The sequence below is a fragment of the Sphaerodactylus townsendi genome, linkage group LG07, assembly GCF_021028975.2.
Source record: "Sphaerodactylus townsendi isolate TG3544 linkage group LG07, MPM_Stown_v2.3, whole genome shotgun sequence".
Classification (NCBI taxonomy): Eukaryota; Metazoa; Chordata; class Lepidosauria; order Squamata; family Sphaerodactylidae; genus Sphaerodactylus; species Sphaerodactylus townsendi.
Window position 1 is genome coordinate 86904987 of NC_059431.1, and position 1128822 is coordinate 88033808.

A 1128822-nucleotide genomic window follows, 5' to 3' on the forward strand; every position below is an offset into this window, starting at 1 on the left:
AGAAACATGTAACTATATATACTGTCAGTGGCTAGCCTGCTGGGTTTGAATTCCTGGACCAGGGATCCCTCCATTGTCCTTTATATGAAGTATGAGTATCCTCAGTACTAGTATCAGATGACAACAGGTCCAGCAATTAGTTGGGGCTCCTTAAATGCAGCTTAGTTGACACTGCCACAGTTTGATCCATGTTGCTGTTCCCAGGCCTGCCAGCCAGTCCTGGGGAGGGGAAATGGGGACATAAGCATGTTGCCAAACCCACTGGAAAGTGGTGGGGTAGGTACCCCAGCGCAAGAAACATGTATTCCTCCTTCTCAATTTTTATCCTCAAAACAACAGGGTACTTGAACCAATATCTCACTGCTTAGCTGGCACCAACCAAAATATTTCCCTTCACCCAGACTTTTAATTTGTAACACGATTTTCATGTGGGAATTTAATTTAAGCTGTCTGTAACCTGTTTTTAAGGTCTATGTTCTTATGCTAGGGCTGGGTTTCTATTTCTGGATTTCAATTAATATCTTTTAATGTTTTGTTTTTTATCATTTTATTTTGTAAGCTACTTTAGGCAGGTTTCTGGAGAGGTGACATAAAATTTTTCTAAATAAATATTACCATACAGATTGGCAAAGATGAGCATGCATGATGTCACTTCTGGATTTTATCCAAAAAGGACATTGAAACAAAGCAAGTGAAAGACCGTATGATAAAATGAGCACAACATTTTGGACAGAATGTAAGCATAAATCAATAGGAAAATTTTATGGACTAAAGAAATTAAGTTTACGGAATGTCAGATGCTAAAAGAAAACTGGTATGAAATGTTTTATAGGTGGAATATTACACCAAAAGATATAACAAAAACTAACCAGGATTCTAATTGTAAATGTTGGGAATGTCAAAATACAGATCAACATTTTATCACATGTGGTGGACATGTAAGAAAGCAAAAAAAAAAGTAATGATTCACATTGAGAAGCAGAAGATACTCAAAATCAAATTAGTGTTAGACTGCAAAAATATGTTATTAAATACGTTTCCAAGCAAAGTTCCAAAAAGATACAGTGAACTATTTAAATATATGGTGACTGCTGCCAGTGGTGTAGGTCTCAAAGTGGAAAGCAGACAAAATTCCTGACTTGAATGAATGAATAAGTAAAGAAAGGCCCTTAGCGCATGGGCCAATAAAAGTGGGGGAAAGGTGAATTCATGAACCCGCCCTCACCCCAGTTCAGCACAACTTCGCAGGCAGGCAGACCGACCCTACGGCCCATTTCCCCGCGTGGCTCTGCAGGTGGGAGCTAGGGAAGTGTTTTCAGAGAATTGCATTATGTGCAATTCTCTTGTTCAAACACACCTTGGAGCCGTGGCTGCAAGCCATGTTAAAAGAAAAGAATCACACATAATGAGATTCTGGAAAAACCTGGGTGAGGGGAGGAAACGTGAAACAGATCCGTGATAGGATCAGGATCTGTGTGAAGTTCCCCCCCAACCCAGGTTTTTTTTACCGGTGTTATACCACTTTAATTGGCCTGTGCGTAAAGGGCCTAACAGAATTTGCAACTATGGTGAAATTAATGTCATTAGTGCATACTAGATCAATTATAGAATTTCAAAATAAATGGAATATATTACAAACTTACATAAATTTAGGATAAATAAACTAGAGTGTTAGAAAATTACAAACGAATGATCAGTGGGCACAATTAAGAATATATAATAGTTATTATTATTATTATTATTATTATTATTATTATTATTATTATTATTATTATTATTATTATTATTATTATTATTATTTATTAGATTTAGTAAACCGCCCTACCCCCAAAGGGCTCTGGGCAGTGTACAGTAAAATCAGCAAACAACAAAACAATTTACAACAAAGTACAAACAATATAATCAGAAAAATATGTTACAATCCCTTAAAAACAGTAGCAGCAATATAACTCGCCCCACATTTATAGACGGCGTCCCATCACATACTCCCAGGAGAAGACCAGCAAGTCCCTGGAGATGGTACAACAGAACAGATGGTACATGGGGGCATCAAGAGGAGGCTGACACCAGGTGGGGGCCAGGGCCATAAAAGCCCTGGCCCGGGTAGAGGCTAGCAGCATCATTTAGGGGCCAGAGCCCACCAGTAAATTTGCTTCTGCAGAATGCAGAGGCCCAATTGGGACATATGGGGTAAGGCAGTCTCAAAGGTATGAAGGCCCCAGGCCACAGAGGGCCTTAAAGGTCAACACTAACACCTTGAAGATTATCTGGAATTCCATTGGGAGCCAGTGCAGGTGGTGCAGCATGGAGGAGATGTGATCCCTAGCAGAGCCACCCACGAGAAGGTGAGCCACTGTATGCTGGACCAGCTTTAATTTCAGGATCAGTCGGAAGGGAAGGCCCGCATAGAGCGAGTTACAAAAGTCTAACCTGGAGGTGACGGTTGCATGTTCCTTTGAGTATCAGTAGAAAATGGGGTGCTTCACTGTGGTTCAGCAGACACCTGTATCACCCAGTGAATTTCATGATGAGTATCATTTGAACGTTAACCTCCCATATTCTAGCTCAGTGGTTTCCATCCTTTTTTCCCACTCACGTGCCTATGACAACCCATTTTTCTAAAATTGAACCCCTATATTAGCAAACCTATTACATATTTTTCACATACCCCCAAGTGCTCTGGCACGTGCCCCTGGGGGAATGCATACCCCAGGTTGGGAAACACTGTCCTAATTCAACATTATTCCACACCAGCTCTCCAGACTGTTGGTCTCTTTAGCACAGCACTGTCTATCTGATTGACAGCAGCTCTTTAGAATCTTGGCCAGAGAAAGGGAAATTTGATACCTTTTAAGTGGACACACTGTGGAGAAATCGTCTGCATGCAAAGTATATGCTTTACCATTAAGTCCTTTCCACTGCCTACAAGTGACACCTGAGGAACATGCATCTGCCAGAAATAAACTTTGCATAGGTCCTTTCTTCCCATGTGTCCACAATAATTTGCAGTCTTTTCAGACCTTCCATATCTAAACTGAAGCAGTAATACAGCATGCATAACTTAAAGATCAGCAGCTGGAGACTGCAGGCCAAACCCAGTCCACTGAGGGATGTAACAGAAAAATATTGCAGAACAGGATCTCAACCACAAATTCACTAAAAATGCCTGACCTGTGATTTCTTTCTACTGTATTCAGTGTTTTTAAATCAAATGATAGTTGAGTTTTATAAAACTTTGCTGTGTTTGAGCCCATGGTTTCTTCCAAGTTCAGTCAACTTGTTATATTGCTGGATTTGTGACACTGTGTTCATTTCTATAGCAACAAAATGGACTGTCACAAATACAAGATTATAGCTGTCAGGCAATAAGTTATTATTCAAGCAAAAATATGTCAGATAATAACTAGCAAAGGGAATACAGACTATTACTGGCCAGCTATAGGTGTTTTTTTTAATTTTTGCATAGAAACATAAAGAAACCAATCTCAAGTGGCCCTCCAAGAGACTAGTTTAAAAAAAAAAGCAGTGGAGGCCTTCATCCAGACATCAAACACAACTGCCTTTGAAATGTAAGGTCATTACAAGGCATCAGCTCAGAGAAGAGAGTGGCTATTACAGATAACATCTCTTTTTGTCTTATTTAATGCAGCTCTTTGCAATCATGTAGCTAGAAAAAACTGATAGGCTCCTTTGAACAAAAAAAAAGCTGGCACACTGATTTTTCAGACTTAATGGTTCATGTGTATAATCTGAGAAACACGTGAAAATCTGACCTGAAGTGAGTTTGGGCTTGCAAGATCTCTTCCATCACATGCCCAATGCTCATCTATATTTCAAAAAGCAGGCAGATGTTTGAACATGCCAGCAAAAAGTCATCAAGAGAATGATGCCGTAAAGCGTTTGGCCACATCCAACAATGATGTAATGTAATTTTGTATGCATATATGCTGGGTTTATTGCAGTTTGGTACATCACAGAGTCTAAATCTAAGTTGTGAGCAGGAAAATCCTTGGGTCAGATGCTTACATCAGCTGTTAACTCACTTGGTGGCCATAAAGCAAGCCACTAGTCTCTCTCATGTTTTCCCTGACTGGGCAAATAGCTACTCCATGTGGATAATTTAAGATCAGGTAAATATTTCCTGTGCTGCGATCCAGGTCTTAATTGTCCTCACTCATTAAATACTGTGTATCATGACCAAGTGCTTGTGATAGTACAGTGTAATTGGCAGTGTTTCCACTCAGCCTTAGAGTTCTAGTTTCCCCTTTCCTCTGCAGTCAGTGCTGCTTGGCAGCTAATTATTTAAATAAGCAATAAGCGAATAGTTAAGTTTGCCAGTAATTATAAATCAGCACATTAAGGAACGATGCAGTTTTTACCAGTCATTTCATGTATGGCAGCTGCATAGGCATATTTTGAGCAGTTGATAATGAATTGTGGGACAAATATGTATTTCCAGCATATTTTTAGTGTCAAGAACATGCACATCTTGGGCTTTCAAGGCAGAGTATACGAGCACAATTATAAATCTAAAAAAGAGGAGGACATGGTATTTCTTGTATTGTGTAAAATATATGAGGACAACATAAGTCAGACTGAGTAGACCTTCAGTAGTGTGTCATGATGGTGTTGGAAAAGTGAGTGGTTTGGTCATTGATTTTGGCAATGAAAACAGAATATCTGTGAGTGTGTTCCTATTTTCATTTGTTAAATGTTGGCGAGGAAGCTGTACCAGAGGGGAGCATCAAACTGGCCATGACACATAAACACTTGGGCTGAAAATAAGACTGGCAGCAGAGCCATCTTAACAGCATTATAGCCCCCAGGCAAAGCAGTGCACTGGTACCCCACCTTCAAAACCACTCACATTATGTAGTGCATGAGATATGTACACATACATGAACGTGTGATTGCACAGGTGTCCATGATACTAAATCATAGGCATATACCAATGTTTACTTGTTATCATAAAAATAACATTAATATTGTTCATTATCTTTAATAAAACATGTGCTGAATATGCATTTTCTAATAACAAATATTTATATTTGCATGTGACCCCTATGCTCAAGGGGCCCCCCAGGCAACTGCCCCGCATGCCCATGCATTAAGAGTGCCCTGATTGGCAGTGCAATCCAATGTGCACTTTCCTGGAAGTAAGCTCCTTTGACTAAAATAGCAGCTTTATTGAAGCTTAAACTTCCAGCTGCCCAAAATAGCTTTTGCTTTTAAAAAGTGGACAATCCATATGATTGTGTATTACGTCAGTGGAAATATCCATATGATTGTGTAGTCTATTAACTTTGATCCTGAGGCATTCATATCCTTCCTGGTTCCCATGTCATTCATAGAACCTCTTCTTTGATCTGAAAAAACAAAAACATGTAACCAAGAGAACAAGAACACAATGTAGTTTGGTGTTTTCAGTGGCCTGAGATACCGGTAGTTCAAAAGCTCCAGTGGCAATGGGACAGATGCATGTAACCCGTAACCTGTTATTCTATGATCATGATGAAAGTATCTGCATTCACTCTTCTTTATTGCCATTCTGTGAATGAGTGCATCAAACAACCCAGCTGACTGCCCATTTCTTTGCCCCAACTATGAGGCAATCCACTCTTTGTTCCAGCAAAGCAGTGTCAGTATAAAAGGGTCATGTTAAACGGAAACATCTGCTTTTCTGCTATCTACCAAACCACAACCAATTGTGATTTGTCTAAATAACCCAATAACTTTTTCAGCATAGCCCTAGCTATCTTCCCTGTTCCACAACAAAAACCATGAACACTGTATAATAGGTAGAAGATATTCTCAAGATATTCTGAAAGAATTCAGGAAAAACCTTGTAACATTAATATAATAGTACCAGTTTACCTTTGAATGGATGGCTCCTTCACCACTCTTCAGGCTCATTTCAGACTTCTGTGTCCATGAGATCATGAACCAATAACTGACTCTTGCCTGAAACTAATATTAGTAAAAATAGATGCAAACTTTAAACTCAACTTTAAAAAGGTATTGGAATTGACCTATTCTCTATTCTAAAAAGGTAGCGTACGGAATTGACCTATTCTCCTTCTCCAAAACTTCTCTACTCGAAACTCTACTCTAAAAAGGTGGAGCATGGGATTGACCTATTCTCCTTCTCCAAAATTTCAGAATAGATGGCAGCATCTAGAATGAATTCTTCAATTCACTTCAGACGTGCATAAAGAAGCAATGGTTCAGTGTGCTGGTAAAGATATTACGGCCCCTAAGCCTCCAAGCTTATGTGAAGAATGACCATAAAATGACAACTTCAGTTAGCAGCGCACAGTAAAACTTTGTGATGCATTTGTTAATAAAAAAGAAAAGTTCTTTTGTAGGTGGTGCTGGTATTCATGCCTACGGACACGACTACTGCCCACGGCTTAAGGTTCAGAGCAGAGTTAGAGTACAGAGCATGGGAATAAGCACAGAGATAGAAATAGTAGAGAAATGCATGCCCCTTGGTTTCTAGAACTATTTGGGAAAGCCCAACAGCAAAAAATCCAGTGTGCTACAACTCAAATGGGTCACCAGTCATGACTGGTGGTGCTCTATAAATCTGATAGTGGGAAGGCAGCACCATATGCTATTGATGCTGCAAGCAACTATAGTGAGATGTGATGGACGCAGGGAAATTCCTTGAACTGTGTGCTAAGGAGCTAATAATATGGGTGAGTATAGTGTACCAGGGATGGCTTTAATTATATTGCATCTACCTTTCAAGTATTTCTGCAGTGGGCCAGAAAGCTGCAACCTCTGTCACTGCTCTGGAAGGTCTCTGCCCGTACTAGAAACCATGGTTCAAAGCTGGATGCATTTTATCCTTAATTGTTTACTACTTCTGAAGCAGGTAGTAAAGCACAGCAGATTATTTGTACAACCAACTCCCAGTGCAAAAACAAAACAACCCTAACAAAACAACATTTCCCACTCTAAAGTTTCATCTGCTTTATTGTAATCTGACTTGTGTCTTTATGAAAAAGAGGGACAATAAATGAGGCAATAAACAAACAGGAATGTCAAGCACAAACTTCAATATCTTCCATTTAAATTGTAGACATTCCCAGAATGGGATCTAGTTTGGCCTTCAGAAAAGTAGGATTGGTTAACATGAAAAACAGAACTATATCATAATTTGCCTTCAAAATATTCTCTTGGTCTACCAGCCAGCTGAGATCTTCATGAAAGGCTGCGGTCTGTGTTCTCCCATCTTCACAGTCCACAGGGATAAGCACCAAAACGATGGCCTTTTCTCTTGTGGCACCAAGCTCCTTCGCTACAGAAATGCATCTGCTTCAGATTTTGCAAGATTTGAAGCGTCAATTGAGAGCACTTTTATTTTCCTAGGTTTGATTGTGATTTTTTTTAGATTTAACTGCATACCCTGTTTTATCCCCTGATCCTTTTAACATGATTTCTTGTTGCCTGTTTTAGGATTTTGAGTGCTTCCTGGGTTTATTTTTGGTGCTTTTATTTCTTTTTTGCATTTATCTTTTAATCCAATGTTGTTTGCAATTGTTTTATTGCATTTTCTCTGGGTTTTGCTGTAGTTTTTATCCTGCTGTTTTATTTTTAGAATTCTTACTATTGTAAGCCACTTGACACATACATAGAAAAGTCTGGTATAAATGTTTAAAATGAAAAACAAATTAACCAACTCTCTTGTTCTAATAAATGGAACTTGAAAGTATTTATTAGTGACTGTAATATGTTCAAAACACATTATAATAATTAATAGGGAGAATGCTTTCCAAATATGGAACTAATAAAATAGATTTGGCATATGCAAGGCAGGGGGATGGAAAATTCTAGCTGCATCCTAGCCAAACATCTGTGTTCTCCAATAATTTTTATGCACAAGTTATCTACGGATAGTACTTATTCTCAGAAGCTGAACACTGTTGTCACTTTTGTTTTTGTTTTCATCAGTTATTTCATTCTTAGATTCTTTCCCACCCACACTTGCATTTCTACAACCTTCATTGTTTCCCTCAAATTATTCTGCATGAATGAAGCTATATGAAAGTAAACAAGGAAATAAATACAGGTGTTTTCATAGCAGCTTTTTGTTCAAGACAAAAAGCTTCTTAACTTACAATTGAAACATATTTTGGCAAATACCAAAGATCTCTAAGATTTCCAGATGACTTGAAAACAATGACAAGAATTCTTCTTTTGTATGCTGAGAAACCACAATATTAAGTAGGTGATTGGTTTTTAATGCTGCTGTTTAATGCTGCTTTTGCGCTTAGCACAACAAGGTAATCTTGGATATGCATAAGAGCAACAGAAATATTAGGTTATGTTATTCCACAGAACTGGAGTGGGAATACATAAGATATAGTTTTTCATCTTCTAATTTCCAAAAATAGTCAGACCCAAAACAAATCCCACTTCTTTGAATATTATATGAGGATAATGGGATAGTCTTATTATCTCCAATTGAATAATTCACAGTAAGCAAATAATGCCAGTGTCTAAAGAAGTATCTGCTATGAAAAAGGCTCTTGACTACAAAAAGTGATATGACTATAAATGCCTCAGTCTTTCAACTTCCAGTCAAACCTTTGTTGTCTTAGCACCAAATGATTGATGTGGATTGTCACAGTAAAATCCATTTACTGTGGATTATCACAGTAAATAATCTGAAACAAGATACATGAAAGTATAATTTTTCACCTTTCTCAGGTGTAATGCAGGGTGTAGTATTATTTTCCTTGTCTGTGTATATGGGTAAAATTGAGGGAAATTATGTAATTAGTTTTCCTAGTGCAGGAAAATCCTAACTATTCTAATACATCTATAGAAGCAACAGGAAGATGTTGCACATAGTCTCCTGTCTGATGTAAGATTTAGTACATGTATAAAATATTGCAGGGCTCTGCAGAAGGGCTTCATCCTACAATAATTCGCCAGAGGAACATTCCAAATATTGACTTGGATCCACTGAAAATTTCCTCTGACTGAAGGGATCTCTGTCCGTAGAGTGGGACTTTCTCACTTCACTCCTCATAGAACAGCCCAAACTTTTTAAGTACAGGGGACCTCTACTCCAGCATATGAGAAAGTTGAAGCTATGTAACAAAAATACAGACTCAGCAAGCCCCCCCCCCTTCCTCTCTGTGGAAAATCCTCTAGTGAATCCAAGCCACTCTATAACAGCAAATCTGAGTCTGACACTTATTGTTGACTTAATAGAAAGTATTGTGACTGACAGTTTGAACAGCTTTGTGTGCTAACATATGCACTGAAAGCCTTTCTTTTGAAAGAGACCACAGTCATCATGTCTCCTTGAAGCCTCCTTTACTGGTTAACCACATCTTCCAATCTCTTGAAGATTCAAGCAGTAGTCAAAGTGACTGAGTAGCATATGGCTTATTCAAAAAAATATTATATATATTCTGATGAAACTCTTTCATTCATGTTACAAGTGCAAAAAAGGGAACGAAAACAGTATTGTAAGCTATCCACTTCTTTTTTTTGTAGGCATAACAATCCAAACCACAAAATAATCTCATCATCACAATAATTTATAAATTGCTGCCTTTTAATATCCTCACGTCCTCCTGTCTAATATGTTTCTGTCATGGCCCATGGTCAAAGAAAATGGGCTGAAATGTACAGATTCAAAAAATATTTTTTTTCCAGTGATATAGCCAGAAACAACTGTAGTAGAATACAGTTACAATCACCCCACTTACAATCACAGCAACTCACATGTCAAGTCCATGCCAGAAGCATGGGTATTAATCATTTTATTAAACTTGCTGTCAGTACAATGGGGTGATTAAAATCATGAGGAAGTTAATTTAAGTGATCCTGTATATACAACCCAAACCTGATGAGACTCTAAGGCCCTTTCCGCACGGGCGGAATATGGCGGCCTGGGGATGGCAAAAACGCCGTCCCCAGGCCGCCATTCGCACAGGGGGTGCAGCTGCAGCGCAGCCGCGCCGCCCGACCGGCGCGAAGCTGACGTTCCCAAACCATGCTTCCCCAGCGTGGTTTTTTGGGAATGCTGGCTTGGAGCTGCTGCCGTGCGAACGGCAGCAGCTTCCAAGCGCCTTCCCCCCCACGCGGGACTGGTAAGTCGCCCGGACGACGGTGCAGCTCTGCACCGTCATCCCAGCTGGTTCCGGGACCATCCATGCGTCCCAGCCGGTTCCGGGACCGTGCGGAAGGGGCCTAAACCATCTTCCAAACAATATTCTTCAGATCTAATGATAAAGTACCAATTTAATAAAACACTACAATAAGCAGCACAGATTATGTATCTCTGGACTAATGTTTTGGTTGTAGTTCAGTTGGATAGGTGGCAGAAAGAAACTTATCTATAATTATATTTTAAACATCTGCTAGCTGCCTATCTTTCTTATAGAGCTGAAGGGGTCTTACAATATAAATAAAATAGGGGGACATTCAGGAGGACTTTTCCTTGTGAACTGAATTTCCAGGAAGGAACATATGGGAAAAGACAGTCCTTCAGACACTCTGGTCCCAGGCAACAATTGGGGTGTTTGTTTTCTACTTGTAACTGTTGAAGTAATATCCAGTTTCCCAGCTTGTTTTATATGTGCATTAATGACTGCACTTGCATGGATTGTACTTAACAGGTATGTTTTGTGAACATAAATTCCTCTAGGAGCAAAGAAAGAAAGAAGTTACAGGAAAGAAACACCCTGGATTATTAGTTCTGTAATGAAACTCTTGATTTTAGAGTCTAAAATAAAATTCATCCTTAAAGTGAGCCAAAAATGATGGGTGTGTGCTTCTGTGAGAGCATGTTGAATTTAAACAATAAATGCAGTTGTGTTACAATAGCTAATAAATATGTAACTAGTGTTCTAGAGTTAGAAAGCAATATGGAATTTCTTCCCTGTAGAATGAGAGACGCTGCAAATCGAGTGAGGTGGGGAGGGGGGGGGAGAGATTTGTTTTATGGGAGAAGCTGCTGCTGTATAATCTGCAATTATGTTCCTTTCCAGCAGAAATACAGAACAGGTGGCAATAACTGGGAGCCAGCAGCAGGAAGCTCGTGTAAAGCACTTTCAGCAGCTGCGGATTCTCATCCTCCTTTCAGAAATGCAATTGTTACTGCAGAGCTGTCAATTTGGTGGTGAGAGGTTGGTGTGATTTTTCTCTCTACTTGCTTTATCCAACATGATTTCATTCACATGTGGCCCTTTTCATAAGTGAATATGGGAGAGGTGGAAGGAGAAGCCCCAACATCTCAGAGAGAGAGAGAGAGAGAGAGAGAGAGAGAGAGAGAGAGGTTGACAAAGCAAAGTTCTGTCCGCATAGTGTCTCTCTGAAGCTTAATATTTGGAATCAGAATCATGTTTGGGCTCCAGCAACAGAACTGCTACAATCTGGTAGGACTCTCCAGCCAAAACCACAGCATTCTGACTTTTCCCTTTTATAGGTCTTGGTTTCATACTAAGCACCAGGTCATTGTTACAGTGATTCACTTCTCAGAGTGTTAATAATAACTACTGTTGTTACTTAGCAAGCGGTGTGAATATCTATCTGTACAGCAAACATTTTGGGAAGAAGATGGAAGAAGGAAGTTAGAACTCCAAGTTGTTTCTGGGATAATTTACAAAAAACAAATTAAAAGATTCTAGCCTTCAGAATGATGAAATGATAGTTTCATACATACATACATACATAAGACTTTATTGGCATAATCAGAAGCAGATACATAAATAGATAATAAAAGCAGAAGGCCCCGCAAGGACCATATCAATTACGTGCTACAAATGATAGTTTCCAAAGATGGGTTGTTGTATTTTTAACCAATGTGTTGCTATTTTTTTTTTACCATTTACATGCAGGGCAACAGTCACAGTGACAGCATTGAGGAGTGGGGCTTAGGAGACAAGTGTTCAGATGCATGCTCAGACTTTGGGCCAACCACAGTTTTTCAGTTTAACCTACCTTACAGAATAGCTGGACATGACTTGTATCTTTTAAATGGATCAGCCATTTAAAAGACTGATTTATTTATTTATATTATCCTACCCTGTCCTTGCAAGGCTCAGGGCGGGTCACAACATATTCATAATACATAAAACATGTAAAATTAAAAAAAATGCCAATACAATACAATCTTAAAACAATGAATAATGCCGTACATTAAAAACTGCGGCAGGAAGACGGGCAGGCTCAGCGCCAGCATCCAGTCCTGTATGGGGCTGGGCTGCCCAGCTGCCGGCTCATGAGTGAGTTATATGCCTGGAGGAGGTGGGACTGCGGCCTTATATGGGCAGGCTGGGCCATCCTACACCTCTTCTGACCCGAGCGCCGACAGCTTCTCCTATCCTCCCGCCCTTGTTTTTTGTTGTTGGCGTTCTGGTTACGATGAATGTTGTTGTTATTTGCATTTCATCATCACAGTCTGGTGGGTTGTGCATGGGCACTGATCCATTCTGGGGAGGAGGAGCCAGTGTGCTGGCCCTCCTCATTTGGTGGGGGCCTCCATAAGAGGCCTGGGGGTGGAGCAAGCCTGTGAACCACATGCCCAGATGGGGGCTGCTGGAGGTTTGTGCCCCCTGGCAGCAAGGGGAGTTCATCTAGAGGTCAGCACCCAGGTGGCTCCCACTATCTTGCTGCGGGCATTGGTGTTTCCCCCCATGCATCAGGCTGGGGGAAAGTTATTACTGGGGGATAGCAGACATGCTGCCCAGTGGTTACTGGGGGACAGCAGACATGCTGACCAGTGCCAGATCCATTCCCTATGCTGCGCCTCTGCTTCTTTTTGCCAGCACACCAATATAACAGCTGTGGCCAAATTTTACCCATACAATGGGTTTTTCTGTGTCTTCTTCTGCACCCTCAAATCGCTTCCTCCCCTCCTTGGGCAACAATTGCTTTGCCCATTCTTTGTCAGTCCAGGACAGGAGAAGTCTATGGCAAGGTGTAATTCTTAACTATTCTGATTGTTTCTGCTGCTGTATTTCTTTTAAAATAGACTGTATGGTTGAAGGAGCAAGTTATTCTCTTGACTATTTGGTATCCCCTCAGTCCCCCACTTGGTTAAAAGTGCTTCCTTCCAACACTTAAATGATGTATTAACAAAGCAGCAAAATAATTCCTCATGAACTTCTTAACAGCACAATCCTATACTTTCCCCTTTTAATGGGCTTAGACTGGAGTAATTCTCCTTAGGATATCACTGTAAGAGACATTATGGAAGATGGAGGGAAACAAAGGAAAGGTGGGGGAATTTAGGATAACAGGGAAAGGAGATAAAGAGGAAATTTACAGTGGTGATTTTAGTAATTGCCTCCCACACCTCATATTGCAAGTGCAGAGCAAGATTCCTCCCTCTTGTTTCAGCTGATTCTCCTACTAACTGTTCTTTGAGACTGGGATGTTTTGTAGACCACAGATCTCAAGGCAAGCCAGGGTCTCTAAAACCTTTGAATGCTGAAAGATGGGATATTAATATGCTTGGAAAACCGGCTCTGATAAGGCTTGATATTTTCTTTATTATCAGCTATTTACCTTTTGTAAATCCCCATTTTTTTGTGTGAAGAACAGTCTATTTAATATGGGGAGTAAAAAACAAAAATACGGGACTATTTCCAAATTCCAGTAATAAACTGTTATGAGGTCTTAGCTGATAATGAAATAGTGCCGGGAGCTGAAAACTCCCTTGGAAGTTTATCAGAAGAAGCTGAAACAGGAGTGTCTTCTAGCAAAACTGTAAATGAGCCGAATGCACTAATTACTGCAGCTGAAAGTGCAGAGGGTAATCCCATTATATCGGACGACAAGCAAGAACTAACTAGCACTCTGTTTCTACTAGTGAGGACAGTTGAATACATATTTAATGAGCTCAAATTGTTAAATCACAAAATGAATGCAATAGTTGAAGCCAAAGACCAGAAATGTATTGAGGCCCTACAAACGGCAAAAAGTGAGAAACAGCTTCCTATCTTTAAAGCCACAAGTCTCAATTCTGACTGGGAAAGCAGAGTTGGTAGGAAGGCATGCAATTTAATACTTCTACCTAACAAAATCTGCTTAACCATTGGTAAATACAGAGGCATAGTGCCAGACAGGAGTAAAATTTTTCTGGCTAAGCAGCATCTTAGCACATTACTAAAAGAGGACTCACACCACATTAATTTATGCTCAGTAGAAAAGATGGACAATAGAAATAATCAATTGAGAGTTTTGCTCACTTTTAATTCAGTCAGAATTCCTGCAAAAATACTTCATATAAGAGCTCGGTTAGTATCCAAGGGCGTAACACCATCTCGGGTATTTAAAAATACCATTATTCACCCCCTAATCCACAAGAATTTACCTACACAAATAAGACATGAGGATAAAAAAAACTGTGGAACTTGACAAAGATACAGATACGTACAAGTCAACAATGAAGCCTGCGAAGGATGCAATGAAGTCTGCTAGCTCCAGGGCAAGGGAAGAAACGCAAGTAATGGAGAACAGTATGCAAGACTATCACGAGATGGGACTGGAACAGGAGATGGAGCAAAATGCCAGTCTTACCAGACATGACGCTACATACTTTAGTGCAGAAAGGAGTAGTATGAGCATTTTAAAGATGTGTCAGTCCCAAGGAGAGCCAGCAAACAGCTTGGAATCTTCTCCTCTATTAGTTATTTCATTACCAACAGATAAAAACAACAAGCCATCTTGCCCAGACCTGGCTAGGAGGGAGGCTTGTGAAACATTGTCTCTTGAACTGGAATTGGATAGATGGTCAAATCAAGGCTTAGACAATCACCAAGATGGCAAAAAACCAGGGAAATTGTGGGCACAAGAACTTGCCGAACTTCAACAGATATTCCCATCGACTACACGTGTAGTCCCCATGGAGTGTCAAGCACCAGCGATGAGGACTGGAGTAGTTCCGCCCATAGAGGGGAGTGATTGTATCCTCCATGAGTCTAGAGATAATACGCAGAAAATCGCACCCTCCGAGTGGAAGTCTGAATGTGTTAACAAACTCCAAGTAGGACCAAGTCCTCAGGAGAGTAGTACAAATGGATGTGTTTTTTTGACCCCATTAAGATTCTGGATGAAATCTGTCATGAAGATTGACTAAGCTCTCCATCAACCTTAAAAATATTTTCCTGGAATGTTACGGGATGGCGTAACAAATTCCACAACCCAGAAGTAATTACTTTTCTAACAAGTTATGACATTATCTGTATCCAAGAAACGTGGGACCCGGGTACCCCACACCTTAAGAACTTTATCACAATACCATTGCCAGCATACAGAATAACTGGGAGAGGAAGATTTCAGGCAGGTTTGGCAATATTACTCAAAGCTGAGTAATATTACTCAAAACTCTTTGAGATTGGACCGCAGTGTGAACAAATCGCCCATGCACTGATACTGAGGGGTAAGTCCCTTTCATGGATCTTAATCTATATATATAAAAATCTAACATTTCGTTTTTCTGCTGACAGGTAATCTCCCAAACTACTGGACCGATTGCTTTGAAATTTTCACACAATGTCACATTCACGTGCGGCCAGCTTTTCATACTGTTTCCACACCTCCTGTTGTGTACATGTCATAACTGTGCCAGTTATTGTGTACATGCTACACATGTGACAATTGGAACCACAGTTCTGTTCCGCAACAGCGCCATCTGCTAACCATCAAAGCAACACCCTCTGATACAAGGGAACCAACCATGCCTTCCTTGAAAACCACTGCCTTATGGAGTGAAAGGGATGCGGCGGGCTATCTGCACATGGCCCACCCACCCTAGCAGAGGAAGTGCTGGAAGGTGAGGAGAGGTCCAGGGTTTGCTGGACCAAACAGCTCTGAGAAATTTGAACACAACGTACAGCCTCCATGCCTCCCAGCGTGTTTTATACTGGATAATTCGCCTGTAAGGGAAGGGAGTGAAAAGGACAGGATCAGCCCACCTGGACATGGGCCCTCACCCACACCTCTTTTGGAAGCGGAGGAGGAAAGGGAAACATTAGGGAGGGACCAGCCGGGTTGCCATGCAAGGGAACGGGAGAGGCTGTTTGGTTGAAGGCACATAGCAATCAAAAAGGATTATGGCCACTTATTGTCGGTGACTCTTTTCAACCCAGATGGATTCGGGAAGTCAATGAGAAGGCAACAAGTGGGATGGGTTTATTCACTTCCTGATTTTAAAATCTCAAACCCATATTTACAGCAAAGCACTCCTCAAGCAAAGGGTACAAGATATTGCTAGACAACAAGATCTGAACAAGTATCCGGATTTTACACTTAGAGGGCATCTCTGGTAGATACTATACAGTCACCAGCCCCATATGTATCTAGCATTTGAAATACATACACACTCAGAAGCATGCGTTTACCCTGGTGAGATGTGCATCACCTCCGTCTGTGTGATCCTAGAAGGAGATATAAGAAGATACCTACAAAAGAAAGGAGGGATCTGTTCCTGTAATTTTAGAAGAAATGGACACTACAGGCCACGGCATCCTCCTCCGTTGCCACGCACTTTAGAGAGAAATAAGAGCCAAAATACTAGGACCCAATATTAATTAACTTCAGGGGCTATCCAGAAAATGTATGTATAAGGAAGCTCCTGGAAGACAAAATCCAAACTGGTCTAGATTGGTTGCCAAATTTTGTACATTTGTTATAAAGAAACGCAGACCAGTGAGTAGGCAACTGATATTGTATTAGAGATACAGATATATATATATGGCTCATAATCATTATTAATTATTAATAATATTATTACTATTTTAATCTAGGAGTGAGTAAATGGGAGTGCAAACAGGCCGAAAGACAATAAGTAGGCAAGCCTATATGAATAATTTTAACTTAAGTGACTCATTTTAATGCTAAGTTATGGAATGAATTCATTTTAACACTAAGTTATAGATTGAATAGAACAGAACAGAACAGAAAGCCTTTATTGGCATATTAAAAAAACACAATAGCTACAAAACAAACCAATACAGCAAAACACATCCAATGCAAACCCGCATGACACATCAATCCATGTTCACATCTTCAACAAAAAGAAGGCCCCCAGTTCTCATTCCACTGGGCCCAAACCACCCAGCAACAAGCAAATTCTGTCTGCATCATACTGGCCATGTTTGTTATGATTACTATTAGCAAGAGACAGAAATTGAAACACATATTAAATCTAAAATTAATACCACAGATAATCATTTCAGAGCTGCTACAGAGACATGCTAAATTCCCAGGTTAATATATTGTAGTATAGCAATAAGATATTAAAGTAAGGTGGCGTGATAAGGAAGGGAGAAGTTAATTACTTATGCTCTAAACATACTTAGACCCATTGCTGGATTATTTACATTCAATTATTTCAAGGAGAAAGTTTGCCACAATCTCAAGGAGAAAGTTTGGTATTATTCAGAAGAATTGGAATTGCAACCAAGTCAGCAGGGGCCATGGTGAGTAGTGGTATGGAATTTACATATCGATCTCTGACTCCCTTGGTTCTCGAGCAGTGAAACAGAGAATGGGCTATGGTTTCAATCTGTGTTTGGTTGCAGGAACATAATCTTTGAGTTTTATCAAGATTATTGAACCTGCCACGCAAAAAAGCGGAGGGCATAACATTAAATGTTAATGTTATAGATTGAATATATTTTAATGCTAAGTTATGGATTGGACTTATTTTAACATTAAGTTATGGATTGGATTTATTTTTAATGCCGTTATAGATTGGATTCATTTTAACGCTAAGTTATGGACTGAATGTATTTTAACGCTAAGTTACCGTATGTATGGGACAAGTGAAACAAATTAGGCCTCAGTGTTGATTTTAGGGTATTTATATATTACAATTACACGGGGAATTAAGGTTGAGAGTGTGTATAGAATTTGTTGATTCTCGACTGCAATTTGCTGTATAGAATTTGTCGGTCCCTGACTGTAATTTGCTGGTCTTTGACTGTAATAAAGTGTAAAAAAAAACCCGCTCAATTTCTTTTCCATGTATAGACCATTTATGTGATTTGACTCTATTAGAAAAGACCATAGTTTTTGTTTTGGCGATATTTATAGTTAAGCTGTTAGTTTTACAGTAGTCCGCACATTGTAACATAAGATGGTTAAGGCCTGCTCTAGTTCTTGACAACAGAATTGTGTCATCCCCATATAACAAGATGGGTATTGGAATGCTACCTAGGACAGGACAACACGTATTTGCTGCTTTTAAAGTAGGAACAAAATAATTTAAAAACAGGTTAAACAACGTGGAAGCCAAGATGCAGCCTTGTTTGACACCAGTTGTAGTTATAATTTTTGATAGGCTGATAGGCTGTTTGCAGGAAGATTCTGTCTTCTATCCTTATTAATCCGGCTTCTAGCCTTAAAAAGGCGTTGGCCACTCCCGGAGGTACTTGCAAAATAGCTCTTAAGAATTTCATTTGAGTTCTCTCCAAGATCTTTATATTTGTCATGCACTGATTTGAGTATACTCCATATATGAGTTGTGGAATGATTTTAACCTGATACAATTTTAATGCTGCAGGAACATAAAAAGCCCCCTTTGAACAAAAGAATTTTCGCACAGCGTGCGAATTGAGCAGGTTAAATCTTTCAAATATTTAGGGATCCATCTTCATTTTAACACCAAATGGGTACAACACAGAAATGCAGCAATGAAGGGATGTACGGCTGCAATGAATGCAGTGCTTAAATTTTTCTACTGCAAAAGACAACAGCATATCCCCTCGGCCTTAAAGGTTTTACGAGCCAAAGTCTTGCAGCAGCTCCTCTACGGGGTTCCGATTTGGATAACGGCCTGGTGCAGTGTGATAGAAAAGATACAATCTGTGTTTCTTTATAGAATATTCGAAGTCCCACACTGTGTACCTTATGCAGTGCTATGTTTAGAAGCGGGCATCAACCTATTAACAACGAGGGCTTGGCTTCTTACTTTCAAGTTTTGGATTAAGATATGCTTTCAGTTACATTCTGACAGTTTACTGCATAAGGCTTTAACTGAAGTCCAAAGCTTTGAATGGTGGAATACAATCAATGGTAAACTTATCCTATTGGGTTTTTCTTTAGAGGAGTTGGCAATGAAGGACCCTCAACAAATATATAGCCTAATCAAACTTAGATTATATGATCAGGAGTTTCAACACCTAATTAATCATTCAACAACCACATGCTCCCCACTATATTTTGGTATAAATCCTGAAACCAGAAAGATGGCCAGCTATTTATTACAAATTCCAAATCCCAAACAACGATGGATATTGACCTGAGCCAGATGTAACATTTTTTCACCAGCTCTCTTGCAAGGCCGAATTGAGAAGCGGCCCCTATTACAAAGAGTATGTCCATTCTGTCCCACCATCGTGGAATCACTGGAGCATATTTTATATTATTGCTCAAAATACAATTTACAGAGGGAAGCCTGTTCAAAAACACCGTTCAAAATATCAATGGTAAAATCACTAAATCACTAAATAGTAACGATCCTGATATTCTTGGGAGAATAGCCAACTATTTGTTGAAGGTTATGGCTCTAAGACATTATGATGAAACCTTTTGTACCAAAAATCAATAACGATATAAACTATTTCTGCCAAAAGATACTGAATGCAAATTTGAATGAAACCAGTTATTATGCTAATATGATCTATTTTCAAGGGCGTTAGATATTTCATCATTTGCACTCCTGGTTTATTATAAATTGTGTTTATTATAAAATGTGTATGTAAGATGCTTACTGTTATTTATTCTAATATGAAGGAAATTCATTTATCCTGTAGTTTTATTAGTAAATACTATCTATAGACCATGGGGAATGGTTTTATCTTTTGCTAAACAGATACAAGCTGATTTCGGATTTTAAACATAGTTGTATTGTAGTTGTTTTATAAATATATATTATAACTGAATGGTTAAAGCTTATTAATCCATTTTATATCTTCTATAAATGAACTATCACGATGGAATGTAAAACCCAAAGATGGCATATATGATCTCTTTTAAACTTAACACACTGTATAACCACATTCTTATACTTTATGCCAATAAAGGTTATTGTGATTGTGATTAATATGCATCACTAACATGGTAGTTCATAGATATGTTCTTGCATTAAGATCATTCCTTCCCTTCCTAGTGCCTTTATTCTTATCTCCTGTGTTTTGGCTTTTTCTAAATAGAAAAGTTATTCTTTCTCACAATTGGATATCTTGATCCCATATTTTCCCTTATCCCACTAATGTGAGGTCTGTTAACTCCACTTCGGGAAAAGCTTTTCTTGTTAAATATCAGCCAGGTAGTTGTACAAGGCTGGTAGACAAATCAGGAAGGCTTCTAATTCTTGTTGCCCATTCAGGAAAAAAAATTAAGTCAGTGGTTCTCTGAAAATAGACACATTTTCAAATCATAATATCAATGAGGATTTACATTTTAAAACTCACATTAGTGCAATTTTACTGAAATTACAGTTCTCTGATGTTTAAGATCAGAGTGTTAGTGTGAACTACAGAGGCTGGGAGGTGATGGATGATGTAATATGCATGATTGACCCTGCCTTCTCTCTTTTCTGCCTTTCCATTATTTTTGTTCTGCTGCTGCTATTAGAAACAGGGGGAAACTTACGGTGGCCATTTTCAGATACTGAGGCCAAACATAAGATCTAGTTTTGCTTTCATCTAAGTTATTTTTATTCTCAGGGCTTGTTGGCCGTTTGCACTGCTATCTCCTTATCCTGTGTGCTGTAAATGTAGCCCATGACATAATGAAGGCTTTGCTGGGCTACTTAAATGCCAGACATCTGTCCAGAATTGTTCTATTTGCTCCCATTACAGGGCAAAATTCCTCAGCCACTTAATTTTGCCCAATTTTCACTGTAACCGTGGTAGATTCTGCACAGGGCAAATATAACCGTCCTTTTTTGGGGGGACTTTACACAGGTGCTGTCCCCAAAATGAGTCTGCCCTGTTTTCTTTCCCTCAACCTGAAATTTTCAAAAATCGCTAAACCAGTGACCTTTTGCAAAATCCCAGGTTGGAGCCACTCCCACTTGAATGGCAAGGCAGGAGGCACTTTATTTTCCTCCCTTCCACCATACTGCCCACAGTCAGGGAGAATCTTCCTGCCATTGATCTGCTGTTGCAGGGAAGTCCCTTTTTCTTTTCTTTTGCATGTTGCACATGTGCAGCTATGCAGGTGCAGCCAATCATATTGTGGGACGATCAGCATAGCTACAGGGGTTCATTTCTGCATGTCTGCGCAGCTACGCATGTATTGCATGAAACATTTTTTTTAAAGAGAAGCGTGTCTGTGCAAAGGTGCAAAAGCAACCCAGATTGTTTCCATGGGCTGCAATTGCTGCCTGCACAGTATGCATGTGAATGGGGGGGGGGGGGAGAAAATGGGTTCCGTTATAACAACTACAACCCTTTATACATTTGCTGTGCAGAATCAACCAATGATAGCTACTCCTTCTCATGTTCTTTTTTTAGCTTGGAACATACCGTTCTAGCTTGGAACATACCATTCTAGCTTGTCTGTATGTTAATTTTGCTACATGGAGGCCATTTGATGGTTCTATGCAACTGCTTCTTGTGATGGCCTTGACATGCAGAAGTGTTTATAAAGTAGTTTGCTCTTATTGTATTGAGACTGTCCACTGGATTAGGTTTTGGGTGGGCACCCCTGAGCACAGGAGAAGTGAGCAAACAGTATCTTCTGGATGATATTTGCACATCCTTGGTTTGTATACCAAGTATGTTCTACATATGTGCAGCAATTTTAACTGCTTTGCCACAAAGTTTAGTAATGCAGTCATTGATATGTTTTCCAAAATATATGCAATGGGTGTGAATTTTGGGCCGCATTGCTTCTCTTGAAAAGAAATTTACAGGAAATAAGCCAAATAGTTCTCACAGGGAAGATAAATTTTTGCTGCAGACAGGTTGTACAGTAACATCTGCTGTTCTAAGATTTGTGTAGGACAATGAGGGACAGCAGAAAGCTATAAAGAATTAGACTTAAATAAATGAAGCCTCTGAGGTATATATGAGCTGTCTCTTCCTGTATTTGTCCCACAGTTGAGCACAATAGTGAACCAATCTTGATAAGAGCCTTTCAGTTCAAATGTAAACAGATTAAACTAAGAGTTCTTCTGTTATATAATTTACCACAGTTTGCACTCCTTGACCATCTACTGTGCTGTTAAATTATAAGCAAACTATTTATAATGCCACCTGGCATGAATCATGCTAAACGTCTGTACCCAGGATTTGCTTGTTTAATTGTGGGACTTTCCATATCCTGTTGGCAGGGGTTTTGCTTGTCTTCCATACTTAGATCATTTTTCTTACTTTTAATAAATACATGAACCTCACTGCATGGTGTGTGTTCAAACCATAAATAGGGCAACTGAAAAAATCTGATATTTGAGATCTGTGCAATGATTTTAGGAACAACTGAACAAGAAAAAAAAGGATAACAGCAGAAGTGTACCAGGGGTAAATGGCGCCCGGAGACAAATTGTCTCCAGGACGCCCCCCCAGGCTCTGCCCCACTACCCTAGCTCTGCCCCCTGATGCACCAGGCTCTACCCCCACTGCCCTCGACCACACCCATGTCACCATGGACATGGTCAAGGTCTAGGGTGCCTACCTTCCCCCCCACAGACTCCCCCTGCCGGCTGGAGCCCACCCGGCAGCCTGCAGTCTCTTCTGACCCCCCTCCCCTTCTGACCTCCCCTCCCTTCTGACCTCCCCTCCTTTATAAGCACTGAGGCCAGGGGGTGGGGCTTGGGGAGCAGGAAGGGGTGGAACTTCCTGCTCCCCAAACCCCACCCCTAGCCTCAGTGCTTATAAAAGAAAGTCTCTGAGGCCGGAAGTGCAGTCTCTACTGGCCTGCCCGGAGGGGAGGTCAGAAGAGACTGCAGGCTGCCGGATGGGGGGAAGGGAGGGGGGAGTCCAGGGTGGGGTTGAGGGCGCTTGGAGGCAGCAGGAAGTCCTGCTGCCTCGTCGTTTTTTGCATGCCTTGGACGGGGTCGAGGCACACGAAAACGACCAGACAGCAGGACTTCCTGGTCACATGGGGGGCCGATTTTGCGCCCCCACGTGACCAGAAGAGTGGTGCCCGGGGACAAGGGGTACCCCTTGTCCTTAGGCAGATACGCCACTGGATAACAGTATTAATATGTAGTAGCCTTTGTGAGATCCAGAATTGTTACATGGAATGGATGAAGGAACTGTGACAGACAGAAGAAAAAGAATGCACAAGTATCTTTTATAATCAGATCTTTGCTGGGCAGTAAGCGCAAGGACTGAGGGGCTGAACCTGGGATTCTTTTGCATCTAAATATGAAATCCACACAGTGACCTTTTAGCCCATTCTCATTGGCATACACAGGATCAGCAGCCTTAAATGGCAAACACAACTGGCACCTAGAGTTTGGTTTTGGTGTCTAGAAGTTGTTGGTACTAATCAACTGTGACAACTCCACCCATAAACTCCACAATGACCATGCTTCACCCAAGCAACTCCAATGTTATTTATTTTACTTCATTCTGTCCCTAAAATGCTCAGTTTTCAGTTAACAAAGTCCTTATTATCCCTGGTTTTACTGTTTCTTGTAGACTGTCTTTCTTGTTCTTACTGAATGCTTGGATTTCCCTTCTTTTTTTGTAAGGCCTGGAGCTTTGTCCTACAGCTGTTTTACTCCTGATGCTGTTCTATTACTGGCTCTCCTGATAACACTCGGGGGCTGATTACCCATCGGTTTGCTCACAATGCGGTGGGACTGGAAGGCTTATGGGGTGCAAAATCTTGTCCTGGATGCAGTAATCTTCAGCTTCAAGTGGATTGCATTGAGAGAGGAGGCTTGTCAGGGCAAGATTTCTTGTCCCAACATGCTTCCTCCTGCCTGCGCATGCTTCTCACTTCCGTGGGGAAAGTGAGAGCAGTTCTGGCATGACTTTTTTGCGCCAGAGCGGTGTGAGGCAAGGAGCAGCCTGCAGTGGGTAATTGGACAGGGTGTCTGTGTGGTTTTCTTTTCTTTTCTTTTCTGCTACCATCATTTGTATCTTGTTTCTTTTTGCTTTTTCATACCCTGGTGATTCATTAACTTTACTTTCATTCTTTATACTTTTTTGCTTGCTAGTGTTCATCATCTCTATTGGTGCTCTCTTTTCTTTTAGAGTTTGATACCTAATTTTCGTTTGTATTTTTACCTTCTGTTGAAGAATTTATGCCAGTTAACATGGATTCATTTTCTTTTCACATCTCTTCCCATTTTGTTCTTCATTTAACTCTTTTAATGCTTTGTCAAGCTAGATATGAAGCAGATCTTTGCTTTCAATATCCTATTGTAAATCTATTTCTATAAGCGAATTCCTCTCACTGACTCACTTGCCAATGGAACTCAGAAATCACCGAACCTATGCACTTGAAATTTGGCATGCTGGTTCCTCATGTGCCCGAGGTGCTCAATAAGAAAGGATTTCCAAAAATATTAAAGTCAACTCGAGTTATTAGCTATTTTCTGTTTTTCCTATTCATCTCTGCCCATCTGCCCGAACATTCCGTGGGTGACAGTTGAGCACTTCAGCCTTCCCAGGATACCAGACAATGGCCACAAAAGCCAGCAGAGGGAGCTGTTCCATTAGATCCTGGACCAATTAGCTTCTCTTAACACAGTCCCTTGTGTATACAGGATCTAAGTGAGGGTGAATGCTTACAGGAGGAAATTCAATTTTCAGATACAGATGATCCACTCACAGAGGACATAGAACAGACTCCTAATTTTTTAAAGGGGAGGATTTATCTCTACTAATTACAAAAACTATAAATGTATTAGATTTGCAGCATCCAGTGGACGCTGAGGATCCAACTGGACAACTGCAAAGAAAGCCTATAAAGGGCTGTCCCAGGGGTAATCAGAATTATTTCCTGAAGGAAGGGGTCCCTTCCAGGGTTCTCCCTCCTGCCTCCCGGGTAAGAGAATGGAACAACCCACTGAGAATACCCACTAATGGAACAGCTTCCCAGTTCCTTTGATGAGTCACTCACTCTAACAGTGATTGTGAACTGTTTACATATACAGTTTCATGTCACAGGACTTTTCAGTGACGGCCACATTGCTGCTCTAACTCCACTATCCAAATCAACAAGCTGTGGTACTGCCCACCAAACAACAGGCACGCTTGATTCACTGGTCGCTGACAGTCTTACATAATAACACAGCAACTTACAGATTGCATCACACACACACAGCTCCAGAAAGCTGCTGCAAACCATGCAAAACCCACCCCGCCACACCACAGGCACGCTGTGAGGAAACATGCTGCATGTCACCCCACAGTTCACAAACACACTGCAAAGAAGTATGCTGCCTATCACCCTGACATTCATATAGACACTGCTCTCACCAACACATAGTGAACCACGGGTGCCCTGCTATCCAACACGATGCTCCTCCACGCACAGCAACCTGTTCCTTCTTCTGCAACTGCTACAGGGTGACTCAATAAAGTCATATAGACACTGTGATCACCAACACGTTGCAAATCACAGGGGCCCTGTCTAACACCGTGCTCCACAGCATGCAGGAACCTGTTCCTTCCGCTGAAACCGCTAAAGGGAGAACATGCCTTACATACACACATCAACTTACCCATTGCATTACACACAGACAGCGCCAGGAAGCTGCTGCAACATATGCAAAACCCACCCCGTCACTCCACAGTGTGAGGAAATATTCTGCATGTCACCCCTCAGTTCACAACCACCCTGTACAGAAGTGTGCTGACTGTCACCCCGAAGTTCACAGAGACTCAGTGCTGCACCCACTACAGGGTGACTCAACAACTTCATACAGACGCTGTGATCACAGGATAGGAAGCCTCATGGCGGGACCCCAGCACCATGACTGCACCATGGCTCACACATGAGTTCGAGGCCCTAAATAGGATGCTCCAAGATATTACTGGCCATAACCATCTTACAGGTGGAGTATTTGCATTTCTGCGTTCCGCTTTTCCTACTCCCCGTAGCGAAGCATGGGCACCCTGCTAGTAAATAAATAAATTCCAATTATCAGTCCCATGTAACTTCTGAAAAAATTAGATGGGCCACTTAGGGATAGGGTGTTTTTAATTCTTTTATTTCTGCCTTTTCCCCACAAGCATTGCAAGTATTTCAAGGGGCAGGGCAGAGAGACAGTAACAGCCCCTCTAGTTTTCCTGGGAGCAACTTGGTTTTTCAAGATAATTTAAATCAGGGAAAAAGTGCAGGGAAAAAGGGTTGAAACCCCAAAAACAAAATGGTTGTTTTGACTATGTTTTTATATTTTCACCTATATAATTGTTGCAACGACAAACCCCCAACCAATGGGCACGCAGGACTGTCCTGTGCACCCATTGTTTGAAATTCGTTGTTGTGCTCAAAAACCAAGCCAGTTCAGTGGCACTCAAAAGCCAAACTGGACCAGTGGGGCAGTGGTGCCTTGCCACCCACTTCTCCTCTGGACCAATCCCCAGCCTCTGCATTCCCCCACCCTCCCCAGACCCCCCCAAAAAAACCAGTCAGCAGGACAGGGCAGCAGTGCCTTGCTGCCCGCTGCCCCACTGGGCCCACTGCCAGCCTTCCGGTCCCCCCTGTCCTCCCACCAGGCCAACCCAGTTCCCCCCCACCAGAAAAAAAAACTGCTTTCCTTGACAAAACTTTTTGTATGTGCTATGTGACCAAAAAAATCCAAAACATATTTTTTAAAACATGTGCAAGATGTTTTATTTGTGCTGGGCAGAAAGGGCCTAACCAGTGTCGTACCTGCCAGAGGGCCATGGGGGTCACCCATGTCCCCAGGCGCCACCTATCTGGTCACATGGGGGTACAAAATGCCCCTCCACAGACCAAAGATGCTGCCGTCCCCCCTCACTCCTGACAGAAGGCATTACAAATCCCAAGAGCCCTTGTGCACAAAGCTCTAATGAAAGAGGGGTAGCAGCCAAAGCCACTGCCCCATTGGCTGGCGGGAGACTTGATTGCCAGGCTCGCATGCCACTTTTGGCACCCTCTGTTTCCCCTTTGGCAGGCGCCACAAAGGGATGGAGGCTTCTGTGTGGGCAGGGCTCCTCCTGAGGCCAAAAGTGCCACTGAGGTGGAGTCCAGAGGCAGCGGTCGAAGCCTGAAGGAGACAGGTCAGCTCCTCTCCCCAGAAGTCCCTCATCTGGTCGCAGCTTCTCCTGCTTCCTTGCCTGCCTGCACCGCAACCTCACCGAATCCAGCCCCCTTCTGACAGGAAATCTATCCCGGCCTCGCATTCTCACTGAGCAGCTAAACCAGTGGCAGCAGGCCAGAGGGTGGGGTGGGGTGGAAGATACCTTGCAGAGCCCGACTCTGTCCCTCAGGCATGTGTCTTTCTTTGGGCCCCTTTTGTCTCTCTGAGGCAGCACCCTGAGGCGACCCTTTGTCAAGCAGCCTGGCAGCCCTTCCCCTGCAGGCAGTCCCTGCTGCCGCCCCGCCCCCCCCGACTCAACCTCCATTGGTGCTGGGCTGGCCCTGCTGCCTCCCTGGCTCAAGAGGGTCACGGGGGGCCGTGGGGAGTGGGGGCGAGGTAGGGGTGGGGTGCTCGGAGCAGGTGTTGTCCACAGGTGCCATTTCCTCCCAATATGCCTCTGGCCAGACACAAACAAATCAGCCCAATTTTGACCCCAAGTAATGCCTCTGTTGGTTCCTCTCTTTAGTATGTGATTTGGAATTCTCTTTGATGCCTCTCTCTTTCTTGTCTTTTATTTGAGCTGCTGCAACAACTTGTGATTTCCAGTTTTTCAGTACTGGTAAAACTTGTTTCCTTTTCTCCTTCTTCTGCACAGACAGTTTTTTTTTTCATATTCCCAGCTTGATTATTGTTGTACGTTTTCTGAGCTTTGCCTGAACCACTCCTTCATTGGGTCCCATTATCTTATCAGAAGTAATTGCAGTTATTACTGTTTGGTTTTAAATTTCTTCTTTTTGGCACACTGTCTTCTCTCTATTTTCCTTCTCTGCCATCTCAGCTTGGTCAAGCCTCATCCCTTCCATAAATTTTGGATGACTCCTTTTTCACGGCTCCAGCCTTTTTTGCCTTAGTGTCTTCAACAACCACGTGTTTCCTTTCCTTGCAAGAACTGAAACAGTGACTGAAAATGTCTGCTCTCTTCTCCTTCCTTTAGTGTCCATTCCCATTTCTTAGTTATCTTTTCCCTGCTCTTAGATTGTGAAGCTGTGGGCTAATTTATTTTTAACTTATTGCACAGCCCTTTGGTGTGGAATGCACTTTAAAAACAATATTATTCACCAGTAGTCCATAGTTCTGTTAGCATTAAAATAGTTTTGGGGGGAGGTAAAGTTTTGGGGGGGGGCAGTGTTGAGCAAGGGGAGGGGCCTCAGCCAGGTTTATAATGCCATAAAGTCTACTCTTCAAGGTAGCCATTTATCTCAGGGGAATGATCTCTGTTGTGTGGAGACCAGCTGTAATTCCAAGAGACTTCCAGGCCCTACCTGGAGGTTGGCAATCCTAGCTCCCAAACACAGACCAGCATACCAATGTACATAACTGCAAAGTGGAGTAGGAAAAATTTCCAGTTTGTCCTGCAGTCAGAAAAAGAATTGTTTTTAAGAGGACTTCTTAATCACATGTATAACCTATCTTTTCACCATTTGGTAGTCAGTCTTTTTTAACCTACAGGTATTCTGAGGTGTGGTGTAAAGTACCACCAAATTGCAGCTGACTTATGATAGCCCTATAGGGTTTTCAAGACAAGAGTTGTTCAGAAGTGATTTGCCATTGCCTTCCTCTGCATAGCAACTGTAGCATTCCTTGGTAGTCTCCCATCCAGGTATTAGCCAGGTCCAATACTGCTTAGCTTCTGAGATCTGGGCCATCCAGGTCTGGGCCCTGATTGTATAGGTCCTCTAAAACTGCTTTGACTTTGTGGCAGCTTCACCTGAGGCTCTAACATCTGTAAGTTGCTTACCAGGGAGTCCTGGCCAGATTGCGTGCAATTTTTCCATGCCAGCCCCAGGGATTGGCAAACATGAAGCTGTCAAGGAGGCTTTCCACTTGATTGGAGTGAGCTACATTAGTTTACAAATGATGCAGCAGTCCCTGCAAAGACAAACTACCACATGGAAACATTTTCAGCAGCTTCATGTGCATTGGGGAGGGGGTGTAACATCTGATTTGGTCCTTTATGAGTTACATGCTCTGAACTATACACATTGCAAACACTACCTCAGCTGGGTGGGGTTGTAACAAAATAGAGTAGAATTGAAAATGTCAATCAATGGCCCAATCGTTTTGACTTTCAGATATGCTGTACAACCCCAGCTTCCATTGATCACCTTCACATAAATACAGGCCTTTGAAAGCGAGCTGTTTATGCCTTTCAATGGAATGAAAGTGTGGGGGTGGGGGGTGGGGGCTCCCTCAAAATCTTGCAGTTGTGTTTAAATAATGCTGTTCCTTGCTGAATAGCGCTGACTATTCCCTCTGGTGCATTCTAGCTAGATGATGTAAAGTAGTTCGGGTGTGGGAGGCCATACCATGAAGCACAGGAAATAGCTTAAATCTTCTCAAATGTTTATAAAGTTAAGCAAATGGGAAACGGCTATAGCTGACACTGCCAACCACTTCAGAACTGTTTTTAGTGAGGAATCATTTTTTAACAGTAATAGTAACAGCATCTCTGTGAATCAATGTTGAAGTAAATGGTAGAGGGAAGGAGAGTCTATGCTGTGCTGAGTGTTGTACATATTCAGGTAGATGAATAACACTAAACCCCCAAAATATTCCTTATGCCTCTACACTGAAGCTTGACGTATGATTCATTGAAATGGTTAGAGCACTAATTCTCAAACAGTGTGGGGCACATTTATGTGGTAGCGAGTCATGGGAAATAATGAGCAAACGTCCCAGTTATCCCAAAGTAGCCATGCCCCCCACCCCGGAGGCTTTCTGCTGTGTCTCTGCATATGTTATTCAGCTCTTGCTTCTTCTTTTTTCCAATCACGTTTTCTAGGGGTGGGTAAATCTGCCCTTGCTACGTATCAGTTAAACCAGAGCATTCATTCAGCCACTTTTTAACACCGAGATGCAACAGAATCACCTGCAAAGACTGTTCTTACAGGAGGTGGCTTGCCTCCATATCTCTTTGTAGATTCATGCTGCAGGGCTGCCTTCTTTTAACAGCAAGACTATTTAAGGTTGAATAAATAGTAGTGGACAGGAAATGAAACATATAGAAATTGCTTTCAAGTAAGCATGTTTAGAATGCAGCTGTAAATCTTCTAGAAGACATGGATTTCTGGGGGGAAAGACATCTATGGAGAATTAAAGCAAATGAGTTTTCTACAGTGCTGTGGAAGCAAAGCAACAAATCATAAACCATGTTCTAGGACTGCCTCAGGAGAGCTACATATAAAAATATTTGTTTACCAAAACACCTTTTTTTCATTCCTCACGGACAATTTAATATACTGACAATTCATGATCCTATGTAATATATTATCATTAAAAATACCTCTTGGTGTATCTTAGTATTCCCAAATGGCTATACATTTGTCAATAGTAAGCAGACATTCATTACCAGATTAACTGTTTGATGTGAGATTTTTGTCCATGCTTTAATCTCAGTGGATCTGCTTGATATGCATGCATTTTATACCTCTCATAAAGCTTCTCTCACATAAAACCATCCACACCATGTATAACAAAGCTCCATTTTACTTCCTCCACACTTTCATTTTAGCAGCCTCTAACTTATTCAGTTTTGACCTGTCACTGTTGTTCTGTTAATGGCTATGCTGTTAATATCAGACTATCAGTTTGTAAATGTTGCTGCAAATGTATGGCATGTTGTACAATCCAGCTTTGCCAAAATTAGCAACCTGTCTTTTCTTAAAATAATTCACTTTTCCTCCTACTTTTTCTAGAACAGCGGTTCTCAACATGTGGGTCGCGACCCCTTTGGGGGTCGAACGACCCTTTCGCAGGGGTCACCTAAGACCATCAGAAAACACATATTTTCGATGATCTTAGGAATCGAGACACTACTCCTCTGTCTGTTGGGGGTCACCACAACATGAGGAACTGTATTAAAGGGTCACGGCATTAGGAAGGTTGAGAACCACTGTTCTAGAATAACTCTTGCACATCAACATGAACCAACGTTACTCATTAGAGGCCAGCATGGACAGATCTTGAAATTCAGCTTGGATGGTAACTTTTGACAGCTTGACATCCTGTCAGAACAAAGCTCCTGCCTTCTTGTAATGAGATGACAGAGTGAGACAACAGAAAACCTTATACAATAACTTGCAGCTGTTTTGTACTTGCCTTCCTTTTATTTTAACAAAAGTACCTCTTGTCTTGTGTATCTTAGAAATCATTCAGTATGTAGCTAAAAACCATTCTCTCTATGTTAGACCTATCATGATCAGAGAGTTATGATGCAGAGTGAAGCTGTGTTTAAATGTTAAAAAATCTAACTCTCAGGTGTTCCATAAACTAAGTTAAGCTGAGTTGCATAGCTTTCATGTGTGAGGATATGTGGTGTCACTGGCAGGCTAGTGCCACTGTAAGCAGTTCAGGGTTCAGTCTAAATAAGAAGTCAATGACATGGAATCTTGCACAATTTTTTTTCTTACATCTTTGGTGTTAACATTACAGTGGAGCCTTACAACAACATGATCATTAGATGAATCTGAGACACCATTAATGATAACACTAAGGTGCCATCTTATATTAATGTAATTTTAATAATGTAGTATTTTAATGGGGTAGGGTTTATTTTTATTAGAGCTGTACTAATTTATATTTACTGGTTTTTAACTTGATATTGTGCTCTACTTACATGTTGTTCACCGCCCTGAGCCCTCCGGGGGAGGGCGGTCTATAAACCCAATAAATAATAATAATAATAATAATAATAATAATAATAATAATAATAATAATAATAATAATAATAATAATAATAATAATAATAATAATAATAATAATAATAATAATAATAATAAGGGAGGGAGTACCCTCAGTTAGACTATAGGGTAATGGTGCCAAAAGTGAAGGGGGCAACTTCAGCTGCCATTAGCAGTAGATATTTTGGTGGGAGGTGCTGTTCTTCAGCTACGACTTTGACACTGAACTGAAACAGTGGTTCACGAGTGAAACCCATGGGTGCTATGGTGCCTAGCAGTGCATTTTCTGGTGCCTGCTTGCTTATTTCCCCATTCCCAAAACAAGAAGCCTGTTTCCTGAGGTGCTTCAGGGACTATAAGAAGCATTATCTTTGGGTCTGCAGGGAGTGCTCATTGGAGCAAAAACTGTTCTATTATAAAAATTAAAATCTCCCTGCATTTTGTAACCTTCCCGAAGCTGCCATTCTATGGTTAATCTCAACTTGCTCGGCAACCTTTTTGTGGTATGGAGCCAAGGTAGCCATTTTGTGTTTTGTGTAGCTTTCCATGGCAGCCATTTTGGATAGAACCCTGTTTCAAAATTCCAAAAGCACCCACAGATTCAACAAACTTGGGGACCCCTTAACTAAGAGGTTGTGAAGCAGAGACTCTTTCAAAGCTCCTTAGCCATTTCCTTCCTTGAGATAATGCTACTGAGAGTGTTGGCGGCTATGCTGGATGCTCAAAGAAACTTATAGCAGCAACTTATTCCAGACAAAAGAGAAAGGTGATTTTGTTTAAATTATGAGGCATGGGTGGTATTTTGGAATAAAATTTGTTCTGATTGGGGAGTTAGTTAATTTAGGCAAATGACAAAAAAGCCCATAGCTGGACATATTTGTTGAGGGAAAGGCCTTTTGTTGTTTCACCAACTCAATTATATAATTCTTTCTTGTGTGCAAAAATCAAGCTGTAATGTGTTAAATCTATACAGAAAAAGACAACTGAGCATTATTCATGTTGCTTTCATATAGATTCATGGGCTGCAGTCATTTAATATATTTTGAAATTAATATTGCTTGGCAATGTAATTAAACACGTCTTTCACTATTCACTCAAACTTGTACTGATTTGGACTTAGCCCTGAAGGGATTACTTCATAAGGAAGCTCTGCACCTTTTGCAGTATTTTGAGGTTTTCTACAGAGTGTGGAATGCTGAAGAAATAAGGAGTTTTCTCTCTCGTTTCTTCTTAACTCTACATTCACATGGAATATAGAGAAAAAACCTTTAGATGACTGGTAGTGTCATTGTAGTGAAACCTGTGATAAGCATATTTTTGAAATGGAAACATTTCCAAGGGTGACCTAATTAAAAGTCAAGAGAAAAATCACTTTACAGAGTTTAAGTGAACAAAAAATACATTCAGGAGTAAGCAACTAGGAGGCACGGCTGACCCCCCACAAAGGATTTTCATTGGGTGCCATGTACAGCTGCTCACTCCAATTCCTTCTACTATTGTGCCCCTCAGCCATTTTCTTTCAAGCAGAAACAAAGCAAAGGATTCCTTAATATTAACTTTGTGAGAAGTTTTGGCAAAGCCTTGTGCATCTTGGCTGCTGACTCCAGTGGATTAAGCAGACAAATGATGGTGAGCAGCTGAAGGTGTCTAACATAAAGGCTACACAAAAGCATCACTTTATGTATTGGGCTAATGAGCCATGTTGGAACATAAGTGAATGTATACCTTGTGGTGCTCTGCTTTCACAAATGTTGAACAATGCACTTTCAATATACTTTAGTGATAATTTGCAAGTAAATGTCACCATTTCACACACTAATACAGTTGCAAAATGGGTTGAAAGTACACCTTGGACTAGTAACAGTACTCTGAAAGCCAGTGTGGCATAGTGGTTAAAAGCAATGGACTCTAATCTGGAGGACTGCATTTGATTCCCCATTCCTCCACATGAGTGGCAGACTCTTATCTGGTGATCTGGATTTGTAACCCTACTCTTACACATAAAGCCTGCTGGGTGACCTTACATCAGTTATCGTTCTTCAAAATTCTCTCACCTCGTCCTACCTCACAAGGTGCCTGTTGTGGGGAGAGGAAGGGAAAGGAGTTTGTAAGCCACTTTGAAGAGGAGAGAAAAGCAGGGTATAAGTCCAAATTCCTCCACCTCCTCCTCTTTTTACTGCCACAAATTCCACTGTACTGACACCCTCACATTCCATGGATCGCAAGAAGAACAATGACAGAAAGAACAAAGGGTCCACATACTAAATATCCAAGAATTCAAAATGCATTGGGTGTCCATTAGCCTGGACCAGCACCTTTTAGTGTCAGGCTGCAACACTTTACTTGACTACTCCAGCACAAGTCTTTTCATATTAAGTGTCTGGAAATTGCTTTTTCCAAACTTCTGGCTGGTAGCTGCTGCGGAAGCAGGGAAAACTGAAAGGACCAACCAGAAAATTCTAAAGATGAATTATCTAAAAATACAGACAGTGAGAAACCCAGACCACTATTTGATAAAGCTCATTGGACGGGGCTGCCCACCACTTACAAAAAGAAAATACAGACATAGTTTGCATCTAAGAAACTCATATTAAAGCAGTACATGCAAATCATAACCCATTAGAAGTAAGGTAATACTGAGATTGAACAAAAGTAGATGGAGACTAGATGACAATGTTATGCTACAAAAGAAGGTTGTGAAAAAAATGCAACAAAGATTATCATGATTGCTGTTTTTTCCTTTTTCTGAATTTTTTCTATAGATACAATAATAAAAACTTTTTTTAAAAAAAGGGCAGCTGAAAGGTTCAGAGATCACATCCATGAGATGCTGCGTATGGGTCTCTGCAGGAGGTATTTTGACTATAAGTTACTTTGAATCTATGTGAAGGGTGGGTTCTGAACTGTTGTTCTTTCACAACAGTCAACAATTGGGAAATTGCCAACACCTGGGAAATTGCCAAGAGACCATTTGTATTTCCTACCACTGTTAACTTATAAGAAAATAAATAAATAAGTGACCCCTGAAGTCTCAGCATAGGACTGGAAAGCATGTGACACCAAATCCTTACTGAAGCTAAGAAGTTCTGGGTGCAGTCAGTGCCTGAGAAGGAGACCAGCTGGGAACTTTACAGTGAATGTCTTGAGTTCCATGATAAAAGAAAAGTTGGATATGAATGTAATTAAAAACAAAAATAAATCATATACACAAATTAAAAAATATTCTTTATGTCTCAAACCTCCATTAGCATATAGCAAGGGCTGCTGATGAATGCAGAAAGAATTTTAAAAGATATTTAGCACAGTGGTTTGTAGGGTCAACCATAATGAACTGCAGTTATAAACAGGATTTCTTCCACTTTGGCTGCAGTCCTAAGCACACTTATTTGGAATCAAATTCCATTTAAATTTAGTGGGATGCCTCCAATAAACGTATTTAGTATCAATTGCCAATTACATATAACAGTCACAGAGATAATAAATGGTATGTAGAAAGCAGTGGCCCTAGATTGCCTGGAGGGCTTTGTTTAAATAGTTCATGAGAGTTTAAATGTTTGTCTTGCTTGGCAGAGCAGGCAGAAGAAAGCACTGAACAAATTCTAAGAATGCGGCTGTGGAATTTCCTTAGCAAATAAGCACTTAAACTTCTAAATGTGGTATATAAATTTTTTAGACAATCGTTTTGCATATCCTGAACTATTTTTAAAACCACTTTAGGGTTTGGATTAATAATTTTGACATACTAAAATACCATATTTGCAAATGTTCAGAGACCAGTCAGTAAGAATGAGCTCTCTGTTTCAATGTCTCTTTATTGCAGCCAATTATTATTCATGAATCAGTGGATGAATTAATGAAAATAAGTTAAACACATTGATTCCAAGAGGAACCATTAAGTCTGAAATCCTCAGCATATTTATAGGGGAATTAATAGTGTTACCAAATGGCTACTATCAAATGATTCATAGCTCTCTGTTATGTGAAGAGATCATCAGGTTTTCCAGGTCACAGAATTAAACCTTATCATTTTTAATTGTGTTTTTTTGGGAAAAGGGAAAATATTTCAGCTCTTAAAAAAAATCAATACAGATATGTACAGACACCCTTCAGACTAAAGTAGGTATAAGCTTCTTTCACACTTACCTCTAATTACATGAGTTCAGTATACAGGGAAAAGTTCAGACTAAATTGGCAGTTCTACACTATTGACTAACTGAATGTATTAATTAAATGCTTGATTTTCTCCTAATGAAAGTACTTATTCATTTTCTGTACCCTTTCTGAATTAAAAAGCTATTGTATCTTTTGCAATTTTATTACAGATAATCCAATCTCCTCCACAAACTATGCCTGACTATCTTCCTACCACTACTACCCAGAGAAAGAAATGGCTTCAGTTGATACTTTGATCCATTACTACCTTTTTAAAATTAGCAATTATATTTTGATGACATAGGATATATTCTGCTTTCAAATTGGTGAAAGCATAGGAATGGGGACAACAGGGATAATGGCATGTGCACTAAGTGATATTTAACAGAGGCATTACTAACCGACATAGAGGCATTACATATTCACAGTCAAGGTGGATGGAGTTGACTGCATTTTCCTGGTGACTGCAATTGCAATCTGAATGCTAGAATGTGATTTTTCCACAACTAATGCTGACGAAAAGATATTTAAATCCTCTGGACCCCAACAGATGAGTGTTGCTTAATCTTGCACAAGTAATGTTAGATAAGTATATTTCTAGCAGCAGAAAATAATCTGAGGGAAACACTGTTAAGGCTCACAGCTTCTTCTTGTTTTTGCCTTTACTGATAATTACCTTTAAAATCATGATTTCTGCTTCTGCCACAGAGAGAAAAAAAAGGTTTTTTTTAGGGTGTTCTAGAATGCAATTTTGTTAAAGCCCACAGGCCCACTCCTTCTGGTATCATATATTTTTAACAATTTTGTCACACCCTTCTATTGTGGAACAGCTAGCTTGGATTTTAAAACAGACCATATTGTTTCTTTTTAAATTGCTGCAATTCCCAGTCCAACTACAATGCTTATTAGATGTATTGTCACACAATTGCACTGATTTACATTGTGTAATCCTCCTTGAATCTCATGAGAAAGGCCAACTATGAATAACGTAACTAGTTTTTCCAACTCTGCGTTGGGAAATTCCTGGAGGTTTGAGTGAGGTGGCAAAGGATGGTGACACTTGGGGAGAGAAGGAATTCAGCAGGAATGTGAAGCAATAGAGTCTGCCCTCCAGATCTTCCATTTCCTCCAGGGCAACCAATCTCTCTATCTGGACGTTCAGTTGTAATTCATTAAAAAAAACACTCCAGGTTCTTGGAAGTTGGTAACTAGTTTCCAACTCAATCGAAGTAGAATTTATGCTATTTTGCTTTTTGTCTGTTTGTTTGATTCCATAATGAATTTGTTAATATGCACTTCAAATTGCTGATACAAACGATATTCCGTGGAAGTCATTAAAAGACCTATCTTTGTTGTTTTTTTCAGTAGCATAAATCTACAGCCATCTGTCTATGGGAACTTGTCAGCTGCACAGGCCGCTAGCTACTAGACAGACATTACTTATGTTGCCTTGCAGTCCTCTATAAACAAAACAAAACTAATGAGTATTTGGTCTTGCTACAAGTTAACCAGCATTAAAAGTAATTGAAGATGAAGTATTGCTTAATAAATTATTTACTAATAGGGAGTACATAACATAGTGCCAAATAGTTGGCCTGTAAAGACTGTAAAGGATACAGGCTTAAATCCTAAGCATTCCTCTTTGGAAAATGTAGCCAAAATGAATAAGATTTCCCTGTGAATAAATATGGTAGGGGCTGGCGCAATCATTGTCCTAAGCAGAGCTTGTGAATTATTAGTTGCCTGGCTAAAAAAGCAAGAATCTTTTGTGATGTGATTTCAGCCAAAAAGAAATGGAATTTGACCAGCACAGGGTTGAGTTGCAGTTAAAATCCTGCCTTGGTTATGGATCTCATATCATATATATGTGCTGTGGTTTCCATCTCTGTGTGTATGTATGAATGCCTGCTTGCCCTTTATGTTTACTGATTTATAACCAGTTTAAGTAGATGACGTGCCAACAACAAATAAATATTATTTTAGGAACAGCAAAACCAGCAAATTGTCATTTTTGTACATTAAGAGGAAACTACACTGGATAATCAGTTTAAAAGGAAGGAAGCTGATTATGCTTTCAGCGCAAAATGGAAATGATGAAGGAAAATGAAACATTTGATACAAAAACAGAGTATCAAGGAAAGCCTGTGTTCTGGTTGTCAGACTATCAGCCCAAAATCTGTATCTTCCTTTAAGGCTACTGGCATAGGCAGCAACACATAGGTGAGAAGTAGCAATAGGCCTCTATCATGGAGCAGCAGCTAGAAGAAGAGTTTGGGTTTATATTTCTCTCCTACAAGGAGACACAAAAGGGGCTTAGAATCTCTTTTTCCTTCTCCCCTAAGCTAAGGGGAAATGTGGGCACAAATCTATCAAACATGTCACTCATCGTAAGCATAAAAATAGTTTCTACATTTCTGATTTGGAAACCCTCATTTTGAATGCATGGAAACCCTCATTCTGGGATGGTGGTGGCGGCGGCGGCGGCGGCGGCGGCGGGGGGGGGGTCAGTAGGAACTGGCTTCAGATATCTATTTATTATTGTATGAAATATAGTCAGACAAGTTATTTAAAGTACTTCTAAATAATACAATATTTATCTGAGACAGATGTTAACAGATTTTAATTGAGAATATTATTAATATTAATTAATTTCATCTTACAAAAGCTGATAATAACTCATGTGATGTTAAAGTTACATTTCCAGCTGTGCAGGATGAAAAGTAGTTTGTTCATGGTAAGTGCAATCTGTGTCAACAAAGACAATCACTATGCCATTATGGTTCTAAGCTACATGCTATAAAGAGGCAAATATCTCTATGTTGTAATACACATGCTAAACAGTCAAGTGCAAAGTGCTGTTTTAGTAAAATTCTGAGTGAAAATAGCATAGACTACATACATACAAAATATAAATGAGAATACCCAGTGACATACATATAACAAGCAATTCTAATAATGACAGACTCCTGAGCCCTCAATTCATTCCTGTATGCATACATTGGTGGATTCTGCATAGCACAAATATAATGTCTTAAGGACATTATAAAAAGCATTTCGGGGAAGAACTTTGCACAGCTCTCTTCCCCAAAATGAGTTCAACCAATTTTATTGCTCTCAACCCGCATTTTCAAAAATTGCTAAACTAGCGATCTTCCTCCCCCACCAACCCAGGTTGAAGATGTGTCCTGCATGATGAGCAAATGCAAAGCAGGCAGAAAATGCTTCATTTCTTCCTCCCAAACCTCTTAGTTTCATTTTTGCCACTCATGCCTGCCATTTTGTGTGCAGCTGATTCTCCGTGAAGACTCCCCTTGAAGGTTTCCACAGGCAATTTTGTGGTAGAAAGTTGATGAATAGATTTTGTTTAGCCTAGCAGTTCCACACACACATTTTTCCTTTTTTTGTTTTGAGGATGTTCGCAAACTACAGCAACATGATTAGAGAAGCTGCAATATGTGCACATTTGTGTTGCTGTGGCTTTGCAGACATCCCCCTAAAAAAAAAAAAAGGAAAAATCACACGTGCATGGGATCACAGGCTAAACAAACTTTACTCGTCTTTTTTTCCCCCCAGGGGAAATTGCATGTACATGAGCTGCAAGCAGAGCAAACCTCCATGGAAAGCATTTACCAAATGGCAGAGGCAGGAGAATCTCTGCAGCTACACACAAAATGGTGGACAGTGAAACTGAAAAGAGCTCCATGCAGCAAGCAGGAAAACAATCCATTTTGGCTGGTGACACTTGTGCTGTGGGAACACAAAATGCGAGAACAGATATTTTTATAAGGTCCTAAAGACATTAGATGTTATGCTATGCAGAATCCACCACTGATAAGAGATAAAAGTAGTCAATTAATACGTCTCTTTAAATCCTCCAGGACATCTCCTGTTGGTAACTGGTGAAATCTCCCATTCATGTATATGGTAAGACTTCTTGTTTGAAGTATAAAGCTCGCACAAAGATTTGAGGAAAATGCATTTTATCCTGTTTAGAAAAATAATCCAATTGTTGAACACAAAAAAGCTCTCAGTCAATAGGCTCCCAAGTTGGGACTCTCGTTCAATGTGCCAATATAGAATATCCTCTGCGGTATTCAAATTTTTTTGATAATTCTTCTTCAGTAATATAAAACATCAGCTGAAATTATTTAAAGGGGGTCTGGTAACATAGGAACAAAAATATGAAAATAACATAATGCATTTTACATTAGAGTAAATTTCAACCATGTTATAAATATCAAAAAATCATAACTTACAGTGTAATAGGTCTTATCCTTCATGTTCCCCTCATGGCTGGAGGAATAGTGAGCTTCCTGTGATATCTACATATGCATTGAGACTTTTTTTGAACACAGTGTGGCAATTAAAACCAGGTGCATCTCATTGCAGTAAAAACTGACAAGTAAATAACTAATACAGTATAGCGTTATTTTATCAGTATTAAGCTAATGGTCTCATTTTTCTCTTACAGATGATCAATCCATCTCTTAACTACTAAGACCTACAGAAAACAAGAACCATCTATATCAGAATGAGATATGTGTAGTCTATATATTTTAATTAATTAATTAAAGTTTTTTGGGGTAGTCTTTCTACCCTATCTGGGTTTTCAAAACAATGCCCATAAACATTAAAAAAATAAAAAAAATAGAAAGCCAGTGTTGTGTACTAGTTAAGAGCTGTTGACTCTAACCTGGAGAACTGGATTTGATTTCCCACTCCTCCACATGAAGCCTGCTGATGACTTGGGCCAGTCACAGTTCTCTCAGAATTTTCTAAGCTTATGCAGAAGGAAGCAGTTGCCGGTCTCCTGCCTTGAAAACTCTATGGGGTTGCCTAAGTCTGCTGTGACTTGATGGTGGATGCAAATGTACACAAACATACACACAATGAAAAACATTAAAATGATAAAATATATTAAAACACACACACACAAGATAACACTAGAACCAGGGAGGAGGACCACTAACCATTATTAGGGATATGCCAAACAAAAAAAAATTCCTCACTGGCTGACAGAACATACCAACAGCAGACAGATGAACCTCCCTGAGAGGAAGTTCTAAGGTTTTTGTGCCATGATGGAGAAAGTCCTTTCTCAGGTCATCATCCAACTAGACTCAGATGGTAGGGTCAAATGAAGCAAGGCCTCCAGAGATGACTGGAGTAAGTGTGCAGGTTCATGGGGTAGTCCTTAAGGTATGTTGGTCCCACTCCCAGGCCATACATGGCTGCAAAGGTCAATACCAGCTTGGAAGTAAATCGGAAGTCAGGATAGATGGAACGAGACAAGCAGCAGTTCTCCTTGTCAATGCTGCCTCTCTGTAAGGAACAAAATAGGAATGGTCTCCTCAATTGTCTACTGACAATAATATAAATGGATGAGCCTCTTTTCCAGCATAATCTTCATACCTTTATACTTTATACACCACATGCACACATGCTTTAAGACTGTGATACACAAACATGCTCAGAGAGTGGATGATAACTTCAGCTACTTGACATTTACTCTATAAAGTTGTGTGTGGGTATTTGAATCTGTCCCAGAAAGCCTCACTTCAGAAGCAATTTATAGAAGTTGTTACAGTACATTTGGAATGTTAAGTGTTTTAGATTTAGCCTCCTTGCTTAGATCTCCTATGAAATAGCAAATATGGGCATATTTTAAGTCCTCAAAGCTGTGCTATATTGTTTAAACTCTTTGAAGAGACTAAGTCACAAGATACGAAAAAGATGGTTTGTCACATTTTCAATTTGAGATTCTGACAAGCGATATTTAAAAGTTCGAGATGTATGATCCAGATATGCTCTGACATTTTGTGTTGTTATTATGAATGCCAGTATGCATCCCAACATTTTCTCTAGTTTTTACTTTAAAGAGGGCAACACAAAAACCTTCTTCCTTACTGTTTGCAAGCACCTTAGATGTAAGGTATATCTAGTTGACTGATTTTTCTTTTTCCTTTAAAAATATACTTTAATCCAAATACTGATTTCCAGCTGCTATTTTCAGCTACTTTTGTGCCATTTCATCTACAAATCCAATCCTGCACATTTCATTACTCACAAGAGATCTGATCCAACGCCCACTAAAACAAATGGAAAGACTCCAATTTCATTTCAGTCAGTGTTTGGTGGTCCTAAGGGGAGGGGGGAAATAGTAAATAGACATTTGAAAACTCATGCATATTCATGTATTCTCTAGAGATGAAAGCACAGCCAATAAATAGCTGGTTGGGTGAAGAGGCAAACAGCCTGTTTTGTTTCTTCAAATGTTGTGGCTCACAGTTTTAAAGGTTGTAACTCCTACAGCCTTGGAATAGATATGGAAATTGGTCAGCAAAGCACACATCACACAATCAAGAGCCAAATACTAAACACATTGGGTTGGATCCTACCAGCTTTTCTGTTCAATCTCCTTTGATTTCCTCTCCACTTATATACCGGTAGATATTGTTTTGGCATGCTAAGCCACTAAGATACTTTGCAAGGGTTGGAGCATAGTTTAACCAAGACACTTGTACCTGCACAAAGTTGCAGAGAGAAGTTTTTTGCCTCATCAGCAATACAGTTTACATCATGTCTTAGCAATTTGTCACAAAGTGTCCACTCAAAAACAAGACAGAGATATGAGACCAGTGCCTTGGGAGTCAATATAGACTAGTTAAATCACAAACACATTCAAGTAGATAAGAATTTCAATCTGGAAGTCAATGGACCATATTGAACTTCAAAGAATAAACATACAATAAACCTACTAAAGTGAGCCTGGCTTCAAAATAAACATATTTAGGATCAGAATGGCTTGACATTCCTTTGTCATTGCACAATATATTGGATAGTGGATGCCAGCAAAGCAATTTCAGGATCGTTACACATATCTCCTACTAGAATATTGTTCTTATAGTGTTATTATACAGGTTCTTACCAGAATGTTAGCTTTCAGTGAGATCTGAGAACATACATGTTCAAGAATTTTTATTATAAGACTTGTAACAGGAAGTAATAAACCAAAGCTTCCAATACTGCTCACTATATAGTGTGTCATTGGAATAAATGTACAACAGTGTTGTATTCAACTGTCACTTATATTATTGCCAATATATTGTACATTTTGTAAAAATAAAATGTTGCATCAAGGATGTGTTACACTTTCTTTGTTTTTGCATTTGCCATAATATAAAGCTCTGACAAAAATTGTTTCTCTTGGCTGTTGTGGTTTTTCCAGGCTGTGTGATCATGGTCTGGTTGTTGCCACACAGCCTGGAAAATCCACAACAGCCAGTTGATTCCAGTTGTAAAAGCCTTCAACAATACATTGTTTCTCTTGGTGATGTACATTCCTATTGTTCTTCTCTTTATCAATAATCCAGAAAGTGTGCTGCCCAACCAATGTTATGTCCAATGTTTAAACATCATACCCATGTAAATGTAAACACTGAACAATATCATGTATAAAAATAGTATGAACTGGTTTGAGCAGTAATATTTTGAAAAGTTTTTTTAGTTAAAGATTTTAAAAAGTATTTTTACTGGTAAATATGAAGCAATATGATGATCAGGTGAAATGGCTATCAGGATGTGTGTCTTCCTGATTTTCCATGTGTGAATCAGAATACCTGATTACCATCTCATTGTGCTGGTTTCCTACATTAGTTGTGATTCTAAAAACTGCTGATCACTCTGGTGTGACATGACGGCTCCCAAGTGTCTTCACCTTACCTGTAGAAAGCTCCAGAAAGCTTCTTGGTATTCTACAGAGCCCTGGACTATGAAACAGGAAGGTCAACAGCTAGAGGGCAGGTGGCTTAAATCCAGCTGCAAGGCTAACTGAACATAAGTTAGAAGGAATTATCGTGCCTGTGAAGTGGAGGGGGTAAGGGCATTTTTTTCTCTGCCACCATTGCTCCCTCGAGTAGTCATTCAGCAGAACATTTCTGTATAGTGAATGGCCTTGTAAGATCAAGCCCGAGAAGAGAAGGGCAGTGGTCAGATAGTTTGCTGTGGCAACTTTGCGAGACACTGTGAGGGCAGAATCACCCAGGTCCACAAGGAATTGAATGCCGCAATTGAGAATGGTCTAGAGGAGGTGTCCAGAGAACCATTTGGTCCAGTTCTTTTGAATTAGGTTCAATTAATGAGGTCTGATGATGTGGACAAGTTGCTTCCTGAGGTCCAGCCAACCACATGACTTGCAACTCTTGGCTTATAAAAGTTAGCCGCCTAGGTAGGACGGAATAGATACAGCAGATAGTGAAAACCTCCTTGAGAGAGGTGGTAGTTTCAATGAATCTCAAGGTGTTACCCTATTGAACCATTTTAAGACAACAGTGCCCCTCCTCATTCTGCCAACCCTTCAGATGGCCTAGTAGTGCAGTGCCAAGGTGGGGTGCCATTTCACTGCATTGACTCAGTGTCAGCCATAAGGACAAGAAAACCTATGTAAACTAGCCCTCATCAATTTCAGCTTTGCAAAATAACCTGCCTCACCCTCATCCTAAAGAGATTAAGGAAGAGACAATAATCAATTTTAGGAAAGCTAATTCCCATTTCCAGCACTAGCATAGTGGTTAAGAGCAGGTGCATTCTAATCTAGAGGGACCGGGTTTGATTCTGCCGCTTGAGCTGTGGAGGCTTATCTGGGGAATTCAGATTAGCCTGTGCACTCCAACACATGCCAGCTGGGTGACCTTGGGCTAGTCACAGTTCTTCTGAGCTCTCTCAGCCCCAGCTACCTCACAGGGTGTTTGTTGTGAGGGGGAAGGGAAAGGAAATTGTAAGCCCCTTTGAGTCTCCTACAGGAGAGAAAGGGGGGATATAAATCCAAACTCTTCTTCTTCAGCCCTGGTCTACATGCCTACATGACTTTAGAAGAGTATGCTAGTATGACTTCATCAAGGACTTCCTGCCAGTCATTCTTTTAGCAATACTAACCTCATCTTCTAAATTCTCACTACCGGTAACCTCTCCCAAAACCACCTTCATTTAGATTTGGCATTGTCTAGAAGCTGTGATTGAGTCAGCTTCCTCCTATATCTAGGCACTCCCAGGTTTAGAACATTAAGTCAAGTGTCCAGCCATTAATTTTAACTATCCAACACTTAAGTGCCCCACACTTAAATTAAGCATAATCTCTTGTCTTCCCTCCAGAAGGCACGAGCTTTCTTTGTCCTGGACGAGTAGAGTCACTTGGCATAACCGGAGGGCCTGCTTCTTCCTATAACTAGTTCCCTTGACCAGCACTCAGTTCAGTATTTTCCTGAACTTCTCTGATAAAAAATGACAAACTTTTACTGTGTTCTCCTGTGGATTTTTTGCAGAGACCCATCTCTGCAAATGTTGGAATCAATGTTGGCATCAAAGACCTCGAGCTTACCTGATCTCTCATTAAAGCACAGTCTGCCCTTCGCCAATTCCCCACTCTAAAAGTGGCAGACTCCAGCATTTTGGGTAACAGAGGAGGCAGTTGGTGCACCCTCTTCTTAAGGGATCTTCTTTAGACCCTGAAGATCTAAACAACTATCACCCAGTGGCTAACATACTTTTTAAAGCCAAGATGTCAGAGAGGGTTGTGATTGTTCAACTGCAAGCAGGCTTGGAAGAAGCTGATTATCTAGCCCCTTTTCAATCTGGGTTCAGGCTGGTCATGGAACTGAAACCGCCTTCATCACCTTGAATGATGACATTTTTGGGGAGACAGGGACAATGCAACCCTGTTGGTTGTCCTGGATCTCTTGGTAGCTTTTGATACTATTGACCACAGTATCCTCTTGAAAAGGCTACGGAGCTGGGGAACTGGGGGCATCACATAGGACACTTGCGCACATGCAGAATAACGTACTTTCAATCCACTTTCAATGCACTTTGCAGCTGGATTTTACTGTGCGAAATAGCAAAATCCACTTGCAAACAATTGTGAAAGTGGATTGAAAGTACATTATTATGCATGTGTGAAAATGCCCCAGTGATGGTTCCATTCTTACCTCCAAGAGATTATTAATAAAAGACTCACTGGACACCATGGGTACTCACTTGTGGGGTCCCTTGGGGGCCAATTTTGTCTCCCATGCTTTTAAACATCTATATGAAGCCATTGGGAGAGGTTATCAGGAGATTTGCCTTCATTATGTTGATGACACTCAGCTCTATCTCTCCGTACCAACGGAATCAGAAGAGGTGGTCAACATTCTTTTTAAAAATAATTATTTTATTGCATTTTTAACTATACACAACTAAAATAATATACTACAAAAGTCTACAGTGAACCAGTCACCCTAACATTAAAAACTGCATAAACAGCAAAAGATAACATACAACTTCTTGATTTCCTGCCCAAAACCCATTACTAAATTTATCTGATATTGCATTATTTCCATTAATATCTAGACCAGCATTTTTAAAAGAACAGAAAAAAAAATTCATTATTCCATTTCCTATAGAGTGCAGACATAATGTCACCTTATGTCTCTAACTTATTTTTCAGATTTAAAGGCAATTTACATAAAATTCTCCAATCCTTCCTTATCCTTCTAACCCACAAAGTACATTCTTAAGATTGTTATCTGACAATCCTGTTATTGATATCTAGCATTCTAGTCCATTTACTGACTTTTATCTACATTTCAACTGTTGCACTAGATGTTTCTAAGTAAATTCTTTAATGTTTTTCTTATAAAATTCTTCAGCACTTGCTGCAGTAGTCTTCCTTAGGCAGATTCCGCATGGGCCAAAAACAGTGGTGTGAAAGCAGTGTGAAAACGGTGTAAAAGGGTTTAAAATGGTGCAAAAGGGTTTTTCACACCATTTTCACATTGATGTTTTTGGCACATATGGAATCCGCCTTTGGGAAGGTGAGGACCAGTAGCCAATGGTGGCAGTGCCACTGCCTCAACTTCTCAGCGAATCACTACAGTAAGCATTCCCTTCCCATGTGATCCCAACCAGAGGAGGCTGTCTTAGGAACCTATGTGGCTTCCTATGGCTCTCCCCTTAATCTGGAGAGGCATGAGGCTCCCTTGGAAGCTGTGACTGGAGCTTCGGATCCTGGAGCAAACCTTTTTACTTCTGAAAGAGCAACATATCTTAAGACTGGAAAACACATTAATCTTGTATAGCTTCTTTAATTGAGTATAAAAAATCTGGCCAAACATTTCATAATCCTGACCATCTCAGATTTCCTCAAAATAGTTTAAATGAAATCCTGGTGAACCTAAGAAGAGGCCATACTTACATCTTTCAAAATCTTGCACTTGATTATTGATAATTTATGCATGGCTTCACCACTGACATCTGTTAATCTTCTTGACCATAAATAAAAGTACACTGACTGGTGCAGAGATGTTGATGTGACTGCAACCACTGGCCCAACCATTCAAGCTCAGGTGAAAGTCTAAATATGTATAATGACTATAGATTTCTTGAGTGCAAATGAAGCTGCTTTTCACAGGATGCAGCATATTTTAAGTGGAATCCTGTGTTTGTGCAGAGCCACCCAGGGACACTGGTCACCTCATGTTTAAATTGGCCTTCTTCACTTGCACATCCTTTGATGCACAACATATCTAGATAGTGTGTAGTGTGCTATTGGCCAGTTGGGTACTAACACCTGCTCTACAGCAAATTGTGAAGAATGACAATTATACATGCAACTGTTGCTCTGGGCTCTGCAGGTCAATGCGATGCTGGATCAGCCTATGGAACGCCATTCCTGATCAACAAAGTTCAAAGTAAATTGTAGGCTCCATTCTTTATATTAATAGTGTAGAATTAGCATGAAGGATGCTGATATAGCTAAACACTTGAATTCCAGTCCTCCAAATGGACGACAACATGCAACCTTACTTAGCAAAAAGCCCTATGGAACTCAGTTGGACTCATTTCATAGTGCTGGTCTAGTTTACAACACTGGGAGTAGGAGAAAGCAAAGTAGCAATTAAAAAATCTTATGTACCCTTTGTTGGGCATAATGGCTCATTGAACGCTTTAGGACTCACTTCTGAGAATGTTATGCTACAGGATCAAGTAGCACATATCCAGCTTGAGTGGGTCTTGAACAGTTGTATAGTAGATGATCACACTCCACTGAGGCAAACTTCTTGTTTTTGATAAATGAGTCACTACCAACCAGGGCGACATTCTTTTCTCTTGCTGTTTTTGTGGCATTCAAAGGCATGACCATTCCAATGGCTGCTGCCATTTTAAAGTGTAGAATTGTATGTGATGGGGAGACGGGACTGTTTAAAGCAGAATATTAATATCTGCAGCTAGACACAGTTTGTTTGCTTTCTAATGTAGCGATTTATGGAATGACCACATATCTGGTGTGGTAGTGTATTTTACTAAACTCTTGCTTTAAAAAAGCACATTGCATGCATAACAACAGTGCAGGATTTATCTGATTAAATGGTGTATAAATTCTAGCTTGAATAGCTTCTAAAGATTCATGTTGCAGTGTAAACAATAAAAGATCATCTCACCTTCTCTGTAGGAGATGGGAATTGTCTCAGAAACAGCTGACATAATGCACAAAAGATGAAGAGAGCTGTGGTTGTCCTCAGCCTGCATACATGCTGCTTAATCACCGTACAGTTGTATTTAAGATTCCCATATGGTGTATTTGGCTCTTCAGTGAGGTGTGTATTTTCCATGGATCATCCAAGTATGTAAATACTATATACCCATATGCTAAGGGAGTGTTCACATACACTTATGATGGGGACTGAGAAATGTGTGTAATAGTAATAATAGTACATTTTCTTGTGGTTTAGCAAGAGACTTTGGGGACCCAAGTCGAACCTTTTACAGGCAGCCAACACAAACGTGTCCAGGTTGATTGTTAGAAGTGTGTCCCGTCTCATTAACAGATGTCTGGTTGTGTACATAGGCCAAAACTTTACAAACTGGGAATCGAAAAGGTTTTTAAATAGATCTATTGGGTGCCTAAATAAAGGTTGCATAGAACTTTGAGCATCTTCAATCCCTACGACTCTGAGAGCCTTTTTTGTTCCTATATGCACTTTGTAATCATACCAACTTTGTGTTCTTTTTTTTAAAAACTGGCTTGTTCCTATTCTGTTAACAACAGCCTGATGATATTAAGCAGATGAAACTTTTCCTGCTGCTTGATCTCCTTGCCAGGAAAAGCTTCTCTTGCTTAATTGCTGTCAGGTTGCTTTTTAAGGCACAGGAATATGAAGATTAATATCTAATTACCTGAATCCTTCATAAAAACAATTTATTCTGCTCTGAAATCTGCTGAAACTGTAGCAGTGGCCCTGTAGAAATATTGACTAAATGAAGTTGCCCTTTTGCTGAACATACTTGTGAATGATGCTAGCAGAACTTAAAACAGTACTCTGTGTTGAAATGCTACCCTTTGCATTACTATTCTGTTAGTTTGATAGGTAGTGCGTATGGAGGGGGGGGGGATACAGCATAATGTAGTGCTGAAGGAAAAGACTGCTTCTCTGCCTTGTTATTGTATAAAATATTTCAGAGCACACCATATGTAACAAAAAGGTACTGCACTAGGAAAAAAGTTTGAGCTCAGAGACACCTTCAAGACCAACAGTTTAATTCTTGGTCTAAGCTTGCCTGTGCATGAACCAATGCACTTCACAAGGTTACCACAATTTCTCACTCAGCCCTGCTGTTGTGTCTTTTTCAGATACGCACACAGGTGAGATTGTGCTGGATCAGTCTAGTAGTACCTCCAGTTGAAAATAGTGGGATTGGCTCCTGGCACCCTTACTGTAAGCTACATTCAGTCAGTAGGAGTTACTTTTGAGCATGCACATATAAAGTTGGGCTGATCTCACTTGGAATGTAGCAACTAATTATAGGCTGGGTGGGGCAAAGTGGAATTAGGGGGCATTCAGAATAAAATCAAGGGCATACTTCAAAATCGGGGCCTGATTATGCACGCCTGAGAATTTGCCAGCAAGTAGCAGCCAGAAATCCTGGCTCCTTCAGGGGCGTAGGAGTATGATACTTTTTTTTTTAATTTGGCCAAGTTACCGTCGTTGTGCACATTCACAATTTACATCTCTGCGTAACTGCATGGCGCAGCCTAATTTCATTCCTTGTGTAAACTGGTTTTTTTTTCTTTTTTTGGCTGTTAAGTAAACGTGGTGCATGCATTTAGTTGACGATGGGACTCTGTGCTGCTGAAACGGGTGAGCGGCTCGTGTATCTGCATGGGCGCGCTTATGTCAGCGCAACCCGTGTTCCAGAATGGTCCTGCAGCGCGTTGGAATTAAACGCATGTCAGATGAAACGCGTGGAAAAAGAGAGAGAGAAAGAAAGCAACGTTGTCGCTTTAAGACAAGTAAAACCGGGCGAGGCCTTCTTACACTCCGCCGCCTGCTCTGCAAACTTCTTATAAATTTAGAAACAATGTCTCTTGAGCGGCTCCTGAAATTAACACCGCAGCAGGAGAGGCAGGAGTAGAAATACTCTCCCGCTCACCACCGAATGGGTGTTTGTTGCTCTCCGCCTTCCACCCAGTCTGACATCGAGAAGGAGGGGGGGGGGGCTGGGGAGGAGCGGCAGCAACAGCCCATCCTGCCCTCCGGAGCTCAGCCGCTCGCAAGTTTTCTCTCTCCCCCCCCCCCTTCTCCATGTGCCACTCAGCCAAGCGCGCGCCCCCCATCCTCGCAAAGCCAGCCTGGCCAATAAGGGAGCGCCAGGGGACCGTCCAGCTGCAAAGTCTGGAGTTGGCCGGGCGAGGAGAGCCCGCCAAGAGGGAGCAATTAAAGCAGGAGGTGTCCGGGAGGGGCCCGGGAGAGAAGTCGCGCGCCGCCCTTGGACGGCTGAGCGGGAGGCGGAATAGTATTATGGCAGCGGCCGTGCGACAGGGCGGCCGGACAGTGGCCCCCCTCCTCTCATGCACCTTGTGGTTCCTGTATTCGGCTGCACAGGTAAGAGAAGTCGCGTCACGGCCTCTCTCCCCCCCCCCTTCCCTTTGCAGGTGGGTTGCCAAACTGGTCACTTCCCCTGTCGGGCAAATGACAGGTGGAGCACCGACCCATATCGCGGCGTTGCCTCAGGCCAGCAAAAACTGCGGTATCATTTGACTGACGCCCCTTTTTCAAGGAGTGTGTATGTGCTTTACATATATGCACGCATATACATATGTACACGCATATATAGAATAGGAGGTGTGTGTGTGTGTTTAAAATAAATGCTTTTACTCAGCTAGTGTATAGTTCTGCTTGGTTTTGCTTGGTTGTCCTTGCTTTTGCTGCAGGGGGTAGTGGTTAGAGTATTTGTCTGATTTAATCCCCACATAGCTGAAAAGAGGGAATGAATCCTAGGCTCTCAAGTGACCTACTTCCTACAATGATTGTGGTGAGGGTGGCATGGGGTAGGTGAAAACCACTTGTGCTTCCCAGATCTCCTTGCAGGGAGGCTGTGGCTCAAAATGTCAAAGACCCCTATGCTGCTCAGGTGGTCCTTTCTAAAAACAGAGAGCTCAGTTAGCTGTGATATACAATGAGACATCAACAGAGTATCACATGAACTTGAAACTTTTGGGATGATGGATATGTTTTCTCCTTGGGGTGTCTGATATCTTCAAAATGTGAGGGCGTTTTTTTTGCAGTTCAGACTGATTCTGAAAACAGATTGACAAGTGTCCTTTGCTTTTGGGGATTACCCCAAATTATCCTTTTTTAAAAATTGACCTTTTACTTTTGACATTGAAATCCCAGGAATCTATAAACTGAGCACAATTCATTAGCTTCAAAAGTGCTGATTTCTGACTTGTGAAAGTTTTCATCTAGAGCCTGAAGGCAAGGAATATGTTAGTAAGGGGTTAATTTTTTTCTTTACTGTGTAGTGTCTTCTGTGTATGCAATAAAACTGGAGAAAGAATTTGCCCAATTCCTGGAACTTTGCTGTTTGTGGGCAAATCTGACTTAAGGGATGTATTCCTACTTTTAGATACGGGACATGGGTAGATGGCCTTCAGTCAGTATCAGAATTTCCCCAAGTAAGTGAAAGCTGGGACAAAATCCAGAATGGTTTGCCAATGGCTGTCAGTGCATTTGGTACTGAAGATGTACCCACTGTTATTTAGGGAAACTTTGTTTCTCCTTCACAAACAGGAATCTAATAGTATTTTGAAGACTGTATTTTAACATATACTGTCACAAACTAGTGCTTGCATCTTCATACAGACTAGGGAGGCCTTTTATATGGGATAGATCAGGGGTCTTCAAACTATAGCCCTCCAGATGTTCAGAGACTACAATTCCCATGAGCCCTACCACTTGGCCATGCTGGCAGGGGCTGATGGGAATTGTAGTCCATGAACATCTGGAGGGCCATAGTTTGAAGACCCCTGGGATAGATAAAAAACAACTGGAAAGGGGGATTGGTGATCTAGAAACCCCAAATTCTTATTTTGTTCTACGGGGGAAGCACTTTGCAGGCCTAGGAGAGGACAGGGGCTACCTGCCCATGAACAAACATACCAGATAACATTTTTGTGGTATAAAATTTGGCCACAGTCCAGTTTTTATTGATTAAAGGCATAGGAAGCAGAGCTTCATCATAGGGGCAAATCTTGTCAGTGGGCAGCATACCTGATGAACCCAACACATACCACAAGTCTGGTGCTGGGAAATCAGAGCAGCAAATTAATGGGAGCCATTTGGGTGCTGGCCACTAGATTGATCTCCCCTTGCTGCCTGGGGGTGCAGGGCTGTTGGCAGCCCACTGCTTGGCCATTCAACACCAAGGCCCATTCCACCCCAAAAACTCCTCAAGGAAGCTCCTGCAAACAGGGAGGTAGACACGCAAGCTTGACCTCCCCCAAAAGGATGCATCCCCATGCACAACCCACCAGGCTGTGACAAGACATAAAAACATGACTAAAACGGTACAAGAAGTCTGTAATAATTTAAATGCAACAACAAACCATGCAAACATGGGGCAAGCACAGGGGGAAAGGTCTTGGGGTAGAAGATGAAGAGAGGCAGGAGACGCCTTGCACTGCCTTATATGAGCATACACCTCCTGGCTCCACTTCCCCCGCCCACCAGGGAGCATGCCTAAGAGCAGCCCAGCCCAGGAGGGGCCTGAGAGCTGGCACAGAAGAAAAAGGGGGGTGGAGACGCAGCCTCCCACAGGACAACAATGGTGGCTCCAGGTGAGTCCTGTGCCAAGCTTGTCAAAACTATAGCTGAATTTGAATCCAGCACTTTCATGCTGGATTCTCCCTGTGAAGGGTTTTGTTGAAGAGTCTTTTAGCTCAGTAACAGGATGTTTGCAAGATTGAAATACTCTTCCACTTGTTTATGAATATGATAATTATTATCAGATTTGTGTTCATAACCCCCTGGGTTTTCTTTTTTCTTTTGTACTTCCCATATGAAAGATCTGCATAATGAAGGGCTGCTAAAGAAGTGGGCTCTGGCTCATTAAAACTTGTGTTAAAATAAAATTGTGTTAGTATTTAACGTGCTGCTATTTTGCTTCAAAAGACTAACCACAGCAGTGCTTCCAGAACTGTCAAACAGGTAATGTATCATCTTTTTGCTTATGAGAACTGGGATAGCAAAGGAGGCAGAAGAACAAACTATTACTCCTTAAAGTAGTTATTATTTTAAAAAACAATACTAAAAGTGCAACTAGCAATAAAAGTCAAAACTGGCTTGGAAATCACAGGTGCTGTGTGGAATGGTTTTCTTCAAAACAACAGAAACTATATTAAAAAAAGAAAAAACCTGCATGTGATCACTTAGGCTCATTCCGCACATGCAGAATAATGCACTTTCAAACTGCTTTCAATGCTCTTTGAAGCTGTGCAGAATGGCAAAATCCACTTGCAAACAGTTGTGAAAGTGGTTTGAAAACGCATTATTTTGCGTGTGCGGAAGGGGCCTCAGATTTCAACCTCCACCCGTTCTCCCATTTTTTTAAAAAAAAAATCAAGGTGTCAGCAGAATCTATATTTGTTGCATGGATTATGCTATCATGGTTTATGTCAGTATCCTTACAGTTTTAAAATATACTCTGCAAATGCCACTGTGTAAATGGAGATTGTCTACTTTTTCTGCCTATGCCACTGGAATCATAAATTTGGCATATTCTGGGCTTCATAGTGCCAAAATAAAATCCGAAGTGTGAATTCTGCCAGATTCTATTTTTGTTCATTGTTTTAAAGATAGATCAAACCCTCCTGCTGTGAGTGTAAACTGCTGAATCTTATACGTTTCCCAAACAGAATTGTTATGCACAAGGGGCTGTTGGCATTACCGGCTTCTCTGTGAAGGACCAGGTAAAATTGTGTGGAGTTTCTATGATTTTCTAGTTACTATGATTCTCTAATTTAGGGCTTTCTATTTATATTACTTATAGCCCACCTTTGTAATTTAGACTCAAGGCAGATTACTCAACATAAATTTATAGGATCAATGGCTGGGACATTCAATAAACAAAGCAATAAAGTTTGGATGGAAAACAAACAGAAATCTGAAAACAGAGCTGAAATAAAGAATAAACATTAACATGACACATTAAGTGATGCAGAAACTGCATAGCAGGATCATAGTTACAGCAACAGAGAGTATGTGCTATACATAATAGTCAGGGGCAAAGGGGGAAAATGGCTCCTGGGTGCTGCCCACCCATAGCCCTGCCCCCTGCAGCCCCCCCCCACTTACCTTTTTTTTTGCTGACTGGAAACAGCTTTCTGCTGGCTGAAAATGGGCCAGGCTTGTGGAGAGGGCCTGGCGGGTGGGGGAAGGGAGCGGGGGCGATTTTCTGCCCCCACTGGCATGCCCTCGGTGCACGGTGCACCCCTACCCCTTATAGCTACACCTTTGATAATAGTACAGTCTACAAATCGCATCCCTTTACCAAAGCATCTTTCTGAGATTTTGTTACAGCACAACCCTAGTTACCTCCGTAAAAATTCTGAAAAAAAAATCAGTTTTGCATAGTTTGTGGGAAGACAGGAAGGTGGAAGCCTTCCTGACTTCCTTAAGCAGGCCATTCCACAAGGTGGGGGCTGCAATAGAAAATGTGTGTGTACCAACAGTTGTTAATTTTGCCTGCTTGCAGGGTGGCACCTGCAGAAGGCTGCTGAGTTGTGCAAAGCTGCCATTGCAGAGCATGGGGAGGTGGTCAGTCCTGCATATATGAGAGATCAAGACCACGAAGGGCTTTGTGTGTGATTGCCAGTACCTTGAATTGCACCTGGTAATCGATGGGTGCTGTGAAGTGTTCCTGGAAGTCAACAGACATACCATGTAACAGGTAATCCATTGTCCCAAGAACAGGTGTTAGTGATAGTTTGGAAGAAAGATGTATTCAGCTTCATTCGTGTTCTGGATGTTATGTGGAACACAGCTCTGTCATCCTACCTATAATGGAACAACCTAATACAATAGATGATGAAAGTAAATATCAAATTTGTGCTTGTCTTGAGAACATCAAATTTGTGAGATTATTGTGAACACTCATGTATACACATCAAGGGACTAGATGATTTTCAAATGGAAAGGGGATTTTTTCAGAGGATGTTGGCATGCATGGTATAGTTTCCCAGTAGAGCAAATTGTGCTTCATGTTGCTCACATGTGTGTAAATGATAGTGCTGAGGGGTGAGCAGCTGGCTGAGTTTCCATTCATTTTAGTATTCCTGTATTTTTGAGTCTGAGTTATCTGCTAGATGCAACAGCTGGGTCCTTGTTTTCCTTGGTAAGGTACAAGAGCCACTAATAGAACATCACTTATAGGAGAAGAGAGAGCTGACATGAACAATTTTTTGTAAGTAAATACCCTTGTCTAGTGCAGGGAATAAGCTGCTACTTCATTTCCTGATGATGTCTTTTTCCTTCTTTCTCGTGGTTGTTGATTTGCATGAAATTGGCCTTGATGTAGCATGAGAGAGAAGGAGAATTTGAATTGCAGCTTCAATCTTCCAATAGTCCAGTAAGTGAGTAGGAAGTGACCTTCTGCTGATTCTGGTTTCCCCTATAGGACGAGGTCAGAAGGATGGATGGGACCACCTTATCTTTGGTCTGTCCCAATTGTTTGGGCCTGAGATGTCATGATCCCTGACTGAGGAGTGAACTGGTCCTTAATAGGATATCATGGCAGCTAACATGGCCTTGCAAGGTTACATCCTGTCCAGCCTATTCTGGCTTAGTCAATCCTGGTTCTCATTCACTTTCCATTGCTTCTAGATAACATGGATTTCAGAACAGTAAAGGGGGGGGGGCTTCTATGTAGAGGCCATTGGAATGCATGACTTAGCTTCCCAATAAGCCACACTGGACATCCAAATGAATTTCTTCAAACCAGAAGAAAGGAAGGTTGAATGGTATTAATTATGAATTGTACAAACTGCAGTAAATATTATGGACTGGGCTGCTTGGTTATACTCTTGTGGGAGGAAATATTTTCCAGGGTATCAAGTAGTCTTGTAGTCTCCTGCCTTGTTTTCAAATGAGTTTTTCATTTCTTGAAAGAAGCATGGTGAGCTGATTGCGTCCTTATGCTTCCCATGAGTATAATTTACACCTGCTTGAAGTCATTTTAGTATTCTCTCCAAGGTAGTTCCCTTTGCTTAGTCATGGAATCTCCATTGCCCAGATGTTGCTTTAGGGAAATGTATCATAGTTCAGCTTTGGCGGAAAGGAACATACTATATTCCTACAGATGCTGTGGGATAAACAAGAATTTAATTTATTTTAATGCTTGAAAGTGAGTGTAAAATTAGTATGAGAACCTGCCTCTCCTGGTTACTGTTTGTTTGTTCACCCCCACCACCATTTCGAAGCTGGTTGGAAGAGCTTTTTAAACTGTATCGAAGAGTTGAGGCTTGACAATCTTTATGTTGTTTCAAAAGTAAGGGTAAATTTACACTTCTTAAGAATAATATTGGATCGCATGGGAGTGGGCAAACTGCCACATCTTAAGTAATAGTTGTGTAAAGGTAGTAAAACATGACCTGCTCCGCCTGGTTGCTAACTACATCATCAAAATATGTTTAGTATTAAAACCAGGCATTACAGTACTGCTAATTCATTTAATAGCTTGTGAGGCATGTTTACAGATAGGATTTTCAAGTCTCTCTTGTTGGTTAATCAGTGTGTGCAGGGAGGGGGGAATTATTCTGTATGGGCCTGCTTGAATTGGTGAGACTTGAAGGGTTTACTTAGCAAAACTAGCTTGGTTCTGGTATATCCGTGGAATATGAAACAGAAGTGTGACTATTAAAAGTGGCCATTCTGCCGAGCAAGGACTGGTAGCCTTCTTCTGAGTAGATGATGAATATTTTGCTGCATGAATTTACATGTGGTCTCAAAAGAGTCCTTTTCTGGAGAAAACCTGGCACTTCCCATTCAACTGCAAGCCATTTTAACTGCTGCCTCAAACTGGGCCATGCTACCTGATCATGAAGAATATTTATGTTTTGATCCATATGCCCATCAGCCTCTGGATGGACTTTCTGTGTGACATAGGCAGACTTTTGATTCTAGGACTAAAGTGTACTACATTTATACCAATTTGTACTGCAACGTGGCAAAATAGAGAGAAATGTTATTTACAGCATACACAATTCAAATTTTGTCGTAAAATTAGATTTTTAAGGGACTTTAGACATATTTTCGGGACATATTAATGTGCACTTCTAGTGCATGTTAGATCATTCAGAGTTGATTTGCAAAAATAACCCACTGTGTCATCCTAAGCAAGGTTCCAATCTTTTAAACCCATTATCAGTCTACTTGTTTGTACTTCACCCCATCCAAAATTCTCATATGAGCAAATTGGCCTTTGGAAAGAAATCTGTGTTGTTGTTGACCAGGCTGACTGCCTCTTGAGGAAGCCTGTTCCACTGAGGTACTGAAGTTCTTTCAGGAAGTTCTTATTATATTGCTGAAAACTCCTTTGATTTAATTTCAACCCACTGCTTCTTGTCTGACCTTCTGGGGCAGAAAAGGGACTCCACTCAATTCTCTATATGGTAGTCCTTCAGATACTTGAAGATGACTATTGTATCACCTCCCAGTTGTCTCCTCTCCAGGATGAACTCACCCAGTTTCTTCAAGCTTTCCACACAGGCTTTGTTGCCCTCCTCTGGACATGCTCTACCTCATCAACATCCTTCTTAAAAAATGCTTCCCAAAACTGAACAAGTGAGGTCTAACAAGAGCAACGTTATGCTACCACTTGGCATGATCTCTAGACACCATACTTCTGGTGATGAATCCCACAGTCATATTTGCCTTTTTAACTGTTGCATCAAACTGCTGGTTCAGTCAACCAGTTACAAATGTAGGATCCAAACCACATTTTACCAACTTTTCAACAAGAATATCATGTGAACCTTTATCAAAAGTCTTACTGAAATCAAGATCTACTATGTTCATAGAGTTCTCCTGATCATACGAAGTCGTAGCTCTCTCAAAAAAGGAGATTAGATTCATCTGACATTATTTGTTCTTGAGGAACTTTTACTGGCTCTTAGTAACCACAGCCATCTTTTCTATGTGCTCAAGGACTGACTGATGATTTGTTCTAAAACCTTACAAGATATAGCCATCAAGCTGATGAATTGGTAGGAGCTCTCAGTGGGAAATGGTTGTAGGCTTAGTAAAGCCGCCTGGTGGCTGCTTTTATTCCTTTGGTTTCCCTGTCTAATAGTAGCTGAGAGAAGTGATTGTTCTTCTTACTCCTTGGTTAGAAGGGGTGCCTGCAGCTTGGGCTCCCTAGCTTTTACAAAAAGATTCTTTCCCCTGTGATTTCTGTAAACAAATCAAAAGTTGAAATGTGTTTTTTTAGGATATGCAGTTAAACCCTGGGAGAGAAAAGGATCCAATTTTACTTGGCATGCAGCAATACAAAAACCCACTAGTGTGCCAAGATGCTTGACAAAATAGTTTTGTGACTTGTTTCATAGACACTTCATTGCTCACTCTTTAGAATGGGATGGAAGAGTGAACCAAAGATGGAGTTGTAGCCTTTGTTTCTTACATGCATATTGAAGTAACTATAATTATTTCCCCTCTTTTTTGGGGGGGGGGGTGAGGGGAAGATGCCTCCTAGAATTGTTAAGTTCATATTGGAACGTTTTTTAAACTTCTTTTGTTCTCCTGAGATAGCAAGTTTTATATAATTCTGTGAATAAACCATACTGAAGTACAGGTGATGCGCCAGGTCTGTCTTTAGTACTGTATTTTTATAGAAGCCTCTGTTTCTCTATGAACTGAATCACACAATGCCCTAACCTGTTGTTCTGTAGGTATGGAAGAGAATCTTAGGGAATGAGGAAGTTGGCCAATTTGGTATAGTGGTTAAAATGTTGGAATAGGACCTGGAACTTGAACCCTGTGTCTCGCCCACTATTCCATTAAACTACCCAGGTTACCTTGGGTCAGTAATGCTCTGTTAGCCTGCCATATCTCACAGATTAGTTACAGAGAATAATGGGGAAGGAAAGAACCATATTATCAGGTTGGCCTGGATGTTGAGGGAAGGGAGCTCTGGTCTGTGTGAATTTGCTATGTGAAAGTATTATCCTGCTTCTTCCTTAGTATCCCTTATCTTCTCTGCTAGCTGGTGAAGGCCACATACCTCAGTCTGTAGTGCAGCTGTGAATTTGTACGGTGGGTGGGGGGAAGGGTTTCATGGTTGCTTTATAGTATCAAAGTCTTTGTTGGACTGACAGAGACTTCTTTGAACTCTACACGACTTATCTTGCCTGTAATAAAGAAATCTTTGTTCATTCACAAGTGTTTCAATTGTCTGGTCAAAGGATGTTCTGACACATACAAGTCACCCCAGGTTCCTTGGACCCCAGATAGGTTAAAAGTGTGAAAAGACAGGAGCAGAACCTTTCCACCTGTAGAATATGTTGTTATTTGATGAATACACACTATCCATGCAATGCATCAATCCATCAGAAACAAATGGATGGATCATGTGGAATAGACTGCGCTGCTGTATGATGGTATGCATGTGTTGTAGTTGGCTGACAAATTAAGTATTTTATTCATTTATTTGATTTGTAACCCACCTTTTCCTGATGGGGAAGCAAGTTGGGGGAGTCAAAAAGGAACAGCTAAAAACTCTAAATAAGAACAAGTGGGAATAAAGAACAGGTACTTAAATAATAGAAAGGGGGTGGGCGACCAGGTTGATTAAAACTGTCACTGCCCTCAACCATAGGCCTGATGGAACATCTCAGTTTTACAGTCCTATGGAATTGCAACACGTTCCGTGGGGCCTGGGTCTCACTTGATAGAGAGTTTCACCAGATCAGGGTCAGAGCCAAAAAGGCTCTGGCTCTGGTTGAGGACAGGGAATTCCACTAAGTTTTTTCCTACTGAGTGAAGTCCACTTTGTAGGATGTATTGGGATAGATCCCAGACTGTTAAGGGCTTTGAAGGTCAACACCAAAACCTTGAACCTGATTCAGTACTCCACCTGGAGCCAGGACAACTGATTGAGCACTGGTTAAATTAGGTGCCCACCACAGGGTCCTTGTAACAACCTGCACTGCCACATTCTGGACCAACTGAAGTTTCTGAAATTGTCTTCAGAGTAGCCCTGCAAAGAGCAATTTTCATTAGTTTAATCTGGAGGTGACTGTTGGGTGGATCACAGTGGCTATGTCTGAGTGAGATAGCTGGGGGACCAGCTCCAGATTTGGTGAAGATGGAAAAATGTCACTCTGGCTTCATTCATGACTTGCACCTCCATTGATAGGATTGCATGCAGAGTTACTCCCAAACTCTGGACAGACTTGTATCAGTTGTACACCATCTAGAGTGGGGAGCTGGCAATCCAATTCCAGGCCCAACCTGAGAACTTCTGTGTTTGAAAGATTCTATTTCAGTCTACTCTGCCTCAACCATTTCACCAAAGTCTCCAAACATCTGGCCAGTATAGCTGTGGCAGCATTCAGCTGGCAGCCCAACAGCAGATATAGCTGGGTGTCATCTCCGTGCTAATGACAGTCCAGCCTGAATCTCCAGATTAGTTGGATGAGGGGGGTCATGTAGATGTCAAATAACTTTTGGGAAAGGATTGCCCTCCTCTAGAAACTCTGCACACTAAAAGGACCATGATTCCACCCTTTCCCCTTGTGGTACCCTCTGTCTCTGACCTTAGAGAAATGAGATTAGCTATTGTCAGTCCCATGTGTATCAATTTTGGCAAGGTGATTGGCCAGTAGTTTGTGATAGACTGTGTCAAAAGATGTTGTCAGATTGAGTAATAATGACAGTGCTGACTCACTTTGATCCTTTGGAGATCATCCTTGAGAGTCACCAATGCCATCTTCGTTCCATGGTCATATCAAAAGCCGGACTGAAATGGCTCCAGAGTGAATGTGTTCTCCTAGAAAACTTGGAGCGGTTCCACTGTAATTGTAATAATCATGGGCCCAAGTGGCATGTAGTAGGCTTCACAGCTACCAAGATCCTGTCACCATCAGTCTGGGAGAGTTAACTGGTTCAGCTTGTGACTTGAAGATGGCCAAGGGGCCTCCAGTTCACTCACTGTATCAACAGTTCACAAGAAGGTCCCAGTGGAGTGACACGATTTTATCTGCACAAAGCTCACAAAAACCTCATAGCTGATTGCTGAATCATCCTTATTTAGAGATTCCTCTGAGAGGGAAGTTAAAGACCGAATTATTCTAAACAATTGTGCTGGATGAGAGCTAGCAGATGCAATGGAGGCTGAATAATATTCTCTTCCAGTAGCCTTCACTGCCATCTCAGTAGGATCTCATAAATGTGCTTCAACATGAGTACATCGCCAAACTCACCCTATTCATTTAAGCTCCCATTTCTCCTCCATAGCTCCACAGTTTACCACAGAGATAATGAGAATTGAGGGTGAAGAGGATGTCAGGGAGCAATCATGTCAATGTGTCTTTTTAAAATCTGTCAGTTATCCAATAGCACATCTAACAAATCACTGGAAGGCATTGGATCCCACAGAACATTCTGGAAATCAACAAGATCCATTAATCTCTGCAGGTGAATATAAATCAGCTTGCTGCTTATGCAGGGAGAGGCTGAAATACCCAGACAGGCCTTCAGAGTGAAATGATCAGACTACGGCACTCTGTCAATAGAGACCAGACCCACATCTACTCCCATTCAAAGATCAAATGTAGTGTGTGGCCTGCTAGATGCATGGGTCCTGAAACAACTTGACAGAATTCCAGTGCTGCCATGGAGGACACTAGGTCCACAGTCTGTGAAGAGGTGACTATATCAGCGTGGACACTGAAATTCTTGAAGGCTAATGGTCTGGGGACCTCCAAGGCCCAGCCCAACACCACCTGTATCAGGCTTGGCAAGGAATTTGCTGGTACGCTTGGTGACTTGGTACACTAGCCAGAATGTCAAACTCTCTTCAGAGTCCCACAACAGGTCAAAACAGTCAAATATGTAGCACAAAGAACTCCTTCCATCTTGCCTCTTACGTGTTTCCTGTTTAGTGGAACAACATTAAAATTTATGTAAATGTTGAAATATTCTGTTGCTTGATTGCACATATAATTCTCATATTGTACAATTTCTCATCTCTCTCAGTGAGGAGAAGGTTATATTAGATGTCATGAATACCTGGGTAGGAAAATGTTGACTGTGGCATGGGGTACTTTATCGGTCCCTAGGAAGTGTGGTCAGGCATGTCTTTATGTACTATCCAGAAGAGGAAAACTCATATGCTAGAACCTTTCAGACAGAAATCCCTTGTATGTTCTCTTTTACTCCCATAGTTGACCACTGGATCTTGATAAGAATTTCCCCACAGGCTGCTGGCCTGTGCAGGCTACTCTCTCTATAATTAACTCAGGATGTGGTGCTGTTTGAGAAAGCAGTGTTAGTAGCTAGCATCTCAGGAAAAACTAAACAAGCCCTGAGTTATGGAAAAGGGGAACCACTCAGATGGAATAGCTTGGATTTTAAACATCTTTCTATAAAATAGTGCAGTTTTTTAGTTCCAAACACTGAAGTCAGCTCTGGGAATGCCTATCACACATGTGGCAGTTGAAAGGCTTTTGAATTGATCCTTCAAAGACCTGAAGCAGAGCTCAGTATGACAGATATGATGAATCACAGAGAAACTGATGGCCTAAAAGGAACATATGGAGCTTGTATTGGGATATTGGAGGCTGAAGTAATGGCGAGCAAGTCACAGATGGAGACTATCTAGACATTTCCCCAAGGAAATATGTATGAAGGGTTGGGGAGGGAGTGATAGACTATTGTCAATAGACCTGTAAATGAATATTGATGTACATTCCTTCTACTATTTGTTGAGGGTGGAATGGAATTGAACCATGGTGCTGCCTGATGAGAAAAGCCATCAGCCAATCATAGAATGATGGGTAATTTGCTATTTTAACATTTTAAACTTGGAGCAGATGTTGGATCCTTGACAGAGACAAATGGAATAACTTCCATGTATGTGTCTGCTGTTTCCCTCCCTTCCCTATTCCAATACATTTAGGCTGCAATGCCTTGCAAAAAGTAAAAATTATAAAAATCTAGAACAGTGGCTTACAATGTCAAGTGCCAGGTGAGAAAAGTTGTCCTATTTAACTTGTCTGTTTGACAAATTTATCCAGGAAAGACCGCCCAGTTTCAGAGACAGGATGTGACATCATCATGGTTGAGGAGACCACAAACTAAAATGTAAACTTACTAAAAAGAGTGTGGCTGGTCTGCTGAAGTGTCTGTGTGAGCCAGTTAAAATCTAATATTTTCTTCTTATACGGCCTTGAGCAAGCCTTTTTCTTTTAACTTCAGTCAGTCCATCTGCAATGTGAAAATAATAATAAAACTGGATATGTTACTAAGGATATGGTAAAGATTACAGAGGTAATGTGCGCAAAGCACCTTATAGCGCAGTCCTGTGTAGGGTAAGTCCAGCCTAAATCCATTGACTTTGGTTGAATAACTCTGCATATGGTTGTACCATTTTGTTCCTGGAATATGCTATATAAATTCTAAGTGTTACTAAAATGTCAAACTGGGAAGAGAAGTTAAAATAGCCTGAGGGGATTCTTCTGAAGGAAAAAACCAATGGAATTATTTTAAAAGCATTGGTTTAATTCTCCCTTTTTCTGGAAATGAATGGTGATGATAAGAACATGTAATTGCATGGATAAAGAATTACTACTGGTAGGCTTTAATGTAATCCTAGTGCATTGTCCCCTGGAATTATATTGGACTTCAAGAGAAGTGTGAGTAAACAGGAACAAAGTGAGTACTCTCTAGGCCAGGGGTGCAAACATACAGGCCATGTCAACCACCTCCCCCAGTGTTGACTTGGACTGGTGAACCTACTGTGGTCTCACCAGCCAAGGTAGCCATCCTCCCCGACTCTTGTAACACCCCTGCTCTAGGTGCTTCCATGTGCAGTGATCAGAGCAATTAGAGACCTTTTGACTTTTTCCGTCAGTACATCTCCAAGGTCGCTTCTCTAATATCCCACAAAATGAGCGTTGCTGTCGATTCTGTCCTGATACAACTGATTCACTTTCTCATATTCTGCTTCACTGTTCAAAATATAACAACATCAGAACTGATTTGAGAACTGTACTACCAACAGGATTTATGCTTCTTTCTGATAAGGTAAAAATGGCTAAGCATCTAACTCTAATGCTGAAATCTCTGAAGCTGTTGCTACAATTTTACTCTGTGTACTGCAAGTTGTGTAATAATGATCTTTTTACTGTATTTGGAATTCAGGACACACACCGGTTTTATGCCTAATAAAGGTTTTGGATTTGGATTTGGATTTATATTGAATCCCAGTCCTTCCACTTGGAAGTGACACAGTGACCAGGTCATGGTAGCAGTGATGTTTCAAATGTTCCTAAGTTATTTAGAACTTTGCTGCCTTATATGTGCTGATTACATCCATCTTTACTCTTTACTCAGGAGTTGCTGTCTGTGTCCTGATTCTGTAATTAGAAGTAATGGTTGCTTAGATGAAGATGAAGAAGAGTAGATTAAAGTTGAGCCTTGACAGGGTAGACAGTTGGGGTCTAGAGGGTTTAAGATACCTGTTATTATTAGGATTACTGTTTCCCTGTTTAAGAGCCCAAGTACTATCATACTCTGTCTTACTCCTTAAGAAGCAAGATGTTGATAGCAGAAATGTATTTTTATCATTTGTAGGTTGCAAGAAAGCTCTCTTTCTGGACAGGGCTAACCATGCTGATCCTTATAATTGTAACTGATAGGCTTGATTACTGTAATATGATGTAAAGGGGAGAACCCTGGAAGACTAATCAGAAGCTTCAGCTTGGTCAGAATGTGGCCTTTTTACAGCAAAGGTGTTTATATACCCCTGGGAGTGCCCCAGCCCACTGTCACCAATGGTGGCATCCTCTGCAGTGTAGCTCTGTGGCGACTCCCATTTTCAGGTTTGCCGGCCACGAAGCTGAGGGGCACCAGGATGCTGATGCGGTGGTTTGCTCTGCCAGAAAAGGGTGCTCCTTATGCTGGTGGAGGGGGGAAAATGTGTCAGCATGGCCATCTCAACTTCCTAAGGCCATTTGGGCCCCTCAGCTTGATTGGGCTGCCTGAAGCCCAATGTTAATAATTATATTCCTCCATTTTGGCATGTATCAATTCCTTGTACCAAAAACCATGTGCTGCTGGTAATAGTATAATTTGTTATGAATTGAAAGGTGAAAGCTAAGAATAAGAATAGTAGTGTTCTAATACTTAATTAGATGGTTTAGTCAGAAATTACTAAATTGCTAGAACCTACTAAGGAACATAGCATAAGGTGTCTTTAAAAATTTCAGTGCTGAAAAAAAGTACAACCTGTCTTGTTCTGAATCTGTTGCTTTAGCAGCTGCTTAACCCAGACAGCATATTTTTATTTTATTTATTTTTAACTTTTATGTGCCACCTTTCAGTCTAACGAAGGATCCCCAAGGTGCAAACATGAAGACATGTCAAAGATTAAAACTGTTAACAGACTTCCCTCTGTGATACACCTCTGAAGATGCCAGCCACAGATGCAGGCGAAAAAATTAGGAACAAGATCCACCAGACCATGGCCACACAGCCCAGAAAACCCACCAGAACCTGTTACAATCATGATTGTAACAATCCTGCAGTATCTAGTGAGGTGTGGGTCCAGATTTAGTTTCTCTATTGTACCAGCTGTGCATCCAAAAACTTTCAAATTACAGATAACTTCTCTGTTAGATAATGGCTAAAGGATAGTTTCCTGAAGTATAATTGTGCTCTTTAAAAGCATGCTGCCCCTTGGCAGCAACACTGATTTCATAATGATGGAAAAGACTTCATAAGAGAAGTGAACTTTTTTGGCAGGCAAAAGTGATTGACTTCCTAAGCTCTCTTGACATCTCAGGACTATTTCTCATTCTTGATCCTTCATCAAGAGGTACAGCCTCTGAAAGCAGAAGAGACTCTTAATGTTTCAAAGGGTTAGGAATCTGTCTGTCCAGCAGATATTTATCTATCATTTTGCCGAATGGTAAAACCCATTAGTTTGGGGAAGCTTGTCATATTGACAACATGATGTTTCCTGGAAGATGATCAACATAGCCTTTTGGAGCATAGTTGTTAATTACAAAATGATTACTGTGTAACAGTAGATCATGCCTAAATGCATCCACATCCACAAACAGCAAAAAGCCTGAAAAAAACTCTATTAGAGGGGGTGGGTTCGGCCAAAATATAACATACATTAAAAAAACCCAAGCCGAATACTAAAAAAACTTGACAACCCAAATCAGGCCATTTTGGCCATTTAAACTTTAAAGGGCTTGTTCCACAATCTGTAGTTGCTGGTATACCCTTTAAAGAACCTTGAAAAGTGTTTTTATTCCACCCAGCTTACCTTGGCTGGATCTCTCTGGTGGGCTCTTGGAGGGCTGGTTAACACCCCCCTCCAGTATTGCTGAAGGGCCTAGCTGGAGTGTCTCCTGCCTCTTCATGAATTTTGTGATTTCCAGGCAACAGAGAGGCATTCTCACAGGCAAATGGGTGAGCTTGCTGGAGATTCTCTACTAGCAAATGGTGGCTGTGTTTCCAATGGCATATAATGGGACATGGAGGCTACCCCTTTGGGGACCTGTAGCATTGGACCACTGAACCAAATTTGAGTGGTCTTGTGGCCAGTCAGCAAGTTTGGTACTTCTACCTTGAGAAATGTGTCCCTTAACAATGGAAAACTGCAATTCCCGCCCTCCCAATTGCTCATAGCCTCAAATGGATCCAATTTTGAGGCTTTTTTCCCCCAGGAAAACCAAATATTTTTGGGTTTTTTGAAAAAAGTATTCATATTTTGCAGCCTTATTGATAATTTTAAAGCCAAAACAACCAAGATTTTACACGCACACGTGTGTGTATATATGTAAAATCTTGGTTTTGCTCAAGTTTAGTTATACTGTACACATTCTAACCCCCCCCCCAAAAAAAAAAAATCCCTGCTGATTGATATATCAAAACCGGAACCTGTTCTTTGTAGTTTTGTACTCCATCATTAGAAGCCAGCTGTGATTTTGTCTCTTCCAGATAATGAAGCACTGAGACTTGCACCAGCCTTTTCCCCCATCAGAAACTGATAAATGTAAGCGATGTGTCCCAATTCTTCCTAGGTAAGGGTAAATGGGAGCAGAGTTAATGTTTCTTATTGATGCCTTTTGAAAAAAATATCGGACTATATAAACATGCCTTGGAGGAAACCCAGAGTAAGGCTGCTGCAGCAGATGCTCACATGGTGTTAGACAATGGTGCAGCAAAAGGCAGGAAGAGATTTTTTTTAAAGTCTACCACACTGCTAGACAAATGTTTCTATGTGAAAGAGAACAGAGATTTTCTACCTCAGACTATTTTAAATAAGTAAAGTATCAGAAATACTTCAAAACATTCCTATGGGGTATAGTTATTTGTGGTACTCATCAATGTAGGAGGCTGTTTGATAGTGGTCATCTTCTGTATCAGGAGACTTGCGTTTCGTATATGCATGTTCCACATGGTAACTGAATTAGCAGTGCTAGCAGTTGTAGTCATTCTGAGAAGTCCAAGCAATAGACACTCTATTTTAAACCAAACTCTAGGTCTCTTGCAATAGGTGTCTAACAGTTGTCCTTTGTTTGCCTTTCAGAAGCTTGTCTAGGTTAAGCCTTAATTTTACAGACACAGTCAGTTAATATTTCCATAAGTGTCCTATGTGGCTTGTTTGTTCACCTTACAGTAATTTCATAATTATCTCCAGATTCATTTGGGCCACCAGACCATGTATTTCTTTGTTGCAGTGTTTGGATTTGCCTGCCTTACCCAAAGGTGGAGGAACTTTGTTCCCAAACTGGGTCTCTTTTATGACCTGCTGCCATTATAGATCATCTCTTCAAAAAATGTGTGATTAAGTAAATGGGGAAGGGGATTTGAATATGCAGGAAAGAATTCCTAATCAGATGGCAGGGGGGCGGGGAGTGCAGCATTGAAAGATTGGGCAAAAAGGGAGACAAAGAACCTAAATAACAGGGAGTAGGTTCAAAGACATGGACATAAATTCAGGATGGAAAGAAGAAATCGTGAAGAAAGAATTTCCCCAACGTGAATGGGACTGTTCCAGTGATTTCATGCTTTGTTTCTAAAAGAAGATCCTGGATAGGAGCCAGCTACAAAATGAAGAACTTAAGATATCTGTCTTTTGCATCTGGATGTATCTGGATGCCATTAAGGGAGCTCTGCTATTGGACAAAGTTGGTTGAAGAAATAGGATGCCCAATGGCATTGGACCAAAAGTGCAGGATCCAGATATACACTTTAGGATGTAGGGGGGAGAGCCAGGATCTTGTCTGTAATTGAACACTTCATGTTTTATATAGTGAAGGTGATGTCCAGAGTAAGCATCAAAATGATCTTGTGACAACAGGAGATGGGTCTGGTTGCAGATAATTGGGAGGCAGGCATGACCTGCCAATGAAGGTGAAGAGATGAACTTATGGACTTTCCTGGGCTAATAATTTAATCATCTGCCTTAATATCAACTGGATGGATTTATTTTGTGCTTCTGAGGTAGAAAAAGGAATCTGAGATAGAAAAAGACATGGATCCCAAGGGAGGGAGGCTGTATGAAGCAGTTACCAAATAGGTCTTTGCATGCTTGCATGACTCCAGCACACAGGAAAGAGCTGACTGAAACTCTTCATCTTTTCAGAAGTTGTTCCACTTAAGAGGATGGTTCTTGGTCTCATGTCCTAGGTCATCTTCACTGTCTTTCATTTCCCCAGCTCTTCTGCACAATCAATTGTTGTTCATATCCCCCACAGTCCACCTTTCTCTTAAGAGCCAATTAGATACTCTGCAGTTTGGTAGTAAAACCTTATTCCCCCCCCCCCCCCATTGCTGTTTGTAATGTAATCTTGAAAGGTAGTGAATGCTTTACTTTTTACCAGCTGTGTTCAAGTAATTCCATTAAGCTAGAGATAAGTGTGCTTAATGCACCTCCATTGCCTTCTCAAAAAAAAAAAAGGGACAGAGAGGCTTCATTCATACCAGCAGTTCACATCAAACATAGCCTTTTGATAATAGAGTTTCTGGGGCATTGCTGCATTCCATGAGTACCATTAGTATTTAGTAGCATCCTTGTTTTGAAGGGTAATATGTAGGGCTGGACCTGTACCAATCAGTTTAGAGTTGACTGAGCTGAAACTCATGCAGCAGTCTAAATAGGATTTTTTTTAAAAAAGCTACTAGCCTGCCAAAAACCAGATTCTAATTAGTTTTTCTAAGCTGCTTATGTTTTCTGATATAAGGTTGACCTTCTTGTCATATGTAATCTGGTTATTGCTATATTATATGGCTGTGCTTTAATTTCCATTATGGCATGTACATAGGTGTAACAGAATCAGAATTATGATCTGTCTGGCTCAAAACACAATTATTGCTTACAAAAATGAAGACAACTTTCTTTGGCTCTGGTTTCTTATAACCATTCAAAACTGATTTTACTTCTAATGCTTTGTAAGGACAATATATTCAGCACCATGGACCACATTAGAAACATACCCCAAGTCCTCTGCCTGCCTCTAATCTTTTTAAAATTTGCTCATTACACAATTTGTATAAAATATGGGTAAACTTTGTATCTTTGAATTGGTGCTCCTTGAACCAATTTCATTTTTCAGGAAATCATGTAAAATATTCTTCCAGTACATTTATATGAGTTTGAAATGCTAGTTTACTGTTATTGGACTGGCTTTTTAGGAATTCTTAAATGCCCTTGTCAGTTTTTAGATTTTCAGAAGATAAGCACACAATTGTGCATATTGCCCTTGAGTTGATCTCAAAGGCGCAAGCAGTCTTTGTATCCAGCGGATAAAGTATCATCCAGATTACAATTTGGCAATCTGACATGTTTTACAGGCTCTGATTTCAGCAAGGGCAATTAAAGAAAAATAGCCAGTGACTAGACCAAATAAGAGTTTTTTTGTATTCCTGTTCCAGTGATGCTGATTCCTTTCCCAGAGTGAGCAGAGAGAGTAATTTGGTGAAGCTGTCAGAGAATGGCAACCCGATAGGGAAAAGGCCTTTAAAAGTCAAACATCAGGAAATATTTTCAAATGCAGAAGTGTAACAGCTTGAACTAAGAAAAGTACAAACCTTTCTAGGGTTAAATTAGCAGTAGGAGTAGTTGAGTGTCAGAGGTGAGAGAAAGAACTCTATGTTAAATTAATATAAATTATATTTCCATTAAGAACTGCATATTTCCAGATATGTATGCTATGTAAAATAAGCAAATCTGCATGAACACTTATATTGTGTAACTCAATCTTCCTAATGCCACGACCCTTTAATACAATTCCTCATGTAGTGGTGACCCCCAACCCTAACATGTATCCATTTTACAGATGGAGAACACTGATGCAGAGAGTCTTAGGCGACCCCTGTGAAAGGGTCGTTCGACCCCCAAAGGGTAACTGCTGGAATTTATACTGGTATAATTTATTCAGCTTCTGTTAGTCAAGAAAGGGTACAGACCAGGGAAGCTACAGCCTGGTCATCGAAATGTTACCTGATCAACCCCCCCGCCCCCCGGCCAATTTCTGAGAAGTCATTTAGAACTGCCTACAACCATTTTCAAGTAAATCTTTTCAATCATATTTTTTAATCTATGGGAGAAAGAATACAAATAGACAAGAATAGAGATCTTTGAAATTTTGCAGCCAAATTGTATGACTTTTGTGTAGCATCCTAGCAGGCACATAATGTAGAAGTCATAGCAATAGGGACTAAGCCCGGGAATTCTCCAGCACAGCAAACAGTCTATGCTGATTACTGTGTTTTAATAGCTGTGTAGTATAGACCATTGGTTTTTGTCCTGTGTACTTTATATAAGAGTTGATGCTCTAAGGAAGGTGAGGCAGGACACAGCTCCGGCTGCACTAAGATACTTCACATGGTGCTCTTTCTATGACAACTCTAAAATGTTCCCCCCTTCTCCTCTGAACATTGTGTTGTTACCAACAGGACTTGAAAGATGTTGACTTCAGTGTCTACTAGAAGCATCAACATACCACATACCCTGTGCCTTGAAAAATTATTTATTCTCCTTTGACTGGCTTAGTTATTTCTTTAACTATTGTCTACGAACTTCGATCATTTTTGGAAGCTGAGAGCTAGTTCCTCCAATACTGGCAGAATTCATTGAATGTTAGCCTGATCACACTGCTGCCAACTTAATTTTTCTCTGCAATATGCAGACATTTGCCTGTGCTATGCAATGCATTCTCTTGGTTCACCGAAGGCATTGATAAGACTCAGTAAGGTCAAGAAAGCTTCTACTCGCCTGTCTTTCCAAAGAATATGCAAAATAGAATTGTCCAGGAATGCATTTTATAATGTGAATACATCTGTATATAATGTCTGTGAAATTTAAGGCAGCCTTCATTGTATAAATGTAGTTGTGAACATGGCTAAATAAAATATCTTTAGGAAATAGGGTTTTGATTGCTAATGCTAGTGATATTGGTGTTTAGTGTAAATGCATGCAAAATGGTTGCATTACAGTTACCATATGTTAAAGTCTAAATTGTTTGATGTATGCAGATGTTTTAGAAGGCTCACCAAGGGATGGCCAGACTCCAGACATTTTAGAAGCCTCACCAAGGGATGACCAGCCTTCACTGAAAGCTTAAGATTTGGCTGCACAACAAAGCTTTTCTGTATATTGTTATCACCATTTGATATTTAGGCTGATGGATTTGGAGTACAGTCTTTTTTCTTCTTGTTCTATGCTTATGAAGCCACAGCAATCAGCCCTTGAGGCCTTTCAGGGGAAATGATCAAGAAGATGAAGTTGGTTTTGTATCCTGCCTTTCTCTGCCTTTAAGGAGTCTCAAAGCAACTTATAATCACTTCCCCTTCCCCTCCACACAACAGATACCTTGTGAGGTAGGTGGGGCTGAGGGAATTCTGAGAGAACTGTGACTAGACTAGCCCAAGGTCATTCGGCAGATTTCATGTGGAGGAGTGGGGAAACGAAGCCCGTTTTCCTGATTAGAATCTTCTACTTTTAACCACTGAACCACTCTGTTTGCATTATGTCAGTTCCACGATGTTGGCTGAATGTATATAAAATGTGGCTTGTGTATATATTATTTTATGCAGGTGTTGCTGTGAGTTATTTCCAACCCGTGCACTCCTCCCCCCACACTCATAAATAGAGAATGATTCATGTTAGGATGGGGAGCCAGGTTAGTATTTAGGCTAGGTTCATATACTAACAGTACGCCATCATAAATGTTCTGTAGTGTTACATTTATTTCTATTTTTGGTCCTGTGTTTTAACCTTATTGTAAGCTGCCCTGAGCCCAGCCTTGGCCAGGAATGGATGGGGTACAAATATAATAAAATAAATAATTTTAAAGCGACATATGCTGAGTTTTCACTTAAAGATGAAGGTTAGGATGGTTAGATAAGAATTTTTTTCTATGCTCTGCTTACATTCACGCTTTTAGGACATTTGCAGAGTTTCGCAGTTGGCCTTGACACCCTCTCTCTCTCTCCAAACAGAATGAAAATGTACAGCTTTATTTGTACTTTTTTCAATTTCAGCATTTCAAGTTTGATCAGAATTAAAACCAAATACCACTTAAGCCTCAAAATGTAACATAACACCGTCATTCAATTGTAAAGCAGACAATGGGAAAATACTAATGACTGTTATGGTTAAATTAAGAGTTCAGTTCACTGAATCCTATAGTATAGCAGCATTTGTAGAAAATGACAACTTCTTACATCTTAACGAAACATTTGCAGGAAATGTTTATTTATTTATTTTTATTGTATCATTTGAATTTTACAGTTTATAGTAATTTCCTTCTTCATACATTTTCAAACAATACTTTTCCCCCTTTTCTCCCTCCCCCCATTTCTTCTTCTTCATAGTTTTGTCACACAAACAGCAGTAAGTTCATTCTCTGTTGCCTCTTCTCCCATATTTCTTCATTGACTCGAACTTCTTTCATCCAGTCCACGTATATTATCCACATCTTCAAAATTTCATTCTGTTTATCTTGCCACGTCTTATTTTTGGTTAATATATCGAAAATATCAAGTGTCACTTGTTCCCAGATATATTCTAACCATTTCTGAAGTGTCCATTTTTTCTTTTCTTTCCAGCCCAAGGCTATTGTTGCATGGGCTGCTTTAATCATTATTTTATACATATAACTATATTGTTTATCCACCCTTCTGTCTTCCATTACACCCATGAACATTAAGTCATTATTTAAATCAATATTTATCTGCACCAGTTTCTCGATATATAACAATACAATTGTCCAAAATTTGTTTACTTCTGCACATTCTATCCACATATGGCTATAATATGCCTCTTGGTCTCCACAGTGCCAGCATTTAGAACTAAGTCCTTTTATCATATATGCTAGTTGTTTTGGTGTTCTGTACCATTTTAATATCACTTTTCTTTCTAACTCCATATATTTCTCAATCTTTATATTTTTCCAACTGTCTATTAATTTTTCAGTATTACCAATGTCTAGAAATCCTTCCTTCTCCCATTTTTGTTTCAATGTTCTTATCGTGAATTCCTTATCATCTACCATATATTTGTATATATGCCCTAGAATTTTCCCATTGCATTTTCCATATAGTTCCAGACATTTCAACATTATACATTCTCCTTTTATCTGTGAAACCTTTATCCTTTCCCAAATGCCTCTCAAAACCAACCAGTTCTCATTTCCTCCTATCTCTGTAAAATTTTGTAATATCATAATTTCTCCTCCTTCCCTAATCAAATTTGCCACAGTTTGAATTCCTTTTCTTTTCAATATTTTTATCACTTTTCCCCCTTCTTTTCCAGCCACACATCCCAAAGGTGCCTCATCCAGAGTGCCAGGCATCCATTTACCTCTCCATTTTCCCCATATATCTAGCAAGACCTTTTTTGGTCCTATTGCTTTTTGATTTCCTTTCTTCAACTCTTTATTTCATTTTCAAACTTAACCCATTTTTTGACATTATCCTCGTTTATACTCATCAGACTCTTAATCTGGAATGCTTCATAATATTCTTGCATTTTTGGAATCCCCCAACCTAAAGAATTTTTTGTCATATATATAATCTTATTCATGATTCTTGGTTATTTGCAGGAAATGTGAAAGTCAGAGATATAGTTAAATCACATTAGTCAGTACATTTAGCCCAGTAATTAGTAGTCAAGTCAGTAGCTATGGACTACCTTAATCTTGTGAGTAATGTGGACTAGGTATTGTAGGATGTAGACCAACTGTATGGAAATGGAAATCTGTCCTCCTGTAAAACACTGCACTATAATTCCCCAATACCAGTGAAAAGATTAAATGGGGGGAGATTTGAAATAAGGGAAACTTTACATTTTGGGCTACCTTTTGAATGATTGCAGAGCTGTAAAGGGGATCATAATATTATAACAGATGTAAAAGGAATATCAGTGTTCCAATCTGTCCTTCAGTGCATGAACAAGCTAAAATTCAGTATCTTGTTTGAAAGTTGTTTTACATTTGTGTGCACTTGGTTTGTCTACCTTCGCCCTTTCAAGCACATCTGTTATTGCTGTATTATAAATTCAACACTTTAGTGTCACTGGAAATGGAATTGGGATGAATGTGCAGCTCACAAAAAACTTGACAAGACTGTGCACTCTGATAGCGGATCTGATGGTGCGCTCAATTTTGAAATACTATATAACATCATGACCTTTCTTTGATGTAAGCGGTGAGGGTGACAGATGTACTTTGGCGATGGCACTCAGAATGTTTCAAGTTAATCTTGTTCTTCGTGATAAGATTACAAGGCAGAGAGAGAGAGAGAGAGAGAGAGCTTTCTGTATGATCTAGCTTTGCAAGGGAATAAAAAAAAATAGATAGCAAAGTTCCGTTTGGCTAAGGGGGTCATCCATGTGGAACTCTAAACCTTATAAATGATATCAGTGACTGTCAGTGCCAGATACAGAACTGCAGTGGGGAGAGGGAATTAAAGGCAGGCACTCAGTGGCAGTTTAGTAGCAACACTTCAGTGCTGGTGTGTCTGCATTTGTAGAAGTAGGCAAAAGAGAACTGGCGGGGGGCATGTGTTTCAGACTTCAAAATCTTCACTTTTTAATATCGTCACAGTTTCAAAGTAGAAAGTGCATTTTGGCAGGACAGTGTCTAACACATTCTCTAAATAAATATGCTGCCTCCCAGACACCTGCTGAATGTGATCCAGAAAGTAAAATAATTATGATCATAATTAATAATAATAAAATACTAGAATCAACAACGAACAGTCATTCTGATGACAAAATGTCAGTTTCAGTGTGACATCTTAGCATGTCATGAAGGGCTATTGAACAGTGGAATAAACTGCTGTGGATTGTAGTGGAGTGTCCTTCTTTGGAAGTGTTTAAACAGAGACTGGATGGCCACCTGTCAGAAGTGCTTTGACTGTGTATTCCTGCATGGCAGGGGATTGGATTTGATGGTCCTTGTGATCTCCTCCAACTCTATGATTCTATGTGGTTGAATTGCAGACTTATTTATTTATTTTAAATGTGAATACACTCACTTGCCTTTTTTCTAGCACCTCAGGACAAAAAGCAGGGGAAAATAACATAAGACAATTAGATAAAATATATATTTAAACTAACGTACAATACATAAAAAAAATAAAAACCATTCCAGAAAAACCTGCGCCTCACTAGAAGGATATTTTCCCCTTTGCCCTCTAGGAGGCAATTTCCTCCTTTGCCCAGGCTTGGCCTCTCCCAATAACTTTCCAGAACAACCTTGCCTTACAGCCTTGTCTGAAAGTGAGGACAGTAGAAGCTTCTCTGACCTAGTTCTTTGGAATTATCCATTTGCTTGTGTGTAGGTGAAATTTATGTTTTTGTTTACTTTATTTGTACTCTATCTTTCTCCTTAATGGGAACCTAAAGTGACTTAATTTTGTGCTCCTGCCCTCTTCTCCATTTTATCCTAACAAAATTCCTGTGAGGAAGGTTATTCTGAAGTCACACAGTAAACTTCTGTGGCTAAGTGACAATTCATTCCTGGATCTCCTTGATACTTCTCCAACACTAACTCCTACACCACACTGTCTCTCTATTATGCTTCTCTGGTTTCAAATATTGTGGCTGTACTGGCAATGAATCTTGACGCTACAGAGTCTCCAAGAACTATGAAATAACTATGGAGAAATGAATATCTGCCATTGAAGAATACTGTTTAACTTGATGTGTGAGGCAAATGTTTTACTTGGGAGAAAACATTGTAATGAAAGTATGGTATTGCTGTACAACTATGCCTTGGGACAGTATAAAGATTCTGTTAGTTGGTTATGGTGGGTTTTCTGGGCTGTGTGGCCGTGGTCTGGTAGATCTTGTTCCTAACGTTTCACCTTCATCTATGGCTGGCATCTTCAGAAGTGTATCACAAAGAAAAGTCTGTTTCACACTGTGTCTAGTGAGAAACAGACTTTTCTCTGTGTCCCCACCTCCGAAGAATGCCAGCCTAGACTCTGAGCAAAACGTTAGGAACAAGATCTACCAGACAATGGCCACACAGCCCTGAAAACCCACCACAACCAGTTGAATCCGGCCATGAAAGCCTTCGACAATATGTTGTGTTAGTTGTTAAGATTATCTTAACATGTGATGCATATCGGTGAACCTGATAGAGAGGTCCTTAAATTCACTTGAGAACTTCGATCAAAGCATTTAACTATCCTCAGAGTGTGTCTAGTGTTACCCTCTCATGTTAGCATTGCAGCTTAGTCTTAGCCCCAGCAAGGCTTCTTTTAAAGTTTTCCCTTAAAATGCCCCTTTTGTTTAGGATTCATTGTCTTTCCCGCCTCTTAGTTCTTTCTGTGGATAGCTTTAGTAGTTCCCTCGGTCATCATACATCCAGCAACAAAAATATTGCACTGAAGAAGCTGCTTAATGGTCAGTATATGTATTGTAAAAGTTTATTTGTGTGTGTGAGAATATATTATATATATTTGTGTGTATCTGAATGCAGAAATAAAACAAGATAGGGTTTTATTTCTTCCAAGTGTGCAGTCTAAGTTGAACTGAAAGAACTCTTTCACTTGATGCATTCATGTCATTGTATACACATGATTAAATAGTGAAATTCAGACATAAGAAGTCGCCCCAACGACTGCCTTTTAAAAACTGATTATTCAGCAGTGCTGTGTTTAAGATGTTGTCAGCTAATTCCCAGTTTCAATACTAGTTGATTCTAAAAATAGCAATTATGAGTAGTACTTGACAGATGAAAAGAATTAAGCTGTCATTGTTTAAGCATTAGCTACCTATTTACTCAAGCTCTTCATGCTAGGATGATTCCATAGTAAATAATCGTGGATGATACGCTATTACGATATACTTGCACATTTCAGCCAATGAAATCTTTAAATACCCGTTTTGCTTTGACCACATTTAAATTGGCATGGCTTAATAAAAACAAATCTTCCTCATGTTTTAACGTCTCATTTTTGGAAGAAGAGACAGAAGAAAACATCATTATTGACAGCTGTCATTGTGGTTTTATAACATGAGATTAAGAACACCTGTTGGCTGGCAACCTGTTCAAGTAAGTTTATTAGGAACAGATGTTGACTGGCACTGAATGGTTCCAATTGACTCTCACTGCTGTTGGGACATTGTTCCTGTTATCATAGGTGTGTGAAAACTGCTGTGTTTAGTTACCTGCAAAACAGGCACAGTTGATTTGTAAGTGAAAAGGATTATAAAAATGTTTCAAAACATAATATTTTTAAAAAGGCGGTAATGTCTTGCATCCTTTGAACTGACTGCAGGAAGCAAATTACTTGAGTGAGAAAAATAAATAAAGACTCTTTCCCTCTGTGCTTTATGGGAGCCATTTGCCTATGGTGACCTCACACAGCTGCAGTATGAGTGTGAATACCAGAAATAAATAGGGGGTGAGAGCTCTTGACAGGGTGGTACATGAAACTTACTTTAGAAAAGTGTATATGTAAAGGCAACTTATTAGAAAGCTTTAATTTTTAATGGTTATGTCATCCCTGAAATAACAATACAACCCTTCATTTGTTTAAACAAAATGGACCTCTGAACTTAAGAATCCATTTTTATACTGCAGCGCAATGTAGTGACGAGTGCTGGGCTAGAATCTGAGACACCTAGGTTCAAACACCGATTTTGGCATGGAAACTGACTTGATGTCTTCGGACTACTCAAAGACTCTCAGCCTAAGCTACCTCACAGGGTTGGAGGGACATTCTAGAAAAACATAATAATCCTCATAAGGTTAAGTTGCTCTCCAATTCAAATGGAAAGATTAACTAGTAGATTTTGAAGCATTTCATATTAGTTTTTGAAAAAAAGAAACACTTATTCCACTTGCTTACAATCCAGTTGACACATAAACCATTTGCTTCCCACTGCATAACAGTTCAGACCATCTGCAGAGTGAAACTGCAGCATGAAAAGTAGGTACACCCTGCAAAGGAAGAAAAGGAATGTAGTAAAACTTCAGCTTTTTTTTCTGCTAAATTACTTCCTTCTGTCCATCTCTCTTTGGCACATTATAGTACTGTGTTTCTAGTTGCAAAGGACCTTGGTGAAATCAGACACAAGGAAAATGAGTAACTTTTGTTACTAGCTAAGACACTCTAACTTTTACTTTTATGGAACAGAAGCTGACTAAGTTCTCTTCATTTTCATCCTTCCTGCATTAGGGATGTCCAGTCACACAATGGACAGGGAAGGGGGAGAAGCTTTTTTCTGGCATTTCAGATGCTGGACTGCACCTAGTGCACTCTAGAAAATGGGTTGATCAAGGTGCTGGCTTGACATTACTTGGAATCCTGAGAATTGCGTTCTCCACAGTGAACCAAGGAATGTTCATATTTGCTTCCAGGGTGCAGGAGGATGGGAGGAACAGAGATCTTCTATCCAGCTAGCCCCAAACCTGAATGCTACAAACACAAAATGTGTGGCAGGTGGAGGAGGTAAGGGAAGGTTCAGACTGAAGGCCTTTTTTTCATCTACAGAATCTTTTCATTTTTGTTACTTAAGCAAAATAAATGAACATGGTTTGTCCTTCATTTGTGTAGTAATGAATGATCATCTCTAGAAATCAGAAGCTAGAATAATCTGATGGAAAGTAATTCTCCATGTTGATTAGGGAGGTGACTTGCTGGACACAAAAGGGAGCAATCTTTTGCTTTAATGGGCAAGATTGTTCAACTCGGAAGGGCAGCCATGTGGTAACTGTAATAAAACAGTGTGCTTGAGTTGCACTTAGAAGTTGCTGCCAATTTAAGCATTTAATTCTGCATGCTAAGCACCTTGGAGTACATCAGGGTTGCTTTTAGATACCCAGAAGTGTCATTAGATGGCTTTCCTGAAGTGGTCCCAGGAAAGAGAAGAGGATTATTTCCCCACCTTTGATTACTTTTACACGTATAGATTTATTAAAAAGGAAATTAATGACCTAAATAGAGAAGACTGGCAAATGTTAATAATCAGCAGCATTTTTACTGTGGCTTAACACATCATCTGACTGTCAGTGAACTCTGATCTATGCTGAAAGGAGTAATACATTTAAGAGGACATAGGGTAATAGGTGGTTAAGCCTGACAGGGAAAACAGTTTATTGGAGAATGGCTACAAATTGCTTCTATGAGTGTTGTGTGTTTATTTAGTTGTGTGTTTATCTGTCCTTGAACACAGGATTCTTGCTTTGCTGAAATCCACAAAACAAAAAGAAAAGAAAAGAATTGGCTTTAGTAGAGTGGATGTTCTAGGGTGTTTTACTAGGAACAGCTTATACTCCAAAAATATTTCTGGTCTCCAAGGTGCTACTAGTCTTGAGTCTAACTCCTCTACTGTAAACCAACATGCCTACCCTCCTGAAATTATGTTAAGACATTATTGATCCATAGTTTTTTTCAGCCAGTGATTTAAAGTACCATGTTGTGCAATGTAAGATTCTAATTTGTAAAGTGTTCCTCATTATTAAGGTCTTTGTTCATTCTTTGCTTTGTGAAGCACGTGAAAAATAATTTAATGTTTTCTGTCTTCTGGTCTTAAAATGTAAGTTATAAGTGCTTTATATAATTCTATTTGTGGCATAAATTAGATAAGGTATTATCCCTATTTTTCTTATATGTCAGTGTGAGTGTGTTTGATCTTTTAGATCAGTGATTGCGAACCTTTTTGAGACCGAGTGCCCAAATTGCAACCCAGAACCCACTTATTTATCGTAAAGTGCCAACAGGGCAATTTAATCTGAATACTGAGGTTTTAGTTTAGAAAAAACGGTTGGCTCCGAAGCGTGCGTTACTCGGGAGTAAGTTTGGTCGTAGTTGGTGGCTTTGCTTTGAAGCAACTGTGCAACTCTTCCAACGGGTGAATCATGACCCTAGGTCGGAGGGTTTACTCAGAAACAAGCCCCATTGCCAGCAACTGAGCTTACTCCCAGTTAAAGGATCACGCTTTAGTTCTTCGCATGACAATCAGTTGGGTTTAACAGCACTTAACAGGGTTTCCTACACTGCTTCCCCAAAACTAGGTCTTAAGTTTAATGCTAATAATTGAGCCCAGCAGCCCACACCAGCCTAGATGTGTGTGTGGGGGGGACTCTGTGCGTGCCCACAGAGAGGGCTCTGAGTGCCACCTCTGGCACCCGTGCCATAGGTTCCCCACCACTGTTTTAGATTAGTGATCTTTTGAATAACATTCAAGATTATTTAAAAAATGATCAATTAATTGTGCTTCTTTATTGTCACATGCGTGAAGTACCTTTTAGAGGAGTTACAAACATACCTGTTTGCCAAAATATGTAAACCCTTTAAGTGAGGAGATTCTTGCCTTTTGAGAGATGTATTTAAATGGAAGACTAAGGTTTTATTTTTTGGGGAGCTATACCATCAAAAAGAGGGGATCATCTTAAATTCAGGTACAAGTTGGATCTGGGTAGAACCACCCCAGTAATGCATAAATTTTGTGTATAACACAGGGGGGGACCATTAGCATAATGGAGTCTGTAGAACTCCTGAGCACCACACCACGCTAAGCTGTTTCTTTGGAAGTCCCTGATACTGTGCCTTTGAGAAAACATTTCTCAAACAATTGTTGCTTCCTTGCATTTCCCCCACCTTTCAGATACAATCTCCCTAACAACAAGATCCCATCCTAAATCACTCAAGCCTCAGCTAAATTTAAATACTTAAGGCAGAGAAGTACCTCTGCATAGAGCCTTTCAGAGCTACTGATGTAATCTGGGACCAATTGACCCTATTGTCCCGGGAAGCAGATCAATAGATAGAGCTGCTAATTAGCTCAGCCCCGTAACCAGCATAGAGACAAGAAACGAAACCTAATGCAAAGGGTCTCTTTTCCCGCCAAACTAGCGATCCACCCTATAAAAGTCCTGCACACCTTAAGCTCATTGCTCATTGCTAAACTGAACCTCCCTTGGTCTTGGTGTGAGACACAAATTGGTTCTTTGCCTGGATTCAGATGCTGGTCATTTGAATCCTTGACTTCTCCAAGATCTTCTTCAGCTGAATTTAGGTAACGTATGACCCCCTGCTTCCCCAAATCCCATTCTATCTTCCCACCTATCTTTTCCTCCCTATCTATATACTTAGGAACTGTGTGTATGTGCCTTAACGTCTCACTGTGTGATTGTTTGCAACCAAAACTTATATAAAAATAAAAATATTTAAACTGCAATTTGGTCTCTTGTGAATTCTCTGTGGATACGTTTTAAGCTGTTTCTGGTATACATAGTCTAAAAAGACCCCTACCCAGCCTGCCTCTAGCATTGCCAAGCCGAGTTATTTTCCCCATTTCTACTTTAAGATATTTGTGTGCTGTTACACTCTTAGCAGCTGGTGGAGATTCCTTAGAAATAAGTTCACAACCTGTGAAAGCTGGGTAACAAGGTGGAAGCCCCTTAAATAAGGAGATTTTTTCCTTTTGAGAATTAATATTTAAATTTGGACTGAAGTACGTTTTTCTACATTGACTTTTGCTCATACTCACAGTAGATCGGTTGAGAGTGAAAAGGTGTTTTGTAGATGTTGGAATCCATAAGACAACAAGAGCCACGTAATTGTTTATCTCTTGTATTAAATGAAGACTGAAGCTAACAAATTTATCAAGGGAAAGTAGTTATGTCAGAGAAAATGGAGTCAAATTGTAGATTTGCTGAAACAAACAAAATGTGTGGAAATGAAACCCAAAAGGATTTTTCAAATATGCTATCTGAAACTATGTTGAAACCTCAAAAATCTGCTATAGAATAACAAGACATCTAATCCCACTGCTGAAATAATTGCATTTTTCAAGAAAGTAGCTAAAAAGAATTCTAGTAGTTTTCCACATATGACCCCATAATTTGACTTGTCAGTCACCGGATGGCGCACACAGAAAAGAGGTGCTGTATGGTATTGCGTTTCTTTCCTTCTTGTCTTGACTAGCTAATAGTTTGACAAAACTAGAGACATAACAAGAAATATGATATGATTCATAATAAAACTCTCCCCTTGACTTTTTATGGGGACCATGTGTACATGGGGGGGGGGGGGGTTGCTTTTGTACATTTACAGGACAGCCAAAAGCATTTATTTTGAGAAATGTAGGTGTATTTGATTTAAAAGAATAAGGATATTTAGGGAAAGGGCAAAAAATGAACTGCTTAAGCATGGCTGTTTTTAAGATTCAATTAAATGAAAGGAACATTAATTAGTCATATAGTAGACAGAAGGGTGGATGAAGACCGTATACTGACTATAATCAACATAAGACTGAATGATTGTGAATGGAATAGTCTGCTGAGAAAGTGTTATGTATTCTTTGCTAGAACCATCATGTAGAGATTGAAGTCTGTGGTCATTTGCAATACATGTAAATGTTTTTGTTCTCCACATTTTGATGCTTCCTCTTATACAAGAGATTCTGAAGGCAGAACATTTTCTAATTAATAGCATTCATGTGAGTAAAGACTTCAGCACCATACCACATTCTTTGTTTCTCTGTAAAAAGCTTAATTTTTTTCTGTAATGTTAACTGGTTCTACGGCAGAATAGGCATGTGGCTGGTGTAATAAAGAGTACTTTTTACAAACTTCAGTTGGTTAGACAATTGTGGCCTTTACAGGGCTGGAGAGATCTGGCCACTATGGTACATGCATTGGTTGCATTTGTTGACAGAGAGAAATTTTTCTCTGTTTCTCACAATACTAGAACCAGGGGGCATTCATTGAAAATGCTGGGGGGAAGAATTAGGACTAATAAAAGGAAACACTTCTTCACGCAACGTGTGATTGGTGTTTGGAATATGCTGCCACAGGAGGTGGTGATGGCCACTAACCTGGATAGCTTTAAAAAGGGCTTGGACAGATTTATGGAGAAGTCAATCTATGGCTACCAATCTTGATCCTCCTTGATCTCAGATTGCAAATGCCTTAGCAGACCAGGTGCTCAGGAGCAGCAGAAGGCCATTGCTTTCACATCCTGCATGTGAGCTCCCAAAGGCACCTGGTGGGCCACTGCGAGTAGCAGAGAGCTGGACTAGATGGACTCTGGTCTGATCCAGCAGGCTAGTTCTTATGTTCTTATGTTCTTATGTTTAGATTACTTCAATGCATTCTGTGTGCAGCTGTCATTGTGAAGTGTTCAAAAACTGGATTTTTTTTGTCACGGTTGTTGACTGGAGTGTGCTGTAGTGATCACATTACTCCAGTCTTGGCTCCTAGTTTGCTCTCAGGGCAATTCAAGGTATCAGTTTTGACTTTCAAAGCCCTACCGGATTTGGGACCAACATACCTGAAGGTCTGCCTACTCCATAGCGTAACAGTAGCTATGCTATTAATGTGCCAATTCATGCCAAGTGAATCAATCTATATACCTAATTCCAAAATGTGGCTCCAATCTGCAGATACTTAAATCAATGGATTGGGGCCAGAGTTATCCTTAACAAAGTCTTCTACAGACTTGGGAAACCCAAGAAAAAGAAAAATCTGAAATAAATTTTTTAATCATGGGGTAGTGTTGGGGGTTTAAATTTTCCCAAATTATACAAAGCATAGTGTGTACATGCACTGACAATATACTTACCATTGAGGTGGAGATGGATCCAACCGCAGGAGCAGCTGAGCCTGGGAGCCACTTTGGGTCCATTGATGATGGCAGCGGTGTGGCCCAGGAACCAGGGGGAAGAAAAATTGATGACAGTGGTGGTCATGGCTTTTTTGTCATAAACATCTGAATATAGACTTGCATGTTCAAAGGTTTGGCCGCTTGTGATTAAAAGAAATACTAGGACAGCAGTTGGTAGAATCAAGGCTGAAACTTGGTGGCTTTTGGTTTCCTAAGGAACAGAGCTTTGATGAATCAGCATGTATTCCATTACCTGCATGTTTTTTTGTATTGTTATAGCCAATGGCTCAAACAATAAATACTTGACTGACTGACTGACTGTATTCCATTAAAATAATTAAGCCTCACCCCAGCATCTAATGCAAAACCCAAAAGAAGCTCCTCCCCATCTGCCATTCTTTTTTCAGGTTACACAGTTGGTGGGAAGATCTTTGGCTGTCATGAACAAGATGATGCCCCCACCTCTAACAATCCTTGCTGCTCCCACTCCTAATTTTTCTTGCTCCGCTTACCCCTTGTCCTCCTTACTGACAATGTGAAGTAGGAAGTAGTTCATAGTCTTATGTGGCTTCCTGATAGTGAGTTGTAGTTAACAAGATTTGGCTATGTTGTGGTGACTGAAGGTAACACAGTATGAAGGTGCTCTTGTAACCAATGCCAGGTTGAGAAGGAGGAGCAGATAATGTTGTTGAAGCTGTGTGAACAGAACGTATCAATGATAAAGGTGAGAAGGAATGTGGCTCAGTGAGATAGTTTGTGTCCCTTTTTTATTCTAGTTACAGTCTGGTGGAGTTCTACAGAGAACTTCAAATTCAGCTATAGGTTTTTTCAAAAAGATACCAGCTACTGAAATTCAGAAGGAAAATATAATGAATATGCAAACATAGTATCTATTGACTGGTCGGTACAATGTTTGGTAAAAAAATAGTGCATTCAATTAAATTAGGAGGGTTCAAGCTCACAACTCGAAATTAATAGAATTCACTTTGAAATGACTCTAGCTAATGCTGAGCTGTCGTCTGTACTTCTTGTTGTTTTTAAACCTGTTCAGAAATATGTATGACATATTTTAAACATTAGGAAGAAAACAGTAGGAAGAAAACATTAGGAAGAAAACATAAATATGTATGACATATTTTAAACATTGGGAAGAAAATATGTTTGAACAAATGTCATCAGTTTTGTTAGATACTAGTTGAGCAGCTTGAGATGAGTCTTGGGCAAGCATTATTCTTCAGGCCAAACAAAACACTACTATGGGAGATCCGTGGTTGGCTCTCCTGACACTTTTATTATAACTTTCAGTCACTTGGAAGGCTCTGAATCAGGGAAGGAGGGGTGGACTTTGAGAAATCCTGCTGTCCCTTTGCTTTTTTTGTGATAGAAATCACTTCCTGAAATTGCCATTGGCCTCATGCAGGAAAAATTTCTCTATCGCTTGCATAACATGCATTTTGGCCATATTAGTCTTGCTGTTAGGATCTGAACTTGATCTCTCACGCTGCTTGTGGAAGGCTTCCAAAAACAATAAAAGGATGCAATTGTTTTCCACCTACTAGTAGTTTTTGTTTTGTTTTTACAGTAAAGTTTCCTAGCTTTCAAAAATTATTACTGAGTCTGTGTGGGTGTGTGTTTCACCAAATAAAGATTTCTTTTGGATCAGATATATGTCTGACTACTGTTGTTCATGCATTGTGTATTCTTTTATGTTGGGCTGTTCTTGATGAAATCATGTAGTTTCAGTTATGGAGCAACTTTTCTTTTTTACTAGTGCTTCAGTATGAAATGTGTTTTCATTATAAATGTATGTTACTCTAAAGCTCTGGTATGCTGCAAGCTAAAGGCTATGAGTGATTGCAGAGAAAATTGGAAACCCTTTAATATCAACTGCTGGCTTCGGTGATTGAGACCCATTATGGAGTTTGGACAGGCGAGCTCAGGGATTGCAGTTCCTTTTGCCCTTGCAGGTACTGAGGATACCAGGTTGCCCACTTTTCGATACAGCCGTAAATTACTTTTGGGGTATTTGCTTAAGTCTGGTGGATGCAGCTAATGTTTGTGACTAGGACTAAAAATTGATGCAAGTGCTTATATAGAACTCATTTTGCTTGTTTTACTATTAGGGTTAACATGCCTCCCAATTGCCAATTTGCCTCCCACCTGCAGGAGAAAATGAAAATGTTGCCAGCCTCTGTACTGGTATATCACTTCCAGGGTCAACCCCAAAGTGGCAGTGGGTAGCTCTATGAATTGCCAGAATCTCTATGGTAAAACATCGTGTAAAACGATAGAGTTTCTGGCAATTCCTAGAACTACTCATTATCACTTCTGGATTGTACCTGGGTGCAGTGGCGTACCGTGGCTAAATGGCACCCGGAGGCAAAAAACCCCTCCGGGCGCCCCACCAATGTGGAGTCCCGCTTACTCGTGAGTAAGCATGGCTTACTCGTAAGCCCCGCTTACTCATGAGTAAGCCATGCTTACTCGTGAGTTGGGCTCCAACTCGCGCCCGGCTTCTAGGCAGGGAAGAGGGGCTGCCCAAGCAGTCTGGCAACTTCCTGGACTCCTTTTTCCCAGCCGCAAAGAGTTTCTCCTACCTGCCCAGCTTAGCTGTTGCCTCCTGATCTCTCTTCCATTCCTTGGAAGAATGCCATTCCCTTGGCCCTGCGCATGTCTTCCTGTTCAGCTTCCTCTCTTCAGCCTCCCTCTGATGATGTAGGAAGGAGCGGGGCCAAGGGACGGAAGCCGAAGAGAGGCAACAAGGCAGCAGGTCGGGGAGGCAGCAGGGAGGCGGTTGGCTGCAGGCGCGACGGCACTGATGAGCCGGCAGCCAGCAGCACACAGAACTTAGCTTTGATGAGGGCTGGCTGGGGGTGGTGGGGGCTAGCTGGGGGTGGGTGGGTGGGGGCGAGGCCAATTTGGCACCCCCTAGGTGACCAAAGAATTTGCGCCCAGCAATATGGATGGCTCCATGTCGCCATTACCGATACGCCACTGCCTGGAAGTAACATGATGATGTAGTTGGTGTCACAGCTCCTCTCCCCTCCATGTACGTGTCTGGCAACTTTTCTGCTGGTTATCAGGTTTGGCCTGGCAACCCTATTTACCATTGTGTTTTAGAAGTTGTCAGGTGAAGGCAACATTTTGGATCCCCTGAACCAAACCTCACCTAACTTGGTTCGTATCATCAGGAGGGTCTTATGAACAATTCCTGAAATTTTGGTGTTGCTAGCCTAAGAACTGCGCCCCCTGCAGGCTGAAAACAGAAAAAACACTAAAAAAATACAAAAACATACAAATGAACCTGAAATTTTTGCGCCCTCCCCCCTGTAGGGGTCACCCGGGGACATAGGGTACCCCATGTTCCCTAGGTAAATACACCACTGCGTAAATGCATTATAAACTCTATCACTGTATTCTGTCAGCGGGTGCAGACTTTTTTGTTCATCTGAGGTACTGTCAGTTATCCCTCATTTCTGCCTTGTATCTTAATTTGCTGTCCTGTTATATATGTATTTTAGTCCTGTTTTTAGTTTGTTTTATAATGAATTTCATTATGTTGGTTTATTAGTTGCCCTGGTGACCCTGATTGGGCAGAAAAGCAGGACATACATGTTGTAAATAAAATAAACATGAACAAAATAGTCACTGTCTGCAAAGACCTTAACCTTTCCCCAGAATCTTTTACTTAACTGCTCTGCATATCATTTTGCAATTGTTCTAATTGAAATGTTCAGTAACACTACTTAGTTTCTGACATTAAGCATTTTGTAAGTATTTGTAAAGAGCCCCATGGCACAGAGTGATAAGCTACAGTACTGCAGTGAAAACTACCCAGAACCCGAGTTCAATCCCAATGGAAGTCAGTTTCAGGTAACCAGCTCAATGTTGACTCAGCTTTCCATCCTTCCAAGGTCAGTAAAATGAATACCCAGCTTGCTGGAAGTAAAGTACACATGATTGGGAAAGGCAGTGGCAAACTAGCCTATAAATGTAGTCTGTCTAGTAAACGCTGTGATGTGATGTCACCCCATGGATCAGTAGCGACCTGGTGCTTGCACAGGGGACTGCCTTTGCGTTTACTTAAGTACTTTGCACTAAGCTTAGTGTGTGTTTTCCTCTTGAAATATTGGCTGTCAAACAGGCAGCAAGGAGAGAATATTTATGATCTGATGACTAAAAGGAGATTTAAATGGATGTTTGCTTCAAATAGAATAATGTGAGATATTCAAATAAATAATGGTCCATGTCATGCCAATGCTTGCTAGAAGCGGAGTAATTTAATACTTGAATAGTACAGACTGATCATAGCTATACTGCTTTTAACAGATAGGACTACTTGCACAGTCCTGTTGTGCTGTGCACATGGACCCAAGAAATTAATCTCTGGACACCATGTAAATAATACAATATATTAATTCAGTTTGTGCTATGACTTTGGCATCATACTGTAGTCTAGCAGACAAGTGTCTCGGTGAATAATCCTCCTGCAGGCGCTGGATTTTGCTAATCTTAACAAGTCATTTTACCTTTTTCTTTCTCTGCTTCTTTTTACCTGCCTTGCCATTTTAAGAATGCACGCTCTTTGTTCTTTGTTTAGAATGTACTGGGACCACAACGAAGCTTCTGTGTAAGTTGAAGCGTCTAGGACACCACATAAAAGACACATACCCTGTAACTTCAGATTTGTATCACTACCTCTCTCTCAAACACTTAACAATGCAATTTTACAAATTATTTTTATTTTTATGGTATTTTAACTGAATTCCATGGCATTTTACTGGCAGTTTCTTAAGTTGTAAACTGGTATGGGACAACTTAGTTCACAGGATGGTCTAGAAATGGGGGAGGAGGGTTAGGTTGTGATTTCTTGCAAGTTCTTCCTTGGCCTTTTTTATCTTGAAGTATACTTTATTAGAATCTTCTCACAGAATAACAAAATAAGTTCAGCCCAAATGATTTTGAATATTATCCCTTGAGTGCAGCTTGTATCTCACAGGTTTTGGAAGGTAAAATTCTTACCCCTCCAAACCCTGTCGCTCTCCTTCAACCATTAACTGCCATTTGAAAAAAATCCTCATGTACATCTGATCCCTCTCTCTTTTGCATTGAGGGGAACTGGTGTATCATTATCTTCTTAGATTCTCACCTCTTGGGAAACTGTGTCCTAAACATTAGTTGTCATTGATGATACATCAGATGGCCATTAAGGCAGTTAGCCTAGCAAAGACATATTGAGCTCATAGCAGTGGCGTTCCTGCCTAGGGACAGGGGGTACCCTCTGTCCCCGGGCGCCCCTCATTTGGTCACATGGGGGGGCGGCAGCATTTCAGGGTCGTTTGTGGGTTTTTTAAGTTTTTAAAGTGTTTTTTCATGTTCCGGCCTGCAGGGGGCGCATTTCTAGGACTAGCAACACCAAAATTTCAGGGTACCATCCAGAGACTGTCCTGATGATACTATCCGAATTTGGTGATGTTTGGTTTAGGGGCAGCAAAGTTATGGACCCCCAAAGGGGGTGACCTCAACCCCATTGTTTTCAATGGGAGCTAACCTGAGATGGGGGCTACCCATTTGGGGGCTCATAACATTGGTCCCCCTGAACATAACTTCACCAAACTTGGGTGGCATCATAAGAATAGTTAACAGATGATACCCTGAAATTTTGGTGTCACTAGCTTTAAAGATACACTTCTTCCAGGCACCCCAAGAAATGTGCTTACAAGATTCTTTGTTTTGCAGGAGTGACTTTGCTCCATTGTAGCCAATGGGGGGGAATTTCTGGGGAGTGTGTAGAGCAGGCTGCACATTTTTTTGAAGATAGAGGCACCAGACTTTGGGAGGATGAGAAACTCAGGAGGGCCTCCTGGTGCCAGCATCAAGGTTTGGAGAGTTTTGCTTCTGGGGAGTTCAATTTTATGGGCCCCCAAAAGGCTTATTTTGTTTCCCGGCTCCTGCCGCGTGAAGCCTGTGGCCTGAGTTCTCCTCAGAACTATCTCAACTCGCCCCCCACCCCCCACTCCAGAAGCAAAGCTCACCAAGCTTGGATGCTATTACCAGGAGACCACTCCACTGGAGCCACTTTGAAAGTCTGTCGCCTCTATCTTCAAAAATGTGCAGCCTGCCTCCAGAAATTCCTCATTAGCTTCACAATGGAGCAAAGTCACTTACCAAAACAAAAGAATCTTGGGCAAATTTCTTGGGGTGCCTGGAAGGAGGTGCTCATTTTTTTTAAAGCTAGTGACACCAAAAATTTCAGTGTATCATCTATTAACTATTCTTATGATGCTACCCAAGATTTGATGAGAGTCACATGTTCAGGGGGGACCAAAGTTATGGTCCCTCAAATGGGTAGCCCCAATCTCAGGTTAGCTCCCATTTGAAAACTAATGCTTGGATAGAGGCATTCCATTTGGGTGTCCATAACTTTGCTGCCTAGAGCAAACATCGCATCAAACTCAGGTGGTATCATCAGAGCAATCTCTGGATGATGCCCTGAAATCATGGTGCCGTTAGCTTTGACAAATGTGCTCCCTGCAGGCCAAAAAAACACCAAAAATACCCCCCCAACCCAAATACCTTGCATTAGCATTTGTTCATATTTGGGCCAGGACATAATCGGACAATTTTTTGTCGAAGTGCTAAATTGCCCAGATTCCAGCTGAATCTGCTGTTTATTTTCATCTGAATCATCAACTCTCAAAAGTGATGCTGTTTCTACCAGGGTGGGGAGAATCCAACCCCAAACAGCATCACTTTCAATTTGTTTTAACTGGGGACCCCTGATTCTCCCTTTAAGGTAGGTTGAAAAGAAGAATCTGAGCTCCTAGTTCCAAACTTTCCATTGAAAGTGATGCTGTTTGTGGGTGAATTCAACTGGAGGTGTTTTTTGTGAGAGATGATGCTGACATTTTGTTTTGGTAAATGTTTTGCTGGGGAGTGATTTGTAGAAGAGAGATTTACATGCTTAATACCCACTTGCACTGGCTTGGAGTTGTTTCTCAGGTTAACAACCTACCTCATAGGGTTGTTGTGATTAGGAAATTAGGAAAAGAGTTGGTGGGGAGAGAGCCATGTATGTTTTGACGGGAGGGGGGAGGTGTTTTGTGAGCTGGTACAAAAAATCATTGTTTGGTCATGGTGGGGGAGGGTGGCAGCCCATACGCCGGGCGGGGAGGGGGGCGCCAAACTCAGGTTTTGTCCCCGGGCGCCAGTTTGCCTAGGTACGCCCCTGGCTCATAGCTTTTACAGCATGGATTGCATGACCATTGTTAGAAGCACTTTCTTGACAGAAGTGCCCTAGGGAGTATCTGAAACTTAATCAATATGGAAAGGACTGTTTTAGGAGCTGTTTCTTTGGAATGAACATCCGGTTCCATCTTGACCTGTCTGGGTTTTGGACTGTAGTGGAATTTCTTGACTGGTATGATTTGAAGGATGAATTTTTCTGCACTGTTTAGCCCAGCAGTGAAGTTTTTCTTCTAAAGTTATTGCTCTCTGTGACATCACCTGAGACTAGTGGCAGCCAGAGACAGGTCCTTTTTAAAGTAGTAGGACCTTAGCATTTAAAAGTACTTCCCTCTTGATGCTTGCCTGACACCAACATAAACCATCTTTAGGTGCCAAGCCAAAATACTTCTTTCTACCCATTCTTTTTACCTGAGAGGTTATGTGTTTTTTTTAAAAAGGCTGTTTAATGGTCTTCTAGCTTGAGGACTCTTTTTAATGATGAGTAATTTAAGCTACTTTATGTTTTTATGGCTTTTGTGCTATATTTTATTATACTGATTTTATTTTGTTTTACTTGTGAGCTACCTCGAGCAAGTCTGTGGAGTGGCAGCATATAGAATTAGAAAAATTATAATCCTTGTGTGAATTCCAGGGACAGCTTCCTTCGCCCCCCCCCAACAGAGGCATACCTAGGCAAACTGGAGCCCTGGGCAAAACCAGAGTTTGATGCCCCCCCATGGGCGGCCACCCTCCCCCACCGTGACCAAACAATGATTTTTTTCCCCACCAGGTCTTTTCAAAGTCACCATCACATTATAGAACATTCCCCAACTCACAGATCTGAACACAGCAATGGGCCATGCCACACAACAGAAATAATTTTTTAAAAAACATTTTCAAAATGCTTTCAAAATGTTTTATTAATGCTATGAAAACATTTTATGGTGTTGTATCCAGTCCCCCAAATTGGGGGAAACAGCATCACTTTCAATGTTATTTAAACTGGGGACCCCAGATTCTCCTTTTGAGGTGGATTTAAAAGGCGAATCTGGGCTCCTTAGTTTAAACAAGTGATGCTGGAATCCACCCCCAAAACAGCATAATTTTCAATGATGTTTAAACTAGGGAGCCCAGATTCTCCTTTAAATCCATCTTAAAGGGAGAATCTGGGGTCCCCAGTTTAAAAAAATATTGAAAGTGATGCTATTTTGGGGTGGATTCTCCCCCACCCTGAAACAGCATCCCTTTCAATGTTAAAACTGGGGACCTCAGATTCTCCCTTTAAATCCATGCCGAAGGGGGTGGATTTAACAACAACAACAACAGCAACAACAGCAGCAGCAGCAGCAGCAAGAACAACAACAACAGTGACCTTTATTAGGCATTGAGAGAATAAAAGAAAGAGAGAAAACAAGCATTGGCAGGAAGGGAGTGGATTTAAAAAGAGAATCTGGGGAAATTTAGGGGGTGCCTGTTGTCAGGGGTGCAATTATTAAGATAGCAGCACCAAAATTTCAGAGTATTTTTGTGAGACCCTAATGATGATACCACCCAGTTTTGGTGAAGTTTGGTTCAGGGGGTCCAAAGTTATGGTCCCTCAAAGGTGTCGCCCCCATCTCTTATTAGCTCCCATTGGAAACAATGGGGGATGGGGGCACTCTCTTTGGGAATCCATAATTTTGGACTTCCTAAACCAAACCTCTCCAAACCTGGGCCATATCATTGGGGAGTCTCCCAAAAATCCCTGAAATTTTGGGGCTGCTAGTCTAAAATCTGCGCCCCCTGCAGGCCAAAAACGGAAAAAACACTGAAAATACAAAATCCCCCACAAACAAATCTGCAATTTTGTCGCCCACCACAAGGTGGCACCCTGGGCAGCTGCCCACTTTGCCCAATGGGAGGAACGCCTCTGCCCCCCAACAAGAGACTTCAGACTTCACTAGTTTTTATTTGTGTTTTTATTTGAAAGGTTTGAGTTAGAAAGAATTGTTTACTCTGACTAGTAGAAGCTCTTCAGATTCTCATGTAGAAGCCTTTGATACAATCTCTGGCCTGATTCTTTCCACTACAGATATGAGAGACTGGACCTTCTGCATGTGAAACACATATTTCACCACAGAACCATGGTCTCTCCCTCCATAGTTATTTTTGTTTTTCTACAATTGGGCACCAAACCCACTTTGATCTTGCTTCTTGTCTCAGAAGTAATTTCCTCTTAAATAAAGTTGTTGAGCTACTTCTGATAATTTACAAATAAGAAATTAAAACCATTGCACCTAAAATGATCTGATTTGTAGTACCCAATTTTGGTGCATAGGAAAAGATTTTATTTAGAAACCTCTTAGGATGCATCATTGTTTAAAATCCATTCTGCAAAGGAGTTTGCTGTCATAACACAACCTCTTCATTTACAACATGCCTCCCATTCTTAGATTCATTCTTTGGACACTGTAAACTACTGTTGAGTTAGTTATGCCTTGGAGCCAGACTCCATTCTATTTTCCATCCACACACAAATGAGAACAGCTATTCATGTTTGCCTTTCTTCAATGACAGTATTTGGTGTGGTATTTTTAATTACTTTGAGAAATAAAAAGATTTGTGTTATACACAAATGCTGCCTTCTTTGACACCATGTGGAAAACTATTAGTAAAGAACCTACAATGAGCAGACTACTTATGCGTTAACCCTATTCATGCAGTTGCTGCAAAGCATATACAACTATATATGAGTCCTGAAACAATGAAATAAGCAAAGGGAGATGAATGAAGAGGGGTTAAAACTATGTGTATGAAAAGTTCTATTAAATTGCAGCTGACTTATGGCAACCGGTTTTCTAGGCAGGAGACTAGCAGAATGGTTTGCCATTTCCTTCTTCTGTATAATGACCTTGGTTGTCCTTGGTCATCTACCACCTAAGTACTAACCAGGGCCGTTCCTGCTTAGCTTCTGAGATCTGACAAGATTGGGTTAGCCTGGACCATCAGGGTCAGAGTGTTAAAACTATATATCTTTGGAATTCTTATTGTAAATCATTATTAGCTCATTGTAAATCATTATTATTGTAAATCATTATTAGCTCATCACATTCTAAACTTTACCAATATTTGTGAATTTAGTGGACTATGTGAATTACTTATGACTTCTTTCATTTCAATATGTCTTATACAAGGTCTTGGGGAATTGTATAAACCTGATTGATTCATTAATTAATTCATATAATCATATTTATATTCTTCCCACTTCTAAGAAGCATATTTGTTTCGAATGGTCTTAAAAATAAAGCAAATACTATTGACAACTTTGGAAACTCATGTTTTGTATCCTTATCTTCAGAGTTTCTGTTAAAGTTTTGGTAAAAAATGAAGCTTGCATAGATGCATTGGTATTATCTATCGATGTTTTCTTTTATTAATGGAAGCACTGTTTCTTCTGTTGATTCCTGCTCCTTTGTGAATCATCTTTCCAGTGATTTACATGTCATGACAGCTCTGCAAAGCACTGAAGGGAAATCTGCTTATTGACTGGAGGAGGAGAGGAAGTATAGTGTGCAAGTCCATGGCCCTCTCTGGTATTCTGGAGGATCATCTAAACCAAACAATACTTTTTTTGAAATGGGTTTTTGTAAATACAGTCTGGAAGTGGTCTTCGAAAAGATGGTACAGAAACTTCAAGCTTAAATAATCAGTAATGCTTTAAAATCCTTTTTAAAAATGGGCAGAGAAAAGCCAAAGCCAAAGGCTGCCACCACTGTAATTCTTCCCTCCTTTCCCTGTATTTATCACTGGAACCTCCAACGTATCTATTTGTCTTCTGCAGTACCTTTAATTTTCATCCAGGAGTAGCAGTGGCTTTGCAGAGATTAATTTGTTGTAGGTTAGTGGTCTTCTGTTCACTCTTGTCAAACGCAGCATCATAATGCTGAATGTGAAAGCTTCATTAAAGCCATGTGCTATATGCTAAACTTGCAAAACGTAAACTCGGTCAACTTAACCCTAGAGATTTTGGTTAAATTTACAATTCAGCTTGCTCATAATCAAATTAGGAAGTATAGAAAAATGCTGATCCCTGTAAATATCATAAAACCTCTTTCATTATAACTTCATGCCAAGAAACTATATGTTAGTTTATTTTTAGGATAATTTTCATTCCTGATAAATTTGTATAAGCTTTGCACTTTTAAATGTGAGAAGCTGCTAAGACAAATATGATGCCCAGTTTTCAGCATTTAACAAACTTTTGCTTGCAAAGATAGCTCTGTTTTCTACAGAGGAGCTCTGTTTGATTGACAATTCTTTATTGACTCTGGAGAGAAGCCAATTCAAGCTTCTTGATCAAGCACCAGAAATTCAAAAAAGACACTCCATCTGGATCTAAATGTGCAGTTTACTTAAAATGATCTGCCTTTAAGATTCTCAAACTGCAAACTAATTTGCAGCAAATTGCTTAATTTTATCAGAACTTTAAAGTCATGATAAATATTTGAATATTATGTTCATTTGAATTCTGTAACATTGATGTTCCCTCCCAAAGCAGTGGAGCAGAAGTGGCATAGTGGTTAAGAGCAGGTGTACTCTAAACTGGAGGAACTGGGTTTGATTCCTCTCTCTGCCGCTTGAGCTGTGGAGGCTTATCTGAGGAATTCAGATTAGCCTGTGCACTCCAACACACGCCAGCTGGGTGACCTTGGACTAGTCACAGTTCTTCTGAGCTCTCTCAGACCCACCTACCTCACAGCAGTGGCGGAGCACCAAGGGGATGGGAGCGGGGTTGCGTCATGCACTGGGCGCATGCCTGGGGGGTGGAAAATCGCCCCCGGCACCTCCCCTTTTTCCATGCCCCCACAGCCCCCCCAGCGCCCCCTGCGGCACACACACACACTGCCTCCCTTCCCACACTTACCTACGTTCCTTTTCTTTTTTAGTACTTTTTGAGGCTGAAAAAAGCAGCCTATTTACAATTCAGGCTAAAAACTGCCTGAGAAACTATAGTTCCCAGGAGACCTTGAGGTTCACAAGGTCTCCTGGGAAGTATAGTTCGTCAGGGCCCTGCGGGACCTAAATGAGTTCCTTAATGTACCATGCAGAGGACATAATGTATGGTCAACCCACTGGCCTTAACTACTGGGGGAGGGGGGGTGTACAATTAAAAAAGGAACTTTACAGATATGATCAATTGCCTGGGCATACTAACTAGATCAGGGGTAGGGAACCTGCGGCTCTCCAGATGTTCAGGAACTACAATTCCCATCAGCCTCTATCAGCATGGCCAATTGGCCATGCTGGTAGGGGCTGATGGGAATTGTAGTTCCTGAACATCTGGAGAGCCGCAGGTTCCCTACCCCTGAACTAGATAAAGTACCATATCTCATATTCTCAGCTTTTACCTCCGTAGAGAGTTATATGGTAAGGGAAGAGACCCTCAACCCCCCCCCCCCCCCGAGTTCCTTGGAAGAAGGGTAGAATAAAAATGTAAAATGCTCAAAAGCTGTTGTATATAGTTGGTCACTGAGCTGCTGTATTTGTGGTAATTTGAATGGATAAACTGGATCTAAGTGCTTTCAAACCTAGGTGCTGAGTATGCAGTAGGTAGAAGCCCTACTGGGTCACCTCACACTTGTTAACTGAGGATGAATAGACAAAATCTGTCACAGCATCAATTGCCAATGCTTGTGATGGCTCAACAGGGATTAGTATACAAAGAAGTATAGACTGAAAGAACAAGCTGAAAGTAAGGGAAGTAGTGTCAAGTGAGCTTGGACAAAGAGAAATGATGGAGTCTAACGTTGCAAGTAAAGCTCACTGGCAGAATGCTTGAGTCTGACTTCCAGAAGCAGGTTCATTAACAGAAGCTGTTATTTGACCTGTTTTAATCTCATTCATATTGTGGCGTTCCTCACAGGTATGGTGCTTGTGCAATTCAGAATTTTAGGCCCTCTGCTGTTCTTCTGTGTATATAAATGCATTAGCAAAGGGAGGGGGAGTGGCATGTAGCCTACCATTCATTCTCGGTATGGAACACAGCATTTTTCTGCATTCATCTCTGGAGTGCAGGGCCCCTGTAGAAGATTAGCTGTATAGGTTGGAGGGTGAAGTTTTGGCTGAATGGGGTAAAATTATCCTCTTTTTGTAGGTGCAAATCCCCTGAATCAAGAGATTGATAACATCTTCTAGTGCTCCTTACTGCAACCCACTGGCTCACATGGTTGTTCCTTTGTACGGTGCCTAAGACCCCATAAATGATATTTTGAGGGAGTGGAAGAGGCCGCTATAATGTTGAAGAATGCTGGAAAGCGTGGCCATGCCTGGGACGCGGCCGCCATTGCGGGAGGGAGAGGGGTCCAGCAAGGGTGGCCGGCGGGAGGGGGAGGGGTCCAGTCATGGGTGGCCGGCGGGAGGGGGAGGGGCCCAGTCATGGGTGGGTGGCTGGCTGGCATCAGGACCCAGTTTGCGCATGCGTGCCTGGTTTGCGCATGTGCAAAGGCTGGGCTGCAATTGTACGACGTGCTCTTGCGAGGCATGAGAGCACGTCATCAGAGTGGGCCTGGGGCAGAGCCTATATAAGGTCCTGCCTCGTGACTCAGGGCCCAATCTGCTTCCGGATGTCGAGGGGTTTTGTACGGCCAGAAGAGGATTGCAAGAGGACCTTCATGGAGGCTGGTAGGGTGTGGGGAGGGGAAAACGGAGCTGGACGGGTGGCAATTGCAGCCGTAGTTCCTCCCCGAGGCAACGTGGGACAGCAAAGGGTACAACCAACAAACAAAAGGGGGGGCTGTTTGGTTGTCTCCCCCCTGGCAGGGAGAACACCCAGTGCCCAGGCAGCAGCCTCAGGCCTGCCACTTCTTTGGATTGGGGCTCAGTCGTTCGCCCCTTCAGGATAGGGCGCAGAGCTACCCCCCCCATTACAAGGGCATCTCGGGCAGGGGTCCAGCTCATGGGTGGCTCTGCCCGAACATGCTCCCCTCCCATTACAGCAGTTTCTGACCAGGGTGAACTGGGCTTATTCGCCTCCACATCTAACATGGCGGAAAGGGTTGGTCCTAGTTGGGTTTGGGAAGTGTACCACTAGGGTTCATGCATAGAGGTTGGCAATGGCAAGCCATCTCTGTTCTCCTCTAAAGAGCGGAGCAGAGTCTGAGCATCAGCAGGGGCCTAGGGAGGCCTGATTTTAACCTGACATTAACGGGGGGGGGGGGGGCGGGAAAGAGCAGGAGGTTGCTTGGCTTTGTGGTGGCAACAGTTAAGGGTCATGTACTGATTTAATCTCATTTTGTTTATGGACTTCCATTTCCGTTCCGTGCAGCTGGCTGAGGTAGTTTGCTAGTCAGTGGTGTTAGCAATGCCCAGGGGGTTCATTTGCACACAGTCAAGGCCTCATTGGTTTGGGAAAAGAGGCATGCAATGGCATGACCTTCTACCCATCTTACGGGACAAGCTGGAAACCTTAAAAAAAAACCCCCACGCATCGGTGATTCAGTTGGGGGCGAATGACATCCCTGCAGTGAGGAGCGTGCAGCTGCTACAAACAATGTTGATGGACTTGGGGTCCATTTGCTGCCTGCTATGATGATCTTTTGGTCCCACCTGTTGGAGAGATGTGTATGGAGGGGAGCATTGGACCCACGGTGGGTGAGTGGAGCCAGAGTGAGGACTTGCTGGGCAATGACATGCTTTGTTCAGGGTTTTGGGGGTTAGAGGGTTCCACATCGGGACATTTCTTTTAAGGTTGAGTCTCTGTATAGACTGGATGAGGTTCATTTGTTTCACCAGGGCATGGACTTATGGTTGCATACCCTTCGAGCGGCATTGTGTGATTGGCTGAAAGCGTAGGAAGTTGCAAGGGACAGACCACCTCACGCCTTAATCATCCAGCTGGGAAAGAATGATTTGGCCAACAAAAAAGAGCATGTTGCTGGCTCGCTCCATGGTGTTGGACTACATGATGCACTGATTTTCAGGGACTACTATTTTCTAGTCACACCTATTAGAACATCACATATGGCATCAGGCATTGCCCCCAGAGGAAGCAGACCTGGCCAGATGCAGGACTAATAAGATAGTGGCACGCCTTGTGCAATATCTGGGGGGGGGGGAGGTGCATCTCCCACCTAGACATTTTGTTTACTTTCTGGCGCTGTATCAGAATGGTGGCATCTGTCAGAATGGGGTATGGACCTTTGGCTGCACAGCCTCAGATCTACTTTGTGTGATTGGTTGTTGGCTTAGGAAGCTTTGGCAGGAGCAAGGTGGCCTCGCTCTTTGGTTGGTTGTGCATTCAGGGGATGAGGAACCAGTGTGCCATCCCTCCTCATTTGGTGGGGGCCTCCATAACAGGTCTGTGGAGCTGAGCGAGCCTGTGAACCACATGCCCAGGTGGTGGCTGCTGGTGGTTCATGCCCCTTGGCAGCAAGGGGAGTTTATCCAGAGACCAGCGCCCAGGTGGCTCCCACTATCTTGCTGCTCCGGGTGTTGGTGTTTTCTCCCATGCATGGGCTGGGGGAAAGTTATTACTGGGGGACAGCAGACATGCTGCCCAGTGGTCACTGGGGGACAGCAGATGTTCTGTCCAGTGCCAGATATGTCTCCTATGCTACACCTCTGCTTTCTTTTGTCAGCACATCAATAAAATGGCTTTGGGCCAACTTTCACCTACACAATGGGGTTTTTTTTGTGTCTCCTTCTGCAGCCTTGGACCACTTCCTCCCCTCCTCAGGTGGCAATGTGAAATTTTTGTAAAAGTGTATGCAGGCATGTAGAAGATCCTGAGTATGAGATAGTTAATAGTAGGGGGACAAGACATTTGAAGTTAGTGCTACCGTATACCAACTTCATGGCTTTGTTGAGTGTATAATGGAGGAAACCAAGCCTGTAGTAAAACCACATGAATATCAGCTGGGCTTCTTGAAAAACATTTGCAAAGCTACTGCTGAGATTGACTATTTAAAAGTTTGCAGATGTCTGATCCATGCTGCCTTATGTTAACTGTAAGGGAAACTTCTTTCTCCACTCCATTCCCATCTCTGTAAATATGTAACTTCTACATAATGCAGGTATAAAACATGAATCAAAAGCATGAAAGGCTAGAAGATATGTAATATATTTATAGCTAAATTCACAAATGGCTTATAAGAGATTTTGGAATAAAACAATGTTTCCTATTAAAATTAATTAAAGATCCATTAGTTCCTCCTCCTTTTGTGTTCTGGACTCTGCATGACAGTTCTTCAATAAATGTTACCTGTCTTGTCCCTATGCTCTTCCTTGCAGAAATCTTCAAATAAACCCCTGACATTTAATTGAAGCTATAGGGCCATTTTTCCATCCCGTCTGCTTTGTATTCTGTGCAGTAGGGTTTACTGAAATAACACATACATACTCCAGTTTTCTCATAACTGAGAGGTTAGGGGCCACATTTAATGGGTTTATTTTGCTTGAGAAAGCATGTCTGTTAATTGAATCATATTTCTTTTGCCACAAATACACAGCCATGCACATATACACAATAAATGAAAAACAACTGCTATAGCTGGCTTTATAAAGTAATTTTTTTAGGCATTAAGAACACATGAAGCTGTCTTAACTCTGAATCAAATCATCCGTTCATCAAAGTCAGTATTTTCTACTTAAGACTGACAGCTGCTCTCGAAGGCCTTTGGCGGAGGTGTCTTTAGATCATTAACACCCTGGTCCTTCCAACTGGAGATGCTGGTGATTGAACTCTGCCACTGAGCCACAGATCCTCCCAGAAAAATAGTGCTCCATTGTAAAGTTGCCACAAAAAACCCCCCTGTTTTTGTCTGAGGAAAAACTAAATCTGTTGTGTATTGAACTACTGAGGTTTTCATAGTTGTGAGAGTGATGTCAGCTGAGAGTGTTATATTTAAGGGAGTACATGCATAGCTCTGCTACTCAGCCTAATGTATCACTGTGGAAGCTGTCCATGTAAATAAATCTTGTTTTTTCCTTTCTTCTTGCCTGATGATGGAGACTTAACAAAATCTATAGGAAAATATCTTAATGTCCAACATGGAGGATTTACAGAAGGTGATATTTCTTGGTATATGTGGAACTCAGATGCCACAGAATTTTAAAAGCCTCCTCCAGCACCTTGACTTAAGGCAACATTAATGAGTATAATATTAGGATAGGTATTATTATTATTATTATTATTATTATTATTATTATTATTATTATTATTATTATTATTATTATTATTATTTATTAGATTTATAGGCCGCCTCACCCCCAAAGGGCTAGGTACAATATGGGTAGTTAATCTTTGACACATGTATCAAATATGGCAAACCAGACTATTTAGATTGGCACAGTGGGCACCTTGTGATCTCAGTACTAATAAGTGCCAACAGCCCTGCCCCAGTTGTTGGTGCTGCAGCACACAGGTATAACACTGCTGCCCAGTGTACTTAGACTATAAGGTGAGTGCAGGAGGTTCCCAGCTGCACATAGATGCAACAACAGCATCTCTGAGAGCAGAAGCCATTGCTACTGCCCCCCCCCCCCCCGGAACCATTTCTGGGGCTGACAAAATTCTCCCCCTTTCTTTTGCTTGCAGAACACTATCAAGTAGATCAGCCACTTAGTGCCTCACCCCCCTACCCCACCTATGAGGTGGGGTACATATACCCCACCAAAGAATATATACCCCACCAAATAATCACTCTACAGAGAAACACATCTTCCTGTGACATGCCTCTGAAGATTCCAGCCATAGATGCAGGTGAAATGTTAGGATCAAAAACTACCAGACCATGGCCACACAGACCGGAAATTCACAATAGTCAGTTGATTCTAGCCATGAAACCCTTTGACAATACCACTTAGTTCTCTTAGACCAAGAAATATTTCCAACCCAGTGTAAGACGTTACCAGAAATATATTCCCATTAACTAACTATGCGATTTTCCTATGGGTAACCTTTCATACTTTCTGTCTGACCTAAACCCCTGTCTTCCTTTCTCTACTCTACAGTTACTATTGTTTGCTGAAATCTGATGAAATCAGTTCCAGTCTTTTAGTTTTCCAAACTTGGTCCCATAAGAATGTACAAAAAAAATTATGCAATTCATCGAGTATGCATTTGATTGTTGCAACTTTATCCTTCTATCCTCTTATCCAAACAACAAAAAAGTCGTCAGTTGAATTTCACACTGGAGTATAATCTAGACAAATTTAAATGGCAAAAAAGAAAGCAGTGCAAAATTCAACCATTGGTGAACAACGGGTAACCTGTACTTGGCTGTACCATTATATAGTTCTTTTCAGGCCCATACACAATTAACTGATTAATTACTTTTTTAGTACATTAACATACTGGTGTTAAGAACACATTTTTATGTTCAGATTTTCCGCCACAAAATTTTGTATGCACTCAAAAACAGAGTTCCCTATACTTCAAATAATATATTTACAATAAAAACTGGCTTTAATTTTAAAGTTGTACATTAGAGCAATGTTTAATAAACAGGCCATGATATATCTAGATCTATTAAGTTGTGCATTGATCTAAAATGTTGGAAGTATGGCTTTAAGAAATTGAGACCAATAATTTATCTGGTTTTGCTACTCAATGCCAGTTGCTGCTGAATTTTGTATATCTAGGTATTTTCCAAGATCTGTGATTTCTATTAATCAGGCTCATTTAATTGGGGCATCAAGTAAGCAGATTCCTTGTACATAGCTGTTCAAAGAACTAGTCCTTTTTGTCATCTCAGACAGAGTGGATTCAAATTGAATTCTAGCCAGATTGGGAAACAAAGAGTGCAGTGTAGTTCCAGAGTGCACAGCTGTTCCTTATTCTTCTTGCCAAATTTTGTAGACTTATGATCTAATTAGACATTTGAAAGGATTTTTTTTCTCTTGTGTGTTGTAGTGAAAAATCTATGAAATAGGGTGGATGAAGAAATAGATTGTACCCACAGTTGTAGCCCAATAAATGGAATGGGGGATAAAAATTGTACCAGTTCCGTGTTCCTTATCTTCCAGATTACACATCTCTTAAACATATGCAATATCCCCTGGTTAATTTATAAGAATGCACTTTATCTGGATTTTTCCATATTTATTTAGTATATTTCCCCCCTGCTTTTCTTCTCTGTGGGGACCCTAAGTAGCTTACATAAATGAACCTTAAACACACCTGCAGATCCTCTGAAGATGCCAGCCACAGATGCAGATGAAACATCAGGAGAAAATACACGGCCATATAACCTGGAAGACGGCCATACAACCCGGGAGACCCACTACATCCTAGAACAACCACTGTTCTCTAACTAACAGTGTTCTAACTAACAGTGTTCTCTAAGCTAACAGACTCTGTAGAAGCAAGAAAATTCTATGTCAGTGAAATGCACCTTGCTACAGTGAAATACTCTGACAACTGAGCAGAGTTGTATGATTCAACCCAGTGTTTGCAAGATGCATTTCATTGTGTGAACTCTTCCTTTAAGCCTGCTCAAAAGTGTTGTGAAGATAAAGGACAGAGGGACTGTCGTATCTGTCCAGTTCACTACATTGCCATCCTGAACAGAGTGATACCTTTCTAAGGTCAATTCCTCACTGAGGATTAGATGCGTGCTCGTCACAGAAAATATCCAGGTTTCCAGCAGAACTCCCCACTTCACCAGCACCAAACACGCTTTCATTCCATTTTTGGTGCCCCCCCCCCAGCACATGTTATTTTAGAACCTGGAAGAAAGTAGACCTTTTCAAAAAACATGTGGGCAATCTGGAGCGGTGGAGAAGTTGTGGGGGTGAATCCGGATTCATTTTTCCCGCCGCTGTTAGTGACATGGAGTCTCCCATCCAATGAAAACGTAGTGGGCTGTGTGCGATGTGATGCGCGCAGCCTTTTTTTAATTTCGCGGACTGGAGATCCAAATGGATACGAAGCAACATGGGGCCGGTTTTGACTGATTGACTGAGTAGAAGGCAATACAAAGCAGTGCTACATGTCCACATGGATCCGGCTACTTGGAGGTGTGTGGAAACAGGGCTTTGCTTTTCATCGCCCGTTTCTTCGTCTCCGTGTAGAGTCGTTCTGCGCATGCTCACGCAGATGTGGATCTGCAAGGTTAAAAAAAATTCCTGCCCCAACGCAACACAGCAGCTAATCAGGATAGCCCCTGAGCGGATCGTATGTTCAATCCACCTCAGTGGGGAATCCTTTGTTGCTGCTGCGTTTCTGGGAACAAGGATCGTTTGTGGGGCAGAAGATGCAGTGGGGACGCTGAAACCGTGCTTAATGAGGTACCACCAAAGAGAGCTAGCACCCTAGCTTCCCTCACCATCAGATCAATTCCCATGTGCAACCCGCCAAAAGTGCGGGGAGATCACCCCCTCTCTCGCCAAATGCTCCTAACATCCTAAGCCAATCACACAATTCCAAAAATGACATCTAAAACTGTCCAACCCCCAAGACTGACCTTTGAACCATATGGACTTGCCACAGTGCTTGGATCTTTTATTTATTTTATTTATTCTTTCGATTTATAAACCGCCCCATCCCCTAGGGGCTCTGGGCGGTGTACAGCATCCACAGATACACAGTCAATTAAAAGTCAGTACAGACAATATAATACTAAATCCTTTAAAATCCATTTAAAACAGCGGTCAATATAACAATAACAAGTATCCTAACATCTAATTCATTAAGATCACCCCAACAAAAGAAAGGGAGAGGTGCCAGGCTCCTCTCTAAGAGGATAATAAAGATGGTAAAGTGCATAGATGGTAAGTGCAAAAAACAACAAGGAACTGTCTTGAAGGAACTGTTGTGATGTTGGATGTGTGCACCTCCCTGGCCATGTACAATGCGAGAAACAGCCCTGCAGGTCCCTCACCTGGCCAAGGCCACAGCTCCGGTTCTAGGCACCCACCCCACCAGTGCTCCCAAAGACGCCAGTGTGGCCTGGGGCTACCCCACACATTTTCAACACTGCCCAGCATGCCTCATGAGCAGTTATGCCCCAGTTTTACAGTACTTGGCCTGATCTGGCCTACAGTGACCAAGGTTGCCAGCAAGGCCCCATTCGCATGGCCAAGTCCACTTGTTTGAGTGTGATAACCCCTGCAGCGATAAAGGATTACACTCGCTTGTGTGCAACAGCGCCTCCCCAGCGCACCTCCCCAAATGTTTTTTTCAGCCACAAAATGTTTTAAATGAATCCCCTTTTTAAAATGATTCTCTGGCTGAAACATTTTGAAAACATCTTTAGTTGCTGTGCAATTTATTTGCGACATTTCCCATACTTCTCTGCTTCCCTGAACTTCCTTCTTGGCACCATCTTCGGAGCTCACTCCATCCCCCCCTTGCCTGTTTATTTACAGCATTTCTATTTGTTCTTTTATTTGCCGGGGGGGGGGGGGTGGAATCTTTGAAGCATCAAGTATATGAGAACACAGAACTAAAAAAAGAGGTAGAATCACTTCGTGGTGGTCAGGAATCATTTTGCGGGGATTAGGGCAGAAATGCATCATTATAAAGGGAGGAATTGAAAATGTTTTAGAAATCGGATTTGTGTAAAAAGGGCAGTAAAATAAGCTGCTTGCTTGTTTGTATGCTGTGAAGTCTAATACACAGCAAATGCATTCATCTTTGTTTGGCTTTCAAAAAATATCATTTACTGCAGACCAAACTCTGCAATTACTGTGTTGCCTAGATCTATGTTGATTATTGTTTTCTCCCCATAGATATAATTGCATGCATGGAGTGATGCTCCTGGGGACTGAGTGGACATCATGCTGCAAGGAATCAATATCCACATAGCTGGAGATGAATGCAGGACAACTTTGTTTAACTAATTTGCTTGTGCACAATTTTTGGCACCAACACATTGGCAGATTCAGGTGTATGGGTGCAGGAGATTCTGTAAGAGTATGTTCCTTTTTTCCTTGGGTCTTTGAAGCCTTGCACTTGGGCTGTGCTGCTCCCTTCCCAAGTATGCAGGGGTAAGGACTACTTAAGCCCATAGCCTCCACTAAACCTTAAAAGTGGGCCTCAAGTTCTCTGCCTCTCTGGTTACCAAAAAAAAAAAAAAGGAATTGGAGGAGAGGTTGTTCACTTTCATATGATGTGGTGTGCAGAGAGAAGGTCTAGCACTACACTGGTGCAAGGATTAGGGGAGTCAAAGCACAGATGTCAAAGGGGCAGACAATCATACATGGCATAATGCAGGTAAATTGCACCCATGGGCATGATTGCCTCTCCGCACCCCACCCCCGCACGGCTCCCCATGCCCCATTTATGGGAGCCAGGGAGCCAGCAGGGTGGGCAGGGTTCGGGGGGGGGGGGTTGGATGGGCGCTGCAGTGGGCTGCCTGCTGCCAAGCCCCACTCACCACAGGCTGGCTCCTGCGGCCCCCAGGGCCTGGGGATGGCAAAAGATGGCTTGCAGGGAGGCTGGGGGGTGGGGCTCAGCAGCAGAAGACTCGGAAGCCTGCCAGGGCTGCCTGCCCCCGGGCCCTGCCCCCTGGCCTCCCTGCAGGCCAGTTCCTGCTATCCCCAGGGCCTGGGGAGGGCAAAAGTTGGCCTCCAGGAAAGCCAAGGGGGGCAGGCCTCAGTAGTGGGTGGGCCAGGAGCCTGCCCAGGGCTGTCTGCCACTAAACCCCACACCCCAGCTGCCACTGAACCCCACACCCCAACTTCCTTGCAGGCTGGATTTTTTCCTCCCCAGGCCCTGGGGACAGCAGAAGTGGCCTTCAGGGAGGCTGGGGGGAGCCTGCCAGTGGCTGCAGCGAGCAGCTCTGATTGCGAGTAGCGCCCCGGCACAGGGGGAACTGCTGGGCACTGGCCAGGTTGCTGTACCGTGGGAGAGGCTGCACGCCAGGACCTAGCTGATGCCCAGCACGCCCCCACATGACGGATCAGGATGCACATAGGCTACCCCATGGCTACCCCATGTCCCCATTAGCGGTATGCCACTGCAATCAGATACCACCTTGTCTGAAAATCTGACAGCATCAGCATTGCCTGTTCTGTCACATTGCCTTTTGCACTCATGCACTCATTAATTAGTATAATCAGATAGCTGAGCAGAGAGAAAGGTATTATCTAGACTACATACTCATACATCAGAGTTTGTATATTTGTATTTATAGGTTTTATATGCAAAATACTTTGCTTTAAATTTTTGTATTTCTAAAGGGGCAATTTGTGGTAAATTCTATTACATTTTTTCCTAAATTAGATGTTAGGCTTGGAAAATATTTACATAATAATCAACTATTCTAGTAGATGGGCATCCTATTTTCAGTCATGCTGAAATCAGGTAGAATATTCTCAAGGAATGGAAAATGGTAAGTAAGGCCTGTGTTTTTTCTTCGCAAATTACTCTTTCTAAACGCTCAAGTATGACTTCCAGCCAAGGTTGAATACAATTGTAGTTCTGTCAGAGCTAGACTACATGTTACATTTTACATTAACAGAAGCTTAGACAAATCTGTGGAAATTCTCAAACGTTGATAATGATAATAAAACAATCAGCACTCATCAAAAGTTCATGGTTGCTGGAGCTTACAAAAAAAGAGAGAAGTCTAGATGTTGTATATGTGATTGTTTCTACCAGAGAGATTTTGACTGTTTCCTGCTCCACTGCTTCACCAGATTCTCCTTTTAAATCCACCCCCTTTGGCATGGACTTAAAGGGAGAATGTGAAGTCCCCAGTTTAAACATTGAAAGTGATGCTTTTGGGGGGTGGATTCCACTGGAGGTGTTTTGTGAGAGATGATGCTGACATTTGTTTGGTAAATGTTTTGTTGGGGGTGATTTGTGAGAGATTGACATGCTTAATACCCACTTGCACTAGCTTTCAGCTGTTTCTCAGGCTAATAACCTACCTCATAGAGTTGGTGTGAGGACAAAATTAGGAAAGAGAATTGGTGGGGAGAGAGCCATGTATGTTTTGCTGGGGGGTGGGAGGTGTTTTGTGAGATCGTGCAAAAATCATTATTTGTCCATGGTGGGGGAGGGTGGCCACCTATATGGGGGGGACTCAGGTTTTGTCCCCAGGCTCCAGTTTGCCTAGATACGTCTCTGTCCACCAATCTCTACAAGAATTGATTCGAGGAGTTTGCTTCTGATCACATATAGGAGAACACCATGCAATACAGCATCTCCCATGATAACCAGGTCACCTGAATGCTGGGCAAAATGACATTATAAGCCACTCCTCCTAAGCTGTCTAATAGTTAAAAATAGCATTAAAAGACAATAGCCTAAACAGTAGTGGACCATAAAATAATACAACAGATGGCTTTAGGCAGTCAGAAATTGTTACTGTTAGGAAACCTGCCTCTCTACCTCCAACACTGCTTATTTTACCATTGGTAGATCATCCCAATAGTTGCCATCAGAGATATTTTTTTTTCCTTTATGGAGTCATGAGGATAGATTTATGTGGCTGAGATGGCTGGACGTGTAGGTAAGTTGAGATATTTAGTATTGTGATTAGTATGATTACTCTCTCGTTTGTGTGTGTGTGTATCACTTTCTGCACAACAAAAAACCCCATTTTGAGGCAGGAAATAAATTGCTTCCTCGATGGAGTTCCACATGGTTTTTTCCCAAAAATGTTTTATTTTCAGCATGAAAACATTGTAAATTATTTCTCTTCTTTAGCAGTTCTTTTCTGGGAATGGATTCACTTTAGTGATTCTTTTGTGGAAATGTTTTCACTTGCTGCGTGGATCTCTTCAAAAGGTTTTCCATGCCACTCTGCAGTCCCCTGACTTCCTCATTGGTGCCATTTCCTGAGCTTGTGCCAGCTGTCTAGTACTTCATTTACATTGGTTTTTTTGCAAGGGGGGAGGACGTGTCTTCGTAGCTTTGATGACACAACCATAGAGATTGGCAGCATGAGGCTTTGAAGCTCCATAGCATTGGATCTAAAGATCTGTAAGAAAAATGGAATGACCCTTCTCAATAATTATTTTGAGGGGGTGAGTGTGGACAAATTGCCGGGGGCGGTTAGAAAACATTTTGTTAGAAAACATATTTGGGGGGATCTGTGTGGAAATGGCCTGTGTTTGGACTGTAAGAATGTAGGAGGAGTGGTGCCACTACTGAAGGGAGGTATATGGTTTTTGACGGTGATGTCTGGATGAGAGAAGGAGGGTTGGTTCCAGACCTTTTGTCAACCAGCATGCCAGCCTATTGTCTTGTTTAAAAGTATTGTTTTTGAGTGCCAGGTAAGTTGAAGGTAGAACATCCAGAAGTTGATCCTAAGTGAAAGGACTGATATGGTGTATATTCACTGAGATCTGGTTCGATCCCTTCCAACATTGTCTACCAGGCTCCTCAGTACACTATCAGATGGTCTGTAAATAGTGGATTCCATGCAGCATAAACATAACATCTTTAGAATGTTAGGAAAAGATCTGCTTTGGCATTTTTTGTTCCCTCCCTACGGAGGTTTCCTCTGTTTGCAGCTCATCTGAATAAAGTTTGTTTAGCGTAGCAATCCCACACACATGTTGTTTTTCCTTTGTTTGTTTGTTTACAGGGGATGTCTGAGAAGCTACGGTGATGCAAATATGTGTATATTGAAGCTTCTCTAATAGTGTTGCCATAGCTTCACAGACATCTCCCTCAAAACCAAAAAAAGGAAAAAGACATGCATTGGATTGTTGTGCTAAACAAACTTTATTCTTCTACTTTTTACAGCAAAATCATGCACAGACAAGCTGCAAGCAGTGGAAACCTCCATAGGGAATCCTCATAGAGAATCTGCTGCAGCACACAAAATGGCCGGCATGAATGTTGGAAATGAAAGGAAGAGGTTTGAAGCGTTTCCTGCCTGCTTGTGTTTCCTGTCTTCCACCTGGGTTGGGGTGGGGGGAAAGATTGCTAGTTTAGCAGTTGGGTTGAGAGATATAAACAGGCTGAACTCATTTTGGGAAAGAGAGCTGTGCAAATTTCTTCCCCAAAACTCTTTTTATAAAGTCCTAAAAACATTATATTTATGTTGCGTGGAATCCATCAATAAGTAAATATTGTGTATACTTGTGTATAAGCCGACTTTTTCAGCACATTTTTAATGCTGAAAAAGCCCCCCTCAGCTTTTGCTTGAGTGAGGGTCCCACTTACCTGTTCTCCGGTGCAGTGTTCTCCGGTCTCTCCTGCTTATCTGCGGGCACCTTCAGCCTCTGTGGGTGATCCGATGACTGCTGATATCATCGCTCTTCTTTTCTCCTGCACCCCGGATACCTCTGTGTTGTCCGTGCCATATTGGGCAAGAACCTGCCTGCTTCTGTGTGCTATTACCTGGGGCACACCGCATCCTTGTCAGATGAATGTCAGATGCGGCCTCTCTTCTTCTCCCACTCTTCTCCAGGGCTGTTACCAATGATATAGATGCATTTCCCACCCTAGGCTTATACTCGAGTCAATAAGTTTTCCCAGTTTTTTGTGGAAAAATTAGGTGCCTCGACTTTTATTCGGGTTGGCTTATACTCAAGTATATATGGGTAATTCCAATTCCCATTAAGTAGATTTTCCCCTTTTACTAAAATGTCTGTCAAGTGTCCTTAGTTCTCAGTATTTAACTGATATGAAAATGTTCTTGTGATTGGTCATGGAACCTAATCTACAGGTTGCTTGTTGGGAATACTCACTTTGTTACAGTTTCCACTGCAAAGATGACCTGACTGTCTTCCATCGAAGCTCTACCAAAGTCAGGAGATGTTGGGCAGTCTCTGAAAAAATGAAGTTGCCAAAGTAAATGTTTTCCATAAAACTAGTGAAATTGCCTTAAAATATTCCATAACCATTGTTTTTCTTCAAGACCTGCAATGAAAATATTTCATTGCTTGTTGACATATTCATATGGTACTTTTTCATAAGGGTTGTTTCCATTCAGTGAACTTGGCAGTAACCTATTATGTCTGGAAAACTGCATAAAATTGCTGACAAACAAAATTAGGGCTGAGATTTAGGTAAAATAAACTTTGTTTCTCAGTCATTTTAAAAACTACCAACTGGGCACTGGCATGCAGATTAGTAGGCTGTACTATAATGGCTATCCAATTATATTCATCTATACAGTTATACATTTTTCTGGGGGGAAAATCTAACAGATACAATATACATCTCTTTTTCTGTGACATGTTTTGTGTTGTGAGTGACTTGAATAACTGAATGTTAGAGTTTTTTTCAAAATGGTAGAATGTCAAGCTGCTACTATTACAGTTAGGGTTGCTTCTTACCTGGTGGGTATTTTCCAACTTTTGTTGCTGCTGTCCTATTGCTTTCCTTGGGGCAGTAGGAAGAAGAAGAGGGGATAATCACACTGAGTGCTCAACAACATCACTTGTGGCGAAAACCTGGGTGTCACAGCCATTCCTTAATTTCTGTAGTCTTTACCACAGAGATTTGGGTGATTACAGATGCATCATGAGGTGGTTTGCCAGAAGTTACATGACAATTCATACAACACTTTTTTCATGAGTCTGGTCGCCACAGGCTCCTGCTGTTTTGGGGCTTTAGACTGGCAAGTTATTGTGTCTAAGATGTCATGAGATATAACCTCTTCTCAAAAGAGGTGAAGTACCTTTTAAATTCACAGTTTGGGATTGATAAAACTCCCACAATTAATTTTAAGTTTTTCCTAGAAGATGGCAGGTAGAGGAAGGAAGTCAGTTGCTCCCAAGTACCAACTGTCAGAGTTTTGGAAATGGTAATAATGACCATCTTGGCCAGAGACAATGAAATATCCACCTTAGACCTTAGTTGGAATCTGACACCTAGAAGTTAATACAGAGGTTTGGGGGTGTGAGAGGCTTCACTGTATCTTTCAGAAGACTTCAGGAAAGGATTCTATGACCCACAAAGGGTGGGAAACAAAGATAATAAACTCCCTTGGCACAGAGGGAAGGGAACAATTTTGGCTGATACCATCAGGAGGAAGATGCTCGATCTTGATTGCTGTTATTTCCATATGGAACAAATGAAGGACTGCCTAGATGAAGACTCCAGTGTAAAGGGCAGCTTTTAGTAAACCATAACTTCTAAGTTAAAGATCATGCCTTAGAACAAAACTAGCTTATGGGCAGAGCTGAGCTACAGAAGATCACAAGTTTATACATTCCCTTTGTATTCCTTCCCCATTCTGTTGCTGTGTGTGGGATTTTTACTTTTGATGAATTCTTTACTAGTTTAAATGCTAGTAGTTGGTCTCCATACCACTTAGTCCTCCACTGACTCAGAATAATGCAGCTTCACATATTTACCTTTGATCTTCTGAAAAACAGAAATAAAACTGAAATCATCCAATTGAAAATGTTTATTTATGTTATTCATATCCCACCATTCTCTACAATGGGCTTCTCTACATTCTCCTCTTCTCTATTCTATCCTCTCCACCATGTGAAGAAGGTTAGTGCAGTGAATTACATGTCACAACCAGTCATGACAGTGTTAACCATCTGTTTGTATGCAATAAAGATGTTGAGGCCATATTCTCATGAGCTTGACCTATTGATTAGTCATTGGCCAGCATAGACACCATTGACTACATGCCTGAGAGCACATTTATCTAAGGTTATAAAAGTTGCTTAGTTCATTTGTTCTGTAGTAGTTCATTGTCTCCAAGTAGTTCATTGTCTCCATTGTCTCCTACTAAGCATGTGCTTAGTAGGCAGGAGCACTGATTAAAAATATCTATTAGCTTTATTTGGCTATTACTGATAATATTTTTTAAAAACTGAAATTGAAATTTTTCAGTCCCTCCACCGTTTCCCAAGACCTCAAGGAGTTGGGAAATGGTTGGGGCGGGGGGACAGTTGCCCCCACCAGCATTTTCCAAACCTTGGAAAACTAGGAAAGCATTAGCAGGGGACAGCTGAGCGCCACATGCAGAATCTGTCTAACCTATCTCCCATCAATGCTTTCTAAGGCCCACAGGGCTTGAAAAGCACCAGGGGACAGATCCATGGTAGAGTGGGGATTTGAACTTTAGTTTTCCAGATCCTATTCCAAAACTTTAACCACTACACCCTGCTGTCTGTCAGCTATATAATTATACAAGTGTTGTAGTGATGATAATACTGGAAGTTAATTGTATGTGATGCTTTAAGTAAGAGCCATTGGTAGCTGGATTAACTATTATCATATAGTAATGGTGGGGAAACACAGGCCCCTTCCGCACACGCAAAATAATGTGTTTTCAAACCACTTTCACAACTGTTTGCAAGTGGATTTTGCTATTCCGCACAGCTTCAAAGAGCACTGAAAGCAGTTTGAAAGTGCATTATTCTGCATGTGCGGAATGAGCCACAGTTTCTTCTCGGCTTGTCTTTTTCCAGGTGAAAAAGTCAGTTTAATGATTGGATTCATATATTCACAAATCAAATAAGGCTGCTGGTTAGCGGAAAACTGTTTTGTTGTGATTTAATTGGCAACAAAAGAGATTAGATGGCTTTTGTTTATTAGATTTGCTTTTGCTTCCTCCAATTCCTGTCTGTCATGACCCAAGTATATCATTAGGTTTGTGGAAGTTTCCAGTACTCGTATTGGGGAGATTCAGAGACAGATGTGTAGTATGTGAAGTTTGGCTTGCTGAATGAGTTGAAGTATAATGGCTGTGTTAAGCAATAGCTGAAATTATTAAATTATCCCATGACTATAATTAAAAAGGAACTGAGAAATAGTTTCTGCACAGAGATTCTCTAGAAATCTATGATGGGATACTTAATGTGTTTCTATTTTAGCGTAAGAATGTTTCAAAAATAAACAGACTCTTGTGCTTCTAATAACTTCCCAAGGACACTTGTCTAATGTTAGCCTACCTTCAGTAACGGAAATACATGGCAGTTAGCATAGCTCCTGATATTGGATCACCCACTCCTTTACCAAATGAAATGCCCCTTGTTACTCATTATCCGATTGGTATGTGTGAGTAGGTGGAAAAGTTAACTTCTAGGTTGTGCTTGCCTTTAATGGGGGCAGGGTGGGGATACAATGGAACCACAGAATAATTTGAAACAAAGACTAATATAGAACCGGCTTATCTGAAAGCTGCCATGAACATATGCTCAGAGTATATTCACCCACAAATTTAGATTATGAATAGAAAAGGTGGCCTTGAGAAACACCACTGTGGATTTAGTGTTATGGACCCCTTTCTGTATTGCTCAAATAGATTTCACTGCAGAAGTACTGATCTATTAGCAGCCAAAGTACCTTAAGATAAAAGAAGACCATGCCTTGCAAGAAAGGCTATGAAAACTGACAGAAAGATAATTAAGAAAACCAGAAGAAGAGTTCTATATTTTTTGCTGGATGTATTTGTGCAGTTTCCTGATATTTGCATTAAGTTTACTTTCTTTTTGCTGGATGTATTGGTTTGTGTCTCAATCGAGTTTTGCTACCATGTCTCAATCGAGTTATGCTGACCTAAAGGATTTTCAAGACAAGAGATGTTCAGAGATGGTTTGCCATTGCCTGCCTCTGCATCACAACACTGGATTTCCTTGGTGGTCTTCCATCCAAATACTAACCAGGGCTCGCTTAGCTTCTGAGATCTTATGAGATTGGCCTATCCAGGTCAGATATGGATAAAACAAAGGCCTGTATCAAGGACCTTACATTTGGACAGATAAAGAAAATGGCAGAGGCTGACAAAGAGAGGAAGAAACAAGGAGTAGAGTTTTAGGTGGCCCAACCCACTGCAGAGGACCTAACTGCTTAGTTTCTTAGCTTCTATTTAGATGTGGGTTTTCTAGAAAAGTTAGAATAGGAAAGGTGGACAGCAAAAAACTTGAATGTGAGCTGATGTTAATTTTTACTTTTATTTAGGAAACAGATTTTGAAAGTATTAAATTTTACATCTAAATAGCAATATTTCATTACATTGTACAAGTTTTTTTAAAAAAAATCCCTAGAGACAGTATAGTATGCACTTTCCTTATATTATTTAAATTCATGTGAAAACTGTTCAGACATCAAGTGTAACATATCCAAAAAATTGTGCAGCTGTGGATGGTAAAGTGTCCGTAACAGTTATACCCTGCTAGGTCCACTGAAGTCTCTGAGATTAGAAGGGTTTATGAAGGTGTCAATAGTGTGTCTACTCAGTCATTCAATCGTTAAGATTTAGGGTAGTGGCTGGGGTTGAATGGTAGAGCATCTGCTTTGACTGCAGAAGGCCCCAGGTGTAGCCCATGGAATCTTCAGCTGAATTGGCCAGGGACTAATGTGAAAGACCTCTACCTGAGTCCTGGAAAGCTGCTGCCAGACTTACTGGACAACACTGACCTTGATGGAGCAATCAGTGGTCAGACTCAGAAAGGAAGCTTCTTGTGTAATTTGTAGGGATGCAAATGGGCAGAAATAGAAATAAGATAAAATTGATAATTTCTGTATTTCAGTCAGGGCCTCAGTAATCTTCTAGTATAGCATTCAAGTTTTTTATTGATTTACTTACTAAAACATTTATATTCTGCCTTTCCCTGTGGTTCAAGCAAGCTTAAAATTCTTAGTTAAAAACATCAAATAATAATAAAACACCAGTTCTTTCTCTGAGGCTGTTTTTGCATGCCGAAATTGCCCCTCTGTTTGCACAGGGAATACCCTGATGCAATTGGGAGTTTCGCACAGCCCTCAGTGCTTCAGTGTGGCGGCCATGTTTCTTCCCCGGAGCCACCCTGCAACAATGGCTTTGCTCCACAAATTCCTGAACTGCGAAGGTTGAGATCCTTTTGAAATGCCCCTTTGTGCTCTGGAGGCTTCCACTGGCATGCAATGTAGCATAAATGGGGCCAGTTTTCCTGCCTCATCGCTCTGGCTCACCCCACCAATGGGCAGGCGCTAAGAAGTGGCGCTCTTCCCCCATTGCAGTAAAAAAATGGAGGGAGAAACCTTACTTTTTAGAAAGGAGGGAGAAACCTTGGACAGAAAAGCGGCATGTGCAGGCACTGCGAACAGGAGGATGGCGATTCACTCGCACACGCAAGGATTTTAGACTTTCATTTTAGATGAAGGGGGGTGGAAGATGGTGATCCCATCACACACAAAGATTTTAGATTGCGGGGGTGCTGATTCTCAGCGCCTGATTTCTCATGTACAACTAAAATAGTGAAAGTGAGTGGGGAGAAGGGGGTCAGATTCAGTCAATTCAAAAGCAGGAAGTGGAGGCTGTCTGCGCATGCATGAAAGAGACTACAGAAGACCTCGTGGTGCTTATGAGAAAGCCCCAGGCTTGTGGGAAACCATTCGGAAATCATAGCCGGGCAGCAGTGGGGAACTACAAGTAGGATGAGAAGTCCTGCAGCAGGTACGCTCCCTGGCATTAGAAAGTGCAAAAACAGCCTAACTTAATAAAATGCCTGCAATGTACACCCAGTTAAATGCTTTGGTAAATAAAGTAGCCTTACAGTGCTTCCCGAAAAATTTCCAAGGACAGCACCCCCACTCACATACCTCCTTGGGGAACCCATTCCATGGTTTGCTAGCTGATCTGAATCCCACCAGTGGTATTTTAATTAAAATGTCTTGTTTGTCATTTTTTACAAAACAACTGCTCCACAAAACTCCTCTTGTGGAATGCATTAATAATGCACTAGAGTATAAACACATCTTTCTAGCAAGTGGCAGATATCCTGATTCCACAGCTGTCAGCTGACATTGCTAGCTGTTGGATTTGAGTGTTCCCTTCAGTTTGTGTCCATGTTCTAAATAATCATGGTAGCTTGACAGGAACAGCAAACAGAAGGAAATTTCTGAGTGTGCTGAAAAATGTAACAAAGACTTTGGAGAAATACATGGAACTGAATTAGTTTTTACATTTTTGCTGTTTGAGAAGGCAATGGGAGTTTCCCAAACCAGAAGGTTACTGGTACAATTTTTAAAAAAAGTTTATGATCTCTGTTGCCAGATGAGAGGGCAGGGCTGATCTGTTGCACTGATCAGAATGTAGCAAGCAGAAACTCAAAGGAAAGTGTTGAATGAAAATTTCATAATGCATTTGGGGACTGGTAGTTAACACTGTACAATATATTGCACAGATGTGATTGCACCAAGTTTTTTAGCCAAACTTGGTATGCTAATGAAAGAGCTCTCCTTAACTAAAATGAGCCATGGGAGGTTACTAAGTTTTCTAGTAGGGAAGACACAGATGATAAAACAATTTTTTAAAAACAACAACACCCCCAGCCTTGAGATTTATTGACTAACCAGATGTACTGTGTTCTACTACATCACTGAACAGTGTTCTCTGATGTAATGAAGATGTGAAGTGTGTGGGTGGGTATGTGCAGAAATGAGGAGAACTGAGGTAAGTTGAAGAAAAGTTGAACTGTTCTTTAAAAAAATATTTTTAAAGTTGAAGAATTCAAGTATGCCACCACCCTGTTAGAAGAACAATGGTCTGGTCACAATTCATATCCCTAGCAAGTTGTTCTTTCTTTTATAGTTTGTCATTCTTTTTCAGGGAATCATTGCTGTCAGTGCTGTTGGGAAGGTTGGTGACCTAGGGATTGGGTGTGTAGAGGGGAGAGGTTCAAATTACTTTGGCAGCCTCTGGATTATTAGCAGGAAATGGCAAGGAGGAATCTTACATTTTTCCTACTCTTGCTACCCTTACATAAATTACAAGCATCTGTGAAGCTATGTTAGAACAACACCATGTTGCAGATACTGTAAACAGTACCCTTACATCCTTCTACCCTAGGAGGGTAGATGGTATTTCATGCCCTACAGTACAAATAGAGCCCTGCAAGATTTTTGTGTGTAAGTATTGTTGGCTAGAGAAATTGGAGTTGGAGAGAGATTATATTTAAGATTGTTGATCGGGAAAACATAGGGGTCAGTATTGGCAGATGGCTGATGGACTACGTATGCAGTTTGGATCCTGGTAAATACAATGTTGAAAGCTGTCCAGCTTTCGTAATTCTTCAGTGTACTATAATTGAATCAGTAAGACAATTTAACTGATCAAAATGTGAATAAACCAGTGAGATTTAAGGTTGGCAGTATTTTTTCCTCTTTTCCAGAAAATATTTTAGAATTACAAAGAACTCTTCAGCATCTGTTCAAAGAGGCAAAAAAGTGCCCTGTTTTATAAAGGCAACTTGGTATCTCCCAACAAGGCAATCTGTAGTCTGTTTATTCCAGTATTCTTGTGATATAATATGTGGCATCAGGAGCTATCCTATGCAAGTATGCTTGGAAGTAAATCCAAGGAAAACATTCTTAGGATTGCCGCTATAATCTGTTGGAATCATAGGCTTTAATGGGACTATACTGTGATAAGTAGAATGAACTGCTCTAACATCTGAAAGTGTTTTAAAACTAAGGCATCCATTTAGGATTTCAGTGCTTCATAATGCTATTTAAAGGTTCAGACTGAACTTTCTTGGTAGCACTATGATACATACATTTCACTGTGTATATGGAAGATTCAGATAGGAAAGGTGCTGTTCTCATTCCTTGTAATTACTGCCTGGTGCTTTCTGATACCATTAAAATAAGTTTTTATAGTCTTTTATTTTGCTCAAAATGGTGTGGTAAGTGGAGTGGGAGAACTTCCCTGACCTCCACAGGTTGAATTCTTTATTGAACTGACACATCTAGGTAGAGCAAGGGAAGGCAACCTTTTTGGTCTGAGTGCTGAAAAAAATGCAGTGACTTTAACTCTTATCATACACAACTGGGGAGAGTCAAGGGTGGTGCTTGGTCAGAAGTGGTGGAAATAAACCAAACTGCACCAGCATTGTCTGCACTTCAAGTGCTCCCCTTAGACTTGGTTGGCATCTGCATAGGTCTGGTAGGCAGTGGTGGGCATAAACCATGCCTCTTTATTCTGCACTCCACTTTCCAGTGTTCCATGTGCCAAGCAAAAGGATGTGACATACTGCTGTTAGTATGCCTGCTGGAGATCACTTATCCCAATCACGTGTTTTCATTCCCCCGTTTTGATGACTGTCATCAGGTTTATGCAGGTTTATTTTATTTTTATTTATTCCACTTTTATACCACCCTCCCCCAAAGGGCTCAGGTTGGGCCTTGTAGAGGTAGGACAAGCATCCTGCTTCATCAGTTTTGAATGATTATACTCATTTCAACAAAACATGTCCATGGGTTATGATTTCAACAAAATATGTCCATGGGTTATGATTCTCTGTTGTTCTCTTTCATATCACACTGTGGCTGGTTCTATGTAAACAAACTTCTGTAATATGGCAATTCCACATATCTTTCTTGTTATGCAACTGAAGTGTCAGCACAGGAAGCTCTTTTTATGTTTGAGGCCTTAGAGATTCTCAAACTAATCTAGCTGTGAGGAAGAGATGCAAAATGTAAGCAAGTTTTTCCCTGCTAGTGAATAGTGATCTAGTTATGGTTTAATCCAATATGATTATACACTTGATAGAAAAAGGATGAGGAGAAAGAGGAGGAGTTTGGATTTATACTGTCTTTCTTTCCTTAATGAGTTTCAAAGTGGCTTTCAAACTCCGCCCCTTCCTCTCCCCACAACAGACACCTTGTGAGGTAGGTGGCACTGAGAGAGTTCTAAGAGAACTGTGACTAGCCCAAGCAGGCTTCGTGCATAGAAACAACAAAACAAATTCAGTTCACCAGGTTGGAATCTGCCGCTCATGTAGAGGAGTGGGGAATCAAGACAAGTTCTTCAAAGTAGAGTCCAGTGACGTAGGTATAGCCTTTTTATGGGGTGGGTTCGTGAGGGGCACCGGGGGAGGCGGGGCCACGCCCTGGGAGAAGGAGTGTTAGTAATGGCCTTAGCAGCTGTAGGAACTAAAGGAAGTCACCTGCACAGGCAGCCAGAATCGCACGCTTGCAAGATGCAAGCCAGCCAGCCGGAGAAAGAAAGTCTCACTTCTCAGGAAGCAGGTTTTGAGCCTGGGAGCTCTTGCGAGAGGCGAGACTTTCTTTCCCCAGCTGGCTGGCTTGTAGCTTGCAAGCATGCGATATCGGCTGCCGGTGCAGGTGGCTTCCCTTAGTTCTGCTGTGCACGTGCGCACTCATGCACGCCCCCCTGCACACTGGCTTCTTATTGGCAGTGGGAGGGACTAACATCTTTGCAGCTCCACCGCTGTTCAATTGCCCGGGCCTGGTGGGAGGCACAGCTGGGGCGGGAGAGGTGCGCAGCTGGGGTACAGGAGCGCCCAGCCCCCCTGCTGGACATGTAATGGGGGTTAACCCCTCTTACCTACTCCCTGGCAGAGTCCACCTGGTCTTAATCATTACACCACTAGAGCTAGTGTGGTGCAGTAGTTAAGACCAGGTGGACTCTTATCTGGAAAACTGGGTTTGATTCCTCACTCCTTCACATGAGTGATGGACTCTTATCTGGTGAACCAGATTTCTTTCCCCACTGCTACAGGAGACAAAGGTGGGATATGAATCCAAACCATTGTCTTTCTTCCTCATTTGTAACATAATTTAGATGCCAAGAATACAAATATTCAACATCTGTTTGTTGCTTTCTATTTGTAACCCTAGAACTTCAATATTGGAGAAAACATTGAAGAATCCCACCATGTAAACAAATATAAACAAATTTACTGACTTAATATTTTCAAATAAAAAATAACTTTAACATTGACCACCACGCTTTGTGGCTTCAACATTCCTTCAACATTTGCAAGCTATAAAATATACATTAAAAATTAAATTGTTCCAAGGAAAATACATGAACTGTTGTCAATGAATGAGTGGAAAATGGTTTCACAGATGGGAATTGCCAGGAGAAAGGTTTATTGGATATTAATTATATTTCAGTTTTTAAAATGCATAACTGGTCACTAAACCTACAACTCCATTTAGTTGATGTGCTAACAGAAAATACATTCAGAGAACAAATGGAAAATAAAAAGCATCAAGAAAAGAAAAAGGTGGTTTGTATTAAGCTGTACAACAGTTCTGAACTCAACTCCCTGGAAACAATTCAACTGAAGTTAAGCACTTGATAAAGTTCCATTTCAGTGTGCATGATGTAGAATTGCGTTTATCTTACGGACATCAGTGGGGTTTAAAAATGTTTTCATTGCACAGGATCACATCCCAAATATTTAATCTTTATGGAATCCTTAGTCAACTTTATTGGGGGACATGGTTCAGTGGTAGACATCTGCTTGTTATGAGGGGACATGGTTCAGTGGTAGACATCTGCTTGGCATGCAGAAGGTCCCATGTTCCATACCCATCATCTCCAGTTGGAAATACCAGGTTTTAGGTGATGGGAAAGACCTCTGCCTGAGACCCTTGAGAGCCACTGTTTTGGTGGACCAGTGGTCTGATGCAGTATAAGGCAGCTTCACGTGCTCATTTGATCTGTATTTGTCTCATTGCACAGGCAGTTGGTAAAATGCCAACTAGTTTATACTGCATCGTCCCGTGGTCCCATTTCACTGAAAGAGACAAGATCTCTTTCACTACCAGCAGCAAAGTAGAAAGAAACAACAGTGGAAACTAAACAAATGTTACAGCACTGACCGGCATTGTCACAGGATCCACGGCAATGAAACATCACCAAAAATCAATAAAAGGACTCATTTCTTTTGAAAAAAAAAGTTGGTTAAATTATCTTGTTCTATTTTCATAACTTTAATACACATTTTAATTTTTGGAGGTCTTTTTCTCTTTACAGATCCTGACAACACACACTTTTTTTGCTTCAACCAGCACCCCAATATTAAATTTAAAATGTTATTCAATCAAAAATATTTGCTGTATTTGGTAACACATAACCAATAATAATATGATTAGCATATAAAACTCCCTTTGCTACTAGCCAACCATAGCCCCTGTACCTTGTCCTTTTATTCTTAAAATAATTTATTGGACTGGAGCAGGGGTAGGGAACCTGCGGCTCTCCAGATGTTCAGGAACTACAATTCCCATCAGCCTCTGTCAGCATGGCCAATTGGCCATGCTGGTAGAAAGAGCTGATAAGTGGACCTAACCCCTGGACTGGGGGATTATGAGAGCTAGAAGAGTTTATGTCAGTCTTGAAAGGTAAAGGGTTTAAACCCATGGTGGTGAACTTTTGGCACTCCAGATGTTAAGGACTACAATTCCCATCATCCCCTGCCAGCAAGACCAATTGGCCATGCTGGCAGGGGCTGATGGGAATTGTAGTCCTTAACATCTGGAGTGCCAAAGGTTCACCACCACGGGTTTAAACTCACCTTGTCCCCTCCTCTTGTCCTCTCCCAAGCTTTGCAACTGGGAGCAGGGCAAAAGACCACATTTTCCTTGATTCTCTCTGGGAAGTTTTAAAATAAAGCACATCACTTCAGCTGTGATCACCTTGGGGTCACAAACTCTTCTAAGTCATCTGGATCTGCCCACTGCAGTGAATCATGCATTGTGGAGAGGGAACCCTGCTTCCTAGTTTGGCTTAGGCCTATCTAGGGTCAATGAATAAGACTACCCCAAAACAAAGGAGCTCTATATTATCTTACAAGCAAGATAAACAACAGTTTACAATTGTAAAATAGCAATCCCCCCCAGGTCCATATACTGACTTCAAGATTTTGGTCATGATGGGGGAGGGCAGCAGCCCATATGGGGGAGGGAGGGGGAGCACAGAAAACTCAGATTTTGCACTGGGCTACATTTTCCCTAGATACACCTCTGCTTGTATAGATTATGAGATAATGGGTCGCTTTAGTGGACTTGAGTTGTCTCTCGGTCCTTTTCAAGATGTTATGAATCTAATCCAAAGCAGCCCATAATTTACCATTAGAAGAACTGAAACTGCTTTCGAACTCCCTTTTTTCATTGTCAAAAATTTGTTCTTTGGCTTTGTGAATAAATAGAAATTAATAGGAAAACATTAATTTAAAATATTAATGATGATTACTTTGAGTTTTGACTGTGCAGTTGTAAAAATTTGTGAAGGTACCTTTGGAAGAACTAGTGCATGATACAAGCTAGAGCTTTCACTCAAGATATTATTTCATGAATTACTAATAGTTGCAGCTTTGGAAAAGCAATTTGAAGTATATTCCATAATGTAAAAGCAATTGTAAGAGTTGTGAGTTTCGGCAGCCAATTGTCATGTTTTTCCCTTTCCTTTCACTACCATATTTGAAATTAAAATCCAGTCAAGTATTCTATATTGAGAACGTTCTCAGAAAAGGGAGAAATAATAAAAATAATATTTAGCTGAGCTGCACCAGTGGGAATTGCATCTTGTTCATGCACACCTGGTTCTTGCGTTATTAAAATATGAATGTACTTAAAGTGATCCGATATCAATTTTGTGAAATTATAGGAATGGAACATTATTCCATTAAATCTGGAAGAAAAGGCCTACACAGATGTTTTAGAATATTGTAATAGCTAAGAAAATATATACATAGTAACATGAAAATTAGGTTATAATATGAGTCAGGCAGTAGAACACAGAAGATTCATAAGCAGCTTGATTGTGCTGTCTGCTTTGGACTTCTCTCCACACAAGAATTACTATATGGATCTCTTGCAATATATGCCAATAGTTGGATATAATACAAAGGTCTGAAAGAGCCAGTGTGATGTAGTGTTATAGGATAAACACATGTGTTCAAATGCTGGTTTAGTACAAAACTTACTGGGTAACCTTGTACCAAGTATAATTTCTCTCACATTAGCATAGTTTACAAGGTTCTAAGAATAACATGAAGAGGTTAACTATGCATACTGCGTCAAAGTTCTTGGAGGAAGTGTAGGGTAAAAATGTGGAAAATGCAGGGACATTATTTTAAAGAAGGGGTCTATGTTAGAAATTATGGAGTATATTTTAGTACTTGTATCAGTATTTTTAACTGCTTTATTAAAGCCTTCCATCAAGATAAACGGTTTTATATCTTACAAAACTGATTAAAATGTAGACTTTTAAAGTGTGCCATAGAGGTTAGTTCAGTTGAGTTCAATATCAAACTCAAGGTGGATGGGTTTTACCATGTATGCCTTACCAATTGTAATATTACTGGTTACACAAATAGTACAGGTGACTGACAAAACTGGAGAGGCTTAAAATTATGAGGTTGAATGTTTCGGCTTCTTAGTAGCATTGATGGATTTTAAAAGAGCACTGAATTCTGAAGCAATATGTAGTTCTAAGAATGTGGAGATTGAAATAACCTCTCAGGTAGGTGAATCTATCATAAAGGAAGGGGGTTGAAACAATCGAGAGTTTTCAGCTCATTAAGAATGCTTGTCAGAATTAGGGATGTTCATGTTTTCTTTCAGTATCCAAACTTAATTTTTTCCCCATTGGAAATATGCCTCCATCTAAATGTGGTGATCATCTAAATTAAAATCTGTTGCAACAGGGATACTCAGCTGCATTGTGATTGTTGACATATATTAAATATTTTATGGGCATGAAATTACGCAGCTTTTTCATATGGGGTAAATCCAACCATTTTCCAAGGAGCCTTCATCCAATGTTTGTGGCTCTTCCTCCCATGTAGAAAGGCTTCTTAGATTGGAGTAAGTTTTCACATCTGAGCCAAAAGCAAAAGTGGGATGTAATTATTTTAGTAAATAAATAATTAAAATTTGCTCAGTTGAGTGGTTCTGATGTTTGGCTAGTATGGAGGAAGGGATTGAAAACTTATATTGCCCAGTCTCCCTTTCCGGTCTCATGTTTCAAGGTAGGGCACAACTCATTAAAACATACACATACCCATTCACACAGAAACAAACACCATTGCAACTGGACTGATCTTACAGAACATGAGGTGGTAAGTTACAGAACTGCTGCAGTACAACCCAAAAGGGAAACTGTAGTTTTTGGAACCTGCCATACATCTAAAACAAACAGAAAACAGCAATTTCCTCCCTGTAAGTAGAAACTTATTAAAACAGAGATTAAACCAAGGTGGAACCTTTCTCTCTGATATGCTGATTTTTAATGAGTCATTAGATATCCAATAGCACCTATTCTGCTATATCTAGATTCAGACTTTTGTACAAAAGCCTATGTACTATATATAGTTATTTGTATAAATGAAATGTATAATTCAAGTCCAATAGTACATTAGAGACCAAAAAGATTTTGGGGATATAACCTTTTGAGAGTCAAGCTCCCTTTTTGTTCTGCTGTATGTGCTGCAAACATGGTCATAGGAAAAGTCCAGTAGTAAGGGTTGCTAAAGCTGTCATTTTTTGTCACTGTTCATGAGCAAAGAAAATATTGCTAGTCTCCTCCATGTGGTATGGAGCAGCAGAAATGTGTATTCCATCAGCTGTTTTCTGTATTGGTTGTGGAAATTTAATTTGAGTGCCTAGACTAAAATGCACAGTGCTTAAAAGGGTAAAGAAAAACACCTTTTTGAATTATAGCTCAAGATGGCTTGTTTTATAATTCTTGCACGGCTTATACAGATACAATAAAGCTCAGGGATTTAGCCATATACCATACTGTTCCAACAAATTCACCTCTGGTTTCAAAAAGAGATGCAACTCTAAATCTTTAAAGCTACATCAGGACAAAGAAGGCACCAAACTGTTCACATTCCTGGTTTAGTTGGCCTTTCAGGATTTAAGTCTTCTCATGGCCCCATACATCTGTGCTTAAAATACTTCAGTTCTTGAGCGCTGTTTAGCCCCTTCTTCTTTCCCCCACTCATTCCAATGCTGGAGCACTCATTTCTCCCTATTTTATTGCTCTGCATTTCTATCACTCTGGGGTCTAAACTAGGCATGGTGTCCTAACTGGCAGCGCTTTTTGGTTTTTATTTTAAAGAGACTATAGTGAGAACCAAATGTGAAGACATGGAACTAGAGAAGAAGGTTTAACTCTTTCTCTCTCTCTCTACCCTTTCTCCAATTTAAATGGTTCCCTAAAGCAGCTTTTGGGCCTACTACTCTAAAACAATAGCTGTCTGTCTTTTTCTAACTGCAAAGCTTATAGCAGTTTTTTTTTACCTTTTAGGTTGGGAATTCAGTGCTGGGAGGAAGGATTAATCCTTTCTGATAATGGATCTCTTGGGTAATTTTGACCCTCAGATATAAGAAACATAAGCTTTGGGTTTGGGTTTCTCCTTCTGAAAACTTGCAATATTATATTTTTTAAGAGGACAGAGAACATTTACCAGAGCAGATGGTGTTTAATGGTCTCATGGCCAAACTTTAAAATCTGAGAACTTTTAAAAGTACTTCTTGATTAACTACATGTAGATATATAATCTGTATCTGAGGATTGTGCCATCTTCCTAAATATGTTGCTTGCATCTGCACGTTCTGGTTTAGGCCACTGTGTCCTAAAAGTTAATTTTACAAAGTTATGTGAAATTAATATTTTTGCTCTCTGACAAGTTTGCACTGCCACAAAATGATTGTTGTAGCTGTAAATAATTAACAAAGTACTTGTTTACATGGGTTGAAGACATTGGGACAGTTTCAGACTGTTTCAGGGGCAAAGGCAGCTATTTGCAAATAAACAACCCCAGCTGGTAAAACAGGATGCTGCTCACCATGTTCATTTTTCTGCTATCTCAGAAACGCTTTCTACTCATAGCTTGCTTGCTGCGAATTCCACACTACACCCAACTCTGCGCAGCTGAGGTATTGACCTCAGTGATGTTTACACGGACCTAGGGTAATGGGAGTTGAACCTCCTGAATGTCCTCAAATGCTGGCATTCATTTTAGCACACTCAATTTTCAGATCATCTGAGGTACGTAAACAAATCCAAATTAGGATCTGTTCCTGGTTTGTAATCTAAAGTTGAACTCCCAGCTCATTTAAATACACAGCTTTGCTCAGCAGCAAACCTCTCATCCATAAAATTAGTGGCTATTTTTATTCGAACATGTTCATCAACGTGTCTGCCTACAGATCATCTACTATGACACTAGCGCATGTATCAGCAAAGACATAACTTTATTAAACAAGCTGACAAAAAGATAATTCTAGTTGCAAAAAAGCAATGGAAAAAAATGAATGGAAATTGTTGCAGTTTTAATCTTAGAAAATAATTGCATTTGGCATTCTAGAAGATAGAAAAAATGGTTTATTTGCATTTGGACTTTGTCACAAATCTACAGTTGTCAACTATGCCTTCATGTCTAATAGAAAAAACAAATGAGAAATGTGTCCCTGTTTCTTTACAGCAGTCATTAGGGGAATGCTTGGGAGGCAAAGATTGGGTAGGGGGCGTATACCAATACTGATGTCATTTCTAGGTGATTACGCAGAAATTAAGTCATGGCGTCTATGCTGTACACGCACACCTCGCCATCCCCCCCCCCTTTCTGTTGATGGAATACAGAGGTGGAAGATTGCCTGAAGCAGGGCGGGAAATTAATAAGGAAAGGATGTTTTGCACCAAATGTATCTAAATAACTTGCAGTGAAAAAGAACAAAATAACTTCTGACAAAGTCTTTTCATGCACCTTTTCTGAAGAGCAAATTGAAGCCCTTTTTCTCCTTGGAAACTTTGAAAATATTTTTGACATGTTCTGTGAAACTCCTTGTATTCCATACATGCATTATATACTTCTTCACACAGTATCTTTTATTAAATGTTAAAACATTTTTGGGAATGAATAATGTAATGGTGTTTTCTGCATTGGAACAGACTTTTGTGGTTTCCTCACTTACTGTTGCTGTGGTTGACTATATGTCACACTGGCAATGGAGTTTTCACAAAGCTGTTTTCCCTGCCCTGCTTTCTTGCAGATACTGTTCTCCCCCAGGAACATTCATTTTTTAAAAATCAAAAAATGGCATGCAGTTCTAACGTTTAACATCAAGTTCTCTGAAATCCCACTTTTCAGTTGGAAAAAAGCATGGTGTGGTGGGTAAGAGCTGGGCTTATTTCCCCTGCTTGTATTGGTGAACTGGGCTTGTTTCCCCTGCTCTTCCTTATGAAACCCGCTGGGTGACCTTGGGCCACTCACAGTTCCCTCAGAATTCTCGCAGTCCCGCCTACCTCCCAAGGTGCTTGTTGGGAGGGGAAGGGAAGGAGAATGTGAGCCATTTTGAGACTCCTTACAGGTAGAGGAAAGCGGGGTGTAAAAACCAACTCTGCTTCTTCTTTGTGGCAGGAGACTGGAGACTCAGGTTTGTTTGTTTGTTTTTTACAAAAATGAAAGTTGCGGATTCACAGAATCTGATAACCGAACTGTTATTATGCTATAATAATATGTCAGTTATGGTGGTGGTAAAAGGCTGCTGTGGGAGCTGGGATATGGAAAATTGTATAGACAGGACTGGGAATATCTGGACATTTCTATATACATAATGCTATTAAAGCTTTGCTGTGATCCTCCCATTGCATTGCAGCAAAGTAGGTTTGGGAGACATCACAGAAAAGCTGCAGGAAACCTAGGGATTGCGTAGAAGCACCATGATGCTATCAGAAGGGGGGGGGGAGAACATCCCAGTAGAATTCAAAGTAGGGGCCAATCCTGTAAAAAGATATTAGTGAAAGTACAGACTTTAAGCTGGAATTCTACCATAACTCAAAGTGCTGCATTGCTGCTTATCTTATGCCCCCCCCCCCACACCCCTGGGACACACAGCTCCTTAGGAGGAGATCCCATGATCCATTCCCACTGACTTGACTGCCACCAATGTGAAATGACTTTGAGGCTGAGCATGATTTGGATGCAGCATGTAGAAATGAGCATAGTATCAGAAATATCACACACAGACACACACGCACACACACGGCTCCCAGTTGATTTGAGATGTCTCAGCAGCAAAGAAGTGGCATCATATAGTAATTATGATTGACTCTGATGGGTGGTGCATGCTGGAAAATTGGTAGAGTGAAAGAATTGCTTTTCACTGTTGATGTGTTATGCATATGAAACTGCTCTAGAATGAAATCTTCAACAGATTCAATTTGCTCAGACTGGAAAGTTAATTTCACATTTGGGAAATGCTTGACCCACAGTGGTTTGTTTTTCAGAGAGAAAATAAATTTTGAATTTGCTATGCAAGTTTTGAGAACAGTTAAAAGTTTCTGATCAGAAGAATGTAACCAAACTTGTTTCATTAATAGCACATGTGATGAAGATTATAGCATACCAAGACTGGCAAGATAAAAATAAAATCTCTAGTGTTGTAACTCCTACATCCATTATTACAGTGTAGAATTTTAAAAAGAAGGATGCAGTGGTTATTAAAATCAGTTTTAGCATCTGAAGGAAACATTTAAAATCAATCTCATCTAACACATCTTCTGGAAAGAGAAAGTTAAAAAAATTCTAGGTAACAAGGTCTTATCTGATAGAAAGATAACATTAATGAGAAAAAAGACACACTTTTTCTAGGTATGGCCCTGGCGAATAATTGCTGATAAGGACATTGTGAAAGGTTATTAGTGTTGAAGTATTGTTTATTAGTATTGGAGAAAGAAGCACTAATTTTAATTGAGTCACAAATAAGGCGAGGGGGGGGGGGGCAACTTAAGCCTATTGAAAAGTGGCCTAGAGGTTTTTTGATTTTAGATTTCCAAAAAAAGAACTCAGGGTTCCCTATTTTTTCCCCTCCTACTTTTGAAACTTAGAACTAGAGGTAGGATTGTTTTTTTTAAAGCCTGCCAAATCTTTGTAGGTGAGTAAAGCATACACAGTACTGAGTAACTTCCATTTCTTTGTATCTGTGGTAGAAGAAAATGTAAGATTCCCTATCATGAGACACAATGCCCTTGTAAATGTGGATACATAGAAACAATGGAGCATGTTCTTCTCCAATGTCAGTATTGTAAAAACATATATACTAGCTTTATTTTGCCACTGCTATGTAAAGTACCAGGTCATACAGGACAATTTTATACTTCTATGTTGCTCACATATACCAATTCTGATACAACATACAGGTCCTTTCAGCACAGACCCTTTAAAACGTTTTGAGGCAGGAAATAAAATGATTCCTCCAAGGAGTTCCACGTAGTTTTCACCCCAAAACATTTTATTTTCAGCCTGAAAACATTTTAAATGCATCCTCTTTTCTAATGATTCTTTTGCTGAAACATTTTCAAACGTTTTGACTTGCTGTGCTTATCTCTTTAAAATGTTTTCCATGCCTCTCTGCAATCCCCGGACTTCCTCCTTGGCACCATTTTCTGAGCTCAGGGAGATTGAAAATGTTTTGCAAATGTTTTTGGTGACTTGTAAAGAAAGGGCCTCAATGTTGCTAGGTTCTCTGCAGCAGCACCTGAAATACACAGTAGGATGGTTTGTGTCATAAAATAGGCTTAGATTTGATAGTTATGTTTACAATACTTTATCTGTCAATTTCATTGTTCTCCTGTGCCTGTTCTTTTTTAGCTTTAAGCCTTTTGTTTTCTTTAAATTGTGTGTACTATATTAATTTTATACTGGTTTATACTGGCCTATGACCATAATAAAGATTCTGATTCTTGGTTTGGAACAGAAAATGCTGATAAATAATCAGACCCTGGCCCTCTAATAAACTTTTCTATAGTAAGCATAGTCAAGGAACTTTCAATAATTTATTCTCCAGTTTTCAGTAAGAGAAGAAGCCATTCAGAATGTCAAAGTCCCAACCAGATTTTATTTCCCAGGAGATGTTAATAAACATGCGCTCAAACACTGTTGGCTCAGTGCTTTGCATATGAGCGGAATTTAATTTCAGAGGACCTTCTTCATTATGTCCTGGTCTGTTCCTTGTATTCAGACCATAGGGACAAATTTCTTGCAAGTTAATTCCTAGTTAATATTCTCTTTCTGATTCTGACAAACTAGCTTTCTTGTTATCTGATACTGACTCTTATGTTGAGCCCCTGAACCCCAGCACCAGTGGCGGGTTCCAAAAATTTTAATAACAGGTTCCGATGGTGGTGGGATTCAAACAGTGGGGCCGCCACACACACGCACCTCCAGTCCCTATTAGGCAGGGAGGTTGCTTTAGTAACCCCTTCTCGGCACTCAGAAAAAATTAGTAACCACTTCTAGAGAACTGGTGAGAACTGGTTGGATCCCACCTCTGCCCAGCAACCATCCTTGGGGTCTGAGCAGCCCCTCCTCTGGCCTTGGGCAGGGCTCCTGGATGCTATTGAGCTTCACAGACAACCTTTTCCATGGCTAATAGATCCCATATTTGGCTTTAGCTATGTGGGTGCATCCTGCCTGGCTGCTCAGGCCCTCACCCTTTTTGTACCTTCACCCCAATTCAGACTCTGCACATGAACCTTCCCCTGATTATTCTCTCAGAACCTTTAAGAGCCTTCTCCCAGCCCAAATGTCTCTACCAGCCCCGCCGCCACAGTCTTCCTGGCTGCGTTGGGTCCCCTCCACTGGTTTATTGCTCCAGCTGGGTGGATTCGTCTGCAGGGCATCTGGGCTCTTTGTGATGGCCCAAGCCTCTTTGTGATGCCAGATCATTGGAGCTGTGTCAAGTTAGCCTGGGTATGGCTTGGCCCATATTCCAAGGCCACCTGGAGCTTGTAACCTGCTGCTTTGGTGCCAGGTGCTAACTGCTGCAGGCCCAAGGAGTGCCTGCCAGGCCCAGACCACCTCCCTGGGCTGTTCCACCACTGTGGCACCTGTGACCACTTGTTCTTGATGGAGCCTTCTCTTCCAGGCCATTTCAGGCCTCTGCCAGTGGCTGCCACCATCACCTGCCACCTGTCATACCTCTGATGGTCACATGAATCAATTTCCCTGAGTTTCTCTTGGCCTGGGTGGGAGTTCGGGGGTGCATCTTATAGGATGGCACTCTTTACTCTGGCAGCTAGGAAAATTTGAGGCAAAGAGCTCCTTTAAAAAGCCATCAACTTGTCTTGCTGATCTAATGTATTAAAGGTGTGATGTGTCCTACTTTATTTTATGTGTTAAACAATTTATTTTTGGTATTTGCATTGTGAATGAATTGGACCATATGCAATACATTGATGATGATGTTGATGATGACAACAACAAAGGCCAGAAGCATAGATATAGAGATTCATTCAACAAGTTTGGGCAAACTGAACATAGATATAAAGCAATTGTGTGTATTATATGGTTTGCCGCATAACGTCTATCAGACTGCCTGGATCCTTGGCCGGCAAAAGCACGCTAAAAGAAGTGCCTATTTCTAAAAAATACGCTTTAAATTCATCATAAAAGACTTACGGGGTATGTAAAAATTGAATTCTTTGGGAAACTTCATGTGTATTTTTGTATTTAAACGTGTATATCTCTTTCCCCCACAGATCGTTTTCATAAGCATGTTTTCAAGCAGATGTCATAGTAATGACTAGTTTTTCTCAGAACTTTTGAAATATTTTTTGAAGCAGGAATTTCAACCCTCACTTCAAAATGATTCTTTGCAGTGAAATGTGCTGGCAACTTTTAACTAAAAACGAGACTTAGTTTTTAACTACAGGCTTGCACAGACTTCTGAGGGTGTCCTTGCTCCTTTTGTGTTTGCTGACCATTGATAGGTCACCAGCAAGATTGTTCGAATCAGCAGGGGTTTAAAGTAGATGTAAAGCATTGATTTGTTTGCTTTTATATGAGTTCATCTTTCTTTTCCCACAGTCTGCTGCCCATAGTATTTCTGCCAACGTTGCTTGGCAGCAGAAGCATTGGCGTGTTTTGTATATCTGCAGGGTTTTTTTTGCCACTCCATTTGTTGGGGCCATATTGGCTTTCTCTGTTGTTGGAAAACTGTGGGTCAAGTGTAGGCGTGTGCATGCTTTAGAAATAACATCCCCATCATCGGTAATGTCTGTCTCAGATGTTAAGTTGCTGGTGGCTTTGTCTGAGAGGGCACTTCATGCTGTAATTCTTGAGTGCAAATCACTTTTTGTTGCTTTTGTTCCTTGAGAAAAGAGAAGCTGAAATGGAGCTTAAATAATTTATTTCAATGAATACATTAACCAGACTCCTCTATTGTAGCTGTTTAAGGGCTGAAAATAATTAGCACAAAGCCACATTTTCTTCACTGGACACTAAGAAGGAGTCAGGGGCTTGTTGTATAGAGGAACTTTGAATTCAGCTTCAGTAGAAAGAAAGGTTAGGAGGAGCGAGAGAGATTAAACATGTTTCATTGGCAAATAGAAATTTCTGATGGGAACGTTTTGTAGCAGAATAAAATCTTCCCTTGTGAGTTATTGCTGTTTGGGTTACACATTTGTGAGACTCATAGCATATGTTGAGACTATTTCCTTCTTTCCTTTGATTCTGATGCATCTTTATAGAGCATGGCAGTCTTTGGGGAACATGAGTAAAGACATTTTGTTTTTTAGAGCATAAAACTTAAAAAAACATTCCAAACTATCACTTATGCATCTACAGTGAGAGGTCTCCCAATAGCCCACCTGTGTGTATGTGGAAGGGGGGCGGGTATGGGGGAAGGGCTTGGTATTTCAGCACAGTGCTGTTGTACCTAGGTCATTTCTGCTAAAAACTGGAAGTGACATGGAGGATGCTTTAGTAGTTCACAAAATTAAAAAAAAACACCTTCTGTAGAGTTTTTTGCAAAAAAGTTACCACATTTGCCATGCAACTTCTGGTAAAAAATAGATGCAGACATGCTGGCGCAACGCCAGCACTTCAGGCCCTGCCCTCATTTCCTCCTGGGGTTGCCAGCTGTGGCTTGGCAAATTCTATATGAGTCAGTTTAGCGATATCATGGGAAGTAAAAGATGTGTTGACTAATACCTCATGTAGTTTCATAGACAATTACACAGAAAGAGCCTCGTGGGATGAGGGGCCGCCATAAGATGAGAATATTATAAAGATTTCTATTCAGGGATGATCATTGATTGTACAGGTGTCTGGGACAGTTTTTATGCCATGTTTCTTAGGATTCTTAAAGTTAGTGGGCAGCCTAGTCCTGTGTAGGCTAACTCATGGAGAAGCCAGTCTCATGGAGTTCAATATAAATTACTAATTAGAAAGGGGCTTCAGTGTTGCAATGTGATCCAGTAATGGATGCAGTAACTTCATGCTAATGTTTTTAATTAATGGTCTATTAAATATATCCATTGAATGAAAACTCTTAGATCCCAAAGGATTAAAATGTGCTGGGTCTTGGCTGCCTTTGGTGGTGGCTTCCTATATTTTGCATTCCTCTGCTTGGAAGGAGAAAATTTCAGAGGGAAGCCTTTCCATTGAAAGGAAAGTGCTGGAATCTTGCAATATTGCATTATGTTTCTTTCAAATGCCCCCCCCCCCCGATGGACAGTATTAGTTGGTAAAGCAGGATGCATTCTCCAAAAGCACTTCCTTAGAGATCTCTTCTCATGCTGCCTTGTGTCAGCCAAATGCATTCAGATGGCTAACTCAGTTCATAGATTAAACCCTAAATAACATAGATTAAACCCCAAGTAGGTGTGGTTTGTTTTCTTAGCTTTATTTAATCAGTGTCCATGAAGTACCCAACCTATAAAGCCTAGAAAGAGTGAGTGAGATCAATCTGCTGTAGTAGTTTGGTTTTTTATGGTCTTAGAAAACCTGGGAGGCCACTACCAAAAATTGGGTCTGGAAGACTGAAGAGTCATATGGCTGTTATAACAGGTGATAAGGATTGCCATGTCATAGGTGGAAACCCTGCTGCTATATTTTCTGCAATAATATATGAAGCAGACCAATTCTGGGAGTGTAGCAGATGTGAACAATTCCATTGGGTTCTTCTGGTGCTAATATTGGTTTGTTCTTCAGTACTTACACTTAGTTTTAGACTGTTCAGAGTATATGGCCATATGTATATTTACCTCACGTTTTTTGCCACCATGGCACAGATGCTGCCGTACCTCCTGCGCTGGAAGATTCCTGGAGATTTGAGGCAGAATTTGGGGAAGGGAAGGACTTCAGTATGTATTGTCGAAGGCTTTCACGGCCGGATCAGAGCTATGTTGATGGTTTATTTTCCCTGACGCTTCCAGTATGGGCAGAGGATCCTCTGAAGATGCCAGCCACAGATGCAGGCGAAACGTCAGGAGAGAATGCTGCTAGAACACGGCCATACAGCCCAGAAACCACACAGCACCCAACCGACTTCAGTATGGTTGTGATGCCACAGAGTCCACACTCTGCAACTGGCATTGTTCTCCAGGAGAAATTATCTCTGTCATGTGGATGTCAGTTGTAATCCCCAGAGCTCTCCAGGCCCAGCATTGAGGGTAACATGCCTAATACGTTATTTATCATTTCGGTACAGCAAGCTGTGTGAAAGCCATGTTTCCTTTTCTTTTTGACATGCTGGTCTGGTTAATTTTCATGAGGTGCCTTTTACCTTACTATTGTGTGAAAAGGTAAGCTCTTTCCATTGCACACTAATTTGATATACTTCAATCACACCCTCCTCATAATGGTCACTTACTGGACATTCAAATGTAGCTCAAATGTGACTGTAATCAAGTTTATCTCTTTTCAGCACTCCTTTATGCTTTTCCTCCCGCTTCCCCACCCCCTTTTATGAAAATAAACCCACCCTTGCTTGAAGCAACACAGCACTGTTAATCAGCAAGTGTTTTTGGCAGCAGCCAGCAATACGGACACATCTGCAGCACTGACAGGAAGTCATTCCTGTCCAAACTTCTAAGGTGCAGAGTTCGCATATGAAAACAGGTTTATGCATAAAGTTTAAATTTGATTTCATGCAGTTGGTGACAAGTCAGGTCCTTATAATAAAAAATTAGTACCTGCTCACTGAGTGGCATTTTCGTGTTTTAAATGTTTAAAAATGTCTTTCCTGCTGGGACTATGATTAACTGTTGTGCCAGTTAATCATAAACACAGATTCCTTGCGCTTAATTATAAACATTGTGCCTCCTGCTTCTCCCTGCATTCAATAAGCGAGGAATGCTCACTCTCCAAAAGAGATCAGAAATGGAACATATAGCTGCCAGGAATTCTTGTCACTGTTTCAGAGCTTCTGTGTTTATGAAAAGGCAAAAAAAAATGTGCATAGATGGTGAATTTAGATCCAAGGATGGTTTAGATCCCAGGAATGGTTCTATAGACAGCAACCAACAGGAATCAAAGAGCCTTCATACATCATGGAAATGTTACAGGAATAACATCCCAGTGGAATATGGCTACAATCCTACTTTCCTAGGAGTAAGCCCCATTAAGTGAAATGGGTTTTCATTCTGAGTAGACCTGCTTAGGATTGCCCACTCTACACTTTTCATGTGTGCTCATCCTTGAGGAGAAAAAGGCACGCTAGCTCAGGAGAATTCAGGTCTTAATGGTTTTATACAGAGCAGATATCAGTACCAGCAAAGTGTTACATGTTTATGAGGTAAACGGTTCACTTTGTAATAATCACTAGCTGGGGTGGCCCTATCACATATTAGCATTTGGGTTTCCCAATAAGCATAAAACATAAGCATAAAAATGAACATTTATATTAATACAATTTGTATGGAGCTTGCTATTTAAATTTACATTTTTGAATAACATTACTCTGTTTATTCAACATCTTCATATCTAACAACATATTTACTGTGAAGTATATTACCTAAATCTAACTTCTTCTGTTTTGATTTAGCTTTATTCTTAATTTCCAATTATATAATTAAACAAAACATTTCATTTTTCTTGAAATTCTGAAATTGGTCTATTATGTATAAAGGAGTTAATTTTGTCATAACTTCACATTCAGTTAATTTACTCATCTATTCATTCACATCTGGGTATTTCTCTGCCTTTCATTTTTTTGCATGTGTTATTGTTGCCACCATCACTATTTACTTGAATAATTTGCCATGTATTTTTAGAATATTATTTGGTAAGATATTTATTGGCATATTTTCCAGATTAATCTCAAACTTAAGTGTTAATATCTTTCGCATTCCATCATATTTGTCCAGCACATAGGATAAAATGTATCTGTGTTCTGATATTTCCAGCATTTTCCATTATAACCTTCATTAGCTTTTGCTTAGGTGTGATATACCTTCTGAAGAACATTTTCTTCATACAGATTTTCATACTGAAAGCGGCTACTGCTACTGAATAATTTGTCAGCTTCTTTTAAAAACTATTCCTTTCTTCTTGTAGGCCATTATAATCAAACAGGCAAAAGACAATGCACATCTTACCACTAATCAATCCATGCTGACAAGTTCATTAACAATGCAAGTGCTGGCTTCATAATAAGAAACTCAGACGTTTCTGGACTAAAGGAATATTGAACTAAAGAAATTGTCTCACAATGTCAAATCATAAGAGAAAATCTGTATGGAGAATTTGTATGAAGAAAATGCACTTAGGAATTTAATTGTAGAACCTAGTATGTACAACAATGATTTTACAAGGAGAGAAGAGTTTAGATTTATACCCCACTTTTCTCAACTGTAAGGAGTGTTAAAGCGGCTTACAACTCCTTCCATTCTTGTCCCCACAATAGACACTTTGTGAGATAGGTGGGACTGAGGCAGATTCTGCATGGGCCAAAAACAGTGGTGTGAAAATGGTGTAAATTGGTTTAGGGTTTACACCGTTTTCACACAGTTTTCACACCACTGTTTTTGGCCCAGGCAGAATCTGCCTGAGAGAGTTCTGAGACAGCTCTAACTAGCCCAAAGTCACCCAGCAGGCTTCATATGTAGGAGTAGAGAAAGAAGCTTGATTGACCAGATTAGAGTCTGCCGCTCATGGAGGGGTGGGGAATCAAACCTGGTTCTCCAGATTAGAACCCACTGTTATTAACCACTACACCACTGCAGAAGCAATTCTTTACTTAAATATAAAGAAATCTGGAAAAGAAAAAGACGTGTGCATCTTCACAGAAAGTAGTTGCGCAACTTACTCCTTAAGCGATAACCAGCCCTTATTATTGCAGAGTGGTTTTATATGATTACATCTGATTTTACAAGTATATTTTTTGCTTTCTTTCAATATTTGGAAATTCCACTGGGGTTAGTCCTGTACTTTTTATCACTGGCCACAATTGCCACTTTTTCCAGCTGGAAACTTTCTGTGGCACTCTCTCATTTCTTTTGACACACTGTTTTAATTCCCACCTGATGCATATTGTACTCATTGTTGCTATGGCACAATGATTCTTATGTACTACAACAGAGTGTGTTTCTCTATGTTAACACTATAGTACAAAGTCCATTCAACTGTTTTTTAAAAATCCTCCTCCTATTTGTCTTACAATAAGAACATGGTTTTAACATCTAATTTTACAGAAGAAGGGTCCAAAGCTTTTCAGTCCCCACTCCCATTTTTCTCATAGATCTATATATATATAAAAAAGGCAACATATCTTACAAATACCCTAACTACCGGAACAGCTGGACGGATTGCCCCCCAAATTTTCAATACTACATGAAGTCCCTCCCTGTTAAGTGGTGGTGTAATCGACCTTCAAATCACTGAGTTCATACCGGAGCCAGGTAAACGTTTTTTCCTGGCTAATTGTAAGGCCGCGGAAGCTGGCTGTGTTTAACTGTCACCCTTAGAATGTTCGTGCAGCCTGTCTGTCTGTGGCCTGAGGGGTTGGGATGAGGGCTTAGAACAGGGGTCCCCAAACTTTTTTAAACAGGGGCTGTTCACTGTCCTCAGACTGTTGAGGGCCGGACTAAAAAAACTATGAACAAATTCCTGGCGCACAAATGATTGTAAATGTTTGATTTCACCTTTCAGCCTTCTGTCATGGTCTATTTTTTAGAAATTGTGCACCAAAGTATGTCAAGTACAGGGTGGGCTCCAAATACAGCAGGCTGTGAATACCTTCCCTGTAAAAAAAAAAAAAGCAGAACTTTCCCAATGAAAAACATCTATCTAACCCAGGATCGTATCTTCCTGCTCTTTTTTCCTCCTAGCAGCCAGTGAGCTTATTCGGCCAGCCTGGTTGATGCCACGGGAGTGAGGCGGAACAGAAAAGCCTGAGAGCAACAATACGGGAGTAGCTGAGAGGGAAGCGGGCGGAGCAGGCGCTGGCTACTACGTAAGGTTTCCAACTCTGGGTCAGAAAAAAATTCATGGCGATTTGGGGTGCCATCATAACTGCAATCAACAGTCAAGTAGGGCCAGTTCCTCTCCGAAAGCCCCACTGCACATGAATGGAGCCATCGCCGGCGGGCCGGATAAATGCCTTCATGCCTGGCGGGCCGGATAAATGCCTTCATGGGGCCACATTTGGCCCCCAGGCTGTAGTTTGGGGACCCTGCTTAGAATGTCTTGCGAGATGGGCAGAGATGCAGTGAAAACAGTAATTAGCAATACTGTTAGGTAATACAAGTGAAGTGAAACAACATACAATACCTTGCTGTGTGAGACGCCAGGTAACCCCCCTCACAGGTAACTTTCACTCTCTGTGCTCACTCCACTGCTACCACACACAATACACATCCAGCTCACCTCACACACCTCACTCTGCCCTCCTCACATCCAAACACCACTTACCCACTTCCTCACCCATATTCACCACAGCCTCTCTTTACTAAAAGTGAGCTGGAGTTTGCCTCTTTTTCTTCTAAGAAAATCCGGCGGGGTGGGGGGTGAACTAACACTACTGGCCTCGGCTTTTTTTTGCATCTGAGCCAATTACTCCTGCCTCTGCTGCCTGACTGGGATACTTCCTGCCTCCCAGTTCTCTTCCTCAAGCTAGACTGTATGTACAACCAGCCTCATGGACAGCTGGATTTGCACTCTGGACAGTTCCATTGTGGAAAGGAAAGGTTACCTTATACTAAAAAACAAGACATCACCATATAACAATGTGGAATTGAAAAATAAAGAGGGATTCCATTTTTTGACCAAATCTCAAAAGGCTATGCTGGGGATCATTGGACCTTGCATGGACATTCGTGTGGTTACGGATCAGATGAGAAGCGACACTAACATATAACGCGGCTGGGCCCCGCTAGTATGTTCTAAAGGAATTCTCCCCAGTTTACTGCAAACAGTATAAAAGTCAGGCTAGCCCACCGCGTTTCTCCAGATGTTCATAAATTATGATCCACGTCAGGCCCCAAGCCAGCATGGCCAATTGGTCATGCTGGCAGGGGCTGATGGGAATTGTAGTCTATGAACGTCTGGAGAGCCGCAGGTTGCAGACCCCTGGGCTAGTCAATCCTCTGAAAACTATGATATGTGCAAAGCTAGTTTTAGTGGTACTTGTACAGTCCCACCTTTCCTGACTATTGTCAGGCTCAAATTATAACTTTCCACTCAGTGTCCTATCAAACTTAACATCGCCGCCGTCCTCGCACCCCCCAAGCAACTTGATATAAGGTGGTATTAGATATAAGAATTACGTTAAAAGGGAAATTACCATCTGTATGTATTTTTCTTTCTGTTAAGCTTTATAGTTAATTGTTCCCTGCTTTGCATCACTTCTCATACTATACAATACTGTCCCATTTCCTTGTGTTTAAGGACATATTTAAAGCTTTCTTTTTAAAAAAGTATGACTAATAGGTCTGGTATTCTCAAAAGTTGTATAAAGAATGCTACTTTGCCTCATATGGGCTGCTTTGACCAAGGGTTTTTGTGCACTTACTACTTGCCTTGAGGCTGTTTGCTTCATAGTGGGGTTTTTTCATGGTTTTCTATTTACATAAGAGATTGGACTGGAGTATACACTCAGTTCTCAGTTGTCAGATCCATTCAGCATAGATAAATTGGTCCATAACAATGGCTTTTATTGAAATATATTCAAGAAATATTAATTTATATCTCGTATATTTGTCTTACTGTGTTTACACATGAATGATTACAATATTATGTCAAAAAAATTCCGTAAAGAAAAAACATTAAAAAACAATGGCTGTTATCTGCAAGGAAGGCACATCTTACAACCATCAGCAATAGCCAACAGAGAACTAGAAAGTGAAACCAAGAGCTCCACCCAGTAGGGCCAAACTAAATCACACTGATAAGATGGGAGGAACAGAGGGTTTCCCCCCTGCACTACTGCATCTTTTATCTAAGTCCTTTTCTTTTTATCTAAAGCAGTGGTTCTCAACCTGGGGGTCACGACCCCTTTGGGGGTTGAATGACCCTTTCACAGGGGTTACCTAAGACTCTCTGCATCAGTGTTCCCCATCTGTAAAATGGATAAATGTTAGGGTTGGGGGTCACCACAACATGAGGAACTATATTAAAGGGTCGCGGCATTAGGAAGATTGAGAACCACTGATCTAAAGTACTCCTGCCAGTTCAACAGGGACAAAAGTTTAAATCCTGCACGCCTTGTTTCTTTCCTGCAAATTCCTGTATCCTTTTTTCCCCTGGTGTCTGATAACTCAATAGATCAGTCCTTTGCTCCAATGTTAGAGCTGCAGCCTTTAAAAAACACACATACACAAACAAAGCCCATCTGATCCTTCTGAAATGATGGCCAGAAAAGCCCATTTAGGAAGGCTACCTCCCCTCTTTTTTGCTTTCTGGTGTCAGATAGTTCAATAGATCAGTACAAATGTTAGTCTTGCAGCATTAACAAAGGGCACAAAAAACAACTCCTACTGATCCTTTGGAAATGGTGGCCAGAACAGCCAGAAAAACCGCTGATAGGTGAGATGGGGAAGGTAGGAAGGAGCAACAAAATCCGGATAATGAATTAGGCTTCCTGCTTTTGTTTTTCTGTTTTGCATGGGGAATAGCAAAGCAACAGGGAAGCTTGTGTTTTGCCAGCATTTGGAAACTGCACAACTTCTCTGCTCTGCCCCACAGAGGTTTTTGAAAGGGCAAAAAAAAATGCATAAAGGAAAGTCTATGGTGAAGGAAAAGTAAGCTGGCTGCCTGGCAGAACACAAGTGTATATACTTTTTAAAACATAAAAGTTGCAGAAGTGACACATGAAGAATATAAGGAAGGTTCATATACAGTTGTAAAGTATTAGGAAAAAGTTGTCTTTGCGCTTATTTAAGGTTATTCCATTCACTGAAGCATGGTGAATTGACATAAATTGCCTGTAGACTATTATATTAGCAAACATGGTGGTTATTTGTTATACTTTATGCCTTTTATGAAAATTAAAGTATCTTTTGTAACATTTATGTTACTCTGTATTTACAGGTTGGTGGAGATGAAAATCAGGGAGCTGTTTTTCTACGTGAGTTTACATTGATTCGGAGAGAAAGCCTCAATGAAGATTTCCTTTCAGATTTGCTGAATCAAAATCATAAACTTGATGATCCGGTAGGACCTTCCTATCTATCTTTCAACTATTTTGTGTATGTGGAAAACTACCATGGCATTTGTAATTGCTTTTCCTTATGTATTTTAAATGACAGTGGATCTGTTAGGAAAAAAATTAATACAGTTAAAAAAATCCTTTCAAATTCATTTTTAAAAGGAAACACTTTTTAACTTGTGATGTGATTGCTGTGCGTAATGATGATTTAATTTTTATTTGTTAACTGAAAATGAGGTCAGTGCTTCCTCAAATTGCTTTACTTTGGAGTGAACAGTGGCTCATTGATACCTGTTTATATGATAAGCCAAAAATGCTTTCTACCAAGTAAGAAAGATTAGGGCTTTTGGGATAGTCCGTTTCTTATTGCTTTAGTGGTATGGCTGGTATACTTCTGCATGATAGGTTTCTGAGCTACTTCAATCTGTTTTTATGATCAACTTATATTATGTGGTTACATCTATGTCACCAGTATACCTCACCATGGGATGGGCGTTACTGATATATATATATAATTTATACAGTGTAACTGAAATAGATTGTCTGCTGTTTGTACATGTGACCAGAGTTGCATATGTAAGTCAACTGTACTAAAATGGCTCAAGCATATCATAGCACTGCAGTAACTTGTATCAAGCTAATTATAGGATATTTCAGCACCTGTGAATATTTCTGTCCTCTGTCAACATCTGGAATGTCTCTTTGTTATCTGCAGGTGTTGTATTATGTGGTGCATTTAGTTTACTGGCATGAGTGGTAATTCTAATGGGAGTTTAATTAGTATAAGTTTATCTGGTTTGTGCCTATGAACTAAATTTACATTTAACATTATTTTTGTGTTTTCTGAGTTTTACTGTCCTGCTCTTGAAATTAATCTAATGTCAAGATAATTACCTTCTGCTTCACTAAGACTTGATGGTTATCATTGGTGAGAACATGGTTGGCTGGAACATTAAGATGAGGTGGATCATGTGAATAAATCTCACTTAGGTCAAAGAACGAGTTAACAAAAAGGGAATGGAAGCATTAAACAAACCCTTGTGTTTGCAGTAATCCATCTGTTTTCCAGCAAGCCTTCTTTAGGATTCTCACAATCCCACCCAAAGAGTTCGCACATAGGGCAAAATCAACACTTTGTTTTAACGATGTGTATAAATTCATTGGTGAGTATTGTAGTCGATCAAGCAGTGATAATGCCAAGATAATAAAGATTCTTTATAAAGATGATACCATTAACCATCACCGTGATTAATGATGTGTGGCTTGAATCACTGTGTATTGGATACCATGTTGCCTAGACAAGTAGGCAACCTTTTTGTTAGTTTTGTTTTTGTTTTGTTGGCCTGGCCTCTTGTTGCTTTGAAATATATTGGTTTTATGATAGATTGACCATATACAAATACACTTACAATGATGGATAGTATTGTGTAGAAGATTTTCAACTAATTTTTTTTTAGCAACAAGTTCATACTCAGACACTATGTAGCACTAGACACATTTTAGAAAGAAATCAATTTATATCAATATGTTTTGAATTTTCAATTATTATGATTGCCTTTTAATATTATGTTTCTAAGCCATAGTAAGAATTTAAATACAAATTAATTTCTATATTAGCTTTGCAGTTAGGTCCACAACAGTTGCTATTCAGTTGCTATTTAAGTTTTATTAGCTTATCTGCCCAAACACACATAATACATAAGATTCAGACTACCAGTCGGAAGTGAGACTAATTTCTTTTGCTCAATTTTGAAAAATATTCTTGATGGATTACCCAGGCAATCAAATGAGTAGCTGTTTACAAATCTGTTTACAAATATTGTGTAAGATTGATGTTCCTCAGATCCCTGAAATTTATCTAAAATTGCTTTTTAGACAATGGCCCTTTCCGCATGGGCCATTTACAGCGCCCTAGGGATGGCAAAAATGCTGTCCCTAGGGAGCTGTTCGAATGGGGGGTGCAGCTGCTTCACAACCACACCGCCCTCGCTCCCCCCAGCGGCGTGAAGCCGCCATTTTCCCACCTCGCTCCCCGAGCGAGGTTTTTGGAAAATGGCGGCTTCCAGCCACTGCCGCTGGAATAGCAGCAGCTGGGAGGCACCATCCCCCCTTTCCTGATCAACTTACCTTCCCTGTGACGTTCCGGTGGGTCGCTGAGGCCTGGGGACACGCCCCCCCCGCCCTGCGACTCTGGAGCGGTCGCACAGGGCAGGGGGGCGTGTCCCCTGGCCTCAGCGACGCGCCAGAAGGTCACAGGGAAGGTAAGTCGATTGGGCGACGGCACAGCGCGGCGCTGTCTTCCCTGTCATTACCGGGACCGTTTGTGTGAACGGCCCGGGGGGGGGTTGGGTCGGCGTCATGTACGCCGACCCAACCCCAGCATGGCCGTGCGGAAGCTGCCTACATTTCAAATGAAGACAATTATGGTCATACATATGACCTCAATCAGGTAAAATTTCCTAGGGTTGTCACAAATTCCAATAGGGCTTGGGTTCCCACTTAGCTCTTTTCTGCTTGAGACAAGCTGGCAGCATATTTATTTTCTGGAGTCATGGAAGTTAAGACCTTGATATAATTCATCAGGACTTCATTAGCTTCCACTCTTCTTTTAGTCTGAGCCTAGATCAGTTTTCGCAGAAGAATCACTTTCTGAAGATCCTGGTGCTGCTACATTATGGACATAATACGTTTCCAATACAAAGTAATAGTTTTGACTGTACATATTTTCATGGTTCCAGCTGCCAACCAAGCTACATCACATATTTCACTGTCTGCTACCAAGCTCTGGGATACAACCAGTGTTGGGATTCAAATAATTTATCAACTGGTTCCGGTGGTAGGATTCAAATAATTTAACAACTGGTTGTAAACAAGCATCATTTTAACAACCGGTTCTGTCAAAGTGGTGCAAACCTGCTGAATCCTACCACTGGATACAACCACATTTATTCCAATTCCTTGTGCAAGGACTCTACTTAATCATTCTTAAAACACACCCCACTTACCCAGTGGAGAAAAGGAATAGAGTGACAAGGCCAGACTGGTACTCATAGCACTCTGCTACAGTGCAAGCTCCAAAGAAAAAGGAACATAATACTATTTGTCAAGTTTGGTTACCACATAAAACCATTCCTCCAATGATATATAGCCCATCCTAGACTATGATACTTGTGGAGAAAGAGATAACTTCTCTCCTCTCTGCGTGGGTCAGGACTTTGATAATACTCACAACTCGGAGGCAGAAAATCCTTTTAAAATATTTTTGGAGGTTTTTATTGGCATCATAGTCCATTTACTAAACCACAAAATACTGGCAGGCAATCAGTTCATCAAGAGCCAGCAACTTAAAACCAAAGCATAAAATACATCCTTGAACATACAAATGTTAAGTCCTTAAGCAAGCACCAAAACATAGTTGCAAGATAAGCAGCTGTAAGCAAAAGTAAAGGAAAGATAGATGAATTCCTCTTGAAAGGCAGTTAAGTAAAAATTACCTCTCAAGTGATCTACATCACCCAATCAGGAATTTGAGCTGATTAAGCTAAAACAGATTGTATGACTCATCATTCCTATTGAGTGCCAAACATATCTTTTGTTAGAGAAACTCCATGCAGCTGGTCCATGGTCTTCAATTAACTGTTGCTTAATGCTAAGTAAAAAACATTGGGTGAAAGTAAAGACAGACAATTATTGCGAGAACTGCAGCACCAGAACTCACAACCCTCATAACTTTAGCTGAGCTAAGGACAATTCCTCCACAATGCTTCTCTCACGTTCAACTTTTTGTGCTTCCTGATAACACACTGATCTAAAACAGTTTAGCAATAATGGATCTCCTAGTAGCTACTTTATTCCAGAGACAGACTATAACAACTCAGATTTTCTATGCTATGGGAAATGTGAGTTAGATTAGGGGTAAACCCAACTCACATTTTACATATTGTATGGTGAAACCTTCAGATGCTAACACTGTCCCTGTATTTACTACCAGAGGTTCATTTACCTGCTCATAATTCATAAGGGTGCATGCAACCATTGAATGACACTGAACACCTGTTTTCTGTCTAAATAGAAAAAAACTTAGTGTCCACAGGAAAAGGGGAATGGCAGTTAAAAAAAGAAAACGTTGTAATTCTCCCATATCTGACATAAGTTAGCATTTTTCAACAAAATATCTTTAAAGAAAGATTTCATTGTGAAATTGCTGAATTAGAATTTATCAATAGTTAGCCACCCTGAGCTTGACCTTGGTTGGGGGAGGATGGCATACAAATCAAATAAATAAATAAATAAATCGTCTTAATTAAGGCAAAACATATTGTGTTAACTAAGTCCTGAATATGTTACACAAATATGAAATTGTTGAACATATATAGGGACATGGTGTTATTGCCAATTATATTGTTATTATCAGTTAATAGTGGTTATCTTGTATACTTTTTTCCTACCATCAAGTTTCCAGCAATTCCTAGAGCAACCCATTGTCATTTCTAAAGAGTACTCAGAATTGACATACCAGGGCAGTGCAATGAGAGAGAGAGACACTGCCAATAATTTTTTTTCTTGATTTTTTCCAACTACTGCTCAGAGCAGCAAAGGGCCACAATCAATCAGCTGGGGGGCAGGGGGAGGCTTCCCACCATAACAGGAGGCTGGCAACCCTACTACAACTTGTTTTTTTCCTTCCACTCATAGTTATGAGTCATTTCCTTGCTAAGGTGTAGTCAAAGAGAACAGGGTATTCTAAAGATCAAGTGTCTATTTTTCCTTCATCAAAATAAGAGCATCTTATCTAATACTTTTTGTTGTGTTTCAAATTTCTGTAATCCTTCTCTAGGTGCACTTGTTATTAGATGTCACATCAGATTGATTGCATTCACCTACACTGTGTAATTTGCAATGAGAAAGTCAGACTGTAAATAAATAGATGTAACCAAGGCCAGATCCACAGATGATGTGGTAGAGTGAATTGTATCTACTACAGGACGCAGGTAGTGAATTCCAGCTTTGACTGTTCATTCACATTTTTTTTAAAAAAACCTTCCATGCAAATAGAAAACTAGCACAGCAGGGAAAATGCTTCTTCCCATATCGGTATATATTTGCAAGGTGTTTAAAACAGTGTGTATCTCCACCTGCAGTCTAAAGTAGTACATTACATTTTTTACCAGTTCAGGTCTTTACTTCCTCATTCCCTGGCATGTACAAACTAAGACATGAAGTCCTTTAGCTCCTTTAGGCCCCAGATTCTACAAGCACCAAAACCCAAGAATGTGAAGCATGGTGCTCTTAGCTTTAACTCAGAAATGTGAGACTTCAACTAGTCTCTGCTGGCCAGGGGAGAATCTCCCCCGCCCCATCATATTCTATCTTGTGCTAAACTAATAACTAAAATTGTACTAAGGAATGCAGCCCCAGGAATGGATACCATGTTTCCTCCAGGGTATGCTTGCTTGCCCTCCCAGACCCTCAATTCTGAGTATTCAATAGAAATATAGAATTTTAAAATAATTTTTGAAAGCTAGGATGAAATGTAAAGTAAAGGATTTAATTCACACCAAATCAAAAGAAGTCCTCTGTCGCTAGATTTAAAAACAAAACCTGTATTTTGGGAACACCATATATGCTTTTATAATCAGTCTAAGTTTATGTTTGCATATTAAACTGTTAAATAGCAATGAAGATATACCAGTAGTTATTCTCCTAGCAAGTAAAATAGTTGTAATATATATAAAATAAATATATATATTATATAAAATAAACAATTAGTGTTATTGTTTAGATACTATTGATAAGCTTTAAATGTTTAATGCTAAAATGCTTAATGCGAAAATGCTTAATGTGAAAATGAAGTAAATTACTTTTTTTATGATTTCTAGTCGGGAAATATGCTATCTGTCCATTTGGTATGCTTGCCTTAGGTTTAGTGATTATTTTTATACATCTATCCGTCTATGTTTCTCTACATGTCATAAACTGATTTATAAATGCTTGATGAAAGGTGGAAGCCAGAACATTAATCTGAAGATTTATACCTCTCAATTTTATAATCATCTTATTTACTGAGTAATGTGGGTGACATTCTGTCTGTCTGTCTGTCTCCCTCTCTCCCCAATCACTTGGGTATATTGGAGGTCTTTAATTCATAAGATTAGCATAAGTTGGAAGTGGCTTGACAGTACATAAATCACACAACAAGTATAGGTTTATGCTCAAATACTAGTTCTTCTCACCCAAAAATCACTATGAAGAGGGAGTGAGACCAGAAGGTTGGTGATCATTTCAGTGAAGTGATGATGCTGTATGTTTGTGTCTGTCCGGAAGTGTGTCAATGGCTATTAGATTATGAGAACTTCCATGTTCAGAGGTGGTAGATGTCTGTGGACTAGATAGTGGCAAACAGGCAAGAGGAATGGGCCCTCACCTTCATTTTCTTCCTGTGACTTCCCCATGGCCATGCTGATTTTTCTGGCTGAAAAAAGGCACTGCAGACTATTTCAGCCAAAAAAATCAGCAATAGCAGAACACATGATAAACCAACCTGGACACAGAATATTATTTGAAAACACAGAAATTCTGGACCACTCTGACAACCACTACATCAGACTACACAGAGAAGCCATTGAAATCCACAAGCACATGGACAATTTCAACAGAAAGGAAGAAACCATGAAAATGAACAGAACTTGGCTGCCAGTTTTGAAAACACTAGAGTCAAGACAGTGACTAATCAGCTCCACACAAACACAGGATGACTATAGACAATAAAAAATCAAAGGGAACAAAGGCCAGACTACTTCTATTCAATTGCCCTCACCTATTGACCTTGCTATCTCCATTGTTACTCACATGCTACACTTCATTGTTACTCACTTGCCAGGCCACTCCTATTCAGATGCCCTCACCTATTGACCTTTACTCACAGGTATATATACTCCACTTGCTTTCCTTTCCTACTATCAGTTCCTCTGAAGATGCCAGCCACAGATGCAGGCGAAACGTCAGTAGAGAATTCTGCTAAAACACGGCCATACAGCCCGGAAACCACACAGCAGCCCAATATATAATTTGTTTCTTATAAACTCACATCAGAAAAAAATACAAAATATTTGTCCTAAAAATCATTAGGGGAAGACTTTATTTCAGCAAGTATTAAAAAAAGGGGGGGGGTTATGTTGTATATCAAATCACATTTAGATCATGGTGTTGACTGATTAACATGGTAAATATGTGGGGGTGAAAATGAACTTACTTTAAGTTAAAACTACGATAATAGGAATCTATATTCCCAATGAAGACAAAGGAGTATTTTATAAACATCTTATTGGTAAGCTTATACACTTTTCCTATGAAAGTTGGTGCCTGCTGGGAGATTGGAATAGAGTAATTTTTCCACAAGTGAATAGGTGTTCTGAAAATAATATTAAAAATACACAAGGTAAATTGCTAAAAAGTTTTTTTATTTGATAGAAACCTTGGGTCTGGTTGGTATATGGACACAATAAAATGGAAACTAAAGAAAACATTCTTATTTCTCAGAAAGATACGAGGGAGCAAATTTAGTGGCCTCAGGCCGGTTTTGCACGTCAAAATTGCTCCGTTGCTTATCTGGGGAGTGTACCTGCTGTGGGGCTTCTCACCCTGCTTGTAGTTCCCCACTACTGCCCAGCTCTTTCCTTTGCTGAAATCAGGGTCGGTGAGGGGAGCCCTGAATGATTCCCCAGAAGCTAGGAGCTTTCCCATAAGCACTGCTTAAGCACCATGAGCTCTTCCTCAGTCTCTTTCACGCATGTGCAGGCAGCCTCCATTTCCCACGTTCTGATTGGCTAAATCTCCCCCGTTCCCCCCACTCACTTTCACTATTTTAGTTTTAAATGACTCGGAACACAAAACTCCCCACCCCATCTAAAATCCTTGCATGTGCAAAGGGATCACCATCCTCCACCCCCTCCATCTAAAATCTAAATCTGAAATCCTTGCGTGTGCAAGAGAATCGCCGCCCTCTCTTCGCAGCGCCTGAACACCCGCTTTTCTGTCCAAGGTTTCTCCCTCCTTTCTCAATACCAAGGTTTCTTCCTCCATTTTTTTTCACTGCAAGGAAGGGAGGGCGCAGCTTCTCAGCACCTGTCCATGGGGGGGGGGGCAGAGCGGCGAGGCGGGAAACCTGTCCCCATTTCTGCTACAGAAGAGTTTTGCATGGTGGTGGAAGCCTCTGGAGTAACAAAGGGGCATTTCAAAAGAACCTCAACCTTTGCAGTTCAGGAAATTCGCAGAGCAAAGCCAATGCCATGGGGCGGCTCCCTGGCAGAAACATGGCAGCCACGCTGTAGCACTGGGGGCAGTGCAAAACTCCCAATTTCATCGGGGCATTCTCCGTGCAAAATCAGCCTCAGAGAAGGAACCTGAGAAACAAAGGAGGCAGATCACAAAACTTCACAGTCCAAGGAGGAATTAATCTGCATGCTGAAGTGGCATTAATCTTTTGTGTGAGCATACTGCTTTAGGGTAGGCAACCAGGTGGTATGTTTCCCTGGCACCCCAGCCTAGGAACAAGGTCTGCTGCCACAGCTGCATCTGTACTTGTTGAAAACTTTGGACTGAAATCCTGCACTTCTATTTAGAGGCAGAGCTAAGTCTTATCCCCATATGCTATTATCTGCAGGGAACTGATAAATATTACTTCTATTCAGAATCCTGTCCACAAAGGCTAATTGTGATGTGGAAACCACAGAATAATAGGGGTTTTTTTTTTTAAAAAAAAAGCTGATTCACACATGCAGATTACCAACATGATGCTTTCAGTCAATGAGTGCCGAGATGAATATGTGAAGAGTTCTTGAGTGTTAGCATAATAGTTAGTGTAGTTCTGGCTTTGTACATTTCAGGAGGTGTTTCTGTATTTTGTTTTTGCTATGGCATGCCATATTACAAGTATTACTTATAGATCAATGGGTTGGGTCTTATTCAAAATGGCTTACATTCTATCAACCCTTTTGATATCTGTCAGAATGTGAGCCAAAACTTTAACAACTTTTTGGTTAAAAAAAGAGAACACAATTGGAAAATATATTAATATGTTCTCAACATAGCTTGCAAGCAAACTTTTCAGGAAATCAATCATAAGTTTGCTTAGCTATAAATGTCAGCTTAATATAGCCACTTGTATTGAGATAATAAACTTGGAGACTTTGGATTTTTGTGTCTTCAGCTTGGATTCACATCAATCATTTTATAGGATTTCTCTATGCAATGAACTTCACCAACTCTTCCCACCACAAGAGACATTTCTGTCCACAAAATAGGAACTTAATATTGTACATATGAGTATTATCATGCTAAGCTGATCCTGAGCCAGTATCTGTAGCACTTTGTATGTTGGGCTTTGACTGGGAAGTCCCACCCTCAAATTTCTGCTTAACTATGAAGCAAATCTGGTGTCTTTGGACATGTTACTCTTTATCCCTCATCTGGATTCACCTTACAGGTTATGAAGAGAAACTGTTTGCCATGATGAACAGCTTGGAGGAAGGATGAGCTACAAATGTCGTAAAAAGAATGGCCATATGTAAATATAATAAAATAAAAAAATGACTGAATAGAGTTCTTCAGAAAAATCTGTTTTATGTAGCAGTTTATGTTGGTCTCTCTTGCCCCTCAGTTCCTTTCAATGTGTGTCAGAAGTTATGTATGTGTTCATGTTCATAGGAAACATCTGCAGCAGAATGTTGACTGCATTATTTCATGCATGTTATTTTGTGTTGTCCTGGAAAATTCATTCCTATGGTCTAAAACAATCAACCCTAGGGAAATAATTAATTGAAATAACTTCTATAATACTGATAGCAATTTTTTTAAAAAGAACAGATGAAATGATATCCTGTTTTTATTTAGTAAAATTATCTTCCAGAGGCCTATTTTGGGTTGAAACATCTGCCAAATTAGAAACGCAGTGTAGTATCCATGATAATTTCAATGGGAAAAACTTTCTAGGAATGTTGTTAAAATAGTGAGATTTCTTTAGACTCATATTTTCTATTTTTTAATTATTAACTCCTGGATTGTTTTATAGTTCCATCTCACTCTCTTGCTGGTGTTCTTTTTTTTTTAATCCCTGCAACAACATGGTGAAGTAGCATTTTAAGTTGAGAGTGTGGGGTGCCCAAGGTCAGACTTATAGCCTACTCTGACCCTAAAGACTGAGACCACATAATATTTTTCTTATTTTACTTGCACTTGTTCTGGAAGACATTCTATTCTATATCCATTTTGCAGCTGAAAAACCAAGGCCCAGTTTATACTGTTCCCAAAAGAGATTGTGATTGAGTTGCAGAATGTGTATTGTGTAGTGAATGATCCATTGGCAGCATTATCTCAATTAAAAATCTGTATGATTGGTCCTGGTCATATTCAAGTGAATTTATGAGTTGGAATCATATTGTAGTTACTATGTAGAACTTGAGCACTTTGCATTTTTCAAAGTAGTTGAATTATATTTGCTTCCTTTTGATTTATAAAGGAAAATCTGAAACTTTATCAATGCCATTCTTAATACAAGAAGCCCTTATTTACTAAGATAGATAGGAAATGCTTCTTTTTAAATTCTCCATACACATTGAAACATGGAATGGAATTCTGGAATGCACATTTGTGAAGTAGTAAATAGCTTTTCAGGAAGTCAAGGAATATCATGACATATGTCCATGGACAGGATTGTGTCAGGTCACAGTTACATCACCATTGTTATAGCTCCTTAACAGGGCATGTATTCTGTCCTTGTTTTCTCTGAAAACATCCCAGTTATGGAGGGTAATAAAGCTAAAAATTTGTTGGAAGGAACTATTGTGGTATGAGACTAGCACAACAGAAATAAGGCACTGCTCTGCTTATTTGAGGATTGTTTATTTACAAAAACTGTCTAGAGCATTTTGTGGGAAAACTGTGTAAAAAAAGACAAAAACAGCATAACTCCTCCTGTGTCCTTTGAATTTAAACAATCTTGCTATAAAAAAGTATTTATTTTGCTGATTCAAAATGGCCCACTCCACACTGGCCAACCAACACAGGTTTAGAATTGTAAAAAACCTGTTTTGGGGAGGCACTTCGCATGGATCCTGCCCCTAAAGTGAATCTGCGTAGTGTTATTTTCCCCAAACCATTTTTTTAAAAAAGAATTGCACTATTCACAAGTCTTCAAAAATCCTGGGTTTCAGCCACTTACAAGCAAGCAGCTGAGCAGGAGGCGCTTTATTTGCCTCCGTTTTCCTTTTTTTTAAAAAAAATTGTGGCTTACATCTGCGTAACCACTCAGGTGCAGATGGTTGTATTGTGAGATGTTAGCATGACTGTGGGGGTTCATTTGGGCATTTGGGTGGGAAGTAAATTAAAAAATAGATATGCCTCTGCGCGAAGGCTTGAAAGCAAACTGCATTGTTTCCATGGGCTCCAATCACAGCTTATTGTTGTTTGTCATGGTTGATTTCACAGTTGCCAGTTCTTTAGCTGGTTGTTGGCCTTTCATTACAATTCGAGCTTCACCCAGAGGCCTAGGAAGTTGTAATGTATCGGTGTAGTATTCATTCAGATCCCAGCAGGGCTGCCTCTTGAATCTGACAGATGTTAATTTTGTTGATTTGAAGATGTTTCAAATGCTGCTTAGTATTTTCAGAACGGTGCACTGATTAGCACTGGGACGACCTCAGCTCGTTTGTGTCATAGATGCTGAAGCTCGATTTTCAAATCACCATCCTGAAAACACTAGGGCAGCACTTGAAACATCTTCAAATCGACAAAATTAACATCTGTCAGATTTGGAAGGCAGCCTTGCTAGGATCTGCGCGAATACTACGCCGATACATTACAACTTCCTAGGCCCATGGATGAGGCTCAAATTGTAATGAAAGGCCAACAACCAGCTAAAGAACTGGCAGCTGTGAAATCTAATAATAATAATAATAATAATAATAATAATAATAATAATAATAATAATAATAATAATAATAATAATAATAATAATGTGTAAATATGAAATATGCTGATGTATCATGAATTATTTTCTTTTTCTCAGTTTCTGTAAACTAATGTTTAATTGGCTCGTTAATATCTCTGTATTGTCAAAAACAAGGAGGGGAGTGTATTGTCGAAGGCTTTCACGGCTGGGTTCAACTGGTTCTGGTGGGTTTTCCGGGCTGTGTGGCTGTGGTCTGGTGGATTTTGTTCCCCACATGGATGATATACCACACTAAACTTTCCCTTCTCACTTAGACACAGTGTGAAACAGACTTTTCTTTGTGATACACCTCTGAAGATGCCAGCCACAGATGCAGGCGAAACATTAGGAACAAAATCCACCAGACCACGGCCACACAGCCCGGAAAACCCACCAGAATCAAAGGAGGGGAGTGTTCCTCAGGGGCCAGGCAGAGACTCAGAAAAAGTCTCACTGGTTTCAGTGAGTTTTAAAAAGGGGGTCATGTGATGGAAGGGAGCTTGTCCTGCCACAAGATGTAAAATAGCTGCTTGGCTGTCTTGACACCTGAGTCTGTGGGAGTGGTGCTCCAGCATCCAATTTCCTTAGGAAAGTGGTAAGGGCTGCCTGAGTCTGAGGCCAGCAGGGCAAGCCAGACTGTTCGTCAGCCACCAGAAGGCTAAAGCAGAAAGCTCCCAGGAGGGCAGGAACCTCCTGAGAAAGATAAAAGGGAGGCAGACCAAGAAGGAAGAGGTTAGTGTGGTGCAAGTTTGCAGGCTTATGAATAGAAGCCTGAGTTTGTGTCAGAAGGATAGCTGAGTTCCTGAGAGGCAAATATGGCCTACCCTGTAAGAATGGCTGGCAGAGGGGGCTCACAGCCATTAACATGTTGTAAAGCATCTTTTCATGGCTGCCCTTCCCATACTCAGCCTCCTGACCTCTTGGTTGCAATAACCCTTTCGGTTGATGATGGAGCCAAAGAACCAAAAATCTTTAAGGATTCCATGCATGCATTAGCTCTGGATTTTTCTGGGGCTCATCTAGCATCCTGTGTTGTGGTTACTCATGTTACATGAAATTATCAGCCCGGAGACAATGCCTTTAAGCAGTTTGGAACAGGATGTAACTGCTATATTTTCTACCCATTTATCTTCCGCTTTTCTTTCAGTTCCTAGTTAACTTTCTTCTACCTCTTGCTAGGAATTCAAATATGTTGTTAAGAATTTTATTATTTGGCCAAAGGAATGGAGTAGGGTGTATTTTAACTGCACCCAGTGACATCTTTTGATGATGATGATGAAGAAGAGTTTGCCCCCCTTTCTCTCCTGTATGGAGACTCAAAGGGGCCTACAATCTCCTTTCCCTCCCCTCCCCCATAACAAGCACCCTATGAGGTGGGTGGGGCTGAGAGAGCTCTGAAGAACTGTGACTAGCCCAAGGTCACCCAGCTGGCATGTGTTGGAGTGCACAAGCTAATCTGGTTCACCAGATGAGCCTCCACAGATCAAGTGGCAGAGCGGGGAATCAAACCCGGTTCTCCAGATTAGAGTGTGCCTGCTCTTAACCACTACACCACACTGTCTACCCTGATGGCTATATTCCCCAGTCATGGTTTATAGCTCTGATTTAGCACTGAAATGTTCCTTTTATTTTTGAATGTTGAAAAAATACCCGATAATGTAAGTTGGTGGGTCCTTGAAAAGAGTACATTAAAAAATAAACCTGGACCAGAATCATGATTTTTTAAATGTGTGTTCAATGTGTTCATGATTTTTTAAATGTGTGTTTTTTTTAATAATTGGTCACATATGGGATTTTAACAGAAAAATCAGTTGCCCGGGCTTGGGTTGGGATGTTGTGGGAGCTTTTTCTCATTTGCAGAGAGCACTCACCACTGGAAGAGATAGCCCACTGTATTTAATTAGAGGAGCTTGTGGAGATATTTAAACATGCATTCATGTCAAATCTAATGTAAAGTTATGAGACAAGTCTGCCTCGTCATTCCCTACAGATACCAGCTGATTTCGTTGCTTGCTGTTGAAAAGGAGAGCTTCTTTTTCATTATCATCTAGCCAAGAACTTTTTTTTAAATACTTTCAGATATCTGCCTTGAGGTGTTCATTTGTTTGACTCTTCTAATATTACTCGTTTTGATAGGGTTTTGGTGTTTCTTTTTATGCCTGTGTATTGAGTTACATTTATGGGTAAACAGAAAGGGAAAGATTGTTAAAATTGTTAAAAGATTGTTACCCAGTCAATTCTTCTGTGCAAGGACCATTGGAATGAATAATGGAGTGCTTGGTATAGTGGAATGTATGGAGACCTAGGGCGTGGTTCCATAGAATGTTATATAAAAGTCCTGCCCCTGATCATTCATTTCACTAACATAGGACCTAGGATACTGTGCCCTATATGTCCACATATGTTGAAACTAAAATAATTGTATGCAATGGCCGCTGTTTCTGTAAAAGTTTCTCATGTGACATGTCAGTCAGGAGTAGAATTTTCGAAGACAGATGTTTTAGTGCAACAAATTGAATTGTAATTATCATTCTGGATTTTTAAAAGAAATATTTTAATTTAATTTTACCCTATATACTACTACTATCCATTTCACCATGGGAACTGAATACACTAATTTCCAGATTTTTAGCATATAGGTTTCTTTTACTGACAGGGAGTGTTAAAATGACTAATCTGATAAAAAATATCTTTGATTAAATTCATGTTTCTTGCAGATGAAAATGTCATGTTTGTTGGAAATTTTAAAATTGTATGTTTAAATGAGAGTGGTCTCCTAATGAGATCCCATTTTGCTCCTTCCAGTTTATTTCCAAACTTATGCATGATGTAATGTTTAAAAGTAATTGAGAATGACAGAAGTGATAGGGTTTTTTTAGTATGTCAATTTGAATTGTTATCCAGAGACTAATCTACTGGTAAGAGGAGTTCTGTTTTTTATTGCTCTGCAAAGTAGTCAATTAATGAATAAACCTTGTAGTAAAATATGGGGAAAATTCCTGTTACAAGCTACTACATGTTAGCTAGTTAAGAATTTTTGTCTCTAGATTCTATTACATGAAAAGCATACTGTACTAGTTAGGGAAGGTGTAAATGGGGTATTTCAGTTCTGAATCCCATCTATAAGATTCCTTTTTCTGTACCTGTTTATCTGATATTGATGTTACATATGTTCACGTATCGGAAGCCCTATCTGAAAAAACCACCTAGCTTCCAGCTCTGAAAATCATCCCAGAAAATGAACGTCATAGATACATATGGAACTTAATTGTGATTACACAAATATGGAATTCTGTTGAAAATCCATATGAAAGTCTATTTTAACTTCTTCTTTTTTTGCCATCATCATAGCTGACTCAGGGTTTTCAAGGCAAGGGACATTTGGAAAGTTGTCTTTGGAGGTCTCCATCCAGGGTCTACTTAGCCAGTGTCTACCTTTGTTCTGAAATTTGATGAGATCAGGCACACCTCGGATATCTAGGTCAAGGCCTATTTTAAATAGATTGTTCTAAGTCAACTACTTCATTTTTTGATTCCACACCTCTTTAAGTAAAGCAGATATAACATTAGTCATCCATACACATTTGCTTTCATTCTGACTTGGCATTTAGCATTGTGATGATACAGTTCAGGCTATGTGATCACTGATTGGATGGAATCTGTATTTCAAGAGAAAATACAATCCTTAAAGTAACATGTGCTGAAATAGCTGCAGTGAAGAGCAGCAAACAGGTGCAACTGAGGTTATTGCAAGTAGATGGGAAAGTTGGAGAAACACAAGTCCTCCTTTCCATGCAAAATATTTTCACTTGTGAACATTTGGTACATCTCTGATCCTATAAGTGTGATGAAGCCATCTCCAATCTTATGGATAAGACTGATGGTCTGTTTTCAGTTATGTTGACATTTTACACATCTTTCTTTTGTCCTGTTGCAATGGCAAATTGCCAGACTTCATTGAAGGATTCTGACTCAGCCTACCTGGTAGTTTACTTCTGGGAAATAGTGCTCTTTGTTCAACCTGTACTAATAGAGCCAGCTTTATCTATCTTCAGATTCCTGAAAAGATGTTGTCAACTTTAATTGGGGTGGGGTGGGGTGCAGAATGCATGTGCCTCATCAGTTCTGTTTATTTGAACCCTATTATGTAATCCTGCAACAGTGATGATAATTTGTTTTATATAGGTATGCCTTTAAAATTCTACTCAACTGACTTTATTCCTGGATTATATATTAGGCTACTGTTAGATAGATTTTTTTCATGCCAGATTTTATAGAAAGCAATATATGTGGACTCGTGTAACAATTGTGTGTTTCTTCTCCCATTACATTATTGATGCACACACATACCCTGCTTATCATGCTTGCATTTTAAACTGCACATCTGAGTAAACTGAAATGTTTTGTATTCCTCCCACCACTATGCACACACACACACACACCAGAATTATTTGGCAAGCATTTACTTTCTTAATACAGACAACTTGACAGCATGTTTCTGGTACTGAAAATTATAGGATAGATTTGGAGTTTTTGAACTTCTGGGCTTACTTAATTATAGGTGTACTGCTCTGACAAGACTACACAATTTATCGTGGCTACTCCTTCCTAATTACCTCTAAGGTTGTCTAATTCTCTAATTAGTTTCAATGTGTCATTCTCTTTTAAATTTCTGTTCCACTGATTTCGATCATCATGTTTCAGATCTTTCAGGAGAGTATATTTGCCTTAGGTGTATGAGATATAATGCCCACCCAAGAGATGAAGAAGAAAGAAAACTTGAAAATCTATATGATCAGAAGCTCAGATAAGTACATAAGGAATTAATATCTATAGTCAGCTGTGCATTAGATGCAGAACTCTGAAATGCGGTTGAATGTTTTTCACATGGGTATTTTTAGTCAACTGAAGATTCAATCAAAGACAACTCCTGAACCCATGACTTAGTGAGGTGTTCAGAAGGGACGTGATTAGTCCCAGTGGGTGAAGGGGAGAGCCAGATAGCATGGTACTCCCTTCTTAGTGATGGAATTTGGGGTGGGGTAGCGCAAAGGTTTTTCACATGAATATTTTTAGGCAGCTGGCTATCAAGTAAAAAGAGTACACATTTAACAAAATGAATGTCTTTACAAACTTGATTGGGCTGGTTTCTACATGTTAAGTTGCTGTGGGTGTTAAGCGTGTTGCTGGCTTTGGGAGGTCAAATATTTTATAATTTTTAAAGTAAGATGTCCCAAGTATGTAGGGAAGATAATTTGAAGCAATTTCTTAATTATTGTACTTTTAAATGGTGAACCAATAGTTTGGTTCAGTCCTATAGCCATGTTGAGTGGGTGGTCTGTTAACACCATTGACATGGCAAGGGGGACAAGGTGAGGCTTGAATCCTAGTCTCTTCTTAAGTTGGGGGGGGGGGGCTGCGCAGGCTTCAAGCCAAGTCCTTTTACTTAATAACTAGGGTTGCTTTGTGCTTCTCCCTTAGGCCAAAATTCATCACCCCAGTGGGGCCTTCACAACCCTTTCTCAGTGAGGAAGGCTTTTGGAGGCTGTTCAAGGGATGCCAGATTCCAGATGGGGAAATCCTCAGGAGCCAAATCAAGCCCTTTTAGGCTAATAACTAGGGTTGCTCAGTACCCCCTGGACCTCACTACCACAGCACAGCCTCCACAGCCCTCCCTCACAGGCTGCAGAGGTTGCACTGGGGTGGTGGAGTCCAAAAGGTTGCCGAGCAACCCTAGTTATTAACTAAAAAGACTTGGCTTGGCTCCTGAGGATTTCTCAGGAGCCAAGGCAGCTCCTTTTAGTTAACAACTAGGGTTGCTCGGTGCCCCACCCATGCAGTCTCTGCTGCCCACTGTGGCTTCCAGGAGCAGCAGTGGCGTAGGAGGTTAAGAGCTCGCATATCTAATCTGGAGGAACCGGGTTTGATTCCCAGCTCTGCCGCCTGAGCTGTGGAGGCTTATCTGGGGAATTCAGATTAGCCTGTGCACTCCCACACATGCCAGCTGGGTGACCTTGGGCTAGTCACAGCTTCTCGGAGCTCTTTCAGCCCCACCTACCTCACAGGGTGTTTGTTGTGAGGAGGGAAGGGCAAGGAGATTGTAAGCCCCCTTGAGTCTGCAGGAGAGAAAGGGGGGATATAAATCCAAACTCTTCTTCTTCTTCTTTGTCAATTGTATAGTTTTCCAAAAACATTCAGATTAGGATGCCATTTCAAGCTTACACCAGGCACCATTTTCTGTAACTACACCCATGGCAGAGGCATACCAGCAGAAAATGGCACCTGGGGGCAAGACCTGATTTTTCTTCTCCTATCCCCCCCCCCGGCCCCCCTGCCCAGGGAGGTTTTACTCCAGCTGGGCGGGAGCAGCCCAGAGAGGGGAAAAGTCTGGGCAGAGAGCATTTCAGCCACAGTCACTGCTGCTTTTACGGAGAGAACCACCAGGCGCTGGCTGGGTCCTTACACCTGCCGGCTCCTTCTATGCCGGGGTCATGCTCACCAGCTTCAGGCTCACTCTGGGCTGGCCATCAGCCACAGTTGCTTCTGCCAGCGAGCATGGCCCCAGCACAGAGGGAGCTGCCAGGCACAAGGACCCTGCTGGCGCCCGGCGGCTCTTTCTGTGAAGGCAGCATCAACCGTGGCCACTGGCAGGCCCGTGGCGGGCCCAAAGCCGGCGAGCGCAGCCCTGACACAGAGGGAGCCACTGGGCGTTGGGCCTCAGGCTGCGGTGATTCTTCCCTGCCACATGACTGGAAGGCCTGCGCCTGGAGACATGTGACCACGCATGTCCCTCTGGCAGGTACGCGTCTGGCCCATAGTTAACACTAGTTTAAGATTAGGGGCATGGTAGGACTGAAATCTGCAGATTTCATGCTATTGAGCAGTTATGTGAGCATCCTACTGACCACACTGCATCATAAGACATTTACAGCCACCATGGGTTAAAATTCTGAATCCAGCCATAGACCTCAGAATTGTGGAGACTATGGTTGAAGCTGTAGCCCTTTCAAACATCATGGGCTTAATGTGTGTTAAGGCATTACATTCAAGCAGTTGTTATAGTCCACCTAGCAGAGAGTGCTGGAAGGGACCTCTCTTACCACTTAGAGAGGATGCATCAATGGAGGCATGATCCACAGTCCAGTTACACTGTATAACTTTTAGTCTTTTCACATACCTCAGACTGAATATCATTATGCCTTGTTTCCTCGCTCCTTTCCTGCTACAGCCCCCCAGTGCTCATTTGGCTTGATAAGCTATGCCTGCAGCTTATTATTGCAGTGTACTTTCTTATTTATTTCCTACCTCTAATTCATGCTGTGGGACTGCATTGAATATCACACCAGCAATTGTTTGGTGGCATTGTGAACACTTAGGAGTCTAACCATTTGCTCTTGCTGGTGCCCAAGTTGTCACAGAATGATAAAGATGGAGACTCTTGAGTGTGCAAAGTATCCCCTGAGTTCCATCTGGACTTATAGGTAAAAAATATTTGTGTTGTCATGGCCTAACTGCCTGCTACACTATATACAGGTTTCTTTTCATCCCCTTGGTCTTGGCTGTTGCTCTTGTCCACACCTCTCCTTTATTTAAAAAAAAGGCAACATATTGGCTGTATGGATGTTTCTGTGCACTATGTTCCCCCCTAATAACAAATGGTACACTACAACTTCAAGGTATGGGTTTGCATGTAGTGATGTCAAAAATGTGCAAATTTCACAATTCAGACAAAGTGGTGGCCAAGTATGTTGGGAGTATCATGGGTAGCGCATGCTTCTGGTATATGCAGTATGTGGACTAGGGTTTCCCCAAATGTGATCTCTGAAAAAGTCACCAATGATAACACAGAGGTTTCACCTTTGGTTTATAGTGATGGTTCAGATTTTGTCATGCTGATACAGCTTAACATAACAAGAGGTCAAAACAGTAATAATGGCTTTGATAAAGGAACAATAACTATAAGGAAAGCTGCTACAGGCCTAAGTCTGATGGACACCAAAATGATTTTCATGAACTCTAATATATTGAGAGATCCACATGTTCCATTTTATATATGGTTATTATGACTGGTAATGCTACTGGGAATGAAATTGAAACTGTGCTGCAGCAGATTTTGTAGTAATAACCTATATAGTGTTAGCATGCCTACATCTTGGTTTGATAAAATAACCTATATGTAGTTTTTAATCACATGTGTTTTCACCCCCCTGCCTCTTGTTAAGCCCAAGAAATTCTATCTGCCTTATCTGTAAACAGAATATGAACAAAGGGAACATCTTGTTGATGGAGAGTGTATTTTTGATTGCCTGATAACTGCTTCCATCTGTTCCTTAAGTGAGGCTCACAGCCAAGTTTCTTCAGCACCTGAGGGAAATTGTTTTTTTGCAGCAACCACATAGTGGGTTGTATCATCTTCATATTTCACAGCAGGTCTTAATTAAAGCCAAAACCAATTAAATGGTTGTTAGTTGAGTGAACAGTTAGATAATTCTCTCTACCTATAATTTGTTTAACTTCCATTTTCATCAGCATAACTTGTGTCTTGAAGTCGCCAATGCTTGGAGTCTGTATACAAAACTTAAGGGTCTGTATACAAAAACTTTCTAAAGTAGCTACAGAATGAGTAGGAGTATAAGTAGCCCAGAAACAGCTGTGGAGTGCATACTCCTCTCTCTTCAAAACAGCACATTTTTTTCCAAATGGTTGAGGGCTGCAGCAGGTCTAGCTTGCAGATGATTCAAAGGACTTCAAAATTAGCAGTTACTCCATTTATACAGCGTCTTTCAAAGATGTGATCCTATATAGGTGATATTTGAACCCAGAAAAAAACCATAGTAGTATACATCATGCAATTCTTTTGAATGTTGGGAACAACAGGATGCTGACGCAGGTTTCTCTCATATTTGGTGGGATTGTGCAAAAGCACAATGAACAGAAGGTTATGGGGGGGGGATGGTTTGAGAATTTGGTTTCTTTCTAGATGTCCAAAACCTAATCCTTTGACTTTACTTTTTAATAGATAAGCTTCTGCTGTTAGTGTACCACTGATATACTATTTAAAGGTGAGAAGAGAACTGGGTTCCACTTGGTCATGAAGGTGACTGAATGGCTTTGACTGGTCATTCTCTCAGCCTAATCTTTACCTCAGAGGATTGGGGTGAGGATGAAAAAGAGGTGCAGAGATAGCCTTGAGTCCTTCCAATGAAGAAGAGAATAAAAGTATAAAATAGCATCAGTGATTCTTTAAGGGGGTCAGGAAGCCTTCAAGAGGAATTATACAAATCTTGGGGATCAAGAAAGCCCAAAAAATAGGAATCAAACCCAATAGTAAGGGATTGGCTGCTGGCTATTTGACACAATGTATTCCTGAGATCTGTATATCATATGCATAAATCATAAATAAGTCTACATAAATAAAACTGCCTTGTCTAGAGTGCTGTTTTATGTGCTTATTTTTTATTAATGGCTTGGGGACCAATCAATTATAATGCTGCATATTTGATGGCCAGTAGATGGCCAGGGTGGTGCAATCTGGAACAGAGTTATACCCTTCTAAATATATGGACATAAAAGGGTGTAACTTTGATTAGGATTGCATGTGTATACATTTGATTAAATCAAACCTACATGTTACATATGTCCTCCATATGTTTCTCTTCAGTGACATTCTACTCTCCTTCTGTAGAATGTAGTGTCAGTCACTCTGGGTCTGCTCCCTCTTATGTGGAAAATTTTCTCATCATTACAGGCTGGTCACGTAACTGGCCCTGCATATTGGAGAGGATGTGTGGAAAGTTGCCATGAAGGTGTGAATTAATGTTATATAATGATTGACACAGTGTAGAGGAGATGCTTACTTCAAATAGGACTGGTGGAAAAAAAAGTATGCTCTGCTTATTTTCAAAATTACTTTGAAATTCTGATTTTTAAAAGTCTCTTCTGATTAATGAGTCACAATTATGAGTATAAACATAGTACTGCAAAATGGACTCCAAAGAGATTATAAAATATGAAACACTTTTTACTTATGAAACTATGACACTTAATATATTGTGCAATGGTAGAAAGGTTAATTGTTCTGTGGATTTTCAGACTACCTTTCCACTATGATTTCTTTTATTTGATGTCCTTACTAAAAGATTATTTTGGTCTAAGATTCCTGTATAAAGTGAAGCTAGAATGAATTTTAATGTCCAATTTGTATGTTTATTTGACAGTTAAGATACAGAACCATTAATTATATAGTGTCTTTGTAATTCAACATCATTTTGAGTTTAAAAATAAAATTTTAAAAATATATTTCAGATAATGAGATCACATAAAACTTAATACTTAAAGTTGCTACAAGTCCTAGATAACACCCCTGTATACTTGTAGCTGTTCTAATGTCTGTCCACCAATCAAATAAAAGAACAAATTGCCTATGTGATTACCAAATCTATACTAAATATCACCAGGTTTGGTGGTGAAACGGTACAGTTTGTTTTCTACATCCCTCACTATAGTAAGAATCCCCCATCCCAAAGCTAAAAGCCTTTTCCTGTCTGAAGAGTATTTAGTAGTAGCATGCCAAAGATAGTTCAGTTAGTAAACTCTTATAGGGGCTCCTTTTCCTTTCTATGTGGTTGTAAGGGGAAACCATCAGATAGCCCACTGCCCAATTGGGGGGGGGGTATGGCAAAGGCTCTGTGCAACTGAGATGGATCAGCTGGCAGGCCATAGTGGGGGGGGGAGATTGAGAGAGGCATAAAAGAGGGAGATTGAGAAGAGCACAGGGTGGTGGTAGATAGGGAAAGCGAAAGAGAGAGGTGGAGTATTGAAAGAGTGGCATAAGGACAAGGAGTGGAGGAAAGAGCCAAGGAGATGGACCAGTGAGATAGAAGCCAGCAGACCTTCCTGGCTGGCAGGGAAGAAGCTGCCTGTCCCATGCAGCCAACAGGAGCTCACCAACCCAACTTGGGGTGACCTCATGGGTCTGGGAAGAGAAGATTGAGTGGTAGGATCACCAGCCTGCCAAGGGGGAGCCTCGCATGCATGTATGTGTGCAGTTGGAAGTAACAATCAGAAATTTCATGCTAATATTAAAGATATCACTATTGAAAGTCACAGCTCAAGACAACTGCTGTATATTTAGTCAGACAATTTATTTCCACTCTATCAGCTATCTAGCACTGATGGAGAGAGATGCAGACATCTGCAATTAATAGTACAATTATAGTTTATTTTCTGTTAATGTTTATATCCATTGTGGCACATGGACTCTTTATGTACAACAAATTGTACTTAAAATTTATTGTAATGAAGTTCTCTTTGATTGTGTCAGCTCAATATAGTTATTAAACACTAGGTAAATGTGGATTATATCCTCCCTTTCTCTCCTGTGAGGAGACTCAAAGAGGCTGACAATCTCCTTGCCCTTCCCCCCTCACAACAAACACCCTGTGAGGTGGGTGGGGCTGAGAGAGCTCAGAAGAACTGTGACTAGCCCAAGGTCACCCAGCTGGCATATGTTGGAGTGGACAGGCTAATCTGAATTCCCCAGATAAGCCTCCACAACTCAGACGGCAGACCAGGGAATCAAACCTGGTTCCTCCAGATTAGAGTACACCTGCTCTTAATCACTACGCCACTGCTACTCCTCATGTGGAGTGTAGTGGTTAGAGAGCTGAACTAGGATCTGAGAAACCCATGTCCAAACCTCCACTCTGGGCACAATTATACATGATGATGTTCCTGGTTTCGCCCCAAGGACTTCACTACTGTCTCTTTAGTTCCTAACATGGACCTCCACACTCTTTCAACCACTGAAATAGACTCAGGGGTGGTGGTACAGGGCCCTGATCAGAATTGGGCTCTCCTAGCATTTTTACATCACCCCTGTTAGGAAGTCAGGAGAGATCTGAAGTCTCTAATCAGTTTTTTTTCTAACCCAGAGAATCTCTGTTTTGTCAGGATTATGTTTCTGCTTGTTCAACCTCATCCTGCCATTACTGGCTTCAAGCACCAGTTTAGAACATCAACAACTTCCCTGGAGTTAGGTAGAACAGAAAGGTAGAGTTAGGTATACACATATTGGTGACATTACAGTGTTCACTTGTTTTCTTAAGAGTATAGGACAGCCTTAATATATTGGCTGTTAAAGGCAATTTCAGTGTAGTGGGAACAATTCTCAATATCATTTATTAATTAATCATTGATATGATGAGTACATTTGATATTGACAGCCACTTGAAATAATTTTATCCATCATTGTACCCTCTGGTACAGAAATTATGTTTGCCTACCATTAATCATGGCCAATACAACAAACTGCAGAATCATACATGCTTTCTTACCCAACCCCTCCCATATGAATTTCCTATTCCACAAATCATGATGCAGCTGTGTGTAATTTTAATCACAAAATCTAGCAAAGATTGCTCTACTTCACTTTGAGATGTTTAAAAGCTATGGCTGAAAGTGACCAAGCGTCACCTACACCCACATATTTCATCCTGGAGTCCTTAGTGTAGTTACAATTGCATAAATAGACATTGCTGTTCCTGTCTCAGAGTGTGCATACAAATAACTGGCGTGTGTCCATGTTCAGATTGATATCTTGGGTAATCAAGGGAGAATACATTCTGTAATGCAACACAGCATGTACAAATATGTCCTCTGTAATCATCATCCTTGTTCTGTGTGTTTTCCTAACAAGGCTGATTTAGTTGGGTAGCTGGGGAATTGTGGTATGTAAATTGTTCAGCAGTTTGGATAGCCAGTATAAAACTGAAATTTTACTTTTGTGTTGACAGAAGACAAATAGATGCTATTTGCCAATCTGGACAAAGGTGTTGAGTAGTATAAATCCAGAAGGGCTCACTGTGGACTCAGAGCTACCCTTGCTTCCTGCATTATAACAAGCTGGATAATGTTGTTGTTTGACTTGCACAGTTTGAATTTTCTAGTTGGCTGGCTTTCTGTTCTCACCCTAAAATCAACAAGGCAGTTTTAAATTTGCATATACTTAAGTGACTTCAGTTATATGGATTATTACTGACTAACTTCTAAGTGTGTTCAGAGACTTTTAGAATAGCATTCTGCCTGACATTCTAGTTTTCTGTGTGGGTGGTAGTGGTATTTCTAAAAGGGAAAACATTCCACCACCAACAGTTTTTAGTATACAAATCAGAAATTTATCATTGCATCTATGGTTCTGAGAACTAAGACTTTTTATGTCTTCAGACTGACAGATGATTGGACACTGGAATTTATGCAGATCAACTACACTGGAGTTAGTAGCATTTGACTTTAAATGCAAAAATAACACTGTATTTTTCAGAGATTAAAGCATAGATAGGCATTACAATTTACAATAGCTTGCATCTTGCAACTCAGGTTTTTGAGAGTTAACGAAGAAGCAGATTATTCTGGCAGATAAGCCAGTATTACTGAAAAATTTGCAACTCCTGACATGCAGAATTCAAATATTGTATAATTTATCCAGGCATGCGGCGCATGTATCAACATGCTGGTTTCAATTTAACACAATAATTATGCATCTCAGGCTAAATTTTAAAACCATGCAATATCTTTTTCCTATAATTGATATCTTTTCCATGTCATCATTTGGAATAAGCTTCTAATATCTCATTCTTTAATAAGTGGCAGATTTCTTTCTCTTTCTTGAGGGTGTATATATGTGCATTGGAAATATTTATCAACAGTTTGTTTTGATTTGTGGCTACTTAGGACAGTGGTATTAACCTAAGAACATTTTCCTGGGAGTAAACACTGTTGAATAAAATAGGACTTACTTTTGAGTAAATCTTCTTAGAATTGCTCTTGGTTGTCACAAATGTGAAATTCATATTGTGGTGTTGCAACCTACTGTTGTTTTGTTTTGTACTTTCCTCAGCTGGATGTCACAGTTCTCTGAGAACTCTCTCAACTCCACCTACCTCACAAGGTATCTGTTGTGGGGAGAGGAAGAGAAGGAGTTTGTAAGCTGCTTTGAGACTTCTTACAGGGGAAAAAGGTGGGGTATAAATGCAAACTCTTCCCTTTTCTACCTATTTAGCATTTGCAGAACTAGTAATACTGTGAATGTCGTTTTTAGGGTGGTTATAGTGACAAGTCACAAGCTGTGTCCAGTGTGGCTTAGCAGAAATGTGCATGATGCGCTAGCTTTTGAAGTATTTGTTTCCCCTCATACATCATGCACCTTTTCGGTACCCAAGTCTGAAGCAACAGTGCCACTGTCTCATATTATGTGCTATAATACATATGGAGCTCACCCCATATATGAATGTGGTTTTTCTTTAGCTTCTGGATTTTGGAAGCAAGCTGTAGAACAGTGCAGGAAGCATCCATAAGAATGTAGCCACGGCATGATATAGTTAGACCAGTCTCCTGATCAGGCATGCTTTAAACTCCTGTTCAGCTTGTGATAGATTGGCCACTTATTGATCATGTACCGGTAATCTGGGCCTGAGTTGAACTCCTACAGTTTCAAATAAGCTTTGCAAACAATCCAATTTTTTTTAACCTAAGGTTTTTGAAATTTTATATGAATTTTATGTAGGTTTCACATAGTCTTAAAGAGGGAGATCCCAAAATGTTTTAAAATAAAAGCTTATCTTTATCCCATACAGAGACTGCTCATCAGATTGAAAATGGATCTATGGACTTCCAATGATTAACCTCACTTAGTGCACATCAGACTACACAGAGACTGTGGAGACTGTGAAATTAGGTGGTGAGGGAACATAATTTCAGGATCCTATTATCCATAGATAATTGGAAAGTTCACACAGGTGTTTGCTGAGGTTGCTGTATTTTAACATGGAGGAGTGGGTTCACTGAGAAAGAAATTGTACTCTGAAAACAAAGGGTAGTTACTACTCATAGTGTAGTGTATCACTGTGTGTGAAATCAGTATTTTGTTGTGAGCAGGGTGAAGTTGGCAGAAGGGTTTGGATGTTGCGAACATACCAGTGAGTTGAGTATCTGAGTGGAGTCATATGTCTTATACCTGTAAAGAGCATGGGTGAGTGATTTAATGGTGTCTATTTGTGTATACATATAAGGGTGAAAATATGTGGGGCAACTCAGGAAAGTCCCAACTTGTTGTTAAAGTAATCACAGGGTGTTTAAGGCATTCTAAAGTGGGACTTGCTCTAGCTCTGTGTCTTTAGCTCTTTCATGCTGTGTAGCATTGCACCTCTGATTATTCTCCATTAGAGGGTCCCACAACACAGCTAACCCAACATATAATATATTATTGGGGAAGTATATGCTTGCTTTTGCATTCAAATTTCTGGTCCACACTTTGAAGAGCTTGTGAGCATGTGCAACCATTCATATTGCTTATTTGTTGGCATTTTTTACTCCCATAGAAATAATGATAGTAAAAATATCTTGGATGGGGAGTTCAAGTCAGTGGTGGTTATCGAGTGCCCTCCATTGTTATCAAATCCATAGTCTGATATGTTCCAGCTGTCCTTATTTGCCAAAGGTAGTCCTTCTCTGTTATTTGTCCATATTAAGTCACTTTGTGTTTTGTCTTTCTTTAATCTCTTCAAGGAAATTGTTGGAGAAGGCATTGTGAAAATTGTCATGTATTCACACTCAGAGGCAGAGCTTCCATGGGGACATCTGGGGACAAATGCCCCTGGTGGCTGCTGTACAGTCACATGGGGGGCGGAAAATCAACCCCCCTCCTCCTTCTCCCCGGCGGCCCTCCTCAGCTTGGGGGGCTTGGCATAGACTGGCTCGGTGGTAGGCGGTGAGCGAGCGAGGAAAGAGGTAAGGATCAGCTTGTCCTGCCCCCTGCCAGACCCTGCTCTCCGCCTGCCACTGCCACCTGGAGAGCCCTGTGTTGTGCCCTGCCCAGTCCCAAGCCTCACCTTGCCAACCTCCCATCCCCAGCCCTCACCTTGCCACTCTCCCCACCCCAATACTAACCTGCCAACCCTCTCCACCTTCATACTTACCTACCAACCCTTCCCCTATCCACAACTTCCAACCCTGCCCCACCCCAACACTAACCTGTAAACCCGACCCAACTCATACTCTCCTACAACCATCCTCCACCCTAGCCACACCTTCCACTCCCACTCCCACTCCCACCACCTTAAACCTTACCTTTCAACCCTCCCCTCCCCCATGCCTCACCTTGCCACCCTGCCCCACCAGAACTCTCACCTTTCTCACCTCCCACACCAGAAGCCTCCCATTCCACTCTCTCTCAATCCCAAGCCTGCCCTTTCACCCTCCCTCCACCCCACTCTTCTCCATCCTGCACCTATCCTTACCTTCCTTCCTACCTCAAGCCACATTCTTCAACCTGTCCCACCCCAAGCCACAGATGCACACCCAAGTAAGTATCATACCTTGATCAAGGGTAGGTTGAGGGGTGCTACAGCCTCACTAAAGCCCATTGCTGGGGAGGTCCTTCCTCTTCTACCCTTTTCTAGGGCCCATTGCATCTTCCCAGCAATGGGCTTTGCTGCTAGTAGGTTGTTTGGTCATGGGGGGAGGGTGGCCCCATATGGGGGGAGGGGGTGGAAAACTCAGATTTTGCCCCAGGCTCCATTTCCCCTAACTATGCCTCTGTTCACACTTGAATACTTGGTTCCCTTCCTGCAGTATTCCTCACTTTTCTGTAACAATTTGTCAAAGTAGGAAATGTTTCAGAAATGTACCTGAATTATAGCTATTCTATCATAAACACAAACAAATCTAACATGAACTACATCTTTAAACTTTTTTTAAAAAGATGAGGTAAATTTACTAATGGACCCTTAATTCAGAATAGCTTGTGCAAGCCAGGATACTGAAGAGAAGACTCATAAGTATCATGTAGCAGAAAATACCTTAAATTGTATGCAAGCTGTGAGAGCGTGAGCTGGAGTTTCATGATCCTGGTGTGAGAGAATCAATGTATATACAAAAGTGTGTCCCAGTTTTCAGTTCTGAAATGTTGGGGAGAATGCAGTCCGCCTCCTAGCAAGTTTCCTAGCATAGTAGGATTGACAACCCTGGGCTGAGAAATTCCTGGATATTTGGGGGTGGACTTGGGGAGGGAACTCAGCAGATGTGTGCCATAAAATCCATCCTCTGAAGTGCAACTTTCTCTAGGTCTAGGGAGAACTCAGACCCTACCTGGAGGTTAACAACCCTAACTTGCAGGACTTCCTCTTCCCTTTAGCAGTGCATGATTTCTGTTGCCCTTGTGCAACAAGACTTCACCCTCACTTCCCATTTTTTTTGGCTCTTTCATTTCTCTGCTATCTGGTTCAGTCCTGTTGCGCTCAAGCCCCTGTCTCCTGGGCCTCTAGTATTACAATTTTGCTGCTGTAGTCTCCTTTTTCAGTTATCCTGTCCCTGGAAATATGGTGATATTTACAGATATATACAGAACCTGACCACTCATTCATCTGTCTTAGTATTATATACTTTGAGTAGCAGTGGCTTTAAACAGCTGATCATGCTGAGAGATGTCCATGCTGCTATCCTCTAAGCTCTTTTAAATGAATATGCCATAGACCAAGGCTGGGACTTTTTGCATGCAAAGCATATACTCTACCACCAAGCCACAGTGCCTTTTATGTGAATTTGTGTAAAGTACCCTCTAGTTACAGCTGACTTATGGAATCCCCAGAAAGGGGCTTTCAAGGCTTGTGAGAAACAGAGGTGCCATTGCCTTCTCCTACAGCGTCTTCCTTGAAGGTGTCCCTTGAAGGTGTCTAAAGCCCTATTATCTGCCATACCATTAAGTCTTTATAATCCAAGGTTTTTATGAGAAGAATTCTATTCTATTTATCTATTTAAAGTCTGCCTTTCTCTCTGAGACTCAAGGCAGCTTGCACAGTGTAAAATAGTGCAACCAAGTAGCATAAGTAATACAACAGGACGAAGATTACATAATTAGAAATAGTACAAAAAAGTATCTGACTTAGGTCAAACAACTGAGCATGGACTAACAGAAGCAGAAAATAATTCAGTGTGTCATAATAAAAGAAGAACAAAATGGGCCTATGCCCTAGCTATGCATACCAAAGACTTCAAGTTCTGCTTTTTAGAACGGTGGTTGTTTGACTTGTGCTGATTATATTGTCATAATTATGATGATGTATAACAGTAACCACATCAAATTATCTTAAAGTATACTGCATTTTTGCAACTTAATATTCAATACATCTAAACTGTATTTTCCCCTACTGAACAATCCTCCTCCCCAAGAGACCATATTATGTTTCAAATTGCTCATGTTGTTTGGTTCATCTTTTGCCGAGTAACCATTCCTAGCCGCTCTACTTACCTTTTCATGCCTTGTGGCACCACGTGTGTGGTCCTCTATTGTCTGCTGTTAGATTTCATTTGCTTGCTTGTTTTACATATCAGAACACCATCCACAAGCCTCTAATTTCTTTCGCATAGAAACATTTCTCTTCTATCTCCCTTGTTTTTTTTAATCTCAGTAGAAGTTCTCTGTATTTCCTCAATGTAGATAAAAATAATTTTAAAAAGTATTAGGTACATTATCAGTGGTGGGATTCAAATAATTTAACAACTGGGTTTTTTTTTTACAAGAACCATTTTAACAACTGGTTCTGCTGAAGTGGTGCGAACCTGCTGAATCCCACCACTGGACATTATTGTTTGTTAGACTTCTTATAAACAGGACTGGTATATTCCATACATGCATCAGTTCTTAAGTACAGATTTTGTATATTATAACAATTCTCAGATTTTTTAAAAAGTCCTTCAGACTATTCTGCAATCATACAACCAACTGGATGGTTTTGTTTTGAAAGCTGTACTTTAATTTTTTTTTAAAAAAAATTCTTAATATTATTTGTGCATTTTTCTTATGAACTAATTCTCATGTTTAGTTGTTTCAAGGATCACAGTTGATCATAATTTGGTTAAGAGCTGTGTATAACTTTTACATCTTTTTTTAAAAAATCCAGACTTGTGTAACTAAAGAACTTTCATCACCATGCCATTTGAATTTATCTCGCAAATGTTTTCCAAATTGTAAAGAATGGCGGTGGAGAAACCTCATACCTCTATTCATGGCTGTAACTTGTGAAGCAAAAAATGGAAAGGACACTAGGGGATGCTGTTTGTTCTTTCAGTTCCCTTTTACAACAAAAACATGTTGGATTTAACCAGTAATAACACAGAATAGTAATAACAACTTTATATTTTATATGTGTGTTTATATTCAATTTGAGTAGGTACAACCCAAGTGTAAAAACAGATGATGTGTCCTGGAGGTTTAAGTCCCTAAATCCCTATTGGTCAGAAAGTTAATGTTATTGCTTGTCATCTGGTACTGCATAATCTCTATAAAGATTATTGAAAAGTACAAAAAAAAGTGGTTGTATAAGGTATCTAAAACCTGTTTGCAGATGCTTGTTCTAAAACAGAAACTATTTGCAATATAAGTACAGGAATGGCAAATGAAGTTAATCCTGATTTTTAATGAATGCTTAATGCACTGTTTAAGTGAAAATGCATAAAATCCCATTGATTTATGCTAGATTAATTAATTAAAAATTATAACCAGTTCACGTTGTTAGATCTGTGCAAACCTGTAGATTGCATTGGTGCATTTAATTCCACTGCTAAAATGTACATGATACACAAGAGATATGATTGAACAGGTTTACCTGTGCAGACATCCTTGGTTACTTTATACTGAGCTATCTAACATTGGCTCCTTGATTTCTTCACGTATCCAGAAGAAATCATGGAGATTAATAAAGGAAAGATCTATATGTTCCATGTGTTTTTTTCCTGTTTCTTTTACAGACTGCAGCTGGAGGAGGTTTGCAATTTAAAAATGGTATCTGGAATGAAGGAAGAGGGTAATTTATTCTTTCCCCACCAAGAATTTAACTCTTGTCATACCATCCCTCAAACCTTTTTACTTCAGCAACACTTCTCTCCTTGAGTGTTGTGCTTTCCCGTTCACTGTATTCCTCATAATACCATTTGTTCCATTCCATCTTTCTCTGTTCTGCTGTCCTCCATAATCCACATCCTAACTTGACGTTCCACTTTACTTTATCTTTGCCATTCTTTGTTGAATTTAATTCATACTGTACGTCTTTATAGCTTTTGACTGTGGCCCTTTCTACACAAGCCCCTGAAAATGTTTTGCAAATGTTTTCAAAACATTTTAAAAACTCAACATTTGTCTGCACTCATCCCCTCGAAAACACTTCCAGGCTGCTATTTTGTAGTTATTCTAGATATTTTAAACAGATCTGTAGATCTGATGCTATGAGGCTTCAGAGCCTCATCCTGTGATTTTCTATGTAGACGTGACATCCCCCTCCTGAATGTTTGTTTAAATGATGGAAATGCAGTGCAAGACTGCTAGCATGAGCTTACAAAATGGTGCCAGTGAGGAAGTTCAGGTGCTGCAGAGTGGCTTGGGAAATGTTTCAAAGGGATCCGCATAGCAAGTGAAAACTGTTTCAAGTAATAAACATTTCTAGAAAACGATTTTCAAAAAAGAATCGCTTGGGAACATCATGCAAATAAAATGTTTTTGAGGCAGGAAAAAACTGTTCTGGACTAAAAACCATGCAGAATTCCACAGAGGAAACTTTTTTATTTTCTGCTTCAAAATGTTTTATTTTATTTGTGTGGAAAGGGCCAGTGTCTGTTTACCTTCTAAAGGATGAAGCAGAACTAAGAGTGCAGTCCAAAGGGGGTGGGGGTGGGGATGCAGGGATCATTGGAAGTAGTGCAGGATTGCGCTGACATGGGTGCCCACTCCACTAGCCTAAGAAACAAATATACCAGTGGAGGGGCTGTTATGCTGTGCAACTATGTGGCGGTTGATCTCAGAAGCTTTTGGTGATAAGAAGTTTTCCTCATTCTCCTCCAGTGCCCACATTTCCAAATGCCTCTTTGAAGGTGGCCCTGCAGCACCATCCCTGGCCCCCACTCTACCGCCCCCATTGGATTCAGCTACCTGTATCAGTAGTAGACTAAGGAGAAGGTGAAATATAGAACACTTACAGCCTGAGAGCTTGAGAGCAACTATGTGATCCAGAGGCTTTAGTGTTCCTACCTGTGTGTTGATTCAGACAGCAGAAATTTTCTATTTGCTTCTGGGAGCAAGGAAAAAACTTCATTGCCACGAGAGAATTCATTGATCCCAATGGCATTTGGACCTCACTCTAATGTTTTACTTACTTAGATCAGGGAAGATTCTTACATTTGAAAATTTTCCAATAGTGAGGGTTTGTATGACAGGGAAGCCCTAAACTAGAACCCCTCTGCCTATCATAGTAGTTTGCTATGGTTAGGAAACTTTTAAATCTGAGAGTATTCATAATGCTGCCTGAAGCCAGAAATAATGAGGTCCAGCCAAAAACTGCACAGTAAGATTCTGCTGAGTATGTAGGTTGTTTCTTCGTCTTTCACATTAAGTTTGATGCTTCTGAATTACTTATGTGACTTTGGTCAGTAAATTTTAACTTATAGCCATCGTGTAATTTACATAAATAGTATCTTGTTTTCTGAAAGACCTTTAGCTGCTAATAGGAAGGATTTTTCCCTCTCCAAACTACTGAAATCAAAACATAACACTGATTTACATAACATTGATTTACAGATAAGCCTTTGAAAGCAACAAATGTTAGGGGAGAAAAAAGCACAAGGCCTAGACCTCGTTGTTCAGTTAAGTAAATGTTCATTTTAAAATTTATTATTGTGTTTTTCTGTGCCTGTAGGGTATGCTGCGGTAGTTCTTTCAACACTGGAAACCGAATGGACTGGCTAGAAATGTAGTAAAAGCCAGAATACTTGCAATTTCAACAGCTGGTGTTTTAGGAAAACCGTTAAATGAGATTTGCTGTAGAATTCTGTTAGCTGACACAAACCTGCTAATAATTAAAGTTATTACAGTGTCTTCTGAGAATAGCTATGGTAGAGTAGCATGAATAATTGGAACATTGAGACAATAAGTTGTAACTAAACAAGTTGAATATTTGATCCTATCTGCTATCTGCATGACACAGATTATTCTAAGCAAGCTGACAAAGTGGAGCTGAGCATGTGATTAACTGTGGATACATGATCCATTCTATTGGAGCTAACCAGTATCCTGAAAAATAAACATGTGCTTAAAAATGCTTCATACTATCTGTATAGCCACTTAATATACAGATAATACATAATAATTGATTGCATTTGATAGCAAAAGTTGTATAGTACATAGAAGTACTTCCATGCGTATGAAATGTGTGTGTGTGTGTGTGTGTGTGTGTGTGTATAATATTTATGATCTTAAACCAAGTATGTATTAATTACCAGAACTGACTGTAGTCTCTCCCTCAATCCCCAAGAAGGTTGAATTGTGGTGTTGTGGCATTTCTAATGGCAAATCCATGTATTGTACCCACTGCAAGAGTCCTTGTTGTATGTAACTCTTTAATCTCTTGTTGTTGGAGCCTTAATAGTTCTAGACTCAGGGACAGCCTGACCTCTAAAAGACAGTTCGCGTGTTTGAGACAGATTTCATCCAGACAGAAGTACCATATGTGAAACCTGTTTTCTACATGGATTCTTGAGTCACACAATTCTTTTTGGCTTGAATTGTTGGGCACCCACATACAGTGATTGGGAGATGGTGTCTACTATTCTGCCACTAGTTCAGAAAATGCCTGAACTGGGCCTAGAATTAATTGGAACTGGATGATAAGGGCGAAGAATTTAGGATTTATACCCTAGGAATGGAGAATCAAATCCAGTTCACCAGATAAGAGTCTACTGCTCATGTGGAGGAGTGGGGAATCAAACCCAGTTCTTCAGATTAAAGTCCACTGCTCTTAACCACTACACCACGTTGGCTTTTATGGTAGCTATAATTCAGGGTTCTTACTGAAATAACCTTTTATTTGGAACATTACAAAATGGAAACAAAGCAGGTTTCCAACATAATCTTGCAGGATGTAGTTCTTGTAGATTCAGATCTGACCGTCTAGATGTATCTGTCTCAATTACTTGAGTGAATGGAGTAAAGTTGAGGGAGGCAGTATCCTGCCACATCAGAGTCTTCAATGGCACTACTGAATCATTCCGTGTCTGATCTGCTCTGTATCTCCATTACTGCCACAGAGGTAGTGGCAAATCTGTATTCTCTACTAGGGAAAACTCTGTCTGTAGGCAGATAACACTTAAGGACCATTTTTGCATGGCACAATTATACCGGGTTACAATCGGTATTTTATAATCTGGGTCTATTTTATCTTGGTTTCTCCCTGTGCATGGCTGCCTGTTTGTGTGAAGGAATCGAGTGAAGACCAGGAGGAAATACTCCAGTTTATTTCGCATGAGCCTGGGTCTTTTGTATTTACACTGCAAGCTGACACAAACACACATGTTCAAACATCCCCAGTGTCTCACATTCTGTTTGGTTGTTGTTTTTGGGCGGCAGCTTGAATGAACAACTCCTCCCTGCCTTTTAAATTGCTGGCATTCGCCTTTGCACCTGCTTTTCACATCACATTCCCACTCATGTTCTCATATTTTTATGGAAAATGAAAGACCCCCCCCCCCCCCCCCCCGGTGATATGCCCACTAAGATTTGGCCCAAAGTACACACCTCCCCAGCTATGCACTTTGAGAAACCAGTGCATGTACAGAAAAGAAAACAAGGACATTTGGGGACTCTTTTCCTGATTAACCCAGGCAAAATGGCATTTGGTCGTTACCATGAGCAGAAAACATGCTTGGGGGAACGTTTCAGGAAGGGCAGGCTGCAATGGTCAGCGGCTCAACAGAGTTGAAAACTGACATGATTTCAGGTGGGGAGATCAGTGGACCAGGCAGTGGGATGGGGAGATCAGGCGGCTGGGTGGGAAAAATGAACTGTTTCTACCTGTGGAGTTTGCATGGTAGTGGGTGCAATGCGGAATTTTTAAAAATAATTTTTGAAAATCCCGGGATGAGGAAAAAATTGCGGGACAAACCTGCTTTAGTACTGGGAACTGTGCGAACTTGTGTCCTCTCCCTTCATTACGACCCACAACACATTAAATTTTTGTTTATTTTATTCAGCTTTTATACCACCATTCCCTTTACAGACTCCCTTTTCATGGCAAATTATTATTATTATTTTTGGAATGTTTAACAATAAAATTAGCCCATTGTACTTGGGTACTGGCATTTTGTAAGTATAATTTAAACACTCTGGGCGTAGCTGTCAAAACTTTTATTAGGTGTCCAGATTGCATTTTTAATTATAGCCTCTGTAGAATAGAGCTGCAGTGCTAGGAAAACTGCATACTATCCTTGATAAGCATACATAGCAATAGCAAAACAATACTGGTTTTTAGTCAGATTGTTTAGCATAAGTAGGAAAGAGTGATCCAGAATATTGCCAGAAATGTCTTTTTTTAAAATCAGCATTTGGGTTTGTGTTATTTGCATTGACATCAAAGGAATTATGTGTGTGAATAAGACATGCAGTTTCATGCTGAAATACTTTGATAATTTTATTTTGGAAACATGCATAGTGCGTTTCAAAGATTTTGTGCAATTATTACTGACATTGTATGTGTGTGAGAGGGAGAGTAAGAACATTCCCCATCACTCTTCAAAATAGTTGATTTAAACTTTCTAGAAATGCTTCATTAGATGAAATCTAAAATATTGTTTTTGAAACCACGAGGCCTAGAAATAGTTTATTTAAAATGGAAAACCTGACCTCTGTGGATATATCATATGTGCCAGATTCATAGCTTGACATATCTGACACAGGCCATCTTCTTTTGTATAAATATGTATAGTTGCCTCTCACAAAAGTTTGGGTTGCCAGCAAATTCACAATTAAAAAAAAGAAGCTCATAATACTGTGTGTGTGTTTTAACAGTTGGAATTTTTTAAAGATAAAGAAAATGAAAAATGATGAGTAAAAAAAAACATATTCAGTTTCCATTGGACAAGAGAAGCAACATTTTTTTAAAGGGTGAGAAGAATCTTCCCTTATATGGATGTGTATGCTTGGGAACAAAAGAATTTCATTTATGGTGCACTTTGGCCCAGCAAGGTCAGTTGTATACTTTTAGATATATGCAGAATTATTTGCAATTTTGATGTGCAAGGTAATGTTTAATATAGTGTTAATCATCTTAGTCAGATGTGAAAAAAACTGGATAAGAAATATGGTTACGTGTTAAGGAGTCGTAGCAACTAGAATACTACTGGCAAAAAAATTAGATACAGAAGATAGGATATGCCGTGGAAATTTGGCCTAGGAAATGCTAGCTCCGTGGTGGCGAACCTTTGGCACTCCAGATGTTATGGACTACAATTCCCATCAGTCCCTGCCAGCATGCCCAATTGGCCATACTGGCAGGGGCTGATGGGAATTGTAGTCCACAACATCTGGAGTGCCAAAGGTTCGCCACCACTGCGCTAGCTCATCATTTTGATGAACAAAATGGGAAAAAACATTTATTCAAAACAATGTTTATTCAGAGATGCAGGCCTTTTATTGTTTGTTGGAACAAAGTAAACCCAGATGAAAACGTTAAACTAGAAATATTGTCATGTGTATATAGACACATGGGTTAACATAGACAGTGGTGGCGAACCTATGGGACTCCAGATGTTCACAGACTACAATTCCCATCAGCCCCTGCCAGCATGGCTGATCGAATTGTATTCTGTGAACATCTGGAGTGCCATAGGTTCGCCACCATGGACATAGGAGGATGTGGGGGTTATCTCAAGTTCAGTTATGGTATAGTTCCTGCTGTTTTCTGTGTTGTATTTATTTTTATACACACATTTTAGGTGTTTGTTTTGTAGTCGAGATATATATACCCCCATACACACATACATATATATACATACATGCACATGCATGCACAGTATTAGCTACCAGAACTTGATGTGGTTCCACCCACCCAGCTAGCATGGTGTACTGGTTAGGAGCAGGTAGGTTCTATTCTAGAGAACTGAGTTTGATTCCTCATTCCTCCACATGAACGGCAGACTCTTATCTGGGGAACTGGATTTGTTTCCCTTCTCCTACATATGAAGCCTGCTGGGTGACCTGGGCTAATCATAGTTCTGTCAGAATTCTGTTAGTCCCACCTACCTAAGGTGTCTGTTTGGGGAGAGGAAAGGATGGAGTTTAAGCCACTTTGAGACTCCTTACAGTTGAGAAGAGTAGGGTATAAATCCATTTGTCTGAAAAGCCAGCGTTCATTCTTTGTTCCAAGGAAACTTGGGACGAGTACCTGGATAAATATGGGATTTAAATCAACTCTACAAACATTGAATGCAGTATAAGAGTTATCTAATACATGTGTAAAGAAAAATCAAGTGTATTGTAAATCGTGAATGGGACTTGTGTTTGCTGTGTGACATATGATGCTGATTAGTTGCACAAATGGACTTATCCTGTCAGTGTTTCTTGCAACTTTCTTACAGTAAAATAGATGCATAACTTATCCAAGTTTGTCATACGTGCTTCTCTATGACTGTCAGGTTAATTAAAAACAGATTTCCTTAAGTTTCAGTTTATGGGATCATCATTCATAGAGCACGTGAGAACACAATGTCTTCTTTTTGAGACTTATTCAAGAAGCAGTCTTGTGTTGTGATCTCATAAGAGCCTAAATCATTTCAGTGTCACTTCTTACACTGATTTTCAGTCTTGAATGTTTTGGAAAAATATTTGAATAGATAGGTGGAAACCTGAAAGACTCTTTCAATCGTTTGGCAATTTGGACAGGGCTGGCTCATGCCCTGCTGTTCAACCATATCGAGCAACTTCCCTGAATGCATTCTAAAAATGTGAGAAAACACTCCAAGCACTTGCATGAATATTTGGTCGAATCCCCATTGAGGATTAAATGCGCGATCGTCACACAAAATATCCAGGTTTCCAGCAGAACTCCCCACTGCACCAGCGCCAAACACGCTTTCATCCCATTTCTGGTGCTCCCTCCCACCCCAGCACGTGTTATTTTAGAACCTGGAAGAAAGTAGACCTTTTCAAAAACCGCGTGGGCAATCTGGAGCGGTGGAGACGTTGGGGGAGGGAAATCCAGATTCATTTTTCCCGCTGCTGGTAGTGACGTGGAGCCTCCAATCCAATGAGAACGTAGTGGACTGTGCGCAATGTGCGCACAGCCATTTTTTACTTCGCGGACCGGAGATCCATGTGGATTCGAAGCAACATGGGGCCGTTTTTGACTGATTGACTGAGTAGAAGGCAATACAAAGCAGTGCTACACATCGTATCCACTTGGTTCCGACTACATGGAGGTGCACAGAAACAGGGGTTTGCTTTAATCGCCCGTTTCTTTGTCTCTGCATAGAGTGGATCTGCAAGGTTAAAAATAAAAAAATCCCGCCCCAACACAACGCAGCAGCCAATCAGGATAGCCCCTGAGCAGATCACGTGTTCAATCCGCCTCAGTGGGGAATCTTTCATTGCTGCTGCATTTCTGGGAACAAGGATCGTTTGTGGGGCAGAAGCTGCAGTGGGGACACTGAAGCTGTGCTCAAAAGGTTCCGGTTTTTCCCCAATCGATTAGTATCTACATTCATTTTTCCAGTGGGGAATCAACCTTTGTAGTGGTTTCCAGAGCTCTAGTCTCACATTTTTCCCCTAAAGTATCATAACTAAAGCTACTTACTTTTTCGATAAAGAAATTAAGAAAATTGTAGCTACACAGAAGATTGCTTTAATTTATGCAATACATGTCTTCCCCCCTTTCCCAAAAACTTTATATCTGTACAATTTAGTTTTGGTCTTTGGTAAATTTGCCTGACACCAGCCAATTTAGTCCCATTCTGCTCTCTCAGTTTGGTTTTCCTTCTTATGGAAGGATAGGTTGTTTCATTAGGCCTAGCTGCCCTCTGCCAAGGCAATAGCTCTGGCATAGTTGAGCTGCCCATTTGGTTGCCTTCATGTTGCCTTTGGAAGTCTGTGCTATCTCTGTGGCTTTTGTGGTTGTTTCCATCAGGCAGTGTGGTCCCTTTTAGAGGCACTAGCATGCCAGACTAGCCCATTTGAATTTGTGCCAGCCCACTTACTTGGGAGGTGAAGCCAAATATTTTATATTTAAAACCGTAATGCTGTGCTTGTCCACCTCACTCCTGTCTCCTGAAGTCATTAGTTGTGGTTTTACTTCACTGTTAAAACACTCTTCAGGTCTGTTCTCTCTCTTTTTCTCTCTCTCCTTGCGCCCCCCCCCCCCAATCTCCTGGCTATTTTCGGTTCTGTATATTTAGTAAGCTGCGTGTAGGTAAAATAAAGAGATTCTGCTGCCCTATTTAATTTTTTCCTCCTTGTGTCCCAAGGAAAAAAATGTTTCTTATTAAATGTGAAACACCATGTTTAAATAAAATTGGGAGTCAGAATTTAACCAACCAAAACCAATGCATTCACTGCAGATGTTGATGCCTTTTAGCACAGGCAAGATGCCTTTTAGCACAGGCAAACACATCCTTGGTACAATTTGAAATGAGAACAATGTCCGTAAGCTGAATATTTAAGTTATATCAATGCTTTATATAATTCTTGATAATGATGATAATTAAGACATAAATAATACAGGATGATATAAGATATGGGTATTTTTAATTAATTAATTTTGCTTGGTATTACAAGCACTGCCTCACTGTTTAAAGTTGTGTAAAGTTGTCTAAAGCTTCAAAATCTTTTAATACTATTTATCATATGCAACTTTCACATAAAGCAGACTAGTTGTTATTTCCTTATAAGTAGTGCTTCTTAGTGTGGGGTATTCGCATGTCCCCTTTCTTCTGTTTCACATTCTCCATTCTCCCAAAATATTGTATCTGTAAAACAATGCAAGTTTAAACCAGCTTGCACATAATGCACCCTTTTGAACCATTTCAAAGCATAAAGATGTGAACATTTCTTTACAATAGGGTGAAACAACAGCTAATCCAAAAAGTACCATTTTAAAGATTTAGTAGGAGTAGTTTTTGTTTATAGTTTGCAGGATACCCTCTCTTAACCTCACCAATTAGTTCATCAATTAGTTCATCAATTAACCTCATCAATTAGTTCATCACTGAACAACTTCACTTATGCCAATCAAGTGAAGTCCATTGATCAAACAGCTTATCAAAAGCAATTCAATTCCTTGATCATAATGTTTTATAGAAATATTTCTAGAGGATAGAAGAGTCCCTTGGGAAATCAGCAAATCCTTACTCTTTTTTGGGTCTGACCAATGAATGAGGCATTCCCCTGGCTGACTTTCTAATCTTAATGCAAAGCTCAAGGTAAATTGAAAGATCTCCTGATATCATAGTATGCCTGAGAGAAAACCACAAGATGGTCTAATTTCATACTGAATTTAAATTTTGTCAGAATTATCTGCTAAGAAACTTCAGTTGGTCAAACAAAGTGCAATGCCTGATTTAGTTAATAAACCAGTGCAATAGAGATAAGCACAGCACATGTCAGCTCAAATACCAGATAGATAGATGTCTGCTTCATGAGTGTGAAAAAATTCTCAGTCCACTCCTCTATAATCCACTCTTCACTAACTGACGTCAGATATTAAACCCTTTTCTTTACATGTAGTTATATGGCATTAACTCATTCCTGACTACCAGGATGTCAGTTGAAAGCAAATCCAATTTTCCTTTCTCAGCCTTACTTGAAACACATTCTGATTCTCCCTTTTTGTCTCACTACTCCTACTCAAGATGTCTAGACGTCAATCCATCAGATAAATAATTAGACAGGTGTTTTTTATTCTTGCCCCTAAAGGTGTCAAACTGGCATTCTTGAAAACTGAGGTCATCTGTTTTTTCACAAGAAAGGTAAGGAACAGACCTAAATATAGAGAAAGTAGCACATTCTTTTTGCCTGTTTAATCCTTGATTTTGGACAGCTTGCCAATAAATTTGTCAATTAAAGTCAATTATGGTGTGGCATTACACTGTTGGCAACTGCCCAGAAGCAGAGATTGATTTAAGATGGTCCACTTACAAGCCATCATAGCTGCATTCTCCTATGCTATTATGGACCCACTGTGTGTGTCCATCAGCACTATGCTATTGTGTGTCCATCAGCACTGATTTAGAAGATGAAGCCCATCATGCCAGAAAATCCAGCTCCTTATTTTCATGACTTGTTTTTTAGGGACAGTAGCAAATAAATGTTAATTGAGTAAGTATTCTGTTTGAGGCATGAGGAATTATTCTGCTAAACTGTAATTCACACAGCTACCTCTATGAGACCATATGAAGTAAGAGTGTGTGTGTGTGTGTGTGTGTGTGTGTGTGTGTGTGTGTGTGTGTGTGTGTGTGTGTGTGTGTGTGTGTGTGTGTGTAATGGACACAGAAATATATTTTCCAAATAATCATTTTTGTTAAATAAAAGTAAAGCAGCTCCATATAAACTTATTTTGTCACTGGACACGAAAAAAGAATAATTTTTGGTGCAGAGTCATGCATTTGATGACAAAATTATCCAGTTTTGGCAGGAGACTGTATTTAGAACATATTTTGATTTAGTTGTGTCTAGTCTCACATTATTGCTCAATGAGATTGCCAGAGTCTGCTTTTCATACTTTAAGAAAATAGCTTCAGATAGTTACATTCTTGGTTGCAGTCCAGCTCCCATTTACAAGAACAGCATCCCAAAAGGTACTATTGTCGACAGTCCGAGTTTTTAAAAGGGTGTAGGTACCTAATACAATCCTAAGCAATCCTTTTAAGTTCATCGAAGTCAATATGGCTTAGATGTAACTCTGCTGAGTGAAGTCCTGTGCAGATCTACTCCACTCTAGGCACACTGACTGTAAAAGAGTCTAGAGAATCTGTGCACTGTAACATTCCTCACTCAGATGATGCTGACTGTAATTTTGTGCTAACTGGCATGGCATGTAAAAGCATTTTAGTGGTACATTTCATATTAATCTCTTGGTCACTGATATTCTTCATGTTATAACAAACACTGTAGATAAAAAAGTTAAAACCACTTCAACTACACTAACTGTGCAATCAAAATGAGGGGTGTCTGTAGCTACATCGGAAGGGTTGCGCCAGCATCCTTGCCACCAGCATCGCGGAGGGTGGCACAGATTCTGGTGCTGAGGGACTTACCCTGGCAGCCATCCACTGCACCACCCAGATCTGGAATCTGGGTCCTATGGTGGCTGACCACCACTGAAAATGCCTGCAATGGCATTCTGTGCGTGTTCCTGGAGGCGGGGAATTCCCCCTCCCAGCAGTGCAATCAAAAAGCATGCAATCAAAAAGCATGCATATTTTGGAGACTGGGAAGAGGTGACTGTTTTCTCCTTTTCTTCTCATGCCCATGCCACCAAACAATTCCCTGTTTGGAGGGGGTGCCACGGTGCTATCCCCGGCTGCCACTGTACTCCCCCCTTTGAACTTATTAGGTAGGTGAAATGCATGAGAAGACTGAATCCTAGAGTTAAAAGTTCTGAGAATGTGGGAAAATAAGTTTTTTCCCCCCCATAACCAAATGATAGATCAGCAGTCTTCTCAGCTGGCTGCAGTGCAGCACTACTCAGCAAAGAACATATTTAAATTTAGAGCTTTAACATCCTCCAAATTATTAGGTATAATAAAAACAGTGATATATTGTTGGATAGCATGATAGAGAGATGTTGTACGATTTTGGCTCACATATGTGGGAATGTTTTCAAAGGTTTGAAACTCAAGTTTGGGAAATGAAAAACAAAAGCCTTATATCTTACAACAAACCACTTTTAGAAAGCCAAAATTATGAAACACTGGTAATGAGAACTGGTTCTCAGAGTGAGAAATCAGACTCTTGTGTTACAAGCTATAATGCAATATCATGAAGTCTTTGCTTTAAAAGTTATTGTGGAAACTAGGGAGAAAAAAGGTCTTAAATTAAAAGTGAAATGATGATGAAATTTCTACCTTTTTTGAAAAAAAAATCAATGGAAGTTTTTCGCTGAAGTTGAATTAATGAAGGAGAAATATCTTTATCTCTCTTTATTCAGCAAGTCACTTTCCCTGTACACAGAGAGTCTTATGCATTTTCTGGGAAACAAAGAAGCCATCTGAACATGTTTGAAAGTGCATATTTGTAGATAGGGTCAAGATCACACACACTATTTCCTGCCTCGGCTTTTTGCATGTTCATCTGAACAGCAGCAATGGGCTTTACCCATATCATGTACAAATGTATGCGCATGGTTCTTTCACATGATCTGCAGTGTTGTTATGAAGCATTCCTGATACTTTGCAATGCAAAACTTTCTGCAGACATTTGTATGAAAACATAGATATAAGGCACAGGAAGAGTTGACACAGTCCGGCTGTCCTCTACATGTATACGGTGTACATGCTTCTAAACATCTACTTAGGTCTACCTTCTTGTCCAACCTACCTTTCCCCAAGTTTGTTGTGGGAATTGTTACCAGGGGACTGCATGCTTTTGACCTTCAGGGGACTGCATGCTTTTGACCCACAACAAACTTTGAGTTCTGGTGTTATTTAGTGTAGAATATATTCTCACAGTCTGCTAAATTATTTTAGCTTGCCCATTTGGAAGTATTGATCAGTGGCGTATCTACAGAAAATGGAGCCTGGGGCAAGAATTGATTTTGTGCCCTCCCCCTCTGCGGGCATCCACCACTAGAGACTCTAGGACAACCCCAGTCCAGATCTCAGTTTTCATCCAGATATGCATCCTCTTGAAAGTAGGGCCACATTTTGCCTGGGGTTTGAATTGTAGTCGTGATGTGTATTCACCTCAAAACATCCTGGGTGGAAATCAAATTGTGTGTGTGTGTGGGGGGGGGGGTTGTTGCTCCACTAGCCCCTAGAGATCTGTGTGACTGGGCTCCTAAAGGTTTCTAGGCTCCTAAAGGTCTTCCAGGCTCCTAAAGGTCTTCCAGCCCTCAAATTTAGGCTTATCCAAAAATTGGAGGGGATTAGCCAAAAATTGGGGGAGGGGAGAGATTGCATCCTGCTCTTTTCCCCACACTTGTCTGCTGCCTTTCTCACTTGCTTGCCACTGCTGGCCTGCAGGCACATGCAGTCTCAGACTCCCACAGGACCCTGCTTCCCCTTCCTCAGTTTCCTGGCCTGGAGGGGAAGAAGGAACCTGCCCACATTTCTCACTTGCTTGCTGATGACCTTCTGCACTCTCTCACTGACTATCAGCCCCACTTCCTCTTCCTGGCTGGGGATAGGGTGTAGGTGGGTGGGCAAATGCACCCCCCATGTGACTGAGGCAAGGTGTGCCTGGGTCGCATGGCCTCTCCCCTCCAAGATACGCCCCTGGCACTGATCACCATTTTTGAGAGACTGAAAGCCTCACTCCTCAAACATGAATCAGTGCTATTTCTGATTTTTCTGAGTACATTATATATTTGTTTTGTTTAGCTAGCCACAAGTGGATTAACTTATTTTACCTGAATATTGTTATGTTGTCTTGTACTTAAAAAAAAAGTCTACTAGACATTCAGGTTTCTAAAAAGAAACAACAGAATAAATCTTGAGGCTGTTAAAATGTTACATGGATTTGTCACCCATAAATTAATGTCAGTCAGTATATTTTTTTAAAAAAATCCTCCACTCAGTAGTTCACTTAAAAAGACATGCTAATGGTTAATCTTCACTCTTTGGAGTCAAAGTCATGCTTCCTAATCTATATCTATAAACACGAAATATCACTCACTGACTGACTCATGCACAGAACTCAAAAACCACTGAAGCCACACACATGAAATTTGGCACACCTGTTCCTTACGTACTCCAGGTGCTCACTAAGAAAATATTTTTCAAAATATTCAGTTTTACTTGAGTTATTACACATTTACTGTTTTCACTGCTCATCTCTGGCCATCTGCACGAACATTCTAAGGCTAAATCAACTGCTTAGTCCACAGACATGCGACATGAACATTCTAAGGGTGACAGTTAAGCACTACCAGCTTCATGTATTTCACTAAGGTATGCCAAATGCACTCTAACACTGCCCTCCACAACGCATGCAAACCTATCCCTTCTGCTGAAACCGCTACAGGGAGAAGAGGAATTAAACACAGAAAGCGCTTTACAGTTCATTATAAAAAGACAACTACAGGAAGCTGCTGCAAAATATGCAAAAACAAACCCATCAGTCCACAGACAGGCTGTGAGGAAATATGCTGCATGTCACCCCAAAGTTCACAAACAGGCTGCAAAAAAGTATGCTGAATGTCACCCCAAAGTTAACAGACAGGCTGTGAAAAAGTACTCCTCCACCCACCCTCATGTTAACAACACCGCTACAACCAAATACTATCAAAACAGATTACAAACCACACTATCACCTTGGACTACTAAACATTTGTTGGGTTTTGCATATGGACATCAGATTTATTACTGTGGAGACAAATTTATTGCTCTCGGCCTCCGATCACCCTGTGCTTGGTGTCGTGCTCTGAAGTGGCGGGATGTGTCCCCAGGAATGTACTGCAGTAGAGGTACAGTCCAACTCCCTGCCCTTCAACCCTACCCTGAACCTCTTCACAGCCTTCTCACTCATCAGCATCCAATTGCAGAACACTTCCTTTCTGGATCACGAAAATACAATGGCTGCTTCCACATGACGTCTTTTGGAGCCCACCAGGTGAAAGAGAGTAATAACACATTGCATTATAAAAAGACAACTACAGGAAGCTGCTGCAAAATATGCGAAACCCTTCAGGCCACAGACAGGCTGTGAGGAAATATGCTGCATGTCACTCAAAAGTTTACAAACAGGCTGTAAAAAAGTATGCTGAATGTCACGCTGAAATTCATAGAGAGCCTGTGATGAAGTATGCGTAGCAAAGCATGGGTGCCCTGCTAGTACAAGATATGTGTGGTGGTTGTTTATATGAGTGACAAAGTACATGGAAACAGTCTTGGGTTTAAGACCCCCCATGGCTAAAACTAAACTCTGAATCCACCTTTTTGAATTGAGCTGAGAAGTACAAAATTTTACATGATGGGGTATTTAAAAATAAGGTAAAGAGATTAATTATCCTCTTTCTTCTTATTTTATTCTTCCCATTCTACTGTTACACTGCTGTCATTACTCCCTAGCAGTATTTGTTAACTGGTCATTTTAGGCTACTGACAAACCAGGGGAAGCCTGGAGGGATTAAGTCTGGATGAGATTTAAGAAGCCTCCTCTTGTGTATTTTAGTAAAAATATTAGTCATATCAAAACACTTAAAGGATAAAGAAGGGAAGAAAATGATAGGCAGCCTCTCTGATATATTTAGGAAGTGTTCTTGTCTTTTGCGAGCTAACAATGCCTCCATTCATTTCCTTGTGTCCGAATGGGAATTTGTTATTCCAACAGTGCGGCTTGGCAAATAAGCAAAACCTCCCACCCCCCCCTCAAAGAGCAGAGTAATCCCCCTATGGCTAGTCTGTTTGTAACTAATTCTCAGCAAGCAGGACTAGCAACATACTCCAAACATTTTAGATTTGAAAAAAAGACTTTTTAAAAACAACAATTGAATTAGACTGATTTATTTTTTTACAGATTTCCCCCCACCCCAGCACAAATGTTAAAAGAGTTTGGATTTGTGCAAATTGAATTCTTTTAATGCTGAAGCATTCCAAGGATCCTTTGGGGTTGGAATTTGAGATGACTAGGGAAAAGTTTGGGGGTTATCCAGCTTGCTAATTTAAAGAGAACTCTTCATTTTTGCCTTTGGAAGGATACTGTAGAAAAGTATTCAGGAGGAAACGAACTCATTTTCAACTTTTAACCTAATAACCCAAGCTCCAAAAGGAGGTGTTTAATTTCAGAGGAAATAGCAGTCAATACATAACAAATAATTATCCTTTATTTGAGTTTTAATATCAGAAGCAATGATCTCCATTGTCAGAACATTGGTCATTTATTCAGTTAAAGACAAGATTTCCTCTTGAATGAAATAATTGAACTGCCCTGAACATGACTGGAATGGAATGGTTTCATACAAGTGTTTTTTTTAAGTAACATATTTTTTCAAAATATTTATTCTTTTTACTGCTTTCAAAGATTAAACAGCATTTGTAGTCACTAATTGGATGTTCACAAATCTATGTCACTTCGATTTACAAGAAATTTGTTATTGAAGGGTGGTTAGTCATAAAAATACCATTTCCATGAATAAGAGCATGGTGAAACCTCTGGAAGTTTAGTTTGGGCCAGATTCAAACCCAAAACCTTCTGCAGAACTTGAAATAAACTGAATTGCTACCACAAACCCAAAGTGGGAGGTTTCACTGAGAACCCATTTCCTTTTTTTTGCATCTATATCCTATATTTTAGCTTTATTCTATACACATACACACACTGTCTCTGAGACAGTGACTTAGATATGGCAGAGATGCTGGAAAACAGGAAGCTCATGCTTCTGTCCTCCATATTCAGAGAAACAAATGTTCTGTATTCCTCTGTGTCTAAAATACAGCTTTCACTTTTTGCAAGGAGAAATGTAGTCCATTCCTGGATACTTATGTCTCTCCATATTTCTCTCCATGTGGTGAGATGTATAATGTTGCTTTTTTATATTATTTTAATGCTTTTTTATTTCTATCCCACTTTTCTCCATTATCAGGATCCAAAACAGCTTATCACATAATTTTTCCATCCTCCACTCTGCCCTCATGACAACAACTTTGTGAGATAGGTTACACTGAGAGATTGAGATGAGCCCAATTTCATTCCTAACAACCTCCGCACGATATTGTGCGAGTGGTCCCGAGCCTCCACCGGCATTAGTTATGCCGGTGGAGAGCCGTTTGTGCTGCCATGCAGAAATGGCCTAGGTTTATTCCACTGAATTTGTCCACTGCCAGTTCCTTTTGTGAGACCACAGTCCCAAAATAAAGCGACCTGTAGTTTTTCTTTAAAAAACATAAGACTTTATTGAGAACTGAAGCATGCGAGAGATAGACGAATTCTGAGGAATATAGAAAGCACAACACCTTAAATCCCAGCTGCCCTTGGCCCACCTCTAGCTGGGCCCAAGAGCCGCAGTTACAGTAAAATAACAAAGGAAAGAATGCCAACATTCAGATACAAAGTTAACATTACAGAAGACAGGACTTGGGCACACCTGGGAGAGCCGTGGCTGCATTTTAGCTTTTGTTGCATGCCGGCGCAGCCCTTTATAGGCTGAAGCCTGGGATGCGATTTTCCTGGAAGGCTGGAAGGGGGAGGGGGGATGAGCCAAGGGGCCCATCCTGACACCTGTCTTCTTCAGAGTAGGCACTACACTCAGTATCTTTTTTGTCTCATACATTTTTTGATGATACGCTCATGTTCGTATATTTAATCCTACAATTTTCAAATTTTAAACTGCTGCTCTTTAAAACAGAACACATTAGTAATTCCTTTAATATAAAGTGGATAATTTGTGCTAATCACAAAGCACCAAAATTGAGTTGAACAGTAATTTGTGATGACACATTATTTGTCAAAAATAATGTCAAATCTTGAGAGATTTTTAAATTGCCTAATCAATTCTAAATTCTTATTATGTGTATTGGTTTATTTCCACAAAGTAAAATTCACATGGCATTGCTGGTAACAACATGTTACATTGTTTATTTTTATTTATAAGGGGTTTGTGATTTTTTAAAAAGTATGTCTTCATGGTAATGAAGAGCAAAAGCAGTTTCATTGGTAGTTCTTATTCTGCAAGCCTCATGGAATGTCATTTACAGAGGACCCCCCCCCCCCCCAATACTGGCCCTTATCTATGGCATCAAAATTCTCATAGAAATGTCATATTTCATAAGACTCTAAATTTTGTAGCACGATTCTCTAAGGAAGTGAGAGTTATTCAAACACACACCCTAATGCAGGGAGCATGTAAGAATTCCAGCTCCTTTCTAATTGTGTAACAAATGATGTTTTAATTAATGACTTCTGTTGCTGAAGTCATGCAGCCATGTGAGAAAATTCTTAATTCAATTGTGGAAATGATGAGAATTTTGAACAATTAAAAGCTCATGAACTGGATAGGCACCCCCCCCCCCCTTAACAACGCTTAAATGCATTTCTTTGTGCCTGAATCTGAAGAAGGTGGCGAGTGTAGGGATGACTCATGAATTCAAACTACAGAGCTTGGCAATACTAAATATATAGAGGTAGACAAAACAGCTTTCTGAGAAAAAGTAGACCTGGCACCCACTAATTCAAATCATTTTCTTTGGAAGAAACCAAGTCCCCTTTATTCTTAAACTCTTCCTTGGTTTAATTTCCTATCTCTTTCAGCCCCAAGAGCTAGCTGGCTGACTCCACTCAAACTCAGTCTTTTCCTCCTCCTTTTTTACTTTATACACCCTTGAGAATTACACTGGAGTACCTTTCAGACTATGCAACATCAAAGATTGCTTATCACCCCCATCCCCAACTGGAAACAGGATTCTTGCCCTCTTATAATATTTTTTCATCAGCAAGTCTGACAATGCAGTCCTAAATAGAGTTATATGCTGCTAAGTCAAGAGAAGTTAGAAAGGTGTAACTTTTCTTAGAACTTTACCGTCTGTATATCGGAATGCTCTTTGCCTATTCCTTTAATGCTACTCTACTCTGCCAAGATTGGGTCAGAAATATGCCCTTGCACCTTTATTAAATACCTCTTTAATATTCAGTTGGCATTAAATGTCCAGTAGCTGTCATATTAAATCTCTGTCAGAGCTATAGTAAGGAGCTGTAATATAAAGTATGGCAACGTTGTTTTATTTATAGAATTTTCCATCCATGCATTTTTGTCTTTTCTACCTTCTCTTCATGAATAGAAGAAATCATAGCTTCTTTGCCAACCAGAACCTTATTCTCATGCATGTTCCTACATATAATGCCTATTTTTTATTCAGAGGGAGAAGTATAGAAGCATTTTAGATATATTAATAAGGCAACTGCCACTGACTTCTCTGTTTCGGAGTTGGTTAGAGTTAGTATAGTTAGGTGGGTAGACGAGGATCTGATTAGTTTTTGTATTAGTTAGTGGAGGGGTAGCTAGAGTTAGATAGCACTGGAAATTGGCTAGCTTTAGGTTTATATCTGTTAGTGGCTAGACAGGGTAGTTATATTAGCTATGGGTTAGCTCTTAATATTAGTTGTTTGGAGTGGGTTAGGTGCTACTAACTATAAGTTAGCTTGCCTAGGTTGAAATGGGAGGGGACTGTGAGAGCGGAAATTTTGGGGCAGGGGATCCCAGTCCTTATGGGACGGGGTAAGTACGGTAGAGGGGGCCATATGAGAGACGGCAGGTGAGAAGCAGTTTTGCTTGCCCGCCTTCTGACCTCCGGCCTATCTCAAGGAATGGGGGCTGCGAGGTTCAGGCACTCCCTGCTTCGTCCATGGTGTTGATTAATGCCAGGTCCATAAATAATAAGACCATAACACTCCGGAACTATCTCGGAGCCCAGCAAATGGACCTGGCTTGTATCACCAAAACCTGGGTGCTGACACAGTAGCTCTGGGTGAAGCCTTGCCCCCAGGTTTCACGTGTCTCCACCAGGGTTGAACTCAGGGCCGGGGAGGCGGCGTGGCTATGTTAATCCGAAATTCGATCCTCTTCAGGGCTGTCCCCGTCCCAAGGATCACCGGTATAGAGTGTGTTGGCCTGGAGTGGATGGCCACAGAGAGGTTGGCTGTCTTCCTGGTGTACTGGTTGCCTAGCGCACCAGGGGATGGCCTGCCACAGCTGCTGGAGGTGGTGGCTGACTGGACGCTGCAGTTCCCTGGACTTATTGTCTTGAGGGACTTCAACGTCCATGTCGATACCGCCTCATGTTCAGAGGCAGTGAACCTGGTGTCATCCATGGCTATGCTGGGTCTCTCCTTGATCAATTCTGGCCCCACTCATGAGGCTGGGCAAACTCTGGATTTGGTCTTTGGTTCGGGAGTTGATGTGGTTGTATCCTCTATTGATAGAGTGCCATGGTCCGACCACTATGCCCTGAAGGTACGGGTGGACTTTCCACGCCAACCCTGTCTAGGCGACGGGCTGATTTATGCCCGCCCACAGAGACTTATGGATCCTTTAGGATTCCTGAATGCTCTGCAGGAGCCTGAACCTGCCGGCACCCTCGATGAGCAGGTGGAGGACTGGAACTCCAGGCTCTCCGATGCCATTGAGGTGATTGGTCCCAGGCGCCCTCTGCGATGCTGCACCTGGCTAGCCCCATGGTATACTGAGGGGCTATGCCATATGAAGCGGCAGCTCAGACGGCTAGAGCGAGTGTGGCGGAAGTCTCATGATGAAGCTGTGTGAACATCTTATAGAACGTTTATGAAGGCCTATGAGATGGCGACGAAGAGGACGAAGAGAGACTATTTCTCATCTTCTCTCGCATCCGCAAGCTCTTGCCCAGCCCAATTGTTTTGCATTATTCGGTCTTTGTCACCATTAAATGAGGGCTCTAAAAATCCTCAATTGGCTCTTGGCTGTGAAGCGTTTCTAAGCTTTTCTGCGGGTAAAGTCTTGTCGCTCCGCCACAACCTCCCTGCCTCCCTTGATACAATTAGTGAACTGGAGGCTCCGTGGCCGTCTTCTGGTCCTTATTTGAACCAGTTTTCCCTGCTCGCTGAGGCTGATGTTGACAGGGTCCTGGCCTCTGGATCCGTGCCCCTCTTGGCTGATTAAAGCTTGCCATGAGGAGCTGCGACCCCACCTGTTGAATATCATCAACTGCTCTATTGAGTGAGGAGTGGTTCTTGGTGGGTTGAAGAGGGCAGTGGTCCGCCCACTCCTGAAAAGACCATCTTTATATCCTCGTGATCTGGCCAATTACCGCCCCGCCTCGAATCTTTCGTTTCTGGGGAAGGTAATTGAGAGAGTGGTATTGGAGCAGCTTCAGGGCTTTCTGGAGGACACATCGGCACTCGATCCCTTCCAGTCCGGCTTCCATGCTGGGCATGGGACGGAAACCGTCCTCGTCACCATCACAGATACACTCTGCATGCAGCTTGACCGTGGCGGATCAGCGCCGCTGGTATTGCTAGATCTTACTGCAGCATTTGATCTGGTTGACCACGATCTTTTGACCCACCGCCTGGCCGTTGCCGGGGTGCAGGGTACTGTCCTTCAGTGGATTGCCTCGTTCCTCCGGGGACTGAGTCAGCAAGTGTGGTGTGGGGACCAGGCCTCTCAACGGTGCCCACTCTCTTGTGGGGTGCCTCAGGGAGCACTGTTGTCCCCGTTGTTATTTAACATCTATATGTGGCCCCTTGCTCAGCTGGTGTGGAGTTTTGGGCTGATTTGCCATCAATATGCTGATGACACTCAGCTCATTCTGTTGATGGGGGGGGGGGAGCCACTGCTCCTGCGACTCTACAGCACTGTTTGGAGGCGGTTGCTGGTTGGTTGAAGCAGAGCAGGTTAAAACTTAATCCAATGAAGACGGAGGTCCTCTGGCTGGGTCACGGGGGTGGGATTAGGGATTTACAGCCACCGGTGTTAGAAGGGGTCTCTTTGGCACTGACCCCTTCGGCTCGCAACCTGGGTGTCCACCTGGATTCATCTCTTTCAATGGAGACCCAGGTGGCATATGTCACTCAGGTTGACTTTTTCCATCTTCGCCAGGCCCAGCGGCTGGCCCCCTACCTTTCCCAGGCTGACCTGGCCACTGTGATCCATGCAACGGTCACCTCCAGGTTGGACTATTGTAACTCTCTCAACGCGGGCCTTCCCTTGCGGCTGATCCGGAAATTGAAGCTGGTCCAGAAAGCTGCGGCCCGCCTTCTCACGGGTGGTTCAGCCAGAGACCATATTACCCCTGTGTTGTGCCGCTTGCATTGGCTCCCAGTAGAGTTCTGGATTGTCTTCAAGGTGTTGGACTTGACCTTTAAGGCTGATTGAATATTGGCCAGTCCCCTCCCAAGGATTAATGCCAGACATCATCTACTTATTTCAATTATAGAAGATTACTGCTGCTAATGTTTTATTGTTTTAATTTATTTATTGTTTTAACTGAAATTATATGATGTATTGTGTTTGACTGCCTTGTAAACCACCCTGAGCCCTTCGGGGGTAGGGCGGTCTATTAAATTGAATTAATAATAATAATAATAATAATAATAATAATAATAATAATAATAATAATAATAATAATAATAATAATAAAAAAAAAACATTTGCAGTACTACACAGCCAAGTTTGGAACCTTTTTCAGGCTCAAGAAGTCTTCATTCAAGGGGACCCTCTTTCTCTGGAAGAATAGTTCCTAGTGTCAGAAGGAGGCATCAGACTTAGTTGAACAGAGTTGTAAGGTACCAGTCATAAAAGGAAGCTTCCAGTTCTACTGTGATAAAATATGAACAGTTCTCTCTAGCTACTTCCTATACCTTGTGCATTATCTCCAGTATGTCCCTTTTCTTTGTGTTGTTTTTGTTGTATGTTTATCTTAGTGTCAAGGTATGGAGGGGAACAGAAGTTGATCTTGACCTTAAAAGATGAAGAGGAATGGGAGATTTTTTGCAGTGTTATACAAGGAAAGGTAATATGAGCTGGCAAATGATTGAATGTGTAGGAGGCAAACTAATTAGTAGGAATCATAAAGAAAAGGGTATGTGCCTAGTCAATAAGGTTAATGGTGATGGAAGTTGTTGATAGATATGGAAAGCAATCAAGAAGGGGGAAGGCATGGAAGGACGTTAGGTCACGGACGTGCTGCATTTGTGATGGTGATGATACAGCAAACTAGATGTATCAGACAAGCAGGACAGAGATATTAAATTGGACAAAGGAGAGCTCTGGGTTAGAGAGGTGCAATTGAATGGGATTAGTATTGGTGGCATGGAATTTTGGAAAGTCACCCAGACAAAATGTAGGGAGATAACCCAAGAACAGAACTGTGAAGCACCCCAACACAGAAGTAGAAGGGGAGGGAGGACCTTCACCAGTGAGACTGTTGAGTAGTTAGCAGATACTTTATCCCCAGCTAAGATCAAAATTGTGGAAACCTAAAGGAATGGAAAGGCAAAAGGAGGAACATTTTAACTTTACCAAAGGTAACAGAGAAATCAAGGACAAGGACAGAGTAGTACCTTTAAATCTATCATCAACAACCTAATCATTGTGTGGGAATTATCAGTGGACCAGATGACAACAACTAGATTGAAGAAAAAGCAAAGGTAGCATATGTATTGTCGAAGGCTTTCCCGGCCGGAATCACTGGGGTGTTATGTGGTTTCCAGGTTGTATGGCTATGTTCTAGGAGCATTTTCTCCTGACATTTTGCCTACATCTATTGAAGATGCCAGCCACAGATGCAGGTGAAACATCTCTGCCCAAAAACCAGATGCTTGCCAAAAAGTGGCTAGCAGTCAAAAGACTGAATATTGAATCAACAATGTGAATAGAATCTACACCAGGGCTATGAAACATGTATCCAAACATCGGTCCTCCCACTCTCTCTCTGGCTCTGCTGTCCAAAAGCCAATAAAGCCAAATCATGTTCAACTTTATCTGCTCCCAGGCTATTCAGCTCTCCCAAATAACCCAGGATTGACCCTCTCTGCTACTCTAGCACCAGATCAACACTATCAGGCTTAAAAGCTCTCTCCCCACACTCCTCCACCAGGGCGTAGGTCATTAAACCAGCACGTGTGGCTCACCCCAGATGCTGCACTCTCCCAGCTGCACCCCATGGGGCCATCCTGAATCTCCAGTTGCCCACCCCAATCTCCATATGGAGTTTGGAGGCTCATTTGCTGCTTGCCTCAGCTGGCCATCTCCAGCTTTAAACCGCAGGCTTCCAGTCTGTTTTTTAAAGCTGGCCCCAAGCCTCACTGAGGCTAGCAGCAAACTGAGCCTTGAAGACTGACTGGCTGTAGTTTTGTACTGTTAGTTTTATGCTGTATAACACCTCTGATCAAGTGGTGCTTGGGGGTGGAGCCAAAAGTATAAAATTAGTATCTTAGTTTGCTGTTGGCCCCAGTGAGGCTTGGGCCAGATGAGGCTAGCAGCAAACAAGCACTCTTCTCTGAATGCCACATAGAGATTGGGGGGGGGGGGTCGCTGGCCCTGTACCTGAACTCCACGTGGAGTTCTCGTATGGGGCCACCCCCATGGCATTTAACTGCACCCTAGGCCCTAATGGGCTGGGGCATAGCTGTGTGTGTGTGGGGGGGGGGGGTGTCAGTGAATTCCCCAGGTAGTGATGCCTGGGACTCTAGCCCTGTCGTGCCCCATTGCTACACCAGTGCTGTCCCCTACTACTGTAGTCAGGTCCCAGGATTTCTACCTGCAGTTTTACAAATACTGCTTCAGCTTTTTTCTTTCTCTGTCTCTCTCACCACCTGGTAGGCTTTGTGTTGGTTGGCTTTGATACTGCAAACCATGACTGGGGTAATGACTACTGACTTGCAATAGCAATAATGGAAGCTAAAGTTCTCATGCAGAAAAGTGACTCCTCCATTCATGCCTTATGGGAGCCTTCCTTACATATCAGAATCCAAGACTAAATCTGTTCTGCTAATAGCTGTGTTGTTGGCAGTAGACTGGAATGGCTATTTAATCAGTAAAAGTTTATATGAATTACAGGGGGAAAGAAATTCATAGCAGACATTTGTAAAACTCATTCTTTGAGGCACAAAATCTTCTTCCCATGCTTTTGTGTGTTGAACATATTTCCTTGCATCTTCAACTGGAAAGGTGGGGGAGAGATTTGAGTTGTATCTGGAGTTTTTACATAGCATCCTGGTAAGTGTTTTGAAAAAAACAAGTGTTACAAGCATTCCCTTCAAGCAATTATTAAGCTAGCTAAGGTGTTAAATAATTTGTACAAAGTACAAATTGTCTTTTCAGCAAGGTCCCGTGTATGCCCTGCGCCCCAGTTCCGGTGCCGCCCACCCCGCAACGCCCCTGGAACATCCCGGAATGCCCCCTCCATGCCCCAGCCACACCCCTGATGCACCGCACGCCTGGGGCATCACGCCCCCGACCCAGTGGTGCTACACCACTGGTATAAGAGCAGCCATGACTTACCATGGCTGCCATTGCTGCTGGGGAAGGGACAGCCCAGACCACAGGCTGCCGCCCTCCCCTTGCCTCACGAGACCTCTCCAGGCTCGCTAGGCTTGGCCGGCCTGCCGCAGGACAATGACATCAGGGAGGTCACCCTGACGTCATGGGAAGAGCACGCTGGGCAGCCAGTTTAAGGCCAGGCCCGGCCTCGCTCTTCCCACTTCTCTCCTGACATAAGAGAAGGGTGTCATCATCAATGAGAGTAGATTGACTCTTTCTGTATGCAACTAATATGGTGTCTTTATTATGCTGTGATCAGTGGATGACAGCAGTGTCAACACAAACTCCAGTGCTGTTGCTATCAACTCAGTTCCTTATGGTATTACGGTAAGCTTTTCCCACTTGTGTCTCTGCTGGGAGAGCACAGTTGGTATTCTATGCTGGGACACCAGTGTTGCAGGATTTTAAAAATGGGCTGTTAGGTACCCACTCATTTGTCCAGATTTTTCTGGAAAGTTCTCTGTTAAGATCTGCCTCTCAGTTTTTCATCTAAGTTGTCCTGGTACCTGATGGGGAAACTTTTATTAAGTAAGAGACAACTCCTTGTAGTTTTCTACCCAAAAACATATGATAGAACTTCAATGCTTGTTAGTCCCCTATATACTGAATGATAGCCCAGTACTCAAGAAAAAACTGGAGCAGAGGGATTTCATCCTTCCATTGTATATCTTCCTTACTGTGCAACATTATGTCTTTAATTTTTCAACCTAATTGTTTCTCCATGCCAGAATAACAAGGAGTGCTTTAGGAGATATCTTCCATCATAGTGAGTGTACTAATTAATGATGAAATTCTTATTAAAATGTACAATACAATATACATAAGTGAATTAAGACAAACCCATGCTCACTTAACTTGAGCTGTTTTTTTAAAAATGACTGAAGAATGCAAGCTTCGTTTACTCCCAGAATATACTTGAACTTGGGTAAGTCTTTGACATTCTATTTTGAGGTATCACATATGTTTACTTTCAATAATCAAACAAGGGGAATAAGCAGATATGTTTGGGGACATTGTGGATATGGCATTTTGGTTGTGTGCATGGTAGATTTGGAAAGACACCAGCCATATGTGATCTGATAAAAATCCTTCTAGAATTCTGTGGTGAGAGTATGGAATGACTTGAGCTTTTCACATTTGTGAGTTAGAATTATAGCTTCATAACTCATGGCTATATAAATATAGTCTGAATATATATATGGCACGAATATATGCTTAAAACACATAATTTATTTCCCTCTGTTTAAACAAAACTATTATATGTGAGGTAAACAAAAGTGCTCATCTGGCAATGTAATTATTCTAACTGTATCAGGGCATCACACTTTCACAAACAAAACTTTGAAGACAATCTCTTATAATTCCTTTTTAAGTAGGCATGGCTCCAGCATCAGCTGTACCTGTGAAACCACAAAACAGCGAGATCTACTTCATTTTTAAAATAAACAGATGATGCAATAGATAAAAGGGTTTTTACAGATTATACAGTACAGCAAGTGCCAAGCAGAATCACATGACTAGCTTCTATACCTCAGACGAAAGGAAAGTAGAAAGAAAGAGTTGAAGTTGCAACTGATACCACAGGAGGCTCATCATTCCTACTGCATGAATGCATGTAACTCACATTACCGTTAATGAGAGTTGAGTATGTTCATTGATGGGAGAAACTATGTAATCAAGAGGAAAAAAGCTGCTTTCTGGAATCTATGCTACTAAAAGCTACCTTTAAAGATCTCTTGCAAGCAAAAGTGTGTGGTGCATCTATATTGTTTGCCTATGCAACTAATAAGACCTTCACTTCTTTTCATTAGGCCAACCTAAGGTCTGTATCCTGTATCTACTATGAGAAAAGGCAAAGTCTACAGCCTTTATCAGGCACAGTGGTGTCATGTTATACCAGCATAAATACCTGAATGCCACAGATGCTCTCACATATTTGTAACATTACTTTTCTTCCAGAGATCTCAGGGTGTTATACTAGAGTGATCCCACTTTATTACTCTGTAATTCCTCTGAGGTCTTTTAGTCTGAGGCCCCTTCCGCACAAGCAAAATAATGAGTTTTCAAACCACTTTCACAACTGTTTGCCAGTGGGTTTTGCTATTCCGCACAGCTTCAAAGAGCACTGAAAGCAGTTTGAAAGTGCATTATTCTGCATGTGCGGAATGAGCCTGAGAGAGTAGCACAAATTTGCTCCAGAAGCTTCATTGGAACCCAGGTTCCCTAGTCAAAAGTCTGGTATTTTATCCACTAGGTCACACCTGTTCTGGAAGTAGGTACACCAAAACAAAAAAAGAGCAGAAGATGCCAAATAATTTTGATGCAACTTTTTTTTATTGACTGCTGAATGCATGAATACATGTTTTAAATTGACTGTTTCTTGTGGATGTGACTGTTGCAAAGGGATAGATTTGGGCTTTCATTGAAATACTATGCTATTCCAGTTGGTGTCAGAACTGTTCACAAAATCACTACCCTGTCCTGAATGTTAAGGTATAAATATAAAAGGAGATCTACAGTGGTTGAACTGTTCATGAAATTAACCCTTTTTTCTTGATGAAAATAGTTATCAGTAGTTTTCCACAATGAAGATGGGAAATATTTAGGAAGTCCTTTTCCCCCCCACCCCTGCTACACGAGGCTTTCCCTTTAAGGCCTAGCCACTTGAAAACATTTCCCCAAAAGAATCCATGGAACAACATGGTTAGTTCCACACTTAAGGGCTGTGAAGAATTAATTTCATCAAATGACAGCAGGGCGAGGAATTAATTGAGCTGCCAAGTTTACATTTTCCTGCATGCATAATTTTTTAACCAATATGTGCCTTGAAATGGGTTCTGTTGAAAAGCTGTTTGAGAAGCAGGGCTCCTTCTGACTTCACTTTTTATGCTTGGGTGTGACAACTCAGATATAAAAATATAGTTGCCTAGAATAAGTTCTAGATGGTACAGTATAAGTGTAAATTACCATTCCCTTCCTGAATAAAGTCTATGGAAGCTAGCATGGGGATAGGATCCTTCTCTACCACCATGCATATAGGCCAGTGTATTCATACTTCATGGTAATCAGAAGGTTATGATGGCAGGTTAACTGGAGACCTCTTCCTCAAACAGGTCATGGTAATACTACCTAGACTGGCCTTCAGTTAAAGTAACCCACACGATATGGAAAAAAATTAAGTATAGATAAATTACCGCAGTATACTTTATTGTATTAGTTACTGAGACAGAAAGGGGTGTGTGACTGAGTGAGAGAATTTAGCATGTTACAGTCTAGCCTGTAATTATGTTTTGTTCTTGATAAGGCCTTGGCTGAAAGCCTACCAAAATATTGATATGAAATCTGATCTGCTGGGACAGTGGAAATTCTTTTAGCAAAAGGAATGAGACTAAGGGATTTGGAAGGGTTTTTTTTGACAATTTTGTTGTAGAAAATTCAGGAGCTGGAAAGGACCAGTTTTTCCAGAACTGAACCCAAATTTAACATATTATATGACTTTGCAAGAACTGCTCTGTTGTTTTACATCACATCTTCTGCCTGGTTTTTCTCTCTGACCTCTTTCAGTCTTAGATATGTTGCCAACAGACACCTCTAACTGTTTTTTACTTTCAAGATAATGAAGCAAGCCTTTAAGTGCTTCAAATAGATAATACATTTCATGCCTTTCTTTTGCCCTCCCTTCTTATGCCCAGCATTCTGGTTAAACACATACCCAGTTATCTGAGTTGTAAAAAATACAAATACACAGGTCAACTGGCATTAGGTAACTGGAATCCAAATGAGGTTTAACTCAGACAGAATACATATCTAGAATTTGCAGAGGAAGATGCTAAACTGTTTTACCTATGCATCTGCATTCACACAGTTAGTGCATAACCATAACTCTCAGTGTAAGGTGACTGGAATAAGCCACACATGTGAGTCTTGCTCCAGGCATTTTTTGTGCTCTAGTTTCCTTAATCACAGTTACGTTTGACATCTGAATGTACTTATTGATTATAGCAATACAACTACCTTGTGTGACTTGCTCTTTGAAGTTACTATATTCTTAATAAAAGTCCCAGGATTTTCATAATGTATTCTGTTACTCAGGCCCTTGATTTTCTTGAACAATTCACAAGTGCTACCCACATTTAACAGTAAAGTAGGATTGCCATCTTGTAACCCAGATAAAATCACTTTATTTTTAAGAGTTAATTCCTTAGTCATGTGCTCTGCCTCCACTGATTAGGGTGCTAGATGAGTGGAAAAAAATGGATTGAAGTGACAACAGAATCTGGTTTATTCCATCTGAATCCCATTCTTCTGAAGTATTAGTCTTTATTTATAGTCAATGACCAAATACATCCTATTCCCTCTCTGTTGCTATATCTGCTTACTTGAACATCAGCCAGTCCCCTCCCGGGATATAATGTCAGACGTCATCTATTTAGTTAATTATGGATGGGTTATTACTGCTACTGTTTTTATTGTATTGTATTTATTGTTTTAATTGGGATTATTCGATTTGTATCTTTTTAATTACATTGTATTGGTTGTCATGTTTGTACACTGCCCTGAGCCCTTTGGGGGTAGGGCGGTTTACCAAATCGAATAAATAAATAAATAAATAAATAAATAAATAAATAAATAAATAAATATTCTTCTGCAAAGTTGTGTGAGGCTGGCGAAGCTGTAACACTGAATACATGATTGGTCTCATTTTCCTAGATCAGGGAAGGGGGAGGAAAAGTGTGAACCATGCTTTCATACTAATTGAGGAGCCAAGCGGATAAAAGTAGGATAATTACTTGGCTACTGCTTCTAGCTAATTGTGTCAGTTTGGTTTGATGTTTTCTCAGTAATCCCTCCTTCCTGTTCAGTGCTTTAATTGTTTTTATGCTTTCCTATGTATTTAAATTCTGGGTTCAAATTTTGTAAAATGATGTGTTGCTTGTTGATTTAAATGTTTTTAAAATGTTTCTTATTATGTATATTTTAATTTGTTAGCTGCCTTGGTGCCCCTGTGAGGACAGAAAAATGGGTTACAAATTTTGTAAAATAAATTTCTTGCTGTTTCAGTGCTATCTAAATGTTACCTTTTATTTTTATTCACTGCTCCTTTGTAAAATCTTTCTTTGATCTGTGCCACTTTTGGTATAAGAATGATTGACTCATCAATACATTTTTTAACAAAGTTTTAGTAGACATTCAAAATTCCTATGGGGAGTCTTTTTGGAGAGATGGTTTGTTCTTGATAAGAGAGATGGAGAGATGGTTTCTTCTTTTTGGAGGGATGGTTATTTGATGAAATTGTCCTGTCAACAAACTGATTTCTGAACTCTTGAGTATTGTTATTGTAGGGGTCGACAGATCCTGACAGTGTAATCCCATCCAGAACAGGGAATAAGCTGTTTCCTGGATCAGGCCTTCCCCTTTGCTACTGATACCAGTAGCACCTTTGTCTTGTTGGGATTCAGTTTCACCTTGTTAGCCCACATCCATTCCAAAACTACCTCCAGGCACTTGTTCACAGTTTACAGAGCCTCCTTGGGATCTGCTGATAGTGTGAGATGGAACTGAGAGTCATCTTCATATTTGTGGCAACTCAGCCCAAATCTTCTGATGACCCCTCCCAGCAGCTTTACAGATATGCTGAAAAGCATGAGGGAGAAGATGAAGCCTTGAGGAACCCTGGAGGCCAGAGCCCAAGGGACAGAGTAGTAGTTCCCCAGCACCACACTCTGAAACCTACCATTGAGGTAGCACTGGAACCACTCCAGAAAAAGCATTCCAAAAGGTGATCCAGGAGAATACTGTGATTGATGGTAGTGAAAGCCACTGAAATGTCCAGGAGAATTAACACGGATACACAACCCTATCCATCTTCTAGTGCATTTCATCTATGAGGGCGACAAAGGCAATTTCAGTTCTGCAGTGAAGCCTGAAAACAGATTGGAATGGATCCCAACAATCTGCTTCACCCAGGAATTCATGAAGTTGGCCACCAACCTCTTGTTTAGTCACCTTGCTCATGAATGGTACATTTGAGACTAGAGGGTATTTATTCAACTTGCCTGGATTCAGAGTAAGTTTCTGTAAAAGTGGATGCACCACTGCCTGCTACAAATCGAGCGAGCGAGCTAGCTAGCCAGCTAGAGCTGGAGCTCTAGAGAGAGAGAGTGCGAGCTTGGAACTTGGGGTGCTGTACTTTTATACCCCATAGCATAGTCTGGGGTGGGAGCAGAGAGTTCTCTTCCTGAAGTTCTTGGATTTCCATGCTGGGATTGGTGGGTTGATCTGATTTACAGCTTACTTATTGATTTTTAAATAGCGGGACAGTAGAATCAATTGTCTTGTGATTAAATCAGGGGTAGCCTTCATGGCTTGGGCAGAGTTTCTTTTAACAGTCTCTGTCCAGGTGAGGTATGCAGATTTGGCTGAGGCATGAGTGGTCAGGGAAGGAGCAATTGGAAAGGAGTTGGTTTCTAAAGGCAGGGAGATGCAATCCTTGTGGCAGGGTGTTACCTAGATCCTTTGTATTGCAGCAACCTTGGCAGGGTGTGGTAATCAAAGACATGTCCATGAGGCTTCCAGTCTCTGCTGACTGGATTAACCTTTTCAGTGGTTTAGTTTTGCTGATAGGCCTTTTTGCACGCTTGGCCTGTTTCTGGTTTGGACTCTCTGCTACACACCACATGGCTGCCGGCATTTGCCAGTACATATTGCATGAACAGGAAAAATCATATTGAATCCGTTATTCAATAAAGCGGGGTAAAAAGGGTAGGGTAACAAGAAGCAACCACGCCCTCTCTCAGAGAGGCATTCACTATTTCCTAGACCTAGTCTGCCAGTTCACCTGTATCCACTTGACCATAGTGGCTGGCTCTGGCTCATGACAGCTACAGCAGTGTCAGTTGATATAGAAGGGAAAAATATATGCTGGGTATAGTCAACATATTGATGCTAGCTGCCAAGGATATATTTTTTTCTGTATCATGATGCTAATGTAGCCTTGCACTAAATGGCATGGGAGATAAAACTGAATCCTTTGGAACTCCATGGGACAAGTCCAGAGATGGGATCCAGCAGGTTCTCACAGGTTCCCGAGAGTAGGTTACTAATTATTTGTGTGTGCCGAGAGGGGGTTACTAATTGGTGATTTTGCCACGTGATTTTTGCCTTAGTTACGCCCCTCCTCTCAGCAGTAGCGCGCAGAACTTGAAGCAGTCTAGCAGGAGGTGCACCAGCGTGCGTGGCAGCCTGCGCCTGCGTGCATTCGTTTCCCGCCCAAGGACCGGCGCAGCGGCTGCGTCCTTGCCACAGCCCCGCCCAGGAATGCCCAGCCACGCCCCCCATCGTGCCACGCCCAGCCCCATTGGCGCTACGCCACAGTTTGAATCCCACCACCATGGGAACCTGTTACTAAAATTTTTGAATCCCACCACTGGACAAGTCCCATACAGATGACACTGTGAACAACTTCAGGCATTGTATGTTACCTTTACCAGCAGCAGATCAAAATTAACACTAGTAATATATTTTAATTTGGAAATGGTATTTTGGTTTAGACATATGCTTTCCTATTTCATCTGAAATACTGCTGCTCTTCATGCCCTAAATTCTTTCTAAGTGTTGCTAATCCTACTATCTTTGGACGATATTTCCTGTACCTTAAGCCATGATAAATGATGTGAATGTTAATTGTAAGCCTGTAGTCCAACAGGAGCCAGTTTGGCTCAAAATCAGCTTCCTTTATAAATCAGGGGAATGTATAATCTTGACTGATTACTTCTAGAGAATAGTTTTTTATAATTTGTAACATGCAACATTAAAGTCAGCTGCTCCATCTCCTTCACCCCAAATTGTTTTTAAAATAATATTGGGAGAACAGGATAGTGATAAAAGCCTCATCATAATCCCATACTCAGTCTGAGATGTTCATTTGTTTACAGGGAGTAATAAACTGTGATAAATTTCATCTGGCACATTCATTCAAAGCATTTATGCTTCTAATTCTCTGTATCTTCTGTTCTCTCAAGGAGGTGGTGGTGTTTGCCAAATACTCAACCAAAAATATTTCCAGAATTTGGTACGGCCATGATCCCTCAGAACACTTACCATCTCACCAGTACACCAGAAACACTTGTAAAAATTTGTTTCAATATATATTTAAAACATTGTAATTTTGTTGATAAAGGCTAGATTCATAACCCTGGAGAATGGAACTCAAGAGACCATGCACAGTGCAAAAACAGGAAGCAAGGATCTCCTTGTGAATTCATTTATAGGGTTGCTGTGAAATTCATTGCAAATTAGTTTGTCAGACAAACTTACCACATTCAGTGGGAGTAAGTGATTATGTTTGGTAGTGGTGCAAATATCTTGTATTCCTTGCAAACTGGTTGACAGCTGTGCAGTAGGGTTTGGGGGTTTTTTTGCTAGTAACCATACTACCTGGTTGATCTCTGGGAATAATTAACAGACAGATCCAGCTTCCTGGTTAACCAGTTTGTTCTGGTTCCAGGAAGGAGAATGTGTGCAGTGAACCCTTGGAGTATCATTGGTTTGCAAATTCAGGTACACACTGAACCAGAAATGGGAAAACAAGATTTTGGATGCATCTAGTAGGGTGTATTTTTGTTTGCAAACACATACAATGTTCTTTGCATCTTTAAATGGGGAGAGTGTTCACTAAGTTATTTCTTTGTGGCTGCATAAAAGTAACATTCTGAATTACCAGAATGTGAGAGATTGGCATTAGTGAGTAATACAGGCTGTGAGAGATGGGGAGTCGATAAAGAAAAATGGCATTGCTAACCAGTGGGGAAAATACAGCTCCCATAGTCCTTTGAAAAACTGCACATGCATACAAAAAAAGAGAGAGCATCTCTTCTTCTTTTTTGTATACTGTTTAACCTTTCTGTATGTACACTAAACTTAAATAAATGATATTAAAAAAGAAAAAACTGCACATACATTACACAATGTGAGTGTGCAATGGACAATAATGTTTGCTTACTTCTGTGCTAAACATGTCGCCACTCGGTAAACTCTTAACAAATGGTTCAGTGAATACTTGATCTAATAATTAGTCCATTGGGTGGTGATTGTGAAGTGATCCAAACCTGTAAAACTTTGAGCCATCCCTATTACTTTATTTAGTTGGGAAGGCTAAGATCGTTGGAGATCATTGTGCTATTCACATTTTATCATGTTCAGCTGACCCTTGCTGACTCAATTAAGAGTCTAGGAGTCATATTGGGTCCATGATTACTTCTAGAAAAGGTCATCAAAAGCACTTTCTCCCAACTCAGTTTAGACTGGAAGATGACCCGCTACTTTAACATGATCAATATAGCCACCTGGATCCACACCATGGTAACCTCATGACAAGATTACTGTAATATACTTTACATAGGACTCCCCTTGAAGTCCATTCTGAGACTCCAGTTAGGAGCTAGGTCAGGGGTAGGGAACCTGCGGCTCTCCAGATGTTCAGTTGGGGGGGGGGGGGGGTGGGGGGGGGGGGGGTGTGGGGAGGGGGGGGGGTGGGGGGGGGGGGGGGTGTGGGGGGGGGGGGGTTGTGGGGGGGGGGCGTGGGGGGAGGGGGGGGGCGGGGGGGGGGGGGGGTGGGGGGGGGGGGGGGTGGGGGTGCTGGGGTCGGGGGGGGGGGGGTGGGGGGGGGGTGGGGGGGGGGGGGGGTGGGGGGGGGGGGGGGTGGGGGGGGGGGGGGGTGGGGGGGGGGGGGGGTGGGGGGGGGGGGGGGTGGGGGGGGGGGGGGGTGGGGGGGGGGGGGGGTGGGGGGGGGGGGGGGTGGGAGGGGGGGGGGGTGGGGGGGGGGGGGGGTGGGGGGGGGGGGGGGTGGGGGGGGGGGGGGGTGGGGGGGGGGGGGGGTGGGGGGGGGGGGGGGGAACATCTGGAGAGCCGCAGGTTCCCTACCCCTGAGCTAGGTGAAATATGCCTATTGTATCTGTTCTACAGTCACTCCATTGGTTACTAATTGGTCGATCCATTGGTTATCAATTAGTTCCCAGGTTCAGTTGAAGATATTGATTTACAAATTTTTTCATGACCCATGAGCCACATATCTGAAGGATGAACTCCAACAATAACCCCCACTGCGATATCTGCATTCATCTGCTGATTTTGGCACCATGGAAATGGGTGAGATCGCCAGCTGCCTGTACCTGAGCAGCAGGGGCAGAGCAAGGGAAAACTGCGCCCAGGGCGCACATGAGCCCTGCACCCCTGCCGTGGCAGTGCCCGCCCCCACCCCGGAATGCCCCCATCACACCCCATACATGCCTCTGCTGTGGCTCCACGCTGGGTGTTGTGCCCCCCCTGCCCCATTGGTGCTACTCCACTGCTGAGCAGAGTGACTCCCGGTTCATTGAATAGACTGTCTGAGGAGGGCAAGAAGGCTCCCACACTTTCATAATTCTGTAGAATGTGTAAACTGGAATTGCTCAGTAAGATAATTTAAAATTGACAAGAGCTGTTGTTTATGGCACTGTTCATTATATGTAATTCTTGTTTTTACTGTAGTTCTTATTTCTGTAATCCAGCCTTCCTAGTGGCATGGAGTTTAAGAGTTGCATAGTGATATAACAGATAAGAGCATGATGTAGTGGTTAAGAGTGGTGAACTGTAGCCTGGAAAACCAGGAGTGTTTTTCCACTCCTCCACATGACCTTGGGCTTGTCACAGTTCTCTCAGAGCTCTCTCAGCCCTACCTATCTCACAAGGTGTCTGTTGTGGGAGGGGAAAGAAAGACAATTGTGAATTGCTTTGAAACTCCTTAAAGGTAGAAAAAAGCAGGGTATAAAAATGAATGCTATCTTTTACTATTTATGTCATACCCTATGTAGTTTTTACTGCATTGTTTAACTCCACAATTCAGTCTTATTATCATGTCCTATGTTATCCTTATTGCATTGCTAAATTTCCTGTTCTGGTTTGAGTCTTAGCAAGAAAGCTGACTGTAAATAGTACTTAAGTTCAGTTTAAGTTCTAGATTTGTTGATATCATGAAGAACAAATTCCTTTCCTTGAGTCAGTGGTTGTTTTCTTCCCTTTGATTCATGTTTTCAAAGTGGCAACATCATTACAAGGTAACTGTCCTGTCAACACCAGACTAGACAAGATAGTTAGCCCCAAGTTAGCCCCAAAGGCACAACACAATTTCAAAGAGTGAATTCTAAATCAGAACTCCTTTCCCTGATTCTAGCTGGGACAAGCACAACAGATTGAAGGGGGTATCCTTCCTTCTTCCCTGCACCACTTTTCTTTCCCTGCACCCCAAATGGCTCTTGTGTTGTTCTAGTTACCGGCTCAAATGAAAAGTAGAATTTCCCCCCTCCCACATTGTTGCAGTCCCCTTAAATACCAAATATTGTTTCATAGTAAAATGTATGCAATATTATTACCTGAGGTACTTCTCAGACATCACTTCTTGCATAATTATTGAAAGAGGAAGTTACCTTAGCTAACTGTTCTGCTCACTTATGACTGTGACTAGGGCTTTGTTGTGGAGTTGTGTACTGCTATTGTGTACATTCATGTTTTTTATGCTATGCCTTGAAAATTACATAGCCATGTTAATGATTTAATAATTATTCATTCTTATGACGAAACACCAAACGTCATTAGGTGAGGACTGGGTTCTCCAGCGGAGAGTTCTCACCATCTTCCGCCAGGCATAATTGCCAGCATCCTTTGGAAGGTAGAGTTATGGCAGTGTAACTGGCATAAAACTGCTAAAGGTTTGTGGGTTAGATAGGCCCCAATAGTCTCGGAAGGTCTTTTTTAATGGAGTATTGTATGTTAACATAGTATTATTTTACCTGTTATGTCTCTTTTGGTCTGTTGGGACAGCACAGCAACAACACTCCAACTTGATATGTTTTGGCATTTCTCCACCTCCCAAGCATTTGTGTCTCTCATAATAACTGAAACTTGATTGCTCTTCATAAAGGCAGCACTAACTAAGAAAGTATTCACAAATTTCTTGGCTATAAAAAGACAATGTGTGCTTTAAGAAATTGTTTTTAAACGTTCAACTGTACCTGCTTTTTACATGCATTACTAGCCTCACTGGTATTTCTTAATTTTGAGATCTGCAGTAAAAGAGTTTATAAGGGGCTTTGATACTCCCCACCCAACTCCTGCACTTCTCTGTCTGGCACACAGTAATAAATATTTTGGTTTTTGGAAATGGTACCTTTCAGTCTCTGATGCTACATAAAAATTAGATCAACAAATTACTTCTGATTGTAGCTGAAATGTATTCGAAATGAGGCATTTGCTCCAGTGTTATCCCATTGTTTAGGGTGACTTTTTATAGCCTTCATTTATATTTCTGTTGTACTTCTGATGAGCCTTGAATAGTTTCTCCCCTTTCTGGGTGGCCTGCTTGCCACAAGCCACTGGAACAAATGTATACCTAAGCTTTTTTCCTCCACAATTACTTTGCAAATTACTTTACTCAGTGGGATGGTAAGAAGACCTGGATAAATCAGAATACTATAGCAAAATCATGCAGAGAGATTGCTTAGATCTGAATTCCTTTATATTAAAACCATGTCCTTAAGGAGGCATGTTTGTCATTTCAGTTTTTTCCCCTCAAAAGGCATAATGCTTAGATGATGATAATGGTAGGGAGCTTATTAAAGTAGCTTCACTTCTCCATTCCTTACATACCATGTTGAGTAAAGTATAAATGGAAGCAAATGCCACTGGCACTACTTGGCATAAGGACTTGACCACTGGTTCCACTTGGTTAGAGATAATATCAGTGGAACTGATTTGGACAAGGTTTTGATATGTACCATAACTAACCTTATGAAAAAAAGGAAACAGTTGGACCTCCCTGCCTACCCATTACAAACACAAAAGAGCACAACATGCCATTGGACTTTTGTTCTATTTTATTTCACAAGCAAGGATGCTTTGATGGGTAGCTATGTCTCTATGTAAATTCTGTTGATAATGAGTTGGATATAGGGCAGATTTTCTGTTTGTGTTAGAGCTGTTCTGCAAGTAAAAGTACAAGAGGACTCACTGTAGCTGCTTGTGCTAAGTCGAACTTACTATATCTCCAAGATCTTGTCCAATCAGTTTCTGGGCAATATAATAAATAGGGAAGAAAATGCTACATGTTGTGCAAGGTTTTGTGCAACTGGAACTGCATTATGTTTCTGCTTACACTTTTCTGGATGCAAGCTTACAAGTACACTATTAATAAGTACACTGTTAAGAACACTATTGATTGAATAAGTGCACATTGAGAAAACTGACATGCCATTTAAATTATGTTTCTCAATTTTCAGATGTGTTGGCAAACGAGATAAGAAATAGAAAATGAGTTTTAAAGAAAAATGAAATTCAAAATCATTACAGAGATATGCAGGAGTACCTTATCAAGGAAGATTATGCCCCTGTGGCAGAGGCGTACCTAGGCAAACTGGAGCCCTGGGCTCCCTAGTTGAAACAACTAGTGATGCTGTTTGGGGAGGGGGGTGGAGAAATCCACTCTGAAACAGCATCACTTTTAATGTTGTTTAGACTAGAGAGCCCAGATTCTCCTTTTAAATCCACTTTAAAGGGAGAATCTGGGCTCCCTAGTTTAAACAACATTGAAAATGTCACTGTTTCAAATTGGAATTCCCCACCCACCCTACAAACAACATCACTTTCAATAATTAGTTGTTGTGTGTTTTCCAAGCTGCGTGACCGTGGTTTGGTAGATCTTGTTCCTAATGTTTCACCTGCATCTGTGGCTGGCATCTTCAGAGGTTATCACAGAGAGAAGTCTGTTATACACTGTGTCCAGACTTCTCTTATTACGGATTCCTCTCTGTGATACGCCTCTGAAGATGCCAACCACAGATGCTGGTAAAACAGCCAGGAACAAGATCTACCAGACTCCGACACACTGCCAGATCACCCACAACAACCAGTTCAATCCATCTGTAGAAGCCCAGCGACAATACTTTCATTTTTTTTTAAATCTAGGAAGCCCAGATTCTCCCTTTAAATCCACTCAGAAGGGACCAGAATCTGGGGAAAATTTGAGCGTGCCTGTCAGGGGAGCAATGTTTAAGTTAGCAGTACCAAAATTTCAGGCTACTTTCAGGAGACTATCCTGAGTGGTGTTCACCACTTAAGGTTTGTGAAGGAAGTTTGGTTCAGGGGTCCAAAGTTATGGACCCTCAAAGGGAAGCCCCATCTACTATTAGTTCCCATTGGAAACAATGGGGAATGGGGCACCCCTTTGGGGGGTCCATAACTTTGGACCCCTTGAACCAAACTTCACCAAACCTGGCTGATATCATCAGCAGTGTCACCTGATGATAACCTGAAATTTTGGTGCCGCTAGTCTAAAAACTGCGCCCCCTGCAGGCCGACAAAATTAAAACACTAAAATATTTTTAAATGCAGTTTTGAGGTTTTGGCGCTCCCTTCAGGCATTCGCCTGATGCATCGCGCACCCCCTCACCCCTGGTGGCTACGCTACTGATACAGACTGATTTGGGGATACATTTTGTTGCAATTGACAGAATCTGTGCTTGTTCCCATGACAGAAGAGACTTATCTTACAAATTTTATTTTCAGATGTTGTATGTTACTGTCTTTGCTGATTGTTTATTGAATGTGCTCTACCTATTTACCTGTACACCGCCCTGAGCCCTCTGGGGGAGGGCGGTTTATAAATACAATAATAAATAAATAAAATAAAATAAATGTTGTCAGCCACCCAAGCCCTGTGACCCAAGGGAGGAGCTGGTATAAGTTTAACATAATGTGATTGAATGGGACTCTACAGGCCTTGCTGATCAAAAGCAGTTGGATCATCAGGCAAACTGTTCTACATAACTTCAAAATTGGTATGTCAATTGCATAAGAAAATGAAATCTTCTGAAAAACTCTTAAAACTACTATGGGTGCATGAATTGAGGTTTTCATCATCTGCACCATGGTCAGTCAGCTTACTGTTAGATATAGTAATGATGATAAGCACGTATTAAAATAAATGTATTTTAATTCATATTGTTTTATGATTTTAATTTAATTGGAGTCCTTAAAGAATAGCAGATGGGTATCTTGTTCTACATTCTCTGTTCATGGATTTAGTGATTGCAAGAGGCTGAACCAAATTCAGAATAAAGTACTGTGATATCTCTCTCTGTGGGGGGGTAATTGTAGTAGATTATGAGGGGAAACTCCAATGTTATCCATTTCTTTCGGCTGTTCTCTCTGAGTATAATCTAAAAAATTATTTGATTTTAAAATGTGTAACAGCTAATACCAGTTGTATTTGTACCATTCCTGAAGAGTGCAGTGTTTTCTTTTAGAAAGCATATGTTCCAGACCACCACCACATAATGATAACCTCAGAGTACATAAACTTTTTGTAGCTGTTTTAGGAGTGCCCTTTTGTCATACAATCTCCTGACATAACCTCTCTTTTTGCTATGATACCAGGAAGACGGTTAATAGAAAACAGGTCACTCGCGCTAAGAGGCTTCTTTAGGTTTGTGATTCATAGAGTCAGTTGGGGGCTGTGCTTAACTGTAATCAAAAGTTCTTGCTGTTTTCACAGACGTGACATGGAAAATCTGGGAATTATTTTTCTTTAGGTTTTTCTGTACTCTCTTTTCTCTCTGCAAGGTTAGGGAACGGGGTAGGAAGAAAAGAAAAGCAATGACTTGGCTCAGGATTAGACAGATAAATTTTACCCACAAAGGAGGTATCAAATGGTAAGGATAGCAACATACTAAAAAAAAGTGTGCTATAGCAATAAAATATTTTGTACCACAGGAAGATAGAATTCCTTCTATTGGGTGTTGAAGTTGGAACAAGTAGGCTTTCTACAAGCAAAACACCCATTAGCTGTGTGTGAGAGAAAGAGAGAGAAAGCAGTGTTTCCTGAAATGAGCTCTTCCATGCCATGATACTAGGTCCATTTGAACATCCATTTTCTGTTGGACAATCCTTTTCCTATGATAACTTTACCATAGAATACTTGGTAAGAAATTCATCTGCTGTTAGGCAAGGCAGAAACTACGTGGGGGTTTGTTTTTTTTACTACCACAGATGTCTAGAGCAGAAAAATATGATAAGAATTTTCACAAGATATTACACAAGGTAAGTTTTCCAAGTGGGTACATGCACATCAGTGGAAGTTGTAAATTCTGGACCCACTATCACAGAATTGTTCCTTTTGCTGTTGTGCAAAGAATACTCAAACAACTTATGGAATGCCTTATTATCCATACATCAATCCTGTGACCTCCTAAGACAAGTTATACCTAATGTTTTTATATTAGTGCATCAGTACTAGAGTCACTCACTGGGGAGCAGAGCAGGCAGTATGAATCCTTCCTTCTTAACCTTGGCCAAAATTCCTGGCAAACTTAAGGTTAAAATTAGAAATCTTGCAATGGATCTTTGATTAGGATCTCTCACACATCAACAAAGAAATAAGTAGTCCTGTATGACAGCTTTGAAGGTCATGGATGGCTTGCTGCAAGAGGGGCTGTTGTAACCATTTCATCCTGTGACTCTTTCACGAACTTAATTGCTTCTCTGAAGCCACAGTTAGTTCCACTGGAGAAAAAGAGTCAAGTAAAGCACTGTACTTTTTTCCCTCCCATGGAACTTGTTTCAGCTTCAGAGGGACAGTTATTGAAGAGGTTCCTGGTAGTTGTTGTTTATCCTCTGTGGAGCTTCAGAGGTATGATCTCCAAGCTTGTAGAGGAAAGGATGGGAACTAAATATCTGCCCCTGCCCACCCCCCCAGTAATCACTTCATTTTTGCAGGAATCCCTTTAACTTGTATGGCAATTAAACACGCTGCATGTTACAGACATTTGCTTTAATTGGACATCAGTTGATAATGATGGCAAATGTTCATCATAATTACTCCTTCTGTGGTGGTGAGCTCATGTGGCAGAAGGTTGTTTCTTAATTATTCAGAATGTCCACCGTGGATAGTCAAAGATGAATAAGCAAAACTCAGCAATAAAACACATGCTTTGCATTTTGAATGTGGGAGGTTCCCAGTCCTTGGCGATTTCAGGTAAAAACCTCTTCAAGAGCAGAAAAAGGAGCCTTTGCTGGTCAGTGTACAAATCATTAGAGTCAATGAATCAGTGGTAGGACCAGAGGTGGGATCCAACCAGTTCTCACCACTTCTCTAGAAGTGGTTACTAATTTTTTCTGAGTGCTGAGAAGGGGTTACTAAAGCAACCTCCCTGCCCAATAGGGACTGGAGGTGTGTGTGTGCGGCGGCCCCACTGTTTGAATCCCACCACCATTGGAACCTGTTATTAAGATTTTTGGATCCCACCACGGGGTAGGACCCTTTATTATAGGTCAATGATCAACAAACTTTAGTCACCTTTGTCTAGCTCTGGAAATTTTATACCTGTAGGTGCTTTTTTTTTGGTTAAACTACCAGGAACTACCAAACACAAAAAATAAGAGCACCATGAAAACAAATTGTATATTTCAAAAATGTCTTGTTTTTTCTACTCCAGTAGAATTTCTTTCTTACATTCCTTAGTTACTAGATAGATGCTGGTTGGAGGATGCAGAGGGAAAACATTAGTGAATATTTGATAGCTGAACTTCAGTTCATTTTTTTCTCAAACTCAATTATATAGGCAGGATAGTCACTGAATTACTATGTTCTATTTTAAACCTCAGTAAAGTGGTTTCTGAGTCTATTGAAGATTCTATACAAATGTTTCAAGAAGGGGGAGGGATACGCATCAGAGTGAAATTAAATGGATTTCATTTCTATGCTGATCCTGGTTTGTTATTTTGATATCACTATGAAGCTTGGAACAATCTCCAGGGATTTGGTAGCTTAGTGAATTAAGTGGTGGCTTGAAACCAAAGTAACTTTTAAATGTGTATTGTGGCCTCAACTGAGTTTACCAGCAAGATTTAGCTTGCATTATGAATTCATCATAGGCAATTATGTACAATTTGGTACAATTGCCAGTGCCTGCTTAGGAGAAGGCTGTCTGGGCAGAACTTTGAGAGTAAAGGAATTCCTTAATATGCCTAGCTGGCTTAGTACTCTGAGGTCAAGGATTCATTGCAGACATGGTCTATTACTGCAAAACTGACATCAGCATACCTGATGTCAAGGTTATTTAAATTATTTTACTGCTTTGAAAGTGGAGGCAGTCTGTAGCCAGGAAGAACAAGTTTCCCAGTCGTTGAGACCAGGGAGCAAGCTTGACCAGGAATTTTTTAATAGAATAGTCCATTTGTTTGGCTGATAATCCTGAAGTCCCCCACTCTGAAGGTATCTGAATGGTGATGTTTAGACTGTATCCTCCTTTGAACTTTCTCAGCTGGCTAGTTTGGGGTTTTGGATCTCTTAATATATTTGTCCCTTTCTATGGCACCTTCTTTGCATTACTGATGCTTATGTTTATGTGGGCCTCTCATTCCTTTCTGCTCCCCCACACAAAGAGCCAGTGAGCAAGCATGTTGTAGGTGGTAGCAACCACTACAGTAGCAGTTCAGCTGTGATACTGGAGTCCTGACAGCTGCCAACTCACTGGCCTGTATCTTAAATTTTTGTTTTTAGGTTGAAATGATGACATTTCACGTATTTGATGTGCAACATCTTTAAAGCCCAGATTTCATTAATGTCCCTATTTGTTTCAGAAATAAATATGAATCATTTGGTCCTGTAGCACTCTTCATCTCTTAAAAGGGCACATGGTCAACAAACAATTGAAGAGGGGAGGGGAGGGAAGATATGTTGATGTTTACTTGCATTTTCTTGGGCAGACAGCAGGGCAGCTCTGAATATTTGCAAAGGCATGTGTAGAAAGGTTGATAGCCTGCCTCTGCTCTCAGAATATTCAGATTCTGCAAGAGCAGCCTCATCAGAAAGCAAAATGTGGAGGCTATAAAAGGCTTGCTGTCAGTATCACGGGTAATGTTTGAAATCCAAATGGTTTGGGAGGACTTGATCCACCACAGCACAGCAGCAGCAGTTCTCACCATTTGCTCTAAGAAGTAGAACTGGAAGGGTGGTCTCCTCTTTCCAAGGCCAGCTGGCTGAGGTCTGGGCTATGCCACACTCCTTTGCACTCTGCATGTTCATATCTGCATGTGTGCAAAACAGAAAAGACTGATCACCGGGACATCAAAAAACATCTTGCCTTACCCCATCTCCTCCCAAAAAACTTGGAAACGAAGAATTCTTAAGTACCAAAGTATATTAACCACTATCTTTACTTTTGTGTCCAAGGAGTTTTTAAATAATATTGTCAACAACCTTGATAAAGTTTGAAAAAACCCCCACCATGTCTGTCCCCCCCACTGTGGTAGCAACAGAAATAACAGTGGATTTCAGAGCCTACCAATATGCATGGAGAAAGTGACCATTTTGCAACAAAGGGTTTATAGAAAGGAAGGTGGTCCTTTGGCACACTTTCTCTGAGTTTTCTTTACATCATCACATAGGCGGTAGATCAGAAGACTGAGGAAAGTTTCCAAGTTTTGTCTGAAGGCTGAGGAACTAAGAGATGTAAAGTTGGTCAGGCTCCCATAAAGAAAATAAACGAAAATGATGAAGTACCCAATAACCAGAGCAGTGTGATGGCTCTTTTTTAATTTTAAGCATTTATACTATTGTTTTAAATGTAATTGTTAAACTGCATTTCTTCCAGTTAAGGAAGTTAAATTGTTAGCAGTTAGAGTCCTCTCCCCTTCACATTCATTCATATTCCATAGTTGTACCTTTGCAATTCCTTACATTATTTAATTTGAACAGAAAAACAAATAATTTGAACTCTTATTTTTTCCATCGGCCAACATATTGCTAGTCTGCCTGGGTACAGGCACCTGTTTAAATAATCAGAGCAACTGAAGTATACATATGTTAGGATTAGTGTTGTTTTGAAAAAGTTTGTGGGGAAAACAACTTTTTAAAAATGGTCAGTGTTAAGTCACAGCTGACCTACGGCAATCCCATAGGGTTTTCAAACAAGATATATTCAGAGGTAATTTGCCATTGCCTGTCTCTGTGGCATGACCTCGGTGTTCCATGGAGGTCTCCTTTCCAAATACAAGCTAGGGCCAACCCTGCTTACCTTCTGAGATGTACATCAGGCTAGTCTGGAGCTACGAATGATACAGAGCTCCAGGTAGGGGGGAACAGTGCCGCTGGTGGCATGGGGAGGCAGAAAACATGAAAAAAATCCACCAGCAGGAAGCCCTCCATGGGGCTTTTGTGGGTGTATGTCTAGGACCCGGGCCACATTGCAACTATCTGCAACACCAGGGTGAAAGCTGACTAACATTGACTCCATCCCCAGGAATGCCACAGCCTGCCTCCCCTCCCCACCCATCCTGGCTTCCGACCAGGATGCCAGCACAGCTCCATGGGGACCTGGACTTCCAGCTTTTGCTGCTGCAGAGCTAAGGTGTGGGTGGCCACCAGCACCTTTGCTCCATCTGCTGTCGCAGGTGCCCCTTATGCTGGCAGAGGAGCAAATGTGTTGGTGCAGCCCCGTGCTGCCTTCTCAAGAGTATCCCCCATCCAGGATTGAGCCACAAATCTCCTATTTCTGATGTCCTTATATTTTAGCACAGCTTTGAAAACCCCCATAAAAGTTAGTAACCTGCAGTAGCATTTAGGAGCCTACTTACTCACAAACACTCGTGTTAGTAGTTTACAGTGTTATTGACTTCAAAGTCAAGGTTAACCGAATCTCGCCAAATCTTGGAAGCTAAGCAGGGTTGGCTACCAAAGATGTCCAGGGTTGGTGGGATACCACCAAGGAATTCCAAAGGTGCTATGCAGAGAAAGACAATGACAAACCACCTCTGAACATCTCTTGCCTTGAAGTGGACTTAGGAGGTATAATTCTCCTTAAGGATGGACTGTTCCATTCGTTCTCAATGTGCATCAATGGACTGCAAGTCAAAAAAATATTAATTTACAATCACTTACTTAAAAGGAATTTTAAAAATGCTGCATTCACCTGAACTACAAGATATGATGCTTGTTGGTTAAATGGTTGACTTTTTGGATGAACAGTAGCTATTAAAATTAGAAGTAGTGAATTTTTTTTCAGGGATATGAATTCATATCTTTCCTTCCAGATACTCCATGCCTCTTATTTGATAACAAAAGTTCCAAAAAAACACCACATTCTATATTATTACAAGCATCGATTACTTATAAAATACCAACATTTATTCATCAAACATCACATATTAATTAAATGATTTAGAGCCAGTCATTCTGTTCAAATATCCAAAACTTACAATATTGTAAATCCAACACCACAACAAAACAGCTATCAGCCAACATAGAAACAGAATTATCAGTAGGTTTGCCAACCTTCTAGTGGGGCCAGGAGATCTGGAATTACAACTGATCTCTGGTCATCAGCAACTGATCAGGTTTCCTTGGAGAAAATGGTTGCTTTGGAGAACAGAATCTATGTCATGATATCCCTGCTAACCTCTCCCAGACCTTTTCCCAGACCCTGACCTCCTCAGGTTCCACATCAATCTCCAGAAATTTTCCAATCTGGAACTGGTAAATCTAAAATCATCTCTTGTTGAAAAAAATATCTTTCTTCAGATGCATTTCTAGTCCTTTATACCTGAACCCATTAGGCAAGCACACCAGCAAATCGAAGAGTGATTCAAGCGAACTGCCTTGACGATCCGTCCCCTTTCCCTCCAGAACTTGCTCATAGCTACTTTCACCTCCTCCTATAAAAGTGGAAAATTAATGAAAATTCCAGTATGAAGGTGCTTGAGAATGGGAAGCTTCTCATCTCAGACAGGAGGCTACACAGTTTTATTAATTATTATAGTCTGGAAGAGGAGGGAGGGAGTAGGGAGGGGAGGGGAGGGGAAAGATCAAAGTGAATTTGATTTAAATCTAGTCAGTAAGATTTTATTTAAATTATGAATTTTTTTTACATAAAGACTCATTTTTGCTGATATAAGTTTTTTTCTCATCTTGGATACATTTGTAGCATTATGTGTGACTAAACTGTGTACTAGACATTTGAATTTTTGTTCACATTTTGCAATAGCTTTTGTTTTATATCATATTTTAAATTGTGATTTTATTGTTTATTACTGTTGTTCACTGCATTGAGCCCTTCGGGATAGGGCTTTCTAAAAGTTTAAATAAATAAATACAAATAAAACATCTCCCTCATTAATTGTAACATCTGAAATGAATTTTTCTTAGGCCTAGTGTGAACAGTAAAAGCAGACTATGTGAGCATTCTCACCTAAATCCAGCAGTCAACTTTTATGAATAGCCAAAAGCTAAGGTTGTGTATATCTGAAGTTCATAGGGAGAGAATGATGCCAAGGTCTGTTCACAGTTCAAAGAAAAGAGTTAAGAGAGATGTTTAGGAATTCTTCTGTACATTTAAAGGCCATTGCAATGGCCTTTCATTTGGGAACAATGATCTGTATAGCATGGGAAGGCTACTTTACTGTTGCATTTTGACTTCCTCATACTGCAAGGGGAGCCAAATGTGTATGAAAAACTAAATACTGAGGCTGTGATCTTCTTTGTGTCCCATTCATTTGAAATGTGTATGGGCTTGGCAGTAGATGAGGGATTCACCAGCTTGACACCATTAGTTTGCACTATGTTGACTAGCTTAACAGGGGGAAGGATTTCTTTTGGGGTTAGCAATGGGGAAAAATAGCTCGGTTTTGCAAATACGGGGAAAGAGCTTAGCTTGGCAGAGCTTTGGGGAGAGCAACTTAGCTTGGCAGAGCTTTGAGGAGATAACTCACTTGGCAATGCTTTGGGGAAATAACTCACTTGGCAATGCGAGAGGCTAGGTTGGAATCTTTGAGACTATGTATACGGGGAAATATGGCAAGGAGCGTTCCGCAGAGTAAGACAAGGAGTCCAAATCATGTTTAAAATGTTTATATAAATTTGGTTTCAAGCACACATACAGTAAGATATGGAGGCACATACATACACACAAGTTCCTAGAGATATAAAAAGGTGAGAAAAAATAGGTTTGGATGATAGAAAGGGGTGGGAGGCAGCAGGGTGATACGTTACCTAATGGTTCCAATGCAGCTGGCAGACAAAGGAGAAGTCAGGTACTCCATGCCAGCACAGAGATCCCGCAGAAGGATGTAATCGTGGTATTCTCTCACCAACCCTGACCAAAGGGAGGTTCAGGTAAGAAATGAGCAATAGGCCAGGTGGGCAGGACTTTTATGAGATTGGATCGCTAGTTTGGCAGTTAAAGAGACCCTTTGCATTGGGTTTCATTTCTTGCATCCTGTGCTGGAGTTGCAGGGCTGAAGCTAATTAGCAGCTCTATCTATTGTTCTAAACCCAGGGGGTTGGTAGCCAATTGTTTTCTTGATTACATTAGAAACTCCCTGAATAGGTGGCCAGCAGAGTGAGTCTCTGGCTATTGTAATTTAGCAGAGGCAGTGAGATTAAATCAGGGATGGGAGCACTTAGGAGGTTTTAGGAACAGCTGAAGGGGAGAAAGGTTGCATCTCAGTTCAAGGGATAGTGCACATTTACAACTCCATTTAGCTCTGGCTTGGGTGTGGACATCAAGGAGCAAATGAGTAGATTAACTCTGGTAATGAGTAGATTAACTCTGGTCTGGTATTTTACTGCTGCTTTTAAAAGTTTTAGTTGTTTTTAGCTGTACACGATGGTCATTGTGTTGTACACCTCCCAGAGCCCCTAGGGGATGGGGCGGTCTAAAAATCTGAAAAATAAAAAATAATAAATAAAATAAATAACTCTCTACTGACTGTTTGTCATTTCTAGGCTTGCTTTTAACCTATTTTATCCTGCGCCACACCATATATAGCTGTTAGCATTAATATATATCAGAAATATATCTCACATATATATTGTATCCATAAAAATCCCAGATTGAATGTGTGTTCTGAGATGTGGAATGGAAGTGTAGCATAACAACTATGAGAGAAAAGATCAACCTATAGTTTCACCAAGTGTCCTGTATTTTGCAACCGGCTCCATTAAATAATGCCTAAGAACCTTCAGTTGGATTTTTTATGACTCTGTTAAGTATAACTAGCATGATAATCAGAAAAGCCAAACAGAACATTATCCTTGGGCTGTATTTTTATCCTCTGTAATCACTGGGAATACATGATCTCATATTTTGCTGCTTTGGTTTTATTAAAATAATAGAGTATTATTTAATAACAAAAGATGATGTCAGGCAATGAAACATTGTAGCACAAAATTTTTGAGCTATAATAGAATATAGCTCTTCTTAACATGAAGCTTAAGTAAAACACCTTTGAGCAAAAAAAAGCAGTATTAATTCTGAACTTCACAACTCAGTATCTGTAATAATGCTGCACTTCACAACTCAATATCTGCTCATAAAATCTTGACGTTCTAAGGAGGACATTAACACATCCATTTAAAGATAGAAATTAGCCTTTGCAAAAGGGCTACTGGAAGTTCCTCATGGGACTTCAGCTTGCAGAGAGATGGGATCTCTGAGTAAATACAGGAAGAGCATAAAAAAGTATATGAGAGTTGACAGATTATGTATGAGGGGGAAACCTGAGCTGGCAAGAACAAAAAGCTTTTCCCTGCTTAAAATGCTTGCAAAAATCCCAATTGAAGCATACTGCAGTTATTTCTCAGCTTCAGGCTTCTTAAAGGTGATAAGCTGTAATTAAAGAGGAAGAAGAAGAGATAAACGGATGGCCATGAGCAAACAATCACTTTGATGTTTGCTTTCATCGATGTGACTTTTATCAAAGTAATATATAGTTTGTTATCCATTTCAGGATAATGATTTCTGTGTATTGTCGAAGGCTTTCACGCCGGATTCAACTGGTTGTTGCGAGTTTTCTGGGCTGTGTGGCCATGGTCTGGTAGATCTTGTTCCTAACGTTTTGCCTGCATCTGTGGCTGGCATCTTCAGAGGTGTATCACACAGAGAGATATATACCCCACTAAAACATTCCCTTCTCACTGTTCACAGTGTGTAACAGACTTCTCTCTGTGATACACCTCTGAAGATGCCAGCCATAGATGCAGGCGAAACTTTAGGAACAAGATCTACCAAACCGTGGCCACCCAGCCCGGAAAACTCACAACCATAATGATTTCTGTTTTTTTTTCTGGAGGCTTTCCTGTATCTTGGTTCTGACATAGATAGGACAGGTTGTATAGATACAAGTTGCAATTCAACAGGATGTTTGCGAGTTTATGAATCTGCTTGTTTTGAAATCCATATCTCACAGCTGTACTCCTGGTAACATTCCTATGTGTTAGGGAACATCCATTAATACAATCTGAGGATGTCCAGTTGGATGAAAAACGTGTGTGGGAAGTACATGGGTTGGTCTCACAAGCCTCTTTGCATGTTTCAGCTAGAGATGCAGTTAGTATCTGGTTTACATTTTGGGGAACTGAAAATGCCTGCTTAGCACTATGGATAAGTGCCCTGAATGCAACAGTAGGATTCTGATCTATGAAAAGTTTTTGTTTTGTTTGTTTTAAGGAGAAGACTTTCAGCCAATTCCTCAGAACTGAGCCAGATCTTAAATAGGAGACAGCAATCTGGAAGAGACTTATGGGGACTATGAACCCAATCAGCAACCATAATGGACCCTGTTTAGTCTATGGCCAATTACATATGGAATGCTAACCTTGGGACTCTTCTCTGCACAGTGGGCTTATAGAGGGTTCTCCTTGTGTTTCTCTGTTTACACCCGAGGATGCAGCCCAGTGCCTGCCTGCAGCTGCTTCCTGAAGTCTCAACATTCTCCTTTTGCTGCTTCTCTTAACTCCTCCCATCAACAACTTTAAAGGCATAGATCTCACAGATATCTCCCCCCCCTTCCCTTACAGACACACACACTCCACTCACTCTCTCCTGCTGCTCCTGCAAGACTGTGGCTTGTTTTTAACATAGAAGCTTGTCTGAAAGAAAGTTTTTTAAAAGTCCTCCTGATCATCGTAGAGGGCAGAAGCAGAGTAGAGGAGGTGGGGGGTGGAGCCAGAAAGAGACTTTGCTTGATATTGACATATTGATATAAGCATTTAGAGAAGCAGGAAGGAGTTGCTAACAGGGAGGAGGGTGAGGGGGAACATGCAAAGCAGTGTGAGAGCGTGGGGCAGGGGAGACTAGGCATGCTGGCTGTGAGTGGATGGAAGAAATCTGGGGCAAACAGTGCCCATTAGCAAATCTGCCCTGGCTGTGAAGCAAAATGAAATTCTAGAAGTGGTCTTGCTTGCCGCAGGGAGAGTAGAGAGTGAAAGTGGGGCTTGAGGAAATACGTGTGCACAAGAAATCTTATGGCAACACACATTTGCCCTCATTGTTCAACAGATGCCTTGTGTGTAATCAGCCCACTTGGATGCGCGATAACTAGCTGGAGAGGCCCAGCAGATGAATGAAAGTGTATTGTGGAATACATCCAAGAATCCTCTGCAGCTTGCAGTTTCCATAGCAGACTCAGGGGTTCCTTGGCAGACACCTCGGACAGATTCCCTCAAGGTAGAAAGATTGAGAACAACAGCTCTGTCTACTTCTTGTGTACTACAAACAGCTCCCTCTTTCTTCAGTTAAGTTTTGGTTTGATTGTTACATTTGGCTCTGAGTTTAAAATAAACAATGTAATGTATAAAAATGCAGGTCTCATTTTTTGTAGGATAGTTTTGTTGATTTAAGTGTATTTTGAGAAGTGTTTGCATCTGAAAGTAAGTGAACATGCTCTTTTGATCCTTCATTTGGCACAGCTTTGGGGGCTGCAGTGTTTCCCCATTCACTTTGAAACTGGTGCAGCTTTCAGAGATGAAGAAAACAGTGTTTTAACACTTCTCCCCCTGCACCCAATTCAGAGCCAAACCTAAACTTGGCTCCAGAATTTTAAATAAAATATATTTTAAACACTGTTTTTGAAAGCAAAATGTGGCATGATCCCCCAGAAGCATGATTCAAAGCAAATGAGGAGCATCTACAACTGAAACTAAACTGACAAAAGATCAGAGGATAGGCAGGTTTGAATTATGCGCTTTGCACCCAAGGGCTAATTTTTGAAAGCAGATAGGGCAACAGAGCTTAGAAGAAACTTATCTGTGGTAGATGTCTTTTAATTGTGAGTATCAGAGATGTAATTGAAGTGTGTTCTTATAAACATATCAAGATCATCAACTTAAAGTGACATGAACATTATGGCTTCCTCAGTTCTTCTCTGGCTTGGATAGTATATTCAACTATTTCTGTTCCCCTCTCCTGTATCTATACTGTCTCTCTGAAAAGGCACGGGAGTGGCAGTAGAATGTGGCTGCTGGTTGGCTGATTCCTCCCCCCTTCCTTTCCCTACCATATCCCCCTTGAAGATCTTGGAGGGCCATTGCCTGAGACACTGGCACACCCTGGGACATATAGTTTCCAAGTTACTTTGGCTTGGATTCTATGAACTGTGAATGAAATTGTGCTAGAGTTAGGACACCTCCCCACTTATCCTCCCTCACTGTAGGTTTCTGTGCCTTCTGAAGACTTGTTTGTGTGGTTTAGAGTTTATCTTACAGTCTATTTTTATTTATTTATTATTTATTTAATTTATTTATTGGATTTTATAGACCGCCTCATCCCCAAAGGGCTCTAGGTTCACAATACAATGTAGTGTCCAATAAAATACTTAAAAACATATCTAAAACATTTAAAATTCAATGTGCAGCACAACAAATCAGGTGACAACAGTCTAAAATCCCATGTTGGTGGCACCCGGTCTTAAGGCTGGGAGGGGCTGGCAGCGCCCAAGCTGGAACCAATATGAGACACTGCCAGGGATGACAAAGAGGGTTATGATGATTATGGTGGGGGGGGGGGCCCTTATTTTTCATCACCATCTTCACTGTGTTGTCCAGTGATGCTGTTTTATAAAAAGGCTTGTAGTTAGTTCCACCTCATTGAGTAGGAACAAGGAGAAGATGCCTCAGCAGTATACTGTGACCAATTGTAAAACTCTTCACAGATAACATCAATCATATTTGTTTTCACTTGGACAACATGTTAATTATAAAAGTGCTGGATATTCCCAGTACTTCAATTAGTTAACTTTCTGTGGGTACTTTTCAATTAGAGTGTAGGCCCTTTCCACACGGGTGGTAAAGACCGCCCCAGGGATGGTAAAAACAGTGTCCCTTGGGAGGGGTTTGCACGACCACCGCCACTGCATCGCAGCAGCGCCGACCTCGCAACCCCCGAGCGGCGTGAAGATGCTGCTTCCGAACCTCACTCCCCCAGCGAGGTTTTTCGGAAGCAGAGTCTTCCAACCGCTGCTGTGCGAACGGCAGCAGCTGCAAGGCACCATTTTCCCCACACCATCCCTGAATGCTTACCTCGTCTCCTGGCTTCCAGCTCATTGCAGAGGCCAGGGGACATGCCCCCTGGCCTGCAACTCCAGAGCCGTAGCTCCAGCCTGTGGGGGCATGTTCCCTGGCTTCTGCGACGAGCTGGAAGCCAGGAGACAAGGTATGCGTTCAACGACAGCGCGAACAGTCCCGGAGGTGTGTGTCGGCATTGTATATGCCGACGCACCCCCGCATCATTGCGGTGCGGAAAGGGCCGTAGATTACCTGGAATTATATCGTTTAATTGTTTGCTTGCTGGATCCTTGTCCTTCTTGTCTAGTAAAATAAATGAGCGGCCCAATGGACGCCTCTGGACTTGGGGTGAGCGGGCTCATGGCACATGCCATGGAGGCCTCTGCAATTGAGCCCGGCACTCCAGCCAGAAGGGGGCCACAATGGGTGGGCACCCAGGTGGTCCAGTACCTCTCTGTCCCCCCCCCCATGTGGATTGGGGTTGGCCGGGGTCAGCCATGGGGTGCTGACTGACTGCTCCAATGTGCTCCTCTTGCTTGCCCAGCTTCTGCCTCAATAAAAAGGGCTGCGTCCCATTTTAATTCCAAGACATGTCCTGTTGTTATTCACCAGATGGAACCTCTGCATATCTGGGCACAAACAGTTTTGTACTATTCTTCCATGACCCATTTCAGCTAGAAAGTCCAGAAGAACATCTTGGTTGATAATACTGCAAGTGGTTGCATGATTCAGGAAAAATCAACCAGGATACACTCCATACACTCCATCTGTTGGTAGACCACTACAGATAACCTATTATGATGACATGAGCAATTTCTCTTCTATTATGAGGATGCAAACCATATTGAAAAACATCAAGGTAATATAGTCATCCAGAAAAAAACTGAGTTTGAGAAGCCACTCACCGCAGGTTTGCTAAGGTGCTCGTCAGGCCCTCGTGTATAGGGTCTACTGTCAGGACCCCTGAGATCCCAGGTGTTGCCATCCCGCTGCCATAATCCCCATTCCAGGGGATAAAATAGGAAAAGGGGCGACCCACCAGGGCGGGTTGGCACGCAAAGGCTGGACCTGGGCTTCCCAAGCACTGCAATGAGTGCGCATGTGTACTACAACCTGACCACATCACAGCTAGTGGCAGGGCTGTGAAGCTTGGAGTTAATTGTGCAGTGACCGGCACAGGAGTCAATGAAACCACGGAGGAGGTCCCCCCTTCCTGCTGTTGGCCCCCTGACTCCTGAGCTGTTATGTAGTTCATTTTACTATTGATAATTTTCAAATTGTTCCTCCTTTGCTTTATTTCATTATTTTTAATTTGCAGGTTGTTGGTGCAAGTCTCCAGAGAGATGGCATATAATTTTTCTAAATAAATTATCATCCTGTTTTCCTTAAGTTTTAATTTAATTCCTTGCTAAAATAAGTCTGGGGTGCACTATTTTAGTGATACCCTTGTGGAAGCTGGTTTCTCTTGATATATGTTTTTCTGTCCAGCTGGAATGCTACCATCCTGATGTATAAAACTAATGGTCTAATCCTAAGAACATTTCCTGGGGGTAAGTCCCATTGAATAAATCTGAGTATGATTTTGAGTAGATAGGCTTAAGATGATATTGTAAGTCTTACAGGCATACGATTGGTTGCTGCACATTGAACTTTTCCATCAGTTTTTAAATAGGTGGAAAATCTTTCCCACAGTCTAGAAATTATTTAGTGTTTTAAACAATACATTCCCATCATACTCTGCCTGATTCTGTTTCCTTTTCAAATAAAGGCCATTTATAAGCTGATGGTTTGTATAATCTATTATAGCCATACACTTTACTCTCATTATAGGGCTGTCTCTGTTTTAGCATGCTGTTTGGTATAGGTCTCCAGTTGAGCTATCATACATACCATCATTAGAATAATACTTTATGATAACACACTAAATGCCTGTCTCCTAAAGTTGGTATTTTAACAAGGGTGGAGTGCATCTGAAATGTATATCACATTGCAAATGGCTTTATATTGCCAAACCTTAAATACAAGCCATAGCCACTGGAGGATTTTTCCCCCCATTCCTTTTTTGTAATAGAATTTGATATTATTTTAGACATTAGGTTTGCTTGGAATTTTTATTTGCTATAAATTTATGTTTGCAGCATATTGTTCATGTACAACTTCATACCAAATTCCACTGAGAATAAAATAAAAAGTGCAGTGGATGCATAACAATTAAGAAATAATTAAGTGCATATAATAATATTTAAGCCTGCAATACATTAGTCATAATGAAATTTGCCATTCAGAAACCTATTGTGCCTCAGGGCACAATAAGTATTGTTTATTAAAATCCAGTCTCCAATTATTTGTGATGAACATTCTTGTCTTAGGAACATTATCAGCTTTGGTTTCTTGGATGTCTCCTGTATTTTACTGATTTTAGTTCAACATATTTACAATGAAAAACAAAGGTGGAGATGCGTACTTGATTTTCAGAATAAATATTTATTTCTCTTCTGACTTGTATATTTGGATATGAACCAGTTGTTGGAATACATCCTTTCGGTGGCTGTTTCTTTTCAGCTTGGCTCCTCAGGTCTGTGGAAAAAGATACCCCCAGAATAGCTAACAAAACAATAAAAGCGAAAAAAAAAAGTATAATGAAATGTGAAGAAAATAGTGTCTTGTCAGTGTATGACATTGTCTTGGCTTTTTTTCTCCAGAGTTTGAAATAATTATATCTTGCAAGAAAAGAGGTTGAACTATACCATTTTACTGAACAAGCTGGCTGGATAATCCTATTGAGCCTCTGTAACCCTCTCCAGGGAATAGCTTTTCACAGCAAATGTTTCTGTTTAATCAGAAAGCAGTAGGCATGTTGCTCCTCAATGCCTGTTTGAAAAAAAATAATTACTGATTCAGACACAGATACTGCTTTAAAAGAATAACGTGTTACTAATTAGTTAAATGTATTACAGCAGTGGTGCAAGCTCAGTGTAAGTGGCATGCAAGTTCATTGTTACACATTAAAAGCATGGCCAGTAATGAATGGTTTCTAATCCTCTTTCTGAGCTGCACTGCCTGAACATGGAGGCTTACTTGATTTGAATGCTCCTTCATGCAGAATTGGGGAAAGAGTGCTTGGAAAACATAGTCTTCTTTGTGACAAACCAGTAGATTTTTTTTGTTTGCATTGAGAAGTATTCAGTCCCATGAATCCTCACTTGCCGTCTGAGGTGATAAACCCAGGTACAGGCTAACCAGCTCCATGAGCCAGTGACCACGACAAATTTAATGAGTCACTGCAACTTTTGGATCAAGGTTTCAGTATAAACTTCCCATGGCTGTGGAAGGACTTTGGGTCAGATATGTACTTCTCCACTGGGAACTTAAATTCCAGGCATGTATTGGCCCAATTTCGATTGGGATTGTGCAGGGGTGGAGCGAGGAAGAACTGCACCTGGGGCATGCACGTGCCCTGTGAGCCTGCTATGGCAACACCCATCCCAGAATGCCCCCACCACACCACACCCTGGAATGCCCCTCCCACGCCATGTGCTTGGCGCACTGTGCCCCCTCACCCTGTTGGCGCTACGCCACTGGGATTGTGCTTTGTGAGGACAAGAGGCTTCAGTTTCCCTCCTGTACCATTCTTCCAACCTGAAATGGCTCCAGGGAGCTGCTGTTTGTCCTGTTGGGGAAACTTATATGTAGCCACAGGAACACATGAAGAAACTGCCTTCTACTGAATCAGATTGTTGGTCCGTCAAGGTCATCATTGTCTACTCAGAGTGGCACCTGCTCTCCAGAGTCCCAGGCTGAGGTCTTTCACATCACTTCCTACCTGGTCCGTTTAAGTGGAGATGTTGGGAATTGAACCTGGGACATTCTGCATGCCATGTGTATTCTCTGCTATTGAGCTATGCCCCTCTCCTTCCCTAGCTGTCAGTACATGTAAATTTTCCCAGTTTGCAAGAATCACCCTCTTTGGGCCATTTCAGGTTGGGAAAACTGTTGGCGTAGGGGACTGAAGTCTCCTCACATGCTGTAGTGAAATTTAAGTTGGTTCCCAAAATGCATTTGTACTCACTGATTCCCAGTGCACATCTAGAGAATGCCCACCTGGACTTTGTAAAGTGTGAATTGATTGTAAGAGGAGGGAAAATACATGCAGTAACTCTCAATGGTGCATTTTTCTCCCCCCTCCCCCTGCTCCAAGTGCATCCAAAATTTGTGTTAAGTGTTCTATGCCCTAGAGTTTCCACAGTATACTGCTGAAAGAAGAAAGATCAGGAAGGGAAATAATTAAAATATCCCCCCCCCCCTTTGAGTAGTCTCATCGTTCTATTTCATTGTTCCCTAAAAGCATTGTGCAGTGTGGGAGAGGAGAGAAAAGAAGAGGAGGATTTCAGGAAGAGTACATAGAACCCTGTGGCACTCCTGATGACATCATCCTGTACAATTCCATGCTCTCTGAAAGCTCAGATTTCAGCTTAACTAAAACGAGCTTTCTAACCATTTATCCTGTAACTTCTATTTGTTCAGGCTGGAATCTGAGGTGAACTAGGGGGTGGGGGGAGCTTATCTACCTCTAATGGAAAACAGTGCACAAAACTGGTTGTATGCAAACAAAAGAATCAAAAATCTACAATAAGGGAGCTAATAGCCAGTGTTGCCAGATACAACAGATGTGAATGTGGTCTTGGTTTCTTCAAAATGCTCAAGACACAGTTTTTTTCTCTTCAAAGATATATGTTCTGCTCTGGATAAAATATGCTTTCCCTTCTCTAATAGGATACATGGGATACATAGGATACATCCTTCATATAGGATGTGAAAATAGGTACTACCATATTAATGTCACAATAAACATTTCTGCTTCTCAAAACCATACTTTGCAAAATGGAGAGCCAATATTTCCACTGTATTTATATTCAAGCACCATTGTTATGGCCTGTTTCGATTCCTCCTCCTTCATTTCTTTCAAACCCACAACCACAGGAATAAAAATGTTCACTTTTTTAGGCTTGTAATAAATATTCATAATCATACCTAATTAAACCTGTTTTAGCTATATTAGTGTTTTTGGAACAGTAAACTCTGCCCTAAAAATGATATATTAATTTGTAGGCAAGGAAGAGGGGGAAAAGTCTCAAAAATTAGATAAACAACTGTAAGATATAAAGGCCAAGCCAATGATTTTTATTTTAAAAAATAACTTGGAAAATATCCTGCTGAGTTTAATGGGAACTTGACCAATGAAAGAAAAAGGCAATTGAGTAAAATCAGGATCAAAAGTTGGAGCATGTTTTATAACTTTCTCTGTAGTTAGTAATGTTGGCAAGGAACAGTTACTTCTCTGATAACCATTGCATCTGTAGAGAGCTGTCCAGCGGAATTAACTCAAGTAAGGAAAAAATGGTATAAGTATTTACTGAACCATCAACACACGGTTATGAATAGTTTGTTAGGCATTTGGTATATGGCTTCTGCTATTCACATACCTTGATTACCCAACATAATCATAGCCCCAGATTCACTAGTGTAAGATTAATTGTTGTACCTAACTGTAAAGGGTTTGGAGAGATCTGGCCTACTACCAGTTTACACACTTCCTTTTCTTGGCTAATGGTGACCTTTTCCGCTTGCACAGCTTACCACAGATTTCCCCAGTGGTCAAATCACATGGTTTGAAAATGCTTTCTGGGAAATAATTTCACACTTCTCCTCCCCTGCCCCCCTCTTTGGGCATTTCTCCCCCTCCCCCCTTGTCATTTCAGTTATGTTTATTTTGCATGGTGCTGCTGTTATCGTGGCCTAAATAGATCAAAAAGCGGGGTCAGAGCAAAAAGATTCTCCACTTGATTTAACTTACAAAGTATCCTGTTAGTTAGCTGACAGGTGCCTGAGCCTAACTGCAGACATATTTCCTATGTCTCAAAGATTCACAATTGTGTTCTTCCATAACATAGAAAGAAAGCAGAACTCTTAGTGCTCCCAAAAAGGAGAAATATTAAATATGACTTTTAAAAACTTTTATTATAAATACTAGAATGAATTTTAATATGCCAATCAGCTCACAGAATTCTAATGTTGAAGGGGTTCTTTCTTTTTTTGTATCTATATAATAATTTGTTTATATGAAGTTCTTTTGAAAGCAATTTCATCTTCAGCAACAGAGAAACTATATCAACACTTTTCTGAAATGTTGTTGAGGCACATGAAATTAATTGTGATGGGTGTTGTTCAGAAGCATATCGAGGGGAAATGGTGCCTGGGGGCAACACCTCCACTGGGCACCCACACCCCAGGTGCCCCCCGCGCTCTGGGGTAGGGTTCAGGGGCAGAGCTCTGCCCCCGCCTCTCTTCAGGCTGGCTCTGTTTGCAGGCCCTCTGGAGAGGGGAGGGCAAGAAGGAGGCAACATCGTGGACCTTTTGCTGGTGGCATGGTTGTTAACAGCCAGTGAATTCATCATGCAGGCATAGGCTTCTCGCTGACCCCTTGGCTTTTTTAGACCTTCTTCTACCTCCCCTCAGTCAGTTGGGTCCAGCCTGGCCAGCTGGGCAACGGGGATTGGGTGAGGTTCCAGGCTGGCTGATTTCATGGGGTGTCATGAGCCAGCCCTGGGAGATGAGGAATCAAATGCAGAGTCAGATGGCACCCTAGCCAGTGGTGGTGAACCTTTGGCACTCCAGATGTTATGGACTGCAATTCCCATCAGCCCCTACAATTGGCCATGCTGGCAGGGGCTGATGGGAATTGCAGTCCATAACATCTGGAGTGCCAAAGGTTCGCCACCACGGCCCTAGACCAAGAGCTAGCTCCTCAAGAGGAGATGTGAGTAACAGAGCCAAGCCTCACCCCACCAGCCAAGGCTTAGCCAGGTGCAGTATAGCTGAGATAGCTTTCAGCAACCCCAGATGAGCTAAGCTATCAGCCAGCTGCACAAAGAAGGCAAAGGCAGAGACAGCAGCTCAGTAATAAAAGAAGTGCCCACATTTCAGCTCGATATTGCAAAAGCTCTGCAAGCTACAAACAGCAACGTAAGAGGAGGACTGAGTCTTTGGAGGATCCTGGCCTTGTTTGCAAGGGCATCTTATATAAATCCTGTCTTGGATTTGGCTCTGCCTAGGTGTAATGAGTGTGTTTCACTGGGAAGCTCCACACACCTGGTTCCCTGCTGCATGCCTTAGCCTTAGCATGCCTTAGCTTCCATGCTTAGCCTGTCTGCCCACCTGCCTGCTTGAACTACTGGACCTCAGATTTACTGACCACACCTGCACCTGATTTGACTTTGGACTGTCTGACCATGCCTATGCCTACCACCGCCCTGTCCTTGGACTGTCTGGCACACCAATTGGCATCTGCCCACAGCACGCTGGGAGGGATTTCCGCTCCACACATCCAGCCCAGATATTTGCTGCTGTTCCACCAAGACATTTGGCCTTGTGGTCTTTGCCCACCCATTCCTCCCTCTTTGTGTAAATTTTCCGGGATTTGTTGTGTTGGATTTCTCTTTACATTAGACTCTGAACATTCTTTATTGTTACATCTCTGTTGAGGGATATCAGCATGGAGTTGGATTCATTTTGGGGGGATAGTTACCAGCATGCCCATGGGGATATCCTGAAGGGATTTTGGATGAGGGCTTATAGAACATACTTAGCTGATGGGTTGTCAGGCCATCTTCAGTTCATGTTGTAAGAGGGACCACACAGTGGCTGGAGCCCATTTGGGATCCTGAGGGGATGTGGAGTAATATGCATCAGCTGGCTGGTGGGTCAACCAGTCTTTGGATCCGTTGCTCCATTCTGTCCAAGGTTCAGTCAGCTGCTGTACCAATAAAGTTGTGGCTATTTTCACTCAGTAGTCATCTGTGTCTTTGTGTGTCTGGGTTTTGCCAACTCTCTGCTTCCCCTTTTTTTAGACTCATCTAATTTTTACTCTCCCTTCATATGAAGATGATACTAGTATGTGCATTGCTTTGGAGACAATAGTGGTCAAAGAAATAGGTAGATATGTTAGATCAAAAGAAAACACCTGCAAAGGTAAAGGACCATAGTCATCTGGATTTGCATGGGTTTTCTGACAGCTCTGGGGAATTTTCTCATATAGCTGACATACCTATGATTTGGTGGCTATATGGAACTGGAAAGCTTTATTTGCACATGACATAATCTCCCCTAAGCATCTTCTATCTCACACTAGAGTACATTAATTCTTCTAGTTTTCCATATAATTGAAGGAAAAAAGCATTTGGAACTATGGTTAGAATGAGAGTGGGGAAAAATTGTGCCAAATCTAGTTAAACACAGGCTAGAGGTCACTTTCAAGCATGCACTACAGGGTGATGATGGGAAAGAAAATGTACTGTTCTGTCATTGATGCATTGGCACAGTGCAGTCCAATGATACTTTTCCATGTAGCAACAGGCTTTTTACATCTTGGTCTGTGGAAGAAAATAGCACACACTTTGGCAATACATAGCACTTTGCTGATAAAATCAATCACTCCAATTTGGACTTTCTATTAATTACCAAAATGTGAAATGTTCCTGAGGTTGTTGCTTATATTCATATGAATACTTTTTGTTTGATAGCTTTAGAATATAGTCTGAATATTTTGAGATATGAAGGGTCTTTCATCTTGGATTCATGCCAATTCCTAGCTTGGAAAATTTGAAAAAAAATTATCTCAGTAGGTTCTACAAATTATCTATGTCTCACTGACAGAGAGATCAGGGAGTTTTGACTCTCAAAAGCTTATACCCCCCAAATCTTGTTGGTGTTTAAGGTGCTACTGAACTCAAATCTAACTGATTTAACAGAGTCAGTGGTGAGGATACTTCTGAAAAATGCATCATTCAGTGCCTCATGTTTGTACCATTTTTGACCACTATCTAATCTACTTTTCAAATGCAAAATTAGCATCTTCTAAACATCAGCTATTTCTGGATATAACACATTGACCTTTTATGCATGCACTACTTACCTGTGGCTGTTTGCTTCAAAGATGATTTTTCCCACCTTTTCCCTCACCTATCTGTCATTTTGCCCACTCAACGCTTTCTTGTTCTTTCTATGCAACTTCCGCTTGGGAAAATTGCCTGCTGCCTTTTTTCTCTTCTTTTCTTTCTTTTTCTTTCTTTTTTGGTGCCATATAGACCATATACATTTTATGTCAGTGTCAAGGTTTTGTTGCTGGAATGATGGACCTTAAGCATTAAAAAAATGTTTAAGCCCTTCTGATCATTTTAAAATGGTATCACAGAGAACAGAAGAAATTGTTGCAGGGGAAGGTGGGGAGGAGGGAGTGAGAAAGCCCCAAGGTAGTTTAACTCACAGTGATCTCCTTTGCTTTCCCTGCAAATGGAGAGGAGGAAGTCACACTTCAAAAAGTTTTGGAAACTGCAATGATTTTTATCTGAAAATGCGGTGAGTTCTAGAGAAGAGAAAATGTGTTCTTATCTGAGCTCTGTCTACAGCATCTGGGCTATTGCCCCTTTAAGTCAGAGCAGAGGTTTTTCTTTGCTCCAGTTTAAAAAGGAAAGCCCTGGGAATCCTATGAATGGTGTTCAGAAAGAGTACAACCTTGTGTGGGTGTTGCCCAGAACACTGAAAACCTGTGGTGGTAAACCTGGAGAAAAATTCCTGTATAGAACAGCCCTGGAGAGTACTTCTGTAAGATGGTACCGGGACTTCTGGCATTTATCTGTTGACTTATGGGGTGCTGCAAATTCTATTCTGTTCCCTCTCATATTATTTAACATCTACATGAGAGCTCATCATGGAATTTGGAATGAAGAGTCATAGTACACTGACGAGACCATGCATCTTTCCTTTCCATCTAATTCCAGGGAGGCAGTGGCAATGCTGAGCCAGTGTTTGAAGGTTGTAACAAAGTGAAACTTAATCTAGATCAGGCAAAAGTGCTGTGGATCAGGAATAAAGCTGACTTGGGAATGTGTGTCCACCTATTCTGGACACTTCCTGAAAGATCAGGTCTCCATGGTTTGGAGTACTTGTGGACTCTGCTTTGTCCTTAGATAAGCAGGTGCTGGTAGTGACTTTTTTCCAGTTTAGGTTCATTCACAAGCTAGAGCCATTTTTTGGAAAAAAGATGACCAGGTCATTCTTGCACATGCCTTGGTAACAGCCAGATCAGATTACTGGCTTTGAAGATGGTCCAAAAATAGTAACTACCGGTAATACACAAGGCTGTGGCCAGAGTGCTGACTGGAATTTAACACAGAGACCATAGAATGCTAATGTTGGATTAGCTGGATTGGTTCCTAGTTTGCTTATGAGCAGAATTCATAGACCTGTTATGAGCACAGTTCATAGACCTGTTCTTGACATGAAGCGCTAAACCTGCCTAGCTTTTGAGATCATTGTTACCCAGGTTCTGAGATTGTCCATGGGAGTCTTGCTGAAAGAACTCAAGCATTCCATGGTTTGCTTAGCATAGATGCACAGGAGGGTCCTCTTGGCTCCTCTCTTCCAGGAAATGTATTTGGTATCATTGGGACATTCCTAGAAAATCTAGTAGTATTATCTCTTCTGACGGGCCTGTGAAAGAGTTTGATTATTGTCATATTCTCTGTTTTGATTATTGTCATATTCTCTGTTTCCCCTGTGAGCAACCTTGGGCGTTCATAGAACAATCAGGCAGCCTATATGTTCTGGAAAGCAAAAAGTGCAGGGGAGCAATGATGTGTCTCACAAATTGCTTTCAGTTCTTTGCCTGTAGTGCTATTTTTCATGTTGAGCTCAACATAGATGCTGGAATGTGCGAAGCAGTAATTTACAAGCGTGACTTTGAGCATGTGCAAAGCAAAATGCACAGGCATTTTTTGAGCCCTGGCAGCTCTCATGTTCTAAATCATGCCATAGCCTTGGGTCAGCAGCCAAATAGTTTGTTGTACTTCATGGGTGGGAAGGAGATTGGAATACACAACCTTCAGAGGTTTGTTTGCTGGCACTATCTGAATGTTTAGCAAGGCTGCTTTTAAATCAGCAAGGATTGCAGTGGTCATTAAAACACTTTCTAAGTTAGTGTACATGTAAGCCAGAGCCAGTGATTCAAGACATCTGACTGTCTTGAGAATGAATGGAGGAAATAGTTACCTCCAACTGCAGCAATATTAATGTTTCTACTATCCAGGTTCACTGCTATATACTATGTTGTTTTCATTTTCTCCTTCCCTCTCAACTTTCTTTCTTCTAGGATTTCTTACTGTGCATTCTTTGCAGTCTTAGTATCATGCTGGAATTTTAATTCAGCCAAATAGTTTCAGGGAGCTGAATCCAAGACTCAGACCAAATCTGAACAGCATCCATTTCTCCCCACCGGACTGCAGTGTAAAGGTGATGACTCTTCCCACCCACTCCCTTTCTTTTACTGAAACACTGAAGTGAGGCCTCTTGTGGGCTGTGTGGGGTGATCTGAGTGATATGTTTGTGTTACTTTGCCAGGAAGGCCTGTTTACTAACTTTGTCTGTAACAGTTAGGACCCAGGCATCATTAAAGCCAAAGCAGATTTGCTATTGGTGAATATCAGATTCAGCCCCTTTCCTTGTGTTTCCCCAAGGTTAGTCCTGAGCCTATGAAATGACTCAAAAGTTGATTTTCTCTGAGCTACAGCAGGGACACTGTGTTCTGGATTAGATTAGATCTTGCAAACGAGGCAAGCACTTGGTTCTCCGGATTGGGCAAACTGGATCACTGAGCTTCTGGGAAGAACTATCCTTGAGGTATAATCCAATGTAGAACAACAGACTTGGGAGGTTATTTTTGTCCAAGTTTATTCTGAGCTTCACTATTTCAGAGTGTGGATGGAGGCTGTGTGTTTTAATGCTTCTTTATGGGGAAAAATATCATCACATAGAAAAATAACATGTGGGAAGGGGAAGCAGGTTACAACCTTTTTATCGCCATGTCATTTTTTTTTGTGAGCGGGCAGATTTTTATGTGGATGAGCATTCAGATTTATAGTATCCAACTATGAGCTCTTAGAGATATAGCACAGCACTAAAAATTATTCAGTTTGGAAATTACAGCAACTGAGAATGATTGCAGTCTGCTAATTGCAATGAGCTGCCAGCAACTTATTAACCACTGCTTGCATATAATAACTGATCTCCTTATTTATGTTCCAGACTCAATTGAAAAGAATCTGTTTTTTCCCCCTATATACTTTTCCCTATATAGTATGGCCGTGGTGGCGAACCTTTGGCACTCCAGATGTTATGGACTACGATACCCAATTGGCCATGCTGGCAGGGGCTGATGGGAATTGTAGTCCATAACATCTGGAGTGCCAAAGGTTCGCCACCACTGTACTATGGAGATCCAGTCCCAATACATGTATGTCCATGCTTCAACGCTTGTGTGCGTACAGTGTGTATCACCAAGATAATGTAGGTTTATTTTTTCTATGATGCTATTGTTTAATATGTCCTTGAATAGTTTACACAATCAGCAGTATCGAATGTGACGATTTCACTGGACAATAGTATTTGAGACAACAAAGGGTTTCCATGTTTGACTTCTCTTATCTTGGAAAAAAATCCCTACATAGAATACCAATATGCCAAACTGATCCCCCTGGCCTTAGCTTCTCATATGCAGGCAATTTTATCTGGGGGGTGGATGTCAAAATATATAATCTCACCACAATCTGAATCTTGAAATGGTACTGTCCAGGAAAATGATTACCCCATGATTCTGCTGGTTGCATAAATTGGACCTTGTCAAAGCATTAATCCCTGGTTTGGCTTTCAGTGACTGGCACAGAGTAATTTTAAACTTGTTTTTATATACACTGTTTTATCTTAAACAGATTTTTATTTTCATAGTTTTGTTGTTCAGAAGTAGTGTTGCTTGCCCCGGTCCCCCAGGATGTAGGGTAGGTTCTGAATAGAAATAAGTAAATAAATACAATAGTGGAGATTTTCATAACTTTAACAGTAAGTGTGTTAAATAAATGCCTATATCCACGAGGCAGCAAATGAATCTCATAGGGTTGACAACCTTGATAGAGCAGCCATTTTCTTTGGCAAATATACACCATTGAATAAAATGCAATTTGACAAGTCATCAATGGGAACCAGCTTTCTTGATAACTTAGGAGAGAATGTTTTGAATTTAAACACTGTATGGCTGTTCATATAGAATAAAGGGTTTGGGGGTAAAGAATAGGGGAAATGTAATTTTAGTGATGACAATTGTATAAATGTTTAGTGATAGTCGGATTTCATGTATTTAGCACAGAACAAACTCTGTATTTATTTTTATACCTTTCAAATATCATTGCTCTTTTTGGAGGGAAAAAAATGTAAGAGCTAAAGTATATCCACCAAAGTGTAACAATGGAGTCCTCTAGTAACACTATCATTCTTGACTGCCAGCCAAAGTGCTGTCTGCCCAGGGACCCAGGTAAGACAGCATGGCAGCAGGAGCTCTCTTCATTTGATAGTTCACATGCCTACATTATTTGAACTCTCACTCACTTGATTAGTGCACACATGACAACTCACAGCTGGAGGTGAGAACTGTCATAGTTGAACAGGTTTGTGTGTGAATTTATATTGGGTGAAAGAAGATCCAACCTTATCCTACCTGTATACCACATTCCATGACAGATGAATAAACATGAGTGAACTAGTCCTTCAAGTGCTTTGCCAGTTCAAGTACCATGTCTTATTCTGAGTCCAGAAGGATTACTGGAAATTCTTGGGTCTCCCACCAGACCCAGACCAGACTGAAGGCTTTAGTATACTGTTCCAGTCTTTTGGTTGCTGCTAGCCTACTTCCTTTTACTGCAAATTTTTAGAATGTCGATAATGTGCATTTGAAAGATTATTTATTTATTTGCTTAAAGATAAAGCTAGTCCCCTGTAGAAGTACAGGATCATGACTGACCCATGGGGTGACATCATATCATGACATTTACTTGGCACACTATGTTATGGGATGGTTTGTCATTGCCATTCTCAGTTGTCTAAAATTTACTCCCAGCAAACTGGGCACTCATTTTACTGACTTCAGAAGGAAGGGTGAGCCTTGAGCTGGCTACCTGAAACCAACCTACTTCATTTATATTCATAGGTATATTTACTTGGCCAAAACCTGCACACCAATGATAGCGGGAAGCACAATCCCATAGAAAGGGGTAGCCCTTCCAGTAAGTATCACTTCTGTCTTAATCAATTCTGGATTCAGCTTGCACTTGTCCTCCCTCAGGCACTTTACCACCACACTCACATGACAGACTGCACCATCACACTCATGTGCCAAGCCAGGATTTAGATAGTGCCAACCCAATGGATGCTAATTCCTTGAGAGTACCATCAACAGGGAAGGCACAAACACAGCACATGTACTCTACTATAGTGATTTTAAATTATATGTGATATCCTCCTTATGGTGACTCTGGGGAATACCTTAGACCAAGCAAACCAGTAAATTGTGAACATGCATCAGCAGCAGCTTTACAGCCATCTGCCGTGTTGAATGCTGCCAACTATTCATGATGCAAAACCACATAAAATGCCATTCATTAATTACCTACACAAACCAATGAGAACAACTTGAGAGAAAACAGGCATTAGTCACTGTTTTTTAATGTCAGGCTATCCATACTTTTAGTATAATCTATGGCTGCAATCCTGTGTAGTTGTTCCTACTTGTGAAGCCCCATGATGTCAATAAGAACAATGCCCAGAATTTCATCCAGTAAGAGTTTTGTTTTTCCTTTCAGAAAGGAACATGTTAATTTAAATTTCTTTCCAAGGGGAAAAAAGTTGCATTGCATCAAAGAAATTCCATTTTGGCACTTGTTTGTGCTTCACCTTTGTGCAGAACTTGGCTGGCATTTCACTTTCTATGATTCCTATAGACTTGCTAACCAACAACACATGGAAGAAAGTTTGAAGAAAAACAGTGGCAATGAAGGACTCAAGGATTTGGGAACATCTGCCACTTTTAATTACCCTTTGACCTTCAGGTTTCCTACTGTCCCCAGTCACTACCTGTGTTATTTCCCAGATTCTAATTGCAAGTTTTTAGAAGTTTTCAAAGTTACGTTTGATGAACAATGAATAATTTGTATTAAATATCAGCAAATTAGCCTCACAGTTCTAGCAAATGAGAATCACTGCAGGCTTCCTTTTCCTACAAGAAGGGGGATGTTGCTGCTGTTCTTTTGGACATAATGGAGCTAGAATGTTAGTGGTCAGCTAGGCATGTGCTACTTGTCAAGTTCTCAGAATGCACATGATCCTTTTTGGGGATTGCTTTTAGAAAACTGGAAAATGGCAAAGGAGGAAGGCATAGACTGGTGCAAACTGTCTTTGGATAGAAAGAGATCCAGCAGGGAAAAGTCAATAAGTCAATGGCAGGGTTAGTTGTCCAGACAGACAAGTGATGACAAGAAGATTGTTGACTCTGTGCAGTGAATGGCTGTAGTCAGATCATCTGATAACAGTTCAAGGGAGTGTATATTACTGTGGCACTAAGATGCTATACCCAGGTTTCCATTTTGGTGATTTGGGGAGTAAGGTTCTCTGGATTCCATTTCAAGGGAGTCAGGACCATAGTTCAGGATTTCTGGCACTTCATGCAACATCATGCTCCCTCATTCTTCCTCCAAATACTGTAATTAAGTTCAAAACCCTATGAGAATTGTTGTTCCCTAAGCCCAAAACATGTCTTTAAAAACCTGATAAAGGCATTTTCCCCTTGTAACTTTAGAGGTCATCAGCTGTTCCCCTTTTATGGGATATCCTGGCTGCAGAAACACTACATGCATTTACCTGTTTTCATTTTGAAATGGAGTTTTATGGCCCCTACCTGCCTATTGTAGAAGATTGTTCATAAATTTGGCACAAGGCATGGAATGTATAGCAAGCCATTACAATATTATTTTTCAACATCATTCTTTCCTGTGTTCAAAGGACAGTTCACAAGCCTCCAAGTACTACTTTGAAGTCAAATGGCATCTGCCTAAATTGTTTCACTTCAACTGACAAAGAAATTCTGAATGTTACACTCTTTTGTACCAAGCTCATAAGACAGGCATTAAAATCTCCCTCTAAATTAGGCCCATCTCTCTTCCAATTACTATTTTTAGATTGTGTGAATTCAAATAATAGATTTTTCCCTACACTTTATTTAAAAACTCAGTGTTGATGCAGTACATACTATAGGGTCCATTTACAGTGGAAGAGCAAGTACATCAGAATAGCATGTAATACTCATCTTGTGTTTTGTGTTCGAGAAAGATAGTTTTGGACTTTCCTCTACAATGTTTTCAGCTTTAAGAACTTAGTACTGAAGTTGGAAGTAACCTAGAGGTATATTCTACACATCCTTCTCCCCCAACTTCAGTCCATGACTTTGATGCCAGTACTCTTCTTAGGTATATAAACCTTTTCACACATCAGAAATCATTAGAAAGGGATTTTTTAAAATCTCATAGAACATACATGGGCAGACCTGAAAATACGGAGCAACAAGAGGAGGAAGAGGTTGTTACATCTGCAGTAGGTGCAACTTTCAGCCAGAAAAATATTTCAATTCTGAACAATCCAGGTTTCTTAAGGAAGAGGTGAATTGTATGTGCTCAATATTATTTTCCTTATGAGATCTGAACAAGTGAAACTGAAATAATCCTAGTGTATCTACAATAAGAATGCTCTGAAACTTTTGGTGGCAGCCCAAGTTGACATAACCCAGGCCGAAGCCTGGCAGGCATCAACACTAAAGGAGGGATTGAGACAGATCCTTCCCAGAATGTTAGCTGGCTTTAAAAAAAAAAGTTCTGACTGAAACTGCCACGGATCTGTTCTGTCCCAGCCAGGAAGTAAAACAGTCCACTCAGCTGTCAGAGCATGAAAATAAAACAGGGGTGGTACAGTGGGGGGAGGAAATATTATTCCATACTTCTTCCCAGATGCAGGGAGCAGCTGCTGCCAAAGGTGTGAAAACAAACCAAGAGGTTTGTGTGGTACACTTAAAGCATGCCTTGTGCCATCAGACCTGTACAATAGAACAACAGTGTGCTCCCTTCTTTGCTGGTAATGAAAGGAAAAGATGCCACCTATATGTGTGTGGGGGTGGGGTGGGGGTGGGGAATGGATTGGACCCTTCAGAGTGCCATTCAGGCAAATCTATAGTCAAGGAAGAGTGAGCTTTTTTAGAGGGTGTGATGGTTGGGTCTGCAGTGTTAAATGGAACACTTAATCAGCATTATGATTTTGTTTCTAAAAGAGCTTTCCACTGCACTTGAGTTCTCAATAAAGCCATAAGACAAAAGCATACAAGGGGATGGTATAACTCTGAAAGGCCTAGTGCTCCTTTTTTACATTCAGATACAAAGAGCTGATTGACGGCAAATTCTGGAAAAAAATGTGGCTTAACTAGAGCCATGTGTACAGAGCAACTTGCCTTTAAATTTCGTAAATAGTTCACACAGTTCCCAGAACAGTGTTGTCAGGCAGTTCACCCTCACTAAGTTTTCTCCAGGTGCTTAGCTATTATTTTATTGCACATACATTATGTCATGGAAAATAAGAAATAGTGTCTGGGAATCTACTTTCAAATGGAATTGCTTTCATTAAGTCTGCATTAATTTGCCTGACTTCAATATCAAATGAGTTCCTTATCTTGCTGTAGTTAGTTTTTGTATGAGTCTGCCTAAATCTGCTTTGGTCTACTGATACTGAATAATGAGAAGGAGGGAGGGAAGGAAGGAGACTAGGGGAGGCCTTGTGTTTGAGCTGTTTCTGAGCCAGATATTCTCATCAGAGGTACCGCCTGCCCTTTCTGCATGGGAAGTATACTAGCCAAGGGTTTCTGACTTTATTAAATAATTTGGATATTATGGGGTTTTAGAAATTGCCACATGGTTATATAGTCTGCGCACCAGCTGATATAAAGAGTTGGCTACACCAGTGGAATCTTTGTCACTGCTGAATTGGATACTACCAGTTATTCCACAAGAGGGGAGGGGGGGGTGATTTTGCCTGAGTTCCCTTCTTAGTGTAGTACCTTCCCACATAATTTTTTGTCTATGCAGGCTCCACAGTCCCTGCTGTAGCTTTTGTGGGAGCATAGAGGCAAACTTCCCTCTTACACCAGTGAAAAAGCTAGTAAGATCCAAGCCATTGTTCTTAATCAGGTAATGAACTGCCAAAAGATGCAGCAGTTGAAGACAGGCACATTGGTGAAGGCATAATACCACATGACAATGGAATGTTGTTTTCATGTACCTTGTCATATTATCTTGTCTATTCACAGTGTTGCGCTTTGAAATACTTTTTTTAATGGTATAAGGTATGATCTTTATTACAGAAGATTTATGTATTAATCATTGCTGACCAAAAAATACACGTTATCCTTGAATACCAGCAGTAGTTTTAAGGTTGTCAACTGTGGGTTAGGAAATTTCTGGAGAGTTGGAGGTGAACTCTGGAAAGGATGAGGTTTGGGGAGGGGAGTATACCTTGGTGGAGTATACAGTCCACCCTCCAAAGCAGCCATTTGCTCTGGGGGAAGCAGTCTTCTTGATTTGGATATCAGTTTTAATCTAATGCAGCCATGGTACATTCCTGGATAGGGTAAAACTTGAGCTTGTTGAGCAGCACTTTCCCTCTGAAGCACAGAGGATTGGGCAAAAGTGCCATGGTAAGAAGGAAAGACAATTTCACTCACTCAAACCAACACTATATCCTAGCCCCAACATTAGCACAGCAGCTGCCTGATTTGGCCTGATTTCAGATGTAGAGGGTAGCATAAATCTGCATCGGCTTCAACTAAAAGATAGAAGAGAGTAAAGAACAAGCTTTCCAGACAGAATGTTACTGGAATTTCTGGAGAATTTGGAACAAATATTACGCTGAAAATTCTGATCATTCTGTAATAATCAGTATGTTTGCATTAATAATTTTGCCCATGTCTAGGTTTCTCACAGTTTCTCACTATCTGCCCTAGGTCCAGCATTTCTGAGTAGTTGTTATTTTCCTGCTTCCCTACAGCATCGTGGTACATTACTTCGATCATTCTCAAAGCTGCTTTTCTCCAAAGTTTTAGGAAAGATCACCATAAAGCCTAGAGAGCTGCTGTATTGGTGGAAAAATTTGGATCCCCCCTCCCTACCTTGTTCCCTGACCCAGTCCCTGCAGCAGACATATCCTCTTCCTGCGACTGGGGAGGCTTTTATGTTATTTTGAGCATTGGCACTAGGATATTATTATACAAATATACCATTGTAAGATGAAGGTGTAATAGGTTCTCTGAATTCTCATCTTTCATTTTTTTTAAAAAGTAAGTCTCTGTCTCCTTCCCTTGCAAGGAAATAAGAGAAAAGGCATATCCTAGCAACAGAAAGTACCAGAGGTTTACTTTTATTTTTCAAAAAAGTTGAAAATTTACAGAACCTGTTAAACCTGTTATTACAAAAATACAGCACCTTTCTACCCCCCCACGAACGTATCCAGACCACAGCTCTTCCCAACACGCCCCCCTACTCAGGGTTGACCAATTAGGAGGCTTAGGGAGGGAGACATTCATTCAAGCCCTGCAACCAAACGCCAGCCAATCAGAACATGGGGAACATGGGAATGTTTGTACTACGCGCGGAAATGTTTCATGTATGTAAATCCAAAAGAACTCGCTCTATGTGGAAAGAAATAGGAGTATTTCATCCCATTCAACTCAATTCTCGCGAAATGCACAGCCGTGCAAAGGGAGGTGCCGGGTTAAAATTGCCCCAGAATTTATGATCCTGGTTCTACCCCAGTGTAATTATGCCATGCGGAAAATGCCATTCACTTGGGAAATTCCTGGAGATTTGGCGGGCTGGGAAGGGGCAACCCTAAAAACAACTCAAAATTTAAATAAGCAAATTGACTATTTGAAAAATCCATTGGTCGTTGTGAGGAAAGTGGAGGAGAAAACTGAATTCCACCAGTAGATTTTACACATTGTTAGTGGATTGAGGAAAGAACTATGGATTCTACTGCAGATAATACTTGGCTCACATATGTTAATACACGTAAACGGAAGCTTAGAATCCACCAACATGCTGCCTCTCTTATTGAGTATGTGAAATCCAATAGGATACCTAGGGGTTTACGTGTCCAGAAAGGCCCTACTTTGTTTGCGGACATAGATAATTTTAAGATCCGCTGGGCTAACATCCTGAATAAATGTTCTCTGGACCTCATGGTGCTCATTATAGAAACTGCAGCTGAATTGGAAGAAAAACTAACCAATGATATAAAACTTAAGGAAACTGAATTTACAGCAGACTATGACAGGGCTTTATTTGGAGGATAAACTGTCCATACTAGAAAGAGATTTATCCCATAATTTAAATACAAAAATTGATTGATTTTTAAGGCAAAAAAAATTTACGCGTATGATCAAAGCAGACGGCATGATACAAATAGAGTGTATAAGTGGCAATTCATCCCGGAATTCACAACCTCCGGAAGGGCCAGAGAGGCAACGGGTGGTTCGATGGATACAGCTCCTTCTCTGAATATGACATGATTTGGATCGGGACGCAGACTTTTCTCATCCCTAGGGGAAGATAGATAGGCAGTCGGAATGAGTCATTGAACGTAAGACAAGGCCGAATGATATGTATGAACGACGCGAATCAATGGAGGCAAGGTAAACAGGTGACGATGCGAGTGGGAGAGGAACGCGAGATCTCACCTGTCTCTTTTTCCGCTCGCCTCCAGAGGTCAAGGAAGACCCTAATAGTGAATCTTTCTTCCAAACAACTCTAACCGCTAGGGCGAACCGGAAGGGTATTAAATTTAGGGGTTAAGCTCACGCTTAGTAATCACCGATAATTTATCCTCTTTATCAAATCCAGGGAGTAGGATTTTATTCAAACTTGTCCGAAAGCGACAAATCTCCAAAGGTTTTCTTTATGGATGCAACTTCGCAATTACCTATTTCTACCAGGTCAGGGTTATTATGAAGTCAAAATTTATCCCTCCACAATATGGAACCATCTATAAGTACATTTCGAAAAATTGGTCCCGAAAGATATACTATACATGGAGAGGGTAATCCATATCATAAATAGCAGGAAACGGTGATTTATCATAAAATTTCTTGAAAGATGATTTCAGCCAGCATTAAATAGACTTTAGAAAGAATCCCAGTGATTGTCATCAAGCGTGAAGCGGATTAAGCGATGGGCCATCGTGGATACAGAATCGAAAGTAGACTACATAGCAGAAGCCAGACGACAACTGATGGATGTGGATTTTTACAAAACTCTCTACGGGTGACCCAACTTGATCATATAGCAAGCACTTCTTATCAAGATTACGGGTTCAGGAAGCAGAACTAGCAGGGTGGGATTAACAATAACGGTAGCCAAATTTCATTAACAAGTTCCCATCGTGCCGCTGTATTTTATATTATAAACGTTGCCCAAGATCCATAAAGCAGGGTTTCCTCCCTCCTGGTCGTGCCCATTGTGGGCCCAGTGCAACTGAGTCTATTAGAGCCACTTTCAATCTAATATGTGGACTCTTCTACAGCCATTGTTGGCAGAAAGGCATGTCTCTACATAATTGGACTCTGTACATCTGGCCACTCTATTGGAAGGTTTGGATAGTCCTGGAAGGGTGATCAAGTAAGCTTGGTGGACACCTTGTAGGGATGTCACCCTCCCTTGTATTTACCTGGTGATCCCCACACGATGAAATTAGAGCCATTTTATATGATGCTTTCGGGCACAAAAAATACGACTCCATCATCCAACGGTACATTTTTTTGATTAGTTTGATGTAGAACTCCCATCCTAGACAACAGCTATTTTAAATTTTTGGATGATTTCTTCTTACAAACTAGGGAGGATTGAGTATGGGGAGTAGCTTCGCGACCCTCAGGGGCTAACCTTTATATATGGAACGAGTATTTGAAAGCCAAATATATCTTTTGGAATGCAACAGCTAACCCTTTTTTTTCAGTCGCTACATTTCCTATAAACGCTACTATTGACGACATCTATTTATTCTTCATTTTCCATGCTCCATTTCAATTTAATGCATTCTGGTATGGGATCAAATGGACTTCAATCTAATTCTACAACGTTTAGTGGTCAGGCCAGCAAAGAAGAGGTACACTATTTGGACACTTCCCGTGCCATCACAGCGGATCGTGAAAATAGTCTTTCGACTGTTTCCCATAAGCTCCACGGACCGTGAAATAAGGCGCTTCCATTTTAAATCATATCACCCACCCTATCGCTTACTGTAATAATTTACTATATAATGCTTTAGTGCAGCCAAAACGTGTAATTTTATTAATGGAAATCTGGATTTCATAATGGAAGTTTCAATCGTATTGTGAACAATTATTATAACCGGGCTATCCCAAAGAGGTCCTATATAGAAGCTATGGGACAGAATCTCAAAAGTAGATCGTCTTGCTCCTTGTTAAAACTGGAAACGTAACAAATAACAACAATAATCTCGCTTGAATATATGGTCTTTAGATCAGCTAACTACAATTTAACAAGCAATTATTAACGCAGTGCACCACGTTCGCCAACATTGGCATGTCATTTCAGACTTACCTGGGTGTCAGACACCTGCCTATGAGCCGAGGCCTTAGACGCTTTAGATGATAACCAACGCGGATAGCAGTTATTGGTGGCATGCAAGCACTCTATTAAAGTGAAACAGCCTTCTACACCAACATCATATATGGACATTTTCCATGTGAAAAATGTATACAATGTAATTTTTTTCTATGTCTGTTCGTTTCTCTGAAGGTTCCTGGTACTATGATTGTATGGACATTACTACGTTAATTTTACTTAACTGTGGACTCACAGATAAATGTGTGTATGCATTATGCGCCCATGTCCTAAAATGTATGTGGGAAAAACGCTAAGCTCTTTAAAATTAAGAGTGTCAGGAACACAGAAGTTGTATCAGGGCTAAGAAAATGGAAGCACCACTGGTGGAACATTTTGATCGGCGTAAACCATAATGGACACTGACCTCCGCTTTTGTACAAGCTACAGCAATTTCAGGGAGATTCTCCCACATGAATTGTAGACAGAATTATCCTCCAAGCAGAAAACCGGCCTCATATATAAGTTTAGAACAGATTCCATTGATTAAACAGGTCATTGGATTCTTTTTTCTTGTCATCTTTAATACTGTGTCTTTAAGAACACTGGAAATTGCAAGTACTTATCAGCTGCGCAACGTAGCTTCAACCAGAGAGAGTCAGCTACCAGAGGAAGGTAGATCTAACAGCTTCTTGGAAAGCTGCTTGTAAGTGGAACTAATAACATTAGTGAGCTTAATAATTGCTCATTTCAGTATATATGTATGTTATAATCATATATGTATTTTATAAGTGATGTATTCAATAAGACATGGAAATGTGCTTTGAATTTGTATGATGTCATATGCATAAACAGATTACCTATAGAAAACCTGATGTAAAAGTGAATGGGTAAATCGGCACTAATGCAACCGAAGAGCTTAATTTTCGTATGCATATGCTCCTGCCAGCAATGAATTGAAGACTGCAATATTTATGACTGAACTTTGTTATCAATTGCAAGAACTTGGATTTATATGAATTTGGATTTATATGAATGTGGATACACCTTTGAAAGGACTATTGAATGAAAAAAGAGAAAAGGTTTAGTTTAGATTATTGAATGAAAAAAGAGAAAAATAATTCATGTGATGATACAACAGTGAATTATATTATTGTATGTTATGAGCATTGTTCCTTATTATACAAATAAGAAATACCACACTTAAATTGGCTGCCAGTGGGTTACGTGGTTTGTATGTTAATGCTTATTTAGACGTTACCTACATCTTTGTTACCTTTAATATTTATTTCATGCCAATGGTATGAGTAAGTATAACACACAGTAAAGTTCAGCATGGTTCCTGTCTAATAAAATTTACCACCTTAATCGGAAGTGTATCTCATTTTAATCAGCTGAATTCATTTCCAACTAATGTGTTTAGGATATAGGGCAGTGGTGGCGAACCTATGGCACGGGTGCCAGAGGTGACACACAGAGCCCTCTCTGTGGGTACACACAAACAGAGTGCTCCCCCACACATCTAGGCTGGCTTGGGCCACTGGACTTGATTATTAGCATTATTATTAGCATTAGCTAATTGATTATTAGCATTATTAGCATTAAACCTAAGACTTAGTTTTGGGGAAGCAGTGTAGGTAACCCTGTTAAGCACTGTTAAACCCCACTGATTTTCATGCAAAGAACTAAAGTGCAATCCTTTACCTGGGAGTAAGCTCAGTTGCAGGCAATGGGGCTTGCTTCTGAGTAAACCCTCCTAGGGTTGTGATTCACCCGTTGGAAGAGTTGCATGGTTGCTTCAAAGCAAAGCCACAGACTACCACCAAGCTTACTCCCGAGTAACACGCGCCTTGGAGCCAACCGTTTTTTCTAAACTAAAACCTTAGTATTCAGGTTAAATTGCCATGTTGGCACTTTGCGATAAATAAGTGGGGTTTGGGTTGCAATTTGGGCACTCGGGCTCGAAAAGGTTCGCCATCACTGATATAGGGTGTCACAAGTCCAGCAATGGCCCATAAATGTATTACATTTCCTTAATCTTAAGGTTAAAGCATCCAGTGTTACAACACTAATGGAAGCTAATCTTTACAAAAGCCTATAGGTATAAATTCACCAGGATAGACTCAATCAAGTAATGCTTCATTTTCTTGATCTATGCTACTGCCTACGAAGAGCCAGAGAACAGTATTGTGGGCCGGCAGCATAACTTGGTTTGCAGTCTCTTCCATTAAAGTTCTTGGGAACAGGACCTTATGCTTTGAACAATAAATAAAGGGAATTAAAAAAAACCCTGATCCCATTAAAGGAAGAGGTCTTAAATGAGTGCTGGACGTAAAAGGATAGTTTTGAAACAGCTAAATGGTTTAACGAATCTTCTGTAATGGTAAATAAGTTTCAGGAGTCACGGAAGACAATTATAATTTTGTACAAAGAATATACAAACAGCCTGTCATTTAAACCATTTTTAAATATTGTGCACAGCCAGTAATGTGTAACATAAACAGCCCTGGAGAATGTTCGCACTTGTATATAAAAACAGTCACACTTCAAATGAACTATTTCTGGGTAAAGCTGTTGCCTTTCAGTACTTCTCAGCTGCTAAAAAGAAAGGAAGTACTGATCATTGGCCTTTCACATATTGAAAACTTTAACACATATTTCTATTTCTGTTTCTAAAAGCTGCAAGAATAATTCTAGCCTCTGGGATCAAGGAAGGAAGAGAGGTTTCTATAAATTCTGTCCCCTATTTATATTCAGTCCAGTAGAAGAATGTGGCAGAAACTGTTGTCAAGATGCAGCTAATTTAAGTGACCTCCATAGGGGCTTCAAGACAAGAGACAGAATTAGTTTGCCACTGCTTTCATTTTTTTAAAAAAAAATGAATTATGATAATTCAGAGAACCTGTTATACCTATATGTTACAATGGTATATTGGTATAACAATATACTAGTACCAATTTTCAAAAAAATATAAAAGCCTCTCCAGTGACGGGGGGGGGGAGGAAATGGCTGCGGCGGAGACTAGGTCAGGGAAGAGGGAGGAGGCGGAGGAGGAGTTTGGATTTATATCCCCCCTTTCTCTCCTGCAGGAGACTCAAAGGGGCTGACAATCTCCTTGTCCTTCCCCCCTCACAACAAACACCCTGTGTGGTAGGTGGGGCTGAGAGAGCTCCGAAAAGCTGTGACTAGCCCAAGGTCACCCAGCTGGCATGTGTGGGAGTGTACAGGCTAATCTGAATTCCCCAGATAAGCCTCCACAGCTCAGGCGGCAGAGCTGGGAATCAAACCCGGTTCCTCCAGATTAGATACACAAGCTCTTAACCTCCTACGCCACTGCTGGGAACATGGCTTCTAAGTATGTGTGGTGCAGAAATTTCTGTTATCAAAAGAAGAAATATTTTTTCCAGTTCTTCAAGTTGCAGGGTTTATTTTGTATAACAGTTGCATGCATATGTTCAGGCTCTGCCCTTTTCCTTTTCTAGATCCCACAGGCAACTTTCTGCAATTCCAGTTCTTAACACTGTTTCTGCATTTATTATTTCAGTTGGAGTATCAGAATGTTAGTATACAGTATTACTATTCTGTAGTTTCATTCCTAAGAACACTTTCTGGGGAAAACCTGATTGAACAAAATGGGACTTGCTTCTGTGTAGACCTTAGGGTTGCTTCCTTCATAACAATGTCGACCAGAGGAGAAAATACTTTGAACTGATTTTTTTAAATTAAATGATGCCATCTTCTCTACACTAACAACCTCATCCAAAGTGGGGGAGGGGTTCGCTTGTGGGAGCAGTTCATCGGCTGTATCAGTGGATTTTTTCTCCCCAGGGAACCTACCCCAGCTATTGAACTTTCCTACACTTATTTGAAATGTTGCCGTCGGAACTGACAATAGGCCAGCTGGGGAAAGTGTGTTCTGAAGGACACAGCAGCCCCAGACCCCAGTTTGGCAGAGGAAAAACAAGACAAGGAGCAACAACCCTCATAGTATGAAAGAAAGTCCAAAGTCCCCTCTGTTTCTCATTCATACACACAGCACACACATATGCTTGAAACTAGTTGAAAAGTCCCATGGAGTTCTTTGTCTCAATCTCATTTTTTTAAAAACCAACCGGCATCCAGAGAAAACTGACAGAGCAATTAACTCCTCAAATCATAAAAGGGGAATATTTGTATTATTCACCATAGACTAAGGTATAATGTGTACAAATATATATGAATGGAAAGCATCATTGAACAGTTGTTGAGCAATCTGATAAAAGTTTACCTAGGAGTAATTTTTTAACTTCATTTATTTGAATATTTTTAAACTTCATTTATTTTTTATTTTTCACTAAGATTCAAGGCAGATTATAAAATGTAGAATTACAGAAAACAACTAAATAAGACAGCACAAGACACCCAGCAACAATGTAGTAGGAATAGGATTACAGAAATACTGTCTAGTGCAAAGAGAATACTGTCTAAGGCATAATTTACCATCAACAATTTAGACAAGAAAGGTACTAGATTGTGCAATAAAGCCAAGATAATGCTTACAATAAACTGTGCAATAGACTAGAACCCCCTTTGTGAGTAAGCACGATTCAGACATACCATATGCCTGTTAATTTTAGGGCTGTTAGTTTTACAACTATATGGAAGAGTGATCGTGCAGTATCAGTTCATATTCCCTGCATATAGTTAAGTAACTGAAATCAGTGAGACAAATATCTGGATGGGCCTTTGGCTGCATCACACCCAATGAGCATGAAGATTTTATTATTTCTATAGGTGACCCAGTGGCAGAGCTACAAGGGGGCCGGGGGATGCACCGTGTACCGGGTCCATGCCTGGCAGGGCATGGAAAATCACCCCCAGGCCTCTCCCCCTCCCCCCTGTGGCATCCCCTTGCAGTGCCCTCCCACCCCCCTTCCCACACTTACCTTAGTTCCTTTCCTTTGGGGGGGGGGAATCCACCCCCAAACACATCACTTTCCATGGTGTTTAAACTAGGGACCCCAGATTCTCCCTTTAAGGTGGGTGCCACAAGTCGAGGGAGGGCACTGACCATGCGGAGCCAGAGTCCATGCCAGCACACCTACTCAATCCCTTCCAGCCTTCCCAAGCAGTAGACCTGGGTCCCTTGCTGCCTGCTCAAGTGGTAGACCTGGCCCCCTTCCTGCCTACCCAACAGTAGACCTGGCCACTCCTCCATGAGATTGCAGATGGCTTAATTTCCCCCCCTCCACTGTATCGAGGGAAAATGGAAGCAAGGGGGAACTCTGATTGTGCACCAGGCTCCATTTTCCCTAAATATGCCTCTGCTCCACCCTCCTGGGGTCTGTGCAGTCAGGCTTCTGCCTTCCCCAGGCCCTGGGGAGAATAGGTGCCAGAAGCAGGGATGTGCAGGCAGCGGGGTTACATAATGCATGGGGGCAGGGCTATGCGACCCATGGGGGGGGGCACCAGGAGGACGTTTTGTCCATGGGCACCACTCCCCCCTCATGTGCCTCTGCCTGTCTGAAACTAGTTAATAGTCTCAAGCTGCAATTATGGGAAACCCCTGTAATCTATAGTAGGTATTGATTTTTAGGATGTTACACTGAGCCTTGAACCTGTGTTTTCAATTGGTATTTCTAGCTGAGAGTGAGATGAAAAAAGTCCTAAGACAGGAATAAGCATCCATAAATTGGGTTTGGTTTAGTAGCCAACCATCAATCTTGACCACCCCAAGTCCAGCAAGGGAAGAAACTAGATAGCTGTTTCTCTGGCTTTGTGCTTTTTGCATCTACATTGCTTTCTCCCTTCTGCAAAAACTCAGTGTGGAGAAAAGAAACTTCCCTTCCGTTCTTGTCTGTGAACCACAGAAAAAGCAATGAGAAGTGTGTTTCTTCTGCCTTTATGCCTTCTTTAAAAATCCAACACAATCAGCTCAGACATCCCCCCCTCAATATTTCTACAATCATGGTATGTTTTTAAAGGAGGAAAAATAAATGCCAAAGTGGGAAATATTTGGTATTTTATTTTTCAATTGAAGTAACATCAAAAGAAGAGTTCCCCCACCTTGCAAAAGGAAAGAAAAACAAGTCCAGCAAAATGACAGCCAGACTTTCAGAGGCGGTATTGTTGGCCTATCATGGCAGCCCCAACCAGAGCTGTTCCCACTTCCATGACTCAGCCCATTACATTAAGTTATAAAAGACGTGCAAAGTGCCTTGCTTGGTAAATTAATAACCAACTAACCCTCCACTACTGTGATAAAGTCTTTCCATTCACTACTCATTCTAGGGAACTATCAGATATAACTTGCTAGTGGCACATCAGTCATTACAGACATTGGCACTTAACTAGCTTAGGCCCCTTGTTTTCTTTGGTCTAGTTAAGTTGTCAGCCCCGAATGCCCAGAATTGCATTGTGCAATTTCACACAGAGCCCTTCCACACATGCAGAATAATGCACTTTCAATCCACTTTCAGTGCATTTTGCAGCTGTGAGGAATAGCAAAATCCACTTGCAAACAATTGTGAAAGTGGGTTGAAAGTACATTATTCTGCATGTGCGGAGTGGGCTATTAGAAAGACACAGGGTTGACTTTGAGCTGTTGCCAGTGGCCCGTTCCACACGGGCCTCGCAAATGGGGGTGCACCAGCATACTTGCTACCAGTGCACCCCCCGGGGCCATTTGCACGGTGCCCTGCAAATGGCCCCATTGGCCCAGCAGCCCAGGGGGCTGCGTTCTCATGGGCACGCTGGCTCAGACCCTTCTTACCTTGTCTCCTGGTCGCCATTGCACTGGAGAGGCCCAGGGACACGCCCCCGTGGCCATGGCAACGCCTCCAGCACCAGAGGGACGCTGACATTTTCCAAAAGCCATTGTGGGGGGAATGCACCACTGCCGCTGCAAAGTCCTCCCCCACAACAGTGTTTTTACCGGCCCCATGCCGGTCTATCTGGCCTGTGTGGAATGGGCCAGTGAGTTTTCTAAGAGATATTATAAGGGTTCTTTGTAATTTTTTTGTGTGAAACTAAAGCCTGAGGTACAGTGTGATTTTCTAATTAGAGAGTCAGACTAGGATCATGAATACCTAGACTCAACTTCATACTCTGCCATAGAAACTTGCTGGGTAATCTTGGGCCAGTCACATACCCTCAGACTAACCTACATCACAGAGTTGTTGTGAAGTTAAAATAAAGAAGAGAATGTTGTAAGCCATTTCAAGTACACAATATAGTATAAATAAAATAAATAGATGGACAGTCTACTGCTCTGTGCATAGAATCCCTTGTTCCCCTCTGTTTCTGGTTTTTTAGCCCCTTCCTACCACTCAGGCCCCTTCCGCACATGCAGAATAATGCACTTTCAATCTACTTTCAATGCACTTTGCAAATGTGCAGAATAGCAAAATCCACTTGCAAACAATTGTGAAAGTGGATTAAAAGTGCATTATTCTGCATGTGCGGAAGGGGCCTCAGTGGAACAGATGGCAGTGAGAAAGACGAAGAGGTTAAATTTCTCCTCTTGCCTCTTCCTCAAACACAGCTCTGCTAAGAAAAGAGATCAATTTATTCCCCTTGTCATGCTAAAGGCCACCCCTCTGTTCCAACAATGATCATTTTAGGGGTCAGAAAGACCTGAAGGAAAGGAGAAGGCTGTGAAAACTCTCCATGCTTTCCTATTGGTGAATGATAGAATACTGCCCAATATCTTTGTTTTTACGTATGAATTATGGTGCCATCTTCCGCACATATACCACAGATCAGATGTATGTGTGTCATGCTATTGGATGCAGTAATGTCCCTAGATCAGGGAGTCCAACCCTTGTTAAATCTGCTTGCATATGGTATATGGTAGAGGATAAAATCACTGTCCTTGATATTCATATAGATCAGGGGTAGGGAACCTTTAACACTCAAAGAGCCATTTGGACCCATTTTCCATGGGAAAAGAAAACACTTGGAGCCGCAAATAATTTTTGACATTTAAAATAAAGATAACACTGTATATATTGGGTTTTTTACCTTTTACTCCGCCCATTCTGAGAAGTGCATGGATGTGTCCGCCCTGCTGCCTGCAGGGCGGGCAAGGATGGGGCCAGCGGATCGGCCTCGCCGGCTGCCGAGAAAGCGCCCGCCCCGCTCCAATGGGGCAGGTGAGAGGGGAAGCCCGCAGCGCGGTGCGGCCGGCCGTGGGCAGTTGGTGCGCCCGCCTTGCTGCCTGCAGGGCGGGCAAGGATGGGGCCAGCGGCTCGGCTCGTGGAGCCGCAGTGCAAGGGCAGAAGCGCCGCATGCGGCTCTCGAGCCGCAGGTTCCCTACCCCGATATAGATATTCACTGATATCCATGAGCAGTGTTTTATAAATTTGGGTCAGTATTGGATTTTTCATTCTTCTGCTTTGGAATATTGCTTCCAAACATTGTTTGCTTTTTTTCTACAAAGGCAGTTGAGAGATACTGAGAGAAGGGCAAAACAGTGACAGTTTTGAGATGCTTGCATGGTGCATTTACACTTGTACTTCTGATAATAGTGCAGATGCTACTCTGGGCAAATGTGGCATTTAAGAATGACATATTAATCTCAGATGTAAAAAGATTCCAGTGGAGCATAGCCACAAGTATTACTACCAGTGGGCCAGTGGCATGTTTTTTCTGTGTGATAGCTTGTATAGTTAGAAAGTAAATCCTCCTTGGAGCTCTGGAGCATTTTAGAAGATAAACTGTGTGGTGCAATTTATAGTTTGTAACTCAGCCAAGGCTCATCTCTCCCATGCTACCAGTAATGCTTCATTATTTCTGTTCGCTTAGATGCCGACCTCCCAAGGCTCCTATAACATCATGCTCTGCTTATTTGTTCAAAGCAAATGCCACTTCCAACTTCTGATTTATACACTGTATTAAACATGTCGTTAAAATTAATTTACCCACAGTTATTATAGAGCTATTCAAAAAAACCAGCAAAGATTATTTCTCTGTACTTAAAATAGTAAACCTAATAATTGTAGCATCTTATGCGGTCTTCCAAGGGAAACTGAAGGATAATGTTAAGTATGGTGAGTGGGTACCTTGAAACTATGACTCATTTATGGATTTGCTGGTAATAATTTCTGTGTTCTGAACTCATTACTAAAGAAATAATGCAAAACTTAGAATGTGATCTCAGGGAGAATTCAAAGGACTAGATTGGAAACATGGAGCAATATGTTCTACCTAGTGGTCTGCACAATTAAAATCTATTGTGGTAAATCTGTCAATCAAATTATTTATAGGGCAGCATTATGGGTTTGTTATAGTGTTCATCTATTATAGATCAGTCAAAGCAAGTTTCTTAGAGTTCAGCTGGGTGGCCTTAAGATACAAAAGCTACACAGCTACATCCAGAAACTGCCTTTCCATTAAGACAAAAGTGCATGAAATACTCCTATGATATTGGCTAGTGATACAAAAGAAAGCAAGGACCATGACCATAGAATCATAGAGTTGGAAGAGCCCACAAGGGCCAATGAGTCCAACCCCCTGCTCTGTAGGAATACACAATCAAAGCACCCTTGACAGGTGGCCATCCAGCCTCTGTTTAAAAACCTCAAAAGAAGGAGATTTGACCCCCCTCCCCCCGGCATAAATCAATGAAGCCATGGTCTCTGCTAAATATGTGTAATTGTTATCCTAATTGCAGTAACCTCTCTCATTGAGAAAATAAATTATTTTTTCCAGTTATTCCATATCCCTGAAAAAAGAGGTGGTCCTTAAGTGATCACATCTTATGCAACAGGTAAGTAATAACAGCAAATTTCTCACACTATGGACAAGATCCTATGCAAACATTCTAGTACTTTGTAAAATGTAGAACATTGGGTCAATTTATGTTTGTACAACAATGCTAATGTTCCCATTGAGAAAAGACAGGAAGTGTTTTACCCAGCCAAATGTACAATCAAGTATTGTTAGAAAAGGTGCTGGTTGTCATCTTAGCTACTTTATTATGTGTATCACAGTAAGGTCATTTGCAATAGACGGCATTCATTCCTGACTCAGGCATGTCGTGCTTGTAAGGCGTTTACATATGAATTCTCTCTTATATTTAGTGGTGGCTACCTCTATCAGCCCTGTCATTCTTCCTGGAACCCACTTTAATTAAATTTTCCAGGGCGTTTCACTAGTGACCTAAAGGCCCATTGGGATTTATATTCAGGAACAAATCTGGCTTGCTGCCCAAATGCTCCTGGTAGTTTATTGCTTCAGGGAGAGAAATTACTTTCTGCTCAATTTAAAGAGGAATTTGCTTTTTCACTTATATATTGGATGTGTGTGTATATCTATATCTATCTTTCTATCTACTTGTCAAACATTGGTTTTGATTCAAGCACTCTGCAAAAGGAAGGCTTTTTGCATTATACGTCCAGTGTTCCTAGTCACTGGAATCTCAAGGTACATTTACGTATTCATAATCCTGACTTACCAACTCCACCTAGTCGTGTAAATGCACATGTGAATCCTCATCTGAGTTCATTTTGACCCTACAAATGTAGAAAAAAAAGCATTTAGGAAAACAGGCAAAAAATGAATTTATGACAAAATTTATTAGAGGGGTTTTTTTGTTCTGTTTTTGTGGCATGAAAGCATAATAAAAGAATTTCCAATGGTGGACGTAGTTAACAATTGATATCAACTTTTTTGTTGCTTCCTTATAATCTTCTTACATCTTTATCTGTATTCCTGAGATTCAGGCTGCAAATGTCCTCCTTTGAAGATTTTAGTGTTAATAAATCAACTGAGATGCCAAAGACAAAGATATTGTCCCTGCATTTCATTAACACACTCTGTTCTACTTGAAGGAACTTGCAGATGGTATACAGATTGATTCACTTTTTTATGTACTCTTCTAGCTATAATTCTTTACTAAGATTTATATAGAAAAATATAAAAGAGATATGCATTGATAGAGTTGTGCTGGAGACAGCAGAGTCTAGGGTTTTTATATAGAGCAGTGAAAAAAAATAACAGTACAGTACGACCTTATACTAAGTTTAGTTTTCACATAGGATTCTGGAAAAGGGGTAAATTCTGTAAAATTAGGCAATTATAAAAATCGTGTATTTATTTCATAAGTTTTATAAGAGAGCACTATTTCAAAGAGCATTTCTGTTGAGGACTGTTGAGGACTTGGTTTCTGGTTCTGGATAACTGTGATTGTTTGTCTGGGCAGTGGTATTGTGCTGTTTTAAAGTTGGTATGATTTACTGTTCAGTCCCAAACAGAGTTATACCTTTCAAAGTCTATCCAAGTCAATGGTCCTAGAAAGGTAGAACCCTATTTAGGATTACACTGCCAGTGTGTTGATTTTTTACTATAGTTTGCTGTTGGCTGCTTCAGACTTCATAACGAGTCAGATATAGGCTTTTCAATACATAAAAATGAATTAGAAGAAGGGCAAGGAGGAAATGCCATACACTATGGCACATGCATAGTTCTGGCTGTGTTTACTTGTTAGTGAAGAGCTTTTTTCTCCAACATCAGATAGGCCAAAGGGTCAAACCAGATGCTATTTTTCTTGTGAGTTTCCCCAACCCAGCTTGTTTTTCCTGCAGCCACACAGCAGTTGCAGAGCTGGTCATTGTAAAGATCAGGTGAAGCCCCTTTCTGCTTGGAACTGCAGTGATATAATACAAGGCAATGCTGGGCATGGTGTAAGAATATAGTGTGGGGGCATCAAGAGGGGGCAGGCAATCCGCAGCCGGCCTCTCCAAAAGCCCAGTGGAACAACTCAGTTTTTCAGGCCCTGTGGAACTCACCAAGATCCCACAGGGCTCTAACAGCAGATGGAAGTGTGTTCCACCAGGCAGGAGCCAGGGCCATAAAAGCCCTGGCCTGGGTAGAGGCCAGCTGCATCATTGAGGGGTGAGGGACTGTCAGTAGATTAGCCTCTGCAGATCGCAGTGGCCTACTTGGGACATATGGGGTAAGACGGTCACGAAGATATGAGGGCTGCAGGCCAAGAAGGGCCTTAAAGGTTAATACCAACACCTTGAAGATGATCCAGAATTCCACCGGAAGCCAATGCAGGTGGTGCAACACAGGGGTGATATGATCTCTGAAAGAATCACCCATCAGAAGTCAAGCCACTGCATTCTGGACCAGCTTCAGTTTCCATCCTCCATTTTCATAAATTGGGAGTGGCACATGCTCCGAATACTACACATACTGCTCCAAACTATGGTTGCTAATCTCCATGTGAACCCTGGACATCTCACAGAGTTATAACTGATGTCCAGAGTACAAAGATCAGTTCCCCTAGCAAAAATAGCTGCTTGGGAGGATGGACATTATAACATGCTGGGGTTCGTCCTCTTCCCCAACTCTGCACTCCCCAGGCTCCTCTCTCAAACAACCAAGAATTTCCAGATTCAGAGCTGGCAACCTAAACTTGTGTAAATAAATCCCTAGGGGGGGCACTTTCAACTTCTTAGAATAGTGGGGAGGGGGCAGGAACATCTCTTTTCCCCATACCACAGTTCCAAGCAGAAAGGAGCAGCCAGGATTCACCGGGGCCACCATTGTCGCCAGGGGAAGGGTGGCGCTTCCGTTCTTCTCCCTCTTCACCAGGGTTGGGCGGTACGGCTTCAGGGGACGAACTGGGCATGCGCAAGGGCCGTGCAGCCCATTGACCAGGGGCTGGCGCAGGGCGCAGCACCCTGACATCAGCCCACGTGACGCCCACCTTCCTTTTAAGGCTCAGCCAGGCACCACCAGGCTCTCTTTGCCCTGCCGCCCGGAGGATCAGAAAGGGTCTCCCTCTGTTTTTCAAAATGATATTCCCTTCAGTTTGGCCCTAAGAAGGCCCAGGTCCAAGGGATTCTGTAGACTTTCAGCTGCACTTTCAACATATTCTGGGTAGTCAAGGACTGGTGATGGCTGGTGCTTTTTTCTAGGCATTCCTGGATGCAGTTGATTTTCTGAATCCATTTCTATTTGGATTTAACATGTGTTTTAATACTCAGATCACTTTGGTGGTCCTGTTCTGGGGCAGTATGGCTCTGTTGTTATGTATGCTAGCATTTGATACCACATATCATAATATCTGACTGGATTGACTGTGGTATTTGTTGGGTGTACATAGTTTTTCCTTAATCTTATACCAGAGGGTGACTTTTGATTACAGTGCTAGTATACTCCATGGAAAATACTCTGGGCACATCATCTTTGTTTCCTATTGTGTTTGAGATCCATAATGAAGGCTTGAGAATATGCCTCCAGTGTATGTTTACTTTGAGAGTTCATTTTTTGGGAAAACTACGTATGTGTTATTGTGTTGCTGTAATTTGTTTGTATTTATTCAGTGTGATGGGAAAAATGGGTTTAAACTATGTCATCTGTGGAATAAGAAAGAAAGACTTCTTAAATTTCTGCTACAAACAAAAGATGTACAATTGTCCCTATCGCACCAATATCTGGATGATATTTTAGATTCAAATATGTGCTATTTGTCACTGAAATGAAGCTGGGACATCCAAATTGATTTCTGCTTCTGTTCTGTACTCTGTTTCCAGTGATCCACACATTTAGTCTGCATGTGATAATTGCTTATTAACATATCTACATTTAGGTCATTCATGTATATTAGCTCCTCTGCACAGTTCCACTGATTCTACTGCACTATTGCAAAACCCACACATAAAACTTTGTATAGGTTAGGTTATTGTGGTAAAATGTGAACTGCCTATAAGAAGACCATGATGTTTCAACATGGCATCCTAGTTATGTTTACTGTCTTGCTGAAATGGAGATGGAGGCAATTGCTTCAATTTCACTGAAAATACCTTCTATGGTCAATGCTTACATTGGTTAAACAACTCTGTCAAGGACCTTCGTATCCCCGCTCCCTCCAAGAATCTCTGAGCAGCATATATGATTCTTCCTTCTTCATTTTGTCCTCACAACAAACTTGCCAGGGTAGGTCAGTTTGAGAGCCTTTGGCCAAAACTCAGTGAATTTCATTGCAGAGTGGGTATTTGATCCTGCATCGCTTAGATACTGGTTCATTACTCTAATAACTGTGTTGTGTTGCCTCAATATGACATGCTACACTAGAGGGTATCTTATAGATACTGGTGGATCACATTAATTGAGCCTGTAGGTGTCCACATAAGGCCCACTGAGTAACAAATGCAGTTGGTGACTTGTTCTATGTTCATTTGAACCTTCATTTTAGGACTTGTGTGAAACTTCTTCCCACTCAAAAACTTCATGCCAGTCTTGATTGTGTTAACAGAAAAATTATGAGGCTATCATTTATTTTGCTTTTTATTTGCATATGGAGTGGTTTAGTCTTTACAAATCTCCATAGCTAAGTATAGAAGAACACATAGTACTAAGGAGCATTAACTGTATTTTCAAAACTACTTTCAGAACTTTAAAACCGTAAAGTAATGATTAGATTATGCAGACATAAATTGAGGATTCTCCTCACAGCAGATCTATCATGCTTCCATTCTGGCAAAGCCTTAATTTTTCTCTCTCTAGAAGATAGTGGTGCTTTGAAATTCCTTGAGATGATAAAGCAAACCAAATCTGACATAATCTTAAGACATATTTATAGCTCCCAGTTTTCAAAATATTTTAGAAACATCTAGGAGAAACACACTTTCACACTTCATAGTCTTATTAATTTTGCAGCATTATGTCCAAATAAATATGGCGGGACTAGGTTTATCTTGCAGGTACAGTTAAAAATTCTTACGGTATGATGGTGTGTGTGTGTGTGTGTGTGTGTGTGTGTGTGTGTGTGTGTCCATCTGCCAAACACAATGTGCTCTATAGATTACTTGTTTATTTATTATTCATTTATTTGCTTCATTTATATCCCACCTTTCTCCCCAACAGGGAATCAAAGTAGCTTATAACATACTTCTTTCCTTCTTATTATATTTGGGTAGGTTAGACTGAGTCAAGGTTACCTGGCTTTGACTGATGTTCTTCTAGAGCAGCGTTTCCCAAACTTTTTCCCCCCATGGCCCAGTTATTTTAATACCTCTCCTCCATGACCCACTAAAAATGTTATGGCCTATTTATTAGTAAAATCAAACAAATTTGAATGTTATCCTGCCATGCATCTGCCCATGCTGGCTCAGCAGGGGCGAGCCCAGCAGGGGCGAGCCCAGCCCTGCACCTCATCTGCATGCGGCAGTGTCAGGGAGGCTCTCACGGGTGCCCCGAAGCTGCTGTTTTGTCCCAGCTGGTCCTGCTCCAGGTGGGTGATGCCCTCGGAGCAAGCATGGGGGTGGGGTGGTCAGCTCCAGCCCCAAATATTAGGTGACCCAGCATTTTGCTTTCGCGAGCCAGTGCCGGTTCACAACCCACCATTTGGGAAACACTATTCTAGAGCATTTAGGTAACAGCAAGATGAAATGCCACCAGAGTTACTACACAGCTACAAAGCTGTTTGAAATTAATGGCGAAGAAGAGATCTAAGGTTCATGGGTGATAGTATTCACTATAATCTTCTCAGCATCCTGCATCAAAATGTTCAGCTTTGGTTGATAACCATCTACCTAGTATGCCCTGAAGAAATTATTCCATTAGTATTCTTCTTCTCAGACCAGATTGGTGATTAATCCAGTAAAAAATTGTTCAGATTGTGTAAAAATTTCATGTAGGGTTTTACCTTGACAGTAATAACAGGCAAATTCTCTGGAGTAATTAAAATATTCCAACTGCAAATATTGCACATAGAATAGTGTGCTAGTAGAGGAGGCAGATGCTGATATGGTGGGATGAAAACCACAGGATTTTGGAACCCGATTTGAGCATACAGGTGTCAGATGATGTTCAGGTGTGGCTTTTCTATACTGTTTGAAGAAGTCTATTTGCATATTCTGAGCAAGGCTCTTTGAGTCTGTGGTATCCTACCAGAACCTAGATAGGTGGGATAGCTGACAAAATCATAGTCAGGACTAACTGTCATTGAGGTCTCCACCTCTAAAGCAGAGTGATTGGACACGAGAGTTGACATACAGCCATCTCATCAGTGTGACACAGATATGGCATCTGCAGTGATATTTAGAAATTACTAGCAGGGTACCCGTGCTTCGCTACGCATACTTCATCACAGGCTCTCTATGAATTTCGGGGTAACATTCAACATACTTCTTTACAGCCTGCTTGTGAACTTTGGGGTGACATGCAGCATATTTCCTCACAGCCTGTCTGTGGACTGATGGGTTTGTTTTCGCATTATTTTGGAGCAGCTTCCTGTAGTTGTCTTTTTCTAGTGCAATGTGTTATTGCTCTCTTTCACCTTGTGGGCTCCAAAAGACGTCATGTGGAAGCAGCCGTTGTATTTTCGTGATGCAGAAAGGAAGTGTTCTGCCATTGGATGCTGATGAGTGAGAAGGCTGTGAAGAGGTTCAGGGTAGGGTTGAAGGGCAGGGAGCTGGACTGTACCGCCACTGCAGCACATTCCTGGGGACGCATCCCGCCACTTCAGAGAACGACACCAAGCACAGGGTGATCAGAGGCCGAGAGCAATAAACTTGTCTCCACAGTAATAAATCTGATGTCCATATGCAAAACCCGACAAATGTTTAGTAGTCCAAGGTGATAGTGTGGTTTGTAATCTGTTTTGATATTTTTTGGCTGTAACGGTGTTGTTAACGTGAGGGTGGGTAGAGGAGTACTTTTTCACAGCCTGTCTGTTAACTTCAGGGTGACATTCAGCATACTTTTTTGCAGCCTGTTTGTGAACTTTGGAGTGGCATGCAGCATATTTCCTCACAGCCTGTCTGTGGACTGATGGATTTGTTTTCAAATAGGTTCATATGCGTTGTGGAAGGCAGTATTAGAGTGGCGCACCATGGTGAAGGACATAAAGCTAGTGGTGTTTAACTGTCACCCTTAGAATGTTCATGCAGCATGTCTGTGGACTGAGGGGCTGGTTTGCCCTTAGAATGTTCGCGCAGATGGCCAGAGATGAGCAGTTAAAACAGTAAATGTGTAATAACTCGAGTAAAACTGAATATTTTGAAAAATCCTTTCTTAGTGAGCACCTAAACCACATAATGAACCGGTGTGTGAAATTTCAACTGTGTTGGTTCGGTGGTTTTTGAATTCTTCTGTTGAGTCAGTCAGTGAGTCAGTCAGTGGTATTTCGCATTTATAGATATAGATTTATTCGAAACTATTTGCATGCTGTTGTAAAATTCTGTTTTCTTATGGAAATAGCTGCTGTATAAGTCTTAAATAACACTTGTGTAGAATATATTCTAGGAGTCATAGATACATTTGCAAAGCCATGTTTGGTTGATCTGCTGGGACATTGGCTATGGTTGTACAGGGATAAATGGGATATCAAATTAACTCACAGGAAATGAAAATGTCTAATGGGATTCAAGGGCAGTATTATAAAAGCACAATGCATTTGTGAATTTTCATACTTCCCTGTTCATTTTTAATTTCTGCCTGCCTACTCTCCCATTCTTGAATTTGCCCCAGATCCCTGTTACTGAGTACCTTAAATCTGTGTTTCAGCTATTGTAATTTCTCTGAGGTGAAACTCATCTTATTTCAAAATAAGCTTTGTTAATTCTTTAGAACCAAGCTGGTTCTTTTTCATGCTTTATATTTTTTTAATTGTCCTGAAACAGCACACAACACATCAACCCGTACCATTCTCTGCCTACACATCTTCAGTTTCTAATTGAAAACACAGTTATGAAAGCTGGCGGATTCCACAGCCCATCTATAACTCTTCAGTGTGATACTGTTTTATCAACTAGTGTGCTTTTCAGTTGTGACAGAGTGTCACAAATGTAGTATGTATAAACAAAAATAACCTTGCATTTTCCATCCTTGTTGTTTTTAAATGGATTGTGTGATGGATATAATAGGAAATTCTGAAACGCCTCTGAAATAAAGACTAGTTTTGCCTGTGCTTTAAAAATATGACTAAATATGTAACAACTTATTTAATCCTTACTATTAGACTACTGGAACAATTTTTAGCAATAAAACACATCTCCATTTGGAAATCCAAAGTCTAGCCTTCCTAAGTTGGACTTAATGGATTTAGCAGCTTTCACCATGTTATAGTTCTTGCAAGAACTCTCATTTTGATTTCACAATAACTTCACTATTGCTATTCCCCAAATTTTTCTGAAAGATTTTGGGAGGAAGGAAAGAAAGGCTAACAGAATCTCAGTTTAATGCAAAAAGAAAAGAAAAGAAACAGCACCATGCAGACAAGTCCTAATTATATTTACAATAATGCCAATAAAGGCTTTGGAATTGGAATAATTATATTTACTCAGAAGAATTCAGACACATTGTTTTAAATGGCATGTCCAAGTTAGTATGCTTACAATTGAAGCCATATTTTTTCAGTTGCTAACAGTGCAGTCCCGAGCAGAGTTATACCCTTCTAAGCTCATTAACTTTAGCAGACTTAAAAGGGTGAGATGGAATTGCATCTTTTTTGCCTTGTAATTTAATGAAGGTCTTCCCTACTTTATGAAACCATTTTGGTTTCTCTTAACATGCAGTCCCTGTTTGGGTTAATTTCTGGAATATCACCCTGTGATGAATGGTTTTCAAGATGGAATATGCAACCTTTTCCTTTCTTTGCATAAAAAGGTAAATGTAGTCCCCTGTTCAAGCACTGGGTCATTATTGACCCATGGGTTGATGTCACTTCATGATATGTACTATGTTTATTCAGTTGTTTGCCATTGTCTGCTCCAAATTTGTACATTTTACCCCCAGCAAACTGTGTACTCATTTTGCCATGCTCAGAACAGAAGACTGAGTCAACCTTGAGCTGGCTACCTGAAACTGACTTTCGTTAGGATCATACTCATACCTTTGACTGGGTACTGTGGCTTACCACTCTGCACTATCGGTCTCTTATTTGCATATCTCCTTCAATTGTGAATTTGATATGCTATGCTGCTTCTGCCTACTCTTTCTTTCACTTGCTATACTCTGTCAAGGGTTCTGGAATCATAAAGCCTAATCCATAATGTAGAGCAAATTCCATATTATTCAGTTATAATATACATCAAATACAACTACATCATTTGTACTGAGCTCACAAAACAGTACATGTGGTAGTTTTTAGCATAAATGAAGGGCATGTTTTCAAATGTCATTGCAACAATCCTTAGCTACATGGACCTTTCCCCCAAACAAATGGGACTATCCAGGCTTCTGCTCAAACTTCTAGATTCGCAGATGCGTAGAATATATTATACTCTGCACTTCTATTCTGAGCATGTAGACTGCATGTAACCTTTGTGTAATACCTTACATTTTGCAGATCTGTTGTATTCCTGTACATTTTTGAATCAGATTAATCACATGTGAAGATTTCAGTCTGAAACTAATTTCAAAATTGCACTGCAAAGACATTTATCAAGTGCTACCCTGACCCTAATAACTTCATGATAACCTTTTGTTGAGTTGTATGATGCTTATGTTGGGATATCCATTTTATTATTCAACTGGTCTCCACTGGAAGCTTATCTTCTATCCTACAACTGTGTATGTGCTTTGAGGGTGTATGCGCATACATGTCCAATAGTTGCATAATTCAGTTTAATTGCGGAATGTATTATTTTTACCTGTTTTCTCCTCCAACAAGTTTGACTTTTTTACTTTAAAAAACCACTCTGTCTCATGTTTGTGCAAAAGGCAAAACAACTTAATTGTTTTTCCTTACATGATGTCATTCTGAAAGATTTTGGGTTTTGGAAGATTAAAAAAACCTGATTCTTATCTTTAAGCCTGGCTTGCAAGCTGAGAAGACTGAAAATGAGAATGTTGTCTGCTAGCCAGAGGGTGCTAGTGGAGACTTCATCCCAAGCCAGTTGTCATCACTGAAAATACTTTTGACTTCAGGCAGTGTTAGATGCTACAGGATGCCAAAGCTTTGTCATGTTGGTTTGTCGGTGTTGTATTTTAAGATGAACTTCTACAAATCTATTTAGAGAGTGCATATCCTCACAGATATATATCTTTTCAGATTTCTGGTACCTCGTTCTTGTTCTTCTATTGTTTGTTGTTCGTCAGTCTGACCTTTTTAGCCAAACTTCCCTAAGGGAGTTTGTTAAACTTTTTTTGTTCTACTCAAAGAGAATTTTTCCCTTCAAAGGAATATGTTTTCTATGCCAGGTGAAGGCTAGATTATGAACATGCCTTAAGAGCCACATGACAGCAGCTGAGCCAATGGTTTGTCAGATAAAATGAATGTGATGTTCTGGGACCAAGAGCATTCATGGTACGAAGAGTCGTAATTTATATAAGGAAGACTGCATCCTGCATCAAGAAATTCCCTATGGATCTTCAGAACAAGAACTTTGCTTTGGCTTCGGGCAGTGAGACTGATTTGTTTAACTGAAGTAGAAGTTGCAATATATCACCAGCAGATGTCTTTGAGACAACCAGAAACTAAGCGGATTGCAAAGAACTGGAAAGATGCTGAGGAAAATCACTCCTCACCTCTTCCTTCTGTCCTGCTATTAATCTAATTCTTCAGATTTGAACGTTTTCCCCTTTTCTATTGCTGTTCTCTTCATTCCCCCTTTTTTAGCCCATTGAAGAAAAGCGATAAAAGCATAAAGGGTTTTTTTTTGTAGGTGAGAGATAAACAGTTGAGGATTCTTATTGCTTTGGCAGACGTCTGTTAGGCTACTTTGCAACATTCTTTATGTTAAGGTAGTATCAGAGGACAGACATGTTGTAGTTTGTAGAATATTTTGTTCAGTTCTAGCTAATGAGGACTCAAGGGAGTCACATCATCTTCATTCAAAGCCCTTGCTACTAGACAACCACGATAAAGTACATTCTAAAATGGAAAAAAATGGATCATCAGTTAAAATCTAACACGACTTTTGCACAAACAGGATCAGAAAAAAAAAATCACAAATTGCTTTACCTCGCCTGCCAAACTTTCAAATCCCATTATTAATAACCGTAAAATATATGCAGGCCCAAGGAACTGGGCAGCTTTTTAGATTGAGAATTTCAGCTGCTCTGGTTTCTGCTCTTACTATATTCCTTCTACTGGAACATCTAGAATGGGAGAATGTATTCAACTTCTGGAGTAAGGAAGGCTGAAGCACTATCCACCTGTACTTTAAGCAGAAGGTAGAGTACCTGGATGGGTGATCAATGCTAAATCATGTTATATGTTTCTTCTTTCCATTATTTGCATGGGCTACACAACATCACATATTTTAAAAGTGTGTTCATGTGCTTGATGAGTCCATAGCTATACAGAACCCCACCCCCTCGGTTTTAGATTGCCTGTAGCTTTCTCTTACTGTGTGCTAAACAAAAGAAAAATAGAGCACCTTGGTGATACACAATATTAAATAACGTCCTGCATTAACTTGTAGCATCACTAATTACAAATACAAATACAAATACAATACCTTTAATGGCATATAGCATCACTAATTACTGGCCATTTCTTCTCCCCCTCCCCCACCATTTCCTTCTCACCTGGCCTGTTTCTGCTCCTTTTTGTGCCTTCTTGCTGGAACTTCCAGTCAGTTCAGAATGCTCCCTCTGATTACTTCATTCCTATTGCTACAACCTTATCACCCTCTTTCTTAATTGGTTACAGGGATCCCTTGCACACTCAGTCTACACTCCACTTTTAACCCTTTCACAGATTAAAAGTTTTACTATCTTTGTTCCTCTTTTTTGACACAGCTGGTCTTTCTGGAAAACTCACAGTCAGATGCTTTTGTATATCATGTGGACAGGACAGTGATTATTTTGAAGATCCTTCCACATCAGCAATATTTTCCTTGCCTCTGCTCTCTATGGCTGCCATTTTTTCCTTTTAAACTGATTTCTGGATAATTATAATGTTACTAGCAATAAAGCTCATTGTGCAACAAGATACAATGAGCTCTAGAAAACTGTGAGTCATCACCAATAAGCTGTCAGGCATACGCCTTTTGTGCACTTGTGTCACCGTGGCCTACTTCCACTATGTACATGCCTGCGCAGCTCTTTGAAAAGTGAGTTGCCACCAATATGCCTTCCCTTTTATATAGCTAGCTTTCCTTTTTTAAAAAGTGTCTGTAGATCATTAATTTCCATCTTTATAAAAAACCTCACTAAGGTCCTCTGATCCTCTGAAGAGGCCAGCCACAGATGCAGGCGAAACGTCAGGAGAGAATGCTGCTAGAACACGGCCATACAGCCCGGAAACCACACAGCACCCAAGTGATTCCGGCCGTGAAAGCCTTCGACAATACATTCTCACTAAGGTCGTTTGTGCACGGCTGAAAAATAGCGCCCTGATGGTAAAAACACCGTCCCTGTGGTGCTGTTTGCGCAGTTGGCGCTGCTGCACTGCTGCACTGCAGCAGCACCGTGCTCACTTCCCCCCAGCTGGCACAAAAATGCCACTTTTGAAACTTGATCCTTGAGTGAGTTTTTTCATAAGCAGCGTCTTCCCGCTGGCGCGGTGTGAAGTGTACTGGTGTGAGGGTGCTGCTTTTGGCCCCTCCGGTGTTCTAGTCACCTACCTCTCTTCCCTGTGCAGCTCTGGACGGCTGGAGGGACATGCCCATGCTGCCCTCCAACTCCCAGAGGTCGGAGGGCAGCATGGGTGTGTCCCTCCAGCTGTCCAGAGCTGCGCAGGAAGGAGAGGTAGGTGAACTGGACAAACCCGAGGCGGCTCCATGCAGAGCCACCCCTGCTGTTTGCTGCAGCTTTGGGGCCACCTGCACAATATTGTGCGAGCGGTCCCGAGCCTCCACCGGCATTAATTATGCCAGTGGAGAGCCATTTCGGCCACCGTGCAGAAATGTCTAAGAGACCTAGGGTCTGTGGAACAGAAGAGAAAGCTGGTCATTCAGAGAAACTAGCAGATTGTAGCAGAGATCAATAGACATTATTGTACTATAGTGCAATGGCAATTACTGATTTTTAAAAGGCTCCCCAAAAGCCCTTAAGTCTGTACGTTCTGATCATCTGTCAACATGATGAATGCTGCCACCTGGTTACTGGTGTGCAGATGCAAAAAGCAGCTGTTTGTAAAATAGCACATGACTTGTCCATGATGGCCCTTCTCACATTGCCAGCCAGAAGGACATGCATACTATTTGCATTCCAACTTAGAACTCTCAATTTGTATGTATGCAAGTGTCTTCATTCAGCACTGAAGACCTGAAAACTGTCTGACATCCTGCTCATTTGAATTGCAAAGCACAACTATAACTGTAAGACGTGCTTGATGTGAGAGAAAACAGGTACTGTGAACAAGATAAATTCAATTTTGAACTCCTTATTGCAAAAATTAAATCAACCATTACTCAAACCAGTTTTGACAGACAATCTCAGAGCCCCTAATAATTGTGTGAATTGTATTTTCTAAGCCTTCCAAAATGAAGGCCAAGACATCTATAACTCCTACCAATTCCACCAGGAAGTCATGCTGCAGAAAGGTAACTTGCAGGAATGAGAGTCCTGGTCAGAAATGCAGGATCCTAAACTGAGCACCATTTGCACCATTTTCCTATCATGCCATTTGCTACATGCCTTGCCCAAAACCAGTTGACACAGAGTAAAGCACATTTGAGATCAAAGGAGTATGAAGTGATGTGGAAAGATGTCCTCCACTTATTTAAATCTATCAAATTGAGCATAATATAGATTTTTTTTTTTACCATGATACGATGATGATTGGCAATGATTTAGCAATATGATTCATCCTGAAGATGTGAACTCTATGGAATCTGTTCAACTCTCACTAGGGTCAGAGGCAACACAGAGCCATTGGGTTCTATCAAATAGACAAGTAAAGTATATTTAGATATGTATGATAGCTCATAACCTGAGCATGTAACAGTGCAATCCTGTGCCGAATTATAACCTTCTAAATCCATGGGCTTAGAAGGATGTAGCTCTCTTTTGCATGGTAGGTCTCCTTAGGGAATTTTACCTTTTGTAAATAGTGACTCCAGATCCCGCTGGCTGCCATTGCACCCAATGTCTGAAAACCACTCGGACCCTCTGATTAATAAACTGAGGTGTCCTGATGGAATCAGAGTTGTTTTTACAATTTTGATAACCATCTGCAGAGAGTTTGCTTTTAGATTAATTTACTTTTAATAGCTTTGTGGGAACTTTGCCAAACATCTTCTTGCTAATTGGCCACTGCTGATGAGTATCATAGTCTCCTAACGAAAGTACATTTTGTTTTAATCATGCTATCTTTATGGTCTGTTTGGAAGAGGGAAATCTTGAAACAATTTCAAAGTGGTTTAATAGAAGAAAGAGGAAAGAGTTCCCTACTGGAATCTTGGTTTTATCCCAGATTGTATTCTAAAATTAAGCAAGGTAAAGAGGAGAGATGTGTTTCTTTTCATAGAAGAGGGTAGAAGACAAACACAGAGAATAGTTTTTCTTGTTCATTCCAGAGATTAAATTTGTTATTCCTAATGTTCCCTTAGAGAGAATTGTTAAAAGTCATTTACTAGTCATTCTCCAGAAAACAGTAATTAGGTATAAGTACAATGTCAAGAACAATTAAGGAAAGTGGTGTAGGTCACAACAGAACGACTTTGCTTTCCTCATAAATCACACTGAAGAAATGGGTAGTTTCCCATGATAACTTCAGGTCAGAAAAAGGATTGTTATTCAACATATGCTGCTCAACTAAAATCATCAGGGAGACCACAAATCGATGACTTGGAGCTTGGCTGGGTATGGTTTCGCATATGTTTTTGCACTGGCAATATATAAATTAGAAATAGGAAGATTTCAATTTTTCAGTTATGCCTGAGTGGTTAATCTTAATACATTCAAATATATAGGATAGCATTAGGCAGCCCAATGAAAATAATAATCAAAATAATGCCTACCATTTATGTCACTACCACTAATGACCAAACTGTGTTCTGGGACACATTGATGTTTCATGAGAGAAGTACTAGAATGGGGAAAAAATAGAGTACTCCTGTGCTCCTGAAGTAGAACCTGTGGACCCTGCCGTTCCCCCTCCCTCTTCTTTCCTCCCCCCCTCTTTTCTTAGGGGACTACGAGTAGGACGCCATCGGTAATTTTGATAGATGCTGCATTTTAATGGGGGTCGATTTTAACTTATAGAGCCATATTTAATAACTATTTAAAAATTTTGATTTTATTTGTGCTCTATCTATTTGTTTGTTCGCCGCCCTGAGCCCTTCGGGGGAGGGCGGTTTATAAATATAATAATAATAATAATAATAATAACCTTTAGAAGAGGCTGCCACTCAGGTCTCTGTTTGAGTTGCTGCTTGCTTAGGAGGCTTGCTCTGTACTGTGACTCATTAATAAAAATAGAGTGCAGGATTGCTTCTGTGAATGCATTTCTTCACACTTTAAAAGGAAACTTTTTAGTTTGTAATGTTGCGGACCCCACATTTTTATTAATAAAAACAGAAACTTGAGACATGCCCTGTCTCTTTCAAATATCAAAAGTATTCCACATATATTTGGGGATGGGCTCAGTGATACAGCAAATGCTTAACTAGTGATCTGATGAGGCAGTTTCACGTGTGTGTCCATTGCTTCATGGACAGTCCTCTCAACAGCCCAAGCCAGTATCCCTGAATTCCAAGGGGTGCACTGAAACTTAAGACACAGTGAATTGAATTCAAACTAAATTGGTGATGTGTTGTCGAAGGCTTTCATGGCCGGAATCACTGGGGTGTGTGTGGTTTCTAGTAGCATTGGCAATTTCCACCAACTCCCCTTCCCACTGCTGACCCAGCTCATATTATTTCTCAGGGTCTACTTTCCCCTTGTACATGTTATGAAGATCAGTGGGCTGCAGGGCAAGGTGGGGTGGGGTGGGGGGGCAAGAAAGTTCAGTTTGGCTGATGGAAAAATTTAACCTGGATCCAACCCAATGACTTAGATCCACAGCAATTTTTTGAAGATTTTCTGCCCAGGGAGTGAAGCTTTGCCACTTTTCTTCTTCTGCAATAGTTTGAAACACCCCCCCCCCCCAAGTCCTATTGTTGAAGGTCCCATGCTTCCTGACACAGCTTTGGGAAAGTATTTTTTGGCTGCCATAGAGGGGAGGTGAAAAAATCATGATCCATGGATTTAAGCAGGTAAAGAGCAGCTGAGATTTACCTTGGACACCGTTGCTACCCGGGGGTGGGGCAGGGAGAGGGGCAGGCTCAGCAGCAGCATCCAGCCCAGTGTAGGGCTGGACTGCCCAGCTGCCGGTGTGAGTGAGTAATGTGCCTGGAGGAGGCTTTATGTGGGCAGGCTGTGCCATTCTGCACCTCTTCTTGCTCAAGCACCAAAGGCTTTTCCAACCCTTCCTCCCTTGTGGGTCTGAGTTTTTTGTTGCTAGCATCCATTTACGGTGATTGTTGTTATTTGCATTTCATCTGTCACAGTACATGGGGACTGACCTGTTCAGGGGAGGAGGTGCATGCATGGCAGCAAGGGGAGTCCAGAGCCAAGAGCCCAGATGGCTCCCACTATCTTGCTGCTCCTGGTGTTGGTGTTTCCCCCCATGCATCGGACTGGATGAACGTTATTGCTGGGAGACAGCAGATGTGTTGCCCAGCAGTCACTGGGGGACAGTAGACATGTTGCCCAGTGCCAGACCCATCCCCTCTGTTGCCGCTCTGCTTCCTTTTCCCAGCACACCAATAAAACAGCTGTGGACGAATTTTACTCACACAATGGGGTTTTCTTTGTCTCCTTCTGCACCCTCGGACTGCTTCCTCCCCTCCTGGGGCGGCAACTTGCTGAGCCCATATTATACTTCAGATTCTTACTCTATATTGTCTATATACTTGCTCGTACTCTTTCTGTGACATTCATTTCTCTGGCAGAATATATTTTAAATCCATCATTTTCAATGTGTGAGGATAATCCCCATTGATATTAAAAACCAATATTTCTGTTGCACGCAAAAATGTTCCCTTGTTCTTGCAGTTGTGGGTTTTGTCTTTAGAAATTGCAGAAACTCAGCAGTTCTTTTGGTCTGTTCAGTTGATAAATGACCTGACAAACAAAAGATAATCATGAAGAAGGTTGTGGGATGATCAGGAAAAGAGGATGGCACTTAAAATGAGGGTTGCTCTTGGAAAATAAGGAAGTGTGGTAGCTTCCCTTCATTCATATACCCTGATACCCTCCTCCCCTCTTTCCAACGTAACATCTAGGCCACTTGTATGAATCAGTTGTAGTGAAATGAACTGACTCCCACTCTATGGCATCAGTCTCTCTAGTGTGAAACAGAAATATCTCTATTTGCATCCCTTATTTTATATAGGAGAACCAATGCTGTAATGGATTATTATCATAAGATCTCCATCATCTGCTGTGCAAATAAACATTTTCTATTCTGCAACAACATGTACCCAGCAGCAGGAAATCATTTTGTGCCTATTTGAGGCCTATTTAATTAGTTATGACTGTAAGTATCCTGTTGGGTCGCAAGGGTCATGGTGGGCATTTATTTATGACTAGCAATAAAGATTGCTGTGGCAAGAAATGCAGTGGGCTCTGGACATGTTGAGGAAGATTATGTTTTACTTATCTGAAGCAGTAAGAAGAGTGCCACAAAGAGCAGTGGGCAAGCAAGTGGTGAGTTGGGGGGAGGGGATGCTTTGTCTTTTAAGGTTGGGAGAGTGACTGGCCACCCATAACCCACCAGGCCCATCTTGGTCTTTGGGGCAGGGACGTAGATATAGATTTTTTATGGGGTAGGTTCAGGGGTGGGGCCATGCCCCCACCCGCCCCTTGGGGTGAGACCACCCCTCCCAAACCCCGCCTTCAGCCTCAGTGCTTATAAAAGCAGTTCTCCGAGGCCAAGGACTCTCCCCTCTGGGCAGAGGCGTAGCTAGGGAAAATGGAACCCAGTGGCACCCCTCCCCACATGGGCGGCCGCTGTGATGCTGGAATCCACCCCCAAACAACATCATTTTCAATGATGTTTAAACTAGAGAGCCCAGATTCTCCTTTTAAATCCACCCTAAAGGGAGAATCTGGGGTCCCTAGTTAAAACAACATTGAAAGTGATGCTGTTTGAAAGTGATGCTGTTAGCAAGCCTCCTATAGATCTCCAAGGCCCCTTTCAGGAAGCCTATTCCACAAAGCCAGAGCCATGAAGGAAAAGGCCTGCACTTTAGTCGATGCCAGATGTGCCGCCCTAAGTAGCAGGGTAGCTAACAGATGGCTGTCTGATGACTGTAGTTGGTGCACAGGAACATTTGGAAGCATATGGTCATGAAGAGATTTAAAATTTATAACCAGCATCTTGAATTGAACTCAGAAACAGACTGACAGCTAATGTAGCTGTTTCAAAATGGGCAACAAACGTTCCTGACAGCTAGCCCCTGACAATAGTCCGGCTGCTGCATTCTGAATCAGTTATAGTTTCCAGGTTGTCCTCAAGGGTAGCCTCACATAGAGCATGTTGCAGTAATCCAACTGTGCAGAACTATGGATGACCAGATCCGCTGAGTCTGGGCATTGAGAAAGTTGGTGAATCACATGCAACTGATAGAAGGTGGACCTGGCCACCATGCCAACCTGCTTTTCAAACAACAAGGCAGGGTCCATGAGCACCCCCAAGCTCTTTACCTGTTCTGAAAAAGCCAATGCCACTTCTTCTAGGGCAAGTGGATCCAGTTCTTCTAGAACAGTGATGGCGAACCTTTGGCACTCCAGATGTTATGGACTACAATTCCCATCAGCCCCTTCTAGCATGGCCAATTGGCCATGCTGGAAGGGGCTTATGGGAATTGTAGTCCATAACATCTGGAGTGCCAAAGGTTCGCCACCATGGCTCTAGAATATCAGCCTTCATAAGTGGCATTGCCTATGTCTTCTCATTTTGTTCTGTCTCAGTCACCTGACTACAAAGCACTGTTTCAGAACAAGAATAGACACATCTGAAGGTTTAGATAACGAAATATAGAGATGGGTGTCATTTGTATATTGACAATTCCTAACTCTAACTCTGGACAGTCTCATTCAGTGGGCGGGCGGGCGGGCGGGCGGGCAGGCAGGCAGGTAGGTATGGATGAAAGGACAGAACTGTGTGACACTCCACACAATAAATTCCACCCAGTTCTGCACCTCCATTCAAAATTCCTTGTGTCCTGTCAGAAAGAAAAGAATGAAACCACCCAAGGGATATACCCTGAATACCAACTTGATAGTGAAACTGGTGGATAAGAATGGAATAGTCAGCTGGGTCAAAGGCTGCTGAGGGCCAATAGTATCAGCCGGAAAGTTTGCTTCCTGTCCAGCTTTAAATGTATCACCAAAGGTATAACATACAAATCACAAGATGCTATAATCCCTCTGTACACTGCATCAGTCAGCACAAATCTGGAGTGCAGTGTGCAGTTCTTTAAGACTTCACTTCAAAAGAGATCTGGACATAATGAAGAGGATGTAAAGGAGATTGATAGGTATGATCAGAGACCTAAAGACCAAGTCCTAGGAGAAAAGACTGAGAGATTTTGGAATGTTTAGTCTGGAGAAGAGGAGGTTGAGGGTGGACATGATTTCTTTCCTTAAGTATTTCAAAGGCGATCATTAAGCGGGGACAGGGAACTGTTCTTTTTGGCATCAGAGGATGTGACTAATAACGATGGATATAAATTGTAGGCAGAAAGGTACCAAATGGACATTAGGGAAAAAATCATGGTAAGACTAGTTCAGCAGCAGTAAGCTCCCCATCGCTGGCAGTCTTCAAGCAATGACTGGATGAACACTTGGCAGGGATATTTTAGGCTGATCCTGCACTGAGCAGGGGGTTGGACTAGATCAGGGGTAGGGAACCTGCGGCTCTCCAGATGTTCAGGAACTACAATTCCCATCAGCCCCTACCAGCATGGCCAATTGGCCATGCTGACAGAGGCTGATGGGAATTGTAGTTCCTGAACATCTGGAGAGCCGCAGGTTCCCTACCCCTGGACTAGATGTTGTGTGATCCCTTCCAACAATATGATTCTGTGATTCTAAGATCATCTACCAGTGCAACTAAAGTCATCTCAGTACCAAATCTAGGTCTAAAACCAGATTGAACTGGCCAAGGGCAGTTGTATCATTCAGGAGACTCTGGAGCTTCTCCGCTACCACACACTTTATCATCACCTTCCCTAGAAAAGGTAAACTGGAGACTGGCCTGTGACTGGCTACTTCATCCCTAGCCAACGAAGGGTTTTTTTAAACAGCAATCTAATAACTGCCTCCTTCAAAGGCCTAGGGAGAACCCCCTCAATCAGGAAGAAACTGACGGTTTTCCCTAATGGCTCTTTTCCTGGCAACATATTAAAAGCCAGAATGGGCATGGATCCAGTGCACAAGTGGTGGCCCTCACACTCCCAAGGCCCTGTCAGCATCAAGAGGCAGGATCAATCTGAAACGGTTCGTAAGAGAATGACAAGCAAACCTGACAGGTACCAAATCTGCAGTCAACTTGGCCTGTATTGCATATTCCACTGCATTATATTTCACTCGTTATGTGGTAAAATACACTTTGCAACTTGTCAGGATTATACAGATAAACAAGTTACACTGGATAAAAGATTTCACCCTGGAGTAGCTTGGAGGGATGTGTCCCCACACCTCTCACTGATTCCACACTGCTTGCAGCTGGCACTACCTCCTGTTGCTGAGTGATTCTGCAACAGAGCTGCACAAACTGATTTAACTGTAGAGAAAGCTTTTTTTTAGGAACTAACATACTTGATAGTAAAGATAGATTGCTAGTTACAATACTAACTGAGAGAGAGTTGTGGGTTGTGGAACTTCCAAGAAGGAGGAAGATACTGCCCACAGACTAGCAATCTGGAGACAGACAAGGAATGATACTTATCAGGAAAGAAGGTGCTGACCCCACTATTCTATCTAACTGGGCTTTCTCTTGCTGCCCCCTGCAGTGTTCTTCTTCTCCTTAGTATTTTGCTTACTCTAGCACCTCCCACCTCCTTTCATCTTGTGGTGTCATCAGAGAAGCACTGGTGCATCAGGAGTCTTGATCCCCACACAGCCCAGCAATTCCCCATCCCCTTCCTTTCCCTCCTCACAGCAGAGCCATATGGATGCTGAGGCCACAGGCAATCCAGTGTTTCCTTCGTGAGGAAGTGGTTGAGGGAGAGGGTTGCTGCAGCTTAAAGGGAAATGTTCCAGGAGCCCCATGAGTCATACTTGGAACAAGCACAAAGTTATAACGAAGCTCACAACATAAGTGTGGCCACCTAGCTGTCTACACAGGAAAAAATCCCAGTGTGGAACTCTGTCAGGGTCAGTTCTAAGATGTTCTTATTATTGCATTGCTAGTAATAATCAGTGTTTGATCTAGACAATTTCCTTAAAAGAATGTAGTGCTTCATAAAGATTTGGAGGATATACTGCTACACTGATGGTCAGCATTTCCATTCTGTGGGGAGGATTCAATGAGACCCGCTCTAAGATGTGAGATCAAAAAACAGGAAGAAGGGAAGATGTTAGAGCCCCCTTCTAACTCACTACTGCAATGGTAATGGGTGTGGCAGATAACTTGGAGCATTGCTTTCTGTTTGTCTATAACCTAATAGGTTTGATTCAAGAGTAAATTGAGCCCTCTTGCACAAACATCCCTTGGAGCCTCCAGTCCAAATAGAAACACAATCTGAAGAAAATTATTGCAGTGGGAAAATTAATCAGGTAATCAAAGAGATCGTGTAACCACAGCTATTTATTTGTTTGTAGTTTTGGAGGGGGAGGTGATATCACAGACTCCCGCAAATACCAAAGTTGGCCAATCCTTTTTTTTTTACAGTCTGAACTTTCCCCACTTTCTGCTTTGTTTTCTTTTGATTGCCTGTTTCTCCACTGCAATCATTAGGGTTAAAAAAGTAGTAAAAGAAGGATTCTAACTGCTGTGGAGAGGCTGTCTGTTGTCACTTCTGGGACTGTATCTGTCATGTCTTCATGTAGTGCACAGTGAAGTGGTATTTTGGTGTCTGACCTACAACCCAATCCTGATTGGTCTGGTGGGCAGGGACAGTGCCACCCTGCCTTCTCTAAGAGGTTTTCCCGCAGTGCAGGAAGCCCCCCCCCCAAAAAAAACCCAGCCAGAAACTCCTATAGGGGATAATAGAGATAATACCCTGAAGAACATTGTGTATCTCCGAGGCTGGCTCTGCCAGCACATGGGGGCTGGGCAGGCAATGCAAGCTGACTAAGTTTGGCTCCATCCCCTGGCCCTTCTATGCTGGTGGGTATGGGCACAGATGGCAGCTTCTGGGTTGGGCACCATGGAGTTGCATGGTACCTGCCTGCCATGATAAGTCTCCCTTCCACTGGTGCATTTGCCCCTTGCACCAGCACCCACGTCGGCACCCACACTGGCGCAGGGCTGAACCAGCTCCAGAAGTGGATCCCACCCCACACCCTAGGATTGGGCTGCCCTGCTCAGATGGAAATATCTGTTTTACTTGGAAAATCCACTTATTTTAATTTAACTTGGAAGATTTTTTTTAAAAAAATTCATGAACATATAGTAGCCCTACTGGGACGAACTATGTTCCAATTTGATTTTGACTCAATAAGAGCATATCTGTTGCTGCAAACCCTTCTTTTGGGTTCACTGATTAGTATTAATTAGTGTTGCCTTCTTGTATGAAAGTGGGTATACATGTAGATATTTCAAGGCCAATATCTAGTGACTTGTTTGGGAAGGAAAAGAAGGGAAAGGAAGCTAGCAAACAGCCCGGATGTTGGCACACATGTCGTGTCTCATTATTCACTGTGGAAGTTATATACCAATTAGAGGCCCTGTAGCCAGTCTAACACTGTGATAAGAAAGGCATTTTAATAATACCAGTATTAATCCAAAGGGTCTGTATGATATGTCCATTGCCAGGCACTGGGAAGATAATGACAGCTGCCTGATATCCCAGCTAATCTAAGTGGCTGAGGTTGCCATCAAAGCCATTTTAGAACATGACTTATGCACCCGCCTGTTATCGAGGGAAAGACTCTCAGAACCCAGTCCAGACGCCCTTCTCAGAATGTTTCACCATCTCAACCTGAATGCCTGAGTCACCGTGTGGAGAAAGGGGGAAGGAGCAACTAGGCTTGTTTACAAGCTGACAACATGAACTGTGCTTCCTGACCTGGTCTCCTGAAGAGCTTTCACCATTCCAGTCCTGATAAAACACACAGAGGCCTGCTTCTCTAGAGGCTACGGAACAGACCTGCTGGCTTGCCTCACCATTTATCCCAGACAAGCTACAAATTCCCTCAAGCTCTCTTCTAACTGACGATATATTAAAAAGCCAATTAAGGAAATCAGACTTCGAACCAATGGAGGCTAATTAAATTAAAACACTGCTGTGCTGAAAATGTTAGCTCCCCCCTCCCTTTGCTGGTACACTCAGTGCTTTATTCCCTTTTTAAACATGGAAGAAAATGGCATGCATCTTTAACATTTTGGCTGTTTTTCTGTGTGGCCACTTGCTGTGATAATGTAAATGTAGTAGGCAATTAGGGTTGTATCCATCAGGCAGAGTGAAGTGGCCAACCTCAGATTTTGGGGATACAAATGAAGTCCATTATTAATTTTGTCATTGAACTTTTTTTGGTTCTGCCTTAGGCACTAGTAGCCCTATTCAAAAGGTTGGGCACCTGGATGCAGTGCCATTGCTGCGCCAGCCCACCATTCCCAAGGTGGATTTCCAGCAGTGTGGGGAGGGCAAAAACACACACAAAAAAAGCCTCTCCACCACCAGAAAGCTCCCATTGGGCTTAATAGACTTTGCCACCAATAATGTGGTGTAAGTCCCAAGCCCTGGCCGCTGCTGTAACAGGGGCATTGGCCAGCTGACTAGCGTCAATTCCTCCCCTGGCCATGCCCCTGACTGGTACACTGGTAGCAGTGATGGGGGTACAGGGATGCTGACCCATGCCTCACCACTGTGGAGGACCACAGTGGTTGCCTGCTGGTGGTTTTGCCCCTCTGCTGGGGTAAGTGGCCCAATCCACTGACATGCCCCCCCTTTTGGATAAGACTGTAAGATGTGTTGAACTTTCTTTACTCACCAATTGCTTTCACAACCATATAGCCAGTGATGGTGTCTGGATGGGATGCTTTCCTGGTGAGAGTCACATTAGTACTCTTTGGCTGAGGCAAAGGATGTCATTTGGTTATCAACTAAACATTCTTCAAAAATGGAATATCCCTTCAATGAAATATAGCATTGATAGAAATCCTGTGAATCCTACAAACACACACACATGCACACATGAATGAAAACTGTATACTATGAAAAAATGTCTAAATGAGCCCTTGGAAAGCCAATTAATTCACTTCTAAATTAGGTATATTTGTCTTTCAGCTGCCTCTACAGCTAAGGCTGTCAGTGTCTTCAGAGTCAAATGTGACTGTTTTATGTATTTAGGTCATTTATACCCTGCCTTTCTCCCTAGTGGGAAGCCAAAATGGCTTATATCATTCACCTCTTCTTCATTTTATCCTCACAACAACTCTTTGTGGTAGGTTAGGCTTGAGAATGTGTGACTGATCCAAGGTGACCCAGCACATTTTGATGGCAGAGTGGGGATTTGAACCTGGTTTTCCCAGATCCTAGCCCAGTGACTTAACCACTACATCACACTGGCTTGTTATTGGCAGGTGCTTCCCACCTTGAAGCAGTCACTTCCAGAAAAACAGGTAAACTGTGAGCCTCCTTGAAGTGCAGACCATGTACCAGCTATGGAAGTAAATGTGGCTCCTTTGACTGATGACTGTGATAACACTGTGTGAGCAATGGAGCGAGTACTGTAGGGGTGAGCCCGCGAACCCGGCAGAACCGTAGAAGGAGCGCTAGGCATGCTGGTGCCGGCTACGGCCTTCCGGGCGCACACGCTCCCCCAACCCCCACTCCCCCATGAGTCACGGGTCATGAACTGCCTGACTTCAAGGGTCACCAGGTGTCCTGTACAATAAAAGGGACACAAAGGCTCTCTGCCCTCAGGTGAAGATTAGGCTCCAGACATGGATGCTTCCCTCCCCGCACGTAGCAGCCCGATGAGGTCAGCTGCATCAAGCATGATGATCTCCCCTCAGCTTCTCCCGACCTCCCCGTTCTCCCGCCACTTCGCCCTCGACCCCTTTACACAATTCCCCCCCCATTGAAACCCTAAGCTGTAAAAGGTGTGAGGGGCGAAGCGCATCGGACGCAGAGTTGCCAGGATCACGGGATCCCGCACTTCCTGCTTGCTGGCTCTCTCCACCAGATGAAATCTCCGCGTGTCATCTCTTCCCTAGGACCTCGTGGGTACAACCTTCACAAGCTGGTGTCAAACCTGGGAATCCTCGAACCTCCGCCCGTGCGGACTTACCGTGCCTTCGGGAAAGGGCTTCTCAGTACCGGGACGTCCAGCTGGATCGGCGCGATCCAGGGACTCCACCCCTCGGTACCGCAATTCATCCCGCTGGATCGGCGCATCCAGGGATCCGCGTTCTCGGACACTCTCTCGTCTGATCGAACCAACCGGTAAGCATGGGCGCTTGCAAAAGCACGGCTTTTGACAAGCACGTTAGCGAACTGAAAGCGCTAGCAAAACGCGGCAGGGTCTCCGTAAAGAGAGGGGAGCTGCGCGAATTGGTTGAGGAGATTGATAGGCAATGTCCATAATGACAGCTGCCTGATATCCCAGCTAATCTAAGGTTGCCTCTGACTGCTCCCTGTGCAGAGTGCGCCCAATGGTACCCAGAAAGGGGGACATTCAATCTTAAGGACTGGGAAAACATTGGGCGCACTCTGCACAGAGAGCCTCACGCGCCGATGTCGCTGCTACTGACGTGGAGACAGTGTTATGTCACCATCAGCCTGCAGGTCCATGGTGTCTTTGCCATGGATCTCCCTCCTTTTGATCTTTCACCTTCAATTTCAAGCCCGGAATTTTCTCTATCCACTAAACAGGACGCTTCGTCCTACTCCCGCTTACACTTGCTTTCCCTCCTTCCTCATTCAAACTTCTCCCGCTCGTGCTTCAGCGGCCCTGCCGCCTCCTCCTTTCGCTCCAGCCTTCTGCTCCGCTTCCCCCTCCCATTTCTGAAGCCCACCGCGCACCTCCCGTCTAATGCCACGTGAATGGCGCTGAAGCCTTTCAAAACTTCCTAGCAGAGCGTGCGAGATACTCCACGCATCTGGGCAGAGGAAGGGAAAACCCTGACGAAAGATCGATAAGCCGACTCTCCCTCGCCAGCTCGCTCAGCTTCCACTACACTGACCACGTGGGGGAGGACGGCGGCCTGTCCAACGGGTCATTGGAGTATCGCCCCATAGGGGGCTATAACGTTCTCACACTCGAAGCTCTCGCCAAGGCAATACGTGGGATGTAGGGATCACCAGCCCCTATGTGAGAGGTGCATGCTGGAAGCCGCCATGCTGGAATCACGTAATGGTTCCGAGGACTGGAAAATCACTTTTCACATGCTCTTGAACTCCTGGCGCGAGATTTGTTGTTTGGGAAAGCCAGAATACCGCCAACAAATGCATAAGCAGAGGGGCAGCCTCTGGCGGCCCGCTATACTGCCAGCAAGCAGCTCTATGGCTGCTTGAAGGCTTCGGGCCTCTTCCCTCGGACAAGCCTTTAGATGCGATCTCCTGCCGAGGAGGCCACCCTTAAGGTTGCTGCTCTGGCTACTGCACCTGAAGGCGTTTGTAAGAGTGCTCAGCCACCCGGGACAGCCAACCCAGAGCTTTTTCCAATCGTTCGGCAGAAGCCTCCCCAGGAGCCTTACGCTGAATTCCTGAACAGGCTCCAGGGAGGCCCTACAGAGGCAAGTCGACAACGACGCGAGCCCAACACGACGCTCCTCATGCGCCTCGCCAAGAGAGAACGCCTCCGGGCTGGAGTGCCACAGGGCTTATCACGGGCTTAAGGGGAAGAACCCCCCCCAGGCTGGCCCGACATGCTTAAGGCTTCTGCCAGGGATATCGGATCTCTCCGCCCATCAGGGCCCAGCCTCCTAGCCACGAAGCACTCTCTCCACCACCCGGGGACAGCCCCAAGACGCAGTGCTTCAACTGCCATGCAAGTGGGGGACACTTCCGTGAGGGATTGTAGGTCGCCCGCAGTGGGGGGGCTTACAACCCCGACGGAGGGAGGTTCTCCCCTGGGAGATGAAGGCCCCCAGGGAAGCCCCTGACCTAATGCAGCCTCCCAATGCCGGGAGGGCTTCCATTGGAGAAGCGAGTGCCCGTCGGGAAACTCCTACCCGGGCCTCCTCCCCTCAGCCCAGGACCAAGGAGAGGAGAATACTAAATCAGCCCCCCGGTAGAACCAAGCAGCCCGAACCCAAGGCCACCTCCCTCCCGGGCATGTGCATCTCCCTCTCTCCTGCACCTCCAGCCTCTTTCCCTCAAGTTCCCCTAATGAGATCCCTTCGTTGATTCTCCGGACACTCCAGTACAGCTGCATCCCATCCCCCCCCCAGAGAGCCGTCCGCTGGTTCTGGCATGCGCTCTGCAGGGTAATCCCCATTGCTTGTAAAAACACTTCTCCCTTGGGACTGTACAACAGCTGCAGAGCTGTCAGCAAAGGTGAGTCACCTCTCCAATATCCGATTGTCCTCTTCTTCTGCAGCGAACTTGCCCTTGCTACTATATGTTCTGTAGAACCCGGTGTCCAAAAAGCCAATGATTTTGGTGCTTGGGTGCTTGGGTACGTTGCACCAGAAAGGCGCTTCCTTTCCCGGTCCTCTGCACAGCCTGTTGCTGACGATCACAGGTGCGCCAAGGTCACTCTCGGCCTGGCAATTCCCTGCGCTAGGGTGGTTGGATTTTGCTCCACAGGTGCCTAATAACATCTGCCGAACAGCATTAACGGGCCTCTGCCGAATTTGTCACCTCGGTCCCCTTTGCTGATGCTGTTGTTCACTGGAGGCTGATGGTAGGCACATAAATCCCTTTGCCCCTTCCATTCCAAAAGCCTCCCGGACACATAGTCCATAGATTAACCATCCCTCTGGCACACTTTGTAGGGCCTCATCCACTAATGGGTCCCATTGTTGTGCCGAGAGAGGAGAGCAAAATCAAAGCTTCTGTGGCAGATTTATTATCAAAAGCCAAACCTCTACTCCGGACAAATCAGCAAAAGAGTGCTCTCATTTGTTGCAGATGGGAAATCACATTGCCTTCATGCAACTTGAGATTAAAGAGTCTACAGCACTCAGAATCAGCTTGGAGCCCGCCTGTTGTCCCTCTCTGGTACAACTCTTTCAGGGACAGTCCAACACCCCAAAGCTGTTGTTTTTTATCTCGCAGGGAACACCACTCATTGGCTGTTTTCCACTGCTAGAACAATGGCTGCTCTTGAAGCTTTCTCATGCAGCCTCCACCTCATCATCATCGTCCCATATCTGGAGACTTTTCTGTGCAGCTTTCCAGAGTCCTTCCCGGATGTGAGGGAAGTGCATTTCATTTTTTCTCTGCCCATGAGACGTAATTGGACTCCATTTGGAGCCTTTTCAAACAGCAAGCCACATGAGTAGGACCCGTCACATGACTACACCTACACTCTTCGCTCCATGCCCACTCAGGCAATGTTACTCACCAGTGGGTTGTAATGCGACGCCTTGCGGCAACTGGGCCCATAACCTGACACTTCCAGTTGGACAGCCGAGGGCACAACTGGAGCATATACAGAGAGCGTGCACAACCACTTTCGAGCCAGGGAGTTCTACTCAAAGAAAGGATGTATTGGCATTGATAAAATATATACAGTTTAAACGACAGAGCCTTTGGCTTAGGTCCTGTCCCCAGCAAGGAACATACTTAACTGAGTTAGCTTACTTATATACACTATGATACATTAATTAGCCTATGGCTAGTACAGTCAAAGGTCACATGACTCATATATATAGCTGATGCAATCATGCTTAGTCATTCCCTTTGGCTGACTGCTAACAGGTTACTGTAGTTAGTCCTTCAGCAGGCAATTAAGGCAATCAAGGGTTTTGCCATGCAGCTGTTATACCTTCAGCTCCTGACAAGTCTTGCCCAAAGCCTCCGCCGCTGAGCAGGGACTGTTTGTCATTCCGGGAGTCATTGACTCTACACGCCAGGGAGCCGTTCACATTCAGGTGTGGACAAACATCCCGCAGGAGTTGCCCAGTGGAACCAGCTGCGCACAGCTGATCCTCCTGCCCCTCATGCTGCCTGCTGCCGATCCAATAAAGGCCACGAGCCCAGATCGCCATCGGGGCACAGCCGGCACCTTCTACCGTGAGCGGGTGGAAGTGGAGGATGCCGTCCTTTATCGGCAGCTCCCGCCCATACCTGGAGCTCACTTTAGAGGGGTGTCCATTCAAGGAGCTTGTGGACACCGGCGCCGACGTGCACCGGCTAACAGAGCAGCCGAAAGTGGCTCTGATCAGTGGCCACTCAAGGCTTGCCTCACAGATTTGGGGTGGGTGGGAAGCAGACCATGGCGAGGGCTAAGCACTCCCTCCCGGGCCACGGTCTCGCGACTCCAGGGCTTGAGCTGGCGACAGCTCACAGCCCGCCCCATCGTCTTGGACATCCATGTTAACTTGTGGGGATCTCATGAGTCAGGTAAAGACGACTCTAGTTTGGGATGGCTAAATCCACTCCCGCCATGGCCGCTACCCAGAAGGGGAGAACAGATAGCAGCTGGCCACATTGAGATCCCCACCCCCAGCTTTCTCTTTGACTGTGTTTCCTTCCTCCACCCCAGAGCCCCCGGGCCTGAACACCTCTCCCTTCTCTCTCCTCACTTCCCGGTTTCTATTTTTCTCGATCAGTAGGGCGGATGAGGGCCACCATTGGCTGACTGGCCTCTCCCTTTGGATCACCCAATCTGGGCCCGTCCCTGGTACTCCCAGCACTGCTACAGGACAGGCTCTCAGGTTAGAATTATAGTTTAAGCACTATAATCAATTCTAAATCTATTAAAAACCCTAGGCTTATTCCGGGCGTTTCTGGCTGAGACCGGCCTTTATAGGAGCGGTCTCTGGCCGGGCCAAGCCAAGATACTCAAATTCGTCCCAAATTCTGGAACGCAAGCACGCCTGTCTCAACTCCTCATGCATCACGGCCTCCAGTGGATTCCAGCTTCGGGCCATGTCCAGCCAACCTGCATGGAATGGCAGCACCCAGAAGGAAAACCAACCCGGATCCCGGAGATGGAGCCGGATCTCCCCCGAAGATCCGTCCCGCTGACTTCGACGGGAATCCGCTGGCCAGCGCCAGGAACAGCTTTGAGGACCCAGGATGACTTGGGAGACGCCATAGGCAACGACCGGCCGGGCTCGGAGAGTTGCTGCAACAGCAAGGTTGCCCTGAGATTTCGCCCAGGGTCTCTCGCGCTCGCCATCTTTGCGACATCATCACTGTAAACTCCGCAGTCACCATCATCTGCCTGCTGCTTTGCTGCCTCTTGCCGGTGACACTCGGTCACCCCCTTTTGGGGATCAACCAAGTCGTAACATTCGCTGGGAGCCGGGTTCCGCAAGCCAGCCAAGCCAACTGCCTCCCCATCCTTCTTGCTCTGGGCCAGTATCTCGGAGTGGGAAGTTTGCTAAGCTCCTGCCTACTCCCCTGTCTGCAAGGCCCCTGGAGATTTTCCTGGAAGAGTCGGGCCTGAGCCCTTCTACATGAACGCCTCGGCCCATCTGAGTACTCCATGAGCTCGGACATTGGGGACCCGCTGTTCAAGACCCTCTCCGCTGGCTTTCTCTCATCACCCAAAACCGGCCGCCAACCATCGAAGTCCAACACTTGCGCCCGCATTGCTGATGTGGCAGGACAGGAAACTGGCCCGAGCCCAGTCACCGGCCTCGCCAACTGGAACTGCACACGCATATTGGAGGACATTCCCCCCCATATATGGGGAACATCCTCCTCCCTAAAGGCTGGTTCCTGGACTCTGCGGGGAGAGAACCTTCAACTACATCCCTCTCGCCTCTTTTCTGCCGGAACTCTTTGTTGCTCTTTAGCCGCCTTTTACCATCGCTCCTGCCTCAGTGGCTCCACTCCTCGGGAGCTCCAAACGCTGTCACCGCCTGCTCTTTTCCCTCGACCCTTCCTTGCCGGAGCCGACGAAAAGTAGCTCTTTTCCAAAGCCGAGTATGTTTCCCTAGCGACCTTCCCTGGTGGGAGTCCCCGGACTCGCCACCTACTAACGCTTAAGACTATTGGCCGGGCTGAGCCTGTGCCTCTATGCGAAATCCATTAATTCCACTTCCACCGGCTTCTGGATGCTCTGGCCTCCGAAAGCAACAAGAGCTTCGATCAAGCTGGGTTTACTCTTTAGATAATCGTGCCGCTATTGATTATTTGTTATTACTGCATCACCAAGGTTGTGGAGAATGTACATAATATGTGTTGTTTTTAATCTCTCTGATAATTCCCATTTTGAAGTCTCTGATATGAAAGTTCGTGGAGGGATTACAAGATGTTGTATCTAATCTGGAAATCACGCATGTGTTGCTCCTCACTGGTGGTCAGCCCTTTGGAGCTGGCTGGCCGGGGATGGTTAAGTCTACTTTATTGTACAATTCCTTCATTGGTTTGATTGTGCATGCCTTGTTGTTGGATCTTTGCCTTTGTTCAGTGTGTATCTGCCTTTGCCTGTAACATTTTGCTGAAGAAACCCCTGACTGACTTTCCCCTCACGCCAGCAAGTCCTTATGCTGCTGAAACAACAAGGTCCTCATGCTGCACAAACACCCTTGACTCCCCTCTTGCCCGCCAACCAGGTCACTCATGCTGCAAACGCTGTCAGCAAAACAGCTTGCCAGTAAGTCCCTGGGGAGGCTTAAGCATCCCCTAAATTCGCTCCCCAACTACTCCGGCTTCAGCTTCCTACAAAATATAAGAAACAGGGAGATGTAGGGGTGAGCCCACGAACCCGGCAGAAATCAGAAGGAGGGCTTAGAGCATGCCGGGTGCCAGCTACGGCTCTCTCCGGGCGACACCGCAGCTCCCCCAACCCCGCTCGCCCCATGAGTCACGGGTCATGAACTGCCGGACTTCGCGGTCACCAGGTGTCCCACAAGGGACACAAAGGCGTCCTGCCCTCAGGTGAAGATTAGGCTCCAGACATGGATGCTTCCTCCCTGCATCGTAGCAGCCCTCGATGAGGTCATGCATCTACATGATGATTCTCCAGCTCTCCTGCTCTCCGAATTCCACCTCCCTCGTTTCTCCTCTACAGTTCTGCCTTGACCCCTTTGCACGCCCCATTACGAAACCCTAATAAAAGGTGTGAGGGGCGAGCGCACGGCAGAGTTGTCAGGATCACAGGATCCCGCACTTCCTGCTTGCTGGCTCTCTCCACCAGATGAAATCTCCGCGTGTCGTCTCTTCCCTGGGACCTCGTGGGTACGACTACAAGCACCACTGAACTAAGGAGAGGGGAAAGCTAGGTACATTGTAGAGTGCACTGTAATGAAAGGCAGCTGAGAACTGTGCTCAAACAAAAGTGTAGATTCAACAAAGAATAAGACTGTGTGGGCAAAAGCCCCTCAGATTCTCTAACCAGAGCAGATTGATTAAAACTAGGCAACAAGCAGAAGTGTACTTTCCTGGAATGAAATCCCACTAAACTCGGTGAAATTCACATGTCTAGGTTTAGAATTTTATACAATTTGTGCAACTTTGCAGAGTTCTACTGGGGCTAGAGTGTCCACATAAGATATACTGAAACATTGGATTGAGAAAAGTAAATACACAAAGGTCAAGAAGACGCCACTGAAGGCATCTTTTACAGTGCAATCCTATACATGTTTACTTTAAAGTATGTTTCACTGAGCTCATTTGGTCTCACTTCCAAGTAAATGTACATAAGATTTCACAGGATTTGTATACAAATAGATCCTGTTCAGAATAAAGATGACAGGAGATTTGTGATTTCATCCACCATTTCCTGAACCATCTTTGTTCTAGAATGCTCTGCTTGGCTCCTAGTGCCTACCTAGTCTGTTCCCAAGGCACTAGGACCCAAGTGGAGCAAGTAGAAGTTGATATTCAAGCTAGAAATACAACTAGAAGTTTTAAAAAGCCATGGTAAAAAAGAAAGGTTTTAGCTTGGCACCTAAAAGAAAGTCATGTAAGCATCAAGTGAGTCTCAAGGCATGGGAATCCCAAAGGCAAAATTCTTCTACTAAAAAAAAATGCCTTGTCTCTGTTCATAGGCACAGAGAGAAGGGCTTGGGAAGAGAATCTTAACTGACAGGTTGGATCCACAAAACCTGGCTAGAGATATACACAAATAGTTTTTTACTGAACTCAACAACCAACCAACTTGAAAACAAGCCTTTTTCCATTAAGCACAGAACACTGCAATCTTGCTTTCCAGATAAAATCAACTTGAGTTAGGAAATATATATGACGCCAGTTTGCTGTAGTGGTTTCTAGCATTGGACTAGGATCTGACAGTCTTGGATTACAATCCCAACTGGAGCCTTGGGCCCTTATTTATCATGTCCGCCTATGTTATAAGTTGTTGTGAGGATAAAATGTGGAAAAGAGAACTGTGTATACAGCCTGGAGCTTCCTCAAAAAAACTGCTACAGATTGTTGGGGGAATCCTTATTGTATCCGTATATTTTCAAAGAGTCACAAGTGCCACTTTAAATTGAGCCACACCTTTCTTAAGTTTATTGAAATCAATGAGCTTATAACTGTGGTTCGTGTGATCTTGTCACATTCTGATCCTCTGCTGTTCTCATGAGGCCTTCTAGTGGTCTCTGAAACAATTCAAGATGTGCACACACATCTTGTATGAACAGCCATTTGCACATTCATTCATATATGTGTATGTAGTGGTAAATCTAATAATGTGCACACACAATACACATTTTTCACAGTCAGATAAAACGATGTATAAACTTCATTTTGTATCATGTGCAGTCACACTAGAATGAGACTGGACTGTCCAGCTCAAATTGCTCTTAGAGAGAAATGTGTACCAAGAGTGAACCCATATTCCAACACCATTGGTCTCTGCCTGAAGCCAAAGGCCTACAGAAACGACTTCTACCGCAGCATTGTATCAGTACTGTCATATTGTAGAGCTCCTTGAGGATGTATTTCAGAGGGAAAGAAATTTTACTGAAGAGAAAATCAAGGAAGGAGGGCATATCTGGAAGAATTCTGCATGTATTCCCATTCTTCCCTCAATGTCTTTGTGCCCCTCCTCGACCTTATTCACCTTTTTCTGATCTTTCTCCTCATTTCCTTTTATTACTGTTTCTTTTTCAACTTCACAGCAGTGCCCTAGAGGGGGCTGCTGTGCTGCATGCATCTTCCTGACAACAACTGTTTGCTGTTGTTGGCTGTCCTCCACTAGGGTTGGAGATTTGGACAGTCCAAATCTGGATTTTTACCGAATCTTTGGGTGACTGTGAGGGGTGCAGGTTTAGAGCTACTGTCACCAAAATGTCAGGGTATCATACAAGTACTGTCCCTATGATACTCCCCAGGTTTGGTGAAGTTTGGTTCAGGGGGTCCAAAGTTATGGACCTTCAAAAGTGTAGCCCCCATCTCCTGTTAGCTTCCATTGGAAACAATGGGGGATGGGGCACCCCTTTTGAGGGTCAATAACTTTGCCCCCCCTAAACCAAACTGCACCAAACTTGGGGAGAATCATCAGGACAGTCTCCAGATGATATCCTGAAAGCTTAGTGCCACTAGCTTTACAATTGCGTCCCCTGCAGCCCAAAACGTGTAAAAACACCAAAAATTCAAAAAAAAATAATAAAACGGACCCGAATTTTTCGGATTTACCCCGATTTTCAGGCATATCCGAATCGGCTATGATTCGGATTTGGGCATACAAATCATTTTATGCCCCCAAATACCCAAATCCTAATTTTACCGAATTTTTTTAGTATTGACCAACCCTATCCTCCACAGCTGCTTGGCTAGCTCCTTTCCAGTGGGAATCTTTGTTCTCCCTTTACATACACACTTACATGCATTCTGTATATACACACACACCCCTTCTTTCTGTATACATATACATACATATACACACACACACACATATCTACACAAACCTTCTTTCTGTATGTATGTGTGTGTGTGTGTGTGTGTGTGTGTGTGTGTACATACACCTTCTTTTCTACTACACAAGACTTCCTTTGTCCATTATCTAAGAGTCTGAAACCCTGCCCTACTTCTGAAACCATTGCAGGGCCCTGAGCTGCTCCACATAGATCAGACTGAGGTGGATTCTGCATGGGCCAAAAACAGTGGTGTAAAAATGGCGTAAAATGGTTTAAAACGGTGTTAAAAGGTTTATACCATTTTCACACCACTTTCACACCGCTGTTTTTGGCCTATGTGGAATCTGCCAGAGTTGGAGGCACCATAGTTCATTAACAGAGCTTGTGCTGAAGGGGCCAGTTGTGGTTTCTCTGCCTCACAGATGCTCTGGATCAAGGTAGACAGCACTGGACCAGTGGTCAGACTCAGTATAAGGTCATGAACCATGTTGACAAATGCAAATTGTGTAGCATATGTAATAGGTACAGATCTGACTGTTTTCAGAGTACTTTGAAAAATGGTGTCACAGCATTAGTTAAGCACTGAGGATATCCAAACCATATCTCTGCTCTTTGACATTCAAAAGAATGCTCTTTTGGAAGTGACACTGGGACAGATCTGTTCAACAAATCAGTATGGTTCTGAGATAAAAATGATTTTTAATCTGCTGCTCTTTTAAATTAAAAATATAATATTTTAATCCTGTTAGTTTTAGAAAGTTTTGATTAACCTGGAACATTGATTAACCTGGAAGGCATTTTCACAAGTGATCCTATGAACACTCTTTTTTTGGGTCTGGAATATGTTATTTATTATCGTTGTTAACAGGGAATACAAAACAGAATCGAATTTGAACTCTAGCCAATGTGTCATTAAATTAAATACATGATTTTTTACCTTTGATTATAGATACGAGGAATGCAAAAACTGGTGTAGTTCTCATATGCCAAGTCCATGGTAGGGCCTGTTAAGACATATAGCAACCCACCTCACTGGAATCTAGAATCTAGAATGTGTGGAGCCTGGAATCTAGAATGTGTGGAGCCTGGAATCTGGAATCTAGAATGTGTGGAGCCACTGAAAGTATTTATGCAAAAGTTCCATTTGTGTAGGCCACTGCCATCATGGGACATTCACATACTTATCAGTACTACAGTTTACATACTTAACAGCACCAGGTTTGCGCCACTGTAACTTCTGTAAGAAACTTGCCTGACAATAAACCAGGTTTAGAGTGTTCCTGCAAGCAGGGCTGATGCAAACTAGAACTTGCCCATATATTCAATTTACAGAGGCATTCCTTTACAGAGGCATTAAATAAAGAATTGTGGTGGATTCACCAACTGTTTTTGTTCTAAATTCAGTCCAATGAGCCTTCAATAGTTACCTTTAAAAACAACAACACTGAGGTTGTTTTCTTTAAACCAGAGGCTAATGTGTGTGCTATGTTCTAGCAGTGGTTATTAATGTGGGAACAATTTACCATTCTGAGTCCCTGCACAGAAAAACAATACAAGAAAAGGTAAACAATAAACCAAGAGATAATTTTTATCTCCAGTCATAGAATGATTGGAATTCAGACTGAAATTTAATTAAACTTCCTTGTAATATGTGCTACTATTATGTGCTATGCTTTAATGCTTCAGTTTACAGCCATGATCAAAATGTGTAAAGTTTCTCTTTTACACTGTAGCAACCTGTGAAAACTGGGAGGATGCCATAATTCCTCACCATAGAGGTGCAATGAAATTTTATTGAAAACAGCCAGTTTTACTTGCACACGTTCAATGGCCACAACAGGCCAAGCCATACAGAAGCAGTGTTCCCCACCAGCTTTAAAATGAACACATTGGCCCCTGGTGGAATACAAACAGTGAAGAGAGAGGCTTAGGTTTCCCCCCAATCTATTGAAGCTTAAATGATTTGGTCAAATTCAGTTGGATCACAACTGATGCATTTGTCAACGGAGTACATCAGGTTTCCAACATGTTTTTCATAACTTAGTCTAAACCTTCTAAAAGGACTTCAGTGTCCTTTAAATATTACCTCCACTTTAATGGAACTATTACTGGGAGATGAAAAGTCAGCCCCAAAATTCTAATGTTATATGAGCAGTGAGGTTGCCATTCCTGCTGGGTCACATCCTACACAGTGCCAGGAATCTTGAGCAAGAAGGTCACATAGGAGAGATGAACAGTGTGGTTATTTCCTAGGGCAGCCCTCAGAAACTGATGACAATGTCATGGAATGTAACCACATTGTCCATCCTTCCTACATGATTTCACTGTTCAAATGCTAACAGAGAAATATGGGCAGGACCACAAGAAAGTGACCATGATGCTACTCAAATGTAGCAGGAGCTGGCTTTCATTGTGTATTCCAGGAGATTGTTGCTTTTTGTGGGGTTTTGTTTTGTTTGTTCCATCAAATGCAAAGAAGACTATGCCTGCAATTCCATGAGATATGCAGTATAACTGCCATGCCTGGAGTTCTTTCAGTATAGCCACAGCTTCTTTGTCCATTCAGTTTAGCAGCCTCTCCCTACTTCATGGCCTTTGGCTTGCAATACGTTCCACAAAGGGCTCTGTGTTCAGCCAATAAAAACCTTCTGATGATCCTCAACCCAAAGGATGTTCAGCTGGCCTCAGTATTTTGGTCCTGGGCCCAACCTGGTAGAAGGCTCTGTTGAGTGAGACCTGGACTCTGTGGGATCCGATGCAATTCCGCTGGCTGTAAGACAGAGCTGTTCTGCTAGACTTATGGCCAAAATCTGCTGCAGTCTTCCATTCAATGAACCTCCCTCTTCTTTTCATCCCCCACTCTTCTCTTGCAGCATTTCCATTTTTATAAGTTGTTAATGAGAGCTACTATGGTTAATATTGAATTATTTAGCTGTCATTTGGTTTTCTCTAGTTGGTTATTAACTCTGTATTTATTGAAAGCTGCCCATGAGAAGAAGAGTGGCATAGAAATAAAATAAATATCCACATTAGTATTTTCCCACCTCCACCCCACCTCACCCCCCTGAAAAGGCTATTGGTTTTTCCACAAAGGGCCCATGGAGGTTTTGATGCCCTGATGTGTAAGGAAATTGTGAATTTCACTGAGAACATGTTCAGTGGTCAGACTTACTGTGTTCAAAGGTAGCTGTGGTGGACTACAGTAGAAATGTGATTTTTTTAAAAGTGCAGTTCTGTTAGAGGAAAATGCTGCTTACTTTCAGAGTGAGGCATAGAGGCCTGTGGCCTCTCGCATGCTGTTTGGGCAACTATTAGTGTGATGCAGAGGTTATCTCCCTTGTGCGGAGAGTCTGAAAGACTTTTAGTCTGCGTCCTTCTTGCTGTTAAGTGAAAACTTAACATCTCTGAAGTAATAATTCTGTCATAGTGTGTGACCGGAACTATCATTATCAGCCTGTGCGCTGGGTGAAAGCAATCAAATACACAGACAAAGTGTACTGGTGGGAAGTTTAATAATAGGCTATCTCAGGGGTAGGGAACCTGCGGCTCTCCAGATGTTCAGGAACTACAATTCCCATCAGCCCCTACCAGCATGGCCAATTGGCCATGCTGACAGAGGCTGATGGGAATTGTAGTTCCTGAACATCTGGAGAGCCGCAGGTTCCCTACCCCTGGGCTATCTGAAGAGCCTTTATAAACCAAAATAGGAATATCTTCTAAGGAGAGAAGTGTGCCAGTGTGCTAGTGGGTCTGAAGTATTAAAGTTTGTTTTGGTTTACCCCAGTATAGAGTTTATTTTTTTTAGGGTTTTACCTAACTGAAAGGAGTGTGTGAGAGGGTACTGAGTGAATGTACCTAGTCTATATTAGGACCCTGTATGTACGGAGGAGTAAGATCACACCTTCTAACCTTATTTTCTCCCTTAATACATTCAGGATGGCAGTATCTCAAATGTATACCTCCCCAATGGATATTCACATTACATTTTCTTCTTTTACAGCTTATTATATTGTTCTCCTTTGCTATATTTTATCCTCACAGTAACAGCCCTCCTATGAGGTAGGTTAGGCCGAAATACTGTATGACTGGCCTAGTGCACTTCATAGCAGAGTGCAGCATGTCAATCTAACAGTGCAATCCTAAAGAGTTATTCCAGTCTAAACCTATTTATTTCAGCGGGCTTAGACTAGAGTAACTTGCCTCAGGATTGCACTGTAGGTTTCCAAGGTCCTAGTCTAACATTCCAACCAGTAGACTGTGCTTTTCTTCAGCAGTTTTTTTTGAAGTAACAGGCCTATGGTTTCTTAATAAGACTTTGCACATTTTACATTTTAAAAAAGATTTTCCAGTGTACTTTATTATATTTTTATGGCTATCCACTCTGAGCCTTTAGGGCCCTTTGATGGAGAATGAGAGAGAGAGAGAGAGAGAGAGAGAGAGAGAGAGACCGAGTAATATCCTAAATGAGCATAATGGTAATGTAATGCCTGCTTTAATGCACCTCTTTCCTGGATCTCTAACACAGACAAAATGTCCATAGTATACAACGATGTGACCAAATGCTCCTTTGGTCATTTCTGAAGCAGAGTGATTTTTACTGCCCTGTAGGGCCTGCCACTTCCTTCATTTCACCTGCTGCATCACACTGCCTGCTGCTTTTTTTTTTTTCCAGGGAAGACTCTTGAGCTGGATAGTCTTTCAAATGAGCTGTCGTTCCTGTTCCTTTGAAAACCAAGCCTTTGATATATATATTTATAGGGTTGGGGAAATATATTATTTAAGTCTACTCTGTTAGCCTTATTGAGCTCTACTTCTGGGTCAATATTGAATTGGTAATTTCATCTCCAGCTTCTCAGAGCTTAACTGCTCCAGCTTTTACTGTTCATGACATCATAGGAAGCCATTGATGAGCTGGCAGCTTTTTATGACCCAACAGGGTGTAATTTACTCATTGCATCTCCGTTTTCTAAGGTATGACGACTGCCTATGTTCATAAAGGTTAACGAGTTATCAACAAAAGGGAGGAGGGAGGAGAGGCTTGCTTTGCAGCACCAACATTGTCTGCAGTGCTTTACTTTATGCTTTCATCTCTTCTACAGGCTAGTAGAAACATCAAAGCAAAATAAAGTATTGGTCTCTGCACAAATTCCTTAGCATAAAATAGAATGGAATATCCTTAATTGTGGTAGCATCTAGACACCAAATACAGTGAGCAATTGAGATTTGCGTGTGGCAGCCCTCTGGGTAAATTTTTGCTCTTTGTTCCTCTGTTATGAGAGAACTAAATTGGGTAAAATGATACATTTTATAGGGCCAGATTTGTTTGGAGGTCCAAAGCTTTCAAGAAGTTGCATGTATGCATCTTAGCAAAAAGTCAGATCCATAAAAGGTATCAACTTACTTTTTTTTGTCTTTCTTCCATCCAGGGACCAACATAACAACAACACTCTGAGAAAATCTTTTCTTTAGCCGCGCCACCCCACTTCCCCACCCCCGGTTCTTATGATTCCTTACTTTTGATAGCTGTAGGTTTTTTCCCTTCTTGGCAGAAAAATGACTCTTATTATCCATGATTTTACAGCACCATCGTTTCAAGTAAAATAGCAAACCAGCACTTGGAGCAATTATCAATATCAAGGACATGTGCCGCCCAATCATAACTTCAGACGAAAGCAAAACAAAGTAGGGAAAGCCAGGAGCTGCCACAAGACTGTTTTGTCATAAATGCTTCCAAACTAAATATACAGAAAATGGTTCTCTGTATAAAAGAGCCTATAGCAAATGGGAGTCAACAGGCATGTGATTTGTTTTAGTTGCCCTGTCCATGATTAAAATAATAATGAAACTGTTAGAAAATGAGATATGGCATTCAAAACTAGCTGGAAACTGATGGTACACAACAAGTTGAACAATTGTTTACTAGTGTGTCACAGGTCCCTATCATGAACCACAGACATAATGATGCTGAATATGACTGACAATAAGCCATTACCACTGAGTCAGTGAAAACAATATCTGTACATTGAACTGATAACTAAGAAGAGTGCTTTAGGGCAAAGTTGAAAATCAAGAATTAGTGCAAATACGTGGGAAGAGAACACACTGGCACCATCAGACTGGTAGCCCAGTGCTTCTTGAAAGCCAGAAGCTCTTCCAGCCTTCAACTCTCTTTCATAGGCTTGGGTAAGATGTCACATGACACTGTGGTTTAATGTAAGTGTGATTAGTGTGATTGTCCAGATGCAGGCCAGAACACTAATGGTGGTTAAGTAGAGGATTGGATTATGTGACCCACAGACATAAGGATTGCAAATTTCCCCCCTCTCCTTTCAGTCCTTTCTGACTTCAGGAAAGCTTATTCCCTTGATCTTAAGGCCTTTGTGAACCAATAGCCACATGAGTTAGAAGACAGCAATAGGGAAGTGAGCAAAATAGCCCCTCCTTCCTGTCAGCTGTGGGGCACAAAAAGCTATATTATTCCCTTTTCCCTTCCCACTGCAGCCTGCTTATATTCCTGGGGTCAGAAAGGACTGATGGGGCAAGTCACTTCCAACCCAAGGTCTGACAAATCTGATTGGAGTTTTCGAATGACTTTCACAACTGTTTGCAAGTGGATTTTGCTATTCTACACAGCTTCAAAGAGCATTGAAAGCAGTTTGAAAGTGCATTATTCTGTATGTGCGGAAAGCCTATGGGTTGTCACACTAGCCAACAATCTTGTTTAATTTTAATGTATTGCCCTGCACTCAGCTTACCATTGTGGAACCATGGCTAAGATGACTGTTTCCTGGGTTGCCAGTCATCTGAATTCAAATGGTGGGATCATCCAAAGCTGGACCCCTAAGAGATCAGGTAAGTTCATATGGGAGTAGGCTAGGCAGTCATGTTGACTGTAAGGCATACAGAGCTTTAAATGGTGCTATCAGCACTTTGAATTGGAAGTAAATTGGGAGCCAGTGTTGAAGGAATGAGACTGGAGTGAAATGGTCTCTTTGACCCATTCCAGACAGTATCTGTTGTCACTTTCTGTACCAAATGTAGCTTTTGCATGCACCTAGCATGCAACCCCACATAGAGTGTATTGCACTAGTCTAATCTGGATATAACGAGGGCAAGTACCACAAGGACTAGATCTTTCTAGGACTGCACTGTAAATCTTTGAGCTAAACTATTTACCCAATTACATCTCTGTTGTTACAATTCATAGCAATACAAGAATAAACTTTTCTCTAACCAACTCAGCACTGGAAATTTGTATGTATTGTTGTCTCTCCCTTTGTGATTTTTACACTCCATAGTATATGAGGCAGGTTTTACTAGTGTTGTACCAGTGACAGTGTCAATCAAATAAGCATAATTGATTAATATTGCACAGTGTTTTCCATCTGGAAATTCTGGTTTGGAAAAAGCTATGGATCCTTGGAAATGAAGGTGATCACAAAGATTGTGTTTAGCTTCTGACTGGGAAGACTGACAGGCCCACATAACATAAGTTCCCAGATGGATGCTGGCAAAGGTATTTTCACCACATTCTCCTTCAAACAAGAGGAAGAACAATTTTGCTTTTGAAGGGAAAGTGAAGAAAACCATGGAAACAGAGCAGTATGAACCCCATTACCAAATAAATCTGGGGAAAAGTGACGCATGAGCAGACTTGTGTTTCCATGTTTTCTTTGCCTCCCACTGTGTCCAGGGCAGAAGATCCTGTCCATCGTGCTGATGGATATGTCTGGAATGACACATTATCCTCAAGGGGCATTTGGAGGGCTTGGCCTTTTTAGACAAGTTCATTTCGTTCTACCAGGTGCTCCATTGCACAGCAGCTCTGGGGTGAGTGCGTTTTCTCCCGTAATGAAGCTCAGTGTTTTTATGTGAGCTCGGTTCTATCCTTTAGTATGGGTTGTTAACCCCTTATTGGGAGGCAAATGTTGATAATTATTCAGATGCCAGATGTAAACTGTAGCTGCAGTCCTAAGAATAGATACTGAGAACCAAGTCCTATTAAAATCAGGAGTGTTAAAATTTGTGAGATGCTGTTGAGAATTGCTACTGCAATTCTTCTGTTGTGAGAAAGGCAAACTATAAATAAAGTAAATCAATCAATATTGTGCTGTATACAGATTGCAAGAAGCTTGGGAGGCAGTCAGGTCAGCCAGGAAGTTTTCATAGTGTCCTTAATTTGTTTTCACAATGGTGATGGGGTCTCAAACACAGAACGGAAACTAGGTCTTGTTTTCCCTGGCTGAAATACCAATGATGAAGGCCATGAACCTACTTTAATTTAATGTTAGTCCTATACAGTTAAGCTGCAGAATAACTTCCCTGGAGATATCCTTAATATTACAGAGAAGCATTAGACTCCATAGTTAGAGTAAGCAATGGATTTAGGAAAACAGATTGATTTGCAATATTTATAGCCCGTTAAGCACCAGGTGTCTGCTGTACAGCAAGGACAAATGTCCTTGCAGCGAGATTTCTTGTACGAAGTATTTCCCTGAGTCCCAATTTCAATTTCCATTTTCCCCACACAGACAAATACCACTTTAAGTATGACTAATTTTTTTCATTGTGAAAGTGGGGGAGATTTGCCAGTGAGCACAGCTTTGCCCCAGACATCTCTTCACCCACCACCAGCCCCTTCCACTCCCTCCCACTTCTGTGCATACCTCTCCCCTTCCCCCTAGTCTGATGTGCTATTGTTTCAATTTGTGTTATTGTATTGAAATATTGATATAAAGAGAGAAGCACCACAAAAGCACCATTGTCTTTCATTACATTTGAAAATCAGGAAAAGAGAGAGAGAGAGAGAAAGAGAGAGAGAGAGAGATCAATATCACTTGTACGACATGTTCCTCTTCTTCAGGAATTGTGTTGCCGTTTTCTTTTAGGGGGTTATTTTTCGAAAAGGGCTACACTGCAATCACAGGTATATCAATATAACTGCAATTTAAAGGGCTTTAACAAAGACTTTTATCTTGCAACTACTGGGTATGAGATCTGTGTCTTTAAGAAAGATTTGATGGGTGGAGTTAAGAGAACCAGGAAAAGCAGAGACCCCTTTAGACTTCAGCAAGCAGCTGCAGGGCAGGCAGTGAATGCCTCATCACATGTAAACAGAGAAACATGAGGAGACCATACTACCCCACTGCACAACTAAGAGCCCTGTGGTAAGAGTTCCATACATAATGGGCCATAGTTGATTTTTCTTTCACAATTTTATTCATTTTAATGGGGAAAAATACGGTTGAACATCTAAACTATGGTCCTGGTTTAGTGCTTTGAATTAACCCAAAAAGCTGTTGGATTCTTTTGATTAACTATGAAGCCTTGGCCGAAAATGCAGTTCATGTAAATGATAAATGTTCCCATTTAGTTGTTAATAAAAATACAGCACTGTGCTGTAATTGGTAAGTTTAAAAAAACCGATGATATGGGGAAAAAACTTTTCCCAGCTCGAGGGTAGAATATTATCTGTTTTATTTAACCATTTCCTGAATTTCCACCATATTGAAACTGTTTAATCCATCAAGTGTAAAAAAATGTGCTGCTCTTTGCATTACAAGTACCAGCACTCAAAAAAAAATTAATATGGAACCTGATAGCCTCCAAGTTATTAACATTAACAATATGACTCCTTCCAGTTTTTTTTTAAACCAGTTGCTTTGCTTATAAATGCATTTTTGTTACAACACAATAGTGCATTCATGGTCACAGTTGTATACAGGTAGAATTCACTTTTGTAAGAAACACAAACAAAAAACATATGTTTCAAATATTTGACCAAATATCTTTTCCATTTGCGTGTATGTGTTGAAGCCACTTGGATCTATGGCATGCTCTGAAAGCTTACTTCTTTCCCTTCTTGTATGTATTTATAAATACGTTTTTGCTGTTTAAAAATAGTTTTTGTTATTTTGGCCATAAGGAAGCCCTCTGTTCGTTTTTATCGCTTTACAGGACATACAACATTTAAAACTTTTCTATCAGCTGCTGTGAATTGTCAAGGTACCAAAATAGAAGAACTGTAATATTCCTAAGCAGAGTTACACTTTTCCAAGGCCATTCTCTTCAATGAATTTAGAAAGGTGTAACTCTGCTTAAGACTGCACTGATAGAGAGCAAGCAGGTTTTAGGGCAAAACCATTCCTGGATTCTACCACCTCAGACTGCAGGTAGAATATCTTGCAACTGAGTAGTCCCCCATAGAAACTCCATAAACAATGAACACTAAATGTCTCTAATATGCATTCTATCCAGCCCTACTACCTTTTATTTTGGGGAATGGTTCTTTTTAGCAGATCTTCACTGACAAGGGAGCATTCAAACACTTGTACATATGCCCACAGTCTGAAGAGGTACAGTTCAAAAATGGTTTTATCATGTCCTCTCATGTTTGCATAGACTGTGATTATTTAAATTGTAATTGAGTATTCAAACTGAAAAAAACAAGACCTTATGGGTCAAGCCTTCTATATGTTGGATTTCAGGTATAGGGGCGGGGGAGATCACCAATCTACTATCAGATATCAGGTGACTGAAGTATTAGTGGTAGTGCTTAAGTACTAGTAGTATTTAAAATCTATTGGTAGCTCTTTTAAGCCTTATGCAGGAATTAAAAGAAAAAGTACGTAGGTGCAAGTAACACTGAAGTCCAGGTGATGATTTCCAAAGCAATACATTTAGAGATCTGATCATCAGTATAATGGTTAGCTTGTATGCCTTTAGCTAATATTCACAGCCCATAATTTTTCTCAGAATTTTCATATTGGTCTTCTGACTCATATCTTAATCATGTCAATTCAAGATACTTGGCTGTCACTCAGCAGTCACACCCTACTAAGGGAACAGAAATGAAGATACTGTTTCAAAAATAGCAGTACATTGTTGCACAATGCAAGATTGAGCTCTTTTCTTTTAAAAAAAAACTTTTAAAAACATGCATAAGACAATAATTAAAAGACATACAGAAGTTAAGCACTTCAGTTCACCACTGAAGTCTGTATGAAGGAGTGTGTGTAGTGGCTGAGTACCTATATTGGAGACATCAGAAATGCTGATGTTACATTTAAAACTGTTGAGCACTTTTTACTTGTTTATACTCAGTTTCCATCAAATGTGAAGAGCTTAAATCCACTTACATGTTTTAATGCATTGAAAGAAAAATCAAATTTCCTTTGAAGTTGTTGTTTGTGACAATGAAATAACTGCATTTATGTCCTCATAATAGGCATATTTAGATGTATCTAAGCATTTTTCTTCTCTCTGCTGGTTGATAGGGAAAATTTAGCAACAAACGAGTTAAAAATATCTGCAAGGAAAATATCTTCCATGTAAATTAGTTTTGCGGCACACTGGTAGGGAGGGAGAGGAAATATTTCTGCTAACCTAGGGCTTTCTAAAAGTTTGTTTCTTTAATACCTATATGCCGGTCTTATACTGACCCAGCCGTGTCTTGTTCAGATTCTGTGAGAGATTTCCTTGCATCAGGAAGCAGCTGCATCTTAATTCCTAATTCCCTGAAGTTTAATTTTAGTTTATTTCTTTGTTGAAACACCACATTAACCTAGATACTGTGGGTCAAACTGTCAGAGTGCATTGAGAGAGCTGGTAAAGGCTTGTGTGCTGGATTGTCCGAGTATGCCTATTTAATTTTGCTACATGTATTAGCATGAACTGAATTCCTACCTACTGCTGGATCTGTACCCCTTTGCTGGTCTTGCAGATTGGCAGGCACCTGTGGAATGTTGCATACATCTCATAGAATCTATGAACTGGTGTTGAATCCTGTGACTTTTACCTATGAAAAACAATCTTCCTAGAGAATATGACTGTGGAGATAGAAATGGAAACTCCTGCATCTTTATCCCTGTCTTCTTGTTTCAGATACTTTCATTACTATTCCTCTTTTGCTTCCATTTTTTTCCTTTTAGTACCCTGCTCTTCTTTGCAAACCAATTTTTTTAAAATAAATAAAAATAAAAAATTATTTTAAAAACTTATAAAGCAAATGCCAAATAAATAATCCACACTGAGAACATGTAAGATAGCCTGATCTTATCAGATCTTGGAAACTAAGAAGTATCAGCCCTGGTTAGTATTTTAATGGGAAACCACCAGGGAAGTCTAGGGTCACTATGCAGTGGCAGGCAGTGGCAAACCACCTCTGAACATCTCTTGCCTTGAAAACCCTATGGAGTTGCCATAAGTTGGTTGCAACATGATGACAAAAATTAAGCACACAGATTTGTAAACATTGCATTGATTTGCCAGATGGGTCATGCTTAAAAGGTGCAGTGCTTATGGCCTTCATTGTAAGAGAGCTTATACCCAAGTAGTGCTGAGTTATGGTATCATTTTACTGGAACTCCTTTGTTTCCCCCTCTCTTGCCCCACTCTACTCCCATGAATCTTTGGGGTGCATTGATAATTTTGGATCTGGTAAAAACCATGACTCTCTAACTATCAAACTATGGTTTGTACTCTTTCCTCCAAAACGCATTTTGTGATTATGGTTTGAGCAGAAGGTGGAAACCATAGTTTACAGTTTCAGATGTGATTTTAACTAAAGTTGGGTAACTAACTGATTTAGGATTGAATGCTTATAGACTGTATGTAGATATTGTGAAAAGATATTGTAAAAATTGTTAGAATGTTCTTTTGCATGTATTTTTTTAAAAAATAACAATTGTAGTGTATGCAGGGAGAATAAAAGTGAACAAGCACAATTTTCTTTTATCTAGTTCCAACCATGGTTTGGCATGATGCCAAACCTGAGTCAGGATATACTGAATTTTTAAATGCCTCACTATTTTGGAATCTGGGGAATTAGAAATTGTGAACATTTAAAATCTAATTATAGAACGTATGTGTTCCCGCAAGACAGATTTCAGAGATGGATATCATTTTGAAAATGATTTGATTATGTTTTCTTCTGTAGAGGCGCACTCATTTAACTTTGTCTTTGAATCTCTGGTCCATGTTACATAAAATAGGTTTTGCTCCTTTTTTTTTTTCAAGTATTGAAGAGTCTGATCCTTATCTAAGAAGAGCCCTAGTGGTCCCAGTGTCCATCACCCTGTTTCACATAGTGACCAATCAGTAATTCTGGAGGGCATAGAAACTGTCTTCTCCTCTTAACACAGGTATTTTGAGGTTCACTTTAACAGAGAATTGTTTCTTTTAGTCACCATGTCTAGTAGCCGTTGATGTACCTTTCCTCCATCATTCTGTCTGCCAGCTCTTTTAAAGCCGTCCATCCCTATGACCATCACTACGTCCACTGACAGTGAATTCCACAATTTAATTTCTTGTTGAGTAAAGACGTATTTCCTTTTGTCAGTGCTGAATCTGTTGCTTATTTAAATGGAGTGTACTGGGAATCCAGCCATTACTTCTTGCAAGTCTGGACTAAAATAATATCTTGGGAGCTTTATCAAACAGTTTTGTTCACTGTCACCTGTATACTCAACTCTAAAGTGCAAACCTCCTTTGGAGAGGTTGCTTCAGAGGTTGCAAGCTTTATTACTTCTTCCCAGTGTCACTCAAAATACCCTCACACCCCTCTTCAAACTCGGTAATGCTGCAAAGTAACTGGACATGTGAGGATGATATTAAGCTTGAAGAAGGTCTGGAGTTTGGTAAACACCCAGTTCTGACAGCATCAATTGTCACTTTAGACCAGAAACTGAAATATGAATGAAATTCTAATTTCTCTACCCTGGCTCTGCCTTGATGGAAATCAGCTGAGCTGACACTTAAGATTTAAAACATCACTAGGCTAAGAAACAGGATATTCACACTTAGTATGAAAAATGCTTAAGAGTATTTTCGCTGGGATTTATGTCTGCCCAAACTGGGGTGGGGAAAATGGAATGTCGTTTTGGGGTTCTAGGCCAGTGAGGACGGGGCCAGGTTTTAGTGTCACACATATTTAGAACTAGCCAATAAGAAAATTAATTTTGAAACCAGCCCTTGCATAAAAATTAAAATCATTTCCAGGGAAGGCATTAAATTATGAGTGGAGGAAAAGAATTTCCCTCTGAGCCGAATAGACTGCTCTTCTGCTAACAAATCTCTAAGTTAGGAAGAAAACAAATGCCTGTAATTGTTTATTGTGCCCTGCAACAGATGTGCAGGAGAATAAGGCCCAGGTAGGCAGATTGAAGACCTGGGTTCAAATCCCTGCTCAGCCACAAAGCTTTCGAGTGGTCCTGAGCCAGTGACCTACTCTTGGCCTAACCTACCTCACTGTGTTGTGAAGATAAAATGGGGGCAGACCCAGAGGTGGGATCCAACCAGTTCTCACCACTTCTCTAGAAGTGGTTACTAATTTTTCCTGAGTGCTGAGAAGGGGTTACTAAAGCAACCTCCCTGCCCAATAGGGACTGGAGGTGCGTGTGTGCGGCGGCCCCACTGTTTGAATCTCACCACCATCGGAACCTGTTATTAAAAATTTTGGATCCCGCCACTGGGCAGACCTACATACACTGTCCCAATAAAGGTGGCATAAAATATGCAATTAGATATCCCAAAACTCACTCATATAACTCAGGAACAAAGAAAGGTAAAAATATCCTTCGTCTGTTTTGTACTTCTCCCCCCACCCCTCTATTCTTCAATAATGTTAATGCTCACACTTCTGCAGTAGCAAGTTTTCAAATAGTTACCTAACAACTTTATTTAAAGTCCTTATTTGGGGGGCGGAGGGGGGGGGGGCTGAGTTAGACCTGATGGAAAAGCAATAGCTTCTGCCTCTAAAAAGAGCCAGGTGTCTTCCAAGTAAAAACTCTAACTAATCACTCTTACAGAGCGCCATCTGGATTTAACCAAGTCTCCATCCTCTATTACCAGTGAATCTAATAGGTACTTTATCTCTCCTATGACATACTTAATTGGTCTTGAAGTGCCTAACAGTGGAGAGCCTTTACTCTGGGTCAGTGCCAGGCCCTCTCCTTTGTTATCCTGAAAGGCCAGTACAAGAAGACTCCTTATCAGGAGAGAAAATGTCCCTGTGGATATGTGCACATAGAAACAGTAGAGCCTGTGCCTCTCCACGGTCAGTTTTACGAAAGTACACATATGAGATTAATTTCACCATTGTTGTGTATATCTTCAGGTTATATTGATCAATTTTATATCTCCACATTGCTTACAGACACCATAGGAAATACATCATAGGATGGTCTGTGCAACACCATCCTAGTGACTTGATAGCTGTTGCCTTTAAAAAGTGTCTTTTTATACCTTTCCTCTTTTATGTTTTTTACCCCTTTTAGTACTTATCCTTACTGTTCTAATATATTTTATCCTTTATGTTCTATCCTTTGTTTCATTTACCTTATGCTAGTCTATGACTGTAATAAAGATTTGATTTGAATTAGTCTCTCTGGAGAGATCAGCTCCTAAGTATATTTCACTATTTTCAGTTCTAAAGCATACTGATTCTAACAGTTTTCCCTGCCTGCCCTGGTGGTTTTTAAATTAAGCCATAGTTAAATCTAAACAAACTCTAGAACGATGCTTCTGACAACTTTGACATCCTGTCTTGCTTCTGCTTTCTTTTTATCCAAGCTGAAGGTTTGAAAACAATAGTGGACGAGGGACAGTTTGCAGTCGCCCCACCCATAAATATACCTCTAGCCTTCTCTTAGGGGCATGAGCAACCTGATTTCTTTCCCTCCAACTCATGCTCAGTTGCTCGCAACTTTTGGAAGTAATTGAGGGGAGGGGGTTAATTTGTTTAAAAATCATAGTTTTTTGCTCACCTGGGGAATCCCCTGAGAAGGCAGAAATCCCAAACTTGCCTGTGGGTGGCCTGGTTTAGCTGTTTTCATTACCTAGGCTGGCCAGTTTACTAATAGATATAATGAAAGGGAGGGGCTGCAAGGCCTCACAGGGAAGGGGAAATCCCATTCTCCCTGCTGCTCCTGATGCCTCTTGTGGTAACTCCAGTTTTCTTTTATCATTCCTTGTTCATTTTCCCAATTATCCATTCCTATTCTACCCGCCCAATTTTCTGTGATAAAAGGGTAGAATGGGGCAACATCTTTGCTATGTTTAAAAGGCACACCTTTTCTATGAAGAAATGCTAAAGGATATGGAACATTGAAGTTTAGAAGAAAGATGACAGAGTCAGGAGGAAATAGAAGTTTATGGGATTGAAAACATATGGAATTATTGTCCTTATTCATAATGCTAGCATTCAGGGGCACACCTGTGAAATCCATTGACAATAGATTCAGAATGGACAAATGGAAATTATCTTTTACTCAACAAGTAATTGTGGAATGTACTGTCAGTGGGCATAGAGATGGCCACAAACATAGCTGGCTTTAAAAGGGAATTAGATTCATGGAATAAAGATCCATCACTGACTTCTAGCCATAGTGACTAGAGCTATAGTGACTAGAGGGACAGTAAGCATCTGAATACAAGTGCTACCAGGCAACATTAAGAGGAGGACTTGGCCTCTATTCTCTATTTGTTGGCTGTTCAAGGCAACTGGTAGCCATTGTGTAGGCCCTCAACTTACAAACACATGCCATCTGCTTTCATTTTTCCATCCAGACATAGTGAACAAAAGATACAGAGACCTGTCCGGATCCCTTATGGGTGACTCTCACATCTCCAGAATGTCCTTTATCTTTACAGAACCAGAGGGAGGCTTCTCTGGCTTCAATATTATTCCATTATAGAGCTGGTTAGCAAGATTCTTTGCTTAGCTACATTCTTCTACTGATTGACCTGAAACTGCCTTGAATTTTCAGCAGGTTGATAAGTAGAATGGCACATAAAGGTTACCACCAATCATGTGTGGACAAGGGAGGGTGCTGCAGACAATGACCAAAGAAGGGCCTTTATACCATAAGGCCAGAACAGGTCATGGGATATTCTCTGGCCATTATAAAGATGTTCATACCAGGTTTCCCAAGTTACCTGGAAAACCTGCTCTCAGTGGCAACTGGGCCTGTAATAACTCAATAGGGATCAGGCTCTAACGTATTTGTTCAATACATTTATACTGCACCATTAACTCCCACCATTAACTCCCACCATTAACTAACACCATTAATTTAATCTAGATACAACTAAGTTTCAAAAGAATTGGCACCTTTTCATCCAGGTTCCAACATCCCCACTGCAGCATGTTTCTAGTGATGACGTTAGACCTGCCCCTTTGGGGGGGGGTGCCTGCTGTCAGGGGTGCAATTGTTAAGCTAGTATCACCAAAATTTCAGAGTATCTTTAGGAGACCCTCCTGATGATACCACCTGGGTTTGGTGAAGTTTGGTTCTTGGGGGCCAAAGTTATGGACCCTCAAATGTGTAGCCCCATCTCCTATTAGCTCCCATTGGAAACAATGGGGGATGGGGGTACTCCCTATGGGAGTCCATAACTTTGCACCCCCTAGACCAAACTTCACAAAACCTGGGTGGTATCAGTAGATGATACCCCTGATGATACCACCCAGTTTGGTGAAGTTTGGTTCATGGGGGCCAAAGTTATGGACCCTCAAATGTGTAGCCCCCATCTCCTATCAGCTTCCATTGGAGTGTTTTTTTCAAAAAGGTGCATATAGAAGCAAGTCCAGGGAAATCCCGTGCTAAGGGGGGGGGCGGAGCACCAGAAACGGGACTGATTCGTGTTCTGCAGTTCGACAGTGGGGGGATCACTAGGGATCACCCTTCGGGGATGGGGCGGTATAAAAGTCTAATAATATAAATAAATAAATAAATAAATAAATAAATAAATAAATAAATATTTCGTGTGACTATCCCAGGATTAATCACCAGTGGGAAATCGCTCATAAAAGACTTGTGTTACAATACTGGAATGACAAATGCCCACCTTCCTTTTTTCTGTTTTTGTTTAAAGAAGAAAATAAGAACAGTATAGAAGGGAGAGGCAGAACACAAGAATGAGAAAGGCAGAGTATGAGAAAGGCCAAATATAAATGAACTGGGGGTCTGCAGTGGGAAGGGGAAACATCCAGCCTGGTTACCCCATATGCCTATTTCTGTGTTTGATTTCTGTTGTTTCTTCTTATGATTTGATAAGTGCTACTCTACATTCTATGATATATTATTGATAAGTTCTACTCTACATTATTGATAAGTACATTCCATGACGTGTTAGACCATAATCCTAACACTCAAGGGATTTGGTGTACCATGGACATGGCGTTAGATATTGAGGGTGGCATTTGAAGAACAAATTATAAGTATGGTTCACAGCATGTTTGTATATATGTCTAGTAATGGTAATCACCCTAATAGTAATCATCCTATGTCTGGAAAATGTTCTGGCTGATCCAGCACAAAGTCTAAAGCCAGGGGAATGTTGCACACAGTGGTGTTCAACTACAGAGCTCTCCCATTTGATAGCTATGCTATTTATTAAATATAAATCATATATTTTTTTAAAAGCCTCTGCTGACAAATTATGTGTCTGAGGGCTGCAGGCAACACCATTTGGCAGCCACTAATATATTTCTTCTGACATTTTTTCCACATGCAAAGTTCCCATTGACTTCAACAGGAATTCTACCCACAGGACAATGGTAGGTCTGTAAATTGTGCACACGTAGACTTCAGTTTAATTAGCTGCAGGTGATGAGTTACCTGCCTGTTGGGACTTTTGTGAAAGAGAATCTTGGCCACAGTATTATATCTGTTTACAAGCAGAGATCTATTTTACTGAAAGGAATTTGAAAATCATTTTAGGGGTGGAGATTTTGGACTGGTTTGTACTAGTGCTGTCCATGGCGTGTCTAGAATCTAGTGTGCATGTACCTTCATGACTGGAATTTGTAACCAGTGTCACCTTTGACTTTTTGGAACAGTGGTTTCTCAAATCAGTGAACTTCAGAAATTAAAACTGATATGATAATTTTCCATCTTGTTTTACAGCAAATAGGAGGGCCATATTATCTGGTTATTTTCAGACTGTACTTTTCTTCCAGCACTCACTAAAACCACATCTGTCTTAAATGCCTCTGCCCAAACCTAGAATATGTGGAGTATGTATAGATCAGGGGTAGGGAACCTGCGGCTCTCCAGATGTTCAGGAACTACAATTCCCATCAGCCTCTGTCAGCATGGCCAATTGGCCATGCTGGTAGGGGCTGATGGGAATTGTAGTTCCTGAACATCTGGAGAGCCGCAGGTTCCCTACCCCTGGCATAGATGAAAGTGCCCCTGAACTGGTGCAGAGTGTATTTTTGTTTTCCTCAAACCAAAGTAACTGTAACATCTCCAGACATCAAATATTAGGGAAAGGCTTTCCAAAAAGATTGACATGTTATCCTCGCCCTCCTGTCTATAGTGACTTTGGGGTCCCTGTCTAAGGTACCATTTAAGACACAGCTGGCAGACAGAACATATCTCCTGGTTTTCCTGTTTCATTGTCTTCCCACTGCTGTTGGGTTTCTCTGAGATTTTGAACCCTCTTTAAATCATGGGTCCCTAACCTCATCAACTATTTCAGAATATTAAAAGGTTGGTGGGTGCAACAAAATGGCTGTGATGGGGTCCTGTCACAAAACACTGGGTGGTTCCACAAAATTTCGAAGTTTTAAGAAGAGCTAGGGTTGGTTCTTTGCTTTGGAAAGGCACCAAGCAAGTAAGTACCAAGAAACTTTTCAGTGGGCATCTTGCTGAGGACCACTGCTTTCAGTATTCCGTGTGGGAGTTCCAACACTTTCTATTACCTCATACATATCAACTCCTAGCAGCTTGTACTTCAGCTTAAACAGTGACTTGTAATGATGCCGAATGCAAGCACACTCTAAATATGCCATTTGTCTCCTGATACAGAGCCAGATCTACCCCTTCTCATTGAGAAAGGAAGGTGAAGATAACATGCCAACCTATTTGGAAAACCTCCCCCTAATCTTTGAGATGTGGGGTCTCTACAGTCACTTGGATCTAAGGAGAAGGAAAAAAACACTTCTCCTTTTCAGGGACATTTCCATCTATCCTTGCTCTATATATCCAGTTTTCAAGACTTTGAAAGCAGATGTGGCTCTGGTCAGTACTGGAACAGAAATCTTTGACAGGATGGATATTTTCAGCAGTAGCTCCACAATTGTGAAATGGAAGGCCAGAAGAAATCTGGCAGCTCCTGACCCTTCTGGCTTTCAGAAAAAGCTTGCAAAACTTTGGTTTTTAAAGGGGCTTTTGGATCATCTTAAAAGATGGGGTGCAATATGTTTTGTGGATCTGTAGCTGGAGGGAGAAGTTTATTGGAGGAGAGAGGTTGAAGCCTTTTGAATTATATTGGAGCTAATTGGTTCTAGTTTGTATCATATTAAGCTGGTATGATTTTATGAGCCACTCTGAGCTTTGGAAGAGTGAGAGAGAAATATTTTGAAATAAATACAAATAAATCAAAGACAAAGTAAAATGCCTGGAGGAGATTTTTCTCAAAATAAGCAGCAGAACAGAGCTTGCAACCATTGGATTATAAACATGGTATGCTGATTTGGATATTTGTATGTTTGGGTAAGAAAAGGCTGGGTTTTGAGCTAGAAGCTCTGGGATCAGACACTAGTTTCCTATGCCAAGGAGCCTGATGGTAGAAGGAGAGAACTGCAGGCAACTCAAGTCCAGAATGTAGTGGTTAAGAGTGGTGGATGTTATTCTGGAGAATCAGATTGAACGAGTGAACGACAGACTCTTACCTAGTGAGTTGGATTTACTTCCCCACTTCTACATTCTTGCTGGGTGATCTTGGGTTACTCTCTCAGCCCCACCTACCTCACAAGGTGTCTGTTATGGGAAGAGGAAGGGAAAGGAGTTTGTAAGCCCCTTTGAGTCTCTTTACAGGAGAGATGAAGGGTATAAATCCAAACTCCTCTTTTTTCTCCTCCTCCTCCTTTTGAGATATCAGGTGGCACTAGAGGGCCAGTTCTGTGCCACTCTATAAACACTTCCAGACCTTTTGCACTGCCACCCTATTCAGCCCTTGTTGAACGACTGTTCTAGTTGTTCTAGGAAACAGTTTTTCAGCAGCAGGTCTGTGTGTTGTTACTGGCCTGACAGGGGTAAGGGTTTTATTGAAGGGAATCTCCACCAACTGCTAAAAGTGTAACAGCACACATATAGTTTTTAAAAGTAGCAAAGGGGAATGAACTCACATTGGCAGATCAGGAGAGGGGCCAAGAGGAGATCTTTTAGACTGTATAATACGGGGAAGGAATTCTGGCAATGAATATTCCACAGAGAAGCAAGAGTCTAAATTGAATTTAAATGTTTTATATAAATTTGTTCAAAAATACAAACACACAGTAAGACATAAGGGCACATACATTCAAGTTCCTAAGATATAAAAAGGTTTTAAAAGATAGATTGGATGATAGAAATGGAGGGGGGTTTTTCAGGGTAATACGCTACCTAAATTCAGCTTGAAGAAGATCTCAGAAGCGCAAGGATTCAAACACTGCATCTTGAATCCAGTATGCGAAAGACTATATTCTGTCTCAAACTGACCAGACCAAGGAAGGTACACAAATAGTAAGAGCTAATATGTGTTGGGGTGAACAAAACTTTTATACCCTTTTGCCCAGGTAGGGGCGGGAACAAGTGAGTTTTAAGTTTCATTTTTCTAAATTCTCTGGAACTTCCCATGCTGGGCTTGCTGGGCTGAGCCCTGTCTAAAAGCTCTTCTATTGTTCTAAACCTTGGGACAGTGGGAGTCAGTTGGTCCTAGATTATATCAGGAAGCACAGAATGGCTTTATGCAAAGTAACTCTTACTGTCTCTGCCTTCAGTATTCAGATTTGAATGAGGCTTGATTGATTCAGGATGGGATCAATAAGGGATATCAAGCTGCAGTAGCCCAAATATTCAGAGCACTCTTAATAATGTGTTTTTAATGAGATGTTATATTATTTAGTGAGCATTTATGTGACAGCACCACAACTTTTAAATAACCAGTACTAAACATTTCCCTTGTACTTGATGCAAACCTGATGATGGTGACACAAACACAACATTTCAGCCTCTGCCTCATGCCCTTTTAAAACTGTTGCCTGTCTTCTTGGGTCAATTATGGGCAAGGTGTCTGGTGCATGATGGGGGCGAGTGCCTATCGCAGCAAGATTTCTTGTGTAGACCTATTTTCTGGAGTGCCACTTTCACTTTCTATTCTTTCTGCAGCAACTTCTAGTGCAACTTTTTATTTGCTTTGCTGCCAGAGTGGGCAGATTCTCAGTTAGCACACAGCTTTGCCCCAGACATCTTCACTCTGCCCACGGTCAGCCTTCCCACTCCCATGAACTGATGTCCACACCTTCCCCCTGGCTCCCCTCACCTATACACTTCTATGTTGCTGGCTCCTTCCTGCTTCTCTAAATGTTCATATCAATATCAATATATATCGATATATTAACAGAGAGTTGCCTTTTGCAAGGATACAAACAGGGACTCTTTTTGGCTCCACCCCACCACCCCTTTTCTACTTCTGCCCTCTCTGATGATCAGGAGAGCTTTTTAAAACTTTATTTCCAACAAGCTTCTCTCTTCTCTTGCATCTGTGGTAGAGAGAGAAAGTGTGTGTGTGTGTGTGTGTGTGTGTGTGTCTCTGTGTGTGCGTGCGCGTGCGTGCGTGCGTGCGTGTGTAGGGGAAGGGGAAGGGAGCGTAATAGTATATCAGGTCTCATCTTGGGACTACTGAGTGTGATGAGATCTGTGCCTTTAGGCTATTTATGGGAAGAGTTCAGTGGACAAACTGTGCTGCAGGCTGTGGGATGCCTCCTCGCGTGCAAACAGGGAAATGTGAGAAGACCCCACTACAATCTCACTGTGGATGGAAGAGTCCTGAGGTAAATCTTCTATGTATAATGGACCATGCAGTGACCATCAAGCACAGAGGAATTTCTTAAATTACCCCATACACACACAGAGAGATACACATAGCTCCCAAAGGCACCTGGTGGGCCACTGCCAGTAGCAGAGTGCTGGACTAGATGGACTCTGGTCTGATCCAGCAGGCTTGTTCTTATGTACACACACAGACACACACACACACACACACAGAGAGAGAGAGAATGCATTTTTGACAACAGCTTTTCTTTCTCTTTTTAAAAAATCACTGTTTGCCTGGGAATGGTTCTGCAGTGTGCGTGTCTACAAAGAGTACAGGAGCATATTTAAAGGAGAACTTATTTTCAGTCTCTTTCTCGGCCCCTCTCTATGCACACCCCCTTTATGGCATATGTTATATATCGACTTGGATTATGTTTCCCCACAAAATGAAATAATGTGCAGGCAGAAAGGAAGCAGTCGCCTCGCTGGTTTGCAGTACAGGCTGCTCTTGGTGCCTCTCTCTCTCTCTCTCTCTCTCTCTGTGTGTGTGTGTGGAATTAAGCCACCCCTTGGGATTGCAAGCCGAGTTCCCCCAATTTCCTAACTTCTTCCCCCCCCCCCCCCCCCACTTCCCTCTCTTCCTTCTTCCAGCTATCCTGAGCCGGGACCCCCCTTTGCCTTTTGTTATTCGGCATGTCTGATTAGCCGGAGCCTGATTGGCTGCCTGCCTTTTCGGAGAGAGATTCCATTCAGATCAGCCCCTCCGCTCGCCCAGTCCTCAGCCAGGAAACGTGAGCGGGGCTGATGGCAGCGGAGAGGCGGCTGCGGCGGCTGCAGCAGCAGCAGCGCTAAGCCCGGCTCTTGCGCGCTCACCCGAGGTGACAGCCGCTCAGCAGCAGCAGCAGCAGCAGCAGCAGCAGCAGCAGCAGCAGCAGCAGCGTCTTGCGCGCCTGTCCCGTGGCGATCACGGCAAGGAGCCAAGCATGGACCGCTGGCGCCGGGCAACTGCTGCTGGCGCCTTGCTCCTGGCTTCTCTGCTCCTGGTAAATGCCCTTTCTTCTCTATTCCAAGAAGCAGCGCTGCGGCTCGCGTTAGAATGACTTCGCGGAGGTGAGAGGCTGCGCTCTCCCCAAATCGTCGCCTCGCCGGGCGGTTCTCCCAGTGGTGAAGGCAGGTAGAAGGAACGGGGAACCCCAGGCTAGAAACTCCGGCGGAACTTCACGGGCTCTGGCTTAGATCGCCCGGTGGAGACCCAGGCGAGATGGCCAAGGACGTGCCGTAGACTTTCCGATAGCGACGGGAGATGAATCTTCTCCCCTTGCCCCACCCCCTCCCCGGCAATATCAGAAACTTATATTGCTGGTTGTGGGCAAGAAGAGAAAAGCGGTCCCGCGCGTGTGCTTGAAGTTTTCCAGTCGCTGACCTGTTTTCTGACGGGTCCTGTGCGGGAATCAGGGTCCTTCTCTCCAAGGGCTCGCTCATTTCTCTCGGCCAGGATTTTGCCCTTCGTGGGTGTCATTTTAGCTAAAGGGAATTAGTCTGATTCTTATGCAGCTTCTGCTTAATCGCGATGATGAAATGATTTGCAAGTTTGAACTTCCCCGCCCGCTGCCGTGGTTGGGGGCTTCTTGATGGCAGGTGGCAGGCAGGTAACTAACTGCCCTCCCTCCCCCAGAATCTTCAGTCAAAGTCTGAATAAGAACATTAGAGCATGCCTTTGTTGTCGCTGATCTGAATGGCTGCATGATCCATTAAAAAAATTGGAATGGGTAGGGAATTCACAAAATCAGGAGAAAAATGACAGTTGTTTGAAGTCCTTTTTGGTGTGACTCCAGGGAAATCCCGTCTTTCTGTAAATGTGAATTAAGCAAACTGGTCTTAGATAGTTGTCCGTGACTCATTATTTCTATGTCATGGGATATTACAGTGCAGTGCACACCACTTGTACTGTAAATACTTCCTGCAGATGGGTGGTTGTCCTATGCAGGAATGGATTGGTACTTCACTTGCAGTAATAATTATCAGCACTGCTTATAGAAGGTGAATTTACTTCGTGCTCATAAGAATTGTCCCTGGTGATCATTTATATTGCTATAAAATCTGTGTATCTGTAGTTTAACCTTGGGGCTTAGCAGTCTCAGCCCAGATCCTGCTTGTGCTGCTAGGACTATGAACATGTGCAGAGTGTCTTTCTCTTGCCACCTTGATTTTTCACTAGCGGGTCATTTATGATTTCTTTTGGACAAAGACATGTACTCTCTACATATATTTCTCTATACTGTCCCAAGCACTTTAATGAATAATAGTGCCACTAACTTAAACTATGCCCTTCTAAGTCCACTGAAGTCCATGGGCTTAAACAGATGTACTCTGCATAGGAAAACACTGTAAATCTCTGTCATTATTTTGCTTTAGAGGTCAAGAAGCTTGGCTTCCGGGTCTTGTTTCTTTTAGATTAATTCTGTGTTTGTCCCAGTGACAAGCAAGAGTCTTGGTGGGTCGTTGTCTTAGACTTGCTGGTGTGTATTTCCTGTATTGCCCTGCCAAGCTGTTCATTTAGTGCAAAAAAGTCCGCTTTTAAGAGTAAAAGGTATGCACAGGTAAGGAGGCGTGCTCTGTCCTCCTGCCTGAGCTGGCCTCCTCACAATCCCCCTCCCCAGCTTTTCTTCTAGGCAGACTATGACAAAGTGCCCCTCAACTGCATGCTCCCTTCCCCTAAAACTGGACCTCTCATCTTCCCCACTTTGTAATGTGGGAGGGTGTATGTCTGAAGTTGACTACTGCACAGTGAGTCTGCGGCCAAATGTGTAAGGCACTCCCTCCAAATTAGTCTGTCCATTTTATGTTGATTTCTCTGGCAGTTTGGTTTCAGTGAGACATTCTGCTGAGTGTATCATGCCGGACTTCCCTGCTATTTGGCTGCTGATACAGAGATATCTGAAAGGAGATGGCAACAGCAGAAGATGCTCAATGTACTAGTAGAGTCTGAGTGCATGATATGACCTGTGTTCCATTTGTGATCAAGTTGCTGCAAATTGGGAGTGTTGCAAGATGCATGAAGAGTGGAGTGTGAGTGCTTGGAGTCAACAGTGGGCAGTATGTTTCAGGGATTTGTGTCTCTTGGTTTCTCTCGTTTAAAATTAAAATATGAAGCCCAAATTCAAGCCTAATGTTTATGTAAGAGAATGAAGAGGGAGTCTTTTTCTTCTGTGCCCGTCCACATGCATCTTCACACTAGTAGTTCTCACTGTAAGAGCAGCAGTGGCGTAGTGGTTAAGAGCAGGTGCATTCTAATCTGGAGGAACCGGGTTTGATTCCCTGCTCTGCCGCTTGAGCTGTGGAGGCTTATCTGGGGAATCTGGGGAATAGCCTGTGCACTCCCACACACGGCAGCTGGGTGACCTTGGGCTAGTCACAGCTTTTCGGAGCTCTCTCAGCCCCACCTACCTCACAGGGTGTTTGTTGTGAGGGGGGAAGGGCAAGGAGATTGTAAGCCCCTTTGAGTCTCCTATGGGAGAGAAAGGGGGGATATGCATCCAAACTCCTCTTCTTCTTCCGCCTCCTCCTTCATCATCATCATACTAGTAGTCCTCACTGTAAACAGATGACCTTCAGAAAACAGGAAGCTGTATGCATAAGTGTAACCTCAGCACTCACGTGAGATTCTGTTCCCAGCCAGAAGGCCATAGATACTGTGGCACCTGTTGATCTGTTTCCTAGTGCCTTCTTGAGGATAAATCCAGGGAGTTCTGAATGGAAGGGGGAAGGGGACCTTCAAGCCACTCTCTTCTGATTGACTAACAGAGGTCCCCACACACATGCATCATGACTGTGCATCCTTGACTTAGACAGACTTTCTAATGTCTCTGGCCTCAACAGCCTCTCTTTGTGGCTGCACAGGGAGCCACCCTCCCCCTTTTTTGGAAATGGAAACCAAGCAGCATCTTTTTCCCTAAAGCAAGGAGCTGCTGCCACGGCAAACCTTTACTGTGGCTCCCATTATCTTTCCCCAACATTTCAAAAGTGCTCTTAGATTTAACAGGGTTGAGGGCCTCTGATTTAAGGTGTCAGAGTTGGGATAAGTTTTCATGCATGTGTTCACCATATAGTGATTTCACAACATCAAGTGCAAGCAGACCACTCTCTTTAAATGTCAGTGAACCACAATCTGATGGAAAGTAGAGGTCTCGTTTTAAAAATAAAAGACACATGCCTTTCCATTGGTAAATTTGGCTTGTTGCCCTTTGCCTCCCTGGGCAGACTTGGAGGAGGAGAGAAGAGAGAGACCCAAAGGTGTGGGTAGAGTTAGCAGCCCAGAACTGCACAGTTATTTTTCTCCCACGGCCACTTCCTATGCAGTTGGGGCATATACAGAAATGGATTTGCCCCCACGGCATGCACTCTGGTCCTGATGTGGGGATCACTCACCCTCAATCAGCTTGAAGAGAGATTGTGGCTAGCACTTGCTGTGAATGCTTTGTGTGTAATGGATGACAGAATGTTCATCAGCACAACTGATTTCCATCACCCAGATGTGCTGTGTGAGTCAGCCTGGCATTGGCTGTACAGGGTGCATAGCTGACTTTCCAGGATGAGGATAGGGTGGGTCTTTGAGAAAAAAAGGTCTCAGGATTTCCCTGTGACAGTAACCGTGTTCATGTTTTTGTGCTAAATATGGGAGCCTGGGAAGTTGCTCCCTGGATGTGGCCCCAGCAACAGAAGGTCAGGGAACCTGGCTGTGGTGATATGAACAATGCAGATGCAACAGGGTGGAGCCAAGTTTCCATCTTCCAGGCCAGAAGTGATGGGTGAGTGGGTGGAGTAAGGGACTGGAGGGAGAAAAATGCATGGGTCCCTTAAGACAAAATAGTTTATCAGCTTTCAGCTGAAATCCAAAAAGCAGTTACAAGTACTTTTGAATGATTCTCATGCTTTTCAGTCAGGTTACTTCAGGGAGAAAAAAATAGCCATTCCAGGTTGTTTCCCCATTTCTGGGCTTTCAGACTGTGCAGATTATTCCAGCACAATTTTCCCATTTCTGCAGGTGTTTCCTTAGTGCACACTTGAACCATTGGGTCAGGTTTGGTTTCTCTGCATTCAAACTCAAATATCAGTGGAAGGTGGCTGGAATGGTATAGATTGAGTACTAGTGCTGCATTTGATGACTTGTGCCTTGATTTGCTGAAATATTTTTTATTTATTTACTTCATATATATCTCAGTTTCCCCCAGAACCAAAATGTCTTACAACATTCTCCCTTTCTCCACTTTGTCCTCACAACAACCCTTTGAGGTAGACTGAGAGTGTGAATCTGTTGCAAGGTCGCCAGCAGGCTTCCATGGCAGAGTAAGGATTTGGGTCTACAAATCTAAGTCTATCATTCTAACCACTATAACTTTCCTCTGATTAAAGCTCTTTTGGTCAAATAGTTTGAGCAGTCTGTTATACCATGTTGACTGGGGGTGTGGAAATACAGGGCTATTTTTTCACAACGCTGTAGTAAATCTGTGTTTTCCTTCCTTTTAAGCTTTCTGCAATAAGCAGTGTGAGCCAGAGTCATTCCCCCGATCCCATACACACCCATAAGTCCATGTATGAAGTAAGGAAACAAATTCTAATCTAGACTTCACCACTTGGGTAGGCAGAAGGACTCAAGCAGGGATATAGGTATAGATTTTTAGGGGGGGTTTGGAGGCAGGGCCACGCCTCCCAAAGCCCCACCCCCTAGCCTCAGTGCTTATAAAAGCAGCTCTCCGAGGCCAGGGGCAACAGACTCCCCTCCCCCCCACCGGCTGGGCTTCCAGTCAGCAGTCCCTTCTGCCCTCCACTCCAGGCAGAGGCGTAGCTAGGAAAAATCTGAGTTTTGTGCCCCCCCCCCCCAATGATGCTGGAATCCACCCTCAAACAGCATCATTTTCAATGGTGTTTAAACTAGGGAGCCCAGATTCTCCTTTTAAATCCACCTTAAAGGGAGAATCTGGGCTCCCCAGTTAAAACAAAATTTAAAGTGATGCTGCTTTGGGGTGGATTATCCCCCACCCTTAAACAGCATCACTTTCAATGTTTAAACTGGCGACCTCAGATTCACCCTTTAAATCCATGCCGAAGGGGGTGGATTTAAAAGGAGAATCTGGGGAAATTTGGGGGGTGCCTGCTGTCAGGGGTGCAATTGTTAAGCTAGTAGCACCAAAATTTCAGGGTATCTTTAGGAGACCCTCCTGCTTATACCACCCAGTTTGGTGAAGTTTGGTTCATGGGGGCCAAAGTTATGGATCCTCAAATGTGTAGCCCTCATCTCCTATTAGCTCCCATTGGAAACAATGGGGAATGAAAGCACCCCCTTTGGGGGTCCATAGCTTTGGACCCCCTTGACCAAACTTCACAAAACCTGGATGGCATCAGTAGGAGACTCTCCTGATGATACCACCCAGGTTTGGAGAAGTTTGGTTCATGGGAGCCAAAGTTATGCACCCTCAAATGTGTAGCCCTAATCTATTAGCTCCCATTGGAAACAATGGGGGATGAGGGCACCCCCTTTAGGAGTCCATAACTTTGGACCCCCTGAACCAAACCTCACCAAACCTGGGTGATATCATCAAGAGAGTCTCCCAACAAATCCCTGAAATTTTGGTGCTTCTAGCCTAAAACCAGCGCCCCCTGCAGGCCAAAAATTTAAAAACACTTAAAATATACAAAAACCCACAAACGGGGCGGATCTTCGAACATGTAATGGGGAGGTTTGAACCCTCCCTTACCTACATCCTCACTCAAGTGTGCATCATTGCCTCAGTGGAAGATGCTGTACCTTCTGAACTGCAGACTTTCTTATGGCATATCTGTAGTAGACCCTCTGTCACCCTCAGCTCTTTAGACTATTATAGGATGATGGCTGTGGTTCCCAGCCTTTTTGATATGGTGATCCACTAATCCAAGTTTGCTCTGTACAGTGACCCACACAGGACTGTCCCAAGTTTTTTTGGTGCCCTAGGCAAACCTTGGCACCATCTATTCCAGCATTCTTTTCTCTATTGTGCCTGACCAGCTGTTTTTTGAGAATCCTTCTGCCTACCCAAGTGGTGATGTCTAGATTAGAACTTGTTTCCTTACTTTGTACATGGACTCGTGGGTGTGCATGGAGGGCGGGGAAATGACTGTTGAACTCTGGTTCACACTAATTGCTTGGGATTCATAGTGGGGTGCAACTGCCCCACTATGAATCCTGAGCACGTGGGAGTTTATCTGCCAGCTGACCCACAACTAGAGTTTGAAGAGGTGAGGGGGGCACTGTGTTGAGGAAATATGCAAAGATGGCAGGTCAAGTGCACAGGGCAGCAGCAAGGGGCAAGGAAATGGCAGTTTCTGAGGAACCTGCCATCAGACAAAGTGTGCAGCTGCCCCACTATGAAGCCCAGGAAAGTGGGAGTTCTTCTCCTCCTCTGGCAGCTGGTCCAGATCTGGAGCTTTGAGAGTGCATGGGGGGACACACTGGGTTGAGGAAATTTGCAAAGGTGGCAGATGGTAGCGAAGAGGGTGGCAGCGAGGGCCATGTAGGGGGCAGTCAGGCCCTGCAGGGGCTAGGCAAGATGTTGGACTGTTGAAGGAGCAGCATCAAGACAGAGTCTATGCAAGCACTTGCCTCTTTCTCTCCACCTCTGGTTTTTCCATGGCATGCTGAGCAACCTTCACCTACTCTCCCACCTCCTTCCCCTTCTTTCAGTTACTACTGTGAAATTACTTGTTGCTAGATAGCTCCTGCCCTTATATTGTCACAGAAGGAGGGGGCAATGAGAATGTGAGAAGCTGGTAAGGGGGCAAGAAGATGAAGGATGCATAAGGGACACCTGACCTGTGACCCACTTTTAGAGGCTTGTGACCCTCTTTTGCATCCCCAGTCACAGGTTTGGAAACAATGAACTATGGAATGTAGTCCCAGAAAAAGTAGAATGGTGTGGCAGAGATGATTATACACTGATTCTGGTGGGTTTTCCAGGCTGTGTGGCCGTGGTCTGGTGGATTTTGTTCCTAACATTTCACCTGCATCTGTGGCTGGCATCTTCAGAGGTGTATCACAGAGAAAAGTCTGTTTCACACTGTTTCACACTGTTTCACACTGTGAGACTTTTCTCTGTGATGCACCTCTGAAGATGCCAGCCACAGATGCAGGCGAAACGTTAGGAACAAAATCCACCAGACCATGGCCACACAGCCTGGAAAACCCACCAGAACCAGTTGAATCCGGCCGTGAAAACCTTCGACAATACATTATACACTGACATCATACACTGCACAAAGCCTGACACTGCAGTAGTCTCACCTTCAATACACACCAGAAGCTGAGTTCAGTGCGACTGGTGAGAATCTGACAGAACAGGGCTAAAATACACCCCCCCAATCCTCGCACTGTTCCAGCTATTGGGGGAGCAAAGGGGGAAAAACACAAGATGTTGAGAGTGGAGGCAATGCTTTCTGCCCTCACCTAGCTTTGTTTTGTTTTCCTATATGGTTATATAGCCCAACGTGATTGGCTGTGTGGTATCATGATGTTATAATACTGACTGCATGGTCTCCAATTGGCTGGGTTCTCACAGCCCTGCAGGTGTTGTGGACTACAGTTCCCATCATCCTTTGCCAGCATGATGCTGGCAGGGGGGTGATGGGAACTGTAGTCCATAACATCTGCAGGGCTGCGAGTTTGACACCTGTGACATAGGAGAAAAAAGAAATGGCAGCAAAGTTGCCAAAGCAGACCGTGAGTTAAAAACACCCATAGAGCAAGCTGAGATGCAGCTGTGTGTCACTATCAGTACTGCCGGGGCCACTTGCTTTTGATCATCTGGGGCAGCAGTCAGCACCAGTCTCCCAGGAACAATCCCAGTATGCTAGGGCAGCTTGTAGAGAGTAATTGCCAATCAGGAGGTAATTGGCCTGAAAAAGAGGTGTGAAAAATGAATGCATTTGGGGAGAAGACTCAAGGAACATTCTGGATTTCTTACCTCTGTTCCCCCTTTCAAGCCAGCCGTGCCTGTGATTACTCAAGAATTGAGTATACAGATTTAAATCCCAGCTGCCAAATCGCCTGTGCAGATGTGCCCTAAACTTAAGTCTAAGAGCTCAGTCCAGGAGGAGGGTTGTAGTGATAGCACATGAGTCAAACTCTGAAATATGAAGGACCATTTCACATGTCCTGTAGAGGCAAATTTGAGTTAGTCACCAAGGATATGCTCAACAAAAAACCACAGCAGATTGTGACTCTCTAATGAGTGCATTTGTTATTTGATACAAATGGGTATTGGATTGTTTGCTATGAAATGACTCTATGGAAGTAATTGCAGGCTTGAAGTTTATTAGTGGCCTCCCTGCCACAACAGATAGTAGCAGTGAGAACCCAGCTGTACCTGGGCCAAATTCAACCCCATGTGAAATTTAACCTAGTTGGCCTGTTGCCAGTCAGAGGTTATCCTCTTCTTTCACCCCAGTTTAAAAACCGGGATCAGATTTTACAAAGCCTCTTCAATGCCAGGAAATTGTCCTTTATACTTGAAAAGATTCCATTTTCCAGGTATATGCAGAAACTGAGATCAGTGGTAAGATGAGCCCAGCCAACTTTACACAATATGTGGGCTGGCCAGCCAGAGCAGCTTCTGAATATTCCTTCTGAACAGAAGTGGAGTTGTGATACAGCAACATCTGTGGATGATTGAGTCTGGGCCCTCATCATCATATTGAATATGCTGAAAAATGAAGCCCTGCTTAAATGCATAGTAAGAGTTAAATTCATCATAAGAAAGCAAGCGGCTTCAAGGCTGCCAAGCATCTAATCCTGCAAAGATCTAGCAGGGCAGTTGAGCACAAAAACGGTTCCTATAGCCTTAACTGTGCAGAAGTTAATCATCTTGAAAACGAAAACATTTTGAGATGGGGGAATTGGGACCACATCCCTGCTATTTTTCTTTTCAGTTTTATTAATACAAAGGCAGTATTTGGGTTTTCTTATACATTGGTTATTTCATTCTTATGTATATGAAAACTTGGACTTTCAGTCCTCATTAATTTGTGTAACAGCACCTCACTCTATCATGTACAGACACGCATATGCATAAAAACACATTCTAGTTTGCAGAGGGGGGGATCTTAAGGAGATACCACTGCATATTCCATTTATGATGTCTCTAAAATTTGCCTTCTTACTAGAGGCTTGGACTGTAGTAAATCTATCTCAGTTATTGATAAGGAATGAAGGAGGAGAGTGAGAAAATTACTGCCAGCTACCCTAGGAAAATCAGTAGAAATCATTGGGAAAGAGTGATTGACTAGATACAAGAACAAAGTCACAGAGGAATAATCAGCATGACTTCTGCAGAGTGAAATCTTGTCACATGATGCTCCTTTTATAAGTGTTACAAGCAGGTGGATAAGGATGATCTGATGCTTGAAAACATCCTTCAGCAAAGGATCTTGAGGAAGCTCAGAAATACTAGGATTAAAGTCCTCTCGTGATTAAACAACAGGAAGTGGAGAGTAAGAGTATATGGAAAGAAGTATACACTGGGTTCCCAGTATTCCCAGTACTGAAACCCATATTATTTAATTTGTTTCTAAATGATCTGGCATTTGGTGAGTAATGAGGTGACCATGTTTGCAAATGACTCCAAATTACTTGGAATATGAAAATCAAAACATCTGTGCAAGGTACAAGATCTCTCTGAGCTCAGTTGGCAACAAGTGGCTAACAAGGTTCAATGTGATTCATATCCTTTTGAGGCAAAAAAAAACCCAGCAATTTTTATAGTCTGAGTTGTTGGTGATCATCCAAAAAAGAGATCTGAGGGCTGTGCTGAATCGCTTAGCACATAGCAGAAATTGGGGGGGGAGGGAGCAAATTCTATACCAGGGATCATTAGGAAAGGAATTATAAATAAAAAACAAACTAGTATTGTAATGGCCTTGTGTACAGTAAATCTATAGTGTGACCATGTTTGAGATACTATGTACAAATCTGCTCCTCTCAAAAAGGATATTGTATTGCTGGGACAGATGCAGAGAATGGCTACCAAAATGTTCCAGGCTGTTAAAGCATCTTCTGTGCAAAGTTCTGCTTCAAAAAGCTGGGACTTTTCATGAGGGAAAAAAGAAGTGGGGGTCATGGTAGAACTTTAAAATATTACAAGAGATACAGAGAAAATGGATAGAGAGCTTTTTACCCATCTCTCATGAAACTGGAATTCATCACACAGTAAATTTGTGGGGAGTAAGTTCAGGATAAATAGTCCCTCACACAGTGCGTTATGAACCTGGTCTATGCTTTGATATGTTATAGCAAGTTATTTTCTCAGGTATTAAGGGGCGGCAGCACACTGGGGAAGATCATTTGCCTTCTTTTTCTGTGCTCCAGCTTTCTGGAGGTAGCTGATGGCCCATTGAGAAAAACAGGATGCCGGACTAAAGGAACCTTTGATCTGACCCAACAGGGCTTTTCTTATTTTAGTAGCCATTCTTAAATCTTTGAAAGAATTTACAAATTTCCAAGGTGAATTGGAACAATGGTGACAATCTCCTGTCAAAATAAATAAGCTCTGAAACTGAGGTCAGAAGTTGGAAAATGACTTTGCAGAGAAGAGACTAGATAGCCATCACACAAAAACATGCATCCATTGAATGCAGTACATGTGTAGTGCATGGGGGTGGGGGGGAGCTTCTTTAAGTTTTTACATCTGCAAAACAGAGTAGTGCGAAAGAATGAATTTTAAGTGAACATTTTGAATGCTTTACACAACCTTTACTAACTTCAGTGTATTCACTTACTAGGAACTGTCAGTTTTGGTATTCTTGGGAAGTCTCCCAGTTGTCCAAACCAAACTTTGCTCTGTGTCCTGGAATGATACGATTATGTCACAGATTATTGAACCTGATGTCACCTAGTAACAAGGACCTTACAAGAATGGAAAACATACTGTTGGATTGTATGGATGCAATCAGATTGGATACTAGGGAATGAGCACACTTTTGAAAAGTTCCCTTCATGGGGCAAATGCGCAATTGCACATTGCTATCTACAAAATCTGTATGAGATCACAATTAACAATATACAAAAATGCAGACCACCTCTGTTTTTATAAATAAAACTGTGAACATTTTGTGTATAGCACCAGAAGGTAGAGATGCTTAGTGTCCCTCGGCCTCCAGTGGACACTAATGGATGGTTTGGCTTCTGCTGCAAAATGGGCTATTGTAAAATGTTACTATTGTACAATAACAATGTTAGAGGCTTGGCTTGGCCATGTGGTTTTGAAAGAGAAGACTTCATGGCCGTATGGATTTTACACGCTGAAGAAATACCAGTGCATTGTTTCCCAGACTATTCAGCAAATAATGAAGGCAGCTAACTGGTTGTTTTTTTTAAACCCTGTTTATTCATTGAAAGAATGCAGAATGGACACAAGGAGCCCTCAGTCTTCTAACTCAAAGGGAATGTGGCTGAAACCGACCGCTCTTTGACATGTGTGTTCATCCAGACTTGAAGTCAAACTACTTCTTGTCAAAGAGTCATTGAATCAGATTTGCATTTGCAGTCTGCTTCTTTTCAATGGGCTTTAGCTCTTTTGCCTGCTATTCTGGTAGTTGCAGGAGTAACACTAGGAATTATAATAAAGTACATGTTTTTTTTCTCAAGAATTTCTTTTCCCTCTCTCACTAATTTATACATGGAATTTAGTCAAGCACAATAGTTCATTCCATTCATACTTTCTGGTACTCTCCTTCTTTATTATCTTTCTTGGATGACCATCAGCACAATTAGTCTGTGGACTGAATGTTAAATTCCTTGTTTACAATTGAATGTAGAAAGTCCCCCCCCCCTTTTTTTCCCCTGTGTGGCAGATATGGCTGTCTATCACTGCAAGTCTGCCCATCTGTTTCTACATTTATAGCTGTGCAGAGGGAACAATTTTCCAGCACTGACTCCAAAAAAGCACATGTTCTTTTTCCATGATCACTCATTTGTGTATGCAACTGGCACTTAGGTGTGCCAACTAAATTGGTGTATGTTGTACTAGAATATTTACACATGCAGTTAAATGGCTTTGTTTATGCACGTGGTTCTTGTTCAAAATATTGCTCAATGTCCACAGCTACATCCATAATTTGTTCAGTATTCTCCTGCTTTGATTTCAGAGCATTTTAAAAATAACAAGTTAGTTGGCCATTAGGCAAATTAAACATTTGTCCCAAATGTCACCTTATAATGTAGAGGATATCTGTTGAAAATGAGAGTAGAAGGAAGGATCCTACAAATCTCTAACATACACATGTCATTAAAGGCAGTGTGAAAACACTGGAGCAGATTTTTTGAATATGTTCAGTATCAAAAGTAAAGATGGTTGTATTAGGAGATTAATCTGATATTGATTCCCATTTGTTTAAATGGGTAACATGCTTCTAAACCCATTGACTTCAATAGTCTTAGAAGTGTGCTTAGGATTTCATTACTTCAAATTTGAATTCGCTCCCATAGAATGGAGTTATTAGATATTGTATTCCTTATCCAAAGGATCCCTGAACCCAATTTTTTGACAAATAAGACAGCATAATCCCCATCTTATAACTAATTGACATTTTCACTTGCAGCACAGCACACATGCAGGGAAGTGTGAAAACATAGGTATGTGAAAAAAAATCATTATTTTCTTCCTTTGCAGAAAGATGGTTTCTTGAAAAAATAAAGTTTATAGGCAAGGGACAGCAAAACTTTGCTCCTCCTAACCCTTCCATTACATTACTGTAGTAGGCTGTATTGATTTGAACACACATACACACAGTCCATCTGGCTGGATAAAATCTCTTATCTTGTAAGGCTGAACACACTCAAACGAAGTCGACTTTATAAAAAGGAATGAACTTTATTGATTTGTGTCGCCCTAGCTACAGGGTGCTGGAACTGTGGGTTCTTGCCCTCAGTTCCAGTATATATGAGGTGTGTTGGTGGGCGGTCCTTTGTTGCGGCGGGAACCAGGGGATTCGGAGAAATGAAACTTAGTCCTGACATATATGTTCTCTGCAGAATTCAGATCAATAGATCTGGCTGAATGGGGATTTACAAATTTGGCTTCCCCATCTCCTATCGTGACCATCCAACAGGTTCACCACACTGCCAGTCTTCAAACATGGTTTACAAACAGCAGAGGAGCAAAGTACCAGGGTGACAGGATTTAGTTCCCTTTCCTCACATGCTCTAATGTCCCTTTAAAGTAGATGCTCATACACTTTTTATACCTGAACTTGTGAATAGACTTGTGAATTTTGGGACTGACATCCAAGAAATTTCAGATCCCAAATCAGGTATTTCAGACAAACATAATCTTTAATTTCTCTTGCATCCTTTTAATGTATACTAGTTCTTAATTGTCAGCTATTATGGGAGAAGAGTCTTAAGATTCTACCTGTGGGCCAGACTAGACATTATGGCACCCATGGATCTGACCTGTGGATACTGACAGCATTGTAAAGCTGAAGTCAACTGTGTGCCTGTTCCATTTGCAAGCAAAGCCTATGGCTGTGTCTCCTAGAATAAAATAGAATACTTTATTTATGGTCAATGACCAAATATTCTAGTGGGTATGTGGAAAGTGATCATGCCCCCGTGCGCAATTTAGCCCTAGTACGCCACTGCTCCTAAGATCTGAGATGGTTCAAAAAATGATGGAAAGTGGAAATAGTACAGATTCTGTTTTGTTTGGCAGAAAGATTGGCTAAGCATTCTTGTTGGTTGATTCTCCTATCATGCATCTCTTCCTTTGTTGCATTTCCTGCTGCCCACTTTCTAGAAAACTAAAATTAGACATCAAGGTGCCAGAACAACTGTCAGGACAGAAGGCCTCTAATTACTTCTGAATGTTGGAAATGGGTCTGTTAACATTTTAGTTGTTTACTATATTTAAGAGCAGGTGTTTTTTCTTAATTAGTAGTCCTAACTGTACATCCTTAGTAATCCTAAATACAAGGAGATAAATATGTAGGAGGTTGAAATATCATAGCCCAAGGCTCCTTGGTGAATTTTTTGGTTTAGGAGGGATTTGAATTCTGGTCTCTCTCATTTAAGTTTAGAACTCTGTTCACTGTATTACAATGTTTGCCTCGTAGTCTGTATGACTGCAAATTAGTGCAAGAGTGACTTCACAACTGTGTGCTTTGGTTTGAATAGAAGGTACACAGAATGACTTGCCTTTCTTAGAAATCGTATAGTTGTATTTTATTTCATTAAGTACTACGGTTGGATTTTCTTTTCCCATCCCACCTGCTGCTGCTACAGCAGACCACATTTTAATTTTATTGAAAGGTACCCCAGATTAGTTGTGGGAAATAAAGACATCATAGAAGGTAGGCTGTGAGAAATGGAAAGCCATGTAAATATTCATAGTGTGAGATGTATTCCATTTCTGTGGCAAGCACAGGCAGCATTCTCTAATGGTTCTGCCACCTGTGAATTATTTGGATACACCTCAGAAGCAAGTTCTGTCTTCTATTTCTGTCAAGCAGTAAGGGGTATGGCCCCTGATTCTACACTACATTAACTTCCACAGAGTTTCCATTTGGGCCTTTATTGCCTGTTTGAAATGTCTTTCAAAGCATCCACCATTTGCTAGGGTGGCACACAGAGAAGTTTTAATGTTGGGGATTTATTTCAAAGCCAGTTCAGCAAAGGGCGTCAAGGTGGATGGAAGGGGTAGGTGATAACGTAAGACATCCTGAAATAAATTCCAGGAGCACTAAAGAAATAAGACCGGAGATTATGTGCAACATGTAATAAATTCAAACTGTCCCATAAAATAAATATAACTCATTTTGTTTCCACATGGAAGTTCAGGAGGGGGTATTAGGTTTCTCCATCCTGCTTTGTTGAATGTAGACTTAACCATATTTGAAGTCTATCAATATTGTTTCAATCCTGTGTGGCGTCAATGGAACTATGCATAAAAGGTATAAGGGAAGTAATGAGGACTTATATTGTTCTGATTTTGAAATGTAGCCTGGAGAATTTACTTCTTTCCTTGCCTTTATATTTTTCTCAGAATAGAATGGCAACTATTTTTTTTTATTGGTGAGGATATAAGGAGGGAAGTCTAGCTTATTTATTTCATTTTATTTTATCAGGTTTACACCCCACTCTTTCTTAGCCTAAGCCAGGTTCAGGGCAGCTAGCAACAACCACATTACCACAGTTTCCACATTAAAATAATCACAAACACACACACACATTCACACACTCACTCACTCACACACACATACACACACACACACACACCCCCCTGTGTGCATGAGCATGTATATGTATGTATAAAACATGCCACAATTGTACCTTGTATACTTTGACCCATGTAACTCAGGTCCAAACTATTCTTGCAACAGAATTTCAAGACTTTTATACCTCCCACCCCCACCCACTAGTGTAAAAACATCTTTGTATGGGGATAATTTTGAGTGAATAAAGGGTTAAGCAGCCTCAAACCCCACTGTGTTGATAGTAATTTTTGAAGTTGCTTGTGCATTATGGGGAAATAATTATGCAAATATGTAGTTTAGTGCTAAAAGAACCAAACAGTGAGAGAGATAAAACCTTAATGAACCATGGCCTTAGATGTCTCTACACTAATGCACAGAGCATAGGAAATAAACAAGATGAACTTGAACTCTTAAAACAACAAAGCAAATATAATATAATAGGCATCAATGAAACTTGGTGGGATGAGTCTCTTGATTGAAATGTAATAATTGAGGGGTATAACCTATTTCAGAGAAATAGACCAACTAGGAAAGGAGGAGAAGTAGCATTATATATCACGGATTATTGCACCTGTGAGCAGGTCCATGACTTAAATCCTGGAAGCCAGGATGAGAGCATCTGAGTAAAAATTAAGGGGGAAAGAAACAAATCAAATCAAATAAACCTTTAATCGGCATTAAAAATACAGAGTTGAGAACAAACAGAACAGATGACCAAACTTTCAGAAAGGAAAGAAGTAATAGTAAGGGGAGATTTCAATTATCTTGATATGTGTTGGGAGTCAAACTCTTCCAAGATAATGACCAACAAATGCCTCACTTGCCTTGCAGACAATTTCATGGTCCAGAAGGTAGAAGGGGCAACAAGGGAATTGTCTATTTTAGAACTGCTCCTAACTGACCATGATGACCAGGTTAATGGGGTAGAAGTGGTAGGATCCTTAGATGTTAGTGACCATGTTCTCCTGGAGTTTGTTATACAGTGGAAAGGGAATTCCAAGTACAGTCAGACACACATTCTAGACTTTAAGAAAGCTGATTTCAGTAAACTTAGGAAACTAGTAGGTGTGATCCCATGATTACAAATACTAAAAGAGAAGGAAGTGCATGATGGATGGGAGTTTCTTAAAAAGTGAGATCTTGAAGGAACAATTTCAAACAGTTCCAATGAGGATGAAAACCAGGAGGTTTCAAAGGAAACCAAGATGGATGTCTAAAGAACTTTCAACTGATTTGAGATTTAAAAGGGTCATATGCAAAAAATGGAAAAAGGGGGAAATTATCTAAGAGGAATTCAAACAAATAGCCAGGATGTGTACGGAGAAAGTCAGAAAAGCTAAAACTCAGAATGAGGTCAGGCTTGCCAGAGAGGTAAAAACAATTTGAGAGGCTTTTTTGGCTATGTCCATAGCGAAAGGAAAACAAGGGATATGATAGGGTCACTCCATGGCGAAGGTCGCAAAATGCTAACAGGGGATGGAGAAAATGCAGAACTACTCAACACCTTCTTTGACTCAGTGTTTTCCCAAAAGGAAAACAGTGCTCAACCAGGGGAAATGGAATAGAAGAGACAGTACGGGAAAATTCAGCACAGAGTAAATAAAGAGGTAGTATAGGAATACCTGGCTACCTTAACTGAATTCAAATCTCCAGGCCCTGCTGAACTACATCCAAAGGTTTTAAAGGAACTGGCAGAAGTAATTTCGGAACTTCTTGCAATAATCTTGGAGAATAGGAGAAGACCCAGCAGTCTGGAGGAGGGCTAATGTTGTCCACATCTTCAAAAAGGGCAAAAAAGAAGACCCAAACAATTACCTCCCAGTCAGCATGACATCAATATCAGGAAAGATCCTAGAGCAGATCATATGCACCTAGAAGGGAATACCGTGATCACTAAAAGTCAACATGGCTTTCTCAAAAACAAGTCATGCCAGACTAATCTTATCTCTTTTTGTGATAGAGTGACAAGTTTGGTAGACAAAGGGAATGCTGTGGATGTGGCATACCTTGACTTCAGTGAGGCCTTTGACAAGGCATTCTTGCAAGCACACTAGTAAAATGTACATGTCAAAGGGATCTGGGAGTCTTTGTAGACCACAAACTGAACATGAGTCAGCAGTGTGATGCAACAGCCAAGAAAGCCAATGGAATTCTGGACTGTATCAATAGGAGTCAAAGGAAATAACTAGTCTACTCTATTCTGCATTGGTCAAACCTCACCTGGAATACCATGTCCAGTTCTGAGCATCACAATTCAAGAAGAATATTGACAATCTGGAATGGGTCCAGAGGACAGTGACCAAAATGGTAAAAGGTCTGGAATCCATGCCCTATGAGGAAAGACTTAGAATGCTGGATATGTTTAGTCTGGAGAAGAGAATGGATAATGGATGACATGTTTAAATGTTATGTTGAAGAGGAAGCAGACTTGTTTTCTGCTGCTCCAGAAACTATGTAGGTCAAGGAGTAATGGATTCAAGGTGCAGGAAAAGAGATTTGACCTAAATATTAGGAAGAACTTTCTGACAGTAAGGTCTGTTCAACAGTGGAATACTTCCTTGGAGTGTGGTGAAGTCTCCTCCTTTGGAGATTTTTAAACAGAGGCTGGATGGCCATCTGTCAGAAGTCTATTCCTGAATGGCAGGGGGTTGGACTTGATTGCCCTTGTGGTCTCTTCCCACTCCATGATTCTATGATTCCTATTTAATTGTATGGGAGGGATCCAGCACTGACTTCATTGTCCTACTAAGGCAGCAAGGAGGGCATCCTTGTTATAGTTGTATTCCAGGTTGTTGTTTATTTAAACTGTGTGACAGAACTAAATGAGAACTGAGTCTTTGTAAATCCCTGTTGTTCATTTCCATAATACACAATGCCTTCTCAGGTTCCATTTCTGAGTCTCATGGTGTGGGTACTGAATGCGGTTACCAATCAACAAAAAGGCTATCCTACTAATCACCTGTCCTTTAACTAGTTAATTATCTGGATTCAAATATGTTCAGATTCCAAAGCCATTTAAAATCAATGGCTTGGATCCACCAGAAATTTCCACTGTCAGAATGGATTTCCATCAGTGGAATGTAACCTTCCTGTCTCCTCCTCCCACTGTAGCCAAAATTTCCCCTGAATGCAGCTCGAATAACACCCGGGGGGACCTGTCAAATATCATGAAAGGGGAGTCAGCGATATGCAATGGGGGGGGGGAGGAAATTAGTGAAAAATTCTCTCTCCTTCCATCTGCACAAATCCTCAGCTAGATTCACCCCTAATTAAAATTTCTAGAGTTTAAAAGCTTCCTTAGTTTGTAATCAGGAATGATCCCATCTTTAATATTTCCTCTTTCATTCCTCGTTATATTAGCATACCAAAACACTCAAATCTAAAAATCTAATCCAATAATATGTAGCCTCAGCAATTCAAATTAGTTCTCCTGTAGTACAATTATCCCCTGCTGATTAATCAGCTAAAGCTCTAGTTGATTAATTTAATTTATCATTAAACCAGTTAAGACTTACAATCCCTAGGATTCTAAACCTCAGGTTCAAAATGCAGCTGCATCTCTGATTTTTTTTTCATTTTATTTTTGGAAGCAGGCATGCAGCTATGTATTTTTCCATATGGTTGATATCAAAGGGAACTTATGAGAAGAGCAGCAGTTTGTTTCCAGGAAATTCAAGGTGCTGCATACATCTATTTCTGTACTTTTGAGCAACAGAAAACAATCCAGTTGATGATGATTTTCTAGATTGATATATATATATATAATCTGATCCAGGGATTAAGGAACATTATTATACAGCATTTAATTTTACTTTATAGCAACCTTGAATCTTCTTTTGAGGAGGAGGGGGCAGAATAATTAATAAATAAAATTATTTAGATGGGCAGCCACTCTCAATTATATATGCTGTTCTTTTTGACCCTGACTATTCCCCATCCCTTCAAATGGTGATGATTTTTCCTGTTGTCTGTGTTTCCCCAAGGGCATAAATTTGTCATCACTTAAAGCAGTTTTGGACATTGTAAATAGTTACAAACAATCCTTACTACCTATCTGCTGTGTCTTCCATAGTGATCCATTAGAACTTTTTTTAGTATTCAAAGAAGACTTTAAAATGTTGGGTCACTGCTCCTACACTAGTAGCACTTTTATCTTGTCGGGTTTAAGATTTGGTTTACTAGTTTTTATCCATCTCAGAACTGCCCCCAGTTTCTACAGCCTCCTGGGGATTTGCTGGAAGAGCAAGTTAGAGCTCAGTATCACCTGAATATTGGTGACAACCAACCATAAATCTCCAGATGATATCACCCAGCAGCTTCTTACAAATGTTAAAGAGCATGAGGGATAAGATGGAACCAAAGACCAAGGTGCCAAGCAGCATTCACCCAGTGTTCATGTAGCACCACCTTCTGAGACCTACGCTTGAGGCAGGACTGAAACCACTGCAAAATGGGACTTCCCATTTCCAGCTACAAAAGATCTTTGAGAAGGATACTATCATCTGTGGTATTCACAGGGTCCCTCCCCCACCCCCATCCATCTTCTAGTACTATGGTGGCGAACCTATGGCACTCCAGATGATCATGGACTACAATTCCCATCAGCCCCTTCCAGCATGGTCAATTGTCCATGCTGGCAGGGGCTGATGGGAATTGTAGTTCATGAACATCTAAGAACATAAGAACATAAGAACAAGCCAGCTGGATCAGACCAGAGTCCATCTAGTCCAGCTCTCTGCTACTCGCAGTGGCCCACCAGGTGCCTTTGGGAGTTCACATGTAGGATGTGAAAGCAATGGCCTTCTGCGGCTGTTGCTCCCGAGCACCTGGACTGTTAAGGCATTTGCAATCTCAGATCAAAGAGGATCAAGATTGGTAGCCATAAATTGACTTCTCCTCCATAAATCTGTCCAAGCCCCTTTTAAAGCTATTCAGGTTAGTGGCCATCACCACCTCCTGTGGCAGCATATTCCAAACACCAATCACACGTTGCGTGAAGAAGTGTTTCCTTTTATTAGTTCTAATTCTTCCCCCCAGCATTTTCAATGAATGCCCCCTGGTTCTAGTATTGTGAGAAAGAGAGAAAAATTTCTCTCTGTCAACATTTTCTACCCCATGCATAATTTTATAGACTTCAATCATATCCCCCCTCAGACGTCTCCTCTCCAAACTAAAGAGTCCCAAACGCTGCAGCCTTTCCTCATAAGGAAGGTGCTCCAGTCCCTCAATCATCCTCGTTGCCCTTCTCTGCACTTTTTCTATCTCTTCAATATCCTTTTTGAGATGTGGTGACCAGAACTGAACACAGTACTCCAAGTGTGGTCGCACCACGGCTTTATATAAGGGCATGACAATCTTTGCAGTTTTATTATCAATTCCTTTCCTGATTATCCCCAGCATAGAGTTTGCCTTTTTCACAGCTGCCATACATTGAGTTGACATTCCCATGGAACTATCAATTAAGACGCCCAAATCCCTTTCCTGGTCTGTGACTGATAGCACTGACCCCTGTAGCGTGTATGTGAGACTGATCTGGAGTGCCATAGGTTCGCCACCACTTTATCTAGTACATCCACCAGAAAACCCATGCTGAAGACAGACTGGAAAGGATCCCCTGTATCTGGGAAACCTTGAACATGTACAGTCACCATCTGTTCAGTCACCTTGCTCAAGTGCTGTACACTTGAAACTGTTGATCGTACTGGTTGATAGTTACTCATGTTACCTGGGTCCAAGGTAGATTTTGATGCAGTCTGTTACATGATCTATATTTCAGTATGACAGGAAAGAAAACAGCACGGAATAGTTCAGTCTCGTCTGATCTCAGAAGCAGAGTCAGTATTTGGGTGGGAGACTACCAAGGAAGATTCTGTGCAGAGGAAGGCAATGGCAGATGATCAACTTATGTGTTGATGGTACTTATGTACCATCTGTTGGATGACTGTGGTATACTCAAGTCTGCATGCCTGCATGCAAAGATTTTCTAAACCATTTTTAAACTTTTTCCTTAACCTTGGCCTGTATATAGAGCATTTCACTGAACTGTGATTGTCTGATTCTGGATATGGGGCCTGTTGAAGTTGTATGGGTTGAAATGCTTCATGTTCTTTCAGAGCATGCCTTTCCATGGAGTTACAGCTTTTCCTGATGAACTTGTGCCACTTTTGAGGGGTTTCAGACTGAAAAAATGTTTTACAGATCTGATAAAGGACTAGCAGGAGAATATATCTGGAATCTTGTTTATATTTGGAATTCTCAATACATGCTACACTGGTTGTTTTTAGACTGGTAATACAATTGTTAAAACAAAGGATTACAAATTATTTGTTCTAGTTTGTACTGCTTACTTTTATTATCCCGCTCCTCTGTTAACAAACATGGGTTTTTTATTTCTTTTTTGTTTTAAATTAGCAATAATTGAAGCTTTGCAGATTATATATTAGCATAGCAGCTGCTCAGAGGACTGGTCTACTTCCCATTCAGAAACATTGGGTAGACCTGGCCCCTGCAGAAGCCTGGTCTACTCATTGCTTTCAATTGTGGGTAGACCAAGCTTCCAGAGGGCTAATGTTTTGCCAATGCTAAAATAAAAAATCAGGCTGGTTTAAAGACTGATTCCTCCTTTCCCCTGTACTATCCTAATACACTTGCCACATATTCACCCATTTTCTTTAAAGAAAAGGCACTCCCCAGTCCATTTCTCAGCCAGAGAGAACTGTTGAACCCACAAAGTTGGCAATAGCTTGGAATTCTTTTTTTTTTAAAAAAAGAAGCAAAAACAGAAAGACTGCTTCCACTCAGCATCTGAGAAATTTTCTCTGAGAAAACCACTTATCATACATTGCAAGTCATGGTTAAGGACAACCCATCATATACATTTGGGTCATCTGTGGGGGATGAGTAAAATTCATGCGAACAGGCAGCAGAAAATTGTTAGACCCAGACACAAGCACACACTTTAATCTTTTTCCCTGTTTTTCTTTCTCTTCTCCTTATAACCCCCTGGATACATATATTTTATGTGACTGAATGGGAGTGAGAGGTAGAGGTTGATTTTTATGAGGCGTTGTTATAAAATGTTATGCTGAAGACAACGTGCAGATTGTTGAACTGATACAGTGTCAGCTATATGGCCTGCCAAGCACCCCTGCTTAGCCTTTTAAAGGGAACGAGTCAGCTCACCTTTGGCTATGTTTCTTCAGGGATGGAGCTCTGGGATGCTATTATAATCTTAGCAACATGCAGTGACTTTATAATGGACCCGAACTGATAACATTACAGAATTTAATATCAGTAGATACCTCAGCACTAATTTTAAAGAAGAAAGACTTATAGGACAAAACTCTATTAGAAATGAATTTAACATCTTAGAGGTATGTAGTTACCTTGAAATAGGGACTTGTGTTTATGCTAGATATAAAACAATAGTAAATTGTATGTGTTTTTGTAGTCCAAACAAGCCAAGGGCGAAAGTATGGCCAGCTGTCACCTGGTGCCCTCAGGCAGAACAGTGAGGGCAGGCCGGAGCTCCCTCCACCTGCCACATCCAGCTGGGGGTTGGGCGGACAGGGAGCCAGTGGGGCTATTTAAACAAGCCCACACATGGCATCAGGCTCCTTCCTGGGAACAGCAGCTTGCCCACCCACCTTCCTTGGAGTCTGTTGTTTGCCTTTTAATTATGTTTACTAGTCTGTATGTTGATATTTATTGAGTCTGTTTCTGTTACAGCTTGGCTGGTTGGGCATCAGGACATGTCTGTTTGAGGGGAGGCTGTGTCTGCGTGCCTGCCTCCCCATTGTTGGGGGCCTCTGTAAGGAGCCTAGGGGTATGGTGTCACTCACCTGCATGTCCAGGTGGGGGCAGCCAGCTAGCTACACTTCCAGATGTTACGGGGATCATGAAGAGACCAGCACCCACATGGCTTCCAGTAGCTTGCCATTCCAGGATTTTCCCCCAACATTCAAGTTGGGAAGGGTGTTCATCAGGTGGCAAGCAGGTCCTCCAGTGCCAGGATCTGTTGGCATGCTGCGCCTCTGCTCCTTTGGATTTATTAAACAATCTGTGGCCAAAATTCTTATCAAAATGAATTGGAGCATGTGTCATTCTATCCCACATGCCTCACCACATATCCATCCTCAAACGTGCAAAGAAAGTTGATACATTTGAAATGCGGTGTTGGAGGATAATTTTACAGTTCCTGTGGATCACTGAAAAGACAAATCAGTGGGCTAAAGAGGAAATCAACCCTGAACTCTCCCTAGAAGCTACAACAACTAAACTGAGGCTGTTGTATTTTGGTCACATTTCTGAGAAGCCATGAGTCATTGGAAAAGACAATGAAGCTAGGAGAAATGGAAGTCAGGAAAAAAGGAAAACCCAACATGAGATGGGTTGGCTTAATCAAGGAAGCCATGGCTTTCAATCTGCAAGAAGTCATTAATTCATCGAGTTGCCATAAGTCAGAAGTGATGATGGTAATTAACACACACATATACAGGGTTCTCATTAGAAATTAAGACTCAGGTCCTTAGCTTCTAATCAGATGTATACAGCATCGAGTGTAGGACTTATGTTGGGTATAAAATGTGGCCAATTCGTCTACATTTTGCAGAAAAAGATTTTCAGGGCAGTTTGAATTACCATTATTTGACAGTTCTGGTGATTGCTGGACCAATTAAATCTCATCCAAGACCTATTGCCAACAGAAAAATACAGGTTTGTCACCAGAAACTTAAAGACCCACAGATGAGTAAGATGCTGAGGCTTCTGAGTACAGCTATCTAGTTGCTGTAGTGGTGTTTTCGCTCCTGTGGTATTTTTGTCTGAAACCACATGCAACTCTCTCTTTTTCTTTCATACAGATAGAAGGTACTTTATCATGTTGTAGGCTTCTTCTGGAATCAGCAGCATTCTTGCGGGTATACAGTGTGTGCCTTAAAGTATTTCCTGATGCAGCTGCCTGGTGGGTGACACTTACATTTTACTGGCAGGGAAGAAAGATAAAATAACTGCTGGGAATAGGCATACTGATGGATTATGAGCCACTGGAATGCGGAGCCACTTGTTCTCAGAACCCTTTTACTCAATACTCAATACATTTCATTGTAGGGTTGTTGTTGTTTTTGAAAAGTTAGATTATCAGTTTTGTAATGTGCCTTTGGTATCCAATGGGGAGTAGAACAGATCCTTGTGGTGCGTGTATTTGTTAATGTTTGTTGACTGTGATCAGCATTGGAAGTTAGGAACATTCAATTGAAGGAAGAATGGAGGATGTGGATGCCTTGATGATGCCACAACGGGACTTTGCACTAGGGATACTCAAACACCTGCCCTAGCTCACTTCTCATTTGCTGGTGATCCTCACCTAACCAATTAATTGGTAGGTTGTTTGCAACCTGTTCACAGGAATCTGTTACTTGCATCTATCAGCAGCTGTCTCCCAGCTGATGAAGGATTAACTTTTAATCTCTTATTGAAGAGATTTTGTACTCAGCAAAGTTTTTAACAGAGAAAATCAGGTGCTCCTGGAAACTTTGCTGTCTTCTAGACTTGCTGAGATGTTGCAAATTTAGAAGGCTGAAAATAAGTGGATTTCTATTCTCCTATCTCCACCCCAAACTTTCACTATAGCTGCAGAGAAAAGGAGACAAGGAACTCTTTCTCCTCTTCCTTTTGCAACTCCACCATGTTTTGCTGATGGGGCAAGGTAAGAATGCAACTTGCAGCTGATTCCTCAATCAACTGTGAATCAACTTCTGACCAACAGGTAGCTGCAAACATATTCAGTAGCTATTCAAGTTGCTCAAGGCAATCTGAACATCTTCCTAGTCAGCTCACAGCCTGGTAATGAGTGCTGAACAAGATAAGTTCAAGTGCAGACCAGTTTTATTGAGAAATTCATGGCATCCCTAGCTGAAGCGTTACTCTGTCATATTGGATCATCACCATGATCTAAGCATTTTGTCAGTTGGGAATGTGAACTGGAAATTTGTACATTGTCCAGTTGTTACACCTAGATTCCATCTACGTTCATTCTGCTTGGCTGATATTATCCTCTCATGCTCATGTATTGATTGAGCAGTGTTCATGCTGTTAGTTTGTACACATTTTCCAAGCTTTTGTGTGAATGTGTGCAGTTACTGAGGTGCACGTGCACTTTCTGTTGGACTCACATTAACCACAGCGTGTACCAGAATGTCATTCTTCATGACCGTAACCTGTTTGGTGACATTAATGACTTGGAAGTTTCTGACTATGAAAAAGCAGACTAACTTGTTCCCCACCCCTCTCTTGTCTGTTACCATCAATTCAAAGGTGTCTATCCTGGCTGATACCATTTACGAATCTGGCACTTAGTCTGCTGGAGTTGCCAAGTGAAGTAATTCTTCCTTTTTCGGGTGTACAAAAATGGGCACATGCCAATTTGAAATTGGACTGAGCTCACTAATTTATTCTACAGAACAGAATGTCACTTCTCGTTTACCACGGTGGGCACAGGCATGTTGACACTATCTCAGAATATACTCTCAGCAGAGGCCTGTGATATCCGTTTATGCCACAACCAATTTACTCCTCAGTTTAGTACTACCTAAGAGTTTTGATTACTGTAAATATGAATTGACACGTCAACCAAGGGCCCCTGCAACTTTATTCATTGCTCCTGTCAGATCAGCCCTGAATGCTGAAAGAGCTATGAGACCATGAAAAGGTGTTCTTCAAGCAGCTTGTCAGGAAATATGGAGCAGGATATGAGTAGGGATTTGGCAGGTGTCTCTTTGTTATGGCTGCCAAGTCCTGGTCTGAGAAAATTTCTGTGTTTTTAAGAGCAGCTTGTCAAGAAGGGGGTCAATTGTGGTGACAATTGTGACAGGTGAAATGACACCAGCTGGACCAATAACTGCCACATCTCAGTTTCAGGCTGGGAGTTAGCATCCCTTGTTGTCAGGGCCTCCTTGTCTCTGTCCCACTGGAAGCTGCAGTGGCACTTTTTAGCCATCTGCAGTGGTAGCTGTGAAATGCAGAAGAGATCAGGTCATCTGTTCACTTGGGTCATGAGGTTTCATGAAGGAAACTGAACCTAGCTGCCAACATCCTCAGTTCAGCCTGTAGTTTCTAGCTTTTGGGGCAGTTTACAACAAAAAAGGAAAATAGTATCGATTTGGCAGAGTGTGGGGCAAGTTTTCTGAGTATTGCACACTTTTAGAAGTTATCTGTCTTAATTCTCAATGCATTTATAAAGCTTTCAACTCAGCCGCTTAATAAAAACCTCTGTGTTCATGTAAATTAAATGTGACTTTTAGACACCTGATCATTTCTGTATGCTTTATTCTATTCATGATACTCCAAAAAACATTAACAGACCACCTTCCATGTAAACTTTCTTGTAGCAAAATCACAACCTCAGCTCAAGTTTCTACTCCCAGAACAAAAATACATAGAACTCCACCGGAAAGCCAGAGATTAGCTCACAGGATGGTATAGATAGAGCATTTCTTGGTTTAAAAACTCTGAGTGACAGAGCTTTCTGTTTCTTTTGCAGAAAATTTATGGAGGAAAGAAGGTTCTGTTTGCAGTTTCAGGTGACAATAACTGGAAGAAAGGCACCCACACTTCTTTAATTCTACAAATTATGTAAAATAATCATTTGGGAGAGCATTTTTATAATTCTATTGGAGAACAGGACTTCAGTCTGTGCCACAGTGTATGTTATTCTATCATGATCTTACAACATTGTTTTCATTTTTTGTGATTTCATTATCTGCATTGCTTGACATTGCATATCTGATACAAAAACTGCAAAAAAGAAACTTTAGTTCTGTTGCATTTCACTAGAGATCTTTCATGCTGTTTGATTACATTGCTTTATACCATGTAATTCACCTTGAGTCTCAAGTAGAAAATGGGTCTATAAATATAGTGATGAATGCCCCCCATATACTGATCCCCCCCCCCCAGTATTTTTTTCTGGCTAGGGACCTGGAGCCAGGCAATCTGTACGATCTATATTCATTCAGAGTTTGGGTTGGTCTGAATGGTATGAAGGGCTCCTGAGGAAACCTTTGTGGCCTGTAGTGGCAAGCCTTTTTTTACATCTGTGTTCAGAACTAGATTAAGAACAAGTTACAAAGGAGCAATAATTGGAATAATAGTTCCTAAGCATTTATTGTCTAGTAGAGAACAAAGCTTTATTTTTTATTTAAAAAATATCAAATTCATATAATCTCTCAAATGTTTTTCACAATGCTGTAAAGAGTATTTATGGAGCCTTCAATGTCTTGTGCTGTGTCCATTGACAGTGTATGGTTTCCATATAAGGGCATTAATTTGTTTGCCTTGTGTTTGGAGGGTGGGGGGTGATAGGTAGATACTATCTGTACTTCACTTAGAAACTGCAGTAAATGTCTAATGCATTATGGGTTCATTCTAAGGTTAAAAGTGTATTAGGGAACTCAGTACAGCATAAGGAGAGAGCTGGTTCCAATAAGTTTGGAAAAGTCATTTTGACTGAAACTTGCATTGCTTGTGGGCTGGGGAAGTGAAATGCAATATTCAGGATCCATGCCTAGCCATGTAAACAAGAAATGGAATAGTAGAACTAGAGTGGCTTATTCTCACAGCTTCAGGGCCAGCTTTACAATGAGGAAACCTGAGGCAGTTGCATCAGGCTAAAGACAGCAACCTCCTTTCCAGCCTGTGGACAGCCTCCCATCATTAGCCACCTGTTGCATATGAGCTGCTCAGCTGGGACCCACACTACGAACAGCATAGCAAGCCATTACAAGCCTTGCCTTCATTATCACACAACTCCTTCTTCTCACAAGACTTCTGCCCAGTGGTGGGTTTTCCGGCAGGTTCGGCGCATCAATTTCGTGCCAGTGAACTGGTTGTTAAAATGGTGCTGGTAAAACATAACTGAAGTTGTTAAATTATTTGAATCCCACCACCGGAACCGGTTGCTTCCTGCCCCGAATCACCGTGCTTCTGCCCTGGTGGACTTTCTGCCTGTAATTCCCGTAGGACCACCATTTGTGCATGTGGTCTCCTTCACTTTGAGCAAACATTCCCTTTGGGTTTCACTCTCAGCTACGCACACATTTTTCCTCTTTGGCATTCACCCCACCGTCAGATTATAGAATCACCCTGGTTTCTGAAAGCTTTTGAAGTGCAATTTTTTCTCCCTTTGCAGCGAAAGTGAAGGAGCTTACCATGCATTTAGCTTTCCTTGGTGCCTTTCTACCCCCAGACTACAATAGTTCCTCCCAGTCTTTGGGCCATCATTTCAGGACAATCAAAAGGAATTCCTTTTTTAAAAAAATGAATGGTGAAGATCTACTGCTGGAATGGTGAACCTAGTGAAATTGATAAGGCTGGTCTGCCAAAGTAATGCTAGACCCAAGACAGCAACAACAGGAACAAAAAGGCAGCAGACAACCTCACCAAATGGAGGTTGCATGGAAATAATAGGGAGGTGTGTGGGTTGGCAAAATGATAGTACGGCTTGGCTAGGGATCATTCACAGGAGGGAACCAATGTAAACAAAAAAAATTGAAATCCTCACTGTGGAGCAAAGCTAGAGAATCGACAGTTTCTCAGCCACAGAGTGAGTAGTGCATGCCTAAATGTCCAAAGTCTCCTGGTTTAGTGAGAGACCTCTTGCTCCCAGTTTACATTGCCTGCCAGTCCACTGAAAGCTGGAGGAAAGGGGAGAAATTGAATGGTGCCGCATCAGAGATGCAGCATCACTTCTAGTGAATAACCAGAAGTATCCTCATGTTACCAACATGTTGACAAGGTATGTTCTGGGATTCAGACAAAAGTCTGTGGATTTAAGATTTGCTCAAATCCTAGGGCACCTTGCCATTATGCTAGCGGTGAAGTGTCACGTCTGGTATTTGCTGAAATTCACATAAATCTGGTACAGCACCATTTTCTCCATCCCCGCACACCCCATCCACCTGCTGGTTGCCAGTGTTACTAAAATGGTGCCCTAAAATGGGAGGCAATAATCTCAACAGGCATATGCAGCTTTTCATACTACTTTTAAATATGGCAGGGGCAGTGAAGAGGTAAGGAGCATTATTTCTTTTGGGGCAAGATGGCAGCGCTGAAGGAGGAAGACAGCAGCAAGGTGAGGCATGGCAAATGGCAATAAGAGATCTCTGGTTACCACAGTACAAGATTCAGGCTTTTATTAATTTTTGCATAGTTTTTGTTGAGTTGATTGATGTGGAGCCTTAGTTTAACCTTTGACTGATGACATTTTATAATTAGCTTGATATGTGATGAATCCAAAGGTCATTTTCTACTACCATGAGTTACGTCTGCCAGGGAAGGCTGTGATTTTGGCCCATTCTGTCCTTCCACTGAGTTTTCTAGACTGTAGCTCATGGGGAATATAGGAGAAAAAGCATGAGGAGCAAAGCAAGGGCCACACAAAGTGTGTGTGTGTGTGTGTGGGGGGGGGGTTTTGCTGAAAATCACCTTCCTCTTCCATAGATGAAAACCAGTACAATTTCTGACTGCTTTGTTATATACATTTAATATTTCCTCAGTTTTAGATTTTTCTTTGAACTACGAGAGCACGAAGTGAAGAGTTTTCTGCGGAGGCCCTATGGATAGTTTTTCCCCCTCATGGAAACCTACCAAAATCAAAATCTGGACAGATTTCAAAAATGTTTTAAGTGCTGTTTGCTTGAATTGGCTTTTAAAATTCCATGTTAAGATAGTCTGGGGTGTCTTTGGTTTTTAAAATGCATTGCAATCCTTTGTTATTCAAATAGGCTATACCTTTAAAGAAATAATTATCATGTTAATAGCTGGTTAATGGAACATTCATGTCCAGTATTTTTGGCAGACTGTGGTGTGCATAACTGTTTGATGATGTATCAGCTGTTATATTTGGAGTATCAGACAAGAGTCAATTTGAATATGAATTCACTTTTCGAAGATCTGCTTTCCACAGTAATTGTCCAAGGGGAATTTGAATGTTGTTTCTTGGAGTCTTTTTAAATTTTCTTTTCTAAAATGTTTACAGTACTCTAAATCCTTAAGTGTTAATGCAAAAGTAAACAAATATAACTCGGAAAAGTGGTAAAACTGGATTAGACAGGTTGGCTGTTTATATGAAGGCAGCCTTCAGACATGGAGTAAACAAATACATTTTTCCTCTAAACTTTCAAATAGCCTCTAAGGCACTTCTAGGCAGTTTAGGAGAGGAGAGAAAATCACTTTCCTTTTTCTTAACACTAAACATGGCCCTGAGTTGAAATGAATTATGTTTATTCCACCACTTGTTGAAAGAAAGAAAGAAAGAAAGAAAGAAAGAAAGAAAGAAAGAAAGAAAGAAAGAAAGAAAGAAAGAAAGAAAGAAAGAAAGAAAGAAAGAAAGAAAGAAAGAAAGAAAGAAAGAAAGCTTGGAGCTTGCCTCAGCTTGGGATCACATATTTTTGCAGAACTTATAGGTCTTATAATAAATTTTGGAATACAAAGGGCAGGCTTATGCTTCTTGTTGGGTGTACAGATTTAGACAGGGAAATTTGGAATCTTCAGCTAGTTGTGCTAATACTTGGAATTTGTCTTTAGGTAAGAGCAGTCTGCCACTATTTATAAATGCTTATCAGTTGTAGTCAGTTGCTGTGTGTGCCCTGGGTTCCTTATGTGATTTATGAACTATTTCTTTCTCTCTTATTTCTCAAACTCTCTCTGTCTCTGTCTGTCTCTGTCTCTGTCTCTGTCTGTCTGTCTCTCTCTCTCTCTCTCACACACACACACACACCCCTCTACATGTGAATTTTATGAAGCATTATCCATTAAGGAAGTTCCTGAAATAACCTCTGAAATTTGTTAGATATGGAAATGGAAAAGCAGTTTGCTTCTGTAGGATGATGCATGGCATGCATATGTGTGAATCCACTGTATGGGTGATCTTTTGCAGCTGTCAGGATTGACTGTGGTCAAAAATATAATCACTTATCTTGTTTGCCTTAAATACTTCTTTTATGACTGCAATTACAAGGTTGATTCAAAATTAAGTCATGTGGTGGTTTAATAAAGATAAGGGAGAATTTAATTTAGTGTATCTAACAAGTATATTAAATGCAGTGGACTGAACTTGTATTCTTCTGTTAGAATGTATTAATTCAGTAGAGGGGTTTCTCCCCTTCCGGCCTTATGGATCAAAGCCAAGCAGTGAAATGTTGCATGTTTCAGTGGTTAAAATGAAATTCAGTTAACCATCTGAATTAGAAACGGATCATAAGAAAGCTGCTTTAGCATGGGGGAAGGGAGGAGGAGGAGGAGGAGGAGACCTCACATCTGTTTTGCATGCAGAGTCTATCTCCATAAAAACTCAATTGCTTTCCAGTGTGGAACATTATCGGATTAGGAAGGAGGAAACTCCAAAAGTTGGATGCAGGCAAATGCACAGGATATCCTCCATAAGAATGTACGTAGTAGCCATACTGGATCAAACTGGTGGTCCATCTAATCCAGCACCAAGTTTCCAACAGTGGTCAGTTAGACACCAGACACAGCTCTTACCTATAAACATTTCCCTGGCACCTGATAGTTAAAAGCATGGGTGTCTCCCTCTAGACCAGGAAATCTCATACAGTTACGTCTAATAACCAGCAACAGACCTACCTCTTGTAAATATGTCCAAATACCTTTTTAATCCATATAAACCAGTGGCTAACACAAATCTTGTGGCAGTGAGTTTTGCAAGTCAACCATGCATCATGTGAAGCAGTAGTTCTTTTTGTCTACCGTCTGTCCACCACCTAGTTTCATTAGGTGGTGACCCCATCATGTTCTAGCATTATGGGATAGGGATAAAAACTCTCTATCCACTTTCTCTACCTTTACTGTTTTTCTAAGCTAACCCCCCACCCCTGATACTTTAGTCTTGCCTCATAGAGAAGGTGCTCAGATCCTGTGTTAATTTTGGCTTCTCTTTTCTGCAGTTCTTCAGCACTGTATACTTTTTGATGTGTAGTGACCAGAACTGATCACAGTATTCCAGATGAGGGCACATCTGGGACTTGTATAAGGGCATTATTGTACTGACAGCTTTATTTGCAACCCTTTTTCTGGTATGAATGATCCCTGGCATGGAATTTTTCTCACTGCACACTGAGTTGACATTTTCGGCAAGCCAGCTTAATCAGACCTTAACTTGCTTTAATCAGCTAATTGATTTTGGTATTTTTACCTCATTCCAACTTCAATCCCAGAAATCAGTGAAGGTATAAGAAAAATATGGAAATAAACAGAATGCAATTAAATCAGAGTTTTTCTTTCTCACCAGGATTCTGCAGTTTTAAAGAAATGGATGTACACATTCTCACACTAGGATTTCAGTAAGGAGGGAGCCATCCCCACCCTGGGAATTCTCCCTTCAGCTTCAGAACAGTCTCCTGCACCAGAGGAGTACTGGCACATGGCTGCCCAGGTATCATGCAGCCCCATTGCTCCCCAACATCAGCTGTGGTGTAAATGCCCCTTATGACAGCAGAAGGGGCATTTACGCCAGCACTGGGGTCATGTCACCTCCCCTCAGAATTGGACTGTAAGTTGTGTCTTCAATCTTTTAGCTTGAATATCTACCTGCAATTCCAAGATTCCATATTCTTTCTGATCTGGCCCCTGTAACTCTCAGTACATATATGATATTAAAGCTGAAGGATCCAAAGATGCAGCTGTTCTTCTTTTTTCACATTTATTTATTAGATTTCTACAATAATATATACCTGTGTCAAACAGGGATGATCTGTCTGAACAATAGAACTTTAAGGTGCCACAATCATTCTTGACTTGCTTTGGTCCCTTTTCCTAGTTTTGTTTATTTATTTTTAATATTATTTTTGAAATGAATTGTAACACAAACATTTCATTACAATAGCGACAATAAAATAATACATGAAATTGCAAGAATGAACTTCACAGATCCATACATATAAACATAGCAATACTTCTTATCTCTCTCTCTCTCTCTCTCTCTCTCTCTCTCTCTCTCTCTCTCTCTCTCTCTCTCTCTCTCTGTATGTGTGTATATGTATATATATATATGTGTGTGTGTATAAAATATTATATAATATATACAATTTCATATATAAACTACCCATTCGGCCCAATTCCCTTCATATGTTTTGAAAGATAAGTTTGTAATTTGATGACTCATTCTATCAAGCACATAAAAGCTTTGAACTTTTTGACTCCATTCACCAAATTTGGGTAAATCATTAGATTGCCATTTCTTGACCAAAACTGTTTTTGTCACCATCAATATATGAAATAAAACATGCAGATGTGATTTCAAGTTACAATCATTAGCAAATGACAGACCTAATAGATAGTTCGTAGGATTTAATTCATTGAATATTTTTTGTCTTTTCAAAATACTGTTCATGCCATTTACATTCCACGAAATAATTTTACAGTTCATTGTCATAAAAAACAAAATAAAAAACTTACAAATAACTATTGTATCTGTTATACAAAATATAAGGGCAGAAGGGAACCGTGTGATTGGCTACTCCTAGATTCAGGAGTTTCAAACCTTACTATGGTGCATAGGTAGAAGCAGTGAGGGAGAAGTTGCTCTGTGGCTTTGGTATGATATAGAATCCAACCCCCTGTATAATTCAGGGAATTCACAGCTATCTTCCCCCCCCCCCCATACCCCAGTGACCCCTGCTCTATGCCCAGAAGATGGCCAAAAAAGCCTTCTAGGGTCTCTGGCCAATCTGGCCTGGAGGAAAAGTCTTTCCTGACCCCCAAAGCGGCTATCAGCATTACCCTGGGCACGCAGATAGGACCCCAAGAGCCAAACACTGATGCAGCCTCTTCCTGCCTTCCCTCTCATCATCTGACCATGTTCACAGAATCAGCATTGCTGTCAGATGACAATGTAGCCTCTGTTTAAAAACCGCTAAAGAAGTCGAGCCCACCACCTCCTAAGGAAGCCTTTCTACTCTAGCAGGAAGTTCTTCCTAACATATAGGCAAAACTCTTTTGATTTAATTTCAACTCATTCAGCCTACTGGTCCTGGTCTGACCTTATGTGATTCAACTTCTCTGTTACTCTTCCACTGCAGCTTCAGACAAACGGTGTGATTGCAGTGGTGAGAGTGTCAGTTTAGCACTTGGGAGACTATTCACTCTACCATGAAGTTTGCTGGGTTGTGCCAATCACTCTCAGCCTGCCTTGTGCTCAGCCTCCCTCACAAGCTATCTGTGAGAGTAAAATGTGGTAGGCAGAACTATGCGTGCCTCTCTGAGCTCCTTTAAGGAAGGGTATGAAAAAGGTGCTAGATACTAAACAGGAAATTGAATTATCCCTAAGTGATTGAATTGTGCTTTGCTAAAAGCAGTTCATATAATGTTGCCTTCTCACGAATCTGTTCACCTCAGCCGGTAGCACCAGTGAGTAATATAGGGAAAACTCAGCATCACTACTGTACATTATGAAAGAAAAACCACAACAGCCTGCATTTGCATATTCCCTCAGCATTACTGATTAAACAAAGTCGTCTTGGTTCTTTCATTTGCACTATAAACAACTGTCAGCCCTAACATTAGAGACACTTATCAATCACATTTGTAGGTCCTACTTGATTTTAAAAAAATCTTTAAAGCGAATGGGCCCCAGAAACATTGGCCAGCTGTTGGTAGATGTTGAGAATATAGGTTTGTGATAAGTTCAAACATTTTCCTGAAAAGATACACGGCAAATGATTTGCAGGCACAGCATGCAATCACCACCACCACCCCCCCCAAAAAAAACTCTGAATAACTGCATTCACCATTGAAATATTTTGCCAGACTCTAAATAATATGAGAGGCGTTTTCACATAGTTCTATCAAGATAACAAAATGATTTCTACTTCAGATTTTTACCACATCTCACTACCTCCCCCAGTGAACTCCAGTGAATACAGTGACAACTGTGCACATACCTGATGACTGTGTCTAATATTGCTTGCTTTTTCTAAGCAGGAATTTTGATTTTTACATATCCATCATTATTGTGTATCTTCGTGGTCCATTAGTAACATTTTTTCAACATATATTTTGTAGTGTTATGTTTTGTTTACAGTTGTTTGGACATTTCTTTTGCATTCTGAGTTTTTGTTGCAGTTGTTCATGTGACAAAGGGTCATATGAACAGCTCTTTAGAAGTCAGTAGCAACAGTGCTCTGCCTGACAGAAGTCTCTTCATAGAGATGATGAAGAAAAGAAGCTTGGATTTATAACCTCCCTTTTTGATCCCGTAAAGAAACTCAGAGGGACTTACAAACTCTTTTCCCTTCCTCTCCCCACAACAGACATCTTGTGAGGTTAAGTGGGGCTGAGAGAGTTCTGAAAGAACTGTGAATAGTCCAGGGTCACCCAGCAGGAATGTAGGAATGTGGAAACAAATCTGGTTCATCAGATAAGAGTCCACCGGTCATGCAGAAGAGTAGGGAATCAAACCAGTTCTCCAGATTAGAATCCACCTATTCTTAACCACTACACCACACTGGCTCTCTAAATGAAGAATGAGTATTTGTTTAGATATTTATACCTTGCTTTTCTCTGTAAAATGGCTTACAACATTATGCTGAACTCTTCAATTTTATCTTCACCAACAACTACCCTGTGAAGTACATTAAGATGAGCGAGAATGGCTGGCCTAAGGTAACCCAGTGAGCTTCCAGAGTAAATAAGGGATTTAGATCTGGGACTCCTAGATCGTAGCCTAACATTCAAACTATGACACCTCAATACAGCTTCAGACTAGGTACTTAAGGGCTATATCTGCAAGGGATGGAATCAACTTCCTCCTCATTCAAAGGCAGGGACCTCACAGAATTGTTGCTACCCACTGTCAGATCACCTCAGAGCATTAGCCAAAAAATGCTATGGTTGATCTTTGGGAACCACTAGCTCCCTAGGAACTCTGATTTGACACCAAGGAAATGTAGTCCTAATGGGGCTATCACAGTTATTTCTGATATAATGTTGACCTGTTTTCATTTTTATTTTCCAATACAAGGGATTTCACCATAGAAAATAAACTGACCCCACTCTGTCTCTAGATGGTAGCAGCCAATGAGAGTTTTCTATTGAATATTGGAAGTTGAAGTTTTGAGAAATTATGATTAGATAGATGTTATTAATGTGTAAGGAAGATTCCTGCTTTCTCTGGTACAAAACCCCTTTCAATTAAGGAATGATAAAAACCCCACTCCTGAATTCTTGCCATTCTTTTTTCATTCCATCACCACACATCATCACAAAGCCCATATGTGTACAGATGATATCCTTGAAAAGCAGTGTTTCCAAAATGTAGAGCTTCCAGACCTCGGCTGTCTATCCTTGGGACCACTGGGAAGCGGACTGTGGACATCAGCACTGTACAGCACTCTAGGAATTTCCCATACTTGGGGAGTTCTTAGAGCATTGTGGGATGCTGTGACATCACTTTCAAAAGTGTCATGCTATGCCAGCCCCTCCCCCTTTTGCTCCTGCTGATTCTGAGCATGCCTATAAGAGCCAGTGTGGTGTAGTGGTTAAGAGCAGGTGGATTCTAATCTGGAGAATCAGGTTTGATTCCCCACTCCTTCACCTGAGTGGCAGAGGCTTATCTGGTGGATGTGTTTCCACACTCCTACATTCCGCACTCCTGACTAACCTTGGGTTAGTCACAGTTCTTTGGAATTCTGTCAGCCCTACCTACTTCACAAGGAGTCTGTTGTGGGAAGAAGAAGAGAAAGGAGCCTGTAAGCCACCTTGAGTCTCCTTACAGGAGAGAAAGGTTGGGTATAAATCCAAAATCATCATCATCATCATCATCTTCTTCTTCTTCTTGAGACAAAGTGTAAACATGACCATTCACTACATTCCTACTTGTGAGGGAATGATTAGAATGAATACTTGCCATCTGTTCTGATTGTTCAAACATTAATCTCCTTTTTCTGATTAAAAAATTTAAAAATAAATTTTCCCCAGATCTCTGGAAGAGTTTTCCATAAATCATTGCATGCTTCCTGAAGAAAACTGTAGAACTCATTGCTTTGAAAGGTGAAACATAGAGAGTTGTTTGGAATTGGAACCTTATGGCCAGCCAATCCCAAAAGTTTCCTTCTAATTCCCTAAACTAAATAGAGCATGAAAAACTATCATAGAATTGTTGACATGAATTTCTAAGGTGGTAGATACATGTGGTAAGTCTTATAAAGGAACTAATATGGTATGTGAAAGGAGAAAAATCCTTGTTATGCCTGCATCATCTTCAGTAAGCCTGAGATAAATCTATGTAAGTCCCATGTAATGAAGGATTAGAATCAAAGATGTAGGATAGGTTGTTAGTCGTTTCCCCTTTCATCGGAGGTGATCCATGCTGGCTTTTATCTAAATTGAAAAAGAATAAACTCCTGAAATATGCTTCTAAAGAGCAAGAAAATCCTCATGGCCTGTTTCTAAGCAATTAACCTTGCAATGTAACTAACTAGTCTAGCAGTGCATTCCTATATAGAGTTACTCCAGTCTGATCCTTTGATCTCAGTGTGCTTCAACTGAAATAATTCTGTATAAGATGGTACAGTTAAAGGAACAGGAATGCCAACAGGACAGTGATGGTGTGATTGAAAATAGCCAGCAATGAGAATGAGCATTGCCTGTCTGGTGTTGAAGAATACTGTAACATGAAGAGGAGAAGGTGTTGTAAAACTGGAATATCATGTTCTGTATTTTATTCTCTGTCCAACTTCTCTTAGTGCTTTGCTGGGATTGGTTTCTTAGGAATTTGAGGACCCACCTTAAATTGTTGTCATGCAATGTTAGGAATTCACAACGGAGCCATTCTTCCCACAAATCAGAACAGACTGTGGGAATTCTGGAAACTTTCTAAGTATATAGAAACACTTTGAGCATGCACAGACATTCTCACTCTTGCCATTTTTTGCATACACACATTTTCACAATTGCATTTTTTTCAGTTTACTTTTTAGAAATATTTCCATTCTCTTAAGTGCTCTGGAAGAATGTGTAGGATTTCACTCAAACACATGGATGCAGAATTTACAGATCTGCCTGAATTATAATAATTTGGATAGAGTTGTTCATAGAATATGCTTTCTTGGTGTCAGATTTTGGGTTTGAAAGGACTATGTGTGAAAATAGACATAAGGCTACTTTTGAAAATATTTCACTGATTTTGCCTTTTTTATTTCTTCTTCCTGTTCTAGAGTTCTCGAACTGCTCGGTCGGAGGAAGACCGGGATACCCTCTGGGATGCCTGGGGTTCATGGAGTGACTGTTCTCGTACTTGTGGGGGAGGTGCTTCTTACTCCCTGAGACGCTGTCTGAGCAGCAAGTAAGTAGTTAAATATCTTTGGACTCTACAGAGCAGAAATGCAGTTTGCCAGTCCCAGATCACAGTATAAAGAGCAGTGTGTGTTTTGAATTGTGCTTACCTTTTGAACTTAGGAAAGGAAAGGTTGTGTTCTAGTCAGGCAGCTGTCCAGCAGACCTGATGGCCTGACACACAACTCTAAAATATGCTTGTAGTAAAAACGTTAGACTTCTGCAGTCTGAACCATATACTGCCAGCTACTGAAAAATGAAACCACTTGACTCTCTCATTCAGAGTGGTAATCCTTTTCACTCCTAGATCCTGGTCCAGAGATAAACCTATAGGTTTAGCACCCTAAATAATTTATTAACATGGGACTTATAAAATCACAACAGATATCCACATCTGCACCTAATATAACATATTCAGCTACACAGATGACATTGGCAGCTACTTTTACAGAAGATTTCCTTTATATTACAAGGATATAAAAGATAACCAAGGTAATGTGATGCAAGACTTTGTTTTTTCATCGTAGAGCAGCCCAATAAGGATAGATCTGCTTCATAGAAGCTCCATCTGTCTATCAGCATACATACCTGTCTACAGCTGCAATGGCGTAGTGGCGTAGTGGAGCAGCAGTGGCGTAGGAGGTTAAGAGCTCGTGTATCTAATCTGGAGGAACCGGGTTTGATTCTCTGCTCTGCCGCCTGAGCTGTGGAGGCTTATCTGGGGAATTCAGATTAGCCTGTACACTCCCACACATGCCAGCTGGGTGACCTTGGGCTAGTCACAGCTTCTTGGAGCTCTCTCAGCCCCACCTACAGGGTGTTTGTTGTGAGGGGAGAAGGGCAAGGAGATTGTAAGCCCCTTTGAGTCTCCTACAGGAGAAAAAGGGGGGATATAAATCCAAACTCTTCTTCTTCAATCATTTGCACATTTACCTAGGTGTTAGCCCCATTAAATAAAGTGGAACTTACTTCTGAGGAGATGAATAGGACTGCAGTGTTTATTTATTTAGTTTATTTATAGACAGCCTCACTCACTGAAACTTGAGGCAAATTACAGTGTAAAAAGAGGAGGAAAGCAAAATTATATAATGTGAGATCCAATGAACAATGCTATAGGATTGGGAATTCAAAGACAATGTAAGATTCAGTGAAAAGAGTGTATTGCCTAGGACCGTGGTGGCGAACCTTTGGCACTCCAGATGTTATGGACTACAATTCCCATCAGCCCCTTCCAGCATGGCCAATTGGCCATGCTGGCAGGGGCTGATGGGAGTTGTAGTCCATAACATCTGGAGTGCCAAAGGTTCGCCACCACTGGCCTAGGATAAGGTATTGTGTGAGCAATGCAGAATGTGGATTGATAAGACTTGAGAGCTTCCAAATGGCATTATAAAAAAAATCACTAACATAGTACAGTAACAATCATTTCCAAAAAAACTTCAAACTTTATCTAACCTGCAACAAACCCAAATGCACCAAGCAATCTACTTTGGATTAAAACAGGTTCCAGCATATCTCTGAGTTTGGTGATTGCAGTTTGTTCAGCCATGGGCAAGTTCCTGAAGGACTGCAGCAAATCTTCAACTGAATTTTCTAGGTGGATTGTATCACTAATAGGCAGGTCTGTTTGTATTACACCACAAGTTAAATCTTGTTGGATCAACTCCTTTAAAATAGGCATTTCGTTCATTTGAAATTTTGGGATCAGAAAGGGCACTCTAGTTGAATTACACAATTCAACAACAATGGGATTTTTGCTGTCCTGAAGGTAAGTAGAACTTTTTGAGATCACTTAGGGTTATTTAAGAGTTCAGTTGAGTGCAGATCTATAGAGTTAGCCCTCATCTTGAATATGCCACATGGATGACTAATAACCTCCCTTCTTGTTTTCCATGAAGGTAAGTGTCCTCTATATGGGCAGTCAATCAAATTTTGTTCCTTTGTAAAATAAGGTTTTGAGAGAGAGACCTTCTCTCATGCAGATCATGTTCAGATCCTTCTAGACAGTTTTTTCATACTAAGAGGGATCTTCAATGCTAGACTAGGTCCCGACGATCTCACCTTACTTGCTAGTCATAAGATATATCTACCCAGTAATGGGAATCCAGTTTTGCCTTGTAGAAGATTTTTCAAAGATTCTAAACTTAACTATGCCAATTTTATGTTGGCCCAGATTACTAGTAGACTGGACTATGCATTTTATAACAGATCAGTACCAGAACACCATCCTGCTGAATATACCTGCTGATTTGGTGACGGAATGAGTACAATAGACTACATTATAGCAAACAAAAATTTGTTATACTTTTTGGAGTCTTTTGAGATCTCCTCTTTTGATGACAGCAATCATTTTTCCCTTTACATGAAATGTTGCCATTCCATTAACCACCTTTAGCTTGTCCAGTGGTTTGATGGCTTGTCAGCTATAGATGGTAATTTACCTTGAGTCCTAGAAATTAAAAAAAATTATCACCAAACTACTTATCTTGAGCCACTTAAGAGAAAAACTGTTAAGTGTTCTAACCAGTGCAGATGATTCCACATCCCTAGTTAGCTATGAGAAGCTAGTAGAAGAGGCCTTGAGTAACATAAGCTCTAATCCAAGCAATGAACAGATTCTCTAAATCCTGGTTTGATCAAGAACGTAGGTGGTTGAAAAGGGCACTCAGAGATAAGCATCCTGCTATAAATATAATCTATCTGATAGCCTCATGAAGGAAATGAAAGAGCTTTAAAAATTAAAAAAAACACACCATACAATTCAAAAAGAAACTGGCCACAATGTAAGCATGGAAACATCTCAAAACAAGTTATGGGACAAAATTTTCCCAATTTTGGAATCTTGTCTCAACTACCCAAAAAGCCTTCCTCATATGCAACAATTCTCCCTGAAATCTGGGAAACCCACTTTAAGGTATTATGTTCCTCATTAGAGATGAATGTGCCTCAACCAATGGGCTCTTAATCTATTGATAAATTACCTGAATGGCCAAAGGTGGAAACATCTGAAGTACGGAGATTGATTGAAACTCTTAGGTCTGGGAAAACTCCAGGCTTTGACTTAGGCCCTTTCCCCACTTACCTTAAGCCCCGCGCTACTCGAGGAGAGTAGCGCGGGGTCCCTCGGCACTCCCCACTGAGAGGGGCGGCGACAGCACAGCCGCCCCGACGCTGCTGCTGTCGTGCCCCTCAAGCGAGGAGCATTCCCTGGCCGCTCTTTCAAAGAGGCTGCAGGTGACCCTGCATAGCTGCAGGGTGGAGTAGAGACTGCCAGGGAGCGTGCCAGGGGATGCAGCAGCGCTGAGGAATTCTCCCTGCCCTCGGAAAAGGGTAAGTGGGGAAAGGGCCTTAGTACCACCAGACCTAATTAAGAAAAAAATGGGTTGGTGGATCCCTGTCCTGACTAAACTGTTTACACTAATAGACAGAACAGGGAGACTCCCCAAAGGGTGAGAAGTGGCAATTGTAGTACAAGAAGGAGAATAGGAATGACCCAGGCTATTACAGACCGATAAGTTTGCTTAGCAGAATAAGTAAATTTTATGCTAGGTAGTTGTTAGGGCTAAGCTGGCATTTGTCAAATTAAGGGTCATGTTGCCAAATCTGGGTTAGGAAATTCCTAGAGATTTTGGGTGCTGTGTGGTTTCCGGGCTGTATGGCCGTGTTCTAGCAACATTCTCTCCTGACGTTTCACCTGCATCTGTGGCTGGCATCTTCAGAGGATTCCTCTGAAGATGCCAGCCACAGATCTAATAGCGATCAGGAGAAAATACTGCTTATGACCGTCCCTTTCCAAGCTCTATAACACAAGTAGGAATTCCGACCGATGAAAGCCTTCGACAATACATTCCTAGAGATTTGTTGGTGGAGCCATGGGAGGACAAGGTTTGATGAGAAGAGAGACCTCAGTGGGTTATAATGTCCTAGAGTTCATCCTCCAAAGCAGCCATTTTCTTCAGAGGAACTGATCTCTGTAGTCTGGAAATCAGTTGTAATTCAAGGAGATCTATACCCCTTATCTGCAAGTAGGCCACTGCATGTCTCTGCTTCTGACAAATGAGGCACACAGATAAGTGCATTTCTTCTAATGCCTGACTGGGGTAGACTGGTATATTGCTCACAAGTAAATGTATTCATGGTAAAATAATGCATCTTTCAGCTTAAAAGTGGGCCAGTGTGTCTGGCTGCCAAGTCGATTTATCTGCAAACAGATATTCCAATTGTGAAACAGCCAACTTGAGGAAATGACATTCCATGCTATGTCCAGACAGTCATTGTGAGAGTACTGGATGAAAGGGCTGGGGGGACCTGGCAACCCCACCATTTGGTGATTTTTTAAAGAATGCATTTTTTTCTTTTCCAGCAATGGAACAGTTTCTGAAGGCTTCTTTACGTGTAAAACATTGCCAAACAAGCAATCTGTGTCTCCTGTGTGGATCATAGCAAAGAGTAGGGATTAGTGTGACTATAACACTAAGAGAAAAGTCTTTTTCCCGCTCTAATGCTCTGGACAGATTCTTCCTTCTTCCATCTTCCTGCATATATTTGCACAGTGATGTAATAAAAAATCTTTTAATTCTGCACATGGTTTCCATTCTGCACATGGTTTCCATGCTGTCATTAGGAGAACTGAGGGGAAAATACCTTCCCAAAGAAATGTTCTAGGTTCAGCATTATCATGTGTTGTGATGTGAGGAAGTACCAAGCCAAATCCATGTACTGCCCAGATTAGAACATAGTTCTGGCTAGAATTGCCTGGCAACTAATGAGAATTTGGAGGATGGGGACATGGGGATGCATGGTGCTGTGTATGCCACACCATCACTTTTGGTGAAAACTCAGAAGTGAGTGGTGGGCCACTGCGAGTAGCAGAGAGCTGGACTAGATGGACTTTGGTCTGATCCAGCTGGCTTGTTCTTATGTTCTTATATTCTTAAGTGATCTAGGTATAGTTGGTACTGCTCTGGTGTCCATGGGAAGAAAAAAAAGGAGTGATCCATGAAATGTGTTGAATAATCATACATTTGTTTTAGCTGCCTGGTGGAAAAACCAGTGGCTTGCTGGTTTCTTGGGCTTGAGCCAAATTCTTGTTCTTGTAAACTTGTGGTGTCACTAGTGGTGACAGTGGCACCATTCATCATTGCCAAGACAGTAGGAATCCTTTCCCCCTAGCATAAACTTGAATTAAGGAATGGAATAACCATCATGAAGGCCATAAATCAGGCTGGTGTCTAGCGATGATGCCAGGGACTCATTACCACTGCACTCACAACTGTTGTGTCTGACCACTGAAAGACTGTAAAAGTCTGTTTTGTAGGAAGGAGTGTGGGAAAGAATTGAATGCAACCTCCTATAATTCAGGGGCAAATATATTTAGATAGCTCTACACACTAGTAGGCTTGATGATCAAAATGGTTACAGAGTTGGGGTTGGATTATACTGAACTGTGAGGTAAATGAGTGAACTGTACTGGGCCATAGGACCTAATCAGGTTTGGGTAAGATCTAAGTAGTGTCTGATTGAACTGAATACATTCCAGACACTGTATTTTGCCTTCTGATTCCTTTCTGGAAACAGCCATGTTCTCTACCACTGCTACAGCCATGTAAGTGTTATCCACATATGACACACACAATATGTTTGCAATGGCCTATTGTGCAAAAACAAACATGGTGGGATGCTCACTAAAAGATATAAGCTTCCTTGGCATACCTTATTACAATGGTTTTCTCTGACATTTGCATCCTTCTTTTAAAAAGGTGCAAGTTCTATTTAATGGGACATATTCAGTAGTTAGAATTGCCTTTAAGTAAGATTTTCTCTCTCTTCCTTATTGAGCCAATTCATTTTGATTTATGAAACAAAAGTGAACTTTTGCCCATTCACAGATTGAAGAAGGATTATTATATGCACAGATTCAGTTAACCAGTAACAATATATTCTAAAAAGTCAATTTTGACCTTGAATTAGCACTGCAGCAAATATCTAACTCCTCTTCCTTTCTCCTGGTCTGCATACAAAAGTAAAAGGGTGTTAAATTATGATTTTTGAGGCCAGGGTGTGTGTGTGCTGGGCAAACATTTTCAAAGTAGAAAGGAAAGAAACCCACCCAAACATTGGGGATTTTGAAAGAAATCTATATGCATGACAGTTTTAAATGTGACAAGATGAACTACCTGCATTTTGTTCTGGCATTTTCTGGCTTTGTGCAGTCGATTGTGTTACAGAGATGTGTCATATTGCAGAGTTCTGTGTGCTGTGCACAATTCTGTAACAAATAAAGAATGACACTAGATTTTGGTTTTGTTTGTTTGATAAATTAAGAACTGGCAGTGTAGCTAAACACTATAGAACAGACAAACCCACAAACCAAAGTTAAATATTTCTCCACAGTGTGGAATTTTCATGGTGTATTATGTCTTTTCATTTTCTGTATGATGGCTTCCAGAACATTAAGTAAAATGAGAATGTGGCCCCACTGAATCCTCTTTGAAGCTATTCAAAGAATACTTGCCCTGCTTCTAAACATTTTTGTTGAGCTAAGCAGTTGAATAAATGCAATTAATTTATTTTCCAAGAGGCAGATGCCAGCTCTCCTGATTAGTCCCATTGCTTGAGCTATTCAGGTCAGGTGTAGGGTTGTCTAACTGTCTGGCTTTTTTACTGTAAGTGCAAACACTGTCTTTTGGAGACTTATCTAAATGATCACAGCACTGCCCCACCTGATGACTATAAAGGGCGATACAAACTTAGAGTTCTTATTTGGTGGATGAGACATCAAAGTCTTCTAATCCATCTCTGCTTAGCTTCAGGTTTCATAGGTGACTTTGAGACTTGCATTGACTAGCCATTATACATGTTACAGCAGAATTAGGACAAAGTTCTAAAGAAGTGAACTAGCTGACAAAGGGTTAAGTTCAGCCTGTGCTGGGTAGCTGAGGGTCAAACTATGCTCAGTCATATAAGGACTGGCTTTTTTGCAAAATGTGAAGGCATGCTCAGGGACTTCAGCCATGGCTAACAGGCCTGTGTCTGAATGAGACTATTTAATGATGACAAGTTTTGTTACCTTTGTTAGGAAGACAATGGCAAAAAATAATCGATAAATATGGTTGATTACTAGATTAATAGTACCACTGTGGGTCTTCTGGTGTTTGACATGTCATATTTGGTATAATATATCTGTAAGTGTGTTGATACCAGAATTATAAATGTTGTTGTTACATCTGCTGCATGTTGTCAGTTGAGCTTTCAATTGATTTTATGAAATGTTACTATATTATTTATGGTACTAGTGGGGCCCCGCCACGCGTTGCTGTGGCTTAGTCTGGTGGAAAGGAAAAGGAAGAGAAGAGGAGGTGGACGTTTGAAAGATGCTTGATTTCAGAGTGCTTGTGGTTATACACCAGCCTTTGATGTTCAATTGTATGTGCAGATATAGAGATTGTCTGGTTTGCTGACTGTAGGACACACAACATATAACTGACCATGTGAGAAGCATTCCGTGTGTAGATGTGAACTGCAGAATTGTGAACGTCAGTCGTACTGCTGTCATCGACAACTGCATCTCACAAATGAAAGTATGATTCAGAGTGAAGCTTGGTGTGATTCAAACGGATCAATATCAAACATGCTGTTTTGGTTTTTTTGCATACATATTAATGATGTATTGATAAAACAGTTGGCGGCATTGCAAAATGTGATTGTCTGTATTATCTTGCATCAATAGTCGGTATGAATAATAGTGTATTGTGCTGAATGTCATATGTGTTTCTTCGCCACTGACTGGAGTAGTCTTCGTAATGTTGAAGTGATATCCAGCCGGGTTGTGATTTTCTGGAAGGCATTGTGTGGCCGAAGTGAAGCAGGTGGGTTGCCTGGAAAAGGAGAGAGGAAGTTGCCAAAGGAAGATGTCAATGTTGGTGGAGTAGTCAAAGGGGGTGAGGAAGGGCAAGTGAAGAAGGGAGGTGATTCAGCAGAAGTCACGAATGGTAATGGAGCATGTGTAGGGGGACGGGGAGCAGTTGACCGTAGGGCATTTGAAGCGGTAATTCAATAGTGAGGTTTTATTGTAGAAAAGACAGCTGGGTGTGAGGCGTGTGTTATGCAGGAGTAAGCATGGTGAAGCAACCAACTAATGATTTGAATGGGGGAATGTGAACCCCAGCAGGGTTTACTCAGATGCAAGCCCCATTGCCAGCAAGGCAGGTTACTCCCAGGTAGAAGACCATGCTTTCCTTTCAGCAGCTACAGTATGCATCATGTGAGGGAAGGGAAGGCAGGAGATTTGTGACCGAAACTATGAGGGAAGGGAAGGCAGGAGAACTGTGACTGAAACAAATGCACCCCTTGGGTTGCAGGTGGATTAGAGCAGGTGTAAACAGCTTTCCTTCCACTAGTCAAAATATGTAACTCAGAACTCACTTATTTATCGCAAAGTGCCAATATGGCAATTCAACTGGAATATTGTGGTTTTATTGTAGAAGAAACAGTTGGCTGTGAGGCACATGTTATGCAGGAGTAAGCATGGTGAAGCAACCAACTAATGCGTTGAATGGGTGAATGTGAACCCTAGTTGGGTTTACTCACAAGCAAAACCCATTGCCAGTAAGGCAGGTTACTCCCAGGAAACAGATCATGGTTTCATTACTGCAGCTACAATATGCATCCTGTGAGGGAAGGGCAGGCAGGAGATTTGTGAGGGAACTGGGACTGAAAGAAAGGTGTGAGGGAACTTTGTGTGCGTGTGTGTGCGAAAAGTGTTGCAGGCAGTGTACAGAACTGTGACTTACAGAAGAGGGAGAAGAAGTAAGGGTGACTTAATCTGACAATCTGACTTTTATATATATATATATATATACACATACATATACATATATACATACACATATACATACATACATACATACATGTATGTATGTATGTATGTATGTATGTATGTATGTATGTATGTATATATGTGTATATATGTATATATGTATATATATATATATGTATGTGTATATATATGTGTGTGTGTGTGTGTGTGTGTGTATATATAAATATATAAAAATATATAAAAGAAAGAAAGGAAAGGTATGGGGAGTTCATGACACTAAGTCTATAAAATTATGCATGGGGTAGAAAATGTCAACAGAGAGAATTTTTTCTCTCTTTCTCATAATACTAGAACCAGGGGCATATGTTGAAAATGCTGGGGGGAAGAATTAGGACTAATAAAAGGAAACATTTCTTCACGCAATGTATGATTGGTGTTTGGAATATGCTGCCACAGGAGGTAACCTGGATAGCTTTAAAAGGGGCTCGGACAGATTTATGGAGGAGAAGTCGATCTATGGCTACCAATCTTGATCCTCCTTGATCTGAGATTGCAAATGCCTTAGCAGACCAGGTGCTCCGGAGCAGCAGCCACAGAAGACCATTGCTTTCACATCCTGCATGTGAGCTCCCAAAGGCATCTGGTGGACCACTGCGAGTAACAGAGTAATGGACTAGATGGACTCTGGTCTGATCCAGCAGGCTCTTTCCTAAGTTCTTAGGTGATAATAAGTTAACTGAAAAGCTAAATATTTGCATAGAGATTCTGTCCATGATCACTGTCACTCTTTTGGTAAAAGGACTAAGCATTGGGTTGCTCATATGTTTTTAAAAAAGAAGGCAGGCTTAGCTGACAAAATGTAATTACTGAAGCTCCATTCATAGGTCAACATCCATTATCATCACTCTTTTCTCTAGGAAATCTTGCAAAGTCTGCTGATCAGGGTGGAGACCTTCTTAACAGACGTGGGGTGATATAGATATGGCAAGGATGGAAATTAACCTCTAGCTCTAGCATGTCCCCAGCTTTTAAACAGATGCAGTTATGTCTTTTGTATGATGCTGTTTAGCTTTATTTCTTTGCCTCCCTTTCCATATCTTGGAACCATAGTCACGTTCTGCTTTATTTCCATGGAATTCTTGTCTTATTTGTCTTTATTTAAGTGGGCACCGTGCTCCCACTGTATAGGCAAATGGGGCTGTTGTCACATTTAATATGCCATTCATTTGAAGAACTTGGGGTATTGCTGAAAGCTCTAAAAATAATTTGTAACATATACAGCATTTCAGTGCAAGTTGATCTTTCTGAGCAAACAGTTTTGTAGAAGGTTGTCCTAATACTATGAAAAAAATTGTGATCTCTAGTAAGACATTAGTATTGATTTTCATTGATGTCATCTCTGCATTGCTCCACTATATTTACTTACTTACTACATAACTTTTCTGACTTTGGGGATGTGCCTGATTCTATTATATTAAGTTCAGGAGAGAAAGGGGGGATATAAATCCAAACTCTTCTTCTTCTTCTTCTTCTTCTTCTTCTTATATTAAGTACAATATTCGTTTCTGTCATTTCCCCCAAGATATAGGAAAAACCTATGTTTTGATTGTTTGCTGCCTTGGGGATCCTAGAATGTGTGGAAAGGTTGCTTACAAATATTTTAAATAAACATTCCCACCTCACCATAGTATATATAGTAGAAATTAATTGCATGTGTGGTACAAGGGAATCGTTGTACGATAATTCAACTAGCTACACATACAATCAGATGCATTGTGCTTGCCATGCTAACTGCTGATCCACAGTTTGCATTATACAGATGTTCATATGTAAAACAGAATTTAAGGATGTTCCCTTGGACTGAAAATATTAACAAATACACCTGGCTGTACAGCAGTGTTATGCTAGCTTAACAGTTGAAACATTTTAAAAATTGCGATGCCGAATAACTCGGCTTGGCAGTGAGAACTAATCTAGCGGTGGGATCTTTAAAACAACTATACCAGAAAATGGCTTTAAATGTTCCACAGAAAATACAAAAAGAGACCAAATTGGGTTTAAATTTTTTTATAAGTTTTTGGCAAAAACTTTCACGCAGTGAGATGTAGAGAAGCTTACACACAGTTCTGGGTCTTTCTTGGTGAGAGTCCTCCCACCTGCAATCTGCTCTTCCCACCATCTCTTGGAGCAATGGCAGGAGAAAACCATAGATTCCAGTGGTGTCTAAAGAGGTACAACATCACTTTCTGTTTTCCCCCAGAAGTTAAATCATACCATCACTCTCTCATGTTTTCCCCAGACTCCCACCTGTTGACAGGCCATGTCACAGCAGCCTTATTAATGTAAGGTACAGCTTCTAGAAAAACCCAGTAGAGATTAGAGAATGTGTTTTTTTGTGTTTTTATGTGTGTTATTTGCAGAGAGGAAAGCTGTCATGTTCTCTCAAAGGAAAAAATAGTTTTCTTTTGATCCACTCGTTTAATTCTGGGTAACTTTTAAATTGAAAATAAAATGTGAAATGCTATCTATTTGAATGCCATTGATTTCATGCTGTTCTAGCTAGTAATATGGAGTTGCCAAGAGGGTAGGGCTGGTGATACTGGATCACTGACCCTTCTTGAGATGACCTTTGGAGTCCCTGAGTGGTTTTCACCACAACTTTGAGCCAAGGTTTTCTGTTTCATTTGGCCTTCTCTCTGTCTGTTTGCACACTCCCTTTTGTCATAATCTTTTCCTGTCAAGTTATATTTTCTTTGCAAAGTTTGGCTGAGGATCCTGGAGTTGGCTGTTGTTTCACTTGCTCTGTAATTTTTAGTTTTCAGCTCAGGATACGTGTGCCTTGAAGAGTAGATTTTGTTGCAGATAGAAACATCCAAATCATTCTGTATAATATTATTTATTTGCTTGTTTGTTCTTCCCTTTTGAGCGGCCGTGGGAATGAGGGTTATCAGTTGATTTCATTCTGTTAGGGCAACTCACTGTCATATTCCAGGTGTGAGCAATAGAAAGACTACACTTACTAAACAGTCCTTGGAAGACCAGGAATTATGCTTTTACAAGAGATCTTTATTTGGTGCATTTTTTGGAATACTCCCCTTTTTATATTCATTTCTGAAAGCATGTGGAAAATATAGCTAAAACTCATACCCTCTAAAAGTAGCTCTCATTACACAATATACGTTCCCCAAACTATGTGCTTGCCTTTAGTTGACCTTTGAATGAAATGAATTTAAGTTCTCTGTACGGATGATAATTATGCAGTTAATGTGCATTTTCAAAATTATGTTTAATTTAGACTTCCATGAGAAAATTGTTCTTTAAATCAGCCATATGTTTGTCTGCAAGAAGAAAATCCTGCTTTTGATGCATACCTTTAATATTAAGCCTTCTTTGCTTTGACGTTCAAACATAATATCAGCCCTGTCTGTATCACCCTTGAAAAGATGCATTGTGGAGCAATATCAGATTCTATTTGCCTGTGAGTTTTCCTTGTAATACATGATCTAAAAGTGACTTCTCCCCACTAATTTCCACTTAAAAAGAAATGCTGTTGTACTTTGAATGTTATTTTTTCAAGAGATCGCAAATTCAGTGTTATATGTTGTTGCTCTCTTGCCACATTACAGCCTTCATCCCTTTGAAATGGGGACATAACACCTTTTGAACAGCAGCTGTAAAACTAGTTGATAAGGTCATGCTGGTAACCTCAATTGCAGCAGGCCTATCTTACCATAATGCTTTTTCCCTTGTCTAATGGGAAAGAGTCCAGTTCTTAAGCATTATTTTCATGTGTTCAAGCACACTCTTTTCCATCTCTGTGTTGGCACTGCTTGAGATTAACTCAATTAGTGATTAACTATCAGTAATTTTTTTCATTGAAGTTGGTAGAAAACATCATATGCATTCAGACAGCAAATCCACCTCAACTACTGTCTGCATTTTCAATATAATTCACTATAGTATTTCACTATAGTATTTCACAGAAATACTTTGCTGTCATCATAATTGGGACAACAGCATTTTTTAAAATAAAGTCTGCGTCTTTCTTTGGTACAAGCTGATTGCTACTTGTCCTTGAGTAATAGATCTTTCTACTTCATCCACCATACATTTCTCTAAATTTCTTGATAGGTTGTAATGCTTTAATGCTGGAAAAAAATTCCCTGGAAGAAATTATATTAATGCACAACTGTTGATTTATAGATGTGCCATGTTGCTGCCCATTTAGTGTCAGTCAGTCAAGTATTTATTGTTTGAGCCATTGGCTATAACAATACAAAAATACATGCAGTTAAAACAGTAACTTAGTTAAAACAATAATTTAAATTAAAACAATAATTTAGTTTTACATTAAAATATAAATTATTAGTGTTCGCAATCTCTAAATTAAAATGCCTCATCAAATACGTCAGATGTTTTTGCAGCTTCTTCAGCTAGTCTAAGTTAATCTCCAGTACTTTACAACATTAGTTCAAACAGCGCTTTAAATACTTTGCTCGTAGTTTCCTAGCCACCAGGGCAAAGAGAGCCATCTTATAAGAAACATAGGAATCAATATCAGATAATAAGAAAATAGTGTGATGTCTCTTCAAGGACAGACAATATTAAACCTTCTGTTGCCCAGAAGTGGGCATATTCAACAGGAACAATGATGTATCTACAGAACCAGCCAAGTCTGTGGAGCAACCACTTCAGCTTCCTGTGTAAATTTAGCAGAGGAATGTATCAATATTGGAAAAGGAAAAGGATAATACTTACTGAATCCCAACACAAATTTTGAAGCATTAAAATAGATGACTTAATTTTCCTTACAATTCTGAATTGCACTTGGAACTACATTTTTCCAATTTATGATCAACTTTTCAGCCAAGAGTTTGGAAGACAGTTCACAAAAATCTTAGTAAACTGTTTCATTACTGTACCCCCCTCCCCCTTTATAAACCCTATGAAACTAAAACAAAAACAATATTGTTGCAGAAACAGAGAATTGAAGCTTATGGGATGCCAATATTTACAATGTCATTCAATACTGAATTGCTCCAGTCCAAGCCCATTAAAATTAGTGTGCTTATATTGGAGTAACTCTCCATAGATTGCACTGTTAGAGATCAAATTGGAATCCTCCAGAATTGTGATCTTTATCCACGTGCCTGAGGGTGATAGTGAAACTGAGGCCGTTCCCGCATGGCCAAAAAACAGCACCCTAGAGACAGAAAAAACACCATCCCAGGGGTGCTGTTTGCACAGGAGGTGCTGCTGCATCACAGCAGCGCCGTCCTTGCCCCCCCCATAGGGTGCAAATATGCCACTTTTAAACCTCGCTCAGGAGGCGAGGTTTTTGGAATATGCCAGCTTCCACCTGTTGCTAAGCAAACGGCAGCGCATTCCCTGCGCCACTCCCAAATGGCTTCTTACCTTCTCCTGGCTTCCATCGCTCTGAGGAGGCCAGGGGACATGCCTCCTGGCCTCCGTCGCTGCAGCCATCGCTCTGGCCATGGCTGTGTCCCCTGGCCTCCTCAGAGCGATGAAAGTCAGGAGAAGATAAGAAGCCGTTTGGGGGTCTGTGTGGCTGTGTGGAGCCTGCTCTGCCAGCTGCGCAGCCTGTGGGGCTGTTCGTGCGAACGGCCCCAGGGCTTGCATCAGCATAAATCATGCCGGTTCAGCTCCACAAATCTGGCTGTGTGGAAACAGCCTGAGTAGTCAGTGCTGATATTTAGTGGCTATAATGCTGGGATTTATATTTTCTTTTGTTATGTATCAACTTCCATCTTTAGCTGTCTTTTATTTTCTGTTTTCCATCTGTAAATCTGATAAGGTAACCTACCTCATAGAATATTCCCAAGGCTAATGTTATACATTACAATGGTCATGAAAAATTCTGCTCAGTTAATTGGGGTGATGATGGTATACGAACAGATAAAATAAATAACTCATGTATGGAAGATGAATTAACTAAAGAATTAAGTTCCAATACTTGCTTTGAATCCCAAATACAGCATGTCACAAAATTCAAAATATTTTAGACCACTTTAGTCTGAAGATTATTTGCTAATTATTTTTTCAAAGATGGCTGGTATTGTTTGCTTGTTTGGTTTCCCTAGTTTACAACTTCTGATTGCATTATTTATTAATAACTAATTAAGTATTTTTCAAATGTCTTTTTTCCATGATAACAAGTACTGTTGCCTTGTGAATATTAGGGGATAGAAGGTGAACATTGCAAAGGGTTTCCTGAGTTGTTTTGATCCAGATGTGCTCCAGGATGTTGGCAGAAAGTCTAACAATAGGCTTTGCTGGTTATTTCCTCCCACCTTGGAAAAGATGGCAAAGTATGGCAAAATGGTTAAGAGCAGTGGATTCTAATCTGGGGAATGCATTTAATTCCCTGCTCCTCCACATGAAACCTGCTGGGTGATCTTGAGCTACTCACAGTTCTCTAAGAACTCTGTCAGCTCCACTTACTTCACAAGGTGTCTGTTGTGGGGAGGTTAAGGAAAGGTAATTGTAAACTGCTTTGAGACTCTTTAAAGGTAGAGAAAAACCAGGGTATAAAAATCACCTCTTAATCAAAAGGTAGCATTGCTAGCTGAATATAATTTATTTGAGTTCTCTATTTCATTTGCAATTTAAAATGTACAGTTATGAATTGGAGATGTTTGTACATGTGTATGTCTCTGTCTGTGTAGTTATCTACCAGCATTTTCAAAATCCCCTAAAGAAGCCACAGTTACTAACTTTAGAAACTAAACATTTAACAATCATTAGTAGTCTGAATCCTTCTAGTATATTTCTTTGCTTTTTCAACATTCAATGTGTATGTGTACATCTTTACCTTTACTGTTTTAAACATTTTATTTTTCATAAGTTATGTGGTGTGGCCTTTCTCAGCAAGCAACTGCATTTTTAACCTGAAGTCCAGTTGTCTTCCCAGAAGGAAATACTTCTTTAGGGGTTGTCACATTTTTTTTAGTATTGAGACATCAATATATTGACATGAATAAGTGTCTGACTGACAGGTTAAGATCCCATCACAGACTCTCTGCTGCAGTGGTGAGGCCAATGGACCCTTTCCAATGTTGGCACATCTTCTGTTTTTATTGGCCAGGTTTTTAATAGTCCATTAATGTTGAATGATTTTATGCTTTTTATGATTTTGTATTGTTTTATTTTGTAAGGAGCACTGAGCAGATTCCTTAGAAAAATGGCACAATTTTCTAAATAAAAGAGAAAAAGTAATTGTTTCCTATGCTAGTGAAATTGTTGCAATTTAGTGTACTGTGGGAAATGTAGTTGTATTATAGTGCCATCATAAGCAGATATACATTGTTCTATGTTCACTGAAGCCAGTGGACTTAAAAAGGTGTAACTCTTTTATGGATGATGCTGTTAGTGTCATGGAAACTATTTCCTGAGTTGCCTAGTGCCAGTGGGAAAGATTTAGTCGGAGCAAAGAAAAGCCTAAGCCAGTGATGCAGCAATGACACTTCTGGAGCTCACCGGCAACGTGGACCTGCTGTGGTATTTGGGCAAAACATCTATGGTAGAATTCATCTTTACCATAGAGTTTTTGTTCAAATACCAGAGTGCCCCCACATTGTTGTCAATGTGGTAATATCATTGCTGGTATGCACTGGAAGTGATGTCACTGTAGACAGTGTTGCAGGACTAGGCTTTCTCTTACTGCCAGTAGTCCTCTTCTGGGCAGCTGATCGATGCTGGATGGAGTGACTCCAGAGATGGGTATTCCCCTGTTCCCTGTGTGGGCCTGGCAACCCTACATAGTTCTTGAGATATCACTAACAAAGAATCTGATCTAAGGACAAGGAGGATTTGTAGGCTGCTGGCAGGTACAGGTAGGGAAATTTGGTAGGGAAAATAGGGAAAATAGGTGAGAAGGCATGTGGCAATGTACATATATGTGAGAATTGGAGTTTCTTACTCTGATGTCATCTAGAGAACAAACATGGCCTAGAGGCTAAATGGATGAACTGGGACCTGAGGAAACTGGGTTTAAATATCTTCACTAACATGGAAGTGTGCTGGAGATCTTGGCCCCATCACACTGTCAGCCTAACCTATTTCACAGGGCTGTTGTCAAGATAAAGTGGAGAATGATGTGTTAAGCTGCTTTAGGCTGCCACTGAGGAGAAATGCAGGATATAAATTTTTTTAAGCTGCGTCCTATCTTTTCTGGTCTCTGTTTTCTTAAGTTGATGGAATGAAAGGCAACATTCTCCACCACAGAAAACCCTACCATCTTTCCATGTTCACTTTTAGTAACATTAAGAGTAAATGTAGTGCAGCCTTATTAACTTTTATGGTGGCTCTAGAATTACATTGATATAGCATGTACCAAGGACATTTATTTGAAGGCCAAACATACCTTGCTTTCCACAAAATGGCTGGCATTTATTTCATTTCAGCAATGATAAATTATTTGCATCAGAAATGCTGACTCCTGAAAACCTGAGATTTGGTGGAAATTTATGCTAAAAGTATTAATTCCTAATAGTTTTCCGTCTCCTGCTTTACTGCTTCTCATCTTGCTCTCATTTTGGGTCATTATCCCATACACTATACCATATGTGTGCCGTTGGCAGCCCAGGAGGTATGATTTGTGTTTTGATTTTCCTAGTTTTCTGACTGCAGTGACTGCTGTTAGCATTCTGCCTGCTGGTTGTTTATTTTGTTACTGCTACAGAAAAAATATTTGTAAGGTATGTAAATGTATTTAGGTTGCCAGAAAAGTTGGCCTATCTACTCCAGGCCATCTTTTCTCAACTTAAAGTTTGAGTAAATTTGAGCTGAAATTATCTTTTTTAGTTTCATTTTCACTATTTCTAAACATGGCATCCATTTATTGATTTGTTTTCACCTTTGCCTTTGAAATGTTGACATAATACATCACACCTCAGACATGATAATGACCTATGCAAAAGCACCCACATAAGCAGTGCTTGACGAAGAAAGTCAACCGAAATCCTAGAGCATTTCTGCAGCATTATAGTCTTTGTGTTTCTCCTAGAGGTAGTGATGTGCTATAGAGTCCACCCTCTGAAGTTGCAATTTCTTCCTGGGCACTGATCTCTGTACTCTGAAGATCAATTATAATTCCAGGAGAACTCCAGGCCCCGACTGTGAGGCAGGCAACCCTAACCAAAATATAAAGTCTTGGAGTGTCTGAGCTAGCCTACAGTGTACTAGGGGTGACCTCCCCCCCCCCCAAAAGTAACATTATTGGTAACACCAAGGAAACCCAAATAACAATATCGATAAGCTGAATATTTTCACCTTTCCCAATAAGGCCATTTGATTTTAATTTTGTTTTCAACTGTTTTAATTGCTTTACTGTATTTATAAATTGTTGTGAACTGCCCTGATCCTGCAACGGGAAGGGCAACATTTAAAACTAAATAACAACAACAATGGCATTTGGTTCCATTATAGCCTATGGGGAATTTTGGGGGGAACTCTGTGGGGGCTGTTGTTTGAGGTCAGAAGAGGACAGGGGAGAATTCAATGTGGCTGAGCCTTCAGCAATTTGGTGTGTATGTGGGAGGGGGGACTTTTTCCTGGCTTGCAGAGTCCACCCAGAAGCCTTCCACAGACCCACGTAAGGCAAGTTGTAAGGGTTTTTTTAAGTTATAAGCCCAATCAACAGCCTCGTGATTGGTAAATATGGGGTTTGGACTGAAGGGATTGCTGAAAAGCCCAATCCCCCAAATATTTATTTGGCTTATTGGCTCTCCCTTCTATTCAGCTCAGCTTTTCGAATGCTTTTTTTTTCATTAAAAACCCCAAATAAACCCTGATAGAAGATCTTCAACCTTGAGAGCTTTGCAGTTTCTGAGTTTCTCTAACCAGACTCAAGGAAATATTCCCCATTCAATTGAGTCTCATTAAGCTTTCGGTCCCTCTGAGAAAACTAAACCAGTTTAACTGTTTAGACTGCAAGCCTAAGGGCAAATTAATAGTATTTTATTCCAGTTTTTGTATCATATAGCATGCTGGGGTGTTTTTTAATGTGTTTAAGGGATTATACCCTTTTGTCACATTATTAACCGGAATCCTAAATTAACCAGTATCAAAATCTAATGTCATGCTTCTATCTAGGCAGGATGCATATGCAAAGAGAGTCCTTAGCCATGATGGGGAGGCATTTGTAATTCCAAAGAGTTTGGATTTGTTGAACTATGTTAGTTTAATGTTCATCTTAAATTAAGAGAGGTTGACTTTCTCATGCATTCAGCAGCTTAGAGAAGAAACAGATCTTCTGTAACTCAAGCATCATGTTGGCCACATGATAGGAATAAAATGAATTTTTTTAAAAAAGAAAACAAAAAGAGTTTGGACTTTGTCAGAAACTGGGATGTTTAGGTTGAAATTTTCTTCTGTTCCTGATCTGCAAACGGCCATCATTCTTTATTACAAAGCATCTGTTCTGCTTTTATTCCAGTCAGCCTTCAGTATTTTTAAAATTTGTATTCTGATCTGGTAATATTTTGCAGTCTTTTCACAGGTGGTGGTAAGTTTAGTTTATTTATGTTTATTTTCATTGTTCAAGGAATTTTGTTCTTTGCCTGAATAATCCAAATAAAGTCCATTTGGGGCTTTTAAAGTTAACCTATTATGGAGTAGAGGGAAGCTTTTTTGGATGATGTGACTGCATCTAGTCATCATGCAGACACTGCTTAGGTGCATTTTTAATTAATAAAATTGATTCAGATTTTCACCTGCGGAAAAACGGAAGTGCTCATGGAAATGTATGATGCTATGTGATGCTGTGGACAAGTTGATCTATGCATGTTTGATACTCAGTTATCGTAGGTGATATGGCTGAATCAACCAGAGGGTCTTGTATCCACAGCATGGTAACATTGAGACTAAGGCTCATTCCGCACATGCAGAATAATGCACTTTCAAACTGCTTTCAATGCTCTTTGAAGCTGTGCGGAATAGCAAAATCCACTTGCAAACAGTTGTGAAAGTGGTTTGAAAACACGTTATTTTGCGTGTGCAGAAGGGGCCCAGGCTTCTGTAATTCAGTCTACATCCAGCAGGCAGTGATGTAGCCATTCCTAAAGAAATCTAGCTTCAACCTAAGATTCTTGAATAACACCTGCCCAGTCTCAAACATACATTCTTTAACAAGGTGTCTGAACAGATGGTGGCTAGGCAACTTGAGGGATTCATGAATGAAGCACATTGTTTGGATCCATTCTGGTCTGGTTTTAAGCCTAGTTATGGGGCTGAAATGGCCTTGGTTGCCCTAGTGCAGGGGTCTGCAACCCGCAGCTCTGGAGCCGCATGCGGCTCTTTCAGCCTTATACTGCAGCTCCACATGGCCTGGAGGTCGGAGGGTAGCATGGGCGTGTGCATCCAGAACAGCCGCCATCCCACCTCTGCCCGATGGAGCAGGCAGCAGTTTCCCTGCCCAGCACTGCTGCCTCCCATAGTTCAAAAGGCAGCGGCCCTGGGGTAGCCACAGATGCCATCCCCCCGCCCCATGGAGCAGGTGGCTGCCTGCTCTGTCAGGCAGGGGTTTTTTTCCCTGCCTGGTGCCGCTGCCTCCTGCAGTGCAAGAGACGCCGGCACCAGGCAGGCTGCAAACGCCATCCCCCCTCTGCCCCATGGAGCAGGCAGCTGTCTGTTCCTTGGGAAGAGGGGGTTTCCCTGCCTGGCGCCTCCACCTCCCAGCACTGGAAGGAAAGGTGAGTGGAGGGGCCAAACCAGAGGCGGCTCTGTGTGGAGTCACCTCTCCAGCTCGGTAGATCTTCAGAGCCATGGAAAACGGGTCCAAATGGCTCTTTGGGTGGTAAAGGTTGCCAACCCCTGCCCTAGTGGATGACCTGTGCTGAGAGATCGAAATGGGGATATCCTTTGTTTTGGATGGCATTGTACTTTCCCTAAAAGAGCAGGTTTGTAGCATGGGGGTGTTGCTGGACCTCGGACTCCTGGTGGATAAATAAGTGAAAATGGTAGCCAGGGTTCTTTTCACCAGCTCTGAATGGTCAGCCAACTGCAGCTGTTCCTGGGCAGGAACAATCTTGTGCTGTGGTGCATGCCCCAATAACATCTAGATTAAAGCATTCATAATGATGCATCCTTGAAGACCGGCTGAAAACTACAGTCGGTACAGAATGCTACAACCAGAATGCTTCCTAGAGTGGATCATAGAGATACAGTTTCTGACATTTCTGTATAAAACTCAGAAGTACAAAATAAGCATAATAGTCATTTATTACATAGTCCTTCTTAGTCCTGGTTAAAACAATTAAAACTGCTGTCAAATTCTAATTCAGTTAATTATTTATTTGGCCTTTATTTATATTATGGTAAATCATTGAGATGCCACAAAAGTACTTTTTGTTTCTAAGGAAGGGCAGTTATTTTACCCATTAAAATGTATTCTGCCATGGAGTTCATATTTAAATATTTATACTTTAAGTTTATTCCCACTGGGGACCCAAACCGGCTTGTAACATCATTTTCTTTTCCATTTTAATTACCCTGTGAGGTAAATAAGGCTGAGTTTGTGGGCCAATGTCATTTTGCAAACTTTCATGGTAGAATAGAGATTCAAACCTGGATTTCCTTCAAATCCTAGTCCAAAAGTGTAACCACTGGAGTGCACTATCTATAAAATAGTAAAAATTATATATTTAAATAATAACTAGTGCATGTTCAGTGTTAAAGAAATTAAAGGAAAGTGTATCAACCCTTGTTGTGCTCGTCAAAAACTAATTATGAAAGCGAGTAGCAAAATTATACCTGCTTGCAATCACAGGATAAAATGACGGAACTTAAATTTTATGCAAACAAGAAATGCCAGACTCTACAACATTCAATAGTGAAGATGGCTCTCTTAACATACAATTCTGATGACTTCTGGAACATGAATGAAATTGTAAATTCTTAATTTTCCTCCTAAAATGAAGAAATGTTTAAATTTTAGTATCATGTTGTTTTCAGAAAAGAGCACAACTAAATGACAGTGACCATCTATATTGCAGGCTTATGGGGCAAAACTGTTTTTCTATTCACAGAAATTCTACAGTGGAATGACATTCCTGTTCAACAAAAAAGTTAGCTTTAAAATACCCTTTTAAAACTAACTGTTCATTTGCAAAAAGATTTATTCAGCAGAAAATGGATTAATTTTCATTTTTTAAATTATTGGAGTGCCCAACATTTCTAGTTTTGAAACTGGGGAACAAATGAACACCTTATAGAAGTCACACACCCAATGTAAGCAAAGATATTTTCTCTTTTGAGTCCAGTCAGTTTCAAAATATCCACATATCGCTGCAAATATTATGGATTTTTTTCAGGACACATTTTCAGCCAGGAAGCAAAATACATCACATGAAGGACACTGAACAATTCCAACAGTCAGAATTGCCTGACATCTGACCATTTTACAGAATTGGTAAAATGCAGATAATGATGGATGTTAATTCTTCTTAACAAAAACTTCCCAGCAATCTCTCTTGAACAGAGAATTCTGTGGATTAGTATGATGACATGTTATAATGTGTGCTTTTGTTTGTTTGTTTGAATGTAGGAGCTGTGAGGGGCGAAATATCAGATACAGGACATGCAGCAATGTGGTGAGTGAAACCTAATTCTGCTCTGGTGCTACTACAGTAGGACGTACATATTGGAGAAAACTGGGCTCGTAGCAGGGGCGAGCTATGCACAGAGGAGAAAGAAATGTAGACATCGGATAGAAAAAAGATTGAATATGTAAATATTCTTATATAAATCTTTTCATTATAAATGCTATTGTCACAGTGAGTATATTCTTCTGGCTCTCAATTATTCTAAGTCCAAGATCATGTCTTTTACTAGCACATGGCGTCCTTCAAGATGGGTCCTCAATGGTGTGGCCCTAGAACAGGTTAAGTTATTTAAATATCTGGGCCTGAATTACCATTTTAGAACAGGTTTGCCCATAGGAATAAAGCCATGGTAACTAGCAAAACTACTACAATGGCAATTCTACGCTTCTTTTACAGAAAAGGACACAATAACTCCCGGCAGCATTAAAACTTTTTAATGCCAAAGTGTGCCCCCAACTTCTCTATGGCATTTCACTCTGGATCCAGGCATGGAACTGGGACATTGAATGTATTCAGTCTGATTTCTGGTATAAAGCACTTGACTTGCCTCATTCAGTGTCCTACGCAGCTCTGTGACTGGAAACTGGACAGCATCTACTTGAAACCAGGGCCTGGTACATTGCCTTTAAATACTGGACCCGCCTCTGTTTCACCTGTGAGAGCCAGAGTCTTTCATACCAGGCCCTAACTATAGTGCATTTCTCAGAATGGTGGACTCATATTAACTAGAAAGGATGGGGCTTCCGGTAGACTCTTTCGTTACGCTGTCCTGTAATGAAGTGTTCAGCAGAATCAGAGACAGACTCGATGATTTAGAGCACCAGAGACTGATTGATCAGGCTAGTAGATTCTGCTCACCTTTGTATCTTGGCATTTCCTTGGGAAAAACAATCATATCAAACTATTTATATTTACTTCCTGATCCCAAACTGCGATGTGCAATCTCTTTGTCAAGATGTAACATCATGCCATCTTCTCTGAGATCTGGTAGAGATGAAAATACCACACCATGAAAGGCTTTGCATTTGTAACATGATTTATGAAGAGACAGTTCATCATATCTTGCACCATTGTCCTTTATATAATGCAGCCAGGAGGAAGCTCACAGACCAACAGAAAACTCTCTTACTTCGGGACAATGGCTCAAGAGAAGTCTTAGAGTTGACTGCCAAGTTCCTCTGTAATAATTGCAAGACACTTTTAACATAATATTTGAAACATTTTTTGAAACATTTGAAACATTATCATTTTGGAGGGATTTTAAATATAGATGCCTATCTATATATATAAAAATCTATCAGTGCGTTTTTCTGCTGACAGGTAATCTCCCAAACTACTGGACCAATTGCTGTGAAATTTTCACACAACATCACATTCGCATGCGACCAGGTTTCCATGCTGTTTCCACACCTCCTGTTGTGTGCATGTCACAACTGTGCCAGTTATTGTGTACATGCCACACCTGTGACAGTTGGAACCACAGTTCTGTTCCACAACAGCGCCATCTGCTGGCCGTCAAAGCAACACCCTCTGATACAAGGGAAACAACCATGCCTTACTTGAAAACCGCTGCCATCTGGAGTGAAAAAGATGGGGTCCGCCATCTGGACATGGCCCACCCACCCTAGTGGAGGAAGGGGAAAGTGAGGGAGGGTCCGGGGCTTTGCTGGACCAAATGCTCTGAAATTTGAACACAACGTAGCTCATGCCTCCCAGCGTGTTTTCAGCTGGGTAATTCGCCGGGAAGGGAGTGAAAGAGGCAGGGTCCGCCGCCTGGATATGGCCCACCCACCCTAGCAGAGGAAGGGGAACGTTAGGGAGGGACGGGGCGGGGTGCCATGCAATGGAACGGGAGAGAGGGAGGGGAGTAAGGGGCCCCTTGCTCCTCCCCTCCCTTGCAAGCATTGTGCAGTGGCACATGTTCGAACCGTTTACTTCTCCTTTTCTTCCTTTTCCACTTCACCAGACTGAGCCACACTTCAGACTGAGCCACATCAGACTTTTCCACTTCACCAGACTGAGCTAGCTGCACTAAAATTTCAGGGTATCATCCGGAGACTCTCCTGATGATGTCAACTAAGTTTGGTGAAGTTTGGTTCATGGGGGCCAAAGTTATGGACCGTCAAAGGTGTAGCCCCATCTCCGGTTAGCTCCCATTGGAAACAATGGGGGTACCCACTTTGGTTCTGTACTGTAGACTTTGGTACTGTACTGTACTTTGGTACTGTACTGTAGACTTAGTGGAATTTGTTATGGGAGAAATGAAAGAGTCCTTATCAAAGCCAATGGGATTTGAATTACTCTGACAACTCTGTTTAGATTTATGGGAGTGAGTGCAACAGATAGGTCTTGCAGTGAGACCCCTGCTTCAAATATTGCCATTCATTCTTGTGGATTTTCATAATAAGGCAAAGATTTAGCTGGACAATATTTTAAGAAAAAGAAGAGTTTGGATTTATATCCCTCCTTTCTCTCCTGTAAGAGACTCAAAGGGGCTTACAATCTCCTTGCCCTTCTCCACTCACAACAAACACCCTGTGAGGTGAGTGGGGTTGAGAGAGCTCCGAAAAGGTGACTAGCCCAAGGTCACCCAGCTGGCATGTGTCGGAGTGCACAGGGTAATCTGGATTCCCCAGATAAGCCTCCACAGCTCAAGCGGCAGAGCGGGGAATCAAACCCAGTTCCTCCAGATTAGAATGTACCTGCTCTTAACCACTACGCCACTGCTGCTCCACAGTAATAACTTTATAATCCATAAAATAAGTAATTTGAAGGAATCTGAGTTGGGGGCACTTTAGGCAGGTACTATTAAAAATTTCTTGTTGGTATATAGCTTATTGGGACTCTGCAATGGCTAGTTAGGTGTCAACCTTTGGAAGGTTTTAACTAGTTAACTGTCTTGTCTTAGAGACCAGTGCAGTGACTGTGCAATATTGAGTACACCCACATTAGTACTGGGTTATTCCTCCAAATATAAAAAGGGTCAGCATAAAGTTTTTGGACAGTGGAAAATTATTTGAATTGCAGATGATAAGATCTTGACTCATTATACTGTATCTTAATGCATTTTTCATACTGTACAGTTTTATGGTAATTTGGTAGCACTGAATCAACAACTGATAGGCTCTGTCCCATTGTAGCCAACCATCTTAAGCACTCATCTTGAGTTATGTTGAGAGACAGATGTGTTTTCATTTTTTTGTAGATTCCAAATTTTGTCCCAAATTAGCCAGCTGATTATCTAGCTGAGCCTAGAAATATTGAATTAGTGCTGTTTTCACAAACCCTCTAAAATATGGTTTCTGGACTTGTGAGCTTTAATTACTGATTGCTTTTAGGATACCAACCTCTGTGATGATGTTATTGATCAGAAAATCAGTCAAAAGTCATCTTTTTTGCTGAACAGCTTGCATTTCTTGTTTATGTGTTTGTCACCTTAAAAATTTAGTTATGACTAGTAAAGGTAATTCTGTTTAAATGGGAGAGAGAGAAAGAGAGAGGAGGAGAAGTGGAGGATGACGACTGGAGTGAACTGTGCCTGTGAGCCAGGTCACACAAAATCATCTGCAAGCAGCTATCACTTTTGGTAGCTTCTATAGGCATAGCCCCACTATGGTCCTTTTGGTAGTCCTGATGCCCTGCTGCCATCACTCAACCATTTACTCTCCTCCAGCTGTTACAGGTATCTTCAGGAAGCAGAGGCAAAGAACAAGGAAATCCGTGTATTTATCTTTTGCTGACTTCTGTGGTGTCTGTTCTGAATCAGTCCAGAAATGCCTGTAGTCTGGTTTTGGGGAAACAAAGCACTGTTCCTTCACCATCACCTATTTTTTCTTCTAATTAGAATGTGTGGTAGGGGAACAAATTATATTATGAAAGGGGACAATCTTCTTTTATTGCTTGAGTAACTGGGTGGGAGGTTCCATAGTTAATCATGGCTATGTTGGTGTTGTTCATGACATACTTCTCAAAATCCTGGTAAAAAATCACAGTAACTAAGGGGTGTTTACCCTGATAATGCTGAGCCCTAGAGATTTATTTTGTCTGTCTGGAGGAAATTCATTGCTTCAATTGAGTGTCAAAGAAAGAGCAGTACACAGCAAGAGACCGTCATGGTTGGCATATGCTTGGAGAACAGTTCAGGAGAGCAAAGCTCGTAGCCAAGTCTTTCCTTCAGATGCCATAGCAACAGTTTTTCCCCATGTGCTTAAATGATACTGTTAGCCATGGTATCTGGATAGGTTGAAATTAGTCAGGGCCAAAAACAGTATACATCCCTGTGGATAGTGAGATTCCTCTTAGAGATTCATTCTGTTATGATTAGTTCTGTTATCATGATCAGTGGAATAGAAGTGACTTTTGCAACTGATAAATTAGGCCTTTTAAAATGTGTTTTTGTATTTGATGTCAGTACAGATAGCACTGAAGTTGACAATCATACATAACTGGATCATTTCCTATATTTTGTCTGTTTTGGGGTGGATAGGCCTGAGGATTCTGAGGTAGGTTGTGTCAATTACGATTTAGAAATGTCAGTTACTCATTCACCCTCTGCAGGATTTTGGCATTTAAATGACAGCAGAGGGTTATGTGTGATAATGTTTTGAGATCTCCAAGACAGGTTCCATCATGGTTTCTGTGACTAGAACTGGAAGCCTGTGGCAGCACAAAGTTAATAAGGTTTTCCCACAACTCAAGCATACAGGTTACCAATTAACACCTTGCAGGATATGCAGTTTCTGCAGAAACCTTTCTTCAAGGTGCCAATTTTGTTATGTAAATGGGGTATCTGAGTGGGGGCTACCAATACTCCAGTAATACCTGTCTTGCAAAAGTACATTTATTTCCCTTTGCCTTCTATGACTAGAATAGTTTTATTATCAACCAGCCTGCCTTACAGTTTTAATTTGCTACCTATCTTGTGGACATCATAATTTCTTGATTTTTATTGCCTATTGTCTCAGATGCTTTCTTAGAGAGAAGCAAATTATAAGTATGGCTGTAGGCTAAATATCAGCCTGCTTAGAGCATGCCTATATAAAAGGCTGTGTAAGTCTCCAAATAGCTGGTAGACTACAGGGAAAATTATTTATCTTCTGTGCAAAATCTGTTCCCAAAACTTGCCTTTTCTGTGTGCATGCTACAAAGATAGCCCAGCAACTCCACATACTGAGGGAAGAAATAAATCACCTGTGAGAAATAGCCAGGCCTTCATGATGAAATGGATGGCTGGTAATCTATACCCATATATTGATTGCATATATCAAACAGTACTGAATTAACAGTAGCAGTTGCAGAAACCAAAAGAAATATAACCAGTACCAGAATACACTGACAAACAATCATATTTAGGTACCCTAAATACACATTTGTTTTTCATTTACAGCACTTAGTGGATGTCTTTTTCCCTCTTAAGATTATGTTAATGTTGACCACATTGCTTTAGCAGTGATATTTTGTACGTGGGAAAATGTAGTTCTTTTCCCTGATAGTATGTTTATGTACTACAGTTGCAGAGCTGTAACTATCAAGCTAAGTCATCTGGAAGAATTCAGCTAAAATAAGGTGGAAAGGACAGGAGGTATCTCCAGTTATTTCTCACTTTTGCTCATTCAATATATAGGTTGCCCTTCCCATCAAGATGGGCTCAGGGCAGGTCACAACATTCAATATACAATAATACAACAATAAAATCAATATCTAATTTAAAATACAGTTTTCATTTCTGGCACCATAAATCCAACAATAATGAAACCCAACAGAGGGTGATGGGAGGGCAGCCAAGATGGAATACAGTCACCTCTCTCAACCATAGGCATGGCGGAACAATGTTTGTTTTACAGACTCTGCAACATTGGTTTAAATCCCACAGGGCCTGGGTCTCATTTGAAAAGGCATTTCAGCAGACCAGACATTTTTTTTGGACCAGGAACCACCAGTTAGTTGTTATTTGCTGTGCGTGATACTCCTTGGGAGATCTGTTGGGAGAGGCAGTCTCCTGCATACGAAGGTCCCAGACCATTTAGGGCTTTGAAGGTTAACCCCAAACCCTTGAATTTATTTGGTCTACCTGATATTTCAGCTGGTGGAGCACCAGTTGGATATATGCTCCCAATAGTGTCCCTATGAAGGCCCATCCAGCTACAGTTGGAGTTCCCAGGGCTGTTTCAAGGGCAAGTTACAGTAGTCTGGTTTGGAGATGGATCACCATGGCTAGGTTGAGGGAAGCCAAGCTGGACAAATCCCACCATGACCTGTTGAGAGAGGTGCAAAGAAGCATCACTCCACAGAGCGAAAAGTGCCACAGAGGGGAGGGGGACTTGACACGTCTGTGAACAGGGACTCTGAGGAGGGGCAGCCATGAACTCATACACAAGATTACTGACACCAAGAACATAAAGCAAGAACCAACTTGATACGCAGACTCTGCAAAAAGGGGACATCCCAGCTGGACACAGGAATTCATGTACCTGTTCCACATTTCCAACAAAATGGACCAACCTCCTGAAGAGCGTGACCCTCATGGCCAGGCAGAATTCATGCACGGCTTTTGCTAAAGTTGCCAGGCTGACACCAAACTGCTGTTTCATCTTGTGTAAACTGTTCGGATTTGCCAGGTACCTGATAGCCATGTCGACTATCATCTCCACTGGAAATGCAGCCCACAAGTTCGTGTCCTGGCACTGCAGATGGGATCTAAGGCTGTCCACAATCCTCATGAATGTCTTCATGGAGCAGCAGTGGCTTAGGAGGTTAAGAGCTCGTGTATCTAATCTGGAGGAACCGGGTTTGATTCCCAGCTCTGCCACCTGAGCTGTGGAGGCTTATCTGGGGAATTCAGATTAGCCTGTACACTCCCACACACGCCAGCTGGGTGACCTTGGGCTAGTCACAGCTTCTCGGAGCTCTCTCAGCCCCACCTACCTCACAGGGTGTTTGTTGTGAGGGGGAAAGGGCAAGGAGATTGTCAGCCCCTTTGAGTCTCCTACAGGAGAGAAAGGGGGGATATAAATCCAAACTCCTCCTCCTCCTCCTCCTCCTCCTCCTCCTCTTCTTCTTCTTCTTCTTCTTCTTCTTCTTCTTCTTCTTCTTCTTCTTCTTCTTCTTCTTCTTCTTCTTCTTCCTCCTCCTGCTTATACAGAAGTGACTGAGAAGGTGCACCACAAGCGCCACAAACACACCCAGCAGCTGTGTCACATCTGGATCAATAGGTTCAGCAGAGAATCTGGCTCACAAAACGGGCTCCTACCCAAGAACCATGGAGCAGTGTAAAGACGGGCACCAGCAATTTAAAAGGCAGGGTAGAGACATTCATTCAAGCTGCCACCCAAAAACAACAGCCAGTCAGAACCAGGACATGGGGGATATTCACACATGCGCAGATACGTTTACAGTGTAAATACAAAAGACCCGGGCTCATGCGAAACTGGAGCACTTCTTCCTGGTCTTAACACAATCCCTTCATGGAAATGGGCACCCACATGAAGGGAGAAACCGGGATAAAATAGACCCGGATTGTAAGATACCGATTGTAACCCGGTATAATTGTGCTGTGCGGAAACAACCCATGATCACACACAGATTTTTGATGATTGGCTCAGGTGTTAATTGCAGCTTTCTTTTCTGGTCATAGATGTATGTACAGGATGTGTTTAGCTAAACATGTAGCGGGTGAATGGGACCAAGCTTCCTGTTGCCACCCTCAGTCTCCATGCATTAATTGGTTCTGTGCACACTAAGGTTGATTTTGTACAGTGGAAATACAATGGGTTGAGGGAAGGAAATATCCCGGTTTGGGGAAGAACTTTGCATGGGTCCCTTCCCCGAAGCAGGATTGACCCACTATATTTCCCTCAACTCAGGTTTTTAAAAAAACTGGCCAAATCGTGATCTTTTTGAAAAATTCTGGGTTGAATCTGCTTCTGTGGGAATGACACAGTGCCCAACCACTTCATTTTTCTCACCTCACTGCCCATTTTCTTGCCTTCTGTCATGTCAGTTTTGTTTCTGCTGAGCTGCTGACCGATGTGATAACCCGCCATTTCAGAAACACCGCTCAAAGCACGTTTTCTCCCCTTGGCAGTGAATGTGAGCACCATTTCACCAAATGCAACTAGCAGCAGATTCCTTTTTTTGGGGGGGGGGTGCTCAGAGCACATAGCTCGGCAAATGCACACCTTTAGAGGTGGATGGGACTTATTGCTTTGCTCTCTTTTTGTATATCACAATGTTGGGGGGGGTTGCATGTTTTGTGTTTACATGTGTCATGTTTTCAAAGCCCCAAACAATTTTTTCCATGCTAGAGAAATGGGAGGGACATGCCATGCTTGGGCTCCCTGGGCTGCTGTAGATTCTCCACTAATCAAAAGCATTCCCTTAGTAGAGGGCAGGAGCGGGCGGAAGGGGGACTGTGGTAATAGAAAAGCCTATCAAAACTCAGGAAAAACATGATGTTTGCACCTGCATGTTTGCATTGTAAAAAAAATAGTGGGTTCATGTGGAAAACAGAAAGAAAACAGATTATTTCCTTCATGGATAATGGGCACCCATGTGAAGGACAAAACCGGAATAAAATAAATTTTAAAATAATGGATGTAACCCATTATTATTATGCTGTGCAGAATTGACCTATATTGGCTTCGTGTAGAGGTCATGAATGGTACAGCAGATGTGATCCTTGCCTCTCTCACATACATCCATTTTTTCAAAACAAATTCCAAATATATGTAAAGGATTGCTGTATCTGGTTGCTGTGGGGAACTCCAAGGATATGATTCCTACTTTTTACAATTTTTGGAGTCTGTTCGCTGAGAAAATCTTTGCTCTCACCTTAATGGCTCAGGCCAGTCTCATCAGATCTCAGAAGCTGAGCAGGTTTGGTCGTTGTTAGTATTTAGATGGGAGACCAGCAAGGATGTCCAAGGTCATTACATGGAGGCAGGCAATGGCAAACCATCTTTGTTCGTCTCTTATGGGAAAATTCTATAAGATCACTATAAATCAGCTGCAACTTGACAGTACTTTCAACCAGGAAAAGCTTCACCACTAAATCCTTGTGTGTCTAACTCAGGGGTAGGGAACCTGCGGCTCTCCAGATGTTCAGGAACTACAATTCCCATCAGCCTCTGTCAGCATGGCTGACAGAGGCTGATGGGAATTGTAGTTCCTGAACATCTGGAGAGCCGCAGGTTCCCTACCCCTGGTCTAACTGGTGCTGTAGGCCCAGGACCATGGCCAGAGGTTAAAAAGTGGCAATTTTTCTGAACTTTGGCTGATGTGATATAGCTAAGCAGCAGGATCTAGCCAGGAAACTCTTATTCTGGCTATAGGAAAGAGCTATTTGTGCTCTGAATTGTGGCAGAAGCCTGAGGGGATGAAAGCCCAACCAAATATGTCTGAAGCCATTTTAGAACTTTGGAGAAACTATACCCTTTGTTGTTTCTTGGAAAATGACTCTGAATTCAGTAAAAGAAAGAGGCAGGTTTTTATAACTTACTATGTTATTATATACCCTTTGGTATGAAAAGTAAACAAAAATCTTTAAAAGTGACTCACACATATCTTGGCTCGACAGGACCTCTGAAGTTGGTTTCTCTGCCATATCGTAAACCCATAAAAGTTGGATTTTTTTTAAAAAAAAAAATCGCTCCTTCAGCCCTTTCTTTCCTGGAGATTCACCCTTAGCTGCCAAACATTTTCTATTTATAGGGATAAAATGTCACTAATTCCCTCTTCCTGAAAATAATCCTTTTTTTAGTTTTTCATTTACAATAAGAACCATCCAACCACCACATGACCTGAATTTCCAGGCTTCCAAATACTCAGTTAATACTTTTTTGTAAATGTGTAGAGTCAGAGGCCATATGGTATGACTCCTTTCACAGGCATTGGATCATCTGTACTATGAGTTTAAAAAATTAATTTGGTAAAACAAACCAGATGTAGAAGCAAATGAATTATATTACAGATCAGAACAAACATATCCTGCACTTTCCACCTGCCATCACATTCTAGTTCATGTTTTAAAATAGATGCCCCGGAACAGATCTCCAGGTCCTACATAAGACACTGCTGCCTCATTCTACAATTCAAGAGAGGTTCATATACATTATGTTATAGCAAACACATGATGAAGAGATTAGTTTTTTGTCTGTAACTTAAGACAGAAGTATGTACTCTTCCTTAAACTACAGTTTGTGGTCTTAACATTGCCAATCATGGTGTGATAACCAGCAGGAGAGTGGGAGGGAGGAACATCAGGGGGGTGCTGTTGTTGATGGCATTATACCACTGACAGGAAATACATGAAAGTAACATCATGTCTCTCTAGGATTAGTCAGAATTTCTGTGGTAAAACCATAGAGTTTCTGGAGAAAAAGGAGTGACATAACTTCCAGGTTTTTTCTGGAAATTACATGGAGCTAACCCTCCAACAGAAGTTTGTAAAGATTATGTTGTTGCCCTGGTTGCAGGAGCAAGGAAAATGAGCTGGTCCTGGTGGGGGCTTGGCAGTCTTAACCCTTCTTCCTCAGTCATTTATTTGGAAGAACAAAGCAATAAGTATCACTTCTCAGAGTGCTTTGCATCACTTTTGCAGGGCATAAGTGTTTCTTTTCTTCCAATTAAGTCTTTATGGAAGTGCTCTTTATGAATTGATGCAGTGCTAGTTTGCAATGAATTCTGGAGAAAACACAGCATGTGAAAGTCATAAGGTACTCCCCACCCCAATGCCCACACAAAACCTTCTCTGAACTTAATTTTTTTTCTATGTAGAATGTCAAGCTCTCAAGGCCTTCCATTCTCTTCCAGTTTCAAAAATATCAAATACAGACATGGGGTAGGAGGAGTGGAGCTTCTGTTATAATGGTATGAATCATTTTTAACAACAGAGCCAGACTTATCGTCTCATGGGGCCCAATTGTACCTCTCTCTAAATCCCTGATTTGCTCACAGGCATAGGCTCATATCTACAGGCCCATAGTTTCTGGCATTGATTATTGCGTTCGTACTTCAGGACTAGGGACTGAGGCAACTGTTCCTTCAGTATTTATGATGCTGCTGAATTTCTGAGTCAAGAATACTGTGAAACTCCGAGTCAGGAAAACTGCCACCCTTTTCCCTGGGAAGCTCCAGTTCCATCAGGCTGCAAAGCCTTTCTGGCTGCCCTTGTGTAACGAAAGAGATGCTTACCGCCACTTCTAAAAAAAAAGTAGGTTGGGATTTTGTTGATGCACGCAAGAATTCAGAAACAAAAAACTTTAAATAAAATATTGTTTAAGGTTTATTAAGAGCCGCACCCGCTCAATAAACAAAACAACTGAAAATGCATAAGCAAGGTAAAAATAACAGTTTTAAACATTCAGTAGCATGGCTTTCCTTACAACAAATGCAAGCAAAGGAAAACAAAAAATATAACCAACTAAACTAACTGGCAGAGTTTAACGACTTGAAAATACTTAAGATAACAGGCAGGACATCAAAACAGTAACAGCAGTGAAGGTAAAGCCAAAGATAAAGAAAGAGAAAGCAATTATACACAAACTACTGGTCAGGTGGTATAAACGGACCAATAATACCCTCATGGTAATTTGCTGAGTCAGCTTGGCAAAAAGTCACTGTTGCTAACAGGTATAAATGCTTAACGAGATGGTTAGAGTCCTAATTACAAAGAACACAATTTACAGCTGGGCATAACTTTTAGCTGAAGCAGCTACAAGTTGGAGAAAATTAAAGTGGTACAAACAGTTTCTCCACACCTTGTCACAGGCTTCCTTTCCTTTCCAACAGCTGCCTTTTCTCCCTTTTCGCCCTCCTCCTTTGGTCTTCCATCTACCCACTTCTTGACATTTTGCAAATACAAAATGTGTCCTGCTTAAATAGCTTTCATAGAAATATCTAGCACTGTTTTCTTTGTTCACCTGTGACTAACTTTAAAATATTTACTTCAGAGTTATCTAATGTTAAGGACATAACTATGGTACACAAAGTGCAGGCATGAATCTACCTTGTACCGAGTCGAGTCTATCAAGATCATTGTTGTTAGTTCTGACTGGCAACAGCTTTCCAGGGTCTCAGGTAGATGCCTTTCATATCACCTGCTATCTGATCCTTTTAAATCAAACCTGGGACCTTCTGCAGGCAAATACATAGTATTTTACTGAACCATGGATCTACCCCTAGCATTGAGCTACTACTAAAAATGACACCCCTCATATAAAGTTATGCTCATCTCTCTGTACATTTTAGGTAACCCTGTCCTTGTGTGGAATCACACTATGAATTTCCCTGCCCCAACACCATGCCATTTGCTGGTACTGGTATTCATGATGTCATGGCATGATAACATTAATTCCCAGTTTCCCTGAAAATAAGCCCTAGCATGATTTTTTTTTAATTTTTGGAGGATGCTTGAAATAAAAGCCCTACTCCAAAAATAACCCCTAGTTACAGATTCCCTGGCGCAGCTGATCTGGTCAAGGAGGGGGGTGTGTGGTGTAAAATCATGGGAAAAAAGAAGACATCCCCTAAAAATAGGTAGGTTTGTATAAATATTAGGAGAAGGGGGGTTATGAGAACTTCCCACTCCCTTCCATGTAATGCTTAGGGTTCTCAGTTGAACCAGCCGCATATTGAGCATCACAAATATTTCAGGCCTGTGCTAAAAGCATTGTCATTTCAATAAAGTATTTGCAAAGGTATAACACAATATTCATGCCACAAGTATGAGATCTCACATGCTTGTTCTCTTTATTTGTCCAGAAAAACTGCCTTTCTTCCAGAGTACACTTAAATACATATTAGATTTCACACTTCAACCCATAAGTATCTTTTGCATAAGTAGAATGACTCAGTGGCTGAAGGGTGTTAACTGATCCTTAAAACATCCTTTTAAGAGTTTAAGAGCCTGTAGCAGAGTAGGTTAATGAGAGTAGAATTAGTACTTATTAATTAATACTTATGGTTCAGTTTTCTTGCTTGGGTGAAGTTTTTAAAATTCCTTTGCCACAAAGAAATTACAGGATGAATTCATTGAAATAAATATTTCAAACATAGAAATTATCAGCATATTTCCACATTATGCTCTCTTGATCAGAGGCATAGGGCCACTACCCACTTACCTCACTAAACTGCAACGCCGCTGCGACCCCGCAATGAAAAGCCTCCGTGGCTTCTGACCACGGAGACATTTGTTCCCCACACGTTTGCAATTCTTGAAATAACGCGGGCAGCAAAGAGCGGGAGTTCCGTTGCAATGAGGGGAATGGAGCGCTCCGATTGGCCGTCGAACGTGTGCGTCATGAGTTACGAGAAAGTGGCGGCCAGCCGAGGGCGGGTCTCCAGTGTGATTGGCTGGGAAGAGGTTGTTTATGATAGGTTCGCACGAGCGTGAGTGCGAACGTCATCAAAGAGGCGCTAACAGCCCTCTATTAAGACGTCGGCACATGCTGACGTCAGCAGTAAATCGTTGGCTGCGCTTTCTGTGGAGACACGTCATCAGCAGTGTTTGGAAGTGAAAGCAGAAGCCAGCTCGCACACACGCCTCTTGTACTTCCTCATTCGCTCGGCGCCGACATTTTCCATTTGCTCGGCACGGGCTTTGAACAAGTTGAGACGTGAAGACGTGACTTCGACTGGATGTCGACACGTGTCTACGTCATCACTACGCGCACTTTTAGACTGGGACACCCCCACTTAACAAGATGGCGCTCCCTGTTCCCTGATTGGCCGTGAGCTGCGCGTCACAGCGAATCAGCCGCGCGCAAACAGCCGAGGTTCCCCACAACCCCGCGGCACCCGCGGGGTTTTTAAAAAAGTTGCTCTTTTTAGCGGAGCTAATTTGCCGCGCAGCCAGGAGGCGGGAGAGAGGTAAATCCCTGGCAGCCGCGCAGTGAGCGCCGGAGATGTGGGGAGCGTCCAGGACCCCCGTGGCTTTTAAAGAGGTGACCCCGCGGCTTATGGTGAGTGGATAGTGACCCATAGCTAGGGAAAATGGAGGCCAGGCCAAAATTGAGTCCCCCCCCCCAATATGGGCATCCACCCCCCCCCCACCATAACCAAAGGTCACCCTCCCCCACTACAACTAAAGAACGATTTTTTGCACCAGGTCATTTCAAAGTCACCATCACATTATAGAACATGTCCCTACTCACAAATTTGAACACAGCAATGGGCCATACCACACAGCAGAAATAAAAATTTTGACAACATTTTCAAAATGTTTCATCCTCTGTACAACTCCTGTTATGAGTCCAGCATGAGTTGTGTAAACACTCACCCAAAGCTACTCCTTTAGTTATGTGTTGCCCTTTTAAAATTGCCATATAAAGATATATGATGTACATTATTAAAGTTATACTTTTGAATTTCCACTGAATTACCCTGGGTGCGAGTGGGGGGTTGGAGTTATTTTAATGTGATTTTATTGCTGTTTTAATTGCTATATCTTATTTATGATACCTTTATTGTGGTTTTTATTTTTGTTAACCCCTGTAAGCTGCCTAGAGATACTACTACAAGGAGGGATTGCAGAAGGAACTAATCAAATTATTTTCTCATTTATTCTGGATCCAGACTGGTTCAGTCACTGGAGGACAGTTTTTGATTTGGACCCCATGGGTTCTTTTGGGTAGAAAGACTTTGTTTTGAGTTTTTGCTGTTCTTAGCAAAGGCCTGATTGTCAGTGAAGACTCTCAGTGGTGTAATTCCATAATCATTTAGTATTTTCCTCCTCCTGTTAATTTGAGAAAGGCTCCTGTTAGAAACAAACCTTAGCAAGAGCCTCTTTCTGGAACACATTAAAGTTTTATTAGATCTGTTTGTCATAAAGGGATCTGTAATGCATTTCCAAGATATTGTACTACTGCTCTTTTTTAACCCCAATAGAGCATATCTTCCATATGTGAAAAAACAAGGCAATTTGATTAGGTTGAAGTACAAATTTGAATTCAGAGTCTGAACACAACTCTCTTTTTCTTCCTGCTGATTTTTATCCTGGTTGTCTCCTTAAGTGGTATTGGACTTCTTCTGTATATCCTTCTGAATGATTAAAGTGAATAAGTTCAGTTTGTTCATGCTTGTGTGGAGCTGAATGTAAATCTGATGCAATGAGATAGTAATTAAAATGTGCTGTTCTGAAAATATTTGATAATTTGACTTCTCAAACCCTTTATTATTTTTATTGCAAGGAATATTTTATATCCATAAGTTTGAGAACAATTTTCTACAGAAACCTTCGTTGGGGCAATAATATTTGCATGTGGACATGTAATTATTTTTCTATGAGTCTATTTAAGTGAGAATCTTCAACAAGTTGAGAGCTAGAGATTCTCTAGCTTTTGCCTACTTCTGAGGGGCAGATATTTAAGAAAAGAAAATATTCCAAACTTTTGTATAACCATGTATTTCCTTGAGTTATATTGTCACTATAGGTGAACTTATCTCTTCGTCCAGTGTTTCAAACTGCAGACAGTTTCTTGTACCTCAGCTCTCGTTAATTAAATTTAGAAAGCACGTACAAGGCAAAGATAAATCAGTGCTCATTATAGTGCCTTTCCTAACACTTAGAGTAAGAACCAACTCCTCCTCAGTGTGCTTCTTCCCTCCTCCTGGCTCCAACTCCCATTCGTTGTCCTTTCCTTCTACCCTCCACACCTTGTCTTCCTCCATGACTCTCTTCTCTTCCCTTCGCACTTCACCATACACCCTCCACCATGCTCTCCCTTCCTTCTCCTTAACCACCTCCCTGTCTCCCACTTCCTGCCTTCTTTTATCCCTTTCCTTCCCCCCTTCAGCCAACCCCACCCCCTTCAGCCAGTCTTCCTGAGGAGGTCTCCATCCCTGCCAGGCTCTTCCTGGTCTTCTATTGGCCCCCTGGTCTTTGGCCTCTCCTCCAGGGTAGGAAATCAGTGTCAGGCTCTGTCGGCCCTTTGCCACCACCGCCGGGACCTGGACCTACCATTGGGCCTCCTCTGGCTGGCCGGGCTCTGCCTGAGTCCTCACCCAGCGTCCTAGCTCGGCGGCTGTGGCTCCCAAGGCCAGGGGCTTGGGCATCGTGGTGGCTGTTTCTCCCAAGGCCAGGGGCTCAGGTGTCATGTCCCTCAGCCTCTCAGCCAGCTTGCTGCCTTGCACCTGGGTCCTGTGGCTGCCATGTGTTGTGGCAAGAATCCCCAGGGCATGGAGGCCAGCCAGGCCTGCGTCTTCCTAGCCACAGCTGGGTTGAGTCCCCTGGGGAGGTAGGTCTGACGGGGCAAATGGGGGGCACACGTGGGAGCAGCTCAGGGCCAGTGGCAAGTCTGGGGAAGTGCCTCCTGGCTGCCCCCGGACACACATTGATGATGTACATATATATAAAGAAAAAAATAGGTATATTATATATGGGGACAACATTTTGTACATTTGCCCCCCTTCCTTCATAAAGAATGAAGATTTGGCCCTGTCCTCATGATATTGCTAGTTGATTTGTCTCTCAAAAGTCTGGGTATCAAGGCTGATAAAAAAAGAAAGAATGCTTCTCCACAGAAAGTTCAGAACAGCCAAGTAGTTTAACAGAAGAAAAAAATTGACAGGTGAGAAAACTACAAAGCCTCCTTCCTGGTATTTAAAAGCAGGACAACCAAGAGTAAAAACAGGTAGATCTCCATAAGTGAATTTTTATGAAACTTTGTTATCACCATCTTGAAAAAAGCAGAGAGGGGTGAAACTGATTGGAATGACGGAAACGGAGTCAGAGGTCTTTTCCACACAGCAGAAATATTACATCTTGAAGATGTTATAAAAAACATTTTGGGGAAGAGGTTCACAGCTCTCTCCACCAAAATGTGTTCATGCCATTTTATTTCTCTCAACCTGGATTTTTCAAAAATCAATCAACTAGCTATCTTTTTTCCTGAAGTTGGGTTGAAGATGTCTCCTGCTTGCCTTTGTGAACAAAAGCAGGCAAGAGAAGGTATGTCTCCCTCCTCCTCTCCCAGTTCTTACTTTCATTTTTGCTGCAGTTGTGCACTGCGCTATAAAAAGTAGATTAATTCAGTTTGTTTTGACTGACAATCCTCTACATGTGTCATTTTTGCTTTTTTCATTTCAAGGGAGCTGTGTGCAAAGCTGCAATAATTCAAATGTGCACGTATCAAAGATACTTGTGTTGTGCGTTGTAACTTCACAGACAGATCGCTCAAAACAAAACAAAAAGGAAAAATGATATGTGTGTGGTATCACCAGGCAAAATTCATTTACTTTTTGCAGTGCAATGACCATCCAATGAGCTGAAAGCAGTGGAAAGCCCATGGGAAGCCTTCATCAAATGGGAAAAGTACAAAGAATCTCTGCAGAAGTACACAAAATGGTTGGCGCAGTTATGAAACTGACAAGTACTGCATTGGGCAGGAGGTGGGGAAAAAGAATTTTTTTTGACTGCTGACTCTTTTTTTGTCTGTGCTGAGCAAACAAAAGGTGCCAAAACATCCTTTTAAAACACCTGTAGGACGTTTTATTTCTGCTGTGCGGAGAAGACCAGGGAGAAACAAGTCTTCTGGTCTCTTACAGCAAATGTATACACCTTGGGAATGGTAAAAAAAATAAACCAAAACTTTATATGGTATTTTAGCATTATACCCACTTTAAATTTTGAATGTTTCTCTATTCAAACTGATCTAATACTCACTGTCCGACAACATCTGGACTTTATCCTATCTTTCCCCTAAGCTCACTAAACAGAAATTGGCATGGGAACACCACATTGGTGGGCAAATAAAAGGATCTGATTTAAAAGGATTGTTTTATGACTACAACTACCAATTCCAGCATGGAAAATTCCTGGACATTTGAGAGCAGTGCCTGGAAAGGATGGAATTTAGGGAGGGGAAGAACTTTACGGGGGATGTGATGTCATAGAGTCTGCCCCTAGAAGCTGTCGTATCTGCCAGGGAAACTGATCCCTGTAGTGTGGAGATCAAATTTCATTCTAGATGAACTTAAGACACCATCTTGAGGTTGGTAACCCTAGGTGTTGTTACCAGGAATATTTCCAGCACAAGGGCTAAAACTTTTTTTAGCATTAAAATTAAAAAGCTTATGCTGGTTGGGAATTACTAAACATATTTAAAGTGAAAGCTGGTTTTGTAGGAAGCATTAATCTGAGAAAATGAATAAGAGTTCATAGATATTAACGTTAGGCAAATATTCAAGGGAAAGAAATACACCCAACAATTTTAAAAGGTTTCTTTTTAAAGATAATGTGCTGAACTATATAGATTCTCATCCACAAAAAAGACCTGACAGTTAGGAAAACTGAACTAAAAAAAGCAGGACCAAACTGTAGTTGTACTCCTGCATTTTCTAGTAAAATGTGTGTATATAGCCAGCCTTCTCATTCCATTTTTTTAAAAATAAATCTGAAAGAAACTAGAGCCTATGATTGTGGTTGCAAGAAAAATTGCCTATTGGAAACTAAAATTACAAGAATGAGGCGCTGAGACTTTCAGCCCCAAACCCACAAGGTATCCATTTACACAAAAGTGTAATAATTTATGTAGAATAAATTCACTTTTTTAACCTCTTTGAGTGAATGTGCCAGAGAATCCTGCAGCAATAATTATAATTGGTATCATGTATTTCAATAATGCTTTGTGTGTATTCAACATTTATAATTATCTTGTCACTTTTTTACAATAAACTTTTGAGGGGCTATTATTGCTGCTCCCATTTTAGTCAAAAATGTTGACTTGCTCAAGTCACCCACAGAGTCCACAGCTAAGAAGTTATTTGAATCCTGATTTTCCAGCTACAAGCTCAGTATTCTGTCTATAACATCAGCCTCAAAGCCCTTTCAGACTTTGTAGCAGATGCAAAGACACCTCTAGGCTCATTCCGCACATGCAGAATAATGCACTTTCAAACTGCTTTCAGTGCTCTTTGAAGCTGTGCGGAATAGCAAAATCCACTTGCAAACAGTTGTGAAAGTGGTTTGAAAACGCATTATTTTGCGTGTGCGGAAGGGGCCCTAGTGTTGCAGAAGTCAAGCATCAGAACTCATCTCCTTTCCGTTTCAGCCATTTTTATTTTTGACTGCCCTTTCGTTTCTGCTTGAATCTAGATTTCTTCATTCAGCAGTCCTTGTCAGAGGTGCTTTTTTTGCTTTTTTGTTTTGTTTTGGTAATTTAAAATCTGAATATATTTTTAGCACAAGGCTATCTTCAAGGAAGTAATTCTTGTGTGTCCCACCCCCTGTCCTAGTCACTGCTTATTGAAGCTTATCTAGAGAAAGTGCTCTCTGCTGGGTCACTAGAATCTAAATGCCAGAAAGTTAGACGGGGTGTGAGTGTGTGTGAGCTGTATGTCTTCTTTCTTTCCCCTGCAAGCCCCTGTAACCTCACTTCTTTTCTTGCTTTTATATCTGCTTCCAACCAACCCACCAACTTACCTTTATCTGACCCCTCACTTTGACTTTCCCTCCCCAGCAGCCTCCCCTAGGGAAATTCTGTAGGGTTCAAGTTGCTGAGCTCGACTGGGTCCAGTTGTGTTAAGCTTGTTACTGACTGTGCTAGGCTCAGTTGCACAGCATGGAAACTACAGATTATAGGAGCCACCCTACTTTTCCCACCCCACATTAATGCCTCTTTTCCTCCTGTTGGCATCCTCTGTATATTCATCTTTCCCTGTTTCCTCTCTCCTTACCACCCACCAACTAACAGTTTATCTGCCCCTCCATCTTCGGCTATATTTGTTTACTTCATTTGTATTAAGTCTTTTCCACAGTAGGGACCCAAAGCAGTTTACATGTGCTGCAAAGCATGGTCAGGTCCAGTCTCACAGGACAGAACAGGCGGCAGACAAAAGCTTAGTCAGAAGGCAGTCCAATGAGTCAAGGCAGGCAGCAGGCAAAGGCATAATCACAGGCTAGTCCAACAGGTCACAGCACAGAAGATCAGTCAAACAGGCTGGAGATCAGTAGTAGACCGGGCACACAGAAACAACAGGAAATACACTTGTTGCACCCAGGCAGAAGCAAGCTCACAGCAAGGCTTACATAGAGAGCCTTGTTCAGGGGCCTGGGATTCTGTAAGGAGTTAATCTTCATCAGATGCAGAGACTTCTAATCTCCAATACCTTGCTGCCAAACAAGCACTCCTTCTGTGCTTCTGCAGTAGCAGCCTCTGCTTTGGCCTCCTTTGCACAGCTGGCTCATCAGTGGGTTCCTGAGGATCTGCAGGCTTCTCCACCTGTATGTCATCAAGCAGGGAAGAACTGAGCATTGGCTCTGCTGCCTGGTCTTCCTCAGGAGCAGCTTTCTCTGGCTGCACTGTGTCCTCAGGTTCTGCCTGTGTCATGGTAAGTACCCAGGGACTGGCTCATGACATTACATAATTTTTCTATCCTTCAGTTTATCCTCACAGTGAACCTATGAGGTAGATTAGACTGGTCCAGTAAGCCCCATGGTGGTGATTCATACTTGGGTCTCCCAAATTCTAGTCTGAAACTCTTATAATTATATGAGCTCTTTATCAAATTAAGCCTGAATTCTCCATAGAATTCTCCATAGATGATAACATCATGAGAAGGCATGACTCACTGGAAAAGATAATAATGCTAGAAAATGTTGAAAGCTGCAGGAAAAGCCATGTCCTTCAGTTTGCAAGTCTGTTAACATTAAGACTTTTTGGAAGATCATTAATTCATAGCCACACAAAAACCTCTAATAGTCTTCCCTTGTCATGGAAATTGTTGCCTTGGTTATTCCCTACATCCAAGGGGAAGAACAGTAACACAAGCTGCTCCTCTTGGGTTAAATAAGGAAGAGGGACATAGGCTTCATTACATTTTGGTGAATCAGGTGTTTCTACTTAGTGGAATATAAATATGTGATTAAAGGTTAGCAGCTACTCTGTATTAAGCATCAGCTTATAACTACAGTTGGTACTAAAGTTTAAAGGTTGCAGGTATGCCACCCTCCCCAAATGACATCAACATTCCTGGAAAAATTACACATCTACCCTTGAGTAATAGAAATTATTTCAAGGTGTGTGTGTGTGTGTGTGAGAGAGAGAGAGAGAGAGAGAGAGAGAGAGAGAGAGAGAGAGAGAATGCTTGTGACCCAAGAAAAATATGTAATAGGCCATTCTTCCTTGATTAATTAAACATCACAAATAACTAAGAAGTGAGGGTAGACTTGGTTGAAAGGGGTATTACACAGCAGTCCAGCTGCTGATCTGACCCTGGAAAACAGATTACTTGACCATTCTACCAGCCATCAACAGATGAATCCACAGGGTGGGGTGGGTGCAAACGAGCTCTGCCCTTAGTGGCACCAATACTTTGGTATAAGCCAACCATATACCATAGTGTGACATGGCCACTCATAGTCTGAAGTGGATTAGTATAAAGATGCTTGTACTAGGCTAGAAGATTTTTAAACATAGCTGGGAGTGAACAATGTATGTTTGTGCTGGCCTTTCACACTGGTGATTGAAATTCATTCACTCCTGCCTTGGGGCCAATGGCATAAGTATGCTTGTACACTTTTCTGAGTGCTTATATTTATCCTTCAAACAGATTCAAGTTTCACAGGAAACTTTTCTAAACATATGCTTGGCTATTTTCAATCCATGCTATTATTTTAATCTTGGAAATCAGACCTGCAGTATTTAACTTTTGGTCCTGATCACCCACAGTGTCCTGAGAATGTGCTAGGTGAACCATGCATTTTTTATTCCTTTGGTTTAAAAATAAAAACAAATGGCTCAAACAATCCTACTGAATTGTGAGAAAGCAAGACTAGAGGGTTTTGTATATCTGTATGTTTTATTGGACCTTTTGTCTTTGTTAAAATAAATCAGTGCAAGCTGGAAGGTTTTGTAGGTTGAGTCAAGCCAGAACCAAACAAGAGATCCAGTTTGGCTCTGTGAATGCTGGCATAAGCCAGGCTATTAAGCTGAGCTATATACCCTCATGGAATGAGAGGGAGAACAGTTAGACTTACTTTAATGGTGTATCTGGTTGTTTACATCCAGTGACCACATAGCCCCAATCCAGCTGATCAGTATCTACCAAGTGACTGTTCATACAGAGCACTCACACCATGTTGTCTTACAGTTTCTAAAATCATGGCTGATTCAGGTTCAGCTAGAAGGAAATACAGAACAATCTTGCCTTCAAGATGAGCAATGTAGTTGCTTCTTTGTTCTTCTAAGTGCAAGCAAGGCATACATGCTGCTCCTGAAATATTTCATTAGCAAATGAAATTTCTGTCCCATTATCACTGGCGTTATGCCCATTAGGCAAGGTGGGCAGCTGCCCAGGGCATCACCTTGTGGGGGGCATCAAAATGCTGGGTTCGTTTTTCGGTATTTTAGTGGTTTTCCATTTTTGGCTGGCAGGGGGCGCAGGTTTTAGGCTAGCAGCACCAAAATTTCAGCATATCATCAGAAGACTGTCCTTATGCTACCCTCCAGGTTTGGTGAGGTTTGGTTCAGGGAGTCCAAAGTTATGGACTCCCAAAGGGGGTGCCCCTATCCCCCATTGTTTCCAATGGGATCTAATAGGAGATGGGGGCTACAGTTTTGAGGGTCCATAACTTTGGCCCCCCTGAACCAAACTGCACCACACTTGGAGGGTATCATTAGGGCAGTCTCCTGATGAGACCCTGAAAGTTTTGAGACTGTGCCTTCAGAAATGTGCCCCCCACAGCCTGCAACCCCCATTGACAGCAATGCAGTAAACTCAATGCAGAACAAAGATTCTTGGGCAAATTTCTAGGATGTTCCTGCAGGGGGTGCAATTTTTGATGTATCGGCACCAACATTTCAGGGTATCATCTGGAGATCACTTGCTAAGTTATGCAGTTTGGTTCAGGGGGACCAAAGTTATGGACCCTCAAAACTGTAGCCCCCATCTCCTATTAGCTCCCATTGGAAACAATGGGGGATGGGGCACCCCCTTTGGGAGTCCATAACTTTAGACTCCTTGAACCAAACCTCACCAAACTTGGGGAGTAGCATAAGGACAGTCTCCTGATGATATGCTGAAATATTGGTGGTGATATGTCTAAAAATGCACCCCCTGCAGGCACCAATGTCCTGGTGCAAAAAATTTTTGGTCGTGGTGGAGTGGCTACCCATGGGGGGGGGCATCCAACTCAGGTTTTGCCCAGGGCTACAGTTTGCCCAGGGCTGCCTCATTACGCCCCTGCCCATCATTCTCAAAATTTCCCATCATTCTGTCCCAAAATTCCTGTCCCATCATTCTCAAACTGCTCATGAACAATTGTGTTTGAGAACTGCAGCCTTTCACCCTAATCCAATTTCTTCTTGTGGAAGTAGAAGTTCTAGTGAGTTCCCTTAACAGAGGTAACAGTTTTCTCTGTATATACATTGTGTACATTATGCTGGGCATTAGATAATCACTTTCTTCCTTTATTGCTATGGGGAAGTCACTATACTTCCTAGTATTTGTGTTTCTTATGTTTTAGATTATTGTCCATGTGGCATGAGAGGATAGTCATTTAAGGCAAGATGGTGTTATCTATTCCTGAGACAGCCCAAGAGGCAGAACTCCTTCAGCCATGGTCTTATAAAGTTTTTTTTAAGAAATAAAATAAAATAAGGCACTTAAGGGTGCCTTGAAAAATGGGAAACAGTAACTACATCTGCCTCATGCTTCCTACTTACTATACTACTGTACATATTCCAGTATCAAACATATACATTTCCCTTCTGCCATTATGGGGACAGCTTATATATCTTGCCGTAGTATTAGGAAGAGGTATAGTAAAACTGTGAGGGAATACAAAACACATGACTAGTGTGTTTCTTGTTTTAGTCATGTTAATAAAGTCCCCCCCTTTTTTGCCAAAAAGAACAGAACCCAAGATAAGGTCAAATTAGAACTGAAAGTTGTGGGCTTGGGAAGGGGGATGTTAATTGAAGACCACTTCTAATATTATCTTTATGGTATAGGACAGCGAAGGCGAACCTTTTCGAGACCGAGTGCCCAAATTGCAACCCAAAACCCACTTATTTATCGCAAAGTGCCAACACGGCAATTTAACCCGAATACTGAGGTTTTACTTTAGAAAAAACGGTTGGCTCCGAGGCACGCGTTGCTCAGGAGTAAGCTTAGTGAAGCAACCGTGCTTCAAATGGGCGAATCACAATCCCAGGAGGTTTTACTCAGAAGCAAGCCCCATTGCCAGCAACCGAGCTTACTCCCAGGTAAAGGATCATGCCCAGGCCAGCCTAGGTGTGTGTGTGTGGGGGGGTGATTTTCCACCCCCTCCCACATGATGAACTTTGTGTGCGAGTGCCCACAGAGAGGGCTCTGAGTGCCATCTCTGGCACCCGTGCCATAGGTTCGCCACCACTGGTATAGGAGCTGTTCAACTACTTCTGTAATGTCAAAGGCTTGGGGCCTCAAGGGAAGAATCCACTGTATAGTGAAGAGGATCACCCACTCCTGAAACTGAGTCAGTGCTAACAAGATAAGGAACCACACTAGGTTCCATAGATTCTTTCTGCATAGTTCTGGGTGGCTGAAGTTTACTAAAACAGTATAGAAGCAAGCCATGTTGTGCAGCTCCCACACAATAAAAACGATGAGAAGCTCTGAGAGAAAAGAGAGAATAGGCATGTGGGTGGAACAGAAGGAGCTATTGATCCCTTTCTTCCCAATTTCTATAGCTTTAGTAGGCAGTGCCATTTAGTCATATCTGATAGAAATCTGTCAGCCAGACAGTAATGACATCACTGGAATGTGGTGCCTCTAATGCTCATCTTGGCCATTTACTCTACACAGATATTGGGTTGGATCCAGTGTCCCCCAAGGAGCCTTCCTCTAGTTTAAGCAGCCTTCCTTCAATTTAAGACACTCTTCCTTCAACAGAAAAACTGCTTAATTTAAAGGAAAGTTTCTCAGTCTGGAGGAAGGCTTCAAACTTTACTCAGGAGAGTGGTAAGGGTTGAATTCACCCCATTTCCACTCATGTCAAAGGCTGCTGAGATACACGATAAACAAAAGGACTGCATTTCCCTTGTTTGTCTTCTAACAAAGACAGCCAATCATGTGACCAAGGCAGTTTTAGTACCAGTATCAGTCCATAAGCTGGATTCAAGTGGACTTAGCTGATCCATTTCATCTACGAAACTTGGAGTTGATCAGTCTCCACCACTCAGCCTCACACAGTATAGATATGTTTGTACTTGCATAATTAGTGTCCAAGCAAGGGCTTCCACCTGCTGTTTCAATGATGGCTTCAATACCTCCTCGTGACAAGCCTCCCCAAGACCCTTTAAAGCTGCTCTCAGTCATGATGGACAATTCTGAGCTAGGTGGACCAATATTAATGACTCAGTATCAGGTAGTTTCATATGTTTGTATATACAATAGATGCATCTGGAGTATGAATGGATCTGGATTTAAAGCTATTGAAAAAAGGACAAAATATCTGACTCTATAGAAACCATTTGTCTCAAGAGGTCTAGCAAAAGATGTGCATGGTACTCATTAACAGCTAAACTATAATTTAGCATACGATCTTGCACAAATAAGAGAACCAATGTTTGCACCCAAAACATCTCTGAAACCTCCCTCAGAATGCTTTGAAAACAAGGCATGGACAGCAGTGCGTTTTTTTAAAAAAAAATCTCCTGAAACTTGCTGATTCTGTGGATTGTAAAATCTCTGCTTGCATTAGTCAGGTTGAAGTAATACAAATATACAGAGTGTTTTTCTGGCTTGCTTTGCTTCATGGACTGATTTAGGTTCTTTTGGAAAGAAATGCTAGCAAAAGAATGCTTAAATAAACAAACAGTTGAATCAAGAGATTCTCCCTCCTCCTTCCTTTACAAAGGAAAAAGAAACATTGGCTTGGTCTGTATGTGTTTCTTAGAAGTACTAGAATGAAATACTAAGTAACTAGCATTTTTGTTAGGGGCAAATTTATCTACTTCTTGTACTCAAATCGTAAGGCCTTGAAATACTTCAGTCCTATTCCAGTCACCCCTCAGTAGCACTTCACTGAAGAATCCTTAATGATGATGGTGTTGGGATAGTTTGACTGATGTGTGTGTCTATTGCTGGAGACAATATACAGACAATATGGAGATGGATCACTGCAACCTTCCCCTCCCCCAACCCTGTACTTTTTATAGTTATGGGACTGGTGTGGGTGAATAGTCATGTGGGTTGATTGAGGAGCTACATTGAAGAGGGATCCAAACTGCCTCACCTCTTTCTTCCACAGGTATACCTCTCTTCTTGCAAGAAATATGAGAGTGATTACACATGACTTTGTTCAAAGCAGACCCCAACCTGCATGACTTACTGTATTTGTGTCCTGTTGCTCTTTGGTCACAAGGGCTTTTAGTGTGAACAGAGCATGGCAAAGATCCATAGTGGGTGAAGTTTGCAATGGCAAATAGCAGTAGGCTGTCTTTAAGCTGCCACTTTTTCCAAATACAAAAAAAAAGCACAGTTATGTCACACAAGGTCTATTAGTGGGCCTCTGGGAAGCCCTGTGACTTTAGCATCTACCCCAGCTTACCAGCTGATGATGCTAGCTCTACCTCTGGTAGAGAGGTTTTGCAGCTTTTGCATTGGTTAGAAAACCTGAAGATATGTTTAACCAGGAGCTGCTGTGACACTTTCTTGCCTGTGTCCAGCCCACAGTTAAGGACATCATATTATAAATGCAGCAGCTCATTTTGTATGACTCTCTAAATTTGTTCTTTCATTCCTTCCTCAGGACTGCCCTCCAGAAGCAGGTGATTTTCGTACACAGCAGTGTTCAGCACATAATGATGTCAAATATCAGGGGCAGTTGTATGAATGGCTTCCGGTCTCTAATGATCCTGACAACCCATGCTCATTAAAGTGCCAGGCCAAAGGGACAAGTCTTGTTGTGGAATTGGCACCTAAGGTCTTGGATGGCACCCGATGTTACACTGAATCACTGGATATGTGCATCAGTGGCTTGTGCCAGGTAAGAGCAGACTTCTTTTCCTTTTTTCTGTATGTTGTTCATTCTTTCCCTTTTCCTGTAAATACTTCCTGGTTCATTCTCCTTTTATTTGTAGGCATTTGTAAACACCATCTGGTTTTACTCACCTCCTTGTCAATCATGAGTGTAGAGCTGATTATTTAGCAAACTGTTCAGATCTGTCTATTTGCATGATTAAGATGCTTTCTTGTACAATTACAATTGCAGTCCCCCCATCCCACTTGTCTGTCACCAGCTTCCAATTGTCAAAGGCACATAATTAAAAGAAAATAAATTCAGATATAGATTTTTTGACTGAGATTTACTACTAATGTAGCTTCTGGTTTGCCCATGAAACCCAATAAGCTTGCCCTCGTTTCTTGTGTTCCTTCCTTGAATAGATAGCCTTGGCTGCACAGGCAATGCATTGTAGCAAGTACAAGGGATAAACTGCAAGTGTCAATGCAGAGGACCTGATCATGACTCGGGGGCATAAGTGCTTCAGCAGAAAATAGAGAAAATTTAGTTCTTAGACTGGTGAAAAGCAGCTGCAAGGCACATTGATTTGGTCCTGTAAAACAAGTGGTTACCATGCAGGCATGAAGCTGCTTGAGAATCTCAACTGTTGTAGTCAAAACTGTTGTCTGATCAGGACTCCTCACTGTGTGTAATTGAAGGAGCTAAGCATGGTAAGTTTTCCTGGTGATCAGCTGGACGAAGGGGAGAGAGTCTTCATGTTAATGAGTCCTCGGCTTTTAATGTTTAATGCATGAGAGCTGTCAAAGGTGTCCATTTTTCTGTTATATGGCCTTTTGACCTAGCAAAGCATTTCTGTTTTTGTTTTATAATTTGTTTAATAGATTTTAAATCTACTTTTTTTACTTGAAAAGTATTTGATCCAACTATCTATCAGTGATCAAAAACAGTAAATATTCAAAACAAAAGCAGCACTGATAAAACTTGCTGTACATCCTTTTATTTCTAAAAGCCATTGTTGCTAGATATGATGACCCTTACCTGGTGCCTGAAAGATATCTGGCCAGGAAGAAAGTCAGGATGATCACAAAATTTCATGATCCAATCCAGATACCTTTCCACCAGCCTGGATCAAAACCTGAGTTATGGGACTTGCAGTAAGCAATCTATCCAGGCATGAAATATGCCATAGTTTGTGTTTGATCATATTTGGATCAAGTTTTACTTCTCTTGATAAATATAGCAGGACAACCTCATTCACTGTCTGCTTGCCTGAAAGGCTAGTCGGAGGAAAGTAGGGGGAAATGGGTATGCATCAGCATTGCACTGATACACTGATGTCACTGCTTCCAGAAACCAGAAGTGATGTTTTGACACAGAAGGGCATGTACCTCCTTTCATGATGTCACTTCACCAGAAGTGACATCAGTGTGTCAGTCCCCTCCCTCAAATGCTGCTGGAGCTTGTGGGCTATGGCCTAATAACTCTGTTAATAAAGTTATCTGCTAAAGGCAAGAAAAAACATATTGTTGAGGTTTGTGAATGATCATTTCATCTGTGGATTGCTAGAGATGGAAATGAGGGAATCTGTTCAACCCTAGAAATGGATTCTGCCATCAGGGCACCAGGACAGAGAATGCCCTCTCCTGTAGCTATTTATTGATGACTCTTACAAAGATCTTAATTGATGGATAAGTTTCTAATTAATGTATGAATTGTGATACATTTGTGCTTTTGTAGAGTTATTTAATCTAAGCCTCAGACTCATCAGGTTTTGGATGTAAATATAAAGCTATACCAGTTCACTGAACTTGGGGGGTGGGGGGGAGCTTTGGATCTACACATCTCTGAACTTTGCCGTAGGTCTACATCCAAGTTTCACAGCTCTGCCCATCCATAATCCTGCATAATTCCTGACATTTTATAAACATTTGCACTGATTTTCCTTTCTGTTTCTTTGGTTTGTTTTTCCCCCAGCTCTCTTTCTCATCAGTGTTGTGTTCTGACCTGGCACAGGTCTTTATTGTTGAGGGAGATGTTTAAGCTAAATGGAATGTGACGTACAGCATAGCCTCACTTATCTCAGCTATTCTGTTAATTAACGGAAACAGGGACATGTCTCTCATTTTCATCAGAGGACCTAGTGGCCTTTCTGAAAATCAAGTTTTATATATTCAGGGAATCCCATTATTGGCTGTTCTGCAGCTTATTAATGAGGGACTCTAGGGTCTGTGTAGTTTTATTATTTGGCTAACAGGCTTTAGTTTAGGATAACATGTGAATTTGGATTGTTCTCTAGAATCACTCAACCAACAATGTCTGCCAGATTGTATTGGATTGAAGCTGGACTGCCTTTAGATCCAGCTGCTTCAAGCCACACCTTTCTGAGAAAAGCATTTCCTCAGAAACCTGCTAATAAATAACACCCACAATTAAAGGACATATAATTATTTTCAGATGTTTCTGTTTAAGGAGGAATAGAGCATTTATGGAGAATAGTGTAGTACAGTAGAAACAGTGTATTATGGATTCTCGTATCATTCCTATTTGGAAGGTGATACAACTTGCTTCCCATTGGAAATACCACATTAGAGTACTTTAGTATTTTCAAAAAATGCAGAATTAGCCATTTTCCTGATGTCAATTCTGAAACCAGTGTGGTCTCTCATAGACCCCTTTACACATGCAGAATAATGTACTTCCAATCCACTTTCAACGCACTTTGCAGCTGGATTTTACTGTGCAAAATAGCAAAATCCACTTGTGAAAGTAGATTGAAAGTGCATTATTCTGCATATGTGGAAGGGGCCATAGCTCTGCTTACCCTCAGTTTGAAAAATACACTCTTTGGTTGGAAATTTGACTCCTGGGAACAGCCTTATTATGTTATGTCTTAACATAGATTTAGATACTTCGGAAATGCAGAGGCCCAAGAGGCTGTCACAATTTCAGTGTTCTCTACAGTACAGGGGCAGAGCGAGGGGAAACTGCGCCCTGGGCATTCATGCAACCAGCGCCCCCTGCCCCCGAATGCCCCCACCACGTCCCTGCCACAGTACCGCGCAGGGCATCGCACCACCCCCCACCCCGCCCCATTGGTGCTACACCCCTGCTACAGTACTGTCCTAAGGGCTTGTTCAGCTCCCTGGTTTACTGAAGCAATGAGGTTTATGAAATGAATCAGCAGAACTACTAGAGCATCAGTGGAAGAAACTTTGATCTATATTTATTTATTGAATTCCATTCAGGGTGGCTTCCAGCATAAAACACAACAGTAAAATTGATATGCAGTTTATCCAGATGGTGTAAAAAGAATCAAAATGTTTGTATCAGTTTTAAAAAGAGATATAGACAGAAATGCTTTCAAGAGTGGTGGAAGGAGGGAAGAGAGGGTCCTACTGGATAGAATATCATTACTACTTCAAAGGTGGATTCTGCATGGTAGAAACATAATGGGTTGATGAAGGGAAATATCGTGATTTGGGGAAGTACTTTACATGGGTCCCTTCCCCAAATCAGAATTGACCCATTATATTTCCCACAACCCGTTTTTTCAAAAATCGTCAAAATCATTATGTTTTTGAAAAATCCTGGGTTGAACCTGCTGCCAAGGTTGCCCATCCGCTTTATTTTTCCTGGCCTGCCGCCTGTTCTCCCACCTTTTATCATGTCAGTTTCATTTCTGCTGAGCTGCCATTCAGTATGATAGCCTGCTGTTTCTGAAACATTCCCCAAGCACGTTTTCTCCCCTTGGCAGTAGCTGTGAGTGCCATTTCACCCAAATGAGTACAGCAGTGGATTCACAACAAATTTGGCCATTGCAACTTCTTCTTTATTTTGGGGGGTGCTTACAGCATGTAGCTAGGCAGATGCACACCTTTGGATGTGGATGGGACATATTGCTTTGCTCCATTTTTGAACAGTTTTTATTATTTTGTACATCACAACATTAGGGTGGAGGGTTGCATGCTTCATGTTTACATGTGTTATGGTTTCAAAGTCCTCAACTTTTTTTCCACACTGTAGAAATGGGAAGGGGAGGTCCTGTTTGGCCTCCCGGGGTTGCTGTAGATTCTCCACCAATCTGAAGCAGAGGGCAGGAGTGGGCGGAAGGGGGACTGTGGTGATGGAACAGCCAATCAGAACACAGGAAAAATGGGATGTTTGCGCCTCTGCAGCTCTTCTTCATTGTAAAAAAAAAATAGTGGGTTTGTGTGAAGGGGCAGAAAGAAAACTGGTTTTGGTTTCCTTCACCAAAAATGGGCACCCATGTGAAATACAAAAACTGAATAAAATAGACCTGGATTCAAATAGTGAATGCAACTTGTTAATACTATGCTGTGCAGAATCCACCAAACATAGACCTCATGGAACATCTCGTCCTACAGGTTCTACAAAATATAACTGAAGATATTCTTTTGTGGCTGTGATGATAGTGAAGCAGGCTTACGTTTCTATCACCATTGTATGTACGTGGAGCAATTCAGCTGAGTTATTCCAAATGGTAAAGAAGTTTTGACATTTGGCCCCAGATATTTTGAGGCTCACTGGTGGTTTCTGCACAGCACACTAATAATGTGTGTAACACATTATTATTGAACCCAATTTCCCCTGTTTGTCTTCCCACTGGAGATTTCACCCCTCCAGGAAGTGATTGCAAGCAGTCCAGGTTGCTGTGACTCCTGCGGTTTCTCAAAAAAAAAAAAACCTCTAATTTAGTGACTTTGGTAAAACCTGGGTTAAGAGAAATATTATGGTCTGAACCCATTTTGGGAAAGAGCACTGTGCAAAGTTCTTCCCCCAAAAGGGATAAGTAGCTTCCTCAGCTATTTGTGCTGTGCAGAAACCACCGTGACATGTTTGCTATGCATTCTGAAGATGAATTTACATTAACACAATCTAGACCCCACTTATTCAGCTGTTTATTCTCAAAATGTTATCAGTGCACTATTTAGGCGGGATCACTTGGATGAATTTCAGTTACTGTAACTTGAGGACTTAGACAAGCTGCTTAGAGGAATCTAGGTTGCCACATCAATTCTTGACGCTTGTTCTCCATGGCTGGCTTGAGAAAGTTGGATGGAGAGAATTGCCAGCTGGATGCAGGTAGTAGTAAATCCTTCTTTAAAGATATAGTGCCAACTGCCTTGGCAGAGATGGTGATGAAACTACTCTTGAAAAAGACTTGAACCCCAAATGATGTTAATTACCATCTTGTAGTTTTTTGTGTGTCTAAGCACTTGAGGCTTAGCAATGCCAAGGTTTCTCAGATGAGTTGACAATGTAGAGATAGTTCAGTCTGGCTTTGAAGACTGGCTTTCAAACCAATACACCTTGAACAACCTGGCAGAAGGACAGGGACAGACAGTGCAACAATGCTAGTTCTTTTAGAGTTCTCAGAAGCTTCTGATATCATCAAATTATTGTATTCTTCTGCTGTGCTACTTCTTGGCACGTGTACATGTCGTTCGTATGGTTCAAAGTGTGCATTTACTGTCCATTCACACAAAGGTTAAATTAAGTCTTTTTTCACAATATTGAGGCATTTCCTTCATGGACTTTTTACAGATCACTAGTTCAGCCTGCTAAAATTGATACCCAGAATATGATCCACCCTCCTCTAGCTCTGCCACCAGAATTCAGATCAGAGATTGATTTCTAAGGGCATCCCTGCATACATCTACATTTAGGGAACTGCCTGTGGTGTTATGGGAACCCAGTTCTCACAGTGTACATTCAGACCTTGAACTGAGACCCTGCTAACCCCACCCCATCTACATAGATGACAAACAGAAGCCACTGTGGGCTGTTCAGCCGACATCACTGTCATCACTGCTTTGATGCCAAATATATCCCAGAGTAACATTCCTATTTTGTTCCATGGACAATCACTATACTTCTGACTGAGCACTAAAGACCTGAACCTGGAAACCAAAAGCATATAAGGTATGTATACCCTCAATAAAATTATTTCAGTGACAAGGACATGGCATTGGATCCTGTATTCAAGCCCATGCAGCCCTTCTCCTCTTTTCCTCTTTTTTTTAAAAAAAGAAAAGAAATGGCTTATGGCCAGGAAGAAATATACATAAGGCAAGGCCCAATTTTCCTTCTTTCTGGCCAGCATCCCTAGCATACGGGTTCTGGCACAGCATGACTCCAGTCCTGGATTTTCTAGTGGTTTGGAAACCAACAGCATTTCGGTTTGTGCATAATATCTCACTTTCATTCAGTACATAGAGACACAGCCAGAAATATGAACATTTCTTTCATTCACATGATTTATGGCAAGGGGCAGATCAGGAGTGCTGTAGGAGCTGTTTATTTAGAGATCATGGTGAGTTTTTTAACCATAATTTTAAGGCATGTGAGAACCCAATTTGAATTAGGACCATGTCTGAAACCTTCCCTACAGCACCATTTTCTGACCTGAAATAATTCTGGGGAGTATCCATGTGCCCCATTGGGGTGAACTTGAATTTTTCCTCCCTTCATTCTGCGGTTTCAATCCAAATCAAATCCTTGAATGCCTGATAATAACATTTGAAAAAACTTCTGGGAATTCCAAGCACAGAGTGGTTTGACACTGAATCTCAAATCTGGACAAGTCTAAGAACCAGCCTTCACCTTGTAACCTAGGTGATGATATTTATGATACACATGATACTAAAGAAAAGTATACTGTTATTCCACATTAGGGGAAAGATCAGGGTCCCTTCTAGCAAAAATTTGCAGTGTTCCATTTATTTTGGCCTATCAAGGGAATTCCAATACAAGAGTGCATCCTTGTCAAAAGGATGGCTGAGTTGCTAATCAAAATATAAACAAATAGTCACACATAAATATAATACATATAGTCATGTGACAAATACAAAACTCCAAATATGTGCAAAATATCATAAAATGTTTCCCATCCATACTTCAAAATGTAATGAATGGCTAAATAGTAACTATGCCGTATATTGTATGTGACAGTATCAAAAATACCATTTAAATACACATTTTCAGGTTATACAAATCTGAAGGTTGCATAAGACAAGCTCCTGGGCACTACTGTTTCAAAATGTGGTTTTCTTCTATTTGTTTTAAGCCCTCTCATTAATTAGAGACAAGATAAGTGGTTCAAGAAATGCCACATAAATCTTCACTTGGAATTGATCAAAAGCTTTTGCCATTGTAGCAATGTAAAAAGAGATAACAATGATCCATCTGAGCAGACAGCTTTTTCTCATACAGGTTGCCTTCAATGCATAAGATGGACCATGTGGAACTTATACATTTTGTAGACCTAGATCATGTTGGTGAGAGCAAAGGAAGAGACACACAGGGCTACTGCCTTCAGTGGCATCCATGCAAGTTCCCATAAGTCTGTCCTGTTTATTTAGCTAATAGCAAGATTTTATAATATAACCAAGAACCATAGCTGATGTTCCATGTCTTAGTTACCCTATATTTCTAATGTCTTGTGCCCCACTTATCAAGAGATGATATATGATTAGACTAATGAGACTTAGGGTATTGAAATAATGGCCTCTTCCGCACATGCAAAATAATGCGTTTCCAAACCACTTTCACAACTGTTTGCAAGTGGATTTTGCTTTTCCGCACAGCTTCAAAGAGCACTGAAAGCAGTTTGAAAGAGCATTATTCTGCGTGTGCGGAATGAGCCAATGTCTGTAGGACTCCTGCATGATCATTGCTTTTAGGGTAAGAGGCATGCTGAGTAAAGAGGAGCCAAATATAGTTGGTTTTCCCACAACAGTAACTGGGCTAAGATGTGTTGTAACTGCTAATCGTGCCACTCCCTGATCTGCTGCTTGAACCAGCACTGATTTGTGCAGGGCTTGTGTGGCTTGGAGGTGTTTGGTATGGAATCAGCATGCCTGAGTTAGAATTCCTTTGTCTGAAAGTGTCTTAAGTGTCTGTAATTGTTCTCCAATTCTTTGCCTGAACTGACTCCAGGATTGCATCATTTACCCTCAAGCCTACATTTCAAAACCTCCCAGAGGCATTGCTTTTTCATGGATCTTGGAAAACACAACTTCAAAACATCACAGTTTTATATTAAATGTGAAATCCAAAGCAACTCTCCAAGCTAACTATATATCTATTAGCAATTTTGATGATACCACCAGCAACTATACAACATGTTGTGTCTGAGGGAGGTGAAAATATGTTTTTACTAATGTCCCTGACACTTGCAATTGTTTTTTAAAAATGTAAAGATAGCAAAACATGTTTTAAGGCCCTCTTCTTGTCAGATTCACAGTGAACTATAGTCCTGGAAACATGGGAAGATATGCTGAGCCCTGCAAAAAAATTTCAGTTCCAGAGCACTGTAAAGTTGTTTGCAGGGGACCTAGTACATAATCTGCCTAACTATTAATAGCAGTCCAATCACAACTTGGATTTTTTGCACAGTATATGCTTGTTTTTAAACATTCATATTCTTAGGGTTGTAGGGAGAAAAGAGAACACGTGGGTTATAAGTTGCACATGTTTCTAATGGTCCAGCATAGGGTTTTTGTACTGCTTTCATGCTTGCCAATCTCTTTCACTTGAGCTCTGTGTTTGTCTTGTTCTAAGTATCCTTGAAAAAACATCCAGAAATTGCAAAGCAGCTAGTATTTGAAACTGTTCATCAGACTAGTCATTTAAGACTGGAACTAAACTGGCAAGCTGGTCCCTTATCTAGACTGTGCTGATTCATGCTACAAAAACTCCTGACTGAACTTACTATAACTGAACTTCAGATCTGTCTTCAAAAGGCAGCCCCACATGGAGCAGACTCCATATGAGGCTGCTGGAAGGCAATTCCACATTTCATTGCCTTTTGAAGACAGTTCCAAAGCTTCAGTTAGTACAAAGTACAGCAAGAAGACACCCATCAAAGGGCAACCACCTGGAACACATCCCTCCAGCATGGCATCAATTGCATAGGTTACTTGTTTGCTTCCATATGCAATTCAAATTGCTGGCCATCATGTGTGAAGCTCTTTATGGCCTTGGGCTCTCATATATATTGAACCATATCTCCCTGCCCTCTCCAATGTGCCAGTTGTGATTTTGATTCTTAAGACTGTCCATAGAGCAAAAGCTACATTATGGGTTCTCTGTGTAGCAGGTGAAGTCCATTGCAATGACCTCCTAGAGAATAATTTCAGTGACTACGTTTAGGAAAGCATGCCATTCATTCCGGTTGCAAAGAACATTTGGAAGGGAGTAAATTATTTCAGTAGATTTAATTGCATGTTTTTAAATCTGGACGTTCTTGTGTTAATGTCCTCCTTATGTTGTGGGTCCTTGCAACTTGCTGTTCCATTGTTTAGCTGCCTCAAGCTCAAGGAAATAAGGTCAGATAGAAATGCTTTAAAATTTTGAATTAAATAATAATGTCTATATATACTAATGCTTTTAAAAATTCTTTGTGATTATTGAAGTTTTATTCTTGATAGAAGCTTTTGTGTGCATATAAACCTGTTCAGATACCCCTGTGTATCTGAAAAAAAATGTGCATGTACATGAAAACTTATACCAAGAATAAAACTTTGGCCTTTTATGCATGAACTGCTTAACCTGTGCCTGTTTGCTGCTCCGTGGAATTTTAAGACCAACAAAGGCCATTTGCCTTTTACCTGTGATCCTCTGTTTTACCTGTGATCCTCTGCCTTCACATCACTTTTATGTGATACCATATGTGATATAGTGCCTAGACTATAGGGTCTGGAAGACCTAGGTTCAGAAGACCAGTGTGATATAGTGCCTAGAACAGGAAGTGTTGTATAGTGTGCTATAGTGCCTAGACAGAAGACCTAGCCAGTGTGGTATAGTGCCTAGATGAGAAGGTCTGGAAGACCTTGGTTCAAATGCCATTCTGTCTGAAAACTTGCTTGAGACCTTGTGCCCATCATTTTCTCAATCTGACTTGCCTCGCAGGGTTCTGGTGAGGATGGAATGGAAAAGTGTAAAATGTTGAAAGCCACTTAGTACTACAGGGAGTAGAAACAGATACAGATAAATTTCATGCCCATCTTTTTAAATAATATCTTATGTTTCTACTCAAAACAGGTGCCCCTTGGAACAAAGCCTTTGACATGCAGATGCTAATTATTTGCTGATGTTAAGAACCTCTACTACAGCTTTATAGCAAATATATACTTGATTCCACTGATCATCTCTATTGCTGTTTATTACCTGCAGGCTAAATAGTGTTTTATCTCTCATTCAGCCATTGCTTATTTCTCTGCCACACTTTCCCTTTACAGGTTAGTATGGCCCATTTGCAGAGAGCCTATGCTGGTGGTGTACTTGATAAATCTGTTCCTCTAATAAGTCTTCCCTAGTCCATGCTAGGAGTTAATGTTGAAAATACAAGACAAGAAAGGAACTGGTTGTTATTGTGGTTCCATAGAGAGCCTGTGCATTTTTCAGTTGGAAAAAAAATCTAGGGGGGAGTAACAGGTTTGCTTTTGGACCCTTAAAATCACTCCTCCTTCCCCTCTTTCAAATAACATGGTGTCATTGCAATTATCAGCTTTTCAGGTGACAAAAGCTGAATTAGTAGAAAAACCTATCATAACAATACTTTTATTTTCATGAATTTCGTTTTCAGGGACTCATTTTTAACTAGGCTGTTTCTTCATTATGTGCTTTGGGCTGTACTGTGGATAAGCCTGTCTATAAGTTATTCTCCAAGGTGCTCACATTAAGACTAGGACTTGGTTTTCATTCTCAGTGAATCATTACCATTTGTAAATTCTCTGTTTAGGATCCCCTTTGGATGATAACATGCTGAAATTGATATGCCTCTCTCAATCTGTGTATGTTTGATGTTACTTAGGGGGGCAAGGATGCAAGTTGCTGAGTGACATTTATGGGGCTTAGCACAATTATAACTTGTCAGGGCAAAGCTCCTTGCTTTACATCTGGCCACCCAATAACTTGCCATAAAATCAACATAGATTTCTGGCTACCTTTAGAAGAAGAGAAGCCCGCTTCTTTACAGCTTCTTTGGAGTCAGAACTTCGGCAACTGTTTTCAGAAACCCTGGCTAACTAGGAGGATGACTAGATGATCATTTTAAAAATGCAAAAACTAAACGGATGTTTACGAGAATAGAGAACATACCCACTTACTTGATGCTGGTAGTTTTGATTACTATGTTTACAAGTACTGTTAAAAAAGAAAGAACATAGAATACAGACTATTAGGGTGTTATCTAATCAAGTAAAAAGAAATAATTAAATGCAGGGTCTTTACATCACAACAATTATTCCAATAGAAAACTAGGAAAACCTATTTCTTCAGCTGTTTTCAGTATTTCCATTTCTGTTCCTAACTCATTACCAGTCCAATTAATTTGTTTCCTTTTCTTGATCAAATAACTTTCCTCAGCCTCTGCAAAAATTGTAGTGGACCATAGAGGTTCTGGTGTTTTTCAATAACAGTTGTCAAGACAACCAATACATTGGGAGTAAGCACCAAAAGTAAATATAGTCATGAAGGGATCTGGATTTAACTTATTTCTCAATATGACCAAGATAAAATCGGGTTCAATCCATCCAGTTTTTTCACTTAATCTCACCTAATTCCTCTACCTGCTGCAATCTCTATCCTATATGTCATTTATCTAGAAAGATCTAGAGCCCCCGAGGGCCTAGGGAGGGAAGGCAGCTTGGATGGGTGTTGCAGCAGCAGGCCAGCTCCTGGCAGTAGGCCAGTTCTGTCTTTAGGCGCCTCCCCCGTGCTGACCCAGTTCTTCTGAGCCGGGTTGGTTCAAGGGAGGAGAGGGGTGGGGGCAATTTTGCACCCCCACCAGTATGCCCAGGGTCATTTGAACCCCCCTGTCCCCATGGGTGGAATGCCCCTGAACCTAACTACCTTTGTATTGTCAAAGGCCTTCACAGCCAGCATCAACTGGCTGTTGTGGGCTTTCCAGACTGTGTTGCTGTGATCCAGTAAGAGCAAAACCTACCATGCCGCAGCCACGCAGCCAGTTCTTCTAGTGATGATGTTTGAGTTTGGGAACACAGCTTGGAAATTGGGTCACTGAATGGATATTGGCAGTGGTGGGATTCAGCAGGTTCGCACCACTTCAGCAGAACCGGTTGTTAAAATGGTGCTTGTAAACAACCAGTTGTAAAATTATTTGAATCCCACCAGCGGAACCGGTTGTTAAATTATTTGAATCCCACCACTGGATATTGGAAATAGATCTTGAGCCCTCAGTGTAGCTTTTTTCTGTTCTTGTACTTTCTACAGTACAATAAAGTTATCACAAGGAAATAAAGTACATTAAAGTTATTAAAATTTTAAAAAATTATTTAATTACCTCCTGTGTTGTTTTTATTTTTTATCCAATTGATGTGGGAACTGACAAATCTCTGAAATTAGAGGATGGGTTTGTAGAGCCACCAAATGAGGAAGCCGTGGAGACCTGTGGTGGAGCTGTATTTGAAGAGCTTGAATATGCTTATCTATCAGGTTCTCCATCATATGACAGATGTTATCCTGTTGATTCCCTGGATGTTGGTTGTTGAGCTTGGGTGAAATTCTCAAAGAATAGTTGGTCGAAAGGCCAACTTGATTAAGGGAGGAGGGTTTGTCCTCAGGCCAGTATATTACAGAAGCCTCTCCAGTAGTGATGGACCATATTCATGGTTATTGGGTTATTTCTCAATTGGGTTATTTCTCAATTTCTCAACTGTTACAACTAAAATCAGAAACTGGGGTGCCAGCTCTTCATGGTACAGTGACAGTTGGTACCCTCAGATTTCTGATTGGCTAACTGCCTATGACATTTATCTCATGAACTGAGAAAAATGTCACAGGTGGAGGAGGAACACAGCCATAAGGCTCCTAATCAACTTCGGAAATGGCAACATTAGCTGGAGGCACAATGCCTGGGAAGCTTTAACTTTTCCATCTTTTTGAAAGACTGAGTTTTATTTTAGCTGAAGAAAGTTTTAAGAGAATAAACTGACCCATGAATAATTGAGCTATCTGGGAAGGAGGGGAGAGACAGGAGAGAAATACAGAATGAAAGAAGAAGCGAAAGGGGGCTCGGCTGTTTAAGTGGAAAATATTCTGGCTGCTGAACAGCCGAGCTCTACAATAGCCTCTTTGTTCTTCTAATTCTGTCTTTCTTTTGCCATATCATCTTACACTTTTATTTCAAATTAGAGTTGTCATTTTTCATCACACTTCAATCATCATCACCAACAGCAGCACCAAAGTCTCGGCATATAATGCAGGGAACATTTGTTAAAATGCTTACTTTCTACCCCTGCTTTATGTAGGTCACACCTTCTAGCATTAAAAGTAATCGATATATTTAAAATCTGGATATTAAATAAAAATAAGGGATGACACCTCTATGTGGTTTCTCTTGTCTTCTGTTATGGCATTATAAACACATGTTATTTTACTGAAAAGCCAGTTTCTTTTCCCTTGTGGTTTCTCCCCATTTGTTGTCTGCATCATTTGAAATGTTAGATCGTTGGGTTGTTAAAGCAGAGATCCACTGTTTTGCCCTCTAAAGTATCATTTTACACTGATGATATTGTAAAACAACAACAACAAAATCAAGAACAAATGATTCTGAGACCTGGTTCTAGCGGATGGAGATCTGTGCTCATTATTAACTTAGTAATCTTCAACATGGGACTCATACTGGGGAGAGACTGAAAAGAGTACTTGTGCTTTAGCAAGAATAGAAGGGCAGGCTCTGCTGTGTTCACAATCCCCATCACATGAAGTTTGTAACACCCATCAGTTCCTGGCAAGAAAACCTACTAGTTTTCTCCTTTGATTTATTTTGACATGATGTTGTTGGTATTGTAGGTAGAATTTCCATTTAACTTTATCTTCAGCATTTGTTCTCATTCATTGAAATATTTTCCCCGAGTATAATATGGAAGTGAGTAATTTTTTTCATGCTATGTTGAGAATGTTATCATTGTTACCCACTGAAAGATGGTATTTGGATAGGAGTGTGGTTTTCTTTTTTGGTAATTTACAAATAATATTACAGTACGAAACATGTTTTCAGGAGGTTTAGAGCGGTTTGGTTATCACCATATGGCTGCTACTTGAAGTTTGTAGAGGAAATAAGAAAAAAAAAGGAAGCGCTGAATTGAATGAGATAGCAGGTCCATGATGGGACAATCTGGGTTTTTGAAAGCAACCATGGGAGAGAGGATTATTATTGTTGTTGTTGTTGTTGTTGTTGTTGCTGCTGCTGCTGTTGCTGTTGCTGTTGCTGTTGCTGTTACCAGTAAATTAAGTTTATATACCGCCCACCCCCGAAGGGCTCTAGGCGGTGTACAGCATAAAATGACATAACATAACAGGAAGAGCACAATCATAATCTCAAATATAAATATAAACTCTATAACATTAGAATAACTAAAACCATTTAAAATACAGCATACATCATATAGCATCCAACAATTTAAAACCCCTCCTGAGAGGGGAACAGAAGGTCCCGTAGGTAATAGGGACCACCTAGGTGAAAGTACGGGGGCGCCATCAGCGGCCAGCCTCCCCAAAAGCCCAGTGGAACAACTCAGTCTTAGAGAGTCTGCAGAATTCACCAAGGTCCCACAGGACCCAGACAGTTGGAGGGAGAATGTTCCACCAGGCAGGAGCCAGGGCTGTAAAGTGGAGGCCAGCTCCATCATTGAGGGGCCAGGAAGCACCAGGAGATTGGCCTCTGTTGAACACAGAGGCCAAACTGGGACGTATGGGGCCAGACGGTCCCGTAGGTACGAGGGTCCCAAGCCGCGTAAGGCTTTAAAGGTTAGCACCAAAACCTTAAAGATGATTTGGAACGCAACTGGGAGCCAATGCAGGTGGCGCAATACAGGCAAACTATGATCTCTAATGGCGCTTCCAGTGAGCAAACGAGATGCCACATTTTGGACCAGTTTCAACTTCCAGATCAAACGGAAGGGAAGGCCCGCGTAGAGCGAGTTACAATAGTCTAACTTGGAGGTGACCGTTGCATGGATCACAGTGGCTAGATCCGCTTGGGAGAGGTAGGGGGCCAGCCGGCGGGCCTGACGCAGATGGAAAACCGCAACCCGGGTTACATGGGCCCCCTGGGCCTCCATTGAAAGAGATGATCCAGGTGGACCCCCAGGCTGTGGGTGAAGGAGGCCAGTGCCAATTCGGCCCCCTCCCACACTGGTGGCAGGAAATCTCCAACCTCCCCTTCTGTAATGCTGCTGAGGACAACTGTAATGTCTCTTGACTGACCAAGCTAGTGCTTGTCCCCCAGGAAAAAGATATACAACTGCTATAGGGTTACCTCTGTGTTTTTTTATCTGTGTCACAAATCAGTTTGGAAAGAGGTGATTTGTCTTGGGATAATGGCATGGAGAGTTAACCCTTGTCCCAATCATATTGTACTTGGTTTGGCCCTCTAGTAGTAGCTGAAGATAATTGTATGGGTTAGTAGGCCTCCTCAGTCTTACAACTTCCTTGAATAAAAAATGTTCTTTCTAGTCCAAAACTGTGGTGGATTCCACACAGCACAAATATAATGTATTTGGGACCATATAAATAGCATTTTGGGGAAGAACTTCAAATGTTCAGCCCGTTATATTCCTCATAACCTGGGGTTTTCAAAAATCATTGAACTAACGATCTCCCCCACCTGGGTTGAAGATGATTGCTGCCTGCTGAGCAAATGCCAGCAGGCAGGAAATGCTTTATTTCTCCTGTCCAAACCCCTTACTTTCATTTCTACTGCTCGCACCTGCCGTTTTGTGTGCTGCAGCAGATTCTTTGTGGAGATTCCCCACAGAGGTTTCCTCTGCTTGTAGTTCATCTGTTTGCTATTTTGCTGTAAAAAGTAGACGAATAAAGTTTGTTTAGTCTTGCAATTCTGGGCACATGTTGTTTTTACTTTTTTGTTGTTTTGAGGGGGCTGTCTGCAAAGTTATAGCAACATCACTAGAGAAGCTGCAAATATGCGCATATTTCTGTTGCTGTAGCTTCGCAGACAGCCCCCTCAAAACAAAAAAAGTGGAATGACACATGCACTGAATCGCTCTGTTAAATAAACTTTATTCATCTATGTTTTACAGTGAAATAGCAAGTGGATGACCTGCAGGTGGAGGAAACCTCCATAGGGAATATCCATGGAAAATCTGCTGCAGCATATAAAATGGCGGGTGCCACTATGAAACTGACAAGAGTTCCATGCAGCAGGTGGGGGAAAAGATTAATTTTGGCAGGCAATACTTGTGTTCTCTCATGCTGTGGGAACAAAAAACCCCAAAATTGACCTTTTTATAATGTCTTAAAGACGTTATGTTTATGCTATGCAGAATCTACCTGTAGTTCATTTCCACCAACGATTTAGAGGCCACACTGACATAAATGATCTTGGTTTAAATAACCAGATCCGGTTTTTAGATATTCTAATTTCAGCCTCACCACTGTTATTTGCTACTGTTGTGAATATAAAGTGTTATCTTGGGTCTGCCAATATGGGGACTACAATGCAATTTCTGGAATACTAGCTCTGTAGAAGACACAATGTTTAAATCAACTTTCTTTTTCATTTTTTAACAAATTTTATTTGTCCCCTGTCACTTAAGTACTAATGTGAAACTCATTAGAAACCATGCTTTATGCATTGAACCTGTAATGAAAGCTGAAACTCAGACCAATTACAGATGTTATTTTGTACGTTGACTTGCAGCTGTGGACATGAGGCATTGATGAGTTTCAGAGAAGTCATACTGAAATCTAATCTTTCAGCTTACAACATTTTAGGGCTAAAAGATCAGGCCTTAAAAATAAAGATATCCACTAAAGTTCCACATAGGTTAAACATCCACCGAGTTTCAAGGATATAAATATTACATCAAAAGACAGGCTGTGTTGCTACTTACATCTGAAACATCTGCTGACTATATATGCAATGAAAAGACCTATGAGAGAGAGAGAGAGAGATCCATGTACAAATTCACTCTCTATTTTTTTAACATATATTTTGAAAACCCTGAATTCCAGATCAGTTGGTGGTTTTTTAACATCATAAAACCACTTCTGTCATCTTTATAATACCAGCAGCACTCAAGATGTAAAAGCATCTGAGGTAACAATAGTAGCTTTCAATAGAACCCAGTTCTGTTAAACTGGAGGCACATATCACACCCAGTTGTCCAGGAGTAAATACATTACTCCTAAAGTCTTACATATAATACCATTTCAGTCTCTTATTCTGCAGCTGCACGTATTTATATCAGTTATTTTTTTGCCAGAAAAGAGTAGTATGGTAACACTGCAATCAAAATCAACAAACTGTAATGGAGTATCTAGTTTTCTTGCAGCTTTGCTGTTGTTGAGGATAGCACTTGGTCCTTGGTGCAAACATATGAAAGACTGAACGTTAAGGAGCTTCAAATGTGATGGAGAAACCAAGATGAAATTCTTTGCCATCTCTCATGACATTAGAGCTGAGGGTCACCAGATGTAATTAATGTAAGGACAGCTAAATAATATATTGCTTGTTAACTAGATTAGATCAGTGGCCCATAAGTCAAGTACCCTTTCATTTACACAGTACATAATCAACTTTGCCAGTTAGATAATAACCACTGACTTAGGCCATTTCCGCACAGGCCAAAAAAGCCAGTAAAAGGACAGTAAAAACAGTGTTATAGGCAGGAAGTTCGCATAGCCATCACTGCAAAAATGACGCTGAAGTGATGCGGCAACGCTTCAGCAGGCCCACAGTGGTTTATTCGAAAGTCACTCACTGAGTGAGTCTTTTCAACAACAGCGCTCCACAGTTGGTGTCGTGCAAATTGCCCACCAGGAATCTGTGCCACAGAAACTGCCCCCCACAATGGCAGCCCACACTGGCCAATCCTGGCACCGAATGCCCGTGACGTCTACTCTGGAGAAAAAAGAATGCTGTTTGCAAAGCACAGTTGTACGAAGTTCCAGGGTTCAGCCTATGCACTTCCTGTCTATGGAGCGCCCACCCATGTGAACGCTCCATTGCTGCAACATTGCCAACAACACCGACAGCACAACGCTGTAACTGGCTGTGCAGAAATGGCCTTAGTTTTCTTGAAAAGGTGATTTGTCATGATAAATGCCAAAAGGGACTTTAGTGTTCAGAAGCAACGTGCCTCTTAATACCAGTGGCTAAGAACGAAGAAATGGGGACGGCTTTTGCCCTCTTCCCTGATCCCTGAGTTCTCTGGAAGCATCTGGCTGACTATTTTTAGAAACAGGGTACTGGATTAGATTGATCTTGGGTCAGGCCCTAACAGGGCTCTTCTGTTTGAAAGTATGAGGAAGATGTTACTTCTTTCTTCTCGTATTCTAAAAAAAAAGGGGGGGGAACCTGCTACTGTGTTGTTGTTTTTTCATCAGAATAGTGATCACCCTGCTGGTGTCACAAACTGATAGACAGCTGGGTCCCTCCAGCGAATTGCATTTTTGTCATAAATATGTTAGAAATCTTGACAGTTACTCTTGTCTTTTCTGGTTGTCTTATATGTGCCAGGCATCAGAGTTCTCTTGAAAATGTCATCTGGGCTTATTCACATAGAATACTTAGCAGCTTTCTAAAAACACAATAACATTTTGTACAGCAGCACTGTTCCTGCTATTTTTCATTCTTCATTATCTCATGTCATCTCTTGTTGTTGATGAGAGAATGTCAGGATCCTAAACAGCAAGAATCTTTAGTCCTGTAATGCAAGTGTGGATGTCTGTTATATGTATGTGTGTAATGTACTTATCCTTGGCCACATCAATCTCCATTAGAGACCTAGGAAATAATATATGACAGCACCCTGTGGCTTAACAAACAATATGAAATTGCTTGAACAAATTAACAAACCTTTAATCCATATATATATGCAGCACAACTCAACTGTACAAAATCTTCGGTGCTTTTAAAAAAAAAAGCACCCAGAACAGTTACCACCATTAACAGTGCCCAATAATTAAAGAATAGCAAGAAAGTCCAAACTATTAATAAAGCAGGGCTTATTTCTCTCATCTGGCCTTCTGCACCTGATGTAGCTGCTGCAGGTCTTTCTTCAATTTGGGCCTGTGAAAAAATAAGTAATTCCCTCAATTGAGCTGTAGGCCTTCCTTTTATTGCAGGCCAGATCAACTGAGGAGGGTGGGGCTCTTACAGTTCGTAATAAGTAAGCAAGCTTATCAACTGCACATGCTCAGTGAGCTTTTATCCCCTGGGCCCTAAGATCCAAACAAAACAAAAAAAATACTAAAATGCCATGGGTTAAATGTGCATATATGAGAGACTGGAATTGTGTCATTGGTTGTGTCTCCTGTCTACATGCATTTAGAATAACTTCTGAATAGAGCCTTTCCTCATACAAACTGAATCAAGGACCTTGCTTCCTACAGGCTTCCTATTTGTCCTGATAGATCATACAGTTTGCTCATACACTGCTCTGTTTTCAAGTGATGGTGCTGAACATATGTAGGTAGCAAAGGGCTAATGGGTGAACACTATCCGCTCCATCCATCTGTATGTTCTGTCTGCATGTACAAAGTTATCATCTTCCTGGAATCTTAGTGCTTTGAGCATTACAACAGCTGCTCTTCCATCTGCTGCTTAGAGATGTAGTGCAATCTGAACAACTTTGGAATCTTATACAGATTCTTGCATACAGGTGATTTTAGGTGAAGTGGTCTAGCCTGAGGCTTTTTTTGTTAAACTTGAGATATCTGTCTTTTTTTTTAACAGTGGTCAAAAACCAGGTTTGCATTGTTGTTTGCAGTTGCCCACTTGCAGGAATTATCCCTGTAACAAAACCAAGTGTTTATAGGATCCAGACTTATTATTTCAGCCAAGATTATTTGTCATATCTTCAAACCAACAGATTGCTGGGAAGTCTCAGGGAAGTGTCCAACTGGTCCTTCATAAACATGAACAATTGAATGTTCAGACTGTTCTCTGCCATGGATGGTAGTAGGGAGTGGATGCAAAACCAGTGACACTTAACTATGTGCAGATGTGCAGATGTTATGTGGTGGGAGATGACTCCTAGGGAACAACCCAGTCTTTTCCAAGAGTCTCCAAGAAAGCTTACTAATGTTGAACTAATACCAAATCAAGTGGAGGGGTGTTCTCTCATCACAGTTTGTATTTAACCCAAGCAGTATAGGAGGTAGCTGTGATTACTCAGTGTAAGGAGCGAGTACAGTCTCTTAGTAACATTTTTACAATCATTTCCAACATTCTAGAACTGAGCTTTGGCACCAAAAACAATTTCAGGGGCTGAGCATAGCCCGGGGGGGGGGGGGGGACCCTTGTTTCACGTTCATAATCCTTGATTACAGTGGAGGGAATGACATTCCAAAGTTCAGTGCCAGACGCTTTTGTAACAGCCACATTTATCTCTGGAGTAGCATGTAATCTGAAGTAGCATGCATTGCAGCTGGCAGGGTAATTTTATGACTTTCATGAAAATAGCCAAATCAGCCAAGTAACGCTTGACCTGTATAACCACACTGAAAATGTCACTTTCCCGCAATGGTTTGTGTAAGCATAGCAGTCTGCTTTTCTTACACATTCAAAATATTCTGCCAGATACATGCCAGTGAGTTCTTCCTTTTGCCCGATGGCATCTATAGGGCTATTCTCAGAAGAGTTTAAAGCATTTGTACTAGCACTGTGACTTAGGGAGCATGCAATGTTAGAGCAGTGTTGGTTTCCCCTCATTTACTGACTGATCTAATGCATGTACATTGGGCTGCACAAGCTCTTCATTAATTAGGTTTAGTTTCTTTGGGGGCAGGGGTCTGCAACCTGCAACCTGCAGCTCTCCAGATGTTCATGGACCACAATTCCCATCAGCCCCTGCCAACATGGCCAATTGAGAGTTGTAGTCCATGAACAGGTTGCAGACCCCTGTTTTGGGGGGAATGTTGTACTCTGCTGGACTTCCCAGGAGCACTTGTGGATCATTTGCAAAAGCTCTGATTTTCTGGTTTGTGATTGAGTAGGGCGCTTCCTACTCAATTAGTTTTTAAGGGTCAGGATTGCATGCAATTCAGTGATCAGCGATAAATAGCTTTGCAGTGACAGACATAAATGCATATGTCTATGTAAATTAATGCTGATCATTTTCTTTCCCTTTCGGAAAGTTTATAATCTTCTGGAACAACCTTGTCCCAATCTATAATTCCTACCATCCTGTCTCATACCCTGCTGCTTGTACTGTTTTCCAACATTTGGATCCAGTTGGAAAATAGGATTTCCCAGCCTAAAATCCAAGCATTTTGCTGATGACTAGGGTCAGGGTGAACCAGCTGAATGTGGTTTCACAAGGGTACAGGCTAATTATCTGATTGCAGCAACATAAGATATTAGTGCTGACAATAAGGATGTTCTCCAGTGGGACGCCTGGCTGTTTCTGGCCAGAGCACCATATTCTATCAACAAAAGAAGCTCTGTGTATTTGACAGCAACTATAAGTGCCTTGCAGATGTAACAGCCTGAGTGGTGACTCCCAAATATGTCATGAAGTCACTGCAATTGACAGAATATCACAGACACTATAATGTGAAGCAAGCACTATCGTATAAAGACTCCATTTAGTAATTTGCCTTCTAAAAGAAGGAGCAAATAGTTCTAAGCAGGCTTTATGCAATTCCAGCATCTTGTACTGCTTAAATTGTTTTTTTTTAAAAAAAAAAAAACACACACACAATTGGAGTAAAGATGCCCTGATAATTTTGTAAGATGGCCTGATTGTCTAGGCTGGTATTTTCTTTCTTTGAAAACCTGGTCACTTTTACCCTGGAAAAATCAAATTAGCTAAATATTCAAAGGAATTACATTGACCCAAAGGGAAAGATTTCAGCCTGTATTTCAAATAGCTGCTGATTATGGCCTATTATGTACAAGATGTTTGCTGTGTGGTGGAGGTGAATGTCCACTGCAGTAAGATTTCTGTATGGGCATGTTTCCTTTAGCCTTGCTTTCACTTTTCTGTGGAAATTAATCGGCTGCACACATACATGTTCTCTGAGCATGTTCTATTAAAGGAGGTAAAATTGGCTTAAGAAATTGAATGCAGTCAAGAGAGACTTATCCACAAGAACCCTACATAATCACCTAAGGCACCAATCAGCCCAGCTGTCTATCCACAGCATTAATATCTGCCCCAGAACGTGTCCCCAGTCCAAGTGGGAGGCATATTCCCTCCTTCTCTCCCACAGTCCTTTTCTGCCTGTTTTCTGCCTTACTTCAAATGGTCTGGTTGTGGAGTGAGGAGGAGGGTAATGGATGGTTGAGCTTCCATGTTGTGGTCCTCCACTAGGGGACAAAGAGGGTAGGTAGCACTTCCTTTCTGCAGCCTTCAGCATGGTGGCTGCAAGTAGGACATGTGTGATGTTTCCACCTCCCCACAGCCCACCTTAGCCTACAGGGCCCAAAATCCTTGGGCTGGCTCTGAATTCATTTGATCTGATTTCTCTTGGGGAGAAAAGATTCCAGATAATTCCTGAGTCATACATGCACACAAACAGATTATCATGATGGGGCTTAGGTTAAACAGATCATCATTGAGTTTGTATGACTTTTTCATTCCTCTTGGTATTCACTCAATCTCACTTGGATCATGATTTTTTTTTTTGCACGGAGAAAGCTCAAAATACAGGTGTACAAAATATTTATTCACACTGTATGCAGACATTTCTTTCTAAAACATGACACCATTGATTTTATTTTAAAAAAACATCTGTAGATCAGTCTACGAGTACATGCCCTACTGTTCTAGCTCTGTGAACGTAAAAGAGTGGGGAGGGATCCTTGATTTGCTATCCTCATGCATAACAAGGCTGGGCACTGGAAGAGATTGAGAAGAACACAAGCCTAGTAAGAACTCCTGCACTCTTGAGCATTCTACACTGCAGTCCTGCACTTTCTCCAAAGACACAAAATAACGGGAGGGAAAGATTCCCTGTAGGTAGCTTGGCACTTACTGGCAATCTAAAGCAGAGCATAAATGAAGTAAATAAATGTGTAATTGTCATTTTTGCTTACAAGATACATACAAACCAGGCTTTGTTCCATCTGTTGTAAAGGCTTTGCGCAAAGCTGGAATTTATACACATATGTACCAGTCTTTATTAGCACTATGCATATTTGTATTAAGAGCTGCCTTTAAAAGCAACTGCTCCTTACCTTTTGCTCCCCCACCCCCAAGAGAATCAGAGATACTGATGAGACTGATTTTTTTTTTAAATATACAGTTCTGATACTGAAAAACAAAAATCTCAAACAGGTGAAGATCCCACTTCTAACTGTTTCATCCACCTAAAATAAGGAGCAGTTTCCAGTTACTAGATGGAAGCAGCAACATGCTCAACAGTGCACTGCATGAATGCCAATAACAGAAAGAATTATGCAGAATTAAAATTCCCACCAGTTGTGGCATGAGCATATGTTCTTTTGTTTTGCACCATAATCCTTCCCATAAATTTAGTGCTCATTTAATTCAGGTGCTGCATGAATTCCACAGTGATGGTGCTGTCTCAGTGATGTGAAAAATGAATCCTGCTGGTGGGCTGCCATTGTAACGCACCTTGTTTGCAAGGCAGCTGCTGTCTTTAAGCCAGCTGCAGTCCTATTTCCAGTATGCATTCTCATCTGTGTCTGCAAATAACCAGATGAAAACTCAAGGGTGCATCAGCTTGTCAACCTGATTATAAAACATGAACAAGGTTCAAATTAAAAGCAAGTGTTTAAGTAGATTAGGGACACCCGATCCAATACCAGGATCTCTGTCATAAAATTTGTAGTGAAGACAAGGCCTTTGAAAGACAAAAAAGATTTATCTATACTTGGCTAGATTTGCTGGCTTGCTCTATTTCCTGGCCAAGTTTCTCAACATTGAAAAGAAATGATTGTGAAAAAGTCTTACCCTAGGGCATTTATGGGAAAGCAAGGCTCAACCAGAACTTGTCATTGCTGGTCCACTTTGTATTCCTGGAAGAATATGTTAAATAGAGCCAAGGTTCACATGTTATGGGATTTGCAGCAGCACATACGGCCAGGCCTTCATTCCATTTCTTTTTAAGTGGCCCACAAAACGTTAATTACCTCTATGGCCCTTCTTTTTTCATTTAGAGTAATTATATTTTACGCATATATCTTAACATCAGGGGAGCATATTCCAGTTATTGGCCCATCCAGTTCTACTTGCTATTAACCCAAATGAAAGAATTAAACTTGTGAAATGTAGATATTGGCCTGAAAACTACAGCATGGGATTTTTACATCAAAGCATAATGCTAGGGAACCGTATTTTGGAGATCAATGACAGATTGGCCATTTGTTCTTGTTTATTTCTGTTTGAAAATATGACAGATCTAGGAGCAGGCAGAGGCATAAAAGCCAGAATGTTAAGTGTTAAACCCTCACAGAACCCGAGAGTATGAGTGACAGGCAGGGAGTTTTAGAAAGACTTAGAGCTTCAAGCAGGTTTTGAAGGAGTTTAACTGAATTCCAGAGGGAGCAAATGTGTTTTAGTGTCTGGGAGATACCTGTGGTTTTGGCAGCAAGAGAGTATTCGGAGAGAGAGTGCCTAACTCTAGCCAGGATGGGAATTTACTTCTAGGGAGAGAAGAATTATTTGCCCAGGTTCTTGGAAGACAGCTACTCAGTGTTATGGTCAGAGTGGGTAGAACTGGGGGAACTGAAAATAAGACAGTGTCTTATATTAATTTTTGCTCCCAAAGATGCACTATGTCTTATTTTCAGGGAATGTCTTATTTTTCTGTGTTCTGTTCGTCGGACATGCTTCCAAACAAAAACTTTGCTACGTCTTACTTTTGGGGGATGCCTTATGATTCACACTTTAGCAAAGCCTCTATTACGTCTTATTTTCCAGGGATGTCTTATATTTGGGGAAACAGGGTAACAGGGAAAGAGGTTGTGTCAGAGAGGGGCAATTCACTTGTCAGGAAGGTAAATCACGCTGCTTGTATGAGAAAGATTTCCCCTTCCTAGTTCTGTAGTAGGATTTACTTCTAATGCTGTGAGATAATGCTAAAGTTTGAAGATCTGAAAGGGAAAGTAAGTTAGGAAATACTCTTTTCCACATAGTTGACAAGCACCAGAGTTACTACATGAACCTCTGAGTACAATCTTGGATATAATCTCTGAAAAATCTTAAAAATCTATCATATTTTACAAGCATTGAGAACCCTATGACAATCTGACATCTTTTCTAGAAGCCAATTAGCAACTGTGCTGAACTTTGAAAACTTGTACATATCTGTACTTAAAAACTGCTTCTTTCTGTGCTAACAATTCCTAACCTAGTCCCCTAAAATTGTTAATAAAATTATATAATTTATTTTAAAGTAGTAGTGATAAGTTTATTGTTTTCACAATCTTTACCATAGGCCTTCACAATCTCCTCATACACAAACATAGTAAAATTAAAACCAACACAAAAAACCGACAAAAAACCGACACAAAAAACACCCATGTATGTATGTATGTATGTATGTATGTATGTATGTATGTATGTATGTATGTATGTATGTATGTATGTATGTATTTGTACCAGTACTAATTACTAATTTGTATGTATGTGTATGTGTATCTGTATATATATGTGTATATATATATGTGTGTGTGTGTATATATGTATATGTGTGTGTGTATGTATGTATGTATGTGTATATATACGTGTGTGTGTGTGTATTCATTCCTGTCATGTAATTTATTTGTTAAACTTTAAAAAAGGGAAATGTGAGAATTTACCTCTTGTGATTCCCCACCTTCACAGAAACACATAAGGCATATTAGAGTTCAGAACTGTTAAGGAAGTAAATCACTTTATAATGGTGCATTTAAAAAATCTGAATGTCTAAAATATTTGCTGGACACAACAGTAGTTAGTGCAGAGATCAGACAGTGTATGGAACTGAAAGTAATTTAATGTATACATTCTTCGCCCAATGCAGTAGCTGAAATAAAATACTGTAATAATTATGTTATATCATCTCAGCTGTTGTAGTCATAGGACTTATGGGAAGAAGAAAAGTTTATTAATCTCAGTTGAAACAAGCTTCTTGAATCAAAATTTGAATTAGACTGTGAAGGGAAGAGGATCCTTTTGGCCACTAAGCAGGTTGTGCTGGAAAATACAGGACTTGAATAGACAAAAGCCATGTGGGATGGGTGCTGTAGTAACAGTGGGAATTGTGCCCAGATGTGCAGAGGTTTCATCTAGTGACACTTCTTGGAATTAAATTGGGCCACAGCCCTTTATTATTGAGGCAGAAGCTGGGCAAGCAAGAGAAGCACATCGCTTAGCAGCCAGTCAGCACCCTGGCTGACTCCAGCACCAACTCCAATCCATATGGGGGGGAACAGAGAAGGTAATGAGCCACCTGGGCGCCTGCCCGGTGTGGCCCCCTTCCTGCTGGGGTGTCAGACTTGATCGAAGAGGCCTCCACGGCATGCGCCGTTGAGCCCGCCCCACCCCAAGCCTCTTATGGAGGCCCCCAACCGCGGGGAGGTCTGGCACACACGCTCATCCTCCCCATGAAGATGCGCTCCTCTGCCCAAACTGCCCAAGGCTGCGATGAATTGAGCAGCAAGAAAGCCTTATCCAAATAGGGAGGGAGGGTGGGTCAGTATTTTCCAGGCGTCGAAGAAGGTAGGAGAAACCGTGTGCTGCCTAATATATAGGGAGCATGCTCCTCCCCTTGCGCTCGTGTGTCTCGTGTGAACAGGCCGGGTAAGGCTCAGCCGGCCAATCGGCCACAAGGCACGCATGCTCACTGCTCCGGAGCTCATCATGTGCCCTGCTCCCTGTCACAATTATGGCCTAGTTATTTAGGCAACATTGAGTGGAAAAAACCGGATGAGATCAAGTCCATTATGTTATTTATGTTAATTTCAAATTCCTGCAGATTTTCATCTAAATAACGTACTCCAACCAGACTGTTTCACCTCCTTATCCCAGGATATTTTGTCCGTGGGGAAAACACTCAAATCAGTCTTTTAATTTCTTATAGTTGGAATTTGGTAGCAGAAGAGATAGGTGAAGTCCACCTCCTGAGCCTCCCTTGAGAAATTCCATCAACCTTATGAAAGTTTTATGAACCATATGAAATTCCTGAAGGCTTGGTAAGTTCTATCAAACTTGACTCAGATTCCAGTTTAGGTAAACTTCAACTGCCACTGTGATCTTTCAAGATTCTTATGGTGCCGGCTTCAATAGAATGCACTGTTAAGAGTATTATAAGTTCATCTAGGCACATGTGGCTTTTAAAATGAACACATCTGACAAACATTCCTCTCTGTACCTGTTAAAATGTAAGTTAAAATCTGGCCTTCTGTGTTTTATTTTAAACTCACAGAAGCAACAAAATTTAAACTTCAGATTTATGGCTGTCAACCACAGATATTAAAAACCTATCAATTTATTTTAAAAACACATGGTTTCATTTTATTTGCCTTCTGGTGTTTTAGCCATGTATTTTTTTTCTCTACAGCCATGCTGTCCAGAAAATTTAATCATGAGTCCTGGCAAACCCAAGAATTACTGCCAACTTTAATAACTTACCACATTTTGGTTTGATAACGTAGCACTAACTCTCTGAGGCAGAGTTACCCTCTCCCACCCTTAACTTTTCCAAATAATTTGCTTTTAATTTCTAAATGAAAATAGTATTTTGGTGGTTAAGTGTTTCCCACTTAGCCATTACCTTTTGCTATTTCATGGATGCTATGTCCATGTTCTAAATCCATCAGCAGGTTTGATGGCACAAGCTCAGATTGTATCTGTTACTGTTTGTCCTCCAGCAGTAACTTTCTGTGTGACACAGTACATGAAAATTAGCACCCGGGCTAATAAAAAATTGATATCCTCTGTATCCATTATTAAATACCAGCCTTCCAAATATAGGTGACTTAAAACTGTAAAAAGATCAGACTCCCAAGCAAGGGGAAGTCAATTTGAGGTAGCCAGGAAACATCCAGAATTTTCTTCTGTTTCTTTAACAGATGTACAGTGGTTAAAAAAGATATAGCCATGAGTTATCTTGTCTACTCCTTATCCAGTATCAACAACTGTCCTCCACTCCCACATGGTAGAACATCATGCTACAGAGTAAGGAAGGCAACAGAAGTGGGAGGGAAGCAGGGCAGGAGAAGGCACAGCTGTTAAAGAGACAGATGCAATCTATAGGTTAAGAACTTGCAGCCCTAGACCTTGGCTACAGTTGCTTGCAGTTTTGCAATTATGTATTACATTTTCAAACTCTGAATGTTTTTTCATAAACTGAAGCAAAACAGCAGGTTTAAGAATGAGCATATGTATTGGGAGTTGAGGATAACATTTAAGATCGTGATTGCAGCTAGAAAGCATAAAAGTGATTCTCTCATGTATTATTCCAAAGTTTGCCCCCTACTTGTGGGTAACTACATCTGCAAATAATGGGCACACTGACCCCAAACAGATTGTCTGCAGACTTAGGGGACCCCCTCAGTCTGCAGAAAAATCTGAAACTAAAGGGAAAAAACCCAGGGGATTTAAATCCCATTGATATTTTAGAAAGTGTTGTCTCCACATGCTGCACGTGCTCTTTCAAAATGCTCCACATGCTCTTCCAAAATGATAACCTGGAGAGAGTGGGCGCAGAAGGCTGTCCTGCTCCCACCAGAAGCTGCTCTGGGCATCCCAGCAAGAGGGTGAGGCAGGGGAGGAGGCCTGGCACCGTGCCTGCTGAGAGCATCTCCAGCTCAGTGAGCAGGGCTGGCAGGAAGAGGTCTTCCACCCTGCAAATTCTGTGGGGCCCCTCTTGTATGCGCATGCGTGTGTGTGTATAAAAATAAAAAGCCGCTCTTATTTAGATCACATTTTTATGAAAATGCTTTCAGTCTGAAGCAAGAAACAGTACTTTACTCAAGGCAGGTGATTCACATTGCCTTACATAGGACTACATTCATGTGTATCTAGGTACTTTTGACTTAAACCTGTTTTGTAGATCAGGCTTTATATATTGTTTTTGATCTGAGCACTCAAGGTTGTGTAAATTCTGGAAGAAACTACTCTACCCAACAGCTCCCCAATGCCTATGGAGAGCTAAAAATGAAATCCAGATTTCCTGACTCTCTGCTCTTGGTTTTCAATATGTCCTCCCTGTTGTGTCACACCATGAACATTCTCTCAGTATGGTTCACAACATACAGAATGCGGTAATGATCAGTCGTAAGTAACACCACATGTTGTTCTGACTGGCATAGGAGGTAGGCATATTACCAGGACCACAGCAGAATTCTAAAGCTATATATAGTGCTCCAGATCCTACACACCATTTCAAGAGCATCATTTCCCACTGATTTTATCTCTGAAATGATGTATAGATAATACTGCACAGAATTCATATCTACTCAGTTGGTTTTAGACTTCATTCTCTTGCTTATATTTGATATGGTAAAATCACCAGAATGTCACATTTGCTCATTGTTTTGGTACAATGGATATATTGCCCAAATTGACTTAAAATATACTTTCTGTTGGAAGATTAGTCTTTGTGATATTGTAAATTTGTGATGCATGTGCGTGTTGGGCCTTAATTGTGTGTTTTCTTACTCTTTCATCTCTCAGCATGATAAAAGTGATACCTCCTGATAGGGTCCTTAATCAAATAACAATAATGAAATATCCATTCAAAAATTGTTTTCTCTTTCTTGTTCTCTTGCTACTTTATAAGTACATTGCTGCTGAGTACAGATGGAACTGTCCTGGATAGATTCATTTGCTCCCCCTCTCATTGCTCAGATGCTTTATGGCTCTCTGGGGCAATGTGAGGGGGGGAAATTGGCGGGAACTAACCACAGAGATGGATCCAACAGTCCGGAGGTGCTTAATTTGAACTGCATATCCTTCTCTTTTGTCAGATTGTTGGCTGTGATCACCAGCTGGGAAGCACTGTGAAGGAAGATAACTGTGGGGTCTGCAACGGAGATGGGTCCACCTGCCGGCTTGTTCGAGGCCAATATAAATCTCAGCTCTTGGCAACTAAATGTAAGATGTTGACTTGACTTTTACCTCGATGAGAATACGCAAGTCCTCTGAATTGAAAATACCAAGGATATGTGAAGGGACAGAGGATCTTAGAATTTTAATTATAGCTCTACACATTTTTAAAAAATATTGTCTTTAGCTGTACGTAATCCACTGTTCTGTCAAAAAAGACCCCCAAAAAACTATTTGTCTTTGACTTCCTTTATATAAGGAGTTTTGAAGATAGGCTTTATAGAACTTATCTTGTGATATGCAGCTTTTCTTTAGGTATTGGCAGAAGCTCAACAGGTTCTTTGCAATAAGAGGAATAACTACACCTGGTGAATGCCCAATTGTCCTGCCATATAGCCATTCAGCTTCATCCAGGTTGGAATAAGATCTGCATAATGAGCTTATGTGGAGGTAGCAGTGCTGTATTTTGTGTTCTGAAAGCCAGTTAGGTGGAATGGATTTGCAAATCTATGACATCTTAGAACAATGTATTCATGGAATGGCATCTTTAGCGCCAAAGTTCATGTTATGTCACAGCTGCTTGTAATGTTAACCTGATAGACCTTCTTAAAGTAGAATGCTCTCATGAAAGTAAGATTTGGAGAGGGAAGTTGAAGGGGACTTTACCCTTTACAGGCCACTGTCTTTCCCCCTGGGGCTGCCATCTGGTTGCTTTTTTAAACCACTGATGTGTAGTGGTTTAAATGTTGAACAAGGACTGGGAAGACATGGGTTCAAACTCCTGCTCATCCACAAAATTTACTTAGTGGACTCCTCTTTTTCTCTCTACAGTCCTCCCTCCCTCAATCCTTCCTTGTAGGATTGTTGTGAGGAGAGATGAACCAAGCATGCTGCTCCTTGAAGGAAGGGGTTGGGATACAAATGTAGTTTATTTTTATTACTATTTTACCTCCATCAGTGTCCCATGTTTTCTATGGTTCTGGAATCCTCCAAGGAAGAAAGAAGTTGCCAGGGGAAAGGTTCTCAAGAGTATTTTGCAGTAGAAAAGGGGTTAGCATAACATTTGGATGCAAAGTAACCTATAGTATGGTCCAAGTTTTCTTGCTGTTAAATGGAATGTTTAGATTCTTACCCCCTCTAGCCATAAGTAAACATGCATTTGAAGTATCCATAGTTGCTTTATACTTTTGGTCAGTTGGACTAGGGTTTAACTAAACCTAGGTACATATAATACCTCTCTGTGTGGACATATTCTCATTTTTGAAAGAAAAGTTGGTACATGGCCCAAACATCTAGAATAGCATGTAATTTCTTTTGAGGGGGTGTGTGCCCATTTCTGCTGAATATCTTATTCCATCTGTTTAGATTTGGTTTGTGGGCAACATTGTTTACAAGATTGTCCTTACTGCCTTGGAGAATAGAATGGTGGTTAGAAAGTTCAACATGCACCCACAATTTGCACTGCATTTCTGTATACTAGCTGAAATGGGAAAGGCCTGCCAGTGTGTGGAAGATTAATGTGAATAATAGGTCTCTATTTCTGAGATAACAGTACATATGGTAAGGCTGAAAAAAACATATCAAGCTTTGTGAAAGACTGTTGGACTTAATACTGAGGAAGCCTAGATCCAAACATCTACCTAAGGCAGTCTCTCTTGGATTGTTCTTTTATTCAAAACAATCTCACTAAACAGTAGTGAGGGTAAAATGGGGGAGGGACCATGTTTGCCCCCTTGGAGAGAAAGCAGGATACCACTGTAGAGGCCTGAGATGGTAGACTAAACCACTTTAGGTTGCAAATGAGGAATAGCAATTTTCATGTGATCCTTCAAATAAACAGGTCAGAGAGAAAGGTTCAAGCGCAGCTACTTTCCTAATTTGGGGGAGATTTTTTCCATAAGGGAGCTTTTAGAGATTCAAACCTTTCCTGTACATTTGGGTGCTGTGTGGTTTCCGGGCTGTATGGCCGTGTTCTAGCAGCATTCTCTCCTGACGTTTCGCCTGCATCTGTGGCTGGCATCTTCAGAGGATCATCCTCTGAAGATGCCAGCCACAGATGCAGGCGAAACGTCAGGAGAGAATGCTGCTAGAACACGGCCATACAGCCCGGAAACCACACAGCACCCAAGTGATTCCGGCCGTGAAAGCCTTCGACAATACTTTCCTGTACAATTTGAAATAATATAGCTATTCAATCACTCAATATTGTCTTACCTCATTCTGCAGTATATGTAGGCCAGACACTTCTCTATAAATATAGCTGTGGTGGTTAAAAAAGTACATATACAGCTTGTTGACCCTTTGCCATTATCTCACTCAATTTATCTTCATTCATGTACCTCGAAATCAATTGACCTCTTGCTGCTGCTTGTTTTTCTTCACTCTCCCTATGCTTAGCTTGTATATTTTTAATTCCTGTGGGTCTTACATTTCCTGTATTTTTTGCTTGTTTGTTTGTTTATTGGACTTCTATTCTGCCCCTTCCCAGCCAGGGTTGGTGCAGGGTGGCTAACGACTTAAAATATTTTAAAATCCAATTCACATACATTAAAACCTATTTAAAAATCCATGGCACCCTAATCCATTATATTCACTGTTCTGGCTGTATTGATGACCTGGATCGCCATAGAATGGGAGGCATCCAGAATCATCCCCAAGCTCCTGACAGAAGGTGCAGATGTTAATTCTACCCCATCCAGTTTCATCTGCTGATGCCCAATTCTGAATGTCCCCAGTCCAGCCACAAGACCTCCATTTTGATGGATTAAGTTTCAAGCAACTCTGCTTCACCCATCACACTTCAGCCTCCAACACTCATCCAGTATATCTGGGATGATGTCTGGCTGGCTCTCCATCAATAGATACAGCTGGGTGTCATCCACATACTGATGACAACCTAGCCCAAAACTGGACGAGAGGTCACAAATAAATGTTAAATAACATTGGGGAGAGGATCGCCCTCAAGGGACTCCAGAGACCAAAGAGTGTCATGTTGACACTCTCTCCTCTATTGCTTCCCTCTGTCTCTGATCCTGGAGAAAGCCACTGTAAGACTGTCCCTCACAATACAGCAATGAAATGATAGGTCTAAAGTTTGTGAATGACTGTGTCAAATGCTCAGATCAAACAGTAATAACAGCACGGATCCCCAATCCAGTTGCCTACAAAGATCATTTGTGAAAGCTACCATTATGGTGTCCATCCCATGGCAAGGGTTGAAGCTGGACGGGAACAGGTCCAAGGCCATGACATCTTCAAGAAAAGCCTGAAACTGCTCTTAACTACCTCCCAGGAATGGAAGATTCAACACTGTGTGATAGTTAGATGGATCACAAGGATCCAGAGGTTTTTTTCAAGAGCGATCTTACCACTTGCTCCTATGATTCTTGAACCATAATATACAGACTGGGAGAGAGATCTTAAGCAAGACCAAGAGGGCAATTCTTATCAGGCCTACTCAGAATCTTACTCGAGTCTAGTCAGGGTAATATACTCCCAGAAAAGTGTTCTTAGGGGTATACTATAAGTACAATTGATAATTAAACAATCCAGACAATAAAATACATTGTAGAGAAACAGGTTGAGGACAAAACTGCATGACCTTATAGGTACCTAGAGCATGGTATGAGCTATGAATCTGTGGTGATGGATGCTATCTGGTTGGATCACCAGATGATCAGATTTTTGTCTAGCTTGTGATAAACTGAGAGAAAATTCACTCACCAGCTGGCAAGGAATCTAGACATGTGCTGAAACAATCTTGCAATTGTGTCTGTGTGGATTCATGGTTAACCACATGTCTGGCAGCCACATCCTACCATTCTGAAAGGGTCGTGTGAATTACCCTTCAGTCACCAAACCACAGAAAACATTGAATGTGTCAAATTATGGTTGTGTACATATTATCATAACACAATGCTGCGTTATAGACAAAGTGATCATAGAATGGTCAACAGAAGTAATTTACCATGCAAATATAAAGTACTGTCATTGGGAAAAAATGTTTAAAAATTCATATCCCATCTTTCTACTAAAAAGACCCTCGAGACATTTTTACTGAAAAGATTCTGCTTGCTAAATAGTACTGTAAAGCCAGAATAAAGGAAACAAACACAAAAAGATCTGCCATGCCTAGTCTATAAGTTAATTTTTTTTTGCTGTTTTAATCATCTCACAAAAAATCTTCCTAGTTCAGGCCTAGAATAACTTTTTGAGAGGGAGTTCCATAAACATTCTCCATTATATTTTGTTTCTAGCATATATGACACTTTGTCATTGAAAATTGAATGGTGGCCATTTATTATATTTTAAAGTTTAAACTGTGGTCAAAGCAGGGGCGTATCAGGGGAAATGGCGCCGGGGACAACTGAGCTGCCTCCCCCAGCCTCCCTGCAGGCCGCCTCCTGAAGAAGCTAGCCTGCAGGGAGGTGGGGGGAGGGGCAGGGTGCTTTGGTGGGTAGCCCAGGAGATGGCCTGCTGCCACAGTGCCCGTCCGAGCTGCCTCCACCTCCGAGCCCTGCCCCAGAGGGCCTAGGGAGAGAAGGAGGCGACTTGGTACCACATACCACCTACGAGGATGGGGAGTGATTTTGTGTCCCCCCCCCCGGCTGGTGCACCCGGAGTCATTTGACCTCCCCCTGTCCCCTTGGGCAGTACACCCCTGGGTCAAAATCATTCCTGTGCATGCAAACAGGATACTGTGACAGGCAGAACATATAAATGTATCCCAGCAATAAAGGAACGGAGGACAGCAACACCCTGACACATCTTGCCAGTTGGAGCTGTGTACTGTGTGCCAGTGTGGTATTAAGTAGTTAGAATGCTAGGATATGAGAGACTCGGGTGCTCTGCTACAGACATTTGCTGGGGGACCAGCCAGTTACATACCCACAAGGTTGTTGTTAGGATAAAATGGTGGAGAGGAGAATGAAGCCACTATAGGAGACCATTTGGGAGAAAATAAATGGAGCAAGTAAATAAATAAATACTGGGAGGGAATTATGATCTGACAGTAGGAGGGTTAGTCGAGCTTATTGAGGGTTGGAGTTTGGAAACTGTGAGTGGGAGAGAAGGTTGGTTTAACAGTGTTATGAATTAAAGATTGGCAAGCATATCGGATCTTTGGTTAAGTTCACTTACTTGTGTAAGTAAGGTGTAATACTAAGCGAGCAACATTTGCTGGGTCTAATGTGTAACTTAGTGCCTGCAGAGTGCTGTATTTTTATGGTGTAAATCTGCCAGAGACACTGTTTTTCCTGGTTCATGTGCTGTTTAAAAATAGCATCCCACAGTACCTTGTTTAGTATTAATATTTACCTCAGGATTGTGGGGTTTTTTGGAGTTTTTTTGAATCAACTTTGTCCTTGTTCACTTTTAGAAGCAAACCATCTGTCAGTTTGCCTCATTATTCCTCAGTTTTAAAGCAAGCTGTGGCTCAGTGACAAAGCATTAAAGTCTTTGGCATCTCCAGGCTAAAGCAATAGGTGATATGACTTACCTCTGCCTGAGACTTTGTGCTTTTCCGTATGTTTTTCCCCCTGATTCTTTCCTGTACTGCTTCAGTTTATCCAATATACAATACAAGAGCCTTTATTGACATAGTTATAATATATCCTCCCAAAAGAAAACGGTGACGAAGAATCTCTTAATAACAAAGTAGCACTACAAAATCAGAAAGAACAGACCTATCCTTTAAAATGTATGATTTCTAGCAAAAACCTGGCTACCAATTCACAAACTACAGAATTATTTAACAAGTATAAGATATTTTGAGTATCTGATATCTTAACACAGTTTTAAAAAGAGCATCTGCATATTTTCCCCTAATTCCCTTATATTCAGTGCCATAGAAGAAGGAATGGGCTAAAGTTTCCAGTTGATTTGAGTTACAGGAGCAGAATCTCTTCGCACCCTCTATTTTTAAAAAATCTACCATACAGCAGCACTGAAGGCAGAACATTAAACCTAGCCATTGATATGGCTCTTCTAAAACTAAGGCTCAGCACTATACATATATAATCTGCTATGCCTGCCTGTTTAAATGGTATCGAAAAGCTAAGGGGTGAATATGTTTTGGATGCCGCTGCAATTAGGTTTTGAGATTCTGTTTCTAGTAACCTTTTCATTGTAGGCTTCAGCATGGGATAACATACCCAGAGATTCAATGGAAATGCCAATTTCCTCAATTTTGTTTTTAATTCATGGGAGCCAGTTGGAAAATTTGGATTCGGTTATCTCTAGATATAGAAAGCTTGAAAGGTCCTGTTGAAAATGGATGCGCAGTCAGAACCTAAAAGTTCTCAGTCAAGCTTTTGTTTCTAAAGTTGATTGTCTGTTTATAAACACAGTGTCGTTTAGGGCACACAATCTGGCAACCCCATGGTTTTATGGAGAAATTTGGAATTAACTGAATTTAAAGAATAATTTACCAATTTAATCCCATATAGCAGCTGAGACTCTATTTTGGCATTAAAAACTTTCAAAGCAGCTGGGATATACTGGTTTTCCCTACTATAGAAGAAATGCAGGATTGCATTTGAATTAATTGAGGCTGCATTAAGGGCTATTTTCCATTGAGTTGGCCATGACAGATTATGGCTGAATGTTATCCCAAGATATTTAAATTGCTTTTCCTGTTCAATTTGATTATCCTTTATTTTCCACTTGAAAACTTTTAATTTTTTTGGCAAATTCTTGGACTTTAGATTTCTCAAAATTGATATTTAATTGATGGGTCTCGCAGTAGGTAGCACAAACATTCATTAAGGGGGATAGTCCAGTTCTAGAGCAGGACAGTAGAACCGCATCATCCACATATAATAATGTGGGAGGAGTCTAGTCTGGGACTATAACCATTAACTTCTGAAAGTGCCAAAGGTAAATCATATAAAAATGTTAAACAAGAGGGGGGCTAAGATACAATCCTGTTTAATACCACATGTAATAGGGATACTAGTAAGAAGGCCCTCTGGTGAACATTTTACTTAGCATGTTGTATTAGAATATAATTGTCTAATTAAAAAATAACAGTCTGGGGTCAATATTCCAAGAAGTGAGATTTTCCCATAATAAATCTCTCAGGACTGAGTCAAAGGCCCCTTTCAGATCAATAAAAGCAGCAAAAAGTTTGTTCGAGCCATGATTTGCATATCTACTTGCTAAGTGAGACAAAACTAACCAAAAATGGTCCAAAGTAGATTTACCTTTGCAAAAACCCACCTGTTCAGGGCATAAGATCTTAGCCTGACAGGCCCACTTTTCAAGTGGGCATATAAAAATTTAGTATATAACTTGCTAATTATGGAAAGCAAGCTAATGGGGCAGAAGTTAACAGGATCGTTGTGGATCCCCTTTTTATATATAGGGACCATAATGGCTTTCTGCCACATTTCTGGTATTATTTATTTATTTATTTATTTATTTATTCAATTTATTATACCGCCCCATCCCCGTAGGGCTCTGGGCGGTGTACAATGCCTGTATTATTTATTTGAGTGAACAATGGCAAGGAGTTGGGCCTTCAGTTTATCCCTTGATTTCCAATTCATGTTTGTATCTTCGTTCTCACTTCTTCGCCTTGTTTGTTTTTTGGTTTTATTCTTTTTAGATCAGTTTTACCCCAATCTTTTTTCTCGGCAATGAGTCACATTTTTCTTTCTGTGGCCAACTTTCTTTTGGCCAACTTTCTTTTGGTTTTCTTTGTTCCACCCACTCCCATGCACCTCCATTCCCCTTTGCAATTATTGAACTGTCATCATGGTCAAACCACTTTCTCTCCTCTCCCCTGCCAAGAAGACAAGTGGTTTCGTTATTTGATTTTTTTAAAGCACTAAAATATCAATACATCAGCGTAACTTTGCAATGAGAAGCTTAGCAGGTTCTCTGAATTCCCACCTTTCATTTTCCTGATGGAGATAAAAGAGAAAGGCATCTCTGCAAGGGAAGAGCTCGAGACTTACTTTTGGGGGAATTCAGAGAACCTGCTAAACCTATCACCGTGGTGACGAACCTTTGGCACTCCAGATGTTATGGACTGCAATTCCCATCAGCCCCTGCCAGCATGGTCAATTGGCCATGCTGGCAGGGGCTGATGGGAATTGTAGTCCATAACATCTGGAGTTCCATAGGTTCGCCACCGCTGACCTATCATGATATATATCTACATTGAAATAAGCATGCACAAAAGAATAAAAAGCCGTGGTGATATGACACCTCCAGTGACACCACAAATGACAACATCACCCTCACTTGAACATCCTGATTATTTAAAGCACATGGAGAAGAAAATAAACTGATTTCACAACTGTGAAAATGCAGACCTGTTAGGACATTTTATTCATTATCTGTGCTCCTGGCCTACACAACAAGGTATGGTAGAAGCAACCTTTGTTTTTGTATTTCTGCATTTCCTTCTTCTCAACTATCACTTAAGAAATAATGATGGGAAATAAGCATCTGTGAAGCAGGTAGCAAGAAAATACGAGAGGCATCCTGCTGCACAAAAAAGGGATTCCGTTCCACAGTGCTTTGTACTAGCAGTTTCTGTGCCAAAAATATGCTGCAAAGGTTCTCTGTAAAACATTCCAAACACACTGCTGTATTCATCACATTGAATTCATTTTCTCCTTGTATCTGCATTCAATTCTGTCCTCTCATTCTGTGTGCTTTATGGATAGGAGGAGTAGGAAGAGGGAATGGGAAGGCTAGAATCAGATGAAAAAGAAGTATGTGGATCCCTGCAACCATTAGCGCTTGTAACGGAAACAACTATCTCAGTGTTCATAACGATAATATCTCAGTCCCAGAGGTGTCAGAAATATAGAAACAGCAGGGTGGGAGGAGATGTGTGTCATAGACTTCCCTCCTACACTCTTCTGCAGGGGAAACACCTGGGTTGATGTTCCCTTCTTGCATATAAAAATGAAAGATCATTTGAAGCTTCAGCAATCCAGGCTTTCTCTCTGCATCCACCCAAACCAAATGTGTGTGTGTGTGTGTGTCTGCCCTTGTCATATTTTTTTTCCAGGCTGTTCTAGGCATATTAAAACCCTTCTGTGTGAAGAGTACCCATAGCCAGTTTGACTCAAAGTGGTCAGGCTCAGAAGGCCAACTACTTGAAACCAGTTTTGTAAAACCACCATGGATAAAATATGGACTATTGGACAATGGACTGTTGGACTGGCCCTGTACCTGTCCCGTACAGATGTAGCCACAGTTATCCATGCAACGGTCACCTCCAGACTTGACTATTGTAATTTGCTGTACGCTGCCTTGCCTTTGACCGTGATCCGGAAGCTTAAACTTGTTCAACATGTGGCAGCCAGACTCCTTACAGGGATGTCTAGTCAGGACCGGATTACTCTGGTCCTGTACCATCTCCATTGGCTGCCCATCAAGTTCCAGATCATGTTCAAGGTGCTGGTTTTAAGGCTATAAGTGGCCTTGGGCCTGCATATTTAAGGAACCGTGTCTCCCCATATTGCCCCACAAGGACCCTCCAATCTTTGGAGGAGTACCTATTAGAGGTCCCTGGCCCAAAACATGTCCAGCTGGCCTCTACTAGGGCCAGACCCTTATGGTCCTGGACCCCCTCTGGTGGAACAGACTCCCTAGGGAGACCAGGGCCCTGTGGGACTTGTCAAGTTTCCACAGGGCCTGCAAAATAGACCTGTTCCACCAGGCATTTGGCCAGCTGGGCTGAGTGTGAATCCATCATCCTAGCCTCCAGTTGGCTTGAGGGGTGAGGGAAGGGAGGGTTTTTATCACCATCTGAGTTTTATTCTGGTTTTATTTTATGTTGTACTGTTATAGGTTTTAATATTGTTATTATTACTTGTTATAATATGTTGTATGCCACCCTGACCCTAAGTCCAAAGTATATAAAAAAATGGCATGATGGACATCATTGGATTGGGCCAGATTTTATTTAATCTACATGGCTGTAAACTCAGGAGTAGTCTGGGTTTCAGTGGACCAAACTAGAAGTGATACAAGATATTCATGGTCATATTTATCCACATCTTTCTTTTTGATTAAAAGTAGCTGTGACTTGATATGAATTTGGTAGCGGCAGTGATGTTTGGAGAAGGGGGGGTTAACATTTATTCTTCCTGCCCCATTTTCCCAGTCTTAAGTTTCCATCACCTTTAAGCTGCTGTGACTTTCACTGGAGGACTTTGCCCATATTTTCTTCCCATGGAGGCAAGATGCAGTTGTGTGTGTGTGATTTACATTAAGAAAATTAGTGAACTGTTTAGTCTTTGGGTTGCACCTTTCCTCAAACCAGCCTCTCATTGTAAACCCCCCCCCCCTTTCTGTTGGGTATTTAAATTGACCTAATGGGTTTACATTTCAGTGCATCTGAAGAAGTAAGCTCTAACTTTTGAAACCTTATGGTGAAATAGATTTTATTAGTCTTTAAAGTGCCACTGGACTTCTGTGAAACTTAATGTGATGCTCCACATGGTAAATGCGTTGCAAAGAATTTGCAGCTTTTTAATGGAACTGAGTATGAGGTATTAAAACAGGTGAGTCTGTTTATGAAAAACTATATATTGAATCTGTTATCTCTCCAGTTTTTCAGACTTTTCATATTGATAGATATTGTTAATGAAGTTATACTAAGAACAAGTGAGAGCCCAAGAAACGCATAGGAGGGAATCCCATCTCTCTCTCCCCCCACCCCCCCACCATCGTGACTCTAGGCCTCCTCCTCTCCCAGTCCTGTTTTCTTGCCGACTTGCCTGGCACAGTCAAGTCTCCTTCTCCTCCTCCTCATCTCACCCGTCGCCATTTTCTTGCTGGCTTACAAAGGACAGCATGGTCAGGCCTCCTCCTCCTCCTCCTCACCCCTGCGCATATGCAGATGCATACTGTGGGAAAGTGGTTGCTACTGTGGCGTTTTTAAAATCTGGAAATTTTCAGATCACTAAGCTTGGAGATAAATTGTAGATTTAATTTTAACCAGGATTTGGAAAGTGAAATTTCATTGTGTAAAATTTCTGGCCTTCCCACACTGTTGGATCAAATAAGGCTCCTATCTCTGCTTCTTTACCCTTCTCAGTAGGCATCTGATCACATATGTTCACTTCTTATCTGGTCCTTTCTAACACAAACTTACGGGCATGCACAGGATAAAAGGACAGCGTTGCTGAAATGTTCTCTTACTTTGGCTTTGTGCCAAATCTAAATGGGTTATTTTGAGTGGTTCCAAAAACCTTTGTCTTGCCAGAGATTTTCCTTTAGTAATGTTTTGACCAATTTCAAGTAAAAGTTATCCCCTCAGCAGGATTATTAACTTGTCTGTTTTGCAAATGTCATAGGATCAACAGAGGGAAAAGGTTCTTTGGTGGTACATTATTTATTTATTTATTGGCCATGATGGTTGAGAGTCAGTCAGGCTAAATAAACATTACGGGCAGGGCTGAGTCATATGGGAGTGCAGACAGCACCGTAAGTTAGCTCTTAGCAGTGACTTCAGGAATTTGGCCTCTGATAGGACATTGTAACTCTTAAGCTGACTATTGGTAAAACTGGACACTTCCAATCAAAAGAAAATGAGCGCTAACTTTCAAAGTGTGGACATTGGACCTGTTTTCACAAGTGAGTAAGGAGAAGAAAGAACAGAAGCCCCTTATGACTATGTTGAACTCACAGGAAACAAAAAAGTTCACATAGAAAGCTTTCTGTTGCTTGCACTTTGCATGACCTGTGGGTAAACACAGACTTTCTATTTTCAGCAGGCCCATTCCATTAACTTTTATTAACATATTTTTGTGTTTGAAAGTCTGTAAAAGTTTCTGTGACCTGTTCTAATGCTTTTGAGTATTCAAAAGATACCAGTTAACAACTAAAAGAACTTTAAAACAGTTCCTCAGTTTGTAAGGTTGTGATAAGGTCTAGAGAGTATGTGGCAATGATTAAAACTGAAAGTGTTTGGATTCATAGCTGGCGTCCAGCATTTATTTATTGATCATCCTTTCTTTTAAGTGTAAAGTTGGAGAGATAAGCTTTAGAAGATTTGAACATGGCTGCAATTTGTATTTTCTGTGTCTGGAGACAGCAGCTAAAGGGTTTAAAGGGCCCAAATCAACACAAAATGGAGTTTGGTGGTAATTTAAAATAGGAAAGATGAAAATGTGTTTTTTTCTGGTTATTTCAGATTAAGCAACTAAGAGCCCATGATGGTGGGATGGCCTCACTGCTCCTAAGAGGGTGGCATGGTGAGGCAAAAAACAAAACAAAAAAAGCCCTCCATTGGGCTCTAAGGACCTACATCATTCAAAATGGTGGCGTAAGTCCAAGCCCCCTGTGCCGGCATTCTAGCATAATACCAGTACAGTAAACCTTTATTAGGCATAAATAGTTCTATATATAGTATGTTCACCAGCATAATATCACCATGAAGTTTAAGGTCCTTTTGAAGGCACTGTTTAAAATGGTCTAATATTTTAACACTGAAGCTTTCAGGGTATTGTACTGGGGGGCAGATGGGCCAGAACACCATTGCTATGCCCCCCATCTGCCCCCCAGTACAATACCCTAAAAGCTTCAGTGTTAAAATGTTAGACCATTTTAAACAGTGCCTTCAAAAGGATGTTAAACTTCATGGTCTGAATACAGGATGAAGCTCACACTGTTGTCTGGGTCAGTGGTTGACTTACTTCAAAGGCAAAATGAAATAGGGGCATGCAACTTTGCCGCTTTCGGTTGGCTGGCCTTGTATAGCATCTGAATTTGTGTAAATGCACAGAAGTCTGGTCTGATTTTCTGCCTCAATTTTCAGCAGAACCCCAACATTCCATGCTACTGTTTATCTGTGTGAAGTGTCCCACAGACTCAAGATTCTCTAGGGTACAATATGATGCATTAGATTAGAACATTTATTTTATACTATCTTACCTCCACTTGCTCCTTCTTTACTTGCCTTGTTCAGTCAACAGTTTGGCCTCAACTGTTAGCTCTACCACCCATCTGCCTCTAGGACCTGGGGTCACCCCTTTCCATTTCCTTCTGTTTCCATCCTCTCTACTACCAGCTATTATTGAACTTCTGCAATAAAAACTTGAATGACTGATTCATTGAATCATAGTTGCTCAGCCAGTTGCACACAATGAGTTTTACAGAAAGACTATACAATCATTGCTTTTTAGCCTACCTAGCCCTTTTCAACTGATATGATTCTGGTGCACCTACTGCATGCATTAGGAGACCATGTAGTTTGTGGTCATTATTTTGTCTGAATCTGGCAATGTCTCTATATTCCAGCTTCAGTGTGCACAAACACATACCCAGAAAAATCAAAGTTTCTGGTTATGCCTACTGATGCCAGAATATACTCACCTTATTTGATTGAGACAAAAGACCTATGCAGATGTGAACCGCAAATGCCTTGCGTGAATTAGACAACATTTGGATTTTACATGTCAGTGCAGCTTCCATTCACATTAATCAAAACTTTGATTTTGCATGACTGTGAATGGAAGCTTTACCTGCATAGTAAATCCAATTCACATCAGGGAATAAAACTGCATTCCAGATACCTTGCAGAGACCCATGTGCACACAGCTGGTGAGGTTCCAGTTCATAGGAACAGAACATTTGCAGAAGGTTAAAATGGCAATCACATGTACTTCAACAATCACATATCGAATGTATTTTGTATGCTTGATAAGAATGCTGGAAGCACAATGACTGAAAGAGATCTCCATAAGAGCCGTTTCTGCTGCTGCTACTATTGATCTGGAATTACAATATGTATTTATTTTATAACTTAATATAGTCAAATGTAATAGAAAACCTGTGTCAGTAATGCAGCACACAATGAAATACATTGTGAGATGGCACAAAGCATGATTTGTCACATCATTATTAGTCTTTTTCCCCCCAGGGTTCACTGGGTTTCAGTATTTTTCTTGTCAGCCTGTCAAAAACTTTGATTGCAACTTTCCCATGAAGAATTGTTTTCACTGCTTGTTTGTAAATTGGGAGCTTCCTTTACTTTTGTTGACCATGTGTAATTTTTGTCTCCTCTTCTCCCCAACCCACCCTGCACTTCCAGTGGAAGACACTGTGGTTGCAATTCCCTATGGAAGTCGGCATGTTCGCCTGGTGCTGAAAGGACCTGGGCATTTATGTAAGTTTACAAAAAACAACAATCACTTGGGCAATCTTGTTGATGAAACGGGGGGGTCCCTGGTTGGGAAGCCCAAGCTGCGGTCCTGCAGTTCGCTCAAGGTTGGGGGGAGTGATGGGATGGCGGTCCAATCTTCCCAAAATGTCCTCTCCCCCCGGGGGGCATCCTCGTCCGAGGAGTACTCACTGGAAGACGAAGGGGACCGGCTCCTGGATGAGCAGTGGCGGGACCCCTTTTTACCCTTCCTATGGTGGTGATCCCGGCTGGACACCCTCTCTTCCTTGGTAGCTGAGGAGCTGGAAAAATCTTCTTCCGTGCCCTGTGAAAAGACCTCTTCCCCCTGATCCCCAGCTGACTGAGGCGAGCCCACCAATGAAGCAGCAAAAGAGGCAGCGGCCCCACTGGTAGAAGAGCTCTGTGCCATTCTCGCGAATGTGTTAGCTAGGTCACCAAAAATCTGTGCACTCAACTCAGAGATCCTTGGTTGGTTCACCAGGGTGGAGAGCGCCACTGGCCTCTTTACCGGCTGCCCCTTATTTGGTGTTTTGGAATATGGCCCCGGAACCCTTGCAGCTCTGGGAGCCGCCCTGGAAGAGCTCGTGGGCCGGGCAACTCTAGGAGTATACGGGGTTGCCCGCACTGCCTTGGCCCTGCCCCTGGCTGGGGCCCTTTGGGGTTCTGGGCTGTCCCTGGCCGGTGGCCTCCCTTCATTAGCCCTGTGCGACCTACTAAATAAAGGGGGCTCCCCACGAGCGACGGGAGGAGGGGCTGCCACTCTATCGCTGGTGCCCACCCTGTCACCTAGGCTAGCTTCAAGATCACCTTCGAGAACTAAGCAGAAAACAAACTGGCCAATTACCCACAGCTGGCTCTGCCACACCCTTGCCCTGCTCTGGCGCAGAACTCACACTGGAAACGCTCTCACTTTCCACAGGGAAAGCAAGACGCGCAGGCGAAGCAAGAGAAAGCACACCTGGACAAGAAATCTTGTCCCTCTCCCAGTGCACTGCAGGGAGGAAGCATGTTGGGATTTTTTGCCCTGATGTGGTCCAGCTGCCAGCACGCAGTAGCTGCCCAGTGGGTGATCGGCCACTGATTAATGTCTTGGATTCAGTAGCTTAGGTGCAGGAATAATTGGTTGAGTCACTTCAAAGAAGTAAAGTCATCTAATAGTAATACAATTAAAATATTAAGCTCTAAATTACTTCCCTGATAGCGGTAAAATTATATCAGTTCAACCTGTAAAATTAGTAGGAAGAGTAAAATATAAACAGGAATGTGGGAGGCACACAGTTTGAATACATAACAAGAGGTGCTTGCTGATATTAAACTTAGTGGTCCAATTTGGTTGGTGGTAAGTGGTTGGGAGTTTGGCAAGATAACACCACAACAATGGATGGCCTCAACTAAAAGCCCAGTGGAACATCTCTGTCTTTCACGCCCTGTGGAATTGAGTAAGATCCAGCAGGGCCCTGGTGTCAGCCGACAGAGAGTTCCACCAGGCTGAAGCCAGGACTGAAAAGCCCTGGCTCTGGTTGAGGCCAACCTAATGTCTTCAGGGCTGGGGGCTGCCTGCAGATTTTTATTGGATGAACGAAGTAACTTCCATGGACAATGTGGCAAAATGTGGTCCTAAAAATATAGGGATCCCAGACCACTCAAGGCCTTGAAAGTCAAAACTGACACCTTGAACACAACTTAGCAATTAAGCTTATGTAAGATGGGAGTAATATGCTGCCTCACTAAAGCTCCAGTAATGAGCCGGGCTGCTGCATGTTGAACCTGCTTTAACTTATAGATCAGTCTCAGGGGTCGGCCTTACACACAGACATATAAGCATTCAGGAAGTTCTGGTATGCGGTTAAGCTTCCTTCCTGCCTTGCTTGCCCATGAAGTTCCCAGTGCAATATACCCACATTACCAAGGGGCCTGGAACGGTAACAACTTTCTTCCAGTTTTCCGTGTTGGTCTTCTTTTCCCAAAGGAATTGAGCAAAAAAACCCCAACAACTTTAGAGTTCTTGTTCTAAATAAAAATACTGCTGTTTTAAAGATTGTGGATTTTGAACAACTTTTGCAGAATATTTAAAAATCAAATATTAGGGTTCAGCCATGTAGTAGAGATATGTGGTTTGCTGCCATTTTTAAGGTAAAGCAACAACAAAGAACACAGCCACATAATACTTCTATGATTTGTGGATGGTTTGGACCAGGGGTCTGCAACCTGCGGCTCTCCAGATGTTCATAGACTACAAATCCCATCAGCCCCTGCCACCATTAATTGGCCATGCTGGCAGGGGCTTATGGGAATTATAGTCCATGAACATCTGGAGAGCTGCATGTTGCAGATCCCTGGTTTAGACCAGTAGTGGGATTCAAATAATTTAACAACTGGTTGTTTACAAGCACCATTTTAACAACCGGTTCTGCTGAAGTGGTGCGAACCTGCTGAATCCCACCACTGGTTTAGACCCTGCTGTATTGGAGAGGGTCTTATGAGACTCAGTTTATGCTCTGTGGTTTGTATTTAAGGACAGCAATAGGTACAGGGTCATTTTTAAAGTCTGTTTAGATTTCTAGCTGCAAATAATGACCAGCAAATTCCATAATTTAATCTAGCAAAGGAGAGGGAGAGGATTTTTTTTAAATAAAGGAAAGTCTTGAGGATTAAATGGTTTTCTCTTGGCTATCTTGTCTGTGGTTCTTCTTTCTGTCGCTGTGAATGGCTTTGCCGCCCTCCCTTCTCTTTTTACATTTCCCATTTCTCAAGCAAGTGTTATCTGTTTGCAGCTCTGTTTTCAATAAGATTAGATTGTAAAGTGGCCAAGGCAGAGAGACATCATAGAGCTGTGTGTGTGTGTGTACATGAAAGAAGTAAATACCTTCTTTTATGTTAGAATAGGAACTTGTTTAGATGAGACAGCTTATATATGACTTTAACCATGGGGATACGGATGAAAGGATTTCTCTGATTCAGTTCCTTTATTGTTTTGAAAGTCAGCTCTGTGCTGCATTCCGACCCTTGTTAATTCTGGATTTACTAGGAATATTTCTAAATTAATTCTGGAATTAGCACATAAGCCTTGTCTCAATTCTCATGTTCCCCAGCACCTCAGTGTCTTTTTTTGCTGTTAGGTAACAAACACTGCAGAAAAGCAATCATGTATGTGGTTGCAACAGATTCTTTTTGGGAAGAATTCCACTGATGTGCACATGTGTGTGTTGTACATGCCATCAGGTTGCTTTCAACTTATGCCAATCCTATGAGTTAATGTCCTATCATAAACAGCCTTGCTCATGTCTTGCAAACAGGGGACCATGGCTTCCTTTATAGAATGATCCATCTCATGTTGGGTCTTCCTCTTTTCCTGCTGCCTTCAACTTTTCCTAGTATTACTGTCTTTTCCAGTCAGCCTTGTCTTCTCATGTAAACAAAGTGTGATAGCCTCAATGAAGCCATTTTAGTTTCTAGGGAGAGTTCAGTCTTGATTTTATCTAGAACCCTCCTATTTGTCTTTTTGGCAGTTGTCTTTTTGGCAGACTCCATGGTATCAACACAACTCTCTTCCAACACCACATTTCAGCTGAATAGATTTTCTTGCTGTCAGCTTCCTCCATTATCTGACTTTCACATACATACATAGTAGCAGAAAATACCACAGTATGAATCACTCTGAACTTCGTCTCCAACATTACTTCTTTACTTTTAAGGATCTTTGTTCATTAATTCACGGCTGCCCTTTCCAGTCTCTTCTGGTGCCTTTGTAACCTACTTATCTTTGGCCACATCAATCTCCATTGGAGACCTAGGAAATAATGTATGACAGCACATGTGGCTTAACAAACAAATATGAAATTGCTTGAACAAATTAACAAACCTTTAATCTTTACACAACTTTCTATCATTTAAAGATAAATAATAGTGAACATATAGTGAGTATATATACACAGCACAACTCAATTGTACAAAATCTTCAGTGCTTTTTAAAGAAAAAACACTCAGAACAGTTGCCACCACTAACAATGTCCAATAATGAAAGAATAGTAAGAAAGTCCAAACTATTAATAAAGCAGGGCTTCTTTCTCTCATCTGGCCTTCTGCATCTGATGTAGCTGCTGCAGGTCTTTTCTCAATTTGGGCCTGTAAAAAAATAAGCAATTCTTTCAATTGAACTGTAGGCCGTATTTCTACTGCAGGCCAGATCAACTGAGGAGGGTTACATAATTAACAATTAACATAATTAACAACAGCTAATACACCCTTCCATTACATTGAGGACATTCTAATATATTTTTCTTTCTTATTGGGCCCAACACATACAGTGGAACCTCGGTTTTCACTGCCTTCGGTTTTCATCAATTTCGGTTTTCATCTATTTTTTCAGTGACAGATTTGTCTCGGTTTTCATCTATTTGCCTTGGTTTTCATCGATTTGCAGTAAGGTGCAGCGGTTTGTGGAGAAAAATCAACCAGACAAAGCTATCGCAGGCTGTGTCTGCAACTTGTTTAATGACAATGTCTTGCCCCATTTCAGACAAATCTTAAAGAGGCATCAGAAACAGACCTCTTTGGACAGCTTTCTGGTGCGACATTGGTCCACTGGCTCTGAAGCTGGTCCTAGTGTTATTGTTTGTTACTGTTTTCAGCATTAAACACTATGTTTATCCACCAAAAAATGTGTTTTTGGTATGTTTTTTGGAGGTCCTAGAACTGATTGATTGGATTTACATTGATTCCTATGGAAAAGTTTGCCTTAGTTTTCATCGGTTTTGGTTTTCATCGATTCCTTTTGGACGGATTACCAACGAAAACCGAGGTTCCACTGTACCTGTAAAAAAATAAGCAATTCTCTCAATTGAGCTGTAGGCCTTACTTCTACCGCAGGCCAGATCAACTGAAGAGGGTGGAGCTCTTGCAGTTGGTATTAAGCAAGCAAGCTTACCAACTGCACATGCTCAGTGAGCTCCTATCCCCAAGGCCCTAAGATCCAAACAAAACAAAAAGACTAAAATGGCATAGGTTACACCTTCATGTCAGTATTCCTTTGTGTTGATGACAGAATCAAGGAATAGAATTTCCAGTTCATTGTCATCCTTAAAAGTTGTATAATTCCTCAGCAGTCATTGTTTTTATCTTCTTGATATTCAGCTGTCATCCTAGGTTGGCCTTTGATCTTTTAACTTTCATGTCAAGTCTTCATGTTTCTGTGGTATTATCTGGATATCTAAAATTGTTAATGTTTCTTGCACCAGTTTTCATGCCACTTTAATTTACATCTAACCCAGGTTTCCTTATGATATGGATTAAACTGAAAATGAAATAAAATACACCCTTGTCTGACTTCTTTGCCCAGTTGGAACCATTATTTTTCCCCATGTTATCTTCTAACAGTAGCCCCTTGTCCAGAATGCATTCAGAACAAGCAGATATTGCAGCACACCCATTTCCTTTAAAACTAGTTAATAAAATCTATTTAAGGTTATCAGCCTGGCTTGGCAACCAGCAGGAGACATGGGGGAGGGGGATATAAGCAACTACATGATGTCACTTCTGGGAAGACTGGGAGGTGATATCATGTCTCTCTAAGAATTGCCAGAAACTCTATGGTAAAACCATGGAGTTTTTGGCAATTCCTAGAGAGGTTTTCAGTTATTCCTAGAGCGGTTTTCTATTATTTTACCAGCAGGGCTGTTGATGAGGGAAGGAGACTGGAGGGACAAAATTCCCAGCACCTAATTCAGCTGAAGGGCCCCCAAAGTCAGCATCATTTTGCAGTGACAGGATGTATTTACTTTTTTTCTATTGCAGCTCTGCACTTTAGCCACTAGAGGTACAGGGAAAGCAGAGCATGGTAAATAGGAATTGTTTGACATTGCTGGCTGGGCCTTTCTGCAGTGTAAGAAGCTGGGGGAAATCGTTGTTTATTAGATCTTGCTAAACCCATCAGCCAAACCAGCACATGAGCATGGCAAGACCAGCCAGAACAAGCTACAGCCCTTGTCAGGATTCAGCCTTCTAAAAAGGTTATTATCTCTCACAGTCTATAGTTACTCTGTTCCTTTAGTTTCACCTAACTCCATAATTTTGTCTGTGCATCCAGATGTCGCAAAAGAGCAGCCCAGTAAGTATGTGATAAAACATAATTTTAAAAATCTTGTCTTTTCCATAATTTCTTTGTTTTCCACACTTTTCCTTTATTTTGTTTTATTCCTTTCATGATCTTCTATTCCTCTATCTCTTCTTGTCCTTCCCTTATTTTTTAGTTGTGAACTCAACCATCCTGGTTGTCAACATACAACATGTTTAATAGTAGTATAACAGCAAACCAGTGCTAATATTATGAACAGAAGGAAGAAATTAATATTTCCCCATAATCTTTCAAAGTAGTAAAAGGAACCCTCCCCTCTTTACGAGTGTAATAATAGAATGTTGATCTACTTTAGTAATAATAAATAAGGAATAGAAGTTAGAATTTAGCTTATCTTCCATTGCAAATAGCTTGGAAGGGATGTCTGGAGACAACCTGCACTTCGATTTTCTAATTCCTTTTGTTTTAGCCCTGGAACTCCCACAATCATCCTGAAGCTGGTAGCTAATTTTGCCAGTTTTGTTTAGTTTTATTTTCTGAGTCATGTTTACCACTAATGGACGTACATATAGACACGCAGGTACTTCTGTTACAGACGCATAGTAATAACAGCTATGCAATTTGTTTTGTTATGATAATTGATTTAGCTCAGGGTCATATATGAGGGAGGAGGTGTAGATGGAATCTCTGTCTGGGCCCATGGTGACTCTTATCAATCGGGTTTACCATAAAGCATTTGTTATGAGGCCTTGATATGACATGAATGTGACTTGGTTTGGCTGGGCTGGGGAAGTGGAGTGTCCACCTTGGCTGGTGAGCCTGCAGTACATTCATCAGGCCAGACCAGTTCTGGGGAAGGTTGTTGGCACTTGTGAGGGAGATGGCTGCTTCAGCTGGCAAGCCCACAGTGGGATTACCAACCCAGAATGGCATTTGGGGATTGCTCTCCAGGCCAGATTGGGAGCAGGGTATGCCTTAGCTGGTTTGTGGGCCTGATAAGCCCTCCCAAGGGGCTAAATCAGGCCCCTGGGCTGCATGTTTGACATCCCTGCAGTAGAGTTTCCCACAGTTCCTAGAGAGACATGACATCGTTTCTAGGTTTTTTCCTATAAGTGATGTCATACCATCATTGACAGCATTTTTTCCCCTGCCAGCCACTGTGGTGGCATATGGAGGGCATATGGCAATCCTTGATACCAGTATCACAAAGAAGGGGAAAATACAGAAAGCATCAGAAAGCTGCAGTGAATTGTGCACACATATAACATGGTACAAAATTTGGGAATACTAAGCAAAACATAATTCCCAATGCCTTGGTTCTAGTTTATGAATAAGACCTAGTAAATTTTAATATCAAAACCTAGATGGGGAGAATTTCAAGATTTTCATCAATAATTTTTATTGTGAAAGTAACATTTGGGTGAGCCCAAGGTGTAGGCTGATTGACACAGTGGCTGTATGTCTACTTGCTCCATTAGAAAGAGTGCCATTTTTCAGGCAAATTGTGAAGCCCCCATGCAGGGAAGAAATAAGAACTATTTCTAATATGGCTTCTATAAAGGGGGTATACTAACTTGGATTTATATGACCCTAAATATTGTACATTGTGTCCCTTCCCATGGATTGGGGAGGGGGGCATTGAAATATGATTTCCAAGATCCAGGAGAGCCCTTGGGAAGAAATTGATTGCATTCATAAAATTCTGATACTAAAAGCAAAGTAAATTGAATAGTGTATGTTAAGAACTGGATGTCAGTAAGTCTGTAGATTTTGAGTCACTGACTATTTCTCTAACAAGAGACATTTCCTGAGCTGCTCTTCTCTTCCCACCATGTTACTGAGCTATGTTCTGTCCAGGAAGCAGAGCATGGGCTAGGAAGGGCATCATCAATGAAAATATCAGCTACATAAGACAGATAAACATTCTCAGAAATAAAAGCAGGTCTTTTCACAGTCTTTTTTGGATCTTCTAGGCCAGGGATCCACAAGCTACTGTTTATCTGCCAGCAAGCTATCAGTAGCTCACAATCCATTGCAGACACCTGGTTTAGATATTGGTGCAGGTTTCTGTATTTGCATTTTATACTGCTGCATAAAGTTAGCATATCAAAGGATTCCATGAGTGCCTGAGCAATAATTCTCCCTTTGACTCAAATGGAAGTGTGGTGTTGCAGATGTCTCAGTAACAGGGTGCTGAAGCAGGGTCTTCTTGTAAAAGCCTTCTTATGCTGTAGCAGAGCTGCAGGTCCCACAGAGTAGTGACACAGAAGCAAAATCTTATCTGCATTATGGCCAAGTTTGCACAAGTTGCACTCTGAAAATATAAATGCCATAAACCTAGAATGACTCCTAGATAATGACAGGTAAAAAAAAAGTTCTCCTGGAAATAAACCGATTGCTGCCTAACATTAAATCACAGTTTTGCAATGTGTTTGCAATTAATGTGTTCCCCTGGCAAATGCTCACAGGCCAGTTTGAATTATGAGAAGATACTGAAAGAAACAGTCTAATAAGCCTAACAGATTGATGCCGAAGGGAGGTTTCATTGAGTAGGTCATGTTATTACGTTGCATCCATAATTTGTCAGCTTCATATCTCCCAGCATTTAAAAATGTAGTCTTTTGAAAAACCTCAGTTATGGTGCCAAATATTTGGTTTCCTGTTCTATGTTCATGTGTGCTCCTATATCTGTTTTCTTCCCACTTTTCCTTTCCAGTGTTATCTCTTTCTCTCCCACTCTCCACTCCCATCAATTTTTACAAAACGAGAAGGGGCTAAAACTCACCCTAAGTCAAAAAGAATGGTGATATTCATCAACAGATAATTTATTGGTATCATTATAAGTCTGTGATTGTGTGTGTGTGTGTGTGCATGTGTGTACGTGTGTGCCCTGATTTAAATGTGATGCTAATGATGCACAACCATTTGCCCTTGCAAATTTGTGTGAACCTAGAAATTATTTTAAACTTAAATGCTATTTGTGCAAAGCAACTGTGCATTAAGGATATAAAACATTAAACATTTATATGCTAAGAATGTGTTTACATGAATGATTTATAATACTTGGAAAACGGGCCGAGGGTGACACATGTATTCTGGGATCCTCTGTTCCTGAGGAATGTGTATTTTCCAATGCTAACCATGCTGCTCATTGTTTGTGCACAAATCTAAGACTACAGCATGTTGGCATTTGATTTTCCTAACAAAAAACAGAAGCAGGCCTTATAACTGAGACTTTCACATGGTGGGTTTTTGTTATAGTCCCTCCATTGGTTGTCATTATCCTTCTCACACTGGACTTATTTTTTGAAACATATCAATATAGGTTTGTAGCATTATTGTCACAATCCCTTAGTTCCCAGTTTTCTTTAAAAAAAACCAAGGAGAAAACATGCTTGAAGGACTTTGTACGTTGTCAGGCACTCAGAGAATCTGCCCCCAACCTGCTGGGCAACCTGCACAGAATGACAGGGGGGTGGATTCTCCCTGACAGTGGACGGCTCTGCATTTAAAGTGAACAGTTGGAAGGGAGGGGAATAATGCATATCCTGCCTGTTGTGTTCACACGGGAGCGCCTCCAACCCAGGATTGTGCAAAAGGATCACTGGTTTAGCGATTTTCGAAACTCTCAGGTTGAGGGGAATAAAACGGGCCCAACTTGCTTTGGAAGCGGGACTTGTGGTAAGTCCCCTCCCCGCAAATAGTTCACATAATGTTCTTCATCCATTATATTTGGCCTGTGCAGAATCCACCCAAGTAAATTCCTCTGAAATCAATTATACAATCCCAAAGGATGTTAACATTCCCCGTGTTGTTGTTATTTTATTCTATGAGTAATGGAAACAATTAAATTTTGTTTGTATTTGGCAGATTTAGAAACCAAGACTTTGCAAGGTGTGAAAAGCGAAAACAGCCTCAGCTCCCCAGGCTCCTTTCTTGTGGAAAATTCTAGCGTTGACTTCCAGAAGTTTCCAGACAAGGAGATACTGAGGATGTCAGGCCCTCTCACTGCAGACTTCACTGTCAAGGTGAGGAACTTGGATCAACAGATACTTCTCTTTTGAAATAACATGACACGATAGTTTGCAAGGAGCAAGGATTGTAGGTCTTTCTGTGCCTATATTTTTCTTCTTCTTGGGACTCTGAAGAGAAAGCATGTATCTGGGTCACAGAGATGGATTTACCATTAGTTCCCCATGTCCTTTAATCCCGCACCCAAAAAATCATTGTTGATATACAAGTGGTTACATACTTTTCCTGAAAATATTTAGTTGCAGATTCCAGAGCAGACTATTGCAGGCTCCCAGTATGTTATTGCATAATAAACAAGGAAGATGGATAGAGTGTGACTGAATCTTTTAGGGAAGAATTGATTTATGAAATGTAGGATTTAGCACATGTGGAAAAGGTAGCTCAGTTATAGGATTTCAGCATAAATAAAGATGGACAGTAAAATGAAACAAGGAAGTTAGGTAGAAGCAAAATGTTGCATACCACTGCATGTGCGCCAGTGCAGGTCCTTTAAATGTACAGACTAAGAACAAAGACCTGAGATCCTTAAGGTGAATGATCTGACTCTGGTCAAGAAGTCATGGTGTCATTTGGAAGTTCTGCTTTGTGTGCATGCAGTAAGAATCAAGTTGTTTCCTCCCATTAAATCTTTCCTATTCTTCCAGGTAATATAAAACACATTGCTGGAAGCCATGAGCATATTTTGGAAGCAAAAAAACCCCAAACCAGTACAGATAAATATGAGCATTTGGGAGTTACAATAAAATCTACCCTTTTTCGTGGTTGGTCAAGAGGACCCGAAGGATTTCAGCTGTAAAGCTGTAAAAATTGCATCATGTCCAGGACACCATAAATTTTTCTTCATGGAACCTGTAGCCATGGGGCATTTGATTTAAGGTGATGCTGGTGACCTTGTGGCAGATGGAAATCCGAATAGATATATTGTAAAATGGGATAATTGATCAGATTGAACTGAAGCAAATGTAATAGAATAATGTCTTGGGCCTCCCTTACCTTGATAGTGCTCCTAATCTGCTCCAGATGCAGCAGCAAAAAGTGTCCAGCTGAAGGGATTCCAAAGGAAAGCTGGTTCAAGTGATATCGGCACTACAAAGCTATATACACAAAAGTCAATCAACAGGATCATGTTGCACACAGATTAAAACCTCTAACAGTGCAACCAATCAAAGTCTACAAGTTGACTTGCTTAGAAAACTGCAACTCATTAGAACTGTAGTATGAATCTGGGCTTTATGAATAATAATGTACTTATTAAACTACAGTTTATCAAACTGTAGATTATGGCCCAATCCTAAGAGACGGGGAGATGGGAAAGCAAAGAAGATCAGTATGTGTTTAGCTTTGGCTCATGCAGAATAATGCACTTTCAAACTGCTTTCAGTGCTCTTTGAAGCTGTGCGGAATAGCAAAATCCACTTGCAAACAGTTGTGAAAGTGGTTTGGAAACGCATTATTTTGCGTGTGCTTTTTCTTCAAGTTTTCCTGCTCCTACCCACCTTCCCCCATTCATACCACAGCAGTTCCTCCCATTCTTCAGGCCACCATTTCAGAATGATCAAAAGGACTCTTTTTTTAAATGCACAGTGAAACTGACAAGACATTGACATGGTCTATTAAACTAGACCAGGGGTAGGGAACCTGCGGCTCTCCAGATGTTCAGGAACTACAATTCCCATCAGCCCCTACCAGCATGGCCAATTGGCCATGCTGACAGAGGCTGATGGGAATTGTAGTTCCTGAACATCTGGAGAGCCGCAGGTTCCCTACCCCTGTGCTAGACTAAAGATGGCGGGCGGGGGGGGGGAGAGATAGCAAGCAGCCTATCAAAATGGAGGTTGCACAGAAACAACAAGAAAGCAATGGGCAGGCAACATGGCGGCTCGGCTCAGCTAGGGACACTTTGCAGGTGGGGAACCCGTCCCTTAAGTGAGATTATGCAGCCATATTTCCCTCATCCCGGGTTTTTCAAAAAACACTAACATGTTGATCTTTTTTCAAAAATCCCACATTGAACCCGCTTCCGTGGGAATAGCACAGGTGCCCAGTGCTTTATTTTTCCTGATCCACTGCCGGTTCTCCCCACCTCATGTCATGTCAGTTTCATTTCTGCTAAGCCACTGACTGGCGTGGTGGCCCACCCTTTCCAAAACATTCTCCAAGCATGTTTTCTGTCATGGCAGCAACCAAGTGCCATTTCACCCAAGTGTGCACAGCAGTGGAATCACAACAATCTTTACACGTTCTCTGGCAGATGCACATCTTTGGTCAAATGTTATTTTGTATATCACGGGGGGCAAATGTCTCATGGTTTTTTGCACACCCTGGAATATGGATGGGACATAGTTCTCTGCCCAATATTGGTCAAAAGTTTTTACTTTGTACAGCACAACGTACTTGCAGTGTTGCTCACTGCACCGGCTCCTTTCCAAATCTAGAGAAAAGGAGGAGTGTCCTGCTTGGTTTCCCCATGGTTGCTGTGGATCCACCAATCAGAAACATTGTCTTTAAGGGGGAACAGCTAATCAGAATGCAACACACCAAGGATGTTTGCTCATGCCCAGCTGCAACTGCATTATAAAAACAAAAAAAGCCAGGTTCATGAGAAAGAAATCAGAATATTTCCTTCTGATCTTAACTCAATTCCTTACAGAAATAGGCACCCATGCAAAGGGAGGAACTGGGATAAAATAGACCCAAATTCTAAAATACTGAATGTAACTCTCTATTATTAAGGGGAAAGGTGCCAACAATTTCTGTCCATGTGGCCTGCAAAAGAATGGAGAGGAGTGACTTAAATGGGGCAAGAACATACTGCTCAACCATTGATGTGGATGTTACATTTTTGCTACAAGTACTCTGCAGTCACAATCACAGTGAGAGCAGCACAGAGAATCATTGCCATATGGAGAGCCAGAGTGGCATACAGGTTAAGAGCAGGTGCACTGCAGAGGCATAGCTCCAAGGGGGAGGGGGCACAACCCACTGAGGGTGCGTCTCTGGGGCCTGATGGGGGCATTCCGGGCCCGGTGGGGGCGATCTGGGGTGGGGTGAGGGCACTGGTATACCGGGCGCTTTTCCCCTTGCTACGCCTCTGGTGGACTGTAATATGGAGAACTGGGTTTGATTCCCCACTCCTCCACAAGAGCAGTGGAGCATATGGTAAACCAGATTTGTTTCCCCACTCCTACAGTCCTGCTGGGTGACCTTGGGCTAGTCACAGTTCTTCAAAACTCTCTCAGTCCCACCTTCCTCTTATGGGGAGAGGAAGGGAAAGGAGTTTGTAGGCCACCTTGAGTCTCCTTGTAGAAGAGAAAGGTGAAGTATAAATCCAAACTCTTCTTCTTCTTCTCTTCTGGATGCAGCCTTCACTTTTCAGTCACTGTGGTTTAGATTAAGTACAGTGATCAATGGGAGTGATCAGTCGAGATTCCTGTGTGTAGTTACTGCTCCAACTTGCAGAGCATTTGATTTGCTACATGCAATAAGGGAAGACTTTCTTTCTGTCTCAATTACTCCTCAACAAAATGCACAGATGTTCTGAGGGCTACATACAATCTGCTATTACTCAGTAATCCAAAAGAGAAAGCAATCATCCTCTACCTTTCCTGTACTTAGAAACTGCTTCACTCGAAAACAAATGTTCTGAAAGCCAAATAATAATGCTTGCTCTTTCCTAGCTCTTGCCCAAGAAAGCAAACATAGCTCTATGGAACTGTTTCAAGTCAGAAAAAGGACACAAGAGTTCATGCCTATCTAAATTGGTTCCCTGGAGCCTATTGTTTAATCCTGGGATCTCTATAAGTATAGAAAGAAATGTAAGGAACTGCTGTGTTCTGTTTCCTGTGGTCTTGGATGTATTGTATTCTTATTCAAGTGTCCTTATTCAAGACCAAACAGAACTAAGTAAAAATAGTTTTCTATTAGGGGGAGCACTTGGAATCCTGAAATGCTCTTGGAATCTTTATCCGATTGACTATGGATATTTTCATTTCAGGAAGTCAAATGTGCAAAATTAGTATAATCCTGTCTATGCCAACATTGCATGACCACCAGCTGAGATTTTGCTGATCAAAACATAGGAGAAATTATCAAAATGATCAGAGGAATGAAGAGCTTTGTACAAAAATGCCAAAATGGGTAGTACTGAAGCGACACAGTTTTGAATGCAGTAGTTTCCTATTTGATTCATCTTAGGATAGGACACTTAGGATATTTCTGTGCTGCCTTGTCAGAATCCTGCTTGAGGCAGCTTACAATTCAAACCACATTACAATATTAAAAACAAGCCATGGGATTTAAGAAGCATAAAAACTATCCATAAAACAGAAGCAGACTGTTAAAAAGCTGATAAGATATAACCCCTAAAATATGTGTTTTAGCCTAGCACCTATAAGAAAATAAAGTAGGTGCCAGTCAAACCACTAGAGGGAAGGCATTTGAAAGGCAAAGTGCTATCACAGAAAATGATCCCTTTCTAGTTGCCACACTCCTCACTTCTGCTTCCATGAGCCTCCACCATTGCTTCTTCTCTTCACCGACCTCTGAGGCGCAGAGGTGGTGGAGCTTTGGGCAATCCTTTAAGGCTTCAGCCGAAACCAGACAGCCTTTTTGTACTGCTGGGTTGCAAGAATCTTGCAGTTCCCTGTGAAGGAGCCAGCAGCAATTAGATTGTCCGGGGGAAGAACCCTTTGTCCTTGTCCTTGCACACTCTGCTGGGTGACATGGGATTGACCACAATGGCAATGTTTGTCATGTAGCTTCTTGTTAGGCTGGCAGAAGCTGGGTGACCCTCTGTGGCTGCCACCAACTCCAGGTGTCCTCCTTTCACTGCACTACAGGATGCTGTGGGTCCTAGTGAGGGTGCTGAGCAGACAGTTCAGGTGTGACCTGACCAGAAAGGTAGGATGGGGTAGGTGGGCAGGCTAGGGAAAGCAGACTTTCAGTGACCCTCTGTGATATCCTCTCTCTTTCCTTCTGGATAAAATGATATAATAGGTGCCAGCTAATGTTTAATCCCTTACTTCATTCCCATATGGTTGCTGCCACCAGGAATATAAATTCCAAAACCCCTTCATCATTTTCTGTCTGGTAATGTATATAAGCTTTTAAGGCAATGTGGAAGGACTATGTGGTCCTAAAAAAATTGGGAGGTGGGATTCCAGGTTTCTTCAAAAAAATTAAAATTTTATTGATGACTGTTATACAAATTCTGTGTTTCTCTGTTTAGTTCAGCACTGTCTTCTTATATCTGTCTAAGTTCAATACTTTTTCTAAACTCTCAGTCACCCTGACTCTCTCAAATTTCTATTCTCTCAGACAGAGCTTTGACACTTTCTCTGACCCACTCTGTCACACACCATTCTCTCTCTGACTTATTCTGTCACACATTGTCCTCCCTGTCTGACCCATTCTGTTTTCAGCACAGCACTTTTCTCAGGCACACTCCAGAACCAACCAATCACATCGCACTCTCATTCCCCTCTCACTCTCCCTTCCTTTTTCCACTTACCTCTCAAATGTGAAAGCACACGGAGCATTTAAAGCCAAATAACACTTTCTTTTTCCTCCCCCCCCCCCCCCCCCCCCCCCGGCCATGACTGCAGACTGGCCCCATGAGTCAGGGACAATCCAACAGGAGGCAAGATCTAAGGAACTGATGGAGTAGGGGAGAGCAAAAGAGAGTAATGGGATAGGGGAGAGAAAGTAAGAAAAATGAGGGAGAAAGAGAAAAAAGTAATCGTAGGTATGTGAAGAGGGAGTCAGAGAAAGTCAGAGGGAGTCAGAGAAAAACCGAGGAAGGAATGAGGGAAGAGGAGTAAGGGAAGGGAAAAAAGAGATAGAGAATGGGTGGTGGGAGAAGGGAATAAGCAAAGGTGGTGGAAGTGATGATTGTCAGAGAAGGAGAAGGGAGAAATAGAAGAGTTGGTTGGCAGAGAGAGGGAGGGAGCTTGATGGAGAAGGAGGGGTCAAAAGAGAAGGGATAAGGAGAAAAAAATGGAAATTGACAGAGGGAGAAGGGTGGAGAAGTGAGGTAGGACAGAGAGAAAGAGAGGGGGTGAGAAAGAGAGGGAAGATTGTTTGAGAAGGAGGGAGGGGGAAGGGAGCAAATAGGGAGGAGGGAATCACCCTCACCTTCTTGATGGTCCCCACTTGTTTGAATTAATTGCAACAAGTATATTAATGACAAGTTTCTCCATTAAAGTTTTGATGAGTTAATGTATGAATATCACATCCTTGGTTTCCAATTAAAGGTTTTAGTGCAGTGGGTACAGGAAAGTGGGACTTGTAGTAGTTCATGCATCCCTAGTATTATGGGAACTCGATTTTTAAAATTTAAAATTTGTTTTTGCCTAAAGGGCTTTTCACCTCCTTTGCTGTACATATAATAACTTTGACGCAATCCCATCTCGAGTGAGAAAGCTCTTCCTCTTGCCTGCAATGCAGGAAATTTGATTTCCCACCCTTGCTGTAGCCCCTCATACTGCCTTGCATACCTGTTCTGTAAAGGTTCCTCAACCTTCCGGAGGGCCTTTTGCAGAGCTAGCAGAGTTGCTGTCAGAGAATGGAAACAATTCCTTGCATGTGTAAAAGCAACCGTGCACTGTTTGGCATACCACCCATGGTTTTTATTGAGCAACTGTCTCTCTGCCTACCCGGCTTCATGCAGTGATACACGTAGTTTGAAATACTGAAATTTTTGTGGCTGTAATCCAGATGAAATGACAGCCTGACTCTAGCTAATTGGCTTTAATTCTAATAATGCAAGCAATTACTTGCTCCACTGCTGCTGAATTTTTTTGGCTGTTTTTCTTACTATCTGGGAAGAGCCACAGGCACTGCCCTGCTTTGCAAGACACCCTTCATATCACGTTAATCTATCTAACTGGTGCAGATTTGCAGCAACTGCTGTGTATCCTTGGGAACAGAGACGATAATAGGATGCCATGACAGGACACCACAGGAGGACACAATTTCTAATTCAGTAGTATATCTGTGTCTTGGAAGAAACAAAGACTAGACTGGATGACAGGACTTAGCCTAAAATGAGGGCTGATTGCTAGTCCTTGCAGGAATGCTGGAACTGTAAACCCTGTACTATTGCTAGCTGCCTCTCAGGATGAAGCTGTTATACAGATCCCATTTTAAGCATTAGAATCTGCGCTATATTTAATTATGTTCATACTTTTAATTTTTTCATTTAATTATGAAAACATTTAATTATGTTCATACTTACTTGGGGATAAACTGCTCACCTCAGAAGACTTTCATAGATTGGATTGGGCCACAAATATTGTTAATTTCAAAGGAACTTGTAGAACAGTCTTGGCCATGAGTTGATGGATAAGGTTAAAAGAAATAGGAGTGGTTTATCTTATTTTACTGCATTTTGTTAATCACATTCAATTATGTTGCATTATGATTGGCTGACAAATTAGTTGCTCTGGGAGACTTCCACAGACAATCAACTGTGGCTATTCATGGACTCCAGTAGGAATATTTTAATTTATTTGACACTTTTCAGTGGTGGTATATGCTGTTGGGGCCAGGATCTCTGAGTTAGTGAAAGATTTAAGCTAACTTCCACTCCTCTCTCTGTACATGCTAACTCTCTAGTTCTGTCCCTTTTAACACAGCTGGGCAGCCGTGTTGAATTCTCAGAGGATGTCCCTCAAGTCACCCATTTAGCAACTGCTGTGGGCTTAAATCTTTTCTCTGTACCTTTTTCCTGTATCATTGCCAGACAGTAATGAAAAGCAGGGAAAATACAAGGAAGGTAACACTAGTTAAATACAAATTGTTTGATGGAAGGTCATTGTTCTTAATTTGACCAATCAGCGGATGACATTTTTTATGAGCAAGAGAATTTGGATGGATGTTTCAGGCTGATTAAACAGCCCAGTGAAAGATTTAACCATAATGCCTGCCTCTTAGGTCAGGCTGTTGTCAGCTCCCACAGATTGAAGCAGATTGATGCAATCAATGTTTTTAATCCAGCCTGTGCTATTAAATGATTGAAAGTTTTAATTTAAAAACATTTCAATGTGTTCTTTTTGATTATTATTTAATTATTATTTTTCTCAGCTACAGCATCACTAAAATAATATGATACAAAACAAAATAGTGAACCAGTCACTCTACGTTCTAAACTACATAAACAACAAAGGATACACATGAAATATAACTAGATTTCTCTCCAGAACCCATTGCTATATTTATCCTTAATGTTATATTATTGTTTCCATTAATTTCTACACCAGCAATTTTTAACAAACTATTCTAATTATTATTTGATTTTATATAAAATACAAACATACTGTAACCTTATCTCTCCAACTTAGTTCTCAGATTTGAAAGCAATTATATAAAACTAGCAATAAAGCCCACTATGGTAAGGAATAAAGTGGGCTCTAGAAAAGGGGGGTGAGGGCTGCTTTAGCTGGGGTGATCTTGCTTGGCACGCGCCCAGTGCCTTACCTTCAAATATTGATGCCAGGGCAAGTACTGAAAGTGCACCTCCAATTGTTTGCCTTCCCACAAAACTGACCCTCTCTTGCCTACCTCTCTGGTGGGCAGCGAGCAGACAACTGGCAAGCGGGCCAGGTGAGTGGCATGCAAACAGGCCAGGTGAGTGATGTGTGGGCCAGACAAGTGGTGAGTGAGTGGACTGGCCAAGCGGTGTGCAAGTGGGCTAGACAAACAGTGTGCAAGTGAGTTGAGCGAGCGGTGTGCCATCTGGTGAGTGGCATGTGGGCCAGGGAATTTTTTGAGGGGTGGGAGAGTTCAGACAAAAGGGGCTTGTGCCAGGACTGGTGGCCACCCATGCCCCGCTAGGCCCAGCTTAGTCTTTGGGGGTTAGGAGAGGGCTGGTGGGGGAAAGGGGATGGTGCTTCCCAAGGCCAGGGAAACAGTTGGTAGCAAGCTACCAGTGTCCCACAAATGTGGCTTGGTCTTTGGGGGTTAGGAGAGGGTGGGTGGGGAAATGAGGAGGGTGGTGTCGGTGGGGCAGCTGGTGGCAAGCTGCTGTTGCCCTGCTGGCCTGGCTTCGTCTTTGGGTCTTGAGAGAGGGCAGGCAGGGGGAATGGGGAGGGTGGTGCTGAGTGGTCTAGGCAGCATCCTCTGGCTCTCCCCTTGATTTGGGAGGGCATGTGGCTGTCTCAGAACTGCTAACTGAAACTTTGGATCCCAATGCAAGTCCGAGAATGACCATCTTAAGCCATGGCTAGATCAGCAGTCATATTTTGTTCCAAGTGATGTTAGCTAACAGAGGAATTGGAAATGAACATTTCCTAGAAATGCTCCAGATTTCTTACGATTTTTTCTACCTTTCAGCAAGAACCTGTGATTTACAGATCAGTATGATGTTTTGTTCAATCTAATATGCATTAACTTACAAGAAGTCTTAGGACTAGCCAGTTTCTACATGCACAAATTCTCATGGCATCTGAAAAAATTTTTTAGTACAGCTCAAATATATAGACTACTTCAGATCCTTCTTTCCTTCTTTGCTTTCTCTAAGATGAAAGGACCCATCAATATTAAAGTTTGGATACTAAAGAAAGTAATAAAAGGCTAAGCAGTTCTGTTCAGATGATTTAAAATTTTCCTGCACTATTACAGGTTCTAGGAAGAAAATCCCACTGAATTCAGTCATTTCTTTTAAAATAAAGATCTACAGAGAAAGTATTTTAACATCTTATAGAAGGTTTGCAAGTGAAGTACTGTGAAAATGCCTCAGAAAGTTCTGTATACTCCCATGGAACAGCTTTAGAAAAGAAGCTTAGTACTTGAAAAGGATGTGTTCTGACTAAGAAGTTAAACACATAAAATCATGAGTGATTTGGCAGACATTAATAAGATATTTCAAGTGTCTGTTCCCATAATATAATAAATTTACAGCACCACGTTTATCCCAACAAAGTTATAGTATTTCCCTTAAAACTTGCAAGGAATGTGAAGTGTGTTGCTGAACGCAATGCTTTATTTGGTGCAACCAGCCACAAATATGTGCTGAACAATTCAAAAATAGCAGTGATCATTATTCATGGTAGGATATGATATGAGTTCCAGAGCAACTTCCATGATTGTGGTTATCATTTATAGGAATGCTTTCACACATCACACTCATGATGAAGGTTCTCGGGATTTATACCAGAGTCTACTCATAAGTTAGACACCGGTATGCCCAGTAACAATTCTTGGCATTCATGCGTCTGACCAATAGTTTGAGAATAAATGTTCGTGACATTTTGTAATTTTCATTACAGTAAGAGTGAAACAAAAATTATAATATAGAAAGTGGCTTTGATTATTTGATTGTGGGTCACATCCCATAGCTTTTAGAGAAAGCAAATGTGTAGAGAGTCTAATTTTCAGCAAAGGTGTGGACCTAGAAATGCATATAATTGAACATAAGGTTCACTTTAAGTCCAACTAGTGGCAATTCTAGGTCAAAAAGCATTTTGATATCAGTCAATAATGCCTGCGGAGAGCAGAACCCAGCTTTAACATCTCATCAAATAAAATTCCTACAAACTTGCTTCAGCATCTGATCAGAGTATGCCCTTTTCCCAAAGCTCTCAAAATTCATCTTAAACAATAAACACTTGTTTGATTCTTTTTCCTCATTCACCTAGTAATGTTATTTTCCCCATCTGTGGTTAATTGTAGTGTATTCCCACTTGAGGTGGGGTGGGGGTGATATAGCTGTGTGAATAACTTCCCACCTACTTGGGGAGAAAGATCTGCATCTGCCTTTTCTCTGTGTCAGAGAAGACAGATAATCAAGCAGACAACACAACAAAGAATCCTTAGGGAACTGGGTTGTTATGTCTTCCTGACTTTTGATGTGTAACCTTCCCAGCCCATTCTACCTGACCCTGTATAATCTCTCTCCACATTTATCATGCTCTGCCCAGGACCCCACACAGGAATCATATTTAAGGTTCAGGAATCATTGTTAGTTTATTTATTTTCTTTTTTTTTAGTTAGAAATGGTGAATCCTGCCAGAAGGTTTTCTTACTATGTGTTCAAATAGAGACTTCTAATAGCTTCTAGCATGATACCACACTTGTCCCCAGAGTCTTCTGGGCTTTTTGTGAGTGCCTCAAAGCCATGTGTGATTAATGTACCATCCCACTACAAGGAATTAGACACCCTGGTTATAGCATCCTGAAGAAAATTATATTAATCCATGGAAGAGGTTTCTTTCATTGTCCAGGGAACCTGTATTGCTACAGCTGCATGTTTTTTTCCCTGTTCAGCTCTTATATCACTGTTTACTTTGATTAGAAAAGACCAGCATAGCCTCTGTGGTGAGAAGTCTTATATCCTTCAACATGCCCTAACCGTTTTCTGCCTCAGTTCCTTCTTTCCCCTCCTCCTTTATTTGCAGCTGAAGTATTTTGTGATTTGTTATTACATTCCAGTTCATCTTCAGGGGGAAATAATCATGATCCAAATTTATTGTATTTTGGTGCAGTTTTGTTTTTGTTATTTTTTTTCTCAAACCTCCCCGTCCTTTCTGCTCTTTATTTCTCATGTGGGTCTTTACTTTGTAAAGACATAAACTGTATACAACCGAGAGAGAAGGCAAAGAACAAAAAGAAATGACTGCAAGATTTCCTTAGCTTTTGCAGCAATAGCCCTGCAGTAGCCTTCATAAAGAAGTTCATTAGCCTTTCTGGCACCCAAATTTGTGGGAGGAAGGATCAGAAGTCAACCAGTAGCTGATCAGAAGATGGCCCACCTGAGAAATCACCACACGGCAGAACTGAAGATCAGACGCCATTCTTCTGGTTACCAATTATGCTGAGTCCTAGCCTCGAAATTAGTGACATTGGAATTGTTGACTGAGTCTCAGCCCTACAGGGGCCTGGGGACTTTTCCTGGGAAGTGGTAGTGGATTGAACATGTAGTCCAACAGGGAATGGGCTTTTGATTAAAATCCCCCTCCAGAAAAAAATTACTTTAATTATTTGAGAAATTTAAGGTGGGGACATATTTATATACCCCCTGAACTTCTTGGAAGAGGGCTGGGCAGACATTTAAACCACCATGGTAGTACAATTGAGATTTTCTGCATCAGGAATCAAATTATTTCAGCCTGTCTCTGAATGTGAGGATTGCCCCTCCTGCAAGAAAATAAGGCTTTTAAATTTCAAAATTATCCAGGAAGATGTTTCAGTACAGGGTACGGGACTGTGGACTATTCAACTAATATGCCATCTCTTGTTATCTGTTACTTGCTTCTCTTTGCATTATCTTTCTTCTTATGTAATACCATTGCCTGGATTATTTAACATTATGTTTAATAGTTTATGCCTTGTTTGCAATCCTAGTCATATTACATTATTTATTAGGTGTCTTATCCTACTATTGATTGTACTCACATTATATAATCTGTTTTGAGTCTCAGTGAGAAAGCCAGACTATAAACAACCTAAATAAATAAAATCTACAGGAATGGCAGGGCACTGGGATAAGCTTGAGTGAATCCATTTTTTTTAAGAGCCAGATTATGTACAGAAATGCTGGTCTTGGGAATTTTCTAAGCAAAACATTCCTTTAAATTGCAAGAATTGTATGATCAAGAAGTGAAAGGAGTGATTGCAAGAATTGTATGATCAAGGAGTGAAAGGAGTGAAATGAGTATTCCACAATCCAGCATCTGCAATAGTCATTGAAAGGGCAACAGGGAAACAATCTAAAAGAAAAATCATGTTTAAACAAGCAATCTTTAGTCCTAAGTGCTGGCAAAACAGCAACAGAGGACAACCCAGAGAAAGGACATCTGGACACTCTGAAACTAGTATGCATCCTCATTTTCAGCAGGAAAGATTCTGAGTGTACTTGCAGAAAAAAATTGGGAATCCCTCCTGAATAGAAAGGAATGTCTGCTCTTCCACTGTGGAAAAATGCTCCATTAAGAATGCTTTAACAACATCTAAAATGTGATGGGTGAAATTTACGGAAGTATGCCCGTGCCACCATGACTGGCTAATAAGTGCAAGGAACTCTTTGTAATTTTGGAGCAATTTCTCACCATATTGCCTGAATTATTTAGTTTAAGAGGCATTTAGGCTTGGTTTAGCAACCTTTGTTTACTAGGCACGTATAAATTTTGGCAGCTCCAAGATTACACAAGGGCATTAAGTAAGCTGATTTTGATTATTCTTAATGGCATATTTGTCATTTTCTGGGCTATTTAGCAAGATGTGTCTAATTGATTCCTGCACTGTTCACCCTAGCAGTTTTACCTGTAGCCTTTCTCCTTTTCAGGTTCTTCATGCCAGTGTTGCAGACAGTACTGTTCAGTTTATTTTCTATCAACCTATTATTCACCGATGGAGAGAAACTGATTTCTTTCCTTGTTCTGCTTCATGTGGTGGAGGTAATGTATTAATCATCATTGTACAGTTTTGTGTTGTCTGTCTAGGTGGCACTAATACATATAAATGTGTCCTTTTCCAAGAAAAACAAGTTTTGTTCTTGCTGAGTTACCTGATTTTGAGATACCTTATTAAGGAAAATTTGCAGCACTATGGAGATATTGGAACAACTCCCTTTAGAAATGATAACCAGAGACAAATGTCTTCTATTTCCTTCACAATCTTCTCTGTTGAGAGGGGAAATGGATTTATGTAAAGAACAACTCCAAAGGTGGTTCATTGCTTTCTCACATACAGAGATAGTCCCAGTGTGGCCATTCATTGATTAATGACTGGTCCTTGTACTTTGATATGGTCCAGTTCTTTCAGTTTTTTCCTCTGTTTTAAAATCAGGCAGCTCAAGCTTATTCTGTGTGCTAAATCAAATATAAGGATTTTTAGTTTGAAAATTTCTGTCTTTTGTGGCTTGTTAATATTACATTTCTCTGTTTATATTTCGAAAGAGCTTGTGTTGTCAGAATGTTTGATATAAGAATGATGGTGCTTGGATAACTTTGATAGAATTTCTCCACCAGAACTCAAAATTTTATCAGACCATTCCAGTTTAACAAAGATGCATGACATTGGGTACTAGATCTTAGTGTATTAGCAAACCTGCATTTTTACCTTTTCTTTATCCCATAATGTCAAAAGAAACTTAAATAATTTCATTAAGATGATTGCCATGATGACTTGTACTTAAAGCTTCAGAGGGAGTTATATAATCCTTATGGTTAATGATAGTAGCACTGTCTGGAGAGAAGAACAGGCAACTTGCAAATGAAATTAGGTCAAAACAGCTGATACTCCCATATGGGAAATTAGTGGGAAAATGGGCGGTGGGAGGGGGGTGCAGAGGGAAGTGTTTATTGCAGAATACATAGCAGTGCTCCAAAGAGAAAAGAGTAATCACCTATAGAAAAAAATGTAGCTAGTGGGCCCAGTCCTTTCTTTATATTTATTTGCAATTTTAGATTTCTGTACTAACCATCTTAAGAACTCCTGATCAGTATATATATTGAAATCTAGTGCACTGAACTACTGTAAAATTGTAAAATATAAAGTTATAAAATACTGTAATTGGTATTAGTGAGTGCCTAAATAAAAATACAGAGGCAATGGATTCGAATTTCTTTTCTCTAACCATTAAAAGCAGTGAAACAAATAAAAATGTTCTGTACATAGCCTCTTTGTTTTTTAAAAAAATCTGCCACAGATAGCATCAAATAGTTGGGTTTTTTAACTGTGAATTGTAAATTTATATTAATTTGTGACTCAGCAACCCAATCCTGGGGGTGGGGGGAAGTGTGTCTTGGAAGTGGCGAGAGTCCACACTGACATATTGGCCCACCCCACCAGCATCTGTACCAACAGAGAGGACAAACACGGTGGCTGGCTGTACCCAACCCAGAAGAGGCTGCCTCCCCCAGAGCCACACCAGCATAACTGAGGATGCTGGCATGGCCCAGGGCAGACTAGGGATGTTCCCAGGAGTGGAGTTGACTTTAGTCAGCTTCCACTGGGCTTTTGGCCCAGGAACACCGCCTGCGCAGCCCTCCAACTTATGCCACAATATGCAATATTGCTGCCTAGCTCCTTCCTACATCTGGATTGGACTGCCTATTAAATCTTTGAAACAGAAATAGCATCCAGCAAACTGAAACATGACTCTTTTCTTTTGTAAGAGCAATTTTTACGTTTTCCTTTGGAAGACATAGGCATGGTCATGAGACGTTGTTCTGGCCCAAAGATGTAGGACATGATGATGTTACAGCTCAAAGACAAACATTTGTTTTGGAGAGAAGATTCTTGAAAGCAAGAAGTCATGCTCCTGAGATTTAGAAAAGTCACTGTAAGATATATGTGAATATTTAGAGCTTTTTGACATTATTTTTGCTTAGATTGCAGATGTAGATGTAATTGCTGAGAAGACATCCATTTATTTCAAAAATAAGATTAGAAGTGGTCCAGATTTTGTTGTTACTGTTGTTAATATTTAGATATGAATAACAACTTTTGTGCACATGTCAACCATAGGGAAGCCACAATTTTGTAAACTATTCAGAATTTTGTACTTACTTTAAAAATCAGTTTTAGAACCTTTGGTGGGGAGGAAAACTATTTGGGAGGGTGTGGAAAATATGGAGAAAGCACTTTTTTTACTTCTCCTGTTTAACTGTCTTACAAAGCTGCTTTTCATTCAAATAGTGCCATCAGATTTCAGTTATATGCATTTTAATATAATTTACAGTACAGTCCTAAGCAAAGTTACTCCAGTCTTAGCTCTCTGAAATCAGTGGGCTTACACTGGAGTAACTGTTAGCCCCATCACTAATACAGCAATAGATGCCAAACAATAAAATCATACAATCTGAGTTCCAGTTCTAAGACATACACCATTCAGAACAATGAATCAGTAAAATGGAGTTGTGGAAGGAACTTCAACAGTTCAGCATACATCACTTTCGAAGGAGTACAGTACACCTTGTTACCTGTGTAGATCAGGATTTAGTATACCTTCAAGTAACATTCTAAGGATATGCAGCTCTGCCTGTTCAAAAATCCAAAAGCAATGTGCCTGTGACCCTTCGTTTGTATATAAGTCAGTGTGTATATATCTCTATGGGTTCACCCAGCTGTCTTTGCTTTTTGCTTTTTTTACTGTCTGGATTTTTTTAGGTTATCAGCTGACCTCTTCTGAATGCTATGATCTGAGAAGCAATCGAGTGGTGGCTGATCAGTATTGCCACTACTACCCTGAAAATGTCAAACCAAAGCCCAAGCTTCAAGAGTGCAACCAGGACCCTTGTCCTGCAAGGTAAATCAGTTCATTATTTTGAGACGCAGCTTGGTTTGGACAAAATAAAAGTTCTTAATTATGTTACTGCTTCTTATGTTCAAACACTGCAAATTCATCTGGTTCTTTTTAAGATATTGTATATGGATTAATGTGGGATTCTGGGGTACAGGTTTTATATATGTAAGTATGTATTTATTACAGTTTATTTTATTTATTTATATTTCAAATTTATATCCCACCTTATTCCGACATGGGTCAAACAAGTCAATAACAAATCATTAAGACATTTAAAATAGAACCATACAAAATTAAAACAATTAAAACACAATGCTTTAAATGGCCAATAACAGTTATACAATACTAGGTTGGTACAAAAAAACAGATGGTGAAACATAATCTCCTCCAAGTCATCCTATTTCATTTTCTCCAAAGGGCATAGAAAGGCTTTCATATTATTTAAACCACTATATTTAAAAAAAAAACCATACAGTCATATATTATCTCTAGGTTTTTTCCCTGTAATTAGATGTCATCAAGGAAGACATAAGCAGCTGAATTCATCCAGTATCCAATGAGCATGACTTACTAATATACATATCATTGTAATAGACATTGGACAGTGGGGTAAGAGGTAGGGAAAGTTATCAGAAATAAACAGAGGGCAAATCCTACACATGGTGGCTTATTGGTTGCTATATTTTCATTTTAGGACAGGCCATCTGTGAAATCTTGCAAAAAATAAATATTGATAAGAGGTTAATTGTTCTTCGTGGTTTGCTCCATATCCCTCATTCCCTCTACTAGAAATTGTTCCAGATATATCAATTGTCAAAACAAGAAAAGGCCCAAATTGAGGCCAATTGGAGCTAGGCATACATGGATTTGAAGGAAAGCATGGCATGGTGGGGTATGGGGTAGTAAAGGGCCAGGTGAAAAGGTTATTGGAATGACCAGATCTTGTCTTTCTCAGGTCATATGTACCCAAGAGCTCATTCTACAAGCAGTATAGCAGAGGACAGGTTAAGTGCTGTGAACACAGTCAAGTTCAGGGGAAAGAACAAAGAGCTGTACGTACTGAGGATAGCACCAACTTAACTAGTGGCCCTGCCTTCTCCTGTGAATTGCCCGGAGTTGGGAACAACCATCTTCCTGTTTTCTTTACATATGAATGGCTAGTTATAGTTTCTTCCTCCTGCTAATAATAGCTGACAGGGTGATTTGCATGACATTAACAATTTTGAGAGAGCTGTGATACATGATCCTCATCATTGATCTCTCCTTATTTGAGGGAACACTATATACATTTTTTAAAAAAAACAAACCCTAGCACAATAGGAAGAGGATTTCTAGACTGGTTGCCTTTTTGATGTGCTCATTAGGGGTGGGCGTTCAGTAAACCCAAACAAAAAGAAAAACTCCAAAAATATCTTGTCAGTATTTTAGCGGTTTTTCGCCCCAAAAAGGGCAGCAATTAAAAGTAACAAAAACATCAAATCCCTAAAAATGCCAGGGTTTTTTGGCATTTTTCAGACCCATCTGGACTGCTATTTTAAAAAAACCTCTTTGTCTCTGAGCTCTACGTGGAGTTTGGAAGCCAGTGTATTTTGGGTGTTTTGGTTTAATCACCTGACATTTTTTTTGAAAATACCCAAGTCAATATGTAATATTGGCTTTCAGGTTTTAAAAAAAAATCTGGGTCTATTAAATGCGAACCTAAAAAATACAGAAAAAAGGTGGCCACGACTAGCGTTCATGTTTGTTTGTAAGGAAAGAATTTGTAGTTGATTCTCCTTGCCCTTGAAACTTATGTACTGTATCATTCACAACAGTATGAACTACATTGTGCCATGTGATTTTGTTGAGAGTTATAGAGTGGATCTTCAATGAGAGATCAGAGGATTAAAGGGGAAAAGTGTATTACAAAATCCAAGGAAAATATTGGAAGCTGAGAGCCAAATTATATGTGATATGTGAATCTGCAATCAGACTTCCCAGCACATCTAGAACATTTTCATTCTGTCCTTCCTTCATGGAGCCAAGGACAATGTACTTCATTTTTACTTTCTCTTTTTATCCCATCCCTGAGAGATACCTAAAACACACACACACACACACACACACACACACACACACACACACACACAGAGAGAGAGAGAGAGAGAGAGAGAGAGAGAGAGAGAGAGAGAGAGAGAGTGAATATCCTAGTGAGATACTGAAACCAATATGGAACAGTATCCTAGTGAGATACTGAAACCAATATGGAACACTATTCTAGAAATATACTACGCTAAGAGTGTTGGGAGTTTCATTCACAGAATTCGCAGTGTTGTATGTTTCTTTTGGCCTTGGTTTTAAAAGCCTGTTCAGGAAAGAGGGTTGATTTCTCTCAAGGAAACAGCATGGAAATAAAGAGTTAACCTGACCCTGTTAAGCAGCCTCAATTCAGATTCGATACTCCATAACTGCAAACTGCTTTTTGAATGTAAATTGCATGTCAGGAGATCCTGTCACATATCTCCAGTGCCTTTAGCAGGATTTCCTTTTGAAGGTCTATTAGGTGCTACTGAACTCTATTTTTAGTGCTATGAAGGATCAGGAGAATGATTTGTTTCCATATCATTCTCTGTACCTTTATATCCTAATAAGATGAGCTCAGATCTGTGTGACAGAACAGCTCCACTGACATATTGGCTGTTTTCTGTCTTGCCCTCTTAGGCTGCTGGGATTCAGCGGCCGTCCAAGTCTCTGCCTGACAATGTGCCACTTTCCTGGTTTTCCTGACCCTCAGAGGTGTGTTTTCCCCCCTTTTTTGGCCTTTGTAGGAATGACCCACTGAGAGGGTAATTAATCACTCAGAGACCAGGGATCCCTTGTCATTCTAAGGTTCTGCCTTGTGCTGACTTCTCCTGCTACCCAGTGTCTGGTCACCACAAGAACAGCCTACTGTACTTGTGCACCACTGGGAAGATTAGCAGCTTGACAGTTGATTGACTATCCTGTGTCTTCAAACACTTGGATGGAAGACCATCCAGGAAGACTTTGTGGAGGAAGACATGGCAAACCACTTCTGCTTAATCATTTGCCTTGAAAACCCCGTGGAGTTGCCATGTCAGCTGTAACTTGATGGGAATGCAGATGGATCTCATTCCTGTTTCCGACAGAGGAGTACAATCCCCTCTCCTCGGGCTATCCTCTCACTGAAGCTTTGTGCATGCTTACATGATCTCACTGATCAATCCAAGCAGCAAAGGAGGAGCTGATCAGGGAGCCTCCCCTCTATATTCCACTGCTGGCTGAAAAGCCCTCATCTCAACTTCCAACTAACCAATATTTCAGAGAAGCCAGAGGAAAGAAGAAAAAACTCTTCCCCCACTGATTCTCCTTTGGCCACAAGCTCCTGAGTACTCCTTACCACCAGCTACTACCCTTATGAGAGTTCAAAGTCTTTCATCAAGTATGAAGAAGAAAATACTCTGTATTAGTCAAAATTATGAATAAGAAGTTGAATGTGAATAAAGTTGGAAGACAATCTTGACAGGATGTTTTCCTAACTAATTAGAAATCCTTCCCTGTTAATTATAGACTGGCAGCTTATACAAGGAATTTCTAGCTCACATCCTCTTATTCTGTCATCACGTCCCTGAAAACTATTTAGATAGATAGCTGTTATGAGGCAAACAGAATGATAAATCTGTATCCATGCTTTTACTGTATTCATGATCAGAAGAGCAGTAAGTATTCTGGCACAACTTTCACAAGAAATCCCAAGCTGGAAGACTAAATAAATTCCTGCTATATGTGGACCTTTGGCACAGTCTGCAAAGAAGAGATATAATGCTTCTCTTGCATTTTGCTACCTTACAGGTGTGAAAGTGCAACTTCTTAATGTGATTTTATAGATGGCTTTCCAGTAATTAAGCTGCAGACCTTAATGGTGGAAGCAGTACATTTCTTTTCTGTATAGCAGTGTCAGGAAGGAGGAAAGTTTGCAGTTGATGGGAGAAGAGAATACACCCCCCCCCCATGGATAAATCTGAAAAGGAGTTAAAGAAAAGAATTTTATATATAGAAGTTCTCCAAATAGCCTGACATGTCTTGTGTACAATAAATTCTGCATTGGAAATAATAGTCACTAATAATGTCCCAAATAAAGAATTTCTTTGCCTTGTGAGTGTCCTCTGGGAATGCATTAGGTGATTGGGTGCCCAAGCTGTATTTAGAATAGTCCCATTGCATTCAGTGGCACTTACATGGGTTCCAGGTTTGAGGGACTCTGGCACTACTTTTCTTGTCCCCTTCCTGCCTTCCCTCATCTGCCTACACCCACATGCAAGCTCCCACTTGCTCCCACTGCACACACTGCTTGCACCTCCTTTCCTAATGGTGCTGGGTGCAGCTGGCAGTGCCTCTGCCATGAACAAGAGGCAGAAGCGTATCTAGGCAAACTGGAGCCCGAGGACAAAACCTGAGTTTGCCACCCTCCCCCACCATGACCAAACAATGAATTTTTGCACCAGCTCACAAAACATGTCCCACCCCCAGCAAAACGTACATGGCTCTCTCCCCACCAACTCTCTTTCCTAATTTTGTCCTCACACCAACCCTATAAGGTAGGTTGTTAGCCTGAGAAACAGTTTCAAGCCAGTGCAAGTGGGTGTTAAGTAAGTAAATCTCTCACAAATCACCCCAAGCAAAACATTTACCAAACAAATGTCAGCATCATCTCTCACCAAACACCTCCAGAGGAATCCATCCCCAAACAGCATCACTTTCAATGGTGTTTAAACTAGGGAGTCCAGATTCTTCTTTTAAATGCACCTTAAAGGGAGAATCTGGGGTCCCCAGTTAAAACAACATTGAAAATGTTTAAACTGTGGACCTCACATTCTCCCTTTAAGTCAATGCCAAAGGGGGTTGATTTAAAAGGAGAATCTGGGGAAATTTGGAGTGTGCCTGCTATCAGGGGTACAATTGTTAAGCTAGCAGCACCAAAAATTCAGGGTATCTTTAGGAGACTCTCTTGATGATACCACCCAAGTTTGGTGAAATTTGGTTCAGGGAGTCCAAAGTTATGGACCCTCAAATGTGTAGCCCCCCTCTCCTATTAGCTCCCATTGGAAACAATAAGGGATGGGGGCACCCCTTTTGGGAGTCCATAACTTTGGACCACCTGAACCAAACCTCACTTATCTTGGTTGGTATAATCAGGAGAGTCTCTTGAAAAATCCCTGAAATTTTGGTGCTGCTAGCCTAAAAACTGTTCCCCCTGGAGGTCAAAAACTGGAAAAAATACTAAAAAATACAAAAAACACACAAAGTGCAGCCACAGCTGGGAGAGAACGACATAACTGCAGTGAAGAGTGTGCAGCTGCTGCAAGCTAGGTTTTCAGACTTGGACTCCATTCACCATCTGTTGCCGGGAACGATGGTCTTTTGGTCTCACATGTTCCAGAGACGCGTTCGGAAAGGAGCAGTGGATCCACGTCGGGTGAATGGAGCCAGAGCGAGAATTTGCCGGACGGTGTTCTGTTTTGTTCAAAGTTTTGGGGGTCAGTGGGTTCCACATTGGGACATGTCTGGTAAGGTGGAAGTTCTGTTCAGGCAGGATAGGGTGCATTTGTCACCACTGGGTATGGATCGGTGGCTTCTTAGCCTTAGAACAGCTTCGTGTGATTGGTTGAAAGCTTAGGAGGCGATGGCGGGAGCAAAGGGAAGGGTTTTCCCTTTCATCCTTGCTCTGTGGCGGGTTGCGCATGGAGGATGATCCGCTGGAAAGGAGAGCTGGGAAGCTTCCCTGTTTGGCACACCTCCTTAAGAGGTGGGGGTGGAGCAAGCTCACGGTAGGGACGCCCCACGGGGAGCTAAGAAGCTTGCGCCCCTAGTGTCAGTTGGAGGGGGCCTCCAGTCATGGGCACTTAGCTGGTCTGGACTTTGTCTCACTCCAATCTTTCACCTGGTTTATTCCTCCAGCAGCTGGGCTGAGGAATCGGTTTGCCCTGGGGGACAGCACTTGTGCTGCCCAGAGGCTTGGATCACCCCCCATGCTGCGCCATCTGTTTTTCCTATGCTTTCTGTTAATAAAGTTCTTTGGCTATGGCCAGTTTCTTATCCACTCAAAAATTGTGTTGGAGTTTTATTGTGGAAAATATAGCCGTGCATGAAGGGCCACACATCTACCCGCAAATGAACCTGAAAATTTTGCGCCCTCCACTAGGGGGGCGCCCAGGGACATGGAGTACCCCATGTTCCCTAGGCAAATACGCCACTGACAAGAGGGGAACTGCTGCTGCGTGCACCACCCTCTTGCCCTTCCCCGGCAATACTAGGCAGTATATTCAGTTGGGAGCATGAGTGACAATGCACTCACAAGCAGGCAGGGAAAAGTCATGGGTGTGGGTATCAGAGTAGATGTGTGGGCATTAGAGTAGATGTGTGGGCAAGGGAATCTTGGGTTCTGGCAGCTACCTCACCTCTGTGCATGTTGATATCAACCCTGGAGTTTACTTCCTAGTAAGTGCATGAGCAATTGAGCTTTGGAAGGCTGTTGTTTTTTCTAGCACTTTGAGGTTTTGCCTCTATCCCCTACCAGTTGTTTTATCTTAGTCTCTTGCTTTTCTCCTGTAATTGTCCACCCCACCCCCAACCACTTCCCCCCTAAGTGCCCCTCCACAGTTGGAGTTCAGAGCCATATTTCTATCGCTGGTTAAGAACCCACCAGGGGAAAAAACAGTTTAGGTGAAATGAAAGGGGGAAATTAGTGAGTTGAGGGGAAAGGCTATAAATACCCTTCCTCTGGTTCTCCATTTCAAATTGTCCTGTCTCAACTTAGCTCTGTTAGAGTGTAAAATGCTTATCTAAGTTGTACTACTGGCATCTGAGGAGGAAAATATTTGTGTTTGCATTTGTATCATTTTGTTTGTTTTCGTTAGTCATACTCTGTGAATTGCCTCTAGTCATACTAAGGGAATTGATGAAGTTAACCTGTGCATGTGAAGCCCAGAAAAAATCTTTTTTTTCCAGATGTGTGAGTGGAAAGTCAAAAAAGTAAAAGCATTTGAAATAGAAAAACAAAATTAGTTTGCTAGGACAAGCAGAGACAGAGTGGGTAATAGGGTGTCATTTAATGTGTTAAAAGGTATGTTCAATTAGGTAACTTCAGTCTAAAGGATATAATTAATGCAAAAGACTGCTGATTTCCTTATCATAAGCACCCTCACAGGCGCCTGACTGTAGCCTGTAGTGTGAAAAGAGCCTGTACAGATCAGAGCCTGGAAATGAGTCAAAATGAATTAAGTAAAGCAACATTAGAGTTTAATTTGGGGATTGGCTGATCTGTGGAGGCTGTTTAGAGCAGACTTGTAAATAGACTGCCTATGATGAGGAGCTAATGCCTCCAGGTAACCAGGAAGAGAATCTTTACTAAAATTAGGTCTATTTCTAATGATTAAAAGTGGTATGGAAGCATAATTACTTCTTTATTTTCAATATCTGGGATATCAATGGGAGTGCTCAATGCAGTTCTGAGCAGAGTTAAATCCTTTGGACACCACCGAATCAATGGGCTTAGAAGGGTGCATCTTTGTTTAGGACTTCACTAACCATGAACATTTGGCACTCTCCCACAAACGTTTTTGCCAGTAACTGATACATTAATGAGAATGCTGACTGCCTGCAAACCATAAGAACGAGTGGGTTCTGGTTAATGCTAGGCCATACGGATTGACAGGATCCACCAAGGTGCATCATAATGCAAGATCAGTAGCAGTAGCTATAAACATAAAAGGGAATACCATTTCTGCAAAGTATTGCCTGTTGGATTTCCTGTTTCCCATTAGTACTGCTGTTTGGGATTATGTACAGAAGCATCCTTGAGAACTCTGATAGTAACATTTCTTTCATCATCTTCAGATATTGCCAGATCAAATCCTACTGGTTAGCTGAGAGTGATTTTACGTTTTTTAAAGTCTATCTTTTCCAGTTTTTTTCATAGATCACATTTCCTAGCTGGACATTTGAAATTTAGGGAAGGGAGACGAGCATTGGAAATAAACTACTTTCTGTTTGTGATAGTTAATAAAGCAAAAAACACTTTTCTGTCTTATGAGCACTCATCCTACATATACACTAATTCATTTCTTTTCAGCTTTAGTTGAACATCTAGGAACTTAATTCAACTCTACATAAATTAGGTTATAATATGATAATTATGCTAATTTTAAAAAACCTAGTGCAAATGAAATGACAAATGTTCACTCTCTAGGCCCAAATAAACATCTTATATTTTAGTGTTTTAGATTTTTATCAGCATGCATAGTGTGACTTAATCTATTTAATGCTATTTTTGTATAATGTAATCATTTAGTGTTTATTTTATTGTGTGTACCTTCTACTCAGAGGGTTGGCATTATTGTTCCTAACAGTGATGGATACAAACAGATCATGCCCTATGACCTCTACCATCCTCTTCCTAGGTATGTAAATCAAATATTTCATTTAACAAATGTACTATAGTAGGATATATTATGTAGCAGGATAGCCATGTTAGTCTGCAGTAGAAGAGCTAGAACTGAGTCCAGCAGCATCTTAGAGACCGACAAGATTTTGGGGGTTATAAGCTTATAGCCCAAAATTGTAAAGGGAGATTTGATCCTTGATACCGCGAACCCTGAAAATCTTGAAGGGAGCTTTGACTCGCAAAAGCTTATGCCCTTAAACTCTCGTTGGTTTCTGATGTGCTACAGGACTGAAATCTAGCAAATATACTAAAGGTTCTTATTTAATCAAATGTGTTTGGGGGTGATCAGTACTTTGCCAATGTTAATAATCCACAAAATACTTGCTCTTCTTGTGGCTTCCCTGACCCTGCATAACTTTCTGCTTCCCCCCACCCACCCCAGCATGGTGAATCTAAAAAAGTGGAAGTTGGATTTTACTTGTCCTGACTGCTCATAAACAGTAATTGTGGATCTCTAGAAACAAAGTACCTTGTCATCGGAATGTCCAGTAGGTACATATTTGGTAGACAATAGATCCAGTTAGAATCCAAACTATTTCACAGGGGTCTTTGTGAACAGGGTTTTTTGGGCAGTACTAGTAAACAATAGCTCAATGATAGGGTCATAAGTGTTACAGTAAATAGGCTAAAAATGAAGACATCAAAATATGCAGTTGAATTGATTATATAGTCAGTAATAAACAAGACAGAATAAAAAAACTTAGCAATTCCAGTTTTAACATGGAAGTTCAGTTTATTAAAGTATTTTTAATTACTAATTGGCCTAAATAAAACACATTGTCTCATAATTGTTTCACAGTAGTTTTTTGCATTCTCCTACATCATATAAAATGTTATAATAAATGTTTATAAATTGTAAATAAATAATACATAACTCTTTCTCAACCAGGTGAAAGCTTTTGTTTGGGTTTTGTTTGTTAGAATACCAATTATGAGCCATACTCTGCAATTACATTCAGAAGGAAGCAGCTATATGTAAATTAATTTAGCTTCAATATTGATACCTACCTGTACATGTATTCTTTTCTCTGCCTTTTATTAGACACAAATCTTGAAACAAAACACAATGGACACAGTGTATAACAGACTTCTTTTTGTGATACATCCCTGAAGATGCCAGCCACAGATGCAGGCAAAATGTTAGGAACAAGATGTACCAGACCACGGCCACACAGCCCAGAAAACCCACAACAACCAAAAAAATGAAATCATTCATTCATTTAAAATATGATTTGATTGCAGGTGTTTGTGTGAGTGTTGTTAAGGCATATATAATTTTCAGGTGTTTGTGTGTGTTGTTAAGACATATAATTTCCCCCATTTGGCTAAAGTAACTGCTAAGCATGTTGAGATACACAGGTGTGACATTTCTAATTGCAATATGAACTAATTACAAAAATTAAAAAAAGAGAACACATTTTCAGTACTTTGGTTCATTGGGCACTATTTCAACAAGAGAAAATGAACAGGTTCTTTGTTAGAATATCTTTTCACTATTTTTCTCCCAGACAGGACCCAAAGTCCAAAATCCACAATATGCAAATACAATATCTAACTGTATCTTGGGTTAATCATGAGTTTAGTGGGTCAGCTTGTTCAAGGGCTCAAGCCATAGACTCTTTCGTGTTTGCCCAACTCTGGCTGTGGCCAGGCTCAATCTTTATACATTCAGACAGAAAGCAGCAAGAGTAAGCAAAAGCACAGTTTAGATGATGCAGCTGGCAGCAGCAGTGCTGTAGCGCCAAAGGGGTGGAGGGGGCAGTGACACCCTGGGTGGAGCAGTGGCAGAGATGTGGCCGAGCCACAGAGGGGGTATGGTGGGGGTGTTCTGGAGCATCCCGAGGTGGGCAGCACTGCGGCAGGGGCACATGCGCACCCCTGGTGCAGTTTCCCCTCGCTCCGCCCCTAGGTACCAGTGTTCCCTCTGATCTACTCTCCCTTCTCCTTTGGTCTTGGAATAACCAACTGCAATTTGTAGTGCTGTAGCATGATGTAGTGGTTAGAATATTGGACTAGGATCTGGGAGACCCAGGTCAAATCACCACTCCACTTGGAAGCTTACTGGGTGATGTTGTGTGAGTACAATGGAGGAGAGGAGATTTTCTGCCTCATTGGGTCTCCATTGAGTACAAATGAAATAAATTTTCAGTTAGTTTAATTAATATAATTGGTAAAGGCTGTAGGTGTCTCTGGATTTTTCAACTCATTTTTCTAAGCTTGTTTGGTTAATGACCTATCTCTAATAATAGACTGTATTCTAGCAGACATGTAGATCTGATGCATGATGTTGGAGCAGGCCACAAGCTACTTGCTTCAAAAGAGCGAGAGCTCTTTCACACATTCAGTGGCAGCAAGCCCAGACTTCCTACTAAGTGTACTTTCCTCAGGAATGCACAGCCAATTCTTGTATGCAAGTAGCAAAATTGAACTGATCTTCTGGAAAGGCACATGTATAGGTAGAGATTGTGTGTGAGATAGAAAAAGAGAGAGCTGGAGAGAATATATTCTGGGACATTAATTTAAAGAAACCTGTAGAAGCAGAAAATACTATAATGGCCAATGTCAAAAAGTCTTAAACTGAGACCAAATTATTTAAATGAGCGAACGTTGTATAAAAATGCAGATTTTGCTGCCTTGCATACAAGATGCATTTTCAGTCATTATACATGTAAAAGGTACTTTACGTTAGTAATTTATATCTACTGTAAAGACCTTCTCAAATTCCTTTAAGGATAAATGCTACTGGATTTCAGGAATCAGAGAATGGAAATGTTACGAAAATGTCCTGTTTTTAGCATCTGATATTTATGAGATATGTTTCCTATATATACATGACCTAGTGGAGGTAGTGATAACAAAGTACTGGCATTATTTATTCTTCCATTTATACAGTGAAACCTGTAATTGCATTTCAAACTCAGTATTTATAGAGTTTTTAACTTCTTATAGTACTGTGAAATAGAATTTTAATATCATATAGAAGCTATCACTTTTGAAATTTCTTTTCTACTTGAAAAGTGACCAAGGAAATCATTTAGCTGCATACAGGAGGGCTTGCATGTAGAAGGGTCACAAAAGTGTTCCAGCAAATGGCATAGATGTGCCTTTCTGGTGTTATTTGGGAAATTCTTTGGGAAATACCAGTCAGGAAGAAGATGCATGCTGTAAGTTGGCTCAAATATGGTGCCTTTTCCCTGACAGTCATCTTGTTTTGCAGGTGGGAAAGCACTCCATGGACTGCCTGCTCCTCCTCTTGTGGAGGAGGCATTCAGAGCCGCACAGTCTCTTGTGTAGAAGAGGACATCCAGGGCCTTGTCAGCTCTGTGGAGGAGTGGAAGTGCATGTACACTCCAAAGATGCCTATAGTCCAGCCCTGTAACATTTTTGATTGTCCCAAGTGGCTGGCACAGGAGTGGTCTCCGGTAACCATATCCCTTAAGTTATATTGTGTGTCTGCGTGTGTGCGTGTGCGTGTGCGTGTGTGTGTGTGTGTGTGATGGCCACCCTTTACTGACCTCGGTGCAGTTTTCAAGGCAAGTGATTAAGCAGAGGTGGTTTTCCATTGCCTTCCTCTGCAGGGTTTTCCCTGGTTGTCTCCCTTCCCAGTATGGACCCTGTTTATCTTTTGAGATCTATGAGATTGGGTTGTGACATGCTGCCGTTCCTCCCTCATTTTAACATACTGCAACTGAATCACTGAAGTTCTAATAAAGCTTGTGATCCTTTTAGTAAATATTCTTGAGGAAGAATGGTTGAGGCTATTTTAATCATTATGCAAAACAGCACAAAAAATAGCTGTTCTGGCACCCTTTCTGCAATATAATTAATTAAGATCACCTCTATCTAGAAAGTTCTAGCCTATTAATATGCTGAACTCCTTTACAATTCTGCACAACTTGAAATTTGATTGATTGATTGATTTATACTTTCAATTTATTGGTCACCCTCCTCCCAAAGGGCTCAGGGCGGCTTACAACAGGGCAGCTTACAATGCTGCTTATGACATAGAAGAAGCCATTTTCTAGCTGCAAGCAATTTTAAACTAGTGACAAATAGCACACCAGAGTGATCATGTGTGCCTACCACACAGAAAGTTCATAGGTACAAGGCAATACTGTTGCTTTTACTGTCTCTGTGGTCACCCCAATGTGTGCCCAGTTTGTGGATGACATAAGCAGATACGTTGTGTTTCTCCTGTGCCTGACTGCTGAGTTGTCAATGGTCTGTTCCACATAGCCTAAATAAGATGTTCTGGGGACACCAAGGCAGATTCCTCATGGGCCAAAAACAGTGGTGTGAAAACGGTGTGAAAACGGTATAAAGGGGTTTAAAACGGTGTTAAAGGATTTACACCATTTTCACACCGTTGTTTTTGGCCCATGCGGAATCAGCCTAAAAAAGGTGTTCTGAGAAGACACTCCACACAGCTTTCTTCCCAAGACATCCTCAAGGCGTCTTTTTTGGAGAACGCTTCAAAGTGCATCTTTCCCCCCCTAAGTTGCCTGCTAGACATCTCCTCCATAGCTGTGCAGAATGCTGAACTCAGGAGGCATCTTATTTTTTCCTGCCCAACCATTTTGCTCTCTGGTCAGTTTCACCCTTAACCAATAACCTCTAGTGCTTTGCTTCTGTGCCACAGAAGTGATTACAGATGAGACTGAAAAAGTCACAGGTGGCTGCTGGCCAAATACCAAGAACTAGACTCAGTGAGTGAGTGAAACTTAGAAAAGAGAGGGAAGGAAAGGGAAACTCCACACAAACTTCATATGCAATCCTAAATCGGTATGCCAGTCATCTATAAATCACATGCTCTGTTGGGTAGGCAAGTGAGAGAATCTGTTTCCAATTGTTGTTGGTAAATCCGGATTATCTGGATCAGAAAAGGCAAAAGGCCTTCTGTCACACAAAAACCGCTTCAGTCATTTAAGACCCCAGCCAAAATAGGTTTATGATGAAGCACCTCCTTTTCCCCTTCCTGACTCCTTTTTCCCACTATTATGAAGCTGTTGTGTAGAAGCACTCTCACTCTGTTCAGAGACACTAAATGGAAGGCCCTGAACAAGATTCATAAAGTATTCTTAAGTGGCATGTATAGTCATTTTAGGGAGCCAGCATGATATAGTGGTTCAAATCTAAATAACCCAGGTTCTAATCCCCACTTATGACATGGAAACTTGGTGGGGGACCTTGAGCTGGTCATGCAGTCTCAGCCTGCATGAGACTGCATGAGACTTTGTATGAGACTGCATGAGACTCTGTCTAATATTTGGGAGACTGTGGAGGAATACCAATGTCATGAAACAGATCACCTCCGAATGTCTCCTTGCCTTGAAAACCCTACTGTATTACCGTAACTCAGCTGTAACTTGACAGCAAAAAACAAATCATTATGGACTATTTTGGTTTTGATAATGCTGTATCTCAGAAGCTCAGCAGCAGAAGAAAAAACCTGGATGTCTAAATCATCAAACAAATTATTTAAGTAAATTTATTCTCCTGCGTCCATTGAGTCTAGGCACTGTTTCTACAAACACTTTTTCAGCCAGTAAGTCTGAAAATCTGTGGACGAAGTTGGCCCGGGGTGAATGTGAGACAATAATTGACAGGAGTTCTCCTCAAGGATGGGATGAAGAAGAGGAGTTCATGCAAGCATTGATTGTGCACTCTGATGAAGAGAACTTTGGGAGACTGGGGGAGGAATTTCAGGGTGATATTTGATTCAGTGGTTGGTGAAAGTCGATGTTCCTGAGTTAATTCTTGCAATGTTTTTCTCTTACTCTTGTGAATCCCCATCCAAGTCAGAACATGGGAAGTCAGTTGTAGACAACAGCTGTTGTCCCTAATAAGGATATAATATGCCTGTTCACATGAAAAGATTCATCCAGATGATGCATATGGGAAGTACAGAGCTTCCATGCACAGAACTCCCTATACATGCTGAACTGGAACATTAACTGGACCATCTCTATTGCCATTTATGATTGTAATGTATGATTATTTTCTCTTCCAGTGCACGGTGACATGTGGCCAAGGCCTCAGGTACCGAGTAGTTCTGTGCATTGATCACAGAGGGATGCATACTGGTGGCTGCACACCTAAAACAAAGCCTCATATCAAAGAAGAATGTATAGTTCCTACACCTTGCTACAAGCCCAAAGGTAACTGCAGATTCCTTACAAGTTCCCTCTCCCCATCAAGGGATCTGGCTGGATGGTCCCACTATTGAGCTGTGTGATGAAGAGCTGGTGTCTTGAACCTGATCTGAAACAGGACTATGCTGAGAATTTTTGAAGCTAGGGTTTTATTCAAATGAAGAATTTTTTGTTAGTTAATTCATTGATTAAATATGTATGAATTTGCATCTGAGGAAAAAAACTTTAAAAGCATGCTTAGATAGTGTTGCAGCAGGAAACGGACATTCCTTATTTTTTCTTGCATATGGGGGAATGCCTCATTTACGATGTCACTTTCTGTCAGTTTTTTAGGTATAAGTATTAACTGATATTTTTTTAAAAATCTGGTGAACTAGATCATTTTTAGCACTTTGAAATGATCAATGTAACTGATCAAGTGTACAATGGTAAGCAGATCTACTGAGGCGTAAGGCCCATTATAATCACTGGTGCTTCCTCCCAGGAAAGAGTTCTTAAGATTGCAGCATAATTGACTTTATTTATTTAATTCATTTGTACCCCACTTTTCTCCCAATGGGGACTCAAAGCAGCTTGCATTGTTCCCCTCTCCTCCGTTTTATCCTTGCAACAATCCTGTGAGAGGCTAGGCTGAGCAGGTGTGACTGGCCAAGGCCACCCAGTGAGCTTCTGTGGCATGAGTTGGGATTCGAACCCGGGTCTCCCAGATTATAGTCCAACACTCCTAAACACTACACCACACCGGCTGTCCATGTTGGAGACATAGAAACTAGGCTGAACACTTCCATGTGCCTTGGGTACAGGTTTTACTCTACCTGGTCCTGCAATCTTTTCCTGTACTAGTACCTTCCTCTTTAGTACATCTGTGCAGGAGAACACCATCTGTTTTTTTTTTACAAGGCTGTGCAATTTCTTTAAAAGGGCAAAAGGAAAACTGTAAAGCCTGACTTTCCATACCCATAAAAATAAGAATATGGTTTATAAACAGAAATATCTCTTTACGTACTTTGGTTAATGAAAGTGGTAAAATATAATTTAAAGTAAAAGTTATGTTGCCAGATTTGTGTCATCATTTGGGACCACTATTTGAGTACAAATCTTCCAAGTAATTTGGGGAGATGTGGTGGTAATATCTCTGTTCCTTCTCCTTCATTCCTCCTGCCCATAAGTTTACTCCATCATAGGACATGTGAAATAAGATCACCAGCTACACTTGCTATAATGTGCCAGAACTGCAACCATATCAAGGATTAACCAAAAAAAAGTATGAAAAAGTGACTTGTATCATACATACAATTAAAACTTGATTACTTTGCATAAACATCATTCTTTTCTAAGGGGTGGTACAACTTCTTTACCTAGTAGAAGTCCTAAACTTGTTCTCCACTTGTGTATCACAAATGAGGAAAAACAATTATAGCTTTAATTGTTTGCATTCGCTGGCAAAAAATCCATAGAGTATGCTTTCATAAAGTAGCACATTGAGACTTGCACAATATAAACACTGGCTGCTTGCATTAGCTTCTGTAACCCAATCTGTGTGTTTGTGGAAGGTATTTCATGCATACTTAAGATGGTTGCTAGTTATGGTGATCCTCCTTCCTGGCCCCACCCACTGGAGCCTGTGCCATCCCTCCTAACCCTTCCCAGGTGGTGCATGACCTGGGCTCTGCCCCAGGTTTTGGGAGGTGCGGTGTTTTGTACAGCCACTGGACCCACAGGGTGTCTGAGTGAGATAGCTGGCTGCTGCCTTATGGCCCCTCTGCCCACTCTTCCACACCAAGTACTCCTCCCTCTGACCCTTGCTCCATTTGCACCTTTCTTCCTCCTGGTTCTATGTCTACCTTGCTCTCTCCTACTTCTTCTCTCCAAACTCCTTCTCCCTCTGCGTCACTCTCTCTCTGCTTGTGCTCTATCATCCACCCTCCACCACCATCCTTCCTCCTTCTCCTCTTCTTCCACCTCTCCATCCTTTGCTTTCAGCCCCTTTTTATCTCTTCCCCTCCCTCCTTCCACCAATCTCACCCCCTGCCACCAGTTCGAATGTAGAGCTCTCCTTCCTGGTTAGACCCTGCCGAACCTCCCATTGGCCATTCATCCCCTGTGCCCACCTCCTGGGTGTGGGCTCCGTGCCTGGCTCGCCCATCCCTTCCCATCCACCGTTGGCACTTGCATGGCCTCTCGGGGTTCCCCTGAGTGGCTGAGTCTCTCCAGGGTCTTCTTCCAGCACTCTGGTGAGGCGGCCATGGCTCCTACAGCCAGATTTTCAGATTCTCTGTCCGTGCCCTCCCGACTGCTATGTTGTCCTTTTCCTGCACCCCATGGATGCTGTGCGCTCTTGCGGGGCTCCTGGGGACCTGGGAGCCGGCTGGGCCTCTCCAGATCCAGCCACAGCCTGTGTGTGCCCCTGCATGAGGTGAGTCTGGCAGGGCACGGGGTGCCAGCTCAGGGCTGAGGGGGAGTCCAGGGAGGGGCCTCCTACCTGACCCCAGACACTAGTGTTCACTTACTGTTTCATTCCCTTGTGCTGCACTGAATCTTGCTTTCAGGATTTTGTGATTTGGAAGGCATCTTGAAGGTCTCCAGCTGGATGGAGACCTTCTGGGAAAGCTTCAGAAAAGCTCTGCTGCATGGTAGAGTATTCCATATGCACTCCTTTGGATTCCAGCCTTGAAGACATATTGGCCATTTTCCCACTCAGAAATTAAAGCCAGATACAACCAGGTTTCAAAAGAAACCACACCTTTTCATTGTGGTTTCTCCCTCCCCACTGCAGCATGTGTCTAGTGAAGACTTTGATGTCTATCATGGATTCAAGCAACATAACACTCCCCATGAACATGCGATCTGCTCAGGGGGTCTGTTCTTCCTCATCCTGATTGGCTGTTGTATTGTGTTAGGGTGGGATTTTTTTTAAAAAAAACTTTTTTTCACGCAGCTACATCGCTACGCCCCTGATTGAAAATTCATGTTATTCTTCCCGTTTTTATGTTCAAACGTAGCTATGCATAAACAATTTATCAAAATCATTGTACTGTAGCTACATATTTACATTCCTTCATAGCCACACCCAGAGCGGCACCAAAAAAAGGCTGTGCGCGCTCTGCGCAAAGCCCACTGCGCTCTGATTGGCTGGAAGGTTTGAAGGGCATGAAGAATAAGCTGTGTCTGTTCCCGTTTCTCCCCACCGATCCGGCTTCGGAGCGTGATTGGGAAAAAAGGTGCACTTCAATGCAGGTTCTGAAAAAACACAGGATAAGGGGGGGAGCGTGTGCCAGAACCGGGATGAATCCATGTTCAGCACTTAAGTGGTGGGGAGTTCTTGTTTAAACCATGTTTTTTCACATGAGTATCACTCGATAAATTGACCGTGGGGAATTGACCATTCTTGGACTCAATCTGTTTTGAGTTTGTTGAATCAACTCATGCTGGTTCATGAAGTTAAGGGGACAAAAACTTGATTATAACTAGTGGCATTTTTTTCCAGCAAAAAGCTAGTCAAAAAAATCCAAGGAACACTTTAACATCTTGTGCTGAAAGTAATCTAGGGCCCTCCCAGTCTGGTTTTATGTTCCTTTAATCTGTATTTGTGAAATTGTTATAGATTGTCATTGGATGTTCTAGTCTTTTTCTTCTTATCCTTAAAGGACTAGTACAGATCTAGGTTGTTCTTGTGTCCTCCAGGCTAATCCAGATTTATGTTCCCATGAGAGCATTGTTTGACTGTTAAAACTGTATTTTTTTATGTAAGACACTTTGAATGTATATATTTGGGACCAATTTCAGAGAGGGGGAATGCAGAATTGTACTGTTCTATTTCAAAAGTGACAGGAAAAGTATTCAGCTCATTCTCTGAATCCACATAGTTGATGAACAGATAAGTTCTCAGTGGAAGGGCACTGCTGAACTATTTTAGCATTCTTTTGTTTCTTTTGTATCACTGATTATATCTGGGTTTCCTTCTATGACGTAATAAGCCATCAAAGTGGAGTTTGATATAGCATTTTCAGACAGTAAGAGTTAAGGTTTTATATTAGACCCTCCTTTTATCATTTTACCTTTGACCAACCTGTGAGGGGAGGGGTATCAAAGTCCACAAACCTGGATTTGGACTATCTTATTCATCATGAGATAGACATAGCTGTTCTTTCCACCTCACCTCACCACACACACATACACATACACAAAATGGGGTGGGGGTAAAAGGGTATCTCTTTCATGAGGCAATGCATCAGTTCCACATCATGGAGCACATGTACCACCATGGCTATCTGAGCACAGCACATAGAGATACTTCTCTACAACATTCCTTCCAGTATACAAGCCCCTCCCCTTCATTTTATACACTAGCTGTCTCTGCATGCACTGCCATCATCTTAATGAATGGCATTTTTCTGGTATAAAATAATTCACAAAATAAGCTTATTTTACAAAAATCATTCAAGATATTACAGCTGTCCTCTTTTCTTCTTGTTCCCCAGAGAAGCTTCCTGTTGAAGCTAAATTACCATGGTACAAGCAAGCCCAGGAACTGGAAGAAGGATCAATGGTAACAGAAGAGCCAACGTAAGTTTTAAAATGTCATTTCCTGAACCTGTAATAGTCAGGGTTGGTATTTGAGCAATTCTTTAAAATAATATTTTGCCCATGGGATCTACTCTTATAATTCTTGAGCAGTCTTACATTCCATTGAATTTGGGTATTTTTATACATCCCATAGCCCTACTTAACCTAGAATTGTTACTGACTGATTTGTGTCTTCTATGAAGAGCTGGCCCTGTGGTGTAGCTGTGAGTGTACATGGTGATTCACTGGGGCTTGTTTTTATGATCCTCTCAGTTTGCAACAGCTGTGGTTTCTAATCAACTCATTCTGCCTTTCCTCCTGTAGGTAAAGTGTTTTTGCGTCTGCTGGTGGTATTTGTTTATTTTGGTTAATGTAAATTAGTGAATCAGAGGTGGTTCAAAAGTTCACTTGCTGAGGTTCCATCTGTTATATAACTGTATGTATACTGTCACATAATTGTACTTCGGAATGCTCATTTGTTTGAAGGTAGCTGAATACCAAATGTGGCCACTTCAGAGAGAAGGCTTCTGTCCTAGGCTAGCAAAGAGCCAATACAGTTGTTGCAAGGGCTACTGGAATGCCAATCATTATGGTGAGTTTCTTATCCCTCAGCCACGTTGTTTAGAACAACACCATCTGAACAAAGGATATTTCATTATGAGTTTCCTGCAAGATGCCTATATCAGAATAATTGTTGACTTCAGAAATGCCTGACAAGCAACCATTTGTAGAGTTTTTATTTTTCCTTCTTTTTTTCCTGCCTTAAAATGTGGAAATAGAGGGTGTAAAAGTTTTAAAAATCAAGCCTCGGTCATTGCACAGTGTTGTGTTGAATGACCAAATTGAAAAAAATGTGGTCCAGTTCCTAGGATAACAAGAAAGCAGGCCCAAGAAACCCAAGACTGGCCCATATACACAGCAGAATAAGATAGTGAGCTGAGGTGAAAAAAAATGAACGATGCCACTTTTGATTCCAGATAGGGAAGCACATTTTTTAATGCTGCAACAGTGAGTAGGCTAGGCTTTCTCACCACTAGTCATCTGCTTGTAGGGAGTTTTGACATTGGGAGCATTAAAAAAGTTATTCCCCCACTTGCAATATGATGTAACCATCACTACACCATCTTTGGCTTCTCCCTCCTAATTCTGCTGCTCATGTAAACCAGGCCACAATGAGATTCGAATGTCTATGTAATTTATATTTGGGGGGGGGGGGTGTTGTCTAAAGAATACAAAGGCATTTGATTCACTTGAGTTTTTTCTGTAGGAAAAATCTGAAGAACAGTAAGAGTGGCATAGCCAGAGGGATTAAAAAGTGGCATAGTTAGAGGGATTAAAATTCAGTTAATATTACATTTATGAAATTATGGACTTTTTATCTGGAAGGTATCTGAAAGTCCAACGCTGCTGAATTATAACATCTTTCCTGATAGTATGTGGAAATATAATAGGTCAAACAGACTGGCTCATATTGGAAATATCTGAAGGATGAGGAATAACTGCTTTCAAACAAGCAGATAAATTAAAACCAATTGAAATGCTTCAAGCAAATGCACCATAATAGGAAGGCAACCCCTTCTTTCACTCCTGAGTACCCACCCAACCTGATGCACTTTTGCTCCAGTGACTCATTTGAAAAACCACACAAGCTTTTCTTCCATGCATATTAACTTGGAATGTCTACCATTCTAGTTCTGTACCTGCAGTCCTTAGGATGAATTAAAATCATCACTCAGAATGAAAGCATTTATTGATAGAGGGAGAATAATCCAACTTTTAGGCATATCATTGAGTTGGCTTTCCTGAGAGCCTCACTGTACATGAACTAGATAGTTATAAGAAAGTTAATCTACATTATGTGTTACTGAATAATGGTCTCCAGAAGGTGGTATGTAAAAATGAGGATTTCATCATAGTGGTGGGGAGTCTATTATTTTAAAATCTCCCAGATAAATTTTTGTTAGTGTATAAGAAACAAGTCACAATCAAAAACTCTGCACGGGCCAACAACACCGCTGCAGAGCCAGTAAAAACACCAGTTGTGGGGAGAACTTCACACGGCTGCTGCCCCTGAAATGAGGCAGCACCATGCTTTTTCTCCCCAACCAGTATTTTTGAAACTCACTAAATGAGCAAGTTTAAAAAATCAACACAGATTTGCATCTGGTGCAGAGTGAACAGCACTGGGTGGGAGGTGCCACTTTTAGGCACATCCTTTTTTTAAAAAAAAATTTACCTTCTTTCCCTGGGCAGTTCCGCAGGGACAAGGAGATATGCCCCAGCGGCACTCCGACCCCTGAGGTGTGGCCGGGCCGTGGGGGCATGTCTCCTTGTCATTGCAGAGCTGTGCAGGAGAGAGAAGGTGCTTTTTTTTAAAAAAAAGGACACATCTCCATTCGGAGGTGCTTTCACGGGCCACAACAGCTCCGGGGTCGCCCACGTGGAACCATGTGAGTGACCCCAGGTCTACACTGGCATCATTTATCCTGGTGTAGAGCTGCTTCACTGGCCTGTGTGGAGTGGGCCTAAGATTCCTCCAAAAGCAGAAAAATAAAAACTTAAAACATTCTGGAAGGAAAAAGTCTTTCCTTACTGTAACAGGTCACAACTGAGCCATCAGAGTTAAATGCATCATATAGTACACCCCATAAATTTGTCCATCTGAGTTTTAAAACCAATGAGGTCCTTAGCTTCCATGACCATTCCAGGAAACTATTTCAAGTTTTTACTCTACTGATGATTAGAAATCTTTTTTTTTCTGATCAACTGTTGAAATATATTAGTGGCTTACTCCAACAGGAAGAATTATGCCTCTCTTTGTACATGAGGAATCATTTTATTTAGCAAGTTGAAGAGCTTGAATAGCATTATCTTTATTTGATTTCTGAGCTCCCTGTAAAGCAGTACAAACCCACATAAAAACTACATCTTGGCATAGTAAGGAATGGATTGTATGAAGGGAAGGCTTGAATAGGAATAGGTGTCAGTCCAAAGAATAAATTTATGATTTTCATGCATCTCCAAGTATTGTTTGTCACTATTCATCTAGTATTCATCTAGTATTCATCAGACTGAAGTATTACAAGTGAGAAAAAGAAAGTTACAAAACAAAATAAAACAAATGCGTGCCTTAAGATTTTCTCATGGGGGTCCGATATTTCATTCCAAGAATGGCAAAAGGAAATTCAATCTGTTGCAACAGTTGTAAGTTGGTCAGGAAAGTCAGTTAGAGCTGGAAGGAAGTATGTATGTGCTCTGGCAGTATGAAAGCATCAGTAAATCTGAGAGAATGGGGGACTTTTAAAAAACAGTAATTTAGATGAAACTGAGTTATATTTTACAATGTATTGAATATGTACAATCTTCTGCATCGTGAAATACACATAAAAAGGAAGTTGCTGTGTAAATTAAGTGAAAGTATGAAGGTCAGCCTGCCATTCACCTGTTGGAGTTTGAAATCCTCCAGGCATTACCACATGTCTCCAGGCTACAGAAATCAGTTAATTTCCTTGTAGGGAATGGCAGTTTTGGAAAGTGAACTCTATGGTATTATCCCCCCCCCCAAGCTCTCTCCCTCCCCCCAAACTCCATCATCCCCAGACACCACCCCCAAATCTCTAGAAGTTTCCCAAGATAGAGTTGGCAACTTTACTTCTTAAAGTGAAGACTTTAAGAAGCTTCAAGTGTTGCACAAATGATGGAGGTAGGGAGAGAAGTCTGATTGACAGTACAATCCTAAGTCGAGTTACATCGTTTTATGCCCATTTACATCAATGGATTTAGAGGAGATATAATTCTGTTTAGAATCACAATGTAAATCAGGAACTTTTATCAGAAACTTCTATCATTCTTTCCTTTTGTATCTGCTCCTGGAGCATGTGCATCTCACAATGGAGGAGATGCTTGGGGACCTCCTTCACCATCCCCTAGAACAGGGGTCGGGAACCCGCGGCTCACGAGCCGCATGCGGCTCCTTCCCGCTTGTACTGTGGCTCCTGGCATGGCTGCCCCTTCCAGAGGCGTACCAGGGCCAAATGGTGCCCGGAGACCAAAAAACCCTCCGGGCACCCCCCCCGCGGAGCCCCGCTTACTCACAAGTAAGCGTGGCGCCTTACTCGCGAGTAAGCACTGCAGCGCTTACTTGCGCAGCCTGGCCTCCTCAGCAGCCACCCCGACTTACCCAGGCTAGTTCCAAGCTGCCGTTCCAGCCTAGGCAGCCATTAGTTTCTATGACTTTCTTTAAAGAGAAAGTTCTCCCAAAAGATTGCTTTTAAAGGGGAAAGCAATCTTTTAATCAATCTTTGGAGAATTGCCCTTCTTAAGAAAGTCACATAGAGGCTGGCTGCCAGAAGCCGAGCCTCAGAGCCTGCCCTGGGAGGGTGAGGGGAGGAGGGGAATGACGGCTGGCATGCCAGCTGGCGGGAGTGGGGGGTAAGGGTGGGGGGCAGGAGCCTGCTGGGGAGGAGGCACTTTCCCCCTGTTCTGGAAGGGGGGAGGAGGTGCTCTGCTGTCGGCGGCAGCTGGAGCTGCAGAGCTAGGGCTGGCTGGGTGTGGGGCAGGGTGGGGGTAAGCGCCGCGAGGCGGGGGTAAGGCTCCCCAGCTGCTGCCACCGGGTCCAAATGGCTCTTTGGGTAGCAAAGGTTCCCGACCCCTGCCCTAGAAGATACGTATGTCATTCATAGGTCCTGTGTGTACCACTTCTGTATTACATGTAAATCCAGTGTTGGTGCCATATCAAAAATTATTCTGTAATTATTGTACAAGGTAAAGTGTGAAGAAATGGGTCCATTAGATATAAAAACTTGTGATGCTTTAATTGTAATTACATTCCCAAGGAGATTTAATGTGTGGCTTTTAACTGAACATACATGAGCATAAATGGAACATATGGAGCTAAATTAGACCATTGGTACATAACAGTCAGTACTGTCTACTTAGACATTATCTACTGCCTGGTCCTTTTGGCTGGAGATGCCACAGATTAAATGAAAGCAAAAGCTCTTCCATGGCCCCTCCCAAGTTTTTTTGTCTCATAAAGCTTGTTTTTGATACAATAGAAACACACTCTTGTGAAGATGACCTGTGTCCGATTATAATAATTTCAGCAGTGGAGTTCAGAAAGGAATATAGAATATTACACTCTAGATAATGTATGTGCATATATTAATATGTATAGTGGGTAAATTCAAGTGTGAGGATGGATGGATGGATGGATATGGATGGATAGATGGATAGATGGATAGATATGGTTGGCTGTTGAATATATGGCTCCAATGTTGTAATACACTTCATATTTAGCATATTTAGTTTGTTATAGGCAAGTGCCAGAAACACAAGTGAATCTGTTTTTATTTATTTCACATTTGGATTCTCAGTTTGTGGATTCTTGCAGCTTTCTCTTCACCATTAAACCTCTTTTCTAAATATGTATTTAACAAATTATAATTACCCTTCAACTTATAAGTATTGTCAGCATGTGTATCAAATGGGGATCACATTGCTTACATTGGAATGGGATGATTTGAATCACAGCCCGCATTTCTGCTGGAAAGTACTTAAAAACTAAGCCAGAAGGAGTCACAGCTCCAGAAAGAGACAATAACCTTATTGGCAGAAGACTAGATCTAAATGTTGATAATTAATTTTGACATTTTGACATTGTACTAGAAAACTCCTAATTTGCTTTGTGGAGTTATTGTGTTCGCTTTCAAATGTTAGTGGAAAAGATTTATAAATAGAAATACGGCTGGAGTTTTACAAGGGCTCTGGGATAATATAGAAAATATGGAATATAATTGTAAAATATTTTGATAAAATGCCAAAATTCTAAACTCCATGGATTAAAAATAGGAGACTTCAGACAGGAAAGAGAAAAAAGATGAAAGAAAAAACATAGTTACTCAGGCTCATTCCGCACATGCAGAATAATTCACTTTCAAACTGCTTTCAGTGCTCTTTGAAGCTGTGCAGAGTGGCAAAATCCACATGCAAACAGTTGTGAAAGTGGTTTGAAAACGCATTATTTTGCGTGTGCGGAAGGGGCCTAAGTGTAATTGTTCCTTTGCAAAGACATTTTCCCTTCTGTAAAATGGGAATAGTAATATTTTGGAAATGAGCCCTATGGCACAGAGTGGTAAGCTGTAGTACTACAGTCAAAGTTCTGCTCACAACCTGAGTTTAATCCCAACAGAAGCAAATTTCAGGCAGCCAGCTCAAGGTTGACTCAGCCTTCCAACCTTACAAGGTCAGAAAAATGAGTACCCAGCTTGCTGGGGATAAAGTGTAGATGACTTGGGAAGGAATGACAATCCACCTTGTAAATGTTAGTCTGCCTATTAAATGTAATGTGATGTCACCCCATGGATCAGTAATGACCCAATGCTTGCACAGGGGATTACCTTGACCTAATATTTTGGAGTATTACAGATTAAAGGTACTTTGCTAGGAGAAGATGAATTGTTATCACCTTTAACTCCATTCTAGGATTCCAAGGGCAACAGAGCCATACGTGAATTATCAGGAATATGATATTTTGGTAGAACAGCTGAATTAAGGGTCAGCTTTTATTGCCACTCACGATTAGAAATGAGAAAGAGCTTCATGTTCAGGATTCATATTAAAACCTCTTGAGCTCTGAACTTTTAATAGTCTACTTTGGGACTATTTTTAGTGACAATTAAAGCATGTCTGAGGGGAAAAAATCCCATCTCTTAATTCTTCTCATATATTAATCAGTCAATAGACTTTTTGATCAAATGTTAATGGGGCAGTAAAGACAAACACTTGCATACAAGTTGAGGTTTCAATGAGAACTATGTGCTACTTGATTCACTAATATGATATCAAGTGTGGAGTGCATACCAAGGCAATCGGCATCCTGTCATAGCCAAGGGACTTGAAAGATTGAGCCCAGAAGTACATCTGCTCCTGATTAGATATGTGTGTGGGGGGTGATATTCTAGTGAATATAAAAGATGGAAAATATAACTAATTGAGGAAATATACATGGGGGGATTTGATTAGAAATAATTCTCCCTGAGATTCTATTCCCCCTCCCCCAGTTCAAAGTGTGTTTTAAAGAAAGAAGCATTAATTCACCTCTGTGTAAAACACACTGAGTTCCTTCTTCCTGGTGGATTTTCTTGCCATTTGATCACACCAATGTTTTTTAAAAAAAAAAAAACAGTATGAAAAGGAGAATAATGAATGTCTGCTCTGTTTTTCATATTTTTATGCATCACTTTTTCATTGTGCCTGATTGCAGACCCCTTATATAAGTTGGAATCAGAGGCACCAGTCATCAAAATGGAGGAAAGCACGGGCTGTATTAGTTTTCATATAATTTGTTTTGTTGGAAGGTTGGTGAGGTGGGGTAGGAGGGAAGGTGTTTAAAAGATTTCACTGTGTACCTCTTGAAAAATACTTTTGCATGTTAACATGATAGCCAGCTTTTAACATTTTGCAATAAATAACCTGGTGTGAGCAGTAAAAAACAGAAAAACAAGAGAGGGCAAATGTGATATCTGGATACCAGATGGCATCGAGTAAGTGATGGGGCTGATTCAATTACGGAAATTCCTGGCATGCATCTATTTGAGCAGAACCCACAGAGAATGACTTATCTGTAGAAAGGCCACTAGACTAGCATCACCCAGAAAACACTGCTAAATGTTAAGCCAGACTTTTAGAAGTACTTTCTTCATATTTTCTGCTGGAAGTTTCGAAGGGGATACATTCTCCGATATAAAGAAACACTCCATCATATCATTTATAACATTTTTACAAAAGTATGTGTTTCATGATTATCACAAAATATTAAAATATTTATAAGACCTAATCCCATCGGACATTTCCTGTCATGGCATTCCACACCACATTATAGGAAATGCTCTTGCTCTTCTCAATATACTTTTGTTTGTTCCTGGCCTGGGTCATTGTTGCTAGTGGCAGCTTACAGTTTCATGGTTTTTCTTAGTATCCTGGAGCTAAACTTCATATGATGGCAAACGAATGGCTTTCAGCAATTGTGAAATGTGAAGAAGCTTTAATAGAGAAATATGTAGGGGCTGTACATTACAATAAAGCTGTCACCTTGCATCTTTTTTTTTCTTTTTGGTTTGCTGACACATTGCTTGGTGAAGCGCTATTTTTCCTCTTTCCTCACTCTTCCCCTCCTCATTGGTTGGCAGAGGGGAGAAAAACAAAACACCATGTTATCAGGACACAACTGAGTTCTTCTAGAAATGAAAAGAAATGAACAAAGGAGCAAGATAGACAGTTTTTATTTTTGGTGGCACCTGCATGTTTACCATCAAGTCTAGTTTGGTTCTTGGGGTGTACCTAGTAATAATATTCTAAACTTCCCCTTGCCCCAGTGTAAGGTGATAAATGTCTGCCTTCTATCTACTGTGCCTGTGTGGTTTTCAAACATTTGAAAAAATATTGTGTTTTTTTTTGACGTCCTGGAGTGTTTATGTATTTTTCCAGAAAGATAAAAATAGTGCAAGGTTCCGCTATCTGCAGCAGCCCTTCCCTGCCACCTTTTTGTTCCTGCAGGCCATGAGCTCCTGCCCCATTCTACCATGCATTGACACACAAAGCTCTCAGAAAGAAGCTCTTTCTTGGCTACTGCTACTAGAGCAAAAGATCCTCCTACTTTCACCATTTTTGCACAGAGGTCTTTCTCCTGTTGGCACCACTCCTAATCACTGGTAGGTTTCTAAGAAGAATTCTGTATTTTGAAGTCACAGTTTTAGAAGATTACATGAAAATACACTGTGCATTTAGCTCATCATACTCTTCCCCCTGTAAATTGGGCCATAGGGTCATCATGAAGAGCCAGCGTGGTGTAGTGGTTAAGAACAGTGGGCTCTAATCTGTAGAACTGGGTTTGATTCCCCAGTCCTCCACATGAGTGGAAGACTCTCATCTGGCAAACTGGATTTGTTTCCCCGCTCCTACACACGATGCCTGCTGGGTGACCTTGGGCTAGTCACAGTTCATTCAGAACTCTCTCAACCTCACCTACCTCACAAGGTGTCTGTTGTGGGGAGAAGGGAAGAAGTTTGTAACCTGCCTTGAGTCTCCTTAAAGGACAGAAGGGTGGGGTATAAATCCAAACTCCACCTCTTCTCCATCATCATCATCATTGCAAGTTGCTAAAACCTAGGCTTTTTTTTTTGCAATAATTTACATGATAACCATGTAGCATTGTGCAAACTAGGGATCTGATCACTGAAGTCTATCTCATCACTTTTGCACATGACAAAGGAATGGTTATGTTTCTTAGCAAATGTAAACATCCCTTCAGGGAATCTTAATGAATCTGGTCAAACAGCCACCAAGAAAACGAAGAAGAGTTTGGATTTATATTCCCCTTTTCTCTCCTGTACAGAAACTCTAAGGGGCTTATAATCTCTTTCCCTCCCCACTCTCAACTTATAGCCTGTGAGATGGGCGAGGCAGAGAGAGTTCTGAAGAACTGTGACTAGCCCAAGGTCACCCAGCTGACATGTGTTGGAGTGCACAAGCTAATCTTGTTCACCAGATAAGCCTCCACAGCTTAGGGAGCAGACCGGGGAATCAAACCCGGTTTTCCACATTAAAGTGCACCTACTCTTAACCACTACACCATGCTGGCACCAAGAATTAGAGCTGGTGACATAGCCTTCTAAGATGAGCAGAGGTGAAGCTGGGTCATACTGCGCCCGGTGCAGACTCTGAGTTTTCCACCCCCTGCGCCCCGCCCCCACACAAACACACTTACTTTCGTTCAGCCTGAAAGTGCAGGCTGGAAAAAGTGGCCTATTCACTTGAGGCTGAAAAACAGCCTGGTGGAACTACACTTCCCAGGAAACCTTGGGGATTGCAAGGTCTCTTGGGAAGTATAGTTCCCACCAGGCCATTTTCAGCCTCAAGTGAACAGACTGCTTTTCCAGCCTCCACTTTCAGACTGAACTAAGGTAAGTGTGTGGGAGGATGTGCCGTGGGGGGGGGGTGCCACGGGAGGGGAAGGGGGCGATTTTCCGCACCCCCAGGCACGCACCTGTTGCAATGCGCATCCACCCCTATCCCCTGGTAGCTCCACCTCTGAAGACGAGTGCGCAATTTCTGTGTGTAAGTGTATGAAAAGAAAGTGCAATGTGAGTTGTTGGAAGAGACAGAGAAGGGAAAACAGAGCACCTGCTTGCAGTTAGCGAAAGCATCTTGAGGGAAGGATACAGGAGCTCTCTGGGGATCTGATGCAAGATGGTTATTCTTTGCAAGTTGTTTAAAAGTTCTTAGCTGCCTCTCATTTTCATTCTGCATTCCGTCAACCAGTTTTATACGTATAATTTCTACTTGTGATCTATTGCCCAGTGAAACAATTTGGAAAATTCTTAACGGATTGGGCATTGGATCAGCACTTGAGCTTCTTTGTTTTTGGCTTGTCGATTTCTCTTACCTGCATTTCCCCAAAACTTTGAGTTTTTACTGTTGTTCCTTTCTGTAGAGGATTTTAAAGATAAGTGAATTTAATTGTTCCGTGCCAAAACAAAATGTGGACATTCTCACCACTAGTATCTGTTTAAAACAGAGTCCATTATGTTGCTTTTATAAATGAGGTGATCTTTATCTGAGGAACCATATTTTTAACAACAAACCTGTTGAACCTGAAGCATGTTCATCTTTACAAGTTAAAAAGAACTCAGACCTTCCTATCTGAAGAAAACTGGGTTTATAAAACAATTGGGCAAAACCTCACTTCGAAAGGAAAGATTATGCGGTTTTAAAAAAGTTTTTTAAAAGTTATTTTCACTGGGAATAGATAGGTTAATACGTTTGTCGATCCACAAATAATTTGAATGACTTTTAGATGTAGTTTTCCTTTCACTGGCCATGATCCAGAGACATATCTCAGTTCATCTGGCAGTGATTCCGCTAGGATCCATCCCAAGGATAACAAGCTCTTTGGCAGTTCCTGGGAGGCTGTGCCATTACAGGAAAGGATCCCTCATAATCCATAATGCATGCCATACTATTGATTGTGCTCTCATATAACAACATTCTGGATTGTGTTAGAGGTTTTCATTGAATTGTTTGGTACAAATGAAGTCATTTTCCAGATTAGAATTGTTGGGATTGCTATATTTACTACAAAGACATTTGAATCAAAATATATTGTGGCAGAGGGCAACTGATGGAGGGGTAGGATAGAGAATTATAACACCATGAGCATTGTTGCGAAAGTGAGTGAAGGCAATATTTTCTCTATTCTCTTGCGCGCGCACATACACACAGTGTTAAATGGTACATTTATCCAATGAATCTGATCAGCAGGATGGTCAGGATAAATGAAAGGAAATCATTAGTCTCGCAAGGTCCAAAATGGAATTAATTGCATTAAAATATGGCAATAGCCTCTTGTGCGGTTTGCTGTTTTAAAAAAGATGATGCAGATTCATAGAGAATATGTTGACCAAGATAACAAAATGTGAGTTTTCTGTGTCGGTTGGAATCAGTATGATTGCCTAGATGAACTTTGAGTTTATGCAACAAAGGAACTATGTTGTAAACTGCAAGAAGGTTTTTATATGAGACAGTATCAAAACATGTGATCCAGACATTCTTGGGTGGTATAATCCTGTGAGGAATGTACCATCTGCTTCTGATTGTTTGAACTGGTGGGTGCTATAGAAGGTGCAGGAGCCCAAAATAGAATATCGTTTAGACTTATGTGTTAGGTCTAGCTTAGTCAACCAGTGATACATTTTAACAGGCCAGACATTTGATAACCCCTTCCCATTTTCTAAATTCTATGCAGTTCATCAAAACTCTGTCAAGTTTTCACTTCATTCAGCTCAGGGACGTTAAGATGACTATATGCTTGCTTTATATACAAGCCCTCACTAGCACAAATTGCAGTAACAGGGGTTTTATTGTTGAAGGAATTCCACAATGTGGTGATCAACCTTTCTGATAATTGTTACATAAACTTAAATCTAGGAGGGGCTTTTAAAGATTATGCATTTGGGAAAATATAGGCACAATTCACACCAGCATTCAAAGGTCTTGTCTGCCTGTGAGCAGTTTGATACAGGGTGTTTAGTGCATTCCAGCTCCAGGGGGCACTGTAATTCATCTTTTCTGTTCAGGGCTAATTGATTGCTTCCCTTGTTTACTTTTGCCTGTAATACATCCTAAAGGACTCTGCCATCCACAAGCTTACAGTTAGCAAATGCTTCTTGCAATCCTGTTAGTGCTGTTAAACTTTATGGAATGCAAGGGGCTTGTTTAGTCCACTAGCTTTTGAATACATTTTAGATACATTCAAGAATTAATTAGAAAAAGCAGCATGATTTAAGAGCTTTGGTTTTTTATTTTATTTTGCATTTCATAATAGCCATTGATACAATTGCTTTTGATAGCACAGGTTGACATTATCGAAATGATGTTCTTGCTCAGCATTTCTAAACTTACGTTTTCCCATGGAAGATTCTGGGTGAAGAAAATGGCTGAAAAGGAAAGAATAAAGCAGCTGCTCACTTCCTGCTTCAATTTATGATCCATTCCACATTCCACACAGCACAAATAAGACATCTGAGGGACATCTTAAAAAGAGGTGATTCCTTAATTTCATTCTGCACACCCAAAATAAGACATCCTGGGAATGTCTTTTTTAAAAAACAAACAACCATCCATCTCTCATTTGTTTTCCAGATAGCATAGGTGTCAGAGGAAGGAAGATATGTTTTCCCTCCTGACCAGTAAGCTCTGTGGTCATTTTCATCCTCATTTGCCCGTGGAATTTGTGTGCTGCTGAAGGGATTCTCCCTGTCTCCAGTTGCTGAAGGTTTCCCCAGGACTTTCACGGCCAGATTCAACTGGTTGTGGTGGGTTTTCCGGGCTGTTTGGTCGTGGTCTGGTGGATCTTGTTCCTAACATTTTGCCTGCATCTGTGGCTGGCATCTTCAGAGGTGTATCACGGAGAAAAGTCTGTTTCACACTGTGTCTAGTGAGAAGGGAAAGTTTAGTGGGGTATATTGTCCATGTCCCAGGGTGGGGAACCAATCAATAAGAGTTTGGGTGGAACTTGCTATGCAAAGTTGTGGTTGAGTGCATTGTATTGCAGGTGGGATTATCAGTCCATTTTTTAAGTACTGGTAGCCAAGCTTTGCTAATTTTCAGAGTCTCTTCTTTCTTGTTGAAGTTGTCTTGGTGTTTGTGAATTTCAATGGCCTCCCTGTGCAATCTGATATAATAACCTTCCGAATTGTCGAGAATTTCAGTGTCCTCAAATAAAATGTTATGCCCAGTTTTGTTTAACACATGTTCTGCAACTGCAGATTTCTCAAGATGGTTAAGCCAACAGTGTCTTTCATGCTCCTTAATGTGAGTCTGAATGCTGTGTTTTGTGGGTCCTATGTAGACCTTTCCACAGCTGCAGGGTATGCGATAGACTCCTGAAGAAGTAACAGGGTCTCTCTTGTCCTTTGCTGAGCATAGCATATTTTCCTGGTAGGTTTGAAGATGGTTTGTAGGTTGTGTTTTTTCATTGTTTCCCTATATGATCTGTGATTCTCTTGATGTATGGTAGAAATTTTTTCCTGTGGTGGGCTGTTTCTCCTCAGTCCTCTGGGTTTCTCTTGGTCTTAAAGCTCTTCTGATTTCTGTTGTGGAGTAGCCATTAGCCTGCAGAGCCCAGTCTAGATGATTGATTTCATCAGGGTGGAGGTGTGGTTCACAAATTTGTTTTGCACGATCTGTCAGAGTTTTGATTTTGCCCCTTTTCTGTTGTGGATGGTGGTTGGAATTTTTATGTAGATGCTGGTCTGTGTGTGTCGGTTTTCTCTATACTGTGTGGCCCAATTGGTGGTTGGGTCTGCAAAAGACCAAGGCAGTTTTCCTTCTTTTTCAGTTTCCATGGTAAATTGGATGTTTGGGTGGATGCTGTTAGGGTGGTCCAGAAAATTAACAGCATCCACCCAAACATCCAATTCACATATTCATTCTTGAAGCCTATGGAAAGTTTTAAAGATTTTATTATTAGTATTTATTCATTCAATACAATATGTTGCTTTTTGGATTGGCTTCATCCCTTTACGAAGTGTCTGCAAGCTTTAGTGGCTTTTCTAACATCAAAATGTTGTGCTATCTATTCCTGGCTATTTGTTGCCTATTCCTATAAATCTTTGGAGCGTGATTTTGCCTTCACTTTCCAAACTTTAGGTAATAGGGTTGATCAATACCTTAAATATACTGTAAAATTTGGATTCGGGCTTATTTGGGCATAAAACTATCTATATGCCCAAATAAGCCCGAATACCATATTCGGTATGCCTGAATATATTCGGATATCTAAATATATTCGGGTCTGTCTGAATTGTTTTGTATTTGGGGGGGGGGGGTGCGGTGTCTTGGCCTGCAGGGGGCGCATTTTTAAAGCTAGCTAGTGGCACCAGAATGCCAGGGTATTATCTGGAGACTCTTCTAATGATACCACCTAAGTTTGGTGACATTTGGTTCAGGGGGTCCAAAGTTATGGACCCTCAAAGGAGGTGCCCCCATTCTTTCCAATGGGATCTAACAGGAGATGGGTGCTACCTCTTTGAGGTTCTATAACTTTGGACCCCCTGAACCAAACTTTACCAAATTTGGGTGGTATCATCTGGAGAGTCTCTGGAGGATACCTGACATTTTGGTGTCACTAGCCTTGAAAATATGCCCCTGACAGGAACCCAAAGAAATCTCCCCAGATTCTCTGCTCTGCAGGGCCTTGGCTCCATTTCAGTCAATGGGGAATTTCTGGGTGTGTAAGCAGGCTGCACATTTTTCAAGGTAGAGGGACAAAACTTTCAGGGTATCTTCAGGAGACTTTCTTGATGACACCACCCAGGTTTGGTGACCTTTGCTTCTGGGGGTTCGATTTTATGGGGCCCCAAAAGGGTACAGCTCATCCATCACCACCCCCTGAAACAAAGTTCACCAAATTTGGGTGGTGTTATCAAGAGAGTATCCTGAAGATACCCTGAAATTTGGTGTCGCTAGCTTTAAAAATGTGCATCCCACAGACACCCCACAGAAATTCCCCATGGGCTGCAATGAAGCCACTTCAGAGAACAGAATCTGCCAGGCTCTATGCTAGGAAGTTCTATGCTAGGAAAAATTAATTGGTTTTTCCTGCCGTGGACTTCAGTGGGGCTTGCTGTTATGCCCAGCTGGCTCTGTGCTGGAGATTTGGGGAGGGTTGTTCTGGGTATGGGCATCAAATTTCCCACAGGGCTGCTGATGAGTCTCTTGAAAGGAACCAGCCAGTTTTGCTGAAGTTTGCATGGCTGGGCATTAGTTCTGTGGGCATCAGGTTAATCTTCAAATGGATGCCCACAGCATTTGCCACTCCCACACAAACTTCAGCAAAGGATCCATGTGAATCTGTTCTTTTTACCACATTTTTGTGCCACCAGGAAGCGTAGGATGTGTGATTGTTGGAGGGGGTGGCTAATAGGGGCACTGGGAGAAAAAAGGGAGTGACTAGCAGGGGCAAGAGCAGCTGGACTCTTCAGTTTGACAGAGAGTCTAGTCCATCCCCTCCCCCTCCCCGCATCAAGCTCCTGCCAGCGGGGAATCTTTAAAGGGACTCTGGCTAGCAGACATTTGGTGGAGGAAGGGGGGGCGACTCTGTGAAACTGAAGCGAGTCCAGCCCCACTTCCCCCACCAAGTGCCTGCTAGCTGGAGTCTCTTTAAAGTTTCCCAGCTTGCAGGCGCTGGCTGGAGGAAGCAGGATTCAACTCTCTTCAGTTTCTATGACGCTTGTTAGCCGGAGTTCCTTTAAAGATCCCCAGCTGGCAGGCACTTGCCAGGGAAGAGAGAAAGTGGCAGCATTTGAGGATCGTTTAAACCAGGGGTGTCCAACCCTGGTGCTCCAGATGTTTTGTACTACAGTTCCCATCAGCCCCTGCCAGAATAATGCTGGCAGGGGCTGATGGGAATCATAGTCCACAAACATCCAGAGCACCCGTGTTGGACGCCCCTGGTTTAAATTATCCCCAAATGCTGCCGAATACATACACGCCAATCTGAATGCTTTCTATTCGGATCGGCTTGTATTCAGGCAAAATGCATTTAGGCCGCAATTCAGCCATTTTTATTAGCCTATTAGCTAACCTGGGTTTGCTAATTAACACTAAAAAATCTCTTTTAGAATTCACACAGGATATAGATTTTATCAGGGCAGTGTTTCACAAATCGCCTATTTACCATTTACATGGTTCATAGACAATTCAGTTTGTAGTCACTGTTTTTTCTAATAACAGAAGTCAAAAGGCCATCCACATGGAAAAGCTCCTGGGATTTATGGTCCATACTATGTCTGTCATTTCACATGCTAGACTGAACATGAGCTGTTTACAAAATTGGTTCCTTCAGATATTTAGACCTAACATAGATTTTCAATGTCATAAGCTCTCAGTGCCCAGAGCAGTTCTTAGGTTGTTCCATTTGTGGATATTGCAAGACATCTTGTTGAAAGGTGTTCTTCTGGGTATTGTTCTTCATGGCCTCACTGGTTACACTGATATCTCCCTGACTGGTTTGGGGGCTTCCTGCAACTCCCTGCAAACTCGGGGTCATTTGTTGGAAAGTGAGTCTAACATGCATATAAATATTTTGGAATCCAAGTAGTCAGATCCAAGAGTAGAAAGCTCTTAGATCGTTTTCAGTCACTGCCTCAGGAAAACATCTGCTTATCAATATGTACAGTACACTGTCAAGTGTTGTTTCAACAAGCAAATGGACACAGGTCCAAGTCCCTCTGTGCTAAAGCCTCCTAATAATGACAATGGGCCATACCACCCAACCTTTCCTTAGCATCTAGTCATTTCCCTGGAGAGAGCAACAACACTGCAGATTTCCTCAACAGGCTGGCGTCTTCCACTCACAAAACACCAACTCTGTGGCCTTCATCTGCTCGATATTCTGACATTAATTTATTTCAGTGTGAAATAACGAATCGCATTTATGTTAATCTCAGTGATTCAAAATCTTTCATTTTACCTAAATGTATGTAATTTGCGCATTGCCCTTTTATCCAATTCTCTATCCAAATGTACTTTACTCTAGTTAGATCAATAAGGTTGCATTGTGTTTATTGTTCTTTTGCTTTAGATGCTTTGAATAAATGTAATGTATAGTAATTTGGAAGGGTAACTCTAACTTGTTGGCTGACTTGGAACTGTATATGGAATAACTATGGTACATTTCTGTTCTTTTAAAAACAGTATGGAACAGCACTATCGCCAAATTTGAAAATATGGTTGCTATTAGTAAATGTTGACTTTCTAATGGCAAACTTGTATGTTTTATTGCTCTCAGCCCCAACCAGCTCCCTTTATGCATTTGAAGCATGTTATTACATAGCATAAACCTACCCTTCTAGGCTCATAACTCTACATGCAAAATATCTGTTTAGGAAGCAGAAAAATATAACTTCCTGATGTTATTTCCTGAAAGTTGGTTATGAATTGCTTTGCACAGTGAAATGATTAGTAGTGAATAAAGTATAGTTTAAAAAGCAGGCTCTGGAAGAGTTTCCTTACAAGTTATACATTTCTCTGTTTTCCTCTCTCAGTAAGCATGTCGGGTTTTGAATGTTTCTATGATTTTGTTTAACAAGGTATGGAGTATGATCATTTCCTACTTATTAACAGTAATGTAATTTTGCCCACAATTAACTTCTATATGTTTCTGTGTCTATCACACCTTATCTTCGCTGACACATGGCTTCATTTCTGAGAGTAACACATATCAGAAGAATGTGTAAAAAAACAGAATTGTGGGGCTTGGCTTACCTTAAGGTCAACCTTTACATTTTCTTGAACTAAGGAACAAGACTTTTATTTTCTGTATTGAAATGTAATTGCTTTATAAGCAATATAATTCTGTAAATCAGCAGCTTGCTAAAGATATTACATAGCAGAAACTGGAATGAATTATCACATGTACAACACACAGTCTGTTTCCCCCTTGCATGTTCATTACTTGAATATTGGAAAATCATGCTGGCCTGCATGGGTGAAATAGTTATTGATTAAATATTATAAACTTTTCAAATACCCACTATTTATTCAAATAGTACTTTTCCCTTGGACATGTATTGTGGGGAGGGGAGTTCAGGCTGATGTCATCTTCCAAATTGTAAGGATGAGAGGTAAACATTGATTTTCAGACTTGTCTATAATCAAGGAATGTTGGCTAATGTATGGATCACATTGGAGCTTTGTATCCATTGCAAAAGCACTAGCAATTCTGGTACTCTTACAAGTCAGACCAAAGGATAGAGTGATGGTTCTTATTTTTGCTCTTTGTCTCTGTTTTTGTCTGTGCCATAGGTTTATTCCTGAGCCCTGGTCTGCCTGCAGCGTGACCTGCGGGGTGGGCATCCAAGTGCGTTTGGTGAAGTGCCAGGTGCTACTCTCCTTTTCTCAGTCAGTAGCTGATTTGCCCATTGATGAATGTGAAGGATCCAAGCCAGTTTCAGAACGAGCTTGTTATGGTGGCCCTTGTAATGGGGACACTGGTGAATATAGCCCAGAAGACACTGGTCTCTTCTATGGTGGCACACAGGATTTTGATGAACTCTACGATTGGGAGTATGAAGGATTCACAGAATGTTCCGAGTCTTGTGGAGGAGGTAAGTTAAAATATATCTACTTCTTTGTTCTTTGATAGATAGCATGACTCTCTCCTTGCCAAGGAATTATTGTTGATGCTTGCCTTTTTGACTTCTAAGTGCAGAGCCATAGAAATCCATTATGTGAACCCTGTTTTCAAATTTTTTCAGTTTTGTTAACATTGGTTCACTTTATAATTCTTTTCTCCTTTTGTCTCTTGTCTGTGAAATGCAAGATCTCAATTGTCCAACTAGTTACAGTGAGTACTTGGATGGAAAACCACCAAGGAAGTCTGAAAGAAGGGGAAGGCAGTGGCAAACCATTTATGCTCATCCCTTGCCTTGAAAACCCCACAGTCCTGGGTCATCATGTGTTGGTTGCAACTAACTGGCACAAAATTATTATTATTATTATTATTATTTTAAAAATTACATACAAGACCATATTTTTAAGCATTCATATTTCATGGCAATTTTTGATACTTTAATGGTGATTTCTGCAATGTGGTCAAAGAACATATCCTTTCATAAGTCTACCTTCCAGTTCTCAAAGGTTGGCTGATATTATTGCTCCTACACAAACAGGGGTAATGGTCGAGTGGTAACCTCTAGAAACCAGGCTATGGCTCCCATATAGAAGCTGCTAAAATGCTTTTGTATAGTCATGGCAAAGATTCCTGAGATGAAATGAATACTCCATGTGCAGTGTGCACAATTCACACAATGAACCACTTTGACATATTAATACCACTGCATGAAGTTGTCCCTACCAGGAAAATTTCTGCTAGCTTCACCTTGACAGCCATCACATGAGAACAGGTCCTCAATCTCTGTTTTCTCTATATGAAAAAGACTAATGTCTCTGTAGAAGAACTATTGAAAATAAAGTCCAGATGTAACACCATTTTGTATCTAGAAATTCACAGCTGGGGTCTTTCATATGACTAATGCAGTAGTCTGGTTGTTTACATTTCCTGCTGACCACTTACATTTGGACTAGAGAACTATGCTTTTAGACAGCAAGGCTGAGGCAGGAAGCATCAGGTGTCATTTACTTTACATTGCCTGACTTCTGCTTTGTAAGCAGAGGCATATGGATCTCAAGCATTGGGCTGTTACATATTTATTTCCTTGCTGAATCTACTGGAGACTCAGCTGGTTTTGATAGTTTATCCTACCAAATGACATTAGCTTGGATCCAAGTTCAGAGAGAGAGAACATATGGCAGAAATAACTAACTAAAAGATTGCCTGAAGCTAATAAGCTTGGCACTTGGGTTAAAAGTTAAGAAGGGTCACCGTTTATGCATATTATGAGAATTGTTTAACACGCATGGTGTCCAATCTATTTGGGTCTACTCCATCATTTTCTTCTAATTGTTTCTTGAATATATGCCCATTAGGATTGTTCGACCTCCTAGAATTTCTCAGCTTCTTTCTGCAGTTTGCCATGCAGAGAAGGAAGAGGAATGCCTTTGAAATGCACTTACTCGAAGTAATTTGTATTGAATAAAATAATAGTTTTATTGCTAAATTGAGTAATGCTTCAATCATCTCACCAATCCCACCCCACCCCCACTGGTAACAAAATACTATTGTTCCCTATTTGCGTCTCTTGAAATATAAATTCCAGTTGTAAAAATTACAGAAAATTTGCATCTCTGTGTAGTTCCCACCAGAACAGGAAGGCCTGTTCTCCAGCCTGCTCAGTTTCCTAAAGTAAGTGGGGGGGGTGCGGGGGGAAGGGGGAGGGGACAGGGAAAATTTTGCGCCCCCCACGTGACCCAAATCCGTGCGCCCAGTGCGTGGCACACCCCCCCGTCCCCTGGGAGCTTCGTCACTGACTAGGAGTAATTGCTGCATGTAATCAAGGACTGCTACAGTTGTTGTGCATTACTGCAGATCAAGCTTGCCCCAAAACTATGGTTCTTTGGGTGGGGAGTGGCTACATGTTTCTGTTCCTTCAAGTAATGGTACCTGCTCCAGAACTTTTTTTTTTTTGGTAGTTCTCAATTGTACAAATGGAGACTGAGACATTTTATAATTTTTGCTTCAAAATGTAACTGCAGTAACACTAGAATGCCTGTGCAAAAGGGAAGGGGGGGAGGATTGTTCTTCTGCCTCCTGAATGACATCCCACCACCATTAGTTACAATATGTTTTCAGCGGCAGCATATGGAATAAATGTAACTGAAGAAACAAAGGGGAGAAACCCAAAATCACAGGAGGAAAGGAGGTTTGTGGAACGATTTAACAGAAAACGTTTCCAGGACAGGGTTTGGCCACTGGGAAAATCTGTGGTAATCTGTGCATGTAGAAAATGTCAAAGGCTGAAGTATGAAGTTCTGAGGCTATTCTGTTGCCATCATAATGGCAAAGGTGAATAACTTTCACTAGCAATTTGCTTTTGAGTAGTCCTTGATATCCAGGGATAGATAATATGTCTCACTTACAATTGGTATCACTCAAACCATCAAGCAAACCCTAAACCTTGGTGACAGTATATGGCCCCTATTGAAAATGATTGCTGTAATCAAAATAACACTAATGCTGTTATCCAGCTTTCAAAATGGAACAGATGCTTTAGGAAGAGAGGCTACCAACAATGTAGCTGGAAAGCTACTTGTGCCTGAGTGGAGAAGGGGGAAAGCAGGGAAAACTTGGCGGGGGAGGGGGGACTGGACTTGCCTTTCTGTAAGTTAGGTAACTAAAGTGAGCAGCAGTGGTGTAGTGGTTAAGAGCAGGTGCATTCTAATCTGGAGGAACCAGGTTTGATTCCCCGCTCTGCCGCCTGAGCTGTGGAGGCTTATCTGGGGAATTCAGATTAGCCTGTGCACTCCCATACACGCCAGCTGGGTGACCTTGGGCTAGTCACAGCTTTTCGGAGCTCTCTCAACCCCACCTACCTCACAGGGTGTTTGTGTGAGGGGGGAAGGGCAAGGAGATTGTAAGCCCCTTTGAGTCTCCTACAAGAGAGAAAGGGGGGGATATAAATCCAAACTCTTCTACTCTTCTTCTTCCTGTAGCCTCCCTTCAGCCCAGCGCAGGGTGGGAGGAGGACCTGGAGCCTAGATTTCCTTCTGGGCTATAACTTGGGTTGAAAAGGAGCTTGCAGACATTGATGTGCCATTAAGGAACCTCTCATTCTTTTTTGCTTCATAGATTTCAATTCCTTCCACTCACTGGTATCTGTTTATCTCCTGTATGTTTCTGCTGTGAATGCAAACATTAATAAAACACAGGGAAAAAGCCATCTTTATGAAATTGTACATATTATTTCATAAAGTCTCTTTGTGTAATATTTTACAAATGCATGTTAGATTTCTCTACAGTTTCAAAGATTCAGGTGAAAATAAAATGGCACTGCAACTGTACATTTAAAAAAAATTATTTTGCATGGTGTGAATATAAACTTACATCTATATATAAAAAATACAAATACAAAACACAAATACACAGCTGTTTGTTCTGTGCACTCCCACACACGCCAGCTGGGTGACCTTGGGGTAGTCACAGTGTAGTCACAATGTAAGGTGTGCAGATTTAAACATCCTTCTTTCTACCGTTACTTTTGACTTCCAAATGTACAAACTAAGTTTGGTTTCTAGATAAAATAAAAATTATCCATTTCAACTGTAATAAACAAATACATTACAAATCCAAATTAGTATAACTTAATCAGCTAAACATATTCTAAGTAGCATCTAAAACCTTGAATTTTTAATTATATTTCCACAACTGTACATTTTAACTTAAAGGAAACCTCTGAAATGATGTAACTACAGTAGAAGTGCATTATTTTATCTGTTCAGTGGCCCATGATTGTTTGGAAAACAACTGCCATGTAGAAACCTGGAAGGGGTCAGGGACATTTTCTCTGAACTAAATGAAAATGAAATAAATACCTTCCAAATAATACTTTTTGTTATCACAGTTGCATGACAGATGAAGTTAATTTTATTGTTTTTGTATTCTCAAGAGATGAAATTTGATAGAAACAGAAGTACCCTCAAGGAGTAGCAGCCAGAAGGAACCAGTTAGTAATTTAGTCTTCATTCAGTGGCTGTGTCTTCCACTGCTGTCATCAAGTATCCTGTAACAATTATGCCATTCTGTAAATATAAACACTGCAAATCCCATTTGATGGTATATTGAAAGTCCTATCCATGCCCCATATAGCATTTTAATTTCCTCATCATAAACTACAGGAATTTTCAAGGGAAAACAGACCCAGCTTAATTATGTTAAAATTGTGAGCAATATTTTTTAGAACATGTCTCAGATTTTCAGGAAAGTGGCAAGACAGGTCTTCTTGTGTACTATTTTGAGCAGGATTTTTCCCTATCATATTTCCTCATTAGGAAGGAATGTTTGGCTTCTTTATTATATATTTTTCCAGATTTTATATAACCATGTTCGAAATGGCAAGCTTTAGTCCTGAAGTTGAAAGTGGGTCCCACTATTGTGCTCTTTGCTGCTGGGTTTTTTAAGAAACTGTTTACTAAGGTAACAAAATTATTCTGTGTAATAGATACACGCAAACAGCCTCGGCAGAGTGGAGTCATATAACAGCCCTTTCGTGGAAAGTCCTTTTATTAATCTTTATATTACTGGTACTTTGTTGCCTTGTTTGAGTGCTGGGAAGAACCAGCACTGTTTGATCATTTCTCAGATTGTATATTTTAGTATATGTAGCAGAGAAATATGTAGCAGAGTATATGTGCCAGAGAATAGTCTGAATGCACATGATATTGTTACAGGATTAAAGTTAAGCAAATCTTTGCTTAACCAATGCTAGAGGACAGACTGGCTATCATACAAGTATCCTACACTACAGCTTTAGTGGATTAAAATAAATAAATTAAATATAAATGATATAGGTTGTTGGTGTTGCATGCTAGTAGGGTTGCCAGCCTCCAGGTTGGGAACCTTCTGCTGTTACAACTGATCTTCACGTAACAGAGGTCAGTTCACCTGGAGAAAATGGCTGCTTTGAAAGGTGGTCTGTGCAGTGGTGGAGCTACAAGGGGACGGGGGGTGCATCGGGCACTGGGCACATGCCTGGGGGGCATGGAAAATCGTCCCCAAGCCACTCCCCTTTTAACTCGTGGCGCCCCCCCCCCACGGCACCCCATTCCCCTTCCCACACTTACCTTAGTTCCTTTCCTTTTTCAGAACTTTTTCAGGCTGCAAAAGGCTTGTTCGCAGTAAAAACGGCCTGAGGAACTACAGTTCCCAGGAGACCTTGGGGCTCACAAGGTCTCCTAGGAAGTATAGTTCCCATCAGGCCGTTTTTACTGAGAACAGGCCTTTTGCAGCCTGAAAAAGTTCTGAAAAAGGAAAGGAACTAAGGTAAGTGGGGGAAGGGGGGTGCCACAGGTGGGCAGGTGGGGGCGGGGCAGGGCGCCATGGGGGGGCATGGGGAGCGAGAAATATAGAATTTGCACCAAGCGCAGTTTGGCCCAGCTATGCCTCTGGGTCTGTGTGACATTGTACCCTGTAATGGACTTGCCCCACCTTGAAGGGTTGGTGTGAAACAGTCCTGCTTATAGAGGCCTGTGTGACACTTAAAGTAATGCAGCAGGCCCCAATTTACACGGAAGCAATGTGATTGGTCGTTGAGAGGCACAGTTGCCTATGGCCAATGTTCGGGGGCGATATAATGCTGACAAGATAGACAGAGCAGAGCCTGTCAGAAGAGAAGGAGACAGCAGAAGAGTCTTATGTGTGCTGAAGTGAACAGCTTGGAGTTCTGCTCAGTACAGATCAGATCTGAACAGATCAGTTTGAGAACAGCCTGTGTTCAGTTTGAGAGCAGAGTCTGAAGAGTGGAGTCTCTCAGTTCTGACTCTTGTGAAGAGGGATTCTGATCCAGCCCAGATAGCTGACAGAATTCTGGTAACTCTCTTCAAGCGGAGGAAGCTTGTGCGAGGCCAAGGAAGGCCCTAGCTTTTGGTGCAGAGCGAAGCCCTCTCCAGTCTGGAGAGGGCCCCAAACCTCTAGGCAGAGAGGGTTTGGTGTGTGTGAGTGAGGGAGGTTGTGTAATGCCTGAAACTCACAGGGCCAGGACTGAGGGCGTGTGAAACAGTGGGTAGTGGAAGAATAAGTTCAAGAGGTGTCTGTGGAGAAAAGTAAATCATATTAAAGCCAATTCGTTTATTGAAAGACACCTGCATGTGTCTGTGTGCGTGTTAAGTCTGAAGAACCACCAAATATCAAAAGCTTATTTGAAGGTTAAAGGCGATTCTTTTATTTCAAAAATAAACTTTTATTTATTTTGTTCAAATTTCCTCGTGCCAGTACGTGTCTGTGAGTGTGTGATTGATAACGTGGGTGACTGACTAGAAACCCCAGCCATCGTGAGTTCCCTCCAAAATTATTAATTAAGGGACCCTGTAGGAACTTCCCCTCAAGCAAGAGTGACTGAGAGGTGGGAATCCTTGAAAATATTGGTGCCTAGAAGCAGTGTGGGGTTTTCTAGATCTCCTTAAGTAGTTGGTGGCAGCAAAAGTAAAATAAAGGAGGGTTCCTGAAAACAACAACCAGGAATCCTTTATTTTTTCTCTGGCCAATCCGCTATACGTGGTGGCCAGCGGCGTGGTGTACTCGCCACATACCCCATTCCCTAGGCTCCACCCCACAAAATCTCCAGGTATTTCCCAACCTGGAGCTGGCAACCCTATCAAAGAGTCATCACTTTCTTTTTGAAACTCAGCAAAAATTGATACATGCAGTGAGCCATTATATTGGCAAGTGTTGTCTCTTGCTGTTAATGTGCTAAGGATCAGATAGCAATAAACATTTATGACAAATAATAATCCTTGCCACAAAGAGAGTGACGTGGCCACAAATGGTGCTACAGTGGATCCATACTGTGGTGTAGGGTAGCTCTTTGCAACTGGAAGAAATGTGTCTTTGTTAACGAACGGTATATCTGTTCTCACAGTTCTGAAATGTTGACTAGTAGACTATTCTCTGTTCGTATAAAGTCTGCTTTAAAACATTTATAAATGCTACAGATGATGATGCTCAAGTATAAAGTTAGGGTTTGGAATCCTGGTTTGTAGGGCAGGAGATCAAATCATCGTAGCTGATAGTTTCATACATTTGAACATCATAACAAACTGGAGTTTTTCTGAGACAAAAAGGAAGGAGAAAGGAGATAGACTGTGATATTGAGGACATCTAATGATTTGTTCTTAGCCACTATGCTGTACCTTCTTTGGGTGACTGCAAGAAATGTCACAGGAAATCAGACAGCGTTCTTTTCCTGCTGAAAAAATGTTAATCAGCATAATCCTTCAATGAACAGCCTAAGTGGCTTTACCTCTCAATGAGGTTTGCACACATTTGATGGAACCAAACCAAAGTTTTCTAGAGAATACTGGGTTGGACTTGATCCTAGTTCCCTAAGTGCTTTTGTGCTGTCCATGTTTATAAACATGGATCTAACCATGTTTTCTGTTGAATAAAAAGAGAGGAAACTTTCCCCTTTGAACACCAAAAGGACTATGGTTGGGTATCATGGGATCTGTGTGGACAAAATACATGTGGGGCAGGAACTACAGTAGGGACGGAACTTGGGTGAGAGCAAGTGAGAAGACTGACTGGATTCAACCCATTTGTTTGCTGCATTCGCACTTCACATTTTTTTGTATATGCGTAAAATTTTTTACCTAAGTTGTAGAATCTTCCACCTTCTTCATACAACTGATTCTCCTGTCCAGATGCTCACATAGAAAACACATCATTATTTGCAGTGCCCATACATGCATTTAATTACTGGCAAACACTGGTGTTCAGATTAGGCTACTCGTGAACAATGCTTTGTTAGGTAGGCCAACAGTTCATTGGGGATAAGGCGAGAAAAGGGCTAATGACTCATTGACTATGTCTGAAAACAAAAGAGCTATTTAGAGCAACTGTGCTTTGATCCAAGACTACCAAAAAGCTCAGCATTGTTGTTTTAAATACTAGTGTTTTACAAAACTTTTGACATGAAAAAATAAATCCGTTTATTGTAGGCTTTGTACACATGGCAGTGTTATTCTTGCTTCTTCAGTAGGGTTACTCAGGCTTGCCTGATGCTTTTGTAAACACTCTGTCACTTTCAAAAGATTTGGGTCCTTTGGTGAACTAACCACTGTACTGCTGCTGCTCTTACTGTTATGGTGGAAATGAGGGTGGAGGTTTCATCTGAGCTCATTGTCACCATTGAAGAAAGGCTGGAAATCACCCGGGAATTGCCACACTCCATCTACCATTACAGCAGAGAGGGTTCATTCACCTTCTGTCACAGAAAATGCTTTGTGTATTTTCTTGGAGTAGGTTTCTTGTTTCATCACAGACAGCAATTCTGGGAACCTGTTGGTTGGAAAGCTGGAATTAATTTGCATATTTTAGTTTCACTTCGTTAGCATAACTGCTTAGCATTCATGTGAACTTGGTGATTTTGCAGTGATCTAGCTAAGAGATACTGTATCCGTTCCGGTCTTATCCTGGCATTTCTCATCCCAAATTGTGGAGAAATTATGATACTAAAATCCTGACTTTTCTTGCTTGGAATTAAAGGTGGTATATTTAGGTGGTCCTCTATGGTTTTCTATTGAGACAGCAAACAGTTTGAGTACCAGTAAACTGCATCATATTTGATACATCATATGCTCAGAGTATGCTATGATATTATGAGCATTTTAAAAAATAGATAGTTTTGAGTTCATGAGAATAATTTTTTAATCACTGAAGTTTTACTGTTACCCATTATTGGGTGATTTTCATAACAGGACACTAACTTTTAGCACCAGAAGACTTTTTCCCCTAGAAAGAGTAAGACAAATACTGTAATTTATTGCTAATCAGAAAAGTGTTTGAAGGCAATTTATTCCAGCTTGCCAGTGGAGAAAATCCAGTTTCCTTTTTTCATGCTTTAATTACTATTCTGCTCTAGGTACCACTTGGCACACAGCAGCTCAGCCCACAACATTTGGCACTCTTATTAAAGACAGTTCATTTTTGTGTCTTCAGTGTGGTCCTGCATGGGACAGTACAAGTGCAGGCCGATGATTGCATGCAGAGAGGACACTCAATGAACAAAAGTTACAATTAGGTACAACTTTGTTTCTCCCATTCCGGCTCCAAGGGAGGCTAAATTGTGTGAATCCGGCTGACAGCCAGGAACATCAGAATGTTGTCTTAAAGGCACAGAGCATGACCCCTGTTGGTGTGGTTTCTGCACTTTTCTCTCCTGATTCTTGTGTTCTCATTTTTTACTATGGGATCTGTATATATGTGTTTGTGTGCAGGTCTCCAAGAAGCAATTGTGACTTGCCTGAATAAACAGACCAGAGAGTTTGTGGATGAAGATCTGTGTGTGACCAGTCGGCGTCCCCCACGGTTGTTGAAAGCCTGTAACCTGGACCCTTGTCCCCCGAGGTAGGCTGCTGTTTTATTTTATTTTATTTAGCTTAGATAGGGCATGTTGCTTTCCTTATATCTGAGAACTGACAGCCCTCAGGAGCTTGAAACTAATTTTCTTTGTTTCCAAACAATTTTCAAGGGTCTATGAATTTAGCAAATTTGGAATCAATTATGCAGACTTGCATCAGGATGGAATAATTATCCATGTTTAAATGGGATTATTTCATGTCCATACATACACACACATTTGGACTGGCACACGCATGCACACGTACATATATATAGTTCTCCGAATTTTAGGTAATTGAGGCCCACAAATTCAACCGTACAGTAGAACTCAAGCTTAGGATGAGTGTAGAATACCCCTCTTCCTTCCCTCCCTGCCCCCACCCATTCTCCTGTTCCATCTACTCATTCTTCAGTTTGATGGATAATAACAATTCCCTTCAAAAGTCACAGAAAATATTGTCTCCCCCCTCCCTCATAAGTAATTGCATAAGAGGTGGATTTTCACATAGTAGTCACAGTGATCAAAGATGTACTGGTTTCTCTGGGTGATTGAGAAAGGAGCCAGGCAAAAGAATGAGCAGCAGTGATGGCAGATGTGGGGCATTCCAGCTTTAATAATCTGGAATTACCCATTATCTCTGTTAATAAATCCTCATATGCAGAGACAAGATAGATGTGACTGAGCATAAGGCACATTCACCTGCAAGTATAGTGGATGTTCTGAAAGCAAGAGTCAGTTTAGAATGGAACCCTGAGTTCAAGGGGTTTGAGAAACACTGATATAAGTCCAGGTTATGTGCCAGTTACCATTTGCCTCACATTCTGCTACGCCTGATGTTTGATAAAGTCCTTGGCAGGATGATATAGATACCTAAGGTTAAAAAATGTACCCTAGTTTATTTTTATTTATATATAGTGCTGATCTTTGACCATAATAAATCATTTAATCATATAAATACACAGGTGTATTCTCAGTTTTCTCTCTGTAAATAGACATTATGTATAAGGAATAGTAAGAATCACATCAATGCTTACAACAAAGGAGTCTCAAATATTTTCCCTTTGAAGGTGTTAGAGCGTAACAAGTAACACAGCTGATTCCAGTTTCTTCGTTCCCAAACAATTTTCAACGGTCTGTGAATTTAGCAAAATTGCGATCACATTTTTCAGGCATGTATAAGGATGAAATAGCTATACTTGTTTAAATGGGACTATTTCACATTTCCCTACGTGAACTGAAAAATACTAGAAATATTTCAGATGTCTTAGATTGTGTACACTGATTTGTTCCATCTGGAGTAGTTCATTGCAGAGAAGAATGCAGGAGGCAATGAAATGATCAATTATATTCCCAAAACAATTTGCCCAGCAAATAATATCTCATTGATCAAACATGAGCTGAAAATGTGAGTCACTTCCCCAGGAAAATAGGTAATTGCCTTGTTAAGGAGAACAAAAGAGTAGTGAATAATGGAGTAGGGGTGAGAGAAGTAACTATGAAGTGTGAGATGTTCAGCAGAAAATTATAAGATTATTTACAAGTGTGGAAACATTTCCCAACTTTTTAGATTCATTAGCTTGTATCACTGTTATGCATTATATCCTGTGCTACAGAATTATGCATAGCATTTTGTTTGCCCTTGTATAGATTCTGTGGAAAAGGTGAGCAACTTTATCTTTGATCAGCTTTAACTAACTTAACACTTTTCCCCCTTTCTTCTCTTTTAAATTGGAAACTGTTACTTTGTAGGAATTCAGGAGTCTGCTTAATTTAGAACATGTGCAAAGTTAAACCTTTGTCTTTAAAATTACTCTGCGATTCAACAAAGGGATATATCAGGTCTTCTGCAACCAGTTGAATGAAACAGCTGGTTTTATTTCCATGCTTAAACATCCCTGAATACAGGCCAGGATTGAGAGGCTATTAGTTCCAATCCATGATATGTTTCTGATCGCTGAAGGATCCCACTGGTAAATCAACCACAGTGTCTCCTTGATGACTACTATAACATGTGGGGAAGAGCATCGCAGGTCTGGGAGTTACAATTTTCCTCAGCTCCAGGGTGTTTATTTAATAAGGTATATAAAGAATAAATGGGACCTTGTGTGCCCTGATCCGATCGGCAACTCAACAGTGTATTTGGCAAATAGCTTTGCTAAATACATGTTCGTAACTTCAGCATATAAAGAACTGAGCATCTTTCATCAGCTTCTATACATGAAATTTAACAGCACGTAGGAAAACGAAGCTTGAGGAGCAGACCATTGCAGCATAGATTTACAGTGTTGACAATGAATAGGTATAAGATTTAGTGGGATGTTTTACTGGGGAACTCTTGAAGTTCCTTGGAAGTTTCTTAGGAGTTGCCCAGTGCAAAAATCACCAGTGGCCAGTGCCAGATTTACCTATAGGCTAAGCAGGTTGAAGCCTAGAGCATCAAAATCTAGAGGGCCTCAGACCAAGGTGTATAATAGTTTTGACACAGTCATAGGCCTTTCTTACACATGCTGTCATAATGCACAAAAATATGTTCAGACTTCACTGGCTAATGGATCAGTGTGGGAAGGTTCACTGCACATAGGAAGTTTGAGAAAACTACCGATATAATCCTAACATCTGCCTTGAGACAGGCTATTTCTGTATAAAATATCTTTGACAGATGATTACATAAGCAATAGGATGCCACCAGTGAAACTGCAGTGGGTTTTCCCTTTCCATTTGGAGAGATGGTTTTGCAGGTAAGTAACACATTGTTCAGGTTGTCATTCCATATATTTTAAACCATTCTAAGGAGATGATTCAGTGCACCTGTATTTTCGTAGGGTTACCCCAGGGAAAGTAGCCATCAGATTGCTTCTTTAAAGTGGTTTTGATGAAGTCACTTCCAGCCATACCTTGACAGGAAAATGGCCCACACTCAGAAATGCTTCTTGCTCCAGTTTTTATCTGTCCCAATAGATCATCAGATCAAGACACCACATGGTGATTTAGTGATCTGGGATCTTATCTGCCAAATTTAGTAGAGGTGCAGTCTTTTGAAATAACGGATGCCCAAAGCATTTGGTGGTGGTTTGCAGTACGGGATATTTGTTTAGTACAAGCAGTGTATGGCAGCTATTCAAGAGGAAGGAACAGTTATTGCTTAACTAACTATTGGCTCTTTTATTGTTAATTGTAATGGCATGAGTGACCTTTGGTAAGCCAGAGAATGCTACTAGAAGAGTGGAAGATTGCCCAGATGGATGTTATAAATTATAATTTTTATATCTTCCCTATAGCTTGGTCAGCATGTGTTAAAAAGATTTGGTAAGAATATTTGTGTGTGAGCGTGTAGGAAGGGAGAAGAGTAGGCAATGAAAGCCAGATGGATAAAAATGAAAGAAATTCCAGTCAGTTTCTGCAGCTTTGTTCTTTACATACTTTCAAAACTAAACGTTTATTCCTGTACAAACAGCCAAATGGTAGAGAACAGACATACTCTGGGGGAAAAGCTCATAGGCAAAAAGAATAGCCAAAAGTTCTGCCTTCCTATGTGTCTTAAACAACACAACTCTTTCTCAAACTTTATGATTCTTCTGAGAATGGGAAAGAAAAAGATTCTAGTGCAGGGATTGGATGGTTCCTGGACAAGGCTGATAACTCTCATAATTCAAACAAGGTCAACATCACTGTAGTAAACACTAAATTTCCTCCATAATAAAATGGTTTTCTAGAAAGATATATCACTTTCTATTCTTAAAAATGGTTTTGGTGTTGGATCCAGCAGAAGGTTTCGTGCATGCTGGAGCCCTTGCACAAGCAGAAACATATGAGAAAGATCATGCTGTTAGCTTTTACTCAGTTAAATATATCCAAACACGTATTTCTGCTTTCACAAGACATTGATCAACAGGTGGTTCAATATAAATAGCAGTGTTGCTTGTGCATACAGAAGGGCACAAAGTGAGTTTGTGTTTCTGTTTGCACATCACTGGAACCAACCCTCTGAATCTTACTGTCTTTTGGAAGAAGTTTCTGGCCTGCCTTCTTTTAGGGATTTTTTTTTACAAATACCAGTCTACACAGAAAAAAATAATTCAACAATTTCTGTTGTTATCATCATAATCATCAATAATGATTATCAAGCACCTATTCAAATAATCAGTTGCTACACATAGAATGTTATACATGAATATGAGAGTTTGAGGATGTTGTTCAAGAAGGGAATGTTTTTGAGATGTGGATTGTCTTCAATGTTTTTTTTAAATATGGCTACAGAAACACTCTTGTCTAAAAATAAATTCACAAGGTACACATATAGTGAAAATGCTGTGTTTGAATGTTGAAGATCGTTTTTGCAGTGAAATAGACAGTGTAATGCTTACAGATGTCTTTCCACATGGGTTTTTACTTAGGACTTTGAATGGGTAAGAACTCAAAAGGGCAGAAGCTCTATTTGTGCAATGAAAATTGTTAAGGGGGGAGAAGAATTTAGTGTGCATCCTTGTCAGGGCAAATTTTATATTCACATTGTAAACCCATTTTAGGAGAAGCCCATTTAAGCCTCTTTTTTGAAATCACTGCAGATCTTGAAATCTTTTCCTCAAAAATATATCTCTCTGGGATTGTTATGCGGTCATTTTTCCTTTCATATATCAGTGACAGGAAACTACATATTATCAGCAAATGTGTGCCATGAAACTGATGCCTTTTTTTCTTTGTTAAAAACAGATTTGGAGCGGTGATTTGGAGCTGAGAAGGGTGGAAGGGGAAAAGATACTTAGGCTGATTCCGCATGGGCCAAAAACAGTGATGTGAAAATGGTGTAAACCCTTTTACACCGTTTTAAATCCTTTTACACTGTTTACACACCGTTTTCACACTGCTGTTTTTGGCCCATGCAGAATCTGCCTTAGCCATTCTCTCACTGTTGCAGCATCTTTCCACCCTGCACAGTTTCAGATGTGTGTTTGTGAGGGTAAACATACCTCTGGAATTCTGTGGCAGCAGAAGCAAGTTAGGGAGCTATTGGGCATTTCACAACTCATGACACACATATCCATTCAATGCCATGCTCTCCTGAATATGCTCCTCTTTAAAGGCAAATAATATCCTGAATTTCATTATGCATGTTTATATGCTGCTTGATCTTCATTGTTCCGGTAGAAAGAATAACATCTGTTCAATAAACACACAAAGTTTAGTCATTGATTAGTGACCAATCAAACTGCAACCCAAAGTAAAATGGTCAGAACACAGTTCTAGAAGTACTATAAGAGCTGTTTGGCAGTTCTGGGCTCTTCCTATGGATTTGGAAGAGAAAAAGAACAAGTCAACATTTGTCTGCATGGATGACCTGATGCCAGTATCTTACATCAAGCTGTATAGAAAATAGTCACTGTTCTGGCTCTCCTAATGACCCCTTCTGAAGAAGTGGCACAGTACAGACATTCAAGAAAGGATGCTCTGATGATCTGGTATATGGATCCTTGAGGGGGGAAAGAAAGAAACCCTCTCCAAATATATCCCTAGGGAACATTCAGATCTTGCATTCCTGTTTTGAATGCACTGGATTTTTTAAAAAAAACATTGTAACCTATATTATCCAGATAGGTACCAGAAGATATTTTTGTTCATTGCCCAGTTCAGTGCATGTTAAATTTCTTTAGTCAGAAATGTTCATAAAATAGTAGAACACATCTACAAATAATTTCTTGAAATGACTTCAGGGCACTCCATATTGGCTTTTGATGTCAAAGGGCACTAGGTCACCCTTCCCACTCAGTGACTGTCATAAGGTGATACCTGTACTCTACCTGCCATTTTGGAGTATTGAAGATGTTACTTTTCCATTCAGTATAATTTGAGTGTACACTTCTCCCTTCCCCAATTGACTGACAGAGTATCTGAACTATATAGTAACCAATTTTACTTTATTTTGCTTTTTTTGAAATGGATGGTTTTCTTGCACCAGCGCCTTGCTTCAATCTGTCTCCGTTTCCTTTTTGCTCCCTCTGAGAATCTAATACTTGCTGCCACCTAATATTTTCAAATATTTGGAAGCCTGTCTCCTTTTCATGGAGCGTACTCTACTTCTTGTTCTTTGTTTCCTCTTTAAATATGTTCTCAGTTTCCTCAAGTATAAATTTACTCTCTTGGCAGAAGGAATCTGTTCTTCTGAATACAAAAGAAAAAAGGAAAGATTTTTCTGCCAGCCTGCAGAAGCGGGGGGAGGGGGCAATAATTGAATATGTTTCAAAGAGCACATATGTCTGGAAAGAGTGGCAGTTTTCATTCATTTCATTTTGGTTTCAGTATTCTGCAAGCCATTTTCAGGGATGTCACAACTAAGTGCAATATTTCTTGGTGTGAATGTGATTAATTTTTCCATGCTGGTTGTCGAAAATAAGATCCAAATGGCCTGATCTTATTAAGCAAACGTTTATTGGAACTGGTTTAAGACTCTTGACTTTCTCTGCTCAGGTAAGCTTCTTACACCAGATCCAATAATACCTTACATAGCAGCAGTGCTCCAACCCCTTTAACCAGTGGTGGGATTCTAATATCCCAACCACCGGTTCGCTCCTCCACCCTCTCCCCCCCCCCAGCAGCCAGCTACTTACCTGGTTGCTGTGCTGGGTGCCCCCCTTTCCAATGTTGGGTAGGGGGAGGCAAGGGAAGGCCATGCCGGGGACAGGCCAACCACTGATTGCGCTGTGTGTGCGGTGCAGCCTTTGATTCAGGGGAGGCCTGGTAGAGGCCTGTCCCCACCCCAGCCTTTGTTCAGGCTGTCTCCTGCCCTCCCCAGGGCAGGTGGTGGCCTGAACGAAGACTGGGAAACAGGGCTCAGGTAAGCGCCATGGCGCTTGCCCAAGCCCAGCGTCCCCAGCCTTCGTTCAGGCTTTGTCCCCAGGGAGGAGGTAGCCTGAACGAAGACTAGGGGGATGGGGCTCAGGCAAGCACTGTGGTGGCAGGCCAGTCCAGGAGTCCACCTGGACCTGCGGTGCCCACCCCCCTGCCAGTGGTGGGATTACAACTGGTTAGCTATCAGTTCTACCGAACCGGTGCGTACCAGCTGAATCCCACCTCTGCCTTTAACCCATGTGAGCAGATTAATAATTTGATCAGTCTGCCTTGTAGTAGATCCAAGAACTAGTGTGGTGATCATGAATCTTCTTGGTGGTTCAAAATTCTATCCTAGGATTGAGGCAGTGCAAAGCTTTTCAGTGGCACCTGTAGAAAGACCCTTTCTTTCTGCTCATAGAATGTAAGATGCCAGAACGCAAGACTCTGTTCAGGCATATATCCTTTCAGATTGACTTAAAGAAATGAGAGTGTCCACCCCCACTCCTTCCCCATTTATCGTCTTCCTCCTTGGTGAAATAGTACTAAGCTTTCAGAATACACAACATTCATTATTACTGTTGTTGCTGCTGCTGTTGTTTGTGTGTTTATTTGATTTAATACTCCACTATCTCCTGCTGAAGCAGACCTGAAGCTGATCACAATTTAAGTATACAATAAAAATGCCATATAAAATATTAATCTAAAATACATAATCTAATAAACAATATATAGATGCCGTTGAAAACTTAGCCAAGGGTGAGACAACTTACCCCTCTTTGGCATCCCACATGAGGCCTATACATTTAATGCATGGAATCTTTGGGTCAGAGAGTGCCCTGGAGGTGAAAACCTCCTGGAGGAGTATTGCAACCCCACCCTCTTTGTGGACCCTTTGTCTACAACTGATGGAGGACCAAAACCCTGGGGGCGGGCAGTTCTTTCAGGCAAAGTAAATTTGTTACAGACTTTGCCAGATGATTGACATGCCCCAGTTACTTCTCATATAATCTCAGGCTGGCAGAGAGCATCAAACAAAGGAAGCCAATTAACCATATCTTCTCTTTTCATTCTTCTGGGTTAATAAGGGGAAACTGGATCTCAGGTCATCTCCTCCTGCACTACATTTCTGATGCAGGATCAGTGAACATATCTCACAATAGGTGAGAAAGATGAATTCCCTCTTTTTGAAAAGGAAAAACACAACTACATGCAAAATTATTTTATCAGGACCAGACTCAATGGTAAGTGTGATATGAGTTGGGTTGGGGTTACCCAACCTAACTTACAGTGACATACCATTGGGAAACTAATGTCCCCAAGCTCTCTTTGCCTGATAAGACTTGAGAGCATGGTGAGGATAGGAGAGAAGGAACTTCAGCCTTCCCTCCCACACCAGTTTCCCAAGCCAGTTGTGAAAAGGCTCTGCCCCACTGTGGGTCATCACATGAACTGAGGCATGTAGAGCTCTGCAGCAGGGCAAATGGGACTCCCACAACTGTTTCAGCATAGGACAATGGTGTAGGAGGGAAATCTGAATCCCCACTTCCTCACACATCATGCTGTCAAGTTGAATAAGACCCTGGAGTATTTTGGGACCACTGGTTCTCCAGTGTTATTTATGATTGCAAGTAGGGTCAAGTACAGTAATGTCTGAAAGTAGGGCAAAGTAGAAAGTCCCCCCAACCTAATTCATGTTGTTTAAAGGACAGCAGTAATGCAGATCACCTGGGGGATGGTATACTTCTTCTCCCTCCCCATTCCAACTGCCTCCAGGAAAGATTTTAGAAGCAATCATTTAGAAGGGTATGGTTATTGTTTTCACTCTGGGATATTTTTTCTGAGATTAATTAAAACAGTTTGCTGATACAAAAGCAATACACCTTCTATTTTATAAAAATGATAATCATGACCTTTTCAACTTTCCAGCATGGAATTAAACAATTTTAATACCTTTGCCTGGAGCAGGGGTCTGCAACCTGTGGCTCTCCAGATGTTCATGGACTACAAATCCCATCAGCCTCTGCCAGCATAGCCGATTGGATTTGTAGTCCATGAACATCTGGAGAGCCACAGGTTACAGACTCCTGGCCTGCAGTGACCTGTTAATCACAGTACCAATGAGTTTTGCAGTTCATTTGTCTTCTTTCCTTGTTGTATGCCTCCTCCTCCTCCTCATGTTACTTGCTACTTTAAATTCAGGTATGGTTGACATTTAAATAAATGTACCATGGAAGGACACAGTCATTTTTTTAAAGCAACATTTTTCACATTCTGCCATAGTTGACCCTCCAGGCTAAGAAAACAGCTGCTGAAACTGAGCCTAACACATTTTTACCCCAACCTTCCTCCATTGAGTTCAGGATGATCTGCAGGGTTCTTACCTCCTTCATTTAGCCTCACAAGAACCCTGAGAGGAACTGTTACTACCCCAGTAAATTTCATGACCCATGTCAGAATTCAAACCCAGATTTTTCTGGTCCTAAATGCAAACCAATGTACTGGCATTGTAAAACATGAATATTTGTAATGTTCATTTTTATTTCTTGTTCCTTAGAAGAGAACGAATGAACTCTTTAAAAAACAATTGGGTAGCTCAGTTCTACCACTGATAATCAAAAGAAGGGTTGGCACTCTGATTTCTAGCACAATCAGTACACACAGTGACAAGGGGTCAAAGAGAAATGTAACTAAAGCTGTCACCTTTCTGGATTTCTCAGGATATATTATAGGCCCTAATAAATTAGTTAATGCTTCCAAGAACATCTGTGACTGAATTCATAGATGCTTAGTGTACATGTGTGAAAGAGAAGAATGAAGTTTTTAAATGTGGTTGTGTCTAGTTCCTGAATGAATTGATTTCTTTGTAGGCAGGTATATTTACAGTGATTTCAGTTTTCCAGTGGTTTAGGCATCATCTGTTATCCAGTGTGTTGTAGTCCTCCAGTTACCATCTGTAAAAACCCAGTGCTCCATCCATTTTTTCCTTGCCGCTCTCACCTGAGAGTATCCAGAAGGCAGTGAAGAAGATTACCTGTGTGAGAGAAGACTTGCTCCACTTGCTACTTTTTTTTTCTGCTATATAGGCTGGTGCTCAAGTTTTGCAAACTAAAGGTTGTGGCTTCCATTAGTGAGACAAATGGTCCATTAGCAATGTCCAAAAGTATGCCATTCCTGCAGTTGACAGTTGTGAGACTGAAGCACCCTTAAAGACTCATGAGCAAATCAGACACTAGTTAATTGCTTTATTTAATGGCGAATTATAGAACTGATTAAATGATGTGGAAAATACAAGCAAGAGGTTTGCCACCCGTCATTTTCCATAGAATAGAACACAATGGTAAAATCCTTTTTAAACATCCTAATTACTCTTCACTGCAAGACACTCTGGGTGAGTATTCAAAGTGAAAAGCTGGAGGAATATGTTCACTTATGTTAGCTAGGACTGGGGGAAATACTGTCTTATGAATGATGGTGAAATGGGAGGAGGTTCCTATCTGCTGATTAAAAGGTGCTTTACAATTCATATGTCATTTGGGTCTTTGCAAATATAATAGCCAGAGATTGTATTTCAGGATAACAAGATCCCTCTGCTTTTTTGCCTTATAGCTCACCACGTTCCAGAGAACAGTTTCCTTTACAATTTATGCATGTGAGACAAAGCTTAAGTATAACCAGATATGCATCTAAAACCAGAGGAACTATGTGAACTCCTGCAGTTAACCTGTATTCCCACATGCCCTCGCTTAAGTGATCTACCATGACTATGATCATGTGTGGGACAAGATCCTACATGAAGTGTGTACAGGTGCTTCCCCTCATGGGCCCTAGTACAAGTCTCCATAGTTCCTAAGGAAGCTTCTGTTTGAAATCTGAGTGACAGACACGTTTACAGCTTTTAAGTTTAAAAAGTATATTGCATGTGTTGCAGAGAGATTTGTACTTAAGTTGCCATTTCTTTAGGGAGCGATATCAACGTACTTTGTAAACAATTGGCTCAATCTGCCCAAAATCCTCTGAGACAGGCCAGGTCATAAATAAATATTTTTGTTAGTATTTCATAGCTTCTTGGAGGTTGGATCCCTCAGGACCCCCCCATACATAGCTTCTTTCCCACTATTAGACTATAAGCCACTTCCATTAAAATATGCTTTTTTCCCACACTCATTGATGAAGATTAATAATATTCATCACCTGAAACAGTGCTGGAGCAGATAATATTAAGAATAATCTAGTGCAGATCCTAACCAAAAGCATACCTTTCAATGGGTCTTTCTTTCAAATTATATATCTAAGTAGGGAAATATGAGAATGTGTTCACATACATAAACACCAAAAGGTTTTACTAGAATGACCAAAACATTTTTTGTTTGTTAGAGTTTTTCAGATATTTTGCCTAAGAAAACTCCAGATTTACCTGAAAGCATGTGCAGTCTACCTGAGTTCAGAATGAAGTTGTGTTCCTTGTTCCTCAAGTTAATTAATTCCTAAATTGTCAGTTTTGACATATATTTTTCAAAATGATGGGAAGCTAATCAAAGTTGTCAACCACCACCACCGCCATCCATATGCATACAAGGGGCCAACCATTACAGGTATCTTCCATACACCTCTTCCACCTTTGCAATGGCAACTAATGTTTTAGGCAGAGGCGTAGGAAGGGGAGAAAGCTCCCGGTGCACTGGTGTGTCCTCCACCCCCATCCTGCCCCAGAACACCCCAGCCCCGGAACACCCTCGCCATACCCCCACGGGGCGTGCACTTCCCGCCCCCCACCCCCCTTGGAGCTACACCTCTGGTTTTAGGGAAGTCACTAAGTGTTCACCTTAAAGAGTTTCCGATGGATAGCTTGCTGACCTTTCAAGAGGTAGGAAGAAAATGGTTGTTCTTCTCCACATTATGATGACCTTTGAGCAATCTTTACCTGAACATATGACGTAGTATTCATGTGTTCAGACAGCAGTGGTCTGGAACATTGCAAGGGGAAAGTTTTCTTTCTGAGTTCCTATGTTGTTTAATGCCCTAGATTGTGTGTCACTAATCTTTGCTTTGAGGATTGAAAAGAAACTTGCTAAAGGAGTAATGGTGTATCTAGGGGTTGCAAGGGGGGTCATTGGCTGCAGGCGCCATTCTAGAGGGGGCCATCTGGGCACTTGCTTCTATGTCGCACTGCTGCTGCCAGGCAGAGCTGCAGAATAGTGGGATATGCCTGCACACCTCCTGAGACTGGGGTGCCGCCACTGCTCTCACCATCTAGACACCATCTTGATAGAGCCTATCGGGCATTATTATCAGTGGAGACAATTGAGTTATTTTTTAGCACAGTATGATTCTGGTAGACTTTCAAAGATTTATTGCCATTCATCACCATAGATATAGCAAAGAACACAACCTGCATGCTAAACCTTGGTTTGAACAGGGAGTGTTGGAAGTCTAAAAGTTGCCTTAGTTCAAATTATGTCAGATATAGATTCAATCCAGACTCATTATGGGCCAACAACTTTTTGAGCCAAAAGGCACAGTACAAACAAATCCTTTGATGAAAGAAGGAAGCCATAAAAAACAGCTTAGACTTAAATCAAACAGGCACTTTGCTCTTTTTTGGCCCCTCACATCCTAGGAAGGGCCCAACAATTCTGGACAGCATTATTCTCCCAGAGACCTGGATAAAATATTATAAGGAACTCTAAGTAATATATATACTGATAACTATCCTCTTGGTAACCTCATACCTGTCTGTCTGGCCCCTGGGTGACCCCTCTAAGGTGGTAAGCCTTAATGCTACACCCAGGCTAAGGAAGGCTGTGAGTTGTGATCTAATACCGCCAGGTCTCATTAAGAGAAATGAAGACTAGTGCGGTCCTGTGCTGGCGTGCTTATTTACAGCCATTGACAAATATGAATGATTCGCTAAGGGCTGGAGTGTAGCACTTATTGTCCCTATTTACAAGAAGGGAAATGGAAGATCCATCAAACTGTAAACCAAGAAGCTTGCTCGGTACTATCAGTAAGCTCTATGCAAGGCATCTTCAATGGAAACTTCAGGATTGGATGGCTCGTGAAAACCTGTTGGCAGAAGAACAATCTGGATTTAGAGAGAAGCAGTTGACAATAGGTCAGTTTATGATTTTACAACATTTGATTGGAAAATACTCATGTAAGTTTACAGCCTCTTACTATGCTCTTATTGATTTAAAATCTGCCTTTGATTCCATTCCTAGAGCTGCCTTGTGGGGAAAACTGCAAGCTCCATTTATGATAGAAGATTATTATTCCAGATCGTCTTATTACATGAGAACTCAACCATGCCGATCAGATGTAATCCCTGTGGTTATCGCTCCGATTCAATAATATCAGTGGCAGCGATAAAACAAGGGGGTATTTTGACCCCCCCCCCTTTTGTTTAATTTTTAAATAAGTTGGCCATTTAAATAACCTGGATTAACTTCCTCATAAACTAGCAGATTTATCTCCACCCTGCTTCATACAGATAATGCAATTTTTCTGTCCTGGACCCCTACTGGCTTCATAGAGCATTCCATGCAACTGCCCGGTATTGTAGAAAAGAATATTTAGAGATTCATTACTCTAAAACTGAGATTTTTGCTAAAAGGCCAAGCATTTATTCTTGGTTTACCAGTATGGTCCATATTGAGCAGATCTACTGCTTTAAATATCTAGGGGTGGATTTTCATGCCACAGCCCATGTTACTTACGCTGCTACAAGCACACAAAGAAGTGCAATGGCTATCCTACGATACTATTGGGCAAAGGGGGAATACAGTCTTTTAACAGCACTTAAGTTATTTCAAGCTAAATCACTCACCCAGTTTATGTTTGGGGCATAGCTTGGAGTTTTCTCATTCTTTGCCCCAAGGGAGAGGGTCCAGTCCACATTCTTCAGGACAGTTTTTCAAGGGCCACTTTGTGTCTCAAATGTGACCTTATGTCTTGAGACCAGCATAATCAAGGCAGAGGCCAGAGTTTGGATCTTGGTGTTTACCTACTGACTAAGACTGGTCTTTTTTCCCAGAGGAGAGCTTTGGCTACTGCAAGATGTAATGTGCTGCCATCAGCTCTCCTGGAGGGAAGATTTAAGAATATAGAACGTTCTAAAAGGGTTTGTTCTTGTGATCTGGTTACAGTTGAAACACTTTGGAATTCATTCTCTCGTTTGTATGCCTTTAAATATGGATAAGATACGCATGAAATATATGAATTCTATTTTCTTGCAATGTTCTCAGTGGCAAAAGAGTGTTACAAGATACCCAACCTCCTGAACAGCTCTGATGTGCTCTTTTGCTAGACTGTTGCAAATTTTATACTGGAAATTAGTAATTTTAACTGTGTTTTTAATCTTGTTTTACTTTGAAATTTTGTCCTGTTTTGTTTGCCAATAAATGCTTGTTGTTGTTGTTGTTGTTGACTGGTCTTTTCCCCTAAAGGTCTTGTTCCTTTGATATTACAGGAAATTTCTGATCTTTAAATGTTTAAATACTTTGCAGAACCCAACCATTCGATTTGCTGTGTGGAGTATGGAATCTTCACAGGCACTTGAAAACAGTTGCAGGAATAGAATCTACCTTGAGAATTCTAACATAGTTATCTATTTTTTTAAAAAATTCTTTGTTACCCTGGTTTTCTGAAACAAAGATGTCAGGAAAAAGAGGGAGCCATCTGAAATTCATATATAGGTTCCAGTCATGTGCAGTAATAAAAATAATGCCTTTGTGGATAACCTTTTCCAAGGGGGATCATTTTACATTCAAGGTTGTCTTTCTTTTGGGTAAATATACTACATTTCATAGAATAAAGTACATTTTTACTGAATACTGTTTTGATAAGGTTATTCAAACATTTGTATTCATAGGTTTTTTTTAAACTCTCTTTTAAAGCACCCTATATGTTATATTTTTGAATGTTAGGGATAGAAATCAATTCTGAGAGAGAATCCTGGAAGTGGTTCCAAATCTGTAAATACATACCATTATTTATTAAGAAGCAAACAGTTTGAATATGCTCACATTTAGAAGGGCTTCCCTTGAAACTGCTTCAAAAGCTCCAGCCGGTCCAAAATATACCTGCCCGAGTCCTCACAGGGACTCCTTGGCATGCACATATTTAGCCAGTGCTTCACCTAGCCACATTGGCTCTAGGTGGAGCACTGAATCAGGTTCAAGGTTTTGGTGCTGACTTTCAAAACCTTAAACAGTCTGGGACCATCGTATCTGCAAGACGGCCTCTCAGTATACATCCCTCAAAAAGCCTTTCACTCACTAATAACAACTTGCTGATGGTCTCTGGCCCTAAAGCTGTCCGGCGGTCCTTAACTGGGGCCAGGGCAAGGACTGTTCTCCTATCAGACTATCCTGTGTAGCAATTTCCTCCCAATTGTATTTTGACTATTAAAAATATATATGGAGGCCCTGCCTAGAGGCCTTTGGAGGCCTTGCCTGGAACTTGATTGAAGTATGCAGACTATGGATTGGAGCTTGGATTTCTATGCTAGAATACAGTCTGGAATACAAACTGATCTGATTCATCATGATTATTCATAGTAGCTAGTTTTTCCTTTTTTGTGGAGTTAGGGGTGGTGGTTAATTAGATGGGTGACACACTTATGTTATCTAGAATGAGGGAAAGGGAAAGTTGCTTTGCTGCTGTTAGTATATTGTTTTGCACTATAATTTTACCCTTCCACCAACTGAATGAAAAATACAACAATTTCTCCTGCACAATTTTTCAATACAGTAACAACCTTTAAACATTTAATGAAAACTATACATATGTTTTTGAAATTACAATACAGAATTGAAACAATTTTTCAAGCTTTGCCACCATTGCACCAGCTGAGTGTTGTCTGCCACAGTTTTTTAAAAGTGGTATGTGGTCTTTAGCTGTGATGTTTTGGCAGGCTTCTTTACTGAAGAAATTTCTCTCACTTGCACTGACATGGATAACAGACTGGTAGCTGAGGTGTCAAAAGTACGTCAATTTTCTGTGGGTATATATTCAGACAGATCTTGGCAGTAGATGTTGACAAGTGTGTTGTTGTTGTGAAGGACACCACTTGCTCAGTAGATTCTTGCATTACTTGTCTTGTAAAATCATGATGGGATAATTTTAATTGTTGTGACTGCAGGGATTGTTTTTTATTGTTTCATGTGTGGTGTTTCGTTGCTATTTTTATTGAATTGCTTGTAAGTTACCTTGAATCCAGTGGTGGGATTCAGCCCATTTGCACCAGTTAGGTAGAACTGGTCGCTAATTTTTTGTCTAGTTCGAAGACAACTAGACAATCCCACCCCTGGTTGTAATCTCACCACTGACTCTTCGGAACCAGTTGTTAAATTATTTGAATCCCACCACTGTTTGAACCCATATATGGGGAGAAGTGATTTTGTTAAATAACTAAATGAATCAAGTCTAATTTTTGGTGTGAAATCACCACAAAAGTTATTTGAACCTGGCATCATCAGTAGCAGGTTTATTATGGGCTTTGATGTATAACATGCTGAGGAGTATGAATTCTAATTTAAAAAAAAACTTCCTTGAGCACATAATCTGAAATTTATGGTGGAAAGATACTTAGTGAAATAATTCAAGCTAAAAAACAAAGTTTGTACCATATTCTACTTGAGTAGACTTTCTTTGGAAAAATGGACACACTATTAAGGCTATGGCTACTTCATGGACAATTGACAAATAAGAAAAAATAGAATTTGTCAACTAGGTGATTTATTATAGATTATTTGTCCAGTTCTTAGCAGGATTTGACACCTGGGTTTCCACAATGGGTAATTTTTCTTTGGCTGATTCTTCTAGAAATATCCATTTCTCATACTTTACAACATCCCTCATGCCATTTATCATTGCTTCCTTTTCATTCATTTATAATTACTAAAGCTTCATGGCACATATTGGCTTTATTTTGAAGGGGTTTTTTTGCACAGACTTTCTTTTCCATTGTTTACACACAGGGATTCCCTTTTTAACTCCAAATCCCAGAGCCAAATTTATTCACACAAGGCCATTTTAAATAGCATCATTGAAAGACCAGACATTGATCAGCATTCAACAGATGCAGGGACCAGCTGTTTCATGTAAGCAATGAGTGGCTACATGCTCATGTCAACTCTGCAAAGGGCCTCCTGAAAAAGTTCTAGTTGTAAGGATCCTCCTTGTGGTTATAGGCTTCTTATCATTCATTTCAGTTAGAATCAGAGCACATCAGTTCAGTTGTTGCTTTGATAATAGTAATGATTTGAAGACATTTGTTTTATGGATGCTAAGGCTGGAACAAACCTGACAGAAGGCACAACTTTGTTTGGCCTGCCTTTCTTACTGAGTCACAAGGCTAGAAAACAATACACTAAGTCCGTATATGACATCCGCAAAAAGTGGATTACAGAAATTAGAAACAAAGAAGAACTAAACAGTGCCATAAACTGTCACCCTAAATCCATTTGTAAAAGTGACCTCCAGGTCATTCAGTCTTACTACAGCCCCATTTTGCACATTCTGTGGAACAATAGAAATATGAGAACCTCTCTGATCTCCTCCGGAAGGCCATTCCACAAGTAAGAGACATGCCAGAGGATTCTCAAGCGCAGAGTTTTATGTGTGTAAAGTGATATAAAGTTGTAGCCAACCTATGGCAAACCCATGAGGAAAGTAGTTAAAACAGAGGAGGTTTGCCATTGCATTCTTCTGTACAGTCTACCTTGGTCTCACATCCAATTGCTAACCATGCTTAGCTCCTGAGGTCTGATTAGACTAACTTATACTATACCATTCCATATCCTCCCAAGGGCTTTACATAGATATAAAATAGCATGAGGGATAAGACTGAGGCTTGTGGAACCCTATAGGATGCATCCTACACTGGTGAAAACTGCACTCCGAAAGCAACCCTGTGAGTATGACTGCTAGGAAAGATTTAAACCAATGCAAAGCTCACTGTCTGATACTACTTCTAACTCAGAACTTAATAAGATTGTCCAACATGTCAAAGGCAGCAAATAAATCCATAGAGAGAAGGAAGCCATAGAGAGAAAATCCATAGAGAGAAGGAAGCACAGATCTTGTGTACATTCAAATGAAGATCATCCACTGAAGACACCAGCACCACCTCCATCCCATAACCAGGTCTTGAACCAGGCTGAAAGAGCCCTAGAGTAATTAGTCATCCAAAAAGACATGGTGTTCTTCAACCACTCTCTCAATTACATTGCTCTGAAATTAGAGATTGGACAATAACTGGCCATTTCAGCCTTATCTAGTAATAGTATTTTAAGTAATGGACAGGTAACTTCCTTTTTTAATGACTGAGGAAAACTAATCTGATTCAGTGATTGATTTATGGTGGACATCAGAGGCTCATTGTTGTGGTCCTGAAAAGATTTAAGCAATTGGGATGGTCAAGGATACAGAGAACAAATTGCGCCTGCACAGATCCTGTCAGCATCCATCTTGTTAAGTGAATTATAATGATCCATGAATGAACAAATTACCTGACACAATAATAGTGAGAAATATGAATCCTTTGCAGCTGTAAACACAGCTTCATGGCCTTTCTAATGATCTTTATAATACAGCAGAGGTATTTTTTTAATTGCCACAAGTTTACAAAGGGTGGAGATCCAATTGTTTCTCCTTCCTGGAGGTGCTTTCTTCACTTAGTATCAGATATCCTTTTGCAGGGTAATCTTGGGAATGGTTCCCAAACATGCCATGTTGTTGGGACAACCCAAGCTCTTGAACTACCCAAACAATCAGAGCATAAAATGCAAAGCAGCTGTATGAGTCTTCTCTCAGTCTCCATTTTCACTTGAACATAATCTTTCTATTCCTTAGAGCCACTGGAGAGCCTTATTCATATGTGTAATGGTAGTAATACTGGGTCATCCTAAAAGTTCCTCTAAGTTGTATAGTCCTGTGTTGTGACAGTAATGTCTGCTCATGGCACTGGAGAGTCATAGGTGTTCACACTTCATCAGAGGCGTAGCAAGGGGAGAAAGCACCTAGTGCGCTGGTGCATCCTCCATTCTTGTCCCGCCCCAGAACACCCCCTCCTGCCCCAGAATGTCCCTGCCTAGCCCCCAAAACGCCCTCGCCACGCCCCTCAGGAGCACATGCCCGATGCGTTGCACATCCTGTCCCCTTGGAGCTACACCTCTGCACTTCATTTTCCAACATGTCTGATCCTCTTATGAGATCAAACCACACATGTTATGAGATTGTTCAGTAATACATATATGCATACACATAGAGCATGGCAGGTATGGTAGCTACTGATCAACAAGTACTTGTACCCTAATTGATCATGGTATTAGGCAAAAACTGATACTGATTCATATAACAGTGCCTGATCCCATCTGATTAAATTGGTCAGCTGCCTAGTAGTGTGTAGAAACCTATTTTTGCCTGCTTGGACTTCTCTGTACATTCAGTTGACAAGCCAAAAGTATCTACCTTATGAAAATGCAAATTTCTCCCACCCAAGTTGGGGAAAAAATATAATTGCCACCTTTAAAGAAAAAAAAGATGCTGCATAAAAGATGTATTCCTTCATGTGGCGTGCAGCATTGTGCAATGCCAGAATAAATGCTGAGGACAAACAGTGAGCTGCTGGAGGCAACTGGAAAACCTCCCATTCTGTAAAAAAAATTCTTTGGCAAGTGATATAAGAAATTCAGCATCAAAATAGACCTCCAGAGAAGAGACAAAGGCCTTCCTTTTTGCCACCACACTCTCCAAGTACCTCTGTCTAAGGTGTGCCAAACACAGAGGGTTACTGATACGTCAGTATTAATTCTAACTGACAACTTAACAGGCAAGTTACTTCGAGGCTCATTCATTAATGGAACTCACTCTGAACTGGCTTAAACAGCTGCCAGGTGCCACTGTTGTCCCTCAGAAATGCGACAACAACCTCATTCATAGGAATAGGCAACACTCATAAAGTCTCCTGGCCTTAGAACAGCAGCCATACTGTGCGAAATCTGAGGAGTGTTCACATGCCTGGCTCCTAAAAATGTTCTGACATGTTTCTTGTCTCTGTGCTTAAGTCTGATCCGTTCTCACACTTGCTTTTTTTGAAAACACAAAAAGGAGCCAGATCAGGCACTGCAAAGAAAGGGAGAAAGTAGTATCTCAGTATGAATAGGCAAGAAAGGGGAAATGTGAAGGGTAGAATAGGTGCTCATCATGGGGTGGCTATGTGAAAAAAAATGGCATCCTATTCTCTATTTCCCAGACCACAAGATTTCTGTTATTCAGCCAATCATTAGTGCTGCTTCCCAGCAATGAATTCTGCAGTACATGATTTAAAAGCTGCTGCCACTGTAGTCCCATTGAATTGTGTATTCTCACAAAAGGGGCTTACAAGCTGCTCACTTGGAAGCAGCCATGGAATAGCTCTGCCCAAACCAATGGCTTCAGATGTTTTGTTGCAGGACTATTTGAAGCCAGTATAAAAAGTCATTATTTTGGGGTGTTAGTAGTTTTCGAGCTGTATGGCCGTGTTCTAGTAGCATTTTCTCCTGATGTTTCACCTGCATCTGTGGTTGGCATCTTCACAGGATCTGATAGTAGTAAAGCAAATGGAGTATATATGCCAGTCACAGATGCAGGCGAAACGTCAGGAGAAAATGCTACTAGAACATGGCCATACAGCCCGGAAACCACACAACACGGCCATGAAAGCCTTCGACAATACAGTCATTATTTTATTTAATGCACTTCATATGCTTATCAATATTTCTCATTTGCAACATTGTCAAATCTGTGGATACTTAAATCCGAAAACTGGAGCCACTCATAGACAAAAAAGACCTTTCTACAATTTTAAAAAATACATTGGTGAGTTATTTAAAAATTAAATGATAGAAGCAGTGTCTTCAAAAACAAATGCTTTCTATGGGTGTTTGGATCTGGGAAAGCTAAGTTTCAGCCCCCACTTTGCTGGGAAGTTCCCTGGGTGACCTTGGGATAGTTACCACATTTTCAGACTACCCTCTCTCACATGGTTGTGAGAATAAAATAGAGGAGAGGAGAATAATGTGAGCTGCTTTGAGCTCCCATGGGAAGACAATTTAGTGTGAGAGGGATGTGGCAGATTAAGTTTGGTTGACTGGTGGGAGGGAAAGAGAGGAAGAAGCAGGAAAAAAAGCCTATAAAGACTTTCAGGGAAGAGAAGAGAAAATAGTGGAAGGGGCAATGGGAAGAGTGTGAGATGCCCCTTTTGAGTCTCCTGTTGTTGTTTTTATTTACTTTGACACAAGACCTCAATTTCTATTGCCATTAGTGCTACATTGCAATTCTAAACCTGCCAAAATACAACAATCATCTGACACCTGGTGGAACAGGCTTCCAAGGGAGATCAGGGCCCTGCGGGACCTGCAGAGTTTCCGCAGGGTCTGTAAGACGGACCTGTTCCGCCAGGCATTTGGCCAGCCTGGCTAAAAACATCGCTGCCATTTCATCTGGCCTCCCGTGAGCATAAAGGTAGGGAGTGGGAAGGATGACGCCATCTAACGAGATATGGTTCCGGTTTTTATTCTTATTATTGTGAATCAGTTTTTATGGTATGTTTTTAAGTTGTTTTATCATTGTTGTTCACCGCCCTGAGCCCCTAGGGGGAGGGCGGTTTAGAAATCTAAATAAATAAATAAATAAATAACACAATGCAGTGGGGATTAAAACTGCTCAGGATGCAAGTATAGTGCTGTTATTTTATGCTGGATGTATTGGTGCAAGGCTGGTTTGCCTATTGCAAAGGCTGTGTTGCATAAATCAGTCTAGATCAAGCACACATACCAGCATCTGTGTTAGGACAGTTTACGATTATGGATTCTGCTGGAGACCTGTATACATAGGATTTTTCAAATTTAATTTTGGATTATGATTTTCTGTTGTTTCCAGTATCTGTACATCCGTCTGCCCATCATACATTGCATGACAGCCTTTTCCTGCTTCTAAAGTTGTCTGCAGTTTTCTACATACTTCTTAATGTGTTTCCTGTCCTTAGCAATCTCACCTCTTGGTAGTACTTAACACACTTCAGGAATTCTATCTGCCTTGGAAACTGGGATTGCATGGTAAATCCAGGTGTTTTCTCTTGTATACTGGTGGTATTAGGTAAATAACATGGTCCTCAAGCCATTTTAACACCTCAAAATGAGGGAAAAGACCAGAACCCATCCTTACTCTGCCCTGAAGTCCTGATCTGAATCTGGCGCTTTGTCCATTTACACAGGAGTTGCCATCAGGGACTTACAACTGCAACATGGCTGCAGGTTCACATCACAAACTCATGCAAAGCATAACATGTAATTTGGCCCTCCAAGGGCAAGTTGTAGAACTGGTGAAATGGATTATATTGCGTCTGGCTGCTAATGGGGATGATACATTTGGATTCTTCCCTTTGTAATTAAGAGCTCCCTACAAAAAAACAAAAACAAAAAGACCCTTCCAGAATACGGGGGGAGGGGGGGGTTGTACTATTTTTCTAGAAAGTATCTTACGCAGAATACACTTTAAATGCAATTCCTTATCTATGTTCTGTAGAAAAGTACAATATTCCACTTCATATATAGATCAGATGCAAATTCTGAGGTGATGCAAAGCCTTCTTCCGGGAGCTTACACAGAGTTGAAGATGGCAGCAACGCTGGAAACTGTGATAAAGAAAATTTCCAGCAGTTACAAGAGATAACTGACAACACTTCTGGGTTTTTCCAGGAAGTGACAATATGCTGTCAACAATGTCTCCCCCATGCCCCTGCCCCCCACTCCCAGTTTCCCACTGATTGCAGGGTGTGCCTGTGGCTTTTTAACGCAATTTTTCTCTTTCTAGCTGCCTTTTATGCATTTTGAAAATGTTTTTCCCCCCGAGCAGTTTAAAAAACATTGAGCAATTAGAACAATTAAATGAATTGGAATCTTGATTGACAAGAGACAATACCATTTTCATTCAGACTTTTCCTCTCTCTTTTTTTGATGTTTCAGATGGGAGATGGGGAAGTGGAGCTCTTGCAGTCTTACCTGTGGGGTTGGACTGCAGACCCGTGATGTCTTCTGTTCTCACCTCCTCTCAAGAGAGACTAATGAGACAGTGATTTTGGCGGATGAGCTGTGTCTCAAGCCTAAACCCACCATGGTGAAAGCCTGTAATCGTTTCGACTGTCCCCCATCTTGGTATCCTTCAGAATGGCAGCAGGTAATGAATATTTGAGTTTCAAGATGAAAAATCTACACAGCAGGCACAGTGGAGAGGATCTATAAATGCGACACTTCATTTCAGGGAAGAATAATTTTTCGAACAATTCCAGGACTGATTTTGAATGATACCCATGCCCACCCCTTCTTGGCTGTCCCACAGATTAGAAGTAAACTTCACCCAAGGAGCTCATCATAGTACTCTTTATACAAATAAACACTACAAACATTTGTGGCATTCATTTATGAGGCATTTGAATTTTCTTAAAGAAAGATGGTCTGAATTAGACTTGTTCTCAAGTTTTAACTTTCTTGGCAGAAGAATCTCTGATAACTATCAGCATGTTTAACATTTTGAATGATTAAAAATACATCCTTATACATTCAAGTCTTTATTTAGTTTTAAAATGCCCAGTCTTTGGTATTAGGCTGTTACTTTGTTTACCTTGTTTTCAGTAGTTCTCTTCAACTCTTTCCTTCACCTCCCATCCAAAAGTAGATGGGTATCAGAATCCATTTCACAAGTCCCAACAAATATTTCTTTTTCTCTGAGTGGCTGAACATGGTTGCATTAATACATCTTTGTCCATCTTTGTTATATTGCTGAAAAGAAGGTTTTTTTCTGGATGAATGATTCATGGCTCCCTTTCATAACTTGTCTTGAAGTGATGTGCCCTGATATAGCCCAGCGTTCCTCTCCTCAAGTATTTCTTAATTTTCTTTACTATGGTGTTTCATCCAGAATTTCTGTCAGAATTTTTTTATAAAATAGGAGCCTTAAGGCACCAGCAGTGATTATATGTAGGATGATGTTTGCTGCTTTATGCCTTTGAATCTGCTTAGACTTGCCACCCAGCTATTCAAAAAATGAATGTACCCAACTGGTTCCCGAGCAGTGTATTGGAACCAGCCACCTTTTCAGATAGTGGAAAAAGGGAATTCACTTGGACCACAAAGGAAACATGCTGGTAAACAATGGACCTTCAATGACAAAAAACATGAGGAACTGAGGCTGTAATAGGTAGAGAACTGGGCAAGATTGAATCAAAAAGCTGATGGGGTCCAGTCCAGTAACTTATCCTAGAAATGGCTGTAGCCTCATGATGAGCTAGTTGTCTCTACTGTTCTGCAAAGTGGAAAGAAGCTTGCTCCCATATATGTATCGGATCTGGTAGAAAGTACAGCAAAACCCTCTCCCTGAGAATGATACAAATGACCAGCGAAGCAAGTGGTGATGGGCACACAGGAGCAGACGACATTCCTCTATCATGGATGTAATAAAGAAGATACTTGCTTACTGGGGAATTCAAATCTCACGTTAACAAGGCTACACAGACCTTGAATTATTATTTAGTCAGTCTATAGAGTTTTCAAAACGGGCAAGATGTGATGCTAAACTCTGATGACAACAAGCCAACTTGCCAGTGTGTTTTGTGGCAATGGAAACTTCTGAACAGTCTTCAAAAACATCTCTGCGTAAAGCACATGTCAATAGTCTCACCTGGACAAGATCAAAATATAAATCACCAAGGTGCTTTCAGGAAGAACAGTTCCTAATGTACCAAATGAATGTGGCTAAAGGTGTTACACACCCCAGAGGAAACTTGTGCCTCCCTCTAAAGGAATATAGCACCCATGAGCCATGGTCCTATTTTCCAGTGAGGACTGCAGTCCCATCCAAAACTGGATGAATTCACAGTCCTTTCCTGGATCAATCCTCAGTTTAGGAGCAGCAGTGGCATAGTGGTTAAGAGGAGGTGTACTCTAATCTGGAGGAACTGGGTTTGATTCCCTGCTCTGCCGCTTGAGCTGTGGAGGTTTATCTGGGGAATTCAGATTAGCCTGTGCACTGTGATACATGCCAGCTGGGTGACCTTCGGCTAGTCACAGTTCTTCTGAGCTCTCTCAGTCCCACCTACCTCACAGGGTATTTGTTGTGGGGTGGTGGGGAAGGGAAAGGAGATTGTAAGCCCTTTGAGTCTCCTTACAGGAGAGAAAGGGAGGCTATAAATCCAACTCTTCTTTACTGGTCCACATCCAGATTGTTACTGTCTCTGACCATCATTCAGCTGGAAATCAACTACCTCATGTGACACCAATGAAAAGAAGTGGCATTGCATGTCAGTAGCAATCTCGTTCCAGATCTCCAGACAAACTTATCCAGTAGTTTCATGTAGATGTTGCTCATCTTAGGAAGTCAAGATGAAATCTTGCAAAACTCTGTAATACAAGTACTAGAGGTCCAAGCAGCTGTACCCGTGTACCAACCTTCTTGTGAAAATCAGACTGGTAGGAATAGAACCACTGGAGTGTGTTGCCTGTGATTCTCACATTGGCCAGCTAATGCTGAAGGATCCCAAGGATGATAGCACTGAAAACTGCTAAGAGGTCCAATGTATCAAGAAGGCTGCTGTCCCCATATATTCTCTCCCAGCACTTATTAATTTGAATGACAGAGAGTTTAATTTCCAAAGCTGGATTGTAGTAGGTCCCAGTGCAATTCCATATTATTCTGTATGGTAGTTCCCTCAGCTAATCGCTGTAAAGTACATCAGGCCTCTAAAAATCTATTTTATCCTCTCCTTCTCTTGTTCAGCTACTGACCTGTGTATTTTTTTTCCCATTTTATCACTAAGTAGCACAGGTTCCCACATCACTTTTATGGTACCTGCTAGCTGAAACATTGTAAAGCACTATATTTAAAGTGATATGAAAATTCTGTCTTTTGTGTTTTATGCTGGTTCATTCATACTAAAGCAAGTCACCTCTTGGTACTGCAGCTATCAACTGATGGCCAAATATGTAGTAAATGACTCATCGATGTACATATATTCAGTCTCAAATTACTTTTGAATGAATTTTAAGATATTTGCCTGAAAAATATAACATTAGAAGAAGGTTTGAATAGCCACTCTGAGTCAAAGGTCATTCCTACACAAGTATAATATATTTCCTGGCCTGCATGAGCAGAAATATGTAAGTGGAAGGAGATTTATATTGAGGAGCAAGCAGGGAATGATTGTTCAGAAATTAATCACCCATATTTAAACTGACTCGAAAAATATTTTGACTTTTATTTTTGGAAGCAGGGTACACAGCAGATACTAGGACTAATGAAATCAGAGCGTTGTAATGTTTCCTGTTTGCTTTTATATTAATGTTACACATTATTTGTTTCAGCAGCAGGCTAGTGTCTTCTTAGGGCTCAGCTTTCTGACAAATTAAAAATCAGTCTAGAAAGCTCGTAATATGGTATTCAGTTATGAGCCCTTCGGGGGAGGGTGGTTTTTAAATATAATAAATAATAATAATAATAATAATTTTACAATGGAGAGTGGGACCATGGAGTTGAACTTCCTGAAGCTTTCCCAGGTTCCATGCTTCCAGACGGTTATGGACCTGATCTGGATCCCCCCTCCCCTTCTCCAGTTTTTCCAACTTGAAATGGCTCTAGAAAGCTGCTGTAGCCCAACTGGGAACCTTGACTGTTATGATGGCTACAAATAAGTTTCCTCAGGGGGCAATAGTACTTACCAAGGCCATTTCGTGTCAGGAAAATGGTGGTGTGAGGCTTAAACCAATGTTATGTATGTGCTGCACGCCCAATCTGAATTCAGCTGCTGTGGATCTTGAAAGTACAAAACTCCCCGCATAGATGTGATCCAGAAGTTCTTGTAGTGACCACATGGGCTTTATGTCATGTGAATTCTCCATAAGAGGGGAAAGAGAGTAAAATAATTGGACTGGATGTGCCAGTTGTCTTCCTTCTGCTGTTACCAGAAGTGGCCTGTTTGTTACAGCTGCAAACTTTCATACAAAGGTTGCTGAACTGTTGTTTATTTCAGTCAGCATTTAAACAGCCTGACCATGTGACAGATTTCAACTGAAATCAGCAAAATTGACTCCATGCTCTTGAGCTTCTGCTGTTTCTCTTGATCTCCAGTGTTCCAGGACATGTGGGGGTGGCACCAAGAAGAGGGAAGTGCTCTGTAAGCAGCGGATGGCCGATGGAAGTTTCCTAGAGCTTCCAGACACATTCTGTTCTACTCTGAGGCCAGCTTCTGAACAAACTTGCAAAAATGAGAACTGTGCTCCTGAGTGGCTTCTCTCAGACTGGACACAGGTAGGGTGCCACAGATGCTTGCAGCTCAATTAGCTGAAGACACTGATCCAGTTCTTTCCTTCCATGAATATTCCTAAAGGTGATCCATTCCTCTGTGAAGTCTTGAAATGTGGTAGATTACATTGGGACCAAATCTTCCTAGTATTCATACCTGGCAGTGGAATTCAGTTTCATCCATTTAATACTGCAAATGAAGCCTCTGTCTTGGCCTGATCTGATTATCTTTCATCACACTACAGTTAAAGGCATTATGTTGCCCAAATCTATATAATACACCATGTAAAGAAATTACAGTTTGGCTCAACAGTGCAAAGGTTCCAAAATACGTTTTAGATGGCCAGCTCAGACAACCACTCTGCATTGTGCAATCCAGGCAACGGGGAAAAAAAAACCAGTTGTATGCTTCGTGATTATGTTAGTTAGTTCCGTGGATATATTATTTTCACAGAGAAGCAGATTCACAGTTGCTCGCACAGTACAGTTTGTAAGAAAAAGATATCTGAAGTTCTAAAATATTGTTTAGCCATGTGGTCCTTAACCTCTTGCTTGCATTTTTCCTCCTTGTTGCCAATTCCTTTCCTCTCCTCCTTTACCCATAGGTGATTATTCATTTGGTGGGTGAAAGAAATTTCAGCCTTAAGATACACATATGTGTGAAATGTTGTGAGAGAAGCTTACCTAATGGATAATGATCTACCTTGACAATCCAGCCAAAGAGATTGTCAAATTAAATCTGCTGCTTGGACATGCACCATTCTAAAGTAATTCTATCTCTTCCTCAGGCAGGATTTTTTTTTACTGCTTTAACCACACTTGACATATAGTAAAATCTATGGAGTTCAAATTTCTGCATAATGTCACCTAATTTAAAAGAAGAAGATGATGATACTTATGGTTCTTTTCAACACCTGACAGCATTTTCTTTTTCTTTTTTCTTACATTCCAGCCTTTTCTACCAATAAGATTTCCTGTATTATTATTAGAAACATACATACTGATGGCTTGGACCCTGCTTAACATTTTTGTGGACAGAAGCATGGCTTTTCCACCTCCCTCCTTCCACTGCAGGCCAAATTGCCCCCTGGAATGCTGCTCCTCAGGGACCCCCAAGAAAAGCTGGGGGGTGGTCATAGGTCTGCCAGAGGAGGAGGAACCAGCAAAAACTCCTGTCACAGAAATTTTAGGAGGGATCCAGCCCATTGCTTATCCATCATGCACAATTTGCCTATAAACGTCTTGCAGGATACCTGCATCTACCTTTGGATTTGCACATGTGATTCCTTTTCAGGAAGTATATGTGCCATGCCTAAATTAACTAGGCCTTCTTGGATGCAAATGTAGACCCTGCTAGCAATAAACATTGTGGATGTATATTAGATTTTCTAAGTGCCTTCAAAAGTAAACGAGAATATGCATCTCCCCCTCCTCCTTATTTGACAACACTGCATTTGATAATTATACCTGTGCTTGACCAATCACACACAACATCATGTTGTGAAAAATGGCTAATCCAAATTGTGGCTTATTTGTATAATCTCTTTTCCTCCCCTATCCACCAGTGTAACTATTTTAGTTATCAGTGAGTTGCAGGAACATTCCGGGGTGGGGTGGGGGGGTGTCAGGCAGACTTTTCAAAGTTCTTCTTGGAAGGTGTATATTTTTGTTATGCTGAAAGATTATTTATTTTGTGAAAGGTTTCTATCCTAACTTTCAATCTGGAGATCTACAGAAGGACCAAGGTACACTATTTAAACATGCAAATATATAATTTCTAACAATAAAGGGGGCTATTCATGAGTTTTTCTGCATCAGACATTCTACAACTGTCCTTTTCCTGCATTTTTGTTTGTCTAACAAGTGTTTCCCCTAATTTCCATGAATACAGGATACTGAAAACAAGTGGAGTGGAGTGATTATTGCATGGGTGGGAACCCCCATCATTTTATTCTGGTCTGGGGAATCTGTTGTTTTGGCAAAGATAGAACTTGTTATGCTAAACAGATGTTAAGATGGGGCCAAGAAGGCATTTGAAACTACTGTACAGCATAATCAGTCTCACTAGTCTAGATACACTGGCTATGAGCAGACATTAGCTATGAGAAGACATTGCCATGCATAGAGGCTGCTGAGTCTGACCCATTCTGTGTACTTCTTAATGTTTTGATTCATGTTCCTCCTAATGAACTTCTTTTTGGTTCCTAGTGTTCTGTGAGTTGTGGTGAGGGAACCCAAACACGAAATGCCATTTGTGGAAAAATGCTGAATACGGGACAATCTGCCATCATCAACTCATCGCTGTGCCCTCCCTTGCCATTCTCGTCTTTAATGAGACCATGTGCATTAGCTCCATGTGCAAGTGAGTATCTCAGAACAACTGTGGTGGGTGGAAACTGCAAAGGTTTAAAGGCATTTGTATGGCCAAAGAAAAGGGTGATGGGTGAAGGAAGTATCTTTATACAGAATCTGATGTCAGTCCATGTAGTTCAGCACTGTCTACTCTGACTGATGGTTGCCATCCAGATCCCAGGCAGAGAAAGCTGTTAAGTAACATCTGGGCATGAACCTGGGACCCTCTGCATGCAAAGCATAGGTTCTGTTATATTTTTGAATGAGTCAGGTCTGAGGCGGATTCTGCACAGGCTAAAATCGCCGGTGTCAACCCAATTAAAACACCATTTGGAGGGGGAACTTCCCATGGCTGCTGCCTCCAAATCGAGGCACTGCCACTCCTCCCCCCCCCCAATCTGGTGTTTTGTTGACTCGCTAAATGAGCGATTTTTGTTTAAGTGGCGACGTCCACCCGGTGCCAAGCAAACAGCACCGGGTGGAAGGCGCCGTTTTCCAACGCAGCATAGTTTTTGGGCAACTTACCTCCTCCTCCCTGTATAGCTCTGTTGAGATGAGGGGACATGCCCCCCCATCCCCCGGGCCCCGGGCAATTGCCAGGGCCACGAGGGTGGGTTCCCTCGTCCTGATGGAGCTACGCAAGGAGGAGGAGGTAAGTTATAAAAAACCAGCACACCTCCATGTGGAGGCGCCACCATGGGCCACGGCAGCACCAGGGCCATCGGCACACATGTGTGCAAATGGTCCCAGGCCAAAGCCAGTGTCATGTACACCGGCACCCCACTTCTCCTGGGACCTGTGCAGAATTCGCCTGAGTCTCTCTTGTAATAACCTGATTGTCCACCACCACCACCACTCTTCCTCTCCTTGCCTTTGACTATCTAACGGGCAGTGGGGAACTGTATGTGGGAGTGAGATAGGGCTCATCCCAATTGCCTCTCCTTGTCCTGCCTTTCTTCAGTAAATGCCACCATCCATAACTTAAGGCACAGATAGAGGTTGTGTTTGTGTTAACTGCTTCACACCTTCTCTAGTCAGCTAACTAACTGTCTGCAGCACAGTCAGGAGTTTCTTGCATGGACAAGTAGCCAGGCACCTGGCTTGGATCACAGCCAAGACTCTTGAGACTCTTTGACCACAGTCTGAGAGGGAAAAGATCTTTATTTACTACCATACAATCTCAATTTCCTAGAGCATAGAAGCCCTAAAAATATTGTACCAAAGCATTATATGGCATTACAGAACTTATTTTTAAAAAAGGAGACTAAGGCCCCTTCCACATATGCAGAATAATGCACTTTCAATCTACTTTCGCAATTGTTTGCAAGTGGATTTTGCTATTTCACACAGTAAAATCCAGCTGGAAATTGCATTGAAAGTGGATTGAAAGTGCATTATTCTGCATGTGTGAAAGTGCTCATGCACTTGCTGTTCTTGGTTCTGTTCTTTTCTTGGTTCTGGGTTAGTGTGGCCTATACAGTGTGTTCAGACCTTTTAACTCTTCCTGTCCCAGCCGCTTTTACTGCCTTGCACCTTTTCTCCAATCCAACTCAGGCATATATCCCTCAAACTTTTATGGCTCAGCTTAGGATATCCACATAGCTATCTACCTTGCCCCTTTCTCACAGGTGGGCAAATGGTCCTCTCCATCCTACCTATTGCCTTCATAAAGGAAAACGCATCTCCTCTCAGTCTGAAATCTGAGAAATGTATTGCATTATTTACAAGAAAAAAATGTTTTCTCTGAGATCAAGGCCTTGATAAGTGCTAATCACAGCACTCTCAACTCAAATCACATTTCCTGCAACCAGAATGCAGTTAATTGCCCAAATGCCACAGGGTCCTGATGCAGGTCAGACTACAGCACAGGGGGAGGAGTGATTTCAGCCTTCTGCCTCTCCCTTACACAAGCCATAATGGCCCAGGGGTGTTATTTCCCCAGGGGCGGCGGGGGGGAAGCTGCAGTGCAGTGCACCCTGGCAGGGCAGATTGTGCCTCCAAGGGGGGACTTTATAAATATAATAGCATTATCATTTCAGTTAAGGACAATGTGCCTAGATAATAAATGGTTGCTTTTTACCTGCAACATATGCAGCAAGTTTGGAAAAGATTTGACCCTGTTAGAATATTTTGTAGTCAAGAATTGTAGTGTTATGCATGAATGTATCATAAATAATATGCTGCATATTATTTTGTATTAGGGATTTGATTTCTAAGTATAAACCATAACATTATTTTCAAAATCCACGGAGCAGCCCTCATATTCCTTTCAGTTGTCTGGCACAGAGAGCCAAACTGCAGGGACCCTCATAACTAATGAAGGCTAATATTATCCACCATGGAGTTTTCAACCCACTCTTAAGTAGATTTGTTCTGCTTCATATTTCTCCCTTGAGGTTGGAGCACATTTACTTTTTCTTGTTGCTTGCAGATACAGGGCTCTGGGGCCTCATAGGGCCTAGATGATAAACATTTAACAAGGATAGCCCCCCCCATCCCTTTTCTGTCTTTCTCATGTTCATTAGGCTGCCTTCTTCATTGAAAGGCATTTAATAACAGGAACTGCATTTTCCCCATCAATACGTGCCCTGGCCTCTGTATCTTAACCCTAGCAGATCAAATTTGTTTTGCTAAATTACACCTTGTTATTTTTGATAATGGTAGCTGAGGTCTCCGCATCTGGCAGCCAACCACTTACTGCAAATTGTATTAGGTAAAATTACAGCTTGTGTCAAAATTAAGCTGCTTATTTCCTTTATTGGGACTAAAACTGCATGTTAAATCCCAACAAATGGCTGCTGCCTGAAATGACATCCTTTTGTCAAATTTCCCTCTCCTTCCTCATAACCTGAGGTGTACTAGCCCTGTTATGTGGCATAGCCAATACACCCAGCCAGGACAGTCAATTAAACAAAGGGCAGCAATAAATGAATATAGGGAGCACTCCTAAACAGGCCTCCTCAAAAGTAAGCCTTATGTTTATTCAGTGGGACTTACACTCAGGAAAGTACTTTTAGGACTGAAGATATTGTGCATTGTAAGTTATGATACTACACAATACTGAGGAAGAATGGAGAACTTGGCATAAAGTTGTTGTTTCAAGCGGCATCTCCATGTTTGATATAAGGACCAAACTAGACAAGACACTTTTTTGAGGGTCAAGATGGGACACCCCCAATTCAACTCTCACACCTTCAGTCATGTGTGATACTGATGGGCTACATGCACAGCTTTTCAAAAGGGCAAATAATTCTCCCTGGGGCCATTTTGGGTCGGGAAGTTGGTACAGGGGTAAAGGGAGAGGCCCCTTCTCTCCCTATGCCATGATCCTAATACCAACTGGTACTCTGCACACTTAGGAAACAGTTCCAAAAAATTGTCTCATCTAGTTTGCTGCTTAGTTAGCTAAGAATGCAAAGGCAATGCAGTCCCATGATCCATTTCCAAACATTAATTATGTTTCAGGACACCAGAGACCAACTCAGAAACAACCGCCCCTTATAATGGCCCAAAAGAAAGTTTTCATCCAAACAAGGAAACAGAAAAAACTGCATTTTATTGTTGGCGGGTATGCTTACTTGCTTCCCAAAACATCTGTCATCCTTCGATGTCCTGTGAGAAGGTTCCGAAAACCGATGATCACATGGGAGAAAGATGGCAAGCGACTCATCAGCTCAGTTCATGTCACTATTGCTCCATATGGCTATATGAAGATCCATCGATTGAAGCCCTCTGACACAGGAACATATACTTGCACAGCAGGACCAGCTCAGGAACACTTTGTGATTAAACTAATTGGAGGACACAGCAAACGTCTTGATACTTTGCCACCAGGGATAAGAGAAGAAGAAGCCCCAAAGAAGGTCAGTTTGAATGATGCCTTGCATGCTCAAGAAAAGCATCAGAATGGAATTCTCTTCAATGGAAGCAAAACTGAGAAACGAGGACTTGCTACAAGTTCTAGCAGTCGATATGATGATGTTGTCTCAAGACTTCTAGAATACAGAGGCTGGCCTCGTAACAATGCCAATTCAGGTGAAACGCAAGACTCCAGTGAGAGAAACATCTCTTCGGAGGAAGATCAGGGCCAGGAGTACAACCTTCCTTTCACCATGGTAGCTAGTCAGGATCGTTTGGACGACATCCTAGGGAACTTATCTCAACTGCCTGAAGAACTTAAGGATGGCTATAGCAAGCAGCTAATTGCGCAGCTGGCCCATGACATTTTCAAGAGCCATTTGGAACACCAAGAGTCAATTTTCAAAGCCCATGGCACTAGAGTCAGCTCTGCTTCAGTGGAGTTCCCATTCAGTAAAAAGGTATCTGAGTTTGCCAGCTCCTTAAGAGCTTCGTCTGCCGAAACACACTTGTCTACATCAGCGGAACTCATCAATGGCCCCCACAGGCCTCCCAAAAAACCAGCAATCCTCAAGAAGATCTCTGCAGCCCAGCAGCTCTCAGCCTCTGAAGTGGTCACCCATTTAGGACATACTGTAGTTCTAGCCAGTGGGACCTTGAGTGTACTGCTTCACTGTGAAGCTATTGGAAACCCAAAGCCCACCATTAGCTGGGCAAAGAATGGAGAGGTTGTGAATTTCAATGACAGGTAACACAAACAATATTAACTTTACCACCTCCCACCCCAAGTTTATGAACTTTCTGCATTTTTCTCTTCTAGTGTTTATCTTTTGATTGTTCATGGTGCCCATCATGTTGCAGCCATCTCCTGATCTGTTGTTTGAGCCACCATGCAAGTTTTGAGCTGAACCTTAGTTGCTTTTGACTAGAAATATTGCCAGACACACCCTATAATACTGCTGAGGTGATCAACGTAGGTGGGATACTCAATTTAAATTCCCTTGCACAAGAAAGAAATAACAGACTTAAGGTAGTATAGTGGATTACGGGACAAACTAAACATTACCACTGTTAAAGAATTGGGTCCAAGTTCTCAACAGCTCCAGGGAATTGTTTCTTTTTTAAAAAGGGGGGGGGGCAAACTGACTTGGAGCAATACCATGGTAGAAAAAGGATCCCTGCCTTCCCACAAAACCATTATTCTGCAAAAAAGGTGTGGGAGGAGGTACTTCCCCAACTTGTGCACATAGGGTATCAAAATCGAGGAAAGAACTCTTCCTGTGCATTTTTCATGTGGGAAAATGGCTTGGGCTATGCAGCCATTCTAAGCCCCCTCAAAAAAACAACAACACTGTAACTTAGTCCTATGTTAAAGCTATCTGAACATCCAAAAGAACTTAAAAGATGTCTGTGGCAAACAATTCATCATACGGTTGGCCCATGGGTACCATTTTGAATGTTCCCATATGTTTCATTCCTTTCTATAAGTATAAATCCACAATTTCTTAGGAAATGTTCCATCCCAGAGCTTTCTCTGCTGTGTCTGTTTTATAATCATACAGATTTTTTTTAATTTTAGGGAATATTTTTTAAATTGACCCCTCCAACTCACAGGCTGAACCTGCTACCACATCAGCAGTGTTTCTCCTCATTTTCACTCCATTCTGGTGAAAAAGATCAGTATGTATCATGTAACTCTTTGCTTTCCAGCACTTTTCTAAGCAAGAGCATAGCTACACCAACTGCTAATAACACATGAAGGTGACTTATATTGAGTCAGATTGGTCCATCTAATCCAGTAGTATCTAACTGGACCAACTGGAACTCTGGACCAACAGTATCTCAGGCACATGTTCTTTCCCAGTCCTGCTATCTGAGATCCACTTAATGGAAGATGCTGGGAACTGAACCTGTTAGAACATAAGAACATAAGAACTAGCCTGCTGGATCAGACCGGAGTCCATCTAGTCCAGCACTCTGCTACTCGCAGTGGCCCACCAGGTGCCTTTGGGAACTCACATGCAGGATGTGAAAGCAATGGCCTTCTGCTGCTGCTGCTCCTGAGCACCTGGTCTGCTAAGGCATTTGCAATCTGAGATCAAGGAGGATCAAGATTGGTAGCCATAGATTGACTTCTCCTCCATAAATCTGTCCAAGCCCTTTTTAAAGCTATCCAGGTTAGTGGCCATCACCACCTCCTGTGGCAGCATATTCCAAACACCAATCACACGTTGCGTGAAGAAGTGTTTCCTTTTATTAGTCCTAATTCTTCTCCCCAGCATTTTCAATGAATGCCCCCTGGTTCTAGTATTGTGAGAAAGAGAGAAAAATTTCTCTCTGTCAACATTTTCTACCCCATGCATAGTTTTATAGACTTCAATCATATCTGTTCTACTTGCAAGATGTTCTACTTGCAAGATGTGTGTTCTATCACTGATCTAAAATATATGCTCAAGACAGGAATCTTTCCTACCTTCTATTTTGCACACACAAAAAGAAAAAAAAAAAGAAATCTCATATTCAGTCCCTGAAATCTATAACATAAGAAATAATGAAAAAAAAACATGATGAAAAAAGCGGTTCTTAACCTTTAATCCAATACCTCCCACCAAGAATACAACATTATCATTGAATGCCCCCAAACCACCAGTGAAAAATTAAGACATAAAAACAGCACTCCAGACAATGTAACTATTTATATAGGTATGTTTATGATACGTGAAGCCCTTGAGTGTTATACACATTCATGGAGGCCCTAGCCAATGTTAAGTGTAATGCCTCTTTGTTGTGTGCACCTTCAAAAATGTATTTATTAAAATACTGTACCCTGTATTTCCCTTGTGGTTCACAATATCAAATTTTAAAACAAACCAAATACAAAACCATTCCCCTTCTCAAGAAAGTGACAGTGCATATGCTTTATTCCTTATTGATCAGCTACCCTTTGTGTACTTTTTTAAGGATCTGAGGGAGAAGTACAGGGTGTGGGGTTTTATCTTTGGGGTGGGGTGAGGACTGTCAGAAGCCATTGCATTTGCCCCCAAATTTCTGAATGCAAGCTAGGATTTGTAGATCACCTTTCAGGAGGCACATGGCTCCCTTTAAGGATCAGTGAACTGAACTGCGAGTTAGCATCCTTGTTAGGTAGGGCTGCCAAGTTCCCGGAGGTAGCAGGGAATCCCCCACCCCCCTGTTCTCCTAGGCATCTCCAGACACTCTGTGTTCTTTACCCGCAGTGACATCACATCCATGCTGCTGCCTCCCCCTGCCATATACCTGCCCCCAATCCTTTCACTGTTTGCCAAACTTAACCTGGCAACCATAATGTTGAGGCATTAAAGCAGCTCTCCAGTGTGGGTTAATTCCTATGTACTATAATGTACTGCATTTTTCTACTATCATTTCCTATGAAAATCAAGGCAGCAAGCATAGAATCGTCCTATTTATCTTCCCAAGAGACATATAAGTAATGCTGGACTGAGAGATTGTGACAGTCCCAGTTTCATCCAGTGAACTTCATGACTAGGTAGAAATTTGAACCTGGTTCTCTCCAACTTTCTGTCTGTTAACAGCACACTTGAATGACACCATCTAGTGCTTTGAACTTGACCTGCAGCACACTTGCCGAGAAGTGAGGGTGATTGCTGACTTAAGGGATTTTGACTAGTCACTAGCTGAACTAGGAAACCCCCACATCTGATGCTCTGGAGAGCTGTTGATGGAGCAGATGGCACTGGGCTCAATATGCCAGTAGCCTGGCTGTGTTCAAGGCCACTCCCAATCAATGTTGACATGATAGGAAGCAAAAAGGCACAGGCTGTGATGTGCTCTCCCTGCTGACAGTATTTGTGCATATAGGGGCTTATCGCCTAGCTGCATGGCCAGCTATTGTTAATTTGCTGTGCTGTTATATGCATGGGATTGCACGGCTAGTGTTGAACGAGGGAAGACGACTGTTGTGCTTGGTGGCACCTGCTTTCACTGATGTGCTCACAAGGCAGAAGTTCAAGAAAGCACTTCCAGTGCACTTTCCTTTGTGTGAATTATGGGGCTGAGGTTAAACATCCAAATCTGGTCACCAGGGTCAACCTAGGAAATGAGAAGGTGCACAGGAGTCAACTCTCAAGGCTAAAATTAATTTTAAATGGCTGTTTTTGTGAGACATCTAGCAAGTCCTTGATTTATCCAAAGTGCTATTTGTCACTGTGGTTTAGAGATGCAGTTAGCTGGCTTGCAGCTTTCCCTTTTCCATGGTTAAAAAGCTCTCCAAATGCAAAGGTTTCTGTAATTTACTAGCTTTAGAAATGTCATTTTAAACAGCCCTTTCTTTAATTATTTTTTCCTGGCAGATAGAATATTAGATTTTTGACCACAGAAAGAAAATGTAAAAAAAAATGGGGTGAAGGGAGAAAATTTCCAATGTGAGAACAAGAATGCATTTGTTATGGAAAGCACATGTAGTCTTAATCAAGACAAGGCCTATGGTATATATTTTTCTGGACATAGTCCTGTAAAAATATCTTCCTGGCTTGCAGAAAGTTGCATACACAGATTTGCATTGCCAGTAGTTACATCCTGTAGGAAAAGTGCACATCAAGTGATTTTTTTAAAAAAAAAGAGGAAAAAAAGAAAGAAAATTTCTGTTTGAAACTACTGTATTTTTTGTGCTGTGCTTTTAAAAGGAATTAGGGGTTGCATAAAGTCCACAAAAGGTTATGCTGGATATCGCATGCAAGAAAAAGTTATATTGTTTCCGTGCCATAAAGAGCCATTTTTAAGGAACGTCTATCCTTCTGGTTGGTTTTTAGAGAGCAAATAGTGCTGTTCTTTGACTACAACTGTTAGTCAAGTTGAATCTTACAAAGAATTATAATGCTGACAAAATACTGCTGTCTTCCTCTTTCAAGCAGGGTCTCCTGATAAGAAAAGGCTTCCTTGTCTGCAGATGTTTATTTGTCTTACAGCATAATCCTGTGCCAGTGTTCACTGGCTGTGGTTGGTTTTCTGGGCTGTGTGACCATGGTCTGGTAGTTTTAGCTCCTAGCATTTCACCCACATCTGTGGTTGGCATCTTCAGAGGCATGTCACGGTAAGATGTGTTTGCCTCTGAAGATGATTAGAGCCATGAAAGCCTTCAGCAGTACACAAAATGTTCACTGTTGATAAAAATTAGTACCCAGATGTGGATCATGCGCACTGGCCCTGTGTTCCACATCGTCATATGCACACACAGGAAGTCAATGAGCATTCAGGTGAACATACATGAACTGCTAGGCAAAACACACTAGACACATGGAGATAGTGGTGTGACTGTCAACCAGAGGGTCGTATCATGGCTCAGCAGGAAAGCGTTTGTTTTGCATACAGAAGGTCCCTGGTTCAATCCCCAGCATCTCCAATTATAAGAATTAGGACATAGATGATATGAAAGGCCTTGATTTGAGAGCCACCGACAGTCAGAATAGACAACACTGACCTTGATCAATGTATCAATTTAATAGTCAACTTCCATGAGGTGTTATGCATGAAATTAATTGACTGTCAGAAAATGGTGGTTGTGGAGCTGAAAGGTCAATTTAAATATATGAGACATGGATGAAGTGACAGGGTGGCCTCAGGCAGTGAATTTTGATGGAATGAGTAGCAGCCTCCAGTGCCCCTGCCTTGTTCTCCTTACTATTGCAGCAGCCACACCCTACCCAGGAGCCAGGACATCTAACTTTCCATCCATCTTAGTAAATCTATGGGAAAGCCTACTCAGCATGCCCCACTGTGTTTAAAGACACCTGGAAAATGGGGGATCGGCTTTAGCTGTTCTGGGCAGAGATGGTGAAGGAAGGGGGTAATGGCATCAGCTGAACCTCTTGTTGAAGGCCAACCTACACATAGGGTTTTCAGCTCTGGGTTGGGATATACCTGGAGATTTTGGGAGTGTAGCCTGTGGAAGTCAAGGGGAGACTTCACTGGGTATAATGCTTGCGAGTCCATCTTCCAAAGCAGCCATTCTCTGCAGGTGAACTGATCTCTATCACCTGAAGTTCAGTAGTAATCTCAGGAAATCTCCAGGTACCAACTGGAGATTGGCAAGCCTACCTATATATATTTTTAATTAATAAGTAGGATCCAAAATGGTCTTTGTAGGGAATTTCTTCCATAACTTTGGAGCAAATAACTCCTCAGTAGAACTGGTTCAGCTCAGGAGAATAGGATAGGAGAGAAGGCCAATAGCCCCTTGTCTCCCTGTGCTGTAGTCCTGAGCCAAATTGGACACCAGTTGCATTGTGACTACAGGGCAGGCTTGTTAAAAATGTATTTTGTAGTTCAGCTCTCAGTCACCTCTGATTAGACTCCCAGAAATACTAACATAGCCATGATTTCTCACCTGTTGTATTACTAAAAGCATCAAACTTTTTGTTCTGTAATTTGTATCAGATTATTCTGACAAACTACTGCCCACTGAAGTACAAAGTAAGGAGTGAAATCTTGTTCCAACTGAAATCTGTCTTGCTTCAGATGGGTATCTGAAATATATTAGGTGCTTGTGTGTTTTAAGCGCCGCCCAGTTGCTTCCATCTCATAGCGACCTTATGAATCAGTGTCCTGCAGAACATCCTATTGTTAACAGGCTTGTTCAGTTCTAGCAAACAGAAGACGGTGACTTCCTCTGTAGAAGTCAGTCTGTAGAGTCCTCTGTAGAGTCAATCCATCTAGTGTTGTGTCTTCCTCTTTTCTTGCTGCCTTCAATTTTTCCTAGCATTATAATCTTTTCCAGTTACTTACGTCTTCTCACAATGAGTACGATAGTCTCAGTTTAGTCATTTTAGCTTCCAGGGACAGTTCAGCCTTAATTTGATCAAGAACCCACTTGTTTGGTGGTGGTGGTGGTGGTGGTGGTTTGGTGATCCATGGTATTCATAACATTCTTTTCCAGCACCACATTTCAAAGGAATCTATTTTCTTTCTATCCACATTTTTCATTGTCTAGTTTTTACACCCACAAATAGGAATAGGGAATATTGTGGCATGAATTAACTTCAACTTGGTTGCCAGCGACACATCTTTACACTTAAGAATGTTTTCTAGCTGTTTCATGGCTGCCCTCTCCAATCTCAATCTCCTTCTGATTTCTCGGTTGCATTTCAGTTTCAAAGCATTTCTTCAATGTAATTTCTTTTAAAACATTGGATTGGATATGTTGCAGGCCTAGCTATGATTGAGTTTCACATGGCTAGCGAAGGATGCAAGCAGTCTTGAAGGTCACCCATATTGAATAAATGTCTTTGTCAATTATTGTTTCTCTAAGGAGCAGCCAGGGCTCACTGATGGTCTGGCTGGTGTTCGGGAGCTCTTCTGAAGGTTTAAATTGAGCATCGCTTTTGTCTTGAACATTTTTGCTGAGCAGTGTGAAGGTCGCCGTTGCTGGTGGTAGAACGCATCCCTCCTTCTGTGTTGCTTCCACCTCCTTTTATCCCCTCCCTGAAGAATTCAACGGGTGGCCTTAATCTGGTTTCTTTTAGTGTGCTGCCACCCATGGTGCTCTGAGAGAGATCAAATATTCCAGATTTTTTGGGTCAGGAGGCAGCAGTTTTCATTTGGGGGGGGGAGAGATCTCATCAACTTAAAGTATGTGACTAGATGTTGATTGCACTTGGATGGGCTTTCTCATTCCATCTTATTCCGGCTCTCTCATCTTCTGTTGTCAGCTCCCCCATCGCTCCCCCACTTTCTGTTTCTATCACCATCCTGGCAAAATAGTTTATGTAAAACAGCTGCTGCAGTTTTCTTGTGAGAAACCCTAACTTGCCTTTAGGCTTTTGTCATTAACTTAAGAATAAATGAAGGCTAATTCAAGTATTTTCAATGGAAGTCATCATATTAAACATGTGACTGGATCATGGCCATTCAAAGGCTTCCAGGGTCCAGAATAAAATACACACACACACACACACCCCTATGTGCTACAGAGATGATGTGAAAGGTGCAGTTTGTAGCCCACTGGGCCTAATCCCTTGCCTTGTTTGAATAGTCCGTGCAATTTCCTGGACTTGATGCCATGCTCCACTGACCCTAAACAGAGGCGAAGCTACAAGAGGGCCAGGGGGGTGCTCGTTGCACTGGGTGCGCACCTGGGCGGCGCAAAATTCAGGTTTGTGGTTTTTGTATTTTTTTAGTGTTTTTTCAGTGTTTGGCATGTAGGGGGCACGGTTTTTAGGCTAGCAACACCAAAATTTCTGGGTATCTTTAAGAGACTCTCCTGATGATACCACCCAGGTTTGGTGAGGTTTGGTTCAGGGAGTCCAAAGTTATGGACTCCCAAAGAGGGGTGCCCCATCCCCCATTGTTTCCAATGGAAGTTTATAGGAGATGGGGCTACACCTTTGAGGGTCCATAACCTTGGACCCACTGAACCAAACTTTACCAAACCTGGGTGGTATCATCAGGAGATTCTCCTAAAGATGCCTTGAAAGTTTGGTCCTGCTAGCCTAAAACCTGCGCCCCCTAAAAAAACACTAAAAAATACAAAAAACACAAACGAACATGGGGAGGGGTGCAAAACTCAGATTTTGCACCGGGCTCCATTTTCCCTAGCTACATCTCTGACCCCAAAGGCCCCTGCTCTAACCTGGATGGCCCAGGCTAGCCTGATCTCATCCAGTTTCAGAAGCTAAGCAAGGTCACCCTTGGTTATTACTTGAATAGGAAACCACCAAGAAAGTCCTGGTTCACTCTGTAGAGACAACAACAACAAACCACCTCTGTTCAGTTCTTGCTTCGAAAATCCTACAGGTTCATCATAACTCTGCTGTGATTTGATGGCACCTTAAACACACACAGACCTTCAAATCATGAGTTGTGTGGGCCTGCTTCTTTCCCTTGCAGGTTAGCAATTGGCACAGTAGTGCAAAATATGTATTACTGTTAGAGAAGCTTCCTCTGTTTTGCAAATGGCACTGGTCTGACAGATGTTTTCTAGAGTTTAAACAGGCAGTTTTGCTGGAACTATTAAGGCTTTTTAAAAACCCTATGGATTTTTAATATGTGACAAGCATTTTAATATATAACAATGATTTAGTCCAGTTAGTGGGCAACGGATGGTTCCCAGCTGTTTGGGATGTTGCCTAAGCGCCCTGTTCTGAAGGAGCATTTTTCCTACTAGAATTGCCAATTGGCCTGGGGAGGAAAACTGATCTGGCCTGCTCCAGGCCCTTTAGCAAGACATCTGAAATGTAGGAGTCAGCAGGTGATGCATTTGGTGACAGCTAAACCTAATCACCTACTAATTGTTTCACATCATTCTGTGGTTAAAGGGAAAGCTACAGGAGCTGGTTCCAAAACCGACAGCTTGCTTCCTGTTTGATCTGTTTATGGAACTGGCTTGTGAAAAGATCCAGAGATGCATATCTTTATCTGCTGGAGCAGTCAAAGAAGAGAGTTGCCTGAAATGCAGCGACAGCCATGCAAGATTTGTGTCTTACTAATTTGTCAGATGATAATAGCATTTCGCATTCATTCGTGTTATCATGTTGTAATCATTGCAACAATCCTACAAGGAAGGTGAAGGCCAGAGGTGGGTCCAGTTCTCACCACTTCTCTAGAAGTGGTTACTAATTTTTTCTGAGTGCCGAGAAGGAGTTACTAAAGCCACCTCCCTGCCAAATAGGGACTGGAGGTGCGTGTGTGCTGTGGCCCCACTGTTTGAATCCCACCACCATCAGAACCTGCTGTTAAAATTTTTGGATCCCACCATTGATGAAGGCTATTAGAGAATGGGAAGCCAAGTGTAAGAACCTCTTACTTCAGTCAATAATTGAGACCCAGGAATATTTCAAGAGTTTTATTGGACCATGTCAGAACCCAGGATTTAAAAAGTCAGAGCTGAAGGCTCTGTCTTTTGCCCCTAGTATATATCTTGAAAAATTTGCTCATCCAGACAATCCCCCCTCCCATTCATTCCCAAACCAATCCGTATAAGAAAAGGACAGTGAGAAGAAGCATTGTTATGGAACTTCAGCACAGTAGGAAGGTGGAGATAAGGTGGAAGGCTTGCCTAATTCACTAAGTTGCAAGCAGGCTATTAAAAAGCCAACCAACCCCCAGGTGCAATGATAACTAGGCCAGGTGCGGCCTTGGCTCTGAACGCAAGATGCCAGACCCAGTGAGAGCCAAGATGGTTTGGGCTTTAACTACACACTACTGGATATCATGCTTATGTTATCGCAGGGGACTGCAATCTGTTGCTCAGTGTAGAGCCAAATATGGCTCTTCGAAAGAGGAAAAGGTAAGCTATATTAGAGGGATAGGTGAGATGTTAGAACAACCAGTAAGTAAAGAGAGGGGCAGGCAAAGATTTTTAGGGAACTAAAGGCCTTTGTAGAGGTGCATTACAGAAAGCAAAATGTTGGAGTTGCTAATATCCTAAGTGAAAAACCGCCCATACCAGGGTGGATGGGTGGGTAATAAAACTCAGATTTTGCACTGGGCTACATTTTCCCTAGATATCCCTCTACTTCACAGGTATGGCCGTTTGGACAGCCCTGGAACCCAGAGTCACCCAGTCCTTGATGCCAGCCTGCCAGGGCAGCCATCTATGGGGACAGGGATAGACAAAGGAGAGGTTGGGCACAAGGGCAGCTGAGTCTTTGACCAAATTGAACTCAGCCTGCCCTAGCATGATGCCCTTTCCACCTCTTCCAGAGGTCCAACTCATCCACCTACTACCAGCACTCTGTGTTTGGGTGGCCCTGCGACAGGGGAGAAGGCGCACTCCATTTGTCAGACAGCATCTGCCTGGATCACTTCCACCTGGACAAGGCAGCTATCCAAGCCCTATGTGAAGAGCTTGAGCTAACTCTCCAGGGCCAAGCTCCTTCCCACAATGCCATCACTGTCCCCAGAAGATCCTGCTCTTCCTCAGATTCCTGGTCACCAGATCCTTCCAGGGGATCATGGTTGCGGTCCTGGAGATATCCTAGTCCTCACTGAACCACTGTCTGCACAGCTTCCTAGATGCCATGCTGGTTCACCTGTAGGAGCATGTGCACTTCACCACAGAAGGAATAGAGCTGTCACACATCTCGGCAGGGTGCACGGCAGCATCCTGAACTGCTTGGAGCCTCCTCGCTGTGGCCACAGCACAGCAGGTGACTTGATTTTTGTGTACAGTGTGCATCTATGGACTATGCCATTTTTTTATGGTTAAGTGGCCTTCCCAAGCTGAAAGGAGCCAACTAACTCTGGCCAGTCCCTTGCACCAGCCATGCCAATGTAGAGACCTTGCACAGCTGCTGTGGAGCTCCACTGGCACCCAAGAATCACACAGTGGCACTGGGCTCCTGTGCCAGTATAACTCCTGTATGCCAATGCACCTTGGAGATAGCATAAGGGTCAGTTGACTCCCAGAGTCCATTCACCCCTGGCCCCCAGAATTTCTCTGTTTATTATAAAAGGTTGTTGATCTCTGTCCAGTAGTAACTATTCACCTTCTGGATTGGATTGTCCACACAGGAAAATCCAGATATGAAATATTGGTGTAGCATAACAAGAGAGAAATGACCAGTGATGTGTGGATGAAAGCTGAGAGTCTCTTGCTTATGGAGCTTGCCAGATTCAGAACCGGGATTTCCTGATTTGAAGCACAGAGTCTAGGCCTTTGTGCTACTTGAACTTCAGATATATCTTTCCACTGGCAGATTCCTAATATGCTATTTCAAAACTTTAAAAGATAGCTAATGGCAAACTTGGCTCCTGGAATATTAATTCCATTTCTTGCCCAGAAAATGCATTCCTTTTGTGATTTTAGATCACCCAGCTAGAACTTCTGGATCTCATTTGTGTGTCACCTCAACAGTCTGGTTTATCCAGATGATAGTAAGGGCTTGAATAAACAGAGTGCTTTTACAGAGATTTACACAAGATTGCATGTGTGATGGGCAGAGAATTTAAATAACCACTCAACTAGATAATCGGGAACTCAGGACCAAAGTAGGCATGACTTATAGTTACATTTTTTTCCCTTCCAGTAGTTTGTTCAAATGAAAGCAGCCTTAGGTGGCTACATGTTTAACTAGAGGGGAAATGTGGGAGGGTCTGCTTTAACTCTTTCCCTTTCTCATATTTGCCCATTCAAATCTTATTCCCCCAGCTGTTATCCATCTCCTGTTGGAGAAAGGGTGGGATTTATTAGCAGTTCTTCTGCACTACATCACCACTGATGAAATAACCCCAGAAATCATAACACATTGTTCCATACAGAATTCAGGAATCTGTCAAGGGCATTGTGCCCTCTGATTGATTTCCTTTCAGCCACACCAGACAGAAAGCTTTGAGCTGTATTCTCAGTTGCATATCTGGAGAACCAAACATAGACCCCCAAAGTCCCATGTGGCTTAGCTCTATGACATTGGCCTGTGATGGGTCTTTTGAGACTTGAAAATGATCAGGGGACTGTGAATAGCAAGGCTGTTTACAGAGATCCTAGAGGAAGTGTAGTTATGAGGGCATGGATTATATTTGTACAGTAGTAGGCAGCCTAGACTCTAGGCTATTCAGTTTATTCTGATCGAATACTACAAGGGAGTGAGCAAGTATATCTGAGCAAGTGTTTTTCCTCTTTCTACCAGCTAGTCCGGATAACATTTCAACGCATGTACACTGTAGTGTCTAGGTATGAAATGAAATGTTAATGCACACTGTGTAATCTTGTGTTATTTAACCTTGGGGGGCTGTTTGTGTAGAACTCTGTAACATTATTTGATCAAACAAAATCTACCAACCTAGAATGCATGAAACGTTACACCTGCTGTTCTTCTTTATACATTTATTTATAAGTTTTGCATGCTCTGGTGGTATATTTTTATCCAGTGGACCAATTCAGAGATGCTGTGCAAGAGAAGACTTGATAACCATTCTTTGATCAACATGTTTACATGTTCCTGCAGGATTCTTCTTCAGCCAGATGACTCCTTGCAGATCCTGGAGCCAGTTGAAGCTGATGTTGGCTTCTACACCTGCAATGCAACTAATGCATTGGGATCTGACTCTGTTTCCATTGCTGTCACATTAGCAGGTAACATGTTCTCAGTTACCGTCACAAAAGTTTCCTTGTTGCAGCCTGCCACAAAATTAAGCATAAATGGGGACCAAGCCAGAGTCCAAAATCTTATGCACATGTTAAAAGCCTTACCCACTCTGAATATCTTAAAGTCATGGCTCAAACAGATAGCAGAAAGTCAGATGAAGGCTTGACAGCCTCTACTTAAAATCTGGCTCTAGGCCTCTGTTCCAGCCCATCAGGGACTCCATTGGTCTCAACCAGATTTGGAGTGGGCTTGCTTACTTGTGTCCTTCTTTTGACCCCCATGCACCATCTATAGCTGGCAACAGTCGGTGGGCCATCTCTCTCTCTCCTTGTTCTTGTCCAGCCAAGCCAGTGCCAGTCACCCATGAAGGATTCTGACCTCTTGTGGCATTTCCCATTCTTGGATGCGGCACTGGCAAGTCTTAACACTATCTGCTGCTTAATGAAGAGGACATCTTTATTTCAGGCATCTTCCTTGCCCTTCCACCACCTGAAGGACAAGTTAATTTCCAACTCTGGACAAGTGAATGTCCAATTCTGGGCAAAGATCGCACATTTTGTTTCATGATAAAATTCAAATTGTAAGTTCATGCAGCCTCATTTTGCCTCAGAGCCATTTGGGAAGGAAGAGGGCAACCCTCTAGCCTCCACTCAGTTTTGATATCCAAAACCAGCTTCTGCATTCTGTTTATAACATTTTGCGAGAGATCAGATCTATTCTTCAAAACATGTTTTTCCTTTAAAATGCTAAGCAGAGCATTGAGTTCTGAATGGCAAAACCATGGAGATTGACAGACTAAACCCTCTATCCTTTCTCTGGCTCATTCCGCATGGGCCAAAAACAGCAGTGTGAAAACGGTGTGAAAATGGTGTAAAAGGGTTTAAAACGGTGTAAAAGGGTTTATACTGTTTTCACACCGTTTTCACACCACTGTTTTTGGCCTATGCGGAATCAGCCTCTGTATGACCTATGGCAAACTGAGACCCATGAGGCTGCATTTCTTTGTCTCCCCCGAGTCCTCAAATTGTGACTTGAGTTTATTGATCCTTGTTTGACCCTACACAAGTGAATGATAGGTGATGGCAAATGTTCTGTTAGGGCATTTCCGCACAGCACAATTATACTGGGTTACAGCCGGTATCATACAAACAGTATATTTTATCCTGTTTTCTCCCTCCGCACAGCTGCCCGTTTCTTTCCAGGAGCTGAGTTAGGACCAGGAGGTAATACCCAGTTTATTCTACATGAGCCCAGGTCTTTTGTATTGAAACCGCAAGTGTATCCCCGCATACACAAACCTTTGTAAACCAGAGCGGCGAGTTGGGAAAAATAAACCAGTTCTGCTCCTGTGGAGTTTGTAAGGCAATGGGGTCACCCCAGGTTATTTGAAAAGAATCATCAATTTGGCATTTTTGAAAATTCCAGAATAAGGGAAATATCACGGGGCAACACTGGAGCAGGCCCATTTTAGCACCGGGAACCATGTGGAAAATTTGCACAAACCAGGTTATTTCACTTGCCCATTCTGGGATATTTGAGCCGTGCGGAAACAGCCTTAGTTATCCTTTGCCCCATCATTTAACTAGCATTTCCTAGGTAGGAAAGCCAGTGACATGTAATGGTTTGAGTGTCAAAGTAGGATCCTGGAATCCCAGGTTTGAATCTGTACTCTGCCATGGAAACTTGCAGGGTGACCTTGGGCCAGTCACATACACTCAACTTATTCTACCACACAAAGCTGCTTATGAGCATGAAATGGAGAAAAGAAAAATGATGTAAGCTGTTTCAGGTTCCCATCAATGAGAAAGGAGAGGTATAAATAAAAATATAAAATAGTGACAGTTAAAATGGTTTTGTTTTACAATGTAGACTTTTTTTTGGTTTAAGGTGGTTTGAGGTGGTTAAGAGACTCTCCTGATGATACCTCCCAGGTTTGGTGAAATTTGGTTCAGGGTGTCCAAAGTTATGAACCCTCAAAGTGTAGCCCCCATCTTCTATTAGCTCCCATTGAAAACAATGGAGAATGGGGCGCCCCTTTGGGAGTCCATAACTTTGGACCCCCTGAACCAAACCTCACCAAACCTGGGTAGTATCATCAGGAGTGTCCCCCAAACAATCCCTGAAAGTTTGGTGGTGCTAACCTAAACAATGTGCCCCCTGCAGGCCAAAAACCCCAAAAATGCTAAAAATGTTTTAAAAAACCACAAACCGGGGGGGGGGGGGCTGAGCTTCGGACATGAATGGGGGGGGGGTTGAACCCAAGAACCCCCCCTTACCTACATCCTTGATTCATCCCCTAACAATCCGACTGAGGGAACCAGGAAAGGGGTGGTGTTTGGGGAGGGTATCTGAATCCCATTCTAACAGCCTGAGGAACAAATGAAGGAGAGCAAACAGAGAAGATGAGGAAGGTAAAGGACAGAATGGTCAAGGAAATTAATGGCTACTATGGTCATAGTAATGGCTACTATGGACTTCACTGTGCTCTGAGAAGTGGCAGCCACTTATGCTATAAACTGCCTCTCCCCACCCTGCTAGTTGTACCTCTTTAGCTCTGAGTCTGTTGTTAGTCCTGAGTGTCAGCAAATCAGGCAATGCTCAAGAGTTGGTGATATAAAGTTGCCCGTGGCAGTACTGATATCATAAAAGATGGGGATCTTTGATAACTTGCTATTGGGGTTTCGTAGCTTGAGACTTTTCACTCAGTATCCTATAGGTGCTAAAGCAGACCTACCTTACCATATGTCAAGATGAGGCAGTCACATTAAGCAGATCTATTTTCCATCTTCTCTACCAGTTGTTTTTAAAAATAAGCAGAAATTTATTTTGATTTGTTGCTTAAGGCGTAAAAAAATCCTGAAGTCAGCATGCTAGGCAGTGTAGTATTTTGTTCACTTGTGTCATTCTAGAGTTTCCATTAGTGAATGGGCCCGGGGCCCAATCTGATGGAACTCTCTATCAGACAAGACCTGGGCTTGTAAGACAGAGATGTTCTGCTGGCCCTATGATTGAAGGCAACAACAGTTTTCCAGCAACGGGCCTCCCTTGCCTTGCCTTGCCTTTCTTCCTTTCCTTTCCTTTCCTTTCCTTGCTGCTCCCTATATCTGCATCGACTGGCCATAAGTGTTGTTAGGGTTCCATTTTAATTTTCATTAGTTTGAATGTTAACGTTTTTATAGTAATATATATTATTGTTTTAATGTACAAGTTGTGGTATTATGGTTATTGTTAGCCACCTTGAGCCCATATCATGCCAGGAAAGGCTAGGGCAGATAACTAATAAAATAAATAAATTGTCAGGATAAGACTGACCAAATTTTTCTAAAAAATTACTTCCTCCTAACTTCATGTTCTACCTCTGTTTCCATTTATTCCATCCTCAGCAACACTGGGAAACACTTGTGTTTTCTCCACTCCCGGGCAATGTTTTAATTTGTTACAAACTTTTAGAAATCATGTCTTAACCTATGTTTTCCCTTGAACTAATTATACTAAAATGGGTTTTTGTCTTCTTATTCTCCTAAAAATCTTCTCCAATCCATCTTTCTTGGAATGGGTTGCTACTGCCAAACAGGAAAGCACTATTACTATGGAGGTTCTCCTTTAAATCAATGGGATTACTCATAAGCTTAAAACTGAGCATTCCTTTAAATAATTTATCGGATTGTGGGCTCAGCACTCAGTCAACATCTTGCAGGATCAAGCTCTTCTTTTCCCCCAAGTTCTAGCCAAGGCACGGTTGACAGGCTTCCAGTCACTGGCAAATGAAAGCTCATAACAGATTAACTTTCTTGTTTACATTTGTCCAGCAACGGTTCACTTCAGTGACAGACTAAATATCCTTTGTGCGCTTGGACTTCAGCACTAATGAAAACCTGTCTAGGACAAGCAAGAGAGATTGTGAGATCATACTTGCTTTCCACTGTTTGGGAGTCAGGTTTGGCAGGGAGTCCCAGGAAAATCCAAAGCCATGAGACTATAAGAAAATCCCTGACAGATTGAACCAAAGTACCCCTATTCCAGCAAAGATATGTGCATTCCCTAATCAAAAACTGTTCTTTTAATATTGTTATCATAACCAATTCAGATTAAAAATTAACAGACGTTCAAAGATCATTCGTCTTTCATATTCTGGCACCCTGCTGTCCAGTTTTCACAGTTCAACCAGTAGAACGGAGAGGGCTGAGAGTGACCCAATAGATAAAGCAAGTGTGTTTTCCAACCAACACAGTTACGCAGATCTTGCCACCAAAAAGGATTACAGTTAATAGATTTTGGCCTAGCATTTCTACCACCATTGTCACTCCCTTATTCACTTGGAGGGGCCTGTTTGGATTCTGTATAAGCAACACCACTATTTTCATTTGCCAGTGTGATTACTTTCTCCACTGACATTCCACTGAGAATAAATAGTGATCGTTCTGCCACAAACAAGCCCTCTATCACTCTTCTTACCTTTCCATGGTGCTCATGACCTGGCATTGCTAAGGCAACAAAGTGTAAGCTGTACCTACACTTCTTAAAAAAAAAAACAATACATGCACAGGAGTGCTGTGTGGTTTCCGGGCTGTATGGCCGTGTTCTAGCAGCATTCTCTACTGACGTTTCGCCTGCATCTGTGGCTGGCATCTTCATCCTCTGAAAATGCCAGCCACGGGTGCAGGCGAAACTTCAGAAGAGAATGCTGCTAGAACACGGTCATACAGCCTGGAAACCACACAGCACTCCAGTGATTCTGGCCATGAAAGCCTTCGACAATACATGCACATTTTTATTCATGGGGATTTTATAGCATAATTGAGAACCACAATGTAATGTGAAAAAGGAGAAACATGTAGAATAAGGAGAACCACTGAAAGAAAATATTGGGAGTCTCCGCTTTATTAGATTATTACCTGATACTTCTGGGGATGCAATGAAAGGCCTGTAATACTGCCATCCTATGATTCCTCTGCTCTGTAATGGTGTTTGGGGTGCCAAAATCCTCTCAATGAATGTTTCTTGAATTTCCAAGTGCAAGATGGTATGCTTACTCTGCCATGCTGCTTTCACCTGCCTTTCTTTAGATACTGAATATCTTCCTGTGCCCTTCTGCTCATCTTCTGGGTAGTCAAATACTCCCCTGTCTGCTGTGTGCAAGTAAGAATGGTAATCTATATATATAAAAAGCTTTCCGTGTATGTGTTGATGACAGGGTACCTCAGTAACTGCTGGGCCAATTCCTCTGAAAATTCCCAGCCACTATAGTCAGTCAGGCGAGAGTGTTTTCAGATGTTCACATACCTGAAATTTCATACCTGGCCCAGGTAAAAACGCCTTTTTCCTGGCGCTCCCTGGTGAAGGACATGCCTGTGTATAACTGTCACTTTTAGAATGTTCGTGCTGCTGTAATGCCCACCCCAGACGGCCAGATTATGAGCAGTGAAAAACAGTACATAGGCAGTCACTGGCGTGGAAGTGAAACACATACACACACATACATTGGCATGAGGGAGAGGGAAGGAAGGGAGAAGAAGAAGAAGACAGAGGGAGGAGGAGGAGGAGGAGGAAGAGGAGTTTGGATTTATATCCCCCTTTCTCTCCCCTGCAGGAGACTCTCAGCGGGCTTACAATCTCTCTTAGTCCTTTTCCCCTTGGCACAACAAACACCCTGTGAGGTAGGTGGGGCTGAGAGAGCTCCGAGAAGCTGTGACTAGCCCAAGGTCACCCAGCTGGCGTGTGTGGGAGTGTACAGGCTACTCTGAATTCCCCAGATAAGCCTCTGCAGCTCAGGTGGCAGAACGGGAGAATCAAACCCGGTTCCTTCCAGATTAGATACATGAGCTCTTGTCCTCCACCGCCACTGAGAGGGAGGGGTAACGGCAGAGATGGGATCCAGCAAGCCGCGCCCCCTTTGCCGAGAGTAGGTTACCAATTATTTGTAGCCGAGAGGGGGTTACTAATTGGTGATTTTGTCAATGCGATTTTTGCCTTAGTTACGCCCCCTTTTCTCAGAAGTAGCGCGCCAAGAGAACTTGAAGCAGCTCCAGGCAGGAGGTGCACCAGCGTGCAGGCAGCCTGCACCTGCGGGCATTCGCTTTCCACCCAAGGACCGGCACAAGCTGCAAGCCCTTGCCACAGCCCCGCTTCAGTAATGCCCTCCGCTCCTGGAATGACCTCAGCCACGCCTACCGTATTGCCTCGGGCCTAGCCCTACTGGCGCTACGCCACAGTTTGAATCCCACCACCATGGGAACCTGTTACTAAAAATTCTTTTGGACTCCCACCACTGTGTGGGGCAAGGGAAGAGAGGGAGGGAGAGGAAAGGGACGGGGGGAGGCATGCAAGGGAAGAGAAGTGAGAGAGGGGAGACAGTGAGCTGTGGCATGCAAGGGAGGGGAGGCAGGGGGCCCTACATCTTGATATGACCCACCCACCCTAGCGGAGGGAAAGGGAAGGGTGGGAGGGGTGGCATGCAAGGGAAGAGAAGTGAGGGAGGGAAGAGAGTGAGGGGTGGCATGCAAGGGAGGGGAGGCACGGGCCCAGCATCTTGATATGACCCACCCTAGCGGAGGGAAAGGGAAGGGAGGGAGGGGGAGGGGTGGCATGCAAGGGAAGAGAAGTGAGGGAGGGGAGACAGTGAGGGGTTGCATGCAAGGGAGGGGAGGCAGAGGGCCCAGCATCTTGATATGACCCACCCACCCTAGCGGAGGGAAAGGGAAGGGAGGGAGGGGGAGGGAGGGGTGGCATGCAAAGGAAGAGAAGGGAGGGAGGGAAGAGAGTGAGGGGCGACTTGCAAGGGACGGGAGGGAGGGGCCAGCCAGCCTAGATTCCCTGAATACTGCAGTTACAGTTAAGAAAACCAGGCACGCATTACTCAGGAGTAAGCTCAGTACAGCCACCATGACATACTTTGAATGGCTGCGTCGCACCCGTCAGAGGGTTTCCTCAGAAGCGACACCCATTGCCACCAACCAAACTTACTCCCAGGTAAAGGATCATGACCAGCCAGCCTAGATGTGTGGGAGGGGTGCCTTTCCATTCCCCCCCCCCCCAAGGAATGCGGGCACACACATCGCTGACATCGCACAGTATCAGGCTGCATGTTTGCATGAGCATGTACTGCTGGCCTGTGCAATTGATTTGCTGCTACTGTTCCTTTCCCATTTCACCACAATAAGCCACAGCAACGCGTGGCCGGGCCACGCTAGTTGCTTATAAACACAGATTGCTTTCTTCCATCAGTCTGCAATATGGCGCAGAGGAAGCCATGGCTGGATGGTGTAATCCCTTATTTTATTCAGATTGAGTGTAAAGTAAAATACCATATTAAGAAAAAATAGAAAATTACATCCAGAAATATGAATCCAGTTAAGGATGAAAGAATTATAAAAGCACACAAATGTAATCAGAAAAATTAAATGAATTAATAATACTTCAAAAAATAAACAGGAAACAGAGCACAATTGTTCATAACAGTGACTCACAGGTGGAGCATATGCTTTGGTTATAGAAGGGTGCTTTGGTTATACAGTTGATCAGTATTATTCTCAGTTAAAAGGGTCTTAGGTAACTAGGCTGACAAAGGCTTCTTCCCGGCATCCTCAGAGAACCAGTGTTACTGCATAAACTAAACTGGACTAGATGGATCAAGGGTCTGGCTATCAAGCAGTTTCATATATCCAAATGTGAAAAGGCTAATAGATTGTGCCCGTGTAATGATGGCTCAGTTGAATCTCTGGCCCACCAATTACTACACTGTTTCAGATTCAAGGAAATCAGATCCAAGTATGTGAATCTTACTCCTTTACATTTACCCGATCTCCCTGATTTATTTAGATTACACTACTTGCTGGACAATCCTAATCCTTCTCTCTGTATGATAGTGGCAGACTTTCTTCTGGAAATTACTAAATGCCAGTAGATTTCCTTCCACTTAACATTTATTTCCTGTACTGTATATGTTTTTAATCAGTTTTTTACTATTGTTGTACTGTTGTCTATGCCAATAAAGGCTTGCTGCTGCTGCTTTAAAAATATATCCAAATGTGGCCAGCCAGCTGACCTCTGGGAAGCCCACAAGTAAGGGATGAAAATAACAGTTAACAACAACATTGATGGGTTTTTCCCGCAATGCATGGTGTTCTGCCTCTGAGCAAAGAGGATCTATTTAATTCTTGTGTCTAATATGTCCAATAACTAGTGACAAAAACCTGTCATCCATGGTTTTGTACAATCCCCCTTTTTGAGGCAGCTAAGTGAAGAAAAGTAAATGAGAGGACAGATTGTAATATTTTGTTAGAAAAAGATTTATTCAACATTTAACTTGGAACATGCCACCTGGTATACCTACACAGTGGATAATGTGGTAGCCCTTCAAAAATTCTTCATTGGGGAAAGTATGGTTAGAGGGATGCTCCTTTTCTGTCCAAAGCAGCTTCCCATGCTGACTGCAGAAACAACTGAAAAAGAGAGGATGTGATGGTGGTGTTACAACTACTGCAACTGATTTGGAGAAATTTCTTCATTTTATTCCTAAGCAATGCACTCCAGTGTTGCCACTTTTATATTCTAGATTTTTTTTCTTGGTTTTACATATGTATATTTATTTAGGCATTTAAATATTTATACCCTGACTTTCCTGTAGCTCAGGGTGGCTTATAAGTTCAAGTTCAAGTTCAAAGACTCTTATTAGGCATTAAAAATGTAACCACCTCAACTTAGGGTCAGACAAGATGTATAAGTATGCGGCTGCCCTGCATTTCACGGGCATAATGTTAAAATGGAGGGGGGGAGAACAAGCTCCTTGCTTTACTAACTAGTGTTCCTGATCAAATTTGCTCAATGGTTTGACGCACTTTGAAAACTCTGACTTATAAATTCCTATTTAAAACATGGTGAATACCATAAACACCTTCTCTCCTCAAAAAAATCTGGGAGATAGATATGTATAAACAAAAACCTATTCACTTATGCTTACATATGGTGAAAAATCCCAAGTGTCACATGTGGCAAAATTTTAAACTAATTTACAATTTTAAAAAAAAAGATTTGAACCCCAGACCCCGTTAGTCATTAAAGAGTAAGTAGTGATTACCACAAACTTTCTGTTTAATAAAATCGCTTTTCTTTCACTCATACAAGCTCTAGCACAATAAATCCTTGGTAAAATATGCCCCAGCTCTCCTAGGGCTTAAGATGTCCAGTCTTGGCTTACAGTTAACAAAATGTCACCTTTCCTTGACATAAGACATGATGCTATATTCCCCTCTCACTGCCTACCTTTGGCATCCAATGGAAATCAGTACAACTCCTTCCATTTGTAAAGGAACACAGTAATAAGGGTTTAATTGTTTTCTCTAACTGCATTAGAGGAGAAAACGCTAGAGTAAGGTATCCATTACTGGCCCTCCTATTGATAATAGAATGACATCAAAAGACATGGAATTTTAAAGTTTAGCATGTTTTAGAGTAGCATAGTGATCTGGTTTGTTAAAAGATTTTACAATCTGCTCTATTCCTGATGGGTGGGATCCAAAGACTATAACTGAAGAGCACAGTTTTGGAAGAGGGCCTCTTTATTCAAGTCACAGTTTTCATCCAAGTCAGTTCATGTAGATTAATTGAGCATTGCCTGGAGGGATGGGGAGTATGAGGGAGATGGAAGGGCTTGTGTGTTTTCAGTAACCAGCAATCATTTTTCTAATAAAATGGTCCATGTCTTGGTTTGATTTTCTCATGCAAACAAATTAGCAGATTCAATTCTTCTTGGTCAAATGTTCTAGAGACAAAGCTATTTTGGGGGAGGCTCAGGAATATCCCATTTATCAAGCAGGAGTTGAAGGTGCCTAGCCACTCAGCAGCTTTGAATCTGGACACCAACTGTACGGATGAGATAACAGTTTAAAACAGAGAGGTCTGAACTTCTCTTCAGAGGAAGTGGGTAATCTTTGTTCAGTCATATTGAAACAAACAGCCTCTTTGATTAACGTGGCACATGGAGACCCAAGGAGAAAATATGGTTCCATTTTTGGAGTCATTTACTACTTTTTATAGGCTGAGCAGCTGACATATTTAATCTAGGAACAACAACTAGGGTTGGTCAATACTAAAAAAATTCGGTAAAATTCGGATTTGGGTATTTTGGGGCATAAAATGATTTGTATGCCCGAATCCGAATCATAGCCGATTCGGATATTCTGAAATTCGCAAATCCGAAAAAATTCGGTCCGCTTTATTATTTTTTTGAATTTTGGTGTTTTTACACGTTTTGGCCTTTGCAGGCACTTTAAAGCTAGCAGCACTAAACTTTCAGGATATCATCTTGAGACTGTCCTGATGATTCTCCCAAGTTTGGTGCAGTTTGGTTCAGGGGCAAAGTTATTGACCTCAAAAGGTGCCTCATCCCCCCATTGTTTCCAATGGAAGCTAACAGGAAATCGGGGCTACACTTTAAGGTCCATAACTTTGAACCCTGAACCAAACTTCACCGTAAACTTGTGGAGCATCATAGGGACAGTACTTGTATGATACCCTGAAATTTGGCATAGCAGCTCTAAACTGCACTCTCATAGTCACCCAAACAATTTCCCAGATTCTGTGCGTTTGTAGTGGTTGGTTGGTTTCCATTAGCTAATGGAATTAGAGGGAGGCATTATTTCATGGTGAACTCATTAAAACTTTCAGGTTCTTCAGGAGAGTTCATATCAATCATCCAGGTTTGCGACCGCTGCTTCGCGTCTCAATGTGCTGGCGGTAGGGTCCATCTCCCACTGCCCCATAAGCAAAGTTCCTCAAACCTGGATGGTGTCATCCAAAGACTTCCTGAAGATACCCCTGAACATCTTTTGTGACTGGTACCTTGATAAATGTGCACCACAGCCCTCCACCAGAAATTTCATTGACAGCAATGCAGAAGTCACGCAGAAAACAAATCTTCGGCAATTTAGTAGCCTGCAGGGGCGCATTTTAGACATATCAGCATCAAATAAGAATATCAGGAGACTGTCCTGATGAGACACCCCAAGCTTGGTGCAGCTTCTGCCGAAAATGTTATGGACCTCAAAATGGTAGCCACCATCTCCTGGCCTCATTGAACAATGGGGATAGATTTCGAGGGTCCATGGTTCCTCTTGCCCCCCCCCGGAACCAAACTGGGTATTCAAACTTGGGGTGTCATCAGGACAGTCTCCTGATGATACCCTGAAGTTCTGCGCCACTTCAGCTTTAAAAAAAATTCGCTTCATGTTTCAATCGCTTCCTGCGAATACGAAGCCTCGCTGGAGTGAGTGAACAGTGAAACACGCAGTTCCAGCATTTTAAAGCTAGTGATACTGAATTAGGTAATATCGAGACTGTCCCGATGATACCCCTCAGGTTTGCGGCAGTTTGGTTCAGGGGCCAAAGTTATGGACTCAAAGGTGTAGCCCCCATCCCCATCAGCTACCACTGGAAACAATGTGGGATAGTTGCAACTTTGAGGGTCCATACCTGAACCAAACTGCAACAAACTTGGTGGGCAACACATCGGGACAGTCACCTGCTGATGATACCTCTGATAATTTGCGCCGATATTATCTCAAAAATGCGCTCCCTGCAGGTAATTCTTAGCTTGCTTCACATTTAGCTCTGCAGTGATTCTATATATTGTTGTCAATGGGGAATTTTATAGAGGGCCAGAGGTGCACATTTGAATAGTGTTGGTCATTAAAGTCTTTCAGGGTAATTAGGTATTTTGATTCATCCAGTTTGGGGAATTTTGCTCAGGGTTTTAATCATGGGACCTAAAAGCGGTGAAATCCATCTCCCACTGCCCCCCGGTGCTAAAGTTCCCCAAACCTGATGAAGTCATCCAGAGACTCTCCTGAAGATACCCTGAAAGTTTTGTGGGTTTACCATGAAAAATGTGCACCCACAGCCCTCTATCAGAATTTCCCTATTGACAGCAATGCAGCTGTCACTGCAGAACAAAAGAATCTTGTGCAAATTTATGGGGTGCCTGCAGGGTGCATTTGTAGATAAAGAGCCGAAATATTTTCAGTGTATCATCAGGAGACTGTCCTGATGATGCCCTCCGTTTGTGCAGTTTATCTTCAGCCAAAGTTATGGGACCCCCGGAAAAGGTAGCCCCTCATCTCCTTAGTCTCACTGGAAAGAATGGGAGATAGGGATTATCTCCCTTTGGGGTCCATAACTTTGGCCCCTTAAACCAAACCTCACCAACTTGGAGTGGTATCATAAGGACAGTCTCCTTGATGATACCCTGAAATTTTGGTGCTGATATGTTTAAAAATGCGCCCCCTGCAGGCCGAAACGTGAAAAAACCCCAAAAAATAAAACGTATTTCGGAAAGCAGGATCCGAATCCCATGGATTCGGATCTGTTAGGATTCGGACAGTTCAGATTCGGCCCCTCCTCGTCCGAATCCGTCCGAATCAGTGCAGATTCGGTAAAAATTCGGATTTGGACTGGCCGAATCTCCAACCCTAACAACAACATCAGAAAAGAAAAAAGGGGCGCAAAACTGTGAAATTAAAACACAAACTGATATTTAAGATCTCTCTTTCCTCCCCTCTGATTTAGGAGTGCCCTGTAAAACTTCAGAACTCTGTGAACTTTTCACAACTGAGTGAATGACATTTGTAGCTGCAAAGCTCTCCGGGTTTTAAAAGATCCATGGGTACAGCCTGTAAAAGCCCCACTGAAATAAACAGAAGCTGCCCAACAGCAGTCCTTGGTGGGTTATTTCTGAAATGTGTGGATTAATATGCTGCCAATTATGCAAGAGTGTGTTTTAGCTGTCATGACAGTTTATGTTTTTTAATTAGAGGCAATTGAAAGTTGGGAGGTAGGGAGGAAGGAGAGGAACAAAACCAGATTTCCACACTTTTAGCTGGGGCCGCCAACTATCCATAATTCTTCCTCGTCTCTATTAACTTCCACCCATCCTCTCCAAGCCAGTTCTTTTCCTCTTACTGCCTCTGTAGATTTATAGCTAGATTAATTCATAGGCATTTTAGACTCCTGTCTTGGGCTTGAGCCCACAGAATCGCATGACAACATCTATTTCTTTTTCTACTGGCCCCTGAACAAACTCGCTTATGGGAGAAGTTATGCATTCAGCCAGCCAACATTCAGAATCTTCCTCACATTAATACCTTCAGAACTAGTCTGCACAAGGAGATAACATGAGCTAGAGAAGTCTTTTTAGAACTAGCATTTTTCTAGTTTTTTCCCCAGCATCATGTAACATTAACATGTTTTTGTTTATTTTTTTAGAACATTTATATCCTGCCTTTTTCCTAGTCAGGCCCACCAGGGTAGCTGACAATTAAAAATAAAACATTATAAGCATATGTCATGAAGCCAATTCAAAACTAAACTAAAATACATGCATGAAACTCCATGTTTAAAACATATGGCAGGAAGGAGGGATCATTGACGGAACACCAGATGAAATTAAAAGTCTTCGCTTATTGGCAGAAGACAGTGATAGAAGAGGACAGGCAAATATTCCTGGGAAGGAATTTTCATAATTTTGGTGCCATGAATGAGGTTGTCTCTTGGTTGCCACCTGTCTAACTTCCGAAGGTGGAGGCATCCATGGCAGACTCCAGAATATGTCCACAGTAGCCAAGTAAGTTCATTGGGGACAGTAGGCACTCAGTAAAGCGTGCTGGTCCCAAACAATGTAGAGCTTAAAGGTCAACACCAGTGCCTGCAAAAAAAAGGGGAAGCAGTATAAGTAAACCAAGTCTGGAGTGATATGGTCTATCTGGTCATTTCCTGTTAACATCCTGGCTGCAGCAACTTTGTATCCTTTTCTGCATCAACTTTGTAACCTTCCAATGTTAAGTTTCATTTACTGCCCAGGAATCCACTTCTTCAATTCTAGTGCCACAGCCTGGGGAGAAACACCTGGAGTGGCTACCATGGCCAACAAGAACCATGCTCAGGCCCTCAAACAAGGATTTCTGCTGGTGTTGCCCTGACACCACCCATCCCCCAAATAATACAAAAACAAATCTCATTATTTGACTGACTCCATGATCCATACCTCCTAGCTCCCAGTGCAAGGAATTGTTGAAATGGTCCAGGAATATGGTCATAATAAGACCAACCTAAAGAATGTACATGTATCTCTTCAGTAAGATGCTTTGTTTTATGAAAGAAACCTCTGGAAGTTGTATCCTAATTAGAGAGGATCAGAGGAGGAAGTGTAACAACACTAATTCCATGAACTATTTTTTAATGGCAGGACAAAAACTGGATATGTAATGATTGCCTTATCATCTTGCTAATCTGTAATGTTTTGTGCTTTCAGGGAAACCATTGATTAAAACATCAAGAGCCACCCTAATCAACAAAGATTCATTCGCCATCACTGTTGATATTGGAGGTATAGTGAAAACAATCCCTGGAGCAAATGTGACCATTAGCTGCCAGGTTGCAGGTAAGGAAGGTCATTCACTATATTTCAAATTGTGATAACATATTTGCTATATTTAGGCTACATTGCCTCAGTCAAAAAGTGCCCCAATGCCCCAGCACAATAACAAACATTGCTACTTGATTTTAAAAACAGCCTGCAATTTTTTATTCTGATTTCCACTGAAAATGAAATTGAAGGAAATTCTAATATGTGTTGTTTCAATAAATACGTCCTCTCTATTATGGGTACACAAGCATTCAGTGTTATAAAATAGAAAATCTAGTAGACTTATGAACATAACCAGCTCTGTAGTGCTCTATGGTGAGGAAGCCCATTCTCTGAGTTTTTTTTAAACATACCTCAAAGGAACTGGCAGAGTGGTAGAGAGACAACACATGAAATATATTCAAAGCTCAATGGCTGAACATCTGCTTTGCCTGCAAAAAGTCCCATGTTCAGTAGCTACATCTTCAGTTGAGAGATCAAGTAGTAGGTGATATAAAAGACCTTTGCATAAGATTCTGGAGAGCCACTGCTAGGTCATACTTAATATAAGGAAGCTTCATGCATTTGTATATTATTTTCAGTGGTGTAATTAAGTCCAATGTGGGGAAAACAAGGGGGAACTCATAGAGGGGAACACATCTACTTCCATGAGTGACAAAAATAGAAATCATGTTATCTTCCTCCTGCATGGAAGTATACCTTTCTTCATCATATTTGCTTTGTATGGATCTTTCCATTTCCAGCCTCTTGCCTTTCTATTCCTTCCCTCATAACACTCTCCAGCCCCATATTGGAGGCTATGGTAGGCATAGACGTTGCATTTTGCTCTGTCATAAAATGTTATCAAGTGCCTGTAACACTATTCTAGTGACATGAAGGAGGTACTGTTGCCATTTGTAACAAAACAGCAAGATGGATTAATTACTGTATTGCTCTTCCCAGCACTTACAGTGAAAATGCTTCAAGCCTCATCTCTTCTTAAGACCCTGAAAGTACCTGCAATATCACATGCCATGTGGCACTATAATATGAAGAGAAACTTAAATGTATTCAGTGTGGACTTAGTGTTCTTCTTTCCTGTGGATATGGGCTTTTCTGAAGAATTTAACTGGAAATGCTAGCTGGTAATTACTTTCAGAAAAGAAGAACAGTCAGGGTTTTATTTTTCTCCTTGTCCTCTTTGGGAAATCACCTGTGGCCCCTTAAGCAGCCACCACCATGCTCAGCAACTAAAGTCAAATGGACCACATCTAGAGCAAGGGAGGAGAATTCAGTGACCCATGGTTGACCTTTACACAAGACCAAATTCCTCATGACAATCTATGGATCACTGCAAAAAATATTATGTGAAACAGCACCAGTGTTGTCAAAGAAGACTAAAAATGTGTTGTATTCAGTGTGTTGACTGAGGGAAGCTTGAAAAAAATTCCATGTCCCCAGTAGTTAAACTATGCTGAGCAACACTGCATTGGAGAGAAAGATCGAGTGGTAAAACAGGCTAGGTTACTTCAGCCTGTAGATGGTGAGAGTCACCTTGTGAATGCTCCCATATGTTTTTAAAAAAACCCTCTCTACAAATAAACATTTAATGCTTTAGGAAGAAACATTATACCCTAGCTTTTTCACATGCTGTGTAAAGTTTTCCACTAATGAAGATTATTAACATAGGGTAATTTGAGGGGAAAGCTACATTCTTCCATTCATCCACATCAGTATTCTGCCACATAAGTCTGCTGCCAGGTCCAGAGAGTGACAGAAGCAGCCGGCTCCATCAAAGGTTCAACTGCAACTCCTTTTGGAAATGCAGGGATTTGCTTCTCTCTCTGCTCACTTGCAGGGGGATCGCTGGGCTGAACCTGTTTCTCGCTTTTCCTTCGTTTCTTTTGGAATTCAAAATTCCTCTTCCTTAAGACCAGATGATTCAGCTTCACTTTGGACCCCAAGTGACTACTTAAGTGGGAGACTGGAAAGGAATAAGGTTGCCAACCTCAAAGTGGGGCCTGGAGATCTCCTGGAATTACAGCTGATCTAGTTCCCCTGGAGAAAATGGCTGTTTTGGAGGGTGGACTCTGTAGCATTGTACTCTGATGAGGACCCTCCCCAGGTTGCACCCCCAATCATCAGGAATTTCACAACCCACAGCTGCAACTTTAAAACAAACCATGAGGAAATTGGCTCGAGATCTCTGGCAGAAAGAACAAGCTAGAAATGGAATGAAATCATATGTGTGGGGCAAAATAATGGCTGGGAAATAATATCTCTCTACTTGACGTATAACATATTCCACCAATTGTTCATTGTGAAATACAGAAGAAAACTACTTCCACAGGTGCCTTTAGAGTGAAAGGTTAGAGCAAGAAGCCAGCAGGCTTCAGGAGATCTTGTACTCTTGCTTCAGTTGGGGATCTGTCCTTACTTTTTATCCACACTTTCTTTCAGAAGTACACGTGAAGTGGCAGCATGATATCCTGCCATGAAAGTTACTGAGGCTTCTCTCAACTCTTCCCTTCCTGATCTTTGTCTCTCTTCCAGTGCCTACTGCTTCATATTTTATACCCCATTCTGCGGGAGACAAATGCACAATGAGAGCAAGAGCTAGAATTGAAGAAATGCTCTTGCTCCCCCTACTGATGAAGGGACAAAACAGTGACTTTTCTCACATCTGCACCTGTTAAATTGATGTTTTGGCATTCTTGCTAGCTCACTCTGATCTCGGTTTCATTACCCATTTTGTTGGAATAAAGTTCACATGAGAAGGATTACAAGAAGGCCTAGTGGCTGCTAGTTGCCATGTACCCTGCTGGTCTTTCTTCTTCCATGCAGATGGAACATTTGGTTTTGATTCTTCACTGTTTGCATTGTAGTTAAAAACGAGAGAAAAATTCTCTTTTGTGCAGGTGATCAAAGTCAGAAAAGGACTGAAATCTTGGGATGTATTCTGTATCAAATGCAGGTACAGGGATTGCACCAGATCAGATCATGAACCTTTTCATTTTATTCAAACAAAATCCCCTTTGTTGTTTGTGAAATCGTAGGTCAGAATCATGACTTTAGGGTTTGATTTCACATGAGATGGTTATAGCCAGCTGCAGTGAAGAAATGTGAATATAATGGAGTGATGTGATTTGTATTAATCACTGGAAAATGGCAGAGCTGTTGGGCCTCAGAAATGTCTGTTTCCAAAGAGAACTTTTCTGTGGTAGGATTGCTTTGGACTGAATCATTCCTGAATGTGCCCTGAACCCTGTCTGAGCTTGCAGAAGAAGATATAAATGTCTTCAATGCTGTCTTGCTCTTAAAGTTTTGCATGTTATTCATAAGGTGGCTAAAGCAGACCTGATTATTGGCACGTTCTCCGGGCAGAACAAGATCTTTCCCTCTTCCTCATCAAGCAACAATTCCTCTATCAATTCCTTTTGCATTCATCCAGCAACAATTCCTTTAGTCCACAGTACATTTTAAATATTTTAAATATGTAAGCCATTCAGAGAGCAGCAATCCTAAGCAGGTCTGCTTGGTAGTAAGTCCTGTGTTATTCAATGGGGCTTACTTCCAGGAAAGTGTCCTTAGGATTGTAGCAGAGGTGAGATAGGCTGTAAAAAACTTTCTTTTCTGAATATCAGATTCCTCTGAAAAATTCAAGAATACCTTAATAAATGTGCTTGTAATGTACTGCAAGCTATGGATTTTCTGAGCTGTAAACAAATATGGCTTGTTTGGGACAAAAAACTCCAAAAATAGAGACTACTTCCGTTTTTCTTCACAGCACCTTTTTAGGATGTACACAATGACTTCTTGCTTTCTCAGATTTATTTTTTGGGTGTATTGTCTTACTAGGTGTACCTGAAGCGGAACTCACCTGGTTCAGGAATAAGATCAAACTTGCCCCTGGTCATCATCTGCATGATGGGTCATTGCTGATTGCAAACGTCTCTTTCTCCGATCAAGGACTATACTCGTGCAAGGCAGCCAACATCCGCGGGGAGACTACTGAAAGCACACAGCTACAGGTGCTGGGTAAGTGAAAATTTTCCATTGAGCTTTAGAGAGTTAAGAAACCTTGTTTGTTTCCCCCAACATATTTCAGTTGCAATTTTTATTTGTTTTATATTTATAAATATTTAATGAACAAATTGAAAAATCTGACATAAAAATATCTATAGAAATAAAGGAATGTCATTATGTCACTTATGCTTTCTTATCACAAAGAGTAACAGTAAACATATTTAAATCTAAATTTTGCTGCCAGTAAACCAAAAAAAAAAGCTTGTCATATTGTCAAAAATAAGGTTTTTGTCCTCTGCCATCTTTTAAATATACAATCTATGGTCACAACATCCACAATTAAGCAATCTGACAGATTTTATTGAACCCAGTTCTTATATTCAATTTGGTCCCCAGTTTCCATTTTTTTTTGCAATGAAAATTTTTGCTGCCAGGATGAGGTCCAAAATGATATCCAAATTTTACTTTTTGCAATAATCAGAAAACAGGCCTAAAAAATAACTTTAGGATACTTAGGAAGCTGGGGTTTTAACATGTGATGAATCTCTGCAATTACATTTTCCTAGATTTTTTGAACTGCACATTGCCACAGAAACGTATTAGTAGTCTTGAGGCTCAAACCACACTTGGGTGCTTAAACATTACCACTTGAAAGAGCTGCTAAGGCAGAAAGGGGAACTTATGGCTTCTCTGCTTCCTGTCTTTCTTACCACATTTTGTTATTCGTTAGAGGTGCTGTTCTTTTCTAGACAATATGCTAGGTGTAACATCCTGCGTGGTGATGGCAATAGAAATGTGTGTCCATTCAGAATGAATGCCAATTCACAGATCCCTTTGCTTTAACGGGGTGACTTTGACAGGTTTAAAATGGGGCTCTCTATATTCAAAAGAATCACCCCAAAGAATACCCTTTTTAATTTAATACTGAATACACCGAAAAGCAGGCCTTTCTAACTGTTCTGAAAATCTCTCCCGTCTCTTGTAGGAATCTCTTACTGAAATGGCATCCTTGCACTCATTTTCACTAAGCTGGAGACTCTGGAGAGTGTCAATGGATTTACGAATTTTACCTCAGCTTTTCATACTGGCTAAAGACAGGCTTCAGCTTTCTGAAATGAAGGCAATTTCCTCCTTTCTCTGTCACACTCCAATCTGGGAGAAGTGAGGCCTGTGGTAAATCACAAAAGTGACACTGACCAATTTCACACCTCACTGACAGATGCATAAGCCTATTCACCTTTATTTTTTAAAAAAAAAAATCCCCATAACCAGTTCATCGAAGGGTAAAGTTTACCTTGTCTTGGGTTTCATAATAGCAAGCAGTGTGAGGCTAGCAGGGTGACTTCGAAAGACATTGATAGGCTGAAACATGGGTAGAAAGGTGTTCCTAAAGCTGATTTATGGTGCTTGCTGATGGATTTGCCTCCCTAATACACATTTGTGCCATTTCACTCGCTGCTGCCTGAGAGATGAAAGATGGGCTGGGTTGAGCAAATGCTACTGTAGATTTGCTAATGAAGTGTGCACATTCTGTGTATATTATTTTGCCTCCCAAATCATATGTTAAGTACCCTTGGCAGAGCTCATTTTTCAGGGCTTGATACCGTGCTGATTCTTAATCTCTGCTGACTCAAGCAGGTCAAAGCAGGCCAACCCCCCACCCCCCTCAGGAATTCCCCCCTCCAGTCTTCTTGCGGGTGGTATCATGTCTTTTCAAGTAAACATTTCTCAGATGTTTGAGATCAATGAATGCCGTATTCTGAATAACTGGAGGGGATGACTCCATTGAAAGCCATTATGTTAGGCAGACTGGCATTTGTGTCATATTTTATCTGCAACAGTCCAATCACACTAGACATCATTGACTGATGAATTAGCATGTAAACAAATTCTTCAGCTGATTTGATATTAGCAGAGTCATAAATAGCTTCACTGTTCTAAGCCCATTGATGTCCATGGACTTTAAAAAGTGTTTCTCTGTTTAGGATTGCACTGTGATTCTCAGAGTTCACAAGTTTCTGAATTAGTTCCATCTCCAGCAATCTCAACTAGAAATTATCACATTGGACAGACTAATTCATCTTGCCACCTTCAGCCAAGAGGAAAGGCAGGATATAAATGTTTAAATAAATAAATATCTAGCTCAGCATGCTGCCTATTGAAAAGAGGATTTACATACCTGAAAATAATAATCAAATCTACCCCCTTATGTTATTCTCCAGCATCTAGCAGTCAGAGATGTATTGTCACTAGACTGTTAATGCCTACTAATGAATTATTCCACATATTTGATTCAACCTTTTTTTAAAAAAAGCTTTGTAGCCATGAATATGCCATGTGATGCTGATTTGCACCGGTTAATCAAGTGCCATAGGTTAACCAGTGTATTATAGGTCTATTTTTTCTTCATACTGTGGCACAGCACTGATTTAGTTCAAATGTAACAACTCCAGTCCTCCAAACCGTGGCTTGGTGGATCAGGAACATGTCACAGACTTGTATGCCTCCTGCTCCCATCCTCATGCACTTTCATTCCTCCCTTAATACTCTGGTTCAGGCAAACTACAGTTTACTATTACATCCACACTGGTAAACCGTAGTTTTCTAGGTCAAGTGCAAACCACAGTTTGTTGATTCAGAATACTGTTGTTTTTCCCCAACTCTGAAAGTAAGGTTGGGAATTTGAAGTGCAAGGGACGTGGAGGAGGAGAGAACATATGAGTTCAGACCCAACAGCAAGTCTCAATTTGGCCATTACATCCAAGTCTGTTAAGGATTTTACTTATTTGTTTGGACATTTATATGCCAATTTTCTTCCCATTGAGGCCCTAGAGTGACTTACAACTACCTCTGCCCCAAATATAATTGAAACAAATAAACAAAGAGGACAAAATTATACAACCCAAACTTGTGGGCTGGTCCTACATCTATTGGACATCCAACTTGCATCTGTAGGTTGTGAGCCACATCTAAGTACTGAGAGGATCACTCTTGGCCACACATGAAGGTAGTTAAGATCACCTTCAATGTTACATAATCAGCAGAGATGTTCCCCAGTGTCCCCTCCCTATTACCAAGGATCCAACTTGGTTTCAGAGCAAGATTTAAAAATATGTCATGCAGGAAATCAGACACAGAGATTTTTCCTGTTTTTCCCCCATTGCTTCTGTTTCCAATATCCAGCTAAAAAGAATATATTACTTTGTTTGATAAGCTTATATTCCAGGGTAGCAAATAATACAATGAATGGTGTTAAATTACATCAGGATGTAATCGTGTCATTTGAGAGATGTTCTTATTGTATTTTAGCCTTTTCAATGTGTTCCCAGATCCACCACAACTGCCTAATCAATCAGAAGACATGGCAGCCACATTGTCCCTCACAGGGCCTGGCATTCCTTCTGTGATAACATCACCTTCAGGAACCAGAAAAGTGCTCAGTCCTGGGAGTTCTATCCTCATAGGTATGTTTGTGTTTCTAAATTGGAATTCTTTCTACATGCTCCTTGAACCTTCTGGTTTGAATTAAGGCAGTTTGGACTATCTATGGTTGACAGATAATTTTCTAGCACAGAAGAGGAAGAGTATGTGAAATTAGATTTTCTGACTACTAGACAACTATGAAGTCTCAGGACTGGCAAGACCTGAGCTGTATTCAGGCATCATGAAAAAAATGCTGTTTGATCAAACCATGGTTAGCTATCTGAATTCTGAATGCATTTGTTTGTTGGCACTAAACTAGGATAATGGTTTGTAGTTAGTTTTTAACTACAGTTTGTGTTAACTGTGTTTTATGATTTATGAACCATACTTTGTTGAGCAGCCTTATTCCCTGTGACTGTGTAGCCACAGAGATGGCAACAGAGAGAAGATATTCTTCCCAACCAACAAACTGGTATCTGATAGACTAGCCTGAGTTTTGTTAGATTCGAATCCAGTAGCACCGGGCAGCCCAATCCACAGCCCCAGGTGGCTGAGGACAGTATTGTCCCACCATCTCTGGAAGATTTTCTGACAGCACAGGAAGACAGGGGAAAAAAACATTGCTGGAAAGCCCTCCATAGGGCATAATGGACTTAGGCCACTTGAAAGCCCTGGGCTGTGATGCACCTGCTTGCAAATTGGGGGTGAAACGCCCCAGCCCTTCCCCACCCCCCAAGACCAGGAATGCCCAATTGGATGCCAGTGCAGCTCTGTGGTGGTGCAGACTTCTGGGTTTTACCACCATGGAACTGAGAGGCAGCCAGCCCTCTCCACCTTTTTCTTCTTTACACATCACAGTAATTTCTGCCAATCATTAGAAATTCCTGATCTGTAGTGATTTCCAGAAAATAAAGTGTATGTCCAGGGTTATCCATACTAAACTGTGAAGAAGTCCTTTTGCATTATTTACTCATTTTTCTTGCACTGTCTCTATGTGAATGTGTGTGTGTAGATATGAGTATATAATGTCCTGGACAAAATTTATAATGGAGCCAAAGGAACAGATGCTGCAGTCTTTGGAATGAATCTTAAGTTCTTGAATTTTAAGAGAAACTGGAGAATAGGTAACACTTAAAATAGTTGGGAATCTAATCAAAGTCAGTAAATCTATCTCTGGCACCTACTACTAAGAACCATTTTAAGGATTTAAGCATTTTTAAAAGGAAGGTGTAAAGCACTGGATCCCTATATTGCTAAAGAACTATGAATTTCTTGCGTTTACCAAACATCTGTAAGTAGTTTCTTGGTATGATATTGAAGAGCATCCGTTTACATTAGACACTGGGTCAAACAAGCTGAAATGCTAGAAGATCTGTTCACATCACATTTGGGGGCCACTGTGCGACTGAGCATTTGACATAGCTTTGCCAAATGCTTCTGAGTAAACATAACAGTCATGGTAAATATTTTCTTTAAAACTAAATGTACTTTAACCAATAGACGTTCCTCAATGGCACAAATTGTTAAAATTCACACCATAAAGCCTTTAACAGTCTGAGACCTTCATATCTCTGGGACTGCCTCTCCCAATACATTCCCCAAAGAACTTTATGCTCAGCAGGGAACAACTTATTGGTGGTCCCTGGCCCAAAGAATGTTTGACTGCCTTCAACTACAGCCAGTCTTCTTGGTTCCAGACCTGGCTTGGTGGAACTCTCTATTAAGTGAGACCCAGGCCCCACAAGATCTGTTACAATTTTGCAGGACTTTAAGACTGAGATGTTCCACAAGGCCTATGGTTGAGGATAACAATGGTTTCCATTTAGCTGGCCTCACCTTCCTATTACCTATTATTTGAATTTACCATGTTCTCTTTACCCTTTTCCCTTTGGGACAGTTAGGAAGGAAGGAAGGAAGGAAGGAAGGAAGGAAGGAAGGAAGGAAGGAAGGAAGGAAGGAAGGAAGGAAGGAAGGAAGGAAGGAAGGAAGGAAGGAAGGAAGGAAGGAAGGAAGGAAGGAAGGAAGGAAGGAAGGAAGGAAGGAAGGAAGGAAGGAAGGAAGGAAGGAAGGAAGGAAGGAAGCTGTTTAAACTACAAATACAGCTCTGAACAAGAAGTAGGGCCAGTTTATTAAGAAGAAGAAGAGTTTGGATTTATATTCCCCCTTTCTCTCCTGTAAGTAGACTCAACAGGGCTTACAATCTCCTTTCCCTCCCCCCCCCACCCCCCAACAAACACCCTGTGTGGTGGGTGGGGCTCAGAGAGTGACTAGCCCAAGGTCACCTAGCTGGCATGTGTTGGAGTGCACAAGCTAATCTGGTTCACCAGATAAAGACTCCACAGCTCAAGTGGCAAAGTGGAGAATCAAACTCGGTCCTCCAGATTAGAGAGCACCTAAACCACTACACCACAGTAGATTAACTAGATAAACTCCCTTTATTAATGAAATAGATTAGGAACTTCAAGAATAATTTTTCAGCTTGTTATAACTAGTCCAAATATTTCAATAAGCAAGGTCATCATTTTGCTTCCTGAATTTGGATATACACACCATAAAGCTATGATTCACTCTGATCTCTGACCTTTTTATCATTTGTAATGTATTAACCCTTAAATTGTCTGGTACTAGACTTTGTGTCAACCTTCTTGTTTACCTGGTTTTTCTGGGTTGACATTTTGTTTTGGTGTCTTCCCAATAAGTCAAGATTAAAAAATTCTATCAACTTATGAATCTGATTTGCAGCTGATTTAATAATGACAGAAGGAGATATGCCTTTACACAAAAAGTAGTTGGCTAGTGGAACTCACTGCCACAAGATATAGTAATAATCATTACCTTACATGGATTTAAAAGATGGTTGGAAAATGTATGGAGGATAAGTTGATCATTGACTATTAGTAGTGATAGTGGAATGAAATTTCCAGTTTCAGAGGCAGAATATCTCTGTCAGATGTTGCTGGGAACAGTCAACAGATTATGAGTTTTGTCTACTGAGTCTATTTGTGGACCCCATGTCTGACTACTGTTGGCAGCAGAATGGTACACTAGATGAACCACTTGTCTGACCCAACATGGCTTCTCTTATGAAGGGTTGCCATGCAGAGGAAGGAAGTGGCAAACCACCTCTGTTAGTCTCTTTCCTTGAAAACCATACTGGGTGGCCCTAACTCAGCTGCGGCTTGAGGGAACTACACACCCATATGTATAAAATAAGTCATTTAGGCCAAGCGCATTTCAACTAAATAGTCTCCTTCAGTGGTCTCTAAAAATGGTAATGATACATAAAAGTAGCCTAATGCAAGCTTGCAAATTGAGTATGCATGTAAAAAATACCAAACAGCAGCAATCAGTAATTCTTTCATGTCATCAATGAAAGGTTTGGTTTCTGAGAGATAGTGATGTGTATTGTAAAAAAAACAGGCAGTGGGGTAAAGGGGTAGAAGCATAACATTTTTCTCATTGAGTCAGCTGATTGGCACTTCTAGCTCAATGCTCTGATGGACAGAAGATTTCAAAGACTATTTTTTCAACTCTTCAGTGTGCAGGGATTGAATTTGGATCCTTGAACAAAACTAATACGAGTTATAAACCTGCAATATTATTGAGCAGGGTTCCTTTATGGAACTGAAACATGTATTCTGCATCCTGCTGGCAGGAAAATAAGATTCCCCTAAAGACAGCTCTGGATTGTGCAGGATAACACCTTGAGGTCCATATTCTCCTTACCGATGCATGAAAGCCTATCTTTACCACTTGACTCATGTCCAGACTATGACCCAGACTTTCACTTTGAACTGTTTTAAAAACTAATAAAGCTTCTGTTCATAGGAGATATGAAACAATAACAGTAGAGTTAGCCAGTAAAGTGTGTGTTTTTATGACCAGAGAAATACAGTCCACTGTAAAAAGGAAATCCTGCTGTTTCATATTTATAGTCTTCTCCCCTGATGACATCCATATCTGATTTGCTCAGTCCACATGTCAGCACAAGGTTTTCCTAAGTTCCAGCACTTGCAAGCTTGGTGTGGCGATCACACATCTTTCTGTTTTGATACTGTATTCCCAATAGCTGTGAAGTGAGACTGCAGAGGCTACTTTCTCTGTTGATTCAAGAGACAGAACAGTTAGAGTACGTCTTGCCTTTTTTAAGTCCTTGGATTATTTGGTTCTAATATTCATATACTGTTAGGAAACCTTCTTAGAAGGACACACAGACAGACTGGGGATTTGTGAGGAATTAGAGAGGGAGGAATGGACCAATGAATCTGTTTTTCATTCTTCGTTTCCACAAAATAATTAATTGTTCAAGGAATATGACTTTGAGAATGCTTCTTCTGAGTGCAATCACCTCTTCCTTCCAAAGAGTTATATCAGTGCATGTGGATGTAGGCCAATTCATTCAGGAAAAAAAAAGTCTGCAGATAGAACAGGTTTTTGCAGTTTATCTAGTTGTCTAGTTTAAACCTGTTGATTTCAGCAGGAGTAACTCTGCATAGGATTGTCACTGTAAGGCTCCAGACTGTTATTTTGAGTGTATTGTCAAAGGCTTTCACGGCCGGATTCAACTGGTTCTGGTGGGTTTTCTGGGCTGTGTGGCCATGGTCTGGTGGATCTTGTTCCTAACGTTTCGCCTGCATCTGTGGCTGGCATATTCAGAGGTGCATCACAGAGGTGTGTAACAGACTTCCCTCTGTGATACACCTCTGAAGATCCACCAGACCACAGCCACACAGACCAGACCAGACCAGACCAAACTACGGCCACGCAGCCCAGAAAACCCACCAAAACCAGTTATTTTGAGTATTCTTGCTAAGCGAAGGGGAAACAATCGAGCTACATATTGCTTGTTTCTCTATAGCCAGTTAAGCTTGTTTTATCAGGTTAGATCTTGTATTCTGTATTGCTAGGGAATATCCTCATGGAATTAGGGAATATTCTAATGGTACAAGATACAGGGGCTCTGGTTCCATGGTAGAATATCTGGTTTGCATGTGGAAGGCCCCCCGGAATCTCCAGTTAAAAGGGTCAGGTGATATGAAAGACCTCAGCCTGAGAACTTGAAAATCCATTGTCGGTCAGAGCAGACAAGCCATTGGTCAAACAGTAGTTATGTTCATGAGGGAAGAATGCATGAATATTTTTCATGGCATAGCAATGTTGGGAGACCCTCAAGTATACTTTTGACCCTGACAATTTTCCTTCATGAATTGGAATGCTCACCTATCCCCTGCCAATTGCGTGTATTTAGAGACTACATATCACTGAAAGTTATAAATAGATTTTTCTAGTCTGCTCCTTTCCATGTCTTCCCATATTTGAGTCATGCAGAGTGGTAAACTGCAGCACTGCAGTCAAAGCTCTGTTCACAACCTGAGTTCAATCCCAAAATCAGTTTCAGGTAACCAGCTCAGGGTTGACTCAGCCTTCCATTCTTCCAAGGTTGGTAAAATGAGTACCCAACTTACTGGGTGTAAAGTGTAGATGACTGGGGAATACAGTGGCAATCACCCCATAAACATAATTTTTCAAGTAAACTTTGCAATGTGACGTCATTTCATGGGTCAGTAATGCTTGCACAGGGGACTATCTTCACCTTTAATTTATCTTGCAAAAAGGTAAATGAAATTACTATAGCCTCTGAAAGTCTTATCAAGTTGTTAGGATAGAAGAACATTTTCAGAGAAGCTGTGAGTCTTTCACTCTTCTTTTAAAAAAAATAATGTTTAAACTTTCTAAATATCTCGGTAAATAACCAGTGCCAATCATAGAATATGAGACACATTTATGCAGATACATAGGTAAAGCAGGTATGACTCTCAGTGATGGAACTGCCATAGGGTTGCACAGTCAGTGGGTGAAAGTTATAATGTGATAGTTAGTTGGATGGTAATTATTCATTTATTTAGATATTCATTACCTACTTTTCTCCCCAGTGGGTACCCTAACATTTTACAATATCATTTTCCCTACCTCCATTTGGTCCTTACCCATAACAAGGTTGGGAGGGGAGTTAGGCTGAGCATCTGACTGGTCCAAAGTTACCCAGCGAGTAGCCATAATAGAGCGGTGATACAAAGCCCAGTCTCCCATTCCCTAGTCCAACACTGGAATCACTACAGCATATTGTCCTCAAGTTTGTTCTTCCAGTTAAGAACCATTGTATGTGTCAGACCTGAAAATCAAAGTTGATGGATTAAAAGGAAGGACTACTGAAATGACTATGCAGGAACCAGCACTGGTTTGATTGTGACAGCAGGCTGGGCTTTTTTCTTTCATCTGAGATGCATTGAGCATTGATAATATCAATAACAGGATCATATTGCTTGACTGTTTGGAAACACAGAATAAATACTGTGTCAGTAATCTGCTTTAATATTATTCCTGTGAGCTAAATTAAAGAAGCCTGTTTTCAGGATCCTTTTTGTGACATTTTTATTTCTGCAGAATGTGTGTAAGAGATTATATTTATACACTAAGAAATATGTAGTATATGTCACCAGTCAAGAGTGAATGATGCTTAATTTAATAGATGCCAGTGGGAAATAAATACTACATAGTCATTTCATAGGAAATTGTAAGATTTTTTTTCATTAAAAGAGGAAGCATGTACAATTACTCAGTGGTAGCACGCTTAGTGAGAACATGGTTTTATTTTTTAATTTTCCCCCTGTTATTGGCTATGTAGTATTCCCATCAGCTACTATTTCATGTATTGCTTTTGGAATAAGAAGTAATAGATGATGCAAATAAAATATGCAGTGATGAGAAGAACAAGAGTACATTTATTTGGCAATCCAGAGCTTTATAGGAGATAAAAAGAAACCAACTAAATTTGGCTGAAGACTCCAGCCAACATTGGATGGTTTTGGCTTTGCTTGTTTTCCTTGATTTTTTCACATTCTTCTTTTAATCTATGGAGAGTACTTGGTGAGACAGGGTTAATTGCATGTTTTATAAACCTCCATATCTTTATATCAACATAACTATGTCCCCTCTGGCTTGATAGTCTGCACAGATGTTTTAGTATACATCTGCAGCTGTAGTGAATGCACTGTGTACATTCTGTTTCCATCTGTAATGCCAACAAGCTACATGATTGGAACCCACATAGGGCCAGTTCACACACAACCACAGTGGTCAAGTATATGCCTGGCAGGCCAGGAGAATGATTACTGTCCCACTCACTGCATATAGAACCTTTCCTGTGTATTCACAAATTCCTATGAGATTAGACCCCCACACACATAGTGAAAAGCAGAGGATGGATTCCATTTGCGGGATCTTGTATAGTCATTTATGTGTGTAGGCCTCAAGTTAACAAGGAAAGTAAGCCTAAAACTCACCACTAAACCACATATGTATGAGCTTAGCAGTGGTTATATTCTTCAGTGGAGAAGCAGGGAGGTCTTCAATTAATTACGGACAAAATCACACCTTATAGCTTTAAAAGGCAGTTAGGAAGACAATCACCTGGAGGAATGCCACCTCCTCTTCTGTTCAGTTCACCAGCTAAGATCTTCATACCAAGCAATGCTTTCAGAGCCCCTGCCCACAAAAGTGAGGTTGGTGGTGACTAGAGAAAGGGCCTTCTAAATGCAGGTGACCCACACAAGAAATGCCCTCCCTTTTAAAGTTCACCCAGCATCTGTATTACTGGTACTCAAAAGCCAAGTCCAAACTCCATTTTATCTCCTTGCCATGTTCTCACTTTGCTTTTATGCTGGTTGTTTTTATCTGTTCTTTTATGTTGATTTTATTCTGCTGGTTTTGCTGATTACTATTTTAGAATACTGATGATGTGTTTGATTGCTCTTGTTTTAGTGTGTTGAGTTGTTTCAGTTGTATTTTTAAAATTTAGTGATACCCATCGTTAGGAAATAAATAAAAACACGGCAACCTAGGCCAGAGCTCCACTGTAATTCCAGCGCCCTGACAATGAATGAACCTGCCTTCAGTACCTCAGCCCTCCTCTACTTCCATCTTATCTGTCAGTTGTGCTTGTTGTATAGAGTTCTCAGCTCTCTGTGAAATAGAAAAAGTCCATTTGCATTTGTGATTTTATTTAAATATAACAAAAACCATCAGAAACACATTAAAACTCATCAAACTGAGTATTGCTTTGATTATGAAGGCTGTCTTGGTGTTTGGATGCATAATATCTGAAGGCCCCAGTTGTAAGAAAAGACCTATACTGACAGATACTGTGAATACTAGAATATGATTCAATGACCACAAAAACCCAGAATCTTTAAAAGGGATTTTCCCCCTGACAAAACCCCTAATATTGGGGGGGGGGGGGTGTCATTAAAATATTTAACTATTTCAGAATATAGGTTGAGTTAGGTTGGGCTGAGAAAGAGTGACTAGTCCAAGACCACTCAACAAGCTTCCGTGGTGGAGTGGGAATCTGAACCTAATATGCCAGATCCTACTTCATCATTCTAACCACTACAACATGGTGGCTCTGTAATGGTGATTATAAAGAATAATGAGAGGGAAAGAGTGCTGTAGTATCACTTTTCCCCATTATTCTTTCAAAGTGACATTTTCTTTCCAATATGCATCCCAAATAGCATAAGATTTCAAATCAACTATTATAGGCCTGCATAGAGGCTGTCAAAATATTTCTGTATTGAGCTGAAACATCATTGCGCTGTTTACCAGGCGGACCCATCCAAGCACATGCAAAGTTTTTACTCCTGGCATCAGATGGCTCTGGAATAGAAGTTCTCAAAGCTTGCACATGTGATAGCTTGAATAAAGCAGACCATCACCATACAAAATTATTGTCAGTGGCCACTTCTTGGACAGTGTATATGCAAACTGAATTTTATAGTTCATCAAACCTTCATTTTTCCTAAAAACTAATTCATGGCTAGCTACACAGTTGGTTGGGATCTGATAGATTTCTCTGTCTTATTTTTCAGGCTGCCCAGTGGATGGTCATCCAACCCCAAACATCACTTGGTTATTTGCTGGTCAGCCCATCAATATGCCCCACCACGTGCTAGCAGCTGGTCAGATTCTTCAGATACTGAACATTAGCAATGATTATCAAGGTGAAATCAGCTGCATGGCTCAAAATGAGGCGGGCTTGCTCCTGCAAAAAACCTCCTTGATAATTCAAGGTAAAAATGGTAATTCTTGATTTTTGGAATGGATTTCAGATGCTACCATTGTGCTGCAGATTGCAAAATTTAAAACTCATCTATTCAATTAATGTGGGACAGAATTCACTAATTTTAAGCATAAAGTGACATGGATTTTACCAACAGTTTTTACACTGGCTGCACAAAGAGTGAAGAACAGGACACAATGCACTGATACCTATAAGGCAGTTGCATCAAAGTAAATGCTGCTTGTGAACCTGGTTTATTTTTAAATAATTAAGTTTCATATGAAAGATGCCTTTGCAAAAGACTGTTCAAATATTTGCCCATCTCTGCAGTTCTATTCTTGATAGAGGTGCATTGACATGTAAGTATCAAATACCTATCATATTCAAATAAGCTAAACATTTTGAAGTGTATGTACATAGTACCACAAACTGTCCTCTAAGGAATACTTCCTGTATTGTGAATGCTCTTATAAATTAGTCCTGTGAGTGTAACATAAGAAGGATTTGTTTACTTGGTGACTATCGCCCTATAAGCCTATTATCTGTAATTGGCAAACTATATGCAAAACTACTCCTTAGGAGAGTGGAAGATTGGGTCAAGCAAGCAGAAGTAATAGGACCGGAGCAAATTGGATTCACTAAAAATAAATCAACACTGGATCATGTAACAGTTTTAGCACACTTAGCTAACAAAAGTATAACTCATAATAACCGTAAACTGTTTGCAGCCTTCCTGTGGATTTAAAGGGGCATTTGACTCCCATATCTAGAGCCTACTGTGGAGAGTCCAATGATTACACATGGACCCCAGACTACTGGTCTGTATAAAACAGCTACACACTTGCACTAGCTGCAGAATAAGGCAGCAACAAAGGGACCGCTCTGAGAAAATCATCACAACCAGGGGTCAAACAAGGCTGTACATTGGCCCCACTTTGTTCAATATATTCCTTAGTGATCTAGTGCCAACCCGCCAGGAGGCGAGTGGGCATGTTCCCAAACTAAACACTAAATGCGTGCCAGCGTTGCTGTACTGGCGACACTGCTATGCACCACACTAAAGTTGGTCTCACTCGTCTCTTAAATTGCTGTGCGCTGAATGTTGTAAGGAGGGCAGACTGGTAATTAACTATGAAAAGAAAGAGCAAGAATATTGGTCTTGGCTAGAAGACCCTAGTCCTTCATGGACAAAATCAATAAACAGAACCATAGAACAAGTTAAACAGTTCAAATGTTGGGCATAACTCTTACTAGCAACCTTAATTGGGCGAGGTACATGGAAATTAGCACTCGCTGCAGTAACAACAGTGCCCTAGCAATTCAAGCGTTTCTTTTTTTCACTGTGGGCCACCAGGTATATACCATCCATTGAAGGTGTTCAATGCTAAAATGCGACTCTCAGCTCCTCTATGGAGCACCTATTTGGATCAGACTATAAACAAAAATATAAACACAGCCAGTCCGTTTCTTCCACAAAATTATGGAGCTTACCAAATTGTACTTCATATGCAGCCCTATGTTTAGAACTCGGGCAAATATCGCCTTGTACCCACGATGGCCTGGCTGAGAACTGTCAGATGCAGCTCATCACTATTTGCAGGATCACTCCAGTTTGTTACACCTCATGCTTTCCGACTATACAAAATTCTAGGTGGCTGAAACTAGTTGGGAAAAATCAACCTCTTGGCTTTTCATTAGAGTGAATTAGTCCCTCTTTCCCTATCAGAGCATACAGCTGCTTGAAAACTAAGCTATTAGAACAAAGGAAATTATCGGGATATGATAACAGCTGCAGGAAAACGTGTTTCCCCTGACCCTGTATTCAATTAGACAAGGACACATGGCCAATTATTTACAGTGGATCCACCAACCCTAAATTAAGAAAAGAGCTTTAACACTGGCCAGATTCAATCTAATGCCTTCTATGCTGCTCTGTGGCGAGATGTCAACAAATTGATAAACAGAGGGAGGCTATGTCCATACAATATGGGTCAGGTGGAACCTTTCGATCATACCTCTTTCATTGTGTAAGGTTTGCAAAAAATCAGAATGTCACAATCTGCACTTATCCCATTTCTGTATAACAATCTAACTGATGCTCTTAAGATACCTATGCTTTTGAACAACATGGATCCCACAGTGTGTGAGAATGTAGCAAAATTTCTGCCCAACAATAATGAATGTCTGAATGAATACCAACCAATGTCTATGTATTATGACCACATATAGCCAGCAGTAATTTTTCTAGCTTCTGTCAGTATCTGATGGCGTTTAGAATTAGGTTAACTTAGCTGAAGTAATGTCCTATAGTTACAGAAGGACCATGTATATATTTTAGTATTTAGTATTTTAGTACCAGTGTCTATAATTGTGAGCAATAATGGGCAAATTTTGTATGCTGATTTTGTATGTTTATTTTATGCCAATAAAGGCTTGTGACTACTTGGTGACTTGGAAATAGCACAGGAGTATCTCCGACTGCTCTGTCTCCTGGGATCTCAGCACACCTTTGCTGAAACATTCCAATGATTCTAGCATTTTTTTTCATTCATAGTGAAGGAGCAGAAAAATAGAAGGGAAGTAAGAACATATGAAACTGCCTTATACTGTGTCAGACCATTTATCAATCTAGTTTAGTATTTTCCCCCTGGGCTGCCAGTATCTCTCCAAGGTCTGAAGCAGAGGAGGTTCTACCCCAACTGCTGCCACCAGAGATCCCTTCACTGAAGAGTCAAGAGGATGTACCTGGAACCTTCTCCATGCAAAACTTTTGTTCTGCCACTGAGCCATAGCCCATATAATCATCTGGTTGTGTTATGAAATGATTATGATACATCTTAATAAAGATAATAATATTCAAGATGATACAAAAAAGGCCACTAAAGTGAGAAATGTGGGTGGGGTATTTTCCTTCTGAAGAAAGGGTCATGATAGGCTTGGAAAGCCAACCCCGATGGCATTTTAGTTGGTAAAAATTAACTGAGAGAAATTAGATGAAACTTATAAGACTGAGAAGAGAATGTTTTTATTATTTGGAAGAGTGTTGGTTCTTTTTCCTTTCTTTTTTCCATGCCACTAATGTGCTATGAATGGCTGGCATGGGTGTTTGTTGTAACCATTTTTGTAGACTAGTGACCTTTCATTGGTCTAGCTGCAGTTTCTAGCAGTGTTAATAAACACCTTGTCAGTTTTACGTGTTTTACCATAAATGTTACATTGTTGCAACAGATTACTGGTGGTCCGTGGACAAGATGTCATCCTGTTCAGCCTCTTGTGGTAACAAGGGAATACAGCATCACCAGCTGAGATGCTTACTGGATGGAACCCAAGTCAACACATCCCATTGCCTGGAGAAACCCAAACCAAATCTACAGCCTATTGCTTGTAACAGAAGAGACTGCCCTTCAAGGTTTGTTTTTCTACTGAAATGTTCAATAGCTATCACAAATTACGTTACAGTGATGCTTCACATTTGTTCTTTTGGTGTTTGTCTAAAAATGGGCTGATCAGAACATAGTTCCACTAAAATGGACAGGTTATTGCAGAAATATAAAAGTCATTCACCAGTTACTGTGGTGAATTAAGAATCCCATTTAGGCAATCTGATAGGGAATCTTTAGTAAACTGGAAAACAATTGGTCCTTTGACCCTTTTTCTTGCAAACACCAAGAAGAAACTGGTAACAATGTCCAGTTGTCCCTTAATTTCTTGTGACCAACAGGATGCGAGAATGCAGGTATTGAAATCTGTGACTGTGCTTTCCGAATATTAAACCTCAGTCACAGATCTGAATAAATAGAAAGTAAATAGCAGACCAGTATTCTCTTTTGCCATCATGAGGGGCTAGGATTTTCCTTTTTTTTAGTCGATGAAAGCAGTGGCTCTCAGCAGTTTTCAGAAGCCAGTCTTGACCATGTTTTTCTGTGCTTTGCTTTCTAATGGCCAGGTGTTTGGGCAAATAACTAAACTGTGATATAAGCCATGCTCTGTGTTTTGCAGCCTCATCTGTAAAAATTTCTAGACCTGTTAACTGCAGAGAGTTCACATCTCAACCACCCACTCTGGAAAAAATGCAGAACAAGACCAGTGGTTTGCATGAAACAGAATTGCTACACATTCACATTTGCACACACAATTGACCTCAAAATGTCATCCTCCTGGTGTTTTCTGACAACAGCAACAGCCGAACTGTGAATCAAGGAAATGTCATGATGGCCATGGAGTGGCCACCATGGAAATGTCTCCCATTTTATTAGTTTTCCATAATGCTTTGCACACCTCTCCATTAGGCAAAGAATTTCTGGATGGCCAGCTGAACTGCAAGGAACAGCTGGGAGCAGGAGAGTTAGTGAAATATGAAACATGCTCATTAATATCCGCAGCAGTCTGACTTGCTGATGGGAATACTTCTACAGGAATGATTTATGCACATGAGCCCCTTTCTAAGCTGCAGTGCCGTTCATGCTGCTTTCCTGACTCTCGAGAAACTGATGAAATGTGTATGTTGGGAAGCAGAATGAGGTTGACAGTGCAAAGCTAACATTTACAAGGGGCTGAAAAGCTGTGGATGTGACCTTTCCAAACAGTATGCTGTAAAGAATTGTGTACGTAGGAGGATTCTTTCCTTTAGCAGGACTTTCTTTCCTGATTTGTTTCCATTGTGTTTTGTGGGATCTTGATCAGCAGCACAAGAGTCAACTGCTTCTGCTCAACCTGCCAAGTCTTCAGGCACATTTTTTTTGCCCATTCCATCAAATAATTAAGAAACAGAAGCAGGATTGCTCTTTGGGGAACTTGCTGGGATTTCCTCCCATTGCCCAGGGCATATAAATCCTAAAACGAAACATGAGGCTGAGCTGTCCAGTTTCCGGCTTGACCAGACTTCTCCCATGGAACCAATAATCACTTCCCTTCCCCTTCCTCCCATCATCTTCCAGACAGACATCACACCACTGAATGAGCAGACTTCCTCAGCGAACTTAGCTTGCAGCCCATTAGTACCATCTTTTCTGGACCGTGCAGGAGTATTGTTACCCAAAGATCCCTCCACACATGTGGCTGCAATTCATGCCTGTCAAAGGGTGCTCTCCCTCACAGAATCCTGACAGGAAGCAGGAACAGCCGGCAACAAGCTACAGGCTGCCTGAGCATGAAAGGCCTGGTTAGTTCTTAGCACCCAATGGTTAGCTGGGATGTTTTGTTTTCTGCACAACGTCTTATAGCTTCAAAATGTTTTAGTAATTACAGTGTATTGGAACTGCTAATTGCAATGATTGAAACTGAATTTGGGGGTTCAAAAATCTATTGGATCAGATACATCTTGACAACTGTGACTAGCTCAAGGTCACCGGCATCCTTGATGTGGAGTGGAAAAAACTGGTTCACCAAATTAGAGTCCGCTACTCATATGGAGGAGCGGGGAATCAAACCAGTTCTCCAGATTAGAGTCTACCACTTTTAACCACTACACCACACAGAGCTGCATCTGGGGACAAGAGAGGAGCTGCAACACTTCTTCCCTTCACACTGTTTTCATGCCAAATACCGTCATCTATGCTGAAGGAGATGCATGAAAGGTGGCATGGTGCAGTCTGATCTCATCAGAAGGTTTAGACTTGATGACACATACATATGTATGCTGGAAGAGGGGAAAATATCAAGACCCAAAAAAAATCAAGATCCCCCCTCCCCAAAATCAGAAATCAAATGGTAATTATCAGCAGGAAAGCAGCATAAGGAGAATGAATGAACTGCTTCCCCCTACCTTCCCCCCTCCTGCACCTCTCTCTTTGCATGCTCATGTTTGCTTTTAGATTATCAGGAAAAATAATTACAGACCTACTCATAACATGCAGTTGTACTGATATGGCTACCAAAATTGTTGAGATATTTCTAGAATAGTTAGAAAACTGACATTTAGAATACTCGTCTTTCTCCAAGAGAAGTCTGAAAAGAGAATGTCTTACATAGTCAGAACCTAGAAAATGAAATCTGGCTCATAAGAGCAGCCAACACTGTACTTCAGAGCAAGGAAAAGCACAGATGGGATGGAGTGCTGGACTGTGGGAGTTTCCTGTTCAGTCTTAGTTTGGGAGAAGGAGGCCAGCCTGAAATCTATGTCTGAAAATTGGACAGAAACTTGGGGGGGGGGGGATTTCTGTATCAGGAAATTTATATGTGTTTGTGGAATGCAAACTATGTATACTAAGGAGACATTCCAGCATCCTTGAAGTTGTTGTTTGCCGTGATAGGTTCCAAACCCTTCTGGCAAAGGAAGATATGCACCAGTTAGGATTCCGCATGGTGTGAAGATTCAGCAGCCATTCTCCAGCATCAAGAGCAAGCTGGTGCCAAGGGAGCAAATTGACTCTGAACCATTATTTTCAGTTAAGCTTCCACTACCATCACACCAAAGATCCATTTTTCTGCTTTTAAAACTAGCATCTTCGTGGTTAGGGAAAGCACCACATAGATATTTTTCATTGTATAGCCTAAGGAGCATAACAGATTATATTTTGTGCCTGCCTCACTGAAAAAAAGCCTTGAAATGGTGATTGGATTCCATAGTGGTTTTATTCCAAGTGTGTTGTGATTCAAGAAGATACTGAGTTTTACCAGTCTTACTGGTTTCTTCTACAATGTAAAGGAGTCTTCATTGGAAATGGCACTAACGTGATTGATAAATGGGGGAGAAAGAGACGTGTAATTTTGGAATGTCACTGTGACTTTCTCAAGGGTCTTTGCTTGTAATTCTGCCTCACCATTCTCCTTGTTCCCCATTTAGATGGATGGTGACATCATGGTCTCCCTGCACACAGAGCTGTGGTGGAGGCGTTCAAAACCGGCGGGTGACGTGCCAGAAACTGACAGCGACAGGCAACTCAGTCCCTATGTCCAATGATGCATGTGCTCAGGTTGCCAAGCGCCCTGTAGATACCCAGAGCTGTAATAGACAGCTGTGTGTGGAATGGGCCACTTCTGCGTGGGGACAGGTAAGTACATACAACCACCAAGCTTCTGTGATCATGAGAAATCCCAGCAAAGAAGTATGGGCAGAAGAGGTTCTGCATTGGATGGCCCTGTACAAGTCATGCTATCTCAGTCTTGGATAGACATCAGTAAAATGTAGATCACAGTAACTTACCTATGAGGCTTGTTGTGATGACTAGCAAGACAAAAATATTAGTAGGTTTTGCACATTGTAAATCATAAAATAAATGAAGATAAGTACAAGTTACTGTCTTTTTGATGACAGTGCTTTTGTTGAAAAAAACAAATGAATCTCAATTTTATTATTGTTTTTTAGTTAAGTTCTATGCCAGAGGTTCCCAATGTGATTCTCACAGGCACCATGGCACTCTTTGAAACCTTTCCTGGTGCCCACCAAGTGTTTTTAGAAAACGGCCAGGGCACGGCAGGATTTTTGCCCAGCAAGGCTTCTGTTGGGCCATTGGTGATGCGATTTGCGGTGCAGATTTGTAAAGTGTTTGCTTTAGCAACAACTGTCATCAGAGCACAAGGATCTTCATTATGGCAGTTATTCTGTGGCTCGTGCCTCCACCTCGTGCATCAGCCATTAGTGGCAGTGTGCACCTTTCTGTATCAAAATTCCAAAAGTGTCCACAGGTTCAAAAAAGTTGGGGCCCCTTGCTTGATGTTCAGCAAGTTTGCAAGATCAACGCGTTAGACACATAGTGCCCCCAAAAAATTAAAAACAGAAAAAGTTCAACACTTCTGAAGAAAATGCACTTGAACAGATGATGTTAAACTCTGGATAAACAAGTAAGATTAACTGCAGTCTAGCATCCTTCTAATTCCATAGAAGTAAGTGTGCTTAGTAGAGTCCAGCCATATCCAGATAAAATTAAATATTTTATTTGTTTAAAAAATTATCTTTATACTTATTCCCCACCCATCACCGAAGTCCCTGGGTGGAGTACAATAATAAAACATCATAAAATAATCATAAAAATATTGTAATACTACTTTAAAAACCCTCACCATCCTCCACCCTAACCTTCCCAAAAACTCATTTGCAATGTCCTTTCTTGGCTACTGGGAATAATTGTGGCAAGAGAAGCCAATTTGGAAAGGATGTCAAATTAAACATACTCAAGTGGATGGACTTACATGGTTTCTCTGTGTCTAGTGTGACTTTTGTTAAGTGCTGGTGCAACGGGATTTCCACCCAGCAGTTTTCTCTGCAGTTTCCCTGCCTCAATACCTTAGGATCAGCCACCACCACCACCACCGGGGCATTTGTAATTCTTGTTTCATGTGGTCTTGTACCCACTTTGTCAGCTTTATGAGAATATTGAAGCTGTTGATGTCACTTCTGAAGAATCACAAGCTATTCAAAGCATTTCTTCCTCCTACGGGCTAAGCTGCACCTGGCAGATTCTCTAGTGCTGTAAATTCCTAGTCTTCATTATTTTAAAAATAAGTCTCTATCCCTCTCTGTTGTGAGGATGTACTTTTCTCCATATTCCTCCACAAGAGAAGGAGCTTAAGAGTTACTTTTTGAGCAAAATGAAAGGTGGAAGTTCAGAAAACATGTTAACCATGTTGTGACAACGGTGTGTTGATATAATTATATTCTAGTGCCAAATATGTGAAAAAGGATCATTGCCTGGGGACAATATCATCAGAGAAAATAATTGACATATACTGGGCAAGAAAATCCAAATTTTCATACACTCAGCAGCTACCGGTATTCAACCTCTATGGCTGTCTTCCCTAAAATGCTGAAGCAGATTTAAGAAGGATTGGAGAAAAGCAAGGGAACCCCGTGGAGGTGCCCAAATGCCTCATGATGCTGTGGAGAAGCAGGGAAGACATCACTTCCCAACAACATTGACCTCAAGGCAGATAACCCTTGTGGAAATAACCATTTTCTCACACAGGTAGAGCCAGTGTAGCTCTACCAGTCATGCTTATTTCATAATTCCTAATGGAATCAAGGAGACAATTAATTCCTTGGTTTAAAGACCTGTCCATCACCCAGAGATAATCACCACATGAGGGCAATATTTAGTCCATTCTGAAGAATACTAGTTTGTTGGACCATTGCCTAATATCCAGTGCTTTCCAGGAAAATTAGATTTGTTGCTTTCAGTTGGCTGATTATAACTGCATTGCGGTGGCTGGAAGGAAGGCTGCTTTTGTATATTTTGGAAAACATTCACTGTAGCTTTGATTGAATTATTGGGCTGCATGTGTTAGTAAGGATTTCATCTTTCTTCAAAAAGACATAAGCAAATTGTCCAATTTGTACTTTCTCTGGAATTTCAGGTAAGGCTTATGTAATGTGTTCTGTCTTCCAGTTCCTTTGCAGAGGTAGCTTTTGGTTTATATCATACCATGATGTCATATCCAGGCTCAGTTATCAAAAGTTACTTGAATTCATCTGTTTCAACTGACCTTTTGGCTTTCTAATAAAATATTTCTCCAGCCAGAGAAGTGGTGGGGAGGGGACATTTCTTGAGATCTTGTAAGCCTATACAGCAGCATTCCTGGCCGTACCTACAAATTGATCATTCTGATTACAATTAAAAACAGATTATTGGCTATGGATCAGTAGTGTTTTACTATTGTATTATACAGTTCATCCAGGGGGACATCAGGTACCTTTCTCAAAGTGCAGTGAAAATAAGCAGATTTACTCTAGTCCCTTCCAAAAATTGACCTTTTCTCCACTCCTGTCTCCTATCGTTTTATTTTGATGCGAATATAATAGTGATCCTGAAGATGAGAATTTCATGCAATCTTGAAATGATTTAGAGGTTTCCTCATATTTGTGGCTAAAATATTCGATGCTATGGAAAACTATTTTGAAATCCATGAGACACCATTTATGACAAGGTCTGGGAGCAATGGGATATTGTGTGAAGTATCCTTGGGAATGTTCTAGCTTTTGGCATGTCTGAAGCGCCTTTTTGGATAGTGGCCCCAGTGTATATATATACTGATTGGATGCAACCAGCATGAAAAAAAATGGCAGGAATTCTCTTTTGCAACAGACAAGCTAGGGAATGATTGCACATGTGTTTACAAAAGCTATGTGGAACATACCCAACCGAACAAGTCTAGCAAAAGCAAGGTAGGAATCGGTCCAGATAAGTGAGGTTTTATGATATTAACACTGAAGACAGTGAGCTGAGTTTTATTTGGTGAAAATCTGAAGAAATAATAGAATTTATGCCGGAAAATCTATAGTCACTGTTACTCTTATTCTGCCTTCCCATACTAAGTGATTTTGTCCAAAACTTTTAAGCTATTTAATTCCCAATAATATTGTTTACCCTAATGATTCATTTTTCCTTCCTGGTTCTACTGAAGCTACTCAGGATTATTGAAACCAAGCACCAGTCGCTCATAACGTGTTACAGTTAACTGGAGGAGGGATTAAATCTTAAAAAACGAGTGACAGGTTTATTTCTGTTGAAATGTCCTCTTTCACTTTATGAGGAAATGATATGCTACAGTTGTTATGTTTCCAGGGCTTTACGTTTAATCGTCTCATACTTTTCAATTATTTATTTTTCACTGAAACCCGCCTGCCCTGGTTCTTTTTTATTAACTGCTTTCCTGTAAATGGTGATAACAATGAGTTGTAAAATGTCCAGTAGTGGGGGACAGAGTGCAATCTCCTGTGAAGATCACAAGCTTCAGCGAAAGGATTTGTGTGTGTGTGTGTGTGTGTGTCAGAGAGAGAGAGAAAGAGAGAGAATGAACTTTCTGTTGGTCTCAAATACAAATGAATGTTATAGTATTTAGCACATTAAAGATTCACAAGCATATTGTGGCCTTTCACTGCCGCATCGGCTTTTTCTTTCCTAGCTTATAATTTCTTTATTTATTGGTCAACAATGTATTTATCAGACTTGGAGGTGCTACTGGAGTCTGTTGGTTTTGCTGAAATGTACCAAGGTAGCTGCTCTCCTGAAATGTATATATCCCATTTTCTTCATTAACAGTGTAACGGGCCATGTGTTGGATCAAGACTGGCAGTACAGCACAGACAAGTTTTCTGCCAGACGAGGGATGGAATATCTGTATCTGCGGACCAGTGCAGCTCCCTCCCAAGGTAAATCCCAGTGATATCCGAATCATCTGACTCTGTGTGACTCAGTTCATACCTAATGGCTTTTGAATTTGAATACTATATATGTTTTGTGGATAAAGTCACATCTTACCTTCATAGAGAATAGTTCATACCTAATGGCTTTTGAATTTGAATACTATATATGTCTTCTTTATCCATTTTTACCATGAACTATTCTCTATGAAGGTAAGATGTGACTTTATCCACAAAACAAGGATTAGCATCTTTTCCTGCCAAAGAGAAGTCTATCATATATTCTAGTAGTGAAGTGTGGCCCCATCTGCAGATGTCTAAATCTGTAGATCAGAGACACAAAGAAAGAAAACAGATACTTCTGCAAACTTCAAGAACCATTCCCCATGTTTGCAAAAAAAATTCTGAAACTCAAAAAAAAAGTCATTGGGGATTTTTAAATTCCCCCAAAACAATAGCGCTGTCTACACACACAAAGACAACAGACCTGGAGGCACAGTGGCTGTGGTATCTGAGAGCCACTCCAGGTCCAACCATGGTGGCATCCAGGAGCAGGTCTGGACCTGGCTGTGGTGGCAATGGCACCCAGCAGCAACACGAGGTCTGACCAGAGAGGCACTGGTATCTAGGTGCCTCTCCAGGCCTGGCAGCAGTGGCATCCAGAAATCTTTCCAGGGGGCAACCATAGCTGCAGCATCCAGGAGCTGCTTCAGGCCCAACTTCAGTGGTATCCAGAAGCTGTTCTAGCCCTGCTGGACTGCAGTAAGGTATTCTGGAGCCACTCCAGATGTAACCATTTTGGTATCGGCATCAAGGAGCTTCTCCGGATTCAGCCTGGCTCCCAGACACCAGAATCACCACGGCCAGGCCTGGAAGCAGTTGTGGAGACCTGGACACATGTCAGTCTCGGAGAAGGGGGGAGTGGAATTGGAAAGGAGTTATGCTGAGACACAGTGGGTAGGTAGGGAACATGGGGTGGATTCCCTCCCAGAAGTCTTTTGGGACCCCCCTTCTATAAATGTAGTAGACAAAACTGGTTTTGCATGAAAAGGTCTATGAGTAGGAACAAGAGGAAATCCCAGTGATACACTTGGATAATTTTAGAATGTTCACTTAGTGTCTTCAGATGGCAACGTGTACTTTAAACATACATAGCCTCCTCACACACACACACATACCCCCCAGTAAACGAACGAGCTGTGGCCGCAGACACCGATTGCAAAACTCCAATCTGATAGCTCAGCTTTGAAAACCTTTACACTGGAACTAGTCCTACGATGGTGGAAAGCATTTATTGAATGTGGTTTCATAAGCTGAAGCAGGCCAGTCAGACATCCAAGACATGAACTTACACAAAAAGATGGAAATCCAATTTGTCAGAACTGTAGCAGAATGAGGGGATCATTTGTCTTCCCCTTCCTTTCACAAGATAATACAAGTGGTGGTGAGGCAAAAGCAGGGCGGGGGGGACACACTATAGCAGGGGATCTCCTGGCATCCACCTCTGCTCCCTGCTGCTACTCCACAATATGGAGGGGGTGAGGAATTGGGGAAAATGACAGTATCATGCCAACATATATTGTCACTTTTGGTGTCATACCAGAAGTAATGTCATCGTGCACATCAATCCTACAATTTCACCCTGATGTGGTGATGTCACTACCTGTTTAGTCCCAGAAGTAACATCATACATTGCTTCAATACCAGGGCAATTGCCCTGCCCTCCCCCAGTTTTTTTCCCCCAGCAGGTTGTCAACAGTAGCTAATGTCACAGCATGCCAGGTCTCCTCTGTTTTCTCAAAACTACTAAGCTAGTTAATAGACTTAATACTTCCTTGGAGTCAAAATAAAAGCAGGTTCAAGAGGAAGGTAAGACAGGTCTTTCTGACATTGACCTTCGATGTGCCTGGGTGGCTTAGATCTGATTCCTTGGACCCGCTCGGCACTCATTGGTTCAGCTGATAAGAGCATTATTTTCTGGTTTGTAGAACAAATGAATACAGACCAAAGTAGTTTACAAGTGAATGGCTAGGTACACTAAGAAAGGAAAGGAAATACTAGCTGTCCTTCCTATAACCTGTTTCACACAACACAACCCTATTGCAAACTGCTGCTGTAGTGGACTGAGAGCGCATTATCCAAAGGCATGTAAAAACAACTCAGCATCCTGAGACTCTCTGCTTTTTAATGAATGAGTTACTAGCTCTTAGGAGCACAAAGATACAATTGAAAACGTGTAGGGGGAAAACCTGCTAAAATATCAGAAGCCAGAGGAGTTTCTACACAAACTTTCCAGTGTTTCAGACCGGTGTTTCAGTACCCCACATAACTCCTTGCCATTTACCCATAAAAATGTATAAATGTCCTGGTTTTTTTTAAAAAAAAAATTTCCGCAATTGTTGTTTTATGTTGTTTCCTTTCCTTTTATCAAAGGCCATTAAGCACACAGAACTGCTGGACAGATGTTTGCAGCGTACATTGGAGAGTCAGTTTGTGGACTCTGTGTACAGCTACCTGTGGGAACTATGGCTTCCAATCAAGACGAGTGGAATGTGTGTGTGTTCACACCAACAAACCTGTGCAAGAGCATTTATGTTCCTGGAGACCGAGACCTACTAACTGGCAGCGCTGCAACATCACCCCATGTGAAAACAGTACGTCTTCTAAGGGAAACGGGATGGGGAGTACCATCCGTTGTCGATGGAGTGACAGTTCTCAAATCCGCTGATCCTGTGCACTGCATAATCCTTAACAACAACAAAATGGAAGCCTCTTATTCTTGCTGGAGGAAACTCAGTGTTTGTCACCAGATTCCCCAAGCACTGAGCTTTCAGCTCCCTGCCAACAGTGCATTTTTGAGACAGCTGGTAGCAATTAAAACTGGTAGCAATTAAAAAGCATGCTGAATCAGCATAGGTGACACCTACAAGCCAGATGGTGACTGTGCTGATCGCAAATTCCTACAGGGAATGAATGATCAAAACCATGTGGTAAAGGCTGGTAACTTAGGTGATTTAACCAAATTCATGAATTTGTTAACAAACAGAAGCCAACACAAACCAAGCAGAGCTGCCATGATTAGAACAGCTCATTTCTGATTGCCAGAGGGAGGAGTAAACAGTAGGGCAACACTGTTGCTGGCCATTCTGATCTACCCTGGCCATTGCAGGGATCTGTTTGGTCTGATCCAGCAAGGCAGTTCTTGCGCTTTTGGTATTGTGTTTGCTCCTTGTTGCAACAAGCCACCAGGATGAGCAAACATTGCACAGCGAAGGTAACACTTAATGAGTCACTGTTGCCTCAAACCCCACTGCCCGGAATTACTTTGTGTTCGATATACATCCCAGCTGCACTTCTGATGAAGGAGCGGGCCTCAAGAAGCACCCTAAATTTAGAAATGTTACATTCCATGACTGGGATGGAAATAAAGGCAACTGAGCAAATAGTTGGAATTAACACTGGCCGATTACCCACTGGTACCTGGGTGCACGGTGGGACCGGAAGCACATCAAGGCAAGAATTCTTCTTCCAGTGTGCTTCCCCTTTGCAGTATGAATGTTTTATTAAAAGCATCCTAATAAAATAGACCCTCTGTACTCCTCTTTTTGGTGCATTGAGAGAGCAGGCGCGTCAGGGAAAAAAAATCTTCTCCTGACACACTTCCTCTTCGCAGAGAGAGGAGGCGTATCAGGGCAAGACGCTGCCTCTTGCCCCACGCGTGCTTCTCACTTTCCATGGGGAACGCGAGAACACTTCTGGCACGACTTTGAATAATTGACCAATGAGAAAAGTCCTTCAAGAAGCTGAGCTGTGGAAGTCAAAGCAGTTATTAACAGCTGGGCATGCAGTACTGTCAGAAGAGTAAAAAGGGTACATTCACACCCAAAGTTACATACGTTGAACAGTGAGCCCGACAACACACAAATGCCTGACAACTGAGAGATATCCAATATTTCCAGTCCAAATGCTGATTGCTGCTAGTCCCCTCCCCTACTCAAAAAAGTGGGTAATGCCTTAAATTGTGAATAAAGCCTCAATTGTAGGTAAAACTTCCATTTGCAAATTTTAGCAGAAATATCTCTACATATATGCACCCCTGGCTTCCAAATTAGCACTGTAATCACTGGGGGAAGCTGATCTCTAAATATGCAAATACTCTGAACTAGTTCACCCTACAGAGGGTATCATATGTGAGATTTTACTATTCCACTGCTTCCCTAGATTTCTGATCAGGTTATGCTCAATAGAATCCTCTCACCTGTTGGCAAGACATTACAAAGATGTTCTCCCTTCCATACAAACCCCAGTAGTCATGGTAAATGAAATTCTGTACTCATCCTTTATGGAATAGTAGTCAGAAGACGTTATTGTGATAGGCTAACCCTAATTATTTGTGACTTGAAATATGTTGAGAAACTTCAGTTTTCCTAAAGGTTTTTGAGACGCTGAAGATTCAGGCAATCTGCTTCCGGTAGATTCCTTGTTCTTTCGGACTTGTCCTGCTCCCATTCCCATAGTTGTGACTGTAGAAAAAACTGTCGTTCCTGCTCCCACAGAGAGGTCTTAAAACTCCTACAAATGACAGTGTTTTTACTGCATTGGGCTCTTATGTTTCAACATCTGATGATGAGAACTGAGTTCAGCAGAACAGCCATTAATTTCTCCTTCCAATATATATCCAGCTCACAATTTCCTGGTTCATCATCCTCTTTTGAGTAATCAGAAATAGATTATAGTCCCACGATCTAAGCGATAGTAAGGGAAACCCAACCTTAGACATGATCCTACATTCCATGTCATTCATACATAGGGCTGTGACAAATTGGCCCAGAATAATTGAGCTGGAATAAAATGAAACTGATGGGAAAGGAAGAAAGCCAAGAAACATGCCAGCTCGAAAGCCACCCAAAACTAAAGAAGTGCCACTTTCCATTCAACTTTCCATTTTAAAAAAAATCAATTAACCTCTTCCCCCTTTTCCTAGTTGAGTGCAGAGACACCACCAGGTACTGTGAAAAGGTGAAGCAGCTGAAGCTCTGCCAGCTCACACAGTTCAAATCACGCTGCTGTGGGACGTGTGGAAAAGCATGAAGAAGGGCAACGAACACTAGGATGAATTTGGCACCCACCAGTCTTGCTCTGACCCGTTATGAGAAGGGCTCCTTGAGACAAGTGGAATAGAATTGCCTCATCTTCCATTTTTATTTATTTATTTTTCCTCCTTCCTTCCCCCTCTTTTTAAACCAACCTTTCAACTGAATTGTTGTTTTTCTCAAGAACTTGACATGGTTTCCCTTTGACCGAGGTTGGGAAACAAAAAACACAGCAAGTTGCAGTTCATTGTGAGGGCGGAGACTGAGAGAGAGCGAGAAAGAGAAAGCATCAGGACTTACACTCCCTAGAAGACATCATGCTGGCCTCACTGGACAGGCAGAATATGCTAATGGTCCTTCTGAACTCCAGACTTGCCAATTTGTGAATCAGAGTGACAGTTCCTTCCTACATATGTGCACACAAGGTGGGGTGGGGGTTAGAAGGAATTACCACACTGAACCATAGATTAGATTTACATTCGACTCTGGCATGCATTTTAACGCAGCATGAATGCAAACAACCATTTGCCAAGTGGTAACTTGCTGTGACATGCCTGCCAACACTCAGTTACCAACAAGGTGAAGAGAATTTTACCACATAACCCCAAGCAATCAGAAATCAAAGGAAATGGGGGAGGGAGAGGACTGGTAAAATTCTCCTCACTACCTGACAGGATGCTACAGATGAAACAATTATGAGCGTACAATGGTGAGCTGCTGCTTGGTAAATTTTGCCCACAAAGGGTTTTAGCTGTATTTTCTGTTGTGTTACAACCTGCCACTTCCTTTTCTCAGAAGCATCTTCTCACAGGACAGTACGTGAATTTATTTAAAAGTGAGTCTGTAGAACTCTGATACCTTTTATGACACTCTGCTTATCTTGCAGCTGAAGCAACAAACGGACTCTGTATTGATGGTCAGCAGCGTTTATTGATAGGCATCGAAGCACCCAGCTTTTCAAAGGCAGTTCTGGTGAACATGGCTTTTGCTACCCCCTTTATTCCGATGTTAATCCCCCACCCATTTTCCCAAGGAATGTGAGAGTTAGTTTGGAGCTAAGGTGCTCCAAGGTCAGTGATAGAGATAGAGCCACCTGGCATCCTGCCCCACAGGACAATGGAAACAATCCCGTTTCCCATGAGACCAAAGTGTCTGGTTATCTGCTCAGTGTGTGAAGCCATAAAGCAAAGATCAAGGAAAGAATGTCCCAGAATGGCAGTGATAACAAATAGCAGGCTGGTTACATGTATCTTGTAGCAATTACATTGAGCTAGGAATGCATCTCAATCAACTAGAAGCAATCCCCCTGACATTCTGCCTCCCCTAAGGCCACCATGTTGGTTGGGGTATGATCTGTGGAATACCTTTATTAACATGGGGGCCCTGACTATTGGCATTGACCCATTCATTGTAACTGGTGGAAAGGGGGTCCAAAATACTAGGTATTGCAACTTCCCTCTATAATCCTGCAAATATGATAGAATCCACTTCGTGTTGTTTATCTTCTTCCATCCACTTAGGAGGGGGCACTGCTAATGATGGATGTCAACGATCTGTCAGGGGTGCCTTTTTCAGCAAGTTGCAATGGCACACAGGATGTATACTGTGTAAATTATTGGGTAACTCTAATTCAACCATTACAGGATTAATCACCCTTAACACTTTAAATAGCCCAATGAATTTATGACCCAACTTCTGACTCCCCTGCAAACCTCTCAGTTTTTTTGTGGAATGGTTGGCAAAGTCTCCCTTCTCATACACCACTTCCCATCTTTTACTATCCACTTGCCGTTTGTACTCGCCCTTGGCTTTCTGCAGCAAACTTTGGATGGTTTTCCATGAGTTCTGGAGCTCCATAACCCATATTTGTAAGTCTGCTGTTTCTCCACCTGTTTTCCCAGCAAAGGGAATGTTTTCCACTCTTAACCATACACCACTTGAAAGGGGCTCTTGCCCGTACTACTATGAACTGCACTGTTATATGCAAGTTCTGGAAACAGCAACAATTCAACCCAGTTATCATGATGATCATTAATGTAACACTGCAAGTATTGCTCCAACACTGCATTCGTTCTCTCCATTTGGCCATCTGTAGCCGCGTTGTAAGCCAACAACAATTCCTTGCTCTACTTCTAGTAATGTTAAGAATTACCTCCAAAATTGGGAGACGAACTGGCTCCCCTGGTCAGAGATTGTCTTTTCCAGGATTGAGTGCAATTGGTAGACCTGCCCTGTGAATAATTGGGCTTGTTGTCAGGAACGAAGTGTGCTTGTTTCGAGAATAAGCCCACTATCACCCAAATCACCATTTTTCCTTTGCTCATGGGGAGATCCATAATGAAATCCATGGAGATCACCTGCCAAGATAGCATCTGCAGCAGCCCTGGCTGCTTGCCTGGCACTGTTTTGGCCATAGCACACACTGGACACTCCTTCACGTATGCCAAATGCAGTGTTTTTACAAACCCAAAGTGCTCAGCTGATTCCACATCATGACATCCTTGTAGCACCTTGCTTCGTAACCCTGATGGCACATAAAGTTTATCACCTTGCCACCATAGCCCCCCCCCCTTTGAGTTATCCCTCTAGTTCTTTGATTTCTGGGTCAGCAGTCCCCATTGCTTTAAATTCTCCCTTCAATGTCTTTTGGAGGGGGTACGTGGCTGTACGGGGTGCAATTGGACCCTGCCCTGTGCTTGGTTTCGAGTGGTCACTGCCAGGCTCAACTGGGTCAAAGTAAAGATTCCTGTGTTCCCTGTGTTCTGATGTCTCAAGAAGGCAGGACAGTGCATCTGCCAGAAAATTTTTCTTCCACAGGAAAAAGTGGAAAGTGAAATTAAATTTCAAAAAGAAATCTGCCAATCTTAACTGTTTGGCATTCAGTTTACTCAGCGTTTTAAGGGCTGCGAGGTTCTTGTGATCTGTCCATACCTCAAACAGGTGCTTTGCTCCCTCCAACCAGTGTTCCCATGTCACTAACACTTTTTTGACAGTTCACGCTTCCTTGTCCCCAACCATCCAATTTACCTCTGACCCCATGAATTTTTTTGATAGGTAGGCACAGGCATGAATTTTCCCATCCTCTCCTCTCTGGAGGAGGGTGGCCCCCATCGCTACGTCGAAGGCGTCTACGTGGACTATAAAGGGTTTCTTGGGAGTGGCATGTCATAGGATGGGTTCGGAGGTGAAGACTTTTTTTAGTTGGTTGAATGCTCTCTGGCAAGCCTTGTCCCAGACAAGTCTGGTTTCTGGTTCGCCTCCCCCAGGTCCCCTCCCCGTGGTCTTTGGCAGATTCATCGGGGGGAGGGTGATTATCGCAAACTCTGCTATGAAATAAAAGTTTGCAAATCCCAGAAATGATATGAAATTGTTAGGGCACTTTGAGTTTGTGAAAACATTGCATTTGGTCCGAAGGCAGTTTTGGTAGCGCAGCCTTCACAAAGATGTAGAAGCATATGTGAAGGGGTGCCCAGTGTGTGCCATGGCCAAAACAACGCCAGGGCTGTTTGCCTTTTGACTGTAGCAACCCAGAAGGAGGGAAAACCCTGCAGCGTGAGAGAAACCTCATGGTTTCCTCTCTCCTACAACTTGTGGGGTGCCCAGAATCTCTGGCAAAGCAACTCTAATTGCATCGGTTGAAGTATCTCTGCACTGCAGGGCAGAACATCTGTGTATAATCAGCCTGTGTCTTAGTTTGTGAGACCAAGTTTACAATAAATAATTTAAGTCCAGGTTTACCTCGACAAACACTGGGTTTCATTATCTTTACTGTGCAGCTGGGCACAAGAGTGTCTGGGAACAAGCCAGGATTAAGACAGGGTGTCTGCTTTCAGAAATCATATGAAACCATAAATAAGACTTAACTGTGTTAATAAACCAACTTCAGATACTGGTGTCTAGATGATCCCACTAACTCATAGTTACTTTAATTAAACAATGTTTGAACTAAGCCAATCTGTGAAACAACATTTAAAACATATTTTGTAATAATGAAAGAATAAGGCTGCTTTCACACACACTGGATAATGCACTTTCAATGCACTTTAGCAAATAGTTGCAACTGGATTTTCTCATTTCACACAGGGAAATCCAGTTGTAAACAATAGCTAAAGTGCATTGGAAGTGCATTATCCAACATGTGTGAAAGCAGCCAAAGTCCAGACAGCGCAACAAGGTGAAACTTCTGTACAGCTCGATTATGCAAAAGCTTGTTAACTGTTTAGTTACTAACTTTCACATTTACAGACCCCTAGATAGAACAAAACCAGCTTGGATGCCAAAAATCTGTCACTGCTTTTAAAATGGGTTGATGGTGGGCCTTATGTATGCTTTGTTAGTGTGATAATGCTATGTACCCCCAGACTGCAGTGTGTTAATGCTGTAGGCATTGACGGCAATGACCCAGTTTAAATGTAACATTTTTGATTGAATTGAAATTTTCATACCCCACCTTCTCCCAGCAAACCAGGCTCAGGGCAACTTACATCAAGTTTATAATATACAATAATAAAATGTATATAACTGAATATAAACCATAGTTTTCAATAAAACCCCATCAAAAATATACAGTTCTTATAGCTGGCATGCATTCTAAAATTCTATCTGGAGGATGGCCTCAGTTGACAACCATGCAATGACAAAACTTGGAGGGATCCAATCACTTCAGGGGGAGGGGGGAAAGAGTGGGCCAGCTTGAAAATTTCCAACCATCACTGTCCTCAATCATATGCCTGGTGGAACAACTCTGTCTTCCAGGCCCTGTGTAATTGGGCTAGATCCCCCTGGATTCTAGTTTCATTAGACAGAGAGATCCACCAGATTGGAGCTATGGCCAAAAATCCCCTGGCTTTGCTTGAGGACAGCCGGGTAGATCCTTGAAGTTAGGTGACATGACCTGAACAGCCTCTTCACATGAAGCAGATTGCTCAAAAATAGTCAAACCAGCTTCAGTCAAAGTTATGTCCATATAGTGAGTCTAGGATCAGAATATTGAGAAAGCCAGTTAGATTGTATGACTTGGATGGAAAATGATGCATGCCTGATCTTAAATATGTCCACTGGATTTGGCTGACTGTTACAGCCACCTCATAGTAACTGCCCTGGCATATCCCTGTTTTATAAATGAGTCAATGTCTGCTAGACATGGGTTGGCTCCTGATGGCAGCTCATGTTGATGGCACACTGCACTTCCAGGTTGATATAGAGGTCAAACGAGAAGCACTGTCTGCTTGGTGCCAATGGTGTGCTTATTCAGCAGCCTTTAGTAGCCTGCAGAGTTGGATTGCAGCACAAGTATTTAATACATGGCATTGTCCTAGTGTGATCTTCACTGTCTGGTGGGCTTAAACATTTGGTCCTTATGCCAAGATGCACTGAACAAGCTATCAGATTTGTTATTGATAAAGACTGAGAGTGGAAAATTAGCCCACATGAGCACAAATTATTTACCATTACACAAATTATTTACCATTATAGTTTACAATGATTCAAGCTTGAGTCTTCCAGAAACCTCCCTTTTTGAAGACATGGAGGGCCCTCTGTAAATATTCATGATTCACACAGTGCCTTCAAAGATGGTAAATAAACACTAAATTCCAAAATCTTTATCTTTATACTTCAGGTGAGTAGTTTCTTCGCCCCCTCCCCTCCGAGTTAACAACAATCAAATCTATGGAAGAAATGGTTCGTCCACTTTTTCTTTCTGGCAAACAGGACATTTCTAGGGGCCTTTTCAGATGTTGTAAGCACACATACCAGAAACTTATCAATCACATGTATCAAGACAGCATGCTACCTACCATCCTCCTGATACTATCGCCCTTTCTTCCAAAATAAGTACCAATCTGTATTGAATGCAGTGTATGCAATATGTATTGAATGCAGACAGTATGCAGTGAATATCGATGCAGTAAATGCATTTGGTGCCTGTTTCAGACAAAGTGGAAGTCATGCACATCAGAACAATGAGTAGTCCAAGCTTTCTGTTCGTGTAGTTGGACAACCCCAAACAGGACATGTGAAAATGGGCTGAAACTAGCTCCTTTGTCATCATGACCTCAATCAGTTAGTTGAAATCCAGTTGCTATACCAAATAACATCTCATTGTTTCAGTCAGATAGTTCAAGACCTAGAAATCTGTCCTGGCATGAGAGAAAATGGATGGTTCTTGTGGCCTTGACCCAACTGCTCTAAGTTTCCACAAGTTGACATCCAATGAAGATAACAGTGTCGGCTATAAAGAATGGGTCTGAGGATCTCTTAATTCTTGTAGGTGGAGCCTCTAGATCTCAGACATTAGTTCATCAACAATTGAATAAGAAGGCTTGGTTCTGTCTCGGGTGTCTCCTAGGGTGGGGTTCCTAGCTGGTGCTTCAGAAATAAAATATGCTTCAAGTCTTGAAATGAACAAATTGCTGATTTTATTGTCACCTGTGTATTTTTAGACAAATCTGGAGATTTCCTTATAAGGTCACCATCAGTTGCATCAGATTAAACTGCCTCCAGTTTTGGGTCACTCCAAAATGTGTCCGGAATGGTCTTCAGTTGGGTCTCTGAGCTATTGCGGTGCTAGGAATCAATGCAGTGTTTATTTAAAGTAAAAAAGAATGTCTTTTGATGTATGTAAATGTACCTTTTTGTGTATATTTATTAGAATTTCTTGTATAAAAAGTGCAATATGAGTAATTGTACATTATGTTTGTCAAGATGAAACTATTTTGGGGGGAGCTATTATGTGTTTTCCCTAGAATGTTTTTGTTATATCAGTGATAATGTATTACCCTGCCCCATATTTTTTAATAGCGCATGTTTAATCTTAAGTACATTTTAATGAATATGGAGCAAATTGCAGCGTTTTGGAAAGGGGGGGTCTTAAACATGTAGTTACAAATGGAAAAAATGATGGATTTCTTAACAGTAACAAGGTGGCTGTCTCTAGAAAAATAATCAATGAGATGTTCAGGAGAGTATTAGCTTTTTAATAGCTCGACTCATTTTGATGATCACCTCTTTTGAAACTTGTTATGAAATAATTGTGTCATTTCAGAGACCCTGATCCAATGTTCTCTCTGTGTTCAGATGCACACATGCCTGGGCTGTTGTACAAACAAATTTAACCTGTTCAGGGAAGCTCCACACAGACATTCATTTTTGTTCATCTCCATTTAAGTGAATGGGAAAGGAGTTACAAACAGAGGAGCTCCAGAAAAGCTCTGTACAGACATCAGAGGTCCCATGCTCACAAGGAATATCTGGATTGGAGCAAAACAGTGTTGTCCATTTCCTAACGAAACAAGTAACAGTGCCATTGATTGTTATGGTGCTGGGTTGCACCCAAGGGCACTTGGCCACACTGCCCCCTTTGCACACCATGACTATGACCATGCACAGAGCACCTGTAGTAAGTCCCACTGAGACTTATGTATTTGTAACTGTGTACAGGCTTGCAGCCTATGAATGTAATTTCAAATGTTTGTCTGATAGATTGTGAGTTGATAGCATCATTGTAAGTTTATTAGGGTTGACAAATATTACAGGAGGCGGCTTTCCTCCCCCTTAAAAAAACATGTTTATATAAATTTTTGTACAAATAATGCATATTATTTATTTAATTCCTCTTGTCTGACTGATTCTTTATAAAACTTTCAAAGCAGAGCTTCTATGGTTGCAAAATAGCTCTGGTGTCATTTCTTTATTATCCAACACCTAAGCCTTGTAAATCTCGGTAACGTTATTCTAAAAATTATAAGATGGAGTTGTAATAGATCAGGACTGTACCCCTGGCCCTGACCATATAGCCAGAATTCCATCCACACAAGACAGTCACTATACACACAGATCTTGAATGTGCAATTCAAACTCTGGAAGAATGGAGAGTACTGATTATGCTTACCAAACCCATGCACATTGAGGTATACATGCACAGGTCTAGGTATAGATAGCACCTTGAACAGGAAGCAGGTAGGCCCAGTTAGGAGAGGTAGCTAATAGGTGCAGTCTGGTATAATATAGCTAACACAGCTTACACACTTAAAATGTCTGCACAAGGCTCAAGAATATCTAGTTATATTTGCATACCTAACAACTGTAGTTGTATGCTCCAGAAATCAGTTAGGCTCAGACTCAAATAACTTTGCATAGAGTTGCACTGTGAGCTGCTGGCTAATATCAGGGTTACATCCTGCTTGTAAAGCTGCTGGCAATTGTGCATGAAATTTCTAGTGAGGCCCACATTGAGAACATTAAGGTTTTTTCTACAAGGTAGTTGACCCAATTATCTGCTTATCTCTGGAATATTTTGCTAGGATCAATTGTCCCTCCTCTATATTAGGAGTAATAAATGTGGATTGATATAACTTGTAATGATAGAATTAGAGCCCTTACCAGCTGTTCTTCTAAAAATATAGGTGAGGGCTGCTTGGAATTGTCCTGTTTCAGCATCTTTCTCACTCTCCAATTTGCCCAGGATGGTTGATTTTACTTTTCACAATATCAGTACTATGATAACCTTACCAGCTATTATGCAAATATAAATATTTATTCATGAGCAACTCCAGAGGAATTGGAAGGGTGGTGAAATCAATCCTAAAGCAATGTTAATTCCAGATCAAATTATAATAATGTAAACCCATACATTTAATCAAACCAAGCAGATCCAAATACTAAAGGACACTACTACCTAGTGTGGGGGGTATGATTTCCACTGATTCTCCCACACACACACAGACTTCACACATACATTTTACCTTCTGCGCTGATCCTAAGGATCTGCTGGCCAGCAAGAACAAAATTGTTGTATGGGGTGGAGGGTCAGGAAAGTCCTTCTCATAGTGTCTACTCTACTATGAAACGATTTCATAGAATATAAACCAGTTTGTCTTGGCCCAGATTCTACTTTGTGAGATACCTCAAAATCTAAAGTTGGAAGAGTCTTACATTTCAAAACTGAAAAGAAGGACTGAAAGCCTGGAACTAGTCCTGATAGCAATTCACTGTGGTAGAAGTTATTTCCCCACTAGCAATTAATCCTGGGATAGTCACCTGAAATGTCCAGGTTCCCTTGAGATCTCCTCACAGCCGAACCATGGAACACAGATCAGTCCCATTTCTGGTGCTCCTCCTCCCCTTATCATGGGATTTTCCTGGACCTGCTTTTATATGCACCTTTAAAAAAACACACTCCAATGGGAGCTAATAGGAGATGGGGCTACACACTTGAGGGTCCATAACTTTGGCCTCCATGAACCAAACTTCACCAAACCTGGGTGATATTATCAGGAGAGTCTTTTACTGATATCACCCAGGTTTGGTGAAGTTTGGTCCAGGGTGCCCCATCCCCCATTGTTTCCAATGGGAGCTAATAGGAGATGGGGGCTACACATTTGAGGGTCCATAACTTTAGCCCCCATGAACCAAACTTCACCAAACCTGGGTGGTATCATCAGGAGGGTCTCCTAAAGATACTCTGAAATTTTGGTGCTGCTAGCTTAACAATTGCACCCCTGACAGCAGGCCCCCCCCCCCCCCCCGGACAGGGCTACACTAGAAACATGCTGCAGTGAGGATGTTGGAACGTGGATGAAAAGGTGCTGATTCTTTTAAAACCTGGTTGTATCTAGATTAAATTTTCAGTGGGAATTTGGCCACAAATGTTGTCTGAAATATAATGTGGGACCTTTGGCTGTCCTGATGTCAGTTACAAATAGATAAAGTTGTCTGTTAGAAATGATGAATGACTATTTAGAGAATTTCAATGACCATCTTTCCCTAATGGGAAATATATATAGGAATTTGCTCAGATTAAAAAGTATGTAAAGGACCATTTACAAACAACAGGCTATTTTAGGGCTCCGTGTAGGTCCTGATAAGATTATTTTGGTGGCTTCAAACTATTGTTGCCATCTTCTGGGCACTGACTGGTGATCACTGAGGATATTGGGGGTTGTTGTGAATTTTCTGCATTGAGCAGAGGATTGAACTAGATAACACTGGAGGTCCCTTCCAACTCAGTTTCTATTATTCTATTTTCAGCTTGGCCTCAGGCTGTCAATTCTTCTTAACCATTCCAGTGGATTGCCAACTTCAGAATGTGAGGTTGCTGGAGATTTGGGGGCAGTGACGAAGCAGGGGAGGAGCGGGCCCTACAGGGGAGTGATATTCTCTGATGTCACATCCTGTGGTGTCGTGTCTGGGTCAAAGGTCAGCTCCTCCAACTCCTCTCTTGTGATGTCAGTTTCTCCCACCTAAGTGTAATTTAAAGTTTCCACCTTATATCACTTCCCTGTCAATTTCTCCCACTTACCATCACATGCAGCTTCTGAATATTATACTAACACTTTGTCGTGTAATCAACTGCTATCCAGCTGTGTTTCACACAATGTGAAAAAAATGTTTAAACCCCTCTCAAAATTCCTTCTCATGTTTTGTTTTTCATTGTTAAGGAGAAAAATCCTCTATTAAACCTGACAGGACGCCAGCCAATAGTAATCCCATCTCTTAATCAGCCTGTCAGTCACACAGTTGATTATAGTGCTCCTGTGGGTGCTGCTGGTTTCTCTTTGACACACAAGTCCCTATTCTATTCTATTCTATTCTATTCTATTCTATTCTATTCTATTCTATTCTATTCTATTCTATTCTATTCTATTCTATTCTCTAGCCAGACAAAGAACAGTGTTGGTGTAGTTGTATTCTTTTTAGCAGGCATGCTGTTGGTTTGAGGTGGCTGAAGACTGAATGAGCACCATCTCCAACATCCCCATGCCACACAGTTACTATGATTCAGTTGAGGCATTCCAGTGGGGGTAGATTTGGAATGGCATTATGTATAGGAAAGATCCTGCTAATCAAATTGGGTAACTGCCATCCTGCTTCTTTCTAGTGACATTTTAATTTTCAGAAGAGTGTTTTGCCCTGTCTTCCCAAAACAGACTGAGCCTCTCACTCTCAGAGGGGTCAGGCGCTCACCCAGTTAGCTCCATCTCCAAGGCAATCTCTAATTGCTGGCAGGGGGTGGGATGGAAACTGCCTAGCAGGAGAGGTGTGAGCTGCTTTCCCTGCTCTTCTCTTCTACTCATGCCAATGTGCCCCTCTTGGCCTGCATGAGCTCATCTGGGAAGCTGATCTGTCTAGTGAATGAATTGGTCAGTCCTTGATGTGCAGGTCATACATGGCCACCAACATGTAGAGTAGACCTTCTGTAACCTCAGCTTGTGGGTTCTGTGGGGCAGTACTTGGAAGGAGTTGCAAAGAACCAAATTTAAACAAAACGGTTTACTTTTCTTTACATATAACATATAACATCAACATTTAACGTTACAATTCAAGGTCCTGTTCAGGTTGCATTTCAAGTCCTTCTATTTACAGTCTACTGATATTGCCAAGTCCAAATTCTTCTTTGCAAGTTGGCTGGCTCCTGAAGACTCCAAGGGCTTGATGAACAGGTTGCAGCATGATGAAGGTCTCCAGGAGAACTCTCACCCATTACAACCACAAAAGAAAACCCTGAAACAATAAACTCCAACATTTACAACATAGCAAAACAACAACTACCTTCCCAGTAGTTCCCAACAATATTGCAATTACCTTAACAAGGTGTTAAGGGCTTATAGAAACCAAGGTCCAAGTCTGGTACCCTTGTCTTCTGCAAAGAGCTCTTTCAGCCTTTCTGCTGCTCTGAGTCTCCACCCCCTTACTGGGTCAACCCATTCTGGGCCAACCCATTCTGGGCATGGGGGTTACACTTCCACTGGGTGAGATGCTGAAGGCAGGACTGCCCTCTTGCAGCCTTTGCACCAGTGCAAGATGAAATATGGTAATATATATTGTGAACTCAGGAAAAGCAAGTATAAGCTTTCTCCCAACAATGAAGATTTCTCCATTCACTATTGTTGCAATAATCTATTGAAAAGTGAAATATTTTTTGGCCTCTTATGTTCTAACTTACTGTAGATTCTACTTCCTGTTGGCTCTATGTTAAAGTCTCCCAGAAGGGATGTTCACCTTCTTTGAACAGCTGCTGTATAAGATTTTGTTTTAAAATAATTTGATTCAAATTTGGAACATACATTGTCCCGATGGTTAAAAATGAGTTGTTCACTTACCTGTAATGAAAAGATATCTGCCCTGTGGGTCTATTTTAAGATTATACACTGCTAAAGGGAATTCATTAGAAAGAAGAATTACTACTCCTCTAGCCTTTGATGAGCCTGCTGTTGCAAATTGCTTGTTGAACCTCTTGCCCTTTGGAATCGGTTGGATTTCACCCTTCATGTCCATTTCCTGTAATAAGAGAGTAGCTGGACATTCTTTAGTGATTGTATCACTTATTCGAGACCTGGGTGTCTTAAGTCTTTCCAGTTCAGAGTGGGTATTTTATAGCCATGATATGCTGTGAAGCTTATGACAGTGTCACTATAACATGATAGCTGGTATAACATTAGACCCATCATACTTTAAGAAGTTATAACAATGTTTTGTTCAGTTTTGAACTTTCCTAACAGTTCCCTCTTTTCTTCTTTGCTACCATATCTAACAGTTTAAAGACTGAATGCTTGAGATCTTAAGGACTTGGGTTCTGACAGCACAAAGGCTCATTCTAATGGCTTAGATTATTCATTCATTCATCCATCCATCCATTCATTCATCCATTCATTCATGTATACACCATCTTTTTCCCCAACAGAGACCCAAAGTCGCTTTTATCATTCTCCTTGCCTCCATTTTATCATAGCAATCGTGCCAGGCAGTTTAGGCTGAGACAGAGTGACAAGGTTACCCAGTCAGATCTTTTCTGTCCTCTCAATAGCTGGCCAACAGAAAAAAATATAGTGTCCTGGTAGTGGCCAGGGGAGAAATTAGATTTTCGTGGGCTATACATTTAGTCTACATAACATTTGCTTAAAGAGGGTAATTAGCCGGATAAAAACAGCTGCATGGTCTGCATTGTAGAGACGCTTGTATGAACATTGTGTTGGGCTTGAGGAATTAATTTCTCCTGAATACATATGCACCCCTCTGATCCCATAAAACAGTCTGCTGCCTTTAGGTTCCACAACTGTGTGAAGTTGATCTCATTCTTCAGTCCCCAAGGCCAGCACAAAGACACAGGAATTCCACATGAACCAGAACAGAAGACAAACCGTGAACAGGTTAATTGCTAATAAAGAAACCCAGACTTTCTTGTTTTTATTTAAGAAAATGTTTCAGTGGCTGGCATATGGGCTAATTTGGTTTGGGCTGCACAAAAGGACTGTTACTTCCTTACCCTGATTCTGCAAGCTATTTGTTAAGCCTGAATTATTTAGCTAAATATCCTGTGAAGCTGGTAGATTTTTCAAAAAGTTCTTTCCTTATTGAAACATTTATTAGGTTGGTTTATGATGTTCAACCTGGGTTTTTTTATCATCAAGGCAAGAAGAAACAAAATCTATTTTCCATTTAATAATAGCAAACTAAATACAATGGGACTCGAGAGTAACAATTTGCAGGAGAGATGTGAATCGTTATGTTTCAGCAGTGTTCACTGAATGGTGTCAGCACTAGGCACAAATGCCTGCAAATCTGTTTAGGTTCTGGCCTCATAAATGCCCGACTTCAAAACAAAGAAGGGCATACTAATAAGGCTTGGAAGGACTGCTGAATCTCAGTAGCTGGTGATTATTTCCTTCTTTGAGTTTCAAGCAGGGGTTGCAAAACCTTATTCAAGAGATACTTCGGAGTAATGAAAAATATCCTGGGCTACTCCCCTCTCCTGGCATGTTACCATGTTTTGTTCTGGCCTCAAAACCAAACACAAAGAGCACCAAAAACTGAAGTTATTAGCTAAGTAGCACAGAGAAAAGTCCTATTAAATAAAAACTTTTCAAAACCTTTTCATGATCTAGGGGGATCTGCAAACTATCCTGCAGCGGATAGTTTAGAGGTTCAATCATTAGAGTTTACGATAATCTGACCCTGAGACAAAATATGAAAATGCAAGCATATGCCTTTCACTGATTCACCCTATTGGACTTTCAAGGTCATGTATTGCCACCCCTCATCTTTGGGCTGATCCGTTTAACAAAAGATGCCAGGAACTGAACCTGTGGTTGTGTACAAAGCAGATGCTCTACCATTACAAAGCCTTTGTATGGAGATGATATTATCACACACACACACACACACACACACACTTCAGTTATATCTTGATACTACACATATCAGATAAATTTACAGCTTTAGCAAAGACTCTGTTCCTGGATTGGCCAAAATCCTCTGGCTGGTTTTCACCCCTAGAACAATTTTTTTTAATGCTAGGCTCTGTCTCTGAACTGGTTAAAAACCACTAGTTTCTGTACTTTGGTTCTAACACTGGACTGGCTCAGAACTCCATTGCTCAACTTTACCCAGAAATTTTTTTTTTCAAAAGTGGGCTATTGTAGACAGTAAGTACAATAGAATGGGAGATAGTAAACAAAACTTTGTATTTAAAATCCTACTTGCCCTGGGCTCTTTGCCATAAACAGGAATGAGGTGCTCATCTTAGTCAAAAGCTTGCACTACATAATATGAATTTTAAAGGTTAAATTATGTATAAGTATTGAATTGTGACCAATGACTCATGACTCTACTAGTGCCTTTTGAATCAGAACTATACGTTACATGAGACTAATGGCTGTCACCTGAAACATCAGCCCTATCTTCCTTCTTCCTCTCACCCTGGTAATGCTTAGCAAGCATGTAACATTGCAGCACTGTTCCAGCACCTGCAACACACCAATGAAGGTGAGCAGAAACAGAAAACTAGCAGGGTGGTGATGTCATGTCAAATGTTTTGTGTGAGCAGACATTACTGGGAGAAGAAAAGCAGGGTCAGAAACCACCACACATCTCCCATAATGTCTCATTCTGGTAAAGGCAGACTGGGAGGGAGAAAAGGCCTTGAAAAAAGGCCCCACCACCCCTAGTTCATTTTGGCCCCACCCGTAAAGTAAAGGGAACAGAAAAAGCAGCCTACCTGCCCAGTTGGTGGGGTGTCTTTCCACATGCCATGTGGCCCTTGCCAGGCCAGACCCCACCTTCCCTGCATCTGGCTCAGATGCACTGGGTTCTGCCTCATGTAGCTGGGTACCTCCTCGTGGTGTAGTAGTTAAGAGTGGTGGGCTCTAATCTGGAGAACCAGGTTTGATTCCCCACTTCTCCACATAAGTGGCAAACTCTTATCTGATAAAGTGGATTTGTTTTCCTGCTACTACACACAGCTCTCTCAGAACTCTCTTAGCCCCACCTATCTCACAAGGTATCTGTTGTGGGGACAGGAAGGGAACCTTTGTAAGCCACCTTGAGTCTCCTTACAGGAGAGAAAGGCAGGAAAACTGCTTTCAGAGCCAGGGTTCTGTTTTGGTGTACATAAGGCAAATGTTACTTCTAACTGCTGGCTAGAATGTTCATAGTAATCTGTGGAAGACAAAAGATTTTCCTCCATCTGGAAAACAAAAGAATCTAGAATGTAGCACTTGGTGATGCAGATGAGAGGGACCTTTATCAAATAGATTACTTAGAAACTGGATTTCATACATAGAAAATGTAGGGATACTAATTTTTATGATTCTGTAAAATAATGAGTGCTGTTTTCCCTGAGATAAAGGCAATTGATTTTTTAATTACCTTTAGGCAACCCAAAAGAGAAGCCTTCGTAAATAGGAAACGTTTGTTAGGCCTCATCCATTCCAAAACTGCCTCCCGACACCTGTTCACAATTTCCACAGGAAAAAAGATTTGGGCTATTGCTTTTTCTCTTTCTAAAATGAAATCTGGCAAAACTGACTAACAATCTCAAACTTTACAAGGGCTAACAACTTTTGAAAACTTATTGGCAAGCTGATGCAAGGAATATGACTCAGAGCCCATCCTCCCCTAACAGATAACTCTAACAAAGCAACCACATCTTTGCGTAACAAGTTCCACTCAAACACTTACTGATTGGTTCCCCACCCTGGGACATGGACAATATATACCCAGCGTGTAACAGACTTCCCTCTGTGATACACCTCTGAAGATGCCAGCCACAGATGCAGGCGAAACGTTAGAAACAAGATCCACCAGACCACGGCCACACAGCCCAGAAAACCCACCAGAACCAGTCTAACAAAGCAAGATTTAGAGAACAGAACTTCCAGGTTACCAAGTGTAATATCAAGGCAAACCTGAGCATTTTGGAATCGAGCCCTGATTGCGTTATGAAAACAGTTAATAAAGCAGCCCAGAACAAGGAATGAAAATACTCATTCCTTATGTATCAGTTATTTATTCAGCTTTACCAGCAGGCATTGCTCCCAAACAAATGGGTTTTAATATTAATATTAATAGCATTCATCAAGGAATAAAAATCAACTATTTTAAGGCAGGTTAAAAAGATCAGCCTTCCAATGCTTGTTCTTGGGAACTTGTTTTAGTTCCCCATGAGAAAGGCTGCTTCTGCAATACGCTATCTTTGACTTTGAGAGACATCAGGATTGGGCCATGGAAGCAGGACGGAACCGTCTGTGGCCACCTTCATCAACCTTTTCAAATACATAACCAGGCGGCTCTTTGAAAGCTGCAGGGCACAGGACTGGTTTCTTTGGGGTATAGCTTGTGGCATATGTGGTTTCCTGGGCAAATGGTGCAAGTGGCTTAGGGCCGGGTAAACGGGGTCTGAAGCTTTTAGTGACATGAAGAGGATGAGGCACATAATGGGCCTGAAAAGTAGTCAGAGTGTCCATGGGTTCAACTGGCAACGTGATAGTTGATTTAGGGAAAATGGCATTTGGTTTTGCATACTGCCAAGGCTGGTAATCATCTTTCATGGTAGATCTGTAGTCGAAAGGATCTATGTTTTGTTGAACACGGGCCAAAGGTTTACATGATGTTGCTGGCTGGCCGTGAGGATTTCCATAATGAATCTGTGCAGATGTCTTGAGATCCATCTTGATATTGGGTGGTACATAGACATCGCGTTTTTTGGAAAAGCGGGGAGGAGCTGGCCATGCTTGGAACTTTTCCTGAAATTCAGTAGTGCCAACAAAGGGATTGTCTTGCTCTGGCAACTTATGAGATGGCTTCAAAGACTTAGCAGGCTCTCCTGCCAACCCTTTGTAAGACAGGTTGTGTGTGGTGAGACCGTCAAATGGGGCATCACTGGGCTTGAACGGCGTATATTCGTGGACATGACGTTTTGCCAAAGGATGTTGTACGTAGCTCAACTTATAGTTTGTCATATCTTCCAAGGGAATCTTGGAGATGTGGGGTGCCTGAAAAGGTTTGTAGCTCTTGGTAACTACTGGCCCCTTGTAAGGATAAGCATCCTGGCTAGTAGTTCGGTGATCAAATTTTGCATCTGATGGATGGTAAGCTGTGTCTGGCTTAATCATTTCCCTTTTTGGCTGATTCCATGCCACGTAATCGCCTGAAAAGTAAAAAGACTGACTTGATTTAAATTACATTTAAAATTTGTTTACAAAAAAACAAATATGTTTGTACATTCCTATTCAGTACCTTGCATCTAATACAGTTTAAGAAAATATGAACAGAAAGAATGGATACAGCCATGATTATTGGAGAGATTACGACCATTAATTGTATATGGGAAATGTCATCAGTATCATTTATGCAATGTGATAATGGAAAAATTATGGGAAGGTGAATTCAAAATAAGGCCTACATAAAATATGTCTTTGTATTATTAAGTTATAGTTTACTTTTATTTTTATATATCCAATTTTTGGAGGTGAAAAGCATTATTTTCATACCATGATAAAATTATAAATAAAATGTTTTTCAAAAGCAAACATTTCTCAAGTACAATAGGTACAAGAAAGATATGGAACACACATGTTTTAACAAAGGAAGGAAAGCACAAGTAGATTAAGGGGGAACAACTTAGGAACAACTACACACACAAACACACACAGAGAGTACCATCACAAACAATAGCACTTCTGTATTAAATTCTTCTCTTCCTTAACACTTTACCTCATGGGAGTGACTCCCTACTTTACTCTCATTGCGTCTGTAAATGCAAAGGCACTTACAATGGCAACAGCTGCTCTGCACAGGGATTTCCTTTGTGTCTTTTTATTGTGTTTGCCATTTTATCCTCCATCACCTCAGTTGAATTTTTGTAAGTTTTTTTTAGTAGGATTATCAGTGCAGTGTAGTAGGATTATCAGTGCAGTGTTAGGATTTTTTTTTAATAGTAAAAAGCCCACCAGTTATGGGAACTAGGCTGATGATGGGCACGGGGGAAATGGCTGCAGAGAAGCAGAAATTCACACATTCTAGCCCTCACTGTCCCCAAACCCAGTTTTGAGTATGAACCAGCCTTTTGAGATTGGTCCTGCTCTTGTTGCAGCCATTTTGTGGCCCAGTGCCCTTTCTTACCATTCCAAAAGCTTCTGCAAATTTGGAGGCACCTGACCTAATCTAACATTCTCTTTCTGACAGTGGCCTACAGGTTTTTCCTGAGGGGGCTCATAAACAAGACAACGACTTCCCATCAACCTGTTGTACATCTCACAGTATCTGTTATTAGGAGAATCTCTTGGCTGGAAGGTTCCATTGCTATCATGATTCAAAACTATTGACAATATTTGTCCAACTCTTTTTAAAATCTTCTGAATTGATTGATTGATTCAATTTGTATCCCGCCCTCCACCAGAGGGCACAGTTGGTGGCCAGTATGTCTCATTGTAGTGAATTCCACATGTATATGTTAATGATGTGTTATGTGAAACACTACTTCTTTTCATTTGTCCTGGCACAACCCAAATGATGAACTGTGCTGAGAGTCTGGCCCATAACCCAAGACAACATTGTACCTTTCCCAACATCCCCTTCAGCATGGATTTACTTATCCACTTCTGATTTTGTGGTGAATTGCTCAAACAGCACTAGGAGACTCCACCATATGGATGCAACATCTGAATCAGCACTGGGATTTGAACCAACTTCTTACTAATGTTGTAGACAAACTTCTGAAATGTAGAGCATCTCAGCTGAGGATCAAAGTTTAATAGCTACTGCAGGTAATAAAGGATTAGGATTACTTTGGAAGGAAACCAGGGACATGTGTTGAAAGGGATCATGGGAAAATGAAATGATGAATTGAGTGAGAATGTACTTCACTGTTTATGGTTGCTTCTTATATAAGGTCTTAATGTAAGCATGAGGTGGATTCCTAAGATTTTCTTTTCAGCTATGCTCTAGCAGGCCATCAAAACCATATTGTACTTAAGATATCTTTCAGAGTTTGCCATTATTTTGTGATAATCTATCTAAGGGAGTTCACTGATATGGCAATGTTGTACAACACTAGAAAGATGACAAATGCTTTCACATGTCTTCCATTTCAATATTTTTATAAACTCCACACAACTGGAGCTCTCCTAGGTATTATGAATATATTTTACTTAGCTAGAGCCAGCCGTGCTACTATCCCCCACTTGAAATCTGTTACAATTTTATTGAGACTCTCATTCTTTGCTGGTAGATATTAATGGCTTCCCATGTATCACCATCTTGAAAGAATTAGGGAATGTGGGAGGGAACCAAGGATAAAAACCACATGTTATATAGTTCAGGCCAATCTTGGCAAAACCAATCAAAATGACTCTAAAATTAGATTTTCTGCCTCTAGATAGACATGAGTGTATCTGTGAAACAATTAGAATACTGAATCCATACATTTAATCACATTATAGAACTATAGTACTTTGACTATGAGATCTGATAACATCATCCATGGCCACATTGTCCTGCTGAATTCTCTGGCCTCTGTGGGCCTTTCAAAAGAAAAAGGCCTTCAAAAAACACCTAAAATCCATTGGTTCCATAACAGTTTTTCTAGTTCTGATTCAGAATGACTGGCACAATAAGTCCATCCCTCACATCATGAGGATACCCAAGCATTGTATTTTGCATGTGGGTCTATTTCAGCTAACCTGATCCCTGCATGATGCGTGACTGGAATTGTGACCTGCCTGATTCCCAAGAAACAACAAAACTTGAGCAGAACGTTGTCCAGTCTGCAGCAAGGACCAAACCAGACATTAAGTGGGCCATAACTGATACATCACTCACTTCCCATCCACCAGTTTACATATAAAGCAGAAACTAGTGTCTTTTTTCATTAACAGAGGAACACAGAGAAGTGGCTGAAACACTAGACTGAGAGAAGAAAGGGGCAAGAGAGTGTAAAATTTGTGCCCTTCTTCTATATGTTCTTGGTGATCATGAGACATTCCACCCATCACATTTTATATGCAAAAGGGAAAAGAGATAAATACATTAAAAGATCCAGTTGTCTACCACCTTTGGCCAACACCACCACCTTTGATGCTATACCAAAGACCTACAATTACTCAGCCTCTGGACTTTGAAAAGAGAGACGGTGTTCACCAAACTTTTATCAGGATTTCAAAAACAAGCAAACAACAATATGTTAGTTAAATGCTGTCCCAAGAGCGGTATCTGCTATTATTAACCTTTCCCATCTGTAATGTTCCCTGAGGTCACAGATTGGCCACCAATCATGGAACAGCAGGAAAGAAGCCAAGGCCAGTTTTTTAAATACTTCTCTGTTATTAACTTTCACATATGCTTAAGACTTCCAGCCAGAGATAGTCACAATTACCTTGGCTGGGAAGAAGTTTAGGCAGTTAGCTAATCCAGCTTGTAAAATCTAGCTACCTACATATAAGCATCACTTTTGTACACAGAAACAGGGAGAAGTGAAATGCAATGCTGGCAATGGTGAATACACAATTTAAACAGGGGATCAGTGATTTTCAGACTGCGTTCTGTGGGATGAATGATAAAATTCTTGAATACAATGAGTAATGTCTGCAAACATAATTCCTGACTTTGGATCTGGAAGCACCACAATCATAGCTTCCAATTAAAAGCTGCCTCACATAGAATCCAGTTATTCATCCGCTCTATAATGCAGATCCTGTCAGGGCAGTGTAGATGCCTTACATCCCTATTTATTTTCATTACTAGTGCGGTATTAGTTGTGCACAGCATCTTATTATGTACATTTAGATACATTAGACTGTTTGGATGAATAATGGTGGCCCAGGCAGTATTTTTGATTCCCTTAAGATTTTTCCCATTCACATTGATGGAGGGAGAAGTCTCATATCCGGATCTTTCATTTAAGTAAGTGAGGAAACCTGTTCCTGCAGAAGCTCCACCTGTGCTCTGCAGTGGAACTGTGACTCTGGTAACAGGCATATCATTGCCTAACCAGCAAAGAGATGCAGTTTTGTTACAATCCTTCATATTGATAAACTGTGGCTGTTAATGAATGAATCAACACAATATGGAACAAGATCTTGGGACCAATTATCAGAGATTCCCATTTGCAGATTATACCAAAAAGAAAATGTTGCAAATTACAACCACATGTGACTGAGCCGCATTGTGCTGGAGTTCTTGAAATCCCAACAAAGGCTGCTCTAAACATTACTGATAAAGATTTACATATGGCACATATGCAGAGAATAAGCAGAAAATATGCAAGACAAATTCCCCCACTGGTGTGAATCCACATGTTTGAAATAGTTGAAAGCAGTGGTATGCTTCCCATTAACTTCAATGGAGCCATGCTTTCCTGACTTTCCTATATGACAAGTGTTTGATTTTGTATCTATTTGGCAATTAGGCTTATCAGGGTTAATGTTAGACAAAGTCTTTTTAGTCGCAATAAAGTCCAATTTCAATGTAAAGCAATGAAAATCTCTTCCCTAGGATGGTTTTTTGCATATAAACGTAAGATTTAAAGCCTGCTTCCCACATGTGTCTTCCCAGTTGCAAGTAGCTCTACATATTTCTGGTTATAGAATCAATCATATGTAGACACTGCAGGCTGAAAGAAGGCCTTTTTGATATTATGTACACTGGAAATCCCCAGCATGGTGCCTCTAGATGCCATGACACCCACCAAAGACTTTATGGGCACCCGTCAAATGTTTTAGACAGTGGTTGGGGATCTTCCTCAGCAGGGTTTCTGATTGGCGGTGCAGATTAAAAGAACATTTGTTTCAGCAGCAGTTGCCAGCACAATGGTGTTTTCCCCACAGACAAAATATCCTGGGACAGACCCGGGATCATATATCCCAGAGTGTTTTTATCCTGGTTTCTCCCTTCGCACAGCTGCCCATCAGCGTGTTCAGGCCAGGAGGAAGAACTCCAGTGAATTATGCATGAGCCCCCAGTTTATTTTCATTTTCCACATGAATGTCTATGTCTATGTCGTTTACGTCATTTATGCAGTTTGCGTACGTTTACGTAGTTTATGTAGATTCCGTTTTTCCGACATTTTGATTGGCTGCAGCTAAGGGGCAGGGAGAACAGGAAAAATAAACCGGCCCATCTCCCACGGTGTTTGCATGGGCGTGGGATCGGTGCGCACTTTTTCAAAAGAACCACCAATTTTATTGTTTTTTGAAAGCGGCAGGATAAGGCAAATCTCGTGGGGCGGGCCCAATTTAGGCATGGAAGCCTTGTGGAATTCATGCCCAAACCGGGTGGGTTCACTTCCTTATCCCAGAATATATTGGCCGTGGGGAAAACGCCAGTGTTGGCTTTATTTTTTCTCACTCATCTTTCCCAGTGTATTTTTTAAATTACCCCCATTCCCTCCAAGCACTTGGGCTTTTTCTGAATAGGGGGCTCTGCCTTTTGTAGTGGCCATTCTGCAGATAACTCCACCTCCTGCAGCAGCCATTCTGTGGTTGTGCCTGTTAAGGTTGTGGGTTCTTGAACCCAAGGCAAAACTATGTATTTACCCAAGAGAGATAAGTTATGAGAAACAGGAATTTGATTCAGCTGTTGGATGAGTATCATAAAACCCAAAGCTATGTGCCGAGAGGGCCCGTTGACATGAAGCAGGGAGCCCACATGAACAAGATATCTGACTCTGGATAAGGAAGTTTTTACCTCAACAGGCAGAAGAGTTAAAAAGTGAAGGCTTCCTTTGTTTGAAAGTGAGAGGAGATGAGAAGAAAGGGAGCTCCGTTCAGAAACATGGAAACCCATCCCTGAGATGCAGAGATGAGGGTGGGGGGATGTGTTTGCTCCATCTAAAGGTAACTAGCATGATGTAATGTAGTTAGGTATATGTTTCCTTTTATTTCCTTAGATCTGTATCTCTTACTAGGATGGCTATTTCCATATATATGCTCTACTTTAATTTTTAGTAATAAAGCTTTTTTCCTGTTTAAGAAAACAGTGTCTGAAATCTCACCCACATTCTGAGACTGCTGTTACATGCTAAAGGACAGGCACCCAAGGTCATCAGAAACTCTGTCCTTTGTACTTTCTTACAGGCAGTCTGGCTGTACTAACCCATAACCAGGCCCCAAGATTTTCAGATACTTCAAGCCCCCTCCAACACGTCAATCTTTCACCCACTACAGCTGACAGTCTGACCCTGATATGGTAGGTACTAGACTGCAGTACATAGCTGTATATCCATTTTGAGAGTCTTCTGAAGAATTTTACTCACATTGCTCATTTATTCGTGATCAAGGTCATGAATAGATTATATGGCTCGTGGAGGCATAATAATGGAGGCAATGGCATGACATCACAACCCTGATGTTAGTACACTATTGTCCGACTGTCTCCCACACCCCCACTAACTCAAAACAAAGCTCATCGGACTATGAGTGTGCTTTGCAACTTGCTCTCAACCACCTTACATGCACTCTCAGCAACATCTGTCAGAAAGGCCAAAGTCCTAAGGTGCTGATAACAGTACCTCAGCAAAAACAACAAAGAAATTGATGGGCCCTTTGTTCCTGTGGGACCTCTAGGCTTCAGTCTAGTCAGCCTCATGGATAAAACGGCCCTGCAGGCAGCCTTACAAGGGTTCTCCAAGGCACTGGTTTACTTAGGACGCTGGGTTTTATAATGGGTGATATCAGGAAGAGGATACATGCTTTTATATGCAGGCACACGCAACATACAGAAAGTACACAAACCCAGGGAGGGAATGTGACAATACCCACCACCCTGTGTTAGATTCCAAAGGCTCAAAATGGTTGGGGAATCCTGCTGTGATAAGAAAATTAAGAATCCTGCTGTGATAAGAAAATTCAGTGCAGCTATTGCTCTTGATCCATGCTAACTTAATAGTGGTAGCACCACATTCTGGCCATGTGCAGTGATGGATCTGAAGGGCAAGAGAGAACAAGCCAGCAGATCTCTCCTCTGGTAAGCTGCTAAAGTTGTGATAATCCTGCTGCTGGAGTCATTAGTTCATGGCCTGTGGTGTCTTACAAGCCCTATCTATTCTGATCCCCTAAGAGGTGCTCTAACAAGCTTTCCATGGGAAACAGGGACAATAAAAACGTTAGCCTTGGCTATAAATACACCCTGTTCTTCCTTGTCTATCAGAAAATTAATAGCTTTTTTCAATTAATAGCTTTTTTCACAGCACCCAAGCTTTTTTCATGTTTTTATCCTATCAAGAACCCATCAAGAAACCACAAGTAATGTCCAAAGCTGTCCTTGTTCTTTTAGAAAGTGGTTTAAAAGAAGTTCATCATATAAAGTTCATCATACATCTACCTTTGTATGTAGGTATTGTGGTCATCTTCTCATCAGAGGCATAGTTTTGTCCCTCAGGCAAACAAGGAGCCACCCGATTAATGGGGTAAGCATTGTAGTCTTGCTTGTACGTGGACAATGTGTCCATATTTTCATTATTCCTAACATATTGGTCTGGAGGTCTCAGTTTTATAGGTTTCACATCATGAGGGACATAATCTCTCCTGTGAACAACAACATCAATATGTCACATTAGTGGTTATCTAGGAAGGACACAGTTGAGCCACAAAAAGAGGTATTAATGCAGGGGATGCAACCAGGGTTTTCTGAAAGCTGGCAAAAGAATAGGTGATCTAGATTGTAAAAGATGGTCAAAAACAAATGCAGGAACTTCTTTGTAGCAGTACCTATTGGCGCTATTTACTATAGTTATTACATAGTCACCTGATGAAGAACTAACTGTTCAAAACATATTGGGAAGGATGTACATTGGATTAAACAAGTAGGCACTAGTTTTTTAAAATTCTGTTGTCAGGTCCTGCCCTTGGTGGTGTACACACATTCACAAGCCTTGTGTGGAGAATTATATTATTACCTCCATCAGTTTAGATGGATCTTTAGTGTGAGTCTCCCCGTAAGAGTTTACCTCACACATTCTGGTTGAGGGGAAAACAATGAGAGAAAACAGGGAAGAGGAGACAGGGGAAATATGAAGACCAAGGGAGTGATATGAACAATCTTCATGTTTTATGCCATAATTTCAAGGGCTCCCACCTGAAAGGGGCCAGCTACTATTAATTAGCTCAGTTTGGGATGTGCTATATATTGAAGAACTGGGAGTATATAAGCCAGAAGGCTGTCACTCATTTTCATTTGCTGGACACTTGGCAGTGATAAGAGTCTCTGTATTTTTATCAAGCTGAAGAATGCCAAACCACAATGGAGAAGCACTGTTAATCTCAGAGATGCATCTAGCGCTTTTAAAACTGTTGAAATAGTTGAGTTTCTCACCTTCCAGAAGATTTGCTGTGCTCTTTTACGGCACTGCCAAAAATGGCAAGATCCTTAACCATGCTGTTGCAGCTTCTTTCTTTTTTTTAAATTTACTTCATGGCTTCTGCTTCTCCTGGGGAAGCACAGCTGGCTAAACAAAGGACTTGTTTCATGTGGGGAGAAAGGGGGCAGAGTCTATGAAGAGTCATTATGAACTCTTCCGATTACCAGTAGAGTTGGCCAAGAAGAAAGGAGTGGCAGTATTTTTGTAGCCAGGCATTTGCACCTGGGGATTTTGGGGGGATCTTTCAGTGCTCTATGGATAGAGGTGGACGGAATGTGACTTGACCAGCAGTGGCTCAAACTTTTTACTGCTGCTTAAGTGATGCCTTGGCATCAGGTTTTTTCCAGTCTCTTTTTGTTAGTAAATTATTTCGGTTCTTGCTTGCAGAGATTAATAAATAAGATTGCACTCTTGAGCTCCCAGGCTCCATAGCCAATGTTGCAAGGACATTATTTCAGGTTCTAGCTGGATGGGATATCAATAGTTACTTGGTGTACAGAAGCAGTGATGAAGTGAGTGAAGGTTTTTCATGTAACATTCTGGAGATGCTACATATGCATTAATGGAGAATAGGATCACAGTGATAAGCTTGACCCTGATATATGTGCATCCCATTGGGGTGCACATAAACCCCATCTGCAGGCAAGGGAACAAGCATAGGGCTCTTTTTAGGCTGCTGCTTGGCTTGGAGAATGACTTATCCCTTTAACAGAGACTTAATGGTAGTTGTGGTGAGTTTTCCGGGGTGTGTGGCCGTGGTCTGTCTGATCTTGTTCCTAATGTTTTGCCTGCATCTGTGGTTGGCATCTTCAGAGGTGTATCACAGAGAGAAGTGTGTTACACACTGTGTCCAGTGAGAAGGGAATGTTTAGTGGGGTATATATTGTCCATGTTCCAGGTAGTTATTTACCAGATTATTGTATTACTACCATGCCACAAAAACTTTCAACTGTCCATTTTTACTCATTTCATATCCACTCTTCTTTTAAGGAAAAGGTGCTTTTGGGATGCAGTGCTAGTGAATAGATCTATTAGTTTTGAATAACAATAGTTTCTGAGTGTGTAGAACATTTTTCTTCAGTCCATGTGGCAGCCCTGAGTTCTATTAGGAATCCTAATTTTTGTGATTCCTAAATGAATTCCTACTGGGAGAAAGGCAGGCTAAAAATGGCATGTGTGCATGTGTAAACAAAGAAACAGGTGTCCATGTATGGAACCTATGCACAACTCACAATGAATGCATATAAGTCAGAGGATGAGGTTCTCACGGTGGTCCTGTTCCCTTTCTGTGTGCCTTTACTATGCCAACAATAGCATGTGAAAAGTGTTATAGATCAGGTTGTCATGCCCAGACTGACAACTAGTGAATGATGGGAGCGGGAGAGAGCCGGGGTAGCAGCCATCAGGTTTTCCCCAAAAGTGACACAAGTCTTCTTTAGGAATTGCCAAAAACTCAGACTCCTAGAGGGGAACGATGTCACGTTCAGGTTTTCCCAGAAGTGGGTCACACCATTGTTGATGGTGATTTTTTTTAAAAAAAGCTTTCTCCTGCCAGCCACTGGAGTGCTGCTGGACACATGGCAACCCTCGCTACAGATGCTCATAAAGAATAAACATGAAAATGAAGAGATTGTCAATCTCCACCCTCCCTGCTACCCATAAAGGAGTCTAGCCATTCACTAGGCCAGATTTTAAAAATCCCATAAGTATTTCCCACTGATTCCCTCACAAAAGTAGCTTCACCTGAGGCCTGCTCTGATTATAAGGCATTCATACTGCAACTGTGCAGCTCACAGATTACTTTCTGTTTCTATTTTCTTACCTGGCAGTTGTCATGCCTTCCATGAGCACTGGCTGCTTAATATATTCTGCTTTGGGTTTACATGATTCCCTGGGTTGAATACCGGGGTAGAGCGGGTATTTTTCTGCATACTCAGACAAGAGACATGGCTTCTCGGTCTGCTCATAGGGCCTCGTTGGGAGATGTGGGCAATGGTGGTATCTGTAGAAGGAAGGAAAGATGGAGATGAGAGGTAAACAAGACCAATTCCTCCTATCCCTGTTTGCCAGGGATAATCTTCTTTTGGTTATATGCCCCAGGTAATCCATGATCCCTGTCTTGTCTCCATTTTTGCTTTTTTGGAGTTGCTTTGTTTAAAAGATTGTTACTGTGAGTTGCTCAGGTTTCATTCTTCAAGGCTGAGCCTTCTCTTCAGGGTTTCCAAAAGTGACATTTCTAAGGAATGGGTGGGGAATGCAGTTTCTCCTAGGGTTGCCAACTCCAGGTTGGGAACTTTCTAGAGGCAGCAGAGCCGAGGGAGAAACTTCAGCAGGGTGTAATTATTATTATTTATTATTTATTATTTGGGTTTATAAACCGCCCTCCCCCGAAGGGCTCATGTCATAGACTTCACCATTTTCTTCAGAGGAACTGTTCACTGTAGCCCAGAGATCACTTGTAATTCTGGAAGATCCCCTCGCCTCCATCTGGAAGCTGGCAGCCGTAGTTCATGCACGTGCATATAAATGCAAGTGTATGAACAGTAAGGCACAATCAGAGCTGAGATCTAGCTGGTTTTCACAGGTTCCCGAGAGTAGGTTACTAATTATTTGTGTGTGCCAAGAGGGGGTTACTAATTGGTGATTTTGCCACATGATTTTTGCCTTAGTTACGCCCCTCTTCTCAGCGCGCATAACTTGAAGCAGTCTAGGAGGAGGTGCACTGGTGTGCGTGGCAGCCTGCACCTGCGTGCAATCATTTCCCGCCCAAGGACTGGCGCAGCGCCTGCGTCCTTGCCACAGCCCCACCCAGGAATGCCCCGCCCCTGGAATGCCTGACCACGCCCCCATCGTGCCCCGCCCAGCCCCATTGGTGCTACGCCACAGTTTGAATCCCACCACCATGGGAACCTGTTACTAAAATTTTTGGATCCCACCACTGGGCACAATCCAGCATTTTGCCTGAACGACATATTGCAGCATGATAGCATATTATGAGGTTGCAGTTATATTTAACTAGGGTTGCCAACCTCCAGGTGTGGCCTGGAGATCTCCCAGAATTACTGCTGATCCCCATGCAAGAGATCTGTTCCTCTGGGGGAAATGGGTGCTTTGGAGAGTGGACTCTATGGCATTATACCCTACTGAACTCTCTCCCCTATACAAACTCCAATCTCACAAGTGTTCACTCACAATAACTCCAGGAATTTCCCAGAGTTGGCAACCCTATTTTTTATGCTTTTAAACACAAGAACGTATCATCTGGCTCTTGGAGGGAAAAAAGAAGGAAGGCTGTTGCAGGGTAAATTAATGCAGCATTCAACATTTTAAAAAGTCAGCAATGCATAATGGAAGGGCTTAGTAAAGCTAAAATTTGGAAGTCATTTTAATCACAATCACAGTATTGCAAACTGCCATTGAGCCGCAAAGCTGCAATTGAGCAAACATGCTTTTGTCTATGAAATGTTGAGGAGACTAGTCCAGCTCACATTTCCTTCATCCAATGCCAGAAATCAGGCTTGAGAGCATGAAACAAATAGTTCTTCTGAACATGTGTAAAGTGCTGTCTTGACAATACTGGTTTATAACAGACAGCCTTTTTATTTTGTGAGGGGGCAGGGAGTAAGACTTCCAAGCTAAGTAGTGTAGCTTCCTAACATGCATACAGCTCACTGTTTTACAGTTTTAAAATTAAAGCATAGGAAATTGTGATTGAAAGAATTACTTTTGTGGCTTAAAAGGCAAGAGCCCCAGGAAAGCTGCAAATGAACCGTATTTCTTCAAATCTCAGGGAATGTCTGCAGTTTTGAGCCCAGAAATAAATCTGGCCTTCCTGTATTAAATTCAACAACCCATGCTATTGACCTTCCTCTTTATGCAGAAATTCAGCCCTCTTTCACGATATAATTCTGGAATGTCTCCAGATGACATCAGTGGGAATAATGTGGAACGTTCCTGGAGGAGAAAAGTATTCAGTCTTGGCCTCCTGAGTTCATCTTAATTCACAAAATAATGCACATAACATTATATTCTGTTCCCTGGAAGTTGCATCATGACACTCCTTGCATTTTGAAGCTTCAGAACAATGAATGCAACATGTAAGGGAATCGCTGATGGGAAATGGTCTTTTTTGAGCTCCATCTTCAGCACTTGATGTGGAAATGAAGCCTCTGGCCTTTTCGCACACCACACTTACCCCATTTCCAGAGCATTTTTGATCCCATTGTTCACAACAAAGTATGTCCACACTCCCCTCCTCCAAACTTTGTTTCCTGCCATGTCCTTAACTTTTTATTGTTTGCTTTTTTTCACACATGCACTGCAGTGATGATTTATAGCATCACTGATTCAGTAGTCTCAAAAAATGGTGGGGTGGGGGGGAAAGCAAGATACTAGAAAATAAGAGGAGAGGGCCTAAGTAGTGAGGTGAGAGACAAAGAATATGGCAGAGCAAGCACTGTAGGGGAGGTTGGGCGACCATACAGGGAGCACCAAATAGCAGCCCATCATTTTGATGGGAAAGAAACAACTTTTCAAATATGTTCGCACTGTGAGGGAAACTCATTTAGAAATGTTTCAGCAAAAAACAGCACAGCAAAACTGCTTTCAGAAACAATGGAGGAAAAGCTGCTTGAAAATGTTTCTGGAACCAAATGGGGGGAAGCTAGTGCAGAATTCCATGGAGGAATGATTTTATCATCACCCTGGAAACGTAAATGACTTGTGCGGCAAAAACCTTTTTCTGAACAATCTGGCTCATTTTGTTACAAAGTTATAAGGGGGTGGAGGTGCACAGTTATCATACCATCTCAGAACCAAAAAGGGTTTGACACACTTAAAAAAAAACAAGAACTAAGACATGGTTGCAAAAAATTGTTGCAAAAGTTGTTGCAAAAATATTGTTATAGCACTATATACTGTACTACTGTAGCAATATTTTTAAAGCCTGAAAATTTTTCTCAGTGGCGTAAGGAAATGGCAGGCACAGAGGGCTATGAAGGAAAGTGAGAAGAAAACTTCTGTGCGGATATTCCATTGCCAAAAAGAGCTATACAGAAAATTGTCTCCATATGGAAGCAGCCCATGGTTCACTGATAGTTCTCAGCAAACTGATCTAGGAACCACTGGATATTGGCCAAACTTTTCTTTGTGACCATCTGGCTTAGCAAAATTAAAACCTTGAAATTGGTTTGTTTTTTAATATTGGCTCGATTGTGTCAAGAGGGATAGGGGACAAAGGAAGAATCTGGAAAAAAAATCCTCAAGTTGTTATTAAGATCAATAGGGTCATTATTAGTGCAACAATAACTCATATCACTGTACAAACTATATAAGATTGCCACCAAGATAAAGAATACATTCTTAAAACAGGTAATGGTCATAGATTACATATGTTGAAATATAGGGTTGCTAGCTATCTGGTGGCAACCACCTGGAGCTGGAGGGGAAGGGCAGGGCAATTTTACTTGCTGATACATAACTGGAAGTGACATCACAACACTCTAGGAATTTTCAAACTCTCTATGGTAGCAAACCAATTGAGAGATTCCTATGTTAATACCGGTAGTTATAATTCTGAGAGATCAACAGGCCCCATTAGGAGGTTGGCAACCATAACACATACAAACATTCAGTGTTATAAAATAGAACTTGGCCAGCTTTATTCATAAGGCTTAATCCAGCAAACAAGATTAAAAAATTGTCATCTATATAGGTCAATATACCCTATGAACACAATATTTTATTAGGTTGCTTCACAAGCCACAAAAAATTTTTAGGTTGCTTCACAAGCCTTCGTACCTACGATACCGTCTTGCCCCATATGTCCCTAATCGGTCTCTGAGGTCAGCAGAGGCCAATTTGCTGGTGATCCTTGGCCCCTCAATGATGCAGCTGGCCTCCACCCGGGCCAGAGCTTTTACAGCTCTGGCCCCTGCCTGGTGGAACGCTCTTCCTCCAGTGGTGCGGGCCCTGCGGGATCTCCATGAGTTCCGTAATGCCTGCAAGACTGAGCTGTTCCACCGGGCCTTTGGGGAGGCCGGCCGTTCATGGCCCCCCCATAACATCAGTGGACTCTACCACCCCCTCCCCTCCCCCCTCTTTTAGGGGATTTGATAGTAGGCCGCTTGGTATTTAGAAGCGCTTGGTATTTAGAAGCTGCATTTTAATGGGGTTGGTTTTAATGAATATAGAGCTATGATTACTATTAATCAATTTTGATATTTATTGTTTTTATTTGTGCTCTACCTGTGTATCTTGTTTATCTTGTTGTTCACCGCCCTGAGCCCTCCGGGGGAGGGCGGTATATAAATTAAATAAATAAATTAAATAAATAAATAAATAAATAAATAAAATGGGTAAGAACAGTCTTTCAATCTCTTGGTCATAAAATATGTAACATGATCACCTGTTGAGGTGGGCTAACTTTTCCATTACACACAGTCCTACCATAATCAACTTCTAAATTCCTAAATTCAGGATCCCTTGATTTTTGAAAAGCAATTGACTTCTACTAACTAAGTCCACTAGTATGTTGTACTAAAGCTGTGATGGGAACAGACTGGCTTTACCTTGTAATGTGGCAGGCTAATATTAACCACAAACACACACATAAGATAGTAAAAGATGTATTCTTACGAACACCCACTAAAACAAGAAGATAGTAGCTGATGCTATTAACCCACACCACTAGAGAATCTTTAAGCCAAATATTTAATTCAATATCATAAAGGACCTTCTGTGGTTAAAAGTGTGGCTTCAATATGTTGTATATCTTCAAACAGTTTTACAGCGTGACGTTAACATTCCCTTGGGCTGACAGTGCAATGATTTTCTGGCTCAAACACACGATACACCAAGTTGGAATAAGCCTTTTGGTAACACCTAGAGCTGCAGAAGTTTCTTTATGACTCATGCATGACCGTTTGGATAAAAGACCATTTCATTAGCTGAATGTGATGAGTGCTAGCCTGCTTACTTTATGATGCTTGACTTAACATTGTCAAAAATCACACACCCTCCCCCGGTAATTAAAACTGAATGGGATAAATAGCTGTATGCTCTGTCAGATTCTTGGCTCAAATTGTCAACAAGTGTGACTAGATGAAGTACCACTGACTTCAACAAGCAAAGAATGGCCATGTATGTAAGATTCATTTGCTTCCTTAAACACTCAGCCCCTTTGCATTGTGGAGGGGCAGGGAGAGGGTCCCAGGAGCACCCACACCTGGATCCATGCAAATAGTATTTTGTGTGAGCTGAGCAAAGCACATTCCTAAGGCCTCAGCCGCACTATTTATGGATGTCACCATGAGCCCTAAATGTCTGAACTGAGCCAATGATAAGAAAATTGAATGTCATGAAATATTAAAATTTCTCTATATTGGATGCACCAGTATTAGGATTTCTCTATTTTAGATGCTCATCCTCGTAAGTATATTTATTTATTTCAGCATTTATACCGGGGATTTCTTTACAGAAAGGAGATGTGGAGGACAGAGGCAGCATGCAATTTAAAAAAAAATAAACTGACAAACAGGTAATACAAACATCTTCTCTTCCCAACAGGCACCTTGAGAGGTAGGTGGGGCTGAGAGAGTTCTGAGAGAACTGTGACTAGCCCAAAGTTACCCAGGAGGTGTCCTGTGGGAGAGTGGGGAAACAAACCCAGTTTTCCAGATCAAAGTCTGTCACTCTTAACACTACATCATGATGGCTAAAGGTCTCCAATGCTCTCCCTTAGCAACCTGAGGCACTCAGGTATGCCACAGTTGCCCAATACCAGGTTACACAGACAAAGAGCTGTGTAGACAGGAAAAAAGACAGCAAATACCTCTCACTCCATTGCCAAAGTTTGGTCAGTAAAGTCTCCAGACAAGCTAACTGAAGCTGATGATCTGATATCATTTAAGACACTCCATCTCTTCTCTAGTAGGGGGCTGCAGACCACAAGCCATAGGCTGTGTCAGAATCCAAAAAGAGGTGGGAAGATCCTCAGGCAACTGTCTCAGCCATCTGGCTAAGTATTCCACAGTTCCTCAGAATTGCATACTTTCTGTAATATGGAGGAAGCTAGGTTATAGTTCATGTATGCACAAAAAATATGAGTGTGATCAGGCTTTGCCAATGCATCACATCAGATACTGGATGCAGAGGATTCCTTAAATTCAGCAATGACTTTCCAGGAAACAGGAAATTCTATGAAGGAAGGAGGGAGCAGGATACCGCCCCCCTCCATGCATAAATGGAATCCAGTCCAGAGTTCATGTCACAGAGGAAGGACTACATGAAAGAAAGAGGTTTGAACTTGTCATGTTTAAGACAGAACAGTCTTTTGTTTGTCCATTCTGCTGGCAATAGAGACAATTACTTCAGCAGAAGGCAGGTCGACGGGCAGCTCTCCATTGTTCATCCTTCTACAACCACTTGATAGACTTGGGGGCTCACTATCTATTGTGAAGTCTATGCTTTGTTGGTGGATAACAGGATGACTTTGTATCAGATGTTAGGTGACTATGTATAGTACCGTACATACTTGTGTATAAGCTGACTTTTTCAGCACATTTTTATGCGAGTGTATACGGTGATTCCAAGATGGCGGTCGGAGCTGGGGTTGCTGTGGAGATCCGGTAAGCATGTTGCTGCTTTTTTTCTAACTCACCAGAGAGCTGTAAGGACAGCCTGCATAGCATTACAACTAGGTTGTGTGTGTGTGTTAAAAGAAACTGAAGCATTTCTCTCCTAAGGGTTATTGGTGCATAGCATTCTAGATGAATACAATTCTTCATACAGTAGTTTACTGCCAAATACTGTTGTTGCTGAAGACAAGGACTTTCTTTGGAGCAAAGTTTAGGCTGGCATGGCTATGAATCCCAGAATTATTCTACATTTGGAGGAAAACAGTGGTTCATTTGTGTTCCTAGAATGCTGGAAAGCTGCTCATCCCTAATGCAAACTCTGTTAAGCAACTCTATCTCACCTTGCTCCCAAATCTTCTCTTTTTAGCTGCTACTGGGTCAAGTTCGAAGGCTTATACTCGAATCAATAAGTTTCCCAGTTTTTTGTGGTAAAATTAGGTGCCTCGGCTTATATTCGGGTCGGCTTATACTCGAGTATATACGGTAGATCCATCTTGGTTTGAATATGTGAAATCTTTATGGGGTGGGAAAGCTGAATCCTCTTCTCTCAGCACACTTCTTAAGCACAGACAGGACAGTTCACATTCAAGAGACACAAAACTCTAATAAGACACTGGGTACAAAGTCCTCAGGTCATCCACTAACTAGCAGGAGAACTTTCTAATGTGTACCAAAAATCCTTGGTTACATGCTACGAAGGAAATGCCAACCTTCACATCTCTGTTTTGTGTTGATGCAACTTTGATATTCTTCAGCTGCCTTGAGTGGAAAGGCGAGGCTGCAAATTTAGCTAACTAAAATATCCTCACCTCAGATGATGGAAATATCCCAGCTGGTTTTCCAGAAAGAAATGAGTATGGAGAAGCACACTGAATCTGACTCATTGCCCTTTTCAACTTTTCATGGAGGCTACATTCCACAATTCTATAGCAATACACAGATGATAGCTTCAAGAGATAATGCAAGGAGGGAAAAGTATACATATGCAATGCATCAAAATGTACCGTATAAGAATACTGGCTGCAGTGATAACATTAAGAAAGTGAAAACACATTGCAAATAAAGGCACATGGAAATGACAGTATATTTCTTGCCGGTAGTGAGTGGTTTTGAAATAAAAATTTTAAATGCCATTTTTTTTAAAAAAACTTCTCTTTTGGGAACACAGAAGTTTGAAGTCTTTACACATATAACTATACGAGAGACTTTAAGCCAAAAACTTTTTGGGGTTAGCTGCAATTCCTACAGAGCTCAGAAATTTTTTCTAAATGTCATGGCTGCAATGATACACTCTTGAATGAATGTGAAAACACAGGACAGCACTTACATGCACAGATGGATATAAGTTGACCATGAAAACCAGTATTCTTTCTCAAACAGTTAATATAACAGTTCCCAAATGCTCTGTGGTGATTGGGAAGGGGGGTAACTTTTTATTTTACTTGTGCCTCCCCTTGGCCACATTACCACTATGAGGAGAATGAAGTCTTTTACATTTCTGTATATCACCTTTGTTTTCCTCTCTCTCTATTTCTACATACCTTACCACACATCCTAGAAGTCTGGTTTCTGCTAGGCAAAGGACAGAAAGAATTTGAAATCAAGGACCAAGCATAAACATGTTTATTAAACAGCTAAACATTTAAAAGGATGATATAAGCAATTAAATGAGCATGTGTTATGCTGGTTCACCTTACTGTTTTCTTCAGGATTACTGTAATAAAAGGAGCTCACTATGCTAATTTCCTCACCCAAAAGGATTTAAATAATCCATTTACCTAGCCTCCATGCCTTGTTCTGGATAGCCCAGGCTAGACCAGTTTTGTCATTTTTTGGAAGCTAAGCAGCAACATCCTTGGTAAGTACTTGGATGAGAACACCCCCATAGAGGAGAATAGAGACACACCGCAAAAATCGTGGAGTACCTCTGTCAACGTACAGGGTCTGAGAAGGGTCTGGAGACCAACTAAGGTCAGCCCTGCCCCCTGGAACAACCCCAGAACACTGGCATAGCTTGGGGCAGCATACAAACACCAACAAAAGGCCAAGTGTTGAGGCCAGGCATCATGGGGTGCCAGCAGATTTGCCCCTTGTTGACATGTCTCAGAGAGGGCATTTATGCTGGTGGAAGCTTGTGCTGCAACCAAAAGGGGATTCAGTTGCCCTCTGGAGTGCGCTGTCCATAATTGATTGTTTAGCATTGCTCCTGTGCTTTTAATGTTGCTTTACAGACATTACTTTGTTATGGCCCTTACCAATGACAATAACCCTATACAGTATGAGATAATTATTATTCCTTTATTGGTGTCTTAGCACAATGGAGCTGTAACTACTACTACAAAAAGCCCGCTGATAATAGTATTAGGGGAAACTCAAAGGCTTGAGGGAAGGGAGAGCGTAAATGGTGCCAGTTTGGGGGAAGAGGTCAAAAATCTGCACCTTTCTATCCTCGAAGGGACCAAAGCCATTCTGAGTTTGATTTCCCCAAAAATATTATACCAAAGCAGTTTGATGTAAAAAAAATTCAACATAACAGCAGAAACCTGGAAAGTTGGACTAAATGAAGATCATGTACTGCAGAAGCTCTTTCCTTCTCCAACCACTTTGCCCCATACAGTTTGGGAGGCAAGATAAAGCTAAACTGGGTGGAAGGAGACATTGTTTTCACTGCTAACTTTTGGGGTTTTTTAAAATATATAGTATAGCTTAATTATTCTTAAAAGACTGAGAAATGCAGAGAATTCTGATTCGATCTGCATGCTGTGATAGAGTCATCTGTGATTTATCAACCTTTGAGAACATTTTTTTTTCATTTAGAACAAGGTCAATAGAGTCCGTGAAGAGGGCAGATATTGGAATATGTTGCAAATATCTCCTTTTTATGAGGTAGAGTCATTACAAGGTCAGCTTCTCTTGATTGTTAGTTCTTAGGGTCAGAGAAGGGTCTGTAATGAGATCACTACATTTCTGGAGGCAGCTTGTCTGTCACATTACTCACTAAAACTTCCCCTTGTCTTTCAAAGGCTGTAATCCTAAGTATGCTTTGGTCAGCCAGCAAAACATGTTCTTTTTAAAAGTATCCTCTTGGTCCTATTTATGGTACCTCTAATTTAGTCACCAAAGTACTTAAGGAGCTTGTCATTGGAAGAATGGCAAAAATCAGGGAAACAACTAGTAGTAGCTATTACTGGAGCTGTTGTGTTGTCTCATCAAAGAGGATGTGCTGTGTTCCACAAGTTGAACAAGTTACTTGTTCAAATCCTGTTTCTGTTTTCTATTTCTCAAGTTCCCTCAAAGAATGAATGCATGTACTGTCCGGCATAGTTTCAGCTGCAAAGCTTCCTAGACAATTCAATAAATCATTAATAGAATCCTCAAGGTAAGCTTGTACAATCAAGGTAAAAAGCTAGCCTGATCTTTTCAGATCTCAGAAACTAAGAAGGTTCAGCCATCGTTAGTACTTGGATGGGAGACTAGCAAGGAATACTAGAGTCACTATCAAGAAGTCAATGGCAAACCACCTCGATTAGTCTCTTCCCTTGAAGTCCGACTGGATCACCATCAGTCTGCTGTGACTTGACCGTACTGTACTCATGCCGACTTTACACAGTGACTTCTAAAATGTAATTGTTGATGTATGGCTGAATTTGAAATACGGTGGTCAAATCCCCACTACCGTCTTAGCCAGGTTTCAGAACACAAACTAACCAGGTTTGAAGGACAACCTCCCCATTGCTTGCGAGGTAGATTCCGTTTCTTGCACTCATTCTCCCCGTTAAATCTGCGTTCCGGCAGGACCTGGTTGCAAGTGGCATAGACACCATTAACACGGTTCAGAGCTGATCCGAGGGGAGGGATGAGGGTTGAAACCCTGACTCATTTCCCGCCGTGTGACGCGGAATTCAGGCAACCAATCAGCGCTGCGATGCGCGCGCAGCCTTTCCTTGGTTTTGTTTCCACTTTTGTGATCTCCCAGCAGAAGGGGATGCAAACATTAAACAGTCAAACGTGTAAAAAATACATTAATCGTTAATGATTTACACAGGTAACGATTAACTGTTTGCACAGTTAAATGTTGAACTTTTACACTTTTTTTTAATCACACCTCTACAATGTACGTTTCCGCAGTGGGAAAAGGTCCTGCCCCATCAAGGCATGCCAGCCAATCAGGGGAGACCAGCGAAGTGAGCTCACCTGGTAGTGGGGATTGCTAAGAGTTCTGCAACCTGGTGTGTCTGCTGTGTGCTCGCTGCGGTGGGGAGGGAGAAACTCCAATGAAGAGGACATGGTTTCACAACGAACAGGTTTGGATCTGCATGTAAATTTCAAGTGGGGATTCAACCTAAGAAATGTCCAGCAGTTTGCCATTACAATATTCAAATGTGGTGAATTAGTTAGCTTTTAGTCTTCAAATAATAATAGCAATCCATACATATTTAAAAGGAAAACATTACATATGGTAACTTAAAAACAAAGCATTATCAAGAGCCATGACATGGAGCATTTGCAATTAGACCTTCCAGCTTTAGATTTATTTTATTTTTTACTTCAAAGCTGCTATCAGAGGATCTTCTCTGGATCAGGAGGGGGGTATTGTAATAGGGGGTGTTTAATCCATTATACAATTGCTCTCCACACAGCTGTTGCGAGGCCTCACCTCAAAAACAATACAAATCCCTATAACTGAGGCTCCCCCCTCCCACCAGCTGCAGGATTAAAAACAGCTTCAGAGAGGTGGGTCAAACTAGACAGAGATCACGGCTTTTCCAATATGCCTTTAAGCTGAATTACAGTTGTGCCGGACCTGCATTTGGAAGGAAAAACTACTCAAACCACTTCTCTTGATGAGACGCAGGAGGGTTTTCCTTACAAGCTGGGTGCTGGAAGAGTCTTATTGAGAAAAGTACTTAAATGCAAACAGGTGCAGTTATTAAGACGCCCAAATTCCAATTAAATAGGTAGAACTTAATATTTCCTCCTCTGGTGAAACTCAATCTAAGAAAGAAGCTTCAGAAGAAAGGATGTCAGAGATCCAAAAGAGTTTCTGAAGCCTAACACAGCTTTTATAATCCTGAAGTTGAGAAAAGCAGGGTATAAATCAGAAGGGAGAGTTTGTAAAAGGAAGCTGTGCTTTTATTGAAGCTGATGCAGAAAGGAATAGACACTTAAGAGGATTAAACAATGGGGAAAGCTTTACAATGAAGCCTTTTCAACTGATTAGCTCTTGCCTCAATTAGTATTCGTGGATTTTTGAAAACCAATTTTAAACTTCCTTCCAGCATTAGCACATACCTAACTCAACCTAACCGTGGAAAACAGCAGGAGTGCAGTAGCACTTGTAACAAAATTTCTGGCAGGGTATGTGCTTTCATGAGTCACAGTTCACTTCTTCAGATACCATGCTCTGAGAGTCAGTGTGGTATAGCAGCAAAGAACAGTGGGCTCTAATCTGGAGAACTGGGTTTGATTCCCCACTCCTATACAACAGTGGACTCTTATCTTGTGAACTGGATTTGTTTCCCTACTCCAGGCATGAAGTGTGGTGGGTGACCTTGGGCTAGTCACAGTTCTTTCATTACTCTCTCAATCCCACCTACCTCACCAGGTCTATTGTGGGGAGAGAAGAGAAGCAGGTGTAAGCTGCTTTGAGACTCTTTACGATTGAGAAAAGCAAGGTATAAATCAAAAATCTTCTTTTCAACAGCTACAGACTAACACAGCTACCCATCCTTAACCTAGCCCTACTACTTTTCTCTCAGCCCCACTTTTTCTATTATCTGCGGTCACATGAAACTCAGACTTGTCAACACAATGGAGCAGCAAAATAAAGAGGACATGCTAACTTGTCTCTATAATTCCAGAAAGGTAGCCATGTCAGTTTGGAATAACAAAATTACATATGAGTCCAGTAGCACAAAATATATCTAGCAAACCAACTTTATTTCAGCACCAGCTTTCATGAGTCAGTTCTAACTTCTGAGACACACAAATGTCACATTTCATCCACCAACTACTAAAATGTTGGCATGACAATGCAACCAAAAGAACAAGAACAAAAAAGGGAGAAAAGCTTAGATCTGAAAGCTGTTTTGCAACTAATCAGAATTTGTTGTTTATTCTGGGTGATACTGAATGCTGTGGGAGGGGGCTTTTTTAAAGACAAGATTATATCACCCTGAAGAGTCCATTGCTTGTGCCAAATCTCACACGTCTTTTCACTGCAGCTATTCCACTGGTGCTACTTTTCCAGCATTCTGGCTGGTCAATTCACAATCATCATCACTATGTCATAACTGTGGCCCATTGCCTCAGTAATGACTAGCCTTTTATGAGGCATGCTGGGAATTCCCCACACAGCATTCTGAGATAATAGCCCTCACGGAGTCTAAAAAGTAGCTTTTTGCTAGACATAAGGGCGGCCAGGATATTAGAGCTCTTGATCTCACCTTGAATGGGAAAACAACACAGTTAAGTTTATTCTAACAAATCCAAGTGGGGTATCTAAGAGATGCCAAGCTGAAAAATATTTTGTGGAGGTGTTTGTCCCCCAGAGCTCTGTGGAGGCCCTTGTTATGAACCTCAGGCTTATGACAAACAAACATTTTAAAATCTTGAGACTTCCCACTGCATCATGGAAGGAAGCGTGAGAAATCAGGGCAATGGGTACTATTCTTCTCAAATAGTGAAATAAATCCTAATGGTGCTTGCCTGCTCTGCAAATGGATAAAGGGACTAGCATGAAGTCAGTGGTTACTATGTGGACTGGAGAGGTTTGATAAACAGCCAGCATTTTTGCTCTCTTTTATTTGACATAGTGACCTGTCAGCAATAATGCTAAATGCTGAAACACAATACTAGTACTTTTCATTTTTCCTAAACTAGGAGCCAGTGGGGTATAGTCGTTAAGAATGGTGGACTCCAATCTGGAGAACAGGGTTTGATACCCCACTCCTCCACATGAGCAGTGGACTCTGGTCAACCGGGTTGTTTACACATGAAGCCTGCTGGGTGATCTTGGGCTAGTCACAGTTCTCTTACAGCTCTCTCATCCCCACCTACTTCACAAGGTGTCTGTTGAAGGGAGAGGACAGGAAGGTGAGAAAAATAGGGTATAAAGCCAAAGTCCTCTTCTTCTTCTACAAGAATAATTGGACAAAGGACACTGGCAAGGATGCTTGTTCCCTACATACACCAAAGAATCTAAAATCTTCTACAAAATGGACATGAAAATGTCAAATAATCAGATGTGGTACAGTAATATAACAATGGTACATTAGGAAGCTTTTATAACCTAGAAGACCTTCACCTGGCAGTTCAGTTCATTATGATGGATGTATTATGAAACCTGGGGGAGAGGGGAACATAGCCTGAGTGTACTACACTGAATAATATGGAATGTTCTTCCAAGTAGACCTCCTTCCGCTTGCTACCTAAGCATTGTTTTTTAAAGTTTGTGTTTGTATTCAGTATAGAGTTCTGCTTGCAGCTATGCTAGAATCTCATGGTCCAGTACAATGGCAGTGCCATCATAATTATTCTAACATCCTACAAATGAGAGCAATATGGATCTTATAAACTGTTTTGTATTTAATGGTCAAGTAAACTGCATGTTATCACGTGAAACAGAATTCAGGATATGAACACCTTCCATTTTAAACACATGTAAAATTAGGTGTGTTTTACAAAATGACATAATTTTAAAAAATAAAAAGGAAGTGGCAACCAAGCAACCATTCCAATTCTTTTTCTCCCAGAGACATCTGTGTTACTTCATTCTTAACAGCATATGGTTATAGTCAAGAAGAAAGTAAGGAAAGGTGGCAGATCTCAGTCCAATCTTCCCATTGTAGGTGGGCAAGTGCTTTTCCTTCACTTCTTCCCCTTCCTCCCCATTCCCAGTTATTCACTCAAATTCATGGCCTCCCAGAGATGCTTTTCATTTAAAAAACAGGAGCCTGTTAGTAATGAGTTGGACCTCAAGTAGAACATGTTTTCTTAGCAAAGTCTGTTCCCATACCTACATTTTGCAACAGTGGCATAAATACATGGAGAGGAAGTACACATAGAAGATAATTGTTAGCTAGAAAGAGAAACAATTGGAAGGTTAAACACTCCCTTCTCTCTCATTATACCCCACATTATTTGTTGTGTAAAAAAACCCCAGCAAGTTGAGAATCTTACATGTTTCTTATAATGTGTAGTCCCAATTAAAATGAGTGGCAGTTCAGCTATCAGCAACTCACAACTTGTTCTCATTTCTGTTGTACATATTCCATAGCGTTGAAGTTAGTTATGCAGGAAATTGGGGGGAGGGGTGACTGAGAACGGTCAGCTGTAGTCATAGGAACTGTTTTTTCATTGAGATTTTAAAGTATACGTTGCCACCTTCTGGTCTTCAGAGGGATACATACAGCTGGAAGCAAAATAAACCAATATATTCAAATTGTGCTTGCCAGTCCTGCTCCCTCTCAAACTCTCTGTGATAAGCCTATGAATTTTGGACTAGAAGACCCAAGTTCAAATCCTCATGCCACCAGGAAGGTTGCTGGTTGACTGTGGGCCACTCATTTTCAGCCTAACCATTGCACAAGGCTGCTATGGGGACAGAAGCAAAAAATCTTGTATGGCGCCTTTGGGTTGGGGAAAAATGTGCATGATCAATAGATCCCAAAGCATAAGACAAGTATATTTTAATAGGCATGGCTGGGGGCCAAGAGAGGCAGAAAGATCTCTGATCCCTACCAGTGTGGAAGAGTTTAGTTGGACACATTTTGTACCATCAGAACTAAGGTGCAGTAATACCAGGCATACAGGGTGAATAAGAAACTGCTTCTTAAAAGGAAGAAAGAAAACAAAGATTAAATATGAAAACTATCATTTGTTAGTTCCCTTTCCCTTTTCTGTGGCACTAGTCACACTGGCACAACCCTCCCGCCACTTCCAATGCATCTTCAGTATCGTACGCCTGCACTGCAACCTAAGAATACAGACTTTCTTCCAGCCTGGCCTATACCAGCAGGGCCATGTTAACCTGATTAGAGGAATCAAACACACAAAATCCATTGGTATATAGTGGGGAAAGAAAGATACTTGTACTATAATCTATTTAAGGTCCAAATGTGCAAATATGAAAAGACGAACGAACACAGTCTTGTAAATATAATCTTCAAGACAGCACTATTTCTAAGTTCGTACAGTGGACCTGGACTTATTCCACTGAAGTCATTCACATGGCTGCCTGCGCTTGTATATTCAGGTGCAGTCACTAGGTGTTAAACAGTCTCTTAAAATATAAACAATCCTATGATCATTTCACACTAGGTATTTTTATGGACAACTGCATATTTCTTCCTCACTGTGAAGAACGGGGGAACAGAAAATGCTTTGAGATGAGCAACAGCTTTCCTCATGTTTAAATCTAATGGTAAATGGCAAAAAGGAAGGCAAACATATGCAAATTCCTAGTTTTAGGAGAATAACATGGCATAGCAACACCGTTGACACACAAGTCATTACATCACTCTCCAGCCCTGGAGCAGGTTCTGATGCATCTGACAAGCTTAGCTCCACAGCACAAATTAAATACCTTCCTGCTGATAGATGCAGGGTTTCTCCTATATCATACAAACATTGGAATGGACAAGGTCACAAATAACACGGACACTAACAGGTGTTAGGAAAGATCAGTAAGTCTCCTTTTAAAGGAACAGTCAGCACTCAATTATCTCTGAAATTAGAATAAATTGCAAGCAATTACTAATCAAACCCAACAAGTTGAAATTCAAAGAACTACTGCAAAAGTGGTTTAACCAGGCATCACACAACATTAGTAGCCTTCAAGTTGTATTATATTTTTTGATAAAGCTATTTATGACATGCTAAAGTTTTCAGATTTGTATACTAATATAAATATATGAAATAACACATTCCCCACTATGCAAAACTGTGTATCTCAGACACAGCATATGATATCTAATTTTAACAAGTGCAACTGTATTATAGCACCAGGGCAAAGACGACATTTCTTATTGGTGTGGAATCCAGACATTACTAAAAACTGTCATCTTTCTAAGAAGACTGTCTTGTCCTATGTAAGCAAATCAAAGTGTCAGAATTACTTAGATAATATGTGCTAAAGGAGCATGAATGAAACAAATATGGCAAGCAGGAGGTAAGCTTGAGATAGTGACTATATGCATATTCGTAAATAAAAACTAGAACATTTCAGATAGGAAGAAATTTTTGATCCAGCAAATCTGGTAACAGTCCTCCTAAACTAAGAGCTGATATTTACAATGGTCACCCTGAGGAGGCATGGGAAATACTGCAGACAGACTTTTGAAAGTGGCAAAACTATCCAGATCTATGTCAAAAACGAAGACAATGTAGTCCTTGTTTGATGTATCCAGGCATACTGTGTTGATTATCATAGGGAAACACCAACAATACTTCAAGGCTGTAAAGGAAAATAATATTGTCGAAGACTTTCACGGCCGGATTCAACTGGTTGTGGTGAGTTTTCCACGCTGTGTGGCCATGATCTGGTAGATCTTGTTCCTAATATTTCACCTGCATCTGTGGCTGGCACCCACCCTGGGACATGGACAATATATACAAATCTCCCCACCCTGGGACATGAATAATATATACCCCATTAAACATTCCCTTCTAGACACAGTGTGTAACAGACGTCTCTCTGTGATACACCCCGAAGATGCCAGCCACAGATGCAGGCAAAACATTAGGAACAAGATCTACCAGACCACGGCCACACACCCCGGAAAACCCACCATAATATTCATTTTCTGGCTCAAGAAACTGATTTTCCTGCAGAAACAGTTGAATATAGCCTTTGATCTCACCAATATTTATGCCAGCTTTTATTTAGGAATTATAGTTCTTCCAGTCACATGCAATACAAATCCTCTAACCTTCCCACTAAAGTAATTCATTCCCATTTTCTCTGTTACATACTGAACACATGCTTAAAACATCTCCAAACATAGGGGTGGGGCAGGGGAGCTAAATTAAAAGGAGAAAGTTAGATAGAAGTTTTGGGGTTTCAACAGAAGCTGCTATGGGAATTGTGAGGAAACTTATTTCCCTTTAAAGGGCGATGTTGGACAGACATGTCAAAATCAAAGGTATTTAATAAAATGGCATAGATCATATAGAATGAATAAAGTCCTTAGATTTTCTGTGAAGATAGATGCAATTTTAAAGCGTGATGGTGATGTAATGTCGAAGGCTTTCACGGCTGGAATCACTTGGGTGCTGTGTGGTTTCCGGGCTGTATGGCCGTGTTCTAGCAGCATTCTCTCCTGACGTTTCGCCTGCATCTGTGGCTGGCATCCTCTAAAGATGCCAGCCACAGATGCAGGCGAAACGTCAGGAGAGAATGCTGCTAGAACACGGCCATACAGCCCGGAAACAACACAGCACCCATGTGATGGTGATGCTTAACTAGAGATGTGAAACCCCAATAGAGAAGTTTGGAAAGAAATGTAGGTTTTTCCCCAAAAGACATATTTTTTTCTGTAGAAAAAACATGGAAATTTGGAAGAACTGAAAAATATTATAAAATATTTCCCCTTTCAAACAAATTTAAATGCTTTTCTGACAAACTTTTTACTTATTAAAAATATTTTCAAAGAACTGTGTAATAACTTCAGGATTTTTATGCAGAGCAATATACAGCATTGGGTGATAAGGATGCCTGTATATACTCCACATGCCTTGACCTCAATAGCCCAGGCTAGCCTGATCTTGTCAAAACTCAGAAGCTAAGCAGGGTTGACCCTGGCTGGAGGACAGTTCTCCAAGGAATACCAGGGTCATGAAGCAGAGACAGGCAATAGCAAACCATCTCTGAATGTCTCTTGCCTTTAAAGATCCTTCCAGAGGTCACCATAAGTCAGATGTGACCTTATTAATTCCTTAAAAAAAATGGAAAGTCTACTGAAGTGTGAAAGTGGAAGAGTTAAAACTGCAACAGAAGTCAAAAGGCTTGCGGAACATTTACTGTGTAGCAACCCCTCACCACAAATGCAACCTCATTTGTATAATGAAAAGCAACGAGAAGGTACCACAGAGAAATTTGGTCTGGGACTGGGTGTTTAAATCCTACTCTAAGTAACCTTGGCAATTTGGCCAAATAGCGCAGGATGAACTTGGGCCTCTGAGTTTAAACTAATTTTTATGTTACAAAATGAAACCTATGCCCTCTCTGCACAATCATGAAACGCCATCAGCAGTGCAGATCAAATCTGCCAAAGACTCAAGATCCAGTCTTGTGTGGAATTGTTCTGAAAACAAGCACAATAATAATATACTATTTCCCTAGGTAGGAGGCACTAATGAAACAGCTTTTGCAAACAGGCTGGTACACACAAAGGCAGAATGATACTGACTGTGGGTGGGGGGGGGGGGACAAAGCACCACACACCTCTGGATTCAGAGTAGCAGAAAATCTACAACAGCACACCAACCTTTGGAGTGACTGCCACCCCCACCCCCCACCATATCCTCATTCAACCACCTCCCCTATAAAATGGTTCTGGACCTTAACTACACACATATGGATAGCCAAGAGATATCCCGCTTCATTTGGATAAACAAGGATGCTGAATTTTGTGCTTTCTATCCTATCCCATCCTTGTTTCAGGCATCTTGCAAAATAAAAACAAGTGTCACTAAAATCACACCAGTACAATACAATACAAAAGAAAAGCAGTGAAACCAAAGACTAACAGCTACCAAAAACATTGCTCTTTGGCAGTGGTGTTTTCAGTGGTGTTTTGAAATGCAGCAGTTTACTTTACCCCACAGGAGTTAAAAAGTAAAGAAGTGCAACCTGGGGGAAATGTTGGTAGTGGGCAAAATCTGGCTCTCTGCTGCCCATTAGTTCCTGCCTTTGGGTGCAAACGAAAAAAGGCAAAAAGTTGGGACATCAGTCCAAACTTTCACAAGAGCAAGATTTGTTTCCAACTTAGCTTTAGAGTCACTTGATTACTGTAGTTGTGGTTTGCCTTCTTTGCTGATGCTCAAAGTTGATTACAAAGTTAGAAAAACAATGGAATAAAGAAAACAGTATACGAGATGCTATAAACAATGCAGCAACTGTGTTAAAGAAATGCAAAAAAAATGCAGCAGATAACTAGGTAACATATAAGCAGTGCAAGAAACTATGATTCTATTTCCTTTATGAACCCTCCAACAACTGGTTTACATGTTCCATGGAATTATACAAATGTAGGGGACTGCCTCACATCATCAGGCACACCCTTCCACAAAATGGACACAACAGGAAATGATTGTGTACATCTGCCATTAGAACCTTCCACATGACAATCAGAAAATTTAACTGGCTCCAACACTGCTCTCTGTCAGCCTGAGTTCCATTAAAACGTTTTAAAATTTTCCTTATTTGATTTCCTGTCTTCCGGGTGCCCCAGTATGTTGCTGTCTACTATAGACTCTTGAGGTTCAGAAAGAAACTTTGATCTTGTATGATTGTAGAATTTAGTATGCTGTCAGCACTTAGCACACCGCTACAAGTATGAAAGGAAACATAATTCATCACAATGCTAAGCAAACAAAGCATCACACCACAAATACAAATAGTTGTGGAATAATATTATTTTGCTGCTGGCTGTGTTTAAAGACCAACTTCTCACAGACATCTCAGCATGGCGTCCAGAGCGCTAACCACTGAAATATAGACACTTGGGAAGAGACAAGTTGAACAGCCCATGTACCATAAATGAGAGATTAAGGCATACACGGCCCAAATTCAGCTGTAGTGTGACTCCTTTTGTAAACATATCTCAAACCACTGTCAGTGCCATGGAAAAACAGCAACAGATGTGGAAAGCTAAGAGAAGTGTTAATGTACCCAAAATAAAAAGACACAGATGTGCTAACAGTGGGCTATGTGTGTGTTTCTGCTCAGTGCCAAATCCACCAAACACATTGAGTTCCCCAGCTGTGAGCCCACACACATTGCTCCAGATGCAGGTACCCAAGCAGCCTCTCATAGGCTGGGCCATCCAAGTTATGACCCCTGGAGGTTTGCGAAACCATCTCCTAATGAGGTCAGCCACTGACTTCAGCTGACACTAGGACAGTTAAAAACTCAGAGGACTGGTGCTCGAGTAGCCACAGAAATGTGGTTTTATTGCAATAGAGTTTTGTGGTGGGGCTATATGAGACACCATTGCCATCACAAAATGAAAAAGAAACCACCCACAAGTTCATTCAGATATCTGAAAAAAACAGTACAAGGATAACACAAAGCACTTTAGATAAATGAGTTTGTTAATATAGAAAAAATGCATTTTTGTGTTCTATCCAGAAGATATTATCACAGATGCTTGGTTTTGCAGTTCCCAAAACTGAATTTGAGCGTGCAGAGATAACAATTTTTCTTCTTCCCAGCAAAAAACTTATAAACAAACATACATAGTTTGCTAAAATACCTTAATCCCATTGTTTCTTTGCACATATATGTACACAGAATCAGCCCCTTACCTCTTAAGTGCTAAGTTTTATGAAGTTACAGGAACAGGGGATTGTTTGGAATGGAATAGATCTGCAGTAAAAGCTAAGTGTAAGAAGAAAGGGCAAGCTATAAAAATGAAAGGGAAACCGCTAAGGTAGAACACCACATAAGTCCTGGGATTTTTGTGTGTATAGCCCAGCGATTCCCAACTAGGGTTCCGTGGTATCCTGGGGTGCCGTGAGCATGTATCAGGTAGCTATGCTACCGGCCCCCCTCACTTTTGTGGTGTCTCCCACTGGTACCAGCAAGGATATGGAGCTGGCCCAGGGGGCAGGGCCTGCCGCAAGGTCAGCAGCCACTTCTCACCCACCCCCACCTCCGTGCTTCCCTTCAACCTGGTAGGGGAAGGTGGGGGGTGGCAAGCAGGGGAACTGGGAGGGGAAGGTGGGGGGAGGATGGCAGGAGTACCGTGAGATATGAAGAGTGAGGTCAAGGGTACCGTGACGTCAAAAAGGTTGGAAAACACTGGTATAGCCTGAGGCTTATCATACTCTCCCCTTGAAGGCGAAACTCTATGATTGCAGCAGGCCATAAAGGAGTTGGGGAATATTTTATTAAAGTTCCTCTACCTCTGGATAAGGCAGGCATGTGTGAAAAATCTAAATACTGCAACAACAAAAAATTCAAGACTTTGTGGCCCAAGTGAAACTGGAGACAGTTCACCTCACAATAATTTCACAATTATACATGTATTTCTAATAATATAGCCAAATTTTTAATATAACTAAAAAACTAATCCAAAAACAAAACCTTCAGCTAGTCGTAAATATTAAGATTATACCAGCAAGAATAAGTTTTATGTAGAAAACCATGATTTAACTCTTGTCTGTCTTACCAAAGATTTAAATTGTGATTTAAAACCAAATCCACCCTGATTAAAACACAATTAGAATTTTTCTTTTGAATTTGATGCAACAGTCAAAAGGTTGTTTTAACCAGCAACACCTAAAAGAACACCCAAAAGCCCCCCAAAAATGCAAAGGAAAACCAAGAAAAACCAAAATTTTAAAGAACCAGAAAGATGAATAAACCGACTCTCCCTCACTACAACTTCTGTAGTAAAAAAAAAAAAGATTAAGTATCTTGAAATAAATTCCATTAGTCCTGAAGATGACAAGTAGAGTGAGAAAAAGGTCTTCCCCAGGCAGGCAGTAGAAATCCAAAGCAGAGCATGGCAGTAACAGCCCTGCCACCCTCCCCATGGCCCAAAAAATCTAGCTCTAAAATGAAGTCAAGCTGCTTTTGTCCTCTTTTGTCCATGTACAGAATATTCCATGTCGAGCAGCAGCAATGGAAAAATAACTCCCTTCAGCCCAGCAAAATAGCTGGGGGGTGGGGGGAGATGCAGGAGCCCTTTTTTCCCCTGTGGCAGCATTTTGAGTCTCTTTAGACTTTTCTTTTTTAAACTATGCCCTACTGCTATGTGGCTGCAGGGAACCCAAGTTGGGTCCTGGGAACTTGTTCTTAATTATCATTTTCCCGACAAATAAAATGTGAGTCTCTGCATACTAAAAGTGAAACCTAAGATTTACTACCGGAACTACAATAGCTGGCAAAAATTTAGCCACACACAATGTTATTTGTTTGTCTTATCTTAGTAACTAAGACAGAGCTCTGCTTAAGCGAAGGGAAAAAATCAATTCAATTCTCAAATCGGAAAATTCAGGGCAATCCAAAAGAATTTGATCTACAGAGTCAATTCGTTTAGAACCACATCTACAGAATCAGAGCATAGAACACCATTAAACCTTCCTAACACCACCAAAGGAAAGGAGTCAAACGCACAAATATGAATGCCCTTCTACACTCTGGAAGAGAGGATTCGAAACTGGTAGTTTGGTATTGTTACTGTGGGAGCAAAACCAACTGAAAAGGATGAACATACCCTGCAAGCTCTAACCAGGATACTCTTATAATCAAGATGCCTCAAATGTCTTTTAATTGACTGACTCAGTTCATAACTACTCATAGTTCCTACCAGTGGTGGGATTCAAATAAGTTAACAACCTGTTCCAGTGGTGGGATTCAAACAATTTAACAACTGGTCATTACAAGCACCATTTTAACAACCGGTTCTGCCAAAGTGGTGCAAGCCTGCTGAATCCCACCACTGGTTCTTACCATATATCATTGGTGATTCCCAGACATAACTTGAATTTCAAGTATTTGTCCCAGTCGCTTTTATGATGATCCATCAGGCCCTCTCCATTTGTCCATTTGGTCCCAACAAACCGATGAGGCAAGTTATACCAAAAAGTGAAACTGGCCCAAGATCTCCAAGGCCCCTTCCACACATGCAAAATAATGTGTTTTCAAACCACTTTCACAACTGTTTGCAAGTGGATTTTGCCATTCCGCACAGCTTCAAAGAGCACTGAAAGCAGTTTGAAAGTGCATTATTCTGCATGTGCGGAATGAGCCCAAGTGAGGCTTCCCAGGAACTTGACCCGAGATCTCTCAGACTCCAGTATAGTATTGTAACCATTACAGTATATCAATTATTGGGGGGGGGGGGGGACCAGCATGGAAAGAGTTAAGCACACCTTTCTGATACCTTGTCTATTCTAAATTTCTTATCTTTAAATTGCTTTGTGCTAATGGGTGCTGCTACAGAGATGTTGTTTCATAAAATTATATGAAACATGTTAAATACAACATTTCAATTTTTTTCTTTTTACAAGCAATAATTGTGTGCAGTGATGTACTGGCAAGGAACTTGCTCCCTCCTTCAGGTTAGAGAAATTACATACAAAGGAAGCATGCTCTTTATTTTCAACAGTTACTCCTTTGAGAGAGCTGTGATACGAAAAATGAGGAAGGAGCAGTATTTCCTTTGGAGGAAATCTGAGATTAAGGGCTAGTGCCGAAAGAAGTAGACCTCCTAGTATTTTATTAAACAGAAAGGTGAAACACCATATTTATTTGTGCGAGATTATAAGTGTGTACTTCATTTGTTGGAGAACTTTTAGCTACAATTATATAGCTAAACCATTTTATATGTGTCAGGCTCTGAGAAAAATGTCCACCATTGCATACAGTCTGCCAGAAGGCAGAGGAGCCATAGGTGGCAATAGTCAAAATAAAAATGCATGAAGAAAAGGCATTATCATGGCCACATGACTCCCCCCCCCCCCGCCCCACACACACAGAATGTATCAGAGTATCCACAGCCTGGCTGTTAGTAGAAAAGAGCTGGAAATTTTGGATTTGGGCCTTTTGAGCTCCCAAATACATAGCTTAAACTATTCCAATTGGATTTTGTTTAACACCTGCTTTGTATTTTCACCAATTTCAGCAAGGAAACCCAAATGTATGTTTTTAAGAAGCTGAATTCCAATTATTTATGAATATGAACATATGCAATTATCCCACTAGTTCTGCTTGGGATAACACTATGTTTTAAAGGTTGAAAATTTTCATTTAATTACTGGAGAAACCACCTGTTTCTCAAAGGAGACTGGGGACTGAATTCAGAGGTGGCGGCAGTTAGCAAGCAGACTTCTGCTAATGTAAGGGTGCATATTTTAAATTTTTTATCAGGGGATAAAAATTGTCTTTTTTCTTCCATACGTATGGCACTAAAAGTAACATTTAATGTTTAAGTGTGTTTGGAATTCCATGTTTCATAGCTGGCCATTTGGCAGAGCAGCTAGTCGAAAGACTATAGGGAATCAAGACAGACTGAGTTGTGGCCTCATAGTCTAAGTGCACCTGTTGAGCCTCCCAGTCAAACGACTGTTATACATGAAACAAGTTATTCAGCCCACACGAAACTAGTGTGAGATATATTATTTTAAAAATCAGAATGATTGGAGTACTGGGCAAACAATATATTCTCATCTCTAACATTAAACATTTAAAGAAACAGAACCAAAAGATTCCAACATACTTTCAAACACCTTGGCACTGACTGCTCCTCACAATCTAAGAGGGAAAAGTGCTTCAAAGCGCTCCTCAAGTTGGCAAATTACAGGTATAAACTTTGCTGCTGTATTGTTCAAGGCTTGAAGTATATATTGAGTGAAATTATAAGTTTTCCTCTTAAACAGCAGCAAATTGTTCAGTGTGAATTTCCTAGGCTTTCCCATGAGGACAGCCTAGCAATTGCTCTAGAATGGGCAATTACTCCTCTGCAGGCAATGCTGGGTTATTTTAATGTTATTTTTTAATTGTTAATTGGTTTTTATTCATTTTCACCTGTGAAAGTCACCTAGAGACAGAGATATGAGGCAGGGTATATTTTTTAATAAACAAACACCTAGTTCTTGAGGCAACAGCTGGCACATCACAACTGCTGCCCCATTGCACATGGAAGCAACCAAACTAGAGGACATCAAGCAGCTGTGAAGATGCACAGGTGGTAAATTGGCCTTCCAATGTGATATCATTAACATGGAGAAGTCCTTTCTCCCCTTTATTATTCATACTTTATATGAATCATGAGTGATATGATGCAAAAGCAAGACAAAAACTCAGAAGTCTCAATACCCTGTTTCTCCGAAAATAAGACATCCCCTGAGAATAAGACGTAGTGGAGGTTTTGTTGAAGTGCTAAATATAAAACATCCCCCAAAAGTAAGATGTAGCAAAGTTTTTGTTTGGAAGCAGGCCCATCAAACAGAACACCAGAGCATGCAGCTGTGGAGCGGAAAAATAAGGCATCCCCTGAAAATAAGACATAGCGCATCTTTGGAAGCAAAAATTAATATAAGACACTGTCTTATTTTTGGAGAAACATGGTATGCTGGACTACATTCCTAACAATTGTCGAAGTAGGGTTTCTGAGAAGGGGAAATTGACAATGTTCCCACTGCTTTTTTTAAAAAAAGGAAGCAAGTGCTCTTAAGTCTTCAAAACTACCTATTTAGATACCTTGTCAACTCCCACGTAGGCTCAATTGGGCCAACCAGGGACAACTTGCTCATTTTCCCAAGCCCATCTCTTTGCAACAAACTACCCCCAAGAAAAAAGTTTCCCTTACCTGTACCTGTTGTTCATCTAATGTCTTCTGTGCAGGCCAGCTTCACAGAAGCTTCACAGTGCTTGGAGTGCTCCCCCATCCCGCCTGGAGCCATGCAGACTAGTTTCCCACCTAAACAGCCATGTGATGGAGGCAGAGAGGGGACTCTTTCCTCAGTTCTCCCTTTGCCACAATGGAAGAGTACCAATCAAGCAAACGACAGCCCACAGTGGTGAAAGAGGGAGGGGTGTGTGCCTGCACAGACGACACTGGATGAACAGCATTTCCTAAGAGACCAATTCTGCAAACATCTCATGTTCAGTTTTGCATGGTTTTTTTTCTCCATGGCAGTGAAGAGAGAACTGAGGGAGTGTTCTCCCTGCCCCTGTCACATGACCGTTTGAGTGGGAAACCAGCCTGGTCTTGGGTCTACCTGCTCTGAAGCTTCTGGAAGTCTTTTAGTAAGTTCTCCATGGCAGGCCTGGACCTGAGCAGTTCCATGTTGGACTGCATAGAAGGCAAAATGAACTGAACATTGCATATTCTTTGTTAAGTAACACCTTCCAAACTCAAATGTATACACTGCAAGCCATAATAAAGGTTTTGAACAGTCTATAGTTCAAAGTTATTCTATATTCAATATAACAATCTTCCTCACCCAAAGACGGGTAACAGGAGAGATGTAACACCAAAAGGGGTAATTTTGGGTGTAAGAGATATAAATCTGGTACCCATTTTTTCCACTTACTCTATAACATTCCACATAGGCCATGAGGGGAAAAATATTGAACTGAACTCACAATCTGAACCAGTAAAAGTAATTTCTCACAATGCTAAGCCAGAATTAACAGTTGTGGGACTCAAATCAACAATACGGCTGCACATAGTGCATGAATCCCAGTAGTTCAGTTACATACCCACAATTGCAGATCTCGCATATGCATTTTTCAGCAGATGAGGAGACGTGAGGAGTCAAAGACTGCATGATAAGTGAAATGTCTGTGGCCTTTTGTGTAGATCCTGGATACAGAGAACAACCTTGTAGGCTAATTATTTCATATCACACTGCAGCAAGTCGTAGTGGAAGAACGTATTCTGCACATCCCAGCTACTCAGGCTCACTAGAGCAGCAAAATTCTCCCCCTGCTTAAGACTGCTGCTAATGCCTCTGCTGACCCTAGCCTGCTCTGCAAAGAGGAGGGGAATGATCATAGCCTGCAAGGGTGGTCACCTGGAGATCCTTTGTGAAGTCACCAGAGCAGACTGGGACCCTGCAAGCAGCAATACTGTCAAAAGGAGATCTGATACAGTGCCCTACGAAAACCAAGGGAGTAAGTTGACACTTTAGGGTATTCCAGTCATTAGCCACAAGTCTGAACTAAAATTAACACAAAAAGGGCTGCAGAGGTTATTCTAGATTTGCTGCCCTTACACATGGCAAACATTGCTATATAATTTTTTTTTAAAAAAACCCGTTTTTCAATTCCATATTTCTAATCCTTTAACATTTATAACTATTCAATAAGGGCCAGAAACTCAATTTATCCCTGAATCAAAGAATCAATGAATAGTGCAGAATTGAGTCAAGTGTTAAACTTGGTGTATGCTTACTGCTCAAAACAAGCCTGTATATGTACCTGTGAGAAAGAACTGTCGTTTTATACTTTCCATTTTTGTACCCATGTTTCCTTGCCACATGCAAAAAGGCACAAGGTAGTATTATTTGCCCATCTAGTGAACAAGACAGACCATGTTTTTGAAAACATGGGGACTCACTTCAATTTCTAGAGTTTTGTTCCTTCCTCATTTTTTCCCTCTGCAAAAAGGAGGCCTATTTATTCCACACACCCCCAGGGGACTGGGTTTCCAGATTCCATTTCAAAGTGACTGGACCCCTCCCCTTAGCTTGAGGGCAGGCTTGGGTAGGAGGCAAGTGAAAATAAGGGAATAGCTACCACATGCAAACTGGATGTGTTTACCAGATTCAGGATTTAAATAAATTTAACATTATTCTTCAACAGAGTTCAACAAGAAAAAAGCTTAAATCTTCAAGATTTCAGTGAGGAAAGTTTATTATGTTAAACAGTTTTTTTAAATGGAAAGCATAGCAACTCTAAGTCAAACAGGAATTTGAAGTGACTGTTTAAATTTGGTAAGTTTTCTACTGGTTTGGGTCAAGTCAGTCAACAAAGCAAGTTCCCTATAATTTGCATTAGAACATAATGCCTACTATCCTGTTTTTTTTGGACCTCTATCACCATCATGTATCCAATAAAAAGCCAGTAAATCATTCACTGAATACACTTATTGAATACCAACCAACTTTTATATGGACTAAGGCAGACCAGCTGGCCAGAGGAGAAAACAACATCCAGAGACCACCACTGGGACTCCAGGCAACTGTGAAGAAATGACAGTGTGTGTATTCTGGTACATGGATAGAGGCACAAGATGTCCAGACAGGTTACTTGCAAGAAAATCCAGCAGTGATTTCCCACATCACATGGGCAATATCTAGAGAAAACCTAAGAGAGCAAAATCCTTGGATAGTTCAAAAGTGAAACTTGAGTCTTTAATTAAGACTGTCCTCAACACAGATTTCCCACACAAGAGGGAAAAAATGAAATATGAGATTAGGCAATTGGCTTAGCCAACTATTTACAAAAACATTTTCATTAGAAAAGTAGGCAAAAAGTTATTTTTTCATTAGAAAAGTAGGCAAAAAGTCTTGCTGTCTTCCAAAATCTGATTAAAATACTCAGCAATTGGCTATTTCAACCAGCCAGTTTAATATCTGTGCTACCTTTACATGATCTTATTTGCAACTGGTCTTGAATGGCATCAGTGCTTCAGAAACTTTACATCAAATCAGAAGCAGTTCTGGATATCATAGAAACTTTGCAACAAACCTACAAACACTGGTCAGGATTAGCATTAGTCAATAGCAAGTATTAATTTAAGTATTAATAACTGGAGGAAATGTATTGGACAAAAGTTCATAAACTGTTTGAATCTAAGTGCAGTGCTCTGTAATTGTACAGCCCTTCATCTTGACAGGTCTTTGGAGATGTGAGTTTCTTTTGTATCCAGCCTCACTGTTTTTTCTGAAAAAGATTACATACATTATTCAATAACTTTTCTGTCATTCTTTCACTTTTTTACTTGCCTCAATAGCAGTGCTTCAAGTCAACATGGGCTTTAAAAGTAAACAGAACCCATAGATGAACATGGTTACATATGAAGCAAAGTTCTCAATAAACTTCTCTCAATTCACTCACACTTGAAGTAGCGAGATGATGTTTTTTCAAGCCATGGCTTGCAAAGTGGCACAGTTTGCCTTTACATCTGAATCATGATTTGGCATTATATGAAGCCCAAGGAAACTTCAGGATAGTAAACTCTCCCCTACACTCAAAAAGCTTGAAAATTTAACACTTCCACAGCAGACCACTTTCTCTCAAGCGTACACCATGATACCCTCCTCCTTTTCCATTAGGATTCCAAACCATGATTAAAATATTGTTTGTATCCTAGTTTAGAAAGAGCAGAATTCAGGCAGAATTACTGTTTGTTGTGAAAGTGGAAATGTTTCGATTCCAAAGCACACTCAAGAGGAGAGGGGAATGCATGTGATGACAAACCATGCACATGGCTTAAAAGAACAAATGCCTACATGCACCATTTCCTTTGCAAGAACAGATCAAACAGCTTTGAATATACATAAAATCAAAAATGCGACCAGACAATCTGTTCTATAAACTGGGATCTGGCGGCTCAGTATTAAGGACACAAACTTGGAACTTGTTAGGCAAAGATGTGGTTGATAGTACCCGCAATTCAATACTATCAACCACATCTTTGCATAACAAGTTCCACCCAAACACTTACTGATTGGTTCCCCACCCTGGGACATGGACAATATATACCCCAAACTTTTCCTTCTCTCTGGACACAGAGTGTAACAGATCTCTGAAGATGCCAGCCACAGATGCAGGCGAAACGTTAGGAACAAGATCCACCAGACCACGGGCACACAGCCCGGAAAACCCACCAGAACCAGAAACCCATTACTATCCATAAAATCAGAAAAATACTAACCCTTCACATTCCGAAGCACGTCGCCTTGATCCTGTCTGCTTGACCTGTCTCTTGGGTGAGCTGGAGAAAATGCAGTTAAATGAGAAAGACTGGCCCTTCTTTTATGCGATGGCTCCTTGACAAATTCTGCATCCGGTGCATATGGCTTTCCCCATGGGCTAAACATATCATTTGCTTCAAAGCTTGTTTGAGTCAGACTAAATTCTGATCTTGTCCTTGGGATTTGCTTTCTAGAGGGAGAGTCCTGGTTTTCAAGAAAAGTTTTTTTCAAGGCTTCATATCTGCTTTGGATAGACTGAAAATCCAGTCTCTGCTCACCTTTCCCTGCATTGTCTGCAAAAATGTGGCAGTCTCTGGCACTGGTCTCTTCAGTTAGCTCTTCTGCCTTTAAACCACTGTAACTGTTAGGACTGAGGGATTCTCTTCCTTCCTCTGGGAGAGTTTCCTGAAGTATGCCCCCATGGATAATTTCATGGCCATCAAGATTAGGGCCATTTATCTGAGAAATGTCCCATAAGAGAGTTGAATTCATTGAATCATTGTGTCTTAGGCAAGATGATTGCATCTTCTTTGCAAAATCTTTTCTTGGAACACATTCTGGCTGATTAATACTCTCAAGACTTAGTTCTGGATTTTCTATTTTACATATATTTGGAACAGCACATACTAATCCTTGTGTGCAATACATCTGGTCATCTGGGGAGCCACCAGCTGCTTGCTGATATTGCAATTCATCAGGGCTACTAGCTACTTTATTAGGGCAAATGGTTGCTTCCTGAAGTTGAAAAGAAGACCCAAACTCCTGGAAAGGTGGCTGCACTGAATTATCTGCAGACAAGAGGAATGCCACACTTGAATCTATTTGGTTTCTAAATGCAGGAACCATATCCTGTGGCTTGCAATCTGATGACTCAGCATGACACAATTCTGTGCTTGAGGACTCTTCAGACTGAATAGCTTTTTTCCATGAGCTTCTAATTTCAGTAACTAAAATAGAATCAAAACAAGAAAAAGGTTCAACGTGCCATCACACTCTAGTCAATCCCACCCCAAATAAAGGTCTGCAGCATTACAAGTTAAAGCATGACCTTTATAATTAACTGGTTGCCTGCAGAATACTGCTTCCTCTAGCTTCCCCATCTTACAGTCCGCCATTGTCCACAATAGCACAAATGTGAGATCCTTAAAGGGCAGCTCGAGTGTTATACAAACAAGGCTATGTATTTGCTCTACATAAATTCTGCATGTTTTTATTTTGTTCTAGCAATGCTAAGTGAAAAAGAAGCTACTGTTTAAGCTCTGACATCTGAAGGAGGGTTTCACAGTGGCCATTTCCCCCCAATACTGAAATTTCATCAAGCATGCATCCACACATCGGACCATAAAGACTACAGACTTGCTCTTCAAAAAGAATGTGGTTCTTCCAATGCCACATGTTGGGTTTATATTATAAAATAACGTGAATTGACATTATCAAAAGGAATTGCAAAAGCATTCCACTTAGCACTTTCAACCCAAAAGAATCTGTATGTATAAGCCGAGAGGAAGGCTTTCACGGCCGGAATCACTTGGGTGCTGTGTGGTTTCGGGCTAGTATGGCGATGTTCGATAGCAGCAATCTCTCCTGGCGTTTAGCCTGCATCTGTTGGCTGGCATCTTCAGAGAGATCTTCACAGAAGATGAATCCCTCCTGAAAGATACCAGCCACAGAATGCAGGCATGAAGCGTCAGGAGAAAATGCTACTTAGAATTTCAAACCATACAACTCCCGAAGCTCCCTGCACCCAAATCTGTATGTACTTTATCAGTCACACATTTTTTAGGAACCACCAGGAACAAGGATGAGCTATAACAGAAAAACCATTCAAGCTATGCTGTGCGTTAATATAATCCTGCCTCAAAAGCAAAGAGATCCTTGAACACTTTAGCTATTAATCCACTGTAATACAACAGGATCTTTATGACAGATTTACACAGTTAAGGGTTAAACGTGTTTAAAGTACTCACTCAGATTTTCTGGAGTCCGGGAAATTTGGTTCCTAGTTAAGAAGGGATTAAACGCTAAAGTGCCAATCATGTCATCCAGATTCCCTTTTCCTTCAGTATTCTGTGGCAAATCAGATACAACAGCATCCGCCACCTGCAGTTGGTAAAAGGAAATAAAGCTTGAAGGGTAGACATGTCACTTTTGTCCAGTAGGGAACTTTTCGGGACACTATTCCAACAAACTACTGAGTTTGTAAAAGCTCTTTAAAAAGAGGACCGTTAAACCTCAAAACAGCCAACTGTTGCTATATCCTACCAGGAATAATTAACAGATTTAGTGGTTAAATACATGACTACCTGGTAACCATCACAACCTCTACACACCAGAGTTACTCAACGGCCATCTGATGGACCTGACTTGGGTTTCTTGCCAGCTCAGAACATCCAGCATGGAAGACAACCAGCTATAGACTGGCTCCGTCCTACTGGTGGAATAGAAGACTTTGGACTACTATCAACATTTCCGCTAAGCTACTGCTTTGCAACTATGGTCCTAGATGCAAAATACATTGGTATAAAATCACTTATGAGTTACAACAAGATGAGGCTGTCATGCAAGTAAAACGAGCAAATCGATCACACCATCTGGCTTAGAAATAGTGTAATTTTATTTGATTTCCATGAAACAGCTGCTCTGAGAGAGACAGCTCCGAGAAGCTGTGACTAGCCCAAGGTCACCCAGCTGGCGTGAGTGGGAGTGCACAGGCTAATCTGAATTCCCCAGATAAGCCTCCACAGCTCAGGCGGCAGAGCTGGGAATCAAACCAGGTCCCTCCAGATTAGATACACGAGCTCTTAACCTCCTACGCTACTGCTGATTTAGAAAACTGGTTGGGTCACAAGGAGAAAAGATGGAAAAGATAACTTACAGCAGGTTTCCTATAAACTGCTTAATACAATGTAGGAGGTGCTACATTTTGATAATTTAATTATTTAAATCCTACATGACGGGACTAGCGAGTACAAAGCAAACGTTGCGGCAACTTTTAATGTAATCTGCATGAATGAAAATAATTAACATATTCCTTACAACTTCTGCCAGCTGCTCCTGTGCTTTCTCAAGAGGATCTTCATTTTTAACTGAAAATAGCTGTTTGAGTCTGCCACCATGTTTTTTCTTAAGAGCATCTGTTAGTTTATTCCTTCCTTTATATTTTAACACCTGAGAATCAGAATACTCAATCCTCTTGGGAGTTTCAATAGTTGGTCCCTAGAACAGGAAAATAACACAAGGATTAAAAGGATAGGCTTACAGACAAAAAGTATCATACTGTACAACATACTCAAATTGCACATTTAGCCAGAAGCACCACCCTAACTCCCAGCAGCTGCTCAAACCGTATCAATATACTATTCACCAACGACAAGCAGGATTTCGGCTGCCTGTTTTATCGGGTTTAGAACAACTGGGTGTCTAGGCAGACAAGTAAATACAATGTAATAGTAGTAATATAATAATGCAACATATTAGGTTATGTATGATGAAGCCATCTTTGTGCTCCCATTAAATGTATGCATTTAGTTGACATGAGAAGAGTGGTTCTTCCACTTTTGGTTCTTCCACTCCTATTCCAGTTATTGAACCTTAATGTACGTCATAAACACAACATCAGAGTGCTGCACCAGACTTTGCCATAATACAGCATTGAGGGTGATGCTCTCCCATGGACCTCGGAGGAGAGAAAAGAACTGGGCCCCTGCTCCCCTTTCACCAAGCTGTGCTTGTGATTTCATCACTCAGTGAGTATGCATTGAACAGCAATACTTTCAACCTCACTGAACTCTGGAGAAGGATGGCTGGATATCCACATCTCACTAAAAAGAACAGTATGGAGAAAAAATATCCTCCAGATATAACGGTCAATTAACCACACAGCATTCATTGTAACCAGACACACACTTGGAAGTGCCTCCCCATCTACATTCTGCTCCAACCAATCCTTATTTGGTAAACAAGGGGATTGGACCACCCCCCTTCCCCTCATCAGGGGAGGTCTGAGACTGTCTTTTGGAACTGTAGATGAATGTTTCCATCTCCTCCTCTTCCAGTTCTGAGTCCATACAGATAGGAACCTGTGGAATCTGTGTAAAGGGCAGATGACAGGACCGTTCTGATGGCTGCTTTTGGGGCCAACTAGAGACCGAGCTCCTTCAGTTGGTAAAAATCAACCCAATTAGAACCAATAAATTGGCTGGAGTAGGTTCTGAAGAGGGGGTTGCTGGAATGGAGTACACCAATGATGTTTCATGATGAGGTTCTGAGGTCAGAACAAATACCCGTGTTGAAGACTGCCTGAGCGGCATCGTGGAGGCACATGGGGGGGATGTAGAGACAAGTGCACTCTCCCATAGCACAGCTTTCAGTCTGAAGGCACTTATCAGATCTAGCCTTTGGGGTAAACCTCTGGCATGTCTGAATACTGTGAACAAAGCAGGAATGATGTTCATCACAATGGGCCATTTTAGTGGCACATACAGTGCATTTTTGGAAGAGTACTCCGAATGCCATGATCTACTGAACCTCAATCTGATCTTCCAAGATCCACCCGGGGGCGGTAAAGTGCTAAGTCAGCCATAAGCACCCACTCAAATAGCCAGGACAGCTTAAAGACCCATGCTGGATTAGCAGAGGAAAAAAATAATGAAGATCTCCAAGTTATGGCAGGAGAAAAGAGTGGAAGACAAAGACTTCTACTCGCAATGATGGCAAGAAGAGAACTGAAGGGGGACACCCCTCCAGATCATGTGACAGTTTAAGTGGGAAAACCGGGCACCCCCTCCATAATTTGGGAGGCTAGAAAATTCTGCCTGCGGCAGGCCTGTGCATACATGCAGAAACAATGTGCAGCTGCACTGAAGACAGAAAATGAATAGATAATTCTTGCTACAGACTAGTGCGCATCAGCCTCTGCTAATCCCCTGTGGTCTTGGGAGCTGCCTGGGGTGGGTGAGGGATAAATGAATGACAGGTTGAGGAGGCCTCTGGAAGGCAGCATTACTGAAGAATGCGATGGAGCCGTAGAACTGAACTTTGTGTTTAGCTAGAACCAAGGGGAGATGTCAGAAACAAATTTCTCCAAGCAATACACCAGCTGCCTTATTGGGGTGTGAACACTCTTGGTGGCATCCAGTGCAAAATTTATTTCATTAGAGACTTGTGTTTCCACTAGCCCAAAAAAATCAGAGCAGCCAGCGGCATTGTCAGACTTATAGTATCACTGCTTGCGTGCCTCCTTGAGCAAGGCTTAATGCAACTTATTTTTGGGCCCCTAATATATAGGGAGTTAGGTGCAAGGTGTTGCAAGATCTTGCACAAGCAGATGTGCATTAAGTCCACGTATGCTTCCACTTGTTCACTGAGGTGACTGAAGTTCAGCAGAGCCAAGCAAAGAACTGCACACATTGCAGGCCCACATATGACAATATTATTGGTTTCTATTGCATTCTAGTTACTTTTGAGTACAAGCTTCAGTTCTTTGTCAAAAAGGAAAGCTACTGAAAGGTTACCTTCTCTGAATGTTTCTGAGTTCTATTTTCAGGTTCCGTAATACAATAAGATGCAGCATTTCTGAAAAAGAGGTGTTACTCAATGTACACAGGCAACTTCAGGCAATTTGTTCAGCCAGTGAAACTTGTATGCCCCGTATCTGTCCGTTACGATTTCTCTCAATTCGTTCCGGTCATCAAAAGGCACCCTTTGTTTTAGGGAGAACTTGTGACAACTAGAGCAAGATTTTTCTCTATTTGGGTATCAGCCTCCCATATGTACAAAAATGAATCCCATTACAGAAAAACAAACAAAATGAAATGGAAGTACCAATACTTCACTGAAGTTCCAAAGTGTTGTAAAACTGCCTGTAAGTCACCACCATGTACTGAAACTCATTTAAATATCAATATCAATTTCTGCATTAGACTTAAAAGCAATATGAACCATTTCACCATAAGAAACTACTAATCTATTTATGAAATTTACGTGGGGTTCTTCACTGTATATTGCTGCACTCATAGCTGGGTAGGAGGACAGTCTCCAGTGATATTTTGTGGACTGAAGGGCAGCAGCTGAAGGAGAAAAGGGGATGGCGATTGCTTCCAACATTCATGGGTGAACTCGGGGTCCAAGGAAAATGGCAAAGATGTGAGTGACAGCTCCCTCGATTGCCAGGATCTGCTTAACAGAGTTGGAGCTCAAATTCTGATTTACTTCAGAAAGGTAAAGGCTGACAGTTTCTAACTGCATTTCCATTTGATAGTCAGAACAATAGAAGTCCCAGCAAGAGTCACTGGATTCCTGACCACTGCCTAGGGATGCATTGATTATAGACTCATCTTATCCCATGCATATAAGCTTCCTGTTTCAGGGTTTTTTAGAAGCCATACCTTTCTGTGATTACTGCAGATGCACCAACTTCACCTCTCAATGGTTCACAGTCTTCTGTAAATTCATTTTTCTGACAGATCTTTTTCGGCAAGTCTGAAAAACATTTGTTAAAACAAAGACCTGAATTTAATTACCCTTCTCAAACACGAACATTTTTGGGGGAAGATATAAATTGTTGTTGTCATTACAGAACACCACTAACTTCTTCAGGCTGCAGTGATAAATTCTCAGACGTTAAACATGAGTTAGCAAGATGCCCAAAATAATGATGGTGTTAGAATATACAGTACACTGTTGATTTTAACTATATATTAACAAATCCTTTCTCTAACTACCAGACCAGAGGGCTCAATGGTAAAATATCTTTTGCATACAGAACATCTGAGATTCAATTCTATCGGAGAAAGCTGCTGCCAGTCTTAGAAGACAGTGATCATAGTATGGTTAAAAAGCCACTCTTTCTCAAGACACAGTTCCTTGCTCTTGGTGACCATAAGTTTTTAGACTCTGCGATGCTTCCAAAATAAAAACCATCAAGTCCTGGAATGTTTGAAGGGACAGAGAACTTCTGAATTTGTACACAAAATGCCATAACCTGGCTATGTTATTATCTAGCCTAGCTCCATATGCTTGGTTTGAAACCAACTTCATGGACCAAGAGAAAAGCTGGAACATTTAACTAAATTAAAGCTTAATACAAATTAGCTGTCATAATGAATTGCTAAAAACCAAATGGAGACTTATACTTATTGGCCAGTGACATTTTTACCAATTCATTAATACAGCTAATCTGTATCCAGTATGGTGAAATTGGAATTCTCACAGTAATTAAGAGAGACAGGTAACAGACCTGGTGGTCTCTTCTGAAATCCACAATTATACACGCAGGATAAAGATATTAGGGACCAGGTCAGGCTCTTCCTACCTTAGTTCAAAAAAATGGATTCCTAAAGCTTACCGGGCATTGATGCAGGATACTGTGAAAATACGCTGCTTTTATAAACTTCCTCTGTAGCAGGGGTAAAAGAAAGTGGAGGCATAGCCGGTAATAAATCAAGTGCCTAAAAAAAAAAGTTGAGGTAAAAAATATTCTTAGCTATCTGCATTAATGTGAATACACCTTGAAACCCCAAACATCAAATGTACCCAAAATATTTATTTATTGTTTAAACTTTTATACCGCCCCATCCCCTGGGGGCTCTGGGCGGTGTACAACATAAAACATAATAAAATAAATTACTAAAATCTTTAAAACAGCGGTACATAGCACTAATAATAATAATGGGAAGGCGTCCGACCAGCCCCATTTTTCATTAAAAATTCTCCCAGGAGAAGAAAATGGGGGGGAGGGTGGCGAGCCACATTAGATGGTAGCCTAAATAGCAGGCCGGCTGGGGCACTATTTTATGAAGTTTCCAACCAACTAGCTTTTATTTTAAGATAACGCCACTACATATTGGATATGCATATGAGAAGCCGTAAGCTTGTCTGTTTCAGGTTTTCAAAGTGATGCAAGCAAATCTTAAGAGATAGTTCTATATCTATTAAATTAAATATTCATTTTAAGTCCATAAAGTCTCAACAAGAACGACAATAGTTGAAACTGACATTTGACGTCGTTTCAACATGCCTTTAATACATATTTCTTCATGCTGAACACCACCAGTCCTTCCCTTTTTTCTACGTTTTCCAAAAAAAAAGATACTTACAGGGTTAGCCTCCTTAATGAAAAGGAAAGGTGATTCTCCAAGATAGTTCTCCCACTTCAAATCCCACTCTTTTTGTTTTTCAGCAATTGACTGATTTGCTGATACACGCTCCTGTTTTAATTTATGCCTGAAAAAAAAATTAAGAAGAATATGTCTAGTGGAGGGCACTAAGGAGTTCTATTTCAGCAAACTAAAGGAACAAAATTATCAGCAACTTAAAAGAGCATAAGGTTTCTTCTAAAGCTGTTCTGTAAATTTATAGTGGCTTACAAAAGCATTTTGCCGAATACACTGGGCTATAATGTAGTTGTAATCCTAAACAGGAAAAAACTATTCACAAACCAAAATATGACTGTTTCATTTACATATTATTTAACAGATATTCAAAACCACTTCAAAGCAAACAAACCTATGCTTTGGAGAACTAATATACCAAATGCCCAAATTTTAGCCAACGTATTTTTGAGAAGGAAAGAACATTTCTTTCATCAATAGGCAATTCAGGGGAATCAGCTTTAAATGATCTCTGTCAGCAGACAGAATCCAAGTGATACTTCTTAGGACTAGTCTGCTTTAAAAACACAAGTTTGGCCAAACTTTCAGGAAAAAAAGAGAGAGGCCTATTCCATGAAAGCTGAGCACATGATATTTGTTTGAAGAAAATGCAATTGAGCTTACCCTAATGACTTGAGCCTCAATAAAGTCTCATTCAGGACCTTGGTCCTTCCTTCAAAATACTGAATATCCAGCTTCAGTGAATTCTTGTCAATACGTTGGCGTTCAAGCATCAACATTTCCAGGGCTTTGTTTAATAACTCAATGATGGTTAAAATGTTTAGTCTTCCATCTTCATATACATTTCCAATATGCAGCTACAAACATAAGAATGAACAACTGATTAGTCCACTCACACCTCCTGACAGACCATTCCTTTTCCAACCACTACAAACAGGTTAACAGAGTGGGAAATAGAACACATCAGACAACTTGTGCAGATTTCTAGTTAGGAATATTCCAATGGAGCAGCAGTGTTAGTTTGTAGAAGTACAATAAAAGGCCAGAAGCACCTTAAATACTTACAAAATATCCCAGAAAAAGGGATTTCTAAGTCTGAGCTCACAGCTGGGAGAGAAATAATTGCCAGGCTATGTAGGGACTATGATTCAGTGGCAGAGATTTTTTTCCCAGGTTTCATTCAACCCAATACCCTGGATTATCTAATGAAGTGAAAGTTGATACGTTGGAAAGAGGTTTGTAAGTTTAAGAGGTTTCATTCAATCAGAGGATCAATTAACTGCCAATGGTCTAACCCTGCCTGTAGGTTGTCATTTTATTTTCCCTCAACCAGTAATTGATTATTTCATTATTTATGACATTACATTAATACTCTGTCTTTTTCTGGATGTATTCGCTCTTCTGTACATATAGTTTCCTGCAGCAGCAATGGCTTCTTTTTTCCAGTCAACAGAGGAAAACACAGACATTCATTCTGCCACATATGAGCAATCTGCTCTGTCTACTAGAATGAACAACATTCCCTTGAATTGAAGGAGATGCATATTATCATTTCCATGGGGCAAAGGGTCCACCAATTCACCCCTGTCATGGCAGCAGACCACCCACTCATTTTTTAGGGCTGCTCCTGGAGGCTCCGTCCACCAGAAGTGGAATTCTGGGACATGTTTTAGATTACAGGAGGAAAAGGAAAGAAAGGAATCCCTGTTCCATTAATAGAAATGCTTCTCATCTGCAGAACCTTTCCCATGAATCCAAGCCGTATACTGATTTCTGAACTGGAGAAAATTAGTTCGGTTAGTTCTAAATTCAAACATTTTAAAAACAGGTTTTCCTGTAATTTAAAATATATATTTACGTGAAAACAAAAAAATATATGGCCTTCAAACAAAATTCCTCGATTCAATTAACCTCATCCAGGGAGTGGGGGCCAAATTCACCAGAGGCAGTGGCACAGGGCCACACAAGTGGGAGAATGCTGCAGCCCGCCCCAGCAGTGTGCTCCCGGTATAGCAGCATCTGTCCAAGGACGCAGCTCGGAGCCAACATTAGGCTTTCTCTTGGCCTTTGCCCCCATTACGCAGGCAGCCAGGGCTTCATACTTACACCACCAAAAGCTGGTGCAAGTTCATTAAGCCCAAGGGGGGCTTCCCGGCAGGGGGGAGGCTTTATTGCATTTTAAGCTCCCTGCACCGCTGGGAAGCCTCCTGGTGAGCAGCAGGCCAGTACAGCCATGGAGCCACAGCTGGCTACCCGGCCCACCAAATGAGGCTGCAAGTTGCTTAACTGTGACAACTGAGATCTTCACCTGGGCTTTGACTGAAGATCTGCTGCTCACAATAGCTATTACAGACCTGTTTCAGACAACAAAGCCAAACAATTCAGAAAGCAGCAAAGTATCTGAATAGAGGTACAGATGCAAGGACACTTACTTGGTGCATTTCTTGTTCAATTTTTTCAAGAAGTAGCCTTGGGACACTGACAGTGGTATTGGTGCCATCTAACACATACTCGTCTACATGACCGCTGACAACCGAATCTACAACTTGTATTTCTTCCTGAAGATTCTTAAGTGTTTCTGTTATCAATGCCCACATAGAACGAACCTTTGAGACAGTGGAGGGAAAGAGTCAGAGGGGAGGAGAAAGGAAAAGGCACTTTGAGAACACAACACTATTTGTGTTGACAGGAGTTTGGTATTAGATGGTGACAACTGAGCAAAGTATCTCACCTTTTCAACTTTGTCTGCTGTGTTGCTCTGGCTGTGATTGGTATTTTTTTCTTCTCTAACCAAAAGTCAGAAAGAAGGGACAAAAGTGAAAATGTATTGCCAAAGGTATGGTTTGCGCAATATAATCTGCAATTAAAACTTGCTTTCATGTACATTTCACTCCAGTTTCTTAAGTTGGACAGTAGAGTACAAACATGCCAGCGAGCACACAAGATTCCCTAATATCACCATTCCTTGTTCTGGTCATACCCTGAACAAATATTGCACTGCGAATGCAGAAACAGCAGAAAATGCCCTAACCCAGAAGTGTCAGGGCAGTGAGATAGCTGAGGCAAAACAACAACAACCCTTGCTTCTGAGTTGGCCTGGCAAACACGCTGGACTCGCCAGGCTATATGCTGGATTTTCAACATCCTAAATAATTTCCTCCATGGATTTTGATGAGCTGGTTGCTGATATGGATGTAGAGACAGCAACCACTCTGGTAATGAAGGCAGGGGACACTGGGAATCCTCACACTGATGGCTCTCCACCAATCAGGAGAATGGCAACACTTTAGACTGTTGGCAGTTGCTGACAATTGCTCTGGTTGAGGAGACTCTGGAAAACTGGGAAAAAATTAGGATTTCAGTATAGCAGGATTAGTGACATCACAGACTGTCAGTTGTTTCTCTTGTGTTTTGGTTACATTTATACTGGTTCTGCCTAAGGGGTGAATAGGTTTAAAAAATTCCAAATTGAATGTCTATCCGAATAAAACCTGCCAACTTTGGTTACATTTTTTAAAAGTTAACATTGGTGTGGAGAATAGTTCTTTCTCAAGACAACTACAATCTTGGCAATGTGGATATAAAAAGGACCGTGGGGTGAAGTCACGTGGGGGGAGGGGTATTCGCAGCCTTAAGGTAGCCATTCCCTCTTGTTTATCCAGAAGGGTGCAGGTTCCCTTCTGGGGAAAAATCGGGTCCTGATGGTGGCAGCTGTTCATAATAAAGGCATCAAGGGCAAGCTAGAGAAGTTTAGCAGTCCATGAGGGGAAAAGGTCTGCTGCAAGGATAAGTCACCTTCCCCTGCCGTGATCCGGTCACTACCCCCAGTTCACCACAGGGGCCGGGGAAGGAGGTTGCTTCAGCTGGCTCGCAGGTTGGATAAGCCCCCTCAGCCACCATCCCTGCTGCTGGGTCGCCAGTCTAAGCACCTCTCAAGCGCCATGCTTGGACCAGCTGAGGCAGACGCCCCTTTCCCCAGGCCCGGCCAGACCAAGTCACATTTATGTCATAACCAGACCTCATAACAAATGTGTTTGACACCTTTGCCCAAACAGAAAGTTGTCAAATAGCAAGCCAACAAGATATACTTACATTTGGAGCTCTTCATCCAGTTCTGCACTTTCACATCTTAAATCTCTTATTTTCTTAGTGAAAACCCTGCATACACAGAAACGTGAAGTCACAAGCCACACTTTTAACACAAAATATGTTCTTTGAATGCACAACTAAGTTCAGAAAGTTACTGTAAGAAAATAGTGAATTCAAAAGCTTTGTCATTGTGAAATCTTTTTATTCAATTCATTTGTACCCCACCTTTCTCCTCAATGGAGACCCAAAGAAGCTGTCATCGTTCTCCACCCCTCCATTTTGCCCTCGCAATAACTCCGTGAGGTAGATTAGGCTGAGAGGGTGTGCCTGGCTCAAGATCACCCAGCAAGCTTCCATGACAAGAGTGTGGATTTCAGCCTGAATCTTCCAAACCTCAGTCTGACACACTTAACCACTACAACACTTTAGCTCTCAAACACTTTTCCTGGCAATACAGAAAAACTGTGTAGTCGTCCTCAGCAACTGATCGTTTTAAGTTTTCCGAGGGGACCAACACTGAGTGACATAATTTCAAATTTCTGTACAGTAGGTAAAAAACATACAAAGATCCAACAATAGTTAGAGCCCTGATAATCACACAGTACAACTCGCTGTTGGAAACTCAACTCACATTGCTTTTTTCTGATGTTCTTTAATTACCATATCTTCCCTTCGTAGATTCTGCAAGAATCTGTTGTATGCCACACAGTATTGTGCCGCACTCATGTGGAGGTCTGGAGGTCTCGCACTCAGTGACTCTGGAAAGAAAGTGTCACTGCCTATAAAAGAGGAGTTATTTTTCAGAGTGAATTTTGAGCGCAGACTTAGCTTTAAGAATGGATTACAAATAAGACAGGATCTCTGCATGCACACCCACATGCAACAGCAACCCATTTTTGCGTAAGCATGAGTTAGTTACAGCCATAGTAAAACATAATATAATAAAAGGTCAGAAAAGGGGGATTATTAGCAGAAACATTGTCAGAACAAAGAAACAGCTGTTCAAAAATCAAGTTGGGGCAACCAGAGCAGCAACCAGCCTACAACATCCAAAGTTATCAGGGGGGATATTCAACTTAAAAACAGGTCTTGGTTGTGGGGACGGTGTCGTCTCCCACACACAAATTTTAAGCTTCCCTGGAGCTTTAATCTCGTTTACCCAGACTATTTCATACTTTGCTAATAGGCCAGTTTGAGAAATTAGGTGGCCAGTACTGGTGAACAATCTGTTCAGAAAACAAATTATTTGCTTTCATCACTTATCTTCATCAGCCTACAGCCACATAAGAATGCTGGATGCATTCTGTATAGAGCAGGGGTCTGCAACCAATTGGCCATGCTGGTGGGAATTGTAGTCCATGAACATCTAGAGAGCCACAGGTTGCAGACCCCTGGTATAGAGCAACCTGTTTGCATAGAGCACCCAGAGGGCACAATAGACAAGGAGACAGATCCCATCAAACACATCCACACACCCATAGAGGAAAAGGAAAAATTCCTTCCAACTCTCTCCTAATGAGGCTCCTAGGATCTCCAGTCTTCCAAGAACGACATCGGACAAAACACTTTTTGCTGCTTCAAGGGGGAGGAAGTTGCACTGCCACGCAGAGAATTTGGGGGGAATTCAACTCAATGAGGATCTGAGGATTTTTAACAACTCACAAGGGTTGTGACAAGTAGATTAATGCTAGCAAGGAGTATAATCTTCTGACTTCAAATATTTCATTTGGAATACAGAGAAGAAAAAAGAGAAATTAATCACTTAAATTTGTGGGATATTATTGGTCAAACTCTGGTGCAGACAATTAAAAAGAACTGGGAAATAGAACTAAATATTAAATTTAATAATAAGGATTGGAAGCCAATATTCCAATGCTTTCCATTCAAATCTACCAAAAGAGGTTTACAAGAGCATGCATAAAAGATGTCTCAGTGGTGGTATTTTACTCCACCTTAATCCACTAGCCTTTCCAATTCATCAATGAAAACACCCACTGTAAACAAAAACACTTACTGACTTTTGTTAGTTGCAGCTAGAATGCTTATCGCCCAATGTTGGGAAAATGCCAAAGATATTTCCTTGGATATATGGCATGACAAACCAAAGAATATAGTGGTAACTGAACATTTAACAAAGATTAGATTAATTCAGGGGAGGAAAAGAGAGGTAACTTCAAGATGATTTGGAATAGTTTTATAAATTATTTAATGGAATTTCAACACCATAACTTGTTCAAGAGTTTTCTTTAATGGCTGGAGAGCCTTACATGAAAATTCTGAATACAGTACTAAATAGTTATATGAGAGGACATTTTTTTTTTCAAAAAAGAAATTAATATATAAATTATTAGCTGACTGACTGTTCTGTTGTGGAGCTTGTTAAACACAGATGTCATGCTCTTGGAAAAAGTAGCAAAATTTCTTTTACAAGTGACAGAACTTTCTAAGTATACTGCTATATAGTCTTCCAGTCTGCGTTTTGAATGTACTCTTGATTTGTTTTTCAAAAATGTCTGGCAACGCTCTAGAACCTATTTTTAAATGCCAAATAAAGGTGGTGGTTGTTATAAATTCTTAGCCATCTTAGAGGGAAGCGCGCGCACACTTCCCCCTTGTTTGTGTATGTGTTTTTTCTTTTACTATAATTTGAAGATATCTTTTACACTGGATATGAGATTATCATACGGTCCTTTTGTTTGCATTGTTATGCAGTTCATTTTTTTCTAGATGCGTATATATTTAACAAAAAAAAATATAAAGTTAAATTTCTGCAAAATTGAAATATGGCAGATTGCACATTGCCTAGTAACACAGTTTAATTTCCTTTCCAGGGAAAGGAAGTTCAGGATGGAGACCGTTCCGTGAATTACATGTTGGTCCTACTGCTTCACTGCTAAGTTTAGAAACACTGAAAATATCACTTACCTTCAGAATCGGTTTTGATGTGATGTAACAGGACATATCTTCCAAAGTGGAACATTAAGTGACTGAACGTAGGACCACCAGGGGAAAGAAACAACGATGCATGGACCGAAGGAAAGTTGCTCCCACATTCATCCTAGAAAATGAAATGGATTAAAAATATGTTCTGACAAAATGAACACTAGCTTTTGGTACAACCTTGATGAGTTATATTTGACTATAGAGAATAACAAATGGGCTCCTGGCTTAAAAGAATCCAGTTGCCAACAGTCTGCCATGTGCACTTAACAGTCACCATTCCTGGCACGAGCACTTCTCAAGGCTATGATAAATAAGCCATACATAAGTGAGGCAATGAGCAGCAGTGGCGTAGGAGGTTAAGAGCTTGTGTATCTAATCTGGAGGAACCGGGTTTAATTCCCAGCTCTGCCACCTGAGCTGTGGAGGCTTATCTGGGGAATTCAGATTAGCCTGTGCACTCCTACACATGCCAGCTGGGTGACCTTGGGCTAGTCCAGGGGTAGGGAACCTGCAGCTCTCCAGATGTTCAGGAACTACAATTCCCATCAGCCCCTGCCAGCATGGCCATGCTGACAGGGGCTGATGGGAATTGTAGTTCCTGAACATCTGGAGAGCCGCCAGGTTCCCTACCCCTGGGCTAGTCACAGATTCTCGGAGCTCTCTCAGCCTCACCTACCTCACAGGGTGTGTGTTGTGAGGGGGGAAGGGCAAGGAGATTGTAAGCCCCTTTGAGTCTCCTGCAGGAGAGAAAGGGGGGATATAAATCCAAACTCTTCTTCTTCTGCCGCAAACTGCTCTTGGTTAGAATTTTATACCATGGCAGAGGCAAGCACTGCCTCCACAATTTTAGTGTCACCAGGATCTAGCATAAGCGTAAAAATGCCAATTATACCCTCATACTGGCAATAAATCCTTTAAATACAACCTCATGTACTCTAAACATTGGATTGATTATAATAAATGTTGACTGAGTTATACATGTCATCAGATTGAAAGAAACTATGAGTTGTATGAGAAGTAAATGAGAAGTAAATGAGAAGTAAAATACAAAAAAAACCAAAAGAAGAATTACAAGAGAAATGAATTTATTATCCCTGAATGGGAGCCAACTGGGAAGGATTCAGACATACACACAGTGTATAAGTGCCCAAGAACTCTTCACCCTTCAAAAGACAATATATTTGAAAGTAAACTTCACAGAACACCACAAAAGCGTTTGCTGACTTATAGAGCATCTAAAAGAAGAAAAATCGCATAGCAAGTACAGCTAAGGGTAGACAAAGTTTTCACAGGCCATTTCTCATTCTAATCAATACTTACAGAAATTTTTATCAGCCAGTCATAGCATTTCTTCCTGAATTCATAGTCTGTCTTCTTGTCTGTTGGAGGATAACAAAATCTTTCCATTCCCAGGGAAGGGAAAGAGATAAATTTCAACAAATGTTCAAGAAATCATCTTAACTTGCACACGCACAACCTAACAATTAAAAGGTTCTTGGTGAATTTCATGCATTAGCAAGTTACTGTAGATTTATCATAATGGCCAGATAACTGATATGCCAACAGTAGATTTACAGACAGGTAACTGCAATCTCATTTACAGGCAGTTTTTGATAGTACTAAAAGAATACACTAATTTTGAAAACAGAAAATGAAACCTGGACAGAAACCAAAGTGACCAGCGTGTTGGCCTGAAGAAATCTGCAATGCAATCACCAGTCAGTCTTCAAAGGGGTTCCCAAATGTTAAAATTACATAAAACGAATTATTTCTCGTTTTTCCTGCAAGAAGCTGCTTTCACAAATGTATTTTTCAAGTGCTGAACCTTAATGTACTATTAATGAAATACTATTCTGGACATCATTAGAGAGTACACATTATCACAAACTCTCCAAAGTCATGGAGTTCAAGGCAAATCGCCGCCAAGTGTGAATCGCCGAGACCAGTCCCTTTACTATCAATTTAGCTAGAGACTGGGACCAAGCCTTCAGCCCTCCCAGGTCTAAGGACAGAAATCAGTCCTGTAAAGTTGTGAATACCAAAACAAGTTACTTTGGTAGCTGTAGCTGACCTGAGCTAAAGTACTGCATTCAGATTGATGCCCCAACATTCAAGAACACATCAAATATTATTAAACTGATTTATTAAAAGAATGTGCAAGAATACAGAACAAAAAAGCAATGAGGATTAAAAAAGCTAAATAACTAACCTAAATCCTTAGAAACAGCGGTTCTCTAATGCAGAGTAAGGCTGTATCCAAGATGGTTCCAAAACCACAGAGCCTATCTGTCTAAACCCCACCAGGTCAAGAGCATCCCAAGACTAGCTAGATTTCACAAAAGGGCAAAACTAGAGTGAAGAATCTTTCCTTCATGCCTTGTGGCCTGCACTGGCATGGTTTTGGCTAGCCAATCAGATGTGGGCCCAACAGTATAACCCAAATGATCACTGATGTTACTATGTGATGTAACCAATCATGTAACATTGACAATTAGTCTCTGAAGCATCTGCATCAGATCCAATTAACAAGATGCCACAAATCTTTGGGTTAACGAGATGAAATGAATACACCCACTTAGGTGGCCTTTAAATCCTTATGGCAGATGATGTACCTAGCAACTGGCAATACCTTCCATCCTCCCTTATTTCTCTCTCTGAGCTCAACAATAGTTCTCAGGGAATAGAGAAACTCTGCTTTCTGCTCCCCTGTAGATCAATCTCTGCTGATCTACAACGGTTTGGCAACTTCTTTCTTTGTGGAAATTTACTCAGGTTTTACAACACTGAAAGCAGCTAGGCCTGCTATATCCATAGATCAAAGCTCCTTGTCAGGTTAGTGTGAATCTGCCAGATACTGTAACCGGAACAACTCAATAGCATTGCAATGCTTGTTGTTAACCAATTATATTCTTTCAACAGGTATATACACAGTAAGTTACAGATGAAGGTAAGTTTTGAGGAACATCTTTATTTAAAACATTTATAAGTTGTTTCTCTGTTAGAAGCTTTGTTTAACAGGGAGAATAAGGAAATTGAAAAGCCACTTGGTTTCAGCTCTCAGCCACTGCCTCCTCCAGACATCTTGTTGGAGGGGGAAAAAACATGATTTCCCTACAAGGTCCCCTGCTTATTACACATGGACCACACAGTTCCTCTGAACTAAGAGCGACAGGACAATTCCACAAAAGCAGCAGTGGAATTTGCACATGCTGAACTGGTCATCTAGATCAAACTCTGCCATAGCACCTTTTGGTCTCTGGCCAATACAAATTAACATAACTGTTAAGAATTTATCTGCATACTTATTACTCTGTTGTATTGAAAACATACTACAATGCATTCTAAGCTTTCTATTCTTAGGGGCAAAGCAATGTTTTAAAAGAGTGGGGTAAGAGGAAATAAGAAGAAATCAGTAAATAGACAGAATAAAACAATTCAACTACACAGCAGATATGCATGAAATAGCAGGAGCAATTTCAAATCCCTTATTAAACCAAGGGCTTTGACAAAATACTGTGAATGTTTTTTTAAAATAATTGTGAATGTTCCCTTAATGGAGCATAGTAGTTAAAAGATGAAGAGCCTCTTTATCTGTGCCCATGCTCTATTACCAGTGAAGATAAAACAAGACACGCAAACATTCCAGTGCTCTCTATTCAAAAAGAAAATTCAACCTATGTTCCTACAATTTCATTGCTCAGAGAAGTGCTGAGCCATGTTAGCAAAACTCATACCACAAGAAGGTTTAGAGAAATAAAATACTGCTTCATGAAGCAAAAGATACTTCACACTTACCTGAACACCTCATTACAAAATGACTGACCCAACTTCGAAAACAAGAAGAATGAAACAATGTGAAATGCATCCTTGTTTGGCTTATCAAACATATCCCTTTCCAAAAAAACAAGAAAACAAAATTGCAATTAAAAACAAAATCCATACATCCCACACAACACTTCTACACAAAAAACATGACAGCACATACAATTTTTGTAACACCCGTTCGGGTGAACCCCTAAATTCCTGATAGAAAAACTGAAACTACCCAGTTCTTTAGCAGAGAAAACGCAGTGGAGTTATATTAAAAGGAATTGTAATAAAGTTCTAAATATAAAGACTCAGGCCAATAAAATATATTTACAAAAAGAGGAAGACAATATAGTCATGTGCTACAAAGCGCTGGCAAGCAAACAAGCTCATATAGATAAGCAAACAAGGAAAAATACAGCAACACAGCATACAATAATACAGCATAAGAACAAGAAGCAAAAGGTAGAGGAAAAATGTTTCCCCGAATAAAAGACAGTTTCTTATATTAATTTTTGCTCCCAAAGATGCGCTATGTCTTATTTTCAGGGGATGTCTTATATTTCTGTATTCTGTTCGTCAGGCATGCTTCCAAACAAAAACTTTGCTATGTCTTACTTTGGGGGGATGCCTTATATTTTGCACTTCAGCAAAACCTCTACTACGTCTTATTTTCCGGGGATGTCTTATATTCGGGGAAACAGGGTATGTAGCATTGCAGGTCACCCTCAATTAACCAATTAACTGCCCAGATACCCTGCATTAATGTTCAGCAACCAACTGGTGCAACTATCTTGCTCCTGTAATTATATAAGGGATGCAAAATATTCCAATAGGCTGGGGCTCGTGCACTTTTAATCACTTTGTCACAGGCTGAAATGCGAGAAGTGATGCTTTTTTTAAGGCTAAAGGGTGAATCGCCGCCACCAGTCCCTTCACCAGCCGTTCAGCTAGGCTAGAGACTGGGGCCATGCTTTTTATCCAAGTCTAAGGATAAAAACCAATCCTGCAAAGTTGTGCATTCACATCTGTCCAACTGAATCTACCAGAACGTTTTCTGCATTTGCAAGGGACACGGACCCATCCCCCCCCCCCCCCCCCCCCGATGCCATCTCTGAAGGAAGAGAGACAAACAGCAAGATTATAACCCCTGGTCCACAAAGAAGTCACCGAAACCGCCAACTCTACTCACGGGCCCAGACGGAGATGACTAGGCATCTTCCCAGCTGCGGCGGCTCCTCCCGGGTCAAACCCCAACGCCAAAAGGTAGAGCCAAAGATGCTCTTTCTCCCATGCAGAAAACGGCGGCTGCTGATGATGAAAGGAAGGCTCGTCGCTCATTTTCTCAGTGCAAACCGGTTATTAAGAGGGCGGCGTCTCAAGCGGCTCCGGTATAGCCTGGCAATGATACCAATGGACTCTCTTGGATTAGGGGCAAAAGGCGGCAGCGGCGCTCACCTCGCTGACGGCCAAACTTCCCCGCGTCTAGCTTGATGCCTCGGCTGCCACTCCCACCGCCATTTTATTGGAACCGCCAAAATAGCCATCGCAGGAGAACTATGACGTCACAACAGAGTACGAGGCTTGTCGGCCAATCAAAATTTGTGCCGCTCTAGACACCGCACATCGGTGTTCGGTTGCGGGGGCACATAGGCTGCATTGCATGCTGGGATTTGTAGTCCGCTCGATGAGATTCCTGTTGCGCGCTCTCTCGTGTTGCGTATCTCTCATGGACCGCATGATAGAAGAAGTGGCTTCTCTTTTATGGATTGCTGTTAGGAGATGAAGGTTGACTTTGTTTTGGAAATGATGTCAGTGCTTTTCAGAGCATGACATGGCCCAATGAATGTCTTTGCTTTAAGTTTCTTGTTCTATGGAACTAATGCATCTGCCAACAAACATCCTGATATGCGACAGGAAACACAATTGCGAACCTTAGAGCTTTTGAGTGGCATTTAATTATTATACTTTCCTGATGGAACAATGCAGCTGCACGGTGGTTTCATTTCTTATTCCTTCTTGTTGAACTGGTGGCTGTCACGGGAACACTGCTTGGCACCTATCCTCATAGAAAGGTAAAGTGTGTGAATCAGCCCTTATTTTGGACCCTGGGAAAGCCCCAACTGGTCCTTTCTGCCTTTTCCCAAATCATATTGTCACCCATTCAGCTGGGGAAGGAGGGAGTGGGCTGCAGTGGTGTTCGTGGACACCAGATGGTGCTCAAGTCCTAAAAGAACTGCAGCCAGGGCTAAAGACTGTTCCTTAAGAACCGTGAATGTTTTCTTGATATTTATGTCTTTGGATGTTTGTATGGGTATCTTGCAACATCATACTGGGGGATATTAGACAATGATTCTATTCATTTCTGGAATATGGTCATAATGAACATGATTTTTCTTTTTGTGTGCTGTATCAATACAGATTGAATAAGTACAGAAGAATAGACATTCGCAAACATCTTCTGCAGATGGAAATAAAGTGGATCTTTAAATTACAAACCTTTAATAGATGGGGTTAGACTACAGAAATTGACTATTCCAGTTACTTGTAAATTTTGGGCCTCTACATTAATTTGTGAAATCATGTTTTTTGTTGTTGATGCCTGAGTCTTTCATTAAGTTTTAGCTTCGTGCAGGAATGGGTTATATGACTTTAGAGTAAAAATATGTGCACCTAATACCAATTAAGCCTTCGGGGGAGGGCGGTTTATAAATATAATAAATAATAATAATAATAATAATAATAATAATTAAGGTCTGTAACCAGCTGAGGACATTGTAGCAGCTTCTCACTGAGAGCATTGCAGCCTTTTGCTAGAAATACACAGGAATGTGATTCAAGTAAATTGTATTTTTTGCGGGTGGGGGGAGGTTATAGTCTTATATCCAAATGTATATTTTTAATGTGAGATTTATGTTGCAGCACAAGTCACTTTGGTTGCAAGAAAGCATAAGAATGTGATCCAACTCAAGCCACATTGATAAAGAGGCATTGTACCTGAAGAAAAATCCTTTGAAAGCAGACTTCTTATTGCAAAAACTGCTTGTGCTTGGCTTACAGAGTCTTGTTTACATTTGAACTAATTATACTTGACTCGTTGTGTTTTGTTTAAAATGATATTAGAATATCAAGAGAAGTTGTCTTGAATTAAGATGTGCCTTTCTTCCTGTGTTCAGAGTTGTTTTGTAACTAATGTATAAAAGGTGATTGTTTTTATTGCACTGTGTCACTTTATTATAAATTTCATAAACATCTATTGGTTGTCTTGAGGTAGGATTTAGCGACACCTTTGTTAAAGAAACCCGCCTTTGATAAAAAGGACTTAGCTAACTATAGTCCCGCATCTAATTTTCCACTTCTGGGAAAGATAATTGATCAAGCAGAGGATGAAAAATGCCAGGCTTTCCTGGATGAGACTCCCGCTCTCAACCTTTTCCAATCTGGCTTTAGTCCTGGCTTTGGGACTCAGACTTGTTGCTCTGAGAGATAACCTCCAACTCTATTTGGATAACAGGATTGCCAACCTCCAGGTGGTTCCACCATTATGCAAAAGCTGGAGACAGGGGCACTGAAAGTTAGCAAACCAAACCACTCTGCAGTTTAGACTATCAATACTAGCCAGAGGTGTATGGGGGCCAAACAGCACCCAGAGGCAAAAATCCCACCGGGTGCCCTCCCCCACGCAGAGTACTGCTTATTGTTGGACCACAGCCCCTCTTCCCTGCTCAGCAGACGGGGCACCTGTTTCTCTGGTGTCCCAGCTGCTGGGAGAGAAGAGGAGCCAGTGGCAGCCCCTCTTCCAAGCCCAGCAGCCACCTGCAGCCTGCATCCAGCTCGGATCCTGGCTGGATCAGAGCTGGGCGCAGGCTGCAGCTGCCTCCTCACCTCCATTGGAGACCCTGCAGGGCCTCCAGTAAAGGTGGGGAGAGCAAGCCTGGCTGCAGCCTGCAGTGGGATCGGAGCCTGCCAGGTTCTGAGCCCAGCGCAGGCTGCTGCTGCCCCCTCCCCTCTTCCTCAGCTGGCAGCAGGGACATGCAGGGTGGGGCCAAGGGAATTCATCCTCCCTGCCTCAACCCTGGGATGACGGGAACGGGGCCAAAGGAGGGCAAAGTCTGACAAGGATGAGGTTCCATGTCCATCTGACGTCTGTCTCCCTTGCCCAACTCTCTGGTCATGTGAGGGGGCTGAATTTGTTCCCCCACGTGTCTGGAATGGTTGCGCCTGGAGACATGCGATACCCCATGTCCCTAGGCAAATATGCCTCTGATACTAGCTTCACTCATACCAAAACTAACCAAAACAGATCAAAACTGGCTGTTCCAAGGTGAACCTCTAGGTGGTGGGTAGAGATCTTCTACTATTGCAATGGATTTCCAGGCAACAGAGATCAGTTCATCTGGGAAAAAAAATAGCTGCTTTGGAAGATGAACCCTATGACATTATATCCCATTGGAGTCCCTCCCCCCCCCCATTAAACCTATTTAAATCATGTTACTCTATGACATTGTTACCCATCTTAAGCTGCATTTGCTATGAGAGAGATAGGGTATGAATTTGAAAAATAAATCAGAGTACCAGTGGAGCATTACACTTTTGAACACCTGCCTACATTAAAAACTCTTCTATAAAACTAGAATAGCATTGAAGGAACAAGTTGGATCAACCTCTTCTGGTATGCTACTTTTTTCATTCACGAGGTTTTTTATCTGATGTTTCTCCTCCTACAGCCTGAAGTGAAACACTCTGCTACTCTTCCATCTCAAGATTCCAGTTTTTGCCTAGACCAGACTTTTCTCATTCTGTGTCAGTCAGGTATGTCCTCTTGTGCAACACTGTGAGGAAAAAGAATTAATTGTACCACTAGGACCTGTGCTTCTCCAGATAAATTAGGAATGTTTCATCAGCTTCTACCAGCATGGCCAATTGGCCATGCTGGTAGGGGCTGATGGGAATTGTAGTTCCTGAACATCTGGAGAGCCGCAGGTTCCCTACCCCTGGGATAGACAGATGAGGCAGTTGTAGAGAGAATATACAGACAAATCTTTACCACTTGCAAAATGAGTTTCCCTCCTTTCTCCCAAGAAAGCAGAGCCTCCCAATGACACCCTGCTTGGCTGAAACAATGCCCTTTTAGACCATGCAGCTTTAAGTAATGAACTTTCCACCATTTTGGGAATAAATACAACACAAACAGAAATAAAATGTGAGACAACAATAATCAGATAATGTAATTCAAACTTTATTTCCAAGGCATTTCTTAAAACTTCAATATAAATCTGGTATTTTTACAGTGGGGTTACCTACCTCCTGCTACAGAACAAGTCAAATTATCTTTTTTTGTCCAAGGCATGTGGGCATAGTCTATAAGTTAGCACCATACCTTTGCATCCTCACAATAAACACAAAGCCGTCAATGATTAACATTGACACCTGAACCCTACATGTATTGCTTTTAGTGTGACATTCTATCAACGATGTCTTAGCTTCTGATGCCAACTTCAGCACTCCCACTAAAACCACAAAGCATAAGGACAATTAATTGATCTATTACAGCAGCTACACAAACCCAGCTGATGCATTGTTTCAGTGGCTACCTTTTTCTTCAGGGGTTACCTCTTTTCAGTGATTCCCACTCATATTTCTTCTTCATTTCTCATTTGTCTATTGCTGCATTCATATTCATTTTTTTTCACTTGCTTGCTCCCCCTATTTCCAGAATTCTCACCTGCTTTTATATTACTTGCCCTAATCCAACTCTAGCTTCTGTCTTGGAACCTAGCTGTTGTTGAAACCTGTATCTGGGCTATACCTCTTAAACCTACTTGACAGAAGCCACAAAGTTTTCCCTACACAGAAAATCAGATATTAAGGAGAACTCAAGAAAGGCATTTTCCTTGACATGTCAGTTTTTATTTTTAAGAAATGAATGGTTTGCATCTTGTGAGTGAATGAAGTGAAATAATACTGCTCAGATACAGGATTATCTCTTAAGAACAGACTTGGCTATCTTAATACAGCAGAAAAATCTCACAAGAGGAATCAAGGAGGAAAACAAACCACCAAGGAGGAAAACAAACCACCTCTGTCAAATGTCTATGCAAGCGAGGTAGATGGCACCAGTAACTACTTCCTCCATATGTACAAACCTTACGGATTAAAATAGTCTATCCAGGAGTGGGGACCCCCAAGAATCAGGGTTCTAATCACTTGACAGAACCTACACAAGACAGGTGCTGTAACATATTGTTCTGAATTCATGGGGGGGGGGAGGTGCCTGTGACCACAGCCCCATCCTCCTCCTGCTTTGCACAGAAGCATCATTTGTACTTTGCTAGTGAATCCTCCACTTCCTTGAACCCCATTCAAAATTTGCTTTCAAAGCCTCACATTCCAAGACAGTCAAATAGACATACTACAATGAAACAGAAAGCCATCAGGAACATAAATAGGCTGTTTTTCTCTCAGGCAAGCAAAAGGTTTTTCTTTCAGGCAAGCAAAAACACAAGAACTGAAGCAGGAAGCTTTAGTCAGTAAGTCTCCTTACGGAAAGGCTTTCATGTCAATTATTAGGGGAGCTCTTTTAGTTATTATTGACCAATCTATCTTTAAACTTAAACATCCGTCTAAGATTTAGTTAAAGTAATTTGGTCTGTAGGACAAGGGAATCCTTTACTCATGCTAAAATGTTAGGCTAATAACTTTTTAGAAAAAAAGTTAGAATGTTGATCTAATGGAAACAAAATTGATAAAAGAGTTCTCTATTCCCCACAAGCTAATTAGTTCAAATTCAAAGGCCACAAGTTAGCATGGAAAGGCCAGTTAGCAAAGGCCAGTTAGCATGGAAAAAAATGTACATATACTGAACAAAAAACAGGTTTGTGTGTGTGTGTTATGTATGTGGTATTTATTCAGCTCTATGTTCTGTGGTAATTGGACCGTTTGCACGTGAGTAATCATGCTGGGGTTCTTCATCCACAGCCAAAACATCTGGAATCTCATCAGATTCTGAAGACAGGTCTGCAATAGTGAAATCTGGAACCTGCAGAGGAAAAAACTCAAATAAATTTGAAGGCAAAATTTGCAATAGTTCTTAAAGCATTTGGCACCTAGGACAATGAGAACTAGCATGTATTTCATAGCACAGGTTTCATTTTAATTCATCTACACAGATACTGCATATCGCTTTCCACAAAGCCACTTTTCCTATCATGAAAATGTCCAAAAAGCATTGAAGCAACAATAAAGTCTCAGTATTATGGGTTCAGAGTAAAACATAGGAAGTGACCAATAAATTGGTAACCCACCTCTCTTTTATCCAAGTTGTCTCATTTTAAAACAGAAAGTTATAGCTCACTTAAATGGGGTGGCTGGCAGTAGACCTATGAAGGGGAAGACTCTATGATGGAGCATTTGCTTGGTATACAAAGGTCCCATGTTTGATCCCTGTAAAATGATCAGGTTATAGGATTTCTGAAAAATCTCTCTGACACTCTCGGAACGCCACTGCCAGTCAAGTGGACAGTAACGGACCAATTCAGTGTAAGGCAGATTTACGAGTATCCCACTCACGAGTAAAAGATGGGGGGACAGTTTAATTTGTAGTTGAATGCGAGAGTTGAATGCAGAGGCGTAGCAAGGGGGAAAAGCACCCGATGCACTGGTACGTCCTCCGACCCCGTCCCGCCCTGGAACACCTCCATTCAGCCCCAGAACGCCCCCGCCATGCCCCTGGAACACCCTCGCCACACCCCCACAGGGGCCTGTGCCTGGTGCGTCCCCACTCACTGCCCGCTCCCTTGGAGCTATGCCTCTGGTTGAATGTGTTAACAATGCCATTATACCCCAGGGCTTGTCTCCCTGCAGTTTCTCAAGTCTCAACTTCTCTTTAAGCCTAGCTCAGTTCTCTCAAGTCTCTTTAAGCCTGCAGTTCTCTCAAGTCTCAACTTCTCTTTAAGCCTAGCTCTGTAATGATGATTAAAGCTGCAAATAATGAGTTTTCTAAAATCCACTTGTGAGTCAGCTGCCCAGCTTTACATATAAGCAGATTTAAAAGAAACAGCTCAGAAACCATCAAGTTACATTTGGCCCTTAGTATAGCAAAATTAAATGATTTATTCTCACACTGCCACACTTTTCTAATTGCGCACACAGAACTTAGTTAAAACTTTTTTACCCAGGGCACTAGGAAGCTGTTAATTACCATGGGTTGGTAGGATGTTTTTGTATGTTCTTGCATCCCAGTGCAGACTTTGATTTTTAAAAACCCTGACATCTCAAGCTGCAGTAGGAATGTATCCCTCCAGATTTGCCTGCTTGGCTCTGGTTCCTTTACTAGGAAAAAAGAGAACGATGTGATAGAAAGGAGTAGAAAGCCAGTTCAAACAAACTGCAGTAAGAGGTAATCAAGACACAGGTAAAGGGGGAAAAACACACTAGGTGATATCTGATGTGAAAGAATAGCGGAAGAACAGAGATTGGCTGTCCTTTAAGGCAATGCAGTAGTCTGCACAGGTGATTCCTTAGTGGTCCGGTAAGCAGGCAGAAAGCAAAAGGTGAGCTGTGTTTTTGGGGGTCAAATTTTTAACTGTGTGCATTTTTGGATGGCTTGGGTGCTTGCTTTTTGAGGGCATGGAAAGGCTTTTGTGGCGGGGGGGGGGGCGGGGGGGGGACTTTGTCCTGGCTGTGTGCTTGTCTCAGGCTTCTCAGAGGTGGGGCTTTTGGTGAGTCACCACCTCTATTTAACTGCCATTCAGCTGTCTTCAACACTCTCATTGAGGTACTGTGTTTCCCTGAAAATGAAACATGGTCTTAGATTAATTTTTGTGCCAAAAGATGCATTAGGGCTTATTTTAGGGGTGGGGCTTATTTTAGAGGAAATACAGTGCCTTCACAATTCATCAAGGCAGGTTCTCAGCAGCCCTGTTGCTTCCCTGTCAGGTGAGATGAAAGCTGCATCCTCATTGGCATCCTCATTGGCTGCATCCCTGCTGCATCACACCATCCTGATCTGTAACTACTTATTTTTGGAGTAGGGCTTATATTTTAAGCATCCTCCAAAAGTCCTGAAAAACCATGATAGGACTTATTTTCGAGGTAGGTGTTATTTTTGGGGAAACATGGTAGTGGCGCGTGCAGGGGTTTTTCTTGTCTGTAAGCAGCAAGCTTGGGAGAGACCATAGAAGGCGAGTTAGAGACTGGACACAGGGTAGAGGCTCCAGACACTAGGTCTCATTCCGTGGAACTCAGTGAACAAGTCCTTGGTTAATAGGCAAGATTTGTCGAAGGAAACACTGTTGAAGGGTACTAAATATGGATAGTCAGGGAGTTGCTGCAGTCACCTGCAATAGCTGTGGAATGTTTGTTTTTTTGCTGGGCGATGTGGGTATTTACACCTGCAGAAGGTGTAAGCTGGTTACTCTTTTGGAAGAGGAGGTCCAGCAGCTAGAAGCACAAATATCTCCACTTCAGGACATTAAGGACATTAAGAAAAATGATGATTTCCTAGACAGAATGGAGCAGACAGTGATAGGTGTGGAACCCACAGGGGATCTCTCTGAGGACAGCAGCTCTCAAACACTAAAAGTGGGCAGCTGGAGGAATGTGACTCAAAGAAGTAGAGGTATCAGGGAGCATTCTGTTGAGTTTGAATCTGCAAAATAGATTTGACGTTCTCTCCCTCGTCAGTGAGGATAAGGAACAGATACAGGAGCAACAGAGTCAGCCCTCACAAAATGATCAGGTGTCAGAAGGCTCAGCCCATGAAACGGCTAACCTGTAACACTCCAGAAAAGGCATGTGGTGGTGGTAGGAAACTATTTGTTGAGGGAAACAGAAACAGTCCTTTTTAGGCCTGACAAGATGTCTTGAGAGGTGTGCTGTCTCCCTGGGATGTCACAGAGAGGCTGACAAGACTTGTCAAGCCCACTGATCGTTACCCCTTCCTTTTGATCTACGTGAGAACAAATGACACTGGAAGATGCAGCTTTCAGGATATCAGAAGGGATTTTTAGGCTCTGGGAAGGAAGTTGAAGGATCTGGATGCACAGGTGGTCATTTCATCTCTACTCCCTGTTGGAAGGACATATCCCAGGGAGGGAAAGAAGAATAGCAGAGGTGAACAACTGGCTTCACAGGTGGTGCCCACAGGAACATTTTGGTTTATTGGATCATGGCCTGCAGTTTCATGAAGATGGAGTACTGGCAAGAGATGGGTTCCACCTCATACCTGTAGATAGGAACATTTTTCCTAGGAGGCTCACAAACTTAATCAGAAAGGCTTTAAACTGAGTTATGTGGGGGAGGGAGACAGTATTCAAGTGGGCAGGAATTAGAGAACCGAACGAATAGTTCATGAACCCACCAGTGTGAGGGATAAAACCTTAAAAAAGCAGCCATAGGTCATAAACTGTGGCCTTCAGTGTCTCTACACTAATGCACAGAGCTTGGGAAATAAAAAAGATGAGTTTGAACTTTAAACACAACTAAGCAAACACGGTATAATAGGCATCACTGAAACCTGGTGGGTAAAAATTAAGGGAGGGAAAAACAGCAGTGATCTCATTGTGGGTGTCTATTACAGACCCCCCCCACCCCCCCAGCCAGACTAAAGAGTTGGATAAACCTTCCTGGAACAGATGACCAAACTTTCAGGAAGTAGTAGTAGTAATGGGAGATTTCAATTATCCTGAAATTTGTTGGGAGTCAACAGGTATAACAAATTTCTCACTTGCCTTGCAGACAATTTCATGGTCCAGAAGGTGGAAGTAGCAACAAGGGGAATGGCTATTTTAGATCTGATTCTAACCAATAATGATGAGTAAAAGTGGGAGGATCCTTAGGTAGGAGTGATCATGTTCTCCTGGAGTTTGTTATACAGTGGAAAGGGATACTAAGTGTAGTCCCAGACTTTAAGAAAGCAGACTTCAGTAAGCTTAGGAAACTACTGGGTATGACCCCATGGTTAAAAATTCTAAAAGAGAAGGGAGTGCATGATAGATGGGAATTTCTTAAAAGTGAGGTCTTGAAGGCACAATTTGAAACAGTTTCAATGAAATAAAATGGGAGGTGTCTAAGGAAACCAGGATAGACCTCTAAAGAGCTTTCAACTGAGCTAAGCTTTTAAAAGGACAAGAGGGGAAATCACCAAAGGGGAATTCAAACAAATAGCGTGGATGTGTAGGGAGCAAGTCAGAAAAGCTAAAGCTCACAATGAGCTCAGGCTTGCTAGAGAGGTTTAAAAAGGGGGGAGGGGGTTGGGGTATGTCCATAGAAAAAGGAAGAAAAAAATAGGATAGACTAGAGTCACTGAATGGAGATGTCCAAATGCTAACAGGGGATGGAGAAAAGGCAAAACTACTCAGCTCCTTCTTTGCCTCGGTCTTTTCTCAAAAAGGAAACAGTGCCCATCTTGGAGAAAATGGAACAGAAGATACAGTAGGGGAAATTCAGCACAAAATAAATAAAGAGGTGGTACAGGAATATCTGGATTCCTTCATGAATTCCAACCTCCAGGCCCTAATGAGTTACATCCCAAGGTCTTAAAAGAATTGGCAGAAGTAATCTCACAACTATTTGCTATAATCTTTGAGAACTCCTGGAGAACAGGAGACATCCCAGTGAACTGAAGGAGGGCGGATGTTATTCCCATCTTCAAAAAGGGGGGGGGGGAAGGACCCAAACAATTACCATCCAGTCAGCCTGACATCAATTCCAGGAAAGATTCTGGAGCAGATCACTAGACAGTGTGCAAGCACTTAGAAGGGAACAGTGTGATCCCTAAAAGTCAACATGGGTTTTTCAAAACCAAATCATGCCAGTCTAGTCTCATCTTTTTTTTTTGATAGAGTGACACGCTTGGTAGACAAAGCGAATGCTGTTGATGTAGTATACCTAGATTTTAGTAAAGTATTTGATAAAGTGTCCTATGATATTCTTGCAACTAGTAAAATGTGGACTGGACAATGCTACTGTTAGATGGATTTGCAATTTGTTGACTGACCAAACCCAAAGAGTGCTCATCAATGGCTCATCTTCATCCTGGAGAGAAGTGACTAGTGGGGTGCCACAGGGTTCTGTCCTGGGCCCAGTGCTATTCAATATTTTTTTCAATGACTTGGATGATGAAATAGAGGGCATGCTAATCAAATTTGCAGATGACACAAATTAGGAGGAGTAGCTAATACCCCTGAGGACAGTCAGGATTCAAAATAACCTTGACAGGTTAGAGAGATGGGCCAAAGCCAACAAAATGAATTTCAACTGAGGTGAAGATACTCCACTTAGGCAGAAAAAATGAAATGCACAGATATAGGGTGGGTGACACCTGGCTTGACAGTACGTGTGAAAGGGATCTGGGAACGTTGTGGGGTTTCCAGGCTGTATGACTGTGTTCCAGTAGCATTTTCTTCAGAAGATCAGATCCTCTGAAGATGCCAGCAAAACAGCAGGAGAAAATGCTACTGGAACACGGCCATACAGCCCAGAAACTCCACATCACTCCAGTGATTCTGGCCGTGAAAGCCTTCGACAATACATTGAACATCTCTACAGGGATCTGGGAGTCTTAGTAGGCCACAAGCTGAACATGAGTCAGCAGTGATGTGGCAGTCAAGAAAGCCAATGCAATTCTGGAATGCATCAATAATATAGTGTCTAGGTCAGCGGTTCTCAACCTGTGGGTCGCGACCCCTTTGGGGTCGAATGACCCTTTCACAGGGGTCGCCTAAGAGACTCTGCATCAGTGTTCTCCATCTGTAAAATGGATAAATATTAGGGTTGGGGGTCATCACAACATGAGGAACTGTATTAAAAGGTCACGGCATTAGGAAGGTTGAGAACCACTTGTCTAGATCAAGCGACGTTATAGCATCCCTCTATTCTTAATTGGTCAGACCTCATCTGGAATACTGTGTTCAGTTCTGGGCACTGCAATTGAAGAAGGATACTGACAAGCTGGAACGGGTCCAGAGGAGGGTGACCAAAATGTAAAAGGTCTGGAATCCATGCCCTATGAGGAGAGACTTAGGGAACTGGGTATGCTTAGTTTGGCAAAGATAAGGTTAAGGGATGCCATGATAGCTATGTTTAAATATTTGAAGGGATGTCATGTTGGAGCAAGCTTGTTTTCTGCTGCTCCAGAGACTAGGACAAGGAGTAACGGGTTCAAGGTACAGGAAAAGAGATTCCATCTAAACATTAGGAGGAACTTCCTGACAGTTAGGGCTGTTCAACAGTGGAATACACTTCCTCAGAGTGTAGTTGAATCTCTTTCTTAGGAGGTTTTTTAACAGAGGCTGGGTGGCCATCTGTCAGGGGTGCTTTGCTTGTTTGTTCCTGCATGGCAGGGGGTTGGACTTGATGGCCCTTGTGGCCTCTTCCAACTCTATGCTTCAGTATACTTAAGTGGGATGTATCACATAAGTGTCCTGTCAACACAACTTTACATTTTTCATACACTGTAAGGTGTCATGTTCCATCCCATGCAGATATGACATTTTTGGTATGTGCACAAGCTTCTAAGCCACGGGACAAACTCTTTATCAGAGTCCAAAGTAGGGAACACTGCAGTCTGAACCAATTTTACATCCATTTGTTCTCCTACTATCAACAAGGGGTGGGGGGTGGGGATACCAGGAAGTACTTTTTCATGCCATCAAGCTTTTAAATAAGGATACACTATACATACAACCAGCAAGCTTGAAACACTTCACTAGACAAGATACTGATACCCTAAGAAAAGGTTAACCTGTCAGATTTCTCCCTGTTCACAGTTCATCTTTAATGCTCAATCTGAACCCATCTGTTAAACAACTTCACTTAGCACAGTTGTCCAATAGATGCCACACAGCAACCTATTACAGCTATTTGGAAAGAGAAAGAGTTGAACGTACTTCTATTTGCCGGTATGTGCACCATACTTTTGCCACACAATCAGTGGAGATCTAGTATTTGGTTATCCTCAAACCCAGAAGAATGCCATTACCCATCTCTTCCAATTTAGACATCTGTTTACACCAAGAGTAATGCCAGTTCTGCTATTTTTTTTAACAGCAAACATTATCTGTAAATGCTGCTTTCACATTTCTCATTATGTATGAATCAGGCTACCCAAAAACTCGTCATAGCTGGAAGAATGCACCATCCGCATGTCCAGTGAAACCATCTGTTGAAATTCCTTCCACTATGCAACACCCATGCTGCTAATTAAGATCGGCAGGTTGCAGAAAGTCAGCTTTTTCTGGCATGGATTTGTAATGAAACAGAAACTGGTTTCTTTCATGGCTTGATAGGATTATTTTAACTTCTTTTAAACAAAAAGTCCAGCACAGCGTAGACGCTCCTACTTATCCAAACTGGGTAGGGGTGCAGGAAGAACTATTTCATAAACTCATGCTTAGTTTACCTGCAAAAAGAGGATGAGTTTGTGTGCAGATACCAGTTTCTCAACTGAAGGCTTCAGTCCTCAAATCCATCATATTAGAACACCGGTGTTACCTTAGTCCTGATCCCAACACTAGCATCAAAGCACTATTCAGTACATTTAAGCTTAGTATTAAACTGATACAGCATACCATGTACTTCCAATATATTGTTCAGACCAATATTTTAACTCTTGGGTTACATACAGAAATTGAATGCTACAGTGTCATTTTCTGTCAAGTCACTGTTTTGGCAAGCCATCTGTCCAGCATACAAATTTCATGTAGCAATTCCAGGAGACAAACTCATACCTTTACAAAATTGGTTACACAGCAGAATTTACAAGCTGAAGGGGTGTGCGAGAGTGCAGATATAACAGTCTGTAACCTATTCCGTATCTTAAACCTTGGATGAGTTGAACATCTGACCCGTGTGGAAAATTTCACTATTTATTGGCCTTCCTAAATCAACTGCCCAAGTCGCAATCAAATGGTTTTATTTACCATCAGAATATTCATGTTACTATGAACACTAAAGCTGGATAACACCAGCTCCACCAAAACAGCAACACATTAAGAGTTATTTAGTTGGCACAGTTTAGTGATTTTTCATGAACAATGACACCTTTAAAGGATGCAATCAGTGAATTGCAACCCACTGGAAATTCAGATGTATGCACACACAACGTATAACCAGCTCTCCTACAGTTTTCAATCCTATTTCAGTGGGTTTAATGGAGTAAGTAGCCCCTGGAGGTATGTCTGTAGAGAAGGATGGCTCCTCCACATGGCAAAATTGTTAACATGCTGAGATACTCAAATACAGGTTTAAACGGCACAGCTGGTCACCAAGACCACATGGGACAGACAAGTACTCCAGTTGGAATTTAGCCTCAAATGGAAACAGAAGATCTGCATAGCAGGAGATGCCAACAACCCCAGAGCATACACCACTCAAACCAGTGACTACTCTGAAGAGCCATTTGTAAAGCTTGGTGACTGTCAAGATCACATAATATATCAACTGCAGAAGACTGTTCTACAGTGTATAACCCGTTATGGCAACCAATGCCAAGTCACAACCCACCCATGCATTTAGACGCCCTAACCCAGAACTTTGAAAGACATGCTACAAGCAGAAGCTAGAATAAGGGATAAAAGCAGCAAGTATTCGGAGAGCTGTATGAGGAACCACAGGGAGGAAACAAATGCAGCAGCAACATCGAGCCCATCTGTTTAATGCAATGTTGGATGTTGATCAGCAAACCGGTAGTTTGCATTGAACCAAACAAAGACCCAGCTCAGTAGTCCTTTAGACACATAGTGTTTGTTTAGTTTTATCAATATTGGTTTACACTACTCAAATGAGACAGACTTTGGCTGCTGAAGCATTTATTACTAAAGCATACATGTGAAATTACAAGGCAATGTACTACATAAGAATACTAAAAACTCATTACAAAAAGCGTGAATCTTGTGTTTGGTGTATTTGTGTAATAAGAGTTTGAAGTTGAGTTACTAAGAAGTACAAGTCTTAAATTTTAAAATAAATGACAGTATGAATGGTCACAGCATATGAATAACTCAGGCAGATGTTAGTCATAAACCTCATTTCAAAGACGAACAACTTCAAGGCATTTTGTTTGGTACTAGGATATTTTAGTTTATGGCAGCAATGGATGAATTATACTTAATACAAGGGCAGCTTTCAAATAAGCAAGCAGGACAAAAATTTCCTAGTATGCTTTTGAGGATTTTTAGAAATTTTCAATTCAGTATCATCTGGCCCAGCCCTTTTTCCCCTTGCATCAGAAAAGTAATTCAGTGTTTTTTTTAGACAGGCCACTCTCAAACAAGATTGGACTTCATATCTAAGTAACTAAAACCAGGTGACTTCTCCAATGTAATCTGCTGCAGTTTACAAGCCCTAAGGCACTTCATATCTTCCACTATTTCTAACCAAAACACAAATAGCTCAGCTGTGGTACACAAGAGTCTCCTCATTTATAAAAATGCACTTCTTTGCCAGGTCACAAAGGAAGTATTGCAGAATCAGAGGGGAAAAAAGTTATCCTGCCATATCCCCAGCAGGTTACATTGCTGCTACATGAGATAAACCGCCTTGTTAGTTGGACTACAGAGTACACATTTGTCATGCCACCATTTATTCTGTGTTGCACTCAGGCTCTTTGTCCTCCTGGCTGGTCTTTGGCTCCCCGTCACTTTTGTGCTCAGCATTCTGAGAGCCAGCCAACTGCGGGTAAAAGGGACCTACCAGCCAGTTGAGTGGCGTGTTGTTTACAAGATAATCCATCACATCATCCAAGGACTCCTTCATTTTCTTCAACTGCCCTTTACTGGTGGTAATAAGGTTGTCAGACACTTCTCTAAAGGAAGTTGCTGAACGGAAGCTTCTGTAGACATCTCCAGCTAGTGCCCCAACGTGGTGGACCTGATCTTGAATGTTCTGTGGCAAGCCCTGTATACTCGAGACCAGGGTGAGACAGGTGGTTTGAAGCTGCTGAGTCAGATTCCGTGCAATTGCTAAGGTACGTGATTCAATGGTCTGGAAACAAGAAGAAAAGCAACACTGGAAAGTAGCTCAAGATTTTTTACTCCCTCCATACAGTAATTACATTATGTTTGTGGGATTAAACTGAAAATTCCATTTCTTCACAAGACAAAAAAGGAACTGGTTCAATATGTTCTCTGCAACACTTTCACAGCTAAAAACAGTTTACAGTAAGAAGATTCACAGATAAGAAAAAGTTAACTCAATTTATGCAGCTGTGGGAAGATCTGCCTTACAACTAGAGTTTCTAGCCTTCTGTTAACTCAAACAAAAATACTGACCAATGGCTTTCAAACACACACAGAAGTGTCATACTATCTTCTCATTCTAACAAATCTTTTATCATATCCTGTTCTTTATCTAGCTTCACTCCATTTTTGCTTTTGCCTGTAGATTTTGCACAAAGTGAATTAGTTTGGCAAGATGTTACTGCCAGCTGCAACAAGATCACTGACAATTATGTGGATCAAGTTAATGCTCTTAACTCTGAAAGAGAACTTATAGTGTACTTAACTATAAGCTATAGGCTGTACTATACAACTACAGGGTACTTAACTACAACTACTACTGCAGTGTCTAGGAAAATTTGGGTGGTACCCTTATAACATATAGGGACCTGAGGCTTGTAGGCCAAATTAAACTCCTTCCCTAGCCAATATTATAAATTCTCAAAAACAATATCAATACAGGGAGGAAGTGATCACTGAAAAGAAGTAACTGAAGGAATGAAGACTATGCCTTTTCCCAATACTACTTGTTAAGGCAGCACATTTAACATCTGGTCAAATTTGCCTTGTGAAAGTAAATCAAGCAAGCATATAGAGGGTGATCATCAGATGTCTGATTTAATGCACATGTTTCAGTTCAAATCTATTGATCAATTCATTCAAAGGAAGTATTAAACTTATCAGTGCTGTTGCCTTGTGGCCACATTATACAAAACATTACTGGAAAGGGATAAGCCAAGTAAGACATACCAAATGCATCTTGCACTGGAATTGCTACTGTGTGTAATGGTTTCAGATGTGCAACCTGTACTCCGAGCCATTTACCTCAGCACTGTGTGAGTCATCGTCACCATCGTTATTCTCAGTTTGGCCAATGTTTTTCCTCCACTCTACCCAGGAATTATATAGCTTCTGTTGGGCATCTTGGAGTTTTTGGTTGGCACTATTCATGTTCTTTCTGGCATATTCAATCTGGAACACACAGAAAATGCATATTCACATTAAGTGCTCTCAAGTTCTTTGATTCTTGTGGGAGTGCTTTTATGATCAACACAAAACCTGTATCCCCCAGAAATCAATCCCAACCATACAGGCCCAAATCTGGCTTTGCCATTAACTCCTCACAGGAACTGTTACAAACACCTACAGTTGGTCCTTTAAAAAAGCTATGAAGCAGCAATTTCAGCTGTGCAACATGGATCTTGAGTCAGTAATGCTGTTTCATAACTCAACAAAAATTGTTAGCCATTTGATGTGAAAAAGTGATACTCAATAGCATGTCCAAGATGTAACCTGCCTGTGACCTTGGGCTAGTCACAGTTCTTCGGAGCTCTCTCAGTCCCGCCACCCTCACAGGGTGTTTGTTGTGAGGGGGGAAGGGCAAGGAGATTGTAAGCCCCTTTGAGTCTCCTGCAGGAGAGAAAGGGGGGATATCAATCCAAACTCTTCTTCTGCCACAAACTGCTCTTGGTTAGAATTTTATACCATGGCAGAGGCAAGCACTGCCTCCACAATTTCAGTGGTATCAGGATCTAGCATAAGCGTAAAAAGGCCAATTATAAGCCCCTTTTGAGTCTCCTGCAGGAGAGAAAGGGGGGGGGATATCAATCCAAACTCTTCTACTCTTCTTCTTCATTCTGCGTGCTATTCAGCACGGCACTTTGATAGCTGACACAAAATAGTGGGAGCAATGATCGCAAAAGACAAGTTCTGCTAATAGCCTTTAGATGCACTTAAAATGCTCTTTTTATCAAAGTGCCATGCTGAACAGTGCACAGAATAAAGGTTTTTAATTAAGCAGCACTTAAAACAACTTTCTAAATGGAAGCAGAGAATCAGGAGTTCTTTAAACAGTGGAAAGACGTGACAGTCATTTCTTCTGCACAGCCCAAGACAGCATTTCTTCTTTTTTTTTTTTCCTGAGGAAAAGTATAGGTATTTCATTGATATTTGACCTTCCTTCTCACTGAGGATTCAAGGGAGGTTCACCATTCTCTTCTCCATTTTATTCTCACAATCCTGTGAGGGAGATTAGGCTGAGGGTATGTGACTGGTCCAAGGTCACCCAGCAAGTTTTTATGGAAGAGTGAGGATTTGAACCTGGTCCCCGTGATCATATGTGTAATACTAACAACTATGGCCCTTTCTGCACAAAGCTTTTAAAACGTTTTGATGGAGGAAATAAAATATTTCCTCTGTGGAATTCCATATTGTTTTAACTCCCAAACATTTTCACCCTCAAACTTTTTATTTCCAGCCTCAAAACATCTTAAATGAATCCCCTTTTAAAATGATTCTCTGGCTGAAACATTTTGAAAACATCTGCAGATTGCTGTGCGATCTATTAACTACGTTTCCCACACTTCTCTGCTTCTCTGAACTTCCTCTCTGCATCATCTTCTGAGATCACTCAGTTCCACGTCGGCTGTTTCATTTGCAGCATTTCTCAGTTTGTTCTTTTATTTTTGAGGTCCACGGGGTTGCGAAGCATTGAAGAACTGATTCAACACAAAACTCAAAGGGAGGGGAGAAATCACACAACGGCAGCCAGAAAATATTTTGAGACATATACTGTTGTAAAGGAGGGAATTAAAAATGTTTTTAGAAACATTTTAGGGGATTTGCGCAGAAAGGGCCTATACCACACTGGCTCTCACTACTCATTGGGGAGGCATTACAGAACAAGTGCAGTGGAACAGTCATTTTCCCTAAAAAGAGTTACCGTTAAGTCTTCCACCTGCAGTCAGATCAAGTTTGCTTTCAAAATTATGAACTGAATTTACAGTTTTTCATTATAGGATACTTTTTGAATGGCTTCAGAATGCTTACACTGGATTTTGATTAAGCCGGTTTTCAGTTTCATAGTTAAACGTTAGTACAGTTTTGCCTCAAATTGTGCCAGATGGCAATAGAACTAGCTGTTGTGGGTTTTCTGGGCTGTGTGGCTGGCAATACATATGGCAATACAGTCACCTTTGAGTACCCCTTAAAAACCTCCTGCGCTTCACACTAAAGCACTGAATCAACAGTGAAATATATGGAAAAGGGGAAAAAGTGATAAAAATACTGAAAAGAAAAAGAATTCAAACTGTGGCAAATTTGATTAGTGAAGGAGGAGAAATTATGACATTACAAAATTTTATAGATAGGAGGAAACGAGAACTGGTTGGTTTTAAGAGGCATTTGGGAAAGGATAAAGGTTTCACGGATAAAAGGAGAATGTATAATGTCGAAATGTTTGCAACTACATGGAAAATGTAAAGGGAAAATTCTAGAGCATATATATAAATATATAGTAGATAAGAATTCATGATAAGAACATTGAATCAAAAATGGGAGAAGGGAGGATTTCTAGGCATTGGTAATACTGAAAAATTAATAGACAGTTGGAAAAATATAAAGATCGAGAAATATATGGAGTTAGAAAGAAAAGTGATATTAAAATGGTACAGAACACCAAAACAACTAGCATATATGATAAAAGGACTTAGTTCCAAATGCTGGCACTGTGGAGACCAAGAGGCATATTACAGCCATATGTGGATAGAATGTGCAGAAGTGAAAATTTTTTGGATAATTGTATTGTTATATATCGAGAAACTGGTCAAGATTAATATTGATTTAAATAATGACTTAATGTTCATGGATGTAATGGAGGACAGAATGGTGGATAAAAATATAGTTATATGTATAAAATAATGATTAAAGCAGCCCATGCAACAATAGCCTTGGGCTGGAAAGAAAAGAAAAAATGGACATTTCAGAAATGGCTAGAATATATCTGGGAACAAGTGACACTTGATATTTTTGATATATTAACCAAAAATAAGACATGGCAAGATAAACAGAATGAAATTTTGAAGATATGGATAATATACGTGGACTGGATGAAAGAAGCTTGAGTCAATGAAGAAATATGGGAGAAGAGGCAACAGGGGGCACAATCTCACAATACTAGAACCAGGGGGCATTCATTGAAAATGCTGGGGGGAAGAATTAGGACTAATAAAAGGAAACACTTCTTCACGCAACGTGTGATTGGTGTTTGGAATATGCTGCCACAGGAGGTGGTGATGGCCACTAACCTGGATAGCTTTAAAAGGGGCTTGGACAGATTTATGGATGGCTACCAATCTTGATCCTCTTTGATCTGAGATTGCAAATGCCTTAACAGACCAGGTGATCGGGAGCAACAGCCGCAGAAGGCCATTGCGTTCACATCCTACATGTGAGCTCCCAAAGGCACCTGGTGGGCCACTGCGAGTAGCAGAGAGCTGGACTAGATGGACTTTGGTCTGATCCAGCTGGCTTGTTCTTATGTTCTTATGTTCTTAGAGAATGAACTTACTGCTGTTTGTGTGACAAAACTATGAGGAAGATGAAACGGGGAAGGGAGAAAAGGGGGGAAATGTATGAAGGAATTATTATAAACTGTAAAATTCAACTGATACAATAAATTTTTTTAAAAACAGTGAAATATAAAAGATTGCAAGTATTTTTAGCAACTGGATACAAGCTTGGGAACATGAAGCACACGCGTTATCTCTGTAATTCAATGAAGCTGAGAATCTTTTCATCTCTGTCTACTAAACCAGATGTCTGAGCTACCTGTTCTTGCAATAGGCAGGGGGGAGACCCACAAGAATTGAAAATAAGTTCCAAAGCTGAGCACTAAAAATACCCGGCTCAAACCCAGTGAGAGGAAACAGGGATGATGTTCATCTTCATGTACAAAAGAGTGTTGTGACATTTTAGGCAAAAGTATTTGCCCTTGCCTTTTGAGGAAAGGAGGAAAGAACTGCTTATTTGAAGTTATTTCAGAATAAAAATTAAAATGCAATTTCCCTTCAGATTTTAACCACATATATATTTCCAACAGGGACATGAAGCCCCCATCTGCAGATATCTAACTCCATGGATCAGGCCTACACTAAGCAGATTTGCCCAAAAAAAAGGTCTGAAATCTTAAAAGAAAATACATTGGAAGTTTAATTTCCCCCCAAAATAGAACGGCCAGCACACGAGCAGACAATACACTTGCCTTACTTCTGCAGAGATAACCACTCTGGATGAAGCTAGGAGCTGCTCTGGGTCCAGCTGCAGATCCCATACACAGATGTCACTGCTGATGGGTCTGGAGTCACACCAAGATGTAGCTGATAAGTCTGGAGTCACACCAAGTTTGACAAATGGGGTTGGGGAAACAGGATTCCCCACCAGAAGCCCTATTTGTTACCTATAACAGCTACATCTGAGTTATTGCCTTAAGAATCTGATGGATCCTTTCCAGATCACATTTGAGTATGATAGGGGGAAAAATTGTACTCTGCTTAAGTTCCATGGACATTTGCAAGACTGGACAATTATTTACTTTAGAGAGCCATCTAGAATCTCATGAGCACACTAGAAGGTGATAGAGTAGAAAGAGGAAAAAAGAGAAAGGCAAAACATGAGTATGCATCAAAAGACTTTAACAGCTACCAAACCCCTTAAAGCAACCAGAGCAACAAGAAACACTTACCAGATTAACAGTGTAATTGAGCTGAGAAATGGTCTCTTGGCTTTTGACTTTTGCCTCTCTAGCTTTGTTTAAGGCCTGTTGATAGGCACGTGATCGGAACTTTGAAGACAAAGACCCCAGTCGAACATAATAACTCGGCTTCTGAACTCCCACTTCAAATCCTTCCACTTTGGTAGCTTCTTTCTCTATGAAATGAAAAAAAAAAAACCAAGTCACTTCAACAATCATTCCAATACGACAGGATCACACAGCTTTCAATCCCACCAGCAGCAAGTCTTCCTAGCCAAGTTATTCTAATACTGCCGACCCAAGCAGAATTAAACTCTTCTATGCCCATTTTTACTCCTTGGATCCATCATCAACCAAAAGGGAGAGTGCAACCAAGAGATTAGAAGGAGATTGACAGCCACATCCAAGAACCAGGTGGCTGGCTGCAGTGCTGGGGGGGGGGCGGGGATGGGGAGGAATAAATTGCTTTGAAATGTGGTGTTAGAAAAGAGTGCTACGGGTAAGTGGACCCCCCCCCCAAAAAATCAGTGGGTTCTACATCAAATCAAGCCTGAAATGTCCCTAGAAGCAAAAAGAAAATGACTAAACTGAGGCTGTTGTGCTTTGGCCACACAATAAGATAAGAGTCACTGGGAAGACAACAATGCTAGGAAAGGTTGAAGGGAAGCAGGAAAAAGGAAGACCCAGCATGAGATGGATTGACTCAATCAAGAAAGCCACAGCCCTCAGTTTGCAAGACATGAGCAAGGTGGTTAATGATAGGACATTTTAGAAGACACTCTTTCTTAGGGCTGCCATGAGTCAGAAGCAGCTCGATGGCACTTAACACACACATGCCCACAGACAATTATGGATTTACAAAAATGTAACCCTCCTCAGGATTGCAAAACTAATCCATTTGATACAATCAAAGGAAAGTTGAAAAGGAACTGTTCACTAGTCATGTCTGCTTGTCTCATGTTGTCAGACTCAGAAAAACATCTCCCTTAGAGGACCTGACAGTCATTAAAATTCTGAATAGGAAATACCATTATTCTCATTGCATTAAAAAATGTATAGCCACAGATCAATCTCAAATGACAACTGATCATGAACTAGCACTATACTATTTGCTTGCCATAGTTTCTTCATTATCAAGTACTGCTACTTATTCATAATGCATCTGGACAGGAAACTGACCCTTTCACGTACCATTCTTTATAAAAGCAAACCTACCTTGCTCTTCTTCTGTAAGGGGAAGATACTGGTCTACAAGTGTTTCTGATCGACTGAGGGCAGTATCCACACCACTGGTCACCAGGCGCACCACCCGACTTCCTAGGACAGTGTTAATGCTGCCATGTACTACAGACCTGGTCATTTCTACACTGTCCTGCACAGCTCCTTTAGTCTTGCCCACAACACCATTAATTGTGTGTGCAACAGTATCCTTGGCACCCACCACAGTCATTGTTACAGCATCCTTAGCACCAGCAACTACATCCACAGCATTAGCGACTACCTAGAAAAAAGAAGCAACAGGTCTTTCACAGACAGCTAGAGAGGCATAAAAGACGTAACACAATTGGACACAAAATTCATTGTCCTAAAGTGAACCCTGTCAGGATGCATTTTGTAAGATGTAAAGAATTTAAGCAATAGACAAAGCTATTGCTTTCTACAGAAAAGTTGCTCAAATATGTACATCCGCCATAAGCATTCTCTTACAAAGAGGTCACGCATTGTTACTATACCTTACCTGATAAGCGTAAATCGAACAAGTCACACTAGCAATTTGCTACTTTCTAAAGTTTCAAAGCAAGACTATTCTGACAATGCTCTTTTTAGAACAGCCATGATTTTGATTGGGCGTACAGGCTATATTACATGAGCCCAAGTCATTTTAGACTTGAGTGGCTGTAAACTGTATGACTTCATGCTATGGGTCCCCAATGTGTCACTCACCAAGTGCGTTTAGAAAGTGTGTGAGGCTCCTGCCAGCAGGGCTTCTGAGAGGTTGTGCAGTTTAAAATAACATTTTGGTGGAAGCTGCCATAACGATGTTAGTTTTATTCTCTCCTCCACTCCTCTTTCCCACTGTATCTTTTAACATTACAGTTTTCTCCTGCAGGTGGGCTTCTTCTGTGTGTGCAGCTCTATGGTGACCATTTTGTGGCTGTGCCCACCACCCTGTGTCAGAATCTCAAAGGTGCCCACAGACTCGAAAAGATTAGGGATCCCTGCTTTATGCAAGATCCAGTGGCTTTAAAGGTGTAGAGTCTGACACTGGAGTTCCCTCAGCTCATAAAGTATATTCAGTGTGTACAACAAGCCGCATCTATGGATACGCAGAAGCTTTGCTTTTGTAGAAGAGATAAGTCAAGCATGCAAATTACACATCAGGAAAAAACAGCTATTGCTTCAAGTTAAGAAGTGATGGACATATCCAGCTTCCATCACCAGGTTCTAAGTTTCAGGCATCCCCAGCATTCATGTCCTATGCTGAAGAATTCTGCCTATTGAATTAGTGCATTTTTCCAGGTCCCTTATACTTTAACATCGACACAAATTTGTAAGAAAATGCACTTTTTAATCCTTCTGAATTACTTACCTTATCAGTTGGTTGATACAGTATAGGCAATCTCTCTTCAACTTTGTCCAGTCCTATACAAGCATAGCTGTTGGCAACTGCAACTGGAAATATTTCAGAACTTAAGAACTCAGTCTTTGCAACAGGAAATATTCTGCTTCAGTTCCTTAAACTGAAGTTCCCCAAAGCTTTCTTTTACTCATTTCCACCAAAAGATGACAGTAGAATTGCATATTAGCCTGCAATTCCTGGACCTTCTTTGTCCTAGAATGCTCCACTTGGGTCCTAGCGCCTACCTAGTTCTGTCCCCAAGGCACTGGGACCCAAGAGGAACTTTCTAGAACAAAGGTGGTCCAGGAAATGGCAGATTAATATACAATTATACTGTCATCCATTGGGGAAAAGAGTACAGCAATCAGTAAGATGCCTCCACAAAGAGTGATCTAATGTTCCCTGGCACTTTGACAGTTCAAAGGAACAGTTTTTCCTCAAGCTGACACAGTCAGAGAAATATAGAATGAAGCTGCCAAGTTTCTAACTAGGAGACCTTCAGATAGCAAGCAAAAACAGATGCACAAGACAGAGCTTGAAAAGTGGGTGAAGGGTTAGGAAAGAATGAGCTTGAGCAAGAGGCTTTTCACTCAGTAAGCATCTCAAAAAGCAAAATTAGTTAGGTGCAAGTTTTTTAGAAGTTTATTCTTCAAGGCAAAATTGATTCAACGCCACACCCAGTTACAGTAGTTGTAAAAGATCATTAACTGCTCATAGGCTCCTTTTTATTTACTGGTAACAAGGATGAACATTACAAAGGCAACTATTCAAAATCCAATCCAAGAACATCCTGATCATTAAACCTAGGAGAGTAACTAAGTTGCATAAAGCTTCTTGATTAGACCAACTCTGACCATTTTTCTGACAGTACTGCCAGGTCTGTGTGTAAGCTCTGCTTTCTATTTCTCTGAAATCTTAACGTTTCTATTTTCCTGAAGTAGTGAGGAAAGAACTGAAAGAAGCAGTGAGCAAATGTGGCTGTCAGGAACAATGCTTAATCAGAACTCTCTACCCCAATGTCCACCACAACCACTTGTTTTCCTTTCATGGGAGGGGGGGAATCACGTTAGTGACTCACAAGGCCCCAGGGGGGGTTATTCTGTACAATCTGGAACACTCTTTGCCTGAACTATTCCAGCAATCAGGCATTAACCTGAGTGCAGGAATATCCATATACTTTGCTTGTATTTACTGGGACAAGGTAGGATGGTGGCAGCCACAAAGGAGATAACAGACAGAGTTTTCAGGCATGTCTAGCCCTACCCCCAAGACTGTACAACTGGGCATCTCTGGGGACATAATTTGTACCCTACAAGGGGGAAACAGCTGACGCATTGCTTTGAAGTCAGCCAATGAGCTTGAGGCTGATCTTCCAGTGCTCTGCTCCTGCTCTTGAGATAGTCACCTGGTTTGCAAACTATGGGTCAAGAATTCTACGCACTAATGGTACGGGACACAGAGAAAGGAAAGGATCTGCTGAAAGCTGCTTGCCTGCTTTGAACAAAACAAGTCAAAACTTAAATAAAGTTTCTGCACACATCCTGCACAGTAGATGGGGATACAGAAAATGAAGAAGCAGAGCAGAAATCGACCACCACTTGCAGCCAAGAGGGTCTCCCACGAAAAAGTGGGACACAAAACATTATCTAAATTGGAACTGGAACCAAAAGACAGCAGCTATACCACATATCAGCCCTGGGGTTCACCCATGCTTTATATCCTACATTTAACATGATTGATCTGCAACAAAGCCACCCTGACAACTATAAGTTGACTATACATTTTGTGGGGTGGAAAGCTTTCAACAAGAAAAGAGAATCAGAACCCACCCCCCTCGGGTCACTGCCCATTTGAAAGGTTATGGTAGAAAGATGGAACATACATGCAATTACCTGCTGCTACACTGAAAGGGACTGACTTAGAAGACATGCCCTGGCTGGTCACCTGGAGGAACCCAGGCAAATACAAACTCATACTAAAAGCAGTAGTTCAATAGTGGAATTACCACCCTGCAACCAGGCTTCATGCATGAAGGAAACACAGAATGTCTAAGATGCCAAGTATTCACACAAGTGAACCTTAGCAAATGATAAAATACTTTATGGATCAGCAGGAAGAAGCAAACAGAGCAGAAATCAAAAGCTATTCAAGGAGCTTCATGAAAACAAAAGAAAGCAAAAGGTTATGCCTTACTTTGTGGCTCCAGTCTCTGGATGATAGGCAAAGCACTCGTCATGGCCACAGCAGTGATGGTCTTCACTCCTTTCTCTGCTATCTCACATACTGATTTTAGGTAGGGATGGTTATCTTTCGTGTTGATGTAAGCAGAAGAGACCATATCATAGGTTGAACTCACCAGAGGAAGACTTGCAACCCTGGAAACCACATTCTGTGTACATGGAAGACAGAGATAATTAACTCATGCCCTTCTTGGGTCAGTAACAGATTTACAAGTACTTAATCAGACATACCTGCTGTGAGACAGTTGATACTACTGCCATGTTTCAATCTCAAATGTTTTAGAATCTGGGGGGAAAAGGGACCACCAATGTCTGAAATAAAAGTTAACACAATGTGTAACTATTACATATATATAATTAACTGGGTCATTTACTTAAACCCTTTTCATTAAGTGTGATATTAACAAGAAAGAGCTGGATCTAAAATTAAATTCTACCAGCTATTTTGTAACTCTCCAACAATTTCAAACATATGTTGCCAATAAGACTCACAGATGCAATCAGTAAACACAGAAACCACCAGGATAGATAATATATGTAGATTATGTCTTTTAACCAAGCTCCTTACTTGCTCCCAATTTGAAACTCAAGTTAGCCCTGTATCACCCATGACACAATGCAGCAACATTAGATGCATATAATATAAAAAGCAGCTGCTTGGAAACTGGATGCTTATTCTAATACTCTAAACTACTGCACACAACCAAAAAAAACCTTCATAGAGTAGACCTTAGTGCCCTGGTTCCTAGGACAATTCTACTTCTTTAAAAGCCTCTTTAATTCATTGAAATTTCCTGTACAAGTTCCATAATTCAAGCCACATATATTTGGCAATTGCGAACAAAATGCAGAGAAGAGTCATTATACCCCACCAACAAAAATGTTATTACACATTATGCAATGTTCTCCAACAGATATCAGCAGCTTTCATTTAAGTGGCTAAACTCTCCATCTTATTAGCATGAGTCTCTAGTGTGTGTGTGATGGTATACTTCTGCAAACTGGAATATGTGCTTCGAGGTCATTGGTCTAATTCTGGAATATTCCTCTAGCCTTCAGTCTCTCAGAACTTTCTAAACAGAGACATAATGGCATATTCTTGCCAAACACTGTCTCCATTTCAGTTTTTGTTTGTTCTGCAGCTTTACAAGTAGGAATGTTGTCCTATATTAGCCTAAAGAACAAACCTAATTACAACTTTTAAAAGTCTACATAATGCAACTGTGCTCCTCAGAGAAATCAATTCCATTAGCTAAAAATGATCCAAAAGTCTAATAGCACGCTAAGTTAGAGCTTATAAAATAAACCAGACACTTCTGGAATTGATTTACAGTCAGCAGATACAGCAGGAAAGCAAGTTTTCATATTTTAAGATGTAAATACTTTACTCAAAAGAAAGCAGTGCACAGCCAAAAAAAATCATAAATATAATCCTTTTGTCTCCATTATACAGCACATTCTTGAACGATAAAGAAGCCAAGTAAAATTTTAAACCACATTATGTTCGGAACAAAGCAATCAACCCTTTTCCTTATCAACCAATCCAAGTCCACTTTTTTGTATATTAAATGCTTTTTAAAAATGTAGTACAAAGGCAAAGCCACCAAACCTCTTCTACCAAGAGCTCCATGCAATTATTCCATCATATCCAAGAGGCAATCTATATCCAGGTGTTGCCCACAATCACAGAAACATCCACAGGTTTTGCCAAAATAAATGAATACAGAATTAGACTAAAAGCTCAACATACAAAAGCATTCCAGTCAGACCTGTCTACTGCCTCGGGGTTCCCTTCAAAACAAGTTAGTATATACACTGTCATTTCGTACTTTGTGAGTCTCTCATTTCAACTACTGTTCAACTAGAACCAGCTAACATACCAAGTATCCTTTAAAAAAAATAACCCATATATTGTTACAATTTCGCAAACAGGCTTCACGAGGTGCTCTACATTGCTACATTATTCAGGGGACCCGTAATACTCCTTTTTCCCTTTTACAGAAAGAATGAAGAGCCACCTGCAGTAACACCACACAATGGGAAGATACCTTTATCACACCCAAGGCGCCTGTCAGCTTCTACTACAGGCTCTGGCTCATTCCGCACAGCATATTTATAATGAGTTGCAATCGTTACAAATGAACTCGTTTCCCCTTTTTATAAATGAAAAATGAATCCATTTATAACGATTGCAACTTGTTAGAAACCTGCTGGGTGGGATCCAATTATGTCATGCCTAGCGCTATTTTTGCTTTTTTTTAGAGAAGTCACACCCACCCCATTCCCCCATTCCTCCGCAGCATCCCCAAGCAATTTGCAAAGGATAGCTGCAGTACAGACGAACTCCTGCCTGACAATGTCGGGAAGATCGCCCTCCTTATCACAAAGACGGCTCTTTGCACTGGTGGATCTTTTACTGAGCTTCTCTTCTTCTCCCACCAGCCTTAAACCATACGGCCATAATCACTAGGCTAAAGTCTCGCGGCGAACGCCAAGGGCAAGGCGACTCACCTACTTGCAAAGAGAGCCACACAACCTGCCACGCGCCCTAAAGTTCCTCTTCCGAACTCCGAGACCCGATGCAGCTGCGCCTCTGCCGCTCCCCCGGGAATATATGCAGAGAAGGCACCCTCCAGCAGCCACCTCTCGCGAGATTTCTAGCCGCTGTTGCTTCTCGCTGCAATATCTCTCTGAGTTTGCGCACGTCAGGTGATGAGGTGCGGTTGGCTCAGTGGAAAGCCCCGGGGGAGCGCTTGACTTCTGAGGGGTGCGTAGTAGTTATGCAGAGTTTCCAAGCCTAGAAGCTTGTTTGGGAAAAGGGCAATTAAACGCACTCTCTTACACATACACACATATGCACAGGCCATTTATGCATGTGTGGCCTCCTACATTCTCTTCGGGTTTGATTCTTGGTTATGCACACATTTCCCCCCCTCTTCAGCAGTTACCCCACCTTCAGATCAGAGAATCCCCAAGTTTCCGAACGCTCTGCAGCAAGCCGCTGTGGGGTAAAAAGTGCATGCCTAAATGGCCACACACAAAACAAAACCTGTAGGAAAACAAGATAACTGTAAATCCATTTATATTTTTCAGTTTTTCTTGTTGCCAGATTCCATGCAAATTGCAGTGAGTAGAATAAACTGACTATCAAAGAAGTATCCATAGAACTGCTGCAATATAGGATATGGCATGTCTTTATCCATACCCATCAACTTTTGTTTCTCGTGTATTATAACTTTTATAGAGATTAATGACATTTTTACGAGCATCAGCATTGTGCTAATTTTAATAATTAGGGTTTTCCGCTCTGGGTTGGGAAATTCCTTGCAATTCACAGGTGTGGCCTGGGGAGAGAGTTCAGCAGGCATAACACCATACAGCCCAGTCTCCAAAGCGACTATTTCCTCCAGATACATTTATCTCTGTAGCCTGGATAAATTTATATCTGTATGACAAGTATATAGACACAAGTTGAGCTAGACTTCGGAAAACGGAATTTGGTCTGTCTTTTTGCCCATGCACACTGGCAATAAAATATACATATGGCTGTTCTGAATAGCAAAGAAATCCTGTACAGAAGATCAATGTGGCCCATGTCTGTTTACTGCATTCCAGTCTTCCATCCAAATGCAGTCTCACACTGGCAAAGTTCAGGACATGATTTCTCAGGTATATATATATATAAACCTTTAATGGCATAATTAAGATTTCTCAGGTATTTCAAAATATGTAACAAAAAGAAAGTTGAGAACCACTGTTCTATGAGAAGGTCTGACAGTTTTTGCAAAACCCTTCCCACTCATCTAGCCTCTGTCTGGACAGAAATTGTTAACCAGTGAGGAAGTTTCTTGTTTGCCAAATATCTAGAATTCAGAACCCTTTATTGGCATACAAAAATAAAATTTGTTGAACAGTAAAATCAATAAATTGTAAAAGAGGGATTAATAGTTGCACAGCTCAGCCATATTATTCCAGTTTATGACAAGCTTTGGTTTTTAATACCAGTGAGACGAATTTAACAACAGAGCTGGTAAAAACTGAGTCCTTATCTGATAAGCTTCTGTTTAATTCAGGTTGTTTTAATTTGTATTAGTGGGTGATTCATTTCTCTCACAGATCAGTGTAAAGCTGGCAGTCCAACAATATTTGGCATATTTCCCCCCACGTACACAGAGTTGTTTGGAATATGGAACATGAAGAAATCTTCCAGAAAGAACAGATGATTGGAAGGAATTCAATTTTGCTATCATAAAGGCACATTTCTGGGAAGGTAGTTCAAGAGTAGATAAACAGGATAAATTGGTGTTGTGATTAAACTGAATACCTAAAAATTGGGAGGATCAAAATTTCAGTTCATGAGAAAATAGTGTTACTATTTCAAGGTCACAAAGTCTTCGAGTTATTGTCCTCAATAGGCTATATTGGTCAGTCTGAACCAAATAGCCAAGGTCAATGTCAATAGATCTGCTCATATGAAGATTTTTTCTGTTCCAGTTGGATTCATAAATGCCTTCTAACACTGAGAGCAAACTCAGAGTTTAAAGTTACATTCAGCCAATATTTAACTGTAACTGTCCAGGTTTTGGTTTTCACAAAGGATTGTTTAATTTCTGCACAATTGGTAAAATAACTGACACATTTAGGCACTCCCATTATATGGCAGAGAAAATGAATATTGTGAATATTCAGCCATGTTGTTAAAAGTGTGGATCCACACAGAGACTCCTCATAGAAGTGTGGGATGAATTCCACATTGAAAATGGTGGTTGCAGCAGGGTTCCTTGGTGGAAATAGAGGTTGGTTGATGGAAATAGAAGTTTGAGACTGCCAATGCTGTATACTTAGCTAATTTGATAGTTTGAGTTCTGTGGAGTGACCACTTCAGATGTAACTAAAGGTCAGTCCTAAGTACTTGAATTTTTTAACATGCTCGATCTCTGCATCTTCAAATCTCCATTTGAAGTGCTTTCACCTCTTTGAAAAAAATCACTACTTAGATTAATCAAAATTAACTGTAAGAGAATTGAGGTGACAGTAATTTATGAAGGCATGTAGATGGCGCTTAAGGCCGATATGAGTATGGGAAAGGACTACTACATCGTCCGCAAAGAAAAGTAGGGGGAAATGTTGTTTTCACATTTTTAGAGGATGACCATCTTTTCTTGTTAGGTGCAATGCTAGATCGTTGATTAACAGGTTGAATAGATGTGGGGCTAAAACATAGCTTTGCTTTACTCCCTTACTTATTGGGATCTTGGGGGTCAATAAATCATTAGGAGAATACTTCACTTGGCAAGAGGTTTCTAAATGCAAATTGTGCAAGAGGATGAGTAGGTGAGAATCGATTTCTGTTTTGGCAAGTTTTTTCCATGATAGGTCTCTGGATACAGCATCAAATGCACCTTTGGGGTCTAAAAACACTGAAACAGCCTTTTCTGTCCTATGTTAAGGTACTTTTTAGCTAGGAAAGCCAGGATCAGGCAGTGGTTGGTTGAAGATCTACCACAACAAAAAATAATTTGTCCAGGCCCCAAGACATCTTTATTTTGCAGCCAGGAAACCAATTTTCTTTCAAGATATTTTGCATAAAGCTTACCTATGGTGAAGAGGAGACTTATTGGTCTGTAATTTTGAGGTTGATCAGTTGTGCCTTTTTTGAAAACGGGGATAAAAAGGGAATTGAGCCAACTGTCTGGAAAGATACCAGAATTATTTAACAGCGTGAATACATTAGCTAAAAGTTGAGCCCAGCAAAAGCTAAAAGTTGAGCCCAGTGTTGAGCAAACAACGCAAGTATTTTAAAGTGTCACTAATATGGTTCTTGCTATAACATCTATATTGCTATATTGTCTTAAAGATGCTAGAGCAAGAGTCCCTAAACTTTTTGAGCCTGCAGTCATAAGTCTGACATGCTACGGTGGGAGCAGTAACAATATGGCTGCCATGAAATGGCTGTCCAAGGAGACAGAGACAACCACAAAATGATTGCCACAGTTTTGCTTTAATAACACGGTGCAGATCCTTAAGCTGTGGTGACAGCTGCTGTCAAAGCAACATTTTTTAAAAAATCTGCATAGTCAAGCAAATCTTTTATAGTCAATCAGAAGCGTCAGTAAGTACAATACCTACTCATGCCTCCCACTTCCTAAAAACGTTTGGTGGGCACCAGAAAAGGTCTTGCCAGACACCATTGCGCCCATGAGCTCTACATTGGGGACCTCTGCACTAGGAGACAGAGGACTTATTGAGACATGCATGGCTTGCTGCGCACTTTGAAAGGGAATGTAGTTGTCTGTCTAGATTCCCTGTAAATTAAATGCCCATTATGCTTGAGACATATAATGGCGGACAGGCATCTTTAAAATCAATTAACCAACCAGCCTTACATTTTTTCATCCTATCCATTCTTCACTGAGCACATGGTGGAGGGTAAATGGTGAGTAATGGTTTTCCTTTTTATTCATCTTTGGTGTCCACGCCATGAAATAAACTAACATCTGTCAGCAACCTTGATCTTTTAGATTACCATTAATGAGTGATGAAATATTATGGCAATTCAGTAATACCAGTTACAATGTTCCAAATCTGAAGTTGCAAATTTTTACAACTTATTCACCATCACTGATCAAAGTATACATGATGATGTCAAGATCAAGGTAGATTACACTGAACTGTTATGGGACTGCTGCACTTCTGCCAAAGTACAGCATGAAAGATGTCACATAAAATATCAGTGGGGACTATAGCTCAGTCTTCCTATGAATGCCCCTGCCCCAACAGATTGCTCGGGATTTACACTGGGACTATAAACTCCATTCTTGGGTCAATTCTGCACAGCATAATTATACCAGGTTACATTCAATATTTAAAAATCTGGGTCTATTTTAGCCCAGTTTCTCCCTTTGCATGGGTGCCTGCTTTTGTGAAGGAACTGAGTTAAGATTGGAAGGAAATACCCTTTCTTTCTCACGAGTCCAGCTTTTTTTTGTTTTTACAACACAGATACAGCACACATGCTCTAACATCCCCAGTGTGCTGCATTCTGATTGGCACTCTCCCCCGCTCAAGGCTTCTGATTGCCGGATCCACAGCAAGTGCAGGAAAACCAAACAGGACACACACATACCTTTTCTCTAGCTTTGGAAAGGAGACGGTGCAGTGAGCAACATGGCAAGCAAGTTGTGCTATACAAAGTACAAACTTTTGACCAATACTGGGCAGAGCACTATGTCCCATCCACATTTTAAGGTGTGCAAGAAACCACAACACGAGACACTTCCCCCACCCCAATATACCAAATAATATTTGACTAGTCTGTGGGGCTGTTACATGGTGAAAGCATCCTGCCAGTCAAGCGCTTTCCCCTTCTCCCCCCCCCCGCCCCGACCCCATTGGGAATGTGAGCCCAGAGCTGCAGAACTGGGGTGGCTGGGCTGCAGCTTGGCTAGCAAGCGGCCCTTGGCAAGAGCAAGCTAAAATGGGGTGAGCACTCGTGCTTTCCCGCATGGGCTAACTTGCTTGCCTCCTGAAAGAGCTGTCAAAGGGCAGAAAACTTGCTTGGGGGACGTTTCAGAAAGGGCAGGCTGCAACACAGCAGAAATGAAACTGACATGATGTAAGGCAGGGAGATCAGATGGTGGGGTGGGGAGAAGGAAATCAGTTTTGCTCCCATTTGCATGGAAGCGATTCAACGTGGGATTTTGGGAAAAGATAGACATTTTAGCAGTTTTTGAAAAACCTCAGATGACGGAAATATCGTGGGACAAACCCTCTTTAGGATCAGGAACCGTACAAACTTCTTGGCTAAACTGGGATATTTCCTTTGCTCAACCCGGGATATTTGGACTGTGTGGAATCGACCTAAGTATAGGTATCCTGACTCCATTGACTGACACCAGTTGAGAATCTGCTGTAATAGGAAATGATGTATAATTGTTCCAGGCCCTGTTTATAATCTTCCTCACTCTCCTCACTAAATTCAGTTTCTCTTGCCCAGAGAGGCCAGATGTGAATCTCATGGAAACATATCAATATCAGCACAGATGCTGCACCTCCTCTTTTCAGCTTAAGGGGTCATTGCACAACTGAGTCGTGTGTCAGAAAGCAAATGAACCTGGTTAATCTGCACTACACTTTTAGCTGCACAAAACAGAGACTAAGCTGTGTCTCATTAGCTGTTGTAGGCTAAAGTTCAGAAGCCTGCTAATTCAAACAAGTGTTGTTTGCACAGATGGCTATCTGTTGACTGCATGATCCAGCAGAAGGAAAGCACGTGTATATGAGACAGTAAGGAACATAAGGCATAAAGAGAGCAGGATTCAAAAACCAGGTAGTAACTTACAAGCTATGCTGATGTAATTGTTTCTCATGCTAAATCCATAAGCTACTATTCTTAATCAAGTATGGTTTTCACTCACGGCTGGGAAGATACGTATACATGTGAATAAAGCCTATTATTGAGTTTTAATTAAATGTGGGAGAATCATCTCTCTGGGCCAAATTAGACAATACTGCATCCCTGAGTCCAATACTGGCATATGGTGCAATGTTTTTTAAAACTTTTCCAAATCCCATGGAGTCTAACCTGTTATCAGACTGATCCAAAGTATGGAGGGGGGTCTCTGTTTCTAAGACAACAGTGTCTCTATCCTTCCTGTCAACCCTTGGAGTGCCTAGCAGTGCAGTGCCAAGATTGGGAGCCCATTCTCTGCATTGGGTAGTGTACCTACAAGCATGGAAAATCTTGTCTGCACTAGTCATCATCCATATCTGCCTTGCAAAATAGTTTGCCACTCCCTTCCTAAAGGGATTAAAGCAAAGACAATACCTATTACTGGAAAGCCATCTTCTCACCTCCAGCCCTGGACTATCTGCCTCGCTAAACCAAAGAATTTGCTAATGTAACTTCCTAAGTGTCCCTGCCAGGACAGGGCTAATCTTGATTTTCTTCCTCTAACTTCTCTCTTAAAACCTCCTAAGACTCTTTGAAAATTAACAAATAAACTCTAATGTGATGCCTCCTTGTGTTGAACTCAGAAATGTGATGTTGTTTAGTTTGGTCCTCAGTCCTACAAAAGAGGTTACAATTTCATGGTTCAACACCTGGCATAAAAGGGAGAGGGGGTGATGCACACATAATTCGAAAGCAACATTTAAACTAAGAGATAAAAGTTGATTCCCCATGGGGGAAATATCCCGGGAAACACACAGTAAGCAACCTGGTTCAAGGAGGGACTCCCCATGGTTCCCAGGCCAAATTCGGCCCTGTCTTGGCCCTGTCCTGTGATATCCTCCTCATCCCAGGATTTTCAAAAACTGCCAGGTGGTGTTTTTTGAGAATCCCAGGATGAGGTCGGTAACAATTGTGGGGAACCGTCCTGTGTTTTTTTTCCCTGCCCTGAGTCTCCATTTGAGCTGTCAGCCAATCACAGCACAGTGGCCTGGGCATGCTCAAAATGGGGAACTCAGGGCGGACAGGAATGTGCCTTTTTTATATGTTCCTCTTGGCTACAAAGCTATGACCATGCAAGGGGAAAAAACTGACATTCAATACACCTCCTGACGCTCTATGCTTTGTGACAATGTAGCTACATAGCCATTAGGGAAAAACAAAACAAAAAAGGGAATGTTCATTCACGTTCCCACCCCAAAGCAACAGCCAATCATGAACTAGCAACAAAAGAGCCACCGAGCTGATCCCGGCCTCATGGAAAGGAGGTGGTCGTCTTGATCCCAGTTTCAACTTGAGACCTCTCTGCAGACATGCTGTAGTGGGGAGGAACAGACCAGGATCAAAAGGTACTGATATTTTATGGTCCCGTCCAATCCCAGGATATTTCTCCTGTGGGGAATCGACCAAGGACCCTAGGTTGGTGGAATAGAACACTGAGATCCAGAATAATGACACAAAATGTAACTTATTAGGATACTAGCGGGGCCTGGCCACACGTTGCTGTGGCAATTGTCCTTCTCATCACAGTCCGCAACGCACCCAGATGTCCATGCAGGTCCAATGATCTGCAGCATAGCCTTTTGGAGTGGTCAAATGGAATCCCTCTTTCCCTTTTCAATTCACATTGTTATATGGTGGTGTCTTTTTTTTAGCATAAGGTAAACCTTTCCATTCCACAACGGAACTGTCCAGAGTGCGAATCGCTTTTGTAAAAGAGAGCTATGGCAAATATGGGTGAGGAAGTGGGTAAGTAGTGGTTGGATGTGAGGGGTGTGAGGATGAGCTGGATGTGTATGAGAGTATGTGTATTGTGTGGTAGCAGTGGGTGAGGCACAGAGAGTGAAAGTTACCTGTGTGTGAGGGGGGGAACCTTACCTGATGTCTCACATGGCAAAGTGTGTATGTGTTTCACTTCCACTCGTATTACCTAACAGTATTACCTATTTACTGTTTTAACTGCTCATCTCTGGCCGTCTGCGTGAACATTGTAAGGGCATACCAACCCCTCAGGTCACAGACATGCTGCACGAACATTCTAAGGGTGACAGTTAAACACCGCCAGCTTCATGGCCTGGTGCGCCAGGAAAAAGATGTTTTACCTGGCTCAGGTATGGACTTTCAGCGATTTGAAGGTCTGATTACCTGCCCGCAACAGGGAGGGACGTAATGTGAAAATTTGGGGGCGATTCGTCCAGCCGTTTTGGCTTTAGGGGGTGACTAACAAAGTCACTGTTAGCTTTTTATATATATAGATAAAATACACTTCTGCAGGCAAGCAGAATATCACCAAATACTAGAAAGCCCACTGCAGTGTGAATACAAAGACTCTCACATATATGTGCAATGTGTAAACTCAAAAGGAAGTTTAGGGGGACTGAGAGAAAGAGAAAGCAGAAGGGGAAGCAATTCAGTATACTCTACATAATAATCAGAAATGGTATATGGTCCCCTATACTGAGCTAAAGGCTCAGATGAGCTTAGACCATGTTTATGAATATACTGAAGACCATATAAGAAGTTTGATATCAAATACATTTCTTGAACTTAAATCTTACACACAGATTAACAGAGGAAGAAAAACTGAAAAGTGCATTAAATATATGTGCGTGTTAAATGCTATCAAGCTGCTTTTGACTTATTGCAATGACATGAATTAATGACACCCCCCCCCCAAAGTCCTATTGCTCAGCTCTTGAAAACTAAGGGTTGTTGCTTCCTTGATTGAATCAATCCATCTCAAGTTGGGTCTTTCTCTTTTCCAGCTACCTTCAACTTTTTCCAGCATTATTGTCTCTTTCCATGTGACTCCAGTCTTAGTAAAAGTGTACACAAATCTATGGGGAGAGTGTGAACATCATCAACTCTTTTTTCAGTGAACAAAGACCACCTGCCTTTTTTTGGGAAATAACTCAAGGTAAAAAGTGACTTATGCAAACACTCATCTTTTGAGAATGTAAGAAGAGTACTGCTGGATCAGAGCTGTGGTCTATCTCATCCAGCATTCTGTCTCATGTAGTGACTAGCCACTGACCCTGGAGGAACAACAAAGATAATTTAGAGACCACAGCCTCTACTCACCTTAATTGTTATATCCTTTGTAGACTATTTTTATCTCTACACGATTTGCAGAAGTCCCAAGGTCTCCTTATACTTCATAAGCAATAACTGTGGAAGACAAGGGAATATGCTGGATGTCCATTTTAACTCCTTCCTTTTTCTCTTGGTCATGTTATCAGTGGCCAGATCAGAAAAAATAGCACAAATATAAGTAATCAGATAATATGTGTACAATTCTTGTGCCTTTTATAATGAAACAATAGCCAGAATCTTCACAAGGTAAAGATATTGTGAAATCCAACCATTATGCCTCCATCAACATATTACCATATTTATAATTGACACTTAAGCAGTTTTATTGTTGTTAGATATTTAATGACTGCTGCTCTATATATTTTTTATTTTTCCCTTTTCCATGTGGTAAACATTTTAGTTTGATTCATGTTGATGAACTGTACATTTTACATATTTTTCAAAATTGCTTTGAATGTTATGTAAAACCTGGATTAAAAGTATTTGAATGAATAATCAGCGCACCGCCACTAAGACTGAGGGGAGGACAAATACAAATTTGGAATCTGAATGTCTATACTCCAAATTAAGCTTTGGGCTATGCCACACCATGTGCCAAGAGCCTTGGGAAGCTGTCTCTTTCCTGTGTACTGATGTCTGGTTCAGAGGTCTGTTTGTGTTCCAGGCACTCTCAAGTGGAGTGCTCCCATCTGTTTCACTGATTTACGTTGCCAAGTCACTTGCAAACAAAGAACTGGCATTTCACCCAATTTACACACAATAACCTTTGGACCACCACAAAACATGTGCACAGTCTTTTGAGAGACTTTCTCCTATCGGCTGCTGTGAGCTAACTTCCACTCAGAACATCAGTTTATGTTCATCACGCTTTCAAATGGAGTACTTTGATCCCTTTCATTGGGAACAAAGTACAAATAAGGAGGGGGGAGGGAATTGAGTAACTGTCTAAATCATATTCCAAACCACTAGGAGGGTTTCTGTTATGACCTGTTGCCCACTGATGCTTGAGCCTAAGTCCAAACATGTGTTTGTGTCTTGAGCAATATTCACCAACATTTCAGTTGCAATCAGACCAGTTTCTGTAAAGGAAACTAGGGCAGTTTATGCACTAGTGTTCTCTTTTGCATTGAACATACATTCCCTTCAAATTGGATTCTTGGTTATACTCACTTTTCTCCTTCTTCAAAACTAACTGGGATCTCAGAAAATCTCCACAGCTTCTGAAACCTGGCAAAGTGTGACTCTCCCTCCCCCCACCTTTGCAGGGAGAGCATTTCACTTTCTTTGGATTTTCTCACTTCTCCCCCCTTCCCCCACCCATCCAACCGCACTTCCTACCACTCTCTGAACCAGCATTTCAGACTAATTCAAGGGCTTCCTTTTTTAAAAAAAAATTAAATGCTTTGGGTCTATCACTTGAACAATAGACCCTTGAAACTGACATGAGATTTATAGTCTAGCAAAGTAATGCTAGTACACAGACTGCCCCCCCCCCCCCCGGCCACTCCAAAAGGTGACAGGTTGCACAGAAAGACCAAGGAAATAGTGGGTGGGCAAAATGGTGGCTTGGCTTGGGACATTTTGTAGCAGGAGAAACCCTGTTTAAACAAAAGAGAGAGAAAAAACCTGCAAAGCAAACAGCCATGTGGCTAGCAGCAAGTGCACAAAAGCCCTACGTCAGTGTGGCAGTTATTGGTCTCACTGACAGCACACAAAGTTGGATTTTTAAGCAGACTCTGGACGGTTTTGATCATTTGCAGCATGAACCATCGTTAGTTCAATAAACCACAGTTTTAAATGAAGTGTGTTCCTCCATGGCTTTACTCTCCAGTGATAAGTAATGTGTAATAGATTATCTTTATACCGAGCTCTCCTGCCATGGTGTTTCTACTGTGTCCTTTGTTACTAAGACTATTTTAATCTTCAACATCACATTGTGCTGTGACCTTTTGCCTGACTGAGACATACTTTGCTAAATGTGTCATTGCCATATGAGTCTGGCTAAAGTTTAAGATGAAAGAACCCAATAACTTGTGCAACTTGAGCCTTGTCATCAAAAAACTATGCAGCCAGTGAAAAGTGGAAACGATGGCTAGGCATGAAATGATTCAAAGGAAACTCTGAAGGATTGCATCAGGCATGACAGAGAAGTCGAACTCCACCCTAGCAACTGGGAGATATTTCTTCACTGAACATTAATGGGTCAATCAGGGGTGGTGGAATAAAACAACATCTGGGAACAGTAGAGGGCCATGCCAGCGTGTTTGCCCCCTCTGCTAGCATCTGGGAACCCCACTCTGCAGTGGCCATCTGGGAACGCCAGCTCTGCAGTGGCCAAACCTGGAAGTGGGCACTGCCACAGTAAGCCAGTGCATTTCCAGGGCTTGACCCAACTTTAGTTGGCTTTCATCTGGGCTTTCAAGCTGAGGATGCCGTGGCACAAGCCTTGGACTTATGGTATCTGTTCATAGCTATTGAGAGCTTTCAAGGTTTTTCCCCCTTTTGCTGCCTCCCTGTACTACCTGGAAGTTCTCTGAAGGCAGCACAGTGCCACAGAAGTGGACCCAACCCTGGCCACTGGAGCCATGAGAATTGGGCTGCCCATCAGTATTGCATTAACATCTCTTTTTCTTATCAGTGATTGTGTATTAAAATTTATATTCATAAACATTTCCTATTTGCAATGCTTGAAGCAAATAAGAGCCATAAAACCACAACCACAGAGAGAAGTCTGTTACACACTGTCTGCTCAAACTGAATGTAAGTGCAGTCCGACCTGTTTCTAAACACAGTGTGTAACAGACTTCTCTCTGTGATACACCTCTGAAGATGCCAGCCACAGATGCAGGCGAAATGTTAGGAACAAGATCTACCAGACCACAGCCACACACCCCGGAAAACCCACCACAACCAACTGTTTCTAGGAAGTCCATAGGTAAGGCATGAAGGGGCAGATTTTCCTCTGCTGCCCACTAGTGACTAAGTAGATAACCTGCTTCTGAGCGTGGAAGCGTCATTCAGCTATGCTGGTGAGGAACTACTGATACACCCATTTTTCATGAATTTAGCCACCTTGTAAAGACATTTAGGTTAATTTTGTGTTAATGAATGCTATAAAGCAATTATACATTATGTGAAGAAGTACTTCTTTCTGTTGGTACTGAATCCACTGTTCATCAACTTCATTGGGTGACTAGAACTGTTACAGCCTCTCTGTTCACTTTCTCCATGATGTGTATTTTTAAAAACCTCTATCAGCTTCCTCTTAGTTACGTTTCTGCACTAAAGAACCCCAATGCATTAGTCTTTTCTTGGTTTGAATAAAAAGTATGGCGACAGAACAGAACTTTCCTGCCTTCTCCCTTCATCATGTTGTAGTCAACCAAGCTCTCTAAAATGCTTCTCTTGGGATCTGCAGTGTGAGGAGGGAATCAACAAAAATGCTACCCTGTTGTGTTTTCTACCAGCAGAGGAAGATTTGTGGATTCAAAGTGTTCTTTCCTTTTGATTTTTTTGGATGTTCCTTTCTACACTTATCCCAGCTGTGATGTCATTTTAGAGATGGAACAACTAAAACTGAACACAGCAACTTCACCACAGATTTATACGAGGGTATTACAATATTGGCCACTTTAATTTCAATTCCTGACATGGCATTTTCCCTTTTTGCGGCCGTTGCTCATTAAGTTGGCCTTTTCATTGAGCTACCACCCTGCTCCATGACATGGTGAATCGAATAGATTTTTTGGGCAGAATTACTTGCAAACAAATTATATATTTTTGAATTTGCATTTCAAGAATGGTATCCATACTGGTATTCCTAGTTAGCTTCTCAATACTGTTTCAGAACTTGGATTTGGGTTTGTGGGGATTCTAAAATTTTGGGATCTGTTATTTCTTATGGGGGACTCTTTTTTGGGGGGGAAGCTGGAGTGATGTTTGTCATGGAAATAGTAACAAAAATAGCAAGAAACCTGATCCTAGCTGTCTACTAAATACCCCTACCCGCCCCCCGCCCCCCCCCAAGTTTCAAGCAAATTGGATTAAGGCATCTCATTTCTTTATTTAGTGGATTTCAATCCCACCATTGAAATACATTCCAGGGTGGGTTACAAAGTCTAAGATAATCCAATTTTACAATAAAAACATCATATACCAGATAAAAACTCCTAAAAATATACCTAAAACAATTATCTTTACCTAAAAACCCACCACATCCCTAACCCCTGCCACAGGTGCAGGTGGAGGGCACATTCCAAGAAAGTCAGTGGTCTGTGGGTAGATGACTTTAATCAGTCAAATGCCTGGGCAAAAATGACAGTCTTAACCAGGCACCAAAAGGAATCTGACATCGGTGCCTGTCAGACCTCTAATGGGAGGGCATTCCATAAAACGGGAGCTATCGCAGAGAAAGCCCCCACCCCCTCACCTCAAAGAAGGAAGTGACCCTCAGCAGCCCCCCCCCCCCCCGCAGTGACCTCAGCCCCTGGATCTATTTGGCAGAAGGTGCTCTCACATTTAGCCTGGTCCCAGGCCATTCTACAAGCCCCTTGGCAATGTGCACCCAGCCATCCTACTTGTTTGTATAGTTTTCTATGGGGAAAAAAATCCATGGTTCCTCAAGGGTAAGAAAGCCAACAGTCAAAGACATAACAGCAACCACTGGCCAAAAGACTCCAAATGCAAACAGAATCAATCTCAAAACACAGAACCCCAGATCTAAATGGCAAAGCCTACACAGCCAATATCAAACCAGCAAATCCAAGCCAAATAAAATCCACTGTGGGAAAAACAGTCCTGAAGGTGCAGACAGAACAATAAGGTCTTCCCAAGCAGATAGTATCACGATCCCCCCTGAGATGATGACCAGGAGGAGCCAGAAACCTTCTGAGGGAAGACTAGAAGGTTCAGGGGATACTCAACACCACTATGCACCACCTCCAGATCCAGAATCTCTTCCAAATCCATAGCTCCTGGATCCTGAGACCTCCGTTGGACCAAATTCTGAAGGGTTCAAGAATACAGACAACATACTGGAATCCAGGGCAGCCAGTCCCGTGCTTTGTAGGCCCAAGTCCTGGACTACTAGCCTTTCAAGTTCTCTTGCCACCAGGTGACAGTGACAGGGACAGCATGCCCATAAGGAGGCAATTCAGCAACAACAGGAGCCATGTTGGCAGCTTGTGTTCCAGCAACTGAAGCAGATCACAGCCTAAGTGCACATAGTGTTCCACAGGTTCAGGTTTCAATCAAACCCTGGCCAGACAACACTCAGGAACTGTGGGGCATCTGATACTTAAGCCCTGGGCTAAGAGAACCTTGCTGGTTCAACCAGTTTGTATGTCAGTTTGCTTCCAAGCTACCTGTTAAACTGGACCAAGCACACTGCTACTGAATGTATTGCTACTGGAGTCAGAATAGGCAGCACAAGCCCAGGCAAAGACCACAGCAGTAGCAAGTAGCAGCCGTTCAAAAAAGTCCAGCCCTGAAATGGAGTCAAACTTCAGACCTACTTTTAATTATCTTTGTCCATTTTCAGGGAGCCATGGAGGGTTGCGAGAAAATATTTATGAATGGGCAGAGAGTTCTAGTGATCTCCCTGATTCCCTTGCCTGAGATAATAACCTCCTTCTCCTTATCTTCCCATTGCCCAGGAATCCTGAAAAATTGAAGAAAAACAGCCCTGAAAGTCTTAAAATGCCAACCCCAAAGATTTCCAGATTTCTTTTGTGGGGAGTGGGGGCGAGAATTGATTACCAATTCCAGAAAACCTGAATATTGTTCAGATACCAATAAGATATTTTGGAGATATAATATTCAGACCAAAAACTCAGATATAATATTCAGACCACATGCTCATCCCTAAATTAGGATAGAACATTCAGGGAAGATTGAAAGTCTGATCAATATAGCACCAGATACTGTGTTTGTAAAAAGGCATCAACATACAAACCTTTCTATACGTGTTTGGTTTCACCTCTTTTATTTGGGTTAGTCTTCTGTAGTACCTCAGGCAACCCATGCATGTAATACTCATTGTCTGGGAAGGGGCACTAAGGGACACTTGCCTTCCCTGGAACCCTAAATTTACTGATTTATGTAACTTAACACATTTCCAACTAGTTAGTAAGTGATCTAGAGTAATCTCTAAATTAGCTTGCTCTCCATTCTTCCCCCAAATTCTTTCTTTTCCCATATACATGGCTGCTACCTTTGCAGCAATTCGTGTGCTTCATGAAGTAATTTGTTTCCTGTGGACACTCCTGTCTCAGTAGCTGATCTATTGGCCTAGTCTACCTAAGGTTGTGAGGCTAGAAAGCCACTCTGAGCTTTTGGAAAGAAGAACGGGGGGGGGGGGGGGGGGCAAGCAATGGACTTTATGAAGGCAAACAGTCTAGAGGGCAAACTCAAAGTTCTAATTGCCCCATAGTTAACATATAAATATATCCCACATTTCTTCCTGCTTGGGATTCAAGGAAGTACACTTTGGGTTTCCAGAAGGTCTGCTGTCTATTTATTAGCTGGACCCAGACCACCGTAGATTTAACAATCCTATTGCATTGTGTACTTTTATACCACAGACTAGTCTCCTGATCTCTAATATACTATCTAAAAGAGTCATAGTCCCCATTGATGTGATTTCTAGAACCTGTTTACTTCCCTAAAGTGACTCATCTGTATGCTGAAGTGGGAAAGAGAAGACAAGGTAGTGATGATGCACTCCCAGCCAATCCCCAACAAGGCTTCAGCGCATGTGGATGGTGAGGAAGGCACACCCCACTCCCTTTTATCCCTCTCAGCAGGGGAGCTCCCTGCTCCAGCCTACTAGTGGCCAGTGGGCTGTCTGTCGAGCCCGGCTGGCCTGGGATTAGCCCTTCAGTTTCCCTGGTTCTCCTCCTTGATTGCATCCTGGTCAGGGTTGTACTGGCTCCACCCTTTCTCTGAGACTGCTGATTGTAGCCTGGTCAGGGCTGTGCTGGCTCTGCCCTTCTCCATGGAATTGCTGAGGCCTGCTCTTGTTGTTCAGGCCCTCCTGCTAGTTCTCTGAAGTTTCTCACAATTTCTGACCTTCCAGAGGTCTCTGCTCTTGCTAATAAGTCCAAGGGCAGGGCTGCCAGTTATGAGGTGTCCCGTGGTCCCTGTGAGGGCATCTTCAACAGGGAGAAGGATGGAGCAGGCTGTCAGGTGTTGGAAGGCAGCCCTATCCCTGGACAATCTGGTAGATGCTGGGGGTTTAACCTGGGACCTCTGCAATCCCTCTCAGGCAAAGAAAAATCTTACCAGTAACTGCTACCAGAAATTATTTAACTGAAGGTTAATTAGTTCAGTCGAATCTGTGAACTTCTTTTCTGCAGTACTTTATAAGTATTTTACTAAATGTATTTTATTAAATGGAAACCTCTATCCCAATAGAGCCAGTGCTGTGAAAGGCATATGACAATAAATTGGTTGTTGTGGGTTTTTTAGGCTGTGTGGCCATAGTCTGGTAGTTTTAACTCCTAACATTTTGCCCGCATCTATAGCTGGCATCTTCAGAGCCACGTCATGGTAAGAAGATGCCAGCCACAGATGCAGGTAAAATGTTAGGGGCTGAAACTACCAGACCATAGTTACACAGTCTGAAAAACCCACAACAGCCAGTTGATTCTGGCCATGAAAGCCTTCAACAAAAAACTGAAAATATATTCTTACTGTCACCACAAAAATTAGCTTGCTATGGCTCATTTATCTTCAAGTCTAGCTTTAGGATACCATACTTGCCCATTTTAAGAGACAGCCTTCCTACAGGAATCATTCTAGCCTATATTTCAAGCATGTCAGTAACAATCAGTAATGTCTGGAGTGCATGTTAGTATTCTTTCAGAGGGGTTGCAATCAGTCTGAAACATCAGTCACATGGAAAACTCCAATGTAAATCAACTCCCAACCATTTTTTTCTTGTGAATAGTTCTGCAATATTAGCAGTTAATTATAGGGCCTGTAGTGCCCTCTCATGGTCAGAAACTGAATAATTTGCCATCTTGTTTACTGTGGTGTCTAGACATACCTGCATAATATTTTAGTTTAAATCTTACCATATTCTACACAAGTTTACTTAATATGAAACTAGAAGTAAGACTGAAAAACAAAGTATCTGTAAGATTTTATTGTTGCAAACTATTTATATATACCATTATAAAATACTTTTTTGCAGGGCTATTCTAATGCCATCATATAGCCAGCGTGGTGTAGTGGTTAAGAGCAGGTGCACACTAATCTGGAGAACTGGGTTTGATTCTCCCACTCTGCCACTTGAGTTGTGGAGACTTAGCTGGTGAACCAGATTAGCTTGTGCACTCCAACATATGCCATCTGAGTGACCTTGGGCTAGTCAGAGTTCTTCGGAGCTCTCTCAGCTCACCTACCTCACAGGGTGTTTGTTGTGGAAGGGGGGAAGGGAAAGGAGATTATCAGCCCCTTTGAGTCTCCTTACAGGAGAGAAAAGGGGGATATAAATCCAAACTCCTCTTCTTCTTAATTTACATAGGAATCCTCTCACATACAAATTACAAGTGCTACTCAGAATTCAAGGAGAAGGTTAGAATTCCATCTCTCACTGTAGTGAAGAGCATCTCCCGTTTATATAAATGTATATCTAACCTAGTGAGTATAGAAAGCCATAGTTGTATGCAGGGGCATATCTGCCATGGGGACATATGGAGTCAAATGTCCCCGGGCACCCCATTTGGTCACATGGGCATGCAAAAAATTCAGGTTTGTTTGTGTGTGTTTTGTAATTTTTAGTGCTTTTTCAGTTTGTGGCCTGCAGGGGGCACAGTTTTTAGGCTAGCAGAACCAACATTTCAGGGATTTTTCAGGCAGGAGACTCTCCTGATGATACCACCCAGGTGTGGTGAGTTTTGGTTCAGGGGGTCCAAAGTTATGGTCTCCCAAAGGGGGTGCCCCCATCCCGCATTGTTTCCAATGGGAGCGAATAGGAGATAGGGGCTACAACTTTGAGGGTCCATAACTTTGGACCCCCTGAACCAAACTTCACCAAACCTGGGTGGTATCATCAGAAGAGTCTCCTAAATATACCTTGAAATTTTGGTGCTGCTAGCTTAATTATTGCACCTCTGACAGTAGGCACCCCCCAAATTTCCCCAGATTCTTCTTTTAAATCCACCCCCTTTGGCATAGATTTAAAGGGAGAATCTGAGGTCCCCAGTTTAAACATTGAAAGTGATGCTGTTTCAGGGTAGGGGAGAATCCACCCCAAAATAGCATCACTTTCAATGTTGTTTTAACTGGGGACCCCAGATTCTCCTTTAAGGTGGATTTAAAAGAAGAATCTGGGCTCCCTAGTTTAAACACCATTGAAAGTGATGCTGTTTGGGGGTGGATTCCACTGGAGGTGTTTGGTGAGAGATGATGCTGACATTTGTTTGGTAAATGCTTTGCTGGGAGTGATTTGTGAGAGATTTACATGCTTAATACCCACTTGTACTGGCTTGGAGCTGTCTCTCAGGGTAATTAGGAAAGAGAGTTGGGGAGAGAGCCATGTACTGGATGTGTGTAAATAAGGCCTGTGTGCTCATTTGCAGCAGGGCCTCCAGTGTGGTGCTCATGGATGCCTGGGTGTCCGCTTACACTTTTTTTGTCATTTGCCAAGGCTGATTCCGCATGGGTCAAAAACAGCAGTATGAAAACAGTGTGAAAACGGTATAAACCCATTTACACCGTTTTAAACCCCTTTACACCATTTTCACACTGTTTTCACACCACTGTTTTTGATCCATGTGGAATCAGCCCAAGTGTTTTAGGAAGTGGGTGAGTTAGGTGGGATTTTTGTCCAGCAAAGTGTCCTTTCTCTGTGTGGATTTAGATATTCTCAGATTGCGCCACACTTAAGAAATAGTTATATAGATCATATTATGTATTTACAACTATTCCACGCTTGTACTTTCAGAAATAGGGAACTGTCTTCAGATTTTACATATATGACATATGCTTTTGCTGAAACCATATTGTGAGCTCCACAAGCTCTGATTGGTGTTTCAAAATGTCCTTTCCACAATGTGTGGAAGCATAAATGAAAGTACCTTCTCAATCTTTTGTATATATACAGAAAGCAATGGCTTTTAGTTCACTGGACTATGAACCTAGGTGTGCCTTATTTAAATATTAAACACAAGGAAGCTGTTACAGTTGTGTGTGCTTTATCTAGCTTTAATCTTGAGAGTGTCATTTATTGAGGGTAAGAAATGTGTTAAGTTAGTCCACATCTACCTTGCTTTAATCTCTACTATATCATTCACTGTTTGTCACATTAAAAAAAGCTGTCAAATTGGTCTGTATTTATCTGGCTTTTAATCTCTAGTACAATTTACTGTGTACCACACAAAAGAGCTGTAAAACTGGTCCATATTTACATGGCTTTAATCTCTCCCATTGTTTCTTATCATGGGCTACTTCAGCACATGATAGTCCTATTTGTTCTACGTAGCCATCATGGCTAGAATCACTCCTGAGCTGTAAAGCCCAGGAAGGTTGGAATAGAATTGTAAATCAACCTTCCTGCAGGTCTAGCACTCCATTCAGAAATCTAATATAAAAAGCATGATTTAAAAGATACACAAAAAAACACTTTTAATTTACATGTATAAAACTGATTGGTATCTTTGTAAGGTACTTCAACATGGGTGTGCTAAAGAATCTGCTATGCAACCCAGGGCCTATGTGTGGCATTCAGAAAATTCTAGATTCAATCCCCAGCAGTTTGCAAAGAGAGGAATTCATTTAACTGGGGCACTGGTATTCACTGCTAGTCGTAAAAGGCTGTTGGGGGCCTGCTAGTACATGGTAACTTTATTAGGAACATTATATATTTTGTGTCTTTAACACTAGAACTGCTATACTTTGGGAAGTGAAATGTGTTCACCATGACAATATCCAGTAAGAATACATCAGCATGACTATTCTTACACATGACAAAGGAACATTTTTTCCTGGTCAGAAACCCCACAAACTCTGTGTGCCGAGCTCAAGGGCAAAAGAGATTACAGCCATATATTTCCACGTGATATGTGTCTGGTCTGCAGTGATTCAGATTGCAATATTATTCCATTCCAGTCTTTTCTGTAAAACACACATGGTATATGGTCTTGTGATTAGAGTGTCAGACCAGGATCTAAGAGACCCAAGTTTGAATGCCCACTCTGCCATGGAATACCGAGCAGGGGTGGCTTGGATCAGTTATCAGCCTAATCTATTACACTGTGTTGTTTGGGAATAAAATGGAGGTCAAGAGAACGATGTAAACTGCTCTGGGCCCCCACTGGGATATAAATTAAGTATAAAAAAATATACACATGCCATACACAAAAGAAATCACAGTCCAAACAGTAAAGAAAATGTTTCTACTTTGGTTAGTTTTTTCTGAGGACTTACTAAAGTTACAGAATATTTTGGAATGTGTTTCAATGTCAGGATTCTGTTCTGGGATATGAAGAAAAATGCATCTGAGAACAGGAATTTTTTTTTCATTTAAAAAATCATAATAGCAACCTCAGCTTATCCAGCCAGCTCTCCTCTCAATGTTTGCAATTAAGTATCATTATTTAGAGAGTTAACAGCTGGGCTGTTACACAGATGTGACCACAGCTCCCTTCATTTAGACCCTCACCTCAGTTGTCTCCACATCAGCCATTTAGTTTTGAATTGACATGATTCATTCACTCAGGATCTGTTCACTTGGCAGGGGGCATCTTACAGCTATTTTCCCTATGGTCCTCTTTTTTCTCATTTGTAGCAGTTTTTTTAAAGCCCTTAGGGGATAGGGTGGTATATAAAGCCCTTAGGGGATAGGGTGGTATATGAATAAACAAACAAACAAATAAATAATGAAGGTATTAAATGCAATTGCAGGAACTGGATGTGCAATGTGGGCAGACAAATATACATTGAAGGTTTATAGGGCTGTTTATTTTCCCTTAGCCATTTTCTTTTCTGGTTTCAGCATAATTAATTGCTTCGTATTCTCTCCTGGCTGGTCATAGCATTAATCAATCAATTGATAATTATCAAGTTCTTTGGGTCTGTTTCGGGCGTACTGCCCAGGGGGACATATGGGACCGTCTTTCCCCATATGTCCTGAGACAGCCTCTGTGATCCGCAGAGGCAAATCTGCTGGTGGTCCTTGGCCCCTCAATGATGTGATTGGCCTCTACCCAGGCCAGGGCCTTCACTGCCCTGGCCCCTGCTTGGCGGAACACTCTCCCTCCAGCCATCAGTGCTCTGCAGGACCTTGGACAGTTCTGAAGGGCCTGTAAAATGGAGCTGTTCCACTAGGCCAGGGGTCCCCAAACTTTTTAAACAGGGGGCCAGTTCACTGTCCCTCAGACTGTTGGAGGGCCGGACTAAAAAAAAAGTATGAACAAATTCCTATGCACAAATGATTGTAAAATGTTTGATTTCACCTTTCAGCCTTTCTGTCATGGTCTATTTTTAGAGCAGTGACCAAAGTATGTCAAGTACAGGGTGGGCTCCAAATATTGTTGGGGAGGCTGTGGAATACCTTCCCCTGTAAAAAAAGCAGAACTTTCCCAATGAAGCATTCCATCTAACCCAGGATTAGGTATCTTCCTGGGTTCTTTCCTCCCTAGCAGCCAGTGAGCGATTCACCAGCCTGGCTGATGCCAAATGGGAGTGGAAGGCAGAACAGAAGAAGCCTGAGGAAGCAAATTACATGGAGTAGCCGAGGAGGGAAGGGCTGTGAGCAGAGTAAGTGTTGCTGCACGTATAAGGTTTCGCAACTCTGGGTCAGAAGAAAATTCATGGAGATTTGGGAGTGCAATCTGAGGAAGTTGGCAGAAGGGTTTGGGGTGGGGAGTTTCTCCACCGGCCCAAAGTAGTCATTTTCTCTAGGAATTGAGTCTCTGTCACCTGACGGAGGTCCGGCTGTAATCCTGGGACATCTCCAGGCCTCCCCTAGAGGTTGGCTACTTCTTACATGGAGGTAATATATATCCACAAGAAATATGTTTCCCTGCCTGTGATCAGCAATGCTTTAGAAAGCAGCAACTCCAGTCACAGAAAAAGAGCAGACCTGTGGGCATTGCCTTGTTGCATAGTGGCTGGTTGGGGAGAAAGGAGCCCATTGGAGCCCAAAGGGAGCCGGGATCTGGCCAGACCCGAAGGTCGCCTGGTATCGCCAGGGCTCTGTTTTCCGTCCAGCAGACTCCAACAGTCAAAGCCACAGAGACCCGTTCCCACGCCCACTGCAGGCTGTTCCCGCAGGGTGGAGGGTGGGGATCGCCCTGCTTGCTTTCTGCTGGCCTTGTTGGCAGGGGCACTGAGGAGAGGTGTGTGGCCCCATTCACAGGTTGTGGGGGGCCTGAAGGCAGACGAGCGACTGAAAGCACAACAACCCAGTGCGGAAGGCCCCTTCCTCTCATGCGAGCCCCTGCAGAAGACTCCTGCCAGTTCTCGGGAAGCGCCAAGGGGCTGGGGAATCCAGAAGCGGATTCAGTGCCCTGTTCAAGCTCAAGCAGTCGCAGTGGGTGACTGTGTGTTTTGGGGAGCACGACATCTGTTGCCCCAGCCTCGAGATAGAAAGCCTGCCCCGACTGGGGCTCAACAATCACCTGTCCTCTCAAAAGCACGTTTGTTCTCATTCCCCCACTCTGAGCCTCAGGGCCGTCCTGGGCATCCAGGGACAGGAAATCCACACCTGCTTTGCTTCCCTCCCCGCCGACTGAAGAGGAGTTGCCCTCTTCGCTCCCCCAATCCTTCGTGCTGGTGGTGGGGTGGGCGAGCCCCTTGCACCAGAGGGGCCAATTCCTCCTCTCCCTCGAGCCCCCACTGCACATGAATGGAGCCATCGCCGCCATGCCTGGCGGGCCGGATAAATGCCTTCAGGGGGCCACATTTGGCCCCCGGGCCATAGTTTGGGGACCCCTGCACTAGGCTTTTGGGGGGCAGGGGGCTGGTTGCTGATTGCCTCCCACCCCATTTCCCCCACATACCATCATCCTTGGCTGCCAATGTACTGTGCCTGGTCCCCTCCCAGGGGGTTAGATTTCTTTTGGATTGCTATCTAATGTTAGGTTTTTCTGTTTTTATTGAGGCTGTATTTAGTTTGTTTTAATTATTAGATTGTGATTTTAATTGTTATCCTTTATCTTCTGTACACTGCCCAGAGCCTTTTGGGGGTGGTGAGTATAACAAGTTGAATAAATAAATAAATAAATGCCCTCGGCAGCAGCCACTCAGTCATGGGGGGGGGGATCACCCTCCCCTCCTTCCCCTGGGTCCATACACTGACTTCAAGACAGAGAGATTTCTCTCTCTCTGGCAAGATCGGGAGGGGGGGGGGAGAGGGCAGCCTCCCATATGTGAGGGGGGGGGCAGAAAACTCAGATTGCACACTGGGCTACATTTTCCCTAGATACACCTCTGATCTGATTGGGTATATGTGAGTGTGAGAAGTAAGAACTGCTTTGCACTTTGACTACAAAGGCTCTCTCATTATTTTAATTTTATCTTTGTTACAGCACTGTTATGAAAATATGATAACAAAAGTTAAACAAAATATAGGTAGTGGCTTGCCTACAAAAAGTCAAGGTAGTGTAGTGGTAAACTAGAGTCTGCCACAAGCTATAGACTAGTGACTTTCTCTTTCAGCTTAATCTACTTAATAAGGTAGTTGTTGTGAGGATAAAATAGAGGAAGAATAAATTATACTGTAAGCTCCCACTGGGGAGAAAATTACTCCCCTTCTTCCAGCACTGTTAATAACAACCAAATCATGAATGCTATGATTGGCAACAGAGAGACGTGCTTAATTTGTCTATAAAACAAAGGATCTTGAGAAGCAGAACCTTGATGAATGGGACTTACTTTTCTGCAAACATAAAATAGATTTTTGCAGAATTTTAATGAAAAACACCAAGCTATACTAACAGCTCAATCTGGGGGTGCAGATCCACCTGTGGAACTAGCACAGACTTGTGCTGGTGTAACTTCCTTCTGTGGGTTCTGTGGGGCAGAACCTGGAATGAGTTGCAAAGAACCAAATTTAAACAACAAAATGGTTTACTTTTCTTTACAATTAACATTAAACATCAACATTTAACGTTACAATTCAAGGTCCTGTTCAGGTTGCATTTCAAGTCCTTCTATTTACAGTCTACTGATATTGCCAAGTCCAAATCTTCTTTGCAAGTTGGCTGGCTCCTGAAGACTCCAAGGGCTTGATGAACAGAAGGTAACATGATGAAGGTCTCCGGATCCTCACCCATTATAACCATTGAAAAGAAACCCTTAACAAGGTGTTAAGGGCTTATAGAAATCAAGGTCCCAGTCTGGTAGCCTTGTTCTTCTGCAAAGAGCTCTTTCAGCCTCTCTGCTGCTCCGGAAGTCTCCACCTCCCTTACTGGGTCAACTCCATTCTGGAGCCAACCCATTCTGGGCATGGGGTTAAGATTCTCCCCACTAAAAATTCTGGTCGTCCCGGCTGTGCACTGTAATGCACTTTGAAATCATTAAACAATGATTTCCCAGAGATTCCTGTACTTGGAGGAACCACATTTGGTGCATCTGAATGCAGAACATTGTCTTTCCTGTTTAGCTGCACTTCGGCCGCTTGCAAAACTCTTTTTTTTACAGCAATTGTTGCAATTCAGCCGAAGCAGTTTGCAGAAGGGATGGGGATTGCAACTGGAATCCTTCCTTCATGCAACTTCCAAACAGTGTTTCAAACTAACACAGCAACCATCTCTTGAACTTACATCACATAACAAAACAATTGTATGGGGACCAAACCCCAACTTGCCGCACCCTTCCCTTGCAATCAATTTATATTTGCCATCTCACTTCCAAGCCCCACGCTAGTTGGGCTCCATTTGTAATCTTCCTTCTGTGGGTTCTGTAAGCAGAACTCTGGAATGAGTTGCAAAGAACCAAATTAAACAACAAAATGGTTTACATTTTCTTTTACAATTAACATTAAACATCAACATTTAACGTTACAATTCAAGGTCCTGTTCAGGTTGCATTTCAAGTCCTTCTATTTACAGTCTACTGATATTGCCAAGTCCAAATCTTCTTTGCAAGTTGGCTGGCTCCTGAAGACTCCAAGGGCTTGATGAACAGGTTGCAACATGATGAAGGTCTCCCGGAGAACTCTCACCCATTATAACCACAAAAGAAACCCTTAACAAGGTGTTAAGGGCTTATAGAAATCAAGGTCCGAGTCTGGTAGCCTTGTTCTTCTGCAAAAGAGCTCTTTCAGCCTCTCTGCTGCTCCGAGTCTCCACCCCTTACTGGGTCAACCCATTCTGGGCCAACCCATTCTGGGCATGGGGGTTACACTGGCACTAGTGCACCCCACCTGCACAAGAGGCAAACGGACTGGCAAAGGGCCCAATACATGGGTGGGTGGGTGCCCCTCAACCCTGCGCTGCAAAAACTGGAAATCCCAGCTATGGCAGGGCTGTATTGTTGTCTGAAGTTGACACTGATGGGGGAGGATTCCTTGGGTTTGAGGCCAGTTGCACCACAGCCCTGGCATAAGTCCATCGGCCCTAATTGAGGGCTTTCTGGAGCTGAGGAGGTTTTGTGCTGTTTTCTACCTCCCTGTGTCTTTAGAAAGACCTCTGGAGGCAACATGGTGGCATGGCGGCAGCACCATCCCTTCCCACCTCCACACTCTGTACTGGGCTTTAAGTGGGATAGGGCTATAAGTGTCAGGAGAATTTTTTGTTTCAGTTGCTGAAGTCCTTAACCAGCATAAAACACTCCTATTAATAGAACCCTTTTTCTGGAGCATCATGTGTACTCAAAAAATTCAGTCCTTCACAGAAATCCCTTCCTGGTTTTTCAAGCAGGGTGTTCATAACCACTGCTAAGAATTTGCTCTCCCTCAGTCCTCACACCCACCTGCAAATATGCTATGCCGTGCTGATTCCTGCCAACCCTACCTGCCCCTGATCACTCATCTGCAACTTTTCAGCATATTAGTAGTAACTTTGGACACTTCATGTTTCTCCTAATCCCACGTTCTCCCTTCCCACCAGCAAGTGTTTTTAAAGGATAATTCTTGGCTGTTGCTGCTTCCTGTTATCATTGCCTGCCAGGGATTACCCATTAAAACCATAGGGAAAAAAATTCCCAACAATACTACAGCAGTTTATATGTCCTTAAATCATATCATAAATAATAGACACAACACACTGTCTGTCAACATATGTCTGTCCTTCTTGGAAAACTGTAATATTTTTGTTTGTATCATGTTGGGACTCATGTTCCCTAGATAGAATGAATGGTGGGAAATGAGATACAAATGACTGAGAATCACTATCCTAGGACACTGGTTTTGTTACTGATAATGTGAATCTACACGTACAGACCCTACAATTTTTTTTCACTATATAGACAAGAGGGGAGATCAGCATGGGTGGGAACTAGTAATGTCTGTAGAAGAATAGATTTGCCACAAGTGCACTCTGAAATAAACATCCTGTGGACGTATTATGGAATTATAGTATCCTACTCTTGTCTCTTTTATAACCACTCACTGCCAAGGATTCATGTCTCCATACTAGACACTTTCATGTTTGCAAAACAATATTACCCTGGGGACGAATCAAGAAAAATCCAGTTTTCATATGTGTTTGAGTTACCCCATATGGAGGAAGATATCTAGTAGGCTATTCTCATGAAAATAAACATACATGAAAGTTAAAGCAAGTAAGAAAATATTATTTTTGTAACACATCTGTGCCTCTTCTGAAAAAAAATCAAAGTGTGTCTAAATGGGCAGTAAATAGTAACCTTGCAATCTCTTTCCCAGCTCTGGTAATTTTTCACCCAAGCTATGCTTTGTATGTAAGCATACATTAATAAAGACATCCAAAAATACTAGGTATGAATCTGCTTATTATTGAAGATAATCTGTTGCTGTCCTTCTGTACATACTTGCCCAGTGAGAGGTGAGGATGTGTGTAGTCTATGTAAGTGTATTCAGAAAGCAATTGAGACTTAATGAATTCTTGTACATCTGCAGCATTATCTGCTTTGGAGCATGTACCATTTCCATAAATTATAAGGATCAAAATGTGTGTGCCAGTCAGTGTTGGAACTCAAGCAATGCAGGAGAAGAATCAACAGTTTCAGGGTGATTAACAGGAGCTGAGCTTTTGCACATCTGAAGAATCCATATTAAAATAACTTCTAACCATGGAGGGTGTTTTCTGCAAAAGGCAGGTGTGTTTGAGTATGTATGTATGTATGTATGTATGTATGTATGTATGTATGTATGTATGTATGTATGTATGTATGCATGCATGCATGCAGTGGTAGAATTCAGCAGGTTTGCACCACTTTGGCAGAACCGGTTGTTAAAATGGTGCTTGTAAACAACCAGTAGTTAAATTATTTGAATCCCACCACCGGAACTGGTTGTTAAATTATTTGAATCCCACCATTGGCTCCACCCAGGGGAGCAACCCTGGCCTGCCACCCCCCCCCCCCCATGTTGGCATGCATTTGGACACCGGCATAGTTCCTGCTCTTGGACACGGTCATAGTCACTTCCAAGTGTAGATGCAGTGGAGCTGTGTGGTGCCTGAACACCAGTGACTTTGCTCTCCTCACCAGCATAGGTACCTCTTATGCCAGTGGGGTGGGTAAATGTACCAGTATGGCCCTCAACTGCTCCAACATGCGGATTTGCCTCCCCCTTCTGGATTGGGCCCTTAACAAACAATTTGGACTGTCATTCCTCAGCAAATGAACAAAATCTTACATTTCTTTGGGGTGCCTTTGAAAAACCTTTACCTAATCCATTCATTTTATTTTATCTGGAAGATATGGAAAAAAAACTGTGTTAATCTAGAGTAAGATCTGAGAATATGCAACGCTATCTGTCAGTATTTCATGAATAAGAGGAGCATGGTTTGAACCACAAATAAATTGTGGAGGTAACATTATTTTCATTAAAATAAAAACATTGCTGGTTGGACTTTACATACAGAATAATCTCTCACACTTTATCATCTAGTGGCTGTAATCCCGCCTACCAACAACCTCTGCAAAAATTTATCTCAAATTGATAAGCCTCCAGGACCTACAAAGGCCAGGGCATTTCCTGTAAATCACCTACCCTGAACTAAGATTTTGGCACGAAATGAACTTTGCACAAAACTGGTGTCTCATTTTGAGGCCACCCACTGTTTATTTCCTGTAGAATTTACCTAGATTAGAGAGTGCAAATGAAGAAGAAAGTTGTAACTTCAGAGATAGTTCCCCTAAGATCACCATCCTGCAAAACATTAGAGAAGTGGCCTGTGTATGGTAGTGAGCATATGGCAGTCTCTATTAGAATTTCCTGTGTACTGATGATGGCTATTGAAAAAGTATAACTTATAGTCATTGTGATCTGGGTTCTGGAAAAGTTCAAATTCTGTGTTTGAAATTTTATTTTGAGGAATACTTATTAAAAAGATTAAAAGGTTGGCCTATTAGTAAGCATAGCTGATGGGATGTTTTTTTCTGTTTTCTGTGGACATACATATTGTAATTGATTTTGGCTTTATTTTATTATTTAAAAACATATATTAGTAGCCTTTCTACTATACAGAGCTCAAGGCAAAATACAGTATCAATAAAATAGCAATAATATAAAACTGAATTCAAAACCACAATTTAGCCTACCCTCACATTAATCAGACAGAATCCTTCTTTGGTTAGTGGTGATCTTAATTCCCAGGAAGGAACATATGGAAGAAAATGGCACTTCAGACACCCCAATTCCAAGCCATAGAGTTTTAAAGGGCAAAACTAACTGCTTGAATTGGATTTGGAAACAGATTGGTAGGCAGTGTAATAACTGTAACATTGCAATCACATGCTTCCAACAGTGGACTGCAACCAGCAATCAGATCTGTAGCATTTTGCATTAACTGCAGCTTCCAAACACTCTTCAAGGGTAGAGTTAATTACATTAGTCCAGTCTGTTTGTTATTCCATGCTTCAGTGTCCAAGGTTTTTTCCCCCAAAGCACAACTTGTTGCTTTAAAGGGATATCATTTGGAATGCCTGTCACCAGGGACGTAAGTATAGATTTTTATGGAGGTTCTGGGGGGGCCACACACCCACCCGCCCCTGGGGGCGTGACCATCCCTACACAAGCCCCACCCCTGGCATCAGTGCTTATAAAAGCAGCTCTCTAAGGCCAGGGATGGCAGATTCCCCTGCACTGCCCCCCGTCCTGTCCCCGCACTGGCTGGGCTTCCAGCCAGCAGCTGGCAGTCCCTTCTGCCCTCCCCTCTGGGCAGAGGCATAGCTAGGGAAAATGGAGCCCAGTGCAAAATCTGAGTTTTGTGCCCCCCCCCCCCAATGGGCAGCTGCTGTGATGCTGGAATCCACGCCCAAACTGCATCACTTTCAATGGTGTTTAAACTAGAAAGCCAAGATTCTCCATTTAAATCACCTTAAAGGGAGAATCTGGGGTTCCCAGTTAAAACAACATTGAAAGTGATGCTGGTTTGGGGTGGATTTAAAAGGAGAATCTGGGGAAATTTGGGGGGTGCTGCTGTCAGGGGTGCAACTGTTAAGCTGGCAGCACCAAACTTTCAGGGAATCTTTAGAAGACTCTCCTGATTTTACTAGCCAGGTTTGATGAAGTTTTGTTCAGGGGGTCCAAAGTTATGGACCTCAAAGGTGTCCCCATCTTCTATTAGCTACCATTGGAAACAATGGGGGATGGGGCACCTCTTTGGGAGTCCATAACTTTGGACCCCCTGAACCAAACCTCACCAAACATGGGTGATATCATCAGGAGAGTCTCCCAACAAATCCCTGAAATTTTGGTGCAGCTAGTCTAAAAACTGTGCTGCCTGCAGGCCAAAAACCAAAAAACCTTTAACAATACGAAAAGAACACAAACAGGGGACAGAGCTTCGGACATGTAATGGGGGGGTTGAACCCGAGAACCCCCCCTTACCTACGTCCTTTCCTGTCACAGAATACTGCCATAGGATCTGTTTACTGTGGCAATTTTTCATATAATTGGAGCCATTATATACAGCATTGTGCACAGCTAGTAGGGCAATGTCAACTCAAGTATTATAGCCAATTATGATTTTCTCTCTTCTGATGTTATTTTTTAGTTCCTCAACATAATGTCCGACTGTAAAATGAACACATAACACTTGCTTTTTTATTTATTTATTTATTTTTAATTTATGTTTATAGTCTGCCTTTCTCACAGGGACTGAATGTAGATTACATGGAGTAAGTCAATACAGTCAACAACAAAAAGGGATATTCAGTAAATAATGCATTAGGATTGTGGAAACTTGGCACCAACCAGAAATCTAAAATATGGAATTGAAGCGTAGCAAAAGTTTTAACATGACATATTAAGGGGTGCAAAAATTACTTACAGTAAGGCATACACACAGCAGTACACACCACAGGCCCCAATCATAGAATCACAAAGTTGGAAGAGACCCCAAGGGCCATCAAAGCCAACTTGCAGGAACACACAATCAAAGCACTCCTGACAGATGGCCATTGAGCCTCTGTTTAAAAACCTCCAAAGAAAGGGACTCTATCACACTCCAAGGTAGTGCATTCCACTGTCGGACAGCCCTTACTGTGAGGAAATTTTTTCTGATGTTTAGGGTGCAGTCTCTGGTGCAGCAGAAAACAAGCTTGCTCCCTCACCAACATAACATCCCTTCATCTGTCCAAGTAAGTTTGCGAACCATTTTTCACAGTGTTACCCTACTATCTCTGCAGAAAAGCTTTCTTGAATAATTCAGTTTTGCATAGTTTACTGAAAGCCAAAAGGTTGGGAGCCTTCCTAACCTGTTTGGAAGCAGGCCATTCCATAAGGTGGAACCACAATGGAGACAGTGCATATACAGGCAGTTGGTGATTTTGCTCACTTGCAGGTAAGCATTTTCAGAAGATCTTGGTGATATGAGCAACGCTGTTTAGGCAGAGTATAGTGGGAGAGGTGGTCCTGCAGATAATAGGTTCTAAGGCCATGAAGAGCTTTGTACGTGATAGCTAATTCCTTAAACTGAGCCCAGTAACAACTAGGTAGCTAGTGGAATATCTGCAGAATGGGAGTGATATGCATGTTCTATAGAAGACGAAGAAGAGTTCGGATTTACACCCTTTTTTCCTCAACCATAAGGAGTCTCAAAGTGGCTTACAGACTTCTACCTTTCCTCTCTCCACAACTACCCTGTGAAGTAGGTCGGGCTGAGAGAGTTCCCAGAGAACTGTGACTGGCCCAAGATCACAAGCAGACTTCATCTGGAGGAGTGGGGAAAACAAATCCGGTTCACCAGATTAGAGTCCACTGCTCATGTGGAAGACTGGGGAATCAGACCCAGTTCTCCAGATTAGAGGTTACCTGCTCTTCACCACTGTACCATGCTGGCTCTCACTAGAGTTGCCAGCTTCAGGTTGAGGAATTCCAGGAGGTTTGGGGTGGAACCTGGGGAGCTCCAAGCTTGGGGAGGGGGTGGCTCTCATCAGGATATAATGCTATAGACTAGAGTATACTCTCCAAAGTAGCCATTTCCTCGAGAGAAATGTATCTGTAGTCTGGAGATCTATTGTAATATGAGATCTCTAGGTCCCACCTGGGGGCTGCCAACCCTAATGTTCTATCTAGCTCCTGATAATAACTGAGCCATGGCATTCTACACCAGCTGAAGTTTCTGAATCAATTTTGAGGAGAGACCAACATACAGTGCATTGCACTAGTTTAGTCTTGATGTTAATATGGCATGGATACAAGTGGTCAGATCAGCTGTATGAAGGTACAGGGCCATCTTACAGGCTAGGCTTAGTTGGTAGAAAGTATTTTTTGCAGCTTTGGATATGGAAGCTAAAACAAGTTGTAATGTTATCACGCCAGTCAAGGAGGCCTAAACACAATGAATGGCAAAATTCCAGTGGAGGTGAAGGAAATGCTTTAATGAATGCTGCTGTATCCTCGGGAGACAAAACCATCACAGTTTTGCTAATTTCCCAGACGATAGTCGCAGCATGAGGTTTTTCTAGTACAACTACAAAATTTAAAGCCAGTATTCAAAAACAATTCTAAAATAATTACCTTTCACAAGAGGGTACGCCACATTCTGATTAAAAGGGATTTGTGTAAGACAAATAAGCATGATACCGCCAGGCACAGGACCAAAGAAGACTTGACAAGGGAAATGGCATTCCCAATCTTGTGCTCTTTTCATGATTGATGTGGGAATTCAAGTTTGCTGAGTGAAACAGTGGGTAGTAGAGGTTGCTAAGCCTGTCCTCTGCCTGTGAATCCTCCTCTGCAAATGCTGCGCTGGGGGAGCAGACTTGAGAAACTGTTGGTAAGAATTAGCAGGTGCAGGAGAATTTAGGTATCTGTCCCTCCAGTTCTCACTTGTAAAGTATTCCTTCCTCTGGATTTTCCATGATCTCAGCAAACATGTGGTTGGGACCTCACATTTTCCTGTTTGCAGAGAAAGCATATCAATTAGATCCTTTAAGAGTTAAAGAGATTCTGAAGAGCATTCTAGGCATGCAGAAGCAGATCACGCAGGGTGCTATGCAGAGCTGTAAAGCCCAGTTTGCATCTAGATCACAGGTGTCAAGCTCGCGGTCCTCCAGATGTTCATGAACTACAATTCCCATCAGCCCTTGCCATTATAGCCAATGCTCATGTTGGGAATTGGACTGATGGGAATTGTAGTTCATGAACATCTGAAGGGCCGCGAGCTTGACCCCTGATCTAGATGAATTAATGGGGCTCCCTTGAATATAGCCATGACTTCCCTTCATATCACAACAACTGATTGACAGTTAGGGGGATGTCTTTCAGAAAATGTTTATCAGCTATTATTAATATTCTCAATGAGTTAAACGGCTAATAAACTCCAGGGTTCTTGGGAGTTTGAAAATGACTGAATCTGTGAGCTGCCACTTTAACTAGACCCAGGGCCCAAGTACAGGGCAGAACCCATGGATGCAGGATGGTTCCAGTCATTGCAGTGTGCCTGTGAACAATTTCCAAATTAAGGAAGTAACTTATTCCTTTCAGTTTAATTTAAAACAATTTAATTTAAAACTCATAAGACATCCAGTGCATTTGAAACAAGTTAACCGCTGCATGTTTCGCCACAATGCTCTTTTCACAGCATGTGCCTCTCACATGGCCAAGGAGCAGAATAATTTTTTAAAAGGCAGTGGTGAGAGTTCTTTTGAACTCTGTAGTTACAGAATTGGTTGATTGAATTATATAACAATGAATGGAAGTCAAGGATTCTTGACACCTGGCCAAAAGTATCTTGAACAGAGATTTCTATGTTAACATGTTTATATAAAGGCTGAACACTTTATTGCCCAAGTAAATGCCTTTGGTTTCACTTGCTTGAATAGCATTCCATTTCTGAACTTCTGTGTTTATAACATAATTATTTAAGTTGAACAGTAAGATATTGGAATGAAATTTGATATGGCAACTGCATGTAAAGCAAGATCTTTCAGAGGCAGGATGTAGTAAGATCTGCCACATGGAGTAATTCCAAGCACGTGTACTCAGAATTCTATTCAAGTCTACTCAGTGGGGCTTGAACTGAGGAAAGTGCCCTTAGGACTGAACTGAAGATCTTCCTGCTCTCCCCTAGAAAGATATCACTACATCCCCACTGCACACTCCACCCATATCAGCTCTCCAACTCTATACTGCCTAGAATAGGTATTAAAATGGTGATCCTGGGATGTTTGAGGGCTCATTGCATCATAGCCTTGGAGTCCTGACCATGTAAATGTATGGAGGCTTGGCTAGAACCAGAGGTGGGAATCCAACCAGTGGTGGGATCCAAAATTTTTAGTAACAGGCTCCCATGGTGGTGGGATTCAAACTGTGGCATAGCACCAATGGGGCTGGGCGGGGCACGGCAGGGGCGGGGGCGGGCATTCTGGGGGCGGGGCATTCCTGGGCAGGCCTGTGGCAAGGACGCAGCTGCTGCACCGGTCCTTGGGCAGGAAACGAATGCACGCAGGCGCAGGCTGCCACTCACGCTGGTGCACCTCCTGCTAGACTGCTTCAAGTTCTGTGCACTACTGCTGAGAGGAGGGGCGTAACTAAGGCAAAAATCACGTGGCAAAATCACCAATTAGTAACCCCTTCTTGGCACACACAAATAATTAGTAACCTACTCTCGGGAACCTGTGAGAACCTGCTGGATCCCACCTCTGTATCCAACCAGTTCTCAGCACTTCTCTAGAAGTGGTTACTAATTTTTTCTGAGTGCCGGGAAGGGGTTACTAAAGCAACCTCCCTGCCCAATAGGGACTGGAGGTGCGGGTGTGCAGCAGCGCCACTGTTTGAATCCCACCACCATCGGAACCTGTTATTAAAATTTTTGAATCCTACCACTGGCTAGAACCCATACTAAAACATGGATTTCTTGGAGGTTTTGTGGCATACTACATTTCCCCCCCTCTACTCCTACGTATTGTATGAATTCAGTTGCATTACACACACACACCCTGACTGGCCACAACAAGTTTGGAATGCTACTGCATCTTTCCCATTTAGTTCTATATCTGGATGAACCAATTTGGATGGTGTGGATGTCTCATAACCCAACATTCTGGGCCAATAGGTATAGAACTAGGCTAGTTTTGTTTATTAAAACACTTGGGTATGGCTTAGAAAAGTTTGTAGATTGCCATGTTAGTCCTTAGTTAAAAAAAAAACCCTGTTAGTTAGTTAGTTAGTTAGTTAGTTAGAAAAAAACCCTGAAACATAACCATAGAATAACTTCTTCGGACTCAGAAGCCTCAGGAAGAAGTGGGCAAGCTTTTGTACTCATCAAAACTCTGCTATAGACTGGAAGTTCAGCAAAAAAAAAAGGGAGGGGAGTAGAAAGGAGATGCTGCTGTGAGGGATGTGTGAGATGAAGTCTGCAGTTTGTATCAGTCTTAAAATGGAGTTCATCAGCAGATTAGATTAATTACTGGTATTTGTATTTTCAAAAGGTGACCTATCATCACTCCTTAGTCCAGTAGCTTCACTCTTTCTCCCTTTATAAATGAAATGTTCACTCTGGCTTTGAGTGTGAGCAGAATGATGAGTCGCTGAAAAGACAAAATAAGTTGGTTTTAGCTCAAAACAAACTTAAATTCTTTCTAGAAGCTAAAATGGCTACACTTAGGCTACTGTACTTTGGTCACATCACGAGATGAGAAGACTAACTGGAAAAGACAATAAGGCGGGGGGGGGATTAAAGCAGAGTAAAACAGGAAGAAGACCCCTAGGTGCAGTGATAACCTGCAATACTGCAGTCAAAGCTCTGATGATGATCTGAGTTTGATCCCAACAGTAGTCAGTTTCAGGTAGCCAGCTCAAGGTTGACTTTGGCCCGTTCTGCATGGGCCGGGAACATGGGTGCACACCGGGATATGTGATCCCGGTTCAGCCCTGGGGTCATTCACATGCTTCCATGCAGGCGGCCCTGGAGCTGCTGCAGCTCGTGGAGGTGCCTCCACACAGAGGTGCATCCTTTGTTTTTTAAATGTACCTTCTCTTCTCTGTGCAGCTCCGCAGGGATGAGGGGACAGGCCTCCGCAGTCGTGGCAATACCTTGGGGGTCAGAGGACCAATCATCCTCTCCTACGGAGCTGCACAGAAGAAAAGGTAAGTTTTTTTAAAAGGACATGCCCAAAAGCAGTGCCTCCCACCTGGGGCCGTTTGCTCAGCAGCGGGCACAAAATGGTGTTTTTGAAAACACCAGTTGAGGGGAAATAGCACAATGCAACGAGTTTCAAAAACACCAGTTGGGAGGAAATAGCATGGGGGTGGAAACCATGGGGGTGGAAACCATGCAAAGTTCTCCCCCCAACCGGTGTTTTTACCATGCTTGCACTACTGTTATTGGCCTGTGTGGAGTGGGCATTTGTCTTCCATTCTTCTGAGGTCAGTAAAACAAGTATCCATCTTGCTGGGGTAAAGGCAATGGCAACCCATCCCGTAAACATAGTCTGCCTAGTAAATGCCACAATGTGACATAACCCCATAGGTCAGTGATAATCCAGTGCTTTACTGTTACCTAGTGAAACAGAAAGATCCAGCAAGAAACAAATTGACTCAATGAAGGAATCCCCAGCCTCCAGTTTGTAAGAACTGATCAGGGCTGTTAATGATAGGACACCGTGGAGGTCTGGTTGTCATTATCTGGAAGTTACTTCAACCACATAACACCCAGAGAATCTATCCTATATAGCGGCAATTTCAAATCAAAAGGCAAATAAGAATACATTTTGCTTAAGTCAAACCAGTCTCTCCAAACAAAAATCTGCACCTTACTGTCAATCTTCAGAAGGCAGCTGAAGAGAGTTTTAGGGCTGCAACTGACTTTAGGATGTATTTATTTATTCATTGGCAGTTTTAACTGGAGTTTTTAGATTGTGACTTTTTATGTGTCTTTATCATTGCTGTTTTATTTATATTTGTGTGTTTGTCAATAATTATTTCACTAATATTGTAAGCTGCCTTGGATTCCAATAAATATTTCAAATACATACATTAATTGTGACACTCTGCAGCATGAAGTTTGATGCTGGAGCGCACATAGAAATGCATACGGACTTCACAAGTTTATACTTTGAGGGGTTGTTATCCTGCTGTAGGACAATTATTATATTCTGGGATATCTGTAGCCCTCAGAACAAGCACCCACTTTGTCTTTTAGACTGATGGAGGATAAGCTATTTCAGTGTCAATGAATACAGCATAAAGTGGATGGAGTAGAGACTGTGTATAATATTAGAGAAAGGAAAGGGGTCTAGGCAGTGACCCTTGGGATGGGAATAATACCAGAGGAAGTCCCAGTTTTCAGATGATATATGTTGAAAGAGCAGATTTTTGTTTGGTGGATTCTCTTTCTTGTGTGAGTCACCGAAGAAGCAATGCTGGATGCTCTGTTCTGCCGTGTGCATAAACGGAGGGGTGGGGGTGGGGAAGCCTCCTCTGCCTCAAGGTCCTATCGGCGTTTACTCTGAAGCAAATGCTACGAGTTGCAATAAGCGTTCTCCCCAAGTAAGCGTGAGGAGGCAGTGTTGCCTGAGACAACAGTCAAGGAGAAAGGCTTGTGAGGATGCTCCCTGCCGGGGCGTTTCATAGTTTGCTGCCACTCAGCTGGCGAGGAGAAGCGTTCGCTCTCGCGCGCCTCCTGGCGAAGCGGCCGCGGCCTCTCGGCGTCTGGCCTCCTTTCCCCCCTCCTCAGTGCCGCCGCCTCCACCGCCTCCTGGGCGGGCCTTGGATCCGCCTCTAGCAGCTTGCGGGGGCGAAGGGAACATGGTGGCCGCTTCCTCTCTTGCAAAGAGCAGCCGCAGTGGCGAGTCCGGTTGCTCTCGAGGCGGGGAGAGGCGCTGAGGCGCAGGCAACGGCCGGAGCAGGCTCTGCTCTTCCTCTGTGCGGGAAAGGAGCCCCGCGTTTGGTGCTGCCGCTGCAGGTGAGTCCCCGGGAGAGCGGGGCGGGGGGAGGGGGGTGACAGACGAGCAAGCAGGGAGGCGCCGGGCTGCTCCTCTGAGTTCTCCTTGCATTTCCCGTTCCTGCCTTTGCAACTCTCTTGCCGTGCCTTGCACCCCGCCTCGGGAACAGGTAATCCCGGCTTCAGTGCGCCCGGGGAAGCAAAGCTGGGCGCGGGGACGGGATGGCCAGGCGACAACGTGAGTTATTTAGTAAACACGTCCTTCGCCTCTAACCTTCCCCCCCCCCCCGCCTGTTTTCTCCTCCACTCAGTGACTGGGGGGTTGCCAGATCGGTTTTGTTTTGAAATGGTGAATACTGCGTTGACTTGCGGCAAGCGAAATGCCCGACACGTCTTCTTCAGGGAGATGTTTTTGGAGGTGCGGAGGTCGGGTTTTACAGCCCAGTCCTGTGCAGAAGTTGGTCCAAATAACTTCAGGCGTCCAAGGAAACGTGTGGACCGTTGCTGCCTTCTTGCATAATCGTCTACATGTCCACAAAGACACAAGCCCCAGTATTTCAGAGAAGTTTATTCCCAGGTGGACTTGTATTGGAACCTTAATCTCTTCACACTCCTTGTGAGCTGCTTTCTGCTCCCCACACATGTCCTTACCTGCCCAGGTTTTCTGTGTGGTGGTTGAGAAAGAGCAAGTCACTGAGAAGAGGCCCCAGAGTGAAGTAATGGTTCGATATCTGTTCCCAACATCCTTGCTAGTACTTATATCTAATCTATCAGTGATTTTGTTCTTATGCCTAACAGCTAGTCTTGTATAGGTCTTTGTAGCCTGTCTACGCAGTCATCATCTGTAAATAGTTGTAAGGAATGCAGTGGCTAATTATACGCTCCAGACTCTTCTATGGTCAAAATCTTCCTGGTGCAAGTAAGCAAAGTTTTAATTATCCAGCTGAATCCAAATGCCTGGTGAAATTCATGCTTAGAGTTTCCTCTGTTTCTCTTTCCCTGGCTCTTTCCTTCTAGCTCTTGGCTTGCTCTGTGCCCAGCAGATGGAGGATTAGTTAGTTGAAAGGGGACCTCCTTGAATGCCAGCACAAAGGATACAGATGGCAGGTGCTGAGGTAGAGCTCTGGGCGCTTTCTACCTTATCTGCTTTGTTTCTCCTTCTCTAGCCCCTCCCTTCAGCTCCTGTGTGATTCCACTTAACTCTTGCAGGAAGTGGTGCAAAGAATCTTAATCACTGTTGCTTAGAAAATAACAGTAATAGGCTAGTTACTGAGATGGGTGTGAGTATATGTTACTCTCAATTTTGTATTTTCAAAAAGTAGAATCAAAATGGCATCAGCAAGAATAGTGCTTGAAAGTGTACTTCGGGGTTTCTGTTTACAGTATGTCTAGGGATTTGGTTATGTGAACTACTGTTGTTAAGTGTGTACTTTAGAGTACCTTGGCAGCATAGTGTAGTGTTCCAGTTTACTTCAGAAAATGTGGGGATGTTAGCTTGTTGTGATCATTGATCTGGCTGCCTTAGCTTATCTATCTACCATACTGTTGACGTTGGTATTTCTGTCTTGTAATTTTGTTGGTTGCATTTGTAGATGAGCTAGGGCACATTCTGACCGAGGTAACTGACTACTTCAAAACTACTTATCACGAATGAGACAGTTGGTCCGTTAGTGGTTTGGGAAACTGGAACATCCAGACCTTCAACAATGAATATGTGTAATATACATCCAGCATATTATCTAATGTAATTCATAAACACTTATGCCACAATAAATCTGTTGGGCTCCTAAGCTGACACAAGATTCTTTTGGATGGCAATAAATAAATGTGACTGCCTTCTGGATCTAAGAATACTGCCCTTTTTATTAGTTTAGTTGTCGTTTAAAAACTGTGAGTGTCAGCTACCCACTCAAAAGTCAAAATAGGAACTAGACTAGACATAAGACAGAAAAACAAACATGCAGTTTAAGAATAAAATTTGAAGGGACTGGAATAAAACATGGATTTTTTTTAAGAACAAGAGCTTACATCTAACGGTGACAGTTCTGTCTGTTTAACTACTATACTACCCCAATCACACACCAAAAAGAGGCTAGACCTCTTTAACAACAAATGAGCTGTACAGGTGAGGAGCACAGAACCATCCTTCTCTTGTAATACCAGAAGTGATCTGTGGATTCTGGAAGAAGATATATAAGGGGAAGAAAGTGGCACACAGGGAAGGCTTGGCACCATTAATTTGCGCACCAGTTTTGCTATTAACATCAGACTCTATGCATCTGGGGGGCCTGCATGGAACTATCTCTACTGTGTCTAGTTTAACCATAAATAACCTTATTCTTTTTATTGTAGCATATTCTATAAAAATTAAAAACTAAATTTTTTGAACAATCTAGTATTGGCATAAATTTCCCTAGTACAATGTTAAAATTTTAGTATAATTGAAATGTGAAAGCAGTATTGTTTTAGATTAATAATTTGCACGGGGGGGGGGGGGGCGTTAACCCTATAGAGAAATAATCCATGTCTTTTAGACAGACATTTTAGCTAGGTCAAATAGATAGACAGATCTAACTTTTGAGAACCTTTAGTTCTCTTCCAAATAAGATGTACAGTTGAACATTGTTGAAATTACATTATTGTATTGCTTTGGGTGGCTGAAGTAGCTGGCATGTCTGGATACGTTCAGAGCAGCTTCGATTGCACAGATCTGGCTTTGCCTATCTTTCTTTCTTTCCCTCTACAGACTTGTATTAAGTATTTTAATGTTATTTGTTGGTGAGGGACTGTGTTTAAGAAGCCTTAGATTTTCCTGCATTACCTGTAAAGAATTTCCTGATAGTGTCAAGCTGACTAACCGTGTTGGTGGAACATCTCATTCTGTACAACATGTCCTTAACTTTACTTGTGCATAGCCTTACAACATCATACATGTAACACTGCATGTACTATGTGCTAATTTTTTTAGAAGAAAGCTGGTTTATTACTATTTGCTAGAGGTTTTTGTTTGACTAAAAATCCAGTGACATAGTTCTTTGGAACAAGAGTTAGCAGTATGATTGCCAAAATTTCGTACTTAATAGTAAATCTGAAAAAGTAAACAGATGAAGAAATGAGTAGGAGCTGTTTCCATGGCAAGGAGCTGTCATAGATCAGCAGTAGACTACATCTTCTGTGTGTGCAAGTCCAGGTGGCCTAGGGTTGGGAAAGGCTTCTGTCAGGTAGCCACAGCTACCTCTGAGTAGAAGAGTAGGTTATTATTCTCTACTCACCTCTGCCTTAAGGAGTGCCAAAGTGGTTTATAATCATACAGGCACTTTGGGAGATAGGTGAGTGTTTTTTTAATTAGATTTTAGAAGTCCTGGAAATTTTTTTAAAATTCAAAACCCCCATTCCAGTATGGGGCTTCCCCCTGGCTTTTTTCAGATTTTCCAAAATGTCTTTGGTCTATTAAACCTGATTCCAAAAAATTCCAAGTTGCCTCTGAAGTCCACATAAGCTTGGAAGTGGCAGCTAGCAGAGAGCTGAATGCTGGGTCTAGCATTCAGCTCTGAGTTGCCGTCTCTGAGACCCACGTGGACTTTGAAGATGGCAAAGTAAGGCTGAATACTGGGCTGAGCTTGACCAAGTCCAGCGTTCAGCTCTGCGCCACTGCTACCTCCATAGTCCATATAGTCTTTGGAGGAGATGGCGCAGGGTTGAATGCTGGGTCCAGCTGGCTGAGCCCAGTGTTCAACTGTCTGCCATCTCCAAGTCCGTGTAGACTGCGCCTGTCAGCAGATAAGGAAGGGAGAGAGAAAGCAGGAAAGGGATTTCCTCATCTTTTTTTTCTTAATGGAGGCCGGGCCATTGTGGCCCGAAAAATGCTGAAATAATTTGGCATTTTTGGGGATCTGCTTTTTATCACCCTTATACTGCTGCCATTTTCATTCAGTTTGGGTTTGGTGAATGCAGAAACCTAGTTTTGAGAGAACTGTGACTGTCCCAAGGTCACTCAGCAGGCTTCATGTGGAGGATTAGGGAATCAGACCTGGTTCTCTAGATTAGAGTCTGTCACTCTTAGCCCTACATCACACTGATAGAGGATAGTGGGCTAGAGATAAACCTGTGACCTGGTAAGGTACAAATGCTTTAGGTCTTGATTCATGCAGCATGTTCTGAACTTAGGTGGTAAACATATTTGTGTGTATGGATAGGTGATGTGCTAATGAAGGTGGAGACTGGAGAGCAGGGGAAATAAGGAACCAATAGATACTTTATTTAGCAAGATCTTGAAAAAATACTGCATGGCCAATTTTTGTTGTAGCAGATGCATGATGTCTTGTTCTGCTTGAGTGGTAGACTTCATTCCTAAAGCAAGTATTTAATTTTGAGTGCCCAAAGAATGGCATATCTAAAACAATTCATTCTTTTACAGTTCCCACTTTCCTGAGCAGTAAGGTTTGGAAGACAAGCTTTTATTGGGTTAGTTTTCTTGTGAAGAAAAATTCAATTGAGTTTTATATTTTGTAGTTTTGCAATACCACAAATATACAGACAGGGTGGTGGTGAAGTTGAATACAAATTTCAACGTTTGTTTCTTGGTGAGTGAGATGTATTATGCATTCCAGTAGGAATGACATCAAAGGATACTAACCAAATACTTTCAGTTATCAGGTATGTGAAAGCCAAGAGGCAAGGTCATTCTTACAGGTCCAGAGAGCATGATTGCATAATGTTTGTTGATAGGGATAGTATTCATTCCATGGCCCTCTTTCTTAGACAGCATGTTTTGTTTTTATTTAAAAATTGCTATTCTGCTACACCACAGTATTCCCAAATTGCCTTACAAATATAGCATACAAAATGATATAGAAAAACAATAAAACCATACTGCAGAATAGACAAGTTGTCAGAAGCAGCAGCAGAAAACAATGCAAATAGGAACGTGTCTAAGTTATGACACCCCTTACACAATGCAGACTGGATTGTAAAAGTAGAAGATAGTGCATTCAAGGAAGAAGATAATATACAATAACATTGCAATAGTCTACAGCCATGTTCCCTTATAAATCTGCCCTCCTAGACTCTTCCATTATATTGTAATTCTAAACTCTCTGTGCAAAGGGGAGTGATTCTACAATTTTTATGTCTAAAGGTGCTGTGTACAGACAGTTGCCAGTCTTACCAGGCTTTGTCCAGATGATGGAACAACCAACTAACCTATGGAATGGCTGCAGAATGGGCGTGATATGCATGCTCTTCATATCTCAAAATATGTGTGATACACGTTCAGTAACTCAACCGCTGCCTTCTATGCCAGTTGGAGTTTCTGAGTTGACTTTAAGAGCATAGTCCATATACAGAGAGCATAGTCCATATAGACTTTAAGAGCATAGTCCACAGATCCATATAGATTGCATTGTCAAAGGCTTTAATGGCTGGATTCAACTGGTTGTGGTGGGTTTTCCAGGCTGTGGGGCCATGGTCTGGTAGATCTTGTTCCTAATGTTTCGCCTGCATCTGTGGCTGGCATCTTCAGAGGTGTATCACAGAGAAAAGTCTGTTTCACACTGTGTCTAGTGAGAAGGGAACATTTAGTAGGATATATTGTCCATGTCCCAGGGTGGGGAACCAATCAGTAAGTGTTTGGGTGAAAATTGCTATGCAAAGGTGTGGTTGAGTGCATTGTATTGTGAGTGGAGTTGGGGTTATCAGTCCATTTTTTAAGTACTGATAGCCAAGATTTGTTAATTTTTATAGTCTCTTCTTTCTTGTTGAACAACTTCATGTATGAAAGAAACTGGAATGAAATGATCCATGCTCAAACCAGATGGTGTGCTTGACATTTTTAGTGTCTCAATTATCCTACAGCTGACATCCAAGGCAGAAGATATTTGAGGGGTTTTGCAAGCAATTTTTTTTCTAAATGTGTTAGGACTAATAATTAATTCCTAAGATTTTAAGGACTCAGACTCTGGTCAATAGATCTCTTAAACAACACCTCAACCTATATGGAAAACTGAGTCCATGTTCATACCTATTTCTCCGCCTAATGTGGATTGCATTATCTCCAGCAACACAATCATCAGATGTTTTAAATCTCGTATTGTAGAGGCTTACCAGTCTCAATATTGAGAGGTCCCTGCCAGAATCACAGCTCATTCAGTACACAGCTCTGCTATAGATGCCACTTTAGCTAAAAAGACTTCCACTGAGGAAATATGCAATGCAACCCTATGGTCTTCATTGTCAACTTTTCTTAAAGCATTATAAAATCAATGCTTGCAGCTCTTCAGATGCAGCCATTGGAAGAAAGGTGCTACAACACATTCATACCTCTTAACTAACTCTCTTTCTACAATGACCCCCCCCCCCATTTTTGTTGGGACACTACTCTGGGAGGTCCCACAAGATGTCCTCTGCTCAGTAGGGAACGACACATACTCAGTGGAAGTTGGATACATATGATTTATGGTCCTTCTCCTCTGAGCAAGGAGGACATCTTTCCCCCCCAAGTCATCGTAACTACATAAGACAACCTTGTACTTCTTACCATATGCTCCTTCTCTAATAAACATTAAGTGTTATAAGTTTGTTTTAGATGTTATGATTGCACTAATTAGTTCAAGACTGCTCTGGGGAGTTTCCACACTGAAGAAGATGGGCGGGTTCATCACAAACAGGAAGGAGAAAAAAGTAATTTTCTTCCTCCCCAATAGAATGGTGAGAAACACCCACAAGATGTCCTCTTTGCTCAGAGAAGAAGGACCATTCACGGTATCTACCCAACTGTCGTTCTCCTTTTCTTTTCAATTGCCCTTCACTGGAAATGGGTAGTTTTGCTTCATCTCCTCATCAGGTGTGGTTGATTCAGCCAGTTGTTGCTGAATGCAGTAGAACAACATCCCCTCAGAGGCTACCTGTTGTGTCTGATCTGGGTTTGCCTCCCTGCATGCAGGTAGCAGGCTCAAAAGCGTAATATTCAGAAACATGGAGTGGGGGGTAGGTTATTTTCTAGGTGGTTCTTTCCCACTTAAATGTACCTCCTGATATCTCAGCTATCACTGACTTAGCCAAAAGAAGTTTGTGAGGAGGGTGTGTGTATGTGAGAAGCGTTCTGCTGATAGCAGGTTTTAAAGTACAAAGGAAAACAGGTGACTGGATCAGAGAAATAAGTTGCTCTCTAGCAATCATGAGCAAATGGGACATCTTCATTGGCAGGAAACAGTGAGTTAAAGCCGAACAAAACAAGCCTTAAGTCAAGAGGTGTTATAGGAGGCAGACTTTTTCTCTTCTATGCTTTTCAGACCAGACTTACCATTATGCTTACCAGACATGCTATGGCATAGTAATTGTTCTGAATCCTTAAGAAATTGAAAATTACTTTGTAAAGAATCATACATAATGATACTAAGTATAAAATGTTTTTGCTTGTAGAGCTGCAATTTAGTAGATCAATTTATGATTTGAGAATTATGACTGTGCTTGTTTTTAGAACATTATGGTAAAAAGGGAATTTAAAATAATATTGACAATTGCCTTTCCTGCTAATAATAGAAAAGGATAATAAATATGATCTATGAAATCCTTGGTATATTATCTTACAAAATTTAAAAACAAATTAAATTCAGTCTGATAAACAGATAAACTGATCTCCCCCTCTCTTTCTTTGGCAGCTGTCATCTATATACTCATAGGAAAGTTGGCCCAAAGAGGCAATACCTAAATTCAGTGACTGTAGCTGTGAACTGACAAGACAGATCTTTTTATAAGCCTAAAAAGGACCCCTGGCTAACAGAAAAATGTGAAATTTAAAAAATGTACTGGGAGGTTGAAGAATCACAAAAATGATAAATGTAGCACCTGTAGCTTTAAGCAACAGATTCCCTCCCTATTGCTAGGTAACCTCAGCATTACCAGGTTTTGTTTCTATGTGCAAAAGGGAGAAGAAGAGGGCTGGGTCATTTCCATGTCTATTGTGACCTTTTAGGGAGGACTCATTGGGATCGAGCTTGCCTGGGGTTGTCAGATTCAGGCTGGGAAATTCCTGGAGATTGTCAGATTCAGGCTGGGAAATTCCTGGAGATTTTTTTCCAAGGCAGGGCTCCGGCAGAAGAGACGCCTCAACCAAATGTAATTGAATCAATTCTCCAAAGCAGTAATTTTGTTGCGGGGACAGATCTCTGTTATCTGGAGACAGGGGAAATAGTTGCCAGCCTCCAGTTGGATGCTAGCAATCACCTGGAATTACAACTGCTCTCCAAATGACAGATCAGTTTCCCTGGAGAAAATGGATGCTTTGGTGGATGGATAGCATCACTCCCCTCCCCTCCCCAAACCTCACCCTCTCAAGGCTCTATCCCAAATCTGCGGGTATTTCACAACCTGGAGCTGGCAATTCTAAAATGGATCTGGTATCTGTAGTTGGGAGATATGTTATGATTCCAGGAGATCTCCAGGCCCCACCTGGAGGTTGGAAACATTAGGAGAGAAGGAAGCAGGAGAAGGAAAGAGGCTATAGGTGTTTTCAGGAACATAAAAGAGGAAATAATGGGGAGGGAGAAATAAGATGCCTCCTGCAAGTCCATGGCAGATTCCCACGTGTAGTACCTAATCACCATGTCTTTGTGGATTTTTGGAATGCAAAAATCATTTGGATGAATGTGTTGCCTAAAAATATTTTTAAAGGAGAAAATTAGACTTATGGAGCAAAGTTATAGGAAGACTTGTTTCCTCTGGCTGCCTGAATTACACTGTCATCATGAGTAAGAAATTTGCACAATGATTCTAACAAATTATATCCTCCTTCCTTCTGCTGAAACTCCTGTCTCATGTGGAAGAGTTGAGGATTTATTTCAAATATGTATAAGCAAGCATACAGGATCTGCAACCTGCGGCTCTCCAGATGTTCATGAACTACAATTCTCATCAGCCCCTGCCAGCATGGCCAATTGGCCATGCTGACAGGGGCTGATGGGAATCATAGTTCATGAACATCTGGATAGCCGCAGGTGCAGACCCCACAGTTTTCTAAGTATTTGGTATTTTTGTCCAATTTTATAACTTCTATCAGCTTTAGGATTTATCTCAGCTGAATCACAGCGTAGTTTTCAGATGTTTTGTTCCATCTTTTATTTTTTTTACCAGAGGACCAAAGTGAGTTTTTGTCTGAACCATTTTTAAGGCATCTGATTCTGGAAGGTTTTTCTTATTTCCTGTGAAATGGTTCGCATTTGAATATGAATTCTCCAAACATGTAAGTGTTGCATAGTAAGGATATTTTTACTGCTAAGCACAGTGTTTATCATGGAAATAGTTGAAAGCACATGATGTGAATGACTTGTCCTTACCATCTGGTGCTTGATAAGGCTCTTTTGACATAACTGACAGAAAATGGTAACAGGATCATTTGCAATCATGTGTTAACGGCTTTTGTTAAGAGTTGGTAGAAAATAGTGGATCATATTCTGGCTTTTCTGTTCTCATGGTTTTTATAGCATGTAAAGTAGCAAATACATAGTAGGGACTTCCTGCATTTGGTGTTCCAAGAACCATCTCACTTTGTAAGAAGCCTGAGAAGTTCAGTGAAGAAAATTAATCAGAAAAGCTGTCTTTTGCTGATCAAATTCTTATTTCAATTAAAGATGTGAAGGCCTGGAAAAAATGGATTTTTAAAATTTTTTTGTGAGACTTTAAAAACAATTTGTAATGGAAAAATTGGAAACCTGGAAGTATTGAAAAAACTCTTATGAAATATTTTTTTTTTAGAATTAGTTAAATGTTTTCAAAGACATACATGGCTTTGGATTTCGGTGCCTAGAATTAGACACAATATTCCAGGTGAGATTTGACTAATGCAGAACAGAGAGGTAGTATTACGTCCCTCAAGCTAGACCAGGGGTCTGCAACCTGCAGCTCTCCAGATGTTCATGGACTATAAATCCCATTAGCCCCTGCCAGCATAGCCAATTGCAGACCCCTGAGCTAGACATTATACTCCTATTGATGCAGTCCAGAATTGCATTGGCTTTCTTGTCTGCTGCATCACCCAGTTGACTCATATTCAGTTTGTAGTCTACTAAGAGTCCCAGATCCCTTTCACATGTGCTGTTGTCAAGCCAGGTGTCACCTATCCGATATCTGTGCATTTCATTTTTTTCTGTGTATATCTCAGTCGTACACCTGGAAGGTTACCTAATCTTCTGAGGGGAGCATGTAGGACTTTCATTGAGCACTTTCACACATTCTTCATAATGGACCTTCAATCCACTTACAGTGTACTTTGCAACTGGATTTTATTGTGTGAAATGGCAAAATGCACTTGATCGCTAAAGTGCATTGAGAATGGATTAAATGTGCATTATTCATTCTGTATAGAAGTGGTGTAAAATTGCAGGTCAACTGTTGCATACCTTCTATTGTCCTCTTGACCAGGTGTTGCTGAACTTGTGGCTGTTTTTTTCACCTCTCTCTCAAACCACTGTGATACATACGCACACAGGTTGGATAACTGTTGTTCACCGCCCGGAGCCCCCCGGGGATCGGGCGGTATATAAATTGAAAAAATAAATAAATAAATAAATAACAATTGGCTTTTGCTCCCTTGCTGGAGGGAAAATAGATCAAAAGGAGATAGGACAGAAACTGTACTAAAGCCTCAGAGGAAAACTCTGAAGAGAACTGAGCTTCCTGTAATGAATAGCAAAAATTAAGGTACATATGCTGAGATAGCATAGTGTGCATCAGTTTGCAGTTTCCCCTTAAGCATTGGGTATATTTGCTATTTTATAGAAAACTAAGGCATTTGTAACTTTTTGAAGTCATGAAGATGTGAAATGCTGTAATTTTATATGCTGAGTAAGTTCTAAAATATGCATTTATCATGTTAAAACAATAAAATGTGTCCAGATTTATAGGACCATAAGTGTTGCATATATTCCAGTTTTTCCCCAAAATTTTGCCCCCCCAAAGCTGTTTTTTTTCTATGACTTCAAAATTTCCAAAAGATTTGCATTTCTAATTCCAACTCAGAATAAAAAGGAGTTCTAGTGTGAGTTTTAACTCACAAAAAAACTTATGCTGGAATAAAGCTTGTTCATCTTTAAGGTGCCACTGGACTCCTGTTTTATTCCTCTGCTACAGATAAATATGGTTATGTATGTGTAAAATTATATTAAGTTGCAGCTGATTTATGGGGACCTAGTGTTTTTATTTCCCTTTAAGTTGAAATGTGAGTGGGTAGCAGTGTCTGGAAAAAAAGAAGGTATTCAATTGGCAGGGTTTCTCTCTGCTCTGTCTCTGTGGCATTTGTGAACCAGTTTTCATTATTTCTGGTTCTTGCAATGATTAGATTGGAAGAGTGTTTTGCCATCCTTCCCTGCGCCCCCCCCCCCTCCCCAAGGAGTCAGAATAACTTTCATTTTGTCTAAACGCAGGGTTGAGAAGCAGATTGTTGTAAAGTAGGTTGATTGTTTTGTGCTGCTGCAAGGGGGAGTTGCTTTTTAGGGATGCTGAGTCTTACACTGGTTGGAAGAGCTTTTCATGCCAGTGGAAGGCTGCTCGCACTGGATGAAAGCCTCATCTTGAGTGGAGTTGATCCATAGGATCCAACACACACAGTCCTTGTTTTTGTTACAGTTGTTTTTCTGCAGCATATGAATCTGCCAAGGCAACTTCAAAATGTGATGATTCACTGGAAATCTGAGTCACAAAAGCATTTTACTTAAAAATAAGAATGTAGTCAAGAAAGGTTTGCACAACTGTTAGAAAAAGATCTAGGATGGGTCTGATTGTGACCTTGGAATATATATTTCATTTGGTAGCTTTTCTCATGGTTATAGGTAGATTTTGAGTACATTTGTCCCTACCTTCACCCTATAGTTTTGCTTCTAGATGTCTAAATCATTCTTAGATGGCTTTCATTTCTAAGATGCTAACTCTATGAATAATAGTTCTCATTTTCTAAAAAAAGACACTGTAGATACAGTATCTGCAGATACTGTAACCTGCAGATAAAATATTTCTGTGGCTGAATTGTACAGAAAATTTTCAGATCAAGAAAACTTATGGAGGTAAATGTTTAAGAGATGGTTCTTTTGTCAATGTAATTCAAACCTATACTTCTGCTAATAGTGTATGTAGTCTTCATAGGGTATAGATCAAGGTGAGCTCCTCTAAAGTCTTTTCCTTTTGCTGCTGCTTCTGCTACTCTGCTGGGGAGGGAAGAGGTAGACTTCAGCTACCTGATGATTTTCATCTGCTGCATGGACAGGGCAGTTGAGTGTATTGTCGAAGACTTTCACGGCCAGACTCAACTGGTTGTTGTGAGCTTTCCGGGCTGTGTGTCCATAATCTGGTAGATCTTGTTCCTGGGCACAGTGTTTAACACACTTCCCTCTGTGATACACCTGTGAAGATGCCAGCCACAGATGCGGGCGAAATGTTAGAAACAAGATCTACCAGACCATGGCCACACAGCCCAGAAAGCCCACAACAATCAGGGCAGTTGAGCTTGCTGTGCCTACAAGAGGCATGCTGGTGGCTGAAAAGTGGTGGTACAGAACTAGTGGGAGAGTCCCAGGCCCTTTTTTATTGGCTTAAGGGGTAGGGTGATGTGAGTGGTCTCATGGTTAAATATGAGTTGGGAGGATTGTTTTTGGCACAATTGGATGCAGAGGGGGCATCTATTTATCTGCCTCCTTTGCTGCTGTGGCTGGGCGTGATGGTCAGTGTTGATGGTGCACAGGGCTGGCATGAGAGGATAACCCTGGAAGAGCGTACTGTAATCATGGTTGGGAAACAGGAGAGCGATTCGCTAGCATCGTCCTTTCAAGTGGGAGACAGAGGGCTGGCCTGCCTGCCAACTAATGTGGTTTGAGGTGGTCTCTAACCTAGGGGCTTATAGCTGGGTCAGGGGATGTGCCTGGGTGGGGAGGTGGAGGAGGGCCTGGGATCCATATTCCAGGGCTGATGGACAACGGGTTCTATGGTGTTGGGGCACAAAGAGATAGTGCACAGAGAAGGGGTCCCAGATATTTGTATACTATCACCCCTTCTACCCTGCCCCCCAACCTTGGGAGAGCAGAGGTACACATTGTCCAGCCAACTGGCCTGGTGCTGCTGCTTGTGATTGCCAGGTCAGTCCAAAATAAATTTGTCCTCTTCTGGGACTTGATTCTGGATGGGAAAGGGGACTGACCTCGTGTGCATCACAGAGACCTGGATGGGCGAGCTGGGGGCCCTAGCACTTACCTAGTTCTGCTGCCTGGTTTACTGTGTGCAGCACCACCCTAGACTGGTGGGGTGGGGTGGAGGAGTGAGTGGCTGTGGTCCATAAAGATTCCATCACCTTCTGGTAAGTATTATGTTCCTGCAACATTAACAACATTGTGTGAGTTGTACAATAAGTTTTCACCTGATGAGGTTCTTGAAGTAGACTATTTGGACCTTTCTGTAACTTAGAGGCTGGAAAGTCACCAGTTTAAAAAGGTAACTAAGAGGTAAAGGTAATAATGAAGATCAGTTAACTGTCATTCCATGTTCAGAATTTCTTTTAGTTTGCCTATACCAGTGGTGGCGAACCTTTGGCACTCCAGATGTTATGGACTACAATTCCCATCAGCCCCTGCCAGCATAGCCAATTGGCCATGCTGGTAGGGGCTGATGGGAACTGTAGTCCATAACATCTGGAGTGCCAAAGGTTCGCCACCACGGGCCTATACCATTTGCTTCTGTTTTCACTATTTCAAGATAAACCATTCCCAAATTGCTGAATTTTCGAAGATAGATTCGTGATTTCTGGGCAAACTGAGGTGGCTGTCCTCAGTTTGGGATATGGATCTCATCTTTGCAGAGTCTCATATTGTGGGACTAAGGTACTGTTGTTACTTTTGTTTCAGATAAAGATAGTAGCAACATCCTGAGTATTTCTTCTGATCTGAGGTTTAATCTCAAGACGTTTGATGTGAAAAATCTCTGTCTCAGAAAGTGACAGAGTATTTGTCTGAAAAGTTTAGATGTGCTTAGTAATTATGAGTAGGACTGGAGAATTACTGAGGGGGAGAGTGTCTCTTGTTAAAACAGATATGCTTTGAGGTTAGTAAGCTTCAAAATAGTCCATCTCCATGTGATTTCCCTGAACATAATCACCTACTGTTGGGAGAGAGTATGTGTATAAGTAGTGTTGGTGTGTGTTATGTAAATGAACAGAATGAGTACTTGAAAGCAACTTCCAGCTGTTGGACTTTGTATAGATGCAGGCACCTTTTTAAATGTCAAGTCACAGGCAACTTATGGTGACCCCGCAGGGTTTTCTAGGCAAGAGAGATTTATAGATGGTTTGCCATTCCCTTTCTCTGCATAGTGATGTGGTATTCCTTGGTGGTCTCCCTTCCAAATACTGGCAAGGGTCGACCTGGCTTAGCTTCTGAGATCTGATGAGATCGAGCTAGCCTGAGCCATCCAGGTCGGGGCAGGTGGTAATTTTACTTATATGGACTTCACAGTGATCACATTATTTTCCAAGTTCCGTGTATTATGTTTGAAAAAAATTCTTTGGGTTGCCAGTTTATATCCAAAGCTTCTGTGTTTGTTTCTTCTTCCAGAACAGTGGTTCTCAACCTTCCCAATTCCGGGACCCTTTAATACAGTTCCTCATGTTGTGGTGACCCCCAACCCTAACATTTATCTATTTTACAGATGGAGAACACTGATGCAGAGAGTCTTAGGCGACCCCTGTGAAAGGGTCATTCGACCCCCAGGTTGAGAGCCACTGTTCCAGAAGAACTTTGTGTTATGGAAGTGTCGTGTTATGGAAACTGTGTGAAGTTATGTATTTTTAAAGTTACGAAGAAATCAACTATCTTTCGTTGTTTATATGTTTTCATTGCAATAGAAATTGAGTGAAGAAAGATCTTTAGTATTATGCTGATCTTCAGTATCATGCTGACGAATAAGATTACAGTGCCAAGATTTTCTGCTGAAACCTGTCTCATGACTCCGTGGTTTATATATGCGAAGATATGGAAATCTTCTGTGAATGTTTTTTTAAAAAACTTGAGGCGTTGTGTTTGAGCCCTTCTTCCTACCTCTCCTCTGCTCCCCCTCACTACGCAAAGAAGTAAGTGCCCAAACTGGGATAGAGTACATTTAGTTGACTCTGGAATCTCCTAAATTAACCCTGGATGTTGAAACCACTGCAGTGTGCTGAACATTAGGGGAGAGGCCACTTGTAAATTACTGTGAGATCTGTTTCAGGCATTCACTTCTGCAATTTAAGAGAAGCTCATGAGTCTGTAGTCTGCTGGCAGGTTTTCTTCATGTGGCACTGAAGCAGTAGCGGGAAGTAACATCTAAGCAGCATGACGAGTACCACGTTTCTAGCGCGCTGTATAATAGGAAGTACAGTATCTCCTTGACCTTCAAGCCAGCAACTGATATTTATCACCAGAGATTTTTGAAATGTAGGTTATGATGGTTGGAGTAGTGTTTGAGTTTCATCCAGTTGTTTAGTGGAGACAGTATTTCATTTACTAATAGGAACCATAATCTTCTCAGGGTAGAATTGTATATAGGTGGGGGTTTTGTGTGGGTAGTCAATATTTGTCGTCAGTATTTCATGCAAATACATTACATTGCATGTTCTATGTTTTATTGATTTCTGAAAGACTCCAGACCACAGGGAAGCTTGTCAGGTTTTCCCTCTGCTATGAGGGAATAATGTCTGTGTTTTAACTTAAAACAAGTTTTATATATTTTCCTTTTATAAAAGTTGGAGTGTATGGCAAATAATCAGCTATGGCTGTGTATTGTAACAGTCTGAGAGTTTTAAAAATGATCATCCATCCATTGATTTGAGAACAGTCTGTAAATTTGGTTCTTAGCTACCATTTTTGTGGAATTGGTTTTTGGCCGATCAACAAGTGTGTGTTATAATATAATATTACAAATTAGTTAGTAGCCTGAATAGCCCTGACTAGCCCATTTTCTCCAGAGCATGTAAGCTCAGCAGGGTTGGTCATGGTTAGTCCTTGGATGGGAGACCACCAAGGATATCCAGGGTTACTATGTGGAGGAAGTCAATGACAAACCATCTCTGTTCATCTCTTGCCTTGAAAACTCCGTGGTCCTGGGTTTGTCATTAGTCAATTGTAGCGTTATAGCACACAATTATTAGTGTTTGTCAATGGGATTGTGATTATTGAACATATCACTGCATAACTGTAAAAAATAACCAAGAAGAAGCAGAAGCATGCAGAATGTGAATTTCTCACTGTAATTAGAAGGCTTTGGGCTGAACTAGTAGGGAGGTTTTTAAAGAATAAATGATGACAAGACTGTAACTGACCTTTAAAACTACAGGCTAGACAAGCAAATGCTGATTTTTGTAAATAATGGAATTTCCTTTTGTAAAGTAAGCCTATAGTTAGCTCAAGGACAATCCTGCACAATTTGGGTTTTAGGACAGGTTGTTGTCTTGAGCATCATGTGGCTGCAATATAAAACACAAACAGCACTATACCAGAAGGGTGCCAAACTCTGCACACCTGGAGGTTTTATTCATAGCAGTTGTGTGGGGAACATAGCACATGTGAATAGTATGTCAAGAATTCAGAAGTGTTTCTGCCAAGGGACATATTTTCTTTTGTCCTGCTATATGACATGTTCTGTATGCTCCCTCCCCACGCCACCTCAGGAAATAAACATTCCTCTGTTAGAAGAAGAGGAGTTTAGATTTATACTCCACTTTTCTCTATCTTTATGGAGTCGCAAAGCGACTTACAAACTCCTTCCCTTCCCCCCCCCTTCAACAGGCACCTTGTGAGGTAGGTGAGACTGAGAGTTCTAAGAAAACTGTGACTAGTTTTCTTAGAACTCCAAACCTGGATCTCTCGAGCAGAGGCTGCCACTCATGTGGAGGAGTGGGGAATCAAACTGAGTTTTCCAGATGAGAGTCCGTAGCTCTTAGCCACTCTACCACACTGGCATCCTGAGCACAGGAAGGAATACATGAATTGATACTCTCTCTTTTTGGCTAGGTGGTAAATGTGAACAAATTTTTTAGGATTTTCACAGTGAAAAGAGTAACATTTTAGCCGTAAGAAGAGAGAAGGGAGAAATATTTTAATTGCCAATAGCAGGTTGTAGGCATGGTGTTAATTCTATTCATTCAACCAGCATTTTGAGCCTTCTAGAACTTCAGTAGTCTTGTGGTCTTCTTTTACTTGGTCAATGTTTTTTTTTAATTGTAAAGACCCCTCCACAAAACCAACTGTTTGTTTTACCTTTTCACCAGATGTTCTCCAGTTTTAGTGTTACACGAGGAAAAAATGAACCATTATTAACGCAATCTGCAGATCAAGGCTTTCCTGACACAACTGTGACTGTTTGCATTCTTAACTCACCAAACAAGAGTTGCTGTCATAAAAACTGTCTGCTGATAGTTCTGTGCTGCTATACTGAAGGGCAGTATAGGGTGTCTATGGGGTGCAAATATTGGTCATAAAGGGAGGAGCAGAAGAAATGGTGGATCCTAGATGTAGGAGCTTTTGAAGATCTTTGGATTAAGAAGCTCAGAGAAACAGGAGGACTGGCTTTCTGGATAGGCATCTAAAGGATATATGTAACCAATCTAGTATCTTTTCTGTTTATTGCACAGTAGGTATTTGATTGCCCTGATCTGGATAGTCCAGGCTAGTCTGATATCATTAGATCTCAGGAGCTAAGCAGAGTTGACACTGGCAAGTATTTGGATTATATCGTGGCAGGGTTGTGACATGGCAGTAGACAATGGCAAACAGCCTCTGAATGTCTCTTGCCTTGAAAATCCCGCCGGGGTCACCATAAGTCAAATGTGACTTGATGGCAAAAAAGGGGTATTTGATATGCTGGATCCCTAAACTCCAAAAGCTTGAATTGGGTCTGGTTTAGCACAGTGGCTTGAAGAATAAGCTGGAAATCTAAGTTGAAGGCTTCTCTCAACAATGACCTGATGAACCCCGGTTGTTTGCTTCTCCCCCTTCCCCAAGTATCCACCCATGTGAAGATGATCATGATGCTATCTTTGACCTATGGAATGAATGTACAAATTTCAGAAGAAGTATTTGAGGCAACTTGTGTATCTAGAAAAACTGCATGCTATACACATACAAAAAGTATTCATTTTGTGATGCAAGGGTTTTCCTTCTTGCTCAAGAAAGAACTTAAGAAGTAAGTTGTTGGCAATTCTTTTTCTCTGATATGAACTGTATCCCACAGTGGTGACATTTGCTTGGTATCTAACATATAGTGAATAGTCAGTAGTAACGGATTCAAAGCTGTTCAAATTTCATTTCTAGATGGGGAAAAATGTATTGACCTTTATTGACCTGAAATTATTGTTCTGAAATACATAAAAGAATAGCTCAGCTGTCTGCCATTGGAAAACCGAGTTTTGTAACTGGTGTAAGTTATACAGCTTGGAAATTTTTAAATAGTTTTAGATTGCAGCTACATTTTTTTTCAGAAATATAGATTACATTCCTTTTTGTGGAGGCTAGAATATAAGGAGACAGCACTCTTGGAACTTTGTTATCAAAAGTCCATCAGTGTCTTCCCTGCATTCCTTTGGGATGATGAAGACGTCATAAAGCCAAATTTCATTATTTATGAGTATGTAAGTATGCACATTTGTCATCCTTCGAGCACTGTAAGATAGATCTATTACCATATTTACTTAAACACAAAGGTAGATTCCGTGAGCATTCCAGAAAGGATGATTCATGTGAAGGAATCTCTTCTACCCTTTCCTTTGCTAATGGAAGTGACCTACTGATTCTTTCAGAAACCATGTATGTTAGTCTGATATATGTTTTCATTCTTTCCTAGGAATTCCAGCAACCAGCTATGATTGAGGATAAAGGCCCAAGAGTGGCCGACTACTTTGTAGTGGCAGGACTCACGGATACATCAACACTTCTGGATCAAGAAATAAATCGTCTTGAAACAAAGTCTGTTGGTCCAAAGGCTCCAATCACAGATCTTGCTGTCATTATTAAATCAGCAGGTGAAACAGTCCCCGAAGGTTACACTTGTGTTGAATCGACACCCACAGCACTTCAAGCCAACCTGAACTATGGGAGTCTTAAAAGCCCAGAGCTTTTTCTTTGCTACAAGAGGAGCAGGGAGAAACCCCCTCTTACTGATATTGGGTGAGATGTTTTTTAATTGATTTATAGGTAGTGAGTTCATGGTGAAGTAGAAAAGAATGTTTGAAATGTATGAGAAGGAAGAGTTAATGTGTTCTTTAAAAATGTTTGAATCCTTAATAGTGGAATTTTAGTAATCTCGTGTAATTCAAATTATGGGTGTTTCAAGGAAATGCTACTAGTGTTTTTTATGTGTAATTGCCTCCTTTGCCAAATTGGACCACATTTTGAGTGTTCAGGACCAGTTGCCTAGTAAATGGGAATATGTGAAAAAGTCAGAGCAAATTGAAGAGAGCAATGATGTAGGTTAGATATGGTTATGCATAATGAAGCTTACCTTGGGATCCCAAATGTTCAGTCAATATAGGTGTTGATTGAAGGTGGGAAATATCTTACTGAGGTTGTATTGTGCTCTTGTTATTACAAATGAGTCCTGCACTGTAGGCTCCGTTGCATGAAGTTCTGTGTAATGTTCTGTTGAGCATAAACTCCACTAGCTTTAGTTTTGATCCACTGGCTTCAGTTTTGATCTTAGAGTAGACTATCATTATTGGGTAGCAGTATCTTGAGGGGCTGTGTGGTAACTTTATGTTTCTTTGTGTCACCCACCTCCAATCCATACCTGTCTGTTCATGAAATCTACTCCTATGCTACAGGTCTATATGGCTGCACTGGTGCAAAGAGTGGCCAGGTTATGATGGTACAGTCCGCTCGTATGTGTCGTAAGGACTGTCATACCTGTCAAGTGGCATGGATGCCGCATAGAACTAATGTGCTAGACATGGTGCTGGCAGATGGTGGTATGTTTGAACTAGCATTGGTATATCTGTGCTAGATTTGGAACATCAGTTTACCATCAGTGTAACACTATATGCTGCAATGGTGGATGTCCTTGTGATTATGTTTAGAACTGGGTTATTAGAACAGTAGTTGTGCAGCAAGTTCTGGCATCCATCTGGAAGTGGGATAGCTGTGCAGTCTTGCAGGTCTGGGCCTGATTAGCTAAATCTTATTTTGTGTGATCTACAGAGTGCTTTGTTCTCAAGCTGTATGTTTTTACATAGTTATGCCTTCTGTGTGCTAATTAATGTCATTATCATATTTACTGGATACAACTGCTAAGCTGGTTTTTACAAATAATTTTACCTCAGGATCCTTTTTTGTTTAAATGTTGTTGTTTTTTTAAAAAAATCATGTGGCTGCCTTACTTAGTGCCAGTCTGCCCATAACTCCATGAAGCAGGTGGGATGTTTTGCAAACTTTATGATTAGAAATCTAGGATGGGTGATTTTAAGTGGAAGTCCAGTAAGCGCTCTCAGCAAGAAACTTAAATATGGCAAAAGTGATTTGTTTCTCCCAAGTTTTTGCCGCTACCACCCCATTTAAAATATTTCAGTGTGTGCAGTATTGCATTTTTGCTATATTATGTGTAAATTCAAAAGGCCAAATCCAAGCAGGTATAAGCATTGTTAATGTATGTCAATATCACAGTGCAGGAATGGGTAACCAAGATTTTTAAAAAAACCTTACAGGCCCTGTCATGGTGTCATCTCTGGCAGTGCTCTATATTAGTTCCATCTGGGGCGCTGCCAGTCACTCCCAGCCTTAAGACCGGGTGCCGCTAATATGGGGATGTTATGCTGCATACTGATTTTAATGTTTTTAGAGGTAATTTAAGTTATTTATTGACTGCTCTTTAGTTTTGTGTTGTGAACTGCCTAGAACCCTCAGGGGATGAGGCGGTCTATGAAATCTAAGGAATAAATAAAATAAAATAAAAGTATCCAGTGTTTGGAATTCCTCATTTTGAAGATCTTTGTCTCTTCCACAAGATACTGTTTTGAGAGGGGCTTATTGTACAGTACTTTGATGAACCGCTTAGTATTTTGTATGTGAAATATTCCTGTGTCCCACTTTCCCCTCCCTCCTGCAGAGTTTTATATGAAGGGAAGGAACGTGTAATGCCAGGCTGTGAGGTGATCCAGGCCACGCCTTATGGTCGCTGCGCTAATGTCAATAACAGTTCGGCCTCTTCCCAGCGCATCTTTATCACCTATCGACGGGCTCTTCCTGTGCGACCCCAAAACTCCTTGGCTGTTACCGACATCTGTGTTATTGTAACCAGCAAAGGAGAAACTCCTCCTCATACTTTCTGCAAGGTTGATAAGAATTTGAATTGTGGCATGGTGAGAAGAATATGTTATTTTGAAACATGGACCTTTCAGGGCTTGTTTCTGCTATTAAAAAATGTGGACGAAGTGTCTGTTGCGCTGTTACCTAGCATACTTAACTCAGAGTACAGTTTGCATCACTTTAGTTTTCACAGCTCTGTACTTTTTCCTTCCTTTGGTTCTGCTGCCTGAATCATATTTAAGAAATAATTCTCCCAAAGAATGGGGCGGAAGGGGGGGAGGGTTGAATCCCAAACTTGAAAGGCTAGGGTGTGGCGTTAAAAGCCAATATTTTCTTCTTCATCATGGCTTATTTAAATGCAAGCGAAAGTTGACTTCTTTAAAAGCCTGTTTTGTTCAGTGTGGGCAGTTTAAAAATGTCTTTGTTTTTGTGATTTTATATATACTGAAAACTTGGAATGTACCTTCCACCTGCAGCCCAAAGTGCCCAACCTATTGTTTCTTCAAGATGATGGATCTCAGAAACAGCATAAGGGGCAAGTCAGGTCTGCTTTAGGAGGAGGAATGGGAGCGAATTTGCCCCCTTCAGTTATTGGAAATCCTCTGTAGGATCCAACTCACATGAGTGGGTTTTTTTCCCCTAGTATATACCTCCACAAAGTTATTTTGTTTTGTGACTGTAAGTATGCAAATCAGTAGCAGGTCGAGCCAAGTGAAGTGGTAGGGGATAGTCAGGCTACATTCCATAAACAATCTGTATGTGTGGAGTGTATGCAGTCATAAGGGGAGAATGTACCTAGTTAATTAATATTGCAAGACCTCCATTTTAACTTTCTTGTAATGATTTTATCCACCACGCATAATCAAAATGATTTGTCTTTGAAATAATGTTCTGCATTATATGTTAACACACATATGTGAATAAGCCATTACAGGCCAAGCACCATCTTTTTTTAGTTACATCATTTCACAGATCCACTCATAAGCAACTAGCTTGTATATGCGAACCAGACCTTTGGAAGATTAGATACTTTTAACAATAGATTGTTTAAACATATGTATAAGGAATTCTTGTGTAGTGTTCTCAAATTATGATATGACCTAATTTATGTCTTTACAGTGGGGCTCAAGTGTATACCTGTGTTATAAGAAGTCTGTTCCAGCTTCTAACTCAATTGCATATAAAGCTGGTAAGGAATTTATTTTCATAAACTGAAGCTATATTAGCAGATGTTTAAGCTTATCTAAACTTATTTTACAGTAAATTAAATCTGTCTCTTAAGCAATGAATTGGAATAATTTAATATAAAAGACCACCTACCATTCCAACTTGGATCTATCCCAGGGTTACTGTATACATAAGTTTCAAAGTTAAATAATTGTTTAGTCCTCTTTACTATCCCTTTTTACTATTAATAACTAATTAGCTATGTGTCACTTATCCTAAAGATGTTATTTCTTCTCCATTAATGCTGTAGACATATTGACAGAAATTGAAAATCTTTTCTGTTTTTAATATAGTTCACGTGGGTCCCAATCTTCTAGAAAATTATCCCAACTCTTATATTTCATTAAAGTAGATAGTTTATCTATTGCTGTGTATTTCATCATTTTATTTATCCAATCTGTTGAAGGGATTTCTTAAGATTTTCTGTTCTTTGCTACCAAGATTCTTGCAATTGAAATAATATATGGTACCAATTTCTCATTCCTCTTACTGATACCAGAATCCAACATGTTTAACAAAAACATCTTTGGTCTTCACATAAAATCATACCCAAAAATATTTTTTGTTAACTTATAAATACATAACCAAAAATGTTTGATCTTCTTACACCCCCACCACACATGAATAAAAGACCGTTTCTCTTCTTTACAACTCTAACGAATATCAGAGACCTTTACATACATTTTTCCAAGCTTTACCGGATTTAGATATCAATGGTTAAACATCTTATAAAAATTTTCTTTTATATTTGTAAATTTTAGATTTCCCCCCAGATTTTACCCTATTTTTCCAATTTAATAATAATAATAATACCTAAATCTCTCACCCATTTTTATCATATTTTCTTTCACTTTTTCTGTTTTTGTTTACATTGTTAATAACAATTTATACCTTTTTGATGAGAAATTTCTTTTCTTTACACAAAGCTTCCCACAATTCAAATTCTTGCAATCAAATACGATTTTCTCATCCTTTTTCCCCCCTCTCCATTGGTGGTATAAAAACCATTGACATTGTTCTTTAATATTTCATCTCTATCTTTTAATTTTTGTGTTCCATCATATTTTTTCAAGACATCCCTGTATCTTAAATAATCTATACTTCCTCTGTCTTTTAATAAGACAGCTTCGTGTGGAGAGATCCACCAATGTGTTTTTATAATCACCTGATTTGAATAATCCTCCCAAACTTTACGTATTATTCTCCGTATGAAATGGTCATTGAATCCTTTATGTATTTTGTCTTTCTTACACCATATATGTGCATGCCACCTGAACAACAAATCATGTCCTTCCAAATTCAGCAGTTCCTTATTTTCGAGTATCATCCAATCTGTGAACCATATCATAGCCACTGCTTGATAGTAAAGTTTGAGATTTGGTTTGAGCTTAGACCTCCACATTCCTGGCTATCACACATATTCTTATATTTGAGTCTTGGCTTCTGCCCTCCCCACACGAAATGTAAAATATCTTTCTTCCATATCTTAAAATTTGACTTGGAGTCAGATTTTCATTTAGGGGCAGATTTTAAATTGTGTTTTGCAAAAGTGTTTTCAAAAAAAAAATTTTTTTAACCTAGGATGGCTTAAGGAGACTTACTTCCTGGTATTACACAGTTCAGTTCCAGATTGTGTGTTTTTCTTTTTATTTATTTTTTAGAAAGCTCTGTTTTGAAAAAGCTGAATTTTGTTTTCTTTCAAAAGGTTTAATATTCAGATATCCAGAAGAAGATTATGAGTCATTCCCTTTGTCAGAATCTGTACCTCTATTCTGTCTTCCAATGGGAGCTACTATTGAATGTTGGGACCCTCAAACCAAATACCCACTACCTGTATTTTCAACATTTGTTCTCACTGCTTCATCTGCTGAAAAGGTATTCTTGAGCTACATAGGCTTCTATTTTAGCATGTTGGATCTTATATAACTGTAGACTGCCTGCTGCAGAAATACTGTTTTGTAGATATATTGACCTCTTGGGTTTGAGCAACAGCTTTAGCACTGAATTAAATTGTTAAAACATTGTAATTTCTTTTAAATATTCACTTGAGCTATTTTTATGTCCTAGAAAATAAATAATGAAAGGTCTACTTAAGATATGTCCTGAAAATAAATTTACCAAAATATATTTATTGCAACCAGTTGTTCAAGCCAGTTCACTTAGTGCAGTGGTGGCGAACCTTTGGCACTCCAGATGTTATGGACTACAATTCCCATCAGCCCCTGCCAGCACGGCCAATTGGCCATGCTGGCAGGGGCTGACAGAGTAATCCAGTGCTATCTCCTGGAGTGCCAAACCATAGGTGCACTTTCCCTGACTGTGAGAGGTATCCATGGCTCTTAACATGCTGTATGTGACTCTTCTGAACAAAATTCCCCAATATGGCATCAGTCCCATGTTCACAGTAGTGGGCCACTGGTCAGTGGAGCATGTGGTTTGCAAGTGGTTCTCACCTTTAAATTGATGCTTCAGGGTCTAGAGGACAGATTAGGCTGTGAGCCTTGTGCCAGGGATGGAAGGACCATTCTTCTCCAACACTGCCCAGCCCTTTTCCACAGCCTCCAGGCTCTTATTCCAGGACAGAGGCATATCTAGGGAAAATGGAGCCCGGGGACAACATCTGAGTCCCCCTGCCCCTCATGGGCGGCTGCCCTCCCCCACTGTGACCAAACAATGGTTTTTTACACCAAGTCGTTTCAAAGTTTCACATTATAGAGCAGGCCCCAAATCACAAATCTGAACACAGCAAGGGGCCATGCCACACAACAGAAATAAAATTTTTTGAAAACGTTTCCAAAATGCTTTCAAAATGTTTTATTACTGCTGTGAAAACATTTTATGGTGTTGTATCCAGTCCTTCCAATTGGGGAAAACAGCATCACTTTCAGTGTTATTTAAACTGGGGACCCCAGATTCTTCCTTTAAGGTGGATTTAAAAGGAGAATCTGGGGGAATTTGGGGGGTGCCTGCTGTCAGGGGTGGAATTATTAAGATAGCAGCACCAAAAATTCAGAGTATCTTCAGGAGACCCTCCTGCTGATACCACCTAAGTTTGGTGAAGTTTGGTTCAGGGGGTCCAAAGTTATGGACCCTCAAAGGTGTAGCCCCCATCTCCTATTATCTCCCATTGGATACAATGGGGGATGGGGCACCACCTTTGGGAGTTTATAACTTTGGATCCCCTAAACCAGGGGTAGGGAACCTGCGGCTCTCCAGATGTTCAGGAACTACAATTCCCATCAGCCTCTGTCAGCATGGCCAATTGGCCATGCTGGTAGGGGCTGATGGGAATTGTAGTTCCTGAACATCTGGAGAGCCGCAGGTTCCCTACCCCTGCCCTAAACCAAACCTGGATGATTTCATCAGGAGAGTCTCCTGAAAAATCCCTGAAATTTTGGTTCTGCTAGCCTAAAAACTGTGCCCCTTGCAGGCCAAAAACAAAAAAACCCACTAAAAATACCAAAAAAACCCACAAACGGACCTGCATTTCTTGCACCCCACCCCCCACAAGGGGGTGCCCAGGGACATTTGACTCCCCATGTCTCCATTGCAGGCACGCCACTGTTCCAGGACAAGGGCACCTGGCAGTAGGAGAGCAAGCTTGCTGCAGAATAAAACTATCAAATGGGCCACAGTTACTGCTGGTGGTGGTTTTACTCCCCTTTCTCCCTGGCTGGCTTACTGTATTCTGAGCTCCTTAGCTGCTAGGCCTCATGTGATTTAATTGAATTGTATATTTTTAACTGTATTTTGCCATGACCTGGACAATCCCGGGCTAGCCTGTGCTGTCAGTCCTCAGAAATTAAGCAGGGTCAACCCTGATCAGTATTTGGATGGGCAACCTCCAAGAAATACCAGGGTCATGAACCACCTCTGAACATCTCTTCCTTGAAAACCGTACAGGGTTGCCATAAGTTAGATGTAACTTGACAGCACAACCCTCACCCATATTTTAATTGTTCAAATGTATCAGTGTTCACTATCTTGTGGACCCTGATAAAGTAGAAAGATGTCATAAAAATAAATACATGTATTCTGAGTAGTCTTGCTGTGAAGGGGGGGAAATGCAAGAGGTCCAAGGAAAACCAATGGGTCTGTCTCTAGGTCCTACACTCTTTTTACCGGCTTGATGTAACTACTTCTGCGCCTCTATCTCTGTTCACATCTCTTTCCCCCATTATTATAGGTGTATGGTGCTGCTATTCAGTTTTACGAGCCATATTCGCAAGAGCTTCTCACAGAGAAGCAGCACATACAGTTGGGTCTCTTGACCGCTGTAGAGAGAAAAGTGGATACCTCCAAATCCATAAATTCCAACAAGTGCATCTGCTTACTGTCCCACTGGCCTTTTTTTGAAGCCTTCAGAAAATACCTTATGTTCATCTACAAGCTGTCTGTGTCTGGACCTCATCCTCTTCCCATTGAAAAGTAGGTGAACGTTTTTCCCAAGTAGCCTCTTGGTTTTTGTAGTTGTGGCTTCAAAAGTATGTAGATTATGGTAATATTTCCTTTTTGCTATTTTTGACTATAATGTGTGGTACATGCCATGAATTGTTGTTGGGAAAGAATCTAAATTTTATTCTGCTTTTGAACAGGTGGATTTATGGCAACGAATCTCATTTTGCTTCTCACTGTTGCGTACTTATTTATTGACGCTTGCGCAATTAAAGCAAGTGGAATTTGTAGGAGAGTTCATCCTGGATGCTTTCTTCTGTATTTCTGTCTTTTGGGTTTCAGATTAAGGAAGGAGCAGATTCTGTTGTTTTCTGGCTTTGTTTATTTTTGCTGCTTTTCTGCTAAAGGACAGATGGGGATGCTGCTGGAGTAATTAGTCATCCCAGGCAAGGTTTCCGTCACCATAGCAACAGCAATGCCACTGCATCATTCATCCCCTGGTCTGAAAACATCATTCTCTGGTCTGAAAACACAATCCTTCTGTCTGCCTTCTTCCTCTCCCTTTCCCTCAAGTGTGTGCGAACCAGTTGAAAATGGGAGTAGTAAAATAGAAGAGCCACCTGCTTCTGCCACTGCAACAGAATTGCTTCCCTTTTCATGCCAATACATATCCAGCTTCCCTTCCTCTTACTGTCCATATTTTGGCTCCTTTACGATACAGAGAAAATTTATAGAGAGACACTCAAGTGTTTTAAAGGAAAGGAAAGTGCACATGCCCAATTAAAGCATTAAATGACATCTTATATGGGACAGCAGCTGGTGTTTAATTATGTGCCACCTATAGGACTAAATCTTTAGAGATACATATTTCACTAGGTAACCTTGTGTGGATTCAATCATCATCCCTCTTCCCTCATCATTTATAACCCACCTTTCTCCTTGAGACTCAAAGATGACAAAATATGAGAAGCAAATCAATCTGACAGCTAAGAACTCCTGTAAACAATACAGTAGCAGTAGGAAGGGAGAACTGGAAAACAATGCAAACAAAAAACCATGCAAGACATGACATACCATAATGAAGAAAGGGGCTCACAAAGGTAGAGGACATTACAGTAAGCAAGGAGGTGGTACAATAAACACTGCAGCAGACTACAGTGTTATCGCAGGAGGCTGCCTTCTACTGAATCAGACCTTTAGTCCGCTGAGGTCAGTATTGTTTACTTTGACTGGCAGCAGCGCTCCAGGGTCTCAATTGGAGGTCATCCACTTCATCTACAGCCTGATCCCTTTCAAAAATCAGAACTGGAGAACTTGGGACGTTCTGAATGTCAAGCAAACGCTCTGACACTGAACCACAGCCCCTTACTGTATCCTTTATTGAAGTGACTACTGTCCTATTGCATTATGTTCCACTGCAAAATGGCCCCCTGAACATTTCTTTTTTGCTTGATCTGTGAAATGATGCACATGTGGGGGCTTTCCTGACCCCCGGCTGAGTTTCCTTTCAGTTTAAAGCACTCAATAGTAGCATGTGTTAAAAACTGTAGTATGTGGTTTACAGAAAATATTAAATACTGTCGATCACTGAACCATTCAAGGGGAAGAACCAGGGTTTGTAGAGATGGATTTTTAAACATTTTAAGTTCCATTTATTCCAGTAGGAAAGGTAATCATACTTCAATCCTGAGAATATTTTCCTGGGAGTTAGTTACTTTGAGTATGCTTATAGGATGACACTATTGGTGTCTTTGAATTGAATTGAATTGAATTGTGCAATGTATTCTAACCCTCTTCAACAGAGCCTTGTTACCCTGAGTAACTGGGAGATGAATTATAGTCAGTTTCTTTCTGCCTTTTGACTGCTATTGCAAGTAGCTTAACGTGCTTTGAAAGAACATTTAAAAAACCCAGATTTAGTTATTTGGCTGTACCGTTTTCAAAAGCCCCTGGCTGAGCAAGGGGAGAAAACAATCATGCCATTAGTTTCTTTCTGTTGAAGTTCATCAGGAGCTCAGTGATGCAGAATGTAGCAAACGCTGCCTTGTATGCTATACATAAAAAAGAGAGAACCAGATTTATGAATTACAGTGCATTGCTTCATGGTATCCATACTCTTGTATTACAGTACAGTACAGTAACCTTAATTAGGCATCAGAAGAAACACACCAGATAAAATTAGACAAAATAAGACAACTGGTAGGAACGTTGAAAGTGTACAAACAAAATGTATACAGAGAGGAAAGCCCAGAGGATTATTTCCTCTGAGCTTTGTTACGGTGTTTAAAAGTATTAATGAATGATCAAGTGAGTATTTAAATCTGAAGTTGTTAATTTCGCAATCATTTTTAAAAATTACTTTTCAGGCACATATCCCACTTTATGCACAATGTACCTTTCCCTTCTCCTCAAAGACCAAGAATCCTTGTACAGGTAAGTGTAATGTTTAGTACAACTTAACGGGACAGCCCTTTTTCCTGAGTAATAAATTTTGTTTTTCAGTCATACATACTGTTACTTTTTTATTCTGTGCCATTATGCATTGAAGGCATCTCTGTGGAAACTATTTGACAACATTAGGTCTCTTTTCTATGTCCCTGGCAAAGTAAAATCTTCTGACAAAGCAATATGCCAATGCTGTTCATTTAAGAGATATTGTAAAACAGTGACTGAGCTGTGAGGCAGGTATTCTTCAATTTAAATCTGAGCTATGAAGTACCATATCTAAGCATTTAATAAATTGTCTTAGTCCAGTCACTACCTTAGCCCTTTTCTCCCTTTACTCTGCACCATGGAGATGGACGTAGTGACTTGGCTTGGATCCGCTGGTAACTTATATGAATAGAAGGATTTCAATCTGGGGAGAACAACTTCCTTGCCTTTCTCCAGAATGCCTGTAAAAATGCTTCTGCTGCTACTGTTGCTGGCAATGCTCGTATGGTGTTGAATTGCTGTCTGTTTAATGAACACCCATTTCAAGAACAAGTCTGGGGCTTAATGGTCTAGCGCAGGGGTAGGGAACCTGCGGCTCGAGAGCCGCATGCGGCTCTTCTGCCCTTGAACTGCGGCTCCACGAGCCGAGCCGCTGGCCCCATCCTTGCCCGCCTTCAGGTAGCAGGGCGGGCGCACCAACTGCCTGCAGCCGGCTGGGCTGCGCCGTGGGCTTCCCCTCTCGCCTGCCCCATTGGAGTGGGATAGGCGCTTTCCGAGCCGAGCCGCTGGACCCATTCTTGCCCGCCCTGCACGCAGCAGGGCGGACTCATCCATGTGCTTCTCAGAATGAGTGGAGTAAAAGGTTAAAAAAACCCAATGTATACAGTGTTAGCTTTATTTTAAATGTCAAAAATTATGTGCGGCTCCAAGTGTTTTCTTTTCCCGTGGAAAACGGGTCCAAATGGCTCTTTGAGTGTTAAAGGTTCCCTACCCCTGGTCTAGCGAACAACAGGATCTTGACAATCCCGGGGGGAAACTAAGGTTGTTTTTTACCCTTTTGCAGCTGTCTGCACATGATGCATTAATACTGTCTCAACCAGTTTCTACACCTTTGCCACTCAGGTAATAGTAAATATTATAAATATTTTAAGGATGTTGTTGATTGAATATATTGTTAAGGTTTCTCTCAAACCCCTGACTAAACTGAGCAGAAGTGACAGATCTATCCCAGCTGTATCTGCTAGGTTGCATAGCTCTGCCTACTTACAGAATACAACCATTTCAGTGAGAACATGAGATCCTTGTCCTGTGAATGTCGCAGAAAGGGATTGAATGAGACAATGTATGTCAGTATCTGATATGTTTGTGTTTTTTTAAGTTACACTTAATGACCATTGCTTTGCTCAGCCATTTGCTTTCTCGCTCTAGTGGTGCAAACTTCAGCACACTGCTAATGAATCTTGGACCAGAAAATTGTGCTACTCTGCTGCTCTTTGTGTTACTGGAAGGCAAGATCCTACTCCACTCTCTCCGACCCGCTGTGCTGACTGGAGTAGCTGAAGCAGTAGAAGCTGTAAGTAGGCTGTGTTCTCTCCTAGCTTGACCCATTGGTGTTTCTGAAGCCACTGTAGTGTCCTTTGCCTTTTCAGCAGAGGTTCTGTTCTGTTTCTACCCTAAAATATTTTCCCCTTATTTTGGTTACAGGTTATGAATGACAGGAGGTTTAAACATCTAAACTTACTTTGAACTACCTGTGTCTTTTGTCCTATTTTCAGTCTGTCTTCTTGTACTTAAATTTTTTATTGTGGCATCTATTTTCAGAAGCAACGCTCCTTTTCATAGTAAAAGGGATGCTTTTGAGAGAAATAGGTGAAGAGTTAGGTAATAACAATTCTTACCCATCTGGGGACAGGTGAGGCACTCCAGCAGAAATAAAATTGGTCCAACTTCCCTCCCCTGCAAAGTGGGAATGACTATTTCCTTACCTTGTCAAAGATTTCATATTGAGATAGGCTTTTTTGTTCTTGATGTTGTTAAGAATTATTTTCTCCCGTAAGAGAAAGGGAGAACAGCATCAGAGAAAGAGAGAAAGGGGAGAACAACATCAGAGCAAATAAAGGCAACTGCTCTTTTTAATATCTGCAAAATTGGAGTTTTGAAAACTTGGCCAGTGAAAGGAATTAAAATGTGACATTTAAATCCTCAAGTGTATTAGTGTCAGTCATTTCCACTGTGTTGGATCCTACCTTGGTGTCCTATCAGTTCTTGTCCATTGTTCCAACACAAGGACTCTTCTGCAGATATTGGTGGAAGGATCATTGAGCTAACATTCCTAACGAAAAAATGGTAGGACTCAGCTCAGTCTTGGGGGTGGGTGGGGTGATATAAAAAGCAAACTTAAAAATCAGAACTTTTTAGGTGATAGAATATTTAGAAAACAGTGCATGTTGAACACAAAACCTTCAGCTCCTGCATGTCATTTTTATCTGAATTTCTGTATGTTTAGTGCTCTTGAAGGAGTTAATCTTTACATTCATTCACTTTTCCCTGTGCAGGGTTGTACAGTTTCCCTCATGTACGTAGCAGACATGAAATCTGAACCCAATTCCTTCTGGCTTCCCAGAATCTAGTTTGCCACATTATCGTGCAGCTGAAGGGGAATAATGTGTTCTATTTTTATTTAGATATTTGTATCCCACCTTTTCTTGGGCCTCAACATAGCTTACAAGTCACAATTTAGAACTTGAAGAAAAATAAAACCCCACTGAACGCCTCTGCCAGTTCCAGCCATATTTTAAAAATAGTTCTACAGACAAACTTTTATTGCCTCAGTATGAATATGAGCAAATTTGACTAATGATGTGGAACTTTGTTAGTTAAAAAGAAAAACCTTCCATTGCATTCCTGTGCAGCCAAAAAAGGAATAGTGTTGACTTTTCCGTTATTGTTCTGCAATTAATTTATAGACCTACAAGTTAGACATCTTTTTGACTTCTAAAACTAGTTGCACAGCACGCTATTTTTAAGCACTTGCGAAGTCAAAATTATTTTTTAATAAAAATAATTAAGTTTTGTACTCTGGTTTAAGGCTTTCTCCATTAGTCCTCCTTACCAGGTATTTTAATCATTTCTACGTGGATGGCTCTGTAAGTAAAGAATGTTGACCCAAAAGCTTTTCAATGCTGTAAGAACACATGAAGAACTCACAGTAAAAAGTCTTGCTTTTCTTAATACTTCTTGGGCTTCTACAGTTTTTATATTTGCTAGATTTTACTGCAGCGTTTTGAGGTGCTCTATAATTCAAAACTCTGCGGAACAAAAGATCTGTGGTGGCCTTGAGGTGATGTTCCATGTTTACTAGCATTAATGGATGTTATGCAGTATCTGTTGTCTTGTTAATACACAGGTTTCATTTCATTTTTCCTTCAGATGATCTTTCCATTTCAGTGGCAATGTCCCTACATCCCTCTCTGTCCTTTGTCTCTGGCAACGGTGCTCAGTGCTCCCTTCCCATTTATAGTTGGAGTTGACTCCCGGTACTTTGATTTATATGACCCTCCACAAGATGTTGTTTGCATTGACTTAGACACAAACATGGTGTACATGTAAGTTTTTGTTTTTAAATTTTTGTTTATATCCTCTCTGTTTTTGTGTATGTGTATGTGAAGGTTTTAATGTAAATTTGTTTGGAACCATCTTATCCCATCCCTGGCATTTGTAATAGATCAAGAGCCTATTAGACAGAGGCTGCTTTCAAACACTTTGGATAATGCACTTTGACGACTGATTGCAAGTGGATTTTCCTGTTTCACCCAGGACAGTCCACTTGCAAACAATTGCCAAATTGCATTATCCCAAGTGTTTGAAAGCAGCCTCATATAAACCCTGCTGTTTTTATTCTGGGCCACCCCCATTCCTTATTCTTGCCTTTCTTTGTAGTTTCTTCCTTGTTCCCAGAATTCGGGCAGAAGTAGATCAAATTGATTTATGTGTTTCAAGTGCTCATGAAAACTGAATTCAGCAACCTGTCAATGGAGGAAGTGTAGATTTTTGCTACATTCACCTTTCTCTAGCAGTTTCTTCTAGCACCATTTCCCTTCAGAAGTTTATCTCAGGGGCTATGACCATACAGAGGATACAGAGAGGAGGGATTAACTCAGTCCCTTTCCGACTCTTCTCACTTCAGGCCTCCAACCTGCATGATTGTCTGTCCCCTTAGGCACCATCACTACAGAAACCAGCTTTCCAAGCATTGGTAGAAACTGCTGAGGGAACGGAGTGTGGCAAAAATCTTGTTCCTCTTACAGATCCCTGGATCCAATCCATAAGCCTCCTTTTCCCCAAATGGGACCCAAAGCAGCTACATTAATGAAATGAGACAATCCCTTCTGTTCTATGTACCTGTCTTACAACTAGTTCTACAGTTTTCTGAAGGACAACTTCTGAAGGACAACTTCAGGAGGGCAGTTCTGTAGCATAGGGATAGGCAAAGAAAAATCCACAACTGAGCTGTGGCCATTCTCACCTGTTTAGAGGAGGGGAACAGACATTAGGATTGGTAAAGCTGTTGAATGGCTTCATATTGGGGGAAACTGTCAAAAATGTGCATTTTCTGGCTGTAAAGGGGGCAGATCCAGACCCTTAAGAGGGCTTGTCAGGTGAGTTACTGAATTTTGGATAAATTTACTCTTCTAAGTTCAGTTCAGTGGCAGCCCCACATCTGACCTTGAGATTACTATTGTATGTAGATGACGTAGTCTTCTTTGCAAGTTGGGAGGAAGGGGTGGAGCTCCGACATTCTTCATATCCCAGCAATAAAACATCCCAGTAAAGCTCAAATTCACTGCAGGTTATTATGAGTGAAAATTAGTTAAGATACCCTTTAGCCTCTAAAAGGACAAGAGAGTGCACAACAGAAAGAATGACTTTGCCTAACTTCCCAAAGAACAAACCTGGGGAAATTTAAACAGTGAAATGCTTAATGAATTCTCGTTGGTACGGTATGGGTCAGATGATTCTATACAGTGTAAATCTTAACCTACCCACAATTTAAAACCAATTTTGAGAAAGCATTTTAAAATCTAAAAATCCTTCTGAAAGTAATTATCTGTTTAACGTTTTATTGCATTTTTGTATGAAACAATAGAAGTTGCATTAACTCTCTCAGCAGGCTAATTTTGTCTTGTTTTTGGATGCAGAACACTGACATGCTGTCTCTCTTCTGTGTTTCCCCCCTCTGCTTTGCTGTGTGTTTTCCCACATACACTTTGCTACCATCTTTCTGAGAAGCTTGTACTCAAAGTAGATTTGGGTTCCACCTTCCCCGCTCACATCTGATTGCATTTCCTTACTACCACCAGCAACCTTTTTTCAGCTTTTAAAAAATTGGCCAGAGGCATATCTGTATTATTATTATTATTGTTGTTGTTGTTGTTGTTGTTGTTGTTGTTGTTGTTGTTGTTGTTGTTGTTAGCTAAATGGGTTACGGTGTGAGGGGACAGGAGTGGGAGCCCACAAGCACAGTCCTTGTTAATATATTATTATCTGTATTATTGCTGTATCAATATAGCTGCTGAAGAAGTGGGCAAAAGGCACATTAACTTCAAGGGGAAGAGGGATGGTGACCCCAAGGAGGTGAAGCCTCTGTTCCTGCCAGTGATGCTTCTGCATTGGCAGCAGCAAGTAAAGCACAGTGGGAAATGGTCCCCATGTGAAAACAGCCCTGGTTTTGAGTGAAGTTCGAACTGTAGCTTAAGGGTTAAAGTCCAAACTCCAGTCTGCCATTTTGAATGCAGTGACAAACTATTGTTTGCACTGTATAGGAAATCATGAATTGACTGATTGGTGGGGAAGTTCAGGAGCATGGGGCTGGTTATTACAGTTCCAGACCTTAGTTTAATCTTATGTGTTACATTGGCCCTTGAACCGTGTTCACTGGAAATGCTTTGTAAGAAGCCCCAGGGAAGGAAAACTCAGGAGTGTTTTTCCACTAGTACTGAAGAAGGGTTGGTTTGTATACACCGTTTTTTTTCTCCTCAAGGAGTCTCAAAGTGGCTTCTAATTTCCTTCCCTTCCCCTCTTCGCAACAGGCATCTTGGGAAGTAGATAGGGCGGTGAGAGTTCTGAGAGAACTGTGACTATCCAAGGTCCTCAGCAGGCTTCTTGTGGAGGAGTGGGGAAAACATACCCAATTCACCAGATAAGAGTCTTCCTCTCATATGGAGGAGTGGGGAAGCAAACCCAGTTCTCTGGGTTAGAGTCCACTGCTCTTAACCGCTACCTCATGCTGGCTTACCACTGCTTTATGTGTGAATTCATGCTTAGTACAGTAGGAAAGTGGTTTCTGTGAACTTAATGACTTGGGGTAAAAATACAAATGGGTACATCCTACTATGTTTAGGAGAATGATATAGATGTGCCAAAGAATCTCAATGCACTGATTATACATTAATTTAAGCCCACTGCTTTTGAATATATACTGTGGATAAAGGAATGATTGCATAGAAAGCTTTTCCTTGAGGAAGTGAGGGGGGGATAGCAGTCTGTGAAGAACAAAGCACTGTCACAGGCACAGTGCTTGACACAGAGAAGCGAGCTTTCTGTGTGTATTGCTAGTGTGGTATTATAATGTAGTGATAGAAGCATTACTGACTGCCAGAATAAGTTGAATAGCTTTCATTCACTAGGCCTCCTCTTCATTATCTGTTTCCAGAGTCAATTAGGAGAAGCGACAATGAGAAATTGTTAGTATGGAGATCTGATAAGGATGACAAGCCAGTATTTGTCATCCTCTTTCTTTGTTATTTATAGAATTAATGTTGCTTTCAAGTTAGTGTTACAATTCTCTGAATAAATCTCTGGCATAGAGAAATGTGGTTTTTGTATTGGCCTTGATACATTTTTCTCTCCCTCTGCCCCAAATATTGCTTGACTAATTGGGGTGCATTCAGATGTCACAACAGTCTGCAATTAAACTTCGTCAGGCACAAACACAGCTTGTCGCTGTACTGATGTATGTTGTTGCTTCCTGCTTTGATCAAGGTCTAGTTCACAAGGATGTCCAGATACATGGGCCCCCTAGGGAACTGGATTATTCAATGTCATCCTGGATCAAACCAAAATTTAGAGGCCAGGGTTGCTGTAGCTTGTTTTTGCACTGAAATACCGCCTCTGTTTTCATTTCTTTCGATTTATAACTCACCCTTCCTTGCAGGGTTCAGGGCAGTGAACAACAACAATATAAACAATAAAACACGCCAGTCATAAAAGCATAAACAGCATAAAAACAACAGAACAACAGTTACAAAAGATGGCGACAACCCTTATATGTCCCGGGGAGGCCACTGACAATGTACCGGTAATTAAGTTTGATTCAGACCTGGCTGGCCAGATGTAAAAGCCTGGCGGAAACAGTGGTCCCAGACTATTCAGGGCCTTAAAGGTTAATATCAAGACCTTGAATATGACCCAAAGCTGTTGTAAGTTGTTCTGGGTCTGGACTCAGATTCAATTAAAATAACTTTGCTTAATGTTTTGGTTTTTTCCCCACAGGTGTGCTGGGGGTGGAGTAGAAGGAGGGAAAGAAATAGACTTTTGATTTTACTTTAAGCATTAATATGATACATTTTCTAGCGTTAAACCTTAGCTCCCTTTTGATTTTTGTGTATGTTTCTCCTAATTATTTAGATCAGATGATAAGAAGAGTATGAACTGGAAACAGCTTCCCAAGAAGCCATGCAAAAGTCTGCTCAGCACCTTAAAGAAACTGCATCCACAACTGGCGTTAGGTAAAATACAGGAGAGGAGAGGGAAAACTGATCTGTGCAAAGGAAGACAATGAGTATGGGGGGATGGTTTTAAGTTTACCTATCCCCCCCACCCCCCCGGTAGTATGAGAAGTCTGTGTTCCATGTTACTTAAAGCAGGTTTCTTTGGATCTTCAGACTGCCAGTAGTAAACCGTTGTTCTGTTCTTGTTATACTTTTCCATCACTATGGCAGGAAGTGTCAGCATAGTAATTTAAAAATAGGTTTTCTTTTGCTGTGTGCTCGAGAGGGGCACAATAATGCCTGTGGTTTTTTTTTTGCCATTCTGATAACCACACTGATTCTGTTTGTAATATTTATTTATTTTATGTATTTTTCAATTTTTCAAAGGGCTCAGGGCGACTTACAACATTTAAGATATAATACAATAATTAAAACCTATTATACAATATTTAAAACCGAAACACAGATGGCGATAAAACACCCTCCCCCACCCCCACCCCCGAGCCCACAGGAGACCGGGACAGTGGAACATACTTCAGCTTGGGTGGCCAAATGAGATAATAGCTGCATGTCAGAGATGATTCTGGAGGCAACAAATACCTGTCTTGGTGTGTGACTGGAAATAACAATTCCCTGCTTGTGTGAAGTGCTTATGTACTCGAGTATTCCCTGAAAATTAGGCACATCTGAAAACATATGTAGATAAAGTCCCTTCATTAAGTTTCTTTTCTCCCATCTCTCTCTACCCCAGTTCACAGAAAGACACAAGAAGGCTCTGCAGTTGAGATGACACCTATAGAAGCGGATTTCTCCTGGCAGAAAAAGATGACCCAATTTGAGATGGAGATTCAGGAAGCTTTTCTGCGTTTCATGGCTTCTGTCTTAAAGGGATACAGAACATTCCTTAAACCAATCACACAGGCACCTTCGAATAAAGCCACTGCTGCAGATTCCCTGTTTGATCTTCAAGGTGAGTTCTGAAGAGATTCTTGATTCTGCATGTGTTGTAACGCTGACAGTGTTTGTTAAGAACAGTCCCGTTCTGTGGCATACAAGTTGTACCAGGAGATACATCTGGGCAATAGCTTGAAGTTTCCGCTGGTGGTGGGGAAAGGAGAAAAGAAATCAATGTTACTGGAGGATACCCAGCAGGTTCTCGTTTCTCTTCAGAGGAAGATACCTGTGGAATCCTGAGACTAGCAACATTTAATATACTACTGTATTTACTAAGCACGGTGTGTGGTCAAGTATTAGTTAATAACAGGGAATGATACAGAGCATAAATAGGACAGCTGATACATTTGTCTTAGGATACAGCTAGAGGTGCATTGGGTCGGAAACGGAGAGGTGGTGTTCTAGTATGTAATGAAGATGGAGACCACAATATGGCCAGGTGGTGGCTGGGCAGAATTTTTACAGTATTGCCAAAAATAGCACCCCATATTCTAGATTTTATTCCTTTTCTCAATCTGAAGAGAGTGATCTTTATCAGGAATGTCTGGCATGTGCAGGAGTTCAGCTTCTCTAATATGAAATGAGGAAGCTTCTCATATTTTCTAAATTTGGATTTGGAGATAACTGTTGAACTTCTGTTGCACCACTTTCTATCATCGCAGCTTGAGGACAAGACAGACATAAAAGGGTGGGATAATTTTAGTTCCTTGCTTGCCTAAAAATGCTGTGGTGATATACCAGAAAAATAGTTGGTATTGCTGTTGTGTGACTATAGCTGTCATATTCAGTGGCATTTAATGTACATAATGTGGACGTTCTGTTGGCTTTGCTATAGAAATTATGAAGTTCCAGAAAAACTTATGCTCCACATTTGGGAAGAGTGCACTGTGGTGCCAGGCCTCATTAGCTAGTAATAAAAGCAAAAAATGGGAAGGTTCTCAACTAAAGCAAAAGCTTCCTAGAATGTTTTTGGGAGTCCGTTTATCATCAGATTTTATGCAGGCAAAATGTTGATATAACTTTTTTTCACTTTCATTCGTCTGCTGTGGTGTTGAAAGAGCCTACAGATGGGACATTGTCAGCAGGAGAAACCATCTGTGTACAAGTTTTAAAGTATAAATAGACTTGGAACAAGAAAATTTGTTTTTCTAAGTTCTCGCAGCAATGCCAAAGGTTACAGGGAAATGTTAAATAGACAAGATAATTGTGAATCTTTTTGCATACACTAGTACTTTTAAGCAATTGTCTTGTGTTCTTTTTAACTAGGGTTTTTAAAAAGTAGAGATCGCGCCTACACAAAATTTTACATGGCTTTAACTAAAACACAGATATTTAGCCGCTTCATTGAAGAATGCAGTTTTGTGAGTGACAAAGATACCGGCTTGGCTTTTTTTGATGACTGTGTGGAAAAGGTAATTTCAACAAATGAGGTTGTGGATCTGTGGCTATCTTGTTCTTGTGAAGGACTTTATTATGATGTGGTGAGATGAGGACCTTTACTGCTTAGAGAAAATTGGTAACTTTAATTTGTTTATAGAAGGATTTCATAACCCTTCCATTTTCGTATAATATGATTCTAAATCTTAGGGCAACAAATACTCTTGCTATTATAGAAAGTCCCATGTTAGATTGGAGGATCACAGCACCATTTGCCTACTCACATAGAACTTTTGAGAAACCTTAGCATTGCTTGGACAGTATATTCCCTTCTCCCCATTGTATCCTCCCTTACTAGGAACTACAGTGACTGGACTCAGAGATTTTACAGTTACCTTTATCTGATCCAGTACATTTTAACTTCCTTATTCCTCCAAGAAGCCCAGGTGGCTGATATGATTATTTCCTCCATTTTATTCTTACAAAATGTCTGGTCAAGATTACAACAAATCTGTGAGATAGGTCAGGCTGAGAGACAATGATTGGTGCAAGGTCATCCAGTGAGCTTCATGGATCATGAGGACTAGAAAATAGGCTAAGTTGGTTCAAGCTTGGCACTCTAACTGCTGCACCACACCAGTTGTACATCTTGTGTCTAGTGTGTGAAGGAGACAGCTCCAAACAGGCTGCTTGTTGGGCAAGAAGGATGGGGATGTTTGACCACCATATACTTTTTATTACACAGTTCAGTCATTTATTTATATGAGGACTTCTAATTCTGTTTTTAACTCCTTTTCCTAGCTTTTTCCTGAGAAAGGATCAGAAAAAGGAGATAAGGTAATTTAAGTTGCATATTATGGGAATACTTTATGTCTTTTCTGGCAATTAAGCATGCACGTGGTGGTATTACTACTACTACTACTACTATTACTATTACTATTACTGCTTTTGAATTGTTGAAGGCTTTCACAGCCGCAACCGACTGTTACGGGTTTTGTGGGCTGAGTAGCCACACAGCCCAGAAAACTTACAACAACCAATTATTATTGATATCATCATCATCATCATCATCATCATCATCATCATCATCATCATCATCATCATCATATGGGATTACAAATCATGGCTGGTCAAGGAAATGTCTTGACATCTTTGACATGCTGACTTAATGGATCAGATCAAGATGAAACTGTGTTAATCTTCCATTAATTTTCTTGACAGAGTCATTGCAGGTAATGAGGGCAACATAATTGAATGAGCTGTGAGCTACTATTTTTTGCTTGATATTGCTTCCAGAATCTATCTTCGGTTGTGGTCTTGAGGCACAGAACGTTAGAACCCAGAAAGTTCCCATGTAGTTGTGGAATTTACAGGCATATTAAAATGGGGTTATGATGTATTTGCAGGTTGATGCCGATTCTACAGAGGATATTCGATTGATTGAGCTTGATGAGTCACAAAAGAGTGAACATACCGTGTTTATAATGCCCCCAGAGCCTCCTCCTGATGATGGGCAGGAGAAGACACCTAAATACAGGTATTCTGCTAAATGGCAAAGTGAGGGCGGGGGGGGGGAATCTGCTGATGGGTGAGACTGATGGTAACATGTTGTGCATTCCAGAATATTTTTAAAGCTTACTTTGAATTTTTCAAAAGTATTGACTTGGACTTTGTTTTTGTTGAAGAAACATTCACCATATGGTAATATTGAGGTAACTCATCATTTTCAGTATAGGTAATTGTGCAAAATATTATGGTCTTGGTCTAGAGAAACAGTGCAGCTAGCTCTGAATGCCCAAAGAAAGTTTCACTCAGAACATATCAAATAGCATCCCCCGCCCCACCCCCACACAGCAAAGCAATTTTAAAGCTGAGGAAAGTTGGATTTTGTGATATGTACTGAATAGTCTGCTACTCAAAGGGAATGAGTCAGAAGTTTCACTTGGCATATGCGAGCTTTTGATATATTTTTCTTGGATGCTGTATTTTATATCAAACATATCAAACAGTTGCATTCTTGAAACAGAACTAGTACTAATGGCATTTTTAAAGAAATAAAGTACCGTATATACTCGTGTATAAGTCAAGGCACCTAATTTTACCACCAAAAACTGGGAAAACATATTGACTCACTCACATATAAGTCGAGGGTGGTAACTCCAAAGCAGGTAGGGACAGGGAACAGCCGGGGCGCCCGCTCCCCACCGGATCCCCCCCCCCCGCTTCCTCCTGGATCCCCACAGCAGCCCCAGCCAGACAGAGCATTTGCCTGCTTTTGGAGTTTCCTTGCTTGCAAGCAAGGAAACCCAAAGCCAGAGCAGGCGGGGGCAGGGAAGAGCCAGGGCCCTGTGGGGCGCCCAGCAGGCTCCTGCCCACCGCCCCACCGCTGGCTGTCCTTCCCCTTACTCACTCAGCCACTCATCTTTTCCTTTCCGGCTCTGAGGCTTGGCTTTTCCTTTCCCCGACCACTCTGAGGCTTGGCTCCAGGGAAGCTGCCGTTTGGGCAGGGTGACTCTATCATTGCCCTTTTAAGAGAATGATAGAGACACCCTGCCCGAGCAGCAGCTTCCCTGAAGCCAAGCCTCAGAGCCGGCTGGGGAAAGGAAAAGATGAGTGGCTGAGTGAAGGGAATGAAGGGGCGGCAGGCAGCAGCGGCGGTGGGTGGGTGGGTGGCTCGCGTATAAGTCGAGGAGGGCTTTGCTGAAAAAGTTGACTTATATGCGAGTATATACGGTAGTTTGTGCTTCATCTGCTATGCTGTAATAATGTTGCCTCTTCCTTTAACAGCTACAACACCTTCCCTAGACTAGATTATAAATTCTTCGACAGGCCCCAAGAGCTGAAGCTTTCGTTCAACAGGCACACGGTTGGAGGTACTGTTTCAAACAGTCCAGCACTCATGGCAAAGAGGACAAAACAGGTCAGTTCTGTTTTGGTTTTGGATTTAAATCTTAAATAGCTGTGACCCCCCTCCAGAGGGGGTGGGGCTGAATCTGCCCATGGAAGCAGTGTGCGATCATGCCAGAGGATTTGACCTCCCCAGGGCACTTACCTCAGTGAAGGGACGATTCTGCCAGCATGCGGCCACCGCAGCCCTACCCAGTGCTGAAATGTGGACTGGATGCGGCACCACCCAGCACCATTACCGCCGCTGATATAATGGGGGTTGGCTGGGGGAGGGACCAGCATTAGCTTCCTTCCAGCCATTCGCTGTGTTATGCCGATGGACAGGGCCTCTGGCTTACACCACTAAAAAGGGTGACATAAGTCTGTTAAGGACAATGTGGGGGGTTTGTTGGGTGGGGAGTCCGTTTTGCATTTCCAGCCTCCCCGTACTACCGGAAAGCCTCTTTGAGGGCTGCAGCCAAGCACAGCTGTGTGGTGCATGGCCCCTTGATTGGGGCTTTATATAGTACACAGGAGCATAAGCAACATGCTAGATAAAATATTTGCATCTGACAGCGGATGGCAAAGGCTTGAAAATAACATGCATGCAAAACAGTGTTCTGTATGGCTAGAGAAAGCTACGGTATGTTCTGTGCCAGGCGATTATTGCTGTTAATTTTTGTTATCTTTTTATCTCACAGGAGATAAAAGCAGCCCATAAGTTAGCCAAGCGATACTACACAAGCCCTCCACAATGGGCCAAGTGCCTCTTTAGTCACTGCTACAGCTTATGGTTCATTTGTCTGCCAGCTTATGTCAGAGTTTCCCATCCCAAAGTCAAATCTCTGCAACAAGCATATGACGTTCTTATCAAAATGAGGAAAACAGATGTGGAACCCTTGGATGAGGTAAGTCCAGAGAGGTGCAGTGTGAGATGATGCAAATGCATATTCATCTGTCAATTTTTGTAGCATCAGTTGCTTTTTTCCACCAAGAATGATGTAATCCTCTGCTTTGGAATACTTTTTAAAGGGTTCTTTCTTCCTCGGAATACACTGGTCAGTTAAGTATGCAATCCAGTCATTATTTTTTTGATTTGAAGGCTGCGGTCAGACATCCACAGGGACATAAAAATGCATGCAGTTTGATCTGTCTTGCATTCCTCTCCCACTTCTCATAGGATGCATGGTCAAGAGGTGGTGGCTAATGACAAATTGTGGTTACCTGTGAAGTACAAATGCATGGTTTAAATGGAGTTAGCCCTTCCTCCATAACTGGGTTTCTAAGCCGGGATTAAATGCCAGTTAAGAGTCCTGCTGGGGGTAGATGGGAATTAACTCTTGTTAATTCTTCCTGCGTTCTTATATCAGAAATAACCAGACTTAGAGCCCCATCCAAAGGGGGGAGGGGGGGCAAATTCACTTCAAGGAACCATGTGCTGCCGTGCCAGCAGATTGGCCCTGCCCAGGGCACTTACCCCAGTGGAGGGGTGATCCCGCTGACATTCGGTGGCCGCCACTTTCCTCTCCCCAAGTGCTAGAATGTGGCACTGAATGCTTTACCAGGGTCCCAGCACCGCTGCTGTTGGCACAGCGAGAGCAGCTGGGGATGGGGGTCCGAGGAGGAGCAGAAATTAGTTGACACCCTCCAAGCCTTTTGGCTGGCTTAAGTTTGGGGCGGCCCATTGAGGCTTCTCGGCAGTGGGGAGGCTTTATGACTTCCCCACACCACTGGCAAGCCTCTTTGGGGGTGGCGGTCGGGCGCAGCCACGGCCAGGCACTGGCTCATGGAAGGGAGGTACCCATCTTAGCGAATTTTTTTCCATCATCAGTGTTGGTTCAAAAAGAAAGAGAGAGAGAGAGAAGAGCTTGCTTGTGTATAAGTTTGTGTGTGTTGTTTATTTAACTGCAGTTAAACTGGATAGCCAATATCTTGCTATCCTCTTCTGCCACTTCCGCAGCACTGAGGGAAAAAAATGGAGTACTTTTATTTCCTTACTTTATAATTTGTCTTTCTTGCTAAGGCTCAAGGCAGGTGATATGTCTGCACTATTTTGGATTCTGCCAGTTCTCAGGAATATTGGTTACAGTATTTCATTATAATTCTCTTGCTCTCAATAGCTGTCATTCAGTATTAGAGTTTCTGAGTGTGATCTCAAAATAGAGAGCTGTGATGCATTCCCCAGTCACAGTCACAGATTCACAGTAGTTCAAGCCAGCACTGGTTGTCCTTGCTAATTGCAGTGTTGGACACCTATCTAAATATATGTCCTGGTTCTTCCAGGTTCTTGGGGTTCTGAAAAGCATCTCCATTATGAAATAAAATGTCAGAAACCTTGAGACAGGAAAGAACAATCGTTTAATCTGGTTTCACCAAAACTATTTATGATTTTTTTAAAAAAAGCTCTTATGTTTTTGTTTTTTAAACTTTCTTCTCTTTCACTTGGGAAGTCATGGAGAATTTAATAAGCTTAGCTGCAGTTCACCATTGGACTAGCTTCCTTTCATACTAAGAGTTTTTCCCAGTTGAATCTTGCTTTGTCCTATTTTAAATGCAGAAATCAGAGGAAGTTTATCTGGAAATGCAGACACTGAATTATTTAACATAGATCTGGGTGTGTTTCAGGGAGTCAGGTTAGACAACTTGGGAAGTAATTAAATAATACTGCTGGTAAGCTAGTTTTACCAAAGTAATCTGCCCAAACCTGAAATGAGGCCATGCAAATCCTTAGCTAGGGTATGCTTTTGAAAATAGCATTTGGGACAGTTATTTGTAAATGGAGATGTTTCTGTTGTATCTAGAGTTGCCAGTCAGTGGCAACTGGCAATAGTCTGGAAGGGCAGAGACATAAAGGTTTGTTGTCCAAATGACCATGCTAAGTCACTTCCAGGGAAAACCTAGAAGTGGCATTACTCTGCTCTAGGAATTGCCATAAACTCTATGAATTTCTGATTATTCCTACAGTGGAGTGACATCACTTCTGAGGTTTCACTGAAAGTAGTATAGCAGCAACTTCTTAATTTGCGTTTAACCCACTGACTGTCTCTTGAATAGGTTTTTCCTTATTCTTGTGTGCCTTACTTGTTTAACTTGTGCTCCCTCTACTGGTTACTGACACAAACAAATTGAGTTGTTCATCTTTTATCTCAGTGGTTCTCAACCTTCCTAATGCCGCAACCCTTTAATACAGTTTCTCATGTTTGGTGACCCCCAAACCTAACATTTATCCATTTTTACAGATGAAGAACACAGATGCAGAGAGTCTTAGGGGACCCCTGTGAAAGGGTCATTCGACCCCTAAAGGGGTCCCCACCCACAGGCTGAGAACCACTCATCTCCTTTCACATCCATCTTTTTATACAGTGTAAACTACTTCAGAATGCCTGTAAAAATTGACTGCACAAACTTTTCAATCTTTATTAGGTTTGCTATCGAGTTGTAATGCAGCTCTGTGGACTTTGGGGCCATCCTGTTCTGGCTGTAAGAGTCCTTTTTGAAATGAAAAATGCTGGTATACAGCCCAATGCAATCACCTATGGTTATTACAACAAGGTAAGTGAGATATGCAAAAGAAGTCAAGTAACCATGTGTCTTGTGTGGGATGACTTTGAAACCATGCCAAATTACCCCAGCCCCAGGGTTGCCTGGCCCACCTCCCTTGGCTACTGTTTTGGAAAGCTTGGAGACGAGGGATGTGATTTTGCTGCCCACCTCTGTTCAGAGTCTTCTCTGCCTGGATCTCTCTGTGTCTGGCCAAGGACAGTAGTCTAGGCACCCATTCTGCATTGCTTTGTTTATTCGGTCAAGAATAACCCATGTTGCATTCTGTCTTGGGTAGTGTTTTTAGCTAGCTGACTTTCTGTCTATCCATCTCCTGACCATCAGAGTGGTTTGCCACTCCTCAGGTCCCAGATGCTTCAGAATCTACCACATATTGAAGGAACTTTCCAGTGAAATGGAAGGTGCCTCCATGGGTGTATTGAGGAAAAGGCGCGGGGGACTGAGAGCCCCAGGTGCCATTTCTTGGGGTCGCATGGGGAGTGCATTGCAAGGCTGCACTCCTCCCCCAACAGTGCCCTGCTCCCGAACTCCCGGTGAAGTTCGGGGCAGGTGCGTAGTTGAATGTTGGCCAGCATGGCTCACCCCTGAACTGGAAGCCAGCAGTTTAAACCTGTACCTGGGTGAGCTGAGACCAGCATCAAATGTGCCTTCACTGCTCCCAGACACCACATGGAATTTGGGGGCAGGATGCAGCTGTGAGGGGCGGTGAGGCTGAGCCCCAGGTGCCATTGTATATAGCTATACCCTGGGTACCTCTGCAGCTGCTTTACAGTTCCTTTCTCTCTGGGCAGTATCAGGATCCAGATGTAGTGGCCCCAAGGGGAGCAGAATAGATTCTTGGACTACTCATTTCCTACTCAACTCAAATGTCCATCCGAACCACACAAGAGGAGGGCTAGATCCTGTCTCTTCTAACTGTCTCATGCATGAGGAATATTGCTAATTAATCAAACTTTTTTTGCAGCTGAATCTGTTGACCATGTTCTAACCTTGTTCATGGATCTGTCCAAGAAAAAGTAACATATTTTCATACGTCAGAAAATATGTGAACTCATTGTACAAAAATAATATGGTACTGTAGCATAATGGAGATTACAGGGAATAGGCATGGTGTGTATGTGTGTGTGAGTACAGTGTTGTAGGTTTCTGGAAATAAGCAATTTCACTTTTCTAGGCAGCTTTGGAGAGCCCGTGGCCTAGCAGTAGTCGCAGTGGCATTTTTCTGTGGACAAAAGTACGGAATGTGGTGCAGGGCATGGCCCAATTTAGACAGTGCCTCAAAAAGTCTACACGCAATTTACAAGTTCCTTCAGTACCAGGTAACTTTGCAGTCACTAACTTCTACGGGCTCAGCGTCTACAGAGCTGTCTTATTGTGGTAGGAAGATGCATAATTGTATTAAAATGGCTTTAGAGTGGCCCAAGAGAATTCTTAAATATTCCTAAAAAATTAAAATGTAATCATAGAAGTATTCTGTATCTGGTGATGTGGGCTGGGGTATGTGTCCCTTTAAATGTGATCATGCAGTCTTTTAAGAACTGTATTTTTTAATGTCCACGTTTTTGTAACTAATGCAGTGTTGTTCATATCTTCAGCTCCCCGGATGACCACAGGTGGAAGTGATGGGGATACGGTGAGCCATGGTAGTGTGGATAGTTCTAATGATGCTAACAGTGGGGAGCACACACTCTTCGTCAGAGACTTAGTCAGGCTTGATTCCATTGGTAATCACTCTAGCACAGGTACTAGATCTGCTGGGTTTCACTAACTGCACATCCTCTTTCTAATATGTTGCTGACTTGATTTTTCCCCCCTGAAATCTGTTCTTCCTATGAAAATGGTGTGAAGGAGAAAATGGCTTAAACGTGCACCTTGCTCTAAGGCAATCCCACAAACAGCATATTCAAGGATACAGTTCACAGGATCACCAGGAGGCAAATTTCCATGTGCAGATTCCACCCTGGGCTCATGTTTTCCATGTGTTTCCAGCCGTACATTTCTCTGGCATTATCTGATGTCTGGGAATCACATTGTGGCCTTGAAAGAGGGCTGAGTTAATCCCTACTTCAGTGGTCTTGAAAGGGGTGTAACTCTTCTTAGGGTAGTACTGTGTTTCATAGACTCACTGTTTCGGAGAGGGGTCAAGGGGATTGTGAACTGTTGTGTTACTTGATAATAAGGCAGGTATGTGACTTCAAGTCAGTTTGAACCTCCGGTAACTTTGTGTTCCCTCATTCCACAGTTCTGTAAAGTAGGCATTAATTGCTAGTGGGTGGACATGATGAGCACAGTGTGATAATAGTCCTGCAGGCTGTTTGAATTGCAAGCGGGCAAGAAATGCATTGCGCCATAATCTTGAGGGTAAATGCATATGCTTACTTAAATTTGCATAATGGTATGGTAATAGAGACTGAGAAAGGGCCAAGAAGCCACTTCATACTGAACGTAAAATATTCAGACAAACCAGTGATATCTTGCTTGATGCCAACATATAACATATATTTGCAGAAAGAGATGAGCCTGGAGTGAGATCTTAGCATACTTAATATATTTTTTCTTTTACTACTTTAAAATAAAATGCTCTCTTGGCTTTCTAAATGATATTCATTAGGCACATAATAGACTGTATTAAAACATACTGAAGTTGGCTGCCACCCTGCTTTGTAGCCTGTAGATCTACATGTTTTCTCTCTCCTCTCCCCTCCTTTACTAAACTTTCTGCTATCTTTCTTTTTAAATAGTTTGAGCCTCTCTCCTGTGTAGCTGGCCTGCTGTCTAGTAGATGACTAAAGATTCCTTCTCTTTGCTCTTTGTTGCTCTGCTTCTTGCTCTGTGCTGTCTCTTGGTGCTGTCATGGTGTGGGGTGCAGACTTGTGTGGCGTGAAGCCTTGGAGGCACATAGGCGCTATTTCTGCTCTTGAATATTAACCGGTCCAGGTAATTTTCCCATTTATAGGGGGTTTTTTTGTCACTTGTTAAGCAAGGAGTAGGAGACGTGGTTTCTCTTAATGCTGTAAAAATAGCCAATGACCATAGCAAAAAAAAAAAAAGTTTTGATCTTGTACAATTATGGATCAAAATGCCCTTCAGACCAGTTGCTCGGGAACAGCAGCACATCCTGCATGTGAGCTCCCAAAGGCATCCATCTGGTGAGCCGCTGCGAGTAGCAGAGTGCTGGACTAGATGGACTCTGGTCTGATCCAGCAGGCTCTTTCTTATGTTCTTATGTTCTAATTATTGGCACATATTGTATCCTGAATGGCAAAAAACCCCAGTGTGGATCAAGATTGGCATGAAGCATTTTACTACTTTGAGATAATTGACTATCGTTTAGCCTGCATACTTTTTTAAAAAAATGGCTTCTGATATATCCTTATGTATTTTAGGAGTTTAATTAAGGGACTCCAAAAAAACATTTCTTCCATTTATTTGACTTTTGTGATTATGTGGAGCTGCCAGAATTGGCAGCCACTGATAGCCTGGTTCTCTGCTTACTCCAGAGGAGAGGCAACAATAGTGAGAACTGGAAGCGACAGGAGCCAGCTGAGGCCTAAAGACAAGCCAGCAGAGATCTAACAGATTAATTCATCAATGTATGAGCATGTGCATAGGGGAGAAAATAGCCACAAGTGAGGAACAACTAACTTTGATCTGAGATAAGAAACAGAAAGATGCATGTTGTCGTGTGGTATGTAAAATGGGGATGACACTCATTCCTCTGTAGAGAACTGGCCTTTGTTGGAACTTAACGTAGTTTCCTGTGAAAAATACTTTGCATGTCAGTTCTCTAGTAAGTCCTTGCTTGAATCCCAGCCGCTGTTCTTTTCTTCGAGCCGACTTCAGACACTCTGTATGTGTATATTTTTTGTGTATTGGGTAATTCCAGTTTTGGTTCTTGCAGTTTTTTTCTTTTCTACTCATGCACATAAATGAGTTTATTTTGTATTGTCAATTATGACATTGGAAAAAGTCGCTAGAATGTATTCCATCCTTTTCAACAGGTGGTCAGTCTGATCAAGGATATGGTTCCAAAGATGAACTGATAAAGGACGATGGAGATAGCATTCATACACCAGATATGCTTGTTGAGAAAGAACTTGTGGCTAAAGATGATGATCTAACTGGAGGTATATTTATGAATTTATGTTTGTTTGTAAGATATTCACATGCAGTTCTAGGGCTGGAACCACTGAGATTCCTTTCAATCAGTGCTCCCTTTGCTGCTGCTGTCCAAAATGACCCCTGAAATGCTGTTCCTGTGGTATAAGGGACCTCCCCCACAATCAACATAATGAGTAAATCAGCGACTTCCCCTCCTGTCCGTGGAAATTTTTCAGTGGATCCAAGCCCTGGTAATGGTGGGATCTGCGACTCTGTAGGGGTTTCCATTACTGTTCAAAGGAAATTTGATACATATACCATATTCTTGCACATGAGCCTCCCTGGGAGACCTGAAGGTTTGAAAGTATGCTTGGCCCAGCTGATTTTATGGCCTTGCAAGGACAACAGTGGTGGAAGGAAGAACCATGTATTTCTGCTCCTTGGTGAAAGTGCAGGATAAAATGTGACAGAGGTAAATAGAGGCTGCATGTTCAGTAATAGTGCAGCAGAATGAAATGCAGCCATTGTGACCTCTTTCTTCCTCTGAAATATTCTTAACCAGTCTGCAGAAGACTGTCCAAAGGCACAGGGCTGCCCCATGAATCAGAAACTAAAATCCTTGGTATAGAAATGTCTCAGATAAAGGACCATATCTTCTAAACTGGTAGTTTTCTGATATGAATAGTCTTCCTTTTAAAAAAAATGGGGGCAGAGGGGAGTATTTGGATTGCCTCTATTTGGATTGTGGTGTTTCCTTTGATTGTACAGTTATTTCTGGAAGATAAAAACATTGGCAGTTATTGTAGACAGTGTTAATAAGATTATTCCTGGAAAAAAAATAGCAGTTGTTAGGGAAATGAAAAATGCTAATGAATTATTGCCAGTTAATTATAAATCATGGTGTAAAGGCCAGTGAGGGATCAGACCAGTGCCTTGAAGGGAGCGGATCGTTGAAGAAGGAATCTACAGACCACATCACCGATTTTGTTTTGTTTTAAGTGAATAGATGATGTTACATTTTGTCTATCCTATTACAGGTTCCCATTTTGTACTTAATCAGGTTCACTTGATCAGATGGTCAATCTGTCTGGTTACTACTTGTTGTTAAGAGGCAGGGTTCCTGACCATTGACTTTTGCCTCTGAGGGTGCCCCGTTGGTCACCTCTTTTTAAGTTGGAGAATTTTCACAATTATATAGTTAACTTTGAGATCATTACACCGTCCTTAATGGTCACTTTTTCTTTTTCGCAAAAAGTTCTGCCGTCCCTTTTACTTTCTAGTAGATGACTGTTGGTCTACTCATCTTTGCATAACCCCAAACGTTCTCAAGATCTCTTGCAAAACTTGAGGTCAGCAAGACTGAAAATGTCCTGGTCAGTGCATCCTGTGATGAGAGCAGAAACTGGTCAGGTCTTTGTTTCCTGTTATTCTGTTTGAGAACTGTTTCTCAAGACCTTCTTGTTCTGGGAGCTAGACACCCTTCCTGAGGGAAACACTTCAAGACTATACAGTTTGTTGCTCTAAGTTTGAACTCTCCATCAGTCACCCACATGAAGTTCCTCTTTCGTGATTCGTCTGTTGGCCTTGTCTGGCCAGGATTCCTCGGGGGGAGGGGGGATTGGGCCTCTGTAAGTCATACATTACTTTCACATTTCATTGTATTATTACTTTAATTTGATTTAACTAAATCAAACTTCTAAACTGAGACCATGTCACTATTTAAAATTTGACTTTGTGTTTTTTTAATAGATTGCACTTTCATTTTTCTCTTTGTTTGGGGAGAGCAGTGTAGAACATTAGAGGCACTTCATTTGTAAATCAGTCAACTTTTTCCCCCTTCTTTTGCCTTCTGAAGAAGTTGTTGGTGCCGGTGAATCTGGTGAAAAATGCCTTAATCCAGAATCCTACAGCCCAATAGAAGTCCCAGTACAACCTGGAAGCAGCATTGTAAAGGTTCCCTCTGGTATTTTTGACAGTACTGGCAGGAAGAGCAGCAGTGGTGAGTTGCATTTACATCCAGCTTGTAGATTTAAAACTGTGGCTGGAGACACCTGGTTTAATGAAAACAGACAGGCAACCAATTATGCATGTCTTCAGTATGCCCAGTTTCAGCCTGAAAAATGGGTGAGGAAATAATACAGGAGAGTGTTCATGAGAGAGTGCAGAATGCCTCTTCTCACAACTACATAACCTCACTGTCCCCTCTGCCCATTCCAGATGTTTGAAAGGAATGAACTTGAGATCCAACAGATCTCAACTTCTGGATCTTTTAAAATAAACAGTAGTTTTCTAAGTTAAGCATAGCAGTTGCAAAGTTAACTTTGGCAAGGTAGGTCTCGTCCAACAGGATTGTTAAATGATTGTTTCACTATTCAGAATTGATTAACAAAGCACTCCTGGTAGTAATATTTTTCTAGGACACCAGTCTTTTGCATGGCAACACAAACATGGGACTTCCGTCTGTTTATGTAAAGGTGACAGGCCTATACATAATACTCATGTTGCTGTGGGCATTGCTTGAATTTTATTATGTTCTCAGTAGACCTGTAATATCCACACTAATAACTTTTAAGGATGTTTACATGCATTGGGAACCACAATGAAGATTTGGGGGGGGGGGGGGGGCTCTTGGTAAAACTTCCCCCTGGGCTGTAGCATACCTTTTTGTGCAGGGTTAACAATTCCAAATGAACACTGGTCATTTAATTAATTATGCACTACTTTATACCGAGCATTAATCCATCAAAGTCATTCTTTTCTATACTGACTGGCAGTCCTCCTGGGCTGCAGGCAGAGACTTTCTCCTTTAAACTCGAGATGCAGGGAATGGAGCCTTTGACCTTCTGCATGTGAAGCAGGTATTCTTCCATGAAGCCACAGCCCCGCATCGTTGCCCTTCTTAGACTTCTACGTCAGCGTGCCATCACCTATTCTGCATTCATTGGTTGTAAGCACAGATGAACCACAGTGCATGTTCTGGCTATGCAAGTCATGAATGTGACTTTCCAAAAGCGCTGCTGGTTCATTGTGGTGGGAATGCTTCCTTGCGCATCTCTTCATGAGATAATTCTTTGGAAAAAAAATATTATCAAGATGTGTCCTACAAAACCCATAGCCAAAAGCAAAGCTCTCTGTCGATGCCGTGGTAATGTAGGCTGCTAGGCAGAGGAGTCCAAAGAACTATCTAAAGTTTCTGTAAGTTACTTGCAGACTGTTGAATTATTTCCTTTTTTAAAGATAACGGTGTTAAACTTCCTCTTAAGATTTTATTCCTCTGAGCTTTTTCCTGTAAGCATATTGTTTTTGTTCTTGTTCAAGGAACTCCATCCAGCCCATTGTTTGTAGCTCAGGATCCGATTGACGATTTAGTGTTTGATGACAGCACTTCTCCCAAGAGAACTGGGGAAAAAGGGAAGAAGAGGCAGAAGCTTTTTTCGGAACGGAGCTGCAGTTTTAGCACTGAAAGCAGAGCGGGCATGTTGCTGAAGAAAAGCAGCTTGGACTTGAACTCCAGCGAAGTTGCAATAATGATGGGAGCAGATGCAAAGATCCTCACAGCAGCTCTGTCTGGGGCCAAATCATCCCCACCCCATACAAGTAAATCCCACAGTTTTGACAATGTTAGTGGTGATCAGCCCCATTCTGGCTCAAACACCTCCAGGACTTCTGCGGACAAAAACACTTGGGATGCAGAGTGTTGCTCACCGCCTGTTTTGGAAAAGCTGGAAGAAGGTCATGAACAGCTTGAAAACGGGCATGACAACAGTGCAGTCAAAGCAGAGGACGTGAACTCCCAGCCTCTTACTGCTTCTGAGTCCAGAACTAGCCAAACAGAACCCAAAGAGACAGCGGACAAGAGAAATAGTCTCCTTGGTATAGTCAAGCTTGTTGAAAGGGAAGACGTTCAGGTGGGCCTGGACCCTTTATCTTTGCTGGCAACGGAGACAGTAGAGTCAAAACCCTGTGAACAGCAAGAAAAGGCGATGTCGCCGGTAGTTGCACGCAATTTGGCTGATGAAATTGAAAGCTACATGAATCTGAAAAGTCCCTTGGGCAGCAAATCGTTCAGCATGGAACTGCACAAGAAAGAGAACAGCCCAGAGGAAGCCTCCCCTAGTTCACTTGGTCCTCCTTTGGTTAGGCGGTCAAGCCTACCTTTAGATTCTGCTCCACCACCCCAAGTCCAGCATCCCACTCGAAAGAGCCCATCTGTTTCCCGATCCAAAACCTTTACTGGAAAACCAAAGCAATTAGCCCTTTCACGGACCCAGAAAGAGCGGTCCACGTCTTTAACTGGCTTGGGTCGTACTTCACCACAGGCCGCATTTGGTTCGGTAGTTACAAGTTTATCGGGTTTGAAATTCGATCACATCTTATCTGGACCTAAAATAGATGTTCTGAAGTCTGGCATGAAGCAAGCCGCTAATGTCGCCAGCAAGATGTGGGGAGCTGTAGCATCTGCATATAGCTATTCAGATGATGAGGCAAGTATGTTTTGATAAGTTTCCCAACATCCTATTTATCTGTCTGATATTCTGCTTCCAATTAGGACTAAAAAAAACCCCTCTCACAACAATAATAAAAACGTGATGAGTGATAGACAGCCAGGAGGGGGTCTTTTCAAAGCACAGAGCTGGTCTTTCCTTCTGCTGGCAGACCCCCCCCCCCCCCCCCGCTCCAGGCTATGGCATTTAGGTTATGTGCCAAAGGACAACCCAGAAGCAGGGCTCTGCAACCTGTGGCTCTCCAGATGTTCATGGACTACAGTTCCCATCAGCTCCTGATCCAGAGGCATTCAGCTCATCCTGCAGCAGATGTGAAACAAACCCAGCTAGTTGTTCTTCAGTTGCTGTTAGCAGGATCTTGGCCACTTCCTTCTCTGTCAGTCCAGATAGCATATATATGTTGGCCTTATTATCTTTCTGTGGTTGAATAAATGCTAGTTCAAAATGTACTAACATTTAAAGGTTTAGGCTTAATTTTAAACTGCATATGGTACAACACTGTATTCTTTCTTTAGAAGTGCTTGCTTTAGCTTCCTGTTTGTAGTCTGCATCAACTTCCATCTCTTACCTTTGCATTTGCTGGTTTCTGCATTTCCATATCTTCTTGTCTGCGTCCTCAAGCTATCATCCACGATCTGTGCCAGGTCCTTTATTGTCATCAGCTCTGAGTCCCCTTTTCTCCTCTAGCATCATTTTACACTCTGCCTGTGGTATTTCCTGTAGGGATGCCAATCTCCAGGTGGGACCTGGGGATCCCCTGGAATTACAGCTCATCTCCAGATTACAGAGATCAGCTCCCTGGGAGAAAATGAAGTGTGGACTCTACAGCAGTGTCCCCCACTAGGTCCCTTTCATCCCCAGGCTCCATCCCACAATCTCCAGAAGTTGCCCAATCAGAATCTCCAGAAGTTACCCAATCCACCCCGTTCCCCGGCTGGTGGCCAGAGGTGCCCTCGCAACCAAAATCCCCTTTTCCCTTTTCATCTTCAGCAGAGGGTTGGTGAGCTGTGGGAGGGAGTCTGGAGGTCTTCTAGAGTTATAGCAGACCTCCAGGCTGTAGAGATCAGATCATCTGGAGGAAATGGATGCTTTGGAAGGTAGACTCTATGGCAGGGGTCCCCAAACTTTTTAAACAGGGGGCCAGTTCACTGTCCCTCAGACTGTTGGAGGGCCGGACTAAAAAAAACTATGAACAAATTCCTATGCACAAATGATTGTAAAATGTTTGATTTCACCTTTCAGCCTTTCTGTCATGGTCTATTTTTAGAGCAGTGACCAAAGTATGTCAAGTACAGAGTGGGCTCCAAATATTGTTGGGGAGGCTGTGGAATACCTTCCCCTGTAAAAAAAAAAAAGCAGAACTTTCCCAATGAAGCATTCCATCTAACCCAGGATCAGGTATCTTCCTGGGTTCTTTCCTCCCTAGCAGCCAGCGAGCGATTCACCAGCCTGGCTGATGCCAATGGGAGTTAGGCGGAACAGAAAGCCTGAGAGCAACACATGGAGTAGCCGAGAGGGAAGGTCGGAGCAGGAGTTGCCACATGTAAGGTTTCCAACTCTGGGTCAGAAAATTCGTGGAGATTTGGGGGTGCCATCATGTAATTGCAATCAACAGCCGTTGGGGCCGGTTCCTCCTCTCCCTCGAGCCCCCACTGCACATGAATGGAGCCATTGCCGCCATGCCTGGCGGGCCGGATAAATGCCTTCAAGGGGCCACATTTGGCCCCCGGGCCGTAGTTTGGGGACCCCTGCTCTATGGCATCACAACCCGGCTGAGTTCTTGCCCCTCCCCCTAGACTGAATTGTTTACAAAAAGTCTATTTGCTATATCACCTAATTTCTAAACTTCCTGTAATTTATATTGTTTCTGACACTTAAGTAGGTGTCTTCCACCTGGGAACAAGCCCAGGTAGTTTCCTCATTGCTGCTTTGGCTGCTGATACAGTTCAGCAGCAAGAAGGTTTTCACATGCAAGTTTCCTGCACATGCAAGTTTTCTGCACCAGTCCCCTGGAAAAGCCACCCCTTGGCCTTTTCCAGGTTTTTTTTTTAATTGTCAATTGAATATTGTTATAACAAAGAATGTATCAGGTTCTCTGCATTCCCAGCATTCAGACAGTTTTTTTTTTAAAAAAACAACAACACTTTCTTAATTGCTATTCATTCCCTGAACATACATACTTTTTTTAAAAGCTAGGAATTCAGAGAACCCCAAACACAAATCCAAAAAAGCTCCTTCAATAGCATGGGGAAGAAATAGTTGTCATGTGTGTTGCAGAAGGAAACTCAGAAGCTATCCAGACTTGGCTGTAATCTTTCCCAAAACTAAGCAGCAAAGGGAAATTTTGGAGAAAAGCCAGGGATGCTCTGAGACATGCACTAAAGCACCACACACTGTGCAGAAGCGGCGGGGGGGGGGGGGGGGACCACCAACACTTTTTCTCATCATTGACCCATACCCTAAATGGAAACATCTTTGCTCTCATCTTAAATGCTGAAGGACTTTCTCCAGAAGGAATCTGGCCAATTAAATCAATATTCTCTTCTTCACTCTCTGTTTACACACTGAAAAGCAATTATTTAAGGCACCACAGCTTTTTTCACTCAGATTAAATTAACATGTCTTCGCCTCCCTTAAACAAGAACCACCTGCGTCAGAATGAGATTTGCTCCCTATAACATTTGTTGTGTATGGTGAGCTGTTCATGTTTATCCATTCTCCCATGTGGGTTGGCATTAGCCACAGAGTTTGCTCTGTGCTACTGCAGATCATACATGTTGATGCTTTTCACTGATATGGGGGAAAAGGTTGTTCCAGTGGCTGATCCACACACCAGTGTTGCTCACTGCATGGAATGGCCATCAATTTGATGTAGTTTCAAGAAGTGCCTCCACAGAGTAAGTTTGTGTGGAGCAAATGCAAGAAAGAGACTGCGCAAGAAAATATACCAATATCTGCCAGGAGTAAACTGCAAAGATGTAATATATAGGACTAGTTTTAGCTGACAGTTTCCCAGGATGCTTTGAAGGTTAGTCCACGTCTAAGCAACATGTTGTCATATTATACCATGTTTTTCACTGTTTGTATAGATGTAGGCCTATATCAAAAGAACCGTACAGTTAGTTCCAAGAGAAAATGTGGGTTGTTCTTAAAAATTCTCTCTCCTCCCTTTTTCCTTTTTGCATACTAAGCCTTTTTTGAAACTGAAGGTAAACTCAAAAGCAGCTTGTTAAAAGCAACTAGCAGGTGTGCTCAATCCGTAGTATAGACCTAAAGCAGACTCTTAGCCATAAATTTTGCAGGTATATTATGGAGTTCTTCCTCAACCAAAGTTAAGTCTCCAATTTCTGGTCAAAATGGATATTAATAAAAGTGAGAATACTTTTGTGGGCATTGGGCTGTAACTTCTGTTGTTACCTTTGATAGGATAAAACTTGAAATGCTTTCCCCTCTGCTTTGTCAACACATGCTGGTTATGTATTTCTCAATAGTAACAACTAACTATTAACAAAATAGGGTTTTTTTTGAGAGATAGCAACAAAATAGGGTTTTCAAACTACTTCTGTGTTGTTTTTTAATTGAAGGATGAAGGGAGTCGGCCTGATTTTACCTTTCCCGTTGGCTTTGAAGACCAGATTTTAGGTGTCAATCAGTCACAAAAACCAGGCATTGCAGGACTCGCAACCAGCGAACTTGCACAGAGTACAACTAGTCTGGGGAGCAGCAATAGCAGTGGAGATGCAGGGAAGCATCACTACCCAACAGGTATTGACATTCCCTTCGGAACCTCAGCAGGTTTTGAACATTTGGAAGAGTCCGTGTGGTCTAATGGCTGAAGTGTTAGACCAGGACTTGTGGGGAGGAGGTAGGTTCTAATCCTCATGAAGCCATGAAGCTCTCTGAGGGACATTGGGTTCTATAACTCGCTCTGTATGACTTCCTTAACAATGTTGTTAGAATAAACTGGAGGAGGAAAGGATGACGTGTATTGCCCTTTTCTCCTTGGAGGAATGGTGGGGTTAAAATGTAGAAATCAAGGTTTGATCAAGGGGAGTTCCTCATTCAAATAACGGTGGGATTTTTCAGGGGTTTGTTTGTCAATGCTATTCTATAAATATATGACCCAGGAAGATGGAGAGGGACTACACTAACTTTTAAGGTCCACTCCTGATCTCTTTGGGGGACAAAACAGTTGTCCAAATAGGTCCATAAAGTAACATTGACATCAAGTAAATAAAAAGCTTTGATGTCATTCTGTCAGTACTGATAAACAGGTATTCTCCTGAAATTCATTCATAACTGTGGACTGCTGATTTACACTCGGGATGGCCTCAGCTTGAATAAACAACATGTTAGCTGTAGAGGCTTACTGTCTCTGAAGTGTCAAATGCATTTTGGGATATAGATTGCTCTTGATGAGATCCATGACTTCTGGTTTCCAGGCTTTGCAAATGGACACCTCCTGTGAATGAAAAATGCAGAATACAAACGTGCTGTGATAATGAGATGGGGTGGCAGAAACATGTCTAATTGGAAATGGCAGGAAACCATCCCAAAATGCTGCTTTGTGTGAGGGAAAGCATGTGGGTTCCCTCAGTGGCAACCAGCAGGCAGCATCTCTTGAGGAATACTGAACAGTTAGTGAGTTGGATCCAGCCAGCTTTTCCATTGATGAAAAAGGCATCGGGGGTTGAAGAAAAAGGCATTGAGGAGTATCTTTGAGTACCAAAATGTCTGCGCTGGTGATCAAGGGATCGTGGATAAATGTCACATTGAATGGAGGTGGCAGTGAGAAAGGGAATTAAGTAAGACTGAAAAGTACTGGGTCCCACTCACTGGATTTTTAAAAATAATCTCTTAGGAGCACAGATATGTCAAGATACTAAAATGTTTTAATGTAAATGTTAAACAATGAAAGCCATTAAGATTAAGTGATTGTTTAGAATCTCACAAGGATGATGGCACCAGCCATTGCTGGGTTGTCACAGTAGTTTTACATATTCTTTATTGCTGCTAGCTAAGCTTCAGATTTAGTTGCCTTGTATTTCTCTGCAGGTGAAACTCCGTTCCCTAAAGGTATAAAGGGTGTGGATTTTGAGAAGTCTGAACATGGCTCTTCCCAGAACACCAGTTTGTCTAGTATCTTCCAGAATTGTGCAATGGAGGTAAAATTGATCATCTTAAAAGATGTGCTTTAGATTTTGTAGGAATCTTTCAGTGTCTGGCACTATCAGGCTTTGTTTCACTTTATTCAAATGAAAAATGCCTTTAAAATGCCCACCGGAAATATCTAAAAACTCTTTCCATGTTTTAAAAAATTCCTTTTAAAAATGTTTTGTATAGAATTTGCTGTTGCTTAAAGATTTTTTAAAAAAACAGAATAGCTTTTGACACTGCTGATGTGCAGTGCTAAAAGCACTTATGATCAAGAATGGTTTTAGAGCTGATTACAAAGCCTTTCAAAAAGCGGTTCTATTATTGCATGTAAAGTGGGACAGGATTTGAAAACTCCACAGCAAGACTGAGGACAACTCAAAAACTAGAACCAGGTTCAAAATATTTGGAACTGCCTGTCCTCCTCTTTACACCCTTACCCTTTCTATCTGTATACAAAATTTCTTTGGCAGGTCTTAATGTCAAGCTGTTCTCAGTGTCGAGCGTGTGGAGGACTGATCTATGATGAAGAAATCATGGCAGGGTGGACTGCCGATGACTCTAATTTGAATACTACTTGCCCATTCTGCAAGAGCACTTTCTTACCTCTCCTTAACGTGGAGTTTAAAGACCTCCGTGGATTTGCAAGGTTAGTAGACTTGATGTAGGCCATGTTTTTTGCCATCAAATGCTGATTATATATTTGCATGTTTTGCCATGGGCAACTAAAGGCATGTTAACTTGGGTAGTAATTGGGATAACTGAATTCAGATTTTTGTATGTTGCATAAGTTGTTCCTCTCTTGGATATATCTGAAGGCGGATAAGTATTTATTTTGTACAGTAGTATGAGTGCTTGTAGTTAATTTGTGAACTGTTTTGGTTCTTTTTTGCCTTCTGCATAATTATAAATTGGTTCCTGGGTCTGTTTGGGAGTATAGTTAGATGAGACAGTAACCGATATTGTGCATTCTAATTCTAACCTTTTTCTTGTTATCTTACTAGCTTATTTTTGAAACCAAGTACCTCTGGTGATAGTTTACAAAGCAGTAACATTCCATTAACCACTGATTCTCTGGAACAGAAGCCTGTTTCTGTCCCTGCAACTGATTTGATCAGTTTTGAAGAACCCTCAAATACCAATCCAACCATTGCTGAAGAAAACAGCACTACACCTATACAAAGGTAAAGAACATAAAGTGGTAGAGAAAACTTAGTTTCTGGGAAAACTCGTTGGACTCTGGAATGTTTCAGGAGTAGGCCAGGCATTTAAGACTGTAGAAACAAATTTGTGCTAGATGGTTAGCATGTTTCTTGGACAGATTTATGGAGGAGAAGTCGATTTATGGCTACCAATCTTGATCCTCCTTGATCTGAGATTGCAAATGCCTTAACAGACCAGGTGATCGGGAGCAACAGCCGCAGAAGGCCATTGCATTCACATCCTACATGTGAGCTCCCAAAGGCACCTGGTGGGCCACTGCGAGTAGCAGAGAGCTGGACTAGATGGACTTTGGTCTGATCCAGCTGGCTTGTTCTTATGTTCTTATGTTCTTATGTTCTGTGTGTGTAAAGTGCTGTCAAGTCACAGTCAACTCGTGGCAACTCAGTAGGATTTTTAAGGCAAGAGATTTAACAGAGATGGTTTGCCGTTGGATTGCTCTGCATAATAACCCCAGTATTCCTTGGTGGTCTTCCATCTAAGTACTAACCAGGGCCAACCCTGCAAAAATCAATGTTATTTGAGTCTGTTTTAGGGAAACCGTGAATAGAATGGTTGGATGTAGGTTTTGGAGACTTGAAACCACATACCTCTTCAGGCAAAGCCATGCTTGTTTAGTGTTGCACATGCCCATCCCAGTATATTTGGTACCCTAGTAAACATCTGTTTAAGAAGAATCTTCAAGAAAACATAACTTTGAAACAGCATAAAAGGAGCCGTTAAGAAATCCAGCACTTGATTCACACAGTAGCCAGCCAGTTTCCCCTGGAGGACCAACAAACAGGGCATAAAGGACAAGGCCTCCCCCTAACGCACTGGTATTCAGAGCCTCACTTCCTGTGTATAAGGAGATTCTCTTTAGTCACCATAGGCTGTAGCCATGGATGGACCTCTATCAGTGTTCATGGCTATCATTACATCTACTGACAGCAAATAACCACAATTGTAAAAAAATCATTGTGCCTGTCCTCAATCAATAGCCCATCAGCTTCATTGGATATATTAAGGGAGAAAATGTCTATACCCCATGCATTATTTTATAAACCCCTTTCCTGTTCCCCCCTTCAGGATTAGTAATCTTTTTTTCTAACTGAAGAAGTCCCAATCTCTTTAGTTACTCTTTAAAGGCTATGCCTTATCCATCTTGGTTCCCTTCTGCACTTTTTCTAGTTCTATAGTACCCATCTTGAGCTATGGTAAGCAGAACTGCAGATGAGGTTGTACCATAGATCTGTACAGGGACACCATGATAGCAGCCATTTTATTTTCATTTCATGTCCTGAAAATTCCCAGGCAGAAGTTTGCCATCTTCACTGCTGCCAGTTTCATCGAGCTTCTGGTGTATGAGAACTTAAATTAGTGCAGAGATCAAGGCTGGGACCAGTGTTGAATAGCTAAGACATTTGCTGGACTTCAGTTTATATCCATAAAATGAGATTAGTTGAACTATTCTTAATGGTATTGTGAGCATGAGGAAGGTCATGCTTTACCACCTGTGTGTAATGTTAGTATGTTCTTGCACTGGGTTCAAGCTGCAGAACAGCAGAAGAAGAGAGTAGAGACCCCAGACCTGTACAGCCATCTGTTGCAAATAACACATCCAAGCGAGGAGCTTCTCTGACTCGGAGCCACAGTGTTGGTGGCCCCCTGCAAAATATTGATCTCCTGCAGCGGCCATCTCATTGCATTTCAACAGTTAGCCTTCCTAACAGTTTACAGGAGGCCATGGTAAGTTCTTGGTAATGTTTCCTTATCAATCAAATGTTCTTTTATCTCATGGCTATTTAGCACATGTGCTGTCAGCCAACCTTTGTATTATAAAGCATTCTTGAACATCAGCACTACAAGGATGTTTTGGGGAAGCCGTTCCCCTAGGAATCAAGGATATTTGCAGTAAGCATATAGGAGGTGGGGAAAGCACGGAAGGAGCATGTCTGTGAAGTTTCCTTGTGCGGTTTGTTTAAATTTTAATCATAGTGCAGTTTCCAAGTATACTACATAACCCTATTTCATAGAAGGGTAGTTATTGTGGCAACAACTAACTTCCCGCCAATCACCATGCACACACAACTTGGGGGCTGGAGTTACACGGAATGTGTAAAAAGAACAACACAAACAAAACAGCAGAATATGGCCGTTGCTCACTCGCGCTTGCCCTTCTCCCCCACTGCTGATCAATTTGTCACTGTACTGTCTACAACTGTCTGAGGAGGCGCAGGCATTGCCCACTCCCTGTGGGAGTGTGGTAATATAGGCATGTAGGAACAAGAGGAGGAGGAAGCTGGTGACATGGGGCCGTGAGGGGAGGAAAGACAGAAGGGGTCACTCCCCTTGGTGGCCACCATTAATCCTTATGTGCCAGTGTAGGAGTCCGGGAAGAGGAGGACAAAAGGAGCTGGTGATGTTGGCCAAGGGAAGAGGAATGGCAGGAAAGGTTGGCTCCCTTAGTGGGGGCCTTCAACTCACCAGCAATTTCCTAGAGCCCATTGTATTTGTTTGTACAACGGGCTTTACTGGTAGTAAAGCTTTACTGCTATCTCTATTTACAAAGACAAATATGGAAAATCAACTTCATATTATAAGTGCTTGTATTCTGCTGCGAGAGTAATGTGTCTTACTGGCTTCTAGAGGTGAAGGGAAATTGATCCAGCATTCTTATTTTGCAAACTAACCGTTATCAATGTTCTTCAGGATCCCATAGCAAAAAGGCCAAATCCTTTACCTGTATCTGTGCCTTATTTGAGTCCTTTGGTGCTCCGGAAAGAGTTGGAATCCTTGTTGGAAAATGAAGGAGAGCAAGTGATCCACACCTCAACTTTCATCAATCAACACCCCATTATTTTCTGGAATTTAGTATGGTATTTCCGTCGCTTGGACCTCCCAAGTAACTTGCCAGGGCTCATTCTGACTTCAGAACACTGCAATGAGGGGGTGCAGGTAAGTCCTCTCCAAGGCCTGCATTTATGTTCCAGCCTGTGGGGTGACGTTTTTGCTTATGTAAAGAGTAGGAGATCCTGACTTACTGAGGGGTTTGGGCTGTGTGTTTATGCGATTGCACCAGTGTCCTCTATCTCTGAACTGCAATGTAGAGAATATCAATTGTACTGAATATCAGCAAATGTCAATAACAGTAAACAGCAGCATTACTTTGAAATGTTATAAACTTGTAGATAAAGCAGCCCCAAAGACTGATTTATTAAAGATGAGAGCATGTTGGCAGAATACTAACATGCATGACCCAACCAAAGTCAAAAATTCAGTTTTCACAGTTGCCATGTGTAACGAAGGCACTCATATAAGTTCTGCTTTCTGCGCTGCCACCAATAATATTATAAAGCCCACAAAACTGCTTTTAAACGGACACCACCCTGACTGGGGAACACAGACACACAGACAAATAAAAAACTGGAGAGGTTTGTATAGCACAAAAACTTAAAGCGTTTATTTGCTGGCTTAAACACATAGGCTTCTCAGGTAAACTGGAGAGGTAATAAGCGTGTTGGTTGCAGAGAGTTCGCTTAAGCTTAACGGTTACTAAGTAAGTTTGGTTCTTAAAGCTTAGCGGTTACGGATAAAGTTTGTTTTCATGCTTAACGGTTTCAGGCACTTCACTTTAGGTTTCACAATGGACACTCGCAGGTGTCACTTCACTCCAGATTTTACTTTAAAAAGGTTTCTCAAAGATGTTACTGTTAGAGGTTTTCCACTCCCTCATAAAAATAAAAGTACTCAGTCCACTGTTCCTCCTCACAAAAATACCACACTCAGTTTTCGCCCTGTGGGATTCAGGCATACAGCCTCCCTCTCCCACAATCCCAAAACTTGGCCTCGCTGCCACAGGATTTGGGCCTCCCAAAAACTGATGTTCCCTTTGAGGACAGACTCCACACAGACTTTTAGAGGTTTCCCCCATCAAACCAAACACCTGAGGGAAGGTGGACACTCGCCTCCAAACTCAGGGAGTTTTAATCACTGAATAGCCTCTCCTCAGCTATTCCTAACACACAGGCAGTGAGAGATCTCTGATGCTCTTCACTCTGCTCCTCAAAAAAAGTACCCTGCCAGGGCACAAAACGCCACATATACAGAGCCAAAACAGTCCAAAGACTCCAAAAAGTGAGAAGTCCCCCAGCTCTAGCTGACAGGAAGTTTATAAAGACTCTGCCTTTTTTCCTCTGGCCAATCAGGGCTGGCCAGGGCTTAACTCTTAAAGGGGCGGGTCCACCCTGTAACCTGAATGCAGTATAAGTGCATTCGTCACACCATGGAAGAAATCTAAGTGTGGGCTTCATTCTTCTGTAGAGATTATTAATAAGACACCAAAATGTGTAATTTTGAATGCTATCCCTCTAATTTAAGGCTAAATAACTTGATAAGTCAGAAAGTAGCACTGTCATTGGAATGAACTCTGGTTTGCCATCTTTGAAGTGCATGTGACGCTTGGGATCTGTGCTTGGACCCCCAGATGTGACGGAACTTCAAAAAACAATTGTGTAGCTGGGCAAATAAGAATCAGAATGTTGATGATAGGTAATGGGGCAGGGTATTCATATATGCCAGTGGTTCTCAACCTTCCTAATGCCACGACCCTTTAATGCAGTTCCTCATGTTGTGGTGACCCCCAACCCTAACATTTACCCATTTTACAGATGGAGAACACTGATGCAAAGAGTCTTAGGCGACCCCTGAGAAAGGGCTGTTCGACCCCCAAAGGGGTCGCGACCCACAGGTTGAGAACCACTGGTATATGCCATTTTGTCATTTCCTAATGACCCTTTCCCCAATTTCCCCAAGTCCCTGAAAGGGGAGAAAACTGGATTTCCTCCCAGGACTTAATGATTGGGGGTAGGGAAGAGTGAAATACTTCATTTATGCAACACGAATCCAAATTCAGGCCATTTTGCAGTTCATTTGCATGTCTGAGAATCCAGACATGGATTTCCAGAGCCGCGTGTGGTTTGCCCTAAGTGGCAGTTAATTAGGTGTTTCGATTTAGAAATACAGTTGGGGATGTGGCTTATGGTTCTGCAGATACACTTCTGAGTAAATAGTTATAAGCAAGTGGTTTCCTCAGTCTTTTGTATGAACGAACTTCTCCACATGACACAAATTATTTTAGAACTTGACTGGATTTGTACTGTAAAATAGACTGGGTTTTTTTAGGCAAATGTTTGTAATTCAACTAACCCAGAATGGAAGTATTGTATTTAAAAAATAATAATAATTTATTCCTCGCTTTTATCCCTGGGGTGGAGCCAAAGTGGTTTACATCATTTGCCTCTCCCATTTTATCCTCACAATAATCCAGCAAGGTAGGTTAGGCTGGCCCAGGGTCGCTCAGCTTGCTCTGTGGCACAAGTGAGCATTTGAAGCTGGGTTTTCCAAACGCTAGTTTGATACTAGTATTTTTTTTAATTTAGTGTTTAGTGTTCTGAAATAACTAGCAGAGATTTGTTTGTGACAAAGTGACCAATAAAGTTTGTTTCCTCCAATCTAGCTTCCACTGTCCAATTTGTCTCAGGACAGCAAGCTAGTTTATATCCAGCTACTCTGGGACAACATCAATCTTCACCAGGAGCCTGGGGAGCCCTTGTATATATCTTGGAGAAATCTCAGTGAGTAAAATGTTCTTGATGAAAGAAGGCTGACGGACGGGAAGTGCTTGTGCTGTTGGAAAATTGTCCTTCTCTTCTGAATAGCACATCTCTTCAACTGCGCTTGAAGAGCGTCTGATATGAGCTGTCGCTTCTTTCAAACTAATCACCCTGCAACCAGCTGCAAGCGTGCCTTGCGTGTGTTGATGTCATGGATTGTTTCGGAAAGAGTAGCACTGTGACATGGGAAAGCAGCAGGCTTAGTTAATGAACAGGAAGCTTATTTCTCACACTGAGAACAGTTTAAGCTACCTAACACCAGAAGTTTCCAAGTTTGACTCAACACTAGAATGTTTTTTTTTTCTTTTTAAAAGGTGAAAATGGATTTTCTTGACATTTTGGTAAAATAAGAGGAAGAGAAGGAGGAGCAGCAGTCTGGGTCAGAATTTTCTCAGTCCTAATTCATTCAAGGTAGCCTGAATGGTAGAGGGCAAAAGGCATTTTTGTACTTGTTCAGGGCAGGTTGTATCAAATAAGCTTTTGGTTGAGAAACAAGGATGGAGAACATTTTAGCAATACCCAAAGGCAGTTTTTTGGGATACTTTAGGAACCAGATTGAGAGATTTTAGTTTCTCTGAAGCTTGGGTTGTTCACACTTTTCCCTTTCTGTGTTTCAAATTCATGAAGTAGTTACCCTTTAAGGCTGATACCCATTTGAAATAAAGGTATTAAAGCATTACTATATTAAAGAGCAAATTTTGCAGTGCTACGTGAATAACCAGTAGTAAAATTCACACAGCAGCTTCATCCAATACCATCTAGGGGTTAGATTCCCCAAATCCATTCTGTTAGCAGAGGCATTCTCTCTGGGTTTCAGCCACCTCTGCTAGTGGCAAGCATCCACTGGTGCTTGCCATAATTTCTTCATCTCTTTCCATTCTATTTCATCCCTTCTCCCTTATTTCTTTGTCATCTTTCTTGCTGAAGTTACAGCTGCTGCACATATTATATCACTTGCTACATGTTCCTCAATAGTCTGCAGCCTCTACCCTCCTCTTTTCCAAATGTGTTGGTTTTTTCCTCTCACAGATTCCACAGAGAAGAAACCCTCAATAGCTTCAGAAGAGCAGCAAGCAATAAACTCTTTAGTTGAAAATATCACGCTGAGCATTCAGCACAACGATGTTGTTAAACCCATAAATTTCCTTGTACAGCAAAAGCGCAAAGGCAAGCGACAAAGGTAAAGGGGAGCACCGCGATGAACCTGAATAAACAGACTCAAGGGTAGCTTTTCTCCTAGCAGTCATAACTGTGCACATAAGGAGTATTCTGTTGTCGACCAAGATAGTCCTTATTGCTGCATTGAAAGTACATTGCATGTGCTTATGGTCATACAGTGTTAGCACAGAAGACGCAAAGCCAACGCCTAAATACATCGCCATAGGAATAATAATGGAGAGGCATGAGTAAGTAAAAGAATGTGTGGCTTTGGATCTTAGTGTTAAAATCTAGCAACTTCTGTTCATTGGTCACGCCCCTTCCATACTGGTAACTGTATTAAAAAGGTATGTGGCTCAGCAGAAGCAACTGGAATGAAGCCATATGTGCTATCATTGGAACCTTTGAGGAATGCTCTCCTTGGGATCAACAGCTTCCAGAAAACAGATGTAGATTTAGGTAGATGAGTCTATCCTTGAGAATAGTAAAATCGGTTCACTTAGCAAACCAGTGACTTAGCAAACCGGGAGGAGTGGCATGGGAGGGGGAGGGGCACAGGAGTCAGAGGAAGTCTCAAGCAGTCTGATAATGAGTTCCAAACTTTCACAGAGTAACAAGATGCAATATAACTTAATTAGCAGCAATCTTTTTGTGAATAGGAGAAACTCCATGTGGTACACATAGCTCTCCTCCCTCCCTTTCATTTTCTTCTCACAGCAAACTTGTGAGATATGTTAGGTTGCTAGAGAATGACTTGCCAAAGGTCATTCAGTGAGATTGATGCCCAAGTGGGGATTTGAATGTGAGTTTCCTCAAGCACTGTTAACACTATACGCTTTTCTGTGCCATGTGCAGTCGGGATGAGCCTATATACCTTTAGACATGTTTGCGTGAAGGTGGCCCACTTCCATTTCCATCACTTCTTGATCTGTACTTAGTTCCTAGCTTAGGTTTTATAAACAAAACCTTCAAATATAAGGATATCAGACAAAGAGGCAAGGGGATGCTACAAACTTGTAAGGAACCAGTGAGACCTGGTTAGAATGAAAATTGGAAATATTTGAGAATCTTAAACATGGCCCACCCACCGTAGCAAGGGGAGGGGGAGGGGAGAGAAGGGGAGGGGTGGCATGTAAGGGAAGGGGAGGGAGGGAGGGAGGGGTGGCGTGCAAGGGCAGGGGAGGGGAAGGAGGGTGGCATGCAAGGGAGGGGGTCAGGCATCTGGACATGGCCCACCCACCCTAATGGAGGAAGGGGGAGGGGTGGCATGCAAGGGAAGGGGAGGGAGGGAGGAGTGGCATGGGACGGGGTGGGGCACATGCCCCCTGAAGAGCTGGTTACTCCAGGAATCCATCTGCTGGATGGAGAGGAGAGATTGGAGGTCCAGAAAGAGAATAGAGCAACAGAGGTAACAGCTGCCAATTTTGAAACCTAATTAGTCGTCTAACATTGTGGTAGAGCTTCAGGCTGCTGGAGAGCAGGTAATTGCAAGGAGGAAAAGATCCATTCCCGTGTGGAAAGCCAATGTGGTTTAGTGGTTAGAAATCTGTGTGATTGTTTATAAAGAAAGGGCTAACTTTGGTGTTTATCTTCTAAATTAATCTTTTACAGGAGTTTTTACAGAGAGATTCTTTTTCTATCCTTGGTGGCCCTTGGGAGGGAGAATATTGACATAGGTAAGCAATGTGAATTTATGCATGTATAGTGTTAATTTCCTTATGCATGGGTTGAGGAAAATATTGTGCCTTACTGTACTAATCTGTCATGGGTTTTCAAGTTACTGTTACACATTCAAAAAGACAATTTCCCTGACAGACAAGATTGCAGGAAGGGACCATCCTGTCTTTCCCTCTCAAAGAAGCTTGATGGGCAGGTACATGAGAGAGGGACTTCTCAGTGGCAACTCCGCAATCATGGAACAACCTCCCCAGGGATCTATGGATCTTTAGGAGGCAGTTGAAGACGGTTTTATTTAGCATTGGTTAAGTTTACCAACAGTTTTGAGTTGTGATTTTAAAATGTTTGGTTTTTATGCTTGTTATGCATTTTATGTGTTCTATTTATGTTGAATTATTAAATTAATATATTTATTATATTAAATATATTAAATATAAATATATTAAATATATAGATACAGACAAATAATGTTTGACATTTTAGGGCCTGCTGATATTTTAAGAATTGCTCGACCTCTGACAGTCTGTGAGAACCTTACAACAAGGTGTTGTACCAGTTTTCCACTGCTTTGGAAAGTTTGGTCTCAAGTGTGGATTTCTTTATTTTCAGAGGCCTTTGACACTGAATACAGGGCAGCATATAAAAGTCTACCGAGTGAGATGGTTGAAAAAATGCAGAAGATAGATGCTCCACCCAGCAGCAGTGTCGAGTGGTGTAGGAAGTGGTTTGGAGCACCTGTTATCTAAAGTTCACAGAGAAGATGTGGCAAACCACCCACAAGACCAAAGAGAAGGCCCAAACCGGCAACAGGTTGGTTTGGATTTGGACTCCAGAACCCCAGTGGAAACTGATGTATGCTCCAGTTCAGGAGTCACCAAGGAACTTTTCTTCAGGAATGAATTGGAATCAGCATGAAGTATATGGGTCTTGAGTGGACTGTTCGCCTTCAACATCGCTCCTTTTAACCTTCTCAGCCTCATGTTTAAAAGAGATGAAATGACAACTGGCATTTGTATAGTACCTTTCTCTAGATACTCAAAGCAATGGGATATTTCATACCTAAGAGCATCTCAAATTAATCTCTTTACCTACAGAGCAACCCCTGTTCAAAGAGGGATGTGTTTTGCAGGTACATGTACATACTTATTGTTCATTGGCTGTGTGAATGGCAAATCTTTCCTTTGGGTCAAAAGACCAACCTCTGTCATAATTAATAACCTTCTTTTAAAAACAAAAAAAATCACTGTCCCAGTTAGTAGCGAAAACACAGCTTAGTTTGGGCTGTTTGTAAAACTTATTTTCTCTGTTCAGTTTCCTGCATCAAAGAGTTTTAAAATTGTACATACAATGTTGTGTTCTCCCAAACAATGAGGGGTTCCTACCCGGAGTGACTGTATGGCAGTTGCTATTCTATGATGGAAGGATTTCGTTATAGAATGGCGATTCTGTAATGGGGAATATAAATGAATTTGGGGTACATAAAATGGTGTGAAATTCATGTTAACCATATACGTTTTTAGCATTTTGTGTAAAAGAAATATATGCATATCTATCTATATATGGGGCAAAGCTTGAATCTTCAAGTGCACTAATGCCTCATTCCTGCTCATGTTTCTAACCTGTGGGACAATTTTTTTGCACTGCCCAAGTTAAATAATTCTATCAGAAGTATATTTATACCCTCACACTTGAAGATATATTTACCGAGAGTGAAAAAGCAGATTTTAAGTCTTAACAATTTTAATATCTTTGGTTAAATGGATCTTGAGTTGAAAAAAAAAAGATTTGCATTAACTGTGAAGCCCTGACTATTGTAGAGTTTGGCATGGATCCAGAAAACATCATTCATGCAATGATCATTTCACTTGTGTCTTTTGCTTGTGCAATGATTGGCTTTCCCCCTTCTACAGCCCCTGCGCTTTCCCCAAAGACTGCTTTGGACAGGAGCGGCAGGGAACGTAGCCCAGGAGGAACGTAGCTCACTGGGCATCCTTGTGTAGCCAAGCCATTGCATTTGCAAAGGAATACTTGAAGGGTGCTCTCCAGCACCTGACAGCAATCGGCTGTACAAAGAAGGCACATGTGCAATAGTCTTCTGGCTTCATCTTAACTCAGACAACGAAGCTCCAAACATAACTGCCCATTGCCTTATGAAGTAAGTCCACTAGGAGGGATTTGTAGCTAACAGGTTGGATTCTGTGGCTCTGTTCCACTAGCCAAGGCGCTTTCTTCCAAGCAGGGTGGAGCCTTCCACTTGCAGAAAGCACAGCTGCTAGTGGAACAAATCTGTAGGCTCCAACTGAGCAACTGCAGCCCAAACCTGTTCCCAGTCTTCAGTGTATTCCATCCACAGTAATTTTTCACATTTCAGTAGTATTAGTAGAATATGTACTGCACGGCATGGCAGGATTATAAACATTTTAGTAACTACTCAGGCTTTTCAATAGAGTGGTGAGTTTTGCACTTGTCAGAGCACATTCTTTTCAGCGCTTTAGGTGCGAGTCTTTTAACTTTGATGCTAAGTTTCAATCCTGATTTACTAGAAATTTGTTTTTAATGTGAATGCCATGCCTTTACAAAGCACAGTATGAAAAAAATCTCTCCATTACATCACTTCAGATGTTCTTTCTCATGCTCTGTTGCTAAAAGCATGGAGAGGAAGATGAATGTCTGATACTTGCTTATACAATTAATTCTTGTTTCTTAATATGCCTCCTTCACATCTCCTTACCCGAATAATAAAATTATGATATTAATAAAAATCCTTGAAATACACTTCTGTACGTCTGTGCTTTCATAATCTTCATGAATAAGCACTATGTTTTTGTTTAAGACAGCGTCTTACCACTTCTAGTGCCTATGCATGATAGCTAACGTGTCATCAAAAGCAATTTGTAAGGCAGTTGCATGTAACTTTGGCACTTGAACATACGTAGAAAAAGTTTCCGCCCTAATTTATACTTATGTTAATTACAGAACAAGGAATCAGTACAAAGAAGTTATACCCACAAAATGTAAAATCCTGCATTTAGTGTAGAAAAGATTTTCACAAGTCCTTGGAGGAATTTTTGAGACAAGCTTTAAACCGAAGTGCTTGTTATAAGTTAAATATATCGTTTTCATCTTTATTCTTCATATTGTTCTGTACATTGTTTTGTGAGTGTAACTAAATTATACTTATGACAGAAATGAGCAAAGTATTAAAAAAACTTTGTACTGTCTATTGCTTTGAACCCTCAGCATTGAGCTTGTGCTCTTACAGATAAGGTGTTGCAGGCCGTTTTCCCATCGCATGGTTAGGATGAAATAGTCAAGTTATCACAGGGCTGGTATTGGTCTAGGAAGAACTGAAACTAGGGTTCCTCTTGTGCATTCAAGACTTTCTAATGTTATCTCAGCAGCATAGAAAGGAGCAGCATGGCCACAGTTCCCAGCTGCTGAAGTAACATGAATATCAGTCTCAACTCTTGGGGTAGGAAATATGCTTATGCTTGATGCCCTGTATAATTTTTTTTGGGGGGGGGGGCAGAAATATATCACCCCTTCTCCTTCAAAAGTATACTGTGCTGCATATTTAGCTGGACAATTGCTCTTAACAGAGTTGCACTTTACTTTCAAAATGTGCAGTAAAGTCTGAACATAGTGAGTCCTATTGATGTCTGGCTGTCAAAAGATCTGCTGAAATTCAGCTGAAACAAACCTTCCCCCTCAATTTACATCTGCTGATTTTGTTTCTCTAATAGAATATGTAGTGGTTATTTGGCATGTAGATTTAAAACTGTAGGTGTAATCCAGTTAAGACTCTCAAACTAGTAGAAAGCACTTCCACTGAAGTAATGGGGATCTTGGATTTCTGTATTATACTGGGAAATCAACTTTCTGTGAGCATAGCTGTTTAAGGTTCTTAGAATACAATCCATGGAATATCCAATAATTGGAAACTTGTATTTCACAATATAACAAATATCTAAAGTCTTGCCCCTGGCATCAAGATCCAGTGTGATGTAGTGGTTAACAGCAGGTGCATTCTAATCTAGAGAACTGGGTTTGATTTCCCACTCCTCCACCCGAATGGCAGAGGCTTATCTGGTGAACTAGATGTGAGAGCAAGTGCTGATCAGAGAAGATTTACAAAGTTGTTGAAATTGTATTTGTGTAGCCAGATCCTATGCAACATTGGTTGTGGTGGGTTTTCCAGGCTGTGTGGCCGTGGTCTGGTGGATCTTGTTCCCAACATTTCGCCTGCATCTGTGGCTGCCATCTTCATAGGTGTATCACAGAGATACACCTCTGAAGATGCACCTCTGTGGTACACCCCTAAAGATGCCAGCCACAGATGCAGGTGAAACATTAGGAACTATCCACCAGACCACGGCCATAGCCCAGAAAACCCACCACAACCAGTTGAATCCGGCTGTGAAAGCCTTCAATAATACTACACAATATTGTTTGGGAATAAGTTTCATGGCAATTATGGGACTTACTTGAGTGCAAGAGCATGTAAAATTGCAGCTTCAGTATGCCAAGAAGCTACCATGTATGTAGAATTTCACTGTTTGCTGCAGTTCACTTACAGTACAGTCCTGTGCAGTCTATTGAAATGAATGGGCTTAAACTCAGTGGTTAATTATTCAGATTCAGCGCTTTTTAAATATCTGTCTTGACAATACAGAAGGTGCAAGCATGTTAATTTTAAAAGGGAAGCATCTGTAATTAAAATGTCAAACTTGTTGCTGTAAATGAATGCTACGAGCTGGTATGGGTAAATCAAAAAACAGTTACATGCATTGCAGCTTTCAGTGCAGCAAAGCTTTGGTCTTCCATAGTCACAAGCATTGATAAAGGATGCAGATCCATGCTTTTCTGTCCCTTTGTTAAAAAGATAAATTTTTATAACAGTCCTAAATGATCATGTAATGAATGTATAACTTAGATGGGGGGATCCCCCACCTTTTTAAGTTTAAGGGCACACTGGAATTGCCATGGCATGGTGTGCACAGCAACACACTGGCTGCAACAAAATGACTGCCTCAACTTAACTTCAGTAACACAGCATAGATCCTTATGCTGAGGTGGCTGCTGTTGCTAGAGCAACATTTTAAAAAAATATATACAGCAAATAAAATTTCCAATAAATCAGAAGCCTTGCTGTGAGAGAAATGATGGGCCACCTGGCCCTACCCACTCCCAAGAATCATTGGACAGGCATCAGAGGACATATCGGAGGGCACTCTGTTGGGATCCCGACTTAGATAGGCAAAATATATCCATAGATAGGCATATACATGCCCTGACCAGGGTAGTGCAGGCTAGCCTGACTTTGGATTCTACACAGGCTCAGCCTAGGTTAGTATTTGGATAGGAGGCCAACAAGGAAGTCCAGGGTTGTTATGCAGAGGAAAGCAATGGCAAACCACCTCTGAATGTGTTTTGCCTTGAAAGCCCCATGGGTTGCCACGTCAGCTGTAACTGTGGCCCCTTCCACACAAGCAAAATAATGCGTTTTCAAACCACTTTCACAACTGTTTGCAAGTGGATGTTGCTATTCCGCACAGCTTCAAAGAGCACTGAAAGCAGTTTGAAAGTGCATTATTCTGCATGTGCCTGATAGCCATAAAAACCCAACAACTTCAAATTGTCGTTATAGCATGGCAACTGCTTCAGGACACTTTTAAAACATGTATTATTGAACCTATTTAAAACTTATTTTCAAAGCAAACTTGATATAACTTTGGGGTATTAAGCAATACCCTTCAGTACAAAAATCTTAACTATTGCTATTGTGTTTTAGATGGTTAGTTCATAAACCACAGACTCCTCTCATGAAATATTTTGAAGCCCACGGTGCCTTCTATACGTCTTCCTTAGATCTTTTGAAAGGTGTATACTAGTAACTAAAATGGACAGCAAGACGGTGCAGTTCTGTTCCTGCTATCCATCATCTTGCAGGTTATGAAACATAGAACAATGTAATTGTTCTTCATTGTCAATGGTTTAAGTATCAAAGGGATGATTTATCTTTTCACTATTACGGAGTTCTCATTGGAGAGCTTAAATTGCATATTGTAGTGGATGGAGAGGACAATAAAATTTGAGATGGAAGGTCTTACTAATGCAATAGTTTCTGTACTGGGTGAACTGTTCAAAAATGAAAAAAATCATTTGTGCTTTGGCAACAAGTATTGTTCTGTGGGATTTTGTAAATAAGTAAATGGGCACTCATGTTTCCAATTGTTGACTTTTGTGTAGGTACCCTAGGTGGTTTAGAAACCACTTGTTAATGTATTTTGTTAAAAATAATAAATGTACAAACAGAACTTCTCTTGAATTTTTGGCAATGTTTAGAGGCAAGCCAGCATTGAGGGTTGTTTTTTAAAAGGAGCTAGGAAACCACTGGCCTATTAGCAAATTGCAGGTAATACTTCAAACTAATATATGAAATGTATAGAAAAAAAATTGCTGTGAAAGAAATAGCACTGGCTTCTGCAAAGAGAGGCCTGACTCCCTAATCTTTTTGAAATCTTTTGAAGTTATAAAGTGACTCATTAAAATAGGAATTAAAACAGCTTTTACAAGCACAGGTGTCCAACTCACGGCCCTCCAGATGTTATGGACTACAGTTCCCATAATCCACTGCCAGCATGATGGGAACTGTAGTCCATAACATCTAGAGGGCCACGAGTTTGACACCTATGCAGGGGAAAGTAAGCAGTAAAGCACTCTGTATTTGAGTTGGAAATTATGTTAATTTAGCAGGACTTTCAGACTTATAGACTGCATCAGCTAGGAAGGTAAAACCCCAAGTGGGGTGACTATGCAACAAAGCAGGTTTGACTCAACGTAAGAATACCTGTAAAATGATTCACACTGAGATTGGAGCAAAAAATCCCTCAAACCTCAACTTCACAAATATGCTAATGAATCTGAACAAGAGTCTTCCCAAGGAGATTTTATCACTGAAAATCTTTGCAAGCACCAGGTCCCATGGGTTGGTGCCCCATCGCAACATCACCCTAAGGCCGTGGTGGCGAACCTTTGGCACTCCAGATGTTATGGACTACAATTCCCATCAGCCCCTGCCAGCATGGCCAATTGGCCGTGCTGGCAGGGGCTGATGGGAATTGTAGTCCATAACATCTGGAGTGTCAAAGGTTCACCACCACTGCCCTAAGGTATTCAGTTCAGAACCACAACATTTATATCAGTAATATATTTATATTTTCTTTCCTATAAAGATCTGAACGAATAGGAACAAGAGAGATCAGTAGTACCCTCGACCACCACTGACAGCAGCCACTTCTCTTTCAAGAGGGTAGGACCCTCTTGCCGCAGCAGATGCTGCTCATTATCGGTTGACTGTATAGCCTCACTCTGCGTGACTCACCTTGAGCCCCAGTAAGAACGGAAAACTGTAGTGTAAATAATAAATACTTGAGCCAGCAGAGGGCTGTAATTACCAAGTAACCTCGAAGACTACAGAAACCAAGTGTCGTGACATCAGCAAAAAGCAATCACTGCAAAAGAATATTGGTTGAGTATTTTTAAATCAACAAGTGTTTGCCTTTAAAGAAAATGCAACGGATATGAAGGAACAGTACTTTTTGACCATAAAAGATTTATTTAATGGTTTTATGCCCCAAGTTCTTTGTTTACTTTTGGCTTGATTCAGATTTTGATGTGGAGGCTCTCAGGGAAGAAAGTCTACGTCTCTTCGCTATCTGCTCCTGCCGCTTTTCTTTTGCTTCCTAAAAACAAAACAAAACAAAACACACCACCACATGGTATCACTTTACAACAGCATTATAAGTCCTATGAAGTCATACTCTCAAAGCATCCGCTTCCACTTGGAACTGTTCCCTTTTGGTATCTCAGGTGCAGAATATGCTACTGTGAAAGCCAGTACACTTAGTGGGCAGATATGTGAACAGCAGAGTTCCTTTGCAAACCCTTTTTCAGGAAGAGTCCTCTCTCGGTTGCAACTTCAGTTGCATTTTCCCCTCTCTCAATCTACTGTACAAAGATGAAAATATATTTGGGGAAAATGACTTAACAGTTTTCTGTGACAAATATACGCATAATGATGACAACAGCTACAGTTGTTCTTTGCTCATCAAAATCCAAGCATGTTTTGGGGGCACTGCAAGACATTTTTTGTTGGATTGCTTTTAATAAATCAGGATGCATTCGCAACTAGCTGTGACTTCTACTTTATGGATCTTACCAAGAGTTAATGTATATGCCCTGCGGCTGGGCTGAGAGTAAAAATGTGGCTTTTTTTAAAAAAAAAAGAAAGATATTTTATATGGAAAGAAGCATACCTTCATTCTCTTAGCCAGAAGCTTGGCATATTCAGCAGCCTCTTCCTTGTTCTTCTGAGTTCGCTGCTTCTTTAGGGCAATACGCCTGCGCTTATGCTGCAGAACTCTGGGAGTTACCAAACGCTGGATCTTGGGTGCTTTGGTCCTGGGTTTCTTGCCTAAGGAAAACAGACTTTATTGTGACCAACAGGACAGCTATTCTGGAGCCTAAACCATAGGGATTTACAACTGCACACCGCATTTCTATTGTTCAACCCACATCTTACATGAAGTGTATGATGTCCAATCAAAGCAGACTGACCAAATTAAAAAGGTAAAGTTTCTCCTTCAGTCGTGTCCGACCCTGGGATACCTCTGCGAGCAGTGATTTTATAGGCAAGCCTCTTTTGTGGGGTAGTTTGCCATTGCTTTCCTCGGCTATTCTTTACCCCCTAGCGATGATGGATGGCTGAGTTGACCATGAGCCAGGATATCTGACCCGCAGGGGGCTCGAACTCTTGACCATGTGAGTGGCAGTGCAAGCACTTAACCACTACACCACGCGGCTCTTGACCAGATTAACTACTGGTATTAATTCTTACTAATGCAAAGGTAAGAGGTTATGATGTTTTGGGGTTTTTTTGCAATGCAAAGCCTTTATTGGCATACAGGGTTATGATGTTGTTTTGGCTTCTGCTTTCATGCTAACTTGGTGCATTCACACCAACCTCTTGAAACCAAGATCCCATGTTGTTGTTTGGTTATTCCCATGGATTATTTGAAGAAGCACCAGTCTGGCAAGTACTGAAGGAACTACAGCATAGAAACTTTTGGTACAAGATTGCTTGAAACAAGGTGTAGTGTGGAACACATACAAGGAAGAGAAAATTTGAGACCTTTTATTGTAATTCACTGTGAGCAATGTCATTTAGTGTACAATGTCTCATAAAGTATACAGCTTAAGGAGAACCTATTAAATATGTCGCCCCAAATGGCTTTCTGTGCCACATATATACAGAAGCTTCTGCACACCTGAGAGCAGCACCCCAGTGAGCCTCAACAGGTGTACCATCCTGCAATTACTTTTTATCCTTTCCTTGTTTCGTACACTCCAAAAGAGTAACCACTGAAACCAGTCTCACATGGAAAAAGATAGTAATCAAGAACCTGTGCAGTTTTTCGAATTGCCTGCTTCTCTACAAAAAAACATGAACAGGCCTACTTGAAGGATGCATAATTTCTACCCAGCAATTATTTTATTGTTTGGCTCTGTTGTGAAAGAAATACCAAAACGTTCTGTTTTCTTACCTTCCTTGTTCAATGGTTTTCTCACAACATATTGACGAACATCATCTTCTTTGGAGAGATTGAACAGCTTGCGGATTCGGCTGGCCCTTTTGGGACCAAGTCGACGAGGCACAGTGGTGTCAGTTAGTCCAGGAATATCCTTTTCACCTACAAACATGGAAAGGCAGGGGGTATTAATCTCAATTAAAACATTGTTAATTCATCTCTGAAACAAGAGACTCTAGCCTAAGAGGTTCAGCCTATCACAAAATCAAGTATCTTAACCCAAGCAAAATCTTGAGCTGTTCAGGCTTCATTATTCACATTAGTACCTGCCTTCTAGCAGCTAAAAGCTCTTATTTAGCATCTTGATTTAGAATCACATTTTTAACCTGCCCTTCCTCCAAGGAGACAGTTTTATTTGGTAGTTCAGAGAGAAAAATGACTGGTCCTGAGTCAACCAATGAGCTTCTTGGCTTAGTGGAGATTAGAATTTAAGTCTCCCTTGTCCTAATCTGATACTCAAACTTATACATTCTCCAGTCACCTGAAGCTATTCAACAATTATGAAGGGAACTACATATGAAGGGAACGTTCACACACAAAAATTTAGTTGCCAACTAAATTGCCAATGTCTGAACCATACAAGATATCAAGAATGATATCAAGAAAATGTGGATGAAAAAGTTCTCTGTCGATAACTGGGATATGGTCATGCACAATTATATGATTTTTTTTTGCTAATAGCTTTGTGAGAATAGGTCACCTCCCAAGACACGTTATTAGTCTTGTCCCAAAATGTGTATTTTCCTATGCATATATATATGTCTTCCAAACATATTTTATCGTTACAGCTGAAATTTAGTCAAGCATGCCAGGATGTTACCCAAATGATGAGGTGCCGCAAAATTATAGTACAAGCTGTCTCAAAAAAAGTAGCAGTTTACATTACAGAATATCGTATCTTTTGAATATACAAACATCATTACAAAATTCTTGATGTCTGCAATAACCACCAACTGTACAGAGTATGCTCCTTGGGGAAGGATCTTTCTATCTTCACAGCTACCCTGTAAGTTTGAGATATATTGCTGGCAATACCCATGTAAGAAACATCAAAGCCCCCTCCCCCCCCCCAAGTATGACATATCAATTTAGTAAACCTTTCAGTAGTGTTTTGAAACCACAACAGAGTGTTTGGACACGTGAAGAACACGCTAACTTCATTTTACATGAAGAACTTACTGCAGGTATTCAGCTTGCTTTGTTGAAGTCAAGTTACAGCTGACTTATGGCAACCTCATAAGGTTTTCAAAGCAACAAATGTTTGGAGGTGGTTCACCACTACCTGCCTCCACGTGGGCTGAGAGAGTTCTGGCAGAACCGTGACTGGCCCAAGGTCATCCAGAAGGCTTCATGTGGAGGAATGGGGAATTGAACCCGATTCTCCAAATTAGAGTCTTGCCGCTCTCAACCACTACACCATGCTGGTTCTCACCTTTCTTTAAAATGACCAAATTCAAGACGCTAAGGTTGGCATCAACAATGCAACCCCGAACAGATTTGCGCTTCCGTTCTCCGGTTCTCCTGGGACGATAACATGAGTGACCCTTGCTGAGCAGCAGGCGGACACGTCCGTGAGTCAGAACACCTTGCTTCATGGGGAAGCCTTGTTTGTCATTGCCACCGCTAATGCGAACAACATATCCCTGTCAAACAAAGGAATTCAGAGTTGGTTTGGCAGCACTACATGCAAAAAAGAACTCAGTCAGAAGCCAATTCACAACACACACATTACTCTGCACTAACCACATTTCATCCAGAATATGGTATGCAACTCTGAGTACCTCACTTCAGAGAAGGAGGGTATGTGATTGTGGCTGGGGGAAGTGTTTTCCCTCCTGAAGGTCTTTCAAGGGGCGGCTGTGAATTTCATGCATAGGGAAGGTGGCTGAAATAGATAGTCTACAGGGCCTCTTCCAGCCATGGGATTCTCTGACCTATGTCTCAAGAGCACATTTTAAAGCAGAGTTTTCATTCATCCAATCAAACAGATAGAAACACTACATACATTATGTCACCAATACGATTTGGATTACAGTTGCAGAAAATACGTTGCCACTGTTGTTTTAACACAAGTCCAGATGACAACCAAAAGGCATGCAGTAACTTCAATGATGTAGCAGCACCATATCATTATCATTGGTACTGTCTCTTTTTTCACATAAGCAAAATAGAATCTGTCACTTCTGATAATACAGAGAAACATTTTAAGACCATATGGGTTTAAAGAGTACAAGTCAATTCACCTCTTTACTTCTGACATGCAAACTTTTCCCCATCTTGGGTCATTGGGGAGGTGAAGGATGCATCTGTCTAAAGAACATGCCGCCCTGCAGCTTAATACCCACCTCCCCAACAGCAACACAGCTTACAGGTCACTTTGCCACGCCGGGTACTGCATCTTACCTTCCATTCCTCACCAAGAGTATCTGCAGAGACCTCGGCGGTCATCCGCTTCTCATAGAAGGTGCGAATCTTGCGTTCATCGTCCACTTCAATGAGCTTCTGGCAGCCAGTGGCTGGGTAGGAGATGTTCAGCTAGAAATAACCACGCACGCACAGAGAGATGGGATAGAAGCAGGTCAGCACAGGGGCTTTGGGCAAGCCTTCTAACTGCAAGCGATAGGCACAATGACAACAGGAGGCTAAGAAACCACATGCATAAATATCCAGAGGGTTTCTTGGCGCGCGCTGAGGAGGGCCAGAGAGGCGCCATTGCTTCCCCTTGTACCCACCGCACTGCCGAATCCAATTCAATCCGTCCTCAGGGAGGAGCCCCCCCGACTAATTCCAGCCTCCTCAAGTCCCTGCCAACCTTCTCCCTCTACCCGTGTCAATATTTGCGACGGTCGACACGATTTGTCGCCATCACCCACTCCCAATTTTTTACCTTCATGGCGCCGACGAGACTACCCGCTTCGGACCCGCCACGGGAAAGAGGCCGTTCTTCCGCTCCACCGGAAGTCGCGGGACGCCGCGCTCTCTCGCGAGATTGTAGAACGCCGGCGCCGACCCATTGAGAGTTTGAGAAAGGCTAGATCGGCCATTCTCTTGACTGGAGTCGGGAGTTCCTGTTTCCGTTGGATGGTGTTTTGGTTCCAAAGCTGTAGTTGGGCAGCGTCTCCTGTGTGGATTGCGCACAGCAGATGCATAACGAGTTGGAGCTGTTGTAAATGAACTTGTTTTCCGTTAATAAAAAGGGAGAACGAGTTCATTTATAACGATTGCAACTCATTATAAAAATGCTGTGAAAAATCCACCCTAGTCTCCCATAAGGCAGAAGTAAAAACGTGGATTTGTCCTTTTTGTAGTTCCATTTTTTGCGTGTGTGAATGTGTTTGAAAGCAATTTTAAGGTGGGATCTTTTCAGTTAAAAACGGGGAAAAAACGGGGGGAGCTAAAACAGCTAAATAAGATACACACACACACACACACAGGTACAAAAAACCTTGACCTAGATAGCTTAGACTAGTCTGATCTCACCAGATCGCAGAAGCTAAACAGGAGGAAACAAATACAACGACAGTTTTGAAATAATGGCAAGAAATAATTTATAGCAAGAGAAACAGACATTTTGAAGATCTGGACACAATTTATGGACCGGATGAAAGACATTGGAGTTAAAGAAGAAATATGGGAGAAGAGTACAAAGAATGAATATTGCTGCTTACTTAAATGAGAAAGAAAACTGAGGCTGGGAGGAGAAAAAAGGGGAGAAAGTATGGTTTGAAATATGTAAACAAGAATGCATATATTGTATAAATGTACTGAAGTTACAAACTATACAATAAAAAAATTAAAATTAAAAAAAAGAAGCCAAACAGGGTTGACATAGTTACTATTTTGATGGGAGATCCCCGAGAAATACAAGGGTTGTGATGTGGAAGCAGGCAGTGGCAAAAACCATCTCTGCAAGTCTCTTCCCTTGAAAACTCCAACAGGAGTTGCCTTAAGTGAAATGTGACTAAACAGCTAAAAAGAGTATAAAGGCAAAAATATTAACAGCAGTGGCAGGTCAACATAAGTTTCTGTAAACTGTTTCCAAATATCTAAAAATCAGACCACACCCAATTGTAATTTATATGCCATGTGTTCAAATATTCATAGAGTTCTAGGATCTTTAATCCATTGATTCATACAAGGTAGTTTTATCTTTCCAGTATTGTAATACAAGGCTTTCAGCTATAGTAAGGGCATGGGAAGGTCTAGTTTTGTTGACCATTGCTTACAGTGCAATCCTGAGTGGTGGTGGTGGGGAGTGCTGAGGATGTGGCATGACCACTGTGCTGGCATATGTTATTTAACACAGTGTAAGTGCAGGGGCACTTATTTTGGTGCCAGGGAACTGCGCGACCACATGACCCCTGAATGCCAAAGCAACCACTGTGTCGGCATTCCTCTGGTGCAGGAGCCGGCACTGATGGGGATTTTCCTAGCGGCAGAGCCAACCTTAGCTGACTTCCAGAGGCCTTTCAGCCCGGTATCCCCACTCTTCTGCTGAGTACAAATACAAATACAATACCTTTAATGGCATATAAAAAGTGGTAAAATACAAATTAGGTTAAAACCAATTGACTAAAATTTCCACAAAGGTTTCACCCTTAATCCAAGTGCCTTTGTTAAAAACCTGGCAACTGATTCAGTAGTGTGGGGATGATGGTCACTAAGCAAGTATGAAACTATTTCCTTGTCTGATCTCACTGAAAATTTCTTCAAGATGGCCTCGAGAAAAAGCAACCGATAGACTGCCAAATCTTTACAATGGAAAGGAGCACGCGGTTCAGTTGTTTCAGGTAGGCTCAGCTGCGCAGGAACAAGTCCTGTTCTCCTGTGGGATGCCATGATATCTGCCTCTTGTTTGGGCAGTCGGTAGCACATTAAGCTGAGCAAGCATAAAATATCTACGGAGATGTGGATTGATTAAATTACTCAGATATTTAGCCATAAAACCGGCAATGGTGGTGAAATGCCATAAAATGTGGGAGAACAAGTTCTGCGGAGGCTCCAGCTGTGAGAAGCTGCCCTTCAATGTCAAAGAGTATGCGTTGTTTCAAAACTCCGAGAAAGCCTGTCTTCGATCCATCAGTAGGAGTTGGTCAAAAGATACACCTATGTTGTTTATTTGATTGATAATTTTGGTGTGCCAGGTGGAGTGGAAGTGGTCGCATTTAACAGAAGATATGTCAGACTGCCCGGGAGGCCTTCTAAAATGAAGGCGTAAGCCAGTATTTAAACAAAGAAAGCCAAACCCGGGAAAAAATCGTCTTTGGCTCCGGTTTCTAAACAAAGAACTTGATCATCGCGACTGAGTTGGAAGACCCAATAAAAGCGACGAAAAAAACAAAGATTGAACACTCTCCTAATTTCTCAGCGGTTTTGCTCCCCCCAGGATTGGGAGCTCCGTAAAAGTAATTGTGGCAGTAGTTTTAACTGAAAACTTCCATTGCGGCAGGGAAAAAAATTGGACACGCCTCTGGTGTGAAAAAATCTGGATATTGCCAACACTTTGGTTTTACTTGTATTGAGAGTCTGGTGGATATGAGAGGTCCAGGTTTAAGGAGATGGTGGAAGGTGATTCCTAAATATCTGTATGAATGGACCTGTTCAATCAATGTACGCTTTATTTTCCCGTGCTGAGTTTTGAATTGAGATCACCACTTTAGTTTGTTATAATTAATCGACAGGGCACTGTTTGTGCACGTGCGTCGCCAAAGGCTTGAAGTAGTCTTTGCAGAGCCCACGCCTTGGACCGAAGACAGTAACACAGTGTAAATGCTGCATAGAGAAGTGCACATGTGGGTCTTTGTCCCCAAAATGGGTGCGTGACTTTCAGTCTGAGATAAATGAGGAGCAAGGTCGTTTAAATAAAAGATTGAACAGGAGAGGGAGCAAGAATACAACCCTGCTTGACTCCCTTGTTAGAAACTATAGGTGAAGTTAGGCGACCCAGCACGATCACAACGAACTTGACAGGTAGTTGAGGAATACAACTTGTGAATAAGAAACAGTAATCTCTGGTCTATTCCCAACACTGTCAATTTTTCCCACAGCTGATTCCTGGGATAGAGTCAAATCGCATTTCAGATCTGGGAAAGAAGCATGAGGGAGTTTCCCACCCTTAGGGTGGCAATATTTCTCCGCCAAATGATTTAAAACCAGACAATGGTCAAGGGTGGATTTACCTGTGGCATATCCTATCTGTTCGGGCCTAGCACTGAAGAGGACCAGGCAGTGAGGGAGCGTATCATAAGGTACCTTTAGTAAAGCTTACTAGCCACTGAAAGCAAGCTTATGGTGATAGTTAGATGGATTTGATGGATCACTGCTTTTATATAGAGGTACAATGATAGCTTCAGTCCAATACTTGGGGATACAGCCACTGTTAATAATTTTGGTAAACAGGGTAGCCAAAATGAGGGGCCCCAGAACTCGGGAATCCTTTTAAAGAGTTCAGGTGGCAGGCCATCAGGGCCTGGCTTTCCCTTGTTTTAGGTTAGATATAAGGGGTGACCACCTCATACTTGAGCTGACAGGAGGCCATTCTGGTAAATGCTTTGCTGCTCCAGTTGCACATGGAATATCAAGTTCTGGATTGCAGAAAATGGCTGTAAATGTGTCCTCCACATGCTTCCACTGAAATCTGAGAACTGATGGCTGTATAGGGCTGCGGCATGAATTAATTATCGCCAAAGCTTTGCTGTCTCTGGAGTTAAAGGCCCATTAGGTTGTTCCAAATCTTTGTAAGAAGTAATTTCTTTTTGGTCATTAAAAGATCATGATAGGACTTTCTAGCTGCGGGGTACTCTTTTGATAAGCGACCTTTCCTCTAAGTTCACAATGATGAAATAACTTCCAGAGTTGGGACTTGCTGCTCATACATTCTCCGTCCAAACCAGGTGGAAGGATTCACTGAATGTGAAAGTTTATGATGTGATTGATTACTGGAACCCTGAATGGTTAGATAGGAAACCAGTTCATTATAGAATTTGACAAACCTCCTCTGCTGTGCACAGCAGTTAACTATTGAAGAAAGTTAGCCATCCGATCATCAGAAATAGAATGAGCGTTTAGTTCAGTTCTTCGTCAAAGCCGAGGCGTAACAGGAAGACCCCTTCTTCCTGAGCTGATTTGCTTCGAAGGGATTTGTTTATTAGTCTAAGAAGAAGGGAGAGTGCTGCGCTTTCGTTCCGAGCCATAATTGCAAAGTGTGGTCACCGTATTGGTTTGTTAGTTCAGGCGATATTATTACATAATCAATCACACATAACCCCATTGCAGATCTAGCGTGAACTTTCCAGGGTAATCAAAGGGAGGAAGACCATTTAAAATTACCCTATTTGCTGATAGGCAAAGGTCTATCAAATGGGGAGCTGCTTGATTTATGGTGTGATCGCTGGACAACCTGCACTGAGATATGGTGTCAGATTGAATTTCATCCAAATTTAAGCCACATCTTTGACTTAGGGCTGAATCATTTTCTCCAATCCTGGTGTTTAGATCACCAACAATGACGACAGGTGTCAGAGGATGTTCTTGCTCAAGTGAAAGTATGTATTGATGGAATCGTGACCAGTTCTCTACAAGAATGCTTGCCTCTTCTCGCGGGTGGCAAATAAGCATTTACTAGTAAAATTTCAGATTGAGCTGCGAAATCAATAGGAGCTTGGGCCAAAGAATGCACGAAGTTTAGTGCTACTGCATTGATTTCTGCGTTGAAGAGACTAGGATACAAGTACCTGCTCTCATCCTCCCTCTGGCTTCTAACCTGAATGCTGGAATTGAGAAGGAGGCATAACCTGCAAGATGAATGTCGCTACTGGTCCAAGTCTCTTGTAATGAGATAATATTAAAACTGGCTAGAAATTTCATTAAATCAGAATCACCTATGTGGCAGCACCACCCTGATATATTTCAGGAAAGTATTGATAGTGCAGGACATTTCTGTCAGGCTATACCGTCAATTAGTTGTGATCTGTGACTGAGAGTACTGTACACATCCATTAGATGAAATTCTGTTAACAATAGAGTTCATGTGCAGATTGTATGACTGATATGGGTGCTCTGGAATTGTTCGGTGTTTCTTGAAGTTGGAAGGCCATTATTTGGGATGATGTCATAGTGGTGGACTTGAGACGTTGATTTAATTAAGTTTCTTTGAACAGGTTCAGCTGTAGAGCAGGCTGAAATATAATCTCGATCTTCTTGAAGGCCAATAGAAAGATCACGAAATCCCTACTGTGTTCTTTCCTTCATTGATGCGTGGATTAGGTGTTAGATTGGGGACTTGGAACTAATACATATTAGGGTCTCATCTGTTCCATTGTGAGTTATAGTGTCCGAGGTGGTACCAGGACTAGGATCAATAGAACATAGTTGCAATTCTTCCAGTTCGGCTGCCCAAGATTTTCCTCCTAAGCTCACAGGAAGTCTCTGTAATTGAGTACTCTTTCTGAACGCAGATCAATATCTATTTCTTGATTCAGTGGTTTTAAAGGGCTTTTGAGATTTTCTCTGTTAGTGGTTTGGTATTGTATCGGCTGTTGACGGATGGAGAGATCTAGAAGTTGTGAGTGAGGAGCTGGGTCTATCTGGGGTTGTTTAATAATTTCCGCCACCTGCTTAGTTGGAGGGATTTCATCTGAGTTCTTGTGTGGACGTTGATGACTCGCCATCCCCTCAATAAGAGTCTTTAGACAATTCCATTCTGTCAGGATGGAGTTAATCTCATTAAGATCGCTTCAGTGTATCTGTTGAGAGTCTCTGGTAGAGTACGGGATGAGAAAGTCGAGGGTTCCTTAAGAGAGATTACTTTATTAAATGACTTCTTGTTGCTAGAGATGTCCACCAGTTTATTGATTTTGGTGTTGTAAAAAACCCTGTTTACCCAGATGTCATAGCTTTTGCTGAGTAAATTCAGCAGCAAAAAGGGTGGCACAGCCCATTATGCTGCATAGGGAGCTTGCAGAATGGTTAGGGAAACTAAGCTGTCTTTTTGCACCCTACGCCTCCACACATCTACCTTCCTTCAGGAATGGTTTGCCTGCCTCCAGAAGATGCATAGATAGATGCATACATAAGTACATAAGTATCCTCAAAAATCAATGGGCGTAATAATTTCTTCCCAGAAAAATGAAACAATTGGACATACCCAAAACATAAGGGATGCATCCTGTTAGTTACAGAGTCAACTATTAGGCATTTTATTAAATCCTTTGTAAAGAACTGCTGGTTTCCAGTGTATCCTACACATATTTTTTGTTGAATACGTCAGAATTGTTGATAGATTAAAGTTTGTACTTAATATATTGAAATGTTTTGGTTGGTCCTAATAAAAAGATTTTACACTATTCTTGTTTCCAGTTTATTCATAGAGTTATTGGCATCATTCAAACATAGGCCCTCAAAAGTTGGCTAAGAGTTATTAAATTGGAATACTTCTACAAGCCCAGTTGTGGAAAGTGCTGTCAAGTCAGAGATTATTTAATGGAGGTCCTGTAGCTTTTTCAAGGAAAGAAATATTGAGAAGTGGTTTACAGTTGCCTGAATCTGGTCAGCTTCCTTCCTTCAAATAGGAACCAAGGTCAATCTTGCTTAACTTCTAAGATGTGACAAAATCAAACTAGCCTAGCTGTCCCAGGTCAGGGCTATCCAAATATACTTGCTAACAAATGATGATCCAAGTAAACCTCTGAGGCTGATTGGCTTCTTGTTTCATTTGCATTTCTATTTAGTTCATCGCCAGTGGCAGGGTAGATAAAAACCAATGTTCTTTTTTTTTTAAATTGCATTAAAAAATTAAATTGGATTTTTAAAAAGAAAATGTTTTTGAAAAAAATCTATAAAAAGATTTTTTTTCTGTTTAAGATAAGCTACAGTCCAAAGGTTATTCATAATGTAATAAGGATTAATTTTAAGTATGTAGCATGAGGCTGTATATTCATGCAATGGTCAATTTTTTTGGTAAATGAATTCTAGTAATCCATTCATTGTGTCAAGCAAATGCAAACACTGCAAAGAAGAAATACAAGGCACGATAACACAAATGAAACATCATGAGAAGTGCTGCTTATGTAGAAAACAGTGGCTTAAATCAACAAATACAAATACAAAACCTTTAATGGCATATAAAGAGTGGTAAAATACAAATTATGTTAAAACCAATTGACTAAAATTTACACACAGCTTCCACTCTTGATCCAAGTGCCTTTGTTAAAAAACCTGGCAACTGATTCAGTAGTGTGGGGATGATGGTCACTAAGCAAGTATGAAACTATTTCCTTGTCTGATCTCACTGAAAATTTCTTCAAGATGGCCTTGAGAAAAAGCAACCGATAGACTGCCAAGTCTTTATAATGAAGGAGAACGTGTTCAGTTGTTTCGGGTAGGCCCGCTGCACAGGAACAAGTCCTGTTCTCCTGTGGGATGCCATGATATCTGCCTCTTGTTTGGGCAGTCGGTAGCACATTAAGCCGAGCAAGCATAAAATATCTACGGAGATGTGGATTGATTAAATTACTCATATATTTAGCCAAAAAACCCGGCAATGGTGGTGAAATGCCATAAAATGTGGGAGCACAAGTTCTGCAGGCTCCAGCTGAGAGAAGCTGCCCTTCAATGTCAAAGAGTATCGCTTGTTTCAAAACTCCGAAAGCCTGTCTTTAGATCCATCAGTAGGGAGTTGGTCAAAAGATACACCTATGTTGTTTATTTGATTGATAATTTTGGTGTGTGACAGGTCGAGTGGAAGTGGTCGCTTAACAGAAGATATGTCAGACTGCCCGGGAGGGATCTAAAATGAAGGCGAAGCCAGTATTTAAACAAAGACAGCCAAAACCCGGGAAAAAAAAATCGTCTTGGCTCCGGGTTTCCTAAACAAAGAACTTGTCATATCGTGACTGAGAGTTTGGAAGACCCAATAAACGACAAAAAAACAAAGATTGAGCACGGCTCTCTAATTTCTCAGCCGGTTTTGCTCCCAGATTGGAGGAGCTCCATTAAAGTAATTGTGGCAGGTAGTTTTAACTGAAAACTTCCATTCGCGGCAGGAAAAAATTGACCGCCTCTGGTGTGAAAAAATCTGGATATTGCCAACACTTTGGTTTTACTTGTATTGAGAGTCTGGTGGATAAGAGAGGTCCAGGTTAAGGAATGGTGGAAGGTGATTCCTAAATATATGTATGAATGGACCTGTTCAATCAATGTACCATTTATTTTCCACGTGCTGAGTTTTTTTGAATTCGAAAAGATCAGCACTTTGGATTTGTTATAATTAATCAACAGGGCACTGTTTGTTGCAGCACGATGCGCAAAGGCTTGAAGTAGTCTTTGCAGGCCCACCTTGGACCGAGACAGTAACACAGTGTCGTCTGCATAGAGAAGTGCACATGTGGGTCTTTGTCCCAAAATGGGTGCGTGACTTTCAGTCTGAGATAAATGAGGAGCAAGGTCGTTTAAATAAAGACTGAACAGGAGAGGAGCAAGAATACAACCCCGCTTGACTCCCTTGTTAGAAACTATAGGTGAAGTTAGGCGGCCAGCACGATCACAACGAACTTGACAGGTAGTTGAGGAATACAACTGGCGAATAAGAAACCGTAATCTCTGGTCTATTCCCAACACTGTCAATTTTTCCCACAGCTGATTCCTGGGGATAGAGTGGCTTAAATCTAGTCTTACTGACTAGTGATTTAAATCACTTTGATTTAAATCAAATCCACCCTGACCAATTGTACTTGTTTCAAAAGTTATACAGCCAAGTGCCTTGCTCATGCGTGCTTTGTACTAACAGCACAATCCTGATCCGGGTTTAGTGCTGCTGTCATGCCACCTCCAAAGGGTATTCCAATGGCATGGGAATGCAAAAGAAAAAAATATCCCCAGCCACCGGAAAGCCCTCCACTGGGTGATGTAAGTCTGTCTTCTCTGCTGTTGGCATTCCTGAGGCCAAAGCCCAGTGGGTGCCAGCCAGCTAACATCAGCTCCACCTTCAGAAACACCCTTGGAATTGCCCCAGTTGTGTTAGCCTACAAGTTGGGCCTATGCAACTCTGGAAGCAGTAGCCTGAAGTGCGGAGCTCTGCAATGCCCATGCCCCTTCCCGTGTGCCCTCCTGACCAGCTTAAGTGGCAGTTATGTCACTGGGAGGGCAAATGCATTAGTGTGAGCCCACACTGCCTCCTATGTCCATTCTGCCCCCCCCCCACATCTGGATTGGGCTGTCCATCCTTCTGGGACCAATTATGAGAATAATAGATTTTTTGTAACAAGTCTAACAACTTTGCTAGTAATACACTGAAAAGAAATTCTGATGACAAGATATGATTCACACAGTGAGTGAAGTCATACAGATTAGCCGTGTTTAAGTATACACCCATGTAATTTAGGAGGTAGGCGAGAAACACACAATTTGAAGTTAATGTTTCAAAATTCTTTTGTCAGGTTTTAGTCCCTTGGCCCTGCAAAAATGCCCTTGGTCTCTACCTTGTCAGCAGGACTGATTCTCTGAAGAACCACGTGTCAAAATAAAAGTTTTAATACTAATAGAATACCAATAGCATACTTTGTCAGTATCTGTGTAGCTACCCCTTCAGACCAACGGTGGAGTGTGTTGTGGAAGTGAAGTTGCTATGATTGCTTCTTGCATCAGTTCATGCTTACTTGAGATGGGCAGCCCAATCCAGAGGGGTGGGAATGAATCCCCCATTGGAGCTGGCGTACCCCTGTACCGGCTCGACTGCCCATTCCACCAGCATAAGGGGCAAATGCGCTGGTGAAGTGGGAACTTACACAGGTGGGCAAGTGCTGTGCAGCTTCACGATGCTAATCGGGAAGTTTCCTGTGTCACCCAGGCCCACTGGTGTAAAACACTACCTGGCAGGGGCATTCCAGGAGTGTGGCAGGGCCAATCTTACTCGGTCTCCAGAGCCTGGTCAGTCCCTGTGTGCCAATGGTGCTACTGGCAGAAATACGCCATGATTTTCGTGGCATATCTCAATTCTCTCCTATGGGGGATTATCTGGGGAGGTTTTTTTTTAACTTTTTTGGGCTTCCCACACTATGGGAAAGCCCTTTAGAGAAGGCAGGGCACACCAGAGTGGCACCGTCCCTACATACCCAATTGTTCTGGATTGTGCTGCAATTTTCCCATAAACTTGACAATGCCATTGGTCTTCCTTAAAAAAAACATGTTAAGGGTCTGCAGAAAGTTATTATTTAATTCCTTTTCTTTGGGGAGAAGATATGGTGAAGATCTATATTTTAAATCACAGCTCAGCCGTAACCCCCTTGCATAGCATGTGGAAACTCACTTTCTATCAGTGGGTTCCCAAGCCATAAAATGACTTCAGCATTTCTGAAGGTAACCAAAAGATGAAGGTATTTCTTCATCTCTGAAGGTACCCAAGAGACTTCAGCATTTCTGAAGGTAACCAAGATCACGAAGTGTTTTGCACACTGAGCATGTTATGGAAATTAAAATCTAATGCTGTTTCTAGTTTTGAGTCACAGCCTATGTAAAGAAGACATTGTTTAAAGAGCCAACATGGTATAGTGGTTAGGAGCAGGTGGATTCTAGTCAGGAGAACTGGGTTTGATTCCCCACTCCTCCACCTGAGTGGCAGAGGCTTATCTGGTGAACCAGATATGTTTCTGCACTCCTACATTCCTGCTGGGTGACCTTGGGCTAGTCACAGTTTGTTCAGAATTCTCTCAGCTCCATCTACTTCACAAAGTGTGAGTTGTGGGGAGAGGAAGAGAAAGGAGCTTGTAAGCCACCTTGAGTCTCCTTATAGGAGAGAAAGGTGGGATATAAATCCAAACTCTTCTTCTTAAAGGTGTGCTCCAGATCCTGTGGACCATGGTCATAACAGGGAAAGAAAGGTTTTTCTCTCCCTAAAACAGCTCTGGGGAGATGCTGTTTGCCATGTTGGGGAAGCCTACACGCATCCCTGTGCATCTCAGAATTAAGATCTGAGCATGAAACTTCTAGCTCATAGTTGATTGACAGGACCCGCAGTGGACTCGTAAAATGTATATCATCGAAGTAGACTCTGGGTGCCACTGTTCATGTCTTAATTACTGACAGTTTGCTTTTCTTTGACTGCTGTTGAGAAGCCCATTTCTAGTGTTAGTACATCCAGAATAATATTTGATGGACTCCTGTGACTGATCTGGGAAATCAGTGTACCACCTCCTACAACAAAATATAGTGTCCTTTCACAGTGATCTCATTTACTTGATTAGGAATGACGCATTCTGTCTTCCGGGCAGCTTCTTCCATGAAGTTCTTCCTGCCGCCCAGTTTCACAGCAGATAGTACAACAGAAGGACCGCATTTTAGGTACAGAAAGTTCTCCTTATTTTGTTCTACATGTAAAACAAACACAACTTCCTCTTCCCATCAAGGAAGTGTGACAAATATTGTGGAAAATATCTCATTTTCAAAATTGGATTGCACTGATTATGTCTCAGCGGCACAGGCCATTCTTTTCTATTATTACTGTTCATAGTTTTCCGGCCTTTGCAAGCATATACAACTGGGCCAATGATGTCTTTTTCTTTTAGCTCATTCATAACATTAAAACAGGCTCCCTCCTTAAATATTTTCCCGAAGAGTGAAAAGTAGTTGTAAAAGTCTCCTTCAGATTAATTTAACGCCAATAATATGGAATAATCGAATGGATACAATTCCGCTCTGCATCTGGGCACACAACATTCCAGATCCTCATGGATGCCTTTGTCTGCAATGTGACCCCTTGGCTGCCATTGCCTGCTGCTAGTTTTTGAAAACAGATTATTTGTTTTAAAAAGTAGTATTGGTTCAATTGTTTAAATCCCATATCCAGGACTCATGTTTGATGGTGCCCAGCAACATGAATGTGAGTCACTTTTCATTGGTAAATCTGCCAGTGTGGGCCGCACACTACTTCCACCGCCAGATTCCCCCCTCCACACTACCACAGATGGGGCTCTTAGTTTCATTACAACACAGAACCATAAGCAGGTAGCAAGGCAATAGAAGAACAGAAGAAGAGTTTGGATGTACAGCCCACCTTTCTTCCCTGTGAGGAGACTCAAAGGAACTTGCAAACTTCTTTCCCTTCCTCTCCCAACAGAGACCTTGTGAGGTAGGTAGGACTGAGAGAGTTCCAAAGAACTGTGACTAGCCCAAGGTCATCCAGCAGACTTCTTGTGTAGGATTGGAATGTGATATATACGCACATAAGTCTCTAATAAGTGAGTCTTCACAAACGAGACTGTGTTCCCTTTGAAGCCTGGATGGAAGAGTCCTAGGTTCAGTGTGTGCAGGTTGTATAATTTGCATTTGGAGAAGTGTCTTTCCCCTTGGAAGCAAGATATAAACCTACTGCCACAACGTTCTGGGTGTCGACTATACAGGTGAGTTTACTCCTACACACCAGATCTCAGAGGATACTATTAACAGGTAAACAATTTGTTTGTACAAATTTGTTAGTACAAATTGTTTAGCTGTTAATATTCTTGTAGGAATGAGGCAGTAGAAAAAAAATAGCTCATAGGCAGAGCAGAGGGAGGGAAAAACCTCATTTTTGAGCAAAACCAAAGCAACGTCCCCTTCCTGCCAGATGACACATATCATGAAACAAAACAGACAAAACCCACAGACAAAATCTTGTAGGGCTTTTGTATTGGGGAATATTTACATAGGCAAGCTTTCAAAAATCGCTCCCCACCCACTGTTTATGGTACCAGACTGTTTTACCCGTCCCCCAGTTGGTCACTTAACTGTGAACAATGTTTAGATCAGGCTAGAAAACTAGACTATGAAATATGCAGCCTATACATGGGGGAGGGCTGGGTAGATGGTACTTGGATCCTACCACTTCAGCCTGGAAGTGAGATCGTTTTGGAAGGTTAGTCGAGACCTCGGAAAAAGACGCCTGTATTAGATCTTTCCTTCCAACGTGCTATCTTGCTACATGAGGCAGAACATTTAAAGAACAGCTAAAGGGTTAAAAACTTATTTGCTCCTCGATTTGTAACCCAAAGCGGTACAACCCGGCAGTGTGCCCCTTTCTTTCTTTCTTTCTTTCTTTCTTTCTTTCTTTCTTTCTTTCTTTCTTTCTTTCTTTCTTTCTTTCTTTCTTTCTTTCTTTTGCAACGTACGCTGCACTCCTCGCGCAGAATTCGGGTTTAAATACCGCTGATGCATAGGCTCGCATTGCAGCAATATTATATGTTGCGCTTCCAGGACTCGCAAATTAGTTCATTTGGGAAAAGCTGAAAAACAAAGCAAAATGCAGCAGGCACTGAAGAACACCGAACAGGAAATCTGCACATGAAAAGAAAAACCAATGCACTCAATAGTATTTACCCCCCGATGAACAGGCAGGGGTTTGTAGCCCCGATTCCTTTACCACTACGCTTTTTTCAACTCTGCCACCCCCGAAACTTTGTATTTGCAAACGGGCTGAGTGCACAGCCCGCCCCCGCACTTTCTTTCGGAACTAAACACCGGTTTGCTTTATGGCCTCTTACTCCCGAGTAAGGGTGCGTGGGAGCATAGGGGGGGTGAGCGTGTCCAAAAGAGGCAACACGTGACAGCCGATCGCTCCGGCGCAGGCGTGCCAGAGACCAGCCCGGACAGGCGGCCAGATCAGCTGTCTGTAGGCGTCCGCTTGGACGGGCTTTGAGAGCGCCCCAAAGGAGGCAGCGGCTGGTCGGGTGTCCAACAGGCTGCAGGCGAGCAGCTGCCAGGGAGTGGTGTATATTTGGCTGCAGCAGCAGCACCAGAGGGAGGAATTGGCGGTGGCGGCCCTCCTGCATTGGTCTGTCTTGGCCCTGAGCAGCTGAGCCTAGGGGGCTTTAGTCATGATCACCCTCCACTTGTGGGATCACCTGCGAGCCGGCAGCTCCGAGGTGGACTGGTGCGAGGATAACTACACCATCGTGCCCACCATTGCCGAGTTCTACAACACGGTGCGTATCCGGAGCGCAGAGCCTCTCCTCCTCCCGGGGCGTCCAGTTTCTCAGACACTCAGTTGCACCACGCGCGGAGCGCGATCCTGTATAGAGGCGCGCTGCCAAAGGGTTGCTCTGCGAATAGGTTCGAACAGGTATAAAGGGGTTTTGCATGGGTTTTGGGGGAGCTCAAGTTCAGACAAGTTGCCGGGCTTGGGGTAAAGCACCGTATCAGGTATCTTGGTTGCGAAGAGGAGTATTTAATAAACACGGATATTGCTCAAATCATGTCTACAATACTGCTAAGCGCATTAAGGCTGGTATTTTGTGGTCTCCAATCTGGGGTTAAGAAGTGCTCAACTCACGGGGTCGTTCATTGGAGTTAACATGTTTATGGCTATATGGGTAGATCGTGCACCCCAAAGTTTGGCCTGTTGAACACCGTGGGGCATTTGTTCGTTGATTATGGCTATTTATATTTCATATTCCTTTCTATTGGGAAGCTAAAGTGCCTTACAGTGTTGTTCTCCCCTCTGTAGTGTCCTCACAATAGCCCTAAGAGGTAGGTTAGGCAGAGGGAGAGCACGATGGGCCTAAGAACACCTGGCAGTCTGCTGGGGCAGAACAGGGATTTTGGAACTTGTTGCTGAGATCCTAGTCTGACACTCTAATAACTAATCCCACATAGGATTGAGCTGTGCGTAGTACACTATTTCATCTTTTGAAGTGAGAAAAGAGTGGACTCTTTTCATGGGTCTTCAGTCACAGGGTATGCATAAAACTCTGGCACAGACACCCACCCCCTTCCTTCCACATAGGCACTGTGTTACTTAAGCTTTGCAAATGACCTCATAAAAATTGCACGCTCATAAGCATTTTCATTAGTCATCTCTTTGTGCATACCTGTGTAACCTACACATGGAGAGCCTGAAAGAAAAGGAATTAGCTTGCTTCCCATTTTCAGTGCTTTTACTCCTTGTTCGCAGGCAGGTAACTATTGTTTTCGCCGGTGACACTTTCCCAAAACTAGCAAGGACAGAAGGGTGCTCCTCTCCAGTGGAAATTGTTCTGTACTCTCCTGTCTCTCTTGCCTCCTGTTCTCTTTCGACTAGAATAAAAGTCAGTTGCCAGGGCAGTGCTGATGCTTCAGTGTTGTCAAGATTACTTTCTTGCAGTCCAGGTTCTGTGCCCATTTAGGTCAGTTTTCATGGAATGTGAGCCGCAACTGCGTGCAGAGTTGTATTGTAAACTGCCGTCTGGTATCTGGTTGTTTAGTAATTTCAATCCTGCCCGTGGGAAGACTGTCCTAAAGGCAGCATCTGGTCCTCTTCCTGAGGCTAGAACTGTCCGTTCCTTGCTTATTAATGTTAATTACCTGAGGGTGAAGCAGGTCACAGGAGTGATAATCATAAAACTCCAGCAAAACTTCATTCCTTCTTGCACTTTATGCTTCAGTTTGTGGTTACATACTCTTTGATGTAAATGTGCAGTTTCAATCCAGGCTGTCAAATCCTCTGTCCTTTTGAATGGCTCCAACCCTGGAGCTGAGAATATCTCTAACCTCAATTCAGTAGTAGTATCTGCCGGCTCCAAACTTTCCTGTTTCTTTCCTACTGCATTATTTTCGTTTGAAAGCACATCTGAGTATGTTTTCTCTACCTATTTACTCATCTAAATCAGTGCAAGATTGTACAGGATAATTCTAAGGATATCTACTCAGAGGGGTTTACTTCCAGAAAATACACTGATGTCAGTCCAAGTAGTTGCTGTTACTCAGTGTAATTAAACTTAATTTTTTAAAAAAGTTGTATAAATATTTTGTATGGTGTTTCTGGCCAGAGCCAGGATGTCAAATTGATTTTGAAATGCTATTATTTATACTAGAAAATGAGTTTAGAAGTATATACAGAAAAATAAGTAAAACTCAGAAAACATATGGTCCTAGGCAAGAAACGAAGTATGCAAAAATGCAAGCTTGTTTTCTGGACAGCCATTTAAACTTCTTCAAGCGGAGAAAAAATTCCATATTATTAGGAGAGCTCAGTCTCATTTATTTTTTAAAAATTAGCAAACCAAACACATTAAAGTACAGAGGATGTGGCTGCAGGGCCATAGATCAAAAACTGTTCACATCATTGCAGCAATTTATTAAGACATGTTAGTACCAAACTGCAAGATTTTAAACAAAGATGTTCATATATTATAGTCTACCAGAATTTTAAAAAATTTCCTCTGTAGCAATGAATTATCAGATGCATTAAATCTTCACAGGCCTTTCAGTGAAGGAGAGTCATTGGGCAGTAACCGATTAAGTCTGTAATCCTTCTTTAGGATAAGATGGGCTGCCGGCTCTATCTCCATTTCAGTGTTGTCTTCTTCAGACTTAGTCCTATATATTATAGACAAAGCGCAACTAATGACAATTCATATCACTCATTATAAACGATGACAAAATAATCCCTACTTTATGTATCCCAGATACATCAGCAAATTTTCAAGCTTCAAATAAGCAATAATTGAATGATACCACTTACAGGCCTATTATATACATGATAATCAAAGTAGAATTGTGAATTAGCCCCATCAGAATTAGGTTGAAGTTGTTTGTATGCAGTGTGCCCAGCCTAATAACTTGCACATTAAAAGCCCCTGGGAGACATTATATCTTCTAATGAAGTGAGTAAACACCTATCAGTTCTGCAGTGTCTTGTAGTACACATGCTAAATTAGTTTGTGTTTACCTTATGCAGTGAGTTTCTGGCAGATTTTCTAATGAGACTGGCCCTCTGGTCTTGTCATGGGAAATTACCACCTTTTTTGTTTGGATGTTAAAGCCAGGCATCTAGCAATAAGAAGTGGACTAGTTTCCCTGAGTGAAGTAAGAGGGCAGAGGGAAGAGGGAGAATTCAACAGAGAATTGAACACAGTTCTGTGGAATGTTATATGATTTTTGGTTTTGGCTTAAGGAAATAGGTGGCATTCTCCACACATGAGTTGGTTCCCAGAACTCATCACACATGGCAACGTCCTATATTTTTTCAGACATGGCATTATTCTGAAACAAGATGAATGCATTAATCTTTAAAGCAATGGGAGTGATCTTTCCAGTCCAACTTCATACCTGCTGAGCACATTTAGGTTGCCAGTTTGCTAAAATGTTAATATCTTTTCATTGGGACTATGGACTGAGAGATCTTGTGCCTCAAATAGAATTCAAGAATTGTCCTTCAGATTTAATAGTTTGGATGGAAAACACATTAAGATTTGAATACTATTCTTATAAAATGATTCTTTTAGAGGTAATTTTCTTCTGCTCTGGCTCCTGTACCTCTTTTTGGCTGCTCAAGCCATGGACTGAGAAGAAAGCAACAGATTTCTCTCATAGACTGAATTAGAAGCTCTGATCACAGTCAGAACAGGACAACCTCCAAACCAGGTGAGCTGAACAGAGTTGCTGTAGCTGTGCTCTCGAGTATACCCCAACAGAAGCTGGAAAAGCACACCCCAAAACACTGTTTGGAGAAAGCTTCCTGGTCTGTTCTAGCCTGCTGATTATGAGCACTGACCATTTTCAACACATGGCTCAAGACCGTGATGAAGCTTCCACCCCTTCTACAGGTTGGTTTGGTGCACGAAAAGGCAGGGATGATCAGTTCCCACAAAATCGAATATTAAGTCTGGATGACAAACTGATAATGTATTTATCCATGAGCCTTTCACCCTACCGTCAGAATTCCTCTCTTTCATCAGGCACACCATGAGAGAAGAGATGCAGAGTCTTTGCCTTCAGTGTGGCTTCAGTGCAAACGAGGCTCCATCCAGTTTTTCCTCCTCCCCCATGAAAGCTTGGGTGGAGATCCCACAGTCAGAGGGCAGACTTCTGCAGCCCAAAAGGACTAATTTAACAGGAAAAGAGGGAGAGACTGTCCATGTCAGGAAATGGAACCTCGTGCAGAAAGTGGTTTAGATGACAGAGAAGAGGGAGAATTCCTCTCTGTGACAAGGAAGAGGAAGATATTGAAGTTCCTGAGCAACCAGACGTCCAGTTTGGAAGTTACATTCATTAGTTTCATCCCTCGCTAAGCGACACTTGAAGCCTATTAAAGAGATCCATCTGAAGTGGCTAACGATGAAAACCTTATTCCTGGCCATCACATCTGTGAAGAGGGTGTCAGAGATTTCCATCAAACTTGAACTTTGCATATTTAACAAGGATAAAGTGACATCAAGAAATGGCTCTACATTCCATCCAATGGTGAATTCTGTTTTCCACAGTTCTTGAGATCAGTTTGCCATCCTTTTGTCAGAACCCCTAACCCTAGCCCAAATCATCCCCCAAATAATAATACACAGTCTAGACGTTGGAAGAGTCTTAAAGGCATTCATGTGCAGAATAAAACATATCAGAAAAACAGACTCAGCAAATATGGTTGGGAGAATGTCTGCAACACACACACACGCGCACGCATACATAGGAAAAACCTTTCCAAACATAGCTAAAATGGGAACAGATGCCATTATAATGTCTGTATTCAATAATTCTGCATTTCTCTGTGTGAACCATCTTGTCTTTCTAGTTGCTGCGGATTAAAGTTCATCACTGCAACCTGGTGACCAAGGGTGCGGGCAAATATTTCATAGCTTGGGTGGGTCCCCTGTACAGTTCAGTAAGCACACCCATGTTGAGCAGTTCTTGCTTACCCTAGCCAATGTTCATAAGTTTGTCTAAAGTAATGTGCTGTGCTTCCATAAAGATAAATGCTTCAGTATCCAAGAAACCAGATTTTTACCAAAAGCAATAGTAGACAAATATGCAAAACCATTTTTCTGAACTGTACATATGTGTTTATTTTGCATAACTTATTTTGCTCCTACTAGTTGTGGAGAAAGCAGAAAGATGAGTAATACAGAACAGCAGGTAAAGGGGAAATAAAAGAAAAATATAATGTATTGTCGAAGGCTTTCACGGCCGGAATCACTTGGGTGCTGTGTGGTTTCCGGGCTGTATGGCCGATTCTAGCTTAACATTCTCTCCCTGGCCGTTTCACACTGCCACAGACGCAGAAGCTATTGAAAGCGTCAGGAGAGAGAATGCTGCTAGAACGCGGCCATACAGCCCAGAAACCACACAGCACCCAAAAGAAAAATACATTCTTGGTATGTACTGGAAAGCCAAACTAGAATTGTAGGATGTGTTAATGCCAAGGTTTGAGGTAAGCATTTGAAAGCCCTTTCACTGGGGGTATGTTATGGAAGCACATGCTTAAATAACTATAATTACTGGGGCTGTAAAGTGCTTAGCGGGACTGAATTATAGTGTAGTTACAAGTTAGTTCATTAGTTCTTCCCCCTTTTCTGGCAGCAACTTCCCAGTTGGTCAGTTAGAACCTATCATGAAAGGCAAAAGTTCATTTAACTGAAGTGGTAGGGACTGGTCTTCGGTTTATAGGTGCAAAAGCAGAACCTCTGGTATGGAGTGATAATTTCTCTCCCCCAGCCTTTCCCAGGAAGCATAAATGAAGTTTGCAACAGTATGCTGGTGAAATTACATGTTTGGGCCCCAGATTGAGTCAGAGAACTGTTTGTGTAGTAGCAGGCAGTGACCTTTTAGGTAAATACTACATGGCTTCTACATTTGTTGGGTGTAGCTAAAGATCTTAAGCAGCAATAGCCTGGGAGCATTTTCTGCCAGTTGAAGTTAAGGGGTATCTGATGCTTCATGTTAAAAAACAAAAATATTTACTGCTCCAAAAAAAGGTGTTTTGTTCTCTTTAAAATTCACAGAACCAAAAGATGGTAGAAATAGGTCTGAAGTGGTTAGGTGTTAAAACTAGCTTTGCAAATGAAATGTATAGACCTACTTTATTAAGTAAAGCTTTACTTTAAATCAATGGTTCCCAACCTGGAGTATGTGTACTTCCAGGGGTACGCGCCAAATCTTTTGGGGGTACACAAAAAAAATTACATAATGGGTTGGCTAATATGGCGGTACAATTTTTGGGAAATGGGTTGCCAAAGGGTATGCAAGTAAAAAAAAGGTTGGCAACAATTGCTTTAAGTAAATAAATTATTTTTCTTTTATAAGTTGTTGCTACCTTTCTTTGAGCAGTCCACTGTGCTGTTTTTTAAGGACCCCCTCCCCCCAATCCAAAGAAGCTCTTTTGCAGAAGTCCTGGCTGAGTGTAACCAGGTTGACCCCAGTACCTGCCCCAAATCCCTTGGGGGAGGGGGTCCAGTCTAACAAGGGTACCCACCCACTTAGGCCACCATATCACCAGCAAACAGATAGGCAGGTTTTATGTTAACTGTGGTTTGGGGACTACTAAACTAGATCAACCAAAACTTTGTTTCCAGAGTTTGGACAAGTTAACTTTGTTTCGTAAGGGCTTAACCACCAGGTAAAGTTAGAATCTGTGACAAGAACTTCACAAATTAAGGCCATGCACACTTTACAGTTGCTCCTAGCTAGCAAACATTCGTTTGCTACATACTACATGTACATTCGTTGCTAAAAGGAGAAATAAGTAACACTAATATTACTCATACTAATATTCTGTCCCAGTATAGACAAAAACAAATTGGGCCTCTTCAAACTGATCTAAGGAAGGCTGTCTTCATCATGGAGGGAACGGTGTCTTTCTGGAAAACATCCTAATCACAGAAAGTGGGCCCTGTTTTAGAGGAAAGCATGCCAAATTATCTCCTGAACAAAAATCGCAACTAAACAGAAGGCAGACTTGCTATCCTGAATAGCTCTTATAAGATGTACCTTTCACTGTTTTTGTAAATGTGAATGCTGTCTTGGGAGAGTCTAGGCCAACCTTTTTAGCAAGTGTGCTATGAGTTCTGCTCAGTGAATGAAGGAGTACTCCTCCAGAACATGTTTCTGTGAATAGTTCTGTGAATAGGGGGTGCAGTTCTTGACTATGATCTTCTGAGCAGGGTGGGATGGTTTTGCTCTGTCAGGCCCCTGAGCCTTTTGGCATGTGACGGTCATGTCACTTGTCTCCCTTCACTGCTGCTGCTACATGCAAAATATTCCTCACCATTTGCCTTGGACAGAGTCCTACCCAGGCAATCAAATAGTTATTTTTCAAATAATTATCTTTAAAGGGTAGCTATTTTGAAGAATGGTTGTACTAGTATGCAGAATACGTATTATCCGCAGGTTTTGTGGAAAGGGGCTTAATCATCTTGCCACAATTGCTGCTGGGTCCTGCTCAATAAACTCAATAAACCTTCTGACTCAATAAACCTTCTGACTCAATAAACCTTCTGATGATCGAAATAAAAATTATCATACAAATTTATTTCACCATTCCTTCGAGCTTTTTTAATACATTTATTTCATTTCCCCCCTAGATAAGCAACATCTTATTTTTTGTTTTGCCACCTATATGTATGTGCTTGTTCCGACAATATGCATCCTGCTTCAACAATGGAATATATTTAATATGGACCCTGCTAGTGGTGGTTGGTAAGTCCTTCTATGTGACTGTGCATATGTGATTTGAAAACAAAGGAAAATACAATATTCTGAAAATGGAGATTAGCACTAGGTAATAGTGGAAAAATTGTTTCCATATTTGCCATAAAAACTTGCCTGACTCAGAAGACACTTATATCTGTTTAGTACATTGTTATTCCATTCACCTTCCAAGGACCTCATAAACATGGTTCTCTTTCCCTCTATTTTGTCCTTACAACAACCCTGTGAGGTAGCTTAGGCATGGCTGTATATTGGCTCAAGGTCACCCAGGAAGCTTTCATGGAGGAGTGGAGATTCGGACTTGGGTCTCCCAAATCCGAGACCCATTATGCATAGAACACTTACCTTGGGGCTCTTCAGTGTGCAGTGGATTTGCAGTGGGGTCTCCTCATGGTTTTTTGTTTACATGCGAGGAGGCTGTCCCTGCTAGGTGTGGGGTTTCTCTGCAGGGGACTCTCCGGGCCTCTCTTCAGTTCTCTTAATATCACCCATCCACCTATTCTTAAAGCCATAGATCATAAAATCACTTTTTCTTAAAGCCACAGACTCACTACACCTGGTAGTCAAAATTGCTGGCTTTTAAACTGCACTTCTATCCATATTCCTGTTCCAAAAATAATCCCCCCCCCCAAAAAAAAAAAAAAAATGAAAGAGCAAAGCAATTCCTTGGCCCACACTCTGCCAAAAAAGGGGGCATTTTTGTGCAAGAACCCTGCTATAAACAGTATTTTCCTCCCCCCTAAAAACTTTCTACTGCTGCTGCTTCCTTCAGAGGACAGAGTGGCTTGTGATTTCCAAGCACTCTGTTTTTATTATGTTGAAATATTGATCTATCCACATGTGCGTTTTGTCTAATCCAGGGGTCTGCAACCTGCGGCTCTCCAGATGTTCATGGACTACAAATCCCATCAGCCCCTGCCAGCATGGCCAATTGGTCTAATCCCATGTGAAATGAACTTGTTCTCTTTAACTTGAAGGAGCCAGCAACATGGAAGGGGGGAAGGGGGAGATGTGGATCGCAGAGCGAGGGAGATGGAAAGCTGGCCATGTCCGGGGCAAAGCTGTGTTCACTGAAGAGTCTTTGCACTCTGGCAGCAAAGCAAATTAAACGTCGCGCTAAAAGTAGTCTTTTTTTTGCATGGAGAGAATGGAAAGTGAAAACGGGGCTCCAAGAAACAGGTCCATACTAGAAATCTTACTGCAACAAACATTTGCCCCCTTCACACACCGGACACTTTCTGCGTAATCAACCCTAGTCTTTACATTCTAACCAGTCCACCATACTGGCTCTGAACTTCTGTTTCAGTTTTGATCCTCTCAGTATAGTTTGTTGTAAATAAGATGGTGTCAGTTGCCATGGATTTTGTGAGCTGCAGTAGCCCTGCCTTGGCTGTAAGCAGCAAGAGAAGGTTAAACGTCTCTGCTTCCTGTTTTGTTTGTCCCCCCAACCCACACTTCCAAAAATACAAAAAACCTTCATGAGCAATGAGTGGAAGAGACTGGAACACTTTAAAGAGTAGTATGAATGCCATAACAGGGAAGGTTCTGCTGCTTGTTCATGCAGAGATTTTCTTCCCAGATTTTGATAGGGGGAACGTAAAGGGAAATGTGATTCCCAAGATACACAAGGCCCAGGGTTTCATCCACGTTAGGCCGAATCAAGAGATATAGAAATGTATTCCTTGTTCTCTGATTGAAAGATTTTAATAGTATAACCTATATACTGGAATACTCTGAATAAGAAAAACCCTGGCAGTACTTGAGTCAGTACCAAAGAACGGCAAGTGGCATGCTTCTAGAATGGCTTTCTCTTCCCTCTGCTATCTAGTGCATCTTTTCATACTGCCAGCAAAAAAATTACGCAGGATCACTTTGAGATTCAATCCAAACGCTTTTAGAAATGCGATGTGTTCATTTTAAATCTTGGTTATGCAACTTGTTTGCTTTTTTGGCACACACAAGCGCATAATATATAGTTCCAGTTATTTGTTACTCACAAGTAATTTTAATTTCCCAACATCCTTCATCCATGCAACAACATCTGTTCTTGTTGAAGCTTACTGAGAAGAATTTTTGTAGCTGTATTGTAAGCTGGAATGACTCTTTATTTTCAAATGTGTCCTCCTAGGAATTGGATCAGTCTACTTCCATGCTACGCTCAGTTTCCTGGGTCAGATGCTTGATGAACTTGCTATACTTTGGGTTTTGATGTGCGCTCTGGCCATGTGGTTTCCCAGAAGATACCTACCCAAAATATTTAAAAAAGACAGGTAATGTCTTAAGTAATGTTAATTGCTTATTGTGAACAACCCTCAGGGTACAGTCAGCAGTAATAGACAAGCTCAGCAGTTCCAACCTTTTGGACCTTTGGGGCACATTTGGAATTCTGACATAGCATGATGGCACAGCCACAAAATGGCTGCCACTGGAGGCAGAACCAGCCACAAAATGGTTGCCACAGGATAACTTCAGTAACACATTGTAGATCCTTATGCTGTGGTGGCAGCTACTGTCAAAGCAGCAGTTTAAAAAATCTGCACAGCCAATTAAGCCCTATCTGGCTCCACCCACTTCCTAAAAATGCTTGACAGGTGTCAGAAAAGGTGTCAGTATTTTCTGGCACCCATGGGCACCATGTTGGGACCCCTGGACAAGATCTCCCCTTGTCAGTGTGGGAATACTGGGGAATGTAGGTTAAGAATACTCAGCGTTCACATGGATCAACAATGAGTCTCATTGGACTTTCAGCGTGGTGTAGTGGTTAAGAGCAGGTGGACTCTAATCTGGCAAACCAGATTTGATTCTCCACTTTTCCACATGAGCAGTGGACTCTTATCTGGTGAAGCAGATTTGTTTTCCCACTCGTACATTCCTGCTGGGTGACATTGGGCTAGTCACAGTTCACTCAGACTTCTTTCAGCCCCACCTACCTCATAAGTTGTCTGTTGTGGGACTGGAGAGAGAAGGAGTTTGTAAGCCCTTTTGAATCTCCTTACAGGAGAGAAAGGGGGAGGATATAATTTCAGTCTCTTCTTCTGCAAAGTTTGCCTCTATAACCTAGAAAATATGCCTCAGCTGCTTTTACGGCACCCTGAGGTTCCTAGCCAGACAAACAAATGTGGTCAGGGAATCTTGAAGGGTAAAGAGCCTTAAACTGCCATTCTTTTGCCTTCATTCTAGCCTCCTTTGTTGGCATAAAATGAATAACATCTTTACTTTTCTGACTTCCTAAAATCATCTGTTTGTGATTTGTTTCTGTTTACTGGTTAGCGTCTCATTTTTCAGAGTGCCCTGACTTGACCCTTCAACCAGAATGCTGCTCAAAAAGCTTGCAGCATAGCTTTCTGGAGCTTGCTGCTGTCAGCCTAGTCTTGTGACTTGTATGATCCTTGTTTATGCCTGTGGAATTCTGCACCGGGTGCTTGTGTCAAAATGCTGACACAATCTGCTTTTCCCACCCACCTTCAAATCTTAAACGAATCAGAAATCCTCCTTTGAGGTTGCATACAGAGTTTGAACACGCGATTGGATGGCAGCTGCACAAGGTTTTGTGTTGCTGGCACTAAATTGTTACAGAAGGATTTTGAAACCAGCAGTGAAACCCTTCAGCCATTTTACTGCTGTTATTCTCAAGAGGAACGATCCTTGTACATTTTGCAGTTGTATAAATACACCGTAGTGCAAACTTCCCCCGTTGCCTAAGTATAAAGGAGATGTGACTGAAGAATATCTGCTGTGAAAAGTAGTGGGAAGTTTTGCAGCTGCTTCCTTTGAAAGGGGTGTGAACTGGATTTGATTAGTGTGCTTCCTCCACGTTAGCCAATATATGCATGTATGTTGCATCCCTTGCCTGTACCTAAATATAAAGTGTGAGATGAAAGTCGGCTATCTGAAACTGCCTCTTCAGATAGGGTTGTTAACAAGGTTAAACGTTTCCCTTTTCAAACTCCCTTTCTTGGTAACAAAGGAAAATCAGAAGAATCTATCAATGGTACCAGTTAGGATGCTGTGAAGGGCTTCAATTGAAGTTGGATTAATCCTGGGAATCCCAAATAGATTCTCAGCTACAACAGGGGGCCCCTCCCCGCAATTATTGTTGAGAAAGCTCCTTTGCCATCAATGTGCTTTAAACTCCTCCCATAGAATTGTATCTTGTTTTCTCCCAAGTCTCGGATACTAGAAAAAAAATGTGTAAGAGGCTCCAAAAGTTGGTCTGGTGGAATCTTCCTGACCCAAGGGAATAAAAATTCTGGCAGAATTTTATTTGCATCCGCTGCGCTACCCTTCTGCCTAACCTGCTCTCGTCCAGCCCTTCTTGAACTCACAGGAGAAGAGGAGAGCTTGTCATCCTCTATGCAACCTTTCCTCCTAGCCTGCTTCCTCCAGCCCTCCTTGTAGGAGGAGGGCTTATCTGAAAGACTCATGAGGGAGGAGCTATCCTCTAAGGATCAATGCCTGAGGACACCCCCCCCCCCCAAGTATCTTTCAGGTTTAGCGATTCACAAGGGCTGTACCTCACCACTTAAAGAATCACTGGGAGGTGGGATGGGGTGGGTTGGTCTTGAGGACTGAAAGGGAGCCATTAATTCAAGGATGTTTTAGCAAGCACTTATTCCCCTCCTTTTTTTTAGTGACAATTTTTTGAGTTGGGTGGAACATTTCCAGGCTCCTTTGAAAGAGAGGGCAGTGTTTCAATGGGTTATATGGTCGCTATCAACAAATGCAACCTCAGTTTACTGTCTTATGTTGACATTTGCTGCCTCTTCTGATTTAAAACCTGAGTAACTTTTAAACATGTGTCTTATTGTTATTCAGAGGCCGATTTAAAGCAGCAGTGGGGATCCTTTCTGGTGTAACGACTTGCCTTGCCTTCATTAAGCCGGCCATCAATAACATCTCGCTGATGACAATGGCTATTCCCTGTACCGTGCTACTAATTGCAGAGCTTAGAAGGTGGGTAGCTGTCTTGTCTCTGTCTGTTTTGCATGAAGCAGTTCGGCTTTGTGAGGGTGTTCAGTGGGGAGCCCCAGGCATGTGACATCTAAATGAGGAAATAACTGTCATGATTGCATCTCTGGTGGTCTTCTATTTCTCTTTGAAACGCATCTCGCCACCAAAGCAAGGCAGAGTCATGGAGCTAAAATGCACCCACAGGCTTTACTTCCCTTTCTTAGAGCATAAAGATTTGTTCTTAGGGAGCTACAAAACTCTTTTAGATAATTTTTGGCTACAAAGAGCCCTGCCCTGGATGGCCCAGGCTATCCCAATACTATCAGGTCTCAAAAGCTAAGCAGGATCAGCCCTGGTTAGCATCAGGATGAGAAAACTCTTAAGAAAGTCCTGGGTTGATATGCAGAGGTAGGCAGTTACGAAGGGAGGCAAAACTGTGCCCAGGACATGAACTGCCCACACACCCTGCCCCACCCTGCCCCTGACACGCCCCACCCCCAACACATGACTGCAAAGGCGGCGCTTGGGGCGAACTGCCCCAAGTATCCCCATTGCATCTCTGCCTCTAGAGGTAGGGAAAAATATCTATGTTCATCTCTTACCTTGCAGATGATACAACAGTGATTGGTCTCATTCGAGACAACGATGAAACCGCATACAGACGGGAGGTTGAACAACTAGCCTCGTGGTGCCACTGGAACAATCTAGAACTGAACACACTTAAAACCGTAGAAATGGTGGTAGATTTCAGGAGAAACCCTCCCATCCTACCTCCTCTCACAATACTAGACAACACAGTATCAACAGTAGAGACCTTTAAATTTCTAGGCTCCATCATATCTCATGACCTGAAATGGACACCCCTAATATCAAAAATGTCATTAACAACGCCCACCAAAGACTGTTCTTTCTGCGCTCACTCAGGAAGCTCAACCAGACCAAGGAGCTGCTGATACAGTTCTACAGAGGAATCCTTGAGTCTGTTATCTCCACCTCTATAACTGTATTGGTTTGGTTTCTGCAACCCAACAAGATGCGACACAGACTTCAGAGAATAATCAGAACTGCAGAAAAAACAATTGCTGCTAACCTGCCTTCCATTGAGGACCTGTATACTGCACGGGTCAAAAAAAGGGCTGTGAAAGTATTTACTGACCCCTCGCATCCTGGACATAAACTGTTTCAACTCTTACCCTCTAAACGTCGCTACAGAGCACTGCACACCAAGACAACTAGACATAAGAACAGTTTTTTCCCGAATGCCATCACTCTGTTAAACAAATAATTCCCTCGATAATGTCAAACTATTTATTATATATTTATTATATAATTACTGCACTACTTTTTTCATCATTCCTATTACCCATCTCCTCCCAATTATGACTGTATGACTATAGCCTGTGCTGACATTTCATTTTATTTTATGATTTTACATTTTATGTTTTTATTACTATTGATTGTTTCCTGATTGCTTACTAGACCTATATGACAATCATTAAGTGCTGTACCTTATGATTCTTGACAAATGTATTTTCTTTATGTACACTGAGAGCATATGCACCGGAGACAAATTCCTTGTGTGTCCAATCACACTTGGCCAATAAAGATTCTATTCTATTCTATTCTATTCTATTCTATTACCTCGAGAACCTTACTGGCTCACCATAAGTTAGCTGCAACTTGACAGCACTTTCTGCCACCAGAACAAACCAACAAGGCTATCCCTCTAGACTTAATAAAGAAAACAAATGTAGAATCTGTGGCAAGGCCTCCCAGTGAGCATCTTTTATCTGCCATTTGGCAACTTTTGGGAGGAAGTGTGTTGTCAGAAGCCTGTCAGGTCTAAGTTTTGGAATAGGGATGAAACAATTTTGTTCTCTCACTTTTTGGAAAATGATTTGTTTTTCCTGAACTATTATAAATTGAGCCAGGGGCTGCCAGCTGTTTGTGAGGGGAGTCGGGGGAATTGAGGCTGAAATGATGCAGCTTCTACAGTGTGGTTGACCCAATAGTGTGAAGTGGCAGCAGTGCATGTCATGTGGTTCTAATCATGCCAGGGAATTTCTTTTGCATCTTAACAGCCTTTTATTTATTTGCATGTCACCAAGAAGAAGAGGAAGAGTTTACATTTATACCCCTTTTTCTCTCCTGTAAGGAGACTTTCCCTTCCTCTCCCCACACAGGCACCTTGTGAGGTAGGTGGGGTTCAGAAAGTTCCAAAGAACTGTGACTAGCCCAAAGTCACCCAGCAGGAATGTCAGAGAGTGGAAGCAAATCTTCTTTACCAGATAAGAGTCTGCCACTCATGTGGAGGAGTGGGGAATCAAACCCGGTTCCCCAGATTAGAGTCTACTTGCTTTTGACCACTACATCACGCTGGCTCTCTCTTACCAACCTATGTAATTATTTCACTTTCCTCCCCCTTTTGCTTTCAGGTGTGATAACTTGCGAGTGTTAAAGCTGGGACTCTTTTCTGGTCTTTGGTGGACGCTGGCATTTTCCTGCTGGATCAGTGACAAAGTATTTTGTGAGATCTGGTCATCATTCAACTTCCCCTATTTGCACTGTGTCTGGTGAGTCCTTTGTGCTGGTTTTCAGACGAGCTCATTTTTTCACTGTTTCCCAGGGTCGGGTGGCCAAATAGAGAATTCAGTCACTGCAGGAACCAACTCTGTTATAACATTAATATCTGCATGAGTGAAGACTTGGTGTTGGAGCACATGCGATTCTAGGTTAAGTCCTGTTTTCTCCAGTGATACAATTCCATGCAGCTGTGTTTGCTTGATGCTGCAGACTGCTACTGATGGGCAACGTAGATGCAGAGGCGCAGTGTGTTTTTTCCGCCCCCCCCCCCCATGCCACCCCGCAGCGCCCCCACCCTGTTCCCCTTCCCACACTTACCTACGTTCCTTTTCTATTTCTAGTACTTTTTGAGGCTGAAAAAAGCAGCCTCTTCTCAGTTCAGGGAAAAAACTGCCTGATGAACTATACTTCCCAGGAGACCTTGTGAGCTCCAAGGTCTCCTGGGAACTGTAGTTCCTTAGGCAGTTTTTAGCCTGAACTGTAAATAGGCCGCTTTTTTCAGCCTCAAAAAGTACTAAAAAAAGAAAAGGAACGTAGGTAAGTGTACGAAGGGGGGCAGTGTGGGCGTGTGCCGTGGGAGGGGTGCTGTGGGGGAGGCGTGGGGAAAAGAGGGAGGGGCCATGGGGCGATTTTCCACCCCCAGGCGTGCGCCTGGTGCATGACGCACCCCCGCCCTGCCCTCTTGGCACTCCGCTGCTGTGTAGATGGTAGTGGAGGAAATGGATCAGTAGTCTGACTCTGTATAACTTGGGCTGTCTCAGAGATACATAATTACAGCAGTGAGAATGCTGGGAGAGCACTTTCCTTGCATTTTGTACACACTATGCACTAACGGCTGTTCGAAGCAGAGTTGCACCCTTCTGAGTCCACCGAAGTGGGCCTATTCCCCATTCAGGATCCACTTCAGGCTTCCCCTTCTCCGGCTGATTCTGCCCATGCTCCCCACAGAGAGTGAAGATTGGCTGATCCCAACGATGTCACTAGGTGACACTCTTCCCCTTCTTACAAAGGGGTTTTTTGCTACTGTTCAAAAAGTTGATATTATTGATTTATTTGCAAATCAGGCACCAGGCCAAAAAAAAAAAAAGAATGACTGAACATTCATGCTTCGCTTTAAATGTGTTTTTTAAAAGAAGAAAGTCACTTATCAGAAATGTGTGGTGGGAGCAAAGCAGAGTTTTGGATCAGTGTTTGGTGATGCAATTAATATTCTTGTCAAAGGGATTGTGAAAAATGAGTAGCAAGCCCTGATATCCAGCTGTCTCTGTATGCAGCCTTAAGACATGCTTATTTATTCATAGCCAAGCAAGAGAAAATACTGCATTGATGTTCTTGGGACTTCACAGTGATGAATAAGCATGCATCTGTCCATGTGTACAAGTCTACATCAAAGTTCTCAGTGAAGGTCTTATTTGCTACATTTATATTCTGCACATCCTCTGTCTTTGACTGTCCTGATGATGCCTCCTCAGCCTACAGAGAGAAGGCAATCAAACCAAAAATTGCCAAAGCAAACTTTTGTTAGAGGGCATGTGTGTGGGAATCCTAGTTTCACAAAATAACCACTGTTAAAATAAACTATAGTTTTACATTATGTCTGACTTGAACCGATATAAGGCAAGTCTGTGTGAATATTGCTCATCTGTGTCACAGGTATGTGCCCCATGCAGATTTTCCAAGTTACTTATTCATGTCAGCTCTGATCCTGTACACCAGGGGATAATTTTATTTTGGAAGGGGAATCTGAAGTCTCCTTTGATCAGAGTGCTCTCTTTACCTTTTGTTTCTCTTCTCTCTTAGGCACATCCTCATCTGTCTTGCCGCTTACCTGGGCTGTGTCTTATTTGCCTATTTTGACGCCGTCTCAGAGATCCCCGAACAAGGCCCTGTCATTAAATTCTGGCCCAGTGAGAGGTGGGCATTCATCGGGGTTCCTTATGTCACGCTCCTTTGTGCTCACAAGAAATCACCGCTGAAGATCACATGAAGTTTCATACTTGGAGATGAGGCCATGGAACTATTTATTACTACTCTCTTCCTCTCAAAACTCTGCGATTCTGTTCAGGGGAAACCACAAGGACTGTTCTCCGTTTCTGACATAATCACATGCCGCGTGCAGACATTTTTGGAGCAGGCAGCAAGATCTCTTTGTTGTGGAACCGGGGAACCAAAATCTCCCTTTTGTTTGGGTGGCTTTGGAGCTTTTGTATTTAAAATCTGCATTAGTCCTAGGTTTTTTTTGTCTGGCCCTTCTTAAATTTCTGACATGGAATTCTCTGGATGTAGTACACAGAAGTAGGCATTATAAGAAAAGTGTGGTTGCAGCCAAAACCAGCAGCCTTATGTCATCTCCTCCTCTCTTGACAGGACATTACAGAATACTTGACGTCACGTCGCATCATGAGGTCCGATTTCCCTATCCCTTCCCCAATTATTTTCATTGGCTGCTACTTGCAACAGGGCAGCTTAAAATATACTCATGTCATGTCACACATTTCGTTTTCTTTCCTCCAGTGGCATTTAGAGGAGGGGACATAGGGCTGCTGTTTTGTGTAGCAGATCTGAGAAGTCTTAACTGTGTTTCTTAGAGACTTCAAGGGTAAATTTATACTTACTGTTTCATTGTGACTGACAGATGCATTGCAAGCTTCAGCTACTATTGAAGGGTTTTAAAAACACCCGTTTGTGGTGGGTACATGCCTCTGACACATTTCTATTTATATTAACTACATTACTACAAATCTTATCTGACCTCTGGTTAGAAACTCCTTGGAAAACAAATGTAAACACTTCAAGAAGCCTGTTCCTTCTCAGTTATGTAATTCAATTGCTTCTCTACTTAGCCTGGAAATATATAGTGGATTCTGCCATACATTTAGCTCTGAGATGGGATCAGCTCTCATTGCCTGTGACAGTAGAGTTACTAACTATTTGATTGGCCCCAGCTCCAATACCTTAAACAGCAGCTTTGCCTGCAGGCATTAGCAGGTGGTATAGCTGATCTCCATGGGGTGAAGTGTTGCTTGCAGACCAAGTTGAGGATGGGAGGCAGAAGAGCAAAATTGGCCACTACTTTCTAGTCATTTAGCAGGTCGACTTGACAAGGCCATTACCAAATGGGTGACTACTTGGTAAATGATCTTGGATGTAGGAACTGACATGGCTTTTGCATGTTGCTTGGCTTCCCCAGCCATTGGTGTTTTGCAAGACATTGAGAATTTATGCTCTGTTGCTGACAGTAATGGCAGGAGTGTAAATATGTACATCTCTCTATGCCTTTAATACTCCTCAGTTGCTCCTCATTCTAGAGCATATCATTGAGCGCAGTGCTTTGGTGCGTCAGCATTTCATACACATAGATTATACTGATGCAACCTCCATGCTGTCATTGTCATTCCTGGAAAGAGATTAATGTAGTGATTAATCTATGTGAGCTTTGGGGAAAAAAGCAATTCAACTTTATCTATGTTTAAATCCTTGGTTTTTCGCAAGCAAAGTATTTTTGGGAGGAGTGGGAATGTTAAGTATTCTGTTTGCTATATGCTAATATAAACCACAAGTTTAGACAGCATTTGCTGGGGGAGCTTTATGATATTTGGGCCCCCTTTTTGGCTACATTTCGTTCTCAAGGACAAGTTTACAAGAAACTACACTGAAGTCATGAAACCTGTCTTAGCTTCAAGGCAGCAGGTTATGAAGCTCATGTGAAGGAGTGATATTTGCAGATTATCTCATGCTTTAAAACATACAATCAGGATACATTCTGATTCAGTATTACTCAGATTCTAGTGCCAGTTTAACTAGTGAAAAAATGCAGGCTCCTAACTGCTGCCACCATTTCAGCTGCAAGAGCTGAACAGCTTATTCCTGTTTAAATGCTCACCAAAACTGGGTTTTAAACTGAGTTTCATAAAATACTTAATTGTAAAGCTGGATTTTATGCCACCTGCTGGATTTCTCTTACAAAATGCATAACTTTTTTTATATACAACAACCTGAGATCCAAGCTGGGTGTCTGATGGACCAATATGGATTTCTACCTGCTTGATTGCTACAGCAGATGATGTAGTCAGGTTGAGAGGTCAGGGTTGTTCCCCACTGGGAATGTTGACTCCTATAGGACAGAACTATGTAGCTCTGCCCCATGGGTCATGTGAAATCCTTGCAGGCAAAAAATATCTAATTACTTGCCTACAATGGAAAAGGATTGGGCAGGATCTCGTCCTATGTTCAGACTGTGCGTATACTTTGGTGTGATACACTGCGTCATTTCAGGGAGAGTCAGCTGCCGGTCTAGGGTGTTTTGGTGGCTGCAGATCTCAGGTTTCTTGCATGGCTGGCAAATTGTGTTTTGTTCTGTTTTTTCCCCCCTAGCATATTGGTTAGCTTTTCTTGACCAGATTACTATAGCCTTGTAATATATTAGCAATTGCAAGTGCCTTGGGCACCAGTCCCCATTCAACATTTGAAAGTGTGTGTTCATGTTGTGAAGATATGCATGAGTAGATGTAAGAGATCCCAGTGCTGAAGTCTGTCCCAGTCTACGTGCATTTCTTGCCAGTTGGCCTTGGTACAGAGCACATAGAAGGACATGCAGGAAGCTTTTCCAAGCCGTATGAGTGTTGCTATAATCTTGATCTTTTCTTCTGTCCCCTCCCTGGAAGGCTTTCCCAGTGTTCCTCTCCATGATTTGCTGGCTGGTTGCATATCACTGTTTTTCTTTGTGATAGTCTTGGTAGCCTGATCCTTAAAAAATTGCCACTTTTTGCTAGGTAGAAGGGACCAAGTAAGGTAGAATCAAAATAAACCATCAACTGCTTCAGCCGTTGCTAGAGTTTCACAATTTTATATATATATATATATATATATATAAATCAAAGGGCAGTCTTTCTGAAGATTTTGAGCATTTCCTGAATGCTTTGTTATCAAATGCTTCCTTTTTCTTCTTCATATTCTGGTTTCCCTGATACCTCATCTGAGTATAGCTGGGAATCCCATTTTAAGAAACGAGCGCACAATATGTTAAAGTGAACAGAAAACATTAGCTTAATCTTGTTTAAAATTCCTGCAGGTGCAAGGATTTGTTGGCAGAACTGACTGCCAGCTTCCAATTACAGCCTGACATGACTCCTCCCCCAAATGCTGCTCCTCAGGAATGGGGGGCTCTCAGGATTAATTTGGGGGAGTCAAAGATTTGCTATGGGCGGAGAACATTGGTGGAAATCACCTCCCTGATGTATATGGAAGCTTTAGATGGAATTAACCCACAAAAATAATAGAACCTACTTGGGTGTAAGCTATAGATTTTATCCATATGCTTTTTTTTTTTAGGGGACTGCAGTCATATGTTTGGGAATGTTACCTACTATAAGAACCATGCTTAGAAACTCTTTAAAATGAAACCAAAGGAAAAGCTTTTCCTAGTTTGGGCGAGGGAGATACGAATTTACCTGGCTTTCAGGATAATGTTACATTTGCTTTTCACGGTAAACCTGTGGTATGAAACCCTTTTTTGTTTGTTTGTTACGGTTGGAGCGTTCTATGTATCTTCACCAGTTTGTGTTAATAATGTTTATAATGTTTGCCAGACATTTGCTGTAATACTTTTCTCTTTTCCTTGATGCATACAAAATAGCTACTATGAATCTCTTAGGATGATGAGAGTGTCCGTTGGCTAATAGCAATGATGGGGATGAAGCCAAATTGTTAAAAATCCAGTTGGGTTCCAAATCCTCAAAACATTTTTTTCATGACCAAACGGGCAATCAAATGTTTTCCTTGCAAGCTCAGTCTGAAAAATGGATTTCACAGAGGATGTGAGGTGGAGAACCACAGGTACGAAAGAATTCCATTGTCCAGTGATGTTTTCCTTTCTGTATTTTATAGTGGGGGAAATGCTGGTGGAATGTGTGCTTTTTCTTCAGTGTATTGTCAGTGTTGCTGTTCACGATTATAGATATATTGTATTTCAAAACTGAGTTAGTGGGTTGGGTACATAAAGGCTGCTAAACGAATAAACAGGACTTTTCACATTCAACGTTCCAACAGAAAAATAATTCTGAGTTTGAATAGAAGGTACTTATATATATTTTTCACATGGGAAAAGAAGCTTCCCGCGTACAGGTTTCCCCATAATTTCTCTATACAATCCCCCGATCAACAGCTAAATATTGTTCCATAGTTGCTATCTGTGTATCAGGTTTTCTGAACTCCGTTTCATTTTTTTAAGTCTCCAGCCTCTTTCAGTGTAAAATAAGCCTTTCCCCATATTCCTCCACAACAAAAGCAGTAGAAACTTTATTTAAAAAGAAAATGAGAGAGAATCTGATGTACAGATTAGAGCATTATAACAATATTCAATTGCTTATTTTTAACAGGCCATTGTTGGTGGAGGGAGGAAATGGCAACCTCAGTAATAGGCAGGAAAAATGACTGATATGCAGGTGGGACTGGAGGAAATCCAGACTTTCCCACTCACACAGCTGTCATCCGGGCTTTGCTGTGATTTTCCTTTAAAAAATGGAGCAAACCAACTTTGGGAAAGATTGGAGAAAAGCCAGAGAAGCATCAACCAAGTGCATGAATGACTACAATGTTGTGGAGAGAGTTGGGAAGCACTTCCTAACAGCATGAAATCCAGGGCATGTGGAAACAGCTTTAATTCTTTAAAACTGAGAAGCTTAACAGCTTGATCCTCTATTGGACTTAGTTTTTTTGGTACATATGATTTAGTCCATTTAATGAACTTCATTCTGATTTGAGGGTATGGTAAGGGTGACCACCTCCATAAAGGTATTGAAAGTCTGCCTGTGGTTTTATCCTATGATGTTAACATTTTAATGTTGACCTGTGTAATGCTAATTTAATGCATTAACAAAATATTCTGTACAAAAATGGTGGTGAGCGATTGTAAATTTTTAATATTTTTGCTGATTTAAAAAATGTTTAATGGATTGGCTGCAGTTTTACATTCCTAGGGTTTAGCAAAACTGATTCCCCCTCCCCCCCCAAACTGCTGTTACCGTTTTCATTTCTGCACACATGATGATTTGTGATCTTTTGTTTTGGGTATTGAAAGCTGTGGCTTGGGGAAAAGCTTCACTTAGCAGAAGCGGGAAATGGAGAAGATTTTATCTCCTTCCTGTTTCATGCTGCAGCCCCCATTCTACTCTCCATCACTGGAAGAGGAATCCAGTAGCCAAGCCAGTGATATCAAAGAGGTTTTTGTTGATTTTGTGTCCATATTGCATCAGGGTTTTTCTTTTCCACGTGTACTTTGCTCCCTCTATGACGCATCAATCTTTCATAGCTGTTCCTCTGTTATTTTATGGCTGATTAAAAAAAAATCCTGGATGCACTACAGGCGTGCAACCAACAAAATAACTTGTGGGAAAAAAAACCTAAAGGTACCCAAACAGTATATTTTAATGCCAGAATTCCATTGATAAGCCACTCACCTTACCAGTATGGAGGTCATTCTGATGAAAAACTGAGCACATAACTGGCCAGGTCTTTGAATTAAATTATTTATTAAAATGAGAAGGAAAGTTTTAGTTTCGTATTGAGGGGCCCAGCACAAGAACTGGTTCTTTTCCTATGCATAGCAGATCTAGGTTTTTCCCTTTGTGAAGTTTTTTTTAAAAGAAAAACTGAGATCAGAGCATATAAAACAGCCAGAGTATTTAAACTTACATTTATTTTCATTCTGCATGTTAAATGGTATAGACTTGAAGGGCCTAAGGAAATATATGTGTTTGAACATGAACATTCACATCTCCTTTGAGCAAAATAAGGCAAAACTAAGATATTTTCCTTGCCCACAACTATTTAAATATGGGGACAATCCAGTCAATGAAGCAGTTGCTCATTGCTTTGTCTGCAACGGGAGCATCAAAACAAATGCTTAAGTATCTCCAGTTCAAATTGATGGGATTTCATGGTGCTTCACTTCGTATGGATTATGTTCAATTTTCAACCAAAAAAAGAGCACTTACTGGATTACATAATTCAAGCCAAGCTGTCGAGGGAATATTATAGATTTTTTTTTTCATGGGAAATGGGTCATGGTAATTTTCACAGCACCTACTTTATTTTTCAGTATTATCTTTAGAACGACGACACTTCTGCAGTCTCTTAACATTAAACTTTACATACACACAGTCATGTTTTCAGGAGGGTCAGAAACTCCCCAGCAAAAGGGGACATGCAGAGGTCTGCAGCAAGAATGGTTTCCTTCTTTTTAGCAGAAATTTATTGCAGGATGTGAGCTATCGTAAATAATTATATTGTCATTAATTTGATAAACCTACAATGGGGTTTCCTCATCTCTTCCGGGAGCCTGTTTCACAAACTGGGGGCTGCAGTACAAAAGGCAGAGGCTCTGGTGAATGTCAGGTGGGTCAGCCTTAGTGGAGTTCTGTCGGTTTAAGAGGCAGTCTTTGTGAACTGTCACCAAATTTTATCTTTTGAACCTCTTGTGCCTCTTTTTCAGCCTCATCCTAGAGCTCCAATCCCACCCTTTTATTCTGCCTCACCTATTCCATTGCACCACTGTGTGAATCAGTTCCGTATAACCTCTTTGGTTGCTTAAATGACCCCCAAATTTTGCAGCTTTTCTTTTGACCTCTGAAAATGCCACAATACATAGAACTGAAGTAACCATATGCAACTGCAGTACTGGTGAAAAGGCCTTCTAAAAAGCTGCTTGGTGCTCAGAAGAGAAGAGCAAAATGCAGATATAGGCCCAGTTACGGAAAAGTAGTTTGCAGAAATGTCTTCAGCTAGCTGAAGCTGTAGATTCTTCATGCAGTAATAACATGAAGGTGGAAGTGCTCAAATACAGTGGAAATGTTCAGATTTCCATGAATTTTAAAGATGGTGAGAACTCAGCCTCTGATCAGGGGCCAAGTGGAACAGTGTTACAGAAGGCATCAAATCACAATAATAATAATTACTGATTCTGCATTGTGGCCAAAGTTAATGTAGCCTGCAGTTGTAGACATAGTTGTTTCCAATGACCCAAGCAAAACTGGGGATACAGCTTTTTCTATAGATCAGAACAAAAGTAATTTTTGAAACTGAAAATTTTAGACAATGGTCAGAAACCGCTGGTTTGTATCTTTGGGCCTTTCCCCACTTACCGTAAGCCCCGCGCTACTTGAGGAGAGTAGTGCGGGGTTCCTCCTCCCTCCCCACGGCAGGGGCGGCCACAGCGCAGCCGCCCCGACGCTACCGCTGTCACGCCCCCTTAGCGTGGGGCATCCCAGGTGCTCTTCCGAACGGCGCCTTTTGACGACCCCGCACAGAGCGCGGGGTCGTGGGGACGCCTGGGTGCGCGCCTGGGATGCTGTGCGCTGAGAGCAGCGCGCGGCATAGGGGGGATGGAAGGGAGTGGGGAAAGGCCCTTTGAAAAACTACCAGGGAATGCTACTTCAGAACTCCCAGTATGGGTTGCTCAATATGTTGGTTGCAACCAGCGCCACGTCAATTGTTTCAAAGAGACCAGGAGCTCTTGTAGCAGATCTTAACATTGCTGAGAATCTTATATGGTCCAGTATGAAGACTGTACATTAACAATGACTATTGGAACAGAATTGGCAGCCTGCTTGTGAATTGTTTTGAATTACTTCGGATAAAACTGCTGAACAGCTTGAACAGAATAAAGAACTATCACTGCACTACAAGTATTTTTTAAGGGCTTTAACAGTTAAAAGCTCAGCAAAGGAAGCCTCATATTTCCACAGTGCTTTCACAGCTACCAGTTTGCCTTTTGTTTGTTTACATTATACTGTGTTTTCCCATCGTTTGTGTATTACTGCTCTGATGGAAGTAGCAGAGTCACTTCAAGCAGGTGCAAGTCTTTGCCTCGATGCACAGGGTCTAGTGGAACACATGATAGATTTCAAGATCTCGCTATCAATTGCAGCATGAAAGTTTCAAAAGGACAGATGGTTTTCCTTTCAATATTTTTGTTTCATTTTTCACAAGTATTCTTTATTTCAGAATACCAATGACACAAATAAAAATGCAGATGGAAATAGTTTTAAAAGGTATGACATTTTCCAACCATTCTGCCATATTATGAAGATGTGTAAATTAATGATTGGTCATTTAGACATGGTAAATGGATAGCTGTCTTCTTGGCTAAGCCACTGCAGCACAGTCTGGTGCCCTGCATGGCTGCCCAGCCCAGGTCATCCATCCCTAAGAGGGGCTCTAAATCCACTCTCTTGCCATGGATCAATTATTGTTATGGTAACAGTGTGGGATTGGTGGTGGAGGATCCAAAAATATCTGAATAGCAAAGATGTTTTCCATGGCCATGCTATCTGAGCAACGTCAGCCCCTAAAGGTCTGTAGGTGGTTCTCTGGATCTCCACAAGTTTTCAGGCATGAAAAGTAAAAAAAAATGCGTTAATGGCAAGGTAGAAGAGCCTTGCAAAACAAAACAAAACAAAACAAAGAAGGCTCTTCTTGGGCAATCTTTTTAATAGAGACATCAAGTTTCACAAGAGGGCAGCATTGAACAAATTGTGTGTGCTTACTGAAAGCTGCAGAAACTTGGCAACATGTCGCAGAGCACTCCGGTGAAAAAGCAGCACAAGGGAAAGCTGTAGGAAGGCTTTAGCAGCCTTTGAACCAGGTGGATCTGTGTTGTTGCAGGCAGGCATAGTCTCTGAAAAAGCATCCCACCATGGAGGGGAGGCACAGTTGAAAACTCCAGGTTGGGAAATTACTGGAGATTTGGGGGGTGGACCATGGACCTCAGCAGGGAATGATGCCATAGATTCCACTGTCCAAAGGACCCCTTTTCTCCATGGGGACTGTTGTTTGTAAATGCTAGTTCTCCAGTCTCTATCTGGAGGTTGGCAAGGGGATGCCTTTGGTAAGGTGCTTGATGCCCATTTTTTGTTAAAATCAGCCCTGTGAATAAAGTAACAGGTAGATCTAGTAATTATTGAATATTGAACTAAACAGTACAGCTCTGTTAAAAAACCTGAAGAATATGAATCTTTTTCAGTAGTTTTGACATAAGCAGCAAGCCTCATTTTGTCTTCCTGTTTCTGAACAACATTGTGATAGTTAATCCCTCACTCCTGGTCATTCCCAAGGCGGCATGCATGCTCCTTTTTTATACTGTGGGAAGATGCCCTTGCCTAATTAGGATGCACTTATAAGAGGTTTAAGACTAAATAAAGAAACCTGCCTCAGGTTTTTGCTAGAGTGTTGTTTGCTTCAGTGCCAGAGCAGCACACAAGGGATAGAACATGTCATCTTGTGCGCATGTGTGAGAAAAAGACAAACACAGATGTACACTAATGAAACAGCTTTACCTCTTGGGCATCACCTGAGAAAGCCAGTCAGGCTGCAAAGACCAAGTGTTCCCCACCCCACACGGTTCTTTCTGCCTAGGCTATTTCTCAGATAATCACTGACAGGAGTGTATATTTTTGTTAGTCTTCAGGGAGTTTTGTGTAAGGTATGCACAAAGGAGAACGGGACTACTCAGTTCTGTGGCCTGTTTGGGTGGTTGAGGAATCCTGTGTTGGGAGCTCAGCGTACAGAAAACAAACCATGCAAAATGTTGTGAGTAGAAGTGAGTGTTGTATACTCTGTGCTAAAGAAAAAGCATCACACTAAGACAAAGCTGTCCTTTCGAAATCCATACAAAATATGCAACTCAGACTCAGCCAAACTTTGTTTCGATTCCCCAAAAGCAAAGGAAATTATGTGAACTGTGAATAACTTTCTGATGAGATTCAGGCTCCAATGCAGGGAAGATATATCATAAATGAGTGAATTTGCATAACTTTTCTTATTTTATCTCTCCCTCTCCCTCAATTTATTTTAGCTTTGTTAGTCATGGGGAAGGAAGCCCTGCCCTGACTGCTGAACCCCCTGGTATCTGAAATTTAGGACACTGGGGTTGCACAGCAGGAGTCCTCAGTGCATTCAGTGAACTTTCATTTCCGAATGAGAAGGTCATGTTCCAGTACAAAATTAGTCTGATTATTTGATTGCCCCTTCCTGTGATGTCACCTACAGCTCAACCAAATAAGCTGAATAGTCCAGGCATGTTAAGTCTGACTTTGCTTTGTTCATCTGTGTGTTGTTTGAGTTTGCTTCCTCGTAAGCTCTTTTATTTAATGTATTTGCTACTTCAGAGCCTGGAAGATGGAATTGTAAAAAGGTAAATGCAGTCCCTTGTGCGAGCACCGGGTTATTACTGACCTTTGGGGTGGTATGTCACATCACAACGCTTACTAGGCCAACTGTGTTTAGGAGGTGGTTTGCCATTTTCTTCTCCAGTCATCTACACTTTACCCCCAGCAAGTTGGGTACTCATTTTACCTACCTTGGAAGGATGGAAGGCTAAGTCAACCTTGAGCCGGCTACCTAAAACCAACTCCTACTGAAATTCTAAACAAACTGAATTCAAGGCTTTGACTGCAGTTTATCACTTTGTGCTACGGGAAACTGTACTTTTAAAGAAGGATTGAACTTTCAGTTCTGAATGAGACGGTACACTGCCTTGCATTCCCCCACCCAAATCCCAATGCACATTCTCTTTCCCCCTCCCCCCAATTCTTTATCTGAACTGGTGCTTTCCATGGAATTGTGTGGAAGCTCTCCATCTCTCTGGCAAAATACTGTAGACTGTGATACAACACAAAGGCACTTTTTAGCAGCTTTTGCTAGTTGGATCAGGCAGTAATTTGGGAAGTGGGTGGCCTTAGGTGTTGACATGCATATACTAAAGTTTTGTGTAACAGTTTTTCAAGTGAGCTGCCAGGAATCAACTGTGGCTTACTTATAAGTTTTGCTCCATCAGGTGTGCTAAATCATTTTGCCCTAGTTTAGTAGTAATAGCTGTTAAGAGCAAAAAGAGCAGAACTCTGGGAACACAGGGAGTAGCAAAGAAGAAAGAAAGCTTCAGATAAAAGACTGCTTCTTTATACAGAAATAGAAAGTACCCCTATTCAACCCCCCTTCCATTTGTAACCATGGTAGGAACATCATGATAGAGGCACTGCTGTATACCTTTGATCTGGAAAGTTTAAAAGACCTTCTCATCTGAGCTGGACAAAGGACACCTGTGCTTGTTGACCTACTGGCAATGGCACTGGTGAGAAAGGGAATAGGAATCAGAGCACTTCTTACAAATCTTATCTACACTGTCCTAGAGAAAGGTGTGTTAAATCTCTCACCGCCCCACCCCCCACTTTTAACTCTGAAATGAGAAGGGAAACTAATACCATGTTGGTAAAAGGGTGTGGGATCAATAATGTGATAGAAACGTATGCTAACTTTCCCGAAGTCCAAACATGACATTAAAATATTATCTTACCACTCTTTTCATGAAAACTGATACATTTTAAGTTCTATTCCAGTGAATATACCAGCAGGCAGTCTCTGATCAATTGCCCAAACGTTTCTAAAGAATAAAGTTCATTCATTCTCTCTCTCTCTCTCTCTCTCTCTCTCTCTCTCTCTCTCTCACACACACACACACACACACACACACACACACACACACACACACACAGAGAGAGAGAGAGAGAGAGAGAGAGATTTGCAGCTGTATGATCACTTCACTGTAATGCTAACACAAATGTTCATGGCACAAGAACCCTGCGGTTAAAAAGGTCACTAGCATGTGAACCATGACCCCTGGACTCTGGCTTGATGGATACATTAAAGCTCTACAACTCTTGAGATGATCCATTCTAAATATATTTGGCATGCCTGGGGAAAGGGAGGTATTTTCCACGTGATTTTTTCTGCCTTAGAATCTATACCGAAAAGTCCCTGGGTCTTGAAAGACCAAAGATCTGCTGCTGGCCTATCTGTTTTAGCTTGGCCAAACTACACAAGGTGCTGGTAGCTCTGAATATGGAGCCAAACATGTTACCATTTTTGATGAGTTCCCTGATTTGACTTTGAATCAGTCATACATCAGTTATGAATTTTCAACTGGAAACCAATTTCCTAAGTGCACAGAGCTCCAATGTAGATCAGGACTACAACTCATGGGAATAAGAGACCTGAACCTTCCTTCCATGTTGTGTTCCCCACCTAACATGGTCCGAGAGGATTGCTATTTGCCCCAGTGGGTTTGGGAAATGTGTTCCAACCAGAGAACTAGCAGCTCAGGGAAGAAGACTTGGCCAGGAAGAGCAGAGTGACCTGCTGGTGTTCATTTTGGAGGGCTTTTCTCAAAGCCACAGCTTTTAAAACAGCGTATTTTAACAGGGGTTATCTCTTTTTCTCCTTGTAAGGCTCCTGTGAGCTAAGGCTGCTGAATCTGGAAGGTGGGGCTTAACAGGGGTTAACAGAGTTCATCTCTTGTTCCTCTTTGTCCTAAGAGGTGGGGCTTTTGGGGCTAGCGGCGCGCGCAATTTTAATTTGATTTTTTTGTTTTTTAAATTAATAAGGACATATTTGACAGATAGTACGCGCAGATAGCTCCAGGGGGGCACTGACTAAAAGCTTAATATTTAAATATCTAAACAAATCAGATATGAAGGCAGAAAGCCAGCAGGGGGAGGGGGGCTTTCCAGTGTTTTGCACTGAGTGTCACATGTATGACTATCTGCCACTAGGACAGAAGTCGTGGGTGTGCCCTCGCTGCAATGAGCTCCTGGCACTCAAGGAATGTGTGCGTTCTCTTGAAGCCAAGGTGGCAGACCTGGAGAAGCTGAAAGAGGCAGAGAGGGTGACAGACGAGGCTTTCAGGGACTTAGTAGCCGGGTCCCACTCCCAAGGTGACATCTCTTCAGATGTCATAGAGAATGAAGGTCTTGGGGACGGAGGGTGCCAGTCTGAGGTGGGGGAAGATGCTCCCTTAGATGGGATCCCTTCCTTAACTGGTGATCAGCTATCCTCTCGCACTGAGGATACCCCTCGGGGAGGTGGGGGGCTCCTTGTAGTGGGTGATTCGATCATTAGAAATGTAGAGAGTTGGGTTTGTGAGAGTCGTGATGACCGCATGGTGACTTGCCTGCCTGGTGCAAAGGTTGCGGATGTCACGCTTCGTCTAGATAGACTTTTAGACAGTGCTGGGGTGGAGTCAGCAGTTGTGGTCCATATTAGCACCAACGACATTGGGAAACGTAGCCGGGAGGTTCTGGAAGCTAAATTTAGGCTGCTAGGAAACAGGTTGAAGTCCAGGACCTCCAAGGTGGCATTCTCCGAAATGCTACCCGTTCCGCCTTGCGCAGAGGCGAGCTAGGCAAGCGGAGATACAGGGTCTCAATGCGTGGATGAGAAGGTGGTGTAAGGCAGAGGGTTTCAGATTTGTCAGGAACTGGGGAACCCTTTGGGACAAGGCAGGCCTGTACAAACGGGACGGGCTTCATCTTAACCAAAGAGGAACCAGGCTGCTGGCGCTCAACATTAAAAAGGTGGCAGAACAGCTTTTAAACTGATCACTGGGGGGAAAGCCGACAGGAGCTGAGGTGACTTCGGTTGAATACAGTATCTATGGGGATGCAGACAGAGAGGGAGCTTTTCTAAATCAACCACATACAAGCGAGGAACATAGCAATGTGCATGTGACAAGGGATAGTGTCTGCAAAAGACTTGAGGGTAAACACACATAAATCCCAGGTTAAGGACAGAGACAGGGTATACAGGTGTCTCTATGCTAATAGTAGAAGCATTCGACCTAAAATGGGGGAGCTAGAGTACAGAGTTTTGAAGGAGGACTTTGATATAGTGGGCATTACAGAGACATGGTGGAATGAGGAGAACCAGTGGGATTCTGTTATTCTAGGCTACAGGCTCTATAGGAGGGATAGGACAGAGCGCATTGGGGTTGGAGTTGCACTCTACATCTAAGAGAGCATATTATCACATAAAATAGACAATGCAAGGGGAGCTGGTTCCCCTACAGAATCACTGTGGATATCAATACCAGGTGTGAAGGACAGTTTAATATTAGGAATATATTATAGGTCCCCAGACCAAAGTGCACAAAGAGGAGTTCTGAGATGGAAAAAGAAATTAGAGGCCAACAAAAACAAAAATGTAGTGGTAATGGGTGATTTTAACTATCCCTATATAAACTGGAAAAATGCATGTTCAGGTCATAGTAAGGAGAGGAGAGCATTCCCTGGATATGCTAAATGACTGTGGCTTAGAGCAGATGGTTGTGGAACCAACCAGGGGAGAGGTGATCCTAGATCTAATTCTATGTGGGACCCAGGACCTGGTGCAGGAAGTCAGTGTTGTTGAGCCGATGGGGAACAGCGACCACAATGCTGTCAGATTCAGTATCTCAGCATGCGAACAAGTGGCAACTACTAATGTAGCTACATTAAGCCTTCAGAAAGGGAAATTTCTCAAAGATGAGGGGGGATAGTGCTTTGAGGAAGCTGAAAGGGAAAATCAAGAGAGTCAAAACTGTCCAGGATGCTTGGAGGTTATTTAAAACTTACTGTTATAAAAGCTCAGCTGGAATGTGTTCCACAGGTTAGAAAAGGCAGCACCCAGTCCAAAAGAAAGCCACCATGGTTAACAAGAGAGGTTGAAATTATCCAGAAAAAAGAAAATGTCTTTTAGAAAATGGAAGTCAGTTTGACTGATGAAAGAATATGAGAGGAACACAAATGGTGGCAAAGAGAAGCAAGTTAGCTGTAAGGGGAGGCAAAAAAAAAGGATTATGAGGCATGGCTATGAACATCAAGACCAGCAACAAACAGTTCTTCAAGTACATCAAAAGCAGGAAGCCAGCAAGGGAAGCGGTAGGCCCGTTAGATGACAAAGGAACAAAGGGTGTGCTAAAAGATGGCAGGGAGATTGCAGAGAAGCTGAATGAATTCTTTGCATCTGTCTTCACCCAAGAGGAGGTGAGGAACATTCCTGCACCTGAACCAAGCTTCTTAGGAGGCAAATCCGAGGAACTAGCGAAGATAGCGGTAGACAAGGAAGAAGTTCTGGCAGCCATTGATAAACTAAATGTTACCAAATCCCCTGGCCCAGATTGCATTCACCCAAGAGTTCTTAAAGAGATCAAGCATGAAATTGCTGATCTTTTCACTTTAATATGCAACTTATCCCTGAAATCAGGCTCCATCCCTGAAGACTGGAAGATGGCCAATGTCACACCAATCTTTAAGAAAGGATCTAGGGGGGACCCGGGAAATTACAAGCCAGTCAGTTTGACATCTGTTCCTGGTAAATTAGTAGAATCTATCATTAAAGATAAAATTATAAAACATGTAGAAAAGCAAGACCTGCTGAGAAAGAGTCAGCATGGCTTTTGCAGAAACAAATCCTGTCTTACAAACTTACTAGAGTTCTTTGAGGGTGTAAACAGGCATGTGGACAGGGGTGAACCGGTGGACATTGTCTACTTGGATTTCCAAAGGCTTTTGACAAAGTTCCTCACCAGAGACTGTTGAGAAAACTCAGCAATGAAGGAATAAGAGGGGAAGTCCTCCTATGGATTAAAAACTGGTTGAAACAGGAAACAAAGAGTGGGTGTAAATGGGAAGTTCTCACAATGGAGAGATGTCGGGAGTGGTGTCCCCCAAGGATCCGTTTTGGGACCAGTGCTCTTTAACCTATTCATAAATGACCTGGAAGTAGGGGTGGGTAGCGTGGTGACCAAGTTTGAAGATGATACAAATTATGTAGGGTGGTGAGGAACCACAAAGGATTCTGAAGAGCTCACATCGGACCTCGATAAACTAGGTGAGTGGGCTCCGCCCTGGCACATGCAGTTCAATGTAGCAAAATGTAAAGTGATGCACATAGGGGCAAAAAATCCAAACTTCACATACCCGCGACAGGGGTCAGTGCTATCAGTCACAGACCAGGAAAGGGATTTAGGCGTCTTAGTTGATAGTTCCATGGGAATGTCAACTCAATGCATGGCAGCTGTAGAAAAGGCAAACTCTATGCTGGGGATCATTAGGAAAGGAATTGAGAATAAAACTGCAAAGATTGTCATGCCCTTATATAAAGCAGTAGTGCGACCGCACTTGGAGTACTGTGTCCAGTTCTGGTCGCCGCATCTCAAAAAGGATATTGAGGAGATAGAAAAAGTGCAGAGAAGGGCAACGAGGATGATTGAGGGACTGGAGCACCTTCACTATGAGGAGAGGCTGCGGCGTTTGGGACTCTTTAGTTTGGAGAAGAGGCGGCTGAGGGGGGGATATGATTGAAGTCTACAAAATTATGCATGGGGTAGAAAATGTTGACAGAGAGAAATTTTTCTCTCTTTCTCACAATACTAGAACCAGGGGGCATTCATTGAAAATGCTGGGGGGAAGAATTAGGACTAATAAAAGGAAACACTTCTTCATATAACGTGTGATTGGTGTTTGGAATATGCTGCCACAGGAGGTGGTGATGGCCACTAACCTGGATAGCTTTAAAAGGGGCTTGGACAGATTTATGGAGGAGAAGTCGATTTATGGCTACCAATCTTGATCCTCCTTGATCTGAGATTGCAAATGCCTTAACAGACCAGGTGATCGGGAGCAACAGCCGCAGAAGGCCATTGCTTTCACATCCTACATGTGAGCTCCCAAAGGCACCTGGTGGGCCACTGCGAGTAGCAGAGAGCTGGACTAGATGGACTTTGGTCTGATCCAGCTGGCTTGTTCTTATGTTCTTAGCTGAAGCATGACTGACTGATTCAGAGACAGACCAGAGAACCCTGACATGACCTAGCAAAGCCTGTGATGTGTAGTTTTGCCCTTTATATACTCTAAAATGGAGAGAGATATGCAATTATCTCTGCATCTTTTGCTGTTGCTGACTTGGTAAATGACGCAGACGGGATTGAAAAGTGCTACTAGAAATGGTAACTATAGTTAACTGCTACTCTTTTTTTTGGCATTCCCCAGACCTCCACTCAGCCAACCACTTGATACTTCAGTTCCTACTTGGAGTCAACAGATTTGCTTGGTGTGTCTATGAATACACCTGCTGCTAAGCATTTGCAGACCAATGAGAGTCTTACGCAACCTTCTTAGGTGCAGATACTAATCTAGAGGAGTTTGACAGTTGGCTGCATTTGCCCCCATCCTTTGGCAGATGTGACTGATTCGCACTATATTTACTTTGCTGCAAACCTGCCTTGCTGTCTTAAGCCCAGGGAGAGAGGTTGCAATCACACCACTGTCCCTCCCCCCATTAAGACTTCCAGGAAAAGCTTTTCGCAGAACTCTTATGCCGGCTGCATGTCATTAGGTAAGCTTAGCCATGGCAGATCAAAGTGGTATTATGCTAATAAGGTATTTTGCTTTAGGAGGCACGAACAAGAGCTGTTTATGGCTTGAAGGCATAAACATGCAATCCTGGGCAACATTACATCTCTCGCACTTGGAGCCCTGAAACCCACACACTGAAACTATTATGCTGTCAAGTGTTCAGTTATTTGCTGTACATCACAGAATATTCCTGTGCCTCTTGGTGATTCAGGCAGCTATAGACATTTTGCCAAGAGGATACCCTGTGTCGCTCAGTACTGAATTTTCTTCACCAATTGTATCGCAGTTCATCCTGTGCTTTTACGTTATTACAACAATCATGACTACATCCCTGTAGCTAAGAGTCAATGAAGAGATATCCACCAACAATCCTGCAGTAGCATGACCTACAACGGCAGGGTATGGAATATGTTGTATTACACCTTGGAGAGAAGAAGCCCTGAACAAGACTGTAATTTTCGTTTGGAAGCCGTGTGTAGCAAATGCTGAGGTATGGCACATAAATGCAGAGGCGTTCCTCCCATTGGGCAAAGTGGGCAGTTGCCCAGGGCGCCCCCTTGTTGGGGGCGCAAAAACTGCAGGTTCGTTAGTGGAATTTTTTTATATTTTCAGTGTTTTTCCATTTTTGGCCTGCAGAGAGCGCAGTTTTTAGGCTAGCAGCACCAGAATTTCAGGGATTTTTCGGGAGACTCTCCTGATGATATCACCCAGGTTTGGTGAGGTTTGGTTTAGGGAGTCCAAAGTTATGGACTCCCAAAGGGAGTGTCCCCATCCCCCATTGTTTCCAATGGGAGCTAATAAGAGATGGGGCTACACCTTTGAGGGTGCATAACTTTGGACCCCTAAACCAAACTTCAGACCTGGTGGAAAAATTCGTTGTTTAGTCACGGTGGGAGAGGGTGGCTGCCCATGGGTGGGGCCATCAAACTCAGGTTTTGCCCAGGGCTCCAGTTTGCCTAGGTACGCCACTGCATAAATGAGTCAATTAAGGACATAATTCCTAATGAATAATTCCTTGCAGTTAAAAGACTATTCCCCAGCATTACATTCCCTTAACAACTGAGGAGTTTCAGAGTGGGGCCTCTGAGGAAGACTCCCTGGGCAGGTTCACATGGGCGTATGTGATATCTTAGGCCCTTCTTTAACACATGCCCAGAAGAAGATCATCAGCTAGTGCATCTGTTATTGGAAATATGTTTTCTCGATCATTAAGTGCCCAACAGCAATTTTGTGGTAGCCTTTTGTACCAATTGATGCTTCAGAACAGCTTTCAAAGATAGCTCCATATGGAATGTGTTACAGTAGACCAGGCTTCAGCATGGATAGTCATAACCACATATTACTCAAGTTAGGAAAGCGACAGCTGGCAAGCAAACAAAGGTGGACGAAGGTATTAACTGTCACCAAGAAGGCCTGTGCATACAGCTATAAACTGCAAACCTGTTATTTGGGCAGGGGTGCAACTCCATAGAAGAAACTAACCAACCTTGATCTCTGATTAGCAGTTAGTATTTAATTCCACAAGTTGAAAAAGATTCATTTCAAGTACTGGAAGTGTGGATCTCTTGGTATACTGGAGATGCAATAAAATGAATTCTTTTTAAAAACTGGAATTACCCCTGTTTCCCCAAAAATAAGACAGTGTCTTATATTAATTTTTGCTCCCAAAGATGCACTATGTCTTATTTTCAGGGGATGTCTTATTTTTCTGGTGTTCTGTTTGACGGGCATGCTTCCAAACAAAAACTTTGCTACGTCTTACTTTCGGGGGATGTTTTATATTTAGCACTTCAGCAAACCTCTACTACGTCTTATTTTCAGGGGATGTCTTATTTTCGGGGAAACGGGTATAGAACATATAACAAGTGAGAAGTACCAAAGTACTAGCTGAACCACTGTCAGTTCTATCAAGATATTTAAATATTACTGCGGATAAAGAAGACTTAAGAACTAATAATTCATCAATTTAACAGCAGCTCAAATTCTCATCTCACACTGGGAGAAGGAAATATCTCTCTTCAGAATGAATTGTTTTACGGGAAGGAGAGGATGGTTTCAACAAAGGTAACCTTATATGAAGGCTGATGAAAGATATATCACACAAAACTGGTCCCTGTTTCTAGTGTTTGTAATAAATTCTATAATGTAGTGAGACTTTGTATATTTTCTTCTTTTGTAACATATAGAAATTATTCGCACAGATTCCCTGGAAGAAACACAACTTGGACTACGTATCATAACAGGGCTACAGTGGAGAGATGGTGGTAAGCATAATGTTGTGATGGAAGGCTTCTTGCAGGTATTAGAATTGATTCCAATTAACTGGTGTGGGAAATCTTAACACTCTTCTTTGAATGTACAACTCATCTTATGGGCCAATCACACATTGCACTATGAACTGCTTGAAACGTTAATGATCAGGGCTCCTGGATCACATTAACAGAAACAGTCCCGGAAATGACCTTCATAGTGGCCCTCGGTCAAGGAGTGTTGCCTAATAGGTCTGGCAGTTCAAAGGGCACAGAATTGGAAGTTGCCTAGCTGTGGCAGGAAGTGGAGAGTGTTTGCATTTCCTGGGCAGAATCCAGGCTGGAATTTTTATCCCATGCTGTCACCAGGAACTTCATGACACCAAACATGGTTTTCAGTTCCCTCATCTTACTGTCACAACTACCATGTGAGATAGGTTAGCCTGTGGGTGGAGAGAAAGCACACATGCAAACCTGGCTTAAGGTCATTCAGTAAACTATGAGTGAAAATCTACTCTCAGCCTTCCACATCTTAGCCTAACATTTTAATCACCACATTACACTCTCTGTCAAGTATTTTTTGGTGGGACAGAAAGAGGATAGTTTACATTGGGCCACGACGAGTGAGGCAAGGTGAGAACTGGATACCTTGCAAAAAGCCATGAGATACAAGAGATACAAGAACATACTGTGTAAAATTCAGAAACCAAGATAATAACAGTGACTAGTCACAACAAAAATAATTGGGAATCATACTTGAATTTTGCATAGAAATAGTCATAGCTTGTATTAGTTGCATTTCATAGTTTCAAAATTGAACTAGTTACATTTTTATTGATTGAATTCAATATGTTTGTGAATGTCACATTGAAACTCTTATGGTGGAGAGAAGTGGGGTATGAAAACCAGCCTGGTGCGTCCTCCGCCCCCATCCTGCCCCGGAACGTCCCTGTCCCACCCTCGCCACCCCCCCCACAGGGGCATGTGCCCAGGGGGTCGTGCGCCCCCCTGCCCCCTTGGAGCTATGCCTCTGAAACAAGCTCTTCTTCTTCCAATTGCAACAGGAAAGAGGAATGTCTAGCTGATAAATGTGGGATTACGGCTGGATCCATACAATCATTTAATTATGGTGTATGATAATTTGATAGATAGCCTAGGATTCTCTTGGGATCATCTTCATGAATCCTTAAGTACATAATTTATGGCCACCATCACACAATATATTGATAACAGGTAAGCATTTATAACATGAAAACAAAACAAATAATTTCCTGAAACGAAACAAAGAAAAACACTCCCCTTCAGGTTTTTCCTTTTTAAAAATTTAGTTTATTTTCACACTTAGAAGATTGAGATTACATAGAGTGACTTATAAGGAGAAGTAGATACCAGTAATATAAGGAAACATATGGAAATGTGTATGCAATACAATTGAAATCCAGTGCTTAGAGTGAAGTACATTCAAAAGATGGTTTCTGAGACACTATGTACAAACAAATACAGCTTTCATGCTATGTACAAATTTGTGTATGCAAAATAAACTGATTTAGTTACCCCATTTTCATTCAATGGACAATCAATAAATACACAAAAATAAAGTATTTGGGAATCGCATATATTTTCCTCTTTTAAAAAAATAAATAAGCAAAAGTTAGCAACTTGAAATTAATAATCTATCTCTATTTTAGCAATAAAGGGAATCAAGGGCATTGAACTCTCTTGGGTTTTAAAAAATACTCTAGTAAAAAAATAATGATTGTCATTTATGATTCTTTATCAACATTTTCAAAATCAAGGTGTGTTTACTGGCCTAGTATGTTTGTTACTCATCACACTAGAATGCTTTTCAGCTGTAATCCTTAGCTATTCATCCTCAGAAGTAGGACTGCTCTTACTGACCTAAGTTGATCTTCTATAAAGTATGCCTTTTGTGAAATACAGCAATCCCACAATGACTAGGTATGATCCCAAAAGCCTTTTCACCACTCTTTTGGGGCTGTCCTTATGATACTCCATCACTGAGTGATGGTGAAGATTCTCAGTTTATTATTGCAGGCAGTTTTATTCACAGATTAGTAAAACAATATTTCGGAGTACTTCTTGGAAGCTGTTGGAAATAGAATGCAAGGCTAAGGAGACCCTTCCTCTAGTCCAACATCCTTAAAATTCAAAACATTTTTTCCATAAGAGCGATAGGGATGAAGTTGGCCTAAATCCAGACAAATTGGGTTGCTAGAATGCTAGGTCCCACCCAGATGGGACAGGAAGTGGAAGGGAAAGCTTATGGCACCTTTTAAAGATTTAATTGAGCATCACTCATCTCCAGTTGTCAAGAAAGGAGCCTTACTGAAATTCCAGGTAAATCTGAAAGGCAGGCTACAATACTTCATTTTCTCAATCATTAATTTGATGCTCAAATTTGTCTCACAACACTTTCTACTGAACATTAGATTGGTCTGCACTTTTGTACAACTCTGCCTACTGAGATTATTCTTTTAAAAATGCATTATGAAGAAGATAAATCTGTTTTTGATTAATGGCTACAGTCAATGTTGAGAATAAAAGTTATATTCAGAAACCAGGGTCTAGCAATAGTTTAGCAATTCTAAGTCTCAGATTGCACATGCATGTTCAAGTGAGGTACCAGCAACAACTTGTGTGTGAGGGGGGGGGGGGCAATAAAATTTCCCTACTCCATCTTGCTTTGCCCAACAATCCCTCCTCTATCCTGTTCTTCTCCCAACAGTCTTTCTCTTCTCCCCACTGCCAACTTTCCCTTTGTCTCCTACCCCCACCTTACCTTCTCTCTCTTCTATCACCTATTTAATTTGCCCCAATCACCCCTGCTGACATGACTTGGAAGCCTCATTTGCATTGTTTAGGGGCTGCCTAGCAACAACCAAAGGGCTACTGAAATATCAGTGGCACACTTTTCTTAAAAAAGCAGACACGTTCATTCACAGAGAGAGCATGCCTGCTGTTATAAGGAATAATAACATTCTGAATGTGCTGGAACATTCCTTCACCAGTAACTAAAGCCAGGATAGGGTGGAGTGTTACATTCTTTCTAGCACAGGCAGTTCCGTTCCCGATCGCTTCAAAAGTAATATGTTCAAAAACGTTGTTGTTTTGTTCTAATGCTAATACAGGGTGTGTGGTTTCAGGAAGGCACAGGATCAGAGATGTGCCATTCCTCCTAATTTTAGTATTTTAACAGTGTCCCTGCTGCATAGAAATATCATTGGCTACAACTACAGGCTACTAACAACTGAGAAAGAACCTGTGTACACTCATCTACAAACAAAAATGCTCATGTTGGACTGAGATGGGGGGGGGCACAAAAAGTATATTCAGAGGGAAGGAGGTAAGTAAAAACACTGGGCAGAAATGTAGTAAAAATTCAGTGGTTTCCAAGTGATGGATTTTCCCTTCCCAGAGAGGCCCATATGACTTTCTGTTTTACATAATAAACTCATAAGTATATAAAACAATAAAAATAAAATAAGACTTAATGCAGCATCATTTAGCAATCTTCAGAGCAATCTCTGGAGGAAGAAATGGGATAGATTGCTAAATGATGCTGCATGGGATAGACTGCTAAACGATACTTATTTTTATTATTGTATTAAAATATTTATACTCTACCATTCCTCCTGGTTCTTCTGGCTAATTTCATTGTTTTATGCTGTGCTTTTTCTTTTAATTTTTGCATCTAATTTTGACCCATATTGATTTTAATGCAGTTAGTTGCATTTATTGCATTATGGAGACAGAAGGGCTGCAAAAGAAATGTTTTAAATTAAAACCCGGCCCTTATAGCTTGTTTTATTTCAGTGTGTTTTGTACATCTAACATTCATGTAGCTCAAATTCAGTTCAAAGTCATTACATTTTTGACACAGTTCTTAAAGGGTTTATCATAAGACAGGGTTTATCATCCCACTCCCCTGGACATGCAAGGAAAACTACACTCCCATTCACAGCTCCATTAGTCAAGTTCAGCAGCTTTAACCAGCTGGAAATGAAGCACTCAGGTGGCATTTATTTTTAGCTACAGCGCAGCCTGAAATGTCCCTCTGCAGAGGAAGATATCAAAGAGCTGCACACCACTTAAATCTCACGGATGCTTTCTAAAGCAGGGACCTCAGAAGAACATGATGGCAGTGAAGTGAAATCCAGTCAGGCTTAATTTGTCCTTTATGAAATCTGCTTGTAAAGGAACAGAAACGTCTAAGAAGATGGTTCTCATCTGAGGACAAAGCGTTCAAAAGCTCTTCATTCTTCAAACAAATCTACCTCACAGCCATTAATGTTTTCACCACACCCATCTGGAAAGTCTTAGCTGAAATCAGCCAAACTTGGAACTGACTTTAGTAAGTAGTTTTATCAATACTGTCAGGGCCATGTGTATTCTGTTGTAAAAGGAAAAACATTAAATAAAAAAATTGGTCATCTGGAAGTTCAGCACTAAGAAAAGCAGACTCCTGAAATCTGAACAAATCAAGTCTGTTTATACACTGCTGTATTTTTAAAATTGTTCTGGGTTTGTTAATCACTGAAAGGAGGAGTTACATTGGGAATTGAAACCTTGCTTCCAACAACTTGAAAGCTTGGTTGGCATCCCTCTGGTTTCTGAGATTCCAGAAATCATTGCCCGTACGCTGTCTTAAGCCTACCTTTGGTGAAATGGCTGAGTGAAATGTTAAAATATCCCAGGAGCAAGCCAAGCTGAGTGGCCCTTATGCTATGTGCTAGCACTGTAGAACCTTTCCACTCAGACCTGTCCAATGCTGCTGCTTCCTTGGCATTGGGTTATTTGTTGCCTCCAACCGGTGGCAGCATGAGAGGATACGTTGTTGAGCTGCCACCAATCAGTTGCTAAAAGGTTTTGTGTCAAGCACCTAAGACTGTGTTCCACCAGGCGTAAATTAAGCAGCATAACCTCCCCTGCTTTGCAAATGTGAAGACCCAAAACGTATTTTTAACTCCTCAAAGGCTTAACTTCTACACTTTTATAATTTTCACACAAACTAATGGTTGCTGCATCCATGAATATTCCTAACTTTTTAAACTAGAAAAGAGCTGCTAGGCTGTAAACGTTGGGCAAGAAGCAGAGTGGCTGAAGAAACAATTCAAAGGGGGAAAAGGTGTGATGACAGGCAGAGTTGAATAAAAGGAACAGCCAAGGAACATCTAGAACTGAGTCAGAATGGCATGATGGTGGTAGAAAGTGCTGTCAAATTGCAACTGACTTGTGCCGACATTGTAGGGTTTTCAAGGCAAGAGACATGGAGGTGGTCTGCCCTTGAGGGGCAATCATACAACCGTAACTCCCATTTTCACTATAGCGTAGTGAATTAATAACCATACGGGGGCAATGGACCTGACCAGCGTGGTCCAGGTGAGCCTGATTCCATCAGATCTCAGCAAGATCAGCCCTGGTTAGTGCTTGAATGGAAGACTACCAAGGAAGTCTGGGTTGCTATGCAGAATGAGCCAAATGCCAACCACCTCGGTTTGTCTCTTGACTGGAATATCTTTTGGGATCATCATAAATCAGCTGCAACTTGATGATACTTTATGCACCCACACACACTGGAGGACAATGAGCTGTGTTTCTGTGTACTCCGATTTTGCATAGTGCTTTCAAATACAGGGATTTTAATAAACCTTGGTTGCATTAGCCCTCTAAACCACTATAAATGCTGAAGCCATGGAAACTAAGCACTGGAAAGCATTCAACTCAAGAAGGGAAACCTCTGTCAAAGGGAGGCTCTAGTAATAGCTGGAACTGTTTGTTCTTGTGAAGATGTTGTCCTCTCCAACAATCAATGTTTCATTCTGCAGAACCACCCACTTTGTAGATGCTTATATACTTATTCCCACAAGTGATATTCTGGCACTGTAAATCTATTTATTTCTGAATCAATGCTAAAACCGCCTTATTGCTCCAGGCTGCTTTTATCTGGCAAACGTATCCTTAGCCATATAAACAAAACAACCGGAACCCTGTAGGAAATGCTTAGATTTTTTGCTGAAAACTATCAGAATATCGAAATATTGACATAAAATTAGGTAAATACCATCATACATTGCTAGAGATACAATTGTAACTAACATGGTAGGGGAGCAGCAGTGGCGTAGTGGTCAAGAGCAGGTGCATTCTAATCTGGAGGAACCTGGTTTGATTCCCTGCTCTGCCACTTGAGCTGTGGAGGCTTATCTGGGGAATTCAGATTAGCCTGTGCACTCCCACACATGCCAGCTGGGTGACCTTGGGCTAGTCACAGCTTTCCGGAGCTCTCTCAGCCCCACCCACCTCACAGGGTGTTTGTTGTGAGGGGGGAAGGGCAAGGAGATTGTAAACCCCTTTGAGTCTCCTACAGGAGAGGAAGGGGGATATAAATCCAAACTCTTCTTCTAGGTAGGCTATATTCCTCAGTCCATATGGATAAAACAATCTCAGATTCCAGGGAACTATAGCGCCCAAATTGGATGATGGTAGAATGCTACCGTTGGTCAGTCTCAACATTTTGTGGGGTGCCACACCCAGTTAGTCAATTTTCTTTGGACTTTAAGGTTGCCTGGATGTTTCTGGAGATTCATGTGCTGTTTTATGCTCCTCTGTCTCCCACAGGCTAACCTCCTGCAGGCTAATTGTCCTGTGACAATTCTCTATGGACTGAGGAATATAGCCTACTGTATTGATTATCGTTGTATCTCTAGAAGCATATGATTATATGGATGTGATTGTAATGTTGTGAGCACTGATATTTTGTATGTCAATATTTTGATATTCTGATAATTTTCAGTAAAAATTCTGAGCATTTCCTGATGGTTGTTCCAGGGTGATGGTTGTTTTGTTTTTATGGTTGAGGTTTTTTGAGGAACTCTGTATATTTGTATATTAACTTAAACATATCTTTAAATCATTTTGCCTTGGAAGTCACTCTTCAATTTTGCTGTGAATTTTCATCCATAACAAATTGTGGATATAGTTCCTTGTCCTATATGTGTATATTATATGCACATTCTTATTTGAGTGATGAATAGTAGCCAAGAATGGCATAGCTATAGGGTCGAAAGAAATGTATGGTGTGTCAGACAATCCGAACCACTCATTTCATGCATGGGTTTCATGATCAAGAAAAGTGATTCCCACACTTGTGTTTTACTTTGAGAAGTAAAGCAGTAGAAACAGCAAAGCAGAGACCATTGAAAAGCAGCTAGTTATGCAAGAGGTTGCTGAGATAAGACCTGTAATCAGCTTTCTCCACCGGCCACTATCAGCAGTCCTAAACTGTTAATCCTACTGACTTCACTGTTTAGGACTGTACTGTAAATTACCTTTCTTTACAAGAACAGCCAGAGTGCAAAGTTCTCATACCTTATCTATGAAGCAGAACTGCCCACTCTTTGTTAAGCAATTAATTCATGTGAATTCTGTGATTTGTAATTGTATGTATATCGCTACGAGCAGATACTTATGTACATGGAGTATGTACAAAAAAGGGTCGTATAGAATGAAACCAGAGGTGTGAAGTGATCAGGAAAGTACATTACCTAATGTATTGAGACCTCCTCTATATGGTCCCAAGTATAAAATTTCCATTAAACCAATGACTTATAAGCTCAACTGCTATATGATAATGGATACAGCGTCACTTAGAAATGACAGAGAGAAAATTAATGTAAAAAAACCCCTGTTTTCTTTTTCAGCTGCTCTATTTAATGCTGAGTTCTAGCAAACATGAAACCTCTGTTGTCACTTTGCTTTTGATATTGAATCTGCTCCTCTTCCTGGGTCACCTAAAGGAGTGTGATGGAGCTTTATTTTTTTGTATTCAGCAAGTTAGAGTTACATTTCCTAGACATTTCAGTCATCTTCCATTACTGCCTGCCTGCCCCCCCTCCCCCCACAGTGATTTCCCCAGAAACACATTTCACCTTTCCCAAAATTATTCTCAAAACAAAGGAAGCAAGCTTGGGACCACATGGAAGCTTTGGTTGCAAGTTACTAAAAGCAAATAATTTCTGAAATGTATCCACTTCTATGTTCATGTCCCTTTTATATGACAGTGTTGAAAATCTACGATAAAAGCTACGCAAAGCCAGTTCGGCCTCTTTCATATTACAAGGCAAATGCACTAATGGACACAGCACTTAAGATGATTTTAATACCCTTGCAGCATTGCTAAACAATTTAAAAGGTTATTTTCTTACAACTGTTTTCTCTACTTAAATGCTGAGATAATGACGAGTCTACAAATCCTCAGTGTGAGTTTTACCTGTGGCCACCCCAGATGCCCTTCTCTACCAGTCTATGAATGTACATCATTGCTTATCAGCTGCTGATACGATCTCAATGTGTTGACTTGACTTGTGCACTTGTATTTCCAATTTGAAACAGCGCCTGAAATCATCACCAGATGCAGCAGTAATGTGGGGATGAACATACCATACCATCTGAGAACATGGCCTAAATCCTGAAAATGCAAGACCTGCCAGCATCCGTACTATATAGTTTAAAAAAAAAAATGGACCCATAGACGTTATCCTCTCAATTGGTTATCAGTCTCTGAAACCGTGAAGAACTAAAACAAGTAATATCCTATGCTAAAAAAAAAATCTGTGCACTTCTTGAAAGCTCCAGTGAGCTGTACACATCAAGGCCAATCTGCACTTGACCAATTCACCACAGTGTTCTGTGCCATTCAATTCATGCCAAGGCTTTTAAGCAGTGCCTTACCTCAGTTCTCACAAACAGATAAAATCCCAATTAGGAGGATTTGTGTCTCCAGAAAATGAATATTATCACTTTCCTGCATAATATATATATTGCTCTCTCTTTGTGTGGCATGTGTACATTAATACTGAAAGAGAGAAATGTATATGGAGACAGATCTTACATATAGCATATATAAAAGCTTACTGTTATACAACACATGCACAATATCTTCAAGCAGTAAGCATTGGGACCCCCCTCCCCGCAAGTCTTAGTTTGCGCACACAACTGCTTGCTCACTAGTGGTGAAAGGATCTGCTGAGCTTTTCCACATCTGACTCCAGTCACTTTCCCCACCTGTTTTAAATTAGAGGTTTCTAAACATGCAGCTTTATAGTGCATTCATTGTTTCTAGTTTTGGGTTGTTGGTGTCTTCTTTTTCTGCTGCTGTTCAGGAACAGCACCTCCTTCCTATCAGATGGTCACCGGACACATGATGATCCTGTCTTCTAGAAGGACACTGACAATCAGGAACACGAAGTAAAGTCCAAACATGGTGAAACCCAGGAATTTGTTCATATTCCACTTGCTGAATGCAATAGAAAGGATGACGAAGAGCAGCATGATGAAGAGGAGGACGATAGCACAGAATAGCCCGTTGCTGCTCACCGCCACCGGGACAAAGTCGTTAAACGAGGCGAAGAGTAGCCACGGGAGAGGAAGGCTGTTGGGAAGAAAGGCTGTTAGAAGAGGAGGCACTGCAGATGATCGAAAGTGTGCCTTAGATGACAACTGGAAAGACCAGCACAGGAGAACATCACTTTGAACTGCATTACATAAGATGCAGTGGGGCATGTGGCTCAGACAGCCTTTGTACTACACCACAACATTCAGCCCACTCACTGTCCTCTTCTTCCCACCTCTTCTTTCTCCTTTTCCCTTTTCTCCCCCTCTTTTCTGACGTCCTTGTTGGTTAGGAAGGGAGGTGGCTGATGGGGAGTGAAGATCACTACATGTTGTATTTGTAACTTCTATTTTTAAAAATTTGCAATAAACAGCAGACAATACTAAGCTAGATGGATAAATAGTCTAATTCACTTCAGGGCAGTATCCTTTGCTCAATAGGTTTTCTCCAGGTAATTTCCCATCCTGCCAGGCCTGTTTGGCTAGTCAGCTTCCATACGGCTGCTTCAGACCATGCCCTAGCACACCTTAGTCTGCTCCTTCAGTTTGCTAGAATAAATGAACTATGAACCAAGCAGCAGATATTCATGCATCAGATATGGTCTGTGGTCTACCAGCTGCCTACCACTGTGTGTATGTGTAAAGTAAAAACAACAAGAAGCAATTCTGTAAGGGCTACTCTGTAAACACCACAAACAGGCAAAACATACCGTGCTTACTGAAATCAACGTGTGGTCTAATTTCAAAGATGATTCTCTGGTATGTATCAAAAGGTGATTCTCTGGTATGTATCAAAAACAAGATTACATTCATGTAGTAAATGAAATTATATGCAAGACAACTCCTTGTAAGTTGCGTTCTGTGGGCCTGCTGGCTTCTGGTGCATTTTTGTAGCAATATCTTCCTCAGAACTTCAGCTCCTGTTAGCTTGAATGCAATACAAGCAAAAAGGAAGCTCTTTGAACAGGAGCATAGAATATAGACTGTACTGTGGAAATGAATAGGTGATTAAGTTGCAAAGTTCTGAGGAAGGTATTGCTACGGAAATGTGGTCAGAAGTCAGAGGACCCATCAACCACAGAACGCAACTAATGACAGAACGCTACAAGGAATTGTTTATGTATAATTGTATTTACTACATTAATGTAATATTGTTTTGATACCTACCAGAGAATCACTTTGGCAATCTTTGTAATTGGATGACACACTGATTCCACTAAACACTGTATGTTTTGCATATTTGTGGTATTTACAGAAAAGCCCTTGCAGAATTCCTTCTTTCATGTGTGTAAAGTGCCATCAAGTCACAGCCGACTTATGGTGACCCAATCAGGCATTCAAGGCAAGAGACTAACAGAGGTGGTTTGCTATTGCCTGCATCTGCAGAACAACTCTGGTATTCCTTGGTGGTCTCCCATCCAAATACTAGCCAGGACCAACCCTGCTGAACTTCTAAGATGTGATGAGATCAGGCTAGTCTGGGCCATCCAGGTCAGGGCTTGCCTACCACTATGTTAGAGAAAAGACTATATGGAAAAGAGTGTATGCAAAAGGCTAACTAGAAAGAGGTATACATTTAACATACCCTTCATTTGTAATTTATCACAAGTTTTCAAAATAGCACAGAGAAATATTGTGTACATTGGGTATGTTGGGTATGGGAATATAGTTATGTTTTTTCCCCAAAATGGTGGCACTTACCCTACTGTGATGTCAAAGATGTTGCTTCCCACTGAACTGGACACTGCCATATCCCCCAGCCCTTTCCGGGCCACAATAACACTGGTGATTAGGTCAGGAATAGATGTGCCAGCAGCTAAGATGGTCAAGCCCATGATTTCTTCACTGATGCCAATGGTCTCTCCAACCTAAATGGGATTGGAGAAACATATAAAACAGTGCAACAGAAGCAACAAAAACCAGCGATTTTCTTGCTGAAACGGACAATAAAATAAACTGATGACTTTTTCTTTGTGCTTGTTTGCTTCCTGGCTGGAACAGAGCTCCACTACCCTGAAAACCTGCATGTTAAAGGAAGGAACAACCCATACTCTTTCATCTTAGCTGATGTAAAACTGGATCTTTCAGTAGCAAGTGACATGATTCTTACAGTGTTGGACTAGGATCTGGGAGACCAAGGTGTGAACCCCTACTCTGCTGTGGAGGTTTGTTGGATCTGACCTTGGGCCAGTCACATGTTCTCAACCTAACCTACCTCACAGGGTTCTTGTGAGGGTAAAATGGGGGAGAGGAAGAAGAACAAGAGTTTGGATTTATATTCCCCTGTCTCTCCTGTAAGGAGATTCAAAGGGGCTTACAAACTCCTTTCCCCCCCACAACAAACACCCTGTGAGGTAGAAAGAATTCTAAACAAACTGTGACCAGTCCAAGGTCATCCAGCAGGAATGTAGGAGAGGGGAAACAAAATTGGTTCACCAGATAAGAGTCTGTAACTCATGTGGGGGAGTGGGGAATCAAACCCTGCTCTCCAGATTAGCATCCACCTGCTCTTCACCACTACACCACACTGTTGGGAGAATGATGAAAGTTGCTTTGGGTCCCCACTGGCAAGAAAGGTGGGGTCTAGATGAAGTAAATAACTGGTACTATTTATTCTAAAGTCCCACTGATATCAACAGAAATTACTTAGAAACCAGTATTTTCAAAGTTTGTACGCTTAGTTATTCAAGAGCTTACCACTCTTTAATTTTATTTTTCAACAATAACATACAAAAAGAAAAACAGTAGAAATGAAAACTATATCAGTAATTAAAAAATAGATCATATCTTAATTACAGCACAGCACTCTTAAAGAGAGACATGCACCCACATTGCCAGTTCTTCCCCCCAGCTAAGTGACAACTTCTTTTTCTGTAAGTTTTAAAAACACCATCTTTTCATGTGTGCATCTATTGCTAGAATCCTCATCCAAGGCTATACATGGAAGAAAAACTGCCCCAAATTCTGCTCCATAGAAACTGTAATGTGTACAAATTTTGCAGACTAGGACAATTATGGACACGGCTGCATAACTTACTCTAATTCTGCTAGACGTGACAGGAAACAAAGTACAAAGTGGGATATTGAAATCTCATTCCTGAAAGTCAGTATTATACCCAAATACACAGATTTGGAGCTTGAATGCTTCAGCTCCAGAAAAGTTAAAATACTACTCCATTCATATGGCCAGGCATGTCTGTAACACAGTCATATTCTGGCTTTCATTATTGATCTCTCTTCTATCTCACTTGCCAGTTCTCCTCTGGTTTTCTCCTCATCAGAAAATTCAAAATGCTTCCGCTAAAATAATTTCATTCCTATGACTTGCCAACCCCTTTCTTTCCATTTCTAGTTCTTTCAATCTGTCTGCACTTGTGTGTGATTGCCAAGGTGCAAACGTGGTCAATAAGCCCTTAGGACTGCCTTGACTTGGCATGAGACAAAGTGAGAGAACATTATTAATTTATTTAAAACATTTGTGTCTTGCTGAATTCATTTTTAAAAATTTAAAATGTTTATTGTATTTGCCCAGCAACAGCCATGGAGGAAATCAATTGATTAAGGCTACATGAGTTTTTGATATCATGGGGGGGGGGGGGGTTAAACCTCCCCTTTTCTCCCCCCCTTTTTTTGGTTTCACATTTTTCTGCAAACCTGGGTCCCTTTTCAAGTTCATAGAAAGATGTGTCTTGCCTGTTCACAGCTCCAGTCATCAGATTTAAGAATCCTCAGATATGGCTGACTGTGCTATTACTATATAGATAACATTTAAAAGCAAATAAGGAGGGAAGGTCAAAGATATAAGAGCAAGTGTGTATGAATGATTTACCTGATGGGCCCACCAGACCATTAAATAAGAAAATATTGCAATCCAAGAGATTGATCCAAAAAATGTAAAGGGAAACAATCTCCTCGATTTCTGAAAGAGAAAAGAATGGGAAAAGTTAAGGAGAGGACCTATCATGCATATTTCAGTCATGACCATTAATTAATTCACATGACTGCATATTAATAAATCTAATTAATAATAATAATAATAATAATAATAATAACAACAACAATAATAATATAAAAACTATTACAATACCAAAGAAACAGATCAAGAACAAAAACTTGGCAAATAAGTACTTTGTCAAAGGATTTACCCATTACATATTCTCTAAATGCAGATATTTTAGTCCTCAGTTCAGTGAATTTTTCTGCTCACTGTAAACTCAAGAAACATTGCAACTTGGGCAACTTGTCACTAATTTTAAAGATTTCACACATGAAAGTAAAATAAGGAGCAATTTATGTTATCGAATTTAATTCAAAACAAACCAATACATACAAGCAACCTTTTTTAAATTTACAAATAATCCTTTGACATAAGAACAGATTTAACTCCATCATTTTTTTAAAAAAGAGAACTTTTCTTCCAAGTAGGAACTTGGATGATCATAGGGTTATATTATGTAAAATATATAACGTTATTTTTTTTGAAATTTTGTCTAAAAGAAAGCAACAACTACTATTGACAAGGAGACACGGGGGTATGCAGGCCACGGGGTGTCTGGAAATTCCTAGGAGTAAGACCTCTTATGCATATGCAGAGAATGAACATCTAAAGAAGCAATGAGAAGAACCACCCTGAAAGAACTATTAATACTGAATTTTATAGGTTGCCATTAAATATTTATAAAAGTAAATGGTAATATATTCACAGCTATTGTCTGCCGGGCAACATCTCCAACAGCCAAAACCAAATGACATTTACCACTGAACTGCTGTTGGGTAATTTCCTATGAAAGCTACCTAGTAGGATGCTGAGGAAAGAGACCTCATGGGCTCATTTTACAGATACACTGTTAACTTTAACATCTTGGAAGAAATGTGGGTTTGATCTTATCCTTAAAAACAGTCACACAGTATGTTTCACTACTCACAGGATTTCTGACATCAGGCAGGGTAATCCATAGCGGCAAAACAATAGGAAGAATCACTAGATAAGTGAGTTGTTTACGCCTGGTATCTGGCCAGGCTAGGCTTAGTGGCTCATCACCATCTTCTTCCTGTTAGAAAACCCCCCACATAAAACAATGTCAATTTGAGAACAGAACGGTGAAATAATATACTGTGGGAGAGTTTTACAAATTTCTAACATCTAGCAATGCAAGAAGATATCTTGGTATCTCAATTTAGTATATTTTGCCTTTTCACAATGTTACTGTAGTTCTTATTAGGCACCACATAACCAGATAGAACATGCTCAGCACCACTGTATGGCTGCAGATTCCAGAGGAATATTAGAGAAGGATAAGTTCTCATTTCAGTTAAATTTGCTTGACAGTATTGATCTACCCACTGATGAACCCAAATAAGCTGCATCCGGTGGAACACAAATTGAAAACCAATTATTCAAATGATTTCAACTGATGGTGACATTTTATCAATAACGCTTTTATTTATAACACCAAGAGATTAACTAGGAGTTGATCTGCAGCCACTTCTGCTTGAAAATAACAAATACGCATTTAAGAGCTATGAGTTAAAAGGGTGTGTGTAAAGTCCCTTGATGCTGAAGCCAACAGCAACCCCATAGGGTTTTCAAGGCAAGTGAGTAAGCAGAGGTGCCACTGCCTTCCTCTGCAAAGTCTTCTTTGGTAATGTCATATCCAAGTACCAATCCTGCTTATCTTTTGAAATCAGGCCATACATTCCCTATCCCATACAATTAAAGTATTATTCCCTAAAGTCAATTAGTATATAGGCACAGAATTGAATATTTTCATATAAACTGATTAGGGAATACACACAAAAGCTTCTGCCTGTAGTCACATTTTTACAAGTACTTTACACAAAATTAAAATATCCATGGAGAACCCCATAAATATAATTTTCAGCTTCAAAACAAAATTGCTTTGAAGCTCGCTGGGTCAAGCTCACAAGCCAACCGATTCTGCCTCTGATACCAAATCATTTAAAAATATTTGATTTGATTGGCCTCAAGATTTCAATTCACCACCAACTTTGTCAAAAGTTACTGTATTTTCTAAGTATCAATGAGAAATAACGGCCCCAGAATCAACTGGGCCGTAATTGCGATAGGGGGCAGGTCACAATGAGCATGTGTGCCCTGGGCCGGCTGTGTGGCTGAGCCACTCGGCCCAATCATGTGATGTGCATGAGTGTTAGGGGTGGAGCCCGCTCCCTATATATTAGGCAGCAAGTGGTTGCTCCAGCCTTCTTCGATACCTCGAGCAAACTGACTGTGTGCTGGTTGCTAGGCGGGGAGCTAGGCTAAGAAGGGGTTGAGGTTTTGAGTTGGTAGTAGCTGCTACTCAGGGGTTTGGGTTAACCCCTCCCCCTCCCTCCCCCTTCGTTTGGCGTGGTTTGGAAGAAGCGTTCGGTGTTGCAACGGTATTTGCTCCCCCCCTCCCGCTTTAACTTATACGACAGGAGCGGTTTGCTCAACCATGGCAGCGGGAAATCGCAATGGGGGCTGCTTAGCACACCAGGTGGCGTGTGAGTTAGCTTTGGCAGGAATAGAGAGAGGAGCTTTGGCCATGCAGCCATGGGGGAGGTCCAAGTCCCAGCTTGTGTGGTGGTTTTCAGGGCGCGGGGTTACTCCAGCCCTGGACCCCTCCTCCGCTTTTTACTGGGAGGTAGCTCCAGATTCGGAGGTCTGGGAACCGAGTGAGAAATCCCCACTAGAGGGGTCCTTTTTCTCCCCCGCCAGTCATGGCGCCACTGCCTTCCAGCTTAGTGGCCCCGCCATTGGTGGCGATGTGACTGGGCGGTGGTACATCTGCGGGCATGGTGCAGTCTGCAATTGATTTGGACCTGGCCTCCGGGGACTGATCTGCTCAGTTGAGCGGCCTTTTTTTCCTATTTTACACCCTGGACCGTCAGAAGTAGATATGGCAACACCTGGGGTTTCAGAGGTCCCGTCCTCAGAACCCATGCCTCAAGGTCTTGCTGTTCCTGTATTGGTAACAACGCAGCTTGGCCAGACTGAGGTTGCTGCCAGCCTTCCCGGGGCGACATCCCAAGTGGGAATGCCAGCTCCCAGGTGGGAGATTCAGGCGTCGGCTCCGTCGGCGGAGCTATCTTGTCGGCCAAAGGAGCGGGTTTTCAAGGCAAGAGACATTCGGACCTGGTTTGCCATTGACTGGCTCTATGTAGATTTCTGAGAAAAATGTGACTTGCCCACATGTGCAGGCTTCGTGGGGAGGAGTGGGGAATCAAACCTGGTTCTCCACTATTCTTAACTACCACATTATGCTGGCTCTCAGAAGGAACAACAGATGGCCGGGAAAGGTATCAGAAAGGCAAAAAGGCAAAAGGTATAATATTATAAAAAGAAGGTAGGAAAGAAGTGATTTGGACTATGGATCAAATTTGGTGAGAATATAGCAAAAAATAGATGGACAACAGTTGGGGATACATAGAAAAGGAAGTGATATGTGGCTGGGGGGATGGGCAATACTTTGAAACAGTTGAAGTTAGTCTGAAAGGTAATATTTCTTGTACTATACATTATTATTTTTAGTGCACTATCAAAGAGGTTTATGAAGTGCAATTATATTTGTTTACACTATGTGAACATCATACCTTCATGGGAAAAATTCATGGGAACATTCATGGGAAAAATCCTAAGCAAGTCTCCTCAGAAATAAATCCCATTTTATTCTAGGGGCTTACTCTCAGGAAACTGTTCTGAGGACTGCATGACTGGCTCAAATAGTTTCCAGCCACCAAATGCTACTTTTTCTTCCTTAGACTTGTGCCCAGCCCAATGAAGACTTTTACCACGATTTCCCCCCCCAAATGTTTCTGAGCTATTTCCCTTCCAGTGCGATCATACTGATTTGATCCTTCTTTCCCACCAAAAAGCCTTACCATTCTCCACGCTCCTCCCCTTTGGTGCTTGGCTTGCCATTTTTCCTTTCTCTCACCTCACTCCCCCCCTTAATTTTTATTATTTTATTTGTTCTCCTCCCTCCACCCTGTTTTTTTTTGGTACTAGCCAAACTATGCATTATCACTAGATTGCATTATTGTATGAATATTTGTCCATGTTTTTGTCCCATGGAATACCCGAGGAACCACATGATGGAGGAAAAGACCAGCTACTTATAATTAGCTACTTGAATGAAAAAGGATATACATGAATGGCCAGGAAATAAAAACCACACAGGAACTTTTCCTGAAGTGAACTAACGTGTTGTCCTTTCACTTAGCTGTGATTGCCCTTGTGAACTGTTGAGTAATTATACTAAAAACTGGATGTGCTCAGGGTAGCTCCCACGTTAGATCCCAGGTGCCTATTCTTCGTCTAAGTTATCTTTGCCATGTTAGGCACATATAAATTTTTCTGATTAGGTTTCCATAGAAACTGGTAAAAAGGATCACAATCGAGTGGGAGATGTTCATGTGAAATTGAATGTTATTTTTAGAGCAGTCATAGATTAGAACAATTATGACTGAACTTGCCTAATTGCTTACCCACAGGAAAATATTTTTTAAAAATGTTTTTTTTCTGAGAGACTTTGTATAGGAAAGTTTAAAAACATTTAATGAGAGAGTCCTTTTGGTCCTTTTTTCCTCAGGATTCTATCAAACATATTCAGTGTCAAGCTATAAATATATAACATTATATAACAGAAGATTCTAATTCTGGATACAAGAAAATATAAAATTTGGCCTTTTCAGACGACACCTGAGTGCCAGTTTTTGTCTATTAAAAACACAAGTGAACTTGTACTTCCTTTAAAAATAGATCTTATTATAAGCATATTTATTTAAATTCAGTTTGATAGGATCAATCAGCTGGTTGAAAGGAAGATGATTAATCAACCAACATTTATTTAATTGACTGACAGTTTCAAAACATGCAGAATGTAATTCTATGCACACTTATTAGGAGTAGTCTCCACTGAATGCAATGGAATTATTTCTCAGTACAAATGACTACAACTGGGCAGCATATCCTCTAAATCAGGGGTCTTCAAACTATGGCCCTCCAGATGTTCATAGACTACAATTCCCATGAGCCCTACCACTTAGCTATGCTGGCAGGGGCTGATGGGAATTGTAGTTCATGAACATCTGGAGGGCCATAGTTTCAAGACCCCTGCTCTAAATGCCTGTATTTAATGCTGAATTATGTAATTATCGTGTTTCTAGTAGGTGTAAAAGCTACTGTGAACCAGAAAATCCAGTTTCTCTTATGTGAGTCAGATTAAAGGAATTCCTGTTTAATTCTGTTCTCCCCCAATATATTTCTGTACACTGTACACAAACAAAACATTGTTATTTCTTAACTGATACATGGAAGAAATAAATGTAAGCCTTTCATGTTTTCTTGGGTAGATCCAAATGTTGGGATTTTCACTGTCTGGTGATTTTTTTTCTATACAGAGGGGCTCTTTAGCAAACTAATTTGAATGAAGTGGCTTATGTGAATCTCATGTCCATTATGTGAATCTCATTTTCATCACGAAAATCTGTGATGTCCAACCTATTTATGTCACGTTCCAGGCTGGACCCTGACAAACAACCAAATTCCACAAACATCCCTCAGCATGGAAATGGTGGATATTAATGCACAATGAAGATAATAATAAGGTTTTCTCTGTCCACCATTGGGAATGTGATCGGTTGCCAAGAGAAACACAAAAGAGCAAGACGACTGTTAACAATTCCAGACCTTTATAACAAAATGAAGATATCACAGTGGTTCTTTAAATCAAAAGCAGCTATGCTTATGAGTAGAAACCCAGACAAATAATTTTGTCTTGGTCAGAACCATGTGCCTTATTCGACACTGCAAATATGAAACCAGAGGCATAGCTCCAAGGGGATGGGGGGGGGGTGACACACTGGGCGTGCACCCCAGTGGGGGTGTGGCGAGGGCATTCTGGGGGCATTACGGGGGCATGGCAGGGGCGTTCCAGGGTGGGATGGGGCATTCTGGGGCAGGGCAGGATGGGGGTGGAGAATGCACCAGTGCACCAGACGCTTTCCCCCCTTGCTACGCCTCTGTACTTCTTACTTTGGACTTTTAAAAGTGTACAGTCAGACACAAATGTGCCGTTCCAGGAAAAATGTGACTGTCTAAAATAATATTTGTGCAGTTCAAAAATCCGAATCATGCCAAAGTAGCATTATGTTAGATCTCCACATGCTTAAGGCACAAGTATTTTTTTCTATTTGTGGTGACTGAATGTATCGTCTCCTGAATTTCTATTCTTCTTCATGAGCTCACTGGAGCATAAAATACACAAAGGGGCTTTCCCCACTTACCATTTGCTGCGCGCTACTCGGGGAAAGTAGTGCGGGGTCCAGCGGCGCTCCCCACTTGCAAGGGCAGCAACCAATAATAGCCGCCTCGACGAAGCAGCCGCCGCCCCGCCTCTTCAGCTGGCGTCAGCTTTTAGCGCTGAAGAAACGGTAACTTCTGACTGCACCGACTACACGGCGGGCAGTGGAAAACACAAACTCCTACTTGGTGAAAATTCACTTCAGGCTCGGGAGCTGCCATGGGAGTAGCGCGCCGCAAATGGTAAGTGGGGAAAGCCCCAAAATCACAACCAGCGTTCCTGAAATTAGCCGGCAATATCTAGTGATCACAAAACTAGGAACTGGTGTAAATGTTCTATAATGTCTTTGGTGGAACTGTATTTACCATGCATCTATAGATGTTTACAAAACGTATCATAATCAGGCTAGTAAGAAACTACAACGAAAGCAATGATTATTTCTTACATTTTGAGATTATCCTTGGGTAAAATAAACAGTGTAACACATACTTCCATTGCTATGCAAATGTAGTTTAGTTAGATGGACCTGCCGTGAATCAGTTCTTTTCTTCTTACAGTTCTTTGAAACAAGAAACACACGGTGTTTTGCTTTCTGTGGTGAGTGTTCCTAACTCTGCAGGCTTTTCCAACAAAACACTCAATACAAAATGAATACACATAGGATATTCTAGGAGAAGAAGTTGTGCTGCTTTGAGACTCTGCGCTTCTTGAATTATTTCTAAGGTATGAGCTACAGGAAAGGCAGCTTTCCACATTAATTTGTTCAATGCAGGACCCTTGGGTGTTTTCCTGTGCTAAAAATCCTTCCTGGTTATACAAAAAGCATAATCCAGCCAAAGTTAAACACTCTTAAATCCAATTGGTTTCAGTGAGAATGATGAACAGATGCTTATCTTGCACACAGATTAAATTAATAGGACTTTTAAAAGTACTGAATCTTCTTATCAATACACATTTTGCAAAAAGGTTTATTCTCACTCATCAAAATCAAAAAGATTTATTCTCATCTCTAAATTCAGGCTCTGTTGATTAGGATTAAGGCATTATCAGATTTTTGTTTTGTCTTGGAGTTGGATCTAGCCTTTTCATTTAATTTCACTGAATGCCCATCCACACTATAGTCCTTGCCTCTCATACCTATAATACATGTAGGTCTCAAGGTTGTCACACCATAGCCTTTTTTAGGTGGTCAAAGATTTCTCCTTCTTTACCAGCGGAAAAGATAGTTGGATTCAATTCTTGTTTCCTCTTTTTTAACTTTCTGTGGAACTCATTTTTTGCCATCAAGTCATAGCTGACGTTTGGTGATGCTGTAGGGGCTTTTAAGGCAAGTTACATTCAGAGATGGTTTGCCATTTCCTGCCTTTGCATAGTGACTTTGGAATTCCTTGGTGGTCTTCCACTCAGATACTAGCAAGGGTCAATTTGCTTAGCTTTTGAGATATGACAAGATTGGCTATCCTGGACTTAGTAAAATTTAAAAGTAAGAACTGGGTCATTTCTGGCCCGTGGGGTGAAGTCACATTGTGACATTTACTAGGCAGATGTTTTTTCTTTCCATTTGTGATTCCCAGTGAAGAAAGTTCATCCCTTATATTTTAGCCTTTTTTTCTCACCATGCCTATTATTGCCAGCATCTTTTTACTGCGTAAATCATAAGAAAGATGAAACCTAGTGAGCCAGACCAAAAATCCACAAAGTTCCTGTATCCGCTTTCCAACAAGCATCAGCTGGGTGTTTAGGAAGCATGCAAGGAAAGAATGGAGGCAGCATCCTTCTTCCGTTGGTTGAAGGTATGCTGCATCTGAACACAGATCTTTTCAACTTATAACATGTCTGAATCTTTGAAAGAACAAAACCTTGGACTACTGACTGTCACATATTGTTGTACTGAATTCTGTAAGTTAAATCATAAACTGTGAAAAGGAGTATTTTCTTTTGTCTGTTCTGAAATACCTTAGCTGACTGACGCAGAGGTCTAGTAATATGCGAATCCTCACTCCATTTGTCATGTTTATTATAAACCTTCCACCATGTCCCCTTTTGTGCCACTTTCTATGTAAGACAAATATAAATACATTTAATGGGAATGAAGAAAGTAGAGGAAGAAAACAGCTACCTCATTTTCTGGAAAGGCGCTTCCATTTTGCAGTGGTTCGGAAGTATCACTTGGAGGTGTCACTTCAACCTCAACTTTTGTGCTGTTGGGTGGTTCAATTTTTTCTGAAACAGAATCCACAAATTGAAAAAGACACTTATTTTCACACTCATACTACAGCCTTATGGAAGAAAAACAGTGAATCACTTCTTATCCAAACCAGGGTCACACAAACACAACCCAAATTTAAATACTGAAAACAAAGGTCGTTTAATGAGACCAGCTGGAATCTAGAATTTTTGTAACATCAGCATTGTTTATTTAATTGAAATATTTTATGCTGCTTTTTTACCTAATCAGGATTCCTAAGGCAAGACAAATAAAAACCTCAGAACAGCCAAACAATTAAAAATAACATGTAAAATTAGCAAATAAGTCAATGAAAACACATCCACCAGGTAGAAGGCCAATAACCATCACTGGGAACTTGCCAAACAAAGCAAAAAAAAAAAGTCATGGGACCCCAGACTTACCTGGGACTCCATTTGTGGGCCAGCAGAAGGAAGAGGAGAAAAGAGGAGGGCATTGGACAAGGCAGGGAGGGTGGTGGCTGGCTCTGGCAGCCCGACCCTTCTTCCGGGCCAGGCAACCTTCTTCCAGGGCTCAGAACCTTCCCAGCATGGCCACTGACCTCCTTCCTGCCTGGGTGGCCAATTGAGCTTTCTGGGAAAGGTCCTGGTGGCAGGGTTGGGGTCCTCACAAGGCCCCTTCCATGCTGCATTTAGGTGCTGACGCTCTTGCCAGGCCTCATTCAGCCTCGTGCTTTGTCAAACAAAGCAAAAAGGTCTTCACCCACTGGTAGAAGACACTGATAGAGGGAGACGGCCAGATCTCTCTGGGGAGAAGTTCCAATTTTGGCGCCACAACTAAGAGATAAAGTGACTTCATAATGAAGTGACAAATGTATTCCTCAAACCTGGTTTGTATGATTGCCCAAAGATAACAGTCTCTTATTTTGCATCTGCCTTACACTTTGTTCTGAGCAGATGGCCATGCCTGTAAAGGGTAGAAACAGGCAATGGCATTTTCCCCATTACATCACTGAAGAAAGATAAACAAATTGCTGAAACCAATGGAAACTCCACCCTTGAACATATATGAACATTTACACTGCTACAGAGTCGTGTTTAGGGGACTTAGGTGATTTTCAAACATTCTTAACTGTGATCTTTTTTTTTAAATCTTGCAATTTGCATATGAGAAGGGCCATCTGGGGAAGTCTGCAAATCCTAAAAGAAACAATTAAAAGAAAGGAAGAAACAATATTATACTCCAATACTTACCGGAATGACTAGCACTTCCATTCCGTTCATCCTCGTGGCACTTCTTGGCCATTTTATGAAGAATTGCGGCTCTTTCTTTGAACTTTCCTGAAACAAAGAACACCTTTCTTAAAGCATGGCTAGTTGATGTAATAGATTTCTTGGCCATTACTTCAACTTGTAAATTCACACAGTGAAAAATCAGACTTACTGAATTCTTCCAATCTCAAGAAGAAGAGTTTGGATTTATACCTCCCTTTCTCTCCTGTAAGGAGACTCAAAGGGGCTTAAAATCTCCTTTCCCTCCCCCCCCCATCCCCACAACAAACACCTTGTGAGGTGGGTGGGGCTGAGAGAGCTCTGAAGAACTGTGACTAGCCCAAGGTCACCCAGCTGGCATGTGTTGGAGTGCACAAGCTAATCTGGTTCACCAGATAAGCCTCCACAGCTCAAGTGGCAGAGCAGGGAATCAAACCCGGTTCCTCCAGATTAGAGTGCACCTGCTCTTAACCACTACATCACACTGGCTCTCAAGAGGATACACAAAAAGAATGATTTATCTAGATAAATAATTGCTTGCTGTCAAGAAGCACTCTGCACAAAGGAAGCACGCACACATCTAGTTTCAACAGACTAACTGTAACAACCTACCAGTATTAGTACCACCTCTTTTACAAATAGAACAGCTGTTACAATTTCCTTCCTTTTGGCTTAAGGGGCCTGGTCATGGTTTGTTGCAGCGAAATACAGCGGGTATTAACTCAGAGCTAAATACCACTCACTAAGTGTGATGAAACTTATTTACAGACAAATATAAATAGGATTTCAGCCTGAGAGATTAATGGTGGCCTAAACACTAACCAATGTATCATTGCATTTGGTTATTAGTAGGGGTAATGAGGCAGAGATACAGGTCAAGTATAATAAGCAGAACAAGCAGCCCAATATTTTGAGGAAAGACAGGCTCTTCCGATCTCTTTTCATTACACTCCTAAGTCACAGGCAACTTGATTATCTCCCCCATCCCCAATTTAAAATAAAGTTTATTGAGGTTCAGACTATTTTATCAGAAAATGTCTTCTGGAATGATTGTGGAGCACTGAGGTAGGTGGAGATTTATATTCACTGTGCTCTGGGAACAGGAGCACCTACGTATGAAGGCATGAAACTGACACAATCATATGATGAAAAACAATATGACAGAGAACCAACATAACTCCAAGTTGGAACATGCACCGGTTTAGAAGAATTGCTGTTATTCTGCAATTAGTTTGGGAGCTTCAGGTTTTTTGTTGGTATAAACATTTGCAAGTAGGTTTTATACAGAATAATGTCTTCAGTACATACCACACAACTTGAAAATTTAAGGCAAGATAATGTATAATAGCAGCTCACGGGGTAGACAAATTTTAAACTTCAAGAAAGGAAAGAGGCTACTTAAACATCTGTTGTTATGAAGAGAGATGAAGAAAGAAACAATGAATGAAGAATAGTCTGGTCATCAACTTTTAATTCGTAAGTAAAATCTCACATTCGAATTCTAGCACTGAAAGCCTAGGTCTGTGTATGATTAGAAAGAGAGATGCAAGTCAGACAACCTGTTGTAAAAACGTAACAATTTTTTTCAGGACCACTGGTAGATATTTGTAAAGCAGTTGGTTTGAATTAGAGCAAAACAGGTTTTAGAAGAAGAAGAAGAGTTTGGATTTATATCCTCCCTTTTTCTCCTGTAGGAGACTCAAAGGAGCTTACAATCTCCTTGCCCTTCCCCCCCCCCTCACAACAAACACCCTGTGAGGTAGGTGGGACTGAGAGAGCTCCGGAAAGCTGTGACTAGCCCAAGGTCACCCAGCTGGCGTGTGTGGGAGTGTACAGGCTAATCTGAATTCCCCAAATAAGCCTCCACAACTCAGACGGCAGAGCTGGGAATCAAACCCGGTTCCTCCAGATTAGAATGTACCTGCTCTTAACCACTACGCCACTGCTGCTCTTCTTTTACAACCTGATCCTACAGCTAGGCTTAAAGGTCCTGATAGTGGTGTAAAACTGTTGCTTCTTGCAGCTCTTGGGGCCATTGCTCCAGCCCCTGGAATGTGCCAGAAAACAATAACATCTGCATTGGGATGAATGGGATAGGATACCATTTGAACCTGGGAGGGGAAGGGTGGCATACAAGACTAATAAATAAAATAAATATTTCCTTTGCATGACTTTTCAGACATGCTGAAATCTTAGGAACTTATGCATAAGGATAAAAGGCTGTTAGGACAGCTGGTCCAGAAGGCAGAAGTTTTTCCCTCCCTCCCCAGATATAGCTGCAGTGGTTCAAATGACTGTTTGCCTCATTGCCAAAGGTATCTTCTGAGTTATTGCCAAAGGCATCTTCTGAGTTCACAATAACCAGGCAATCCTAATACAGTCCTATGCCAGAGCTGAATAGCAAGGAATCCAAGTAAGAGAAATGAAAAATAAAATGGCTAGAGGGAGATTACTGTCAAGTATGACAAATGAATAAATCAAGGGTATCCTTTATGCACATCCATCTGCCGAGGACAAAGATCCTTAAGGAAAAAAGATTAAAGACCCTTGAGAAAAAATAAATTCTAAATAGAGCAGCTAGGTACAAAGATTTCAGATACCTTTTGTGGGTCTTTGCCTAATTTCTTATGGGAAACAAAGATACACTTTGTGGCACTTTGTTCCTTTTCCTGTATGAGATCTATTTGATAGAATACCATATCAATCAATATACAAACACTAAAACAGCACACATTCATTTTTTCCCCCTTGCAGTTTCCTAGACTGGCTTTTACATGAGCACTTTATTTCCTGATCTGGCCAATGTTCATAAACACAGAACCCAGACTCCATTGTCCACAGATTTCTTTCCCCTCAGAGCCTAACTTCTTCCAATCTCAGAGCCTGGCAGAACAGCAAAGAAAAAAAAAAGTGAGAAAATGACTAGAGCAGCATGATTACATGCATGCAAAAAACCAGTGGATAGGTAGAGAGATAGGCAACTCATAACTACCTACATAACTACCTCATTTCACTAACGATACAACAGAAATATAGGTTTGGGAACTATGAGTTGGAGTGAGCCAGCTTTTCCAAGTGAGGAACAGGTTGTGGTAAGGAAGAAAATCAGGTGAAATTGGATGAAAATAAATGGAAGGATTCACCCTTTAGTTCCTTTTTAACATGTAGGTCAGCTGTGGGCAGAAGCATTACCATCCCTCTATCTATCCAAGTGCCACCCAAGAATAGTGCACAATTTCATGGGATGACTTATTTATATGACTTCTCTAAACTTATCTGAAACAAGCTATTTCTCCTGAAATTTGTGAGGCTCTTTTTCCTCTATAGCCCTACCCCTGGCTGGGCCTTCAGCTTTGGGGCCAGGGGCCAGTTTTGAGCACTGGATAGGCTCCCTCTGGCCTCAGAATGGGAGGTAAGGGTATGAAGCTAATTTTATTTCTTTTGTGGTGCCTTTTCCTGGACCTATGCTCCCCCTTCCCGAGCTTGAAGCAAGGTCCTCCTGGACTGTTGTGGGGGTTCAACTCCTGGAGATGCATTGGCTTTAGTCCCCACCCTCTTCTCTCTGCATCCCCTTGGTCTTTAGTAGGAGGTATGGTGGTCTCTTTCCTCTTCCCTGCTCTCACTTTGGCCTGGTGGTCCCGCCTCAGGGACTCCCTTGATTGGCTGACCCAGCAGGCATGGTGGATGAAAATTCCCACGAGCTGGGTCTGACATACTTCCCACAGGTACACACATTCCTGGTGTCTGCCTGTACTGCTGGTTCTCCCACCGCCCTACTAGCTGTCTGGGTGAGACAATGCTACCATGCCTACTGCCTCTTCTCTACTGCCAATCTGGCACCCTGGGGCTTCTGCAGAGCACTTGCTAGTTGTGTTGAGTCTGTTGGTAGCCTTGGGCATGGTTCCAGATGTAGGCTGGTGGCGAATCTAGGTCCATCCCTGGTCAAATGGTTGCCATGTTTAAGAAGTCCTCTCTACTAGTCACTGTACACAGACACACACAGAGGGAAAAGTAATTCTTAGACTCAAACTAGATATTATGGTTTTTGCAAGTCAGGTCTGGGTCCTTCTCCTGGTGTTGTTTCAGCTTGAGAACTGAAACTGATGCATGAAAGGGTTAAGGAAAACAATATCTGAACAGCAACTCAAATATACTCCTACTTTGTCTCCTCTTTCCTCCTTGTGGCCTTCTAGCAAAGGTACTCAGCTGGGTGGCCAGCCCCCATCCTCAGAAATGCTCCATTTGCACACCTGTAAACTTACAGACTAAATAATGCTTTAGTTCTGTCAAGACTTAACATCATAATACAGCACACTGGAGAACTGCAATTCAGCATTTAGCTGTAAAGCATTATTGTTGATCTCTCTATATACATATAATTTAGATCGCAATATCTATCAATCAACTGAGGCTCAAAATATGTGAGCCTTAGAAAAATGTAGAAGGATAACAATCAAAATAGAGAAAAATACAGAACAAAAAGTCCTTATTAAAGCTGTTCAGAAAAGGTATTTCATATTTCTTTTCTTTGTAAACATGTAATAGCATCACATTAATTGTCTAACACAGCACAAACTAACTGCAACTGAATATAAAAGGCAGCAGTTCTAATTTGGAACCTGCACATTATTATCCAATGATACAACATTAAAAATATGGCAATATTATTTGAGTGTAAATACAGTTGACCATAAACTATATTTACATTTACATAATATTGGTGTAATGAGCCAGTCCCTGGGAGACAAGGAATCTGATGAAAAATCAGAAGACACCATGGACCAGGAGCTGGCTCCTTGAAAAGAGAACAAAGTAACAGAGCCAAGCCCTTCCCTGCCAGAAAGTCTGAGCCAGATGCAGTGCAGTTGGGCAAGCATTCAGCAGCCACAGATGAGCTAAGTGACTGGCCAGCTGCACAAAGGAGGCAAAGGGAAGCTCAGTATTAAAAGGAGAAGTTCCTGCATTGCAGCTTAATATGGCAAAAGGCTCAGCGAGCTAGAAACAGCAACATCAGAGGAGGACTGAGTCCTTGAAGGATCCTGGCCTCATTAGCAATGGCCTCTTCTATAAACACTGTCTTGGGCTTCACTCTTCCTGGGTGCTACGAGTGTATTTCACAAGGAAGCCCCATACACCTAGCTTCCTGCTTAGTTCCTCTGAACCTCAGTTCCTAGCCTGTCTGCCTGCTTCCACTCCTGGACTATGGACCTGCCTGACCATACCTCTGCCTGCCACCTGCCCTGTACTTGAACTACCTGACTATGCCATAACTGATGCCTGCCAGCAGCACACTTACTGTAGTTTCTCGTATGTGTCTATGTGTCAAGTGCTATTAAGTGGCAGCTGGCTTATGGCAACTCTGCAGAATTTTCAAACCTTTATCAAATCATTTTGTTGTCTTTTAACTTGGTTTTCAAACTTCCATCCTTCATGGAATCCTTTTGCATATCAACTGACCAGATGTCCCAGAATGCAAGCACATTTCAGAAGATCCCAAGCGCATCCAAGTTGCACACTGCAACACACTTGCCAAACCTGTTTTTATACCACTTTTCAATGCATAATCAGTTCACAAAATTTTAAAGTAGCAAACAAAGCAGAGGTTTAAAAAGCCAACAGAACTAAACAGCACAGTGCCCTATTAATCACCCAAAGGACTGCACACATTTTCCTACAGTGGAAAAAAAAAGACCAAACCGGAGGGGGAGCCAATGCTGCCATTGCTTATACTAGTACCACCATTTTAAATAACAATTCTGCTCTCCTTTTCTTATCCCTGGCGGACTAGCCAGCACAAGGGGAATGAAACAGGTTGGCAAGAAGCAATGATTTGCAGCTCTTTGCCCTGTCTCCAGCAGAGCAGCAGCTGCATTGAGAATGGCACAGGCTGGAGGGAAGCAGCAAAGAGGAACGGGGTAAACAAGGCTGCTGCCTCCTACCAGTCTGTTCTCTAGCCCAAGAGATCTGGTTACAAGAGGAAGAGTAAAGCCAGAGGAGTGTGGCCAATGGAAAATAGGCGAGTGGGGCTAGAGAAGTAGGGATGAAATGGGAAAGGGGATATGCTCATATTTTGTCAGCCAGGGCTCACAAAACCCTAGAGCTAGCCTTGCTTGTCTACCCTTACGGATTTTTTTTCATTGAAGAATTCCTCATCTTCCCCAAATGTCAAAGGATCCTTGGAATACCACTTGTGAGAAAAATCATTCATTTAACTCACCTCACAATTTATCACCTATGTCAAGAATATTTGGAGATTAAATTTACCTGGCTTCAGGGGAGTCTAATTTATCTTTTTCTTCACAGATATGTAGTTTACATTCTGTTATCTTAGTTCAATAAATCAAATTGTAATTAGTGCATATCTGACTGAAATCATCCGCACTCATGTATATGTATTTGCAGGAAAAAAATCAAAATGTCTGCCAGATTAAGCAAAAATGTATTTGCTATATGACAATCAAAATCAAAATTGTAAATGCAAGTTGATAAAATGTTTTAGAAGTATGGCAACAGGTCACATTATATGTTAGTGAAATCATGCACTAGAGAAAATGAAAAAACCTCAAAAGAAGGAAAAGGTAACCACAAAAATATACTTTTTTGTAAAGTAAAAAAAATGCTGACACAAAAATTCTAAAATATTTCTTACCTTCTTCAGTCATTGTTTCATAAAACATTAGCTTTCCATATGATCCAAGCTCTACAACATCATAGCAAAAGACACAAAGATAAGGAACCAAAAGACATTTGAGATAATTAACATTTTTTCACACTTGCTTAAATTTTTTCACAACAGTTATCTAAGGTTTCTGCAGAGTAGGCAAAGTGCTTGCCAGAAGATACTTTTTACAAGAGCCACTCGTATAGTTAATGTAGTATCTTCAAGTAAGAAGAATCTGAAGTCATTTTAAGTTTTCATACTGCTAAGCCTGTGAGAGCTAAATCATAACAGGGGCCAACAAGTGATGGCTTCAAACCCAAATCTATTTCCTGAAGAGCAAGCTGTCCACACATTCTCACCCTGAGTAAAGATGATTGGTGGAAGAGCAATTGATATGGCAAAGAGATGTGCTTTCAATCTACACGGTATTCATGCAAGTGTGTGGATAGGCCCAGTATCTATCCAGTCCTCAAAATGGTTCTCCCATAAAGCTAAAACATTAGGAAAATGCTCACCTTCAAAACCTTTCCACCAACCTTTCCACCATCATGTTTTTGGATGAGAGAAAGAAGCAATGGTCTTAACATAAACGACCATAAGCTTGGGAGAGTTACAGATTAGCTCTGGAGAGCAGGTGGACTAAACAGGAATACAAATTTACAGTTCAACGGTGTGCATTACATTAAGACTGATGCTTCACTAATTCACATAATCTACAGATGCTATACTCTGTCTCACAAAAAGATGTTAGTAGATTTCATATTCCTCCACTACAGAACTCAACATGCCAGACCTTCTTTGCTGTATCATGCTCCTCCTGGGTCTTAGTGCCTACCTGGCCTTGCTTCTCTATCCATTTGAAAATTTGTTGATAGTCATTCAATGAGTTACAAATGCTTTTGTATCAAAATACCATGTTCAATAATGCACAAAATAATGATTTTGACAAAGGCAGCAAGTAAAAATGAATGATTATTCTCATATTCCTTCGGGACTATATTCTCATGAGGACACATACAATTTTCTCGCCCACTGCACCTCAGCTGACCATACTAACATCTTTATCTGAGACAGCATAGTTGACTATATCCTGATATAGAACCCCGTGCTGGGATTCAAACAAATTCACCAACACAAATGCTGTTGCTATTGAAATCTGTTCAAAGTGATTCTGGAGCTCAGACAGTTATGAGCAACTACTTGATTCTTGAAAGAGGTAAAAATATTCTTCTACTTCCTGCTACACAGGAATGGAAGCAGGTTGAGCTGCAAATTCGGCTTTAATATAAAGATTGTCTTGATTTAGAAAGACTGCCTGAAGGTTATGAGCCCCTATTTTTATGACGCTCAACAATGATCTACGAAGAAAAGAGAATGACCTAACAAGCTCTGCAGAAAAAGTAAGACAATTCTAAGACCAATGTAATAACTGAGAAGGAAGGAAGAGACATTCAATGAAGATTTTTTAAAAAGAAAGAAATAGGAAGAGCAGAATAGAAGCATGATAAATAAAGGGCGGAGAAAGGAAGGCAGAAGATCATACATTAAGGATCCCAAAAAGTTCTGTAGGGAAGAAACTGTATGACAGTGACAAGTGTCCCATTCAAAGATGTAAAGCTACACTTAAGATAAGGGATACTGGGTATCTAGGCATGTCACAGTCATTATATGATGTCACTGATGAATAGGACAAATGGAGAAAAAGGTTTATGCTAGAAAAAAATGAGTAGGAAGGAAGACATCCAGGCTACATGAATGTGACTCACTGGCACTTCTATTCATAAATTTATAAAATTTGTGTCCTAATTACCCTCTATTCCATACTTATTAAATCTCACTGGGGTTTTACTTAATTTCATAATTATAAATTTTACTTCCATTCTTTTTTTTTTTTAAAGTAAATTGCTTTCTTTGTATTAATGGATGAGCCGATATGTGACTATCATGAAAAGTCACATACTGCTGCTTGGTATGCCCCAGTACAACAGATGACTTGGGGGAAAGACATTATGCTACATGGTGCTTTTGTCAGGGGAAAGAGCATAGATCACACATCACAAAAAGCCCACAGAAAAGCTTTTTGGCTTGTCAGGACTGCTGGATGAGATATATCACTGTCATCCTTCCTTCCATACTTATGGCTGTACTAGCTATCACTACCACAATGTAACTTTTGCAGCTCACAGAGCTGGGCATTTTCCTCCTCCCCTCTCCCCAAAATGGCACCATATGACATTAAGTACAAAGATGAATGGAAGCTTAATGTAATGTTATTCACCATTCAAAGTTCATAAAAACTGATTATAAGTCAATGCATTGTCAAAGGCTTTCATGGCTGGAATCACTGGTTATAAGTCGTTCATTAATCAGAAATACTCAAAGTAATAGCTTCAGTTCCATATGAAAATTGTAGAGTATTCGTGTAAGAAAAAGTCAAATAATTAGAGATTAAGAACATAAACAGCATCCTGTTGGATCAGACAAAAGCTCTGTCTTCTTCAGCATCCTAGTTCCCACAGTGTTCAACAAAATGCCCCAAGAAAGCCCACAAACAAGGTATGAACAGGCAGCAACCTTCCTCATTGGTGCCCCAAGGGTCAGATACAATGATGCAATAAATTAGGAGGTAGAGATGCAAACATCCAGTTTACAATCATTCCAACAAAAACAGATGATAATTACATAAATAGTATTTGTTGGCTAATTCTGTGTGAAGCCACAGAGCAACAACTGCTAATATCAAACTACTGCTCTGTAGAGCTATATAGAGTTGCACCAAAAAGGTGGCTTGGATCTGTCTACCATTCTGCTGGCGTTCCCAGGGCCAAAGTAATGGAATCCAATTAGTGTTGCCTCTGCCTCCGGGAACACCTCTGGATTCCTCCGGCTGCATCTGCCTTGTTAGGCTGTCACGTTACACTGGTACAGCTGTGGAAGTGGCAGCCAAAGGTGGGTCTGTGATGCCTACCCAACTCCCTCTTTGCCCTCTCAGCCAGCATAACTGCCATTTAAGCCAGCCAAGAGGGCAAACGCACTGGCGTATATTCTTTAAATGCTATAAATATGCTGAACGGTAATTTTACATGTCAGTGAAAACATAAATATTGATATTATTGTTGTTAATATTAATATTGTAAATTTGATTGTTATGAGCCACCCTGAGCCCATCCAATGGAAAGGGTGGTCTATAAATCAAACGAAAACAAACATAAAATGTTCTGTTGCTAAACCAGAAAAATAACTTTTGACTAGAAAATAACTTTTGACTAGACAGAAAAGTAAGGATTGAATATATTTCACTTTTTAATATTAAAACCAAACCCAAAACTCCATGGCTTTATAATCTATGGAAATCATACATGTCTAGGTATCTGCAATGGCTGGATGTGAATATAAATACAGGAGAAGACAATTTTGCATCGTGTACCTAAGATTCACTAAAAAAGGCAGGACCACAAAGTTCCCTCACAAAAACATATTCAGTCCGGGGGAGGGCGGTCTATAAACCCAATTAATAATAATAATAATAATAATAATAATAATAATAATAATAATAATAATAATAATAATAATAATAATAATAATAATAATAATAATTTAAGTTCAATTGATGGCTTAAAATAAAAAAAGAAAAGTTCACAGTGCCTATTTTCTTATATATATTCAAAACAAATAGCTGAATTGCTACTTTCTGAAGAGAAAATGTGAAGGATGCCTTCTTATAAGAGATAAAAATGCTTTAAGTAAGTAAATAAATAAATCTGGTTGCAAATTTATCTTGGAAGTTAACTGCACATTGAAGATTAGAATCCTGAAATTTTCCAAATTATCCTTCTAAGTAAAATGCATGTGGAAAAAGCTTCTGCCCTCCCATCAGGGGAGGGCAGAAGCAACTGAGGTTCCATCCTCGTCTCCTTTGCTTTTATAAGGATGTATTTATTAATCAATTGTACACTGTATAAAAATGTATGTGTAAATATGCAGTTCTGTGATGGTGCAATAAACAACTTTAAATGATACTCACTTGTTTGTGTTTATTAATAACAAATCTCTATTCTTTGAATGAAATTATAGATAGGTACATGGTCGTTAACAAAAGCCACAAATGCCAGGATTTACAGATGTGCTGACACAGCTTCTTGCATATTAAAGAGTATACCTTAGGCTTAGAGAATTAACACATGTTTCCGTTAAACACCACTACAAAGAAACACATACACTGACAATTGATTTATAGAAATACATTCATGGATATTGTTGCCAGTTTGTGCTCAGTTTTTATGTGTTTGTAATGTACTATGTCATTAGCTCCATTACATATTTGGGAGTTTGAAAGTGCTTTAACCTACTACATTACAAATATTGTAATGTGCTAGGTAAAAGTGCTTACAAATTCCCAAATATGTCATACAGCAAATGTATAGCAAATATAGTTTGGATCTATTGGAGGCTTGCAACCCTAGTCTGGGTAGAAAGTAAGGAGATACTTTGATTTGTACATATAATTCATGACGTTGAAAACATGCTAATAACATATGTTTTAACATATGTTTTGTATTTTCTATGTTGTACTGAAGAGAATGGCTGACTTACATTTGTAGCTATTTATATCCTGTTTTTCTCACTGAATTGTGAATGAAAACATTATTATTTGTAGCTTGCTTATCTCACTGAGATTTATGCTGGATAGGTTTTATATCTGTTGGAGTACATTACTTAATAAGAGCTTTATATTTTGTACATACTTATCTGTGTATTTCTAAATTAAAAATAAACACATCTGTTCCATTTGTTTTTGAACAGTATGTATCCTTTATTGTTTGATATTCCAGTTTTCTCCTCTTTTCTCACATTATAAATATGTATAAAATAAAAATTAAAAAGTATTTCGGAATATGTCAACTATCAGATACAACTCTGTTGTATCATTACAATCTACAGGTCAAAAAAGGCTTTCCAGGAATTTGGGATATGGTGACATTTTCAATATCTTACTTTATTTACATAGAAATAATTAAAATAAAGTGATAAAACCACATTACTTTCAGGAATTAGTATTCCTAATGTTTAACATGATTCCAGGCTTACAGATTTTCAAGGCATGTTTCTTTAGTACACGATTAGACAAATGCAGGGGCTAAAGCTGGCACAAGTGCTTTCAGAACTGACCACAGGGCACATCTACCTGGGAATTAAACTGCAGTCTGAACAGTAACATGCAGTCAATGGCGGTTTCCGTACAGCTCAATAACAGTGCCCTAGGGACGTTAAAAAACACCATCCCTGGGGAGCTGTTCGCACAGCAGGCGCTGCTGAATCGCAGCAGCACCATGTTCGTGCTGGCCAAGCAGTGTGAAAACGCCACTTTTGAACCTCACTCAACAAGCAAGGTTTTTCAAAAGCGGCTTCTTCCACCTGCTGCTGTGTGAAAGGCAGCGGTTGGAAGGCGGCATTTTCCCCCCGCCGGCCCCAAACGGCTCTTATCTACTGTTGCCTTCCATCGCATTGTGGAGGCCAGGGGACATGTCTCCTGGCCTCTGACCCCAGAGCGATCACTCTGGCCACGGAGGCGTGTCCCCTGGCCTCCACGACAGAAGGCAACAGGAGGTAAGAGCAGTTTGGAAGTGGTGTAGTCTGTGTGAAGGCTGCGCCGTCGGCTGCGCTCCCAGTGGGACCGTCCATGTGAACGGTCCCGGGGGGGGGGTGAATCAGCAGATGCACCCACGCTCAGAACTATGCAGATGCACCCACACTCAGCTGGCCGTGCAGAAACGGCCTATCTGTTGCCTTCGTGTTTTGAATATTTTATCTGATCTCTATTATTTTATCTCTTTTTTTCACTACTGTTTCCCTGCCTGTTCACTGCCTCTCTTTGTGCTTTTGTTTCATTCTCTTCCTTCCAAGAAAGCTTTTTTAAAAGGATGATGTTTCTATAGGCATAGTTCACTTTCAGTCAAGGAACAGCCCAGCTGTAAATCACAACATACCAGCAAAAGGCTTGGATCCACTAGAGCATTTCCAAGGACAGAATTAAATGTGTCCACAGAGCAGAAGTTTTTTGCCGCCTCCTCCTGCTGCAATCCAAAATGCCCCCTGAAATACTGTTCCTGAGAATCCCTTGTCTCCATGAGCAGCATTTTGGGAGAGGTGTGAGAAATTTGTGCTCCATGTGCAGAAATCATTTTTTTTCCACAGACACACTCAAGTCAATCTATGCCACATTGTTTTAGTGCTTTTAAAATTACAATACATGGAGTGAAAGTAGTCAATATATCCCACAATATATTATGTCTGCTTGGACACCTTTGTGTGTTGTTCGGTGTAGATACACAGACATCCTTTGCAAGAATGATGGTGTGGCACATGCCCGTAACTTCTTTTTTAAGAATGGAAGGTACTGATTAATAACTTCTAATTAAAAAAATTATAATCCAGAATTCACATTTCAGACCAATGCTTATCAATCAGTACATGGTGATTGAACTATGGTCTTCCTCTAACAGTGATGTAGTTTTATCAGTCCCTGGGGAACTTTGGTTATTTCTGGTTACCTATTCAAAACGTCACATATACAATAGGTGCATCTGAGTCAAACCTTGCATGTTAACTTGCATTATTGAAAATAAAACTAAGATGGGATCTTCGTTTCAGAAAAAAATGTAGATATGTTACATTATTAAACTGGACAAAAATGTTTTCAAGTGAAACCTGGTCTTCTTGTGTTAATGGCACAAGGCAGGGATACTTACTCCATGTTTCATGGAAAATCAAATTCATAATTATTGTTAACCAAAACAGCCACATTTACTTCCACCATAGGTATGATGTCTGCATTTCAGAGAGGATCATAACTTACCTGTTTCTCTGGCAGCAGCTGGATCAAGATGGAAATCATCTGCCTACCACAAGCCTTGCCAAGAAAGAGCCTTGCCCACTTTCTTGGCAAATATGGAGCAGATGCCACATTGGGAAAAGTCTCAGAAGAGCCACAAGTGAAATGTCAAGCCACTGAGTGTTCACCTGAGTTTTGAAATTATCAGACTTGTCTACATAACGAGTAATATATGACTGTTCCCTTCTTCATATTGTTCTAGACATTTTAGCATTGCAAATTCAAGCATTACGGCAGAATACAGGTTTTAACTGCAGGTTAGCTACGTTATGCTGTCAGAACATGTACACATTCACACACACAAACATTTGCAACTTTAAATCCACCTGAAGGAAGGTGTATAAAATAAGGAACCCCAATATCAAAACAGGCACATTGATTGATTGATTGATTTGATTTCTATCCCGCTTTTCCCTGACCAAGTCCAGGTGTTTCTGTGTGATGGACTGTATAGCTGTGCAAGCCTTCTGAACAGAAGGTATGCACTTGCAGGCTTTTGTGACCCATGCCTGCAGGGAATAGGAGAGAAGAGGCATAAAGCTGCTGAAGATAAATTTAGGAAGAATTAATTTGAGAGACAAGAGGCAGTGCAAAAAATAATGTAAAAGAATAAAGGGAGTTAGTGATACCTTCTGCAAGTGGGTCAAGGGTATGAATCATAAGCTGGAAAATGCTGTTCCTCATTAGACTATTGTGCAAAGATGCAGAACTCCCGCCCCGCTGGAGACGTGGCTTAGTCTATGGGAGAAAAAAAGACAAGAGAAAGAATGATTTTCTGAAAATAGATTTGCTTCATGCATTATAAGGCCCTGATTTGTCCAGAAAAACAAATGTTTCCTTCATACAAAAGACTCAACTTGCAATGAGATTCAATAAGCAGTATTGCAAGTAGTATTATAAATAGTAGCACTGCAGAACAGCAAGTGTGCGTAGTTGAGAGGAGGATTAATTGGAAGACAAGCACCATATAAATGAAGTTTAAAAAATAAACATTAATATTTTACAGGTTTCCATAATGCCAGGATAATAGATTTTCAGACTGTAGGTCACAAGTTGCGGACCTCATTTTAATAAAGGATTTTTAATACAGGAATTACAACTACGCATAGGCACGATAATTTGTGCCAGGTATAATTTGAGAAATCTGGATTATTTTACGCACTTTTTTCCAAATATCCAACAAACAACAGAGCTCCCAAATTCAGCCCAAAGAGAATCAGGCCCCTTACAAAATGTTTCTATGCAAGCCTATCTGGTCACAGCGCCCACTCTGTATGCACTGGAAACAGTTCTGAGGGGAATGTGCTATTGTATGCTCCCTGTTGGGTCACGAATGCTGCCATGAGCAGACACAAGTGCTGTAAGAGAAGCTGCAGACTATTAGCAATGTAGTTTCCACAGCTGGTGATTTACTTCCTTGCTACTGTTCTAGAAACCCAGTATGGTGGGAAAACACTTCCCATGATACCTGGCAGCTGTAAATTTTGCATGAAATAGTGACTAGAAACTTAATTAATACATGTGAGTCATCCAGAACTATTAGGATGGGTGTGTATTCTGTAGTCATACCTGAACTTGAAGCCCAAACCTATCCTAAAAAAGGGGAGCCATGGGAGGGCTTCATTGTGATACGATATACAGCTATATTATTTTACAGTCACTTAATGGTTAGTAAATCAGCTTGTTTCCAGTTGCAATGGCTTGAAAAAAATGAACTACATTTAACCACTACAAATTAGGGAAGCCAACCTCCAGGTGGGGGGCTGGACCAGACTACAGTGATTGGCTCCCCTGGAGGAAACGGCTGCTTTGGTGAGAAACTCTAAACATCCCCTTTCCCAACTCTATCCTCTCTAGGCACAACCCCCAATCTCCAGATTATTTTCCAAGCCAGAGTCGGCAATTCTAACTTCACCTAATTCATTCAGGAAACATTTTGTTGCGTATAAAACATCCTTTTCTACATAATCCACAAATCACAGTGATGGAATTAGTCCTTTGAACAACAGAATTCCTTGTTCAGCAGTAGGAGAATTACACTAGTATATAACAGGTTTAATCTACAACTTTTCAAGAGAAGCCACCTTGGGATAAAAAGATACAAATTGCTGCCTACCGTCAGCATCATATCATCCTTCTCCTCACAGTGAGACTGCGTGAGCAGAAAAGGAAAAAAAGACAAGACAAAACAACAGTGGGTGAGGGAGCATGCAAACACCTTGAGAATATACATTCAGAACAAAAAGGGTGAAACAGCATACAAATGATGTGAAGTAGCATACAAATGATGTGGCCACAGTCCTATTTTACAACTCAGAATTTCAATTGGACAAATTTTCTAGAAACAGTCATGGAAGACCGACTTAGACTACATCTAAGACTACAAAACCTGCAATAAGGACAGTTGTTTGAAGAAAGAAGGTTGGTTTGTCTTGACATTTTGAAATTCAGAGTTATGTGCGTGATATTATTTAGTCTTGAGTGGTGTATTTGACATGGCTTTCAATAACCAACAAATGCACTGAAATAACATATGCAGAAATAAAAGCAAAAATAAAACCAACCCATTAAACTTCTGGCTCCACTCCAGAACTATGGGAATTTGTCATCCCAAGAAACTCAACAAACCAAGAGGGAACAAGCTTGTCCAGAGACTAAGACAAGGAATAATAGTTCAAGGTATAGGAAAAAGATCCACCTAAACATTAGGAAGAACTTCCTGATGATAAGGGCTGTTTGACAGTGGAGTGTGGTGGAGTCTCCTTCTTTTGGAGGTTTTTAAACAGAGGCTGGATGGTCATCTGTCAGGAGTGCTTTGATTGTGTATTCCTGCATGGCAGGGGGATTGGACTTGATGGCCTTTGTGGCCTCTTCCAACTCTATGATTCTATGATTCCATGACTTCTGCACTTGACAGAATATTCGCTAAAACCATCACTGTTAAAACCAGCTAGTGAATACCTGCTGGAATAGAACTGTTTTGCACATTCTGCTGAATCTATCCAGGGAAATTGGAAAACTTCAGCTATTTTATACTTTAAAAACTCATTGCCATTAATGAGATTAGATGAACTGCCATTATAACTGTTAGGTTAGGAGAACTTGGTGAGCAGTCTATACAGAAGGATCATTTGCAGTCCCATCGCTGTGAAGGGGTAAGAAGATGGCGACCCCTCCCCCCACTCATGCAAATACAATAACCACAAACAACTTTCTGGATTAAAAATACAGTTGTCCCTACCATTGCCGGGGGGTTAGGGGTGTGGCACACTTGAATTGTGGAAAATTGCATAAAAGTTCCCTTGCTTCCTGCTCAAACCCCGCTGCTGGGGCCAGGGGCTTCCTCCCTTTGGCCCTTTAGGGCCATCCCCCAGCTGCTCTTTGCCCATCCTAGCCTGCAGCCTGGAAGAAGGAGGTGGTGCCAATCCAACTGTGCTTCTTCCCCCTCCCACAGCAGCAACAATTTCACACCAGCCAAGACTTGCCCCAGGCTCTAGGCCCGCACCACTGCTCCGCACCACTGGATCTGCCTTGCCTGTCTCCTGTGACTCTCAGCTCTCACCGGCTGCCTGGGGCTTGAGGCTGGCTTTCTGCTCCCTGCCACCTCATCAGCCTTTCCCCTGCCCCAAGCCTCCAGGTAAACATGGCCCTGGGGTTGCATTGGGTGGTGCACTGCAGTTAAGGCTGGAAGAGAAAACCATGGTCAGTCAAAATGGCAATGTATAAAGTCACCATGCGGGAGGGATGACTGCAGCTACAACATTTATTGGTACAGCAGCTGACAGAGAACAGCATGAGGCAATGGATTCACACATTTGCCAATCCACCTGCCGGCCAATGTACACCAGCCTGTCCCAGCCTATCTGCTGGGGAGGGAATCTACCATGGTATAGCTAGTATAAGAATCCACATGGGTTGAACTCACTGTGTAGTCTCCTCTGCCACTTGAGAGTGAGGGCATCCTGAGCTAGACATATCCCCTGTAAGCCCTCACTCCAAAATCCCGAAAGAAAAGAAAATGGGCACACAAGCCACTTCCCCTGAAAACCGATCTAGTCCCATGCTGATACCGAGGCCAACTGGGCCCTCACAGCATGGCAGGGCCTAACAACCAACCAGGTAGGACCCACAGTGATGCCCCCTTGGTGTGATCCATCTTCTAGGTCATCACCCCCTAGTCAAGTCATTTTTGAGCCACTTGAGGGAAAACATTAATAAAGTTTCCGTTTAAACATGATGCAAATAAAAAGTACATTGTTTGTTCCTGTCAAATCTGACCGAAAGAGTTGTCATGATCATCCCAGAATTCTGTGAGAAATGGAAGCTTGTGTCACTCTCCAACACACAAGATGTGACCTGATCTAATTTCAGTCTCCCTCTATCATGGGTCAAGTAACGCAACATAATAGCTCATAAAATGAAACTGTGAAGCTTATTTCATAAAACTGGGTAATAAAATATAATCCTCTGGCACTTATATTACAATACAGTTGGCTTAATTATTACATGTTCATATCACCAGTTTTACAATGTACAACACATTGTCCACAGGAAATTAACCATCTCTGCTTTATGACACTGATCAAGATGAGCTATCTAAAAACTTCTTCTGAGTCAGCAATCCCAGTCTTCAAGGTTCAACTGAGGACAAACCAATTATGACACAAACATGACAAGAATGCTACAGTAAGCCAAGAGTGAACAGCACCTTAATAATTTACCTTATTTTAGCTGAGAGCTTCTTGATTAAGAAAAGTTTACATGAGAAAATGATGTCTTTGTTAAGAGTACAATTCCTGTGTTTCATCTTTCAAACACTGATGTGGCACAAATATTTTCTATAATGATGCTTGAACCCTCGCAATGCGAAAGTCAAACTACAGGATTTTCTTTAAAGAGAAAGCAATTAGATATACATAATTTCATCACTCACAAGCTGTGTGCAGAAATAGGAGCTTAGGACCATTTTCAGCTGGGTTATCTGTCCCAAGTTCAATGATGCTGGGAAATGGCTTTTCTTCCTGCTTCCCCATAGTGCTGTGGTGTGTTCATGCAACTTCCAGAGTTTCCTTGGCTTTTCTCCAGTCTTTCTCAAACCTGCTTTACTCCAAAGTTTTGGAAAAGACACAGGAAAGCCTAGATGGTTGCTGTGTGGATGGGAATGTTTGGATTTCCCAGGTCCTGCTCATACTACAGTGGCCATTTCCTCCATCATCAATAGGAGGTTTTTTAAAAACAACAACAACAACAAACCAACCCACACCCTAACTAGCACTTGTCAGCAGCACAAGCTTCCCCTGCTGAGCAGCCCCTTGTCTGCACGGCACCAATACAGTGGCCACACTGCGTTGCACATGCCCAGCTCACAGGCAACACTGGTTGTCTCCCTTCCAAATATTAACCATGCTTAGCCTCCCAGATCTGACAAGATAGAGCTATACCATGCTGCCGTCCTTCCCTTATGACAATTTAAGGGGAAGCGAAATTGCAAAGGCGTTGGTGAGACAACATCCACTGCTGGGGACTGAAGTAGGAAAAAAGTGGAGAAAACTGACACGTGGAAGCCCCTTTGCTGCTGCGTTTTATCAGTTGCAGTGGCTATGGGGAAACCACACAAGCCTGGTGTGTGCGTCTGTTTCCAAATTAATACCTCTCACACTCATACCCAGACCACATTGTTTGTACTGTGAGAAAGGCATTGTACTCTATGGAGCTGTATGTGTACACACACATTCACACACACACACACAGCAATTGAGGCATCCTTAATCATCAGTGACATGACACAAAAATTGCACATTGGCCTTGTCCAATGATTGTCACTAGACAATTTTCCTGTTAAACTTGGCCATTTTATCTTGATATCTGGACAGTTTGAACAGCTCTATTTGTTCATGAGACTTTCTGCAGCTCCCATAACATTTTTCTTATACCAGATGTGCCTGAATTTTTCCAACAGAACAATACTTTTGTTACCAACCCTCAGGAACCAAGTGATAAAGGCAAAAACCTTCCCGGTAAGTTTTAGGCCCATTCTGCGCAACACAAAATATTTTGAAGACATTTTTAAAAGAACTGTTTTGGCTTTTTTTCTCCCACACAGTGCAGGAAAATAAAGCGTTTCACCCCAAAACAGTTCTTTTACCCACCTGTCCTTACTGCCAGTTTGAGCTCTTACTTTCATTTTTACCACAGCTTCCACCCGCCACTTCCCGCCACTTTGGGATTTTCTGTGCCGCCGGCCATTTACAGAAGGTTTCCACAGAAGTTCCTCTGCTTGCAGCTCATCCACTTGCAATTTCCACCAAAAAAATACATAAACAGAGTTAGTTTTCACTGCCAATTTGGCACGTGTGCCATTTTTCCTTTTGGTTTTTTTTTCTGAGGGAGGGGTTTTTGTCGCTTCAAAGTCACCTCCCTCAAAAAAACCCCAACTGTGCCGAATCGTCAGTGAAAACTAACTTTGCTCTCGTACTTTTTAGATGGAAAGTGCAGGCGGATGAGCTGTTGGCAGAGGAAACCGCCAAGGGAACCTTCTGCAAATGGCCGGCGACACAGAGAGTATTTTCAGAATACTGAAAATAAGGGGGAAAGTAGTTTCAAGTAAATGGTCTTAGGCTGAAGGTTCTAATCCATAGGTGTCAAACTCGTGACCCTTCAGATGTTATGGGATGATTTTCCTCTGGCAGAGTTGACCTAGGTTCAACCTAGGTTCATCCCAGCAACTCCCCACTGCTGCTGAGTTTGACCTGGGTTCGTTTCAGTTCTGCCCCCTTCACAACTGGAATTTCTGATTCCAGTTCTGAGGTACAGCTTTTTCCCTGAACCTAGGTTGAATTCAGTTGGAAGCTAGACAGTGGGGAATTGTCCGTGGCGACTCTCCTGTTCAGCCATTAATGAGCTGTGTTTTGGGCATGCACAGAGTTGTGGTGGGAAAAGCGTGCCTTTTTTATTTTAACTGCTATTTTCGAAGCTACGACGATGCGACCATGATCTTAGTAGTTAAATCTATGTATCTACGTTTTGGCACCAATTCTACGTAGCTGCAACGTATAAAAACTAAAAAAAAGACGCACACTCACATTTCCCACTGTAAAAAAAAGAGCCAATTAGGAACGAGGAGCGAAAGAGGTACAGAAGATGATCCCGCCCTCTGGGCTCGGTCCCAGTTGAACTCAGTTGCTGTGGGGAGTGACAAGAATCGACCCTAGGTCATACCAGTTAAAGGAACCGTGTCGAACCTAGGTCGACTCTGCAGTGGGGAATCACCCATGGACTAGTTCCCATCATCCCCTGCCAGCATCATGCTGGCAGGGGATGATGAGAACTGTAGTCCATAACATCTGGAGGGGCATGAGTTTGACACCTGTGTCTAATCAGTATGCTGTCAAGTTCCAGACCCCACCCCCCAAAAATTCAATAGAGGGAGGAAAAGATATATATATATGAAGAAATGACTTCCTTTCAGACTAGCAAAAACAATATATATGAAGAAATGACTTCCTTTCAGACTAGCAAAAACAAGGTATGCTGAAAGAATTCCATGCTGACATGTAGAACATAATTATTTTTAATACTAATGCTGAACTTATTCATATTACATCCATGTGACATTTATTCAGAAAGACAACTTTCCTTTGTGCTGCTATTGTCATGGGAATGCACTATAATGGCAGCTTGTTTGCCAGTTAATCAGAATGAAGCACATAAAGCCTGCACAACAAGTTCTTCATTAAGGATTTAAAAAATTTCACTCCTACTGGGGACGGCAGCATTGTCTCATCTAATTACTTCTGGCACTTTATCAGATGTGAGCTCCCAAGCAGGAAGAGAGAGAATTGCCTCTTTACCTTGTTTTCTGGCATCAAGCCATTCCAACAATGATGGGACCTGCCAGTGTGTTCTTTCTTACATCCTCCCCCATCCATTTAGCAAAGATATGTTTATTTAAAAATATTTATATAGTGCTTGTCTGAAAATAGTAATTGCTCCAAGTGGTTTCCTCACATACCCTTCGTAAAAATGACAACCCAAGAGATATTAAAATCATTATATCAACAAATGTACAGAACAACAAAAACGGCCACTATCAAGGCTAAATAGCAGCAACTCCAAAAGACAGTGAAGTACCTAAAACCTCTTTGAAAGAGTTCACCCTTTCACCATTATCTGAATGCTGCCGAAGATGGTGCTCTGCCTCTTGCCCTGCTTTGGGCACCCCATTTCAGGGGAACAAAGCTGTTACTTAGAATGCCTGAGTTCAGGCAGAAACCATCCTTGACTTCCTTAGCATTGAGCCTACCAGCATCTCCACTGTGATGTGTGAAGGGCTCATATCAGAAGAAGCAGTCCAACAAGCACATAGGTCCCATGCAAGTAAGGGCTTAAAGGTCAAAACCAAAACTGAACCGTGAAACGGATTAGTAGCTAAGGCAAAACTCACTAATGTGACTTTGTCAGCCATTTATGAATTTACACGCCCTTGTCAATACTTGGGCAGCTACATTTTGCATGAACTGAAGTTTTTGAATTGTACTGAAGAGCAGCCCTACATAAAGTTTATTACAATACTCTAGCCCAGGGGTAGGGAACCTTTAACACTCAAAGAGCCATTTGGACCCGTTTTCCACGGGAAAAGAAAACACTTGGAGCTGCAAATAATTTTTGACATTTAAAATAAAGATACACTGTACATATTGGGTTTTTTACCTTTTACTCCGCTCATTCTGAGAAGCGCATGGATGCGTCTGCCCTGATGCCTGCAGGGCGGGCAAGGATGGGGCCAGCAGCTCGGCCTCGCCGGCCGCTGGGAAAGCGCCCACCCCGCTCCAACGGAGCGGGCGAGAGGGGAAGCCCGCAGTGCGGCCCAGCCGGCCGTGGGCAATTGGTGCGTCCGCCCTGCTGCCTGCAGGGCGGGCAAGGATGAAGCCGGCAGCTCGGCTCGTGGAGCCGCAGTGCAAGGGCAGAAGAGCCGCATGCGGCTCTCGAGCCGCAGGTTCCCTACCCCTGCTCTAGCCTCATGCCTACAGTAGCTTGGTTCAGCAGTGCCAGACCAGCTAGATCCAGAAGGGGGCACAATTTCCAAGTGAGATGTAATTTAAAGGATGGGGTTTTTTGCTGTCAAGTCATATCTGACGTACGGTGACTCCTGGTGGGGGTTTCAAGACAAGAGGTGGTCAAAGATGGTTTGGATTGCTTGCCTCCTCCTCATTACCCTGGTATTCCTTGGAGTTCTCCCACCCAAATACTTGCCAGCATTGACCCTGCTTAGCTTTTGAGAACTGATGAGATCAGGCTAGCCTGGGTTATTCAGATCAGGACGTACATCTAGCAACAATGCCAACTTGCCTCCAGTTCAGGAATACCCCTTAACTCTTGAGTCTATCAAAATGAGACAGATTGGTTCAATAAAGGAAGCCATGCCGCTCAGTTGGCAAGACCCGGCCAAGGCTCTCAACTATAGGACTTTTTGGAAGACATTAAGTCAGAAGCTATTTGAAGACACTTAGCACACAAACACAAAACACAAGTGCATCATCTTTGCCAGGAAGACATTAAGTCAGAAGCCATTTGAAGACAGCACAAAAACACAAACACAAACCAAAGGGATTAGACTATAGTAACCCCACACATTACTGTTCTGTAACAGCACCACTCTGAGCAGAGTTGCACGTTCTTCTAGGCCAATTGTCTTCAGTGGTGTTAAAAGGTATAACTCTGCTTAGGATGTCAGTATAAACATATTAAAATAATGACAGCATTTAATTAGTAAAAATAAAGAGTGCTTGTCATCTTTTGAGTTTTTCACTTCATAGAAGTTCAGAGAGAAAAAGTTGAACATTTATTTTGGTCTCCAGAGAATGCAACTGATATCACTCCTCTTCTATACACTGTGCTTTATTCCATATATATCTACTCTGTACAAAATGTCTTTTCTGCAGTGTTCATATGACCTACTTCTCGGTGCAGTCCATTAGTCATTGTTCAAATAAATTATTCTATTATCACCTGATCTGAAACATAAAAGCTGATACATATTGCTGGTGAGTCAACATGCTGCGGGATTCTTGTGCAGATAATAGTTGCTGGGATGCCCCTTAACTGCTACTGGGAAGCAGTTCTGCCCATGAAATATTTGCTGTGATCTGAAGCAGAGTTATTAGAAATCAGTGGAAGCCCTAATGAGAAGCAGTTAGACATGTACTCCCGATTAATTTGAAAGAAAATGTTCATTTGCAAGCCTTGACATGTTCAAGGAAAGGTTATCAATGCAGGGATAACTTCAGTGTGGAACCTCAGGGAACCAATGTCACACAGGGTAGATGGTGAGGAGTTCCACGGACCACCACATCTTATTCATCAGAAAGCCATTCCATATACACCATCAAAGATGGGAACAATTCATTCATAAAAATAGTTTGGTCAGTTAATGCAGAGCCCCTGTTGTCAAGTATATGCAGTTCTACTTTTTGAGTATTATCCTCACCATCTTTGCAGACTCATCTAATTATTTTAAAGACGGACAAGAAGAGTTGGATTTATATCCCCCTTTCTCTCCTATGGGAGACTCAAAGGGGCTTACAAACTCCTTTCCCTTCCCCCCTCACAACAAACACCATGTGAGGTAGGTGGGGCTGAGAGAGCTCAGAAGAACTGTGACTAGTCCAAGGTCACCCAACTGGAATTTGTTGGAGTGTACAGGCTAATCTGAACTCCCCCGATAAGCCTCCACAGCTCAGGTGGCAGAGTGGGGAATCAAACACGGTTCCTCCAGATGAGAGTACCCCTGCTGTTCCTAAAGGTGAGGATAATAAATAGATAATAAATAATAAATAGATAACCTCATCTAAAGGTGAGGATAATGATAGCATTACAGCTGAACTGAACAATAATGTTTTGTATCTCTCCACCTACGAACAGGGAGGACTGGGTTTCTATACCTAAACAAGGAGGACAGGGCAATTTCTGAAATGATCACTGCAGCTGTAAACACAAACAGGGAAACAGGGTGGGAAGTTTCTAAGAATTCAAACAACTTCAGTTCATGCACCTGATGAAAAGGGCTCCAGCCGCAAAGACTGCGTTAAGTGCCAGGTGTATTCTCTCTGTGTCTCCTTTAAACAGTGCAAATTGTACAGATGGTAACAAAACAAATGTAGGATTTATAATACTAAATAATAGCTGTCTGTGACATTTTTCAAAGCTGGTAACGAACACTCACAGCCCCTACTGGAAAACAGGTGTTGACACAAGTCCAAAAGGACCTAAAGGCAGCAAAATCCAGAGAACTGGGAAAACCAAGCCATATCAATAGAAGGAGTGCCACAGATTATTCCAGTGCAAAACATGAGAGACAGCTGCTTAAGAACATAAGAACATAAGAACTAGCCTGCTGGATAAGACCAGAGTCCATCTAGTCCAGCACTTTGCTACTTGCAGTGGGCCACCAGGTGCCTTTGGGAGCTCACGTGCAGGATGTGAAAGCAATGGCCTTCTGCTGCTGCTGATTGAGAGCACCTGGTCAGGTAAGGCATTTGCAATCTGTGATCAAAGAGGATCAAGATTGGTAGCCATAGATTCCATAAATCTGTCCAAGTCCCTTTCAAAACTATCCAGGTTAGTGGCCATCACCACCTCCTGTGGCAGCATTGTGCTTGCTTCCAAACATCCATTGAGACAATGTCTGGGATGAGATTTATGCTGGGGACATAACCTGGTTCATGCCTCATCCATTTTCCTGTCTCATGTTTCTGTCTTCAGAAAGATTCCACGATGTCCTTCAATATAAATATGCTGGCTTTCTTTAAAAAAGAATTTGCATGGAATGAGACATAAATCATATTTCCACGTAAAATTATTAGACCATCCGAATATTCTTGACAAAAGGTGCTTTTCGGCCAGCTTAAGCCAGCAGCACTGACCTCTCTTCCCATGAAAATGGAAAACATAAGAAGGATTTGGCACAAAATCAAACTAATCTCACACATCTGCATCTTTCTCTTGATCTCCTGCACATTTGCGGCACAACTTTCCCTAACAGTATAGTGAAAACCTTCAGGAGGGATCAAACACCAGCAGCTTAGATGCTGACTCGACAAAGCCCTCCATCGTCCCTTCCTCACCCAGTCCCTCCCCACAACTAAGCATAACGGCATCCATCGTTGTGACATAGTTCTTTTTTTCTTACAGTCTTCTACTTACTGTCCTAGCTTGAGAATGACGTTCTGGATATTTTTTCCATGTTAAGGGGAACAACAACAACTGGACAAACACACACAGAGAATCTTAGTTGAATCAGATTTCATTGATTCTTCATACTGGCCAACAACAGCTCCAGATGGACTTGGTTTTATTTGAAAAACGCAACATGACCTGTAAAAGATAACTTTTTCCTCTAGATCTGCAGGTCCCCACCATTAGAAAGAAAATGACTTTACAATGCAAAAGAACCCACAGATGTACATTAATGACTTCATACACCTGTAATTCAAGGTCACATCGTTCACATATCCCTCCTCCATGCAGACTTCTGCCTGACAAATGGCTGCAATGAACACACACTGTAGAGAAAAAGCTGGCTCAGGTTAGCTTTATTTATTTAGTATCTTTACAACCTCATTCGTCACAACCTCATTGACTGAAGCACTTTTATAATAAATAAATTTCCCCCGAAGCAAGTCCAGTTTTTAAAAGTATAAGCACTCCAGTTTTCAGTGCAAAACAGAATGATAGAAAATACTGATTGCAAAACATAAGTGGTGGTGGAAAGTGCCATCAAGCCATAACTGACTTATGATAGCCCCATAGGCTTTTCAAGGCAAGAGACATCCAGAGGCGATGTGCTATTGCCAACTTCTGAACCTTTGGGGTTTGGGTGGTATCAGGAAATTAATAAATAACAATAATAATATCAACCCTGGACTTCCCATCTGAGTGCTTACCTGGGCTGACCCTACTTAACTTCTGAGATCTGATAAGATTGGGCTAGTCTGGGCTATCCAGGTCAGGGCGCAGATCACATGTGCCCCCCCCCCCCCGTGGCCTTTACATCTGTGCCTCTGCCATCTGGGGTTTGCTGACTTTCCCCGAAAGAGGGTTTGGGAATGGATCTGTTGGACGGCATTGCATGTTAGTCTTAATCTCTATACCAGTTATTTTACTGCTGCTTTTAATGGTTTTAGTTATTTTATTTGTATACGTGCATCTTTATTTGTATACGTGCATTGTATTGTACACCGCCCAGAGCCCTACGGGGATGGGGCGGTATAATAAATCGAAAAAATAAATAAATAAAATAAAAAATGTATCTTCAGTTAAATTGGTGGGGTATTTTCAGTCCTGGAGTAAGGAACTCTTTGTTCAGATTCTGGGACCTTAGAAAGTCCTAGAAAGGGCTGCTGGCTGTCTTTTCTGCAGTGGTCTCTCCCCTCCAGCAGTTCCTTCTGACCATTAGAAAGTTGATTCCTGGATTCAGTGGCGTAGCTAAAATGGGACGTAGGGGGGTGCGCGTTGCCCCGGACTCGTGCCTGGGGGGGGGGGGGCAGCAAAAATGTATTTTTGATATTTTTAGTGTTTTTATTTTGTTGGCTGGCAGGGGGTGCAGTTTTTAGGATAGCAGCACCAAAATTTCAGGATATTGTCTGGTGACACTCCTGATGATACCAGCCACGTTTGGTGAAGTTTGGTTCAGGGGATCCAAAGTTATGGACCCCCAAAGAAGGTGCCCCATCCCCCATTGTTTCCAATGGGAGCTAATAGTAGATGGGGCTACCTTTTGGGGGTCCATAACTTTGGACTAGGCCCTGAACCAAACTTCACCAAACCTGCGCTGGTATCATTAGGATAGTCTCCTGCTGATACCAGCCAGGTTTGGTGAAGTTTGGTTTAGGGGGTCCAAAGTTATGGACCCCCAAAGGGGATGTTCCTATCTCCCATTGTTTCCAAACTTCACCAAACCTGGGTGGTATCATCAGGAGAGTCTCCTAAATATACCCTGAAATTTTGATACTGCTAGCCTAAAAACTGCACCCTCTGCAGGCCAAAAACTGAAAAAACACTAAAAATACAAAAAAACACAAACGAACATGGGGGAGCAGCAAAACTCCAATTTTGCACCAGGCTCCATTTCCTCTAGCTACCCCTCTGCCTGGATTTGCTGGACCCATATGAACTAATAGCTGTGTGAGCCAGAAAACTGCCTTGAGGTGGTGGAAGAGAATGAAACTGCTCTCTGGCTTCCTGATTCAGTGAAACTGGCATTTGCAGAAGAGGTGATCCCCTCCCTTCCTCCGCTGACTCCCAGACCCACATAGCAGTCCACATGGTTCTCACATCCTAAAAATCAACTTTCCTAGCATTGGAAGAGTCTGTTGGCGGAGAGGGAAAGTTCATGGATTCTTACACCAACTGATCACAGGATCCAACCCAATGAGGGCGCTAGGAGAAATCTCCTTGGTAGTGTAGGAATACTTCTCATCATCCTAAGATTCTGCCTAGCTAAGTTCCCCCAGCCACAAATGTGCAACAGCAACAAAAAACGATATCAGTTAGGCAGGAACTGAAGGGGCTTTGCTGTTATAGCACAAACTAAAATGAAGGAAACCAAGGACAGGACAGAACTGCAAATAGAACAAGACTGTTGACCTTGGCAGGTTAAATAAGGAGAGGACAGACTTCAATATACTTTATCCATGCTTGTGCTAGAATATCAAACTACTGCTGGCACAGTATTTAAGTCCAGAAAAAGTTAGGTCATGCAAGCATCCATTTTTCCTTTGACATTCTTGCCCTTCAGGAGATAAAACATTCCTGTGATACATCAGAAAAACTTTTGTGTCAAGTCAAGAACAGCATTTTTCAAATGATGTCTAACTGGGCAGTCCATGAATCAATAAGCTAGACTGTCCTTGCATCCTGGAAGGAGAAAAAGAAGTATGTCTATCTGGAAATCACTTGAGTTCAAGCATTCAAGAACTAACAGAAATGCACTTTCTGAATCCAGTTTATTTATCAGTCATCTTTTAAAATTGGCTCATTGATAACCAACCAAAATGTGTTTAGGCCCAAACCCATCCCTACATTACAAAACGTAGAATTTATGGGTCTCATTTTGTTTTTGGTTACTGGTGACCACCCTTCAAATTCTTCCTAAGCATGCAAGCAACTCTCTTTTTCCAGCCAACATTCCAATCCATCTCAATAGAGAGAATTCCAGCTTTTAAAAAATGAGCAAGTTACCAATACTTTATTTTCTCACTACTGGGAGCATGACTCCTTACTCCTTACCAGGTTCCTTAACGTGGTACCATGGGCACCATGACACCCACAAGTATCTCCCCTGCTGTCCAACCGTGCTTTTTAAAAAGTGGGTGAGGCCTTGGCAAAGAATGCTTCTTATTGGCAGTCCTCATTCAAACAAAAAAGTTTCCCATGGCTGCAATAGCAGCCTCTGGAGGTTAGAGGTAAGCATTCAGGCTCATGGATCTATTCCCGCTTTGTGATTCCTTTTAGGGCCCCCCTTACCTTTCTCCCTCCATTCCACCAGACTTCTTTCCTTTTCATTTGTAAAATTCCCTTTGTGTGATTGTCTACCAAAGTGAAGACTAAGGTATCTTTTTTGGCTGAACCTCTGGTGGCAGCTATTTTGTGATGGCATTCACCAGCCCTTCTCAAAATTCCAAAACTGTGTGCAGCCTCAAAAATTTGGACACCCCTGCCTTACCCTATTGAAGGATAATGTTTATTTGGGTTTTTTTTAACTGACAAAACATTTGCCATTATTGTAGAAGAGATGAATGTGAGCATTTGTTTCAGAACTAATATGAGACATTATACCTTCCCACGGGGTTCCTATTGGTGAAAATTTGTTTACTGTCTAGTACAGGGGTAGGGAACCTGCGGCTCTCCAGATGTTCAGGAACTACAATTCCCATCAGCCCCTACCAGCATGGCCAATTGGCCATGCTGGTAGGGGCTGATGGGAATTGTAGTTCCTGAACATCTGGAGAGCTGCAGGTTCCCTACCCCTGGTCTAGTACTAACACCAGACCTTTACCTGAAAAATTTCATTTGATTACCACTGGCATTTAGCATTGAAATATGAGGGACCTCTAACTCACTGTATATCTTCTACTTACTCTCATTGATATTATAGCATTACAATACCAGATTTATAGCTATCTAAACAAACCAAGAGATCAAAAAACAAAAATAGTGTACATGAATGATTGCCTTGCTTTGCTGAGGGAGCTCTGTTGAACAAAGAGTCTTGGTGGATTCCTAAAACGATATTCAGCAGAAAGTATTTCAAGGGGAGATAAATCAATTCATTACATAAGGGCTTGCAATTTGCTGTGTTCAAAGAACACTAGTCCATTATTCTGAAAACAAGACAGTTTATCTGATAATGCAGCAGAAGGGGAGAAGGTCTGGGTCATTTGTTTCACAATAAGGCATAATTTTGTCTGGGGACATTGATCTCCTGCGATGTCTTCCTTCCACTACAACCTGTTTTTTCATATTATGTTATGTTGTCTCAGATAACGTGCTCAAAAAGGACAAGATTTCCTTTTCCAGAATATCTACAATTAACCAGTATTCCAAAATTCTGAATTAAAGCTTAGCTGGCTAGATACTGATCACTTTTTCAAAGAAATATGTACACTGTAAACTCAAACTGATTTAGCCCAGGTTTATCCATTATGGCTTCCTGCAAAGAATCCTGGGAACTGTAGTTTAATACATGCTTCAAATTCTTCTTTACTGTGATGCTTTACAAAGTTTTTCACTGGTTTTTAATAATACACACTATTTTACAAATATATGCATGTATTCAGTATAGCTATCTTTGTACTTGGTAGGAGTTTGTACTTGTTCAGAGTTTTATCCACTGAACAAAAAAGCTTACTTGTAATGCTATATTCATATACCAGAGTTTTAAAAAGTGGTACTAGTTTAGATCAAAGGACTTGCTTTAGAAAAATATTTTTATAGGCACACAGCCATTCATGTATGGATGTGGACTTTTAAAAGAAAAAGGAAAATGCTTGTTTAAGTTATATTGTTGTAATTTTTTTGCAATATTTTACCCTATCCTGGCTCTGGAACTCAGGGTAGCAATTCCTCCTTTTATCCTTAGAACCACCCTGTAAAGTTAGGCTGAATGGGCCAGTCTCAAAATCACATGACCAAGAAAGGATTTGAATTAAGTGCTCTCCAGTCTAACATTCAGGGTAAAGATCATACCACTGCAAACCTTAAAAGTGCCAATATCAATATGTCAGAGGCGTAGCTCCAAGGGGGTGGGGATACGCATGATGCACCAGGCACGTGCCCCTGTGGGGGTGTGGTAAGGGCATTCCAGGGTGTGGTGAGGGCATTCCAGGAATGTGGCGGGGGCGTTCCGGGGCAGAGGACACACCAGTACAGTGGGCGCTTTTCCCCCTTGCTACACCTCTGCAATATGTAATCCTGGTTCAAACCTTACCTTTGTTATGAACCATTTTAGTTACTGCCTTTCACTCTCTGCCCCTCCATCTATAATATGAGGATAACAACACTGGACTACCTCTGAACTGCCATTTTGATAAGGATTGGTTAAAGATATATGTAATACGTTCATTATTTAGGAAAAATCATCATTATTTATTAAGTCATTTTTATTTGTCACTTGACTTTTTTAGAAAATAGGTAATGTTTTATTATTAATACTTTAATCCTAATTCTTGGTGTTAAATAACAACTTCAAGTGGTTGCCAGTGCCTTCTATATTTAAAGTCACTGCCTGCCACTTGGTGTGATTTTATTTAGAACAGTGAGTGACGTGTACCGTGACTCGCTAGCAGGTCAGTAACAAACTGGCACTTGTGAAAGTAGACGATATTTATAAAATCACATGAACCACAACGCAAAAACTTAATTACTTCACAAAAATAGACAGTGGTAAAGGAATATTCACTGTTGCCGCAAAAATGATCTACACAACAGCTTGTGTGCCTAAAACTCTGGATAACAGAATTACAAGCAATGCTGCCATGAGGAAATGCACTGAGAAAGCAGACCTATTACTGCACAAAGACAAATATATGATAAAAAGGAATTTCAGATAATTCCCCATTTAAAGCAGAGTGCTTAATTCTTTGACAAATATGAAGTGCAAGAATTTTAGCAATACCTAAGTTGTATTAGAGGCTAGGTTCTCTCCAAATTAATCTGTGAACATCTGTGTTTGCATTTTCAGAGTTACCATACAACAACTGTGCAGTCCCATACAGGGCATGGTCTATGAAACATTCAAACTAGTTTCATTCTCACAAATAGTCTAAAGAGAATTCGATGATTGTCTCTTCCCCCTGAGACAATTTTCACTTCATTTCAAAGTGTTATCTAAAATAGATCAGAGTCTTGCAAAACGGTCTTGTATTTGGTTTCAATGTGGAAGAAATGCTCAGCTGTGACTTTTCAGAGATCTGTACAATAGCAAATCTGTTTTCCCCCAAATGGAGGAATTAACAGTAGCTCAACCACCAAGTTTCTGGGGCAAACAGTACTAAATGGTATTGTTCTATAAAATTGAACTCCAGATCCATAACTATTCCATAAAGAACAGCCATGGCTGCTCTTTATCTGCAGCACCACAGTACACATATGTAGGGAAATTAGCATTGTGTAGTCTCCCAGATCCAATCTGACACTGTAACAATTGTTAGAGTTTTGGTCTGGCAAAGTATCCCTAATTGCAGGCTGCTCTCCATGGTACTGAACAATTTGCCTTTACTGAACAATTTGCCTTTACTGGATGCTATAGCTGGGTTGAATGACGGGAAGAGTGCTTCCAGCACTGCACTGAAGATTGTGCTAAGAGGCAACACAAGCGTTGTCTATTCAGAGTGATGACTATGCTTCCCAAACTGACTTTGTTTGCCTTTGTGTTGTTAATATAAAGCTAACGCTGACTCACAGCATAACCTTACAAGGTCATCCCATTCATATAAACAATTCCAGTGGCTAGAATATTAATAAATTAACAAGAAATGAATAAAGGTGCTTTAGTAAGAAAATGGCATCAAAAAAAGCAGAGGACAAACTGTGGAAGAAAACAGGTCTACAGGAAGCAACCATCCACACTATATAATAGGCAAGGAATATCCTGCCCTTCCATATGCACTACTTTTAGGCAACTGAAATGGAAAGACATTAGAGCAGTGTTTGACGCTCACATCTGCACACATAGTTAAAAGTGACCTCAATCAAAATGTTCCAACTACTCTAAAGGAATACAAATATCACAATGGCTACAAATAAAATGTGTACAATATATACTGCACTAGGACCTCCACAGAACTGCAAACTCATACCTGACTGCAGCACAGACTGCTGTTTCAGACCAAGATCATCAGTCTCCACTCTAACAAGTACTCCGCAAGCGCTCCCTTCCCCTCTGACTGTGTGCCACTTAATCACAGTGTCTTGCCAGCCGTGGCACTGCTCAGAGGGATGGAGGAAAGGTTTGTTCTTTGTGAAATTCTATGGAATTGGACTTCAAATCTGCACCTAAATTAGTATAACCTTGAGTGCGCTGAGAAGCATAGTCATTTATGAACTTTGTCATAGAAACTTACGCACTAAAGCACACAGCTACCTTCCAAAGAGGCAGGTTTCAGGGGCAGAACTTACCACCATGCATCATCTTTTCTAAAAAGAAGCTTTGCCACTACTACTGAAGAACAGTCAGTAGACAACTTCCAATGCAAAGCTCTTTTCATAATCTTTCTTTTTTACAACTCTCATGATGCTTGCCGACATTTTATATATGAAAAGCGGGAGGTGGGGGGAGTTTGGCCAAGAACTGGACATGGGGAGTTGGTGTCTGGGGCAAGCCCCAGGCACTGTTTTATAATGGCACATACACAATCTTATAAATAACCACAGAAAACTCTCCTGGTCCTTCAGCAATATCTTTCCATTATACTAGAAACCACAAAACTGATTACTAGGTGTTTTACAATATAATTGAAGGACCTGGTTTCCTTAAGTCCACAATCAAAGTTGCAATCAAACACCTTGTTGCTTTAATGTACCACTTGACAAACTGGACGGACTAAAACATCTTAAGTCCTGTGTACTTTAACTTTGTGTCTGAGCTTGCAAGAACCTTAAATAACTTCCTTCACAGTTAATGAAGTTAATTGCAAAGAGAATTAAAGATTTAAGATGGCTGCAGATATCAGAAGCTCATTTGGATACAGTGTAAGACATTACCTCATTTTTAAACTTGTTTGTAACCACAGCTTTATGGCTAAGTTAGTGCTCAACTAGTGCTGTGTGGGCTATCACCTCCTCTCCCTATATTATCAGTGCTCTTCATAGAAAAAACAATTGACTTCTCTTGAAGCATACCATAATTATTCCAATGCTAACTAAAATGCAATAATGTGGTGAATACTGTGTTGCATTTTTAATTTAATTTTGTAACGCTAACTCTTTGTTAGTTGACTGTTCACAAATATGTTGATAGACACAATTTATGAAATCATGGATTAGCAATGTGATTCCCATCTGCTTCAATAATATATTAAAACCCTGCTTGAAAAAAATTGAGTGATCTTCCAGCCTTTATATGGATCAGTGACACAAGGATTAGAAAGGGTCTGCTGGTTTTTCACGCTGCATTTCAGGCTTCCAATTTTAAAATGCTATTCAGAGCAACACATGCAATTTTAAAGTGCTATTCAATGCAACACATACAATTACAGATCACACTGATAGTTTCAGGTGGGTAGCCACGTTAGCCTGTAGTAGCGTATTTGATTCACAAAAGCCTACCCTGGGAAATTTTGTGAAGTTTTAAGGTAGGCCTTGACACATTTTCTTTTGTTCAAAGAGCTGGCCTCCAAATTTAGAAACCAAATTCATTTTTCAGTGTTTAGGGTTTCATATTTTAATTACCATATTTTTTTTCAAATGACTGCTACCACAAAGCCTTATTGTCTTAGCCTCTTCACAGTTTTTGTGACACAAGTGTTGTCACAAGCATAAACACAGGAGTAACACTGTCATCACTACAACAAAAAACTTACCTCTTACCCTAACCTAACCTCTCCCCCAATTTCTCACAATTTCAATTACTGCCTTTAAATTGCTTGTTTAAAATCGTTTGCTTAATTGAATATTGGAGCTAGTATAGAAAGAAACTGGTCAAGAAATGAATTTATCCACCCCCATATAAGGATACTAAGTAAACATATAAAGAAGCAATGACAAAAACCTCATGCACGTACATTTCTATGCCATACAACAAAACTTATCCTGATGTGAAATGACAGATAAGCTTTGTACTACCTACAACTGAGGATTGCTAAGAGATACTAAATTTTAAAAAATCATTGTTTAAAACTATAGACACCATAAAGGTATTCCTAGGTGCCTCTACAACCTGGTTTAAGGTGCTCCTGGACCTGAATTTTGTTCAGATATCACTAAGTGTTTTTTAAAGTAACAGTCATTATATATGTTCCCAAGTTATACACAACCATCTGATTTACTTGAAATTCCAACATAGCTTTACACATCTGTGGAGTAACTTGTACAATTGTTCCCAGGGTTGTATACATGTTACTTACCAACTTGTTCAAAGAGCAATTCTTAAGTCAACGTCTATTCAGACTCTTAGCAACTCTAGCCAACCTCTTTAGGTTGCCTACTTATACATTATGTTCATAAAAATTATGTAAAGAGCTTTTCATTTAAAAGGCATACTGGATTCATAACTGATTCCAGTATAATAAAACTGTGGATGTGTGTGGCTTGTACTTTTTGCCTTCACTTAACAAAATGACAGTAATATTAACTTCCATTGTTCAAAATATTAGAGTTTTAATTTGCACCCTTCAAGTTTGGTGCAAATATAAAGGTGCCATACACTGGATGCTTAAAACAAATTTTAGATATCCAGATACTGCATTTTCTGTGACTTCAGGATCAAAAACCATGAAAGAAAATCTGTTTTCTATAAGAATAAATAAGGTTGTATTTTCACAAATCCTTTATTTCAACTTCATTTGATTAATTAGTTTTAGAATCCAATATAAACTGTATACACAAGTAATTCTAAACCAGGCAATTCTTAGTTCATAGAAATATTTCTGAAATGAGCCAGGTATTCAGCAGTGGCATATGGAATCTGATCTAACCACTTGTTAGTCATCAACACTAACGTAAACAGCCAAAAATGACTGTTTAGGACACTTCAGTGTGGCATCTGCCCCTGTTTAATGCATGATTCTGGCTCTATCAGTTCATACTGATTAATTCCTTGCTCTACTAGCAAACCAATTAAAACATAATAAGCCTCTTAAATATTACTTATTAACTGTTACATTCTCTTGGACATTCTTCAGGCTAACAATTACAATTGATCAATTCACATGTAACATAATTTGTCATTACAAAATAAGTCTGGCTTATCTTCAAGGCCACAAACTCTCTCCCTTGTGCTTCTCCACATCCAATTAAAAACTTGTACGTATTCAACAAATCATATTTTTGTTATGTCTGCCCTGTAAAGCAAGATTAAACTATGGTTTGAAGAGAACACGCTCAAGTATGTGATTAGGCTAAAAAAACAAACTGTGATTTGCTGTGATATGGTCCATTACACATGGAACGCTTACCTCATGGCTGTTAGCTGTGCAATGAGGTTGTAGTGTGGTCTCCTTGCATTTCTCTGTTTACAAATGAAGAGCCATTCTCTGCCTGCCCTGCAGCTAGATTGTTGATTTCAATAGGCCTCTGGAGTTTTTCTCTTACTTTCAACTATCAACTCCTCTTAAAGGCACAGATCTCATCACACCTGTAGTTGCTAGGTAAAGGGCTTTGTTAAAGCCCTTTAAATTGAATTCATATCGATATATCTGTGATAGCAGGTATATCAATATTCTAGCCCCTTTCCCAACCTAACTGCCTAAAGTGGCAAAGCAATTCCCTGGACCATGCTGAAAAAGGGGACAATGTGCTAGATCTTCCTCCCTTCCCTTCCCTTCCCTTCCCTTCCCTTCCCTTCCCTTCCCTTCCCTTCCCTTCCCTTCCCTTCCCTTCTCTCTCTCTCTCTCTTCCTGCCACTGCTGCAGTCAGGAAAATGGTTTTTAAATACAGGCTTGTTTGAAATAAAGTTGTAAAAAGTCCTCCAGATCATTGCATGTGAATCATGTCATAGCAATTATAGAAGCAATGGAGCAACTTAGCATAGGACTGAACTGCACGTTCCCTTGGAATGTCTAGCTGAATCTTCACCCATTTTAGTACCATCTGAGAGTTCTAAAACCTTGTACAGCTTAGGAAGGAATCTGGGTGGAAATACAGGTAGGAAAAGGTGGTCCTTCTTGTTTTATTCTGACAGTTTCCTCTTTTCTATGAGGGAGGCATTGTCAGAGAAGCTGACTGGCCCATACTTCCGCATGCTCTATCAGGGGGCTGGCAGGCTTCATTCTGCCACTAAGGAAGCAACATCCTTGGGACAATATACTCTTAGGTTCTTTGAAATGAGTTACTAAACTCTAAGCTAGCAGAATGTTCCCTATGTTTACCTCCCTTTGGCAAGAATGGCTAACAGACCTATGCCACCCCTTTTTCTTGTGTTGCAATTTATGAAAATCTGAGTCACTTTCCCAAAGCTGTTGAACCTTGAGATATTAGGCCCCACAAGTCTTTGATCACAATCTCCTTCACCCACACAATTTGTTTTGGTTTGGATCTGACTGACAGGTTCTTCCCCAGGTCCCACAGATACTCACTGCTTCAGACCTAAGATAATGTATGGCTTCCCTGCCCAACAAAGAAGTCCCCAAATATGCCTCCTCTTCAAGAAAATTCCAAGATTCGTGCTGCCTGAGGACAGAACGGAAGTCCCTGTCCTGGCACAAGAGCAAAAAGAGAAAAGGGTGTTAAAACTAGTCTAGTGGCAGCTGTGGAGGACACCAACTGAGTGTGGCATTAATGGCTAAGTGGCATGAAGAATGGGCCCAAGGGTAGGAAGGACAACCGACAAGAGTTGGGAGGCTTTCCTTTTCAAGCTGCCGAGGAGGGAGGAAAGCAGTGTGGAACATATTTGAGTGAAAAACTGCTGCTCTGTTTAGAGTAGATGTGCGCGCGTGCACGCACGCACGCACGCGCGCGCACACACACACACAACAGAGGACCAGGAGATAATAGGGGTGCTACTCTCTTTGTGCTATTCTGAGTGACAACCCTGTCTGAATCAAAAGAAAGTACTTCTCCATCTTACAATTCTGCCTCCATTCCAGGAACCACTGGAGAATTATATATTCAGATCAATACTCCAGAAAGTTAAAAGAATTTTTGCATCTTCAGTCAGATATATGCTAATAGAAATGGGAAAATGTCACATTTCCTACTAACAGTTTTAATATTACACAAACACTGTCAAGATTCCAATCAGAAAGGGCATCACAGTGTTCTTGGGAAAACTAGGTAGGATACCATCTGCTAACTGAACACGACATGTGTCAAATAAGCAGGGCCAAGTTCCCTTCGGAGACACGTTACTCTTTAAAGCAAAATTTTAAAAAGATATGCTGGTATAAATAAGATGGCTTGGCTTTGCAGTTTACTTTTAATAGGTTACTTTTAAAAACTCTCACCATTCTATAACTCTGAAGTATGGTTTTCAGCACAGTTCAACATCTAATACTGAGCACTTGAGGAAAGAGTTACCTAATTACGTCTGTGCCAGCATCAGTGCCATTTTGTGCTGTGCTGGTGCTTCCATTGCAGCTTCAGCGCCTCCCCTCCTTTTGGAGCGCACAGATAGTTTACCTATCATGTATTTATTTGTTCAGAGAAGTGCTTATTGAAGGATAACAAACCTGAAATAATTTCATTCCTCTCGTGCAAGTAACAGAAATACATCATATACTGGTAGTAAATATTTCATTTAATACATTTTGAGTGTTCAAAGCTCTTCATGCCCATCAAGAAGTCAAAATGAGTTTCTCGGATTGATATAAACATCCGACATGTGAAGCCAATACAACTTTGTACCCCAAAGCTTCCAGAGATTCTTCATCCAAAGACTCAACTTTCTACACTCAGAAATAAATGACGTACTAATAAATGACTTATACTGACATTTGTACACTAATAGTGAAATATTTTGTTTCAATAAAATTTGAAATATTTTGATAGGGACCAGGACAAGATAAAAAAAAGGCGCTGTCAGCAAAGAAGACGATAACCTGGCCAGTTACTTGTGCTCTTGCAAATTCCAGATCAGGCCATGTCACGTGTCCCACAGAGATTTGCCTACATGAAGACGATTTGCAAGTGCCCTTAGGGGGTGTGCGATATAGTAAGTTTGAATTATAAGTAAGTAAGAAAATAAAATAAAGTGGCCCAGAATACAGTCATCAGGCTGTTGAACAGAATAAGGAGAGAACATATTTTGCCAGCATAGTAAGAACGTCTAGGAGTTCTTCATTTAAAAAAGTGTTTTCTTTCCCTCACTAGCTGTCTAAAGCTGTCTAAAGAGATATGGTAATGGTTCTGGGCAACAGAAACCACAAATTCAATCTGGTGGGAAAAACTGCAGCTCCCTCGAGCCATTTTAAGTTGGGAAAGTGGTGAGTGTGGGGAAGGACTGACCTACTCATTTGTTCAGGTGCTGATCCAAATTAGGTCTCTGCAAGCCTAAAAAATTAGTTTTTTAAAAAGTGCTGGAAGCTTCAAATTCAGAATTCTCGGCCTACATCTGGCTGTCACCGCCATGTTGAGACATTCCTGCCATCTGGAAACTCACATGTAGGCTTGCTGCTTATAGCACTGCAGGCCAAGGAAATATAGTTCTGGGTGAATAATGAATGTGATTCTATTCTAAACTAAATTTTGTCAACCTGGCAAGAAGAGACGAGTATGTCTTAAAAATGACAAAAACTGGTCCTCAGTAATTTTTCCAAATACAAAAAAATCTAATTTTGTAAACAGGAATATTTAGCACATAGATCAGAAAGCTATGCAAGTGGCAACAGTTGACATACAAGTTCCCTGGGCTGTATCTAAGATGCTATTTATTTTTTAAAAAATAGCACGTTTTTAAAGTTGCAATACTATATATTCTAGCTGGGGAGTGAATCCACTCTAAATCAACTGGACTAATTTCCAAACAAAGAAAGTTATGGGTTGTGCCATGAAAGCAATTGTTAAGAGACATTTGGCTTAAGCACAAATTCCTGTGTACAATTTCCAGTGGGGGTGGGGGGAGGTGGAGGGCTATGGAAACACCACAGCTAGCTGGGATTCACTGCAGCTAAAAGCAATAGAGCCAGCTTATCCATCTGCTTTACGAGCGGAAGTTAACAACAGCAGGTCTTTAGCCTAGCAAAAGCATAAGCTGGATATGATTCTTTTCATAAATATACATCAGATATTCATTTGACAGGAGAGGGAAGTTCATTTAGTTCATTTACCGAATGTGGGTACAAAAACCAAATAGATACAAATTGTCCTTCAGTAAGTTTATGCTTCAAATAAGAGAGATGGGTTTAATCATCAAAGGAGTTGGATTCTGGAACAGTTATCCTAGGACACTAGTGAGAACAAATGTACTGCTTTTACTGTTTTTCATTTCATCTGATCTATAAACGGTTCCAAACTTCCCTGTAAAGATTATTTTTGCCATTAAGATTATGTGTCTTTTTAAAAATGCTCCGAGGAATCAAGATGGAAACACCTAAAGGTGTTTTACTTATAGCAACTACTTATGGGCTATTGGAATAGTCTCTTCAAAGATACCACAGATCCACAATGACATATTTGGCAACTGGATAATGATTTTTCCTCAGGCAAGAAAAGCTAGCAAAGGATAGCCAAGGCCTTTAAAAATGGCTATACTGATGCTCTGTATATATGCTGCATGAGAACTTTTTGATGCATTAACACAACTCTTGGGATCCTCAGAATTTGTCAGGAAGATAGGAGGAACTACCTCATGAACCATTTATAAGAGCTAATGGTGTTAAAGGTACAGTATAAACAAAAAGAAAAGTCCTCCAGGCATTGTATTTTTGTTGACACAGCAGAACAAGACAGTGTGACTCAGGCATGGACTTGAGCTGTTGCACACTTTACTTAGCATTATAGATATACTACTGTTTGGAGGTGTTTTATCATTGATTCTCAACATAGGGCAATCTGGGGATACTTAAATCCAGAAACTGGGCATATACCTACTGCAATGCTTGGTACCACATAGGGTTTGATGGCCACAAGTTGTGTAGGTCTGGAGGGGAAGAATTGTGCTGGGTTTGACAAAGAAACAGAGGGAGGATCCAGCATCTTCTTCACAATCAGGACATGTACAACTTGACTCACCTGCCTGAGCTATCTTCCTAAACGCATCCCTTATCCAATGAACTCCACGTGATTTCTAATCCTATGAGTCAAATGCACTTTCTCTTTTAGAGTCTTACTCATCATTTCATGCAGTGTGCTTTGAATATTCTCAAATGACAGAGTTCTGTAATTAAAGTAAAGCAAAAGTAATTGGTAGACCAACAGAAATGAAGATCAAGAGAGAAACTGCAGTTACTGTAATTACACTGCAGGTGTTCTATATTTCAGCCTTGTGGGAGAAGCAAGTCAGTCATTTATTCCATGCAATCAGTATGAACAGTGTCACAAATGAACTGGTAATTCAGCGTTTAAGTAAAATATACACATTCATTTTTGGATTTATTTATAGGATGTTATATGAGTATGTATGTTTGTGCACAGCCTCAAAATGATCAGCAAATGACTGGTATGCTGTTGGAAACTCATTTCAATCTATCACTTCAAAAGGAGTTAATATTCTAATTAAAAACAATTGTTAATGTCTTCCGTCAATCCTATTTAGCTTGTGATGATGAGCAAAACCAAGTGCCAACACTCCGTACTCCAGTAAAGCTAATGGCCCTTCTGCAACAGCCCTGGGCTTGGATTTTACCTTCAGAAGCCAAGCACTGCTAGCACACAAATCATCATATGTAAAATTACAGGTGTGCTGCCCATTTTTCGAATGTCTTCAACAATGAATGTGAATTTTAATTTAAAAAGTGAAGTTAAGATGAAAGCTGCTGCTCTTTTCTTTTGATTGACAAGTACTCTAGTTTTAAAAATATATCCATCTAGTAATTATACTTTATCATAAAAAGTGCCAGCTTGGGGGAAAAATCTTTCCCCTTATACTCAGATGGTAATGGGTGAAATTACTGTAGAAATTATAACGACAAATCTTGCAAGGATCTTGGAGGAGAGGTCATGGCTCACAAGAAATGCATCTGTCTGGCACACAAAAGGTCCCAAGTCCAATACACAAGATCACCAGTTAAAGGATCAGGTAACAGGTGATGTGAAGACCTCACGTGAAACCCTGAGTGGTTGTTACCAGACTGAGTAAACACTATTAAATTTGTATTGTCGAAGGCTTTCACGACAGGTTTCAACTGGTTGTCGTGGGTTTTCCGGGCTTTGTGGCCGTGGTCTTCCCTCTGTAATGCACCTTTGAAGATGCCAGCCACAGATGCAGGTGAAATGTTAGGAACAAGATCTACCAGACCACAGCCACACAGCCCGGAAAACCCACCACAACTATTAAATTTGATGGATCAGCGGTCTAATTCAGATAAGACAACTTCTTCTGTTTACATGATTCAGATAGTAGTCATGAGGATTCATGTGGTCAGAGTGTTATATAACTTCAGAGAGCCTATTACCAGGATGGACATGGTATGGCAACAGAAGGTATCTTTATCATTACTTTTGACATTTCAAGAATTGGTGCTTGAAACAAGAACGCAGCCTTTTGACAATTTTTTGCCTTTTGGCTGACTGTCACGTGACTCTGCTTATTCTTCCCATATTAGGAGCTTAATGAAACACCTAAAAGAATAAGCTGTAATCAGAGTGGCCTTGCTTCTAATTTCATTTCATCCCTGCCTGTTGGATACATGCCAGATTGATACACTGATCCAGATTGGTGGTGTAAAGCACCATCAAATCACAGGTGACTTATGGTGAACCCGTTGGTTTTCAAGACAAGAAACATTCAGAGGTAGTTTGACGTTGCCTGCCTCTGCATAGCAACTCTGGACTTTCTTGATGGTCTCCTATCCAAATATGGCCAACCTTGCTTAGCTTGGAAGATCTCATGAGACCAGGCTAGCCTGGGCCATCCAGGTCAGGGCCTGATCCAGATTAAATTACTGCAATGTTTCATATGGTGCTGCTTTCGAAAAATGTCCAGAAACATCAGCTGGTCCAAAATGGGAAGCATCCCTGCCTATTATACTGTCCAGCCTATCAGTTAATATCCCTTTTCCAAGCCCATATCTCCAGGAATGTAACTGAAAGAACACGAGTGGCAACAAGAAATAGGGCTTTTTGAGATGTGGCACCTCCACTCTGGAATGTCGTCCCTCTTGATGTTCACTGGGCACCTGACTGTCCATTAAGGGGTTTGTCTACAACATTTATTTTTACCCAACCTGAGGAATACCTACTTTAAAAACAACAACACTGTTTTTACTGTTTATTCCAGCCTAAGGGCTGATTGGTGAATATTATTTTAGTTTGTAAAATGCCTCCTACTGGTTTGTGGTTTATTTTAATATTCATGCTTATGTTGTTTTTAATAATTGTATTGTATTGATTTTTCCTTTGTAAACTGCCTTAAGCAGCTCTCTGGAGGCAGAGTGCATAAATTCTATAACTAGATAATCCCCAGCCATTGTCCTAGCTCATTTGTAGTGTGGTTAAAAAAGGGAAAACATGAGAACAGGGTTGAGCAGTCCATGATAAAACTGAAAAAACAGCCACTATGCCGTGGAAATTTTCTGGGTAACCCTGAGCAAGTCACGCACTCTGCCTAATCAACCTCACAAAGTTGTTGTGAGGATAAAATAGCACAAGATAGAGAACAGAACTCTAAGGAACCTTGTAGCATAACTGCCATGGACCAAATAAAACTTCTCTGGCTCTGCCTTCAGGAAATGATCAGTCAAGTAGGAGCACTCTTACCACAAAGCCAGGATCCCAGCTCAGTCAGTCACTCTAGAATGCCATGGTCAATTCTGCTAAAAAATGTTATGCTAGAGTCTTTCGGTTCCTCGGTCAGTTGGCCAATCAGGAACCTTTCCTGTTGTCCTTGGTAGCTACAGTCAAGTATGTTCGAACAGGTTCTTCTGCTTGCGCAGCTCACACCCACCCTGAGTATTCTGTCTTCAGAAATCAACAGTGGAAATCCGCACAATTTGTTTTCTTCTCCCTGGCTTTTGTGTTCCCGTCCTTGAACTTTGTGCTGTCTCTCAGCAAGCCTTCTTTGGTTTTGATCGCAGCTTCCATTAGTTCAAACTATGAAATTTTCCTCTGCCTTGGGCAATGGCATATTTAGGGGAAAGGGGGACAGAGGGAGTGACCGCCCCAGGTGCCACTTTAAGGTGTCACGTAGGGGGCAAATTCTGATAGTTTTCCCTCCCCCAACCACAGCTGCTCAGCCCAACTGCCCACTGTCGCTCTCTTTGGCCTGGCTGTTCGTCAGCCTGACCCAGACTCACACAGGGGGGGGGGGCTACTGCCATTGGTGCTCCCAGCTTTGCCATGCCCTCCATTGAGACCATCCACAGGGATCTCCCTCCCTCTCCCTCCCTGCCTGGCCCCTGGAGACTCCTGCAGCTGCAGGCACCCCAGGCCAGAGATGGATGGCGCCTTTCCAGCTGGCAGGCCCCTTCTTCGACAGGCTTCATGAGCGCAGAACTCAAAAGGGGCAAAGGAAGTCAGGCAGCTCAACAAAGCTGTTGTTGACAGCTGGGAACAAAGGCTAGCTAACCTGCTAACCTGAAAAGGGGGGAGAGGTGTACAGAGGAGAGTGAGGGAATGGGAGGTGCTGATGGTGGGTGAAGGGAAGATGTCTGGGGCAAAACTGTGTCCACTGGAAAATCTACCCCACTCTGGCAGCAAAGAATATCAAAGTTGTCCTTAAAATGGTGTCACTTGGCATGTGGAGAATGGAAATTGAAAGAGGGGTGGTTCAGAAAAATACATCTGTACAAGAGATCTTGCTGCCATGCAGGGGTCTCCTGGTGCATAATGGACCACAGAATGCCCAAAGCCTACAAACAAAAACTATTCTGTGAAAATGTTTGGAGGATTGATAGCAACTTTACAAAAGGGTTAGGAGGATTAATATCATCATTACAAAACTGTAACTTTCAGGTCTCCTTAGCAGTTTTTCAAAGACACTCTAGCATGATCCCCATTGTTTTATGTTCTTTAATATTATGGCCTGTCAGGAGCAGAATGAATGAAGTTTGGCCTCTGGTTTCCTTAAACGAAGAGCTATATTTGCAACACCATTTAAAAAGAGATGGCATTGCTTTAGTACTTTGTGAGCAAGCAGTCTCAATTGTAATTCACGGCTGCTCTGCAACCCTCTCTTTGTGTTCTCAATTATGAAGAAAAAATTGCATGTTTTGTGTTACCCAACGTGTGTGCTTTCACTGTGCCAGCAAAAAGAGGCCCAGCTGCTACTGTGCTATTTCATTTGGCCTGTCCTCTGCTTTGCATAGAGATGGAAGAAGCAATTCAAAAGCAAACGTGCAGCTTTAGTGACAACATTACAGGCCATTACAATCTGGAAATGCTCCTTTTCAGGGTGACAGCAGAAAAGCTACTGAATCTTCATTAATAAAATAGGGCCAGCTGTGCAAAGTATGTCATTGAAATGACCTGTGCCCTAGGAGCAATTTTTATCATTATATCTGATATGCTTGTCATGTGGATTAGTGATGATCAGTGGTTCAGAATCCACATGTGGCTTTTCTGAGCACCATTCCCAAATGTGGGCACCTGTACCAAATTTCCAGAAAGTGGGCAACGTCCTCCTCCAGTAGAGATTGTTGGCAGCAGTTGGTTTCCTGAGGTGCAAGCTTCGTGCCAGGGATGGAAGTAAATGAAACTCATTTGGTTGAGGGTAACGGCCAATGTGGCTCTTTGTAACCCACAAGGTAAGTACCACTGATGGTATCCAAACACATGTATGCACTGTCTCTAATAGTACTGAATCTGTTTTGAAACCATAGCCCACTCCCTCTTTCATTGCCTCAAAACCAATGTGATTTCACTGATTCCCAGAAAGGTGTGGAAAAGGCAACAAGAAACAAGATAGGCCCTGTCAGAAGAGGCTGAGCTTGAACGGTAGTGAGGGAGGGGATGGGAGGTAGTGAGGGGTGGCATGCAAGGGAGGGGAGGGAGGGGGCCCGGCATCAGGACATGGCCCACCCACCCTAGCAGAGGGAGAGGGAGGGAGGGAGGGAGGGGTGGCATGCAAGAGAAGGGGAGGGAGTAAGGGGTGGCATGCAAGGGAGGGGTCCTGGCATCTGGACATGGCCCACCCACCCTAGAGAAGGGAGGGGGAGGGGTGGCATGCAAGGGAAGGGGAGGGAGGGGAGGGAGGGGTGGCATGCAAGGGAGGGGGAGGGGAGCCAGATATGCAAATTCCATCCCTTTACTTACTACGGCCCTTGTAGACTCGGCTGCCATTCCATACCTTTTAAGCAATTCTGATCCTACATCTGCTGAGATTGTGGCAAATTTTCTTCGTGAAATAACTGAAAGCACATGATTCACTAAACCCACCTGTATCGGTATGTTTAGAACTAATGCATACAATCCTTTTTCCTTTTATTATTTCCACTCTTATTTTATTATCTTATTTTAATATTCTGATATGCCAATAAAGGCTTTGAAAATAAAAAAAATATTGAATCTGTTTGATACTATATATGATAAGGATATATTAATGTCATCCTGATGCAGATGGCCCAAGCCAAGTTCTTGTTCATCAGATCTTGAAAGCTAAACAGGGTTGGCCCTGATTCGTGTTCAGATGGGAGATCACGAAGGAAATCTGGGGTTGCTAAGAAAAGGAAGGCAATCGCAAACCAACTTTATCCATCTCTTGCCTTGAAAACCCTACAGGGTCAGGATAAATCAACTGCAATTTGACAGCATTTTCTACACCATATTGACGTTGAAGAAGATGCCTCTGTATGGTTATATTTAATATGTAGCACCTTAGAATGTTCAGTTACTTAACAGAGATTGTTTTTGTTTTCTGCTCAACAATTAAGGTAGGACCATGTTAGCCTTATAGTGCACATAGGGGGCAGTTTGCTTTAAGGATAGGTAGGAAGTTCAGAAGTGAAGTAAAACTTGAACTGGGGATATTTTGGGTCACAGCTAAGTCTTTTGGAGTCTGTCACACCTACTCTCTGTTAAGAATAGAGTTTAATGGCCCCAGCTGGGTGGCGGGGCAGGGAAAAAACTTGGAAGAGCGGCACAACCTTGTGCCAGTGCCTTTGCCCCTCTCCCACAGAAGGAACAGCCCTGCTGGTGCAGGCAGCAAACACTCTGGTGTCCGGCCACCCCTTAGCTCCACAGTGATAAAACCCAGAACATGGGGTCACAGAGGAGCAACACTGGTGTCCAATTGGACACCAACACAGGATGGGGTGGCCCAGAGTGCTGCCAGGGATCGAGCAGCTGTGAGTCGTCTTCTACTCGGGATTTAGGGCCAGGCATGCAGCATTGGGACCCTTGAGCTTTCTGGTGGTGGTGGTTAGTTTCCCCTGCCTCTCTGCACTGCTGGAAAGCCCTCTGGAGGAGGAGGCAGCAACACCATCCGCAGCCGCTTGAGGCTTTAGATGGGGCTGTATATTGCTGTGTCAATGTGTTCAATAACATTTCTGAACAATGAACAAAAGGGATCCAGGAGAAATAAACTGTCCCAACATATTTTAGACCTCTCATCTTCAAATAATGTGTATTAGGTTTTCAATTTCAGACTAACCATAAGCTTACAATTGATGCATGCGGTTATTTATGGGAACATAACAATACTTGTTATTTCCAAAATGCTTTGCATGAGCAATTTATAACGTATTTAGGGCGAAAGTCCTTCAACAGTTCCACCAAGATTGTATCTGGTCATACAAGTTCTTTGAGCTGTAGTGGCAATGACTCATTCTACTATTCTTGTGTTGCTTTGCAGGCTGGCTTGTAAAGCTGCTACAGTGCAATGGGTTGCACGCTATACTTCGATGTACATACCCATTTACTCACATGGTAGGTTATAGGAAAGATCCTTCAGAAGTTCTATTGTGTTTCCTGGCAGAAGATTATATACTTCTTCTAAAAAAATCTGTCTTACAATAAATATTTTAGATAATGCAGAAGAAATTGTCCCCTATGTATTATAAATGTAAGTAACAGCTTGGGAAGAGGCGCCTTGCAGGAAGCACTGTTACTAAATCAAGCCTGTGACATGAATTTTTCAGTAGGACTGAGGTATGTGAAGTTAAGATATCTTTATAAGTTTTGTAGTTAGTTCCCAATCAGAGTCTATTTCTAAACAGTGCCACAATTTAGTGTAGTGCTGCTTTGACTAAAATTCTTGTGCTTTTAATATATGATAAAGTTAATGTGAGATAAAAAAAACAGTTGATACAGTTGTTTTGCCAACAGGAAACAGCTGTTTTGCCAACAGGAAACTGTGAGTGTAGCCAAGATTATCATAGCAGAAAAATAAGGTAGAATGGGCATTCCCCTGACTACTGGGAATGAACAGAGATAGAGAGTATGATGCTGGCAGGGTATAAGCAGTTGCGGCAGTTTCCAACTCCTTGGCTATTGCGTATATTTGCCATTTTTCTTACAGAAAACAAAAGACAGTTGTAAACATGCCAAATACTACTTTTACATATAGTTTTACATATAGTCATTTATAAATGATGTATTTTATATTGTTAAACAGCAAAAGTATTTTAGATTTGATAGGTCATTGAAGTTTTCTCAAAATTAATATTGTTTTCCCCTATAGCATCAAACTTTCTGGAAATTCTACATCTCCAGGGATATATTTAATTTCCTCCAAAGATGCTTCAAATAAACCTAACCTGAACTACCACATGGTAGGATTTGGGGAGGTAAAGTGCTAACATGATGTAATAAATGTTGCTAGTAATTTCATTTTAGACTAGTCTCAGAGCATTAAGCAAAGAATAAAGCAGCATTATTTCCTGAGCAACAATTTTATTGATCACATCTGCCACTGAAGCTTCAGTTATTGGCAGAAATTTATTCATTCCTGCAGCGAGAGCATATATGCTTTATCTAAGAATATAAATGACTTGGCTATTTCTTCTTTCCTAAAGGTAAGCATTTGTTCATTTATAGAATTGCTAATGCCACAGAGGCTGTCTTTTAAGCCTATTCCCACACCTCACCTTAAGAGAGTTACACAAGGTCATAGCTATTTATGGCTTAACCATTTAAAGTAATGTACTATAAAAAGAGAGATCAACATGGAGAAATGACTGACTAGTGGCATATCAATACAAGAACCATTACTGATCAATTATTTTGAAGAGGTACAATTAGAGAAGTGTGTCAATGTTTAAGATCCCTATAAAATTGCCAAAGAGCACTTTCAGATTCAGCAAAGTTCATGCTGGAGATGAGATACTTCTAAGCTGCTTTGTGAGTAATGTGAAGCTATAGACCTAGACCACACCAGGCTCAAAACACAAACAGATCAGATTTTTTTGCCCCCCAAAGATGCAAGGATTGATCCTGTTCTCACAGTACTTAGGGTATATTTGGAAAATAACTTCCAGGGAACAGAGGCAAGATTCACTTAAATGACAAGGGTCGCCACACTGGTCCACAGCAAAATCCAAAAACAAAAGCAACAGAGATGGTATATATCATTTCTTTTACTGGAAACTTTACTGTTGTCATCTCATTTTTATTCACGCCCCCTGCAAAATATATCAGATTGAAACGTAACATTAGTAAAAGACACAAGGAAAACTTCATAACTGAGTAAAAATCTCACCCTTTTTACCACCACACTCACATAAAGAAATCCCTATGGGAAAAGCTGCAAAATTTACATATAATTCCCCCTGGAATGGTAAGAAGCTATACAATTCCCATAAGGTATATTTTAAAGTTTCTTCACTTCATAAAAAGTTGATTCCAACAAGTGGCATAAAAGGCAGATAAATTAACATCTCAGAATCATGCACACAAAGACAACTGATAAGAAGGGAAAAAAATAGCAAACTGCACATTTTAAATGTGTAGGGCAAAATAACCTGCATTCTTACACTGGATGAATAGCATATTAGTTGTGCTCAAAAATATTATAATAAAGAATTTATATAAAAGTATAAGGGCACATACATGCATGCAAAAGGAAATAAATGCATGGATTTTGTAAAACGATTGAAAGGCATGTGCAAAGGCATCAATTCACTGTGCTTTTCCATACAGTCCCATTATAAAGCGATAGCAGTTACAAAGTAATCCCTATCCATTTTGTTAAATGGCAGTTTTAAGCAAAAAAACAAAGCTCATGGCTGATATGCTCCAGTTCTTTCAGAATATCCTTTACTAATTAATCCATTAAGAAAAGATCCAAATGGCGCTCACTTTCATTTTAGAATAGTACAACATTGCATTTTCAACCCTAGCACAAGTTTTGTGCTAGTTAGTTCACAACATGACCTAGAAGATATGCTCATGTTTATGTTTGAAAGCATGAAATGTACCGGTAGTTTACCTCTCCTATGTGTGTATGCATTCTCTTGTGCAGCCATCTTTCCTATAGAATCATACTCAGAATATTAAGTGAGCTTTTCAAATAATTTTACTTCCGAGTATTCTCAGGGAGATTTATGTTCTTTGTAGCTTGTTTATGGTCAAATGCAAGCCAGGATAATATCACCACCAATTCACAGGATATGTTATTACAATGATTCTCTGAAAACCTTTTAAAAACCTAAGAAACGTTAAAACTCCCAATTTTCAGCCTTCACTGAAAGAACAATGAACCCAAACTTTGACTCCTACATAAACACTCTGGCTTTAGACAACGTATTGACATTGTGGAAATTCAGAAACACATGATTCTGATTCCAGATGAGTATCTCTATGTTAGTCTGTACCACTGAAGATTTTTTTACTCAAGACACTATACAGCAGACCCTATTACCTGCCACAAAATGTAACAGCATCAGAGTAAACAATTGTGTGCAAACACCTGAAACATTCCCTTAATTAGTTCTGAGTGAAAACACTAAACTTGCCCTTTTATATGACAGGCAGCCCCATCCAAAACCCAAGGCGGTTGGGAATGGTTCCACTGCTACCTCACTCCATCACCTCCAGAGGGGTTTCAGATGGCGCAAGGAAACAGTTTAAATGAAAAAAACCAAATCCTTCCTGCCCTGGTTGCTGCATTACCTAAAGCCCGGGTAGAACCCAACTAACGTTGGCACCACCCCCAGGAATACCCCGTCCTCCCCTGTGCTGGTGTTTGATTGGATGCCAGCGCTGCTCTGAAGTGGCCCTGACTGCCAGGTTTTGCTGTCACAGAGCTGAAGGGCAGCCAGATGCTGGCACATTGCTCTCTGCGCCAGCAGGGGTGCTCTTTATGCTGGTGGAGGGAGCAAACACCTTGGTGCAAGGATGCACCACTCCCCGAAGCTGTTCCTTGTCCCCCAGGATTGGGCCAATATTCTCCAAAATAAATGTCTACATATTTCTTTAATCCAAGCTGTTATGCTGGGCAAGCAAAAGTATTTCAAGCTATATTATTCTTCAACGCTTACAAAGGTAACGTCTGCAAAGTGATTTTGCAAATGGCTCCTCCTTCGTGGTTTTCCAGGCTGTGGGGCCATTTGGTGAGTTTAGCTCCCAACCTTTATTCTGCATCTGTGGATGGCACCTTCAGAGGAGCGTCATGGTATGATGAGAAACACATCTTACTGTGACACACCTCTGAAGACGCCAGCCATAGATGTTAGGAGTGAAACGTTAGAAGTTAAAACCACCAGACCACAGCCCAAAAAACCCACAACAGCCAGTTGATTTTGGCTGTGAAAGCCTTTGACTTCTTCCTAACTTGTTTATTAAGAACACATTGTCAATTAAGATGATGCCATTTTGTAACAACTTTATACTGCTGCCCACATTTGGCTTCTTTAGTTGTCACTCAGCACATAGTGATGAGATCATTTGGCAATAACCCAATGGCAGATATGCCAACTTTGTCACTTGAAAGATACACCACATTTGGGTATTAAAGCTCCTCTAATGCCTATCCTTTATAATTTAACCATAGTCTTTTCAGTTTGCATTCATTCTGATGGAATGAACCCTGTACAATATTATTTTCCCTCACTGATATTTTCCAAACTAAGTGAAACACCATTTTATAAGACCTGAGAATGACAGGTAAAAAAAAGCATACTGCAAGAACCCAGTTTTTCTGTACATTAAAAAAGGACAGTTAACAATCCAGGTTTTATAAAGCTTTAAACAAAGGTAAGGGGTGTGAAAGAGAACAAAGCTTCATTTTCCTTCTCTTCTGGGTTACGTCCTTTGAGTGCCTCTAAATCTAGTGTGCAGATGTTAAAATGGGCTACTTAGTGGATGCAGTGACAGTTTGCCTATCTTTCATATTCCTAGTAGTCATATTACATTTATTAAAACACAACTCTCCCAGAGGTTTTGCAAAACATGTAGCAAAATAAAAGTAATTTAAAAAGCATGTACTATGTTCAAAATGGGCTCAAATTATAGTATTTTGGATTGTACCATGTGAAATGGCATCATCTATTTGCAAACACTAAAGATTGGAGAATGAGAATGCAAAATATACCATTATTTGCAAAGTACCAGAGTGGTACTCAATAGATACCAATATATGCTGGGGACAATTGGGAGATACCTCTGCTGTGAGTATACTCTTGCTCTACTCCAAAAATGAACATATCAAAGGACCATACACACTGATGTGCCTTAGGTTTGCACCTGCCGGCCCTGGCCTATCTCTGTGCCAATTCACATTGTTGATAGAGCCTATTCATACACCAAATGAATGTATCACTGTATTCATGACTGGAGCTCTTCTTATTTTGCAAGTAATTTCATTTCCTTGACGTTCCTCCTCAGCAATGTTCTCTACTCCTTGTGGCTACTATTAGTCCATAGAGAACATAAAAGATCGCGGGAGAGAGAAGAACAAGATCTGCACTTCTTGTGCCTGAATACCACTGGATCCGTTAAGATCCTTGGTAGACTGTTTCAGCAAATTAGCAGGCACATCTCTGGCTCAAATACCGGTAACTTCTAAAAAAGTACTTTTTAGATAGGGTATCATAATTCTACAAGCAATATTTTAACTGCAGGTGATACATTACACAGAATATTTTCAGACTCAGATTTTTCCACGGTAACTGGGACTGTGTACATTTTCATTGTTTGGGATTGGGGATTTGTTGCTAGGATAACCATTTAGCCCTCAGGTTCTTTATTTAGGCATTTCAGAACTCCTTTGACCTGCTGTCAGATTACAACACAAAGTCTTAAAGATAAATACCACGGACAACAGTTTCCTTGGCTGACCACTTCCCAGCTTAACAATTTTAGCTTTAACAATCCGAGATATCATTTTGCATATCTACAGAGAGATAATAGAGAACCCACATGAATTAGCTAATCAATTTTGTATGTTATAGTCTAGCTCAGCCCTTACTGAAGGAACTTGTTTATATTATATTTAGTGAACTTAAACTGAAATACTCAAATAAGGAAACAGCACAGAAAAAAAAATTAAAAAATATTCTTTTGAATTTGACACTTAGGAGTAATATTAGGAGTAAATTTAGGAGTATTAGGAGTAAGTATTAGGAGTAAGTATTAGGAGTAATGCAGTAATATTATAATGTACAATAATGAAACAGAAGCAGCAGCCAATAATAAAATGCTCTAACATGAAGAAGAAGAAGAGGAGGAGGAGGAGGAGTTTGGATTTATTTCCCCCCTTTCTCTCCTGTAGGAGACTCAAAGGGGCTTACAATCTCCTTGCCCTTCCCCCCTCACAACAAACACCCTGTGAGGTGGGTGGGGCTGAGAGAGCTCGTAGAGCTGTGACTAGCCCAAGGTCACCCAGCTGGCATGTGTGGGAGTGTACAGGCTAATCTGAATTCCCCAGATAAGCCTCCACAAGCGGCAGAGCTGGGAATCAAACCCGGTTCCTTCAGATCAGAGTGCAACTGCTCTTAGCCACTGCTCTTAGCCACTACGGCACTGCTGTTCCCATGAGGGATCTCCCACAACAAAAATAAAGAATGCTGTCTTCTCCACTTCTAAGTACTTCTAAGCTCCATGAGAACACAGCATCCACGTGCTGTAGACATTAGTTGTATAATGCTTGATAATGATGACAGGAGACTCTAGTTGAGTGCTTTTGAAAAGATACACTGGAAACTAAAGCCAAACTTCAAAGTTCCTAAATGCAACATAAGTACTTTAACACTCTCCTTTAGAAGAAAAAGAAGAGGAAGAGGAGAGCTTGGATTTATACTCCACCTTTGTCTCCTGAAGGAGACTCAGAGGGGCTTACAAACGCCTTTCCCTTCCTCTCCCCACAACAGACACCTTGTGAGGTAGGTGGGGCTGAGAGAGTTTTGAAGAACTGTGACTAGCCCAAGGTCACCCAGCAGACTTCTCATACAGAAGCAGGGAAACAAATCCAGTTCACCAGATACCATTCATGCAGTCTGCCATTCATGCAGAGGAGTGGGGAATCAAATGCTGTTTTCCAGATTAGAGTCCACTGCTCTTAACACCATGCCGGCTCTCAATGCAAAGAGAATTAGAATGCAAAGTAAGTGCTGTATTAGCAGAATGCAGAAATTTGCATAATTGTATTGAATTGATGATAGAGAGATGTTCTCCTCACAGGAGGGGAATCTATCTAGAATAAGTCACCAGGACAAACCATCTCCAAACTCTCTACAGGTTTGCTTCCATGATTCAGACAGGTCATGGCATGCTACGAAAAGAACAAACACATTTCGGAAAGATGGTAACCCAGGAAATAGATTGAGATGGGTCATGCAACTAGACATGCAATGGATTTCAGAAGGCAAAAAAACCCCTCCTAAACTCACACTCACACACCCCGGCCACTATTCAATTTGAAGAAAGAAATATTTCTTATCAGTCAGTTGGATGGTGTAAACATAACCTTTTCACTGAGGATGTTATTAGGTCAGTTTTGTGTGACTACAGGAACGTTGGCTGAATATGGTTTGACCATCTTTTTTCAAGGTTTCGCGTCTACTGTAGATTATCACATCTTCCAAGCACAAAAACCCACAATGTTTTGAACCTGGAAATATAGAATATCTGTCCTTGCAGTCCCAATTAACTTTAGAACATTGCTTAGATAGCCAGCATGGTGTAGTGAGTTACAGCAGTGGACCCTAATCTGAAGAACCGGTTTGGTTCCCGATTCCTCTGCATGAGCAGCAGACTTTAATCTGGTGAACCAGGTTTGCTTCCCCACTCCTGCACACAACCTTGGGCTAGTCACAGCTCTCAGACCTCTCTCAGTCCACCCTGCTTCACAAGGTGTATGTTGGGGGACAGGAAGGGGTGGAGTTTGTAAGCTGCTTCGAAACTCCTTAAGGTGGTGAAAAGTAGGATATAAATCCAAACTCTTCTTTTCATGGTATTATTCACAAATGCCATTTTGTGAATTCTGGAAGAAAGCAGCAGTTATGGCAGCAATGCTCAGCCGCAGTGTGAAGCATGATAATTTTTATGTTGAAATTTTTGGAAACTGAGAGAGCACAGCTATTGCGTAACACACTGGATAGCTCCACCCCAGGATACACCTGAACAATGTTCTGTACTCCACTGAAGGGAGATATTCTTTAGGCTCAGAGCAGAAACTTGTACTAAGCATCAGAGAGAATACAAATGCTTTCATAAATATTAACTACGTTGTTCACACATTCACAGAAGTTATAGTGATATGGACGTGAGGGCAGCATGTTCCTAAAAAGTGTTTAGGAAGCACTGTAAGAAGCTTCATTCACTAGAGCTTTTCATAGAGTATAGGTTTGCAGACATTTTATTACAACTGATGGGAATTTGGGTTTTATTGTTTTTCTGTATTTTCTGCCTCCCTGCACTGCTAGAAAGCCCTCTGGAAGTGGCAATGGGGCACAGCAGCGGCACCATCTCCAGCCACCTTGGGTCATGGATTGCGCTGCCCAAAGACCCCACTAGGTTTTCGAGGCAAGATACTAACAGAGATGGTACGCCATTGCTTGCCTCTACATCATGACCCTGATTTTCCTTAGAGGTTGCCCATCCAAACAGTAACCTGGGCTACCCCTGCTCCAGCTTCCAAGATCTGACAAGATTAGGGTAGCCTGTGGCCATTCAGGTCAGGGCAAAAAATAAAATATAGCACATCATTTAATAATGGTTAAGGAAGTGGAGACAGGCGAAATATATATTCTCTCTCGCTAGCAACTCCCTTCCCTACCACAAATTATCACCATCAGGTTTAAGACTAGTGCTAATGTAGTGCATAATTTGATTAATTCTGCTTCCAATATCTTTTAACTGTAAATTTCTCAGCAATATTAACCACGCTTAAGGGGGAACACAATAGAGAGTGAGCGCATTTGCTAAGGTGAGGGAAGGGAATAAACATGCCTATGGCACATCATCAATTCTTGCATCATAGACAACAGACAGATCTCAGCATATATAGAATAGAAAATTATAATCTATTTTACTGATCATAATCACAAACACCATAAGTTATTGAGAGAAAAGATGCATCCATGTACCCATCAATACAGACAATGCCTACCAATTTTAGGAGAGCAGCAAACCTCAGTGCATTTGAGTATCTTCAGGACTGAGATAGGCACTAACTAAACAAAAAGCATTTTAAGACAGTAACCATCATGCAATAAATAATGTTTTCCTATCTGCCAGAGGTTGCCAAATCAGTTGACAGATCAGTTGACAGTTGGCTGGAAAATGAAAACTATCTACACCAGTGATTAGAGCAATAAGTTTCCCATCTTTTTATCAGTAGACAACTCTTTCCAAATCAATTCATATATGTGAAATTTGCCTTGGACCCTTAGCATTTTTAAGGCACATATACACAGTTCACATTGGATATGGAGTAGGCACCCCAGGTCTTACTAGAGATGCTGAAGTACAGTAGAAGGGGGTGGGGGAAGAAAGAAAAACATCCTAATGAATTGGTTCCCCTTTCAGAATGAATAAATGTTTAAGGCAAGATTTTAAGTATGGTGGTAAGACTGTCAAGCTTAGATTGGGAAGACCTGAGTTCAAATCACCAAATAGCCACAGAAACTCATTGGGTGATTTTGGGCCATTCACTGCTTCTCAGCCTAGCCCACCTCACAGATTTGTTGTGAGAATGTGAGAGGAGAAAACAATGTTGTGAACAATGATTCCCCATTGCAAAGAAAACTGGGGTCTAAAAATCTTAGACAAATAACAATGCTGCTATTATTCCCCTTTTTTCCACCAAAATGCCTTTTAATGAACTGCATAAATGATACCATGCAATATGACGACAGTGCTATTCTTCAACAGGACTCTCAAAGAACTGACAACTTATAAAAATATTGTCCGTTTCCATACTTAGTTCGAGAGGAGTTCATTTTCAGAGTTCTTTCAAAATGTAAATGTTTTCTATTTCCAAACAATGCTGAATGGAGTGCAAATTGTTAATAAGACAGTTCTAGTAAAGTTTCTTTTGTTTAATGCGATGTTGTCAGTCTCTATTTTCCATTGCCCTCTATGTCCCCGTTGCCAATGGCTAAAATGGTGAGGTACTATAGAATGCAATTCCATGTCTAATACTGGGAGCATTGGTAGTTATTGTTTGGTCAAAATGAAAGCACTACTCCTTTGTACATTTCATAACCATAAAAAACAGTGAAGTGTGATGTGTTATTACATATTATGCATTTGACATTGAAGTAGTAAAGTAACTTTAGAACTGGTAAGTACACATTGTACACCCATCCCCACAATTCCTCTTCCAAAATACCCAGGGTTTTGTTCACAAGTTCAAAATGTCAGTATATTTTCTGTATAAAATGTTAAGAACTATCAGCTCCATCCAAAGCAGGGATGCTGAATCCACTGGGAGGCAGCATGGGGCCAAGCCGCTGGATTTGCCCTTCCCAAAGCACTTGCCCTGGCGGAGGGGTGCATCCACTGGTGGGCGGCTGCTGCTGACCTCTTTGACAGTTGAACATGGCACAGGGTGCTGCGGCGGCATTTCTGTGGCCTCACCGCCATTGTAGAAGGGCATGGCCGGGAGAGGAGCCAACACTAGTCGGCTTCCACCTGGCTGTTGCCTCTGTTGTGCCAGTGCCTGGGGCTTTGGACTTGGGCCTCTTTTCGGAGGAGTAAGTCCATTAAGTTTTCTGGTAATGGGGAGGCTTTTTTGTGTTCTTTACCTTCGCATGCCATCAGAAAGCCCCCTTGGGAATGGCGGGGAAGGGCGGCTGTGGCGCCGCATCCAGGCACCCAACCCTTTGGATGGGTTGCCCAACTCATCATCAACACTATGGACTCAATTCCTCATATCCTGCTTTACTGTTCAAGGTATAATGATATTAGAACCGATCTGGGAGCTTGATTACCTCTAGAATTTATGTTTTTCTCAGACAAACTAAAAACGTCTAAGCTATTGAACAGTCCTAATGTAGAAATTTCTGAAGCAGTTGCCATATTTTTAATCCTTGTTCTACATGATGTGTTAACAATGATCCTGTTTTTGTCAGTATGGTACTTCTGGTTTTATGCCTAATAAAGGTTTTTGGATTGGATTGGATATGTATACAACATAACATACATAGTAACATATGACTTGTATTTGAGATCACCACTATGTGAAGATTCCAGGAGCTCTACTTCACATATTTATAACACAAATTGAAAGCAGTGAAAAGTGGCTTTTTCTCATGGTTTGGTAAAACTAACCTTTACTTCAGGATCTGGTGTTACTTTCTCCACTTTGTTCCTGGTTATAAGCCTTCTGACAAGCTCTTCAACTTGCACGTTGAATTTCATGAAAGTCACATACATAAAATAAGCACTCAGAAGCGTTAAGCTCTCCCACCACATAATTGAGTTATCCAAAAAGAAAATGATCAGCAATATCAAGTCCAGGATGTAAAAGCTCACATCCCGAAACAGTGGCCACCAAGTCAGGTGCAATATTTCTTTAGAAAATAAAGCACACATCCCAATAACAAACAGAATGTTAAATACTGCAGATCCGACTATCGTCCCAATGCCAACGTTGCTGTGAGATATAAAGACTCCTATTAGAGAAGTGAAGAGCTCTGGGGCTGAGCCACCAGCAGCCATGAACGTTGCCCCAGCCACATCATCTGAAATCGCCAGTTTTTCTGTGATGACTGTCAGTGAAGGAACAAAGAACTCATCGCAGACAAGGGCTAAGGCTATGAACATGTAAATCATTCCACAAATATGTAGGATTACAGCACCCTTTCTTCTTTGTTCAAGAGAGAAAAGATCTTCTGGATATTCTCCCTTGGTATGGTTCTGATCATGTTTCTCAACATCAGGTGGCTCTACAGTGCCAGTTTGATTCTGGTCGAGGATGTTCAAAAGAGTTCTTGGATGTATATGTGTTGACTTTTGGCCACCTAGATTGTTCGTTATTTCTCTGCTATAAGATTCCAACTTGAAAAAGGCACTAACTGAAAAAGAGAGTGTGCTAATGGCCATAATTCCCAGGAGGAGTCCTGTTATTCGTATCAGTCTCAGTTTTTTTCTAACATTTTGACGCTTACAGTCAAAGGCTGGATTTTGCACACACCTCTTCTCAAGCAAATTAACAAGAAGGTTTTTACACTGAGCCATTGTATGTCCTTTCCGTGACACTGTGGCCCAAAGAGTTAGAGTCACAGGGCTTGTTCTGTCATTCCTTTAAAGTTACAGTAATAGGTGTCTTCACGGCCTTCTTCAGATTGAAGGAGTTTTATACTTCATGGAGAATGCCCACATTGGTTGTACTTAAAAAGGAAAGAGAAATATTTTTATCAGTTCAGATTTTAGAAACCTGTGTCAAAATGGGCTCTGCTGTAAAAACATATGTTAAATACTCTTATATGCAATCAAAAATGTGCACGGCACTAAAACAATGCTGATTTAAGGCTGCTTCACATATTGCCCATCAGTAAACCCAGGCTGCCCTTTAAGTGTGCATACAACAGAGAATTTTTGCACATCCAGTTTGAAGAATCGTGGCCCTTTATTCACTTGTGAGTCTGGCTGGACCTTTTACTTATTTATCTGAATGGAAGCTAGATCTGGCTATTTCCTAGGATCAGACATTACAGCAAACCCCTGCTCAGGCCTTCTCTCCCCCGCCCCCCCCCCCCAATAAAATTTTTCTCAGAACACAGCATCACGTGCTTCTAGGAATATATGCTGCATGGATGGAATTTTAAGAATTCGTTAAGTTAAAAAAAATCCAGAGACTGCAATGTTGGGGGGGACTTATACTTGGATATACCAAGATGAGTGTAAGGAGTATAATAGGCTGGGTGAACCTAGAGTTATTGGGGTTTTTATTCTGAAGAACTCAGTCACCAGTTATGTGGAGCTAAAGCAATTAGTATTAAAGCAACTTTAGCTAGTTAATAATCACCAAAGTCATCCACATTATACCAGTTAAAATCCAGACACATCAATTTAACTGAGCTTTGGATCCATCTGAAAGCTATATATTCAGTATATCAAATCATTAACATACCCAATTACAAAAATGCAGTTGACAATGTTGAATAATCAAAGTTAAACACTATTCCCAAGACAGCACTGCAGCCTTTTAAGCGTACAGTTAGAAGAAAGCTTGAATACTACTGAAGATGAAACACTTACCAGTACAGAGTAAAATCTGTTGTTTTCCCTTTTATAGATATTTAGTTCATGTGCATGAATCTACATTTCCAGCAAGGACATCGCAAATAGGCAATTCCCCTACGCAATGTATTGGAATAAATTTCCAGCAAGTAAATAGCAAATATGCAATTCCTCTACACAACTGAAGGAGAATAAATGTAGATTCATTTCTGTAAGTATGTGAAAAGACTGCAAACTCAGAGCACATTTAAGACCAGAATACATAATAGAAAGCAATGCATTTTCTCACCTACAAAGCTATTCACTATTTCTGCCTCTAAACTCTTTAACCCTACAGTCTATAATCCCATGTCAATGAGACAAATGGAACAGAGATGGGCAAAAAAAGCAGAAGAGACTCTACAGTCTATTATAATAGCAGAAGTTAAGTCTTCCAAACTCTCTCTTGACTTTTTTCCCCTTATACCAGAAAACTGTCCCAGATTGACCATATCCACTCTTAAGTAACCAGTGTATATACTTGGGGCTGGGGAATTAACTATTCTCAAAGCCTCTCCTCATTCAACCCCTGCTCATCCCTCAGACTCACTGCCCTGCACTTTTCCCAGTGAACTGATCCTCTTATCATAGAGATCAAGCGCTCCTTGTACTGTCTTTGCACTTGGGGAACCCAGCCCGCCAGGCAAGAGGCTGAAATACTAATTTCTTTTATGCCCCGATCGTTATTCTACAAACACTGCAACTCCCAATGGTGCAGGTGGGAACAGAACAGGGTAGGAGTCAAGAGAGGAACGGTAGGGTTTTTTTATTCCACCAATTTAAAAAAATGCCAAAAAGGAATGAGCATCCTACTTCCTCTCAGAGACTAGTCACAAAGTAAACCATAAAATGCTAAGCGATAAACGTGAGCAGAGTCAACTGTGAGAATATTCTAAAGGGTCAGTGTGAAGGGGTATCAAAAGGAAGTTGGAACCAACCTAAAAGTGCATTAAGGAAACATAAAAGTGCATTAAGGAAACATTCCGGGAACCAACACAAAAGTGCACGAAGGACACATTCCGCGCCTTTCATAACTTGGACGAGGGAAGCACAGTTCGGCGAGAGATGGGTATAGGAGGCCGATCCTGCAAAGAAGATACGCCCCAGGGTCCGAGGAGGCAGCCAGCAGCGCCCCTCTTCCTCTCCCCCACCCCAGTGCCGAAACCAACGAGACCAAGCTGTCGCTCTCCCGGCCGCATCTGTCTCGGCAGCCTCTCTTACCCAAAAGCGCGCTCCGGGCTTGCACAGAAGGTCTCCGGCAGGAGTGAGCGGCCGCGCTGTTCCCGCTTGCAAGGGGAGGCTGGTTCCTGCCTTCCCGCCTTGCTTGCTCCTTTCCTGCAAGTGAAGGGCAAAAGCAGGCGGCTCGGGAGATGGGGCTGTCAGCTGACGGCTGCCGCCTCTTACCCGGCCATGTGAGAGGCTCAGCTGCGGGCGAGACTGACCCGTGCCACAGCTGCACCGCCACCATCGCCCAGCTCAGCAATAGCTCGGCGGAGCCACTCCTCCGTCCACGCCCAGCGCCGCGGCTGGCTTCGTGCCAGGCCAGGTGCGAAATTGCACCCTCCTTCCCCGCAGCAACGGCCCTGGCGTGGATTCTCCGCACGGCAAATTTACAAGGAGTTGCCATCGTTATAAATGAACTCGTTTGTGTTATAAACGAACACAAGGCGCACTTTGGTGTTTGTCTGCAAGTGGATTGTGCTATTTCACGTGATACAATCCAGCTGCAGGGCGCACTGAAAGTGTTCCATTCAGTATATGTGAAAGTGCCTAGGCTGTTTATGTATATAAAGGTCACGTTTAAGATTGCTTTTTAACTCATTACTGACCTATTTGCATAATATGCCAAATACAGTCAGGGAGGAAAATAATGTATTCTAAGGACCAGGCTGTTCAGAACTCTTGGGAAGTTCATGGTAAAGCTGCTGTGCTTTTGACAGCCACTACAATGGAAAGGGACGGATACTTTTCAGTGCAAGCGTATGCATATAAATTACTTCAGTGTTAAAAAGCAATCCTAAACAGGTGTATTGGAAATCCTGCTCAGGTCTGTTTAATGGGACTTATTCTCAGGACAGTGTCTTCAGATTGCTCAGCCATCTAGTTGGTTTCAATGGATTTAGAGTACAGTAACTCTGCATAGCATTGGGGCCATTTGACCAGTAGGTATTTTTGTAGCCCTGGTTAACAGACTATGCCATTAGTGGTTGGAGTTCCCAGGTGGCTGGGGGTTTTTTTGTTGCTTCTTCACTAGATGGCCTGTACCTAAGCAGGTTACGTTTCCCAGCACTTGGACCCCAACCAGCATAACCTCCATCCAGACCAATTAGATTTACTCATTCCCAAGTAAGTATGCTGATTGTTGAGAATTGCTCTTTAGGTTATACTCCTATGAACACTTATTAGGGAGTAAGTCCCAGTTTGTGAAAGATCAGGGTCGAAAGCTGCAATTGAATGAACTTAACTGGACTTATTATGTAAACAGGCATAACATTTATAAATGACTACTTCCTTCCCAATGAAGGCTGTCAGCTTTTTAATTGGGTACCATAGGATATATGTTTGATAGAAACTTAATGTGGCAGGCTCAAGCAAGTGATCATGCTGCACATCAAATCTACTGTGAACAGCACAAAAACATGCCAGGCTTCCAGAGGTGGGATCCAACCAGTTCTCACCACTTCTCTAGAAGTGGTTACTAATTTTTTCTGAGTGCCGAGAAGGGGTTACTAAAGCAACCTCCCTGCCCAATAGGGACTGGAGGTGCGTGTGTGCGGCGGCCCCACTGTTTGAATCCCACCACCATCGGAACCTGTTATTAACATTTTTGGAACCCACCACTGCAGGCCTCTATCCCTCTTCTCAACCAAAATTTCCACAGCAGCTTACATTGATAAAAGTCAAATAATATAGAGGTCAATAAAACAACAGTAAAACAGGTTCTTATCATGCCCAAATAAGAATTTTACATTTACTCACATTGAAGTAACTATTAAAATCAAGTAAACATAGGCAGGATTGTCAACTTTACCCCTTATCCCCAGACTCTGTTGGATAGACAGCAATGGATTTTTTCCCCCTCTGAAAAGCTTCAGCTGCTACACTCTTCTCTGTTGGACACTTAAAATTACAGAAGTTTTGCTTGAGAAAAGGGATCAGAGAATGCCCATGTCATTAATTCCCTGTGTGCAGGTTTTTTGCTGCTGCTGTTCAGTAGTGACAAAAAGGAACTTTAATGCTCTTACATCATGTGCATTGCTTAGGGCTGCTCTAACAACAATGCTTTGTAACTTAATGCAAGCAAAGAGACAATACAAGACAGAATTCTTAACATCCGCTTTTAATCTTCTTTCCCTCTTACATCTTCTGCTCTGCTTTCTCCTTTATCTCTTTTCTTAATTCATTCCACTCTGTTTTCCCCTACGATATAGAGGGCCCCTAGGGGGGGGGCAGCAGCAGAAAACAGTCTCCCTGCTGGGACAAACTTCTAACTTCAACAGTGAAATCACTTATAAAACAACTATTAAAACATAACATGATGACATCAATTACACATCTTAAACTAAATGTCTTGCGGGTAACATGAAAAGGAGATATGGTTTAATAACAGCCATGTCAACATTTACATTATGTGCTTTGGGGCTGAGCTAGCACTAGTAATCAAATCTTATTTTACTGAGTTCCATCAGATAATGTGTCGTGCAATGTTTCCTTTAGTCACCTTGAATCTAATGATGAGACCATAAACTAAGCTATGCAAAACTTTTACACCCTACATGTAGTATGGAACTGAACCTGTTAGTCTCTGGTCTGACATTCAGAATTGGTTACAATGATCAAAAATAGTCTCACTGTGACTTGATGGTATCAAGCACTCTGATGTATCTGTGATAAACGAGAAATGTATTTTCTACTAGGAAAGAGGAGATGAGTCATAAGGGAGGACAAGATTAAACCGACTAGGCTGAAGGGCAAGACTTGTATCAGATGGTACGTACTGAGCATGCTTAATGGCTGACTACCGTATAAACTCGCGTACCAGCCGAATTTTTCAGCCTTTTTTTAGGCTGAAAAATGCCCCCCTCGGCTTATACGCGGGTCACACACACCCCGCGAGGAGTCACACCGCTTACTAATGCGTTGCAAAACCTCGTCCCCCTCTCTAACTCAGCTTTCTTTTTTGCAGGCTCTAAGTTTAAGGTGTGGTTTCAGGGAAGCTGCCGGCTTTCTTTCTTGCAGGCTCTAAATCTACAGGGAAGCTGCCCTTTTAAGAAAACCATAGAATAGGCTGCCTCTGCTTTGCTTTCTCCTGCCTTCAGCAACTTTCCCTCTCCCCAGACCCGTGCGCGCCTGCCTCGCGCCTCCTTAAAAAGCCTCCCATAGGCTTCTGGGGCGCTCCTTTCCTCCAGCTGTGGCTCCTTTGCCAGCTCAGCACCCTGCCTCCTGATGGATCTTTCCCACCCTCAGCTTATATGCGAGTCAATAAAATGTCCCAGTTTTTTTGAGGTAAAATTGGGTGCTTCGGCTTATACGCAAGTATATACGGTACATATTAACTTCTCCTCCTGCTCTGATGACAACTGTATAATAATGAACATACAGGAAGAATATGAGAGGGGGGAACATATCAAGGAGTAACCTACAAATAGGCGGACCGGAAGGTTGTGACTCTAAGTACCCTTAGCCAATGGGGTGAACAGAGAGGGTATGGCGAATTTGGGAGAAGGGGATAAACGTGCCGTGGAGATACTGTTTTGGCGGAGTCTGCCCATGTGGGGATAGCTCCCCTTTCTTTGCAAATAAAGCTACTTAAAACTCTCTTCTGTTGGCTTGATATTTGGTAAAGAAATATCCGGCACCACATATCTTTTGCCTAGAGTGGCCAATATTGGCCCAAGTAAAATCACCTGAGTCAACTGCTGAAGTTTACCAAAGGATAATTGCAGGGATGGTTTTAGCCAAGGGGCAACAGGTGTAGCTGTCCTGGGCCCCACGCTTAGGGGTACCCAGCTGCCCCTAGACCCAATTGCTGCTTGTGCCTGCATTGTCAGGAGCTCAGGCAGCTAGTTTCCAGTAGGTGCTGTGGCTCCCAGCCATCATGCACAAGGTGAAGGCTACACCTGGCCTGACCCTGGTGGGGCATGGTTATAGTGGAAGTGTTTCTATGGCACCATACTAGATTTTTGTCTAGGTGTCAGAATCACTAAGACCACTCCTGAATAATTGTTTATTCCTGTACCCAAAATGTTTCCTCAAGTGGTGTTTATCATATTATTTTATTTTTAGCCAGTTTTCAATGATTATACTTTTTTGCCACCCATCTTAGACTGGAGTTACATGTTTGTACAAGACTTGTGTATGAGTGGTAGAAGAAGAGGAATAAATGAGAATTCCTGAATGGAAGCATCTAGAAGTACAATGGAAGCTAGTTTTAAACCTGGAAGACACTGATGAGGCAGGTTACCATGACTACAAAGGCGGCATATTTAAATTCAAATTGGTGACGAGCTTTTAAATGCTAATTGCAATACAGAAATGAGAGAGTTGAAATTGCAATCATTTTTCTAATACTTCATAGTTCATGCCTTATTTTAAGGAATAGAAGAAGGAACTAATGTAAATTATTTTCAGTTGAATAGACAGAAATGCATGAACACCACATTTCTGATCATAATAGGGCAAACAAAACACCTTTGATTTGTTCAGAATAGTAAAATCTATAACTATACACAAGGCTAAAACATCAAGGGTCTAGATTTTTTATTTTTTTTCCAGAACAGGTTGCATTGAACAAGTACATTTCCAATGAACTCATTTATTTTCTAGGATACTGCAGTTTAGATGAAGTAGAATATTTGTGTTTTAGTTCAGTATATTTCTGATTTTGTAGTTCAAAAACATTAACTTGAGTGATGTTAGAGTATTTTAAAGTATATGCAATAATTTCTGAAGAACCTGTGGTCCATTCAGACCTAACACAAAGCCATGGTGTGGTTATACCTCCTGGATTCATTGTGCTTTTATGGGGCACAGTCTTTGGGATAAATCCTGCCGGGTGCCCAAGTCTTCACTACAAAACCTAAATTGTTTTTATATATATATCGCAAATAAAAATGCTTAATCATTAAATTCATGGATAAATATATAAAGTCTGCATGAAATAAAACCTGTTACTAAGCTTGTGCTAGACCTCTCAAATATACAACACTATTTCAAGTAGAAATAGTGTTGCAAGAGGGATTGAGCATGGAGTATATAGATATGAACATGTATAAGTATTTATTGAATGAATATTGAAGGGTGTTCATCTTTTATATTTTACCTAAAATACACAAGAAGAGTTTTCCTCCTCCTGGGTGGCACATAATATCAAGGAACAATTTGTTGCTTGAAGCACCACTTCAGTATTTAGATACCATTCTCCAATCTTTTGTCAAACGAATTCCCTCATACATAAGAGACACAAAAGATTTTATCAGTCTAGTTGAAAATTTGAATGTACCAGCAGGTTCCATACTGTCGTATCACTATACATAAAATACCTCATGATGTGGTTAGGTTAGTGGCAGAGGGAACATTTAATTCCAGATATGAATCAAACCCTCCTACTTAGAAATTGGGTCTAATATAATTTGTAATAAGGATTTCAATCCATTTTTTGAAAATATTATTTTTAATAGATGGTTTATAGACAATATTTTTATTATTTTTTTCTGATGCAGGGAGGGTTCATCAGTTCTTGTGAACGATATCCATGAAATAATTAAATCTGAAGGCTCTTACAGCCTGTCCAGAGTATCATTTTTGGAAACAAACGTACACATAGGTGAAGATCTAAACATTTGTCTCCTTATATACCAAGAAGACAGACTGGAATACGTATTTGCATTATAGGTCCTCTCATCCAGCCTATTTAAACAATAGTTTGCTACTGGGCAATTTTTGAGAGTAGAAGGAATAAGACATGGCATTCTGACTATAAGAAATCTGCCAGAACTCTTGAAGTACAAATATTGAATAGAGACTGTCCATGACACATAATTTAAAAAGCCAGACAAAGAGCAGACAAGACTCCAAGAAAGAGTTTGTTTAGTGCTAAAAAGAAAAAAAAGAAACAAAATGGAGAATTATATGGAGTTTGGAGTTCTCACCATTAAGCAGCAAAATCAAAAAAGTGATTTTGAAATACTGACCATTAATTAATGACATCCCAGGTTGCAGTGAACCTCCAGTAATTGGTTTTAGAAAAAGCCCTCTTGGAGGTAGAAGGCATTGGCACAGTGTCCCGCTGTCTCTGACTTTGGATGGGGCGGTCTATTGTATGCAGGCTTTATATGCTTATCCATGAAGTTAATGGCTAAGCATTTTTATTTGTGATATATACGTTTAGTAAACAATGTAGGTTTTGTATTGTGATATTTTACTTATTATTTTCATAGACTTCAGTACCACTCACCCTTTATATTGTTTTCAAGCCTTCACCATGGCATGGGGGGGGGGGCATGGTTTTGCATCATCTAATTACTCTGGGACTCCCTGGGGAGTTATCTCCTCTCTGTGCATGTATTTCTAGGGGAGATATGGCAGCTGGAGCTGTCTTTGGAGAGCCCCATGTTACCTCAGTCAAGGATGCCTTTGATCCCTTTTATGTGTAAGGGAACTGCAAGACGGAATTGATGGGGGCTATTTCTGAACTCCAGCAGCATCTTCTCCATTCTCTTTTTGTACTACCAGGATGCAGAGGGAGCCACCAAACCTATACTCTAGAAATGTCCCTCCCAGAAGAGGAACCTTTTCTGGTCTAGTTGTGGTGACCCCTTCATGAAGTGAAATTGCCTACCGGGGGAGGTGGTGAACTCCCCCTCACTGGTAGTCTTTAAGCAGTGGCTGGACAAACATTTGTCAGGGATGCTTTACAGTGATCCTGCATTGAGCAGAGGGTTGGACCAGATGGCCTATATGGCCCCTTCCAACACAATGATGCCACTTTTTGGTGGTGCTGATCTATTTCCAGTTGGATTGGCACACCTGCTGCTGTGTCAAAATATGCACTATCACACTAACTGTGGTTGGTTTGGATCTGTGAACACAGGAACTGATGCTAGGCTATGGAAGCTGGTTTACTAACCACAGCTAGCTAGCTTAGTGTTATGTAGAAATGTAGGATCCTGGCTTATTCTGGGCTTATTTCCTGTGTACTTATCGCACCTACGGAGCTGTCTGGCAAGAGTAGCCCCAAATCAAAAGTGCTCTTGCCTTAGACAGCTCTTGCCAGCAGGCTGACTCTCCAAACTCAGGGCTGCCATTTTTGGCTGGTTTTTTTGGAAGGGCCAGCTGTTAGCATGCTTACATTCAGTGTGCTGTGGTTCCTTCCTCTCTGTGTATGCACACTGTGGAGCAGCAAGAAGGCAAACTGAGGTCAGTCAAAAGTGAAGAGAATTCCTCTTTAGCGCAGCTGGTTTCTATGACTCCCCATTGAAGTGAATAGGTTTAGAATGGCACAACTCTGCTAAGGATTCTGGCTCCTCCTCTTCTTGTCACATGACTGGTGTCCTGTGGCTTCCTGCAGAAAATAGGGCAAGATAATAAATAAATAATTACTTTTTTTCAACCCCCCCATAACGAGCACAACTGGGGGGCAGATATATTAGCATTCCCAGTCAGCATTCCCATCCCATCAATTTGACTATGCGAATGGATTAACATTGATGTTATTCCTACTGACATCAGCACTGAAAAAGTTAATACTTCAACAAATTCTGCCTTTGAAATAATGCTTCTCAGTTCTGTGCCTCAAAGAGAACCAAATTAGGGTAGGGCCATGGGGGAAGTGTTTGAACTTTTTAGTACAAATCCATTATCTGTTGGGTCCTCTGAACTATGACAAATTCATTATATTAGAAATAATTTGGGCAGCCACAATGCAATTACCTGAGTACTCCTGCTTTATGTCTTATATGAAAATTGTCCATTCCTGAGGCCCAAGTTCTCATGTTAGGGTTGGACACTGGGCTACTGCTTCGGACTGCTTCAGCAGCTCTTTTGGCCTGTTTGCAATCTTCAAGCAGTTTTTGAATCATGCAGGAAACAATGGACATGATCCAGCCAAAGTTAAATATTTATAATTCCCACTGAGTTCAACAGGAGTGATTTAAGCCTATGCTAAAGTCTCTTCCACTGAAATTAGTATGGCTTTTAAAGTACTTAATTATGGCTGGCTCATGCCCAGTGGTATCATGCCCAGATCTGCACAGGGGCAGATCTGGGGTGGAGGCAGGAGGAGCAGTTGCCCTGAGGGGGTGCTGGCAGCTGTGTCAGAGACTGTGGCTGCCCACCCAACTGCTGTGTGTGCCATGCCCCCAATGGGACTGCTCTGTGCCAAGCCCCCAGTGGGACGTGCTTGCCAGTCGAAGCACAGAGCAACCCTCAATCACAGCTGGGCATATAGACACAGCACTGCTCGCCCACTACAAGCCTTGTGGCCACAGGACACCTTGTGGCTCCTGGCACTGGGGGAATTGCAGCTGGTGGGTAAAGGAAGTAAGGTCTCCTCAGGGTCCCAGCACATCTGGGTTGCTCAACCTCGTCAGCCAAGCAAAAAGCACTGTCACCACCCAGGGCTGAGGTAGGATCGTGGGCTCTAATATCCTGCAACTGACTAAACACATGGGGTGCCTTGTGCTTTCCCCCCTCCCCTGCAATAGTTACCAAACAGGTAATTCTGTGCAGGCTCATGCACATTTTTATTAGGGAGAGTCATGTCTCACTGAGGTGGGTGGCGAAGCAATGCAAGGAGGCTCAGACTATAAAGCCACAGTGCTATCTGAGATGCAAGTCTCACTAAATTCAAAAGTCTCACAGGGAAGGAGCCTGAGGAATGACAAAACATGAACATTGCAAGGTAGTAACTCCAAACGATCACTACTCCAGTGGCAAAAAAATTCCTCCTACCCTTTTATTTTATTTATTTATTTTATTAAACTTATAAGCCGCCTTATCCCCGGAGGGCTCAAGGCGGCTTCCAATATGGCTGTTACATCAAACAGCAAATCAACAGCATAAAATACTAAAATCATTAAAACCTAAGATCTAAGCAGCAGTTTACAACAAAACTATAGGTTAAACAACCCAATTTATAAATTATTTAAAACAGGCGCCCCACCGAAGGCCAAGGAAAAGGAAAAGAAGGGAGGAAGTGGGAGGAAGTGGGCAGGGCCTGCGATGGAATTTGTAGATAAAGCAGGCCCAGCTTTAGTAAGATGGAACGGCAGTCTCAGTTTCGATTTCAATTTCAGTGTCGATAGGGGGCAGTTAATCCACGGCCGGCCTCCCCAAAAGCCCGGTGGAAAAGCTCCGTCTTGCAGGCCCTACGGAACTCGTTAAGGTCCCGCAGGGCCCGCACCGCCGGAGGTAAGGCATTCCACCAGGCGGGGGCCAGAGCCGTAAAGGCTCTGGCCCGGGTTGAGGCCAGCCGTATCATTGCAGGACCAGGGGTCACCAGTAGATCTGCCGTTGCCGAGCGCAGCGACCTATGTGGGACATAGGGGGTGATGCGGTCCCGCAGGTATGTGGGCCCCATGCCGCGTAAGGCCTTAAAGGTTAATACCAACACCTTGAAAACGATCCGGAACTCCACCGGAAGCCAGTGCAGACGGCACAGCACAGGGGTGATATGATCTGAATAACCACCACCTGTTAGAAGCCGCGCCGCTGCATTCTGGACCAGCTTCAGCTTCCGGATCAGTCGCAAGGGAAGGCCCGCGTAGAGCGAGTTACAATAATCCAGCCTCGAGGTGACCGTCGCATGGATCACAGTGGCCAGGTCGGACTGGGAGAGATAGGGAGCCAGCCGCCGTGCCTGGCGAAGGTGGAAGAACGCAACCTGGGTAACATGGGCCACCTGGCTCTCCATTGATAATGAAGAGTCCAGGCGGACCCCCAGGCTGTGAGCCAGAGATGTTGGGGCCAACATGACCCCCTCCAAATTTGGCGGCCGAAATTCCTCGGTCTCCCCGCCCAGCCAAAGGACCTCCGTCTTCGTTGGGTTAAGCTTTAACCTACTCTGTCTCAACCAACCAGCAACCGACTCCAGACAGTGCTGTAGAGCTGCAGGGGCGGAGGCCGCTCCCCCCTCAATCAACAGAATGAGCTGGGTGTCATCCGCATATTGGTGACAGACCAGCCCAAAACTCCGCACCAGCTGAGCGAGGGGCCGCATGTAGATGTTAAATAAGAGCGGGGAGAGCAAGGCCCCCTGAGGAACCCCACAATTAAGTGGGGCTCTGTGGGAGGCCTCATCCCCGCACCATACCTGCTGGCCCCGACCCTGGAGAAACGAGGCAATCCATTGAAGGACGGTGCCTCGCACTCCAGAGGCAGCCAGGCGGTGGATCAAAAGGTCGTGATCGACCACATCAAACGCTGCTGTAAGATCGAGCAACACCAGCAGCGCCGATCCGCCTCGGTCTAGCTGCATGCGGAGCATGTCTGTGATGGCGATGAGAACGGTCTCCGTCCCATGCCCAGCACGGAAGCCGGACTGGAAGGGGTCGAGTGCCGATGTGTCCTCCAGAAAGCCCTGAAGCTGCTCCAACACCACTCTCTCAATTACCTTCCCGAGGAACGACAAGTTCGAAACGGGACGGTAATTGGCCAGATCTCCAGGATCTAAAGATGGTCTTTTTAAGAGTGGGCGGACCACTGCCTCCTTCAACCCACCCGGAAATACTCCTTGCTCAAGGGAGCAGTTAACTATATTCAACAGGTGGGGTCATAACTCCTCCCGGCAGGCTTTAATCAGCCAGGAGGGGCACGGATCCAGAGGACAGGTAGTAGGTCTAACAGCAGCTAGGGCCCTGTCAACATCGGACTCACAGAGTAGGGAAAACCGGTCCAAACTAGGACCTGAAGCCGGCGAGGGAGCCTCGAGTTCTGTTACTGTATCAAGCGTGGCCGGAAGGTCCCGGCGGAGGGACGCGACTTTATCTACAAAAAAGCTCTGAAATGCCTCACAGCCAATTGCCAATTGAGAATTTGTAGACCCCTCCACCAGAGAGGTGAGGGATCGAACAATCCGAAAAAGTTGTGCTGGGCGGGAGCTGGCAGATGCGAGGGAGGACGAGAAATGAGCATTCTTCGCCCTCCGTGTCGCCAACTCATAGGCCTTCATAAACGTCCTATAAGTTGTTCGCGTCCCTTCGTCACGGAGTTTCCTCCACACTCGCTCTAGCCATCTGAGTTTCCGCTTCATTTGGCGCAGCTCCTCGGTATACCAAGGGGCCTGCCGTGAGCGGGGACGCAGAGGGCGCTTGGGAGCAATCTCCTCGATGGCATCAGAGAGCCTGGAATTCCAGTCTGTCACCTGCTCATCGAGGGCGCCAGGGGGCTCAGGGTCCCGCAGAGCATTCAGGAAACCATCTGGTTCCATAAGTCTCCGCGGGCGGACATAAATAAGTCCGTCGCCTAGACAGGGTTGGCGCGGCAAATCCACCCGGACCTTCAGGGCAAAATGGTCGGACCATGGCACTCTGCTAACAGAGGATACGACCATATTCACTCCTGCCCCAAAAACCAGGTCTAAAGTGTGACCGGCCTCATGAGTGGCGCCAGTATGTAATAGGGAGAGTCCCAGCGTCGCCATGGATGACACCAGGCCCGCTGCCGCTGAGCACGAGGCAGTGTCCACATGGACGTTGAAATCCCCCAAGACAATAAGTCGGGGGAATCGCAACGTCCACTCGGCCACCGCCTCCAGCAGCCGCGGCAGGCCGTCACCGGGTGCGCTAGGCGACCGGTACACCAGGAGAACGGCCAACCTCTCCCTTGACAGCCACTCCAGGCCGGCACACTCGAACCCGGGAATTTGAGGGGCAGGGACTGCCCTGAAGGCGATAGACTCCCGGATGAACATCGCCACACCTCCCCCCCGGCCCTGTGTTCGAGGCTGGTGGACACAAGCGAAACCTGGGGGCGAGACATCGTTCAAGGCGACCGTTTCGCCTTCTCGCACCCAGGTCTCTGTGATGCAGGCCAGGTCCACTGACTGCACCCCGAGGAAATCTCAGAGTGTTGTTGTTTTATTATTAATGGACCTGGCATTAATCAACACCAGGCTCGAAGTAGGGTATACCTGGGCCCCACTGCCCACATGCCTCGGGATAGGCCGGAGGCCAGAAGGGGGTCGAGCATAAATACATCTCCCCCCCCTTCTCTCATATGGCCCCTTGCTACGTTTCCCTAGTTCATCATGTTCCAGTGGAAAGCAAACCAGAGAGGATGTGGGTCAGAGTCAGAGCATGTGCTTTGAATACAGAAGGCCCCAGATTCAATCCCCTGAATCGGGCCATAGAAGGGAAGAGGCTCCAGCAGAGCCTTTGGAGAGCCCCTTGCTGGTCAGCCCAGAGAGTAACCTTTTCTGTAATGTCCCTGAAAACATTTTGCAAACGTTTTTTAAAGGTTTTCAAAACCCCTCGTTTGTCTGCACTCACCCCCTGAAAATGCTTCCTTGCCATTATTTTGTGGTCATTCCATTTTGAAAAACAGATTTGTAGATTCGATGCTAGGTAGACACAACCCTCCAATTTTTTTTAAAATAAAAAATGATGTAAATACAGGAGGAGACTTAAAGAGCTCTGCAAAGCAAATGAAAACAATTCCACAAAAAATTGCTTCCAGAAAATTGTTTTCAAAGAGGAATTGCTTGGGAACAGAATGCCATCAAAACATTTTGAGGCAGGACTTGCTCACTACTCTTACACTTTACAAGTGGGTAAAGGCTGCAAAATCTTGAACTCCACTGAGACTTCATATCTTCATGGTTTGAATATAACAAAAAGCCCCTGGATGACCCTGGGTTTTATCCATTTGGAAGAGTTGCCAAATTTCGCACCAGGAAGGGCTCTTCTGCTCTTAATAAATGTATAAGGGAAGTCACTCTTTTTCAAGCATGTAAAGTTTTGTAGTCCTAAACTTACCAGGGGTATACTGCCCACGGGGACATATGGTGGCAAATGTCCCCAAGTGGAGGCCATTTAGTCATGGGGGCCCCCAGAAAATCACCTCCATGCCCCTCCTCCTTTCCCCTGGGAACTTCACCTGAGTGGCTTCCCCTTGCCCATGCCAGCAGAGCCCCGGCCGCAAGATGCTCCCTACCTGGCCTCTGTCTGGCTCGGCCCAGACACTTCTGGGCATGCTGCCGCTGTTGCAGCTGCGGTGGAATGGTGCCTCTGGGGCAGGGGTGATGAGGCAGGGCCAGAGGAGATGCTCCCTTGGTGGCCGGACCCCCAAGCTGCTGCCACCACCCACTGCTGCCTGCCTGGCACCACCCTTGGATCAGGTGTGTGCTTGGCTGGGCAGGTGGCTGTGGGCGATGGGGCGTTGCTGGGCTTGGGAGGTGCATGGCCTGGTGGCTCCTGTGCTGCTTCCAGCCTACCTGATGCTGGAGCCGGGGCCAGGACTGGGAAGACGGCTGGAGAGTGGGGGAGGTGGGGGCCACAGGAGGCCCATGGCTGTGTTCAGCAGCACGCCAATGAAGGATCCAGCTGTGGGGGTCTCAGCAGCAGGCAGCACACGAGTGGGCAGCTTGGACATGAGGCAAGGCCCCCCACCTGAGATGGAAGCTACAAGGGAGGACGGGTGAAAGAGGATCGGCACAATTTCAGGGCTAAGAAAGGGGCAGGGTACAAATTGGCTGGAGGGGGTGGCATGAATGTGAGAAGGTGAGGGAGGGCGGCTGCCCATGGTCCCCAACCCCAGAAAACTCATTTCTTGCCCTGGGCTCCATTTTCTGTCGATACACCACTGAAACTCACACAGGGTGCAGTGTACTGTCAGTGAGACTATTTGTTGGGATTTTACCAGTGCCTTCTTAATTCAGTCAAGCAAGCGTTAACTGTTGAGATCACATGGCTAGAATCACATGAGCTTCTGGAACCACCTCTCTGCTTCTTCTAGAAAAAGTGGAGAGACAGACACACAGTCACAGATATTTAGATTGAGCACTTGCACAAGTTTGCTGTTCCTATATTTATGTGTTATCCTACAAAGTTTTACAAAGCAACTCACTTGCTCCGTTATTTACTCTGCTAATTCATTGCAAATCAACACTATTCTAGTGTTAATGTATACATCGTTCACACATTATGAGATGGAGATGATAAGAATTTAGCTTCTGGTTGCTTGCTTTGCATGGTTGTTAGCTGTCCCTGTTTCAAAGAGCCATTCAAATTAAGAGTTGCCATCTTTTTTGGACAGTACTCTTAAACCTATGACTGTTGTCATTAAACAGATGCAGCAGTTTCTTAGAGTGAAGTGAGCAATTGGGAACACTTCATCTGTTGCATTTCTGTTCAACCCCGGGGGAAGAGGGCATAACCCTGAACTTCAGTGTTCTAGTTTGAGGTTATAATAAATGGATAGTGCAGGGGAAACTACTGACACCAGTAATGTGCAAATACAATGTGCAAATGTTTAAGATGGTAATTAGAGAGCAGAGAGTTTTAACCCACAGAAGTTGAAATAGCCTGGAAGGAGTTCTCCGTCTTCACCTTTATTCCACATTCTTTTTCCTCCTCTCTGTGCTAACTTGCCCCTTTCCTTGGAAAAAAAATGGTAAACTCTTGTGCCTGTAACAACACTTGAATGATCCTGTCATGAAAATAAGTCCTACCACAAGAAGCTTATCAGCTACATTTCCTTATTCTGGTGGCTATTAAAGGCACAGGAGTAGGGACAGTTTTTCAAAATGCTTCATTAAAACAAACTGAATAAAAACAAGGGTCTGAAGCGCAATGATGAAATACATTGACAAAGGAATATACAAGCTTGAACTAACTGCACAGGGTTGTTTGTTTATTTGCTTAGAGAGAGAATCCTACTTTGCAGTTTCCCCTGTTCCCACAATGCCCTTTCCCTCCTCCCCTCTTTTGATGTTTGCTTGACAGAGATGGTAGAAATGGGGACAGGAAGTGAGATCTTTTGTTATTAATGCCAGCCAGAGAATTTCCTTTCTGCCTCGAGATTGAGCTAGTTAGTCCACAGCCCAGGAGAAGAATGCCACCCTACGGAAGGAAGTCCTGGCCAGAGGTATCTGCTTGGCACAGAGTCTGTAGGAGAAAAACATTCTGATATGCAGATATGCAAAGCACTTGTTTAACTTGCCCAAGATCTTTGTGCAGATTCTTTTTTGTATTATGGGATAAGTGGTTAAAAATTAACTCTTCTGGGGGAAGTTGCAAATTATTATATAGCTTTATTATTAATCATCATCATTGTTGTCTTGTTTTTCTGTCACTGGAACCTCTGATTGATTTTAACTCTGGTTTCTTTTTAAAAGGATGCCTGACTTTTCAGATATGAGATGCTTCAGACAAAGAGTTAGGCTATTATATTTGTTGATTATATACGTATACATAAAGAACACTTATATAATATATGGGGGGTCATTTTGTACTTCCTCCCCCCCTTCAACAATGTAGTAATTTTTCGGGTTAGAAAATTAAATGTCTAATAAACTAGAGAACAAACTCCAGGAGATAATTTGTATTTTTAAATGTCCACAGCTCATGCTTTCATTGAATTAATTACAATAGATAGTGGTGATCTGTGGAATGTGCAAACCCAGTGTATTTTGGAATAAACTGCATTGTTCCAGAATGATTCAGACCTGAGCCAGAAAAAAAACAACCTATCAACTATTCATTTTGATGCTGTTTTCACCCTCTGCCCTAATTAAGTCAGGAGATCAAATGGTGGAAATGCTCATGGATTTCACATGAGTTGTACGCGTGAGGTCGTAGCAACCTTAATAGCACTAACAGTTTTCTCCTTGTGTCGTATTCTGTTGTTTTTGGTATTCCATTGCTATGATTGTATTCTGTTGTTTCTAGTATTCCATTGCTATGATAATAATCAGTTATAATTCTGAAAATGAACTTCATATTTAGCAGTAAAAACAGAAGTTATTTTCAAAGGCTTTTGCAGCTGGATTCAACTGGTTGTTGTGGGTTTTCCGGGCTGTTTGGCCGTGGTCTGGTAGATCTTGTTCCTAACGTTTTGCCTGCATCTGTGGCTGGCATCTTCAGAGGTGTATCACAGAGAGAAGTCTGTTATAACATGTACCAGTAATCAAGAACTGAATTGCATGTGTTCTGTGTTTTCCTTCGTGGAGGTGATATAGCAATAAATCCAGTGAAGGAACAGTCCAGGGAAATGTCACATCCACATTAAAATTACAACTGAATTTTTAAATGAAGATCAGTAAGTTGGACAGAGTATGCCAAGCAGGATCCTGTGGTTGTTGCTTTTAAGCCCCCTTTGATTAATTTCATTGTGCACCTATCAACAAATACAATTAACTTTAAATGATTTATCATGTTATATTTTATTTATTTTATTTTTTATTTATTTTATTTTTCCATTTATATCCCACCCTCCCCAACAGGGCTCAGGGTGGCAAACAATAAAACAACCATAAAATCATTTAACAATCATAAAACCAGTAAACCACTCAAGAAAATCCTTCCCTCTCCCTGCACCAATGGGAGGCTAAAGATGATAACAGGTCAGGCCGGCTGGCTAGATGGAAATGCCTGGCAGAAAAGCTCCATTTTACAGGCCCTGTGGAAACTGTTTAAGTCCCGCAGGGCCCTGATCTCATAGATTCTCGTAGAAGCCAGCTGGATATCCTTTGGGCCAGGGACCTCCAGCAGGTTTTCTACTGACAAGTGGAGGGACCTTGCAGGGCAATACGGGGAGATGCGGTCCAGCAGGTATACAGGTCCAAAACCGCTCACTTTGAATATGATCTGGTACTCAATCGACAGCCAGTGACATTGATACAGGACTGGTGTGAACTGGTTCCTACTTGACGCTCCAGTAAGGAGCCTGGCTGCTCATGTTGGATGAGCTTAAGTTTCTGGATCACAGATAAAGGTAGGCCAGCGTAGAGTGAGGTACAGTAGTTCAATCTGGAGGTGACTATTGCATGGATTACTGTGGCCAGGTCAGAACAGGAGAGATTTGGAGCCGGTTGCCATGCCTGTTGCAGATGGTAAAAAGCCACCTGGGCGGTCTTAGTGGCCTGCGCCTCTAGTGACAATGCCAAGTTCAAGATCACTCCCAAGCTTTTGACTGACAAGGCCAAATGCAAGGCCTCACCGTCCAGCGTAGGCAGACAAACGTCAACCGGTCTTTCTCCCCAACCCACCCACAGAACCTCGGTCTTCACTGGATTCAGCTTCAGCCAACTTGCTCTCAACCAACCAGCCACATCCCCCAAACAACGCTGGAGAGTCCCCGGGGCCAAGACCTGATGGTCTGCCATCGTGAACATGAGCTGGGTGTCATCTGCATATTGGTGACACCACAGCCAAAATCTCCACACTAATCCAGCTAAGGGGCGCATGTAGATGTTAAAAAGCATTGGGGAGAGGATTGCCCCCTGTGGCACCCCACAAATCATGGGATGACTCCTGGAGTTCTCTCCCCCCGACGTTACCTGCCATTCCCGGTCTCAGAGAAACGAGGCCAGCCAGCACAAGAATGTCCCGTGGATCTTGGTGAGGCGGTGGATCCAAAGGTCATGATCTAACAACACCAGCAGCGGCAAATTGCCTTAATCTAATTGGAGCCGGAGTTCATCCATGACGGTGACCAAGGCCGTCTCTGTCCCATGGCCAGCGCAGAAACCAGAATGGAAGGGGTCCAACCCCTTTGCATCATCCAGGAGCTTTTGAAGCTGATCCGCCACTGCTTGCTCAATTACCTTGCCCAGAAATGAAAGATTTGAAACTGGGCGATAATTGGCTAGATCCAATTTTAATAGTAGCAGTAAAAACCCATTTTAGGAGGCCATAAAATGGGTGCTAGGTAGGAGAGGAGAGGGCAAGTGCTGGCCAAGTCCCCTGCCCACCATCTCCTGAACCCTGCTAGCTGTCACCCCCCTCCCCTCAACTCACTGTGTGCAGCTCTAGATGAGCACAGTTGTTGAGGGGTTGGGTGTTTGGGATGGGGGAGGTTACGCATGTGAATGGGGAGGGATTCTTGTGGGACAGCGGCTTGCTGCTCTTGTCCCAGCAGTGTGACTTGGTTTTTTGGTGGGTGGTGGGTGCATGGGGAAATGGGGAAGGTTTGTAGAGGGGACAGATTGGTTTGAGTGATAACCAGCTTCTATCTTACAATAATGAAGCTGGTAGACAAATATTAAAAATACAAGAGTCTTGTCCTCCATTACTTTGAAATGTCTTTGAAAAGTTTTCTCCTCTATTACTTTGTCTGTTTACTCTATTCATGTGATGTTAACTCCTTTACAATCAACAAGATTTTTTTTCTTCCATGTATTCTTCCATGTATTCTTCCATGTATTCAATCACCCTCTTTTTCACCCAGATTTTTTTTTACACTCATCCCACTACATTTAAAACATGCAATTAAAAAAAATATGCTTGCAGGGAGTGGGAAGAATCCACATGAGTTGTAGCCATGACATGTAAATTTAGTGATGAAATTATGGTAGCAAACTGTTGCCTCCATTTTCAGCCATTAAGGAAAGGTCATGAGCTAATCAGTGCTCATTTAGCAGACTATCGGTAAGATTTAGAAAAATGTGGCAGAGAAGTCTGACAAGCCCTGAAATTCATTAACTCCCAGTAGCCAGCAAATTGTTCATCACAAAAGGAGTTCAATTGAGCATTATTACCCCATAGTGACACCGTTGCTGTTCAGTAAGAATATTTAGTATTATTAACCTAAAAACCCTAATAGCTGTATAATTTCAATCTAATGGAGGAGGTGAAAAATTTCAGAACAGGATCAAAGTTTTTCCCTCTAAAGAAATGGAAATGACAGTGACCCGACCATTTCTTATGACCTTTCCAAACACAGGGACAGCTTCTGCCTGTGCAATTAGCTCGCTAGAATACTGTCAAGTCTAGAAAGGATTTCAAATGCAGAATACAAAATCCTTTTTAGGAAAAAAAAATCACCCAGAAGTTGCCCGGCTTTACAATGTGCAAAGCAGATGTTGGCTGCATTCACACACTACAAATAATCTTGAATTTCTGTGTGGTGAGAAGTCTTTGGGAGTGTGTGTGTAACCTCTACCTGTGGGTTCTGTGGGGCAGAGCTTGGAATGAGGTTTCAACAACAATTTTTTTAAAAAACAAAATGGTTTACTTACTTAACAAATAACATCAAACATCAACATTTAACATCACACTTCAAGGCAGGGGCGTAACGAGGCAAACTGTAGCCCTGGGCAAAACCTAAGTTGGATGCCCCCCCCCCATGGGCGGCCACTCCACCACAATCAATTTTTTTGCACCAGGACATTGGTGCGTGCAGGGGGTGCATTTTTAGACATATCAGCACCAAAATGTCAGGGTATCATCAGGAGACTGTACTTATGCTACCCCCCAAGTTTGGTGAGGTTTGGTTTAAGGAGTCCAAAGTGATGGACTCCCAAAGGGGGTGCCCCATCCCCCACTGTTTCCAATGGAAGCTAATCCCCAAATTGCGTGCCCTATGCAGACCTTTGCCTGGAGTTAGGTCAAAACTCCTTGGAATCAGCCGCTTGGCTGAGGGCTTTTAGATTCTGGCTGCAAATTCATTTTCTCTCAGACTGTAATTCCCTGGTCCACCGTCTGCTCTCTGACACCCATTCCAACCCCTGGTTTTCCATAATTGAAGAAAAAATGGCCTCTATTGGATTCATTTTGCCCTTTGTCCTATTCAGAAGCTTATAGGAAATTAAAAGGTCAACTATTGGATAGAGAGTTCTCTACCCTAATCACCGCAGCCAAGAAAACATGCTCCCCCCTGTATTTTTCTCTCCCATTTGAACGAGGCCACTTGGCACACTACCTGTTTTGCTTAATAAACCCTGCTCAAAGGAGAGCCATAATGCTCACCAGGTTTAATGTTATGCCTTCTGCCTTGTTACATGGCAGATTTAATAAGCAAGAAAAGGCTAAAAGATTGTGCCCATGTAATGATGGCTCAGTTGAATCTCTGGCCCACCAATTACTACACTGTCTCAGATTCAAGGAAATCAGATCCAAGTATGTGAATCTTACTCCTTTACATTTATCAGATCTCCCTGATTTAATTAGATTACACTACTTGTTGGACAATCCTGATCCTTCTCTCTGTATGATAGTGGCAGACTTTCTCCTAGAAATTACTAAACGCCAGTAGATTTCCTGTATTGTATGTGCTTTTTAATCTGTTTTTATTATTGTTGTACTGTTGTCTATGCCAATAAAGGCTTGCAATGGGAGCTAATAGGAGATGGGGGCTACAGTTTTGAGGGTCCATAACTTTGGCCCCCCTGAACCAAACTGCACCAAACCTGGGCGGTATCATCAGGGCAGGATCCTGGTGAGACCCTGAAAGTTTTGAGACTGTGCCTTCAGAAATGTGCCCCCCCAGCCTGCAACCCCCATTGACAGCACTACAGAAAACTCAATGCAGAACAAAGATTCTCGGGCAAATTTCTGGGATGTTCCTGAAGGGAGCACATTTTGGATGTATCAGCACCAAAATGTCAGGGTATCATCTGGAAACTGTCCTGATGGGACCCCCCCAAATTTGGTGCAGTTTGGTTTAGGGGGTCCAAAGTTATGGACCCTCAAAGGGGGTGCCTCATCCCCCCCATTCTTTGCTAAGGAGACGGGGCTACCCTTTTGAGGTTCCATAACATTGGACCCCCTAAACCAAACTGCATCAAACCTTGGGGGTGCCATCATGACAGTCTCCAGATGATACCCTGAAATTTTGGTGCTGATACGTCCAAGAATGTCCTCCCTGCAAGAATATCCCAAAATTTGCCCAAGAATCTTTGTTCTGCATTGAGTTTTCTGCATTGATGTCAATGGGGGTTGCAGGCTGGGAGGGGGAACATTTCTGAAGGCACAGTCTCAAAGCTTTCAGGGTCTCATCAGGGGACTGCCCTAATGATACCCCCCAGGTTTGGTGCAGTTTGGTTCAGGGGGGCCAAAGTTATGGACCCTCAAAGCTGTAGCCCCCATCTTCTAGTAGCCATTCCCATTGGAAACCTAACAATGGGCTATGAGGAGCACCCCAACTTTGGGGAGTCCATAACTTTGGACTCCCTGAACCAGAACCCCTCACCAAGAGCTGTAAGCTGTGTAGAAGTGCATAAGGAACCAGTCTCCTGATGATACAGCTGAGAATTTTGGTTGCCATTTTCTTGAAGCCTAAAAAACTGCACCTTCTGCAGGCCAAAAATGGAAAACCACTAAAAAATAATTCCCCAAAAATGAACTCCAGCATTTTGATGCCCCCCACAAGGTGATGCCCTGGGCAGCTGCCCACCTTGCCCAATGGGCATTACGCCAGTGCTTCAAGGTCCTGTTCAGGTTGCATTTTCAAGTCCTTATATTTACAGTCTACTGATACTGCCAAGTCCAATTCTTCTTTGCAAGTGGGTTGGCTCCTGAAGACTCCAAGGGCTTGATGAACAGGATTCAACATGATGAAGGTTTCCAGGAGAACTCTCACCCATTACAAACATTAAAAAAACCCTGAAACAATAAACTCCAACATTTACAACATAGCAAAAATAAACAACTACCTTCCCATTAGTTCCCAACGAAGCATTTGCAGTTACCTCCTAATACAAGGTTGTTAGGGCTTATACAAACCAAGGTCCAAGTCTGGTAGCCCCGTCTCCTCCAAACTACATGAGCTCTGCAGACTTCTGCTGCTTTGAGTCTCCACCCCTTTCTGGGTCAACCCATTCTGAGCATGGGGGTTACATGTGCTCCCTACCTCCACACCCCAAGGTTGAAGCTTCTCGATTTTAAAACTAGCCTCAATTTGTTGTAATGTCAGCATTGGATCCTTTAACTAACAGGGCTTCTGATCTGTTTTGCTTGATATTGTTTCAGGTTGCCTGGCATGTATTTTATGCCCCAGCTTGGTTTTTTTTTATTTTAAAGGGCACTGTAGTGGTAAAACTTCACCATTCCATGAATGAGAGAGCACCCTCATTTCAACTTCCCCTGCTGGCATATAGATCTGTTAGGAAGCTGGGGCAGAAAGTTGTTCCTTGCCCTTCTCTTTTGCACTCTTCAATAGCATGCCACCACCTCAGAGTTTGAAAACCTGCTTCTTTCATTTAGTAGTGCCCAAGGATTGTCATGTATTGTTATTTAACATCTATATGTGCTGTCTTGTTAAGTTGGTCTGGAGTATGCTGATGACACCCAGCTGTATTTGCGGATGTTATCCACCGTCCTAGATGATTTGGCCTGGTGCTTGGAGCCTGCTGAATGGTTGCAACAGAGATGGCTGAAGCTGTACACATCAAAGACTGAAGCCCTGTTGCTGGGTCAGGGCGGGTCAGATGGACATGCTCAGCTTTCAACTCTTGATGGTGTACAACTAACACTAGCACCCACAGTCAAGTGTCTTGGAGTGATTCTGGTTGACTCCCTGCCTATGGAGAGAGTAGCTGTGGAGAGGAGATACGGGTGCTAACTGGTATAGCCTGGAGAGTGCATATGCAACCAGTGCTCTGCCAGCTGCATTGGTTCCGGGCAGAGTACTGAATCAGATTCAAAGTTCTGGTGTCATCTTTAAAGCCCTTAATGGTCTGGGACCTTTGTGCCTGGAGACCACCTCTTCAGATACACTCCCTGAAAAGCCTTATGCTTTTATGTTATAAAGCCTTATAACAACCTGCTGGTGATCCCTGCCCCAAAAGCAGTCCAGCTATCCTTAACCAGGGCTAGGGCTTTCTCAGCCCTGGCTCCAGCCTGGTAGAATGCTCTGTCAAATGAGACCAGGGACCTGTGGGCCTGAAAAGAGCCTGAAAGACAGAACTATTCCGCCATGCCTATGGTTGAGGACAGCAATGGTAGTACATCTGTTTGGCCTCCCCTTTCCATTTCCCTCCCCTTTTCCCTTCCTTCCTATTTCTATTTCTTTCCTTCCTTTCCCCTCTAAGCTAGCAGGGCTGGAGTTGTGGGTATAGTCTCATCATCCCTCCCCTTTGGATGCTGAATTGTAAATATGATTTGTATATGACTTTAATGTATTTATTATGTTGGGGAAGGGCATCTTATAAATGTAACAATACATTGTATTATTATTACATTTTAACATTGCTGAATACCAAAGTAATCTGTAAGGAAGTATGTAGGCTCTTAATTATACAATTTTATTTCCACAAGGCACAACTCAAGGTAACCACAAGACAGTTTTAGATAAGGCTAAGCAAAATTAACTAACTTTTACTTGTTACAGCCTTCGGCCAGCATTGTTAAAAAAAATGTGAATATAACTGTACACCGTATAAAAAGGAATATATGTACATTCAGCATAGAAAAATACCAAGTGCTATATTATGTAACATCATATGTCATCAAATACATAGCTGTTAACATGACCCTTATTCAACAAATCACTCCTTTTCTTTGAGGCTATGAAGCAGATTTTCACTACATCATAAGAAATGGTGAGCCTTTTATCTTCCAACAATAATTTAATAATGAAGCTTTCATTGGCAACAGTGTGATTTAAGTAGACAAAGTGATGTATCCAAGGATCAGGTAGTAAACCTTCTAACTTCTGAATAAAGCTCGCAGTCCAAGATAAAATTAAAAAAAAGAATATGAAAGAAAGGTTACCAACAAACCTTGCACATCTAGTCCTGCTGATTGCATCATGTCCCCCCCTGCCCCCCAGGGTCACATCTGCAAGCATCCTCTGGAATTATCTTTTCTATCATCTCTCAGAGCAACCATGCACCACCACACGAACGAGCACTCTTCAAACAAAAGAACAGCTCCTCTTTTCAAATCCCTTCCATAACTGGGCTCCTAGAGCTTGAGCCAATCTAGGTGCCAGGTCCTGAGAGCTCCAGTCTGCCAGAACTTAGTTCCTCCCATCAAAAGTTATTAACACATCCAAGAACCAGTGTGTTCTTTTGGTTGTAAATGACTCTCCCTATTGGGGAAGTATATCCTTCCCATACTCTGTCCCTCTCAGGGACGGCCACTCAGCCTTCCATCTCCCTGTCACATCATCTCTTGCCCATCTGCTTCTAATTCACAACAGCTCTGTTTTAATGTTTTTGTTTATTGTTTATTATGAGCCACCTCAAGAACTGGTTGCCAGCCTGAAGATGGGGCCTGGCTATCTCTGAAATTACAACGGATCTCCAGAGTACAGAGATCGTTTCCAAAGGAGAAGGAGGAGAAGGAGGGGTTTGGATTTATACTCTGCTTTTATCAAGCCATTCCCTTCCTCTCCTCACAACAGAAACCTTGTGAGGTACATCATGGTGTGAGAGCTGAGAGAGTTCTGAGAGAACGGTGACTAGCCCAAGGTCACTCAGCAAGCTTCATGTTGAAAAGTGGGGAAACAAACCTAGAGATTAAAGTCTGCTGCTCATGTGGAGGAGTGGGGAAACAAATTCAGTTTTCCAAATTAGAGTCCACTGCTCTCAACCACTACACCAAGCTGGAGAAAATGGCTTACTTTGGAGGGTGGTCTCGATGGTATTTTACCTTGCTTAAGGTTGCTTCCCTTCCCAAACCAAATCCTCCCAAGGTTTCACCCTCACATATTCTGGAATTTCCCAACCTGGAGCTGACAGCCCCAGGTTTCGGGCAAGGCAGAATATCAATTTTCTAAAAATGAATAAATAATCAATATAAATTATAAATATAACCAGGACAATTTAATCCTGGTTTGCAGGCAAGAAACATACAACAAATTGTTCACAAATGTCATCTGGATGTCATGTTTGGCTGTAAACCAGGAAATCTTCAGTGTGTGCATCATGTGATAAGTAAAAGGAGAGAGGTAAGAGGCTGTGAGTCCAAAGGCTTGCTCTGGCTTTGTTTGTCCATGAACATAGCAATTGTTTCAGTAATCTTACCACCAGGGCTATCATCAGCATACTTTGAAGTAGGGCAGCTGCTGGGGCCCACTGTCATTCAGCCCCTACCAATACACCTTCCTGCTACCTTTCAGCGTGCAATTCATTTGCAAGCTTTCTACCACTCATGCTCCCATCTTCCCAGGACTGATGGGGAAATGTATTGAGGTGGTACACAACCGCAGCACTACAGCCAGGGAAAGGCATCAATATGGGGCTGGTGATGGAAATGTTTGTGAGCAGGGAAAGGATGCATGGTTAGGTGGGTGGCAAGGGGGGCACAAAGGGGCCTTGGGCATTGTCTGTTCAATCCCCCAGAAATCTGGTCCAGCACTGCTTGCAGCACCCCTTGAAGATCATCAGTATTGTTATCAGGATATTACAAACGAAAAGGCTAGACACCTGTTGACTTTGCAGAACAGAATTCGCTGCAAGATTAATTTTGTTTAAATGTAGCAGCTACAGGGGAAAACTGGCAAGCCGAATCAGGAGCATCGCAGCAAATGAGAATTACATTTAAGATCTAGTTTGCAAAGTGGTGTCCTTAATGAGTTGTTGTAGGAAAAAGCGACAAAAATTGTGGGTGGTCCTGTGCCTTTAAAAAGTTTTTAGTAACATCTCCCCCTTTTTTGCTATCAAGTCACCTCTGACTTATGACAACCCCCTGGGTGTTCTCAAGGCAAGAGATGTTCAGAAGTGATTTGCCATTGCCTGTCTCCATGTCATGATGCTGATATTCCTTGGAGATCTCCCATCCAAATACTAGCCAAGGTTAACCTTTCTTAGATTCTGAGATCTGACAAGATCAGGCCAGCCTGGGTTATCCAGGGCAGGGCAACACCTCCTATGACACTGAGGGTATGTTCTGACAGAGATCTGTTCAAGTATCACCCTTTCTTGCTTATGAGTGTCACATGAGAGCTTTGTTGAAGTTTCAGTAGATGCACTATTGCCAACAAAGAGTTTTGAATAATGACTTTTTTAAGATTAGTGCATTAGTTCAGGGCCAACTGCATAATTGATCATTGCTGCTCATGATCCTATTATATGTTTGCAATGCAAAACCAAGGAGGGGCTTTTCCTGGAAGAATGAACTAGATGGTGACTCTACTGGCCCAGGGGAACATTGAATGGCCCTGCCCATGCCAGAATACACCACTCTCTTGGCACAGCAGCCCTTCCCAGACAATTCAGCTCTCATTGGTCCATAGCACAGTTCAGGCAGTTGTGCTCTTCTGCATGGCACTCTTGTGGTTGTTGTATTGTTTTATAATAAAAATTACACACCCAAGATAGAGAATGGTGTTAACAAAACAGTTTTATAGGATGCTGTGTCAGAGAAGGTAACACAGTATACGATAGATAGTCCTTTGCTGCACACAGGATGTTTCTCCTCCCCAGAAGCATTTGCAAAAGAGCAGAGAACAAAAATCACATTTGGTAGCTCTTCTCGCTGTGGGTTCAGCCCTAATCCCATTTTAATCTCAGTAGGCTATATTAAACAAAAGCAGGAGGACTGGCGTTTGAAAGTGATTAGCCTTGACCTCTCAGAGATCAGACTAAGTAATCAGGTGTTCTTCAGTGGCTGCTGAGAACAGTTTCCATTTATGTAGTGTAGCTACAGCAGTTGAAAAAGGCAAAGCAGTTGTGGAAAAGGCAACGCAAAAAAGAAAACTATTTTAGTATAACGAAGTATGCATAAACATCTTAATAAATAATGCAACAAAAAGTTCTAAAAACCTCTCTCTATATTTGGTGGAATCTTGATCTAAAGACCTCTGAGAGCTGCAAATTTCTTCTGCCTTGCCAGTAGGGATTCATTTATTCAATTGCTAAAAGACATTACCTGTAGGCCAAATGGCTTCACAGGGTTCAGATGCCAAGCCTGCAACAATGTTTTTGTGCTACTCATCTAAGTGCAGGTAAAATCCCATCTTTCCAGGCCCCCCACATTAACATCCAATATGAAAATCAATACTTCTTACATCAACCTTGGAGGGGAATCACTTATTTCCCCCCATATTATAATAGGGATCTATATATAGGTCTAATACAGGTTCTATAAGCTTTTATCATTCTCATACAAATGTGATCTCCACATTTGCAAAATAAACTATAAGCCTAGGCTTATGGATATCAAGAGTACAAATCAATACATCAGTTAGACTGAGTGGAGTGGGGGAGGGACTGTACTACTTAACTGCACATGCTCAAAGGCCCTTTTGACAGAGGCTCATATTGGCTCCAGCTTTCCCTGTTTACCAGGCTGAGTCCCTTTTTGGGGCCCTTGTCACTGGTAAACCCGGTTTTGTGCCCTGTTTTTGCCTTTCTGCAAGATTCAGTACAACATTTTTATTACAACATAGCTTACTATTTAGATAGTAAACGTTGCTAAATGCATTTGAGTTGCAGTGATTCTGCAATGAGACTGAAGTCTTTTAAGGGCCTCAAAAAGCAATGACATGAAAAAGAAAAGTTAAGAATCGACAAGATTTGGAGGTTGAAATATTATTGTGTATGTTTATATCATAAGGTTTAATGTATTACTTCCCTTCTGTTTTTCTTTTTTTATTAATATTCTCAATAAAGCATATTTTAATTTTTTTTAAAAAAGAAAACGGTTATAGCTGCCTTGTGAGTCAGTGTAGGACAGGCTGGTGCAGGGTAAATTGAATGCAGCATGTATGTGTGTGTGAAGTGTCATCAAGTCACAGCAGACCCCTGGTGGTGTTTTCAAGACAACCGGTTAAGCAGCAGTGATTTGCCACTATCTTCCTTTGCAGAGTCTTCTGTTCAAGATCTGACCACATTGGGTATACCATACCTTTCCCCTGAGGTTAGAGGGTAGCGTGGGCGTGCTGGATGGAAAAGTGAGTGAGCTGGATGAAACCAGGGGCAGCTCCATGCAGAGCCACCTCTCTGGTTCGTTACATCTTCAGGACTGCACGCATGCTACCGTGCAAACGGCCTCTGAGCCTCCACTGGCATAATTCATGCCAGTGGAGGTGCGTTTCTGCCGCCGCGTGGAAACAGCATCTATGTTGTAGAAGACAGGTAATATGATTGCCACCCTGACATGTAAAGAATTGCCATGCAAAGGATAGGGTGGATATGTTTGGTGTTAGGACATAAAATACAGTAAAGGAGGTAATAGTGCAGTATGTTTGAAACTGGAATAGTCTCCCTTGAGGTGTGATTCTTTGTCATTGAAGGATTTTAGATATCAATTGGATACCTACTTGCTACAGCTGTAATTTTTGTGCATCAGCAGAGTGTTAGACTGACTTTGGCAGCCCTTCCAACTCTGAGATCAAATAAACAAAGTTATAATGGAGTAAGTGTTTGAAATGAGGTGCAATAAATAAACATGAGTCTCTATTTTGCACAGTGAGGTGGTAAAGATCTCTGTGAACCAAAATGCACTTATTCTCCCTGTGCTGTCAAGGAGGCAGGATCTGAGGGGAAATTTTGGGTATGTGATCACGTTGCAATAAGTCATATGATTTTTTCACACATGTTATTTGAATTGTAGAAGGGCATGCAGAGAGAATTAATCACTGTCAGTTAAGGTTGGCAACTCTGGCTTAGGAAATTACTGGACATTTGAAGGTGATGCCAATGAAGGAATTTCACTTAGAACCCATGGTACATCATAGAGTCCACCCTCTGAAGCTACTATTTTATCTAGGAGAACTGATCTCTGTAGTGTGAAGATCAGTTATAATTCTTGGAGCTCACCAGGCCCCACCTATTGACTTAGGGCCTTGTGCTACCTTTCTGCAGCTCTACACATATGCATAAGAACAAGCCTGCTGGAACAAACCAGAGTCCATCTAGTCCAGCACTCTGCTACTTGCAGTGGCCCACCAGATGCCTTTGGGAGCTCACATGCAGGAAGTGAAAGCAATGGCCTTCTGCTGCTCCGGAGCACCTGGTCTGCTAAGGCATTTGCACAAATGGAAGCTATAGATTATGCTGGAGGGTATACACTCCTGGGTAAATGTGTATCTCTAAAGTGCTGTCAAATTGCAGTCAATTTATGGCAACGCAGTAGGGTTTTGAAGACAAGAGATTAACAGAGGTGGTTTGCCATTTCCTTCCTCTGCATAGCAATACTGGTATTCTTTGGTAATATCCCATCCAAGTTCTAGCCAGGACTGACCCTTTTTAGTTTCTGAGATCTTACAAGGCCAGGCTGGCCTGGGCCACTCAGGCCAGTGTCCTGTGTAAATAGGGGCTCGGCTGAAAGCATGCTAGTGAATTCATTTCTTATGCCCCGTTTGTGTATTTGTTTGTATACTTGGTGACTACTTGCACAGGATTGTGTGATAGGCACAGTAAATTAGATTACACATACATACTAGAATATTTTTATACTAGCCTTCCAATCCTCACAACTGAAGAGAAATTGCAGACATAATACATTGTGCTCTAGATATTTGAAATACAGCACAAACTTTTTTGTAACTTGGAAGAATCTGTTAGGTAAGACCACAAGAATGTCCTTAAATCCACTGGGATAGTCTTTTGCCACCACCTAGTGGAGAGAAATAAGATTATCTGAAAAAGTCAGTCTCAACACTTTGTGCTAATTTTTATAAAATATCTCTCTTCTTGAGGCATATATGGTTCTTCCATTAAGAGCTTTTGCATAATACTTGGAAAAACCAGAAAATTGATAATACATTAGTTTATGGGGATGGTTTTGGTCCACAGGCATAAACTGCATTTATTGCAACATTACAATTAATGTTTGAAAGAACAGGCATAGATTTAATTTAGTCTTAGGTATAAGATGACTTTTGGACATTTGCTGCATGGCAAAGCTCTATAGCAAACATGTTCTCATAAACTGGTGTGCCATGTGTCTCCTATAGAATGTCTACCAAAGCCAGAATTGGAAGGCTTCTGGCCATTTACTGGAGAGGCAGAGCAGGAGGTCATCTGACAAACGCTTTCAAGAGAATTAAAGGATCTTAGGTTCCCATACGAACTTGTCTGTAAAATATAATTATCTTGAGCACTCTGTTTAGAGTGCCTCAGCTTCTCAAACGAAGTAGTTTGTGACAACAGAAATGGCCTTCTCTACTGGCTTTGAAACATCTTTCCGACAGCCATCTGTTGAGTGATGCCAGGTTAAAAATAATGTGTGTGTCTGTGTGAACATACATAAATGTTTGCTGAGAGGAAATTTCGTTTTAGTGTTGTTTTGATAACTCTTTTCTCAGGATTGATATTGCGGCATGTTCATAGCACATGTATTCTAACTTCTATTGTTAATTATAGTTGCTACTTATCTTTTATTATGCTGCTATTAGCTCTTAATTAGTTTTAGGTTATGCTATTCATTTGGCATGTAGGGGATTTTTTGTTATCTAATTTTGTTCTTGCTTTATTATTCTAGACATTGTTGTATCTATGGCTACTATATTGTTTTAGATAACTATGTTCTATTTCACATAAAGATGTTAGTTCGGTCAGTTGAGGTGAAGCAGTTCAGAAAATTGTATGCTTCTGCATTAGAAAATAGTCTCAGACAAATATGAGAATTATCATTCACTGTCCTTGTCTAAACCATTATTTTGTACATTACTGAACATGGTACATTGATACAAGAGCATTTATGCCAACATGTATTTTTACTTTCAAGCTTTGAAACGGATGGAGGGAACAGGCCTAGGTAAGCACTGGGACCCAGGTGGAGCATTCTACAACTAAGAAGGTCTGACGTGCTTATTTCTGTGGTGGAGGAATATACTAATCTACTAAGAATTTTTTGGGAAACAGAGCATACCTTGAATTTCACAGAATGAGAATGTGGGATCTATGTATTTAAAATAAATAAAAATGTTTTCCAGCAGGTATCTGCAGTAGCATTGTCTGAATATCATGAGCTGGTGGAAGAAGAATTACATGTGAAAAGAAACCTGTTTTTCAGGCAGAATTCTACATTAGGAAACTGTAATGGTTGCATTGCTCAGTGCTGTTCTGCTAGGTTTGCCCCAGAGTTCCTTGCCTAGTGTAATAAGTCTCTGGAACCAGCAGAGAGGAGTAGCAGCAGAAGAGACTTGGCCAGGAAGAGCAGAGTGACCTGCTGGTGTTCATTTTGGAGGGCTTTTCTCAAAGCCACAGCTTTTAAAACAGTGTTATTTTAACAGGGGTTATCTCTTTTTCTCCTTGTAAGGCTGCTGAATCTGGAAGGTGGGGCTTAACAGGGGTTAACAGAGTTCATCTCTTGTTCCTCTTTGTCCTAAGAGGTGGGGCTTTTGTCCTGAGAGGTGGGGCTTTAATTCAGTCTCTGGAACCAGCGGCGAGCGCCTAACGGCACGCGCAATTTTAATTTAATTTTTTTTGTTTTTTAAATTAATAAGGACATATTTGACAGATAGTACGTGCAGATAGCTCCAGGGGGGCAGTGACTAAAAGTTTAATATCTAAATATCTAAACAAATAAGATATGAAGGCAGAAAGCCAGCAGGGGGATGGGGGCTTTCCAGTGTTTTGCTCTGAGTGTCACATGTATGATTATCTGCCACTAGGACAGAAGTCGTGGGTGTGCCCTCGCTGCAATGAGCTCCTGGCACTCAAGGAACGTGTGCGTTCTCTTGAAGCCAAGGTGGCAAACCTGGAGAAGCTGAAAGAGGGAGAGAGGGTGACAGACGGGGCTTTCAGGGACCTAACAGCAGCGGCCCAGTCCCAAGGGGAGATCTCTTCCAGATGTCATGGAGAATGAAGGCCTTGGGGATGGGGGTGCCAGTCTGAGGTGGGGGAAGATGCTCCCTTAGATGGGATCCCTTCCTTAACTGGTGATCAGCTATCCTCTCGCACTGAGGATACCCCTCGGGGAGGTGGGGGGCTCCTTGTAGCGGGTGATTCGATCATTAGAAATGTAGAGAGTTGGGTTTGTGAGAGTCGTGATGACCGCATGGTGACTTGCCTGCCTGGTGCGAAGGTTGCGGATGTCACGCTTCGTCTAGATAGGCTTTTAGACAGTGCTGGGGTGGAGTCAGCAGTCGTGGTCCACATTGGCACCAACGACATTGGGAAATGTAGCCGGAAGGTTCTGGAAGCTAAATTTAGGCTGCTAGGAAACAGGTTGAAGTCCAGGACCTCCAAGGTGGCATTCTCAGAAATGCTACCCGTTCCACGCGCAGGGCGAGCTAGGCAAGCGGAGATACGGGGTCTCAATGCGTGGATGAGAAGGTGGTGTAAGGCAGAGGGTTTCAGATTTGTCAGGAACTGGGGAACCTTTTGGGACAAGGTAGGCCTGTACAAACGGGACGGGCTTCATCTTAACCAAACAGGAACCAGGCTGCTGGCGCTCAACATTAAAAAGGTGGCAGAACAGCTTTTAAACTGATCACTGGGGGAAAGCCGACAGGAGCCGAGGTGACAGAGGTTCGAGATACAGTATCTATGGGGATGCAGACAGAGAGGGAGGTTTTTCTAAATCAACCACAGACAAGCGAGGAACATAGCAATGTGCATGTGACAAGGGATAGTGTCTACAAAAGACTTGAGGGTAAAGCACATAAATCCCAGGTTAAGGACAGAGACAGGGTATACAGGTGTCTCTATGCTAATAGTAGAAGCATTCGACCTAAAATGGGAGCTAGAGTACAGAGTTTTGAAGGAGGACTTTGATATAGTAGGCATTACAGAGACATGGTGGAATGAGGAGAACCAGTGGGATGCTGTTATACCAGGCTACAGGCTCTATAGGAAGGATAGGACAGGGCGCATTGGGGTGGAGTTGCCCTTTACATCAAAGAGAGCATAGTATCACATAAAATAGACAATGCAAGGGAAGCTGGTTCCCCTACAGAATCACTGTGGATATCAATACCAGGTGTGAAGGACAGTTTAATATTAGGAATATATTATCGTCCCCCTGACCAAAGTGCACAAGAGGATTCTGAGATGGAAAAAGAAATTAGAGAGGCCAACAAAAACAAAAATGTAGTGGTAATGGGTGATTTTAACTATCCCCATATAAACTGGAAAAATGCATGTTCAGGTCATAGTAAGGAGAGAGCATTCCTGGATATGCTAAATGACTGTGGTTTAGAGCAGATGGTTGTGGAACCAACCAGTGGAGAGGTGATCCTAGATCTAATTCTATGTGGGACCCAGGACCTGGTGCAGGAAGTCAGTGTTGTTGAGCCGATAGGGAACAGCGACCACAATGCTGTCAGATTCAGTATCTCAGCATGCGAACAAGTGGCAACTACTAATGTAGTTACATTCGCCTTCAGAAAGGGAAATTTCTCAAAGATGAGGGGGAAGCTGAAAGGGAAAATCAAGAGAGTCAAAACTGTCCAGGATGCTTGGAGGTTATTTAAAAACACAGTAATAAAAGCTCAGCTGGAATGTGTTCCACAGGTTAGAAAAGGCAGCACCCAGTCCAAAAGAAAGCCACCATGGTTAACAAGAAAATGTCTTTTAGAAAAAAGAAAATGTCTTTTAGAAAATGGAAGTCCAGTTGGGCTGATGAAGAATATGAGAGGGAACACAAATGGTGGCAAAAGAGAAGCAAGTTAGCTGTAAGGGAGGCAAAAAAAGGATTATGAGGAACGCATGGCTATGAACATCAAGACCAGCAACAAACAGTTCTTCAAGTACATCAAAAGCAGGAAGCCAGCAAGGGAAGCGGTAGGCCCGTTAGATGACAAAGGAACAAAGGGTGTGCTAAAAGATGGCAGGGAGATTGCAGAGAAGCTGAATGAATTCTTTGCATCTGTCTTCACCCAAGAGGAGGTGAGGAACATTCCTGCACCTGAACCAAGCTTCTTAGGAGGCGAATCCGAGGAACTAGCGAAGATAGTGGTAGACAAGGAAGAAGTTCTGGCAGCCATTGATAAACTAAATGTTACCAAATCCCCTGGCCCAGATTGCATTCACCCAAGAGTTCTTAAAGAGCTCAAGCATGAAATTGCTGATCTTCTCACTTTAATATGCAACTTATCCCTGAAATCAGGCTCCATCCCTGAAGACTGGAAGATGGCCAATGTCACACCAATCTTTAAGAAAGGATCTCCGGGGGACCCGGGAAATTACAGGCCAGTCAGTTTGACATCTGTTCCTGGTAAATTAGTAGAATCTATCATTAAAGATAAAATTATAAAACATGTAGAAAAGCAAGACCTGCTGAGAAAAGAGTCAGCATGGCTTTTGCAGAGGCAAATCCTGTCTTACAAACTTACTAGAAGTTCTTTGAGGGTGTAAACAGGCATGTGGACAGGGGTGAACCCGGTGGACATTGTCTACTTGGATTTCCAAAAGAGCTTTTGACAAAGTTCCTCACCAGAGACTGTTGAGAAAACTCAGCAATGAAGGAATAAGAGGGGAAGTCCTCCTGTGGATTAAAACTGGTTGAGAAACAGGAAACAAAGAGTGGGTGTAAATGGGAAGTTCTCACAATGGAGAGATGTGGGAGTGGTGTCCCCCAAGGATCCGTTTGGGACCAGTGCTCTTTAACCTATTCATAAATGACCTGGAAGTGGGGGTGGGTAGCGTGGTGGCCAAGTTTGCAGATGATACCAAATTATGTAGGGTGGTGAGAACCACAAAGGATTATGAAGAGCTCCAAGCTGACCTTGCTAAATTGGATGAGCGGGCTGAGCAATGGCAAATGCAGTTCCAATGTAGCAAAATGTAAAGTGATGCACATAGGGCAAAAAATCCAAACTTCACATACACGCTACAGGGGTCAGTGCTATCAGTCACAGACCAGGAAAGGGATTTAAGGCGTCTTAGTTGATAGTTCCATGGGAATGTCAACTCAATGCATGGCAGCTGTGAAAAAGGCAAACTCTATGCTGGGGATCATTAGAAAAGGAATTGATAATAAAACTGCAAAGATTGTCATGCCCTTATATAAAGCAGTGGTGCGACGCACTTGGAGTACTGTGTCCAGTTCTGGCCGCCGCATCTCAAAAAGGATATTGAGGAGATAGAAAAAAAGTGCAGAGAAGGGCAACAAGGATGATTGAGGGACTGGAGCACCTTCCCTATGAGGAGAGGCTGCAGCGTTTGGGACTCTTTAGTTTGGAGAGGAGGCGGCTGAGGGGGGATATGATTGAAGTCTACAAAATTATGCATGGGGTAGAAAATGTTGACAGAGAGAAATTTTTCTCTCTTTCTCACAATACTAGAACCAGGGGACATTCATTGAAAATGCTGGGGGGAAGAATTAGGACTAATAAAAGGAAACACTTCTTCACGCAACGTGTGATTGGTGTTTGGAATATGCTGCCACAGGAGGTGGTGATGGCCACTAACCTGGATAGCTTTAAAAGGGGCTTGGACAGATTTATGGAGGAGAAGTTGATTTATGGCTACCAATCTTGATCCTCCTTGATCTGAGATTGCAAATGCCTTAACAGACCAGGTGATCGGAAGCAACAGCCGCAGAAGGCCATTGCGTTCACATCCTACATGTGAGCTCCCAAAGGCACCTGGTGGGCCACTGCGAGTAGCAGAGAGCTGGACTAGATGGACTTTGGTCTGATCCAGCTGGCTTGTTCTTATGTTCTTAATAAGCAGCCAAAATCCAAAACAGCACTCAGCTGGTACAAGTGATTATATCATTACTTTCTTACATTATTCTAATAATATTTTAAGAGATGTGGGAGAACGAAATTCACCAATTAATTCGCACATGTGTGCCACCTAAAATCCTGAAAAACTCCAGCTAGACTGAATAGCCAATGCGTGTTTTTTAAGTGCTGTCAAGTCATAGCTGACTTATGATGACTCTATGGGTTTCTAAGCAAAAGATGTTTGAAGATGATTTGCCATTGCCTGCCGTTGGGTAGGCTGAGAGAATTCTGTGGCCTTTTCTGCATGCAGTTTACCACAGATTTTCCCAGTGGTCAAACCTAGTGTCTTGTAAATGTTTTCTGTGAAATCATTCAACACACCTTTACCACCACCACCCCCCCAGTCTCTTCAGTTGTATTATTTCCACATGCTAATTCTGTATGTCATCCATGACACAGAAGTACAACCCTCCCCCTTTTTTCTTTTGCATAAACATTCCAGCTTTACTGCGCAGTTACACTGAAGCATTTCAGCCTCTATTCTACCATTGAGAAATACCCACACAAAATGGAAGCCAAGAACCCCAACTAGAACAGGCATTGTTACCTAAAGGAACAGAAACGTGTAGTCCCCCCACCTCAAACTCCTCATATTTGGCCAAATTAGAACTGCAGTAATGCACAATGGTTACTGTGACAGGCCCTTGTCCATGTCACTTGCTCCTAACAGAGGAAAAATGAAGAAAAAATGTAGCATTTGGAGGCAAGATTTGTTGTAAATAATTTGTGCGGAAAAAACCTGTAACTATCTTAACGTCACACAGCAAGCTGCATGTTAGTTAGTTAGTTCCTCCCACGCTAAGTAGCATATTGGGCAACAAATTCTCTCCAGCATTTTCGGTCTTAGGCGAGTGTTTCCGCCTCTTCCCATGCAATATTCAGTGCCTTCAGCTCTTGCTCGAATGTTCTCCTCCAAGTGTTTCGGAGGTATCCTCACTATCATTTGGCATCAGGAGGTATCCACCTCATTGCCGTCTTTGGGATTCGACCATTCTCCATGCGAAGGACATGACCAGCCAGTCAAAGTCTTCTGTGTTCAATGATGGTATTGAGCTGCATGTGAGGGAATCAAACCCAGGTCCCCAGATTAGAGTCCACTGTTCTAATCTTAAACACCACACCATATTGGCTTGCATGAGTAGACAATACTGACTTCAATAAACCAGTAGTCTGAGTCAATAGAAGATAGCTTCATGGGCTCTGCTTCTAAGGAAACAAGAGGTTACTCATTTGCTTGGAGAACTAAGACTGCTGAAGGAACTAAGGCTTATTGCTAATAATGTAAATTATTGGCATTTCATGACTGAATGCTTCCAGAAACAGTACTAACCGAATCTGCATTTTGTTAGTGTGACCAGGATCCTGCACATCTACACTCCAGAGGTTCTGTCAAGCTGCTCAAATGATTGGGCCCAGCTATCCAGTCAGGAACACTTTTTGGCTGCCTCTATTAAGACTCTGGCTTTTAGAGTCTCATTGGTTTACTTTTTGGATATCATCTGTCAATCTGTACATCCTTCTACAGGTGAACGAGAAGGAAAGATTTGCCTCTGGTAGGACTTTTTGCTGTGGTATATTAGAGACAACTGAGCTATATTATGCAAAAGTTTGTGTTTAAATAAAAATAATGAACAGCCACACCACCTTCTCCCAAGAAGGCTAAACTACACTTTTGGTCAATTGCCCCCCTTCAATTTGCAATTCCCATCTAAGTACCCTTCAGACCTTGTATATCACAATGATTTCAGTCTGTATCTTACCTCAGCCAAATTACTATTTCTCTGTCAGCTACCTCCCTCCCTCAGCTACCTGGGATAAAAATGTTGACCTAAACCTGAGCCAATCGTACATTCCTTCCTAATATTTATGCCTCAATCTTCTTTCAAGGATAAGCAATACATAAAATATATCAACACCCCCCACACCTGTTCAGCCATTGCATTTTACTATGTATGTGGAAAATACACTACATACACTGTCGCCCAATAGCAGAGGACAACCAACTGAGTCTTGGGGACATGGTGTTACTGTTACATTATTTCCAGGGAAAACTTGGATGTTTCATCATAAAGTTTTACTGTAGAACTATGGTTTTACCACAACATTTCTGGTGACTAGTAGAGTAGATTGGTGGGGGGGGGGGAATTCCCCACTCCTGCTGGAAACCTGGAAGCCCTAGCTACATGTGATTCTCCCAATGTGCACATGCACACCACAGGACTGATTTTCCATGGATTTTGTTCAGGTGTACTGAAGCTGAAAATTTGGAGGTTGCCATTTTACATAAAATGGTGATCACATGTATCAGGAGGATCATGCATATCCTCTTATGCAAGGTAAAAAAACAACAACCCTATGAAATAAGGCTGAAAAAAGAGACTGATTGGTCTAATTTACAGAGCATGAGTAAGAATTTTGGATATGGAATGGTATAGTATAGCTTGATCTCAAAAGCTAAACTGGGTCAGAACTTGGAAGAGAGACCTCCAAGGAAGACTCTGCAGAGAAAGGCAATAGCAAACCACCCCTCTTAATCACTTGGTTTGAAAATTCCACCAACGGTTGCTATAACTTTATTGCAACTTGATAGCACTTTACACACACAAGTTAGGATTCAAACCCAGTTCTCTTGCCCAATATTTTAACCACTACATCACCCTGGTTCTGAATCACCCTGGTTATTATGTAAATGTTACTAATACTTTACTCTACAAGATGGACTATATAATTTAACATTGTTTGGGCTTCTGCGACTTAAATCAGTATCTATAGGACTGTGTACTTTCCTGTACTTATATTTTCTGTTCAGGATAGAACTGACTCTTGCCCTTAGAATGTGCATTTTGTGCATGACTTCCTTCAATTGTGTTTTAACTGCCACTAAAAATCATACATGTTGGCCTAGTGCACAGCGGAAGGACTAGGTGCCAACTCACCCTTGCTAGAACAGGAGGTAACTGCTTGCAGTATAAGAAAAAGAAACACTCAGACAGTAGATTTAGTTCCAACAGGAATACTTTATCTCTTGTTTCTCAAAGGAACAAAAATAACAATAACTATCCACTCTCTACTCTGACAACAATCTGAGCCCGAACCTGAAGGTGAAGGAGAGGTACTGAATTGGGTATGCAGTCTTCTTATATAGTTTTGTCCAGCAAATCATTAGCTAGATGATCTAATCATCCTGGCCTGTGACCTTTTCACTTCTGCTGACTGTTACATGCCAATCACTGCAGACCCAGACAGAGAGGCTCCGACCTTTACAATTCTGCTGACTGTTACATGCCAATCACTGCAGACCCAGACAGAGAGGCTCCGACCTTTACAATTCTGCTGACTGTTACATTCCAGTCATTCTAGACCAGCATATGACCACCTTGCAATTTTCAATATCCTGACACCCCTTCTCATATCTGGTTGGAATGTTGCCTCATTACATAATATTTACAAACAAAATAATTACAAACAAAAGTCATTCACATTATTTACACTCATTACATAGTTAGTACATAGTCAGTACACAGAGTTACTTATTTCACTCACTTTGTACAGAGTCCTTGCCAAATTGTACATCTGCTAAACCCAAACCAAACACCAAGTCATTATGTTTTTGTATTGGTAATGGCTTTGTTAAGATGTCGGCTATGTTTGCAGATGATTCACAGTACTGCAACTTAATCATATTTGACTGTATCAGTTGTTTTACATTTTGGAATTTCACAGCTACATGTTTGAGTCACGACTTTTAAGGTTTTCGTTCTCTGCCATGGCTATACATGGCTGTGAGTCTTCAAAAAACGGTTATAGAGTGTTCACATTTCTCACCCAGGTCTTTTAGCAACTGCATGACCCATTGTAGCTCATTGCATGCCTCATTAAGAGCCGCATGCTCTGCATCAGCGGTTGAAGTGGCAACAGTGGGTTGTTTCAGAGAGCGCAGACAAATCGGATGGCTGCGATAGGGCATATAATAACCACTCACTGACTTACATCCTGAGTCCTCTGCAAATGAGCTGTCCGCATACACCACTAAGTCCTTGTTGTTTTGGTTAGAAAAGTGTAAACCATAGTTAGCAGTTCCCTTCAAGTAACGAATTCCTCTTTTTAGCCCCTGCCAGTCTTTCTCAGTAGGTTTTGCAACTGTTCTACTTAATAAACCTACAGCAAAAGCTATGTCTGGTCTTGTCCAGTTAGCAATGTGCAGCAGGCTGCCAATTAAGGAGCGATATAGGTCTTGCCTTTCAAATGCTTTGCTGTTATCTTGCTTACAAAATCAGCCACCATTGGGGTTTACATTGCCACTTTGGCATCTTGCAGACCAGCTTTTTGTATGACACCCTCTATCTTTTGTTTTTGTGTCAGAAACACATCCCCTTCTTCAGATTTACTGGCTTGAATACCCAGGTATTGCTTTAGATACCCCAAGTCTTTCAGCTTAAAGTGTTTACTCAACTCAGTGTAAAGTTGTTTGATTTGGTTGTCTGTTTTTGCAACCACACAGAGATCATCAACATAAATCATCAAAATGATACATTCATCACCAGTACCTCTGGTATATATACAGGCATCGGCCACACTTTGGTCAAATTTCATTTCACATAATGCTTTGTGTATGCACCTGTTCCAACATCTGGCTGACTGTTTCAGCCCGTACAAAGCTTTGTTGAGCTTATAAACTTTATCAACTTGTTCATGCTCATAACCTGGTGCTTGCTTCATGTATATGGTCTCTTGCAAATCTGCATTTAAATAAGCTGTTTCAAAATCAAGTGCCTCATTTTAAAGTCTCTTTGCTCAGCCAGAGCAATCACTAATCTCATGGATTCTGCCTTTGCAGTGGGTGCATAAGTCTGATCATAACTGTCAAACTTTGTTTGAGAGAAGCCTTGTGCGACTAATCTTGCTTTATATTTTGCAAGTCCCATCGGGAACATAGAGTTTACGCCTGTATACCCATCTTGCACCTATGATCGGCTTATCAGTAGGTTTATCAACAATGTTAAACACTTTTAAGTTCACCAAGGATTCAAACTCATTGTCCATAGCCTGATTCCATTTTTCCTGTTCCTCAGGTGGACATTTCAACATATCATGGAAACCTTGTGGTTCTGTCCCTAATTGGCACACTCTCACTTCTTGTACCATAAACCTTTTGGTGGTATGCCTTTATTTGCTCTTTCTGATCTCGCGTGGTATGGCTATTTCTCCAGTTTGCTCAGCCCCCCTCCTCTCCCTGGCTTCCTTCCTGATCACTATCACTGTTCTGTTGTTGCTTAAGGCTCGGAGCAGATGTGTGACCTTGAACAGGGAGTGGTGGTTGATGTTAACTGTCACTAGGTACTGTGTCATGGCTTACTGGTGGTAAGAACACTTCAGAGTTTTGATGCACATGTTCCCAACCTGTATGCTTTTCAAAGTTGGCACTCGCGTTGAGATAGCAATTCTTCCATGACCCAATGAAAATCTATAGCCTTTGGTATTCTGCGCATATCCTACAAAACGCAGTCTCTGCCATTTCTTTTGTCCTTTTTTCCCGTTGCTGTCTGGGAATGAGGACGTTAGCAAAACTCCCAAATATTCTAAGGTGTTTCAGGGAAGGCCTTTTGCCAAACATTCTGAAAAATGGTGTTTCATTGATACTTGAACTCCACAACCTGTTTATTACATGTGTGGCAGCTAAGACAGCCTCTCCCCAGAAATGGAATGGAACCTTGGCATCATTTATCATGCAATCCCGCATTGTTTGAAGAATGCCTAGTCTCCTCTCAGCCACGCCATTTTCAGCCGGGCTGAGCGGATTTGTTCTCCTGTGGCTAATACCTTTCTGTGTCAGCCATGTTTGGAATTTGTTCCCCATGAACTCACCGCCTCTGTCAGATTGCAGGCAAGCCACCTTGTGAGGGAACCTCCGTTCAATCATTGAGACCCATTCCTTAAACCTTGTAAAGGCTTCATCCTTAGATTTCAACAGCAAGCAGTAAGAATATCTGCTATAATCATCAATCAGCAGAAATATATATCATGCCACCCCTTGAGTTGATGGGAAAAGACCAGCTAAGAGTGCTTGGACTAGTTCAAATGGTCTTTCCAGTTGTCTGTAGCTCTTTTTGGGGATTCGATAGGATTTCACCTTAACCCCACTACAGACTGAACAGTCTAGGAATGCTTTGCAAGGCTTTACACTCAAATCACATACTTTTGCCAACTGCTTGATGGTGGCAAAACTTGCATGTCCTAGGACTCTGTGAAGATAGTGCACACAATCATCATGCATAGGCTTATTAAGCTAGACTTGAAACATTCATTACATTTTCATTTTGCCCTTTATCAGTCATAACATACATTTTGTCGCCCATGAAGTGTACCTTTTGCACACTCTATGTCATTCTGCCATACTGTACAACCCTGTCTATCAGATATAGTTTTTGTACCCTTGTTCAGCTAAACTTGGGACGCTCAACAAACAAAAATCCAGTCCAGGAACACACAACACATTTTGCAACTTTTTACCTAGGCATGGTATGTAGGCAGTTCCTTGCAGCGTAACAGCAGCTGGTGATCCATCGGCCAAGCTGACATGCTTCACACTTGCCTTGGACTCCTCAGTCAATAGGTGATGAGCATTCTGACATGCTCTGAGCAGGCAGAGTCCAAGAGCCAGATGGGTTGGTTTCTCTGGACATCGGTTCTCAGCAATGCCGTCAAGTAGTGCTCCTTCTTTCCTCTTCCCCGTTGTCCTTTGGCTGGCCCCTTCTTCTCCCCTTCTGTGGGCATTCTCGGAGAAGATGATTAGTAGAACCACAGCGGAAACAACGCCGAACTGCATATGACCTTGGACAGTTCAGGGAAAGCTGGGTTTTCACTTTTGCCTCTAGGAAACAGCAGGCTTCTCTCTGGCTGTAAGCTTCAAGGCAAAACTCTCTTTGTTTCTGGAGCTCCAGAAGCCCGTGCAGTCCACATAGTCTAGAGTCAAATCATCTTGCTTTATGCGCGGGATACGATAGACAAAGTTGTCCCAGCTGTCATCTAGGGAAGATAGTACAATATAGGCCCTATGCTGTTCAGTGAAAGTCATGCCTCTGTCTTCCAGCTCGACGAATAGTGTACGCAGCTGTTGGACATGGTTGGCCACATTTTCACCTCCTTTCAGCTTCAAATTGTATAAGCGTCTGGTCAAGATTACCTTGGAACCAGCAGTCTGCGTCTGGTACAGGTCCTTCAACACCTTCCAGCAGTCAGAAGCCTTCTCAGCAGCCCGTAGATAGATGAGCTGGGAGTTTTCCACAGCCAACATTATGGACGCCTTGGCTCTGGCATCTGCCCTCTGCTCTGCTGCTGTGCCTGGGTTGATTGGGGTCGACTACAGGCAATAAATCTTCAAGTATGAGAAAGCTCGTCATTTTCACACTCCATGCTGAGTAGTTCCCTGCAGTCAGCCGTTCAAAGGCAAACTGCACATGGTGGATGTCATCGTGTCACACTGCCTCGACACTCTCTAGCTTCAGTGGTTAGGATACTGGGCCCATAACCAAATTGTTGGCCTAGTGCACAGCGGAAGGACTAGGTGCCAACTCACCCTTGCTAGAACAGGAGGTAACTGCTTGCAGTATAAGAAAAAAGAAACACTCAGACAGTAGATTTAGTTCCAACAGGAATACTTTATCTCTTGTTTCTCAAAGGAACAAAAATAACAATAACTATCCACTCTCTACTCTGACAACAATCTGAGCCCGAACCTGAAGGTGAAGGAGAGGTACTGAATTGGGTATGCAGTCTTCTTATATAGTTTTGTCCAGCAAATCATTAGCTAGATGATCTAATCATCCTGGCCTGTGACCTTTTCACTTCTGCTGACTGTTACATGCCAATCACTGCAGACCCAGACAGAGAGGCTCCGACCTTTACAATTCTGCTGACTGTTACATGCCAATCACTGCAGACCCAGACAGAGAGGCTCCGACCTTTACAATTCTGCTGACTGTTACATTCCAGTCATTCTAGACCAGCATATGACCACCTTGCAATTTTCAATATCCTGACAATACAAAGGTATAGGTTTATGACTTTTCCGCTAATCAGCAATCTTTAAGAAAAGTTTAATGTGCTATGATTTATTTTTCTCTCTCAGACTGAATTAATTTCAGTAGTTGTCCATGAAGTTTCATAATTTGGAGTATCACACCAACAAATCAGAATTATTTATGTGAAGAAAATGTTATTTCTTTCCATAATCAAAATAATCAGTTACACATGAATCAGTTTAATCTGAAATTGCTTGAAAACAATATGATTAGGGTTCAATGTGGGGGTGGAGCTAGGGGAAGTTATTTTTGAATTAAGTGCTCAGATCACTGATTGTTGCAACATTCAACATTTTCAAGGACTTACACTGGAAAGGATTGTGTATATGACTGCGCAGCAGTGCATCCACAACCTCCCCTTGCAAAAGCACACACTATGAAAATATACTTCATTGCAATCATTTAGTTAGTGTGGATTATTTAAAAAAAACCATCTTAATATAGCGCAAGAGGTCAGGTATAGTGCATACTACATGTACTAATCCACCATTCCATTTGTCAGGATTTTCAAAATGAAAGCAATAAACTATGGTTGCTCTCATCTCATGACAAAAATCAATGTGCTCTCTCTCTCTCTCTCTCTCTCTCTCTCTCTCTCTCTCTCTCTCTCTCTCTCTCATTGTTGCTCTCATTCTCCCCCCCTCCCCAACACAATAGGAATTTCTTCTTTTTCTCTCCTTTTTTAAAAATGGGAATGTTACATTCTGCTTGAAAACAGGACTAATTTTATTTCACTTTTAAAGAATGTTGCAGCTGAAATAGGTAATATGAGCCCTTTCCTATGGCCTCATTCCTATGGACCCTATCCCTTGAGCATCATTCACAGGTCTTCTGGCCCTCTTTACCTCTTCTCCCAGCCTTTTGTTGGTGCCAGTACAGGCATTCCTCAGAGATATTGCAGGTTCGGTTCCAGATCACCTCAATAAAGCAACTATTGCAATAAAGCGAGTCACACATTTTTTTTGGTTTCCCAGTACATATAAAAGTTATGTTTAAACTATACTGTGGTCTATTAGTGTGCAATGGAATTATGTCTGAAAAACAATGCACATATCATAATTAAAATACTTCATTGCTAATAAATGCTAACCATCATCTGAGCTTTCAGTGAATCATACTCTGAACAAAGATAAAGAGCCATCTAGAGGGAAAGTGTTCTTACCATACATCAAGGGAACCACTGATCGCATAGGAAAACTGATGAAGAAACACAACCTACAAACAATCTACAGACCCACTAAGAAAATTCAACAGATGCTACATTCAGCAAAGGATAAGAGGGATCCTCTAGCTGCTGCAGGAGTCTACCGCATACCATGCAGCTGTGGACAAGTCTACATAGGAACCACCAAACGCAGCGCGCAGACACGTATCAAAGAACACGAAAGGCACTGCAGACTATTTCAGCCAGAAAAATCAGCAATAGCAGAACACATGATAAACCAACCTGGACATAGAATATTATTTGAAAAAACAGAAATTCTGGACCACTCTGAAAGCCACTACGTCAGACTACACAGAGAAGCCATTGAAATCCATAAGCACATGGACAATTTTAACAGGAAGGAAGAAACTATGAAAATGAACAGAACTTGGCTGCCAGTGTTGAAAAATACTAGAGTCAAGACAGTGTCTAACCAGCTCCACACAAACACAGGATGACCATAGACAAAGGAAACAAAGGCCAGGATACTTCTATTCAGATGCTCCCACCAGTGACCTTGCTATCTCCATTGTTACTCCTATGCTATAGACTTCATTGTTACTCAAACTTCTATTCAGATGCCCTTAACTATTGACCTGGTTGCCTTCTTTGTTACTCACAGACAATGTTTCTTCACCCACCCTGGACACTCCAACAGATATATATACTCCACTTGCTTTCCCAACCTCAGATCCTCTGAAGATGCCAGCCACAGATGCAGGCGAAACGTCAGGAGAGAATGCTGCTAGAACACGGCCATACAGCCCGGAAACCACACAGCACCCAAACATACTCTTTTTGCTGATGGAGGGTCTTAAATACATGTTGATGGCTGTTGACTGATCAGGGTGATGGTTGAAGAAGGTTGAAGTGGTTGTGGCAATTTTAAAAAAAGAAGACAATGATGTTTGCTGCCTTGATTGACTCTTCCTTCCATGAAAGACTTCTCTGTAGTTTGCAGTGCTGCTTGATAACATTTTATCCACAATAGAACTTCTTTCAAAATTAGAGTCACACCTCTCAAAACCCTGCTGCGGTTTTATGAACGAAGCTTATGCAGGTCTCAAAATCCTTTGTTATCATTTCAACAATGTTCACAGCATCTTCACCAGGAGTAGATTCCATTGCAAGAAAACACTTTGTTTGCTTATCCTGGAGAAGCAGCTTCTTACCTGTTAAAGTTTCATCATGAGATTGCAGCAATCCAGTCACATCTTCTGGCTTCTAATTCAAGTTCTCTAACTATTTCCACCACATTTGCAAATACTTTCTCCATCTAAGTCTTGAACCCCTCAAAATCACCCATTAGGACTGGAATCAACTTCTTCTGAATTCCTGTTAATATTGATATTTTGGCCTCCTCCCATGTATCACAAGTGTTCTTAATGGTTTTTAGAATGGTGAATCCTTTCCAAAAAGTTTTCAGTTTACTTGCCCAGAACCATCAGAGGAATCACTTTCTGTGGCAACTATAGCCTTATGAAAAGAATCCTTAAATAAAACTTGAAAGTCAAAATTACTTGATCTATGAGCTGAAGAATGGATGTTGTGTTAGCAGGCATAAAAACAACATTAATCTTGTTGTATGTATCTATCAGAGTCTTGGGTGCCTTGTCAATGAACAGTGATATTTTGAAAGGAATCTTTCCCCCCCCTAAGCAGTAGGTCTCAATAGTGTGCTTAACACATTCAGTAAACCCTATTGTAAACAGAGATGCTGTCATCTAGGGTTAGTTGTTCTATTTATAGAGCATAGGCAGAGTAGATTTAACATAATTCTTAAGGGATCTAGGATTTTTGGAATGGTAAATTAGAACTAGGTTTAACTTAAAGTCACCAGCTGCATTAACCCCTAACCCGATCTTTGAAACTTTGAAGCTAGGCACTGACTTCTATCTAGCTATGAAAATCCTAGATGCAATCTTCTTCCAATATAAGGTTGTTTTGCCTACATTAAAAATCTGTATTATAGTGTAGCCACCTTCATCAATTGTCTTAGGCCCTTTCCACACAGTGGAAAAGGCGCTCCTCCACCGGCAGGAATTATGCCGGTGGAGGGGAGGGGGCTGTTCGCACGGAAGCGTGTGAGCAGCCCCCGCAGAGGCCAGCGCAGAAGCCACACGAAGCCACCTCTTCTGCATTCCCCCCACTCACCTCATCCTCCAGCGTCAGTCTGGAGGGTTGCAGGGACCTGCCCATGCTGCCCTCCGACCTCCAGCGGTTGGAGGGCAGCGTGGGCGGGTCTCAGCAGCCCTCCAGACCAACGCTGGAGGGACAAGGTGAGTGGGGCCGGGAAAGTGGCCCAGCCGGCATGAGTCGCGGTTCACACGGCGCTGATGGGGAAAGCAGCTTTCCAAGAAACAGGAAGGGAGGAGGTGGAAGCGGCCCTTCACGCCGGGGCACGCCTGGGATGGCGCTGCTGCAATGCCTGTGCGAACAGCTGCCCAGGGACCGGTGTTTTTCCGTCCCTGGGCCCCTGTTTTTGGCCCAGTGCGGAAAGGGCCTAAGCTAGATCTTCTGGAAAACTTGCTGCAGCTTTCACATAAGCACTTGCTGCTTCATTTTGCAGTTTTATGTTCCAGAGACATATTCTTTCCTTAAATCTCATGAACCAACCTCTGATAGCTTCAAAATTTTCTTCAGCAGCTTCTTCACTTTCCTCAGCCTTCACAGAATTGAAGAGAGTTAGTTTAGGCTTCTGGTTTAGGCTTTGGCTTAAGGAACTGTTGTGGTTGGTTTGATCTTCTATCCAGATCACTTATAGCTCAATCCAGAGCTGAAGTGGACAGGGACAGTGCCACTTGAGAGCCATCCCACTCAGCCCCGGCTGCAAGGCGTGTTAAAACAAAAGAATCACACATAGTGCAATAGTTGTAAAACTCAGGTGGGGGGAATGCAGAGTGGATCCGCGTTAGGATCAGGATCTGTGCGAAATTCCCCCCCAACCCGTTTTTTTTACTTTTGTTATCCCAGCTTAATTGGCCCATGTGGAAAGGGCTTAGAGGCCTCTGTAGGGTTATTAACTGGCTTAATTTTAATATTGTTGTGCCTCAAGGAATAGGGCGGCCCAAGAAGAGGGAGAGAGATGAGGGAACCATTGGTTGTGGAACATTCAGAACACACTCAGCATATAGCGATTAAATTTGCCACCTTATATAGATGCAGTTCATGGTGCCCAACAACAATTAAAATAGTAACATAAAAAATGATTGATCAAGATAAATGGAAAATGCATTTCTCTTATTATTTATATATGTACAAGAAACAATGAAATATGAATAGTGGAAATGTATAATTGTGAATGAATATCGAACATTATATGCCCTTATAAAACATCATTTGTATAACTTTACTGGCTCTTTCTTTATATTTATAATTGTAATTAAGCTGAGTTCTGTTCTTATTCTTTTGTTTGTTTAACTGGTTCTATGTTTTTATGAAAAATTAAAAAAATAAAAGATAATTGATCACGAATCACCATAACAGATATAATATTAATGAAAAAGTGAGAATTACCAAATTTGACACATGGACACAGAGTGAGCACACGCTGTTGGAAAAAAGGCACCAATAGACTTGCTCAATGCAGTGTTACTTCAAACCTTCTATTTGTAAAGTCTACAAATTCTACAAAGTCTATTTGCAATGTCTACAAAGCACAATAAAGAGCAATAAAATGAGGTACACCTATATTCCAATCCCAGCAGCCATAGGATTGTACAGGTAGCCTGTACATCGATATGTGAGTAAAGGAGCAAGTGACTGTAGCAAATGAGTAAGCAAGCCAGAACCTTAAGAAACATGTGAGTATATACTTGATGTTTGCCCTGAATGTGCGGGATTTTGTGTTGGCCCCAGATATTTGGAATCAGGAAATTCTCTTACTTGAAGAGTTCTTGTAGGTGACTACTGATTGATGAACATTTCTTACCATCTGCTATTGATTAGTCATAAATACTGCCTCTCGCTTGGTTAATTACATGTGGCATCTGCGCAGATCTTTGGGAGAACAATGCATAGTCATTCTCAAATGTGGTAAAGAAATGAGGGATACTCAAAAGTACCAGCTCCAGAGAGTGTATAGATTACTCCTGCAACTTTTCTTTACGAGCCAGGCTTCTCCACCCTCCAAAACAAAATGAAGAGGTAGCTTCTCTCTTTATTACTGCATTCCTGGCCCTTTGGAGAACCATTTCCTTTTCTTTCAGAGAGATAAAAAGAGACAGATATTATGTGGGCTGAGGATGCTGTGTTCTGGTCAATCAGGCAGGCCACAAAGGTCAATGGCTCTAAGCCAAGCCTGTCTGAGAGCCCCAATAAATTTTCATAGGTAGGAGAGATTTAAAGACTGATGTGAGCTGTCTGAGCAGGAGATAGAAGGAAGAGGCATAAAATGCCACTTTGTCAAGGAAAACAACATCAGATGTCCCATAAAGAGATCCTTACATTGCCTCCACACAGGGTGGCTTTTGGCCAGTCAATTTTTCCCCCCTGAGAGAATACATGCAAATTTTTCAGGGACCCTCAGAAGAAAATACTTAATTGACCAGAAGGTAGAGGAAATGTGAATATCCTTTTTGGATCATCAGTCATAAATCTCTTTTATCTGCATGTTTTATTTTTAAATCCCCTTACTGAAGAATTTTAAAAATAATTGGCAGGTTTACCCTGATAAAATATTCTGTTTTCAATCCCCTCTTTTGTAATTGCAGGTAAATATTAGAGCCAGAGTTCAGGCTCTAGAATCACCACAACTACAACGGTCAGAGGAGGTAGACTGTTAGTCCATAGTACAGATAAAAACCAAGAAAATATCATGTGTTATTAAAGTCTTACAGATTTGTTGTGGCAAAAGCTTCATGGTCTACAGCCCACTTCCTCAGATGAGTGAAATGATACTTTTTGTGCTGGTCTATGACTGTAATAAAGATTAATCTGATCTGAAATGATACCTCAGGTGGCAGATATTTGTACACACACTGACATATACACACAATCAGCTCTTATAAACTCATATATATGTTTCAAAATTATTATTGTAGATTTCACAGCTGCCAGATCTTTAGCTGGTTGTTGGCCTTCATTACAATTCGAGCCTCACCCAGAGGCCTAGGAAGTTGTAATGTATCAGCGTAGTATTCGTGCGGATCCCAGCAGGGCTGCCTTCTGAATTTGACAGATGTTAATTTTGTCAATTCGAAGATGTTTTAAGTGCTGCCCTAGTGTTTTTGGGATGGCGCCCAGTGTGCCGATTACCACAGGGATTACCTCAGCTGGTTTATGCCATAGATGCTGAAGATGATGATGGCGGCAGCCCGGCAATGACGACGACGACGACGACGACGACGACGACGACGACGACGACTACTACTACTACTACTACTACTACTACTACTACTACTACTACAGTTAGTAACTATTTGCCTGGAATTGAAATCTCCTTGCTCAGCTTCTAGGGTAGATATAAAAACATTCAGTACTATAATTGTAAGCAGATGGACTTCTTTTCCCATTAAGGGATACCATGGAGGCCTGGAGGACAAAGATTGGTTTAAGAGCAAGACAATGCTCCCCCCAAAATGGATGCGTCTCAGAAGAGAGGGCGGCAAACCTTTCATTGTGATGAATTCAAGTACTTGCTTAGCAGTGGATTCATATATTTTCGCACATCTATCTCATTGTTCCTTCATTATAAATTAAGATTGTCAGTTTCCCAGCAACATTACAAAGTGGTCATTGGGCCAATAGCATGACACTGTGCCACTGCTGATAGCCACATCCTATCAACCTACACACTATATGCATATCCTGACCTTAAAAACATTTACTTAGTAGTGCACATTATCTGTCACCCAACAGAGTATTTTCAGAAATGGAAGGATTTCTGTTCATGGAATATGACTTTCTTGCCTTCCCTCATCCCACTGTGGCCCCAAATGCTGCTTTGTATGAGAGGGAATTTGGGGCTTCAGTGGGAAGGGGCAGCCAAGAAAGTTATGTTCTATAGGTGGAAATGCTTCCATCCAGGGCAATGCTCCACTGGAGTTGCTTTCAACTGAACCTACTCTTTTATAAGTAAAATTACAAAGATCACAAAGTCATAGAACAGTACACTTATTAAGTGTACATGGCTTTTTGGCTACTATACATGAAATCTTTCTGACATGATACATTATGTTTACCTATGCACTGTTTTTTCTCCCTTTGAGTAAAGATATTGTACACCAGTGAGGAAACTTTATATTCAACAAAAAACAAAACAATAACACACACCCATATTTAAATTCAGGCACAGAACATAGTAAACTACAAAACAAGTCCTAAATGGTATTGGTTGTAATTTCAGTGAATGACTGACAAAATGCCTTTGCTTTACACAAACACCAGAAAGGTCAGAGTCCTTAAAGAAGGCAAACAGACAACAATTCCATGTTTGTGTCTTGAATGCTGTCCACAAAAGAGCAATTACCCATTTCCTGTGTCTCCAGGTGCTACAACCTGCAGGCATTTCCACTCTGGTAATCTTCTTCAGAGCCCAGACTAATAAAAATCTGACAAAATACAATTTAGGCATCCTTTTATTATTTCCCTTGTCCTCTCTGCATGTGTTCTCTCTAATTTCCATTCTGCTGCTGAAAGAACTCAAAGCTGTGCACAAATGTGAAAACAACTCTTCCAAGATTCCAAGAAAACAAATTTAAGACCAATGTCAAAACTCCATATGTAGAATTAAATTTAATAAAACAGCAGACTTAATGCCTATACTGAACTGTGTTAAATTCACAGCACAATGCTAAGCAGAGTTTTCACTTCTAAATTAATTGAAATAGATGTGCTGGAAAGATGTGCTGTGGCAGGTCTTTAGTGTTAGCTGCTTATGATGAATGGGGATTTTTTTTTAAAAAACCCTTCATTTTGTAAACAAACAAAAAATTTCCCTCCTTGAGATTCTAAGAATGTATGTATTTAGCTATGTAGATGACCTGCAGATAGAGAGGGCCTTGAATCACATGATCTTATCCCAAAACGTATTTTGCTAGTTTTTAATATGCCATAAAATGTCTTGTTCTTGCTGTAATATATAAGTAACACAAACTGTAGATCCCTCAGTTTTTCTGTAGTCACAGCAGTAATATATTAAAATGGCTATCCAACAATCAACGCATCTCAATTTAACACCTCAGTCATTTAGATATCTATCATTAAATCGTCCTGGCAACATAAAATCTATGGGCTTCCCAGTAGAATATATAAGGGTGGAGACTTCCACAAGGGATCTTCTCTCGAATAAGTATGCAACACTCAAAACTCAACCCCCCTTTTAATTCCTAATGTCCATCTATTCCTAATCCACATAGGGAAGAGAGGGAGGAACTGGGAAGAAGAAATGAGGGGAAGGAGACAAGGGGGGAAGGGAAGGCCAGGCAAGGTGACAGATCCCAACTGCCCTAGCCATGAGCCTGGCAGAACATATCTGTTTTTAAGGCCCTGCAGAATTTTACCACATCCCAAGGGCCCTAATTTCAGGTAGTAAGGAGCTCCACCAGACTGGGGCCAGGACTGAAAAAGTCCTTGCCCTAGTTGAGGCCACTTGGATATCCTTTGGGCTGGAGATTTCCATATGACTACTAGAGGAACAAAGCATCATCCAGGGATGATACTGGGAGATGTGGTCCCGAAGATATGAGGGCCTCAGACCGCTCAGGGCTTTAAAGGTCAACACAGTGCTGAGTGGCCCTGGTCAGCAATGGGGGCAAGCAAGGTAGATACCACTCTTGTCCCCAATGCTGCCATTCACTTCATTCCCTGGTTAGCTCATCTGCCACTGCTTTCCTCATGCAGGTTCTGGCCTCTAGCTATGATTGACAACCTTCAGGTGGTGCCTGGTGATCTCTCAGAATTAAAATTACATAGATCTGTTCCCCTGTAGAAAATGGCTTTTTTGGTGGCTGCTCTAGGGAATCACACCTGGCTGAGGTGAAAACCATACAGTTTCTGGTGATTCCTAGAGAGAACTGGCATAACTTTCAAATTTTCCCTGGGAAAAAAACCTGAATTATCAAGAGCATTGATCATGAATCTTTCAAAACCCTTCAAAATTAACACCTGTCTTCAGCTAGGTTATAAATAGGTTCCTCACCCCAATCTTCTGCCTTCCAGAAATTGAGGAGCAGAACAATGACCACCACTGCAACACTCTTGGGATTTCTCCTAGTCTCTATGGTCTTTATCATAGCTATTTGGAGAAAATCCTAGATCAGGGGTAGGGAACCTGCGGCTCTCCAGATGTTCAGGAACTACAATTCCCATCAGCCTCTGTCAGCATGGCCAATTGGCCATGCTGGTAGGGGCTGATGGGAATTGTAGTTCCTGAACATCTGGAGAGCCACAGGTTCCCTACCCCTGTCGTAGATCATCATCTGGAAGTGAGATCACACTCTCCCCAAATTCTAATGTCTCCTGGCACTATCCTCCAAACATCCCAGCAATTGCCTAGGCAGTTGGGAGCCCTGCTTATTTAGAAGGTTATTTAATACTTCATTCTAAATACTGAAATCACTTCCTGTATATTAACTTGATAAGGCCAGGGTACTTGCAGGGAATGTCAATATTATTGGCTCCACATTACAGATGACTGGCTGGTGGTGAGGAACAATGGGTTGCCTAAAGCCATTTAGTGAATTCATAGCTGAACTGAGATTTAAATCCAAGACTTCCTAGCATGTAGCTCATGCATTTCACCACTGTGCTGCATGAATTGTCTCTATACAAACTCATGGAAAACAACATTATTCATGCTGAGGTTTGAGTGGAGCTCTTTCATGCTTTCGTGAATTTAGTGAATTAGTTTGTTAAATCTCTAATGGAACTAGTTTTCTGGACTTTAATTAAACTCTGTGGCATTATAATATGTCACTACTGGAGACCTTCAGTGTGCTTTCTGAAGGTGGATGGATGTTTAAAGATAGTCTGCTTTTCTTTGAGCCTAAGAGGAATATCTCAAGATAAAGCACAGGCTATTGTTTGGAAATGGTAGGATTGGAACCATAATATGTTAATACATTGCTCCATACAGTACAAAATTATGGGAAACAGTAGAGATTAATCAGCCACTGGACATAGTTCATTCCATACTCCAGATGCAAATGAGAGATTTATGCTGGTGAAGAAGATTAAACTTGGCTGCAAAGATCAAGCAATCTGGTAGAAGCAAATTCTGTCTGCCACTAGAGTAGTTTGCACTGAAATAGATGGCAGTTGTACATATAAGAGTCATTCACGTCCTAAACTAGTGGTTTAGCATCCAGAAGCAAAGAAGCTCAGTCCCCATTTAAGCACCAAAAGATTGCTAATATCAGGGCTGTGCTGAATATTAGTAAGTAAAAATCAAAATAGTCCAAATTTCACATCATTAGAACACAGTTTGGCAACCTTTGTAAATTATGCAGTTTTGGAAAAAAATATGGAAGTACATTTATGCTTGTAGGCAGCTTTTGCTACTTAACTTAGAGCCCATCCAACGAGAGGGGTGAATCTGCCTGTGGGAGCAGCGTGTGGGCGTGCCAGTGAATTTGCTCTCCCAGGGGCACTTGCCCAGGATGATTTTTCAGGCCAAAAGATGGCTGAAGTCTGGGGTGTGTGTGCAGAGGTGTACCACCCTCAGGGCCAGGGTGTGTGTGTCAAATTAGCTGGGCGCAACAGCAGGAGGGGGCACAAAATTGCCCCACCTCCCTCCTCCCCAGCACGGTTGGCACAGGGGAGGCACTTAAAGACAGCCACAGAGTCCGTCCAAGCTGCCTTCTTCCCTCTCAAGGCCTGCGGAGGTGGGCCAGCTCGAATGGGCAACACAGCAGCAGACCAGCTCCTGGGCTGCCCACCGTGGCACCTTGCCCCCTGCCTCCCTGCAGGCCGTCTTCTACAGTCCCCAGGGGGTGGCCTGCTCGGAGGCAGGGAGGCTTGAATGGGAGCCACGACAGCAGGCTGGCCCAGGAGCTAGCCTGTCACTGCGGTGCCCATCCAAGCCACCCCCGCCCCTGAGTGTGGGGGGTGGGAGTGGCACCCAGAGCAGGTGTTGTCCTAGGGCACTATTTCTCCTCAATACACCTCTGGGTGTGTGTGCGCGCTTTCTTGCTTTGTGAGCCTCCTCATGCTGCCGAGAAGTGAGTGGCAGGCCTCTGCCTCTGGATAGGGCTGCCCATTCCTTCTGATTTTTCTACCAAGACAGGCAAGGAGCTATGAAGGACACTTCTTCCACACTCACTCATTGGAAATTTTATACACACATGATACATTTGAGATTTCTGGAAATCTCAAATGCACATGCATTTCATGTTTGTTTTTAAAGTCAGCTATAAGGTCTAGAAATGATATATAACAGTCCTAATAGCATTTATAAAGTATAACTAAAATGTTTTAACACTGTAGGGTTGGAGATTCGGACAGTCCAAATCCGAATTTTTACCGAATCTGCACGGATTCGGACGGATTCGGATGAGCAGGGGCCGAATCTGAGCTGTCCGAATCCTAACAGATCCGAATCCATGGGATTCGGATTACCAGCCGAATTGCGTTTTTATTTTTTGGTGTTTTTTTCACATTTCGGCCTGCAGGGGAGACATTTTTAAACATACCAGCACCAAATTTTCAGGGTATCATCAGGCGCCTGTCCTGATGATACCCTCAAGACCAGTGCATTTTGGACTAGGGGGGGCCAAAGTTATGGACCCCAAAGTGATGTCCCTATCCCCATTCTTTCCAATGGGAACTAAGGAGATGAGGGCTACCCTTTTGAGGGTCCATAACTTTGGCCCCCCTGAACCAAACTGCACCAAACTTGGAGTGTATCATCAGGACAGTCTCCTGATGATACACTGAAATATTGGTACCATTACATCTACAAATGCACCCCCTACAGGCACCCCCCAGAAATTTGCACAAGATTCTTTGTTCTGCAGTGACTTAGCTGCATTGCTGTCAATAGGGAATTTCTGAGGGCTGTGGGTGCACATTTTTCATGAGTAAACCCACAAAACTTTCAGGGTATCTTCAGGAGAGTCTCTGGATGACACCATCCAGGTTTGGGGAACTTTACTTCAGGGGAAGTGGGAGATGGGCCCTACCTTTTTTGGGTCCCCTTAGAATTGAAGCCTGAAGCAAAATTCCCAAACCTGGATGGTGTCATCAAGGCTGAAAGGTACCCTGAAGACTATTGACCCTCCTTCAGAAATGTGCACCTCACAACTCCCCTCTACCAGAAATTCCCCATTGACAACTTTAATACAGCTAAGTCACTGCAGAAACTAAGAATATCTTAGGTAATTCTGGGAATACCTACAGGGGCATTTTGAGATGTATTGGCACCAAATTATCAGGGTATCATCGGGTTGACTGTCCTGATGTTGCCCTGGAGTTTAGTGCAGTTTGGTTCAGGTATGGACCCTCCAAAGGGGTGCAACTATCCCCATTGTTTCCAATGGGAGCTGATAGGGATGGGGGCTACACCTTTGAGAGTCCATAACTTTAGCTCCCCTGACCCAAACTACACCAAACTTTCAGGGCTATCATCAGGACAGTCTCCTGATGTTACCAGTTTGGTGTCACTAGCTTTAAAATGCTGGTTTTGCGTGTTTCACGGCTCACTCACTCCAGCAGGCTTCATGTGCAGGGCGGTGAAACATGAAAGGCAGATTTTAAAGCTAGTGGCACTCAAATTTCAGGAGTATCATCAGGGGCTATTTTATTGACTTACCCCAAAGTTTGGTGCAGTTTGGTTCAGGGGGCCACAGTTATGGACCCTCAAAGGGGCCTTTATCCCCATTGTTTCCAATGACAGCTAAGGAGATGGTGGCTACCATTTTGAGGGTCCATAGCACGGCCCCTAAACCAAACTGCACCAAAGCGTGGGAGTGTCATCAGAGACAGTCTCCTGATGAATACCCTGATATTTTAGTGCTGATATGTCTAAAATGTGCCCTGCAGGTATCACCCCCCAAAAAAATTTGCCAAAGGTTCTTTTTTTCTGCAGTGACTCTGCATTGCTGTCAATGTGGAATTTCTGTGGAGGGCTGTGGGGTGCACATTTATCAAGGTACAGTCACAAAATGTTCAGGGTATCTTAAGGAGAGTCTTTGGATGACACCATCCCGGGTTCGTGAACTGTGCTTGTGGGGGGCAGGGGGAGAGGGACCCTACCCATAACATTGAACCCCTTGAAACAACGGTCACCAAACCTGGATGGTGTCATGAAGAGACTCTCCTGAAGACACCCTGAAAAGTTTAATGGGTTTACCATGAAATGTGCACTCCTAACCCTCTATTTTCTATTGGCTGCAATGGAGCCAACCAGCTACACTGGAGCATAGAATCTGGGGAAATTTCTTTGAGTGACTGTGAGGTGCAGATTTTAAAGCTAGCGGCACCAAAATTTTGGGGTATCATAAATGTACTGTCCCTATGATACTCCCCAAGTTTGGTGAAGTTTGGTTCAGGGGTCCAACGTTATGGACCTTCAAAAGTGTAGCCCCCATCTCCTGTTAGCTTCCATTGGAAACAATGGGGGATGGGGCACACGAGGGTCAATAACTGCCCCCTGAACCAAACTGCATAAACAGGAGAATCATCAGGACAGTCTCCAGAAGATATCCCGAAATTTTGGTGCCGCTAGCTTTAAAAGTGCGTCCCCTGCAGGCCAAAACGTGTAAAAACACCCAAAATTCAAAAAAAAATAAAATGGACCCGAATTTTTCGGATTTACCCGAATTTTCGGGTATATCCGAATTGGCTATTTTTCGGATTCGGGCATACAAATAATTTTATGCCCCAAAATACCCAAATCCGAATTTTACCGAATTTTTTTAGTATTGACCAACCCTATTTAACAGACAAAATACTAGACAATGTATTGTTGAAGGCTTTCATGGCTGGAATCACTGGGGTGCTGTGTGGTTTCCAGGCTGTATGGCTGTGTTCTAGCAGCATTCTCTCCTGTCATTTCACCTGCATCTGTGGCTGGCATCTTTAGAGGATCCTCTGAAGATGCCAACCACAGATGCAGGCGAAACGTCAGGAGAGAATGCTGCTAGAACACAGCCATACAGCCCGGAAACCACACAGCACCCCAAAATACTAGACATGTTAGGAAACGTTCAGAATAATACAAATAAAAGATTTTACAAACTAGAACAAAATACCAAGAACCATTTTAATAAACTAGAACAGGAAATGTGTGATATCAAAAAATAATTGGGGAAATTTAAACAAATAGAGGCAACCATGAGATGCCCAGAAGCCACAATACAACATAACTCGGCACGAATGAATGCAGCTGATGACAACATACACACACTCAACAAACAATATCAGCAACAAACTGACACAGTGGCAATGACAGAACTCAAACACAAAGAATCGATGCTTAGATTAAGAGGTCTTGTCATGCCCCCACAGAGCCTTTGTTTATTTCCCCTTTAGTTTCCCCACAGTTAGTATGGGTTTAGCTATGTTTGTATAGTATTCAGTGGGAGGGAACCGAATTTAGTTCTGTCCCTTTAAGAAGCCCTAGGGCTGGTGTTCCGCGGCAGTTATTACCCAGCAACCCGTCTGGTTTTGGCAGTTAGGTGCCAACGGAAGCTGGGTGACAGCAACAAGTTAGACAGTCCAAGATGTTATAGACTCTCAGTATTTAACAGTCCAAGATGTTATAGACTCTCAGTATTTAACAGTCAAAGATGTTATAGATTCACAGTATTTAAGTTAAAAAATCATAGACGTTATAGTCTCACAGTGTTTACGTCAACAAATTCCAGCCTCCAGAAAGTTTCTGCAACAAAGTAACCTTTATTTAGTTAGACCCAGGAGGAGTCAGGGTCTGTCAACATTGTTACAATTAAAGCTTTAAGTATTGAACTGTTAACTGAATCAGTGAGTCTTACATTCTGCTTTGGCCGGGTGCAGGGCACCTAAATAACCACCTGGGGAGCAGAACAGGTCTTCTGGAAGCAACGAATGAAAATCTCCTTATACGTATATTATCAATGCCCACAGCAGCTTGGGGCCTAGAAGAAAAAGATGCTGCAAAAGAAATTGATAGGCTCAACAGTAGCTAAAGAGGGAAAAATACCTCGTGACATAATAATAAAATGTGTGAGAAAAAATCTCAGTGATGAACTTTTACGAAGACATTCTATTAAAAAAATTAAACGTGGAAGGAACAGACCTGATAGTCTTCAAAGAAGTCCCAAAAATACTGCTACAAAAAAGGAAAAATTAAACAGAACTAGTAGAATTACTACAGAATAACAATGTTGTTTTTCGATGGCTCTTCCCAGAAGGCTTATTCTTCCATTTAAACAATAAATATTACAACATTGAGAATACAGAAAGGGCACAAGACTTCTTAATATATTATAAAAACGATTCAAAACACTCAATAAATTGATACTGAATACTTTCCTGGGCATAAAAAGATTAACAGTGGAGTGACATTATATGTTAAATAAATTTAAAATTCCAAAGAAATATGTAATGATTCAGAAGGGTAATTTTTAATGATAGAAATAAAATGGAATATGGCAGCTGGGGGGAGACTACATTAAGAAAGACAAAGATATACATGTTTTACAAATAGAATATATAATTGTTAGGTGATGGAACACTGTCAAATTTAGAATTTACAAACAGAATAGAATAGATATTAAAGAGTTTAATATAGAGTTAATAGCATCAGCTTTAGAAATAAATATATTGAATTGTCAGCTGGAACCAGAAACAGACCCTGCTTGTGCAGTTCCTTGCAAAAAGCCAATTCTGTTATATTGATACACTGATATATTGAAATGAACATTAGAGAAGCAGGAAGGAGCCAGCAACAATGGGGCAAGGGGGAAGGCATGCATGGCAATGCAAGGAGTGGGAAGGAAGGACCTAGGCAGGCTGGCTGTGGGCGAAGGGAAGAGTTTCAGGCCCAATTTGTGCTCACTGGAAATTCTCCCCCCTCTGGAAGCAAAGCAAAAATAATTCGTGCTAGAAGTGGTCTCGCTTGCCATGGGGAGACTAGAAAGTGAAAGTGGGGCTTGAGGAAATACGTCCATATAAGAAATCTTGCTGCAACAGACATTTGCTCCCATCACTCAGCAGATGCCTTATGATTAACTGGCCTGTAAGTACAGAGGAGTGTTGCTATTTCCCTTGTGAAAGGCTGAAGCATATGTGTGACTGACTTGATAACTCTTCCTGGAATGTCCTAGAAATTGCTGTGCTGCAAGATTGCTTGTTTGCCAGGCCTTTTGAGGGGGTTTGAATGGCAACCATCTTTTAATTAGGAGAGAGAGAGATTTGGTTGTTACTTTATTCTGCTTTGAATTGAAATGTTTTTAACTATTATTGTAATCTGTCTCAAGGAAAGACAGGACATAACTTATTTAACAAAGTATATGAATTAAATACCACATTAGAAGTTGATTTAGTCTTTTGACATTTGTAACTAAGCCTTTGCAATCAGGCAATTCACTGGGTTTGCCTGATGGGTATTTCTGCTTTTCTTCTCTTTATAAATCCAGTATTGTGAAAGATATGATAAAGCAAGCTGAAGAAAAACAGTAATACTCACTAGAGAGGGGGAAAGCAAATGTTTTAATTAAATCTTCCAGACCCTCCTCAGGTAAACATACTTCTAGAAAGGAATGTCTATCCAATCCCCACCCCCAACTTTAGATTGTGTATTCAAAAGCAGTGAAAAACAGACCACATTGGATAAGCCCATAAAGCAAGAACATAAAACTAAATTGGGTAGTTTAATTTAAAATCAAATTAAAATGCTAATCACAAGTGATAATAAACCTGTAAACAAGACTGAGTATTATTATTATTTATACAGCAGCAAGTATGGCACAAAGACAAATGCAAGGCAGAGGAGCAAGTCTTTACTCGAACAGTCCACTAAGCTTTGGTCTGGGGAAGCTTTGTGACTTTCACTTGCCCTACTGAGAAGAGAAGAGAAGAGGTTAAAACTGAAAATCTCAGGCATTTAATTTCTGGAAAAAGAAATCTTAAAGGGGAACGTCAAATGTTTATAAAAGGAGGGAATTCTCTCCTATTATTTTGGAGGATTTAAATACTCCCGTGTGTGTGTGTGTGTGTGTGTGTGTGTGTGTGTGTGTGTGTGTGTGTTTAAGATTTCAGATTTTTATTCAAATATGGGGCTCTTCTCAGGTTTTGTAGAAATATATGCCTAATCTGTCTATGGCCGAATCTTTGTTCTTAGGTATCCACACATGGACTATGTAGAGAATTAGTTATATTGATTAGACAAATTTAAATGGAGGATAGTCTATTTATGGATACTAGGTTTGATGACTGAATGGAACCTTCGTGTTCAGAGGCAGTACACCTCTAAATACTAGTTACTGGGAGGCAAGCTGTGGCCTTTGGTCTTGTGGGTCTTCAAAGGCATTTGATTGGCCACTGTGTGAAGCAGGATATTGGATTAGATTCATTAGAAAATTGGACAGTCATTTAGATTTATCTAGCAGGACTGTTCTTACATTCTTATAAGGGATCAAAAGAAATAATCCATTACAGATGTATTCGTTTACATACTAACAACAGTTCATCTACCTACTCTAATGCTCTGAGCAGAAGGCTCTCAGTTTTAAACATGATCTTGCCATTAGGCTAGCTAAAACTAGTTAGTTATTTATAGAATTTGTACCCTGCCTTTCTGCCTTATCAGGACCACTAAGGCAGCAACTAACATTCTTGCAGTCTTGCTGTTCTTTGTTTCCAAGATTCGATGTTTGGAGATGGTCAGTTTAAGCACTAAATAATCTTTAAAAACAGTTGCTGGAGAGCAGAGAAGATAAGGTCAGTATCAGACAAGGTGTTGGGGCTGGTGATCCAAATGTCACTGTTAACTACCCATGTAAAATTCTTGACATATTTTTACTGCATTTTGCTTCTTATCAAGCTGTTGAAAAAGAATGTCCTGGATTCTTAAATTGTTACAGCTTTAGGATTAACCCTTTTGTCCCAACACCACCACAGAATGATGCATACTTCTCATAAGCCATCCAGTCTTCTTCCATTTCTAAGAGCCACTTTTCACACAACATGTAGACTGCTCCTGATGGCTCTAAAATGAAACATCTCCACAGTTTTTGGACCATTTGTTGACCATCTTTTTCAGAATATAAATTTGAAAAGGAAAAAAAACTGTTCTTCTGAGGGCAGAGTTTAGAGACTGCAAGGAAAGGGCAGTTACCTCAACAGTCCTCACCCCCGTCTGAAATAATTTTTTTCCCACAGAGAATTTTGCTATAACTGACAATTGTTCTGCAGAAACAGAAGGAGGAAATGGAGAATGTGGCTGCAGGCACCAGACAGGAGTATAAGGGCTGCTAATTGCATCACCTCTGTCCCAACAAGATCATCATGGCCCCAAGCGGATGAAAATGCCTGTCAAATCTTTTATGGCTGTGCCAAACAGTTCTATCTCTTTTTTTTAGCTTTTACCCTTAACTCCTTTTGTATAATTACTCTTTTAAATCTTGAAGACAAGGTATTTATTTTGATTTATATACTGTCCCTACTTTATGTAGGCATTATGGAGATAATAAAAATAATAAATAATCTCTCTTTCTGTACTGCCCTTTCTCCCAGGAACTTGGGGCAGCATACCTTGGTTGGCCTTGTCATTTTATCCTCTGAACAATCCAATGAAGTTGGTTAGACTGACTGAACCCAAAGCAGAAGAGGTTTAGGAGCCACTGTTTCAAAAGCAAGTTTTTCATTCCAGAAGCTATGCCAGCCATCAACAATTTATTGATACCAATGGACAAATTCCCAGAAACCAACTGCATCTATATGGCTTTCAGAGAAAACTATTCTAACTAGCCTACTTTACTTACAGGGATTGTGAGTCACAAACAAATCTAAACTTCTGTAAGGCAATTGTCTGACCTAGATGAGGATGTTACAGCTATTTCCCTTTACTTAGTATGCAACATTTCTGTTCCTGGATCTGTTCAAAACAACCAGCCCTGGGGGTGACTTGCTGCATATAATACGCACATAATATCTGGAGATAGGTATCATTGTCATGGTGATGAAATTCTGAGAGATGGGATGGCTTGACCATGTGTATTGGAGTTCACCAACACAATCAGATGTAGAAACACTTTATCATTTTGTATGTCTATGAGATCACCACCATGTGGACCATTTTAAGCACTGGAAAACAGGAAGATAGAAAAGCAGAACCATTTGTTTTAAATTAGCAAAAGTGGAAAGGCGATTCTCTTACACTCTTAGACATATGAGTTGATCCATCCTTCAGCCTAAGTATTCCATTACTATTGGTAATATACAACAGACATTTGTATTATAAATTCTTCCAAAGTTCACATCCATGTCATATGCCAGGCATGTTCTGTTTTGTGCTTTGTCAAACACATTGTTCATGAAAACATTTCCCCCTGCTAATTCTGAGAACCATTAATCTACCATACAAATTCTTTGGTAGAGTGCTATTCTAATGAAATTAGATATATCTCTAGACATGGACATATTTATACTGAGATATGCATCCAAAGTAGATTTTCTCTTCATTTGTTTATATATACCCTTCATAAAATAAAAACGTCATTAAAAAGAATAAAAACAATATTTTTTTTCTCTTGAAAACATATAAAGCTTTCCAAAAACACTTGATAACATTCAAGGAAATGTTAAGAAATGTCAAGATATCTCCTGTTCCTCGAATCATTAGATTTTGTGAATTCCTAAAATTAAATCCTGTCTTAATTTGTACTGTAAGGTGATGTGCCCTATGGAACAGGCTCACATCCATTATCAGCGATGGACTACCGGTAATTCAAACTGTAAATGACTAACAGTCCCATCTCTCTCTCTCTCTCTCTCTCTCTCTCTCTCTCTCTCTCTCTCTCTGTGTGTGTGTGTGTGTGTGTGTGTGTGTGTGTGTGTGTGTGAGAAAAGTGCTTGAAGGAGCAACGTAGCCTTGCACTGGTGTGTTTGCCGTCCCCAGGGGCACTTACCTCAGCAGAGGAGGCAGATGTGCTGGCGACTGCCCACCCCTCAGCCCCACCATAAGAACATAAGAACATAAGAACTAGCCTGCTGGATCAGACCAGAGTCCATCTAGTCCAGCATTCTGCTACTCGCAATGGCCCACCAGGTGCCTTTGGGAGCTCACATGCAGGATGTGAAAGCAATGGCCTTCTGCTGCTGCTGCTCCTGAGCACCTGGTCTGCTAAGGCATTTGCAATCTGAGATCAAGGACGATCAAGATTGGTAGCCATAGATCAACACCACCACAAAACCCAGAGGTCCAGGCCACAGCGGGCTGTGCTGGCATCCCAATCAAATGCCAGCATGGGGAAGGGACATTCCTGGGGCAGAGCCAAGATTAGATTAGTTGGCTCCCAACCAGGGTTTAAGGCCAGGAGTGTGGTGCCCTGGTCCTCAGACTTACACCACTTTTAGGGTGGTTTAAGCCTTATGGAGGACTTTCAGGTTTGTTTGTTTTTTGCAGTTTTTTCTCCCTGTGCCACTGGAAAGCCCTCTTGGAGGCAGTGGGACAGAGCAGCAGCAATGTTGGGCCCTGCCACTGAGGGCTCTGGATGGGCTATGAACCATTTATTGTAGTTAATGGTGAATTTAAACAAATTAAAAAGTCAACAGGCTCCCAGTGCAGTGAATAGCAAATACAATAATCCATCAGTAATACAATATTGTGCACAATCATAGCAATACGCCAAAGTCAACAAAAACAAAAATAGAATTTAAAAAATATGAATTATATTATTAAAGGTAGAGAGGGCAGGAAAAATAAACTGCTATTCTGTAAATAAAATAGTTCAATCTGCCACTTCGCACTAAGAAGAGCAGCCAGCAGTAAGAAATTCAAGGGAGAATTGTTTTGTAAATGAAGTGCCACCACAGAAAGGATCCCCTGCCATGTTATTAATTTATTCCTGCGCCAGTTGAATTTAGTGACTATCTGAGGGAGGTAGTCTAAACTAGGATGAATGGCAACCCTCTCTTGAAAGATCTTGCACAAGTGGGATCCACACTTTTTGCTGAGAGCTCACTCATTCTCCTAATGGAGGACCTGATAGCTACTGCAAACACCACCTTCCTAGACAAGGAGGCTTGGGAGCAGGCGTCCAAAGGCTCAAATGGTGCACTCATAAGTTTTCATCAAACTAGAGAAAGTGACCACTGCAGGACTAATTTAGGCAGAGGTGGTAATACATTTATTAGGCTTTTTAAGACGCTCAGACAAATTTTGTGGAAACAGAGAAGTGCCATCAACCAAATTGTGACAAGCAAAAATGGTAGTAAGGTGTACCTTGACAGACAATGCTGCAAAACCTGAACATGCCAATGACAATAGGTAATCCAAAACATGTTGCAATGGACATGAGAAGGGGGAAGTCCCACAGGCTTAGGTTCATTGCTCAAATAATTCCCATTCCTGGAGTAGGTATATCTGGTAGATGGCTTCCTAGCCTGAACTAGTAGGTCTTGGTCCTCTGCAGATAAGCTTAATGTCCTGGCTTTATGTACCATACTGTCAAATGGAGGCATGCAATGTCATGATGGAACAGTTGTCTCCAGGCCTGGTGCTGAAGGGAAGGCTATGAAATCTAAGCCTGCCAGTATGACCAGCTCTGAGAATCAGATCTGGTGAGGCCAGAAGGGGACCATGAGGATACAATCCGTGATCATTTTCCCTAATACCCTGGGAAGGAAGGAAGGAAGGAAGGAAGGAAGGAAGGAAGGAAGGAAGGAAGGAAGGAAGGAAGGAAGGAAGGAAGGAAGGAAGGAAGGAAGGAAGGAAGGAAGGAAGGCAGGCAGGCAGGCAGGCAGGCAGGCAGGCAGGCAGGCAGGCAGGCAGGCAGGCAGGCAGGCAGGCAGGCAGGCAGGCAGGCAGGCATTGCATCTGAAAATGGTTTTCGATAGGCAGAAAATTGCTCCCAGCCAGGGAACCCTTTGGGGATCAGGCGGTATAGAAATTGAATAAATAATAATAATAATAATAATAATAATAATAATAATAATAATAATAATAATAATAATAATAATAATAATAATAATAATAATAATAATAATAATAATAATAATGTGTCTTTCTTGTTCCTCGGGTTGCAAATAGGTCTTAGTTCTGCCCAGCTGGAAGAATTTGATCTGGGAAAGGGTGAAGATTCTCAATCCACACAAGTAACCAACTCAGAAGATCGTCTTCTTATAGACAATACCAGCAGTGATGTAACTGATTCAGTAGCCAAATTTATTGACTTATTTATAATTCAGAGTCCTAAGAGTAAACTTGACTAACATCTCCTTCTCCTTCCTGTTTATTTTTCTTGTTATTTCTTTTTTCATTTCCTCCTTTGTCTGGCCTGGATGAACCTACTGTTTACGGAAATGCACTGTTATGCCAGTAAAGGTTGTTGATGTTGATGCTGTTGAACAAGTAACCAGATTGAAGTTTAATAACATAGGTTAAGACATATAAAAAAATGAAAACACAATTTAAAATCCCCCAAAGCAAAAACAATAAACCTAAAACTACCTCACACCAAAATCTCCCCTTCTCTACCTATCCATCCATTAAAATTCTCCCATCGCTTCCCAAAGCAGCATGGAAAAGCCCTGTCCAGTTGCACTATCCTGCTCTGCTTTAACATGATAACAGCAAAATTGTTACCTGCTCCCTCAATACAACAGAGGTGCTACAATCAAGATGGCATGTGCTTGACCATATTCACCATCATAAATAATGGGCAGATACATCAGTGTGTTTACTCTCATCAGCCTGATTAAACTCTTATTGACAATGTATGTTTTCAAATGGAGTTTTACCCCATCATTCAATATAGCAATCTCCATAGACAAATGCAATCCTATATCCACTTACTTGGGAAGAAACTCCATTGAACCTAGTAGGATTTTCTTGGGAATAATATGCTTAGAATTGTACTGGAAATCTGTTTTGCAATATTCTCCATTTGATTCATATCTCTGTAAATGCGATCATTTTTTAGGCACCATGGTGGTTTTGGAAATCAATGGGACTTATAAAGTTTTTAACCCTTGACTAGAACATCCCCCAACATTACAAGTAAAAAAAATGTTTTTTGTCATACATTAGCTTCCCTTCAGGACCAAGTGAAGTAAAGATCTGAACCCATAAACTTTCCCCTGCAACATCTGCAATATACCTTTTGTCCCTACACACTATCAGGACATGCTTTTGAAGATACACCCAATTACGCATTCCGTACAAGAAGCTGCAGGTTTCTGGCAAGAGATGAAAAACTTCATTGACAACATAATTTGGATGTATGTGAGCAACTTTCCTTGCAAGCATCTCACACTTTTTTAGGAAGAATAACTCCAGCAATGCCCAGACATCAAAGCAAACTTTCTTTTTTATATATTCATCTATCTCCAGTGAGCTTTAATACACTCAATAACTCTAAGTGACAATAGTTTTTTCCTTGAACTATCCCTTGGAATGCCATAAGGTTCTTAAATGTTAGGGTGATTTAGAGTACTTCTGAGGACACATAGTCATTCATTATAAAAAAAATCTTTGGAAATACAGAAAAAGCATTTCCTTGAGCAGCAAGCACCCCTTTCCATTTTCTGTTGCATTCCTCCACTCTTACACAGAAGCTGTAAGCATTTCAACCCACTCTTCTTCCTGCCTTTACTTCCATATCCATCTACCAGCTGATAACATTCTCCACTTGTGATGAGGTCAATTGTATCCTCTTCTGTCTTAGGCCCTTTCTGCAAGGGCCATATACAGTGTCCCAGGGACAGCAAAAACGCCTTCCCGGGGAGACCGTTCTCACAGGACGCGTTGCTGCTTCACAGCAGTGCCGTCTTGGCTTTCCCCGGGTGGCGTAAAGCCGCCCCTGAAAACCTCTCTCAATGAGTGAGGTTTTCAAAAAACAGTGTGTTCCTGCCGGCGCGGTATGAATCGCACTGCCGGGAAGACGCTGTTTTCCCCATTGGCTCCACTCATCATCTTGTGCAGAGTCCCTCTGGAGGGCTGCAGAGACCCGCCCATGCTGCCCTACAACCTCTGGAGGTCGCAGGGCAGCGTGGATGGGTCCCTGCAGTCCTCCAGAGTGACGCTGGATGGGACGGTGAGTAGAGGGGGGCGACTGGAGGCGGCTGAGGGGGAAGTGCCGGCCGCTCGCAGGCTAGTGTGCGAACGGCTCCTGAGCCTCCACCAGCATAAATTATGCTGGTGGAGGCTCGGCTTAGACTCACAGAAACCTCTCTGTCATATAAGATATTATTTACTTAAAAGCATAGACAATTGTCCACACTATTGCCAAGGAAATGCAGAATCTTCTGAAATTAAGGAAAGCATGAAAGAGACCTCAGAGCATAAAGCTGATTTTTAAATATCTGTCCAGTTCAGTTCTTTCAGTTGGGGAAACATTTCAAGTCTCCCAGAACATCTTCTAGCAGTTTGTAAAACTGCTATATTTCAAAAGGAAACTAAGTAAACAAGTGTGTCAGGATACTCAGGGTTGGTTAGTGTAGTTAGGCCTTAGGCACTTGCTTCCTAAGTAAAAGAACAATTATTTTCTTTTCACATCCAAACAACTGTATTCTTAGACATAATGGCCTAAGGACAGAATGTGTGGCGATGACTGACTTCTAACCAATTACCACACATTCCATTCCCACTCCCCCTTAAAACACAAAGTTGGGGCCCATGGGTCATCTGGGTGGTGGTGGTAAGCTTCCTGCTGCCCCGTCGGGCCTGGCACCAGGCCTCCTAAGCCCCCTACAACATTCCCCCCACCCAGTGGTGGGATTCAAACATTTTAACAAGTTCCTATCCAACAAGTTCCTAGTGGTGGGATTCAAACATTTTAACAACAAGTTCCGATGGTAGCGGGATTCAAATAATGGCTGTTAAAAAGTATTAAAATATTTTTAATATCACTTTTTTATGTTAAGTATTAAAATAATACTTAATAAAAATATTTTAAGTATTTAAAAAGTGATATTTTCCTCAGTTCTCTGAACTGAGGAAATTTTAACAACAGGTTCTACAGAACCTTTGGAACCCCCTGAATCCCACCTCTGCCCCCGTCCCCCCAAAACCAACTTGCCATTCTACCTGACACTACTTTTCTTCTTGCGCTTCCTTCTCTTCGGAGTCATCAAGCAGCTGAAGAACTCCATGGCCAGCACAGGTGCTCTGCAACCTGGATGCCACTCACTGTGAAAGCCTTGGGAATTTTGTCAGGGAAAAAGGGGACGACGGGAAAGTCTAATTATCAGCTTGGAGCCTTTAGAAAGCCTCCCCCCACATCTAGAGTCCATTTTATTTGTTCATGAAATGGGCTTTACTGCTAGTTCTTTCATGTTTAATGCCAGCTTGATAACAACAGAAAAATATAGAACTGGATACAAGAGAATTGCCTTTGTTCTTATGATACATTCATTCCAGCTTATAATCTTCTGAGGCCTTTTCTGCCATCATTCCCAATGAGGAGGAGAATCTTCTCTTGCCTTCAATGTAGCAGCTCCGTTCATTGACTTTGCCTTCAGATTGGCCAAGTACCTATTAGAGCTAGGAAAGCTTCAAACTTGAGCAAAAAGGAAAAGTGTTGTATAAACACTTTGCTCAGTGGAGTAGTGGATCTACCCTGTTATGATCTCAACTGTCATGACGTAACAGCGTTTATACAGTATACTTCTTTATAGACCCATTCTATAATGACAAGGGAGCAGTAACCCATGGTAGGAAGCCCTACCGTTCAGTGATTGTATTTATGAAGGAAGATTGTTGGCAGTTCACCCACTGTCAGGCAATGTTTGAACAGGAAGGACTTTGTATTGGGTCCTCCTACCTTCTTTAAATGAAAAGCACAGAAATGTGTTAGGAGACAAGGCTTCCATACTTATGTGGATAAGGATGAACGAACGTGCTTAAGAAGAAAGAAAAGGATACCAAAAGCAAAGCTTATGGTGAAAAGAAATAGGAAAAAATAAAGAACAATTACTTTGAATGAAATACTGAAGTGCTTTCATCCATCTTCCTCATAATATTATTGCTTACCTCGAGGAGCATCACAAATGCAATAATTGGAAAACTGCAATTTAGTTGTGCCTGCCTGCGTCTCAAAATAATTTTAAATACTATTGAGATGATTTTATGTTAGCAAGGTCTCCATTGAAATGATTATGAAGCTCATATTTGCACTGGTCTGTCAAGAAATAAGAGAAATATATATGCAAAAGATGATGCCTGTGAATGTTTCTTTGGAAATTATTCATCTAAGAGGATCTTTCTGTACATTAAGGCATCAAGTAAATTGGCACTCACTAATTTGGAAACTTACTGAAATAGCTCAGGCACAATTATTTTCTCCCATTTGGTGCCCAAGGTTTTTTGTTCCTACCCAGTAATGAGTGGATGTACGTCAAGAAAGTGACACTATTCAAATATTTGCTGTGAGGCACAAGCAATTTCCTATCTTTCTCCATTACCTGTTAACCCCATTACAGTGGATTTCCAGCTAGATAGTAGCGATAATGAGAAAACACCGCTATCTCTCCCACAGTAGAAATGTACTGTTACAATAGGCAAACAGCTTTGTAAAACTCATAGTAATTTAAATTTCACATGCCATGAACATTGGCTTGTGGATACTGCATTGCAGAAATTTCATTTGCGGCAATCAGGATGCCGGCCCATACAGATACATCAGATAAAATAAATCTCGTTATATGTTTCAGTGGATCAATGAAAACCAAGAAGAGCTGAATTTATATGGTTTGTTTTTAATTGGTGGGCCTATCTGTATGTGGGGATGTGGAATGGTTGAGTGTAGCGTGATCTTGTCAGATCTTGGAAACTAAGCAGGGTTGGTACTTGCAGTGGTACTTGCAAAAAGACTTTGCAGTGGAAAGCAATGACAAAGCACCTCAATTACTTGCCTTGAAAACCATATGGGGGTCACTATTAGCTGGCTGCATTTGATATTACTTTACATACACACATCTGTGTACTTTTACAGGGCAATCCTATGCAGAGTCACTCTTATCTTAGCCAATATGTTTACACTGGAGCCCCTCTGCATAGCATTGCAGTGTTAATGTAACGTAGAAGGAATCAAATCATATTTAACATCTAGACATTCAAGAGAATGCAAAGCTCTTGGCAACCTCCCAGCAAAGTTCTAGAGTGATTATGTATAACATCTAATATTTGCAGGCCAACATAACAGGAACAGGGATGCCAGCTCTGTGTTGGAGAACACTTGGAGATTTTGGGGATGGAGTCTGAGGAAGACAAGGTATGGGAAGAAGAGCAGTAACAACACTCTTACCATGTCAGAGGATGAAGGCATGCACAGGAGATGGAGTATTGCCTTGAGACATTCTTGATTCTTATTATGCACTTATCATACTATTTCCAGAATAGCCCAGAATCTGTTGAAATTATATGGTCTTTGATCCGGATCAGAAATTCCTTCATCCTAGTCACTACCTAATAGCCTAAATTCCACAGGAATGAAACACCCAGCACATCCACACTGGCATCCTTTCTCATTAAAAGTAGTGTTGTGAATTTTAACTTTAAATCACTGTTTAGCATGTTTTGACACAGCAGGACTGAAAGTTTGCTTTAAAATTCTTTTGTAAACAGCAGTTTTTGCTGTTTGAGCTGTGTCAGCCTTGAGAAGAATAATTTATGAATAAATTGATTTAACTACTGGGCGTTCCCAACTGCGTGGCATATGATAGTATCTGCCTGGAGTCAGGCCTAAATCTTGTTACATCTAAAATCTGGATTCTTACTCTCAAATACTGGTTATGTCTCCATTTCAGAACTAAGTCAGACAGTTTATTATTATTGCTTATGTTGGCTGACACCTTCCGCTCCACATGGGACCACTCAGTGGTGGGATTTAAATAATTTAACAACCGGTTCTAGTGGTGGGATTGAAATAATTTAACAACTGGTTGTTTGCAAGCATTATTTTAACAACCGGTTCGGTTGTGCTGAAGTGGTGCAAACCTGCTGAATCCCACCACTGGGACCACCTAATCGTCAACAAAATCAAATCCCTAGGATTCTCCTTGGTCTATTTTATAACCTCGGATGAACATCAAATCCTCAAAACCCTAAAACAAGGAGTATTTGACATGGAGTACCAAACACTCTTGTCACAGGCCAACAGAATTTGTTCACCTCTGAGATATGGCATTCTGCCCCTAAGAGGAACAAGGACATTTATACAACTGCTCCCTCAAGCAAGTTGAGACCACTGAACATGTTCTATTGTACTGCACCAACCACAAAAAGCAGAGAAGACTATCAACAGATGCTCATCTATCTCTGACTCGGACAAGATTCGACTGCTTTTAAATGACTGTAATATCAGAGGAACCGAAGATGTGGCTAAATTTCTTGTCTCTATTTTACCAAATGTATGTAAACTGAACAATTGATGTTAATACCCTTGATCTTTTACCTATGCCATTAACGGTTAATGAATGAAATGAATGAATAAATTGATTTCGTCCCAGAATAAATGCCAGAACAGGAAGAACAGAGTTTACAAAAATTATTTGAGATGCTTTGAGATATCTTAAATCATTCCTTACAGACTACAAATTAACTAGGCCTATGTTCCTTAACTACCTTGGCTTGGATTAGAGCAACTATATACTGGTTAAAAATCCACCATCATTCCAAGCCAGGCAGTTTCACATGCTTATTGCTCTCTGAACTTAACACTTCAAACTGGCATGATAAAATAGTTGATAAGATTACAGAAATTGGCATATCTATGGATGAAATATCAATGTTATCTTATTTAGAGGCAAAAAAATTGTTAAAAGAAAAATTCCTTGAATGGGATTATCAAAGATCTTTAATAGCAGCAAATTCAACTTGCTCACCTCTAAATCAATCACTAGTTGAAGCAAAGGGCTGTATGTCTCATTATTTACTTTATATGATTAATTTTAGATTGAGACGTGCATTCTCTTTAGCAAGATTCAATATTTTGCCATCTGCTCTACTCGAGGGTCGATTCCAAAAAATACCAAAGACCGAAAGATTATGCCCTTGCAACAGCATACAAGTAGAAACACTAGAGCATATCATGTTTCACTGTCCAAATAGGGAATGCTTAAGGTATAAGTATCGACCATTGTTTACATCTTTTAATGTAGATATGACAGATGATCAAAGGATAAAGTATTTCCTGGATGGATCAAATCAGGATTTTTCTGAATTAGTTGCCAAGTTTCTGTTGGATATAATTGGCACATCTGCTAAGGGAGATTTTTATATTAAATGATGGTTATTTGAGTTGTAACTATGTTATTCTGGTTGTAAAACGTTTCTGGTTACAAATTGTTTTACTGTATGATGCCAATAAAGGCTTTGTGTGTGTGTGACTACAAATCAGAAGATTTGGTAAAATTATGTGCTGGTCTATGTGATACCTTCTATATAAACTGGCCACACCTTTTACCTCAGAATTGCTCATATTCAGAATTCAGTGAAACATCCCCCTTCCTGTCTACTTATGTAGAATAACATGTATGCTTATATAGGATTATGGAATATTCAGTGTTTCCTGGCTCTTATGCCTAATAAAGGTTTTTGGATTGGATTGGATATAGGATTGACTTCAGTAAGCTATGCCAGTGTTCCATGTAGCTATTTAAATGTTCTATTTAATCAGATTTGTAGTGAACAGATTATTTTTAAATGAAAGTTTTAATTAATAAATACTTGAACCAAGAACAATAATATAAACAAACCCTAGTATCTTTTTTAGAGACTGAAGACTGTGCCCTTCAAAAATATACTATTTTAAAGAAAAGGTCAGTTATCAAGCTGCACAGTAATTTAGGGGTTAATGTGTCGTTTTACTTCAGCCAAAGAGGTTGTCATCTCCATGTGGCTTTTTAAATTAATCCCCACTCACAAATGGGTCTTTGTAGTTGCCACAGTGGAATTCTGCTTTCCCCCACAAGCATGACAAAATTGCACATTCCAACATTGTAATTTTTGTTGATGGAGGGTCAGCCAGCTGCCGCCCCCATTGCTCTAGCTCGGTGCTTAGAGGCCGTGGCTGGGTAGATGAACCAAAGCAGACTGAAACTCAATCCATCAAAGATGGAGGTCCTGTGATTGGGCTGGGAGGGACCAGTGGAGGGTTTCCAACTCCATATTTAAATAGGGTGGCTTTTAACAACTGCCATGTATGTCAAGAGCCTGGGTATGACCTTGGAGCTCTCCTTATCTAGGGGCCCAGGTCGCACAGGCAGCAAAAGCCGCTTTTTTCAAGTTCTACTAGGCCAGGCATTTAGCCCCCATCTGTCCTGAGCGGATTCAGCCACAGTGATCCATGCAACAGTCACCTCCAGGCTGGATTACTTTCACTTACTCTACTCAGACCTACCTTTGAGGTAGACCAGGAAATTAAAGGTGATCCAGAAAGCGAGGCTCCTCACTGGGATGCCAGTGTGGGAACATATAACACCAGTACTATACCAGCTGCACTGGCTACCAGTCAAGATCACATTCAAAGTGTTGGTATTAACCTTTAAGACCTTGAGTGGTCTGGGGCCCTCATATCTTTGGGTCCACATCTCCCTATTTCGCCCACAAAAGATTGCTTCAGTCATCTAATGGAAATTTACTAGTGGTCTCCGGCCTGTAGGACATCTGGTTGGCCTTGACCAGAGCCAGGGCCTTTTCAGCTTGGTGGAACTCTCTGTCAGCTGACACCAGGGCTCTGCGGGGCCTTAATCAGTTCTGCAGGGCCTGTGAGACAGAGGTGTTCTACTGGGCCTTTTGTTGAGGCCATTCCGGGAATCCTTTGCTCATCTGAAGCAACTGACCACCCCACACATATACTATCTGGTGTTAGACTATCATCCAGAACATCTGCCCATTTTCCCATCTGGTAAATTGGTCCAGTCCTCCTCCATACCCCGCCCCTTGTTTCTCTTTGGTTGCTGAACTTCTATGAGAATGAATGTATTTTTAGGCTTGGGATTCATGTGGTGCCATTTATGTTAGAATGGGAACTTATTAAAGCTGATTTTAGTATTGTATGTTCTATTGTTGTATTTTGTCAGTTGTGTACTGCTCTGAGTCTGACTCCGGTTGTGGGGGGAGCGGGATACAAATATAATAAATAAACAAATAAATACAAACAAATTTTGCCAGATTACTTTCATCTCTTCCAAACACCAAGTCTTAGATAGCTTACACCTAAGACTGTAAGTTAACACACATAACACACACACTCATATGTAAACCCTGCTTGTAATTTTATTAACAATGGTAGTATATCCATAGATGAGAGGTGGTATGATTTATTGCAAAAATCATGCACAAGGAATTTAACTTGATATCATAAATCTGTTATCACATAGGAAGATGTCAATAGATAAGCTTAACATTTCCTGAAATTTGACTTCAAGACCTTGTCCTTCCAGTTAAACCTTATAGGGCTATCACACTTTCATATGTCTAGACTCTAGTGCAGAAGAATTTCACATATGTCAGGAAGTCAAACAGCCATCAACAGTACAATAACCAGGTTTGATGTCTGGTACCAATGCATAATATTATCCTGTATATCTGAATACCTTTTAGAGGAAAAAGACCAAAGCCTGGGAGCGCAATTAATTTTACACTGAAATAGATCCCATTGCCTAGATGTGTTAACAGGAGACCCCTTTGTCAGAAATGCCAGTAATGCTGCAGCTTCCATATTGGATTTGTGGCTCAAGTTACTCAGTAAGCCTCTTTGAGAAAAGTGAGCATGTTCTGTAAATGACTAGCTTTGGTATTACCAGTTTGTGGATAAATCATTGTTATGTGCTTGTCATTGTGCATTATTTTGAAGAGGGGCATTTGTTGGTGCAATAATTCCTTCTATCTCCCACAAACCCATTATAATGCCCAGCACTTTGCTAGACAGAATAAATTAAACAAATGACTACACAGACCTTTATGTATTTGTTTCTAGTGCTGTCAAGGATAATGGAAAGTAGAATTTAGCCTTTGCCTACCTGGCTATTTTCTGAATGATCCAGTTTGTTCTTTTTCTTTTTTAAAAGATATATTTCTTGGGAGTGTTTTTTAAAGGTAACTATTAAGTGTGGATGTTTTTTTTAAAAAAAACTGATCTGTAACAATACATATTTCTCAGAAGTGTAAAGACTGCCAAATGCTTCTGTTATCATCTAATGATAATGTAGAATTATTGTTATTGGAGAAGATCCAGGAAGATCCCTTGTGCAGCCAAGAAAGTATAAACCAACTGGATTTAGTAAAACCTTTGCATGGGACAGAATGGAAAATTAGCTGAACAGATAACATTAGGACATGATCCAGTCAAATACTTTTAAGATCCCAGGGGTGGGGGCAGATCTTCCCATATCCTATCACTCCACTGCTCAAAGTTTATTTATTTATACTCCTTTCCCTTTTACTGACGTTTAATGCCCTCCCTCAATCAAAGCAGGCTTTCTCCAAAATAAGTGGTTTTTCAATTGGAGGAAGATACACTTAAACTGGAGGAAGGTATCTTAGGCAGGAGAAAGGCTACCTTTCATTCATACAAACTGGTTAATTGAACATGTCCATATTATTCCTGTTTTACAATTACACTGGCTGAAATTTTGCCCTGGGTTTAATCTTTACAGTCCTTTATGAGTTGAGACCTTCATAGTTAAAGAACCACTTATCCTTTGGTGTACCTACCTGTTGACTCCTTTCAGCCCAAGTTTTTATTGAATGTTCTCTTATATAAATGAGGCAGGTTTCCTCTGTCAGATCAATGGCTTCCTTTCAATTGTCCTCACTCTGTGCAACCATTTGCCCATGGAGATGAAGAAGCAGTCCCTCTACTTTGCTTTTGCAAACACTGAAGAGAGACTTTGGCCGATTATGCACAACATGTTTGCTGCATTGTGGGGGCAAATGTCTATCACAGCAAGATTTCTTGTACAGACGTGTTTCTTGTGCCCCACTTTCACTGTTCATTCTCCACACTTCTAGAATGATTTTAATTTTGCTTCGCCACCAGAGCAGGGAGATCTGCCAGTAAGCACAGCTATGCCCTGGAGATCTTTCCACTGCCCACAGGCAGCTGCTTTGCATGCCTTCTCCCCCCGCTCCCAATGCTGCCAATTCCTTCCTGTTTCTGTAAGTGCTAATATTAAAAGATCGATCTCTTGATATACTAACAACAAAGAGCAGAGGCGTACTAGGGGGAAATTGTGCCCAGGCCCGCTGTATGCTCCTCAGTCTGGCCAGCTGAAGGAGCAGCACTGCTGCTGCACAGGTAAGGGGTGGCTGGAGGGATAGTAGGCCCACCTTTGCTGCCTGCTGGACCCGAGGCGAAGGGCAGCTTTCTGGCTGGCAGGCTGGCAGCTGAGGGGCCGAGAGGTTCTTCCCCAAGGCCAGGCCTAGGGTGGGGAGCCCCTCTGGAAGGACCCTGGCTGATTTTGCCAGCTTTAACTTCCCAAGCCGGGTTTTGCCATCTTCAGCACTGAGATCCCCTGCAGCCCCCAGTCCCTCCCTGGCTTAGATTGCTCTTTCACAGTTTTCATTCATTCCTCACAAAGGGAAAGAGTTCCATGCCAGTTCATCCTCCCAAGTGGAGATTTCATTTACTCTTTCAACTCAAGGCTTTGGGTCCATCCAATCCTGCTCCCTGCCTCAACCCCCTTGGCTTCCCAGGCACTGATCCACCTATCAAAATGGAGAGACTGGAACCAGAGACCGGACAGACAACTGTGCTGCAGGCTCTGGGCTGCCCGCAAACAGAGAAATGCAAGGAGAACCCACTACAAGCTCACTGTGCAGAGAAGAGGCCTGAAGTAAGTGTCCCATGAATAATCGGCCTTTATTCCAGTGAGTGTTCCTTGGCTGAGTGCCTAATGGAACTCAGGCCGTTTCTGCACGGCCACACTCGGGGGGTGCGTTGGCGTATATGACACTGACGCACCCCCACAGGACCGTTCACACGAATGGTCCCGGTAGGGGCGGGGAAGACGACGCAGCCTGTGGAGAGGCTGCGCCATTGCCCGAACGCATTACTGTCCCTCCAACCTTCCGGCACGTCGCCCAGGCCAGGGGACATGCCCCCTGCCCTGTACCACAGCTCTGGAGTCGCAGAGCAGGGGGGCATGTCCCCTGGCCTGGGCGACGCGCCGGAAGGTCGGAGGGACAGTAAGGCATTCGGGAAAGGGGGGAAATGGTGCCTTCCAGCCGCTGCTGTTCGCACAGCAGCAGTTGGAAGCTGCTGTTTCTGAAAAACCTTGCTCAGGGAGCAAGGTTCGGAAACAGCGGCTTTGCGCCGCTCGAGGGTTGTGAGGCCGCCGCTGCTCCATCCCTCCCCAGGGATGCTGTTTTTAGCGTCCCTGGGACGCTGTATTCCACTCGTGCGGAAACAGCCTGAGTGTATAATTGCATGAATCTGTTTTTGACTGCAAGAATTATCCAAATTTGTTCCTGACTATATTTGTTTAATTGAAATTTATTTTAATAATTTTCAGTATCTTTTGGGGTATTTTTATAAACTCTGAATGCTTAGAGAAATAGGGTTCAATTTTGTTTAAAAAAACCTAAATAAAATTAAGGAAATGTTAACGTTTCCACTATTCTGGTGATGAAAACAGTTGCTGCCACTTGTTTCAGACCCAGCAAATATTAGAAGAATCCATTTAGATGTGGAGATCTGACAATGATTATTGTTCCTTTTATAGCTATCTTAATATGATGCAGTTGCATGAAGAAATAATATTGCATGGGTATAAGATCTTGAATCTCAACAACAAATGAAACCTGCCCCTCCATTCAAATTCCATGCCACAATTATATCAACCACCAAGATAATAGGTTCCAATATTAGAACTGTGTGAACGTTGCAGTTAAAAATTGTTTTCATTGCAAAATCCTGTTTGTATTAAACTCCTCGTACAGTCATGGCTAATGAGGGCTGGGAAGCTTAGGGCCAAAAAGAAGCATAGCCATTCTAGTGGTCCCACAATAAATGGTTGTTTTTGTGAATATTAAAGGCAAGAATTCTCCAAATAGCCCACGGCTAGGGGGAATACACGCTATTTAGCATTTTCCTTTGACATTCAAATATTTTGCAGTAGTTGTGAATGTTTAATAGAATGTTTAACAGCTGGCATACATCTGCAATCAGAATGCAGTGGTCTCCAGCATGTCACAGTCAATATCTGAAACATTTGACAACCGACATGCAGTGGATGGCACTGTGTGACAGTTACCAAATGCAGCAGTGAATGTTCGAAACCATCTGTGGAATGACTCACAAGAGAATTCTGTCAGGCTCATATTCATCTCAATCATTCAGCAGCACACAGTCTAATTTCAAAGGCAAATTCTGAATCCTGATCACCTAGCACAGGGTTTAGTAACCTATAATTAAAACATACACATTACATTAAAATTCAAAGCAAAAAATAAGAACCAGTCTATTTGCATAATAGAATCTAAAATACCAATGTTGAGATTAAACTGGACATGCTGATAGAAATTTTTAAAATCAAATTTCAAATTTTAGAAAGTTTTGCTTCAGCCCCAGAGATTTCCTTCCTACACCCTGTGGACCATAAATCTAATTTAACTAAATATGCTAAAATGTGATTTGCTCAGGATCCTCCTTTCTTGCAAGGATCACATGGGAGTGGGGGCAGTTGTTTTTTCTCAATTACAGCAAATTAATAACAACCACCACCACCACCACCACCACCATCATCAGCTGGGAGCCAGCATACATTTCTCTGTCATCCTGCAAGTTTTCAGCCAAATGATCCTTTCCTCTAAAAACAAAAAACAAAGGCCCCTTCTGCACACGCAAAATAATGCGTTTTCAAACCACTTTCACAATTGTTTGCAAGTGGATTTTGCCATTCCGCACAGCTTCAAAGAGCATTGAAAGCAGTTTGAAAGTGCATTATTCTGCATGTGCCGAATGAGCCAAACCTAGGACAAAGCCATGTCAGTGCTGGTCTGGGAAAATAAATTGCTGGAATCTAAACCTTTTACTTCTCCTATCATTGATCACAGGAAAAGGGAACTTTTGTGTGTGTGTGTAGGACCTTGTTAAAATACTGGTAACACATCAAGGAGGAATATTAGGGTGCAATTTGTTTTTCTTTGCCAACTGTGTAACGTGACAACTATATTAAGAGGAATGTTCCTGTTTCTGAAGGCATTTACATTTCATGTATTATGTTACCTCCAATTGTTCAACAGCTGTAACAGCGCTTCCTCCTTTTGCTTTCTTCACATGTTGAAACAACCTCCATTCTTGTTCACACCAGCAAGAATCTGCAGGGGGAAGGGACATTTAATTGAAGCTGGTGCATTACATGATGCCATTCAAACAGTGCATGTGACTCCATTGTACATTATACTATACAAGTGTGTATGTTAATGTACATTACACACACACACTATTATACTATGCAAAATAAATACTTAAGTAGGTTGGCAGGAGATTTGTCTGAATTAGGTCTCAATATAATCTTGATGAGATCATCAGCTTGCATAGAAGTGAGTCCAAGTGTGTCAAAATTCAGAGCAAGAAGTCAACAGAATCAATATAAGAAAACCTGTTCACATAAGCAAAAATAGCTAACTTACTATTACTGATAACTAACATACTAACAATTCTGTAACATTTCTGCAGCTTAAACACTGTTACAAACCCTTTTAGGAAGTAGTGCACAATAGGTTCCACAATAAGTAGAATACACACTCAGGAACATTCTGCACAATTATTTAAGAGCACTGGTATACATCTTTGCACAGTTTGCACTTAAGAGTCACTAGTAGTTGTTCACCTTTGTTATTTCCCATAAAAACCTTTGCCTGCCATTCCCGTCATGATATTGAGAATTCTAGAATCCCCCTCCCACTTCCAATACCTTAACTTAAAGATTTCATTTTCTGTTTTAAAGAATTAAATTTGGTTCTGTACTGAGCCACATGGTGGAAACCCCAGACTCTTTGTGGGGGGGGGGGCGAGGGGGGAAGCTTGCAAGCTGCTCAAAGGAGACACCCATCCTTTAAGACCAGAGTAGACTGGAACACTTCTTGATGTTTCCCAAATGCACTTCCTTGTTCACTAAGGCCCTTTTCGCAGATGCAGAGTAATGCATTTTCAATTCACTTTCAATGCACTTTGCAGCTATGCAGAATAGCAAAATCCACTTGCAAACAATTGTGAAAGTAGATTGAAGGTATGTACGGAAAGGGCCTAAGATCATCAGAAAAAGCTCTCCTTAGCATTCCATGTTTCATAGGTGAAAACTGTGAGAGGACAAAGCATGGCTTTCTGTGATAGGACCAGTGGTGGGATTCTGCAGGTTTGCACCACTTGGGCAGAACTGGTTGTTAAAATGGTGCTTGTAAATAACCAGTTGTTAAATTATTTGAATCCCACCACTGGGTAGGACCTATAATTTGCTTTGGTAACTTTTTCAAATGTATGATTGATACTGTGGTTCTTATTGATATTTTTATTCTTTCATCCATCTTTTGTAGTTCTATATAGCATCTTCATTTTAATCTATTTATGGCTTCATGTGTCATTTCTTTTCCACAAAGGTTAACAGATGCTCAAATAAGTTAATAAAGATCTGAATTTTATATTTCTTTAAAAGCTTTTTAAATTTCTCAATGAGCCATGAAAGAAGAATGGTGAACAAAAAGCAATCACTATTAAACAACAGGACTGTGCATTCGGGTAAACCCAACCCCCCCCCCCCAAAGGCTGTCTGGGTAAAGTCAAATAGCCAAGGCCGAAAAAAGCCAAATAGTGTTTGTTTGTTTGTTCGTTCTTTCCAGCTATTTTCACAGCCCAGTTCTTACACTCCATAAAAGGAAAAATAAAATAAAAATCTCCTCCCCCAAATCTGGCGATTGGCCTTTGACTTTTAACCCCGCTTTCAACTGACCTTGGCTGGTGCTCTGGTGGGCTTCCAGGAGGGCTTTGCAGGGATGGAAAAATTCCCTCCCTTTGCTGGATTTCTGAAGAAGCAGCAATCCTCTATTGGATACCCCCATCATCCATTGGAATTTTCCATTGTTTTCAATAGCTCATAAAATTGAACCCTCTGAACAAAACTTCACCAAATATGGCAGTTCTTCTAAGAGGAGTCACCTGCTATTATTCTGCAAATTAGGTGCCTCTATATTTAAAAAAATGCCACCCCCCCCAAGCCTCAACATGTTTTGCATAGGCTATAATAGAACTGAAAATGTTCAGATTTTGGGGGAAAAGGTGAACAAATGCACCAATATGAGTGTTCAGGTTCTTCTGGGTTTGTTCAAAAAAATTTGGCTCCAATAAACCCAATTTTAAAAATACCCATAAAATTTTTGAGCACACTCCTATAATATAACAATTTTTGATGCATACTCCACAAGTTTCAGTCTGTTCCCTAAATGTCTTCTTTTTTAAGGGTCCTATTGGCTGTAGCCCACATTTTGCTATTCTTTTGGAATAGGACCTGTGAAATAGACTGTTCCACAATTTCATGAATTAGATATTGCTAAGATAAACAGCTGATTGTTTTCTGAGCTGCTAGATTCAGGTTCTAACTTCAGAAGTTTATGTTACAATCAAATAGTGACCGCATCCTAAGATGCCAGTGGTGAAGCCTCCAGGGGGCGGGAAGCGCAACGCACCGGGCGCACCATTTCTAGTCATGTGGGGGCGGAAAATCCCCCTCCCCTCCTCCCACGGCCCCCCGCGGCACCCCACCCCACTTACTTTTAAGAATGGAGCAGGCCGGAAGCCTGCCTGCTTTGCCTGGGCCTGGTGGGAACTACATTTCCCAGGCAATGCAGGCAGGCTTCCAGCCTTCTTCTCTGGCCTGCTCCCTTCCTAAAAGTAAGTGGGGTGGGGTGTCGCGTGGGGGCACCGTGGGGAGGGGCATGGGGGCAAAAAAGCCAGAGTGTGCACCGGGCACACTCTGGTCTAGCTATACCTCTGTAAGATGCTATTTGAAATGTACTCATGCAGTGCCAGAAATAAGGCTTGTCAATACTACTGTCAGTCCAGAACACCATGGCTTGCTGCCTGCTTGAGAATATCAAGTAAGCAATGAGGCAGAAGGCATTCTTTTTCCCCCCAAAGAAACCTGCCTAGTTTTGAAAAATTCTGTCTTTTTCCCAGTTACAACTAATTGACAAGCCATAGGAGAAAAAGAAAAAGAGGGGATAGCTAAGCCTCAAACTGCTGAAAAAGAAAGGGGAAAAAATAGAGACCCAAAAGGTGCTCAGGAGACAGTGTATTAATATATAATTTAGTCTATGGAGCAGAAATGGCAATAATGTAAGGATTCTTAATACATGAACATTGTCTTATATTGTTCGGGTTTACTGACTCTAGTCCATTTGACCTTTTGGTGAACTGGATGAAAGAAGTCCAGCAGAAAATATACTTAAGGCTGCTCTTTCTGAAACAACTTTTAACTGGTGTGCTATTTTTCCTGCAATTAAGAGGATTTAGAAGGAAAGCATCCATTTTAAACTAAGAGCTCATTACACGATGTCCCTCTTAACCTTCAGCTTCAAGAAGCTTTGAAATGAGTATTGTGTATGTATGTGTGGTAGTAGTGGCAGTAGAAGATTCCTGGCATGAAGCCAGAATACATTTGATCACTAGGCTTGCCCCAGATACAGACCCTTTAAAAAAAACCCCAAGAACAAAACACTGGGTTTTTTGAAGAACTAAATGCATTTGTGAAGATGAATAGACTCAAGAAAGAGCCCTTACTAATTCTGACAATTACTACGACAATTCTGAGTCATTTTGCTGCGGAGGTATTTTCTACTCCCAAGAGGAGGCCTCACTAATTAAAACAATTCTTTCCCGATTAGACTGACAAGGAAATCATTGTTGCAAAAATTAAAACACTTCTCTCAATTAGGCACCCTATGGGGTGATGAAGCTGTGAAAAATTATTTAAATTTGCTAAATTATACTGAAGGCGAATATTATGGAAACCCACGGTTCATCTGGAACTATCCTTTGACAGTACAAGAATTCTTACATCAAACAAAAGAAGCATCATAAGGTTTGGGGAATAGGCAAGAGAGGAACTCCTTTGGACTGACACTGCTTGAGGATAAGTAAAGGACTTGGCTTCTTTGATGTAGACCAAAGTGTGTCAGGCATGCCAATGCTTGGCAGTTCTGTGGGAGATAATGAATGTCTGTAAACCCTGAAACCAATGAATTTTCTGAAAACTAAAAGAAAGGTTTGCTGAGTTTTAACATTGTCATTTGTCTGAGAAATCCAGCAGTGCCTCTAAGAAAATGCAACATTCTATTAGGAAGAGAACTGCCATGATTGTCAAAACAGTGGTTCGTTTTGGCACTAGGGTTGCCAACTCTGGGTTGGAAATACATGGATATTTTGAGGAAAGAGCATGGGGAGGGCAGGATTTAGGCAAAGGAGGGATCTCAGTAGGGCATAATGCCACACAGCCCACCCTCCAAAGCAGCCATTTTCTCCAGGGGGAATGATTTCGGTTGACTGATTTCGGTTGATCAATCATACTAGCAGGAGATCTAAGTGCGACCTGGAGGTTGCCAATCCTATTTGGCACACATTTATTTTCTAGATTTTTATTTTGCTTCCCTGATCTTCTGTTTCAAACTTCTAATTCAAAACAGGGACTTGAAAACCACACAAAAATAAATAATCAGAATATCTTTGTTACCTCTTTATATTTTTGCCATCACTAGGGATGCCAGCCTCCATGTGAGGTCTGAGGATCCCCCAGAATTACAGCTCATCGCCAGACTACAGAGATCAGTTCCCCTTGAGAAAATGGGTGCTTTGGAGGGTGGATATAGTACTGTGCCCCACTAAGGTCCCTGTTCTTCCCAGGCTGAACCCTCAAATCTTTTAAGAGTTTCCCAACCATACCTCCTGTTCCCCTCTGGTGGCGCTAAGAATCAAAGACTTATTTTAAGATACAACTTCAGCTTCAGCTTTTCTAGGTGTAGTTGATCTAGCATGCAGAAGTTGGCTGTCCCAGAGTGTTTCTGGCAGAAATCATAAAAGGTATTTGGGGGGTTCTTGACAGTGAGCATAGATACCCTAAAATGTGAATTATACTGCAATCCTAAAAACACTTTCCTGGGATTAAGCTGTACTGAACAGACCTGAATAGAGTTGTTTGTAGATGTTTATAGGACTACTCCTAAGTCCCCCTATGATTCTTGTTTTTTCATTAATACTGGAACCTTTTGAAACAGATGGGATAATCAGAATGCTCCAGTCTGTAAAAGATAAATTATGTGCACATCATGATTTGGGTTGGTGCTATGTGGGAACTTAACAAAACTGGGCTCCTCAAATTGTTATTAGTATTTTAAAGGGGAAAAGACAGATTTTAAAAGGACACAATCAACGTTGCATTTTTGTCCCACTGTCTCATCCTCTCTCACAGCTGCTTTTAACATGTGCGCTTAGAATCTAAAAATAGGCCCGGAAAGCAGGCATTTGAAATGGCTTACTCAAAAGTGGTATAATTTCAGAAGTACTAAAGAAAGCACATTTTGTGTGTTTTAAGTACATGTGTTTGTTAAATTTCATGCCCTTTTCAATCTGATATGTGCCCTTTAAATTGTGTTTTTAATTTGTGCATTTGTATAGAAAATCTTGTTAATTAGTCTTAATTAGTCTTGCAGCTAGCTTGATAAGGTAAGATATAAATGTTTCAAATAAAATAAAGCGAGTAGAAAAAAAGAACTTATAATAACTGATTTAACTCTTGAAGAACCAAACTTTTACCTCTTCAAGAGCCCAATTGTCTTCAAGAATTTTCTAAGTGTATCATATTAATGATTAAATAATTATGTTATGATGACCATTGCCACTAGTGAAGGTTGACAGATAAACACAACACAACACAGCACCAAAGACCATTCTCCATACTGAAACAAACATTCCTCATGAGGAGTTACATTCTGGTCTGAAAACATGCATGTATATTGATGGCCATGCATGAATAGGAAAATCTCATAAATATCAACCATTTGGTGAGTAAGTTGATATACTGTGGTAATTTATGATAAACCCAATCCAATCCAAAAACCTTTATTAGGCATAAACTTAAATCACTTTAGTGAGCATCACTTTAGTGAGCATTCAAGCAGAGTACACACCCTCTTTGATCAGTTCATTGGGGTCTATTCTACATTGGCTGCCATATGATTGAATAAATGGTTATGAAGTGGCCAGCTTAAAGCTCACTGATATGCCTGATATGCTGCTACTTCTAGTGTACAGTCAATTCACTGTCACAGATGAAAACAAAACTGGTCTGCTTTGTCTCTGACATCCTCATGGCAGGAAGCATAAAGCTGAAACCACAATATGAGCTGGTAACTACTGGGGGTGTCATTCAACCAAATGAAAAGTGACATGAGGAGATTGTCCTAGTCTGTAGGAAAACTGATCTTTAGGCTGTAACAAGATTGATCCCTCATGCTTATGAGGCAGTTGAAAGAGGTTATGAATAAGCTGTAGTCATTTCCACAAGACTTTAAGTCAGTGGCATACTGGGCCTAAATGGCGCCCGGGGGCATGACCATCTTCTTGTGCCTGGCTCCCCACACCTCACTTACATGAGCCAGCAGGAATTCAGCCAGTTGGCAAATTTAGCAAAAAATTAGCTACCAGTTCTACCAAACCAGTGCGAACCAACTGAATCCCACCACTGGGATGATCACATCATTGCTCTCATTGTTCAGTTTTGGAGTCCTGGTCCTATTGATTATTCATCCAGTGTACTATATTAAGTTCCCAGCCTTTTGGAACTTGTGAGTACCTTTAGAATTCTGACACAGAGAGGTGGGTTCAACCATAAAATGGCTGTAACAAGAAGCAGAGCCACACACATTCTCAGAGGAAGTCCAAGTACCAGAGAGAAAAGAGGTAGTTAAAAAAAACTCTGGGAAAAGGAATGTGAGAGTCAGAATAAAACCAGCACTGTGACAGCATCTGCCACCAAAGCAATATTATTTAATTTTCAGTGGCCAATCAGAAGCTATGCTGGGCAAGTGTGCCACCCACTTGCTGAAAACACCTGGGGAACACAAGGTAGGGTGATGGTGAGTGCCAGGATATCTATGAGAACCATGTTGGGGATCCTACCCTATAATGTATGGTTACAATTTTTTTTCTCTCTCTGTACTCCCTAATGTGCCTTGAGTCTCAGTGAGGAAGACTACGAACAAGCTAGAAAGCAGCTCTTAATGTTCCTACTATTACACTACCTGGCCACAAGAGCAACTGAAACATGCATGGTGTTAGAATATTTGGAAAATGAGCATTTTACCCGTGACATGTCATTGCCATAAAGTTTTCAAGTCCTGTAATGAAGACTGTGTTAAGTTTTCATGGGTTAACAGGCTGTGACACAGTACCATCCAACAGTCATTGGAAGAAATCCTGCTGTAAGATTTTTATTAAAACAATCTCAACCATCCAGTCCAGTGATATTGAATGAGATGGGTGACTCTGAGATGCTGAGATATGTGAGTGCCCCACATATGATACCCAGATGTCAACAACATCTGTCTTGTATTGTCGAAGGCTTTCACGGCCGGAATCACTTGGGCGCTGTGTGGTTTCCGGGCTGTATGGCCGTGTTCTAGCAGCATTCTCTCCTGACATTTCGCCTGCATCTGTGGCTGGCATCTTCAGAGGATCTGATGTTGGGAAAGCAAGTGGAGTATATATCTGTTGGAGTGTCCAGGGTGGGTGGAGAAAGCCTTCGACAATACATTGAACATCTCTACGGGGAGAAATTGTTCCAAGACACACGGAAATTGGAAAAACTACGGTTCAGGAAAGCACACTTACTGTGTTCTCTAACCTTTCTTCTACGCTGCAGACACAGGTACTATCCCATCATTTCTTGCAGCCAAAAGGACTTTCAAAACACCACAGGCTCACCGCATCTATAACCGCCTAGAACGTACGCTTTTACGTGAGAAAATCCACACGACCCGCAAAGAACTTGCAAACTTAGACAGGGAGTTATTAGTCCTTCATATCAATACCAGCCAAAAGATGAGTGCACAAGACTGGGATAAAATTGACAACTTCACCTACAGCAAAATGGAGAAAGACATGGCTTACCACACAAAAAGGCAGAAACTAAAATTCGACAAAATGCCAAAAACATCAGGTGAAACCTGCACTGGACACATCACGGACCATCATCAATCTGACTGAGAGGCAACTCTCTGAGACTGAAGTATCCATCTTAGCAAAAGGAGGCAACTTTGCTGTTACCACCACCAGAACTCCAGTAGAAAACATCATCGCTAATGTGATCAGCGATTTATCATCTCCCTGAGGAAGAAGCGGAGGAAGTAAGAGGGGAACAGCAAGGATTCTGAGAAAGGCAAAACTTCCCTCCAGTAACATAACAAGGAAAGAAAGAAAAGCCATCAAAGATCTCAATTCTGATTCAGAAATCATCATTCTACCAGCAGATAAAGGTAATGCCACGGTTATCATGGAAACAGACCAATACAAGGAAAAAATCAGACAACTTTTGGACCCCACAACATACAAAAAGTTAAAACAGGACCCAACCAACACCTTGATTAAAAACTCCTCAATTGATCCAATCATTCACCAACGTCTCTGCAAATCTGAAGCTCACCCTCCTAGACTCTATGGACTCCCAAAAATCCACAAGGACTCCACTCCACTCAAACCTATTGTGAGTGCAATTGGATCTCCTACATATGATTTGGCAAAGTTTCTGGCCACACAACTGCAAATCCATATTGGACTTACTACACATTACATTAAGGACTCAACTCACTTCATTGAAAAAATCAGCAAACTCAAACTCCAATGACAAACTGATCAGTTTTGATGTGGTGTCCCTATTCACCAAGGTCCCCATAGCAGACACCATGACACTTATTAACCAGAAATTCCCAAAAGACATCACAGCCCTGTTTCAACATTGTCTCACTACTAGCTACTTCCAGTGGGATAATGAATACTATGAACAGAAAGATGGGGTAGCCATGGGTAGCCCTCCTAGCCCTGTAATAGCTAATTTTTAAATGGAACATTTTGAGAAACAAGCCCTGAAATCAGCACTAAAGCAATCCAAAAAAGCTCCACCATATGGTTCCGTTATGTGGTTTGGACACACATTCACTCATTTGGAGCCACAGTTAAGAAGCGTTAGTAACTAAACAAGTTCCTGGACCATATCAACAAGATCCACCGCTAAAAACATCCAATTTACTATGGAAAAAGAAAATGAAGGAAAACTGCCATTTTAGATGTTTTAGCTCATCCTAAACCAAAACCAGCAATTGAGACACACAGTATACAGAAAACCTAACAGCAATAACAGACAGATATCTAAGCACACATAAAACTCCAATCACCATCCAGGGCAAAAAAAAAAAGGAGCAATTCATAAAAAACTTTTGGTACATCAAGCAAGCAAGAAACAGAATCTGTGAACCTCACCTCCTACAAGATGAATTGAATCACCTAAACAGGGCTCTACAGGCTAATTGTGGTTACTCTAATACAGAAATCAGGAAGGGCTGCAAGACCAAGAACAAGTTTTTTTCACATGAACAAAGGATAAAGAGCCATCTAGAGGGAAAGTGTTCTTACCTATACATCAAGGGGAACCACTGATCGCATAGGAAACCTGATGAAGAAGCTTACCAACCTACAAAACAATCTACAGACTCCACCAAGAAAAAATTCAACAGATGCTATGCTCAGCAAAGGATAAGAGGGGATCCTCCTCTAGGCTGCTGCAGGAGTCTACCGCGATACCCATGCAGCTTTTGTAGGACAAGTCTACATAGGAGTCTCACCTCAAATCCAGCGCACGGGTAGACACGGTGATCAAAGAACACGAAAAGGCAATTGCAGACTATTTCTGTAGCCAGAAAAAATCAGGCAATAGCAGAACACATGATAAACCAACCTGGACATTATAGAATATTATTTTGAAAAAAAACAGAAATTTGGACCACTTGAAAGCCACTAATTGCCTAGACTACACACAGAGAAGCAATTGAAATCCACAAGCACATGGACAAATTTTAACAGGAAGGAAGAAACTAGAAAAATGAACAGAACTTGGCTGCCAGTGTTGAAAAATACTAGAGTCAAGACAGTGTCTAACCAGCTCCACACAAATACAGGATGACCATAGACAAAAGAAACAAAGGCCAGATACTTTCTATTCAGATGCTCCCACCAGTGACCTTATATCTCCAGTGTTACCATGCTATAGTCTTCATTGTTACTCATACTTCTATTAAGATGCCCTCAACTATTGGACCTGGTTGGCTCTCTCTTTGTTACCTACACAGACAAGGTTTCCTCCTCCACCCACCCTGGATTAACACTCCAAACAGATATATACTCCACTTTTGCTTTCCCCAACATCAGATCCTCTGAAGATGCCAGCCACAGATGCAGGCGAAACGTCAGGAGAGAATGCTGCTAGAAACACGGCCATACAGCCCGGAAACAACACAGCGCCCAACATCTGTCTTGTTGGGTTACAACAACTATTCTCTAAGGACAGATCTGCAGATGGTAACTTAAATAAAAGAAACAGTTGAGCACAACGATCCATCTGTCAGTCACCAGGTAAAACAGATCAAACAGTGTTCCTTCCTCTTGAACATTCTTCTACTTGAAAGAAGTATAAAATCTTCTAAGCTATCAGGAGAAGGTAGCTTTCTGTGTCAACTGCCTGTATAAACTAATGTTCTTTAGCATGGCAAGATGGATTTGGTTCAGAATGAGCTGAAACATAGTGGCAGTGATACCATCAACTGGTTCAGACCTGTTGCTTAATAACTTCCTTATGTTTTATATCCAAGTGATAACCAAATCTATTAAGCTTGGACCTTCATATAATTCAACATGAATGTTTGTATAAAATGCACATTTATTTTTGTCAATTGGTAACTACGAGAGTTAGCTGCCAAATATGCAATAGGCTTGAAGTAGCCAAGAGGTAAAATGGTATTACTGTACGCAGGCAAATGTTTCAATGTTTTTTGTAACTCAACCTTTTACAGCAATTCTCTCTGCAAAGACAGAGATCCCCTGCAGTCGTATGAATGGGCAGCACAGCGCCTTTCCTTTCCTTCATTTTGAGGTATATGAGGCCCATATTAGTCCATTACTTTCAGAACCGCAACACTCTCCCTCCAAACCTGACCTGATCATGCTGTGTAGTGAAATGTGACATTAAAAATGGCTTTCAAGGTCATTTTGCATCCATATCATGTTTGTCATCTCACAGACACACTGGTCTAGAAGCAACTTATTTTGGAAGGCACTTCTTGTTATTATTAAGCTCAGGAGGACCTATATCTAGATGTTATGGACTACAATTCCCATCAGCCCCTGCCAGCATGGCCAATTGGGAATTGTAGTCCATAACATCTGGAGTGCCAAAGGTTCGCCACCACTGGGCTAGCCTATTTAACTATCACGTTCCAGGAATACAGAAAGGAGCTGAAATGGGGAACAAGATAAGGCAGTTTACAAATTGAAGCATGAAATAATATTTTTAAAGAAAACCAGTCATACTGGGAAGAAAGCCAAAGCATGGCACACACCCACAGCTTTTAGCCTTCAGAAAAACAGACAACTTCCCTCCATGGAATAGTAAAAGAACCTCCCCCCCTCCCACACACACATCTATAGAATTAGGTTTTTTGCAAAGCGTGATCAGATAACAGTAGTTCTTTTCATAATATTAAAAATGTTACCATACTTACCTATAGACCCAGAAAAAATGTAATCTTTCAAACATCACATTCTCCCAGTGAGACACGTTACAAAATTACAGACATTCACCCCTCTCTAGCATCAAACTAGAATCTATTTTGTTCCAAATGTGCAGCTCTTCTGATTTCCCAGTACTTGTTTTGAGCAGATTGACACAAAAGTACAGAGTCATTTTATTTCAGATCCTCTCAGGTAATGACTCCATAAACCACATGTGGCACTCAGAGGGGGAAACAGGGATGTAGCAACATCTATCCACCAGAGCAATCCAGGTAAGGGGACAGCTTATATTTAATGGATCAGTTACACACTCAGAGTGAACATGCTTTTTGTCTGTGTCAGCAACTGCAAATTACTGTGCAACAGTGGCAACTAGTTCCATTAATTATCTTCTCTGCAGTGCAGTTGGAAAGGAAATAGGAAGAGCATTTCTAGACAAAGGCTTCAGTGATGCAGAACTGGAAATGGATTTAACACAGTTCTGCTCATGCAAGATTTTGTGGAACATCTAGCACTTCCCTCCCTTCATGCCCAGAAATTAGCTGTGCAAGATCTTGCACAAGCAGAAATACAATAAGTTTCACCTAGCACAAGGGTCTATTGCAATCTTTTTCTCAAGTTTCAGCTCGCTTATGAGCACCATCACAAGCACAAGCTGAAATGTGCTGGATCCAACCTATAATGTGCTGGATCCAACATTTTTTGCTTCTTTAACAAACTGCACTGGAAAATTATTTGCTAGTGTGTGTTTTGAAATCTTTTAGGCTAACCCTAGAGCAGTGGTGGTGAACCTATGTCACAGGTGCCAGAGGTGGCACTCAGAGCCCTCTCTGTGGGCATGCGCAAACAAAGTCACCCCCCACCCCACACACACACATCTAGGCTGGCCTGGGCTGCTGGGCTCGATTATTAGCATTAAACCTAAGACCTAGTTTCTTTGGGAAAGCAGCAGTGTAGGTATCCCTGTTACAGCTAAGTGCTGTTAAACCCCACTGATTTCCTCATGTGAAGCGATCCTTTACTCCTCGAGTAAGCTCGGTTGCTGGCAATGGGCTTGCTTCTGGAGTAAACCCTCCAAGGCTGGTTGTGATTCACCCTCGCTGGAAGAGCGCTAAGGTAATGCTTGTTTCAAAGCAAAGCCACCCAACCACCACCAAGCCAACTGTTGTTTTTTTCTTAAAACTAAAACCTCTAAAGTATTCAGGCAGCCAAATTGCCGTGGTTGGCACTTCTAAGCATAAAATAAGTGGGTTTTGGGTTGCAATTTGGGCACTTGGTCTCAAAAAGGTTCGCCATCTCTGCCCTAGGGCATTCTGTTAAAAACAAAGCTAAGGGCCAGAGGACAGTTTAGGTTTTTAACAAGTTGGATTCCCTGAAGTCACACAGCAGCTGCAAGGAATGGCTGTTTAAAAAAAACAAAGCTGGTTTGGACTTGGAATGCTGCTGTGAGGGGGGCGGGGCTTCTGACTCTCCTCAGCTGTTTTTCATGCTGGAACAACTCTGGAGAGCAGGAGTTGTTTTCCTGTTTTTGCTGCTCCCTGTGGAGTATTCTGAATACATAGAGCAGCCAAAACAAGAAGATAACCTGCTTCAGTGTGGAAAATGGCTGGGATGAGGCAGGAGCCCTTCCCCCCACCCTTCCCACAAGGTTTGTCAGTCTCCAGGAGATGGCTGGAGTCTGGAGATGTCCTGAGATTACAACGGATCTCCAGGCAACTGAGATCAGTTCACTGGGAGAAAATGGCTGCTTCGGAAGGTGGACTGTGTGACATTATACCCAGCAGTGGGATTCAGTTCAACCAGTTCCGGTGGTGGGATTCAAATAATTTAACAACTGGTTGTTTACAAGCACCATTTTAACAACCGGTTCTGAATCCCACCACTGATTATACCCACTGAAGTCCCTCCCCTCCCCTCCCCAAACCTCATCCTCCTCACTCTCCACTTCCAATATCTCCTGGTATTTCCCAAGCAGGAGCTGGCAACCCTACCTGCCACAGTGCCAGGGCTCTCCTTTATTTTGTAACAGCCATTCCCCACAGCTCTGTGGGGCTATGGGACCCAACTTGTTAAAAAGGTGAACTTCTAGTTTAGCTCCAAGACAGGTGTCCTTTGTTTGGTAAATAAAATCTTTAGCTGCTGCAGTAGTTTGTGCCTGAAAAAGGCTACCTAAAATGTGTCTGAGAAATATGTAGGTTTGCCACGTCCTCTGGGCCACAGGCAGGAGATGGGGGGAGTGTTGCCAGATACAGGTTAGGAAATTCGTGGAGATTTTGGGGTGATAGCTGGGATGGACAGGGGCCTCAGTGGGGTACAGTGCCATACAGGCTGCCTTCCAAAGGATCATTTTTCTATAGGAAACTGGTCTCTGATCCCTGAAGATCCCTGGAGATGAGCTATGATTCTGGGGGAACCCCAGCTGCCACCTGGAGGCTGGCATCCCTACCTTTATGCCAAGGTGCAATAACACAGCTGAATACCTACAGCAGTAGGGCAGAGGAATGAAATTCAGGGGAGCCTGAGACACACACAAAAGGATGAAATAGTCATTCATGCTTCATTCCACAGAGCTTCAGGAACTATTAGTTAGAAATCTTTGACCTAGATTTGGTACCCATACCACTGCTCATTTGCATAGAAAAATGTGAACTTCTAATAGAGTCAAATCATTTGCTCTGACTGCATCACAATTCTACAAATCTATATGCAAGGGTAAAATTCAATATTGATTCACCGTTAAAAAAAGAAAGGAAAAAAAAGGATCGAAAGATGACCTTGAGAATGCAGAGCTCAGCCTGGTAAAATAATAGAACAGGGAGGAATTATGTAGTGTAACCCTAAGCAAAGCTACACCGTTCTAAATCCACTGACTTTAGGAGGCTTAGAAGGATGTAACATTGCTTAGGATAGCACCATTGGCCAGGAATCATTGTGCTGAGAAGCTACACTTACTGCAGCACTAACATGGCATTTCCATAGCTCTTTAGACTGATCAAAAGGACAAATGTATAACAAGAATCATGGCCTCAAAGTTTATAACTTCACACCTGTCCTTATAATAATGAAAACTAGTTTAATAGCCAAAATTGGGGACTAAAATAGAAAAGGCCCTTCCCCCCCCCCAATAATAGGAACCACAGGGGAAAAAAAGTTACCCTGCCTTTTTCATCAGGACCTGCAGACCACCCCCTCCCCAACCCCCACCCCAACCTGTCCTCCTAAATTACTCTGCAGTTGAAACTCTTTTTCACTAACATGTCAAAACTTACCAGCCGGAATATAAACCTTACAATAATTTGTTAATGTCCTTTGTCATCTGGAACAGAGAACCTTAAAACACCCAAGTGCCAGAAGAAGATAGATAAGGCCATAAATTTGCTCAGCTGGGACAGGGGAAAACAAACATTGCCTTTTGCTCGCTGAATGTCACGTTAACTAAGTGCAATTGCTTCCTCGAAAACTTCACTCCACACATCATTTCTCTCTGAACATTTGGCCCGTTTGAAAACCACTCTGTCAATTTTTTCCCCCATGTTTTGTTTTCTTTGGAATTTTTCTTTAAATAATAGCTATTTAATGCAGAGAGGAGGACACAATAAGGAATAACACATGGGGCTTCTGATGGACTTGCTGTTAGTTTTTTTTTTAACTCAGTAACAAACAAGGAAAGCAATGGCTGTACAGAAATGACAAGGTTGTATTTGGAGACATTTAACAAATCTGGAACCATGTTAAATATTCTCCAGTTATGATTTTCAGACAGAAACTAGCCATTTTGGTGAAGTAGAATCCCCTCCCCTAAAAAACCCTTTTAAAAATGGTCTTCGGTATCATTGTTTCCCTATCTGATGGCACATCCTACATTAGATACACGGGCAATTCAATACAAACAGGGATCATGGGATGTCATCACAGTGGTAATCAGTGTTGCTTATGGAATGATATCACTAAAGGCAAGTGAGGGCATTTGAACGTAAAGGCAAGGGGAGGCAACACTAATGAATAAGCAAAAATAGGTCCAGAAACATCATCCCAAAGGGGATGTAGTTTTCAGCAATGTTAACAATTTTTGGAGACATGTTCCCTGAAGAAGTACAAGAATGCAGGTTGAATCAGAACACGAAAATCTAGTCAGTGAATTTACAATAAACCAAAGACATAGGACAAGTTTATAATTAGAAAGAAGCCTTAAAGTGCAGAGAGTTGAAGAGGGAGCCATTGCAGTGTAGTGGTTAAGGGAGTTGGACTAGTATTTGGGAGCTCGCTGGATGACCTTGGACCAATCACACTCCTTCAACCTAACCTACTTCACTGTAGGATAAAATGGAGACGAGAACAATGCAAACTGTACCCATTTTAGTGGAGAAAGGTGGGGTTTATATTAAACAAATAAATAAATGCACTGTCCCTGCTTCCATTGTCTGTGTAGTCAAGTGAACATCTGCTTACATTCTATGTGTTCCAGAGTAAATGCATAGGGCTCTCTCTGTACACACTGGACAAGAATGGTTTGTTGCTGTGAAGAGATTATATGCGTGAAAGCTAGACAGTTGACTCCTCATACACACATTATAGTGAGCATACCCATACCCTGTATATACAGAAGTAATGCAGATATCTACATCTTACATTTACACATGTAAAAAAGAGATTATATATGTTTACGTTTTAAATTAATTAAATTACGTTTTAAATTAAATTAAAAGAAGAGATCAATACTGGGATACTTGTGGGGTTTAAATTTCTTATTCAGCTCTGTAAGCTGTATGAATTGCTCAGAACATCAGTTGCTTTCAGATAGTACATCTAACATGGAATAGGAGTCTATCAGCAGGAGCACTTGCTACTCATATAGCTAATCCCAATGTTTGCGGTCACCATTTCATCTGAATATGATGATGAGGGAGGCTGAGTCTTACTTTTGACATTCCTTTTCTAAGCCATAGATGTACACACCACTTTTTTCTCTGAATGCAGGAAAAGGATTGTTTTTTAAATTCAGGGAAATGCTAGAACTATTATATGGTCATCTATAACATGAGAAAGAAATTAGTCCAATTCAGTATTATTTGCTAGCAAATATTTATTGTGTAGATACAATGGATTTGTTGTGTAGATACATAATGAATTACTATGTAGATACAATGGATGTTTTAAAAAAATACAGCACTTTTTGGAAGATGAATCTCTACTGTGACAACTTCTCATTAGAAAAAAAATCAAGTCATTTTTCTGCAAAGTATACAATGTAAGCTGTAAAGGACTCCAACCACTTGTTTTTGCAGAATAAATAAATTGATTTGGAGTCCTCTCTATCATTAATTGCACTTGACTGTAATTTTCTTGAAGATCTTGAATATATGAGAGCTAAATAAAACCTCCCCAGAGGAAAGCAGTTTAGCAGATGTTGAGAGGGTTCTTTCTTTACTTACATAGGTACGTTTTTTCTTGGAAATATACAGATATTCTTAGAGTAAGTTATAATTATAAACTGCTTTCACTTGTTATAATTATAAGTTGCATTCACTTGTGCAATCCCAGTTAAATCCAAATGGTTATATTAGTGTAGGTGTACTAAAGGCAAGTCATTAGAAAGTATTTTAAGGCAGAACAGCTATGTCCAAACTCCACAGTTAGCTTGGGTTATCAAAGATGGCTTCTTCAACCAATTAGCCAACATGTAACTAAATAGATACCATTAATGTCTATGTCCAGGTTCCTCATTAAACCTGTGGGAATTTTGGAATTTGGGGAATGGAATAGATGTCACTAAAAAATGGAGCACTGAGACAATTCCACAACTTTGGGATATTCCAAGAAGAGCATTGTCCTATGATAGAGACAGTTATTTACAAATGGGTGCTCTCTGCTGGAACAACAGTGATGCCTCTAGGCTTATTTTGAAGCTGCTCATGCACTAATGAAAAAGGAAAGCCAGGACTGGTTCTTTGTTTAAGGAAGAAACAAAGGAGCACCAAGGAAGTCATTTGTTAGGATGCTGTGGGGATCAGTGATTGTGACCGTAAGCCCTTCAAACAAGCATGTATCTTTTGAGATCTATTGTCTTGGATATGACTACTTGTATTTTAGTTCGGTTTAGTTGTTTAATTTATGTGGGATTTTTTTTGTTTTAATGGTTTTTTAAAGCGTGTTTTTATTATGTTTTAAATCTGTTCGATGCCTTAGTGGCTTTAATGAGGCCAGAAAACTTGAGCATAAATCCTGTAAGTAAATAAAAAGAACTTTCTACCACGAAGTGAAGAGTCTTCCTCTAGCTGAGCAGACTCTCCTCTGATAGAGCAGGCTGTTTGCAAAATAACAAGGTTTCTCATAGTGGAAGGGAGCCACACTTACCATATGACAATACATTTATTTAGTTATTTCCATTATTTATAGTCGCTTTTCTCACTTAGATACAAAGCAGATTGCACACAGTGAGTCACTACAATTGATGGGACATTCAATAAACACTGCAATGGGATTAGGGCTGTAGAACTATCCAGAAGTCTAAAAACAGAACTGTAGCAAAGCATAAATATTAATGTGACATGTTAAATGACACTAAATTCCATAGTATGATCCTGGTTGCAGCACACTATACTCAGCAATATAGAGCACAACTGCTTATAATGTTTCCAAGTAACATTGTGAATAATTTCTTACCGTGCAGCTCTGTAACCTGTGAAGAAAAACCCTCTTAAATAATCCAGCTGTGCATAGTTTGTGGAAAGCCAGGAGAGTGGGAGCCTTCCTGACCTCCTTAGGCAGCCATTCCACAAGGTGGGGCCACAGTGGAGAAGGCAAGTGGGCAGGTAGGTGTTGATCTCACTCATTTTCAGGCTGGCACCTGCAGAAGATGCTGCTTCGATGTGGTAAATATGGAGAGAAACAGGTCTTTTCTGCACAAGTCATTTACTATGTATCTTGCTGTCAAAAGCTACTTTTTTTCTAATGCTGCATATTTTTTCTTCGGTTTGGTACTGGAAACATTTTCTTCTATTGTTTTCCCAAGCACTTTTAATATAATGCTTTTTTCAATCTATTTTCTCAGCCAGCTTCCCTTGAACATGCAATCATGTTGAAACAGTATTTATTTCTTCGCTCCACCCAACACCTGGCCCTAATCCATGCCCCCATGTGATCGCCTAACCTCCCCTTCAGTCATTTTCTCCTCCCCCTTGTCCTCTATTTCAAAAGGATTCTGTTCCCTGTATTGCATTAGTGATATAACTTAAGGGCACAGGTATAAGCCAGGTGGATTGTATCAGCTTTGTCTATTTTATTCCAAATAAGCAATGTCACTTTAAGGTAAAGATACAATGTGTTCGCAGTAGTAGCCAGCGAAGTTGACAATGGAAGTGCTTGTGCAGGAAGTAATTGACAAGAGACTTCCACAGTAATGATGGTGCTTTACTACAGCAGACCCTTGTCAATTTCCTCCAGCAAAAGCAACTTATCTTGTCCATTTCACTTGGTCCTAACTGTGGACACCTTATATCTTCACCTTAACATGACATCTCTCTTTCAGGATAAAATTAAAGATGAGTCAATCCACCTGGCTTGTGTCTGTGTTCTTATGTTACACTGCTAATGCAACAGAGAAAAAAATATTAATTCATTTCAAAAATGAAGGACTGGGAGAGAAAATGATTTTCCCATAAACCTTGGTTTGTCTGCCTCATTCCTCATCTGGTGATGACCTTCCTTAAATGGCTGTCCTTGTGGCCAATGAACCACAAAGAGTAGTGCAACTCCACCAGCTACAGCTTGTGAATCCAGACATCACAACAAACCACAAGGAATGCAAATTGTGCTTAACAAACCACCTGTCAACCTGAGACCTCAAGTTGGTGCCAATCAGCAAACTCTAGTTTGTTAGTGCATCTGCCTTCAGACATTATAGCTAACTGGAGTTTGATCATAGTCCAAAAAACATGATTTATACACTGTGGATTCTGTGGTAGAGCATCTGCTTGGCCTGCTGAAGGACCCAGGTTCAGTTCCTGAGATCTCTAGTAAATGGTAACTGGTGATATGAAAGACCCTGGGGAGCTGCTGCCACTTAGAGTAGCCGATATTGACTTTGGTAGACCTATGATACGACTTGGTATATAGCAGCTTCATATTTGTTGCCAAGCTGACTCTGGGAGGATCCATGAGGCAACCTGTGGTGGGTATCTGCTGGATTATGGGAAAGGGGATGTAGAATCTTGTACTTCTGCCCAGTCATCTGCAGCAGCTTTCCAGCTGAAGTGTTAATGCAGAGACTAGAAGATTTCGAGTTCAATACCAGTTGACTATTTAAAAAACACTTACAATCCTAAACAGAGTTTAGTCCACTGTAGTCAATGGAAGTAGAATGGTATAAGTCTTCTTAGAACTGCATTGTTAAATATAACATGGGTTTGTGACCAATAAGCAGCCTGCCAGACAGCCATCCAAGATATCCCACACCATTAGGTTGAGTGATTTTACTACTCTCAAGACAGCATTCATCTTTTCTTTGATGCCTGTGGTTCTGGAACTCCCTACAAATGTTGCCATTCTCTTCTCCCCCCAATACAAATCTGAAGGCTGGCTTTTAGAAAGCACCAGGTTGTCTCCCTTCTGTCAGTTTCCAGACAGAGTGGACCAAATGAGCCACACAGAGGAGCAAACGTTCCCCATTTATCTTAATGGTTTGTTGACCTCAAAGCATAGCTGTGACCACTTAAATCCTAAATCCGTTAAAACAGCTTGCTGAAACATAAACACCCAACTATGGAATTGTCAGAAGCTCCTGAAAGGAGGCAGCTGTTCTGAGAAGTGAGCTGGATTAAAGGTAGAAAAAGAAACAAATATTCAAGAATGAAAATGAGATTTAACATAACAATCTTAACTGCTGCCTCTTTATGAGATTTTTATGAGGTATTTATGTGCTACAGTTAGTATAATTATTCAACTAGTGTGTGCTACAACAGTGTGGGCTTACCTTTTCTTTATCTTCCTTCTAGCCCCTTTTTCAGAACCCAACTTTACCATGAAGTTAACCGTTCAATCTCTAAACCCAAACATGCTTTCAAATAGTAACTCAACACAACAAGCTAAGCTTGGAATGCTGGGAGGATTTGGGGGGAGGGAAAGGCATGCTGGCATCATGCTGGCATGTGCGTCCTGACAAAAACTAGAACTGTCATCCTGGCATTGGGAGCAACACTGTGTGTGTGTGTGTTAAGTGTCATCAAGTGGCTTCTGACTCATGTTGCACATAAAGCTCTACAGTTAAACCATAGAGTTCTGGCAAGTCCATAGTGGTGTCCCTGAAATCACTTCCAGCTTTCACGAGAAATGGTGTTGTGCACTGGGGTGACATCAGTGCACCTACCCCATTTTCCCTTTTCCAGGCTTTGAGGTGCTAGTGGACAACACTGAGGTAAGGTTGTGAACTTCTGGAGATTTGGGGGTGAATCTTAGGCCCCTTCTGCACACGCAAAATAATGCGTTTTCAAACCACTTTCACAACTGTTTGCAAGTGGATTTTGCTATTCCACACAGCTTCAAAGAGCACTGAAAGCAGTTTGAAAGTGCATTATTCTGCATGTGCGGAATGAGCCTTAGGGAGGCTGGGGTTTGGGGAGGAGAGGGACATCAGAATTGTGTAATGCCATAGCATCCATTTTCTCCAGGGGAACTGATCTATGTAGTATGGTATAATTCCATGAGCTCTCCAGGCCTCACCTTGAGACTGAGTGGGTGTCTTGGCACCTCCAAACCCAGACTTTTAACCTCACAGTGGTAGCTAAAATTTCCAGCCCTGTGCCTGGTAATCCTGGGAGCATTTGGGAGTGGACCAAGGGGAGAGCATCACATGACAGAGTGACATCACTATGTCTCATGATGCTCTGGGAATTCTTTCAGTCTCTAAGTTAAAGACTATTGATATTGAGGAAATTCCTCCTCCTTTCCCCCTCCATACACACTCTCTCTCTCGCTGCCACAAGACAGAAGAAGAGAGAGGCTTGTTTTAAAACAGAATATTGTCTGAAATAAAGTTTTAAAAGCCCTCCCAATCATCAGGGAAGGTGAAAGCAGAGCTGGGGAGGTGAGTGGAGTCAAAAAGATACCTTGCTTGTACTGTTCCTTCCCAAATCCCTGTCTGTTGTTATATCGAGATATCTATCTCACAACATGTGCACTTTAGAATGCTCTTCAGATAGCCTCAGGAATTGCTACCTCTTATTAGCTCAACCAGCATGGCCAATTGGCCATGCTGGTAGGGGCTGATGGGAATTGTAGTTCCTGAACATCTGGAGAGCCGCAGGTTCCCTACCCCTGACTTAGAGAAACAGGAAGGAGCTGGCAGAATGGAGGGGGGTGGGGTGAGGGGGAAGACATGCAAGGTGGCCCATAGGAGTGGGAAGGCTGGCTGTGGGAGGAGGGAAGATGTCTGGGGCAAAGGTGTGCTCACTGGCAAATCTGCCCACTCTGGTGGCAAAGCAAATTTAAAGTCATGCTAAAAGTGGTGTCACTTGCCATGGACAGAATGGAAAGTGAAAGCGGGGGTCCAGGATACAAATCCATACAAGAAATCTTGCTGCAACAGGCATTTGCCCCCACCGTGCAGCAAGCACACTGTGCATAATTGGCCTTAGTTGAGTTTGAAATTGATGCATGTATGTAGTGCAGATGCACCCACAGTACAAACATGAATGCAGTTGCAGAAATAATCTATTTAAGTAGAAAGTGCACCAGCTGCAAAATCTCCTGCCCACTTCTTCCTTTTCATTAAGATTCCAGATGTGCCACATTGCAGGTGCGGAAAGGACTGAACAAAAAGAATGATGAAAGAATGAAAAGAATCAGAGCTGCTGCATCATCTACAATTCCCTGCCCTTCTCTGCCCTGAACCCCTGCACAAACTCCAACGAGCATGGATCTAGAAAGTCAGTTTCATCCAAGTGTGCCCGCAGTGGAGCCCACTACCCCTCTCCTCTCCACTGTAGTCTCCCAACTCTCACAGTTATTATTCCATGTGGGTTTTTTAATCGCAGAAATAAACTTTCCTAGGACTGGAAAAGGTGACTGCAGGAAGAAGACAACCAGGAAGATTAGGGATGCATGTACACATCTTGCAAGATCCTTTACTGGACATAGCCCCATCATTCTAATGAGTTGATTATGGATGTAGACCCATAATTGTTTCCCTAAATAAATAAATACAATGAAATAAATGAAAATACAAGTAGCTACAAAGTTCATAGTGCATTTTATGAATGTAAATTTTCAGGTTTCCAAGGCCAGATCCATACTAAGTCACACCAGCTCCCCAAGTCAACTTGGGAGAAAAGCAGGTATTCTCTTTTAACTGTGCACCTCATTTACATCAGCCAGTTCACAAAACTTACTTTAACCAGCCTTTTCCCTCCACCAATCATTACTGCCATCTGCTCCACCCCAAGTTCCCAGTCTGCTTTCTAGCCCTCACACTTTTGCTGGGTCTTTTGGCTCTTGCCTCTGACCACTGCATTCTTCCTGCAGAGTTAAGCCATGTGGTAGCTGGAGTGCCAAGGCTCAGAGGATGTATGATTTGCTTTGCACTGAGGTAGGAATACCACCTTCCAGGACTCCAGGGAAACTTGGTTCTGTAAAAACCCCTCACCTGCCCAGCTACTGTTCTTCCCACCTTCCTGTTGGCGCCAACTCACTACTTCCTTTTTTTACCTCTGCTTGCTGGGCCCAGCCTGTTGGCACTCCCAGTTCTTGCCTTTCCTGTGCTTTCTCCAGAGAAGATCATTTCTCCCAAATAGACCTTTACATCAGAAGAGGCCTTTACTCCTTCATAGGCTTGCCAGCCTCCAGAAGGTGCATGAGCATCTCCCAGAAATAGAACTGATCTCCAGACAACAATTTCCATGGAGAAAATGAAACCTTTGGAGGGCACACACCATGGCATTACATTCCTGCTGAGCATCCTCCCTTCCGCAGGTTCTGCCCGCAAATGTCCAGCAATTTTCCAACACCCATTTGGCAGCCTCGCTCTCTAGGGATCAAGTTCTGGTTGTCCTTCCTTCTCTCTGCTCTTCAATTATTCCAGCGGACCCGTGAGGCTCTTCCCTCTGCTCTGTAATTGTACTGCATCCTCCCACCACTGCCCCCTGCCCTCATCTCTGGCACCAGTGGAAGAATAGCAGGAGGCAGAAATAAGATTGAGGCACCTGGATGTGATGTCAGTATAGCAGCCCAGCATCACTTCGGCCCCTTGCCCCACCTCCAGAGCTCTCATGAGTGCCAGGCAGTTGCATGGCATCACAAGATGCCAGTTGTGCTGCACCCCATCTCTCCCAGGGTGGGTGACCTTGAGCTAGTCACAGTTCTCTTCGAACTCTCTCAGCCCCACATACTTCACAAGGTGTCTGTTGTGGAGAGGGTAAGGGAAGGCAATTGCAAGCTGCTTTTAGACTCCTTATGGCAGAAGAAAAGCTGGGTATAAAAACCAACTCCTCTTCCTTCTTATTCTGGTGCCCAGGGATGTAACAGGATGCCACCTCAAGAAGTGGGGCAAAGAAAGTTCAGCAGAATGGGCAAGGTTTTAACACTTGTTTGTGGATATCTTCCAGGTGAAATGCCTCAAAGTAATGCAAACTATAGGTGCCTGAGGAAACATCATGTGAGTTGACACATGAGAAGGGAGGACTGACTGTTCTTCTAGGTCCCCTATATAGAATACCCATTGTTTCCTATTCTGCACAGCGACATGAAGTGTTTTGGTTTTGTTTATTTCTAAAGAAGTACATTAAAAGTCCCTGATTCATAGAAGTCAAAATTTCTATGCCCACAATAAAGCTGTAATTTTATGATTAAGAAGGGAGGGGGGGAATCAGCAGTCCATAAAAGAAAGGGTAGCAAGTCACTGCCCCAAGGTAAATATCTTGAAACTGAGAGAAAAAGAGATTCTTAAAAATAGACATACCCTAAGCACTGGCAGTCATTAAATCAAATGCCCTTCAGGATGAACTTCAATTTTTTTCATTAGTATTGGTTTATGGCGATACTTCCAAAAGGCAATGTTAGATCTGATTCTACCATGAAATCCTTTTGACATTATGATTCTTATGGATGGTTTGAGCTATCCATTTTGAGAGGTTTCATCAAAAGGAGAGCTTTTAAGGGGCTTTGCGCTTAGCATAGCATGAGAGTTTCTTTGGAAAGCTAACAATGCATCCGGCAAGACTCCCCAAGAGCTTGAATGCTGCACAGTTTCCTTAGCACCCAAGGCTAAAACCCCTTTTATCTTGCCATGTAAAGCCCCCACAGCATTCAAGCCTTAGACACTAGCGGGCTAGTCCTTCACTCAGGGCAGAAAAAGGAGAAAGAGCGGGGGTCTATAAAATAGTATCTAAAAAGGACAAACTTGCTCTGGTGGAGGCTCCGAGGATCTAGAAAGGGTGAAGGTCAGAAGAGCTGCTGTTTAGAATTTGAGATGGCTACAATAGGAAAACTATAAAGCTATCTGGGAGGAATTACAGCTTAATTACAGGCCCCGCTGGGCAGCAGGGGTACAGGTTAATTCATTTCAAAGCCACATGATTTCTTGGGTAGTCATGACAGACAGCTTGCAGCAGCTGTGTATAGCCTCATTTCCACAGTCTGCGCCAGCCAGATTCAGCGAGGGGAAAACGAAATTAACTTGTGAATCACCAGTCGTTCCCAATATGCCCAGTTATGATCCTGTGCTACACTGACATCAATGGATTTAGCAGTGATTTAGGGTGGAAGTATAAAGCATACACACGGTTGCTCCTGAAAATATCAAACCCATGTAGAATTTCCCTCTAACTGTCCATAAAAATAAAATTCCATTTATCTCTTGATAACATTATGATACTGATTTTCCTATCCTTATCAGCAGAGCACCCAGTGAAATGAAGTTGGGATAGGCAAAATACATACTGGGAGAAAGCTTAATAAAATGTATCAGAAGAGCAGGAGTAATTCTGCTCAGGACTGCCATTTTCAGTGGCAGGTCTGTGTTCTTTGTAACATAGTTCTCCCCTTATATCCGTATCAGAGGACTGTAAAAAGTAGCTTTGTTGTGACATCTTTGTAGCTTTGAAATTCACACTGGTAAGCCACATAATAATAGACTGGGAATGCTATGTGAATTTCACTCAATATGCAAGACCAAAATAGTAGATTTTTCACAATGGAAGAGAAAGGGGACAATCAGTTTCCATCATGGGTGTTCATATTCAACCAATCAGGTGGTCTGGTGAAACCACACTGATGTGGGGAAAATATAAATTCTTTCCTCTCTGCTGAAATGGGGACAAAACACAATTAACAGCCACCATGACTATATTGAAAAACAATCTGAGCAGATGGGGAATTATCTTTGGCCTCCACAGCATTCAGCATCTTCCACGGCCAATAGTGTAACTTTTATTGGTGAATATTGATTCCTATTCATTTCATGGTTATCTGCAAAATTACACTAAAATGACATCTAGACAAACTCATATTCCAAAGTGTGGTGGATGTAAATGAAAAGCTCTCTGCTCTAGAAATAAATGCGGTGAATATATGTTATCCACACCCTTAATTTCCTGTTCTTAGGTACTGGCTGACAGGAATAATTACAGAAACACTGCAGACTGAGTAATCCACAAGCGCCTTAGGTCTAGAACTTTTTCTAGGAAACATCTTGTCTAGGCTCTTGTATATCACAGTCCTCAGTCAGAAACAAAATGGATAGTTCAAACCATCCATAAGTGATATGTAGCCTACCTGATACTATGGGATGACCTAAGATTGCCAGGTCCCCACTTGGCCACAGGGGATGAAGGGGGTGACATATTGTTTTCTGTAGCTAGCCTGGCTTCCAAACAAAAGATTTCACCACACATTAGCTACAGATGAGGGATCAAGTGAATGATAAGCAATATCTTCTGTTGGGGCTCATAATGTGAATTAATGTCATTGACACATCTAACATATATCAATATGCACACATGCACACATGCACACACACACACAACTTGGGCATATCATTACCAGGCCCCATACATTTATTGGATGGAGTTGAATAATCGCTTCCTATAGCTTGTATGATCATATGTAATCATGTTGTATGATCATGAATCATGTTTTATGAACTTTTGCTTAATCTGGCCATTGTATGATTGCAACAGCTTGAAAAAATGGGTTCTGTCATGGAGCAAATCATAGCTGCCTACACACAAAGATGTCTATTCATATAAACAGAAGCTGCACACAGTTCTGTCTGGCACATTGTCCTGCTAGTGGCCAGTTCACACCAAGATATGGTCTCCTGGAAAACTGTTATGAGCTAACCAGTGGTGGGATTCAAATAATTTAACAACTGGTTGTTTACAAGCACCATTTTAACAACCTGTTCTGCCAAAGTGATGTGAACTGGCTGAATCCCACCACTGGAGCAAACCCTCAGTTCCAGTGGTAGTCATATCTAAAGCAGCCAAGGATACCAGAATAGTCTTGACAGTAATCACAACAGACAATAATCACAATTACTGGGGTACTTGTAACTAACATAGTCAACTTGTTTTATTTCATATTTAGGCCACTGAGCTTACTGAGAATATTTCCAGAGTAAATGAAGTGCCAATCTCATTCTCCAGAAATTGTCTTGCCCTGCTGTGATAATCATGGAACTCTGGAAGATGTGTGCAATGACAATAGAAATCTGGGGTTGAAATAGGAGACGTGCTGGGAGATTCATGACTGGATCTTCACATCATGACTGTAAAGAGCAATCTCAGCTGTGCAAGGCTCCCGTTAGGTTTGTGAGCATGTAGGGGAAGGGAGAAAATGTTTAACTCCCCCCCCCCACACACACTATTTGCTAATCAACTACATCCCTGCAACTGCTACTAGCATTTAAAGACAAGAGACAGGCATTCATCCTTTGTTTTCATTTACAGTACCTATAACAGTAGAAAAGGGGGCTGGTATCAGTTTGCACAACAATGAGAAGGCAGAATGGAAGACTTTCCCTCCCTATTCAGACTGGGACTGCATGTGGCTGAAATTGCTCTCATAAAATGCATGGATATGCATAACACCCATCTCATCTTGTTTGACTGACAGCTACCCAGGGCCTATCCTACTTTCTCTCATAGACTGAGAACACACCACATTGCTAGTAAGGTATCATTATCTGCATAGGGTTGCCTGGGAAGTTACAATTTGAGCCACAAGAATAGATTATCCTCTCCCACATGATTGGTTATTCAATTCCATTTTACCTGTTAGATCCTTTCCCAAGACTCTGAGAATCTCCCAAACTCCAAACCAGCCACTAAAGACTGCAAATTAGTGGATATTTAACCCTTTGTTCCAGCAAAATTTTTTAAATCTATATCCTGTGCCCTAATTTATGATGGTTTTATGATTGTATTTATTATATGCTGTACACCGCCTGGAGCCCTTTGGGGACGGGGCGGTATAAAAGCTCAAAGTATAAATAAATAAATAAATAAATAGATAGATAGATAAATAGATAAATAGATAAATAAATAAATATCCTCCAAGTAGGAAAAAGGGACAAGTATGTCTATTGTGCCTAGATTTGAACACAGTGACACAATACTACACCTGAAGCTGCCTGACACTGAGTTAGCATAATCAGTCTGACTCAGTGTACATGTTCTCTACAAAGTGGTCTTTCGTATCACCTGCTATCTGATCCTTTCAACTGGAGATGGCAGGGACTGAACCTGGGACCTTTTGCATGCAAACTAGACATATGCTTTATCACTGAAGCACAGCCATTTCCCTCATTCTGCACCACCAACTCCATCCAATATTGTGTTTCCCTGAAAATAAGACAGTGTCTTAATTTTTGCTCCCAAAGATGCACTATGTCTTATATTCAGGGGATGCCTTATTTTTCTGTGTTCTGTTCGTCGGGCATGCTTCCAAACAAAAACTTTGCTACGTCTTACTTTTGGGGGATGCCTTATATTTCGCACTTCAGCAAAACCTCTACTACGTCTTATTTTCAGGGGATGTCTTATATTCGGGGAAACAGGGTAGTACCATAAACATTGACACAGACACAATCTTCATAGAGGCCACAGTAATCATGTTTCCAGTGGGGTTACATATGGATTTACTGATCTTTACATTGCCTTGAATTGCAGCAGTAAACACAGTGGCTATGAATATTCTATGTATGGGAAATGTTGAATTCCCCACTCTAGGTACTGCATTTCAAAGTCTGGAAAATCTGATCCTTCTGCCACAGAAGCTCAGCCTGGAGAGAAGACAGAAGGTTAAGAGCTCTGCAACAAATGAAAAACAAATGTATGTTTCATGTGCAATAAACTCCGCCAAAAGGACCTAAATCTGCAGAGCACAGGTTTCAAAGATGGGAATGGTTATAGAGCATTGAAGGGATAGCATTTGAGACATGTGTCGAACAATAAAGCATGCAAATATAGGTGTCAAGGTTTAACACTCACGTGATTTCAACAAGTTCTTGTGTATTGGTTTATTGCTGTGAAAAGCAATATTTAAATCCCCCCATATATTGTACTAGTTGTATATACTAAAATACTGACATCTTATGAAAGGAATCCAGGAAACAGTTACAGGGGCATGATCCAGGCTACATTTGTCCCACTCATCCTGTATTTTCCCCCCTCATGAACTTGAAGTTATACTCTATCCTATTTTTATCTCATTCTTCTTCCAAGGAGTTTAAGACAGCACACACAGCTGTCCCTCTTCCATTTTATAAAAACCTGGGGAGGTCGGTTAAATAGGGCTGTAAGACCTTCACTGGCAACCAACAGGAGTGGGGGGAGACTGTGACAAAAACAGCATAACACAATGCCTTTTCTGGGTGTGTCCCTAGAAGTGACATTACCGAACTACACAATGAGACTGGGAAAATTCCTTTTCTCCCCCCGCCTTTTTTTGCTCCCACTGCTCATGTATGCATCTATGGGGGTGTCTGGGCTCAGCCGCTGCGCCTGGACTCACCCTGCTGGGTCACACGTGGGCCGGCACTGCAGGGGACGTGCAGGCCGCAGAGGAGCCTCTTGCAACGGCAGTGGAGGCCTTAGAGGCTTTGTTCAAAGAGGAAGGCAGGGGAGAGAGGAGTTTTAGGCCCAGCAGGGCCCGCCCACCCACAGCGGAGGCAGATGTGGGAGAAGGGCTGGAGAAGCAGCTGGGATAAGGGCGAGAAATGAGAGGGCAGAAGGGATATAAGTAAGTAGGAAAGGGAGAGACAGGAGCTGCTGCAGCAGCAGGGAATGTGGGGTGGTGGTGGTGTGAAAAGGCAAGGGAAAGGGGCAGCTCAGTGGTGGGAAGTAGGAAGGAGAGAAGAGGACACTGGAGCTAAGACCCCCTGACAGAATCTAGAGCACTGTTTAGGCTGGTCCCAACCCTGTGAAGTAACAGGGTGGGTACCTTTCTCACAGGCTGGAAACCTCCTCTCCCTGTGAGTTCACAGGGGAGAGGCAAACCCCTGGAAACTCCTCTCCCTGTAAAGCAACAAGGGAGAGAGGGAGAGGGTGTGAACTCTCAAGTCAGCCAGGGGAAGGAGGGCAGAGAGACCGGCTAGGAAGAGGGTGGTGTGGGCAAGGGCTGTGACGTACACCAGGCGCCCTGTGGGCGCGGTTGTTTCTTGACCCCTCAGGCCAACTAGAAAAGTCATTGGCTGGGGCAACCAATCCCCAGGTCAGGGAAGGAGAAAAGGATCAGCCGCCCGAGAGTCCCGGGCAAGGAGGGGAAACGCCACGGGGGGTGGTAGTGGTAGAGGAAGGCTGCCTGCTAAATAAAGCAGAACAACCTGGCAGTTCTATTAGTTAGGCTAAAAGAGCGAATGGCCCAGGGTTCCCCAGCAATCTTCCATAGCATAGCTGGGATTTGAAACTAGGCCACCCTAGTTCTAGACTGATACTCTTAACAGACTGACTCTTGAGAACTGATGGTCGATTCCAAAATGGGTTTCTCAGGCTCAGATAGTCATTTTCTGCCAGCCCAGACTGAGGGTCAAGCCAGATATGATGTTGTGTACACATGTGTCCATCCTATTCACAAATAAAGAAGGAAATGGCTTTGCTTTAAAAGGAACATCATGGTCCAAAACTCTTGCTCTCACTTATTTCTTATATTATCCAAGTCTATTACTTCCTGGATCATTTTTTGTGTTGGAGCTGGGAAGAGAGGAAAATGGTTAGAGCAAATGACTGTGTGTGGGAGTGGTAGGGAGGGACAGTTCAGGTCCATTTTCCTGAACACTTTCTTTTCCCTAGACTTGATATGGAAAGGTGGGGACAAACTGCCTAACCCATCTAACTTGATCTTGACTGTAGGTGTGTGGAACTTATCTGAATGACTCACCCTAAACTCATCAGAACTTGAGGCCCCCCCTGCACATGCAAAATAATGCACTTTCAATCCACCTTGCAGCAGAATTTTACTGTGCAGAAAAGCAAAATCCACTTACATACAATTGTGAAAGTGGATTGAAAGTGCATTATTCTGCATGTGCAGGAGGGGGCTGAGTGATGGGAGATTGGCATAACCTCAACAATCCAAACAGAAAAGCTGACCCAAATATTCACTAAGATTGATCCTGGCTTGTTTAAACATTTATTCTGCGTTTTCCACAACAGGACTTCGAGAAGGATATTGGGGGGGGGGGGGGGGTTGGACCTCTCAAGGAAAAAAAAAGCAGATTTAACTTCTTTTAAGGCTTCAGTGTCTTGTGAGGTTTCAAACAAATTTATTCTAAGGTTCATACCTGTGGAATGGAAAGAAAAAAAATTGAGGAGATAGGACCCAAGATGTAGCAGTGGTTGAAATGTTCCCAGATGCACCTTTTCTCCCTCCCTTGCTGTAAATCACCCAGATTGACAAATGTGGCCTCCATATTTTAAGGGGTAGGAGGTTTTGAGAGAAGTCATAGGAAACTGTAATTGTGCATTTCAAAGATGGCATGCTCCAGATGTTTCCCATCTCAGGTATGAACATACAGACAGTACCAGATGTGGCTCGCTGGAAGGGAAGAAGTGGAGCCTGAAGTGGACAGCTGTAGCCAGTGAGATCATCAGCACCATTTGGGGATGGAAAGAGCTCACTGGAAAGAATCATGCCTCTTTCCCCCCTCCTTGTTTGAAGTCACTAAGCTTCAGGGTTCTGGGGAATTGTTGCTTTGACTTTATTCTTCTGTAGGCGGGTGGCGGGCTGCCAGGAGCAGCTGCATATGGGATCATTTGCATTGGATGTAGAGTCTCCAGTTTAAAAGAGAAGCTCCTTCCTTGCTTCAGATCATCTGCTTCTTTAGAGTCAGGGCCACTGCTTTGCACAGATTGTATGCTCCCTTTAATCTTTTCCTTGACTTACTCCAAAGAGTTTAAGCATCCTAGAGTTTAGGTCCAGCCGGCTCATCCTGATAGCTGTGAAAGCCAGTCCAAGGGGACAAAAGAGGAATTATTTGATATCCTCATGGTGGGATGCATGCAAACGGATTTCTGAAAGCAGACATATACTGCTCTTGCCAAGAGATCCTGGGGGTAAAAGACTAAAAGCCAGTCAACCCATCCACCACTGAGGACACAGAGCTAATGTGAAATCAGCAATTTTCAGTTCACACCTCATGCAGACAAGAAAGTGCATTTAAGCCCAACATCAAACAAGCCAGCAGCTTTCATCTCTCAGAACAGTGCAAACCTCTTTACCTTACACCTGATAAACCAGAGCTGGGTTGCTGCTTAATGGGGCTAGCGGGGGAGAGGAAGGGGGAAAAGGACTTCCTTGGTGCAAACTGATAAAAGCTGTTGCCTGTGGAGATAAATAACATGCTGAAATGTGCTGTGGCCAGAGAGCCTCCTGAAACTGGAGATATCTATTTCGAGAAGGCAATGAAGTGGCCAGGATGTATGTTAGCCTACTTATGAGCAAGTGAGTTCCCATGATAAGCTTTCCATGTGTGGGATCCATGAGTGAATAAACAGAACCATGCAGCAAAATTATACATCATTTGTTAATAGTATCAGGTGGGGGGAGGGATCTGATGACAACAATATGGCAGAGAGTTGGCTATTATTAATTGAATTGAATGTAGATTGCGGAATGGATTAGTCACTGAAATGATGAAGAAACTAATGTTAGGTTATCTGTAGGAGAAACAACGCTCTGACCTGAATAGTCAAGACTAGCCTGATCTTGACAGATCTTGGAGCTCTTGCCAAATCTCAGAAGATAAGCAGGGTAGACCCTGGTCAGTATTTTGATGGGAAACCACCAAGGAATACCAGGACTGTGATGTTAAGGAAAATAACTGCAATCCACCTCTTAATGTGTCTTGCCTTGAACACCCTAAGTGATCTCTATAAGTCAGATGCGGAAAGGGCCCTAGAGACTCCTTACAGTTGAGAAAAGCAGTGTATAAATCCAAACTCTTCTTCTCTTCTTGACAGCAAAAGAGAGAGAGAGAAAGAGAGAGAAATAGCACAAGGTACTACAGGTCACTTTAGAGGCATGTAACACCCGTTCTGTGATATAAAGGAATCCACAATCTTTTTTTTACTTCAGACTTATGAGTTTTCTTTATTGTAGATTTAGAACATATATCTTGAAAAGCCTTCTACATTTAACAAGAATAATTTTAAAAAATGGAGTCACCTTTGATGCATCCCAAGAGCAGTTTTCACAATCATGCAGAATTTTGGTGAACAAATGAGAACTTTCTCCTTAAAATTTGGGGCAAGAAAAGTATTTCTCCAAATGTTCTGACGATCCCTGATGAGATCAGAATTCACTGTACCCACCACTCAGAAGAGTCAGATGTGGTCAGTCAGGATCTTACTATGGCTTATGGAATTCAGGAAGACTGCTTCTGTTACATCAAAATTGTGAGGGGCACAGAGTAATCCAGTCATATAGAAAACACTGCATGTAATTGGTTGCATTATGTTTTTGGCTGTAGCAAATATCACTAAAGCCCTCTCTCACCTATTCCCAATCCTCATTTTTAAAAATAGCTGTAAATGTTGCACACAGGACAAGCACTTCTTCATCTGTTTTGCTATATAAGCTATTAAGCATATTAGTGTAGATAATCCTTCCCATGTTAGCACTATGCTGTAATGGGCTAGAAGAGACAGAAGTTGGTTTGCTGCAGTTCTTCCAGGTTTATTGCACATATGTAGTCCTATGATACTTTTTAATGGCAATTTTCTTCCTTATTTCTTTGAATTCAGCTGTCAAATGCCTTTCCCTTATTTTATTTAAAATGGTACTTGGTATCTTTAAGCATAGGTTTATATTTTACTAATGTGATTTCCATGTGTAAGAGCATAAATTAATGTATACCTTTATAACAACTTCAATAGGAATATGTTTACTAATTTACCAATTGTAGTAGCTGTAATTGATGTTTTTATAAGGATATTAGAAAAAGTTCCTGTTTAAAAGAATTGGGAAATTTAAATGAGAGAGCACCTTTGTATGGCAAAAATAAGTGAACAGAAGTCCAGAATATGAGTAATGCTAAGTTTATGCTTATGTTTTACTAAAATGATCCTAATGTACAGGAGTTCAAATCAATATATATCTTTTTAACAAGTATGCTAGTATGAAGGGATTGACAAATCAATATACTTGGACCCATTAGAACATTTACCTTGGGCACCGGGGCTGAAGTGTGGTCTCCTCGTGTTTCTCTGTTTACATGTGAGGAGGCAGCCCAGTCCTCACCACAGCTAATCTTAATAGGCCTCTGTTTTCTGGTTCTCTTAACTCTGCCCCTCTTAAAGGCACAGATCACATAACACGCACTAGTCTCAATACTATAGAGCTGATATTCTCTCCCCCCCACCTCCACAGATACTTACCCCCCTTTTCCTAGCCTAACTCTCCTTGCTGCCATGGGAGAGAGGCTTGTTTTTTTTTTTTAAAAAAGACTTGTCTAAAAAAAGTTTTTAAAAGTCCTCCTGATTATCAGGGAGTGCAGAAGCAGAGCGGAAGAGGTAGCAGGAGCTAGAAACAGACCCTGCTTGTGCTGTTCCATGCAAAAACCAACTGTGTGATATAGATGCACTGATGTATCAATGTTAGTGTTTAGAGAAGAAGGAAGGGTTTGGCAACATGGAAGGAGAGGCGAGAGCGAAGGCATGGACAGCAGTGTGAAGAGTGGGAAGGGTGGAGCTAGGCTGGCTAGCTGGGGGTGGAGGGAAGAGATCTGGGGGAAAGCTGTGCTCACTGGAAAATCTCCCTGCTCTGGCTGCAAAGCAAAATTAGATTCATACTAGCAGTAGTCTTGCTTGCCGCAGGGAGACTAGAAAGTGAAAGCGGGGCTGGAGGAGAAGTGTCTGTACAAGAAACCCTGTTTCTCTGAAAATAAGACATCCCCTGAGTATAAGACGTAGTAGAGGTTTTGCTGAAGTGCTAAATATAAAACATCCCCTGAAAGTAAGATGTAGCAAAGTTTTTGTTTGGAAGAATGCCCGTTGAACAGAACACCAGAGCATGCAGCTGTGGAGCGGAAAAATAAGACATCCCCTGAAAATAAGACATAGCGCATCTTTGGGAGCAAAAATTAATATAAGACACTATCTTATTTTCAGAGAAACACGGAATCTTGCTGTGACAGACATTTGCCCAATCATGCAGCAGATGCCTTGTGAATAATCAGCCTTAGTTTATTTTTTTCCTCCTTTTCTAGTATATTTGGAATTGTAATTGGTATTTTTTCAGTTCAATTAGCTATTAATGTTGATTCCTTTATTATTATTTTTTTCTTCTCTTCTTTTTTCCTTTCTTCTGTACTAAGTTTTAATTCAATTAATATATATATATTCCACTGAATTAAAACTTAGTATAAAGTTTAGTGTGTGTGTATGTGTATATGTAAATTATGTTTTAATGTATGTTTTAACCCTGTTGTGAACCGCCCTGAGCCCTCAGGGGGAGGGCGGTATATAAAATTAATAAAAAATAAAAAATAAATAAAATAATACACACACACACACACACACACACATACATATATATATATATATATATGTATACCTTTGTATACATATATATTTTGTTTGGAAGAATGCCCGTTGGAAGAATCCTTATATATAAGGAAGAATCCTTATATATATATAAGGATGGCACTAGGAGTTCTCCAAGAATTACATCTGATCTCCAGACTGCCAAGATCAGTCCCCCTGCAGGAAATGGCAGCTTCAAAGGGCAGACTAGACTCTGTGGCATCACATTACTTCAGAGCTCCCTCCTTCCCCAAACTCCAGCCTGCCCTGGCTCTGCCCCCAAATCACAAACAAATACGGGAAGAACCAGAATTAAGTATCTAAAAGGTCAAGGAATAGTTAAAGGGGCCACTAAATATAAAACTATTAAGTATCAAATACACAGTAGTATTTATTACAAAATTAAAATCATCTATCTTGTAAAAAGGCCCATAATAGCTCACCTTATGCATACAATATCACAATTACAATATACAGAGGAGTCCTATGGAACACTTTTTTGAGCCTTAAAAACAGACACTTTTCAGCCAACGTGCCTTCCTCAGGGGCCAAAGTAAAACAATAATACAGTGTTTAGCTACCAGACTACATATTACAATTGTGACACTTTAATGACTGAGACCAATTGTTAGAGAGTTACTTAAAATTGGCATCCAGGTCTTCCCCGCAGAGTCATGACCTCTTAAAGAGTATAATTCAGTGTGCCAATCATGCTCAATTCTGCTATGGCAAATTCCTAAAATGCCTCATTCATAGAAAATTCTCTTAGTCTGGAGCAAATGAATTAGGTCTACAAATGTAGATGGTTATAATTTGTAATAGATACAAATGTGTTTTTGATACTTAGCAATTTAATATTTAGTGGCCCCTTTAACTATTTCTTGACCTTTTTGGTACTTAATTCTGCCCCCAAATCTCCAGGAATTTCCCAAACCAAACTTGACAATCATAGTGTGTTACAACCCACCCCATCAATGTATAGGAACCGCTTATAGCAAAGGTCCATCCTGGAAAGCCTGGGTCAGAACCAACCCTTCAGCCCATTTGTTCCTTGGGACCTAAATGAAGGGCCAAACTGGAGGAAGAACCAGCCATGTGAACCTCTTGTATTGGATACCTCTGCTAATAAAGTAGGCATGTTCACTTGACTCAGCCTTGTGTCAGATGCACAGCATTATGATAACCACCTCCCCAGATGCTTATAGAGGGTTACTACTGCTCAATGGTATAGTCTCTCACTCGCCAGCATTTTACAGACAAATGTGACAGCACCATAGGAGTGAAATGATGACAAAGGCTCTCCCTGGCAGATAAAATAGTGATAGCACAGGTCCTCTCTGAAAAAATTAATGCATATGGTTGGCATTAACTCTTTTCAGATCAGCTGTAAAATCGTTCCCCCACACTCCTTCGCCCCAGCCACCCCCTCTATTAAGCAAGGGCTTTTATTTTATCCCTTTCTTCAGTGGTGGGATTCAAAACTTTTAGTAACAGGTTCTAATGGTGGTGGGACTCAAACAGTGGCATAGCGCCAATGGGGCTAGGCGGGGCACGATTGGGGCGTGGCCAGGCATTCCTGGGCGGGGCTGTGGCAAGGACGCAGGGCACGTGCGCCCCAGGTGCAGTTCCCCTTCGCCCTGCCTCTAGATTCAAATAATAACTGTTTAAAGTATTAAAAAAGCAATATACCGAAAGGTAGTGTATTATTTCTTTTTTATATAATTATATTGATTGATTTTAAATAATAACATAAGTAAGGAGAGAAACCAAAAACTGTTTACAATTGTTAACATATTACAAACATATCTAATTGTCTATCTCTCTCACCCCCCCCCCCCAACTAAAAGGGGTGGTATGGTTGCTTATGGTTACCAAATAGTTCTGATATATATATTTCTGCTTATTCCTGTTCTGGACTGTCTCCTCTGGTCTTTCATGCATATTCACATTTAACCTTTGGTTCCTGAGTCTCTCAAGAGTCAGGAGAAAGGACATAATTTCCTTCTTTTTAATCACTTCAGCAGTAACAGCATGAGTTTTCTGCAGACATTTAAGCTCACATGACTCAAGATGCAACCACACAAGTTTGCAACCTTGCACTGAACAGAACAGAGGAAACCCCCAATCAAAGGGCAATGAAGTTTTAATAATGGGTCATTTACGAACACAGAGGCAATGTAGTTTCAGAGCATTTCCTCATTCTAATATGTTTTATGATATGCTAGGCCAGGTGGCAGGGGGAAAGGGAAACAAGACTTTTTCCTGTTTTTTTTTCTAAAAAAACTTGTTAACCTCTCTTCTTTTCAAAGTTTTTTTTTTTTTTGCCTCTGGGGAAAAAAGGTAACCAAGTAGAACAAACTTGGAAAATATGTTGGACAGTTTGAGTGGTCCCCATTTCTTTGCAGTCTGTGCACACATCAGTGGTTGACTAGAAAGGGGAAAGCAGAAAAAGGAAGCAAGGCTGAGCTTCTAATCTTTGGGAAGCTGGCCAGAATTCATTTAGGACCCAGCCAATTCAGATTGCCTGGTTGTGAATTTCTGTGTCCCTCCTTCTCTAAGCCAGTCTGACGTGATGAGCCGGGACCTTTCTCATGTCTCAGTGCAGCAAACAGATGTTGTCGGCCAAATGGATATCAAAGAACCACTTTTTAAAAACATCATTTGGGGAGTGGGGCACAAGAAATGGGAGCAGGGGGACAGAATCTATTTCTGCTTTGCTCTGAAAAGAAAGCATGAGGGTAAAAAGCATCCCAAATGTTTCTTAAAAAAAAAATTTCCCTAACACCAGCACCGTAAAAAACCCTGATGTATAGTCATTGGAGATTCCACACAGTCCGCTCCCTTTGAAGTCCGTTTGCTTTTGTTCTTTACCTAACTCCATCCCATTTTCACAAGACTCATTTGTATGCAGCCCCAGTCAGAGCCTGCCACCCACAATTCTGGATAGGCTGCAAACAAAATGAATTTACTGTAGAGATAAAGGAGGGGAAAAGGAGTTTGGGTCCAGCTATGGAGGAAAACAGCACAGTGGATGACAAAGAATAAAAACAGAAGTGTTCTGATTTTTCCAGGTTATTTCCAATTACACCTGGGAGAACAATACTGCGAAGGATAGTTTTTATTCAGAAATTCCTAGCTTCCTTTAGTGCTTTCTGAAGTGCTTTCAAAATGGCTTTTCAACAGACTAAAAGCCAAATAAAAATAATACAAAGCCATAAAAGCCGAAAACAACATAGAGTCTAGCAGCACCTGAAAACAGGAACAAACAGAAGGAGGGGAAGTATGTTGTTATAAAATAAAGCCAAATGGCACAGCAATCCAAAGGTTAACTTCTGCCAAAATACCTGTATTGGTCACTTAAGATGCTATGAGACACTTTGTTGTTCTGGCTGCCAGAATGTAACAGGACAAACCCCCTGGAACACAAATAGTGAAAACAAAACAACAACCAGGGAAACCCCCACTTAAAAGGCTATGCTTTGGACATAAGAGTTGCCAGCCTCATGGTGGTACCTGGAGATCTCTCACTATTACAACTGATCCGCAGGTGACAGATCAGTTCTCCTGGAGAAAATGGCTGCTTTGGAAAGTGGACTCTATGGCATTATACCCCATTGAAATCCTTCCTCTCCCCAAATCCTGCTCTCCTCAGACTCCAGCTCCAGAATCTCCAAGTGTTTCCCAACCTGTTTCCCAACCTGTATTTGGCCTGCCCTAAATACATTTCTCATTTACTTCATTATGTGCCCATGAGATGTAGTCTTATGGGAGAAGTTTCTTCCATGGAATTTTTCCATCCTTTGCATTATTTTATAAAATTCTTTCATATTTCTACCCTTAATTTGTTCTTGGTGACAAATGCCCATTTGTTTCTACTATCTGCTTCCAGTATCTTCATCATTTTCTAATCCACAAGCAGACCCTTCCACTTATCCCATGGCTTCTAATTTATTCAGAAGCTTTGGTGGTAGACTTGGTCAAAATTCTCAAAACTCTCATCTTTACCTATAGGAGGAAAAAATGGCTAATTGGAGAGTATATCACATACACTTTAATGGTGAACCAGATGTGAAAATAAACTCACATGTTTTGGGAAACAGGCAGTCTTCTCACCCAGACCAAACTCAAGAGAAATCTTTTTTTCTGGTTTGCAGCCAAAGGAGCTACATATGGCTTATTGGCTAGCCTTCATGCCAATTCTTGCAGCCACCTTCCTTCCTGCACTTCTCAGAGCAGTTAATCCAAGTACTAAAAAAAACCTGAGTGGTTAAAAAAAATAAAAAATAAAAACATGTTTGATCTGATAAACACACAAAGGAGTTGAAAAACATGAAACTCACCTGAAACAATGGAGGTAGAGTACATGTAAAGAGAGAAATAATCAGCATTTGATTCACAGGCAGTACATGAGGAGTTAAGGCAAGGGAGTTAGAGCTAACCTGCCAGCAGAAAACCACTTACTCTTGTTTATAGGTACATCTGCAAGCAGCCACAAGATAGACATCTTTGAGGAAACACCTAAGTAGAGAAACATCTTTCTAAACTCCTTTACTTCAATAGAATTAGAAGAGTAGGACTGCCCTGTTAGTCTGCTGCCATTGAAGGCTGGCTGATAAACTTCCCAGGAGTCCCTAAGTACTTCAACAACACATTGTGAGTCTCCCAATAAGGCATAATAGGCATATGAAGATGTATCCAGTATGGTAGCCCAAAAAGATAGGCAGTTTCCCGTCCATGAGAGACAGTGTGGTGTAGTGGTTAAGAGTAGGTGGATTTTAATCAGGAGAACTGGGTTTGATTCCTCATTCCTCTAACTGAGTGGCAGAGGCTTATCTCCTACATTCCTGCTGGGTGAACTTGGGCTAGTCAAAATTCTTCAGAACTTTCTCAGCCCCACCTACCTCACAAGGTGTCTGTTGTGGGGAGAAGAAGGGAAAGGAGCTTGTAAGCCACCCTGAGTCTCCTTACAAATCCAAACTCTTCTTCTTTCATTATCAGTAGTCATATACAGTGGGCAACTGCAGAGGCATAGCATGTCTTTTAGGGTTTATGCTCAGTTTGAGCATGGTGCTATTAAAACAAGGACTGTATGAGATAGTGAATCTTGGATTGCTCTTGTGTGTCTACTATGTATAGTCCTGTTTCATTAGGATGTTATTTATTTAAGATTGATTCTCTGGTGAAAGCATACCTTGTTAGTTGTACATGCAGTTTCATTTTGCATTTGGATTCACTGTATTGATTAGTTGATCACTCCAGTTCTGTCTGTGTTGGTACACTATAGTAAAATTTGTACTGCATTTGTACTGCATTGCCTTTGGGTTCACAATCTATGATTATATATAAGGGTGACCTGATTATGCACCACAAAACATGATCTAGATTGTTCTGCAATCATCAGGGGTTCCATGGTAGACAACTGAATGTCCACAATGGGGAATTCAAGCTCCTTGAATTCCATGAGGACTATAGAAAACTTGAAAATGGCTGTGGTACTGGCCATTTCCACAGTTCTTTTCTTCATTTTACCTTTCTTTTTTAAAAATTCATTTTTATTTTATTATTTGGAATACATATAAATTTACCGTCATTCTGATTTAGAATGGTTCTAGTAATAACAGAGTAACATCTACCTCATCTATTAAGAACTATGTAGTTTACATATGTAAACAAGGAACAGTATTTTAAGGAACAGTATTTTAAGATATTACACAAGGAACAGTATTTTAAGATTTTGGTACACAAATACATCTAACTTTCTTGAAAGGTATGAATCCTGCCACTCTCAGCCAATTTCACACACTAGGTCTATGTCCCTTATAAGCTTGCCGCTTTCAGATCAGTTTCAGTATACTGGCCCTTTCTGCGCAGACCATTTAAAATGTTTGGGAAATATTTTAAAGAGAACTGTTTTGGCTTTTTTTTTACCACATAAGGTAACATGTTGTGTTTTATTTTGTATTTGTTGAGGTGTCTTTGAAGCATATTTGTAGCTTTGAAGATACCGAAATTTTAAGGGCGAAAACTACACATTGCTATATTTGGCAGGCAAAACTAAATGTGTTTGTGTACTGCAATCACTGACATGGTGCCCAGCCAGGATGCCACCAGAGGAAATGTCTGCAGGAAAGACTCTGAAAATGGCGGTGGCATAGAGAATCAAACTGCAGCAACAGAATGGCGGGCACGAGTGGAAGAAAAAATGAAAATGAGAGCTCTTCACTATTGGCAAGAAAAATAAAATGTTTCCTGCTCTCTGCACAGCAAGCAGGAAACATTTTGAAATCTAGAAAAAAAAAGTTGCTAGTTTAGCATTTTCAAAATAAAATGTTTTGAGGAAAAATAAAACATTTTCAAAATGTTTTGAACAAAAAAAGCTGCATGGAAATCCTGAAGGAAACATTTTATTTTCTGTCCTCAAAACGTTTTATTTGTGTTGTGTGGAAAGGGCCAATGTTATTAATGACTCTCTGACCCCAGTATCCCTGAATGTCAACACACTATTCAATTCCCCCTCCCCCAGTTCGTCCAAGGCTGACAGAAAGAGCATAGCAACTCTCAGCAGGGTCCTGCAATGCTTCATGTTATCGACAGTGCAACTGTGAGAAGCTCAGTTTGACACCACAGAGTTATACAGGTACTTGGCCCTTGAAGAGATGTAGGAATCTCTTGTCCTAGCCATGGTCCAGGCCCACCTCCTGAGAGGAAGCTATGACTCAGCGGTTCTGTTCAGAGGCACAGCTGCTTCCCGGAAAACTCTTCATTTCCAGCCACCCAAAAGGATAAATAATGCCACATTTCTTGCTAAAGTCATCTCCTTTCATTTCAGTATATGCTCCTCTTCTTTTCTTCCAAGCCAAATTTTCTGAAAGCCTCCTCTAATTTCATATGAGCAATTACAGCCATCGACATAAAGGAATTAAACATGCAGATGCAAATTAACATGTGCATTTGCTGCCATTGTGTATGTGCATGGATATCTCTCTAAATGTTTTGAAAGGGCAGTTTGAAAAATTAACAACAGATGTGAAAGGAAAGTTGCAAGTCTGCAAGAAATCAGGGTTTTCTAAAATAGTGTTTCTCCTTTTTGGTAAGGTACTCTGAAAGCAGAACCCCAGAATTAAAACACAGCCCTGATCTCTAAATGGTTAAGGTAAGAAGGCACCTTCTTTTTTTTTTGTAATGAACAATATAATGGGGTTAGTTCTTAACCTCTTTAAAAGCATGGAAACACTGCCAAGTTTGGTTGATGCCTGTGTTTGCTTAACTCGCACCCTCTTAGAAAAGTTATCAATAGGCCAGAATGTACTTGATGAATTGCTTCCATCTGTTTTAGATGAAAAGACAAATTGAGAACTTTCAAACTTCTCTCAGGGCTAGTCAACTGTGCCTACCTTTGGAGCATTTTTTAAAACCTAGAATCTCTCCTAGAACTGGAGCTTGTGGGATGGTGGTGGAGGACACTGGGGTCTGAAAAATACAGCTCTTGCCTGGTCAACAAAGTATTAATAACAAGAACCTATCTACAGCATTCTTGTGGTGGAAATCTCCACACCATTGCATAGGAGTCTATTGTAATCATTCCCTTTCTGGCATTTCCATGTGAATCCTCTACTCTTGCTATCTGCAAGGCCCGGGTCTTTCATGGCCTGAATTGAGGGCTCAGTACCACAGAAATAGTCCATGATGACAAAGCATGGGTTGTCATTACATGAACAAGCATGAGGAATCCTCATTAAACACTTCTGCTTTCATGACAAACTAGAATTCATCATTATGTCCAAAGCTCAAGCTATTTTCCTCCCTCTGGACCACAGCTGCAAACTTGGGTTTAAAGAAGCAAAATAAACCACAGTTTGCAGTTTAATTTATCATATTTCTATCCCATCTTTATCCTTTTAGGAAACCCCTGCCTTCTTTGATGAAAGTCTCTAATTAAAGCACTGATTAAACCAAGACTTGCTTAGCATTATCAAGGTGATAGCATATGTTTTCAGGCCATAACTGAGGTCCTCTTGTAAATATAACAACAAAGTGTGGTTTGTATAAAAATTGGAAAGTTTAATTTTTGAGTTGCACATGAAGGGAAGGGAACTCATAAGCCTGAGGGTCAACCAGGTTAGTTCACATAATGACGAACTATGGGTCTGGTTATGTGTGAGACATGCAACTGTCCTGGGTGTTTCACAAGGCTAAATCCTAGGCCCTGTCTTCTTTTTTCTCCAATTCAACTCCCAGATAATTTTTACAATGATTATTACAGTTAAACAAACATTCCTTTTTGCCACAATGCTGTGCAAAGCATACAACTCCATTAGTGGAAATGAGCTGATATTTGTCTTTTATTTGCCAAGCAGTTGTGGGATATGGGAAGGTTGGTGGTATGCATGTAAGAAATTGAGTCTTTTAAAATAATAGGCTTTCAACCATCTTCATTATTTATAGTATTAGTGATTATGCACAAACCTCAACTGCATATATTTCTAATGAAGAGTATCATACTCAGAACCCTACACACATTGATCAAAGCCCCAGGTCAAAGATTAACACTTATTGGTGTTGCCTCTGTCATGAACAAACACAAAATTCTTCAAAAAATAAGTCATGTAGAATACTTTTTAAAACCAAATTAGTGTCAAACAATATTCATGGCAAATCATCACTGAATTTCATATTGCATTTCTTTATCAAATGAATTCAACTCTGAAAGCAAACTGACCTTTATTTGGGCTAGGAAACTTACCTTCAGAGCTCTTTTCCGGCATGAAAAGAATTGGGGTTGTGGCATGTTGGCCTTTGTAGGTTGGTTGGCCTTGGGATTTGGCCAGGTCTGGCACAAATAGTAAATGCTTACCCTTATCTAATCAACAGTGCTGCACATTGTTCCTACCACATTTATTGTTGTGGCTTTAGTTCAAGCATCCGACTTCAGCAATTATTCATGAGCTGAGTGTGTTGGTGAGCATACATTCTGAATCAGGAGGACTTAATGGCAGAGCATCTGTTTTGCATAGAAAATCTTCAGGTGCAATTCACAGTATTTCTAGCTAAAAAGATCAAGGGGCAGGTGGTTTGAAAGACCTCCACCTTGGAGAGCTACTGTCAGTCAGTAGACAATACTGATTTTAATAGACCAATGATCTGACTCAGTAGAAGGCACCTTTATTTATTCAGGTACAATTGCCCCTGCCTTTAGCCTACCCCAGCTAGTTCCCATCTTATGGCCCAATCCAGTTGGGGAGGGGACACAAATCAGCTTTTGGGAATGGTGGAAGCTCATGCTGGCGTGTCCCCTCACTAAGCATAAGTGAAACCTACACTAGCAGAAAGAGCAAATACGCTGGTGTGTGGGCACTGCACAGCTCTATGGCAGCCAACTAGGAAGTGGGCACTACTAGGGAGCTATGCTGGTGTCCAAACAAATGCTGGTGCAGGAAGAGGCAGGCCAGGGGCATTACTGGGGGTGGAACCAACTTTATTGGGCTTCCACCAAGCTTTTAACCTGGGAACACCCTGGCACAGCAGCACTCTGATTTATGCCACGGAAACATGTAGTGTAAGACATTTTGTGCAATAGAGCTTTTCCAAGCAGCAGCAGGGTTTTTCTTCCCTGCTGCTTGTTGTGCCGCCTGGAACTCCATTGGAGCCTCTCCCACACCATCTCTGGCTGCCATGGAGTTCATCCCAGATCTGGATTGGGCTGCCCATCTATCTTATGTGTCTCTAAACGTCAGCATTCAGTGTAGAAGAGTCCTTTCCAGCAAGTTTGATGAATGTAACTTCATAGGGTACACTTCATAGGGTCTTAGAATGTAACAATCTGTTCTCAGTCTGTCAGTATGACCTCAGTTTCTCAAGGAATACCGGTATATGTATACTGTGAGAATAACAAACAAGTAGATGAATGACCCATTAGAGAAAAGGAAAAAAGCTGCATAACTGCTACAAGGAGTTATCAAACAAGTGTGTGAGTACACAGGTGTTTTAACACATGTTGAATAATGTCCTTTGCAACTGGATTTTACTATGAGAAATGGCAAAATCCACTTGCAAACAATGCTAAAGTACATTGAAAGTGAACTGAAAGTGCTTTATGCAGTGTGTGTGAGAGCACATAGATGAAGGAGATTAATGGTGTGTGTGGTGCAAATAACTTTGCATGTACCATAAGTTACAGAGAACCCACACACATACAATTTCTGTACACTTGATTTTGCTTTATATGAGTGTTGAATAATTCTAATATTGCATTCACCACATGCACAAGTGAATGCATAATTACAGCCCCACATATATCCAGGTACTTGTTCTTGTTTGACATGTTAAGTGAATGTGTGTTGGCTGTTTCAAAGTATTTGCAGTTTTAAGTGTGTTTTCTATAACATGACCGGGGCTAGAGGAGGAAGAGGTTTCATCTTCTTGTGTGCAGGTATAAAAGTCTGGCTATGTTCAGAGGCAAGAGCCAAAGGGATGAATGGATTTTGAGCCAATCCAGGATGCAACTTGTTGCATTTTACGTTATAAGCTGCTTTGGGTGTTCACAGGACAGACAGACATACCTATCTGAATGAATGGCAAGATACACATCAGCAACCAAGGCTGAAAGACTGCAAGCCCACTGCTCAGTGAAAGAGAGTACCAGATCACAGTTATAAAGGGACAGAAAGAAAGGAGCAATATAGTGCCTGTGGAAGAGAGACTGGGAGCTGATGCTATAGGAGGATATTGTCAATGAGGTCTCTGTGGTGGGACATGGAAGATCTAAAGCATTTATAGCATGTACTGTTGTGGCAATATAGGGTGGGGCAGGTAGGTGGGTCGAATACAACCTAAACTCGGGGAAAATTTCTGACTATATCATTTTATTCCCTGAAGCACTGACTGTATCATATTATTCCCTGAAGCACTGACTGTATCATATTATTCCCTGAAGAACTGTAGGTCATCTGTTATTCACTGACTAATGAATTTACTTCAACAGTCTTCCAAGAGTAAGTGAGTACTCGAGTGACGGGTGGGAAGGGGAGTTAAAGTGAAAGGAGAAAGGGTTGCAAGAAACATGAACAGGTTTTCCAGGACAGCGAATGTAAGTGGCTCAGTCACTCTGCTGTTTTTCTATACAGCAGAACTCAAACAGTATATTTAACAACCCTGTTGTGGTTTGTAGCACTCCAGAGAGAAAAAAAATGGCACTGGGTTTTTTTTTCCTGCCTTCATTTTCCTCCCTTGGTAATACTTGCATTATTTCTTTTTAAATATTACACTGGAGGGATTGTGCGACAGCTGTTTTCACAGTTCTGCATCTGTTCCAAATATTTACTGAACTGTCATTGAAGGGGACGGGAGGAGAGAAGAAAGCCCTGAATACTTGAGATTTTCCTAGCTCTGTGCTGTATCCACCTTTCAAAAAAAGGGGGGGAGGGGGAGGGGGAAAAAAGAATATAGCCATATGTTAGGAGATGTGCTCTGAGCTCCATCCCTTTCTCCCACAGTGTAAAATGCAGTCAGGCAAACAGCCGCACAAGGAACACTGCGCTGATTCTAAAGAGGCTGTCTCAAAGCAGCAACATCCTGGTGCTAATTAAAAGCAGGACCTTTTGAAAAAACAAAAAGAAACACAGAAAGAAATTTTGGAGAAAGGCAAAGCAAACATCCTCTTGGTGTCTCAGGGCACAAGCTCAAAGTGCACTTACCGCTTTATTCTGCTCACTGAAATAATTAGAGCCCCACCACCAACCCAGAACCCCTGGATTGCTAAGAACCATATATGGACAACATATTTAACCAGATTGTGTAGGGGTTCCTTGTAAACCACATGCCATAAAACCCTTTTAAAAAGAGCTATTTCCTTACAGCCTAGCAAGACGTGACTTGGATTTTATGCGCCGCAATAACACTTTAATCTTCAGCAGTCAAGCCTTGGCTACCAAGTCACTTAAAACCTGCTTGCCACTTGCACAGTTGTTACTAAGAAATGATTTACCATTCATTAGCCTCCTGCCAAATTTGTGAAGCTAGCGTGGTCCTGTGAACAGTGACAGAGCATTCAAAACTGGGATACAAATAAACTGGGACTTATTTCTCCACTGCAGAAATAATAGTTGACATCCTTTCAGTGGGGTTGTGAGGACAAAATATTACAGGTTCCCTGAAGAGTATTATATTTTGTTTTCCTTTCCAACAAAAATTGCCACCCCAAAATGACTCTCAGCAACCAAAATTCAACCCTCCAGCGGAAGCTCTGAGGGTTGCCAACTCAAGGTTGGGAAATTCCTGGAGATTTGGAGGTGAAGCCTGGGAAGGGAGAGTTTGGGGAGAGGAGGAAGCTTAGTGGGGTATAATGCAGAGGCTACCCTTCAAAACTGCCATTTTCTCTAAGGGGATCAATTGCTGTAGTCTGGGAATGAGTTGTAATTCCTGCAGATTTCCAGGCCCCACCTGAAGGTCGGCAACTGAAGATTTAGGACAAGCCCTGCCTTCCAGTTTACAAACTCAGGGCAAGACTTAAGGAGGGAAAAGGAGAGGAGTTTAGCAAGGGTTAGGGTGTACTATTAACAATCTCAATCAGCTGAAGGAAGCAGTGCTTAATCGAAAAATGTGGAAAGAGCTTGCATATCGGGTCGCCAAGGGTCGAGAACGACTGAATGGATAACATCGGCCCCTTCCGCACACGGAAAATAATGCGTTTTCAAACCACTTTCACAACTGTTTGCAAGTGGATTTTGCTATTCCGCACAGCTTCAAAGAGCACTGAAAGCAGTTTGAAAGTGCATTATTTTGCATGTGCGGAATGAGCCATCATCGGGCCTTTCCCCACTTACCGTAAGCCCCGCTGGGCCACTTCGCAGGGAAGAGTAGTGGCGGGGGTTCCTCCCTCCCCTCCCCACGGCAGGGAAGCGTACACAGCGCGGCCGCCTCTCGGGACGTTGCCGCTATCAGCGCCCCCCCCTTACATCGCACGCTAGTGCATCCCAGGCGCTCTTCCGAACGGCGCCTTTTGACGACCCCGCACAGAGTGCGGGGTCGTGGGGATGCCTGGGCGCGCGCCTGGGATACCGCGCGCTGAGAGCAGCGCGCGGCATAGGGGGGATGGAAGGGAGTGGGGAAAGGCCCCGTATCATCATCTGCTGTGATCTGGGACCAGGTTCCTGTTCTCTGGCCAGTATTCTTGCTGCTAGATGGACAATTATGCTATTGCCCTTTATTCTCTGGCTCAAGATAAGAGCCAAAATGTTCTTCCCTTCATGACTATAGTGCTGGAAAAGTATCATTTGTGTGAGGGAAAAGGGACACATGCTCTAAAGCTGTTCATTCTCTGGCTGATGGTTTCAGGCAACCGATTCTTCACCTTGCCAAACACATAGGCAGTGCAACCTCCCAACAGCCTTTGGTTATTAACATTTGTAACCCACCTTTCCTCCACAGAGATATGCTGTTTTGTTTTCAAAGCAATCCTCTGAGACAAGTTGAGTGGAAGATTTTGGTTAGTCACCCAGTGGGCTTCATGACTCAACAGGCATTTGAAGACAAATTTGCTCATGTTCCTGGAATGATAGGTTATTAACTTCTAGGTAGGATCTGGAGTTCTCCTACAATTACAACAGACTACAGAGATCAATTCCCTTGTAAGAAATGGCAGCTTCAGAGGATGCACTCTATGGTGTCACTTCCCGGCTGAGCGCCCCACTGTCCCCTTCCCAAACTCTTACCTTCCAAGAAAACTCTACCCAAAATCTCCCAGAATTTTCTAAATCAGAGTTTCTACTCTAAACACTGGCTTAGATTAACACTGTTTACCAGGAATTCTGGAATTTATTATCTGATTATATACACAACAATTTAAGAGTGGCTGTGTAGATGGTAGGAACCCCATCTCTGACATGGCTTGCTAATAAGTCTACAAAAGCTTACTAGCCCACGTTTTACTATCCAGATCCACCCAAACATGCTTTACAATCCAGATTGAAGAAAAAAGTAAAATAATCTTCCTGTTTCCAACAGTTTTTTTTTCCCTGACTGTCTGGGAGAAATGTTTGCTCAGTTCATGTGACTAGAGACAGAGAGCCAGCATGTGTGTTGAAGTTTGCCTTTGAAAATTTAAGACCTCTGCAATTGGGTGGGTCAGACACTGGGATTCTATGAAATAGCTTGTTCAAGTTCCCTAACCCTGCTGGCTAGACTCTCCCTTGTGTGTGAGATGACTGTTTTCAGTTGACAAAACTAATCTTCTTTAATTCCATGGTTTTGTAAAGAGGGGTGGATGGTCTCATCTATGGCCTCAGGGTGTGGTCTAAAAGTATATGATGCAGCCAAGACTTGGTTTGGTCATTGCTTGGGTAGGAAATATCCTAGCATGATGGATTTGATGATGATGATGACAAATCAATAAAAATACATCCTGTTCTGAAGGATCAGCTTTACTCATATCGGTTGAATTTTGTGCCCTTAGATAAGAACCTCCTGACCTACATGTTCAAAAAGCTCTTGAGAACTTCCATAACTGTCTGCAATGTAATGCTAGTCACTCAAGTAGTAGTAGTAGTAGTTTTGGATTTATATCCCCCCTTTCTCTCCTGCAGGAGACTCAAAGGGGCTTACAATCTCTTTTCCCTTCCCCCCTCACAACAAACACCCTGTGAGGTAGGTGGGGCTGAGAGAGCTCCGAGAAGCTGTGACTAGCCCAAGGTCACCCAGCTGACATGTGTGGGAGTGCACAGGCTAATCTGAATTCCCCAGATAAGCCTCCACAGTTCAGGTGGCAGAGCTGGGAATCAAACCCGGTTCCTCCAGATTAGATACATGAGCTCTTAACCTCCTACGCCACTGCTGCTCCTTCACTTCACAAGTGAGTGAAGATTGATAAGTGCCCTTCAGAGGCATGTATTTCAGGGTTGCCAGCTGGTTCCTTCGTTCCAGCATATTGCTATCATGGCTCATAACTCCACCAAAATTCAAAATATTGCAGTCCTTCCTGTTTTCTCCAGACCACCCCAAATCTCAGCCACATACAGTCAAGTGACCCCATGTTACTAACCTTATTTCTGTGCATACACACTGAATTCCTTCTGTGCAACTTGTCGGCAAAGGTGGTTGGCTGGGTGAGCTATATCCTTGCCAGGATCCATTTGTTGAAGGAATGCTGTTCCAAGGAAAACAAGAAGAATCAAAGAACAACATAATGAATGCATTAGCATGCTTCTGCTGCTTGGTAAGTATTTGAAAACAACATAGATCAGGGGTCTGCAACCTGCAGCTCTCCAGATATTCATGGACTACAATTCCCATCAGCCCCTGCCAGCATGGGCTAACAGGTCCATGAATATTCAGATGTGCGGCTATGTAGACCCCTGACATCAGCCCCTGCCAGCATGGCTGAGGTGTAGTCCATGAATATCCTGGAAAACTGATTGACCTCAATTGTTTCTCGTCAGAGGAAGTGATGAAAAGCTTAATTTCAGTAAGAATCCTGGTTACCTAATACCATTCTAGGAACTCAAAATGCTGATTAGAAACAGTAATTTTCATATACACCCCTATGTCTTAAGTACAATCTGGAGAGCCTGATATGTCTGTATTGTTGAAGGCATTCACAGATGGAATCAACTGGATGTTGTGGGTTTTCTGGGGTGTGTGGCCATAGTCTTGTGGCAAAAACTTCCAGACCACAGTCACACACCCCAGAAAACCTACAACAGCCAACCTAATATGTCTGTTTATTTACATATTTATGCTGCCTCTTTCACTGGAAAGACAGCAAGACAACTGTAAAATTAGCATTTAAAATAGCAGCAGTAGTCCTCAGAGTGCCAGACTAGAATCTGAGAGACCCAGATTTGAATCCCCATTCCTCTGTGGATGATTACTGGGGCCACTCACAAATGACTAGCCCAATTTGCCAACAGGATTATTGTGAGGATTAAATGGAGAACATTATAATTATATAAGTTGCTTTGGGTACTTAGTAAAGAGAAACATGGGGGGAAATGAAGTAAAATGAATAACATGATACATCACTTAGTGGCCAACCACAGTCTACCCCAAAAGGATGGTCTTATGTTACTTAGAATGGAGGGGCCTTCCTCATCACTTCAGGCAAAATGTTCCAAAGAACTCAAGCCACGGTTGTGCATGAGCACCCCAAGGTGGTAAGCAGACACATGGAGACTTTTCTTTGAGAACAGAAAACTCTGCAAAGACTACTAAATAATCATATAATACTTCATAGCTATGGAGAGCCAGTTTGGTTACTCTGGTTTTGGTATTTGAGCTATGATTCCTACATGTAAGAAATTATTTGAAAATTCACATTTATTTAGAATATTTGTATCCTGTCTCTCCAAAATCACGCTATAATGTTGTTTAATATGTTCCATGCATACACCTTAGCTATTCCTTACCTTGAATTTTTAGGTATTCACTTTTGTGGAAACTGGAAAACATGCCATACAAGTACACTTGTCATAAAGCCAATATTGGCTACAAATCCATATTGAATGTGTACTTGGCAACTTAATAGTATTTTCAAGACTATTGGTGGTGGAAGGCAGAAGCATGGCTGCAAACTTCATCCCAAGTTATGCATGTACATTAGACTGGATTTACATATAAACCATATTAGCAGAGACATCTCACTCATGATTGGAACCTGGAAAAAGCGAGGTTCTCAACCGTGTTGAGAACATTGTGTGTTTATAGGCTGTATACTTGGTTTCTATCAACATAGTAGAATGGAGGTACAGCTTACTGTTCTCACATATATTCATTCTAGATCAGGGGTGGGCAATTATTTTTTCCATGGGGCCGCATAAGAAACAGAAAATATTGTGGAGGGCCGGGCCCTCCTCCCGTCCAGAGGGGGTGTGCTCAGGTCAGCCCTTCCCACTCCTTGCCCTTCGGCGGCAGTTCGCATAGCAACAGTCACTCACTCTCGCCACCCTTCCCACCTTTTCCTCTCACGGCGCTTGCACAATGTGGCGGAGCTCCGAGGATGGGGAGAGAACTACAGCTTTTAAAAAAACTCTCTCGCGATCCTCCCCGTCTGTTCCTGACACTGCGCCTGCGTTAGAAGGCGGGGCTCCCAAGAGGGGGAAGTGCTCACGCACGCGTGAGAGACCGAGAGAGGCTTTTAAAAATAATCCCAGTCTCGCGCCGCTTCTCCCGGCTGCCATTTTGACGACGGGTTCTTCTAAAGCAGGGGCCAGTCAGGGTCATTCGGTGGGCCGGATGTGGCCCGCAGATCGTATAATGCCCAGGTCTGTTCTAGATAGATGGAGTGTCTGAAACAGGGGTTTATGAAATTGTCCTGAGCATTTCCCAAATTCCCATTCAAGCTTGTCTCATAGAAAGAAGCAATTCTCAAGGGAAGTTTTACAAATGCTTCCTAGTGCCTTATGACTTATTTTGTTTTTAAAAATACATTAAACACAGCACCATAAATTAAGAGCTTTGTACTACACTATATGCTTAGATATTTTCTCTCACACACATGTAAATAACTAAAATGAAAACTCAAGCACAGCTGCCCAGGGAAAGGTGAGGTGTGGGGGAGGAGACCAGTCTGGGATTTTATGACTAGCCCTGAGGAGAAATTCATATAGGGTTTAATTTATCATTGTGTTGGAGAGAAAGGGGGAAAAAGTTGAATAAATGAGAGTTTTGTTGTTGGGGGTAGTTTAATGACTTCCCCTTTCAAGTTTCTTTGACTGCTTTCTAGTAGCTTTTTGCCTGGGTCTGTTTTTGTGGCCTACTAGGTTTGGCCCTCTGCCAGTATGACAATCAATGCTGGAGCAACATTTCTTCTGTCAGAGATTATTTTGTGAGATTCTTTATTTTATTGGTGGGTGGGTGGAAAGGGAAGGGAGCGAGGGCGGGCAATTTCTAAACTGAAACAGGATGTCCTGCTGGTGTCTCAGACTCTGAAAGGCTCTGTTTCATCGCCTGTGCTGGAGATTCAAGATTGCTTAAATTAATCCGGTAAGATTTAGGTGGCTGCAGGTTTCTTCTTGGGCTTTCTCTTTGCAATTCAAAATATTTCAGAGGGATGCCGCCTGGCAAAGACAGCACAACAGAAGAGAGTTCTTTAAAAGGGCAAGAAAGCAACGTATCATGTTATAAGAGGTTATCTCCAAAATTAAGATCAGCTCCAGATGATATTTCTGTTCAGAAGTGATGGAAGTACAAACACAGACATGCATACCTTGCTTCTTCTTCAATCAGAAGCTATTAGTTCAAAGAAAATATTGTAGTGGTTTTCAAGTGTGTGCTGCCTATCAGTTGTAACTTAAATGTACACACTTACTAACAGGTTTTGAGAAATTTAACCCATAAGACCCTTTGATATATTGCAAATACTGAACTACACTGCCTAACAGCAGAAGAACAAAAGAAAAACTGAATTATAGCCATTGAAATCCACATGGGACAAAAATGTTTTTTTAAATGCATGGAAATCAGGACTAAATTACTGCAGCTAGAGGTGGAGGGCAGGGGGTTGCTGAGGTAAGGTGGAAGCTCCCCCACAACTGTTACCACAACTGCAACCCCACCCCCCAAATATTTTCCTCCTCCAAGCAATGCCTGACAGCAACACACTGGATAGTGGGGAGAAGGCCCTGCCCCCAGTGTGTTGCCAGCTAGCATGGCACTGCTCAAATAGAGGAAAAGGTCTGTTGCCGGGGGGGGGGGGGTTGCAGGGACGACAGCAGGGGAGTTCAGCGGGGGAGGCTGTGGGGGGGGGAATTTGGCAGGGGCTGGGCACCACTTTGTGGCGGTATGTAATTGGTTGCAGCAAGTAGCATATAATACAGCAACTCTTTAAAATTCTGAACAGCTTTTAATATTAGTGTGGTATTTTAGATGTACACTTGAACAATCCTGGTGCACTTTAATCTCACCCTTCCCCCAAGGATTTCAGTGCAGTTTATATAGTTCCCCTTCCCTGTTTTATCCTCTCTAGCATCTTGTGAGGTTGGCTATGCTTATGCTGGGGGTGGAAGGATGAAAAAAATGTTACTTGTCCATATTCACCCAATGATATTTCATGGCAGAGTAGGGATTTACACCCAGGTCTCACAGCATCTTTTCCAGCACCCCTACAGCAGTAGCAATTTTATATATGACAGTATACAAATGTATACTTTGTAAAATTGCTCAACTAATAAATAAATGTATGTAAGAGAGAAAAAGAAGGACTCAGAGCTAAACTAAATGTGACAGTATCCTGGACTCCACCTTGGGAATACCTCCTCTCTTTTAGGGATCCAATTTTCTGTTTACAAAAACTGCAAGGGCTCGTTCCTGATTGGGACTGCAGTGGAGGGACACCTGTTCTCTCTGCCCTTGTAATATTTTCAAGACCTTCAAGACTAGCGGGTTGGGCTCTTGAAAACTGCATGGAAACCTCAGGAGCCTCTTCTCATCCCATACTGTGGTCCCAACCAGGATTCCCCCCACCCATCATGGCTTTTGTGAACAGAGAGAATTTTATCCCTAAAATGGCAGCAGTGCCTCCAACCTACATCCAGGGACACTATCACATCACATCAATTCTCACACAGTGACTTGAAAGTCTGTTTTTAAAAAATGGAGGCTATGATGGGCAGCCTAGGCACTCATATCCATTGATTTTTCAGGTAATAAAATTAAAGGGGCTCTGGACCCACTGTCATTGTGATAAGAAGAGTGCAATTACAGTCAAACTATGAGGCAGTGTATGAACACATCTATTGCAAGATTGGGGTGCTTATCTAGTCTGCCTTGGCTAATTAAGAGCAGATTCACAACATTCATTTTGGGTACATTTGAGCAGTTCTGCTGATTCCTCCTTCAGTATATATTCACATCTGAAAATGTACTTGTGAACCTGTAAATGTTTCCAAGGCTGGATTCACATCTTATTGGTGTAGTGAACTATTGTAATCATTCACAGGAAAATCCAGTAGATGAAGGATTATACAGGAACAATATTGAATCATATCTAGATCCTGTCCAAGGTTGTGACAGTACTGTTAGAATTCCTCCTGGCCGTACTCACAATCATGTTTAGGACATGGGAACAAACCTTTGGACTGATCCCACACACCATTTATAGTACACTAAACCATTTAACATCACTTATTCTATTTCCATTCATCTAGGTGACAATCAATGACCCTGCAGAATGTGAGGTTTTCTTTGCAGCCACGTTAAGGGTTCCAACCTACACTTGAGAAAACTGTGCTGTTGCAGACTAAACTAGTGTAGGATTTTTGCCATGTAGATGATAACTTCATTACCCACAGAAGATCACATTATCCCTTTACCGGCAAACTGCTCAACCAGAGAACAAAAGCTTTACACTCACACACTGACTAATTCGTCAGGAACTGGGGGGGGGGGGGGGGGCAAAGAGATGATTAAATATTGCCCAATGTTCATTCCATTTCTGTAACACTCCTTAGTTAACCTAGGGTCATGTGCTGCTATATAATGGATCAGTCATAAACAGGCGATTTGCCTGCACTAGTATTATGTGGTCAGAATTATAATAAAGACACAGCATATTATTTAAATCACTAAATGAATTCCCAAGGTTTCTAATAATTAATAGTGATTATATTTCTATGGATTTCCAGATATAAGCCAAAAAAGACAGGCAAATAGCAAGGAAAGTCTCTGAGGAAGGACACTTTTTCAGTGTCTCTGTCTACTCATGGTAGCTAAAATTTGGATGCAGGCTGGGATGGCTGCTCTGATTGCTTGCTTGCTGCCACTTATTTTCTGCTTGGAAATTTGTGAATAAAGCAAATATTATATTTATGCAATAATAATGTAGCCCTGCAAACTGTTTGAGCCAAGAGTGATGTTCTGGCTCAGGCAGAGCCCAGTTGTCAGCTTTCAGCATTTGGAGCTGAGCCAAGAAACAATCACATGAGTCAAGCACTGCGTGCAGAAACCCTGTCCCCTATACATTCTCCTCCTATGCATTCCTGGGATATTATATTTTGTTTCTATTGTAAGCTTATTTAATGTAGAAAGGTAGCTAGTAGATGTTTTAAATAAATCATAACAAATTCAATTTTTCTAGTTCAAACTATATGCAAAGCAGGCTACTGATGGAATTAGCTAAATGCTCTCTGGAGAAGTTCATCTTGAACATAGCAGGATGTAAGCCACAATAGTGGATATTTGAGCATAACTAAAGGAACTCACAGATGACACAGGGACAATATGAGCTATGCAATATGAGTGGCAAAGGTCACAGAGATTGATTCTCCACTTGCAGAATCGACCTAGGTTTGCCCTAGGTTCACCCTAGGAACTCCCCACATATGCTGAGTTCAACCCAGATCCATTCCAGCTCTGCCTCTTCTTACCGTTACATTTCTGATTCTACCAGGGAGGTTCAGTTTTTTCTGCCAACCTAGGTTGAACTCGGATCGAAGCTGGTAAAGTGGGGAATCTTTCTCGCCCTGATTCTCCCATTCAGCCAATCACAGGTAAGTGTTTTGGGCATGCGCAGAATGGGAGACTCACGGCGGGGGAAAGCGTGCCTTTAAAAAAATCCTTCTTGCATATGAAGCTTTGTGATGTCAGGGCTACATTGCCGTTATGAAAAAAAAAAAGGAACGCACTGTTACGTTCTTGTTGTAAAACAACAGCCAATCGGGAACGAAGAGGAGAAGAAGCGCCGAGGTGATCCTCCCCTCTGAGCACGGCTCCAGCATGACGACCTCAGCTGCTGTGGGGAGTGACTGTGGAATTGACCTAGATCAGTACTTTCATGGTCCCAGGTCGAACCTAGGTAGATTCCGCAAGTGGGGAATTGACCAGAGAAGGAGAACAGAATTTAACAGAGGTGGCATTCAGATATCATGAGCAGAGTTCTGTTCATGAGCCTGGCTGATTATTATTCTTATGCCATGGTGTTTAGAGACCAAGACTTAAGAAAATAAAAAATTGAAGATCTCCAGCCACTTGTATTTAGATATCAAGACAAAGTGAAATTTCCCTGAAAAGACTCCAGAATTTTTTTTGTGGTGCTCTATCCATGAGGGGAGAAGAGAGGGTGTACTGGTCACAATGACAAGCCAGGTTTTCATGGGAGTCTCTGAATATGTTTACTGCCATGGAGATTTATCACCGTCTAAAGACCAGACTATATGATATGAAACATCGATTTCTCCTGAGCACAGCACAAAACTCTTGCTCCCCACTATACCTCGGGATCATTCCCCAGAAAACAAGCCTAGCTGTATATCTGGAACAACTAGTTGATTACAAGAGTAGATGGGTCATAACCAGAGCGAGATGCAACTCCTTTCCCACAGTCTACCTCCAAGGCCACTTTCTCAATATTCCACACAACGAATGTCGCTGCCGGTACTGTCCCTATACATCGGACTCAATCTCTCATATTTTGCTGTATTATTCAAAGTATAACAACTTTAGAATTGACTTGTGGGCACTGTTACCAACAGGATTTATGCTATTCTCTGATAAAAGAAAAATGTTTAAGCTCCTGAACAATTCCAATGTAGAAGTTTCGGAAGCAGTTACCATATTTTTAAGGCGTGTTTTACAATGTAACAATGAGTGATTTTTTAATGTATCTGGAAATGTTTGACATGTTCTTGATTATGTGCCTAATAAAGGTTCTGGACTGGACGGGACAAGTCAGGTTTGTACTCCTTGTCTGTTCATGACATCTGAATAGAGAAGATCAATTCAAAACAACCAGATTGCTGACAGTACAAATCTAGCAAATGGGTACTTGCATTTTCTGGCCCTGATCCTCAAAGATGTTGCTATGTCTAAACGCTGGTGAATTTGAAACCACTTGTATAGATCTGACAAGACCATCTGAGTGGTGATCATAATAGAAGAAGAAGAGTTGGATTTACATCCCCCCCTTCTCTCCTATAGGAGACTCAAAGGGGCTTACAAACTCCTTTCCCTCCCCCCCCCCTCATAACAAACATCCTGTGAGGTAGGTGGGGCTCAGAAAGAGCTCAGAAGAACTGTGACTAGCCCAAGGTCATCCAGCTGGCATGTGTTGGAGTGTTCAGGCTAATCTGAATTCCCCAGATAAGCCTCCACAGCTCAAGTGGCAGAGTGGGGAATCAAACCCGGTTCCTCCAGAGTAGAGTACACCTACTCTTAACCATAACGCCATTGCTGCTCCTTGCTGAACTTCAATCTTCACTGGACCAGGAGGTGTGTGCTTATATGCAGACACAAATATGTAGGTTTTGGCTGCTCCCTCCAGACATCGGGAAGGGAAATCACATTACCTTCCTATAAATCTGGCCTTGATCAGAATTTGAGTCATTTAATTACACTTTAAAATAGTTGAGACTAATTAAAGATTATGCAATGTTACATGGCTTGATATTTCACATTACTAAGATCTGCCCAGGGCTTTTCATGTCAGCTCTCATAATTTTCAAGTCTTTTGAGAAAAAGACTATATTGTAGAAAATATATAGCACGGGTATGTGTCTCTGGCAACTCTGTAGGATTTTCAAGGCAATTCATGTTCAGAGGTTTGCCATTGCCTGTCTCTGCATAGGCCGAGAGAGTTCTGAAAGAACTCTGACTGCCCAAGGTCACCCAGCAGACTTCATGTGAAGTAGTAGGGAATCAAATCCTGTTCTCTAGATTAGAGTCCACTGCTCTTAACCACTACCCCACACTGGATGTCACACAGCACATTCTCAATGCTTTCTTCTATGCACGTCAGTAAATAAACAAAAGCAGACATGCTGGAAGCCTTAGAAGGTCATGAATGATTTGTCTAGCTAATGGCCCTGAGATTTCAATCTGCCACTCTAAAAAACACACACACACACAGATTTGGGTTTGGGGGCAGCTCAAACACATCACCCATATTCATTGGTTACATCTGAACTAAACTAAACCAGATTTAATTACTACTAATCCCAAGTTTTTCAAAACATTTTATTCCCACTAGCATTGATGCTCAAATCTCTCAAGCACTAGAGGAGTCCAGTCTTGAAACAGCCACCCCTCAACAGCTGCGTGGTCCCAAGGCCAAGACAGAATCCACTCTTTCAATTGCCTAAGCAAGACATTTTTCTTGCCATGATTTACTTCCATCCCAAATTGTAATATTTTGGCCCAAAATTTACACTCCCTCCCCTTTCACTCATAAAAGTTGGAACTGGGAGAAGGGTAGGACTGGTATATGGGTAAGTAAGTCTGTGGAACTGTGTATAATTTTATATATTGGAAGATTTTAATTATATTTCTTTGTATATTAGTTAAGACTGTTTTTTAAACAGATATGTCTAGCCACCCTGAGCCTGGCCTCATTTAAGGAGGGTGGGATATCAAATCAAATAAATAAATAGAATTCATACAACCCACCACATTTACACTGCATTATCTGGCATGGATTCGTGTAGCAGTCTGTACGCAGAAGACTGAATTCCAGCAGAAGACCAGCAAAAGACTGAATTCTGATGCTAGCTAGTGTATTAAAAAACCCTAAAATGAATCAATACTCTGATGAACTCACAGCATATTCAGTGTAATTAGAACTGTATAATGGTCCTACCGAGCAAATTCATCTGCTTTTTGAAATGCACACAGCTGTTCTTGTTCTCTTTGTGGCATTATTTCAAATGTGAGGTTAACACTGCATGCCCCCCTCCCCATACCATCTTTCTTCACTTTGGCAAAAGCATCATCTTTAAGTTATTCATTTGCTGAAATGTCTATGCAGATTTTTAATGTCATTTTCTGGATCCAGATTGCAAGAGAAAGAGAACAATGTGCTACTTGTTAAATAACTGAAATGAATTTTAATAAGTAGAAGGAAAATACAATGGGGGTGTATCCTACTCTTCTGCTTAGCCAAGCTTGAAGCCTTTCTCCAACAGAAGTAGCTCTTTCGATACTAGAAAAGCCTCTTCTGTTGAAGAAAAGCCCCAGCCTTGCTGAGTAGAATGGTAGAATGCAAGTCAAAAGTGGAAGGGGATTGCTACAGAGACATTGGGTTGACTCCTACAATTCTGTGTGGCTAAACAAAGCCTTCTTCCAGTGGAACAACTCTTTCTTCAATGGAGCAGAGCTTCAGTCTTACTGGAAGGAGTTCAAGATCCAACCAGCTTTTATTTTAAGGTGTGCTCACTCATTATTCTGCCCTCTGAGGAATTAGCTGGAAACTGCCCTGCTATGTGAGAAGCCAGTTAATGAGATCTGCACCTAAGTATACAGAATTCAGATCCCCTGAGAAATCTGCACAAAAATCAGAATTAAAGATTTTATTAAGGATTAAACATTATAAAAATACACACACATACACAGGCAGCTTTTTCCTCACTCAATGCAAGGTCCACTCTGTGGACGAGCAACTGAAGAATACTGATGCACACTTCTTTGACCTTGTAACCAATGAGATTATCAACCAAGGACCTCCTGTGGACATACACATATAGTTTCAAGGAGCCTAGGATGCAGAGAGAGGTGACTGATAGGTGGTATAGAAGAGGACGACAAGGGAAGAGTGATATTTACCAACCTAGAAGAGGTGCGAGGAAACGGGATCCTACACCAGTGCTGCTCACAGGAAAGCACCATTGGGCACAAGGAATGAGATCCCAATTGCCCTCATTTGGAAGGTCTAGTTATGGGAAAAGTTGAGCCTTTGGCTATGATAAGAGGGGCAATTTTCCTGGGACAAAGCAAGGTTCTGCTCCCAGGCACAGACACTGCTGTGGCAAAAGGATTGATTGGATAAAGATCTGGGAGCACCCAAATTTGATGAGATTTGGGCTGTGTTGAAGAAATTAAGACCAGGGGCATCTCAAGTCTGGATGAAACAAAGAAACTATGGAAGGTTGATGGTTCTTTAATAGTTGGACAGGAGGTTTAAGATTAATGTTTGGAAGAAAGAAGCAGGATGATTTACCTGGTCTGCTGACAGAATCAAGGTGCAGGCATTTGCAAATACTTTGTAAGACTGGAACCAGCTACATATTCTGTTGTGATCCAGATTTAAGTGGCTGAGCCTTCAGGGAAGTCATTGTCTGAAGCTATGCATACTTGATGCGGGAGGGGGAAAGACTGATGGCATATGTCAGGCAAACCTCTTGATAGCAAAACCCTGGAATTAAGATTGGCATCCTTCACACCCTTACACTGCTTTATGAGTCTGGGCTGCCTATGATACCAAGAAAATACTGGTAGGGCTTAGAAATGCCCCCACTCCTTCAATCTGGTTATAGGCTTACTCACCACTACCTGTTATTTCTGATAAAACAGGAATTTCAGTCTACAAAAGCTTACAAACCCCACCAATGGAATGGGACTGAGAACATTTCTCCTTCTCACTACAGCCAACTATGCTCCTCTTCTTAAATGCTGCTTCTGGGAAAATGGAGGCCCTCAGGAACAGCATGGGGGAAAGTGGGAGTCTGCTGTGGGTGGTTGAGACACTCCTTCACCATTGGTAGAAAACCATCTCCAGATTCCAATCCAAGCCTGTGGTATCTCATGTCTATAGCAGTATTTTTATAATGGAAAGGGACATTGGTCATTGGAAGAGCCTCAGCCAGTTCAGTTGCTAGATACCCCAGTTAAAAAGGATCAGGCAGTGGGTGATGGTAGAAACCTTTACCCAAATCCCTGGAGACATGCTGCTGGTTGGAGTAGGCAATGCTGCCTTTGATGGACCAATGATCCGATTTAATATAAGATAGATTCAGCTTTTCATGTGCGTACCTTGCAAAACTGAATGTAATAATTAAAGTCGCTTGTTCGAGAAAGAAATTGGCTAAATCAAAACACATACTTTACAGGACCAGCTCTTCTGCCCTGCAAGCAAATTAAAAGAACCTTGCTGAACACAAGCCATTAATTCAAATCAGAGCTATTTGCCAATTAATTAAGATGCATTTTATTCAAGATAACGAACACCACAGCCAACGAGCAGGTTTGGCAAGCAGATCACAGCCTTTTGCCAGCATGCTTTACTAGAAGTTGTTGAGATTAGAAATTTTACAGTAAGTCAATTAAAAATACCCCTTAAAATCATCTACTTTCAAGCTTGACAATATGAAGCATCTTTAAGTGTTTTTATTCCTGGCATGTGTTAGCCATTGCTGAATGGTAAAAGGTCTCAAGTTCACTCCCAGGCAGATCATCTCTAGTTAAGATTATCTTTCTTCTAACATTTTCCAGGTCATGTTTGCTTGCTGGTCTTTGTGCAAGTAGGAGATCTGACCTTTTGGGAAAGGGCTGACCTGGTAGCATCTATCTAGGAAGTGGATCTTAAGGCCACATAGTGGACATTCAAAGAAGTCATTGATTAACCATGCAATTGTGTGTGGGATGGGGGCAAATTTCATGCTAGGATTGTGCTAGGAAAGAGTGTGAAACTAAAGTATCTGACATGACAATGGATTCAACTAGTATTCAACTAGATGTATTCAATTAGTTTAGCATGCAAGTTCTAATGATAACTTACTAACTCTATGCTGATTCATTAGACATGTAAATAGATTTCCCTATTAAACCTGATGGCCGAATGGGTGGGTAACCCCTATGTTCAGAATGGGACGACCCAGAAAGGGGTGGAGACTGAAAGCAGCAGAAGGCTGCAAAGCTCACCAAGTTGGAGGAAGCAAGGCTACCAGGCTGGGACCTTGATTCCTCCAACTTCGTTCCTACAGGGGTTACAGGTGCAACTGTGTTAATCAATTAACCATAGGCAATGTGATCAATACCACTGGGGACCCGCAACCTCATAGGGCAGTTCGGAAAAGCCCAGTGTGAGGCGAGGTGTGAGACTAGGTTCAGGGAGGCCTGGGTTCAAATCTCCACTCTGTTGTGAAGATTACCAATTTCCCATTTTGGGAATCTGACAAATTGAGCTTTAATCTGGAAAAAAAATGTTGTTCTTTACATTTTGTTCTGTCACCTTGTGGAGAATCATATAAGCCATCGTGACCTTGTGCTAGTCACACTTCTTCGGAACTCTCTCAGTCGCACTTGCCTCATAAGGTGTCTGTTGTGGGGAGAGGAAGGGAAAGAGTTTGTAATCTGCCTGGAGTCTCCTCACAGGAGAGAAAGCTGGGGTAAATCCAAACTCCTCCTCCTCCTTTGAGTTCTTTAAAGGAGTGCCTCAATAGAAACAAACAAAATGTACAGTTTAAGAACATAAGAACATAAGAACAAGCCAGCTGGATCAGACCAGAGTCCATCTAGTCCAGCTCTCTGCTACTCGCAGTGGCCCACCAGGTGCCTTTGGGAGCTCACATGCAAGATGTGAAAGCAATGGCCTTCTGCGGCTGTTGTCTTTTTCCCGACGTCTGCCACCCTGGTCTGTTAAGGCATTTGCAATCTCAGATCAAAGAGGATCAAGATTGGTAGCCATAAATCGACTTCTTCTCCATAAATCTGTCCAAGTCCCTTTTAAAGCTATCCAGGTTAGTGGCCATCACCACCTCCTATGGGAGCATATTCCAAACACCAATCACACGTTGCGTGAAGAAGTGTTTCCTTTTATTAGTCCTAATTCTTCCCCCCAGCATTTTCAATGAATGCCCCCTGGTTCTAGTATTACTTGAGAAAGAGAGAAAAATTTCTCTCTGTCAACATTTTCTACCCCATGGCATAATTTTATAGGACTTCAATCATATCCCCCCTCAGCCGTCTCCTCTCCAAACTCAAAGGAATTTGTCCCAAACGCTGCAGCCTCTCCTCATAGGGAAGGTGCTCCAGGTCCCTCAATCATTCTTGTTGCCCTGTCTTTTGCACTTTTCTATCTCCTCAATATCCTTTTTGAGGATCGGCGATAGCCAGAACTGGACACAGTTACTTCCAAGTCTTGGTCGGAACCACTGCTTTATATAAGGGCATGACAATCTTTGCAGTTTTATTATCAATTCCTTTTCTAATGATCCCCAGCATAGAGTTTGCCTTTTTCACAGCTGCCATGCATTGAGTTGACATTCCCATGGAACTATCAACTAAGACGCTCAAATCCCTTTCCTGGTCTTTGACTGATAGCACTGACCCTTGTAGCTTGTATGTGAAGTTTGGATTTTTTGCCCCAATGTGCATCACTTTGCATTTTGCTACATTGAGCTGCATTTGCCATTTCTTAGCCCACTCACCTAATTTATCAAGGTCTGCTTGGAGCTCTTCGCAATCCTTTGTGGTTCTCACCACCCTACATAATTTGGTATCATCTGCAAACTTGGCCACCACACTACCCACCCCTACTTCCAGGTCATTTATGAAGTTTACCCAAATTCCCACCCCACCCCCCACACTTCCATGCTAAAGACTTTCTTTGCCTAGCCCTGCCCTTATCTCAACAGGAGCTGTATATGAAAAAAAGCAACCTGGGGGGAGGAATGTTCTCTTAAACATTGGGGTTAAAAATCTTGACATCCGTTGAATAGAATGCAGCAGAATAAATCCCTTATGGCAAAACCCTCTGGTTCCTTAGCTTCTTACAGAATACTCACAGCACACACTTGTACATTTTTTGCCTATTCTTAAGGTGGCTAAGCATGTAGCCCAGAATGGCCCTAGACACTCATGCTCTCGTTTACCAAGGCCTTTGATCCAAATTTGACCCAGAGATTTGGGACAACCCTCGTGCCACGTTCATTGTTCTATGCAGAGCAGACCTTGAATAATCAAACTTCTCCCAGACAACCCCGCTCAGAAAAAATTAAAACATATCCTCAAGAAAGAGGAAAGACCAGACTTGCAAAGGAAGTGTTTTATGTGCTAACATTGTCAACTGAGCAACAAGAGTAATGCTTGCAAAATATTTCACCCGTCAGCAGTACATAGAATGAGAAAGCCAGACTTTACATAAGGGATTAAAAACACTGATTCAACAACTCTGGTAACTTCCCTCTAGCAGTGGTCAGAATCAGACACAGCTGAAAAGCAAAAAAGAAACGCAATTCAGATAAAATGCCTTTGATCTTTTCAAGCACGTATTCAAACACCATTGATAGATTTCTGCATATTACACAATTATATCCCAAGATTACCACTGTTTCTAAGCAGTGCCTAAGGGTATAGAAATCTGGAATACAGTCATATGAAGAACATTAATAGTTTCTCTTTAAGCGGGAATACCTTTGTTAAGCAAAAGTTGCTGATAATATATGCAGAAAATGAACTCTGCTAAACCTAAATTATAATCTAAATGATATATTTCTGTGTTCTAATATATCTCATTTCAGGCTGAAGCAAATAATTCATGCTGAGAGGGTGCTGTGTAGGGGCAAACACTACTCATTACCAGCTTGCAGGTGCAGTCAAGGCCATTTCCGCATGGCACAATTATACCAGGTTACAATCAATATCTTACAATCTGGGTCCAGTTTCTCCCTTTGCATGGTGGGGAGATCAGGTGGTTGAGTGGGAAAAATAAACTGGTAGCGGGTTCAATGCAGGATTTTTGAAAAGAATTGCAAAATTGGCGATTTTTGAAATCCTGGTATGAGGGAAATATCGTGGGACAAACATGCTTTAGGACCAGGAACCGTGTGAAATTCTTGGCCAAACCGGGATATTTCCCTTTCCCTCATGGTAGCTGGAGAACTTCTGGGATTACAACTGTACTCCAAACAGCAGAGATCAGTTCACCCAGAGAAAAGGTCCACTTTGGAAGGTAGACTCTATGGAATTATACTCCATCAAAGTCTCTCCTATCCCTAAACTCTTCTCCCCCACCCTCCACCCAAATCTCCAGTTATTTCACAAGTGAGAGCTGGCAACCCTATTTCCAGTCTACAGAGCCCTAAAAAAAGGCATCATTGGAAAGTAGACTTTGTGGCCTCACATCCCTACTGAGTTCCTTACTTTTCCCGAACCCCATCCTCTGCCCTCAAATTTCAGTCAGTTTCCTATTCCAGTTGGAAACAGTAATGTAAGATGTCTTTATATGACTCCTTGGGACAAGGCGAGATCTCCAAAGTCTAAGCTTTGACCAGGAACCTCAGTTGTATGAAGCAAAATCTCTAGCAGATAAGCACTTTTCTGAGCTGCCAGGATCGTGGGAGCTTATTGGCCAGAGCTATAGCCTCTATGTGGTTCATAGATCAGTATTCACATGTGATATCAAAGGACCATTTTCTCCTGTAGTATTAGGGTTGCCAACCTCCGGGTGGTGGCTGGTGATCTCCTGCTATTACAACTGATCTCCAAGAGGCAGAGATCAGTTCAGTTGGAGAAAATGTCCACTTTGGAAGGTCAGCTAAGGAATTATACCCATTGAAGTCCCTTCCCTTCCTGAACCCTACCTTCTCTAGGCTCCACCTCCAAAATACCCACCCCCAAATATTTCCCAACTCTATGTAGCATCCAGCTCACAAATTAAGATCCTGTTTCCAAACCCTGCTTTCCGTGCTGCCACTTGCAGAAGTGAGGTGGGTGGTGATTAGAGACAAGGTTTTTTCTGTGGTGTCACCTTGCCTTTAGAATGCCTTTCTCTTTGAGGCTCACTCGGTGCTTCTTTTCCTTTCCTTTATAAACAAGTCCAAAATATTTTTTTTTCGTCACCCAGGCTTTAAGTACAGGTTAAAACTGTTCTATGGCCTGGTCTTAGCCTGAGGCCAATTTTATCAATATCATTTTAGATAGCTCTGTTTGCTTTTATGCTGATTTTTACTGACTTGTTTTTATATATTTATTACGACTGGTTTATTGTTTTAGTGGCATGAGTTTTCCCTAAATAAATAAATAAATAAATATAAAACTAAGCTTTGAGCCTCCCGGCTGCCTTGCACTCAAAAAGGGACATAACATGGTGACCCCTGGTAAAATGAATCCAAATCTTTGGTCAACTTGCACTATTTCCATATCAGAAACACAGATATAATTGCAAGTTCCCCAGAGAGATTACAAGAAAGGGAGTGATCATAATACACACAGCAGCTGAATCACTACTCCTACAAAGACACAACTTGAAGCTTGGTTTGAAGAAGAAAGAAAAGGTCAAGGGACTTCATGTTCTCTACTTCTTCAAAATCCACAGAGATATTTTTAAAGGCCATGTCCATTTAAACGTGACAATATGATGCACAATTAGACTCCCACATTCAGTGTTTCTCAGGCATATAATGAGGTACAAGGTCAAAGATCTAACATTGCCTCCATCCTAGGCAGACACAAAAGAAGACATATTCTCTCCAGAGCAAAATTTATTATAAAATGATTTTCTGCTCTGCCTCCTGATTTCTGACCCTTTTAGTGTTTTAGCCATTGACTTCTCACCCCTTACTTAACTGCCAGCGTGTTGGATTGAATTCATTATATTTGATTTCTAATAGAGTTCTATTTCCTTATGAAATCCTCACAGCAAAA

The 1128822-nt window shown here is 41.5% G+C and overlaps 8 protein-coding genes, 3 long non-coding RNA genes and 1 other non-coding gene across 22 annotated transcripts; 4 read left to right on the forward strand and 8 right to left on the reverse strand.

The window, feature by feature from the left end:
• The first annotated feature begins 50902 nt into the window (after positions 1-50902).
• Positions 50903-620261, forward strand: ADAMTSL1 (ADAMTS like 1). Its single transcript, XM_048504173.1, has 31 exons — positions 50903-51017; positions 142917-143039; positions 358293-358420; positions 380793-380838; positions 407582-407818; positions 437730-437856; positions 451868-451942; positions 458043-458063; positions 461901-462058; positions 475342-475453; positions 478170-478308; positions 486711-486761; positions 490023-490227; positions 492816-492963; positions 497439-497523; positions 515890-516191; positions 525472-525601; positions 548429-548639; positions 552582-552761; positions 554964-555117; positions 558573-559713; positions 571904-572031; positions 586347-586475; positions 590298-590477; positions 593795-593929; positions 602816-603016; positions 606235-606415; positions 609791-609998; positions 613983-614092; positions 616517-616737; positions 619068-620261. Exons 1-31 carry the CDS (start codon positions 50934-50936, stop codon positions 619172-619174), a joined length of 5457 nt encoding a protein of 1818 aa, XP_048360130.1. The 5' UTR covers positions 50903-50933; the 3' UTR covers positions 619175-620261.
• A 15189-nt stretch (positions 620262-635450) lies between these two features.
• On the reverse strand, positions 635451-657685 carry SAXO1 (stabilizer of axonemal microtubules 1). The gene is made up of 4 exons (XM_048502870.1): positions 657637-657685; positions 646629-646808; positions 643771-643973; positions 635451-636601 (listed from the first exon to the last, which is right to left on the reverse strand). Exons 2-4 carry the CDS (start codon positions 646649-646651, stop codon positions 635664-635666), a joined length of 1164 nt encoding a protein of 387 aa, XP_048358827.1. The 5' UTR covers positions 646652-646808; positions 657637-657685; the 3' UTR covers positions 635451-635663.
• A 17331-nt stretch (positions 657686-675016) lies between these two features.
• On the reverse strand, positions 675017-697608 carry HAUS6 (HAUS augmin like complex subunit 6). Of its 2 annotated transcripts, none has more exons than XM_048504140.1 (17): positions 697243-697608; positions 696039-696134; positions 693564-693642; positions 692226-692358; positions 689932-690079; positions 689304-689369; positions 687943-687997; positions 687644-687817; positions 685875-686068; positions 685197-685323; positions 684446-684548; positions 683487-683580; positions 682614-682674; positions 680137-680316; positions 679068-679200; positions 677061-678047; positions 675017-676066 (listed from the first exon to the last, which is right to left on the reverse strand). In XM_048504140.1, the coding sequence occupies exons 1-17, from the start codon at positions 697389-697391 to the stop codon at positions 676008-676010; spliced, it is 2838 nt and encodes a 945-aa protein (XP_048360097.1). In that variant the 5' UTR covers positions 697392-697608; the 3' UTR covers positions 675017-676007. The 2 variants fall into 2 exon arrangements, with proteins under 2 accessions (XP_048360097.1, XP_048360098.1); XM_048504141.1 differs by having other exon boundaries at positions 693564-693622; positions 697243-697373.
• On the reverse strand, positions 682737-682868 carry LOC125437348. The gene has a single exon (XR_007245187.1). It is a non-coding gene; the product is annotated as a small Cajal body-specific RNA 8 (non-coding RNA).
• A 139-nt stretch (positions 697609-697747) lies between the features above and the next one.
• On the forward strand, positions 697748-699266 carry LOC125436719. The gene is made up of 2 exons (XR_007245111.1): positions 697748-698125; positions 698973-699266. It is a non-coding gene; the product is annotated as an uncharacterized LOC125436719 (long non-coding RNA).
• Positions 699267-701273: 2007 nt separating this feature from the next.
• PLIN2 (perilipin 2) lies at positions 701274-726309 on the reverse strand. 4 transcript variants are annotated; one of them, XR_007245105.1, is made up of 10 exons: positions 726168-726309; positions 723888-723968; positions 723610-723805; positions 721387-721469; positions 720012-720297; positions 718788-718972; positions 714092-714238; positions 712743-713033; positions 702882-703089; positions 701274-702851 (listed from the first exon to the last, which is right to left on the reverse strand). XR_007245105.1 is itself a non-coding variant. In XM_048503888.1 (9 exons), exons 2-9 carry the CDS (start codon positions 723915-723917, stop codon positions 702955-702957), a joined length of 1353 nt encoding a protein of 450 aa, XP_048359845.1. In that variant the 5' UTR covers positions 723918-723968; positions 726172-726309; the 3' UTR covers positions 701274-702954. The 4 variants fall into 4 exon arrangements, 3 of the variants coding, with proteins under 3 accessions (XP_048359845.1, XP_048359844.1, XP_048359846.1); XM_048503888.1 differs by having other exon boundaries at positions 701274-703089; positions 726172-726309; XM_048503887.1 differs by having other exon boundaries at positions 701274-703089.
• A 1507-nt stretch (positions 726310-727816) lies between these two features.
• Positions 727817-745152, reverse strand: LOC125436678. The gene is made up of 3 exons (XR_007245106.1): positions 745142-745152; positions 743722-743732; positions 727817-727918 (listed from the first exon to the last, which is right to left on the reverse strand). It is a non-coding gene; the product is annotated as an uncharacterized LOC125436678 (long non-coding RNA).
• An 18383-nt stretch (positions 745153-763535) lies between these two features.
• DENND4C (DENN domain containing 4C) lies at positions 763536-835831 on the forward strand. Of its 3 annotated transcripts, none has more exons than XM_048503101.1 (34): positions 763536-763706; positions 764703-764800; positions 782532-782854; positions 784785-785037; positions 786104-786173; positions 787917-788086; positions 790398-790639; positions 792973-793039; positions 794103-794161; positions 794468-794612; positions 796469-796644; positions 800726-800826; positions 801560-801778; positions 803029-803174; positions 803941-803976; positions 804546-804676; positions 805927-806059; positions 806727-806933; positions 809449-809577; positions 810761-810905; positions 811182-811328; positions 813588-813713; positions 815543-815686; positions 817006-818171; positions 821777-821957; positions 823248-823357; positions 823820-823995; positions 824351-824530; positions 826100-826295; positions 827259-827504; positions 830065-830182; positions 831251-831401; positions 832991-833055; positions 833666-835831. In XM_048503101.1, the coding sequence occupies exons 2-34, from the start codon at positions 764765-764767 to the stop codon at positions 833800-833802; spliced, it is 5931 nt and encodes a 1976-aa protein (XP_048359058.1). In that variant the 5' UTR covers positions 763536-763706; positions 764703-764764; the 3' UTR covers positions 833803-835831. The 3 variants fall into 3 exon arrangements, with proteins under 3 accessions (XP_048359058.1, XP_048359059.1, XP_048359060.1); XM_048503102.1 differs by having other exon boundaries at positions 815546-815686; XM_048503103.1 differs by lacking the exon at positions 764703-764800.
• Positions 835832-840654: 4823 nt separating this feature from the next.
• RPS6 (ribosomal protein S6) lies at positions 840655-845708 on the reverse strand. Its single transcript, XM_048503529.1, has 6 exons — positions 845594-845708; positions 845110-845241; positions 844139-844349; positions 842662-842808; positions 841375-841532; positions 840655-840801 (listed from the first exon to the last, which is right to left on the reverse strand). The coding sequence occupies exons 1-6, from the start codon at positions 845597-845599 to the stop codon at positions 840706-840708; spliced, it is 750 nt and encodes a 249-aa protein (XP_048359486.1). The 5' UTR covers positions 845600-845708; the 3' UTR covers positions 840655-840705.
• A 12648-nt stretch (positions 845709-858356) lies between these two features.
• On the reverse strand, positions 858357-859268 carry LOC125437138. The gene is made up of 2 exons (XR_007245140.1): positions 859054-859268; positions 858357-858959 (listed from the first exon to the last, which is right to left on the reverse strand). It is a non-coding gene; the product is annotated as an uncharacterized LOC125437138 (long non-coding RNA).
• A 45-nt stretch (positions 859269-859313) lies between these two features.
• ACER2 (alkaline ceramidase 2) lies at positions 859314-881615 on the forward strand. Of its 3 annotated transcripts, none has more exons than XM_048503726.1 (6): positions 859314-859658; positions 867003-867117; positions 869258-869399; positions 871945-872082; positions 874515-874652; positions 876463-881615. In XM_048503726.1, the coding sequence occupies exons 1-6, from the start codon at positions 859551-859553 to the stop codon at positions 876647-876649; spliced, it is 828 nt and encodes a 275-aa protein (XP_048359683.1). In that variant the 5' UTR covers positions 859314-859550; the 3' UTR covers positions 876650-881615. The 3 variants fall into 3 exon arrangements, with proteins under 3 accessions (XP_048359683.1, XP_048359685.1, XP_048359684.1); XM_048503728.1 differs by lacking the exon at positions 859314-859658 and adding an exon at positions 859779-859795; XM_048503727.1 differs by lacking the exon at positions 859314-859658 and adding an exon at positions 862933-863076.
• Positions 881616-902480: 20865 nt separating this feature from the next.
• On the reverse strand, positions 902481-981211 carry SLC24A2 (solute carrier family 24 member 2). Of its 3 annotated transcripts, XM_048504272.1 has the most exons (11): positions 980988-981211; positions 977814-978874; positions 934975-935010; positions 933488-933596; positions 925955-926005; positions 919288-919374; positions 917966-918069; positions 910468-910593; positions 909372-909461; positions 907244-907410; positions 902481-905582 (listed from the first exon to the last, which is right to left on the reverse strand). In XM_048504272.1, the coding sequence occupies exons 2-11, from the start codon at positions 978720-978722 to the stop codon at positions 905333-905335; spliced, it is 1929 nt and encodes a 642-aa protein (XP_048360229.1). In that variant the 5' UTR covers positions 978723-978874; positions 980988-981211; the 3' UTR covers positions 902481-905332. The 3 variants fall into 3 exon arrangements, with proteins under 3 accessions (XP_048360229.1, XP_048360230.1, XP_048360231.1); XM_048504273.1 differs by lacking the exon at positions 934975-935010; XM_048504274.1 differs by lacking the exon at positions 925955-926005.
• Between the last annotated feature and the right edge of the window lie 147611 nt (positions 981212-1128822).

Excerpts from the sequence above, each read along its gene's own strand:
- HAUS6 (XM_048504140.1), bottom strand. The coding sequence starts at position 697,391 with ATGAGCGACGAGCCTTCCTTTCATCATCAGCAGCCGCCGTTTTCTGCA. Across the intron at positions 687,818-687,942 it reads CAGCAGACAAAGTTGAAAAG|GTTCGTTCTATGTGGGCATT; the intron begins GTGAGATACTTT and ends ACTGTCTCAAAG. Across the intron at positions 686,069-687,643 it reads TTGAACAAGAAATGCACCAA|CTGCATATTGGAAATGTATA; the intron begins GTAAGTGTCCTT and ends TTATGTTTGTAG.
- SAXO1 (XM_048502870.1), bottom strand. The coding sequence starts at position 646,651 with ATGGAAGGCATGACAACTGCCAG. Across the intron at positions 643,974-646,628 it reads GAAGGCATGACAACTGCCAG|GAGAGATTATGTCCCTCATG; the intron begins GTAAGAAAATAG and ends TGTTGTTCACAG. Across the intron at positions 636,602-643,770 it reads CACAATACCTACATACAAAG|GCGATTACGTGGCATGGAAT; the intron begins GTAGATGTATGA and ends TTTACTTTTCAG.
- ADAMTSL1 (XM_048504173.1), top strand. The coding sequence starts at position 50,934 with ATGGCAGCGGCCGTGCGACAGGGCGGCCGGACAGTGGCCCCCCTCCTC. Across the intron at positions 586,476-590,297 it reads CATTAGCTGCCAGGTTGCAG|GTGTACCTGAAGCGGAACTC; the intron begins GTAAGGAAGGTC and ends TTGTCTTACTAG. Across the intron at positions 616,738-619,067 it reads CATCACCCCATGTGAAAACA|TTGAGTGCAGAGACACCACC; the intron begins GTACGTCTTCTA and ends CCCTTTTCCTAG.
- SLC24A2 (XM_048504272.1), bottom strand. The coding sequence starts at position 978,722 with ATGGCTCAGTGTAAAAACCTTCTTGTTAATTTGCTTGAGAAGAGGTGT. Across the intron at positions 909,462-910,467 it reads TGCCTGATGTCAGAAATCCT|AAATCGAGGAGATTGTTTCC; the intron begins GTGAGTAGTGAA and ends TTTCTCTTTCAG. Across the intron at positions 907,411-909,371 it reads TGGTCTGGTGGGCCCATCAG|GTTGGAGAGACCATTGGCAT; the intron begins GTAAATCATTCA and ends AATCCCATTTAG.
- RPS6 (XM_048503529.1), bottom strand. Across the intron at positions 842,809-844,138 it reads TTTGGTCATTTTAAAGAAAG|GTGAAAAGGATATTCCTGGA; the intron begins GTGAGAACCAGC and ends CCATGTTTGTAG. Across the intron at positions 840,802-841,374 it reads TTCTGGCTAAGAGAATGAAG|GAAGCAAAAGAAAAGCGGCA; the intron begins GTATGCTTCTTT and ends TTTTGTTTTTAG.
- DENND4C (XM_048503101.1), top strand. The coding sequence starts at position 764,765 with ATGCCAGCACAAAGGATACAGATGGCAGGTGCTGAG. Across the intron at positions 794,613-796,468 it reads TAGCTGAAGCAGTAGAAGCT|ATGATCTTTCCATTTCAGTG; the intron begins GTAAGTAGGCTG and ends TTTTTCCTTCAG. Across the intron at positions 831,402-832,990 it reads CGCAAAGGCAAGCGACAAAG|GAGTTTTTACAGAGAGATTC; the intron begins GTAAAGGGGAGC and ends AATCTTTTACAG.
- PLIN2 (XM_048503888.1), bottom strand. The coding sequence starts at position 723,917 with ATGGCAGTAGTATCAACTGTCTCACAGCAG. Across the intron at positions 721,470-723,609 it reads CCAGAGACTGGAGCCACAAA|TTGCAGTTGCCAACAGCTAT; the intron begins GTAAGGCATAAC and ends AAATATTTCCAG. Across the intron at positions 720,298-721,386 it reads TGTATCAACCAACTGATAAG|GTAGTCGCTAATGCTGTGGA; the intron begins GTAAGTAATTCA and ends TCTTTTTTCTAG.
- ACER2 (XM_048503726.1), top strand. The coding sequence starts at position 859,551 with ATGATCACCCTCCACTTGTGGGATCACCTGCGAGCCGGCAGCTCCGAG. Across the intron at positions 859,659-867,002 it reads TTGCCGAGTTCTACAACACG|ATAAGCAACATCTTATTTTT; the intron begins GTGCGTATCCGG and ends TTTCCCCCCTAG. Across the intron at positions 869,400-871,944 it reads AAAATATTTAAAAAAGACAG|AGGCCGATTTAAAGCAGCAG; the intron begins GTAATGTCTTAA and ends ATTGTTATTCAG.